We start from the raw sequence: 1153433 nt of genomic DNA, 5'->3' as shown, positions 1-1153433 counted from the left end.
GTTAAATGATTTTTCAAAGAAGTCGTACTAAGAAACTGAGTATTTGAAGTAGGAAGTTTAGCCTCATTAATTTTATTCTCCCGATTTTCTGTCTACTTATTACTTACTCTTTCATTAAAATTTGAAAGCTTTAATCGAAATATTTTTTCTTAACAACATGCTCTCAAAACAGCGTTGCCAAAGTTTTACCCGGTTGCGGGCACACATATATTTTTTACTCAATTGCGGACGTACATTCATCTAATCTATGTGCCTATAACAACTTGAAAACATGTATTGAAAAACGCTTATTTCAAACCAAAAAATTTAATTTTATCAAAGTTAATATTCAAATTGAAGGATAGCATTATTTAGTTTTTATCAAGAGATGCAGTAATTGACACTAAATTAAACAAAAAGTATAAGTAACTAAACTTAAAAACTAATAATTGAATTAATTCTTAGAGCTTTTAAGCTTTACCTAAAATCTGCACTTTACCTATTTTAAAACATGTTATATTTTATTTTATTTTTTAAATTTGAAATCTTCTGAGGCATTTCATACTTGTGTTCAGAAAGAAGTTTTTAATAATCTTAATTTTTTTACGAACTAACTTAAGACTTGTGTTTTTCCAATTTTTAATATTAAACAATAAATTTTTAACTTCAAATTATAAAGAATTACTGAATTGGAGATTGGTCGTTCTCTTGTTCAGGTCAAAATTACTATCTGGGAATGAATAAATGAATGTATGCCTTTTAAAGCGGGCTATGATGTGTGCGCGATGATTAAAGCATTTTATTAGCCATAGATGGTGCCACTGAAAAACAAGAATGTACTTTCTGCAATAAATACGCTTAGTTTCACCAAGCAGGCTTGCTGGTATTTGGCAAGTGACTTAGGAGAAAAAACAAAAACAAGGTTTATAAAAAGTTGAATGTTGACAATAGATTCACAGCCATCTTTTCTATAGCCTTGAAATCCAAACCTGCTACCTCATGTGGACAATAAATACACAGCCATCTTTACTATAGCAAGTTGCTTAGAATTATTTTCACTTTCTTCTCAGTTAAACAAGCAAGGTGCTTGCTTTACAATATCAGTCACCCCAGAAACTCTTTATACAAACTGCTTATATTTTTTAATTTTACTGTAATTTCACGATGAATGGGATATGGGTCTTCTGCGCTGCCCAGGTGCCCAGCTTTTGTTAAATAAAGTAAGTAAGTAACTAACCAAATACATTTTCTTTCTTGGCCAAAATATGTTTTACGACTTAAATAGTTTTTCTGACTAACATTATTCAGTTTAGTGAAATCTAATATAGTGGAATTACGATTTAATGCAATTACAGTTTTATATCTGAAGGAAAGCAAAACGTCTCAGTTTGTTTACGTTTCAAATTATTTTTGGAATGATAAAATAGTTTATTGTTTTGTCACTGTCTTGAATTTTTGATTTACAATTAAAAGAGAAAAAACTAATCTCAAACAGTAAAATTATTATTTTTTGCATCCACGTGCTCTTGCAACTGAAATTAAAAAAAATAAAAAAACACTTCTGACCTTTTTATTTAAAAAAAATCGAATTGGTTTTGGGATTTTGAAATTTTATTTATTCCTTCTTTTTCACATAATCCAGAAAGATAAATAGAAAATTTCTATTTTTTCCCCTTATTTTAGAAGCGGAGATATCCAAACATTATAAACCTTTCTAGGGAACATTTTAAAATGTAAACATTCAGCTTTCATTTTAAAAAAGAAATTTGATTATTTTGACTTGGGGGGACGATATTAATATTTATTTAGACTAATATAAAGAGGTTCTTGTTTACATTTTTTCCGGCTTAGTTTTCCTTCAGTGTTTCCTCTCTTGCATGTTGATGTGTGTGAAATCAGGCTACCCTGGTTCAATTGCATCTTTCGTTTTTTTTATGCTTTCGATTTTTAGTTTTTTTCTTTCGATTTGAATCTTTCAAATTTATATTTTATTACAAAAGATTAAAAATACGAAAGAGAAAAATAAAATAATTATAACAAAAATAACTCATTTTAGTTTTATTTTCTTTATTGTTGAATTGGTAAATCTAAATATATTTAGTAAGGAGTAAAATTTTCTAAAGCAAATTTAGCTTAAAAATGAGCTAATTTTTGAGCTAATGAGGTAATTACGTTGAATATGTAGTTTTAGCAGTAGAATTTTGATCTTTTCAAGTCAGCTGCTCTTATACCTAAAGATAAGCAAAGTTCTTTTTTTTCACAATAGTTTCCTTTTCTTTTTTTTTTTTTTTTTTTACAAACAAATATTTGTTATTTCATTTGAACTCCATTACCATGTTATCTTGCCACTAATCGGTAATCTCTCCCACTGTAGCTGGTCGGATTTTAAAAAAGCGTAGTTATTTAAACAATATAAGCAGTTATGATTAATTGAAATAAAGTATAAAAAGTATTAAAGTAGGAAAACTGAAGTATTAAAAAAGAATATGGCGCAAATAATAAGCTGCGTAATCTGCGTAAGCAATTTTGAGGGTGGATGAGCAATAGAAAGCGGTGGCGGTATCCCTAGGGAATTTTTTTTTAAAAAAACTGATTTATATTTAAAAAAATATGATTTTGTGCCACTTCACTAAAAATTCAGAAATTTAGTAATTCTTAAGAATCGTAGTGAATCAGGGGATAAAGCGTTTGACTCTCGATGACGGTATACAGGTTCAAATTTCAGAGGTGGTTGGTTGATACAAATTCTGCTCCCGGCTAGCATCGACCACATCATGAAATATCCTCAGTAGTAAATGAATCATGCGTTGGAATCCTTTTGCGGTCGGGCTAAAAGAGGGAGTTTTTCGTAGTTTTCCGCAATATATAACTCAAATGCGAGTTAGTTCTATCAAACAGTTTCCCAAAAAAAGCGAATTTCACCCAATGTTTGATCTAGGAGTACCCTTGTCTTCTGGGTTGGGTACAAACACGTAATGTACGAGTTGGGTAAATTATAAGGCTACGGAGCTGAACATTAATGGTCGTAAACTTAAAATTGGGTTGTTCTACGCCAGGTATAAAATTAAATGCAAAATTAAAAATAAAATTCTTGATTAAACAAACAAGATGAATAATCCATAACATTCATCATTAATAATAGTAATCGTTATTTATATATCTATATATATGTTTACATCGATTACTATTAATAGTAATCGTTAATAGTTAATAATTAATAATAATCGTTAGGAAATATACTTCATAATTGCGCAGACACTAACAAACATATTTAATTTTTTCCGCTGTACCGAACTATCAACAATGATGTATCAGCAATGCGATACTTGATATTATATCCATTTAGTTGTGGGAAAACATTACTACAAATTAAAAATATAATATTAACAAATTTTCAATTCATTGAATAAACATTGTTAAACATTCTTTAAACAGAGAGTAAACACATTGGAAGCAAATAATCGATAACTTATTAACGTATCAAACTATCAAAAATGAGAAATTTTTTTCCTGAAGAAAAAAAGATGCATTGTCTATTTTGGGAACAAAACAGCATACACCAATGCATTTTCTTATTTTTTTCTCGAATTCTTCCACCGACTCATACTTTCCCTCACCCTTCACTAACACCTTCAACCGCAGTATTCCGTATGGAAGCACTTGTCGAATAACAAAGATGTAAGTGTAGTTGAGTCGAGTTGAAAAGTTCTGCTGAATCGATACGCGTCGTCTGCTCTTTCTTATCCATGTTTTCACCATTTGCTACGAGGCGTGTTCTGCCGATAACGGGACAATAGAATTTCTAGAAACTTCTCTTCATCGTTGTTTCTCTCTCTGTTTATTTGGAAGTGAATATTTCCGGCACGAAAAATCCGTTTGAGGAAGCAGAAGACGTGTTTTAGAAGAAAACAGGCGCTAATAGGCGGAATAAAATGTTCCCGTATCAAAGTGTTAAATGAACGTATTTTGGTTCATCCAGAAAAATAATGAACCAGTAGTCATTATTTTACAAAAGTCAATATAACTGTGTTAGTTTAATTACTAAAAGATCTTTTATAATATTTACATTAGATATTTTGCTGGAAATACTGTTTATTTTTCCAACTACTTTAGCTCAATGGATACTTTCTTATATTCAGTTGTAATTCAATATCTGTATGTAGTGAGCAATTTTGTAAAACATTTTTACGTAGAATAACAAAGACAAAAATACCATTTATTCTCTTTTATAGTCCCGCAGTAGACTGATCGTAAAGACACGGTTGCGAGTAGAACACTGAAATCAAGCATCACTGACTGCGGTCAGTAAGCGGGTGGGTGACCACTTTGGACAGCCTGCGTAGGGACCGAGGGTGCGTGGTAAAATGTTCCGCCGTAAATTGCTCGACTTTGCACAGGTCATTACGCTACCAAAGTAGGGGAGTCATCCCCTGCAGAGGATCGAAATTGCGATTGATTCATCACAAATTTCATTCCGAGTAAATGTTTTTGCAGTGTTTAGAAAACAATAAGATACTTGCAAATCGAGGAGAAGTGAAGTAATTATACCTAACAATGTGATTTAAAGCAGATTAAATTGGATACCTGTAAGTGAAGCCATGCGTGTGTGTCTAACCTGATTGGCTTCTGAATTGACAAATGCCACGGTTAGCCAAGGATGACGTTATTTGCAGGGATCCATTCGTAACTTGTAGAGTTACCTGGCAATGAGCTCTAGTTGAAAATTGAACACTCCTAGTCAGAGTACTGTTGGAATGGTTATTGACGAGAACTTCTATTTGGCGAAAGATTATATTTTTACAGCGGTCAGGAGCCATTGAAACTTCTAATGTCTAGAGAAATCGCACTCCAATTGAAATGCGACAACATTTTGCATGTCAAATTTCTATTTGGCTTTAAGATGACGATAAATTCTGCTTATAGCTGTCAAGAAATGATTTAAACTGACATGGTTGTCAAACATAGAGGTGGAATTTGATTTTATGCCCTTCAGAAAATCTAGTGGGAAGTTTGATTGACAATAAATTTTATTTCGCCTTAATATGACGATTAATTCTAATTTTCAATGAAATTTAAAAACTTTTGGTAAATTTGAATGAATGATTAGCTTCAATCAAATTTATGAGATCTGCATACTAAAAAGAATAAGCAAAAAGGTCTCAAATTAGCTCCGAAAAAGAGAAAAGTCGAACTTGAAAATCCCATGAATTCAAAATTGAAACAACATTATAAATTTCATAGTCTCAACGTGATGTGGATGGAGAAATGTGTGAAAAAAATGTTCGTTAGTTCACTGGCAGGATTGGAACCAAGAACCATCAGTTTCGTGTGGCTAGGATGCTCTAACCACCATAGTTGTACACCCAACTCCAGAGAGAGTTAAGAAGATTTGAATAGTGAAGGACGCAATGACATATCATGACATACTAATTTCCAATTTCAGTGGTACAAAGGTGTGAAATTTAGAAAGTATGGTGTCAATAGCTCAGTCAGGAGATCGGTAATTTTAATTCCATTTTTTGCTTATTGCGCTATATCTTAAATATATCTTAAGAAAGAATGGAACTCATGATGTGTTACTGCATATCATGATTGATGTATATCATGATGTGTTATTGTGGCACACTATATCAAGCTTCCTAACTAGAGTGTAGTGTGCAAAAAAAAAGAACCACCCTGAATAACTTTTGATCTAATGATCAGATTTTCACGTTTTGGGACTCAATCTTATTGGCTCGAGGGGGTGACCACAAATATGATTGTAAATAAGTGCAGCCGATATTTTAAGTTACGAAATCCGACAAAAAAACGTATTTTCTTTGAATAAACATACTTTTTTTTTCCAAGGATTCACTCTTCTGACCCCTAAAATATAAGGATAGCCGCAATCTGAGAAATATAGTCCCAATGGTTTTGTCAGGAGAGCGCTCCAAAGTTTGGAGGTCTTAAAGTAAATTTTACTTTTTACGTATTTCGCTATATCTCGAGAACATTTTAAGCGAATTGAAAACTTTTTGCTCACAATTATAAACTTTATTTATCCAAAGACCATGCAAAAAAATAACTTTTAGTAAATATTTATTAATTTTATTATTTTATTTAAGAATGGTCTCAAAAATTCTTAAAGAAAGGTATACAACTTTTTGCATCAGTTTAACGAATGTATTTTATATAGCAAAATACGAAATTTGGTCAAAATCCGTCGAATAGTTCCTGAGAAATCGATTTTTTTTTTTAAAAAGTCCGATACTTAAAATTTCTCTGTTTCGTTAATAAAGTGGTTCAATTTCTCAGGAACTATTTGACCGACTTGCCCAAATTTTGTATTTTTCTATACAAAACTAAATTCTTTAAAATGATGTAAGGAATTGATGTAAGGAATTGTAAAATAATAAAAATTTTGAGATAAAATGACGATAAACTTTGTTTGCATTACTTACACATTTCTAACTTATATTGTTATCAGGCACGGAGCAGTCTTGCTAATCGGGAAAGGGTCCAAATTTCGATAAGTATATTTCATTATTACAGACATGAAAGCGAGTTAATAAAAACATTGCAAAAATAGAAAGTGGCATGTATGGTTTGACTCAAAAATGGCCTAAATCGTCGCTATATTTCCTTTTAGGTTACAAATAAAAATTGAATAACACCAAGAAAGATTTTCTTCAAATTGAAGGCGTAATGCTTCAGGTCTTTTCTTAATAGCTTTAATATATCCAATAAAGTGTCGAATATTAGATAATTAAGAAAAATTAATATTAAATTACATTTCGGCTCATTGACCATACTAAATTGAAAGGGTGTAAAAATATAAAGTGCTTATACTGTCTTCTTGATTGATATTGAAACTGGGTATAATGCATCATACTTATGGTTATAACGCATTTCTAACCTCAATCATTTGGGTGGATAGCGTTTGAGTTGAAGGAACATTTTTAAAAACGTATTTAAAGTCTACGTACTTAAAAAGGGGGTTTTGTTGCTTGGAAAGAAAAATAAGAAAGAATATATTCTTAAAGCTTAATAATCAAAGTTTCGAAAAAAATGAAGATTAAAAATAACTTATATTTGGTCAGAGGATTTTTGACTGAAAATATTATTAATCAAAATCTAACTATATGGAAAAGTTGTTCGATGGTATAAAATTGAGAGAAAAATAATGAAAAATTAAAAGTCATTGAATTTCATTAAAGTCAAATAGTAGTTCTGTAAAAAATAAGCTATTTTCAAAATTTCAAATCGAATCAAATTCAAATCGAAGCAGAAAAACTGAACCAAAAAATGGACTTAGTTTTAATAAGAAAAATAAATTTTAATAAACTTAAAGAAAAAAATTCTGCAATATGCATAACTAAGAGTAATAAAAATTTAATGAATCAATTTACATTATAAAAAGAATTCCAATGAAAAAGGAAAAACATTTTTAAATATAGGTTAAAATATTGTAACCTCTCTTAACCAAAAAAAACAATGTTTTTCACTTCATCTATATACTGTTCAGGTGGAATCGCCCCACAATTTCCAGCAACACCCATCATTTTCTCTAAGATTGTTAATTCTTAAGCAAATCGCTTTTCGATAATTTGAATTAGATGGAAGAAAGCCTTATATTTCAAAAATTAAATTTCTTCTTAATAGCTAGAGAGGTAAAATTTTCTAAAGCATGAACAGTTGTAGCAAAAAGTATATATTTTAAGGGGGATTTGCCGCTTTAAATTTTAAAAAAAGGCTAAAATATCATTAAAAATTATAATTTTCAGTTTTTTAGTTTATTTAGCCCATTTTACTGTAATTATCGAAATTATGCTAAGCTTCCAGCTTTACTAAGGCTCTAGCTATACTACGCCTATATCCCCCCAAAACTTTTCTAAATGATATAAGATTTAGCCACAATTTTGATTTTTAAAAAAAACGGATGCTTTCCTATCAGAAGATATGTAGCGGTTAAATGTATGTTTTTTTTTCATTCTTCTAAATTAAATTTACGAATGCAAAATTACTGATAACAAAAGTATAAAGAGTGTCGTTCGCAAAAAATGGCAGGGCTGTTGGAAATAATGATTCATATTCGAAATTTAGGAGACAATTTAATGACATAAATCAGCTAAATTGCTGCCATCTCTTTTAATTTTTTGCAGCACAATGTGATAATGCTATTGTATAAAAACATAATACTTTGTTTGTAAACAAATGCTGTTGACTTTAGCATGGGTCTTCTTACGCGTTAACAAGTAAGAAATGTGCGTAAGCAATCTTTGGATTGACCAGGAAGGTTCTCCATTCATGACAGTGTCCCGCAGTGGACTGATCGTTAAGAAACGGTTCCCAGATGATCACCGAAGTCAAGCATCACTGGCTGCGGTCAGTGTGCGGTTGGGAGACCACTTGGATCAGTCAGCGTAGGGACCGAGGGTGTGCGGTATGGGTCCTCGTTAAACTGTTCTACCGTGAAGTGCTCGACTTCGTGTGCAGGTCGTTGGGATACCGAAGCGGGGGTGCCATCCCCTCTGCAGAGGACCAAAATTGTGATGGCTTGTCTTCAGATCATCCTCAGGGATGTTTCCCAGACCCTCGTCAATAGCCCATTGTGCAGCTCCAGTGCGGCTTAAATTAACTACAACAATCAACTACAACATTCAAGACAGTAAATAATAATTACTGCCGGCCAACTGAGTGAGTGGGAAGCTCGCCAGACAGCGAAACCAATGGTTGCGGGTTCGAATCTCGCTCAGGATATGGATGTTTCTCTCTCTCTGCTTGTCCTCTGTTGTTTGTATATGTGAATGAGGCCCACCCTAGGAACGGATATCGGTGGCAGTGTGACGTGGGAAATGTTGCTCGCCTCCGTGACTTTGATCACAAGATGTTCACCAGATAACGCAAAATGAACAACACTTCCAGCACTTTCCATGGCGAAGAACGATAAGTTAAAATGACTGCTGTTAAAAAAAATTTTAAAAAAACCATAATTACTTCTAAATCACTACTCATAAGTTTTATTTATTGAATTTTTTTTTTTTTTTAATGGCGGGCACTTGGAGCTATTGTCCATTGGCCACAGAAAGTGCCAGAACTGCTAATTCTCTTTTCGTTACCCAGTGGGCACCTGTGGCGAAGCCACGGCGGTGGAACAGCGTCGCCCACGTCACACTACCACAACCCGTTTATAGGGCGGGTCACATTCACACACAAAGGAGAAAGGACATAGAACACAGATAGAGGGAAAGAAACATCCATGCCTTGCCCGGGATTCGAACCCAGAACCTTTCTGATGCAAGGACAGTTCCCTGCCCCCTACACAGACTGGTCGGCTTATTGAAAATATACTTAGTTTAAATCCTTGTGAGTAACAAAATCAGCAGATATTTTAAAAGAAAATTGTACAATTTATCATTTTGCTTCCGAAACTCTTCCTTAATGCTTTCTCCGCCACCACAATTGAAGAAAAAAATTCAATTTTTAGTAATAATTAAACTAAATATTTTTTTTAAATATCTATGAAACTGAACATACTTTTCGCTTCTGAAATTTCATGTTTGCCAGACCAGTTAGTTGAATGTAAAAATTACTAACTCGGAACGAAGTTGAAAACAAAAAGAGAAAATTATCGCTTAAGTATCTTGGATTAGTGAAAATCGTGTTTGCTTTAAAAAATAAAACATCCCTGAGTTGAAACTAGAACTAGATCCTATACTCATATTTTTTTATATTCATATCATAAGAATTTCTCGAAGTTAACATACACTCCAATATTTTAACATTTCTAACTCAAAATGTGTGGCATTATTTCTTGCTAAATTATTATAAACTTAAAATAAAATTTTTTTTATATCAAAAACTAACATTTATAAAATTATCTACTTTCGAGGTTTAAATTAGGAAAAAAAACTGCCAAAATTCCATTTTATTTTATTTTTATTTTTTATACGAAATAAGAATATGATGAACTGAAATTTTGAAATAAGGAAAAAAATACTGATAAAATGAAAGAAAAATGTTCGAACCAGGCAGAATATTTATGGGCTGTCATAGTTTCATTCTTCTTATACATTCGATAAAAGCTTCGTCAAATCTCATAAAATATGTATTGCATGAACTTCAACTTGATTTATGTTTATTAAAATTTAAATCGTCCCGAATATTTCATAGAATATTATTTTTATACTAAAAACTGGCAATATTCTCACCTTTAAGCGAATCCCTAGTACAGATAACTTCCAGTCAGTGGTATTATGAGGAAAACGTGTTAGTTATGAAGTATTCAGCTCTTGTGTGACACACAACTTTATCCGAAAAAGTTCCTTAAAAAAATATCTGAAACAGTATAAATTTAAACTTATCACCGAGTAAAGCCCTATATGAAAGGTTAGAAGAAATATACCTTATTTTTCAAGTTGTTCAGGACCAAGCCTTATTTTTCGAGCAGTTCAGTAAAAAAGAACATGAATTTATAGCGACTCGAACTTACGGTGTTCATCCGCTATGTTGATAGAGTGGAGTAATATCTCATTCGCCCGAAGAAAAAAAGTAATTTTCACTATCAAGCTGATTAACTGCTAACTTCTTAGCACCGCTAACTTCTTTAACCTCCCGCAGCTGACTTAACGTTGAGACACGGCCCCTAGCAGATCACCGAGGTCAAGCATCGAAGCTGCCGTCAGTGTGTAGGTGGGTGACCACTTTGATCAGTCCGCAATGGTACCGAGAGTGTGTGGTATTGGTACTGTTCTATCTTAAAGTGTTTGATTTCATGCGCAAGTCATCCGAAGCAGGAATGTCATCCTCTCTGCAGAGGATCAAAATTGTGATGGCATGTCAGCGGATCATCCGCAGGGATGCTTCCCAGACCGTCGCCAATAGCTCATTGTGCAGTTTTAGTGTAACGTAAATAAATAACAATTACAGCTGCATCATTTGTATGGCAATTAGACCGCATCTGAATTCCTGAGAAATGTGCACGCCTGAGAGATACTAGACAAATAGTATCTAAGTCGGACATGAACTGGTAATTAGTACTCTTCTTGTTTTTCAACCTACGTAATGCTGCAATCTTAATTTCCTGAAATTGAAAACTGTATTGCATACGTTTTTAGAATTTTATTTAGTTATAACCCACTTATTGAATAAACTTAGATTTTTTGTTTTGTTTTGTGCTTCATAAAATCTTCTGAAGATACCTTTTGGAGTCAGTGCAGAAGTAAGTCCTTAAAGTTCTGACTTATATGGCTTGTATCCAGAGGAGTGTGCCAGAGCCTCGCCTCCTGCTATAATTTCAGTGTAAACAATACGATATTTTTTAGTGTTCTGTTGCTCTCTAGTGGAAATTCCGGAAACTTGAAAGTAATTATGAGGAAACAATAATGAAGGACAGTTTGGAGTAAAAATGTCCTTTTTGAAAGAAAAAGTGCGTCGTATCATTATATTAGTTCCAGCCCATCTATATAAATATACTTTTCTTGTTTCATTTCAATTACGAAAATGGGGGAACAACACGCGAGAATCTAAAAAACATTATTAACGATGCCAAACTTAAAGCGTAAAATTTGTTTTAACATCCGGCACAAACTAACATCCGGCATATCTTAAGCACAAGCTTATGACATACATATAGCACAGAAAAACATATTCGACAATAATGGCTGAAGTGATCTCTCTGAAACGATAAATCGTGCATGAGAAGTCTAATTGTTAAGTACATGTGTACAATAAAAGAAAATTTAAATAAGAAACACTATAACTACTTTTGATTTAATTAATTGACTTTTACGTACAATGATGCAATCCTAATGGTTTTAGAAAATAACCATATAAACGCCAAAATATTTGTTCAAATCATATTTTAAGTCACAAAATCAGACTAAAAATCATACCTTCTTTAGTAAACAGATTGTGGCTACACACCATTGAAAAAACAAATTTGAAGATCAAGAATCCATATTTTAAGGATCAAGAATTAGGCACGTTTATTCAAAACAAATGCGTCTTTCCGTGTGATTTCTTTATTTAAAATGCTATTAGCACAAATATTTTAGCGTATTTAAGGTTAAATCCCTCGAATCCTTAAGATTGTTTCTTAAGATCTGAAAAATCTAATCATTAAATCAAAAGTTAATATGATAGTTAAAAGTTAATAATGTTGTGCGTAGTGCCACTCATTATGTGTGAGGCTCTTTTGGATAAAGTTTGAGTAATTCAGCCGCTGTAGTAAATACACTGGTTATCATCAAATTAAGGAAAAATTACAAAAATAGCGAACAATTTCACAAAACTAAGCCAATACCAATGAAATTTGAATATGTTGCCAAATAAGAGTTGCTAAACAAAATTAGAGCCCCTGAATTAGAACAAACTGAAAACTAGAGCCTTAGTATAGTAGCCTTAAGCAAAACTACAATAAGTAATTGACTTCATCTGCAATTAGCATAAAATTGTATGTATGATCACAAGACAGCGTGTTCTGTAATTGAAAATTTGAAACTATGACAATCATTTGCCAGAAGTATTGAGATGAAGATCTATTGGAAGACTAGAGGTAGGACAAATCCAGATAGAAGTGGCCATATGTGTCTAAATGTGAGTCCATCTGTTGTTTATAGACTTAGACAACAATTTCTAACCACAGGCTCGGAATCCAGAAGGTTCAGCCAAGGACGGCAAAATGCTACGGCGAGCGCCGTTGACAGATATTTATCGTTATGTGCACGATGGATTAGAGCCGCAACTCAGATTCTCTCTTAGTGCAACCACCGAATAATTGGTGTCACAGTCTACTGCACGACGAAAGCTTCAAGCACGTGTTTTGTTCGTTTGGCGACCAGCCATTTGCGTGCCACTCTCATTCCGCCATAGAAGAGAGCATTTGAGTTACATGTCCACTGGTCGGTTGACCAATCGAGGGCTGTTCTCTTCAAAAATTAGTCCAAATTTAGCCTTCAAAGCAATAGTGGACGTTGTTTGATTTGAAAATAACCCGAGCCCGGTATCACCCATCAAACATCCAAGATAGAGATGCATACCAAAGCGGCAGTTTATGGGTGTGGAGTGGAAACTCTTTTAGTGGATGCTCAGACCTGCACATCTTTCCGCGTGGAACCGTGACTGATCATGTGTGAAGAGTTGACAGCCTTGATGTTTATGTGTACCCTTATACTGTTGCGATGGATGATGATTTCGTACTACAGCACGATAACGCAACGTCAAATATGGCTCACATCATGGTTGAGTATCTTCAGCGGCAAACAATTCAGCTGGTGAAGTGGCCAGCTCAATCTCCGGACTTGAATCCTATCGAGCATGTTTGGGATGCTTTAGGAAGACGTACAACTACTCTCAATCCTACTTCTCAGACCCTTGACGTGCTTACAACTGCTTTGAAAGAACAATGGCTCGCACTTCCAATGGAACAGGTAGCTCACATAATTGAAAGCATCACACATCGTTGTATCTGCCGTATTGTTGCAGGGGTGATCATATTCCATATTGAAGGTACTTTTTCTATTCCAAACTGATACATTTGATTTTTTCATTTCATAGATATGCTAATTTCTGTAACACCATAACTGTTAACTGTCTGTCTGGCTAATATTTCTATGTCTTTGTACATTATCATGTGCACTAAAATACGTGCCAGTTTCATTAAATTCTATGCGTAACTTTTTGAGTCATCACTTAATTTATGATAACAGTGTAGATTGGTAAAGTACATGATAGAAATAATAGATAATAAAAATAGACTTGTAAATTACGTAATGGATGTAAAAAAATAATACAATTTCGCAACGGGAGATGAATCTGCATCGTTTTTATAATAACCTATTTTAGTGTTTCCTAATTTTCTGATTTGGTCTCTGTGTTCATTAATTTTAAATGTATATGATATCTGTATTTTAGTATCTGTATTACTCTAATGAGAAACAGTTTTAAAATATCTTGAATTCTAATTAAATGATTTTTCAGCAGCTTTTGAAATTTGTTTTACTTTATAAACAATTAATTAAGGGGACTAGGTGGACTCATAAAGGCATGATAATGATTTGGAATAATCTTCCATGGGTAGTCAAATATGTTCTTTTCAAAACTATACTAACTCAAAAAACTGAAAACTATAAAGTATCTTTACATTTAAATACACTTACTTAACTTTTCGGATTTTTAAATAAAAATGTGTTTATTTAACCAAAAAAGATTATTTACTAATATTCAAGTGCAAGTATGTACTCAAATCAAGTTTTACCAATTACTAGTAATTAACACGTTTTAGCTTAATGGGTTTATTAGAAGTCGAGTATTCTTGCACGCCAGGTAAAAAAATGTGAATTTAGAAAAAACAAACTTAAAGAGAAAACTTTGAATAAATAACCCTAAACAAAATACATGAGTTTTCAGAAGATTCCAATTTAGAAAATGGCTGTGTTATTTTTTATTAAAGTGGGTTTCAGTATTTTTGCAGCAACTTTGGAAGGTATTTTGGGTATCATTTTAAACTTGGTGACCAATTCTTCAGAATAAAACAGGTTATAAAATGGATAATTTTTTTTTTCAAGAAAAGAATCACAGTTGATAGGAGAAACCCTTTAAACCTCCTTACAATTAAATTTCAAAATTTAAACTTAAATAAATGCAGTTATCAAATGACTTTTCCCTATTTGCATTTGTTATTCCTTATTTTCCTTAAATTGTAATTATAGAGATAGTTTTTTAATATCGAATAATCTCAAAGTATAAGACTGCTTTAATTAAGATTTTTTGAACTTTATAAAACTGATTCTTTTGCGATTATTGAAACTGTTTTTTTAACTGGTTTATAATGTCATCAACGGAAGCTAATAATTACGATAAACAGGCGTGAAAATATCTAATATTTAAAAATGATTTAAAGTTTAACAAAGAAGCGTCATAAACGCTCTTTGTTAAATTCTAAACGTTAAGGGATGACGATAAAAGCATATTTGACTGAGGATTGCCCAAAAACACCTTAGAAAATTGAAGTGGATTATAAAGAAAAACAGAGAGAGAAAGTAGACGATTGACAACTCTTCAAATTGGGAACTCGAGAAGACGTGAAGTGATTATCCCTGACCTGTGATTTTAATCAGATTAGATTGGATGCCTGTAAGCAACGTCACGCGTGCGTGCTGAACCTCATTGGTTCTGAATGGACAAATGCAAGAATTTACCTACAATGACACCACTTGCAAGTATCCAATTACGAAAGAGTTCAATTTGAATTAAAAAACAAATTGAAGAGAACTGAATTTTTTTTTTATCTTGAAAGTTGACGAATCACCAAATATTGAATGAATTGGAAAATGCTTTAACTCTTATGTAAATATGGTAGAAAAAAGAAGAATTAAATGACTTACTAGAAAAGGAATACGATAGGTTACGTTTTAGGGAAGTTTTTAAAGCAGTAAAATGTATTTAAATATCAAGAAGGTATTCGTTGTTTAAAAGAATCAAATCTTGTTTTCTTTCTAGCTCTTAATTATTCGCTACTCCCTCTAACTACTATTTAATTGATATTGCTCACAAATATCGTATAGAGCTATTTCAAAATTTTTTCTAGCATATTACGCCTTAAATTAATATATACTTTTGTTAAAAAAACTATTCTACAAATCTGCATCTGTGCCCGAGTTTCTTAACAATATCTAAAATGACAATAGAAAGAAATTATTTTATTCACATTCATAGAATAATAATAAAAATATAAAGAGCTATATGACATTTTAAATTCTAACTATCCCTCCGGCCTAAAATTGCCCGAGAATATATGGTCCTCTACAATGTATGGTATAATGTACCACAAATTAGCTTTTATTGGCAATATTTTTTTTTATAATCTGCAATAGAAATTATACAAAAGGCTACAACTAACAAGATTTTATTCAGATATTTGAAATAGTCTCACTAAGTACTCTCACAAAAATGTCTCTGATATAAATATCTTAAAAAACAACTTTTCAAAACTTGCGCTCGAAATTCCCGTTCCCTTCTTATTGATAATGCTTGCTTAGAAACATGACATTCACACCCTTTAAATACTAAGCAAAATAAATTAATGCTCTATACTTTCATCTGAACAAAACAAGTTCTTAAACATAGATTTATCACTGTCTGATATGTTTTTCCTCTTATGGGATTATTTATTTTTCTAAAAAACTGACTAAATAATTTTTCGCAAAAACTCCAACTCTCATTAATAATATTTTACAGATAAATTAGAAAAGCTGTCTTAATTGTGAACATAATATAAAAATATTAAATCTGCCACTAATTAGTTAAAGGATTAAAAAGAAATAAGTTTCACATTTCAAGAGGTTGCATAATACGGTTTGTTGTTGCAAAGTAATTGTTGAACTACAGATAATTTTAATACTGTATTTAACATTTACTAAATCTTTAAAAAAATGTGCGAAAATTCATCAATAGGTGGCGTTGTAATCGACATGAACACTTTGTTTTATTAACCACATGTTTTAAGTTTCCATATCATCTTACGATGGTTTCACTGAAACCTCTTCGTATGTACTTTATCAAAAAGAATAGACAACGCCGTATGCTTCTTGTTTATATTTTGAAAGTAAACATTTGTCTCAATCTTCATAAACAAAACCAAAAAGAATCAATCGCTGCTGGTGCATAACAAGTTCTGCTTTTTATGAGTGAAAAAAAATTCTGTCCCTTAACCAGGTATGGAAAGCGGCTTCTCTTGATATTGCACGAGATTGTGGAAAATAATTGTGTTTTTAATATGAGGGTGATTAGAGTTTATCTTACTTTCGGCACAAAAGTATAAAACACGAGCTGTTTATTTTTTAAAACTACAACTCAGGTTTTGTAATACAATTTTATCAGTAATTTAGATACGATGTTTAAAGGAGTAACTAATACTTAATCAAAATCGGTAAAATATATTAAAATACATAAATATTTCCTCACTATTATAAATAATTTTATAATTAATCTATAAATATTTTCTAATTTGAACAGATAAAGTACAGTATAGAGCTCTGTCTTTTTAAATTGGGAAACTCTTTTCTTGCAAATCCACCATGTTCAAGATTTAAAAAGAGAAAACAATTTTTTTTTCAGTAAATGGAGAAATCAAATTCAAATTTTCATTCCTTTGGGGATATAATTTATTACTTCGTGTGGGGATTTTATTTCGATGTTACATGAAATACAGCCTCGTTTTATATTGCATATGGTAAAGAATTGACGCTTTGAGAAAATGGAAAATATTTATGACTTCAATCTCCGAGTTACGTTAGAAAATGTCTTTTGAAAGTGGCTACTTAAGGAATCACTCTTCAAATCTCAGAATAGATATGATATCTTTCAAACAAATCCTGAAGATTCATGTGTTAAGTCTGATAATCTTTAACTGAAGGGCTGTAGCGGAAATCTATAAATCTACTGTTTTCCATCGAAACGAGAAGTAAATCCATATATCAGAAATATTTAAAATAAATTTTCTAAAATTATATTAAAGACAAACAAAATAATATAAATAATTTGGGCTTCAAAAAATACTAACTGTACTCAAATTATTTTGAAATCATTCATTGAACATGTTTTTAAAATTATGCTGCAATTGTTTAATATATATAAAATATTAGAAGGCTCTTACTCGCTTTACTGCGCTTAATAAATTGACATTTTTTGCAATATGTATTAGATTTTCTTAATACGTTTGTTTCCCTTTCTTTTTTTTATCTAATTGTTATGAAAGGGAAAAACTTTACAGACACTGTTCGAATTTTCATTATGAAATTACTGTAAAATATCCAGCCATATAAATAACCAGTCACCGTTATGTCCATACATAAAATTGTAACCCTTGAGGTAAGGAATTTTTTTTATGAGTTTGAGAACATTTTACAACATATATGATTAAAAAAACGTTAATGCAAAATTTTATGATTCAGTAACCATTTACAACTTGTATGGTTTCAAAACTGTAAAAATAAAATTTAACTTAACCGGGGGAGTTAGGTTATGTTAGGCTTCTCATTAAATAATGCACATTAGAGTTGTTTGAGGTTGAATTTTTTTAAAAATGAATCGTGGAATGTGTATTAAATAGTTCATCTAGTGATGCCATCTGGAATGAGAGATAGGAAATAATAGGCTTTATAGTGTTAAGCAGCTCTGTCTTGCCGTCATCGATGCGTAAATGAGAAGCTTGTAATCAAATTGTTCAGGGTCACCAATTAAATGTTGGAAACTTCTCATATGTACAAGAATCAAAGGACATACTGTGGAGTCAAAATGGGATTCTAACCCCTGCTAAGCCGTCATACGATTGACACATACGCCCTCTAGGCTATATTATGTATATTTCTGCAAGGAACTAAGTGGTTTTATCGGATATATATATATATATATATATATATATATATATATATATATATATATATATATATATATATATATATATATATATATATATATATATATATATATATATATATATATATATATATATATATATATATATATATACACTGGTTATCATAAATTAAGGAAAAATCACAAAAATAGCGATAACTCTTTCAAAAGTAAGCCAAACCGTGCAAAATTTGCATATGTTGTCCACTAAGAGTAGCTGAGTAAAATTGCAATATGCAAATTAGTGGCGCTGCACTCGGCTTACGTCATCTGCCTGGAGCATAAAAGTCCAAGTTTGAGAGAAAGCACACAAATTTTACTGTGATTGCGACATTGAAAATCTGAGATAGCCAATTCGTAATAATGACCTCTAGGCATCATTTGCCTGAAGAACTACGATGGAGAGCCATCGGGAGACTAGAGGCAGGGCAGAGTCAATCAGAAGTGGCCAGATGGCTAAATGTGAGTCCATCTGTGGTTCATAGACTTTGGAGGCAATTTCAAACCACAGATTCGGCATCTAGGAGGTTCAGTCAAGGACGGCCAACTGTTACGACCAGTGCCGATGACCGATATTTGACATTAAGTGCACGCAGGAATAGAACCGCTACTCCGACACATCTTAGATCCTCTCTTGCTGCAGCCACCGGAAGGTTGGTGTCAACGTCAACTGTGCGCAGAAGGCTCCACGAAGGTGGTCTGTATGCGAGACGACCAGCCATTTGCGTGCCGCTCACATCACGCCATAGGAGAGACCGTTTGCAGTGGGCCCGACAACATGTCCACTGGACGTCAGATCAATGGAGGCCTGTTCTCTTTACGGATGAGTCCAGGTTTAGTCTAGAAAGTGACAGTAGACGTTATTTGATATGGAGAGAACCTGGGACCCGTTATCATCCATCAAACATCCGTGAAAGAGATGCATACGGAAGAGGCAGTGTCTGTGTTTGGGGAGGCATATCCTTAGGAGGGCGCACATACCTCCATGTCTTTCCAAGGGGAACCGTGAATGCTCAGGTTTATCGAGACAACATCCTTGATGCTTATGTGCGCCCATATGCCGGGGCAATTGGTGATTGCTTCCTGTTACAGGACGATAATGCAAGACCACACAGAGCTCGCATTGTTGATGACTATCTTCAACAGGAAACAATTACTCGCATGGAGTGGGCAGCTCGATCCCCGGACTTGAATCCTATCGAGCACGTTTGGGATGCTCTAGGGAGGCGTGTATCTGCCATCAATCCGCCCCCTCAGACCCTTGCCACGCTTGCAACTGCTTTACAAGAGCAATGGCTCTCACTTCCTATTGAACTGATAGACCGCATAATTGAAAGCATCACACATCGCTGTTTGTGCTGTATTGCTTCTAGAGGCAATCATATTCCATATTAAAGGTACTTTTTCTATTGCAAACCGATACTTCCAATTTGTTTATTTTATACATGTGCTAATTTCTATACTACTATTAATGTCTGATAATTTCTTTTTATGTTGTTTAATACCTTACTATGTGTTGTATATTGTGGGTAAGTTTCATAAAATTCCATGTGTAATTTCTTGAGTTATCGCGATTTTTGTGAATTTTCCTTAATTTATGATAACCAGTGTATATATATATATATATATATATATATATATATATATATCTATCTTCTAAAACTATTTATGATCAATTTTTAAAATTATCCAGTATAATATTACCTTGCGCACATCCATTTCGGGCCCATCCTTAGTAACTAACAAATCAAAACTCATAATAACAAATCACTTCAGCAGTGCAGTAAGAACGACACTTTAAAACCCTCTTGTTACACTCAATTTGCGCTTTTGTTTTCATCTTTTGTTTTCATATTTTGTAATCTGGCAATCTTTCTGCGAAAACATTTTTAAATCATTCTTGAAAAATATCCGTCCATGTAAGTTGTTATGATTTTGCTACTCGCTTTATAGTCCCCCCTTTTTAATGCTTTTTCTTTTTATTTTATTTTATTATCTGTTTTTACATGTTATTTTTACTTTTTATGATCTATTTTATTTGTAGTTATTTTATAAAAAAATTTTTGAGTGCTCCTCACACTATTGTATTAATATATTTTGCTTTGGCTTTATTGATACAATATCAGAAAGCACTCTGATTTGCGGATATAATCGTGTGGGCTGAAGAAAAGATTATATCTTTTTTTCCGGCTTTTTTTCCGGTTTTTTTAATTAACATTTCATTTTTTTTTAATAAAATGTTGTTTGTTATTTTTTTTACTTATTATTTCCCACCCCCTTTTTTTCATATGTCTATAATTTTTCTTTGTTTTATTCTTCATTTTGAACTTATATATATATATATATATATATACACGCACACATCGCGTTGAGTGAAAACAATTAATAAACGGTTTTTCTCATTTGACTGTTTTGCTTTAGAATGGTAAAATAACAATTAAATAAATAGTTATTTAACCCTTTTTCTGAGAAATTTTAAACAGTTATAATAATTAAAGATCATTGGTTTTTATAATTAAATTAATTCCAAAACAAATGCCAGATAAACTTAACGTTGCCTTTCTCTTATCATATATAATGGAAAGTTTGCTTGAAATGACATTCTTTCATTAAAAACTGTCTAGTTCAACTAATAACGGGATTTCTAAACTAATCCTTTCTTTAAATCTTATGTTCAAATGAGATAACATATCACTGATGTCATCGTATCAGTGCTCTGGAATTAAAACCAGATATCGATAGAGAATGTTTGAGAAACCTTTTTGGAAACCTCTCATTTCAAATTGATTTTCTGCAATTTCAGCAAAACAATCTTTTCGGTCTCTGAGCACGTAAGCAAACAATGAACATTTAATGAATCCTCCAGCTAAACATTTCCGACTTAGTTGAAACCTTACAATGGTCTGATTCAGTCATTGTTAATCTTCTTACTTCAAATAATTCTAGAAAACGCTTTCCTTTAATTGGTTGTTCATCTCGGTTCAATTCCTTATGTTATCGCTTAAAGACAACTATTATGCTGTAGTTTATTTTACTCATAAACTACTGAATAATAGATTTATCTTATTTACGTTAAAATGAGAAAAAAATAAGCGTGGTTGATTTTATTTAAATATTCTTACGAGAAATATTGTACTTTTACAAGCAAATACGAGGTTAAGTCCCCATTTCGCTTCGCTCACCAGTCCCCGTAACTGCCTCACACTCTCAGAAACGAAATTCCTGCCGTTGACGATTTAGCGATCCTTGAGTTTTGTCAATTTTTAGAATTATGTCATCACAAAATCACGTGATTTATGACGAAATGGGAACTCTCAAATATATGACGAATGTATGCTGTATGGTGGTCAAGTAGTTGGCCTCGTGCCATGAATATTCTTGGTTCGAATATGATCTTATGGTATAGATCTAATTTATCTCTCAGTACTATTTGTCATTAGGGTGATATTCTGTTCTATTTGTTAATAAGGTGACATTGACCCACCTGTATATTGCCCACGATAAAGTGATTATTAGAAAAGTTAGATACATTAGGCGCTACGAGTTTTTTATTTTTTATTTTTGGAAGAAAATAGAAGAATGAAATATTTCGTCACTATAAATGAAGTTCGTTTTCTTGAAGAAGTGACGATAGTTATTTCATCACTTTGACGAAATGTTCGCTCGGAGCATTTACCACGAAACAGTTTCGTCAAAATCTAAGAAAATTTCGTGAAATTAAAGTATCCATTTTTTACAGTGCACATTCATTAGTGCTTCAGTCCTAAAACTCGATATTTTTTACTTAAGAAAAAATTAAACTTTCCTTAATAAACTATATAATTATTATAGTTTAGCGTAACAATATTTTATTAAAAATGCGTAACAAAATAAATGATTATCTGGATTTGAAAATTGTTCAAAAAATTAAACTGAGAAAAATAACATAATAAGAAGAAATAAAAGAAAAACAAATTTATTCGCTAACGATTTATAACGATTATCTTATATCATTACATCCATTTTATTTCAACGATTCTGTCATTAAATCTATTTTAAGAACGATTTTTATTTTTCCTAAATTAAGTTTATTTATAGATAAAAGTTTCAATATAAATGTTATGATATTATATCTAGCCACATTTAATATCTCTTAATTCCTTTCTTTCTTTTTTTTTTTTTTTTGATATCAGCCCAATCGAGAGTGAATAAAATACAGATCCAAAAGAGAGATAAAAGTAATTTCTACATCAATATGGTCATTATTTAAAGCAAAATATGAGATAAATCATTTACGTAAAAGGCAATTAAAGTCGCATTAATTTTCGAACAAATTCTAATTTCAAAAGCGACTCGCTTGAATTTCACAAATAAAAATGGTCATTTCAGAAACGTTGAATCTCCACTGTTTAGTTGCTTTTCTCATGGTTAAAAAAACGGCTTGCGTAATATTTTTTCACGACAAGCTTAACTTTTAATAATTTGTGATCTAGTTATCAGACGTTAATTGTTTTCCGTCCTACTCCTTGGAGCATTTTTCTACACATATTCGTAACTTCAAGTTTCTTATAGTTTTCGTGCAATGAAATAAAATGTAACGGATACACCCCTTGTCGACTCTAGCAGTTTCTTTAATATAGAGAGATATTCACTTTCAACAGAAAGAAATAATCATATTTTGGAATATTATTCAGAGAGCATATGGAATAAATGGCACTTATCGATTATAGGCACCATGTGTTGCCTACTGCTTTTTCAAGTTGTCGCCATCACGAACATCGATCCCTATAACCCATAAGTACTTATTTTATTAAAAATGTGGATATTTATCAATATATTGCGATATTTTTACAATTTAACTAATTGTACAGTGGTAATTACTTTCTTTACTTAAAAACATAACAAGGCACACAATTAACATTTTCTTAATTATTAGGTTCTTACGCATTATCCTGTCGGCGATTTTCGATAAATCTGAAAATAAATTTGGAAGTGGAAATAAATTTGAATGTTATCTCATTTTATGCAATAAATTATCTTTGTATTTTGTCAATTTCTATAATCATTTACTATATTTAAATAAATTAGGAAGTGGTTCAAATTTGAATATTACTTCTTTTTTTGCAATAAGTTATCGTTGAATTTTGTCAATTTTTATAATCATTTACTGTATTAAAATATATTTGAAAGATACCAAAATAACTCTAGCTCAATATTGGCTAAAATGGTAAATGGGATAATAAAGTACCAATTAACTGTTATACATAATCTTCGAGATGTTATCTTTTTAATATGTCATCGATAATAACTGTGATATTGCTGTATTTTATCTGATGCGTATTAGCGGTAGCCGGTGATCTGTATAAACCAAAGTTTGACTTTATTACATTGTGTTTGCGAGCTTGGCTTCATGGACCCAATAACAAAACTGATTATTTTTTGTAAGCTATAAGGCCCTACTAACCAGCACATGCATTTTTTAGGTTAAGGATTAAAAAATTAAGTATTGTTTCGTAGTTTGAAATTCTAGATGCTCGAATGAAATGTAGAACATTTTCAAAATATTTATTTTTGCTAGAGAGATATTTATTTTTTAAAAACTGTATAGAAAATATAACCGCTCAAAAAATAACCATTTTTTTGTAATACTATCGCAGAAAATTAAATTACTTCTCTAAAAAATGCAACTTTGAATATATACAGTTTAAATTTTAAGTAAATGGAAGATTTATTTGTATTGTGAGTTCGAACATTTATAGCGAAATAACATCAATTGAAACTCTTATAAAGTTTACTGAACTCACACAATGAGCAAGGGGGAAACGTGCAAAAGTTATTTTAAAAAAATTATTACTCAGATATTATTTCTATTTATAAGCATTAACTACATAATTTTAAGGTACTAACAACATTTTAATTTGTGTTAAAGTGAAAAACATAAGAATAGTTTTTTTTAAAAATTTAAGGGGTAAAGCAGCTTCAGTGGCGTAAAAATTAAGCGTACTTTGGAATTTTTTTCCAACTAAAAAGTGTTTCTTATAACAGAACTAGTGAACTTTAAGTTTAAATTTTGTCAGAACGATATAAAACATTTAGACGAAAACCTCTAAGAGTTTTCTTTCTCGGGTTATACGATTTCCAAGGGTTTTTTCAACAAAATACTTTTTGCTGGAGCGGCATGCATACTTTTTTTTAAAAAAAATTGCCTGTTATTTTTTGCAACAAATAATAAACAAAGTAAAATAAAGTTAAAAAATCGTACCTTTACACATAATATTAAACCTTTTACACACTTTTACCTTTACACATAATATAATTTACACATAAGTCAAATTATGAAGATTTGTCCATAATAATTCTTCACTACACAGTACTATCGGTACTTTGCATAATAAAAGGACCATTCGGAGTAGAAAATAGTAAATTCAAAATAATATGGTAACAAGCTTAAATTATTTTCCGTAAAATAAGAACTGAAAAAAATTGCTAACATTTTCAACTAAAAGTTTATCAATACATTTTAGAAATACTCAGCATTTATTCCCTAAATAAGTAAAACATATTTCTTTCTGAAGTAAACTTTACAAGTTGCAAGCATTTACGCAATGTACCATATCTTTTATTTTAGAAATATATTTAGAAAAAAACAACTGTTTCGAAAAAAATAACATGAAATTTCAATCAAGTTCATTAGAATTTACTTGGATACATAAATTAATTAATGAAGTCTTTTAAATAGCCCTTTCATTTTATGAATAAGAAACTGCAAAATGCAGTATTACTTTTTTTATTAAAAACATGGTTGATAAATTACTTTCCTCTTTTGATAAATATAGGATAGAAGCAAAGCGAGAAATATCATCGTGATACGCTTTTAAGGTTTAATTAGACAATTTAAGTAAATTATTAACTAAAATAAGCTTTTTAAGTTATACTTTCTCAATTTATAAATTGTTACTGTTATTGCTTGCATTTGAATTAAATTTTACTTTGAACAAAAATTATAGCTGTTATTATTAAAACTCAATATAAATACTCTCAGAATATATAAATAGTTATGATTATTAAATTAAAAAGTAAAGTCAAAATTATTAAAGTTAATTTTAGACCCGTTAACGAAATATAATTTACGTCTCTCAAAAATCCGATTAGTTTTGATACTCACTGGAGCATTTACCACAAAGTCAGAAATATATTTAAAAGTTCCTCTTCAATAAAACCATGACTACATCGGACTAACTGGATTCGCATTAAAAGTTAGAGTTAAGGAACATGATAGATATATCGTTATCAAGTATACGAAAAATCATCAACTGCTGCACAGAATCTTGGGCATAAATTCAATTTCGACAATGCCTAGATTATTTCTGCAAACACAGCTGATCACATCAGCTGATCTTGATACCCTGGAATCTTGTTTTATTCATAAGAATGCTGATTCCGTTGTTAACGTTATTAGTTCCTCGTGATCTCTTCATAGAGCGCTGAAATACATTTTACCCTGATTTGCCCCTCTCGGCCACTGTGTTTTATTTGTTATGTTTTTAATCTTTATTTCTCTCTCGGCTACTGCGGTTTTTCTAGTTTTGTTTCCTTTATTTTTCCATTTTTCATTGGTCGCCTTACGTTTTATACTTCGAATCACTTTGTTTCTTCTCATTCACGTCAGACATAGTCATGGAAATGGAGGTATGCGTCTGAGTGTTTGCTAAGAATTATTTCCTAATAATATTTTTTGAAGCGAATTATGTTTTTAATTAGGTGATAGTTATGATTATTTTTTAATACTGAAATAAATAATCCGTGAAATTTTTTAGACTGTTATTATTGAAGTTAACTAGAAATATCAAAATAAATAATCCCTACTTTTATAAAAAAAGTTTTGATTATCGTTCATCACTGTAACTATAGTCGAAATAAAAAAACTCAAAGATCAATGTTACAAATATATACTAATACTTAAATTGTTGAAAGAACTATAACTTTTTTCTGTGTATTTTTGCTTTTCATGTAGCTTTCTATAAAACAAATAAAGATTTATTTCAGATTTTAAACAGAATTTTATCGATATCTTTTTTGTTTTGTTATAAGAATGCTTGTTATCTCAATATTTTCGTATAAAATTCGACTTCTTTCTTCAAAAACTTCCTAACGAGACATTTTAGCAAACTTTCTTTTTTTGTCATAAATTCAACAAACAACAATATATCTTTATAAAACATCTATAATACTTAACTGTTACTATTAGGTTTTTTACTACAAACTAACTTTAAGTTTAAAATTGTCTTTTAATAAAAGTAGTATGAATCAGAGAACAATAAAAATTTTATAAATAAATACATCAGTTAAAAATATATTAATTGCTCTTAAATATTTAGACAATTTTTCAAAAATAAAATCATAACTATGCATTAGAATTCACAAAATACAACATTTGTGAGGCAACAAAATGCTCTTAAATCTAACGAATTATTATCGAGGTTAATTATAAACTTTCTTTTCTGTTCAATAAAAAATCTAAGACACCATTTCCACCTAAAATCAAATATCTTCCAGTTTCCTTCAACGCATAAACTGGTATTTGATATTTTAAATGAGTTTTTATTTTGTTAAACCACGATAAGAATTCTTCGAATTTTGAAAAATAATAGAAAAATACATCATAACTTGAAAATAATTGGTGACTACTGATAGTTTTACAAAGTAAAAAAAAAATTCGGATCAAATTATGGTAAAACATAATGGTAAAACAAAAATGTTAATTATAGTACTAAATATTAATTATAATACTGAATATTAATTATAATAATGTAAATACTAATAAAAATACTATTACTGTAAACATAAATATAATTTTATAAAATTACTGTAAATATTAATGTAAAAATTACGGTATGATATTTTCTGGTAAAAATGGAATTTACGGTAAAAGGGATTTTATGGATGATGCACGGAAAGGTCCGATACTTTATATTATAATTTAATCCGGTATTACAGGCTTTTTTACCTATCATAAATCTCTTCGGTATTAATAAAACAGTCGAGGTATTTTTTGTATCGACATATCAGAAAAAAAACCTGATTTTGAAACATAAATTTGATATTTCTATTTTGTAATAAAGGAAGATTTAAGAACTCTTTAGTTTGTATGATACACAAGGAAAAACTAATACTTAAAACTCTTCGGTATCAATGAAACAGTAGAGTAATTCTTTTAATCTACAGGTTAAAAGTACTCTGATTTCAGAAAGAAAAGATCTAAGAACGCATTAGTTTGTATGCTAAGAAAAGACAAAAACAAAAAGGACAACACTTAAAAAAACTCTTCGGTATTAATGAAACAGTTGATGTATTTTTTGTTTCAACAGATTAGGAAAAATCCTTATTTCGAATTATAACTTTGATATCTCTATTCTATAATAAAGAAAGATCAAAAAAGGCATTAGTTTGTATGACACAAGGACAAAAGCAAAAATAAAAAGATAATAGACAAAGTTCGTCAGAATTAATGAAACAGTTAAGTAATTCTTTTCATCTACAGATTAGAAGTATTCTAATTTGAATACATAAATTTAATATTTCTATTCTATGGTAAAGAAAGATTTAAAAACACATTAGTTTTTATTCTACAAAAATATACAAAAGTTACGGTCTCTTCAAAGGCAAAAAATTTATAATTTTGTTGTCAGTCTGTCTCATGCTTCCGAAAATCCCTTGCAAGATATGCATTTTCTTTTCAAATAGTTTCATGTTTAAATAAGCTTTCAGATAATGCATAAGGCTTAAAGCTTACATTTTCTACCGTTTTCCTTCACCGTGGGGACAAAAAGATTAAAATAAAAATGTATACTATATAAGAAGTGAAAGTTATAGGTAGTTGTCTGTAAAATATGTTGTCTCTTTTCCAGTAGACATGCCTTAGGGACAAAAACATTTCAGTAAATACTGTTCACCACAACAATGTAAAAGATTAAAAAAATAAGTTAGTTTTGTATCAGGGATAAAATCTAAAGTAAAAGTAAATATTATATATATATATATATATATATATATATATATATATATATATATATATATATATATATATATATATATATATATATATATATATATTAGTTCAAAATGAAGAATAAAACAAAGAAAAAGTATAGACATATGGAAAAAAAAGGGGGGTGGGGAAATAATAAGTAAAACAAAATAAACAACATTTTATTAAAAAAAAAAAAAAAAATGAAATGTTAATTAAAAAACCGGAAAAAAAGATATAATCTTTTCTTCAGCCCACACGATTATATCCGCAAAACAGAGTGCTTTCTGATATTGTATCAATAAAGCCAAAGCAAAATATATTAATACAATAGTGTGAGGAGCACTCAAAAAAAAAAAAAAAAAAAAAAATTTATAAAATAACTACATAAAAATAGATCATAAAAAGTAAAAATAACATGTAAAAACAGATAATAAAATAAAATAAAAAGAAAAAACATTAAAAAGGGGGGACTATAAAGCGAGTAGCAAAATTATAACAACTTACATGGACGGATAGTTTTCAAGAATGATTTAAAAATGTTTTCGCAGAAAGATTGCCAGATTACAAAATATGAAAACAAAAGATGAAAACAAAAGCGCAAATTGAGTGTAACAAGAGGGTTTTAAAGTGTCGTTCTTACTGCACTGCTGAAGTGATTTGTTATTCTGAGTTTTGATTTGTTAGTTACCAAGGATGGGCCCGAAATGGATGTGCGCAGGGTAATATTATACTGGATAATTTTAAAAATTGATCATAAATAGTTTTAGAAGATAGATGTTTATTTAAGAAAAAATATAAAATAGAAAAGAGAAACATAAATTGCCAGCTTTGCAAATAATTTTAGCCGCGGATTTGCACGATATGGATTAGCACCTAGAAAAATTATTTAAATTATCAAAGAAAAAATTTTTAATAGATAATTTTAACACGGATTTCCCCGAAATGGATTTGCACATGGAAAAATTAACAAAGAAAAAATTGTAGCAGAAAATTTTAACCACGGATTTGCCCAAAATGGATTTGCACATGGAAAATTGTATAAATTAATAAAGAAATTTTTAGCAAACAATTTTATCCACGGATTTGCCCGAAATGGATTTACACATGGAAAAACTGTATAGATTAACAAGGGAAATTATTTAGCAAAGGAATTTTTAGTAAATAATTCTAACCACGGATTTGCCCGAAATGGATTTGCACATGGAAAGATTAACAAAGAAAAATTTTAGTACATAATTTTAGCCACGGATTTGCCCGAAATGGATTTGCACATGGAAAATTGTATAAATAAAGAAATTTTTAGCAAGCAATTTTATCCACGGATTTGCCCGAAATGGATTTGCACATGGAAAAACTGTATAGATTAACAAAGGAAATTATTTAGTAAAGGAATTTTTGGTAAATAATTCTAACCACGGATTTGCCCGAAATGGATTTGCACATGGAAAAATTATATAAATTAACAAAGAAATTATTTAGTAAATAATTTTGGCAATGAATTTTGGCCTGAAATGAGTGCTGTTTACTTGCAGCTTAAGCGCAATAAATGAAACTTATTGTTTTTCTTAACTTTCTTAGTGTTTTCTTGTATTTATTTATTTATTATATATATATATATATATATATATATATATATATATATATATATATATATATATATATATATATATATATATATATATATATATATATATATATATATATTAGAGTATATTACTGAACAATATTTTATATTTTTTAAAATTTGCATTGTATTATTCATTAAAGATTTCATCTTTAGGTTTTTCTTAGACTGTTCAAAGTATTTATTATAAACAAAAATAATATTAAATAGCTTAAAAAGCTATGATAGCTACAGATTGAATTAATTTTCAAGTTATTAATAGTATCATGATTCAGCAAAGCGTTTACAAACTTGAAAGGGAAGTATGATAATTCATAAAGATTTAAAATTGAATAGCAACAAATCGGCAGTAATGACATAGTACGCCGCTAGGAGCACTTCCATTACACGTTTCAAGTAAATAATAGTACTAGTTCAAAGGCGCTCAAACCGGAAACACAAACAAAAAAAGGAAACACCCTTAATGGAGAGGATAACATTTGCCCAGTCATGGGTCGGTATATAATTTTCAATTTGTAAAGTGTGATTCTATGGGAGGTTTCCGTGGTTTTCCTCTCCATGCATCACAAATCATGAATTAATTTCATCGAAAAGTCCTTGAAGCCTAGTTTGTTTAATTCTTGATGTAGGAGTTTCTTTCTCTTCTTCTTAGGGTTCAAAATTGCAAGGTTATGGTTTTGAGCATAGGTAGCTGTACGTCCAAAAATAGGTTGATTGTTCAGCATCGGTTATAAAATAAAATAAAATAAAATAAAATAAAATAAAATAAAATAAAATAAAATAAAATAAAATAAAATAAAATAAAATAAAAAAATGAAATAAAATAAAATAAAATAAAATAAAATAAAATAAAATAAAATGCGTTTTACGTTCCATTCGTCTTCTCCACATTTGTACAGAAACGCGCTGAGCAAATAATTGTTTATTGCTTCATCAGGCGTTAATTTTCTTGTTAAGAATTTTTAATTTCTAATATAAAATTTTGTAAACAAACTAAAAATAAATTTATATTATGTAATAGAAGAGCTGAGTCTGTTAAGGAATAATTTATGTAACTCTGTTGTAGTTTAGCGTGGCTTTTGGCTGATATTATTTAATATAATTAGCATGATTTAGCCTCAGAATACGAGGGCAATGCGCAGTATTGCTTCAGTATAATTAAATATGGTTCAGCATTATCCTCCTTTGAAAAATTTTGAAGCTTCCTGTCTCAACTTTCTAGCTATGTCAGAAGCAGAAAATTTAGATTTACGCATTTGTACTTTAGTTATCTACCTTCAAATACTTTAAATGCTATAGCTAAGAAATACACTTTTTACAGAAAGTTAAGAGATAACTTTTTACAATATGCATCCCATGTTTCGTACAGTCCTATGTATTATTAATTTATTCATTAGTTGAGTACTCAATCTTTGTTAAGGGGTGAAAAACCTAATCACTAATTCAGTATTGATAAACACTACATAATTATGCACAAAATCAAGATTTATAACATCTATAGACATAATTTATAAAACATAATAGTAATTAAGACATAATAATTTTTCGAATTTGGATGCAATAAAAATGCCCCTGCCTTAATAGGAATTACGTGTTTAGAATCACGTATAACTAATATTTAAACACGCCATTATAAAATTTTTTGATAATCAATCAATTTAATCACACTTTCACATGCGAATGCACACTCGCGAAACAGTATTGTTATTTCAAAGGAAGGGAGCGTATTTTCGATGTACTTCATTTTTTAGAGTATTACACTATTAAAACATTACAAGTATTTAATAATTTCGCCTTTCTTAAATTAAATATTCGCTCTCAAGAAAAGGCATAAAAAATTGAAAGTTAGATGAATTATTTCGAAAAAAAAATGCTTTGGAATAACAGACAGGCGAATGTAAACATGAACAAATATTTATCAATTATTCCCTTACATTTAACGTCAGTTCGTCTCATTAAAGTAGTGAAGTAGTTACTACAATTCCAAAGTAGTTCATAGTCACTACATTTAAAAAAAAAAATAGTTGTAGTTGACTACATTTGTAACAAAGTAGTTGTAGCAAACTACAAAAATAATGTAGTTCTTCCGATCACTGATTGGAAGGTTGATTTTTTGAGGTAGTTTCAGAAGTCAACTTAAAATTTACCCGAAATTAACCTTAAAATCTCAAAAATCAACCTCAAATAAGTTTCAAACAAATAAGCAGAGTTCGTCTCATTAAAGTAGTGAAGTAGTTACTACAATTCCAAAGTAGTTTGTAGTCACTACATTTAAAAAAAAAATTGTAGTTGTAGGTGACTACATTCGTAACAAAGTAGTTGTAGCAAACTACAAAAATAATGTAGTTCTTCCGATCACTGATTGGAAGGTTGATTTTTTGAGGTAGTTTCAGAAGTCAACTTAAAATTAGCCCGAAATTAACCTTAAAATCTCAAAAATCAACCTCAAATAAGTTTCAAACAAATAAGCAGAGTTCGTCTCATTAAAGTAGTGAAGTAGTTACTACAATTCCAAAGTAGTTCGTAGTCACTACATTTTAAAAAAAAAATAGTTGTAGTTGACTACATTCGTAACAAAGTAGTTGTAGCAAACTACAAAAATAATGTAGTTCTTCCGATCACTGATTGGAAGGTTGATTTTTTGAGGTAGTTTCAGAAGTCAACTTAAAATTAGCCCGAAATTAACCTTAAAATCTCAAAAATCAACCTCAAATAAGTTTCAAACAAATAAGCAGAGTTCGTCTCATTAAAGTAGTGAAGTAGTTACTACAATTCCAAAGTAGTTCGTAGTCACTACATTTTAAAAAAAAATTGTAGTTGTAGGTGACTACATTCGTAACAAAGTAGTTGTAGCAAACTACAAAAATAATGTAGTTTTTCCGATCACTGATTGGAAGGTTGATTTTTTGAGGTAGTTTCAGAAGTCAACTTAAAATTAACCCGAAATTAACCTTAAAATCTCAAAAATCAACTTCAAATAAGTTTCAAACAAATAAGCAGGTTAGCACTGAACTGGAGAACGGCGGGAAATGCATTAGGGTTGCCCCTCTTTTTTCTAATCAGAGAATCCAATCTAGTCAAATAACCCCCTTTGCTTCAGTCTTGAAGGTAAATCTTCTATTTTGTCACTTCAAAGTTTAACAGAACTAAAAGAAAGGTGACCTCTGTATAACCTTTGTTTAACTTACTGCTACGTCATTTCCAGGTGTTCCATAGAAGTTCCAGGGACAACTTGCAACTCACAGAATTTTAGAACGGGTAACGAATGATTTCGGAAATACAGTTGCGAGTAAGTACTTAAGGGCTCGAAATAAATCTTTAGAAGTCTACCATGAAATAATATATTTGGTGTAAAATTTTGTGTATTTGGCATGGCGAAATGAAAAGTTGAAAAATGAAAAGCACAAACTAAATTATGCACAACCTTTCCCTTGATACATAGCTTACGAAATCTAACTATTGTAATCATGGAGAACAGGTTGCGTACGATTTATCATTGTAGTAGTCAAAATGAATCCATACCTGGTTTAAACTAATGATAAGGTTTACATGACAGTAGTGTCGCATTTCCAAATATTTAATCTTCTGCAAAGAAAGTTAAATAGGTAGTTTTAATTAACACAATCTCTTAGATACTCCCAAATGGAGTTATGCATATTTATTTACGCAGAAATTAAATATTTGAAAGATATTTATTAATTTAAATTTAACATTTGTTCTAGAATTATTTATATGAAGAAGATAAATAAATAAATAGTTTAATTAGAGTGGTTTCTTATAATTCTTGTAAATGCAATGAAAGTTAAATTTATCACAATGACTCTTGCTTCATCATTAATTGAAGAAGTTAATACTTCAGTTTAAATTGATTAAAAAAGTTTAAAGGGTTGATTTCAAACCACATCTTCAATTTCTGAAAAATACTAAGGAAATCATTGAATTTCGTGGATAGATAACTATACCCGTTTTTTGAGATTCAAAAATGACTTGAAAATTGATAAAATATTAAAATGTTAGAAAAGAAAGTTTTAATACCATTAAATATGCAATCTTTTTACTTATTACCTAACTAAATTTGAAAATTTATTTTAAATATGATTTTGTTTTGAAATAAGCAATGGGGAAACATTAGTATACACAAGATATTGCTAAATCAATTATTTTACTAAGCTGGGCGTTCCATAATGCCCACCCTTCAACCATATTTTTGAATCCTTGCCTAAATGGAAATCTTATAAGTATGCACAAAAGGGATCACAAAAATATATTACAGAAAGGAAAAAGTGCTGAAAGAAAAAAGTTCTGAAAATGACCAAAGTGATGAAGGCCGGCCAGGAAACTTTAAAACCTAATTCTTGCATCATTGTGTTCTTGTATACGATTGAGGGCGTTTACTGAATTCCCAACATATTGTGTTTTCGTAAATTATAATATATAGTATTTGTGGGAATGGTAGCTATCGACCATGTCAACTGTCATCTATGAAAAGATACCCCACCATAGAATCGAGTTAACATGTCTTATATGCTAGTGAATTGGAATTATATTTTTCTTAGTGGTAGGAAAGCTACAGTACTTTCTCACCAGAATTATATATGTGATCGAATTCGATGAACGGATACCACTAGTTGATTCATTGCTGTTTTGTGAGTAGTCGGGAGAGTTGTATTAAGATCACCGTACTTTTGCTGATCGTGAGAACTGTATTAAGATCATGATCGTGGTTGCTCCTGCGTTGCCATTAGCAGTCGAGTGTATGCAGGCTGACGTTGTATGTGATCGAGACGAGACTGAGTAGCAACAGTGCGATGAGGTAGATAATGTCGCAGTCACAAGTACTGTTCAATGTGGACCATCCATCGAAGTAGACGTGTGCAGATCGAAGTGGGAGTTACTGTCAACGTAGGCGTGTTAACATCACTTCCGGGGGTCACCAATGTGGGGATAGTAGTTATCGATGTCAACCCTTATCTATAGGTACCTCAACGTAGAGTCGGAGTTAACATGTCTTATATACTAGTGAATTGGAATTATATTTTTTGAAATGGTGGAAACGCCACTGTATCAATGTGTATATTGCGTTTTAACTATTTTTAAACTTTTAATTTTAGATCATTTTATTAGTCCATTAATTTGCATTACAGGTACATTTTGTTTTGAGTGGGTTACATAGTGATTTTCGGCGTTATAACTATTTTCTTTTTCACTCTCATGTAAGAATTTCAGATTGATTTTGATCAACTTTGATTAAAAGTGATTAAAAAATGCCTTGTATATTGGGGGGGGGTTGTTAAGTATAGATTATAATACTTAGTCTTGTAGAGAATGCTGGGATTTGACCACTTTCTTTTTAACTTTACAGAAAAGTTTTATACCGATGAAAGAAACTGTTACTTTTTAATCATATCTTGCATTACCTTTTTTGAAAATCACAAAGTGCTTAATCTCTTTTTTGAATAACTTTATCATAAATTTCAACTTGCATGCTTACAGTGAGGCTGTGTTCTGCAGATGTCCAAAACGCAATATTAGACTTATTTCTACTTCTGGCTGTGAGAATAAAATAAAACCACAAAAGTATTTTTTCTCCATTTCTCAAGGTTATAGAACAGGAAATTTAAAAAGAAAATGAAAAGGTTTGTCTACAAGAAGAAAATGAGATCTCCTCTTCAGTGTTATGGCATATGAAGAAGAATAAAGCTTTAAATAAATAGAAGCTATGACAATAACGATAAAGTTTATATATAAATATATATTTTTCTCTAAATCTTTTCTAAAACTAAGAACGGTTGAATTCAACTTTTTTTGATGCCATACGTGATGTTTAAAATGACTAAAGCCTTGACTACGTTACATTTAAAAACTTTGTTTCATTCTCATTTTCAAAAGTCCTGGTGTCGTTTTTTAAAATTGCCAAATTAACAATAAAATATGGTTCTATAGTATGCTAAAAAAAATTTTTTAACGTCATAAAATTAAGTAAATTGATTATGATACTTTAGAGTATGGCGCAAAAACCATTTATTTGGCTAAATTTACTTTTGACATTTATATTTTTACAAAATGTGTTGTAATAAGAACAATGATTTCGAAAACCAGAATTTCCGGTAAACCGTTACCATATGAACGGGAAAATTATCAAATGAATGGTTTAAATACTTCATATATTAGTTTCATTAATCAAAATGATGTTGTTTTTATTTCCAGAAATGTCACTACCGCTCAGTATGGTAATTTTACCAGTTTTTTTTATTTCTCCGTGCACAAAACTGCACTCAATATATTTGTGGTTTTTTTGTCAAAATTGAAGTTTAAAAAGATACATATTGTGGGTTACAAACTAATATTTAAGGAAAGAAAAAAATGGAATCTGACGCGGTTTTTTTTTTTTTTTTTGAAAAAGGGGAGTTTTGAAACACATTTTTGCTTCAAGAAGATAATTATTTAAAACTCTTACAATCGGGAATCAAATACATTATGATATTGATAATTATGGTATGATAATCATAATGCACATATTTCTTCCTTAATTACGATTTGTTAGATTGCTATATTGCTTCATTCCTTTTAATTTGCCACTCCCTATATATATATATTTGTCTGCCTTAATTTCTACAATGATTTTATTTACAAGAATTAAGACCAGTCTTCACAGAACACCCTGTATTATCATGAAATATATCTGATATGTGATTTTGTAAATGTTTCACTTTGGTTAAAAATGAAATATTTCGGGGATGTTAATATTTTTAGAATATCTCAGAAATATTTCAAACATATCAAAAATATTCTTGAATTATCTTTTAGCTACTGTAATGTGAACATTTTTACACCTTAAGGATTACATAAAAATATTCTATAAATTTTTAAAGGTGTGTTTTTACGTTCTTTAATGCTAGTTACTCAAATTAAATCTAAATATTTCCTCTTTTTAGTGCGTTGTTTAATGAGTTAAGCACTACAGTGGAACCTACGACAGTAAAATGCATATAAATACTTAAATTCTTCTGCAGAAATTTTAAATATGTTCTATTAATAACATCTAATTTTATTACTTTTAATAGCATATTCATATCTACTCTTAGGGAATATTAAAATGAAGTTCACTTGAATTAAGTAGTGCAAAAACTGAATATTATGAGATTGATAAGAATACTATAAGAATATAAAATCAATATTTAATTATTGTGATTTATTATAATTCAAGAGAACGTGAGAAAAATAAAAAACTTAACTTATAAATTGAAATTAGATAAAACTAGAAAATAATTAAATAAAAAGTTAATGCTGATAAATATAAATCATTCAATTTCTGTAAAATATTCAAAAAACTAATTAAATCATATGAAGCGAAAAATATTCTTTATGGCTTAAATAAATTACTTTTTGTAGAAAAAGAATTAAAAATGTCATTAAATATGCAGTGTTTTTCTTGCCCATGACTGACTTTAAAAATTATTAAAAATCTGACTGTGTTTTGAAATAAGCAATTCTAAAATATTAAGATAAATGACGCTATTTTTCACATTACTGTAGAGTGTATTGTAATACTGCCTTTAATATTTACAAGATGATGAAATATAATGTTATTAAATATGCAACTTTTTTCATGTCTCATGACTGGCTCTGAAATTGATTAAAAATCTGATTCTGTTTTGAAATAAGCACTTCTAAGATAATAAGAAAAATGAGGCTATTTTTCACATTACTGAGGAGTGTATTATTAATACTGTGTTCAATATTTATAGTATGATGCAGTACCGGCTTCCATAGGAGATCAGGCAAGAATTGAGAAATGTATAGCAACCTATAGATAGAAATAATATCTGATACCTCCAACAGGCGTTTTACTTTTATAGATTGGCTGCTCAAGCATAATTGAACATCTGCTTTTATTTATCTAATTGACAATTGCCAATGAACAATTGATTAATGCAAAGTGGCGTTCTTGACAGTCTAGCAATGATAGTAAAATAAAGTGCACTGGGCGTAGTGGTGCAGAACCCGTAATATGTATAAAAGGCAGGGCACACAATCTCTTCATTCATTCTTGGCAAAGCGTTGAACTGTAATGCTGCAAACTTTAAATCAATCTTTGACTATGAAAGTTTTATAGAAGACGCCTCCCTGAGACTAATTGCACACATCTTTACAAGTGATGCAACATTGACTATTTGAGATTAACTCAATGGAGCGTATATAGTGATATTTTATATGGCAATATATATAACGATATTCGATAGGAAAGTACAATGAAACGAGAAAATAAATATATATAAAGCGTTGACACAAATCAACTTGACTTGGTGTGGCATTATTAACTAGACTAAGCTTTGGACTGATGCTTCAATTCAAAAATCAATCTTTGACTATGAAGATCTCATAGAAGACACCTGCCTGAGGCCAATTGCACACTTATTTACAAGTGATGCAACATTGACTATTTAACTCATTAGAGCGTATATAGTGATATTTTATATTTTATATGGCAATATATATGACGATTTCGATAGGAAAGTACAATAAAAAGAGAATATAAATATATTTAAAGCGTTGACACAAATCAACTTGACTTGGTGTGGCACTATTAAATAGACTAAGCTTCGGACTAATGAATAAGCGTTATGGGATGTGATGCATAGTTGAGACATGATTTGATGTTTTGTTATACTCACGAACTTCGCACGGGAAATATAATTTTGATCATCTATATCTATATATTAACGTATTTATACTCAAGTATTTCATATTTATATTTATTATTATTTAAGTATTTATATTTATGTATGTGCAATCTACATCATCTTTGGTGATTATTTCTCGCGTAATGTGCCCACTTATTAATTCTCACTTTTATTTCTAGGCTACAAGGACCAGAAGGCTTACCACCTCAATGATCCTTACCACACGAGGAAAGAATAAAGGGCCACATCTGCCTCAGGCACCCTGGCCAACGGACACGATTGCTACTCTTCATTCATTTGAAAATTTATGTAGTCTGGTATTTTACCAAAAGAGCACCATACGTAGTTAAACTTATTCCTGAGAAATTCAATGTGGTATTGCAATAATTAAGTGTAAAAAGTCAACAAGATATCATTTGAGTTCTTACGATCGTGGACGAGCATTCAGACGACTGGCAGCAATTCAAAATGTCACCATCGTGATAGAAGTAATTGGAGTGGCAAAAAGTGTCATCTCGCTATTAAAAAAGACCGCTGAAGATGGAAATGGGTAAGGGATATCATGTCGGTGGTCGTTGCAGGAAGACCACACCTCAAGAGGAACGATTTTTATTCCCAGTAGCGAAAAAGAACATTTTCTAACTATGTTTACAAAATGGCCTCACAGGATACCTCCGTGCACCCAGTAAACAAAAATGTGAATCTCATGTATACGTTAGCATAGTTTTCGTCAAAAAAGTTAAGGAATCCATGTATTGACTATTGATTGATTGAATTTAATGCCAAGGTTCTTTTTCTTAGACTTACACATTCAAATGTGCTGGAGGTAAAAAAAGAAGGTGAGAAATAATAGAAAATTTTAATGAAATCAAAATATCAGCAACCATGTAACGGTTTTCGAATTGCATGCTAATGCTGATGTAGAGGGAATCTCTAAAAATAGATTTAATTGGGTTTTCTATAGCCTACGTCACAGGTTGTGTTATTCCTACTAAATTTAACCCATGAACGGCATTTTCTGCGAGCCTAACTTCAAGCCACAAATAAACAAACGAAGTGTTTGATCGTTTAAATAGCTGCTCGCCAGATTTTATTGCATTATAAAGAAAAGTAATTGATATTCGATTTTTGATTAATAATTGATTTATGTGGATAGTGGCATAGAATTTAGCATTGCGTCATGGTAAATGTTATTCCTACTAAGTGGAAGTAGTTGTGTTTTTTTTATATTATACCCAATTGGGTATAATATAGCCTACGTCACAGGTTGTGTTGTTCCTACTAAATTTAACCCATGAACGGCATTTTCTGCGAGCCTAACTTCAAGCCACAAATAAACAAACGAAGTGTTCGATCGTTTAAATAGCTGCTCGCCAGATTTTATTGCATTATAAAGAAAAGTTATTGAAACTAAATACAACTAATTAAGCAACAACAACTAAAACAATTAACAACAACTACTAATAACAATAACTAAATAAACAACAACTAAATTCCATTCGTTTAGCATTGCGTCATATGTTGTTCCTACTAAATCGAAGTAGTTGTGTTTTTTTCATATTATACCCAATTATGAACTCAATTCAAGGTTGTGATATAAAAATATTACAGATTATATCAATGATTTTTATTTATTGAAAAAGGTTTAAATAAGATAATAATTTGGTTCTTAAATGTTAGGAAATATGTTATGCACATTTCAGCATGACAATAATATTATGTAATATTGTGTTATTGTGCGTAATATTCTCTAATAATTTTCTTTTAAACTTTGCCAAGAATTTTGATGGTAAAAAAAGGATTAAATTTTAAGAATATAATGTTTTGCATATTTTAAAAACCGCGATGCGTTCACTCTTTCATGGAATGACACTTATCATACATTTTTAATTCGCATTCTTACAGTGTTGACTTTTCCTTCTGATATCCAAAATGTTATATTAAATTTTATTTCTACTCCAGGCTGCTACGAATAAAATAAAGCCTCAAGGCTAAAGTTCTTTTTGTTTCGTTTTTCAATTCCCAGGGGTAAGCTTTACGGTTTTCTAGACAGAACAGGAAATTTAAAAATAAAAAATACATCACAAAATGAAACGGTTGGTCTACTGCAAGAGAAAAATGGAAAATTCTCCCAAGTTATAACGTCTTAAGGAAAAATAAGGCTTTAAATAAATAAAGGCTATCACAATAACAATAAATATAAATATTTATTTGGCTCTAAATCCTTTTTGTAAGTATAGACTGAAATGCTGCTATTAAATTCTACATCTTTATGTCACAGATGATGGTAAAAATGAATAAAGCAATAACAATCCATAGTTTTAAAAACTGTGTCTGAATTGCTTGTCTAATAGTCACTGTTCTGTTTCTTTAAACTGTAAAATAAATAGGGATAAAAGATGATTCTTAAACAACTTAAATATACTTATCTCTTCCTTAATTCTTAAAATAGAGTTTATAGTACAAGTAATTTCTTGCCATGGAGTTGAACATTGCTAGCCGCATTCACCTCCCAGTGAGATGAACTGGGTTCGAATCCCGGAAATGGCTGATCGATACGAATTCCTCACCAGCTAGCACCGACCACAGTGCTGACGTAAAATATCCTCAGTGGTAAAGGGATAATGGGTTAAAGTCTCCTCACCGACAAACTAACGGGTGGAGTTTTTCGTGGTTTTCCTCTCCATGTAACGCAGATTCGTTTTAGTTCTATCAAAAAGTTTTTCGTGAAGGAGAAATGTCTCCTAATACTTGATCCTTGAGACACATTGTCTTCTGGAGTGGGTTCAAAATTAAAAGGCAACTAAGTTAAACATTGCTAGTCCTAATATCTAAATCGAGTCGGCTGTTCAACTAGGGTGTTAAAAAAAGTAAAATCATATCACTCGGGAGAGTCATTTAAAAAGTGAAATTTTCCCAATAGTCAGGCGTTAGCCGATGGTTAAAGTTAAACTATAGAGGATATTTTTTTTCAAACATTTTAAAGACAATATTAAAGAGGCTTTATAGTTAGATTTGAACAGAAAAAGAGAGTTTATTGCAGCAACTTTAAAATTTAATTTTTTTTCGCTACGTCAGAAAAATTCAATGATTAAGATTAACGTGGTAGCATGGGGGAACAATTCAATGGATGGACTAGGTCACCAAATTAGCATTACTAAAGTTATCTAAAACCATGTGTTTATTTTGCTTCTAAAAACGTATTTCTTTAAAACTAAATAATTTAAAATTAAAGGTACATAAGATGAAAAGAAAAATAAATTATAAATGTTACTAATACGTTTAGAAAAACTTAAAAAATCACCATACTATTATTAACACCAACAAAATTTAATTAATTTAGATGTTAGGGACATATTGAAATAATAAAAAATAAGCAATAAGCTAAAAAGCAAAAGAAATTGAGTAAAGGTTCTTATTCATTTAAGAGAACCATAAAAATAACTCTATTATGGCCGCCAATGATGCTTAATTAAAGTTAGTAACATGTAATAATTGAAAAAACAAAATAAACTATGCACTAAACAGCAAGTTAATGGAGAAGAGATGCTTATTCAATTTGGGGGGGGGGTCGTAAAAAATCTCCATACACCATTGACGCCAATGCCTAATCAATTTTTGCAATATGCATAAATTTTTTCATATAACAATCTTTATCTTTGAACAGACAACCTAATTATGGGTTTACGACTACCAATGTCCAACTTCGTAGCCTTGTAATTTTGATCCCAATCCATAAGAAAAGGGAACTCCTTTATCGAATATTTTTAGAATTTTGCTTTCGTGGCAAACTTTACGATGGAAGTAACCCTCGTTTACGTTGCATAGAAGGGAAAACCATTAAATCCTCCCACTGTTAGTCTGGCGCCAATGGAGCTCTAACTCATAATCCGTCTACCTCTGAGGATATTTTAAGCCAGAACTGTGGCTGGTGCGATCCAGTTGCGGAATTCGAATCAACCAGCTACAGCGCTAGGATTTGAATCGCTGATTCCGTAACTTACGAATCTGATTCCGTAACTTAAAATACCTTGTCTTCAATAATTAATTAGCATATTTGAAGTCAGTACCGCGAACCATTAAGATTAAGTCCTAGAACGTGAAAATCCGATCATTAGATCAAAAGTAATTCATGGTGGTCCGTTTTTTTTAGCACCGTGCATTCTAATTATCAGAAATATAAATGTGTTTTATATTGCGCCAAAAATAAACGGAGCACCGTAAATAACTTTTTATCTAATGATCGGATCTTCACATTCTAGAACTGTAAAACTTTTTATTGCAGAGATAGTGCATAATTTCGAGTTATGCTTCAGCGTGGAAGTTGCATGAATCTACCACAATAGCTTGTTTTCCCCTTTTCCTTTTATCAATATTCCGCTACTTTAAGATCCGACCTAAAAGTGAAGATCCGATCATTGAATCGAGAGTTATTCAGGATGGTCCGTTTTTATTTATTTTACGCACTGTACAACCCTATACAATATTATATTTTTTCCTGAGTAGACTTTACTATTTTCTTATGAGTGCCATTGAACATTCAGAGAAAATGATTATAAAATTGCTCAGATTTCTTTTGCCAAGATTGCTCAGAGTTTCACAGAAATGAATGCTCAGATTTCTTTTTTTTCCAGATTTTTTACATATTTCTTTCTATTGCTTTTTTAATTGAGAAAAGCTTACTATTTTCCTTAAAATTCGTTTTTACTGTACAAGAATAAAAGAAAAAATCACGTAGAATCTATTTGTTGCTGCACATAAAAACTGAAAGAACGTTTTTATGTGCACAATAAACAAATTAATTAATTTAATTAATTATTTTTGCATTATTTCTTACTAAAAGGTGACCAATTAAATTTAATGAGATGTTATAGTTAAGGAAATTAATATAATTGTAACGTATATATTTTTTATTAGTGCGGTTTTTACTATGCTTTTATTTTCGAAAGTTCGAAATGATATATATTAACTAAATGTCATAAGAAAATAAATTGTTAAGTTAATGAATCCCACAAATACAAAAATAATTTAATTTCCGTTAAATTAAAATGCATCAAATACAAAAAAAAAAAAAAAGTTTTCATGGTTTTTCATCATTAATCTTTCACAAATTATGTTGTTTCATAACACGCTTAAGTTACATTAAAAAAAACCTTTGACATTTCCATCACAAAGAAATATCTTTGAAAGCATAAAAAAAACACATTCCTAGAATATTTAAATTTTTCTCTCAACATTTCCTAGAATTCATTAGTTTCATTTCTGCAGACGCATTTTTGCTTTTTCTTCTATTTCATTCTTTTGTATATATTTTTTTTTCTTGTTGTTAGGTTTCGTAAGCGTAAAAACCTGTTAAAGACTGTATTTTTTTCGTTTTAAAGGTTTTTTTGATAATTAAAATACACATGTTTGATTAGATATGCGTAAATTAGTTTTAAGATTTTTTTTTAAATTGATTTTTTTTAAACTTTTAATACTAGACTTAAGCAGTTTATTTAAGATGAGCGTTTTATTTTGGTCATATATTTCACAAACTGTGTGTATAAGAAGAAAATGGACCCAGTTCTTCAAAAAAAAGTATAATGAAAATGGACATAGCTTGAAATGCTTGTTTACGAAATTGGACATGGTTCAAAAAGCATATTTAAGAAAATGACGTATCTTAAAATGCGTGTTTAAAAAATATAACGCGGCTTAAAAAGCGTATTTAAGAAAATGTAGGTATCTTGCAATGCGTGCTTAAGAAATTGCACACGGATAAAAAAGCATTATTTAAGAAAATTTACCCAGTTTTTCAAAAAATGTATAAAAGAAAATGAACGTAGCTTGAAATGCGTGCTTAAGAAATCAGACATGGCTCAAAAAGCGTATTTAAGAAAATGGGCATAGCTTGAAATACGTGCTTAAGAAATTGGACGAGGATGAAAAAGCATTATTTAAGAAAATTCATGCTCTTAGCTTGAAATGCGTGTTAAAAAAAATTAAAGCAGCTCAAAAAGCGTATTTAGAAAAAAATACATAGCTTAAAATATGACAGTAAAGAAAAAGAACTCAGCCTAAAAAGCTCGATTAAGAAAATAGTCAAAATTTTAAATACGTGTTTAAGAAAAATAGACGTAAGCATATTTAAGAAAATAGACAAAACTCAAGTGCGTGTTTTGGAAAATGGGTACAGCCCCATATGCATATTTAATAAAATGGACACAGCTCAAAAAGCGTGTTTAAGAAAACGGCGTATTTCGAAATTCTTGTTTAACAAAGTAACCATAGCACGAAAAGCTTAGTTTAAAAAAATTTGCACAGCTCAAAAGGAATTAAGATGAAATTAACGCAACTCAATAAGTGTATTAATTAAGTATTTCCGTGCTTAGTGCTTGTGAGCAATAAAAAACTTCCTTTAAGGTAAGTATGATTTAAACAATAATAAAAATATGATGTGACCTTAATTAAAAAAAACAATTAAAAAAAGCCATTACGACTATAAAATGTGCATTTCATTATGAGGGTTCATTAATTACTTATTGAATTGACACATTTCATTAGCTGTGAAATCTTTGTATTATAAAAAAAATTTCATAAAAAACTTTATTCAAGCTTACATTCGTCAAAAAAAAATGATGATTCAACTGTTTGAAAGCATATTATTCGTTATAAATATATATATATCCGTTATAAAATCCGTGATCCGCTGTTATAATCCATATAGCTTTTGAAAATCTATGTTTTTGTTATGAAATAAATTGTACAGAAAACTTTAATTTATCTCATTTTTTTTTACATTTTTTTTATAATTACAAGTTAATTAGAATTTTTGTATCAAAAACTCAATAAATAGCATTAGAAATAAACTAATTTTCTCAGCGTATAATTTTAACAGTGAAAAAAAAAATAACTCCTCGTATCTTGATGTAAAAGTGTTTTCGCTAAGGAAGTTAAAACAGATAAATATCATTCCAGAAAAGTAAATTGAAATTTTAATACTCTATGGTTTTTAGCATGCATGATTATCGTTTTTAAATGATAGAAATCCTAACAACCAAAATCTACTAACCTTTCACTTATTCACATGAATAAGCTAAAAATTTTCTCACTTGCAATAAATAAACACACACATTACGAATTATTTACCGAATTAAACAAAGAAACAAAGCGAGTGTAAACAACAAAACTGCACAGGCAAAGAAAAAGTATAAAAAGAACGAAGAAAAAATAAAGCTAACATTTAGTTACAAGTCTAACACAAACTCAAGTATAGTAAATAAATGGTGAAAAAAGATGGTAAAGAGTATATATATATAGAATGGAAGCAGGGAAAAGAAACCTTCCGTGCATGGTTATGGCGCACATAATCAATGATTGTGAAATGGATTGGGGCTTATCCATGTTATTGAAGTGTATTATTTACGATGCAATATGAGGCGCCATAAATCGTATTATTGGCTTACCAATGTTCTCATTTATTTTTAATCACAACTGACTAGAATGGTTGTTTTCTGGAATGAGGTTACGGACGATAAAGTCAGGGCAATAAATAATTCTATCATACAGAGGAATACATAATGGCAAGTGGCCTCTATTTTTTCAACTTCATTAAGAGAGCAGAAAATAGAACTTTTGATCTTGTGATCAAATTGCATATATATATATATATATAGCATAATAAATAAGAGCAAAAAAACACGCAGAAAATGAAGAAAAACAATAAGTTTTATTTGTTGTGCATAAGCTGCAAGTAAATAGAACTCATAATATAAGTTCAAAATGTAGCGAAAACAAGGGAAAAATTACAGAACAATGAAAAAAGGGGAAAAAAGAAGAAGAAGAAAAATAAAAGTAACAAAAAACCGGGGGGAAAAAGAAAAAAAAAGGATAAACAAGTTTAAGAAATCTGGAAAATAAAAGATATAATCTTTTCATCAGCTCACACGATCATATCCGCAAAAAAGAGTGCTTTCTAATATTGCATCAATATAGCCAAAGCAATATATATCAGTACAATAGTGTGTGAAGCACTCAAAAAATTTTACAAAAAAATTACAACAAATAAAATAGAACACAATAAGTAAAAATATCACGTAAGAACAGAAAAAAAATATAAAGAAAAAACAGAATAAAACATTAAATTAAATCTATAAAGCGAGTAGCGAATTCAAATGAACTTATATGAACGGGAAATTTTTCAAGAACGATTTTTTTCCGTTTTTTTGTTACTTTTATTTTTATAATTATTTTTCTTTTTTTTCCCTTTTTTCATTCTTCTGTAATTTTTCCCTTGTTTTCCCTCCATTTTGAACTCTCTCTCTCTCTCTATATATATATATATTATATATATATATATATATATATATATATATATATATATATATATATATACATACATACAAAATAAACTTGCAGGGCAAGGAATCCCCGTGTATTAAATGGTGACTGATACACGTTAAGTCTGTAAGGGTCACAAAGTTCTCAAAGTTTCCTTAACAGATCAATAATTCGGGGATACTTAATTGGAGATGGATTGATCGTCCTCTGGTCCAGATCAAAATTATGAGCTGCGGAAGACTGAATGGATGTATGCCTTGTAAAACAGGCTGGGAAGTGTGTGTGACTGAAGTCGTATTCTTGGCCATAGATGGCGCCATTGAAAAACAAGAACCGCACCTTCTGTCTTAAATTCGCGTGTTTTCCAATGCAGGCTTATGGGCATAGCAAGTAGGCAAAAAAAAAAAAAACAACAGCATATAAATAAACGTAGCCCATTTAAAAACTTTTAATCTAATGATTAGACTTTCACGTCCCAGAACTCAATCTTGATTATACGAAAGCCTGACCACAAATATGCTTATTAATTAGTGCTAGCACTATTTTAAGCAAAAAATCGTTCTCATTCCAGCACATAGATGAACTTTCCCTAAATTTACTTACCTTTATTCGACTAATTCAGATTTTTACAACACTATGGAAAATATCATTCCAATAATTTGGTCAAGCGAGTGGTCGAAAGTTTGGGCAAATTTTACTTTTTGCTTATTTCACAATATCTCAAATACTTTTTGAGCAAACAAACGTTTTCACACGCAATTATAAAATTTATTCATGTGAAGAAAATTCTTAGAAAAAAATATCTTTCAATAATTGTTGATTGTATTTTAATATTTTATTTAGTAATGATTGAAAAAATTGTCAATTGCAACGTATACAACTTTTATATATCATTTTAAGGAACATAATTTTAAATAGAAAAAAATTATCGAAATCGCTTGATTATAATAAAGCAGAAAAACGTATTTTTTCTGAATTAAACTTGAATTTTTTGTGGCAAAAAACAACTCCATTTTTTAGCAATTAAACGGATTTGTGGTAACTAGGATGCAATTTTAATGCTTCGTGAGGCTAATATTAAATACTAGGAGGCTTCGCCCCCTGCTCGCAGGCGCTCGCCAACCCCCGGAACTGCTTTCGCAGTTCATTTCGGAATGCTTCGCAATCCAATGCTCGCTTTGCTCGCTCATTGGATACGTTCTGAACGTCTAGCTTTTGTATACTTTTTTGAATATTGAAGTTCCGAAAACTTTTCACTGTAGAAAATTCTAAACCTGTACATTTCAATATTAATTTGAAATTGCAAACAATTCACATATTTTGCTTAATCACACTAATCTAAATTTCAGTTGTTGAGAAAAGTAACTGTTGTAAGTTTTGTTTTAAAGTCTTTCCCACCAGAGGGCTAAAGCCATATGTTGTAAAACAATATGAAATAGTAGTCTGCCTCTGAACGCCGGATGTAAAGCATCGGCTTTGATGAAGATAATTTTGTATTTTTAATTCTCTGAATTTCTTTTAATTTTCTGACTCTTTTTAATTCTTCATCATTTTGTGTTCTCATCAGAGTCAGAAGCAGAACAACTATAAGTTTTTTTATTTTATCACAAAAGTATAAAATGTATAAAAAGCAAAGAAAAGAGTAAGAAAATGAGTACAGTCATAGAAAAAGTTAAAATTATAATATAGTATTTGTCAGTTAAAATAAAACATTTTGTTTAAGTCATTGTTAACAATTCAAATTTCTCCGAAGCAATTCTAAACCTTAATTTTTCTTTTTTTTTATTTAAAACTTTTTATAGAATTTCTTTAAAAACACATTGTTAATCTGGGCATTTGGCGATACAACACTTATAGAATTGAAGGATTTGTTACGTCAAGCGCTCAGGTATCATAATTTTGATCTAGTTGCGCTTCTATGTCATTTTGATTTATGTTGCTAAGTTAACTTTCAAAAAATTCTATGGCTGGCAACAGCATTTATATTTCTTAAGTTATTTATTTTTATTTCTTTTAAAATTCGTTCTTTTTTTAGCGAAATGTTTTTCAACCCAACAGAATTCTTTGCTGACTGTTCTCTGTATATATGAAGAAAATAAAGTAAATATTTAAGTGTTGTGAAAAGAATCTTATTTAGTTGTACAAAGTACTTCTTTAAAACTGAAAACTGCTGCCACCAGGGGAAAAGAAATACTGCCAAAATTTGGGAGCCACGTAAGAGAATTATATATATTAGATGATACTTAGTGCAGATAATATTTGTCGTCGGGCTACCGAAGCGGGGGTGCCATCCCTTCCGCAGAGGATCAAAATTGTGATGGCATGTCTTCGGATCATCCTCCGGGATGTTTCCCAGACCGTCGCCAATAGCCCATTGTGCAGCTCTAGTGCGACGTAAAGTAACAACAACAACAACAACAACAGCAGATAATATTTTCGGTTAAAAAATCAGAGACAAAACCGTGTTTTCGCTCATAGTCGTACTTTAGTAGTGTATAATTGTAATAATCGTACTTCAGTATTTTATAATCGTAAAAAATATCGTGAATTTAAAGGACATCCTGTCGATTGCAGACATCCCGAAAATATATGTGATTAAATATTTCACTCAGAGAAGTGGTCAAAGTTTAGGTGCTTCTAAGCTTATTTGATTTCTCTCTTTTTTTGCCATATCTTTAGCATATGTATTTAGCATATATAAGAGAATCAAAGCATTTTTTTCAAACAAGAATAAAATTCATTTATGAAATGATGATTACATACAAAGTATATTTTTATTTAATTATTTTATTTAATAATGATCGTAATGTTTTAAAATTGCAAGATACAAAATTATTTTTTCAGAATTTTAAACTATGCAAGTTTTGATTATGAAATCCGAAATTTGAATAAAAATAGTCAAATTCTTCTTCATAGATAAAAATGAACTGAAAATATAATTTCTTTTAAAATTCTATTACTCAAAAACAATTTAGAATACTCCACTCGCGGAATTCTTTATTTTACCTCAACGAATTACATCGCTTGAAATAAGACAAAAATTATTCTCTCAACAGTAATAAAATCTTCCTCATTATTTGAGGTAAAAAAAATTTAAAAATACCTCAATTAACGATATATATATATATATATATATATATATATATATATATATATATATATATATATATATATATATATATATATATATATATATATATATATATATATATATATATATATATATATATATATATATATATATATATATATATATGTAGTGCAACCTCGAAAATCCGGACTGCTGGGGGGTTTGGAAGGTCCGGATTTTCGAAATTTCCGGATTTTAGATACCTTACTTAAATTGATAGAATTATCGAACTTTCGAAGTTGCCAGGCCGATTTCGCGATTAATCGCGCGTGTGTAGACCATCTACGTCAATTTTAACATAAATATACTCTTTAAATAATAAATAAAAGACATTAAAAATCAAACTTTCGTCATTTTTTCACGTAATCGATCGTTTAGATAACATAATATTAGCAATTAAAACTAAAAATATAGGCTTAAAACGCGAGCTGAATTTCAACTTATCGCTGAAACAGATGCTTCTAGACTAGACTGTACCAGCTGATACTAATACTTTTTTTGTTGGGGAATGAAAGAACTTGGCCCCGCCTCCTAAACTTCAAGGTTAAGAAAGAACCAGTTTTCTTTCTTCACAAGGAGGAAAAACAAAGTGGTAGAAGAATTCCTCCTCCTGAGAGGATTCCCCTTTATATTCTTTGTTATCTATACAGAGCTGATAAGAATGACTGGAATTTTCTTATCAGCTATGAGCTTTCATTCACTCCCCACCCCTACCTCTTCATCTACTGCTTCATTGTTGGAAAAGAGTTGTGGGATTCCTCTTCAGGAGGAGGGGATTCCCCTTTATTTTCTTTGTTATCTATACAGAGCTGATAAAAATGACTGGAATTTCCTTATCAGCTATGAGCTTTCATTCACTCCCCACCCCTACCTCTTTATCTACTTCGTCATTGTTGGAGAAGAGTTGTGGGATTCCCCTTCAGGAGGAGGGGATTCCCCTTTATTTTCTTTGTTATCTATACAGAGCTGACAAAAATGAATGGAATTTCCCTATCAGCTATGAGCTTTCATTCACTCCCCACCCATGCCTCTTCATCTACTTCTTCATTGTTGGAGAGAGTTGTGGGATTCCCCTTCAGGAGGAGGGGACTGGAATTTCCTTATCAGCTATGAGCTTTCATTCACTCCCCACCCATACCTCTTCATCTACTTCTTCATTGTTGGAGAAGAGTTGTGGGATTCCCCTTCAGGAGGAGGGAATTCCCCTTCAGGAGGAGGGGATTCCCCTTTATTTTCTTTGTTATCTATACAGAGCTGATAAGAATGACTGGAATTTCCTTATCAGCTATGAGCTTTCATTCACTCCCCACCCCTACCTCTTCATCTACTTCTTCATTGTTGGAGAGAGTTGTGGGATTCCCCTTCAGGAGGAGGGGGTTCCCCTTTATATTCTGTGTTATCTATACAGAGCTGATAAGAATGACTGGAATTTCCCTATCAGCTATGAGCTTTCATTCACTCCCCACCCCTACCTCTTCATCTACTTCTTCATTGTCGGAGAAGAGTTATGGGATTCCCCTTCAGGAGGAGGGGATTCCCCTTTGTTTTCTTTGTTATCTATACAGAGCTGATAAGAATGACTGGAATTTCCTTATCAGCTATGAGCTTTCATTCACTCCCCACCCCTACCTCTTCATCTACTTCTTCATTGTTGGAGAGAGTTGTGGGATTCCCTTTCAGGAGGAGGGGGTTCCCCTTTATATTCTGTGTTATCTATACAGAGCTGATAAGAATGACTGGAATTTCCTTATCAGCTATGAGCTTTCATTCACTCCCCACCCCTACCTCTTCATCTACTTCTTCATTGTTGGAGAGAGTTGTGGGATTCCCCTTCAGGAGGAGGAGGTTCCCCTTTATATTCTGTGTTATCTATACAGAGCTGATAAGAATGACTGGAATTTCCCTATCAGCTATGAGCTTTCATTCACTCCCCACCCCTACCTCTTCCTCTACTTCTTCATTGTTGGAGAAGAGTTGTGGGATTCTCCTTCAGGAGGAGGGGATTCCCCTTTATTTTCTTTGTTATCTATACAGAGCTGATAAGAATGACTGGAATTTCCTTATCAGCTATGAGCTTTCATTCACTCCCCACCCATACCTCTTCATCTACTTCTTCATTGTTGGAGAAGAGTTGTGGGATTCCCCTTCAGGAGGAGGGGATTCCCCTTTATTTTCTTTGTTATCTATACAGAGCTGATAAGAATGACTGGAATTTCCTTATCAGCTATGAGCTTTCATTCACTCCCCACCCCTACCTCTTCATCTACTTCTTCATTGTTGGAGAGAGTTGTTGGATTCCCTTTCAGGAGGAGGGGGTTCCCCTTTATATTCTGTGTTATCTATACAGAGCTGATAAGAATGACTGGAATTTCCCTATCAGCTATGAGCTTTCATTCACTCCCCACCCATACCTCTTCATCTACTTCTTCATTGTTGGAGAGAGTTGTGGGATTCCCCTTCAGGAGGAGGGGGTTCCCTTTTATATTCTGTGTTATCTAAACAGAGCTGATAAGAATGACTGGAATTTTCTTATCAGCTATGAGCTTTCATTCACTCCCCACCCCTACCTCTTCATCTACTGCTTCATTGTTAGAGAAGAGTTGTGGTTTTGCACTCTTGCATGAAATTTTTTATTTTAAGCAATTTTTTTAAACTTTTTCTTTTGAAAATTTTTTCTGACGAACTGGACGTATGAGTCCGGATTTTAGAGATTTCCGGATTTCAGAAGTCCGGATTTTCGAGGTCGTACATATATATATATATATATATATATATATATATATATATATATATAATAAAAATAACAAGAAACCGGAAGAAAAATCGAAAAAAAATTTAATAAAAATCCGAAAATAAAAGATATATTCTTTTCATCAGCTCACACGAATACATCCACAAAAAGGAGTGCTTTCTCCATCGTATCAATATAGACAAAGCAAAATATATTGATAAATGTTAGAAAGCACTCCTTTTTGAGGGATATAATCGTGTGAGTTGATAAAAAGATGATATCTTTTATTTTTCAGATTTTTATTTCTTTCTTCCTTTTTTTCACTTTTTTTTTCTTCTTATTTTTCCGGTTTCTCGTTATTTTTATTATTATATTTCTTTTCCCCCTTTTTTTCATCGTTCCGTAATTTTTTCCATGTTTTCTCTACATTTTGAATTTTTGTTATTTGTTATTCCTTATTTGTTATGTCTCTTATTTGTTATTCCTTACGTCCTTAATTTTTATTGAACATTCTAAAAATATAAAGTAATGGTAATCAATATGAAACACTAAAATAAATTTTAAAAGAAATGATTACACTTAAAAGTAACAAAAATTGCTGGCAAATACCATATTAATCTTCATTTTAAAGTTAAACTGAACTTATTAACAGCTAATTTAAATTGTATATTTAACATTTTGTATTATTTTTGTCCAAATAAATGAAACTTGAAAGTGTTTAGAATAAGAGAAAGTAAGCAATATCATTTAACCTCTCCTCTAAACATCAAACTCTGCAATTAAATTTATTCTTAAATTCAATGAAGGAAATTCAAACCGTTTTTAGTTTTGATGTAATTTTATTTTGAAACAGAATAATAGAAGCAACCAGACATAATAAAATTTCCCCAAAAAAACATCTTGAAATTAAAAAAAAAAAAAAAAAAAAAAAAAAAAAAAGAAACGAAGCACAAACATTCTTGATATCTCTACTGATCGCATTCTTGCCAAGTTTATTTTCTGGAAAATAAAATTTAGTAATAAATTCGATAAATTCAAAAATTATTAGCTTTGGTGGAATTTTATCTTGAACCAAATGAATAGACGCAACCAGACATAATGAATTTCCCCATCTTAAAATTTAAAAAAAAAATGCAAATACATTTACAAATGCAAATGAAATGCAAATACATTTAGCATCTCTGATGATCGCGTGCTTGCCAAGTTTATCTGCCGGGAAATAAAATCTAGAAATAAATTCAAGAAATTCAATAACTTTTCAGTTTTGTTGGAATTCTATTTTGAAACAGATGAATAGACGTAACCAGACATAATGAAATTTCCCACCAAAACATCTCAAAATTTATAAAAAAGAATAAATAAAAGTTTATTTGCCAGGACATAAAATCTGGAAATAAATTCAAGAAATTCAATAACTTTTCAGTTTTGATGGAATTCCACTTTGAAACAGATGAATAGACGCAACCAAACATAATGAAATTTCCCCACAAAACATCTTGAAATTTAAAAAAACGAAAAAATACAAATACATTTAGCATCTCTGATGATCGCGTGCTCGCCAAGTTTATCTTTCGGGAAATAAAATCTAGAAATAAATGTCAATTCCTACTCTCTAGGGAAATTCGAACATTTTTATCAGGCGCACTAAAGAAGGTTCGCATCAGGGAGCACTTCTATAACAAGAATGGACAGGAAGTAGGAGGAAACGGAGGAAACTCTGAGAAAGAAATTGGGAAGCGGGAAAGAAACAAAAATGGGAAAAAAGGCCAATATATCGAGTATTTTAGAAGTTACCTGTTTTCTATGCAACCAAGTGCAGTGAAGAAAAGAAGGTTATTCATAAAGTGAGGCAAGTAAAAACAATTAATAAATTGAAGATATATAACAAATAATAATAAGAGTAGACTTTTACAATTAAATAAAGTTAATTGATTTCAAAGTTACAGCCTTATGCAATAATGCAGAGATGCAAACGTTTATTGAAATTTTCGGCAATGGGCCACGAGTGTTCTACCTTAATTCCTTTGCATTCCCGCCGAAGCGATTGCTTTAGAGTAAAGTGGTCAGACGTCCTCAAATATTGAGCACAGTCCTAGAATTTCATTGATGGCCTCCTAGAATTTTCAACTTCTTAAGGGCAGAAAATGACCCGAAATTTTAATATGTGCTCTCAACTGTCCCGAACTATCTCCGAAATCATAGAATTTTCTTCTTATATACAGGAAAATATTAACAAATCTAAAATTCACATGCTCTTCTTTGTTTTTCTTTAACAGGATAGTTTTGTTTAACAAAAATTGCAAACGAAAAGAAAAAAGGCACCATGCTGAAATGTGAAAACATCATAGTTTTCTCAAAATAATTTTAGCGAAAAATAAGCAAAACTAAATAATTATGTGCATACTCACTCGTAATCGGAAAATTATCTATTTCAAAACTGTTAGAAGGAGATGATTCTGCATTTGTTATTAGTCACCAATTAAAAAAATAATTTTTAATTGTAATAAATTAGTTTTTATAAATAATTTTAAATAAATTAATTTTAATTTATTTAAAATTAATTATTTTTTTATTAATTAATTCCATAATAATTTTATGGAATTAATTATATAATTAATTATTAAATTAATAAATTTTTAAATTAATAATTATTAATGAATGAATTTTTTTTCCATAAATATATGGATCTCCTGAAATCGTAAAATTTTTCGACGAAACTCAGCTGCTTTATCTTCAAGCCATGGTTCATAAATCTGGTTATTTTACTTCAGAGAAACCAAACTTTTGTGAAAAACCCTTATGCACAGACGAAACAAATGATTTCACACAGTCAGTTTCTTTGCATCTTAAATTAAAACATTTTGCTTGTATTGTAAAATAGCCAAAACACAATTTGTATTTTTATCTTACTATATATAAAATTCTAATGATGGTGTCGCAGTTTTCTATTGTTGTCGGTGCATTTTTATTGGCCAGAAAATCACGTGGTAGGATCCAGTTTTTCCTCATTCATTTCCATATTGTTTTGGTTGTCATCAGCACAAAATTAATAAGAGTTTTACATGTTTTTTTTTTCTATGAATGTTTTTGTATCCCTAATTTAAACTAATTTTCCTGCTCTGATATTATTACGCTTTTAATTCAAGAGTCTAAAAAAACTAAGAGAATCGTTGTTTTTTCATTATTATTAAAGTGTAATTTTTCGCTACGTTTTAAGATAAAGTTATTTAGAATGGAGGTCTAATCTTATTAACCGTTTTAAAATCATTATTGTCGTGCAAATAACATTAATATAATGTTATAAACTAGAGTTAAAGAGATCTGTTAAATGATTTAGAGCTTAACGATCATCTTCATGCGCATTGAGATGCAAGCAAAAATAGTATTTAATATACTCCCTTAGTTTTAAACTCCTGAATTAAAAGCGTAATAATAGCAATACTGGAAAATAACTTTAAATAAGGGATACAAAAATGTTTATAGAAAAATAGTACCTTTATGACTTTTATTAATTTTATGCTGATGACAACCAGAACAATATGGAAATGAGTGAGGAAAAACTGGATTCAACCAAGTGATTTTCCGGCCAATAAAATGCACCGACAACATTGGGAGACTGCGACATATTCGTTAGATTTTTATATAGAGAAAGATATTATAATGTAATTCTGGAGCTATATTTTATGATAAAGTTATTTAATAGCTGTTATTAACATACTGTTATTAATATACTGTTATAAATTACAGCTGAAGAGATTTGTTAAATGATTTAGAACTTAACGATCATGCACAATGAGATGCAAGCAAAATTTGTATTTAATATATCCGCCCGTTTGGTAAACGAAAACTTTAAATTACGGTTGTGAACTCAACAAATTTGTTTGAGCAATATAATTTTATAACAATATAAATGTTATTTTAAAAAATAATTTGCTCAGAAAAATTACTTCTGTTCACCAATAGATCTAATACAAATAGGTATTATAATACAAATAGATAATAATATTTGGACGTGGGAAGTGGAGGTACAAGCGTATGCAAACAGAATCTATAGATATATTTCTCTTACACGGCGACAAAAAAAACTTACAACTGCCCGAATGGCAACGATAGAAAATCGACCCATGATTGCCGCTAAATATGTCACATGCCAAATCTAGCTGAGATGGCTCAACATATAGTGCTTTTAAAAACGGAAACTGAAATAACCAGAGAGAGCATAAGCTAGGCATAAGTGAGTAATCTTTGTCGATAGATCTCTATTTTAGTATTTTGTCGAAAGCGCTTTTTTTCACGAATTCATATATTACGAATTTATTAATTATAGCCAAAATTTTAACCTTTTTAAAGAGATATCAGTTTTAGAAATTTTATCTTCAGATTTCGTACTATAGCACATTTCTAATAGGTTTAACGAATTACATGTCTTTTATTTGAATTCAAATTTATTTTAATGACTATTTACTAAAAAGATGTAATTTGTTTTTAAAAAAAAGTTGTTATATGGATTAGAATGATTGTTTTGAATTCTTAGAATTTTGTGCATTTGCAATGTACCTAAGTTAGTAGCGAGCTTGGTTTGCGAAGCAAACCATATAGATTGCGTAGCAATTTTCGGGGGTTGGCGAGCGTTAGCGAGCAGGGGGTGCAGCCCACTAGTATATTTTAAAATACTTAATAATGAAAATAATCTTGGTAAAATTTGCCGTGTATACTGAAATCGGAGTGCTTTGGTAATGACTTTTAGTAAAATTAACAATAAAAGAAAATTTCATTACCATTATGTGTACTAGTAAATTTAGTAAAATTTGATAATTTTAAAATAATACCTTAAAACATAGCAAAAACGCTTTTTAATCGATTTAATTTACTTTTCAGTTTTGCCTTATTAATAAATGTCTGGATAACAATTTTAAAAGCCAGAATTTTCTGGAAAACCGTTATTATATGAATGGTTTAAATAGCGGTCATTTTGGTTTTATTAACCAGAATTATGTTGTTTTTTTTCAACAGAAATTTCATTACCATATAAGTACGTTAATTTTTAACTTGAACTTCAGTCGAAAAAATAATGGTATTTTGAAGGTGAATGAATTCTCTGAAGCGAAAATATAAAAGTAGGTGAAAGTGGATACCTTTTACGTGTGAAATAAACGATGCACTGTGTTTTTGGCCAAGAGTCAGAAATTAATTTTTCGACTAAAATATGTGTAGGCAGTTTTGATATATCCCAAATTAAGTATTCATAATCATTCCAAACATTATAATTTGCTTTTGGACCAACGAAAGTACAATTTAATAAAAAATATGTTTAAGAAATTGTTTTAAATGTAACTTTTACATTTTATTTCAGAAATATATATAGGAATTTCACCTTACTGTTACATTTTTATCAGAGTAATTAGTGTTAAATTATAGTACAATTTTTCAATTTGTTGGATTAGTTAATACTCTTGACAAGCTTATCGTTTATATCTTATCATTTTATATTTTACAATGTTTGAATGACATTCGAAAATTAGTTCCAAAAAGTTCTACGAGGTAATTAGTTAAACTTTTTTTTGTTGCTTTCTTTGATGCTTCTTCTTTCGAAAAAACCTGCCCCATTTTGCCCGGATTGCAAAGATGGACTAAAATATACCGAAAAACAAAAATTATGTTTTATTTTTCATGTTTTCGCGTTATTTTGTAATACTACTTCGGAAATATAATTTTCTTTTCATTTTTAATATAAAATTACGAAAATTATTATGTTTTCATTGCTATATTTAATTATTTAAACGTACTATATTATTTTTTTATTTTTGCTTGCCATATTTCAGCCGCCATTTTGTTTTTCGGGGCATTTTTAGTGTATTTCAAAATTTCAACTATGAATTCAATTTATCTGCACATAAAAACCCCTAAATACAAATTTTGAAACAAATTTTATCGAAATTCTAATTTTGGCCACGGAACCTTGGGTGTTGCACCACTGTGCGATGTTATAAATCGAAATGCAATTTTAATCAAAAGAAAGCTACTCATTTGCCTAATGATCTGCACAAATTTTTGAAAAGAGAAATTGAAATTTGCAATTAACATAAGATAAAAAGTTTGTCGTCCTTTCATGGATGCAATAAAAAAATATTCATAAACTTTCATAAATAAAAAATATAATCAAAAATGTCACAAAAAGAATCAGAAAATTTGATAAGACTTATCGAATTTTTACCTGACGATCTATCAAGAGCATCTGTTGGAGTAGTTTTCAAGACAGCGAAAATAGAAGTTCTAAATCAAAAATTATCGTTCTTGATTTTTCATAAATTTAAAAAAAAGTCAATTTGTTAATTAAATAATGTTTAATTAACATTATTTAATTAGCAAATTTAATTATTTATTTATGCTCAACTAACATTATTTAATTTGAATTAACAAACTTAGTTCAAAGTTTATTTTTTAACAAGATTCACCTTTTTCTTTTATAAAAGCTTTATTATCTAAAAAAGTGTTTGAAATCATTTTCTAAAATCTTATAATATTATAAAGAAAATCCTCCCATAATTAATTCTAAAAGAAAATAGTTTTTTTGAATATTCTTAATTAATTCTGATTTTAATATGTTAATTATTAAAGCTTGAATTTACTGTTCATCTTTACGAAATTTAAGGGAGAACAACACTAAAATTTTCAACATAAAATAACATTAAAAAAATCTCTTGCATTCTTAATAGTTTATTTATCGTTTATTTAAAATTATTGTACGTATTGTTTAAAAATATTGTATTGCTACGCTAAGAACATAAAAGGCGTCGCGTAAGAGAAGATTGACAAGAAATAGGGCTAGACCAGCACTTGAGACTAGCACTTTTGTACTTATATGGATTATTGATTACAAAAAGTCTGAAAATCATAAAAACAACTCAGAATATTTTAAAATTAAAATAAAACAGTACATAAAGAATAAAACGGAAAAATAAAAAAAAATGATCATTTCAATATGCTAAAACTGATTAATTTACATAAAATGCTACAGAGCTGTTTTTAAAACTTTTGTAATAGTTAGATATTTTTAAAATTATCTAAACGATATAGTATAGGTAAAGATGAAAAATATTACTTTTCAAAAGGGGATTTTAAAACTGAATAAATATGTATGCGTTAAAACAAAGACCATTTTGAAACTCAGAAAGTATTTAAACTGAAATAGACTTACGACAACACAACAATTCATATTTAAATTTTAATTTATACAGTCCGTTAACAATTTTCTATTTATAAACGAAAGGAAGTTTAAATCAGATTTTAAAGGAAAGTTGTTTGAATCAAATTGAATAATCATTCTTATTCTATTAAATAACAAAAAAAGTTAATATTAAAACAAGTGTATATTTATTTAAAATTGAATTTCAGAAGGAATATGAAGAAAAAAAATTCTAATAAAATTTCCGTACTGAATGAAAATGACTTTTCTCTTTAAAAAAAAGACTATAATTCTGGTTAATAAAACCTAAATTATTTGATGTTTAAACCTTTCATTTGGTAATTTTTCTGTTCATACGGTAACGCTTACCTTAAATTCTGGTTTTCAAAATTGCAGTTCTTATTACTACACATTTAGTACAGAAAACAAAACTGGAAGCTACATTTTACCGAGCAAGTGAAGAGTTCTTATTTAGACCTTATTTAAACATATAACATTTATTTATATTACTAAATTTATTAACAATTTATTAATTTAATACATTTAATTTATTATATATTTAATATATTTAATTTATTATATATTTAATATAGTTAATTTATTACCTTAAAATGAAACAAAACTTTATTTTGACCACAATCAGCGCTATTCAAAAGAATACTTTTTTTAAATTCAGAAATTACCTAATTCATGCCAATTAAAGCGATACCTACCGCTGAAACATCTACTCCGAAGAAGTTGAGCTCATGCCACCTCTGAATCTATTTTGTCAGGTTTTTGAACTAACAGCAGATAAAATTTATAGTTTATTTAGTCGAAATTATAGTTGCCAAAATTTTATTCTATTAATATTAGCCTAAATATATGTTTATTTATTTTATTTCTTCAAACAAAATTATATTCGATGAAAAACATTAAAAATCATCAGTGAAAATAGGTAAATACTACGCACAAAAATCCTTAACATCTTCCTTTATAAAAGAGTTTATTTCAAATAAATAGACCCGCAAAAGAGTTGTGAGTTACTGTAACATACTATAAACATAAGGATTGAACTAAAAAGCAAAAAGGAGGAACGTATAAATCTTAGCCCTCATTTGCTCAAATTCACTAGTGTCACTTAGGCGGTTCTCCCACTAAGCTGTTCAAATGATTTTAACACATATCAAAAAACCATGTTTAATTGTTATATTTACCATGTTATATTTGTTATATTTATCATTACCAAAGCGCTTCGGTAAAAATTGACGTGTTTTTCGGTACTATGCTTGTCAGTTCATAGTCAATTTTACCACATTTTGGTAGTTCTGACCATACTTTTTTATCAGAGTGAAATCTATTGATATTTATGTTACATACCCTAAATATTTTCCAACACTCATGCATTTATCAGGTATTTAATAAACGCATTTCAGTAAGGCATCAAAAGGAAAACGGAAGTAAAAAGAAATAAAAAGAAAATGTATTGATAATCTCAATAAACTGATGATTTTTATAAAATATATTTGATTTTTTTAATTCGTCTAATTTATATAGATATGAAGAACTTGTCAACACTGTTGGAATTTTCATTCTAAAACTTCAGTAAAGTAAAGCCATACTAATAATCGCAAAATTTTATCATACTTATTTATATTGTGCATTCTATTGATTTTAATTTCCTCAATGATAATAATTTGCTATTTAAATAATAATCCCTTTTAAAGTTTCAGTTTTAAAAACAACACATTTTGTGCTTCTATAAATAGATCTATAAATAGAATCTAAAGCAAACTTTACTACTCAGAAATTTCCTTTTGATGGAGTAACTGTAGTGTAAATTAAATTTAATTGAATTTAAATTGAAGCAAATTATGCATACAATTTAAATAAACGCAGACAAATTATTCCCTTTGTCTTAACTTCAAAAGAATAAATGTGGAAACATATTTCATTGATCGTTAAAAGAGCATTTATGACATATTTTAACTTCAAAAGAATACATTTCATTTTTTTCTTTAACTTTTTAACGGTGTATTTTCACTATGCTAATGGTGAACTAAAAACAGATTATAAAAATTTCACTCATTTCATTTAATTCCTCTAAACATTAAAAAAATGTGCGAAACTAGCATGAATACTGTTAAATTTTATAATAATAGATTTCTAAAATACCCTAAAACAAAATTTAAATATATATTATGTTATTTAATCCCTACAAATCTGTTATGTTAATTACATATATTATTTAATTACTTTACTACGCTACTAACTGCGACACTTTAAAGGCAGAAAATACTTCTTTTGCTTCGAAATATAGTATATTGTTTAAAAATCTCACCGAAATGTAAATTTTAATTCATTTTTGTTAATTAAAGTGCATTTTTTAAGATTGATGAATATTTTATGATATTAGATTTGCAAAAACACTTAAAAACAAAGCATAAATTTATATCATGTTATTAAATTAGTACAAATCTGTTATGTAAATAACACATGTTATTTAACACTAGAAGGACTGAAATATTTATATTGCCCAAAAACAGTCAAAATGACTGCTTTGTGAAAGAGTAACTGATGTATAAAGAAATTTGTTTAAATATAATTTTTAATATTTCTGATATTATTTTTAGTTACATAATAAGTAATAAGTAAATATTAACAATAAAAAAATTATATGTTGTACAAAAGGTCACAAAATTCTAAGAAATTGTATTATCATTGTTTTTCTAATTGAAATTAGAAAGCAGTCAAAATGACATCCTTGGGCAATTTAGTGTTAAACACTTACTAAACTTTCAATTACAACAATTTAATGACAAAAAATTCTTCTTTGGCTTTGAAATGTATTATATTGTTTCAAACTCACCAAAAAAAGACTTTTAATTTTCATTAATTTTTGCTAAGTAATAAAATAATTTTTTTAAGATTAGTGAATATTTTAAATTATTTATACATCAATTCGTTATACATTCAGCATAATAATAAAAAAACTTGCATAAAATAATATTTATGAACTATACGTTTTTCTGAAATGGTTATCTATCCTAAATATGATAATTTACTAAATCCAATGCAAGTTTTCTGTTCGATATAAATGTTTAAAAATAAACTATTTATTTTAGTAAGAATAAAAATGTTTTTTTTTTCAGTTTTACGAACATTAAAATCGTTCGAATATTTAATTTGCAAGCTCTAAACAGAATTCAAAAGAATAGTTAAATATTGCATTTGCATATTTTTATCATTGTTTATGATTTTATAAATGCATCTATAACTATTAAACTTTAAAAAAACATAAGTAATTTGTTAGATTATTTTCTACCCCTTAATTTAATAACGCAATAATATTTATTTAAAAATATATTCTACTAGCTTTTATAACTGAAATATTACCATCATTGTTACATATTTTTACAAACAGGGCTATATCTATTTCAAATAAACTCAAGAATAATAAACTTATAAATTTTCTGTTTCCTCCTTGGAGTCTAAGACTTCAAATTAGTTGAAACTAAAGTATTTAACACCATCTGGTATTTCCATTTGTTTTGATTAAAATTATGAATTACAGCTTTTGTTACACATTTCTAATAATAAGTATGTAATAATATAAAAATTTTACCGCTATTGATGGATGTTTTTACTAATACATTCATATTTATTATACATAATAAAGATAAGAATAACCTGTTAAAAGATTTTCTAGCTTATTTTCTAATCCTCTTGGAGTTGAAGAAGCAGTAGTATTTGTTGAAGAAAAAAAGTTTTTAACACTGTCTGGAGTATCCATCGTTACGTAAAAAGTAGAAAGTTATAGTTTTTCCACTTCATGAAAAGTAAATCTTTCTTCAATTTTTTGCTTATGGATTATCTTAATTTTCATTGCAACACTTTGCAGTACTCAAAATTTGTTTTGAAAAGAGAATCCTTATCTCTAATTTGAATTTCTCAAAATAAATTTTGCTGTTTCGTAAATATCCGTAATGGTTTGATAAATAACACTATTTTAAGATAAGATCCGCCTGAGATGCTAATGAAAACATAAAAATCTATTTCAGGCGCGAAATAAGAAGTGCTTTTGGTCTAGATGCCTAAATTAAACTGAGGCAACTGAGTTTGTCTCCATCTAACACATTTATTTGCCGTCTCTTTGTACCGGCAAAATTAAATCGATGGCGCCAAATCTCTCCTTTAGACAGAAAATTGCCGACAAAACTCATAAGAGAGATTTAAAAGTAAAATAGAAATAAAGTTTTTACGTATCAAGACTAGGACAAGACACGTGACAAGGGACTTTCAAAGAAGCAAAAATTTGTCAAAAAATCGATATTTTACATTATATATTTTTGAAATTTAGGCATTTAACTGAAAATTTTTTAAAAAAAATTTCTGGAATAAGAGCAAAATTGATGAAGTTATGGCCATTTCAGTTTTGACCACGCCCCTTTTTTTACCTTTTTTTGTCTGCAGGTAACTGTTAAAATTAGTTTAGTTTAAAATTAATTTAAAATTAGATGAATATTTTGTTAATTTTTTTAAAAAAATTTAAAGTATATAATTATTAAACTAGTTCATTAGACAATATTTATAGGTATTTATATTAAAAACAAGAAATATTAGTTCAGATGTAAAATTTGCAATGAAAAAGTACTAAAGTCATTTTTCTCAAAATGTCTTTTTTGAGAAATTTACAATTTTCAAACTGTTCCAGCGTAATGAATTTTCATTCTATTGATCTGAGAATTTAATGCTATATATTTATGAATATTCTTAACATTTTGTTGGAAACGTTTTTTGAATTAAGTGAATAGTATTTTTTTTATACATGATATTTTATAGAGGTATCATGATTTTTTCCTAAAAATGTAGGTTTTTTACTTTTTTTAAATGTTATTTGTTTCTATAATAAAAAATAAAAAAAGTATTTCCAACAATTTTTTCAATATTACCTAATATGTAATATTTTAAAAGAATTTTGTCATTTTGACAAAATTTCAGACGCGAGGAGTAATATAAAAAAACATAAAAAATTGAAAAATTTAAATTTTTTAATTTCTTAAATTTTGAAAATTTTTTTTGAAATTTTGTATAAAAGTTGTTTTTAGCAATATAAATGTATCCTGAAAATTTCAAGCAAATCCCTTTATAATTTCAAAAAAAAAATTTGAAAGCCCTTTGTCGCCTTAAAAAATTGAAATTGCCCCTTAAAAGATCAAATAACAGAAAAAGTTTGATAAACAATATTTTTCTTTATTATTACTATTATTATCAATAAAGGCCTAATTCGTGATAGAATTAACTGAAATTGTTCTTGAATCTGTTTCATGAAGGTTATAATCTCTCAAAATTGACTATATATATATATATATATATATATATATATATATATATATATATATATATATATATATATATATATACAGGGTGTTTATAAAGTCCCGGACCCATTTTGATGTTTAATAACTCATAAAATAATAAAGATAGATTAAAATTAATAACATAAATGGTTAGATAGACTCAAAAAGTTTCATGACCCATATCAATGAACTTCCACGTGTGCCCCTTTCATCGCTTGGAGAATATCAAGTCGATAGTCAATTTCCCGCCAGGTAGCGGCAAGCATGTTAGCATCCAGAGGCTATTGCGGTTGTAATTCTGGCTTTTAGGTCATCAATGTTTGACACGATCCTCCTGTAAATATTGTCCTTTATAAATCCACACAGAAAAATGTCCAGCGGCGTTATATCAGGTGATCTGGGTGGCCAAGCAATTGGACCTCCTCGCCTACAGAAAGGACGGTCTTATCAGTCGTATACTTAGACATGTTGGAAAACTTCGTATTTCCACAACTAGAAGAGCTTCAGCCACTTGCCTTTTTGCAACAAGATGGTGCACCACCTCATTGGAGTATCATCGTTCGTAGTTCTTTGAATGACCATTTTCCAGGAAGATGGATTGAGCGAGGAGATCAAATTCTTTGGCCACCCAGATCACCTGATATAACGCCGCTGGACTTTTTTATTTGGGGATTTATAAAGGACAATGTTTACAGGACGATCATGTCGAACATTGATGATCTAAAAGCTAGAATTACAACCGCAATAGCCTCTGTGGATGCCAACATGCTTGCCGCTACCTGGCGGGAAATTGACTATCGACTTGATATTCTCCGTGCGACGAAGAGAGCACACGTGGAAGTTCATTGACAAGGGCTTGGTGAACAAAAACCTCAGGTATTCTTCGTCCAAGGACAAGGGTCATGAAACTTTTTGAGTCTATCTAACCATTTATGTTATTAATTTTAATCTATCTTTAATATTTTATGATTTATTGAACATCAAAATGGGTCCGGGACTTTATAAACACCCTGTATATAAATAATGTAATTATATAATGTATATATATAATGCATATATATATATATATATATATATATATATATATATATATATATATATATATATATATATATATATAAACACTTTCAAGTACATACTTATATAAGGTTTTTTAACTAGCTCTAAATATTTTTTTTTAAAAATTAAACAAGCTTTAAGAAAAGTTTGTTTAATAACAATTTGAAGCGAGGAATTTTTACTTTCTTATCTTAAAAGAAATAAATTAGTACACAAAAATTTCATTAAATTTAATCCAGTTTTTTAAGTTACTTAGAGGGATGTATAATTTCGTCAAAAATATTCAGTTTGTTCAAAGTCAAACAATATTTCGGGTGTAAGCAAATGTAGGTAATGTAAACATAGAAAGTAAGTGAGGTTTATAGTTTCATATATTTGAGTAGCACTCACGACAACATTTTACCTTTTTTTCTTTCCTTTTTCGGTAGACTAGGATTTAGTGAAATCGTGTAAGTGTTGTTTTACCAATATATTTGAGACAAAGAAATGGAACGAAGTTTTTCTGTGGGTATTGTTTAGCAGCAAAGTAAGCGCTGAAATTGCTCTGAGCCCTCCCAAGAACGTTTATCAGAATAAAATGTTTTGTGTTTGGCCTGAAAACATTATGTTGGGAGCGAAGTAAAATGTGAGTAAAGAAAAATACTGATGAAATAAATTCCACAGGAAAAAAAAATTTCTCATTTGCACGTGATTTTTTAATAGTTGTTGGATATTTTCTCATTGCTTGATTCAAATCCGCTATCGGTTTTTCTCTGCAAGCTACAGTTGTTGTTTTATTAATACATTTTTCGTCTATTGTTGTCGAATTGTACAAGATTAAAAACGTTATATACATTAGGGAGTCACATAATGGTTGCAACACACTTTTCGGGTATTTAGAATACATCATCAGGATTGAAACTGCATTATAATCCACGGCCAGAAATTTTATCGTATGCCGCTAGGGGATTTTTCCTACTATGAATTGCTTTTTCGTATGCTTCCAAATATGTCTTAATAGGAAAGGACCTCTAACCTTATGCGACGACATTTTCGGACATGTGTTCCTATGAAATTTCAATTCTAATGATATACATTACCTTCCCTAGACATTTTTGACAACATACACACAAATCCGTGTTATATATCAAGTTATTAAACTTGGTCATTTCGGGAAAAAGAGAAGAAAATCATTTTAAAAAATGAAAACCACTTTCAAATTTGATATGCCCATATTCGAACTAGGCAAGATAAAGTATTTGTATAAATGCAACAAAAAAAATTTTTTCCCAGTTTTATTCGTATTTATAACCTTACTAATGCTTATTTTCTAGAAAATTTAATACCTGATCATTTTATGCACAGATAGTTAATAATCTTAGTTTTTGGCAGCATTAAGGCCAAATATTTCTGTATGCCAAAAAACATCACACTTATCTTGCTTTAATAGGTAATAAATATATATATATTAGTGTGTTGAATAGTGTTAAAATGACGAAATTCGATGTCAATATTACAACTCCTTATCTCTTCTGCATTACAACTCCTTATCTCTTCTGCATTACAACTCCTTATCTCTTCTGCATTACAACATGGCCCTATATCTCCCCTTAATATTGATCCATAATATTCAAACTGAACCAGGTATTATAATATCGGGTACTAGTGTATCCTATTAAAGGAAATAATAATAGGTTTAATAGGGAGCCAACAATGTAGTCTTATAGGTTACTATGTATGTATTTATATAATAGCGTTAAAATGAGGAAATTCCAAGTCAGTATTCTGTATTAAAACATAGCCCTATAACTCCCCTTAAGCATAGGATTTCGCAGTTTGACCGTATTGTATTTTTTAATCAATGAATTTTTCTCAATATAATGGATAACCTTTAATTTTGATCCCCAAAAGCTAAAAGATTTTTTACTCTATTTTATTCAGTCATTTCTACAAATATTGAAAAAACCTCTTTTTAATAGAGTAACCAAAAGAACATATCGTTAGCACCGATGATAATCAGCGAAAAATTAAAAATTTTTTAGAAACATCAATCTACATCAACGCTATTTTTTTTTTTTTTTTGTAACCGTTGTTGAACAGTCGACCCAATTTTCAGTTTATGACAACCAATGTTCAATCCGTAGTCCTGTAATTTTGAACCCAATCCAGAAAACAAGGGAATTCCAGGACCAAGTATTGGGAGAAATTTTGCCTTCATGGCGGATTTTTTGTTTGAACTAATCCTCATTTGCGTTACATGGAGAGGAAAACCACGCAAACCTTCCACGGTTATTCTGATGGAGAGGAAACTCTAACCCATGATCCGCCTACTACTGAGGATATTTTACAACAGCACTGTAGTTGGTACGGAATTTGTTATGACCAGCCACTGCTGGAATTCGAAAGTGGTTCACCTCATTGGGAGGCCCTCTCTATCACTTGAGTCACCACGGTCCACATCAAAGCTATTATATTAAATCTCCTTTGTTTTTAAAAAGAATATTCCAGACTAGTGGATTAATCTTTATGGAAACTTTGTAAAAACAATAAAAGTAAACCTATCTATTTAATAGAAAACTCAGTTAAAATTCAAAATAACCTGAATCTAGTGTGTGAAGTCTGCAGTAAACCGTAACATAACTATAGATTTTAATTTTAGAAAAAGAAGTTTCATTAAGAAAGTCTTGAGATGATCATTTTTAAATATTTATACATTTTTAGAAAATCGAACCTTTTCTTAAAATTTTTCTATTAAAACATTAACCACATTTGCAGTTTTCTGTATCACCTTATTTTTTGAAACCCACAGTTGATTTCTAGATCCAGAAGCATAGAATTTTAATTTCGAATAGAGTATATTTTAGTCGACTTAATTAAATTTTACCTTTCTAAAAATTACTAGACTATGTAGATATTTAATAATTCATTCCTAGCATTTACACTAAAACGTAATGAAAATATGCGTTCAAAAAGGGATATTAAAACTAGGATTCCATATTCTTTTTATATATTTAAATAATAAAACTATATAATAACTCTTATTTTCGGATTCATTCATTCTTCAATAAACTGTCTAGACGCTCGAGAAAATAAATTTATGTCTGATAGTCTTATGAAAATGAAATCATTTTTAAATTATTACCTTTAAAATTATCTTACAAAAATATGTTTTATTTGTTTTCTTTGTCTATTCGCAATTGAAGCGAATGCATATACTTAAACTGGAATATTTTAAATCGTGGTACGATTTATGTTAAAGAGACCAATGCAGGTGACATTTGAAGTGCTTGAATACGCTATTCCCTTAAGTCTAACCAGGATTTGAATTATGTATAGGCTAAATTTAAGCATATTAAAACATAATAATTTAAAATAAAACTGTATTTAAATAATATATTAGAACAAAAGACAAAGTTAACAAAAATAATCTGAGATGTATTAAAATATTTTATAATTACATGCTAGTTTCGACAGTACCCTGGGCTTCCATGCAGTATAATAAAGAAAAAAATATGAAGCAAATCATTATAAATCAGATTAAAAAAAGTGATGAAACTGAAATGAAACAGAACCACCCAATGAAAAGAGGAAATGAATTTCCGGGCACAGATTTTTGGAAAGTCTATCACATTCCCATAAATAATTAATCCTTAATTAATGATCTTTCTGTTGGCTTATTTCATCTAGTATAAGGAGGCTTTCATATTTTAGTTGAACCACAATAAGTAGACAAAATCGCTTCTTGATTTTAATTATTAGAAATATTTAAATAAATTGTAATAAAACCTAAGCTGTTATGTAATTTTATAAGGGAAAATAATTTATTTACCTCATTAATGTGTTCCAGTTAAAAATTTATTTTAAATATCGCAAAAGATATGATTAATTAAATATTTTCGCTTTGCTGTTAACTTGCATGTCTTATTACAAAGATTACGGCAAGTCTTAAAAAAATTAATTTGTTAATTAAGATGTTATCGGAAAATTGCAATAATTAAAATAAGAGCTATTTATCAAGATAAATCATTATTTAATAATGTGGCTGGTGCATAATAGTTGTTTTTTATGTGTTTTAAGAAAAGTCCATTTTTTAGTGCTATTTTAATTTTTTCATTCATATTTGACATCAAAGAAACTTTGCTGTTTTGCAAGTTCAAATGCTCTTACATTAGCTAAAAAATGTCCTTGGAAATCAATTTCTCGCATAAATCACAGTTACTATTTTTAAACATTAACTTTCAAATATATTTTTTGTTCCCCATCTTTAAGACCAAAACAAATTCTGAATAAAAAGGTTTAACTATTTTCTTAAGTTTCGAAACTAATTATACATGTTATTGAATAAAAAATATTTTACTATACAATATAATAAAAACGATTGCATACCCTCTTATTATAAAAAGATACAAATAATAAAATTATTATGGTATACTTAAAAAATTAGTACATCCTTTTGTTAAAAAAAACATAGTCATTTTTTAAATTTTTTTTAAATTAAGAAAAAAGTACAACTTTTAATTCGAAAATTTTAAGAAAGTTCATACTAAACAATAAAATGGATTATATTTTTTCACCCGATTTTGTTTTGCTTTTTACTATCTATAAGGTCAATTATTAATTTTGTCTTTACAGCAGTCCACTTGTGAAGGAAAAAGATTATCTTTGCAGATTTTGAAAGTATATCCATTTTCTCAGACCAGCTGCTACAGTTTCTTTCCATGCAACTTTTCGAAAAGTTAATTTATTTTTCTCTCTATATCACAGAATCTAGTTTAGTGTTAGTCTTTTTTTTTCCAAGTTCACTCGGAGTAGAAATTTACATGAAAGTAAAAGAAAAAACCATAAATTGAAAGAATTTTACAATTCTTTGAAAAGAAATTTAAAGCAGAATACCTTCATTTTCAAAAAAAAAGTAAATACCTCATTTATAGTAAAGATTAAACTAGCCCAACAAAATATGCATGATAATTAGGCGGGAGCTTTATAAAAAATCTTATTTCTTTAATTACCAAGTGAAAAAAAATTATCTACGTGACATAATTGACTGACGCACTTGCAAGGAATGGAAAATGAGAAACATTTAAACAACATAATTATGCAAAAATTTGACATAGAAAAGCGCAAATTCCATTAAGTTTTTTTTTTATATTTATGAATCTATCATTAATATAACATAAGACGAAGAAAACAACTGCGGTAAAATTACCGTGCTATATAGGTAAGTTATTTCTTTCAAAAATAACATAGTTCTTATAATAAAGCAAATATACAATATTTAAACCATTCATATGGTAACGGTCCCAGTTAATATGATAACACTTGATCAGGAATTCTAGTTTTCAAATTTATTGTCTTTATTACCACTCACTTAGTTAAAAAAACAAAAATGAGAGGTAAATTTAACCGAATAAATGGTTTGTATGCCACGCTCTAAGGTATCATGATAAAATTACCAAATTTAATTACATTTACTAAATTTAATACATTTCATGAAGCAATATTTTATTGTTAAGTTTACCAAATTCATCATCAAAGCACTTATTGGTGTACCAATAGAGTGCGAAATGCGGTAAATTTCACTATATTCTGGTAGTTTTGATCGTACTTTATTTTCAATGAATGTGTAGAGGAAATTTATTTACAAAATTAGCTTCTCCTTAACTCTAAAAATGGAGCAAGAATTTTTAGAGACGAAACTTATAATATAGCGTTTATAATTTAATTTAAGGTCTTTTTTGATTTATTTATGAATAATATGAGATACGAGAAATCGAATACTTTAAAAAAAATTTAAATTCTATTCGAAGATAATTAAATTAAAAGACACCAGCACTTTGAGGTAAGAAAACGTTCGAAAGTGAGTATCTTTTTTCTGTTGACACATCAGTTCAGTTAGCACAGTTTAAGTATTACGTTATAACTTATTGATTTCAAGTAAATTATACGGCTTTTTTTCCTATCTCTCCGGGCTTTATATATCAAACTTTTTGAAACATTTTAAAAACGCATGCATGTTTAATTCTTATTAAAAATAAAAGGTACATTTTATTTTCAAATCGAAGATGGAACTCCAACTTTTGATTAAACTGAATGATGGCGTTCTTAAATACGATTTCTTCGGTTTGATCATGATCTTTTTATATTTTAGGCACATAATTTTGACAAAATTATGAGCTATTCGGAATTTAAAGCACATAAAAATTACACCAGTCCGTTTAGGCCTTTACATTGTTATATGTTTAACATTTTGGAAAAGAAAGGTTGGCTCCTGAAAAGTTCTTGAATATTAAAATACCTACAGCTGTTAATAAATCTTTCCAAATCTTACTGAAACAGCTGAATCTTCCACCAGGGTCATACAGCTCAACTACGCAATATAAAATTCAAACCATTAAAGCTGTTTTATTTTCACAAGTACTTAAATATATGTGTAACATTGATTTTTTAACTCCCATAAGACTTATTATAACAAAATCTACCTATAATTAGATTATCATATAACTTAAGTAGCATAATAACTAAAGTAACTGAAGGCAACATAATATTTTATCGTAAGTGCCTACAATACCATTTGCGAATCTATCCATTTTATTCGAAATATTCTAGTACATTCATATCACGTTTTAATTCTAAAGTAAAAACCATAAAAATGTATTAAAATGCCTTCAGCTGTTATTAAATTCTTCCAAATCTTAATGAAACAACTGAATCGTCCGTCAGGGTTATACAACTCAACTACACAATATAATATTCCAACTGCCAAAGATCTATTTTTTTCATAACTACTTAAATATATTTGTAACATTAATTTTTTAACTAACTCAAAACTTATTATTAAAAAGCTATCTATTTCTAGATTATCGTGTAACTAAAGTAACTTTAATAGAAGACAACATAATATTTTATCTTAAGTGCCTGAAATACCGTTTGCATATCTATCCATTTTACTTGAAATTTTCTAATGCATTCATATCACGTTTAAGACGAAAACCATAAAAATATATTAAAATGCCTTCAGCTGTGATTAAATTCTTCCAAATCTTAATGAAACAACTGAATCGTCCATCAGGGTCATACAACTCAACAACACAATATAATATTCAAACTGCCAAAGATCTATTTTCTTCACAACTACTTAAATATATTTGTAACACTAATTTTTTAACTAACTCTAAACTTATTGTAACAAAAGCTACCTATAACTGGATTATCGTGTAACTGAAGTAGCTTTAAAAGAAGACAACATAATACTTTATCGTAAGTGCCTGAAATACCATTTGCGAATCCATCTACTTTATTTGAAATTTTCTAATGCATTCATATCACGTTTAAAACGAAAACCATAAAAATATATTAAAATGCCTTCAGCTGTTATTAAATTCTTACAAATCTTAATGAAACATCTGAATCTTCCGTCAGGGTCAAGGAGCTCAACTATACAATTTGTAACCAACTTTCAAAAATAAGCCCTTATCCCGCGCGTGTCTTCGCACATGAATTTAAATTATACCATCATCATCCAGAAATGCTGAGCATTATATGACCCGTAAATCTCACGCTAGAAGCTGCCTCATTTTAAGCTAATAGGATCTGTCTGATGCGTTCGTAAACAAGTTTAAGCAATCTATTTCTCTTGAGTGCATGCATTGTAGATATGGGTGTAGACGGTGCTAAATCCTCTTCTGCAACGGAATGTCGAAAGTTAGTTATTTGTGTGAAAGATCTCTGAATTGAGAATAATGATCGGATGAAGGAGGGATAGACGACACTTTGAATTTTACTTTGTTTATTTATTAGTCTGACGTGTATTTTGACGTAGACATTATTTCTATAGGGTTGACTTTCAGAAACTAAAAGAAGTTCAGCAACAGGAGTTAAATATTTAACAGGGAATAATATCGCATTTTTACAACAAAATCTTTCAATTCTATAACTGCCAAGTCAAGAAGTTTTTTTTCTTGGATATAAAAATATACTTATAAAAAAATTTCGTACATAAAAAAGCATGCTCCAAAAATTATCAATGAATAAACTCATTAAAGTTAAAGTGGTCTTAAACCCAGCTATAAATTTATAATAATATATTATCGTTATTTAATCTTATTACTTAAGTATTATTACGCATTATTATCACCTCTATGATCTATACCAGGGCTGTCCAACTGCAAAGAGCCCACGGACAAGAATTCCGGTCACTGATCACCTGGCGGGCCACAGTTTGAAAAAGTTGAGCAATAACCTCTTACTTCTTATACAATTACGATTAATAGTTGAATTATTAATTATAAAACAATGGAACAGAAGGATTAGAAAACAATTTGCTTACATTTTAATGGGAAACTGAGGCCGATCAGCCTGAATAAGAAGTTGGCGGGCCGCATGCTGCCCGCCGGCTGCCAGTTGGGCAGCCTTGATCTATACTATACATACAGTGCACACAAGAAAAAACAATTTATCTTGAATAACTTTTGGTCTAATGATCTGATTTTCAACTATTCGTACTCAAACATAATGGTTCTTGGATGTAAACTCAAATAAGCAAATTGAGCAGATGATATTTTAAATCACAAAGTCAGATTGAAAAATGTACTCTTTTTTTCGACGTATTTAAATTCTTTACCTTAATAATACAGGAGATAGTCCCAATCTGGGAAATATGTTCCCCAATATTAAGTAAATCGAAACATTTCAGCTCATCGGATATCAAATTCGTTTATCCAAAGGTACAACACCAATGAAAACAACTGAAAGGAGGAACATATTTAAAAAATACGGAAAAATAAAGTATCAGATGATAACTGAACTCTTCACGAACTTAGTGGTTACTTGGCGGCATGTGACGTCGTAAGGCTGTGGTTAAGTTAGTGCGTGGAAATTATTGATAGATAATCATCAAATTAAAAAAACATTTACTTTAAGAATAGGAATAAAATGGAAAGACTTCAATACATCAGAAGTTTGCTGTTCAATTGCAAAACCGGTTATTTTCTCAAATTTTGAAAGCTCAATTTTTTTTAGTCAAGTGTTAAATACACTTTTCAATCAATTGAGTACACGTAGCCACGCGTCAATCACTTACGCTTTTGAAAAGCAAGTATTGCTGCAAAACCAGCTAAATTTTACTTACGGTGATTTTCAAAACCTGATTTCACCATAGCCTTTGATCACGTTTTTACTTAGTACTTGTTGCTAGCGATGTTGTACTTTTTTCCTTGACTGTCTGTCTATACAAAGTTTCTAACTATGTTTCGAAAGAAGAAAAGAGATCTGTCGTCATGAAGAAAAGAAATTCAAAACTCTTACTATGCAAAATTTGATTACCTTGTTTACTTTCGATCTAGGGTTCATTTTTTTGTGTCAGACATTATTCGACACGAGAGTCTGATTTGCTTTTTTCATGTAGGTTTTAAAGTGTATCATGATTTCTGAAATTATTTTTTGACGGTCGAGTTTCTGAAGTGCACTTATATAACATAAAAGTAATTTCAAATGTAGTTCTACAGTCCTTCGCCAAATTATTAGACGCGCTATAAGATCTAGGTAAAATCTTAATTATCTGGTGATACTATACAGCTTTATTGTTTTTACGTGACTGAAACCGGTTTGTACTTGCTTACGTTCGTGCATCAATTGGTTAAATTAGACGGTATTTAATCTGAATTCGACGATTGAATAAGTTAGACGATATATTATATAAATATAGAATATTTATTATATCAGGTATTATATTAGTATATTATAATAATTAGACCAAATTATTCGACCACTGTAGTGTTTTAATAATTTCATGTTTTGTACGAGTTTATATGCAATACTTTTATATTTAACCATACATGTAATGGGTTTTTACTCAAGAGAACTTTTATATACTTATTTTTTACATACTTATTAATTGTATTTATTTTTAAGGCATCGCGTTATAACATTAGCCAATTGATACACGAACGTAAACAAGTGAAAACCGGTTTCGTAGCGTAAAAACAATAAAGTTGTATAGTATCACCTGAGAATTAACATTTTACATAGAATCTTATAGTGCGTATCTCCTAATTTGCCCAGGGACTGAATAGTTTATAATTTTTTCAAACAAAACAATCTTGCCTATTCTCAATCTTAAAAAGCCAGTAATCACATTAAATTTTAAATTAATTTATTTTAAGTGTAATTTAGATTTCGGCTTGTAACTTAAGCCGGATAACTCAAAGTAAATTGCCGAAACCGGTAAAAACCCGAAATAAAATTAAATGACCCCCTCTCTTCTTTCTTAAATCGTGTTTTAAAACACACCGTCTTCAACCAAAGAGTTTTGTCTTCTATCTAATTTTGAATAAATGATATAATAAATCAGATTTGTTCTGAAAATTTTATGTTTTTGAGATGACAGGTTTTGTAACTAAACGACTTAATTATTGTTGCAACACGACGGGTACAGACATTTTCTTTCACCAAATAATTATTGTTACTTACATTTGGCATTTCATTCAAAAACAAATTATTAGAATGGGAATTTTACGATCAAGTGTTAATAGATCCTTGGTCAATCAGGGGATAGATCGCTTGCCTCTCAATGAGGTAACCCAGATTCAAACCCAGCAATGGCTGGTCGATATGAACTCTGCACTTGACTCACCCCGTTCACAGTACTGGCGTCAAATATTCTCAGTGAGAGGCGAAACTGCGTTTGAGTACTCTTGCTGTCTGCCTAACCGTTAGTGGTTTCATGGTTTTGCTCTCCATGAAACGCAAATGCAGGTTAGTTCCATTCAAATACCCCACACTAAGGCTAGTTTCTCGTTGATCCAGGAATTCCCATGTCTTCTGGGTTAGGTTCAAAATTACGAAGCTAAGGAAATGAACATTGATAGTTCTAGCCTCATAACTGGGTCTGCTGCTCAACACCGGAGATAAAATATAATAATATCAAGTGCTATTTTTTATTTTGCTTAGACTATCCTTGCCTAGACTATCTAGACTATCCTTAGAAAAAAGAGTACTCAAATACACTCCTGGACAAAAAAATTAGCACACCAAGAAGGAGTCGTCAAAATGAAACAAAATTTTACATACGTAATGACTACTTTGATATAAGTTAATGATTAGAAAATAAGAGAAAAACGATAATCTTTGAGTTTCTAATCATTTACTTATATCAAAGTAGTCATTACGTAAGTAAAATTTTGATTCATTTCGACAACTCCTTCTTGGTGCGCTAATTTTTTTGTCCATGAGTGTATCACGAAGCTTTCCTTGTTTTTGACGAAACAGTTTCCTGGTGTATACTTCGAGTGAACATTTCGTCAAATTGATGAAATAATTTTTGTCACTTCTTCAACCAAAAGAATTTCGTTCAAAATTTTAAAAAAAAAATATTTCATCGTTCTATATTTACCAACGAAAAAACTCTCAGTTCCAAAAGTATAGAACGTTTCTAATATTCACTCAATGGTGGGCTGCTTATAGGTGGATCAATGTCGACCTAACAATATAAGAAGGACAGATAGAACAAAGAGATAAATTACATTCCTGCCCAAAGCTGTATTTGATCCCGCGATGTTCCTGAAACGGGGTCAGCACCTTGACCACCACACAAGCCTGTCGGCTTATATCTTTCACTTCGTCTAGACTTCATTCCAGTTTTGTCCTTCTAATTAACAATCTCTCACATTGTACGACGATGAGTTTTCGAGTTAAGATAACATTTTCCACATATATTTGAGAGTTCGTATTTTCTTTAGAACCACGTGATTTCGTGGCGAAATGATTCTCAAAATTAGCGAAATACAGCTCAAATATAACTAAATCATCTGAGTCTTATTTCCGAGAATGTTTTTATTCCAAAAGTTCCTCTGAGGAATTTTATTTATTATCCAGTTGTTTAAAATAAATTTGACATTTGAATTTCCAAACTTCCTTTCTCTAGTTACCTTTGTCTAAGTAGCAACTATAGTTGCAGTGCCTCGCAGCTATACCTAATTATTCAATATATTATTATTTCCATACTCTCAATGACAAATGGGCGAACTTAATTGAAATTTGTCGGTGGTTTCTATGCCATTTCGAAACTTCATTGGGTGTAATATTGGTACTACTACAAACACTTTACCATTGTTCAAGTTTATTTATGGGAGCTTATCTACGCCGTAATAACTGTCGTTAAAAGCTTCATTTGTCTGTTTTATTAAATGCAAGCCAGTCCATGAAATGGTATGAATAATAAAAGTTTTATTTGGGAAAAGTATTTGATTTATTGCTTATTGCTTTGTTATGATAAGCACAATGAAATCTTCAAATACAGACTTTTAATAGTAAATCGGTTTCGTAATACACAGAGTTTGTTAACTTCAAAAGATATTTTTGACTTCATTTAAATTTTTTTTTAAGATTATTTGTACGAAACAAAGGTATTGAATTACATATTAAAATAAAAAGTAGGTTTTTAAAAATATTTAATTGCATATTTAAAAAGTCTGGCTGCAATAACTTTAATGTGCGCCCATGTATTAAACAATTAATGTGCAACAGATATCAAATTGTTAAGATATGAAACTTAAAAGTATTTAAAACTCATATAGTTTTTTTTTACGAAAATTATCCGCAAAAAATGACAGCTAATATATTTTAGTTCGCGGGTCACTAAAAAAACTTCGAGGGCCGGATGCGACCCTCGGGCCGCCAGTTGGTAACTACTAATTTAGACCCAAAATATTGTAACATTCATTTTTCACTGTGAAAAAATAATGTTGATATATTCTCGAAAGGATAATTTTAAAAAAACGGATATTAAAAAAAGTTATAATAATTTTAGAAAATGTTATCTTCTATTTGTATAAAAAAAATTGTAACTCAACCCTCAATGCACCTAAAAATTTACTTTTGGATTAAAAATTGTTTGAAATAACTCTCTGGTTTATTTCTTAGATCATTATCAATATCCATTTTGTTATTTGAAAATGTCGTTTCTTAGAATTTCAGTAGACACCATTGCCTAAAATATTTTGATGTACTAAAATACTAATGCAAATATAATGATCAATAATTCGTTAATTTATGTTATCCGATGATTTATTTTGTTTTATCAAACTCTTTTTATTCTGCGTTAATTTCTTTTACCAAGAACTTTCTATTTGAATTATTTTCAGATTGATTTTTATCGTTTTTGCTCTTCGAATTTATTGCTTTTCTTAACCATTAAAATCTAAATTTTTTATTAATAAACAAATTTCATTTTCTATATAAAAAAAATCTATTTTGCAATATACATATATCAAACTACAAGACATACTTTTATTTGCACAAGTTATTTTCTAAACCTCGATTACTTCTGGAAGATTTGCTTGTAACTGATAATTTAACTTTTAATGAAAAATGTAGTTAACTGAAAAGCAGCTCCACTTTAGCAGTCTGAAATAAAATTTCCCCTCAGAGGTTTCTTAAGAGGCTCGCAATAAAATGTTTTCCAACTATCTTGAGTATCTGCCTGGAATTGCCCATTAATATCACTTCTTGGTCAAACTTTGAGACCATGCTTAATCTCCCATTAATGTGTCTTTTTAGTGATTTCAGTCGAAATGGACTATTGTATAGCTTTTTAAATCTTTATCTTTTAGTTAACCTTTTCGTTACCGTTTATTTCCTCATGCGAAGAGATCTGTCATAAAACAATACTTTTATTGCGATTTCTCAGAATGATTAAAATCTGTTTCAGTTTCGAGACAGCCTGCCCCTCTGCGAAAAAAATATTTATAGTAAAAGCCAGAATGGTAACCACAGAGTATACGAGGATGACAGCCTTAGAGAAACAGTTGATTTTAGACCTGAGAATTTCTAGTATTAAAGAAACAGCATAGAATCTTGGCATCGAAATTTGAGATGTTACTTACAAAAGGGTGTAAGTACGCAGAATGAAGATTCAGCTCATAAATAAGGGTTCTAGTATTATCTTATATCGCAGATCTGTCGGCAAACACTCTTGTCCAGTCGGTTTCAGCGTATTATTGGAAAGCGATAGCTTTATTGTGATTTCTCAGAATGCTTTAAGCTGTTTCAGTTTCAAGATGGTATGAGTTTCTGTGCGATGATTTATAGTAACATCCTAAATAACAACTATGCAACTATTTAGTCTTTCAGAATGATAGTCTTAGAGAAACAGTCTGATCTGTGATCTGAGAATTTCTAATATTAAGGAAATGAGAAAGATCCCGGCATCAAAATTTGATATGTAAATATCCACAGATATACAATGCACGAAATAAAAAATGGACCACCCTGAATGACTTTTGATCTAGTGATCAGATCGTCACGCTCTAAGTTTTTTCAAATATAAAAAATAGACAACTCCGAATAACTTTTGATCTAATGATCGAATCGTCACGTTCTAAGTTTTCTCAAATATGCTAATTAATTAGTAAAGACGATATTTTAAGTTGAGAAAAATCAGACACAAAAATGTGCTTTCTATGAATAAATGAATCTTTATAAACATAACGTATTCAGATTTTTTGACCCCCGAAAAAAAGGGTGTTGCCACAATCTCGGAATTGCCCCAATAGTTTAAACAGAAGAGTGGTTTAAAGTTGGGACACCTTAATGTTAGTTTTAGATTTGTATATTTTGCCGTATCTCGAGAAAATGTTAAGCGAATTGAAAAAAATTTTGCACACAATTATAGAATTCGCTTATCCAAAGATAATTCCATGCGAAAAATAAGTATTTATTGCTTTTATAATTTAATTTAAATATAGTCGAACAAATATTAATTCGTAAGGTACATAATTTTAAAGATAGTAATTTTACACATCAAAATACAAAATCTGAACAAAAGCGGTAGAATAGTTCCTAAGAAATGGAATTTCAAAAAGTTTGATTTTTAAAATTCGTCGAAAAAAGGGTATGTTTATTTAGAGAAGGAACGTTTTTATGTCTGATGTCGTAAATTAAAATATCGTCTGCACTAATTAATTAGCCTATTTGATGTCAAACCCTCGAACCATTAAGGTTGAGTCCCAGAACGTGAAGATCCAATAGTTAGATTAAAAGTTATTTACGGTAGTCCGTTAATTTTTTGCACACTATACGTTCAAAGATTAAAGAGTGTCTAAAATATTCCAGTATATTTTGTATTTTAGATAGGTCAGAAAATATTCGCGTCTATTCATGGTGTTGTTCGCATAACATGCACAATGAATTCGCCCTCACTATTGTGTCAGAGACGTCTTTCTTACCAAAATCTTTTTGGTTCGCAATATCCATGTATTCAAGAGGCTAAACAATATCTCTTTACAATCTATTAGTTTCTTACTTTTAAGTTCTTAAAGAAATTTTTACAAACCTCTAAAGAATAATTTGCATTTTAAGGTAACTTGAATTGCATTCCATTTCGCTACTTGAAATGTTTTCATTTTAATGAAAGTACCCACTGCCCCCTCGCAGTTGTGAAAACTGAAGGGATGGAAGCACCATCGGGATTTTTTTGATAAATAACGCACACTTTATTGAACTTTATGAAGCCAGTAAAAAAATACTATGTACTAATACTAAAGTGTGCAAAGAAAAAAAAACATATAATGCAATGGGGGGAAATTTATGTTAAATTACGATACTGTATGGTAATGATATTTCGAGAAAAAAAAATCATTATTCTGATTAATAAAACTAAAATATACGGTATTTGGACCATTCATTTGATAATTATTCGGTAATGTTTATCGGAACTTTCGATTGTGAAATCTGCCAACATTTAGTAAAAAACACAAAACTGAAAAATAAATTTAAACAAATAAATTATTTCTATATCCTGCTATTAGGTATCATGATGAAATTATCACATTTAACCAATTTCACGAAATTTTATCACACATTATAAAATCATATTTTTTATAAGTTTTACCATAATCCTTACCAATACGTTTCGGTAAAAATTACCAAGTTCTATGGTGCTCTCATGGAGCCAGAAATACTGTAATTTTTTACCATATTTTGGCAGTTTTGGCAATACTTTTCTTTTTCAATGTGAAAATAAAGCCAATTGACATTTTCTGAAGTAAAAATATGATTTAGAATCATTTTAGTATTCTTGTTTTTCAAAGTGTCCCTTAATTCATTCAGTAAATTTATGAAGTAATTTAAAGGAAAATACAGATTTTTAACTAAAATTATGATTTTGATACTGATTTAAACTTTTTACAGTACAGGATTATGTTAACATACCGATAAAATGGTGTAAAAAGATTTATTGGTACAAGTACTTTTCTGTTGTAACTTTCAATAACTGTACTGTATAAATGCGCACCATAAAGAGTTCCAGATAAAATTACGGTAAAAAACCACCGCTCAGGGTGCCGGTACTTTTCACAATAAAATCCATTTTTACGGAACATGTAACGGAACAAAAAATCTAATATAATATAATTTTTACGGCAATAATTACCGTCAAACTACTGAGTCACTCTAAGTAAATATAATTTACTGTAAAAATTACGGTGTAATATTTTACGGTATGAATGGATTTTACGACTGAAGCGCCGGTATTTTATTTCGTAATTTGATGCGGAATTTTTTGCAGTGTGACTTAATTTTATTCAATACAACGTTCCATTTTCAAAGCGTAGGGATTGGCATATATTAAAACGCCTATTGGCATATATTAAAACATCTAAAAAAAATAAGAAAAAGGTTCAACGATGCTTGTCGCATGATCGGAAAGTCCAACTCTTGTCACCAACGAAAAAGTGAGGAACTTATGAATAACTAAATATTGCTCAAAATAATGCTAAACGATGAAAACGCGCTGTTTTTCTTTTTTTTTTTTTTTTTTTTTTAACACACCATTTTAAATAACTCTGAACCATCAGTTGCTCAACTTCCATTCACGTTGGATTTTATTGTGCAAATAACGTAAAATTCAAAACTTGTGGAATTTTCGATTTTTTTTAAAAAAAAAATACTTTTTTGATATAATCATACATTATTTTTTTATTATATTTCTCTAATACAATTAATAACTTTAATAACATGACTTTTATCTATACATTTTTTTAGCTTTTTCATAAAAATAAATTTGAGCTTTAGATATAAAAAAGATGAAACAACCACAAATCACTGGTAATGAATAAGTCAGGTTTTTTCATCCAATTAATTAAACTTTTCAGTGGTAATAGAAAAAATATAATAATGAGTAAAAAGAAATATTATAAAATGAAAAGATGTGCAATTTGAAATATCTTAGGACTATGCTTTTTTTATAAGAATAAAATAAAAGTAACCTTATTTGTGCGCAAAGGAATGAATTAAATATGTTGAAAAAGAAAATTGTACCCAGGCGTATTCTAGTAATGCTTCAATTGTGCAAACTATTTTTCTTTTGCCAAAAGATCAAACGGCAATTTACAGTTAAAAAAAATTACATTATTTCGTAAAAAATCGACTATTGAACAAACTTTTGATCAAAATAAGTAAAATATTTCATTTTAATCTGAAAAAAAAATTTCTTGAAATCCTTTTTTAAGTTTCTTTTTTTACAACAAAAATGCTTTTAATAAGAACTTGACTTTTTTTACTAATTTCAATTTATTTTTTAAAAAATATTTTCTGCAGAAATCACAAAAATTGCTCTCAGTAAACTGTCATTATTATTTATTTTAAAAAAATTAAATGAATAATTAAGCAATTATTTTTTTTTCGACATGTAGTTTTTTTTCATCATAAAATGCTTATTATATATGAATTTCTTTTAACAACATTTAAATGCCGAAAGCTAAGATACTGCTTTAAAGTTATTAAAGATGCTATGTTAAATGAAGAAAAAAAAACGAGTTGAGTCATAGCTTTGCGCAAAACTAAATCTGTGTTTAAGGCTTTCAAACTAGTTTTTGTAGTGACACTTAAAAATATACTAATTTATGAATTCAAAATTTCTGCACGTTCCAAACTTTATAACTTGGTGATAATTATAATTTTTTTTTATATTATTAACCTCCAAAGTGTTTACAAAAATACTCTATGCTGACCTATACTGATGAATACCTCTACTGACTTTTTTTTAATTTTTTCCTAACAAAACACTTTTGTTTATACTACACTGCAAAAATTTTGAGCAAAAATGTATCAAAATAATTCCGTAACAAATAATAGTCGAATTTGAAAGAGCCATTCATTCGAAATTGAAACAGCATATCTAAAGTGTTGTGAGGAAAAAAAAACGTGTGAAACATCATTGGCGGCCGGCAGGATTCGAACCTATTGACCGATTTCGCTCAAATTTTGCATTTTGCCATTCAAAATTACATTTTTTAAAATGATGTAAAAATTGTATACTTTTCAATTCAGATTTTTTTTTACTATTATTAAATAAAAACAATAAATATTTATTAAAAGTATTATTTTGTGAGGAATTTTCCTTGAATAAATAAATTTTATGATTGTGTTAAAAAAATTTCAATTCGTTTAAAAAGTTCTAGACATATTGTAAAATACCACAGAAAGTAACATTAACATGAAGAGTCGAAACTTTGAACCACTGCTTCGACCAAACTATTGGGACCAGATTTCCCAGATTGCAACTACCCCCTAGAATTCGAGGGTCAGAAATCTAAATCCTTCAACCACAAAAAACGGTGTGTTTATTTAAAGAGAGTACGATTTGTTTCTGGGTTGGTAACTTAAAATACCGCCTGCAGTAATTAATTAGCATATTTGAGATTACCCCTTCGAGTCATTAAGATTGAGTCCTCAAAATTTGAAGATCCGTTCATTAGATCAAAAGTTATTCAGGTTGGTCCGTTTTTTTATTTTATGCACTGTGCAAAAGCTGAAATGAGACCATAGTTATAATCAATCTGTTAAAGGTATTTGACGAATCTCAATGCAGATCTAGTGAACTATATAAATAAATGCATCTTGGTGAAAAAAATACAGTAAGATACACTGTTAAATGCTATGCCTATTTATCAAATATAAATTCTAGAAACAGAAAGAGTTGAGTTTACTCAACTGCATAATTCACTTACTTGGATCAATGAAGACGCAAGATTATTGCTTTTTATACCGATATAAAACCATTGTCTAGCGTTTCGGTTCAACTATTCGTTAGGAATAGTTACAACTCTCGAAAGCTTGACAAATCCACTAACTATATGTTTAAATATCTAATTATTAGAATTGACTATCAATATTCACCATTAGTTAATTATATTAACGCTCTCTAATTTCTTTCAAAGATAATATTTTATCGTAAATCTTCTGAGGAAAAATTTACATTGATTGTTTTATTTTTTAACTCAATGATTATGCAGGAAAGAAAGTAAACCGACATTTTTAGTAATAATAAGTTTAATAAATAATATAATCCAGTAATAATTTTAAAGTAATTTAACTGAAGCCTTTATTGACATTTAACTTTTGTCATGGATAAAAAATAATATTAAAAAAATATATTTTTCGTTTTATTTTGACTTCTTGAAATATAAATATTTAATCGCAATGAGGAAGAATCTTAATTGAAATCCCTGTTTGAAGCTAAATTGCTAACAATATTTTTTATCATTCAGATTAGTGCTATTTGGGTACTTGCTGATATCGCCGACAGATCATATCGCCACCTCTACTTGGCAGACATGATCACTTCACCGACAGCTCGCATCACCGACACGATCACTTCACAGACACGATCACTTTAACGATCAATGGTCATTTCACCGTTAACTCATTTTGCCGCATGCTCACATCGCCTACCAAACGACCCTCACCGAATTCACCAAATTCTCCGATTTCACCAAAACGACCCTATCGGAGAAACCATACCGATGGTGAAATGAGTAATTCAACTTCCGTGGTTAACAGGTGTCGTTTTGCCCGATGCAATCATGCTGAGGGTGTAAACGTATAATTGCAGCAAGCTGTGTGCGTATTTAGTGCATATAGAATAAAAATGATCTTCACATTTAAGTACATATTTTTATCAATTCTGTATTTAAATACTATGAATTCTCTGTAGTTGTGTAATAACTATACACTACGAAACCAGTAGGTAATCAAAAGATTTTAATCTAGTTCACTTTTATTTATTTTTTATGTTTATATTTCTAAAGGTTCCAAGTCCAAAAGGTTCAGCCAAATGCTACGATGAGTGCCGATGACCGATATTTATCGTTATGCTCACGAAGGAATAGAACCGCCAATCCGAATGAAATCAGATTCTCTCTTAGTGCAGCCATCCGAAGATTGGTGTCAACGTCTACTGGGTGCAAACGGTTTCACGAACGTGGTCTGTTCGCTAGGCGACCAGATATTTGAGTGCCGCCTACCTCACACCATAGAAGGGAACGTTTGAGATGGGTGAAAAACAGGGCTAAAGAGAATAGAAGGGCTGGTTCACTCCTTTGAAGTAGCTCTCGCCGCGCCAATCCTCCGATTTTCTCTAGTGACGTCACTTTGGCGCAAAGCTCGCACTTTTACTTCAAGAACGGTTCGGCCTTACTAGCTTTAACTAATATTGGAACATTTCTTTTTGCGAGATATTCTAAGACATTTGTTATTTTCTATAATGACTTTCCTCAGTTTTTGCAGTGAATTTACAAGAATTTAAAACTATTATCGAAATGCCAGTTTGCGCGATTGCAACTGGAAAAAATTTTGATATAAAAACAAAAGGAAGAAATATAATTTTCCGCGTGTTCCCTAAAGTAAATGAACAACTATGTAAAGAATGGATTCCGAAATGACACAGTTCATATTAAACAGCAATACGTTTATTCTGTCGTTGAGAACTTTTATAAAAATTCATTATCTAAATAGAAACCGCCTCGTTACTTCAAAAAGAAAGGCAGGTGAAAAAAATTAAAAAATGGATAAAGTCAAAGAAAATTAAAATGTAAATAAAAAGTATAAATAAAATATATAGTATATAGTTGAAATTCTCCTAATTTCATAACATATTTTTAATGTAGTCCCTTAGGAAAATTTGCCATAGGTTTGCCATAAAAAATGCCATAGGATATTCCTATGGGGTTTTGCCTATGGCAAAAATTTTGCCATACACTTTTGCCATACATGTATGGCAAAATTTTGCCATACGTATATGGCAAAAGTGTATGGCAAAATTTTACCATAGGCAAAACCCCATAGGAATATCCTATGGCATTTTTTTATATGACAAAATTTTGCCATACGTATATGGAAAAAGTGTATGGCAAAATTTTGCCATAGGCAAAACCCCATAGGAATATCCTATGGCATTTTTTATATGGCAAAATTTTGCCATACGTATATGGCAAAATTTTACCATAGGCAAAACCCCATAGGAATATCCTATGGCATTTTTTTATGTGACAAAATTTTGCCATACGTATATGGCAAAAGTGTATGGCAAAAGTGTATGGCAAAATTTGCCATAGGCAAAACCCCATAGGAATATCCTATGGCATTTTTTATATGGCAAATTTTTGCCATAAAACTAAGTTGTGCTACAGCTTATGACGAAATATTTTTCCATAGGCTATGGTACACTTTTGCCATACAGCTATAGCAACATTTCTCGTTGATATTTTATCATACATCAAAAAATAGTTACTCACAAGAATCATTCGCAATGGATATTAAAAATGCAAAACTTAATAATTGTAGAATAAATATATATTCAGAAAGCTTTTTTTTAAAATTTCTTTGATAAACTTCTAATGTTTCACTTGGACAATCCTTTCTGAATGCTGTTCTTATTCAAATAAATTTTAAATGGTTAGTACTAACCGTTAGAAAATGGGTCCGGCCGTCGGAGCGAGTGGGGAAAGTATTGGTTATGTTGATTAGGAACAAAATATATTGAGTACACGCAACCAATATTTGTTAAAACTGTAAAAAACAAGAAAATAGAAAGTGAGTCTGGAGGTCGGAGCGAGTATAAAAAACGTTAATTTGATTGATTGGTATCATAATTAGTTAGATAAGCTTCAGATATTAGAGGAACCTAAAAGAAAGCAAATTTAAATAATGGTCCGATGGTCGGAGCGAGTATGAAATTCTTTTAAATTTTGATATGTGATACTAAGCTAAAAATTAAACAGACTACTAAAACAATAAAATACTATGAAAACTCAAAAGATAAAAAGTGGGACCGGTGGTCGAAGCGAAATTAGTTTAAAATAGACCAAACGGGGCAAAAGCCGAATATGTAACGGTGCTACCAGTGGTGGCATGTGAACAAAATTTTATCTATAAAAAAGATGGTATTAGACTATGAAAAGCTAAGAATAGAAAACAGGCTAAATTAGTTAATACCCTACCAGTGAGGGATATAAAACTCAGAAAATTTATGTTGAATCGTGTTAAGCACAGTTAGAAAAGAGAACGCAATATAGAGACATTGGTAAATAAATGTTTAAACATGATTAAAATTGGTAAAACATGTTTAACATGATTAAAATTGGTAAAATTAATAATTGCTATTTACACTTGGTCAGGGATAGTAAATAAAAATTAATTGGGTATAGGGCATCGCTATGACGAAAAGTTGTAAGCTTAAGGAACGATTGAATTGTTAAAAGCATTTTTGGCAACAGCAGCAGATGATATGGCCAGGGACTGTCCCGTTGATAATATTGAAGCAAAATAATTGTCAACCAGTAATCCAGCAAATCTAGTTAAGTGATGACCCTAAGCTATGTATAAATATGTAACAGAACATTGTACAAATATATGTGGATAGTTAAGAAATATTAGTTGTAAGATAGTAAAACACAAAGACATGATAAAAACAATTTAATGGCAAGCAAAAATTAAACACAAAATAAAAATATAAAGCCCTAACGTATGTAAGATAATGTAAAAAAGCATTGCAAGAACCTAAGTGGAATTAAAATCAAAAACTAATGAGAATGTAAACATTGACTTTGATATTGATATATGACAGCAATAAAATGAAATTATCAACGAAAAAGTTAATAGAATTAAAAAATTTTAATTATTAAAGAAATGATGATCTGACTTGATCATAATTACTTAACCGCGTTTTTCATCATGAAGATAGTTTACAAATTGCTATGGGGAATAGAACACCATTAATAATGGAAAAGTAATGTGACTTGAAAATTTATATAAAATCAGAGGGAGGGGATAAAATAAAAAGAAAGATGTTGTTTAATCAGAAACAGTTGGGGGAAAGAAATATAAAAATTTAGATAAAAATATAAACAGCAAGATATTAATTAAATGTACAAAGTCAACAAATGGCAAAATTTAACATAGCGAAAACTTATACCAAACCTATACCATATTTTAAAAAGATTCAGATAATAAAAGTACCAGACTGCCGGAAATTAAAAACTTAATAAATTCAGAAAAATAATCGCATAGGCGTTTGTAATAAAATGTTTTTGACCAAGAATGAGATTGAAAAAATATTAAAATAAGTCGCCAAATTTAGCGAAAGATTCCACTTGAAGTGGATGACACGTTAACATGGCGGTCTGATACTCTAAGCCTAAAAGAATAGAACATCGGATTTCAAAAACTCAAAAATAGGAAAATTGGCCACCCGGAAGCCGGAAAAGACTCACCAGGAATGCGTTGCGGGATTACATGTTGAATTTAATTAACTTCGGGGTGAAATAATGGATATTTATTTCTTTTAGAAGATGTTTTTGAGGACTTCATAGAAGTTGTTGTTTCGTTGGTGGAGATCTAGATCAGCTTTTCTCTATGGTATACTACCATACAAATCTTTAAGGTTACCATTGGCCTATGGTATACTGCCATACGAATTTCTGTGGTTGCCATAGGCCAATGGTGACGTGCCATACAAATCCTTATGGTTACCATTGGTCTATGGTATACTGCCATACAAATCTCTATGGTAACCATAGGCGTATGGTATCTTGCCATATAAATTTCTATGGTAGCCATAGGCTTATGGGGTTGTGCCATACAAATCTCTATGGTAACCATAGGCGTATGGCATATTGCCATACAAATTTCTATGGTAGCCATAGGTTGCCATAGATTACCATAGGCTTCTCTATGGCAAATTTTCCTAAGGGGTTATTCTAAATATTTATGATTTTTTTTAAAAAATTATATTCTCTTAAATTTAAATATCTATAAATTATATCATCGTAAATTTAAATATCTATAAACAATTGTAAAATTTCTAATGTTATTATGAACCTAAATTATTAATTTGTTTCAGTAATTAGTGTTTAAGGTTGATGTTTCCTAATGATTAAGTATGAACAAATTGCTATTAACGGCATATTTTAAAATCAAGGATTCTAAATTTAACTCAACTTATTGTTATAAAAGAATATGTAGATAAAAAAATTGTCGATATATGCTTTCATTTTTCTTAATAATTAAAGTTAAAACTGAACTTTTTAAAATAAATTATTTATAGTGTCATTTTCGCCAACTAGTAAAACATTTTTATAAGCTTAAAATGGTTTTTTTTTACATATAATGGCCAAGAAAGTGTTTTTGAACTATGTTTATGAACGGAAATAATGTGTTAATTACTTAAAATTTGAAAGCTAATAACCAGAAAAAGTCTAACTTATTTTTACAAAGAGAAAGATGCAAAGTTATCATAATATCTTTGCTTGCGATCTCCGAGATCTGTGGACGCAGTGACGTCATGAGGAGGGAAATCGTAGCTTCAGCTCTAAGAGCGGAGTGAACTAGCCCTTCTATTCTCTTTAGCCCTGGGTGCAAAATATCCATTGAACAGCTGATAAATGGTAGGCTTTTCTATTCCATTGATTGGTCAACAGATGAATCTACGTTTAGCCTCCAAGGCGATAGTAAGCGTTGTTTGATTTGGAGAGAACCTGAAACCCGATATCATTCATCAAAGATTCGCAAAAAAGATGCATACCAAGGGGGCAGTGTCTGTGTGTGGAATCGTATTACTTTAGGTGGCCGCAGTGACCTGCATGTCATTCCACGTAGGACTGTGGATGCTCAGATGTATAGGGATGACATCCTTGATGCTTAAGTGCGCCCTTATGCTAGTGGGATACGTGCTCTCATGGATCGCAACTTAGATGATTATCTTCAGCAGCAAACATGGAATGTCCAGCTCGATCGCCTGACTTGAATCCCTTCGAGCATGCTTAAGATGCTTTACGAAAACGTGTAGCTGCTCCCTGTCATCCTCAGACTTTTGCCACGTTCACAACTGCTTAGCAAGAACAATGGTTCTCACTTCCAACGGAACTCAGAGACCACATGATTGAAAGCATCACATACTGCTAGAGGGGATCATATGTTATACTGAATGTATTTCTTCTATTCCAAACTGACACATATTATTTATTCATTTCATACATATGCTAATTTCTGCAACACCATAATTGTCAGGTCTATATTATTTATGTTATTTTATACATTATTATGTGCACTAAAATGTGAGTCAGTTTCATTAAATTCTATGCGTAACGTTTTGGAGGTTTTGTGCAATTTTTCCTTAAATTATAAAAAACAGTCAAAGATATTAATTTAAAATATTGAGAAAAAATGGAAAAGTAATGAAAATAATGACAAGAGAAAAAAAAATTATTAAAAGTATTTTTCAAAGGTATTTAAAAAAATATTTTTTAATAATCTAAAAAAAAAATTTAAAATCCGGAAAACAAAATAAAGAAAAGATATTATCTCTTCATCAGCTCACACGATTGTATCCACAAAAAGGAGTGCTTTCTAATATTGCATCATTATAGCCAAAGCAAAATATACCAATACAATAGCGTGAGGAGCACTTAAAAAAATTGAAACGAAAATAGAACACATTAAGTAAAAAATATAAGGAAATAAAACATATTAGGCAAAAAACAGAAAATGAAATTTAAAGATATTACAAAACAGTACACGAAACGAAATCTATAGAGTGAGGAGCGAATTAAAGCGAACTTACGCGCACCAGAATCTTTCAAGAATGATTTAAAATATTTTCGTAATAATAAGATAGTCGAAATATGAAAGCAGAAGCATAAATAAATTGATATCTTATGGCACGTTCTTACTGCAAAACGGAAGTGCATCTAATTTATTAGTTACATTGGATGGGCCCGAAAATGTATGTGCGCAAGGTAATATTATTATGCTGGATAATTTAAAGTTTGTAATTAATAAGTTTGATAATTAATTATACAATTATAATAATTTTGAAAAATTATTATAACAGAAAAAACAGGATTTACTCATTGTGCATTGATTTTTAACAGGCGCCAAATTATTATTACTGCTGAAATCCAAAAAATAAGCTCAAAGAGCAACGCCTTAAACACACGAAATTAGAAAACCGAATTAAAAACGATAAAACAAAATGATAACGAAAGTAAATTAATAGTAGATAATATCAAGCACTAAAGCTGCATTTAATATGATCACTATAACATAGCACAATAAAAACAAAAGGAAAGAGAGAAAAACAAAGAAAATAAATTAGTTTTACTAACTGCTATATATATATATATATATATATATATATATATATATATATATATATATATATATATATATATATATATATATATATATATATATATATATATATATATATATATATATATATATATATATATATATATATATATATATATATATATATATATATATATATATATATATATATATATATATATATATACGCAGTACAGCTGTGTAAAGCAGCAGGTTGTGGATGTTCTGCACATCACCGGTAACAGATATATTTCACAAACCTCCACCAGACTCTAAACATCAAATTGACTTAGAAATCAATAAATCATTAAGAAAATTCCAACAAAAAATTCCAACAAAAATACCAAATAAAAAATTAATCTTTATAGCAAGAATTTGAACTCATCCTAAATTCACTGAAATCTTAAAACACCGTTTGAAAACTATCCATTCAAAGCGTTTAAATTTCGAACCAATAATTAATTAATTGAATCATCAAAAAAAGAATGCATTCTATAGTTTCCTTCCAATTATAGCATTAATGAGATTGAATTATAAAGGATAAAGAGTTTCGCCTCACTTCCTCAGTCATTAAAATCTATACTTCAAATAAACTTTTCTCTTAAAATTCTATTCTCTCGATAGCAACTTCAGTGATGTATATTTAACGGCCTCATCCACTTTTAACTACAAAAATTTTAAGTTGAATTTATGAACGGCACGTGTCAAAAGTTTTCTGATCAATATTCAAATTAAGACATCTCAGACTATTTACAAGTGAGTGCATATTGCAGCCTCATCACCTTTCACCCAACCTTCGACATTTAAGAAGGGACTTATTTTAAATTCCGTTCATACTTTGAAGATTCCTTGAAGGCATCGTTATTTTAAAATGTATATTTGAATATTCATATCAGTTTAGTTATTAAAATATTAATGTTGGTAATTAAAAGAAGCATTTATATTTTTTTTTCAGCAAGCATCAATGAGAATAAAGAACTTTTTGATTCATGTAAATTGGATTTCCTCTACACTTTGCGTCATCAAAAACTTCAAAAAGAATTATGGGTCTCATATCTGCTAGATAACGTTATATATAGAGTTCTATTAATTTATTGTTACACATAACATGTGCAGACTTGTATACTCAATAAAAAAGAACTTTTGAAATTTGAAGAATAGACAGCACAATTTATGGAGAGCACAAATATGCATCTAGGGTTAAGACACGGGTTTTGAACCCGTTGCCTTGACGCTATAAGGGGCTTGGTAAAACGACGATGTCACTCTGTCAAATTGGCCACAAATATAATATATCATCAGAGTAAAATAACTTGATAAAATAATGGATAAGAAAATGGATTTCATGCCCTGATCTAAGGTATCCTGATAAAATTACCAAATTTTATCACATATAATAAAACCATGTTTTAGTGGTAATTTTACCAAAATTATTAAATTTCCTCATAATTAACTTCTGTATAAATTACCGAGTTATTTTGGTGTTCTTACAGTGCCAGAAACGAGATAAATTTTTCCTTATTTTGATGGTTTTGCCTAAATCATTTTTTTGTTGTTGTCGGGTTCCATTAGGATAAGTAGTGTGACTGCTCTCGTTTTCCAGTGGTGCCATCTATAGCCAAGAAATTGACTTCTGCTGCACCCATACGTCACACCCGTTTATAAGGAAGGACCATTCAAAAATCTATTCATTCATCCAATGATCGTACTTTTGACCTGAATCAGAGATCGATCAATCTTTAATTCCGTACCCCCAGAGGTATAATTTGTTATGGGAACATGGAGGGCTTTGTGACCCGACAGATTTAGCGTGCACCTGTCATTATTTACTACACTTGGAGTCATCTGTCGGTTGGATTCAAGCTCCCGTTCTCACGAACCTCAGTTCAGCGCTCTGCCAACCAGGCTACCCGGTTCATTCATTTTATTAATTTTTATTTTTAGTAATAATATTTGGTCTGGTATAGTTATGCAATTACATATAGTTATTGTGATAGATCTGTTGTTGTACTTACAGCGATTTACCTGATGGAGACAAATTACAGAGATTTATGATTTATATCATATGCATTCTTTTAAGGCTAGTCTGAAACGGTGTATCATTTGTATGGTAGAGACCGTTTAAAACAATGACTTCGGTCATCATCGCAAATGTTTTTCCTCGTTATTTCATGCTAAAACATGCAATACTAAAATAAAAAAGGCATAGTATAAAAGTATTTATACTTCGTTTTCTTCCTTTTTGCCTTGGCGTTATATATTAAAGAAATAATGAATATATCCAGCACTGCAGTTCAAAAATATTATTTAAATTATAAAGTGGAAAAATAGTATTCAAACTTGAATGTGAATATTGACATTGTTTTTGCTAATCTAAAGTATCAATATCATGCACGTTTGTACTATTTGCAAATCTGAAAGTATCCCTCAAATGCTAATCAATTTAACGCTTTCTTGTTTTAAATAATGTTTCTTAAGCGAGTAAGAGTCAACCATTTTTTATAAAAAAAAGATAGTCACTAATTTCGCAATCCTTGTAATATGCTTGCAATGCATTATAAGCCCTTTTCATTTACTTATTGAGCTACTATTTCATAAGTATTCAAATTCATTACTATATATATTTCATGGTCCGGGATAGCCTGGTTGGTATGGTACTGGGCTCATGTCCAAGAGCTCATGGGTTCGATCCCCGCCGGTCGGAGACTCCGGAGAGTAGTGACAGATGCCGCCGGTCGGAGACTCCGGAGAGTAGTGACAGATGCCGCCGGTCGGTGAGTAGTGACAGATGCACGTTAAATCTGTGGAGTCGTAAAGTTCTCCATATGCTCATAAAATTTCAATACCTCTTTGGGTACTGATCCAGCAGTTTCCTTGTCTTCTGGATTGTTTCGAAATTACAAGGCTACGGAGTTAAACATTAGTTGTCGTAAACCCAAAATTGGGTCAGCTTCTCAACGACGATTATAAAATAAAATTATATTCATTATATTTCAGTGCTATTTCATAACTATTTCATTTACTATTGATTGAGGTGATTTCCAGTTACACTTAAATATCATCGACGGGTAATTAATGACCCACGGGTCCATGCGTTGAAGACCTATGACTCAAATAGATCTAGATATATAATAAAATAAGAAGCCCAATATTTCTTTCGCCTGGCTCCTTGGTAAACTAATAAGACGATATTTCCAAAATACTTTGAGTATCAAAAACACCAAACCATCTAAAAAAAAGTGCATTTATTTAATTAAAAAATGCATAGTTCAAATATGGTTTCGTTAAATAAATGATCAACTTGCCATGTTTCCATTTTGTTCGGCGTTGTAAAGTTAACTGTTAACCGATCTTAAAGCCGAAAAGTAAATATTTCCCTTAAATTTATTTCAAATATGTTTGCATACCGAATTTAAAATATTTTTAAATACCGAATTTAAAGCGTGCTTGTTCCCCCTTCGAAGCAGGGCTTAATACGTAATAAAACCCGAAACCGGATGAATATTTTTAATAGCTCCGATTAACAATAAAAGTTGAGGCAAATTTTTCACAGTAAGGAAACTGCGCCCATTACTAGTCGTCTATTATCATCTGTTCTAATAGCTTTTCATATTTTCAACGGGGCTCTGAATCCATATAAAATGCATTTCAAAATGTAAATTAAAACGTCCTATCATTAGGTCAAAAGTTGCTCAGGATGCTAATTATTCTGTGTTTCATTTTAAACAAAAAAAAACTGTTTCCAAACTGTTAAAACTAAATATTAAAAAAAAGATAAAATAACTATTTTAAAATTTTTATGCCGTACCCTCATTTGCCTCACTAATTATCACCGTTGGACAAAAGTAAGGAAAACAAATTTTAATAATGAAAGTAACTAGTGGGCTGCGCCCCCTGCTCGCTAACGCTTGCCAACCCGCAAAAATTGCTACGCAATCTCATATGGTTTGCTTCGCAAACCAAAATCCTCTCACTCGCTACTAATTTAGATACTTTGCAAATGCACAACATTTTAAGAATTCAAAACAATCATTTAAATCCTTATAACAACTTTTTTTTAAAAAAAATTACATCTTTTTAGTAAATACTAAGTCATTAAAATAAATTTGAATTCAAATTAGTCATATTTAATACCTTCATTAAACCTTAAAAATTTGCACTCGGCAACGTTTTAGTTTCCATTTTCTTATGAAACTTTTTTAGTTATTTTAAAGGTTTTATTTTAGGTTTTTGGGAAGTATGATCAAAAAATCAGTATTTAGTTTATAATAAAACTGAGTCTTTAACAAACCGTATTTTGCGGATAATTTTCTAATACTTTCTATTGGGAAAACTTAAATATATCTTGTATACAGTATTATCTCTTAAATTTTATACAAATATTTCTGCTTTTTGAAGTGAAATAAGATTGAAAGATATCGTTTTATAAAAACTAATTAAATAATTTAATGTTTAAAAAATTACTTTCCTTTATAAAGTTTCAAATCTTGCGAGATTTTTATTATGATTAACAAATAAATCGATAATTTAAAATTGAAGATTTATAAGTCTATACAGTACACTTAGGCACTTTTCATGTTCTATAAGAATTTAAGTTCCAAGAGCTCTTACCTACTATAAAAACACTTGAATTCAAAATTGTATTTAATGGTATTAAATACAATAGTATTTTAAAAATACTTTATAAAGCAATTACTTCAAATGCAGTTTTTTAAATATACAATCAAACCCATTTTTATTTATAATTGTTCTGATAAATGTTTATTTGAACCATTTTATAGAAAGGGTTTCTTAATTTACATTAAGTATTAAAATATTTAAAAATTGAATTTATCTGCCAAAAGGAAGCCAATTTAAAATTTAATATTTCGAAATGTACCAAATATAAGGAAATGTTCGGTTAAATATCTAATTTGCTTTATTTTTTCAATAAAAAATCTAACAGGCTTGCAAATACTTTTTTCAATTGCGCATTTTTTTTTTAATTATACAATCATGACGGCTTAAATTTAAATCTTTCAAAATACTAAAATTTAACAACATAATACTCGTTTCTTCAAACAAAGGAAATATTTTTTTCTCATAATGCTCAAATTAAGAAAATGATAAGAAGATTTTTAAAAAAATTATTTAAAAACATTATATACATTTTAATGTTTCAAAAACTCATATTATTATTTTTCATTTCTTTCACAAGGCAATCTAATATATCAAATGGAAAGGTAATAGTTTCCCCTCATTGGAGATACGTGGAAAAAAAATGAATTTAATAAAATCAACCAATAATTGAAAACGTTATTGAATTGAACAGAAAAGCAATACAGGGCAATCTAAAGGATTTTCATTTTTAAAATGTATAGAAAACGAAACAGATAAACCATATGTGTATCCCCAATACTCTAAATTTATTTTTTTATGAAACAAAAACTGAAAAATTCATTTATTTATATTCCCAGAGCTCCCTCAATTTCTTTCGATAAGAACAAGATTCATGCTATCACATTGGTTTCTAACAAAATGTTTTATTCTCTCTTGGTAAGGAGAGTATATTTTCTCCGCGGGTTTTGATATTTATTTACCAACTGCTTCCATTTGCGCTGCTTCTATTTGTTCGATACATACGGGCTCGCGCCGTAATAAAAACTCAAATAAAATATTGGAATAATCAGTATCTGAATTGAAAAAAACATATGATCGATATAAAGCATAAGAGAAAAGAAACGAAGCTATCTCTTATTTCATTTGCTGCAAAATTATTTAGAATGTTGTTTTCGACTCCTTTGTTTTCTTTATCATCCTATAAACAAAATAAAAAATTTAAATTATATTTTGAAACTCATAATAATAATGAGTTATGCACTGAGGAAAAAAGAATATTCAAAACCACCAGAATATGTGTAATGCAGCATTGGAGTAAGTTTTCAAACATTAAAAAATTAGACCACAAACGCTTTAATGTTCCACAAACTGTGGCTTTTTTCCATCATGATGTTTGCGCCATTTTGAAAATAAGTGTAGACAGCGCTGACTTTAGATAGGCTAAACTTGAACTAACACTCATGAGTAACAGTTACAAGCTCACAACTGTTATAAAAATAAATAAGTTATAAGTTATAAAAATAGCAGTTATTAAAATAGCATATTATTCACAAAAAAGCATCCTTTCATATTACGATAGATCCTTCGAATAACTTTCCGTTAACACTTTAACCGTGGTTTTAAAAACGATTATCTTCGATGAAATTAGTTTGATGAATAAAGCAACTTTGAATCTTTTCTTCAAGTTCTCTTCCGGCGTATCAAATAAAACATTTTGCTAAAAATTATGCTTTTTTATAACTGCTGTAAATTTGTAACAATAATTTATGACTGTTAGGTTAAATTTTGTTTATTTTAATTTACTCTGATTATAAGAAATGTTCAAACTGAAAAAAAGCAGCTAAGTGAGAAGGAAAAGCTTTTCTAATCGATTTTAATTTAAAAATAAACAATAAAACATAACATTCGAAAAATGAGTCAGAATTTAAAATTAATCTTTGAGTTATCTTTGATCTTTATCTAGTCTTTGATCTTAATCTTTGATCTTTATCTAGTTATGAAAATCTATCCAATTTTACATTCGCCCAATTCGTAGTATTTTGATTTTGTTGTATTTTTTCATTTAAATTTTTTAGTTCTACAAATAAACTTAACTAAGGTTTTTCTTTTGAACTAAAATCATTCAAACTATTGTTTCTGTTTTTTATTTTTGTAGAAAAATATTTCAGATACATTCCCACAACCAAGCAATTATGGAATAAAAATATTTATAGTATCAATTTCCTTCTACAATAACCTAATCTTATATTTTCCTAAATTATTCATTCATCAGCTTTATAATTTTTTTTTATTGAATTATTCAAAATCGTCATTAACCATACTAGAAAATTCAAAGCATTTTAAAATCTTGTTCAGAAACTTTTTATCTGGCACTTTATTTCACTTCGAAACTCACATTCAAATTATTAATAGAACAGACGGAGCATTTCAACTAATTCGAGGACGTTATCAGCACCTGTTCCGCTCAACTCCCACATCTTGTTTCAGGATCCCATATTGATGATTTGAGTCGAAACAGAGAATTCCACGGTGCTGTTAAGGCATTTATGAGATAAGTTTGCAAAGAGAAAACTTAAGTGGAAATATTCAGTTCAGCTTGATTATGAAACAGAATCGCAGTCGCCAATTTAATACTATATATGCATTTCGGAAATCAGCTTTTCCAGATTTTAGTATTTGATATCTACACATTATTTAATTGCTAAACTTTAACGCAGAATGATTCGAAAGTGTCAAACAATAAAAACCTTGATAATGCTTCATAGTACGGATTTTAATCATTGAATAATTTTTATTTATATTGATAAGAAGTGTAGTATAATAATGCAAAGTATAAATTTTAATAACTACATTGTTGGTTAACTTATTATAATAAAAAATTCAAAATAAGAAATAATTTTTTAAAAAACCACGTTTTTGTAGTGGAGAATAATAATTAAAAAAAGTTTTGAAAAACGAAAAACGTGGGGCGCATGAAATACATAACAGTAATGTTACATTAGTGTGTGCATGTGTGCTCTTGAGAATATGTGTATGAATATCTATAATTGTAATTGCATCTGAATGCGGATGTGGAATATGTTTGTGTATATGCATATGTATGTGGATGTATATGTGGCTGCGCATGTGTATAAGCAAGAAAATGTGTATACGTATGCGTATATGTACTGTTATGTATTCTTAATAGATCAAAAATGAATAATTATAAAAGGCATGCTATATATTCTCAGTTAAAAACCTTTTTGATTAAATAGTGCTGTAAGGGAGAAAACATCACTTGTGTTATCTTTGAAATAACTGAATAAACAGAATCAGCTGAAGTTTCATTTGTCCCGCGAAATGGTATAAAATTATAACTCATTTTTTGCATGTCATTCCTGATTTGCTTTCAATTGCACATCACTAACTTTTGGGATCGGGAACTGAAATAACCTTTTGCATCAACATTACAATGACTCTGTACTTATAAGAGAAAATTCCCCATACAAAGTCATCCATTTATTATTACACAAGATGTTTTTTTAATTAACTTGACAACTTTTAATTTGCTTTTAAAAATTTTTATAAAATTTATATTTTAAAAGTATGTAGGCTAAATTGTCATTTAAAAGGTGAGTAATATTTCTCTCTTTCTTTGGCAACCATATATATATATATATATATAAATAAGGATGTCAATGATCATAGGTAGACACCATCAATAACACAGCATGTTATAGGACTAGATGATTGATGAAACAGTCAGTGAGTAATCCAGCGTCTATCGCTCTAACATTACATACTTTTAGCGACTTTTCAGGGACAAAAGAAAGAAACTCATTCCTCAATACTGTTGATAAAAACCAACCTCAATTTCTCTTAACAAAACAATCCTATTTGCTTCAATGTTATAAACTTTCAATGGAAACTTTTATACTTTCAAAAATTATTTTATTACTTTTATGAAAAGTAAATGACTTCGAAATTGATTTGTTGTGTAACAGAGGTAAGCTGAATAAAGTGTTAAGGTATGCAAAACACTTACAGATCAGTCATCCTAGCAATTTTTACAATATGTATGCGTGGCCAGAGGCTGTAATCGAACCTTGATTCGTTATGTCCGTATCAAGATGCTCTAACCCAAGCGAAAGAAGATGTACAGTGCTCAAAAAAGGAAAAAAAAGATTACTCTAAATAATTCTTTATGTATGGTCGGATCAACGCGTTCTAGCACGCAATCTTAATGGTTTGAGGGGGGCGACCTCAAATACGCTAATTAATTAGTGCAGACGTATTTCGCCATATCTCGAGAACTTTTTAAAGAATTTTTGCAATGTAAGATACACAAGTACTTACATCATATTAAAGTATGTAATTTTATATTACAAAAATACAAATTTCGAACGAAATCGATTGAATAGTTCCTGAGAAATCGAATTTTAATGAAATTGTACGTTTAAAATCGAATTTTAAATTAACAACTTCTTTAAAATTCGATTTCTTAGGAACTAATCAACCAATTTTGCTCAAATTTCGCATTTTGCCTTGTAAAATTACATACTTTCAAATGATGTAAGAAATTGTGTACCTTAAATTTTATACTTTTTCCGACTATTGCTTCGTAAAATAATAAATCTATAGTAATTTTTTTGTTGCATGGAATTATCTTAGGATAAACGAATTTTATAATTGTGTGCAATGATTTTTCAATTCGCTTAAAAAGTTTTCGAAATATGGTGAAATATGCAAAAAGTAAAATTAACATTAAATGGTTCAAACTTTGGATCGCTCTCCTGACCAAAGTATTGGGACTATATTTCCCAGATTGCGGCTACATCCGATATTTTGGAGGTCAGAAATTCGAATTCGTTGAAAAAAAGGTATGTTTATTCAAAGAAAGTAAATTCGTAAGTCTGATTTTGTAACTTAAAATATCGCCTGCATTAATTAATTAGCAAATTTGAGGTCACTCCCTTGAACCATTAAGATTAAGTCATACAACTTGAAAATCCGATCATTTGATCAAAAGTAACTCAGGGTGGTTCTTTTTTTTTTTTTTTTTTTTTTTTTTTGCGCATTGTACATTCCTGACCAGGGGAGGTTAGGAAGTTTTGTAATATACACTATCTCCCTTTTCGGTGCTTACTAAAAGTCATTGCAAGTAAAAGTTTATACTAGTGGTCAGTCGTGAGCATTTTTCGAGATTGAGAAGCCTTGGCGTAGCAGTGATTGAAGTTGCCATTTTAGTGACGCCTTGACCTTGTTTGAGACCCAGGTGATTCATTTATCGAATCAAGGCAAACGATAGAATGTGACAAAGTACTATAGTGCTGCCATCTGTCGAGGTATGATATAGTTGCATGATCATTTACCGTAGTCACCATTGTGGAGGAGTGTGTGAGAGATGTTCGTTGGCTACGATCTGGGATCGAACATTGAATGCTTAAGTCAATAGCCGGATATTCTAACCACCATAAAAAAAAATTAAACATTCCTACCGCGGTGAGCTGCGGAGGCATAGTAGACGTCAAATGAATAAAATGTTAAATTTAATGCATTCTTCTTTTGAGTAAACGTAACTATTCTGTTGTAATTATGTGAATAGCTTCCTGTCTGTCATCTCAATTTTTTTTTCTAGCGAACAAAACACTAAGTATCAGTAAAATTGCTTAAAAAGAAAAATTTAGCGTAACTACAATGGAAATCTTTTTAATAATTTCTGTAAGATCGCTTCCTTGTCTATCGCAGGAAACCATGCATCTCTTACACACTTCATTTTCATCCTTAAATTTGAAAAGTTATTTTAGTGAGTTCCATTACAATTAAAATATTAAATTTTATATTAATGTGCATAATAAATTAATCTCAATTGTAATATATCCAACTATAACATACATTATTTCAATAATTAACATAATAAATTAATATCAACTTTTTTAATAGGGACATTTGTTGGAATATGTGACTTAACTTATATTTATACAGTTAGAAGATAGAAACAATACTAAGATAGAAAGTTTTAGAACACAGATTTAAACTTTGCATCATTTTTTTGTATTCGTTTTTACAAGCAATTTTTTTGTATTAGTTTTAACCTTGGCCAAAGAATACCTATCCTTGTTTGTTATGGTTTTTACAAACACAACAGCTTCTTGCAGTTCTTAGCTGCCTCAACTACGCGCTTTTTCTACTATCTTCTATTTGCAGAGCCAATATCAGCCAATGTATGTTGCACTGATTATACATACATACTGCAAGCTAAATGGAAACGGAGGTAAAGAAATTTTCGACTTGCTAACCAATAATACATATGTATATATAAGTCTTATTTCAACGTTGCTAAAATAATTTATTAAAAATAACCATAGCATCGTTATAATAATATTATATATTTATTGTTCTGAAGTAGATAGAATCATTTCAAAGCTTTTTTATGATAACAAAAGCTATGTCCAAAATAATGTTGCATGTCGCAGAAGAAAAAAGATGCTTGGAAAAAGGAAAATGAGTTAACAGCAAAAATAAAATTAAGATTTGAATAAAAAGAAAAAAAGGAAAAGAAAAGAAAGAAGGTAAAACTCCCGTTGAGTAAATATTTTCTCTTTCAATTATAACCCGCACACGCTTTTTCAGATGACGGTTTATTAGTTTTTCTATCTTAAAATTGCCTTATTATTACTTTCTCATCACAGTTCCATTTGTAAAAATAATCTTAAGAAGCTCTGAAGCAGAGTTTTATTTTCACATTTAATGCTAATTCTAAAGAAAAATGTGAATTTTTAGTAAAACCATTGGATTATGAAAAAGTATATTTTCAATGTCGTGAGAAATGCATAACGATTTTTTTTACTTAACGTACACTACCTCACAATAATTAAAGAGACACTTTCAGTTTTTGAAATTTTTTTCTAAATTTCTCAAAATATACATAAAGGATTATTTTGTAACTTAGAGGTGTTTATTCCATGCATTTTTTTGTAATTAGCAATAAGATCTAAAGCTTTCAGAGGCTTGGAAGACCAAAATTAGAGTGCAAAAGAAAACAAGTATATTTTATCTCCCTATGTCGGAAAAAAAGCCAAAAACTTGTAGCTTTTATCGATTACTTTAGATGTTATTTTTAATAACTGCATAAAGTTTCGTAAACCTGGAGTAAATACACTCTATAACAAAAAAAATCGACGCACCAAGAACGCACTAAGACGCTCAAAATCGACGCTCGATCAGGCTGGAATGATGCCGACTGGGGACGTATAGTCTTTAGCGACGAATCTCGCTTTCAACTATGTCCTAACGATCATCGAAGACGTGTTTGGAGACGCACAGGGCAGAGGGGGGATCCTGCCTTCACTATTGCACGTCACAACGGCCCTCAACAAGGCATTATGGTCTGGGGTACCATTTCCTTTGACAGCCGGACCCCTTTGGTCGTCATTAGAGGTACACTTACTGCACAGCGGAACGTCGACGACATCCTAAGACGTGTTTTGCTACCGTTCCTTTTGCAACGCCCTGGGCTGGTTTTTCAGTAGGACAATGCCAGACCACATACGGCACGTGTTGCTATGAACTATCTGCAAGCTTGTCAAACTCTTCTTTGGCCTGCCAGATCACCAGATCTCTCTCCCATCGAGCATGTCTGGGATATGATGGGAAGGCGATTGCATCTGGCACAGAATGTTGATGACCTCGTTCGACAATTGGATCGAATTTGGCAGGAAATACCGCAAGAGACCATCCGGAGCTTTATCGGTCTATGCCACGCCGTGTGGCAGCTTGTATCCAGGCCAGAGGCGGGTCAACACCTTTTTGAGCTTGTTACTGTAACTCTGCAATAAATTATTCAATTGTTCTGAAATTTTCATCATTTACTATTCTGTACATTGTCTTCCTATCTACCAAATTTCGTTTCAATCGGACAACTCCTTCTTGGTGCGTCGATTTTTTTGTTATAGAGTGTATTTATGGAGATATGGACATTTTATGAAAAAAATAAATAATTTTTTCGCTTTACGTCTTTTTTTGCTATAATTTCATAAATATTCAATGGAATTTTTAAAAAAATGGAGAAATTTAAGATTAATTACAAAATTGTTGATTTTATATTTTTAAAAAAACTCGTTAAAAACTGTGCAAGATATGAACATTTAAGCTAATTCTTTCATGCTGCGCATGAGCACAAAAGTGTAAGAAAGCTTCTTCATTAAAATGTAAGTAAGTGTTTTAAATTTGTAGGGAATTGTACTTGGCAACTATTCATAAAAGTCTTATTTGAATATCTAAAAATTTAAGAACTTTCAAGCAATTTTCTAAATAGCTTTTTAACTTCTTAAAAAAAACCTCAAAATGATAAGGGGTTATCCAAAACTTTCATCGAGTAGCTTTTAAGGAAACTTCTTAAAATTTCATATTATAACAATTTTGTAATTAATCTTAAATTGCTCCAAAGCTTTTGTTTAATTCCATTGAACATCTTTAAAGTTATAACGAAAAGCGAAAGGCAAAAAAATACATTTTTTGTAAAAACCGTCCATATCATTATAAATGTTTACTCTACGGTTCCGAAACTTTTTTCAGTTATTAAAAATAACAACTAAAGTAATAGATACAAGTTAAAAGCTTATTGCTTAATTTTCTGGCATAGGATGTTCAAAAAAGCTTGTTTTCTTTCATAATTTATTGTAGGTCTCTCAAACCTCTGAAAGCTTTAAATGTTATTGCAAAGCAGGAAAATAACATTTACTAAACATCTTTAAAATTACAAAAGTATTTGAGTTTTTCTTGAGAAATTGAAAAAAATGTCAAAAACTGAAATTGTCTCTTCCATTATTGTAGGGTAGTGCAGCTGATCAAAATCTTTAAACCAACCATTTCAAATTAAGAGAATGTATCTGAAAAAAAAAATTTCATATTCAATAATAAAACTTTAAATTGTTCCACCTTAATTTTATTATTCAATACAAGATTTTTGTTAAAGTACCATATTATTAGCATACACTTTGATAAAATCATCAAAGGTAAAAACATATTTATATATATATATATATATATATATATATATATATATATATATATATATATATATATATATATATATATATATACAGTCACACCCCGCTATAGTGTACCTTCAAGGGACCAACATTTTAGTTCACTATAACCGGGGGTTCACTATATCCGTTACGCATGCAATTTAACTATTGATTCCTAAACTCCTCCCTTTTATTACACATCATTCAAATAAATGACTTGAAAATATTATGTAGTAGTAAAAGATGTGCTATTTTTCATTACTCTTCGTCTTGTGTGCAAAAAAAAAATTAGTATTTTTCAGTATAGTTTATTTAGCAATTAGTAGTATAGTTTATTTAGCAATCCTCAAAATCAGATATGAAAACACTTCCTGACTCTCAGATAATTTTTCCTGAATTTCTGTTATTCCGCTATTTAAACCTGTCTAATCTGCCATTCGAGCACATAAAAGTTGCCTCATAAAATCGCTTAGCAAATTCATGGACATTTGTCCAGATACTGGAAGATTGCGGCTTCTTCGAATGGTGAACCACTTCAGAAATGCTTCTTCAACATCCTTGTGATCCGCTTTTCTCAACTCTTTTCTGCCATCGAAATTTTTTTTTCCTGAGCAGAAATAATTAATTGCCTATTTTTCCATTTGTTACAAACTACAGATTTGGATAGTTTATATTCCCTGCAAATATCAACTTGATTGCATCCATTTTCAATTTTTCTGATTATGTCCATTTTATCATCAATGGAGAACGTTTTACGTTTACTGCTCGCCATAGTTAAATTTGAGACACTTATTTGCAGTTTTTTTTTAACTGAACTGAGAGCAAAGAGGAGTTGAAATGAGGGCCTTATCAACACATATTAGTGTCCAACCTTTTGACCAATTATGAATAATTACTCATTCCCTCAGACAGAAAATGCATATTGATCCCGCTGACACCTTATAGGTGCATCATCTGCATGGGTTGGAAACATGTGCTTGGTTTGTTTAGGGATTGGAAAATGAAATAAAAGAAGCAAACAAGAAAAAATGCTTATCGCTACATTCCCCTCTATAGATGGTTTTAAACACTGGTATATGTATTTATTTTGAAGTAGAAATTTCAAACTTATTACAAAAAAAAATGAAGAAAAAAATCAGTCGAAGGCAGAAAAAAGTTCATTATATCCAACTTCCTCACATTTTTGGTTCACTATATCCGGGAGTTCACTATAACGGGGTTTGACTGTATATATATATATATATATATATATATATATATATATATATATATATATATATATATATATATATATATATATATATATTGTATATATATTATTGATTAGCAAGTCGAAAATTTCCATACCTCCGTTTCCATTTAGTGCGTATAATTAGTGCAACATGCATTGGTTGATATTGGGCGCAACAAATAGAAGACTAGAAAAAGCGAGTGATTGAGGCAGCTAAGAACTGCAAGTAGCTGTTGTGTTTGTAAAAATTAATAAGAAAAAACGGCTTTCTTAAAAATTTACCTTACATCGAATGCGTTTTGTACATTATGATGCAACGTTTAAATCTGTGTTCTAAAACTTTCTATATTAGACAACGAGCTACACTGATTAAAAAATTATGGTCATAGCTACCAAAATGTGGTAAAATTTACCATGTTACTGGATCCATAGGAGCATCGAAAATCCCGGTACTTTTTACTGAAAGCTTTGGTAATGATTTTGGTTAATCTAACAATAATATGTAGTTTTACACTGTGTCCTAAAATTTGGAAATTTTATCATACCTTAGAGCATGGCGTAAAATTCATTTATTCAGTTAAATTTATAATGTAGTTTTTTTTCACTAAATGTGTGGCAACGATTACTATACTTTTTAAATTCAGTATTTCCGGTAAACCATTTCCATATGAACGGAAAAATTTTCAATACACTGTATATTTTAGACACTGTATGTTAAATACTGTGTATTTTAATTTTATTAACCAAAATTGTGTCTGAGTGTTTATTTTTTTTACCAGAAACTTTATAATCATGCAGAATGGTAATTTTCCCAGATTTTTATTCTATTCTCATTATTCTAAGTATATCCATCAACTGTTAAAGTCTTTGTAAGTAGAATCTGGTTAAATAATTCATCCCAAGTTAGAATCTCATTGTTTTTGTTTCCTGTATATTTTAGTTTCATTACCAGAGTTTTTTTTTATCAGAAATATCATTGCCATGCAGTACGGTAATTTTACCGAATTTTTTCCTTCTCCGCGAATTTTTACCCTTTTTTACAAATAATATTTCATACAAAAGCTAATGAATTGCAATGATGAAAACGAAACACAATGAGTGGAAGTAGTTTTAAAAACAACAGCTATGAATATTGCAAGTATAATATTTTGCATGTTCTTGATAAAAAATCATATAAAATAAAGGTATATAGAATGTATGGAATGTTAGTGGCTATCATACCCACAACGTTACTATATCTCTTAGTTTTGAAACTTTAAATTTGATTAAAAGAAAGTGTATGTTTAGTTCATCTTATTATAAAAAAGCATGCTCAAATATATCATTATTCAAACAGAACTTTAAAACAAAGATTTCTACAATTTTTTATATCTTATTTTCAATATTTCAAAATCATAATTGAAAATATATATTTATATTATTAAACAAATGAATAACTTATTAAATTAAAAGTGAGCAACCATTTTCCAAAGCTGTTAAATATATAACGAACACAAAGAAGACTGTATTTGTAATGTCATTTTCGAAATACAATTGTAAAATAGAATTATTTGAAAACAAATTGTTTTGCAATCGAAAAACAGTACATAGTCAAAACAAAATCACGCTATTCATTTATTTTAGAATTGAACAAACGCTGATTAATTTAAATGAGAAAGTTCGTCCTTTTAAATGTACTTCTTGCAATTACTTTAGAAGTTTACGCTTAATATTTCTCCAAAGTTTAATTAAGATTGGAGTGTTTATGTGAGATCAGTTATTTTTAATTGAAAACTCTTGTCGTCGGAATAAATTGATTTTTCGGAAAACTTTCAAGTGTTGTGAAAATAGAATGTTATATTAGTCTAGCAATATTAGATGAAAAAGAGATAATTAGGAGAATTGCATGCTGGGAATCATATAAACCGAAATGTTTATTTAAAAAGTTTTTATCACTTAAAATTTACAAAGGACCTATAGTTCACGCGGAGAAAAGAACTGTTTTAATATTACTGTGGTATATAGTAATTTCAATTTTGACATTGTGAAGTTTACCATATTTCTGGCTCTATGGGAACACCAAAAAGCTCGGTAATTTTTACCAAAACTTGATGATAACATGGCATTGAATAACGGAATTTTCTTTAAACCATTACCATATGAACAGAAAAATTACCAAATGAATGGTTTCTTCTTTACAAGAAATGTCATTACTATACAGTACGGTAATTTTACCAGATTTTTCTCCCGTGTATTGTAACAGGTATTATGTAAAATCATTTAATTTCGGATAAATCAAAGAATTTCTGAAAATTGAAAAACAAATCAAAAGGCTGAGATAATCTTTGAAACTTCGGTCCTATTATAGTTGTATGTTGTAGTTTCTTAGCAAATGCAAAAAATTGAAGCAGAATAATATCAACATTTTAATAAATCTGTTGTTTCTTCTACTAATTCCGTATCTATATCGTTCGCAGCATTAAGAAAATTATAGTTATTTTTATAATTTATTGAACTTATTACCCCTTTTACATAATCAAAATCTTAACTGACTGGGATAATATTTTATGAATTTATTTTTTATGACCTAAAGCATAATTTGTATTTCATCACTTGTGCACTTTTATGCTTTTCCTGTAACTTTCTTTAGTACTATTAAAACAATGTGTACGTACTTTCTCTAGATTCTTCGTAAAATTTTATTTATCCTTTGTCGTCTAAAAAAATGTACATATTGTTTAAAAATTTCATGAATAAAGCAACAAAAAAAAACTTCTTGCTCCTTCATCAGAGAACTGTGTTCTCTATTTCAAATTTTCATTATCTTGGAGGCGATAGTTAGCAAAATACACTGAGTAGCCAAATTATTATGACCACCCCTTCAGTACCCTATCGGTACCCACTTTTTGCGCGTAATACTGCCTTAATTCGTCTGGGCATGGATTCTATGAGATGTTGGTAGGTGGTAGAAGGTACGCCAGACCATGCTCGCTGAACTGCACTTGCCAATTCCTGCAAATTCGATGGTACTGGATCCATCTGTCTGAGCACCCGTTCAATTTCATCCCACAAATTCTCAATTGGATTAAGATCTGGGGATTGTGCTGACCAACGAAGCAAGTTAAATTCTCCGTCATGCTCTTCGAACCATCTGAGGACAATACCAGCTTTATGACAAGGAGTGTTGTCCTGATGAAAGTATCCATCCCTGCCAGAGTACACCATTGACATAAACGGATGTACTTGATCTGCGATGATACTTAAATACCCTTGGGCATTAAGGCGTTGTGGTACAGGAATTAAAGGACTCATACAATACCAAGAGAACATTCCCCATACCATAACGTTGCCACCACCAACTTGAAGTGTCGTATCAATGCAGTTGGGATCCATGCTTTCGTGCTGTTTTCTCCATATTCTCATCCTGCCATCTGCGCGATGCATTTGAAATCGTGATTCATCTGACCACATGACCCTCTTCCAGTCATCTACTGTCCAATGTTTGTGCTCCTTTTTCAAATTGGAGACGTCTGCGCTTATTTAAAGCAGACAGTAAAGGCCTACGAACAGGTCGTCTGCTTCCATACCCTAAACGGCGCAATGTGCGTCAAACAGTTCGTTCAGAGACGTTCACAGTTGCTCCTTGATTAAGATCACTTGCGATTTGTCGCACTGCTGCTCTCCTGTTGCGCTGCACAACCCTGGCCAGCCTTCTCTCTGATCAAGCATTCAGTACCCTGTGACGACCACAAGTCTGACGTTGAGACCCGGTTTTTCACTTAATTGTCCATTCTTTGTACACATTAACAACTGCTGCTCTAGAACACTTCACAAGTGCAGCCGTTTTACTGATACTCGTTCCGACACATCTCGCACCCACAATCATTCCACGTTGAAATTCAGTTAAATCACTTTTCTTTCCCATATCTGAGCAAGCAACACAGTATAACTGATGACTCACTTGTCCAGCATTCCCGCGTTATAGTTATCTTGCCCTCCAGTGGCAGCGCTGTGACGCAATAACTCATTTGCATAAAACTCTGAGGTGGTCATAATAATTTGGCCACTCAGTGTATATCTCAGTTAATAACTGAATTGATACCAAACAAAACCATTAGCCACAATGTGTTATAAAGCTAAAAAAAAAAGAATGTGTAGGGGAGAGTGGGGTCAATTGTAACATTTTTTACTTAACTATTTTTAACTAACAAAAAATCCAATATATTATTAGTATTAATTGACAGACAAGTAAAGTAGACTTTCCTCTACGAGAAAAAAAAATAAATACCTTATTTTAAAAGTTATTATATTAGTTATTAACAATTTTTGACAGTCGTGCACTTGTTACAATTGTCCCCACTTACGGGGTCAATTGTAACAGTTCATAAATTCAACTGAAACATAGTAAATTATTCATATTATCATAGTTGTGATATATTTTTTAATTGATCAAAATAGTAGTGATATTTTAGGAGTAAAAATAATAATGAGCAGAGGCCTAAAGGGTTAAACTTTTAACTTTAAGGAGTTAAAAATTTTAAGATATTTTGTGAAAGGTGACAAATAAAATAATGCACATGCAACATAATATAAATGATATAAGAAACTATTGGTGGTTCTTAAAGAGTTAAGTAATGATTCGTAAACATAAGATTATTGATTTTCAGCTGTTATAATCGTCCCTTTACTTATTGTTACAATCGTCCCCAAGACGCCATTTCAGTTTCACTTGTTAAAAACAATGCTAGTTAATTAACAAAACTAATTATTTCTTTTAGAAATGTTAATTAAGGTGTCCACTTACACATTCGGTTGATAATTTTTATTTGTTTAAACAAAATTACTTTGTTACAATATAATATTCTAATACCAAAAAAAGTACTTACGTAGCGTGAAAATATCTTTTGTGATGTAACTCTTTTAAAAGTACATAAAAATGGTTGCCAGCAGGGGTGTACATGTAGATTTATTAAATACACCTTGTGCGCCACCTAAGAACCGAATCTAGAACCCGACACTCGAAATTTTTGCTCTGTTACAATCGTACCCTGTTACAATTGACCCCACTCTCCCCTACCGATTTCATTTATATGAATACATTTTTTTTCTGTATCTTAGATATTTGACTTAATTTAATTAAAAAAAGATCGTTATTATTCGATATTATTTATTTCGTTTGTTATGAATAATGGTGGCACCCATAAACAAAATTTCGACACTTTCCGACTGTCTGGAGAACTTTAATCTCTACTGAAGCTCTTTGAATGATAACAGTACTAATTTAAATTGGTTCCTGAGAGCTACTAATAGAATTTTTTTGTAATCAAATAGAATTATAAACAATCAAAATTTTCACAGCTTTTTAAATAACTAAAGGGATTAAATCTCCTCTTGAGCTCTGTGCTTCATAACAATGCAGGTTTTAATAGTTTCCTAACACCTACAAACAGAGTTTATTTTTTGTATTATCACAAATATTAATTTATTGCCAATATGAATTATACCACTTTGTACTTACTGGAATGCTCAAATCTAAATTGGAGCTCAACGTCTGATTCCAGTAACTCCTAATTGCCTTTTAAAGTGTGCAAACAAAATATATCTTATTTAATTGGCAATCGAAATGTTAACTTTATTTTTGCATCCGGTGTTAAACAGCCTACCCATTTTGGAGTTTACAGCTGTCAATATTCAACTCCTTAGCCTTGTAATTTCGAAAAAAAACCGGAAGACAAGGGAGCTCTTGGGCCAAGCATTGGCAAAAATAGTCCCCGTGGAGATTTTTTTAGGGGAACTAACCCGTATTTACGTTACATAGAGAGAAAAACCACGAAAACCACCCATAGTTAGCCAAATGGCTAAAAGGAATCGAACCTGTAATCCATCTACCGCTGAGAACATTTTACGGCAGCTGAGAGCGAAGTTCACCTTAACCGGTCATCACTGGGATTCGAACCTCAGTCACATTTTTTTACACATTTCTAGGTTTACGACAATCAATATTTAACTCCTTACTTCGCCTTCTAATTTCAAATCAACCAAGAAGACAGGCGAACTCTTGGGTTAAGTATTAGAAAAAATAGAGAACGTTTTGGTGAAACTAACTCGCATTTACATTGTACCGAGAGAGAAACCACGAAAACCACCCATGGTTAGGCCAACGGCAATGGGATTGAAACCAGTAATCCGACTACCACTGCACCGGGAACAAAATTTGACTCAACCAGTCATTGATGGGATTCGAACCGCGGTCACCTAATTGAGAGGCGAGAGCTCTATATCTTGAGCCAACACACCGTAGCTCCCGATGAAATGTTGTTTCATGCTAATAGACATGAAGCAAGATAGAAGAAAGAAGCACTGCAGGGTATTCTTTTAAAAATATCCTTAGGCCACATGTGTCAAAGCTTTTCCAATAGGAAAAATTGAAAAGTTGGGTCCCTAATGGATAACATTTATTCTATTTTTACTATTGTACAGAATTATAATGTACAGAAGATGATATTTTTATACAAAATGATAGTAAAAATAATGTAATAAAAATAGTATATATTTGACTCAAAACACTTTTACTGAAACATAGTTTCTCCTTTAAAGTATGTTTAAATTTACTTTATCGATCTTCGGAAAAGTAATATTAAATAAAATTAATCTAATATTCATTAAAAAAAATTCCTTTAAGAATTTTAAAATTCTTATGAGGATTTTAAAAATATGTATTAAGAAATTACAGAACTTTCTGCTTATAATGTACAAAATCATATAAAAATTTCTGAATTTAATATGCTTTTAAATTATGATTATTAATAAAATAGTATTTTAAGAATTTAATATCATATTTGCATTAAATATTCTATCTTCATTTAACAGTGTTGAATACTTGCACTTATTAATTTGTTTTGAAAGAAATTCTAGGATAATTTACTTCATCATCTTAAGACACTTTTCTCAGGTGCGATTGAGATGCATGAATGCAATTTTGAAACATATCCGCAATTCTCTAAAAGCTTCTTTTCTGTGAAAGGAATGATATGCATACCAATAAAGTATTATCGTTGATTGGTTATTTCAAAACAAACCCCTTGTGAAATAATAAAACAAATAAATCCAATTTATTGATGCAGTAGTTAACGAGCTGAATGTATAATGATTACTATGGACATGAAAATCGAAAACATATCTCCACAGAACTATGCTTCGATTTTCGCACCTTCATTCTTTCGTGACGTCATGCGTGACGTCAATGAAAAGACTTATACGAACGAATCACGGGACGAGGATGAAACCTTTCCCTAACCGCAATCAATCAGGAAAAGCTCCCAAAACAATGCTTGGGCTCGAAGAGAATTTTTGGTTTTCATTAGATGAAAAGGTTGGAGGTTTATTGTCGGTGACTAACGCCATCTGTCGCTTACATTTTTAAAATAATTTAAAGGGTTTTTTCTTTCATATTTCTAAAAAGAAATAGATTTGTAGAAAAAAATACAGATGTTACGTAGTTGCTTTCTTAATGCATTATGAGATTTAAGATAAATAAATTGCATTATAAAAATCCCAATAAGTAAACTACAGAATAGCCCTAAATAATTAAGAGCACGGGCAGAAATAAAGCAAACACCAAAAACAAAAACAAATTTATTTAGTACAAAATTTTAGTTTTGGTTTTCATACTTCATAACGATTAATAAAAAATGCAAACATTAAAAAATCATAGCACATTTTTTTTAAATAAAAAATTATGGCACACAAAATAAAGAATAACAATCGGTAGTTATAATTTAATAAATAATGCGTGTTTGTTAAAGCTTTACCTACATCTAGTTTCATGTACAGAATTAGCAAATATGCTATAAATGAAACCAAGTGTAAATAATTAAATACATAATACTGAATTAAGCCATTTGCAAAATGTTGAGATATCATATATTATGTCCTGTTATCTTTTAAGCCGGCATCGGTTAATCCTGTTGTCATTTATCGACATTTACAATTTGTATGCATCAAAATTGGTGGGTCTAAGCAATTGGTTGCTTGATCTTATTCTATAGCTGTTGATTGGAATTTTATTACTAATTGATTTTCACTATTTTATTACTATTGGGTTTTTATTGCATTAATGGTTTTTCCGAACAAAAAGTTATTTAATGTATGTATGTGTAGTTTCATTAGATATTTAAATAAATAAAGATCTCGGTAAAAAAGCAAAATGAATTGCTGAAAGAAGTATAGCCCGTAACAGTACACAATTTATATACAGGTACAATTTATATCGCTTCGCGCTGCGTGCCACAGGTCCCTGGTTCGATCCTCGGGCCGGGCAAGGTTCACTCAGCCTTTCATCCCTTCAGTGGGTCGATAAAATGAGTACCAAGCATGCTTGGGAACTAACACTGGGGGTTTCGCGTTCGGCTGACCACCTGACCGGAACATATGCTCCTGCACCCCAGAGCCCAAAGGTCAAGAAAACTGAGATGGGCACAGTCGGCCTTGGCCCTCTTAATGGGCTGTCGCGCCACTGAGTTAGTTAGTTACAATTTATATACAGGTATATATATATATATATATATATATATATATATATATATATATATATATATATATATATATATATATATATATATATATATATATATATATATATATATATATATATATATATATATATATATATATATATATATATAAATTGATTTTATTCTTCATGTGGGAGCAGCCCTGCTATTTCACTAGGGCGTTTTATTACAGATATAATGGCAAAAGAAGGAGGAAACTAGAAACTGTTTTTTAACGAAGTTTAAAAATTTATACACTTGTTTTCCGTGAAATCCATTTCGTACGACAGTCCTAGTAAAATTCAGTGTCCAGAAATTTAATAACATTTTTCACATAAAAGTCGTTCCTGCAATTTCACAAGGAAATTTTATTGCAAATTGACAATGACACAAAAAGCACAAATTTTTTTCTTCAGCTAATTGTTTTAGGCACCGAAACGATTATCGTTTAGTGCAATTAATTTCAATAAACTTTCTGAGTAAAAATGAATTTCCAGCAATTTAATGACATTTTCACAGACTTTTCACTGCTTCAGAAGTGATGTCCCGATAGTGCTGCTTCAAATGAGGAAACCACTTTAACACTAGAACGAACGATATTTTTACATACCTAGGTCGCTCATTGCGGTCATTTTAACAGCAATAATAAAATTGGCAAAACTATTTGATTTTTAATTCAAATATCATTATAAAGTTAGAAAAGGTCATTTAATATTCAGCTGGATTTTCAAAAGTATTATTTTTAATGCGTAAAAAATGCAGGAAAAATAATAACATTACAAAGCAGTTACATAGCATTTTTCATGATTTGATTACTAACGAGAATTTCTTTGAATTTTCCAGTAGGTTTCAAGCGTGACGAACATTTTTGTTTTGTATCGGCTAAGGGAGCACGGATGGTTTTAATTACTTGTAGTTTCAGAAAAGTCAATGGGGGCGGGGGAAGCAGGTACTTCCTTTGTAGAGAAAAAATAACTATCTGAAATCAAATAAGCTCAAAATAAAGGAATTTCAAGAAACTTGTATAGTATTTCACGCTTTAAAAAAAAATTCCGGGAAATTGGCAAAAATATGTATGCAAATCTAAAATTGGCCATATTATAGAAATTGTTCGTGTCACTTACAATCTGTTTATTTGATGGAACACTTCCTAGCTAAAAACTTTTGCATTGAAACTATATACTTTATCAGGAAGATTATAAACTATGTTAAATTTTTCATAGCTATGCATAGTACTCAAAATGCAGAGTTTTTTTTTTTAGTTTACATTGATATCAATTTACGTTCTATATTTATCCATTTTAACTACCTATTTATTATTTCTACACTCTTTTTTATTTATTTATTGTGTAAGTATCTATTTATTTATATATTTATTGTGTAATATATTTAGTATTTATTTATTTAAATAAATATTATAATAAATAGTATTTATTTTTTTATTGTGTAATATATAATAAAAGTTAGTAAAGGCTTTTGGATCCTGAACTATAATATTTTTTTTAAAAATTTCAAAATGGTTCTAGCTATGCTAAATGGTGGGATTTCTCCATAATTTAGCCGTATTGCAACAATTATTGATATCTTTTGTCCTTAAAGAGTAAACAAGAGTAAGATGCAAAAAGGTATCAGTAGGAACATTCTTACCAACAAAGGAACTACTTCTGTCGTAGTTTTTTTTTTCTAAATATATCAAACTGTTCAAAAAATATTTGGTCTTAAATTTCACTGCCAGACAGAAATTTAATCAAAATCTCATGGTCCTCTTTTTCTCACGAGCTGAATTAATTTTTAACGTACGCAAATTTTAACAGCAATTGCTGTTTAGTGAATTTTGTCTATTTTTCCTGCTTCACAAAAATGTTCCCTTTTCTCGAATCGTTAGGCAAGTTAGACATTTCTAAACCGATTTATCTCGAAGTGATCTGCAGAATGCTATTAAAATCCTGGATTTTTTACTAAAATAGTTTACTGAAATTGATTTCACGGAATGGTAGTTGAACCGTTATCTGTAGTAAAAATTTGAATGAATTAGAGTAATGACCCAGTTCATTTTGTTGAAGAAAGAACGACATTGAATTGGTTAAAGACTCATAATAGGATCATTATACCTCTTGCTTTTGTCGCTAATGATTGCAAATGATCAGATTTTCAGAAATTAAACGTAGGATTTTGAAAACACAGGTACAGAATATTCCTATGCAGTTTGTATCATTCAAATATTTATTTACTAAGAAGTTAATGGTAAATCCATTCATTATTTAAGCATAGCGGAGCAATTTTCCAGCTTCCAGTGACAAAAACGCTCATTAAATATTAAAATTACTCTGAAATTAGTATTTAATGACAATTGCTTTAAAGAATACAAGTCGTAATAGAATCATTATCTCTCGTGTTTCAGTTGCTAATGATTTCAGCCTTTCAACGGGAGTTTTAAAAGATTTCTAGTCAAATTTTTAACTTCAATTGAATATGTAATACGATAAATTGCCCAATCATTTCAAAAAATAAAATATAAAATTACGTAATGATAAAAATGCTGTATCCCCGATTTCTACCTTTCTTCAAATCCATCAATTTACCTGTTTCTTAATCTTATTTTTTATGTCGCGTTTAATAAGTACTTATTTATTTTTATAGTATTCTACATATTTTAGGTGATTTTATTTTTCACCTTAAGTTACAAATCTTTAACATTCCATATTTCTCAGATTTTTCATCTATTGTTTTAAAATTACAGTTTTTACCGACTTACTGTTTTTAACACTGTCTCTTAGTATACTTTCATAAAAATCGGCATTCATTTTTTAACAAGTTAATTAAAAATAAAGTTTAAAATTTTAAACAATTGCTGTAGAACATAATTGCTTATATATTGCTGTAAAATTATGAATAATTTATTTTTCTTATACAAAAAGTATCCGTACACGCGATTAATATAACTATGTCATTTTTTTTTACCATCGTCACTTACAAATTCGCCATGCAGTGGCCATGATCTCCATGTAATTGGAAATATTTTAAATAAGTTAACAAAAATAGTTGTCGCAGTTAAAAAAAAAATACGATGTTTTAGAAAAATCAAGGAAAATTTCCGAATATTAACTAGATTTAGGTTTTGGGATATCAGATTCAGCATTTAGTATCCTCTCAAGTATCCTCTGGTCATCGACTCCATTTTTGAAGCTCCAACTCGTGCGTGATTCGAGTTGCTGTGATGTGGTAGTTGTGAAACGGAGTGTCACATACTTGCAAATGATCCCGCAAATAGGCCTCATGATCCTGCAGTGGTGCATTTAATGATTAATTGTGCCTATATTCGGTGGCTGAGTGGTAGCGAGTTGCGCTCCCGTGCCACAGGTCCTGAGTTTGATCCTCGGGCCGGGCAGCCTTGACTCAGCGTTTCATCCCCTCAGTGGGTCGATAAATGAGTATCAAGCATGTTTGGGAACTAAACACTGGGGGTTCCGCGTTCGGCTGACCACCTAACCGGAACATCTGCTCCTGCACCTCAGAGCCCAAGGTCAAGAAAACTGAGATAGGCGCAGTAGGCCTTGGCCCTCTATGGGCTGTCACGCCACTGAGTTTAGTTTAGTTTAGTACCTATATTCGTATATTTGGTACTTATTTAAACCGTACCAATTATCATAATGACAGTAAGAACGCTTGTCTTCCAATTAGATGTCCCGGGTTCAAATCTCAGCAGTGGCTCGTTGATTCGAACTCTGCTACCGGCTCGCAGTAACCCTATAGCTGACGTAAAATATCCTCAGTGGTAGACGGATGATAGATTAGAATCCCTTAAATGTCGGGCAAATCATCGGAGGTTTTCGTGATTTTCCTATCCTTGTAACGCTAATGCAGGTACGTTCTCCACAAAAGCTAGTCTATCCCAGTGCTTGATACAGAAGCTCAATTGTCTTCTGAGTTAGGTTCAAAGTTACAGGCTATGGAGTTGAACATTTGTAGTCGTAAATTCAGAATTCAGTCGGCTATACAGCACCAGTTATGAACTAAAATAGAACTACCCAAATTAATTAAGCACCATCGACGCCAATAATCGTATGACGACTTTTTATGCTCCTCCTAAATGAATAAGAACCATTTCTTCATTAATTTTGATTTTTAGTACGTATCTAATAGTTTCATTTTAATTAGTACCTATTACCGAAATTAATAAAGCATCAGTGGCGTCAATAATAGCACAATTTTTCACTTTTCTCCTAACCTATTATTACCATTTCTCCATTGATTTTTCGTTTTAGTTCATTTTTTATTTAAGTCATTTTCATTTTTAGAATTAATCAAGCATTATTAGCTTTGAAAATAGTATGTCGAGTTCACACTTTTCTTCTGAACGAAGCAAAAGGTATACTTTCATCCCGAGAAGAAGAAGACCATTGACATAGGTCATATGATAGATCATAGGTCATATGATCACTGAGATATGACACCACCTGAGCTATGATTTCAGCACCAGATGGTATTTTATAAACAAGATGACGTGTTAATATTCTGGATATAGCTGGTTAAAGTCGAGCTAAGTTTCTCCTCATAGACAAGAAAGAATTATATTTTAGCAAATTAGAAGTGCGATACTGCGTTATATTTAATTAACTTCACGTTAATTAACATTGTAACCTATGTCTTTCATTTTCCTAGATTTATTATTTGTTTTTGTATAATAATGTAACCTTTATGATTTTTGTTTTGCGTATTTAGCAACTTAGTTACATAATTAGTTTGTTTATGATCTACAAGGCATCGTACATGTTTTGGTGTTAAGTAAAAAATAAACTGAATTACCAAATTTGTGAACGAATATAGAATGTGTCATTCAAGAGAATTTGCATTTTTCTGGTTATGCTTATTTGAAATAGAATAGAAGAAAAAAACAGTAACTAATATAAACAAATGTCTCGCTTCAACAATCAATTAGTAACCATAACCATAACGGCGACACTTGCAAGTATCCAATTGGTACTTTTTACCAAAATTCATCATTTTCGTCAACAAGAATACGACAATTTTTTATCTTTCTTCGAAATAAATTAGTAATATTCCTCTATTAATTTTGCTTACCAGTACATATCTTATTTTTTCTATTTTAATTAACGTTGATTTGAAATTATTTAATTTTACAGAAACAACTGTTAAAAGCACATTTATAAAAATAAAAAAATAAGCACGTAAACACAGATTTATAAAGGAATACAAATTTGGTGATGTAGCTCGCAACTAACCGAATTCACGTTGATCATTGAGTTGATGCGAAAACTATTAAATATGAATAAAAAATAACTAAATATTAAAAATGAACAATAAACACTGTTTTTGATTAATGAGGGCTATGAGCAAGCAAACATCATTGTTGCTTTTCTTAAAATATTAGAAATCAAAAATTGTCAGCAGTTTAATTTACAATGGCACTAGCTGCAAACTTATGAGAAAGTTCGTTTTTTAAACATCTCCACTGAACGACTCAATTGAAACTTATGAACAATTTTCAAGAGCCGGCCAGGTGGCCGAGCGGTTACAGGGCTAAAGAGAATAGAAGGGCTGGTTCACTCCTTTGAAGTATCTCGCGCCGCGCCGATCCTCGGACGTCACTCTAGTGACGTCACTTTGGCGCAAAGCTCGCACTTTTACCTCAAGAACGGAGCGTTTGGCCTTACTAGCTCTAACTAATATTGGATCATTTCTTTTTGCGAGATATTCTAGGACATTTGTTATTTTCTATAATGACTTTCCTCAGTTTTTGCAGTGAATTTACAAGAATTTAAAACTATTATCGAAATGCCAGTTCGTGCGATTGTAACTTGCAAAAATTCTGATATAAAAACAAAAGGAAAAAGTATAATTTTTCGCGTGTTCCCTAAAGTAAATGAACAACTATGTAAAGAATGGATTCCGAAATGACACAGTTAATATAAAACAGCAATACGTTTATTCTGTCGTAAAGAACTTTTATAAAAATTCATTATCTAAATAGAAACCGCCTCGTTACTTCATAAAGAAAGGCAGGTGAAAAGAATTAAAAAATAGATAAAGTCAAAGAAAATTAAAATGTAAGTAAAAAGTATAAATAAAATATATAGTATATAGTTGAAATTCTCCTAATTTCATAACATATTTTTTAATGTAGTTATTCTAAATATTTATGATTTTTTTTAAAAATTATATTCTCTTCAATTTAAAAATCTATAAATTATATCATCGTAAATTTAAATGTCTATAAACAATTGTAAAATTTCTAATGTCATTATGAACCTAAATTATTATTTTGTTTCAGTAATTAGCGTTTAAGGTTGATGTTTCCTAATGATTAAGTATGAACAAATTGCTATTAACGACATATTTTAAAATCAGGGATTCTAAATTTAACTTAACTTATCGTTATAAAAGAATATGTAGATAAAAAAAGTGTCGATATATGTCTTCATTTTTCTTAATAGTTAAAGTTAAAACTGAACTTTTTAAAATAAAGTATTTATCGTGTCATTTTCACCAACTAGCAAAACATTTTTATAAGTTTAAAATGGTATTTTTTTAATATAATAACCAAGAAAGTTTTTTTTTGAACTATGTTTATGAACGGAAATAATGTGTTAATTACGTAAAGTTTGAAGGCTAATAACCAGAAAAAGTCTAACTTATTTTTACAAAGAGAAAGATGCAAAGTTATCATATCTTTGCTTGCGATCTCCGAGATCTGTGGACACAGTGACGTCATGAGGAGGGAAATCGTAGCTTCAGCTCTAAGAGCGGAGTGAACTAGCCCTTGTATTCTCTTTAGCCCTGGAGCGGTTAGCGCGTCTGACTGCGAAGCCAATGGCTGCGGTTTCGAATTCCGCTTTGGGCATGGATGTTTCTCTCTCTTTTGCTGTCCTCTGTTGTGCGTGATGTGTGAATGTGGCCCATCCTATAAACGGGTTTGTGGCAGTGTGGCGTGGGTAATGTTGCTCGCCTCCGTGACGTTGGTTCACAGGTGCCCCCTGGGTAACGTGAAATGAGTAACAATTCCACCATATTCTTAGGCGAAGAATAATGTTCAATGCCTGCCATTTGAAGAAGAAAACAATTTCAAGATCGAGGACAAACATTGTCCCTTTCATCCAATTTTCGAATTTCAGGATGCTGGCAAAAATGGTATATATATATATATATATATATATATATATATATATATGAGAATTCGCTACTCGCTTTATAAATTTCATTTTGTGTCTTGTTCTGTTTTTTCTTTACACTTTATTTTGCTTCTTACGCGTTGTATATTACTTAATGTCTTCTATTTCGTTTAAATTTTTTTTAGTGCTCCTCACACTATTGTATTGATAAATTTTGCTTTGGCTATATTGATAAAATATTAGAAAGCACTCCTTTTTGCGGATATAATCGTGTGAGCTGGTGAATAGATTGTATCTCTTTTTTTCCAAATTTTTATAATTTTTTTTATATTATTTTATGTTATTTTATTATGTTATTTTATATTATTTTCATTATTTTTAGTTATTTTTTATGCCATCGGTATTTTTTTCTGTTTCTCTCTCTCTCTGTATATATATATATATATATATATATATATATATATATATATATATATATATATATACATAAATCATACCGTTCATTTATATAATTATATACAATTAAATATGTATTATGTTAAGGGTATGTTATCATTTTAAGCGTCATATGATTTGTGAAATTCCTAATGCCTTTAGACAGGGAAAAAAATCAAACATCTATTTTTAATAACTTCTGAACGTCCACAACAAAATAGGAAGCTGAGCAGTTTGGGGTTAAAGTTTTGCAAATAAACAATCTCAGTGACCTTCTTTTACCCTTAATTTATCTCCATAATACTTCAGTGCACTTATTTAAGACGAAGGCTGGCAATTATGCGGGCTTGATTAAATATTCCTGAAATAATTAGGTTAAACGAAATGCAGTAGCTAACAGATGTCAGAACTCACTATCATGGAACTTTTCGAAATTAACTGGGGTACTTTTTTTCCTTCCTAGTAGAAATAAAGAGTCGCTCGTCACAATCGTTTCGTTATTTTTTTATTTCGTTCTGGAACAAAATTAAACGCTGAAAGGATTAAATTAATTTAGTGACGATGGTTCTAAGCTTATCACATTATAGAACTACTGTTTCTGTTAATTCCGGACATTAATAATGCTAATGAGATATTATTTCAAAGAACACAGATCAAAGTAAAATGCTTCATAAAAATATTACGTATTCTTAATATTAGATAACAAAAAAGAGGTTTTACTTTCGGAAGAAATTCGTATAATTTTAATGAATAATTTTAATATCCCAAAATAATGTTTTAACTGGAAAAGGAATTTATAGTACTAATCAATAACATTAGTGACTGGTTTTTTTGTATTTCCAATTTTTTGCAGTATGTTTTAGACTCTAAAAGAGGAATTTAAAGAAAATTTTATTGTTATCACAGTTTAGAAAATGGACCACGCTATGAAGTGTTCCATACATTTTTCATTTACCCATTCAATGAGTGTAAAACGGTTTAGTATAACTGTGATTTTTTTTTCATGGTGTATTGTGGATTTTATTTTTCCTGTTTTATTTTATAACCGGCATTTAACAGCCGACCCAACTCTGAGTTTACGACTGTCAATGTTAAACTCCATAGCCTTGTACAGAAAACAAGGGAACTATTGGATCAAGTATTGAGACAAACTAGCCATCGTTATGGACTTTTTTATGAAACTAACCCATTCGTGCGTTAGATAGAGAGGAAAACCTCAAAACCCTGTCATGATTAACACGATGGCAGCGGGATTCTAGCCCACGATCCGTCAATTTTTGAGGATAATTTAGGTCAGCATTGTAGTCAGTGCGATCCCGTTAAAGAATTCATATCAACCATTGGCATTCGAGCCTGGGTTACCTCATTTGTTCGTGATAGTTCAATCTCCTGATCCCCTGATCCTAAAATGAGGACTTGAAGTTAACCCAAATTTATATTAATCTTGCTTTTAGATCACTGTTTCCCAGCATTAGTGGGTCATGTCCTATAGACTGATAAACATATTTAAAAATTTTAATGTTCAAAAATTGTATTACTTACTAAAGATAGGTTTTATGATGAAGTAATAATAGAACCATTTAGCCAACACAGTAACACAATTTTCAAAATTATTGAAGAACTGAAGTTCAACTACAAAGCCATATTAATGAATGATTTTTCTTAATAATTTTTTAGTAATCCTTTATTATTTAAACTTAGAGACATCCGTGCATGTTCTACCTGTTCCAAAGAGATTTTAAGTTAAATTCAATTTAGTTAACTTCATTCTCAAACTCCCCAGTTTTGTTGCAATCAGAGGATATTTTTGAAAATAAATCATTTACAGCAGTAAATCAACATTTAGCTAAATACGCTGATAGAAGCGATAACTATAGTTTTAATTTTAAATGCACATTTTACATTTTAAATGTACTTTTACTCTATATTTCGAAGAAGGCCCTGTGATTTCAGAATTTGAGCATGAAACATTTGACGACATAAGATGTAAAACAAATTTTGACAAGAAAAGAAATTAGAAACTATTAAAATTTTATAAGCTGTAATGAAATAATATAAAGTTTCTTGGAGAAATAAATTTGCAAATACACTGATTTTCAGATTTCTTAAAAAAGTGTGTCTGATAATCTTTTTTTAGCCTCACACATAATTTCCCACCTTTTAAGTGGAATATCGATTGGAAACTGTAAATTACAGCCTGAAGGATCAGAAACTTAACGTTTGATGCAAAAAAGATTGGAATTTATCACAACATCAAATAGAATTATCGTTGATTGAACAGAACCGCTAATGTTAGCAAGGTATTTTCTTCTTTCGGTGGAGATTTGTCTTCTATTTTCGCTTTTGTTTCTTCTATGGGCGTGCCAATCATTCACGAAGGCTTAAAGGCTCACGAAGAGTAATAAAACTTGCAAATTACATTGTTCGAAGTATGTGCTACGTAATCACCCATTGAGCTACAGTCGCAATTTCTCAGAATACAAAAAGAATTAAAAGGAAGTATCGTTTAAACCAAAATCTGTACACTTGACAATATTAGTTTGCTGAAGACTTTTGCATTTAGGGTATTAAGGTAAGGATTCATGGTATTTGAGCTCTAGTTATTTTTTGGATTATAACTTCAATCATTTGACTTGTGTAGTACTTAGTCAATTAGCCTTGCAAAAAAAGTAAGTTGTTTCTGAGGTTGACAAATGCAAAAAAAATAGACCAGAGGTAGAAAACAAGGTTATGTTTTGCACAAAAAGTAACCTCATTAATGTACCTCAACTTCAAACTCATTTACACCTAATTAAATCATCCTCATATATTACTCAACAATACTTTTAGTCGAGATTGGGTGAAATTATTCACTCCTTAAATGTTCTTATTCACTTGAAGTGTAAAAAAATAGCCTGTACACCTCAATAATAACCTCTCTAAGATGGTTGCTCTAAAATAAATTTCAAACAACCTCAAAACAACCTTAAGTGTGAATAAAACAACTTCATACGCCTTGATTCATACACCTTGAGAGATTGATCTTTCAAGGTTGTTTTTGAAATCAACTTCAAATGAAACTTAAATAAATACTTGACTCCTTAAATAATCTCAAAAACGCCTTAAATTTTCGTAAGGGTGTTTACGAAAACTACAACATAAACAGTTTAACTTTTGTTTTTTGTTCAACCTTTAGGTTGCGTATCACCACACTGATTTGAAAGCTTTTATTAATTAATTAAATCTACGGATCTATTTTTTGAAATACAAATTGCGTGCAAAGACTTTTATTAAAAATAAGAGTATTTTCATCAACACGAAAATGCAATGTTTATAGAACTAAATGAAAATAATTTTAGTTACTACATTGAATTACTCAGAATTTATCTTAAATTTCATATATTTTACTTTAAAAATTTATAATTCTTCTTATAATGAACAGTTCGAGCATTCTTTTTATTTCGTTTAAAATTGAAATTTTTGACAAAACTTATAACTTCTGAAAATATGCATGACGCTTTTTAATAAATTTAATTTAAGAGAATAATTTGGACATTATAGAATTAAATATTAGAAAACGCTATGTGGTTTATTTTCTAGGCTTTAATTTAAAATTGCATTTCTTTAAGCTTTTTATTTCTTATAGCTCAGAAAACATAAAGGAATTTTGACCTTATTTTGAGCACACCACTCATGAAAATGATTAACATTTTAATCAAAAATATTATGCAATTGTGTAACTATGCTTAAAATATATATGTACCAAATGTAAATAAAAAAGAATAATATTTTTTTTAAAAAAATTTATGAAATTCTTTTTTAAGTGCCTCCTCCGTGGAGTTGCCTTCAATTGACTGAAAACAGAAAAATATTTTTTTTAAAAACAACTATAAGATTTTATAAAAACAGCAGTTTTTTTTTTAACTTTTAAACAAGACCTTTTAAAATCAACACGACTTTTTTATTATTATTAATTATTTGATATTGATTTTATGAATTCTATCGGGTTTTCCTTTATTTTACTGCATTCCAGATGTTGGTTTTTTTAGCATATTTAGTAAACTTAAATATAAGAACACGGTTTGATATTGAGATATTATATGAAATCATAAAAATATAACGTTAATACATATAATGCCAAGTCATAAATAACTTCAGTACTGAGAAAAAAAGTATGGTCAGAACACTACCAGAATATGGTAAAATTTAAGATTTTTCTGTCTCTATGAGAACACCAAAAATCTCGGTAATTTTTACCGAAGCATTTTGGCAATCATTTTGGTGAAATTAACAATAAAATATGGTTTTATAATATATGATAAAATTTGGTAATTTTATCATGATACCAGAGCAGGGCTTAGAATTTATTTGGTTTAATTTATTTCTCAGTTTTGTATTTTTTACTAAACATGTGGTGATAAGAACTTTAATTTTAAAAAAGAGGAATTTCCAGAAAACTATTGTTGTACAAACGGAAAACTTACCAAATGAATAGCTTAAATACCATATGTTATTATAACCAGAATTATGGTTTTCTGTTTCGAAAATTTTCTTACCATACAGATTGGTAATTTTACCAGAATTTTTTTCTCCGTATAGGGGACCCTTTTACAACTAATATTATTTTTTGCATACATCTCCCTCTCTCTGGAACTATATGAGCAAAATAGGAAATATTTGCATAGAATTAAAAAACCATTTGCTTGAAAGATATTTTTAATAATTTATTAATTTAATAATAATTATAAGCGCACGAAATCTAAATTCATGTAATTATGTAATTCATTAGGGACAATTGGAATACATCGGAAAAATTATAGCTTATCAATAATAAAATAAATACTTTCAGAACAATCAGTTACAATGTTTATACCTTTAACAACAATATTAAAAATGACTTTAGCCTTAATAAATTGTTAAACTGAAGCATTTCTACATTCAAGTTGAACCCTAGAATCAGATTATAATATGATCCAACTTGACCTTGACTTTCAAATTAAGGTCCCTGTAAAGTTTGACGATAATATGGCCCAATACGTTTTCCTACCATGAAATTGCCAATAAAATTTTCTTACCATATAGCACAAGTAACAACATAATTAAAAATAGAAATTTAATTCAAAAAAATTTAATACAAATAGTTTTCAAAAAAAATAGTTAAAATAATTTTAAAGTAAATCTAAATGAAATTTGCAAGTTGAAAAATTGAGTTAAGAGGATGCCTCCTTTTTAGAAAAAAATATTTATTATGGGATCGGGTACAATTTTATTCATTAAAGTTTAACCATAAAGGATGGAAACAACATATTTAAAATTTGAAAAAGAGGTGGAAGAATATTTTTTAGAAAACTAAATTTTTAACCTCATGATTTGAAAATTCTACTTCCCTTCCAGATTTGAATATTTTTTCATGAGGTTTTTTTTAAATAACTGCTAATTTCTGCTGAATAATTGACAGTGTGTGTCACGGTAAAAAAATATTTGAAAAAGTATGATTCTAATAAAATATTAAAATTATATTTATTCTAAAATAATAATAATAATAATTTTCAGGCTTCATAAAAAATTGCCAAAACAATCACAAAAATCCAAGTTTAAAATTTTTTTTAAAAAAAGCCTACTGCTATATTTTGAAAATTAATATTATCCTTTCTTTTTTATATTGTTATTAAAGTCTTTCCAAAATATCTTATCACTTTAAACTTTTGAAAAAGAAAATCCTTAGTATTTCACAAGCAGCTAAAATTGCAAAAGTTTCGTTTGAATCTCCTTTAAAATTAGGACTTCCAAATAAAAATATCAGTAAGAACTGCAATATTCATCATAGCGCTTTTAACCTTTTCAAACTATAAAAAACAAAGAGGAAAAATTTTAACTGAAAACGATTTGCTTCGATATTTTTGCCAACTTTGCTCAAAATTTAAGCTCCGCACTCCCTTAAAATATACTAAATGTAAAGATGGCTATGTAGAATTCAAATTTATATTAAAATTTATTCCCGGAATTGCCAATATAAATACCGATATTTTCGAAGGACAGTCGAACGAGAGTGTCAATATTCTTTCAATCACCGAAACGTGATCAGAAATTCTGATAACCCTCCCAGGTGAATTTCACGTGAGTGACATGAATTCATCCAACCGGCAAATTTTAGTCACAGGTCACCTACCCTATGATATTTTTGGATCAATATTAGATTTAAAAAATTCGTTATCACATGATACAGAAACGCAGACTTAAATATTGATTACATTTACGCGTAGTCGAAACGCAAAAACACAAATAGTTCCCAACACTGAAATCATTTCGTGTAAACATTAGCCAACACTTTTTTTAGATTTATTTGGTTGGGCGTGTCTATGTTAACAAACGCACAGTTATTATAAACAACTTTTATCGTGTTTTTTTTTTATTTTGTCATTGGAGTTTTGTAACCGTGAATCAAAATGACCAAATTCTTTTTTAAGACAAAACTTTTATAGTTTTAATGGCTCATTTCACTTAAAAACAAAGTCAGACAATTCTTATCTTACCTTCCCTTAAAGGATTAAAAAATAAAACAGATAGAAATTAAGAATCTTTTTATTTCTGTTTTTATTGTAACATGCAAACGTACAAAAAAATTTCGAATTCAACATCAATTATTATTGAACTATAACTTTTTTCGTAAATAAAATATCAAAACAGCTTCTTTAGTTAAAGATTTTTTGCACTGTCTTCAATACTTGTATCAAGTATTGTTCATACTTGTATCAAGTTCTGAGACAATGCAACTATTGAAAATGATCTGGTTGTTTCATTTCACCAGCCACCCAAACAATTAACAAGAATCACTGATTGCCTCTGATCTATCATTTAATTCAAGTAGATATTTAGTCTCGTTCTTCTGGAGTAGATGTAAAAGGATCGACATATCTACAAAAGATCCAGTTTTCAAATTGAGATTAAATTTATCCTTCTGACGACTGCAGATTCTCCTATTTCTTTGCAATTCAAAAATAAATTTAGCCAAAGATTCAGATCCACTGAAGTCATTGTCTAAATGACGTAATATAATTTATCCTTATTTTTTTCAACATTTGAATTCGGTGATAAAAAAACTGTATAGTTTAAAACATAAAAACTATAATCATTTCAGAGGGTTTTATATTTTAAAAAATAAGTAGGGTAGCTTTAATCCCACCACCTCCAAAAGTGTTAAAGAGGAAAAGCGAAAAAAGTAAAGAATTTTCATATTTCTATCACTATTGTTGCATACAAACTCAAAACAAAAAATTAAACAAATAAAAGACCAAAATTCCAAATCCTTTATCGGTTATTTTTGAACTATAACATTTTTCATGAATAAAATAACAAGACAACTTCTTCAGTTAAAGATCTGTTGCAGCGTCAACTCCATATCAAGTTCAGAGACAATGCGATTGCTACAAATGATCCGGTTGGTTCAATTCACCACCCAAGCAATTAACAAGGATCACTGAATGCCTCTGACCTATCATCTAACTCCGGTAGATGTCTAGTCACGCTCTTCAAGGATGAGAGGTAGAAGGCTCTATGTATCTACAAAAGACCCAGTTCTCTTTTCAAATCGAGATCGATTTGGGACTCTTAACGACTGCAGATTCTCTTAAAAAAGAACAAGAACCTAATGAGTGTGATATCTTTCTTTTTGTGTCCAAGAAACTTCCTTTTCCTTGAAGCTACGCTCATTAGTAATTCGATGACTGAAGGATGATAAATTTTTTTTCTTTATTCCTTTATCTCTGTTGTCTCAATTATGTTAGTTATATAAAATTAAAGATCATAATTAAAGTAAATAAATTTAAGTTTCGTTAGTTATGGGATAAATTTCATTTTTAACTTTTCCAGACTTGTGTTTATTGCAATTAAAATGAATAATTAGAATTCAAATGAAATCTAAATCTTCGAAGTCTGAGGTGTTACTGTTATTTGATATAAATGAGACGTACTTAAGAATTTATATAAAAAAAAGATTTTAAGTAATTTATTTTAATTTAAAACCTAATCCTCACTAATAAAATATTCGAATAGTGCTCATAGAATAGTTCCCGAGAAATTGAATATCTGACTTTTTTGAAATTCAATTTCTCAGAAACTATTCGCCCAATTTTGCTCAAATTTTGTAATTTGCCATATTAAATTATATTCTTTAAAATGATACAAAAATTATATACCTTACAATTAATTAAATTTCTTAATTTTTTTCAAATATTATTGAATAAACTGATAGAGAATAATAAATGTTTTAAAAGTTTTGCATTGAATTATTTTTGAAAAAACGAATTTTGTAATAATGTACAAAAATTTTTATATTATTTTAAAAAAGTTCTCGAGATATAGCAAAATACGCAAAAACTAATATTGACATTAAAGGGTACAAACTTTGGAGGGCTCACCTGACCAAATTATTGGGGCCATATATTGCAGATTGCGGTTAACTCTATATTTTGGGGATCAGAAATCCGAATCCATCGAAAATAAATGTATTTTTTATTCAGATAAAGTACGCTTTGGTGTCTGATTTAGTAACTTAAAATATCATCGAAACTTATTAATTAGTATATTTGAAATCATCCACTAGAGGCATTAAGATTGAGTAGTCCTAAAACGTGAAGATTCGATCATTAGATCAAAAGTTATTCAGGGTGGTGGTTCGTTATTTTTGAAACAATGTACATAAATTATTGAAAATATTTTTTTTAATATTTTCTTTAAATCAAAGAAAGTATATAAAAAAAACTACTTTTTTTACTAGGATAATCCAGAAATATTAAAAAGTAAAATTAAATTTAAGGAAAAAATTGAATATTTTAATGAGTGTAATGAATCAAACAAAACGTCTTATTGACTGAATATTGAGTTTTGGCTTTTACAAATTCAAAGCAATGTTTTTACATTTAAAAAAAGAACAAATAAAATCTCTCTTAAAGTTGCATAAAATTAAATATTTTAAATGAGTAAAATAATGAATCAAAAGTAGCATCGTATTGACTGATTATCTTAAGTATTGATTTTTTACAAATTCGACTCTACTGTTGACCTTTAAAAAACGTCTCTTATAAAGTAATTCAGAGTTTTTTTTCTTTTAATACCAACTAAAAATAAACTTACTCTTTATAAAGTGGAAAGGAATTATTTTTAAACAAAGAGTGAAAATGAACTTTGAAATTTAACCCTCAATTCATCACTCTTTTAAGAAAAAAAAATTCATAAAACACACAAAGGAATGAAAAAAGTCAATTACGCTCTTCAAAAACCTACTCGAGATAAGAAACCACGTAATAACTTTTAACGGCAGCTACATCTCATTAAAGTTTTTTTTTTTTTTTTTTTTGGAAGACTGTCACAACTCTAATATGGGGACAATTCACTATACTTTATTTTGTTGTTTACGTAAACTTAGACTCAAAAAAGTTGAAAAATGAGAGTGCTAAAAAAATACTAAAAAGAAAGAATCATAAGAATTTCCCCTTTTTTTCTATCAGTCACTCATTGCTTAAGAAAGCAGAAAAAATTGTCCAGATAAGAATGAATGAATGTTAAAATGCAAAACAAGTCTGAAGTAGTTGAACTTCCAAAACTATCCAATTTTTTTTCTTCAAGTTTTCATTTTTAAGGAGTTCTTTTTTTGTCGTTTGACTTCTAGATTACACTGCTGCTGAAATTTTCTAAATTACCTTTGGCGGTTTCTATGGTTAAATAAAAAGAAATTACTGAAGTTATACGCATTTTCTCGCCTCGGAATAGCTTAGATTAAATCTTTTTATAACAGTTGTTTAATTCAGTAAGAATGTAGTTAAAGGAAACTAATATCACTGCAACTACTTAAGAGATTAATTCTAACTATTATAATTAGAATTGATTTAACATGCATGAAACAAACAAAAGACATAAGCTTTAAATTGGAATTATATTCAGAATAATTTTTAAGTTACTTAGAGTTAACTAGAGTTAGAGTAAAGATTCATTAGATTTAGAAAAAAATTTATTAGAGTTAGACAAAAGATTCAACAAAAAAGCAAATTTATAATAATCTAAATGATTATCCAGCTGTCCAGTTGTACAGTGCGTCAAAAAAAACGGACCAACCTAAATATATTTTGATCTAATAATCAGATCTTCATGTTCCAGGTCTCAATCCTAATACCTCGTGGGGGTGACCTCAAGTCTGCTAATTAGCAATCGATATTTTAAGTTATGAAATCAGACACAAAAACGTACTTTCTCTGAATAAACATGCCTTTTTTTCAACGAATTCGAATTTCTGACCTCCAAAGTATAGGGGATAGCTGCAATCGGGGAAATGTGGTCCCAATAGTTTTGTTAGTAGAGCTATCCAAAGTTTGGACCCCATAATGTTAATTTTATTTTTTACGTATTATTAAGCCAATTGAAAAGTCACGTTTAGTTTTCCAAAGACATTTCCATGCAAAAAATAAAATTTTAGTATATATTTATTATTAATTATTTTATTTAATAATAGTCGAAAAAATTTTGAATTGTAAGGTATAAAACTTTTTAGCTCATTACAAGTTGGCATTTTACATGGCAAAATACAAAATTTGTGTGAAATCGGTTGAATAGTTCAGGAGAAATCGAATTTTTAATTTGCGACTTTTTCATTAATTTCAAATCTATTAACAATTTTTTTAATTTTTTTTCATTAAATTAATAATTTGAACCTGTATTATATGTTGTTTTGCTCAACTTTTAAAAGTGTCTCGAAAAGTATATATTAAAAACAGGAATTTCAAAACCCTTCAGTTATATCTTTACTTTTAAATTAAATCAAAAAAATATCGTAGCAGTGATTTCTAAAAATTCTTTTAAAAAAGCATAATTTAAAATTTATTAAAGGTGGTGTTTTTTTTTATTATATTTGTATAAATTTTGACCCAAAATTTTAGAAAAACATTTTCAAGTATCCTTGTTGAATTTTTAAAACTTCAAAAAGTCAATCCTGTAAAAGATCAGAAAAAAGTATTCGTTGATAATTACACATTTCTTTTCTATTTAGAGTGTTTTGAAAATACCACCCATTATACATGTTTTTACTATCCTTGTCAAAAATTAAACCAAAATGTATATACATTAGAGACCATCGAATTCGGTTAAATTGCTAATGAGGAAAGCGGAAAATATCTAACACGAGCCTTACTAACTCCAACTGCCCATGATCATACACGCTATCTCAATTTGAAACTTTCGTATACAATGTCCTATAATGCTTGCTTTTCTTTCTTATTTGAAGCGTTTCTTTCTTATTTCACCGGTCGTGAACAGGTTAATTTGAGTTACCCAATATACATACTATTATCACGCCGTTTCTGACAAGGATTCTACAAACATTTAATTAATTGGAGAAGAGTCTTCTTTCTTCTTCGGGATACTTCTTTCTTCTGCTGTCAAAGACTCTACAAATATTTGGTTGATTACAGAACGATCTTCTGTCTTCTTTGGAGAACTTCTTACTTATTTCACCGGTCCTGAAAAGGTTGATTTGAGTTACTCGCTGGGCATAGTATTATCACACCGTTTAAGTCTCTACAAACATTTGATTGATTACAGAAGTGTCTTCTTTCTTCTTTGGACCTCTTCTTTCTTATTTCACTGGTCCTGAAAAGGTTGGTTTGAGTTACCCGGTAGGAATACTATTATCACATCGTTTCTGACAAAGTCTCTACAAATATTTGATTGATTACAGAAGTGTCTTCTTTCTTCTTTGGACCTCTTCTTTCTTATTTCACTGGTCCTGAAAAGGTAGGTTTGAGTTACCCGGTAGGAATACTATTATCACATCGTTTCTGACAAAGTCTCTACAAATATTTGATTGATTACAGAAGTGTCTTCTTTCTTCTTTGGACCTCTTCTTTCTTATTTCACTGGTCCTGAAAAGGTTGGTTTGAGTTACCCGGTAGGAATACTATTATCACATCGTTTCTGACAAAGTCTCTACAAATATTTGATTGATTACAGAAGTGTCTTCTTTCTTCTTTGGACCTCTTCTTTCTTATTTCTCTGGTCCTGAAAAGGTTGGTTTGAGTTACCCGGTAGGAATACTATTATCACACCGTTTCTGACAAAGTCTCTACAAACATTTGATTGATTACAGAAGAGTCTTTCTTCTTCTTTGGAGTGTTTCCTTCTTCCAAGAACTCTACAAACATTTGATTGATTACAGAAGAGTCTTCTTTCTTCCTTGCAGGGCTTCTTTCTTATTTCAATGGTCCTGAACAGGTTAATTTGAGTTACCCGATATGCATACTATTATCATGCTGTTTTTTGACAAAGACTCTACAAACATTTGATTGATTACAGAAGAATGATGAGTGGAGAAGCATTGTTGACCATTTTTTATCATTATCGACGGTTGAAAGCGCAGAGGAGAAAATAAAATCATTAGAAAAACAGCTAATTTATCCACTGTGACTGGAAAAGCCATTACTGATCTTTAACTAAAAACTACCTTTAAGCTTCATTTCTTAATAAACTACATTTAGATTTTTTTAATCTTTCCTTTGTTCGAAATAACCTCAATAGTAATTCGTCAGTGTTCGGAAAATTTTATTCTTTCTCATTGATATTTTAATTTGTGACACCTAGTGTGTATATTTTTTACCTTAATTTTGATAATATTTTAAAAAAATATACATTAAGGTAATCATTACAGAGTACCCTTTATTTTAAATTCTAGAGCTCTTTCTTCATTAAATAAAAAATATATATGTTTTATGTTTTAGTTAACTTTTTAATACCTTATAAGACCCTTTGCTTAAGTTTCCAAAATGAGAAACTCCTCATTTAGACTGGTATTTAATAAAATAGTCTTTGGAGAAAATATCTTGCATCCTTTTCTTTAACGAAAACTTTAAAGATAATCAGTTTTACTAGGATTTTGTCATTAGCGCAGGTGGCACTTGAGCAACTAATGCCATCATCGTTTCTTAAACTCTGCTTTAAGACTTAAAAGCTGAGATTGAATGTAAAACAATGCTTAGTTTCTTCTGATATTTCAAAAAGCTATTTTAAAGTTTCATTATTGATCAATGATTATTTCTTACTGAAATAAAAAAAGGGATAAAAAATATCAGATTATTTTCTTGATAGTTTTTCTCTTTTATCATCAAATTCAATAGTAAAAGTAATTTATTTTCTCTCTGACAAACGATATATTTTTGATTTAATTTAAATGTTTCTTAGATTTAATTACTTTAATAACCTAAATTTTGTTTAAAACCAAACGACATATTTCTGATTACGAAAGCCAGTAATAGTTAGCTTCAAACAAATCTATCACAAAAAGTTCTTCAAAGTATTATTAAAAGTATTAAATTAGTAACATTCATTGTAAATGGCTTTTAAATTTTAACTCTGCTAATAAATTATTAAAACAAATTATTGAATCATCATCATCCAGCTTGAAATTTTAAATTTGGAGTGGTAATTACTGGTAACTGTAATGCAAAGTGAAGTGCAAAGGAAATTAAGTATTTCGTATTCCAGATAAGGATGCGTTGTTTCAAAAATAAGCAGCCATTATCTTGTTTGTAAGTTTATGTCTTCCTTCAGGTTTTCAGAAATAAAAAATTCATTAAATCCTGTGGTATCAAATTTTTTGGCTTCATCAAAAAATTTGCAATTTATCAAAACCTATTCTAGAGAATTGGATGTAGGTTTATTTAGTTTCCAAATTTAAACACCCAACTGCCATTGACAAGTATGTCGAAAAAATTTCGTTAAAAACACTTATATATTGAGCATTAATAAACCAGCAGAATTCCTCTATCCTTTCAGAGAAATCGGTCCAAAGTTGGACCATAATATGGCTTAAATTCTCTGCAACCTAAATTCTCCAAATCAAATAGATTTTAAGAATGATTCCAAAATGTATTTGTATTTTGCGCCATTTATCGATCTGGAAAGACGAATTAAAGTGAAAAAAAAGGCAAATTTATTAATTTTCTTAATAAGTAAGTAAATAATTAAACAAATAATTAAGTAAATAAATAATTAAATAAATAAATAGTGAAATAAATAGATATTTACATAAATAAATACTTACGTAACTAAATAATTAAATAAACAAATAATTAAATAACTAAATAATTGAATAAACCAATAAATAAATAAATAAAATAGCTGAATTTACCTTTGCCAGTGAAATGGATGATTATCAAATATTTCAAATCTATGGCAGCACATAAGTAAAAAAAGCTGTTCGCTTTGCTTTTGAACAAAACAGTTTGATTATATAGCATAATTAGGAATAACAGTAAAACTATAAAAATCACAAAAATTCTTGCGAATTGAGATTTAATTGATATTTACAAACAAAAAGACATTAAAAGAATTAGATACTACATTGAATCATATTATAAAGCAATTAAATTTCTATTTTATTTGTTAACACAATATTGTAGTTCATATATTGAAATAAAATAAGATGCGGCAAATTTGAACGGTCATACTATTCAAAGTTTGAACATTATGGTTAGGCTAAGTTAACATATTGTTCCACGCAAGGGGTGAAAAGTTCTGGTAAATTATATTCATAAATGTGTAAAAATGAAATTTTTGATTTCCAAAAAAAAAAAAAAGAAAACATATAATTCTGGCAACAAAAACAAAGACATACCCTATTTAAACCATTCATATGGTAAAAGTTTACCAAAAATTCTGGTTTTCAATATTATAATTCTTATTATTACAAATTTAGTGCCGGGATAGCCTGGTAGGTGGGGCACTGGGCCCATGTCGGAGAGTTCGTTGGTTTGAACTCCACCGGTCGAAGACTCCCTGTGTAGTAAAGTGAGTGATGCACGTTAAATCTGCCAGGGTCCCAAAGTCCTCCATGTTCCCATAACAAATCAATACCTCTGGGAGTACTGGATTGGGGATCGATCGTTCTCTGATTCAGGTCAAAATTACGATCTGTGGATGAATGAATGGATGTATGAATGGGTCCACCCTATAAACGGGTGCGACGTATCGTGTGTCAGAAGTCGAATTCTTGGCCATAGATGGCACCACAGGAAAACAAGAACAATCGCACCCCCTCAGCCTAAACAGGCATACGTCAACAACAGCAACAACAAATTTAGCAAAAAATAAATAACTGAAATTTATATTTAACCAAATAAATGATTTTTACGCCATGCTCTAAAATATCATAATAAAATTACCAAAGTTTACCAGATTTATCAAATACTATCATACATTAGAAAACCATATTTTATTGTTAATTTATTCAAACCATTACAATACCTTTAAAAGTATCGAGCTTTTGATGTTCCCATAGAGCTTCAAACACGGTAAATTTTACCATATTTCGGTAGTTCCGATCATGTTTTTTTCTCAGTGTACGTTGTTTATCTCCCTACATTAAAGTTGACTTTTGCAAATTTAAATCAAATATACAAAAATTTGAATATTTTTCAAATTTTTCATTAAGGATTTGCATATAAAATTTACACAACAAGCTAAAAATAATATCTTTAAAAGCAACCCTTTTTCAAAATATAACTTATTACTTTAATAATTATAGCTTAAATATATATTATTTTAAAAAAACTGTGTTAAATGCATTCGCATGAAATAGTACAATTACATGAAATTAAATTCTTTGATCGTTCCGGGTGCAATTCGGATGGTTTTGATTGCCGTTAAGCTTATAAAATGATTAATTGTTGTTACTCTAATGACGTATTAAATGTAAATATTGAAGCGGCGTAAAGGATTTTCAAACATTTATTTAAGCGATTATGATACATTTATCTTATGCTGTTCCGCGATTAAGATAAAATGTCTCTCAGTGTGGAAGTATTTAACTCTAATCTGTATAATTTCATACGTGCAAATGTGTAATTTTTTTATTTTTCATTTAGTTAGTATATACTTATGCAAATGTATATAATATCTATAGATATGTACAGTGCTAAAAAAACACCCTGAATTAGGCTTGCTCTAATAATCGGATTTTCATTAACTACGACTCACCGGTGTGAAGGGATTCGTTATCATGCATTTGTTGAAATTTCGGCAATTATTCATATTTTTTTCATGAAGCATACTCTTTAAGTATCTCAAAAATCGGAGGAAATAGGCAAAACTTTTTATAAATGTTGTTTTCAGCTTAGCGCTTCGGTGCAGAATTTTTATTAAACATATTTTCATAGTTTCTTTCTATTTTGTAATAATTTAGGTGAAAATAAATGAAAAATATTATATTTATCTATTTTATAATTTAAGGTTAGGATATTCGTCATTTATCCGGGCTGCGGTTCCGCGTGGATTCGCATATTTACGCCGGTTTACCGCCGCCGGCAATAGAAAATATAGCATGGAACACACCGATATCTTTTTCTACAATCTTCAAAACAAGTCTCACTTTCAAACAATAATTTTCCAAACAATAATTTTAAAGCAATAAGTATGTATAATTTGCTGTTATTTAGATCTAAGAAAAACAGTATTCACCATTGAAATTTCTTTAATTTACAAAATCAATTATTGATAAATTTATTAATATAAATATTAAATTTTAAACTACTTTTCTTTCTTGTGTTACTTTTCTTGAACGACTTTTACTCATAAACTTTTTGCAAACTTAAACTTTATTTTCAGACAAAAATAATTCCAATAATCTTACTGATTTTTTAGTAACTGTTTTTTTTTTAGTTAGAAAATGCTTGCAATTAAAGCGTCAGAAAATATATGTATATAAAAGAGACACGGGTGTCCTATCATTGTACTGTAAAAAATTGAAACTCAAATTAAGAAACTCAACTTAAAAAACTTTCTTCGTTTTTGACGAAACCATTTCCTGGTATAAGCTCCGAAAGAAGATTTTGTCAAACTAGCGAAATTACTACCGTCACTTCTTCGAGAAATCTTATTTCGTCAGCAGTAAAGAAATGTCCATAGTAAATTCTATATTTTTTTTCCTAAAAAAACTCTTAGTGCCTAATATATCTAAAAAAAGACAAATAAAACAGATAAATTACACTTCTGCCTGAAGTGGGATTCGATCCCGGGATCTTCCTGGTACGAGGTCAAATCCTTTACCGCCATACAAACCGATTGACTCATTTCGTCTCTTTATTTTCGGTCATTTAGTCTTTATTGGGGCCTCCCTGGCCGAGCGGTATCGCCAGCCAAACGCTCTGTTAAGCGTGGAGGTGACGGGTTCGATTCCCGCCGTAGCCCTGGATGTAGCTTTGTGATGTCCTTCTCTATATTGTGCTATCTGTTCTTCTACTTGACAAAGGCTTATAAGCATTAATTGAGCACACACGCCTGCAAATGTATATTATATATCAATAGACAATATCAATTAATCTTTATTCTAGTTTCGTCATTCTAATTAAAAATCTCCCATAATGCACTGCTATGAAGTTTGGAGTTGAGGAAACAATTTGGTCATACATTTGAGAGCTCTCGTTTTGTCACAAATCAGATGGTTTTATGACAAAATGATTCTTAAAATTAACGAAATGCTGTTCAAGGATTGCTGAATCATCAAAAGTGAGAGTTTTATTTCAGAGACTGTACCCGTTCAATAATTTATATCTTCAAACTCAATGAGAAGTAGATGAAACTTTTTATACATGTTGCTTTCTACCCAAAAACTTTAACTGTATAAAAATAATTCAGCTTGATTTTCTGAGTAACATTTTGTGCACATTCCTCCTTTCTTTAAAAAGACAAACAGTATTTTATAATGTATATGTTTTTAGATATTCCTTAAATGTGTCAAGGAGAATATATAGATATATGATCACACTTTCACTAAATTTCGGACACCAAAAAACAAACTTTTTTTTTTACTTCTTTTTTAATTTTCAATATCACATCGAATTTATGGACATTTTGATACAAAATTTCTTTCCAATAAACAGGCCACGAAAGATATTAAATACTTTAAAAGCTCGGTTAAAGTGACACGAATTTTCTCTTCTAGAAAATTATCTATCGGTTTCTTTTGGGAATAAGGAAGTATCCCATTATTGGTTTTCGTTTAAACATACCTCTCACAATTTACTTGATGCTGAACATTTCACTTTCAAAAATGCAAAATGACAATTTATATTATTGGAAAAAGATAGAATAAATGAACATAACTATGAGGTTTATTGAAAATATCTCTTATTGAAAAACAATACTTAAAAATAATATTTGGAAATATTATAGTTAAAATAAAATTAAAGAAACTTAAAATTACTAAAAATAAAAATTGCTTTTTTTATATTTGTCATGATTGTACGTTTTGTTCCACCTTCGGAGAGCTAAAATTAAAGTAAGAAATTAAATGCTTCTGAGAGCGAAAAGGAGAAACTTTTTACTCTTAAAGCATGTATTTTCTACACTAGAAAATTAGCATTAATATTTGTAAAATATACAAATGTACCATCTATAAAATGTACAATTAGTCAATTAATTTCAAAATTATTTTTCTTGAGTATTTTAAAATATAACGATCAGCATTCGTTCGCATCTTTTGGTTCACAAATACAAAATTCCATTTATTTGAAAATTGAAATCTCGAAATTTTTCCTTCTAGCAATTTTCTTAATGAAGTTTTATTTTAGGAAGAAATAGTAATAAACAGCGATTTTTTTTTCAAAATTGTCAGACATGTTATGCATATTTTGCCTTTATGTAATATATTATTCTTATATTACACAACACATTATTACTTTATTTGATCTTTCTAGAAATAATCGCATAAATTTATTGTGAATTTCCTGCGATTTTTTCTTATGTAGAATTTTGTAACCATATCAAAAGATAATTCATTAAACAAATGCCAATAAACAATACATCCTAAAATATGCATTGAAAAATTGCCTTAAATTTTGAAATTAAATTTTATTTCTAATAGATAGCATTATTTTATTTCCATCGATGTAATACTGAGAATATTTACTAGTGATGAAACTACATTTTCTTATAGAAACTAAGTCAAATTTCTATGATGAGAAAGTTTTATTTCCTTTATCATGTTGGCCTTAAAGGTATCGATAGCGTTACAACTAGAATATTGATCAAAAATAAAATGCTGACAATGAATATTAATCAGGATAGGAAAACACTATTTCTTTAATATATTCTCTTGAGTTTAAAAACTCAAGAGAAACAAATTACGTTGCCAAAAACAACATAAAAGTTGTTTTATTTAGGAATTTTTATTGCCTTCGGTTCTGATGCTTATCAATTAAGCAATCAAGTCACAAAATAAAGTATTATAAGGAATGGCTACAATTTGTAATAATAAACTTTCTTGCATTTTTCATACTTAATACATAAACTATTTCGATCTGAAGCAAGTTTTTCATCCGTAAAGTTGAATTTTATAGACAAATTAAAATGTACATAACTTACTTACTATACAAAACTGTAAAAGAAACTGTTAGAAGAGAATTCATAAAAACTGATTTAGAAAGCTATTTTAAACAGCAAAAAACTGTAAAATTCCTAACTGATATCAAATTGAACCTAATAAGGTAAAGAAAGAGCAAATAGACATTAACTTGAAAAATGAACAACGTACTTAAAAAATATACCCTGTCTAATTTTTACAACCCGATTTTCTAAACTTATAAAGGTTTTTTATCACATTTTGATGTGATAAAAAAACACCCGTATATTTTTCATTCTACACTAAGAAAAACAAGTGTGGTCGAAACTAACAAAATATGGTAAGACACTACCCGAATGTACCAGAATATGGCGCGGTTTGGCTCGATGGGAATACCAAAAAGCTCCGTAATTTTTATCGGTGTAAAGATTTTGATAATGATTTCGAAAAATTAACAATAAATTATGATGTTATAATATGTGACAAAATTTGGGTCAATGTGGTAAAATTTGTAAATTTCGTCATGATACTTTAGAGCACAGCATAACAGCCACTCATTCGGTTGAATTAGCTTCTCAGTTTTGTATTTTATACTAAATATGTGCTAAGAAGAGCTATAATCTTGAAAAAATTTTCTGGTCAACCATTACCATATGAACGAAGCAAATGCTAAATAAATAACTTAAATATCGTACGTTCTGATTTTGTTATCCCAACTTGTGTTGTTTTTTTAATCAAAAATGTCATCACCATACAGTAGAATTATTTTACGAGAAATTTTTTCTCCGCTTAGATGGCAATCTCTCTCCATTTATTTTTGCTTGCATAGTACTTTTTATGCATTATTTATAATTTCTTCATATTACTTAGGATTAAAGCAACAAAAAAGGTGAATTAAGAGATTTAATGTATGAGTTCCATTAAATAAGATTAAATTCTCACCGCATGTTTCCATGGTTTTTTTAAAGTCTTCCCCAGATAGCACGTAAGCATATAAGGAATATTATACCACTTACAAATATATTACTGATATACGGTGAGAATTTTTAATCTCTTTAGGATGCCGCAACTTGAAAAAGTTTTAAAACCCTTTTAATATAATAGTATTCTGGGTATAGAATAAATAGAAACTTATGCTATGTCCATCATTTACAAAAATATAATTTTATTTTTCTTATTCACCTATCGAACATTAGACGATAAAATTGCTAGATGCATTTTTAAATTTCCAACAGGATTAATTATAGCTTTATCTTATAAAAAGAATTTCTTGAGCAATTGGTTTCAAGTACAGCTAAGTCTCATAATCAAATCTTAAAATTTTTAGTAACATAAGCCATGTACGTGTATTTTTAAATAAATTTCGTTGAAAAAGAAACAAATAATTTTACTTCAATTTTGCTACTAGATATATTTAATATTTTTAATAAATTTAGCTTTTTAAACTATTTTTCCTCAACTGAAATTTGTAACATTTCTTAACGAGTTTAATTTTTTCCACAGTTTCTATTGAAAACTCATTAACCACTCAACTTATAAAAAATTATTTAATAATATTGCTATTTCTGCACAAAACTACTTTTTGTGTAATATATATCCCTCACCTTCTATTTACTTGTCGTATGTCATTGAGGCGAAGGGAGCGCTTTTTCTTTTTCTCCAATGGCGCAATCTATGACAAAAAGTTTGATTTCTGTCACACACATACGTCACAGCCCGTTTATAGGATGGACCCATTCATTCATCCACAGATCGTAATTTTGACCTGACCAGGGAATCTCCAATTCAATAATCCCAGAGGTACGATTTGTTATGGGAATATGGAGAACCTTGTGACCCAACAGATTTACCTTCACCAGTCACCATACACTTTGGCTGCCTTGGATCGAACTCACGACTTCTTGGACATGGTCCCAACGTCGTACCAACCGGTCTATCCCCGCCTGGGTGAGTCTAATCTTCGACTTAATTATCACTGAATAACAATTTTTCTGGTATTCTCATTTGTATAAGAGACCTTCAGGTAGCACTTGTCACATTATTTAAAGCCTCAATCTGTTCAACAAAAATCAGCTGAAAAAATAAATAAGTAGAAAATAAATGAATAAAAACAAGGCATTTCCATTTTTCGTTGCAAACAAATATTTTTTTATTTCATATTACTGCTATCAGCACAGAAAAAGAAATATGGTCAAAATTATCAGAACATGGTTAAATTTACGGTGTTTCTGGTTCAATGAGAACACCAAAAAGCGGTGTAGTTTTTGCCGAAGAGATTTGAAGAAGATTTTAGCAAATGTAAGAATAAAATATTGTTTTATAATATGAGGGAAAATTTGATAAATATGGTAAAATTTCGTAATTTGTGCATGATACCATAATTCATGGCAAAAAAAACCATTCATTCATTTAAATAAACTTTTTCGTTCTGCATTTTTACTAAATGTGTGATATAAAAACTAGAATTTTAAAAACCAGAATATCCGGTAAACTGTTACCATATGAACGGGAACCGGTACCATATGCATGGTTTAAATACCGTATATTTTAATTTTATTATAAGAATTATCTTGCTTTTTACCAAAAATGTACTTACAGTACATCTTATCCTAAAAATAAATTTAAGTCATGAAAGTTTAAGTTTGTAACGACTTGAACCCCGAGTTTATTATATATTGGTATGCTTATTACATTCAAATTATTATTTCCAATTACTTTCCAAGTATAAAAAGCACTTTTATTTTTATCTTTTTAATTTCAAATAAAATATTTTGCATAGCACAAAAGATATTCTTCAAAATATTTCTATTAGCGGAAGTAAAAATAACATGACATAAATATTAAATTTTCAAGGAAAGCATGATAAATTACTGTTGTTTTTAAACATTTTTTTTATATAAAGGCTCTGTTGACACATTAAATAACGCAAAAAACAGGTTTTTGTAGCTTTTGGGACCTAGTAGAAAATAATCATGATGTTAGGTCAGGTTTTGCACAGGTTTAATTAGTGCTTTCTAAGCTAAATATGGAGATGACGAAATCGGTCAAAATGAAGAAAACCATAGTTTTATGAAACTAAAATGAGTTTATGATCTTCTTTATTTGAAAAGCTTTTTTATTTTAAACTAGAAGAATATGCAAAAAGCAAAAACATTTTCATCTCTTACCATATTGATAATTTTTTATGAAGTTTAATATACAGTAAAAGATCGTCAAATTTACGGAAAAAATTTTCAGTTGTGTGACAGCATAAAACCCTTTTTTTGCGAAAAAATACAGTTATTTAAAAAGAAACGCCAGTTTTTTAAGCAGATAAGCTCTGGTATTTTAACAAAAAACTCTATTACAAACCTATAGCAACATTTTGATCGGTGTGAGCCGAGATCAACATTTGAACGACAAGCCGAAGCTGGGATTCGAACAGAGGTTATTTCATTGGCAGGCGAGAGCTGTGTCTCCTGAGATGGGCAACTGTATGAAGAAAAATCTAAACTGTTTTTATCTTAAAAGTCTTTTTATTGAAATTATATTTTAGTATATAAGAGTGTTAAACTATAGTGGCCAACCCGTTTAAAAATGTTTGTCTTCTTAAATTACGAAAATTATGCATCTATAGAATAATAATCAGGTAGAGTATTAATTTGACAATAACGTCGAATCGCACTTTTACTTATACGGTATTCAAAATCATAAAATAATTGCGCAAAATTAAGAGCAAGTAAAGAAAAACAATCGTAAAATAATTTGTACGGTAAGCAAAACTGCTTGGCAAAAACTGGAATATGAACTGGTGGTTTTGGTGAAAAATAGAAAAATTCCGTTTTGCTCACAAAACAGCTTTAAACCGTCAAATATACAGAGAAAGTCTGTGAAAACGGTAATTTTTAACAATGCGCGTATAACTTTTAAAAACAGGAAATCTTTAAGCAGTTTTTTTCTGTGAAAAATGTATTTTTCTTCGCTAGAATTTATAGCCATACAGTGTATCGTTTTTTAACTATTTAAACTGCTAGCCACTTTCAAGTCTAGACATATATTTCCAGCGAATTCATTTATATAGATTAAAATATAAAGCTTTTTTTTAAGTTTTACAAGTAAACAAGTATTTTGTTTAGATTGCGTAGAAAATTTGCTAAGTCTTTTGAAGAAAATTTATTACCTTAAACACAGAAATTTATAAATTTATTGCCTTAATTTCGTAAAAATTCAACACAATTCTTTCCATACACAATGAAAATGTTGCAAAAATCAAACTTTTATATCATAGTTTTTGCTTCTAAATATAAAATGTTATTTCTCTGCTTGTCAAATCGTATATTCTATTAACCATAAAAAATTTAAATAGTTTTTTAACTATGCAAATGAAAGCTATTTCGATATTAAGAATGCCAATGAAAATGCTCTTATTATGCGAATTAAAGTTATTGTAACTGTAGTAATAAGACAATTGAATTCAAATGTTATCCCCAAATTCCTAATTACTTAATTAGTTCTAAGCATCAGCTTCCGAAATGGTGATTTTCCGCTTTTATCGGAAATTTGCAATTATGAAGATAATTATATTCGTAAATGATATAAGTTAGATTCCAAGAAAATATTTATGGATAATGAATGCTCATTTTATTATTATATTAAAATTTTACAATAAATGTTTTGTTTTTAAGTTTGGGGTAGCTGTTTTATTTCATCTAAGTACACATAAAATGATTTTTTTTTTAAACGTTTTTTAAATAAGTAGTCAAAAATTGAATAGAATAGCTGTTGTTATTCTCCTACCCATGTGTATTATTCATTACCCGAAAAGGATTAGTTTTCTAATTTATTTTTCTATTCCTATATGATTAAAAATATTTCATAGTCAGAAAAAAAAACTTTTTTTATAAGAAAAGGCAAAAAATATTTCTATAAATCTCTAATTTCAGACTCCTGATAAAAATAAAACTTAAATTATTAGCCATATTATTTCTTTTCGATGAAACATGCCAATAAGCAAACATTCTGAGGTCATAAAAGTTAATTTTGACTTTACAGTTATTTATTGTTTCTTTAATACTATGATAGAAATCCATGAACTGGTGTAATTTTTTAATGTATTTATTTAATCATATTAATTATTGATGAATATTAATTATAAAAACTGATAAACACGTCTTATTCTACTGAAAAGTTATTTTTTAAAAGTTCATATCATTATAAACTAATTTTTATGAATTCTATTTATTCAAAAAAGAAATAGAAGGAAAGCGCGTGAATGGAATATATTTTTGAAAATAATTATCTTACGTTCAAAGTTGTAACATACTTTAAAATTTAGCTGTTTTTTCAAAGTAATTTGAAAGTTCATCTACGTAAGTTTGTTGAATAAAGAGTTAAATTACCATAAGAGCTGTAATCAGCTGCATTACGTAAAAAAAAATAGTACTAAGTATATAAGATAAGTTTATCAAAAGGCGCTATAAACTAAGACGTGCAGTGCAAAAAAATACATAAATAAACGGGCCATCCTGAATAACTTTTGATCTAATGATCATATCTTTACGCCCCAGCACTCAATCTTAATTGCTCGAGAGAGCGACCTCATAAATGCTAATTATTTAGTGCAGACTACATTTTAAGCTTCGAAATCAGACACAAAAACGTATTTTCTCTGAATGAACATTGCTTTTTTTATGTATACCCAGGGGATAGCCACAATCTTGGAAATATGATCCCAATAATTTGATCAGAAGAGCGGTTCAAAGTTAAGACCTCCTAATGTTAATTTTATTTTCTGCATATTTCACCATATATCGAGAATTTTTTGCACACAATTTCAAAATTAAAATCTTGCAAAATTACAAAATTGCAAATATAAATTCTTTGAAATGATATAAAAAATTTTATACCTTGGAATTCAAAATTTTTTGACTGTTGTTAAATAAAATAATGAAAATGATTAATATTTACTAAAAGTTATTTTTTGCATGAATAAATGAATTTTATAATTGCTTACAAAAAATCTACAATTCGCTCAAAAAGTTCTCGAGATATGGCGAAATACGCAAAAAGTAAAATTAATGTGGCAGGGTCCAATCTTTGGACCGCTCTCCTGACAAAACTATTTGGACCATATTTCCTAGATTGAGACTACTCTCTATAATTTGGGGGTCAGTAATCCGAATCTGTTTTTTAAAAAAAGTACGTTTATTCAGAGAAAATACGTTTTTGTGTCTGATTTCGTAACTTTGGTATCGTTACACAATCCTAATGGTCCTCTCGAACCATTAAGATTGAGTTCTAGAACGTGGAAGTTCGATCATTAGATCAAAAGCTATTCAGGGGGGTTCGTTTTTCTTTATTTTTCTCACTACATATATTTATAAAAATGCAAAAGGAATGAAATAATCTTTGAAGCTTCTTAGGATCCAGAGAATTCTGAGATACTTTTATTTGCGTGCGAGCTTTCAATGAACTTATTTCGTAATTGTATTTTGCAAAATACATTTAAAAATATTCTGAAATTATTCCTGGTTATTGAAAATATTCTAAACGTACGTTATAGTAACAATATTCTTACAATGCGAAACTCAAAATTATCTATAAATATATTTACTCGAAATTTGTGTTGATAAAAAAAAATGATTATAAAGTTTAAAAAATTATTTTTTATTTATTCCTAAGAAATCATGTCATTGTCAAAAAAAATGCTTCTGAAACTTAAATTTTTTTTTATATATTCTTAAGAAGTCATGCTACATTTTTTCTTAAGACGGATATTTAAGCAATGCACTTCCAGCAATAAAGCTCTCCCTTTTGGCAATTCTGCGATCCTTGACCTGTATTTCGTTAAACTTGAGAATCATTTCGTCACGAAATCATACGATTTGTGAGGAAATGCGAACTCTCAAATATATGAAGAAATTTTTTCCTTAATTTGGAATCTCATCACAGAGCATTGTGGGAGATAATTAACAAGAATGAAGACTAGAATGGAGAATTTGATCCAGACTACAGCTTAATCGGAGACTAGACGATCGAAACCGGTCTGTATCGTGGTCAAGGAGTTAGACTCATACCAGGAAGATTCCGGGTTCGAATCTTGCTTGGGGTATAAACGTAATTTAACTCTCCGTTTTATCTGTAATGCTGTCTCAGTGACGTTGGTATACCTATGTGACTCTCATGTAAAGGTAATCAACAACGCCGTCTGTACTTTTTTGTTTAAGAAATAAAATTAAATGACGAAAGATTTCTTTACTTTTGACGAAATAATTTTCGCGAAAAATCATCGATATTTATTTCATCACTTTGACAGAATGTTCGCTCGGAGCATATACCAGGAAATGGTTTCGTCAAAAATTAAATGATTTGTGCTTTATTTTGTCTAAAATTCTTTTGTAAAATAACTGCTTGTTACTAACAAATGTATTAAAGGAAATTTCTGAAGCGAAAATCTTCATACTATATTAAAGAATTTTCTTTTGTTTTTAGTCATAACTCTTAAAAAGTATACAGTTAAAGCTTAACCAAAAGTTCTTTAATCAAACGTTGGGAGCATAAAATTATCAAAAACATTTTTCAGTGAAAAAAGAATATACTTTTAAATTTCTTGAGGTTAGATTCAAGACATCTCAAATCAAATATTTAAATTCCTAACGTTTAAATTCAAAAGTTATAAACAAAACTTTATCAGATAATGCTTGTCCCAAAAACTTTATTTATGACAAATTAAATCTTTGCTTTTTCCTTTCTATTTCTCTGCATATAAAATTGGATTCATTTATGAATTAAATACAATTATATCAAGCTTTTTTTATTAAAATAAATATGATTAATATTACTCAAGTTGCACTTAATCAGTTTATTAGTTATTTGAAACCTGGAGAAAACTTTCATGATATTTCAATTACTAAGAGTTAATCCATCATTCAAATATGATCAATTAAGTAGGGTTGATGACATAATTATGACTTTAAAGAATCCAGACTTCGAAAATTCAATTGCGTTTGAAATAATATCCGAAAGAAATAATGATTCACTTGTTTACTTTATTTTATTTTCATGGAAACAAAAGCTAAGTAAAATTTTCTTTTCAAAAAGTTTTCATCGACGTTAAAATAGAATGTAATTTTCAAAAAGTTAAAAACAACAAATTAAAATCTAAAAAAATTACTTTGAAATTTGAGAATTGATCACTTTTTTGACGCTTTATTATAATTTTATTTTGTTTGATAACTGATTCATATTTTTAACTGTTAGAAATATGCTTACACTGAAAAAAAAGTATGGTAAAATTTATCGTGTTTTGTCTCTATGGAAACACCAAAAACCTTGATAACTTTTAACGAAGCGGTTTTATGATGATTTTGGTAAAATTAACAATAAAATATGGTTTCATAATGTGCAATAAAATTTGATATATTTATAATTAATTCTTAGAGCTTAGGATAAAAACTACTTTTTACCATTTTTTACAATTTGTCAATTTTTACCATTTGAATGAGAAATTTTATCGAATGAGTGATTTAAATACCTTATATTTTGATTTTATTAACCAGAATTATGACTTTTTTTCGAGAAATGCCATTACCATGTAGCATAGTAATTTTACCAGAAGTGTGGAGTGCCATGTGGAGTTCCTAACTTTCATAAATGAAAACCTTAGTGTCAAATTCAGTTTGAGAATGTGTTCTTTTAAGTAAGACACTTTTTTTTAGAAAGAAAATAGTTTTCTATATTATTTAAAAATGTATTGATTTTATTTTCATTTAATTTTGTTATTTTTTACGTCTTAAATGTTTCGAACTGTCTATGAAAGATTTCGATCAATATCTACTATAAACAATAAAATATGTGAAAAGAATAATGAATAATGACAAAAATAATAACTGGAAAAGAATAATGAATAATGACAAAAAAAATAATGTGAAAAGAATAATGACAAAAGGAATAATGAATCTAAATAAAGAAAAATTGCAACAAGTGACTTTTTTGAAGTTTTTTATGAAACGGATTTAATAGAGAATCTTTAGATTAAAACACCAATATTACATGCAAAAAATAAAGTCTTTTTTCCGTTATGCTGCAATCTAATGAAATCTATCTGAAAAAGATACTAAGTAAGAGTTTAATGTAAGAATGCTATCTTTGAGAAAAAAATATGAACTTATCATGATATTTTCCATTGTTTTTCATATTAAGTACATGTGTATGCATTTTTTTAATTAATGAAAAAATCTTCAAAACAAATAAAATTGTAAAACATGTTAAAATAAAACATTAAATTTTTAATGTTTATCTAACGTTAAAAGTATGTATAGATTTTTTTACTTAAATACTAAAAATAACAAAATGTATAGGCAATGCAATTAAAAGATTTATTTTTTATGAAGATAAAAAGAAATACAACATACAGGAACTTCAAAATAAAGTCATAAAAACTCAGTAATAGGGTAATTATTAAAAATTTCTTCCTAATGTTATTAAAAAAAATATCAGTGTTCAGTTTATTTATAGACCAAAAAGTATAAAAATAGGTTATCCAGAAGAGCAATTTCCCCCAGTTTGAAATAAAATCAAATCTCGAGCACTCAAACCTCTCTATTTGGCGAAACATTTCAAAATAACTCGAAAACTTTGTAAGCTATTTGAAATATTTATGCAAGTAACCTCTTAAATAAAAACACTTGAAAAAAAAGTCAAAATCATTCAATATTTAAGAATTGATATATTTTGAAGCTTCGACCTTACTTGGAAAAGTTGTATAAAGCGACAGTATAAACATGAGTTTAAAGCGATTTTTTTTTAAGTATTCTAAAAAACTCTTTTCTTCAAAAAAAAAGAAGTTGTGCATCCATGTATCTATACAAAACTTTTTATTTAGAGCCAAAGCATATTTCATGCTTCAAACCACACAAAAAATTACATTTTATTAATGCTGAAAATAAATGTTTGTAGAGTAATAATATAATTTATTGTCAGAAAAACACAAATTAAATGCTGTATATTCATCAAAACTTAGTTGTTTAATAGGTGATATTAAAATAAAGAGTGTTTCAAAATCACCACCCTTAATATATATTTTTCCAATCCTTGTAAGAAATGAAGGAAAAAATATACATTTTGGGATTTACAAATTTACTGACAAGAACAAAAAATAAAAACTTGAAAAATCACACCGAGGAAAGCATTTTTACAAGGTTTATGTGCAGACAGTATTTAGAAAGCTGTTTTATAAGCTAATTAAGAATATTTTTGTTTTAAATTCTGTTACATCTTTTGAAGTGTGCGGATATAAATCCTATCAACTTTTGTTTTGATCAATAAAAATTTAAATGTATTCTACTACAATTCAATTTCTATCTTTTTCAATCGGTTTCGGAAGCATTTTTCTCCTTTTATTTAAGAGAATACTTGTTAACACGCTTTATTGCCAGAATTATAATTCCAGATATCTCACATTTTTACATCTGAGATTTTAGTAACAAAACTTGTTAACTTTAAAATCATTAAAAGATTTACAAATGGCAGCTAAGCCTTTCGCCCTTGGTCAAATGGTATTGCTTTCTAAGTTATATTTCCACATATATGCTTCTCCAAATAGTAGAGCAGTTTCCCTTAGTCATAGCAGTTTCTTATTATTATCATAGAGAAAACGGTTATGCATGTTCATAAATCCTACTTCCATTAACGTCTTGCCCATATAAGGGAAGGCTGCTTCTCATTTTACCAACAAAAACGCAGTCTGATCGTAATGTATATAAAGTCATTTTTCCACCTATAAAGTTAGTTCTCTCATGTTATCAGTAGGAAAACGGTCAGAAAGCCATTTATTTAAAGTTACATATTTCTACTTTCATTCTTCCCCACATAAGGAAAAACAGATTGAACGTCGGCCGTTTACGAATAAAAATTATATTATCAAATAAATCTACGTTTATTTTATCTTTGTTCTTCAAAGATTTTATTAAAAACCTGCAACACATTTAAGATAAGCTTCGCATAAAATGAACATAATATACGGATAATTAAATAGACCTTATGAGCTTAATACCTGTTACCATACCTAATACCAAGTTAAGCCCAGTATTTATTTCCTTGCTTTTCGTAAGCAACCACAGAATTTTTTTCTTTTCAGTTTTTTATTAATTAAAACTATCCCCCTCCACAGAAATGAGTTAATATTCTCATATCAACTTTTCATGTCAATTTATTACTATCAAAAAGTCACGCATGTCATGTTGTATTTTCTGATACATCTTGCCTCTCATAAAAAGACGTCTTCACGTGTTATCAGTAGGAAAACGATATGACATTCACGGGTGCAAAGTCGTATGTCCCCCTATAATCTTCCTCACGTAGAAAAGCAAGATTTCCTATGGCATCAATTGGAATTTGGCAGAAAATTGAAACTTCGAAACAACCAAGGAATTAAAGGCACACAGAGAAAAGGAATCTGGTACAATACTGTATGTTCTATGGGGTACCGTGTATACTGTACAGTAATGACATTTCTGGTAAAAAACAAAAACAGTTACAAAATTAACCAGTGTAGTTTTCTGGGAAAATAGACAGAAGTTTGGTTAATAAAACCAAAATATAAGGTATTCAAACCATTAATTTGTTAACTTTTCCGCTCATATAGTAACGGTTTACCGGAAATCCTGGTTTTCAATCAAATTTGATTTTTACCAAATTTTAACAAGCGTTATAAAACGATATTTTACTAATAATTTTTCCAAAATCATTATGTGCTTCGGTAAGCATTACCAAATTTTTTGGTGTACTCATATACCCAGAAACACGGTAATTTTTACCATATTTTCGTAATTTCGATTATACTTTTTTTAGTGCAGCATTCTCAAGCTTCGTAATAAATGAAAAATATACCGCTCCATTGTTGTTACGGATTTGAAAAAATACATAAAATACAACTCTTGCTTGTTAAAATAATCGTATATATAGTAGCAATAAAAAAATTATTTCCCTTTGTATTAAATTATGAAATTAAAAACGATTTTGTTATAATTATTAACAATGCCAAAGTTTCTTTAATGTATATTTTTCTTTAAAAAAATTTTCTTTTCTTCCGAATATTTTGCCTTCATATTGTTATGTATCTTGTAATGTAGCCAACAGGAACAAATAAGAAAGTGTTAGGGAAGTTCATTTGTGCCAAATGATTGCTTCAGTTAAATGATATAGTTTAATAAATAGTTACATTTCTATCAGACTTATTGTTTCTATACAATGTATGTGGTATTGATTTTCGATATTTTAACAATATAATAATAACGCTAGAGCCATTTTATAAGTATTAAGGTACTAATACCTAATTTTGTTTTATAACGTAGTTATTTTTAGCTCAGTATTATGATATTTTTTCCTAGTATTTGTCAAACAAGATTCAATAAAATTACGTAATATATTTAGTAATTTCTGCAGGCATTTAAAGGTGCTTCTCACAGTTCCTTGAAATTGCCTAATAATTTTTTTAATACCGGGCAACTTGATTAATAATGTTTCTTAAATGTGTTTGCAGTTATTGCTTTTATTTATTAAAAAATTATTTCAAATATTACAAAAAAGTGGAAATAAAATGAGTTATTATTTCTTAAGCAAAGTTGGGAATCAATTTGGAAAAAAATACTGTTAAAATTTATTTAAATTTAAATTTTTAATGACCTTATTTTCACTAACTCTAGTTACTTCCAATACATCCATTTCCTTAAACGTCTCCGATAAATAGGTAAAGCAATAAATTCTTGCATAAATATATGTTTCTATTTAAACAAAGAGATGTTTTTCACTTCATGATATTTATCTTGAAGATCTTTAGGATCTTGAAGATACCTTTAAGAAGATCTATTCCACGGGAGAAAATTTTCATTGCAAGTTCTATTTTACGTCCATCAGTTTCTTGTTCGTTTCATTGCAAGTTCTATTTTACGTGCATCAGTTTCTGGTTCGTTTCTTGTTTTTCATTGTTGCCATCTATGGCAGAGAATACGATTTCAGCCACACACGTCACAGCCCGTTTTACAGGGTGGACCCATTCATACATCCATTCATTCATTCATTTGAACAAGAACAACGATCAATCTTCAATAAAGTACCCCATGAGGTATTGATTTGCAATGGGAGCTTATAGGAATTTGTGATCCTGACAGATTTAAAGTGCACCAGTCACCATTTATACCCGTGGTTCCTTCGGCCGACGGGATTCAAACTCCCGTTCTCACGAGCATGAGCCCAACATCCTACCAATCAGGCTATCCCGGCCCAATTTCATTTCTAAAGCACTTGACCAAATTATTCACTTCACATCAAGTGCAATTTTGCATTGCATGATGAAGGTAAGAAACCTATTCTCTTAATTTTTTTTTCTTCAAAAGCAGCGAGAAACACATGTTTCAGCCTTACTTACAACCAATTTTTGGTACAAAACTAAAAATAAAAGTAGTCACTTTTATAAAAAAAAAACAGCAACGAGAATATTGCATTAAAGTACCGTATTTTGCATGATTTTTATAGACAATTTTAAACATTTGATTTGAAGTCAAATATAATTTAACATTGTAATAACCTTATCTAAGTTTTTAAACAAAGGTGACAGAATACAGATTTTTATCGTACTCGTCCGTGGGGGCTCAATATAAATCAATTGATAGATTAAGTTGTCTCATGCAATTATCTTGAAAAGAGAAAAAAATATTTTCTCAACTATTTTGTCGGAAATTATTTTTTTTCGAAGCACTACAATTCATATAAAACAGCATTTATATTCCCATATGATGTTTAGATTTCTTCCATTCTAATTTCATTTACTTATACAACAGTTACATTTCTGCTATTTCAGTTTTATTTTCTTCAATATTATACCACTCCTTATAGTTGGTTTGTTCATAGCTTGTTTGCTTCCACAAAATTTCCTACTTTTTTCCCTAGACTTAGGAAAAAAGAATGTTCAAATCTACCTGAATATGGTATAATTTACTGCGTGTCTGCCTCTATAGGAACACCAAAAGTTCGGTAATTTTTGCCTAAATGCTTTGGTAATGAGCTTAAATTTATGACATGTGATAAAAGTTTGTAAATGTGATAAAATTTGATAATTTTATGACGATACCTAAGTACATGGCATAAAAAATATTTATTCGGTTAAATTTACTTTTCAGTTTTTTATTTGTTCCCAAATGTGTGGTAATAAGAACTATAGTTTTTAAAAAATGGAATTTTTGGTAAACCGTTACCATGTGAATAGAAAAATTACAAATGGTTTAAAAACCGTATATTTTGCTTTAATTACTATCAATGTTTTGTTACCAGAAGTGTCATTACCATACAGTGTGGTAATTTTACCAGAATTTTATTCTCCGCGTACTTCGTTTATTTCCCCCAAATTATTACAATTATATAATGTTCTTAACTAACATATAAAACACTTATAAATATATTTTTTCGGAATGTTTTTTTTTCATGTTTATTTAGAAATTCTCCTTACATTGATTTATGACTGTACCCCAAATTGAATGTTGGTCCCCAACTACTCCAAGATGTTTCTCAAATTTATTATTTTTTCATAATTTGATGCAAAAATATAAATAAATGGACACATTAACAAATTGCAGAATCATGTGAAACACACTATAGAGGCTAACAAAAATTTAATTACTTAATATTTTTAATGGAATTTCATATGCTTCAGACCTTATAGGTATTTAATGTGAAAAATATCAAACTGAATATTTTCTTTGAGTTGACTTTCACAATTATCCTTAAAAGAACCCCAAATTTTTTCCCAACTATTCGGTCCTATTTTCTTTCAAAGTACTACAAATTATTTTACTGGACATAAATGTTTTCTGTTTTTATTTTCTTCTATAATCTATTACTCATGTACTATTTTTAGTTTCTTCTATAATCTATTTCTTATATTCTATTTTTATTTTCTTCCGTATTACATCCTTCATTGAATAATATAGAACAAAATAGTGTATGATAATAGCTTGTTTTCTTTTACAAATTTTGTTCTTTTCCAGATTGTTTATTAAAACTACATTGAAAAATACTTTTGAACACATTGTACAAATGGGGATTTGAAATAATCTTAACTTATTAATTTGGGAGAATCTCACAGAATTATTAATGGTTCCCAACTACCTGCTCCAGAACTAATTCTAAGATTTATTAAAAATGTTTACTTTATTTATGATGTTTTCAAAAAAATAAATGTCAGAACAATTTGAAACAATTCAGACGAAGTTTATACTACGATAAGTTTATTCATTCTGAATTCCATATACATTTATTACGAAAAAAATTAAACTGAATATTACATTTGAGTTGACTCATGCAATTTTTCTGAATAGACCCAGAGTTTCTGAATAGACGCATAATCCTGAATAGACCCATAACTATTCTATCCTAAAATATTTTCTTTAGAAGCACTACAATTCATATATCTGGACCTCATTTATTTTTCAGTTTTTATTTTTTCCTATAATCTTTTGTATACCATTTTTAAATTATATATTATTTTATGCTATATTATATAATACTATATTATATAATACTATATTATTTTATACTATATTTATACTATATTATATCAATAACTGTAAGAGTTTTGTTAGTAATAGGTTTGATTTCACAAATGTTGTTCTAATTCATATTGTTTACTAAACCAACTCTGAAAAACACTTTTATATATGCTTAGGGATACTTACTAATTGGTATTCAAAAGTTCTTTTTACATATTATTGTGCTTTTTACATATTATTACTAATACTTCTTATAGATTCCATGAGTATCTCACAAATTGGTTGATGGATCCCAAATACTTTAAAATGTTTTTGTAAATTTAATAAAATTGTTGAATTCACAAAAATATAAATAACTATTTTGTTTAAATTTAAGTCATTTATAACAATACTGTTAAATTTCACACTACTATAAGCTTACTTCATTACGTGATAAATATTTTTCAAAACAATTTTCCTGTTTTAGATTTCGCAGTCATTTATTACGAGAAAAATCAAACTGAATATTACCTTTGAGTTGACTCATGCAATTATCCTGAATAGACCCATAATTTTTTCCGCAACTATTCTGTCCCAAAGGATTTTCTTTCGAAGCACTACAATTCATATGACTGGACATCATCTTTCTGTTTTTATTTTCTTCTATAAAAGATATTTCTGCCGAATATTGTAACTATTCCAATCCCCACAATGTTCAAGCGTTAGTTTCGCTTCGACAGTTAATACACGAACTAAAGCCATATGAGTGCCCCTTTTCAATCACGTGGACCGCCTTTCTTTCCTTTTTACCACGCGCGCACACAACTCCGCGGGCCGAATTCTGATTGGCTATTACGTCACACAAGAGTAGAGAAAACTCGGTAAAAATGGAAAAATAGTTAATGAAAAAGAGAGAATATGATTCGAATAGATAGAACAAGAATGAGACAAAGGTAGAGTTCGATTCAGCCGCGTTCTATTTTTCTCCTGTGTTCGTTTGCCTTAAAGAATAAAAATGTTCGGTCGTTAATTTTCCCGAAACATGATGACTATTATTGTAACTGTTGAATGGGATTATGTTTATACTCAATGTTAAAAATGATTGGAATTCGATTAACGTCTTAAAATAGTTCCATTCTCGAAGAATATGTTACTAATTTTTATTTTTCTATTAATATGCAATTTTTTTATTCTAAATAGGGTAATGGTATTATATATTTATAGGTTATTAAATTTAATGTGTGGATTGAATATTTATTGCGTAATAAATTAAAGTTATGGTTATCTATGAAAATATGCTTAGAATTTCTTTAAATTTGAATAAGTTGAATACTTTGATTTAAGCTTAATTAATCGCTTTAATTTGATTGCCAAATGTATCATTAATGTTTTATCTCTGATACTTTAAAATGAATTTTTCATAATAAACAATGGAATTATATAGAAGTAGTTAAATATATAGTAAAATTTCGTTAGAAGTTTCTTTTTTAGCAGTAAGCCACGAACATTGTTTTTGATATGAATATTGTTTATTGTTTGTAATTTATCATTCGCACATCAAGCTAGTTTTTATATGATTTACAAAAATGAAATAAAAATAAAAAAGTTAAAAAAACAGCACTTAAATGAAAGCTTTTGCACAAATTTACAAAAAGGAATACTTGTAAAAAATTTAATTAATAAAGCTACAAGCGTTCACATAAATAATTTTTTAAGAAGAAGATCAGAACGTTTAATTGTAATTAAACTCTATACTATCTAACCCGGATAATAAAGTCAGTTTTGTAATAAAAAAATGTTAGAACATATTGTCTTGAGTATTAAGCGGTCGCTTTTTAATACGCCTGAAGAATCTATTAGAACTAAGTAAACAAGTGTTATTACATTAGAAAAAAATTACTTCATTACGTATCTCTCACTTAGTTTTAAAAATAATATTATTTAATATATAATAATATTTCTTATTAATTACATTGAAACATTTAAGATTAAAAACAGAGAAACATCTTAAACAGGTAAATTACTTTGGTTACGTCGGCACATTACTCTATTATCCAATAAATTTTTAATGCCAATGCGTCATAAGTTCCTTAAGACTGAAGTATTTCGTTAAGAGAAAGCAAAACTATTGTAAACCTTACAAATATGTGTTAGTTAATTAATTCCAAATTAATGCCCTCATTTAAATTCATTTTTTTATTTGTGTTTATTTGATTTATGGATCAAAATTCTTGTTAGTTATTCTACTCTGTGAAAAATTCTGAATCAAATTACGGTACAAAATACCCACTTTTTGGTGGATATCCTTAAACTTCATTTCACCGTAAAGCCCCTTTACACCGTAATTTTTACAGTAGCATTTATTTGATTAGAGTGATTCAGTGATTATACGCTAATTATTACTGTAAAAATTACGGTATGTCAGAGTTTTTGTCTTTGTAAAAATGGATTTTACTGAAAAAAGTACCAGCACTCAGAATGCCGGCACTTTTTACCGTGATTTGATCCGGAATGCTTTACAGTGTAGAATGCATACATGCTAAGTTGAATACATTTCATACAAAAATGATGATACGAAATTTTCTTAACGCTTTCTTTTTATAAGATAGCTGCATATTCTTCCACATTTTTCAGAAGATTTTATTTCCATATATAAAAATATGGCAAAAGTTATGCTTTTGCATTTAATTTTTGAATAAATAAATTTAAAAAATCAGTTTAAACTCCTCAGCATATGTAAATAAAGGCATGCTTATCATACCATGCTTATGATGTAATGTTACCTCTGAAATATATTTCTCACAAAGTTTGGAATTATTCTACGAGAAAAATTATAAAAAGCATTAATAGTGTAAATGCATTACGCAAAAATTATTAATAGTAAAAAATTTTATTATAAAAACCATTATATACTATGATAATTAAAAATTATTGCAGCATTAGTAGCGTAAAAGCAATGTAAATAAAGTATTAGTGTTAAAATAATTAAAATGAAAAATTCTCAATCGTAGTTATATAATATATATTAGAAGAAATTGTTTCGCCATACAAAACGATAATTTAAATGACTGTTAAAATTATGAACAATATTAAAAGTAGGTAAATAATTTATAAACTCTAGAGCAAAAATAAATTATAAATAATCATCTGAATAATTGATCACTTATTTAAATAATTTTAAAACATTATACAGTTTTCATTTATATTCCTTCGATATTAAACATTCTTTATTCAATCTTAAATATCATTTGAAAGAAATATCTAACGAGGAAGGGAGATGCAATACCTTACAAAACGACATTTTATACGCGGAATTATCTGTAAAAGTTGTTTCACAGCACGAGCTTTATATTTGCGGGAAAACAATTCCTAGGTAAAATAAAGAAGAGTGGAGAAGTGGAAACTATTATTCTTTTTAAAAGAGAAATTATATTGGAAGAAATAGTTTTGCCACACAAAACTATAGTTTAAGCGATTGTTAAATTTATGAAAAATATAAAAAGTGAGGTAAACAATTTAAATACTCTAGAGAAAAAATAAATTATAGATAATCACAAATCATCAAATTAAATAATCACTTATCTAAATAATTTAAAAATATTTTGCAGTTTTCATTAATATTCTTTGGATATTAAACGCTCTTTAATCGATCTTAAATAACATTTTGAAGGAAATATCTAACGAGGAAGGAGGATACCTTGCAAAATGATATTTTACACGTGGAATTATCTGTAAAAGCTGTTTTCCAACACGAGCTTTATGTTTGCGAGAAAACAATTTCTAGGTAAATTAAAGTAGAGAGGGGAAGTAAAAACTATTATTCTTTTCAACAGATAAATTACACTAGAAGTAATTGTTTCCGTTAATTTAAAAATATTATTTAAGCCACGGGTTAAAATTAATTATTCAGAAATAGTTAATCAATCTGTTTGCAGGGTTAATTTATTTGAAAGGAAATAAAAGGAAAGAAATTTATTGGATTTCACTTTACATCCTACTCGTTTGGAGGAATGCAATTCTCTTTCATGTCAAGCCACTTTATTAATCATACTTATTAATTATACTGAGATTTATAGTTCTCATTAAGTTGGAGGAATGTAAAAAATTAGAAATAGAATTACCTGATAATGCAATTAACGAATATGAGATAAATTAAAGCGCTTCTCATCTTTTAACTAAAGGGATTTTTTTTCGAAAATTTTTATGCAGCGATAAAATCCCTCATGAATATTTTAAAAAAGATTCTTATAGTATTGCTTTAGTCGGAAATAATGTTACTTTAATGTAATTAGGATTTGCAGTTTTAATGAGGTTAGAAAAATCAATATCGTTCTTTCATTTAAATCTTTAATAAGGAAAAATTCAATTACATTTTTCAACATGAAGAAATGCTCTTTAGATAAAAATTTGTGTTTCTTGCTTATTTTTGGCTGACAATAACGAACCTCTAATTATTTTGTTTACCAGTACCATTTTTCTCCAAATCCAGATTTTTGCTAAGTGAATTTATGTATTTTAACAGCACACAAGAGTGTATTTTACAAGCAAAGAAAATGCACTCTCATTGACAGTGGTACCGATTTGTTTAGGGCAACAAAAGTTCTGCTTACCTTCTCGAAGTTTTGAAGCTCTAGATACATTAAAAATTGAGATATCCGAAAATTCAATGGAAGTTTGGCGACTTTTCTCCTACAAAAACGGTACATGATGGACTATTTTGGTTTTAATCCTGAAACAAGCAATTTTGTTTCTATAGAATTATATGTTTAAATCTAAAGGACAGAAAAAACGCTATAATTTGTAGTAAAACTTTTAGCTATTGCTATTACGTTTACATTTTAAAAATGTAAAACAAAAATACTTTAATTCAATACACTAGTATATTCACAATTGATTTAAAATATTAAACTTATGACACAATCTTAAAAATGTTTCACTTTTCCTAGGTTGAAATGCTTTATATCGATTCTCAAGCATAGTGCAACAACTAGATTAGATCTAACTAAAAAAAACAGTACGTGAATTTTTTTATTGTTTCTGAATCTTTTGAAAACAGCAACCGCTACATATTTTTCTCGCAGTATCAAAATATTTTTCTTCATTGTTTATTCAAACAGAAAACAAAACATCAGCTTATTGTGCTGGGCTGTCGTTATAGTCAAATACAATATTTTAGGATTATCATGTAGTTTCAAAATTGAAAGACACATTGAGTTCAGCACGTGAATTGAACCAATATATTTTAATTATTTGATAAAATCAGAAGAATTTCAAAAGTTAATTTTTAGACATTTTGCATTCATCAAAAACAATTTTTTAATTCAAAAGCTGTATATTTTTGATTAAAACAATTTCCAATTTTAAATTCAATATTAATATATTTTGCATTTCTTATTTATATATAATATAAATAATATGTATTTGTATTTTTTATATTATACACGTATTTAAAAATTCAAGTATATCAAATATTTTTATAATTATTCGACTATAATCTGCAGATGTTAGTCTATAAATCAAAAGGTATAAAATAATTATAATAAAACAATCAGCGGACATTTTTGATTTAATAACAATAAAGATCAGCTTCCACGTCAATGGAAAAAATAACACATGAATAACAATGGAAGAAACTGGAAGTCGCTTTAAAAATTTTGGATTAGCTCGAATATGAATTTTTTGAGTTTGCCCTTTTCTCTGAGAGGAAATTTTGCCTAAGTGAAATTTTGAATTTACTAAAAGTAGCTAAAAAGGTATTATCTCCTATGCATTTCCTCAAATCAAATCAAACCAAACCAATGTGCATAATTGCTTCTATCAAAATTGCTTCATGCAATTGCATAATGCAAAAATAGGTATAATTATCATAATTATTGGACTGTGAGCTATAAATGTCTGTTGAATCCATTGAAAAAATCCATTGAATAATTTATATAAAATAATCAGAGCACATATTTCATCGAATACAATTATTAACCAGTGTTCCTGTTATGAAAAAATCAATACGGAAATAATGAAGAGGGAAGAGGAAGCTGCCAACTGCAATATGAATAGCTGAAGTTCGTCCTCTTTTTCGAGAAAAGCGTTGGCGAGACGAACTTTGGAATGTATTAAAAGGTAAGGGTCGAATTGGAGAGAGAAACTTAAGCCTTTAAATCTATATAAGTAAAATATTGTTTCCCATACATTTCTTACGTTAATTTAAATTAGACCAAGTTATTTAGAGGTTATTAGAGCTTTATATAAAAAGAAGTATATAAGAGTCTGTCAAATTAATGCCGAACGTCCACCATAAATCATATTCCTTGCCAAAGTTGGCAATTCTTTTGCTACACTGCATCGATACTGCCACCTGTTGGGCAGGATAGATTTATAGTGAAAATGCACAAATCCACGCAGTTTTCTCTTAACATGGTTATTCAAAACTCCTTCGCCAAGGAAAATAAAAGCCTCATATAAGTATAAGTGCCTCATACTTGAAGCAAAGCTGTAATTTTAAACTATAAACATCATTTTGCCGAAAAAGAATATCTGGACTTTACATCAGACATATAACTAAAATATTTTAAAAATTATTCAATTTGTTTTTAAAAAATCGGCAATTTGGCAAAATTTTTCCACCTAGGTAAAAATTATCAAAATCAATGCCTTATTCTGATTTCTTGCAATTTTTATGAGCCTAGATACTGTAGCATTGAAGTAAGTTCTTAAATATTTTAAAATTACACCGTAATCGCTTTTCATTTTCGCACAACTGCCGCTTTTCTCCCTATTGACGTTTTGTGCCATTTTCAGAATTAAACATAAAGTGTTCTAAAAGCTGAAGATGGGATAAAGATAGACTAAACTTGACCTAACAGTCATGAGTAACTATTGTAAAGCAGTTATGAAACTAGCATATCATTCGCCAAAAAGCATTTCATGCGATGACAGAGGCTTCGAAGAATAGCCTTAATTGATTTAAAAGTCAACGTGGAGAAAAATGTGTTCCTCCACCATTCTAAAAGAAGACAAACAAGGAAAAGCCAAATGGGATAGTTTGCTTTCCAACGGCTAAGAATACTTGAAATGTGTCCATTGTCAGTAAAATCCATTGTCACATATCTGTTGCATATGTCTAACACTAGATGTCCCTGACATGTGCATGGATAGTGTGCATGGGTGACAACAAAGATTCCTCGAAGAATACGCAGCCGGGTAGGCTATCACCCCCTAAAAGAAAGAAGCTCTCCGAACGAGTCACTTTAGCAGTCCAACATAACGAACATAAACTGAGCTGAACTGCAAAGTGGGAGTAACTAAGAAAGTTGTCACAACTTTCGAACTACTAAATGATCGGATTTTTCTTTTATGGTACTGGCCCTCTCTTTTCCAGGAAATATTAAATATAGGCCCATTGAGTCATAACACCTACTGTTATTTCATTTTAGTTTTTTGGGCTTTGGTGCCAATCCATTTTATTTTAACCAAATCCAGAAAGCCAAGGAATGCTTGATTAAGCCATGATCCAAACTGACCTTCGTGGTGAACCAGTGTTTGCATTATATGAAAAGAAACACGGTTATCTCGACGGCAAAGGGATTCTAAAGTATGATTTGTCTACCACTGAAGATATTTTAAACCTGCATTGTGGTCAATGCGAGCCATTTTCAGAATTCGTGTCTTCCAGCCATCGCTGGTATTTGTACCTAGATCCCTACTGGAAAGCAAGCACTCTATCCTCTTTATGGGAGTGCTTAGATAAGTAATTTGATCCTGCAAATATAAATAAATAATAGAAAAAGAAATTCAGGTGGTCAGCTCTGTAAAATCCAGCGTGTAGCACAGATCTTTCCATTTTGTGACATTCTTAGAGGTCAGTTTCACTTAGTTGTTAAAATGCAAGAGTGAGTGAGATTGTGACTCCATCAGCAACTCATCTCTTTCTACTAGAGTAAAAATAATCATCTCATCTTTAAGTGGGATAAATGTTTTTGTCTATTACTTAATCAATCAAATTTCAGTGTCCCTTTGTCGATGGAGTTTAGTTTCCCTTCTACTACCCCTTTTAAAAAATATGTACTTTCTTATAAATAACAGTTTAGATTCATTTTCGCAACTCTCACCTGGATTATTCGTTATTAAATTTAAAAATAGCAAAATCTACTATCTCTTTTTTTTTAATTAGAAAATGATCTAACTTTTTAGAAGAATATTCCTTTTTCTTCTACCACCCACTGCTGTTTGTTTTTCTACAGTAAAAACTGCAATATAGCTTGACATTGAAACAGGAAATTCAGGAAAATAAATGTTTCAATCATTTAAAGCAACTGTCACCTATAAATTACATTTTAAAATCATAAAAAAATATTTTCCCAAAAAATTCTTCTTCACCTCTTGATGGATGAGAGAATAAAAGCGTCATGATAAATTCATGCAAAAGAGACTCATTAAAACGGATGATGGCATATCTGAATCGTTTTTAAACTACGGAAAATTCAATAACAAAAAGCAATTTAGTATATCCAAAACAGCTTTTGGAAGTTCAGAAAATTGAGTTCTCCATGTAATATCATTTCACGGTTTAAGACAAAATAAAGGTTTGACAACTTTCCCTCCCTAAAAGAGCAATTTCCATTATTTTTCAGGCAAATTCCATTATTTTTCAATGCTTAAGTATGAAAGCATTTTACCGTTTATTTAAAGAAGTAATAATCCAATAAAAAAAAATTCGCTAGCTTTTTTACAAAGCCTTTCTCAAAGATTTTATGAAATAATATCGCATAGAGTTCGGCGTTGTTATAGCATAGTTTGCTACGTTTATCTGAAACAAACTAACATAATTTCAAATGCAAAACATATTTTAAGAACATAATTTCATGAGATAAATTTCAAAATGTCTATAATTGTTGGCATTTAAATTTTCAAATTCAAAATTTTATGCTTAATAAAATTTTAATTCGAAAATTTAATTCAAAAATTTAATTTACTTAAAATTAAAAATTTATGAATAATTTTCAAAATGCAATTTAAAATAATAAAAGTTTCAAAATACAACTAATACATGCTGGGTAATTGCGTAAGCAATGTATAAAGTATAAAAATTTTCAATTAAGTCATTTATTTCTAAGTATTAGTGATACTGATATTTATAGAGTATAAATTATGACATTTTTATTCAAAATTCAAAATATCATAACCACAGCAAAAATCTTTTATTTATTTTAAAATGTTATGACATTTGCAATCTTTTAACATTGTAAGAATTGTGTTAGACTCTTATTTAGAAAACGTTGAATCGAAGCAATAATTTTTCAGGAAAAAAAACTTTTTAGTTTAAAAGAAATGCAGCATAATAAATTTCATATGTTTTCAACTGAAGAAACTAAAATGCAAAAAAAAAATTAAACAATTACATAATATTTAGTTCAATCATCATAAGATTCATTTCGCCTAAAATTACATTTTTAGACTCTCTTAAATGTCATGATAAAACAAATAGTTTTATTACAGGGAAATCTTGTCCCAATATAAATAATCTTTTCAAGTACAAGATGTTTTTAAATTTTTTTAATATGAAACTATTCTCAGTTTTACGACTAACTTCTCATATGTCTCAAAAAGCTTTTATGGTCTTTTTAAAGTATAATTCATGAAATTTTATTTCAAAACTCAAAATATCATTACCACAGCACAAATCATTTACTTATTTCGAAATGCTACGTCGTTTACATTGTTTAAACATTTTAAGAATTATGTTAGACTCTTATTTATAAAACATTAAATAAAAATAATAATGTTTCATAAAAAAAGCTTTTTAATTTAAATTAAATGCAGCATTATATGTTCATATACTTTCAAATGTAGAAACTGCAATCCAAAAATATAATTAATTAATCAGTTATATAACATTTAATTCTACCATCATAAGAATCATTTTTCCTAAAATTACATTTTTAGACTCTCTTAAATGTCATGAAATAAAAATAGTTAAATTGCAGTGAAATATATTCCCAATATAAATAATCTTTTCACGTACAAGACGTTCTTTTTTAGGGGTTTTTTTTATATGAAACTAATCTCAGATTTACGACAAACTTGTCACATGTCTCGAAAAGTTAACACTGGATATTCGACATGAAATAAAGAACAAAATCATAATCGATATCGTTCGATCCAACGAAATGTCATGATGGAGAGGAAATCTCATTTATTTGTTCTCTACAGAATTTCAAATAGAATGAAAAAAAATCTTGAATCAGAACAGCATTCGTATAATTCAAATAGTGTAAGGATAATAAAACAATTCTCAGACAAAGAATTTTTCTGTTACTTCTAGTATGTTATTTACTAAACTCAATGTAGAGAAGTGAAATTAAATTACAAGTTATTTATTGAAGTGCTAATATTTTTATTTTGTATCTCCGTCGATTTGATTTAGCTATTTTGTCTCGAGAAATTGATTTAAATAACAAGCTATGTTTAGAATAAAATATCATACTTTGCTTAGTATCTTTTTGCTTATTATTTTTACTTATATTTTTGTATGTTTATTACCTTTTTACTTATTATTTTTACATATATTTTTGTATGTTTATTACCTTTTTGCTTATTATTTTTACTAATATTTTTGTATGTTTATTATCTTTCTGCTTATTATTTTTACTTATTATTTTTACTTATATCTTTGTTTGCTTGTCATCATAGTTTGCTTATTAGTATTATACTTAGCGAATTAGGTAAATAATAAGGTATATATTTAAAAAAAGTGTTTGAAGTGCAAGTATTTCGTATACTATATTGGATGTTCTGTAAAGGACACTCTTAATATTTACTTTTAAGTTTCTTATCAAAATTTAAAACAAAAAGTACACTCATGGGGCTTCAAAATAAAATTTAATCACTAAAAAGAAATCGAAACATTATCGAATTCTAACTAGTCATAGTACAGGAATCGAATGTCCTAAACAACAAGATGTCTTAAACCACAGAGAGGATTTGAAATACAATTTCATAAATTAAAATCACTCGCTTTTTAGGAAGAAGTTCTATTATATAAATAACATATTGATTTGTGAACCAACATATCTGCACGTTTTCTGGTTTTATATTCGACTAGGTTTCTGAAAAAGCATATTAAGTGAGATCTTTTCATAACACCCTTATTTATAGTAAAATATTTAAGAGTCATCAACAGCACGCGTAAACAATCTGATGCATATGTCAAGAATAAGAGATTTAATATGCTTTGGAAAATTAAGTTACTCTGAAGTGGAGTTTTCATAACACCCTTATTTATAGTAAAATATTTAAGCGTCATCAACAGCACGCGTAAACAATCTGATGCATATGTCAAGAATAAGCGATTTAATATGCTTTGGAAAATTAAGTTACGCTGAAGTGGAGTTTTCATAACAACCTTATTTATAGTAAAATATTTAAGCGTCATCAACAGCACGCGTAAACAATCTGATGCATATGTCAAGAATAAGCGATTTAATATGCTTTGGAAAATTAAGTTACGCTGAAGTGGAGTTTTCATAACAACCTTATTCATAGTAAAATATTTAAGCGTCATCAACAGCACGCGTAAACAATCTGATGCATATGTCAAGAATAAGCGATTTAATATGCTTTGGAAAATTAAGTTACTCTGAAGTGGAGTTTTCATAACACCCTTATTTATAGTAAAATATTTAAGCGTCATCAACAGCACGCGTAAACAATCTGATGCATATGTCAAGAATAAGCGATTTAATATGCTTTGGAAAATTAAGTTACTCTGAAGTGGAGTTTGATAAAATTGGAAAACAAGAAGATAGTTCTTATAGTTAAAAATCCTATATTCGATTAAATTTACTTTTTAATAATTTTTTTTTTACTAAATGTATGGTAGGATTTTAAAAATCTCTAATCTCAGGTAAACCGTTAGCATAATGAACGAAACAATTAGCAGATGAATGGTTTAAACGCCATATATTTTGGTTTTACTAACCAGAATTATAGCTTTTTAACATATATGTCATTACTACGCAGTAAGGTAATTTTACTAGAATTTTTCTTCTCCGTGCAGTTACAGAGAAAAAACGAGTTTTTTTTTTTCTTTCGTATTTCTCTGAAAGAATTTTCTTTTAGATACTTTACCAATGGATTGTTAATTATTTCTCAAATGTGTAGTCAAGCAATTGGCGTGGCGGGTAGAATTCTTTCCCTTAACACGATTTCGGCTAGGGTTCGGTTTTCCGAGATGAGAGCTGCGTATCAGATCAGATTGTTCTTTTCTTCTTCCTTGGAATTTACTTTTATGAAATTTTCAAGAAAATGTCCAACACCAAAAACAGCTTAATATCTAAGACTAATGTAGAGAGCTTTTACTTACTTTATTTCTACAAAATTTCTGAATATCCTGTGAATATTTTTCTGTATTTTTAGACATTATCCGCTTTTAGTTCTCCATAATTTCACATGAGACTCCTGATAAATAATTTCCAGAAAATTCTTTCGCGTTTTTACTGATTTTTTTTTTTTTTTTTTTTTTTTTTTTTGCGTGTAGAGTATAGACTTATTTTACAATTCCTTACGAGGCAGCGTGCTTTCTGGGTGACAATTAGATTTTTTTTTCTCCTCACATAAATCTTTCTTAAATTTCTCTCAAAGGCACAATTAATATTTACTCACGTTTTAATATTCTTTAAGCGATGGAGAGAATATAAGAAGCACATAAATAAACTGTAACTATTTTTGTATTTACTACGAAATACTTTCAACTGATTAAGTAAAAAGAACTAAATAAAAATTCTTTCATTTTTTTCAATGTGATGTTTCTGAAATAATATTTTTGAGATGTTAAGTAAAAAAATATTTAAATAAAACAAAACTAAACTAAGTTGCAATAATTCATAATACTGCTTAAAATCCTAATTGTGTATTTTATTCCATTTTATTAAATACGACTTTTGAATTGACCTATAGTAAAACTATTCAATTGATCCCACATCTGAACAATTTTAATATTTGGAGTGTAGACCTTTATAAAAATCAATATTTATACCTTTTTATTTTTCTCTTTGGAACTCTTTACAAGGTAGCGTGCTTCTGTGCTTCGCTTAGTTTTTTTTTCTCCCCTTATAAATCTTTCTTAATTCCCTCCCTATGGCACAATTAAGATTTAGTCACGTTCTTACATTTCTTAATCTGAGGAAAGAAATATATAATACATATTAATAGACTTAACTATTTTTATGCTTCCTGAAAAGACTTTCGACTTTTAAAAAAAAAAATCTCGGTTAATTTTTTTGCTAACATGTCTTTAAATAATAAATTAAGAGCTGAAAGAAATTTAGATAATGAATTAATTAATTAAATACTTAAATAAATCTGTATAGATAAAGCAGAATGTTTACACACATGCGTATATTTATGTACCGTATACAAATTCGCAGCTTGGAACCGATCCGTACCAAATTTGGTATAAATGCGTTCAAAGACACTGCGAACCTAACTGCCTACTTAAAAACTCTCTCCAACCACAGATTCATGCGCTATATGCCGAAGAATGAGTTTTTCAAAAGATTTCATAAATATTTTATACTAGGGCAATTTACTAGCTTGCAGCTCTAATCGATCAAACATTAGTTTTGTCACCCGTTCTTATGAACTATATATCTTTGGTTTCATATGTTAGGTTATGAGTCAACGCAAATAATTTTAAGATTTATGGTGATTACGTCACTGACTTTGTATTTTAAAATGCTTATGAAACCACGAGTTTGTTTTATTGGTGATTTCGAATTTAAAGTGTATCTCTATAAACTTAAAAAATGTAAACTCAACATGAATCAATAAAATAGAATTAATATAATCTATTAAGCCATGGAAAAAATTTTGTTAATTATGAATATCAGATTTTGATCGATATTGTATGTATAATTAATCGTTAGTTGAACTTTTAATTCAGATTATAGTGAATCTAATAGTATAAAGCCGGATCGTAATATATTAAACAAATAATAAGAAATGAAGGTTGCATGTTTGGTACCATGAATGTGTAAGATAGTGATATTAGGGTACTTATCCGTTTCGGAGGGAGGAAAAAATCTATTACCGCAGTACCTTATTTATGTGTCTAGGCATAATAGGTTTGCATTTTTCCAGTATTTATAATGGAAGAGTATACATACTTATAGCAGAAGTATTTAATTCCATATTTCACTATACATTACTTGCGTCATAATAGTTTGGTGGGAGGCATTCGTGATAAGTACCGATATTATTTCATTCTCAAAAAATGATTAATGACATTAAAAAATTTAAAAATTATATTAGAGTCGTTATTAATTACTTTCGAGAATTATACTGCTATTGACGTAAATGATGCTTGATTAATTTTGATACTAAGTACAAATTGAAATGAAAAATTAAGTTTTGTTAAAAAATGTAAATAATGAAGAAAATTTAGTTTATTCATCTTGGAAAACTATAAAAAAATCATATTATTATTAGTGACTCCAATGTAGCCTATATAGTTAATTTCAATGATGGGAATTACTGCTATTATATTAAATGTTGTTTTCGTTAAGTACTAAACATACTACGATTGGTATCAAGATGCTTCTGAGAAAATAGGTTTTTAAGACCCACCGAAATAGTTATTCAGAAGAACTAGCATTCAGCTAGTAAAAATTAAAACTGAGTACCAAACGTTTGAAATAATAAAGAAATATGGAATGTCTACAAAACATTTATCACGAGTCTTCTGTAACATTACAGGCAAATAAAAACGGTAAGATTAATTTAAAATACAGTGTGAATAATATTCGTAGAAGATTTTCTTTTAATTTTATAACTGGCATTATGCGAATAGCCAACCAGTTTTTGGGGTTTTGGTTACCTATGTTTGACGACGAAACTTTGTATTTTTGAACCCAATCCACGAGACAAGAGCAATCCTCGATCAAGCAGTGAAACAAAATAGTCTTTTTGGAGTACTTTTAGGTGGAACTAACCCGCATTTGTGTTTCATGGTAAGAAAAACCATAAAAATCTTCAATGTTTATCCCGATGACAGGAGGATTCAAATCATAATCCGTCTCCCATTGTGATCCGTCTCCCATGTGTGTGTCCATGAGAGCTGGGTACGGAATTCAAATCAACAAGCCATCGTATGGATTTAAGCATAGGTCACCTATCTCTAAATCATCCTGAATCTAACTGGCGAATCAGTAATTCTAAAAAAAAATTAAAGAAAATTCAAATTGCATCATAGCTTATAGACTTAAAACCATTTCCAATTCTGAAGCCTGCAGGAACAAAGTTTAAAGTGTGAATGCATTTCATTAAAAATCTGCATTTTTACAATACTATGGTAGAAACTCTCTGCTTGGTCGTGCATCGAAACAATTTTAATATCTATTTTAAATACAAACTTCTTCCGTGATCTCATCAGTAGATTGACAAAGCAGCAAATACCGCTCATTGTTTGGACCCTTGACATAAATTTATTTGATATAACGAATTTCTTTCTACTCAATACACAAAAATTCATCCTGATTCCTTTAAGTCGTGTTTCCTTCATAAAAATGCCTATTAACTAATAAATTATCTCAAATATACCTCACTCTTGCATTAGTTTAAAGTTTAGACTTAAATCAAAGTATTTTATCTTTTCGGTAGTCACCTCTGTCATGTTGTTGTTGTTGTTGCACTCTCCCATTGGCCATATCCCTAGACCAGGTCCATGACGATATACACCCTCAAAAAATCGAACACCGTCAATGTATCATCTGCTAAGTCCTGTTTGGTGAGCCCCAGGCAAGCAAGGGTGTCTTGAGGCGAAGCCTGCTCTGAAGAACAGTTGGTGCAAATTTCAAGTTCTTGGATCCTTCCGAAAATTTCAGCCTCTGTCATGGCTGCCACAGGTTTCTTAATTTTTACCCCCATTAATTTTCCTCCCAATTTTTGTTAGCATATTTGTCTTTGCTAATTTTAAAATTGTTTTGCTTTCATCAGTCACATTGTTCGCCCGGACTAGGAGCGTCGTGTTCGATCATGTTGAATGTTCTTTCACTCTAAGTATTTATTCTCAATATCTTTGGTAATTACAGTTTTCTGGATTGCTTGTTTAAATTTTGCTATGATTTTGTTAACTCTATCAATTTCAGTTGCATGGAGTTAATAATAGCGTTCAGATCAAGTAAATAAATGATAATTTATTTAAAAACTAAACATATTTGTCTCTAGCTACTAGTTTTATGAAGCTGTTTATAAATTAGTACATTCCATATAAGGATGATTCCCAAATAAAAGGAAAAATTTAGCAATTCCACGTCAAATCACGATTTACAGTTTAAATTTAGTTAAAAATTGCAACTGAATCAAAAGTTGTAACAAACATTTAGCTTGCACTTTTACGTTTCATACCTTCGAATTACTTTAATAATGTTTCATTTTTTTATCAGTTTTGGAATCGATTTGTTAATTATAACTTTCTAATTTTTAAACTGAAGAAAGTAAAATTATATCCTGATTTTCAAAAGATGTAAATCTTTAAAAATAGTTTGGATATGTATGAACTTTTAAGATTTTAATTTAAATAATAATGACCCCAAAACATATAAATATATTCTTCGAAAAAGTATTCGTCTAAAATTAACCTATAAATTATTTATAACCAGATCTTTTATTGTCGACACAATTGTGTTTCATTATCACTTTTGCGTTAGCAATTTCATGCTTCTTAGTACGAAATGTTGCATATTTTTGATTGTAGAGATTAATTATCTATGAACTAATTAATTTATCACAATTTTGCACAGTCTCGGAGATCAATGGTCTACATGACATGGTAAAAAATGGTTCTATTTGTATTTATACAGGTTAAGCCATACTTTAAAAATGCCTCCGGAAAATCAAGAGATTCATTTTTAAGAAAACTCTGATGGCAATTTGTCCCTGAAATAATGCTTAGGACAGAAAATAAAATGTGTAAACGCAAGAACCTTTATAAAATGTTTTTACTCAAAATAATAGCCAGATATTTAGACATACGTCCTATGTTCTTTGAAAAAGAAGGAATCAATGAAGAAATGACCTAAAATCCGGATACAAATATACTATATCAACACAATGAAGACGATTTATGATGATTCCTCTAATCATCAATTGCTGAACATTGTTCACACATTGAGAATAAACTTATTTTCCACGACATCTAAATTCCTTCGATTTGAGATACATCAACTCATCATGATGTCATCAAGTCCTATTTCATTCTTATAAATGCTGTTTCCTTCGTAAATGACCGCAGTTTTGTAGAAAGCCGCATTGTTAATGGACATGTATTTTGCCATGATTTTCTTACTGTCACCACTAACGTCATCACATCTATCCTGATTTTTTTTAGATCCTTACATTTTTTGCTGCTGCTGCATTTTTTTTCTTGCATCTAACCTTCTCCAATTTCATCATTCACATGGTGCCGTCCAGACAACGAACATCGTGATCAAGAACTGTAATCTGCAGTCCTAGAAAGATCCGTTTACTTTCTATTGTTTCAAAGTACAAGGTTTAAAAGCAGTTAGTAAATTAGTGATTTGTTAATTATAAATTCATTTTTAATGATATGGCGAGTTTTGTCTCATAGGATGATGAGATAATTTGTGTTCTTGAAATCGTGTTTACAAAAGTGTATCCAGTTAAGCATCAATTCGATTTCTTTCAATGTAAATAAAATTAATGAAAAAATATTCAGTGACGGATAAAATCATACTGCGCCAAACCAATATGAAAGAATTACAAATTTACAAAATCAATGGAAGAAAATGTAATTCTAATTTTTATCTATTGTGTATCGTTGGTTGTAAATTCCAATTTTATTTATGTAAGCGATGCTGTATGCTAAGAAGTAGTTGTTAGCAAAAATGAAATTGCAGAATAACGTTTCTGTAACGTGATATTGAAAACGCTCAAAAGACGAGCAGTTTTGAGAGTTATTACCAAAACTGGGATTTCGCAAAACACAAAGAAATGAGGAAAAGTGTACCTAATAGGCCGAAGCTTGATGGTAAAATGGATTGCAACAGGAAATCATAGAAGTAAAAAAATTTACTCTATTTTGTTTCACATTTTGCCAATTTAAAGTTTTAGAAATAAAAGCTCAAATCAAAGATAAATAGCTTTCTATTTTATCCACATTAATGAGCACAATGTACTAAGTTGTGTTAAATTTTTAATTAGAATGAGATTTCTCTCATATATCATATCCTTTCAACATTTACTTTACTTGGTTATCACTGTTACAAAATAAAAAGTTTTAGTAAGGATTCTAAAAGTAAATAAATAAAAACTTGCATGAGTTATTTTACTTCTAAAATATTGGAGTTTTATTTTCATTTTAACACTTATTAGCATAAATTGCAGCATTTTTAGTCATAAGTTATCAGTAATTTTTGTAACATATAACCAATAATATGGGCAATTGTCAGTAATTAATATTTTAATCACTTATAGTAAAAGAGTCATCGATGATAATTCTTTGTTGATTTAAGTAGTCTGTTTTATCAGTTGCTAGTTTTTATATATGTAACGACGTTAAGTTTAAATAAAAAGAAATCCCCAATATTTTAAAAATTGTAATTGATCAATAAATATTAATTATTCAAAAATAATCATATCTGCATAAATTAAATACAGCAATCCTCACATACTCTTCGAGAGCCAAACTCTGTATAAATATTTTCTTGACACATAAAGCTGGCTGATGTGAATTACCTTTGGGAAACTGAAAAATAATAAACGGTAGTAAAACACTTTTAAACTATTTTGCTAGCATTGCACTAATTAGATTACGTTTTATTCTTCTTCTTTTGATATTGCAATTGTGAATCCTTCTCACAAATTTATAGAATGACTGTTTTCTTCTTATTTAAAGGTTACAGACTTTGTTTATTATATATTCTATTAAATTTAAATTCGATATATCAAATACTTAATCAATTAAACAATATATGTGTATGTTGATTTGACAATTAGTTTATTTATTAAACAATCTATTTATGTGTTAAATTATCAGTCTGTCTTTCCATTTGCCTAACAATATATATATTTTTTTTTATTATAATCTAAATTTTTTTCCTCAAAATAAAACTTGTAACGTTTTTTTTTCTCATCATTTGAAAATAATTTTATAATAAGTTTTAAAAAAATGCAAAAAAATACACGATTGAAAAATCTAAACGACTAAAATTTTCCTTGTCGGAAGTAACTAAAAAAATATACTAATAAAAAAAGTCGTTGTATTTTAGTTTTTCCGCAGGGAACATCATCAATCTTAATAAAAGATTAGTTTTATTTGCTAATAGGCCATGGTTAACAAATGAAATCTCAATAATTATTTTTTATTTTTCTAAAAAAAGGAACACTAATCTTTATTACGTCTTTGTCTGAACAAAAACTATTATGTAGAAATTGGGAAAATAATTATTTTCTAAGGACAAAAACATAAAAAAATTCGATTTCGTAAAAAGCGTTTATGAGAAAATGGAAATGTAAGCTGAATTTTATGGATAATTTAAGCGTTAATGTACTCAAATAATTTTCAATTCACTTAATAAATTAATTTTATCTTGGAATGAAGTATCTCTAAATGTTATTAGGTTTCATCGAAACTAATTGTTTAAAATAAAAATTCCAAATTGTAAATTCTGTGTTATCAAATTAAAACAGTAACTTTGTTTTAATAGAGTTACTTTTGAAGATTTAAGTTAAATGATTACTAGCAAAATTTATTTTCATTTCTATAATAAGATTTTTTAAAGACTAAAACCTAATAAAATATTTTTTTAGTTATTTTTTTTTAAAGATTAACATTGTTTCCTTGAAAATTTCCACTTCATTTATTTCTATTAAATTATAATACATCAGCAAAGTAATAAAATAGAATGAAATTTTAGAAGGAAATCTCAGTAAAAAAATTAAATCTTAATTGTAAAAATAAAAGATTTTTATTTCATTCTAGACACGATTATTTAGATATTTACACATTAAAAATGAAGTTACAATGCAAATATATATTATTAAATATCAATAATGAAGTTACAATGCAAATATTAATATTTACATATTAATAATGAAAATATAAAGCGAATATTAATGATTAAATATTAACAATGAAACTGCAATACAAATGTTAATAAGTACATATTAATAATGAAATTACAATGCAAATGATAATAATTACATATTAGTAATAAAGTTATTATGCAAATGTTAATTAGTAGGGGAGAGTCGGGTAGCCCCGCCTAGTGGGTACCCCCGCCCACAGTCAATTTCATATGTATAGAATATTTTTTCAAATCAATGGGCCATCGGACATTAATTGTTATGTTAAAAAAATATTATTTTCAAAGTTTCAAGTATTTATGCAGCTGTTAACATGGCAAACAATAGTTTTGAAAATATGTTGAATACAGTAGTCATGAAATTCAGAAAAATTGGTTGAATATTTCGATTAAACTTCATTTTAATACAAAAAAAATAATTTTTTCTATACGTACTGCATTAAAGTATGTAGTCTTAAGTTTAATTTGAAAGGAAGAAGGAAGTTTATATGTGAAAAATTGTTTGAGTAATTACAAATTTACAAAAAAATTGGATTTCGGGTAGCCCCGCTCGCATGTATGTCGGGTATCACCGCCCAATTTTATTTCGTCGATAAATGTACGGTTGCAAAGATTATTATTTTATTGCTTCAAATTTGAATGTTATATGCATTTTAAACAACAAATATTGTTGTTATTAAATGATTGTTATTAAATGATAGAATTCACTAAAAGTATATAAATATGCAATAAATAAAATAATTTTGTGATAAAAATGATAAATGAAGTTTATCTATTGTCCATACATTGGTCACTTTCATTTACACCTGAAAAAACAGTCAAAAAACATAATTTTTGTAACTGGGCGGGGCTACCCGACACATTTTGAAAAGAGCTGAAAAACATGTTTTTTTAAATTTCTATTTTTTTAAGTTAAACTATTCTTTTTTTGGTTTATTCTTTTTGCATTATTTAAATAGATGATAAAACAATAGAAACATACAAAAATATTGATTATTACTCAATATTATACAGAAATATAAGCAGTACTCCTTAAGTGGGCGGGGCTACCCGACTCTCCCCTACGTATTAATAAAGAAGTAAAGAAAATGTTTTCTCAATGCGTCAAACGGAAAACATGAATACATGAAGTCATTTTGTCTATTTTTCTCTGGTTATCGAAGTATTAGAAAAAAATAAAGATTTTTGTTATTATTTTTAAAAAATCATGAAATTTGCGCCAGTTCAAAGATAAGTGTTTTGTTGCATTGAGTAAAAGTATAAGTACAAAGCACCAAATCAAATTTTAATTAGCTGTCAAGCAAATTTGAATCTATAATTTGCTCTTTTAGGTAGCAATAACTTTATCAGCGTAATTTTTAAAAATACCAACTTTCTGATTAAAAAAAATATTAAATTTATTACTACGGGGAGTTATGAGTTTATGTTATGAAAGTTGTTTATGTAAGGAAAAAAAAAGTGATTGGCGAGTGAATTTTCATGCACTTACTTTCAAAAATAGTTCTATTTAGAACATAATAAAATCCTCTAAACAAGTTTTGTAACATTTCAGATTATCAAAATAACCTTGCTTGCCTTACTATCAAAAAGGCAACAAGAACAAAAGATAATTATTTAATTGACCTATCACAGTGGATACTTGTTTTTAGTAACAAACTCTTGTTTTAGTAACAAACTCTTGTTTAGTTACACTGTTAGAAATTTCTCGGAAAAAATGGTAAAATAACAATTTAGTGAATGGTTATTTTACCATATTTATTCAAAACAGTCAAATAACCATAAGTGAAATGGTAATCAAACTGTTAAGTTTGAGAAAAACTGCTTATTAGCTACTTTCACCTAATACGGTTAAACAACCAGAATCTTATCTCACCAACTAGAACCACCTTGTGAAGCTACTTAGTTCTTTGCAACTGAGTACATATCATAGCCGAGTGGGCTTATCTGTCAATCTCATTACCGGCAGAACTGGAGTTCGAGTCCTGGTGTTGACAACACAATATTTCCTCCATTCCTCTAAACATATGAAGAATTTCCAGTGTCCGGCACTCTCCAATGCCTATTACCTTACGGAATGCTGAGCTCCTATGTCTAGTTAAATAATTAATTACTTTTTACTTTTATGAAAAATGCAAGTTGTAAATGGTTAAAAAACTGTATAGTTTTGTATTTATCGCTTTATAACTATACTTTTTGTAAATGTTTTCAAAGCCATAAAGGAAAAAAATGGTCTTTACCGTAATTTTTACGGTTAATCGGATGGATTAACAGCTGCCGGTTATTTTACCATAATTTTGAAATGAAAATTTTAACAGTGTAGTAGTAAACTCTTGTTTTTAGTAACAAAAAAATTTAAAATACTAAGAACTGGTGCTCAATTCTAAAAATATATCTATAATGTGGCGGAAAATTAAAAACAAATAAGGAAAAATTAATGAAATTAGAAATGTATGTTTTTCCACATTCTATCTGAGAAATTATAAGTTTATTTTCATTAAATTTCGAAATTAGTTGCGAAATTCATTAATAGATGGCAAAAAAATAATAAAAAGGATATTAAGGTTGTTTTTCGAAGGCTCCATCATCACATGAGATGTTGCTTTTTTGCGAATAATATGCTATTTTCTTAACTAGTGTGAGTTTGCAACAGTTAGTTATGACTGTTAGATCAAATTTAGCCCATCTAAGACCAGCGCTGTCAATGCTTATTCTGAAAAGGGCGCAAAACATCATCAATATGGAAAAAATCCAAAGTTTTGAAAAGCGTTAGAGGGCTAATTTTTTAATATTTAAAAACTTACTCCGAAACTACCTTATCTGGGCTCATAAAAATTTGCAAAAACTGAGGGTAAGATAGTAATTTTTTACCATAGGATATTCCTATGGGGTTTTGCCTATGGTTAAATGTTGCTATACACTTTTGCCATATACGTATGGCAAAATTTTGCCACACATGTATGGCAAAAGTGAATGGCAAAATTTTGCCGTATGCAAAACCCCATAGGAATATCCTATGGCATTTTTATATGGCAAATTTTTGCCATACGTATATGGCAAAAGTGCATGGCAAATTTTACCATAGGCGAAGCCCCATAGGAATATTCTATGACATTTTTTCGTATGGCAAATTTTTGCCATACATGTATGGCAAAATTTTGCCATACGTATATGCCAAAAGTGTATAGCAACATTTAACCGTAGGCAAAAACCCATAGGAATATCCTATGGCATTTTTTATATTGCAAATTTTTGCCATAAAACTAAGATGTGCTACAGTTTATGAAGAAATATTTTTCCATAGGCTACGGTACACCTTTACCATACAGCATATGGCAACATTTCTCGTTGATATTTTACCATACATCGAAAAATTATTGCTTACAAGAATCTTTCGCAATGGATATTAAAAATGCAAAACTTAATAATTGTAGAATAAATATATATCCAGAAAACTTTTTTTTAAAATTTCTTTGATAAACTTCTCCTGTTTTACTTGCAGAATCCTTTTTGAATGCTGTTCTTATTCAAATAAATTTTAAACGGTTAGTACTAACCGTTAGAAAATGGGTTCGGTGGTCGGAGCGAGTGGGCAAAATATTGGTTATGTTGATTAGGAACAAAATATATTGAGTACAGGCAACCAACATTTGTTAAAGCTGTAAAAAACAAGAAAATAGGAAGTGGGGCCGGAGGTCGGAGCAAGTAAAAAAAACGTTAATTTGATTGATTGGTATCATAATTAGTTAGAAAAGTGTCAGATATCAGAGGAACCTAAAAGAAAGCGAAGTAAAATAATGGTCCGATGGTCGGAGCGAGTATGAAAATTTTTTAAATTTTGATATGTGATACTAAGCTAAAAATTAAACAGACTACTAAAGCAATAAAATATTATGAAAACTCAAAAGATAAAGAGTGGGACCGGTGGTCGAAGCGAAATTAGTTTAAAATAGACCAAATGGGAGACAAAAGTCGAATATGTAACCGTGCAATCAGTGGTGGCATGTGAACAAAATTTTATCTATAAAAAAGATGGTATTAGACTATGAAAAGCTAAGAGTAGAAAACAGGCTAAATTAGTTGATCCTCTACTAGTGAGGGGGGATATAAAACTCAGAAAATTTATGTTGAGTTGTGTTAAGCACATTTAGAAAAGAGAACGCAATATGGAAACATTGGTAAGTACAAAACATGTTTAAGACATGATTAAAATTGGTAAAATTAATAATTGCTATTGACAATTGGTCAGGGATAGTAAATTAAAATTAATTAGGTACAGGGCATCGCTATGACGAAAAAGTTGTAAACTTAAGGGAAAGATTAAATTGTTAAAAGCATTTTTGGTAACAGCAGCAGATGATTTGGCCAGGGACTGTCCCGTTGATGATATTGAAGCAAAATAATTTAAACCAATAATCCAGCAAATCTAGTTAAGTGATGACCCTAAGCTATGTATAAATATGAGACAGAACATATGTGGATACTTAAGAAATATTTGTAAGATAGAAAAACAGAGAGACATGTTAAAAAACAATTTAATGGCAAGCAAAAAATAAACACAAAACAAAAATATGAAGTTTAACATATGTAAGATAATGTAAAAAAGCATTGCGAGAACCTAAGTGGAATTAAAATCAAGAACTAATGAGAATGTAAACACTGACTTTGATATTGATATATGACAGCAATAAAATGAAATTATCACCAAACAAGTTAATGAATTAAAAAATTTTAATTATTAAAGAAATGATGTCTGGCTTGATCATAAGCACTTAACTGCGTTTTTCATCATGAAGATTGTTTACAAATTGCTATGGGGAATAGAACACCATTAATAATGGAAAAGTGATGTGACTTTAAAAATTTATATAAAATCAGAGGGAGGGGATAAAATAAAAAGAAAGATGTCGTTTAATCAGAAACAGTTGAGAGAAAGAAATATAAAAATTTTAGATAAAATTATAAGCAGCAAGATATTAATTAAAGTGTACAAAGTCAGCGTTAACAAATGGCAAAATTTAACATAGCGAAAACCTATACCCAATTGCAACATATTTTAAAAAGATACAGATAATAAAAGTACTAGACAGCCGGAAATTAAAAACTTAATAAATTCAGATAGCTAAGCGCATAGGTGTTTGCAATAAAATGTTTTTGACCAAGAATGAGATCGAAAAAATATTAAAATAAGTCGCCAAAGTTAGCGAAAGATTCCACTTGTAGTGGATGACTCGTTAATATGGCGGTCTGATACTCTAAGCCTAAAAGAATGGAACATCGGATTTTAAACATTAAAAAATGGAAAAATTGGCCACCCGGAGGCCGGAAAATACTCAACAGGAATGCTTTGTGGGATTACATGTTGAATTTAATTAACTTCAGGGTGAAAAATGGATATTTATTTCTTTTAGAAGATGTTTTTGAGGACTCCATAGAAGTTGTTGTTTCGCTGGTGGGGATCTAGATCAGCTTTTTTCTATGGTATACTGCCATACAAATCCTTATGGTTACCATTGGTCTATGGTATACTGCCATACAAATCTTTATGGTTACCATTGGCCTATGATATCTTTCTATACAAATTTCTGTGGTAGCCATAGGCTTTTGGGGTTTTGCCATACAAATCTCTATGGTAACCATAGGCATATGGTATCTTGCCATACAAATTTCTATGGTAGCCATAGGCTTATGGGGATGTGCCATACAAATCTCTATGGTAACCATAGGCACATGGTATCTTGCCATACAAATTTCTATGGTAGTCATAGGTTGCCATAGATTACCATAGGCTTCTCTATGGCAAATTTTCCTAAGGGTACCCCCAGAGGTATTGGTTTCTGAGGGGAATTTTGGAAGACTTTGTGATTCGACCGATTTAACGTGAATCAGTCACCATTTACTACACGGGGAGTATTCGGCTAGCGGGGATCGAACCCACGAAGTCTTGGACATGGGCCCAGCGCCCTACCAACCAGGCTATCTCGGCCTTAAGACAGTAATTTTGATAATTTCTGTCTACGTGAGAAAATGAATTTTTAAAAAGGCAAATAGCTTTTGAAATATTATAGTTATTTATCCATTCTGAAGGCCTGATAATTCCTCCCGGCAAGATGATATATACGAGTATATGGTTTAAAATCATCGCTTTGTTTCAAGTATGAGGCACTTAAACTGCGACTTTTTTATTATCCTTTCGACAGATCTACGAAAAACCATGCTAAAATAAACTACATTTGCTGCAAGAAAGTGGCAAAGTCTGAAGACAAAACTAACAGACGCCCATGCACACAGTTTCGGTTAAAATTGTTTTAACATGCAGCAGAAAAAACATTGTTTTTTATCAGCAACGCTATCTGATGACAAATTTTGCAAATAATATTACACCTTACCGGCTAGGTGGCCGAGTGGTAAGCGTGCCTGACTGCGAAGCCAATGGCTGCGAATTCGAACCCCGCTCTGGGCATGGATGTTTCTCTCTCTCTCTGTTGTCTTCTGATGTATGAATGTGGCCCACCCTATGAACAGGTATTTGGGGCAGTGCGGCGTGGATAATGTTGCTCACCTCTGTGACTTTGGTTCACAGGTACCCACTGGGTAACGATAAATGAGCAACGCTTCCGGTATCTAAGGTGAAGAAGGAAGGTTCAGTGCCTGCCGTTATTAAAAAAATAATAATAATAATACACCTTGGTGAAAAAATACTCTAGCATTCTATGCAGAAAACAATACGTTTATATAGCATTATGCTTTTCTTTAACAATTTACTCTAATTAATGGTCATTTTGAGACACTTGGTAAAACTTAATCGTTAAAACCAGATAATAAATAGTAATGATATCCTCTAAGTTTGGTATCCGCATGACAAATAAGAGATCATAAATAAAAAATTTTAATTGTATTGACTCAAATGCCGTTAAGTAAAAATGGAATTATTATTGCAAAAACCACATGGTTAGTGCCGACGTGGGCAGTAACCATGTGGTTTTTGCTATAATGATTCCATTTTTTTGCATAATGATTCCATTAAGACAAATCTAGAAACTGACACCTTGAAATTCATTATTGAGAATGATGTTGAATAAATTATTTCTGCAATGGCCAATTATGGGCAGGGGCATGATAACTGAATAACTAATAACGGCATGATGACGAGGTAACTGAGTCAGTATTGTGCTCTCCAGTCCCTTTTAAGCGGATGCAGACTCCCGGAAAAGCTGATGCACATCGGTCTGAAGCAGGGTGGGTTTCAAGCTGTCACCGAGGATCGAACCCTGGTCCTATACTATGATTACTCTATGCAAGCCTTAAACTTTTCGCCATCGCGTTGTCAACAATGTTCTTGAACATTTTGAACTTATTTGAACCCTTTGATACTATGTTTTGAAACATTCTCTTGTAACAAATAAATCCTAAATAAGAATAAACAATTGTATTAAACACAAATAATGAACGAAAAAACATGCCGCTTTTGTGTAAATCAAGTCTTTAATTCAGGACAAAATCCATTTCTGAAAAGATTTCAATAAATAAAAATTCTCAATTAATTTAATTCTCTAAAAATTCAATTTTCTATAAATTGAATAAGTACATCATTAACAAAAATTAATTATTATTAAAATAATGAGGAAGGGCATATAATTTTTTATAGCTAAAATCATCACTATAAAATAAAAAATTATTATAGGCTATGGAATCCGTAAAAATTAAAAAAATTAAGAATTAAACTCTTATACCACATTCCAAAACATTTTCTTTCAGAGATACGCTGATAATATAACAAATATGTCCTAAATAAAAACAACACTTGTATTTAACACATATAAAGAACAGAAAAACAAGCCTCTTTTGTGTAAATCAAGTCTTCAATTCAGGACAAAATCTATTTCTGAAAAGCTTTCAAGTTAATCTGTCTTAACTCTTTATTAAAAGGACTTTTCTTTCTTTACCCCAACTTTGCTCCAAATAGATTTGTCGCTGTACATTTTGTCTAATCGAAGAAACGCTGACAAATCAATTAAGTAATCTTTTTCAAAGAGAAAAAAAATTATAAGTGTATTTCCAACATTTTCACTAGAGATTTACCTTATTTCATCTTCTATTTTTCCTCTTGACATTTAAGGTTTGAAAAGACTTACAGTTTTATTATTTTATTTATGTAATGATAATTAAAGTTAAAGATTCAATGTAAGCGAAGGTAATTAATTATCCAGGTACAAAAACTATTTCTTCAAAATTTTCTCCCTAAAAGTTTTCCCATGTGAAAGATTCCCATTTTTTTATTAAGATTTAAAAATTAAATTTGTTCACGTACATGTAGTTTGTCAGACTTTATGCGTAGAAGGTAAGTTTTTAAATTCTTAAAATTTTCCCTAAGACGTACCATTAAGCGAAGGAGATAAAAACTTTTGCAACTTACTAAAGACTTAAAGAAAGTGTGTAAATCCTAACAATTTCAATAAAACGTTAAGTCTGAAAAAAAGTTTTAATTTCCTCACTTTTAAGAAAAGAAATCATTACCGTAATTTATCTAAAGAAGAAAAATATTTTTGATTGAGATTACGTTTAATTGTATTAAGACTTTTTTTTTATAAAAATTAATAGATTTCTTCTTTTTTTTCTTTTTTTTTTTTGGAAAGGAAAAGAGAAATACTGCAAATTTTATTAATAAGAAAATTTACAATTATTTCGAGACAGTTATTACATAGGTAAATATAATTTGATTTTTAACAATTTAATTTTGAATTTAATAAGGAATAAACTTAAAAAATTTTAATTAATGGGTATAAGTAGGTGTCTCGTGGTTGTGCGATTTTCCCACTTTCCACACTTTTACCTTCTCTGTCACCATGGTTTCGGAAAATCTTGCTTTTTACAGAGAACTGTGAGGGCTCAGGGGATAGTGGGTTTGCCTTCCAATGAGATGAACCGGGATCGAATCCCAGAGATGGCTGGTCGATGCGAATTCCACACCAGGATCGCACCGACGACAGTGCTGACGTAAAATATCCTCAGTTACTAAATGGGTCAAGAGTTATGTGCATTGCGGGTACGCCAATGAGGGTTGGTTCCATTAAAAAGTGCTCTACAAAGGCAAACTTTCTCCCAATTCTTGATCCAGAAGATAGATCCCTTGTCTTCTGGATGACGGTTTTAAAATAATATTAAAATTTTGACAGAAACGTACTGCCTTGGGGAAAAAAGCATGATTTCGTAAAACCATTGTAAGAGGGGAAGTATGGTGAATGGTGAAATTGCATAACCCAGAGATGCCCGTTATATTTACAAAAACTACATTTAATTTTCTTTTATTTTATTCATAGATTTGAATACGTCTCGGGAAGGCTGTTTTTGGACTCAGATATTTTCAAATTACCTAAAGCTGTCATTATCGATGGTATGGCATGTTTTTATCTTGAAAGAAGAATATGCATGCCTGCCAGAGTTGGCCAAAAATGTAATAGATTACATTTTTTGATTACAGTAATCAATTACTTGTAATCGTGATTACAATTTTGATTACAGCTGTAATCATGATTACAATATTAATTACAGTAATCAATTACTTGTAATCGTGATTACAATTTTGATTACAGCTGTAATCATGATTACATAGTCGATTACAGTAATCAATAACTTGTAATCGTGATTACAACTTTCAAAAAATTTTGATTACAGCTGTAATCATGATTACAATTTTGATTACAGTAATCAACTACCAGTAATCATGATTCCAAGTAATTGCGATTACAAGTAATCACATCTAGAAAGACTACGGGTAATTTTGATTACAATTAATCAAAATATATGATTACATGTAATTTGATTACATGTAATTATGATTACATGTAATCTAAATACACGATTACAAGACTATTATATTCTTACAAACGATTATATTTTAGTAGAAAGTATAATGTATTTTATAATGATACATTTTGCACGTATTTACATGTACTGCATTTTGTACGTATTTGTATACGTACAAATGAATGTAACTAAAATGTATGTACATATGATTTTATCTAGTGCATATGTTTAGACATTTTAGTTTCACACACATGTACATACACTTATATTGTAAGTATAAAATATATGTACGCATGTATATAGCTAATAATTACGTATGTACGTATGTGCAAACAATGCAGACATGTGCATTTATACACAATGAATATATGCATTTTATGCAAATATTTGTGTATGTAAAATGTATATCTATGTTCATGTACTCATGTATATACAAGTGCTTGTTGTTTGTACAAGCATGCATACATTGTCTGTACGATACATGTCCCATGCATGCATGTGCAATATATTTATGAACAGTATAATATATGTATACATGTACAATATAGGTATATATGTACATATGTGTGTGCATATACAGTGCATATGTGCGTGAATATATTGGGCCTAATTCTTTCGTACAAGTTTTACATGTGTACATGCATGCTATCCCTGTCTATGCATATGGTGCAATGTATATATGTCCAATGAATGTATCCACACATGTACAATGCACGTATTTTCCATGTATGCATATCCATATGTACTATATATGCATGTACAATGCATGAATGTAAGTATGTACATACATTGTACATGCGTACACACGTTACACGTATCATATGTACATTACATTTACGTCTAAACATGCGTACAATTCAATAAATAAAAGTTAAGTTATGTAAGTTAACTTATAATGACTCAAGCAAGTTAAATGACAAAATCAAACGATATTTAAAGTTAGTTTTCAGCCTTAATTGTTCTATGTCATTTTGAAATTCTTGGAATAAAGAATTATTTTCAGGTATTTTCATGAAATGCTTGACAATACAGATTTATTTTTTTTATAACACAATGCATGGTTCATAGAAATTTTTTAAATGGCAAAAAAAACGGTAAATTTTATGTGTGGAAATAATATTTAGAAATTTAAAATAAAATTATCGTTTGCTTTCTAAAAAATATGAGGTCGAGTTTTATGTGCCTTAGAATAAATTTTAAAACAAACTTTAATAACTTTACTTATATAAATTTTTTAATGTATGCACAATGTATGTGTATATTGTAATTACATATATTTAAATGTACGCATGTATTAATACATTACTTGTAATTATGTACATTTTTACGTTGTATGTACATACGTACATTGTGCATATAACTATTTTTTTGTACATCCATGCATTACGTGCGCGTAAGTATTAACAAAGTTTTTAGTTATACAAGTACATACGTACGTTGTACATCAGTACATACTTTGCATGTACATATATCGATATACATGTACATGTACATGTATGCATTTTATTTACACAACTGTGTGCATATATTGTACCTTTAAATAACATTCTTACATATTGTACTTAAATACGTACAAATTTATATACTTACGTATACGTGCTATTATCGTAAATTTATGCAATGTATGTACTTAAGTACATAAAATCATGCAAACGTATCAACATTATTTACATATACGTTCATACATATATTTTCTATGTATACAAAGATACAAAACATTGCCTTTTCTTACAAACTAACATACATGCGTACATGCATCATAAATGCATAATTATATGTACTAAGCATATACGTATTGCATTAAGTATATTACAATATAATTATGAATATTGTACGTACAAACAACGTTTGTGCATACGTTGTATATATATATAGGAAACACAAATTGTACGTTCATGTGTGCGTACATTTTATGTACATAAAAATATATAAACTCATGCATACTTACATAATGAATTTGCATATAGTATACAAGTGTAATAGCTTGTAATCGCATAGTTTGATTACAAGTAATCACAATTGCATGTAATCAAATTACATGTAATCATGATTACATGTAATCATGTATTTTGATTACTTGTAATCATAATTACCCGTAATCGTTTTCGTTGTGATTACTTGTAATCGCAATTACTTGGAATCATGATTACGAGTAATTGATTACTGTAATCAAAATTGTAATCATGATTACAGCTGTAATCAAAATTTTTTTGAAAGTTGTAATCACGATTACAAATAATTGATTACTGTTATCGACTGTGTAATCATGATTACAGCTGTAATCAAACTTTGTAATCATGATAACAAGTAATTGATTACTGTAACTGAAAAATGTAATCGATTACATTTTCGCTCTACTCTGATGTAATCAAAAATTTTGATTGCTTGTAATCGTGCTTACAAGTAATTGATTGCATAGCTGCAATTATCTGTTATCAATTACAGTTGTATTCGTTTACTGTAATCGACGGCCAACTCTGATGCCTGCTTACTTTTCTCAGATGCTATCGGACCGGTTATTATAAATATTCCTTTACAGTAAAAAAAAATTTTAAAAATATATTCCCTACAGTGTTATGCATAACTTTTTCAAAGTAGAAGTAATTTTTTTTCGAAGAGCGTAAAGCAAAAAATGGGGCAACTTCAGACTGGGCTCAATGACAAGACCACTTCAGAAGGAACTGCAAATATCAAAGCCATGACCCATAAAACCCAGCATTGAATGTCGAAATCTCGACGAATAATTCCACGAATGATACATGATATACATTAGGAATAAGATTAATACTGAATTATTCTGCAAATTGGTAAGTGTGTACTGAGGAAAAGTCCTTTTTAATCTTAAGCGAATATCAGTATGGGAAATACTGGGAGAGTGTTTACCGAAAAATTTCCCTTAATATTAAAAAACAACACTGTAAGGAACACCATGCAAGTTCATACCAGGAAATTGTTCTCAACCTTAAAAAACATTCGTCTAAGGATTACTAAACAGGCGCAAATGGAATAGACCCGAAACTTTAGAAATACTAATCTTGAGATCCCGTGCAAGTGACTAACAAAAAATATCCTTAACTTTTTATAAAACCAACACTATGGAGAATGCTGGTATTCCAGGAAATATCTTTTAACCTTAGAAAATATCAGTGTGTGCTTTACGGGGAAAGTGAATACTTGTAAATATCCATTAATCTTAAGAACATGAGGGCATGGATTATCGAGCATGTCGCATACCGGGAAAGCATTTCCGGGAAATAGCGCGTAACTTTCATGTCAATGTGTGGCTTGCCTAAGGAATACTGGGCAATTTTATCCCGAGAAACAGTCCTTAACTTTAAACATGAGCATAGGGATTAACAGATAAGGGCATGCCGAAAAAAACGTAAATTATGAAAAATATTAATAATTGAGCAAATTTATTCCGGGAAATATCTCTTAACATAAGAAACATCAATGAACAATGAATGAAGAATGAATATTGGGAAATAAAGTTAAGAATAGTAAAGTTAATACTGTTTGGGAAATAGTTTTTGGAAAAAAGTTAAAGAATAAAATAAGGTTAAAATCTTTGCACTATTACCTACGTATCTCAATTGCCAGCTCACTAAGGATTACAAAGTTTAAATAGATTTTACCCATTTCGTAAATGGGTGTTGTTCTAAGTTTTTCTCACCACCAAACATTTCGACTAAATCAACTTTAACACCATAATTACTAATAAAGAATTGTAGCAGTCATGGAAGATCGGGATAATATAAGTACTAATAAAGAAAAAGCGAAACAACTTCAAATAAAAAGAGCAGACGGTAATTTTAGAACTTTTTGGAGTTGATTGCTTTCAAGACTGTTTTGTTTCTATTTCCTCAGAGTGCACTTTCAATGTTTTTACATAATATTAATTTAAAGTATTTTTATGTTCTTTTTTCTGATTAACTTATTCATATTTATTCTTTTGGCGGCGATTTTAATATAAATATGAATACTGAAGGAAGAAAAGAATTTTGTGACGTCTAAAGAAAAGTATATTGGCTGGAATAGGAAACCAATGCAGCCCATTGAACGACAAGACAACCATCAATTGATGCACTTTTTGCAACCCATAACTTGAAGTGTTGTGTTGGTTACGAAAATCTATCCAGAGGAGAAAAAAACTTGACCAGTGGGTAACAGGTGATCGCAATTACGCGATCACAATTTTCTCTCTTTTGTTGTTAATCTTCATTACTATTTTATACTTTTTTTTTGTTTCGATATTTCTGCTATGTTAGCTGGAAGTGGTCATCTGAGCAACTGATCCGAATTCCAACCTCATTAAGCAAAACGTTTATTTCGAATACAGTAAAAATGAAATTCTGTGGGGCTAGGCTACCGACAATGTCTTCCGTCATCTATCTAAGTAAAAAATCATGTTAACATGTCTTATATACTAGTGAAATGAAATTGAACAATTGTAATGGTAACTACACAACAATAACTAGTTGATTCATTGATGTTTTGTGATACGCTTTGTGATTTGTATTAAGATCACTGGTCTTTGAGTGCTGGTGTGAGAGCTATACTTAGATCACCGGACTTAGAGCACTAGTTGTAAGAGCTGTATGAAGATCACGGTTGTGTGCGCGGTCTCTCTTATATTGCTATTAGCAGTCGAGTGTGTACAGGTTCTCGTTGTGAGTGATCGAGACTGAGTAGCAACAGCATGAGGAGGACAATGTCTCAGTCACAAATAGCAAGTCAACTATTCACTGTGTTCCCTACATTAAAGTAGGCGTGTTCAAATAAAAGTGGGCGTTTCTTTTGAGGTAGACACTCTGCCGTGAAATTGAAAAATCAACGTAAGCTACAAAAAATTCGAAATTTTATATATTTGGTATTTTTCCAAGATATGTTACAATTATTGCAAAAAGAAATTTTTGGAAAACAAATTTCGTTTCATCATTTTTCATCCATTTTATTTTATGGTTCATAGCATTTGCTATAGAAAGAAAATAGTTGTCCAATCACTTTTTATGAAATCTATCGTGAAGCACTTACGTTGTTTTTTCAATTGCACGGCAGAATTCAGATTACGTCAGAAAGTCACCAATGTGGGACTAGGTTACGGAAAATGTCAATCGTCATATATCTAAAAGTCCCTCCTGATAGTATCGAGTTAACATGTCTTTTATACTAGTGAATTGAAATCGAATCATTGTAGTGATATCTACGCAACAATCCATTTAAAACATTGAAATATTTATTTTATAGAAATAAAATTAATTAGTTTTCTTATAGTTTTAACCTTGGAGAACTCAGAGTATCCTTTGGACAAGGTTTTAACAATCTGACTCTAGATAATTTTACTATATATTTTGACTTGTTCTGTGTTCATTAATAGCAGCACTTTCTGTAAGCGAAAATGGCATTTGGGAGGCTTGAGACTGAAGGAGAGGTAGTGTGTTTGAAAGAAATTGAGGCGGAACGTGCTTGATTGCTCTCCATTTCTTAATAGAATAAAAGTTACAGTTAATGGCATTGTTGTGAGCATTTTTATCCTCATAACCGTTTATATATCAAGGGAAATTTTGAGTCCCACTAATACTTCTATTATTTCCATATAGCATTAAAACGGAACAAAATTTCCTATTGGAACTTGTCTATACCTCCAATACGATTTTTCGTTCATCATTACTAGTTGACAACACACGATTATTTAAATATAAACGTACTTATGGAACTATTTAGTTGTTGATATTTCGTCTGAAGACGCTATTTTATGATTCCTTAATCCTCAGCTTTCTATCTCGTTCTATTTTGCATTTTATTATTCATTAACATTCATTTAGCATTTTATTATTCATTATATATTTTATTATTCATTATATATTTTATTATTCATTATATATTTTATTATCCATTATATATTTTATTATTCATTATATATTTTATTATTCATTATATATTTTATTATTCATTATATATTTTATTATTCATTATATATTTTATTATTCATTAACATTTTGCTCTAGTTATAAATGCAAATTACTAAATATTTAAAGTTAATTAAAATTTCATAATGTTGTGAAAATCTCAAATTAAAATGTAGTATTAAAAACGGAAAATGATATTGAATATTAAGGAAAATATTTCTCAATAAAAAGTCATAACTTAATAGGGCAAAAAAGTTTTGCACATTTTTAATACTTTATTAATTTGATAAATAAAAGGTTGAAGTTCTTACCCTCTATCGTGAACAAGACTTACATTTAAGGAAGACCTGACTACTTTGCCTGACTAACTTAGACCTAACTAACTTATTAAGACCTAGCTACTCTTTCGATCGTACTTAAAACTACAGGGTGTTCCAAAATTATCTTTACAACTTCTGAAATTCATAACTTCGAACATAAACAAGATACTTATATTCTGTCTTTTGCATGTATTACTGCAACTAATAAAGTTTTTTTTCAATAGGCTGAAAAATTTTAAGTGAGGATGTGGACACCACAACAGAAAGCTCAATGCGTCTCATGGTTCATGGAGACGAAATCAGATACACAGGTTCAACGGAACTTCAGGACAAATTTCCAAGGAGACCCACCATCCAGACCCTCCATCCGTGCATGGCACACAAGCTTCATGAGCACCGGATCAGTATTGCATAAAAGTGGAGCCGGACGACCCAGCACAAGTCCAGAAAATGTGGAGCGAATACGGCCATGAGACGCATTGAGCTTTCTGTTGTGGTGTCCACATCCTCACTTAAAACTTTTCAGCCTATTGAAAAAAAAACTTTATTAGTTGCAGTAATACATGCAAAAGACAGAATATAAATATCTTGTTTATGTTCGAAGTTATGAATTTTTGAAGTTGTAAAGATAATTTTGGAACACCCTGTACTATACGCAAATCTTTTCTAAATAAGGTTGAATCTCATTTATAATAGAAATTTTTGAATATTTTAAAAGAATTTAAATGGAAATTTTTGCTAAATTTTCGACATTTTTTGAAATAATTTTGACTGAAGCTCAATATGATTTTTAAACATTCCCTGTTATAGCGAGAGAAAAAAATTCAGCCCTGATATTCAGCTATGCAGTTCTCTTAAAACATTCTAAGCAAAAGACTTGGCATTTTATTCTTAAAAATATCAGTAGTTCACAATATAATGAGTATAGGCGAAACAAGTGTTTTAATAAAGAAAAAAATAGGAAAGCTCATATAAAACAGTAGGCTCATTATGCGCAACAGTTCAAAAAATATTCTTTTCTTTAAGCCGTATCTATTAGAGAAGAAACAAAAATGAAAAAATAAACTTATTCAAATTTTAGCAATGATTATTTTACTGCAGACATAAAATTTTCAGAAATCCGTTAATCTTCAATGCTCTTTTCAAAGTTTTAAAGTTATTGTTATGCCATTCAAGGAACCATGTAATAAATATTTGAGAAATTAGAAATTTTTATGAGCTCGTGATGCTGCCTGTCATCCTTATCTGCCATTTTGATTAACGTATATACCAATTTCACGAAGCTAAGTTGTCTCATGAGAGTTCATAGAATTTGAAAAAATAACTAAACTGAATTGCCATAATAAGCATGGTTCATTAATATTGCTAAAAAGTATAATATAATATTCAACTAATTAAAATGTATTTTACAAATATCTAAAGATGGCGATTCCCATACAATCACTGATTTCTGGAAGGTATTTTGTGAAGAAACTTGAATATCATAGGAATCTGAAGAAAATTCATGAAAATCCCGAAATGTTGCTGAAAATAATATGTTGGGTAAAATAATTGTTTAACGAGGCATCATTTGTTTCTATAAGAAATTCGAGTTTGTCAGCTACAGTTTCCAAAATCTAGAGTTCTAATATTTACTTTGTTTTCAGTAGATCCCTAAGCTTTGAGGAATCCATGGCAATAAGATTGCTGATTTAATGGTAAAAATGTGTGCCTTTACTCTACAAACATCTCCCTTCAGAGTATTTTTTGAGATTAATCAAAACCATGTCTGAGGAGTTCAAAAAGAACCTTGCTTTTAAAATAATTCAAAAGTCATGAAAAGTCAATTTACCTGTAGTCTCAAAATTACCCAGACATTAAAGACTAGCTAAGTTTAGGCTCGCCACTGACCATTGTTGTCTCTCGAAACACTGGCTCCGTTTTCACATAGTTTCAAGTCCTATTTATTTCATGTCCTATCTCTGTAATCTAAAGTGGATCTTTGATGGTGACTATCTCATCCTTTGTTGAGCTTTAACAAAACATTCTTGTGTCGACTCATATTGGGAAGCCAGAGGCATTTTAAATTCATGGATTATCGCTATAGTTGCTTTTCTTGTTTCCTGTGTGTTTTTTTTTCTTTCCAAGATTTTTCTCTATATAGTTGTCAGTATTTGTTACTGTAGTTATCTTAGTTGTCTTTTAATCTTGTCATTAGAAATAAAAAAAAATATTTAATTTAAAAAAGTATTTAAGCAGTAACTAAATTTACCTAAGCAAATACACTGAGAAAAAAAATTCTTACAAAAAAAACATATTTGGATGATAAATTTATAAAAACATGTTACATGCTCGTTTCGTAAAGCTATCTCTGATTTTAAAAAAAAAGTGAGCAAGAGTTCTGGTAATAAATATAAATTTACTGTATTTAAGATGATTTTTAGGGGGGAAATTTAGGTTTTTGTTATTGTAATGGTTTATCTAAAATTCCGTTTATCTTAATTATAGTTCTTATTTCCCATGCAATTAGTTTAAATACAACACTGTAAAGTAAATTTGACAGCAAAAAAAGTTTCTAAAAGGATACTATAAAAAATCCCAGTGAAACCATCAGACATTTGAAAACTTAACACTTATTCAACAATACATATATGATAGTTTTAATCCGTAGTGGGCAATGCCTTTTGCTGAATTGACATTTTTCGAGCCAGATGATATAGTATGATCCCATACATTGCTTTTCTGTATTAAAACAAGGAAATTGAAAAGATATGATAAAAATATAAATACAAAATTTTTCTTATAGACAAAGAAACTATTCCTTTTTATTTTTGAAACATCATTTTTCCTTTCTGAAACATTATTTTTGAAACATTTGAAGTAGAGTCACAGTTATAAGCTGACAAAATATAATGTTAGTTCAACAGACAAGTCTTTTTAAGGAGACGAAGATAATTTTTGAGCGTTCATTTTTGGAAACATTTTTAACACTTTTTTTAACGCTAGGACTGAAGAGGCATCAGAAGCCCAACAACCCCTAGTCCTTACGTTAACGAATTCAAATTACCAGTGAATACTGACTGGCTAACCTACGCTTAGGAGCTTAGAGAAAGTTGCAAAAATTGGCGAATTACAGAAAAATAATGCAGCCAAAATGAAAGCATTCTCCGAGTTATTAATATTAAATTTTAAATCATTTGACTACAACTTAATTACCAAAAAGACTGTTATAGTTTAATATAAACCTGCTACCAAAATATTTTTGTAGTTAAAAAATAAAGCAGCTTAAAGTGAAATATATCTTGATATTAGTTTTGCCGCGATACAGAATTAATAGTTATACACTTGTATTCGCGATCGCAACGAACTATATGGGGCGTTGTTGTTGGACAGGAATACTTGCGATTTCCATATGAACAGTTATTCAGTTGCTCTGGAGACGTAGGAATGTAGCGTGTAGCATTGTGACGTTCCTTCTTTATTGTGGCTTATTAAATTTAAAAAAGAAAAATGTTTGATATTCTTTCTTATTCAAGCGAAAACAAAATAGTATCTCTTTCTTTAGGGAAGGAACATCTAAAACACATAAGAGAAATATTTGTAAATAAACAGAAAAAAATATGTATCTTCTTATTAGAGTTAAAACCTAATGTCTGCGAAATCGTTTTACTAAATTTAATGATAAAACATGAAAAGCCTATTTCAACTTTACATTCCATAGTTTAATGAATCATATTACATCAAACATTAAAATATGCAAAAATTTTGCATAAGCCCATAATTTAATATCATTTAATTTTGCAAAAGCAGTTTTTTGATAACAATTTCTATCAAAAAAATTTAAGTTTTAATAAAAAATCATTATTTATAAACTAAAAAGAGCAAAATAAAGAATGCTTACGAAAAAAACGATTCTAAAAATTCCTCAAATTAAAATAAAAAACTTTCATATTTTTTTTATTCTTAATCGGACGTAGAGAACAATCATCAGAGAACTACATTTTATAGAGAACTATCATCAAATAAAAAAAAATATTTATAAGTAAATTTTTTACTATAAAAACCTTAACACATACCTGATTTAGAAATCCGGAGAATTCCAAAATGATATGTTCTTCGTTTGAAAACTTTTTTCTCAAATAATATATACATAGATTGCAAGATCTCGATATGAACTTCAATATGTAACTTAAAGACATAATATCTGAATTCTAGTTTAAATTTATCATTCAAAATTAAAAAATACTTACCAAGAAAACGATTTAAAAAATGTATTAATAATCAGCACAAAAGATAGTACTTCAAGTAATTCGGACGATTCTTTACTGCTGCTTTTCGAATTAATATAGATACAGAAATATATACTATTCTATAAAGAAGAATAGTCTATAACTATTACAGTTGTGTACGTTCTGAATTCACATTTATTCATTGGAATGAAGTAAGCAATGCTGATTTCACTTCAATTTGTAATGAATTGAAGACAACAAAAAAAAAATTACCATAATACACACATCTGTAACAGCATGCGATCACGAAATCGGAAGTTATGTTGTTGATAATAGAAAGGTAAAAACTATTGGGAAGTTGTTCTTCAAATGTTGGGTGCGTTTTGTTTCAGAAAGAACTACCAATGTTCTGGATCGGTTTTTCAAGTTTTTCAACCTTTTCCTTAAGGAAACTTTGCTTTTTATTTGCTGCTAAAAAGTGGCGTCCTACTAATGATTCTGATAATTATTCTGATAGAACTAAATGAAAATTTAATAAATAAAAGCCTGAGAATAACCTATCCGCTAGAGGGCGAACTCGAGCGTTGCGATCGCGAATTGAATAAAACCTTAGCCGCTACATTGATTGCTAAAAAAGGAATAAAAATTTTTATGTTGTTTTTTTCATAAAATTGGATAAAAATTAAATAATTGTTTAGTTTAATTAAAACAAGATTAAGAATGATTAAAAAAATAAAATTTATGAAATTAAAGAAATTTAAAATCTAGGAAATATGTATTGCCTCTATTGCATCCCAACACTAATTTGTTTATTATGGTTTTTGGTATGATTTATTTCAGATGATATCAGATAACTGTTAATTTTTTTTCTTAATTTATTTTTCAATTATGTCCAAGAAAAAATGGTCATGGATGATATTTTCAAGGGTTTAATTGAAGTTTCCTGTACGTGCAAGACATGTGTGGTTTTGATAATAGGATAATATTATTTATCCTTTCTGTATAGCCTCACACACAGCCTTCTGTATAGCCTTTCTGTATAGCACATAGCGTGAGGAAAGATAAGCCTAACAGGAAAATTGAGCAAAGTGTAACATGAAACTTTGATATCAAACAAAACTGTTTTTATAAATTTTGACAACCAAAATTGGAATATCTTATGCATTTTATTCAGTAACCTACTGACTTCAATGTTTTTGATGTATTAACGAATCAATTTATTGAACCCAAATTACCTAGTAACTTAATTGTTTCTGGGAGTTCGGTGGGGAGTGGGAGGGGATAGTTAAAACTAAAGTTTTTTATTCTGTCTCGTTTTCATGGTGCTCAGTGCACATCAATCATATTTAGCACAAATACACAAATAAGCATAAATCATTAGTAGTCGTAAACCCAAAAATTGGGTCGGCTGTTCAACGACAGGTTATAAAATAAAATAAAAAATAAGCTTAAGTAGAGACGTGATGGCTCAGGGAATCGAGCATTCTCCTTCCAATCAAGTGAACCGGGTTCAAATCCCAGCAATGGCTGATCCATAAGAATTCCGCATCCGGCTTGCACCGACCACAGAGCTGACGTAAAATATCCTCGGTGGCAGGCGGATCATGGGTTAGAGTCGTCTTGGTGTCAGGCTCACCATGGGAGGTTTTCGTGGTTTTCCTCTTTATGTAACGTAAACGCGGTTTAGTTCCATCAAAAAATTCTCCACGAAGGCAATTTTCTCCCAATACTTGATGCATAAGTTCCCTTGTCTTCTGAATTGGGTTCAAAATTACAAGGCTATGTAGTTGAACATCAGTAGTCGTAAGCCCAAAATATTGGATCGGCTGTTCACCGAGAGTTATAAAATAAAAATAAGCATAAGTATGCATAAATAACATTGTCTACAATTATTCATATTTTAAACATTGCTTCAGAAAAAAAAATTTACGAAATTAATTACTACGACAATTAAACATTTTCATCATTCATATTTAAAACAATGTTTCGAATTCCTTAAGCCATCGGAACAATACTATGACTTTAAAAAAGTCAATACTTTTAATACTATCTTAGTGCATAACCATCATTTATTTAAGATAACTTTAATGTTTCAGACGCATTAACGAAACGATTTATTATACCCAAGCGTATAGCCTTTTATCTGCCGAATTGTTATCATTATTTTTACAAAGAAGTGTTATTTTCATTTCCCAAAGAGGTGTTTCTTAATGATATAATATCCTTTGAGATAAGTAAACCTGATAAGTGCTAGCAACTAAATTTTTATTTTATTCTAAATTCTTAAGACAGTTTCTTTTATTCAAGATTAAACGAAATCTTATTTTAAAACCAAGCTTCTTTTTTATTGGCTTAAAAGTAATTTTACGAATAAACATTGGCTGAAACGATTTAACATTTTAATTTTACTGCTGCTATTAAGGCAACGACATTAAAATTTACTGATACAGTATAAAGTGCTAGAAAATTTATAATATATAAATTTTTAATCGATTAAAAAGTACCACATTTAGTGCGTAAATTCTTGCCTACTTCTTGCAATTTTATTTTTAATTAATTTTGGAATAAATGATAGCCTTTCATTAAACAAGGAGAATAAATAAATTTTCCAATTATAACTTGTAAATTCTTACTTCATATCAGCAATAAATAACAGCATTTCGTTAAGCAGAAAAAAATAAAGTAACACCTTATATTGGTAAGTTCGCATTTAATGCAATTTTATATGTGATTAAATTTGTTAGAATAAATAATATCATTTTGTTAAACGGAAAATCGCTTTCTTAATTTTAAATAATCCTTATGGTGTTCAGTGCATTCTAGAAATATGCTTATGCTTTCTTTGAGAGTTGCAAGTAAGTCTGAAGGAAAATTTCTGAAAACTACGTTAAAGATAATTAGTAAATTAAGAAACAAGCGCTGCTTTTAAATTCTTTCTTCATGCAACTTGATTTATAATGAATTTGAGATTAAATAATAGCATTTCATTAAATGAGTAGAAGAAAATAAAGTATCCCCTTATAACTAGCAAATTCTTTCGTTTAACGGAACGCAGAAAAAATAAAATACCACCTGAAGTTGATAAATTCTCATTTCATGCAATTGTATATGTGATAAAATTTTTTAGAATAAATAATATCATTTTGTTGAACAGAAAACCACCTTTATTTAATATTCACGTTCATGTTTTGATGTTTTATGTTCATGTTTTCTCAGAGAATTACAATTAAGGTTAAATGAAAATTTCTCAAAACAAATAGCAGTTCATTAAAAATAATTAATAAATTAAAAAACTATCACTGCTTAAACTCTTACTCCCTACAATTTAATTTATAATTAATTTTAGAACAAACACAGAATTCAATTAAACAAGTAGATTAAAATAAAGTGTCCTTTTATAACTGGTAAATTCTTACTGCATGCAGTTTTATTTACAATTTATTGGGAGCATAAAGGATAATATTTTGTTAAACAAAAAATATAGTATTCTCTTACAGGGGAAATTATTTATAATTTATGGCTAAAATAAATAATAGCATTGACTTAAACAGTAAAAGAAAAATGCGACGTACTTCCTTAGATTCGTTACTTTTTACTTCATACAAATCAATTTATAATTAATTGTCAGAATAAATAACAGCAATTCACTATACACAAAAACAAAATTCCATCTTAAAATTAGTAAATTCATATTTTACGAAGCATTATATGTAATTAAATCTGTTAGAAAGAATAATATCAGTTCGTTATAAAGAAAACATACAAAAAAAGTAAAGTACCCCTTACATTCGCGTTCCATGAAATTTTAGTTGTCATTAAATTTGTTACAGTGAATAATATCATTTTGTTGAAAAGAAAACCACTTTCTTAATTATAAATGATCCTTAATGATGTACATTGTATTCCGAAATTATATTCATGTTTTTGTAAAAGTTACAAATGCGTTTAAATAAAAATTTCTAAAAACTAATGACACTTCTTTAAAGATAATTAGTGAGTTAAAAAAACTAACACTGGTATCTGAAGGGAATTAGTGTGACATTAAAGTATCGAAAATTTTAATGAGATAAATTACTGATTGCGATAAGATTTCTCATAATTAGGATCTGAAAGAGATTTTCAAATGTAATTAATATGTCAACTTTATCATAAAATATCATTTTATACATCGCTTTTAAAAAATATTATGTTGTTGCATAGAAAGCTTAAAAAATTCCCCAAATCTGCTTCTTTTGTTATCTTTATATAGTTTTATAGTCTATAGTTTTTGTTTTGTTCATTTTTTATCTTTTTAATGATTGTATAGTTGTCTTACATAGCTGCCTCCTAACATTTTTTTCTCTTGAACTTTACAAATATAGAGAATTATATTGCATTATAAATATTTTTTTTTTCAAAACGGAAATCAAACCAGCAAAATTTTGTCAAAATAGCTCCAGAATAAATATTAGTCAAATTTGGAATCCCCATGTATTCATAATTTAACCATCATTTTTGAGTAAAAAGCATAGTTTCAAAATTGGTGAAGTGGGAGAAATATGTGCATTGACAGCCAGCAGGATTCGAACCAAGAACTGTATTTAGATTTGCAACAGATGCTCCATCCGCCATACCTGCTCGCCCCAACCCGAACAAAGTTCGGAAGTCTTATATGTTTGATTCTCACGAAATATGACTATTCACTGTCCTTTGCTCCAAGATCAAATACCATAATACTAAAAGAACTTTTTTTTTTAAAAAAATTGATAAATTGCATTGGTGTTAGCATTTTTAAATGACTTTGCACTAGCATTAACGGTTTTGTATAGTTAAAAAATTAAATTGAACTTCAAAATTTCATGTTTCTGGCATGTCACAAACAATGTTTCCAATAATAACTAGCTTCAAGACTTCCCATAAATTTTCCAATATCTGATTTTCTTATCTCAACCGGTGTAAGCATTTCTAGAATATACGCAGAGGGTATTATTTACAAAAATTTCGTTTAAAATAGTTTTTTCTGTCAGAAATTTGTTTGCCCAAAGAAAATCTGTCATTTTCCTGGCTACTTTTATTTAGTGGTTTATAACTAAAACAGATAGAGCCAGCAATCAATATCTTATGTTAATAGATTGATTAGATACCCTCCTATATGAACATGTCTTGTTGTATGAATAAAGAACCGATTTTTTAGCTCAAAATCTATTTCAAAGACTTTTTCAAGGTGAGTAGGTTCTTGTGTTGTCATTTTCCTGGCTTCTTGAAATCATTAATAACATAAAATAGATAGATTTATTTTAAGAGTTATTTTAAGAAATCCTGTTGTTTTCTGTAGAATATAAACGTCTTAGGCCAAAATATTAAATTAAAGTAAAGTTATATGGTATAAAATGGCGAATTTGTCATTATCCTGTCTGTCATTTTTCTGGCTTATGAATGCCATTACATTGAAGTTTTACCAGAAATTTTTTTAACTGCTAATACTGTAGGGAGAGATAATATTAACCTAATACGAAGTTTATTTATGATTGTAATATGCTTGGATGTAATCGAAGTTATTTACAATTTATTTAATGGTTGATTATTATACACAATTTTATTCTGTACATATCAGGAACAAAAAATGTTTTAATTCTTTCTACAGTGGATAAAAAGAAATAATTTAAGCAATTTATGGTTCAACTAACATAAAGGTTTAAGTTGAGTTGCTTATTATTATTATCAACTTATTTATTATTAACTTATTATTATATAGCAACTATGGTAGTTAGAGAGTCCAATTACAAACCCGAAGGACTTTGACTCTATTGCTACCGGAAGCCAACGAACATCTCTCTCACACATTTTGCTTTCAATATCACTTTTGAGACTATGTATTTTTCTCAAAAATGAGTATATTCAGTTTTGAATGCATGGGGTTTTAAAATTCAACTATATTTGCTTCGAAACTATTTTGCCACATTTTTTATCAATTTTGAGAAAACATTTTTAGCAGTGAACTAATGTCACACCAGCAATTAGAATAGAAAATCTTTCTTTCCAACCAACAAAACCTAAAATTCCAACAGCATTCAAAATAAAACATTCCAACAGTATCTATTTCCTTTACTGCTAAATGCTGTTTTTCCAAGATTAAATAGCTACTAAAAACTACGCTTACCAGCAAGAGGGTGATCAAAGTAGTATTTCTAAATATAAATCTGACTAAGCTAATCTAACTAAGTTAATCTAGGCTCTGCTAAATAGAAAGCATTTGAAAGCAATAACTTATCCAAGGTGCCCTCTAATCAGGAATCTTAATATTCATTTTCACAATTCTTGTCCAAAAGAAGTCATTAAAATCTAAATATTGGTGTTCTTAAATAAATATTTAGGTAAGAAAAGGGGGAAAAAACGTTATTAATATTGATTCATCAATATCGATGTCAATTACAGCAAAGATTGAATTAAAAATATCAAAAACATTTATTGGATGAAACTTAAAGTCAGTGAAAGAGGAGGAAACACCCTTTGGCCTTATCAAACAAATAAGTTGGTTCGGTGATTTTGGTTCACCACTTCGCCTTCCAATGAGATGAGCCAGGTTCGAATCCCAGCGATGGGATTTGAATTCCGAACTCTGCTCGCGCCGACCACAGTGCCGACATAAATTATCCTCAGTGGTAGACAGATCATGGGTCAGAGTCCCATTGCAGTCAGGCTAACCGTAAGAGGCTTTCGTGGTTGCTCTCTCCATGCAACGCAAATGCGGGTTAGTTCAAAGGTAATGTCCTCCACGAAGGCGAATTTCACCTAATACTTGATCCAGGAGTTCCTTTGTCTTCTGAATCGTCTTCAAAATTACAAGGTTACGGAATTGAACATTGGTAGTCATAAACCCAAAATTGGGTCGGCTGTTCAACGACGATCATAAAATAAAATATTTTCGTTTTTTTTCTTTAAATACTAATTTGAAAATGAGACCTCACATGAATTAAACTAATGTCTTCCTTTTGATGCAGGTTCTAATTATATACATACTAGTAGACATATTTATAGAACAACCACGGTAGAAATTTCCTAATATTTCAAGAATTCATAAAAAAAAAAAAAAAAAAAGAGTACATAATGAACGATGTGAAGCATTCTGCTTGAATTCTATTAACTGCAAAACTGTCCTTTCCTGTTTCAAATTTAGTTACAAAGTTCGTCAACAGATAGCGTTACTGAATATTAAAACTATAGAATAATATTTCCTGCTCCATGAGACACCATTCAAACTAAAATATTTGCCGGGTATCTGTTAATGTCCCCCCCGGTCAGACACCATATTTTTGCAGCAATTGATGGCTATTTTGAAGACATTGTTATCGATTTTTTATCAGTTAGCAGTGTCTCCTGCCAGAAATTGCAATTAATTGCGAAACTTGGAGAGAAAAAATTAAAAATCCTAGGTGAAACTTGATAAACTGCACTTTGCTACGTCCTTCCGTTATTTGTTGATTTTCAACTCGTTGTTTATTTCTACAGCAACCGTTATAAAGTATCATTGCAGTAAATATTAGAATATCAGTTTACATTAAAATATTAAGAGAAACTGTTGCATAAAGAAAGTTTTCTATTTAAAATTTCCTCGTTGTAGAATTAGAAGGAAAAATTAATTACCTATACATAAGCCTGACTATAACATTTAAAAAAATTAGTTATGAACTAATAAAGAAATGAGTGTTCTTAAATTGTTTCTTCGCATGTAATCCGATTAAGCTTTTCAGTCTGTTGTCATCAGGATTCCTTCTATAACATACCAAGTTTCAAAAGTAAAAAAAATATTACACGTATTTTTCTTAATTTATTTTATCACCTTAATGTTTCATACACAAATGTTTTTCTTTTTTACATGTGATAAAAATCGTTGATCATGCTATATAAAGACAGTTACATTCCTTCGCCTATATCTAACTCATTATTTAGCTTAGCTAAAACACAATTTATCACATTTTCAGACTAATGTTACACCTTCAAGAAGCATTAATAATTTTAAGTAGTCATTTTTCACAACAATATTTGCATGTAAGCTTTCATTTTTCAATGTTCGGAATTATTTATTAACTCTATTACGTGTAATAAAGCACCTTCCTGCTGAATACACATCCATTTATTTTCAAACTTATTTCGGAACCCTTGTGTTTCAGCTTAAGCTAAAAATAGTTCTGTTTGCGGAATAAATATTTCTTCTTTTATGTCATGTTTCATACATTTTATTTAAATATTTTTCCTTTCAAAGGAAATCCTAAAAAATGTCACAGTATTTCGAAATTATATTAGAACATTTGACTTTTCTTCTTTCTTCATCTTTTGAATGGAATATATCATCATATCTGTTTCAGACATAAAAAGTTTTGCTTTGTTTGTTCAAAATAAATTACATATTTCTAAAGAACACTTGCATCATTTAATAAAAACGTTGAAAAAAGATCAAACTATTGATTGTTTTTTAAACAAATAGATGTTTGTCAGAAAACTTCATATTTTTAAAGCAAAAATTATTAAACATTTTTATACATTAAAATTTGAAACTTTTAAAACAAACGATTTTTGTTTTTCGCCTAAATCTGATTTATAGCATCTATTTAAATTAAATAAAAGAAGATTTTGAAATGCAAAATTTATAGAAATTATTACTGAAATATAGAACTGAGTATAGCCACGTTCAAATACTTGTTTTTTGTATGGCGGTTCGTGTTTTTTAAATAACTCTACTAATAGTTTTAACTTTTTACCTTGTTTAAAACTAAAACAAAGTTTCATGCTAAAGTTACGGTCTGAGATAGATATTTAAAATCGTAAAAATTTCAATTTTTTGCTGCTTTTTAAAGTACAAACATATAACTTGATACTAAACATTAAATGTATAACTTATAGGCATGTTCAAATTCTTGATTTCTGCATAGCTGCTCGCATTTTTTAAACAACTCTACCGATTATTTTAATTACTTTTTACATTTTTAAAAGCTAAATTAAGATTTTATATTAAATTATATTCTGTGTAAGATTTTAAAATTTTGTCTTCATACTCCTTTCGGTACGTATCCATCAATGATTGATTCAATGGTGAGATTGCAGCCATTTACCAAGCCCTGCCACTATCCGATCAAGTCTAGACTCCTTTTCAAAAGTTTTATTACTATCTGATTGAAAGACCACACTTCAAGAAATTTATGCACCCAGCAGCTCTAGAACGTTAACCATTGATAATTGCTTAAACTAGTTTGCCTGTTATAAAAAGACAATAGTTCTCCAATGAATTCCTGCTCACTGTGGAATCCAGGGAAATGAAGCGGCCAATTTCCTGTGAAAAAAGGGGGCCTCAGTCCTCGAGAGATTTAATTCCAGATTTCTTTTTAATAATGCCAAATCTCTAATAAAGAAACTCTTTCCGTGAAGAAATTAAAAATCGCAATTCCATGTCTTAAGCAGATTATCACTGTCCCTCTGTGGCCTAGATTGAACTATATATACAAACGAAATCTATGTACAAACAAAATAATTTTTATATACAAATAGGATTAGCAAAAACGTAGCTTTTTACATTTACTTTGAGATTCATTGATCCATTTGAGATACTATTTAAATGACTATTAACTCAAACAATGCGGCTGGCATTTATTATATAAAAAGTTTTAGTGAAAAATCCACCGAAAGGTGGGGCTGGAATAATATATCTAAAACACATCTGATATTATTTATACAATCAATGTTAAATAATAAGACCAATTGTTCTGAATTTTTGCGTCATCAATTGATGTTTAAATAAGTAATAAATGCTCGTGCATATGCCAAATTCGTCATTTATTTCTATTTTTAAAAAAATATATTGATCCAATTGAGATGCTATTTAAATGACTGTTAACTCAAATGATACAGCTAGCATTTATTATATTAAAAAATTTTGTGAAAAATTTACCGAAAGGTGGCACTGAAATATACCTAAGCACATCTGATATAATTTATACAATCAATGTTAAATAATAAAACCAGTTGTTTCAAAATTTTGTGTCATCAAGCGTAGGTCACACTAAGGAAATAGATCTCTCCGAATCCGCTCTAACTATGAAACTGTTTTACAGCCTATTCTGTTTTGGTAGAACAACTTCACCATTTTTATGGGTGAATATTTGTAGCAATTTCTTTCTATTTAATAATCTCTGAGCCCTTCATTCAGTCATTCGTAGTTCAAATGTAATCTTATCTGTATCAATGAAATGCATTCACTGAAGACTTATTTCTTGGTTCTTGTCAATTACACTGTTAGAATATTCATTCTAAAATTATGGTAAAATGAACGGCAGCAGTCTGCTTATCCGATTGTAAAGTTTACAGTAAAAATCATAATCTTTTCGGTTTTGAAACCGTTTACACCTAGTATTTTTTAAAAACTATGAATGCAAAACTATAAAAATTTTTTAATTAATTACAACAAGCATGGTTTCAAAACCGTAAAAACGAAATTTAACTGGACATTGGAGCTAGGCTTTTATCTAGGTGATGGCCATTGGAGTTAAGTCCTGGTGGAGTTGTGTTTTATCAAATGAACCATGAAATGTGGTTTAATTAGTTTATCTGGTTGTTTCACCTATCATGAGCGATAGGAAATAATAGACTTTTTGTGTTACGCAGCTTCATGATGCTGCATCTATGCGTAAATGAGAGTATAGTATTCTAATAATCCAGAGTCACAAATTGGGAAGCGCAGGACACGGTAAACTCTAGGTGTGCTGAAGGTAATTTAAGAAAATATTGTGGTGTCAAAGCTGGGGCTCGAACTCCAGTTTTGTCGGTCATGGGATTGACAGATTAGCCCTCTCGGCTATAATGTGTACCTATCTGCATGGAATTAGGTGGGTTGTAGTTGTAGTTCATTTACGTCACTCTAGAGCTGCACAATGGGCTATTGGCGACGGTCTGGGAAACATCACTGAGGATGATCCGAAGACATGCCATCACAATTTTGATCCTCCGCGGAGGGGATGGCACCCCCGCTTCGGTAGCCCAATGACCTGCACGCGAAGTCGAGTACTTTACGATAGCACAGTTTAACGAGGACCAATACCGTACACCCTCGGTCCCTACGCAGACTGATCCAAATGGGTCACCCACCCGCACACTGACAGCAACCAGTGATGCTTGACTTCGGTGATCTGCTGGGAACCGTGTCTTAACGATCAGTCCACTGCGGGACAGGAATTAGGTGGGTTCATCAGGTAGATCTAGTTAGTGTGATAAAAGGTTAGCTTAGGTTAGCTTAACTGCTACCTAAGCATTTTTTTTCGCAGTAAGTAATTTGAATACCCATTTGAATATTCTATTTGGCTGTTTTGTTTGAAAATGGTAAAATAACAATTCAAAAAATTGTTATTTAACCCTTTTTTCTGCGAAATTTTTAACAGTGTACCTTAATATTCAAATTTTTATCTTAAACCAGCAGTTCGAAAACAAATTTATGACACAAAAATTTTTAATAAAGGGATATCAATCAAAAATATATCAAGCATAAAAAGAAACTACTTAACGAAAAAAAAATTTCTGAACTGATCAGCAAAACGAATAATAAAGATATATAATAAATAAAAACAGAGAATAGAAAATAATGCTACTGTCCATCAATTTATTTTTCTTTTAATAACTCAAAGAAAAGAACAGCATGATACATTCAAACATTTATTCACTGGGGAAAATTCTGTGTTTCCACCATTCATTCTGTGCGTCACTTCGAAGATGATTTATGTTAAAGTATTTTGAAAACAAAACATTTTCAGTGCAATTTTTTATTCTAAAAATACATTTATTTGCACTTTTTGACACTTTGTGATGTTGAATATTATGTATATACTACATGAGTGATTCTGGTGAGAAAAAAAAGTGCTGTTATTCATACTCCTAAAAAAAATTTCATAAAATCGTTTAAAATTACTTATGAAGAATTTTAATAGTCTTAACCCTATAAAAAAATCTTTTAAAAATCATTTCTTTAAAAAATGGTAGCTGTATTAAAAACGATCCTTAGTAATTTGAAAATTGGAAATTAACCAGTCCTAATGGTTCAAAGAGTTGACTTCAAAAATGCTAATTAATTTGTTCTAGCTATTAATTCGCTGCGATATCAAACTCACAAAAGTAACTATTTTGATAAACATACTTTTTTAGACTAACTAGGATATTTGAGTAGCGGTGGCTCAGGGGATAGAGCGTTCACCTCCCGGAGAAGTCACCCAGCTTCGATTCCCAGCGGTGGTTGATTTAAATGAATTTTCCCGAATTATACCGACCATAGTGCTGATGTAAAGTACTTTAGTCGTAGACAGATCATGTGTAAGAATTCCCTTGTCATCAGGATAATCGTGTAGGGTTTTCCTATCAATGTAGCACAAATGCGGATTAGATCCATCAACAAATCTTCCACAAAGGCTAGTTTGTCGCAATACTTGTTCCATTGTGTCGCGGAGGCTCAGAGGATAGAGCGCTCGTTGTCCAATGTGGTGAACCACATATTTAAATGAGATAAGCACTTAATAGTGTGTGCAGCAATTTATAATCATTGAAAACTAATAACTTTAGTAGCCTAAGCCGTGGTGGCCGAGGGAATAGAGCACTCGCCTCCTATTGGGGTGATTCTGGCTGGAATCGCTGCAATGGCTGGTTGATACGAATTCCGCACCCAACTCGTACTGACTGCAGTGCTGATGAAAAACATCCTCATGGGTTAGAGTCCCCTTGCCGTCAGGCTAACAGTGGGAGGTTTTCGAGATTTTCCTCTAGATGTAACATAAATGAGTGTTAGTTCCATTATAAAGTCTTCCGCGAAGGAAATTTCTCCCAATACTTTATCTATAAGTTCCTGTGTCTTGTGGATTGGGTTTAAAATTACAAGGCTACTGAGTTAAACATTGGTAGTCATATACTCAAAATGGGGTGAGCTGTTGAACGACGATTATAAAATGAAACTTTAGTAGCCTTGGACCCAATTATCATTGTTGTGGATATTTAGAAAATGTTTAAAAAAATGATTACCAATAATATCTTGAGAAAAGAAAATAGAGAATTTTATCGTTTTTTAAGACATTCTGTGCAGAGGAAAATTATCAAAACCGGCATACCGCTTAGTTTTCGACCTTTAAACCTAAATACTGTTTTAAGTGGTTCAAATTTAATATGTTTAAGCAAGTTTATTAATTATAATCTATTTTTTGCCAAACTATGTGCTATATATGTGAAAAGCCGAGTATGCATAGCGCAAAATTTCATTTGCTTAGATTTTTGCAAATCGACAAGTCCCCTGTGATTTGAAATTCTAAAATTGACATGCCAATAGAAATTGTAAAATACTCTGCAAAAATATTTATAGACTCATAATTACATGAAACTGTTCCCCTAAAATCACTTTTTTATTTAGAAAAATTCGAAAGAAAATTAACGAAACCACGAAAAAGAAAATCTACCTCATTAATTAAGCTTGATCCACTTAAAACAGTTACAAATTTAAGTGACTTTTCATCACCGGCACATTCTATGTACCCTGTTCTTATGAGATAGGCACAGAAGATGGTGAGAAGCAAGAATAGTAGATTTACATAAACATGCACTGACTGTTCCCTACTTTTAAAACACCAAAAAATATAGATTTTAAATTTTTTTAAAAATTAATTTTTTTTCGTGTGTTTCAAAAGTTTAGAAAAGTCAGAGCATGCTTATTCGAACCAACTAATCTTGGATCTCAACAAGATCTTGTCGCGTCCTCTGCAGCTCGTCATTCCCTTGGAAAGAAACCAGGATATGGAGGATGTTGAGAACCAAGAATAGTAGGTTCACATAAATATGTACTGACTGTTCTTTACTTTTAGAACAACCGAAAAATACATTCTTTTTCTGTCATACTTTATGTTTAATAAATACTTGTGTTCCGTCATCTTTATTTCAGTTTCTGTAATTGGGTATAATATGAAAAAAACACAACTACTTCGATTTAGTAGGAACAACATAAGACGCAATGCTAAACGAATGGAATTTAGTTGTTGTTTATTTAGTTATTGTTATTAGTAGTTGTTGTTATTTGTTTTAGTTGTTGTTGTTTATTTAGTTGTATTTAGTTTCAATAACTTTTCTTTATAATGCAATAAAATCTGGCGAGCAGCTATTTAAACGATCGAACACTTCGTTTGTTTATTTGTGGCTTGAAGTTGGGCTCGCAGAAAATGCCGTTCATGGGTTAAATTTAGTAGGAACAACACAACCTGTGACGTAGGCTATATTATACCCAATTCAGTCTAATAACCGAGTTCAATCTTAAAATGATCTATTCCTCTTTCAGATGCGTCAGTTTAGAAAACATCCTAATCCTACAATCTCACAATTCTTTCCCCTACAACAATTAGTACTTCGTAAAAAGGCAATAATGATTTGAAATGCTCCATATTTCTGCAACAAAATAGGATATTGCGATAAATATTTTGCATCCGCAATCATGCTTTTGTGGTGAGTACAAAAATTAAATCAAATATATTATAACACATTATCACTAAGTAGTAAGATGTAGTTTTGTGTTAAGGTTAACAGTCAGGTCAAGGTCAATTAAGGTTGTTAAGGTCAAAGTCAAGTTCCATTATGAAAGGTTTTTGTATCGTTTGAGTTGTGGAGTGTGCCACAAAATTTTGCTGCTTTCTATCTAGGACGCCAAATTAAATAATTACCAAGTTTATCATAAGATGGTGCTTCCGGCTATAAAATCTATAAGACAATGTTTTCTGCCATCTGTCACAGGAATCTAAACCAAGGAATGAGAAATAATTTCACAAGCTATTGTTTATTTTCTTTTCAGGCAGCACAACGCTGCTGCAATAAATGGTAATTAGTTTGAAAATACTGTTTTGTAGTTTATCTTACTTCGTAGCACCATCTCTTAATGAACTTTGTAACAATATTAGAACTTGTTGAAATGAAAATCCAAGTTCGAAACTGTACATTTCTGCCTCCTTAAATTTTCGTTTAAGAAATTTTTAAAATAATAAAACGCTTTTGGAACAACCTACAATATGGCTTAATCTTTCTTTAAATAAATGAAATGTATATAAACGGGTTTGTGTTTCAGAGATAAGGCAAATCTTTCGTTTGGGGAGGAAACAGAGGCATTAGTGTTGCTTGCTATAAATTCACTGTGAAAATCGGACATTTAGGATTTTTTTTTATTTTTAATGTTAGCTATCTTAATTAAAATAACACAATCTTTTTCAACATTTACTTGCATTCCCTTCCCTTACATTAAACATGCATAACTCTCATATTTGGGCTATTAATTACACAGTAGAATCTATTCCTTCCGTGTATTTGAAAAGATGAGAGAGGCAGTAATCATTACTAGTCCCACGGAGAATGAAAAATGATAAAAGGCAATCATTCATCTTGTAATTAAGCCTTTATTTAAATGCATTACAAATGCAAATCCTTTTCTCGAAGTAATTAATTTCGTTAATTCTGAGATTATTTGATTTCGAACGAATTGAATTTTCCTTCAATTTTGCATAACTAATTGAATTACATTATTCTTCCATTTCATTCTGTCACATTTTTCGTTGTTAGTAATAGCTGACGTCTCATTAAGTAAAAATTCATTTCCCTTTCTTCTTTTTTTAAAAAAAACACCTTTTTACTAAGAAAAAGGTCTGTTAAAATTTTCGAACTGTATTATAATGACAATTCTGGTAAAACACCATAATTCTGATTAATAAAGCCTAAATATTAGATAGTTAAAATGTTTATTTGATAATTTTTCCTTTCACATGGTTATGGGTCACTTCAAATTCTGGTTTTTTAAAATAATAGTTCTTATTACCACATATTTAGTAAAAATATAAAGCTGTAAAGTAAATTTGATCCTACAAAAGAAGGTTTTAACAACATACTCTAAAAAATCATAGTAAAACCGCAAGACAATTAAGAACTAAGGTTCATTTAAACAGAATTTTCAAAATCTTAATCAAATCATTATGCGAGATTACAAATAATCTGTAAATTTCTTAGATTACATGCTTTGAGATGCAGCAATAAAATAAAATTAATTTGCTTAAAATGGTTAATTAGTTATGACCCTCTAGCAACAATTTTACTTCGGTCCCAGTTGGGCTTAATATGGGTCTTATAAGAACATGCACCGAGAGACCAATATTGGGATGTCTAGATTTTTTAATAATGGTTCTAGCATGGCCTATATAGGGCTTATATTGGCAGAATAATGAATATAAAATATCGGGTGAGCTCTATTGAGTGAGAGTAAAATTCGATATAGGGCCAATATCGGAAAATAACCGCCTTTTGAAGCCTTATTAAGCCAAAATTCATGGAAAGTGATCCAATATGGGCCTAAGTAATTTTGCTAGGGGTGCATAAAAATAGAGTTTAAGCGATGTGGAAAATTACATCCACAATATCACATAAACAGGCATATCGTTTCGGTGCTATAATAAATCATCTTCTTCAGAGTCGAAACACAAAATGAAACAGAGAGATTCGGGAAAAATTACTAAAAGGATACTTACAAATGGGTAATGTATTGGTGTGGGAAAGCAAGAGAAAGAATTACAGTCAGTAACTTTGAAAAAAGGATGTGTGCTAGGGAAGGGAGAAAAGTTATAACACAAAATCTGAAAAGATGAAAAAAATTAAATATATTCCCGAAAGTCTATTTTGTTTATTAAGACCAATATTGTATGGGGAAAATTTCTTGACATCCAGGAATGGATATTTTGTTTGAAATTCTACTTAATTTTAATATCGACATCTTGTGACATCTAGGATTATCATTCCTCCTGTACACATTATTTTTCTCTTACCTTCCAGCAACTGTCTTCTTTGATTATGTTTCTCTACACTTTTGGTCAATCTTTTTATTTTATTTTTTTAACGGTTTCTCCTGCATCTCTCTTTTGTTTCTTCTGCATCGCCTTTTTTATTGTTTCTTCTGCATCGCTTTTTTGTTTCTTCTGCATCTCTTTTTTTTGTTGCTTCTAAATTGCTTCTTTTGTTTCTTCTACATCTCTATGCACTTCTTTCGCTGTGTTTTACACCAAAGAACTGTGTTTTAATACCAAAAAGGATATTCATTTTAGAACTCATGTGATTTACCTTCGTATATATTGCCTTGCCTTACAAAACAATAACGTGTTTCTGATGTTGTTTTGAGGTTAACAGGCGTTAAAATATGCACATGAGATAGAAAATAAGGATATATTTTGCACCAAAAATAACCTCATTGATAAACCGCAATTTTTACCTCATTTGCACCTCACAACATCAACCTCATATATAACTCAGAAATAATTTTTGTTTAGATTGCTTGAAATTATTCATACCTCAAATATACGTATTGGCTTGAAAAGTAGAAAAAATAATCCGTACACCACAAATACAACCTCCCTAAGCTGGTTGCTCTAAAGTAGATTTCCATCAATCTCAAAACAACCTCAAGTGTAAATAAAACAACTTCATACACCTCGATTATACACCTTGAAAGGTTGATCTTTTAAAGTTGTTTTTGAAATTAACTTCGACTAAACCTCAAGTCAACATTGGCATCTCAAAACAACCTCAAGTAAACCTCAAAAATACCTTAAATTTCAGCAATGGTTCTTTGGGTTGCTTTCACACTGTGTTCAACTAGCACATGGTTAACCTTCCTTTACTTGGCGACATATACCATATTTCTAGACGTGAAAAAAATATTATTGCTTATAATAATATTCAATTTACGAGGAGTTTATATTTCATATAAAATTACTTAAGTAATTCAAAATCACCTTGCATTCACACTTCCTTTTAGAGGAAAGAGTAGAAAATGTTACTTGATAAAACTTCCATTATAAACACTTAAGTCCTTTAATGCTTGTTTGCGAAGATAAATTATCCATCCGAAAGATTGCTTTCTCCCTAACATAATTAGCGAAGTAAATATTTTAACTTTTACTCAATTTTCTCTCACATCAATGATGAATACTTCAACCATTATTGCTTATTTTTCTCACACTTTATCACTTCCCTTCCGGGACTCAAGAAATGATAATATTTTATAAGAAAATGATTTTATCATCTGTTTTAAATTGTTTTTAATTAAAATGGAAATCGTCTGTAATGCTTTACTCTGTAAAAGATTCCTTTTCAAATTATGGTAAAGAGTACTGGCTATTTTGAATGCTGAATCCGTAAAATCCATTTTACCGTAATTTTCACAAGGACTTTTATTTATTTACAGTTTTAATTAATATTACTGTAAAAATGAGGATATACCAGAGCATTTGTTCAATACAATTTTACTGGAAAATGGATTTTATGGTAAAAAATACTGGCACTACAACTAAAATATAACTCATAATACCCTGAAGAAATGATAAAAGTGAAGAAAAAACGAAATATTTGCATGTTTTTAAATATTAGTAATTAAAAAATCAAGAATGAATTGTTTAACTACCAATAATTTCATTTCAGAAACTGATTTATTTAATGATTTGAAAACACAACAGTATAGATTTTTAAAAAAATATTGCTTTTTTTTCAATATTATTGTTTAATAATTTGTTAATCCTTATAAAGAAGGAATGTAATATTTAAAAAAGGAAGAATTTACCTTTTGTTTAGTTCACGTAGTTTTTAAACAAATGCAATGTCTGTTTTTCAATGGTGTTTTAAAATAGAAATCTTAATTTTTTTAAGAAAGATGATATTTTTAAAATGATATTATTTAAAAAAATAAAAGACACCATTTTTTTAAATACCGTCTTTTAAGCAACGGCTATTCTTGAAAAAAAAAAAAAAATTTATATTTCAAAAAAGAAAGATTTGTTTGTTTCACTACATTTAAAAAAAATAGGTAGACTGTTTAATTAATAATGTTTAATTAATAATGTTTTAGAATCGAAATAACTTATTAAATAGACGAAATGAAAATGTTTAAAAAAAGTTATCATTGTTGTAAATATTATCGTTTAAAATTGGTAATGTTAAAAGAAATAAGACGAAATGCAATATTTCAAAAGAATGAGTTTCCTTCCTGTTCGTTTTACTTTGATTTTAAATAGAAAACCTATATCCCAGTAGTGGTCTGAAACTTATTTCTTAATTAATTGAAAAAAATGATACGACAAAAAATAATGGTCTTTGTTAGTAAAAAGAAACATTATCATTTTTTAAATATTTTAATTTATTTTTATAAAGGATGACATTTTAAAAATTATAATACTTTTTTAGTAACAAAATCATTCTTTTTTAGTTGCAATAACGAAGGAGAAAAATGTAAAATTAAAAAAAAAAAGTATTATAATTAAAGCGCCTTAAAATTTAGACTAAATAAGCACTTTAAATATATCTGTAATCAAAAATGCCCTAAATAATCTATTGCCACTCATCATTAGAATCCTGAGCAGAAATTCAATTTCAATAACGCCACTATTCTTTCCACCTCTATCACATCACCTCATCTTGATGCTCTGGAATCTAGTTACATTCATATGAATGCTGATTTCCTTGTTAATTCTTGTTCCTCACTATCTCTTCATAGTACATGGAAATGCTTATTGTTCTGATTTGCCTCTCCCCGCCACTGCAGTGTTAGCTTTTTTAATCTTTATTTAGCTATCCCTTTCTGTTTCACTCTTTGTTACTGCAGTTTTCCCGATTTAGTTCTTCCATTCCATTTTCCATTTTTAGTTGAAAACTTTACATTTTCTCATTCTTCCCTCATTCGCATCCAGCTAGTCTTGAAAATCTATCTATTTTCAAGCACTCGAAGCATGCTGATTTTTATTATTTTCTTCATATTTTTTTAAGCAAATGAAGTTTTTATATCATCAAAATCTTAACCAGTCTGGAGTCGTAAAATGGACACAAAAAATCAATTAAATCATTGATAAATGCTCAGCATTCTAAGATATGATTGGAGTTCTCTAAAACGTGTATGACTTGAATGTCTGAATGACAAATTGTAGTTTTCAGGGAAGAAAAAAAGTTCTATTTGAATAGACCGGATGATCTATTAAATAGGCTGAATGGAAATACTATCACAATGGGGAAGAGAATACTTTTTTTGCCATAATTTTATCTTTGGGGCAATTATGGTGTGAGGAATTTTTCTAGCTGCATGTTGAATAACAAATTAAATTGATTACACCAAGTATATTGAATTCCTATATTATGTAGTTAAATTATACGGATAATTCTTATAAAAATTCATAGAACAGTTTTTCTTTTTAGAAACTTCAAAGTTCTGAAATGAATGACAAGAAGATCCAACTTATATCCAATTACAAATATTTAAGAATTTATGGCCCATGATGTTTTTAAAGAGGACCGACTTAAATTGAATTTTCATGTATTTGCAACAACATCAAGTAGTACGCGTTAAAACTTTTCACCTCTAGAGTACGATAGTCATCGGCAAAAATTGTTTTAGTAACTTTAAGTAAAGTTAAACTTATTCGTAAAGCAATCATGATCCTAAAAATACGGTCTGCCCTTTAAATTCTTTTTTGGAAATTACATGATCACTGTCCTTAAAGAAACATTACACTTGCAAAAAATATCATCAGTTTTGGCCTTCACGGTGTTTGAGACACCAGCGATCTAACAACCAAGAAAAACAGTGGAACGAGGTTAAATAATGTATTGTTATCAGTTGACGAGAATTGCTTGTTGTTGTCCATGGTCACCAATAGAGAAGGGTGTGAGAGTAATTATTCTTTGGTACCGGCTGAAAACGAACTTTGACCTCCTTTTTGTTTCTTAATCACCATGGTGACTCTCAACTGAGTTAGGAAGCTTCTTACATTTTATATTTTACATACGTTGTTGACCAACCCGATTTTGAGCTCACGATTACCTCAACTCCGTTACCTTGTAATTTTGAACCCAATCCAGAAGACAAAGGAGCTCCTGGAAAAACTTGCCTTCATGGAAAACTTTTTGATACAACTTACTGCCTTTGTACTACGTGGAGAGGAAAACCACGAGAGCCTCTCACGTTTATCACACCAGCAATGGGACTCCAACCCATAACTCATCTACCACTGACGATATTTTACATCAGCTCTGTGATGCGAACTTCGTTCGACCAGTCATTGCTGGAATTCGAACTCGGTCACCAAATTGGGAGCAAACGCTTTATCCCCTGAGCTGCCGCAGCTCTTTATACAGTTATTTTAAGAAGCTTCTAGGCCGTGGTGGCTCTGAGGATAATGCGCTCGTCTCCCAATGAGGTGCCTCAGGTTCGAATTCCAGCGGTGTTTAGTTCTACGAATTCTGCTCCCGGCTCGCACCGACCACAATGCTAGCGTAAAATATCCTCAGTGGTAGATTGATCGTGAATTAAAGTTCTCTTGTTGTCAAGCTAAACGTGGGAGATGCTCATGATTTTTTTCTCTCCACGTAACGCAAATGCAGGCTAGTTCCATTAAAAAGTCCTCCACGAAGACTAATTTCTCCCAATACTTGATCCAGGAGTTCCCTTGTCTTCTGGGTTAGGTTCATAATTACAAGGCTAAGAAATTGAGCATTGCGAGTATTCAACTCTGAATTGGGTCAACTGTTCAACGCCGACTATAAAATAAAATAGTCATGTAAGTTTTAGGTCAACTGTACTAATTTTCCTAAAGTTTGTTACAATTCCGGACATTTGATTTCTTTTCTTTTTTTCAAAGAGGAAAAACGTCAAGATAAATTACGGGATAGTCTGTTTTGTAGAACATTGGGCCCTTGTCCAAGAGGTCGTGAGTTCGATCACCGTGGGCCGCAGACTCCCCGCGTAGTAAATGATGACTGGTACTGATGCACGTTGAATCTGTCGGGTCACAAAGTTCTACAAGTTCCCATAACAAATCATAAATTTGGGGGTACTGAATTGGAGATTGATCTTTCTCTGGTTGAGGTCAAAATTCCGATCTATGGATGAATGAATGGATGCATGAATGGATCCGCCCTATAAAGGGTCTGTGACGTGCGTGTTGCTAATGTCGTATTCTTAGCCATAGATGGCGCCACTGAAAAAGAAGAAACGAACCCTCTGCCTTAAACTCGATTGGTTTCATCAAGCAGGCTTGCTGGTATTGCAAGTCGCATTAGAAACAACAACTTTAATGTTTATAAAAACATTGAAAGAAATTTTATAAAAACTTTCAATGAAATTAAATTAAAAAAATGCTTCAAGTTTTATAAATTAATGCGAGTTTCTCAAATTCGCTAAAGTGTTACAAAACAAAATATTTATTGATAATTTTCACCTAAATACAATAATTAAAAGTTATTTGGGCAATTGCTGAAATATTTTTTCAAATTTTTTTAAGAACAAAACAATGAGTGTCACGCATTTTTAAGAATTTTATCCTCATTTTAACTAAACTAGTCGCAAGAAAATCATTCGAATTTATTTATTGATTCTAAAAGAAAACTAATACATTTGGAACAACGATCTATAAACTAAATTTATTTTTTGCTTTCCCAATTAAATTTTTTGCTAGCATTTATTAATAAAACTACTTCCTTTCGTTTCAGAATAAAAACACTGAATTGGAAAAAATAATTGCTTTTCAGAAATAGTAAAAATAAACTTTTTATCCAATTATAAGCTTTAACCTCACTCACAAAAAAAAAAAAAAAAATTCATTAATGGAGAGTAATGAAAATCGGAATAAGTTAAAATAATGTTTTTTCAAGTTAATTCTGAAGAGAAATAAAACCCTTTACCATGCAAGTCTCTCAGGTGAGATAAAAATGTTGATTCTTTTTACGGGTGTAAGAATATCTCATCCCACAAACTCTGTCCAATTAGTCTTTATATAGAAAATAATTCCTCTTCAAAAATAGAAAGCGATACAATTAGTCTAGGGAATCAGTTTCTTTCTGGAATATACAAAAATATCTTGAGAATGTAGTTAAGCAGTCTGCAGACAGTTTTTTTTTTTTTTCTTCTTCTTTTATTTAGTTCTTCAAATACATGTCTAGCCAAGTATTTATACTTATCCTACAGATAATTTAGTTTCAGATTTTGTCTGCTCTGGTACTTGTTTTGTGAGTTTATTCTATCAATAGTATCAGTATCAATTATTGTGCAGAGTGTCTCGTATTGAACTTTTTTCATGTATATTTTTAGAGTCCTTTAGAAAAGGAACTTAAAAACCTTTAGTATCAGAGATCGAAAATAAATATTTTAGCGATGGAAAAAAATAAACGCTATAGAAATTAGACAGATCATAGTAGAAAAGGGTGAGTGTACAAAACACCAAAAACCTGTTTGATAGCGGGAGGAAACAGAAAGAATTAAAAGACATTTATTGGAAACACCTTTAAGTTTCAACCTGCAATAAACAAGTTTTCATGTTTTATAAAATCGCCTTACTTAATTATGATTGATCTTATTTCAAAAGGGGTTTTGATTTTTCCTTACTTGAATATTGATATGCGATCCCCCATTTTTTTTAATTTCTTGCCTTAATTTGTAATAAGTTTCGAAAGATATATGATCAGCGTGACCTTTAAGAAACAACCTGCATAGAAACCGAGTCTAAAATGGAGTCAAAAAAGTGTTCCCATTAGGAGCATGAATTCAAATTTTATCGGAGAGAAAACAAAAACACTATTGAAATCAAACGAAAAACTACTATAAAAAGCGGGACTGATAACACCAAAATCAGTTTTATTGCCTGATGAAACAGTAACAATTACTTTTCAACTCTCGTTAATTAAATAACATTAGATATTTTCAATTCCGTCTTTCTTAGTAGTATTTCGTTAGATTTCGATGTTTCTGGATTAACTAAATACTTATTTAAGCCCGAGTTTATTGTATTTTTATATATAAGTAGCAATACAGACCAACCTGCATTCTTATTATTTTAACGGATTCCAAAGAGCATATTTTTTACCTGTTATTATTCATTATTTCGCAATTAATTTTTTACAAAAGCATTTTAGAAAAGCATTAATTAAAGCCGATACCAATGTAACATCTTATATTACCTTAAGAGATAATTTAAGTGGTATTAGAATGTATAGTAGTATTATTGAATAGAAAATTTTCTAAATAAATATGTTAAGTATTTATTTATAATCATTTGTATTTTTTTTCTGGAAATATTAACTTAGTTATGAAGAAATTATTCAGAAATATTTTTGATCTTTTCTGAAATTGCAATCGAAAAAGGCATATTAGAAAGGAACTAAAATGACTGCATAAATTTTAAACCTAAACGGTATTGTACGGTCGCATACTGTCATACCAATTATTGTGGGGATCGAGCGCCCTAATGAGGTGACCCAGGTTTGAATCCCAGCGATGGCTGGTCGATACTAATTCCACACCCGGCACACACTGACCCCAATGCTATCGTAAAATATCATCAGTATGGATTATGGGTCAGATTTCTCTTGCCGTCAGAGTAGTCGTGGTAAGTTTTTGTAGTTTCCCTCTCCATGTAACGCAAATGCGGGTTAGTTCCATCAAATAGTCCTCCACGAAGGCAAAATTTCTCCCAATACTTGATCCTGGAATTCCCTTGTTTTCTGGATTAGGTTATTACAAGTCTACAGAGGTGAATATTGGTAGTCGTAAGCCCTAAATTGTGTCGGCTGTTCAACGACGGTCATAAAATAAAATAGCATATATATTATAAGTTACTAAATTTATGACTTGAGAAGTACGTGAAGAAGTTACGACACCTAATGAAAGCATAGGTATGAATCATTTATCTTATGTCACGAAAGAGAGGAAAATAATTTCAATTTTTCTGCTACTTTTTTGCTGAAGTTTTCTAACTCATTGCGTCATCTGTGTCACTTACGGTGGTTTGTGTCATTTATTAGCAGTGCGAAATATATTAAATATTACTAAAATACATAGAGAACTTTGAGTCAAGGTACTTTCGCCCAGGCAAAGTTGCGGGCAACAGCTAGAATTAAAAAATGATTATTTGTTGTTAAATATATCGTTAGTAAAATATATAGATTTATATTGTTCTGAAAATATTAAAAATTGCTTTGGGCAAAGAATGAAAATTAATCTATTCATATTAATCCATCATAAAAAATAATCTTTAATAAATGGTAAATACCTGTCAACTATGACTGATATGAAGATTATACCGCTTGAGGAAGTCACTATCTATGCAAGCTATAAAAATCTTCTCTATCTGGAGATAAGGACTGTTCAGAAGAGAGATGTTATATTGAAAACTCAGATGCATGCAAAATAGTATTTGGCTTGTATCAATGTTAATAAAAAGCAATCGCAACACTCAAAGGCCGTAATTCTAGATCATTATTAATTCTATAGCATCATAACGCTGTTCGCAATCTATCATATCTTTTAAATTAAAACAAGGATAAGACTCAATGAAATGTGAAAAACGGTACTAAACTTCCATTATATGAATTAAAAAATATCACAAATCCTGTCACAATTTTCGACAAACGACCCCAGTCTGATTTGTGGCTACATCAACATTCATCTCTATAACCTTAAGATATTGAATCCAACAGAGCATGCAAATACATCTTCTAAATCAAGTATTGGGAAAGATCTGCTTTTGAAATCTGCATTTGCGTTGCATGTAGAAAAAAAAACACTAAAACGCCCATGAATCTTTGGCACCTCTAGACAACTTGGCGATCAGACAAATCCAATACTGGGCTGGGATTGGGTGGAATGTAATGTTTAAAAGTTCAAGTACCGGAATCAGCTACATGCAACTTCAGAGCCGCGATGACTCAGGGGATAGAGCGTTCGCCTTCCAATGAGGCGAACCGGGTTCGAATTCCAGTCGATACGAATTCCACATCCGGCTTGCATTGACCACGGTGCTGACGTGAAATATCCTCAGTGGTAGACGAATCATGGGTAAGAGTACCCCTGCCGTCAGGCTAACCATGGGAGGTTCTCGTGGTCTTCCACTCCATGTAACGCAAATGCGGGTTAGCTCCATCAAAAAGTCCTCCACGAAGGCAAAATTTCTCCCAATACTCGATCCAGGAATTCCCCTTGTCTTCTGGATTGGGTTCAAAATGACAAGGCTACTGAGTTGAACATTAGTAGTCGTAAACCCATAAAATTGGGTCGGCTGTTCAACGACGGTTATAAAATAAAACATATGCAACTTCAAATGTGAATACCATTATGTATTCAAGACAAACTGATCAAACGTTGCAATAAGCAGCCTATCGAAAAACGCCCGAAAAAATGCAGGAAATCATCTTGATTACATAAATGTGGTAAACACTCTAAGGGGAGCTTAATATTGGCTTTGAATAATTCCTCTAATCTAATTATGTGTTAAATATTTTTTTAGTCTTTATTTATAACATTGAGCTTATATTTACTGATTTCTCTTTCCCCACTTTCATTATATTACTTGGTTTGGATAATATCTATAATTCATCAAAGCTTTGTAGCAATTAATAATTTGAGACATCTTTTTACTTTTTCAACCAATCCTTAAAATCGAAATTAATTAATTTATATTAGCGCTTTTTTTCCTCGACTATCCGCTAAATGATCTCCAGTCTCACCTCTATGAAAGCAATATCTTCCTTTTTATTCCAATGAAAAAAGGGCGGGATTTGCTGTTCTACCAGCACAGGGCCATATTTCATCTGCTTGTCAACCATTTTAATATGGGCTTGGCTCTCTTTCTCTGTTGATGGATTTACCTGCAGAAAAGATCCAAAAAATTGGAGAAAGCTGTTTACGGAAAAAAAGAATTATAGCTTTTAAAAATGCTCGGAATTTAACGGAGTGGTGGAAGTTTTGGATTTTTTTTTTTCCTGTGTTGAAGTAGAATATTTCTACTTTTTTTATATAAATCGTACGAAATTCTTTTCATAAATTGTACGATATTCGCTTTTATAGTTTTTCTGCTGACTTTTACGAACTTTTGCTTTAAAGATGTAAAAATGAAAAAAAATTAAATAATATTTTTTCCTTTTGTCAGTTTTGAAGATATAAAAGTAACGAATTAAGTAGCAACATCAGATTTTGTGGTTCAACGTCCGTCATAAAATTAAGACAATGTTTTCTTTTCAAAATTTAAAATAAATTTGTACATAAATACAAGAATTGTAAAATCTTTTTGAAGAAACTCTATTCTAACTTTAAATCATCTATTAAATATATCTACCATTTATAAAGTTGTAAAAAATATCAATTTAATTATTAAGTTCAAGAAATATATGGATAAAGGAAGTCATAAATTATTTCATCAAGAATGTCCTGCAAATTTTTACAACATGCTTTAAAATTTTTCAAAACTTCTTATGTAATGATTTTTCAGCATTAAATTAAATAGGAAAAATAATAAATATTCATCAAGAAAGCCATTTTTCTTGGAATTTATGTTTTTTAAGGAGCTTCTGAATTGTAATCAAAATTAAGGGAGATTTTCCATTCCATTGATTAATCCATTACATTTAGTGTAGCTTTTATTTCCAGATTGCTGAGTTGAAATTTGTTTCAAAAATAAATAAATTAATAATAATAATTATAAATAGATAAATAATTATAACTAAATAAATAATCATAAATAAATAAATAATTATAAATAAATAAATAATTATAAATAAATAAATAATCATAAATAAATAAATAATTATAAATAAATAAATAATTATAAATAAATAAATAATTATAAATAAATAAATAATCATAAATAAATAAATAATTATAAATAAATAAATAGTTATAAATAAATAAATAAATATAAATAAGTAAATAACAGGAATGCTCTTTCAAAGAAAATATACACTTTTGTGTTTAGTTACGAACGTTAGATTTCTTTAAGTAATTTTTAATTAAAAGCACAAGCACTCCTGCAGGGAGGTTGTGGCTAAATAATTTTCTAACCAATCCCCTGATTCTGATCCTGCGATCGGCATTTAGTTGAACAGCCGATCCAATTCTGAGTTTCCAACTATCTTTGTTCAAATCCGTAGACTTGTAATTTTGGAACCCAATCCATTAGACAAGGAGACCCCTGGATCAAGCATTCGTACTATCTAGTCTTTCTGGAGGGCTTCTTAATGGAACTAACCCGTATTTTCGCTTACATGGTGAGGAAAACCACGAAAACCTTTAAAGGTTAGTCCGACAGCAAGGAGACCCTAACCCATGATCCGTCAACCACCGGGAATATTTGATGTCAGCACTGTGGTTCCTGTGAGCCGAGAGCAGAATTCATATCAACAAGTCAACGTTGTAAAAATCTGTAAGGTTACAAACAATAGTTTTTACTATTTAAGATTCTTATATTGTGGTGTTTATTCATCAAAAATGAACGGGAATACACATCTTGCTAAGTTTAAGAAAAATATGTATTATATTAAATACATGAGGAAAATAAAAGTAATATTATTACTAAACAAATTTAAATTAACGGAACCATTTTTAATAAACTGTTCCGACCTTTGATTTGGATATTTACAACTTGAGAAAAATTGAAGTGCATATGCTTAACCATGTGATTTAAATCAGACACCTATAAGCGGCATCACGTATGTGTGCCAAATATGATTGGATTCTGAATCAAAAAATCCTATGATTTACCTACGATGACGTCACTTGTAGGTATCCAGTAGCAATCCTAAGTTTCAGTCACGAAAGTTAGATACAAAACATAAAAGGGATTCCAGAGAGTTTTAGCTCTTAGATCTGTCATTGTAGATCTGTAGTTTATATCTGCAGTGAAGTCTAAAAATACTGATATTTTTTTTCGAAAGGTTGCAAAAACTATTGTTCTTTAATTCTTGTATATAATATTAATGCAAACTATACTCTAAATAGTTAGAGATTAAAGATTGCAAATTTTAATTTTTGAAAAACAAACTTAAAAATAAGATACATATAAAATCAAATTTTGTTTTAGCAAATTATGCAAGCATTTTGTAGATTCTTAAATTAATTCGTGAACATCAAGGCTTTATCAGCCTAAAACTATTACAAATGAAAAATTAATAAGATAAAATAAATCGTTTTCATCTTGCTTAAAAAAGTGAGATTTAGGGCCGAAGCAACATAATTTATTGTTAATTATATTAAACTACACTATTAGAATTTCCCTTCTAAAATTACCGTAAAATAACCGGAAGCAGTCTGTCCATCCAATTAACAGTAAAGTTTACGGTTAAAAACATTTTTTATCTTTACAGTTCAAAAACCGTTTCAGACTAGAATAGTTATAAGACCATGAAAACAAAACTACATGGTTCTTAATCATTTACAACTAGCATGGTTACAAAACCGTAAAAAAGAAATTTGAATAGACATAGGAGCTAAACTTTTCGCTTGGTAATGGACATTGGAGAGAGCAGGACACAAATTAAGAATTGCAGGACACTGGTAACTCTTAAAGTGTTCAAGAGAATGGATGAAATATTGGAGTGTCAACGCTAGGACTCGAACCCCAGTTCTGTCGGTGATGAGACTGCCAGGTTAGCACTCTCGTTCATAATATTACCGCAAAGAACTAAGAGGCTTCATTATGTAGGCCTAGTTCGTGCGATGAAACTCTGGTTGTTTAACCGTATCATCGTATTTACGGTAATTTAACTGTTTTGTTTGAATATAGCACAATGGCAATGGAATAAATTGTTATTTAACCAGTTTTCCTGAGAAATTTTGGACAGTGTACAGAAAAAAACTTTAGGCCGTACATTAATTTAAAAACTATCAATTAAACTGTATTACGTTGGCTGGCTTACATATAGTATGCACCACTTATGCTAATAACTTTTCGTTTGATCTTTCACATTACTTTTAAAAAGATTTTTTCGTTTCATGATTCAAAGATATACAGCTAAAAATTCCGGATTAAATTCCTGTAATTTCATGGCAAAAAGTACCGGAACTCTGAGTTCCGGTACTTTTTGCCGGATATTTTTTACTCTGAACTTTTTACTCTGAATCGGACCTCTGAACTTTTTACTCCGGTACTTTTTACTCTGAAAAACGGATTTTGCTACAAAAAGTACCGGAACTCTGAGTTCCGGTACTTTTTGTAGCAAAATCCGTTTTTACTGGAACATGTTACGAAACAAAAATGATATATCATAATTTTCACAGTTAAAATTACCGTGAATTACTCTAATTAAATAAGTATTACTGTAAAAATAGTACACTACGGTAAAAATGAATTTTACGAATGATACACCCAAATTACCGGTATTTTATTCAGTAATCTGATTTTGAATTACTTACAGTGTAAAGATACAAAGGTTCAAAGTCGCCTTCCGATATATAAGATATTCAAATTTGTTGAACTCTGATTAAGTTAATAATTTATTAATTTAAAAATGTAATCACAAAAACGAAAATGACACGCATTTTACAAGGAGAATCTTCAACTACTTTATATGCTAACGTAACCTAGATTATCATGTTGTAAAAACTTTCAAAACTCATTGTGTAAAGACTTTTTTTTTACTGGTATAATAATAAAAATAATAAATATATTCAATAAACAATCTATTTTTGTTGGAATTTATGCTATAGGAATTTATACCTTGTAATTTAATGTTTTTTCTAATTTATACTTTTATCTGGAATTTCTGAATTATGTAGGAATTTATGCTTTAAGAAGCCTTAGAATTGTAAGTCCCATTTGTCTCATTCCATTGATTAAACTTTTTGTAGTCTGTATAACATTTGATGTTGCTTAAGTTTCCAGGGGGAGAATTCAAATTTGTTCAAAAGAATAATAATCTTAAATAAATAGATAAAAAACAGAAGCGCCTTTTCGAAGAAAATGTTTACTTTTGTTTTTAATTACAGATATTATTTTTCATAGTAATTTAAAAAATAAAGCATTCCTTCAAAACCCGTTTGTGTGCATGGGAAACGGGAAGGTTCCCCACTTTTCTAACCAACTCTGGCTATGTGACAGGTATTTTGTTACCGTCGTTGAACAGCCGACCCAGTTTTGAGTTTGGAACTGCTGGATAACAATTGGGACTGACTACCATCCTGGAGGACATTTCGATGCAACTAAAGCTTATTTGCGCTACATGGAGATGAAAACCATGTAAACCTCCCACAGTTAGCCCGACAGCAAGGATACTATAAGCCATGATTAGTCTACCACTGGGGATATTTTATATCAGCACTATGGTCGGTGCGAAGCGAGCGCAGAATCGATATCAACCAGCCAACGGTGGGATTCGAACCTGGGTCACCTCACTGCTCTATCCTCTGCGCCACCATGACTTATGTGACCGGCAATGTGTAAAAGTCTCGTTTGCAGCGGACAAACTGTTACTTATCAATCTGGAGCTGGATCAGCCTAAATTCCAAACTGAAAACCGAGAGCAATGACAGTTTTTTCGGCAGTAATAAGTATCAATTTATAAATTTATTACGAGTTGATGGATTTAATAATAAGACAAAATATCACTTGGAGAGTTTTTAATTGCATAATTCACTGCTATATATCCTCAATTTTCCTGCATCTATGGAACCTTTTAATGTAATTTTAAATTTCGCCATAACTTGGCTAAATTATGACTTCATGAATATTAATTCGAATGCAACTTTAATAATTTAAAACACCAAAGATAGAAAAACATGACCAAGTAAAAATTGAATTTTAAAACTTGCACGTATGCACCATTAATACTTTTATTATTACTTTATTCATAAGAGAAACTTAAGAGTAGATGTATCTTGAATTAAATTATACTCAAGATTAAACATTTAGAATTTCGCAGTTTAATGTATACTTTAATTTTCAATGGAAATATTCTGCTGTATGGATCAATATTCAAGCTTTCTATGCCAGACTGGATTCAATTATCTCGCCATTTCACTATCCAGACGGGTAAAGTAGCCTGCAGCTTTATATATACCTCTAATATAAATATTACCATGAAAAGCGTAGTTCTGATAAAACTGCACTCAAAATATTAATATTTTTACAACAAAAACGTTCTGTTAATTTAGCATCAGATGTTGAGAAGTAAAGTACGATTGGCTGTCGAGATCAGCTAAGCCTTTTAAGTCTTTCTTTCTCTTTCAATTTAACTTAATTTCCGAGTATAGTTAATATTTTATTCAAGTACAATAAATTTTCAGAAATCAAGTAAATTTCGTCCTCTGAAATTACGTCTAGCTGAGAGGGAACATAATAAACAAAAGTAAAGTATTTAAGTCTGCAGGTTAAAATAAATAAAAAGATGCATGCGTGCATTAAATATATTTATTTTTATTTCATTTTCTTAATAATTAAAGGGGAGCTTAATGAGGAGGCTAAAATGTTAGAATCTTAAGGTATCCTTGGAAAATTAGAAAGGCAAAAAAAATTCCTGTTTCCATGGAGCAAAAACTTATAACTTGTAAAGCCTAAATAAATAATTAAACAGTGCTTTAATATAACTAAAGTTGGTTCAACTATTAGAGCGATTGTTTTATTTTTAATCATTATTAAATAGTAGTTTTAGAAGTACTTTATTTACTTTATACTAAAGCTGCTCCTCCTAATGAAGTAACGCAGGTTCAAATCCTAGCGGTGACTGTTCGATACAAATACTGCTGACATAAAATATCGCACAGATTCACTTCGTCACTTTCACAGAGAGAAGTTGTTCCCATATAGTAAAAATTTGTTAAGACAAATATATATTTCTTTTTTCTTTTTTTTTTTTAAAAAAAAGCTTGCTTTTGAATGGTATAAAAACCATTAAGGCTACAGATTTAATTCATAAATTTTAAGGTTATGCCAACCCAACCCAGCTGGTGATTTAAAGCCGTAAATTGTACGAGAATTTTTTACAGTGTAGATAGTTTAAAAATTATAAAGAATCTCACTAAGTAAATTCTTCTGTGACCATGTGTCAGATTCTTTTTTAAAGAATCCTTGATAATAATTTATAAGAATCAAGATTTGATTTCTATGGACTGATTCTTGATAATAACCGAGTACTATAAGTAGCACCTTCAAATACTATATTTTTGAAGTCAGTTTAGATTAAAATGTGATTTCACTTTGGGTAGAAAACAGAAATTAATTAAGAATGAAAAGGATTTTTTTGTAATAAAAAATATGATTTTAATAAATATATTATGAAAAAGAAAAAAATTACTCATTTACGCAATTTAGTTATTTTAATCTTTTTGTAACGTGAACATGATATGAAATTCTACGTGCGATCAGATCATAGGTCAAACATTTTATACCCAAATCAAAATTAATCAATAGAAAAAATCGCCACACATTGTTAATGGAATAATATTCATGATTAAAAATGAATGAATGAATTAGAACTATTTGACCGAATTCGGAATTCGTCATGTCCTGAAAATACGATAGCACACTGAGAAAAGATTTACGATAAAATTACGGTAATGCATGGTAATGACATTTCTGGTTTAAAAAAATAATGATAATAAATGAATACGAATGAAAAAAAAATAATCCTGCTAATAAAAACCAAAATATACAGTATTTAAATCACTCATTCGATAGTTTTTCTAGTAATATGGTAACGGTTTACCCGAAAATCTGGCTTTCAAAGTTATAGCGTTTATTACCACACATTTAATAAAACTGAAAAGGTAATTAAACCGAATAAATGGTATTTATACCATGCTCTAAGGCTGTGTTTCCCAAACATATGACTTTTGTGTACCCTTTCTAAATTTTTCGTAACGCTGTGTAACACTAATAAAAAAAATTAATGTATTTTTTATTATAAAAATATTGCACAAAAGTTAAAAAGTTGGCTGTTAACACCACTAATTATTAACTGTTAACTCTGCAAAAAGTAGCCAATAGAAAAATACATAATCGTAAATTTTCATAGCTAGCTTTGTTTTTAAATAAAAAATTTTGAAATTTTCGTTTGGTGCAAGATATTTTGCATAAAAGCGCGTACCCGCTCTGAACTGTTCTAGTACTGGTAGTACATTCTGGTAGCTTAGATCATGCATTTCTTTTCTCAATTCAGGATGGCTAGCTTTCGATGTTTGTATATCTTATGGTGACAAACAGAGATTCATTTCTGCAGGAGGACAACACTATCTAAAAAGCATATAGTAATGATAAAAACACATTAAAAATAAATTAAGTTTTATACATAAAAATATTGTTAATAAAAAAAACTCTTATCGTTTCTGTTACACATACTGCCTGTATCAACTTGATTTGGCTATGCAATTCATTTTAGGTGCTATTGCGTATCTAAGTTATCAGATAATTCTCACTCAACTTATACAAAGCAGTAGAATCAGCAGAATAATTAGTTTAAAATTTAACCATTATTAATAATTATTGTAAATATCGATGCACATACAATACAGCTGGATAACCACAGATTACTATACTAGTCCTTTTATCAATAGCATCTGAAAAGCAAACTCCATTAGTTGTGTTGGATTCATTGGCTATATTAGAACTGAGACTGAGAATTCGGATTGAATTGTTTACAGTGTCTATCTAAGCTAATAGAGGAAACGAAATCAATTGTTGTGAAGTCCGTAGGGTATATGAATGAAAAGTATTTAATAAGTTAGGTGCATGTCGAAGAAATAAGATGATTAAATAAATGTTTTTATAGTATTTTACTTTAATGCACTTTCCAATTTTATAAACGCACTCTATGAAAACAAGGAACTATGATTTATTTATAAAAACATCTCGATATCTCACTTTTTTTATTTCTTTGTAATTGAATTTCAAAATTACCGAAAGTATTTTGAATTATCGCGTATTACGCCATTTTAAACTGTGAATTTAAACGACTAAATCCAAAATTTGTGCATAATTTATTTAATTTCTGGAGAAAGGAAAATATAAATATCCGACTTTTCCGATGTGTTATCGCTCAGAAAATATTTACACAAATTCTGCATTTTGGTATTTACATTTACATAATTTAAAATGATTTATAAATTTGTACGCCTAAAATTTTGAAAGAAAGTTGAACAATAAAATAATTAGATAATTAAAGGAAAAACATTTTTGTAAGCAATTATGTATTTACAAAAGTCATTTAAAATTAATAAAAAATATTATTCTCTTAAATATTTCCCACGAAATGGAAAATTCATTAAAGTCCTTAAGTCACCCTTTAAAGTCCTTAAAGTTCTTTAATCACCCTTTTGTATAAGGATTGCACCTAGCCTCTATATTTTGAGGGTCAAGGAAGAATGCAAATCCATCGAGAAAAAATGTATGTTAATTTATAAAAAAATAGTTTTACGAACAAGTTTCTTAATTTAAATTTAACTTCGAATTAATTGTGACACTTAATGTCTAGAATACGATATTTTAAGGTATACTGTTAGTACGCAAAAATCTATTAATTAGATCAAAAGTTATTCTGATATTCCATTTTTTCCTATCATTTTGCGCGTTAAACATTCATATTTTGAAACAGACCTTTATAAAAGAAATTACTTTAAAAAATAGTTCTTTTTTTCAATTAAACTGTCGATAATCCTCCAACAAAACTTCGCTTTAACGCCATTTTAAATCAGAAATCATTCAAGATAACTTTCTTATAATCTTTCTTTTCATTCACATCGAACTATTGAAAAAGACGACAAAAGAACTACATTTCCATAAAAAATAGTTGCGGCATTTTCAATACTGAAGCGTAACAAAATCGATTTCATGTCACATCAAGACGTTTTCTAGTTAAATGATGCTACGTGTTTTCGTTATCTGCTTTCATTGTTTAAGCAACAAAAACATTTTATCTTACATTAAATGTTAGACAATGTCTTTTAAAGGAAATCTGTTTGCTTGAAATTGTATGATTCACTGTTAGAATTTTCATCCTAAAATTACAGTAAAATAACTGTCAGCAGTCTGTCCATCTAATAAACGGTAAAGTTTACGGTAAAGAATATTTTTTACCTTTACGGTTTTAAGACCATTTACAACTTATATGGTTAAAAAAAGCATGAATATAAAATTAACCAGTTTTTTAACCATTTACAACTAGTTTCAAAACCAAAGAAAAAAATTATAATAATAATTTAACTTGACATTGGAGATATGCTTTTTGTTGAGTAATGGACATTAGAGTGAGGGTGCATATGGCGGAAATTCGTTTCCTTGAAGAAGTGATAATAATCATTTGACGAAATGTTTGCTCAGAGCACAATACCAGGAAACGGTTTCACCAAAAACGAGGAAAATTTTTTAAAATTTGAGTGATTTTTTTTACAGTGCATGTGTGAAGTGGAAAGTGTTAATGTTTACTCGTCAAGTAGAAAACAAGTAAAGGTATTGAAGAGCAAGAGAACTAATGGCGTCATAGCCAATATTCTGGGCATTTGTAATAAATAAATAAATAAATTTTTTAAACTAATTTAAGAAAAAACTTTACAAAAGCTTAAATATATAAATAACCGACGGGTTTTCCTCACAAAAGAATGAAAGGTAAGATCGATTAAAAATAATAAAAATCGATTTAACTAATTTTTTCTTCGCATATTTTTTCTCCACTTCAATAATTTTGAAGTTATTTCAATGCATAAAATAAAATGTTTCGCCGAAAATATAATCTCTAAAAGTAAAAAATATTTTTTAACAATATTTTTAAAAAAATAGAAAGAAAAATCTATTTTAATTTGCAATTTTCCTTCGGCAAAATGAAATGCACTTTCAGTCAATTATAACTTTCCATTAAACACAAAAACAATTTTTTATCGAAACTCGCGATTATCACAGCGCCTTAAGCTAAAGTATACCTTATTTTGTAAAAATAAAATGATCACAAGTTTAAGGGATTGCCTGCTTTTACTTTACAAGACCCAACAACTTTCTTCCCTTAAAATTACTCTTCGAAAAATAAAATGACTCTTTCTAGCCATCGATTTTTGTTATCTGATTTTTTATTAAAGATGGGAAGACATTTTTCGTCCTTAACTATTATTATCGGCTTCTTTTTATAGGGATATGAAAGAGTAATACTTGCAATAATTTTAAAAGAATCCAATTAAATTCTCTTTCCCGGTGATACATAAAATTTGCTGGGAAACCATTTTTAAGGAGGGAAATAGTTTATTACAATATTTATTACTAAACCAGATACATAAAATTTTAATATAGGTAAGTTAAGTTGAAGTATTCTGTTATTTATGGAATCTCGTTCAGCTGAATATAATATCTAACGTAAGGAACTATAATCTATATGTAGTACATTCAAATTAGATGAAAGAATTGTGAAAAATTTATAAGAATTTATTTAGTTTTAAAACTTTAGATAATATTCATATGTATGCGGCAGTGGAAAGTATGAGAGGAATGGAAATCCTGCTGGAACGTCGTCGTCCCCTTCCTGCAATTCAAAAACTATATATTTTTAAAAAATTTAATAAGTCATAAAATAGCAGTAGTATGTTACTCTGCAACAGGCCAAAGATTGAAGTTCAAGAATAAAGTCACAAGGTGATGATGTCGTCTAGTTTTCCAGATCTAGATTCCTGTCTAGATTCTTGTTGTAGTTCATTTACGTCGCACTAGAGCTGCACAATGAGCTATTGGCGACGGTCTGGGAAACATCCCTGAGGATGATCCGAAGACATGCCATCACAATTTTGATAATCTGTAAAGGGGCTGGGACCCCCGCTTTGGTAGCCCGACGACCTACACGCGAAGTCGAGCACACACAACGGATAGAAGAAACAATGTTTTGTTAGATAAATCTTTCAAATTATAAGGGGAGTTTGCAGGGCATATATCTATAACGCTAAAACTGACCTTTTTCGATGTACCTTTCCTAAGATTCTACTTCTGATATCGCTTTGAAATTTTTTGGAAATATTTGAGATTATATCAGTTGTATGCTGTGACGTTAAAAGGAATATTTTTTGAGGTATGAAAGCATTTTCATAAAACTTTTTAGAAAATTAAAGATTCTGAGTTTTTTTTTTTTTTAAATTTCTGCCAAAGATATGTTTCAACGGTTATCACAGTGTAAACATGTGTATATGTAAATATTCTGTGGAGGAAAGAAACAGAAGCAATTTCTTGTTTAAATGCTGAGAAAAAGTATATAGAAAAAGGTAAAATAATATATATATATGTAACATAAAAAGCTTCTATTAATCTTTTTATGTTAGCTTCTTCGTTATTAGACAATTCCTATTTTATTACTAATTAATTATTCAAATCGAAATGCTTTCTCACACTTTTAAAAGCCACATCCTGTTTCTAAATCTATTTTTGGCCCAACTACGCATAAATTTAAATAAAGACATTTTTCCCTTTTAAGCTTCGTGGGAATCAATCAACCTAGTTCATAAACCAATAGTAATCCCTGGGATTTCCCTTTTCCCCTCAAATATAACAAAATAGAGGGAAATTCTTTTGCTACTTTCTCTAGGATAAAAACTTAAGCACACAGTTTTGGAGTGCGAATTTGAGCTCCGTCTTTGATAGAAAATGTCTTGAATATACTATGTGAATATTTTTTGCTAATAAAATATTTTTTGCCTTCCAACTGCTGTCTGCGTGGCCTAACAACACTCACCATGACTGCTACCCTTTCATATACATATTAAAGGTAAAATAATATGTAACAATCGGCAGCACTGTGGTTAGTGCAAGCCGGAAGCGGAATTCGAATTGACCAGTCATTGCTGGGACTCGAACCCGGTTCACATCATTGGAAGGCAAGCGCTCTATCCCCTGAACCATCACAGCTCATCTTGCTGTAATTATAAAGATTTGTGTTACTGAATACCAAAAATAGTGGCAGCTTTTTTACACCGAGTAATGTAACACATTCATGATGTTTCACTACGTCAGGAACTGCCCTTGGTTCTACACCGCTTGGTATAGTGCCACCATTTCTGGTGATAAGATAGACTAAAAGTTTTTTACATATAGCATGACATCATTATGCAGTTAACAGATATTTAAAAATTAAAATATAATTATCCTTATTACACTACAAAAAACATACATGCAAATTTTAACTGCGAACGTTTGTTGCAGTAGATGTATAGAGTAGAAAACAACAACAAAGTCACACTAACTTGCATTGGATTCTAAGCAATTTTCTGACTATCTCTAAAGTGCTCCAGCATTAAGGTTTTTGGAAGCGAAAACAATTCAAGTATGGTGTGAATGCGCGTGAGATTGGTGAAAACATTTTCCACTTTAGGTTACATCTAAATTACACTTTTTTAATTTTTATATGAAAGTTCAATTTGGTGTTAATTTGAAATAAAGTGCTCCTTCGCACAATTTTTTTGAATTGTTCAACATCATATTTGGAGAAATGTTAGATTGCAGTTTTTGCAGTGTAGTGACACATTTTAAATGAGATGAATAAATATAATTTTTTCCTTCATGTGCTAAGCAGCAAATATAATATTAAAAATAAAAAATAAACATACTTAGATAGTTGTTGCTTTCGTTTCAAAGATTCCCTATTCCTTAAAATAAAACTTCAAATAATAAAGTTTTAAAGTAGGGACAAATTTTAGTAGTGTTTTTTACAAAATTACATTTTTCTAATATTTTCGGCTCATAAAAAAGTGCACAATGTAGAAAGTAAAAAAATAATAAGCATTCATGCTTGACTTGCCTAATTGGCATTTTCTTGTTTCAATGGCATATAACTTTAAAAAATCTTTAATTACTTTCATTATTAATGTTTCAATAGTTAGCATCTGTATTTACTAGTTGAAAATCTATTTTTACTTTTGTAACTAACAAAAATTTATATTCATTTCAAGACGTGTATTTAATTTATCATGCTTTATGAACACTACTTTTCAAAATTTTATTATTTAAACGTGACTAGTAAAATTAATTACTTTTTCAAGCTATCTTCATATTAAATTTAATTCTAACACACCGCAAATGTTTTATTCTTCAATGTCTATTCCCAGCTGAATTTATGAGACTTCAATATTGTAAACAAAGTAATAATCCTTTATCGAGTCATCCTGCCAAGCTGCAGTAAGATTAAATAAAGTAACGCTCCCATCGGAGTGATTTATGCCCTGCCTGGAATGCTACGTAATACAGAAACACTTGTAACTAGCCGGGTTTTTTTCTATTGTTATCCACCAAGTAACTACTTTGTTATCTCCTTCATTACAAGTAATTGTTGTTTGTGTTACAATTGGAGAAAAAGAGAATAAAGTTTCACCACGACAACGAGGCTAGTTATTGATGATTATCACATCCTAAACTAAAGAGCCTAAGGTGAAGGTGCCCGAAGTAACAATCATGTATCGGATAAATTTTTTTACGGGTAGTTCTTTGAGTTGGAAAATAATGCTGCATGCATTTTGTTCGAATTGAATTAATTATCAAGTTATAAATTATTGAAAAAATAGAATTTTTACCTTGAATAAGTCGTTAAGTTCTATTCACCGAGAAAAACAGCTGTTGGCTCTTAAAGATTGTTTTAATTTCAGTCTTTCCTTCTTAAATGGGTCTTTGCAACTCGAAGAGTAATGAAGTGATTGTACCTAACCATGTGATTTAAATCAGATTCATTCGGACATGGGTAAGCGACGTCACGCATGTGTCTCGGACCTGGAACCTGGTGTGTCGAACCTACGATCACTTGGTAACCTGATTGGTTTGATTGATTTGTTCATTTACGTCGCACTAGAGCTGCACAATGGGCTATTGGCGACGGTCTGGGAAACATCCCTGAGGATGATCCAAAGACATGCCATCACAATCTTGATCCTATGCAGAGGGGATGGCACGTCCGCTTCGGTAGCCCGACGACCTACACGCGAAGTTGAGCACTTTACGGTAGCGCAGTTTAACGATGACCAATACCGCTCACCCTCGGTCCCTATGCAGACTGATCTAAGTGGTCACCCATCCGCAGACTGACCGCAGTCAGTGATGTTTGACTTCGGTGATCTGCTGGGAGCCGTGTCTTAACGATCAGTCCACTGCGGGACTAACCTGATTGGAAACTTATTAGCATTATTAACAAAATGATCAAGTGTGCGAGTAAAATTATTATTTCTGTTTGCTAACGCCTTACTAGAGTTATACTAGTATGATATTGGCGAAAGTGTGGAATACATCCTTGACCCATAAGCAGTTTAGCTAATGGGCACAATAGGAAGAATGTTTTTCCCCAATATAATATTTCCCTATATAATAGCAGAGAAAAACTAACACCTTACTAGAGCTACACTAATATGCTATTGGCGATTTTATGGAATACATCCTTGATCCATAGTCAGTATAGTAAATGGGTAAAATTGGAAGAGTTTTTTCTCCAATACACTATTTCCAATCGAATAACAAAGAAAAATCTAACACCTTACTAGAGCTACACTAATATGTTATAAGCGATAGTGTGGGATACGTCCTCAACCCATTTTAATTTTTATTTTATAACTGTTGTTGAACAGCCGACCGAGTTTTCAGTTTATGACTACCAATGTTCAACTCAGTATCCTTGTCATTTTCAACCCAATCCAGAAGACAAGAGAACACCTGGATCAAGTATTGGGAGAAATTTACCTTCGTGGGGGATTTTTTGATGGAACTAACCCTAACTTGTGTAACATCGAGAGGAAAGTCACGAAAACCTCCCCTGGCTAGCCATACGACAAGGGAACTCTAACCCATGATCCGTCTACCACTGAGGATACTTTAAGATAGCACTGTGGTCAGTGCGAGCTGGGTACAGAATTCGAATCAAACAGTCAATGCCGGGATTCGAACCCGGTTCACCTCAATCCTTAACCCATTGGTGGTTTAGCAAATGAGCAAAACTGGAAGAATGTTTTTCCTCAATAAACTATTTTCCTATCGAATAATGTGGAAAGAACCTAACGCCTTGTTAGAGCTATACTAATATGCTATTGGTGATAGTGAGGGACGCATCTCTTAATGATTAATCAAAGACATTATTGGTACATGGACGGACTCCACAGCTACAATTTAGATCTTAAGGCAAATAGTGGTCCTTGTCACCAGGCCACTTTACCGCCACCAACAGCCCTACCCCACATGAACTTCTCTGGTCCTTAAAATACCGGGTATATTGCATTCAAGTGGATTCCGAACTTTAACGAAATGCTCGAAAAAAAATTAAATCTGATCAGACACTCAGCCTTTTGCACAAGGAATCGAATCCATAATAGACGATGACTTAACCCACAACTGGGCAGCTTAAAATGATTGGGTTAGTAAAATGAACTTTCAGCGAAAATAGTCATGTCAGTGAAATGAGTTGCCAAGAATATCTGCTTGCTATGATCAGAATCTGTACTGGTTTAATAATCTTACTACCCCAACTTACCGAAATTCCTCGTTCCCTAACTGAAATTCCTAGCTCCTACCCGGTGAGAGCCTGCAAGCTTTTATGATTCGTAATATTTATAATAGATGATTCATTACCAAATTTAAGAGTGTAATGCTTCATAGCCTGTGTTTACAAAGTATTCTCTAGAATACAAAGCATTACTCTACTATGTTTACAAAGTATTACTCGAGAATATGACCTTTAACCATTTATGCAATAAATAGAAACTATTACCAATATAACTAACTTTAATAATAAATACAACTAAATTAGATTTGTTTGTTTATTTGCAATTATTCTCTCCTCTTTTATCGTTCGATAACAAAAAAAATCTAAATATTTTAACCCTTTGACGCAAAAACTTTATTTAGCACATTTTTCATACTTTTTTATTATTTTGTATTAATTTTGGTCAAAATAAGGGGAATATACTTTATTTAGCATTTTAATAAATTATGGTTGGGAAATATAATATGAGGTATGAGTATGAGTTAAAGGTAAAAACTTCCAAACACGCCTCACTTTCATACAATAATTTTTCGAATATACACTTATTTGCAGTTATATAGCTCTAAGAGAAACAGTTATTCATCATTGAAATTTCTTTAATTTACAAAATTAATTATTGATACATTTTTGAAGATGAATTTAAGAAATATTTTTTTAAACTAGTTTTTTTTTATATTTTAGTAGAAATATAATTCCGAAAACCTAACAGATTTTCTTAGTAGCTATTAGACTGATTTTAATAATTAAATACCATAGTTTATTTTCGCTTGTAATTAGAGCGCCAAAAAAATTTTGTGTATAAGTGACACCAGTGTTCTTTCTGAATCAATAGGTTAATGACCAACACGCAGCGCTGTAAGTGTAAAAAGAACAGAATCGATACCTTACATAATTTATTACCTTAGTTAAATAGAAAGTTTTTTATTAAAACGTTTAATATTAACCAATTCGACAATAGACACCATCACCCGTATCTCTTAAATTTCAACATGAAAATAATTTTTTTAGAAAAAGTGGTTCATTTTAATCAATTTTTAAACATGTCCTTTTTTTTCCTCATCATTCAAATAAACTTTAGTACCTTTCATTACACAAATCATAAAACCTTGACGTTTTTTAAAGGCAAGCAATATAAAAATATGAAAGTCAAACTAACCATTCGCTAGTTGGATAAATCAAAAATATTAACAAGCATTTTGGTTCTGTTCTGCTCAACAGGATTTCAGTCGACTGGGGACTTCCTGTATTCCATTATGGTAATGAGGTTCTCCTGCTTATTATGGATGTCAAAGCTTCTGACGCAAAGCAAGAGAGATGCTGGCTGCTTATCATTACTTTCAAGCAAGTTTTTTCTTTTTTTTTTATGTCGTATATCCTCCGGAAAGTATTCCGATATTTTACATCTTGGACTGAGGAAGCACTGAAAAAAAAAGAGAAAGAAAGAGAGACGTAGACAACTATTAAAGATCATTGAAGTGTTACTAATATTTTGGAGGTGTTTAAGTTATGATGTTAGTATATATAGAATGCAATAAGGTGGTTCTAATATAGTTAACTGATTTCCAAGTCGGAATACTTTTTGTGGTATTGAAACTGTTAACTATAACGTCAACAATTATAACAATTTCATTGTAATTCAACTTAATCAATAATTGCTGGTGAAATAAATAAATTAATTAATCTGCAATAAATTAGTTAATACAGAATAAGTTAATTAATATAGTACCAGCATTATTAGATCAATATTATGTTAGAACCATTTTTATGATATTCACTTACCTTTCTTTATCTTTATTTCTTATCTTTATCTTTACATTATACATTATCTTTATTTCTTTGTCTTACCTTTCTTTTTCTTTACCTTTCTTTATCCTCCTTGAAGGTATTCCTTAATTTTGCATGTCAAAATGGAGAATCACTAAAAAAAAAAGAAGGAAAAAAAAGTGAGAGATGTAGGCAGCTATTAAAGATCACTGAGGTATATTGAAGGTATTTTGTGATAGTATATTGTGAGTACATAGTATATTGTGAGATAGCATATTGAAGGTATATTGTGAGTCATGAAACTTCATCACTGTCATTGAACAGTCGACCAAATTTTGGGTTTACAATTATACTAATGTTCAACTCCGTAACCTTGTAGTTTTGAATCCAATCCAAAGCACAAGGGAACTCCTGGATCAAGTAAGGGAGAAATTTGCTTTCGTGGAGAACTTTTCGATGGAATAAACCCACATTTGCTTTACACGGAGAGGAAAACCACGAAAAACTCCCACGGTTAGCCTGGCGGCAAGGTGACTCTAACCCATGATCCGTCTACCACTGAGAATATTTCACGTCAACACAGTGATCGGTGCAGGCCGGATGCAGATTCGTATCAAGTCATGATATTAATATATCGAAGGTAATAAGCCAGATTAGTAGCATTTGATTTCAATCAGGCTTGCTGGTATAGGCAAGTGGCAAAAGTAACAGGTAATATGGTAGTTTCAACATAGTTATATCATTACCATGTCGGAATACTTTGTGTGGTATTGAAAGTATTAACTATAACATCAATAATTATGAAAATTTCTTTGTAATTCAACTTAATAATTGCTGAAGAAATAACTAAATTAGTTAATATAGAACAAATTAATTAATACAGAATAAATTAATTAATATAGCTCCAGCATAGTTAGATCAATACCGTGTTACCACCATTTTTATGATATTTAGTCTCATTTCTTTATCTTGACCCTAAATTTTACATAGCACTGAAAAATAAACAAATAAAAGAGAGATTGACAGCTGTAAGGATATCTCTTAAAGTTTATAATTCGACTTTTCAGGAACTATTCGATCGATTTTGCCCTAATTTTGTATTTTGTTGCATAAAGTTAACTGATGTAAAGAATTGTTTATCTGAAAATTCAAAATTTTTTGACCATTCTTAAATAAAAGTAAACATTTACTAAAGTTATTTTGTGCATGGAATTATCTCTGGATAAACGAATTTTATAATGTAATGTGTAAAAACTTTACAATTGACTTAAAAAGTTCTCGAGACTTATAGAATATACTGCGAAATATGCAAAAAGGTAAAATTAACATTGAAGGGTTCAAACTTTAGACCACTCTTCTGATAAAACTATTGGGAAGCTTTTTCCCAGATTGCGGGTTCCATCTTTATTTTGAGAGTAAGAAACAAAATCCGTTAGGAAAAAAAGGTAAGTATATTCTGAAAAAGTACGTTTTCATATCTGGTTTCGTAACTTAAAATATCGTCTGCACAAATTCATTTGCTCATTTTAGGTTAACCCCTCAAAACTTTTAAGATGATGATCGGCTATGTGAAAATCCGATTATTAGATCAAAAATTATTCAGGGTGCTTGATCTGTTTACTTGTGCACTGTATATAAAGAAATAAATACAGGATCAGTTAAAACGAGTAATTAACTAACCGTGTTTTTTTTTTTTTTTTTTTTTTTGTTACTTTTGTTTTCCAGATTTTTTTTTTTTTTTTATTATTATTTCATTTTTCTATGATAATATCAATTTTAAAACATGCGCTGGATTTTACAAGTTTTCTTTTTATAAACTTAATTTTTTTTTATAAGTTTAACTTTGCTTAGAACGATTTCTATTGAACAATTTACAACAGTTAATGTTGTTACCAGTTAATAAAATCCTGAAAAAAATGGGAAACTAAAGAATCGGTTGATTAAGTGACGGATAAAATCCACAGGTCACGCTACTTTGTTTTTAAATCTTCCTCTTCATTATATTCAGGAAAATCTTCCTCGAGTTTAAGATCCTGTGAGTCATCAATGATGGCCTTACTATCCAATTCTTCGTAAACTGGTACTAAAGAATTAAATCTTCAAACAAAATTGAAGAGTCTTACCCTTAGTTTAATATTTGAAGAATCTTGTTAATATTGCTCTTAGAAAAAATATGTTGCTCACAAAACTTAGATTTCTTTTAAAAAATCCGCCTTTTTTGAATTCAATAAATATTTAATAAAAATACTCAAAATTTAAACCCCTTCCAAAAAAATGGTTTTAAAAAATTCTCCCCTCCAAGAAAAATTAAAGTTCCACAAATGCACTGTTTATAAATGGGCTCCTCTTGTTATATAAATTTTGAGCTGAAGATATAATGAATATGGATGGAAAGAATAATCTCCACTTAAAACGAAAATAGAAGAAGAAAGAAGATTTTAAAATCTAACCCTTTTTCAAAGTCAATAATAAGTTGTAAATGTGCTTCTCTTATGAGTTATTTTTGGTAATTGTTAAGTAGAACATTGATGGTATAAAATTTTCTAAAAACGTTCTAAAAACCTTCCTTCTAAAAACGACTTAATAATTAACCCCTCCCCCCAAAAAAAGTCATAAAAAATAAAATCATATAAATATATCCCCCAAAAAAATCATACAAATATACAAAAATATTCCTTAAACATCTGATTTACAGTTTTAAAATTACAAAATTTCTATGGACTTGCCCCCTTGTGGACATCCCTGGTGATGAGCCCTATATTTTTTATTTTAAATCATCCAAAAAGTAATAGATATTTTAGTCTACTAGAAAAACTTAGTTTCGTGGTTTTTGCGTTCATGTATTAGTTGTGTGTCAGATGTTGTCGTCGGAAAGTAGTTAAAATTTTGATTATTAAAAAAAAAATATGCGTTTTTCTTTTTTTGTTTTTTTTAAACAACTTAGAAAACAGTTGAAACTTAAAATTGTCATCGGGCGCAGAGCTCAAGTGGAAATTTGAGCATAAAAAAAAATGTCAGAATTTGAATTGGCGATCATTTTGGTGATAATATTGTGGTGATAAATTTTACTTATAGCCAACAGGAAACGATTAAAACTTTCATTGCCATAAAGAGCTCCAACTGAGAATTATATATTCTTGTCCGAAAAGGCAGAAAGTGATTAAAAGTTTGACTACCAGATTCCATCACAGATTAGAAAAATATTTAATAAAAACATTGTAAAAAAAGGAGTTAAATATTCCGAAAATTAACAAGACAAGTTTTTATTTATTTTGTAATGATAAAGGAATCCTGGAGCTTTTTGAATCCTTTCTGGGGGCAATATTTAGAAAATATCTGTTCACATTTTGAAGTAAGAATTTTAAATGTTAAGTTTTCCCCTAAGATATTAACCATTTAGTAGTAAGCAGAGATGGGGTGAAGGGGGCAACGGCCCCAGAGATTTTGTGAAAGGGAGTATCCAAAACCTTGTTATCATTTTCATTAGAATATTAATTTTTTTAGGTATTATATTTGACTGAAGAGAAATAAATTAAGATTTTCAAGCAAATTTTATAATGAAGTTTTTGTTTATAACACTTAAAATATTTTTTTTTTAATAAATCTTGTTTCGTTAGAATATTGGGAATAGAGTAATTTCCAGATAGAATTACATGAAAATTAATTGATTTCAGAAAGGGGTTTAATATTTTATTACTAATTCCAATGTTCTTTTACTTTTAATTTAATTGGATTTTCGTCCCCTTCAACCCCCCGAACTAGACATTGCGTTTAACTCCTCTTCTCTGGGGCATCTAAAGAGGAATTTGCAACGGGCATCCCCACTCCTGCAAGCCACTGCGCATGTAACACATCTAAAAATATAACAGTCATGCAAAAGATGAAACAAAAATGCTTTTATATGTTATCAAAATGAGCTGGTAGTTCTATTAATAACTAACTTAATGTTGCAGCTGGTCTGAAAGGTAATAACAAACTCAAGGTGAACTAGGCATTCGGCAATCACGTGGTGTTCGTCTGCTAACCGCCTCACTAATAAATTTTTTAAAAAAAAGAATAAATCGCAAGTAAGAATTAATCTTACATTCGTAGCATTGAAAATAAAAACAGTAGAAAGTTTGTTCTTGATTTTTTTTATTCTCATCATTTAAAAATTTGTATCTCTGCGTAAGTGGCCGGAGCATTTTTTGTAAAATATGTCTTCGTAACTTTAAAAAAGCGTTTTTCTCACTGTATTTTTGTACATTGGTGAAAACTCTATTATTTCAAACTTAGAAACATGCATACTTATTTGAGTTTTAAACTTTATATAATTAATTTAAAAAATCTAGTATTTTAGGCTTTTTTTCGTTTAAAAAGTCACTATTAGTATAAAATCTATTTAAAAAATATTCTTCCTTCAGCATATCGTTTTTTCTTTTGTGCTAAGTAATATTTTTTTTTGTTTTTGAAAATTTAAAACTTTTTAATACCCACCTGAATGTAAAATGTATAGCAAATATTCAATATTTTTTATTTAAACAAATACCATTTATGAAATTTTTAAAATTTTTAAAGAATTCTACGCAACATAGCCAGAAAACTGAATATTACCCCTACTTCAAAATTATATGCCGACCAGCCTGTGTAGGTGGCAAGAAACTGATCTTACATCAGAAAGGTTCTGGGTTCGAATCCGTGGAAAGGCATGACTGTTTTTTCCTTCTCTGTACTATCTGTCTCCCCTCTGCTGAGGATCAAAATTGGGATGGCAAGTCCTCAGGGATGTTTCCCAGACAGTCGCCAATAGCCCATTGTGCAACTCTAGTGCGACGTAAATGAACAAAACAAAACAACTGTACTATCTGTCCTCAGTGTGGGAGCGATGTTGGTCCACCTAATATGGTGCCCCTGAAAGAGAGGTCAACAAAATCGGCACTAGGAAATCGGCACTAGACGGGCATTAGGAAAAAAAATAATAAATATATATATATATATATATATTCTCACTTCGGTGGTATTCGATATCATCTGTCAGCGAGCAGTGTCGTAGGGGACATCTAAATCATTATATCTAATTCTATTTTTCTTATAACGAAATTAAATTTTTTAACACATAATTTTAAATATAAAGTTTTAGGTCTTTAAGATTAAAATATTTCATAAAAATATAAGAATATTTCGTTGCCTTTCCCTTCTTTTTCTTAATCTTTTAACGTCAAATGTATCATGTATGATACAATAACTTCAAAGGAATTTTTTCTAGATTGTTTATTCGTAATTTCATATTTCTAAGTGAATACTTTTCTTTATTGCTGTTAAAAAATATATATATATAAAAAAAATAAAAAAGGATACTTAAGCGATGCATATCACGAAACCAGTAAATATAAAAATGAAATCTTTATTTCTTTTTGGTCATTTCATCAAAAAATTATTTTTAAAAAAATCTTACAACTTAATTTTTCTTCTCAATGCAAATTTAATACATGCTTGTATTTTAAAAAGTTGAAGAATCATATAACAAATGTAATTATGTAGTTTTATTCTATTGGTGAGATTTATAATAAATGAATTATATTGATAATTGCAAAATTTTATCATCATGCATGATGCAGCTGCTATTCGTGGCATTTTTATTATATATTTACGTTACATTTCCTTCAAAGAAATGTTTTTTTTTTCCTAAATTACCAAAAAAAAGTTAAAACCATGAAAAATAAATTATGTGCTTTCTTAATTAATAACTAATTAAAATTTAGATAAGTAAGTTAGTTAATAGTTTAAAATGAATCGTCTTAAAATAGTAATCCAAGGACTTTTGCATGAAAGCTGCAATAAATTACAACAATGATTTTTCATCTTTTAAAGAGCTTGAAATAATGTTTAATAAATTTTTGCCAATGATTTTAACCAACTGAAATTATTTTTCTCACAATTTGCCAGATTTTGTTTCAAAACTAGAAATGTCCCTGGCGTATTTCTTATTTTTTTCTTTAACAAATAAATGAAAAGCCAATTCAAACATGAAACACAAATTCGAATATTGAACCAAAAATATGTTAAAAATATTGTCACAGCTGTTCCTCTAAAACGGCCACACCAATCGAAAACCTGATAATCGCGCATGCGCAACTTTCTCCGTCTCATCTAGAAACATAAACAAAAACATTTAAACTGTAGTAACTGGATTTCTCTTGATGGTGATCGTTATTGTTTAAATTATTTCCCGTTTTCAATATGTTAAGAAATATTTATTCTCGCCTTTCACCAATTCGATGTCTTACGTCGAACAATTTGCCTGCAAGTTGCAATTATTCTAAAAGTTCTAAAGATTCAGTCGGAAGCGAATCTCAAGGTTCTTATTATACTGCTAAAGACATCGAATTTTGTCCAAATAGAGCTAAAGAAGTTCTTCAGAACTGTGTCTTAGAGGCCAAACAAGATCTGTGCGAAGATGATCCTTTTATCGAAGCAGATAAAGTCAATCCAGCTAAACCTCAAAGTGAAGAAGAACATGCACAAATGTATCAGTCTTTCAGTTCAGTGAGCTTGTATTCAGTCATGCAAAGTAATGTACCTGATCCATTTTCCACGAGCTCCAAAGCTCCTACGCATTTAAATATGCCAGGTAGCTCTTCAAGTCAAGGATATAAGTATCTTTCTGGAAAACTACAAAATACACATCACTCTAAGCAGTAATGTGAGTTTATTCATGAATCAGGCTCTGAATTATTTTTGAATATCATCCATACATGTTTAATTATATATATTTTTTTAAAAAAATCTTTGCACTCTAAATATTATGTAAAATAAAATGTTATGTACAGTTACTTAATGTGGAAAAAAAATTATACCAACTATTAGTTCTCTATTGGCAGGGCTGCTTGTGTAGCAAAAAAGATATAAAACTGGTAGTAAAACAATTCCATATCTAGCATGTTTTCTGGAGAAATAAAGAATCTTGACTACAAAGATATATTAAACATTATGATGTGCAGTGCATTATGATGTGCAATAGCAGATAGAGCAGGGTTCGTTTTCTATTGCTCTTGATATTGCTAATAACTCTTGATCTAATGATCTGCGACTAAATCTTAAAATTTCAAAGAGGTGACCTCAAATCTGATAGTTAATTAATGCTGACAATATTTTAAGTTACGAAATCAGACACAAAAGATACTTTCTCTGAATACACATACCTTTTTCTGGTCAGGTCAGATTTCTGGCTACTAAAATATAAGGAGTAGCTGCAAACTGGGAAATATGGCCCCAATAGTTTGATCAAGAGAGTGGTCCAAAGTTTTGAAACCTTAATGTTAATTTTACTTTTTGCGTATTTCGTCATAACTGGAGAACTTTTTAATCCATATGAAAAAATTTCACTCACAATTGTAAAATTTGTTTATCCACGGATGCAAAATATAACTCTTAATAAAAATTTATTATTTTATTTAATAATATACGCAAAAACTTTTGACTTGTAAAATTTCTTACATCATTTCAAAGAAGACAATGGCGAAATATAAATTTTGACCCTAATCGGCCAAATAGTTCTTGAGAAATCGAATTTGAAATAGTTGGATTTTAAAAATTTGACTGATCCTTGGAGAATAACAGAATTGTCAATAAGTCTTGGTAATCATGGACATATGTTCTTTGCAAAAACAAGCTAGAAAGAAATTGATTTTTCTATCAGTCTTATAGCTTTCCTGGCAACAAACAGTCTTGCTTTTAATTACAAATATTCTCTTTTCTTTTACATTTCACATTCTATAATATTATGCTTCTTGATAAACACATTAAATTCACAGTAACAAGGGTAGAAATTTGCAATATTGAGTCACTGCTCTGAAGGGTCAATAATTAAAAAGTATGTTTTGTCTGTACACATTTTAACTGGTTTGTTTGCATGTTTCTATTAGATATTTCGTCTTATTTAATCAAAATTCATTTTAAATGAAAAACTACAATATAAAAAAGGTGTTATATTCACAATTATAATGAAATATGCTCTTTTGTGATGGTAAAACAGAACAAAACACGAAACTGAAGAATGAAAAACAAAAGCATACCAACCAAATCATATACTATACATCAATTGATGGTCTGAAGGACCATTGATTACGATTTTATGGTGGCCCATGCCTAATTTTAGTTCTTCCAGACCAATATAAATTTTGAGCTAAGAACAGTATAAATTTAGCCATAGTTATGATTAATGAATTTATGAATGAATTTTGAATTTATGAATTTGATTATGAATTTGAATTTATGAATTTGAATTTTGATTAATGAATTTTGAATAATATTTTACTCTACAATTTGATTTTACTATTAATTTAATCTCAGTTTTCTTTAGTTTCAGATTATTTTTTTACCTCCAAGTGTTCTTTTTGAGTTGATTAATTTGAAATTCTGAACAAATTAGCATGAGTTAAAAAATAAAAATTGAACTTTAAAAAATCATCATTTTTATATGATATTGTTTTTAAATCTATCTAGGTAAGGTTAAAAAACTAATTTACTGTGCCATTATTTCAATTAAGTCATCTATCATAAAATAATAATCCTAAGAATAATTTCCAAGAACTTGTCACTCAAGTTTGATTTTAAAATCAATTAGTCTACCTTTTAGGTGGGTGTGTGATCTAAATATAATTGCATTTTCTGCAATTAATATTTAGTGGCTATGTGCGTATATTCTGTCCAGCGCAGTTGCAACAAAACAATCTTAACTATTTACACAATTTGTGTGGAATATATGTGCATGAGCATGTTAGAGGCTACAAGAAAATCCTAAATCTCTCTATTATCATTTTTAGTCAAAAATTAAAAGCAGTTTTTATTCAATTATAATTGTCTTTACATTTTTGAAATACTTTGTACTTAAAAGAATCATTTAATAATGATAAAAAATAAGATTTTTATAGAAAAACTTCAGGTATACTAAAATTAAATTGAGAGATTTAGTAATGTCATGTAACATCCTGCATTTTCATACGTGTATGTTCTGCCCTATGCTGTTAGCACAAAACAGTTTTGATTCTTTAAAGAGTTTGTATACTAGCATACTGGATGTTACATGAAGACAGGGTTGCAAAAAACCCACCTGCCCAATAAAACCCGCCCGGGTTTAACTGGGTAAAAGCCACTCTGAAAAACCCGGTAAAACCCACCCTAAAGTGGGTTTTTCTAAGATTGATTTCTTTTTTCATCCTCTGTTATTTTAAAGAGCCAAAAAAAAATTAGTCTAGCCAAAAAAAAATTAACCTACAGTGAAGAAACTAATTGTGTTGGAAGATGGAGAGTCACCTTGCTGGCTAGATTTGACTGTATGGCCATTGATTATTCAGTGCCATTGATTCGCTTTCTATGAAAAATAAAAAAATTTCCTCAAACATTTTTTAAGATTAAAATATAAATAAAAAGTAAACCTGTGTTAAAATAAGTTTCAAATGTGTGATGTATGCGAGTACATAAAACATTTTGTATTGTGATATCAGAAGAAACTTTTTTCAGACTTTCACATCAATTTATTTGTATTAATTATCTATATGAAGTCAATTTATAAAATTAAACTTAATTATTAATATTAAAATAAGCTTTTTTAAAATAAGGTACAGTACAGAACCTGTTATCGGGAAGTCAGAAAACCGGAATGAAATTCTATAAATTTCCCCGCTATGTTTTTTTAAGAAAAAAATTTTTTCCTCGTAAGATTTTAGGATTTTTCTTTCTTTTTTGAAAGATGTTTACCCTAGCATCATTTTGGAAATAATCATTAGTGTATTACTTCGTTTTTTCAAGATTATTTCCAAATATTTTTTTTTAGTTGGGTTTAACAAAAAAAAAGCAACTTTTTGTAGCGATTCAGAAAACCGGAAAAATCAGTTATCCGGAATAGCGATCGTTCCGGATTATCGGTTTCCTACTGTACTTATCCCTGCCCTCTCTTTTGAACCCCCCCCCCCCATAAAAACATGAAAAACCCAGAAAAAGCCCAATAAAACCCACCCGGGTAATTTGCAGCCCTGCATGAAGATGTTAAATCTCTCTATTTTCATTATTTTGTGAAGAAAGCTGAAAGTAGTTTAAATTATTATTATTTTATTTTAATTTATTTTTGAATTTTAATTTAATTAAAAGAGAAATGTGCTATTAAGATATTTTATTTAGGTATGTAAGGAAATTAAAAAGCCATAAGAATTTTTTTAATGAAAAAAATTATTAACCAACTGATTGTTTTCAAGACCTCAAGATATCCTTTCATCTGTGGATCTTTTATTTAAAGAACCTATTTCATCTCATTTTATTCAATGACAAAAGGGTGTATTAGAAAAAAAATTCTGTATGTTGCCAGAATGAAACTTGGCAAATATCTCACCCTCTCCATGGCTCTGCCTTTATCCAGGAACCAGTTTTTCGAGTGTCATTCAATGGGAAAGTAGTAAATAACAAGATAATTTCAGTAAAAGTTTGCTCAGGAGCTTAATATTTTTAAAGGAAAGATTTCTGTATCTGTACCTGTGCAAAAAAAATATCAGCGACTTCCTGGCAATGTCCCGTTAGAAAATAAGAAACATCACAGAAGAAAATAACTCATAATCTTTCTCGGACAATCTTTACCTATTTTTTGTAAAAATTTTCTCAAGATTAGAATTCCTTTAGCACCTTGGCAGTTGTAGTTTGTACAAAATACAAAAACATCCTCCTTTAAGGGTTAAAGTTATACATAAGGATTTACCTTTATATTATAATTTTTTCTCTAAATCTCATCATATCTCATGATGCATTTAAATATAAAATTTTTGTAGCTTTAAAAATATATATTTTACTTTTATAATGTTTGATAATTATTTTTTCACTAATATTTTTCTTTTATCTTTTAGAATATGGAGAGCAAGAAAGATAGATCCTTTGTAAATAGAGTAGATCTTTCAGCCTGGTTGCTATAAAACCTGTTTGTCACTGTGTTTATTTTGGAGAAAATATGCAGCATTTTGTTCTGTGTAAATAGTTATGTCATTCTAAAGATTTTGCATATTGTTATTTGTGAAATCACATTTATTCTCATTTAATTATTTGAGAATTAATGATATTTTTATTACTGTGCTTAATTTTTGCTATTTTATCCTTTGAAATTAATTTTGGGTAGTTTTATATTAGTTTAAAATTTGAATTAGCATTAAAAGATATATCATTGGTATTACGCATTGTATTCCTCTTGTGTGTGTAATCACATTTATGCACATTCTTGTTAATCTATTTGAGAAATACTTATTGTATCTTATTACTGTATTTTGATAATTATTGATGTGGAAATGTTATATTTTTATAATTGTATTTTATAAAACAATTTTGGGTGTAGAGTATTCAGACAACATTAAATATATCATTAATATTTAAAATTGTATTTGTTTTTGTTTTTTTGTCCTCGTATATAAAATTCATGAGTAATACGCAATTTTTGTGCTATCAATGCAGTCTTTAAATACTTTTCAAATATTTAAAAATTAAAGCCCAACTTATTTTATTTTTACAAAACAGATCTTTCTTTATATTAACATTTTACACATAATATCCATAGAAGGTTCAGGCTAAAGATGACCAAAACCTAACCTAACAGTCATGAATAACTGTTACAAAATCTCAACAGCTGTAAAAAAATATACATATAGTTTGACAAATAGTTATTTCATGTGACAAAGGAGCTTCTAAACTTCTTCCTTGAGATAAAAACTTCATGTAACTTAAAGTAAAATTTTTTTTCTGAAATATGTTACAATTTTAAATATCCTTTAAATTAGGGGTGCTCAAGCATTTATGGAGGAGGAACACAAAAATCATTTACCCTTTAAGGACCTCAATAAATTCAGTTTCCTAATTATCAGATAATAACAAGTTTTGAACTTTTCCCTGTACAAAAGTAATTTCATTACATTTTAATGTTTTTTCTGTTTTAATATCTAAAATTTTCACTTATAAGTAATTTCTGAACAATATATGATTTTAGTATATTATTGATGAGTTTTTACATCTGGACATCACTTGAAATGTATGTTAACATAACAAAAATGGATAAAGCTCAAAATTCCTGTTAATGTAAATGAGCAAAACTGAAAATGTGTTTTTATGAAAATAGACACACCTCAAAATGGCGACAGCTGAAAATACGTATTTACGAAAATGGGCACAGCAAAAAATATCTTTTTGCAGTTTTCAACTCAAAATTTTACAACTAAATAGGAAATTGCATGTTTCTTCTTTCTTACTTATTTAAACACTAAGCATGATCATTATGGCAGAGTCCGGGACGTCAGGGTAACTAGGTATATCATTATAATTCTCCTGGCGATGTCTTTGTTATGATAAAGTTAGTATTAAAACTCGACATTCCTACTGTGTAAATTTACAACTATTATTATAAATTTTTAGCAACCTTATGGAAAATAATTATTAACTTTTAGAGTCTTTAAAAAAAGAAACTAGTTTAATGTACTTATTTTTGACGTTTACTCTTTATATTGGATTAACATAGTAATAAATTGTTTACTTGGAATATAAATAGACCAGTAAAAGGCTTAAAATGAGTTTGAAAAACTACTGAATACAATTACGTTTCAAATGAAATGTATTTTTTCTAAATAAAAATTTTAATTTATTTAGAATTACTGCAGTGCAAATCAATTTTAAATAAATTATTAAGAATTATTAATTTTTAAACCTTTTTTTTTTTAAATATTTTTTGCACAAAATATTTTATATTTAAATAAATTTCTCTAATTCCCACGTTGAGAACAATTTTCTATGTAGAAGATATGACTATTAAGTTCCATGACTGATGTACTAACTCCTAAAAATATTTGAATTACATACTCATTTCTTATAATATGTTTCAAAGTAACCTAGACCTGATGTAATGGTCTTCTATACTCAACTGTAAAAGTTTCAGATACAATTTTTTAATTTTATGAATATTTTCTTCTAGCATTCTTATCCTCTTTGACGTCCTTCTTCCTTTTTGCATTCAAATTTGAAAGCAAAAATCTGTAAGAAGTTTTTGTTAAGAGTATGGTTAATATCTGAAACCAAAAAATAAATAAATAAAATATTTCTAAAGACCAAGGTTTAAGAATTTAGTTATAAGAAAAACGCCCAAAATAGAATTTTGGAGTATCCCAAACAAGGACTTTAAAAGTGTTTCTCAACCTTTTACAGACAAGTACAAAAGTGTATTTAATCAGGCAGAGGTAACTTTGAAACATATCAATAAGGATATGTAATTTTGATTATATTTTTCATATTATATTTTCATCAGTTATTAGATTGGTCTAGGAATCAATAAGCATACTTTGTATATTTGAAATCTCAGAAAAATTTATTTGTCTTCATTACTTTCACAAAATATACTATACTAATAAGTGGTTCATAAAAAATTTATGAAATATGTGGTTGGTTATCATAATTAAATTATAAAACTTTCATTATTTACTCTTAATTTATTCATTGAATGTTTGTTTTCCAATCTTCATCAATGACGTGCCACCCCAAGGTTTGTCATGGCCTTCTTCTAAGTTCCAAGCTGCTCTTTCATTAATTTTTCATTATTTACTCTTATTTTCTTCATTAAAATTTAAGATATTAATTTCCTGAAAGAAGTCATTGATAATATGTGTCTAATAAATTGTTGTAAATATATAAACATTTATTTAATTAGGTTTAAATTAATTTAATTTTAGTAACTAAATATTATTTACACATCAAAATTTCAGAAATAAAATTGAATATAAATCTTGATAATATTTTAATCTTTCCTGGAAATTAATAATTGCAATTTGTATATTTAAAATCTCTTGAAAATTTTATTGTCTTCATTACTTTTACATAAGATACTATACTTGTAAGTAGTTCATAAAAATGTATTAATTCTTTGAAGGGCTGTGGTTTCCAAAGTAAACAAACTAATGCAAAAACTCATTTAAATAAATTGTTCTATTAGGCAGAGATGATTGTGCTCCAGAAAAAGCCCGGATTTTTCGCTATCCGCGATCCGGAAGTTTCCGAAAATCCAAGGTCCAGAAGTTTCAAAGAAATCGCCGATTACATTTATGTATAAAAATTCTTGTATATTTTATTTAAAAATATGAGAACTAGAATTTATACTTGGCATCTCTTTCATTTGTAAATATTTTTTCTGTGAGAATATATGTGATTAGAGATAAAAGTAAACTTATACAAAATTATTAATTTAAATTATGCTGCACATAATTTTAGAATTTCATGTTGTGAAAATATCAATGATTTAAATTTATAAAGCCATTAATGATTTTACTCAGGAAATTTTCAGGATTTTTGAGCCGGAAGACTTAAATATATGGTTGGTTATATTTTATAATTTCATATTGAAACTTTCATTATTTCTTTTTTTATTATTAATTTACTCTTGGTTTATTCATTGAAACTTATATTAATTTTCTAAAAGAAGTCATTACAAATGTGTATATATAATGGATGGTTATAAATATATGCATTTATTGGGATATTTATAACCATATATTTGAATTTCATGAAATTAAATTACTAAATATAATTTCCACATCAAAAGTTCAGTAATAAAATTATGATTTTGGCTGAACTTAAAAATAAGGTAAGAGAACAGATATTTTTTATGCATACTAGAATGTTCCTACCCCTGCTCACTCCACTATCCTACCTCCCATAGTGGCTTCTCATTCTTCTGTTTTGTTTTTTTTCTTACAAATGTCGATACTTTCAAAATATGTATTTATTATAATTATTTGTTCAAACATTTTTTAATACTTTAACCATATCAAAGTTGTAGTTGCATTTTAGTAGAGGGCAATAAAAGTTTTTTTTTCATACTACAAAATTCTCAAACTAAAAATCGAATCTTAAATGTTCTTATTTCATCAAACTCCTAGTACATTTTTTTGCATAGCTTCATAATTTTAATTCTCGTAGTTTTTGCATAACAAAACAAAATGCAACATAAAGCGAAGAAAGTGGTGTAAAATAAATGTGGTGATGTAAAATAAATGAATTGCTATTTATTTTAATTGCTTTTTTAAAAAAAAAAATTTTTTTTAATATCTATTTCGAACCGCACATTTTTTGTTGTAAATCTTTTCTTTCTACATAAATAATAGTTTGTTTTTTAACTTATAAAAGACTATAAAAAATTTTTAATATCTTATTAGTGTCAATTTAAAAAAATAAAAATTTATAAAAGAAATGTCATTCAAACTATGTATATCTAAAGTGTTATAATTTTCTTTCACTATTAATAGTATTATAATTTTCAAGTTAAATTATACTTGATAGTAATTATGAAAACTTTTCCAAAATTTTAAAAGAAACATTTTTGCATAGTGATTGTAATTCTACCGATTGTAATAGTTTCCTTTAGAAGCATTCTAAATAAGTTTCGCAATTTCAAAGATTTGATCAAATTCAGAAAAAACTTTTCCCTAACATTAAAAGAGGATTTAATAGTATTTAGTTTATGTATAGAAGTTATGCAAATTATAAATATAATTAAAAATTCTAGCTTTTTTCTTCAGTGATATTTTTTTTGTTTTATAATATATATATATATACATGTAATTCAAAATTTTCATTCTTTATTTTATGTCTTTTAATGCAATTTTCTAAAAAATGCGTTTTTTCAACCTCTGCTTTGTAATGAAAAAAAAAATTCTTATTCAAAAAAAATTCAAATAACTGATATCTTCACCTTTAGTATCACTTGCTAACAAATTGAAAATTTTTAAATTTATCTTCCAAATAAAAAATTAACTAAGGATATAACAGATTAATGTTTCATCCCTGAATAACTAAACTGCTGTTTGTAGAAAATGCAACACCATGAAGGAATCATCAGAATCAAATGAAATTCGCAGCAAATGTCAATTATAGGATATTATGCAAATTAATAAAGTTTCAGAGCCATCGCGCGTGCGTGGCGCGCGCAGCGCCCTCTGAATTGATGCTGAAAGCGTATAAATAAAGTGCTGTAGCGGGACGTTGAAAATAGTCTATGATTATTTGTTAGTGGCAAACGTTTAGTGAGACCTGAGTATGCCTCCACGACGGAAGAATAAGAAATTCAAGCAACTTACGGAGTTTGAACGAGGGAGGATAATCGGCCTTCGAGAAGGAGGATTTTCTTATCGCGCAATAGCAGCTCGTATGCAGCGGAACAGTTCCACAGTGATGCGAGTTTGGAAGCAGTGGACCGACGAGCACCGAACAACTCGAAAAACAGGCACTGGACGACAGAAGGTGACGTCAGAGCGCGATGATCGACACCTGCTCCGCATGGCGGTGAATGATCGCACAGCTTCCTCCAGGCAGCTGGCAGCACATTGGTCTACTGCTACAGGTGTACAATTGTCGGCTTCGTCAATTCGTCGTCGTCTGCTGCGCCGTGGATTGCGTGCAAGGGTGCCATTATACAGGATTCCCCTCACGGCGGATCATCGACGGCTGCGTCGGCAGTGGGCTCTTGAGCACAGAGACTGGCGAGCTGATTGGCACCAAGTTGTCTTTTCAGATGAATCACGCTTCAATTTGTGGACCCATGATGGCCGTGTTCGTGTTAGACGTTATGCCGGTCAACGCTGCCTTCCTGAGTGTATTATTGAACGACATAGTGGTCGAACACCCGGAGTTATGGTCTGGGGTGCGATTTCGTATCATGGACGATCCAATTTGATACGAATTGAGGGTAATCTCAATAGCAACAGATACGTCCGTGAAGTGCTACAGCCCGAAGTCGTTCCTTTCCTTCAAGGCATCCCTGGAGCTATCTTTCAGCAGGATAATGCACGCCCACATGTTGCGCGGACTGTTAGAGACTTCTGTTCAGCACAACGCATGCAACTTCTTCCTTGGCCTGCTTATTCGCCGGATATGTCGCCTATTGTTTGTTAATTTGTTTCTTTTGTTTTGAAAATTTCATCATTTATTTGTATCAGTACAAGTCGTTTCTGCATTAAATTTCATTTGATTCTGATAATTCTTTCATGGTGTTGCATTTTCTACAAACAGCAGTTTATTTAACCATAATTAAATTTTTTAAATTAAATAAAAAGTAAATTTAACAGGTGCACTAAATACTAGTACTAAAAAATGAATTCTCTAAAAACTGCTACTCTGTAACGTTCAAAAAGAAAAAATCACAATAAATTAAATTTAAATTTTGTCAACTGCTCTTGTAAATTATACTAGTATTTACATAATTTTATAATTCAAAAATGGCAGTTTAAAATTAAAAACAATTTTGAAAACTTATATATACATACTCATATTAATAGTTTTTTTTTTCCTATAAAAAATGGCACTTTATGGTAACTAGTTATTTTACAGCAATTGGCATAACCTCCAAGTTGACAATAACATGAAACTCCAATTGTTTGCATGGTCAAATTTTTACCAGATCATGGTTAAAAAAAAACTAGGTTTTGCTCAGTTTAAACCAAAGAAAAAATTTTAAAAACTTGGCAAATATTATAGCCCATGTTCATTTACTAATAAATAGTGGTTTATTATTTATAACTTGACTTGTAATTGTGGTTTATTATTATTAATCCTAAACAAATGGCACATTCTTAGAAAATAATGAACTAGAGGAGGTAAGCAGTTTTACGTATCATGGAAGTTTAATTAACAACAAAGGAGAAACTGATGAAGATATACTAAATAAATTAAACATAGCTCGAAGCAGTTACACTTTTATCAATAAATTTTAGAGAAACAAAAACATAACAAATTCAACAAAAATTTGAATTTTCAATATTAATGCTAAATCTGTCCTACTATATGGATGGGAGACATGGCACTGCGATAAAAATGACATAAACTAGATAGAGGCAAAATATTTGGCCACAATTAAAGCCTGTTGGAAAACTATGATGGAAGCCCTATGCTCCAATTCAGAGTAAAAAGGAATATGGATGGATGTATTTATAACTGATAAGCATTTACCATTTCTATGTTAAAGCCAATGATAGGCATCCGAGTTCTCCCTAGGAATAAAAAAAGGAAGGTTGCTTGCTTACAGAAAAGGGCACTTTGAGTTTTGAAAGGACACTCACCATTGTTAAAATGTGTAATATTATGTCATAACTGAATTTGATCTTCAATTTTTGAATTACCTTTTTATGTGTATATTTCACAAACAAATTCTCACTCATTATTAAAATAACAGAAAAATATGAACCTTTTGAAAAATAATTAATAGCAGGCAAAAAGACAATCTCTGTGTATAAATTTTCTTTTAAAAAAGTAAAATTAAAAAAAAGGATTAACTGATAAACAATTTTAATACTTCTTTTATATTTTAAAATAAAAACTATTAGAAAATAAACATTTGAAGGTGTGCTTTTAAATAAAAGATATTTATTTAGAAATATAATGGTAAAATTTAAAATCACTAAAAAACTCACCAAATAAGGGTTGGGATTATTCCTGGAGCCGAATATCATGCGAATTTTAACTGTATTATACCTACACAGCATAAGAAAAATCTTACTAAAATGAAAATAAAATTAAAGTTAAATAATTATCAGTAACTAAATAAATCAGAAGTGAACTTTCCATTAAATCAGGTGGTTAAGACTACAACTTTTTCCTGAAAAAATAAAATAAAAAGGCACTAATTTTAAGGGATGGTGGCTTATTTCTACAAGGAGGGCACATTTACAGGGATCAAGGGACAGGCCGCCCTTCTAAAAATGCTTAGGGAGAACACTGGCATGATCAACTAATACATTTAGGTACATGAACAAGTGATCATGGAATTAATAATATGATATAGACTTTTAACTGTACAACTTTAATTTTTAGCAGAATAAGGGGAGAGGTAAGTTTCGCACGATTAAAAACTTATGAAATTGATCTTCTTACAGAATACTATTTACACCAATGAAAGTAAGATCTGTTTTAAGGCAAATATTTTCAACGTTTAAATTAATTTCCTACTATTTACCATAACTTGCGTCAACTTTTTTTAAAACGTAAAATTGCAACCAAATCTCGGACTATATTTATGAAGAATCCTTTGGCAGAATTTTTTCGAGCTATCTGCGACAAAACTCTCTAGCACTAATATCTTTCTGCAAGATACTTTTAATAATAATAAACATGCATGTTACTAATTTAAAATAACAAAAGCGCTGTGTTTACAAAAAAAAACTATGTATAATTTTTTTTTAATTGAACATGTAATTTTTATTCTAATATTATAGGTAACATTTTTGAGTTTGTTGGGAGGGGACGCAGAAATTATTTCCTTTGCCTTTTGTAACTAATCATCACAATAAAGGAAAAAAAATTTAAAATCATTAAATCCGTAGTAGTACTTGGTGAAAAAAAAGATCGACAAAATCACGAGAATCGGGCACCTCAAATGCGTGTTTCGTTTCTTGATTAGGCTGTTGTATAAAAATAATATCGTACAAAAAATATCGGATTTAAAATCTATGGAGAAATCACTGATAAGCAATAGCTGATAATAGCAATAACTGATAAAATTAGACAGAATTATTGCCTTAAAAAGTAAATACACGAATCGAATTTTTCATGTTTATCGGGGTATTTAAAATCGACATGAAAATAAATAACTGGCGAAAATACAATCGAAGCAATACATCAATTTACGATACTATCAGCATATATTGAGTGCGTCAAAATTGATTATTGAAATGCATGATTCAAATATAATAGGTAAATTTCTGTCAAAAAATAAATGAAGGTTTTTTTTTTACTTTTCATAAGAAAAATCTTTCTGCAAGAACTCTGTAACGTTCTGCGACAATGTTGCTGCGATTCTGCCATGGGGATGAAGAAAAAAATCAACTGAACTCCTTCATTTAATGAAATAATAATAATTATATAGGTAATAAATACTACTATAATAAAATAATTAAAGATCTCCAACAAAATATATTGAAAAGAAATTATCAATATATATAATACATCAGCTATTCACAGCACTTAGGCTTACCAAAGAAAATTTCAACTTTTCTAGAACAACTTCTTTTTGCGAATGTTTTATTTTGAGAAAAAGTTTGGTAAATATTTCTATTAATTCATCAGTATGTATGTCAAAAATTTTGTCACGTCATCATAGATGTCAAAAATATTTAGAAGGTTACTTTTTAAAATTCTCATAACCTATATACAATCTATAACAATGAATGTACATGTTCCTGGTTGCAATACTGTCAAAAATATATTCCTTTTTTTTTAGAAAAGAAAAAATTTTTATGGAAATGGCAAAAACAAAAATATTTTTTTTTTCAAGGTGGTAAAAAAACTCACATTGTAAATGCTGTGCTACCCTAATAAATTGCTGGAATTATTTTTATCTACACTGTTCAGCGGGCAATGCTGTAAGAAAATAATCTTAAGGCTAATATTAATATGTGTTCAAATGGTATTAAAAGCAAAACTCTAATTTGTAAGAAAATCTAACAGAAATATTGCCAAATCTTTACTGTGTCTCAACTAATGAAATATTTAAACTTTAGTCATTAATAATTTGGATTTCTTAAGTACTACTCTAAATTTGAATTTATTTTCTAATTCACCTCTAGAGACAAGTAAATAGATCTTATACCATTTGTTTAATTATAAAGTTAAGATTTAAAATCTTCTCAGAGTAGTAAATTACTAAAAAATAAATTAATTATAATTTTGACTTTTTGGCAAAAAAACGGGAGATCTGTAAAATATCAGTTTTAAATTATACTACTAGGTAACAGTAACACATTACTTAGAAAGAAACTAACATCCATAAAAAGATTTTTCTTTCATAGTTTCTTCTCATTTTTTTTTTAAATTATTAACAAAAATAATTTTTAAAAAAATAATTTAAATTATTTTTTTTAAAATTAATTTATAATTATAGATAGAATTAAAAATATAGATAATTAAAACAAACATGAATGTAGCAATTTATAACTCAAATAATCTTGATAAAATTTTTGCAAAAATAACTTCTAATTACTATACATTAAAAATATGAAAAAAGCCTCTATATACATTAAACCCTTGAATACATATATAAACCCCTAAGTATAAATATATGATACAATACTCTATAAAAAAATAATTTTTAATAGAAAACAAGTATTTATTAGGTATCAAAATCAAACAAATTTTCTTTTTAATTGCAACCATTCTACGTTAATATTGTTTCTAAAACTATATTTCCAATAAATTTCAATAAAAAATGTATAAATGTTAACAGTTTTATCGATATATATGCATATGTATATATATATATATTTTACAGAAGAGGTTATTCTCTATTTATAATGTCTTTAAAAACTGTTCAACTGAAAGCTTGGTGTTGTAAATACAATCTGGCACACCAGCACCTTTATAAGAAGCTCCTATTAACGAAAGACACAGATTATTCTTTGTTATCTCTTCATCTATATTCTCTAAAACTTTGTGATGACCAAAAATATATTGCGGTATGCATTTTTTCTGGATTACTACTTTATGCCGTACTGGTTGTTCACTGATTTTTAAGTGCATTTCAGCTCCTTTGATAGCAGCTTGCAAAATTGTGTCCTCAGAAACAGTGTCTACATCTCCAAAAATGTCACTAAACCATTTCCCACCCATCATGCAAGTAGTACGAGTCTTTGCTGTACCATTCATTTGTGGGAAACAACAAGAGTCAAAAACAATACCCATGACTTTAGAATTTTCTGATGAAGGAGATAAGAAACCAAATCCTTGTTGTTTAATTAACTGATTTTCATACTCAAGGTAAACAACAGCAACATCTACTGATGGGATTTTAGCTAATACATTTGCTAAAGATTGATTATTAGGAAGTAACTTGGATAGTTCATATGACGGAATAGCAGAAAATATGTGATCGACTTCGATAATTTCATTTTCCACATTGATTTTTGCTTTGTTTCCAATAAAATCTATCGATGAGCAATTAGTATTGAACAATAAATCGCACCCTCTCTCTTCAATGGAACATGCCAATCCATCAATAAATTCAGACATTCCTGTTTTAAATGTCCACATTTTCCACAATTCAGAGCGAGCTTTCTGAACTAACTGGCTATGCATGAAAGCTGCTGCAGCATTTTCTCTATCCTTTAGCACCCCTTTTACAACGGAACCATATTTATTTTCCATTTCATACAAATACGGGAACATAGATCTAACACTCAATTCTCGGGCATCACCTGCGCTTATACCACGACACAAAGGATCAATAAGATTCTCTGCAATATCACGTCCAAATCTTCGATCCACGAAAGAGAACACTGTCTCATCTTCTAATTTCGAGCTTTTAGTGAGAAGATCTTTAAATAAATAAGAAATGAGAGGTCTATTAAAGGGATGTCTTGTTTTCAAAATTGAGAAAAAATCTCTCGGCAATGGGTGAAGCTCATTTTGTTTCAGAATGTAATTAGTTCTAGCTGTTGTATGAGTTCTATCAATAGCTAAAATTCTAGAAGACAATCCAAGTTCCTCTGCTAATGTTAAAGCATTAAATCCTGCTTTACTACCAGCACGAAGTGTCCGTGGTCCATGGTCAAATACAGCATTGTCCGGAAATCTTGTGGTTTGGATCCAACCACCAAATTTAGGACCTTTTTCTAAAAGGAAAATGTATTTGATTTTTGATCCGCCGAGAAATTTTAAATAATGAGCACAAGATAATCCACTAATGCCTCCCCCAATTATGCCAATTGCTGCCATAATTTAAGATTAGAAATTAAACTTCTGAGAAACTTCAGTGCGATTAGTTTACAATTCTTAATATTTCTCTCTTAATCAGGTACTCAGCATATATATTTAAAAATAATATATACTGCCCCGACATTAGCGACGAAATATGAGCCGGTTATTTATTTACTTTTTTTTAAAACAGTTACGGTTTTGTATCAAAGATTTAGTTTTCCAAACGCTTAGGTGAAATCCTGTTCAAGAAATAGGCGAAACAGTGCTACGCCAAAAACGTTCGTAAACTTTAAAAATTTGGTTATTTAAATTAGAAAAATTAAATTCTAAAAGTTTAAAAATGGGAAACGGTTTTGTCGAAGCTACAACTTTAGCAAACTGAAAAACTAAAGAAGTAAATATATTTCATTTACAAATTTATTTTATTATAAATAAATTTCTAAAATTTTTTTAAAAGTAATAAACTGTGTTTCTGTTACAAATTTATAAAAAATTAATATAGGCCAAGAATATGGCATTCATCAAATTTAATTTGTGCCTTGTGGCTATTTGAAAAGGCGCGAAGGTAGGAGTTATAAATAAACTACATATAGGATGTTATAACGAAAATTATAAATTTGACCAAGAGTATAATCCATAAAGAATGTGAAACATAAAAATCAGGCAAGACTTTCTTTCTCCTTCCTAAATACAATGAATTGCCAAGTATTTCATGAAATTACAAATTGTACAACTTATGATCAAGCCTTAACAGTTTCTCTTGATCTAAAATATAACTTATCTAATGAGTCTGTAAAAACAATAAGTGGTGAAAATGTTATTGAATCTATAAAAAAGTTAAATGACGAAAATGTCATTTTTATGGAATCAGCACAAAATGATAGTTCTCAAAATCATTCTCAGGATGCTGAATACACACATGATGATGTATCTGATAGACATTCTCCAATTGATCCAAAGAGGGAGCATTCTGGCCTTGTTTTTATGATAAAAGAGTCTGGAGATGTCTTAATGAAAGAATTGTCAAATGATGACTCAATGATAGAGCAGTCTGAGGAAGTTTCAGATGAAGACTCCATGAAAGAGCAGTCTGAGGAAGTTTTAATGAGGGAACAGTCAGATGATGATTCAATTATGGAGCAGTCTGAGGATGTCTTATTGACGGAACACTGTCAAGATGCCTTACCCCTGCATTGCTTTGAAAGCTCTCCTTTCTCTAAGCAAAGTAATGATGATTTTCCGGGTGGTTCAGTGCAAGCAGGACTGTCTGAAAATTTGAAAGATGCACATATACCAATGAAGTTAAATGTAACTGCATCGTATGAGGAAATTTATAAACTTCAACCTCTTAAAATAAGCTGTCTACAACCACTTAAGGATCTTAGGAAAAAGTGTGATAAGATGGGTTTAATATTTTGTACTGCTGACTCAAGTATAAATGAAACTGCTTTACGCTTTGACTACATGATTCAAAATTGTTCGGTAGAAGGGCTGTATCCTTATGAAAACTTGAAACAACTATGCGAAAAACTGAATTTGAAATTTCAAAATGGAAACACTCAATTGATAAAGAGAAAAGTAGATCTTATCCTTGGGCATAAGTATAAAAATGGCACTATATTTTATTTGGTTAAATGGAAAAGATTGACTTCAAAGCGTAATAGTTGGGTATCGGAGAGGTTTCTGTTCCCTGAATACAGAAGCTTAGTTAGTTATTACAAAGTTGTTAGCCATTTACATTCAGGCTTAAATCAAGAGATGATTAAGCACTTTTACTATGAGCTAATAAATCGTCGACCTTATGACAGTTTGTCTCTGATTAAAGTGTGTGCTCTACTATTCAACACTTCTGAAGACTTTATGAACGAGTTATCTTTTACCTACTCAGAATTGAAGGACAAAAGTAAATTAATCCTTACCTATCCAGTTAAAAAATTGAATAAAATTCAGAATCAATTATTAGACATTATGCAGTTTTCAGAGCGTAGAAAACGAGTTTTGATTAACCTAAACGAATGGGAGAAAGATATTAACAGTTTTAATCCAGCGACATACATTGAAGTTCAAAATCACGTAGACTTAGAAATCGCTCCCACAAATTTTCAATTTATTCATGATTATGTTAGAAGCCAAGAAATAGTAGAAGAGCCAATATGTTTCTGTGAATGTGAAAATTGCTTCGATAATAGAAAAAATTGTTGCCCTCATGATTCTGATGGTGCATTTCCCTATACTCGTTATCGCAGGTTGAATCTTCTGCCTGGTTATCCCATTTATGAATGTAACAAACGATGTAAATGTAGCAGTGATTGTATTAATAGAGTTGTTCAGCATGGTCAAAAAGTAAAAGTTGCTATCTTTAGAACCTCGAATGGTTGTGGCTGGGGTTTAAAAACATTAGAAACTATTCAGAAAGATCAATTTGTTCTAGAATATCTTGGTGAAATTATAACATCAGAGGAAGCAGAAGCAAGAGGTGAACTTTATGATTTTATAGGGCGAACATACCTTTTTGACTTAGATTATGGAGAAGGTAATTGCCTTTACACAGTTGATGCTGGGCATATGGGAAATGCTGGGCATTTTATTAATCATTCGTGTGATCCAAATCTTCATGTATTTGCAGTGTGGATTAATAATCCAGATCCAAATTTGCCTAGATTAGCGTTGTTTGCTAAAAGAAAAATCAATCGTGGGGAAGAGTTAACATTTGATTATAAAATGGTGAAAAATAGAGATGGATTTGGTGTTGGTAGTTCACCTCCTGTAGGTGTAGAATGCAAATGCAAATCTAAAAATTGTAGAAAATACCTCTTTTGACATTCAACTGTATTTTAGTGGTTTAAAAAATTGGTTTATTTTCTTAATAAATCCAATTACTAATTCAGATTTGAATTAGTTGTGGTGTATATATTTATTTGAATACTCTCAATTATATCTCTTAATTCAATGACTTTTATCCTATATTACTTATGAAAGATCATTGTTTTAAGTATATTTCAATAAAAAGTCTTAACTGCGACTAGATTTGTCTATTATATTTCATGATTTTAATTATATTTTAAATTATAAACTTTGCATTAAATTTGTGTAGTGACATGACGACAATGCGGTTAGAGAAAAAATTATTTGTGGAGGGAATTATAAAGTTTTGAATTATTTTATTCACCAATACTTTTTCAAAACAAAATTTATAATGGAATACTTTAAACCTAAATAAATTTTGATATGAATTGTCGTCACTCTGATAATTATTGTTTTCATGTCCTTACTTCTTGATTTGAAAATTGTCAAAATTAATCTTCAAAGTTTTCTAAATTTCAATCTTTTTTATCTGCATAATGAAGCGTTTTGTCGTAATTTGTTGAATATTGGTGAACTGGTTTGAAACTAGGGATGTAACAAATAGAAAATTTTAAAGAAGAAAACCATAAAAATGGCAAGCAAAGCTGCCGTCGTTAAGAGGTACCAGCTTTGAAAGTCATAAAAACACTAAACCTTTTCTATCGAGAGAGCACGACAAATGTCTAAAAATTGCTCTCTATGTACTCTAAAGAATCCGTCAAAAGTCCAGGAAAAGAAATGTATGATACAAAAACAAAATTTTATGATTTACGGAGATGGTACCCTCTGACGACGTCAACTTCGGTTTTTATTTTTATATTTTAATTGTTTTCTTCTTTAAAATTTTCTATTGATTACAGTTTTCTTTAGTGATGTAACGAATAGTGATAGGGCCGAATACTTTTTAAAAATTTCTCTTTTGATTGTAATTAAAGTAATTTTAAATTAAAAATGAAATTAATATTAACAAAATTGCTTTTTTAATCTTTGTATATTTAACAACTTGATTTATTTTTTGCAATAATTTAAATATCTTGATGCCAATAACAAGGCAATATGGCTTTTATAAATCTAAATAATTAATAATAGCATATTTTAGTTATAGTTATACTTGTAATTTATATGCTATTTTATTTAAAATAAGAACTCATTACTACTGTTAAATGTATTCTTAACTTTCATTTTTGTCAGAAAAATTATTAAAACCCAGATAATTAAGAACTTTTTTAAAAGTTTCACTTTTGAAATGTTCATTTTGTAATTAAATAATTTTCAAATTTTAAACTAAAAATTTAATAAATATTAACAAATTTACTTTTTTAAGCTTTCTATATTTTAAAAAAAATTTAACAACTTGATGTATTTTTTTTAATATTTTAAATATCTTGATGCCAACAATACGGCTTTCACAAATCTAAATAATTAATAATAGCACATTTTAGTTAATTATACTTGTAATTTATATATTTTATTTAAAATAAGAACTCATTACTACTGTTAAATGTATTTTTAATTTCTTTTTTTTTTTTGCCAGATTTTTCTGGCGAAAACCCAGAAAACTAAAATAACTTCATTATTCGGCCGAATAACTTCAGTATTCGGCTAGGCTGAATAGTGGCCAAATATTCGTTACATCCCTAGTTTTCTTATGGAATTTCTGCTGCATTGTGCAGCTTTCTTCTGAATTGTAGTATTTGTCTGCTTTATACTTGTTTTTAGCTTTCTCTTTTTATTGTTATAACGAATAGTGATTTAGCCGAATACCAAATATTCGGCAAAAAAGAAAAATAAGCCAAAAAGTAGCATTTTTTTAAAAAATCATTATTAAATATTGTTTTTTATATATAAATAAGTTGAGACTTTAAAAATTAATCAAAACAACTATATCTTTGGTATGGGAGGAAGGAAAAAAAAACTATAATAGTTATATATTTAGGATAAATATTAAACTGACTAACAGCTATAAAAGGAAAAAAACTAAAGTGGAAAAAAATAATATAAAAAGTATCCATAAAACATTCAAAGTCTATCAGAAATACTACCCTGTCATGAAAATGCCCATAAGAACTAAAGACAAGTACAAAAGTGAAACAGAAAAATAAAATCTATCTTCATTCTTGAAAGAAAATTTTAAGGCTGAACATCTCAGTTTTTCAATTACTGTGTTTTCAAAAGAAAGGAGAAATAGAATCCCTTCATTCACTACGCCATCTGGGAAGAAGACTGCTTCCCTTGACCCTTTCCCTCTGCTCTTTTTAGTTTTAAAGGAATGTACTACAATATTTGACCCTTTCTTAATGTTTTAATTATTAAAGATATTTTTTTAAATTTTCACGGCGTTTTCTTTTAGAGCCATGTTTAATGTAGTTTTCAGTTCCGTATGGTTTCTAACTTAAAAAGTTTTTTATTTATTTGAAAATCAAGACAGACACTAACATACTTGTTTCTCCTATGACTCTCCGCGCACTAATAGTGAATGCATATAAAGTGTTGCCATAGGTTGAGAGTTCTGCTCTACGCAAATCAAAGATCATTCTTAATCTTAAAACGAAAAATTTAATGCTAAAAATCTCAATTTAATTTTTTTAAATTGCCATATTTTTTTAAAAAAGTGATAAAGGAAAAGTTCCTTGGAAGCTTTCTTTAAAAAAATGCTGTGTCATAATAAAAATACTGATAAAGAGGAAGTTAAAAAAAAAAAAGCAAAAGAGAAACAGGAAGGAAAAAAATTTTCTCTTAAAATGTAATTTTAATGTTGAAAATCAGAACTTTCTTTGTTGCTGCTTATATGTCTTACCATACAGGGGAAAAGTGACGATAAAAAACAATATTCTTATCAGAAACGTTGCTTTGTAATTCTGTGCTATAATAAAAATGTTCTGAATTATTAAAACAAAAAGTATTGAAAAAACTACCTATGACGTGCGTGAATATAAATTTAAAAAAAATCGGCAGTGCAAAACGTGGTTCAAATTAAAGTATTGTTTCAATTCTTTAAATTTCTCTTTTCCATATGTCTACCAGAACATAAATTTGCAAGCAGATGAATTTTAGAACTTACCAAATATATGTAAAAATTATTTCTGGGAATATATAGTAAAAAATACAATTTTGATTATTCTATATTCAATCTATTCAAATTTTAAAAATAAAAAAAACTTAGTCAAAAAGCTGAAAAATACTTTGTCGGCGTTGCATCCCTATTTGAAACTTTTTATTTTCAGAAATAGGGATTTAGTAGTCTCTTAACTGTAAAATACTTGTAGGAGGCATAATGAAATAAAGGTTAGGTTAATAAAAAAAATGACAATATGTCTAAAATACTGACAATGTTAACTTTACCCATTCTAAAATGTCTTGTACTATATATTTACTAGTGCTGATTCATTTTATTTTACAAGGAATTACGTTATTATTCAACTAATGCTTGTTTTTTGTTTTAAAACAATGGCTTTCGTTTTTCTGTCTGGGTTGGAAGAAAGTTTATTTTTTGTAAAAAAAGATTTGTGTTTTATTTGTTATTCAAATGTGTTTTTATTTTTTCAAGCATTTGTGTTTAATGCTTATTATATTATTACATACATATTTTTTTTTTAATATTTCGCATCTGAGAGAAAAAATTTTAAATCGCATTTGTTTTGAAAATATAAAAATAAATTATTTACGTAGAACTTGCAACCTTAGGAGCCCCCAAATGGTTTCTTTTTTTTTTGCTGTTTGCAAAAGCAAATGTTGCAAACATTCTTGCCAATCCATTAGTTGAACATGCAGCTTTCTACAACTGTTAAATAATAAAAACCAAATTCTCATCGATGTTTTTTTTATAGACTTAACTACCAGGATAATGGTAAAAAATCAGTATACTTTAGTCTTTCTAATTCTCTTAATGAAAGCTTAACATTTGCCGCTTCAGCAATGAAAATTTTTTTCTCCTTTTTTTTCTGTTCAGTAATTCTATTAATTACATCAAATATATAAGACAGAATTATAATAGCTTTGTTATAATATTATGATAATAGCTTTGTAAAAATATTAGGAACTGAACTGACTTTAGGAAATTACCAAACGCAAATGCATAAAATCAAATATTTTTCTATAAAAAGATCTTTAGTTCATTACACAAATATAGTAAATAATCGTGCACTTTATTTGGAAATTTCCATTAATTGTGAACATTTGGTATTAATTTATAACAGTTGTTTTTAACTATTTTTGAGTTTTGTTTGATAAATGCTTGGGTATGTGAAAAATTATGATACACAGTAGTATCTAAAAAAATTAATTTAAGGCTAAGTTTATTTTGTAAAAATGGAGCTCATCACTGTTATCATCCTTTGTCATCAATAAACTATCACACTCCAGTCCATCTATTATATATTAATGTTATAAGAACCATTTAATAAATATTTTCCTATTAAGTGTGCAAATAATTTTTTTTTTTTTTTTTTGAATTATGTACGTGTATTTAATAAAGTAGAACCTCCATCAATCATTTCTCAAGGGATCATTCATTGTGAACGATAGATATAAAAAAATGATGAATGCAGATCAAAATAAACTATCAAATAATGACTTGATTGGGATAGAAAAATTTAAAAGAAATATTGAACTTTAAAATTGATAAACTTACAATGGGTATAAAGAAAGTTTAATTGAAAAAAAAATATGTTATTAAGACTAAACTATTTAAGATGCAAAAAAAAAAAAAATGAATTATTTCTTCTTAGCTTAAACAATAAATTATCATAACAGATTGTTCATTTTCTTTAAGTTTGAATGAATAGAAAAGGTTTCTCATAGTTTCAAAGGCTTCAAGACCTACTGCAAATATTGGCATGATGCATGTATGAGTGATGGATTGAGATTCAACTGCATTACAAAACAATGACGTTTAAATGAGGCTTCAATTACTTGCAAAACTCATTTATTGATCTTGGATATTAATTCTTTGTAAGAAGAGGCCTTGCCTGTACATGCTATGCTTTAATGACCACTGTGTATATTAATTTAAACCATATCAAACTCTGCTTAGATTAAAAAAACATCCAATTACCTGTTAAATTGCTGTGGAGGAAACTGAGAGGAGGTAAAAGGTAATTATTAGAAACACTTTGAACTTTCTTAAGGTAATCTAACTGGTTATAATATTTTAATACTATTTTTTTTAACAGTAATTAGTTGGATTTTGGTTAAAAAAAAATTTTTTTTTAAGGTAAATATTAATTTATCACTCTAATCTAGGTGCTTTGTTTTTGAAAGAGGGTAATCATGAAAAATAAATTTCAAGGTGTAATAAAAGCGAACATTATGTAACACTTTTTAGATAAGTAAAACATTCTATTTCTTCCTGTGTCTACAGTCTTGTAATCTTAGTCGATGATGCATATTTAATCTGCAATATGCGGTCACTTTTGTTAAAAATGGTCTATTTTGAAGTAGGATGGTAACTTAGCTTACTTTTTATTTAGAAAAAGTGGCTGCATCCGATGTTGTTAAAGCTGAGGGGAAATATTGAGAATTAACAGCAGTACTCAAATGAAAGAGGTTTGATGAATTGGGATTAAATTGTATTTAATCACGTCTAGATTTTTTTTTTCTATAAATTCTGAGAAAATGCTGGTTTTCTATATAAAAGTAGTCTTTATCATCTCCATTTTAGGCGGTTCAGCATAACTAAAATTGTTTAGTAAAATCTTTCATGTTGGGCATTCTAAATCTTCCTAAGTATAGATGACGTAGCAAAACTGTTCTCATAGCTATCACCCTGAATCTAATCAAAATCAGTATAGACGTGAAACAATCCTAATTGTTTCAATTTTTGTTTTTAATAGTTTACATTTAAGAGTGAAAAGCCATTATTTCCAATCTTGATATTTAAGTTTGACAAATTAGTGCAAATGTTATGTATGAATTTTGTTATTAATTTATGAAGTGGACATGTGTTAATTCAGTTCTTTTAAGATTAAAAGAAACACTTAACAAATTTGTGTATTGTGATGTATTTATTCAGCATTAATATTAATTTGAGAAAGACTAATTAAAGTCCAATACTAATACTTCAAAAAAAAAATTTTTTTTTCAACGAGCATATCATACTTGTTTGTATTTTTTCGAAAAATTTTACATTTTATGTCTCTTTTAAAATGCAATTTGCATTTGCAGATTCAAAAATATTTGATAACAGAATACATTATTGTACATATTTTTTTATATATACAGTACAGAACCCGTTATCCGGAAATCAAAAAACCGGAACGAAATTTGATAAATTTTCCCGCTATTTTTTTTTTTTTTTTTTTTTAATTTTTTTTTCCTCATAAGATTTTAGGATTTTTCTTTCTTTTTTGAAAGATGTTTACCCTAGCATCATTTTGAAAATAATCATTAGTGTATTACTTCGTTTTTTCAAGATTATTTCCAAATATTTTTTTTTTTTTTTAGTTGGGTTTAACAATAAAAAAAAACGACTTTTTGTAGCGATTCAGAAAACCGGAAAAATCAGTTATCCGGAATAGCGATGGTCCCGATCGTTCCGGATAATCGGTTTCCTACTGTATATCTAAAATTGTAGTTTTTCTAAAAATATCTACTAGACAGCATTGTAAGATGTGAAAGTATAATGTTTATACTTCAATAATGTAAATCATTCTGTACTCATGTGAAATTCAATTAAATGTTTTAACGAAATAAATTGTTTTTAAAAGTTATTTTTCTTCTGTCTTTTTTAGTTTTATTGGGATTATCTTAGCTATACCTATAGCTACCTCATCTTTAAATTGTATGGTATGATTATATATATTCCTATAATATTAGTTCCCCGGTTTTCGTACATAGTATTATGTCAATTATATCATATTAACATATTTGTTGCACAAAGCTAATAAAATATTTGTAAACACAGAATAACTAGTAAGGAAAGCGGAATGAGAAAAATCAAAATCAGTTTGATTTGCCTGATTAAACTTAGTATCTAATATTGTCTTTTAGTTTCTGTTTCCTTCAGAAATCAAACAGGTTTAGTTGTTTTTACTCCTGCCTTTCTTAGTAGTTTATTCTACAGAGATTTTGTTTTTTACTTACTTAAATATTCATTTTATACCGATTTACAAAAATATCTGTGAAGAAATATCATTTTTTTTGTTGGCTTAATAGTAGGTGTTCCATAATTAACAGATCTGAATATCACAGAGTAAAAGCATTGAAACCTGTTTGATTGCATGAGATAACAGGGAAGTATTGGAAGACAGATTTAATTACATCTGTAAGCTACATCAGACAATCAAACTGGTTTTGATGATTTTTCTGGTTCTTTTAATTCGATGGGATTTTTTTTTCCTCACTAAAAAATAAATTTGCGGTCACTAACGTGTATACTTTTTATTCATTTTTGACAAGACAATGTACAGTCCGCAAAAAAAAAAAAGATATCACCCTGAATAACTTTCGTTCTAATGATTTGATTTTCACGAACTAAGTGTCAATTTTAATGGTTTCGGGGGGTGACCTCAAATATGCTAATTAATTAGTGCTAACTATTAATTAAGTTACGAAATCAGACACAAAAACGTACTTTCTCTGAATAAACATACATTTTTTTTTACATATTTGGATTTTTAACCTTCAAAAAATAGGGGATAGCCGCAATCTGGGAAATATGGTCCCCATAGTTTGGTCAGGAGAGCGATCCAAAGTTCGTACCCCTTAATGTTAATTTCACTTTTTACGTTTTTAGTCATATTTTCAAAACTAATAAAGCAATTTAAAGAATATTGCACCCACTCATAAAACTCATTTACCCAAAGATAATTTCATGAAAAAAATAATTTTTAATAATTATTAATTATTTTTTATTATTTAATTAAATTGAGGATGAAAACATATTGAATTATAAGGTATAAATTTTTTTGTACCATATTAATCTACATATTTTTCAATTGAAAAATCTAAAGTTTCAACTGTTTTTATTTATTAGAAGCTGAGAAAAATTAAAATTAATTATTTTTAAAAAAATAATTTGGCGACAATAAAGAAATGATTAAATGGGCGATTAATATTAAAATGTGATAAACTTACGAGGAACTTGAATTAGCGCGAGTGGCGTAAAATTTCATTCATATTTTTTCCCCTAATAATCGTTTGCTGAACTTTTTATTTTTTGAAAACTACAAAATACGATATTTCTTTTTTAGTCGTCTAAAATTCTATTTGCAATTTAGTAAAGAAACGAGTGTCGAGTTTTATAAAATCATGCTTGTGATTGAATATGATTATACACCAGGTTTTGCTTATTTAATGTGATTACTTTTTATTTTTTAGTTTTTTTTCTCAATAACTGATACAATTTGCATAATATACATACGTATGAATAGATTTGGAATAAAATATTTATCAATTTCTTGAATATATTTTTTATAAATATTAATAAAAATAAGTAGTCAACATTTTTAAGCATCTCTCACACCATTGCAAATTTCTCAACATCTTATATATCGTCTTAGTCTTAAAAGTAATTTTTTAATCACCTGTCTGTGAATGATCGAATGTTACCTGTTTATGATCACCTGTCTGTGAATGTTACTGTGAATGACCGAAATCTGGAGAATGTTGACTTTCACCGGTGAATGTCAACAATCACATAGTCGCTTTGGTGATTGTCTGAAATATTTTTTACAACCGATTTGATATTAATTTATTCGCTGATATAATTACATTTATTCAATATTTTAATACTTACTGACGATAGATTAGAAGAAACATCATTGTAGAGTATACCGGGCAAATGCATACCAGGGAATGGCACTTGACCTTAAAAAAACATCAGTGTAGGATATACCGGGCGAATGTATACCAGGGAGTGGCACTTGACCTTAAAAAAACATCAGTGTAGGATATACCGAGCAAATGTATACTGGGCTGTGGCACTTAACAAGACCTAGTATATATTTCGGACATTAATAATAAATTAATTTATTCGATATTTTAGCCTACACTGATGCTTTTTTTAAGGTGAAGTGCCACTGCCCGGTATACCCTACACCGATGTTTTTTTAAGGTTAATTGCCACTGTCCGGTATACATTTGTCTGGTATACCAAACACTGATGTTTTTTTAAGGTCAAGTGTCACTGCCTGGTATACATTTGCCCGGTATACCAGACACTGATGCTTTTTTAAGGTCAAGTGCCACTGCCCGGTATACATTTGCCCGGTATATCCTACACCGATAATTTTTAAGGTTCAGTGCCATTTCCCGATATATATTAGCCTGATACTCCAAACACTGATGTTTTTTCTAATCTACCCTCAAAAAGTATTAAAATATCGAATAAATATAATTATATCCATGAATAAATTCATATGAAATCGGATGTAATAAATATTTCGGACATTCACCAAAGCGATTATGTGATGGTCAACATTCACCGGTGAAAGTCAACAACCACCGATTTTGGTCATTCACAGTAACATGCACATCATTAATATAACATAATGACCTCATCAGCATGTTTTTTTCATATTTTGCCTAAATAACATTTCTCACTCTATAGAATGTCTAGGGAAAGTATGTAATACCTCTCATATTTCATACTTTGCGTAAAAACATCCGGCATTGTATAGAACGCCGAAACATTCTATTCAATACCAGCGTTTCATACTTTGCCGGTAACATATATAAGAAAACAAAAATAATCATAGTCATAGTAGCAGTATTTGGTGGTAAATGTAGCTGTAATCGTATTTGAAGAATATGCTGTGCGACATTTTATGGTGAATTTGCGAATGTAAGTTTCAGAATGTATCGAAAGATGAGGATGGTATTTGCTAATCATCTTTATCCAAAGAAAGCCTTGTAACCTAAATATCTAGCAAAATGAAGCGATTTTTTAAACAATGGATCTTACAATATGCAACATATTATTTCAATATCTTGTTCTTAAACATAACATATTTCAATGTCTTTAAAATGCCACTAAACATTCAGCAATTCCTTGAGTTATAGAAAAAAGAAATATCGTAAATTATAGAAAACCTTGTGAATGCGCATTAGAATTACTATACAATATACATTTTATTTTTCAAGCTCTTTTTTTTCTTCAAACTTTCTGCCTAGACCACTCGATTAAAGCTTTAAAAATGATTATTCCTAAAATTTTGTATATAGCCATAATAAGCTATGTTAATTTGATTTTAGTATGAAATCCTCGAATTTTTATAACAAAAACAACATAATCTAAATAATATTAGATAAAAAGTTCATGTATTTAAATTCTAAGAACTTAGAGAATCATAAATAATTTATAAATCGATTCAAATTTTCTTTTCAAAGGAGATTAAAATAAAAAACATTTTGCGTTTTGGACAGAAATTAGCTTAAAAATTGTCTATATCCTAGAAACTTTGAGATATTTTCTATAACTTTGAGATATTTCTATTAAACCTCTCCGAGCAATCACAGAGCATTTTTTTTTTTTTTTTTTTTTTTTTTTTTACAGTCAGAAATTGGTTGCTTAGCAACCTAGTGAAATTAATTCTTCTTCTTTCGAATTAGTCAATGGGTTACCTGAAAATATTAATTTGCGCAGGCGACTTTTTTTGGCGGTTTTCTGACTATCGCCAAATATATAAACCTTTATTGTGACCCAATTTACGACCCAATTTTTTCAAAATTTTGTCTACCCCCCCTAATTTAAGTGTCTGGATTCCAAATTTGTAAAAAAAACTGCATGTTTATTCAGAAGAAGTACGTTTTTGTGTCTGATTTCGTAACTAAATTGATAATTAGCACTAATTAATTAGCATATTTGAGGTCACCCCCCGGAACCATTAAGATTGACACTTAGTTCGTGAAAATCCGATCATTAGAACGAAAGTTATTCAGGGTGATATCAGGGTGTGTTTGGCGCAGCATGTTCTTTTTGGACCTTGTGCCATTAAACCATACTTTCAATTCAATTCAATGGGCAATGAACATAAGCACCTTTAAAAAACAACATTTTTCCTTCTTTGTTTCAGGTTTTTTGAAACGTGAGTTAATAATCAGTCATTAGATTCGTCAGAAAGTCTATATTGCTTTAATTTTTATTTTGTTTTACGGAAATTTTAGGTACATATCATCAAAAGTGATAAATATTAAGCAAAATCATATAATTTACTTTGCGAAGTAATTTTTTTTTTTTTTAATTTAAACAAAAAATCGAAATATAGCGTAATGTATTTTCGCACTAAATATATTGTTCGATAATTTTTTCTTTAGAGCATGTATGATATGAAGCACTTTATATTCCATTTCTAAGGAGAGGGTAAAATTAAGAATTGTCAAATTAAATATAGTTTCCGATGACGGGTTTTTTTCTTTTTCTGCTGAATAAAAGGAAAATTTATCCGAAGTTCAACGATAAGACTACTAATTTAAAAGTTATTGAGATTTTATGTACGAAAAGAACAGTTTTATACTCACACCTATTTATGAATCTGATATTGTTGTTAAAACAAGTGAGATATAGTTTTCTATGTTATTTTTCCACCCACATCGGATGAGACCCAAATAAAGTAGGTAAATTTAACTCAAAGTTTTAAAATTTTATGACATAAAAGTACAATTTTTTACGTATGCTTATTTACACCTCTGACATTGCTATATAGCCAAGTGAGACTTTGTTTCTTATTTTTTATTTATGTTAAGCATAAAAAGGAACAAAGCCTCGCTTGTCTCGAAAGCTATGTCAAAAGCATAAGTGGATAGAAATTTAAAATTGTATTTTGTCCACATAAAATCTTTATTACCCCTAAGCAATCAGCTCTATCGACTTAATTTTGTTGTCAATCATTTCAGTGTAGAAAATATACAAATAGGAATACCTCACATTGCTAGATAGTTAAGACAGACTCGTAAATAAGTGTGAACACAAAAATGTGCTTATCAAAATTAAATACAATTTAAGTTTTAATGTTGTAATCCTATTGGTGTTGTTTTAGTTACATTCGATTCAGCACAAGAAAAAAAAATCACTTGCCTAGATATAGTTTGTCAATGTCAAATGTGTAAGTAGGTATAAGGACAAAACAGATTCTATACAGAAAGCCTAAATAACTTCAGAACTGCTTAACGACTCGATTTAATTTAGGGTGAAAAAGTACATCAGAAACAATACCCAACTTGTCTAGATAGTCATAGTAAATCTATCTTCACTTTCACTTCTTCTTCCTCCTAGTATAACCCTTTGAGATGGAATATATAAAGTGCCTTTGTATCTTAAAATTATGAACTAACAATAAAATATGATTTTTTTCGCAAAGTGTACGATATATTATACGTAATCATTGCCGATCCACGACACTAAGTAATCTACTTTTCAGTTTCGTCTGAAAAATTTTATTTAAATACAAATATTCTTAAAAAGATGTGCTTAAAGAGCAGCACTGTTGTTTAAAAAGTATTCAATGAAAACTTTTACTCGTTAGAATGACTCAAAATTTATATTTAATTTTCATAAACTATAATATAGGCACAAAATTATTACTGAAGGATGTTTTACGAAAGCACCGTCGTCAGTGGCGGATCCAGCGATGGGGGGTCATGACAAAAAAGTGAAATAAAAATAATAATTTTTTTAATAGTTTACAAAAGAAATAAAATATTTTAAAAATTGTTTAAGGGGGCATATACACCTAGGTAGGGCGGAAATATCGATTTTTTTCCATCTAATTATGTTCTTCACATTCTTTAAACGTGGCTTTTTTATTTCCCTTGGCGACAGAGGTTCGAAAAATAGTGTTAAAGAAAATATTTACCTTCTGGTTCTAATATATATTTCTAGTTCCCCCTGGATGCCCCTTGGTGGGGGCGGGACAGGGCTCAAATAATAATAAAAATATATTTCTATTTAAAATATGGTAAGAATGGAAACAAATTTTAAATATGTGTGGAAAAGAGAAGAAAAAAATCATTCATTATATTATTAATGTAATGATACTACTCTGATAAAATAAACACTGTTATAAAATTGAGTGTCTGAGTAAGAGGCTTGCAGCAAAAAATATTGTACGTGTGCTAATGATGCAGCAAAAATATTCTAAAATATATACAGGACAACTGCTTATAGAATATTATAAGAACAAATGTTTGAAAGGCTATACGTATTAAAGACAATTAAGTTTAATGCAAAATATTTTTTTTTTATTCCACTTGTTAAACAACTTTAAGTTTGGGGGCAAGGATTACTGCTTTTCACATTCTCATTTTACATCTTCAAAATTTAATTGCGCCAAATCGCTATGAGGCACGATTGATTGCACATTGCACGATGATTTCATAAAACGCTGCTCAATATATTTTTACCCGGTACACTGCTTAAAGTTTTGTGTGTGTGTGTTTTCAGATTAAGTGTTGTTCAAAAGCATAAAAGAATCAAAAATATAGATTCAAAACCTTCTTGCACAAAGTTTTCTCGCAATAAAGGAACAACGCATAAAGTTCGGGCGTCTGCATCCGAAGGAAACAATTAATGTTATCAAGCTGTTTGCGAGAAATTTCTAGCCTAATGAATTGAAAATTATTACATTAATTAAACTTTTTTGGTATATATTAATAATCGGTAAATGCGATAAATTCCAGTAGATAATTTACTTTAACCAACTTATTTGGCTACTCTAAGGGAAAATTGGTGATTTTTAATATTAACTGATTATTTGCGTTAACCGTAACATATAAATTTTATTTCATCTTTTCTCTAAAGCAGTTTAGAGATTTGATTAAATCTCTTACTTTTTTTAGGGAAATTACCCCACCGAGTAATTTTAAGATCTTCCGTGAATTGATTATCTCCATGGATTTCATCAAAATCTACCTATAAACCCGATCAACTATATATATATATATATATATATATATATATATATATATATATATATATATATATATATATATATATATATATATATATATATAGAGAGAGAGAGAGAGAGAGAGAGAGAGAGAGAGAGAGAGAGGGAGAGAGATGTGAGACCAATTTGAAACATGGCTTACAATTCATAATCTAGATTGAATTCATTTTAAATTAATAGCGTATGTAATAAATTTAAAAAAAAAAAGAATTTGGATGTACTTTTTTTGTTAACAATATTTTCGAAGCAAATTTATAACAGCTAACAATATATTTTTTGAATGAAATGCTGTACCATTGACGTACTCATCTTATTATGATGAACTTTCATTTATGCAGAATTCTGTTTTCGTGAACCCATTGACAGACGCAGGGCCGTAACTACGTCGGGGCAGTCGGGGCACCGCCCCGGAACCCCGGACGGTCAAGGGGACCCCACATGAAGAGACCACATCATGTTTTTTCAAAATACAGTACTCTTATTATATATACGTAGGAAAGAAATTGTGTTACGATAGAGTTGCTGAAAATTTTCTTTTTTGTAATTACGTACCTACTATAACATAAAGGAAAGGGTAAAAAACGGTAAAACACCTTTTCGCGAATTATTTCCCTTTCTCAAAAGAACAAACACGCTTTGCTGAGAAGGGGAAAGGTCACATCTGCATGTAGTTGATTGTTAACACTTTCTGTATATTGCACTTCTGGTTTACTTAGTTGTTTCCTCTACTATCTAGCGTCAGACCCAGTGGCGTGCCAACCAGGGGGAGGCAGAGGACCCCTCTAAAATTTAAGTGATGTGGCAAACGATGCGTTTCGCCCCTCCTGAAATTTAGACACTCACAAAAATAAAGTAAAATCGGAAATTTAAAAATTTCTTTTTTCAATTTTGAAGCTATTTTTGAAATAAGAAAACTTTATATTCCACTAACATTTATGTGCTTTGCCTCTTCTGATATTTAGTTATTCGCCAAGACGAAGTCCATTAAAATAGGTAATTTCAGAGAAGAAAAAAAAAGCTATTCTTTCTCAACTTTGAAGTTATACATCAAGTAGGAAACTTTATTTTGTTATGGGCGATTAATGTGTTTTTTGACTTATGGAAAAGTAAAGTGAAAGTGGAAAAAATATTTTATTTCCAATTTTCACTCTTCCGAAATAGTAATGAGGGGGCGAACATAGTGTTTCGCCCCTTTTGAAATTTCAAAGTGCTAAAAAATAATAGAAATTGGTAACTAAAAAAAATTTCATCTTTGAATCTATTTTCCAAGTAGAAAACTTTATTTTCTTCTGAAATAAAAGTGAGGGGGGGGGGAAATTTGCTTCTCATCTTCAGAAATTTAGACATTAATAGAATAAAATCAAGTAAAGTAGGAAATTTTAGAATAAAAAAATTGTTTTGTTTCATAGCTTCGACGATATTTTCCTAATAGAAAACTTCATTTTCCTCTTAAATTATAGTAAAGGGATAGGAAACTTTTTATTCTGATATAAAGTAAGGGGGGATAAAATGTGTTTTGCATCTTCTGAAATTTAGACATTTGAAATAATAAAGTCTAGTAAAAGTTTTTTTTCTTCTTTTTTTGGAAAAAAACTTTGAATCTGTTTTCCAAAAAGAAAATTTTATTTTACTCTTAAATTAAAGTGGGGGAGCGAAGAATATACTTTACTTCTTCTGAAATTCAGACATTCGCAGGAATAAAGTCAAGTAAAATATATTTTTAACTCTTATTTTCGACTTTAAAGCTATTTTCCAAATCGAAAACTTTATTTTCCTCTGAAATTTAATTGAGATGGAAGATAATGTGCACCACCCCTTCTGAAAATTTGACATTCGCTACAATAAAGTAAAATAGAATTGAGAATTTTAGAAAAAGAAACTACTTTTTTTCCAATTTGCTAGCTATTTTCCAAATTGAAGTAGAAACTCTCCCCTCCCCCCCACAAGAAAAATACTTCGGTTTTGTTTCAATTTTTTTCTACATATTACGACTTTTAATTTATTAAAAAAATTTTAATCTAAAACACGAAAGGTGAAGAGGAGCACATCATAAAAAAACAAAACAAGTGTTTAGAAAACTAAAATAAGTACCACTGTTTTGCATCCTGAAAAATGCATCCTACACTGAGACTAATAGATATATTTTAAAGAATCTTTTGACTGTGGGTGGTATGAAGGTGTTAAAACCTTCATACCACCCTCAAAAAATAGCCATCTCCTTTTACACCATGGGAAAATGACCTTTTGCTTCTTTAAATTGCCTTAATCATTTTTATGACCCTGGGCTCTTTTGTGCTTTTATAAAATGTCATATATTTACAGTACCATCTATATGTCCCTTAAGTTGTCTTAAACTAGCAATTATCTAGATGTTCTTAGAAAATAGATGTAAGCTTTTAAGGAATGACTCTTGTTGACATTTACTTAGGTCATTTTGTCAAGAGATTTTTTCTGAGACGAACGTAAAAGGTTCCAGTTAAATTCCAGTTTTTAGCTCATTTAATTGCGTCATTTAAATTAACCATTTTTAATTCAGTTATAAATTTTCTGTTGGCTTTTATTTTATTCAAGTTTTGAAATTAAAATTTAACTTTAATTAAGAATTATTGAAATTACTTGCAATTTCCTTTTTTTTCAAACATAAATCATGATATCAATAATTCCCACTCTTAATAAAAATTTTCTTTGGAAAACAAGAAAACCAAATGTAAATTTATTTATAAGGAGGTAAGTAAATGTTTGCATTAACTCATTTAATACATTTAAATTTTATATTTATATACTGTTCCAATTCTTTTATTAAGAATGGTAACACAAAAATTGCTTTTTTTTATGTTCATATATAAAATTTAATTTGTATAGTAAATACTTAAATTGATAATTTTACTGCTTATTGTGTGCATGGATTTTGTTCCTATTTTATATTTTTCAAATTATTAAGACCTTTAAATTTTTTAAATTGGAACTTCAAATTTTTAGGGTTTTTAACAACGTTGTTTTCATTAAAAAGTGAAATGCAATCTTTATTTTATATAAAAAAAATCATATTTAATTTGATAAAAGAACGCATTTATTTAATAAAAAAGCTATGAATATCAGCTTAGAAATCCGTAGCAATTAAAATTCGTTTCCAAGTCAAACCATTAAAAAGAATTTTTTTTTAATTAGCTTTGACTTTTCTCATTTTTCTTTCATAAAAAAAACTATTACTCTTTGTTATAATTTTGTCGCATATGATTACATGGCGTCATGAATACATAGGCGAAATATTCAAGAACGATTTTCTAGGGACCTGTCCATATTGGAGTAAGGCAACTTTGTTTTTGTTAATTGATGTATATAGAGAAACAATTTCTGAATATTTTTTCAATTAGGACTATAGATCAATTAGGACTATAGATCAATTAAAATGTGGGTACATGTGCCGATAGAAAAAAAAAAGTCTATAATTTCCTTCAGTTTCCATAACGCGATCAAAAACTTTTAGATTTGAAACTAAAAAATAATTTTAATTTTTATAACGGTTTTGTCTTGAAAAGACCTTCCTAACTCCTAACGATATAGTAACCGGATTTAACAGGTTTATAAAATTGGTATTTTATGATTAGCATTATATTTAGAGGAAAAGGAGGCTACTGTGGACATGGGGGACAGGAGTGGACAACATGAATAGCTATTTTCCCCCTAGTCAAGTTCCCTCGGTGAGATGTGGTAAATTGGTAACATTTACGTACAGTGAACCAAAACAGTACCAACCTGAATAACCTTTGATTTAATGATCGGATCTTCACGTTCTAGGACTCCATCTTAATAATTCGATGGTGTGACATCAAATATGCAAATTAATTAGTGCACGATATTTTATTTTAAGTTACGTAATCAGACACAAAAACATACTTTCTCTGAAGAAACATAACTTTTGTTCAACAGATTCGATTTTCTAACCCCCGTAATATAGGAGGTAGCTGTAATCTGGGGAATATAGTCCCAATAGTCGGTGAGCTATCCAAAGTTTGGACCCCCAAATGTTAATTTTATTTTTTTGTATTTCACTACAGATCAAGAGCTTTTTAAGGGAATTGGAAAAATTTTGCACACGATTATAAAATTCTGTTATCTAAAGATAATTCCATGCAAAAAATAACTTTTAGTAAATATTTATTATTTTTCATTTAATAATAGTCTGATTTAATAATAGTCTGTCATTTACGTCACACTAGTGCTGCACAATAGGCTATTGGCGACGGTCTGGGAAACATCCCTTGAGATTTTATCCTTTGTAGAGGGGATAGCACCCCCGCGTCGGTAGCCCGGTGATCTGCACCCGAAGTCGAGCATTTTATCGTGGAACAGTTTAGCGAGGACCAATACCGCACACCCTCGGTCCCTACGCAGACTGACCCAAGTGGTCACCCAACCGCACACTGACCGCAGCCACTGATGCTTGACTTCGGTGATCTGCTAGAACCGTGTCTTAACGATCAGTCCCCTTTGGGACAATAATAGTCTGAAAACTTTTGAATCGAAAGGCATATAGTTTTTTTTTTTTTTTTTTTTTTTTGTTTTTTTTTTTGTATCATTTTAAAGTATCGAATTCCACATGGAAAATACAAATTTGAGCGAAATTGGTTGAATGGTGCATTAGTTCCTGAGAAATCGAGTTTTATAAGTACGACTTTTTTTAAATTTAATTTCTCAGGATTAGTCTATTTCGCTGAAATTTTGTATTTTGTCATGTTTAAAACTTACAATGTTTTGTAATCCAATTTATATGCGTACAAATAACTTGCTTTCATAAATATATTCACGAACATAATACATAAATAGCTAAAATGACGGTTAGAGATGGAGTAGTGAAAGTTTTTGAAAGGGCCCCCGCCAAAAATGCTTGCCCCAGGGCCCCGAGGGGTGAAGTTACGGCACTGCGTGACAGACGCCAAAGTTCTTTCACAATTTTTTTATTTCCTACATATTTTTTGAAACCTTAAAAAACATCCTATATTATCCTACATTACCAAACTTGTCCTATAAATCCTTTAACGGTAATGTCAGTTTGCAAAATTTACAGATTTAATATCATATAACGTGTAAAGAATTTGTAAAATCTTCACTGGCAGTCATAAGACAGCTTGCAAATATGTTGCCTCAAGTGATAATTGAAGATCTGTGATAAAGATGAGTGGAATCTCTATTTTAAAGGAAATTTTCTGACGATGACTCACTAGAACATTGGAGCTACCCTAGAAATTCATGAAATGCCTTTGACTACTTTTGGAACAAAATTTTCAAGTTAAAAGATAATCAGAATCTTCCATGATGCAATCTTCTATCTGTTCCTGTCAAAACATCTTATGCACTTCTTCACGGAGAGTTGAAAGAGGTTTCTCTATTAATAAAATAATTGTCCCATCTGAAAATCGAGAATGAGTTTCGATCCCATAAAAAGCATAAGAATTATCAATGAAACTGTAAAAGATTACAGATGATTGCATCGCACATCGCTCAAGAAATGATTAAATTTTATACGAATGCATATGTTGAATACAAATCCCAAAAGACTTTTGAACAAAAAGAAAAGAATAAGCAACAAGTAAAATAAAATGTACCACAAGCAAGACCTGATAAACTTTTCTTCGAACTGTCTTGAGCCTGATAAACAAGATGATGAAAGAGCATCAAACACCAAATCAATGATTGATAAAAGCAACCAACGTTTTATTACTGATATAAAACAAAAATGCATTATTAAAGTAGAAGTAGGTCAAGCTATGATAGGTACTGACTAGAAAAAGTTGGCTAATAGACTAGCTAATAAAATGTTTCCTAAAAAAAAATTTAGAAAGAGATCTAACTGTGTTATTTTCAAGTAAGTAATTTTGTCCAGTAAATAAAAAAAATTAGCTATGTTATTTTAATATTAATAATCTATTATTAGGATCTTTGTAATTTTTTTGATAAAAGTAATGTTTGGAGTAAGTCACTTATTAAGAAAAATTTTTAATCGTTGTATGATTGTGATTTATATTAAAAAAATATTCATAATACAATATATTTTCTGTTGTCCTACATTTTTTCTAAAGAAATCCTATACTTTTTTAAATTGTTACTTCTATCCTTGCATTGAATATCAAAATAAATATGCAACATTTTATTTTTTCCTCATTTCAAATATTTATTAAAACAAAACAAAATGAAGCGATGAGAAATATTAATGAGAAAATAAACATTAAATTAACAAACGTCATTCTATGGCCCTTTCGTTTAACAGTTATTTGACGTAGTTGGCTTGCAAATTCTTGCTTTTCCAACTGGTTTGTATACAATGTAACATATTGCTTTTACAACTTTACATGGCTCCTTGTTGCTACTTTCATCGGTTAAATCTTCATCTTCAAAATCCTGAGTGAAATCATCTATTGTCGATGAGCAACATGAACCATTCTGTTTCTGTGTAGTTTTACCACAACATCGTCTTTTTAGATTTTTCAAAGCTTCACAGCAGCCCCCTTCCTCACTTGAATCCGGTTCTCGAACACCAGGTCTTTGAATGGGTCGTTGCTGACTTGAAATATCTCTGTCTGTAGTAGGTGCGGTCAATGTATGTTGCTCTGGTGTTAAACTAGGTCTGAGGCTTGGCTCTAATAAGGAAGTTTGTCCTGGTAATCTATGCTCTGGTTCTAGGAATGTTTGTTGTCCTGTTGTTAAACTGGGTCTGAAGCTTGGCACAAGTGAAGAAGTTTGTCCTAATGGTCTTTGCCCTGGTTCTTGGAAACTGATAGGTGCACCACCAGGGCTAGGTATGCCTATGGAGGTAGGTTGGCGGTCTGTAAGTGAGGGTATTTGTTGTCCTGGTGCAAGACCATTTGATTGACTTGGTACTTGGAAAGGTGGTTGGTTTAGTCCAGGTCTGAAATATGGTTGTTGGTAACTGGTTGAATAAGCACCATCTGAACTCCCTGAGCCAGTAGGAGCCGTCTGATCTCTTTTAGAATAAATCTGGTCACCATTTTGAGTTTCAGTGGGGTAAGGGGGAAAATATTGTTGACCAAATTGAGTCAAGGAATCGGGGGCTCGAATACCATGTTGTGTTCTAAAGGTAGAACTTGGTTGAAATGGCTCTTGAATAGTTGAAGGAGGTTGCAACCCATTAATTCTTCCTTGAGATCCCATGGATTGAGTTGGTGGTGATAGTTCAGATAAAGGCTGTTGTATTGGATGATATCCTGATTGTTGTGGTATAGTCGGAGAATGGTATGGGTGTCTAGCACCGTGGGAAGGTTGTAAATTACTTGGTGTTTCATAAAATGAACCAGGTTGGGGTTGCATAATTGGTGTTTGGCTTCCAGAAAAAGGAGAGCGCTGTTGATCAAAAGGAATTGACCCTAAAGTTAAATCGGTTTGTAAGGAACCAGGAGCCGTTGAGGGGCTTTCGTAACTGGTTGCTTGTGGTATATTTGATTGCGGTTGGCTCCTCGTAAGGTGTAAGGGATGATAAAGACCTTGAGATTGGGAAGGATATCTTATTTCGGACGTTCTTTGATCAAAACTGCCTTGACTTTGATCATGAATATCCTGATCTCTACTCCCAGTTGATCCTTGGTTTCTTGATGGAATTTTCGACAAATATTCTGTACCTGGCAATTGTGAAATTCCAGGTATATTTCTAGATCCCTGTGCTTGTTCATGACTTACTTGTCTTGGTGTGGAGATAGGTATAGATACTGGCACACCAGCTCCTCTATTTAATGTAGATGGTGATGCAATTCCATTAATAGATGGTCTATGTACAGCTCCTGAACTCGGTAGTTGGGAAGTGTGCATAAAATTAGCATTTCTGTCTAAATTTCGATGTAAAATGACTGGACTTGTTTCTGCACTAGGCACTGAACCTTGGTAATCCATTGCAGCATCGAATCCGCCTTGAGCGGTTGCTGCATAAGTTCTTCCACTGTTGTATCCTCCTTGTAATTGCGTTTGAGATTGTCCTGTCGAACTACCTCCTAAGACAGAAGCAGATACCGTCCCTTGAAAATCACTGTTTCCCGTGACCTCTTTTCCAGCAATATCAACTTTCACCTGACTACTGCTTAAACCTCTTGATTGAGACTCTGCACCTGCACTTCCTCCGGTCCTCCCACTCTGCGCTCTAACACTAGTCATGCCCTGAGAGAATCGACCTTGCGCCGTACTGCTTGCTGAACCACTAGGTCTACCAATTTGTACTTGACTTTGAGCTGATCCTACATTTTCTACTGCTGAACTAGAACCAGATAAACCCCCTTGCTTCCCACCTTGTACTTGACTTTGAGTAATGCCTCCAGTGAATCCAGATTGAGCTTGTGCTGAAAATGACCCATTTCCTGCATAACCACCTTGAACCTGGGTCTTTGAGCCGATTCCTCTATATTGCCCAGCAGCAGATGCTTCAGCAGCTGTTCCTTCAGCACCTGTTTGAATCTGTGTTTGCGATGAAGCAGAATCACCTCCTCTTTGAACTTGAGCATTTCTGTTTGAAAGAGCTGTCCTAACTGGCTCTGCTACAGGACCAGTTCTAAGGTCACTTTGTCCAATTCTTGACCCATCTGAAGCACCCCTTGACGTGAAATCACGAACATTATAACTAGAAGTATCGGGAATTTGTGGTCTCGAATACTGTCCTGGCTCTCCATTTCCTGAAACAGAGAAAGGATGAGAAGGTAAACTTCCAGGGGCAATCATTCCTCCCTGTAATGTATCTCTTGGTGGGTCACGTGGTTGACCTTGAACAGAATCCAATGCTCTTAAATTTGTTGGTGTGCCTGCACTGATGCCTGGAACATTTCTTGATGATATTTGTTGATCAACTCCAGCACCGAGTACTTGCCGTTGATCAGTTGAAACACGACTGTCAGGGTATCTAGGCTGAGAAACTTGCATTCCTGGAATTCCATATCCTTGAGCTAATAATCCACCTTCCTTAGTACCGGAATGTATTGAATCGGTTTGGAGAGATCCACCGTTTAGCGCTTTTGGCATATATTGTCCAGATATTGCACCTGAGTTTTGTCGATCTTGATATCCTGGTGCAAAATGTGCTGGCTGATATCCCGAATGGGGAGACTGTGGTAAGGAATCAGGCTGATACGCAGTTAAAGTCGAACCGGGTTGGTAACCTGATATGACTGGGCGAGCTGCTGTTATTGATGTTCCCGGAAACGAGCTCGGGTAATATCCAGGAAAAGCCGGTTGACCTATTCCTGTCGGTAATCCTGATACAGAGCTTGGTTGGTATCCTCTAGCAGGTTGATATCCTGTTAATGTAGTATCAGGCAAAACTCCAGGTGGGTGTAGAATCCTAGGGTGACTAGGCGTCCCGGATTGGTACCCTGTGAAAGGAGGTTGATACTGTATTCCAGGCTGAATTTGCGAATCCCCCCCTGGCGTGATAGTTTTAATTTGATTCAGTGGACTTGAACTACCTAAACCAGTATGGGAACGCATCAACTGTCCAGGAATTCCCCCCTGCTGTTGCATATCAGATACACCTGGGACAATGGGATATGTAGATTCAGTTTTAAGGGAAGGACGTCCATTAGTATCAGGTGACAAACTTCTTTGATCCGCTCTAGATATTGGAGGACTTAAATAAGAGCTTCCTGGCATTCCTCCTGGTTGAAAACTCTCTGGAGATTTGGAGATATCATTAAAACCAGGATAAGATCCTTGTAAGGAACCTGGAGAAGATGCACTGGGATATCTTTGCAAACCTGAACCAACTAGACTAGGCTTTTGTTCAGATAAATGATATGGCGTGCCTCTAGTTCCCCCGTATTGTCCACTACTACTAATACCACCACGATAAGCATTTCCTGCCTTGAGTCCAAAAGGCAAGTTTAGTTGATATCCACTTTCTTGTGCTGTTTGTAAGGAAAATTGTCCTGAATTGTCACTGCCGGAGTTTACACTTCTACTCCTACCTGTGTTATCACCCATTGATATAAAGTTTTGATTTTGTGAGGGGTTAGTGAATGTATTTCTTCCATTCATGGCTGATGCATGTGGTAAATTTCCTGTTCCCCTCAACGGATATGTTTGTGAACTTTGAGATCTTTCCTAAAATAAAAGAAATAAAATTATTATTTTGTAAAACAATCAAAAAATAAAACTATAATTGTATCATGTTTCATAATTAAAAATGTATATAGGTATACATTTTTAATCATGAAACATGATACAATTATATGTATCACTTGTTAAATATTTCTGTTGAAATATAAATTCTGTTTCCTTCAAATCCTGTAAATCAGACACGATTATTAGAAATAATTACAAATAATTATTACATAGGAGTCAATTGCAGATAATATGTTAACTATTATATAGTTTGTCTATAGAAAGAACTATCCGCTTTGCACCTTTTAACCTATCGTATCCGCTTTGCACAGTGCAGTAACTACTAAAAAGTCTTTTTTTTTAATGGATATGAACTTTAGACCAACATATGAGGAACAGCCGCATTTGATAAAAATATTTACATGTTTAAACTACAGTAATGTAAATTCTAAAATCAGAAAAATTGAATGTGGTTTAAAAAGTTCTAAAACGTAAAAATTTAAACCAACTTATTTCAATTTTTATTTTTCAGAAATTATTCAAATAGTTTTATTTGTAATTTATTGCTTGATATTTAATGTGATATAGTTTAAGTAAATTTAAAATGCAGGATGATTATAAAATTACATCGCCAGCTTATGACCCTATGGAGAGCATACCGTTTGAGCGAACGGAATAAAATTTTTGTACATTTTAAGACAAATGCTTTAAATTTTTTTCTGATAAAATTACCGTTCCAAATAACGTTTTAATCAAAAAGATAAATGCTGCCATTTGAATATTTCGAACTTTCGTCTTTGTAACGTTAACCGTCAGAGCTATGCAATCACTTTTAAAACCATTCTTGAACGCATAGATCACCTTTGTGAAAATTTTTATTTCGTTCTCTTAAACGGACTTTCATATATAGGACATATGTCCAGAAGGTCATATGTCGACAAAGTTATTTATGATCATTGATCACCCTGTATTTTCTTACCTTATAATTCTAATTTTTTATCATTAAAGTTAAAAAATATTACATAATTAATGAAAGTTAATTTTTGCGAGAGATTATCTTTGAGTTAGGCAACGCGATTAGCTCAATTTGGAAACAACGTGATTAACTTAATAGATAGAAAAGTAAAAATAAATAAATGAAAAATCTATCAAAGTAAATATCATGCAAAAAGTGAAAATAGTCGGAGGCCCGAATCTTCAAACTAAACTATTGGGATCATTTTTAAAATATATTAAGTTAAAAACAGTGATAAAATTTTTAAAATTAAATTCCTGTTCCTCGTTGAAACTTAGAAAGATACCTCAGATGGATAAATTTTTTTTAAACTGACAAAACTGTTATTTTGTATCATTTTTTATTAGTTTTTACCTGATACTGAGTCATTGTTTGATCTTTCTTTAAGTTTCCATCTTTATCAATAGTACCAGTGATACGAGTGTCATGACCATAATGAGCGTAATTATTGCTCTGATGTCCATAATGACCATATGAATGATGAGTAAATTTGCTTTTGTCATCATTGACAGCTGTCTGCCTCTTCTTCCGTCCTGTGAAAAAAATAACTCAATTATCTACTGAGAATGGCGCGCCTCTACCATGTAAATAGAAATTTCCTCTCCCAATTTATATATTACCATACTATAGCTCGTTACTTAGCAACTATGCAAAAAATAGAGTATCGACAGGGAGAAAATAATTTTATCAAGCTCATCTAGTCTTAAAGTAACTGAACCAATGCCAATACTAAAGTCTTAAACCTTGTTATTCATGCAAGTTTCGAAAATTGAAAGAACATAATTGAAAGATTTAAAATGTTTAATCTTTTGCTTACGGGTGGCATTACAAGTAGACTAGAATGACAGGCTTCACCAGCGGTCTAGGCATGGATATTCTTTCATTCTCTGTACTATCTGTCCTTACTATGAGAGCAACGTTGGCCCACTTAATATGATGCCCCTTAAAGAGCAGCCGGCAAATCTTCCCCTTTACGCCTGAATTGACTAAAGTCAACCCAGGTGGGTATTGAAGGAAAAAATATATGTCATAATAATAAGTCTATAATTTAATCTGTATATATCATTGGAGTAGTAACGCGACACTTTAGGACGCCATTAAATTTTTACGCAATTACCTTATCTCTTATCAAAGTTATACTCGCTTATCACTCTATCACTTCAAAGTAAATGAGTAGTTAATATTTGAATTTTTCTCCTTCAAATTATCTACACAAAGTCTTACATTTTACTCTAACTTTATAATTTACGTTATATTTCCATGCCTTATAAGTACCATTCAAATGTTACACGATTTACAAGTCAATGCTGTACAATTTTAATTCCGTAACAATTCCCGTAACATTTTATTCAAAAACAAAAGTTCAATATTCAAAATTTAAAAAAAAAAACTGTATTTATATGAAGTCTGCTAATAAAATTGCCTGTCTTACTTAATGGAATTCCATCACTGGATACCAATGACAATGAACTTCCATTGCAAAACCGAGCTATCCGCTTTCCGAACTTCTCAATAAAAGTTTTATCATCGATCTCTTTCAAAATATAAAATGTGGGGATGTATGATCCTTTCACAATGCCATTCTGAAATAAAAACAAGAAATATGTTTGTTAGAATATCGCTCTTCACCATGAGAGTTACAAGCCAATTTGCAATGACATCGAGTAGAGAAAAAAAAATACTATTCGAGATTATGAATAGGAACATAACCTTTGGCTGTGCTTGTTCATATTGATTATAAGTAAAACTCCAGAACTGTTTCTTTCCTACAGGTTTTACATTTTAACTTTGTATGTCAATAAGCATTTGTCCTCTTTTGAATAGTATTACGTAAAAAAAAAAAGACATATTCTATGTAATATATTGCTTTGACAACGAAATTTGCACAAAATAGGGACATAGAATTTTTCAACTGAGTCAAAAATAAAAAATAATAAAATTTTTATATCGATCATAATATATTACTTTATCACCGTCGTTAAACAGCCGACCCAATTCTTAGGCTTACGACTTCTAACGTTCAACTACGTAGTCTTGTAATTTTGAACCCAATCCAGAAGACAAGGAACTGCTGAATCAAGTATTGAGAGAAATTCGCCTTCATGGAGGACTTTTTGATGGAACTAACTCGCATTTGCGTTAGATGGAAAGGAAGACCACGATGTCGATAACTAGGATAACTAGAAATACCGTAAAATAGGTTGTTGTTGTCGTATGCCTGTTAAAGCAGAGGGTTGCGATTGTTCTTGTTTTCCAGTGGCGCCATCTATGAATTCGACTTTTGCCGCACCTGTACGTCACACCCGTTTATAGGGCGGACCCATTCATACATTCATTCATTCATCCACAGATCGTAATTTTGACCTGAATCAGAGAACGATCAATCTCCAATTCAGTACCCTCAGAGGTATTGATTTGTTATTGGAACATGGAGGACTTTGCGACTCGACAGATTTAACGTGCATCAGTCACCATTTTACTACACGGGGAGTCTTCGGCCGGTGGGGTTCGAACGCACGAACTCTCAGACATGAACCCCGTTAAATAAGTAATTTACAGGTAAACACCATTTTAAATTTTTTGCTGATCATAGCCAAAGACATTTGAATTTCCTTGGTTTATTAATTATAATATCATGTTATTTTTTCTGTTCAATGAGAGTCTACAAAACAATTATCTTCAAGGTAAGGTGACAGTTATCTTCGTTATAATTAAATGTTGATATTGGTAAATTCATATAAATTCTTAAAATGGTTGGGGAGAGAGGGCTAGTGTGGACAAGGAACTAGAGAAGACAAATGGAATATTTCTATTATTTCCCCGTAAATTTTCCCTGTAAATTTTGTGCAGAATGTCAAGACTATAATATATTTACATATGCAATAACAAACAAAAAAATAATAGATTGTTGATTAGTAAATTAAAAAACAAGGTTTTATGGAGGAAAAATATTGTTTTAATTAAAGACAAGGTTTTTATGGTGGAAAAGTAATTTTAATTAAAAAATAAGGTTTTTATGGTGGAAAAGTAACTTCTTAATTAAAAAACGAAGTTTTTATGGTAGAAAATTAATTTCTTAATTTAAAAAGAAAACAAGGTTTTTACGATGAAAGGGTAAATTTTTAATTTTTACTTTAGTTTAATATTTTGTTATGAATTGAATGTGTTTTTTACACATTTAATCAGTTACTTTCGATTTGCCTTTTTTAATGAACTAATAATGAGTTTCAACAAACTAATACTTCACGAAGCTTCTGAGGACACATAGGTCTGGGGCTACTGTGGGCATGTCATAATCTTTTAATGGTAGTGATTACGTTAGTATTGTATTAGTGGCTTCATAAGTACGTTAATACAAGCTGAAATTACGTTTTTTGAAGAAACTATTACTATAATGTTTAAAGGTTTGGTAGAGCGTACAGATATATTCTCACACAGATATATTAAATAATAGACCTCTGCCTCATTTTCGTTACAACTATTAAAGTTTTTTAAGAACATATTTACGGAGGCGATGGCCTAAATTTGCATATTTTACCACGGTGATGTTGTAAATTCCTTCAATATTTAAAGTTCTAATTTAATAACAGTCAATGTATATGAATGTTTATTCAATTTTTCCATCTCTTAAAAACTTCACCACTTTATTATCAGATCTTATGGAATTGTTTCAAATGTTTATTCATCGTGATGGTCAAATCGTTGTAAATTAATTTTATTGATAAAAAATGAAATTGTTGAGAGTAAAATTTACTGCCCCTTGAAACATTGAAGAAAAGCTCTCTCTAAAACGGAAGAGTTTGAAATGTATGCCTTTATTGGTCTTTAACATAACATAATTATAAAGATTTTATGACCATTTTCTCAAAACCACATTTTTAGACTAAATTTAGTTCCATTTAGATTTTACTTGCTTTTTATTATTAGTAACAATAGATTAAATAATAAGCATTACGACGTGCCCTCGCTAAACCTATAACATAGTGCTAGTGGGATCAAAAAGAATTTTTTTTTAAAAAAAATTATCAAAGCAAAAATATATATATACATTTAAATTAGCTTATCTATAACTCAAAATGAAAAAATCGTTCAAATTTTAATTGAAAAAAAATGTGCCCAAAATATTAACCAGTATTCTTTTTTGGAAAATTTGAAGAAAATATCCATACTAAACCGTAAAAAATTTTGTATCAAATTACGATATAAAGTACCGCCGATATAAAGTATCATCTGTGGAATCCACTTCACAGTAAATTCCATTTTTATCGTAAAATATTATACCGTAATTTTTACAAAAATGTTTATTTAAATAGAGTGATTCAGTGATCTTATGGTAGTTATTATTGTAAAAATCATGATACATCAGATTTTTTGTTCCTTAACATATTTCTGTGAAAATTGAGTTTACGATAAAAAGTATCGGCCCTCTGATTGCTGGTACTTTTAACCGTAATTTGATCCGGATTTTTTTTACAGTGTTGCCCCCTCTCCTCCATGTGCTGTAATTTCATAGAACGCAACGTATCGGTTAATGCAATTTTAAAAAGACATAAATGTTAACATAAATGATTTTTTTTATTGTATTAAAGTATTAACAAAACTTGATGCTATACATTATTTTAGGCATGTCACAAAAGTAAAGTTTAAGATTTTATATAATTTTATATTATACTGACATTTAATAGCCGTAACTTTTTCCTGTCATCTTCCATCGTCTCGCCCGTCGCACTGGAAATAAAACATTGGCTTCCATTTGAGTCCTTAAAAGCTTTCTTTTCCTGTAAAGAATTTAGTTCTTAATAAGCGTAAACGTTGGAGTCACAAAAATTAAATGTGTTTCTCATTTTTTTTAAAAAAATATTTAACACATAATAAAAGATAAGAATATGAAACAAAAACATCTTTTAAAAAATGCAGTTTTAATTTAAAAGTATAGCTTTAAAAAATGTTATAAAATCTGTTTATATCCTGATGTTACATTAGTGCAATAAGATTTACTTGCTTAAGACAATACAGTTCAGTAAAATCTTAAAATCAAGTTCCATTATTTGCAGCATGTCCACTTAACACTGAAGATTAAATGTAACTTGACCCTTTGCGGTTGCGTTAATTTTATATGTAGATGTTTTCCAAGACGGAATTAATTTTTGTTGGACGAATTTAATATGCAGAGTAATTTTAAAATACTTTTGCAATGGAATGCAAAACACAACTAGTAAAATATTATTTTGAATTTTATATATCTCCAAATTCTATCGACTTAAAAGATTTTAAGTAACAAAAAAACGCACTTAACATTCATTTGTTTTTTTTTATTTAATTAGGATCGAAAATTTTTTAGATAATAGGGTATGGAAATTTTTACTTCATTTAAAACAGTGTCACTTTAATCGGTAAAAAAAACGAAATTTGAATGAAATTGGTTCTTGACAAATGAAAGTTTAAAAACAGATTTTTCAAAATTTAATAACACGCAAACTATTCGACCAATTTCTCTCAAATTTTGAATTTCGTCATTTAAAAATGTATAGCTTAAAATAGTGAGAAAAATTTTTTTTATTTGTTTCAATCCTTATAAAATTTTTAAAAAAAAGTTATTATTAAATTTCATATTTTTTTTTTTTTTTTTTTTTTTTTTTGCTTGGAATTAACTTTGGACAAACGAACTTTATAATTGAGTGCAAAATTTTTAATTCCCGAGATTAAGCGAAATGCTATAAAAGGGAAATTAACAATCATGTGATTCGACCGCTCTGCCAGCTAAACTAATGGGGACCGACCATAAGGCTGCGTCCTATATTTTGATAGCCAAAAAACGAAATCCGTCGAGAAAAAGATATGTTTATAGGGGTAGGGGAATAGATTTTCGAGTGTCTGTGATTCGGGAAACTAATTAATACCTAGCATTAATAAATTAGCATATTTGCAGTCACTCTATTTTTATTTTATATTTCATTTTATAACCGTCGTTGAACAGCCGACCCAATTTTGGGTTTACGTCTACTAATGTTCAACTTCGTAACCTTATAAAATTTTTGCCTTAGTGGAGGATTTCTTGATAGAACTAACCCTCATTTGCGTTACATGGAGAAGAAAAACTCGAAATCCTCCCATGGTTAGCCTGACGATAAAGGGACTCTAACCCATGATCCGTCTACCACTGAGGATATTTTATGTCAGCACTGTGGTCGGTGCACGCCGGATGCAAAATCCGTATCGACCAGCCATCGCTGGAATTAACCCGAGTGACCTCATTGGAAGGCGAACGCTCTATCCCCTGAGCCACCACGGTTCGTAGTTTCTCTATTTTATTTTGTTTTATATTCCTTGAACAGCCGACCCAATTTTTGGGTTTACGACTACTAATGTTTAACTCCGTAGCTTGTAATTTTGAAGCAATCCAGAAGACAAGGAAACTCCTGGATCAGTACCCCCTGAGGTATTGATTTGTTATGGGAACACGGAGGACTTTGCGACTCGACAGATTTAACGTGCATCAGTCCTCATTTAATACATGGGTAGTCTTCGGCCGGCGGGGATCGAACCCACGAACTCTTGAACATGGGACCAGTGTCCTACCGACCAGGCAATCCCGGCCCTGTAGTTTCTCTATTGAACAATTAAGACTGGTACTTTTTTCGTGAAAAATTGATCATTAAGAAAGTTATTTAGGAAAATATCTTTTTTTTTTTTTCATTTTGCGCACTGTACACACAGGCTTGCCTTAGCTTCTTAGTAAGATAAATTGCACAGAGTTGTGTTTTTCCTGCTGCCTTATTTATCAGTTATTGCTCTAGTAGATATAAATTAATAATTTTTTTACAATTGAAAAAACTAAGGAATTACTTTTTTACATCGCATATGCTTCAAATTAGAAATATATTTGAATGTTAAAAATGATTAACTAATTAATAATTTATATACACGTGGAATGAAGTAATGGCAATGTTTATATATCAGTCACGTTATTACTTCGACTTAAAATGCTTCAAATAGTTTAATATTACGGTTATTTAGCATTCTTAATCTATATTTACTTTATTATCATTCAATTTCATGCATGGAAAATACATATCGTGTATAATATTTTCATTGGAGAAACATTGTACTATACTTTTTCGTAGCATAAAGAAATTTTAAATATGAGTTGTAATGCAAAATTAGTTTACTTACTTCAATGAAATCATGAAGTGATATTGAAATCCATGAATTTTTGGCATCCAAGATTTGAATAAGCTCGGTCTGTAATGCAACGATTTAATTTTTGTCATTAATTTAAAAAAATAATGATAATAAGTTTATAATAATAATAAGTTTAAGACAATGAAAAGACGATGAAATTTAAAAATTTATTGAAACAATTATATTACATAACTAATGCACTTATTACAGAATTACCAAATATTATGATTTAAAAAATGTTTTAAGCAATTATTCAATAATAAGGTTTAAACAATGTTAGAATATAATCCATGAATTTTTGGTTCTCAAAAATAGAATAAACTTGCTCTGCAAATACGCGATAACAAAGCAAGGGATGAATGTTTTTCAAATATTATAATTTAAGCAGCTATCCAATAATATGATTGAGAGAAATCTTTAATTTAATTTAAACAATTGTGTAATATAATTTGCACAATCACTTATTATCCAAAATTCTGATTTTTAACAGTGGTTTTAGCAAATATCCGACAATTTTATTTAAACCAGTGTTTCTCAATCCGATTTATTAGAAAGATCCGTAAAATATTTCAGTGTTTGATCGTGGGCCGGTAAGATAAGTAATTTTGACTATTGGCATAGTTTTACTAATATAAAATTGGGGCTCTTTAACAATTTTTTAACAATAGTTTTTTCCTGGTCATTCATATAATTTCTAAAACAAAAAATATTTTGCTGCGGTCAGGTGGTTGAGAAATAATGATTGAAACAATAATAGAAAAAAACTACAATTGAAACTTTTGATATTAAATTTTAGAAGTGATACTAATATAAATTAAAATTTTACCAGAAAATTTCTGTATGAAACGATTACTTATTGACGTATCATCATTGTTGACAAAACAACGTTTTTCATATTTCGATATTTTTGCAATATCTGCAGTTGAAAGTGCTAAACAAACATAAAACATTTGTTCTATGAGAGTATTCCAAAAATTATGAAAAAATGTAGAGTAAAAAAATATTCGCCCGTTTTATTTATTTATTTAATTATTTATAATTTTAGTTATTCATTAATTTTAGTTATTTATTAATTTTAGTTAAAATCTATAGCAAGCACAATATCTCAAATGATTAAACTGGCTCAAACATAATGTATTGAACAATGGGTTAATTGTAATCAAATATAATTATTAAATATAATGTAAACTGTAATTATTACTCCTTTCCTTGGAGCAAATGTGCAGCATTTTTATTTTTTGTCTCATAATACAGCAATTTTAGATTTTATCTCATAATAGAGCAATTTTGAGATTTTACCTCACCCTAGCCTTAATTTCACAAACAATTTCTTTTTTAATTTTTCGAAAGAATTTAAATAATTTTAATAATCGATAAATTTTGAAGAAAATTATCAAAAGATGGCAGTAGTGCTTCAGTTTTTCTTCAAATCTTGAGAAAAACAAAATCATATCTTAAATCAGTGAAGTACTTGAAGAAATATAAATTAAGATAACGAAGATTATATAAAACGATTATAGCATTTATATTTCAAAATGGAAAAGAAAACAGAAAGGCAATCCTGATTAGATAACATATCTCCCCTGTTCGAGTACATTAATCTTTGAGTAAAAATTATGGTCGAAAGTTAGGATAAACGTCTGAACAATATGTGCGTTTGAAACCTTAGGACTCAACATTTCATCATACGATAACAAATCAAAACAACACAATCTAAGTACTCGTATTAGGCATTAGAAATTTCTTCCTGACGACAATTAATGAACTTCGTTTACGTAAATATCGATTATGCAAACGATTTTGAAACTTTTAAGATAATTTTTTATCAAATTGCGATTTGTCTTAACTGTTATCTTATCCTGTCAATATCTTCCTACTGTTGAATTGAGAGAATTTAAACAAGCTCAAAATTTTTACAATTAAATACATTACTAAACATTTTTTATGCCATAATTTGCTCAAAACAAAATTTTATTTTAATTTAGAAAACGATTTCTAACAATTTACTCTTTAAATATACGTTGCCTCAGAAATTTATTTTAATAGGAATTAGGCCTTAGGGGATGCTTTTTGAGTAAGGAAATATTATGTAGCATTAGTAGTTTTAAGTTATACTAAATTTGAAATTTAGTTTTAACATATTTTCACACAGAAAATATGAATTTTGAATTTATGGGTGGGAGAAAGAATAAACTTAAGGCTAGGACAGCTTTTCAGTTAGATTGTTTGTTAAAAATGGTTTTTTCCCCAAAATATTTTTGGTTAACTACATATATCATTCAAGAACAATATTTTAAAAACTTTGTTTTTGAATGCTTGGTAAGCAGAAAACATACCCCTTTATTTAGTAATACAAGAAAAAGGAAAATTTCAACTTGGTTATTAGATCTCAGTTTTTGAAGGAAAGAGGATTCCATATTTGCTAATTTTTATTCCCTACAAGAATAATTTTATTCAGTGGTAATAAAATGAAATTGAAGAATAAATTGCTGACTGAAATATTGTTAAATTTAACAAGAGCTTAGAAACACTATCTTATTGCTTTATCCTGCATTTATATGTACGCTTGATGTAATTAAATGACGAGATGACTGAAATCATTCTAAATTAAATGCAAAAGTCTAAGAATGAAAAAAAAAGCTAAAGTTTTGTTATCACTTAAAAAATTTTTAAAGAAAATCTACCGGGCAATCCGAAAGAATTGGCAGCTTTGAGAGTTAAAATTTTTTCAAGTAAACCATTTTTTGAAGGCAGAATTTTGATCATTCTAAATTTATTTCATGAATCTATAAATGAAATAGTTTTGACATCATTTTAAAATTTAAAAAGAATCTTCTCGAAAATCCGGACGAATTGGCGATTACGGGATTTAAAATTTTTCGTTTCAATAGGTTTTACGGTTAGAACGAAAAAAAAATGAAGAATTATTATCAAGATAAAAAGTGACGTCGCCGCAAATTTGGTGTACCTGATTGTCGTACATATGCATGATTTTTAGTATGTCTCTAAACTAAATATTTGCAGTTGCCAACTTGTTCAAATAATCAATTGCAAATAGAGAAATCCAAAATATCAGATATAGTAAAACATCTCCTGAATCTGCATTATTTTTTAAAATAAGTATACGAATTAATAGGGGAGAGTTTTTGAGTTTTTAATGCATTTTTAAGGAATATATATATATATATATATATATATATATATATATATATATATATATATATATATATATATATATATATATATATGTTGTAATTGTTCGAGGTTTAAAAAAAAATTCTTCCATTTTTTAGAGAATTACATGAAAATTAAAAAAACATGTCTTGCAATATTCTTACGTGATTACTTTTAATACTTGTTAAAAGAAGAATGAGTCGTTATATTTTTCATTATTATCGATACAAATATTTGATGGTTAAATTTACCAAAATTTTGCTTTTTCTCTTTTTATTTTATAATCGCTATTCTTAAATAGGAAACATTACAGTCAGAAATTTTTTTCTCCTACATCTTCTACTTGAATTATTCCATTCGTATCACAGATTTACCTGATTTTTGGCATCTAACTCTACTTTTACTGGGACAATCTTTCTTCCTTCGAAGTAACGTATGATGAAAGTCTAAAAAAGAATTAAATAAGGAGAAAAATAAGTCAATAAATTTCTGAAATCAAATGCTTAAATAAACTTGAAATTATATGTTAACACTACTTATTGAAAAAAAAAAATTCAATCTAGGTTTCACAACTTTGATTGAATTACGAAAAAGTTTATTCCCTAAGAAAACAACTCGCATTAAAAATTCTTTTATCGTAATTAATTATTCGTAATCTTTAATCGTAATTAATTATTATTTCAATTATGTAGCTATGTTTCACTATTTTATATAATTATTATTTAAAGGTAAATATACAGTGCGAAAAAAAAAAAAACGAACTGCCCTGAATAATTTTTAATCTTATGATCAGATCTTCACGTGCTAACACTCAATATATGGTCTCAATAGTTATGGTCTCAATAGTCAGGAGAGCGGTCCAAAGTTTAGAGCCCTTAATGTTAATTTAGTTTTTTGAGCTCTCCTGATCTAAATATTGGGATCATATTTCAAAAATTACGACTACACCCTAGATTTTAGGGTTCATCAATTCGAATCAATCAAAAAAAGGTATGTTTATTAATAGAAAGTACGTTTTTGTGTATGATTTTGTAACTTAAAGTATCGTCTGCACAAATTAATTAGCATATTTGGGGTCCCCCCTTGAACCATTGAGATTGAGTCCTAGAACGTAACGATCCGATCATTAGATCAAAAGTTATTCAGGGTGGCCCATTTATTATATTTTTCTTCGCGTACTGTACATTTATTTGAAGACATCAATTTCAGGATGATATTTATTATTTATAAGACAAGTCATTAAAATCATGTTTCGAATAGATATGAAGTCACTAAGAATCAGTACTCACAGGTTTTTTGCACTTAATGTGGAGTACACCTTTTTATTTTTAATGATATCCAAAAATGTGTCAAAAATATAAATTATGGTCCACTAGCAACATCTTTCAACTTTACCTGTTATCCCAAAAGTGCCGTGACTTTTGGGATAACCCAAACTTCTTACACTAAGGAAAAGAGTATGATCAAAAAACTATCAGAATATGATAAAGTTTACCGGGTACTTACGTAATATTCCCGTCGACCATTTTCGCCAACACGGCGCTTAAGTCATTTTGGTATTTTTCAATTTTATTTTTGCATGGTTATTGATCATAAAGAAAGAAGCAAAATACAATTATAACTAAATGCATGGAGAAACTAAGAAATTATTTAAATTTAAACCAAATTTATTGTAAAATTTTCCAAAAATACTCAACGAGACAGTACCTAAGCACCGTTTACCATGTTTCTGGCCCTCTTTGGGAACACCAAAAAGATCGATAATTTTTACCAAAATGGCTTTGGTAAAGTAAACAATAGAACACCGTTTTATAATATATGAAAATTTGGTAATTTTATCAGGATACCTTGGAACATAGCATAAAAATCATTTATTCGGTCAAATTTACTTTTCAGTTTAGTATTTTTTTACTAAATGTGTGATAATGAAAATCATAATTTTGAAATCCATAGTTTCCTGTAAAACGTTACCATATGAACGAAAAAAAGGACCGTATGAATGGCTTAAATAATGTAGATTTCGGTTTTATTAATTTGAATTATGGTAATTTTTACCAGAAATGTTATTACCAACCAATATGGTAATTTCACCAGATTTTTTTTTCTCCGTATAGGCTTGGTAAAAATAATTATTTCTAGTTTTTGGAGATAGTTAGCATTTTCTCTAAACTTATCTTGATACATCTACAGAATATATTTTAAAAAATCGAAAGAATAAACAGAATTTTAAAAATTGAACTGTAAAAGTCTATTCAAAAAGTTTTTTTTCCTGTTAGGAAAAAAAAGAAAAGAAAAGCGATAACTCTCTTCAAATCTGTGCAAGGATAAGCTGAGCTGTTGTGAACAAGGGATTAATGTGGAAAATTAGAATAATTTTGTTGTTTACCTGCCAAAATCTCCTTAATAATTTTAAAAAATTCGCAAAATTGGTTTACATTACACTTGATTGTTAAGCAATACGCTTAAAAATTAAAAAAATTTTCAATGTATTAGATGTTATTATGCTATTTTTATTCATTATTTTAAATTGCACGAGATATTTTTTCGTGAATGTGCTTATTCACGATAAAAATATAAACAATGTTTAGTACAATCACGATAATATATTACTGTATTATTCAAACATTTTTGTAATCCCTCATCATCATGGTTGGTCAAACAACCAAATGAGGGCCAATGCCTTCCTCTGAAGATTTCTCCATAACGACTTCCGATTTATCTTTGATCTCCAATTCTTTTCATTAATTACAAGAAAATCAGACTCCACCGAATCAGCCCGTCTCAACCGTGGCTGTCCCTGCTTTCTTATTCCAATGGTTCTAAAAAGCAATATCTATTTTATTGTATTTTCATCTCTCATTCGAATCACTTATACCATCCAATTCATTCTATTTATTTTTTTATGTATTATAATATCAGGTTGTTTATAAATCTTGTACTGTTCAAAGTTAAATCTCCTTCTTCCTTTATTGTTTTCATTTACATCACCAAGCATACTCAGCAAAATCTTTCCCTCAAATATTGCGATACAACTTTCCTCCGGTTTTGTCATTATCCAAGCTTCAGAAGCAAGACCGTCTATGATTTTGTAAATTAAGAACTTTGTTTTTCTAGAAAGAAAGCTAGATTTAATAAATTTTTTCAACCCAAAGACAGTCCTATTTACCAGATAAAGTCGGATTTTTATTTCAGGAGACAATCTGTTATCAAAAAATATAATTGATCCTTAAGTTAATAAATTCTCCTTACTGTTTCAAATCTATAAGAATCTATTTCATTCTGAGACTCTGTTTCTTGAGAATATCATGTATATTGTTTCCTCTGAATTAATGGCTAATCCCTTTTGTCTAGAAGCACCTCAAGATCAAGAAATACCTCTTTCAGGGTAATTTTTGTAATGCATGGTGGAAATATTTTTTCATACATTTTTATCTCGATTCTTTTAATCATGTTAGGTAAGAACTAAATAGAACACTTACGACATTACGTAACCGTATAATTATCGTTGTTAAGTAATAATAAGCTCACGATGAAAAACGTTTATCAGCATGCAGTGTCACATTAGGTGTGGAGAAATATTCCATTTTATTTTTATCTTGTCAGCCTTGAATTAATTTGAAACTTGTACTGATGCTGCTATCACTCTCCAAGGTTATTTTTGTGATCAGTATGCCTTTCAACATACATTCCATTCAACTGATCGTCTAACAAAAATAACTTGTTTTCTTTTAACATTGATCAGCATGTTATGATGTACGTTTAAAGATAGTTCATAAACGATATTTTACAGCATTATGTATTGCCAGCGTGCATTCAATTACATGTAAGGACATGTTGCGAAAACTACACAGTTACGATAGTAATATGCAGGCTGTTAAAATTTTTAGCTATAAAATAAAATTTTAAAAATTTACGTTTTTCAAGTGGAATAAAAAGAAGTCATAACATTGTGTTTTCAAATATCTGCAAGAATGAATGCTGCGTAATTTAACGATGCACATTTATTTTTAATGAAAAAGTGATGAGAATAAAAACTGGGGCATAATCATCTTTGCGTGTACTGAATTTCATTCCTTTGCTTAAAAAATGAATCCGTAAATCTTGGATACGCAATGCAATAAAAATATTCAGTTTTGATTCAATACAAAGTCAAAAACAGTCGAAATGCAGAGGAGGAGGAAAAATTAGTTTAGTTTATTTATTTATTTATTTTTTTATATTAAAAATCTAAGAAAAAATTGACATTTTTGTTAAATAAAAAATATTGTTATTATATTTATCTTTAACATTAAAATTCGATAGATAAATGGAAAATATAATTTTGCGTATTATTTTTAATTAATTTTTTATGTAGACATTAGATTGAAAACTTAGTAAACAATCTTATATCAATTAAATTATATAATTAATCCGAAAACCAGTCAGCTCCACTATTTTTCAAAATTGAGATTCTTGCATTTTTTAAGTTTAGTTTACGTAAATATATAGTTAGTATATAAAAAATTCATGTCCTCCTACTTATTTATATTTTATTTTATAACCGTCGTTGAACAGCCAACCCAATTTTATGGGTTCACGACTACTAATGTTCAACTCCGTAGCCTTGTAATTTTGAACCAATCCAGAAGACAAGGAAAGTCCCTTCTTATTTATAGTATATTTTGTGCTGTGCAAATTAGCTCGAAAACTTGTTATATCCTGGAGATGTCCTTTTCTCGGAATAAACTCGGAAATAAATCGCCAGTTGGCTGCCGTTGTTGATTATGAAATTGTTCGGATATAAACTAACTATTAATTATTTAGTTTAGGCTTGGTATTTTGTTAATGTTTTTTTCGCACAATAAGTGATTATTCAGAGAGTAGTTCTGTGTAGATGGTATATTTAAGAAGAAAATAAAGAGGGATAAAAGTAACTATGAACTGAAAAAAGAAATGACTACAAATAATATGATACTTGATTTCGAAAGGTGGTGGTCAGGAGGCCAGGGTATTATCAGGGGCGGATCTACTTAAGGGCTTTTTGGGCTGCAGCCCAGAGCCCCGTGGATACAAAGGGCCCCAGTCCCCACTGAAAACAATCGGTGATATTTTGAATTTAAAAAAATATCTAATGTTTAAAAAAAAAAACTATTATAAGGTTGGCAACCCTGAGATCAATCAACCCATGCATGTGCGCGTCTATCGAACGGAACGGGGAATTACCAGTCGCTTGTTTTTGGTCAGTGTATTTTTTCGCGTCTATTACGGGGGACTTCCCGCAGCGCCGCTTAACTCCCGACGTAATTTTTTCTTCCGCACTTCTGTTCTCGTCGTCAAAGTGTCAAACTTGTTTAGTTTACTAATAACTGTCTTGACTACCAGCAACCCTCTCATCCCACTGAAATTTATTGATATTTTCTACACTATCATTCTATGATGTTTCTATGCTACACTATCTTAAGGATTTTTTAACTTTGCCAATCACTAGCTGTGAAGCTGAGCTCTCTTTCTCCAGGATGTCATACATAGAAAACAAATATAGGACAACAATGTCGAACCATCGACTAAATCATTTATCAGTTCTTTCCATAAATTGTGATTTAACGAAGGACTTATAATGTGCTGAACAAATAAAGGAATTTGCACCACAAAAATGCAGAAAGGTTGCCTGATAATTTATCTAACATAACTACACTTAACCTGTCAATTTCTTTTGCAATAATGTTGTACAGTTGCTGTTTGTATAGACAAATAAAAATAAATAAGTAAAAAAAATTAATAAAATTATTTTATTGTCCTATTTTTTTCTGTATATACTTATCTACATCACTATAGAAAACAATTTTTTTGACAAAATGGCTATTAGGGCCCCAAAGTAGTTTCAGCCCAGGGCCCCACAAAATCACGATCCGCCCATGGGTATTATAAAAAAAAGAATGCGAAAAAATTATCAAAATGCTCCTCTGGAAAAGCAAAAAAGGAGAAACAACAGCTTCAGGTGTCACATTATCGCAATTTTACTTATAAAAAACTACACCTGGTGAGGTTGAGGTATCTCATTTCAATGGTTAATATTTACTCTGTACAAAAAAAAAGTACTCTAAAAGTAGCACCATAAAAAGTTAAGAAAACACATTTTGAAAAAGTTGCCATAAACCACAAAAAATTGCAGACATCAAAAAAGGTTTTACAATATAAACCAAATGAGTTTTTCTCTTTCTAAGAAGAAATTTGTAAGTGGCTTAGAACAGATAGTCATGATATAAAAGATTTCTTAACCTACACAAATATCCTTGAATATGTAGTATAAGACTAAAATGTAATCTTTATTTCATTTCTTAATGTCAAATTATTAATATTTTCGCTCATTAAAAATATGTATAGTAATTCGTTTTAAAGTTTTGTCCGAAAACCCGCCATCTCCAAGTTCTAATTATGTTTTTAAATTAAAAAATTAAGTGATTTATCGAACATTTGCAATAGAATATTTTGTAACCAGCCGTATTTTAATATCAAAAAATAAAAAAAGCTTTATTTATCAAACTGATACTTAACTATTCAGTTTTTTGTCTCTTCTGTAAATTTAACTTTGTTGGAAATACTCAAAACCAAATTACAATCTAAAACAAACTAATACTCAAAAACAAATTAATGAAGTTTACTCTGAGGAATAAATTTTATACCAACACTAGATCTTGCCTAATTCGGATGTGAGGATTTCAAATCTGAAATTAGTTTTGCTTCTAAAGCTACAGATTACTTTTACGATGACATTTTTAGTCTATATTTTTTTGTTGAAATGTGCGAGCTTAAAAATGAAATTTTATCATTTTAAGTTTATTTTGCAAACTTAGTTTTTAAAATATTTATTTATGTATTTATTTATTATTGATTTTTGTTAATATGATTCCTTCCTTACCTAAATAACACTAGGGAACATTTTTTTTTTTTTTTTGTTCCATGAGATTTTTTAGCGGATTTTAGATACTTTCGTATCGTTGATTTCAACTTCTCAATCGGTTTATCTCTCCACGCTCCAGTTTATTAACTACGTTTCCTACATTTTTATTACATTTTTATTAACTAGACTGAAAATGTTCTTAAAAAAACTGGAGAGAAAAATCGATTGCAGATTTGAAATCAGCGATTGGAAATCCGTTATAAAATCTCATGCAATAAGAAAAATTGTTCATCCGTGTTGTTTAAACAAGGAAGGAATCATTAAAAAATTAAGGTAATAAATAAATAAAAATTTTGAAAACAAAGTTTGCATAATGAACTTAAAATGAGAAAACAATTTCATTTTTGTCAGGAATAGGTTATAAACAATAAACGCGTGAGTGAGCTTTTCGTTTAGAAACATAAATGAAAAGCCTAAAACTATTTTTATTTATTTATTTATTTGTTTATTTTGTCTTTTAGTTTGTTTCCGTTGGAAACATGTGAATTTTTTCTTTTCTGTAATTCCAAAATCAATTGTAACATGCATTGGTGTCAGACATAGAGAACCAGTTCAAATTTGTGCACTCTAGCTAGAGGAAAATGGTTAAGATTTTTGAATGGTGGTAAATAACGATCGTAGTGGGCCAGAAAACAATGAGCACTTCTAATGTCAGCTAACACTGCTTAAGTGAGGATTTAAACTCTCTAGTAAGACGGAAAGTGCTCGGAATGTTAAGGAATGATAAATTCCCGATAACAATTAAATGACTATAAATTCTTTTTGTTTAGTTCAGAAGTAGAAATTTATATAGCCATCAGTTTCAGGGCTCCAGATAAGAGTTAAGCATTTTAATTAATCGAAAAATGGTACAAATTGCTGTTGAAAATAAATTCACTTTTAGAAATAAAATAATGATAAAATCTATTTAACAATAAATGCGACGATAAATTCACTTTTATATGGCCAGGAAATGATAGAAACTTGCACCCTCATCAGACACGGAACTACTAATCGAGATTTGATTGCTCGATTATGAAAGAAGTCGAAACTTCTTTTACAAGAACAATCAACAAATTAATTGCAAGATTCAACTCTCACAAATAGGAAAGCGAATTCATAAAAATGTAGTAAAAAAAGGCTATAAAATCTGTTTATAGCGGTCAGAAACGTGCATTTCATCAGGTGCTCTATCTAGTCAGAAAGTGGTTAAAAGTCTCGATTGTAAGTCTCGTGTCAATAAAGATCGAATGTCCTTTACAGACTCAAAAGCGGGGACTTAAAATTTCAGCAATCAAATCGATGTCACGACTACAAAGAAAAAACGCAATATGGTTGTATAATTAAAATTTTCTAATTTGTTCAAAATTTGATGTTACATTAAACATTCCCTTTGGCCTTAATAACTTATAAGAAGCATTCCTATTAAAGCGCACATACAACGCGAACATATACAACACGTGCACATTCAACATGTACATTATGTACAACATGCAAACATAATTTACTTTCACTGATATAAATAAGTTTACTCACCTCTTTAATATGTGAAGCATCATTAATTGTTGCACAGAAAATGAAGTCAAATAAATAAATTAATAAAACACAAAAACACTTCAGAAATGCCTTTTCTGAAGCTGACATTATTATTTCTAGATTTACCGCACTTATAAATTCAAATCTGCAATACTATATCTTTATTGATATATTTTCTTAAAATAGTTAATTATTTTCCGTGCACTTAAGACAGATAGTGCTAGTGATCACAGATGCGTTGCTTTTGTGCATATCGTAATGATTATGGTGAATGAAAACAAAAATATCCAAATCGCAGACGATATTTTATATTTTTAAAAGCAAACAAAAATAAATAATAGTTTGACTGGAATTCGGTGGGTAATCTGGATATTCCTATGAGTTCACACAAAAAGACTAAAATCCATTTATTATGATGATGAAGTCTATGTACTTCTAACTATAGTCTGTTGCATCTAGCTTTTTTTCATCTTTATGTCAGTAAAGCTGCAACAGTAAAAAGAAACCACAAACTTACAGATAGAACAAAAAAAATTATAAATTTCCAAAAGAAACTAAACCTTATCTACAACATTCACCCACGTTAAAATTAAAACAAGCCTGGTGCTTAATTTAGAGACAGGAAGGAGATCAAAAAAGTGAAAGTATGTAAAGAAAATAATAATAATAACTAAGTCAAAGTTCACCATAACGGCATTTTTGGTAATAGTGATCACTTGAAGCATGTTATCATTTGTTTAGTTACTTTTTTTTCCAAGTTTCTTTAACAATCAGCACTTAGAAGGTCAAGAATCTTTAAAGTACTTAAGCTGCTGTGACCCTGCAAGACGTGGAAGGATACCATTTGATTACATTTGTAAATTTGTGAGCAAAAGTAACGAAAGGTTTGATAAGAATAGAAAGAACGTTATATGCCTCGAAGAACATTAAATATAGACTATGCGGTTTGGATTTTTAAAAAAACCGCAGCATAAGTTCAAACATTTACGAATTTTTAATGAGAAATGAGCCATTACTAACAAAAAATAAATTAATTAATTAAATTGCGATAAAACAGTGTTCGTTATACAGCGTGCAAAATATAAAAAAACGGACCACCCTAAATAAATTTTAATCTTAAAATCAGATTTTTACGTACTAGAACTTAATCTTAATGGTTGGAAGGGTTGACCTCAAATATACTAACTAATTAGTGCAGACGATATTTTATGTTACGAAATCAGATTCAAAAAACGTACTTATTTACTAGTGGGGAAAATGTTCAATTGTAAGGTATACAATTTTTTACATTATTTTAAAGAATGAAATTTTGTATAAAATACAAAATTTGCGTAAAATCGGTGGAATAGTTCCTGAAAATTGAATTTTAAAAATATTCGACCGATTTCGCATTTTGTCGTGTAAAATTACATTCTTCAGAATTATGTTAGAAATTGTATGCATTACAATTTAATTTTTTTTTATTATTATTAAATAAAATAATAATTTATTAAGCGTTAAATACTAGTTACTAGTTCTAACTACTAAAGTTACTAGTTCTGCATGGAATTGTGCGCAAAAAATTTTCAATTCACTAAAAAAGTTCTCGAGATATGGCGAAATACGCAAAAAGTACAAGTGACATGAAAAGTCCAAACTGTGGACTGCCCTAACGAAAATTTAAGATATATTTGAGATTGTTTTGAGGTATATTTGAGGTTGATGAGAAAACAACCATGAAAATTATGCCTCATGAAGGTCGTAATTGAGGTGTACGAGGTTGTTTTACATACACTTCCGCTCATTTTGAGGTTGTTTAAAGTTTAAAGTACACTTTATATTAACTAGCTCCCTTCCCAGATTTCCGTGCGAGCCGGCGAATGGCGTGTGTGTTGACAATCGAATGTCTATGCGAAATTCGGTAAGTGTATTTGACATTTATTAATTTAGTTTTATCATTTTTAATCAATTATGCTTCAATTTTCAAACTTAAGTTTTATTGTTTTTCTTTTAAAGAAGCTTCCTGATCTTAAATAATTAAAGTCAGAGGATATTCTTAGAGGCTATTGTTGTAGACTTAGCAATAAGAGAATAATCAGAATATTTCTCGTCGCTGTTTAGGGTAACGTTATTGGTGAATCGTTACAGCAGGTTACGCACAGTATATTTTATTGTTTGCTATTTACTCAAATATAACTATTTTCTTTATTTTTTTTTTTTAATGTATATGTTTTAACGTAGCAGTATAGTATGCAAGCTGATTAATTGAATGAAATGTTCATTTCTCTTTCAAATAAATCATTGAAAATTGAAATATTTTTAAAATAGCAATTTTGCTTTGAAATTCTGCTACATTTGTATGCTGATCGCTTGCTTGGATACCTGTTTTCACTCCTAAACAACAATATGCAAAGTTTATATTGTTGTTTATGAATGAAAATATGTAAATAGCACTGCATTTTAAAGCTGATTAGCATGTGACTTTTTTTTTTTTTTTTTGTAAAATATAAATATATAATTACAGAACTTATCGACTAGTAGTTCCCTGATATTGCTGAGATGACCTTAAATAGCACATGTGCAGCAACAAGGAAGAAGTGGCTAGCTAGCTACTGCCCAGCCTTCCCCTGTGAAATAGTTCAGAATTTATACAAAAAAGAAAAAGTAATCTCTCATAATTAACTACTGAATTAATGAAATTGTTGATGACAATAGTTTGTCTGACATTTGATAATTGAAAATTAATAACTGTACTAGCTCACTTTTTTATGTTCGACCACATAACTGTTATTTTTCACTACATGTTATTTTTTCGCAATTTATCCATGTTAATTATCTGCTAAGCAGATTGTAATTACTTATTAGAATATTAAGAAGAATTCAATAAAACCCAATTTCAAGTTTATATAACAATTTGTTTCAAGGTTATGAGCTTTTTTATGCTGCTGCTTATGGTTCACTACTTAAAGATTTTCGAATGAGATTAGCGAATTTCGATTTCAGATTAGCGAATTTCGGAAATCTTAAATTTTTTAGAAATAAGTCAGTATTGTTTATGTAATTTAAATGCTGCATTGAATAAAAATCAATAGCAAATAAAAGCATTTATTGTTTGAAAGCTATATGCATTTTTTTAAAATTCCATCCAAAGATTTGTTTTCATATTTAAGCAAATGTTTGTAGCAACTATCAAGCAGTTTTATTCTGCTCGATATTATAAGTTTATAGGAAATATTTTACTCAACTTCTTTTAAAATCATTTAAAATCATTCTCTCTTAAACATTTTCCTCACATAAAATTGCTCGCAACTTTAAAACATATGCTTATATCAACTTATGGTTAATTTTATATGATTGGGTGTAAAAAATACATAAAAATTCGCACCTAACTTAAACATTTTATGTAACTAAACGATTGTTTATTCTTGATTACATTGATTAAAATAGCTGTTTTTAACGAAATTCTGATGTGATTGACAATAACGGAAGTCCTTTTCAAAATCAGCGTCAAAAATTTATTAACATGTTGAATGCAACGCTAATTTTGCATGGCTTGCACGACTGACCAAAAAGATTTTCCCTGTATGCATTGGTTTAATTTCTTCAAACCATTTTGGTAACGATAATAATATAAAAAAAATTAAAAATTTACTAGAATTATGTGTTTCTAATAATCTTGGCTTAGCCGGTCACCGGTGATCCCCATGGCGCTACGAACAAACTCAGGGCCGATCACCGGTGACCCCAATGGCATTCAACGAGTTAAAAAGCTATTGGTTTCATGAAGTCTGAGAAAAAGTTTAAAAATGTAGACTAGTCTTATTGAGTTTAAAGATTTGTAAGAAAAAAAGAAAGAAAATCTAATTATCAAATTTGTAAAAAAATGTAGGTTCAATTATGGGAAAATAAAAAGTATGAAAACTTCCTAATAAGATTGAAATTATCTATTTGAATTTCTGTAAAGGTTGTTAATGGTAGTACTTTCTTCAATCTGTTTTATTTTGTGGTACCTGCAGGGCCGGATTAAGCGTACTCGGGGCCCTAGGCCATTCAAATTTTTGGGGCCCTTAGATTAAATTCTTTTTTTCTCGTATATTTTGTATTTATTCAAATATAAAAGTATTTATATATCTTTTCATTTAAGAAAGCATATTTAAAATTAAAATAAATAATAATAAACTAAATTTGACTTTTTTTTGTTAAATAAGAACTAAAAAATATCATCGTATTTTATTAATATATATTTGAAACTGACTTTTTTTCTAAAAAATTATTGTTTTTCTCAATTTTTTTAAATTTATTTTCAAAAAAATTTTTTTAAGGGGGCTCCTAATCACTGGGTGCCCCAGGCCATGGTCTAGTCTGACCTAATCCAGCCCTGAGTACCTGTCCCACTTTTAAACGCTTTTAGCTACGATGGATTGAATAGAAATGATAGAAGTGGAATGCCATTTATCAGAAAAGGAAGAACACTACTTTCATCCAGATAATTTAAATCAAGAAGAAAAAAAAAATTCTAATATTTTAAAACCTACCACTATTATTGTAAATATGACTTTCTTACTAATTCATATTCTTTCTTCTTCTAGGTTCCAATACTTTCAAGTTTCAACTGGTAGACAGAATGAATATTCAAAATTATTTTGTTGGATTGTAAAAAAAAATTAAATTTTAGTTTTAAATAAAAGTATTTTTAATTTCAGCAGACTAATTATTCAAATTTGCAGTTTTATAGCTTTAAAAATTCAAGCACCTTAGACATCTATCTTATTAAAATGTGAGTTCCCACAAATAATTTTTCTTAACTGTAAAAATCGCCTAAAAGTGTCATTTCAAGATGATTTAATTGAATTTATTAAAACCTTCGTAAGTATTAAACAAAAACAGCTGTATAGCTGTATAAACCTGAAGTGTAAAATGTCGCATCTTAGGTTGATAAATTAATACTTCTAAAAATACAAAAATCTATACTTGAGGTTACGAAATAATAACCTAAGGTAGAACATGGAACACCTCACGCTAATGGATGGTGTTTTCTACACTAGGGAGCGCTGCAAGCTCGGGATTGCCTAAATTCCCGGGTTACTGTTTCAGTTGTATTTTAAAGCCATTTGGCATCATTGTGTTTTGAGATTCTTGCAAACAATGCATTTGATTACTTATTACTTATGTTTACAATGCTAACAATACTGTTTACAATACTAAAAGTGTTAACACTAACGTAAGATGGTGCACAGCTTGCAACACGAACAAACAGTAATAAACAAATGGAAAGAGGCCAAATCAAGACTGCCAAAAAAAGCGAGTTATTCAAAATCTAGCAACCATGTCACCTTTTTTAATAATAAATAACAAAATAACTAAAACAAATTTTCACTCCAAACTCCCCAGAATTACATAATAACATTAATATCTTATGAAATACGGCAGATTTGAGCTCAGAAATTATCTAGTTTATTTCTTTTATTGAAAACAAAATTATCCGTTTGAAAACATCGCCTATCAGAATAACATGTAGTAAGCAGCTGCAAACTTTTTAACCGGAACTGGAGTAGGTCCCGAGCTCGAGATTGTTATTGTTTACATTTCTATTGAAAACACCATCCATAAAAAATAACCTTTCTAAGTGTCAAAAAATACACTTGTGGTTGACTTATAATAACCAGAAGTGTAAAATGGTAGATAAATAAATACCTCAACAACTAAATAAATTTAGACCTGAGGTTGAAAAGTAATAACTTAAAGTAGAACATCGAACACCTCACGTTCATTAAAAACAACCTATCCAACGGTCAAAAAATACACTTGAGGTAGATCCAGAATAACCTGAAGTGTTAAATGAAACACCTGAGACTGTTGAATAAATTCTTCCGCGGGTGTAAAAAAAATATACTTCAGGTTGATAAATAATAACCTTAAGGTTGAAAACGAAACACCTTAAAGTATTAAATATCTTCCTCTCCACACATGAATTATCTCAGGTTGGATACCTCTGGAGGAATATTTAAGGTATTCACTTGCACCCTTTTCAACCCAATGACGTATTTAAATAACAACCTCAATCGTACCTTTGAAAAATACCTAGATTTTTCAGTAAGGGTGCTCACCTGATCAAACTATTCGCACCATATTTCCCAGATTGTAAATTGTAACTATTCTCTATATTCTGAATCTGGCACAAAAAAAGGTGATTATTCAGGGAAAGTACGTTTGTGTCTAATTTTTAACTTAAAATAGCATCTGCATTTATTAATTAGCCTGTTTGAAGTCTCCCCTTCGAACTACTAAGATTGAGTCCGAGAGCGAGCAGATTCGATCATTTAATCAAAGTTATCAGTTTTTTTTTTTATGGCGCACTGTATTTGACCTTAAAGTTAGCATTTTTTACAGTATTTTGGACAAGGTTTCTAAATACTACTTTTGAGGATTAAGATTACAGTATACTCTAATTAAATTCTGAAATGAAGAAAATTACTAAAGTTGTGCCTTAAAATTTTTCATGTGAAAATGTCTAAAATATTTCAAGATAAAATACAAAATTTTAAATATTTTCAGAAAAAATTACATTAAAATGTATTCACAAAAGTTACATTCAAAAACATGCGAGCTATATACCCATGTTCTAAAGCATGCGTTTTGAGCTGTGTCCGTTTTCTTAAGACGCACATTTTGAGCTTTATCCAGAAAAGAATTCTCAGCAACGAATTTTTAGATTTTCTATGAAAAATATGTACAACTCCCTCATGCTTCTTTTAATTTAGTTATCTTTAGAGACATTTATTTTGTTACTTTATCATGTATTCTAGTTGAATACTATTTCTTCGCACGGGGTAGGAGAAAAAAATAATCATTAAATTAGGTCTGATTTTGTATCTTAAAATATCGTCGGCACTAATTTATTAGCATATTAAGATTAGTCCCGTAACCCAAAAGCTTTTGAAAATCCCATCATTGGCTCGAAAGTTATTAAATACTTTTTTTAGCCGTCTAATAATGCAGTTAAATCAACACTACTTACTATATATTGCCAGGAGCTTTGCTAACTTATCCAGAAATAATTCGACTGAAATTCAGTGTAACTATTATTAAAAAATTACTGTCACCCAAGAGGATGGGAATATTTGTTCTTTAGTTATTACTAGAGCCCGGATTTTGATGACCTAAAACATCTTAACTAATGCCCTTAAAAAGTGCAAAAAATGCCCTTAAAAAGAGCCAAAAATGCAAAAATTGCGCAAAAAATGCCTTAAATAAAGCAAAAATATTGAATTAAAAAAATATTTCGGTCTTTAAAATTATTATGAGTCATTTAAAAAATATAAAGCAATGCAATACTTCATTAAAGTTTTAAAAAAATGTTTTATATCCTAAAATAACAAAAAAAAGGAAAATATATTGACACCAAAATATTTTTATTTTGTATAGAAACTTTAATGGATATAACAACTTCCATCTCATAATATTACTAAATATCAGAATTACATTGGATTATTAAATGTTTTTTGATAATTTCAAATGTAAACGAGCGTCTCTTGTCTGAAAGTAAATTTTCATTCCTGCAGAAGCTTCTTTATGCTGATGTTATAGGTGCGTACTTGAAAAAGACGGTCTCACTTACTTACAATTCTTCTTCAATTTGAAAAGATTTTGCTTCACCTGTTAATATTCTATAGATTTTCTTCATTGTTTGGAAGCCAGTGTAATAATGAAAATTGATAAAAAATTGAAAAAAATTAACAAAAAAACTTTTAAAAATGCAAAATACGCCCCAAAATTTAAAGAAAAATGCCCTATAAATCTAAAAAAATGCTCTAAAAGACAAAAAATGTCCAAAAATGCAAATGTCATCAAAATCCGGGCCTTAGTTATTACTAAGGCCTAGAATCCGGGCCTTAGTAATAACTAAGGCCCGGATTTTGATGACATTTGCATTTTTGGACATTTTTCGTCCTTTAGAGCATTTTTTTAGATTTATAGGGCATTTTTTTTAAAAATTTTGGGGTGTATTTTGCATTTTAAAACATTTTTTAAGGTTTTTGTTAATTTTTTCCAATTTTTATTATTTTTTGGGGTATTTTTATTACATGAAATGCAAGATTTGTCTCATAATTTTACATTTCATATTGTAACTCTCAAAGAATGTTTCAAAACATTTGCTCCTAGTCAGCTTTGCCCCCTAAACCAGTAATCACACGATGGGGTACCTGGTTGGATGCATGCGTATACTACAGTGAAAATTTTAAGATAGTGATGTCTATCGTCAGTAAATTTGATTCAGAAGATGCTGCATCAATTAAGATAGCGCTAAACGTGTTTGCTTCTGATAAAATCAAAGGAAATTTAGCATTTATCAAGTCTAACTTTGCTATTGTGTCCTCGACAATTACAAGCTTGGAGAAACAAGAACTCGAACTTAGCAATGCAATAAATTATATTGATGTACTGAGTCGAGTGTTGCAAAAAGCAAGGGGAAAAATAGGACAAAGTGTAGCAGCTAAATTGAACAAAGTTTTGGAGAAGAACACTGGCTTCCAAACAATGAAGAAAATCTCTAGGATACTAACAGGTAAAGCAACAACTTTTCAAATTGAAGAAGAATTGTCAGTAAGTGAGACCGTCTTTGTCAAGTACTCACTATTAACATCAGTACATTGAAAGAAGCTTCTCCAGTTATAAAATTTTACTTTCAGACAAGAGACGCTCGTTTACATTTCAAAATATCGAAAATAATTTAATAATCCAATGTAATTCTGATATTTAGTAATATTAGATGTAAGTTGTTATATTCATTAAAGTTTCTATACAAAATTAAAATGTTTTGATGTCAATATATTTTTCGTTTTTTTTTGTTATTTTAGGATATAAGACATATTTTTCAAACTTTAATGAACGTAGAACAAGTATTGCACAGCTTTATAGTTTTTGAAATGACTCATAATTTTAAAGAGTAAAACATTGTTTTAGAACGATATTTTTACTTTATTTAAGTCATGTCATAAGGCATTTTTAGCGCAATTTTCGCATTTTTTGCACTTTTTAAGGGCATTTTTCGCATTTTTTAAGGGCATTAGTTGAGATTTCTTAGGTCATCAAAATCCGGGCTCTAGTTACTACATACCACAGTTGAATTTTTTTTCCATCTCGTAACTTAGTTTTGAGGAAACTTATTTGTTGGATTCTGGTTTTTTGCAGTCAATACTTCGTCTCAAGGCCAACTGAATATGAATAGAGAATCAAGATTTAACACTCATTTTGCGCTTTTTTGTGAGAACATTTTCTCCAGTATTTATGTAAATTTTGTTTTAAAAAATTATAGCAAAACAAAGACAGACAAGTTGTATAAAAATAAATTTATTGTTCTTTATTCATAGAATAAACTAAATTCACTAATATCTATAATGATCTGGCTTAAAAGGTCCGTCTTGATTTAATGATAAGTAGTTAGCTTGGTTTGGAGTTAATTTGGTTAGCTTTACACCCAAATGTTCAAGATGGAGAGCAGCAACTTCTTCATCAAGCTGAAACGAAAGTATTTGCATTTAATATAAACAATTAAAACAATGTCAGAAATTTCAAAAACATGTAGTTCGAGAATTTTAATTAGCCTAAAAAAGGATCAACTTTGACAATAAAATTTTAGAAATTTTTTAGAAAATTACTAAAAATAAATAGCACTAATACATACCACTAATCATAAATTTGCATGAGTTTCAATTAAAATGATTACTCTTACTTCTTTTCACACCATAAAAATAGGTATACAAACATACCTTGCTTAAAATCACCTATACCATATCTTTTAAGACTAAAATAATTTTTATTTCGGAATTTTAGAACTTATCTAGAACAAAAGTAGCTATGAGCTAATAAAGCAATTTTTTTAAACAAAAATTTATGGCAAATCTGAGAGTTTCAAAACATTTCAATTTTAACACCTAGAATTAAAGTTTTCATCACCTATTCTTAATATTGTTTAATTCCATCACACTTTCCAAAAAGAAATATATAGATTAATGATCTCCATTCTTAGATTAGAAATAAAATTTAATTCGTTGATTTTCTTTTTCAATTTCGAAACATGTACTACTAACAATTACAACATCATACTAATTTTTTCCCTAAAAAAATTATAATTTAGCATAAAACATTTTACTTAGAATTTTAGTATCCGATATTGTCGTGTAAAAAATGTAAAAAGTGAAATATTCTAAATATTACCTTCTTTGGCAAAAAGTAAACTCCAATGGGATAACTTTCTGGTTTAGTCCACAATTCAATCTGAGCCATCACTTGATTAGTGAAAGAGTTACTCATGACAAAACTGGGATGACCAGTTGCACAACCTAAATTGACTAGTCTTCCTTCAGCCAGGAGAATGATGTGATTGCCATTTGAAAGCTTGTACCTATCAACCTAGAAATAATTATATTCTTTTAAAAAGGTTATTTGGATCCAAAATGACAAACATACATCATGTAAAATTACTTTTCAGCAAGTATTTTTATCTACTGCATAATTTTTAGCAACTTATAGTGACAAAAGTTCATCAAGTAACAGTTATCTATTGTATGAGAAGTTGCAGAGTGCAAAGGATTTATTTAAGAGGTTAAACAATTTTTGTAATGGACAAGTGATTTAAGGTTTGTCATTTTTGTCAATTTTTTCATAGAGTATGTAATGTTCTATGAATGATAAAGTAAAACAATCTTATCTCTAACTTGAAGCACATAAGATAATTTATGTTGCAGTAAGAGTTGTTATGCTGCAGATTATTGTTTAAGTCAATAAAGTGTAAAAAATTAAAAGATCTATCCAAAACAATAATTTTTTAAACCTGGATTGGATGAAATGTTTAAATGTTTTTAACCCATTGGACGAAACGTTTCAAGATCTGGCAAAATAAAAATATCTCTGCTTAGAATTGTTAATTCGATGGTCATTTCCCTACCACTTTGAAGATAACTTGTATTAACTTACAAAATACAAACAAAACTTTGTAATACTGTTTAAGATCTGCATTTAATAAAATTCTATAAACTACATTTCTCTATTAACCACACTAGCTTTGTGGGTGACAACAATTTAACTTGCAGTGAAGAAATTTCTATAATAACTATTAATTTTCGCGAGGTTAAATTTAACATTAGGTTTTAACATTAGAGAGCTTAGAATTTCAAAAGCCAAGCAAACGAAAAGTTGCTATCAACTCTAATAAGCAGAAAATTGAATTTTTTTTCTGCAAAAAATAAAAACTTAAGTACACACTGCTTTTAATTATTCGTATCTAGAAATAATTTTAAAGCATTTTAAGATTGATCTGTTTCCGACTAATATTGCCATATTCAGTTTGCATATTTGTGAAGTAAAGTGAAATAACTTATATAACACAAAATTCCATAGAACTCAAAGCCTTAGGTCTCAAAGTTTGCATTGTAAAGATTTGCTGCAAATAAAAATGTGAGGAGAAATGTAATTAACCCATGAAGATATTACATAAATGAATTTCCTATAAGCTCAGGGGTAACAGTGAGTACTAGCAAAATTATTACTAGGTAGATATAAAAAATTTCTGATGCAGTTGAGGCTCAATATAACAACCACTATTGGCCCACTGAAAATGGATATTATAATGTAAGATGCTGTAGCGAACATTTACTCAAAACTCTAAATTAAGACTTATTTTGACAAAAACACTATTCCTTCGGTTCAAAGTATTGACAAAGCATTATGAACAGCCATCCACCTAAAACACTTTGAAACAAAAATAAAGTTAAGAAAATGCAACAAATATCACATGCCTTATTGGCCATATAAAGCACTCACTGCAGCACTTCACGAAGAGTGAATCAAACATGTAAAATATGATAGATGAGTTATTGAACCCTCTGCAAAGAAATTTTTCAATGTTGTGAATGAATAAGGAGACTGATTTCCACACTAAAATGCAATATAAACATCAAATTCTCTATAAAGTAAAGCAATCAATATTCCACTATTTTTTTGACTATAGACTACACCTAGAATAAGAATAGATGGTCCTGTCACTCTTTCTCTTTTTATAGAGAATTCACAAAATTGAATGCTTATTGAACAGTAAGATGAAAAACAATAGTTGATTAAATCATCTCCTGAAGATTTTCACTATTCATTGATTCATTTTAAATAGAAAAATCATTTGATGTTTAAAAATGCTCAACACCTATTTTTGAAGTAATTTTCTTGGAATTAAAAAAAAAATTAAAATCTTCGGTTGCCATATTACAGTGAATGGTTCGGTTCAGAAGCTTTAAAGAATGTTAAAATACCTCGAATTAGAAAATGACACTTCGCACACTGGTCATTATAAATGAAGGGTTGCAGTAATTGGAAAGGGGCACTTGTAGTTACGTGTTTGTACTATTGTATGTGTGACCAACCAAATTTAATTTATATAATTTATAATTTAAAGATGTTTAAAGAACAAAAGAGCAACATTTCCATTAAAAGAAATTAACTATTTTAATAAATAAAAATGTGACAAAAATATTTATATACTCATGAGAATTTAATTTAAATTATTGGGCAGAAAGCAAATTGATACTTCAATCTTTAGAAACTTGACTAATAATTTTTAAAAAAAAAAGATTGAAACTTTATATACAAACAATATATAGCACATTTACCTGGGGTTTGATATTGACTTTCTCCACTGCATTAGCATCAAGCCATTTTTTGTCAATTTCACAATCAAAGTGTCCAATGTTACATACAATGGAATCATTCCTCATCGCCATGAAGTGCTCACCACGAATAATACCGCTGCACCCAGTAGTTGTCACAAAAATTTGTGCATGTCTAGTACAAGCTTCTTCCATTGTAGTAACTTCATAACCTAAAGAATACATACCAAATATTTTACTAACATTACATTTTTATTCCCATATAACATACTACATTATAGTTACCTTAAAAAGTGAAAAATAAAAAAGTCACAAGTCAGTGAAAAGTCAAATATAAAGTGCATCATAATAATTTGGTTTTTTAAGCTTTCAATGCTAAAAAAATACTTAAACAAATTCTAACGTGTTCCTAGCTGCATGACATCACAGTAAAAAATAGTTTCTGTAGCCTTAACAATAAATATCTTTTCAAGACATTTAATTACTTTATTTTTATTCCATAGGTTTTTAATGAAGTATTTTACAACACAATGAAGTATTTTAGCAACATAATGAAGTATTTAAAATAGTTTAAGAATTCTCAAGTTACTTTGACTATAATAGCAAACATGGAAATGTAATTCTTGTTTTTCCTTTAAGAGGCAAGAATTTTATTTGCAATATTTCACGTATATTTCCATTTTGCAATTAGTTACACATTATCTAACTCATATTTGTAACTATTTCGTTTTCTAAAAACACAAAACACGAAATGAATAGATTCTCGAGAGGGGGGGGGGGGATCTTAATTGCAGAAACCATAAGAGTGATAAAATTTTCACATGTTAGCTCACTATTAACTAAATCTTTAAGGCTTCACAAATATTAATGCAAAAATATTGAAAATGTCCTAATCCAGAAAGCAACTGTCAAATAGTGCCTTTAAAGATTTAGCTCTTCTAGTTATACCTTTTCAAACAAGCCACTTATAACAAATAGTTTAGTAGAGGGTTTGACATTTTTATGAGATTTTCAATATTAATAATAACAACTTCACTTGACTCAACTTCAATTATAACAATGGAATCTTAATTTTACAAAATATTGTAAAATGATTTTGAGCTTAATTTAATTAAAAAAAAGTTTCAGGGACACTAACTGGAGTAAAAACTTACTAAAGCATGCATGAAAGCTTAAAAACATGCAAAATTTTAAAACAATTAATGACACTCTCAAATTCTATTTAAATAAACCAAAAAAAAAAAGAAGCTAGATTTAAAAAAATAATAAAATAAAAATAAAGGTCAAATTATAACCATTACATAATGCCAAATCGAACAGGAAAAATATATTTCACTTTAAGCATTAATTTGAACAAAACAGAATAACTAATACTAATATTTAAACATATTTGATACTTTGTAACTGAAATTTATTCAACACTTCTTAAAATTCTATTAGAACTAATCTTTACAAGTCTAGTGTTAAAACCATTTATTAAACCTATCAACTAGGCTTAATATCTAGTAAAAAAAAAACAATACCTAATAAAGTTTTATACATATATATATAAATATACATATATAAGCTATTTTTGTGGTATGTAGAAATTTTTAATTTTAAAATGTGGTGTATTTAAATATTTTTAAAGAACAAATAACTAGCATTTACAAATGACCAATGTTGAAAACCTTGTTTCTCATAATTTCAATAATACAATCTATGGTATAGGAAAATTAAATTTGACTCGTTTATTAATCTTTAATACAAATTGAATATAAAAACAATATTCCATTGTAGCTTGTATAGAAAATTTTTTAAAAGTTCAGTAGAATATAAGAAAATCCATCCTAGTATTAATCCATTCAATAATTTGAAATATTTATAAAACCCTCTATCGTTCCTAGTAAAATTAATAAAATTTTTGTAGCTCTGTAATTATGAATAATAATTAACAATGATAAAACTGAAATACCCGTAAAAAATATTTTTAAATTCAATAAGTCATTGATTTTAAATACAAAGTAAATATAAAAATCAAACCTTCCATTGCAGCTTGCAAAGCATTAATTGGATCAATTTCAGTAATGATAACTCTAGCTCCAAGTGCTCTTAATGAAGCAGCACTACCCTTGCCAACATCACCATAGCCTGCAACAACGCAGACTTTACCGGCAATCATAATATCAGTGGCACGCTTAATACCATCCACCAACGATTCTCGACAACCATACAAATTATCAAATTTACTCTAGAAAAAAATTGAGTAAGGATAAGGTTGTTGAAAGATTTCATGACTTTAAACTGAAATATTGACAAAATAATTTTTACAAGAAAATCACCTTGGTGACAGAATCATTGACATTTATGGCAGGGACCTTAAGTTTTCCTTCCTTGAGTAACTTATACAAAGCATGAACCCCTGTAGTGGTTTCTTCCGAAATACCTCGAATACCTAAATTTTATATAAATTAATCCTTTTGTCAACAAAACATGAGTTCAAATAATATTATGTAATAAAACATTTTCTTCCATCATGTGGAAAAGAAAAACTTTTATCATGATAACTTTTATAATAAACAGTTACATATGTTTAAGTAAATAATTCTAATTTAAAATGCTATGGGAAAAAATTTCATTACAAAAACTACATGCACACTCTTTACTAATTTAAAAAAAAAAAATTTTTGCATCAATATTATAAGTTTAAAAATATTTAATGAAAATTTCCTTGCCTTAATATTATTCTTATCACAGTACTAATAAAATATAAAAAGAACATATATTAATATAAATCAAAATTATGGAAATATAATAAAATTTTAAAATTAAATTTTGCTATAGTTCATATTAGTTATATATTCTGGGTTTAACAGCTAAACCCAAAATATTAAATAGCATTTACAATTCATGCAATAAAGCAGATTCTAATCCTTGAGGAATTAAAATTTTGAAATCAAAGACTAAAATACATTGAATTATAAGTGAAACTATCATAAAACATACAAAATATAATTTTTCCTCAATCAAAAAGTCAAGCGGGAATTAAAATATTTGAAGTAGATTCTTAAAAAAAGTGGAATAAATGCAAATACAAAATAAAAATGCTGGAAACTTCAGATTTTTCTGATGCTGCATGTAAATCCATGCAAATTGTTATTTGAAATAGCAACACATTGGAAATTAAGATTTATAATTTCATTATTTGCAAGCTACAAATAGTTCCAATTCATTCAATTAAATCACAAATCATGATTAATAAAACACACTACTTTTTTTTTTAAAAAAAAAGTTTGTATATTGAGGATTTGCACTATTTTTTTTAATTGATTTAAAGAATCTTTCATCAAGGTCAACTAAAAAATCAAATTGAATACAAAATGCTTTAAAACATTGAGTAGAAGGTGCAATAACAATTAGATACTTACCAGAAAGATATTGAGGATATTTTTCATGAACTAAGGCAGTGAGATCTCCACCATCATCAAGAATCATATTTAAAGGCTGACCATCAGCAAAAACAATGGTCTACAATAAAATACGAGTGATTAAGTCAATATTGTCTTTACTCTTTAATTTATTGCAGCCAAAACAACACTTATCGATCAAAAATATGTCAAATAGCAAAAATTATGCTAAGAAAAGTTTAATTGTATGATGTACACACTAAAATAAAAGTTTTAATAATGCAAATTCAAATTACTTTTAATTTTAATGAATCTTATAAAATATTTTAAATATGTATCACAAAGAGCAATACAACAGATTTAAGTTTGTCGATAGAAAGAACTCTCATCACCACAAAATCTAAAGGAGTTTGCTGCTATAGAAATAAGAAATAGGATAGTTAAAAAGAAAATAGTTTCTCTACTCAGATTCCTTTTCCCTTGCAGACTAGTCAAAACCAGTAAAATATTGACCCCTATTAGAAATGTTAAACCTCGTAGCAATAGTCACCTTTAGATGAATGGAGAAATTCTATAGACTACAGTAATTCAGTAAACTGTATGACAAAAAATTAAAGGTTACATAATTAACCTTCATTACTTAAGAAATATCATTGAAGTTATATAAAGACTATTTTTATAAAATATGTTTTTGGCACAAGGTACATCTTATGATTTACAAGAACTAGCCACAAAATTTTAATAATTATACAACAATAATAGCCCAAATTTTGTCAACAATTATCATTATTTTAAATCATCTTGATTCTTTAGAAGAAGGCTGGCAGTGTTAAAATAATATGCTAAACAAGCTTATTTATATATTAATAATAGAATATAAGTCATACATAATAAAAAACTCCTAAATTTGAATTAAATTCAAAATGTTTAGAAATTTCAAAGTAGTAATCTACATTATTGTTGAATTTTTTTTTTACTTTTTTATATCTTGTTCCTTGATTATTTCCTACTAATCTTCAAAATCCCATCATTTTGAGTTCTAGTTTGTGCCAGCTTAAATTACCCAGCTACTTCACACAAGTTTAAAAATAAAACAAAGTGGCAAAATTGCAGCTTAAGAATGTTTTAATGGAAAAATAATTACAATTACAGCTAACAAAAATAATAATTAACTTGGCATATATGCAACTTATATGTTAACTTAACATATCTTTTCAGAGGAAATTTTAAAATTAACAGTTCAAAATTTGAAATGGAGACCATTAGAAAATTTCTGATAATTTTATAATATACTTGGGAACTAAGTATATAAGGACTCTACAAAGCACGACATTAATTAATATTTTATTTCACGCAGAACACTGCTAAATTTAACAAAGCTAAAAAATAGGGCTAAAAATGTATTATTTAGAAAAAAATTTACCTGTTCAATACACCAAATATATTCTTCTTCAGTTTCACCTTTCCAGGCAAATACTGGCACACCTCGTTTTGCTATGGCAGCAGCAGCATGATCTTGAGTTGAAAAAATATTGCAACTTGACCACTGTACCTAAAGAGTTTTAAAGATATGCAAGTAAGTTAACAAGTATAGATTTGACAATGTAAGTTTTTTATGTACATTATTTATGTATGCAAAAAAAAAAAACACTAACTATTTTAAAAAATTAAAATAAAGTTCAAATTTTTCTTACTTCAGCTCCTAGATCCAAAAGAGTTTCAATCAAAACAGCTGTCTGTATGGTCATATGTAAGCAACCAGCAATTTTGGCCCCCTTTAAAGGTTTTGAAGGTCCATATTTTTTTCGGAGAGCCATTAATCCAGGCATTTCATTTTCAGCCATGATGATTTCTTTTCGTCCAAAATCGGCCTGCGAAATGTCGGCTAAAATATAAAACAAAAGGATTAAATAATTTATAGAACTACAAAAAAATTTATTAAAATAAAGTTATAAATTGTGCAGATACAACATAGCGTTACAAATCATATCTTAAAAATTTTAGTAAGAATTATTATATAGAAAGAGGGATTTTGATTGTTACATAACAGTACACTAATAGCAAATATGAATAAATGCTTGTTACAAATTTTGCTAAACTTACCAACTTTGTAGTTTAACTTTTCCCCCATTTCAAATAGTTTTCTTTAACTCCTTTAAATCTAAAACAAATAGCTACTTGAACCGGCAAGTTGAAGCGCCTGCAACAGTGAAACACGTGTGGTCAGTTTGAAAGTTGATTTTGAAGAGAAAAAAGCATAAAGAGAAAGTGGAAGTAAGTCCGCGCAACGAAATCCTGTCATCTTAGCTGGAGGCCTGGATGATAGCGGCTATTCAATGGCCCTTGGGTAGCGTTTTTACTGTATGCGCTTTTTGCAGTTCTGATTGTCATCATGAACTGTGATTAGCGAGGTTTTAAGGGCCATTGTTGCTGAATGCTATTTACGCGCTACCGATCACATTAGTTGGAGTCGATAATATCAGAAAGAAAACAGCGGTCTACAGAGATAACTTTAAGGTAAAGCAGCTCTTCAATTGAGTTAAAGAATTCTATTTGAACAAACTTTGAAAGAACGGCAAACAAGTGTGCGTAAAGCAAGCTAACTTTTGGCTGGAAGCATGGGATCAACTATTATGAGAGCGGAGTGAAACGGCAAGTGGTTTTTGATAAACATTAGTGAGAAATTTATGGCAATTACAAATAATGAGAGCGTCTAAAGATTAGCAAACGCTTATTATTTTCTGTTTCATACATAAATTGTATGCAAGAATCGATAATGTGGCGTAACTACCACTATAAATATTTAATACCAAGTCACTAGTATATAAGACATGTTAACTTGATTCTATCATGAGGTATCTTTCGATAGATGAAGGTTGGCATAGTCAATAAATAAATCACCTCATTGCTGACCCGGACGTGATAATCCCCTCAATAGAATTCATAATGTTGAGAACATAAACATTGTCCAAACTGAAGCAATCGTTGACATAGATAAATAACGCATATACAGCAAAGGTCACTTAAGGGTCTGATGAGAGGATTACCCATAGCTGAGCCATCAATCATTCGATAAAATTTGCCATCAAAAGTGAAGTTAGGTTCTATACAAATGCGAGAGTAAGATTTATTAATTCGCTTATCTCCCCATTTTTATTTCCTTGTTCAAATTTGTTACAGTGTCCCTATTGGTTAAACCAATTTAAACGTATGAGGTTTTTTGTTGTGTTTGTCGTTTCACTTCTCTACCTTTATTTGACGTTCAGACAAAGAGCAAGTTTATTATTCATAGAATAAAACCAGTATTGTCTTTACGAATGGGCACCACCGGGCAGTGCCGGAGGGCCAGGCACTCAGGGGCTCCCTTGAGGACCTCACTTTTTGTAAATTGTACTTAAAAAAAACTATAAATAAACAAAATTGCCTTATATATATTTTTTAAATAAATATATTCTATTGTATAAAGTGTGTAATTTGTTTTTCTTTCTACAAATAGTGATTGATTATCATGCAAACAACAATAATTTGAATAGTTTATCAGCAGGGAATTGTCTTTTTACTTCTCTACCTTTATTTGACGTTCAGACACCGAGGAAGGTTATTATTTATAGAATGAAACTAGCATCGTCTTTACGCATTGGCACCACCGGGCAGTGCCCGAGGGCCCCAGGCACTCAGGGGGCCCTTGAGAACCTCACTTTTTATAAATTGTACTTAAAAAGAACTAAAAATAAACAAAATTGCCTTAGATATTTTTTTAAATAAATATATTCTATTGTATAAAGCAGTGGTTCTTAACCTTTTTAAGCCGCGACCCAAATTTGAGAAATATGTTCATGTCGCGACCCAAAAAAAAGTCAAAATTAGGCTGAGTAAGCCACAATGACTTATTCTAGGAGGTGTTGGTATTACTTATTATTTGGTGTATTACTAACTTTTTTGGTTCGACTCAGCGCGACCCAAGAAATATGCTTCGCGACCCAATTTTGGGTCGCGACCCATTGGTTAAGAACCGCTGGTATAAAGTGTGTAATTTGTTTTTCTTTCTGCAAATAGTGATTGATTATCATGCAAACAACAATAATTTGAATAGTTTATCACCAGGGAAACTTAAAAAACAACCGAAATCTATTTTTCTACTTCCCAATGAAGTTTTTAGGTGAATTCAGTTTTTTTGTGTCTACTAAAAACAAATTTAAACACATTTAAATCAAAATGTATTTAAATTTGTTCAAATTATTACATACGTTAAAAATGCTTTATTTTGTGTATGTGAAGCTTCTTAGTTCGATTTTAAGCGGTATGTCCTGTTATAAGGCCCAAAACATTTCTGTGCCCGAGGGCCCTACGTGTTATTAAGACGGTCCTGACTGAAACTATAATTTATCATTTTAAGTACTTTAGTGTGCTTTATTAACGTCTTTTTTTTTCTGATTAAGATTTGTATCGACTAAAGTGTTTCCTTATGTATGTATCGAGTTTATTTTATACGAGCACAACTGTTTCTAAGATATTAATTTATTTTTAAACTAAAAAAATTATTATTTCTAAAGTTAAAAATAAAACAAAGTAATTCTTTTTATTTTTGCTTATTTTATTTTTATATCATATTATATCTTATATCATTTTATATCATTATTTTATTATCATATTAAAAATATGATAATAGTATCTTTTTTCTCTCATAAAGGATTTTATGATATGATAATGGTTTCCTCAAACCAAAAAATTTTGATTATAACAAACATAAAAAAAAAATTATTTCAAGCTTATACATTAGCTAAAAATCATAACCCTTCTTTAAATTGTCAATGAAACATTAAAAATTTTCCCAAAAAATGTTATATGTTATTTTAACGCATAAAGTATCCAGGATCCTCAGGATGATAAAAAACGAAAATGTCTATAACATCTAGGTTATTTTCATAATATTTAAAATGGAACTAGATAACTGTTAATCTACTGATTTGACAGTGGTACGTTGAAGGCTAAGTATAATCAAATAGAATCATAATTAAGGGTTTTGGAAATTTTAGGTGTAATCACAAAAATGCGCGATCCAATATTGTTCCCGTTAGTGGAGTTTCGTACTCATGAGGAGCTGATAGAGTAACGACAATCAAAAGTGGCAACGACAGTCAAAAGTTGGCTAAATTCCAAAAGATAGAAAAGATTTATGAGAAGAGAAGATGAAAGCGAAAAAAGAATATCCATAGCTTTTGGTGGTTTTGACATTAAGAAACCTAAGTAGGCTGAAGATAAGACATCGTTTTATCTTTTGCATTTAAATGCAGGTGATGAAATAGCATCGATTCCAAGTGGCTTTTTTTTTCCTGGCAACCAGAAAAAAGAAAATGTATCCCGTTATTTTTTTCCAAAGGGTCCACGAAAGTAAGAACTGTTTGTTTCTTTTTTTTTTTCTTTTTGAAGAAAACATTGGAAAGATTAAACAAGAAAAGGTCTGTTTTTCGCGTCCGAAGGTAATCATCGTTCAAAAGCGTGCAAGACAATTGTGGATTTTCAACATTAGGCGAGAATGTGTCCAGGTTCTTAAAGGCAACCAAAACTTTAAAAAAGTACAAAGAAATTAAAAGGAAAATGAAATTCAAGAAAAAGCTACTTTGTTCTTGCTACTTGTAGAAGAAGCTATCAGCTGTTCTGGAGAAGTTATACTACATTAGAGAAACTCAAATCAAGCTTAAAAGAACAAATTGTACTTGCAATTATGGACAGTGGCTCTCAGCAATCTTATATTCTGAAAGAGACGGCCAATAATACGGGTAATGTCTCAAAAGGCTTAAAAGATTTTATCCATATTTTGTACGGAATATCCACTGAACAGAATAAATCTTATAAATGCTCTAGTATAACTGTTGCTAGTTTAAATAATAATTACAATTGTACTATCCCAGTATTTGATTAAAGCATAATATTTAGAAAGCTGCTAAGACTGCAAAAAGAGGTTGGAGAAAAAGAGTTGAAAAAATTTGGATAACAGATTACGGCGAATTTCAACCAAAAACTGAATTACTCATTGGAGCTGACATGGCCGCAAACTCTTCACTGGAAAGAAGCATTAACGGAGATGTGGTAAACTAAACTAGCGAAAACGAAACTAAATTAGGGTGGATTGTTACGTGAAGCAAGAGTTTAAGAAGAGAAAGGAAATGGATTAACATCACTCACCATAAACTCACTTCTATTTCAAACCTGCAGCGTATCTGAACTGTGGGACATTGACATTTTAGGCATAAGAGATCCCGTTGAGACGAGGCCGAGAAAAAAATTAGAGATTGCCGCTTTCAATTATTTTCAAATAACAGTTTCGACGAATAAAATGGGACGATATGAAGTTCATTTACCATGATTAGGAGCTGAACACTCTCTACGGGAAAACAAGTCAGTTGTTGAGGCAAGATGCCTTTCAACTTAAAACGAGCTCAAAATTGAAGGAAGATGTGAATTAGTTCCACACTCTGAAATTAAAAACGTTTCTCGTCACCTGCCATACAGAGTAGTTTTTAAAGAACATTCTACAACTCGAGTAAGGCCAATATTTGATGCATATTCAAGGGAGAAAGACTCCTCTTCTTTAAACGACTGTCTGGAAAATGGGCCCAATTTATTAGAAGAAATACCACCACTGTTGATGCGATTTCAAATAAATCGTATTGGTGCTGTATATGACTATAAAAAAGTTTTCTTATTTATTATTTACATAGCAAAAGAAAACCGTGATTATCTAAGATTCTTCTGATGGGAAAATTTCGAAAAGAAACAATTTCTGATTCTGAGAAAAGATAAAATAACCTCATTTCTGAAAAAAATTAAGAGTGCATTTTAAAATTAAAGACTTGAAAATTAATAATGATATAAAATTTGTTAGTAAACCCATTGTATGAAGAAAGGAAAAAAATATCAATAAAAGCTGTGATATAGTATTATTTTTTAAATAAATTTGAAATATTCAAAAAAATCTTTTGAACATAGGATATACTTTGGAGTAAGAGGGAGGAAAATGGATGGTAGCAGAGTTCGCTAAAATAATCTTATTTAGTATTGCCGTATTGCTAAGTAAACAATGCATGGAATGACATGATAAAACTATTGTTCTATGTTTAACTGCTTCACAGCAGTACAGAAAATTAAATAAAATTATATCGCCGAATTATTCTTCTACCATCCAAATCTTCCTCTTTCTTACTCCAAAAATAAAAAGCAACGCAGGATAATATCTGAAAATAAAAAATCTAATATTATATAGCATCAAAATTAATGCAAAATAATATTACGGCGAAAGCTACATGATAATAGTTTGCACAGAATCTAATATTATATAACGCAGAGAGCCAGCCAGATGGCCGAGCGGTCAGCGTGCCTGACTGTGAAGCCAGGAACTGCGGGTTCAATTCCCGCTCAGGGCATGGATGTTTCTCTCTCTGTGTGTTGTTCTCTGTTGTGTGATGTGTGAATGTGACCCACCCTATGAATGGGTATCTATGGCAGTGTGGAGTGGGTAATGTTGCTCACCATCGTGACCTTGGTTCACAGGTGCCCACTGGGCATCTTCCAAGGTGAAGAACGAAAGTTCACTGCCTGCCACTGAAATAATAATAATAATAGTAATAATGCAGAGCAAGCAGCGACCTCCTGTATCTTTCTAATACTAGAAGTTGAGCAAGATAACGTTAGATTTTACTAATTTTCTGATGTTATCTATTAGATGATGTTTTCAATATAAATGTAAACAATAACTATCTCGAGCTCAATACCTGCTCCAGTTCCGGTTTGAAAGTTTGCAACTGCTTACTACAGTTCATTCTGCGAGGCGATATTTTCAAATGGACAATTTTGTTTGCAATAAAAGAAGTAAATTAGATAATTTCTGATCTCAAATCTGCCGTATTTTATAAGATATTAATGTTATTAAGTAATTATTGTGAGTTTGAAGTGAAAATTTGTTTTAGCTATTTATAGATATAGTGTTAAAAAAGGTGACATGGTTGATAGATTTTGAATAACTCTCTTTTTTGGCCGTCCTAATTTGGCCTCTTTCCATTTGTTTATTACTGTTTGTTCTTTTTGCAAGCTGTGCGCTATCTTATACATTAGTGTTAGCACCTTTAGCAATGCAAACACAAGTATTGTTAGCATTGTACGCACAAGTAATCAAATACTACGTTTGCAGGAATCTCAAAAAACAATGATCACGTTGTGAGCCAAATGGCTTTAAAATACACCGGAAACAGTAATCCGGAAGTATAGGCGGTATGAAGCTCGCAGTGTTTCCTAGTGTAGAAAACACCATCCATATTAGGTGCTACTTGAGATTTAACAAGCACAATTTATTAATAATTTAGAACATTTAAAATTTAGAATACAGAAGGTGCGTTTCAACGCAACACTTGCAAGAGAGGAATCTAAACTGAAACTAAAAGTTCTATTTCAGATACTGATCATTTTCTCTGTGGCATCTTCGGAATCGCATACGCGATTTTCTACAATTCAGTAGGAATACTCTCTGAAAAAAAAGGATAGGCTGATATGAATAAGTAGCGTCCTCTACTGGTCAAAAAATGTCCCAAGATCCTGGAGATGGAGATCAGATGACTAGAAGTAGGCAACCGATAACGTAAACAAATCTCACCGGGTACATGCTCGCCGCACTTTACTATGCTCACTGGATATATTTGCTTATTTGTGAAAAAATTGAGAGATAAACTATATTAAAACATAATGTCTTACTTAGACCGAAGAATGCATTAATTAACCATATTTGTGTAAAGAAAAGTTTTAAAAAAATTGTTTTTGATTTGCAACTTCTTGAATCAAATTTATAAGCCTGCGTATTCATAATATCACACATGTTATGTGAATTACCCTCGCAAAAATGGAAACAATATAGAAAGCGTTTTAAAAAGGTTATTTCCATGCAGATCTAATTCATAGATTATCTTCTTTATACGGAAAAGAAATCGATGTGAATGATAAAATATCTTTTTGCTGACAGTTAATAAAATTCTTATTGAGCGTGCATAAATATTTTTTTAAAAAAATATTGTATGTTCTGAACGATTTATATAATCAATAAACTATTCAATCATTGTGTGAAAATTCTCCATGGGTAAAGGAAATATTAATAAAGGCAATCTCATTCTATGTAGCAACACTAACAGCAAATAGTCTCTGTGCAATGTGTGACATAGTTGCAATGATGTTTTAACGGAAAATTATTTTCATACATGGAAATTTAATGTTTGTGTTGATAAGTTTCCAATTGTAGTTTATCATTATACTTCATTGTTATAAAAAATTTTACTTCTGTTCTAAAAAATTATACTAAAAGAATTGGTGCATTTCATTGTTTTGTGTTCATAATATGGAAATAATTTATTTAAGCACTCATTGTGATAAATTAATCAAACAAAGTAGAATAATTTGGTTTAAGTAACACTTTAAACGAACTTTTCATGCATTGCATTATTAAACAGTTATAAATAAAATTTCAGATTAATGATTACAGTTGTAGATAATTAAGCTGTGTGTCACTTTCATAAAACATATGTGTAAAACATATATTTACACTCAAGAAATTTAAATTGTGATTTTCCTGTTCATACTGAGAAAATATTTTCTGTATTCAGTTTGCAATTTAATACTCGTAAATAAAATTAAACTTAGTTGACTTTCTCGCATTTATGTTAGTGAATAAGAGTTTGCTTTTCTTGTGCATGATAGAACATTGCTTTAAAAATTGGAAATCAAAGTTTTTTTTTTATGTCTTATAGATAATTTCAAAAAAGTGTCTGTGAAAGTGAAAAAATTTTTTGTTGCCTTGGTTTATAATGAACTATATTTCTGCTGTGCCTTTGTGGATAAAATACTAATGAAATCAAATTTGATAGTTTCAAGCTCGTATTAGTTAATATCATAAAGTAAAATAATTTAATATAGATTTGTATCTTGGTATGTTCCACAAAAGAGAAATATTAAAGTAGTCCACGAAAAATAAAAAAATTTTACATCTGAATATAATTTAAATTAATGCTTTCACAGATGCACCTATTAATAAATCATATTTCTTCATTATTATATTTTACTTAATTAAAATTTTAGTCAAAGTAAATGACGTGATACAGCATGCTCTTTTTTGCACTACATGTTTTAAAGACTTAATTTAATCCAGAATAAGTATCATTCTGTAAGTAAACCTTATTTTTGTTATTTTAACAAGAGGTTTTCAGGAAAAAAGTGCGACTAAACACTGTAAAATTATTACTGGTGAGAAGCCTTTTTCTTGTTGTATAGGTAATAAGATATTCTCAATGAATGATTATGAATAAACACAGTTTTGTTCATACTGGTGATAAGCCTTATTCTTGTAGTATATGTAAAAAGAGTTTTTCACAAAAAGGAAATCTGACACAACACAGTCTTGTTCATTCTGGTGACAAGCTTTATTCTTGTAGTAAATGTAATAAGATTTTTTCACTAAAAAGTAATTTGATCAGACACAGTCGTGTTCATACTGGTGAGAAGCCTTATTCTTGCAGTATATGTTATAAAAGTTTTTCACAAAAAAGTGCTCTCAATACTCATGGTCGTCTTCATACCAGTGAGAAACCTTATTCTTGTAGTATATGTAATAAAAAATTTTCACTGAAAGGTCATCTCACTTCACACAATCGTGTTCATACTGGTGAGAATCTTTTTTCTTGCAGTAAATGTAATAAGGGTTTTTTACTTAAAAGTAATCTGACCAGTCACAGTCGTGTTCATACAGGTGAGAAGCCTTATTCTTGTAGTATGTGTAATAAGAGTTTTTCACAAAAAGGTAATCTGTCACGCCACTGTCTCGTTCATACTGGTGAGAGGCCTTATTCTTGTAGTATATGTAATCAAGATTTTTCAGTAAAAACAAATTTGACCCAACACAGGCGTGTTCATACCCGGGAGAAGCCTTTTTCTTGTAGTATATGTAATAAGAGTTTTTCACAAAAAGGTGATCTCAATGCACACGGTCGTGTTCATACTGGTGAGAAGCCTTATTCTTGTAGTATATGTAATAAGAGTTTTTCACAAAAAAGTAGTCTGACAATTCACAGTCGTGTTCATACTGGTGAGAAACCTTATTCTTGTATTATTTGTAATTTAAGTTTTTCAGCAAGATGGATTCTGAATAAACACAATCTTGTTCATACTGGGGAGAAACCTTATTCTTGTAGTATATGTAATAAGAGTTTTTCACAAAGAAGTGATCTCAATGCACACGGTCGTGTTCATACTGGTGAGAGGCCTTATTCTTGTAGTATGTGTAATAAGAGTTTTTCACAAAAAAGTAATCTGACCAGACACAATCGTGTTCATACAGGTGAGAAGCCTTTTTCTTGTATTATTTGTAATTTAAGTTTTTCAGAAAGAAGGATTCTGAATAAACACAGTCTTGTTCATACTGGGGAGAAACCTTATTCTTGTAGTATATGTAATAAGAGTTTTTCACAAAGAAGTGATCTCGATGCACACGGTCGTGTTCATACTGGTGAGAAGCCTTATTGTAGTATATGTAATAAGAGTTTTTCACAAAAAAGTAATCTGACCAGACACAATCGTGTTCATACAGGTGAGAAGCCTTTTTCTTATAGTATATAAGAGTTTTTCACAAAAATTAATCTGAAAGAACACAGTCATGTTCATACTGGTGAGAAGCTTTTTTCTTATAGTATATGTAATAAGAGTGTTTCACTAAAAGGTAATCTCACTAGACATGATCGTGTTCATACCGGTGAGAAGTATTATTTAGTTGGATTATGAAACATATAAAGTAGTAAAGATTGCTTCATAATATCAGTTTCTTGTTCTTCAAGGCAAGTCATTTAAATATTTACTAATCATAAATTTTTTTAATTGCATTTGAACGTTTTTTGAGCGTATATTCAACCAAAAATTTGAAGAATGCACAAGATTACTCAAACTATTAAAAATTAATCGAAATTAGTAGATCATAATTAGGTTTTTTTTTTAATTCCGAAACTATATTACTAAATAATTAAATTTAATAAGGAAATATACAAATGATTTTAATTTCCTTTTTAAATGCCCAGTTCATTAAAAAAAAATTCATGAGGTCTTTATGTATAACTGTGTGATATTACTTTTTAGTTCTTTTCTTATAATGGTTAAGCACATTTTCAATATGTTGTTATAAATATTTCTATTTTTCTATAAGCGGTTAAAATAAAATACACTTCACTTTTTTATTTTATACTTATACTGTGTATTATAACATAATAGATAAAGAAATTAAGTATAAAAAATATGTCAAAGATATTTTTTAAAGATTATTATTTTTAGTACAGTTTCCATATCTTGTACAAAATATATTTCTATTTTTTTGTTTATAGAAAATTAAAATAAAATGCACTTACTTCAAAATTGCATTTGCAAGTTTTTTAATGAAATTATATAAATTTGTAAAAGACATTCTTTAAAATTTATTTCATTTTATTTTTTATGCTATTATAATGATGTTCATGTGAAGTGATTTATTCGCACATTTTATGTGAAGTAAGGATGCTCAACTTTTTTAGCAATCATGTTCCTAATGTTAAATCTATTTTTTGTTGTGTGTGCAATAAAATATTTTCGTAAAATGGACATCTTTCAGGTTGCTCATAGTATCCAAAAGTTACTATGAGCAACCAGGTTTATTGTAATTTTTGATTTGGATAATGTAATTTTTTTTATGTGTGTGTGTAATAAAATATTCTCACAAAATAGCATTCTAGTTGTTCACAGTCGTGTTTATTATGGTGTGATTTATTATTGTACATGATGCGACGTATGAAAAGTTGAATTCGTAAGGTTGAATAACCTAACTTTTGTACTCGGGTGATCGTTGCATTTAGAATCAGTTTAGACAATGAAGTGCCTGCATGCTTTTTTTTTTCTGTTTTAAAATGAAACATGCCATTTTATGAAAATAGACACCAATTTCAGACCAGTGCGATAACTAGTTATTTTTTTATTAATAATAAAAATCGCTTGATTAGCCCCGCCCCCTAAATCGCTGCTAGGTTTCCCATCTGCTCTGATGACGTCACAGTATAGTACAACCACAACTCCCATCATGTTTCGAAAGCACGTGCGCCGAGTATGAATTCTGAAAAATGGCTCCAAGCTAAAAGCATTGTACCATGTTGCAATAATGCTACGATAAACGCACTAAATAAATTATTTTTTAGTGTACCAAAAGGAGAATTAGACAAACTTGGTGCAAAGCCATCAAACGCGATGGGGGGGGGGGGAAATCACGAGTACTGCATTATACTGCTGTGAAGACCATTTTACAGTTACTAAATTATAATTTAATTCTATAAGATTGTTTTTCTGTTTGATAAGCTTCTCTGAATGAATAATTCATTATACTGAATTAAAATGTTTATGAAATGTTGTTCAGATCTCTTTCTTTCTATCTTTTTTTATTCTTAAAAATGAAAGGATTTTATTCTTAGAGAGCAGTGGTGTACAGGTTTTTTTTAAAGTTGAAAAATAATTAATTTTAGCTGGAAGAAAAAATTATCAGTTAAAAAAAAAATGAAAGGGGTTTAGTATTACAGTAAAACCTCGCTACAACAATATTTTTGGGTCCAAATAAATATATTGTTGTAGAGGGATATATTGTTACATCGAGGGGCAACATACTTTGGGGACAAAATAGGATTTTTTAAAAATTTTAATGTTGTGTATGTATTAGCTATAAATGTATATATTTTATAAAAAATTAATTTTCAGAGTGTTATTTTATGGTTAAATATTAAAAACAATTGAAATAAAATAAGATCGCAAACACACCAGAAAATCGTTTTTATTGAAAATGGAAATTCGATATTTTTATTTGTTTATTCATTATTTATTTATTTTTTTTGACAATCAAGTCAACAAACAAAATATGCATTGAGAAATACGAAAACGATTTTTGTTTGTGAATGGTTACACCCACCCTCCATGGAAAAAATTCTTGTTCAGGTATTAATCTGATGCTTGTGGTCATTTGTGATTCATTATCAGCTTTTAGCATGAAGGAAATTAAATCATAGAGGAATGTTATACATTTGGAAGCTCTATGGGTGGTCAGCAGTGAATCTTCTCTAGTCAGAAAAAAAATGGAAAAATGGCAAAAGATGATAAAATAAGATTTCTTACATTATTTAAAAACCAATTATAAATGGAGAAATTAAGGTTGAAATTTGGAAGAAAAAAATCGTTTTACAGGGGCTTATTGCTTCAAAGAATATCGTAATATTGAGAGGAGGATGGCATTAATTCATATGAAAGTTCTTCGGGACCACGAAACATTATCGTAATAGAGGGAGTTATCGTTGTATCGGATATCGTACTAGCGAGAGTTCACTGTATTTACATTTCTATCAAAAATCAAAAAAATATTTCAGAAGTTATATTTTTTTGATTTTTTTTTAAAAAAAAAAAAGAAAATTTTAATTTTATTTACCTAAAAACTTATAAATTTAAGGTCATATACCATTTACTCCATTCCCTGTAATTGGGATCAACTCATTTAATGAAAACTTTCAAAACAGTTCAGCCTTTTATATATAGACAAATATAAATAAGAAAAATGAATTTACTTCAAAAGTTATTGAAAAAAGAGTAGTTCCAACATTTATTTTTTCATTTCTCAATTTTATTTCATTATGCTGAAGGGATCATAACTACGGCAAGTTGGCGAAGAGTCGCCGAGGAAGGAAGATAACGTTTCTGGCGGAGGGAACCAGTTTTCCTCGGATCATGACGTTTACGCCTCTTCCTTCTCATTGGCTCAAATTCCCTGACTACTCCTTAGAACTTATCGGTTAAGATATATCAGTTATTAAGTAACCGGTTCCGATTTCTTGTTCTTAAATAACGTGTACAAAATATTAGTTCTTGAATAACGTACTCACGGTGTCAGTTCCTAAAGATAAAACACGTTTTGCAAACGTCTAATCTAAAGTTATTAATCCTTTTATTCTTTTTTTTTTAAAAAATCTGTTTGACTCAAAATTAATGAGTTTTCATTTGAATAATAGTTTTAAAAAGTCTTATAATGCACCACAGTTTCTTTTCTTTGTTTCTGAAATATAATTCATATTTGATTTAAACATTTTATTCATTTTTCAATAGGATGAAGATTTAAATGAACTATACATTTTTCAATAGGATGAAGATTTAAATGAACTATACATTTTTCAATACAAAATGCATTTAAGATGGATCTGAGGAAAACGTTTCTAAGAAAGCTTAGACATTTAAATGTTTTACTTTAACCTTATTTTTATTAATTTTTAATTAGGATGAAGATCTTATGGCAATTACCTTAAAAGTTTGCAATTTCAAATGTAACGAAATTTTGTAAGGTATTTTTATTGCAATACATTACTTAGTGCTTTTATCGCTAAATTCAGCATTTCAGATGCGTAATTAGGACGAAAAGAATAAATTAAATTTTCTTATTCCAAATGCATAATAAAAATTCTTCAGAATGAAATACATATTGTTACGCTAATAATGAACTATAATAGATTTGAGAAATGAGTTAAGGAAGCACTTTATACATTCAAAAAAAAATTTGAATCACTTGTTTGCTTTTTCAGATGTATGATATTTTATTAAATCGTTTTTCGTCAAATTAAACATTTAATCAGAATTAATTTTCAATTATATGATAATTTTCAATAGATGATAATTTTCAATTGGAAATATATATAAGACATTATTCACAAAGGAATCGATACTTTTACACAAATAATAAATTAAGAAAGATCTCAAGGAATAGACCTGAGAAAGCAATTAATACATTTAAAGTGCTTTACTTTAACCTTATTATTTTATTCAGTTGTTTGCAGTTTCAAAAGTTATAAAAGTTTTAAAAAAATATTTTTATATATTTCATTATCATACGCAGCACTTTACTTTAACATTATTTTATTCAAATGCAATTTCAAAAGTGATAAAGTACAAAAACTAAGTCTTATTTCATAATTATAAGCATGATTGCTTGCATCTTAAAAAATATCTGTAGTTGATTTATAGAGAAAATTACATTGTCAACAATGTCAACTTTCATCATAATTAACACTTAAACTCGGAAAAAAGTTGTTCGCAAGTATAATACTAGTTTCCATTGCACGTATTTCAATTATAAATTTGGAGTTTAATTTAAAAAAAAAACTATAACTTTAAACGCGATAAAAAGATTTTGTTAAAATTTAAATCAAATCAGTAAAAATAATATTTCATTTATCTATTTAATTATTTATTATTTTTTTTACTAAGAAATTGAAAATAAAAAAAATTTCTGAGAGAACTCCAAACAAGTCAATACAATCAGAATACGTCATCAGGTCAATGCTCTTCACAGTCATAAAATTTTAAAATTAAATTCCTGCTTAGAGTTTCAGATTAAAACTAAAATTGAAAGATTTAATTAAAATTATTACTTAATATTGCAAAGAGAATTTTGTGTTTTAATATTTGTATTACATGATCTTATAAAAGCACAAAACCCATGATCTTAGGAAAATTCTATCACATGATCTTATAAAAATTTGCAAAAAAATTCCCGAATCTTTTAATGAATATTTTTCAAATCTTATGCAATTCTGAAACTGCCGTAATATTTAAAATAAATAAATAAATAAAAATAAAAAAAAGGAATTGAGTCCTATGTTTCGTTTTAAATGTAACCAAGTCGCTAATATGGTAATTATCATTGTTCCTGACATATATAACAGAAATTATTACTATCTCTAATTATTTTTTTCATTTTAATAAGATCATGTGCTAGAGGCGACGAGTATCATGCGTTACACCACGTCCCGTAAAAACGAATGAGCTTTCTTTTCACTAATGTTAAAAGTCATATTTGAAACATCTCGTAACATTAAAGATTTTTTAACAAAATAAAATAAATTAGTATCCACTTTTGTTAGACATATTCCAATAATCAAAAACTTCAAACAATAATATTTAATGACATATTAATCTTTTCTTTAAGAGACGAGTTTCATAAGAAACATTTAATTCACTTGTGTAACTTTTTTAAAATTCCTCTTGACCTTACATTTCTTTAAAGGAAATTTTAAGATGTTTTTTTCGTTAAAATAAATAAATCAATAAAATCTTCATAGTCAGCCGCTATTTTATAATAGATGGGGGGAGGAGCAGTTTTTTCTCAATTTTAGACAATGACGAAGGAGAAAGGAAGGTAAGTTTATTTATTTTTATAAAACATTTTTTATTTACCCATTTCTTAGAGAGATATTTGTTTATTATGATATTAAATATGTATTTAAGATTTTTATTCCCTGATGTATTTTTAACGTAACTTTTCCTTTTTTGCATTTTTAGAAATCTGATATTGGGCAAAATAATGTGTTAAAATGATTTTTCCAAATTCGAAGCTATGAAGTTCAATGAGTTCGAATTTATTATTTTATTACATAGAAGCAAACTGAAAATTGTTTGAACAGTATCTGATGTATCAAAGGCTCTAGGATGGAAATTACGTCTGACGATTCGTATGCATTGCGTATCCCCTGTAGCTTGTATTTTTAAAACAACCCATTTCAAAAATCAATATAATTTATTATTTTACACGTAATAAGCTTTCCAAAAAGAGTGGACAAAAAAATCTGAGAAAATTGTGCAGTACTTTCCCGAAAACCAGGCAAATTTTAATTCAAAAAGAGAAGTCCGAATATATTCATTAACAAAGATATCAATACAAGAATGAGTCTTTTTATTTAGTATTTATGGCTCAACATCTTTATCAATAACACTGTTAGAAATGTTTTGTTATTCGTCTCAAGCTATTAAGTCAAAAATCTGAAGGAATATTTATTAAAAAAAAGAGTATGATTTTGCTTTTTAAATCGTGTATTAAATTATTATTTGCACCCGCAGTGATTAAATTGCATGTCTTAAATGTGCCTCTCAAAACAGGGAAACTGCATCTTAGTACGAGTAATAATTTGTCCTACTAGTTTTTATTAATGAAATATATCTTTGCTGTTATAAACTTTCAATTAAAATGAGCAATGGTGTGTTAATAAACATTGAAAATACACAGTCCAGTCACATTAATGTAACCACCTGTCAAAATCCAGAATTACCACCTTTGGCAGAGCGAACCGCTGCGAGACATGCAGAAAGAGAGTCAATTAGGTTTCTGAAGGTGTTCACTGGGATGTTGAGCCATGCCGACTCCAGTGCCGTGGCCAGCTGCGCTAGATTACGCGGTTGAGGATCCATGGCGCGAACAACCCGATCGAGGTGGTCCCCCAGATTCTCGATTGGATTTAAATCCGGTGAGTTTGCTGGCCAGGGGAGTACGGTAAACTCATCCTGGTGCTCTTCGAGCCACGCACATACACTGCGAGCTGTATGATACCTCGCATTGCCCTACTGGTAGATGCCATCATTCTGAGGAAAAATCATTCGCATGTAGGGGTGGACATGGTCCGCAAGGACAGATGCGTACTTGTGCTGATCCATCGTGCCTTCCACAATGATGAGTGCATCCAGTGAATGCCAGGAAAACATTCCCCAAACCATAATGCTCCCTCCTCCAGCCTGCAGTCTTCCGGCAATTGTTGCAGGATGTTTGCTTTCAGACGTTTCTCGCAGTATACGCCAACGTCCATCTGTGCGATGTAGCATAAAACGTGATTCATCGGAAAAAGCCACCTGTTGCCATTCTGTGGGTGTCCAGTTACTGTACTGGAGTGCAAATTCCAGCCTTCGTCGCCGATTAACAGCAGTCAGCATAGGTGCATTAACCAGGCGTCTGCTGCGGAGGCCCATGCGCAGCAACGTTCGCTGAACAGTGGTTGAGGATACACTCTTGGTAGACCCTTGATTCATCTGGGTGGTCAGTTGCTCAACAGTTGCACGTCTATTCGCCTGAAAGCATCTCCATAGCCTTCGTTCGCCTCTGTCATCTATGGCCCGTGGTGCACCACATGTGTGTACGCCACTTGTTTTGTATAGTGCCATTTTGCCATGCACGGTATACTTTTACCACGGCGGCACGCGAACAGTTCACAAAATCAGCCGTTTCCGAAATACTTCCACCATTGGCCCGAAAGCCTATAATCATGCCCTTTTGGACGTCGCATAAATCGCTACGTTTCTGCATTACGCCAACGATTGAAATGCTTTCAGATGCCTTAGGACATCCTATATTTACAATTCACTGTAATGTGCTGTCACCTGCCTTCTGTGATTGGTTATTTCACGTTGAGGTCGAAAGTAGGTAGTGGTCACATTAATGTGACTGGACTGTGTATATGGATTAGCTATCTTATTAAATCTACAATATAGTAAGTAAAAATCCAATTTAATATGTATAAAAAAATTATTTAATATCTATGTATCGGGAAATTAAGCTTGTTTTTCTCTTGTTTTAATCTAGCCATGCAGTGTTATTGTAAGTTCCAAAAATCACAATCATATGTGATGCCTTCAACTAGCAAGCAACATTATTTAAAAAAGGAGATTTTCGATTGCAATTGCTAAGAATACAAAAGAGGATCAATTTCTTGATTTCAGAGTTGTAAGAAAATGTAGCTGCACCACAACTAATAGCTAATTTTCTACAGAATTTTTTAACTTCTTATTTGAAATATTCTCGAGCAGCATGACAAATAAAAAAATTTGTTTCATTCCGCTTACGAGTAGTGTCTTATTTTCCACCCCTATTCTTATTATCAGGGGTGATTGTGAGCCCAATTAAAAAATCCTGAAAATTTCCTGAGTAAAATCATTAATGACGCATTTCAAAAAATTAATATCTTTATAAATTTAAATCATTGATATTTTCACAATGTGAAAGTCTACATAAATTATATGCAGCATAATTTAAATTAATAATTATGTATTTAGTTTACTTTTATCTCTAATCACATTTATTATTTTACCAGAAAAAATATTTACAAATGAAAGAGATGCCAAGAATAAATTCTAGTTCTAATATTTTTAAATAAAATATACAAGAATTTTTATACATAAATGTGATAGATGATTTCTGTAAACTTCTGGACTGTGGATTTCCTGATCGCGGATAGCGAAACATCTGGAAACCCGGATTTTTTCCGGAGCACATTCATCTCTGTATTATTTTCAATTTAAAAATGGAGAGGGAGGGGGTTTAATTTAAATAGTTTATAAAGAGAGGCTTTAACTAAGCAAAGTATAATAAACAATAAGAGAAATTATGCTATGTTTACAGATAATTCGAATAGTCGAAAATAGTATTTTTTATTATTAAATAAAATGCAACTTGCAATTTATTTAAATCAGTAATTTTGACATGAAACTCAGGTTATATATCTTAATGATTATAATTTAACTCATCTCATTTGTAATCTTATATAATAATTATAAATTTAATTTTTAACAATCTACATTGAACTTTTAGTAATCTATTATCAACCAACAACCATAAATTCCAACGTCAGGGCTTTATTGCTAACATCCGCTGTAGCACTTTCGTCATGGTGCGGAGATTAGGTTCGCAAGTACCATATGATTAATGGATGGGAGGCCTTCTTGTGTGTTCATTGATAAGATTTGGTTTCGAAATAGTCAAATACTGTATAAATATAATACACCATTTCTTACAATATATTTAATAATTCCTTTAAAATGTCCATTATAAATGGCAAAATTTCCTATAATTTACATAGATTTAGCAAAATTTTTTTTTTCCATAAATGCTTATAAAAAGTAATGCTTGCATTAAGCTTTCATTTTTATTTAAAAATTCTATCATAAATTTTTTATTTCAAACTTTCTTCATAACCACTTATCATCACACTAAAAATTAAGCAAGCCTAATAATATTGCGATCCAGTTGCAGACAATAGATTCAGACTTAAGGCATTTGATTTATATGTAAGCTTAAGTAACTTGAAATGTTAATATCAGACAGTTATATGGGTGATTCTTTGGAAACATGACAATTGGAAAAATTTTTTATTTAAAATTTAAAATCTTCAAAATAATCATTTTTTTGTATATTTATTTAGTTACATTCATTAATATCTTACAGACCGCAGTGTAGTTTATTGAAATTTGTTCAAGGAAAAATATTTAATTGGTGTAATCAAATAAATCTTCATATTGAGCAAAATTAGCTGCAAAAATTAAAAAAAAAAAAAAAAGCTTTTCTTAAAGTTTATAAATACAATCAAATAAGAGCTGGGTCATAGAGAGAATTTGTAATCTGACTCAACTAAATAACCTTTTCCTAACTTTTCAATAAATTCTGCATCCAAAATAATCATGTCTATAAATCGGAATTGTAAAAAAATTAGCCCAACTCCGATTATGAAAATGATTTAGACGAATGTTTATAATCATGAGGATAGAAATATTACTTTTATTAATCTTACTACAATCGTTTAAATTATTACTTATTACAAAATTAATTTATAATCTTTAAACGTTTTTGAGCCTATTTTTTTTTACTAAAATCTTAAAAAAGTACACATAAAGCTATTGAGACTGAGGGACAATCTAGCTATTGATTTTCTGGAAACGGCAAAACGTTATGATTAAATTAAAATAAATGATATTAATTGCGAAAATATAAATCACCATTGAGATAAAAAAAAAAGGGGGGGGGGAGGAGGGAACTTAAATAGAAAGAAAATTGGAAAGAGGAACGAAATGTTTCTGTTACTTTTATTATTTTTTGCAATTCATTCTATTTTCACCTTCAAGGCGATCTTTCAAAACTATTTCGTATTTTTACAAACTTTAATTCATGATTTGGACTATTTCAAAATTAATATTGTCTATGGAGCTGTAATTATTTCTAAAATCATAAATACATTACAAATAATAAAGTTAACGAATATCTTTTAGATTGATAGGTTCATATTACTGACGCATAATTAAACATATTTTTTTTTGTAAAATTACTTACTTTTTAAATAATTATATCCTAATACACTTTTATAATTAAAAATGTATTTATAATTATGATTTCATGACAATCCATGTTAACATTGCAACGATTTTCATAGCAAATAATACATACTTATAAATTATTTAATTAAATATTTAACAAATAAGGTATCCTTCAGCTCATAAAATTCCTAAGTCAAATTTATTAAGCTAAGTTCTAAAGGTAAAAATTAAATTTAATGTATCATGGTTAGTTTCCTTCAATATTTATTAAAGAATCAGCTTGGGCTAAGACATTTATTTGTTATGCGTGATTGTGCATTAATATTTTTTACAAATGCATGTCTTGAATCTAAGATTAAATGAAAATTTCAATACATTATAAGTCGGTGGTTGGCTTTCTGAAAAATTTGGAGTCGAAAATTTCAACTACCAACTCTACAACTATGGTTCGAAAAATATGAAAAACTGCAGATAAACTAAATATATAAAACGATTAAATGTAAAAAAATGTATCAAAAATTCCTGCATGGGTTTTTTAAAAAATGGTGAAGTAAATTCGAAGTATCCGCGCATTGTTAAGACTTTGTTAAATCGGAAAAATAAAATTTATTTTTGGAAAAAGCATAAATTATTATAGAATAAACTTTATGTTGAGAAGAAAGAAGAGTTAAAATATCTAAAAAATATAATTGATAAAAAAAAATCGACTTTTTTATACTAAGAAATTTATTTGTAGTATACTCTATTAAGACGGTCAACTGTAATAGCATTTTTTCCCAATTTTTTTATTATTAAAATCTTTCGCACATTTATCTCTCATTTCCTTTATGTTAGTCAATAACTATTTTAAAGTTGCTTAAAGTTAAAAAATTAAAAAGTTGAAAAAAACGCATAAAATTTTATTTTACTTGCTGCAGGGTTCCCACGGTTTGGAAAATTTTTCAAAGTGGTCGCAAATGTGGGATAAAACTAGATATTTTAAGCAGTTAAAAAATATTTAATTTAAAGGAAATATATATTGGTGGAAAAAATAACTCAAGAATCGAATTTACGAATGAAAGATAAATTTAAGCATTTTTCAGTTGTCTTGAAAATTTTTTAGCTATCACTCATTTATTTTTTCCATTTTTTTTTTTAAGGCGCTTTATTTCGTATGTTTTTGGCGCAATTTTTTTTTTCTTATGTCGAGAAAGAGTTCAAGGTGCATAAATCCCCATGGCAGAAGTAGCTTGAAATCTTGTATAATCTAATATCTGACATTGTAGATGTAGGAGATTCATTTAATATAAAATTTAATAATAATCATTTATTAGAAAAATCTTAGTTGTATGGTGGAAATAATAATAATAAAAATAAGGTTGAAAAAATATAAATAATAAAAGAAATAAGAATAAAATATAATAAAACAAAGAGTAAGAAATAATAATAAAAGAATTCAAAATTAGACGTAAATCAGGCACTTATGCACCAGTAATAAAGTCGGACATTCGTTGATCATGAAACATCGATGCATTTCACTCAATGAGATAGATATGAATAACTCTGTATCAATTTGCCCTTTACAACACTATTCTTAATATGCTTGAAATAAATTTTACTTTTAAAGTTTTTTTTTTTTTCAAAATTCGTTTTTTAAATTACTTTCAGATAGAAAAATTTAAATAAGAGAAGTTATTTCAAAAAATATAACACAATGAAAAACTTTTAAAAAAATACCATAAAGCTTCAAATTTAAACTACTGAGTTCCACACAAAATTTTCTCCACCCTCATCCAAAGAATTCGAAATTCCACATTTTTTATTAGATTTTACAATAATTACAAAGCATTTTATGTAACATAAATGCGAGTGAGTACAGTGTGGAATATTTTTAACTAAAGAAAATTTTGCAGATACTAGACTTAATAGTTTTTTTTTCTACACTTAATGGTCTTTATAGACTCAATAATTTTTTTCCCATGTTTTTTCGTTTTAAAAATTTTCATATTTGGTTTTTTCAGCAGTCAACTTATACACCTGACATACCAAAAATTACAAGAGCACAATCAAAAATATAGCGGGTCGACTTATATACCGGTATATACAATATACAGAATTTTATATTTTTACAATTGGGTAAATTATGTTATAAATCTTCATTGTAGTCATTAAACTTATGGTTATAAAAATAACACTTGCTAAGATTAATTTAAATCATAAATGTATAGTTTAATATCATAAGAACAGAAGTTTCGAAATAGGCTATCTTACAGTGCGTGTAGATACGGTGATCAAAAAATGACGTTAATAACGTGTGACAAAATAAAAATAATAAAGATTACAAGTGAAGCAGGATGTAATGAATACTATTTAAATATTTTAATCTAAGAAAATCAACTTCTGGAGTCGACTTGCTAAGAAAAGAATTATTTACTGATTTGATAACAATAAAAAACACGGTATTTTTATCTGTTCCGCAAATAACCAAACAATTTGTCGATTCGGGAAAATATATTCAGCTTCAGTATTTTTCATTTCGGAAAAACAAAAAGTTTTGGAATTATTGGCTACATCTGAAGTTTAAGCACATCATAAATAAATGCTAATAATTAGGCTAATAATATGATAATAATTAAATGCTAATAATACGTAGCGGGTCCTAAAATTTGGCTGGGTCCAGTTATTCAAAACTAAACAGAAAAAAAGAAATCTAGGTGTATATATGTATAAACTACAGGCGCAACTTATGGACGATGGGAGCTATCTAAGGCATTTGCAGCTGTTAATGTTAAACCTTGTAATTTTCAGCTACACCTAGAAGATAAGAGGATTCCTAAGTCAAGCCCAGCAACCTTATCAAGTCGACCAAATTCGATTTCGTGAAGAATTTTGTAGTTAAAACTAACGCGTATTCGTGGGAGAAGAGAAAAACCGTCCATTGTTAGCCTGATGGTAAAGCAACTCAACCGGAGAGAAATTGAACATATTGCATCGTTACCAATAGATAATTTTATTCCGTTATGCTTCAGATTTATGTAAGCACGAATAATAAAATTTCCCGAAATAAGTTCATTATGTCAAAGATTAATTTTTTTTTAATATTATTTTATGGATGTGTCCTTCTTCTCAATCTTAATGTAACTTTCTGTATTATTGATTTTATTATTTGAATTCTTCAAAATAGAAAATTCGAAAGACTTCAATCTTCAAAGAAAGACAACCAGAAAATAAATAATTCAAATGCGAAAAACAAGAAGATTTTCACCGACATCAGAATTTCTCAATTTAAATTGTGGGATTGATGAGAAAAATTTAGAGGAATCGTATTTCACCACTCTTAATGACTTTTTATCATTTATTTCTTTTATATTACATGTATAAAAGTAACAATTTAAAATTTCTTAAACTAAGAAACCTTATTCGAAAGTGAATAATAAAAAAGAAATTTTTTTAATTTTATTTTTCAGTTTCAGTTAATATGTAATAAAAATGGGTTAATGTCCACTGCAGATTGGTAAGCAACTATATCAATCGTCAACGACGATTAAGTGCACTATTTCCATCCTTTTTGATAAAAACCTTTAAGGTCGTAATCAGCTATATGGAATTAATAAATGAGAAGTCATAGAAGGGGAGAGGCGAATTCGTGAATGCAGGACTTTAAAACTAGTTTATTATATGAACCTTATTGACCCTGCCCAATATTTATTTCTGAGATCAATTTTTGAACTCAGAAATAAATATTAGGTTGGGTCAATTTTATTGAAGGCAAACGCATATAATTGATTTATTACATGGCAGTTCCTTCCTGGCACTCCCCCCCCCCGAGGCTGAAGTATTAATAAAATATCAGAATCTAGATTTCTGAAAAACCATGAAAAAAAGATTAAATGATTGAACCCATTAACCCTTTTCTATTGACACTAAATAAAACTTCTTTTTAATAATTAATTGAAGACTATAAGTGTTATTTATAGAATTCGAAACAGAAGCTAATACCGAGAAATTATTTGAGCGAAAAATATGTTGAAATGTTAATTATTAGGAGTTCAATAATTTTTAAGCTATTTAGTGCATCTGAAAATATAAATGCATTAAATGTTTACATAAGGCGTTTTAAATTGTTACATGCGTAAAATTATTACATTTACAAAATCGGAGTTCCGTCGAAAAAAGTTGGATCATTTAGGGTTTCATAATCGAAAAAAATTTGGGAATCGCTGTCGTGATACATACATTTTTACTTGATGGAATGTTCTTATTATTAAAAAATGTAATTTATTTTGAATTTTATTCACCCTAATTATTGATGGAAGTTACTATTACGAAATAATTTAAGTTATAAAAAATTTAGTTTATAAGGAATATTTTTTTAGTCATGAAAGCATAACTTCAGTATTGCAATGGTAATAAATTTCCTCTAAGTCCCATTGAAGGGGGTGTGATAATTTCAGATTGCTCAGTTGAATAGGAAGAGAGCGGTCTTTTCTAGAAGATGAACTTTGACATTGATGAATTTTTCCCCCAGTGCAGCTGTGGGCTTAGGCTCCTCTAAGGCTGTGGGAGGAATGCCTTCTAAGAAAAAGATCACCCGATACTTTGTCAAGTTTCCCGCCGAACACGCCAAACTAACGTTTTGATTGGTTCGATAGAAAAGCGCGCACTTCTTTCTTTCAATATGGCTGTGTGGAAAGTTACACAAACTGTTTTTTTTGTAAGAGTTTTTATTTGAATTAATAATTGTCTAATTCGTAATAAATATAATTTTATTTTTTAATTTCAAACTTCTTTTTTTGTTAATTTAAGATTTGCTATTAAAAAATTACTCTTTATTTCCCCCCCTTCTCTTTCGGCTCGATGTTTATTCGTAAATGAAGTAAGTTTCTTTCCCTGCATTTTAAAAATTTTATAGTGTATAATTTAGACGTAATGCATGTTTATTTTTTACTAATTATTGTTTCTTTAAAAAAGTAAATATAAATTTTAAAAGTAAATATAAAGTTAGTATGATTTTGCTTAAAATTTATGTTTAAAAAAAAACACCATTTACTTTGCTTAATTTGTTTGAATAAGCTCAAAATTGTATAGAGTATTATAATGTGTAAATATTGGAAGAAAAAGTATTATGTATTCAGTTTTAATAATTATAATTTAATATAATTCTTTAAAAAATTAAATATAAATTTAAAGTTAGTATGATTTTGCTTAAAATTTATGTTTTAGAAATCGATAACCATAAATTGAAATTTAATTAGAAATTTCTGAGGGAAAGTTTAATTCAATTAACTATTTTAAAAAAATTAGTTTTGTTTTATTAAGAATGTTACCTGAAAAGCATAGTATTTAATATGCAATAAATATAAAAATTATTACGTTTGCCAAACTTTCCATATAGAATTAACAGTTAAAGCTTAACAATTTTAAAATTGATTAGCCTACTTGAATAGAGTTTCCATAAGTAAGTGTTTATTTATGTTTATCTTTGATTTTCTATTCGTTAGTCTTGTTTCTTTAAAATGCAGATTTTTCACTCTTGAACTATGTTTACATTTTGCATGCGATTTTTTTTTTCTATCTTCTGTACCTGTTATTTCAATTTTCTCCCCGTTCCTGATATCACGACGGTAACACCGTTCTTTTTTGGTCCTCTCCTCTTAGAGAGCGCCTTTTCTTTCCCCCATCTTCCCCCTTTCCGTCGTGATGTCATGATCGGGTTTCTCTTTTTCCTCCTACCCCTTGGCGGCCTATCTAAATAGGTCGCCAAAAAATTGGCGGCACTTGGCCTTGCCGTAGTTATGATAATCATCCCTTGAGTTAAAAAATAAAAAAAAATTTCTAGAAGAAAAAGTTATGAAAGTTAAGTTAAAAAATGGGGGTTTAGCATTATTTACATTTCTTTTAACAAAAAAAAAAAATTCCAAAAAATATTTTAGAAGATGATAATAAAAAAGAATTGTTTAAAAAAATTATAATTCCAGGTCATATACCATTCATTCCATTCCCTCTAATTGCGATCAATTCATTAAATGGAAACTTTCAAAACAGTTCAGACTTTTATATGTAAACAAATATTAGTATTGAGTATAGTTAAGTGCTGCGAGCTCTCTGCTTATCGCTTATAGCTCTGCGTTTCCAAATATTAGTAGAAATGAACCAGTATAAATAAAGAAACGCACTGTCTTGGCTGACCGCCCTCTTATAACCCTAAACTTTGGCGATCAGCTGAAATGGGTGATTGCCAAACGAAATCTATCGCCAACTGCTTGGATGCCCGCTTTTTGAACGTGATTGAAAATGGCGAAAATGTTTGAGCTGGACGTACTCGGAATGATTAAGCAATGAAACGAATTCGCTAGGTAAGTCATATTTTTAATTGTAAATTTACTATATTATCTCCAATGTTCTTTCGAATGCTAAGAGCTGCACCATTTGCTCAATTAATTCAAAATGCCTTGGATATTTTTACTTGCTACCCATATTTTCCAACTACCTCACTACTGAAATCAGTTATTTTGCATCTATAGTTTCCTGTCATATCATAAACAAAATTATTTTTCAAAGCCATTTTCTAGATTTGATTGAGCTGGATTTTATATTTTGTCATCATGAAAATTTTATTTACAGGTAATTCTTATTAATTAAAGATTTATAATATAAGTGTATGTTTTAAAAGCATTATATTTTAAAAAATCATGAGATTTTGTTAATATTAAGAGATCATACTAAATTTCCTGAAAATGCAAAGATTTAGAATTTAAATTACATAGTTTGTTTTCCTTTATGTGTAAAATTTATGTATTTTTGAAAATCATAAACCAAAAGAAAAAATTTTCATTTATCAAAGTTTTTCCATGTTTCCAGAAATCTTTAGTTAGATTGTCTAAAATTAGCAACGCAGTTTAGTAATGAAATTTTTTAAATTTAAATGATGAGTTGATTTACGTTTATTTCAGAGACATAATACAAAGAGATTTTTTTCTAGAAAATATATTAATTAAATTTTATTTTGATAGGAAGCTTTTGTATTGAATTTTCTTCATAACAGGGGAGAGTTCTTAAATCATATTCAAAATAGTTTTGTTTCAATTTTATTATAAACTTATGTTAAAAAGAAATTCTAAATATGAATCTGTAAAGAAACAGAAAAGTTCTTATTTTGAATTTTAGATAATATTTATCATTTTCGTTCACAATTACTGCTCTTATTATTCTTTTAGATTGTCTAAACTATTACATAAATTATGAGCATGCATACTATAATCAAGAAATTTTATTCTATATGTATCACATTTATGTGCAAAACAATTTGTACACATAATTTAATTTTTATTTCAAATGCATATAAAATTATTATATTTCTTTAGAATATAACTCATATTAACAAATTAATAACAATTTAAATTAACTTATTTAGATTTTAATTTGAAATTAAATTTTTCATTTACTACAAACTATTTATATTTTTTTCTATCTATAATTTTTATTTTCTCAAAATTCCAAGATTTTTTACAGTTAATATTTAAGTCAAAAACTACTATGTAAACCAAACCTTGCTTATTTCTTCTGTACTTCTGTCCCCTTTACTCTTTTTACTAAGGGATTCCATGGTGACATATTTAACTGTTTTCTTAAATGTTTAACCTTATTGAGATATTGATGTTGTCGCAGATGAATGTATTAGCAAAGATGGCATTCATTAAAACTGACAGGGCAATATTCAGTCTGTGAAGAATGCATGACTAAGTTGCTAAAAAGAAAGTGTATGTATACACGACTTTATGTTTACTTATATATATGTTAACTAGATTCATGAAAACATTGTACTCTTGTCTTGACATTTAAGCCTGATCACCACAACTCAGCCCATTCAAACAAGAGAGAGTAGTCAAAGAACTGCATCAGACTTAGCACTTTGATGCTGTAAGGAAAAATATTCAGTAGAAAGTGTTTTTTTCCCTGATATTCTTCTTTGTACTACTTTACACAATGGAGAAAAATGTTTAGAGGCAATAGAATGTTATGAGTTAATTTAAGTACTAATTCTCACAACGGTTGTGGTTCTGCCCCTGAGGGACAGAGGGAAGATCGCTAAGAACATTGCCCCTGAATTATAAATACTCTTTCACTTTAAATATATTTGGTATATACAAAGTAACATTATACAAAACTAAGTAGAGAGATTACTGTAATAAAAATTTGTCTATTGCACAGAGATTCATCTAATTTTATTCTTTTTTTAGCTTAAATGACAGACAGATTAAGAGGAGCCAATACGAGTATTTCAGTTAGTATCAGTAGTTAGTACTATTGCTACTAGTATAATGTTTTTTATTTTGATTATTCAACTAATTGTATATTAACTGTGGCATTTTAAGTGTTTTAGTTTTTTTTCTTCAACTATATTGTTGTAGTATTCTGTTTGCAAATTAAAATTTTAATAAAATAATAAAAGTCAAAATAAATATCTTTTAATGTTTATCAGTATTTGTCTTTAATCAAATGTAGGTTAAGAAAAAGTCAATGTTTTGCTGGTTATTATCTTCCTCTATTATTATTAAACAATAAATTTATTAATATATTTTTTATATTAATTATTTTAAAAATTATTTATTCTATTTGCTTTATCAATTTTAGAAATTTATTATTTTAGCATTCAATCTCTAAAAATGGTGAAAGATTTTAAAAGTATTTAAATCTTACCTCTTAATAAATGAATTATCATGCATAAGTATTCAACATGGTTGATTTTTACTTATAAAACTTTCAAAGTAATGTAAGGTCTCTTTTTTTCTCCCTAAATGACATATGGGCTAAAGAAGAAAACAGAAAAAAAAGCAATGAAAAGTTTATAAACTTTTATTATTAAACCATATTTTTGTTAATATTGGTTTGATGCTGTGGTTATTTTTTAAAGATTTGTATTTTCCCCTTTAAGGTTAACATAGTTCTTGTATCAGAAAGTTAGTTGTTTATGTTATTTTTTTAAAAATTTCTTATTTCAGCCATCAGTCTGTTACTGTCTGATCGGAAAAACCAGAATTAAGTTTGCAAGTTGTGTGGTATAAGAGGCAGTCTAAAAGAAATATGAGGTTTGTTTTTTAATATTTGATTCTATTTAAATTTTACTTGCTGATTTAGTAGTATTAGCATAATTCATAACACAAATATTTATCATGTTTTCAAATAAACTACAGTTACATAGTTTGGGCATAGTTATCCAGTAGCACAGTTTATTACTAGCAGTTTAGATGTAGAAACCATTATTTATTTCTCTTGAAACCATTATTTATTTATTTCTTAAGTTATACTTTAACAATACAAAGTTGAAAAGAAGCCCCTTTTTTTCTCTTTTGAATAAAAGGTTAAATTAATAGTATGTTACACCCTAAACTTAAAGTTACCAATAAGAAGTTATCAACTTTCCTTGATTTAGCAAGTTGAAGCAAGCCAGTCATTGGCAATTTTTTTATTTTTTTTATTCTAAAATTAGAACTGAAAAATCAAGTATTTCTTTCCTTATCAATGAGCAAGAAAAGTATTTTTAGAATATAATTTTGCAAAAAAGAAATTAATTGCTTTTGTATTTTTCAGCTATTTTATTGCTTCAACTCTTTATTTATTCTGTTTTTTAAATTAAAAATCAACTGAGGATGCAGATTACAACAGTTTTGGCTATATCAATCATTTCAATTAATGTTATTATAATGCTTTTTTTAAATTTGCTGTTGTGTTTTTGTCAGAGTGTTGTGTTTTGTAAAGTTTTGAAAAATTCTTGGAATTAATCATGGACTTGATAATTTAAAATGTAGATTTTATTATATTGCTAGTTTTTAAAATTTGGATTACATGTGCTAAAGTTTTTATGCTTACATACTTCATTATTTGTTTGATGATGCAAGAATAACATTACTACTATAAATGATATTTTTAAATTAATATTAAAATTTTGAATAATATTAAGGGTTCATGAATCAATAATCGAAAAGAACAAGTTCTGTTTATCACAATTTGTGCTTCATGTTTTGTTTATCCAGTTGCAATGCTTTTAGTTTTCTTCCAGGTTGTTATGATCATCAGTTATTGTGATGCATCCTTAAATGTAGAGAGAAGGCTCCTTCATCGACTGAATTTTCAACCATGCTGGCCTGAGAATTATTACGATTTCCAGGTCAGTGCTTGTTGAAATTCCAGTTTTGATCCGTCGTGTCCAGTTTTCTGTCAAATCAACATTAAGAAGGAAGTTATGATATTGAATAAGTATAAATTTTAATTTGTTTTAAAGATATATTTAATCTTGGTTTGTTTACGGAGTTAATATATTACGTTGTACTATATTTTATATTAACCTTATCTATTATTAATATTTATAGTTTTATATAAAGAAAATTCTATTAAAAATATATGTATATATAATTTATATGTATTTTAATATCTTACATAATTATTAATATGGTATCTCATCAAATTTTGTTTCATTATTGTCGCATCATTATTTTTTACACATTTTTTGTGGTTAAAAGTCCAAATTATTTTTTGTTGTAGTGAGTAAAACAATTAATTGCAAGAAATATGAAGAATTTCAATGTACTTTTACTATGTCTTATTGCCTTTATTAAATTTTACATACATTAAAGTTTTAGATTTTGTGTTTACGTTTTTTATTATTTGTAAGATTCTACTTATTAAACATTTCTGTAAATGACATTTTTAAATCTAATATTATAGTTCAGAATAATATGGAGAGACTAGTATAGAATTTGAATAGTTGAGAAGAAGCACAAGTAAGTAGCAATTGTATCACAAATTGTAATTTGTGCGTCTTCGTGTTTTGCATATCTAGATTTGTTGCAAGTTGAGACTTTCTTTTCATCAACTAATCAGGTGTATCCTTTAAAAGCTCCTTCAGCATGTCTTTGTCTTAAATGGGAGTGATGAAATTGCTTGTTATGACCATAATTTGTCGGAATAGAAATACCTACTGGAATACATGCTGTCAAAGACTTGTGTTGATGCTGAGTAAGTATAAGTGTCACATTTCTTGCCTAAATAATTGTTAGTGTGACAATTTCACTTGCTAGTCATTTATTGTTGCTGCCTCTCTGCATAAATCTAAAATTGGTATGCACCTCCGACATATTTTATATTTGTAGATATTTTAATCTCTTACATTATAATTAATTAGGTATCTTTTTCATTGCATTATATCTATGTGGGGTAAAGCAATTTTTTGTGCTTCTAATTATTATATTGGATATAGTTACTTATAATAGTATGAAAATATGCATATTTGAATTAGTTACTTGTGTATATTGAATATTATTTGAAAGGAAATATGAATGACTAAGTTATACTTTAATAATACACGGTTGGGAAGAAATCAGTTTTTTTTTTTCCTCTTTTGAAGGTTAAATTAGTATATTACACCCTAAATTTAAAGTTACCATTAATAAGTTACCAATTTTCTTTGTATAAATATCTTCAAATGGTATAAAAAATTGTTTTACATTTTATTATATTACTACTTTTTAAAATTTAGATTACATGTGTTAAAGTTTTCTGTTTACATACTTCATTACTTGTTTAATGATGCTATGATTACATTACTACTATAAATAATACTTTTAAATTAATATTAAGAGCTCATTAATTTTAATAATTGAAAAAGCACAAGTTGTGTTTCATGTTTTGTATATGCAGTTGCAATGCTAATAGTTTTGTTCCAGGTTGTTATGATCATCAGTTAATGTGATGCATCCTTAAATGTAGAAAAAAAGGCTCTTTCATCCACTGAATTTTTAACTACTCTGACCTGAGAATTATCAGAATTGCCAGGTCAGTGCTTGTTGAAATTCCAGTTTTGATTCTTCAAAAATTCTGGGTACTCCAAATCAACATTATGAAGGAAGTGGAAATATTGATTTAGTATACATTTAAATTAGTTTTAAAGATATATTTAATAATGCATGGGTTATTTACAGAATTTATATATTATATAGTAGTATATTTTATATTGACTCTATATTAATTTGATTGAGTTAAGAAAATTGATTCAGGGTTATCTTTATAAATATAATGCTTTTAATTTTTTTTTTTTTTTACAGATTATTACAATTTTCAGGAATCTTTTCATGAGTGGAATTTTAGAACTTAAGTGACTTTTTTGTAAGCTGTACTGTGATCGTTTTCTTCTAATTAGAAGAATCTGTTTGCTTCACTATTTATAAAAATTTATGCTAGGCTGTAATTAAAGTGTAGAAAATTTAACAATTACTATGATTTTTCATGAACATTATCAATTAGCTCAATATCAATATTATCAGTATCAATATTTTAATATGAAATGCAAATGCATACTAACAATGTACCACAAATTATTTTATAAATAATATATATGTGTGTGTGTGTGTATCTCTTTCCATAATGATTGAACGAAAGTTCTAAAATATTTATTAAAAAAATTTATCAGGGCCATGAAATTCAGCTAATTATGGAGCAAAAAACCAGGGTTGGGAATTTTTAACTTAATTTTTTCAGTGGTAAAATATTTTAGGCAATTAATTAAAGTTGTTTTATTAGACTATTTAAAAAGTATTTCATAAAAACGTTTTCTACCATTAATATTTTAATAAAGAGTAAGAAATTTCCCTTTTTCCTATACATTATGTTAACAAGTCTACTTACAAATATAAATGTATTGGAAGCATATGTATAGGAGTGAGTTATGCTGGCTCTTTGCTCCTCAGTTCTATACATAAAAATGCTGTTCTTCAGAATTATATAATGTCCTTTTTCCAGGGTAGGTATATAGTTCAATTACTTATAAATTAAAGATATCTTGTTTTATTTTTCTCTTGGCATAATGAAAGTTTTAATATTAAAGAACATGGAAATTCTTATGAAACTTTTAGGCATAACACAATATACTTATAAATAATGCAGTATTGGATAAATGCATTTATTACTTTAAAAAACTTAAAAAAAAAAAATATATATCGAATCCCTGAAAGAACCGATTCAGGTTTTTTCAAGGAATGGGTTTTTCCAATTTCGTCTGATTTTGTCTTCATTTCTTTAAATTTTTGTAGTTTAGTCTTGCTGCATAAATAAATACCATAAATTTTATTCCTAACCAAGCCATTAATAATAATTATTTAAACATTTCATTATCTATGTCATTAGTCACAAGTAACAATACTATTTTAAATGAGAGTAAAAAAGTCCAATTACCTTTGTAGGATTTACCTATTCTGTTTTAAAATAGAATTATAAAAAAAAACTGCTAAATGTTTTAACAAAGAATTAAATTATTTATTTTAATTCAAATAAAGTTTTTTACTTGGTTGTTGTTAATTTACGTCGCACTAGAGCTGCACAATGGGCTATTGGCGACGGTCGGGAAACATCCCGGAGGATGATCCGAAGACATGCCATCACAATTTTGATCCTCTGCGGAAGGGATGGCACCCCGCTTCGGTAGCCCGACGACCTGCGCGCGAAGTCGAGCACTTTACGGTCGCACAGTTTAGCGAGGACCAATACCGCACACCCTCGGTCCCTACGCAGACTGATCCAAGTGGTCACCCACCCGCACACTGACCGTAGCCAGTGATGCTTGACTTCGGTGATCTGCTGGGAACCGTGTCTTAACGTCCACTGCGGGACGGTAAAAATTTTAATAATATTACAAAATAGCATACAATGCCTTTTATGTAGAGTTTCATTAGAATGAATTTATTTGTAAATATTAGTTAGAATATTAGACTTAGAATATTTTCACATCCTACGAAAAATATAAATATTAAGGAATAAAAGTTCAAATTATATTATCAATGTTTGAATTTCCTTATGGGTGTAATATTCTAATTTAAAAAAAATTTTTCATTTAAAATTAAATTTTACATTACAACCGAAATTTATTGTAACAAAAAGTTTAGGACCAGATATCAAATTCGTAGAAGTATGCTCCGAAATGCTATTGAAATATGGGAAATGTTGCAACAAGTTTTTACGGATTCGTTATCGAACTAATGAATGAACAACCGGTATAATAATTAACGTTGTAATGATACACTCAAGAGCCAAAACATTATGACCACCTCTTAATAACGAGTTGGCTCACCTTTAGCCCGTAACACAGTTGCAACCCGCCTTGGCATGGATGCCACAAGTCCTTGGTAGATGGCCGGAGACAGATTGTACCAGATGTTTAAGCAACGGTCACACAAATCCGAGATATTGCGACTCAGTGGTCTTTGAACTCTGAGCTGCCGTTTCATGACATCCCAAATGTGTTCTATCGGATTGAGATCCGGTGAGATAAGTGGCCAGGACATTAACTGGAATTCAGCGTCATGTTCCTGGAACCAGTCCAACACAATTTGAGCCTTGTGACACGGAGCGTTGACCTGTAGGAAAATTCCATTTCTAGCTGGAAAAACAGAGGCCATGTAAGGGTGCAACTGGTCCGCAATGATGTTCAGATACCCTGTAGCATTCATGGTCTGCTCTGCCACAACCACGGGCCCCAGTGACGCCCAAGAGAACGTCCCCCAAAGCATGATACCGTCACCACTGCCTGTGTATGACCTACAGTACATTGAGGGAGCAACTGTTCGCCTGGAAGACAGCGTATCCTGACACTGCCACGGTGGGATGAATGATAAACCGTGATTCATCTGACCAGGCAACTCTCTGCCACTGATTCATGGACCAGTCGCGATGTTCCCGGGCCCAGCGCAGGCGTAGTTGGCGATGACGCTTGGTTAGCAAAGGCACACGAGTGGGACGTTTGCTGCGTAGCCCCATATCCAACAGTGCCCGCTGAACAGTGTGCTCTGATACTACTCTACTTGACCCTGCATTGTATTGGGCTGTCAGCTGAGCCACTGTCTGGCTCCGGTTTTGCTTCACCAAGCGAAACAATCCCCGACGACCTCTTTCTTTGATAGCGTGTGAAAGTCCAACACCATGTCGTCTACTGCTGGCTTCACCGTCATTCATCCACTTTGCATAAGCACTAACAACTGTAGATCGCGAACAACCCACGAGTCATGCAGTTTCGGAAATACTTGTTCCGAGCCTTCGAGCCCTTACAATCTGCTCTCTATCAAAGTCGCTTAGATCCGCAGCCTTTCCTATCACACACAGAAGTAAGTGAAAGAATGATTCTTCAAACTCTCCAGCAACAGTTAATACCACTTCCACCTGATCACGTACCTTCCACGTCATCCAGGAGAGTTCGTTGCAAAATGTAGGGGTGGTCATAATGTTTTGGCTCTTGAGTGTATAAAAAATAAACTTCTCCAGAAATCTTGATAATTTTAAATAATTTTTTTATTATTTTATGTATTTCTTTAATAAATTATATATTAATGTCTTGTCTACAACCAATCATTTCTTGTTTACATAGCCTCTAAGATGATTTAAGGAGAAATTTAAGACAAAACAATAATAAAAGGATGGATACGAACAAAATTGATAAATTGGTTGCATATAAAACTATCCTCATTTGTCCTGATATTTAGTTTTCAGTCATCTCTTCAGAAGATCTTTGTTGATAGAAAATATCAATTCAAAGATTTTGTAAAAATCGATTTGAAGAATCAAAAGATTTAGAATTTTGATCTAACATCTTTTTATTCGCATAATAGTGCTAGTAAAAATAGCAAAATCTAATAAATCAAACTTGAGGACCGCACGCTGTGTATATACAGAGTTAATTTAAGCTCTGTGATTTTAACCAGTTTATAACATCTCAAATTTACAATCCGCTATTAATATTTAATAGGATAAATGTATCCTAAATTTAAACATTATACTATAACTTAATAGTAAAGTAGAAAATTTCTTAATTAAAAAATTTTTTTCTTTCTCCCTTTAAGTAGCACTAAAACTTAATTAACTTTATTTCAGATTCATTGCGCATAAAAAAGTAATATTCATGCCGCGTAAAATGCATATACAAATCTTACTTAACACTAGATTGCCTAAGGAAGTCATTTTGACCGCTTTTTCATTTTCAAAAATTGTACGAATAATAATGCATAAATTTTTTTCCCAAGTGAAGTAATTTTTATTCCCTTAATATTTATTATTAGCTTGTTATATAACTGTAGATAATATAAAAAATTATAAAAATTACATAAATTAATTTTTTTACACATTAGCCATTCTTTCAGAATGCAATCATTTTGACTGCTTTTGGGCAATATAGGTATATAGGTAAAAATACTATAGGTAAAAGGGCAGTATGGGTGAAAATTACATAAATTAATTTTTTTACGCATTAGTTACTCCTTCAGAATGCATAGTAATACTTTTTCAGAGTGCAATATAGGTAATACTAAGTTTCAGTCTTTCTAGTATTAATTAAAAATGTAGTAAAATTTTTGTGATATAACTTTACAAAAAGGTTTTCATGTCTCCTTTTCAGCCGTGTTACTGAAGACCGTAAACTCTTAAATTACCGGTAGAGGAATATTTAGAGTATGTATTTTTTATTGTTCTTTGTACTGCGCTGAAAATTTAAGGAGTTACTCGTTTTTTTTTTTTTTTTTTTTTTTAAATTCCTGAAATGTGCCTCAAGAACGATTGCAAAATTCACTTTTTATTTATAGCATGTGAGCAGAATACCTTTTCTTCGTATGGACTGAAAAAAGCAAACAATGAATTAATCAGTGCTTAACCACATTGTGGAATATGCACAAGACAGAAAGACATAACAATTAAAAAAAAAGCGAAAATTTTTTAAATATTTTTATATAGTATTTAATTTAGCCTTAACGCTTGACTTTACATAATTATAATGAGCGAAACACATTTTCAGTTGTTCGTTATGATTAAACAGGGTCATGTTATGCACGAAAAAGATTTGCTAGATTTTTAAGAAACATATTATTTTACATAAAATGGTTTGATTAAAAAATATAACTAAATGTATTAATTTATATCAATTTATTTTAGAAGTTAAAACCCAATTTTTAAGCTGAAATAGTTTATCTACGCAAATATCTAATTTCAGAAAGAAATTTTCCATCCTTATAAGTTTTTTTTTTTAATATCTAAATTTAATTTGTTAAAATCAATTATATATTGTTTATCTAATCTCTTCTGTCTTGATCTTATTTTCTTAAAAAAAATAGTTTTATTTTTAAAATTCAGTGATTTTTTTACGGAAAAAAAAAGGCAGTTATTGTTTAGAGAATATAACTATGATGAAGTTAAATTTATTCCTGTTCTGTTTTCTGCTCTAAATGAACTCTTAATTATCAAATCGTATACTGTTTATTAACTTTACTAAATGAATATAACAACAGTTATTAATTAGTTATTTGTAGAAAAAAATTATAACGAAATCATGTAAATATTAAAGAAGTTATCAAATACCTGAGTAAAATTTATATAAAATTTTTAAAAGCTTGTTTTATACATCTGAGAATGCATCCAAAGATTTTTTTATCGCTAAATAGTGTCAATTTGAATAAAAAAAATTTCAAAATTTCAGGAAATTGACTTGCATAACGAATAAAAGAAATTGAATAAATTTGCAATACATCGTAGTAAACTTGACATTTAGTGATAATCGATATACTTATATTTATTTCATTTAATGCCCAGACCAATCATATAAAAAATCATTATTATTGATAAAGGTTCAATTCTAAAAAAAGGACACATAAGTCATCTCTGCTAGAGTTAGCTAACTAGAAAAAAAATTCAAGTAAAGAAGAGTTAATCACTATATAGAATATATCATACAGTTATATTCAATATGAGTTTTACAATATTTCATTCATGTCAACAGGGTGCTCTACAAATGGGGATCTGAAATTTGCAAGTAAAACAAACACCATATTCTTAGAAGAATAAATAACTGGTGTTCATTTAGCATATGATACGAACATGCATGAGTAGTGCCTCTTAATGTAGTTTCTAGAGAGTTACGGGTGCGGGTGGAACACTTGAATAAAATGCTAGTTATTGAATTAACTGCTAAACGTCAGTCCTGAGATACAGTTGCAGATACATAAATTATAGTTTTGAAACAAATATTTATCACTCTAAACACAAACCAGCAGGAAAACTTCATGAAAAAAAAACATTCTCACGTGCTTATGTAAAAACTGAGATATGCTTTTATCCTGACATTATATGTAATTAAATTAAATAAGTGGCAATGAATGATTTAAAAAACAAACGCAACACATTATTAAAAAAAGAAGGAAAAAAAACCAAAGCATTTACGCATGATATTGATTACTTTTTTTTTCAAACCTCTTCTTAACGTACTTTATGAATATTCAACTAATCATCTAAATAATAATTTTCTAAGAAAAATTACGATCGCAACAGAATTACATAATTGGGTATAAAATATTATACAGCTAAATTTCCGAAAGCAAATATAGAAGGAAAAAAAAATCTATACACAGAAATCAATACAAGTATATGTACCTTTGTACTATGTTAGCACTTTGTTGTAAAATACCTTGATAAGTATGAATACTATTTAATTCGTTAGAATCCGGAAGAAAGAAAAAGAGAGTACATATAGTATATTTATTTGATTTGAATTAACTCGCATGAGTCTGAAAAAAAAAATACGCTTGCAAAACTTTCTTGCAACGATTTTTAAAAATAATTATTAGACGATTTCACCACTAATTTAAAAAACATATCATCAAAGAAAGCTCTTATTTTATTAAGCATTCAGTTAATTCCTTCTCCTCAGTTAAGTTCATTGACAGTTGGATTTTTATTGGATGTCATTGATACGTGACACCGATATGGTTGACACTGAGATATGATCACACACAAAAGTATCAAATTTAAATTAAATAACTGCCATTTTTGAAGAAGATAATTCAGTTGTTCTCTAATCCGGGCAGTTAATATATATTTTACGAATCCTTATAAGTAATGGAATAAAAAACGTGTGTAGGGATCAAATTAATATTTAGGAGAGAAAGAACGCACACGCTGCTGAACTTTGATCAAAAGCATGATATAACGAGGTTAATAAGAGATGAAGGATTAAAATCATCTGAAATTATTTTTATCGAGAACAAAGTTTTTAGGCGTTTGTGATAGAAAGCATATTTCAAAAAAATCAACAGGTATTTTTTGTCTCTTCCTGACTCAAAGAACATTTGGTTAGAAATTTTTTTTTCTCCAGATATATCAGATATTTCAATATACATATATCAGATATTTCAAAATACATATATCAGATATTTCAATATAACATATATCAGATATTTCAATATGACATACTAGAATAAGTTATTAGTAAAATAATAAAATCACAGGAACCCGAGTACTTAAGTTTTTTAATTTTAACACTGTAAAAAAAGTTCATGTTTATTTTATCATTTGGATATTTTCGCCATTACAAATATAATACTATTTGCTCGAATTTTATTCAGATGTTGACAAAAGACAACCTGATGAACCGTCAAATTTTCTAACAGTAATGTAGAAGAATCATTTTTCACTTAAAAAAAAATAATAATAATGGTAAGAAGGGAAGCAGAAAATAAATCAGTTTATTGAATCAAATTATACAGGCAAGTTCATCATAATTCCAAATTCTGGACGTATCAGTTTTATAATAAAGCATTTACTCTGGTTTTTGGAGTGGTTAATAATGGTATAAATATTTTTCTTCCTTGCTTGAATAAAAATTTGAGAAAACAATCATATTTTGCATTATACGTGAAGGGAAACCACGAAAATATCTTTCAGATGGCTTGATTCCATTTAGAAGTTCAGTAATCGCAATGAATTTTTTTTTATAATGAATCATTTTTCAGCATCTTTGAGAGACTTCTTTGTGACTATAACGAAATGTTATTCAAATTTTTGTAGTTTTTAACCGAAAATCAAAGTAACTCGCTATTTTAGTATCGGAATAAAACCATATTTACGTTATAAAAATAATTATGTTTATAAAAATAATTAAGTTATAAATAAATTAAAGTTAAGTTAAAATAATTAAGTTAATTAATTATTTTAATTAATTAATTATAAATTAAGTTAAAATAATTAAGTTAATAAATAATTAAGTTGTAAAAATAATTAATTATAATCAAGATTAAATTGAAATTAAAATTATCAAATTTCGCGTTACACGCTATGAAAAACAGACAAAAATGTTTTTCAGATCGCTGTTATTGGTATATAAAATAAAATAATTTGCAATTTAAGTATCGGAGTAAAAATTATAGATAAACATTTTTTCATTGTTATTATCCTTAATAGATAGGGTACCATCTTTCTGAACAGAACGAAAAGCTCTTCTTATTAACTCAACCCAGAAATCAAAGTGTGAGCTTTTTTATTTTGTGAATGTAATGAAACACCCTTATTATGCTTAATTCAATTCAGAGATCAAAGTAATTAACAATTTAAGTATCAGAATACAATCATATTCATGAAAGTTATAAGAATAATTTATTTTAATGAAGATTAAATTAAAGTAATCAAATTTGTGTTACATGCGAAGGAAAACCACGAAAAAGTCTTTTAAATTGCTTAATAGTAATAGGTTTCCAGCTTAATGTTGATTATCGCAATAAAATTATTTTTTAATAATCAATAATTTTTTTTAATCATCTTTGATAAATAGTAAATGCTGTGAAATGCTCTAAATTTTTTTTGTACTTTTTTGAATTTTTGTAGGCCACCCAGATATCAAAGTTACTTGTAATTTAAATACAGGATTGAAATTATATTTTGAAAGACTTCTTGAATGAAAATAATTAGAATTTAGATTACGCACAAATGAAAACCATGAAAAAGTTTTAATAACTAACTAACTGAACGCTAACAGGCAATTATGAGACTCTATCTCAGCAATTATTAACATTTTCCAATTTATTGTTCTTCATGAAATTAAATGCTTTGGGCAGCTTAGATTGCTTATAAAACTGTTCTATTTTATTTTAATTATTTTATTTATTTTTTAGTTACTTTTATATTTTTTATATATTTTTAATAAGCACTTAAATTGTTTTTTTAATATTTATTTCAAGTATTTGAATTTCAGAACAATATAAAAATCAATTTTTTAAAATACATTAATTTTTTCATTTAAAATTTACAAATTATAAATCTTTAAAAAAAATTTGTTCAGATTTTTCTGGCACAGAGACAGAATGTTATTATTTATCATAACAATTTATGAAAATCAAATAAAAAAAATAGAGACCGGTGATGTGTCCAATGTTTCGTTCACCCTGACATCTGTTTGGTACAGTGATTGATCTTTCCATCTTTATGTCTTTGTTTGAGTATACGCAAGCAAAGGAGAGGATACAAGCATCTATATTCATTGTCTACGAAGTACTTCGATTGGTTTAAATAAATTATCAAACTGAGCATGCGCGTTATTAAAATTCTGCCAAGCAAAAATGCTAAAAGCGCCATTCTAGTAAACCTGACAAAACGATTAAGCGATAACGATGAAAACGATGATGTAATCGACCAATCAAATGCCTCTATTTATTAAAAAAGCGGTCAGCCAAGCAACAGCCATAAAGAAAAATGAATTCACTTCAAATGTTATTGAAAAAAAAGTAATTTAGACATTTATTTTTTCATTTCTCAATTTTATTTCATTATGCTGAAGGGTTTTGAGTTAAGAAATAATTAATTAACATTACTTCAAAAAAAAAAAAAAATTCAAGAAAATATTTTAGAAGATAATAATAAAATGTTTTTTTTAATTTACCTAAAAACTTATAATTCCAGGTTATTTATTCCATTAATGGGATAAACTCATGAAAGGAAAACTTTCAAAACAGTTCAGTTGTTGTTGTTGTTGTTGTTAATTTACGTCGCACTAGAGCTGCACAATGGGCTATTGGCGACGGTCTGGGAAACATCCCGGAGGATGATCCGAAGACATGCCATCACAATTTTGATCCTCTGCGGAGGGGATGGCACCCCCGCTTCGGTAGCCCGACGACCTGCGCGCGAAATCGAGCACTTTACGGTAGCACAGTTTAACGAGGACCCATACCGCACACCCTCGGTCCCTACGCAGACTGATCCAAGTGGTCACCCACCCGCACACTGACCGCAGCCAGTGATGCTTGACTTCGGTGATCTGCTGGGAACCGTGTCTTATCGATCAGTCCACTGCGGGACTCAAAACAGTTCAGACTTTTATAAATAGACAAATATTGGTAAAAATGAACCAGTATAAATAAAGAAAAACGAATTTACTTCAAAAGTTATTAAAAAAAAAAGTAGTTTCAATATTTATTTTTTCATTCCTCAATTTTATATCATGCTGAAAGGTACCCACAAAAATTTTCTCAAAGGGGAGGATGCATCTGTTATACACTGCATATATATTTAAACTATATATACGATAGAAACATCAAAGAAAAACAATTTTTTAAAAATGTAATTCAAATTAAAACGCCTTTGTAACACTTTTCTCGATAGGAAGCTTTGGTTTAATTCCTCCCGTTCGCTGAGTTACTTTAGACGCATCTTTTTTTAAAAACCATTTACTTTCTTCTAAAGTAAAAAAAGTAACTTATAAAGTAAAGTTAAGTTAACAACGAATAATTCAAATTCTGGCCAAGCATTTCCAGCGCATGCGCACTTGCTCAACCGGTTGCACGTACAGACGTAAGTGAAATCCATAATAAACATGAGATAATGGCGAACATAATTTCTGTAGGATCTCGATTCTCTTCATATGAAGAGTTAGAAAAAGCTATGAATGAATTTGAGAACGAAAACAAAGTGACCTTCTGGAAAAGAGAAGCGAAAACTTTAGGAAGTGCTTCAAAGAAATCTAAAAGTATAGACAAGGCTCGACCAGAATTGAAATATTACTTATTAAAATACGCATGTATTGCTGGTGGAAGAGTTCATAAAAAAAGAAATTCGGATGGCAGTCGCCAATCTAAGTAAATAAATTTCGTATTATCTAATTAATTTCGAAACTTATATTTGTGTTCTTCCCAAAATCTTGGCTGCGTCACTGATATTCAGTGTGTTATCCAATATCGTTCATATTTCCACTATGAGAAAAACAAGTAGGTATATTTACCATTGTTTGATTTTACCAGCCTTGTTTTGGGTGTATACTGCTCTGCTACTTCCTTTGTTTAATATTGTGTTTGCAAGCTTACAGAGTTCAGTTTATGAATTTTTTCTCTATGTAGTTTACTTAATTTTTTATTTTTCAGAACCTTTCGCCAAAATTGTCCAGCATATATTCGTGTGTTGCTGTCTCCAGATAAACAATCTTTAGAGATAAAATCAATGAATGTGAGTCATGCACATTCTGTCCCCAAAGCTTTGTTCCCTTCTCTGCCTAAAAAACGTAAGCTATCTGCAAAATATCAAGAGAAAGTCCAAAAATGTAGGAATGTAGAGGTATGTATTTTTGTTTCATTTCATACAACTGAAGATTATGCTTAGTAATTTTGCCGGATATATTTCCGTATCGTGATCTGTAGATCTGTGCCAAATAGATTTTAAACTTGTAAATTTAAAAAAAAAAAAACTGTAGATGTTTGCCCTGGGGTGGCTGTGAGTTATTCCTTTCAAGTTGGTCCCTTTCTGGGATGTTTTTTTATTAGTTTCTTGCAGGCCACTGCCTGGAAGTTTCCAAGACTTGGCGATTTTTCTGCCACAGATCACGATACGGAAATCTCCCCCTTTCGCATCTATGTCAGTTATCCCCATTTTCCAACATTAATGTTCTTTGTAAAGTTTAAAAATTATATTGCTACTCGCAGTGATGTACAGAGGTCAATCTATTTAAACTTATTGTTGCTGCTCAAGCTATTCTTTTGCTTTGATATAGTGTGATCTGTTTTTAGTTATTTAGTCATGCTTGGATTAGTTTCTATAAAGTGGCTGTAGCTAAAAGTTGGCAAAATAACGGAAATATTTTATCAATCATATTTATAATTGACACATCATATTTATAATCCATATAATTTTTTAGTCTAATTTTTTAGTAATATTTTAAAACTAAAACAATAATTAGCTTTTAATGATAAATATGACACCAATTTTTCCTAAGAACAAATTTTCACAACAGTAGAAGAATTAGAGGATAAAAAAAATACTCCAATTTAGATAATTTGAGAATTAAATCGACGAAAGATATAAAAAATGTGTAAGACGAAATTGTTGGAATTATAAATTTCATTTGCACCAGCAGTTAAGTGGTAAGATGTGAAAACTCTTATCAAAATTCAAAGCGACTGAAATTTAAGTACACAACAATTGCCGTATAGAGTGCACTCCTAATGGCAAGTTTCTAAATGAAATTGTAATTAGAATTATAGCACTATTATTAAGGATAGATGAAATTTTAAGGTGTTTGTTTTGATAGCGTAAGGGAATTTCAAATTAAACCCATGGTATGTACCTTACTTTTATATTAATATAAACAGAATAGCTTTGTCTATCAGTTAACTTTGATATTATCAATATGTAAGTAGTTAATAAAGTTTTCAATTGCTCTGTGATCAAACTAATTAATATAAGCATTTTAAAAACAATTGTTTTGTTATTTTTTTTAATTTTTAAAAAAAAAGTATTTTACATTTCGTTTAAGTAAATGTTGAATGCTTCACAAAATTTGAAATTCTATATTACTGTTTCTATAACAAAATTTCTAACAGGTGCCAAAGTTTTAAGATTCATAATAGATTTAAAGTGTATACTAATGCTTGTTTGCATGAATCCTAAATGTTAGAAATTGCTATTAATTTTGAAACAATTGATGTTTAAAATAAGTGTGTTGGTAATGATTCGAATTATTTGTTTTGACCTAGAATTCATAATAATTGTCATAGTTTTTTCTTTATAGAGAAGAGCAGTGTGTAATAATGGTTCGGATGTGGTTGAAACATCTTACAAAGAAAATGTAGATGTAGCAGACAGCAGAGAGAATGGTAATACATATATATTTTCATATTACCTGCATTTTCTGAGCTCAATTGATTTCAAAACCATGTTCTGTATTCTTCAGACTAAATAGTCATTAGACATAAACATTTTAGTTACTTTTATATCCATTTATTTCTACAACATCAAAACAAGCAGGAAAGTTTTAAACATATTGGTATAATAAGCTATTTTGATTTTGAACTTATTTCTTTCTCAGGCCCATAGGAGTAATGTTTCGTATGTTGTATCTGTAAATCTTGATCAGGTCTCCAAAAACAGTGACCCTACCTTATGAAAATTTTGAGTTATTCAATTTTTTTTAAATTTTTATAACTAATATGTCTGGTGTAATGGTCAATTGGAAAGAACTTATACATTTGTATTAAATTTTGCCTTCCACTGCATTTTACTAAGCTGTTGAGGTGTTGTTAATGAAGATAGGGTGATATTCAATTACTTAGAGCTGTTCTTTCTTTAATAGACGTTTTCCCCATAGTAACCTGCCTATTTCTTTCTTCTAGATAATTTAGATGTCCCTGCCCTGCCTCTTTCAAATAGTTTTGATTTAAATCAGGTATGTTTGAGATTAAATACATTTCTATTGATAATTGAAATGTTATTTTTTACTGCTTTCGCTTTTAATGTTAACACATAATATTATGCATTTAGTTTTCTTATAGGTTTAAACTATTTTCCTAGAAATAGTTAGAAAATAAATATAAATTAATTATACTATCTAATTTCTACCTATGATTTTGAATGTGGACAGCAATCTTTCAAACAACAAATCTGTACATAAGTCATGGGTGCAACCTTAAGACTGAAATCAGTGCTTGAGTAAAGATCAAGTAGATTGAATTCTGTCCTCTAATAATAATAACAGAGCTCAAAAAACTGCCTCTCCGCCCGTTCTCGGCGGTCAAAAACTCCCCGCGGACAACAAATTTCTCGAATCCAGCTTCCGAGCGGACGGCCATTTTCCCGTTAATGTTCATGATACATTTTAAATTTTTGTTATCTTACAAGAGTTTATTTTCTCACTTCTAAAATGACCCTCTAATCTAGAAAGAAATACAGCAACACACTGATCATGGTGGAATTGATGTTTTCTCTGTCAATGATTACCTCTGTTAATCATTGGCTTGATTGTGGAACTGGCAAATGTCATATTTGATTCATTTAGAAAACGCAGTACCCTCGGATAAATTGACATTCCAGATAACTTAACCTTTGTCATTTAAATTATTTAATAAAAGAAATACTACGTTTTACTATTAGTAACCTAGCATTTCTTTTACTGTATAATGTAATCCTAGTAACTACTAATTTATTGAGCAATTTATATAAATGTTAGTAATAAATAAGAGAAAATTACATTTTTATTTATTTAGAAGCTACGAGTTAGTGTCAAAGGAGGACTGGTACATTGTTGGACAAGCCGTCCTCAGGGACGGGTAAAATTTCTGAGTTTTTTCGAGCCCTGAATAATAATATTATTTATTTTTTAAATTAAGTTTTCAAAAAAGTTAAATTTTTTCTTATAAAATGTGAAATTTTTTTTGTGTTAAAAATAAATGAAAAATATTTTTAAAAAAAAGAAAAACTGTTGTTTTTTATATTACAAAATAGTCAGTGATGTCGTGCCACAATAAAAGAGTGACTGAACTTGTTTCAACAAAATTTATATTGTCAAATCTGAAGAGTATGTATTTCTTTTCTTGATATTTTGAGACTAGGTAAAGTTAATTTGAAATTATTTTTTAAAAAATGATCTAGTACAAAACATTAATGAATGGCTCCTTGAAAAAGTCAGAATTAAACTATTGGTGCAAAGAAATAAATGTTATATTTGCTTTATGGAGACATATAACAGTACCTAAGAATGTGTCTCTCATTAATTTGAATTGCGTTGTGAATTTGAATAACTAGTTAGTGGAGAAAAATAATTAATATTCCTTGATAATTACTCATCACTATCGAACCGTTTCATTAATTTAATTATGAAATTAATTAAGAAAAATTAGAATTAACAATTTACTATTCTAGTTCAAGTCTAAATCAACACGTGTGGATCGACACGTGCTTCACTAATACTTAAATCTAATTACATCTAGGCTTAGATTTCTTAATAAAATTATTTATCTTGATTTAATATTTTATTATTTTTATGCAATCAAAGTAATTCAAGCATTTTCCTCCAAATAAATTATTTAAGCTAATCTAAAATCAGGTTCGAGCCTGTCAGGAAAATATCCAAATATATAACTAAAAGCTACTAAAATCACAATAACTGCCTAAAGTGAATCAATTAATAACTGCTAATAAATGAGAGTTAAGTTTATATAAAATTACAATATTTATTGAAAATCATATTAATCATGTTCAGCTCAAACAATTAAGTATAACATTACTCATGTGGTTTAACATTCTAAAACAATTAAGTATAACATTCCTCATGTGGTTTAACATTCTAATTTAAACATGACAATGAAAATCATTACTAATCATTTTAATACAATAAAAAAAAGATTCTCTGGAGCAGGGAAAGAAAAAAAAAATATTAAGTTTTCATTTCATATTAAGTTAAATTAGCGCGAGCACGTGGCACAGCTACCACGAAGTTAAGTTTAATTATTAGAATTACTTATTTGATAGGATCCTACGGATTTAATAAATAAAAAAAAAAAAATAAATTAGTTTATTTAAATTTAGCGTTAAACGAAGCAATATGAAAAGAAATAGGAAAACTTATCGTGATGTCCATCGGGAGATAGGGACGCGTCCGTCCCGCCGCGTTAACTTGATTCTGACCCTGCAGGCGCCAGTCACGACCATCACCTCGGGAAGCTAAGAGAGAGAAAAAAAAAACTCTCCCTTCGTCGATCGCGCGCCACACCGTCCACGCTGCACAGGTTCGATGACGACATTATTTCGTCACAGCTATAGCTACTACCTATTGGTGGTTCGCTCGTACGTCAGAGCGGGAAAAAGAGAACTTGAAAACAGGGAATAAATAATTAATGAAAGGGATTTAGGGAAAACAAACATTACCTGCTCCAGGTTGAAATAATACCTTAACCTGCTTCCAGAGATTTAATACCCTAATATAATACATAGTTTTTCTTCATTTCCAAAATACTTGATTATACATTCACATACTTTATGATGTCTGGCTTTTAAAGCAAAGCCCAGCGATATAACATAAACAAGGTGATTTTTATATTTGTTTGCTATAAAAAAATAAGTTAACAATATGAAGGAAATTGTTTTTTAGTTAAGATTAGTCATCGATGTAATATATGGATGATTCTCATGGAAAGTGAGCTATAATTTTCTGAAAAATTCTATTAAATAACAGGTCATGTTAGTTGGTCAAAAACTAAGCTTAATCTTGAAATCTTTTTGAAGTGACACCCATGATAAGTATGCAATGTTTTCACTTGATTCATAATTGTATTTTAAACATGCAAAGACAGCATTAATTTTTGGAGAAAATAAAAAAATCTAGAATATTGATTTTTTAAATGAATCAAATTTTAAAGGTACATTTATGAGAATTTTGGTGTTATTATTCTTGGTATTTTTGCATGGAATTTGACAGCTTTTACTATTTTAGTCCATTTATTTCATCGATAAAGTGTGGAAACAACTTGCATAGATTGGTACATTTTATTGTGATGTTTCATTAAGTTAACTTTTTAGTTTAGATAAAGTTAGCCAGTCTTATTCAATCTCCAGAACCATATTAACTTGCAATTAGTAAAAATTACACTTCTTGATTACTCATTGTATTGTATTTGTAAAAAAAAATGTCTCATTATTAATATTTTGTATTTTCTTAAGGAAAATTGGGCCCAAGCTAAACAAAAAAGTGACACTCCTAAAGTCACTCAGCACAAGCAACAAAAAAGGAAACTACCGGAAGTGGAGGATTTGGAGACGCTGAAAAATGCTCTCAAGTTCCAGGCAGAGAATACCCAACAATTGGAGAAAATAAACAATTGCTTGGAAAAAATCCAAAATGAACTAAATATTCAAAATTTTCTAAGACTAAAAAAGTTACAGCTGTTATGTAAAATACACAATATAGATGAAAGTTCATTGAATCTAAATATTCAGCAAGAAATAATAGTTTTATGAATGTGCTTACAAGGTTGATTAATAATTTCTAGACAGATTATTGTGAGTAATGAGTTTTGCAGAAAACATTATATAGAAGTTGGAAGAACTCTACATTTATTTTGTAGTTAACTTCATTACAGATGAAGTTAGCTACAACTTTTTTAAAATGTTGTGATTATTTATCATTTTTAATTTTTGTGAGTTCAAATTTAAAAGTTTTGAAACTCTAAGTAAGATACACAACATAGATATACTTTTCTATGTTGTGTATTTTATTTAATTAGTGTCTCAATAAATTAAAAACTTTTAAATTATACTTTTCTATTGCCATTCAATTGGCAACTAAGTATATTTATTACTAAAAATAAGTTATATAAACAATAGAAATTGATCATTTTTATTTACAGGGTGCGTACCTTTTTTAAAAAGTGATTAAAGGTGCTTATTTTTGATTTTCTTTTTTAAAAGCCCTTAGATATTTTTCATTAGGTATTCGTAAAGAGTGCTCAATTTTCTTTTTTCCAAAATATGATTTTTTTTCCCTTAGTCATGTCAATGACCATAACGAATTATAGAAAAAAGCATGGTTTTGACAATGTTCTGTTCAATATTTTCTCTAATCAATCAACCATAATCCATTTCGGCGCACCATCCTCATCCTTTTATACGAAAGAGTATATTATTTTATATGTTGGATGAATTACTCATGTGTTTGCATACGCGTTGTCTAACCCACAATGATTTTTGTGTTCTCACACGTCCAAAATTAAAGTCTGAAAAAGTTTTGGCATTTTGTTAATTTTTTGTACTCACAGATAAACTTTTATTAGAGAAGAAAGGAAATAAGAAAATATTTTTCTTAGTGCCATACCCTAATTGATTTTTTTTTCTCTTTAGTTTTATTTTTTTAAAAAAAGGTGCTTAAAAATATTTTTTGAGTGCTTAAAAAATACTTCTGAGGTGCTTATTTTTTGTTCAAAAATTTGGCTACACACCCTGATATAGAATAATTGCTTCTATTATACAAGTATAATTTTTTCCCCATAACTCCTAATTTCAAAAGCCTTGTAAATAACTAAAGTTCTGTACATTGTATTAAATATAAGTAGGAAATCATAAAAGAAATATAATATGACCTATTAGTAAAATGTCTCAATTTTTTTTTTTTGTATATATGTATATATCTTGAGTTAGTTGTGAAGAATGGAAAAATACTTGAAAATAAACTTATTTATATTTAATATTTTGTGTATGAATAATAGAAACCCAATTCTTTTACAGTTACATACAAAGTACCTCATAAGCTGAGTTTCATGATAACATATTAACGAATTAAGTTTGATTAACCGTTATCATTTGAGGAACTTTTTGAATTGGTTTTTAGGCAACAACAAAACAATTGAAAATCGGTATTAGAACATTTCTTAACCTTTTTATTTTGAGAGAGAGAAATCTTCCTTTACTACCATAACTTTATGTACATGTTTGCAATGTATTTAAAAATGTTTAAATTCTAATGTTTTATAACGGCGATGAAAACTGTTAGTAACTGTCTCTTACACAAATTTTTGGGTTATTAACAAGACTTATCGTATGTCCTGGTATGTAAGTTAACTTTTCAAATCCTCTAAATTTTATAAGAATCAGGTGGTCGACTTATACAGTACTAATAATGATTGTAAATTATTGCAGTAATCAAGATCAATGTGAATAAATCTATATCAATTAACCCTTTTCAAAAACTATTTTAAATATATTATATACAGTTAATTTTCTCACATTCTTTCTTTGGATATAAAAGTTTTTTAGAAACAATAATTAATGTTCAGAAAAAGTTAAGATGATTTATTCAAGAAATATAACACATGAATATATATTTTTAGTCCTAGAAATTTTATTTTTTTTTGACGTCAACTTATACAGCCAACATACCATTTATTTTCTATAATATAATATTAAGAAAAGATAAGCGATCAACTTGTACACCAAGATATATAGTACATGAAATAATTTACCGTACGAACTTAGTTTTCTAAATAACAGCATTTTGTGTGATTTAACTTTTTGTAATAAAATTTTTCTTAAAAAGAACTTGTCAAAATATATAGAAAAACACACTATAAAGTATAAATCCTAAGTATCCTTTGATTTCCAGGTGACTTCTTTCATGCACAGCATAAGATCTGAGAGTAAAACTAAGTTCTGTATACCAGAGCAATGGTACATCTACTTTCCACCAAAAAAAGCTCATTAATGTAGGGGAAGGGACGGATTCCTAATTATTTCTTTATATCAATCAGCATACATGATATTATGCCCACACAAGATTTAGTGCAAGCAAAGTTAATTTTAAGAAATTATTTTTAAAAAAAAATGTGTATTTGTAAATGTGGCATGCCTTATTTTTGCACAACCTTTGATGCATCTTAGCATTCTCATCAGGGGCCCATCGGGGATATAGTGTGACGCCTATAAAAATAGTAATTATTATTATTTTGGTTGCAAATTTGAACCTGCACTATTTAAGTCTTACTTAGGTTAACTTGATCAGCTTTTTGCAATGGAGAAACCATTTGCAACACTAATTTCATAATTTGTTCTGCTAGAAATTAAATTTTTTTTTTTTAACTATGCCTTTATATCTCTGAAATATTTTAGCCCCAAATATGAAAACAAAAATAATTTCATGTATACTAACAAAAAAAAAAAAAAAAACAGTTATAACATTTGATTCTCTGTCAAGTTTGCAGCATACATATATTACTAAATCAGTTAGCAACCCATTATGTCATATTAAAAGTGAGGTTTTGAAACGTCACTGCCAGCTACACCTGTACTTTTATACTTTGTGTGTTTAAGTAAATAAAATATATACATTTTATTGCAAATAAGTTAAAATTTAATTACTAAAAGTATTAAACTGAATATATAAAGTCCACATAAATGACATATTTTGAGTAACAATTGCAACTGAGCATTTATTCAAAATTTCTAAAGGATAATTGAGGCTATAGTTTTACTAATTTTGTAATTGAAAAATTTGGGTATAAGTTAGAAATATATTATAGGCTTGAAAATTTAACACAGAATTAGTAGAGTTTTTCCATACCTGTGATCAATTGCAATTTCGTCCATTTGACATAAGTATAGTTTTGGAACTTAAATGCAACTACAAAAAGAAAATATTGCTTTACAAGTATCTAACCTGTCAGCTAATATTTGATTGCAAACTTTTATTTATTGTTTATACCACTAATCTAATTTTAATAAATTCGTCTATTTTTTTAAATAAAGAAATTAATAAGAATGCCTAAAAAAGAGAAAAGCAAAAACAAGCTGGCATTTGGCATGAACTCTTTTATTGATTACTAAACAAAGAATGCTCATAAAAACAATTAAAATATTTCAATAAAAAATAATAGCTTCTATAAATTACATCTTTATTATAATGACTTTATAATCATATATTTAAACAATATAACTGGATGTCAACAAATTCTAAGACAGAAATTATTACAGTAAAAAATAAACAAAAAAGTTAACTTCTTTTTAATCTGGATAGAAAAAACACATATCAATTATTCAGTTATAAAAAGGAACTGATTTAATATTAAAGCTTTTAATCAATAAAAGCTTCAGAGCTGAAAGTAAAAAATACAAAATTGAAGATTTGTGCCTATTTTTTTAAGAGAAAAAACAATACATGAAATAAAGTGATTAGGAAACACAAAGTGCTAAAAAAGAAATCTTGAATGAATTAATAATCGAGTGGAATACATAGAATCTGAAACAAAAGTATATTTAAAAGCAAAACTTCTATTGAAAATTTAAGTTGAACAGTGACTTTCAATGTTTTAATTCTACACAGAAGAGCCCTTTAAGAAATATCTAAAATTTTTTGAGGTAAATTGATTTCAGATGGAATTTAACACACAAGTAAACATGAAAAATAAATAGTTAAATAAAATTATCAAATTCACAATTAGTTCTAAATTTTAAGTAACACACTCAAGCAGATATTATAACAAATTAATGACATTAGTTGGCAGTTATTAAGAATTTAAAAAGAATCATTTTAAAATATATTATTTATCTTAAACATAATTATATTTTTTAATAATTATTCTAAGCTGTAAGACACTTATATTTTAAACTAGCCATATTCTCTGAATAATAATTCAATTTACTATTTTTTTCCAACATTTAATAACACATTAACAATTTTTATATATATATACTCAATAGAATATTCCTTGTATATATTATGACTAAATCTACAGAGTTTACACCAAACACACCAAGTTTTGAAATATTTACATTATAGAATTTCTCAAATATTCTAATTAAATAAATATAATTTTGTACAACCAAAACAAGAATCAAGCAACAAAATAGTAAAGTCAATAATTGTATTTAGGAATGTAGTTGTACAAATAACATTCTTCTGGGATAAAAAAAAAATATATAAAAAATGATATTAATTTAGAAGACTGGGATGTAATTATCGATTTTTGCTCGATGGCGCTGTGCAACACACTCTGAGATCCAAACAATATTTCTGCACTCCTGTTCCTTCAGCTTAACATAAGCATAAAATACTCCATAGTGGAATTGTTGAAGGAATGCACTGCTATTTAAACGAACCTGATAATAAAGAAAATATATATATAAATACTAACATAACAATATGTTAACAATTCATAATTACTAACATGTTTAAATTCTTTGATACTGTAATTTCAAACATGAAAAGTTTGTCGCAACTTTTTTCTCCCGATTTAATTCATTATTTATTCCTTTTGGTATTTAAATTAATTGAACTTTGTTAAATTGATGGGTAAATTTTATTTAAGTTCACTTATTTTCAGTTTTACGGATTCAAAATGTTTCTTTTTATGCAATTTGGATTCGATGTTTGATAGGAAACTTTATTTTTGTTTTAAATTTATCTTCTAGAGAGGGAATTAATATGTCACCACCTATCACTTTCCCACTTACTCCTGCATTCTGTAAGTGTTCCCTTCTTACAGCATCATTCTTTCCAAACCTGGTTGGAGTCATTTATCTTTCTATTTGACCTTTTTGGTGAGATTTCTCAAGAACTTGCTTTAATCAGTTCATTACATTTCCAGGTGATTTTACATTCGTGTTTCTTGACAAATACTTTAGGGCAGTGTTTCCCAACCTTTTTTGTACCATGCCCCACCTAAGCCTTTCTAAAATTCTTATGCCCCCCCCCTATGTAACATATACATAATTTTTAATATTAAAAAATCGAATTGTTCACTTAAGAAACTTAGGAAATTGTTAGCGAAACACAGTAACTAAATTTTCAGAACATATAATGAAAAATTCAAATTCAAATTCGAAATAATTTTAATAAAGATTTTTCTATGATAATTTAATATTTTAATTTAGTGAGAATCTTGCCCTTCTGCACATAGATTTTATCTTAGGTTCCAATTTGGTTAGCTTCAGTCTCAAGACTCCCCGTTGTGTTATATCCAGAACGATTTGTTTTTTTTACCAATAAAATTATTTACAGCACTAAATCCACATTCAGCTAAATATGAAGATGGAATCGGTAACAATAGTTTTCTTGCACATTTGATTGAATTTGGGTATTTGTTTTCTGTTTCCTCACGAAGCCATGCCATCACTCCTTTCATATTAAATAAAGTTTTAACTGACTCATCATTTTGCATTACTACAAGTTCTTCTTGATATATTTGATATATCAGACAAATCCACTAACATGGACTGCAACATCCATGTTGGAAAATAAATTTGTCTTAAATCAGAATATCTTTCTTTTAAATCAGCCGATAGAATTTTCAGATGATAGACAATAACAAGTAAAGCGGTATCATTTACTTCACATTTTTGGAGCCAATGAAACTGTTCAAAGTTTTTGTTGTTAATATATTTCTGACATAACTCAATAGGGGTAATGAAGCCAAATATCTTCGCTTTTGCATCAACAAGAGTTTTATTTGTTCCTTGAAGTTTCTTATTTAATATATTCAGTTTTTCAAAGATATTGGCTAAACAACTCACAAATGCTTTACCATCGACTGTAAACAGATACTTCATTTCAGATTTGTCGCTTAAAAAATCCATAAGTCACATAATATTTATTGACCGCAATTATTTAAGAATTTGCTTTTTTCTTTCGATTTTGTCACCGAAATCTTGCATTGCATTTAAATGGCCAAGAGCAAAAGGTTTAAACTCATGTCGAGTCCATTTTTGAATTGCCCCCCTTTACCCTCAGATGGCCCCCCCCGTGGGGCGTGGGCCCCACGTTGGGAAACACTGCTTTAGGGGTATCATTAAATTGATTGGTTTGAGCAGAAGTGAAGGGTGCGACTCTCAACAACAGACAAAAGTAGTTATTATAGTTAAAAAGATTACTTCTGAGCAGAGTGAACATTATATAAAATAATAAAACAGGATATATTTTATTTTAAACAAATGAGCATTTGACTTTTCAAATCTTAGTACAGAAAGCACTTTGTGCAAGATAAAATTACTATACATAATTGGCAGGACACAATCCAGGTTATCTAGAATTAATATTCATAACTGACGTAAAATTTAAATTAAATTCTGGTAGCTTTTCACTCTATTAGTAGAATAATAACATACTTTCAAGAAAGCCAGTAATTAAGTATTATACAATCTGCATAATAATTGTAACACACAATAAAAATTCATAATAGCTACTCTCCTCCTATGTTTAATTTACATGTTTATTTATATTCAGCCAGAGATTATTATTTTTTAATTACTAAAACCTGAAAAATAGAGAATTCATCAAGATAGAGGTGTAGAAAATAATTACTTCATGTTCAAAGAATTTGTCCTCTAGTGTCTTTTCTCCAGGATTAGTTCCAGCACCTTCAAAAAGCATTGAGTATTCCTAGCAAAGAAAAATTATGCATCAATTCACAGAAATTTATATGAACTTTAAAACAATAAACAAAAAAACTTTTGAGAATTTCTAATTATAAAGGAAAAGAAAATCTTAAAAATAGCATTACACTAATGACTAAAAATTTAAAAAACAAGTTTCACATTTCTTGATTAGCTGAATAAAATTTACTATTATTTATTTATTATATTTAATAAATTTATAATTATGTAATTTACCAAATTAGAACAATTTTTAAATGCAGAAAGAAATCTATTTAATATAGGCCAATCTAGTTAATATATATAAGATTTAGCTGACTATCATAAGAAGATAACATTTTTATTTATTTAGATATATTTAAAATCTCTTCTATTATAATCATTTAGTTATGTGTTACCTATTTAAATTATCAAACAAATTATAAATTCAGATAAAAATCCATTTTAAAAGTAACTTTTTTCATAAAATCCGAACAAGAGAAACTATCAAAATCTGGTAGACTTTGTAGCTATGCTAAAATATTAATTACTAAGGAAAATTTATAAATTAATAATTATTATAATTTTTTTGTAAATATAAAGCTGAACTTGGAGACATTGTAATAATGGTATATAGATGACGGTATTAGTAGCTAATCCACTATTTTAGCTAGCACATTTTTGCATTTGAAGGTAGATTTCTTTTATTATATTTCAATCTTGCCTGTTTATTAGTAAAATGGAAAGAAGAAAAAAAAAAGAAAGAAATCAAACATACAGCATAGTATTCAGCAACAGCTTTCACATGTTCATATTCATCAGTCTTGGCCAAAGCTTGGAGACCATCAGGATATAGCTTCCCACAATGAGGATAGAGTTTAGCTCTATCTTCTTTAGTTAATTCAGTTCCAAACGAGTTAATGGTTATGATGAAAGCTCGTCGGTCAGCTTCAAACTAAAAGAAAATTGCACATTAAAAATAACTATATTGAAAATAATGAAAAAGAAAACCATATTAGCCTTTCATTAATTGTTATGAAGGTTTCATTGGATTCTATTTTATCTAATCATATTTTTGATATTTTGAATTTACTTTAATGCAGTTTATAGAGCCAGAAAAGTCTATTTAACTGTTTGGAATGTGGAGCTGAAACAGGGAGGTTACTACAATCATCTGTAGCTCGAGATGTGAGCTCAAGCTCATTTATAAATGTCTGAGCCCAACTAAAGCAAAAGACTTTTAAAACACAAGTACGATATTTATATAATTTTTTTCCCCATCCTAAACTTCAGGTTTGGAATGTTAGATAAAGGGTAATTTTTACAGGGATATGAGATCCCTCTTTCAATATGATGACATTTAATAATATTTTATGCTTAAAAATTAAACCACATAATTTTTGTGTATCTGTTTTGTTTGAATCATGTATTAAAATGTAATAACTGGCTGGAAAGCTTCTTTCAATTACAGACCTTGTTGGGCCGAGGTTTCCAGACTGAGCCTGTTTCATTGCAAATAAACAATGAGAATGGAAAAGCAAATGCTTTGTTCACGGAAATAAATATTATAGAACAAAAAAATTTCTAATATGTCTTTTCATTACCTTTTCCAGTTAAGAACAATAACCCATTTTTTGTTCAACACATAGTTTTGTTGTTAGCTAATCTTATTATATGTTACTTTTAAGTAACATTAATTGTTCATGACTATGATAAAAATACATTAAAAATGTGGTAAGGCAAATATCATTTACAGTTCTCCACCAAATCATTTTTAACTATAATTCATTTGCGTATGTCATGCAACAACTGATCTAATTTTATACATTTTCTTACGTGATAATGGAGTAGAAAGAGATTGTAACACATTAATTCCTTCCAAGTAGAAAAATTAGATGGTTTCTTAAAAAAATATTAGATTTTTTTTTATGCTTTAAAATTTTCTGTAAAATATTGAGAACTTCTGTGCAGGTTGTGCATGTACGTGTCAACATACTACCAGTGTGTTGCTTACAACAATAAATAAAGTCCAGTTAAGCATATTTTCCATTAAGTTTGTTTTAAGCATTGAATAAAAATCTATAACAAACCTGCTAAAATTACACAAACATTTTATTGGAGTCAAACTAAGAACATATCAGATAATAAGGAGACACCTAAATTATAATGGATATTTAAAATAAATATTCATTTTAAAACTTACTGCCAAAATCTCACACATAACTTCAGCAGTGATTCCACCCAGTTCTTTGCAAAAATTGTAGAAAGCTTCAAGATAAGCCTGAAAAAAAAGTTAAATGTTAGGAAGATAGTCATCAATCAAGTGTTCATTTAATTTTAACTCACTGCTTTTTTTAATAAAAAGATAATTCACAAATAACACTAGCAATTTAAAGATGCCTACTGAGTAATTATTAACAATTAATCTCATCTACATCAAATATTTTCAGTTTTAACACATTTTATTTTTCAAATTTGGTCTTAATATTTTTATCAATTTAAAGGTCTTATGAACCATTCTTTATAATTAATCTTGTCTTTCTTTTATCAGATATGCAATCAAACAGTATAGAAGAAAAACTATTTTTTCCATGATAATGGAGATAATTATTCGATGCATATATATCTGATAAGAAATATTAAACTATATTTCACAATACTTTCTCAAAAGACTAAAAGAGATTACAATATAAAGGCTGCTACAGCTACAATAATATAATTTTAATAGAAATGCACATGAATCCTTACGAATAATAAAATAAGACGTCTTAAATGAAAAATAATTAATAATAAGACGTAATAAAAAATAATAAGACGTAAATTTTAAATGAAAAATAATTAATTGTCTTTAATAATTGTAATTATACATAACTTACTATCATAAGGGTCATTCACAATATGTATAAAAAAACTAAAAGGACAGCAAAAACTGAAAATTTAATTTTGGAATGAGAAAACAATTATTTATATTGGTTTCTTTGTTTGCTATTTTATAAACTTCAAATACATTTATCATACTAACCCTCATTAAAAAATACACACTTTAAAAAATCATTAATAAAGTTGTTTAGGAGTTGAATACGTTTAAAAGAGGAATCGTAAAGGCACATAAAAAAAATATAGATAGTAGTGCCTTAATATACAAACCTTTATTTTTTTATATTTTTTAATAAAAGTGTGTATGCACTACAAAATAAAGTTTTTGAGATTAAGAAGAAAATTCCTAAACACATTTAGATTTTTTATTTCATCCTCACCTTTTTCGAGGGTTTTTTTCTTCCTTTTTATATGTGTGAAACATAGAGAGTAATTAAAATTTTTTCCCTGTCAAAAACAATACACCTAAGGCTCTTATACTTATATCAACAAACACATTTGAGAGTTGGTACTTGACACTAATAAAACCTTAATGTCAAAATTATAGAGAATAATTCTGTTTTACCCCACAGAAAAAAAGGACTTTGGAGGCACCCACATATATATCGACTCACGCATTTGAAGAGTTGGTACTAAACACCAATCAATTCACTTTCCCAACCCTTTTAATAAGCAAAATTTAGAGCATTATTTGTATTTTGCTCCTTTTAAAACTCGACTGTCACCCATATTTATACCAACTAGCACAGAAGAGCTGATACTACACACAATCAAATTGACTTTTTAAATCTTCTTAATATTTAAAGAAATCTTCAACTCTGAGAAGTCAGAATATAAAAACTTTAAAAAAAAGAGAGAGAGATTTACTATGAAGAGACATTATTATTCGTAAATCAAATAAATGTAAATTAAATGGTAATAAAAGTGGCTGAAATTGATTTACTTGATTTAAAAATGAAAACATATCTACCTTATATAAAGTGTTTCTGATGATTTCAATGTTCATTTCATCAAGATCCTGCTCTGAGATACAATCAACAAAAAATGGAGCTGAAAAGGAAATAATGAATCTTTATACAGATTAATTGAAAACTTATTTTTATTCATCAATTCCACATTGAATGCACATGATTTGTAAAGAACGTGATAGAAAAATGTTATTTTTTCTTAAAATTTTAGAAAAGCACTGATGATTTAAATATGGATAAAATTAGTTAACAAATTTAAATATTGAGTACTGAAAATCAAATTCGTAAAGACAAACTAATGTTAGCAGACGAATTATATATAAAAAAAAAGAAACAGTATTAACTGATTAATGTAACAGGATATCAAGTTATCTGTTGCATCACTCATAAATATACCCATTTAAAAAAAAAGAGTAAATGATATACACACACACAAAAAGAAAAGCTCTAATTATATGTTTACCTAATGGTGTGTCAACTATTACAGCATTATATAGTTCTGCAGGAGTAGATGCAATATGGATAGCTTCCATCTGATCAAAACTTCCCAACGGATGACATTTAGGAATCAATTCAGATATTGGCCGTTGATGCAATGTGCCGGTAATGAGAAGAATTATATTGTCAATCATATAGCTGTACCTAAAATTTATAACATGCAAAAATTTTTTTTAAAGGAGAAATATAAGTACTGTAAAATATGATGAAAAAAATCCCAATCAACAGATATTAGATGACAAGTAAGCATTGTAATTAGAACATTCAATATCTTAATATTAACCCCTTAACTGCCAAGTAAAATTAACGTGATTCACTCCCCAGTGCCATCGTTTTTTGCTCAAGTGCACTTTCTTACACGGTGTTTTGGTGGGGGAAATGATGCACGCTTTGCAATTTAAAAACAGTTTAATTTTACAGGACAAGAAAAAGGAAAGAAAGAAAATACAAAATTTAAATTAAATAATAAAAATACAATATAAAAGATGTTAAAACTTAGTTGTTGTATGATAAATCCTGAAACATGGTTGGACACATAAACCAATGTCACATTCATCGCACTGATAGCAGGATTCACAAAGAATTTTTTTCTTGAACAAACAGCACATTTTCGCGATGCATTTTTCTTTGAAGACGTTGATGGAAAGAATAGAAAGGACCAAATACATACGGGAAACAAAAGCGAAAAAAAAAAATAAACCCGACCTTATTCAAATAAATACACACAAGCGATTAATACGATATCACTTTTTCATAACATCCTTTTCCCATTCCCCACCTCCGAAATTAGTAATACATTCGCAAAGCAAACATTTTCAAGGCAATTTTACTGAATTCTGAACTAGGGGGTGTAGTTCTATTTATAGCAACGCAATGCAAAGCACCGTACTTTGGGAAAGCGTATATATACGCCTGCGGCAGTTAACGCATCGTCTGGCCGAGACGTATATATACGCTCGCGTCAGTTAAGGGGTTAAGTTAAGATACACTGCTCACTAAATTATTTTAAAAATTTAAGACTTAAAATTAATAATTACCAGAAAAATAATATGAAAATTAATAATTACCAGAAAAAAATAAATAACTGCCAAATAAAATTTAGAAAAGCATCTCATTTCAATTTATGCTTTTCATTATAATAAGCATAACACAAATTTACTACTGTATGGCGGTACCTTCACAAATTCAACTTTAGAAAAAACGGCAGTTTTTCAAAATACTTTTTATTAAAATTTTATTTTTGTATTCCGTAAGAAACGATAAATCCATATAATGTCTAAATTTTCACAAAATAGGTATCTAGACAGACCCCTGACACTGTTCAACAAGAATTAAACAAAACAAAAAAATTGATCTTGTCTTATTATTACATTTTTTAAAGAATTATAAAAAAAATTATCAGAACATGTTGAGAATATAGTTGGTGATGATCTGTGTTATTTCAATAATTTTTAGGGACATTGATTTGACTTTAAAATACTTTTTTCTTTAAGAAAATCAAGCTGGTTTTTAAAAAAACTTTCTGGTATAAAACATGGCTTAAGTCAGCTAACCCTGCTTTTCAAACAAGCCTTGTACATTGCTTTATGATTTAAAGAAATTAAATTTATTCTGATTCATTTAACCTCACAATTGGTCATCTTTATAATAATTTCTAATATTCGTATGGTAAATTAAAAAGGACAATACAGTCATGCAGAGAAATTTAGAAACACTTATGTAGTAGGGAAACAATTATTACGTGATATAATCCAAAAATGTTGAAAGAGGTTCAACTGCTTGATTCCTGATGTGAAGAAATTCAATGACCAACTTTTCTCTCAACTTGTCTTCAATGATGCTGACTGTTAACGGGCTGGGCTCATTGGCTAAGAAATTTCCATAGTCAGTACTTTGTAAATGTACTTTTAAATCTGAAATAATAAAAGTATTAATGAAAAAGAAATATTATTGAAATACTATATCATATGATTGTTTAACAGTCAATATCAAAATCTAACACAAATGATAGATAGTCACTATAACATATAAATAATTCAAATAAGATTTAAGAATTAATTATGTAATGTTTAAGTTTGATAAAATAAAAGGTAGGCTAACTTTAATTGTTGTTTTTTTCTTCTTCACTATCTATTAACCAGGGTGGCAGAAACTTTTTTTTTAAAATAATAAAAAGCTTATTCAGCAAAAAACTCCAATTTTAACTTTTAATTTTAAAAATATATTTATAGTAGCTAATTATTGTTAATAATGTTAATATATGTTTTAGATTGTTTTTCATGAAAATGATTTTTTACACTTCACACAATCTTCAAAATACTGAGTTTAATTCCAATTTAAGAAAAAAATTATAGAAATAGTTTATAGTTAATGATAGGGCATTCCTTTTATATTTGGTGATTTTCTAATGCTAAGATAGATACCAAAGAGTATTTATTATGTTTAAGTTATGTTTTTTACAAATATTTTTAAAACATCTAAAACACTGATTTAAATGTTTTACCCTTTAATACTGATAATTTATAATCAAGAAATAAATAATATTAATCAGAAATATTAACATAAACGCTATTTTACTATTGATGTTAATTTATCAACATATATCCATATTAAATAGTTAACAAAACTGTAATTTTGTTATAAAATATCATAACCTTCAACTAAAAAAGAAAAAAAAAAGATTTCTCTTGATATTTTTCTTTGCAGAGATGAGATAAAGATAGGGATACAAAAATAAAGAGATAGCAATATGCAGTAGTAAAATAATAGCAGCAGTTGAAATATGAAAATAAAAAAGACATATATCCGATAATAAGCCAAGAACCAATCGCTTAACGATAAACAAACAGCATCCTGAAGGCAATGTTAATGAAAGCAAAGAATATAACGGTAACGAGTTTCAGCAAAATTGTACAAATGAAATTTGATTTTAAGTGGAGATTTTTGTATCATGATCTGTGGCAGAATAATCACTAATTCTTGGCAGTTTCCAGGCTGCAGCTCACGAGAAACTAGAGAAAAAAAAACATCTCAAAAATGCATCCACTTGAAAATATAACTCATAGCCACCCCCTGACAAATATCTAAATGTTTTTTTTAAAAAAATTTGCAAGTTTAAAATCTATTTGGCGATTGTAGTCAGCTCAACAGATCACAATAAGGAAATATCTCAGTTTTCAAACCAAGGTCAAATCTTCCTCTCTCCAGGGTCAACAACTTCAAAATTATAGTAGAATTTTCAGAATGCTTGTTAATTAGAACAATCTACTTTTTAAATACAAATTAAAGGCAAATTTTAATGCTGGGACAACCTTGAAAACCCTATTGTTATAAAAAGAGATGTTTCATTCAATCTCATTCTTATTATACTTTCGAATTCTAACAATATATGCCTCTAACAATTTTTAGAATTCACATGATATCCTTCCTTCCTTCCTTCCTCAATGGCACGACAGCCCCGGGTGGGCCCTGGCCTTCTCAATCAACTTCCTCCAGGCCTGTCTCTGCCTGGCAGTTGTCTTCCAGTTTGAGACTTTTAAGACTGAAAAGTCTATTCACATGATATAGAAGTTGGAGATATTTCCGAAATGTGATCTGTCGCTCCAACTACAATCGCCAAGGTGCCAAATAGATTTTAATCTTAAAAATTTTTTTTAAACAAAAACACGTAGATGTTTGCCCTGGGGTGGCTACAAGATATACCTTTCGAGTTGGTCCCTTTCTGTGATGTTTTTTTTTTGGCCCGGAAGTTTCCAACCCACTTTTCCGGAAGATTCCAAGACTTTTTACTTTACCACAGAAATCTCCCCTACAAGTCATATTGATGATAAGTAATAAGCCATTCAAAACGTTTTGAAATTCAATATATGGAGAAAATCTTTTTAGTTCAATAGTAAAATTTTTATTAATAAAAACTGCAATGGCACAAACCCAATCAGGCTATTGATAAGCAACTTCGTAAGAAAGGTAAAAGCTGTTATAAATATATCAATTAATCCATTGCGAAATAATTTTAAAAATGTAAAGTAACTACTTTACCTGAGACTATTATAACTATTTGATTTTGCTTAAAAAAAAAAAAAAAAATAGAATAATTTTTCTTAGCATTAAGAAATTACCTGGTCAATATATACTTCCTAAAGATATCTGAAATGGCATTGATCATAATTAGAAAAGTAAAAAAACATTAAGAATCATTTAACATATTACCTTCTAAAGTTTCACATTGTACAAGATTGTGGTAATCAGCCACTTTCAATATGCCACATTTAAAACCTCTAATTAAACCTTCTAAATAACCATTATCTATATTAAAAAGTATTTCCAACATATCTACTAAGTTTACAGATTTAATTCAGAAAGAGGTATTGAAAAGACCTAAAGAACTCTCCCAAATATTTAGATTTTTTTGTTTACTTTACGCATGCTCACGGAGTACAATCATATGACAAGCATATAAAATTTTTAGTGTTGAATTTTTCACACGTAACATTCGCAAACTTTATTTTCGGAGGTGATCACTTGAAAAAGACACACTATTTATATTATTTTTGAACAAAAACTGAGTAAATTTATTTTCCAGTTGGTATTGTAGAATATCTATCAAGTTAGGAGTAGAGCCCTTAATGAAATATAATAAAATAGAAAAAAGGAAATTAAAATAAATATCAGAAAACCATTCAATTTAAATGTATAATTATTAATTACTCCTGATTTAGTTTTATGAGCTGTAATTTAATTAAATTAGAAATCTTGACTATCTTTACTCACTGTAACTGCTGGTAGTTTTGCTCTCTGTTTTTGTTTTTGTATCAAAAAATTTCGTTTCTATGGTGTTTTATTAAAACAGAAAATACTATTTATTACATATAAAAATATTACCGATATTTGATTTCAAGAAAAAATTATGGCTGTAAGATATATTTCTATTAATTTTTTTGAAATTAATTATAGACTGTGAATACATCATTTTACCTTTTAATTAATTTAATATTGTTAATAGGGAGTGATACCATAAATTTTTAGGAAAAGTACTTAACGAAATGTATTTAGGCATCGGTTGTTTCTTGTACGTGTGCTAGTTTTAGCTCTAGCCTAGGATCTCTCAAATATTTTTCACTAATTCTAAACTTCCAAGACTAAATCTTTATGTAAATTTTTTTTAAATTTTATCATCACTTAAGAAGCATAATTTCTTATTTTTGTTTGTCTTATTTTTCACTTAATTCTTCCTAAATTGTTTTAATTCCACTTTTAAAATAATTGTGATAATTGTTAGGAAGGTATACATTTCGCATGATAATAATGCTTTTATAATTTCTTATAACTTTTTGTATTGACTTCATTAACCTTTTTCTAAGTTTTTTTAAAAAAACTTAACCATGAAATGTTTTTGCTAGACTAATTTAGCAAGACACAAGCCAAATGCTTAAAGTCTTGCAATGCCACTTTAATCCATTTATGTACACAACGTCTAGTTTGGCATTTGAATGAAGTAAAAGACAATAATCTCCACCTGGAAAAAAATCCAACTGCTGCTCATTCAATTTACGATTCATGAAAGCAGTGAAAGAAATTCACCCCACATGAGTCTCTGCCAGATTAAGAGTTACGCCAGGAAAATTTTTTCCAATTTTTTTCTCATAATGAGTAGGTAATACTGAAAAATTTTCCATGAGGAGCATTTGTGCCTATGTATTATTTATGTCTGGTAATAAGCTTTCTCTTCATAAATTAGTTATAAATGATTATTGTATAAATAATTTATTAGAGGTGTATATATATTATTTTAGAATGAGTAATATTTAATTTTTTTTCTACGACCAGTATTTATGTATTTGTGCTATTCATGTCTGGTTATAAGTTTTCTCCTAATAAATTGGTTATACCTGTGCCTTAATTTTTATTGTCTAAAAATCCATTTTATTTTGGCGTATGCAAGAGGAATTAAAAATGGTAGGGTGGTTCTTCTCAGAAAAAGGCACTCATATAACACAAAAAATTTATGAAAACTTGTAATATTATGTAATTACTGAATTTTATCCTGAACAATTTTTTAACTACCCTCTTATACTATTGTATGTGTCTATTTATTTATAATTCTTATTCATTCTCAAAATAAGAAAATAATTTGTAGTTAATAAAAATAATTAAAGGCATGCTAAAAGAGAATCTCTGCATATTTTTTTTTTCACAAAAAAAAAGAAAGAAAATAAAGGAAAAAGATTAATGGATGAACAATTTGAAAGCTTTCTATAATTTAAACTTAAAATTATGATAAAATGAGCATCTGAAGATGCATTTTTGAAAGAAGAAAAAAAAAAGTATTTGTTTAAAAAATAATTTTGAAATTTTAAATCACATAAAAAATTTATTAATATCATCTCCTGAGAAAAGAAATTCTTGTAAACATTTAACTTGTTGAGAATAACCCTAACTAGGTAAATATTTGTAATCAGAATTAAACCTATAAACATAGATAATTTTATCTGGGTGTAATTATTATTTAAACAGTGAATAAATTTTTTTTCCTTTCAAAATGGGATATGAATAAAAAGGCCGCGTTTTTAAAGGATGGCGGCTTATTTTTACAAAAAGGGCTCATTTATTGGAAACTATGGACAAGCAAGGCAAGCCGTCCTTCTAAAAACGCTTAAGAAGAACACTTCATATGCTAATCTTTAGGCCAGAAATTATCGTTTGATTTATTTATTTCATCTACAATTATACCACTTATAACTTTTTACTGATAACATTCATAATTTAAAGAGCCATGCTTATTTTTGTAGTGATTTTATATTTGCTTACAAGCTATAGCTGATAATGAACTTAAAACTTAATTGTAAAGTTAATGTTAATTGATGTTTGATTAAAATCTTTCATTCTGGTTTACTAATGTAGTAAAACCTTTGTACAACAGTCTCTTGAGGGACTTTGCTTATGTGACCTGTGTTAGAAGGTGGCTGCTATTCAGACTCATAAACGAACTGGTTAAAAAAAAAATAATAAATGAACTAAAATGAAAAAATTACATTCAACATCAAATAACAAAAAAAGAATGCATAATTACAAACAAGATTACTCAAATGAATAGTTAACTTATTTAGCGTTTCATCTTTTACACAAGAGTGTGCAAGCATTACTCATTTAAAATTTTTTTTAAAGATATCATCATGATGTACATTTTATGTCCAGTACCAAAACTGTTAAGGCAAGTGTAACAAGGCTATAGGAATATTTTTTTTAACATTGTTATAATTCATTATACTGACCACTTTCTTTAAGATGTCAGTGATTTGTGTTTTATAATAGCCATACAGTGAAATTAATTTGTGTGCACTTAGTCCTTTTTTTACTATCCTCAACAACTTATGTTTTATCTTTCAGTGTGAGGAATTTTTGTTTGCCATTATCACACATATTTGAGATTTTTCATTTACTGAAGTTCTTATTCAGACAGTTTTTATTCCAGTGTCTAGAACATGGAGGAAAAACATGAAATTGCTGAATAAATACTGGTCAGACTCATGCATACAGTGGCAACAAAAGTTTAACTGTATTAGTTTACATGTTACAAATAATATTAATATTTTTATTTTGTGAAGAAGAATTACATGATGTTCTTTGAAAAAAGTCACTTATTTGCTTTTAAATGCAGTTTTTTAAACCTATTTTTTGCCCTCTTTACTATCTGATGGAATAAACATTATATAATTATAGTGCTACTAAATATATATAATAGGTACTACACCAAAACCTAGTTTGTAGCAAATGGCAGATTGTTAGTTTTGGTATGATGTCAAAGTATCTAATATTGTTATAATGCTACTCAGAGGAATTTTTTAAAATTCGTATTGAAATATTTTTAATTACTTTATAATATTAAAAAAATTTCTGTTCAATTTGATTTAAGGGGCATATTTTTCTCTTCTAGTCTGAAATTGATGAAACATTTAAAAGAATCCAGTCTCACAAAGGTGTCGTTGGAATAATTGTACTCAATATGGATGGTTTGTATATTAATTATTTTCAATTGCTTGATATATAATTAAAATATCTCTTGAGAGATCATTTTAACTCTCTATTAACAAATTTTGCACAGTCTAACATTTGAGAAAAACAAAAAATGAAATGGTTTTCACTGAGTTAAGTTTCTAATTGTAAACATTTAAATTTTGAGAGTAATTTTCAGTATTTATATGTTAAAGGGCATTAAAAATTTGTCACACAAGAAAATTTCTGATGCCGGTTTCTAATATTAATAAATGTTGTGGTTCATAGGTTCCTAATAGAATAATAAAGGTATTATATTATAAGAAAGCAATAGGTGCTGTGGTGATAGATTTTTTTACAACTCTCTTTAATAGATAAGTACCCTATGTTTTCACACTTAGGTTAAAGTATAAGATTTGAAATTTAATTAAGTAACTGTAATTTTTTTAAATGATTTATGTATAAAAAAATAGAAAAAAGAGCAAATTTTAATAAAGAAAATAAAGTTCAACTATATGTTACTTATTACAAATATTATCTCTATGTGATTTCAACACCAAAATAGTTGCCCATAGCTTTTAATGTCAAGAATACATCCTGATAATTTATTTTTTATTTTTTCAGGAATTCCCATCAAATCATCTATGGATAGCAACACAACCATTGAATATGCTGGCTTAATCACACATCTTCTAGATAAAGCTCGCCAGACAGTGAAAGAACTGGATAATACAAATGAGCTTACTTTTCTCAGAATAAGAACTAAAAAGAATGAATTACTTATTGCTCCAGGTATAATTATTTTCTCTTTCATTCATAATTTTTATAGCAATATTAGTCCTAAGGCAATTATGAATAGACAAAAATAGTTTTATTCACCTTATTAAAAAAATTTTGAACATTATTATTTTTTTTTTAAATTTTGTTCTACACTGCCCCATGAAATGGAACTGCCACATTCATATGTGTCATTGAAATCTTTTTTTTTTTCTTCTTTCAATTATATAACTGAATAAACTGATTCAGTTATATTTTTGGTATTATCAACTGCAACAACAATCTTATTTTTTCAAGTTTTGACTTTTGATTTTATGTTTATAACTATTTTTCAATATTTTGTTGGTTAGCTGGGTACCAGATAAAGATGACAAAAATAGATACATTTTGTCTAAAGATTTTACCGGAGAGGACATTTATTTTTATTACTTTTAATTTACTGAACATAGTCCATAAAGGTTAAACGTAATAATGAAAAAAAAAATCAGTTTACACTGCAGGTATATAGTTGAAAATTTCTTTAGAATATTTGTAACTATGCTTTTTAATACTTTAACAACTTAGCAAGCAATTTTACACAAGTATTTTCATTTGGTACCAAGCTAACTTTTTTTGTTGTAGTATTGTACTTTTTTTTTTTTTTTTTTTTGTCTTGAGCATTTTCTTGTTAAAAAATTTTTCATAAAGAAATTTATGTTTTATTCAAAGTTCCTTAAAGTCCTTCCTTAAAAAATTAAATCTGCTTCATTGCGTTTCATAGGTAAATTGCAAAATATTGCTAAATGAAAGGAAAAAGTATTAAGAAAAATTAGTATAGATAATTGCAAGATATAGTTTAGATTAAAAATGAATATTAGATTTGTATATTATCACTTTCAATCAATAAGCCATGCTCATGTTAATAATTAATTTCTCTTTTACAATAATTAATTTTGGTAAATTCCTTTCCTATAGTTTTTTGTACTTCTCAAAATATTTCAATGTTTTGTCTATCAAAACATGTCAATGTCTCAAATTATCTCAAGCTGTAGCAGCTGTATCTACTCTTTATGTATCTCTTTCAATTTAAACTAAAAATGAAGTTAATTAAATTAAATTAAATTAATTATATTAATTTATGAAATTAAATTAATTATATTAATAAATTAAATTAATTAATAAATTTAAATTATTTAATTAATAATTAAATAATTTAATTAATTTAAATTATGTTTCTTTAATTTTTTTATGTTTCTTGTATGTCTCTGCATTAGAGTCTCAAATTTCATACAAACATGCAAAAGAAAGGGGGTGAAGCAAGATAATAATTTAAGAGACAATTTTTAAAATAATTTTCAATGGAAAAATTCCTTATACTTAAGATCTCAGATAATAACGTATTCTAATGTAGCTATTTTAAAAAATACCTGATACTGAAGGGTTTGCTTTTTTACATTTTAGTCTTAAGTTGTTTAAATCTTAGTTATATTCTTAGACCTGACTAATAAATTTATAATAGATAATTCATCAAATGGAGTTATAAGATTGTATTGTCTATGATTGGGCATATGTAATTGTGCACTGATTTCTAATAATCATTTCATGAGTTAATTATTTTTGTTTTCTGTGTTATTTTAGTTATATATTTTTAATGGATAAAATTTTATTTAAAAATACTAATATGCTGAGAATATATAGTAGAACTTAAATAATCTAGATTTATTAATGCAAGATCCACTCCATGTGACTCGATAATCAGCTAAATTGAGACAAAATAGTTATTTTTTTGGAGAGAGAAACTCAAAAATTTGTTTATAAATGCTGACTAAAATCTTTTTATTTTGTATTTAGTTTTTTTTCCACATAAATCTTTTCATCTTATAAAGCTTACTTGCAGATAATAAGTCTTGCACTGAAATTCTTTTGATACACAAACACCCATCTTGTTGTTTCTGAAGACAGTTCGAATTTAATAATTAGAGCCTGTCATAGTCTTGTAATTAAAATTTAATTATTAGAGCCTATCATAGTCTTGTAATTAAAATTTAATTATTAGAGCCTATCATAGTCTTGTTATTAAACACTGCCACACACACTTTTGTGGAAAAAATTTGGTGGAAGCGGCATTTGCAATTCAAATATTTCAGCAGTGCATATTGAGGTAATTTTAATATTCAATAAAATACTTTTTTCTTTTTTTAAGTATTTTATAAAATGCATGTTAGTTACAAACGGATAGTAAAGGTTTTCTTTCATATAAGGTTGAGAGTTTTGATTTTATCTTAATTGGCATTATTTAGCATAAATGTGTTAAACTACATTTTAAGTTTTCTTTTTTTTTTTTTTCAGATAAAGAATATATGATGATAGTTATTCAGAATCCAAATGAGTAAATATTTCATGCAGAAACCTGACTAATAGACAAGTTCTTGTGGTTGTAATATATGTTTTAAAAGAATGTTTTACTATTTTGAATTTTGACTTAATTTTATATAAAATCTTTTATTTTGTCTTAACTTACAGGTTTGAAAAATGTTCACATGCATATTTATTTAATTAAACATGTGTTTAACTTTCCTATTTCTGTAAATTTGAACTATTGGTATATATTTATAAACTTCATTTTATGAATATTGTACTCTAATAAAAAATAATAATAAAAAGGATGGAATATTTTTCTTAGTTAAAAGGTTTTGTACTCTTCTTCTTAAGGTCTATTTAAAAAAAAAAAGATTAGAAACTTATTAATTTATAATTTCTATTATAAACATTTTCAATATTGGTGTGTTTTACATTAACCACAGAAATTTACTGCAGTTTTCCCTCTTTTGCTGATGTTACTACTATAAAAAAAACAACAATTTAATCCCTTGTTTTTTGTACTCATGACGTTGATTTAAATTTATTAATTTTTATTTATCTGTCTTGTCAGATTTTTTCAACATGTATTATTTTATGTGAAATGGATTTAAATGGGATAGTTAAGTAATTGATATAAACACAAAATTATATATAACAGTGCCAGGCTGATGAAGAGAAGTGATTGCAAGCCTGAAGTGTATTACAGTTAAAATTAGTAATTTATTCCTGCGTGAATCTTCCTTTTTTTTTTTTTTGATTAACATTTACAATATAACCCTGATCATCGGACACCCGTCGAGGACACCGTAAGTCGGGAAATTAAAATCTTTTCAATCAGGGGGCCCTCTTGCAAATATTTTAAGTGAATTTATATTGAACTACAAGTAAAAGTATTAAAAATATGTAGTGACTATAATACAGTTTAAAAATCATGATACAATATCATGAAGGAAGGAAATCCATGATGCATTTTTGCTTTCTGTCTTATTCCCATTTTCCTGCATCCAGATGTCATATTGTTGTAACAATAGTAATTGGATAACACCAGTTTCCTGTTTTTTTTTAACAACTCAATGTATAATATTAACATATCTTTCATATCCACGTAAATCATATTACAATATACTATCTATCACATTCCGATTCCTTGATCATGCCTATTACTTTTTACTGATATTTAGAAAATAAATTAAAAAGGAGAAAAAACAGAAATATTTATAGATAAAGAGTTATATTCTATTTATAATGATACTAATATATCTGAGAAATCATTTTACAAAACTATACAGGTTTGTTTTATTTAATAAATCATTTCTCTTTTATATGCATCATTTGTGTAACACGTGGGGGAGACTAACTTATGAACTAATGTTTCGGTTTTAGCCAACTGAGATGCAATTTTTTTGATTTGAGAGGCCCACCAATGCTAGGGCCTTAGACAATATTACTGGGCCTCTTTTGTTCATTTTGCTGTTTCAGTTAACCATTTGTTTTTATGATATTTAAATTTAAATGAAGACAGCTGAAGTTGATTATGAAGGATAGAAAGAATTTGCTAGTTGCAAAAAAGGAATATCTAAAAGATTTCTAACAACTTCCGTTTTTTTTAAAGAGAAAATTCATAAAAAATTGTTAAAAGTTTGATATTTAATATTTTTTATTAGAAATGAAGTTATGATTTGTTTTATTAAGAGTGTGAGTTTTCTGAGTCACAGACCCTTATTCAATTGTCTCATTTCCTGCCATATTTATGGTCTTGTAATTAATAAGTGCAGATAATAATTAATGTTTTTTTAGTCAGCGTACAAAATGCACTTTCTCTGAATAGACATACTTTTTTTCCTATGGAATTCGGACCCTGAAACTATGTTCCTATAATTTTAGTTTTGGTAGAACAATCAACAGTTAAATCTTTGAAAACGTTGGTATCCAAAAGAAATTTTTAATTAATCCATGTGTCAGGACTTTTACGAATTAACTTTAGAAAGGTTGACGAAAGCAAGAAAAATAATGAAACATGCAACACCAATATCAGAAATGCGAATTTTATTTTTAGAGCTAAACGAGTCAGGCTTTTGTTTGAAGAGGTTGAAATTGGTTGTATTCACTGTCTATTCTAAAAAAAACAAGCAAACAAACCTACTTGAGGTCCTGAGGTTACTGTTTCTTTTTTCTGTTCCGGATTTGTTTGTATGTACATTGAATACTCAGTTCTAAATTTAATTTTTGTGTTGTGGTTTTGCAAAAAGATTTTATTTTTCATATTTTGAAATATTAAATGAAGATATGACAAAAAGTACTTTAGTAAATTTTCCTATATTAATATGCAAATACCCGATCGTTGAGATGTGGATTTACGTAATTTAGTTTACACCAGCAAAAATTCTTCTACCTGAATATTCTACTTGAAGTTGAAACAACCTGTACAAATACTGCCCCCTAACTTTGAACATGAAGGAGATTACTGTGAAGTTTTAAATGTCAAAGCCTAAAAGTTATAAAATTGGCTGAATAATTTCTGATTTATAGGAATTTGAAAAAATCTGTTCTTGAACTTTTATTTATCAAAAAATTTTATTACAGCAAATTATTTGTTTTGAAAATTTAAATATTTCAAGAGGATATAAAATGTATCGTACTTCCCTTTCACTTCAAAATTGTTTAAATCAATTTTTTAAAAAATAAAGTATATTTTTACATGGGATATTTTTGGAGAGGGAAGAGAAAAACTGTTTATTAATGGATGCAAAGAATCACTGACCTACAAAAAGTAAGGTACAGTACGAATTGTATCTCATTTAAAATGAATGAACATCCATCTGCCTGAAACTATATAGGCCAGAGCCGTCCGAGTAAGTGGTCTCCATTTAACGCGATCAGATGCTCCATCTGTTGATGCCTATGATTTTTTTCACTGCAAAATCAATCCTTCATGTGATTGGAATTCCTCTTTAACAGTTGTCAACAAACTTTCCAAAAGTTGGCTTCTTGACTAGGTCACCATCATATTAATGAATAAATATAGAAGAAAGAAATTTATACAAAACTGTTCTTTATTGAGCATGACTTTGAAATTAATATAAATGTGAACAACAACAAAAAAAAAATCAGAATTTTTGTGAAGAGAAATTCTTCTGACAAATGTCTCTACGTGAAAATATATATTTAAATATAACGATTCAATTATAGCTACTTTATTTTACTCAGGTACATTCTGCTGTTTTACATTCTTTATGAAAATACTCTTGGATAATCTTTTTTCCTACTGCATTCACTTTATATGTTAGGAATATTTTATGTCAGAAAAAGGTAAATTTTTAATAGTTTATCGAGATTTTTTTTACTCACCCAGTGTTTCACAAAATGACATCAGAGATCAATTATCTTTACATTCGAGAAAGCTCATTGAGATCAGCCATGGCGTCAAGTAGGCGGTAGAGCGTTTAAGAAGTGTTTCACAAAATGTTAAGAGCATTTGAAATTTGTAAAAAATACAGCTTTGAATTTAACCACTGGGACATTTTTAAATATCGTAACAATGCTTTTATTTTTGTAAACTGAATCTCATATTTTTTTTCCATCTGATTTCAAATTTTACAAAAATTTCAGCTGAGTAAAAAATACCTTTCCAATTTTTAACACCAATTGTTTTCGCTAATTTTTTTATGTAATGCAATTATGCAAATGAAAAGTCAAAGATAATTCTCACATTTTTTTCTTTTCGTAAGTCAATGATAAGTTCTTTTTTTTAATGTAATATATGGTTTAAGAAACAAAGAATCTTTCAAAGGCATTATTAATGACATTTATTTGAAAGAAATCTAATTTACAAAGCAGCAATAAGAAATTATAACTCTAGCCATCAGGTTAAATACAAGTTCTTTCACCAGATACACCCCTCTATAAATGGAACAACCTCTTTTGTAGTTTTACCAAATTTCCACAAGGTAGCGCATTAGTCGTTTAATTAAAATATGAAGTCCTATGATGAAATGAAATGAGCAAACTTAATCGTAACCGGTAGATTCAGTGTAGTGTTCTGCTCTCTGTTTATTTTGGTTTTCCACCGATTTCAAAAGTTGTTGTTCCGCTACATTTCTTGCGCAGATTTTTGTATTTCTGTTTTAATAAATCGTCAATTTTTGTTGCTGATTTGAATTTTTTAATTTATAATTTTACAGTTCAATCTTATAACAAAATTTAAATAATTAATTACATAATGGAGCATCATATTCTTAAAGCAAGATATGGGATATGTGATGATAACTTATCTTCACTTTCCCAGGATGCTAAAGATTATGCATTAATGAAAGGTAATTCTGTACTTTATAATTTATTTGATCCTCCATAACAAGTCAATTTTCTTCAATGAAATGTTTAAATACTAGGCAATTTGAATTTTACTTTTGCGATTGGTTTATTACTAAAAACTTTTGTAGGAACAAGCTTTTTTTAGATTGCATTTAAATTGTATTATAAACCATGACACCTTGTTTGCATAGCATTAAAATTAATTAATTTGCATAGCATTTGAATTTTACTTTTGCGATTGGTTTATGACTAAAAACTTTTGTAGGAACAAGCTTTTTTTAGATTGCATTTAAATTGTATTATAAACCATGACACCTTGTTTGCATAGCATTAAAAGCTTTGATGTAGGAAATTAATAAGGTCTAGAATGGGTACACTCATGCTCCATTTATTTTGAAAGTTGAATTATTTGAAGTAAAGTATTTGACGCTGAACTCTGACAAAAATTGAGAGAAAATTTACAAATTTTTTTTTCTGTTTATCTTAAAGTAAGATCTGTTAAATTTCTTCTTTTGCAATTTATTTAAGATTTATCTATTGTACGCAGGAAAGACAAACTGGCTAGTGATAGTTAAGTTTTATGAATTCATTAAAGTTGGTTAAAGCTGAAGATTGGATGAATTTGTAATTTTTTTATTAATTATTATTACAGTTATTTTTATAATTATTAGTTTAGAAGAAATTTGGGGAACCCTTCGCAAAATATCTTTTCATAAAAACGGACCCTTCACAAAATAATTTATCTTTTAATTGGACCCTTCACAAATTTGTTTATCTTCATTATTGTTTTGTTAATCTAATAAACCCTTCCCGGTGGGGGGGGGGGGGGGAGGAGAAAGACGGTTCCAGACAAACTAAGTTTTCCTAAGCTTAAATTCCAAATGTAGTATTCTAAGAAAATATATCTACTTTAACAAACATCGTGTTCACATTCTTATTAGTATTACATCATATTTTTTTTTGTAAATAAATAATTGATCAATTTGTATTTATTCATAAAATTAATTTATAGAATATTATGTTAATCAAAATTAGTTTCCGGCAATTTTTTTAAATTAAATATTATAAATTTAAGAATTGTTTAAGTTTACTTAATGCGTAACACATTAAAAGTGATACATTACTAAGCTGTGTAATTTAAAATATGTAAATTGATATTATTAAAAATCTGAGTGATTTTGTTTCCATTATTCATCCAAAATGAATATTCTGTGTTGAGAAATATAGGCTAAATACCAAATATTTGTATGTTGCATCTCTGATTTAGTAGCAGCAATTGTTGAGCTGAATCTCATATCTATTTACAATTTAAAAACATCTTGAAAGGGTTTTTAGTAATTTTGCAATAACAGGACCCTATTTGCTCAAATTCATAAAAGCAGGACCCTGGTTGAAAGAATGTGACTTATAATTGCTTATTTTATATTCAGAAATTATGAATAGTTTTTTTAAAATTTTACAAAAACAGGACCTTTCACAAAATGTCTGGGCAGACCCCTAGTTTATTATATAATATAATTAGCATTTAACAAATTATATTTTTTATGCAACAAATTTATTATTTGTATCACTTTCTGTAAAAAAAAATTATCATATAGAGCAATAAAGCAAACAGTCTCTTATAATTTGTTTAGCTCAAGATTTGTTAAAATCTAAGGCCTGCTTTTGTTAATTAGAGTTACAGTTGGTTTAAAAACAATCTTTTGGATATTTCTGAGTGGAATTAGACTATCTTCTTTTATGAGCAACTATTTATTATACTGTTATTTATTATTATACTATTATATATTTAGATAGTATGAAATGATACATTTTTTATTATATTTTCTTTTAGGAGTATCACAGCGGACGTTAGATTTGCCCAAAGATTGTAGAGTTCCTCTTTCATTTTGCTTACTTCCATCCTTCTTTTCAGAAGTATATTTTAACAAAGTATATAGGCTTCAGACTTATATTAATTCCATATTGCTTAAAGTATCATTTTCAAAGGAAATCTTAATGGAATGCTTATCAAAGTAATGTTCAACATTTATGTATTTTGCTTTCATTAAATTGCTTAGATTCAATACTTTATTTAAACAGTTTAGAAATCTAATATTTAGCTATGATTGTCAATTCCCAAAATGAGACTTACAGTGTAAAAACTGTAAGTTGTATATGTTATGATGCAAATCTGCAAAAAGAGATTCATAGGGGCACCGATTTAAATTTGCTTTTAATTAAATTGCAATTAAAATTGTGATTTAAATCATGATATTTATGTATATATAAATTTTTTTTAAGTCATTGATTTAGCTAAAAAAATTTTTTGTTTTCAAACCTGTAACTAGTGTTTATTCTTGTGTAAAATTTCATAACACTTTTAACTTCGTAATAAAATCCTGTGTCTGTGTAGTCTACATATTTTTAAAGGAAAGGTAAACTGTTTTCAAATTTATTATGTTCTGTTGCAATAAAATACCTTTTGAACCATGTATTCTCTATCAGAAAATCTTTTAAAAAGGTTTTTAATTAAGCTAAGAAGAAATATTCTTGTAGTAAAGAAATATTCTCTAAGCATTAATTATAAAATTCATAGCTAAGGCAAATCCTTTTTATGAATATCTTTTTGCAAAATGTTCTTGTATCTCAGCCATCCCATATGGAATGGTCAGTGATAAAAGCGACATTTGGTAAGAGCATAAAAGAAATTATGCAAACAGGTTATCAAAGCATGGTAATGCTTAAAAGTTAGATTTGTTATGATTGTAGTCACATTTTTAGAATAGTATTCTTACAAAAATTTTTATGATTTATGTGGCTTTGTTAGTTTAAATATATATATGCAGTTTTCATCTATTTTTTTAATTGAATTATTCTAGATTATAAGAAGGTAACCTACTGATAATAATGTTCACCAATTGCAAAATTCTCTTAACTGAAGTATGAGATAAAGTTTATAGTATTTTGTTGTAGGTTTGCTATTATAATACATTCTTAAATCAATATTTAATTTAATTGTATCAGTGAATTTGATAATTTTTTTCCCTTAAGCCTATAAACTTGGAAGAGCAGTCTTCTGTTTTTGTGTAAGCTGCAAAATAGTTCTATCCATCAAAAGCTTTATTATTCCTATACCTAATCCCTACAACATTTTTATGTTTGATTTTTTAAATGTCATGCTAATATAAATTACATTTTGCCCTTATAAGTTTTAACTTGATGTTTCAATAATATTTTAATGAATTATGATTAAAAATGAAAATTGTTAAAATGAGTCAAAGGCTTTATCTTGCTAAACATTACTTCAAGGCTAATTTTTTCAATAATTATAAAAATAATTAGATTAAAATTTTTCTATGTTTTATCTCTTAACTTCTAACTTTGTTTGTAAATATACTTGCAATTTAAATATTTTTGTTTATTTTATCTTATGTCTTAGCAATTTGAACAATATTTCAAGAAAAAAGAAGTTGTAGGTGAAAAATTGTCACATATTGTTAAACTAGTATTAGAATTTATACAATTTTGATCAATAAATTCTTCAAGAAACAACATACTTTAAAAGTTGCACTTGCTCAATTTCTAGTAATTCCTGAAAAACCAGATTTGAAAATTGTTTCTTTTTAAAACTAATTATATTTTGCTTCGTCAAATTTTTCAAAACATCATTAATTAGTATTTGGAGTAAAATAATTTTCTGTTTTTACTATATTTGAGTTTTATTTTTAGCTATAAATGATTTTGTTTTATTTTCGGAATTAGCACAATTGAAGCTGATGAGTTTACTCACAACATCTTTAAAATCTATGAGGCCGTTGAAAATAAAGAAGTTAGTTTTGTTTTACTAAATTTGTATATTTTAAAACTAATTGATGCTAATTTTGTGATCTTGATCTGTGAATTTAATCTTTTATATTAAGTCTTTTCAATTGTTCTAAATATTTTATATAAATTTAATAGTAGTTTTGTGTTATTTAATGTAATTATTATTGCATTAAATAATACAATGCAATTATTATTATTGACTTCACCATCATCTTTTTAATTAACTAATTTTAGACCATTTTGTAACATTGTGTAGCAAACAGTTATGGGAATAATTCGATCTGACTATCTCTTGCATGCTGACTCTGACGAAAAAGTTACTGGTATCAAGCAGGTGGAAAACAATACAATTTCAGCTTCTTTTGGTGGTTTAGCACCAACAATCAAAGAATTACATGAGTGAGTTTTTTATGTTTCTAGATTGGATTTTACATAATACTATTTGTAAAATTATTTTCTCTTTTTTTTGTCATGTGTTTTTAAAATTCTATTGTTTAGAACTTTTTCCTTTCTCTCATTTTTTAGGTTCATTTTAGAAAGGTTAGGTCAAAAGGGATTTGATCATAAAGTATGAATTTATATTCTTGTTTTTACATCTTTTTAATTTTTTTGGTTATCATCCATACTAGCTTTTTTTTTTCTCACAATTTTTTTTTTTCAATGCATTTTTATTTTAAAAATTCTTTTTCATTTGTTTCCAAATTTTGATGCATGTGTTTTATTTGAAATAAATATCATAATTTAGTTAGTAATATCATAATTTAGTTAATATTGATCAAATAATTTATTTCATTTTTATTAAATTAACATATTTATGTTCAGTATTTGAAAAGAAAAGAAAAAATAACCTGAAATCTCTCTCACTTTTAGCTCTATTATACCATATCACATTTGCCATTCTTAATCTAGCAAAATCCAGTATTTTTACTTTTTTTTCTCACTTTCAAGTTTTGACCAGATTCATGGTTTATTATTATTATTTGTGAGAAAGTTATGTATCAAAATATGAATAGCATTTTAAATGTTTTTAATATTTTTTTGCATTAAAAAATAATTTTTTTAAAACTTTACATAATCATTACATTTGTTATATGATGACATTAATTTACATATTGTGTAAATTGTTTCAGCTACCTTTGAATGAGTCTTGCAAGGATATAGCGAAAGGCATAGTTTCCGCTTGGGATCATTATGAATGCCAGAAGTGAGTCACGTTTTCGATAATTTATTTACAAAAAAAATTTCTTTTTTCATTCACGACATTTTATTAAAACTCAGATCCACAGCCAATATAATACCTTAATTAATCTTAAACTTAGAAATAGAATTTTAGCTCCATTTTTAGTTTAATTATTTATTTGCAATAAATTTTTTGTCTTTTCATACTTTGTTAATTTGATTTTATGATGTCAAATGTATCAAAAATTATCATGCTCAAATTATCTATATTTAATGGAAAATTTGTAATCTCTACAGTTTTCACAATCACTTCATGTAAACATAACGATATGAAAAGACACCTTTTGGTCCAAATAATTGTTCAGAATATTGTGATGGGAAATAGCTTTAAGTCAAAGTGTTAATACTCAAGGGCAAAACTAGGAAGTTTTGCTACTGAGCAGTTGGCAGTCCTAGTATTTATAACAGTGACCACTTTTTCGAAAATTTGAAACAATTACGAATTCTTTTGATATTAATTCACAGCAGTTTTTTTAAGCATTTCACCAAATGTGGTAAAAACTTAAAAACTCATTTCTTAAAAAATAAAAAACAATTTGAGAAACAAGTGTAATTTTTAGAATATCATAAAATATTCACAATAATTCCATATTTAGAAAAAATAAAAACAAACATCATTAGTATAATAAAAAAATATTTGTTTTTTATTGATGCTACAAAAGTATTATATTTGTATACCTTTTCTCATAAAATTATATATATAATTGAATTAAAAAATTTTAAAATAAAATTGAACAGAAATTTTTGAATAATAACTTATAGTCTATGTAATCTAATAATGCAACAGTAATTACACTAAAAGTACAGATATAGTCATAGTTTAAAGTACATGCTAAATCAAAGTATTGCTAACTAAACTGAGAGTATTCATTATATATATTTATATTATATAATCTATATAAATGTTTTTTTACAAAAATATCTTTTTGTCTATTAGTAGGATTACATATTTTTAATTTATGCAAAACTTGGTATTTTAAAAATAAATCTATAAATATATTTTATCATTATATCTTGTTTCTTCCCTAAAAAGTTTTGTAAACTTTTGACCATTCTTAAATAGTTTGTATCCCATAACTGTCCTCTTAACAGATGTCCTTAAAGAAATCTGCTATACTTTATCTTCTGTTTTATACTTTCTACAGTTTTTAAAATCTTTTATTTTGGTGTGCTAATATTTTGTTGATTTTCAGTGCTATTGTCTTGTTTGTAGTTGAGGACGAAACTTTAAATATAAGTGATCAAAGAGGTCTTGAATATGCCATCTTGGATATTGAAAATAAAATCGAAGTCATGCGCTGTACATTTAAAGAACTGAGGAAAGCGGCTTGTTTGAAGGAAAACAAACTATACGTGTAAGCCAGTAATTAATATGTGGTTATTGAATATCAAGTGATTTTTTTTTCTTGTATAAGTATGTAATTGCATAAGATTTTGAATGATTCTTATTGATAAGGGTAATTAAAGTGCTAAACTCTTAATAACAGCTTGAATTTCTTTTAAGTCATAATTCCTTAAATATGTTTTTGAGCAAATAAGACTAATTGAAAAATAAAAGGAATTTATAAATTTGATTTTTAAAATAAAAATTAAGTAATAAAATAAGGTAGCTAATAAATTTGTTAATAGTTTCTCAGGTGTATTTAAAACAAACTTGAAATTGATATTTTCATGCACTTAATGATGTAACTCACTTTTTTTTAAAACACTCATTATCTTGTAAATGAGTTCAGGAAATTTTCCTCTTTTATTCGAATGATTTTTTTTAATGTATGAAAATTAAAAGATCCCTGAAGTTCCCATACTAATACACATAAGTCTATGTAATGCAAGCTTGAGTTTTTTTTTATAGGTAAATTAAGGCATTTTCTATGAATAAGTTTTCTATTAAACCTGTTTTCTTCAAGTTTTTTTCTTAGTACTCAATATCTGGTAAATAATAAGTAGAAATTTTATCTTTCTTTATTCGAATGATTCTTTTGTTGCATGAAAATTAAAAAATCTCTAAAGTTACATACTGATACACACATGTTTACATATTTATATTTCTTATAGTTAAATGAATGAATTTTCTATGGATAAGTTTTTTATGAAATCTGTTTTGTTTAGGTTTTTTTTTCTAGCTAATTTTAGGTAAAAACTACCAAAAATAAAGATGGTTATTGTACAAATTGAAATTTATTGAAAAAGCATAATATATTACTATATTGAAATAAAGGGTTTGGAATATTATATGGTTAAGCTACACTTTTTTGAAAGTGACATTTCTTTACGCCAAACTGTTGATAAAAATGTTGGTTTTGTTTCCAGACAGGTAGGTATCTTAGAAGTTTTTGAAATATCCTCTGTAACAGCATAATACACAGAATCATATTTTTACATACATAGAAATCGTGGTGTTTTGCACCAAAATGCTCTCCTGAATGAATTTAAAGTTTGGCTTATCATTTTAGTGCTCTAAACTCTTAAAGAGAAGTAAGTGCAGTTTTTTATTTTTAAAATTGGTTTCTTTTATTTGTTGATTGATTGCAACTTTTCCTTCAAAAACAAAGAAATCTTGAGTTTCATATAATGTTTTAAAAGTCTTATTTTAATTCTACAAAGATATTTGTGTAATATTTCTAAAATAATGAGAAATATTTTATTATTTTTAGAAAAGATAAAGAGGTTGCTGTGGTATACTACAGAACTGGATATGTTCCTGATCAATATGAAGCTGAGGTTTCTGTTAATTTGCTATCATCACTTGATTTAATCCTTAAAAAGTAGTTGTTACATTTAAGGATTTATAAGTTGTTTTTTAAAGTATAGAAGTAGTTTTTAACTTCTTCCAGGAAAATTACTTTTATAACTCGTCATTGGTTCTTTATAACATACAGCACTATGAAGAGCTATACTCATTAAGCAACTAAAATTACTTTTAAGTATGATAATAAATTTGGTTTAAAACTTCTAGTGTGCTGAATATGTCAGCACTTTTAAGTTAACTTTTTTTAAAAAAATTAAATGATTATTCATGCACACCTTTTCATTATTAAATCTTTTTAGAGGCTAAAAATAACAACTAAGCTAATATAACTGTTATTTTTTTTATTTCTTAAGCTAACATAACAGTTATTTTTTAATATTTATGATTTTTACTTTAAGTATGGCTGTATTTTTACATTTTTGAAATTTTTTTATTGTTATATTTTTTTAGCACTGACATACGCTTTGGTTACCCTTCTCAACTAATATTTAAACATCGTTTTTAAAACAATTTTTTTACTAATTAAAAAATTAAAATAAATAAAATGCTGTACTAATAAATGAAATATGTCACGCTAAAATATCATACCAATAAATGAACTATAATATCAATTTAATTTTCTGTTTGAAAACGGAATATATTTAACATATTTCAGGTTATAAAATAAATTTCAAACTTTTTGTACTTTAGTCTTTTATTCTTGACCAGGCATTATTGTACAATCTTTTTCTTAGTCATGCCTCATCATTAACCAGTTCTGACTCAGAGAATCTGTTTAGTTACTTATTATTTCAAAAAAAAGTTTTTTTTTTTGAATTCATTTCCTTTTTCGAATTGCTGGTTCAATTGTTATAACCATTCTTTTTTTTTTTTTTTTTTTTTATAGAAACGAAAACACTTTCTGTCATATGTATTTTCTACTGAAAATGCTCAAATGTTAAATGCTGAGTTGATCAAGTAGTGAATCTTTGTTTTATTTGATTAAGAATATTTTCAATCAATTCACTAATGCATTATTTTATTTTTCAAATTAAGTAACTGCTTTTTTGAGCTTTCGCTTATGTAAATTTTTTTATATTTAGTACATATTTTTCTCCGTAAATTATTAAAATTTTAAGTTCTTTTTGATTTTATAGGATTGGGAAATTCGGCTTTTAATGGAGCAATCTCACGCTATAAAATGCCCTTCAGCTGGATTACATTTAGCTGGTACAAAGAAGGTTCAGGCATATTTAACTCGACCTGGAGTTTTAGAAAAGTATGTCGAACCAAATATAGCTGATGAAATTAGAGAAGTTTTTGCTAATCAATATTCACTAGAGATGGTAAGCACGTACTAGAATTATAATCCACATAATAATGATTTTGAGCAAAGTTTTGAAATACATTACTCTCGACTAAGTTATTAATTTTTGCTGTCAATAAATTTAAGTATTATAAATTACTTATGCTACATGTTATAAGCTTATTTATGATATAGCAAACAATTATAAATGAGCAATAAAATTTCAAATTTATTTTTATTGAACTAAGAAATACTAAACTGCCAAATGCATCTCAAAATGCATATGAAAGTGGTGTCTCCACTACTATTTAATTGGAGGTACTGTTTTCTTTCTTATGATGCAGTACGCTGGTTAATGTAAGTAATATGGTACAAAATTTAGCAATATAGTTAAATTTTCTGGGAGCCACTACCTTTCATTCTGCTTTGAAATGATTGTTAAAAGAGGTGGTTGCTCAAATAAATATCAATACTGGAATATTAACACACCCTCAAGCAGTGATTCTGCTAGAATTTGGAAACTACAGGCCCTTGGAATCTAGGAACTAATTTCAAACAAATTTCTGGGTCAGTTTTTACTAGAAGCCAATCCCTATCCGAAATTATATAAATTATTTAAAACATTCTATCTGTTCAAAAATTACTAACTTTTACATGAAATGAAATAATATTGCACTTCAAGTAAAGTTTAACAATAAAAAAAAATTATTTGTGATATTGAGTGGATAATGCATTCTCCATCTCTTTACCCATATATTATTATGCATATTTACAAAGATTCCTCCCATTTATACACAAAACAATGAATTTGAAAACAATAAAGTTTTTTTTTTTAACATTTGAAATCATGGTTTTTAATTAGAACTGATCAAATGCTTGCCTCAAGGAACAGCAGGTATGTAATTAGCTACTCAGAATAATTTTCATTTTCATCTACAATTCATGCAGAAAAAAGTGTATTTTTATTTATTTAATTAGTTTTTTTTTGTCCTACATAAATCTGTTGGTGTGCTATTTTTTGTATCAATTATACTTTAAAAAAAATTTTTTTTTTTCATGTTCCTTTTGCTATTTTTGATGTATTTAACCTACTACAGCACATAAGCAGAATCACTGAAAACACACACTGAATCACATTTTGTATTAAATAAAGAATCATTAAAAACAATTTTTCATTATTCAGTGTAACATACTTAAAAAATAGTGGTAGTTCTTCTATTCGTGTTATAAAATTTAACTCTACATTTAGTCTTTGAAAATAGTATCGATTTTTGTTTTCCTGTAACCACAAATATCCGCAAACATCTCCAAAATTCATTTATTGTGTAATTTGTTTCTTTCAATGAGCCTTTTAACCAGAGTTGTTGGCAAGGTTTAAGATACAATTATTCAAACCGTCAATTTACACAAATTTGTTATATTTATTTATTTATTTTCTATCAAAATGTACTATGTTTTGTTGATATCATATTACTCTTAAGTATATCCAACTGTCTGATTTTCATTTGTGTTCATAGATGTATAAAAGAAATATTAAAATAAAATGCTGCAATTTAAAATTATAAGTTAATTAAATGATAAAAAGTATGCAGTTTTATAACTATTTTTAATCTTTGCTTAATGAATTATGGAACTTCAATTGATGTAAAAAATTTCTGTTATATTTTATTATTTGTTTTTAGTTAATAAATTTAAGTAAGTTGTGAATAAAAATATCAATCCTCAATTTAACATAAAAAAAAATCGCTCTTTTCTGACTCATTAAAAGTTTTAGCTTACAAGAATTTTAACAGAATGTGTATTGTGTAGTATTTAAGCATCTTATTCCTTTTTTTTTCATCTCCATAAAACTCACGAAATTCTGTAAGCATTTAGAAGTCATGAGTAGGACTGGGCTATAAATCGATATATCGCGACATATCGATTTAACGCCTATATCGGCAAACCGATACAGCGACTTTCATTCCAAGCGATGCATCAGAAATCTGATTTAAGCCGTCGAGTGAAGAAGACGATATAGCGATACACGCAAGGACTTTCTCTTACGTTCCGATGCCAACTCGCGCTGTGGAAGACGATATTGTTTCGTTATGTTGAGACGGCCTTGACTGATGAGCGGTAGAATCAGAATCACTTTTGAGACCTTATATTGTTATATCACATGTTCGTTTTCGCAACTTCGCGATTTGAAATCGTTTCTTGTAGATTATTTTCAATGGGATTAACTTCCTGATCGCCGTCGTAACCTTGTTCTGAACGCAATCTATTATTGAAAAGAATTTATAAAGAAAAGTTTCTTCATTAATTAGGTAAGTTTTTTATTTATTTTCTGACAAAACTTTTTTTATATTTTTAAATGTGAAAATTATCGGAAATCTAATTTAAGGCACCCATAAGGAATTAAATTACAAAGTAAATAAATTTGTTAGGTTATTTTTTTACTTTCTTTTAATTTATTAAAAACCTTTCGGATAAAACTTCTAATAATTTAATGGGCTTCTATTACTGATTTTAAATTTATAAATCTTGAGTTGTTTTTATTTTTAGAAATAAAGTTAAAACAAAACTTATTTTTTGGACATAAGTCAATAAACTTTATTTGTTCAAAAGAATTTGAAAAGTTTGCGAATTTTATTTATTTATTTATTATTTTTTTTATCAATTACTACTTCGTTTTATTAGAGAGTAAAATCATTATTTTTTTTTAATTTTCGTTTTATATTATTAGTTAATTAGCTAAATATATTACCGAATATCACAATTCTTTTGTTTTTATTTTTAAGAATTTAATTAAGAAACTTTGCCTTACTTTGTTTTTCGTTCATAATTCGGTCATTATTTAATTTAATTTAATTATTTATATGAAATAATAATAAAAATAGTGATTAAGAAGCATTTTTTTTTCTAAAATTTATTTAGCTCTTTGTTTTAAGCATACAAATAATTTTTTAACGAACTTATTTTTTAAATTTTGTTCCTATGCTGTTAGGTAAATATATTGATAAATTTCACTTTTATTTATTTTTTTATTTTTAAACTAAGAAATCTTTTGTTATTTGTGTGATCATTTTTAGAAAATATAACAAAACTTGTGTTTACTTCTTCATTAAGAATTTGAACATTACGATCGAACTTAATAATTCTGTAATTATTTACGCATAATAGTACAAGCAAATATTGATTTGTTAAAAAAAGTTTCTTTTTAAAAAAAAAAAAAAAATATTTTTAACACTTTGTTTTAAGTGTATAATGAATTTCTTAACAAGCTTTTTTTTTAATTTTTTAAATTTTCTTTCAATAATTTCAGCTAGATATCTTTATAAAATTCCCTTTTTATTTTTAAACTGAGAAATCTTTCAGAGAACGAAAATTTTAAGAAATTATTACAAATCTTATGTTTACTTTTTAGTTTAAAATTCGAACATTTTTAATTTTAAACTTCGGCTTTTAGTCAATCTAACTTTTATTTTAATTAAAATATATTTTGAAATTTTAAAATCAGCTTTTGTTTAATAACAATATTTTTTTTCATTAAGGGTGTTTTAGGGGTTAACTTAAATTAAGACTGCTTATACCTTATAAACGATAAAGAAGTGCAAATATTTCATTCTGTATCTACACACATTTTTTCAATAAATATTTTTAGTAAGATTTGTACATCTTAGTCAATTTATTTAATATCTTTCTTTAGCAAAACATATATATTTTCAAATTTATAAATTGATTTAAATCAATATGCGTATGAAGTCTTGATAGAAATCTGACTTTCTGTGCCTTAAAGTAAATGAAATTCAAAAATACTATATCGCGATACATCGCTATATCGCGATGCAAAACTGACGATATATCACGATATATAATTTCTAATATCGCCCAGTCCTAGTCATGAGTAATTTCACTTAGGGTTGAATGGTTTCTCGTAGTGCACAGATAAGGTAAAAAATCAATCATAAACTCACAGAACAATCATAAGATTATGTCTCTTTGAAAACTGATCAGGGAAAAAGAGGTTTTCTCTATGGACGTCTACTATGTTTTAAGTTCCTTAAAATTACAAACTTTATGTTTGTTTAAAGAATAGATGTTTTAGATATGGCAGTGAACATTTCGCTATTAATGATAAAGCATTTTAGAGATATCAATCAATATTTTCAATTCTTCCATCAACAATTTCAAACCCAAATAAAAAAAAGAGTTTTTAGATTTTAATCTCAGGAAGGGATTTTTAAATTGTGTGGTGGGATACCACAAAATATTAAAAATTCAAAAATGTTCTATTTTTAGTTCCTGTTTCGCAAAACATTTTTGTTTAAAAGTTTATTTGTAAGGCATCTTGATTGAGTTGAAAGGTGGAAAGGACATAGCTAGTTGAAGAAGCTCATGAACTGTTTTGTTAGTTAATTATAGTTTGTATAATGTTTTCTATTCATCGCTTTTTTAAAGAGGAGCTACTACTGAAGGATTTGAATACTATCAAACATTTTGTGAAAATGCAATAAAATTAAAACAAAAAATAACGTTTATAACTATCTATATTATATAAAACGCTAATACGTACGTATGTATCAATAAAACTGATGATATTTCTTTTCTCGCGCTGGCAACAGTTTTCATTTTTAATTGATTGGATTCGGCGCGCAAAAGCACGTAGTGAGCATCATATAGCTAATCTATATTATATAAAACGCTAATACGCTTTAATAGATAGGCTTCTGCTCGCAAGAGCACGTATTGAGCATCATATGTCTAATCGGGTGAATTCTCGCCAAATTATCTAAAAAATTCTCACAAAATTATCTTCATCGAAGCCGATGCTTTACATCCGGCGTTCAGTACTATACATTTATACATTTTATATTTTTGTGATAAAATAAAAAACTTATAGTTGTTCTGCTTATGAACACTGATGAAAACACAAAATGATGGGCTTCATCAACAATCAAAAATATATACATTTATTTTACAAACTCCATATTATTAGGGTGGCGCCCTTCAGAGAATTAAAAATACAAAATTATCTTCATCGAAGCCGATGCTTTACATCCGGCATTCAGTACTATTTCATGTTGTTTTACAACACATGGTTTTAGCCCTCTGGTGGGAAAGACTTTAAAACAAAACCTACAACAGTTACTTTTCTCAACAACTGAAATTTAGAATAGAGTGATTAAGAAAAATATGCGAACTGTTTTAAATTTTAAATTAATATTGAAATGCACAGGCTTAGAATTTTCTACAGTGAAAAGTTTTCGGAACTTCAGTGTTCAAAAAAGTATACAAAAGCTAGAACGTATCCAATGAGCGAGCAAAGCGAGCATCGGAGTGCGAAGCAATCCGAAATGAACTGCGAAAGCAGTTTCGGGGTTGGCGAGCGCCAGCGAGCAGGGGGCGAAGCCTCCTAGTTATTATTTATTTATCTATAAAATAATCCCTTTTGTTCAAGTATTTGTGTGGCATTACTTCATAGCAATGTTAAAGACAGTTTCAGAAATTTTGCCAGCTGTTATTTTTTTCCTGCAATAATTCAAATACTGAAAGCAATTAACATTGCTTTCAGTATTTTAAGTTTAGAAAGTTTTTTTTCTAATGTTAGAGACTAATCAAGAAATTATCATCATGTAAACTGTTTGGAAAGATGTGTACTAAAATTTAATGTATAATAATTTGATTTTATTTCTTACTCATTGCTTTTTTTTTATTTGTATCATTTTATGGCACATTTTTTTTATATTCTCAGTTTAATGTTTTGCAATATGCTAATCATTTTTAGTTCTTGATTTCTCAACTATCTACTACTATTATTTCTATATGTACATAATTATACGTAACTTTACTATTTATTTTTAATAATGTATACAATGATTTCCTTTTGCTTTTCAGTTTTAAAATATGAGAACATTTATTATTATCTGCATGCATTTGAACAGTAACTTAAAATAAAATTCCACAGTGGTTCATTTTCATTCTCTTTATTTTTATTTATTCTCTATGTTATGTTATTTGTTCTTTATTTTTATTTATTAAACTGCTTTTTCGAAGTCAACCCCTAATAGTTTTATTTTTATGTAATTTAATATGTTTATAAAAATCTCTTTATTATTTGAAATTATTTTTTCGTCTATTTTGCACTACAAACATTTCCATTTAATTTTTGTGTTTTATTGTATTTACAGATTCTGTTAATATTAAATTTAGTCACAGAAATTTTATTATAGGGTTCAGATGGAGATGAAGCAATTAAAATGGCAATTGAAAATCCTGAAAAATTTGTATTGAAACCAGAAAGAGAGGGTGGAGGTTGTTATCTTTTACTAATATTAATTTTTTCCCACTAGAAAATCAGAATTCATTTAATTAAATTGTAGTTTGCTTAAAACTTAAAAACCACAATACGATTTTCTTTATTACAGATTTAAATTTTTTTTAGGTAATAATCTATATGGAACTGAGATAAAAGAATTTCTAGAAAATATAAAATCATCTGAGGAAAGAAATGCTTACATTTTAATGGAGCGAATAAATCCACCATCTATTCCTAATTGTATTATTCAGAGAAACCAACCTCCAGAAATCACAAATGTGATTGCAGAGTTAGGAATTTTTGGAGTAGTATTAGGGTATGTATGGTTTAATATTCGTTTTTCCTAATAATAATTAAAACTTTAACCTTGTTTTTTAAAAGTTTTTATTTTAACTTTCATAAACTTTTCTATATAGTTGATTTAAAAGTTTGATTTGTATTCTATAAATGAATTTGCATTTACATGGTGCATAACGTTTTTAAAAGGTGCTTATTTTCGATTTTCGTTTTTTAAAAAGCCATGAAAGGTGTTTTTTCATTGGGTTTTAAAACGTGATTAATTTTCTCTTTTCGAAAATGAGATTTTTTTCTTTAACCGTGAGGATTTTTGCCATGTATTATGCAAAAGCATGCTTTTCACATTGTTCTATTAAACATTAACACAATTCATTCAATCACAATCCATTTCGGTGTACCGTTGGTCCATACCGTATGAAAGTGCCAATCATTTTACATGTTTGATTAAATACTCGTGAGTCCACATGTGCGGTTACTGACCTGGATTTGGTGAGATTATTGCACTCTCATGTGCAACTCTGCTGCGTTTTGCAAGATATTCTGAATTTCAAGCTTCATTTTCCAACCTCTGCTATCAAACCGATAAATTTCGCGATGGTGGATAGTATAATCAAGAAAAAGATTTCTTTGTCAGAAACTAGTTATTTTATAATGATCATGTAAAGTCTTACAAAATTATTTTGCAAAAAATTATTGTGCTTAAAAAGTACTTATTTTTTGTTGAAAGGTTTGGCTACGCACCATGATTTACCATTTCATTATTTTACAATAGGTTAATTTATAAAGATAGGTTATTTAAGTTAGAAGATTATTATGATATCATAAATTTGCATACCCTAATTAAAAACTTATATTAAGCAAATTGATTACTGGTATAAATTTTAAACTGAAAATATTTCTATTGATTATTCACATTTTTAATTGTGAAAAAAGTACTTTTTGTTAATATTAAAACAAAAATTAAAAATTAGATTGGCCTAAACTTACTAAGTGAAACATTTTATACAAAAATTCTTCCAACATTTGTTTTTGGGAAACACTTAAATTCCACAAGTTTATCTAATTATAGTATTTATTAGAAATAATTAGTACATAATTCTTCCTATATTTGTGTACTAATGTAATATAGTGTCTAGGATTGATTTTAATTTAGTTCCTGCTTTGATAATAACTGAAAAATATATAGTAGGAAGCACTGCTCCCAATATGTGTTAGAACTCATAATTTTGCAATATTCAATAATTTTCAGCCAATGAATTTTAAATTTCTCATCTTAGTATTTTCTTTAGGACTAGTTTTTTTTTAAAAAAAGATTTAATAAATATATTTTTTTAACAATTTTAAAATCATTTTATTTTGTATAAAGATTTGGGCATTAAAAGAGAAGAAAATATCTGTTTTGTTGATTTATATGATAAAAGAAATGTTTTTAATGTTAATAAACTAATTGCTTGGAATTCTAATGTTTCTAAAAACATCTATTTAAATACCATTTGTAATCAAATAAATAGAATTAAAAGAATAAGTCGTAATGTTTATTTATCCAAAAAACAAATAGACTAACTCTTTTAAAATTTGATGAAAAAAAAACAATGGATACTCAACTAAAGTAATTAAATTCTATATAAAATCATTGAGTTAATTGTATGTTATCATTAATAAATTTATCAAAAACTACTTTGTTTATTTATATTTTTACCATGTGCAAATCCAATTCGGGCAAATCCGCGGCTAAAAATCTGTTCAAAAGGGCAAACATGTCTCTCTCTCCCTTTTTTTTAAAAAATAGCTGTTAATTTTCTAAAACCATTAAAATTGTATAATTAAATATCAACCTTATTAATTATAAACTTCTTTAAATTATCCAGTATAATATTATTACCTTGTGCACATCCATTTTTGGGCCAATCCTTGGTACCCAAAAATTCAGTTCTGCAGTAAGAACGCACCATAAAGAAAGCGTTTCTGTTTTCATATTTTGTAATTTGACAATCTTATTACGAAAATACTTTAAATCATTCTTGGAGGTTTCCCTTACATGTAAGTTCATTTGAATACGCTACTCGCTTTATAGATTTCGTTTTGTGTTTTATTCTGTTTTTTCTTTACATTTTTTTTATTTTCTGTTATATATATTTTTGGCTTAATATGTTCTATTTTGTTTAAATTTTTTCCCCCCCACTATTGTATTGATATATTTTGCTTTGACTATATTTATATAATATTAGAAAGCACTCCTTATTGCAGATATAATTGTGTGAGCTGAAGACGGGATTATATCTTTTCATTTTTTTGTTTTCCAGCTTTTTAATTTATTTTCTTTTTTTAAATATTTTATTTTAATTATTTTTCTTCTTCTCTTTTCATTAATCTTTATTTTCTATGTCTATTTTTAACTTATATATATATGATAATACCTAGCTTTACACTAATCTGAGCAAATTTAATAGCTGTTTATTACTTAAATCATATCATTGGTTTCCAACTGATGTTCTGTTTTTTTTTTGTCTTGTAGTAATAAGAAGAATACCTATGTCAATGAATTTGCGGGACATCTTTTACGCAGCAAGAAAGCAGATTCAGATGAATGTGGTATAGCTGCTGGTTTTGGTGCATTAGATTCACCCTATTTAGATTAACTGTTAATGCTATTAACAAGCAATGTTGCTACGGTCCATGTATTTATGACATATTAATATTGATGTACTATTTTGTTAATGTTTTTATATCAATTATATCTGATTTCAATTAAATGAACAATGAAATATTTAAACTAATAATTATTTTAAGAAACACAATTTATGCGATATTGGTGGTTGTAATTAATCGAATATTTATTACACAGTTGTTTAGAAAAGGTTGTAGTTAAATGGCCCTTTTTTATTTTATTTATATCATTATTGTATCGGTGAATGTCCAAAATTAAATTATCGACATAAGTGAAAAATAGTTATATTTAACAACCATTTTATTCAACGTTCACTATCAGGTCATATTGAATCTTATATGTAGATTTCAGTTATAAAATGTCATAGTAATTTGTTTTATCAGTGAATGTTGCTGCAAATTATTATGCTATTTTGTGACTTGTCTTCAGTCAGTGAACGTTGAACTTCACACCATCGCTTTTTTGAATGACTACAACTTAGTCATCGATGTTTACAGGTGTAAGTGCAAGATAATTATGTTTTACAAAACATTTTATTCATTATCCACTATCTGGTCATGCTAAATAATAACATGTGCTGGTGTAAAAGAGTAGTATTTAGAAATTTTATCAACATTTTATAGTAGTAGAAATTTTATAAACATTTTCAAGCTTTCACGTAAGCGACTGTGGGAAGAATGACATTCATTAATTTTGATCTGTCACATAGATTGGACTAGAACTGGTAGTTTTATTAAGGTATGGACGTTGACATCTTTCATAGTAACATACACCGGGAGATTCAAAATAATGTGTCCAAAATGAAAAAACAAAGCAGGTATAAAAAATCATATTTAAGCGTGGGGTTGAAAATGCTATCTGGAGCTGCTAGATGGGGTTTCAAACTTTATGTAATAAACAAGAACTATTTAGAATAAATTTTACTTCAGGGGATGCTACAAGATTTTACTATACAGTTTCTGCAACAGCATGTGTTTTAATTTTATCCTTTATTTGCGAGAAAGTCTGATATTCCATGTAATGCATTTTTCCAGGCCTCCGGCTAAATCTTTAAAAATCTCCAGTAGTTGAATAGGTAGTAAATGTGTAACTTGTTTGGAAATACAGTAAGAATAAAATACTATATAAAATTTTTCTACTGTAGGCATTTTATTATGCATTATCACCTTTCTAGCAGTTCCAGATTGTATTGACTGTTAATGTGTAACAGCATTGACTGTAAATGAGTAATAGAAATATTGTAAAAATGAAATAATGCAGAATGAATTTTTTTTATTGTCTTTGTATGTTACGCATTATATTCAAATCTTTCCAGCTGCAATGTTCTTGACCTCTTGTTCCTACCCGATTTTTTATTCTTTTTGCATATTCTTAATACATAAAAATTTTCCACAATTGAAAGTGAAAGGTGCATTTTTTATTTTAGTACATTCCAGATATTTATTATGTGGGATGTTAATTATTTTTTAAACATTAAACTTGATCATATTTCTACAGACATGACTCATAAGAGCTTTAAATTTAGCAAGAAAATAATCTCAAGCATAAGATAGTCATTGAAGAAAGAATTTTTTTTTCTATTTAACTTTAGACATGAGCTACTTGCAATCAAGATTTATATCATCATAAATGCCGTTCTTTTTTATTAACGCAACATGAAAATACTTGTCCACTTTAAAATTTTGTCAAATATGCTAACATTGTAATGAAATTTTTTTTTATATTGATACTAAATAGGAGTACATGACAAACATTACGTTAAAAGTAATTTTGTTAAAATCTACTTTTAAATTTATTTTAATTTCACAAGAACATATTCATATACATGAATGCTTTAATGAAAGCAGATTATATACCAATACGTGATATGCAAGCGAAATCATTTTTAAGGTTAAATAGATAGATGTAGAGGTTGGGCAGCTCTAAAGACCATGGCACATCGACCAGAGGTCTAATGTACCCAAACCCTAAATCACGATTAACAATAAAGTCTTATGGCTGTAATGAAAATCAGCAAACACCTTACAGGAACATCTTGCAGTGTTGCCCTAATTACTAAAATCTTTTGAGCAGAATAGACCTCACAATCACAAAGTACATGTCGTGAAGTCTCCTCTTCAAGATGACAACCTCTACAAAGAGGATTAGATTCAATACCCATTACGAAGTTAGTTTAATGACCTAAAAAACCAGTTTCTTACGGCCACAGTATAAGGCAAACTTAACGGTTGCAATCGGACACAGGGCAACAAAATATAACAAATGGCATTTGAAAAATTTTCTGCAAATCACTGTTTGGCAAAAATGCACCATGTGATTTTATTATTTTCTTTTCAAAAATATAGAGTTATTATAATGTTCAGAAAATAACTTTATTTCAGGCTTAGTAATGCTAACAGTTTTTTTAATAGTTTTATTTTCAATTTTTGAAAAATTTCCTCTTTTGCTCTATAGGTAGGCTGAATAGCATCCTCAAAACACTGGTTGTATATTTTTTAAACAGGTATTTGTAAACTCACTGCTTCACCATTCCAATTTAATATTCTGAGAACAGAAATCTCCTGTGGGCTCTAACAGATATAATTTTGGTTTAAATAATTGGAAAAGTAAAGAGGTGACTTTTCAAAAGTTTTAGGACACTGGTCAGCTTACCTATAGGGCATAGTATAAGCAATTATAAATTTAGGCCTGAAATTCGTATGGGTTTCAATTTAATTTGGAAGCAGTTTTAGTATTTTAATTATTTATGAGGTGTTTAAAATTCTTTTATTGTGTTGATCTACTTAAGTAATCAGAAGATAAAGTTAGCAAACATTTATTTAATAAGATGCTAATTAGAGAGTTAACAATTGTTTTATTAAAGAAAGTATTCCTTAAATCATTTTTTTAAAGTCACTGCTTAATTGCACCGATGCTTGAAATTCTATTTTATGATTTTTCCAGTCTCTGTTTTAATAAAAAAATGGCATAAACAAACAATTTTACAAAAAACTTTTTTTTTAAAAAAAAAGGTAAATTCACTAATGTATTATTAAGTATGTTAAATTTATGTGCGACAATGGTGAAAAATGATATTATATTCTGTAGGAATTAAAAATTCAATAGTTAGACAATTAAAAGTATTAAATTATTGAAGTTTATTTTAAAATTACAAGCATGAGGCTTTTTTATTTTAAGGATTGGTCTGGATACTAGGATTAGAGTAAAATAATAAGCATAACATAGTTCTTAAATTTTTCTCTGAATTTTAAGGGAATTTTTTTCAAATTTCTGCTGATGTTTTTTTTCTCTTCATAATACTAGTATATAATGTTTTTACTAATAAAAATGAGCACAATTAGAAAAAGTAACAACATTTATTTGAAGGTAAAAAGAAATAAAAAGCTGCACAGCATATATTCACACAGAAGTTGAACACCTGTATATCTTAAAACAAGCTCTGAAATTATAACACAACATATTTCAGATGTATAAAAATTTGACACAAATAGTTTTCAAGACTTTTTTTTTTTTACTTACAGATAAAACAAAGGTATAGTGAATCTCATAAAAAAAAACTATGAAAGTATATCACAGATAACTGAAGTTGATATCTTCAATCGTGTAATTATAACTTTCATCAGCAAACATCAAACTTTTTATTCATTTAGATTTAAGATAGCTAAAGGTTAAATTTATGATCTTAAAACTCTTTTAGACAAAATAGATTTTGTTGATAAACACCTTTTAGAAAAATAATTTTCTATATATACACTATTGATCTACATATAAGCTCATTAAAATCCTATGAAGGATTCAAAACTTTGAGCATGGCTGAAAACATTATAGCAAATTTCATATATTTACTCTGAAGTAAAATTAAGTACACTAAATGTTTAGTTTATTTCAAATCTCCATTGAAAAATATATTTGTTTCAAACAAAATAAAAACCAGATTATTTTGAGAAGTAAAAAAATATGAAGATTTTATTTGGTAAAACTTTGGCTAGCATTAATAAGTAGAAAAATATCAAACTGGGCCATCAATTGTTATTCCATTTTGATCTTTAGTTTTTCAGAGACTTTTTCAACTACAGATTTACTAATAATAACGTCATTGATTGGTTTATCTTCAGCAGTAGTTTTAACATTTTCAATGGCATTCACAACATCCATCCCTTGCATGACTTTGCCAAAAACAACATGGTGTCCATCTAACCATGGAGTGGCTACTGTTGTGATGAAAAATTGACATCCATTTGTGTTTTTACCTGAATAGAGAAAGAACGATGTGTTAAGGTTTTCAAACCAAAAATATGTTTGATTGTAAAAATTTCAGTTAGTTGAGAAAATCCTCTTTAAATAACCTGAAAAATTCTCCAAGTTTAAAAAGTGGGTGCAAAAAATTTTAAATTGTGGATATGAAGGATAAAATTGAAGTGACAAGTTTTGAATACTAACTGCTTCTTCATATTATGAATAAAAAGATTTTTAGGACAAAAGTAGTTTTTACCAATTTACTGAGAGATAATTCTAATCCCACTTAATAAAAATAAACTGTAGGTAATTTATTGTCTATAATAGAGTAAGTTTCACAAAAAAATTGTACACATGTTTTATTATATATATTTTCAACATATATGTTTTATATATATTACAGCTTTAACAGTTAAAGGTATAGTACATTATGGTAAATGCTTTGAAATAGCTCAATGAGGAAAATATCTATTATGGAGTTTAGGACATACATAATCTAACGAGAAAAGTAATCTGTAGTTGTTTAGAATTAATACTAGCTGATCCACTTAACGATTCTATAAACTTTAATTGCTTTTCTGAAAAGTTAAGTCAAATTTTTTTAAAATTCTGATGCTAAAATTAACCAAGAATATTATTAGGTTGTTACATATGAAATGTCTGATTTTTCATTGTAATACTAAATAAGCATAATTTTTTTTAAGAACTATTTTATTAATCAAAGTAAAAATTATCACAATAGACTCATTCTTACCAACGTGTTAATAGTTTTTGGATACCACTTTCATAAAAATTTGGCTCACTGGTATCAATAAAAGATTGAAAGTCATTTTTGATCTGCTCTAAAGATTGGTGAGCTTTTTATCACGGAGAAAGTTACCCAAATGTTTAAAAAAGTAATAAGTAGTTGAAGATATGTCCGGTGGACATGGCGAACCTCTAATTTTAATTCAGCTAACTTATTTGGGAGGATCAATGAAATATGTGGTCGTCTGTTACGAAGTAAAATGGGCCCTTTTCAGTTAACTAGTGCTGGCTGCATTTGACGTAATTTTTGATGCATAGCTTCAATTTCTTCACAGTATTTCTCTGCAGTTATTTTTCCAGCATTTAAAAATTTATAATGAATTATTTGGGCCATAGACCACCAAAAACTTTAAATTACCAGACTTTAAAATTATATATAGATAAAAATAAAAATATTTCATTTAAAAGAGTTAATTTTTTTATAGATATATATATTACAAATTACTGTTAAAAAGCAAGAACTAAAGTTTTTCTTTCATTTAATTTATTACAAAAATTTTATAATCTTCAATACAGATTAAACAAGTTTTGGAATTCAATCAACTTTTTACTCAAACCCAAATGACAATAGACCATATAAAAAATAAATTATGATTTTAAGCCACAAGTCAATAATATCAAAAGAAGAACAATTCTTTTTGCATTTCAATTTAAATAATTTACCTGCATTAGCCATGCTTAATATTCCAGGTCCAGTGTGTTTCAAATCAAAGTTTTCATCGTCAAAGTATTTATTACCGAATATAGAAAGTGATCCACTTCCATCCATAGCCACTACGTCACCTCCTAATAGACAGAAATATTTTTATTTCATTGAAAACTCTTTCTAAACTGAAAACTATGTATAAATTAATCAAAAACTAATAAAATGTTACAGTATAATAAAAGTTGCAAATTTTATTTTTATTAAACTCATAGTTTATAACGTATCTTACTATACAATCATATAAGTCAATTTCAACTTTTCTGTAAATCAGATTATGGAAATAATTAAATCCAAAATAAAATTTTCAATTAATAAATATTTTAATCACCACATTAATAATTCATTTTAGTGAGTTGACATTTTACAAAATAATCATGTTAATTAACATTTTGATCAAGGAGTGCAGAAGATTCGAATGTTTTTCGCACAAGTATCTCTTTAAAGTGGTGAAAAGTTCTATTTAATAATCTTAAAACCTTTTTTTAAAAAATATTTTAACAAAATGATTTAACTGAACCTTATGCTTCTTTGTTAGTATATATAAATATGCAGTGAAACCTCTCAAGAGCGACCACTCTCTGTTTTACATTAAAATTGGTGTTAAAGGTTGGTTCTTAGAGGTTACCTTCATGGACTTCAAAAAGATATCAAAGGAACAAGATTTTTCGTAAGCAATTTTAATTTTACTCAGTGTCATTTGCTTGGAGTGGAAATGCCACCTGTGTTGAGGTCATGAAAACCAGATTGATGAATAAAATTCAGTGTCAATAAAAATGATCCCTACTGATATAATTATGTCTAAAAACAAATTTAATGTTTATGAATGATAGAACTATTTCAAATAAATAAACAATTAAATTTAAGATTGCATTTAACTTCATATCATAAAAATTAGCTAGCTTTAAAACAGGGTTGGCAGGTTTTTGACGGTTTAAACCGTCGCGTCAAAAACCTCACTGTCAAAAATGTCGAAAACCTATATTCATATGTGAAATTTAATTAATACATAAAATTTTTATATTTTTTATAAAGGATAGTGTTTCTAAATATGTTCTAGAAAAAATAAATTTAAAATTTTGAGGTCGCGTCAAAAACCTCACTGTCAAAAATGTCGAAAACCTATATTCATATGTGAAATTTAATTAATACATAAAATTTATATATTTTTTATAAAGGATAGTGTTTCTAAATATGTTCTAGAAAAAATAAATTTAAAATTTTGAAGAAACACTTATATTTTGAATAGTAACCAAAATCTTGTACTTTTGAAAGCTCACATCTTTTGTAATATTATGTATTCATTTTCATGTGTTATCGAAAATCTGCAGTGATATTATTAAGAAATTTATTTATAACCAAATTTAGTGTATAGTATAGATTATACTAAAAATTAGACATTTTTAAAGATAAACATTAGCAGTTTTGTACATTAGACATCTTTTAAAGAAAAATCTTTTTAATATTCTTTTAAATCTTCTTAATAATCTTTTTAACATAAGACAATACAAATTTAAGTGCTTTCTGTTAATACACAGAGTAGTTAGTGTCGATTTACAGTATACTCAGCCTATTCATTTACTATGCTGAAAATTTAGTATATCCAAATACTTGTGAATTTCATTTTGCTGAATACTATATAGTTTTGTTGAATATCTAAATATTCAGCTGTTGAATAATTACTTCTTGCTTTCAAGATATGCATTATTTGTATTCTTAATACAAGTGGTGAAAAAAAATTAAGAGGTAAAAATTGTTTTAAAATGATAAGTGTAATTATTATAAATAAATATAATAAACAATATGAATTATATTCATCATTATTCACAAATATAACTACTTTTGAATTCAAATTAACATACTGGATAATAAAGATATTCGGTATAAAATTTTTTTTTTTCATACACTTGTATCAAGTTTGTATTTATACAACATAACTTGTAAGTTCCTTATAAAAATTAGTTATATGTTCCTTATATGTCAATAATGCATAGTAATAAACTTTTAATTTTCTTAAGTATCAAAAAAAAAATTTTTTTTTTCAAAATATAAATATTTCAAAAAATTTTTTGCACATGTATTTGAATATAAATTTTTGAGATTTTAAATCTGTTATTTTACCTTAATTTTAATTAAAAAATATTTTAAAACCTGCTGATTACCTATAGTATAATTATTTTTCAATATAATGCATGGCAACTGTTGGTAGTTTTGAAGTTTATATATTTTCTTGGCAAACTTCAGTTTTTGACATTTTTGACGGTTTAAACCAGTATTATACCCTTGTCATGTCAAAAACCACTTTTTGACGTCAAAAACCCAACCCTGCTTTAAAAGATGTGAAGTAGTTTGTTGTTTGAAATGCTTAGTTTTTTCGAATTAGACTTTCAACTCTAAATAAATCATTGTCTTTAGTGCACTCTGACTTCAACATGAGGTTATAGATCTTCCAGAGATCGTCAAAAAGAGCTCTCTAAATTAGAGCCTCATGCACATATTTGGAATACTTTTCAATTAATTAATCAATTTATTTTTTTAAATATTTTTTGTTATCATCTTTTTTGTGTTTTCTTATTTGATCTTTTCCGCATTTAGGGCAGAGGTTTGGCCGATTGCTGGGAGAGGTTTTAATGGTCTCTTCTAAAGGTTTCACTGTCAGTGTGTATATATATATATATATACACACAGGTATATAAAATTATTCTTTTCCTGATCGAATGGAAAGGCTGAAGTATCAATGATTCAACTATATATAATTTGTTAATTAATTTTAAATTATTTACCTTGAATCATAAAATCTCTTATTACTCTGTGGAACTTGCTTCCTTCAAACTTTTTGCCTTGATATCCATTACCAGAAAAGGCTACAAAGTTTTCAACAGTTTTGGGAACTACACTTCCGAATAATCCGATAACAATTGTGCCAAGTTTTTTGCCTTCTGAAGTAACATCAAAGTAGACTTTATGCGTAACTTCTACAGATTTATCCTAAAAATATTGCAAGCATGTTAATGATACAGAAAGTAAGCCATCACAGCTAAAGTTAATAACAAGTAAAAGAGAAAAAAAAGAATTATTAAAAATGAAGGATTACTATTAGATTAGAAATATTACATTGACAAATTTAAAAATGAAAAATTACTTTAAATCAAATATCTAATGGTATGCATTTTTACAACTGACACATATTTTATATTCAATAACTACTTTTCAAGGTTCTTTACTCTTTTTTCTGCATTAGTAGCTCTCCATCTAAACTTGATGAGCTTATTAAGTAATTTAATTAGAAATGCACCATTTCAAGTTATCACAAAACTAAAAATTTTGTTAATATAACCAAATTAGCAGTAATAATATATAATATCTTCATAATTGTTTTTATTGGAATTTCATTTTCACAAATTTAAAGTTTAGCAAAACAGGTTTATGTATTAAAAATTTTAACAAACAAATGTTTGGGGATCTATTTTAATTTATTAATTTAGTTAATATGAATATTAACCTTAATAATCTGGCAGATAACTCAAGCATCAGACACAAGAATTTTCTTTGTTTGAATTAACATACCATTTTTTTTTTTTGTTGATGGGGTTACATTGTTTACTCTTAAAATATTGAGTAGCCTAACCACAATATTGAACAATAGGTCAAGAGAGTAGTAAAAAATTTTGGTTCCCTTAATGTGATTTTCACTTTTGATTATTTTTCAATGTCTTTAGTGCAGTGTAAGCAAATTAAACTCTTTTTGCACACATCAATAAAACTTGTCTTGCATTCTCATTGGATCAATATTCACTAATCTTGGCTCAATAAGGGTTCAAAGGGCCGATATTTTTCCGATATGGGTCCTATATAGAGCTGTCTAATTCACCCGATATTTTACAACCAATATTGGCTCTATATAGAATTGTCAGATTCACCTGATACTTTATAATCATTATTCAGTCAACATAAGCCCAATTATAGGCTGATATTGACACAGCATAGGACCAATATTAAAAAAATCTAGAGATTCTAATATTGGTCCCTCAGAGCATGTTCATATAGGGCCAATGTCAAGCCCAACTGGGGCCAAGGTATAATTGTTGTTATGGTAGTCAAAAATATTATCTAAATAGCATAAGCTAATTTCATAATCTTAACTAATCACTTCTGTTTATTCGCGCTTGTGTTGCCACACTTGAAAAAAAATCTAAGTAAATTGTGTGATTGGTTCAATTTTATCCACGTCTTTAGAACCAGTCATCGTGGCATGTCCAGGGGTCTATCTAAGTTTTTTTGAGAGGTACCCATTTTGTGAAAATTTAGACATAATTTGTGAAATTTAAAAAATATTAAAAAATCAACACAAAAATAGGGTAAAATAAGAAAATATTTTCAAAAATATTTAAATATTTTTTGAAAATATGCTAAAAGTATTTTGTGAAACTACCATTTTTCCTAAAATTGAATTTGTGAAAGTACCACTAAAAGGCAGTAAATTTGCCCTGGACAGACCCACGATGTCTGATTTCAAGCAAGTGTTCAAGGTACGGTTCTGATAGTTAATGGAACCAAACTTTCTAGCCGGGTATCTCCATTTCATTCCCGGTCTCTCATAGTAGGGCCCCAGATAAAAACTAATGCTCAGTTGGTTAAATCCAAAAAAATCTTAAATGCTTCGCTTTATATGAAGTCCTCTTTAGATAAACTAGTTACATAATTATTTTTCAAAATCTCGTGATTTACTTTAATAATTCTGGAGTATAGCAAAATTCATAAATATGTTTTTCAACACTAATTATTTAAAAAAAATTACATTAATTAAAATAATCCTAAGATTAATCCTATACAAATGAAGTATTATTCAGGATTAACAAATAATTAAAAACATACTTGAAAGTCACTTAAACTGAAGAAGATTACATTACTTTGATATAAATTTTTTTTTTCTTTAATAACTAAAATTTCATTTATTTTGGTTAAATGATTACACTAGGGAATCACAAACCAAACTTTTACATTTTTAGAATTGTACATTAAACAGAAGATAGAAATTGAATTAGTTCCAATAAATTAAGATTTTGATTCCATTAAGATTTTGTTAGTAGTCATTTGAATTAATTAATACTTACCACTACTTGATTAAAATCAATATCATTACCAAGTCTATTTTTAAAATTAGTTTTTAAAACTTGTAGATATCGTTTACGGATTTGCGGTGGCCATTTCTTCCATTCAGTAATTTGCTGCAGACAGAACATTTAAAGTAAAGATGTAATGACTGCATAAGCAATGGAAAAGTATATACTTAAAATAAAATTAATTATATGTATATAAATACACTAATAAAAAAAGATTTGCATTTTTGTCCCAGAATTTCTTAGAAAATCAAATCACTTAAAAAATAAATTTGTTTTGAGAGTTGATACTTTTTCTACTGAAAAAACATTTCAATATGGTCAAATATAAACATTATCTATATTAAGAACAACACACGAACAAGAATATTCAGAATATTACTCATTTATAGACCAAAACGAGACAATTATGTAACATCTAACTTAACCCACCAAAACTCAACTAATCAGAACATCCAAATTTAGAGGTTTTTATTTGTTTTAGCTATAAAACCTATGAACTTAGTCATATATAAAATTATTTGAAAGATTTATTTAACCAATTTAATATTGATAATGGATATAACCATTAACGACAGATCTGACTTCCTGAAATACACCAATCAGTGGGGTTCCTTTCAAGATCCTGATCTGTCGAGCAAACTACAATCGGTAAGGTGCTAAATAGATTTCAAACTTGCAAATTTAAAGAAAAACAAAACAAGTAGTTGTTTGCCTAGGGGATGGTAAGAGTAATTTATTTCGAGTTGGTCCCTAAACGCTTATAGAAATCACAAAAAATAAGACTACCAGTGTAAAATGTATATACAGTACGGAACCAATTATCCGGAACGATCGGGACCATCGCTATTCCGGATAACTGATTTTTCCGGTTTTCTGAATCGCTACAAAAAGCCGTTTTTTTACTGTGAAACCCAACTAAAAAAAAATTTTTTAAAATAATCTTAAAAAGAAGAAAAAACGATGAAGTAAAATAGAAAGAAAAATCCTAAAATCCTAATAGGAAAAAAATTTTTTTTTTTTGAAAATGGCGGGAAAATGTATCAAATTTCGTTCTGGTATTTTGGTTTTCCGATTTCCGGATAACAGGTTCTGTACTGTATTTTGCATGGATTCTATGTTTGGGATGTTTCTGTATCAGTACTTGTTTACACCAACTTCATTTGCCAAAGGAATTTTAAATTTGCAAAAATTTGTAAATTTTTTTTTTTGAGGTTTACCTGGAGGTGGCTTTGAATTAATCACTTTCTAGGATGTCATTTTCCTTCTTAGTTTCTCAAGCGCCACTGCCTGAAAACAGCAAAACTTGGCCTGGAGACTGATACAGAAATCTTCCCATTATTTTCAACATTTTAGTTTAAAAATCTCAACTCAAACTCAACGAGTAAAAAGATTTTCATTTTGAAAACTTGTTTACTGAAATATGTTAAGGATAGTTTAATTTGTTAAACTTGCAACATTCAACTGGATAACCATTAAAATGCATACAACTTTCCACTCGTTGGTTTGGCATTGATTAAAAATAACATGGCAACATTTGATTAAAAATTATACAATTAGAAAAAGAGGAATTTTTCTGTTTTGTGATCATCGGCAAAATTATTGCCAAGTCTTAGTTTCCAGGTAGAAAGAAACTAGAAAAAAAAATGCAAGAAACTAGAAAAAAAAAAACCCATCTCAGAAGGGGACCAACTGAAAGGGTATAACTCATAGCCATCACTTCGCAAATATTTACATGCTTTTTACAAATATTTAAAAACTAAAAATACATTTGGTCCCTTGACGATTTGAGTTCAGTTTACTTTTACTATTAAATTATGTCAGTACAATATTTAAAGTTTATTATAGGAATGGAAAAGGAAATGAGAGCATGAAATTCATAACTTTTTAATTAAGTTAAATATAAATATTCTTTCTAGAAAATATAAGAGAATAACACTAATTTTTATATAAGTAAAACTATTTGCATATCATAATGTAACTTTTAACTATGGGGGAAACATTTTTGTTTTAGAAAAAATTCTCTTTTTTTTTACAAAAAAAAAAAAAAAAAATTAAAAGTAGAGGGAGCCACTTCAGGGGCGTTGGCTACTCGTTTCTTTTCTTTTAAAAGTTATTTAAGAAACAACAAATATTCGAGCAAATACAAATTAAGTTATTAACATTTGTATAGAAAGATACAATTCTATAAAATATGGAAAACAAGCAAATAATACAGAAAGTTTCATTTTTTAAGAAAAAAAGTTTTCATTGTATTAAAAATAATATAAATTATAACCTTTGCAGACACTGTAGCAATAAATATCAAGCTGAATAATATTAAATATTGCATCTTTAATTTAAGTAATTCAAAGGAAGAAGAAAACTATTGTTTCAAACACATAGGTTTTATGCTTTCAAACTAGCAGACAGAGACAGAATGTAGACCGGAAATAAACTTTTTTTCGCTAATCATTGCCAGAAATTTGATGATAGTTTCCAGATGTAACAGATGTAATTCATTTGTGTGTAGTGCTGCTACCTAGTGGTGAAATATAAAAAAAGCAAACATTAATATAGTAATAATAATGATGAAAGAAAAACAAAATTGCTAGTAAAAGTTTCTTTATTAAAACAAACAAAAAAGGCACAGTAATCCAATTGATTGTTCTAATTTAATTGTAAAATAAATTAATAATTTTTTAAAAGTCATTTCCTATGAACGGCAACACCGGCACATCTTGTTCTTGCGATTTCATAATTTGTTTATTTATGATATCAGTTTAGTTATATTACACTCGTTGATTACTAATCACTTGAACATTTTCGAGTAGTTATTTCACTCAAAATGGCTGCTTTAGTCAAGCATTTGTCAAAAAATTCTCGTTTATGTTATGAAGTAGCTAAATTATCTATTTTAAAGTATCCATCTACGAGATATTTTTCTCGGACTGCTTTTATATTGTCGAGTATGTAGAAGTCAAGAGTTTGTTCGCATTTAATTTTGATAATAATTTTATCTTATTTGCAGACTTTATTTAGCCAAAGAAATTTTGCTGGTTAATGCTTACTCATCTCTTTTAAATTACGAAATTTTGTTGGAAATAGCAAAACTTTTTCCTGAACGTTTTCATTGAGAATTGGCTATTTTATATTATGAAATATTTATAATATTTGAATCTATATTAAATGTAATAAATATTTCAATATATGTGTTTGGTTTATAGGTATATTAGACATTTTATGGGTTAGAGTGTAGAATAGGGTGACCCTTTTGTAGGGCACTGTAACTTCGAGCTTTTATTGTTGACGAAATCTTCCATTTTCCCTCTATTTCTATTACGATTTCTTGCTATTAGAATATCTTTATTTAAAGTCATTCCGTAAGAACATAAATTACTAAACGAGGAAGAACATCCTATTGTAAAATTTTACCTATATTTTCTCATTTGTTTGTAGATATAGATTTCATATTTGCTATTTTCAAATTTTTCAGAATTCACATTTTTTTTAACTAATTACTTATTAAGGCAAAAAGTTATTTTTATCCTTCCATAGTATTCAGGCCATGAAATTTAATATTAATGTATTTCAAATTCCTTAATAGTAGTAACAATTGTGAAACCTTAGTTTTAATGAAAATAAATAAATGAATTGCCTTTTTAAAATAGTTGTTTTGTAATTATTTGCCATCTTATCTTAACTGTTGTGTTGAATTTAAAATGACTTTTAAAAGTTATACAGATTATATAAATATTTACACACATAGTGAAATTTCCTTTGCAATTGAAATGGGAAAGATTGGTTATTGTTAATAATCTGATAATTATGGTTTAATTAATAAATAAGTTTGACTCAAGATGTATGTTCATATTTCCTGACATTTCATGGTTTCATTTTTAGATAGAAAATATTCAGATAAACATGAATGGATTGTAGCAAATGGAAATATTGGTACAGTTGGCGTGTCTCATTATGCACAGGTAATTATTTTATTATTTTCTATGAATTTATTTTTAATTGTAAAAATAATGTTGCTTTTTTGTTTTATGTTTTTCAATGTATTTAAATTGTAACTTTTATAAGCCAATAATATTGTTTTATATTAAGAAGTATATTATTTTAGGATGCATTAGGTGATGTTGTTTACGTGCAAGTTCCAGAAGTTGGTCAAAAAATTGAAAAAGATGGTATGTGTTCAATGTTTTTGTAATGTCTGGAAGCATTATTTTTCTCAATAAAAATAATTGCTATAGTTTTCTCAGTTGTCACTTTTCGGGAGAAATCAAATTCTATTAAGAGTATTTCCTTAACATAAACATTTAAGACATTAAAGGTTTACTCTAATTGTTTGTTGTTTAACATTATATGTTAAGTACTATCTTCTTTCAGAACATATAAATTGTAACCATCCTTTCTTATTGCACTAGGCTCCTTTTTTAATTAATGGCCAATAATAATTTATTTCTCTTTGTGATCAGTGGCAATGATCATAGTATGCTCAAATCATAAATAAATTATTCATTTTATACATTAAGACCCAAACAATTTCAAAAATATTTGTCCTATTCAAGTCAGCATAAAAAATATGTACGAAAAAAATTATCAATTGTCTAGATAGTGTTAAATGTATAAAATAGTATAAAATTCTAGTACTTACTACCAATAGTTTAAACCCTTTTAAATTTATTTATCTAATTGAATTATGTTTGGTCTCATTCAATTCAGCATAAAAAAAGCAAATAATACTTAATTTATCTAGATAAGATTATGAGACCCGCAAAACTTGTTTTCAATAGGTATCAAATTGTAATTTTTGTACTTAGAAAAACCTTTTAACTTCTGAACTATTAGCCCTTTTGACTTGACTGTGGTTTCATTTTGATTAAAGGATGAAAAGCACACATTTTTACAATAGTACAATACTTTATTTGTCTAGATAGCAAAAATATTTGCGTTTCTTCGCCCAAATTTCCTGTGTTGCAATCCTTTACATCAACTACTGCTTTTCTTATGCTATCAATCATAATGGAACAAATTACAAAAATCTATTAATAGATAATTATCAAATATCTTTTTGCATACCTTGTGATTGTAATGAATACTAAATAAAGTAGATGATAAGTTATACCTGCATTTATACGAAGTATTGTTAATTACGTACAAAATTTTAAAACAACTTAAATTTGCCTCATTGCTCTAGAAAATTTACCTACTCTTATTTTTGTTGATGACTCTAAAACAGATAGTCTGCTTTCCTGCAGAAAAATTTAATAATTTAAAATTTTACTTACTGTTTATAGAATTATTTTTTCATTGCTAGATTATAACGCATTAAGTTAATATCTAACTAATGATTTTTTTTTCGCAAGTTTAGTTTGTGAAATAAAATAATTCCCCCTCTTAAAAGTGGCAATAAATTACTATTGATATTCTTTTTATTTATTTTAGAGAATAATTGCAGAATATTTTTAGTTATCAAAAGATTTATTACCAAACATATAATTCTGCTCCTGAGGATGGTTATGAATTACTTTAACATACGGTGTGCTGCTATGCTTTATTCTAAGTTTCTTTAGCATTATATTTTATAATACAGTACAGAACCCGTTATCCGGAAATCAGAAAACCGGAAAACCAAAAAACCGGAACGAAATTCGATAAATTTTCCCGCCATTTTTAAAAAAAAATTTTTTTTTTCCTCATAAGATTTTAGGATTTTTCTTTCTTTTTTGAAAGATGTTCACCTTACCATCATTTTGGAAATAATCATTAGTGTATTACTTCATCGTTTTTTCTTCTTTTTAAGATTATTTCTAAATATTTTTGTTCTTTTAGTTGGGTTTAACAATAAAAAAACGGCTTTTTGTAGCGATTCAGAAAACCGGAAAAATCAGTTATCCGGAATAGCGACGGTCCCGATCGTTCCGGATAATCGGTTCCCTACTGTATAGTATGATTTGAATAAATATGCTTGGTATTTTTAATGATAAGTTAATATTTGTGATATTTTTATGTACTCTTAGTACAATAAGTCTTAACTGGATTTTGAAATTTTTAGAAAAGGAATTACTTAAGTCATACAAAATCAAACTTTTGTGCATTAGAGATAATGACGTAAATAGACTTAGGTGTGTCCTCTTTCTCCCTCTAGATTTATAAGCGAGTATCTTATCAAAAAAAAGAAAAAAACTAAAGTTATAATATAAAATAAAAACACTTTGATGAAGAGACATCTGGGTATTTATAATTATTGATTTAATTTAAATTTAAAATAATGAAAATATTGTTGTAATGGAAATTTTGAATCAAGTAATTGTCATAAAAAGGCTTAATTTCCAAAAGGTATTAATTGAAACTTTGTATTCACTTACCACATAGAATGAAATACATCTATAATACAAAGAAATAACTTACTATCTTAAAATATTTAGATTTAAACTTTAGTTAAGGCTTATTTATAAAGTGAACTAAAATATACCTTATAAATAAAAGAAAAATATGGTTTGCTGGGTTGTGAAAGTGACAAAAATTTTCTTTCAAAACTATAAAATACTAAATTTTGTTACATGGCATGAATTCAATATGAAATGTTATTAAGAACCTTTTTTGATCTCTGTTTTTTTGTAAGATATGTATTTTTTACTGTAATTATGAAGAATGAAATGAAGTTCTCAGCATAATGTTATTACCTTAATATATTATTTTTTTGTTTTTTTTGTTATCAATACAGAATAAGTTTTGAACGTTTTCTTGTTTTTGAACATTACTTTTGCAAATTAGAGTATAACAATTCTTTCTAAATACGTAAAGGCTTATATTACTGATTTGCTTTTTAGTATAACTGTGTTCCATTTGCAAGAATACATTCCATTTGCAATAAAAGTACATACATCATGCTTTTATTATAAAATCAAATAAATCTAAATTATTTAATGTATTTAAATGCTTACTTTCTTGGGAAATAAAGGACATAACGGTTTTCTAATTCTAGATTGTTCTTATTTGTTTTTTAGAGGAAGCAGGGGTTATTGAAAGTGTTAAAGCAGTAAATGAAGTATATACTCCTGTTGGTGGAACAGTTACAGAAGTAAATGATAAACTAACTGATGAGCCAAGTTTAATAAATACATCTTGCTATGAAAATGGTACTATTTTTTGCAAAACTTTTATAATATTTTAAAATGTTACTTATTAACACATTTGCTCATTTCTTTATATTTCCTTAAAACTCTTATTTTTTTTTTAAAATATCTTTATTACCTATGATTTTTATGTTATTGATGTGAAAATATGAATATTTTTGTTATTTAGGGATTTTTCAAATTATGTGCATGCCTTAATTGAAAGGTATAGCTTTTAATGTAGATATACACCTATTTAATAGGAAATAGTTTTTTACATCAAATATTTTTTAAGTCATAATACATTCTAGTACAGTGCACCACATAATTTTTCTATAATTTCCATAATAATGCATATTTTTTTCCAAAAATATTCTACTGTAGGTATCATGAGTTGATAGCAAAAGATACCATAGATAAAGAATGCCATAACTAAAAAAAGTGCAGTAGCAAAAAAAAATATTTCCATTTTTGCCAATTTTAACTGCCACAAATGTTTATGCACAAATGGTAATATATTTATGCAGAAAAAATAAAATACAAAATTTTAAAAATTAATGTTATAGTCCTTTTTTAATAAAGTAAAACACAGAATTTACTTGAAAGGACAAGATTATGCATACTTCCTTTATCAATATTGAACCATTTATTTATTAATGACTTCTTTGAATTCCAGTACTGATGAGTACTGTTTTCCATTCCCATTTATGAGTTGTAAAATAATAATTTTCTATGGCTTTAGGTCGGAACTAAGTTGAGGCAGAATAAAACTTCTATATTTTTTGATCTAAACCATTGTGTAGACATAGATTTATAAATGCTGACATTGTCTTGTTTGGAAACCCACTTTAGCCCATCTAATATAACTCTAAAAGGTAGGATATGACTTATTGTGGAATGTTGACAGTTTGAAGAACAGCTCAAAAATGCTTAACTGTTTTGTTCATAGAATGCAAGGGAACCTCATACCACCATGGAATTTAGAAACAGACATGGAAAGATGGCCACCATGTCTATTTCTAACTACATCAATTTGGCAATTTCTTAAGTCATGCCTCTAATAAAATTTTTAACCTAGAACGCATGAATTTCACGTAACTTTCTTAGCTGAACATTACAATAATCCATTCATATCCATATAACATTATAACATGTACTTATAGGCCCAATTTAGTCTTTTTTGTTTATGATGTAGTTTGGGACAAAAGAATTCTTCTTTCGCACCTTTTGATGAATATGTCTCATATAGCATTCACCTTCCAGTAGGGTGAACCAGGTTCGAATCCCAGCAATAGCTGGGCGATACGAATTCCGCTCCCGGCTCGCACTGACGTTAAATATCCTCAGTGGTATCAGATCATGGGTTAGTCTCCTTGCCGTTAGGCTAACCTCTGGGAGATTTTTCTCTCATGTAACACAAATACAGTTTAGTTCCATCAAAAAGTCCTCCATGGATGCAAATTTCTCCCAAAATTGATCCAGGAATTCCCTTGTCTTTTAGAATGGGTTAAAAATTACAAGGCTATAGAGTTGAACATTAATAGTCGCAAACTCAAAAATTGGTTGACTGTTCAGCGCTGGTTATCAAAGCCGTTGTGGCTCAGGGGATAGAGCACTCGTCTTCCCATGAGGTGATTTAGATTCCAATCCCAGCAGTGGCTGGTTGATAGGAATTGTCTTGCAACGACCACAGTGTTGTTGTAAAATATACTCAGTGGTCGATAGAGCATGGGTTAGAACCCCATTGCTATCAGACTAATTGTGAAGGTTTTTCTCTTTATGTATCGCAAATGCAGGTTAGTTCCATTAAAAAATCCTTCATCATAGTTAGATTGTCCCAATGCTTGATGTAGGAGTTCCCTTGTCTTCTGGGTTGGGTTCAAAATTACAAAGCTATAGCTTTGAGATTCGATAGACATTAACTCAGAATTGGATCAGTTGTTCAAGGCCGGTTATAAAATAAAATAAGTCTGTGAGTAAGGTATCTCAAAACTACGATATGACCCATTTGACTTTTTATGTTGTCACTTGTTTAACAATTTTGTTTGTAAGCCGTTTCTTTAAAAAAAATTTTGATCTTTTCTCATAGTCAGCTTTTACGGTTTTTACATCATAATTGTGGTGTGTAATTCCTACCATAGTTAAAACTCTACATATACCTCACTCTGAGCAATTTATTTAAATTTAAGCATCTTAAATTAAAAAAAAATTCAGATATTATCTTCTGAATTCCCAAAACTTTTACATGTGCAAATTGCTTTGACTTTTTCTTTATAACTGAAATTTAAAAGTAACACCAAGGAATCGTGATAGCTTAATTTTTTATGAATTGCTTTTCTTTTAATTTGAATTTTCTCCTGGCTATTTATTATATTTGCAGTAAAATAATTGGAAAAATAATCTGGATTATTTTGAGATTTATTGAAGATCATTAATTTGTTTTTCCAGAAAAATTTAAATGGCTTTCTTAAATTCCGTTTGTTAAAACTTTCTTGAATAATTTTATAAATCTTTTCTTGTAACTCCAACAAGAAAGAAATTTCCAAGTTTGAGAAAGAGGTGCCTGATGCACCGATTCTTAAAAGTGTAAGCATGCAAGATATGTGTGTAGAATATCCATCAATAAAATTGGAAAGAACTCGCAAGCTTAATAAATACAAAAGAAGCTGATAATTATCGATGAGTAGATACGGACGACGATAATATAGTTTTATGTGATCATTGGAAAGAAATATGAGAAGATGAAAAATAAATTTTTTTTTTAGCAAGGCTTTATATGAAAGGAAGAATCAATGATATTGATATTCTTTGAAGTAAATGTTTCTTATAGTAACTAAGAAGTAAATAACTTTTAAAATGTCAGTTATTACTTTTATTACTGTACAGTTACTACTTTTACTAAATTGTAAAAATATCTTTTCGATTCCTTTTATTTCCGATGGACTTGTATTTTGACCTGTAAAATATAAGGTTTAGTCGCAAACTTGAAAATATAAATTTGTTAAAATACGATTGCTCAGGAACTATTCGACTGATTATATTAATCATTGTTATTTAATCATTTGTAATCTACAATTTTAGAAATGTGTTTACCTTTTTTTATGATATCTGTTGATTTATTTTGTAGTACATATTTAATGTTTTTCAATATTATAACCTTTGTCCTTAAAATATGTTCATTTTAAATTTAGTTGAAATTTAACAAATGAAATTTATTTTTCAGGTTGGATGTTTAAAATAGAAATTTCTGATCCAAAAGAAGTCGATTCTTTAATGGATGAAGAAGCTTATGAAAAGTATCTAAAATCAATACATTAGAGTAAATGAGTTTATTTTATAAAGAATACTTAACTTAGTGCAATTGTTGACTTTAGTTTGATATCAGTATTAGATGACTTTCAAAATCATTAAAAATTGTTTTATAATTTATGGAAAGTTGTGCATTTTTTTCTACATCATGAAACTTTAGTATTGTCCAAGCATTTTTTATTTCTTTTGATAAGTTTCATTATGTTAATCCTTACAAAGCTCTCTCAATATATGTGTGTTATATTATTGTTATATTTTCAATAAATTTTTTTATGATTTGTATAATTGGGTAGTATTTTTTGTTTTGTTTTATGTATTGTTGTTATTGAGTGTAAAATACCAGTATTAGCTCCATTATCTCATATTTTTTTTAAAAATAATTGTTTGTGTCTTAAGTAGTAGTGAAAAGATAATCCATTTCTTTTTGTTAAAAAAAATGTAAGGGGAAAGGAAAATATTTCAGAAAGTAACAATGCAGATTTTTTTTTAAAGGAAATATAAAACAGAATCTTCATAACTATTATTGTTTAAAATTTTATAGAATTAGTTACTCTTAATATTTTAACAAAAAAAAAAGAATTTAAAATTTTTTTAAAAATTATTATTAGCAATACCTTTCTCTCAAAAAAGATTCGGCAATATTAAATAATTCTTTTAGATTTTTTTAAAAAGACGAAAAAAATAATTACATTTTTTTTAAAAAAATATTCATAAATTTAAAGTAAAAATTAAAAAGCTCAAAAACAAAATAAGAAAAGATATAATCTTGTCATCAGCTCACAGGATTATATCTATAAAAAAATGTTTTCTAACTTGTATTAATATTGTCAGAGCAAAATATATCAATACAATAATGTGAGGAGCACGAAAAAAGAACAAATTAATCAAAAAATACGAAACATATTGAGCGAAAAATAAAAATCAAGAAAACACAGAATAAAACATAAAATGAAATATATAAAGCGAGAAGCAAATTTATGTTTACTTCCACTTACCTGCATCTTTCAAAAATGATTTTAAATATTTTCGCGCCAAGTTTGCCAGATTACAAAATAAGAAGATATAAGCTTATATAGAGGACCATATGATCATTTACAGTTATGAATCATATATGCATCGCTGTGAAGTTTCAGATTGTAACAAATAATTTCAGTATTGGATATATGTTTTCAATTCTAAATATTATTTTTTCTTTCGTTTTTATTTTAATTTAATGTAAAATTAAAAACGAAGTTTGTGAATACAGAAATTAAATTTCACAAGTTTGACTTTTTAGAAAAAATGGGATAATATCTCGTAATTTCTGAAAGGAGCAAGTTAAAATCATACTTTTTGTGTGAATTAATACTTGTCTTGTGTATCTTACTTTTTAAGCTATGTAAACAGTTTTATTTTAAAGTTTGTCAGACCCATACATATGTTTTGCTACAACTCAGTGTGTTTCAAAATTTCAGACACATTTTTTACTCTCTTAAAATTACATAGTAATATTTAGAACTATAACAGTTAAAATTATATATTTTTAATAAAAATTTATCTCTTCAAATTATATCACGGAACTATTCAAATAATTTCTTTTAAAATAGCAAATTAAGCTGAATTTTGTTGTGTGAAATAACTTTCATTAATTTTCTAGTCTATGTACATATGTATTTCTTGTGTAGTAATTGATATGTCTACAATTGAAAGGGACAAGCAAAAATTAAATTTCAAAAATTATTTTTTATTTACAGATCTTTTTATACAACAAATAAAACATAACACAGTCAAACTAATATTTTTCTTTTCATTTTGACAATGAACAATTACATAGAAAGTCTATGAAGAGATCTAAGTTGAGTCGAGATAAAACAATTATAAAAATGCAAATATAATATTACATTATGAAAACACTCTTTGGTCTTAATATGAACAAAAACATCAGTCTGTCTATCTATAATTACAAAATAAATACAGTTCTTGTGTAAGAAATATAATTCATGAGCATAAATAACTGTAATTTCAGTCTTATAAAAAAAATCAGCAAAAACTTTCATTAAAAATTGTAATATAATTCAAATAATTACAATTATTATGAAATAAATAATATAATTTCAATAAATTTTCTAGTTAATTTAGACAGTAACCAGCACTGTCTCTTACAAAGATTTAAAATTATATTAAGAAAATTTATACTCCATAAAACAATTACAATTTGTTTAAAGATTTAAAAAAAAAAAAATTTAAATTATTTCCAAATAAATAAGGCAACTCACTGCAGGCTTCATAATCAGGTATTACTTAGCTAGGTTACATCACATTTTATTTTATAGTTTACAATCTTTTTTTTGACACAAATTTGCATTAAAAAAACTGGATACTTATAAAATACAGTGTGCTCTTTTATAAAAAGTATAAATTAAGTATCAAAAAAGTTTTATAAAATGCAAAAGATCACAAGCTTTTCTCCTTTAAGTATTAAAACTCAAAATGCTTAATGTCAAAAAGATAAAACTAATTATCTTGCACAAGCATTGGTTTTGAAAAAAAAAGCACAGTGAGTTTTCACATAGAAAAATTTACATATCAAATATGAAATGAATTCTTTTAACTAAAATTATAGCACCAGAATATAAAGGTGGGTTTCTCGTGACATTCAGCCTTCTTATTTGCACGTGAAAAGCATCTTTCAGATGTTTCGAAACTGTCATATTTTTTTGTATTCAAAATTCAGTCTTATCAAGGTTAAAATGTTTAGTAGGATGTTTTTTTTTACATTTTGAAAGGTTTTATTACTTTTTAAAAGTAGTATTTTATTACAAATCTAAGCTGGTACAATGTATATGCAATCTCATAGATGTTTAAAATCCATTACCATGGAAGTATTTTAAAAGTATATTTAATTCTGTTAGTCATTATAGCAAATATTAGTAAGTAACATTAATTGTCAATAAGAAAGGGAATTGTTATTATTAAATATTTTTGTTCAACAAAAACTTTTTAGAACACAAAATTAATAAAAATAATTAATTTAAACAATGGATTGCTTTAATACAACAATTAAGGCAACCATTCAAATGTAAATGGAAAAAAAAAGTAACATTAGAAAATTTTTTACCTGATTTTTTTAAAGTAAAATTTTTTATCGTGTTTAGAAAATTGATGATTTTTTTGTTAAATGAAAATATATTTTGCCTTATTAATAGTATTTTCAGCGAGATAAAAACGCCCATCAATATGATAGAAAACAAAGTTATTAAGTCAAATCATATGACTTAATGTCTTGATTTTTTACAATTGTATTTCAAACACATTACAGTGTAGATTCCAGTCCTGAGGTTAAAAGTTCATCTGAATGTAAACTACTTCCATGACTATCCATACTTGTTGAGTCACTGTCATTACTGTGAGGACTTGAATAACTAGCAGCTTCTTGAAGTCGCATCAGCATATTTAACTGCAAAAAATAATATTCAAATTTCATTAGTTGGAATAATTAATTAATTTTATGAGTAAAAATTAAGGTATTGTTCAAATATTGCATTATTTTCTATGGGGGCATCTTAGCAATGGTAACATTGCTTTAATAGAAAAATTCGTTTTTCAAATAGCAAGAATGATCGATTTTTTTTTCTTTTAAAAAAAAAAGGTTACAGAATTAACTGATAAGGGAAGAGTGTATTTGAAATTTTAATATTTGAATAACCCTTGTGTTTTGTGAAGGCTAATTTATTTATTCTAACATAAATCTTAATGAATGATTGTCAAAACTACTTTCATGCACTTTTTTTTGTAAAATTGCATTAGTTTTTGTAGCAAAAAGGGAAAATTGGTAATTTTAAAGTTGCTATCAGTTCTCAATTATGTCTCCATTAGAAAAAATTCAATAAAATTACACATAGAGAAAATTATGCATCTGATTTACCAATCATATCGAATTTGAAAAATCATTAAATTTGATCATATTGAACTTGAATATATGTATTGAAATTGATTAATCTGTACCAGCGTAGTAGTGCAGCCCAAGGATGGATTCAAGTTTTAAAAATAGCTTTCTGTCATCTCAGAAAATTATCTTGGTTGCCTATTATTTCTTAAATATTATATTTCATTGTATTTAAGTATTTTAAAGATTAAAATTAAGAATACATATATTTTTACTTTTTGTTTAATAACATTTTATGTTTTATATTGTTATGTTTAACAACTATATAATTTATCATATTTTTTTTGATCTAGATATTAAATTTATAGTAAAAACGAAATACTTCATGAATCTAACTAGTATGTTAACATATACTATTCTACATTATCATGGTGTAAGAAAACTATTGAAATATATTACCAATGGATCAGCTTCATTGTTTGGATTGTTAGTATGATGACCTTTGGATCCAACGCTTGGACCTGGATGACCTTCATAACCAACATCTTCAGGTCTTAATCTAAGGAGTTGGGGCTCACTTGTGGTGCCATGCATTGGCCAAGGATATGTTTCGTACACCCATTCAGCTGGATCTTCCCAAGGTGCCCTTCTTCCGTACAACTAAAATAGAATAAATTATATATTTTTTAAAATTTAAGTGATTTGATGTTTTTTTCATTAAAATATCTTCTTATTTCTCTTTTTTTTTCTTTATTAAATTAAAATTTTAAATATAGTAATACACAATCAATACACACAAAGTATTTTCAATATATATGACAGTCATATTCTGATGTGATATTAAATAAACACAAAAAATGTATAAAATAAAAGCAATCATTAGACTCTTAACTTCAGTTTTAATCAAACACATCTTAAAAGGGTTTGCTTTAAAGCTAAATTTTGATCTACAAATAGTCGATTATATTATCTCGTGTTTAAACTATGTGGAGAATCGAGGGAGAAAAAATCGTTGGCCGTCATCACGGATCAAACCCGGGACCTTTGTGTTCATAATTAAATGCTTCAATCACAATGAAAAAGGGTGTGCACCCCAGGACTAGGGTGAGTTAGGAAGCTTTATTGAGTTGCCACACAATAGTTTTACAAAAAATAAAACGTATTTTTCTATTAAAATTTGGATTATTTTTATTTTTTTTAAAATTATAAATGTAATAAAGTTTAGCATAGCACAGTAATCAAGTCACTGAGTCATCATTGTGATGGATTAGGGTTCTATCCCTGAAGTAAATTCATCTTCAGATTCATCATGTCAACTAGCTGAGAAGTAAAGAAGGTCAGTGCAGAATGATGTCCATATTGTGAACTTCATGCCATACTAAGGGGTGAAAAACCAGTTCCGGTAGTACCACTTTTATGTGAGCCAGAATCAATGAGGTCTGGGGTTCATGGAGGTTAAGGCTTTGCAATTTCAAGACCAACAGCATGATTGTGGTAATGTGGTCTGCATTTCGCACAGGCTGCTTTTCCTTCACAAACACAGCTTAGTACCTTTAACAACTGAGCCATTCCTGTTTTTTTATGTAATAGTCTAATAAAATTTTGTTTGATAATTTAAAAGTTATTTATATACAAAGTATATCTATTAAGCTGAGTGTTCTGCTAAATTAGCATATATCCTGTTTTAAAAATTAGAAAAAGAAACAGTCAAAATTAAACCAATATTAAAAATTGATTATTTGCATATTGTACTAATTCTACTGTAATTTATTAAGCTATGTGTTCAGTTAAATTAATATATTTCCTGTTTTAAAAATTAAAAAAAGAAACAGTCAAAATGGAATCAATATTAAAAATTAATTATTTGCGTTTTATATTGATTCTACTGTAATCTGTTGAGCTGTGTGTTAAATTAATATATATCCTGCTTTAAAAATTGAAAAAAAAATTTAAAATTGAATCAATATTAAAAACTAATTATTTGCATGTTATATTAATCCTACTATAATCTGTTAAGCTGCATGTTCAGTTAAGTTAGATATCCCGCATTAAAAATTGTAAAAAGAGACAGTCAAATTTAATCAATATTAAAAATGAATTTAATTTACCTGTAAGCCTTCTCTTACAGCTTCTAGTACATATGGAATTACACTGTAATTCCATAAATCAGTAAACCACACTTGAGATCCTGAGAGATCAACGGGACATGACAAGAATAACCTAGGACCTGAAATTTACAATTAAAATTTATCATTAATTAAAAAATAAAATTAAAAAAAAATAGCTTTTAGCATCAAGTTATTATACTTAAAGTGACCAGAGATCACACACTGTTTCATTGATTCACTAGCAGAATGTTCCACATTTTCGTTTAAGTTCTACTGTTTAAGTAAAATATCAATTAACTGGATTTTTTTAACCTTTTAGAAAATTTTCATCGCGTGCACATACATGCATAATTATTATGTAAATGCTCTACACACATAATTACTATGCAAATGTGCATTATGTAACCTTGCATTTTCGAATATGTAAAGGGAAGTAGTTGAATAGACAGTTTCTTATTCTGAAAAAACTTAGACATCAGGTTGTATGTGTAAAACTACAAACGAAAATTTCAAAATCTTTTCTTATAATCAAGATATTCTTTTCAAATTTATGCAGGCAATTATAAGATTTTCTGAGAGTCGTTAAAAATTTGCTGATGAAAATGACTGATACCTATGCAGATATACTAAAATATTTGTTATGAAATTCTGTCATTAACACCATTGAGTTATTTTTCAGCTTAAATTCGTTTTTGGTGCATGTGGATGAATGTGATAAGTTACGAAATGAGATTAATGCGAGATTCGATTTTGCATAAATAATAATGACACTATAATTTATTATTTATGTCGTTAGTTCAAAAATGAAAAGAATTACAATGATTTCACAAAACATGTATATTGCAGGAGAAGACATGTCAAATTTATTTCTTGAGAGACCTCTGAAAAAAAAATTATTTTGTCTCTCTTTCCTGTCATAACCATGCCTAGATATTTTAGTTGAAAAAAATCTTGTCACATAATCATTAATTTAAAGACAATTTAAAAAGTATATTTATTTTTACATAAATCTTTTCATATTAGAAAACTGTTTTAAAAATCTTACCTATTGTGACATCAGAAGAACTGTGAGTTTCAAGATATTTGTTCAAATGATGCCATACTTTTGGCATCCAGTCAATTACTTTGGCGATTTCTGCATTTCGTATGCCAGTTTTAACCTCTTCTTCAATCAACTTTCTTTTTAAGTATCTGCCTAAAAACCCTTTCACAGGCTCCATATGGTTAGCACATAACACCCATCTAAAAATTAGTTTGACTTAGTATTTTTAAAAATATATTTATAAATTTATTTTCAAAATATATATATATATGAATATTTAATATTATAAAATTATGTATCCAAAATTGAATGTGATAATCATAAATTTTTAAAAAATTCAAATATTTATTTACACATTATTAAACAAACTCAAACAATAAAATTGCAATAAAAATAGTTTAAGACAAATAATTTTTTATCATGATATTTAAAGTGCTGGAAATTTTATAGCATTTTGTTTGATATTTATGTTATTACCTTGCAGCATGCGAAAATGATAATTTTAATTTTATATTAATTAAATACTACACTAGAAAACAAAATCAACAGCAAAGTTTACGCATTTTAAGTTTATCTGTGTTACAACAAATGACTAGAATAAATGAAAGAATGTTAACTCAATATAATATAATATACCAAATATTGTTTGTGTCTGTTTCATTTTTCAACTTCAGTAATAGAAGTTTATACATATATCTCAGGACAAATAAATGTTGGTAGTTGTACAAAATATTTGGAGAAAAAAAATCTGATTAATTCTTGCTAAAAAATTATTCACATAACATTGTAGAATTGTTTTGATGTATTACTGTTAGCAATCATTAAACACTTGGATTAGAAAAAAAAAACTTTTATAATTACAAATCAATATCTTACAATGCCACAGACTTTACTTTTGAATGTATTTACCTGAAGTTATGATGAAGTTGAAGGTTAGTAGTTGAGCAGGTAGCTTGGTTCATTGTGCCAATGATATATGGGCTGTAATAAGGAGAAATTGAAATTATAAGAAGGGCTTCTATTTTTTAATGAAAATAATCTCACTCTAGGTATTTTTTTCTATTTGGCAAAATAGGAAGAGAACTGTAAATAATATTTAGTGTTACAATTATATTTTATACATAGAAATAGTATAGTCTTTTTATTTTATATATATATGTAGTAGTAAAGTAGATTCTTAATGTGAAGAGTTTTTTAAAAATGAATATAAAATTACAAGAGATGTTAGTGCACACCTTTTTTTTATCAGAGCTTTTAAAGATTTTTTTTTCATTGTATAAGAATTAAATGTAAACTAGGAGGCTTCGCCCCCTGCTCGCTGGCGCTCGCCAACCCTCGGAACTGCTTTGGCAGTTCATTTCGGATTGCTTCGCAATCCGATGCTCGCTTTGCTCGCTCATTGGATACGTTCTTAACGTCTAGCTTTTGTGTACTTTTTTGAACACTGAAGTTTCGAAAGCCTTTCACTGTAGAAAATTCCAAACCTGTGCATTTCAATATTAATTTGAAATTGCAAACAGTTCACATATTTTTCTTAATCACACTATTCTAAATTTCAGTTGTTGAGAAAAGTAACTGTTGTAAGTTTTGTTTTAAAGTCGTTCCCACCAGAGGGCTAAAACCATGTGTTGTAAAACAATATGAAATAGTACTGAACGCCGGATGTAAAGCATCGGCTTCAATGAAGATAATTTTGTGAGAATTGTTTTGATAATTCGGTAAGAATTCACCTGATTAGACATATGCTCACTACGTGCTCTTGCGCGCCGAAGCCTATCAATCAAAACGTATTAGCGATTTACATAATATAGATTAGCCATATGATGCTCACTACGTGCTCTTGCGCGCGGAAGCCTATCAATTAAAAATGAAAACTGTTGCCAGTGCGAGAAAAGAAATATCATCGGTTTTATTGATACATACGTACATATTAGCGTTTTATATAATATAGATAGTTCAAAAAACTGATTAAATTTAACTAAATTTTTTTTACTGGGTCTGGGTCTTTACTTTTAAATAATAATGATCAAGTAATCTTACCACTTTTGGTATTTGGCACTGAGGAAACCATTGAAAACTTCACCTAGAGAACCTACATGATGTAAGTTGTCTAATATTATCACAGTTGGTAAATCTGACACATTACTGAAAAAGGAAAAAAAAAATTAATAACAATTCTGAAAGTTCTACAGCTTATATAACAACCAAGGAAGCATTTATTATTATAATTATTATTTAAAAAAAAACGACTGCTAAACATAATAATATGTACTGATTCAAAATTTTTAAAACTATCACTGTAGAGAACTCTTACAGCAAAACAATTCTGTTACAAACAGAGAAATTGTCTTCAAAATTAAAAACTGAAATGAGTTTGCTTCAAAAAAAAATTTAAGATAACTTTTTATTTTATTTAAGATAGACTTGATTTATTTTAAAAAGGAACAAGAAATTAAAATGAATTTTCTAAAATACACTTTTAAGAGCAAACATTCAGCAAATGATACTACTAAACTTAATTTGCTATTGCAAGTTATTATTTGTTTAAAGTTTTTCTAATAATTATGTTTTTTCTTCATCAAAAATAAATATGCAAAGAAACTAACTTACAGACATTAAATTTTAGGGGGAGGAAAAAAAATCAATTCATAAGAAGCTTCTGTAAATATGTCTTACTGGCAAGAAACATATGTATGCAGAGAAACTGAATTACAGGGATTTTTGGCAACCAAGAAGGAAAATAGCCAGGATAAAAATGGCTATTGGGAAAGTTTGCAGATTTCTTATTTTAAGATTTAATACAAATATTTTAACTCAATAAAGTGTTATTTCTTATTTTTTAAATCCTATTTATTTTAAAGCAAATTTATTACCAAGAAACATATGTATGAAGAAAAACTGAATTACAGGGATTTTTGACATTCAAGAGAAAATTAGGCAGGAAAAATAGACATTGGGAAAGTTTGCAGATTTTTTGTATTAAAATTTAATACAAAAATTTTAACTCAATAAAGAGTTATTTCTTATTCTTTAAATCTTATTTATTTTAAAATTCTATCTGTGACAACAGTTCTGGATGTTAGAAATGAGTTTTTCTTTACTTAGAATATAATTTGGCCTGAGAAACTTTTATAGTTTGTATCTTATAAATGGTAAGAAATAATAAAATATATAAAAGATTTTAAACTGAATTACGAATATAGGTTTCATTAATAGTCATGGTAAAAATATGTTATAAATTTATTTAAATTGTAGTTTGTTTATGGAGATGGGATATAAAATTTATAGTTTATCTTATAAATGGTAACAAATAATAAAAGAAATAATAAATTTAAACCCATTTTATGAATTACGAATATAGGTTTCATTAAAAGTCATGGAAAAATATGCTCTTAAGTTATTTAAATAGTAGTTTGTTTATATGAAGATGAGAAATAAAATTTATAGTTTATCTTATAAATGGTAAGAAGTAATAAAAGAAATAACAGATTTTAAACCCATTTTATGACTTATGGATTTAGGTTTCATTAATAATCATGGACAAAATATGCTCTAAATTTATTTAAATTCTAGTTTGTTGATGGATATGAGATTTAAACAAAATAAACTATAATTTTACATCTAACTTAAAAAAATACAGTTGAATGCAGCAATAATGATGCAATAAACTAGCCTTTCTTGATAAATTGTAGAAGCATATTAATGATATAAGTAAAAGGTATGCGTTTTTCTTTGAATTTTAGAATTTGGTTCGAAGAAAATAGAATAGAATGAAAATAAGAAAAATTAAAAATCTTAACATATTTGTACCTTGTTTCACATTGCTCAGCAACATTTGACAAATACTGTCTCAGTTCTTTCGCTGATTTGTGGTCAACACTGAACGTTGCAATGGAGCCTGGACTTAGTTCCTTTCCATTCCTGGAATTAGAAAGTTACTTAATGTAATACGCATGTAATATAAATACAAAAAATATAATGTAGTATAAATCTAAAAATAATTTAAAAATTTATATTTTACAGATTTAATGGAAGGAAACATTCCTTTAAAGGTTTATCATTCATTATCTACATCAATTTAAGAAGTTTATAGAATAAATAATGTTGCAGGATTTGAGAATATTCCATGTAGAAATTGGATGGAATATTTACAAAGCGTGTATTTCTTAGAGCATTTTTAAGATATTTCATCAAAAAATAAAAAAAATCATTAGAAAATAATAAATGTTACAAAATATATTATAAATATTTATATTTTATTAGTTACAAATTGTCTAGATCAGTTAAAATAGCATATGAATATAGAGGCCCATTAAAAAAATGCTTAATTCACTGGTTTAAACTAATTTTCATGTTTAGTGTAAAGATTAGTTAGATGAAAGTTGACATTTTTCAAAAATTATAAGTTATAAAATTTATTTTCCAGATTTATTTATTATTTTCAATTGATGTCATTTTGATTGTGTACTTGCATCAAAAACTACAGTCATAACTTTTTCTTTGTAAATATTAAATACACATTCAGTTAAAAAAATAATTCAATTAACAACATGCTTAAATCAGTAGTTTGAACTAGAAATAATGCTCGTCAAGGATTTTAAAATTTACATAGTGTTCCGCAAAGGTCACTTTTACTGTATGTTTTTTTTATTCCTTTTTAAAATGAAGACAAAAGGAGGAAACACATTTGGGGTTAAAATTTAGTAATTGATAAAAAAAAACACTGTTACAATCTGACAAACAATTAATGAAGAACATCAAAACCAGTTTGATGGATAGACGAAGCTTAGAGGTGTTTTTAATAATCATCTTTTGACTCTTATCTGCTTCTTTATGCAATCATAAAACAGGTTTTGTACATTCACTTTCTGTTGTATTTTGTCTTCATTTTTGATAAAAAAAATGCATAAATACACATTGGCAATCTTTACAGAATACAATGTATATAAAAGGGTGGTAATTACAGAACACTTTGTATCAAATAAATAAGGAACTTACTTGAGAACAAGGTATTCAGCTAACTTTTGAGCCACATATGTTTTTCCTGTTCCACTAGGTCCACATAGGATGATTCTCCGATGCTCAGTTAACAGTGAGATATATCTTTGTACTATAGATTTTGGTATTAAGGTCTCAAATGCAAAGGCATCAACAGAATGTTGTCGTGTACCTGTAGGAGAAAATTAATTATATGAATGTTACTGAAAGTGAGAAAATACAAATTCACAGGCATATATGCTAAGAGTGTTCTTCAAAGCTCTTTCAGCTAAGAGGTAGTCAAAAATGATAGCTTAATTCCCCCCAATAGTTTTGATCTTTCTTCTCTTTGCCAAATGTCACGCTATATTATATAAATATACATTTATAAAAACATGCATAATGAAATAGTACATTATACACCATAATTGAAAATTTATTTTTAAATCTCAACTCTGTGTTTTAATGGTATTTGTAAGCAGAAAAATAAATAATTTTAGGCATATAGATTTTCTATGAAATAAGATTAAGGTTTTTAGGAGAAAAAAATTAAATTAATATACAACAGTAGTAACATTTATTAAATTATATACAGATGAAAAAACAATAGAGCAAGTAATATTTTGTAATTTTAATAAGATTTTGCCTTAAAAATAATCTTAAAATTTGATTTTAAAACATGACTTCTCTATAAAAATCCCAATTTTGAAGCATTTAAAAAAAAGAAACTCTTGCCAAAAATTATTATTTTGTATTTCATTTTATTTGTTGTATCAAATTAAATAAACCTTTATTTTATAAATTAAGACCAAATAATAATATTTCTAAGGAGCTCAAACAATGCAGTATCAGAGAAACTTTTCAAACGATACGAAACTAGATCACATATGCTTTTTAGTTTCACAAAACTGTGTTTTTTTTTATTAATTGCATTATTTTTACAATTAGTATAGAGGTCACTTTGGGCACTAGGCAAATATGTATGAATAAAGGATAATCAAAGTGTAATTGTATAATCGTTAAAAATTGTATATTATTCTGGAAATAAAAGATATTTCAGATGGTGACAGAGCATTTAAAGAACAGTCTTAATGTATCCTTTGTTCAATTTTATTTGAAATTACAGTCGAAAATTAATAAATTATACAATGTTTTGAATTACAGTAAAAAATAATTAAAGACATACCTTTCAGAACTAGTTTTACGTGCATGCTATCACCTACTATGTAGCCACAAGGCAAAAGCTCAGGTGCATCAGCTTCTGAAATTACAAAATCAAAATATTAATAGGTATTTATGATGAGGTAATATGATACTTTAGAAATAAGTACTTTTTGGAATTAATACTTATAAATTAAAAACATATAGAGAAAAACATGTAAGTAATAATTAGTAGAATTGATACTTATAAATGAAAAACATAAGCGAAAAATATGTAAGCATTTTGTGGAATACATACTTAAAATTTAAAGACATAAGAGAAAACAATAAAAGTATTTTGCGGAATTAACACTTCTAATTTAAAGACATAAGAGAAAAATATGTATGTAATTTGTGGAATTATTTCTCATAAATTAAAAATATGAGAGAAAAATATTTAAGTACCTTTGGATCGTATAATTTCTCCTACTTGGTAGTTAACAAGACTTTCTGCACTAAGACCTAAATTGGAGACTGGATCTACTCTAAGAACATATTCCTGAAAAAATAAATTATACATTAGTAAATGAACAAGAAAGCTACTGACATTTAGTAATGATACTTTTGTAAATATAATTTAAACTAACAACAATCATACAAACCTTAAATGATCTCTTTACTAGGTTGTCTAACAAATCCCATTTAGTTTTGGAGCTTACAGAGATGCTTCCAATTAATATTTCAGAAAACGTCTGTAAAAACACAAACATAAATATTAAATGAATAAAAACTTTAGAGAAAAAGGAAGTAATTTTTCATGTAATGTCGTCAATTTTTTATATAATTACCATAGATTGTTTTTGGAATATAGAATTATCCCCATGGCAACCAAGGTAAACGGAAACATTTATGAGTTTTCCATCTTGATCATTTCTAGGCTCATTCAAATACATATCAGCTACAATTATGAAAAAGAAAAAAATTTTAAACTACAAATATACCAATTTTAGAAATTAAATAATTATTTTTAAATAGTAATATTTTAAATTAATTGAATTATTAAATTGTTCAATTTTATCCGCTCACTTATATATATGATTTAGCAGAAAATGTAAAAATATTTGCATTTGTGAATTTTATGTATTTACACTATAACTTTAAATAATTATGGTAAAATAACTAGTTTCCAAGGAACTGACAAAGAACTGGCCACGTATTAGCCACCATAAAAAAACATGTTATGCATTATTTAACATATATTCCATATTTAACATAGATTCTATTTTCTAAATTAACAATTACTTTTTTCAATTACGTAAAATAATTAATCTTAATTCAAAATTACAATTAGTTAAATTTTTACTTTAAAAAAGTTATCTAGTGTATTTTTTCGATTTAAACAAGAGTTATTTATAAATGTACATTTATTAAAATCATTTATAAGATTAATATTATTGATCATGATTATAATTTATATAAATTACAACTTACCAATACTAGGTGGTCCTGAATTTTCAGAGGCGCTTAGCCGTTTTTCTAAGCTTTCTAAGCTGTTTCTAAGTGGTAAGGAACTATGTGAAGAGGTAAGAGATTTTGTAGAAACAAGCCTTTGAAGTCTATCATTATCTTGTTTCAAACTAGACATTTCACTCTGAAATTGACAAATTCATAAATACAATTCTGACATCTCTTATAATTTTTAAAATCAGTTACAGAAAAATAATAAATACAATACTTAGTTTTTTAAAAAAAACAACTTATTGTAAGAGCACTAAATAAAGAGAGAATAACTTAATTTTTGTCTCACCTAAATCAGAAAAAGTGTCGTGCACTACTTTTGAAAACATGGGGAAAAATTTAAGCTCTGAGCAAAGTTTATGGTGAAACTAATACACCTCCTCATTTCTTACTGTAGATGCGTATAAAAATATCATCCCCTTTTTTTGAGTTCATTTGAAAAACTTAATTTTTAAAATCTTCTTATTTTGTTACTTGAGTTTTGTAACTATTAGTTTATGTAGGAATGTGATTGACAATTAATTCTATATCTGATAAATTCTGATATTAGTGGTCAAGAAACGATTGAGACTTGTATTGTCATATGAGGCAGAGCTCCAGAAATTTGAGTACTTCAGCTGGTTGGAAAGTAATCAAACATTTTAATGTCAATAAATTATGTTTGGCAATCTAATTAATTCTATAAGTAGCAGTTAAGCAACTCGTGATAAAAACAAGCATTAACTTTGCAATCATAAAAATTGTTTTATTTTAAAACCCTTTGATGCAGATGGGACACTGGTGTCTCTTTTACACTTTTTTCCTGGCTCTCTAATTACAAGCAAAAATATATTTTGCTAACAAAAAACTTTTAATTATTAAAAAAAACAAAACAATCTAATATTTACTTAGGAAATTTTTACAACTATTGAAACTATATTTGAACTAAAATATAAAATCCAAAAAAAAAAAAAAAAAAAAAAAGTAGAAATTTTTTTGCCATTTATATTCAAACATTTATCAATAATAGATTACGTAAATTAATGCATTTCAATGATGAATAACTGTTTATCTTAGATCTAAATAACTGCAACTTTGAAAAATTATTGCTTGAAAGTGATCTTGTGTTTGGAAGATTTTACCTTTAACACAGAAAAAGACATGCTGTACTTCATAACAATAAATTATTAAAATGCTGACGTATTTTGACCTAAATTAGTACAAATAATGAAAAAAGTGTGAAGAAAAGTTTAATAAAAATTCTGTGTCAAAGGGTAAATTGCAAGCTTAAATGCACTTTCTACATTTTATTTAAAGAAAAATAAGAAATGGAAAAGGCTAATAAAAGTAAAATTCCATTGAGAAACATATGAACTGAAACAGAAATAAAAACTCTTATTTATTTATGAATTATTTTAATTTGAACAGATAATGTTTCTAAAAAAATTAAGAAATATTTCTTACAAGTAAAGTTTCTTTTACATGATAAGTATTTTATTCCAATGGGAAATACTTACTCTCATTTTATTTACAGTTTCTTTTAAGTTCTCTAACTGATGGGCTGAACTCAGAGCATCTAAGCGTATGTCTGTCAGCATCATATCTTTCTCTCGCAACTGTTTCTTCAAGTCTTTCACATCCTCTGGTGAATCTTTATCCTCATCCTCTTTCTCATAAAGGCTGTAACAGTAATAACTCTATGTTTATCAACATCTTCATTTCATATACATTATATGTGTCTATTAAGTGTTTACTTGGAAAAGTTTTAAAAAACTCTTTATTACCAGAATTTTTACTTCGTGAATGGATGAGGATTAGTTAAGGATGCAAACTATAATAAGTCTACGCATTTAATATGTTATAATTCTTGTATTTAGGATGTTTTTAATGTATAATTTTAGAGTCTTTGTCATAAATAAATAAAAAACACATTCCGTTTGCAAATTTATAATTAAGCAAGGAATATACAAAATAAATTAATGAATTAAAAAAAAACGCTATTCAATCTAACAAATCACTACAGAGGACGGGAATAAAGGCATTCAATCTCAACTGAATGCTGTAAAGAAGTTGAAAGGAAATCATTGGAAAAACCTTCAAGATTCCTCAGGCAATTAAAACTGTTTTGTCGTTTTTCTCCCCACCTTAGTTGCTAGTGATTTGATATTGCTTTGTTTCTTATGCGCTTGAATAACGATTTACAATCCTGATTGTGTATACATTTTCTTTTTTCGTAACAATTATAAAAATAAATATTGAGGGCAGTCATTAGAAACACCCCCTAGACTAAAATATCCTCAGTGGTGGACGGATCATGCGTTAGAGTTCCCTTGCTATCAGGGTAACCGAGGGAGGATTTCGTGGTTTTCTTCTCCATGTAACGCAAATGCGGGCTAGTCCCATCGAAAAGTTCTCTATAGGGTAGTTTGACCCAATGTTTGATTCAGATTCAGGACTCTTTTTGTCTTTTGAATTAGGTTCAAAATTACAAGGATACAGAGTTGAACCTTGATTGTCGTAAACTCAGAATTGGGTCAGTTGTTCAATGCCGGTTATAAATTATAGATATAAATATTTTGCGTACTAAGATAGTGTATAATCAGAACTAACTATTAAAGGTTTATTCTTTGTTCTCATTATTGAAATAGTTACAGTATTTCGATTTTTTTCCTCCTTAAATAATATTTCATTTAGTTTTGGCATGAGGTATTTAATTTATAAAAGTAACAATGAAAATATTTACCAAGAAGATGAGTGAGATTGCTTGAGAGTGGGTGAACCTCCATTAGTAGTATGACCAGCACCTAATAAAGGAGAGTTTGGAGTCGATGAATCTGATTGCAAATGTCGTATATCTTCCACATCCGACACGGATCCGTTTTTGTTCTTTTTGCTTCTAGAAAAGGCTTTACTGAACGAGCTCCTCAGCTGCTTGGAATGAAAAAAAAAATATTGTCATGATCAGAACATATCTAAGAAAAAACATTTTAATACACCTTAGTAACTGATGTTTGACTTCAATTAATATCCAAGTCGAGAATATTTAATAATATTTTCTAAGTTAATGTTAAATGTCGCAAAAACACAACTAGAAATTCACTAAAGAAGTCATGATTGTAATTTCATTGTTCTATTCTAAAAAACGTAAAAAAAAATTAGAGACGTTGATATATAGGGAAAAAAATAAATAATAAAATTTTTTAAAAAAAATTACGCTTTTAACAGGGTTTAAAATAATAAAATAATTTAATTTTTGTCACACTTAAAAAGAAACACATACGCTGTAAAAAATTCTGGTTCAATTTATGGTAATAAGTATCGGCACTCAGGGCGTCGGTGTTTTTTACCGTAATAATCCATTTTTACCAGATTATGCTACGGAACAAATAATCTGATATACGGTATTTTTTAAGGTAATAATTACCGTAAAATCACCGCATCACTCTCATTAAATAAATATTACTGTAAAAATTACGGCAAAATCCATTTTACGGATATTGCAACCAAAGTGTCGGTACTTTATACCATAATTTGATTCTGAAATTTTTATAGCGTAGGGGGAAATACTTTAGAATGATGTGAGGGAAAATTTCGGTGGAGATAGAAGTTATGAAAGCGATTCGATTTAGGATTTTTGCTTTATGTAAAACTTTTATGACTTGTAAATAAGAATATACTTTTTTCTCATAAGCCCTCTTGAAAAATGTATTTTTTTAAAATTTCATTTTACTATCTTAGTTTAGTATCTGCTATAGTTTATGTCGAAAAGAGGTCAAAATTTTATTAGCGCTATAAGTTGTTTGATGAGATAAGTTTTTCTTAAAATATTAAGGAAGCAATCGTAAATTGGCATACAGAATTCGATCACTTTAGCTAGTCAGAAAGAGGTCGGAATTTCGACAACCAATAAATTTTGCTTGTAGAGGTCAGTCAATCGATGGAACTTATACTGTACCCGGAACAAAGCACTAGTTGAAATTTAATCCCTCTAGCGAGTCGGAAAATGGTCCGAATTGACACTGCAAGATTCCACTGATACTAAAGCGAGTAAATAAAAACGCAGAGATGACAAAGAAAAAAAAAAGCATTTTCACAAATTTGCTAAAATACAATGGGAAAGCTAACAAATTAATATTTTTTGACATATTGAAAAACTACTGTAGAGTCTGACTTATATGGCAAACCGTACGCTTAACTGACTGATATTAATAAGTTGAAAAAGTATAAATATTTAAATTATTTATTCAAATAAAGTAACTCATTGAAGTTTACAGTTTTTTCATATAATTACTTACCCAGCCCTTCTTCTTTTTCTTTTTGTCATGATCACCAGATTTACCACTGTTACCACTACAGGCACTAGAACATGAATTAACACTTGACATAGAATCTGTAGAAAACTGTCGAGATATCCTTTGCTCTTGAAGCGACACTAAAATCAATTTTTAAAGATTATTTCTCAGTCATTTTAAGAGGTAAATCATCAATTAAAATTGCGTATTAAATCAAGTAATGTTTAGTTGAACTTGTAACATTGCATGTTCAAATCATATTAACTTTCATCATGATTAAATTGCAAGTTAATTTGTATTCATTCAAAGAAAAAATTAAGAACATGCAGAGCTTAATGTAAATTTAACTTTCATTAATGTTTAGGTTCGCAAAAACAATGTATTTTCGGATAATTATCTTTATATTTACGTTTTTTTTGGTATGAAATAGTGATTACTTATTCAGTTATTTAAATCATTATTTTCGGTTGTAAAAATTTTATATATTGTAAAACTTTTAATAATAAAGCTATTAAGGATCAGAACGCGCTGAAAGCGAGTCATCTGAGAAAAATAATAGAAGTTAAAATATTAAAATAAAACAATTATTCACTGACTGAATTTATGAAAGATTCCAAAGGTTCCTTTTAATATTTCAGACAAAAACGCCAAAAAAAATCGAATAATTACCGATTAAAATTTAGCTAAGTTAAAAACAAGTAAAGAAATTTAAAAACAATAATCTAGCAGATGGAATTTTTTTATTCCTCTTTTTCTAATATAAAATTTTAATAACTATAACTATAGATTTTTATTTCATCCTTCGCAGTAATTGAACATAAGAGATGTCTCAGAGAAATTCTAAACGTAACTAAGTATTTTTTAAAATCTTGAATAATGATTTTCAGACGACATTAAAATTCATCCTTAAATTTGGCTCAAATACAAACGATAACTAATTAAAATCGATAAAACAAAACAAAAACACGTCTTTTTATTGTTATACTTATAGCGTGGGAGATTGATTTAGATAAATAATTTGACCAGAGTTTTGAAAAAATCAAATATTTCCTCACGTTTTCAGATTCATTTTCTGATTAAATTCTAAAACATATACTTAAGCGAGTTGCTTCTTCTTCCAGAGAAAGCTCATTCACAACAAAGACAGGAAAAGAGTTCCACTGCGTGCAAACGTATGCAAAATGTTAGTGTGGTAATGAATGAATAAAAGACATGCAAAGATGGAGAGTCATGCAACACAGCACATTCCATGGTTAGTTTTGCATGTCTCACCCGTATCCTTAGTAGTGTTAAAAGTATGCCTTCGAACTAAGTTAGTAGCACCCGTACTTTTCTGCACAGCCTGCATCGACTGTAGGGCCATCTTCGTTAATCCAGCTTCTGCGCTCTGCTGCTTCAGTGCTTCGATCGTCTTCCTCAGCTCAGTCAATTCGGAATCCTAAAAAAAGAGATGATTCATGATATGATTCATCAGTCAATTGTTAATTGTATGAAATAGAATTTAATATCGATGGTCATCAATATTGTGTGAACCGATTGCTTCCAGAAATTAAACTCTTATTTTAGACTATTTAAAGTAAATAGAATCAATGCAATAGCGAGTTTGCCACTATAAGCAACTACACATATTTAATGTTAAAATGGCAATAAAAAAGACTGGAGTGTAACACTGTACTGTGCTTTATGACGTCATTGAATCTGATAACTTGGTTGGTGGTTGCCCACATATGTTTGCATTACAAACATAAAGGATTATGATTGAAAGAAGAAAAAAAAAGGTCAAATGATTTTCACTTTTCTGTATTTATACCAGACATAAATAAAAAAAATCTTTGCTGTATAATTTTGCTCATTTAAGCAGCAGGAAAATCTATTTTCCCAATTTTTTTATTATAACGGAAGGCTAATATTTTTCAACTTATACAAACATACAATATATATAAACTTGTCGGAATAGCGGGCTACTCTCAATTTTTCGTACTCGTTGTATCGAACTTGTACTTATTTTGATAAAAAAAAAAAACTTTTAAATACCTTCTGTTCTGCACTTGCTGTTAGATGTTGTAGCCTGTTCGTCATATTAGATAGAGACTGTTCAAAGGCAGCTACCATATGTGCCTGGAAAAAATAATAAAAATATCATTTCCATTCAAATGATCTTACAATTGAGAAAGAAGATAAGAGCTCATATAGTAAAGTAATATTTCAAAATTATGGTTTCTTAATGTCATGGTGCAACAGTTTTATATTGCAGATGCTAACTGCTTATGATTTATTTATTCGAATAATTATATATGCATATTATTATTGTAACTCTCGAGATTTTGTACACTCAAATTTTGTTGATCTAAATTTTTATTCGAGATTTTGTTTGTCCTAGCGTCCTTTACACTACAAATTTCGTCGGGGTACTACACTGTAAATAATTCTGGATCAAATTACGATATTAAGTACCGGAACTTAGCGTCCGTGAAATCCATTTTTACCGTAAAATATTTTACCGTAATTTTTACAGTAACATTTATTTAATTAGAATGATTCAGTCATTTTACAGTGATTGTTACAGTAAAAATTACGGTACATTATTTTTTTGTTCCGTAACATGTTCCGGTAAAATTGAATTTCACCAATTCTGTGACAAAGAATATGAAATTTAAAAAAATTCGAAAATAAACCATTAAGCATCCAAATTCACAAATATCATTAGCCACGCTTTTCAACAAAATTCAAGTAACTATGAACAAAAACTATTGATTCATATTTTGAAGGAAATACTGAATAAATACTTTTTTTTTTTTTTTTTTTTTTTTTTTTGATGAATGAAACTTTGAATGTGTATTTGATTATAATCTCACAATGTAAGAAATTTCCCGGAAAAAAGGGTAAAATAACAAATTTATTTAATTGTCATTTTACCATATTCAAACAAAACAGCAAAATAACCATAAGTACATATTATAGCCGAATACATATTATAGATGGGTAGCCGAGAGAGTTAGTCTGTGAATCTGATGACCGTCAGAACAGGGGTTCGAGATCCCAGAGTTGACACCACAATACTTTACCCATTCCCTTCAACACAAGAAGAGTTTTCAGTGTCTGCATTCCGGAATTTGTGACCCTGGACTATTAGAAAACGATACTCTCATTCCCGCATAAGCGACGGCACCATAAGGCTGCTTGATACAAAAAAGTCTAGTATTTCCCATGTCTTACGATAAGTGAAACAACTTTAATTAAAACACATTCCAAGTTCGTTTGATAAAACACAAGTCAACCACAACTTAATTCCAATGCCCAATACTTAACGAAAAGCCTAGCTCCAATATGCAGTTAAATTTCTTTTTTGTGGTTTTGAAACCATGCTAGTTGTATAAAGTCAAGCAACGGTATAGTTTTACATTAATGTTTTTTTTTTTTTTTTTTTTTTTTTTTTTTTTGATGAATGAAACTTTGAATGTGTATTTGATTATAATCTCACAATGTAAGAAATTTCCCGGAAAAAAGGGTAAAATAACAAATTTATTTAATTGTCATTTTACCATATTCAAACAAAACAGCAAAATAACCATAAGTACATATTATAGCCGAATACATATTATAGATGGGTAGCCGAGAGAGTTAGTCTGTGAATCTGATGACCGTCAGAACAGGGGTTCGAGATCCCAGAGTTGACACCACAATACTTTACCCATTCCCTTCAACACAAGAAGAGTTTTCAGTGTCTGCATTCCGGAATTTGTGACCCTGGACTATTAGAAAACGATACTCTCATTCCCGCATAAGCGACGGCACCATAAGGCTGCTTGATACAAAAAAGTCTAGTATTTCCCATGTCTTACGATAAGTGAAACAACTTTAATTAAAACACATTCCAAGTTCGTTTGATAAAACACAAGTCAACCACAACTTAATTCCAATGCCCAATACTTAACGAAAAGCCTAGCTCCAATATGCAGTTAAATTTCTTTTTTGTGGTTTTGAAACCATGCTAGTTGTATAAAGTCAAGCAACGGTATAGTTTTACATTAATGTTTTTTTTTTTTTTTTTTTTTTTTTTGACATGCTTGTTGCAAACAGTTTAAAAAGCATAAATTTCATAGTTAATTGTATGGAGAGACTGTTACCTGTCATTTAACTGTACTTTTCGAATGAAAATTCTGACAGTGCATAGGAAAGTGTACGTGATATTAAACTAAAGATGAGAAGTAATAATATATAAGTACTTGGCGTAGTTCTTTTTATTTAGTTCCTCAGTGATTTATTAAAATAGAAGGAACACATTCTCCCTAAAATATGTGAGCAAAAACACGAAGTTTCGTAATCACGAATAAGGGAAGATTGATATAAGAGGGTTTTTAGGACTCGTATACATATAAATGTTTCCATTGTTTTTGAAAAAAATAAAAAAAATTGTTTTGCTTCTACCAGAATATTCATTGTTTCGAATCACACTTCTTTAAGAGTAATGCATAATATTGAACGAAACAACGTGTTTCAAAATATACTACATAAATAGGAATACGAAGATACTAAACAATAAAATGTGAAAATATTTAAATTTCGAAAACGAATAAGTCAAACAAATTAAAGAAAAAGGTATAGTACTTTGAAAATATTATTTTTAAACCTAAACGCTACTAGAAATTTCTAAAGGAACAGTAGCGAATACTTTATAGTGGGTTATAAGTAATTAAAAAAAATTAAATAAAATTGTTAGTGGATCTGAGAAAGATTAAAGGGCTCATATAGTTTACAATTACAGCATTTCCGTGACAGTTCGTTGTGGGCTAATAGAGTCATGGGTATTAAGTCTCCGCGATTTAAAAACAACCAGCCTCATATTAGGTATTGTTTTCAGCATTGCGCACCGGCTGCCTTTATTATCCGGAAAATTAGCACCCATTGATCTGTAACTTAATGGGCATCAAGCTGCCACCAATGATAGGAACACTTCATAATGACAAATGGCTGCTTTCAACCATTTTGTCATCGCGGATCAATATATTGTTAAAGAAATTGAATATTTATTTTTCGAAGATTAGGCTGCATACTAAAGCAAAAAACAACGTAAATAAAGCACGAATGATAGTACATACTACAGTTTCAGTTCTATAAACAAGATTTTTCCTCATTATTTTAACATCGTGGAAGGTTCTTGTTTATAGAACTGAAACTACAGTTTGTTTATTTATGTACTTCCATTTGCACTTTATTCACGTTGTTTTTTGCTTTAGTCTACATAGCACAAAACATACCCTATCATTTATTGGATTTGTCTATATCTTTGATTTTATAAGTAAGTTTACCTGAGTTTCTTTTATTTAGATTTAGCTTAATTATAACATCAAATCATCCTCATAACTACGTTACAGGTAGTTGTGTTCAAGACGTTTACTACTACTTCGCTTTCGTACGAAAAGAAAATACCAAAAAGAAACGAACATTATAGTTCAAATAATATCGCAACTGCAATATTTATTTCCCAATAAATTCAATAATAAACAACAATTTGAAGCAAAGGCAAATTTTTTCCTGTCCCGTAACCAGACAATGCCAACCTTGACTCCAGACAATCCGCAACTTAACTTCCCCCTCGAAACCAGGTCATCTGGATACTCGACACTGGCACTCAACTCCAAATTCGTTAAATAAGCCACAATATCTTCAATTTGTCCTCAAAGCAATAATCCCAAAAAAACAAAAGACAAGAGAAAGAAATGATTTCATTTCCAATTCTATATTATGAGCACGTCTCTCCAACGCCTTAAGGCCAATTGAGAACATTAGGAAGAACAACTCCGAAAAATGATCGTTGGAACACTTCAAATAAAGTGGCTTCAATTCAAACTGGAATTTTATATTTCTTTGGTTATTTTTCAAGGACAAGACTTTAATGACATGAAATGGCTCAACGGTCACTTCTTGTAGTGTTTGAGGAAATACATTATTAGTTTTCGTAAGTTTCTGATCTTGTTTTTTTTTCCCGAGCCCATTGTATCAATAAATGATAGGCCCTAACCTCGTCATTTTGGAAGCATGCACCTGCAACATTAGGGGTTTTATAGATGATTATGCCTTTTAAGGATTCGAATACTCGTGCATTATTTATGGTCTTCTGTAAGACTTTCGCGGGATAATAACTGCTTAAAATAAGTATTTTAAAGAAGTTTATTTTAAACAGTTCGGAAAGGTAGACACTCTCTTTAAATTATGGTATTTCAAGATGTATTTAAGATGGTCTAGTTAGTAAGAAGAAATATTTTCTCTAACATTGCATGTAAATGTTTGTTGCTGTAAAAACTTTTAGTGTATTGTTGTGTCTGTATATTTGTATTCCATAAAATGAGCGCAATTAATTTGGTTTGTCTATCGATATACTCCAAATAAATGCTATTTAATGATATTTCATGGTCATTTTATATCATTTAACCACATGAAATGGCTCACCAGTCTGTAGTGTTTGAGGAAAAACATTGCTACCTGTCGTCAGTTTCTGATCTTGCACTTTTCGGTGCATGTGGTTTAATAAATAATTATGTCTTTTAAGGATTCATACACTTGTGCATTACTTATGACCTCTTGTAGGACTTTCTCAGGATAATAACTGCTCAAAAAAGGTCTTTTAAAGATGTTTATTTTAAAAAGTTTGGAAAAGTAGATATTCTCTTTAAATTATGGTACTTCAAGAGGTATGAAAGATAAGTCTAGTTAGTAAGAAGAATCATTTTCTCAATTATTTCATGTGAATATTTATTGCTGTAAAAACTTTAAGTATGTTGTTGTTTGTATATGTTTATTCAATAAAAATAGCGCAATTAAATTGGCTAGTTCATCGATATAATCCAAATACATATTGAGTGAAGAACAGAATTAAGGGCACCAGTGAGTCCTTATATCGGCCTAAGTCCTAAGAAGATAAACAAGATGATTCTCCAGTCTTCAAACAGCACGTCAAACGAACAAATTACTCTTTTAAAAATCAACTGTTCAAGAAGAAATCAATTATCAGGACAAGTTAAGCATAAATGCATAGATTAATGTGTCGTGCAATTATAAGGAAGCATGAAAGCAAAAATTCGAAACTGGATAAATGCCTTTGTTAACTAACCAGAATTTGTGTTATATGGGGAAAAATAAATTTGTACTATGGTTAGCCAGGTAGAAATATAGCTTTTAATCACCATTCATAAACTTCTGGTGAGGTGGGGGGCATTTAATGTCATGTCTGTTATCAGAACAAATTAAAAGAACAATAACCGAAATTCAAATCTAGATGATCATTGCCAGAAGCGAGTCCTTTGAGATAATCGGATAAATTTGGGTATATTTGAGATAATCGGATTGATAAATGATAAATTTGAGATAATCGGATAAATTTTGAATTATACAAAGGACAGTTATTGTCATTAGTAATTAGCAATCAAAATGAACAATTCAATAATGCAATTTTATTATATATTTCCAAAAATAAAATTACACACTGGAATGTATTGATAACGCTATAACATTAGAATGTATCGGCAACGCTATTATATTTGAATATATCGATATATCTACTACATCTGAATATTTATACACGGCGCTGTTACGCTTAAATATATCTAAAACACTATTAAATTTTAATAAATCGATAACTTTATATTTGAATATATCGATAACTTTATATTTGAATATATCGATAACGCTATTACATTTGAATATATCGGTAACTCTATTACATTTAAACACTTATCGACAACGCTATTATATTTACATCAGTATCTCCATTACATTCGACTGTATATCGTCAACGCTACTATATTTGAATATATCAATAACTCTATTACATTTTAATACATATCGACAACGCTATTATGTTTGAATATATCGATAATTAATACATTTGAATATACATCGACTACGCTATTATACATGAATATATATCAACGACGCTGTTATATTTGAATAAATCGGTAACTCTTTTACTTTTCAATATGTAGCGACAACGCTATTATATTTGAAAATATTGACAACATTACTGTAATTGAAAATATTAATAACACTATTATATTTGAAAATATCGACAAGGCAAGGAGGCAGGATTTGTAAAAGGACGAACACCTTTTGTCCCAAAATAAGAAGTTTCTTGCGGAGTACAGGATCTTAGTGTCATCTGGGTTGTTGCCCTTGGCAAGATATCCTGATGAGCACAGCATCACGACTTCTCACTTTTACAATAGGATATTGTAAAGCAGAAAAACAACTACAGGTTCCTCATTATAAAAACATGAGTGTTATTTTTTACTGCGGTTCTTTGAAAAAAAATCGTGCCAGCAAGTGCGAGCTGATAATCATGAAAAATTGACTTATTATAATAATTTCTGAATTTCTCCAAATGAAGGTTGAATATATGAAAAGATGAAAAGAAACATTACGTCCTTTAACTTTTCTTTTTGCAAATATTTTCTTTATATCATTATACACATGTTAATTGTATTCAAAGGCACTGCGTATATTATTTTATTTTTAACCCCTGTTACTTGTGAGGCATTAAAATTTCGTTTTATTTTTTTATTGCTGGAAAATTAAGGAAAAATGGCCCACTTATTTTATCTGATATTGAACCACTCAATAGGCACCAAGATGGAAGTTTAAATTTATTCAACATAATAAATACGTAAGAGTATACATAATACGTAAGAGTTCAAAGATTACGTGAATTATAGACGACGGTCTAAGAAAAAAGTATTTTCGATATCCATCAATTTCAAAACTAGATGACCTTATTTTGAATCCAATGTTGCGCTTTTCTGAATCAAATATGATTAAAAAAAAACTTTCTGCAATTTTAAAGTAGTAACTATTCCGCACAACTGTAAACAATGATTAATAATAGAAATAAACCTACTCGATTAAGAGTTACAAAAACATTGTTTTATCAATAAGTTTAATTAACCATTGCCCAATGTAGTAATTTTAGTATTTCAGAGTTGGCTGATTCAGCGCGGCATTGTTTCAATATATATTGACCTATTGATAATTTCGAGTCTTTGATTTGTATTTATACATAAAACTGGTGCAAAGAAAACCAATTTTTCATTATTCATATTTATTTCCTAGAACAACATATCACCCACAAAACTTATTCAGTACATTACTGCTCCATTCGACAATTTCGCTTAAAAAATATATTCTTCAAACGATTATTCTAAATTTCTGGCACAAACATGTACATGAATCTTTAAACATAATTCTCTAACATAACTTCTAAAACTTTTGTTTTTAAGATCAAACTTAAAAGTTAAAGAAAAAAAATTAATAATAATTTTGCTAGCCCAGTAGATGCTTCATATAAAATGTTTTAAAGCATTCTAAATATGTCAACAAAAAAAAAAAGTTCAGCATCCGTTTCAAAAACGAGTCTTATTTATTTATAATAAGGAACTAAATAGAGAGGGAACGGTCCAGATATAAATATAAGCCACCTTTTCAATGCGTCGCTACCATAAATCTAAAAAATAAATAGTTTATGGTACAGAACGCGTAAAAGACTCTCTCCACACAAGATAAATATGAGCTCGGTAATTATAACGCAGTTTTTCAAAACAAATACAAGCGGGGGAAGTTTTCTCTTAACAAAGCCGACTTTCAAAATTGCAGCTGCGACTTTTACCAAAACTAAAATATGCGTGTAAAGGACTTGGAAAGGTAAGCGTATAAATACGACCAGTTTTATGACTGCTCTTGAAAGCATTTAGAATTCTTACGCGTTAGAAACGACATTAAGTTCAGGACTGCCTTAAAATTTACAAGTGCAATTTCTGAGCAGCTGTTGAAAAAGATAGCTGGTTTAAATAGCTCTGATAAGAATGGGTTATTATAACAGCGTGGGCTACGTGAGTTGAGATGTAAGATAACCCACGCTAAAATATGACATGATCTTTTAATAAATTAAAATGTAATTGATATTTTTTCTTTTTAAATTTCTGTTCCGTACTTGGTATTTTAATCAAATAATATAATGTTTTTTTAAAAAATATTTTTAGTTATTATATTTCCAAAAATGTACTCGTTTGTATCAGAAATTTACTAAACGCTATATTTTATGAAAATGGCAAGAATGGGAACTTGTTTAAAGATATGTCTCGTGCAACTTTAAATTAAATTTATTGTAAAAAGAAATAGCTATTTTTAATTAAATGTGTTCACAAAGTAAAACAACTTCTTCATTTGCAACAGTAAAGTAACAAAACTTGTCCTTTTGTACCTCGCATTGTTCAGGTAGAAAAATTTAAAATAAAAATGAAATTTACGAAGTTCGTTTTTAATTGCAATAGAACAGAATGTTGAGAATATAATTTGATTGTGCCCCACGTTCACCACCCCCCACCCCCAAGAGTTCGCTTGGTTTATTATCTTTACATGGATTTCAATTCAGAATGATTATTAGACGCCCTATTTATAGTTAATTGTTTTTTAGGAAATTTGTGGGCATTATGATGATCGCATTGATGGTTAGAATGGTTTATACTTTTTTTTAAAAACTATTCTTGTGAAACAAAAAAGAGACGCTGTTAAAAGCAATGGTAATATCCATTAGAATTTTTTTTAAAAATGATCCTTTTATTCTTAATAAGATAAAAACATTTCATTTTTTTCTGAGAAAGTAAAAACGTGGAAAAAATATTTGATTTCCGCAAAAAAAAAATTAAAAAAAAAGTTTTTTAATGGACATTTGAGATAAGAGCAATTTACGATCTTTTTATCAATTTCTCTCTGTTTATAGAGGAAATAGTTTACTCTTGACCTCAACCTACGCATGAAACAGAAAATAAAATAACAGCTGAAACAATCAATACATTTTTATCTTAGAATAAATAAAAGTTAAGATTAATGACGAGAAAAAAAAAAGAAATTCCAATTTGTACAAGAAATTTGCATCGTTAAGACATATATTAAAGATACAAATTGCATGATTTTTGTTATAATACACAAAAGATGCGTAAAAGTTTTACATTACGAGATTCAAACGACTATTCAAACAATACTTATACTATCATTCTAATAAAAATGTGTGTAAAAGCTCTTTTTATCACGAGTGATGATTCCATGGAGCTTAAGCTTCTCAATTAAGTTATCAGAAGGAACTTGATCGTTTCAGTCTTGGCGAAGGTTTCAATAATCCCAAGGCTGTCAAAAGCGTGATATAATATTCCCCGCTACAACTCCATCTCGTACGGAGAAAGAAAAATTCCGGTAAATTTACCATATCGTATGGTAATAATATTTCTGGTAAAAATTAAACCTTAATTCAGTTAATGAAACCAAAATATGTGGTATTTAAACTATTCATCGGTAATTTTCCTTTCACGTGGTAATGGTTTATTTCTGGTTTTCAAAAATTATAGTTCTTAATACCACATATTTAGAAAAAATACAAAACTAAAACGTAAATTTATCCTAATAAATGGTTTTTATACCATGCTCTAAGGTATCATGATAAAATTACCAAATTTGATCACACAATAAAAATTCACACTTTATTGTTAATTTCGCTCTTCCAAAGCGTTTCGGTAACTGAGTTTTGGTGTTTCCATACAACCAGAAACACTATATTTTGGAAGTTTTGACCATAACTTTTTTTCTAAGTGCACAGAAATTTTTTAAATTAATCAGCACAAGTGGTTTATAAAACTTCCATCAAAAATTTTTGCACAATTTACAGTGTAAAAGCTAAAAATTAGTAGACTACAACATTTATTTTTAAATAATATAATATCGCTACATAGTAACATAGTACAGTAAACAGAAATTAAAATTAGATTTTTAATTGGAAGTATAAATAAAAATGAAGTTTCAAAGATGAAGCCGATGATAATTGTAAAAATTGTTTTTCTAATGGAAATGTTCACTGTAGTTTAGTGTTTCTGATGGAAATGTTCATTATAATTCAATTCGGGCTTTGAATTACAAACCCATTGTTACAATGTGCGTGTTTTTTCAATTATGCCATTCAAAAAATAATGAGAGCTAGGTTGAAAAATTTTCTTCCGCGTTCATTACTGTAATTTAAAGAATTGCCGTACCAGTGTTGGTAGTCTTTTCAAAACCAAGGCTAGATGAGGTTTTTGCACTTGAAAAGAATTATTTTAAAGCGCATACTTGCATTTGGTCATTTTATAGGTTTGAATGCTTGATGCTTCTACAGGTGATTATCGCAATTTCTTGAATGTAAAAAATATGAGTGAAAATAAATTTACATTAACGCCCATTTTCAAAGCTCTGTCTCCAAGAAAATAAAAAAAGCCACAGTTTAAATTCAATGCAATGTCCGCTTGAAGCAATGCAATGATTTTAAACTATACACATAATCCAGCAGTGAAGAACTATCAGGGCTTTTAGAACAGACAAATAACTTAAATATTTTAAAAGTTACTAAACTTTTTTAAAAATCACCAATTTGGCGATATTTTTCAACCAAGATAAGAATGCGCCTAAGTAATGCAGCACTGGAATAAGTTTTTAAATATTAAAAAATTAGACCACAAGCGCTTTTTATTTTCACAAAACTGTGGACTTTCTCCTTAGTGACGTTTTGTACGATTTTCAAAATAAGAGTAAACAGCGCTGCCTTTAGACAGCTTAAACTTGACTTAACACTCAGCAACAGTTAAAAACTCACAGCAGCTATAAAATAGCATATTATTCGCAAAAAAGCATAAATTCTTATTACGACGGAGCCTTCGAAACTACGACCTTAATTTTCTACCACAGCCTTAACTTTTGTGTTTAAACTCTTAATGTTAAATTTTACATATTATATTTTTTGTATTAGTTAAATTTTAATGAACGAGTATTTCATAATCAAGTATTAACAAATCAACATCTATATAAATATACTAAAATTAAAAACTTCATAAAGAATAAAAGAATTGGAATTATATCGGAATTTTTGGGAAATGAAAACTTTATGTAGAATAACTTTAGATCATATAGAATAACTTCGCTAAAAATTCTTAATTAAATAAATTACACAAATTATAAAAAATATATAAAACGTTACGTTTGTTTTGCCGCGTAAAAATGTACTTAAGTATCATTTGTATCGAAAATAGCGATTTAAACGTTACGTTTGTTTTGTCGTATAAAATGCACTTAAGTATCATTTATATTGAAAATAGTAATCTCCTTTAATCATTTTCTTGTAAAAAATTAGTTTTACAAAAAGTAATGCAAAATAATAAATAACATTCATATTGTTAGCGAACGCAAATGAAAAAATGTCAATAAAAATAATTCCGTCGAACAAATAATATAATCCAAGAGTCTCGATTCCCAAAAATGTAATTCGTAAAGATAAATATACCGCTTTTCTTAAATAAACAAATAAATTTTTAGATAGAAATAACAAATGTTAAAATCTCGCCTAGAGAAACTTCATTTCTCACAAACGACAATATTTACATTATTAAATAAATAATTTTGCAGAAAGAAATAATAGTTTAAGCCACAATTTAAAAACAAATCCATTCAAATTTATGACAAAGATTTTCCTTATTGAAATAAATAATTTAATAGAACAAGGATCAATCTATGAACTAATTTCATCTCTTTTACTGAAAGAAAAGACCCCAGCCAATAAAGTGATCAGGAAACTTGATAAGGTCGGTCTTTTTTTGTAATTCAAGCAAATTGCGATGTAAGTTAAAATAAGCAATAAACGCACAGAAGGCGTCTTTATTACACAAGATTTGTATAGAAATGAGTAGATTGGCGGAACTTTCAAGAGAAATCTTTATTTTTCTTTCCATCTTTTCACAGCTTCCTCTAAAGCTCTTTGGCGAAGAGCCAGAAGAAGATGTAGTTTAAGAAATCCCACATTCTAAAAGAACATTCTATGCCACACCAGAAGCAGAAGAAAGCAAGTCCAATACTTTCACCGCCCCCACTGTTTCTTCTTCTGTTCCATCATCATTCCTACATTTGGATAGAATCTTTCATTCTTTTTTTTTTCGTTCTCCCTCTTCCCTCGCACAGTTTTTGATGTTCTTTTCACATTCGTTCTATTCTTCATCCTACGGAAATGTCAGGGAAATGTGTTAAGCTTGCTCGTTAGGGGTATTTTTCGAGAGAGGATATAGATACTTGGTTCAAGATTGGGAGATATCGATTCATGTATCGATTCGATCTTCATGATAAAGAGAATCATTATTTAAAAAAACATAATAAAACTGTAGTCAAATAGTAGAAACGGATATGGGCTGGTAAAAACTCGAAGAAAAAATAAATATTCAACAGTAATGTAAATAATATCTAGCATCTTTAACCTATTTTAACGTAGTTTCGAAAAGTAAGAAGAAAAAAAAAACTTAGTATTTCCTTTAAAATGGGAACTGCGATAACAGTTCGGCATTAATATTCTGCAGTAATTTATTGAAAATAAATTACTTATTTAGAATAAATTAATTGAGTTTGTAATGTAATAATGATAAGGTAAATACATATGAAGATAAGATCAGAATTAATTTATTGTGCAATATAGAATGTAAAATAAAACTAAAATCTGCTATATTAAAATAGATTTATAGCTTTTAAATGATTTTTTAATTTCACTTTTAAGAAGACTGCGTTGAAAATAAAAAAAAAGGTTCAAAATTTGGTGGACAGAGTTTCCGATTTCATAGATTAAATTAAACAAAAAAATTACAGGTAACTAAATATAAAATAATAAAATTTTAGGTACATCTTAAATTTTAGAAAATGGATTAAAAATTAAAGCTAGACTTTGTATCGTTATTAGAAAAACAGTAATGCAGTTTAAATAAATCAACTTTAATTGAATAATGAAAACATGAAAGCAAGTTTGCAGCTTTATATAATCATTATTTATTATTTTGAAATTCACGATACTAGAAAATTTAATTAACAAGTAAAAAACATAGTTTAAATTAAAATTTGGACACTTAATCAACAGACAATAAGGAAATTTTTTAAAAATTCAAAAATGAATGGAATTTATTAAACATTTCTGATTCTGAGATGATTCTGGTTTTGAGAATGATTGCGAATTGCTTCAGTAGTAAGTTAATACAAATTAATGCTTTATACACCAGTATAATATTAGATGGAAACCTTTCCATAGCGCATGGAAATACATTTTACCCTGATTTGACCCTCTCGGTAACTGTGGTTAGTCTAGTCCTCTTTTTCATCTTTTTTTCTCTCCCGGCTACTGCGGTTTTCCAAATTTTGTTTTCCATCCTTATTTTTCCGTTTTTCGTTGGCAACTTTACGTTTTATATTTTTAATCACTTTTTTTTCTTCTTTTTCACGTCTGGTAAGTCTTGAAAATGGTCTCCCATTTTCGAGCACTTGAAACATGTCTTATTTCCAATTTGTATATTATTGAATCGAATGCAGTTTTTAATCAAGTAATGTGTCTATATATAGCTAAAAACGCATTTATAAAATAGGTAATTAGATATTTAATTCCTTGAGCTAAAAAAATATTCTCCAAGAAAAATATATAATCTAAATATTCAACTAATCAAAATAAGCAAATAATCAACAATAAAAAGCTGTTTGAATTAATATTTCTAAAAATCAATATCATAGAAACTTGAAATAAATAAACGAAAAAGAACGATGAGAGGTAAATGAAAATCAAGGATCAAGTCTAAGAACATGACACAAACATAACTATAGAAATTTAGACCAGTAAGCTATGTCATGGTTTTCAAAACGGGTAGGAATTTTCTATGGTTTCTCATACTTCAGGGATTAAATTAAAGCCCTAGCTACACAAGAACAAAAATGATATAAACATGATGTTAGTAACTGGAGCTCATCTCCTATAATCTTTTTTCTTTTTTTCTCAATTTATAAATGCCACGCACACAGACCACGCCTATTCAGATCTTTATCTTAAGAGCTTGCATCCGGGCATTTCAAACAAAGATAAGTTTTTTTTCCTGCTTTTGCATCAGAGAGTGTGACATATTAAAACACACATTTTTTTCTCTACAGACATTTCCAGAGTATTGACTGTAGTTTTCGCAGAAAGTAATTTGTCAAAATAAATTGAACAATAAGAGCTGCTTTTGGACATAGCTCTAAGGTTGATAACAAATGCATTAAAAATACCGGTTGAATAAGTTATTGCAATCAATTCTTCAAACGATTTCCTTGAAAAAATAGAACGCCTGTAAATGTCATAATTATTTGTTATTTACAACTATACTTATTGTCAATGATAAATATGATAAAGGTTTATTTTTAGCGCAAATTGAAAACATTAAAGGTGAACACGTATTTAAGGAATGTTTATTGACTTAATTTGGAGCAATTTTTTTAATTATTAATTCTATTTAATTAGAGTTTTATTACTTACTAAATCTTAATAGGAAAGTTTTATTTATCTCTTTCTATTCTCGAATTATAAAATTTTTTCAATTTTCAGAATTTAATAAAGCTTAACATAAACTTATAGTTGTTATAAAAGTTATACCGATAAGATATTTGTATAGTATATTTAAAACAAGTTGTATTTTATCACTACATAAAAGAACTATATGTTATTAAAAAAAATAGCATTTTTAATAAAGTTATTGTATAAATTATTATTCTATTAAATAATTTGATTTATAATAAAATTTGTTGTTGTAAGTTACTGCTTGAATGTTTTTTATTATAATGAAAAAAATAACCACATTTTCATAATCAATCTCAAAATACATTTTAAAAATCCCATTTTATTAAAATACAATAAATAACTTATGCAAAAATTTTATTGTATAAACTATTTATATTCAAACTATGATAAACAATTTGTATTATAAGCAAATTATTACAAACATAAACAATTTGTTTATTTTATTGTAAACAAATAGTATATTTGTTTCAGGGTTGGCAGGTTTTTGACATGTGACAGTTTTTGACAGTTTAAACCATGGTTTAAACCGTCACGTCAAAAACATCACTGTCAAAAATGTCGAAAATGTCAAAAACCTATATTCATATGTGAAATTTAATTAATACATAAAATTTATATATTTTTTATAAAGGATAGTGTTTCTAAATATGTTCTAGAAAAAATAAATTTAAAATTTTGAAGAAACACTTATATTTTGAATAGTAACCAAAATCTTGTACTTTTGAAAGCTCACATCTTTTGTAATATTATGTATTCATTTTCATGTGTTATTGAAAATCTGCAGTGATATTATTAAGAAATTTATTTATAACCAAATTTAGTGTATAGTATAGATTATACTAAAAATTAGACATTTTTAAAGATAAACATTAGCAGTTTTGTACATTAGACATCTTTTAAAGAAAAATCTTTTTAATATTCTTTTAAATCTTCTTAATAATCTTTTTAACATAAGACAATACAAATTTAAGTGCTTTCTGTTAAATACACAGAGTAGTTAGTGTCGATTTACAGTATATTCAGCCTCCCTGTGGCAGAATTTGTTTTGGCTTTCTGCAACAAACCTCTCTAGCACTAATATCTTTCTGCAAGATACTTTTAACAATAACTAATATATAAGTTATTAATTAAATTTAAAGTAACAGAAACGTTGTATTCACAAAGAAAAGCCTATTTGGGTATAATAAAATTGTATGTATTTTTTTTAAAAATGAATATGCAATATTTTTTTTATTCTAATCATCTCGGGCGATATTGTCACATTTTGTAAGAAGAAAACACACTAATTATCTCGTTTTTTGCATTTTGTAAATCATCATCACATAAAATTAAAAATAACAATTAAAATAAAAATCGTAATTAAAAATCGTAAAATCCGTGAAGGAAAAGAAAACCGAAATAAAAAATATCACGTTGAAATTAATCATTCATGCTAAAATTAATCATTTCTTCCCCTCTGGAAGGGAAAAATAATTTCTGCCGAAAAGAAATTTTTTGCTTCAATATTCTTTATTTTTCACAAATAAGAATCGAAAAATTACGAACATTTCTTTCCGTTACGATGCTCAAAAAAGTACTCTTTAAAATATAATTTTAAAGAAAAAAAATTCGAAAATTTTTGCAGAGAGAAAACCAAAATTTTTTACTTTCTAAAGAAAAATTCTTTCTGCGAGAACTCTGTAACGTTCTGCGACATTGTCGCCGTGTCGCCGCGATTCTGCCACAGGGTTCAGCCTATTCATTTACTATGCTGAAAATTTAGTTTATCCAAATACTTGTGAATTTAATTTTGCTGAATACTATATACATAGTTTTGTTGAATATCTAAATATTCAGCTGTTGAATAATTACTTCTTGCTTTCAAGATATGCGTTATTTATATTCTTAATACAAGTGGGAGAAAAAAATTAAGAGGTAAAAATTGTTTTAAAATGATAAGTGTAATAATTATAAATAAATATAATAAACAATATGAATTATATTTATCATTATTCCCAAATATAACTACTTTTAAATTCAAATTAACATACTGGATAATAAAGATATTCAGTATAACATTAAAAATTTTTTTCATACACTTGTATCAAGTTTGTATTTATACAACATAACTTGTAAGTTCCTTATAAATATTAGTTATATGCTCCTTATATGTCAAAAATGCATAGTAATAAACTTTTAATTTTCTTAAGTATCAAAAAAAAATTTTTTTTTTCAAAATATAAATATTTAAAAAAATTTTGTGCAACATTTTTCTGCACATGCATTTGAATATAAATTTCTGAGATTTTAAATCTGTTATTTTACCTTAATTTTAATTAAAAAATATTTTAAAACCTGCTGATTACCTATAGTATAATTAAATTTCAATATAATGCATGGCAACTATTGGTAGTTTTGAAGTTTATATATTTTTTTGGCAAACTTTAGTTTTTGACATTTTTGACGGGTTTTTGACGGTTTAAACCAGTATTATACCCTTGTCATGTCAAAAACCACTTTTTGACGTCAAAAACCCAACCCTGATTTGTTTATAATAAAATTTTGCTGTAGTAAGTTACTACTTGAATTTTGTTTATTATATCGAAAAAAAGAAACAAAATAACATTCTCGTAATTAATCTGGAAATCGTATTTCATTTATTTGATAAAAAATTTATTTTATCAACTATAATGAGATTTCTAAAATTAATTGATATTTACATGTATTCATCTAGTTTTAATATTTTCTTTAATAAAATAATAATTTGTTAATATATTTTAAAATAGACTGCAGTGCTAAAAAATGTCAATAAATATAAAAACTACAAAAATAATACGGCAAAATAAAACAAACTATAGTTTGTTTATTAAGTGGTTAAGAAAAGAAAATATCTAAGCTTATTGACGTTTAAGTTTACTGAACTCTTATCAACGTATAGATTTCTTTTGATATACAATCAAAGAAATGTCAATAAAGGAAAAGTAAATTTATTTAGATATCCTGTTTATCTGAGAAATATTGCTTAGCTCTATAATCAAATCAAAATTGTTTTTCAAAACTTTCAACAAACTTGTCCTCTAATAACCATTTTGTTGCTGAAAGAATTGGAAGAGGAAAATGTTTATATCAGTCAACACTAGCGATAAAAAAAATCACGCCGATGATATATAAGATATGAAATATGGTATAATTTAGATAAAATAAAAATATAATTATATTTTTCAGAATATCGATACATGAATTTATATATTTTTTTTTAAGAATATGAAAACATTTTAAACAGACCCCTATTTTCTTTACAGGTAGCCTTAAATTAAAAAAAAATTTTAGTAGAATTTTAACTTTCAAGCAAAATGTAAAAAATGTAATTTTAATTTTTAAGCAAAATAAAAAGTATACAAGAAAAATAATGAAAGAATAAAAAATATATCGAACTAAAAAGCTTAAATGTATATTTTATAGTTTTCACATAAAAAAAATATTTTATTTATTTGTAATTCAACGTAACCACTAAAAATTAGGTAATGTATCAAACAAAATTTGAATAATCTAATTATAAATCATGTAATAAACCGGATTCAGCTCACATTTATTAAAATTAAAATGCTTTATTTTTATGTTTTATTATATATTATAGCTTTTCCTAATTCTTTAGGATATGAAAATAACATTTTATGATAAAAAAATATATATTTATGAAAATTATTATTCATCAATAAAATAACTTGCACGAAGTTATAAACGCAGTTCTCTCTCTTGCTTTTATCATTAGAAATAAATCGAAAAACTTTATATGTGACTTGTTTTACGCATTTTTGACGGAGATCAATTTTCAGAAAATGCAAGTTTTTAAAAAAAGTTAAAGTCAATAAAATGCAAGACAAATCTAGACTACTGAAACTAAGTCTTACGTTTTAACAAGTTATTGACGAGAAATGCACAGAATGTATTTATAAATACAAGTAATTGAAATCTTACTTTAAACTTAGTTTTTTAATAATTAGAATGTAAGTAAGGATCTTAGTTTTTCTTAATTTTAAATTTATAAACAATTATTAAAGTACCACAATATTAAAGGTAAAAAAAGCGTTGCCCATCTTAGTTTTAATATGTTGCAAAAAAAAAGAAAATATTCAATTCTTTGCAATTCAGGATCAATCAGAATTATCTTATGCTTAGTAATAAGACTTTTGATTTTAAATATTCCAACAGTATCTGTCAAAAATTAATAATCAAATCTCGCAAGTTGACATATTACTTATTTTTTTCTTAATTTAGTATACCTACGAACTTGTACGGCCGTTGAAAAAATCTTTTCATAGTTGTAATAATATCAATATATTTTATTGTAATATACATAAAAATATTAATATCTTAATCTTTAAACATTTAAAAATAATTGTTTACCCACCATGGCAAATCAATAATAAAACTATAGATGTAAGATCTATTAGCTAGGCAGTTATGGTTGTAGGCGTTGGCGAATTATCTTGATTTCCTTAGAAAATTCATCTTGCTTTAAACGTTATTTTGTTACTACTTAATAACCTCTGAATAATTTTGCATAGAACAGAAATTGCAAAATAAGGAACCTGAACCAATAATATTAAATTATGCATGTATGATGGAACAAAAATTATCAACGACACATAAAATTTTCATCACGAATCGGAAATAAATTGTCTTACAGAGACGTAGGCGTTAAAAAGTTTTGCTCAATAAGCGTTAATTGTTCTGTTGAGCAACGATGAGCAGAGCAGTTTCGTGTTTTTATTTAGGGATTAAAAGTATATACGTAATAACTTATTATGACTTTTTTTTGATTTGGACCTCGGTGTTACCTACAAGGCTAAATTTGTTCCTATAAACTGCAAACATCAATCAATTGGAGATATTTTACAAACAGCTTAACATAATTTTTGTTTACATTTTAATTACCTGTTTTGAACAAGAAAAATAAATAAATAGTTAGATGAAAAAAGCGAATGAATTCCTAAAGGTAAATAAATATTCACACACCCTATTAAAACTCGAAAATCTCCCGACTGCCATTGAATGCTTCTCAAGGCTAACATTTAAGAACGATAAATAATAACGCAAATAAGTTTTTATTTGAACAAAACCTTTTTCGTTTAAAAATAACAAAAAAACGATACTAACCAGCCCGTAAAATCCCAAACAATACGAACGCAAAAATGATTTCTAGTCAGCACATTATAAAAAAAGTGTAATTACAAGATTTATTTCAGGCTTCAGTTAAACAAAGCTTCAGGCGAGAATGAAAACTAAATGGAACTTCTTTTGAATTGACCAAGATGGGATGACAGGGTAATGAAAGAAACTGAGGAACAAAAAAACTTTTCGTTAATGAGAGGTTACGCTACATGTAGTTTCTTTCCCTTTTAAGAACCCCTTAATTGCATAAAGAACACTCCCCATGGGAACAATCTTTATAAATATTATCTTTAATCTATAGATACACAGTTCAACACACCGAATCCTAAGACCGAATATAAGGAAAAAAAGGTTAAGAAATTTTGCCTCTTTTTCTTTTCGAGAATTTAACACAAAACGCAATTCAACAATTTATATATTTACACGCCTTTAACTGGTTGTGTAGATTCATGGTTTTACAATTAACTATTTTACATTTAGCAGGGGTAGGTATGATAATATTTATGGCGAAAAACTTAATTGACTTGATCTGAACTGCATTTTATTTCAGGATTGTAAGCGTAAAACGCAAGCCAATAAAAAAATGAATAAAAAATTTCAATTAATTAAGCGAATAAAAAATAAATATAAAATTGCAATTAATTAAGCTGATATTTATACTTATTAATTTGAATGTATTAAGAGATAATAACGAATTGGTTAAGTCTTATTTAATTTATTTATTTAAATTATTTTAAAGAAACTCGTATTTGTATTTGTAATTCTTTTTAAAATAAGATTACATAGATTAAAAAAGAGTTACAAATTTAATTTTATTGAAATTATGTAACCATTTTGTGCACTTGTATAGATAATTTTTTTCGGTTTATATACATCAATTCCGTATGGAATTAAAATTAAGATAGCACTTATGTAATCTTTCTGAAACTGCTGTACGTAGGTCCGCTCATTCGAATGGATGTCATGCATACAAAGTGCTTGTTGATATTGTAAATTACTTGACCTTTTAACATAAATTTTTTTATCTCAGAGTTTCGAATACTGCATGACTTAATATAGAATTGTAAATTGAATCTTAAAGGCTATTTTAAGCTAGTAAGACTTCCATTTTAGCTTCGCATTTAACGCTTGAATAAAGAGACAATGCTTTTAGGAATAGGAATAAACGCAATGGATGAAGAAACACTAAAAGGTTTATGAGTGTTATAGTTTTTTCTCTCTCTTTAAAATGAAGGTAGGAAAATAGTGAAGCTAAAAGATAAGAAGTTCATATTGAAATTAGATTTAAATATTTTTAGTATGTTGATGCATACATTAAAAATTTGTAACGCAATATTTAAATTAAGAGGCTAACATTTTACGCTTGAATAAGAAACATTGCTTTCTAAAGAAATATGCATAAAGAATTAAATGGGAATAAAATTCAACATTATTTATACATTATTACATCATTATTTTTAAGTGGGAATAAAATTCAACATTATATACAGCATTATTATATCAAAAAGTTTATTAACGAATCGATATTATATGGAGTTACGTAATAAACTTAATTATGGATTTGTAACTAACTTCTGTAAATTTGTGGACGAAATTAAATATAGTCTAAAAGTTTAATAATCTTAGTCATCTTCAACCCATTGTTACAAAATTTTGGACCACGTTGTACTTTTATATCGAGCAAATTTGCTGCAATCTTAATATGGTGCTCCGGTGTTTTTTTTCTGCGTTAAAAAACAAAATCTTCCAAGCTTGGTTCACTTTTAAACAATAATTTTTCAAATTGCACTTATTTGCAGTTATATATATGTAAGAGAAATTTCTTTAATTTACAAAATCAACTATTGATAAGTTTTTGAATATGAATGTAAAAGAAAAAAAAAATGTTTTTTTGAACTATTTTTTGGGATTTTATATTAATTTTTTGCATTTTTCCGATAATGTAGCAGATTGTTTTAGTAACTATTATATTTTTTTATAATTAAAAAGTACCAAGATATATTTTTGATTGTAATTCGAGAGTCAAAAAAAATATATAAAAGAGACGGCAGTGTCCCATTTGCGTCGAATTGCTAACATCAAAATCACAACAGATTTGCACGATATTATGGTTCAAGGTACCTAATATTATGGACAAATGTAGAACTGTATTTATGGTAAATATAGATTTTAAATTTTAAAATTGAAATAAATTTATGTTATGAATTTCATTCCTATTAATAACTTTACCTTCGAGACAAATAAATGAAATATTTAGCATTAAAAAATACTAGGCTTACTTGCAAATGTGGGCAAGACTTATGCTTGAGCTTACGATCGTACCAATTAATAGTTCTTTTTCGAGATCTATATGCCGGTGTATCCTCGACGGTTCCAGTTTCCCAAAGAGGTTCCATCGTTTGGTAACAAGGCAATTTCATTCGGTACATGGGGGGTGCAGCACAAGTGCATATCCCAACACAATAGCACTGATAGGATGATACTAGGTCATTCAGAAGTTGCCACTCACTGGTCGGCGAACTATTCTCAGACGGTGCAAAAACTTCAGAATGTCCCATGGATTCATTTTTCATATCCAATTCGCTACTAGTATCACATGTTGAGCTACTCGAGCTAATAGTGACAGTAGCAGACGTGGAGTCAGTAATAATACTTTCCACTTCGGATTGTGCCATGCTGTCACTTCCATAATCCGAATGGTCATCTTGAGGGGAATATTCAGGAATCGGATGACCACCGTAGAAATCTGGTACAGCACTACGTCTTCTGGCTAATGTTTCTTCTATGTTATCCATGGGTATAAACGATGTGCAACGGCCATTGGGTTCTGTCTTGACATACAAGGTCGCTTCAGACCTAGACAAGTTGGGACTTCCAGGTAAAGAAGACAAAGGCGCAAACTCATGTTTGACTTCTTTGTTGCGCTTGGACTTGCGCAAAGAGCTTGGCAAAGTAAAACTATGCCGTAAATATGCCATGATAGTTATACTGTTCTCTCCATACACGTCATGACAAAGCAGTCAATGTCAAAAACAAACATATATCAGAACATACAGAATACATGTTCCATAGAACAAAAACGTTCTAAAAGTGCATCCAAAAATTCATTAGTAATCTTTATATTCTCAAAATTATTTACAAAAGTTCTTTGAAAGTGAGTTTCTAAAATATTGAATTCTAACCTATAAGATCAAATCCATATTTTCAAATTCTAAAATAATCCACTACTGCTCATTAACCAAAATGTTGAAAATGCATTCCTAAAGAAGAACTTCAAATCGATACTCTCAACATTTTAGGGATTACATGCAATAAAAATTCACTGCATAAATCTTCATAATTTTGATATGCTTCGAATGTCAAAATATTGACAATCTGGTAGTAAATGCCAAAAACACATGTAGACGTCGACAAGTGCGCGGTAACCCAGGGAAACAGGGTAAAAAGTTTTGTCAACACAAGTGAACTTCTACAAGGCCATCAGAGCAGGGTTCCCTAGGAAGAGCAGCTTCCACTTAAGCTACATCCATTCTAGTTGGATGCACAACACTGAGTGAAAGCAGCCACAAGAGTTCCGGAGACTCGCCTCAGACGGATAGGGGGACATATAAATATTGAGGCTGGTGTTCCTTTCTCTAGCTGATTGTTTATTTTGTTATAGTTCATTTAAATGCCTTTAAGTACACCACAATTTTTTTTTAAATGACACATATTTATTTTAAATGAAAGGGATTAAAGTAATTAACATTAAAATTGAATATTTTTCTCTTTACAAATGTTATATTAATATCAATTCCAATAGATTCTATTATATTATAGATATAATTCTGTAAGAAGTTTTGAAATAATGTAAATTAAGTAAAAAATAGAATTGTAATAGTTAATATATTATGAGCATTTTTTCTCCTTTTCCTTCTCGTTCGCAGTTTTGAAAAAAATTGGATTTAGGATTTTTTTTTCGGTAATAATTAATTTAAATATATTTTAAGAAAAAATTAAATTAAAGCAAATTTCTTGTAAATATTCGGATTGCATTTAATTTGTAATAATCATATTAAATGTATTTTAAACATACAATATGCTCTCTAAATTATTTGAACAATATTTTTCAAAAAACATTAATTCCAAATAATATATTAACAAAATTTTTTCCGAAAATAATACCTAATTAAAATAAATAATTAATCTTTTCCAAATACATTAAAATAATTGATACAGAGATCAAAAATAATCGGAGAAAATAATAGATTTATATTAATCAATGTTCTAAAAAAAGATAAATACTAAGAAATTTTTCAGAATGTGCTAAAAAATTTAGTTATTTACATAAAAAAAAAGCGTTAAAGCATAATTTTCTAACGAAATTTTAAATACGTTACGACTTAACAAAACTGTTAACACAATATTGCGAAAGTAATGATAAATAATATTCACAAAAGGAAAAGTTAAGTTTTAATTGTATTTATAAAACAAAATTAAACTTTTTACAAATATCTCGCCCCTAGGACATGAACTGCTTCAATCCAATATAACATTAGATATCAAATTTGAAATACGTTTTATATCACTTTTCATTTTAATTCAGTTTAAACCTTATCCAATTTCAACTAGTTCTTCCAAACAAAAAATAATATAATACATTTTTTTATTATATTTTTGCCCCTTTCGCATCATTTACGCTTGGCTGCTTTCAGACGATTGTCAACGGAAAATTCAAATTTTGAAACATTTTCTCATTCTTCCTCCCCAAGGAAATCACGAGCACAGGTTACAGTGTTCAAGCTTTACCGGAAAAACTACAGGTGCAGACACTCTCCCCACACTGAAGGAAAATAGAGGGGCTGCCACCCTATTCAGTACGAAAAACAGCTGCAGATATCCCCATGTATATTGAAAACATATGGGCTTATTTATCAAGGCAAGCAGAGCGAGGACCAGCATCACTATATCCGATTTCAGTATTTCACGTGCGGTTATTGATTAACCTTCCATTTTTAAGATTTAAATAAGGCTTGGTTTTGATTTATATAGTGATATTTAATTCAGTGATATTTTATTTAGTTTAATATTCATAAACAATATGTATAAATAATGTAATATGTACAAACTAATTATGTAATCTGTACAAACTAGTACAAACTAATAATGTAATATGTACAGAGTATGTATATGTACAGAGTATGTATATGTACAGAGTATGTAATATGTACAAACTAATAATGTGATATGAATAAACTATTATTTAATGTAATATGTACTAACTATTATTTAATGTAATATGTAACAAACAATATGTACAAATAACAATATGTATAAATAATGTAATACACAGGGCTTAATTATTGCGAACTAACATCGCTGCATCAGGTTTCTGAATAATTTATGTATTTATTGAATTGATAGTGAAATAATCTTTGATTAAATGTTTAATTTCTTGACGGAATATTAGATATCAAAATATTTTTTATCATATATTGATAAAATGTACCATAATGATTAAGAGAAGATTTTTGATTTTATGTCTTGACGGAATATTAGATTTTGGAAAATTTTACGCAATTATTGATTATAAAGCACCGGCTTTGATAATTGGTTTGATTATGAGAAGATTTTTTATTTTGATGTTTGATATTTTGACGGAACATCATAAATATTTTAACATCTATGCACCAGATTTAGTTAATGGTTTTATTATGAGAAGATTTAAATTCGATGTTTTGACAGAATATTACATAGAGGAATATTTGATGCAGTTATTGTTTATAAGTTTAAGATTTAATTATTGGTTTGATAATGAGAAGAGTTTGATTTGATGTTTAGGCGGAATATTAGATTTCGGAATATATGACGCAGTTATTAGTTATAAGCATCAAATTTAATTTTAGATTTGGTTATCAGAAGAATAGATATATGATATTTACTATTTTAAATGAATCTCAGATTTCAGAACATTTTATGAAGTTATTGATGATAGATACCAGATTTACTTATTGATTTAATTATGAGATATTTTGATTTGATATTTGATATTTTGACGATTTTATTTAATAATTTGATACAATATTGAAATTTATTTAATAACGACGCAATATTAGTATTAATTAAAAATAATGATAAAATTATTCAGTATTAAAAGCTTATACTTAATAGTATTATTGGGAATTAAAATTTTGAAGCGTTATTTAATGCTGGAGATTTTACATAGTACTCCATGTTAACCACACAATTTATTTAATTTTTTGTTCAGCAAGTTTAGTTAAAATAATATTTAACAATACAATTTATATTACTGATAAGTTTTAAATAGTGCTCGATGTTATTCAAACAATTTATTTACAATTTTGCTCAGCAAGTTTGATTAAAAATATTCCATTAATAATACAATTTTATTTACTTTAAGAAACGAGCTTAAGTGATTCGTCTGAGATAAACTATCTACACTTTTGTAATAGTTTTAGAAATAAATAAATATATAAATTTGCAAGTTTTCCAGCATTAAAAAATCGTAAATATTCCAGTGCTTAACGAAAAATATAAGTATTTCATGAAAATAATTTTTAAAGCAACATATTCGGTTGCTATTTCTCTACAAGGTAAAGAAATGATTAGAACAGACATAAATACTTGAATTAATCATCTAACATGTTATCAAACATTGATACAAATGATACGATATCATAAGCCAAATAGAACAAAAAAAATTCTCTTTCAAAGTCATTGAATATCTTTGAGTTTTATGCTATAAAACTTACAATCAAACCACTCCCTAAAACAGATTTTATCATTTCAAGTATTGAATGAGTAACAAATCTTCTGATAACAGCTTTTTTAAAGCACGGTGATAACAGCATTTTGTTGATGCAAACGAATTGAGCAAGTTACCCCAAAAAAGAGGGTTCAATTAAATATAATACTTTGTCCACTTGTGCCATCAGGGTCATGCTTCAAGCTAAGTGGCGAGAAATGTATTCTTTAAACAAATTTTTTTTCTTATTACTCATAGGGCACTGGGAGCAAAGTCTGTAAAAAAATGGGGGGAAAGCGTGAAGAAAGAAAGGGGGTCGTGGGTTTCCATTTCGGCCTCACTTAATTCGTCTTAAGATGACATGATGTCTAGGGGAAGATATAAAAATGCTGTTTTAGCAATAATAAAAATCATGGGGTAAAATGTTTATGCTGGAGTAATAAAACGTTTCTGAAGATATGAAAAAATATACTTAACTTACTGTTCTTGCTTTCGTATGTTGTATAAGCAAACTTAAGATTCAGTTTTTATATAAAAAGTTTCTTACTTATTTTATTAAGAATGCTTTCGAATATAATAAAGACAAACTTCATTTTTTTTATATCTTTTAAACTACTTATCAATGTAAAATTAATTATATTTAATTAGGAAAGGTATTCAGCAGTGAGAAAAAGAATGCGGATCTTTAAAGAAATGACTTTATTAATATATTTTTGAGATTGTTGAAATCTCGAAAATTAAATGTTTAATGCAGTTTAAACTTCGGTTGTTGAATAAAATTTAATACATAAAAATTTTATGTTGAATTAATAGCGTTGTTACGTTAGTTAAAAAGTGAAACATATGGGAATTTATTTAAGATATATAAATGAAATGCGAATAATTTACCTCTTCCTGTTTTGAAATTAGAATGTTTAAAAAATATCTATTGCACCTTGTTATTTAAAGCATCTAAAGGAAGAGCTTAGAAAACAAAAATTAAATGGAAATTTCAATTAAATTAAGGTTTAATATAAATCAGTTTTATTTCTCCAATTTGAGTTAATATAAAAAGAAACAATTAAAAACGTTAAAATTAATCAAAACAAATTTCTCAGCTAATTTTAATTGTTTAATAATTTGTTATGAAAATGTAGAATCATTTCACAAACATTTTAAAATTATACAATACATAAAAGCAACATCTTCTTAACTTTAAGCAACAATGATCACTTAAAGGTATAAATGATCCTAACATTTCAGAATAAACAAAACTAAAAATATTTCATATGTATTTAGATTTTTCGATCTATATTTCCCCTCATTAAATGTAATAAAAAAAGAATTATTGTTTAAGAATATTTTTCTTTGAATTTCAAATAAATAAAATAAGAAAAACTCCATTTTTCTTATCATAGTTATTTTTCTTATTAAGTTTAAAAAAATAGAATGAAAAAATCGCTACTGTTTTTCACAGCATTTTTTCTTTATATTTTAAAATCCAAAATAGAGAAAATTTTTTTACTGTTTAATGTTGTATTTTTTCTTATTGAATTTTAACATATAAAACGGAAAACCCATTATTGTTTTATACTATATTTCTTATTGAGTATAAAAAATGTATATAATAAAAATAAAATATGTATAATTAAACTGTTCCTTGTAAATATTTCTTTTTAAAACACCATCATTACATTTCAAATTCAAAACAGCCAACAAAGTAATAAAGTAATTTCAAACTATAATTTCTTTCTGTTGGAAAAAAAAAATATTTATTCAGTCCCTGTTCGTAAATCCAATCGTTTAATAGCTCACCTGAACTCCTCCGAGAGGACAGTTGTGTTGCATCTTTTAAAACTAGGAGTATAATAAAAGTAATAAAAGATGAAGGGAAAAAAAAAAGATGCAGGTAAAAGACCCCTCAGGGTATGTTTTCAACCCCCCCCTTCTCCTATCTCGGGTATGAGTCATAGTAGGATGAGGATACAAGATGAGGAAAAGTGGGTTGATGCAGATTAAAGGAAAAAAAAAATTGCCTCTGTTATTTAATATCTGAACTATTGTCTCGAAGCGAAGGAAAACGTAAGTTTCAAATTTTCTTTCGATAAGATCACGTGACTATTTCAATAACGGCCAGTGCTTTAAAAAACATAGGAACGTTTCTTAAAAATCTACTATGTTATGCGTATTATTATAAACAATTGAATTAGCTTTTGTTTAAAGAGTTATTTAATGGATACATATCGCACGCATTTTAAAGCTTTTCGTAGAATAATCCCACTAAGCATAGTGATCTATAGTAATATAAGTATGAACATTGTTTTGATTTTCAGTCAAGATTATCATCAAGTGCAAAAAGGAAAAACTTGCGAAAGAAAATTTAAAAATGCATATATGTAATTTGCAAGCGGAAAATAAAATTTTTATTTTCGCAAAATTTGAAATAAATGATTTATTTTTATGTAGCTTAAAGTAATAAATTAATTTAGTTTACATTACTTTGTAAAAACAGTCAATTCATATAGCAAGTGTAAAGTGAGCATTTATTATTATCTAATAATAGTTATTTATTATTATAATTTATTTGTTATTGTCATTTAGTTATTATTGTCATGTATTTATTATTATCCAAAAATAAATGGTAGTTAACTATAATTTAATTTCAGAAATACAAAGATTTACGTATGCACGTAAAAACCTATTCAAGATAAGAATTAACAATGGATAACGATATCATGCATAAAAATAACAGAAAAATCAAAATGGATTTGAGTTATTTTGGCAAAATTCACATCATGCTACACTGTTAAAATTTTCATTCTTAAGTTGCGGTAAAATAACTGGCAGCTGTCTGTCCATCCCATTAACCGTAAAGTTTACGGTAAAGAAAATTTCTTTCTTTTATGGTTTGGAAACCATTTACAAAAAATATGGTTATAAAACCATGAAAACTAAACTATACGGTTTTTTAGCCATTTACAACTAGCATTTTTCAAAAACGTAAAAAAAAAAAAAAAAAATATTGTTTAACTAGACATTGGAGCTCGGTTTTTCGTAAGGTATTGGGCATTGGAGAGTGCCGGACACTGGAAATTCTTCATGTGTTGAAGGGAATGGAGGAAATAGTGTGGTGTCAACACTAGGACTCGAACTCCAGGTCTGCTGGTCATGAGACTGACAGATAAGCCCGCTCGGCTATGGTATGCACAAAGATGCAAAGAACTAAGAAGCTTCATGAGGAGGTTCTAGTGGGTGCGATTAAATTCCGGTCGTTAAACCGTATTAGGTGAAAGCAGTTAATAAACAGTTTTTCTCAAACTTTAAAAGTTTGATTACCGTTTTATTTATGGTTATTTGACTGTTTTGATTCAATATGGTAAAATAACCATTCAATAAATTGCCATTTAACCATTTTTTTCCGAGAAGTTTCTAACAGTGTAATGAGTCATTATTTTTAATGAAATATATTACACGTTACATGTTTTTTTTTCTTTTTTAATTTACAACTAAAATAAGAGGAACAAAATGTTCGAAAATCAAACCTACCAAAACTAATTTTGTTTGACACGACTGTATTTAATATAAAATCTAACATATAAAAGTTCAAAATTTCACCAACATCATCGAAAAAATAAAATATAAATCGGATTATAAAAGAACGGAGCATTTCATATTGTTTCAATTTGTGTACAAAAATTTTTTTAGCACTCATAAAAATAAACATTAAATAGAAGCTGCAGGAATATTTACGTAACAATTCCATACATTTTATCACTCGCATATATAGAAACAAAGTTAAAATATGTCTCTTCCAGAGAATGAACAATGCATTTCTCTAGGCATCACTAAGATATAACAGTGAACATCACTAAGATATTCAGTGACGTAAATACGAATAAGAACAGCTGACTTCAAAATGACATAAATTATGAATAAAAAAACATATGCATTCATTCATCTTCAAAATAGTTCCGAAATAGAATCTTTGAACTCAGAAAAACAGTCGTAAAATAAAATTTAAACCAAAGAATTGGCACATTTTCACCAAATATTTGACAGACATGATATGAAATATTACAATAAAGGAGCTGCGAAGCATAACTAAAAAAAGAATTATTTTAAAGAAAATACAGACCGTAATCATTCGAATAATTTTTGTTTGGTCTAGTTGAGATGAATACACTTTTGTTGTGTATATAATTTCGAAAAAAAAAAGTACATAATAAATAAATAACTACACATATTTTGTTTAAAAAATATTTAAAAAAATTAATTGTTAAGCATGGAATTTGATTAAGGAACCCTTTTTCTTTAAAAACTCTAGAATTAGATATAACAACGAATTATAAATTAACTAAGATTGAAATTTAGATTAAAAAAAATTTTTTTTGGAAGGGTAGTATTAAAAATACAAAAAAAAATAGGATTATCAGATGAGCATTTCTGCATTTAGAAACAATACAATTTTTTTTTAAATTGCTTAAGTAAGAGAAATAATAGATAATAAATTTAGATATGAGTATTTAACGCTCTATATAGCTGGGCAAAATACCAAGATACAGAGAAATATCAATATTTTTTAAACTTCACGTTAATGATAATTGCAAAAGTTTTTCGTCATAAATACAATGTCCTACGATAAATATGGAATATACGGAAATAATCGACAAGGATAATATTGCAATCATTATACACAACGATGAATATTGAATACGATAATTCTGAGAGTATATTCGATACATTCCGAGAGTATATAATTGTAGAATACCATAAAATTACGAAAATTATCGATTAAGATAATTATAAAATTTGTCAATATCACGACTATTAGCGATAACGATAATTTCGATACATTTCATTTGAGTAACGAAAATGCTGATAAGAATAAAAATAATGTAGACTATTTATTTTAACTGTACATATGAACTTTCAGACCGTACAAGTTACGATTTCGCCCAGGAATATTATTTAGAGAACAATATGAATTTAGAGTAACAGTAATTGCAAAACAGTAATTGCAAAAGAAATAAACTAACAAAACAAACTTAACAACTCAGTTAAAATTTAAAAGAAAGTCAAAGCACGTCATATTTAAATTTCCAAAATTAATATTTAAATACACGAAAAAGCTGAGCATTAATATAACGGGCGTGGTGTATTTTTTAAAAAAAATCTATAAAAATGACTTGCGTCACTTTTCACAATACACCTCAGCTGTTTGATAATGCGGTGCAGGCCATCAGAATCCCAGGCATCATCTCTGCTTAGAACATTAGAATGACCTACCCGCAGGCAAAATAATCGTTCTAATTTTCTTTTGAGCTAGTAATAAAACTGCAGTTTCCCCATTTCTATTACGGCATCGTTCAAAGTTATAGGCGGGTAATGATTAAGCATACATTTACATCAACATACATTTGCAAGTTTTATGTTGCTACTTGCAAAAAAAAAAATATTAACAAGTGCATACAAAATATTAATAATACATAAAAAATTTTTTGAGCGAATAAAAAAGTAGTAAAATGATTTCCTCTAATTTTACAACTTAATCTGTTAAATCCAATTTATGAATACAAGCTCTGATGTACCCTGATTCAGATCCTTTCATACACTATGAAAAATAGAAAGGTGTTGTACAATAATATCGTTTAAATGTATAGCAACTTTAGTAGAATAATATCGCGTTATATTTGTTAAACAAACTCCTTACGTGACACTATATTTCATCTTGAATGGAAATATGTTTCAGTTTAGCACTTTATTATGGTTGTAGAAAATTAGCACCATATCAAGTTTCAAAGTACTGACCAAGGTACAAAACACCGATGAAACAATATTGAATTAATTCTTCTGAGAGTACATTTAAAGAAAACTAAATGTTGAAGTAAAAGCATTCCTGGCAATAGAAATATTACCCAGATATTTAGGTATTTGAAGATATTTTTCTTACTCAAATTTAGTTTTAAATATTGTGTGCACAAATTAGTTTTTTACATTGTGCTTCGAGTGGTGATTGCTTTTTAAGGAGGTCTTTTTCTTTTTTTTAAAAAAAAAGCAGATTTAAGACACAATTATGTTGGGTACTTAAAGTCATGTAATGAATTGTGTCTATTTGCTTGACTGGAAGATTTTCTTCGAGCGAAAGTTTACTACGTCGTATATTTCCTGTGAAAACTGAGAAACAATAAATCTATTGATGTTAATAAGCGGTAGTGTAGTTCTAAAACTGTTGTCAAAAAATTTCGCGAAACGTTAAAAACATAAAAGCATAATAGTACACTGTTAATTTTAAAATTACTGTAAAATAGCCGGCAGCAGTCTATCCATCCAATTAACCTTAAAGATTACGGTAAAGAGCATTTTTTATCTTTACGGTTTTGAAAACTAGTATGGTAAAAGAGACATGAATACAAAACTAAACGATTTTTTAACCATTTACAACTAGCCGTAAACCGTAAAAAAATTAATTTAACTGGACATTGAATCATTAAATAATGACCATTGGAGTTAAGATGTGGTTCATTTAAGGTTGTTTTATCAAATGAACCGTGGAATATGGTTCATATTTATAGGGAAAATTATGGTATTGAACCTGGAATTTGAACCTCCCTTTTGTTTTTTCCCCTCCCTCTCGGCTATAATGTATGCTCAGCTGCAACTGCTGGTTGTTTACCGTATTAGGAGAAAGCAGTTAATAAACGGTTTTTCTCACAGTTTACAGTCTGAACACCATCTTAATTACAGTTATTTGATTGTTTAGTTTGAATATCGTAAAATAACAATTAATAAATTGTTATTCAACCATTATTTTCCGAGAAATTTCTAACAATGCGCGACTAAGTTGACAATTAAAATTATAAGTAAACCATTATAAAATGCATTGCTCCGCAATAATACATAACTCAACCAAATAATTCAAGACAAAAATGTGCAATTCAATTTAAATGCTTTAGAAAATAGTTCTTTCTTAATATATAAAAAGATATAAAAAAATATTATTTTATGCACAAATAAAACATACGATAAAAAGGAGATTAAATATTCCAGCAAAGGGCATACGTTTTGGCAAGAAAAGAACACAAATAAAGGAAGAAAAAAAAATTCCTCCTCAGGTGCAAAAGGAAAACTGATGTTACCTGCGTGTGAAAGGCAAGTTTTATGACTCCCCCCTTCCCTTATTTGTCTCATCCTTCCCCTGCTCCTCCCAGAAAAAGTTATCTAATGGACGCCAAAGCATTTTGTTCACGCGCCAAGCAACAAAAAGAAAATCATTTCTGGAGGGCGGGGATCGACTCTTTGAATTGAAGTAATGCATTTATTGATTTTCTCCTGCATCCACAATGAGATGTCAACAGCTTGAATTTCAGAGACATTTGAATTTTAGCTTCAAAATATTTTAAAATGTTTAAAGATGCTTTTGTTACCTTACTTTTTCTTAAAAACAAGATAAAAAAAAAGCTACAATTTTAAATGCTTTTAGCATGGGGCAATTTTAGAAATCGGACGCATTTTAAAAATAAAAGATGTAGATATAATATTAATGACTATTGACGAAATAATATTTTTCTTCGTTTGATGCTATTTCTTCAGAGCAGTGTTTCCCAAAGTGTGGTACGCGAACCCCCATTGGTACGGGAACAGTTTAGAGGGGGGTTCGCGTTCTTATGCGAAATATCTAGAAACAAACGAAAATTTCAAAATTTTTTATTTAAAAACAAAGCTAGCCATGAAAATTTACGATTACGTATTTTTCTATTGGTTATTTTTTTCAGAATTAACAGTTAATAACTAAAATATGTTAATAAAAATAAAAATATTTAAAAAAATACATTCATTTTTTTATTAGTGGTACACAGCGTTACGAAAAATTTAGAAAGGGTACACTATGGTCATAAGTTTGGGAACCACTGTTTTAGAGAAGTCGGTTGGTTAAACGCTGCATCATAACGAGGTACAAGTTTGCGGTAACTTTAATACACTGCAAAACAATCCGAATCAAATTAAGGTAAAAAGTACCGGTACCCTGAGTGCCAGTACTTTTCACCTTTGTACTGTATAAGAATTGCATTGCAAAAAATTCCGGATCAAACTACGCTAAAAAACATCGGTGCTGAAGGTGCCGGTACTTTTTCCGTAAAATCCATTTTTACCGGAACATGTTACGAAGCAAAATATCTGAAATACCGTCATTTTTACAGAAATAATTACCATGAAATCATTCTGATAAAATTAATATTACTGTAAAAATTACAGTATACGGTAAAAATGGGTTTTACGGATCCATTTTTACCGGAACATGTTACGAAGCAAAATATCTGAAATACCGTCATTTTTACAGAAATAATTACCATGAAATCATTCTGATAAAATTAACATTACTGTAAAAATTACAGTATACGGTAAAAATGGGTTTTACGGATGATGCAGCCAAAATGTCGGTACTTTATACTAGAATTTTTTTTACAGTGTAAGGTGTTAGATTAAAACCTGCTTTAGCTGAAGTTGAACCACAGTGCCGTGTAATTACGTTTAAGAACTATAATATGGTGCAACATCGCACTATAACTTTAAATTTAAACGATATTATGGTTAAGCACGCCCCAACAATTCTAACAGTTCGCAAGCTGTACTGCTGGTGATTCGGAAAGTAAAAATAAAATAAAACATTAAAATTCTTAAAATTATAAGACAGCGAAAAATTTTGTTGCATTTAACCAAAACATTGTAAATCTATTAAATAAAATATTCAATTTAGATGTAAATTAAGTATTTTAGTAAGCACTTATATCCAAATTGAGTCATATTACCAAGAAATGACCGGTTTTCACTAGGTAATGTTTGATAAATTAATATTTATATCGCAACGCATACCATCAAGAATAAAATCCTTTCTTGCCCTAAAGTGTCTGAAGTGACCTATGATAAGATAAACAGTGTTAAAAAATTCCTCTTGACAACCATAAACCTTTGTTAAGAAATGTTCTCCACAAGTTCTACAATTTAAGACCTCATCTATTCTCAAAGACATTCTCGAACGCGTACGTGCATTAATTACAAATAACCCAACAAATTGCCCACTGATTAGGCATCATAAAACGATCTTCTCCTAAGTTATAAGAATGTTCCCAGGGTTTTAGAACTTGGCCTGATTGTTACACGCACATTTGATGACAATGTCATCGCTTAATTTTCCGTTGATGCACAAAATCTGTGAATAGACCCCGGAGTCCTCTATCATTAAAGAAGTCTTTCAGAAGAACAATAGGACTACTAGATATGTAGGCTCTTTTTCCGGTCGCCTGACTATTAAGACGCTCATGATACAATCTTTAAAAAAAAGACACGTTTTTTGTCATTACCTACTATTTATTTTCAAGCCTTGCTTTTAATAGGTAAGTTTATTCTTTGATTACCCATTTTAAGGTATCTGAAATTGAAATAATGAAATTTTATGTCGGCTACTTGTTGAGGTTAAATTAGAAACTGTTTAAATACAATTTTGGATGTTAAAATAAAATTTCGATTGGTTTATTTTGGGAGATCTGGGAAACGTTAACTGTTAAGGATAACTAACTTAATGAAATGTTTTACAAACCAATTTTTTTAAAAATGCATTTCTCTCGAAGTTGATTTTTTTTCCTCCAAGTTGAAAATGAATTTGAAGTTATCATCAGATTCTGAAGAAATAGAATATTAAATATATTCAAAAAAATAGAATATTATTAACTTTTTAAATTATCTCAGTTTTAGCTATTAAAAAATTAACTATTTCGACTAAGATTACGTAAGGCATAAAATATCCTCATGATAAGCAATATTAGAATATATATTGTTTATAATGAAGTACCGCATGTCCGAAAAGTATTATTTTATAACTTATTAAAGATGAACATAATGTAAAAAAAATATTCTTATAATTATATATGCTGGAAATTTGAAAATAAAAAAATAAACCGTTAAATCCATATTACATTAAAAACAGTAATAACTTACCAAGAAAAACCTGTTTTAAAGAAACTACAAATGTATATGCATTGTAAAATATTGGCCTCCGTATTAAGGAAATGAATTCTTATTAAAAACTAGTGTACTTTCTTAAAGTAATTGTACACTTTGTTTTGTAAATCAGGAAACGAATGATCCAACAAAATAATGAATGATAGAAAAATTTATTCGACGATAAAGATAGTTTTAGATATTTTCAAAATAAACATTTTGAAGCAATATGTTGACTGAAAATTGAATTAGTAAAAAAAGGATAAGTTACACTTTTTAATTATTTCACAGTAATATATGTCCTATAGCTAATATAGCGTACAGTGCGATAAAAAATAAACGGAGAACCCTGAATAACTTTTGATCTGATGATCAATTCTTCTCGTTCTAGGACTCAATCTTAATGGTTCAAGAGGCTGATTTTAAATATGCTATTAAATTAGTGCAAACAATATTACAATATAAAAAAGACCAGACACAAAACTGTACCTTCTCTGCATAAACATACTTTTTTTCGAAGGATTTTATTACTGATCCCCGAAATATAAGGGTAGTCGTCAACTGGGAAATATATTCCGAATAGTTTGGTCAAGAGAGTGGTCCAAAATTTGGACTTCTTTATGTTAATTTCAGTTTTTTACGTATCGAAAATTTTGCATATATATATATATTTTTTTTTTTAACCAATTCAAAAAACTTTTGTACGCAATTATATTATAAAATTTATTTATCCAAAGAGAATTCGATGCAAAAAATAACTTTTAGTAAATAAAATTTTTTTTATTATTCTATTTCATAATAGTCGAAACATTTTCTTAACTGTAAGGTAAGAAATTTTTTACATCACTCGAATGAATGTAATCTTACATGGCAAAATACGAAATCGGTCAAACAGTTTTTGGATAAATCGAATTTTAAAAACATGACTTATTTAAAATTCGATTTCTTTGCAATTTGATTTTAAACCGATCATTCGATTAAAAGTCGTTCAGTTTTTTCTTTTTCGCACTGCACTTAGTATAGAAAAAGCAAAAATAATTTCAATATAAGGTTTGAGGTCTTAACACGAGAATTCAAAGAAGAAGAAAAAATTAATTTTTAATTGGTATCACCAAAAAAATAAATAAATTAATGCACCATAAAGATAAAGGCAATGACTCATAACATAATTAATAAAGAAATAACTTTCAAAAGTTGTTAGAAAAAAAACAAACTTCATCCTTAGACAAATAAGGATATAATAAAATAGCCTCCCACCACTAGAATATATAAACGCTTTCCACCCATCTTCCCCCATCAATTAAAAAGGATTTGTCAACCTATCTCAGATAGCGGGCTCGGTAACATAAGAAGTTTCGGCAACAATATTAATATTGAAGAGAATTTAATAAAAAAAAAGGCCGCGTGTGATTCTAAATCCCCTGAAGAGCCTCCGAAACTGATAGCTCGGATTTCGCTTTCAAAAAAATAAAGCGAGAATCTTTTATGCAGTTTTTTTTAAAAACCTCATTCGTAGATGGTATCCTGAACACGTCATGCTAAAGAAGTATTTGAACTTCGAAGTGATGGTAAGTGCTAATTGATTTGAATAAATGAGGAGGAAAGTCCTGGTGAGATTTGAGTAGCTGTAGAAAAAAAAAATTATTTTAACATATTGAAGCGTGAAACACTACTTTTAATTAAACTACAGGTCTGACTTTAATGGGTTTATTTTTTATAACGAGTAGAAAGATTTAAGGAATCATTTTGTGATTATTTCCCTTCTTTTTTTTAATTGAAATATTTTTCTCCTTTCTGGGGTAGTAAGATAAATGCTTACAAAGTTTTCTACAACACATTAAGATCTCTGTTCGGTACCGTCTAGTTTTTGTTTTAATTTAGATCAAAAGCAGTACTACGTTTGTGCAAAACTAGTTTTTTCGCCACATTGCGCAAAAGCGCCAAGTGCTTTGTTTATTTTATATTTTGCATTTATTTTTGCAGCTAATGATAACTGTTCGGAAATGCGAATTTTAGTAACCTATATATCAGTAACAGCAAATTCGAAAGCGATTTTGTTTGTTTGATTTATTTGACCAAAAACTGGTCGTTTTTTTTAAAGGATATTATTAAATTATGTAAAAGCAAAACACTATTTTAAGTTTTGACAGGAAAAAAGGCAAATTGTACCATCAAAAATTTTTAAATTACGAGATTTTGATTAGCTATTTCAAATTAAAAAAAAATGTACACTAACCGATTAACAACTTTCTCAGATACTTGAGCTAAACATTTGGTTTACCCTCTAGATATAGCATTAACAATGGAAAATCGTTAAAGTCAATGTTTTTTTTAAAATTAAATTTTTTACAATAAAATGTATATACATATAACTGAGTAATGCATAATAGATATTTTAGAAACAAATAGAATCAAATTTTTAGAATTTTTCCAATAAATTATTAGTTCCGAAAAGAAACAGATAATCTCAGTTCCATTATTTTTTATTTTATTTTCAAAAAATTGCAGCAATTATTTCACTTTCACTAGAAGGCATCGACAAATGTACCCACAACAAAGTAGACCGCCAAGCCTGTAAAGTAACTAATGAATTTCTTCGGCGATGTAGGATGAAGTTGGGAAAAGCATAGATACATTTCATTGCAAAACCACCTCAAACAACACCTCCCTCATATTATTTCTTTTTCTAAAGAAACTTTTCAAACCAACCTTCACTATTAGAAGACGCCAAACCCATCATTATACAAAAACAAGACCTATATTTTTACTATGTGGCAATTTCCGGCTCAACTTTGAAATCGAATACCATGGCATACTGTTAAAAAGGTTGTTTTTCTTCAAGAAGAATTGATCAAAATAAGAATTTTGTTCTGATACAACGAAGTATAAAAAGCGTGGGATGTGCAGTTTATAAATTGGAAGGCTGTTGGGTGATTGAGGTCGGGTAGATACATTTTTCAAAAATGAAGTTTTATAACCAGGGGGTGTTTTTCACAAGAATTCGTATTGAAAGGGTTGACTAATTTATTCAATTACGTGCTGGACGTTGCTGAAAAATTTTAAGTTATTCAGCAACCAGTTTAAATCAATGACGGTATATGAAGTAATTGATGATACTAATTTGAGTAATAAAAGGTTTAAAGGAAAACTGAAACGCGATTATAAATTACTACTTTTAAAATTGATAATTTATAAAATTAAAAAAAAATGTGTTGTAATTGTAGAAAAAGAAATGTAAAACAAGAAAAAAAGAATTCATAGCGTGGGTAATTTCGACAGCTGATAATTACTTTTATTGAATAATGAAGCATTATTTATAATGAAAACTTTAAATTATCATTTAATTGAGACGATTATACTAATTGTAATTAATGAGAGGGGATAAGTTTAAAATAATTAGAATTAATTTACTGTTGACAGGATTTTAATTACGGCTGTTCATAAATTAACATTTTAAATCATGGTTACATAATTATTTAATGATCGTAGAAAACTTATCATCATGATCGCAAAAAATTTACAGGAAATTCATTCTGTCATTGTAAAAAGTTCACAGAAAAGTTATATAATAATGTTTTAAACTTATATAAACTTACATAACTTATAAAATTATATATAAAAAGTTTAAAAAAAGACACTTTTAACAAGATTGAAAATTGGTTATTCTCTTAAAGAAAACTTTTAACATGATCGAAAATTTCGTAAACAAAACTTATATCATGATCGACAAAATATTTAAGAAAACTTATACCATGATCGAAAAAAAAAGAAAAAGAAAAGAAAGCTCTGCATGAATAATGAATTAAAGAATTCAATGATCAGAAAAATCTCGAAGGAGGCAGTTAACGTAATGGTAAAGAAACAAGCAGAAAACACTAACCATGATCGCATAGGACTTGATTTTGAAAGGGACGGAATTTAATTACTGAGTCACAATAGTTTTCTTAATTTCACACAGGCAAAAAAAAATTTCTTAAATGTGCTGTGCTAAATACCAGCAAAAAGATTAGTTTTTTAAATCTATTATTCGTTTTGAAATTTAAGGGATTTAAATCGATAATAATTCACGAAAAGTTTTTTTGTTTGTGTGAAATAGTTAGGAGGCTATTAGAGATCTCTAATCATTGAGGGGGACATATACCCCCCCCCCAACGATGCCCATGCATGTTCGCAAAAAATTTGAAAAAAGGCCGATGATAAAATGAAATAAAAATAACCTCCTATTACGAACATCATTGAAGCGTTAAAGATGCGGTGTGCGATGACAAACGATGTGCGTTTAAGCATTAATCAAAAAAATAACAACAGTATTTCATCTCAAGGTAATGAAATAACGGACGTTTTCGAATCAAAGGTATCAATTGTTCATCACCAGGGAAAAGAATTAAAATACATTAAGTATAAGAATCCACTCTTCCACGCAATTTCCCTTTTAACCAGGCAAGGTCAAATTGGAAGAATTATTATTATGAACGAAAAGTCAAAACGACAAAAAAAAGTTGCACCTAATCCTGGTGACATCATCTCTGAATGTTGCAGCTGTTTATTCGGCTGTCAGCACACAGATAATGGTTGCTGAAAAACATGCTCGTTAATGAATGAAGATAAAGTTGGTAACTAATTGCATTTACGTTTCAATATTACACATTACACTGATAAAGTAATATGATTAAAATCGCTATTTACTTCGTATATCGAAAGAAATAAGACTTTTAATGTGATGGATTTACAGATTTGTTCAAGGTTTTCTTCGATAAGTTTAGGAGAAAATATGCGGAAGGAAAATGTATGGTGTTAATTATGGTAATTAGAATAAAATGTGTCCTTTCATTTTAAAGACCGGTTGGATTATACAATTGTGAAGTTGTAGAATTAATTTAACTTAGCTAAAGTTATAGCAGAAGATTAATAATTAACCGGTTCTTTAACCAATTATTTTGAGAGAAAAAAAGCAAAAAATCAACAAAACTTGTCAAAAATGAAGCAGAAAAATATACACATTGGGGGCCGCGAATTGATATTTAAGAGTAGGGAAAAATCTTAAGAATCACAATTGAGGAAGACGGGACTAAAATCATAAAAACTGTTTTGATTGCTGATGGAACTTGGAAATGTTTTATCTATTTACTTGGGAAATCAAACAGTTTTTTGGTGTTTTTAATTACGGCTTTCTCTACACTGATTCACTAGATTCGATAGCGTTTCTATCTTTTTTTCGCTTAAATATTCTTTCACTATCTCAAATGTGCTTATTTTTTTACATTCTGAAAAACATATATATAAAAGGCGGTGACTACGGAACACCCCACAGAACATCTAACGATTTTTCATTAGTTGGAAGAAGGCGACTGCTTAAGTGCTGACTATCCATTTGATAAATATTAAAACTAAACTGCGCGAAGAGGCATTTAGTAAGCCCTGATTAAAAAATTTATCTAAACATTTTATCAAAACTTGTTTAATATATTAAGACTATTTGTATAACATAATCGTACTTTAATAAAGCCGTGGGGTCTCAGAGGATAGGCCATTCGCCTTCCAATGAGGTGAACCGGGATGGCTGGTCTATACGAATTCCGCACCCGACTCGCACTGACCACAGTTCTGAAGCAAAATATCCTCAGTGGTAGACGGATCATGGGTTAGAGTCTCCTTGCCATTAGACTAGCCATGGGAGATTGGTGGTTTTTCTCTCCATGCAACGCAAATGCGGGTAGGTTCCATCAAAAAGTCCTCCACGAAAGCAAATTTCTCTTGATACTTAATCCAGGTGTTACCTTGTCTTCTGTATTGGGTTTAAAACTACAAGGCTACGGAGTTGAACTTTAGTAGTTGTAAACCCAAAATTGGATCTGCTGTTCAATGACAGTTATAAAATAAACGTACAGACAGTACTTGTACCAAAAATGTAAATTTTGTGATTTTTCAATGATTTTAGTTTTATAAAATAATCAAAATGCTAAATAAATGGTGAAAAACATGGTTTGTATTAACATGCTTTGCATAACATGGTTTGCATAACTAAATATGAATTTTGTCCTCAAGATTTATGATTAATTTTTAAATTAGTTTCATTTTTACCAATTTGAAGATTCAACGTAACAATATTTAGTATTACTAAAATTCGCACTATCTATCATTTTTGTTTAAATTTAATTTTACCTGAATCGAAATTTACTCTCTGGAGACCGAAACTTGAACAAGATGTGTCCTTATCGATCCCCTTAGTAATTCCGTGTATGTACAATTAATCTTTTATAACGATTCAGTTTGGAAAGTTCCATTAAAAAGATAAATTTAGAATCTAAGTTGAACGCGTTCAGCTTACAAAATTGATAGATGTCTGCCTTTTAGAGGTATTTTGAAAGTTAATACATGGAAGAAAGACAGAAAAAGTATTACTCAAAGCAAATGATTTCTTTAATGGGACTTAATGAAGTATAATAATTTATACGTTGTAGAAAATAGCTCCAAATTAAAAACCAAAATAGATCCTTTAATAACTTAATAATTATGTAATGATTCGTAATTGCTTTAATAGTATGAGTGAAGTAAACGTAATACAAAATCTACCAATCATTTATGTAATATCTATCGATTTCGGATAATATTTGATTTAAATATGTGACTATAATTCAGATTTATGTATTTATTAGTAAAATTAGAAATTGAGAACAAATAAATCGCTGGCTTTTGCAAGTAATAATTGTAAGTAGTTTTGTAAGTAAGCAGGTTTCCATGATAGTCTCTAATATTTTTATCACACAATAGGAAAATCAAAATTTTATATAAGTCACTCTAAAAATACAACCTAGCGAACACATTTTCTGCTTTTCTTAAAAGAGTAAAATTAGTGTAAGAAAAATGTAATTAATGAATCATGCAAAACTTTCTTTTTAAGATAAGTGCACTTTAAAAAATTCCGGATCAAATTCCGGTATGAAATAACAACACTTTGGGTACATCATTCGTAAAATCTATTTTACCGTAAAATATTGTACAGTAATTTTTACAGTAATATTTATTTAATCACAGTGATTCAATGATTTTACAGTACTAATTACTGTAAAAACTACAATACATCAGATTTTTTGTTCTGAAACATATTCCAGTACTTTTTACCGTAATTTTTAAGTGTAAAGACGGTAGAAATGATAACAACATTAATTTGTAACCGATTTGCTTCAAAATTTAACAAATATATATATATATATATATATATATATATATATATATATATATATATATATATATATATATATATATATATATATATATATATAAAAAATTATTTTCATACCCCCTAAATTATATCTTTCATTTTAATTATATCCCTTTTTTCAACATTTTACAGTTACTCTTAACTATAACTATACGTAGTAATATTATAGTAATTTTAGATTTAATGTTTTTAAGTTCTAATATAATAAATATTCAAAATATGAAGATGATTTATTAAAAAAAAAGATATGTTACAAATATCGCGGTAAATACCGCGTTTTTGTAAACAAATTTGAACAAAATAATTTATATACATAAGAACTCGTTTAAATCTTAGAATGTTTTTTCAGTAAAACTAATCAAGATCACAGTATGAGAATACGGGATCAAGAAAAATTTAGGGTACACGTAGGAAAAAAATGACTTAAAAATGCTCTTAAGGTCATTTTACGACATTTACTTCCTTTAAGATCGTAGGTGGGCAAGCTTACTGTAACTGGGAGACATTCATTCTAATAAATAGAACTCTCTTGGAGGAAATTCTGAGTCATCTTTTTATGTTTTTGCTAATTACCACCAGAATGTTTCAGAAAATTATGAACATCCTAAAATAAATTGTCTGAATATATTTTATTTTAAATGAAATAAGAATATTTTTTAACATTTCCTAACACTTGAAAATAAAGTAATATTTTTAAAGCTAAAAAGATAGCTAAAAGTTACCAACGAAATGCATTTTTTGGAACTTCTATATATTTGATTTTACTAAATTACTAATTGCTAATACATAGCAAATTCTGAGATAGACGATTAAAAGGTATAAAACATACGAATTAATTTTCTATCTCAGGAATAAGTTTTTATGCAATTAGTTACCACAATTATATAAATTTATATTTAATTATAAATGAAAATAATTGCAAAAAATTTAAGCGCTTGCTTTTAATAGCTAAATTTTAAAATATAATTACAAATTTTAAATTAGAAATTAAAACTAATTTAAAACTAAAAATTAAAAAAATAACTAATTTAAAAGAGAAAATCATGATTTTTCCAGCTATTTTTTTAAATTTATAATAATTACTGACGTCTTTCATTGATTAAACCTAAATTTATTTGAAAAGATTGACCAGAACTACTTAAGGTATTTCAATGTAGAAACCTAACAATTTCAATGGGAATTTATATATTACTAGCTATAATGTAACAGAATTGCAAAAACCTTTTTATGCTAAGTTAAATAACTGATTCAATGGAGCTTTTATTAAAAACTTATCTAATTAACGATCTGTTTTCGTTTCTTTTTCTTTGCCTCCCAGAAAAGGACTTAGGAGACAAAGTGCTCCATTAATATATAAGATTTGAAGAAAAAAGAAGTAGAAGAAAAAAGAAGCAGAAGAAAAAAGATGATAAAAATGAATTTAGTATCTTTTTTTTTATTTAGTTACAAGACAATAGAAAGCACTAAAAGCTTCAGCAATGGATAGGCCATGACAGCATAAAAGCCTTAAATAGAGCTTCTTTTCCCTTTTTTTCCTTTATTTTAGTTTTTAAGAGCTTAATAAGTCATTCCTGTTATGAGTCAGCATTTGACATTGTGACTAACTGAGAAAAAGGAGTATAATTTTTCTTATGCTTTCGAATATTCCAGTTATTGTACAACGTATGAATAAAATTAAGATTTTATATCAGTTAGAATATAATGCAAAGTAAACTCAGCATATATTTTATTCAGTAACAATTAAGAATGATTCTCATACAGCAAAAAACCATTTTATATAATGTACACTTTTTAAAAAAAAAAGATTTTGAGAACTAGTATTGTAGTTTTTATTTCACTGAATGACATCTAGTACATAAAATTTGAACTATATAATGTAATTTATGTCTTATTTAAAAAAATAAAGCAGTAAAATAAATTTATATGTATATTCTAATAAAAACTGAACTTTAAAATGCAATATAAACTTATGGGAAATGTTTTTTAGAAATAAATTGTTTTAGGAAATTATTAAAATTGATTATGTAGACCAATTTATTACAGTTCTGCGCTTCTGGTGACACAAGAAGAAATATTAAATTGTTTAACTATTTGTTGATTAATTTTTTTATTTCATTCTCAAATGTTTTAGTAAATATATTATTTCAAAAATATTTTAGAATCTGACATAATTCTAAATTTTAATAAATTTTATTTGGATGAAAGCATTATTTAAGCAGCAATATGTGAATGGATAATTTTTATTTTTTACAAAAAGTATCACAAAAATTGACTGTTCAAAAAATTTTCAATTTTAGGCTATCGATAATCTACTACTGAAATAATGCATTAATAATTATTATTCTGATACAAAATATTCACAAATTAAATATTTTGATAATTAATTATTACTTGAAAATTGATTATTAAATTTGATAGATAAATATTTATAATTAGTTGGCAAATAATTTGAGAATTAATTAGTTTTCTGATTCTAAATTTGAAAACAGGATGAACATAATCTCTCATAGACTCTAATCTCTTATTTAAAAAGTTTAAGAGCAAATGTAACAGAAAATCATGCTAATAGATAAGCTAATTTTGATCATTGTTGTATACATGTTATAGTTTTATCCTTATTGTATTCAAATTTTGAATTATAAATTTTTTTATTGACATTACCTGCTTCAAGTTTTTTTAAAATTTCATTTGAGTTTTAAACTTATATTTTTTTATTAATAAAAATAGCTGACAAATTCTTTTTTATTTATAAAAATAAATAAATCTATAAATAAATAGTTTCTTTGCCAATAACAATACCATAAAAATAATTTCAAGGTTTGTTTTGAATTTGTAACATCTTTAAAGATTTATCTTTCTCGAAATCAACTGGATAATTATTTTGCATTTTATATTTTTGAATAATTTCCAAATAATGGACCTTTCCCTGGTAAGTTGATACTGAAAATTTCAATCTAGTTGGAATCTTTCCGGCCAGTTAGATTTAAGGTGAAGCCTATTTTCAAAAATTTTCCAAATAATGAATCTCTCTTTGATGAGTTGAGGCTGAAAATTTCAATCTAACCGGTCACTTTACGGCCAGTTAGATTTAAGATGAAGCCTATTTTCAAAATATTTCCAAATAATGAATCTCTCTCTGATGAGTCGAGGCTGAATATTTTAATCTCTCTGGTCACTTTACGGCCAGCTAGATTTAAGATAAAGTCCCTTTTCGAAAAATTTCCAAATAATAGATCTTTCTCTACTGAGTCACTGCTGAAAATTTTTTCCCCAACAGGTCACGTGACACGCCAGGTCACGTCAGTGACAAGATCTTTATCTTCCATGCTTATATCTAATCATTTATGAGTAACAACAATCATATGTTGAGTTAATCAACTTATAATACTGAATTTAACATTATGACATAATAAAAGATGTAAATTCTAAACTCAGGATTTTTCTGTCTTAAAATAAACAGTAAATTCTAAACTCAGGATTTTTCTGTCTTAAAATAAACACTATTTGTCTTGAAACAGTAAACGTTTTATTCCTAGTTTTTTATTTTATAGACGTCGTTGAATAGTTGACCCAATTTTGAGTTTATGATTACCAATGTTCAACTCCGTATTTTTGAACTCAATCCAGAAGACAAGGGAGCTATTGGACCAATTATTGGGAGAAATTCTTCTTTGTGAGGAACTTCTTGATGGAACTAACCCACGTTTGAGTTACATGGTTAGGAACACCATGAAATCCTTCCATGGTTAGCCTGACGGCAAGAGAACTTTACTCCATGATCCGTCAACCACTGATGATATCTAACGTCAGCACTGCGGTCAGCATCTGGGTCTCCTCATTGGAAGGCGAACGCTGTAGCTCTTGAGCCACCACTGCTCAAACTTATGCCTTTCTTTCTCAATTGAATTATTCATCATATCACAATAAAAAGTATATCCTTTAAGTCAAACATTTTTCCATCGGCAACAATTATCGTCCTAATTTGTTAAACATACAAATTTTTTTAAAAATATAATAAACCTTATGTAACATAAGCTTCATAAGTCTGGAAACAGTACATAATCTGCAATAACCTCTTAAGGGTAAACAATTTTTCATTGGCAACAATAATCGCCCTACTTCATAATCATTTGAATTTTTAAAATTTCAATAAATCTTTGTAACAAAAACGTTATTGGATATGTTGTAATCTAGAGTCAGCATTTTGATTGCATGAAAACATAGGTATAGGAAGACAAATTAAGAAAAAAATGTTGGAGGAAAAAACTTACGTTTGTCGTCAGTTGGGAGGTGAGAGTTGTAACTTTCTCATGGGCTTGGTCCAATTCCCTCTTCAGTTTCCTAATTTCGTGCGCTTGTTTTTCTTCAGCCTTTAAAGTAAAAAAAAAATATTTTCAGCCATTTTACAATAGTATGCATAAAAACTATTATAAGAATAGCGTATTTTTAAAATTACGGATTCTACAGATCTAATAGTTTTAAGACTATACATTAAAACAGTAATGCAAAGAGTGAGAAATTTACAATTCAAGTTTCAGCCAGCAAAGGTGATTTAAAGATTCATTTTATGAAATAAACCATGAACAAATTCGTTAACAATTAAATAATGCATAAAAGTTTAAACATAATAACGTTACATAAGCTAAATTAAACTCCTTTTTTGTTACTTCATTAAGCTTGAGTAATTTATGCATAAAATTGTTATAAAGTACAATTAAATAGGAACTAATTTGAAAAGTAAGTTTTTTAAAACTTAAATACGTAAATTTTAGGTATATTCGAATTTTGAAATTATTATCTATTGAAGTTTTATATACTAAGAAATAGAAAACATTGAACCATATAAAACTCATTCACGTTTTAAAAAAATTTCCGAACATTTAAATTACATAAAAATTTAGCTCAAACATTGTAAAAAAAAATTAAGTGAAAAATTGATTTAGTAAAATCGGAAAATTGGTTTATTTTGTAAGCAAGCATATTTTTATAACAATAAAAAGGAAAACATTGATTTAAACCATTGAAAAAACTACATATGAATGGAATTTACGTGAATCATAATAATAATATTAATATAGAGAATTAACTAATTTATATTGTAAATAAGTTATCAAAAATCACAACAGACAAAGTTCTACGCGTACATTTGAAAAAGACTGGCAAGATATTTTATAAGACAAATTAAAAACTTTTAAATTTAATACTTATTCCAAAAATTAATTTAGTATCAAACAATACATACATAATATATATATATATATATATATATATATATATATATATATATATATATATATATATATATATATATATATATATATATATATATATATATATATATATATATATATAACAACTATATATATATACATAAATAACAAACAACTGATTTAAAAAAAAAAAAAGATGAAATTTTTTTAAAAAAAAGGAAAATAAAAGATATAATCTTTTCATCAGCCCACACGATTATATCCGCAAAAAAGAGTGTTTCTTCGTGTTTTCCTGTGTTTATTTATTTTGTTGTCTATATATATATATATATATATATATATATATATATATATAATTTTTTTTACAAATTAAATACAATTGCTACTTACTGTGGAATAGATGGAGGAACTGGTTGACACCAAAGACAATGCTGAACCATGAACTAAAAAAAAGAAGAAAAAGTAAAGAAATTAAAAAGCATACCAACAACATAAATGATTTAAAAAAAGATACACAAACAAACTGTTAAAAATTGTTACTTTTAATTAAAAAAATTTACTTTTTAAGATTTTATAAATTTTAAGTCATTTTTAATGATCTAGTGTTGCAGCGAACACAAAAATTTATAATTTAAGAAGCATTGTTTCCTAACTATTATTACATGACTAAAGAAAAAAAAAACATTTCAAAGAATCAATCAAAATGCACTCTTATTTTCTAATAGACATTTTGTACTTTTTTGGAGAATGGTTTTGTTAACAGTGACTTTCATTTTATATTGTAAGCATCTTTTGAAAAATCTTTTCAACGTTGAACTACAATATTGGTATATCGAACCATAATGATGTGCAAATTTGTGACAATTTTAATACCATGATAAATTGATCCATGTTTTTGTTAAAACAGAATCATTTTATTGTGTATTTAAGTTCAAGAATAAGGTTAAGAATATAATAAGGTTCAACCTAACAAAGTATTAAGATTTGCAAAGAGTTTGAAATATCATGGTTTAGCACACTAAATGACGAAACATGGGTTAGCAAGCTTTATATTTCTGACAATGCATGCATTACAATAACATTGTGAATGTTTTTAGAAACTCTTTTGCAAAGAAAAAAGCCACATTTTCAGAGCCTTAAAACGAAGAACTATAATTTCAAACAATGTATACTATTTTGCTGTTGCTACTCACTTTAAGTTTATAACTTCCTTTCTATTTGCGTCCATTTTTTTTCATTCAGGTTACAAATTTACAACTACAGCAATTAAAAATAGGCGAAATATTTTTACCCAGATAAAAATCATTAAAAAATAAAGGCATAATTATTAATTATTTGCATATCTTTATGAGCCCAAGCACTGCAACATTGGAGAAACTTTTGAAATATTATTAAATGAATAACAAACGCAATTCATTTTGTTATAAAGTGGTTTTTTCCCGTATTGACATTTTGCACCATTATCAAAACCAGAGAGAGAAACCAGATGTACAATACTTAAGATAAAAGTCAAGAATAACTGCTACAAGTTCACATCAGTTATCAAAAAAGATATTATTTATTAAAAGTGTTATTGCATATAATAACACAGATTTTCAAAAGTAGCCTTAAAAAAGAATGATATCGTAAACATATAAAAGAACTATATCAATATTTATATCTGGATTAGATATCAAATGAACAAAACTTAAGATAAAAACTAAGAATAACTAACTATCAAAAATTCATATCAGTTATCAAAAAAGATATTATTTATTACAAGCGTTATTTCTCATAATATTAGAGATTTAAAAAAACAGCCTTAAAAAGAATGATATCGTCAGCATTTAAAAGAACGATATCAATATTAAAAATAACTTACTGTCATCATCTTTGCTATTCATTTTAAGAAGTAGTCCTGACATGTAAGGAGACATGGAACTACGACTATTGCCTGTGTGGTTTGAAAAACTACCAGAATTCGGTACTGAGGATGTAGTACCAGGAGATAGAGGATACATGTTGTACCGACTTCCTCCCTGAAAACAAAATAGTACATTAAATATAACTTTTTAAGAAAGATGAATCAATAATATATATATTTTTTAAGCAAATTCAAGAGAAGAATATTTGAAATTTTAACACACAAACACAAAATGTTCATAAAACTTTGTTTTGTTGAACTTAAAATTCTTAAAATTTAGTTTTGTTTTGTTATTTTTGGTAATTTAATTTAATTTAAAACTGATATTAGATAGATATTAATGTCTAAATAATCTATTTTTTCTTAGAGGATTCTAAAACCACATTTTGAAGAAAAATTAAATTGAAGAAGAATACACACTTTTAGGGTACAAAATATGTTAATACAATAATCTTAATATCTTTTTTGTTTATTGTTTAAACATGGGGGCATTTTAAGTAAAAATGTATTTATTTAAATTTAAATTTTCATTAAACCAGCTGAAAATATAAAATTTTTTTTAATGCCTACTCGGAAACTGACATTCATTATTCGGAAGTCAGAAGGGCAGATTTATTGACCACTCTTTTAAGGGCACCCTATTAGGTGGGCCAACATTGCTCCCACAGTGCAATAAGGACAGATAGTATAGAGAAGAGAATAAAACAACATTCATGCCTTGTCTGGGATTCGAACCCAGGAACTTTCTAAAGTGAGGTCAGCTCCCTGACCACAATACATGCCTGTCGGTAATTAAAACAATAAAATATGAAAAATAATGCTAATTAATTTAGAATTGAACATTTAATAAGTGTCAAAAATCGTATAAATGTTTCAGGATATAAATATATAGTGAAATTAAATCTTTTATTGAAGTATAAATAAATAAAAAAAGAATTAATATAAATTTCAAAGCCAACTTTTGAACTTTTAAAAATAACTATTATTAGATAAAAATTAGATAAACAAAAATATCTCAACTCTAGGTAGAAAAGAATAATAATTTGTGTACATAAACTGCCTTGTAATTTTTTTTCTGTTTATTACAACAAAAAAGGTAATTAACAAGGCAGGGAAGCATTTTAACTTATTAAAAATTAGCTTACCATTACAATAAAATCCCTTTAGTATCAAAAACTAAACAGGTAGAATAAAAAAAATAGAACCCTTGAAAACAAACAAATGAATATTTTTTACTAAAATATTTTTAAATGCAATCCAACAAATAAATACTGAAAGGGATATTAAATTATAAATAAGATTTACTTTATTTTCTTAACCAATCACATGCGATTTTTTTTCTATTTTCACTTTATAACAAGATGAGTAAAATAGTATAGAAATTTAAAATTAAAAGAAAATTCCATGTGAATTTTTAAAAAAAATCTCTTTACATTCAGGAATCAATATTAATAAATAGTTATGCGAATTACATTTATAAATAGTTTTGTGAAAATCATGTGAAATTAGTTCAGATGTTTATAAACTCATTTCATTGTTTCCGCATAAAATATTCTTGATAGTTACTCCAGTCTTGAAAATTTAAATATAGATGAAAAATTTTTTTTTTGAAATTTACCGAACAATGCTTTCTTTTCTAATCATATTTGGTTCACATTAATAAGAGGTATTATGACATCTTATATGAATATATTTTAGTAAACACAAACTTAATAATTATGAAATAATATTTCTTTTGTTAATGACCAATGATAAAAAATAGAATGATCTTAATTTTAAGTATCAAATCTATTAAAAACTATGATATTAAAGATGCAGGAAGAACTAGTAAATTGTGTTGGAGCTAAGTATATGCATATTTTTTCAAAAATTATTAATCATCACTTAGCTCTTTTCAATACTTTAAATTTTAAATTCAATACATATTGATTTAAAATTCAATATATTTTAATTTAAAATTCAATATAGATTAATTTAATATTCATGAATAAAAATTTATTTAATATTTGCGAATCAATATTAATTATGTTACTTAAAACTTACTTATGTTACTTTTACTGTTAAAAAAAAGTATTTTAATCACTTTAATTTATATCCAAGACAAATAACCTTGAAAAATACAGATTGTTAAACAGAACAATTTAAGAGCACCATGACTGACTAACTTCAATCTATGCAAATGTAACAAGCAGTCATACAAATAAAGTTTCATAAATTATTCATGAGGGGACAGAAAGTGACAGAGAGGAGTTTTCATTACTTGAGAATACTTTCTTCCCTAATTTGACTCTTAATGATGTCACTTGAGCGTTTTCTATTGTTTCACGGATATGCGCCATTTTTTTTTCGTTTTGGAAGACAAAAGTTGTCTTTAAAAAGTATTAGATTGCAATAAGCCGAAAAAAGATATAAATTATATAGGTTGAGGTTTATAATCGGTAAGACAATACATATATAGAATTTTAATGACATGAATAAAAAGAAGAAGGATAATAAAGGAAAAATTTGCATTAGTATGAGCGATTTGTTGGAAGTTTAGAACATTTAATTTGAGTTTGCAATTAATACTGAGATTAGCTAAGAGTAAGTCCTAAAAATTAATTTAAATTTTAGAAATGATAAGAAGCAATTAAGTGATTAGAATAGATAATTGTGCACTGCATAAATTGAAATTAGTCATGTTGGTTTTACTGTTATTTTTGTCAATCTATATTTTTCAAGTTTAATTTTTTGGATATAAGTTAATAAGATTGAAAATAAAAAATAAATATATTTTTTCTCAAATTTATTTCGTGATTAAATTAATATTTATAGCTTTGAAAAATTGAAGAAATTTAACTCTCAGTATAAATTTAAATAAACTTTTAGAGTCTTGTAAAATAAGCCTTTGAGCTTTCTTCAAATAAACCCTTAGAATTTTCCCAGGAAAAAAAATCTTTGAATAACTTTAAAATTTCAATGAATAGTTTGAATTAGCTAAAAAAATATTAATTATTTAATTAATTCAAATAAATTCGTTGCTATAAATGCACGGGTTTAAAAAAAATTATATGAATAACTCGTTCAAAAATTATTAAAATTGAACATTTTATGTTACTCAATTGTTAACAAAACATAGAAGGGAACATTTAGTTTAAAATAATTCCGATATTAAGAGAAAAAAAAATTCGAAACTAAATTAAGGTTACTGGAATAAAAGTTGGATAAAAAAATATATGTATTAAAATTGTAAATAGTTAAAACGCAATAATAAACAAAATTTTAAAATCCCAAATAAACATTCGATGTTACTAGTTCATTAATATTCACGGTTTCATTGTAGTATATTCTTAAATGGAGGAACTTAAAATTACAATATAGTGTACACTTGAAATTACCATCCACACCACAAATGCCTAAGAAAAAGTAATGGGCATACCTGTGGCGCAGAACTTGGCGAGGTCGGCTGAGAGCCAGTATTGCCAGCAGCAGCGGAGGCTATAGCAGCTGCCATAAATGCATTTCCACTTGGAGTTGCATAGATGTTTTGACCCTCAGGATCATCGGATGATCTTTGTAACATATAGGAGGCTAACTTTTCGGACTTCGTAGACCGGATAGAGTTTGACCTGGACAACCTTGGCGAAGCGGCCAGTTCTCTTTGATGGAGCATGAGCCGGGCGTGCGTTAGGCTATTGGCTCGGGCATGCTGAATCTGTCAGAAAGAAGGATTAAATAAATAAAAATATAAAAAAACTAAGATGTTTTCTTAAAACGTGATAAGTTATTAAGCTATTTGGAGAAGAAAACGAATAAATAAGTTGGTTTGTAACGTTGACAAAAGTTTTTTAGAACAACATAATTACTAAATTACACTAATAAATAAACAAAATTTATTTATGATGTAAAAAAAATTATAATTCTTTCCCAAAATGATTTAGTTTGTTAATTGTGCCCAGAAATAAACAACTTCTCAACTAATTTGATAGATACCGTTAATATTAATAATAGTCTGCGATTAAATGATGACTAATTCGATAGAAAAAATTGCAGGATTAACAAATGAATAATTTAAGTTTTTAAAGATAATTTGAGAAGCAGAGGCTTTTTTTAATGAATGACATTATTAGTTTCAAAATTGAGGGGAAACAGACCGTACAAATTTAACATTGGATAAATGTACAATATTTTTTAATTTATTAAGCTATGAGAGCTTTAAGCATAACTTTTAAATTAAAGTAACAAGATAACCAGCACTACAGCTGATTACTTTCAATGAACTCATTCTTTTCTCAGTACTACTCCAAGACATGCACAACGCAATTTAATCCTTTATCTAAGCAAAGATTTTTTTTATTTTTTATCTTCTCCTTAATTAAAGTAACTGAATAACTTCCCACTTATTATTTCAGCTTGCAATATTTATATCTACGATGTGCCTTTTTAAAACGATTTACCTAATATGCGGTAATTAAAATTTAGCACTAAAATTTTAATTTTTATACAAATTACTAAAACTACATTTTAGTCTTTTTTTTACAACCAATGCTTGATGCAGAAATGTATAAAAGAGAAATATTTTACGATTATTAGAATAAATTAGTCTCAGCATGATTTAAGATACCTAAGTACAAAAAATAAGTAAATGAAAAATAAATAACTTAAAAATTTATTCTTTTAAATAAATCAAAAATAAAATTTACTATTTACTTAGTGATTCAAACAATTTATTTATTACAATTTAAATAACATTACAAGTAATTAAAGACCAATCACGGGAGGAAAAAATCTGGTAATAATTACCGCACTGAATAGTAAAGACTTTTCTGGTAAATAAAAAGTCATAATTTTGGTAAGGAAATCAAAACATACCGTATTTAAACCATTCATATGGAAACGGTTTCCGTTTATATGGTAACGGTCTACGGAAATTTTGGTTTTAAAAATTATAATTCATATAACCACACATTTAGTAAAAATACAAAACTGAATAGTAAGAATGATTTTTATGCCATGCTTCAAAGTATGATTATAAAACGACTAAATTTTGACAAACATTTCTTAATGTTAATTTTACAGATTATTATTTTTAATGTTTAACAAAGTAATTATCAAAGTGCACAGCTTTACTTTAAGTCCTACCTCAACACTTATTTAAATAAAAAATATGGTTAAGCTGAACTTGAAGTTATAACAAATATAATAAATGATTAATAAATGTTTCTCAACTAAAAAGTTGGTATTTTGAAATCAGAAACATAAGAAGAACATACATACAATGTTAAGTTCTCCTTACAAATAATAGAACAAAAAAATTATTCACACTGAAAATTAAAGAAACAATAACGTTACGGTCTTGCTATATTATACTCTAATAAATATTAACACTTTAATTCAATTTCATGAATTCTAAATTAGTGTGCCCCAACCTTTTGCAGGCTGTTGAGCGTTTTTTTGACACTGGATATTTGAAATAACAGACTAACTCAATAATATTGACTGTATCTAAGTAGAGAAATCAATTACAATTATTATTTTTTTCATATCAGAAAATTGAGCTTTTATAGTAGTAGATAATACATTCAGATGATAGAATAGACGAAATGTATAAATACTAACATTAATTTTCAGTGTAACTAAAACTCTGAATTAGTTTCTTTTATTGTCTCTCTAAACAATAAAATTGATTGCTCTAAATATCTCAGTGAGTTTTCAAAATCTTACTCCCCCTTCTTTTTCATAGCATCGTATGTTAAGTAAAAATTTTTTTTTTGATTCAATGAAAATGCAGCGTATTTCGTTCAAATAAGAAATAGAACTGTATGCCTCTTTAATTTGTAGTTAGGTTTTTTTTAATCTTTTTTTTTAAAGTTTAATGATTAAACGAAATTCGGAACTATTTCTTCTTTTTTAACTTCATCGACTACTGTTTTTGTAAAAAATTTAAATATCTAACATTACATAATTCTACTGAGAAAAGAAATGCAAACCGAAATATAAAACACATTCAAAAAACTTAAACAATCTAGATTTTACAAGGGAAAGTGAAAAATTAAATATGAAGCGAAATAAACGTGGCATTCCCTAATCAAGCAAAATGAACAAGTTCGATTAAAAAATTGTAAATATTTTGATTAGATTATTGCAACACAATCCTGAAATAAATGGTAATTCCATAATTGTAACAAAACAAAGGGTGAAATAAGAAAATCTCAAATACTTGATGAAGACATACTTGATTTAATTCTTGTTTTCATTCTTACCTGTGCGTGAATGCTGGAAGACGTTGATGACAAGGATTCCATGCTGTCTGCTTCAGTCAAAGTTCCTCCACCCCTGCCTCCTGTAACAGAAGTACCACAGCTGGGGCTGTGCCTCATCCATGAGTATGGGCCATGGTCCAAGGATGCATAGTTATCCATATCCCTAAGGGGGGCAGAGAGCCGGGGCGTTCTGCCCCCCAACATCATATAGTCAGATAAGGGAGTAGGGGACCCATTAAGAATGGATCTACTTCCATATACTCTTTCCTTGAGTCCTGTACCAGGACCAGGAGTGGTCATGAAGTATTGTTTGGGGGGAGGGGGCGGATACTTCCGCCCCAGCGAGCTATACTCGCTGTCGGAATGTACGGCACTATACAGGTCGCTGGTGTTAGTCTGCGTGCTGCCGCAGACTTTGACTTTGCTGCCGCCCTTGCTGCGTGATGTTGGGAGATGGTGATGGTCGCCCGCGCCGGCCGCGGGGCGGCGCTCCAACCCTCCGTAGCACTGCGACATTTCATCGGTAGGGGCGCGCTCTAAATCGCCCGTCTTCTCATCAGCCGCGCCCCTCTTGCCGACCGCTGCCTTACTACTGCCGCTTTGCTTACTGCCTCCGTTTACATTGTATCCATTGCTGCTGGTGGCGCCCTGTGTTTTCTTGCTGTAAGATCCTCCAACCGATGAGGTTGCCGGGGCAACACTATTCGTTGATGAAGACGTCCGAGAACTCTTTCGTCCGGTCATTTCGAGAGATTCGGAACTTCCTGCCTTCGGTAAAGACTGTTTGGAAGATTGGTTCTTTGGACATTCCGGCTCGGGGTGTCGATCTGGGACGACGGCTAACTTGTGTTTGGAACGGTGGGAATCCGTTCCAGAACTCTTTTTGGAATCAGATGAAGACTTGACGGATTTCTTGCTGCCACTTTTGTCTGACTTGACGGACTGTGCATCTTGTTGTTGCTGTTGGAGAAGATATTTCTTCCAGGAAGAAGAGGAGACGTGATGGAATGCACTGGTCTCTGTTTGCATAGAGCTGTCCGTTTTCTTCACATGGGCTTGTTTTGACTTGGAGCCTCCAGTGCTGACCACGACTTCCTCTACCGCCTACGATTGAGAATAAGATAGTTTGAATAGTTAAGATTGTTAATACACTTAAAAATCGATTGCTAAATATTAAGAATGAATTCTATTTAAAATGAATACATAAAATTAAAAAAGACTATATAATTTTATTTTCAAATAAATATTAATATTCACTAAGAGTTTTTAAACAATTGTAAAAATAATATTCCTAAACCAAACTGATCTGAAAAGAATTTTAATGTTTTAATTAATACTTTTCTTTTTTTGTTTTGTTTGTAACTTAATTGAAATAAAATTTTCTCAATTTCATTTCTAAAAATGACTTTTTAGCACTTACATATGAAACAAAACGATAATAACACAAAGCACTAGCTGTAAATTAATTTATTTAAAACCTACATAATAATAAAGCTAATCACAAAATATTATAAAATTATTTTCGTTCAATATTTTGTGCGCTTCGACGCAAATGAGACACCAGAGTCCTTTATATGAATTTTTTTTCTGATGCTCTAATTAAAAGCAAAAATATATTTAAATTATAAAAAATTATCTAATGATCTAAAAAAATCTGTTAGATTATTGGAATTATATTTGTACTAAAATAGAAATCCAAAAAAAGTAGTTTGAATTTTTTTTTCATTCACATTCAAAGCTTTATCAATGATAAATAAATGTTTCTCTTAGACCTAAATAACTGCAAATAAGTGCAATATTGAAAAATTATTGTTTGGGAGGGGTAATTTTTAACGCAGAAAGAGTCACCGACGTTTCATGCTGTATTTCATACCCATAAATTTAAAATGCAAAATATAATATTTTTCACTTATTCCGACCTAAATTAATACAAAACAGTATGAAAAATATGTTTAATAAAAATTCTGCTTCAAATGGTTAAAGCGTAATTTACAAATTGTTCAGCAAGCGAATTTGCTACTGAAATATGCATGAATTTTATACAAAGTACAAGATTTAATCCTTTATCAATTATTAAATGTTATAAGCTCGATCATGTATCCATTCAGACTTTTTGCAGTAGCTCTTGTTACAAGACAACGTAAATACTACATTTAATTATCATTTACGAAAAATAATTAAAATTTTCTTTTTAAATTTTATAATAAAAAAGTGAAGAGATTTTAGAAACTATTTAAAAATGATGTTTTTGGAAATAAAAATTCTTTACGAGCTAATTCGTATTCATTTAAACTGCCTGCTATAACAGTAAAAAGAAAACTCTTTAATAACACAATTATAATATTATAGAGCATAGTTATCGATTCTTAATTTCTTAAAAATTTTATTGTATGAATTGCATTCTGAAAATAGACCAGCTTAGGCATTGATCTTAGTATAATCTGGCAATGACGATGGGAGATCTCAATCAGGTAGTTTTCAATGAGGTCGGGGGCTCATCTTGTACACTGTAAAAAATTCCAGTCCCATTTTACAATAAAACAAAAAACCGTAAATTTTATAATAATATTTATTAGTTAGATAGTTTTCATTCTATTTATATTTTTGAATGAAGACAACTATTTAATTCAAATTATTCTTGAAATTTGAATTAAATCAAGCAAATCAAATCACAAAATTTCAGAAATTAATTTTTTTTCTATTAAGTTTTAATACCAGAAAAGAATGTGGGGAGTCGAACAAAATGTAAGAGATTTAATTAAAATGCATTGTATTAAGGGTAGAGGGTTAGTACAATATATTATGTCAAAATTAGCCCTTTAAGTCTCCATAATAATGATTAGATATAATAAAACATTTATAACATATTCCAGTACAATGTAAAAAGTTCCGGACCAAATTACGGTGTTAAGTATCGGTACATTAGGTACATCATCCATAAAATTCATTTTTACTGTAATTTTTATGCTGATATTACTGATATGATAATTTGTACAGTATTATTTATTCAATTCAAGTGATTCAATGATTTTACGGTAATTATTATTGCAAAAAATACGGTGAGTTAGATTTTTTTGTTCCGTAATATGTTCCGGTAAAATTGAATTTTACTGCAAAAAGTATCGATATTTTGAGCGCCGGTGCTTTTTAGCGTAGTTAGTTCCGGAATTTTTTACAATTCAATTCTAATACAGTGCCAAGGTAAATATAAACAAAAAATACTTGAAAAACTATTGCATACAAAGTAAAGTATTTATGAATGAAAGAAAAGGTACCTTGCGGCTTTTTTCGCTGTTGGCCGCCGTACTTGGACCGTTGGAGAGGGACTTTGAGTGAGAAGAAGTCAATTTTTGATTTCTTTTCAGACTACCGTACACGTTGTTGTCAGAACTCACAGAAGATCCCGTCAAGTTGTCATCTGTACTCAGTTCAGGAAATTCACTCGCGCCACTGCTTACTGAGCTGCTGTCATCAAAGCTGTTAAAGAAACAAAAAATGACACTTTAGATCGAAAACCAAGGTAAAAAACAAGGAAAAATTTAAAATGATTTGTTAGTATTTAGAAAATAAAATTAATTAAGTGATGGTTTCACCCAGTGGTCGGAAGAACTACATTTTCTTTGAAGTTAACTACGACTACTTTATTGCAATTATAGTCAACTACAATTACTTTTTTTTCTTTAATGTAGCGACTGTACTTTTGAAACATAGTTACTACTTCACTATTTTGAGAAGATATATATACTTTACCGGAGAGCATAATTCACACCAATGTTCAAAATGGTTTTGAATAAAATAAAAAATGCTTAGTTAAGCATGATTATTAAGAAATGTTAATTCATCTTTACATGAGATAGTTAGTTATTCTAAAGGCCATTTTACGAATTTATTCTTTTAACCTTCAAACTCTATGCTTTTCTTGGCAGTGAATACTTAATTTAAGAAATGATAATAAATTATCAAATATTTGAGCTTCAAATGATTAATGCTTTCTTCTATTTTCCGAGAAATAAAATACAGTGAGCAGAATAAAAAAAAAACGTAACACACTGAATAACTTCATATCCTAATGATCGGATCTTCACGTTCTAGGACTCAATCTTAATGGTCCGATTTCCAATGATTCCTTTGTTTACAAGATTTTCAATCATATTGAATGAAATAACTTAACAGGAAAGAAAGGACTGCCGCAACCAGAAGGGGAAGAAAGTATCAGACAAAAAAATTTGTGCGTTTTTTTTTTTTTTTTTTTGTATCGCACTACACGCTACGTTACTTTTTTTTTTTAAGAAGTAGAGCAGTACACTACAAACTACGAAAAAAGTAGCGACTACAGTAGTTTCTCTACTTGTTTCACCATTCTTTTTACGAAAAAAAATATAAAGTCGAATACAACAACCGAGACAAAATATGAGCCAATTTTTATAGGATTTCTTTAAACGCAATCTCTTATGAGGTTAGTAAAATATTCTTAAAGAATATTTATTTCCAAAATCTTCTTAGTAGTATTAAACAATAGATATAAACAGAAAAATTATCATTAATATTAAAACTGTTACCCATAATTTAAAATAAACTTAAATTGTAAAGTTTTATAATTTTTAGGATAAACTTCTATTTTTCAAAATGTATCCATAGAAATTATTTCAAAACGAAATATATAGTTCACACATTTTATTTTTCACAAATGGATTAGGGAAAAGCTATTAATAAAATTTGAAAAAAAAAAATTATTCAACAATTAGATAAATATTACTTCCGCCAAAAAAATAAATAAATCTGTCATGTCTATTTATATACACTGTAAAAAATTCCGGATCAATATATGGTTAAAAAGTACCGGCATTCAGGCTGCCGGTATTTTGCACCATAAAATCCATTTTTTCTTGAACATGTTATAGAACAAATAAAATCTGATATACCGATTTTTTACAGCAAAAACACTGAATTACCCAAATTAAATAAATATTCATGTACAAATTATGGTAAAAAATAGATATTACGATAAAATGGTACATTATACCGTAATTCGATCCGGAATTTTTTACAGTGTACCATGGAAAATAAAACTCAGTCAAACTGTTTTTTTTTCGATAGGCATACTATTACAATTACTTCTAGCTAGCATACTTCGGAATCCATTCACAGGATTTAACTAATATAAAAACGTAATGTTATTATGATTATCAGTGTATGAATTAATTTATAAAGTTTATACAGTTATAAACTCTTCTAACTACCATACTTTCGAATTAATTAAAATAACTACTAAACTAAGATAATAATAACATTTGATAGATTAATATCATCATTATCGTATAAATTAATTTGTACTTAAGCTTATAGAATTATAATCTCTCTTTATTAACATACATCCGAAATTATTAAAAGACAATATTCTCAAACACGTGCAAAATTCTCATAATTACTGTTTTTAAATTACGTACTCATAGCAAAATAACTTTGAAACGAACAAAACTAAAACCATGAGGACTATTCTTTAATTTCACCCCCAAAAATATTTCAGTTATTAAGTCTGGAAATTTTCCAGTATAATAGGATTTCGGGGAAATAGCGTCCGTGAAAATTCCCCGGAGTTTTCCCAGAGAAAAGCTGCGTTTTCCCACCCTTCATTCTAATTGCCGTAGATTTTAACACTTAATGAGCGAATAATCATGCACAGAGATGTGTGTGAGCTGCCTCCCCTTATAAACTTAATGCATCATAATCCGAATTTCCTCTGACATGTCACACACTCCTTCTGCTGTGAGGGAAATAAAATTAGATTGTCTAGGAAACTGGTGATTGGAAGCATTTATCTATGTCACTCAGGATTCTAATACGTTAAAAGTATGTTCGAAACTAAAAATTTTCAAGTAAAGAGGAAAATATTACAATATTTTTAATTTTTGAGCCAAACTTATGTGTATTAAATGAGCTTGGACGCGAAAGTTTTTAAAAATTTTGGGATTTGTTTTATCATTTAAGAAAATGACTCTATTAACCCTTTGACGAAGAATTTTATATTAAACCTATTTTAAACACTATTTTTTTTTAATTATTCTGTATTAATTTAGGTCAAAATAAGCGAAAAGTATTATGTTTAGCATTTTAATAATTTATGGTTATGAAATATAGCTTAAAACACCGTTGCCTGTTTCTGCGTTTAAGGGGACATTGAACGTTCAAAATGAGAAACATCCTTTAAAAATCCATAATTTGGTTTCAGAGATATTAAAATAAAATGTAGAATTTACTAAGTAAAGGTCAACAAAGTAAAAATTTAGAATCGAGTTACGCTTTATTCTTAAGCGGTTACCATAACCACTTAAATTTATTTAAAGGACTATAAAAAACGTATTTGGGTAAAAATTTAATTAAAAAAAAATCAAAATTTGTTCTCAAGGAACTTTTTAATTACCAACGATTGATCCATACTTGTACTTATATTCTGTACCTTTAGCTATAACTTTAAAACTAATTATTATTTTTTTCTAAAACTTCGTACAAAGACTAATGCTACCAATATTCTGTTAAAATGTGAAAATGATTGAATAAAACTTGCACTTTTTTGTTATGAACGTCTAGTGCCCCCTTAAAGGTAAAATCTTCCAAATACGGCTCACTTCCGAACAATAATTTTTTGAATTTGCACTGTTTGCAGCTATTTAACATTAAAATTTCTTTAATTTACGAAATTAATTATGAATTTAAAAAAAATTACGCTATTTTTTTTAAATTTTATATTTTGTCACAAATATAATTCCGATAATCAAACAGATATTTTAAATTACCAATAAACTTTTTTTTTATAAAATATAAAAAAACATATAAAATTGACACCAGTGACCCATATGCTTCAATAGCTTAATGTTCTATAAAGTAAAGAAAAAAATCATGTCTGTATCGAAATTGTTTTATTACGTAAAAAATTATGTTTATGTTAAAATTTTTTATTTCTTTTCTATTTAAAAAAATAACCCTATAATTACTCTCTAAAGTAGTAGAAATATCACGTTTGAAACTAAATTTGAGGATTTGTTTTAATTTGAAAAATAATCTTATTAACTTAATGCTCTCTAAAATAGGGAGAAAAAAAATTTTGTATCTAAATTTGGGGACTTCCTTGATTATTAAAAAAATAATTTTTTTTTAAATAGAGAAAAAAATAATGAGTGTATTTGAACTAGAAAGAGAGGAGAAAGCTTAGTTTTATTTTGTTGAGCTTAGTTTTGTTGAATGATTTTTTCTTCATGACCAATTTTTTTCAACTTAAAACAATATATCTTAAAGACCAAAAAAAGATAACTGTATAAAATTTGAAACAAGATCGAAGTCTTACTTTAATTTGTTTTCAAAAAATTAAAAAATTTTAATAACGCAATTTTTAAATAAAATCCAAATGCCAAAACAAAAATATACTATTATTCATATAATATACAAAAATAAATATGTGAAATAATATTATATAAAAATAAATAAACAGATTTTCATTCATATCCAAAATTAAAAACATTATTAATAAAACATTAAATTTGAATTTCTTTCTGTATTCTTTACAGACGTTTTAATAACAAAATTTTCATGATTATTAAATTAATTCGATACATTCTTGAATATTCCAGAAAAAGTTATTTTTAAAGAGTAAGCAATATTTAATTTTATGATTAATATTATTTGCTGCAATTTCCTCTAATTTTGTTTTATATCGTGTATTTGTATTAAAAAGAAAAAAGGACTTAAAATAATCAGACAATTTTATTACATCGCAATTAAAAAGAGAGAAAAATAAAGCAAATAATTACTAACAAAAATAACCTCCACGCATTTTCCCCGACAATACAGTTGTTTCCTAATTAAACAATAATATTTCTTTCTAATCTAATTTCATCTGACAACAAATTAAACGAACATACATCATTCACAAACCACCAACCAATTAGTCAGGATTAGGTTAAGCAAATGGCACTAAAAACAGTAGGGGGAGAAATAGAAGAAGAACACGGCAGAATTTGTCTGTCTGATTTATTTCCATTAACACAATAGCCCAGTTATGGCAATAGATTTGGCAAGAGGAAAAAAAAATTCAGTTATAAGAACTGAAAGAGCCATAACAACGGCACCACTATGTCATTGATCCAATTTTTATCATTTGTCATGTCAGTTCTCTCCGAAATCGCTGTCATTAATACAGTCACTAAAAGAAGATACAAAAAAGAAAGCCCCCTCGAACAAAGCAGAATCAATTAATAAAAAGAAATTGAGGGTAATCTTGAAAAGACATCGCTTTTTTTTTTTTTACGTAAACGTAAAACGATATACGCCGCAGAGCAGAGCTCAATTTACAATGTCAGATTTTTTCTTTATGTTTAACCCCTCTAGACTTTCTTTTTGTCATAAATTAATTGTACGAATATAATGTTGGAAGATTTTTTTTTCATTGTGCACTGTAGTGCTCTGCCGATTGAAATATATATGTTAGATAATTTGTTCTGCTTATTTTAATGTTTTCCAATTAAGGCTTCGAAAGGTCTCTTATCGTATGAAAAAACGTTTTTTTTTTTTCATAACTGTTAAAAGAATACAGTATGATGAAGTTTATAATAGTTAGTCATTACTGTAAGGCTAAGTTTTGTCCATACATAGCTAACGTTCTCGAAGCTAATTATGAAAATGTCAGAAAATGTCACAATGAAAAAAACTTCAATTTTGGGAAAATTAAAAGCGTTTATAGTCAAATTTTTTAATATTTGAAAAGATACTGAAGTTTTGTACTGCTTAAATACATATAAACATGCTAAGCGTGGGAAATATGTTTTCAATTAGTAGTTTTTATTAAGGTGGTAAAATTTCGCCAACTAGACGATTATTAACTATTATATATTTTTAGCCCTTATTAATTTGCCGGGAGCAATAAAATTCACCTATTTTTTTATTTTATTTAATTTAATTATTTTTACTTTATTTAATTTTGTGGGTTTACAAATAAATAAAATAAGAGAAGGGGGTCTACATTTTTTGTAACTTTTCACTTGCACCCACCCGGCTGACCATAAAACACCATTTTTATTTTTAAAAAATTTTAAACTCTATCTGTTTTAAATTTCAGTTGAGCAAGAGCCTTTGAAACCTTTAATTAACAATAAAACTTAAACTTGTATTTTTGTTTCATTTCTCGGAAATACATCAAAAAATAAATTGATGCACGTATAAATTCCATATAATCAGCCAATAAATAACATTTTTCATTTTTACTTAATTTTTAATGTGATGGAAAAATTGGAAGTGGCACTAGTAAATTTTTCTTCTTTTGAAAGTAGCACTCTTACTCTAAAAGTCAGTCATCCCTCAGCTGCATAAATGTTTAAATATGAAAAAGATAGGGTAGGCTAAAGCACTCCTATGTTTCAACCTAAGTTTTCCCTACAAATTTTGTATTAAATCAAATAAAAGAATTTCTGAAAGCTTCGATCACGGTTTTTTAAAAAATATTCAACAAAAAAAAATTTAAGTCAAAAAACAATACTGTACCTAAATGGTTCTTATATGTTATAAATTAAGTTAGGATAGTAAAAAAAAAGAGTATTAATCATATTTTGATTCATAAAAATTCGTAGAAGAAATATCGAAAACTAAAAATCCTTATAAGATTTATCTTATGTTCAACCACAGAGGCGTTCAAATCTTCAATACCCTTTCACGTCCAGAAACTGCGTAAATCTATTTCAGGATAAAGAAGAAGAGCAAAGAAAAATAAATGACGGTCATTCGCCATCATTTATCATGGATATTCCCTTGAATGATGGCTATGAAGGAGCATTCTTAATCACCAGGCAAAACTTTCCAATCTCATTCATAACCGCCTAAGACGCCAGAAGATAAGCAGCGAGAAATATTTAATAGAGAAAAGAACCATGACGGACAGAAAAAGAGCTATTTTTATCCGGAAGCCATTAATAAAATAGTTTTATGGTGTTATGCATGGCTTTAGGTCGTGATTATTAAGCTAAATTTTAAGGTTAAGTAGTTCTCAGTGAAGCTTTATTATTTAAAGCTTATCGTTTAGTAGTGATGTGGTTAAGCTAGCTGACTATTTGAACATTGGTTAGAAGTAAGTCGTGAATGAAAATAAAGGATTCTATAATAATGGTGCTTTATTTTGCCTAAGGATATAGAAGATGAAAAAAGTAGTCTACTTTTTCCTTGGAAAAATTTACAACCAAATTTTTTTTTCTTCATAGAAAGCTTGATATGTGGTCATAAATAATACCTGAAAACTCACCTACTGTCCTAACTAAGCTTCTCTCTTTTTGAGGGAAATGTAGTTGATTGTTGATTTGAGGGGGAGTATTGGATTTGTTCTAGACAGGTAGGGAAGGCATTATATCTCATGTACTTTTTTTATGCTGAATTGAATGAGACTAATCACAAGGCGAACAGACTAATAGTTTAGAAGTTATAAGGGTTTTAAGCACAAAAAGCCTAAATTTATAACTGTATACTCATCTAATATATCCTTGTTTCCTATTTATTTTTCTACGCTGACTCGAATGAAACTATACACGAGTCAATAGAACGAACAGTTCAATGGTTGCGATGGCTTTCATCTATAAAAAGTATTATTTTTTATTTGACTTTTGCACACTTTTTACTTTGCTATCTAGGGGCTATCTGAACATGTGAGGTACATTTTTTGATGAGAATTTTTATATTAAATCGAATAAAATAAAATTCAATTTGATAGGATAAATAGTTCTGAACTTATAAGAGTTATATTCATAGTAAGTGCAATCCAAATATAGTACATCTGATCACAAAATAAAAGGTCGAAAAAGAAAGATTTGAGCATGAATCGTCACAAAAACTGAATTTAATTTGTGATCATCAGGTTCCGTATTTGAAAAGATATTTTTTTCAAATGGTGGATAAGAAGGGTTTTATGCTCATATAAATAATATTAATATAATACTAATATAATATTACATAAATAATATAATATATATATATAATATTAATAATATATTTATATACCCTTATATTAATATATTAATAATAAGGGTTTTATGTTCATATAAATAGGTTGAATAGGAATAGGTTCATATGAATATAGGTTGTAGAAAGAGTTTAGAGCAACATAGCTACACTTTTTTCAAAGGTGAGGTTTTTGAATCAAACTGATCCTTCTTCAGTACTGTTTTCCGATAGGCATTTTAGAATCCAGACAGGTACTTTTTTTCCATCTAGAATTTCGACAATATAATTGAATATAGAAAAACATCGTATTGACGACATGAAAATCGTGTTTTTTTTTTCTCGACGATAAAAACACACTTTTAAAAAGTTTCAAAATTGGACTCATTATTATATTACCTCAAACCTTTCACATGAAAAAAGCTAAAAGCAGAATGTAATACTCACAATTTGTATCAATATAGTTCATGTAATATATTAAAATATTATACACAGTCGTTGCTTAAAATGGTAATGTGAGACATATAATGGTAATGTAAGACCTCACTAACTATAAATATTCTGTTTCAAATGTTTAGAAAAAATTATCTGAATTATAAAACAATAACTAAGAAAAAAAACTTAAAAATTTAAAAATTACTTATTGATTAATATCGATTGCTAATAAGCGTAAAAACACCGAAAAGAATGAAGTAAAAAGGGAAATAATGATACGATCCTAATTAAACTGTAAGGATATTAATCGCCGCTCATTAATTTCAGTACACTCATCTCAAAAAAAAAAAAAATCATCCAAAGTAGTTGGTACAAAATTCAGTATTTCAATGCGATATTTGGGTATTTGTTGCTTGTAAAATTGCTATCATGATTTAAAATAACACTGGAGCAAAAACTTTAGGCAAAGAATATACATATCTATACTATATTCCTAAGAGATAGCTTTTATAAATGGTTACTTTTGTTAAAAAACGAAAAAAAAAAGATTAAAACACAATTCTGTTGTGTACGTCACATTACGCAATGAAATATGCTTCATTGCTTGAATAAAAGATTGCATACATATGGAATTTCTGAATATTTCAGAAAAACTAAAAAAATCAATAGATGTATTGAAATTAATGTTCTTTACCTTACAGTTGATCAAATGTTTAATTAATTAATCTAAAATTTTTTAACATAAGTAATATTTAAAATTGGAATTCTCAAACAACTTAGAAAATTGCACTTCTTCTCAATCTTATTGAACGATTTTTATAACAATCTTAAATCAAGTGAAAACATTAATCTTAGGAAGATAAAAAAAAAAAAAAAACTCTACTTTACATTTCAAACAAAAGACTTTCCAACACAAAAATTGTATCAGGCTTTAATGAATTATTAAACGATTAATTTGGTTTCACAAGTATGCAGAAAAACGGACCTTTAAATTAAGAATATATCAACTAGTGCATATCATCCTTTATTCATTTATAATTCATTTTATAAGAGAATAGTCACACACTAGGGCAGTTCACGTACTAAGAAAATAGCAGGGGAGATCAATCAAAATGGGGGACCACGCCTAGCAAGTACCTTGGAGGTTTGTTTTTCTTCCTTTTTTCTCTCTTTTTCGAAAAGTGCATAGGGATATTTCAAAGCCTCTAGGGGGAAAATTATACTTGCATGGGGTCGATTAAATATTAATTTTATGACAAGTATTTACTGAGCGTGAAAAGAGGACTATTTAGCTTTAATATCTCAGTGAAGTTTTTTTCTCTTTGGTATAAAATGATTTCGAAATATGAAATAACGTATTTTCATTAAGAGATTGAAGCAAAATATAGGATAAATTTATACCTGCATATTTAAAAAAAAACAAAAACAAAAAACAATAAAAATTAGATTATTATTTTATTAGTTATAGCTATTCGATGTTTTATAGGTACTTTAATATTAATTAATGATGTTCAAAAGGCGAAAAAGATAAACAATTAAGAAAATATAAACATATCTCTTATTTAAAAATTAACAATAAGAATATCTCTCTCAATTACTCTTGATTTCATCGTATAAATATATATACCTCTTATTAAAGTATTCACTTTCTTATCGAGAGAAAAAAATTAGCTTGAATAAAACAGTAAACATTTAAATACGTTAAATAACATGGCTGTTACTTCCTATTTATGGCTGTTACTTCCTATTTAAAACGAAAGAAGTTTTTAAACAGGTAACATTTATAAGAGTGTTATTTATTTTATATTGACTTACTACTTACCTAGAATCATAGTTAGAGTTTAATAAAATACTACATATTTACGCCTGCGAATGATTTTATTTCCAGTAATATGATTTTGACAATATGTATGTCGACATAATATATTACATATGCATTAAGTTTATATGTATATTATACATATTTTTATATTTATCTGTATAACTTATTACATACAAACATGTCGATATAATCACAATATACCCCGACAATACTTAACTATGCTTAACGACACTACAATGGTGTTTGTATATTGTTGTCGATATTTGAGAATAACCTTTACAATATCTATCTATTTTAAGATTTGTTTGCAATAAACACAGATCAATTTTAATAGGGGAAGAAGTCTTAAAACGCAAAGATAAAAGATTTCAAACTTAATTTAAATTCATACTAGTGGTTAATTAATTAAGAGAATTTATGTGAATAGATAACATATAGTGGTTCATTTAGAGCAACACAGTGTTCACACAATTAGTCAGACACTTCAAAAAGTTCAAATTATGCTATTGATTGGAATGTTCATTTTTCAAATAAATATTATGAGTGTAACTATGGTAACATTAAGAATCAAAATTATATATATATATATATATATATAAATAAATACAAGAAAACACTAAGAAAGTTAAGAAAAACAATAAGTATCATTTATTGCGCTTAAGCTGCAAGTAAACAGCACTCATTAGATAAGTTCAAAATGAAGAATAAAACAAAGAAAAATTATAGACATATGAAAAAAAGGGGGTGGGAAATAATAAGTAAAAAAAATAACGAACAACATTTTATTAAAAAAAAAAAAAATTAAATGTTAATTAAAAAACCGGAAAAAAAGCCGGAAAAAAAAGATATAATCTTTTCTTCAGTCCACACGATTATATCCGCAAAACAGAGTGCTTTCTGATATTGTATCAATAAAGCCAAAGCAAAATATATTAATACAATAGTGTGAGGAGTACTCAAAATTTTTTATAAAATAACTACATAAAAATAGATCATAAAAAGTAAAAATAACATGTAGAAACAGATCGTAAAATAAAATAAAAAGTAAAAACATTAAAAAGGGGGGACTATAAAGCGAGTAGCAAAATCATAACAACTTAATATATATATATATATATATATATATATACACATAGCACCACTCACCTCAAGTTCTGACCGAATTCTAATGCAACGACAGATCTGCAATTTTTCTCAATAATATTAGGACACAGTCCCTTATTTTTATGGGTTGAGGGGAGAATATATATTTACACCCCACAAAACTCCCTGATATAATAAGAATCTATCTGTTTATCTTTGAAACCCCGAATGATGATATAAGGAGATTGAAATAGGATGTGATATAATGAAATTGCTTCGCACTTTCTGAAGATGAGTAGATAAAAAGTTTTTTCTTGAAATTCTTAAAAAGATAGGTTTTTCTTCCTTCTTCTTTTAGTATTTTAATAAATGATGAAAAGTGCTCGATCACTTTTTGTTTTCAATCAGTTTGCTTCTTTTTATTCGGGATTTTTTCCCCCCCGAATATTTTCTACCACCGAAAAGTTTAAGTGTATCAAATATTTTTTAAATATAAAAGAGTTTTCTTTCATAAAATAATTCGGAGCAATTGAAAACACATGCATAATTTGTATTTACTAATAACGTTTATTCAGAGCTTCGAGCTGGTGAATTCGGGCTGATTTTATCTTTTATGAAAATTAGATATTGTAGAAAATTTAATTTCTGTCACAAGTTACTTTAAATAACTATTTTTAAAAAATATGCTATATATTGCTGATAATTCATTATTATTTAAAAATATATCAAATATATATAAATTTTTAAAAAAAATATAGTGTTTATATTTGCTGTTAATATTTTAATTTCCAACGAAAAAGTAATTTTAAAATAACAGTAATGCAGCATTGATGATACCAACCTATGAAATATAATTTTACAATCTAATACGGTCGAAATAAACTCAATCCACAAACAAATATGTATTTTCAATATTTAAATATTTCATAAATTGTGATCTATTCTAGATATAAAAACAAACAGCATTTAAAATTAATAAAGAAAAATATAAATAAGAGTTTGCATAAAGTTAGTAATTAAATTATCAGAATAAAACATCTGTATTTTATAGTAAAAATTGTATTTATTTACTTGTTTGCAAAGAAACATTATAATTCTTAATTAATTTCCTGTTTTGTTGATCACTTAATCAGTAAAAACACATAAAATGAAAGGAAACGTAAGTGCAATAGAGAAGATATAGAGTAAGAGGAAGTAATTTTCTTGGTAGTTAAAAAAAAGGCTCTGCTTGAAAACATTTACAGAAAGATTTAGTGCTGCCATCTGTTGATCAACTTTAGAAGTATATTAATTCACGAGTTAAGAGTATTTTTTCAATTGATGAGTCATTATTACTTTCTTCTTCTTTTTTTATTTACCTTCACAAATTATATGAGCTTTCAGTTTTTAAGTTAGACGAACCATTAGAGTTAACCACTTTTGCGAACGTTTAATTATTATTTAATTATTAACTTAAATTTAATTTAATTAGTTCTATTAATATGTTACGGACAATAGCTTTAAAAAAGTTAAACTGAAGGATAATAAATTTTGCAACAAAAATAATAAATTTTAATATTATATCAGTTTAAATTTTATTGATTTTGAATTTTTGGAAGAGTTAAAATTATATTTTATGCTTAACTAAGCTAATCATTAACCAATATTTTTTCCCGGCAAATTTTTTAAGGCATTTTAAACCAAAATCATCTTGTGAAATACATATGTTTAAACAAAAATAAAATTGTAAAAATTTTCTAAAATTTATAAAAAAAAGTAATTTTTATGCATTGATTATCTTTTTTATCACTGATTTTCCTTACAAAAAAATAAGGTCTAAAAAAATACAGAATGAAAAAGAAAATATGTTATAATTTGATATTAATTCATCAGTTAAATAAAAACATTTGGTTAACTGCCAAGAGTTGTAAATCCACCCAAGTTATGACACCAACAGGTTACTATATTATACAATATTCTGTGTTAGTAGGGTATGTTAATTGTTTTCTTACTGATTTAAACTAAGCATTTCTTTACTCCATAGTCATTTTACTTAATAATTGTACTTAATAATTACTTAATAATTATAATTTAAAAAATAATAAATAAATAACAGATTGTTTTTAGTGAATAATTTGCAGGGAAAAACAATCAGTATTTCTCTTGAAATGATAAGTAACAATAAGTAACAGATAAATAAATAGTAAACCGATCAATATTAGTAATATGCCATACATTAATGGTATGCATTAAAAAAGATTTCAAAAATATCAACTTGATGAACTAATATAGATATGTTTACCAGAAATAATCAATTCTCGTATTCAGCTGTTAGTTTTTCTCTAAATAAACAAATATTAACAACTTTCTCTAGAGAAAAGCTTTTAAATATTTATTTTAATTTCTGCTCTTGATTCCCCCACAAAGACGCACGCAAATAAATAAATAAAAATAAAATATAATAAAACAATGATGCAGAACCTAACAACATGCCATTAAAATTTTTCATTGAAAGAAAAAATAAGGTGAAAATCTAAACGTGCATACGATTTATGAAAACTAAATGTAAAGTTCGAGGGACAAAATATGAAAAATAAATTAATGAATAGGAATTATGAAAAATCACTTTTCAAAACTGACTGGCATCATGCTTAATGTTCTTTTCATTCAAGGTAATATTGATTAATCGCTTATCTATTTTCAAGTTTCTTTCTCTATGCAGGCAACGCCTGGAAAGCAATTTCAGAAGGGATAAAAAGGCACATTATTTAAATGTTGTGGTAGAGTTTTTTTTTAAACAGACGTTTTCGATCGATTCTCCAATAGTTTACTTTCGGATGAGCATTTTTGTAAATATTATAAGACTGTCTACGAATTTAATCATAAATTATTAATGGAAAACAGTCTTGAATTGCGCTGAATTTTGTAGGAACTAATTATATTTCTAATTTATTTTTAAGCTTCTAATTTAAAACTCAGATCGATTAGAAGTAGCGCAACAGCACAATGAATCGTTTTTTAAAATTTGACTCTTGGTACATAAAAATTAGTATTAAAGTTTAAAAATACTTAAAAAAAAAAGAAAAGCATGTAAGCATATGTCTAAGAACAAAATTTAAAAAAATAAACAATAGTATAATAACTCCTAAATATTTGAAAAAACTAATAGTATATATAACTATATATAGTAATAATATAATAATAGTACATATAAATAATAGTATAGATAACTCCTGAAATGTTTTAAAATAAAAAACTTCACTTATTTCTTGATTGGCAATTACTTGCAACTAATCACATGGTTATGTTTAATCGCGTGGTTGTGCATGGCGTGTTAACTTTACAGCTTGATTTTATTATCAGGCGGAATCGGATCAGATTTACTAAGACTGGCACGTGACATCACGCGTGTGTGTCGAACTCGATTGGCTGACCCACACGTGACGTCGACAATATACGACAAATTTCAAACACTCGAAAACAATGATCTTTCTTAAGATGATAAAACGTGATTTGACGTATTATTAACTCGAAGTGTAATCCCAATACGATATATGATAATATCGCAATTATTGTCGACAAGGATGAGAATCAAATACGAAAATAATGCAAGTATAATCTGTAAAGAGAGTTATCGAATTCGATATTATTGTGAATAGTGATAAATTTTATTTGCAGGATCAAAAATAGTAAAAATAGGATAAATGACTCAATCCAAAAAATATCGTAATATATCGATATTATTTTCTGCAATAGAAACTAAATTGCAAACTTGAATGTAATTATACTGCAATGTAAACTTGATTTCAAGTGATGCTGTAAACAAATCCAATACAAAGTTAATATATTTTTAAAGTTATTTTATTTTAACATTAACATTTTTAAAGGAGTTTTTAAAATTTCACAACTGAGATCATAAAAAGTTTAAACTAAAATAGATAATAACAATAATAATAATTTTTATTGTTATGTGCAATTCCAATTATAAATGAAGAAATACGTTCTAAAATCAAATTATTAATGATCAAGTTTAAATAATGAGCGTTATAATATAATGCAATGAATTTAATTTTTACTTATTAGTGGAATAATGAAAATTTGATTGATATTTAATACAGATAATTTTTCTTAAGTACAAAAATCATTGATTTTTAAAACAACTAGTTGCTTACCAATAAGAAACTATTAATTAGGATCAAAGAAAAATTATAATTTTAAGTTACGATTTCCTGCCATTAATTATAGTTTGATCAAGAGTTATCGAATGTTAAACCATTAGAGAAAGTTTCTAGTATATATCGAATAAAATATACCAAATATTTACTGTCGGCAAAGCTAAATATTTGACAACAGTACCTACATGTCAAAAAGTAATGAAATATTTGGCGAAATATATTAATGGTTACGCTTGTGTAAATTCTTACGTAAATTATGCATTGTTTGGGAAATCGAGGGTCATAAAGAATCGCAATTACGTGTTGCACACTTCCCTGCGCATATAGTTACCCAAAGGAGAAAGCTGTTTTACAGAAATCCATCAGTTTCACCCGTAAATTACCAACCATCTCATCGCGTAAAGCTTTCGTAACTGAATAATCTAAAAATGTTTATAACTATTCATAGAAACTATGAAAATCAAGAATTAGTGTATTTTTTTGTTAGCTTCTGTTTTTAAAATATTTGCTAGATGTACGGAGAAAATAATTCTGGTAAAATTACCGCTGTATGGTGATGACATTTCTGATAATAATAATAAAACATAATTCTGGTAATAAAAACCAAAATATTCGGTATTTAAACCATTCATTTGCTGTTAATTTCTTATATGATAAAGGTTTAACAGAAATTGTGATTTTTAAAACTACAGTTCTCATTTAGTCAAAAATACAAAACAGAAAAGTAAACTCAACCGAATAAATAGTTTTTATGCAATGTTCTAAGGTATCATAATTAAATTACAAATTTTGTTACCTATTATGAAATCATATTTTATTGTTAATTTTACCAAAATTTACCAAAGCGAGTGGTAAATAGTACCGAATTTTTTGGTGTTCTCATAGACGAAGAAAACAGAATAAATTTTAACTTATTCTGGTAGTTTTGATAAATTTTTTTTTCTCTGTGAGTGTTTAATTAATTATTTATAAGCTTGTTGTCCGTCAAGTTTAGAACTCGAATAAATCATTATATTATTTCTTATTATTTTGTTACCTGCTGAGTGAAAATGGCAAATATATATTTTTTTGATGATTAATAATTTTTTTATTTATATTTTTTTTTCTGAGTTAAAAATCTTAACATATTAGATTGATGAGAAGTCATTTTATTATTGAATATTATTTTATTATGTAATATTTTTTTATTTGAGTAAAATGCGAAAATACTAGTTTGATGTGAATGTTTTTTTTATTTATTATTATCCTGTTATAAGCTTAAATAAAAACAAAATAAAAAATTATTGTTTCAGGAGAAATAAAGTTTTGAATAAATTATCATTATGTTCACTGTCAAATTTAAAATGCAGATATATTTACTTGATGAGAAATGATTTTATTATTTATTATTATGCTTTATTATATGCTAGATAGAAATGCGAAAACATTTATTGATGAGAAATCAGTTTTTATTTAATATACCGTAAACCGGGGCGAGTCTACCCATCTAGGGGCGAGTCTACCCATTTTAGTTTTATTTAATTTTCACTATTTTAAATTGCAAATAAAAAAATTTTTACCGACGGAGGACTTAGTTCAGACTCTAAGGAAGATGGCGCTGTAATAGTTTGATCCGTTTTTATTTATTTGGTGTCTTTTTAACCGACCTGTTCAAACGTCTTTTGAGAGATTTGTATTGAAAATCAGCAAACTTTTAGTTGGTGCTCCGTAAGTATATTATTATTATTACTATTTTCACTTTGGTTAAGTGACAAACTCATCTAAGACTAAGATTACATTAATTTTATATGAAAAAAAACAAAAAGAATGTAAGTTTTGCTGTTGTAAACAAAAAGCTAGAATTCGCGGGGCGAGTCTACCCATTCGTATTTAGTTTTAATAAAGCATAATAATATAATTTAGAACTTTGTTTATATTAAAATTAAGTCATTTTAAATGAATTTGAGTATATTATTTTAATTTTGCATTGATAAATTTATCATTAATAAGAAAATTTATAGGTTAAATATAAATGTAAATATAAAATATGCTTATTTTACCTATTTTTTCAATTTTTATATTACAAAATTAACTTTTTTTGTTTAATGCAAGTTAAATAAATTATTATTTATAAATTATTATTACCTCCCAAAAGAATGGGAAAAGGATTTTTCATGATTCCCAATGTTTGAATTTCGATTTTGTTAATAATCTTTAATTATTATTTATTAATTATTTAATTATAAATTTACATTAATTTTAATTCATTTTTATCAACAATAATCAGAAAAAAATGTTATTTTATAATGTTAATGATTACTAAAACAAAACTGTGATCAAAATGTGATAATCGATCTAATACTCAATTTGTGTTATTTTATGAATAAAAAAATGGAATATATAATAAAGTTATGAATTTTACTTCATAAATATCCTATATAGTAACTAAAATAACAATTTAATAGTAAAATTTGATTATTTACAATGTTAACATTCATTTTAGTCGAATGGGTAGACTCGCCCCATACGAGAGATTTGTCAGCAGTTCTATAAAAATATACAGTAACAGCGTAACTGTTAATATTTTCTAAAATCGATTTCACAGCTTTAAAGAGGGATAAATAGCGATTCCGAAACACCTATTAAAAGCTTTTTTTCTTTAATATTTACAAAAGTTTGACCACTTGAAAGTTGACAAACTGAAAAAATGGGTAGACTCGCCCCGGTTTACGGTAGTACTGTTATCAGCTTTCTATTAAAGTTAAAAAATTATTATTCTATGAGAATTTAGTTAATTCCAAGTTTAAAATGCAATAATTTTTGCTTGATGAAAAATCAATTAGTAATTATTTTTTTGTTATTTGTTCAATTAAAAATAAAATAAAAAATAATGTATCGTAAGAAATCAGTTAAGAATTTATTACTTTTTCACATTATAAAAACCTTAAAAATGTTTGTGTAATTATAAATAAGTTAATTAATATTATTATTAGCTGCTAAATTTAAAGTATAAAGTTATTTGTTAGACAAAAAACTAGTTTCTTTAAAAATAATTTGATTTAAAAAATTGTACGTCAATCGTTTAAGTATTGCAATTATCCGAATTAGTATTATTTGAAAAATATAACGGTAGAAATTAAGTGTGTGAAAAAAACGGGATTAATATCTTTTAATAAATTAAAACCTAATAATTCAACCTGAAATTTCTTGATATTTCTGTAACTTGAAACTTGTCGTAACTTAATGAAGAATTTTATATAGGTAAAGAATTATATTATGTTGCATTTGTTCTTACATGAATTATAAAATAACACATTGAAAAACGATGTAACAACATTTGATGCTCGATATCGATATTTTAATGTAGTGCCTATTCTTCCTAGGGTAGAATATCATATGATATAACTCCTTTTCTGGTAAATAATAGGACATCTTTACTACTGTTGTGTACTTGTAACAGTTATTCATGACTGCTTAGGTCAAGTTTAGTCCATTTTTAGCCAGAGCCGTCTATTCTAAGTGTAGAAACAAAATGCCAATATGAAAAAAATCATCAATTATATAAAAATAAAAAGTGAAGAGCGTTTGCGATCTAATTTCATAATATATCTACTCCTGGATCATATAAACTCATAAAAATGTGCAAATTAAGATTATTTATTGGCATTGATAATTTTTAATCTCGAAGGAATAAATCACACCGAAAGTCTAATAATTATTTAAATATTTAAGTCGTTTGTCCGTTTTAAATTTCAGACAATTACTTTCAAGAAATAGTGTGTATAATTAAAAAAATTATATATTTGCTAGGAGCCTTAAGACTAAAAAGCTTGTTTTCTTAATTTTTACTAAGAATTAAACTAACGAACTTTGAGCAACACCCTTAAATGAGTCATAACTACTATCTATGTATGTGAATTTTAAAACAACTGATAATATCATTTAAATATATATAAAGTTTATATTAGTAGAGAAATGTAATTATGAAAAATTATTATTTCATTATGTTTCGAAATATTTTCGAAGGTCTTCACCAAATGTAAATCATAACAATTTTATGTTTAATTTTTCTCACATACAAAACTATTTTACAGTAGTCCGTTTCAGGCTTATATTATTTGGGCCCAATTCTAATTGGTTATGCGGCATCTACCGAAAATAACTCTCTCTCTATATATATATTAAAATTAGTGTTTCTTTAATGTATAATAATCGTTTTAAAGTCAAAATTTAATCGAAAATTGATCACCTTAAATATTAATTTAGGCAAACTATTAATGAATAAAATTATATTTTAATTTAATCTACAATATTTCACACTTTAAATTCCTGTCTAATTTTAAAGTAATATAATTCATTTTCATTCGATTATGTACAAGAATACTACGACATTAAAATATAAATTGAATTATGTATGAGGTAGTTGAAGTAGTATTCCTTAACGTTAAAAAATAGAATTAGCTGAAGTTCACTGTCCTTTGAAAAAGTGAAAAGGATTTAAAAGAAAAGCCAAAATTCAGGAAATCGCATTTGGTTGCCATGGTGACTATGCAAATACTTTTTCTACTTAAAGTCTTCTTTTGACAGCAAGAAAAATTTAATATTTCTCAAGCGATGAAAACTGAAAACTGAGTTTCAACAACTAGAGTCAAGTAAAGAAAATAAATAAAAGATGAGTGAATTGCCAAGTAACTTATTCAATATTCAATTATTCTTTGACGTAATTAACATTTTAGCAAGGAATTAAAAAAGTAGTTTACACTTTTAGATCATCTGCAAAACTTGATTAGAAGAAATATTCATAATTTTAAAAAATGTTTATTTTTTGAAATTATATATTTTAAAATTGGAAAAAAATAAAATAATTTTAGTTTGACTAAAATATAATAATTTGAAATTAAATTTAACAATGTAAGTTTCATGAATTTTGTTACGCTGATATTGATGATTTTAGAAGAAAGAGCGCTGAAGATTATAGTTGATATTTTTTTCAATAATGTTATTGGGCATTGCAATATACCTGAATACGAAATTTGAAATAACTACGAATCACGAAGATAACTTGGTTTTATGAGCAATTTCTTCCAGATAAATAACACTGGGGAACGAATTTTCAGTTGTTATACAATGCTTGATCTTATACAAATAATACAAATATTGATCGATATCAATTTTAAATATTGAACGATATCAAATCTGAAATTAGTTTTGTTAAAAAGCTACAGATTTTTGTAAATGACATCTATTTTTGGTCGAAATGTACAAGTTTACAAACGTCATAGATAACAGGTAACTTCTAGGAGAGTTACGTCATAAAATCAGAGATAAAATTGCATAAGAACCTATGCCTGGAAACGTTGTCACACGCCACTAGGAGGACTTTCCTATTATGATTTATTTAGAAGCACAAGAACAGTTCATAATATAGAAGTTCCCTTAGCGGCGCATGTCGTCATTTCCGAGCAAAGGTTTCTATTCAGTCTTAATCCTGATGATGTGCCCTAACTCCCCTACAGGTTTGTTGCAACATTTATGCGACCCTCTGATCTGTGTAACGTTTTTAAACTAGTGCATTTTGACAAAAATAGACTAAAAATGTCATTAAAAAAACTGCAGCTTGGAGAAAGTAAACGATTGCAGATTTGAAATCAGGGATACGAAATATTAAGGTTCTGTTTAAAAATCCCAAGCAACAGGGCAAAATTTTTTTTTTCATTCAGTCATTTTTAATAATGAATAAAAATTTTTTAATAACTATGTGATATCAATATCACTATCAAATATCAATAACTATTTAGTGACACAGGTTAAAAACAGGACTATAACTAATCGGATGGCATACGCTTGCTAACAACCGAAGATTGTATTGTTTTCTCATTATTGATCGCACATCATAACCACAGATTAGTTGGCCTGTTTTACTCATAAAAGTCTTCTTTAAAGGAAAGTTTACAGAAACTTTTTTTATAACAGATTTTATATAGTTATAACAGTTAACAGTTTTATATTGTTATATAGTTATTTTATAGAGTTATAACGAAGAGATTACAGAGATCTTAGAGAGTTTTCAAAAAACCATAAGGACAACCACATTTATGGTTTTTCTCTATAGGTAACACATATTTGTTGCGCCTGGTCTGTTTTCTTCATTAAAGAGTGTTTTTTTACAATGTTTGAATTAAGAGTTCTTTAGTTTTCCGAGTTTTATTAAAAACTAAAACTCTACGAATTTAGACTTTAAAAACCTTACATTCGCTTTAAGGACTTTTTTAAGGACAAAATATATAAATACTTCGTTACAATTGAATAATTTACACTATTAATAGTGGCACTTCAATATTTAATGTAACAGTAATGCCAGAATTTTAAAAAAAAAGTATAATTGCCACTATCAATAGTGGCATTTCTAACTAAAAAGGAACGCTTTTATGTTTTTTCTTTTTTTTTAGAGTTTATTCAAATTTTTCTAAAAATCTTTGTTCATTCTGAAAATTCCACCCCCTCCCATGATTTTCGTCATATACTAAGGTTGTAAGATTTGTTTTATTTACATTATTATTATTTCTATTATTATTATGATATCTGTTTTATTTACATTATATATTTATTTTTATTTTGCAGCACAATGACGTTTATACGGATGCATTGTTCACGAGATTTCTGCAGCAGCGGTAAATAATCTACCCCATAGTGTATTAAAAAATAAACATTTTGCCCATCACTTGATACAAAATCAGCAAGACCACTGTTATATATATAATTGTTCAATAGTATGCAAATGTGAACAGATAGACCAGAACACTTTCTCTTCGAGACTAACAGCAGACAATTGCTCCTAAAAAAACCAAAAACGAAATCGAATGTCCTATTTGTTCAACCACCTCACGTTTCTTGTCCGTATCGTCACATCTCCGTCACAAGACTTACAATGAACGGAAGTTTTGGGAGGACATCAAGGGATGAAGTCTCAACAATCAAATGAACTAACTCACAAGAATCAGATAAACTTTAAATAGAGGGGGTGGGAATATAAAAAGGGGGGGGGGTCGAAAGAGGATATATTTGAAAGTAACGGAAATGTAGCGGTACATGTATTTAGAGAGACTTGCTTTCTAACCAGCTGGTTTTCGATTATTAGGGCCTAAAGCGGCCACTGTTAAAGGGAGGGAGGAATAAAAGACACACCTGGTCGGCACGCGACAGCAGCACGCTTTTTCAATTTTTCTAATGAATTTATTTTGTACAAAGGAGGTGATGATGCGTATTTATAAGGAATACGGATTATGTTTCGCCTCATATTCAGAATATTTAAGCAAAAAGGCAATTTTGTATTAAAGTGGAGATGGTTCATTTTTGACCAGCTTTGTCAACAGCATTTTAGAAAGAAAAAGTAACATTTAGTTAAAAATTATTTTTAATATTATGAAACTATTAAATACGTGCTTTACGAGATACTTGCTGAGATAATTAATTTGGAATAACTATATTTTCCATCTACTAAACGTTATTATCCTAATCATATAAAGGATTCAATATCGTTAAACTAGTTTTTAAATGTCTTCCAAACAAAACCCAAGTATAAAATAAATAATTTAAATATTCTGGATAAATTTTAATAATAATGTTAATTTTATAATTTCAGTTATAGTGATCGATTAATTTTTAATTTTGATTAATTATTTTTTTAGATCAATTTCATTTTTGATCCATTAATTTCTGATTTATTGTTTAACATCATTTTATTTCAATACTTCAACATAATTGCACACATCCATAACAGTTTGTATATTACTCGAAACTGGAAAAGAACAAAGCTTTTACATTATTTAAAATAAAATGTACCAAATAAAGTACAAAGTGCAGCTTTCACTTGTTTTTCTTCCTTTTTAATATTTTTTTCCTAGAGAGCTGCAAGTTATTAAACATAAACCGTGAATAATTCAGAAAACTACCTTGAAAACAATGCACATTTAGCATGTATTTAATATTAATTTTTTCGATACTTAGAGATATGTTTGTTAGCACGTTACATTCAAATTATTAGGGATTATTTAAATAATTAATTTTGAAGTAATAAAATAGATGATAAAAAACTGCATCATCCATCAATTGAAAAGCATGAAACTAGTCTAAGTAACCCTTTTTTTATTGCAAAACTTCAATTTTATTTATCACATCTTTTCCCTTTTGGCTACTTTATTAAAGTTGAAATGTTACAGCTTTTTCTAAAAGTTGAAGCAGAATTTTGAATTTTTCTGCGAATGTTCCCAATTAGTTGTATTTTTAAATTTCTGTCGCCTCAGGATAGGAAATTCTATACATTACTGTATAACATTCATATGTGTTTACGAAACTTAATAAGACTACTTGAGTGATAAACCGTTATCAATTTTGTCGTTGATTTTTTATGAATATTAAATTACAGTATCTTGGATGAGATATTTATTTTCAAACCTCTCAATGATATTCACAATGTTTTTAAAAAAATGATATGTAGTGTAAAATAGATAATAATTTAAAGTTTAAAATCAGAAATCATAGCTCTTTTTATTTTTTCGTCAACGGATTGTATTTCATACTTACTGTAAATACATTCATCATATGATTGCAAAGATATATAAATGATTGACATTGCAGAGTGATGAAAAAAAAAACATTTTCATTTACAAAGATTTTGTAATAAGGATTAAAACTATTTAGTATATTTTACCAATTACTTTGAAATGTCTATAGAAGATTTAGAGAACTTTAAAAACTAAATTAAAATTAGCATAGACATAATTAATATTTTTTATAAAATATATATATAAAAAAAAAGTTAGTTACAAAATAAATTTCAAGTATGCATTAGTCAACGTGTGGTAGAAACTAATGCATATGAAGCTGTTACCGATTTGATAAATTTATGAAACAACAAAGTTTAAATATAGAGATTATTTACTAAATTAGAAAATAAATTTCGGAAGCAAGTATTAAACTATCGAATATTTCTTTATAATATTTCCCAGTGACAATTTTAGTAACAATTTTAAATAGCAATTAAGCTTAGTAGAATTATCAGAACTTGAACAATTATAATTGGAAAATAGCTAAATACTTCCAACATACTATAATTTTCCCATAATTAAATAACTTTTAATTTATTTTAATTAGTTTTAGTTACTTTAACACAATTTAAATACCTAAGAACTAAGAAAAAACTTTAAGAATTTATTAACTAGAATAACAATACAAATAACTATTTTTTTTCTAACCGTGAATGCACTTTAAAAAATAGATTGAAACTTTAAATAATTGAAATTCTGGGAGTACAACTTAAATTTCAGTTAATTGCTAATTAAATTTTCCTCCATAACATTTACAAGATAATAATTTAAAACTTAACTGAAAAATTTTATAATTACAAACAATATCGACATTTATTACAGAATTACTCCTTCTTTAACTATTATTTATTAAATATAATGTTCATCATAGCCCCTTTAAAAAAATAACTCGAATTAGCTTAAACGTTTTACGACAAAAAAATTGAAAAATTTTATAGTTTAAAACATAAATAAATAATGTCTTAATTTATAATAGTTATTTTTCTTTATCTATTAGATGAAATTTTCAACATTAGCATCTTTAAGAAAAAATAACTTAAATTATCTAATAGTATTAAATGTTTTCCATAAATATTATTTTAGGATGAAAAATAGCTAAATGATTTCAAGAAATAAAAATAAGCTCCCTTTTTTGGTATTTTTATTCTCTTATAAGGATTCAAAAAACTTATCAAAATTTAAAATAAAAAAACATAAATAATGATTCTTTTTTGAAACTCGCATCAAAATGGATAAACTAGTTTCCGTATTTTGTAGCCTAAAGAAAAAAAAGCCTATAATCGTTCAGAACAACAATCACGCCCTATAAATAAAACAAACATCTGATGAACTTACTTGTACCATTTATACTGTTTTCCTTTATTTCCAGAGTACATCTTTTAAAAAAAAGAACTAAAAGTGAGTTGGCCGAAAAGGGGATTACGATTTACGACCACCATCATGAGCATCATCTTCAGGTAATGATGACAACAAGCGTCGGCAAAAATATCACAATAACACATGGCTGTCAAATATAACGGTGTGCTGCTGCTGTTGTTGTTGCCGGTCCGTGGCCGTTAGGTTGAGATTAGAGTGAGCTTTAAGCCGATCCGCCGGGTAAGGGTTATCACAGTTGTAATGGAACTCCAGATTTGATCGCCAAGCACGCGACAAGGTAATTTCGCCAAGAATAATCAGAGCTGTGATTTGGCTATAAATATGAAATAAGAATTTTGCGGTAACTTTTGAAAATGCTGCGAATGTTTCCGTATTGAGATTGGTAAATATAAGTTATATTGCTAACACTCAAATAAAATGAGAATAATTCAAAATTAATAAAAAATGAACAAAATGTTTTAAAATTAAATTTTTTAATAAATTTCTCCATTGATTGAAAACTAATCAGTTTTATATTCATAGATCTATAATATTAAAAATGACTGAAGGAAAAAAATGAAATTGATAGAAATAGATATTTATTTATAGCAAAAATTACGAAAGTTATGAAGGGTTTCCCTTACCATTTTTTTTTAAAGTTTATTACTCAATACGTTTAAGAATAAAAACTCCGAGATAATAAGTGTTCATATCATTTCCTTACATGCGTTCAAAATGATAAAATTATCAGCATCATATCATTTCGTTTATCATTGTTTTTACATGTTATATGTTTTGTTTTAACATTAGAAAAAAATATGGGTGTTATCCCAATATGTGATCTACCTTTGCAAGATATATTTTTCTTCTTCTAATCTTTAAGTTAAGCTTTTTTTCTCTCACAAAAGATTAGGGAAAATATAAATGTGCAGAATACAGCTATTATTAATAATCACTCCTTATTATTTTTAGTAATTGAATTAATCAAGGGATGGGGATTGAATTATTGCTGGTTTACCTACGCCGATGCTTTTTTTAAGGTTAAGAACCAAACCCGGTATACATTACACTGATATTTTTTAAGGCTGCCATTACCTGGCAACTAATTTACAATACAGGGGTCTTTAACGACTAGCTCTCCTTCTTGAAGATTTTCCTATCGGCAGTAGTTGGTCACAATAATAATGCAAGCTCTTGTTTTTTTACTTTTATATTTGTATATTTGTTACCTGTTTTCTTAAAAAAAAGTCAAGAAACACTTTTTTTTGTTTCTTTAGAAAAATTTAAGAAAATGTTGAACATGAGATCAGGTCGCTTAAGGCCGAAGGATTGGAAAATCACTGCCCGACAAACCCTGCACTTATGTCTTTTTAGGTTAAGTGCCACTTCCTAGTATGCTTTACACTGTTTTTGTTTTTTTTCTTCTTCTTTTTTAATGTTAAGTACCTTTGCTCCCTATACTCCTTATTGCCTATACCGATATTTATATCATTCCTTATACTGATATTTATATTATTTCTTATACTGACTGCTCCCTATGTTCCTTATACTGATGTTGTGCTTAATGTACCAAAGCAACTTCACACGTAGATCACATATTGGGACAATTCCGAAACATGTTTATCAGGTAAACTTCTTAAAAATGTGTCCAAGTTCCTCTTGTAAATGTATTCAATATACGGGTTTTTATTTGTACAGTTGTATTTTTTCTGATAAGTAATTTGCTGCTTTATATGCGTTAGTACTACACAGAACTTAAAGTGTACGCATGGTACTATCGATGTAAAATATAACAACATTGAAATGTCTATCTACGTGATAGGTTGCATCAAAATATATTTAGTTCATAAAATCAATGTTAAACGTTTTACAAAATTAAGATTTTTGTTAAAAACATTAAAAGCATAAAAAAAGCCTACAAGACATATAACATGTAGTGTAATATCGAAAACAAACCTGTCAAGTATAAACATATGATATTATTTAATATAGGTTTTTATTAAGTAAAATTCAACTAGAATAGGTTTCAAAATCAATTTCCTAAACGCAAAAAATTAAAAAAAATCTAATAAAAAGAGTTAATTTTTGATTTTAATAAAAATTTTATTCATTGCTATAAAGGAAGAAAATATCTGGAATATATATATATATATATATATATATATATATATATATATATATATATATATATATATATATATATATAGTTTAAAACTTTTTCATAAATAAAAAATTTAATTTCCTAAACGTAATATGATAAAATCAATAAATAAATGAAAAAATATTCGAACGCGTAAAAAACTACACATAAACCTCAGAATGTAATAAAAATTTTACTCATTACGATAAAGGAAGAAAACAGTTGAAATATTTATATTTATTTTTTGCGATATTTTAAAACTTTTTTATTGTAAAAAATTAAAAAAAGCAATTTTTATGCAAAAATTTGTATAAATAATAAGAAAAGGCTAAATAATACGTTCTCTGAAATAAATTACTAAAATAATTTTAAAATATCTTAATATTTAAAATTTTTTCTAAAATTGTAATTCTATATTTTTTTTCACTATTAATAAAGTTACATAAGACATGGGCCTTAAAATTGTATTACCATAGCATTTGTAAAATAAAAAATTTAAATTTTATGGTACTTAGAAAATTATTTTACACTATAATATTCATAAAAATATATACGGCATAATACGTATAAAAATTGATCATATAAAAATGGCATCATACGTGTAAAGCGGATCATAAAAAAATGGTATCATGCGCGTAAAGCGGATCATACAAAAATGGCATCATACGCGTAAAATCAGTTCATAAATGCATTAAATATTCAAGAAATGTAACAAAAAATAGAACAATTAGTAGAGGATTCATTAAGTGCCAATAGAGAATGAAAGAGGATTTCGAATAAAAACAAAGAATTGGAAAACAAAGGAAAGAGAATCATCTGTATTCAGGGTAAAGCATCTCTCTTTAAAAGACAGTGGAAAGGACCAATTTGAAGGATGAAAATCGCCAATAAAGGAAAATCCTTGTTTCCTGAAAGAAGTAATTTAGCAGATGCTCCAGACTGGATAAAGGTTTAATGCCCCACAACCTTCCCTAATCAACTCAAGAGAAAAGAAATGGTGGTAGAAGGACTTGCAAGACAATAGGAAGAAATGATACTGGTCAGAGGTCATTAAAGAGAGAACAAAATAACAAGAACATAAAAGACGCCACTAAAGTAAATGCTATTCACGCATTACAAAAAAAAAAAAAAGAGTACAGTATGCGTTTTAATTTAAATGTGTATAAATAATTAATTTTATAAGAATTTTAATAATTTAAGGGAAGAAAATGACATTAATAATAATAACGCAGAAATGCATGGTTTGATAGTAATATGCATATTTTATAATCATATAGAAATTGTACATCAAAATATAGATTTAAAAAAAAAATTAATTCAGATAACATTTGGTTTTGAAAAAATAAATGTAATGTTGTTTTGAGTTATCAAGAATCAATCATCTTTTAAGTATCATAATTATTAATTGAGATATGAGAGTCATCACGATGTAAAACTTTGTAAAAGTAATCCAGATATTTTTTTTTTTTTAATGAAAATAATTCTGATACAGATTGACGGCGAATTATGCTCTGTTACGTTCTCTTTTGTTACAAGAAGTGGAAATAATTCCTGCTTTTTACAGGAATTATTTTTTTACAGTTATTTATTTTTTTAAACAGGAAGTGAAAATATTTTCTGTAACGTAATTTCTCTTTTCTTTTACGAGAAATGTTAAGTTCTCTGTTTTTCACGAGAAGTACAAATATTTATATCGTAAAAGATTTCTTCACTAGGTCATAAAAATAGGAAAACAAATAAAAAGAAAAAAAAAATATTCTCGTCACCTAAGACGATATAATGTATAATTGTTTTGTATTGAAACTTGGTTTCTTGAAGATTTCTTATACTTAATTTTTTCAAGTGTAAAATTTTACATTTTTACAAAACTTTTTCAACTTACTGTTAATAAATATAATGAATAACTTAAATAAATATTCAAAATTAGATTTAAAAATGTTCAAAGTAATAAGAGAAGCATTATGAAATTATTTTATAAACTACCCAAAAAATCGATGCTCTGATTCGCAAAAAAAAAAGAAAAAAAATGGTGATCAGTTGAATTGTGATCAGCTAAAAAAATTAGATAGCATTCACTAACATCAATAACACAAGACATTAATTTCCACAATAAAACAAGAATATGAAAAAGTTTTGGAACATTCGGTTTCGCGTGACCCAAGAGAAATCGATCGATCTATCTTTATTTAAATGCAGCCCCATTGATTATCAAGAAACAAGGAACGTTTCTAAGTAATCAGATTTCACTGCCCGAGTAATTGGGTCGTTTTCAAATATTTAACGACCTCTGATTAAGTGAAAGCAAGAAACGGGCGCCAAATCGGCGAAATTCAAAACATTTCTCGTTTTCTAAAGTAAAAAACGAAACAAAATTTGAAAAGCGACATTTTAATGAGATTTGATTATGCTGTACGCTAAGATAATTTACATCAATGTAAAAAAACTTACAGTGGATTTCTAACTCCGTATCTCCATTTAATTGGAATGCAGATTAAAAAGAGAAATAAGGAAAATAAATAATGCTTTTAATTAATTTATTTTTTACTAAAAATTTATTTTAATTTATATCTACATATATTACTTATCGATCCAGCTTGCTAAAATGCGTAATGCGTTTTTATATGTTTTATATTCTTATTGATTTAAACTTATTGATAGTAATTAAAAAGTTTTTGAAAATGTAATTAAGGAGGTAGTAATGCAAAACTGATGGCAGTAAAAAGGATAAGAAAAATTTCATAGATAATACTTAACTACTAGGATAGTAATGATTTATTTATTACAAAGTAAATATCGTTCAATTATATGAAAGCTTTGCATATATTTTTAACTTGTAAATTTCTTTGAAAGTTTAACTCTTGAAGTTAATTAGATAAAATTATAAATTATTGTTTAAGAGCACTATACATAGGGATCGATATTAAACTTTCAATTTCATAAAATACTTCTAATGAAATAGAATTTAACGATTATATTCCTGAGTACACAAAAATAACAAACTAATTTTGAAATAGAAAATAGATAGCATGTATTATATGAAATATATTTCCAAATTTTCTAAACACATTATTATGAAAGTTTTTTTTTCAATGAGAACTCAATATGTTAAAATAAATAAATATTTACATAAAGTAATAAATCTATTTCTAAGGTGAAATGAAAAAAAAAATTAAGCTTTCAGAAAGGGATAAACAACTTTGAAAAAAATTACGACTTCGTACAAATCTTCGAAAATCTTCTAGAATTTTCTTGAAATTTTCATTTTACTGTAAGAAAAGAAAAAAATACAGTAAAATTTATTTATATTATTTATTTATATTACCTATCAAAAGTTCAAGAAACGTTTATAGATTATTCCTATAAAAGAAATTTGGATTTTATGAAGGTTAAAATTTTTTATGATAACACACAAAAAAAAATATATTTGTTAAAAATAATCCTTAATTTTTGGAAGTTAATGCTTATCTCAGGCAAAATAAAAAAATGCATGTGCAGAATACTAATTACCAGAATTACAAACAATTATGGAAATTAAGAAAAAAGTGGAAAAGAAAAAGACCAAAAAGAGATTAAGAAAACATATAAGAACAAAAGAAACAAAATAAGAATTAACCGAAATAAAAATTCAGTAACTTTTGGCGATGGAACTCGTCTATCGAATTCACACCAAAATTCGCCAAATAGGCGATAAAATACTGAACTCCCACCTTTTCGCGATTGCATGTCTTGTGTCTATTGATTTTCACTGGGGGTTCGGTCGAAACCATCTGTTTGCTCCCTTAAGGGGGTGAGAGGGTAGCAAAATCTTAAGGGGGGTCATTTGTGTACAATTGGGGGGAGGCTGAAAGTATGGACAGACACCTCCACGCGTGCGCACTTCCCTTTTAGCCATGTAATATCCCTTTTACTATTGATCATTTCATTAAAACAAGGGCGAAGAACACTCGGAAATTAACTACTGGAAGAAAACGTTTCTTCTATTTGTCCAGCTTCCCGTAAAGATTGAATAACGAACAGCTGCATTTTAACCTCAGGATGTTGGATTTGGGGTAAAATTAACAATGAGAGGGTTAAAACGAGAGGAATTTATGCATTCCGAACACGAACTCCAGTGGGCATGATAAGACAAGATTAATAGTCCAGTAAGAGATAAATGCTATTTAAGACTTTCTAACTATTAATCAAAGCTTGGTAAAAGTTAGTAATCACAAGAGAGATGTAAATTAAAGGTGTCTATTTTAAATATAGTTTTCCAGATGATACTTTTCTTTAGATTATAAACGGATAAATGTCAGTTTTAAATTATGAGAATGATTATAGAAGAATTATTTTATTAATTTTCCAGTTTTGCAAGAATTCTTTCAAAATTCTTCACAGCAAAATTTAAAAAGTTTGGTTGAAAAAAAAATATGTTAAAATCAGTACATTAACGCATATTAGTTTATGTCTGAAGTAGAAGTGTTTATCTATTATTATTATTATTAGCAAGAGCTTTTGACTTGCTGGAAAAGTGTATTTGCATAACAAAGAGAGAAAAAATAAAGTACGATAAAAATTTCAAATGAGTCTAAATACATACTAAACTAATGACCAAACATTTTTTAACAGAAATTATTTGAAGGAGCAACATTCAGAAAATTCACGAAATTTTAAAAAAAAAGAACATTCTGTCAATTAAAAAAAAAAAAATTAGGAAAAATAAAACAATTTATTTATTTAGCTAACAGCAAAAATATTTACTGAACAAAAATACGACTTCGACATGATCATCTTGCATAGTATTTTTAAGAATAGTGTGCTAAGATTAAAACACTTTCTTTATGATTAAAGCAATTTATTAGTTATTAGTTTCGTTAAGCTAAAAACATTTTATGAAAAAAATTGATAATTAATAAATAAAAAAAGGCCAAATGGTTTTTTGCATGAGATAGGCTTACCGCAAAAGAACATTACGGAGATGATAAGGAACAAGAATAACGGAAGGCAATTATCTCAAAATGTAATTGTCAACTAGAACAATATGTCAATTTAATACATTCTATTTGCCAGAAATAATGCAATATGGCGGAAGGAACGTGGCGAGAACGCATGATTGTAACGTTTCTCTGCAAGCAACGTAGGTTTGCGGAGAAAACACATTTACAGAAACCAATGAGGAGAACTTCACATGTAATTAAAATCGTTTTATGTTGTCATAATTCGCTGTCTACTTAATGTTTATTCATTTAATATATTTAATATGATAAATCTAGTTTGAGTAGAAAAATATTCTTTATTTCTCAAGAGAGGAAATGTTTTTACTTTGAACTTAATAGGTGTAGGAATAATACTAAAAAGTTGTAGAAAATTATTGTCTGCTGAATTTTTCAATAATTAATGTCTCTTGTTATAACATTTAGAATAGTTAATCTATTTTGAATCGAAAGCTGTTCATTTTTTCTTAAGGATGGATCTTTTTGTTACTCACTTAATCGGTCTAAGAATAACATTACAATGTCGCAAAAATTATTGGTTTCTGAACTTTTAGAAAAGTAAAGTGTTTTGCTGTTAAAGATGTATTTAGAGCTTTTCCTATTTAAAAATATTCATTCATAAGGAAAAAATAAAATATTTGCGATACTTTTCTTTATGCAGTGTAATTAATATTTTGAATTTATATCTTATTTTGAATTTATTACTTTTGAATTATTGGATTAAGCAGAATACGATTTTATTTTAGAAGTTCAACTCATCGAACGAAAGATTAATTATATTCAAACTAACTCAAAAGAAAAACACGAAAGAATTTTTTTTGTTTATAAAACTATCGCTAGTAGGACTGGGCTATAAATCGATATATCGCGACATATCGATTTAACGCCTATATCGGCAAACCGATACAGCGACTTTCATTCCAAGCGATGCATCAGAAATCTGATTTAAGCCGTCGAGTGAAGAAGACGATATAACGATATAGCGATACACACAAGGACTTTCTCTTACGTTCCGATGCCAACTCGCGCTGTGGAAGACGATATTGTTTCGTTATGTTGAGACGGCCTTGACTGATGAGCGGTAGAATCAGAATCACTTTTGAGACCTTATATCGTTATATCACATGTTCGTTTTCGCAACTTCGCGATTTGAAATCGTTTCTTGTAGATTATTTTCAATGGGATTAACTTCGTGATCGCCGTCGTAACCTTGTTCTGAACGCAATCTATTATTGAAAAGAATTTATAAAGAAAAGTTTCTTCATTAATTAGGTAAGTTTTTTATTTATTTTCTGACAAAACTTTTTTTATATTTTTAAATGTGAAAATTATCGGAAATCTAATTTAAGGCACCCATAAGGAATTAAATTACAAAGTGAATAAATTTGTTAGGTTATTTTTTTACTTTCTTTTAATTTATTAAAAACCTTTCGGATAAAACTTCTAATAATTTAATGGGCTTCTATTACTGATTTTAAATTTATAAATCTTGAGTTGTTTTTATTTTTAGAAATAAACTTAAAACAAAACTTATTTTTTGGACACAAGTCAATAAACTTTATTTTTTCAAAAGAATTTGAAAAGTTTGCGAATTTTTTTCATCTCTTTTTTCTTTTTTTTTATCAATTACTACTTCGTTTTATTAGAGAGTAAAATCATTATTTTTTTTTAATTTTCGTTTTATATTATTAGTTAATTAGCTAAATATATTACCGAATATCACAATTCTTTTGTTTTTATTTTTAAGAATTTAATTAAGAAACTTTGCCTTACTTTGTTTTTCGTTCATAATTCGGTCATTATTTAATTTAATTTAATTATTTATATGAAATAATAATAAAAATAGTGTTTAAGAAGCATTTTTTTTCTAGAATTTATTTAGCTCTTTGTTTTAAGCATACAAATAATTTTTTAACGAACTTATTTTTTAAATTTTGTTCCTATGCTGTTAGGTAAATATATTGATAAATTTCACTTTTATTTATTTTTTTATTTTTAAACTTAGAAATCTTTTGTTATTTGCGTGATCATTTTTAGAAAATATAACAAAACTTGTGTTTACTTCTTCATTAAGAATTTGAACATTACGATCGAACTTAATAATTCTGTAACTATTTACGCATAATAGTACAAGCAAATATTGATTTGTTAAAAAAAGTTTCTTTTTTTAAAAAAAAAAATATATTTTTAACACTTTGTTTTAAGTGTATAATGAATTTCTTAACAAGCTTTTTTTTTAATTTTTTAAATTTTCTTTCAATAATTTCAGCTAGATATCTTTATAAAATTCCCATTTTATTTTTAAACTGAGAAATCTTTCAGAAAACGAAAATTTTAAGAAATTATTACAAATCTTATGTTTACTTTTTAGTTTAAAATTCGAACATTTTTAATTTTAAACTTCGGCTTTTAGTGAATCTAACTTTTATTTTAATTAAAATATATTTTGAAATTTTAAAATCAGCTTTTGTTTAATAACAATATTTTTTTTCATTAAGGGTGTTTTAGGGGTTAACTTAAATTAAGACTGCTTATACCTTATAAACAATAAAGAAGTGCAAATATTTTATTCTGTATCTACACACATTTTTTCAATAAATATTTTAAGTAAGATTTGTACATCTTAGTCAATTTATTTAATATCTTTCTTTAGCAAAACATATATATTTTCAAATTTATAAATTGATTTAAATCAATATGCGTATGAAGTCTTGATAGAAATCTGACTTTCTGTGCCTTAAAGTAAATGAAATTCAAAAATACTATATCGCGATACATCGCTATATCGCGATGCAAAACTGACGATATATCACGATATATAATTTCTAATATCGCCCAGTCCTAATCGCTAGCTTGCATCACGTATCTTGATCTTATATCAAACAATGGGAAGATAAAAATAATAAACATTTTAATGCAGTACAATAAAACAGAACATGAAGCTACTCATTAATTCTTAGAACAGTCCATAGAATATCTTCATCAGAATAATAATTAAACCTTTAAAAATAGATTCGGAAAATAAGTTTTAATAAAACAATCTGGTTCATTATCAAAAAATGTCCACAAACACGGAAAAAATATAAATAGAATATAATAAATTTGCTTTCGTTAACAAGAAATAAATCAAATAAACATGCTAAATATGCAAAAACTAATAAAACATGCTGTATAAAGTGCAATAAAATTAAAAACTCACCCCATTTTCAGATGATGTCTTGGTGGATGGGATTTGTTTCTGAAGAGCATAAAGGAAGGAAAAAAAGAAACATTCAGGAAAAGTGCAGTGGTGGATAAGGATAAGCAGTGCAATAGTGCATAAATAATAAGCAGTGATAAATAAATACAAGCTAAATACAAACATAAGTGTCACTTCATAATAGCACTAGCCGCTTTTGGCGACCAGCTGGCCCGATTTTAGGAATTTCAAGTACTTAGATATTTAAAATCGTACATTCAAAAATCAAAACAAAATGCAACTATAAACTCATATTACCCAGTCTTTATATTTAAATGACACGTTTAATTGGCAATTTAAATGAATTTCTAATAGCTAATCAGTTTTATTTAACTTTTTCAAGCCAAGACGAAATATGTTTTGCTGTTAAAAATTCTTCCTCTTTTTAATATTAAGACCCAAGATTTAAAACTTAATTGATCTAGAGCGCTAACATATAGTTTTACATTTAATGCATCGAGCCGAGCTTTGTGCCGAACCTCAAACCAATAAAACCTTTTTCATAAAATAAATAGCATAGAAAGGACTATGATAATTAGGTTTGCAAGCAATAGTTGGGACAAAAACAGAGAAATCAGATATGAATTTCGGTTTAGAGGTAAACTATTATTAAGAGACTGAGGAATATTAGGATAATTGAATGAGGAATATTAGGATGATTGTTGACAAAATGATGATAAAGTAATAATGGTGAATCAGAAAATAATAGCTCTTTCTAAAATGTAATTATCATTCAGAAATAGAATTAGATCGAATTTTGTCTCAACCTTATTTGTTCGTTGAGCCAAGTGCTTCGAATTCTTGAACTTTTTGAGAAATTGTGACAATGAAGTTTTAAAAAATCATGTGTCTCTGCGCTAACCTAAAGAAAAAATACTGACATTAAATGTAAAAGATTCACTGAATTTAATTTACATTAATATTTTAAAAATAGGACTTTGATTGCAATTTAAAATATATGCTTTCGGCAGCACTTTAGATTGGCAAAAATAAATTTTATAACTAATAGTAATTTAAATAATTAATAGAAAATTGTAATTGCATGTTTATCTTCATCACATCCTTCAACGTTTAGCAATAAGAATGATAAGTTAAAAAAAATCCACCAATGTAAATTTTGTTTACGTGAATTTATCAGCCAACTTAAGAAGAGAAGAATAATACTAACTGTAACAAATATTTAGAACACGTTATTTCTAAAATGATAATTCAAAATTAATAGCTCAAAGTTGTAATTGGATTTTAATTACACTGAGAAAAGTTTTTCTTTTTCTTTTCTTAAAAAAAGCGTCTTAACACATTTTTGAAAAATATTATTATGTTTTTAATATGAAAAAAAAAACTGCTAAAGAAAATTCAGTTCATTAAATTACAGAAGCAATTAATTTATCTTTTGAACTTTCACATACCAGCCAAAGCTAAGCATGTAGATAGAGATAACTGTTAATTTAGAACCTTTAATTACAAAACGCATATTCTTATAGTAACAGATAGGACCTATCTCTTGCAATTTACAAGCTAAAAGCATTATAATTTATATGAATCAGCTAGTGATTCATATTTAATCCACAGAAATTAAGCGCTACAAGTTAAAATGAATCATAAATCATTCGCCAACAGTAATTACTCAAAACTGAGCCCAGAGTTCTAATTTTTAAAGCAGTTAATCCTAATAATTAGCAAATAAATAACTAAACAGGTAGGTATAATTATAATTTAACGCTTTTAAAAATGTAATGGCGCTTAACGAAGAGAAACCGCGCATCTGTCTTAAGGAAAAGTTTTCCACAAGAGTAACTTTCTCTCAAAAGTAATTATTCTTGGCGCTTATTCTCTATTAATTATACTATTTGCGCCTAATTGATTTTGTTCAAAGATGCGTGTTGAGAATGAATTTGCTTATTCATGGATCTCGCAGTACGAGACAAAACTCGTGAGCGAATTATCATGTTATTGGAAATTCCCGAACAAATAGATAAGTTTTAGTTATTCTGTTCATATCTGTTGGAGTTAGATAATTAGATCGAAGTTTTAAGAAGCACGCCGTTAAGTCAACAACTTGGTTTTAAATTGGAATAACTTTCGTAACGATAAGGTGTCCTTTGGAATTTCGAAAGAATAGTTCAGTTGATTACGCATGGTAACCGAATGTTTAATTCATTAGGATGGAAATTCTAACTTCATTATGATAGTTTGAGTTTAAATAAATAAACACAACAGGCTAAGATTCATTTGTCCTGAAAAGATAATTAAGACGATAATATTTTTACTTCAGAGCTTATTGTTTAGTTCACTGCTCTTATTTTAAGTCTTTCCGGAAAAATATTATTTGCAAAAATACTTAAAAAGGCGATACGAGAGAGATACGAAACTAAATTAATATTTTCAGTTTTTTTCGTGAAAATCATTATTTTACAAAAGAATGATTTTTCTTCCATAATTTAATTTAGAACACGGCTCAGAAGAAAAGATTGAATCGGAACGAACTCAATGAAGGAAAAAACCACGTGTAAATTACATTGAGAAGAAAACTATGAAAACCACATTTAGCCCTACCTATCATTGATTAAGAATTTGGTATCCAAATTGTCAATTTTTTTATTATTAATTTAAAAATATTACTATTCATTATAGTTCAAATTTTGTAAAAGAAAATATTTTTCAGTCTCAATTACCCTGCTAAAAACTCAAGATCAAATTGGGGTAAAAATATCAGCGTACTTTTTACAGTCATATTACCGGAGCATATTACGGAAAGAGAAATCCAATATACCGTAATTTTTACAGTAATAATTACCGCAAAGCCACTGAATCAATCTAATTAATGAAAGATTACTGTAAAAATTACGGTATAATACTTAATGGTAAAAATGAATTTTACGGATGATGCACCCAAAAACCAGTTTTTTATACAATAGTTCGTTCACAGTGTAGATTTTGTTACAAGACTAAATAAGTATAGATGAGGCTGAAAACTTAAATGCATTTTCTATCGTGTTTATTTATTTATTTATTTTCATTTTTGTTACTTTTAAAATTTTATAACTCAAAAATTACGAAGTCTGAAATACAAATAATTTAAAATTTGTCTCGATAAAATTTGCAAAAAAGTCTCAGAATTTGATATCTAAATAAAAAAATTTATTAAAATGAAAAAGAAACATAATGCTTAGATCAAAAACTAATGTAAATATATTTAAAAAAATTAATTTTTTTCTTTCACAATTACTTAAAAATTATAAACATTAATATACAAAATCGCATTTATCTGCATTAAAATTTTTTTAAACTTTAAAATCTCGTAAAATATTTCTTATTATATTTTAGTAGTCTTTAAATGTTTGGTAAAATATTTTGAACAATTTTAGTGTCTTTCTCAAATGTGGAAACGGAATAATCAATACATGCATTCGCAGAAAAGGGAGAAAAAAAATGTCCAACACTTCATTTTCTGTTCTCTATTACCAAGAATAATTGGTTAGGGACTTAGGAATAGGGTTCTTTGCTGCTTATCTTTCAGCATAGCGTGACAAAGAATGACTGGGAATTACAATTGTGATTCATTGGTATTAAGAGATTAGTGACATACTCAGGGCCCGCATCGGAAACAACAATTTGTTTGTTGTGCTGGACTTATAACTATACCGATATTATTAATGGAGGTAATTGCATGAAAAATTTCTGATATTTCATTTGTCCTTGCCTTGTTGTGGAAGCTGTTTTTTTAATGATTCATGAAAAATTTATAACCGTTATAACAGCAACAATATTTTTATGACTGATTTCGTAATTTAATTTATAGTTCCTGCAACCTAAATAGTATAGATGAGGTATATAAATTTTTCAATAACTAACCAGCATTTATGGGGCATATAACTATTTAGAATATAACTGGGCTTATAAAACCGAAAAAATAGTTTTTTTAATATGTAAAGATTTGATAATTAGATTTATAGTTAATTAGAGGGATAGATTTAATTGCTTCGTCAGTGGTTGACGATTGTGGTTCGAGGATCTCTTAGAGTTCTTTTAGGCAGTACAGGTTGTTTTGAAATTGATTATAAATAAAGCACTCTAATATTTTAACCCATTTTTCACTGCATATCTAATAAACAAGTATTATATTATATGAAATCAAAGTATTGAAACAAACGTAAATTAGAAGAGGCCATCCAAATAAAATATTCTTATACAGAGAAATGAATTGTGTTATATGTTTCATGAAGTAATTAATTTATAAAATTATTTGGGGAAAACAGGGTTTAATAAGGTTTATAATAATAAGGTACATAATAAGGTATATTTTTCAAATTTTTCATTATTTTAATTTATACTATGTTTTTTTAAAATCATAAATGTTCATCCCTATAAAAGTGCAAGACCATTTATTGAAAGAAGCATGAATTCAGTCTTACTAACATTAATTATAACGTAGCTTCTTAAGAGACAGAAATCAAGTCTCAAGATCGTGTGAAAGTAAAATACCAAGGGCTACAAATGATTTTAAAGGCAATTCTGAAATAATTTCTAATTTCATAAATGAATATCATCGATGCCAATTAGCTAACAGAATTAATTCGCCAATACAATATTATTATTAAAGGAACTTTAAAAACCATCTGCTAAGTCTTTCATTTTTACAAACTGCTGCTCGGAGATTGACGCTGATAACAATGTTCCTACAAGTCCTCAGAACGTTATATAAAAATTATAGTAAAGTATCTATATGCTTTACTATAATTTTTGTAGTAATATATATGTACATACATATATGTTTTCAATTTACAACAGCTAAAAAGAGAACTTATTGCTCATTTAAAGCATCTTTCAAACTTTGTAAATTAGTTCTATATTACATCGGCCTCAAAACATTTGAAAATATTTCCACTATTTTGTTATAAGCCTATATACAGCTATGAAACAAAACGCTTATAAAGTTTAAAGTTTTATTTTATTAAAAATTGCCTGCAAAAATGTTTGATATTTATAACTGTACAGCGGTAAAATCTGCCTTTTTGCAACGCTACTGGCGTTGACTAAATAACTACACTATAAGAAATAACGATACCGAATTAAAGTACAGACAATTGCACATTAAATAACTAATGTGCACATGGGTGCACATTAATAAAAATTAATTTCACCGTAAAAAATTATGCTGCATTATTACTGTAAAAATTAAGGTATATCATATATTTTTTTGTTCCGTAACATGTTCTGGTAAAAAAGGATTTCGCGGTAAAAAAGTACAGGTACCATGAGTGCCGGTATTTTTTACCATAATTTTTTACAGTGTGCAACCCTAGGCATAGGCAGTTTGTTCTTATTTTTCAGTTTTCTCTTTACATATTTTTCAAGAATAAAAAAAAAAAAATCAAACAAAATCCCATTATGGAACTTTATAAGCTTAAAATGTAATTGAAACAAGCAGCCAAAGAGAGATATTATGATAAAAGTTAATTTTTTTGCTGCCCATCACAAATCAGTAGTTCATGTGAAAGAAAATATCTTGTTATAAATTCCATTTTCACAAGAAATTCTTGGATTAAAAAGATTTCCTCTCCAAGATAAGATGATTTTTATAAAGAAGAGGTATAGAGAAAGAAAAATGCAGTTGCCCCTAGCAACTGTTTCGATTGAAACACTGCTCTCAGCTACTTACGGCCTATAGGCACCGGGAGGGATACTCTCTAATTTGCGCCTGACAATAAATAGGCAGGATAATACCAGTTACGAAGCCCACTTGGACCATTTATGGGTGGGGGAGAGATTTTCGAGAAATTGAGTTAGAAAATGTATTAAAGAAACGTGCAAATGCCTTTAGTAGTTGCTACTGAAAGAATACATCAAAAATGAAAAGTTTTTGCTATTTACGCCCAGAATTGAAAGAATGAAAAATGTACTTATCATTTTCAACTGAATAAAAATGTTTTTGGCTACTCATATATGTTATTTATTTGTGCAAATTGGTAATAAATAAATCGAATATAAAGGAGAGTTTCGGAGGAGTTCTCATTTAATGCACATAAATAGAGTTCAATTTCAATTTTGTTTCCTAAGTCTATAAGCACTGAACTAGGAACAATATGACATTTGAAATAAAAATGCATTCAACAACGTGTAAGGAAATAAAAAGTATAATAAAGTAAAAGCAACACAATAAGAATAAATAAACAAGATTTTGAAGCAAAATAGTCTTCGAAATTACCAATCTCAAAAGCGAAGTATAGTCTTGTTTGTTTGAAGTATAGTTTTAATATTAGACTATAATCAATAGGATTACAATTCTAAATAGAATGAAAGACGGATGGTCATTTCAATTCTGTTTGTCCACAATACGATGCAGATTAGATAAAATATTATGGTATGAATTAAAGATTATTTGGTACATTAGAGATTAAGTAAAAAGTGGAACTAAAAAAGGATAAAAGAAACGATGATAGCGAGAAAAAAAGTTTTACACCGCTGAATATATTCATCACAATCGCATTTTCGAGTCTATCTCCGAAGGACAATTGTCTTCTTACGATGAGTGGGTTTACTATTATCTGTACCACGATACGAAATTTAGCAGTAATGACGGTACGTACCTTCTCATAGTACTGAAACGTCACCGTCCTTGATACTTTTCCATTTTTGCTTATGTTTTTTAATGTTATTATTACAAGAGCAAAAAACACTGCTCTATTAAAATTAATGGACAGCATAGGTTAACAAGATAAAAATATCTACAATGAGAATAAAATTATAGTTAAAACTACCAAAATCTGGAAAAATGTATCGTGCTTCTGACTGCATGAGAACTCTAAAAAGTTTGGTAATTTTTACCAAAGTGCTTTGGTAATGATTTTGGTAAAATGAACAATAAAATATGGTTTTATATTATGTTATAAAACTTGGTAAATGTGGTAAAATTTGGGAATTTTATCATGATACCTTAGAGTATGGCATAAAAACCACCCATTCCGTAAAATTTACTTTTCAGTTTCATATTTTGTACCAAATGTTTGGTAAGAACTATAATTTTGAAAACCAGAGTTTCCAGAAAACCGTATAGTAATATGAATGGAAATGCATATTTTGGTTTTATTAACCAGAATTATGTCATCTTCGTTTCATAATTGTCCTTACCACAGAGTTCGGTAATTTTTCCTGAAAGTTTTTCTACGTGTAATAAGCCATCATGTAATTCCCATAGCAACTAAATGATGAATACTTAAGATGACAACTCTATTTATAACGTACTACGACGCTTTCGTATCTATTCCAATCCGCTTTAAAGCATAAAGGATTTAAACTATAATTTACAAAAACTTCAATAAACAACAATTTCGCTCGAGCCACGTCTTCGAAATGACGTTTCTCTAACGCAAGACATGGTTCATTTTTGAAATACGGGTCAAGATCAGTAGGATACTAATTCTAAGAAAAAAATGTTTGAATCGGACAATCACGCAATAAGCGGAATTCCTGATTTGTAATGATATTTTAAAAAATTAAAGTTTTACGAAACTTTTGAAAAAAAGAATTTTAATTTGCAAAATAAACAAATCTTGTATTTCGATGAAATGAATGCATGGTGTCGTACAAGTTTCGTTGTTTTTGATGTTGGAAAAATTTAAATTCTGTCACGGTTGCTTCTGAAAAAAAAATAGTTCCTATTTTTGATGGTCTTTTTTCTTTTTTATGGCAGCAATATTCTTTTCTTAACTAGCAACAGTGTATAGTTAATACCACAAAACGCATTTTTGTAGAAAATAAGAAGAAAGAAATTTATCACAAAAATTTAAACATTCAATCAAACAATCAAAATATTTTCTGATGAGCTGAAGCTTTTAAATATTGCTCCACAAGAATCACTTAGGCACGTAAACTATTTCTATAAGATTTCACCACTCTCATTTATCCACTCACAAAAGACTTGAGTCGGGAAAAGGGGACCATTATTTTACATTAATCACTATCTTGCATTTATCCGACAGAGCACTGTTCTGGAGTTGACGAAGCTAATAAATGCCAAGTTTGGCAACAGCAACCGCCAATCAGTTGCCACACAGGACAAAGGTTGACAGTTTGAGATAGAAAACACAATGGATCCAATTAAAAGGGCTTCCGGCGATCCGCGTGTTGTAGCCATGGTTACGAAGAGTGGGGGGATGCAACGGGAATTTCGCATATTTAGCAAAGATGCTATAGAAAATTAAAACTGCTATGTCAGAAAACATGATGGCATTGGCTGAGAAAGTAACTTAAGGCTTTGATAACTTACGACTTCTGGCCGAAGTTCAAAGGACAAAATTTGATATTGTATGAGCGATTCGTTTAAAAAAATTGGCTTTTAGCACCAATATGAAAATGAAAAATGTATAAAATAATACAACTAGTATACTCTATGAGAGTAATGTCGCCGTAACACATTGATGCAGAATTTTTGCTAAACATATTTTTTGTAATTTTTTCATTATTTTGTATTAACTTGGGTTAAAATAAGTGAAAAAATATTATATTTAGCATTTTAATAATTTATGGCTATGAAATACAGCATGAAACACTGCCGTATAATGAAGAACTTTTATTTCTGTATTGCAGTTCATATGTTTCCCAATCGAACTTCTCTTTTATTAATCTTTTTCATTTCTTTTTTTTTTCTCTAAATAAAATGGAGCTTACAATTAACCCTTTGATGCTTAATCTTATAAATGTATTTTTCTTACTTTTTTCTTTATTTTGTATTAATTTAGGTCAAAATATTATATTTAGCATTTTACATTTTAATAATTTATGGTTATGTAATACAGCATGAAGCCCAGGTGTTTTTTTTGGCGTTAATGGTAAAAATTTTCAAACACAACTCATTTCCAAACAATATTTTTTTCAAATTTGTACTTATTTGCAGTTATTTAGATCTAAGTGAAACAGTAATTCATCTTTGAAATTTCTTTATCTAACAAAATCAATTATTGATAAATTTTTGAATATGAATGAAAAAAATATTATCTAACTACTTTTTGAATTTTTTATTTTAGTATAAATATAATTCCGATAACCTAACAGATTTTTCTAAATAATTACTAGACTGTTTTTTATAATTTTTCTACTGGAATCGAACTAAAATAATCTTAACAATTATGGGGTTTTATTTTTAAAAAAGTTTCCTGCCTTTCAGAGAGTTGACTATCTTATTTTAATTCCTTTAAACCAATTTTTGCAAGTGTTCTATCTCATACAGAAATAAACCAGTTAACAGTAATTTTTTAAAACAATTTTATCTTTAAATTACTTTTTTCTATCATATATTTTGTTAATGATTGTAGTTTCTTACTACTTAGCTTTTAAAAGGACAGCTTTTGATTCAAAAGTTGAATTATTATTTTAATATGTTTAAGTCTTTTGCAATTTAATATTTTTAAAATTAATACTTTTTTAATTGTTTTAGTTCATGTTTCAAATTTTAGGATTCTTTTTTTAAGTAAGAGATTAAAAAAAACGCACCTTGAATTCTGAACTAACAATTATCGAGAGTTGCTTCAACCAAGGGAATTAATTCTCAATAAATTAATTGAACTAAATATTATATTCTAAAAACTTATTTAAATAAACAACGTATTCTACATGGATAAAAAAATATTGTAAAATTACCGTACGGTACGGTGATGACATTACCGGTTTATCGAAAATTCTGGTTTTCAAAATTATAGCTCTTCGTATTTAGTAAAAAAAATACGAAACTGAAAATTATATTTAACCGAATAAATGGATTTTATGTCATGCTCTAAGGCATCATGATAAAATTACGAAATTTTACCACATTTAAGAAATTTTACCACACATTTTAAAACATATACCAAAATCATTACCAAAGCGCTTCATAAATATTATCGAATAATTTGATGCTCCCATAGAACCAAAAACATGATAAATTTCACCATACTCTTTTTTCAATCTAGATTTCAAACATATTTATATTAATTATTGTATTAAAAATCCGTGTTCCACCATTTTATAAAAATTACAAAAACTCGCAATATTACTTTTAAAAGAGTTCAATAAGAAATAAAAAAAGGTTTTTATGCAAATTATTTTTGTAGAAGGACCTTTTGCATACAAACTATATTTATATACTATATTATATATAAACTATATTTACCTTTATTATATATAGCCCTTATTATACTATATAATTCATATATAATATTATATATAAACCATATTTGCACATTCTATTATAAAGTGGCCTCATCCCATAATATACAATATATAATAAAATAATTTAAGTATAAAATATGGTAGAATAAGTTATAACTTCAAAATTTTGATTTCAATTTTTAAATCAATCAAAAGACAAGTCCCATGCAACAAAACATAGAACCGTTTAAATTTAATAGAACGGAAAAAACTCAAAACAACAATAAATAGTTTTTGAGTTAACTTCTTTAAAATAATAAATAAAGCTGTCTTCCATTACAACAATGAAAACAAGGATTGCAGAGAGGAGTTGCAACTGCAACAAGAGCAAGGACAAGAAAGGAAAAAATGAAAAAAAGTAAAAAATCGAGCCTAAGGCAAAGGGGAAAGTAAATTTATCTCATTTATTTTCGGATTTATTCGAGAAACGCCGTTAGAATTCAGTTGAGTAATTTGATTTCGAGAAAATAAATTGTCGTTTGGAAAAATGAATAATGGGAGGGAATAAATAAAAACAATTTATTGTGATGATGGAAACTTGGAAATGATTGAAAAGTTGAATGGTAGATAAAGCAAAGCGGAGATAGACTGTGTGTATAGAGGGAGTAATTTTAGAGAATAAAATAAAAGGGCTTTTGTAAAAATGTAATTTCTTTTATTCTATAGTACATTGGTGAACTTTCTATTTCGGACATAACTCAAAAAATCGTTTTATAAAATGAACATATGCTTGAAATGCACGTTTGTAAAAAAGGGATCTAGTTCAAAATGCACGTTTAAAAAATTAACACATTGCTTAAAATGAATATTCCTAGAAAAGGATATAGTTAAACGTGTAACAAAATATAGAGAGATAGAAATGCTTGTTTGAGAAAACATAGTTTAACATGTAATTTTAAGAAAATAGCAGAACTTGAATTGCACTTCTGAAAAAATGGATATAGTTTAACATGTACATTTAAAAAATGAACTCATTTGAGAAAATGAATTAAGTTCAAAATGCAAGCTTGAAGGATATTAACATGGCTTAAAATGCATATTTGAAAAAAAAATGGACATTGTTAAACATGCACATTTAAGAAAATATATATAAATGAAAAAGCATGTTAGAAAAATAGGATATAGTTTAACAAGTACGTTTAAGAAAATGTATAGAGATTGAAATGCAGATTTGAGAAAAACAATATAGTTCATAATGTACACGAAAAAAATTCTGCTAAAATTACCGCACTGCATGGTAATGACATTTCTGGTTTAACAATTTTCTGATTAGTAAAACCAAAAGATACGGTATTTAAACCATTCATTTGGTAATTTTTACGTTGTCATAAGGCAACGGTTTACCGGAAATTCTGGTTTTCAAAATTAAAGTTCTTATTACAGCAAATTTAGTAAAATATAAAAAAGGATGTTTAAGAAACTGGAGAGAGCTTGAAAAGCACGTTTGAAAAAATAAATATAGTCAAAAATATATGTAAAAAAATGTACAGAGCTTGCAATACGTGCTTCTAAAAATAGACATACCCCAAAGTGCGTGTTTAAGAAAATAAACGCATTTATTTAAATTTTTTTTAACTATATTAAAAAAAAAAGCCCAGGAAAATTCAAATGAAACATTAAAAATACAATATTCAACTCCGTAACCTTATAAATTTGAACCCAATCTAGAAAACAAGAGAACTGCTGGATCAAGTCTTGGGAAAAATTTGCCATCGTGGAGGACTTTTTGATAAAACTAACCATCAATTGCGTTACATGGGGAAGAAAACCACGAAAACGTCTCATGGTTAGCCTGAAGGTCAGGGGATTTCAATCCATGATCTATCTACCACTGAGGTTTTTTATACGCTAGCACTGAGGTCGGTGCGCTCCGGGAGCGAAATTCCTATCGATCCGCCATGGCTTGGATTCGAACCTGGGTCAATTCAATAAGAGATGAGCGCTCTATCCTCTGAGCCACCGTGTCTCTAATTTTTAATTTGAAGAGAATTTTGTAAAGGGAATTTAAGCTACGTTACGAGCATTCATAAAACTGATATTTTTTATGCTCTAATGTTTATAATACGCTAAAATATTTATCAACAGTAACGTTAACCTTCACTCAAAATAGGGGATATACATAAACATATTTGAAATTTTAAATATTTTTGAAAGTAACGGTGTTTACAACCCGAGACAATTATATTGATTGTTTTTTTCCCCTTCTTTTTAAGTCTCTATTTTTCAAAAACTTTTACTTTTAGATATTGCAATTAACGTTTACCGAATTGACAAAAAAAAAAAAAAAAAAAATCTTAATCAATAATGCCTCATATAAAGATGCGATGTTTAAAAATAATTAACAGAATGATATAAAAAAGAAGTTTTAAAAGAATAGAAGAAAAAAAATCAATTCTTTTCAACAAATTACCAAACTGATTAGCCCTTTGCAATATTTAATTTACGAAGGATCATAAACGCTGATAAAATCATTTCCTTATTAATACAATCTCACAAAAATTAAATGAAGGTACTAAGAAAAGTTTATTTTTATATCACTTTCATATTAAAATGAGGTGGAAAGAAAAATGCCAAAAGATTTTGGTTATTGTCCTTGCGAACAGTGATTGGATTAGGAAAATGTTGAAAAGAGGGGGGAACAAAGAAAAGAAAAATGCGGTCCCCTACACATTTAATTAACACATGGGAACACTTTTTTTTACTGACACGAATAATCTCTTCGAAAAAAAAAGAGAAATGGAATTTCGGGGAAAGGATTTCTAAATAAGAATGTGGTTTCTCCCCTTTTAAGCGAATTGGCTGAAATATTTTTCAAAATGAGATTCAAATCCGTTGTAATCTTTCAAATTATACGCGCAATGTATAATGTTTTGGTGAAAAACAGATGAAAAATTTCTAAAATAGGAACAAGAAACTTTTTATTTTGACAGTTAGTCTTAATATGTTTGTTATTTTATTCTTATCTCTTTAAATATGAAGGGATCAGTATTTGAAATAACCTAAAAGAACATGGTAAAAGCGACAGCTGCGCCTAAAGGAATATTCATATAAATTTGGGGATTTAAAATAAATATTACTGTTTAGATACTTTAAATAATTGCTCTATCATAATGATTTTACAAAAGTTTATGATTTCATTTCGAAGGTTTTGTCATGATATAAATAACGCTTTTTACCAGAAAAAAAAAGAAAAAAGATTTTTCGTAATTATTGTGAATTTGTAACATTTATTCATGACTGTAAAGTTAAGGTTTGTTCACCTTTAACCACCTTCCTCTATAAAACTTATGAAAGTAGAGCAAAATGTCACGAAAAAAAGCCACAGTTTCGTGAAAATGATCTAACTAAACTTATCTAACTAAATGATCTAACTAAACTTAATGATCGAACTAAACTTATAATATTTAAAAAGTTATTTCAACGCTATATTTTGTTTATAAGATTTTTCAATTATTTAAATTGTTAGTCGTTTTGAAGTTCAGACAATTATTTTTATCAAACTAGTTCAAAATTGCAGATACATGGCTTATTTTTTGTATTTTTCTTGCTGAGACAGGTTTGAAAATATTTTAATCTAGAATCACAAATGCAAGGAAATAAGCTAGAAAAAAAAAAAAAAAAAACACAGAAAGAGAGGAAAAATACAGTTTTCTTGTAATTCATTAATTTTACAAAATTTATTTTTATTATAAAATGATAATGTTTTAATTCATAATTTTGAAACTACACTGAGAAAAAAAGTATGGTTAAAATTACCAGAATATGGTAGATTTTACCGTATTTCTGGCTGTATGGGAACACCAAAAAGCTCCGTAATTATTACCAAAGCGCTTTGGTAATGATATTAGTTAAAATTAACAATAAAGTATGGTTTTATAATCTGTGATAAAATTTGGAATGACATGGTTAAGTTTACCTTTCAGTTTTGCATCTTTTACTAAATGTGGGGTAATAAGAGCTATGATTTTGAAAAGCAGTATTACCAGTAAACCATTACCATATGAACGGAAAAAGCTGTCGAATGAATGGTTTAAATGCCGCATATTTTGGTTTTTATTACCAGAATTAGGTTTTTAAAATTTTTTTTTAACCAAAAATGTCATTATTATACAGTACGGCAATTTTACCAGAATTTTTTACTCCGTGTAAAATTCATTGAAAGATATGGTTTTTGTACTGCTATTTCATCAGAAAAAATAGACTTTAATTTCACATATTCACAATATTATGAGATTTTTCATAATTTAACAAAAACAGGAAGTTATTTTCACAAATTTTCGGAGCAGAATTTTTTTCTAATTTTAGAAAAACGAAAATATTTTAAATGAATTCTAGAATAAACTCTGCTATGGAAAGTTTCAATAAATTTGAGCGTTCAACACGTTCCGGTTTATTACCGAATAGCTAATTCCAGTTTATTTAAAGCATACATAATAAAAAAAAATGTTATATATATATATATTTCAAAATAAAATATTTTAGTTCGTTATCATCGTAAAAGAAAAAAAAATTTAACGGGTTAACATTAAACAGAAATCTTAGACGAATATCTGATGATAGACGTTAATGAAAGGCAAGAAAGATAACAAAAGACAGCTGTAACGTTTCTAGACATTTCATGAAAAGCTCTGGTTTTTCTTTTCTTGAGAGTTCAATCATTATAACTGGGCTCATGTGAGCTGACAGAATGAAGGTATTCATTTCGTCTTTCGCCAGCTAGCAAGGACATTTGAAACAAAATACTGTATTTGTCTTAAGATAAAAAAGAATATCTGTTTAATAAAATTCTCTGATATTTCATCTCATTCATTACTATAACTATAAACTGTTGATGTCATTAATAATAGTACCCTCAAGCCGCTTTTTATCTTAAAATATTTTTAAATTCGTTCGAAAAAATTGACCATTCTTATTAAGATAAAATGGTCAAATTTATAGAAATTCTACTATATTTAGAAGTCTGGAAGAGAAATTCTTATGAATCTGTTGTACACAGAAGTATATAGACTACTAAATTTTCGAAAAAAAGATGTAATATGAAACTTGGAATAAATTTTTTTTATAAATTCTGCTAAATCCAGAAGTCTAGAAAAGAAATACTTATGAAACTGTAGAACTCAGAAGTATCGTCTCGTAAATGTTCGAAAAAAATGCCAAATGTAGCATGAATTAATTTATAGAAATTCTACTAAAGCCATAAGTCCGGAAAAGAAATTCTTATGAATCTGTAGAACTCTCAGAAGTATATAGGTATGTAAATTTTCGAAAAATGTCACATGAATTAATTTGTAGAAATTCTACTAAAGCCAAAAGTCCGGAAAAGAAATTCTTATGAATCTGTAGAACTCTCAGAAGTATATAGGTTTGTTGTTGTTGTTGTTGTTAATTTACGTCGCACTAGAGCTGCACAATGGGCTATTGGCGACGGTCTGGGAAACATCCCGGAGGATGATCCGAAGACATGCCACCCCAATTTTGATCCTCTGCGGAGGGGATGGCACCCCCGCTTCGGTAGCCCGACGACCAATATAGGTTTGTAAATTTTCGAAATTTTCGAAATAAATTTTCGAAAATTCGAATTTTGTAAATTTTCGAAAAATGTCACATGAATTAATTGGTAGAAATTCTACTAAATCCAGAAGTGCAGAAAATAAATTTTTATGAATCTGTAGTAAACAGAAGTATATAGACTAGTAAATTTTCGAAATTTTTTTTTTTTTTTTTTTTTTTTTTTTTTTTTTTTAGAATATGATTTAATTATAATTCTAAATTCATTCGTATTATTTTCATTTTAAATTATTTTTTCTGTATTTTTGCAAATTACTCTTTTTTAAAAAAGAAGTAAATAGAACTACATCATTTTTCTCTCGATATAACGACCCTCGTGTTTAGAGTGAATTCAGTCGTTAAAACCATATCTTAATATATCGTGAGCGCACAGAAATACCGTAGCTATAAACTCAAGTATTAACTCATTACTAAAAATATACTTAATCAATTTTAACAAAGCAATGCTTTACTTTAATAAGTACTTCGTAACAAACAGAAAAATTGATATTAACGCATCTTTCGAAAAAGTGCCCTTTTAAATAATATTTCACAAATGAAAAATGCATAAGAAATGATGGTACGAGTCTGTAATGTTACATAAATAACATGTGCTACGATAACAATCAAGACCATATGCGTTAACACGAATGTAAATCACATGTTTCACATAAAGAGTGAATACAATCTTCTAATAAGAAAAGTATGAGTGATATTATTGAAAAAAAAAGTTACACAGATTATAAATGATTCTTTCTTCCTGCAAAGTGGATTCAAAGTGTTTTACATTAATTGTGTGTTATCAAATGAAATAATAGCTTAAACAATTTCTTTTAAACATTTTCTAAATCAAATTACTAAATTTTGGTAGCTTATTGATGAACAGTTCAGTGTGGACGTTCTAATGAACATCAAAATAACATTGAGTTTATGGAGTATCAAACGAATTTTAAAAGAATTGGTAACGATAATGGAAAGGTCGCTGTGTAAGGGAGGCAACACTAAAGGGCATAGACTGTATTATAGTTCAGTGAAAATATGACAGAAATTAGTGTGTTAAATATAATTTGTAATAAAATGTATTTAAAAAAATAATAATAAATAAACAAATAAACGTAATTATTATAAAATTTCGTTAAATTTTCAATTATTTCTTAACGTTTTCAATTCTATAATTTCTCCCCTTTTTTTTTGGAAAATTATGTTTGTTAAAAAAAGGGATAAATAGAGCTACTATTAAATTTCAGTGAATATGTTATAAAAATATTTGACCTATATAAATAATTCTTTTAATAAACTAACAAATAAATAAAAAAACAATCAAACCATTTTTAGAAATATCTAATAATAATTTTTAATATTTCCTTATAGTGTAAGAACACAATTAACAGAAAAACATTCTGAATTTATTTTATAAAATTTAATGCGAGTTAAGTAGATGTCAAAAATTAAATCAAAAATAATAAATTGTTTTTTAAGTTACAGAGAGAAGTTCGACTTTATTAAAGAGAGGAAAAAAATGTTAGCACATTAAATTAAAAAGTAACAAGACATTTAGATTCTAATAATTTGAGTTATTTTAAAACTGGTTTTTAAACATTATATGTTCTAAAAATTTGAAAAATAATTTTATTTACATCATAAACGCATTATTAAACTCTTTTAGTTATATTTATTGCTTTAAAAAATAAATAGTAAAAGTTTATTTAAATTAAAATAATAAACAAAGTTCAGAATTTCAAAAAAACAAAATTCAAATTTGAAAATAATGTAATAAATGAAACTGCCATCATTTTAATCAGAGTAAGATTAAACTGGAAAAGTGACCTAAAAGACCTAATTTTACTGAAAAAAAATTTAAACAGTTTGTGTTAAAAGTTTAAGACTGAGGTTTCCTTGTTTCGTAAACAATATTTATATTAAAATAAGAAAAAAAAAAAGAATTATTAAACATTAAACACAAAAGAGTGTAAGCGTCTTTAGCTTTTAGTGCTGCCATCTACTGACGAGGACAAAAACTAGAATGAAACTTAAACAGAAGAAATTTGATTGAAATAACGGCAGAATGTCATTAGAATTACCGGAAAAAAAGAGGTAGTGCAATTTTGGTAGTTTAATTTTGAATTCACGAAAATAATGAAAAACTCAACGAAGTATGAAATAAATCTTACTTTTCTGAAACTACACAAAATTATGTAAGTAGAGTTATATTTAGAATCTTGTTGAGTTTGTATTTATTTTTAATACAGCTATATATATATATATATATTTATTTATTTAAGTTTTTTTCGTAGTTTTTGATAATATATTCGATAATAATTAAAATTATTGGTTAGATATGATAGTTAAAAAATGATATAATAGTTTTCAAAACATAATACTTTTGATATTTTTCTTATTGAATCATGCATTTTTATTGACTGAAACTTTCGAAAGAAAAATGCAATATTCTTACCTGTCATCTTGCAGGACATTTATAATTCTTTGCTCTCTGTTAGCATCTCTTGCACGTCCGATATGTTTTCTGGAATAAACAGGAGTTCCCCCTTCGCTTAAATAGCCACTTGCAATATCATCTGTTCGACAAGGATATCCTGGTCTAAGTATCTCTCCATCACTAAGATAACCAGAAGCTATATCGTAAGAGTCTACATCAGTGGCGTAATCTGCATCCAGACTAGCACAACCAGACAGGACCCTTTTCATTCCCGCACCATACATTCGAGCCGAATCCAAAGATGCCAAAAATTGCCTGCTGGAATTAAGTCTGCCAGTTTCCCCATATTCTGAATGAATCCTCAAACCTGGTTGCATTCTGCCGTTCATAGATCGAGGTGAAGATAGCGGTCCAAGACCTCGGACATAACCATAAGGTGAAGCTCGAACAAGTGGCTGCATGGGTTTGATATTCACCAAAACATCTTCACCCTCTTCCCAGATTGTAGAATTATCACCAGTCAACACACCACCATTCTCCCTAGCAGCCATTTTGTTGCAAGTGTCGTAAATAGGATCAACCATTTTGAAATTAGATGTAGATTTAGATTTCGGTGGCTTACCATCATCGACGCAAACAGGGCTGCTGCTATTGAGTGCTTTTTCTGAGTTGCTTTTTGGACTGCCTTTGATATGATTTGAACTCATGATAGGCGACACCATGGCTATGCTCACACCTGTCTGAGTAGTGGCCCTACCTTCTGATCTGGCACGTTCTGATTTCGAAAAGTTCATGTTCCTTTTGTCAGATTGTGGCTTTTGACCAGTATCTATAACTTGAGTATTAGCGCCAGCTATGTGAACAGCCACGTAAATATCTTCCCTGGAAAGCTTTGTACCAACAGGGGGCTCGTGAATTTTTTTAGTTTTTGGAGGAGAATTTGTAGATAGGTTTATTTCTGATCCAGCGTTTTGCAAAGACTTTTCTTCCTTTGTGGTCTTAGTGGTTCCTTTAACAGCTAATGTTGGCTTTGGTATGCTACTATTTGGAGATGATACGAGTTGACCATTACAGTTACTGTCCATAGCTGATGAAACTGAACCAGAGTTATCAACTGATTGCATATTACTACCAGCAGTATCGATGACTGTTACATCACTGATAACACTAACACTTGAGGCACTGGGTGAAACACTGGAGGATTTTTCGATTAAATTAGCTACTATTTTTGACTGTTTGATTTGGTTTTCAGGCTTTATTTGGATGCAGATTGCCTCAGATTTTTTAGAGGCATCAGTTTTTGATTCGGCTGATAGCAGTGATGAATTTTTTGTACTGTTAATTGATGGATTAGATCCAGTCTTTTTATCATTATTTGAACTATCTAATGATTTGCTCAGTTTCTCATTGTTCTTTTCCTTTGCTATTTTTGATGTGGCTTTCAGTTGTTCGAGTTTACTGGAAATAGGGTCTTTTTGACCTAAAAAAATAATATTGAATTGTTCTACAATTAGAAATTATTTATTTATTTATTCCATAAAAAAAATTATATTTTAATAATGTTATCTGTAACAATGTGTATTGAAAATAAATAAGGTAGTTTAAAATTAAGAATTCTTTTTAATTATGCTTATTGAAGTAGATTCGTGACTAATAAATTAAATACCTTATTACATTCTGATTAAATTCTATCAGAAGTATTACAATTGAAATAAAAACATTTTTAAGTGGATAAAATTTAGCTTTCCAAGCAGCTATTTACGAACAAAACTAAGTTTATGGGATACATTCAGTTAAAAAAAAGGTAAGCCAAATCTGGCTTCTTCAATACGGGTTGATACAGAACATTTTTTTTTAAAGTGTGGTAGTAACTTATAGAATTTTGTTAATAAACGTTACCTTCACTTTGTCTGGTTTTTGGAACACCTTGTTTAATGCCTCCTATTACACCAATTTTCTTCACTTGTGATTTAGGGACAGAGCTGCCGATTTGAGGAGGTTTTGAAGAAGGTGGAGATGTTGGTGAAGGTGAAGAAAGCTCTTTTGATGAATCCTGAGCGTTTTTCGTTTCACTGCAAATGCTATTTGAAGAATCACTCCGTTCACTTCTTGCCGAACTGAATCCACTGCTGCTGCTCGTCCTCTTGTTGCTGTTGCCAACAACTGTGGAAAACATAAAACTAATGTAAATATTATGGCTCCAGAACCCTAAATGTTCGAGCATCTTTTAGCGGAACTTCAAATTTATTAGTAGTCGTGGACATATTGACCAAAGAAAGACTACCAATTATTTTGATAATATTTAATATTAAAAATGAACGACTTTTGAAATAATAGGATTTGCGTCAAACAGTTGAATTCGCAGGCTTGGAGTGGTAACTAGTCTAACTCTGAATTTGTTTTTGGTGCATACATTCGCTGAAAATGCATAAAATAAGCTAAATTATGGTTTTTGTAAAAGAGCTCGTTGATAAGGATTATATATATACATATATATTTCTTACTTAATACAAATACAGGTATAAAGCCACGTAGAACATAAACAAACTAAATATGCATTGAAGTTGCCAGGTACACAAAACAAAAATTTATCACGGTTACAATAAAATATATAAACAAATAGTAAATATAAGTTAAGTAAAAGATTTCGATGAGCGATACGGCGATGTATTTAATTAATTTCACGCTAATTATTATTCTAACTTATGTGGAGAAACTTAGCTCAACTTTAACTCGCCATTTTGCTTATAATTTGGAGCTGACGTCATAGGTCACATGTGTGGGTATTTGTGATCTTCTTATTCTTAATGTGCAAGTACCCAGTTGTAAATTTCTACGAGAAATACCAATGAAATTTTTTATAAATTTTGGGATTTCTTTTTTACTGGCATTCTGGCTAAATAATTTCATAAAAATAAGCAAACGATCAAAGAAATTATGGTTTCTTGTTTTGATATAAATATAATTACAAGTTTAAAAAATTATTACTAATTTAAAAAATTTAAACTATCGGAACCCCTGCAGTACTCCCACGGAATCCCAAGGTTCCGCGAAACACCAATTGGGAACTGCTGTATTAGATGATCCTACTTCAAAGCCTTTCTTTCAAATCAGTAAATTAAGATACATTAGCTATATTCGCTTTATCATATAAAAACATCTATTTCTTTTTATAGCAAAAAAAAGCTATATCTCTTTTTTACGTAGTATCGTTTTGAAATATTAATTTAAGATTGAACTTTCAATAAAATATTTAAACGTATAAATGAGGACAATGAGGAAACGAATAAAATGGGATTAACAAATTAAGATTAGGATAAATAAAAGTGCAAAAAATTGAAAGGATAACTCTAATTTTATTAAAATATGAAATATAATTAATGCAAATAAGTTCCTGACTTTTGACTGAAAATATTTTTGAAACACAGGCTAAATAAAATAGAACATTTTTAATAATAGAGCATTCAATGCAGAAAATGAGATTTTTATGACTTCCTGTTATCATAACTAAAGCCAGATGGGATAAAAATACATTCAATGTTTGCATTATTGCTTAAGTTGTTATTGCAATTGCAAAATAAACACTATTTTATTGATTCATTTTGAGAACCTATAATGTTTTCACGATTTACAACATAAATAATTGTTTACTTTACGAAAACTAATGAATAGTTTTAATGATGATGATAATGAAGATATTTTCTACGATACGTTAACAAATTATTAACTTAGGAACAAGATCAAATGCATAAAAATAATTTTTAAACTTAAATAATTATTTAGAATAAAATATTTTTTTTTATCACGACTAATTAGTTTGACAAAAAAAGATTTTTTTAAGCAATCAAATGTTCCAGTTTGAAGGAAAAAATTGCTAAATTTAAACACTTAATTGTAAAATGACAATTAATATGAGATGTAATATGAATGTTTAATCTTTAAGTATGCTTCTTAAGTAATCTTCAAGTTAAAGGAAAGCATTTAGCAATGATTAAAAATTAATGTTTTAAAATTCAACATTACATTTCTTACAAACTTAACATTTTTTATTTGTTAATTAATTGCTTTTATTACACTATATCTTAACTTGAACAACAGAAAAAACCGTATTCGAATAGAAAAAATGCTTCAATTAAAATGCTTCGATATCGTTAATTGGAAAATACATCAACGAATAATCTGGTTTTGATGATTTCATTTCAAACCTTCTTATGATAAATCTTGATAGTAATACGTCATATATTGGTGACAATTTTTTGATTTTTAATAATAGTTTCCATACGTGGGTGCTATTGCTCTGTAAGGGGTGGGGCATTGGGGACTTCTAAGGGGTCGTTGGGAATTTTTAGAGGATGTGGAAAAACTTATATACAGATGAACATTTTTTTTGATATCAAGTACATTACATTTGATACCAAGTACATTTGATATCAAGTACAAGTAGAATTAATATTTTATTTTCTATTAAAAAACTAATTTATATTTAATTCAACATAAATAACATGTTATTAAAGCAATTATTAATTCAGTTATATATTGAAAAAAATAACCAACTAATTTTATCATAAAAATTATACTTTGCTTGCTGTACTACGCATAAGTTTGAAGTGACGAAGTGAAAAGTAGGAAGCGACTTCTTTTTTCTTTTTAAAATTCAAACTAGTCCTTTTAAATTTTAAACCAATTATTTTGATCATTCTTTTTCATTAATAATGCACATAATGTAACAATAATTGAAGATTTTTTTAAAATTATTTGTTTAAAAGTTATTTTACACATTTCTTAGAAGTTCACAGAGAATATTTCTTTTAAGGCTAATTCCATAAAAAATTCTAAAAAAAGTTCAAATCTAAAATCAGTGGTCAGGAAGAATTTTCAAAACATTAACAGTAGGGTTAACAATGTAACAAATCATAAACAAAAAAAAAGTAATTTTTTCTAAAAATGATTTAATAATTGTTTGTTAAACATTTTTCAAGGGGGCGTTGAAAAAAATTTGCCTTGCAGAGCAGGTAGGTGGTGAGTCAAAAAAAAGTTGGGACCCTATAACTTAAATAATAATTTGCAACACTTTTTGTCTAGGTTCTGTAGACTTCTTTTTCGGCAATGTATTCTAAAAACAAGCATTAAAGGTTAAAAACTGAATATATATTTCAACTCAGCGGTTACCTAATGGTGTTCCGAAAAATTAAACTTATTAAATCAATAATGTATTTTGAAACTTGTAATTATATTTAAATCTAAACAATGAATCATAATTTATGTGATACTTTGGCAATTTCCTTACAATTATTTAAATAAAATGTCTGTAATAAAGATATAGAAAATTTTGTAAAAATAAACGTTCTTGAACTTTTCAATTCAAAATAAAATGACCCAATTCAATGAGTTATGATTCTCTGATAGCTAATCTCAAGATTTATACTTATTTTTCAAAAACTATAATACAGCTTATTTTATTTAGTTTTAGTAAATGTATGCAACAAAAACAAATTCACAGCTATACAACATACCACTCCAGACCTGCGAATTCAATATAAATACATATTATTTTAAGAATTTTATTGATAAAATGATAATTAAAAAAAATTATTCACATTAAATATTATAAAAATAATTAGAAGTCTTTCTTTCGTTAGTATGTTCACAGCTTCTAATAAATTTAATAACGAAGTGTTCAGCCCAAAAATGCTCGATCATTTAGGGTTCCATTGTCGTAAAAAATTGGCCCCTGTAATCTTAACTCAAAATAGACATGCATAATTGATAGCTTACCTTTTGTTTTTTCAGAACTCTTGTCTTTCGGATTAAATAGTTTAAACTTATCTAACATGGAATTGGATCCATTGGTCGATCCTGAACCGGAAATAGGAATATTTTTGGCGTTGGCAACATTTCTTCCTGATGTCGTCGATGAATTGGATGATGCAAGTGAAGATTTTACCGGCAAATGGGGGATGGAGGATGTAGAACTAGCGGACGAGGGCCTGGAATGAAACATGGGGTATTATTTATTATGAGAACGATGTCAAGGAATAAAATGACAGAAACTAAGAGGATGCAGAAAAACTAGACTGTATGCACAGCTGAATATACATTTCGTTAATGTATGACTGTGTGCAAAGAACACGTTTTTAAAGTCTAAGCGTGGAGCTTTTGACTGAAATTGAATCAATGAACTTAACATAGTTTTACGAATACACACAAATCAATTAGTTTTGGTAGATAAATTATATATTAAACTTATTACTAATTAATTACGTAGCTAATGAATCTTAACTATATATATATATATAAATATATAAATAATATATATATATATATATATATATATATATATATATAAAAATATATATATATATAAATATATCCTATATATATATATAAATATATATATATATATAAATATATATATAAATATATATATATATACATACATAAAAAATACAAGAAAACACGAAGAAAGTTAAGAAAAACAATGAATTTCATCACACTCAATTTGCGCTTTTGTTTTCATCTTTTGTAATCTGGCAATCTTTCTGCGAAAACATTTTTAAATCATTCTTGAAAAATATTTCGACCATGTAAGTTGATCTGATTTTGCTACTCGCTTTATAGCCCCCTTTTTAATGTTTTTCCTTTTATTTCATTTTATTTTCTGTTTTTACATGTTATTTTTACTTTTTGTGATCTATTTTACTTATTGTTATTTTCATAAAAAATTTTTTGAGTGCTCCTCACACTATTGTATTAATATATTTTGCTTTGGCTTTATTGATACAATATCAGAAAGCACTCTGTTTTGCGGATATAATCGTGTGAGCTGAAGAAAAGATTATATCTTTTTTTTTTCTTCCCCGGTTTTTTGAATAAAATTTCATTTTTTTTTTTTTTAAATTTATATATATTTATTTAAACTATTGTTTGTTATTTTTTTTTACTTATTATTCCCCCCCCCCTTTCTTTTTATTTGTCTATAATTTTTCTTTGTTTTATTCTTCATTTTGAATATATATATAGTTCAAAATGTAGAAAAAACATGGAAAACAAAATTTTTTTGTCCTTTTTATATTTATTTATTATATTGAAAAAATATATATTAAAAAGTCGGAAAACAAAATAATGAAAAGATATAATCTCTTCATCAGCTCACACGATTATATCGGTAAAAAAGAGTGCTATGTAATATTGTATGAATATAGCCAAAGCAAAATTTATTAACACAATAGTGTGAGGAGCACTTAAGAAATTGAAATGAAAATGAACACATTAGTTAAAAAATATATTTAACCAAAGAACAGAAAATAAAATGCGAAGAAAATACAGTACAAAATAAGAAGCAAAATCCATAAAGCGAGTAGCGAATTCAAATAAACTTACACAATTTATGAGAATGTTACAAAAAATACAAAAATATTATGACGTGAATGTAAAATGAATATAAATCTTTTTATTTAGAGAATGCTGAGTATAAGAAATTATAATTTTAATTATTTCATTTAAAATTGTAGATAGAAAAACAAAATAATATATTGAATAAAATCGTAGGAACAAACCAAAATAAAACCGTAATGGCATTTAGAGTATCTTTTTCTATTTACTTTATTTTATTTTATTACCATCGTTGAACAGGCGACCTAATATTTCAGTGTACGACTTCGGTGTGTTCAACTCCGTATCCTAGTGATTTTGAGCCCAATCCAGAAGACAAGAGAACTTCTTGATCAAGTATTGGGAGAAATTTGACTTCGTGGAGGAATTTTCAATGAAACTAACCTGAATTTGTGTTACATGGAGAGGAAAACCACGAAAACCTCCCACGGTTAGCCTGTCATCAAGAGGACTCTAACCCATAATCCGTCTACCACTGAAGATATTTTACGTTAGCACATATTCAGTGCAGATGGGGATTTCGAATCAACCAGTCATCGCCGGGATTCGAACCTGGCTCATAGTGAGCGCTCTATCTTCTGCGCCACCACGACTCCTATTTACTTTATTAACGCGTTGCTTACTGCGCTTAGTTTGATGAAGCCAGTTATTCTGGTCCACCCTCTATACTAGCCGTAAGCAAATGGTTAATGGAGAATGAATAGCGCTTTTTCATAGAAAAAATTGGTTGAAAATAAGTACACGCATTGGCATTTCAGATCAACAGGTCTCAGCTTGTCGCAGAACGGGGAATAAATGTGGCCAGCGCGCTATGCTGACTACTTTGTACCGTCTTGCAGCTGGTTACGCAATTGTGGAATCTTAACTTCCATGACCCCCTGCCCTAGACAAACAACTGGCTGCTGCGAAAATATGTAACTTTTTTTTTTATTACAGGAAAGTGCAATGTAGTTTAATAACAATATTTAATTTGGATTAACAACTATGTTGATTTCTAAGGTATGTTGATTTCTAGATAATAGTTTTCATGTTTGAAAAATCGTCCCATTAAACGGAATCTAATTAGATTTTCTACTATAATCTTATTTCAACACCTTTTGTTTCAAAAGTTAAAATTCATTAATGTCAGTAGCTAAATTTAACTCAAAATAGTAATGATAATTTAATAAAATTTAATTAAATTATTTAGTATTCATATGACAAGGTATTTTTGGTTTGAGAACTGTTCAGAAATGAAATATGCATATCAAAGATTCATTAAAATGATAATTTATTAGATGCGAAGCTCTTTTTAACTCATTGTTAGTTTGAAGTTCACTAACTCAATCTTAATGTTTCAATAGTGCGATAATATTTAAGACGGCATAATTGATTATTGCAAAGTTTTTAATACATAAATTTTCAGATTTTTTCCCCGCTGCAATTAAACTAATAGAAACTGCAATATCAGGTTAAAATAGCGTAAACAAACAAACGAAAAGTGCTACACGCTCAAAAGGCTTCTATTTAGCATACCTTAAGAATTTAACAGGATTTTGAATTTATTTAGAAATAAAATTAGTTCAAAGAACTTTTTAATTAAATTTAGCTTGAAAGCTACACGGTATCTTAATAAGTAAGATCTATAGTAATTAAAAGAATTCTCAATACCCATTAAATTTTCATTTTATTACCGTTACACGAGAGATTGCTTAACAATGTAATAACCTATTAAATTTTCATTTTAATAAGATTACACGAAAGATTGCTTAACAATGTAATGAGGGAATTTGAGGTAAAAACTGATAATTAGTAGTACACGTGATATTCCAGAAAAAAAAATGACTAGGAAAAATTGAATAATATTGAATTTTTACTTCCGAACAAAAAATATTGAACAACAATTCATTTTTAATAGGATTAATCTCTCGAAAACAAATTAAAAAAGTTAATTCCAATTTATTAAGAATAATTTTCTCTAAAAATAAGCATGATGAAAAAATTTAACTACCAATAATCTTTTCTCTCTATGCAATACCGACGGTTTTAAATCCATTCAATCAATGGCTTAAAATCATGAAGCAAATAGTTTCCATTTAAACTGTCATGTAAAATGACGGTACCAAAATCGGTCCAAGAAGTGTAAGACAATTAGTTTATAGACAATTGTACAAACATTGTATAGACATTTGGTTCACATTGTTAACAATTGCTAAGCTGTCAATTCATTTCTCCGAAAACTTTTCGTCAATTCATTTCTCCGAAAACTTCGCCGACAACTGATTTATAAAATTAAGGATTTCTTCAACTATTACTTGAACATGAAAAATGATTACTTTGTTTGCATTACCATTAAATATGTTCCTCTATTAAGAGTAAATCACCACAATTTAAAAATGCTTAAATTTAAAATAATGAAGAGCTAAACGAGAGTGAAAAGAATTACAAAAAATGTATGAGCTTATAAAAAATCTGTAATCACAAAATTTGTTTAATATTTCGTGAAATTCTAAATTTATAATTCTGTAGTTTATCATCTAGCAGAAATGAAAATGATTCTTCTGGGTAATGAAAATGATTGCTCAAAATGAAAATGATTCCTCAAAAAGAAAATTATTCTTCTAGGTAACAAAAAGGATTCTACAAAATGAAAATACTTTTAGGCAATAAAAATGATTCCTCAAAATGAAAATGATATTTCTAGGTAGTAAAGATGATTCCGCAAAATAAAAATGATTCCTCTAGGTAATGAAAATGATTCCTCAAAAAGAAAATTATTCTTCTAGGTAATGAAAATGATTCCTCAAAATGAAAATGATTCTTCCAAGTAAACGAAGAGAAAAATCGATACTATCGAAATCTAACGAATTACTTCTAATGAAAGATTTAAGTTATAGGGATCATCTAATAATACTCTTTCAACTCCTTCCTATTCCTTCCGGTAATCAAACAGGTTTTGTAGTTTACAAACTCGTCTTTTTCAGCAGTGATTCGTTGGATTTCGATAGCGTTTTCTATTATTTTAATGATGTATACATTATTTTATTGAAATTTAAATACACTACCCCTAACGAGCATACTTTTTTAAATCAATTTTTATTAAGAATTTTGAAAAAAAATAAACATTAAGGGCAGTCAATACGAAAACCCTGAATAATCAATGTTATAGACTCATGCATTGTAACTCACATTCTTAAGTAACTTTTAAAATTTAGTACAGTCAGAATATCTGTAGCGTAAAATCGAAGCAATACGCAATCTCGCTTTCACCTTTGACACAAATGAGCGCACATTGACAGTACTATCAGTTTTTCTGGTTTTAACGAACTCCCTCCCTGGCGGTTTTCGATTGGTAGTTATGATAGGGTTTAAACGTTTAATACCTATGATAAAGATATGAACTCGTAAAGGATAATAATCAGTTATGAAAAAAAAGGCACACGAACAAAAACAATACATTAAATAAAATTACCGTTTCTTTGAGAATATTATCGTATTACGGTACCCAAAAAAACTAAATCTTAAGCATCGCGTGAACAGATCAAACAAACTTTTTTGCTGACGGCGGAAAAAATGAAACAAACCGTGATCAAACGTGAGAAATTTTCCCTTTAAGCAAGTACAGCGTATCGTTTCGGCTATGTTTAGTTCTAGAAGAATAACGATGCTTCTGACGAAGCAGGGTCAGAAAGTTCTCAAAGCGATGACATGTGTAAGAAAAGAAGCCGGACATCGGAAAGGGACTCAAACGTGCGTGAAGTTTCTTTTGGGCGATGGAGTAGAAAATACTTAACGCATCGTTTATAGAAAAAGGAATCTATCTATACTCGATATCAAAGAAAACATTTTGTCTTCTATTGGGTTTTATGTCGATGAGGTTTATTTTCTTTCATCTGAAACGAAGGGAAAGTATGAGGTCGCTGATCTCCCGTGTACATCTTAAGAATAATAAAATAAAAATTTTTAAAATTTTATTTTAAGTACACTTATAAAATTTTTTTTAGAAGTAATATTTTTAGGCCTAAAACAAAAAAAGTAGACAAACTAACAGGCACAAAACTAAAAAGAAAAAAGCAAAAAAATAAATAAAGTAGGAATTTCAAAAACAGTTTTTTTTCTTCAAATATACGAAAAGAGCGAAAATATTTTCGTTTTTGTTTAATTTAAAACGAAAAACAGAAACAATAATTCTATTTCTGTTAGGTCTAAAACAAAAAATGTAGATAAACTAACAGGCGCGAAATTAAAAGGGAGAAATTAATGAAACAATCGGAATTTTAAAAACTGTTTTTTTTTTCCCTCCAAGTATACTAAAAAGAAGAAAATAGTATGGAAGTAATGAAAGGAAAGGAAAGTATGAGGTCACTGATCTCTGTGTACAATTTAATAAAAATAAAATAAATATTTTTAAAAACTACGTTTTTCAAGTATACTTAAAAGGAGAAAATAATTTAACTTCAGTAAGGTGCAAAACGAAAAAAGTAGATAAACTAACAAACACAAAACGAAAAAGAAGAAAACAATAGACAAAGAATTTCAAAATTTTAAGTATACTGAAAAAGATCAAATAATTTTATTTTTGTAAAATACAAATAAACTAAAAACAAAGATAAACTAATTTTATTTATGTTAGATCTAAAATGATAAAAGTAGATAAATTTACAAACACACAACTAAAAAGAAGAAATTAATAAAAATAAATAAGAATTTGAAAGACTTTTCAGAAGAATACTAAAAAGGAGGAAATAATTTTGCCACTGTAAAACCTAAAACGAACATGATAAATATGATACATGATAAAATAATTCTATTTCTGTTAGATCTAAATCGAAAAACGTGGATAAACTAACTAACAGGCACAAAACTAAAAGGAAGAAAATAATAAAAGAAAATCAGAATTTTAAAAACTGTTTTTTCAGGTATACAAAAAAGAAAATAATACTTATATTTTTGTTGAGCTTCATAGGAAAAACATATTTAAACTAATTTTATTTCTGTTAGGCCCCCCAAAAAAATAGACTAACTAACCGACAAAAAAAAAAAAAAAAAAAAAAAACTAAAGAAGAAATAAATAAAATAAGAATTTTAAAAACAAGTACACTAAAATGAAATTTAATTTTAATTTTTGTTAGTGCTTAAACGAAAGACATAGGCTAACAGCTAGCTAAGCTAAAAAGAAAGAAAGTAATAAAATAAAAAATTTAGAAGCTACGTTTTTAAACGTACGATACTAAACGTTTTAACGTTACGATACTAAAAAGGAGAAAACAAATTTCTTTTTGTTAGACCTAAAATAAAAACGTAATACGCATTAGTTTCTGTGGCTATAGAAATCAACACGCTTAACTTTTGTAACAAACGTCGATTACCACAAACAGTAATACGCACTACGTTTTTCGTATAAGGTCTGACAAAAATATAACTGTTTTTTCCTTTTTAGTATACACGAAATGTAATTCCCTCGAAACTTCAACTTGAAGCATTTTAGAAAAGTGTTCATTATTGTAATATTATTTAAATTTAGAATAGTAATAATATGTAGTTTCAATCTAAACAACCAATGGAATTTAGAGATATATTTAGTATTTTCAGATTCAGTATTTAAAATGTTTTTCTTTTATACCAATGTTACAGACATTTTTACAGTAAATTCTCCACTATAGAAAATTTATTGTAACCATCACAAAATGATACTTTGATAATAATACTTTATGGAAATTTAAGGGAAAATTGAATCCAGGAAAAATTTTATACCTTTTAACTAATAAAAGTAAATTTACTCTCGAAAAACGAGATATTTTTACTAAAAAATAAGCTTCATGAACTCGGAAGTATGTAAATGGTTTCAAAAGACTAGTGGGTACTTTTATTTAATTTTATTACTTTAATTACATAGAAAACATTGCAAATTGACAATTATTATAAAATATAATTAAACCGAATTCATTTATATAAATTGCAATTTGGTGATGAAGTACAATATTCAAACTTCAAACCTTAGTATGGTTTAAATAATAATATACAGAAAACTAACCTTTAATATTTCTGTTTTTAGTATCATTTTTACACTTCTTCATTTTTCTAAACATTGAATTACTTGCAAATAAAAAGAAAAGTGCAATAAATAATAACATTCTTGAAAAAAGTAAGACAACAAATCATCCTACGATAATTTTATTTTAAAAAATTAATCCGTTACAAATCTTTGTAAATTAGTTGTGATGATTTTATAGTAAAAACAAAATAATTAAATTAATGCAAACTGAAATAACCAAATTTATGTCAAAAATAATTAAAATCTTTTAATTATCATTAATATTTTAACAATTTTACTATATTTAGTTTTTTATTATTTACTCAACACTCAGTTTTCTATTATTCTAGACATTCTAATAAATATTACATTTTAAATTATTAAAAGTTTTCTGAACATTATTAATTCAATTATAAACGTAATTGTTGAAATTTTAATATTTCTCAACATTTTAATTCTTAACACATTTTTTTCATAATTGTTAACGTTATTAGTCATTATTCTCAACATGACCAGTAAGACAAAAAAGTACCATTTTATGACAACAACCGATGAACTTGCGTTAGACGTTGTCGACCTCAATAAATAAATGATATCATAAATGCCGCTTTCTAACCAACTATTAACAAATCTAGAAAAATAATTGCTCAAAAAATATGGCGTTAATTCAATTAAAAGCAATAAGAAAAATGTGAGCAGGAAATTGGGTGTGGGATACTAAAGAGACTCATAATTTCTAATTATTCCAGAATGCAACACAAGGAAGTTTTTCTAATTGCTTTTCATTGTAAAAAAAATACGCTCGAAATGAGCAAATTGTTTTCAGACATTGCAACTGTTTATATATCGTGCTAGCGTGAGATTTTTAGGTTCTTAATAAAGACAAGAACTGAATATAATTATAACAGATGCATGTATTTGAGATGTTGCTTTAGGCATATTTTAATTATTAGTGATAAGTACAAAAAATTATCACCTAAATTTTCAGAAATGCAATCAATTCTGTTATATTGGTTTGAGGATCAAATTAAATGTCATGTCAGTTTTTTTTTAATTGTTTCGGTGAAAAAATACTATTTTATGTGTATATTTCACAAAATAATTCTTACTCATTAATAAAATAACAGAAATATTTGTAACTTTTGAAAAATAATTGAAGGCAAGATAAAAGACGATTTCTGCGTATAGATTTTCTTCAAAACAAAATTTATTGATAAACAAATTTAAAGCTTTCGTTATATTTTAATCTAAAGATTATGAGAAGATAATAATTTAAGGGTGTATATTTAAATAAAAGTACTTATTTATTTTTTTAAAAAAATATGGTAAAATTTAAAATCATTAAAAGATTCCTTAATATACTTCCCGTCAAAAAAAGGAAAGAAAAAGATATGAATCTCTTTGGGGCCAAATATCAGGCGAATTTAACTATATAACTAGACAACATAAGAAAAATCTAATTAAAATGAAGTAATAAAATTTAAAATTAACGTTAAATAATTTTAAATAACTAAATAAATCAGAAGTGGACTTTTCATTGAAACATACGGTGAAGAAAACAATTTCCCCAAATAAAAAAGCAGTGTTTTTAAAGGATGGCAGCTTAGTTTTCAAAAAGGGCAAGGAGAGCGCATTTATAGGGATGAAAGGGCATGCGGGACGGGTCGCCCTTCTGAAATTGTTTAGAGAGAACATTGCAATTGTTCGAGGGAACGAATATGCCAATTAATTAGTGCAGACGATATTTTAAATTACGAAATCAAATTCAAAAACGGACATTCTTTTAAATAAACATAGCTTTTTTTAAGATGGATCATGATTTCTGACCCCCAAAATACAAGGGGGGGAGGGGAGACGTAATCTAGGAAATATGATCTCAATAGCTTGGTCAGGAGAGCGGTCCAAAGTTTACCTTTAAAGTTAATTTTACTTTTTGCGTATTTACGCTATTTCTAAACCTTTTTAAGCGAATTGTAAAATTTTTGCATACAATTATAAAATTCAAAGATACTTCCATGCAAAAAATTATTTTTAATAATTATTTATAATTTTCGATTTTTTTTAAAACTAATAACAGTCGAAAATATTTTGAATTGTTAAGTATAAGATATTTAATATCAAAATACAAAATTCGAGAGTAATCGGTCGAATAATTCTGAATTTCAAAATTGAATTTCAAAACATTCGTATTTATTTCAGAAAATTTAATCTATATTACGCACAATTAGGTTTTACAGGTCATCGGTGACACTTTTGGAGTTGCTCTCTCGAAAAATTCTGTTCAAAGCCTAATTATAATATCGTAGAAGTTGCCGTTTTAAATGAACCATAAAATTTTAAATTGAACAATGTTTTCGCTTTTCTTTTCCCTTTAAGATAGTATTGTGTTATAAGCTCCAGAAGGATTAATTTACATTATAATATGGTCCAAATCGGCAGAGTAATTGTGAAACAAGAATTTCAAAAAATTTGAAATTAAGTGTAAACGCGTCCCAAAATTTACAAAAGTGTACAGAGGAATTTAGTATTTGCTCTATATAGTAATCTATAAAATACAATTAACATTCACAAAAATACAAATTGTAACTATCATAGTGCATTAAGTTCTGTATAACGTGACTGCTGCCAATTAGAGAATATATACGAATAAAGTAATCTAAAAAACACTTTTAAGTAATCATGGTATGCATTGAACCACAATATCGTACAAAATTGCCACGTCAATGTCAAGTAGAACAATATTATCATGAAAATTAAATTAACTAAAGACTTGAATGCATGGTATTATAGTTAAAGATATTATGATTTAAAGTTGGAATAGATTTTGAGAGTTTAATAAAATAAAATAAATGAGATAGGATTTAATAAAATATAGAAAAACGAAACGAAAAACAATATATTAATGTTTTTTTTTTACTAAAAAAATGATGCACAAAGAAAAATTTAACAGTCAAATCTACCAAAATATGGTAGAATTTACATTGGTAAAATTAACAATAAAATATTATTTTACAATGATGAGATTTGGTTAATGTGGTAAAATTTGGTTATTTTAACATGGTACCTTAGAGTATGGCATAAAAACCGTTTATTAGATTAAATTTATTTTTCAGTTTTGTATTAAATATGTAGTAATCAGAACTATAGTTTAGAAAACCAGAATTTCCTGTAAACCTTTACTACAAGAACACAAAAACGAAATGAATGGTTTTAAATACCGCGTATTTTGATTTTTATTAACCAGAAATAAGTTTTTTTTTTTTTTTAACCAGAAATATTCTTAACATAGAGGACGGTAAATTTACGAGATTTTTTTCTCCGTGTGAGCACATGCAGTAAATAATGCTGCTTAAAAACAACAAATAGATCCAAGAAAAGTAGTTAAAATTGATATTTATTCACTGCTGCAAGGTTTGGTGGGCGCGCGTACAACTGTTCAAATTCGTAGCTATCTTAATACTAAGTTGAACTGATTAACACCATACTGGTTCAACTTGAACCAAAATATGGTTGAATTCAACATCTTATTAAGGTTCTCAGCAAATGTCTGCAATTATATTGCGGTTCAAGACACCAATATTGTGGTACAATAAATCCCTTTTTCTGAACGAGTATGTTCTTAATGTGTTTTTTTTTCCAAATATTATTTTTTCCGAAATGATCACGAATAGTAGGCCAATTCATTTCTGATGTGCTTTTTGCTTTTGCGTCTGTATAATCGCTTGCAAATATTTCAACTATTACATTATCGACAGTATTTAATAACCCTGTTTTTTGAAGCCCTGTCGCCAAAGAAAATAAGAAAGCCATAGTTTAAGAGCCTTACACTTAAAGCAATGCGATGATTTTAAACTTATATATAATCTTGGCGTGAAGAATTATCTGGGCTTTAGAACAGACAAATAACTTAAATATTTAAAAGTTATTTAACTTTTTTTAAAAATTGCCAATTTGGCGACATTTTGCCACCAAGATGAAAATTATCAAAGTAGCTGCCTTATTCTCAGTTTTTGTAAATTTTTATGAGTCAAGGTAATGTGTATCGGAGAAAGTTTTTAAATGTTAAAAAATTAGGGCATAAACACTTTTCATTTTCACAAAACTACGGCTTTCCTCCATAGTGACGTTTTGTACCATTTTCAAAATAAGCGCAAACAGCGCTGGCTTTAGATAGACTAAACTTGACCTAACAATCATGAGTAACAGTTGCTAACTCAGTTGCAGTTTTAAAAATACCATATTATTTGCAAAAAAGTACTATTTCACGTTACGACGACAGTTGCTAACTCAGTTGCAGTTTTAAAAATACCATATTATTTGCAAAAAAGTACTATTTCACGTTACGACGAAGCCTTCGAAGAAGAGGCTTAAGAGCATCCTTATGTTTCTAAAATTAGTTAGAGCTCTGGTCATTTTTGTAAATAAAAAATGAACCACTTTCAGGTATTTTATACACTTAATTCAGAAACATGTGAATGATGACATCTTATGAAAATGAGAAAGGATGATTACCTGGATCTGTTTTTATCAAGACCAATACGTTCCCTAGCGGCACTTTTTGGCTGAGGGATGAATGATGCTGGGGAGGGTGAGGAGGTATGGGGAGATCCGGACCTCGAACTGTTGACAGAGGGTGGACCCTTGTTCCCGACCCCCACGTAACCTGCAGGAAGAGAAAAAAGATAATGTGTAAGTTACTGCAAGTAAAAAAGTTACAACATCTATGGTAAACAAAATAAAGAAGATACCATAAAAAGATATGTGAATAATATTTGTTGAAACCACACTAAGAGTAATAACATGCATAGAAGAATATACTAAGAAATGTAACATAGTTAATGCTTGCTATAATAATTATTATTACGATTAAGATAACTTATAAATTTAGAAGATTATTTTTTTTAAATGATTTATTTTGCGAAATAAAAGTGACGCTATTGAAAAAGTGAAGGATTATTTTTGGTATACTTTATAAAAGTGGTATATTTGTGTACAACTTCCTAAGTTTAATTAAAATATAAACTTGCACATTTCCTATTTAAAAAAACGTATATAATAAACTAATTTAATTTTGTAATTATAACTTTCGGAAATATAATTTATATAGAATTAAGCAAACCAGCATATTCATTAACTCCGATTTAAAAAAAAAAGAGAAACATTAGTGAATTAAAAACATTTTCTTACATAAAATTTATTATAATACAATAATACAGACTTAATGTAAAGATGTAGTTTAAGTATCACTAGTACTATGAATTTCCTTGTACGATTTTTACATACATTCACCTTAAGAAAAAACATAAAATAAATAGAAAAAGAAACTCTATATATAGGGTATAAATTTAAATTAATTTTAGCGACTGCTGTAATTTTAACAAGATGAACAAAAAGATTGACGAATATTAAAATTTTTAAAGAAATTATAACACAAATTTTAATTATGGATAAGATAGAAATTTAAAACCAACAAATTTAAACTTTAGCAAGAAAAATAGTTTAAATGTATGCAAGAACTTAATAATATTTTTAGAAAAACTAAAAATTGGATTAACTGACGAAAATTTCAAAACAAATCTCGATAGATGATTAACATGTACAGTATTATAAGACAACGGATTTGGGTACAAATGCAAACCAACAAAACCTAGAAAGTACTAATTTTTAAACAACAAAAAATTTAAAAGAATTTTTTTTTTTTTACCAGTAACAGCAAAAATCCCTAAAACTTGCGGCATCGTTGAAATTTCCCGCAAAAATCCAATAATATTTTTAGAAAAACTAAAAATTAAATTTGCGGAAGAGAGTTTCAAAACATAGATCTGAACCGTTTCATGTCCTGTCATACAAGACAACGGACGTAAAGAAGAGGGCGATTCCCAAAACTTAAAACTTTCGTTTTTTTATTTGTTTATTATTATTTTATTTTCGTGTTTTTGGGAGGGACGTCACAGGGCTCGTCTTTTAACGTGGAATAGCGGTTTGCGCGTCAGTGTGGGGGGCCTCCCACACATTACAGTAATTCATGTCGAGGTTCAAGACAGAAGAATACCAATGATTCACCTTTATACTTTCCATTTTCATCCAAAAGTAGTTTGTTTTGAGCAACATAGCTATATTCCCTTTCTTTCTTTCTTTTCTTTTTTTCCCTACAGTATTAAAGAAGGAAATATTGGGCGGGGGAGCTATAGCTTCGCGGGCGGCAAATGAAAGTCATAAAACAGTGGAGCACCCTGAATGAAAATAGGAATTTGATGATATAAAACGTGTTCTCCATATTTCATGGTTGATTTGAAATAAATGAACGGTGGTTTTGCAATGTAAGAGAAGGAAAAGGTCTTTTCTTTTTCAACACTTAGAAATTTCTCGGAAAAAATGGTTAAATACAATTTATTTAATTGTTATTTTACCATATTCAAACACAACAGTTAAATAACCATAAATAAGAATACATTCAAACGGTTAACCTTGAGAAAAATCGTTCCTTAACTGATTTCACCTAATACGGTTAAACAAACAGAATATTATAGCACTAACTAGGCCTACCCGAAGAGGCCGCTTAGTTCCTTGCAGATGGATACATATTATGCCCGAGAAGGCTAATCTGCCAATCTCATGACCGACAGAATGGGAGTTCGTGTCCCAGCGGTGTCACCACAATATTTCCTCCATTCCCTTCAACACATTAAGAGTTTTTAGTGTCATGCAATCCTTAATTTGCAACCCTGGAGTATTAAAATACGATATTCTCATTCACGCGTAGATGGCAGCACCATAAATCTGCTAAACTATTCCCATTGTACAGTTAAATTTATTTTTTCGGTTTCGAAACCATGCTAGTAGTAAATGGTTAAAAAACCGTATAGTTTTTTATTCTTGGTCCTTTTAATATACTAGTTGTAAACGGTTTTAAAACAGTAAAGGTAAAAAATATACTTTACCGCAAACTTTAAGGTTAATCGGATGGACATACTACTACCGATTATTTACCATAATTTTAGAATGGAAATTCTAACAATGAAACAGAGAAAAGAGAGAGTTATTTTGTTTGTTAATTAAATTGTTATTAATGATCTCACAAACAATTATTATAATTAATATTATTGAAATTGAAATTTTTATATACTATTGCAAATCAACAATATAAAATTAATCAAAAAATATCTCAGATTTATTTATTAGTTTTGTGGGTACAATAAATTTTTGGATATAAAATGAAATTAAGTAATCTAAATTTATTGTAAGTTATTAAGAGATTTTCTAAATGTAAAGCAAGAAACAGTTTTCAGAAGATAAGTAGATTTTTTTTTAATTACATGAGTCCAAAATCAATAATAATGCATCCACTATTTCAAATTACATTTTTGTGAAGATTTCTAAGATTTTTGAATTATAATAAATCTTAAATTAATGACATATCAGCTATATTAAATTCCGAATTAGACGAATTCTAAAGTTTTTTAATTATCACACATCCTAAATGAATAAAAACATATCCACTATTTTGAATCACATTTTCCAGACTATTTCCAAATTTTAGGATTTTGGAATTTTAGTATATTCCCATGAAATTGGTGCAGAAAATAAAGTTTTACGAATTATTCCTCAAAATTCTTGAAAGATCGTATATTAATATTTTCAAATATTTAACTATTTATAAGAAAGTATTGTAGTAAAATTTTCTCTTACCATTTTGTTAATTACAATACAAATAAGCACTATGTATGTATTAAATCATGAATTTTTAATAATTTTACTAAACAAAAAAAAAAAACGTATTTTTTTAGAAACCGCATGACTGAGCATCTAGAAACTCGCTGAATTGCAATCGAACACTATTTCCTAAAATAAAAGTTTAAAAAAAAAGAATTTAGAAATAAACAAAAAAGTTTTAAGCACTTCACAGCTCACGCAAATCAATGATCCTATCTAAAACGTGATATTTCATTCATTATGATAAAAATTATTCAGTTTTTTTTAAACAAAACAACATTAAATTAAAAAGCATTACTCAACATTTATGAATACCAGATATTAATCTACTGCTTCAATAACACATTTCATAAATTCTTATTTGTTTTTCCTTCGATCACGAAACTGAATTGTGATTGCGGATTTTTGAAAGGTCTAAGTTAGGACATGCGTGCAAAAATGAAACATGTCCTAATTAACAGAAAGATGGCTGTCGATAAAAAATTTAATGATTTATTTGACTAGTGCCGAGTGTTTTTTTTTTTTTTCATTCAACTTTCTTTTCAGAACTGAGTAAAAAAAAGTCGGGAATCAGCGGTGAAGGTCAAAATTGAATCTGGGCTATTTTTCCGTTTTGATATAATTCAGAGGATGTATCCGTTTTGTTTATATCCGTTTGATGTATTATGCAGAATTGCTCTTAGTTTTTATTCTTTATAATCGACCGACATGGCTCTTTTTTTGGCGGGAATTGAAAATTGAATGGCAATTTAATGTTTATTCTCTACTACACTACTTCGAATTCAAAGATTGAAAAAACAAAACTTTTTTAGGTCATGTAAGCTTAATTATTTCAAACAAAATTAAATATAGCATACTTTGAACTAGTTATTTAAAATAGTTAGCAAGAAAAGTGATCGAATTGGAATCGCTATTTAAATTTTATTGAAGTTTGAAATGGTCTGGAAAAAAAAATAAATTGCAATTTGGAATTATAATTTAGAAATAGAAACTATGTTATAACATTTCCCAAGACAAAATTCTTGATAGAACCATCAAGATATTTTGATGGTTTATGTTGGTTTCTTGTTGGACTGACTCCAGTTAATGGTAACCAACATCCAACAATTCCCATCATGTCGTAATGGATTTCGATGGGCCAACAAACGTCCATCATTTCATGTTGAAAAATGATATTTTACGGTATGATGGCCAACCATCATGTTATGTCGGAAATTTTTGAGCCAAACATTTCCACAATTTAATGTCTGAAAATGTTGTTTTACGATCGTTCAAATACGTTCGTTACACCAAACAGTCAATCTTACAACAATCTTATAAATGTTATTTTTCAATCTATAAATGTTGTCAATGTTTTACAATCATGCATAAAATTTTAAAGTTTAATATAAAATTTAAATGGTTTAGTAAAAAAATGAATGATCTCCTCTTAAATCATAACGTGATAATCCTGTTTTTCTTTTAAATCACAATGTGACAAACCCTCGTTGATTTGTTTGAATCGTCACGTGTTATTCAACATGTTGGGGTATTGCGCAATCATGATGGTCAACAAAAAGCATGATGGTTTGTGATAGAACATTATTATGGGAACAATATTTATGACCATCTTCGAAGATCTTTGAGGGCATGATAAACAGTGCACTCATTTTGTTTTGTATTCCAGTTCATATTACATGAAAGTGTATTAATATAAAGTTTTTATTTAACAAAATAATTTTCTAAATTTAAAATGTAAAGCAAATCGCTTTTATTAAGCGTTAAATTTCTTAGAGGTTAAGAATTACTGGTATTTATTACGATCATTTTGTATTATATTCTAGATTAAACGAAATTAAATTAAATGAAATATAAATTTATTACAAGTTAAACAGTAGATTTTCTTAGTATAAAGCAAACCACCGTTTTCAGAAGATGTTTAGATATTTTGAATTACATGAATCCAAAACCAATAATAACGTATTAACGATTTCTAATTACGTTTTTCAGATATTTTTTAAATTTTTTGTATTATTAATCAATCCTAAATGAATAAAAACATATCTACTGTTTTAAATTACATTTTCCAGACGAGATCTAAATTTTTTGAATAATCACAAATCCTAAATCAATAAAAAACATAATCTCTATTAAGTCCTAATGAATTCCATTAAAACTAAATAAAATTTAATGAATACAAAGTTATTTACTGATTCAGAAAAAAATTCCGAATACAAGGCAGCATTTTCAGATAATTGGTAGATTTTTTTAATCACTGTGTATAACAAACAAATTGGATTATTATTTTTAAAAAAGTACCAATCGGGGTAAATATTTTACTAAAATTGTGGCAGCGGTTAAGTTTTATGAAAGTGATACTGCTGAACTCCTATCAAATAGAAAACATTATTTTAAATATGTATTATTTTGTAGGTAATATGCTAAAAAGTTTAAAGTATCTACCAAAAATTTCTGTTTGTTTCTTACAACAGTATATTCTTAATCATAACCGTATAAAGAATTTATTTTAGTAATTTTAAACACATATATATGGATTTTAAGGTTACAAACAAAATTTAGTACAGCGTGAATTAACTTTTTCTTGTTTTTTTTTTCTTTTAAGAAAATACTAACAATTTTTGAAATGGGATTGCCCAATAACAAAATATCCGACATTTAGACTTATACTTTATTTAAAATTAAATGAAGTAAACTTTAAACAAATCTTGGGGTTAAATAGATTTTCTAAATATGTAGCAATCATAGTTTTTTTTCTTTTGAACAATTGATAATAACAACAATATCAATTATAACATAACAAAAATTATATAAAGTTTTACAACAATTATATCAATTATAATATATCCACTACTTTATATTATATTCTAGTTAAAGTTAAATTAAATTTTTTCTGAATGTCACATTTTTTAGGAGATTTTTTGATTCTTTTAAGATCCATGAATCAGAAATGAATAACAATCTGGCTAAAATGTTATAAAGATTTAATTGTTTTCAAGAAATTACTCATAGGAAAAACAATTCATTTCTTGCAGAAGATCCCTATCAGTTTTTCGAAAAGGATATGCTTTGAATGCAAGATAAGGACTTCTGTCCTAAGCCGCTGAGCTGCATCACTCAACAAAAGGATTCATTTAAGAGTTAGTGTTCTGGCTCAACTTTTAAATACAAACTCCAGTGATCTAACTCTGAAAATATGCTTTTAGTTTTTAAACAGATTTATGAACTTTCTTATTCACATAACACCATAGAAGATAGAATAGAAGACTACACCAAGAATAAAATATGGAAAAACTACTAGAATATGGTAAAATTTACCATGTTTCTAGCTCTATGAGAACACTAAAAATCTCGGTAATTTTTATCGAAGCACTTTGGTAATGATATTGGTAAAATTAACGGTAAAATATCGTTTTATAATGTGTGTTAAAATTTGGTAAATGAGGTAAAATTTGTTAATTTTATCAGAATACCTTAGAGCATGGCATAAATTTCGGTTAAATTTACTTTCCATGCTGTGTGATAATAAGAACTGTAATTTTGAAAACCTGGATTTTCGGTAAACCGTTACCATATGAACGAAATACCAAAGGAATGGTTTAAAAATTGCATATTTTGGTTTTATTAACCAAAATTTCGTTTTTTTTTTTACTATAAATGTCATTACTATATAATTTGGTAATTTTGCCAGAATTTTTTCTCCGTGTAAAATTAACCATTAAAAAGAGTCACGGCCAATTAATTGTTTTAAAATAGTTAGAAATTATTGTTGGAATAAATCTTTTTACTGTGATTGTATTCTATCAATTTATTAGCATAAGAGATTTTTCAATCGATAGTTAAAGATATTTTACAGCATATACCCCATGTTAATACTGGTTATATTAGCATTGTAAAAAACTTAAGAAAAAAATTAAGAACATTCTCCAATCAGTAGAAATTTTACTCACTTTTAATTTGAAGTTACAAGTGCGGTGTTAAAAAATAACGTGTACAAAAATATTTCATAAAAAAACATTAAACTATACTTCGATAAATATTTTAAATGGATTTAAAAAATTTCAACTTGTACAGTACCCACACTTGGGAGCATTATCCATAAAATCCATTTCACGGTTAAATAAATTTTTGCCGTAAAATGGCTTTTGCCTCTGGGGGTACTGATCCAGGAGTTTCCTTGTCTTCTGGATTGGTTCAAAATTACAAGGCTACGGAGTTGAACGTTAGTAGTCGTAAACCCATGAAATTGGGTCGTCTGTTCAACGACGGTTATAAAATAAAATAAAATATCAAGGATATAAAAACTTTTCTTCAATTTAAAAGCTTGTAAAAATATCATAGAATAAATTATTGCATTGTCATCAGAAAAGTAAATTTGTAAGACCGAAAAAGGGAGTAAAATCGCATTCATTTTACATTGAAAAAAATCACGACTGATTATATTTCTAAAAATTTAATAATTAATTTGAAAAAAACTGAATATTACTAAAACTGAAAACAATTGAAAATTAAGAAAAGGGGAAGCATTTCTAATTTGAATAAATTGTTGAATTCCATAAAACGTAGGGAATTTTAAAATCATTATTAAGAGGCAGAAATTTAAGTCAATTTTAAGTTAACAAAAAAAAAATACGACTAATACTCATACATTTTCAAAATTAAAAATACGAAAAAATAACATTAAAAGCGCTTTCAATAAAATCAATCATATTAAAATTTAGAGTGGCTACAGTGATTTTTGTAGAGCATTTCGTTAGTAAAAATAATTTTTGGATAAAAAAAAAGATTTTTTTTTATTTAAAAAAGTAGTATTTTAGTTTAAAACGTCATTTAAAACATAATTTTTTTAGAGAAAAATGCTCACTGAAAATTATTTTTATGCCTTGATATTCTAAATCTACACTGTTAACTGAAAAAAAGCATCGTCAAAATTTAATAATAAGGTAAAATTTATCGTGTTTCTGGCTCCATGGAAACACCAAAAAGCTCGGTAATTTTTACTAAAGTGCTTTGGTACAATTAACAATACAACTTTTTACAGCTATAATTAACAATAAAATGCTGTTTTATAATCTGTGACAAAATTTAGTAACTGTGGTGAAATTTGGAAATTTTATCATAATACCTCAGAGTACGAGCATAAATACCCATTATTCGATTAAATTTACTTTTCAGTTTTGTATTTTTTAATAAATGTGTGGTAATAAGAAATATAATTTTGAGAACTAGAATTTCTGGTAAACTGTTACAATATGAACACAAAAATAACTAGATGAATGGTTTAAATACCGTATTTTCTTATTTATTAATCTGATTTATTTTTTAAAACAGAAATTTCTTTACCATGCAGTACGGTAATTTTACCTGAATTTCGTTCTCCGAGTGTTTATTATTTTCGTTGAGTGTAGACTATAAACAATACTAACGCGAAATTCAAGATACCTAACAAAAATATTTAAATTTTAAGTACCATTCAATATTTCCTTTAAAATTTAGCACCATTTGCAATTTTTAAAAAATTTTGATTCTAATGAGAAATTTTTTTAGTCTGATTTATTTTCAATGCGAAATAAATAAAAGAACTTTTTTAGTATTAAAAAACTAGTTATTGCTTTAACGATAATCATTATATTAAATTCGAAAGACATGTCATCAGAAATTCAAGTGGCTGCAAGTTCAAGTTCAAGAAGAAGAATTAAACTGCTCTAAGTACAAGAAAAAAGCTATAATTTTAAATATGAAAATAAAATACAATAAATTCTTGGAAACATCATAAAACAGTTAACTTTTAAGAGGAAGTAAATTTAGCTCATTAGTGAGTCTAAAAGAGTACTTTAATTTCAAATAAGAGATTTAATTAAAAAAGACAAAAAAATATGTAAAATAATCTAAACAAGATTGGAACAATCGACTGTTTTCTAGCAACAATCAGATTCAACATCATTTATACATCAACATTATAAATCAGATAAAACACCATACTATTTAGTTCATTCATAATCTCGATTCTTGTTGCCATTAGCGTATTCAAATTGATAAAATTACAAGAACCTAGTTAAAATTCGTTATTTAAAAAATAACAAACGGCCTTTTTAGAAAAAAATAATTTAACATACAATTTTAAAAAGAAAACTAAATTTAAAGATCGTTCCTGAATCAATTCGAAAAATATAAAAATTTTAAAAACTATCAATAAAAGACATTATCTGGTATAGGAATCTATATTTATCTACGTAATCTATATTTGTATCTATATGAATTTTTCTGCAGAAAATAGACAATACTAATGAGAAGGCCAACTAAAACTAAAAATTATCATATCTTAAATTACACCATTAAAAATATGCATTAAAAATCCATTAAATATCTGCATTCCCAATAGCTAATCCCTCTAGTTTATTTTCTAATGCAAAATAAATTAAAGAACAAATCATTTTCAACATTCAACATTTGTTTAAAAAGAAAAAATGCTGCCTCCTTAAAGGCAATCATTCTTGTTGCCATAAGCTTGTTAAGAAGCTGTTTAAAATCTCTGGAAAATAGTTAAATTTCCATATTTAAAAAGAAATAATAAGACACAGCAGGTTCTCAGAAAAATAATAGGACATGTAATTTTAAAGAAATAAATTAAAATTGATAGCTCGTTAGTGGTGTCAAACAAGCTCTTCAAAGACTCCAAGATCAAAGCAAACGAAAAAAATTTCCGAACAATCACATCGTTGTTAAAACTATCAAAACTTTCAGGGAAAACATGAAAATTGAGAAGCGAAAGTACAATGATTATCTTCATCCTCATTACCCGTACCCAATTTCCCACGTACTGAAAGAAAAGTGAAAAGTTCAAACTTTCCGAGCGGAAAAAAATAAAGAAAAAAAAAATTTAAGGAGAAAAACCTTTTAAAAATAAGTTAACTTCACTCAACACGGCGACGGTTCATAGCTGAATTAAGAATTATTGCCAAAACACAGCTGGCAAAAAGCAGTTCTTGAACGATGGTTCAAACATTTTCTTCTAAAGATATAACCATCTTTTAAGAGGCAATGTTTACGGTTCTGGTTAATTGCAGACTCGGCGATGTGTTGAAAAAGCTCTTTTGTCAATTGCTGACTTTTTTTTTGTAAACCGTAAGCAACTAAGCAATTAAGGATTTACGAATTTTAAAGCGTAAGCTATTAATTTGGATGTTTGAAAGTCGAGCAATTTAATCTGCCAATAGCTGGCGCGTGTCGGCTTCTTCAGGATGTGGACTAACCTCCCACTCAATTTGCGAACAATAATAAGAGCTGAATAATTAAAATAGGTGTTGTCATAATACCAAGTACTTTTTGACTGGAGAGCCTTGAATAAAATATTCATATTTAGTGACATTTATTGCATAGTAAATGGTTTTAGCTTTCTTAATGACCGGAAATCTTGTTATTCAGGAATGTCAAAAATTTTCTAAAAAAATTAATAGTTGTTGCTACTATTAGTATTAATCGCCGATACAAGAAATGAAAGTTGAGGTAAAGAGTAAATGATGCGGTTAAAAACTGTATTTTTAATTAACATACATTAATGCACAGCGTTGGAGAGTTTTTTGACGAGTGCCAGTTTTTTGGTAGTTTTAACGCTGATTAAAACTGCCACGTCAAAAACCTAAAAATGTGTATTTATGTATTGACTGTTGGTATAATATCCTAAAATTGTCGATTTAGCTGGGGGAATAGCAGTAGACAGGATACGGAGGTTATAAAATCTCTTGTAGAGTTACAAAACTTTAAGAAATTTTAGCAAGTAAAGCTTAGTAAAACAAAATTGCACAAACAAATTGCAAATCAAAGAATGTATAATCGGTCAAAACGTGTCGGAATGTGTTATCTGTAAAAATAAGTAATTGGTTTTCACAGTTTGGTAGAGAAAATTATGTTAAGCGTACCCAAAAAAGAAAAACTAACCCTGATTTCCAGCGCGATTTTTGAAGATTAAAAATCGCTAAAGAATATGCAAAATTTTCAAATTGAAAATTGGTGCGGATTATATCATCATTTAAGTTCATAAAGTTACAATATTTCAATGGATCACATCACACGTAGGTATAGATGGTAACGAAAAAGCCGACTCTTTAGCAAAGATGTGTACACAGAATAGATAACTTAGCCACTCTCTACAAGTTCTTTAAGAACGCACATTTACAATAAAATTAATACAGCACACAAGACTATAGCCATACATCCCGCATGGAATGCGTTGCCAATTTCAAACTTAAAATGGGTCGTGATTGTTTAGCAGAACATCTAAACAGCATTGGCATCCTTCCAACAAGTGGATGTAAAATCTGCAGAGCAGGTAAAATGAATGCTTGAACTATCATGCACAGAATACAATAAAGAATCTCAAAGAAGTGGTGATATTCTCAAGTTATATTGGGGAGCGAGAACCATAACGGATTATCTGTAACACTTCCGTGCTTCCATTTGTCTGACACTTTTTACTGAAAGTCACTTTAATTTTGTTATCCTTAATTTTCAATGCTTTCGTTTATTATTCACGTTGCTTAATTGCAATACATTCTTTTTGTTCATGTATTCTCATTACTCATATTCTCGCTCTTTGTATATCTTGTCTGTATTATATGGATAGACTTCCAACAAAGCCATACGCTAAAAAAAAACATTCAACCAATATGTGGTTCAAATATGAAGACCAATATGTGGTTCTGAGTTCGATTCACATCTTCGACATATCTTTTCAAGAATGTCACTTTTCCGACACGATAATATCACGGATGATAATGCTTGATACTATTGTTATTTTCGTGATAAAAAAGGAAAGTTTAAGGAAAAAGTTTTAAATGTATGTTAAATATAAGTATTCTATTTGGAAAAAAAAAAGCTATGAGGATTTTTTTTCCTTTGGCTGATTATGAGAATGTTTGCGTAAAGCTTTGCTGTCGCAGTAGATTCTCCAAAAGATCCAAAGATTTCCAAAAGAAATACTTAAGATGTGTCGCATATCTACACTTCACAGTCTACTAATACATAAATTTTAATTGATATTGTGAAAAATGTTTAATAAGATAATATCACGCCCACTAAGAATGTCTTTTTTCCGGGAAAAATAATATATCGTTTTTTTTTATGTGTTGACTTTATATACAGTTAGTTCTAGGTCGTTCAAGTTCGGGGTCGTCAGAATAAAAAAAAAAACTCAGTAAGGAACAAAAACACCCCGAGTCACGTTGCCATCCATGGCTCAAGTTTGAAAGTCAAGTTGAATTCTGGTGAGCAAAGGGACGAAAGAAGAGAAGAAAAAAAATCCATATTTTTTTGGTTTTTATTTTTTATTTCTCCTTAACCTTTTTCTTCTTTCCCTCCCTTCAAAGGTTATTCTTAGGTAATATTCGTGTATTCGTTTTTCTATTGTGGCATCGTGTAATAGCAAAAGGCGATAGATGACTTCTGTAAATGTTCAAGGGATGTTTAACTTCCTATGCGTGGGCTTCTTACTTCCCGTACTTCCGAGATAAAAGAAAGGAAAGTTTCGACATGCGGGTAATTGAAATTCTGCACAAAACGAGCAGAATAATTATAAACATTTGATGATACTCTTGTCAGATTTGTCTTTTAGTTTTCATAATTATATGCATATTCATTCAAACTAGAGAGCAACGTCTCATATAATGATTTCCTTACTATTTTTAAAGGCATTTACACTAAAGCAGCGCAATATATATATATATATATATATATATATATATATATATATATATATATATATATATATATATATATATATATATATATATATATATATATATATATATATATATATATATATATATATATATATGAAAATCCATAATTCGATAGTAATTGAAATATCGATACATTTTTTTAAAAAAAACATTCGAGATATTTCGGAATATATTCTCACCACATATAATAAATTCCAATCCCAAATTAATTATCACTAACGATAATATTGTTACTGACAACAATAATTTAAGAATATTTCAATATCATGCTTTTTATCAACAATGATGCTTAACGATAACTATAATATGACAATTATTGATGGCGATAATTATATAGATTATGACAATATTGCAATAATTATCAGCAACGATACAGTCGCGAATCTATTTCATTCGACAAATTTATTTTCATATTTACACAGCAACTTATCGATTTATTTAAAATTATGATGATTAACAAAACTGCTTAAGAAAATATCTAGAGAAAGCGTTTTTCTTCAGTTGAGCAACAAAAACATTGATAAATGTCAAAATACTGTAATTTAATGAAATTCAAAAAAAAAAAAAAAATATCACGATATTGTGAAAGGTCGATATTTTCTGGTGAAAAATCGTATTTAAAATTTCAGTACAAATTTTTACATACGTAATAATTGAAAAGGCTAACAGCTTTTTAATTTTTTTTAAACATTGCTCTTATAAATGATAAATTTGCAAAATAGTTCAAATGTTTATTTGACTTTGTTTTTTTAAACTTTCTTGTGGTTGCGGTTTAACATTTACGGATTTATTCCAACTATAGAGAAAGGGTTAAAATGCATAGGTAAAGCATACCCTATAGTCGAATTATGCAAATTTAATAACAGACAACGTAATGATTTTGAAAATCATCATAAAATTACACGAAATGTTTTCTTGACTAACAAAGATTCATCGAACATGAAAAGACAACTAAATTTACTATATGTATCATTACTTTTCAAATTTCGTTTTAGTGAGCTTTAATTAGATAATTTGGGAATTATTGGTGGATATATAAATGAAAAATTATTCTTAATAAATCTTAACATGAACATAGTAAAAAGGAAAAAGAAATAGTAAGAGAATATGAGAAAAAACTAAATGACGTCGAAAATCAACAATAGTTTGATTTAACAATGCAAGGTATTATATATAATGTTTAGGTTTACACCAGTTTTTCAGAGATGTTATTTACAGAGATGTTAGTTGGTATTTTGGTGGAATGCTATGACGCAATGAGAACGCTTTTTGAGAGTTAATCATTGAAATTATCTTGAGCAATCAGTAAAGTCCATTTGAAATTATGACAAAATATATAAAATTTTTGATACCTAATGAATAAATTTTAAATAATTCAAATATTTAATAACCAATTTTCCATTTTTTTTTTCAAAAAAGTAATTTTTTTAAACAAGTCTAGTATGATTTTGTAAAAAAAAAAAAAAAAAAAAAAAAAAATCCAGAATTAGGACAAATTTTAGAGCATTTCACATTGGAGCAAAGGAAGCTTGGCAATGACTAATTGGAGCACGATTGGAGCAATTAATAGGCAAAAATGAAGCTGTTGAAGTTGCTTAGATATACTGAAACTATTTTTAAGAATTTGTTGATTTACACTTAGATGCTTTTTAAATTCTAAATAAGAGTTTAAAACAAACATTTATATGTATAAAAAAATAATACAATATCGTTCATTTATTTCCTCCTTTTTATTTTTTTCATCAAAAAAATACAAAACACAAATTTTAAATGCCACAGTTATCAACTTTTTGCTCGTAAAATTGCTTCCATTCGTTCATATAAATATTGAGCACACAAATTGCAAAAATATCTTTTTAGAACGTCGTCCAAGAACGGAAATTTAAGGGCTAAGTTTTGGTCACTGCATCATATTATGTAACATATGTATGGTGTTGGGACAGCATCCGACAGAATTGCGAAACTTTTGAACTATCATATCGTTTCTAATCTTCAACGCAAAAAAAAAAAAAAAAATTAATAAATACATAAATAAAATAATGAAAAAATAAATAGCCAATTTTTTTTTGCATCAAAATGTTACATTTCGAGTACCAAAAGAATCAAAATTTTTCTCAGCGTGAATATGAAGTACCGAAAATGTCACTGCGAGATACTAGTAGCTCGCGATCGACGGTTTGGCGATTACTATGTTAGGGGAATTACTAGATAAGTGTATCAGAGATATAAATTTTGCAAGTCAAATTAAATGTAGGATGCTATAACAATGAATATCCGATTTTGGACAAAGTAACACACCAAATGACCTGCTTTAGTAGGGTGACGATCCATCGCTTCTTAAGGGATTTACTTTAACACTTTCAGGACCGCAATTGCACGATTTTCTTTCCAGCCCACAGCATCATATGTAGTAAGAGTCTTTCTGATAAAAGCGGGTCAAGATTACACAGATGTGATCGCAATCTCCTCAGTGCGCATTAACTCGGAGTCGCGGTGGCTCATGAGATGGAGCGTTCGTCTCCCAATGAGGTAACGCTTCGAATGTCAGCGGTGGCACGGTGATACGAATTCTGTACCCAGCACGCACCGACTAGAATACTGAAGTAAAATATCCTCAGTATGGATCATGGGTTAGAATCCCATCGCCTCGTCCCTTTCTCGTGGTTTCGCTCTCAATGCAATGCAAAAGAGGGTTAGTTCCATCAAAAAACTCCTAGTTTGTCCCAATTCTTGATCCAGGAGCTCTCTTTTTTCTGGGTTTGGTTTAAAATTATAAGGCTATGGAGTTGAACATTGGTAGTCTTAAACTCAGAGTTAAGGTGGCTGTTCCAACGCAATAAAATAAAATAAAACTCGGAACGTGCGTGCCTGGGGATTCTTACTTCTTTTGCTGGTCTTGAGAGCGTTAAAGAGAGATTTAAGAAACAATTCTAGTTATGCACATTAATCTCTTTTCTTGAATAAAAGAATGTATTCATGTTGCAGTTTATTCTAAAGAATTTATTGAAGTATTAGAATTAGCAAGTTGCAGTGAAAATTACGAAAAAAAAACAAAAAAAAAAAAATGATTTCTTTAAAAAAATAACTTTATAGGTAAAGTTTCCAATGAATGATTAGCAAACGGTTGCATTTTATGAATAACGTACCATTTGAGAGGCAATTAAAGCGGGTAAAAGCATAGCCGTAAACCTCATTGTTTTGCTTTTCACAAAGAATAAATAAAGATAGAGTAAACAATGAAGGAAAAATAGTGAACATTTAAAAAAAGAGAAAAGCTGCATGAAAAACTGAAACGCCCGGTACGGTCTCCGTTACAGGAAGATGTGACAACACCTACGTCTTGAATTTCATGCTCCACAGAATATCTTTTCATAAGAACAACACAAAACGTTTTTTTGATTCAAATGAATAGCAAACAGTTTTGAATAAAAAGTAAAAATAGAAAAAATTAAACAAAACGATTTGAAAAGTGAACTTGGCTATGATTATACTTTGTTGGAAAGAATGGAAACTGAGTTTCTGTATTAAGATACTTAATATTCATAATATTTTAAATTATAAAGACTTGAATATAATTATAAGACATTTTTCAATTATTATATTTTTTTTACATTGAGTGGTTTTTCTCGTTTTGGTTTTAGCTCGCTTTTTCTCTCTAATATGTCTTTTTAAAATTTTAATTCAATAATTCTTCTACAAACCCATTCTCACTCCGAAAAATATGAAAATAAAATTAATAAAAAACTTTTATTTAATTTTTTTGTTTATTTTTTTAATAAAAAATACTAAAAAAGTAAAAGTTAAAAATTAATAGAAATTAAAATTTAATTAATTAATTTTAACCATTACAATAATTATTATTTAAACAATAAAATAAACAATAAATTTTATTTATCTGAATCAATGCCACAGTGACCGCAACGTTTCAAATAGAAGTCAAAACTAAAACTAAGTTTGCCCCTACTAATTTTGATGACTATGCAATTGAAGGGGGGGGGGAAACTAGTAAATGAAAAATTCTATCCTCTATATAAGAAGCAACTAAAAAAAGAAAATTATTGCTATTTAATGCTCAGTTGTAATAAAATTCTCAAGAAAATTTCATCATGAGTCAGAACTCAAAAATCAAGTCTCAGTCTGCATGCTCTAAATTATCGAGTGCTGTATTATCTGAATGCTCTGAGATGGGAGCACTATAATCCACGCAGTTTATAACAACAAAAATTTCATAGCAGCTATTTTCCATTTAAAAATTAATGATCTTTATTACTAGCATAGCTGTATTAGCAAGCAATTTCAGATGTGTAAATAAGTGCAAATACGAAAATGTACTTTACATAAAATTCTCAAAACACCTTAACTATTTCACTTATCATCCTAGAATTACTTTCATTCAATTCGGTGCTAAAAATCACGTGTTTTTCTCGTTTCCCTTCCCCCCCCCCTCCATCTAACGCGCAAGTTTGTGCAACGTTTTATTATTTATTATGAGGAGGTTACATAAAAGTTTGTCACAGTTTAGAACTTTTTATTACTTACTACGATGAGGTAACAAAAAAGTTTGTCGCAGTTTAGAACTTCTTATTATTTACTATGAGGAGGTTACATCAAAGTTTGTCGTCGTTTAGAACTTTTTATTATTTACTCTAAGGAGGTCATACAAAAGTTTGTCGCAGTTTAGAACTTTTTATTATTTACTATGAGGAGGTTACATAAAAGTTTGCCGCACTAAAGAACTTTCAATTATTTACTATGAGGAGGTTACATAAAGTTTGCCGCACTAAAGAGCTTTTTATTATTTACTATCAGGAGGTTACATAAAAGTTTGTCGCAGACTAGAACTTTTTTTTATGTTTGGTTTTAGACAGTTTTTGGTGCTATTTTTTCTGCACTATAAATATTATAAATAAAAATCATCTGAGGAAGGTGATTCTATACGAATGGAATAACATTGGATTCGAATTCTTGGACCAACTAACCAATAAAATACTCTAAGTACGATTAGAACTTCTTCGTTTCTAAAGGGGGAGGGTTACCTTAATTAAAGTAAAATTACAGGGACAATTCTATTGTGTGGGCAATAGTTACGCAATGAAATGTGTATCTTGGCTCTAATAAAGATAGTACTTATGCAAAAGTTCATATTTTCGGAAAAACAGAAAAAAATGAAAAATAGTGTTTTTCTAACAAATTAAACTAATGTAACGATTGAATTCATTTCATTCAACATTAGCAAGAAACCGCTTTAAGAAAAGCAATTTTAGTCATTCAAAATACAAAAAGATTATAAGAAAAATTGAGAGAGTAATGAGATGATAATTAGCATACACAATTCAATGGATGATAAGTGTTATGTATCATAATTATGTAATAACCTCCAATGCATACGAGAATTTTTTAAAATCAACACGTTGGATCCTTTTTGCTAAGAAATTCCCAATTACGAGTGAACAAAAAGGGAAAGAAGTTGCAGAAAAATGTCGTTATAGTCGTCTACGCCTTAAACTTTTAATGTCGGTTGGAAGAAGAAAACAAGAATAGAACATGAAAAGGTGAGAAGAAAAAAAAGGCAACGTTGCAACAGAAAAAAAAAGTTAATTTTTTTCCAGTTGCAACCTTGGATTGTTGGTGGAGGTATCATTAGAGACACACAAAAAAAAAAAAGAATGGTCAATTTTCAACGGCACAAAGCAAACATTAAAAAAGCGTAAGAATTCAAGGAAAGGGGGAGTAATTTAGTCATGCTTTGAGGATTTTACTAAATGATTTGAGATTTACAATTGTTTAACATGCAATTGTTACTAAGTCTTGAGTCACTTCTTAATTTTGACAATACCAAAATGGTTGATTTAATGCCGAAAGCATACGATGTATAAATGGTTTCCAACTGCTGAATTTATCCAGAGTTCATCTTAAGAATTAAACAAATATATAATTTTATTCACTGTTAGAAATTCCTCGGGAAAAATGGTTAAATAACAATTTGTTTCATTGTTATTTTACCAGATTCAAACATTACAGTTAATTAACTGTTTTCACCTAATATGGTTAAGCAGCCGGATTTTTATAGCACAAACTAGGCTTACCAAATGAAGCCAACTTTGTTCCCTGCAGCTGAGTCGAGAAAGCTAATTTTCAATCTCATAACCGACAGACTCACAGTGTTGAAGCCACAATATTTCCACCACTCCCTTCAACGCATGTAGAGTTTCCAGTGTCCCGCAATTCTCAATTTGTGACCCTGTACTGTACGAAAATGATACTCTCATTCAGGCATAGATGGCAGCACCATAAAACTGCCTAATACAAAAAAAGTCTAACATTTCCCATATATTACGGTAGGTGAAACAACCAGATGAATATTCCACACGGTTCATTTGATAAAACACCACAACCTAACTCTAATTTTCATTACTTAACGAAAAGCTTAGCTAAAATGGCAGTTAAATTTATTTTTTACGGTTTCTAAACCATGTTTGTTGTAAACGGTTAAAAATGTTCTTTACCGTAAACTTCACGATTAATTGGATGGACAGACTGCTGCCGGTTATTTTGCCGTAATTTTAGAATGAAAATTTTAACTGTGTCTAATATGTAATTCGTTTTGATGAATGATTTCAGAATATGAGAATAATTGTGACTTTTTTGTTTGAAATCCATGTCATTGAAAATTTACTCATAATCTCATATTTCCGAAGGTCTTGATAATCTTAAACGCTTAAATAGATAGAAAAGTTCTTTATTTTATATGCCACAATCTTAAATAAAAGAAAGTTAGAACATAGAAATTCATGAAAAAATGTGCAAAATTTTTTAAAAAAAATGGTGATATTAATGATCAGCTGAAACATTTTGCTGTCAGCGATTGCCGCACACTAAATTGTAAGTTGCAAACTTATTTCTTATTCTTTCATAATTTGTTTCGACTTTACAATATTTCGTATATTTACTGATTCATATAGTCACTTTCTTTTCTGTTTTTTTTTTTTTCTTTTCTCGTTCTTTTAATCTATAGAAAGAATCATTCATTCATAATAGTGATATATATATACGCTCTTAAAATTAAAAGTCAACACTGTAAAGTATATGGCATGGGGAAAAAAACTAATTAAGCGAATAGGTAAAAAAAATATTATACTTTGCGTAAAATGCACTGATTACTGCACTTTAAATATCTGAAACAAAATCAAAAATAGAATATCAGGACAAAAAGGGAAGGGGAAGTGAGTTTCTTTTTACAATATTTGATGTCGCTTTTTTTTATTTTTTTATCTAATGGTGACTGCTGAGGAGTACAGATATTTAATGAAAAGCTAAAAACAATGAAATTTTAATTTTCCACCCATTCTTTACTATTTATAACAACTGTTTTAGTCTAAAAACCCTTAGATAAGGATATCAGCAAAAAACAGTAGTAAGTTAATTAGTATTCCGATAAATAATCTAATTAAGAAGTGCGGTAATATGCTTAAAAATACAGTGATGAGTAATTTTGTATACAAACATATTTATGAATAAATATTAAAAATTCAAACAATTATTACAATAAAAATTGAAATAAAGAAGGCAAAATATTATTTATAATTCTTCAAATAAATACTATTATTAGAATGAAAACATCTTCATAAATGATCGTTGCACTTTAAATTGGAACAAAATATCATTTCCTTAAAAATGAAAACTATGAATTTAGTATAAATAGAACTGATTATAAAAATGTTACTTTAAGAAACTATAAAAATCAATATATTTTTAAATTAGAAGTTTCAGGAAGTGATCATAAAAAGCAAATAATCTTTTTATTTGCCCTACATCATAGGCAAAAGGGCATACAAATAGAAAAAGCAATAATCCAAAAAGTCAAAGAATAGAAGAAAAAAAAAAGGATTATACTTTACGAATACTCTAAAACCTACCACAAGCCATTACAAGCGAAGCGATAAACTAAGAGGGTTAAAAGCATTCTAAAACTAATCACCATTTAAAAGATTTAAAAAAAAAACTATTTATGTAATCCTGCTAAGTTAAAGGTCACTAATATCACAAAAGCTGGTATAATTGGGATTACACTCCTCAGGGCTTTTAGAGCATTCTTTTTATCCGGCTTGTTATATGGTGGATAAAAGGAGCTAGAAGCTAGAAAGAATAATTAAGAAAAACTGTTATCGTCTGAAAGAGATTTTCATGATGTGTATGTCAAGAAAGAATACAGTTCAAAGCGTTGTTCCAACAACAAGAGAATGAAAGATAAATTAAAACTTATTGTTGTTACTTGATAGCTTGATTTGCATTCACTGCTTTAGAAAGTGTCACATGGATCTGTTCCTAATCCGGTAAAACAATAGTTGATGTTTTTGCTGATCTAATTTGCAAAAATAGCAATTATAAAGCTGGTTAAGACAAATTGTCGTTTCCTTTGAAGTGTCTGGTAAGGTAACGGACATTTATAAATGTAAAATCTCATTGTTGTTGTAACAGTTTATCTTAAACGGATATAGAAACAAAATTATTTTTAATTACTAATTATTTATATCATAAATAAATTTTGATTTTTTTTTACTGATATCAGTATACAATGTTAGAAATTTTACCAAATAATAATTTTATAACAATTTAGTTAATTGCTATTTTACTATATTTAAACAAATTAGTCAAATAACTATAAATAAGAATTTATTCAAACTGATAATAGTGAGATTTTCACGTAAATACGGTTAAAAAAAAAAACAGATTTTTATCACATCATCAAGGCAAACCCAATGAATCCACTTAGTTCCGTGCAGCTGGGTACATATTTCAACCGAAAGAGATAATATATATATATCTTATGACCGATAGAACGGGGGTTCGAGTCAGCGTTGACGAAGCAATTCCTCAATTTCCTTCAACACATGAAAATTTTGCAGTATTCTGCATTCACCAATTTGTGACCCTGGGCTATTAGAATACGATACTCTCATTCATGAATAAATGGCAGCACCATTAAGCTGCTTAACACAAAAAAGGCTAGCATTTGCTCTCTCTCGAGATAGATCGCACGATCAGGTAAACTAGTTAAGTGACATTCCGCGGTTCATTTGAGAAAATACAACCCAAAGACAACCTAACTCCAATGCTCCTTACCTAACGAAAAGCCTAACTCCGATGCCCAGATAATTTTCTTTTTTACGGTTTTGAAACCATGCTAGATATAAATGGATAAAAAACCTTATAGTTTTGTGTTTATGGTTTTATAACCATACTAGTTTTAAATGGTTTCAAAACCATAAAGGTAAAAAAAAATTCCTCACTGTAAACTTTACGGTTAATTGGATGGACAGACTACTGTCGGTTATTTTGCCGTAATTTCAGAATGAAAATTCTACAAAAAATAAGCAATAACAATTACGCAAATTAAAAAAAAACACAATTTTAAAGCGAAAGTTGTTGAAAGGTGTTGAAAGTTAATGACTAAATGCATGTCGTTCTGTTTACTAGAATTTAATTTTAAAAAAAAATTAAAAAAAACAACGATTCACTGGTTAATTCTTCTGAGCTTTGTCACAGATATTGGTTTATCCTTATTAGATTTTAAATATATTTTGAACAGTTTACGCTAAAATATTTTAAAAGTTTAGATACTCAAAATTTTAGGCTTTTACAAGAATGAGAATGGTATTAGAAAAAACTGCATAAATATCATATAGAGATGAAGCATCCATTTCATGAATGTTTTTATATCTATTTTTATCACATGAGAATTTGAAGAGTCACCAGAGTATTTGGAAAATTGCGAAAAAATTTGTTATGAAGTGAAGAAATAAAATTTAGGCGAAATTCAATTCTATTCTATAGCACACACGAATAATTTAGTGATAGAAAACAAACTCTAGAATTCTTTTATATTCTCGTAGGATTTTCTAGGATTTATTAGCCAGAATTTTCCTTTAAAAAATAAAAATATTGCAATTTGTATCAAGAATACATGTACAAATAAAAGCAGAGAAAAAGTTTGCCTCAAAATTATCGATATTTAATGATATATTGCGATATTTTCTTTTTCAATTTAGCTAACTCACATTATCCTTAAATATGACAATTTTTCTTTCCCCAATTTTTAAAAAAAATTATTTTTTAATAATTTTTCTTATCATTTTATTAACCATGATTTTTTAAAAAAAAAACAATGGGTAAAAAATAACAAGAAATTCGATACGATAATATCCATATTTATCATTATTTCTAATAATATTATCCTGCTAGGCGATGAGATTACCGTATTCGATATTTCTCATTCTTGATAATTATCTCGATATCATCTAATTTGGTATTTGCATAACCAATAGATATTAAGATATTATCATGTTTGAAAAATATCGTAGAGGATAATGTTTACAATATTACAACATTCGATTTTTAATGCTATTTATAATTATCGCGATATTATTAGTGTTGTAAATTACCTAATGCATTTTATTAATTTAAGGTATAAAATTTACGATTTATTGTGAGAATATGTTTTGAAATGTATTTAATCGAAATATTTAATAATATCGTTATGTTACGATATATTACAAAGCTCTAGATTCTGGACCATTCATGTACGAATACAGTTAATCATGAACGAAAAATAAAACAGAGCACTTGCAATATCTCCGCTCACCCAGCAAGTTGTAACTTCTGTAAATAGGAAGTCATTTGAAATTCTTGGCTGATAACCTTGCGTAAAGAAAAATAAAGCATTTCTTATGAGATAAGAATAAAAATATCAGCTCTTTCATTTCTATTTATGTAATTTTCAAGTTGTGATAAGAATGAACAAGAGTGGATATGGAAATATTTTTTACAAATTCTTCTGTTTCGCCAAGCTCATGAAAATTAACTTCTTTCAGTGAATTAAAGATAACGTTTTGGAAAAGTATGTGGCCCGTCTGTCGTTAAAAACGATTTGACCAGAAGAGATAGCAATCAGTTGACTTTGATATTTCTTTCACACATATTCCCGTGCGTTAGATGCTTTTAAATTAAGATTTATATCTTCGATAAGAATGAATTTTAACGGTGATTTACGCTAGAATCGTGCTTTAGTTTGATTATTCTTTATAGTATCCGCACGTAAAGTGGCATAAAAAAGAAATATAATGGGGTGAATAATGTATAGTTTTTCATTTTTGCTTGTGCAAGGAAAAATGCTTTTAAAAATTTGCAGGTGAAATTTAATAATAAAAGAATTTAATAATATTTGAAATGGGTTAAAAAATTCATAAATAATTCTTTTTTGAGTGAGTTTTTAAATTTTATTGATTTTTTTCCCGAAATAACAATAAGGAAAGAACTTAAAATAATCCTGTACTATAAAATGAAATTGTAAATTTGTTATATTTAATGCAGCAGTAAACATTGATATTTATATTGATGGTATAAAAAGTGTTTACAACAGAAAGTGCTCTCACATACAATAAATTTGGAAAAAAAAGGTCATCTTCATCTTAAAACTGAAAAAAAAAAATAGAACAGGCTTATGTCAAATATGCAACAATGAAATTCGAGAAGCTATAGTATCGTAGATTTTTATGACAACAGTTTTACTACTTTTTTACTTTTATTTTATCGAAGCATTAAATGAGTAAATCCATCTATTTGAACAAGAATAGTAAAAATCTTATTCCATGTCAATACAATATTTCAGAAAATTTTTCTTAAATACAGCGTATTGATTACTATTTTTTTAAATAAATAATTTATTTTTTAAAAATAATGAATAAATGATTCATTTTAAAAAAAATGTAAAGTATGAAATAGTTATGCTTATTAAATATATAAATATTTTACAATTATTAATTTAGGCAACTGTTAAATAGTGCTGTTATCAATCACATAAATTATTTTTATTCTTCTTAACAGTTACATAATCAAATTGGAACTTTCTAAGAATCTCAGGGAAAATACAGGGCAACAAATGAAATTTTAATATTTTTAATATTAACATCTAATATTAATCTAATATTAATTTAATATTTACATTAAATATTTTGGAAGACATTAAATATTTTGGAAGGCATTAAATGACAAAAAAATACACCGTTAAGGAATATGCAGAAATTTTATTTTTCAAATTCACTAATTAATAATATTTATGGATAAAAAATTTTAGAATATTCAGTTTTTTTTATGAGAAAGCTACAATTTCATAATTAATTTTTATTTTGAATTTTTTTCACAAATATTTAGTTTATTTTATGATTCAATCAATAAATAATATTATCCTATCAAAAAATGATTAGGAGGATTTAATAAATGCAAACTAACTCAAAATATTAATAAAAAAACATATGTCTAATAATTAAGTTAATAGTAGGAATTTGGCAAGCTAATAAGCAAACAAGAGAAAGCAGACAAAAGGATCCAAGAAAGTTGGCGACAAAATAAGAGAAATGCATCATTACTACGTTGCGTGGGAGTATAATAAAAATATTGATCGCCCAGAGATGGGAATTCCCAGGAAGTTGCAGAAGATGCGGAAAATGATCTCATCGATGCGCTGTTCTAGTAAGGCTATGAAAAACTATTATAACTATCAGTAATAACTAACACTGATGCTCCACGTGGATATTTTTTGTGCAAAATACCTTGATATTTGATTTCGATTTTTTTAAAAATAATTTGTGAGTTAATTGCTTTAAAGTGCCCTATATTTTTTTTTTATTAAAAACTATAAATAATAGTTTAAGGTAAGCAAAAAGAAACAAGATATTTCTAACACTAAATCAATAAAGATATACTTTTTGTAAATATTAAACTTTGCAATTAATTTTTCTTCAACTTTTATGCACTAAGCAAGTGTAAACGTTGTTAAATAGTTATTGAAATAATTTATGTAATCAGTTAATGTAAATAGAACAACAGTTATGAAAAAACTTTACTGTATTTAAAGCGAATGCTAAAATTACTATTCATTTATGCATTTTAGTACTCATCTACACATTTCATATAATTTTATAACCAGCGTTGAACAGCTGGCCCGATTCTGAGTTAATGACTTTCAATGTTCAATTCCGTGGACTTGTAATTTTTAACTCGACCCGGAAGACAAGGGGAGTTCTTTCTGAATTAAGCACAAAAGTACCCAAAATTCTTAGAGTTAAAATAAAAAATTGAAACATCAAAATTGTACAAACAGATGACTACTTATTGAGTATCTGAATCTTATATCTTAAATCTTATATCTTATTATTATCTAAATCCATAAAAGAAATAAAAATAAAATCCGATTGTTTAAACAAATAAAACGAAAGTCAATATTATCTGAACTCAAAGAAATAAAATGCGCTCCATATTCTACAATAATATAAAATTTTAATTACTTCAAGGAAGTTATAATATAATATCTAAATAAATAAGTTTCACACAGTCAATTATATGAAATAAGAAAAAAAAATCATATATAACTATGTCAAAAAAATTAAAAGATTTGTACTCATGAAAGAAAAAAAAAGATTGCAAAGAAATACACTCAAGAAAGATTTAATTTTCTACTGTAAAACGAGAGATACATTTCGTTAACAATTAAGCGAGAGAAATTTGCCTATAAAAATATGATTAAAGACCACCTCAAGGTCAGAACTGTACTTTCACAGATGGGAAAAAGTAATAATAACCAAAGAAGGAAATTCATTAAACTATGTTGGAGTGACCATCGAGTACGAGTAGTTTATGATAGTGACGTCTCTCTGCTGGACAATTATAGCCTTAAGGTTACTTTTTCTTACTCCTAATCTAATCAAAATTAATTAGAAAAATGTAAATTATTTCTTAACGGATAGTTATGCGTGATACTTTTATATATATATATATATATATATATATATATATATATATATATATATATATATATATATATATATATATACTATAGTGTTCGAATTAATTGGGACAAGCAAGATTTTCTCATTCGAGTTGGTATGGGATTGCCAGTGATGTCCCGAACCGCTTCAAACCAGTTATATCTGCCTTGAGTTGCGGTGATGGATAGACCTTCACTATAATTTACTCGTCTGACTGGATTTAGTGTATTTGTAGTTCAGTTGTGAGCATTTCAGTGTGGAAACTGGTGGTTATAATTTTGAGTTTAGTCTAACACAAGTTATGTGCTTATAAAAGATTGATATTAGTCCGAGGAAACGCTCTAAAATTATCGCTCTTAATGAACACACTTTTAGGACTGTAAGAGACATCGCTACAGCAGTTGGTGTAGGGAAATTTAGTGTTTCCAGAATTCTTAGAACATTTTAAGATTCCGGCTCATCCTTTCCAAAAAGAAAAGGAAAATGTGGACGCAAACGGAAAACTACTCCAAGAACTGATAAAAGTCTAATAAGAAATAGTAAAATTAATCCAAGAAAGACGAGCACAGACCCCCAAAGGGATTTATTGGATTGTGGTGTTGATGTGAGTACTTCAACTGTACGAAAAAGACTTCTAGAAGTTGGACGTAAGGCAAGAAGACCAAGGAAAAAACAATTTCTAACTCAGAAAATGATGAAAAAACATTTAGCATGGGCCAGAAAATACCAAAAATGAACTGTAAATGACTGGAAGAAGGTGGTTTTCAGTGATGAAACACATTTATTTGTGCAGGGACACAAATCAAGTGTAGTTAGACGAAGTGAATACGAAAGTCTGAGACCAGATCGTATCCAACAGACTGTAAAACACCCTTCTAAACAAATGTTTTGGGGTTTCTTCACAACAAATAGCACTGGAAGCTTAGTGCCTCTAAAAGGCATGATGAATTCAGCCAAATACATTGATATATTACATAGTAGGATTGTTCCATTCATGGAAACATTCGACGGAACATTTCAACATGATTTGGCCCCTTGTCACAATTCCAAACTGGTCCAGAATTTTATGCGAGAAAACAAAATAAAAGTGCTTGATTGGCCTGGTAATTCACCAGACCTAAATCCCATTCAGAACCTGTGGCATATTCTAAAAAATCGTTTAGCCAAGATGAATTGCACGACAGCAGAACAAATGATAAAAAGTGCTATTCAAGTATGGTTCCACGACGATGAAGTCAAGAACATGTGCGCTACACTAGTGGAATCAATGCCAAAACGTGTTCTTGAAGTCATATCTGCTAAAGGAGGACATACTTCATATTAATACAGACATGTATCAATGTAACTAAAGGTATGTAATGATTAAAAGCTAAAGTTTCAATAAACCACTTTTTTTTCATTTGTCCCAATTAATTCGAACAGTATAGTATATATTGAGTTGAACGTTTGCTAGATTCAAAAATTCTTTCATTTTTATTCAATGATTATTAAACAATTTCATAAATGGTAATTTAATGTTTAGTAGATGCAATATTTTTTTTTATATGGCTTTAAAAACATTTTGGATAACCTAACCAAAATTAATTTGAAAATCTTTAACTATTTTATTATTAAGAGATAAGGTATTTATGCATTTATGCATGAATTTTTAATATTCTTCATTCAACGTTTACTTGAATGAAAATATGTTTTTTCTCTTCTATTTCTAATATGGCACTTAAAAAGTTTTATCATACTGTGTTGAATGCAATCGCAATTAATTTGAAAAATGTAAATTTCCTAAACGATATTCATTAATGATTATTTATATATACTTTATTGAATATTTACGAGATTTAAAATATGTTTTTGCACTGAAAACATAGAGCATAACCTAACCAAAATTAATTTTAAAAAAGTAGATTATTATATCATAAGATATTTATGCATTACTTTTTTTATGTACTTCATTCAACGTTTACTAGAATAAAAATATGTTTGTTTTTTCACCTTTTCTTTCTAATGTGGCACTTAAAATTTGATCTTAATCAATTTAAAATATATAAATTAATATCTTTTGATTTTTTTATATACTTTATTCAAAATTTACAAAACTAAATTTTCTTTTATTGTTATTTTATCCATAGCGCATAACTACAAAATTAATTTGAAAAACTTTAACTATTATGTCATAAGATATTTATGCATGATTCACTTATTTACTTCATTAAACGTTTACTAGAATCAAAATATGTTCTTTTTTCTCTTTTTTCTGCCTGATGCGGCACTTGAAAAAAATTATCGTAATCTAATCAAAATTAATTTGAAAAATGTAAATTATTTCTTTATCGATATTTATAAATGATTCTTTTATATGCTTTATGAAATGTTTACTAGAATCACAATATTTTTTTTTGTGGCACTTGAAAGAAAACCGTTGTGTAAAGGAAGGCAAACAACACTTTAACCTATATCAAATAAGTGGCACTTACGAAAGATAAAATGTAGAGGATTTTTAAAAGCCGGCAATAAGAAACGATTTACTTTTAGATAATAAGATCTATTATTTATACAAAGATTATTTACTATATGACAGTAGTTTTTTGAACAATTAATTTTGTTTGGTATTCGAAAAATTAATATGTAAAAAGTATTTGAGTTAAATTAAAATGACTTTGAAGTATACGAATTCTACAAATAAAACTTTTTTTGCACTTATGTAATATACTTACAGCAAATAGTAATCAGAGAAAGTACCTATCAATTGTCCTAAATAAAAACTATATACTTATAGCATATAATAGTTGTAACAAAAATATTAAATTTCTGTATTAAATATTATTGTTTATAATTTTTCTTAAATATTAGTCGAAATTAGAAATGAGTCTTGACAAATTTTTCTTTATTCAGTTCTAAAAATTCGTAAATAATGTATACCAGTTAATAATATTTACGAAAAATAATTAAGAAATAATAATTACGTAATAATAATTACGAAATAATAATTACGTAAATAAGAATTGCTATTTTTAATACAAATTAAATAATTATGAAAACTAGGTTCTTTAATTACTATTAAATACTCATTTTGAAAGAAATACGAAATACCATTTGAATTAAGGCTATAAATTAGCCTTCAATACTGAAGATATTGCAATTTTCTAATACTGTAAAAAATCCAATACTAAAACAATGATGAACCAAATAAATCTAAGTACTCAAATACTATAAAAAATTTAATACTGTAGTAGATAAAATATTGAAACCATAACAATGAAAATAAGTTTTTCAATACCAGAACTATCATAGTGCAAATAAATCTAAGAAAAATATAGCATTTGCATTAATAGAATATAAGTATGTATGAAAAAGTTTCGGTGCTGAAATACCTACTCTATTATTCCTTTCATTATACAATATTAAGTGTGGTTTTCTTTGCAAAACTTATTTTGAATTTCTGATGTATGAAAGTAAGTTTTAAGAAACAATCTATACAAATTTTAATTTTTTTTCTCAAAACCAAGTTAAATAAAAATACATTATATATTAAACTCTTATATGAATTGTATAAAATGCTTTAATGAAGTATTAATAAAATAATAAATTTTTAACAACAAATATTAAACTTATCAATAAATGGTTTTCTTACAATTTGTCTGTCTTTCTTTTTGAATTAACGGTAAATACCCAAATAAACCATTCACTAAAATTATCCAATTTTCCCAATTATAAAATAACCTGATCCGTGTGACAAAACATAATACGCGCGAATTGAAATCGTTTCTTTTGTTAAAAATAAAAATGATGACAGAATAATATTTGAAAAAAATGACAGAATGTTAGAATATAATTAAGAAAATCTTAATCTCATTAAATTTATAAGAAAACCAAATTCACCGTTTTTACTTTAATATTTTTATTAGTGTCCCTAATGTTAATTCGATAAAAGTTAATTAGTAGAGCTATAAAAGATAGCAGCATCACTCAAACTGTCATTTTGTTAGATATTAGCAAAAATGAACCTTTTAATAGTCAAAATGTATCTATGGCAAATATTTCCGCCGATAAGGTGTTACTATCCATTAAGGAATGGTGTTTACAGATTAAAAAGAAAACTATTAAAATTAAGATATGCTGAATGTCAATCCTAGAAAGTAAATAATTTATATTAAACATTAATATTTCCCAATATAATTTATTTTTATTTTTAAAATAGTCAAATGGTATTAATTAGAAGCATCTGAAGATTTTGAAGATATAAATTTTAAGTTTATTTTAAAAAATAAGTTTTCAATATAAATAACTCTATGAAAATATTGATTGTAATTTTAAAATTAAGCAATGTAAAATGCACTTTACAATTAAACTATTATATGTTAGAAATTTTGAAAAATATTGTAAATAAAAAATATAATATAATAAATAAAAAAAAATAATCAGAAAAGTAGTTATTTAAAATTAAAGAATAAAAACGGCAACCAATTTTAATCTATTAAATTTAAATACAATTTCAAGATTTATATTAATCGAGATTGTTAATATTTTACAGTTACCACTACATTTTACGGTTATACTAAAAAGTTAATAATCATCATTACACGAAAAAATAAGTAACATACCTGTACGAGGTTTTAACAGTTTTTTCTCCAACATTTTACAACAAAACTAAACAAACAAATTCTGATGTAAAATTCACCAACAAAAGAAAGAAATGAAGGTGATATGGTCAGATAAATATTATTCCAAAGGTTAGTTTACAACCACCTGACCACACTCGCATCGGATGATAACCTGGCCACAACAAAACTTTCAACTCTTTTAAATGAACTACTCAGCTGTCAGTTGAGCGACGGTAGCTTTGTTACGTCACTATATGACTACGATTGCGTCATGGCCAATGAGAAATCGCAGAAAAAACAAGTAGATTTACTGCCATTTTTGTCCACTAATACAAACGAACCGCTATATGCTAACGGTGCATTTTCAGAGGAGAAAATATTTTAAAAATATGAATAAATTTATAAAAGTTTTATTTCATTTTTTTGCGAAAAATAATAATGTTTTAAGTTTTCTAGATTAACAATTAAAGAATATCTAGGTAAAACAAATTAAAATAAAATAAATAAATAAAAAGAATAATTTTCACTTTTGAATGCATTAATAAATAAATAAAAAGAATAATTTTTGCTTTTGAAAGCACTAATTATTGATTTTCTGCCTTTTTAGAAATAGGGGAGGTTTGGGTAAGTGTGGAGTGAGGGTCGGGTACCTCCATCGTGTCGAAATCAGTTATGTTTTTCAGCAGACAAACTCTGAATTACACTATTCAAGAAGTCAAGACGGATTTACCATATTGTGGAGTTATTGTAGATTATTTGACGGTTCCTGTACGTAAGTTTGTTTTACTATGTCAACTCTGTAATTTTCGTTTGTTTTATAAATTAGACTTATTAATTGGTCATTACAGATACAAAGCTTACAGATCAAAGATAAGTTTCAAGCTAAGAAAGTATAATTTTTTCATTTTCATCAAATTGTGATTAAAGACATCTATTGCAGAGGATTATTATAAATAAAAATTTTAGCTCTTTTTAACATTTATAAAAATTTTAGAAAATGAATTCAGAGATTTTTTCGATTTTATTCTTATAACAGAAAACTCATTTCGATCAAAGGTAAGTTTCACAGGGTTTATCACTCAATTTCAGAAACAAAAAAAAAATTCCCTGACTTTTCCAGGTATATCAGGAAATTTTCAAAGAAAATCCTGACCATATTTTATCCATATCATGCAATTTTTCACCAGAAATGTTTTTATTTGTAATGTCAAGTATTAGATACTGTGAGCAAAAAATATCATTGAATGATGATGGAAGCATGGAAGTTTCACTAAATTGTGGATCTTTACAACAAATAATTGCAATAATTATTTAAATCAAACATCAATAACTGATGATAATTCTAAGACTGATCATTTTCCATGTATGACTATTCCCTTCTTTTTAGAGTTAAAATAAAATTTCCTGACATCTCCAGGTTTTCTCTGTTTTTCCTGACAAACTGGAGCCCTTGTTTCAGAAGCTGTTTTAGGGCGAAATCGTAAAGCATACTATTTTATAACATTTTAGCAATAAGTTTGCATAAGTTGTAAGAAGTGAAAACAACAAAAATATTAAGTTTCGTTTTTTTTCTTCTTCAAATTATTTTATAATCGTCGTTGAACAGACGACCCAATTTTTGGGTTTACGACTACTAATGTTCAATTCCGTAGCCTTGTCATTTTGAACCCAATCTAGAAGACAAGGGAACTTCTGGATCAAGTATGAGAAGAAATTTGCCTTCGTGGAGGACTTTTCGATGGAACTAACCCGCAATTGCGTTACATGGAGAGGAAGAACACGAGAACTTCCCACGGTTAGCCTGACGGCAAGGGGACTCTATCCCATGATCCATCTACCACTAAGGATATTTCACGTCAGCACTGTGGTCGGTGCAAGCCGGATGCAGAATTCGTATCGACCAGCCATCGCCGGGATCGAATCCCGGTTCACCTCAGTGGAAGGCCAACGCTCTATCCCCTGAGCCATTGCGGCTCTTTTTCAATTATTATTATTATTTTTAAATAGAAATGTATTTCGAAATATTTAGAGCAAAAATATGTGGAAGAATATAAAACAGAGTGGATTATTTTCTGCTTTCAATCATAAACTATATTTATCTATTTATATTCGAACCATAGTCCCAAGTAATTCTAAATGAAATAATCAGAAACATTAAATTGAAGCAAACGTCAAATAGTGGACGAATTTTAAGTGTCCATTAATGCTAAGTGTGTCGAAGATGAAAAAGTTTCATTTTGATGGCTTCGAATTCGTTAATTTTTTTAAATGAATTTAAATTCAGGGTGTGTTATTCTTACGTTTAACTTACATAAAGAAGCTTTTAACATTTACGTGTCGTTACATACAGTGAAATTCATTTCTGCTTACGAATAGTTTCATCGACTCCGATAAGAAGAGTGTGACAAAAATACTTATCGAGGCGTATGCATTTATTGATCTCATTTCCTGTCGCTCGTAGTCGGTGTCACGTACAAGGGTTAAAAACAAAAAAGGAGTCAAGTAAAAGGTTAAAACGAGAACTAGAGATTTCTACGATGATTTAATGTGTAGGATTTTAAGTTTTGCACCCCGTCACAAAGAGGATTCGAAAAACGATTCGATTTTGTCTGCCCACTCATGCGTTTCGAGTATCAACCAGATGGCTACTGAAACAATGAGTATGAATAAATAATGAGTCCAACGCATGATAAGAGAAGAAGGGATTACTCCAATTCTAAGCATTTTGCGATTTTTATATACAAAATTATTAATAAGATAAAACGATTTTAGTAACGCTTTTATCCGTAGCTTGAATACTTTTAATAAAATACTTTTGATCAACTCGTGGAATTCAATAGTTACTGAAAATGTGAACAACTTTCGTCATATTTTATTTATTCATTCATTTATTCATTTTTCACATTTAATGCAATCTCAATAAATTTTTCAATCAATGCCTTATATTGAAGCCCAGTAAGGTCTTCAAAGAATCCACATTGTCTCTCTCTCTAACCTAAGCTCTAAGTCCAATTTAATTATTTTTCCATGGAATTAAATGAAGCTTGTAAAAGCTTAAAAAAAAGTAAAGCTTGGCAACTTATACAATTAATTCAGAAATTATACATTACGCAAATAGTCTTTATAACTTCTGGTCAGATGCTCGATTTTTTCAAACTTTTTAGTCTTATAATGTTCCCAAATATACCATATCGAAAATCTTTGTCTCTTTTCATATACCACCTTCAGGTAAGAAGGTTCGTGCGTGTACGCTCTTAAAATACATTAAACAAATTAATTATTCAAAATATAATAATGTAATAGTCAAAAATAGTAATGTAAACAAGGGGAAATTCAACCTTCTATATTTCCCTCAAATATAACACACACATAGTAATGTACACTACTTACAATTTAAGTAACTTTAAAATGATATTTTTAAAATGAAGAAATATTTTATATGATATAATATTTTATGTAGTATAATATTTTACATAATATAATATTTTACATATTATAATACTTTACATATTATAATATTTTATATAGTATAATATTTTTAGATTATATTCAAGAATTAGTATTTATAAACAACAGTTTGAAATAATTAAATTTATTTGCATTGCACTTCTCAATAAACTCTTATTCTAATATTAAGCTCCTTATTATTCCCAATTAACTCTTATTTTAATATTAAGCTCCTTATTATTCTCAATTACTTCTTATTTTAATATTAAGCTCCTTATTATTCTCAATTAACTCTTATTTTAATATTAAGCTCCTTATTATTCTCAATTAACTCTTATTTTAATATATCCTCCTTAGCTAAAAGAAAATAAGATTTAAAAATGCACGAAAAACTGTCACCGAATTATTTATCATTTTATCGTTGCTATGTGAAATATTCTCTTCATATTAATATTACCAAATTATTGTACTAATAAATATTTTATTTGCAATAAATAAGTATCATGATATGATTTTTTTAAACGCCTCAGCAACTTTAAAATTAAATTTCGTTTTAAGCATGTCACCAATTTAGCTCTATTTATTTAAAAAAATAATTATACGCTTCATTAAAATTTAAAAATACATATAAATCGTATATTCACGCAAAGTAAAAAAGATATAAACTCATTTTTTCAAACTTTTTGTCGTAAGCATTTTTTAAGAAATACAAACTTTTTTAACTCAAAGGAATTAACTTTTCCTTATACTGAGTTCGAATGAGCAATTATTTCGATTTCGAGCTCCCGTTGTAATTGTATACGATAATCATCGATACATTTAAAAGACAAACTATATTACTAAGAATACATCTTAAGCATCAAAATTCGAAAAATAATAAATTAATTATTTAATGAAAAATAAATGACTAAATAAATAAATGTAGAAATAAATAAATGAATAAATAAAATACAACAAATAGGTGTCTCTCCTATATTTATACAAGCACGCATTAGTGCAAGATTTAAATCAATTGGTATTATGACTAATTCTCGTTCTGAGAAAAAATATTCATCAGTATGGCATTACATTTAAAAGCTTTGCACGATGTTTTCATGATTCAAACAACTCTAAAAAGACAACAAAACCATAATTTGTATAGCATAATCTCATAGCACACGCTGAATCGAACCTACATATAAAAATTTCGAGGTTGGGAGATCAGAAACTTTCTTTGAAAAAGATTTTTCTTTTGGTTCAAATAATACAGCACTTTGTGATATCCGCCTTTTTCTAATGTCAGAAAGAAAATATAATCATCTTCTGCAACGTTTTGAAGGTTTATGGAAGAACTAAAAGCATTAAGGTGAAATATATGATTATTGGAACATTTTGTAGGAACTTAGATAAACAATAGCTTATGATGAAGTTACGAATGATCATTGTTTTTCATCTTCGAGTTATTGTTAATAATAAATTATGACGTAGGAGAAGATGCTCTGCGATAATATGACATTGAAAAAAATGGAAAAGAAATTTTTTAATGCAAAAATTTTTTTTAAATGCAAATAAAGTTGAAACTAAATTTAACTTAATTACTTTTTTGATATTGTAAGAATTTACGAAAGAAAGCTGATTGCGTTTAAAAAAAAAATTTAATAGCCAAAACAAAAGCTAGATTTATGATTGAAAATAGTTTTAAAATGAATAACTCAGCAAAATTCGATTTTTTTTTAAATCGCATTTTTCCTTAACATTTGAAAATGAAAAACTTGAAAGACTGAATAAATAACTAAGAGAATAACAAAAATTCAGTCCAGATTAGCATTTAAAAACACTGGGATATAAAAGTTATATAATTATAAAATGATGTGTTATATAATTGTATATATAATTATAAAATGATATTATATAATTATAAAATGATTAAGAACTTCCGAAAAATTAGTTTAACAGTTAATAGTTGGTTAAAAGAGAAATAAAAAAAAATCCAAATTTATTACACTTTTAAAATAAAATATACTGATTTTAAAATAAGTGAACTCATCAACTTTTTAAACTGTCATATTATAAAATATCTGATTTGATGGTATTATGAGTGAAACAAAACATTTTAAAATCATAGGCAAATAAAATTAAATCGCATCAACACAGTTATAAATTTTTTAAGTCTCGAAAAGGCTGAAACTATTACCCGATACTTTTAATGTATAAAGATACTTTCAATTATGAATTATGAAACAAGTGAAAATAGAGCACACATTTTCACAACTGCAAAACATATGTTTAAATAAGACTTCTGATGTTATACTACTCATAACATTTGATTCAGAATTACTTATGTTACATTGTTAAATTATTTATTATAGTTTTTACGGAATGTATTTCATTCTAGGTTTTACAGTTAATTCGGAAAAAATATCGATAGTTTTATATGTTACTGAGAAACATTGATATTGATATTGAAAAAAATGATTTTATAAATGCACTTTTTATTTATTTACTTATTTTCTTTTGTCATAACATAGATATTATAAAAACTAAAGTTCAACACGTTAAGGTTAATAAACTAAAAAGTAAAGTTCAAAAAACTGAAAAGTGCCAAATATTTTACACTATTTTTTTCGAAAGTTATGTGTTATTTCTAAGCTAACATATTCATACATACATAAGCTAATATTCTCATACTAATTGACAATGTATAAGTATGTATTTTATATAATAAGCATGCATTATAAGCATATCATTGCAATGCATATTAAATATTTTTAAAACCTGTCGCAAGCTGATACATAGTCGTGAAACTAAGAAAAAATCAGTTTCAATAAATTTAACTCATACACACTTCAGACAACTCAATAAAATCAACTAGCAATTCCCAAAGAAAATAACAGTTATTCTTTTTTAATAATGAACCAAGTTCACAGATAAACAAAGTAACAGTTTATAAAAATATTTGTTATCATGAACTTCAATGTTTAGATATCGAATCATCAATTTCTAAAGAACTGGTTTATTTATCCCGCCCAACCTTTGATCCATAAGACAAGATTCGATACAAGACACTGCAGGTCACGGATTACAAAGAAGTCACTGTGTATCAACTAACGCGGTAGCTTAAAAAAACGTTCGAAAACAAAGGATGCCGAAGAGATTACTGAAGATAGAATAATTTCTCAGGATTTACCAATCGAATATATTTTTAATAAATAAGTAAAAATCCCCCAGCAACAGCAGTGTGATTTCTTTCATGTTCTAAATGTGAAGATATATATATTCAGAAATAAGGGTAATAATGATTTATAGTCATTTTGCTGATCAGGAAGAAAAGCATTGTAGAAGAAATGGATCGTCACAATAGAATAAACGTTCTTAAAAGAGGGAAATGGCTGGTTACCATGACCTTTCTCCGGACAAGATCAATTGTATGCTATTTTTCAATTTGAATATTCTGGAATACTTGCAAAGTTGACAATTTAAATCAAAGCCCCAGATAACTGAATCATTAAAATTGCGAATCATATCATATTATATTTTGTAGGTATTGTATTATATTTTTACATTTTCTACCAGTTTATTAACATATTATTTAAAACTACTTTTGTTTTTTGAAATGAATTATAATTTCAATACTTGTAAAAGCATTTATTTAAATATGATTCAAAAACATAAAAACTTTCATGCCTAAAAATTGGAATCATATTTTTTCATCAAACGCGTTTTTCCTATTATGCTTTGTTCTATACGTAAGTGCAAGTTAACTTATTCATATGAACATTTTATTTGCTTACTTTATATATTTTAGTGAATCAAATCGAGAAACGTTAAAAGCTTTTGATGCTTCATTTAAAATATTACAAATTTTGCTGTCAAAATTTCAAAAAGAAAGACGTTAAAATTTTCTTTTTAAAAATGCATAATAATATTATATCAAAATTGAACTTTGTTTTATTAATTTTAATTTAATTAAACGAACGAGAAAACGATTTCATAAAGAGCTTTTTATAGTTTATAAAATCGTCTGATAAAATGATAGTATAATTTTTAATTATTTTAAAATCGTCTGTTGATACAGAATTTCGTTTAAAAAAGTTTAATATTGAAAATTATAAAATGAGTCCGAAACTTTGCCATTAATAAAATCGACAGTTTATCGTTTGTTTAGAAGTTTCATAAAAGATGAATATTATTTAAATGCAGCTTTGATTATATCAATTTAAAATAGAACTTCGATGCATTCAATTTGACTTAGAAATATTATCAATATTAAAAATGACAAAATAATTCCAAACATTGCTACATTAATTAAATTACATAAATTTTTTAAAGGTTAAAGAAAATAGTTACTAGTAATATTTTACAGTTCTTTCAATAAATAAAAATAACAAAAATACCTCAAAATAAAAAATATATAACTGTTAGCTTCGAAAATGCTCAAATTCTATCTAGTAAGCTATAATTTTAACGAGGCATCTATGTTTATATCAAGCAGTTTTATTGAACTATTTTAATCGAAAAAAGATCAGAAATATATAGCAGGTGCGAGTTGTTAGATAGTTAGAATACTTGGATTGATGCGAATATTTAAATAAATTACAATGAACGCGTGCCAATATCACATTAACTAACTCATTTAGAGAACAAGCAAACGAATGGAATATCGATATAATTACATTAATGTTCCATTGGGTTCGTAGTATATAATTTCTAAGTTGAAAATTACATTTTGAAAATACGTTACGCAGATGTTCAACCAGTGAGACACGAGTTGAATTTAAACATATTTATTCTTTCACATCAACCCATATGGACTAGTATGGAAATGAATTGTCATATAAGGTGATCATAATATACATAGAAGGATTTGTTATTCCATACACATGCATACCCATAAGAAAAATATCCCTATGTAATTTAAACTACATGTTTATTATAACCTCATACATTGGTCAAAAGAATGGTCAAAACTATCAGAATATTATAGTAATATTAACCGTGTTTTTGACTCTATAAGAACACCAATTTTTAGCGATGCTCTTTCGTAATGATTTTGTTAAATTGAAAAAAAATATGGTTTTAAAATACTGAAAATTTGGTAAATGTCTTAAAATTTGATAATTTTATCATGATATCATAGAGCATGGCATAAAAATCAATTATTCGGTAAAATGTACTTTTCAGAGATAAAAAGCACAATTTTGAAAACTAGAACTTCTGTTATATCGTTACCATATGAATAGAAAAATTACCAAATAAATGGTTTGAATACCGTATATTATTACCATATTTATGTTTCTTTTTATCAGAAATGCTATTACCATTACAATACGGTAATTATACCATACTATTATTTTCTCCGTGCAAAAATACATTTTTTTTACAATTTGTAAACAAATTCCTGAAACTAGTAGCAAATTAACACGCATACAACAGTAATATGCATAAATTAGAGATATTTATATTAAATTCTATCGACTATTTCTTACCTATAAAAATCACGATCGCCGCTTACGGTGGGATAAATCACTGTTTGCTTCAAATAATTCAAAACCTTGCATTAACAAACAAGCAAATTCTTATTTACTATTCTATATTGAGAGAAAGATAAGTAACGATATTACTACTAGTAATGCAAGTTTATTGCAGGAATGAAAGGATATTTAGATTATAGATTGGTTATAATTGTAGAAATGATTTAGATAGTTTAAACACTAGGAGTATTTAATTTAAATCGTGTAATTGATTTTAAATTATTGTTTTTAACTACCAGTGTACGTAGAGAAAAAGCAATTAAGAGACAGTATCTGAGAATTGCATCATTTTTAAATTTAAAACAATAAAATCCTTTTAAAAAATACCATGACGCTTAAATGAAAAAAATACCTGTCATTTAAAAATTAATTTCGCAAAAATAAACTACACTGTAAAAAATTCCTGATAAAATCACGGCAAAAAGTATTGGTACTCACAGTGCCTGTATATTTTACCGTAAAACCCATTTTTACTGTAAAAATTTCTGTCGTAATTTTTACAGCAATATTTATTTAATTAACAGTGTTTCATTGAATGTTACTGTAAAAATTACGGTACATCAGCTTTTTTTATTCCGTAAAATTTCGTGATAAAAATTAATTTTATGGTAAATAGCACTGGCACAATGAGTGCCGGCACTTTTTACTGAAATTTTAGCAGGAAATTTTACAGTGTCATTACTTTTCAAAATTACTGTTTTTTTTTCGAGATACATCCTACCTAATTAATATTTGTTTCAGGATCTCATCTTGAGAAAATCGATCTACCAAGTTTTCAACCATTTATAATAATTCAATTTACTGTAGCCTACCCATCTGAAATAATTTTAAATGGATACATGATGGTGCATAATTTTTATGATAACTAAATACAATGCGTTCATTATATACAATAATCATGTCAACTCATAGTAAAATCAAATCAAAACAGAGAAGCAAAAAACAATAATCACGTGTCCAACAGGAATTGCATGTTAACGTGGCTTCTCTAACAAAAGAAATAGATTTGACAAGAATCGTAACAACGGAAACACAAGTCAATTGACAACAAAAAAAGGGGGTTTAAAATGCTATACACTTTCATTTTCAAATTGAAGAACAGAAATCCGGGCAATATGAATGAGACATGACCTTAGTGTCGACGGAACTACAGGCCAGTAGTAAACTTAGCCATGATTTTTTTCGGGTCATGTGTGTGACTATTGACCATCTAGAGCGAAACTAAATTAAAAGAACTAGACATTATGCATAAACAAATGAGACTAAATTGACAGTAAAAACAGAAAGAAAAAAAACATATTAGAAAACTGATGTCTTTCAAATCAATCTATAAAATCAAGTTTATATTTAATATATAACTTACAATTAATGGAAGAATTATTTCTCAAAATATACTAGATTTCAAAATTAGCTTAACAGAACAATTTAATATAATTCGTACAGATTTTCTAAAAAAAAATAATGCAATAAAAATACTAGTAATAGAATCATTGATTTATTGAAAATTTTATTTCTTATACTGTTTTGTATTTAAAATGTTTAATTTGTTTAATTTAAACATAAATAAATAGAATTATTGCTTACAACAATAACAACACTTTATTATGAGTTCAAAACAATATTTTATGATGAATTTAAACAATAGTTTACTGCATTCTTATTCACAAACAATTAATGAAATAAAATAATGAATGAATAAAATATATAAATAGAGTAAAAAAGGAAATAATTAACTTTGTTTAAAATGATGTATTGCAAATATAAATGTTATTCTAAAATAATTTAATAGTGTGTTACAAAAAACATCTATAGTAATAATTGTTTTAAACATAGTTAAATATAAACTTTTAAATGTATGACATCTGGCTTTAAAATATTGCAAGCTCCGTTTTTTAAAACTTTTCATAGTTAATTTTTAAATAGTTTGTGATTTATTTATAAAGATTTAATATTTAAATGCCTTATAAATAGTTGTATTTTAATATCTTAGGTAATTAAATAATATAAAGTGTTAGAAACATTGTTTTTAGCTGTAAGGTATGAAAATTCCAGAAAAATTGTAAATATAAGCGAAAAAGTTTATCGACTTTAAAAGACAAAAGTATGTCTAAACATTAAAAATCGTAACAGATCTTATAACAGAATATATAATCTTTTACTCACATAAGAATTAAAACTTATTTTATAAAAAAAATCATCAATATACTATAAATTAAAAAAAAACATAAACCAGGAAAGCAGTTTGCGTTTTTCTCAAATCAAAGAAAGTGAAGGTGAGAAATTAGGTATTCAGTTACTAATGTTCTAAGTACTAATGTACTAAAAAATTTTCTGTTTTAAGAGTACTAATAAAATGAGAGTTAATAATTATTTTTAAAGTTTTTTCTTTATTTAATAACGGTTGAGAATCATTTAATTTTTATCATTAATTGACGAAAAAAATGGGTTAAACTATAAATCAAACGCTAATGCAGCGATCTATAAAGACCTTTGAAAACATTATCACTTTATAATTTACCATTTAAAAACATTTTACATGAAAATAGGATTAAAACCACTGCACTCCCCCCCCCCCGAAAAAAACAACAATAGTGCTGGGCAATATTGTATTTTAATGATACGATATATCGCTGGGAAGCAACGATTGCGATATTTTCCCAGTTTAAATACTTTACATTATATTTTTATTGATCATATTTCCTTATCTCTCATGAAATTCATTAACACTCACGATAATAATGCCATCGATAGTAACCGTGATCTAAGACTTTGATAAAAACCGGAATACCACCCATTCGATATGTATTATGTTCGATGATACTCGCGCCTCTATATGCGATTGTAAAAGATGGCATTCAAGATATTTCTTGAGAATACTTTTTATGATTTCGTTATCGCAATGTTAAAAATAATTGTTATTTTACAATATATTGCCCAATTCAGAGAAGAACATACTAATTCCATGAGAAAAATTAGAAAATTTTCAAAATAACCCTGACATAGACGTAAACAAATCCGAAGATTTCATTCATCCCCGATTTTTATTCCACCTATCCCTTTCAAAAACGTGATTCTGATCGACCATTTTCAAGCCATAGAACACCCGCATAAAGAAACATCAACTTCACGCTCTGATCGCAATTGACAATGCTGTGCGCGTTCAGGCACTTCGCGATAGACCAAGAAAAACAATAATTAGGAGGTCAAGCCCCCTTCTTTCTGTCATGAACTGATGAATGAACAGAATGTAATTGTATAAGTCACCAAGCTATACTTTTTTAAGCCTATACAGGCTTCGTTTAATTCCATGGAAAAGCAATTTAATTGGACGCCGAGTTAAGGTTTGAGAAAGACAATGTGAATTCATTAAAAACTTTACTAGGCTTTAATTTAAGTCGTCGATTGTAAAATTTATTGAAAATGATAACGGTATGACTATTTTTAAAACTTCAATTAATAGATGTATTTCTTTTAATAAGTTTTTTTCTTTTAATGTTTAGGTATTATACAGACAATGCGGATTTTTTTTTCGTTTAAAGTTTAGATTTGAAAGAGACAATGTGGATTCATTAAAAACTTTACGAAGCTTTAATTTAAGAAATCGCTTGAAACATTTATTGAAAATAATAACAGTTTAACTAGTTTTAAAACTTCAAGTAATAGAGACATAACTTAGAATAAGTTTTTTTCACTTTAAAGATGTGCTGTTTTTATATGCTGATGTTTTTTTTTGTCTTTTATTATGTTATTATATGAAACAATGCTATGTAAATATATTGAACTCATTTCTCAAACGCAATTAAAATTAAATAGAATTAATAGAATAATATGCAAGAAGTTATAATAAGCGAAATTCAGTTCAAAATTTTGAATAAAATGAGTGCCATTTCTAGAAAATTTTTCTTTTCTTTAAGTAATCTATCAAATGTTAGTTATTTTAAAGTTTCAATTCCGTAAGTATTGATTAAAATAAGTGTACAGTACCACTTTCGTCCCCCTACACGGAGAAAATAAATCTGCTAAAACAACCATACTCTATGGTAACGACATAAAACAATATAATAATGGTTAATAAAAAAAACAATATAATTATGGTTAATAAGACCCAAAATATACGTCTTTTAAATCATTCACTGGGTAGTTTTTCCATTCATAGTTCAATGGTTAACCAGAAATTCTGTTTATTACAATATATTTAGTAAAAAATACAAAATTGCAAAGTAAATTTAGCCAAATAATTTTTTTATGCCATGCTCTAAGATTGGATAAAATTACCAAATTTTATCACATTTACCAAATATTATCACACATTATAAAACCATAGCTTATTTTGCCAAAATCATTAAAAAAGATCTTCGTTCAAAACAAACGAGCTTTTTGGTGTTCCTCTAGAGCCAGAAACACGGTAAATTTTACTATATACTGGTAGTTTTGACCATATTTTTTTCTTAGTGTACAGATATTTTTTATTTACAAGACGCATTGCTCTTTGTGCAAAGAATGTGTGTGTGACATTGAATTGCGTTGCGTTTGATCTAATACATTCTTTATAAAAAAAAATCTAAACAATTCTACTATAATCATGAATACTTAATACTTTTATCAACGTAGTGCTATTATATCTAATTACAGCGCGTCATCTCACAAAAAAAAAAACTTCTAGTGACTAATTTTATTTTTTCTAGTGACTAATTATGCTTTTAATAACACTGATGCTGATTAAAACATTGCCCGTGATATTAATTTGCCATCTGAACACTCAATCATCTAGGTCAAGCGCAACTAGCAGCAGCGCAACATATTTCACGCAACAAGCGAGAAGCACATTCGTGACAATTATCATTGCCTTTGTCGCTCAATAACAGATTGTGCTGATCCAGTTCAGCCGATAGCAACATCCTTAAAACAAAAGAGGCCATAATAAACAGCCGTGTAGCTTATCTAACTACAAAAACATTATGGGAGAGAAAACTTATAAATTACACGCAATCCTTGAGCAAAAGCAAACATATCTGCAGACAATGGAAAATTACGACCCTATTTTACTGCTTCAGACAAGCACGCTAGTAAGAGTCATAAGGACGAATAATACTCGAGACAACACCGATATAACTCAAGTAACACCTATCGCGAGAAGAAAATAATTCAAAAAGTCAAATATCAGGCTTTTATTATGAAATGTGTACAAAAAAGTGAACAACTTAAATAACTTTCAAACTAATGATTGGATTTTCACTCAATATTACTTGTTGGATATCCTAAGCATATATGTGCAACTTAATTAGAGCTGATGATATCTTAAATTGCGATATCGAACACAATAATTTTGTTTTTCTCTGAACGATTGTAACTTTATTGATATGAGAAAGTTGAATTGTAAGTGCTTTAAATAATCAGAAGGCGGTCAAAATTTCGATTCCAAAATTCCGACCTCGGAAACATAAAAGTGAGCTAATAAAAACGTAATAATAGTAGTAACAAGATTTTATGTAGAGTAATTTTTTAAAAGTAGTGAGCACAAAAACTTCTTTTCAATATGAAGCTTATTTAAACTTTCCTAAAGTTTGAACCTACATAGTTCCTCACGATGGCATTACTTTATCTATTGATGAATTAGCCAATTAAATCCAATTAAACATTTTCTGTATACTTCTGTGTGTTAGGTTATGAATTTTAAGCACACACGGAGAAAAAAAATTCTGATAGAATTACAGTACTGTATGGTAATAGAATTTATGATAATAAAAAAAAATCTGATAAATAAAACCAAAATATACACAATTTAAAATACTCATTTGGTATTTTTCCGTTCAAATGGTAACGGTTTATTGGAAGTTCTGGTTTTCAAAATTATAGTCCTTATTTTCACATATTTAGTAAAAAAATGCAAAACTGAAAATTAAACCAAATAAAGTATTTTATGCTTTTCTCTAAAAGGTCATGAAAAAATTAGTAAAATTTCCCACATTTACCAAATTTTAAGACATGTAATAAAACTATATATTATTGTTAATTTTAGCTAAATCTTAACCAAAGCGCTTCGGGAAAAAATTACTGAGCTTTTTGGTGTTCTCATAGAGCCAGAAACATGATAAGTTCTAGTTAGGTAAATAGTTTTCGTAGTTTTGACCATACTTTTTCTTTCTCTGTGTAAGAACTGAATCAAACGCTCCTTAGGTTCAACATGAAGTTAATTTAAACTTTCTTAAACTCTGAACTATCAAAATTTCATTTTTACAAAAATCGACTGTTGAATGAGCTTACTTTTTGTAACTATATAAGGTGTTCTATTAAAAGATTTTATGCATACTTCTTTGAGTTAAGCGTGGGATTTTAAGCATAAAAATTGCAACAATTGTCTCTTCTTAAGTTTAATATGAAACTACTTTAAACTTTCCTAAAATCTACAAGGAAGAAAAAATTTCTGGAAAAATTACAGCATTGCATAGCAATTACATTTCTGAAAAAAAAAACGTAATTCTGGGAATAAAGTCAAAATATATATTGTATTTAAACCATCCACTTAGTATTCATTCTGTTCATATGATAACGGTTTACCAGGAATTTCGATTTTCAAAATTATAGTTCTTACACATATTTAGTAAAAAATATAAAACTGAAAAGTAAATTTAACCAAATAACTGGTTTTTATGCCTTGCTCTGAGAAATCATGATAAAAAAAAAAAAAAAAAAAAAAATTTTGCCATATTTACTTAATGTTATCACATATTACACCACTATATTTTATGGTTAATTTAGCAAAAATCATTATCAAAGTGGTTCGAAAAAAATTACTAAGCTTTTCGGCGCTCCCATAGAGACAGAAACACGGTAAATTTTACCATATTCTGGTAGATTTGACCATACTTTTTTTCTTAGTGTAGAGAACAACAAAGATAATTCTTGCGGAAATGCTTCTTAGGTTCAATATGAAGCTAATTCAAACTTTCCTAAAAGTTTGAATCAACAGAATTCGTTATTACGGTGATGTATCATCGGTTGATGAATGAGATGACTTTTTCTCACACTTTCACTCCATACAGGTCCTTCCCTTATGGCAATAATTTAATCCGAACAGATTGAAAAAGGTCAACCACTCGTCCAATATTTCCTGAAGGCTAACAACCAAGACAATAATTAATCGCGAATTCCGCTATCTTCCTTTGATAAATAAAGAGGAATAATTCTGGATAGAGGGAATTATAAAAGCCGGTGAGATGACAACTGAAGTAAATTAAGTTTCTTAAGTAATAAGCATTTGGAGAATCCCTGGGCAGCGACAGATAAATCAAATCCTACAGCCTGAATTTAATATTTCCGCTGCTAACTGCAAATTTAATCGACCCCCCTCCTAGTACAAATTAGAATTGCTATTTTGTATAGGAAATAGAAGACACGGGATATTTCGCTAAAAAGATATTTAGAAATAGCTACTTAAAAAGTAAAATGATCTAAAATGGGATGAGGATTAATATGCAAAACGTAATTATAATTTTTACAGATAATAATTAAAAAGAAATTTAATAGGCTCCAAATGCATTGAAGGTAATACATTTCTAAAATATTTATTCCTTTGCCTAAAATAACATACATGTCAAAATAGATTCAAAATAAAAAGGGCGACAAATATTTATTTATTAATGCTAAGACAAATACGGATCTATAAGTATTTATTCTGATACCTCAAATGATGTGAATATATTAATAATTCTAAAATAAACAATTTTAAAAAAATGTTTTTTTGGGATTAAACAAATAATAAATCAAAATTGTGTAATTTTTATTAGCTGAAGCTCTTTATCGAATAGCCATATGTATTTAATCTTATATATTAGGTACGAAATGTATTAACCGTGTATAAAACAAAACACAATTCTTTAAAACAACTGATTCGAAAATGTAAAATGGAAAACTTAAATATCTTCAGTGCTATATTGATAAAATTGCAAGCATACAGCATACAGCAAAATTTACTATTATAGAATTCATTATTAAATCAAGTTTTTTAAAAAAAATATATATAGCAAAAAAAGAACCTAATGGAAAAAATGAGCCTAAGTAGTTGAGCTATAATTAACAAATCACAAAATAAATAAGCAATTATTAATTTAAAAAAATCATAACATACATAGTTATCGTTTACAAGAACATAAAATCAATATCGTTTTAAAAAATAAAATATCAGCATCGTTTTCAAAAGTATGATATTATCGTTTTAAAAAGTATAATTGCATTATCTTTTTCAAAAGTGTATCATTACTGCTTTCAAAAGGGTCCCATGAATGATTTTATAAGCATAAAACTATTATAACTTTTAAAAGAGCATTTTTAAAAGTGAAATTATTTTAAAAGAATCACATACAATTAATACTAGTTTTATTTACAATTAATAATTAATCACTAGTTTACAATACAATTCATTTACAATCATTTATACTGCTAGATCATTTAAATTGCTCCAGTAGGGTTCTCTCATCATAAGAGATTGCTATTTATTATCTACATTATTTCGAAACAATTTCAATCAACCATTTTATTAATAATAATTCCCATTTAATTAATGTTAATGCATCGCGATTTCGAGATCCAAGCGGAGAAAAAGTTGTGATAAAATTACCGTACTATATGGCATTTTTGGCAACAAAAAAAAAATTATAACTCTGATTAATAAAACAAAAATATACGGTATTTAAATTATACATTTGATTAATTTTTTCCTTAATGTGGTGACGGTTTACCGGTCATTCTGATTTTCGAAATTATAGTTCCGCATATTTAGTCAAAAATACAAAACTGAGAAGTGAATTTAACCAAATAAATGACTTTTATGCCATGCTCTAAGGTGTCATGATAAAATTATCGGATTTTACCCCATTTACCAAATTTTATCACATATAAGATGATATCTTACTGTTAATTTTAACAAAATCATTACTAAATACGCTTCAGGAAAAATTGCTGAGCTTTTTGGTTATCCTTTAGAGCCAGAAACGCAGTAAATTTTACCATATTCTGGTAGTTTTGACCATACTTTTTTCTCATTGCACGTATTAACGAAATACATCAAAGCAAATTTAGAAAAAAATTTAAAAAATTGAAGTCAGAGGAAGAAAGATTCTTACTCTTTCGATATTTGATTAATTTTAAACAATTTTAAAATCAAGCAGCAATTTTTTTTACACTCTACTTGAAATGCTGGGTAATCAACAAATTATAATAAATAATCCAAAATTTAACTTCTTCCTAATCAGCTAGCGACAAAAACAAATAAAAGCATCAAGCCGCAGTCATCAGTGCAAAATTATTTTGAAATATTCAACATTGCTTAAAAATGAAAGTTCATTAGTGCTTAGAATTAACGAGATAAGATCTAATCATCTAAATCTAAATAGAAATCCTTATTACATAATTACTCGAGTTGAACGAAATTGTTATCATTTACCATTTTTGAAGTCCCAAAAGGCACAGATCGCTATATGCGAAGAGAACTTGGCAGTCGAAACAAAAAAATTCTTAGCTGGAGGAAAACTGGAAAATGATTAATTAGAAAAATCAGAAAATAGGATTTACCCCAAATTAAAATTTCTTGAAAATTATGGAAATGTTCCTAATCTTCTCTGTTTCGTGTTCGTTAAAAATGGAATGTTAAGGAATTATTGACTTTCTGTAGCTTTGCTTAATTTTGTATTAAAATGACTCTTTTCTTTAAAAGCGTGCTTTGATTAAATGTAAATATATCAAACTTCCAATTATCAACATAAACTAAACAGAATAAAAATTATATTTTCATTGAGATTTTATGTTGTCAATGTTATGTGCCATACATTAGATTAAAAGGAAGATTTCAGAATGTGAGTTTAAATGGATTTTCCTTTTTTTAAAATAGAAAATTAGTTATTTTAAAGCAAATGTACACTTAACTAAATAATAGGTAAATAATCCTAAAAGAAACTGAAACGGTAAGATATTACATAATTGAAAACTTCATTCCCTTCAAAAATATACATATATGAAATAATAGCAAAAAAAAAAATTTTTTTCTCAAGTAATAAGCTGAGGAAAAACACTTCACGTCTGGCAAGTCTTGAAAGTGAGCTCCTATTTTTGAAGCGCTTGAAACATGTCGTCTTCTATTTCATATTTGTATAGTTTTGAAGCGAATCAAGTTCTCAACCAGGAAATGCCTTTAGTACGTATACTTATAATGCATATACTTATACGTATACTTATTTCTTTTTAATTAGTTGACCTTTTTTTTACATTTTCTTTTATTTAAGAATATATTTATAGTTCACAAACGCCTTCGGAGCTTTATATAATAAACATGCATGTTTTCAAAATTTTCGCTTGCAATCACTTCGATGAATAAATTCTACACAATTTTGGAAAAAATAATAACAATAATCTTGTAAATCTGTCTTGATTTATTGTAAATAAATGCATTGTGCTGAAAGAAATACTGTGTCCCGTAATATCTAGATCAAGGTGAACTGTAATAAAAACTTACACACAATTAATATGAAAAAAAGTGGAAAAACATGAAATTAGTAAGAACTTAAAATGCAGATGCTGTTCACCAAAAATGAAAGCAAATCATAAAATTAGGTGTTTTTCCTCACTCTTATTTATGTCTTTATAAGGAAATAATAATTTCCTACTAAGAGGTTGCATAATCATCTTGACATTTTTTTTTCTCGTACTTAATTTTAGAATGAATTTTTCTTTTAATAATTATATATCTGACCTGAATATATTAAAAAAATTTAAGAACAATTTAAGTATTACAAACATCATTAATATAAATTTATTTAGGGAATTAGAAAGTATTCTTTTAACAAAATGATATTTTTCACCGCAAGAATTTTTTTACAAAAAAATTCTGCGGCGAGAAGAAGCAAATTATTATCGCAATCGGACATTCCATTTCTTAACACTCAAAATTATAACTATCCTCACCTTGAAGCTAAGCGAAAGACAATAATTAGATTATGCAAGAATTCGTAATGCTTGCATAATATAACAATACATACCGATATTGTCGTGGAAAAAAAAAACTTATTGTACAATGAAATATTTCTGACAAGTTGCAACTCACAGTGGAGAATATTTGAAACGTAGAAAACAAAAAGAAGATAAAGTAGTAGTGGCTATAAATAAATGGAATTCATATTTCTCCCAAAATTCAACAAATTTATAAATTTATTTATCGATATTTAAAAATGTAGCCCCCACTTAGACTTAGTAAATATTATTATTTTATTGTAAGATGTTCCATAATTCTTGCAAAGAGTATTTTAAAAAAATTGTTTTAAGATTTGTGAATTTTCAATGGATTTTTAAGTACACATTATTATTGAAACAGCATATAATCAGGGGAAATTCGTGAAATTAGTAACGTCAGTATAAGTCGATTGATTTTTTATAAAATATTAAATTAAATTGTCAAAGCATTTAGTTTAAGCACAGCTTTTTACATTTATAATAAATCTTCCATATAATAAAGAGTAACGACTCTAAATTAGAATTTTGTTTCTTTAAAAGCTTTTATGAAGGAAATTTTACAAATGATGTACATTATTTCATTATCGCATTCAGACCATCTGTATAATAAACGGTTCTAATATGACTGAATTTCATTGATGCTGTGTGGTCATTGTAGATTTGTTGGAATAATGGTCCGTAGATTTAGTAAGATTAAATCTCAATAACCTCAAATCACATGATCTGGGCGACCAAATCTGAAAACAAAAAATGTAGCCTACACGTCCCATGAAATGATGCTACAATGTTTAAAATATCTCTTAACTATGAAAACGGGTTATTTCGCGTAACGCCCCACTTTTTAATTAAAAATAGTCATTTAGCTTTTTATTTCTGTTGGCAAAATTTATAGAACAATAACATGAAATTAAAATCTTTCATAATTTTTTTAAAATATACCTAATTTATTTTATTTATTCATTTATTTGATTATTTATTTTACTTATTTATTTATTTATTTTTTGCTTAAGTAGTAATGGTACAACTTATGCATTCCTAGTATAGTGATTACTCATAATTAAGGCTCTATTAAATGTGAAAATATAATTTAATAAAAAATTATAAGGAATTGATACAGTAGTTAATAAATATTAGCTATTAGTTAACACGGTGAAAAACAACTTAAGTATTCCTAGTATAGTGATTACTCATAATTAAGACTCTATTAAATGTGAAACTGCAATTCGATAAAAATCATAAGAAAATGATAAAGTAATTAATGAAAATTAACAATAAGAAAATAAACAGTGGTTTGTTAATATAAGAAATTATATTTAAATCCTTCTATCGTTAAATATAAGTTATTATTAAAAAAAATGGAAAAACCGGTATCGAAAAGTAATTGAACGAGTGATAAAAAAAAGAATAATAATGACATGATTTAATAGTAATAAAAGTTATTATTACTGTGTTGATAACAGTTTGAAAATTTTACATAGATCTTTTTTATTTTTTTATATTTATTTTCGGATTTGAGAAAAAATTCCTTTTTTTTGTGTAAAAAAACTGTTTGCAAATCCTCAACGAGACAGTTAAAAAAAAAATTGTTTTTTTAAATTTAAATTATTTTCAGTAAATATCAATAATTTTCATATATTTTTTGACACGACACTAAGAAAATCTGATTTTTCACAGCTTGGTGAAAATAGTTTTCGATTCAATAACAAAAAATATTTTCCTGATTTCATGTCATTTTATTGGAAAGCAGAAATTATGCTAGAATCAGACAAGTATCTTTTTCTTATTTTGCATTTCATTCCAATTTATTATTGGCTGGATTAACCTGCCACCTTACCCTTATTTAACATTCTGGCGCCGAAAAAGGAATAAAAAAACTTAGACAGCACTCCAAACGGAAATAGTTGGTGGCGATAAATGGACATTAACCCCCACGCATTTGGACATGGGAGAAAAAAATGCAAATTTAATTTGTATAATTTATGTTGTTTTTGCATAAAGCTATCTCTTATATCTGCGATATTATAATGGATGAGTTATGTCATTTACTTCATGCAAAAAAAAAAGGTGTAATTCGAAGCTGCTAAGACCGATTGAAAATGCAGTTTTAAATGACAGCACTATACCTTAAAATTATTTTTCTGGTGTAAGACTTTATTTTTAATTGCATTTTATAATTAACTCAAATAAAAAGATAAAACGGAGAGAAACTTGAAATTTTATTTATTTTTATACTACCCGAGATGGGGCAGTAGTAATGAACATTTGTTGTATTGCTGTTAATATTGTTGATAAAATATAAGTACTGATATATCTCTTATTTCAAACAATTTCGTGTTTCATTAAGCGATGATGCTTAATGAAACATTTGGACAATCGTCCAACATGAGCCGCAATGGCTCAGGGGATAGAGCGTTCGCCTTTCAATGAGGTGAACCGTGGTTCGATACCGGCAATGGCTGGTCGATACGAATTCCGCATCCAGCTTGCACCGACCACAGTGTTGACGAGAAATATCCTCAGTGGTAGACGGATCATGAGTTAGAGTCCCCCTGCCGTCATGCTAACCGTGGGAGGTTCTCGTGGTCTTCCTCTCCATGTGGCGCAAATGCGGGTTAGTTCCATCAAAAAGTCCTCCACGAAGGCAAATTTCTCCCAATACTTGATCCAAGAGTTCCCTTGTCTTCTGGATTGGGTTCAAATTTACAAGGCTACGAAGTTGAACATTAGTAGTCGTAAACCCATAAAATTGGGTCGGCTGCTCAACGACGGTTATAAAATAAAATAGAAATTAATTCCATTAACAAAATAAAAGTATAATTGTATTTTACAAACCTATTTTAAGTAAAAAAAAAATTTAAAACAAAAAACAATTTTAATTGATCTTAACTATACTAAATTTACGCAACAGATAAACATATCGTAAATATCGCAAGCATCGCAATAATGATATTTTAAATTAATTCCATCATAAACACCATTTGTTATGATAAAAAAAATGTCGAAAATACAATAATTATCGACATTATTGTGAGATACAAATAGCACAACTCACGAACATCATAGACAGTAATTATTATCAAATACAATAATATTGCGATTATTTTCGAGGACTATAATAATTAAATGCGATATAACAACCTGAGTGTTAATAAACTCCACTTTACAAATTATTAGACACACTATAAGATTCTATGTAAAATCTTAATGATCATGTGATATTATACAGCCTTATTGTTTTTACATTATTGAAACCGGTTTGTTCTTGTTTACGTTCGTGCATCAATTGGTTAAATTACACGATAAGTAATATAAATTTGACGATTGGATAAACTAGACTGCTCGCTTGCGCTCGCCAACCCCCGGAACAGCTTTCGCAGTTCATTTTGGATTGCTTCGAAATCCGATGCTCGCTTTGCTCGCTTATTGGATACGTTCTTAACGTCTAGCTTTTGTATACTTTTTTGAACACTGAAGTTCCGAAAACTTTTCACTGTAGAAAATTCTAAACCTGTGCACTTCAATATTAATTTGAAATTGCAAACAGTTCACATATTTTTCTTAATCACACTATTCTAAATTTCAGTTGTTGAGAAAAGTAACTGTTGTAAGTTTTGTTTTAAAGTCTTTCCCACCAGAGGGCTAAAACCATGTGTTGTAAAACAATATGAAATAGCACTGAACGCCGGATGTAAAGCATCGGCTTCGATGAAGATAATTTTGTGAGAATTTTTTTGATAATTCGGTGAGAATTCACCCGATTAGACATATGATACTCACTACGTGCTCTTGCGCGCCGAAGCCTATCAATTAAAACGTATTAGCGTTTTATATGATATAGATTAGCCATATGATGCTCACTACGTGCTCTTGCGCGCCGAAGCCCATCAATTAAAAATGAAAACTGTTGCCAACGCGAGAAACGAAATACATTGTATTGATACATACGTATTAGCGTTTTATATAATATAGATAATGACCAAATTATTAGACGCGCTGTAGTTTTTAAATAATGACATGTTTTGCACGTGCTTACATGCAATACTTTTATAATTAAACATACATGTAACGGGTTTTTATTCAGGAGATTTTTTATATACTTCCAAATTGTATTTATTTTTAACGTATTGCATTACGATGTTAACCAATTAATACACGAACGTACAAAAATGCAAACCGGTTTCAGCCGCGTAAAAACAATAAGGCTGTAAAGTATCACCAGATAATTAAGATTTTACACAGAATCTTATAGTGCGTCGAATAATGTGGCCCGCGACAGTAGAATAAAAAAAAATTTGACCACAGTAAAAAAAAAAGTAAGGTAAATTAATTAAATCAGAAAAAAATATCGTGACACCTAAATTTTCCAGCGATGTATTAAAAATACGAAATCGTGCAACATTTCAATTCTGAAGACTAATTTAAAAAGTAGAAATTAAGACATAAATTTAATGCTCCAATTAATTTGAAGAGATCTCAGAAAATGCTCTTGAGAAAAAGAGATAGTTTTTACAGCTGAATGTTTCAAGACCTCATTTCTAATTCAACGACATGACTGATAAAAAGATCGCCAGCTGTGTTTTAACAGTTATGGCTTTCTTTCTCGTTGCACCCACATCTTGGTTTGAAAGTTATGAATCTTAACGCGAAGGTCAGCCCTTAGCCGTGAATCACAAAAACCGCAAAACGAGCCAATGCGGTTTTTCGGTTCTACGACGTAGGCTGAAGTACTACCAGGAAATTCAGCTAACAAAAATAATGTGATATCATAAACACTTGATTTATATTTATATTTCCGTTCTTTTCGAGTTATGATATTTTAAAAAAAAACTACATAAAATCGATACATTGGTTAATATAGAAGATGAACAAAAAATAGAAAAACGAAACATTTGATTAACTTATCTTCTAGTGATCGGATTTACACGCACTAAGTGTCAATCTTAATGTTTCATAGAGGGGACTTTAAATATGCTAATTAATTAGTGCTAACCATAAATTAAGTTACGAAATCAGACACATAAGCGTACTTTTTTTTTGCATATTTAGATTCCTAACAATCAAAATAGGGGGTGAACAAAATTTCGTAATGATCGGATCACAAATTGGAGGGCTAATAAGCTATATGTGTTTGGCGATAGTTCTGAAAAACAGCCAAGCAAAGTCGCCACTGCAAATGGGTAATTTAAAATAACCATAGAGAAATAGAAAAGAGCAATACCTAATTTTACTACGTCGCTAAGCAACCAAGTTCACACAGTAAAAAAATAAAAATAATAATAATGTTCTGTGATTGCTCGGAAAAGTTTATTTATTAATAGTTAATCGAAAATATAAGTTTTTAGGCAATAGACATTTTTTTAGCTGATTTCTGACCAAAAAGCAAAGATATTTTTCTTTTTAATCTCCTTTGAAAAGAAAATTTGAATCGCTTCATGAACTATATATGATTTTTGGAATGCTTATGGTTCGAGGGTCACTTTAAATATATTAATTGAGTACTTCGGCAAATGATATTTCAAATTAAAAAATTAAACACTTTCTCTGGAAAAAGACAGCTATTTTTCTTTTCCAAAGGATTTGGATTTTAGATCCGCTCTTGGATTTTTACTCATTTGGATTTTAGCTACAGTCTGGGAAATATGGTTCCAATAGTTTCAGGAAAGTGGTTGGGCATCTGGTTGCTCACTTTTGTAAAATGTTCATTTCACTTATTGTGGATTTGACCATACTTCTAGAGTAAATTCATAAAATGTTCAATTAATCTCTGTTTTTTTTTTTGGAATTATGGTTAATATTACTCAAAATGTTTTTTTAAAATATTTTTTTTAAAAATCATTTGGTTATCATCTTCATCTTCATTTGGTTATCATTATATATCATAATATGAAATAACTCTCAATATATATTGATGAAATTAGAAGCACAAATATTGTGATGTATCTTGGAATTTAGACATTTCCTGGTTCAAAAAAGTACAGTAGTGCGCAGTATTATCGTCAAACTCCGAAAACGTCTGATTAATATTAGAATTACAGTTAAACGGATACTCCTGGAATTGAAAAATTGGTTGTTTAGGAGAGTTGTTCGGTGTGTAAAAACAAAGAATAAAAATTTATAATAATTGCATCGATGTAGAAATAATTAAATAATCCATAACTACATACTTTGATATTGATTTAAACTTAACAAAATAATAATATTTATAGTACAAAAAAAATCGATAAGGAAATCTGATATATATATAGCTGAAAATGAAGATAAGATAGAAGCGGCTGCGATTTACCATATCTTCATTTAGCATTTTTACACCAATTTCATCATTTAATAAAACACCAATTACATCATAGATAAAAATTTCTCAATACAAGTTTAGGCAACGGAACGTGGCAATACCTCCTTGAAGGTAAACATTCCGTAATGCATAGAAAAAAAAGTGACAATACCTACATGTAAGGCACCAAGCTATATGGAATTGTCGTGTTTACTATCGATCATTTGTCAAGAAGGCTGAATAAATGTTTAATTAGATTCTTTGCAAATGATCGATTTTGTCTTTTGACATTGACAATCTACCGAAATGTCTGAACACCTCAATGACTTAATTTTTGTTTTCTTTTTTTTTTAAACCCAGTTGTGCTAGGCACAATGGTTAAATTGATTGGAAGGAATTTTCAGTGAGGAAGAGAAGTGAGAACATTTAACGTTGTTTTTCGAAACCGTCGCCAAGGAAAATAAAAAAAAGTCATTGTTGAAGTGCCTTACTCTTGAAGCAATGCGATTATTTTAAACTATATAAGTATAATCTTGCCGTGAATCTGTGCTTTAGAACAGACAAATAGCTTAAATATTTTAAACGATATTAAACTTTTTTTAAAAATCACCAGTTTGGTGACATTTTTCCATCTAGATGAAAATTATCAAAACCACTTTCTTATTTGTCAGTTTTTGAAAACTCTTATAAGTCGAAATAATGCAGCATTGGAGTAAGTTTTTAAATATTAAAAAATTAGATCACAAACGCTTTTCATTTCTTCAAAAAAAATGTGGCTTTTCTCCATATTGACATATTGTGCCATTTTCAAGATAAGCGAAAACGATAGAGCTTTCTAAAAACAGCCTTAATACGCCATTTAAATTTGTGGTGTCTCATAACCTGTGTCGTCACATAAAATAACAATTTTCAGCGAAATAATACACTATTTTTATATTTGTTGTCAGTTTGAATGGTTATTTACGAATATTAGGGTAAATTTTGCATATCTTAAGCCAGACACTCGCAAACACGAAATTGGTGCAAAATGTCTAGATGAAGAGAAAAGCCCCAGTTCGTAAAAATTGAAAGTATTTGAGATCTACAATTTTAATATTCCAAAAATTGATAAAAGGTTTTATTGTTTAAGCTCACAATTTTATTTTTAAAAAACTAAAATTTTTTTAAAAAAAATATTTAAGCTATTATTCTGCTCTAAAGTATAATACGCTATAATTCTTTACGGAAACGATGGTACATCAGTTTTGTAATTTTATCTCTTCTGGGAGATAAGTGTACTTAAATTATGGCATTTTTCTGTTCTTTGGCAAAATACAATCTCGATATGAATATTTTTTTTTTTTTTTTTTTGCTATTCGCTAATTTTATAATTAGTAAAATTTTTAAGAAAATACACAAAAAGGATGAACTGTAAGCGCAAAAAAGCAAATAAGGTAAGTAAACGTACATTTAATAAAACTTTTTTACGCATATTATTTAATACTTATTCAAATTTAGCATTTGATGACAAAAATGAAAGGAAAAAAAAGCAATGAAGTGACAATTCTCTGTCTTTTACAAAATTAAGAAGAAAAAATAATAATAACCCAATAATAATAATAATAATAATAATCCAAAAAAAAACTTTTTTTGAGAAATTTATTTAAATTTATTTTTGTTGTATTTAAAAAAATTTTTTTTTAGCTTTCTTAAAAAAAGATGATCTAAAATAAAAAGAACATTAATTAAATTAAAAAAAATTATAATAATTATACATCGCAAAAACATTTCAACGCAATGTTATAAGTTTTCTTTTTCCCATTTTTACTAACAAAATTATTTCTAACGGTTTCGATCTCTTTAAATTTTTTAATATGTGGAAATTAAATATATATTTTCAAGGGTGACGCAGGGCCAAAATATTGCTAATAATGAAAAGAAATTAAAGTGTTAAGAAATCAGTACTGCTGCCATCTAGGTTGAGAGATATTAAATACTAAGCAATCACTCTAGTTGATATACTGGTGCTGCCATCTAAAATTAATATAAAAAACTAGCGGTCTTCAGTCCTATATTAAAGTATCGAGAAAATAAAAAAAATTTCCACTAAGAAAACAATTGAAATATTTTCAAAATATATTTCAGATATAAGAACGATAGCACCTTTAATGATAAATTCTCCTTTAACATAATTTTTTTCTCTTCAAAAAATTTTCTTAGCTCATGTTACTGAAAATTAACACGGAAAATAAAAAAAAGAATGAAAATGTTGTTAAAGAATAATTAAGTTAAGAAAGAAAAGAAAATAGTTTAAAATAAATACGGCATACATTTTTCTGACATATCTAGCAAATAAATATTTAAATAGCTAATATATACACTTATTGCACATAATTATACCCTGAACATAAAATAAGAACATTTTTTAAATAATAATAATCATGAAAATAATAATTGATAACCATGTCATTTTTTGAATCAGTATATGCAATTTTTTCAGAATGTGCAAAATCAATATAAAATGAAAAAAGTATCTAGTAGAAAAGTGATACTGTTTCAGTTATAAATTAATTGTTTTCTTTCAGTATATCTAATTAAATAAGTTTCAAACTCCACTACTGTTCATTAAAGAAAGTTTGTAACATTTAAAAATTATAATGATTGTGACAAGATAGTTAAATATAATTGTGAAATTTACAATGATTAATTTATAATGAATGACATTTAAAATTCATAAAGACAAATTAAATTAAAATTGTGTCAGAAACAGAATTTTTATCAAACAACTGAATTTTGTTTGAAATCATCAGATAGGCAAAATTTAATTTTCAGCACATAGAATTGACAAACTAATTGTTAAAGAAGAATTGCTGACATAAATTTGCTGCCGTGAAATGGAAAATAAATTCCGCGCTCATTTTTATCTTATAAAGAAAAAACTTGACGCAGTCGTTTGTTTTCAGTCATATTTAGTTAGTAAGATTGTAGTGTCGCCATCTATTGAACAAAAAAGATTTAACGCGTCTGTAACGTGAATTCAAATTTGTTAGCTGTTTTCTTCAAAAAAGATCAAATCCAAGTCTATAAATTCTCTAATAAATAATAAAACTACTTTTTAACTAAGTTCTATTTATTATGTAAAAGACCGAACTATATAATTATGTAAAACTTTAAAAGATTTTAGATTTTAATTCACCTAGACAAAGTGTGAATGAGGTATAAAAAAAAAAGTATTTTAGTTAATATTCCTTAACAAATAATAATTACAACTAGCAGTTATTAAAATAGGGCTAATAGTAATTATTAATGTTTTGTTAAGAAGCATTCATAATCATATAATAGGTAAAAATCATACAATTTTTTTTTAAAAAAACTTGTTGATGTATATGATTGCTCGAATACAATCATAACTATAAATATAAATAAAAGTATACAGTCATAATTGCAAAAGTATACCGTCATAACTACCATTTAATTGGATATGTTAGATAAAAATTAATAACTTTTAATACTTCAAAACTAATGAATAATAATAATTTTGTACACAAAAGAAATAATAGGTCATGTGATGTTACAAAGGAGAGTCCGTGGAGCTTTAGCTCCTCTCCCTTTTTATAAAGTGTTTTTACTAAAGTGTCATAAGTGTCAAAAGATTATAGGTAATCATTATAGAAGATTATTTTTTCAGAAATTGTTATGATTTAAACGCCGAGAAAAACTTATTAGCTAATCTCTTAAGAGAACCAGAAGCTCTTATGTCACTAAGAAATAAAAGTATTATTCAGCAAAATTTTAAAGAATTTACTTTTAAGTAATGAAAGTAACGATCTCCCTTGATAATAAAATAACGATACTTAATAAAATTCATTCAAAAAGCAGACATGTTTTTCAATAATAAGGAAAAAATATTTTTCCTGGAAATTTTTCTTCTCCATATTTAATGTTTTAGAGGGAATTTTTTTTTTTTTTTTTGTAGTACTCTCCGTAATGATATTAAAATACAAAGTGAAATGTTTTATTGATATTCTGTATTTTCTCTCCAACATGAAATAATAATAACTTTGGTTGGTCACAAAATTGAAAAATATTAATAAATAAATAAAAATAACAAATAATATACATTAATTAAAAAAAAATGCGAGATAAGTATTAACTTCTCAGCTGATCACAGCAGTTAGAGCCCAGATACATATTTTTCATCTTGTTATTTCTATCGAATAATAGTTCAAAATTGCGTTAAAAAATGAAATGAATTATTTTGGACGAAAAAAATATTCCCTCTTGTATTAATTACTAGCTGAATTCCCGCTCTTCGAACGGGTTGAAAAAAGTAATCAATCAATTAATCAATACTAAATAACACTTAAATCAATGCACAAAAGTGAAAGACATATACCAACCCAATAAATAAAGCTAAAATAATGCTACTTATATATTTATTTATTATTTATTGCCCTTTCCAGAGGTTTATTAGATTAAGTAAAACACATATTTGTTAGTTCATTCTATCAAAATAAAGATTAACTCTATTCAGAATCATTTGGCGTGATACTGTTGCTTGAGGCCAACTCATGATAGTCCAACAATCAAGCAATTTTCTAATCACTTTCGAAGGTCCGTAAAAAATCCTTTTCCAAAGTATCTATTACAAAACTGCACAATATGAAGTTTTAATAGGTACCAGATTTACTAATATAACATATTATACTTATATTAGTATATTTGCTAGCTATGAAATCTATATCAATTATTATATTACCAGCAATGCCTTTTACCAAATTTAATTAATCATCTTTGCCGTCAATAATATTATGGAGATTTTTTTCGTTTCTCAAAACGGACTACTACCATTTCTCCATTAATTTTGCTTTTTAGTATATAACTTAATTTTTTTAATTGGTTTAGTATCTATTAAATAAAACTTTAACGACGAATGAGCAAACAATAACAAACCCCAATTGTCATAGTGACGAATTATGTCCACGAAGAATTGTCGCTGAGAGGAATTGTGCCCACGATGAATTGTGCTCGTGACGAATTGTACCTACGATTAATTGTCTTAGCGGTGAGTTGTGCTCGCGATTAATAGTCGTGAAGACGAATTGTGCTTACGACGGATTGTGCTACGACGAATTGTGAGCGACGAATGATGCAAAACCGTCTGTAGTATTAGGTTGTTAGAAATTTTGGAGCATGTTAAATCAGAATATCGTCTAAAATTGCTGCAACCTTAATATGGTGTTAAGTTCAACCAAATCATCGTATTTAAACTTTAGTACACAAAAATAAAAGACTGGATGGAAAAATGTTTCAATTTGACATCTTATTAAGGTTGCTACAGAAGTACGATTCAATATTGAAAACATTTTTCTAAGAGCGTATTTAAAGAAAATTTGACAAAAGTTCTGAAGTAAATGCATTGCTTGACAAAAGCAACTGTATCTGTCAAATTAGCATTAAATTAATGGGGTTTTTCTTTTAACATTTTAAGATATTTTTCTCCTTTAATGTGAGACATTTTCATCGTTGAACAGAGTGTAAACGGACAATAGTGATGAAACAACCCAATCATTATTTTGGCTTAACTTTAAGCAAATAAAAATCACGTTGCAAAGATTATTGATTTTGTTATCATTACTCCTCAGATTTTGATGTGTTTTTTTTTTACTGTTTTATGAATTATTTTTTTGCTCTTTTACGTCTTTTTTTTAAAAATATTTTTAACGGAATAATGTGAGGTTTTTTGATGATTTTCATTATTTTAAAGCATATTTTGCGTTTTTTTTTTTTTTTTAAATTTAAGGGCAATTTTAAGATCTTTAGTAATACTAGATTATTTTTAGAACAGCATTTTAATTGAGTTATACTGTTGAATGCATTATAATCTTTTCCACAGATGGTGTAGTATACATTTCTCTTAATACTTATGTTTTAATACATTTATATGTTAGATAAAATTTTAGTTAACATATTCATTATAACAATATAACATATTCAGCATTAACATAACCAGACTGAAAATCCTATTTAATGACAAAGTATTTTTTTAAATATTTTAAGGGCACTTTTAAGGGGATTAAAAAGCCTTTTTAGCTATTAAGGACATTTGAAGGGGTCATCAACATTTAGGCTCTAGTTATCATTATAAAACAATGACTTTTTCGCCAGAATAATTCACGATATTACTATTTTTTCCCTCATTTATTTATATTATAAGGTTTATAAAGACAATAATTCCTAGCTTCTAAAGATGGCTCTGACTCCGTCATGCCTTAACAAGAATGCCAACGTCCGAAAAGAGAAAACTATTTCCAGTACATTCAACAACACAGCGGAAACAGAAGCCTTCTTTATTTTGGAATAACGATGTTACACAAAGATGGCTTGTAGTGGGCATTGCTTGGACAGAAAGCGCAAGTTCTGGCAAACAAGGCGTTTGTTTTTATAAATAGCTTAAAAAAAAAAGACTAAAAGACTATCGCAACATTCTTCAGGCACTCGACAATGCTTTTTATATTTTTTTTTCCATATCTCTGTTTTCTTTTTCTTCTTCCCAATATGGAAAGATGCGATCCGGAAATACTGCATTCGATAAAAATCTAAATAGCAGTTACGGGCGCAGTTAAGAATTGCGAATGTGGTTAACCGCATAATTGGGTGTGGAATGATGTGGATGTAATCAAGCTGGGGACCATTTGGAATTTTATCGGTTTATTTTATCGTTCATATGCAAACGATAACAGCTGTAATGTTGATATGTCGTTGATTATAAAGCGATAAAATGAAAAAATATCGTTTGGAGACAGAAAACGACCGCGTGCCATAAAAACCGTTCAGAAATTTTAAATTTTAATGTGTAGCGGGAAACATTACACGGTTATCGTTTTTATTGTAGTTCTTTACTTGAGACTACAAGATATATAACAGTAAGATATCAGTCAATTATAAATATTTGTTTACTTGTCATTTCACGTCGGATAATTTTATCAAACATATGAGAGTAACGGATCATGTCAGCTTAAGATAAAGCTCTTTCGGCCCAAAAAAAAGATAAGGAACTAAATATTTAAGAATATTATATAGCAAAATTCAAGTTTTCGAAAAGTACTTATATTATGCATAAATGTATGTTAGGATCCACATACGATACGTTAACATACGATAATTATAAACGAATGGCATATAGTTCCTAAGAAATTTAAATGTACGACTTTTTTTTGATTTTGATAATTCAGAAACTATTCGATCGATTGCGCATAAATGTTATGCTTTAATTCTATGTAATATATAATTTTATTCTTTAAAATGATGTAGACCCTACCATTTAAATATCTTTCGACTATTATAGATAAATAATAAATAATTATTAAAAATTATTTTTTGCATGGAATTATCTTTCGATAAACAAATTTTATAATTCATGGAAAAAATATTCAATTTTCTGAAAAAGTTTTCGAAGTGTGGTGAAATACGGAAAAAGGAAAATTAACATTAAAGGATCCAAACTTTTGACCGCTTTTTTGACCAAACTATTGAGACCATTTTTTTCTAGATTACGGCTACCCCCCCCCCTTTTTTTTTTGTAAGGGTAAGGAATTAAAATTCCTCAATAACAAAACATCCTCATTCATTTTTAACTTAATTTAATTTAATTTTATTTTATTTATTTATTCATTTTGCTTACTGCACAACATAGATTCTCGGAGATGTTTAAGAAACACATAATTGCCAATGAAGAGAATTTTGACACCTCTATTTTCTATTGTATATGCTACTAATAAAAATATGCAAAAAACCTTAATATGGTGTTTTAGATGGTTTAAAAACTTTAACCCATCTCTTTTCTAAATTCCCCTTTATCATTTAAAACAAACAAGCAATTCCGTTGAAGAACAGATTTGAACTTAAAATCAGGTTAAAAAAAACAAACATAATAGTTAAAATATTTACTTTGTTAATATCAAAAGCATTCATACCTGTTAATAAATTTAAATTTATTAACACATAAGAGAAATCTGAACACAGGTTTCAGAATTCTACAATATGAAACAAAGAAATCCTGCTGACAGGAGAAAATCCAACTCAATAACTTACCTAAAAGAGAAGAAAAAAGAGAAATAATTAATATACAATGTTTATAAGACAATAAAGGTTATTTATGCAAAAATAAATAAACTGTGAAGCAAACTTAGATAAAGTGAAATACGAACACAAAATCACAATTAAAAAACTTTCTGCTAACATTGATTTAACTTTTATAACTAGTTTCAACCCTTTCGTCGCCACCTTGCTTGGCGAAATTCGCTCGGATTTTTTTAAAAATTATTTATTTTACTACAATTATTTTTACAAAGCCCTTTAATAATTCATACCACAAGGATGAGTTTGATAAGAAACCAAAAACACCGAAAATTGAAATCCAAAAAATGTTAAAAAAACACTTTTTAAAATTGAAAATAAAGAAAGAAATTTGAGAAAGAAAAAATTGTACGTAGGAGACCTTTAGCACGTTTAATTATCACGTTATCAAAGTTTTAATAAAATATTGAAGCAAGATTTTATTTATTTATTATTACAAATTACAAATTATACAGACACCATCATAGTAATTATATCAATTATACAGACACCATTATTTGTAATATATCACAAATATATTACAAATTATACAGACACCATCATAGTAATAACTTTTTCTACTTACAGTTTAAATTACACTGGGGAATAAATTTTTTGTAGCATTTATGCAAATACTTGATCTTGCCTAATATGGATGTGGGGGCTTTTAAATCTGAAATTAGTTTTGCGCCTTAAGTTACAGATTTTTTTAAATGACATTTTTAGCCTATATTTTCCCTGAAATGTACGAAATTAAGAATGTTATATATAACAGGAGTAATGTAAAGGTATAACAAAAATAATGTAACGATACGGCAAACTTCTAGGGGAGTTTGAACTGGTTACCATTAAAATTTCACAGGAACCCATAACCAAAAAGGTCACAGTTCGCGCTTCCCTACTTATGACTTGTTCAAAAGCACACGAAGAAACAGCTCATAATTGCGAAGTCCCCGTAGCGGCGTATAACGACATTTCCAGGCATGGATTCCTACGCAATTTTAGTCTTGATAATGTGCTTTAACTCCGCTAACAGTTTGTGTCAACGTTTATGCGATTTCGTATTACATATAAAGTTTTTAAAACTGCACACTTCGACAAAATATTGACTAAAAGTGACATTCTTGAAAGAAGAAAAAAAAAACTGTAGCTCTGAGAGAGAAATCGATTGCAAATTTAAATCAGCGATACAAAAGTATCGAATATTTGTTAAAAAATCTCAGGCAACAGAAAAATTTTTTTCCCTGGTGTTATTCACAAAAGTCCTCATCTTTTTTTTTCTTTTTTTTTTTTGCTTATTAAAATAAGAATGTTTTTAATTTTGTACCAGAAAGAAAAAAACGATTATAAACGATTCTCGAAAAACAACAACATATTTTTAACGTGTAAACAATGAAAAACCACATTATTTAGTTTTCAAAAACGTCTTTAGATTTATTTAAACATCCCAAAACTGTCATATTGTTCGACACGCACGGCGATTATCTCGTGCGAGAGAACAATTCAACCGCGGTCAGCAGTTAAATTTCTTCGAAATGCAGCTGCTAAAACACAGCCATCAACAATCATGGTCCGACGGCGGCTGCATTTGCACACAAATTCAATATTATCTGAAGCTTTTATGGACTATCTTGGAAAATCTTCCAAGCGGACACTTAACAACTCGACCCACATTCGCACGAATGTCACGGACATGTGACTAGAGGACCATACAGTCACTGAAAAAAAAGGGGGTTAGGGAATAAATTTCCCTAACTTCCCCAGCAGTAAAAAAAATAAAGTTTTCTCTTCTACTAAAATATTCCACATTTGCATCAAAATAGCCTCTCTGTCCCTGCTTGAACTGAGAGATTTGCAAGCCATAAAGGCCTGCCCGGGAGTCTTAAAATAGTGGCTATTATTGTGTATGGCTGATGCATTTTACCAACCGGGTTTATAATGGAGGAAGAAGGTGGAATTTATATTGGGGTACGTAATCACCAGATTTGTTCGCAGTTGGGGGTGAAGTGGTGGGTTTAACGGGTTCAAGAAACGATACCATACATCTTCTAATTTACAGAGTGCCTTGGGGTTGAACGAGGCATTATTGCAAGCAGTGAATTTTCTATAAATCGAACACCTCCGGAGAATCAAACCATTGAGTTGTGAGGAATTTCACGCTTGATAAAAATCTTTATTCGAAATTTAAATTAAGGTTCTTTGGAATCTTTTTATCCGGTAAAATGTTTAAGTTTCGGAAATGTAAAATAAGCTCACTCGGTAATCGTTCTCGGTGGATATTCCATTCATTACTCAGAAAGATATTCGATAAAAATGACCACAAAGATTAATATTTCATTCACCCATCGTTCGTTGCGGTGCACAGGGAAGGTTCTTATGTTTATAAAAGTAACGTTCGAAAATCTTAAAAATATAGTTTGCTGAACCAGCAACAGAAGTGAATAGAGTAACTCCTAATCCGTCATATCGTTAGAATTTACTGCAAACTTAAAGGGTATCAAGTTGAGCCGTATTATCGTGTAAATGAACTCTTTTTAACCTTGATTATATGACCTTATGATTCAATATGAGAAAAAAAAATCGGTTGAATTTAACACTTCATTAAGTTTGTAGCAAATTTGAACGATATTACGGTTCAAGATAGTAACATAGTTAGTTCAATTTTGAACGGAGTTTTCCATAAAGGAAGGTTCTTATAGAGACATTTGAAACATACATTTTCATACAATTTGAAAAAAAAAAAAGAAGAAAAAAAAAGAAAAACTGCTGAAACCGATATTAAAAATTATTTTATTTTACAACCGGCGATGAACAGTCGAGCGAATTCCGAGTTTATGATAATGAATGTTCAACTCCGTGTCCCTGAAATTTTGAACCCAACACAGAAAACAAGGAAACTCTTGGATCAAGCTTTAGGAGTGGACAAACTAGCCTTTGTGGATGAATTTTTGATGGAACTAACCTGCATTTGCGTCACATGGAAAGGAAAACCACGTAAGACTCCCATAGTGTTCGGATGGCAAGGGGATTCTGAGCCATGATCCGTCTACCACTAAGGATAGCTTAAGTCAGCACTGTCGTCGGTGTGTGCTGACCAGCCACCGTTGGGATTCGAACCTGGGCCACCTTATTGGGAGGCGAACGCTCTACCATTGCGGTTCGATCTTAAATATTAGAAATTAAAATAATAACAAAATTATAGATTATAGAAAATTTTGGTTTGGCACATAAAGCTACATAACTCTTAAAAGACTGCCGGATATCAAAAAGCTTCGTACTCGATATTAGAATCTGAATAATCTGAACATAAGTCGGAATCTGAATATTAGAATCTGAATGTAACAAATCTGAAAATGACTATGTTTAAAAGTGACAACAATGGATTAGTTCCTAAACTATTTCATGATTGTATTCGATTTACTTCTTTCATTAAATATCAAACACAAGAATTTTAAAATTGACATTATTATTATTATTACGTATGAAGTGTAACATAATTCCATTACCTAATATTATAAAGTTATATACATACATTAAATACAATTATAACTAAAAAATTTAGTGAAATTCTTAATTAATATTTAAATTAAAATTAACAACTATATTTTTCAAACATAACTTTCATTTTAAAAGCCGTAATAATCTCATACCAAGCGGCATAATTCCAAACCTCGCACGATTTTTAGATGAAAAGGTCTTAAATAAGCAAAACAAAAATCAGATATTGAAATATGAGATATCAGATTTTCAAATATTGAAATGTGAATAAGAAAACCTTGAACTGATTGATTTCATCTCGTACAATTTTGTCGGGTGTAGTACACAGAAAGGATATCCACATTAAAAAGTCCGCTATAAAATTTCCGTTCGAAAAGAAAACGCGTATGGCGCATATTTCGCACAGTAACCGTATTTCACTTCAATTAGAACTCCGTAGTGTCACATCTTTCCATAAAATCGTCGCATTTTGGGGTCAGCGGGACGATAAGTGTTCACTGAGACAGTGATGAAGAAAGAAAAAAAATAATAATAATAAAAAGAGCGTGATTAACGAACTAGGAAACGGAACAAGTGGAAAGAGGGGGGGGGGGATTAAAAGGAAGATCGTAACTGAGAGCTGTTGTTCATCTCATCCTCCAAACTGAGTGTCAGAATGAAGTTCACACAAGAGAAAATGCTGGAGGAAGTTTTTTTTCTTTTTGTTCTTTTAAATAAAGTTCTTATATTGAATTTTTTCTTCTTCTTCTAATAGTTGTATTTGGCGAAGGTGAAGGACGGTCACGAGGCGGCAGGTGCAAGTTGTCAAAGAGAAGGATTGCACTTTGACACGGATAAATAAGGTGTAATGGGGTAAATAAGACAAAAGATGTATCAGGATTGAACAGTTTCTTTCAGATAAATTTATTTTAGTTTTTAACAATGCTGTTACATTGTTCGTTTTCAAAATCTGGAAAGTTAGGAAGTTTAGTTGAAAGCTTTCCCTAAACAATATAGTTAAAACAATATAGTTACTAAAAGAATACAGTTAAACAATATAGTTAAAACGACAAATAAACAACTTCGAATCCTCAACAGCTAATTTAATACTAAGAACAACAAATTCGATACATAACGTTAATACTAATAAAAAAAGTTCTGGAACATTAATTTAAGTGAAAAAAAAGTTGCAGTATAAAGTCTAAAAATATTAAATAAATAATTGGTTAGCAAAAGCATGAATAAAAGTTAAAATATTAAAAAATAACGGGCTAGCAAAAGAATGAATAAAATAAATTAAACACATAAAGAGATAAACAAAAAAAGAAGAAGAAAAAAGCAGACGATAAAATTAGAAGACTTTTCGTAGAACAACAGAAAGTTGTTGTTTTTTTTAGATATTAGTATTGTTTTGGAACTAGAGTTTTCATATAACCCGTTATGGGTTTTTCTAGTTTGTTTTATAATATTTTAACTATCCCGTTACGGGTACTTCATATCTATTACTGTTTGTGTTGTTTGTGAATAAAAGTTTTTTTTATAAGAAACAGAACTGTTACTTATATAGTTTGATACGTTACAGCAGGATTAAAAAATAAATGATTTAAGTTTTTAAAGATGATTTGAGAAAGCTGGATTTTTTTTTTAATGGATTACATAATTAGTTTAACCATTTGAAGTAGATGGGACACTGGTGTCTCATTTATATATTTTTTCTGACGCTCTATTTGAAAACAAAAATTTATCAAGGTATTTTTTAGTTATTAAAAAACAGTCTAATAGTTCCTAAAAAATTGTTAGATTATCGGAATTATATTTGTACTAAAATATAAAATCCCAAAAATGCATTTTGTTCAAAAATGAATAAATGCTGTTTCAATTTTGAATGCAAGGATTTTAAAATTCGACTATTATTTGCTTCGAAACTATTTTGACAGTGCAGAGGACACATTTTTTTAACAGTGCTTTTACTTCATTGTTGAACTTCAATTATTACACCAAAATTAAATTTTTGTTTTATTCGCAAGCAAAATTATATACCCCAAGCAAACTAAACGAAGCATCTACGCCATATTTTCGCCTCCGTTTCTAAAAAATATTTAAAAAAAAAAAAAAAAAAAACTTTACAAAATTTTATACATTTTTGAACTTTCACAGGTATCCCTACAGTGAAATAACGGAAGGGATTTTATTCATTAACAGTAACTATTCAATATGTGTGAGTTTTTTTTGTTTCATTTTATTTATTGAAAGGTGATTTATCGAAATGGCTACCAAATTTTGAACATTAAGGTTATAAATATTTTTAAAACTTTTTCGATGTTTAAATTTTAAAAATACACACAACCTTAAAACCAAAAATTCTGTAACTAGGCTTGATAGAAAACGTTTAAATGAATAAAATGAAACAAAAATTCTCAAAAACTATCGTTAAATTAGTTGCTCAATGAGTTCTTCGCGTAATTCTTCGTAAGTTAAGCATGGAGGAAGTTAAGTCTTACTTCGGTCTGAAGAAAAACCTTAAAGTTAAAGAAAACATTAACTTAACATAGCGCTTCTTGCATATTATATTTCTTATACATACAATAAATAAATTTATTCGCAGCATTATATTTAATGCTACAAATAAGTTTATTAATTACATTTTAATATTACAAAAAAAATTATTAATTGCATTTTAATGCTATAAATAAATAAATTAATTAAATTTTAATTGCATTTAATGCAACAAACAAATTTGTTCGAAGCATTAAATTCTTTTTTCAAAAATACAGAATGATTAAAAATCACACGAAAAATGCTGCACGAAAACGTGAAACCTTTAAGACTTTATTATGCAAGTACTATAATTTTAATTAACTAAACGGAAATTTAGACGTCTTTAAAATTAATTGTTTCGAGTCATTCACTCGCACAAAGCATTTTTACTTGAACAATCAACGAAGCGTTTACAACGCATACCGTTGCTACAGGCAACCTATTGACTATATGTCAAGCAAAAGTTCACTTTTACTCAATGGCCCAATTTATAAAAGAGAAAAGCAAGCGTGAAAGTTTGTCTGAATTTTGAACACGACCGCAACGAATAAAAGCCATAATCAATCATTTAATCACAGGTTCGATTATTTTTTATAGAAGAAGATAAAACACAGCTCAACTCTACTAATCCTGGTTCCCGTTGACGATGACCGCTTAGAACATTTTTATATTATTCTTGCGTTTCTTTCCACTTGATCAACCATATGGATTCGAGCAGGGAATTACCTTTTAAGAGGTAAATACTCTATGCATGAATTACGGAGGATGTTCACCAATGGAAGAAAAAAAAAACGAAGAAAATAATATAAAAATGTATGCTTACAGACACAGACCATTTACCGGCCAAGGTCATGGGTAATCACAGACAGTATATGTCTTCATAGCTACTCTTAGAATAATTGTGACTTCGCTTAATTTGTATTATTTTTTATTTTTATTTGCTTTGTGAAAAGAAACTAATTATGCTTAAAATTGTAAAAGAAGTTAATTCTATGTATCTTATATTTTTATTATATCCTTATATCTGTATAACCCTCATAAATATAAAACATAGAATAAACCCCATTTGCTCGTCAAAATTTTTCCAAAATTTAGATAAGTTTTTTTTTTTTTTTTTGAAAAGTTCAGAATCAAACACAAACAGTTTTTTTTTTATTTTTTTTTTAAATATCGAACAAAATGTTGGGAAGCATCTCTAACATAAAAACATAATGATCTAACACAGTTTTCCATTGATGTCGGCTCATTTTTATTGGCCGGAAAATCACAGGATCCAGTTTTCCCTCATTGAATTCCATATTTTTTGTTGTTGCCATTAGCATGAATTCAATACATTTACAATTGCTTCATTTTAAGCTAAACATGTACTGATATTATCATGTTTTTCAATTTGCTTGTTTCCTAAATTTAAGAACATAAAAGGAAGATAATTATCTTTCTTAATTGTAACGTAATTTTACGCTAAATTTTAAGATAAAGTTATTTTAATCAGTATCTAATCTTAGAAGCCATTTACAATTATTTTTTTTTGTGAAAATTACATTAATATACTTTTAGAAATTACAGTTAAAGTGATTCGTTAAATGATTTAGAACTAAATGATCATCTTCATGCACTATGTACAAAAATTGTATTTAATATATCCGTCTGTTTGCTAAGGGAAAATATTAAATCACGATTGTAAACTCATCAAACTTGTTATAACAATGGCAATTTTAAATGTTATTTAAAGAAAGGGATTACTTAGAAAAATTGCATACGTTCAGTTACATATCTTAATAGATTCATAAGGGAAATATTTGGACGCGAGAAGCTTAGACACAAATGTAGGCAAATAGAATTCTGTTTAGAATATATATATTTTAGGTGAATAATTTAGGTTTCGCTAAAAAAAAAAACTGTTTCATTTCAAGAAACAACAATTACTGAGAAACAATCATCGGTTTTGGTGAGAGGCAGCGAACAGGGGACATATACAGAGAACATGGGGGAACAGGGGACCTCTAGTTATACATATTTGCTGAGTATTATACACTTTTTTCTGTTAACGCTGCATTTATTATATATTATATCTTATATATTATGTACCAATTATGTATCATGTCAGTGTGAGTTTAAATAAACGGATAAAAGTATACGTAACTTTAGCAATATCAACTCGGGTAGTGTTTTAGTAGAGACGGGTTAAAGTAGCCCTTTAGAACTTATTCACCCCCATCATAAAATTACAGAAGGAAAGTAAAATAAATTAAAATTAATATATTTTTTTTTACATGTACTTTTTTTCAAACAAATCTTATTCTTTTTTCACAGATCATATCTTCGTAAATGGCGAATAATTTTGTTTTAAAGGAATTAGTATTTGTATTGATTGATAGTGGCTTGATTATGATGAATAGCGCAAAATATTGAGGAGAACATAGATATTTCAAGCACATTCAATTCAGCTGGGGAAAAAAATCTGATACAATAACAAAAAAATTTTACTAATAACGTAAGAAATGCTGACAAAAGATGTGAGACAGGGATGCTTCGGGAAAAATTCGTTCGGGGTATCAAAGGTAATGTCAAAACAAGACAACGTCGGAAAAACATGGCAGAGACATCTGGAAGGGCCATTACACGAACTTTTGTGTCACTAAAGCAAAAAAAAATGTCAAAGAAATAAAAAAAAAAAAAAGAACACGAAAAGAATGAAGGACAAAATGGAACGACACAAGATTCGGATCAACACCGATAACATTATCGTAGCGTGCTTACTAGGTACAAATCAAAGAGCGTAAAAAAAGAAAGAAAAAAAAGAGTTGTTTTTTGACACAAAAACTATCATCACATTAATAAAAAAATTTTAATATTATTTCAAATGATTTCAATAAAATAATTTTCAGTCACTTTATTTACTTATTTTTAAAAACTGTGAATAAATATTAAAGTGAAGCAAATTTTCCGCTAATTTATGCATCCATCAAAGATTCCTAGAGAAGTTTTACTTCTCTTTTAAAATATTGGTAATCTTGTAGAAGACCCTAGAGATAAAAAGTGATAACCCATTTTTAATAAGGGAATAAAAAGAGAAAACCAATTTTCTTATCAGGGTGCGTAGCCAAATTATTCTACAAAAAATAAGCACCTTTCAAGCACTCAAAAAATGTTTTTAAGCACTTTAAAAAAATATAATTAGGCAGGGTTGGAAAGTTTTTGACAATTGACGGTTTTTATCTTGTTTAAACTGTCGTGTCAAAGAACCTTTTGTATTGTTTTTGACCATTGTTATATATTATATATGAAATTTTATATCATGTAAAACCAATGGCGTTTTCATACGCTACGAACTGACAATACGCCGAAATAGACAGGGGTTTTATTAATTGTGAAAACGATGAATAGAATAATGCGAACTGTGCCTTTTTGCAGAATTCGAAGTGAAAATCAACATAGTAAAGAAAAAATCTTTTTTGGAAGAGGGAAAATTAAGCACTTTTTAAAAACACCCAATGAAAAAAGCTCCTTTAAGGGCTTTTAAAAAACGAAAATCGAAAATATGCACCTTTAAGCACTTTTTAAAAGAGGTAGGCACCCTATCTTATAATTTTAAGATATCTCTGTTACACTATCTCCGCTCAATAGTCCATTCATTGAGAGAAGACGATTTAAATTGAGATCGATTTGGGGATGCTATTTTGCTATGAAATCATCATAGGCTAAAAAATTGAGTAATTATAAAGAATAAATATTTTTGCATTATTTAAAACAATGTAATTTAAATGACAAAAATTAAAACATGGATAGAATATGACGAATAGTGAAACTTTAATTGTGTCACTTTATTAAAACTTCAGCATTTAAATACTTATTCAGCCTAATTCACTGAAACATTGTACTCAAAGTTAGAGTGAATTCGGATGAACATTGTACATTCAAAAGTACATAATTTAAAAGCAGAAACATTTTGGGTACTTTTCAAGTTCAAACATTTTACAGCCATAAAATTACGAAGTAATAAATAAATTTAAAAACTATATTTTGTATGAAATTGTCTTTGGATAAACGGTTTTTGAAATTGTATGTAAAACTACTTCGCTAAAATAGTTTTATAGACTTAATACGAAATATGCAAAAAATATGCTCCACGTTAAAAGATATGATATTAACTTTCAATCGTTCTATTGTCTAAACTATTAGGGCGAGATTTTCCAGATTGCGATTACCCCCTTCCCATATTTTGATAGTCACGAATCCGAATTAGTCGAAAAAAAATTTATGTTTATTCAGACTAAGAACATTTTTGTTATCTTTATATTTGTATTATACGCTCATACATTTAATTATATATCGGATTACATTACTGAATCGAAAAGAAAAAAAGGGTTCATGACTATATTAATAGGGCTGCAGACATACAGCTGGGTATACATATGGCTGCATACTTTATACATCCTTTTACTAGATTCATTAAGAACACCGGAGAAACTTTTCGTCGCAAATTCTCCTTCCTCTCCACAATCAATTTAAAATTTAAAGTATAGAAAAAGTGAGTTCAAACGAACCTAGAATAAGAAATGAAATTTCAAATACTGAAAAGAAATTTTTAAAATATCAAAATGAAAATAAAAGAGAAGATAGTAGTTGTTGTCGTAGGCCATTAAGGCAAAAGGTACTGTTGTTCTAGTTCTCGAGTGGCGCCATCTATGGCCAAGAATCGGACTTCAGACACTCTCATACGTCACACTCGTTTATAGGGTGGATCTAGAGCCCCTGAATTAGACAGGCCGACTCATCATCTATTTTTGCTCCAAAGAGCACAATACTAACATAACATTAACTTGTGAACTTTTTTGCTCCAATATTGCTTGATAGGTCAGCTCTGATAGTATAGGAGCCTTAGATGGATCCACTCCTACATCCATTCATTCATCCACAGATCGCAATTATTTCGACCTGAACTGGAAAACGATCACTATCCAATTCAGCACCCTTAGCGGTATAATTTGCTATGGGAACATGGAGGACTTTGTGAAACCACAGATTTAACGTGCACCCGTCACACCATTTACTACACGGGGAGTCTTCGGCCGGCTGTATTCAAACTTCTGTTCTCACGAACGTGAGTCCAGTACCCTGCCAACCAGGCTACCCCATTATGCGAAAATAGCTTAGGATTACGCAATGGAGAAGTTCTCTTCTAATCATTTGTTTGCATTATGATATTTCGAACTTTTTTTAGCAATCGAAACTTCATGGCTTACTCTAGATCTAGGTTTGCCTGAAGTCACTTTTTCCGTCTTTTAAATTTGAAATTAGAATTTGCGACGAATAGTTTCTCCCGTGGTATAGCGTCTTCTTAAAGGCTTATATCAAAGGGGAGTCTGGACGTGTATTCGTTATGTGGTGAGTCTTCATCTGAGAAATGAGAATCTTAGGATTACACTACACTTAATACTTCAAAGAGGTATATTGCGGAACACGACTCAACTCTTAATAGGATTACATTGAAAACTTAAATAGGTTTCAAATTGATATACCAGCAGACATCATGGAGCTACAGACGCATATTAAAGCTCGATATCGATCGAAAATATGCTGTTCTAAAGCTTTGTTCTAAATGAAAGTAGTTTTCTTTGTTAACAAAGGCAAGAATTCATCCTAATTTCAATTTATTGTAGGAAGGTATTTACAATTTACATGTCGGGTATGTTTAGATAAAACTTATAATTAAAGAAAGATAATAATAAAAAAACTGTTTGATATATACTGTTCAGATAAAGCTTAGTGTCATAAATGAATAAAACTGCATGTTAATTTAGAAAAAGTTTGGCGTATTAAGAAATGCGCATAAAAAAATTTATGATTAAAAATCATTCAAAACATATTATCATTACGTATACAGATTACTTTAAACGAATAATATTACAGTAATAACGGACTCTTTACAAAATATTTCACATGGGAAGCGAACCATTCACAATATTTTTCATTTTAAAAATTAACATTTCACAAAATGTTTCTTCGGAAAAACAGAGAGGATGATTTGTTTATTTCATAATTTTAAAACTAACATTTTTTTGTGTGTTTTCCCCCCAGAAAAGCCTGACTTTATTGTCCTAAACTCATTAAACTGACAGAAAGAACACGAATCTGTGGTATGGTAGTTTTAGACTCAGAAAAGTATGAATTGTTTTTTCACTAATTCACAAAAACATGGCACTTCATGAATATCATGAACAGGCTATTTTTCTTTTATAACTTTTTACAAAATCCTTTTTTTTTTTTTTTTTTTTTTTACAAAAACGATAAAAAAAACGGATCTTTCACAAAAATGTTGGACTAACCTCAACGTGAAAAGCACAAATAATAGCACATATACAAACATACTTAAGCAGTTTTCAATCAACAGTTTCGATTCTTACATGGAATGATCCTCATAAAAATGATTAAAAAAATATAGTTAAGTTCAATTCATGTTTCATTCCGTATTTTTGCTTTAATTAAATTTGTCTTTAATTTTTTTAATCTCATTTCACCAAAATATTTAAAAATCTAAAAAAAACCTTTTTAAAGCAGCATTTTTATTTAATTCAGTAATTAAATGCGATTTTATTACTTCTGTTTTTCCCGGATCAAAATACAGTAATAAAGTACCGGGATTTTGAGTTCATCACCCGTAAATTCCATTTTTGTTGTAAAATATACGTAATTTTTACGGTAATATGTATTTAATTAGAGTGTTTCAGTGATTTTACGGTAATTATTACTGTAAAAATAACAGTATATCAGATGTTTTGTTCCGTAACATGTTCATCTGAAAATAAGTTTTATGATAAAAAGTACCGGCATCCAGAATGCCGTTACTTTTTACCGTAATTTGATCCATAATTTTTTACATTGTGTGATAAAGACTTGAAGCTAATGAAATTTTCCATTAGCAAATTCAGTTTTTTTTTTATTTAGTATAATTAGTACTTATTGTGCTTCATTCATGTGAACTACAGTAAACCTCATTCATAGAGCATCAAACACTATTCGCGAAAGTTCAACCGTCTTTAAGACAATTAAAAAAAATATTAGGATGCATTGCAAAGCGCACTTCAGGTAATATTTACATAATTTTAACTACATAGTGTACCCAAACCATTGAAGCTTATGATGGACCAGCCCTATCTTAAAGAATATCAACATTAAAGAAAGACTGAGATGAAATCAGCTGTAGACATTGAAGCATTAATCTATTCTGAACAGGGCAATTTGCTCTTAGAAAAATGTAAGGCTTAGTGAGGCGTTAAGGGATGATAGATCTTTGTCGAATCTCCTATGGTTTACACTGGCCTCGCACCCATCAAAGCAATTGGGGCTGATGACGAGGTGCTACTATTTTGCTGGAATGGGCGTGGACCAGTAAGTTTGTCAACTCCTGCTTTGATGCGGTTTAGGGCTGTAATGATTTATAACTTTTCTGGGTAAGTGTAGGAGGATACAGGAATGTTGATCGGAACCTATAATTGGTGTGCTTCCCTCCCTGCAGTAAATTATAGAATAAAATTTAGAACGTGGATACGTTTTCAATCGATTTGTCATTACGCCAGCGAAATTATAGTTGCTGAGAGTAACGGTATCCTATTCTCTCACTAATTTACCCTTTTCTTTTGAAAAAAATTGGATGCTTGGTATCTGTGAGATTTAAATACATCAATAATCAGTACGCCCTAACGTTTCTGAAATCTATAAATCGGAATATTAAATAACAGTAATATATACATATTTAGCAATAATTAACAATAATTAACTAAAAGTTAATGTAATTTTAGATTAATTGATATAAATAATAAGTTATATATAAAAAAAATTCAATTTTATTGTTTTTTGCTTAAATTTTATTTAAGATAATGGAATGATTAGCAATAGTGAAAAAAAAGTTATAATTAATGAAAATTATAATTCAAAGCATTTCTATGTAATTCATATAAAAACAATAAGATACACGAAGGCACTTCGTGAAATTGCATTAAAAATAACTAAAAATGAAGTTTTTTGTTACTTGCAGAAATTAACAAACTGCATTTTTAAACTAGCCTAAGATATAGAATAAATAAATCTATACATTTTGCATATGTGTGCTTTATTTACGATTTCTTGCTTTATGTCGTAGGCTAGCTGTAATAAAAAAAAATTAAAAAAAGATGTTGGCAAACATTGTTGGCATTATGCGATACGTAGGCTAATGGAAAAATATTCAAATTTTTTTTTTAATCTGCGTGTATGCTTTCAGTTTAAATAGAAAATGTGCAGAGAACTCAATCAGACTGAATTTGCATAGGTTAAATGTAATATTAATTTAATAAGGCTATTTTTATAATAAGTAGCAATGAGAGATACATTTTTTAAATTAGCCTAAAGATATGTGGGCCGAATACAGAAAGCCTAAAAAGAATTAGGCTCATTAGAAAATACAACGAAAGTTGGCGCTTTGCATTACAATGGCGGCTATTTGCAAAGAGCAGAATTGTTCAAGTTGGTCCTTATATATAAACGAAGAAAAAAAAACAAAGTTGTTCATCAAATTTTCTTAAATTAACAAAATGAAATTGTTTTGAAAAAGGGCAAACATTTCAATAAAATAGGCGTAATTTTATTTTTAGTTAAACTCGGGTTTGAAATGTTTTGCTTGCTCAAATCGTTTGTGGACTTGATTTATCGCACAATTCGCAACGACTTCAATAATATTTAGCGCTTTTGTGTGAAATCTCACACTTTGATGCACACACGTAATAAAAATGTCATTTTGATCCCGTGAGCCTTCCCGTGACTACAAAAAAAATAGAGAAGAAAATATTGCCGATGACCTTCGAAACCAATTATTTTAAAAATAACAGCAAAGAAAGAAAAAGACTCTGAAAAAGAAAATGTAGGCCAAAAGTTTCCGAATGTTTATTGATAAAAAATAGATTTCTTGCAAATGTTTAAATTAGTAAATATTATGATAACAAAAACCAATGACTCTAAACCGTTTATAATTCCTATTAAGGAAAGAAGTATTTTTTATATTCAATGTTTTTTTAGCTATAAATTATTTAAATATAATTTAAATTAAGGGTTACATTTTTAAAATTTGCGTCGTTTTGCATTTTGCCATTTTTAGACAAATTTTATAGCAATTAATTTTGAGCCTAAGTAATCCATTATTATTCACTACCTTAAATGTTATATATCTTAATTACGTTTTAGGTTAATAGGAAAATTAACAAAACTTTAATTACACCTAAATTGAAACATTATCTATATTACGCGTAACATGTATTTATAATAACTGAATGCTTTTAATTAATATTAATAACATTTAAAGATTATTGGGATTATTTTGAGCATTGATTTCATAATTTTGAATGCATTTAAATTAATGATTTAAGTCGTCATGGATTTTTAATTAAAAATTAGGGTTTTTTTAAAAAAAATATTTTATGTTGAGTAAATCGTTCATCAATGATGCAAACCTTAACTTAAATTATCAAAAGCGAACTTTTGTTTCAAAAATTGGTTTTTTGAAACGGATTTCGCAATTTGAGAAAAAAAATGACGACTCGTTTGAATTTTAGTAAAATGTAACAAGTTTAAATTTTTCATCTTTTGAATAGATTTGAAAACGCTTAGATAAATAATAGTAAGATTGCTGCAGATTTCGTTCGATTTTTTGCAAAAACTCCAATTAATAAGTAGCTTTGAGTAACTAATTGCAAAAAGTGATTAAAAGTAGATTGAACAGCTACCTCTCTTGTAAGGAGATCAATCTGAAATAATACGTAATTTCAAAAATTTAAAAATTGCATAACATTAACTAATTCTACAAAATTAATTTTAACAAGTTTTTTAAAAAATTGTATGTCATCATGAAAAAAAATGACATAAATAAAAAAAAAATTACGTCAATTTTTATGTCTTTAAAAAGTCGAGAAAATTTTTTAAAAATGAATATATTAGTTGAAAATTTTTGTAATGGTTTGAAAAATACAAAAATGCTTCCGAATTTCGTTAAAAAAAAAAATTTAAAATTTAACATGTTTTTTCAAAAAAATTGGTGACGCTTAAAATATTGACTAATTTGTTTGTTTTTTAAATTTGAATGAAGAATGTACAAAATTTAAATTGATTTGCTGTCAGAAGTTTTTGCTTTAATGTAAGAAGAATTTTAAAAATTGAAATTTATTGTATTTTTTCTACATTCGATTTTTAAAAAAAAATATATAAAATAAAACTTAGAAATATTTTCTAAAGCTCTAATGAAAGTTAAACAGCAAAAATATATCCAAAGGTTTTGAGCTAGATCTTTTATTTCATAGTTCTTTAAAAAAAAAAAAAAAAAAAAAAAAAGACATTAAACAAACGTTATGGAGAAAAGAGCTTACAATTTTTCAGTATGTGGCAGGTTGAGCCATGTGAATACATTTTAATCTCTTAATCTCAACTAAAGTCTAAGAATGCATTTTCACTAATCAATAAAAAATAAAAAAGCGAAGAAGAATTTTTTTTTATGAACTTGAAAGATAATTAATTGCATTATTAAGTAATAAAAATCGAGCTCTTAATTTCAAAAAATTTATCCCCATATCACTTTATTTATTATTATTATTTACGGTTTAATCATTTTTAGCTCTTGCTCCAAAATTCAACAAATGTTTTTTTCTTTCCACGTAACGATTCATAAATATTTTATCAATCATCATAGTTTTTGAAACCATTATTAATCAGATTTATCAACAAAAAAGAAGATTAATTCTTTGTTTATTAGAAGATTGGATTTTTATTTATTCATTGAATGAATAAAAAAATAAAGGAAAACTACAATGCTTTAAAATTTATGAAAACAGTTATCTATGTTAGAATACAGCAAGCAATATATATTATTCCATAAATATTTAAACTTCCGATAAGACGCAAAACAAAAATTTTAAATGGCCAAAATGTATTAATAACAAATTACATAAATTACAGCTGAGGCGAAAATGTTATGATAAACTTTAACAAACTTTTTTTTTTTTTAGAGAATAGTTTATTCCTTGAAACGGAAGATACTAGGCTTTCGTGATGGAAAAGAATTACTCAAACACCTGCAAAGATTGCAGGGATAGTAAAAGTTAACTTAAAATATGACATTTCAAGCTTTTTTACTTTAATATTTTATGAACATGCTATTTTTTTCAGTTAGATGATAAGGCCTTTGTCTGAATAATGATAAAGATTCTGTAAATTGGAAATTAATTTTGCATAATGGATAAAGTAATAAATTTGCAGTAAAAAAAAATACGGCATTAATAATTCTTAAAAGATTAATGAAAGCTTAATTTATTAAAAGAATTCTAGTTTGAAGTTTTACTATATATTTTAAAGTGAAATCAGAACTTTAATTTATAACTTGGTAAAACATTAGGTATATTGGCGTATAAATATTAGATATATAACCTAAAGGCTTATATATAACTTGAAAACATTACGTATATTATATTAGGTATATTGAAACACTTAGGTACACAACTTGAAATTATCCAGTTTTGTACAGTGCATAAAATAAAAAACGGAACATCCTAAATAACTTTTGATTTAATGAATGTATCTTCACATTCTAGGACTCAATCTTAATGGTTCGAGGGGGTGACCTCAAATAAGATAATTAATTAGACGATATTTTTATGTTACGAAATCAGAAACAAAAACGTACTTTCTCTAAAAAAACATATCTCTTTTTCTGCTGGATTCGGATTTTTGAAAAGCAAAATATAAGTAGACGCAATCTGGGAATATGGTTCCAATAGTTTTGTCAGGAGGACAGTCTGCTGTTTTCAACAACAGCTTAGCAGTTGAAATACTTTTAATTCAAATAAATCTCCAGAATTTAGCACACTGAATTGCAAAATAGAGGAAAATTACTTCACAATATAAGATTAATTTCATTTCATTTATGATTCATCAATATAATCCAACAAGCCAGAGCCGCGGTGGCTCAGGGGATAGAGCGTTCACCTCACAATGAGATGTCCCGGGTTCGAATTCCAGCAGTGGTATGCTGATACGAAGTCTGCTCCAAGCTCGCGTCGACCACAGTGCTGACGTAATATATCCTCAGGAGTAGACGAATCATGGGTTAAAATGCCCTAGTTGTCGGGCTAATTTTTGGAGGTTCTTATTGTTTTTCTCTATATATAACGCAAATGAAGGTTTGGCTCAATCAAAAAGTCCTCCAAGAAGGCAAACATGTCCAGGAATTCCCTTGTCTTTCGGGTTGGGTTAAAAATGGCAAGGTTACGGAGTTGGACATTGATAGTCGTAAACTCAGAAGTAGGTCGGCTGTTCAAAGCTGGTTATAAAATAAAATGAAAATTTTTAAAGTAATATTTCTAATATTTACTGAATCCTAGTAGTCAAAAAGGTATTGATGTCAAAACTCTTGTACCAAGCTGTAAGGTATAAAGTAACAAGACTGCTAAACGCCGGCCTTGAAACAAAATATAAAATAAAATCCAAAATGTCAGTATAGTGACAAAATTCAGATTATCCACACCTTTTTATATACAATATAAAAAGTTTAAATTTTTTTGCACAGCACTTTTAGAAATATGCATGATCTCATAAAAACATGTTATTTGTAACATTATATTATTTGCATACTAAATATTGCATTTGACGCAGAATGAATATTTTTATTTTATAACAATGCAACTACATATGCATACCTTCAAACTTAGGTAACGATTCGCAAAACAATCTTAGCAAGAAAGCAATCTGCCTAAAAGTCGGTTTCCATTTCGAAGAAAATCTAAAAGGTAAGAATTGCCTGGGAAAGCGACAGATTAAAACAACCATTAAGGGCAGAATCTCGCCTAATTTCCCTGGTGGTGCTTTAGTGAAGTAAACGACCTTCCCCAAACCTACGCTTTCCTTTTATTCTCAATGCAAATCTTGTAATCTCTAGTCGGCGGGCACTAATTACACACTACCGATTACGATTAAGATGTGTCATTTGGAATTTCAGATTGTTAGATGTCTCTTAAGGTGTGGTCAGGGGCACGAATTTGAAACCTACGCTTTAACTACCTCCCGCGTTTATTTGAAGTTGTATAGTTATTAAACTGGTGCACATGCAGCTGTCACCAACAAGGTTGCGTCGGAATTGAAATCGATTTCAGTCGGTTATAACGATATCAATAAAAGAGTTATTCATTTCAGGGAGGAAAAATAAATATTTATTTATTTAAATGAATGAAGTATTGGAATAAATTTGCCATTTGAGGTACCATAAAACAAGAAGCTTGTAATTAATAATTAATTCAGCTGCGAGGGGTTACAACGTTTGGTAGAATTGAAAACGTGATATAATATTTGTAAAAATTACATATGAATAAATATGCATTTATAGGTAACGCATATTTTATTAATATGTATGATTAAAGTATGCGATGTATTATATGAATGAAGCATTGGAATAATCGGAAACTCAAAATTGGGGATAGCTAAAATAAAATATAAAATATATTTTGGGGGGTCCGAAATCCGAATCCGTCGAAAAAACTGTATGCTGATTCAGAAAAGAATTTTGCGACTGATTTCGAAACATAAAATATCGTTTGCACCAATTAATTAGCATTTTTGAGGACATCCACTAGAACCATTAAGTTTGAGTCCTAGAACGTGAAGATATTAGATCATTAAATCAAAAGAGTAATTCATATTTTTTTCGCACAATACATTAAGCGAAAAGATAAGTCATAAAGGGATCATCAAAAAAGAATGCAGGAACTTAACCATCTTAAATTGAAATGTAGCGGAAGAATCTAAGTAATTTCTCGGCTAGTTAGAATTACATTTGAACAATTAATGATTCGTATCAGTCAACTAAAACGTCGAATCACAACCATAACTGTAACACAAAGAAGAACTGTATAAGACATGAAAATGGTATAGTAGAAGATTGAGTATTGTTTTGATAGCCTTAGAACAACTAATGATGCACATAATAAAAATGCACATAATAGGTCAATCTGCAGTTTAATTGTATTGAATATTTATAAAGTTATTGAAAGAAAACGTAAAGCAAAAAAATTACTTTTTTTTATAAAAATGTTCATATTTCCACGAATATTAAAGTTAGGTTTACGAAATGTTTAGTTATTGCATGCAATAAACAAAGTAATTTATAAAAGATACAAGGTTATTGCTAAATTTTATGCATAGGGTGTTGTTCGTAATTTATTACGGTTCCACTAACCTGCGAATGGTTTAAACTTTAATAATAAGCATGATACCTAATATCTAAACACCGCTAAAGTTATAAAATAATACGCCAAGTAATTTTAGAGAAATTCGGAAAAAAATGCCAAAAACTGAAAGCGTCTTTTTTATTATTGTAAGGTAGTAATATCACAGAAATTTTATTAGAATATTTTTTAAAATCATCAATTTTCTTTAGCCTGTGTATCTGAAGATTTGAAATAAAAAAAAAGAATGATAAAGAAACTGAAACAAATAGTATTTTAGTAAGTTTAAGCATTAAAAATGATTTAATGCTTCTCCTCTCAACATTTTTAGTTATTATTTATTCATTATGGGATGAAAAATAATTTCTCATAAAGAAAATTTTTAAAAAATAAAGAAAGCAATTTCATATATCTTTTGTGAAACTTGTAATTGAGCTTAATCAAAAACATACAGTCAGACATACTATAAAAGAATTAGTCTCATACAACTTATGATCGATTTTTTTTCTTCTTTGAAGTAGCATACAACTAGTACACGAGCACCAACAATTTTACCAAGTTTCCTTGCAACTGATGCATGTAATTGAAGTCTTACAAAACATACAAATAGAAATCGAACAGCAATAATTCCATTAGGCTTTCATTTAACTTGTAGTCGACTCCATTTCTTTAAATCCCAATTAGGATTAGTGGGTTTTAAGACACAGTTTAAATAATATCGGTGTCTTTTTACTGTTATGTTTGTTCCTCAAGAGAAGACAAGAGCGTGTCCTCAAAGGGAGTGCGAAGAGGGAATGTGTCTGCTATTTAACTTTAGATTCCCACGTTTCATGGTAGGTTTAAGAGTAAGCTTATCTTGACAACCAGATGCTGTCTTCTGTTACCGCGGATGACTTCGACTGGCTGGTTTTCATTACAAACAAATACTGAAGCGTTTACCTCTGTTTTAGTACATACATAGATACAGAGAGGGAGTCAGTAAAGAGCAGTGAGGGCAAAGGCCCAAGAGGCCCTGGTATTTCAAGATATTTTTGCTCTGTTTCATAAATTCAAAAATGAATTGCAGATAGAATTGCAAAACAACACCACTGAGTTGCATAGGAATGTTTAAAACGTTACTTTTCAAAAGGGACAAAAAAATAAAGGTTGACAGAAATTTTTAATCAGTTATTTGCAAATTTCAAATTGGTTCTTTTAGCAATCTATGAAAGGGGCAGTTGCATTCCATATCAAATCCCTCCAGTTTTGTGATAGCAAAATTATTATTCTTTCCTATTTTGATTACAATGTTTCGATTTATTTCAAATTAAGGAAATTTTTTTGCAAGGGTAAAAAAAAACTGACCAAGTTATATGTCTAAAATATACAGCTAGGCACATTTTTATGTATTAAAGCTTGATTTATTTTTTTTGCATACAAAAAGAAAAAAAGTAAATAAATAAAACAAGTGAAGATAAGGAAGCAAGAAAAATCTAAGTATCATTTTTCTTATGAAAACAGCCGAAATAAATGTAAGGATTTTTTTTTCTTAAAGCTTTTTTTCATATCAAAAGTGTAATCAGCTTAAAAGGCAACACATTATAAATTTTTTATTCAGAAAAATATATCTTTCTACCATAACTAAACACTTAATAAAAAATGACTTGTTTTTAAATTAAATTTTTTTAATGAAACTATTAAATGGTTAAAATTAAAATAACGTATTGTTTTTAATTACTTAATTCCTTTTGCGATGTTAGTTTTAAAAAAAAAATTCAAAATTAAAACTTCACCTGTTCGTTCAAAACCGACGCTTATGATAATACATATTAAAACTCCAAGAAATAAAGATGATAGATTTGAAAATTCCATAAAAGAAAATAAATTTTTTCCGCTTTTATAGGACATAAGATTATTGATGTACACATATAATTCAAATTTCCTCAACATACGACCTATCAAATATCTTTAACAATCAACATATCACTTTAATGACCTCTTTAGAAAAATATTAGTATTGACATAAGAATCATCGTATTAGAACAATAACGTGTAGTTTTTCATTACTTAATTCCTTTTGAGAAGTCTGTTTAAAAAAAATTCAAAACTAATCCTCCACCTGTTAATTCAAATCTAACGCTTATGAAAAATGCTTATTAAATCTACAAGCATTAACTGTAATAGATTTCAAAATTTCAAATAAGAAAACAAATTTGTGCAGCTTTCACGTCACATAAGATTATAGGTGCAAACATATAATTAAAATTTCATAAGCATACGACCTTTATATATCTCTGACAATCAACACCACGTCTCTGTATCGTTTTAATGTCTTCTTTAAAAAAAATATTGTCATTGATATAAGAATTATCGTATTGGAACAATAACAGGCACGAGTCATTGTTTGATAAACTCAGTGACCTTATGAGTTTTCCTTCTTCTGAGTTCGTTCAGAATAAATACGAATATTAATTTATAAACGGTATTCTTAAACACGTACGAGATTTCGTGGATAGCAACTTTCAAACTTGCTGCCTAAGTTTTAATAAAAATATATGTAAAAACTATTGAACATATGCGAGATTTCGAGGATAATAACTTTTAAAATTGCTGATTAAGAGAGACCCGTCGGACATTATTTGCCCAGTCACTGACCAAAGGCCGGCATTTTGTGATAACCAATTATTTACTGCAATATACCAGTGTTCTCCCTAAGCCTTTTTTAAAGGTAGCCCGCCATGCCTACCCTTTGATCCCAATAAATGATGCCCCTCTTTTTTTTGAAAAATAATCAGCCATCCCTTAAAAACACTGCTTTTTTATTCATATTCCATTTTGAAGAAAAAATAATTCAATGTTTAACTAATAATTACACTGGCAAATTATCTGTAATAGGTTTAATTTGAGATTGTATATCTGTTTATAGGTTTAAATCTGACTACTATTACTAATATTTACTTTGTCAGGATTATTCTCAACTGGTTACATTTTCATAAGTATCTTTTGGGGGGGGGGATATTAAGATTTTTTTTAAGTGATTTTAAGTTTTAAAACTATTTTCTTAACAAATGCCTTTTTTTTTTAAAAAAAAAAAAATTTATTTCAAATGTTCATTTTCTCATAATTTTCAGTTTAAATTATGGAAAAAAGTTTTCAAGTTATTTAATAATTTAGTGATTGTTTGTTAGTTCGCTTTTTCCAAAAAAATTATGCACAAAGATTGCCTTTTAGCATGCCTTTAACTATTTTTATGGACTACAAATTTTGATAATGAGAGAGAATTACTTTTTGAAAAACACATAAAATAATGAAAGAGGGAAATTTAAAAATTCCTGTAGATAAAATTCAGTGATTACATAATGTTACTGATTTTGATAAATTTTTACGGTGGCCTATATTTACACCTTCAAAACTCAAAGTGCCCTTTTAGAGAGGAAGCATCCTGTCCTTTATTATTCCTAGGCAGAACTCGGATTACAATCAAATGATCAAAATGCCCTTTTCAGAGAGGAAGCATCCTGCCCTTTATTATTCCTAGGCAGAACCCTGATTACACTAATCAAGAATTTTTGTCATTTGGCTACTGGTAATTGACGGAGAAATGGCCAAGTTTTGTCTCATGGTAAATATGTGTAAAAATATGCGAAATTTTATAAATCAAAATTACCCTTAAAATAAGTCTTCTCGAGCAACGAGATGCTTTCCTAACAACACATTATAAAACAAATCAACACGAGAGGTTTACAATGAAATTTTTATCCAGAAATAAAGATAACAAACAATTTTGATTACATTGCCTTAAGTTTGATAACCAAATGCCCGCTTCAATCACAACTTGTTTTGTATTTTAAGAGAATGGTATTCATTTAAAGATTAAGTATGTATAAACAAACAATTTAGATTAACAATGGGCGAATACTGAACCTATTATCTATTCACAATTAATATCTAAAAATAACATTTCAAAACGTATTTATTAAATAAAGAACTTTAATCATACATTTGTTATGAATAGAAATACTCCTGTGGTTTCTGAAAATGGAATTAAAGATATATTTAAAGTTAAAGGGTAAGTAAATATCAATTTATGGATTGAAGAACTTAAATTACTTTAGAAAGGTTTAAATAAAAGGAAATTTAAAAGAGGACAGGTAAAGAACTGTCCAAGAGTTATAGTTAAATTAATGAACTTCAACTCTGTAATATCAACATTCTCAGAAGTTGTCGAAACGTAATAAGTATGTAAAGGTGGAAAACTAAAAGCAACAGATGAATAGTGGATATAATGATCAAAAATTGGCTTTGTTTTCTAAATTGTTCAAAAAACTTTTGAAATCAACTAAATTAAGAATGTGTCTTTGAATGAAATTATGAAAAAGAATAACTATTTAGGTGTAAAAAAAGTTTAAAGAATCCCAAGTTTTATTTGAAGTTTAATTTTTATTTTATATCTTTTTTATTTTACTTAAAAAAGCTAAATGTATTTTTTTTTTGTCATTAAATAACGTGTCTCGTTATAAATTATTTGATTCTTCTATTTCTCTATTTTAAATTAAAATAAAACCAAAATTGAAAATCAACATCAAAGATTTTTATTTATTAATAATTATAATTTTAACTATAATATGAATGGAACATATTTTATCGATGCATATTTTATTATAAAAGATATCAATCTAATTATTACTGCATAAATTTATTCTTATCATAATAAGTTCTGACTATGAAAGAATGACTTAGTTTAGTTCCATAGTTTCTAAGATAAATTTTTAATTTATTCAAAAAATTTGACGAAATAAAAATCTCGCCCGGGTTTATTGAATATCCGAGTACATGGCAAGACCCGATTTATAATGAATCCGTCAATTAGCACAGTCACTTTTTAAACTTTCAAACAAAGATTTCCAAAATACATAAAATGCTTTTTTCTTTCTTTTTATAAAATTATGAGTTATAAATAATGAAATTGGAAAAAGGATTAAAAAAAAAAAATTATTATCTTTAATGAAGCGGACAATTAGCACAGTTAAAGGTAAAACCTGTGAAAAACAAAAGGTTTAAAAAAAGATTATAAGGAATTATTAAAATTTGGGAATTATTCTAAAAAGGGGAGTTAGAAATAGAAACGAGTTAAGGAACATTGCTTTCGGAAATCAGACATGCAGATTAAGGAAAAGAAGGCTACGAGTCTATCTAGACTTAATACTCATATATATACATATAATTAATTAGGCTAAATGAGTAACAACAGTTAATCATTTTGAGTCTTTTTCTCGTCTTCAGGAAAACATGTTCAAGTTTTGTCAAAATGAAACAGTTTAGTCCCGATAAATAAGAAAAGAACAAAATTGAAAATTGTAATAATCAGCAGTTAATTCTGTCCTGGTGCATTGCATTGCATGTATATTATTAAACAAATAACGCAAAATCAGGTGATATATATTTCAATAATCTCCCTTTTAAATATTTGATTCTGTCTCTGGTTTAAATTATTATATAAAATTAATTATAACTAAAGAAAGAAATATATTAATTTAGTTAAAAAGGTTTTATAATTATGAATTTATATAACTATTTTAACGATATTTGTTTCATTATCGGTCAACATTTAAAAACCAAATATCGATACATTTTTGTACTCAATATTTTCTTTGAAGATATATTAAAACTTTTCATTTATTTATATTAAACAATATTATATATTTGTTATTATAATCCACTGAAATTATTTTAACAACTTTTTGAGAAGATGAACTATTTTTGTCTATTAAGAACTGGAATCGACATAAAAAGAAAAACAAAGACTTTCAGACTGTGATGCTGCTTAAAAATAGATCATTTAATAGTTTTATTTTATCGAAGCATTTATGTTTTTCGATAAATGAAAAAAAAAAAAAATATAGCGATGTTTATCACTAAACGGTTGCAATGTATTTTTAATACTACAAATTATATACTGTGAAAAAACATAGAACTATTACACTTATCAAAAAAAACGGCAGAAACACATAATAGAAAATACAAAATAAAATTAATCGTTTTCAAACTATATTCCAAAACATAAATAAATTTGAAAATAGAAAAAACTTTTTTTACTTTAAAAAAATTAACAAAACTGTCTTACAAAAGGTAATTCACAACTGAAAACCCCTTTACTATTTTAGCATTTATTAAAAATAAAGTTTTACAGGCATAATAATAAATTTATTACAAGGTACGAATGTGTATACCATAAGTATTGTTTGTGTGTAATTTCTGATTTCTTCTATCCTTCCTAAAATTTTCCTGAAATGTAACTTAATTAGCTTAGAATTAGCTAAAATATAGCCACCTATTAATTTCAACCGCAACTTATAACCAATATCTTGCATAATATAATGAAATTAGTGGGCTCAACCAACCCCGTATTCGCTGCCGCTCCTCAACCCAGCTATGTAATCTCACGCGGTTTGCTTTGCAAAACATGCTCGCTTTGTTTGCTACTAAGTTGAGCCCATTCGAAAAGTGCTCTAGCACAAAATCTTATGAATTTCGTAAAATTTTAAGAATTTTAAATTATTAAAATCTTTACGACTAGTTTCCCCTTAAAAAATTAAAATTTTTAACCAATGATAAGTTAGGCACTTTGGGATTATCCCGAAGACCAATATAGCCAAAAGATAGCTACTGGGCCAATAACCGCAAATTTTATAATGCTTTTTTTTTTTCATTTAATTTAAATTTAATTTTATTATATATTTTTTAAAAACTAAAAATTTATATGGTTAAATTCAAGAACAACTTAATGTGTAATTATAAAAAAAAATAGAGGTTTTCAATTTGTTTTTATTCTTTTTATTACGCTTTTTATTACGTATTTTTACACTTAACTTTTTTAGTTATAATTTTTTATTATTGGATAAATTTAATGCGTTTAGAATGTTTATTTTGGAAATTTCTTTTCATTATGATGGCATCAAAGGATTTGCGCATTTTCGAGAGCATCGGCAAGTCGACAAGATAATCCCAACGTGCCATAAATTATTGAAATAAAAGAATCTAAATTAAAATAAATGAAATGCAGTTGAAAAACTTGAAGAAACAAAACAATAGTTATGCTTTTGCAAAAACAATTGTCAAAGATTTACAACTTTGTTAAAAGCACAATTATAAATTTCAGAATTTTGAGATATCACTGTAAAGCTGTGGCAAATGACCTGACTGTTATGAAATTAAATTGAAAAAAAATTACGCGTAATAGAAAAACTTGCAAAAACTAAACATTAATTATGTTTTTAAATAACAAAACAGCACGATCAATACTCAACAATAATAATGAATAAAATTATTATTATTGAACCTGCATAAGTATAATTGGAACATATAGTTGTTGTTTGTTGATATTAACTATTCGCTTTTAACCTTTTAATTCTTCCTAACGTATAGCTCAGTTTGCTTGAGCTTAGCGATGTCCATGTGAGAAAGAAATTTTCTGTTAGAATTTAGTAGAATTGCAGGTTTATGCTTTCATGCTTATGAAAGCTCCTACAATTGATATTTTAATTATTTGTTGCCACCGAGAAAAAGAAATTAGGTCTTTCTTTGTTGCAGTGCAAGAGAAATACAGATATCGATGTTAAACTCAAAAACCAGGAATCCGAACTAAATATAAAATTGTTCATGAAAAAATATATTCAAGCTTTAACACCAATTTAGGTAATCTACTGAAAAAATCATACCAAACAAGGGCAAAAATTAATCAAAATATTTTTAAATAGGAGTCCCCACCCCCTTCACTCATTGATCCTAATGACTGCTAGCAATATCTTTATTTCTCCTTATAAAACAGAAATTTAATTATAAAATTATTCCTTTTTTTGTAACATAATGGAAAAACGTTTTCCTCCTTAAATTCAATTTTAAAGACATCTGTTGACAGAAGAAATAAGATGCGTTTTTCCGGATTATAGTTGATTGTTATAAATAATGAATAATTTTAAGAATATCATAAGAAAAGATTTAAGTTGAAATAGGCCTCTATAACCTTGAAAAATATGAACTTTGGCTGTAAAAATAATAGTGTTTTATACAATACATTTTATAACAAAAAAATCTAAATTTTTGAATAAAAGTTTTTTTCTTTTTATATTTCTCTTTTATTTCCCTTCCTTAAAATAAAAAATATTTCGAAGCGATAACTATTCAGCTAAAAATGTATATTAAGAATATAATGCAGAAATAAATTAAATAATAATTTCCATAAATTTCGAACTTAATTGTATTTAAAATTAATTGTGATAAATTTAGTAATGCAAAGAAATATTAAAATAACAATGTTTCATGCTTCATATTTTCAAACTTCTATTAACTTTATGTAAATTTGTGCTGATAAAATAACATAAAACTGTTAACATAAAATTAGATCTAACTCATACAAATTATTATGATTATTAAAAAAAAAATTGTACTGAAAATTTGCTAAAACAACTTTTGCTATAAATAAATATGTTTAACAAACACATCTTGGAGTTAGTAAATAGATTTTTTTCTACTTGGAATTTCGTATGAAAGTGAACAACTCACCTCAAATTAACTTGACGAATCAAATCCTATTTAGAAATCACAACACTTATTTCATAAATGATGATAACAACATGTTTTGTGTTGGTATCCTCACACTGTCACACAGTTCATTAGTCCGTTCAACAATCGCCAAAGTGTCAACAAACAGAATCCGCACAACATCAAAGAAACAAAACACAAACCAAGCCAACTGTTTGCTTGCCTGGCCCGCCACAACCGGGCATGCACTCTACTCTGATTGGTTCAACGTGCTGTTCTCAGCAGACGATTTCTTTCTCAGGTCTCAGCTGGCCAACAACACTCCCGAAATGCATTGCGAGAGGGTGCCTTTCTCTTTGCATGTGACTCATAGAAGCTTCCCAGACTGGACTTGAAATTCGGTGAAGGGTTGATATAATGGTTGCTTTATCGCTCTAATTTGGCTGAGTGGAATTATATGGAAGAAGAAAGAATGAAAAGAACTTTATTTCTTGATTAATTGAGTATTAATTTTAGAGGATTTGTCAATTAATTTATAAAATGATTAATTTATCTTATCTTTTGAAGTGGTATAATTAAGACAAGCGCAGACTGAACATTTTTTATTTGTTCCAAAATAAAATTTTAAAAAATCATCAGAAAATGATTTAAGAAAATTAATTTATAAATATGCATATTTATAAATTACAGGGGTGGCTATTAATGATGAAACTGGTATTTAAACCTTAGTTAAATAGGTTTTGTAGATTAATTTAGGAATATGTTATCATGAGCGGTGGCATAATTAACGCAACTCCAGAATGAACATTTTTTATTGATACAAAAATAAAAATAGCAATAAATATATAAAAATATAAAATATGAAATTATTTAAAAAGAATGATTTTTAAATAACTTGGAGGGGAGATGATTAACTATCCCTTTGGTATTTATTAAAAAAAAATTGTATTTGTTTCATTAACTAAATCTAGATTACATATGATTTGCCAATTAAATTATTAAAGAATTAATTTATGTTATCTTTTGAATCGGCTTAGTTAGGGTAACTTCATATTGAACAATTTTATTTACTCAAATAAAATTTTATTTATTCAAATAAAAAAATGGTTATTACAAAAATTATGCGGGGCCATTTTAAAGCACAACTTAGGTATTGATTTATTTAAACTTCGTTTTCATTAACGAATAGGGTAAGGGCAATTTCCTTCCAACCAAATCTAAACATTCTTGTTTAAAATAATTTCATAATGTATTTTAAACACAATCATTTGTTTTCTGAAAATTAAGGAATATTTTTGTTTAAAATTCTCAATAAGAATAACTAAGTTTAAAATGGTGAAGTATATATTTTTTTAAATGTTTTGTTCAAGTTCATGGCTCGTTGAGAACTAAAATGGACTAAATTGTATACTGAGTATTTATTCTGTGTGCTAAGTTAAAACAAAATTTGAAATGGTAAGGAGAAAGAACATATGCATTTATTGATCCTTATAAAAAGGGATTGGGAAAAAAAGCGTAATGTATAAGGGGGAAAAATGTTTTTGATCTAGTATTCATTACATATTTTTGCATTAATCTAATTTATTTTTAATTTATCCATCTCATTTTACCAAAATGTTCAAAAATCTACAAAAAAAAAACTTATTAATGCTGCATTTTTATTTACTTAATGAATTCAACTGCAATTCTATATTTCACAATAAAAAAATTCCGGATCAAATTATAATTGAATCTATCATTGAATCACATTACTTTTATTTATATTCATTTAAATTTCCAAAATTACATCTAGTAATCCTAAGTATTTTTTTCCTGAAAGGGAACGTTGTATACATTTATGTAACGCGAATGATACTTTTTGCGAGATGTAAAAAAAACCTAGCTCTTCTTCTTTTTTTTCCCAGTTACAATATGTTAGTTGTTTTCATTCAAAAAATATGCAGTACCCAGGATTTATTTTCTCCAAATAAAATGTTTAGTTATCGAATTTCCCAAGTCCGTTCCGAATTCCGTTTCATCTAGAAACAGATAAATCTTTTATTATATTTGAAGTTTAAAAAAAAAAGAAAAGCATTTTCTCTGTTAAAGATGAAGATACAGTATTGCCTAAATCAATTACTGAACTGCGTGGTAATAAATATTAAAAAAGATTACTTAAAAAACGATTGAAATCATTACTTAGTTTTTCCTCTAAAAGAAAAAAAAACTATTTATTTTTTTTATTTGTTGCTGGAACTTGGAATAGACCGTTATTTAAACAAAGCGGCAATAAAGCACAAATAACGGACAAAAAGGACCAGTTTTAAGAATTGACATACTATATATAGTTTCACTTCTACAAACGAGAACCTTCTTCAGTGTGTGAAGAGAAGACAGAAATTTAGAACATTAATCTATATCGAAGTCTGTACAAATTTGTCTTGCCATCAAATTCCAAATGAACATCAGGATAAGTTTTCAAATAAATAAGTAAATAAAATAAATAAATAAATAAATAAAAAATAAATGAAATAAATAAAATAAATAAAGAGAGATAGAAAAAGTAATTTACCTGTCGTTTTTTTTTTTCCCTAAAAAAAACATTTATAAAGTTTTTTTTTTTTTTTCCTCCATGTTTTCCGCCTGCATACCCTATCAATTCTTGTCTCGAATTGCGAAAGTTACGTATTTTACCTTGTATATCCATTTTTTTTCCCTTAAAAAATATCAATTTGTTCAATAATAATTTTTTTTTCGTTATTTCTTTTTAAAAAAAAATATTACGTAATTATTGAGAGAGATATAAAGACGAAAAGAAATCCTCGATAGTAGTTTTTACATAAAAATGTGATCCAGCACACTTAAAAATTATTGTTTTTCGATGTTCCAGATAAAACTGTCATTTTCCACTTTCACGGGCTTTGTTTCTCTCCAATGAGCATTCTTGGCGATAAACTGGTTTATTGTGACAGAATCAAAGGATTGTAACCCGTCTTGGAGTCATTTTTTTTCTCTCTTCTGACATCGGAATTACAAACGGAATATGATTTCTTAAGTATATTTTTACAAAGGGTGCTCTGTCTGTAACTTGCTTCCATTTCAATGAAATTTAATCTTTGAGGTTTTTTGAAATTGAGTTTCCTCTGAAGTACCCTAATAAAAGTTTGCGTATTTTATTAATCGCATGAGAAATTATTTAAAAACGTATTGCTGACTGAATTAAAATGATGGAGATTATGGAAATACTATTTATTTATCCACACTGTAAAAATAAACGTGTTTTTAAAATTCAAAATAAAATAATTAGTAAAAAAAAAAAAAAAAAAAAAAAAGAAACCCCAGACAACGAAGATTAAGTCATTCTCATTCATGTTTAAGTGATTAAAAAACTTGAAGAAAGTAAATTAGCATCATATTTTTGTATGCATAATTAAGGTTAAATGGCAAGCAATTACTTCATATGTACGGTGCAATACATATTGCAGGTATTCTTTGGCCAAGGTAGGATAGGAACAAGGATATTAATTTGCATTTTGAGAGGACAGCAGATAAAAGAGTTTTTTTATTTTATTATTTACACCATAACTTTGTTTTATCATGCTTTAAAAAAACTGTAAAATGTTTTGCGCACTGTGTTTTAAAACAAATTATAGTTTAAAGGAACAAATTGATGCACACAAATACATCATATATTTAACTCATATCACACTGTTGCACTGTAGCGTGCAAAGAGTGCGAACGTTGTGAAATGTGCAACGATCCCAGACCTCTAGTCGAAGGGTGGGAGACTTCAAATTCATGACTAAGACCATTAAAACTAAAACTACTTTTTATTAAGAAATTACATTTTTTAGCAGATGATATTTGATGTAAGCAAATAGAATGGGATTTCAAACAAGTTTATCAATGAAGTTTCAAGTCATTAATATTTTATTTTATTTTATAACCGGCGTTAAACAGCCGACCCAATTCTTAGTTTATGTTCAACACTGCAGACTTGTAATTTTGAACCCAACGCAGAAGATATCATGGATCAAGCATTGGAATAAACTGGCCTTCGTGGAGGACTTTTTGGTGGAACTAACCCACATTTGCGTCAGATGGAGAGGATCGAAATCTCCCACGGTTAACCCGATGGAAAAGGGATTTCAACCTAGGATCCGTCTACCATTGATGATATTTTACTTCAGCACTGTGATCGGTGCAAACTGGGAGTAAAATTTGAATGAACCAGTCACCGCTGGGATGCGAACTTGGTTCACCTCATTGGGAAAAAAACGCACCTCAGCTCAAGTCATTAAAATTCAAATATTCTTCCTATTTATATGTATAAAAATGAACTATAATAAAATTTAAAACTGAAATAAAGTTTGAAACTAAAATAAAAATAAAATGTAATGAAGCAGCAGAATTAGAAGTAGTAACTGTTTTATCATAAAATAATTTCCACCTTTATATGCATGGAAACATATTTAAAAAACAAATTTAGATTTTTTAAACGTTTCAATTTTTTTTCTAATTAGTCTTTTTGACCCTACAAACTATTACAATCCTTTTTTTTCAGGGACATTTAATCAAAAAGAATGCTTCAGGCACTTACGCAACTAACTGTGCACTGCTACATTAAAGGAGAAAACTATTGTGTGAGAACTGGTTGAGGAAAAGTTTAAAAGCCTTAAGACTACTTTTTTCTGCTATTTAAATTACCATTTAAATAACGTGTGTAATAACGATAACGCTTCATATTATGTAAATTATTTAACTGTAATAAGATTCATTGTTATAAACAAGATCGTTTTGTCAAAAGTTCGCGTAAATTTGAATTTGTCTATCAACAGTCTGGTTGAGCGTTCAACAAATTACTCAATCAGAAACAAAGTTAATGGGAAAATTCCAATGCCCCAAAGTTACAAAATAAGTAACATTCCGCGAGGATGGTCAATTATTACAACCTAGATGATTGACCGCCCCTTAAGGGATTTCATTCCAGCACGCGCCATACTTGGCGGCTTCTTTCCATGGCTTTGTTAGGCTAGTGTTACATCAAGGGGAAGAAACGGGATGTTAAACCAGAAAGGGTCTACCACAAGACCTGTAGGCCAAGTTTTATTTTATTTAGATTTTGTTCAGGTAATTATTACAGAAATTCTCTTCAAATGTTCGGAGGGGAAGATTTTGATTGATTGCGAATTTAGATAATAATGAAGCACTTGGTAGCACATACGGAGAATTTGATATAGTGATAAACCACAAATATATGCCACACTTAAAAGAAGAAAAAAAGTGTTTGAAAAAATTTATAAAAATCAATTTATATTTTAATGATGTTTTTAAAAAGACAAATGATAGGCTACACTTTTTCCTAATGTGACATTTTTACATTTCTTATTATTGTTTCTTAGATTGTACCTTACAAGTTTACGCAATTTTCATTAGATAACAGCTCAATATACAGAGATGTCTAATTTTCCAAATAAGAAATTGCGATGTTTTTCACAGAAATACTCTACTGAACGATTTGCAAGGATTGTTTCCGTAAGCCTATAAATGGCTTGTTTGTTACATTATTGTTAAATTCAGTTAAATGTAAAGTACCGTGTTTCTGGCTCAGTGGGAGCACCAAAAAGTTCAATAACTTTTACCTGAGCGCTTTGGTAATGATTTTGGTAAAATTAACAATGAAATAAGGTTTTATTAAAAGTAATAAAATTTGGTAAATGTGATAAAATTTGTTAGTTTTATAATGATACCTTGAAGCAGTGGTCTCAAAAAGTGTTCCGCAGAACTCCACAGCTCCGTGGCAGGAGTTCAGGGGTTACAAGAAGTAAAGGGTCCCTAAAATTAAGATTTTACTCAACCAGTAATAATTATATTTTTATCCAATCAATAATCCATAATCTATTTAATATTCAGCTGCTTAAATGAACTAATTTATGTAAAATGCGATGCAAAAGTAGTAACAAAATTAAAAATAAATAAATCAGTAAAACATTTTTTTTACAATTATAATATATCGAATAGATCATGAAAAGGATATGCATTTATAAAAAGTTAAATTATAATTTTTAAACAAGCTATATAATTCAAAATAGAATAACTAAATTCAAGAATAAAGAATTACGCTTCTCTGGTAACTATTTCACAACGTTTATAACCCTTCTTTTTGGAAGAACATAATTCAGCTTATTTTATTCATTTTCAGCACATGCATACAATAAAAACAAATCCATAATATTAAATATTTCACTCTTGACTTTAAATATTTTCAAAATAATCAGTGTTTTTTTTTCCTTTCTTTTTTTGTTAGTATTCCCAACTGCAACTTATTTTTATAATGCCAGGTTCACGCCAAAAGAAGCTTGACCATTTAGGGTTCCATAACTGAAAAAAATTGGGGACTGTAGCTGTAGAGCATGACATAAAAACCATTTACTCGATTAAATGTACTTTTCAGTTTTGCATCTTTTACTAAATGTGTAATAATAAGAACTACAATTTTGAAAGCCAGAATTTCCTGTAAAAATTACCAAATTAATGATTGAAATAAATAAACCCAGGAAACTAAAGCGGTAAGCTATTATTTTGACCAAATGGATTGTTTAAATACCGTATATTTTTGTTTTTAGTGCAAGAATTATTATTATTTTTTTTAACCAGAAAAGCCATTTCCGAACTGTTTCATAATTATACAGTACTTTTTTTTTCTCTGTGTACCAATAAGGAATAAAAACAATCGCACCTCTTTAATATGCGTAAAACAAAGCGGACATTAAACAAAAAATTAATAGCAAACTTTATAGGTAAAATTAGTAAGAAAGATTGCAAATTTAATGTCATTATTATTTTCTTTTTAAATTCTATTTAGTAATACTATAAATATTATATTCAGTAAATTCTATACTTAAATAAAAATCAGTCCGAGAAATCAGTCAAGCATTCTTTCAATAAAAGACATCGAATCAATGTTTGTACTGATTAAAAAACACTGTATATAGAATAACTTAATTGATTAATTTTCGGAAACGAAAAAAAAAAAAAAGATAAAATTGTTTTCTGGCAAAGCCTGAGCTTTTCTAGATTCAGGAAACCCAGCATTGTTAATTTAATTATTTACGGATTAGTATTTTTTTAAATCATCATTGGATGATTATTCGCTGTTAATTAGAAAATTCTAGCAGAAAGGTTGATTGCTTTAATGAGAAAGACAAATAATAAAACTACTCCATTTTCTTTTTATGGAATTAGTCGAAATTAATTAATGGAATATACAAAAAAAAAATGTAGCGTAAAGAGAGCCAGTATTTAAGCGTACAATGGTATTTTATTAAAATTAACGCATAGATAAAAATTCTGAATTAAATTAATATGCAAATTGGTTACTTAAAATAGGAAATGACTGATTTAATTTCATCTTCCAAAACTGCGGATCTTTTATCTTTGTTAAATTAAAATGTTTTTAAAAATTTTAAATGGATAGTAAAAAGATTATCGAGAATGCACTGAAGATTGTGTAAATTTTTTCAAATGCTCCAGTTTTTTAAAAAAACCCATAGATAAAATAAAATTTTCAACTAATTTTTTATTCTTGAATTTTTTAAGTAGGTTTACAAAATTCTGCAATAACATAGGTGCTTTAAGCTACGTTTGAAATGAATTAATCTTTTAATCCAGAAACCAGTTTGCAGGAGCCCGAGTTAGAAAAATTGCTCAACTTCGGCTCTGGTTAGTTAAAATTTTAGTTTTATAGGTGAAAAGAAGAAAAAAAAGTCTTAAGGATCAAAAATCATAAGCAAATATTTATAATTATCCAAACTATTACTTGAATAATTATCACAAGATTATAATTTTTACATTCGGTTAAATAAATTTTGTTAAAATTACCGTACAGTATAATAATAACATTTTTAGTAAAAAAATTATATAATTCTGTTTAATAAAATCGAAATATACGGTAGTTTATCTGTTCACATAGTAACGGTTTACGGGAAATTCTAGTTTTCAAAATTACTACGTAAAAAACACAAAACTTAAAAGTAAATTTAACCGAATAAATGGTGCCATGATAAAATTACCAAATTTTACTACATTTACCAAATGTTACCGCATTTTATAAATACAACATTTTATTATTAATTTTAGCAAATCGTTTCTTTATAAATTACCGAACTTTTTGGTATTCCCATAGGGTCAGAGAGATGGTAAATTTTAACATATTCTGGAAGCTTTGATCAAACTTTTTTTTTCTCAGTGTAGAGAGCATTAATATTATCGTAAAAATATTTATATTAACGTACTTATAATATTATCACATTCCTTGGAATTGGTGGAAAATTTAAATGAGTACATTTTAATAGAGTAAATTACATTTTAGTCAAAATCGGAATCAAGTTCTTAGTAAGGTTCGGAGCTGGAAAAATCAACAATCCCCCATCTCCACAATTCTGACTCATTTACAAAGAAATTTAGTAACGGATCCAAAAGGGTCAAAATAAAGAAGATCTTTTAAAATTTATTATAAATTGTAAGGAAAAATTCAAATTAAAATACATTTATGAGAAGGAAAAAAAAACGTATTACCAAATCAAGTTCAGTTTGCTGGATTTCTCACGGACAAAAAAAAAAATCTGGTATAATTAACGTAACGTATAGTAATGGCATTTTTGGTAAAAAGCCCCATAATTCTCGTATTAAAAACCAAAATTGTATTTAAGCCATTCATTTGGGAATTTTTCCGTTCCTATGGTAACGATTTACCAAAAATTCATGTTTTCAAAAGTATAGTTCTTATTGTCCTACATTTAGTAAAAAAATCAGAAATACGAAGTAAATTTATCCGATTAAGTAGTTTTTATGCCACGCTTTAAGGTTTCATGATAAAATTATCAAAATTTGAGACATATACCAAATCTTATCACGTGTTATAAAACCATATTTTGCAGCTAATTTTGCCAAAATCATTATCAAAGAGCTTAGGTAAAAGTTTCCTAGCTTTTTGGTGCTCCCTTAGAGCCATAAATACAGTTAATTTTACTATATTCTAGTAGTTTTAAAAATGCTTTTTTTTTCCTCAGTGCTGATAAGATTCAAATTCTGATATAGTTCATAAAATATCTCTTAAATTGTTTATGAATTAGAATAAGGTTCATGAATTAGTTACAAAACTTGAAACTTCTGGCCCGAAAAACATTTGTTCTAGTTAGCAAACGTGGTCAAATGGAAGAAGACTTTATAAACACCGCTGAACATTTAGGTAGAAAACGAATGTAATTTAAAAGAAATTAAAACGCCGCAGAAATTTTAACAAGAATACATATTTCTGTAAAATTAGCCATGTCTTGTTGATTTCGGAAAAAATTTTTTGAAAATCAGTTGAAAATATTTTAATGTAATATTCAATTTTGCTTCAATTTTCCATGTAAAGAAATTTCCGTTTTATAATAATGTACTAACTTAAATAAACTTAACAAATGAAAAAAAAAATCTTCAATTGAATAACTCGTTGATTAGAAAAAGGAAATAGATATCAATTCCAGCTTCAAAATAATCATTAATTGTACTTTCTTTGCTGGTTAGGATGAAAGATTTTGAAAGGAATTGGAACAAATAAAATTAACTTAATTAACACTCATGTCATTTTCTAGTTCATTACAGCTCATATTTATTTTGAGTCATAAAATTCAATTAAAAGCACAAAAGAACTGAATTTAATAAAGTTCCTTTCATACTAAAACTAGGTTAAAATAAATTTCCATTCATAAACTATAGTTAACATGTGAAATAATAATATTTTATGTCCTTATCACAATTCGCTCATCAAGGAATACAAACCAAGTAATTATAAACTTCATAAATTTGAATCAAATTTCGTTTTATTCAATTCAATGAAAGCCACAAAGAAATAAATTGGCGGAAAATAACGAGGCTTTGTTCTTTGATAATTCCCGACGAAATGGATAATAAAGAATAGAATGAAATTAACCCCACACTTGCCTCCAGCAATTGTTAAAATGATATTTTAATTTGATTAAAGCAACGTGAGAAGTATTCATAGTTTGAATAAAAGTCGATGCGCGATGACAAAGAGCGAAATTAAAGAGAAATAATTTTTCAAAGATTCATATTGTGGGGAAAATGCAAGACACTAAGAAAAGAAATTAGAATTATTATTATTTTTTTACCATTTTTTTTAAGAGTGTCATTCTTATTTCTTATACGTTGTCTTAATTCAATCGTGTTTTTATGTTAATTATGTTCATTTTTATGTTAATTTGATTTAAGCAGCGTGAGAAGCATATGTAATTTGAGTATATGTCTATGAGAAATGACAGTGGGTGATATTGAGCAGAACTAATTTTGCTAAAGATCCATTTTGCGGGGAAAATGTAGACTTTAAGAAAAGAAACAAGAATTATTATTGTTTTTCTTTACTGTGATGCTTTTTTAAAAGAGTATCATTGTCATTTCTGATATGTCGTCTAATCTAATTTTCATGATTGATGAAGAATTTCAATTAACATTTTATAGGAAAGCAATTACGTCTGCTCAAACTAACATTTGAATTTATTTAAAATATACACTTAGTTACAAAAATTTCCCTCATACTTAATTTATTTTATGTATCTCATTTGGTTTTAAAATAATATTTAAAAAAGAAAAAACTACAATTTTTCAGGGCATATGATTTCACAAACTCCTTTCTTCAGAATTGTTTGTGATATTCAACTTACAGATTTTTATTTATTTATTTATTTTGAAGAAAAATAAGATAATACGTAACAGAGCCTTTTTGGAGTGCCCAGGATTGTTTAAAAACTAAATTTAATTTTAAATTTTAATTAATGTGCATTTACTTTATAGTAGAAAAATTTAAGAATACATTTTAACTAGTACTTCATTAATAAATATATTTCTGATTTTATCATCATTAATTTTGTAGACAAATATTTGGAGTAAAAAATAATTGTAAAAATAAGAAAATAACAAGAGAAGTATTTTATCAGTATATGTATATTTATTTGCTGTAGGTTTTGATGTAGTAATTGTACAGTATAAAAACTGTGGTGTAATACCCATCCGAATTTGATGTTGAAAAACTAAAAAAAATGTGTTTAGGATTATTAGGATCATTTTATTTCAAGTTAATTTCACAGTGTAGTAAATGAAAAAGTGTAAAAAGAAATTGTGTGAAATTACTGTTAACAATGAGGATAAAAAAAATGAAAGTATATTTTGTAATACTTATATATAATTTTTCAACATAAAAATTTTTTTGGCAAAGTTTATTATATTTTTATCTAATTCGTAGCTTACTTTTTTATGTTTACTAAAGCTCCATTTTTTTCTAAAAACGAACTGAAACATTTTAAGTTGATAATTTAAATGCGTGTATTTAGAAAGAAAAAAAGAAGGATTAAGTGAGTTAAATATTACACTGGTTAAAATTGATATTGAGTTAGATCAAATAAAGTTTAAAATTGTTTTAATAGTTATCTAAATGGTGAAACACCAATTTAATACAAGTTTTAAAAATGCTAATTCCAACTACTTGATTTGGAACTGAAAAAAAAATTACAAAATAAAAAGTAAAAAAATCAATTCTAATAAACATTTAATGCATCGTAATATTTATCTTATACCGGATTCGTATAACCTTCTTTTGGATAATTTTCTAATTTTTTATATCAAATAAGAATATAATTTTTTATATCAATTTATGTAAATAATTTTTTATAGCAAATTTTTTCGATTCGGTATCACAATTCAAAAAATGAATTCTCAAAATAACATGGCATAAATTTCAGAATATGAATCAAGTTAATTACGATTTCTGAAAAATCATTTAAATGAAGAAAACATAGAACTATTTATTTGGTATCATAAATCATGAAAATCGGTATCCAATATACCGCTTTAAAATGTTAAAAGCAAAATCACATAATATTGTAAGAAAAATAACTTTTATTCTATTAAAATTTTCTACATTGCAACTTAAACAATTAAAGAAATATACAATTCTAAAAATAACTAAACAAATGAATTCAAAAGGAATTAACATTTCCCAATTTCAAACTTTCAAAACTTATTACAAACAAATGGATTGAATAAAAAAAATTCGCAATCCCCATTACATTGAATAAATGGGTGTTAAAATGAGGTGAAATTATAATAACTAAAAGTTACTCAATGTCCATAAATGATTTAACGCATCATTAAAATTGCTTTGATGCGGTTCATTTAATTTAACTTAACATAAACATTTTGGAGCTTAGCGTTCTTTTTATAAAAATTCTTCTTCCCTTTGTCCCCCCTTTGAGTGTAAACTGGTCTTCATCAAGCTTCAGTCATTCGTGTCAAATTCATTCCGTCGGGTGCTCTGATCGTTCTAAGTTTCTGGAAAACAACGGGTTTATGATTACGATAAAGTAAACATTTTAATGTTTACTCTGGAGGATGGTTAGATCGTCTTTTATAGTCGGTTTGAATTGCCACGAAATGCCATTTCGGGAAAACAACCGAAGTTAGAGCAAAAGGATACGTTGAGTGAATTGGGGAGAAAATGCTACTGTTTTGCATATAAACTTTACGAAGTTTTTTCAAAGTTTGTCATGGGAAAATATCATAATTCAGCTTTTTAGGCAAACCTTAAACATTGATGACATTTTTATTTTTGGTTAAAAAGACGCTTACTTTGTAACCGAGTTTCATAAAAAAAGGAGAGAAAAAAACTAATCAGTAGGGAACCGATTATCCGGGACGATCGGGACCATCGCTATTCCGGATAACTGATTTTTCCGGTTTTCTGAATCGCTACAAATAGCCGTTTTTTTATTGTTAAACCCAACTAAAAAAATTTTTTTTCGCAAATAATCTTAAAAAGAAGAAAAAACGATGGAGTAATACACTAATGATTATTTCCAAAATGATGGTAAGGTAAACATCTTTAAAAAAAAGAACGAAAAATCCTAAAATCTTATGAGGAAAAAAAATTTTTTTTTTTAAAAAATGACGGGAAAATTTATCGAATTTCGCTCCGGTTTTTTGGTTTTCCGGTTTTCTGATTTCCGTATAACGGGTTCTGTACTGTATTATAAAAAAAAATATTGATATGCTTGTTAAAAACTTTTTTACATGTATGCCCTTTAAAATCCCTTAAGTCAAGTAAAGGTCCCTTAAATTAGATTATTTTTTTATCATTTAAATTTTTTTTGAAAAGTTTTCTGTTATAAACAACATATAGAATTTATGGTTTTAGAATGAATTATTTGAAATGTAAATTTTATGCGATAGGAATATTTGATTAAAAATAGTATTTTATGAGAATTTAAAATAATTAATTTTTTTGAGTGAACTAACAAAGGTTTTTAAAAGAAATTCATTTAACATTTGGTTTCAAGCTTATTTTTGACAAAACATTTTCAAAAAAAATTGCTTGTGTTTAAAAAGTGTTTTAATTAATGCCTCAAGTCAGCAACTTCACTCGTTATGATGGGTCAATAAACAGGTATAATAAAAAGGTGGTAAAATTGCATGGTAATGACATTTCTGGTAAAATAAACCCATAATTCTAGTTAATAAAATCAAAATATACTGTATTGAAACCATTCATTTGATAATTTTTTACTTCAAATGGTAATGGTTTATCAGAAATTCTGGTTTTAAAAAATTATAGTTCTTATAACCACGCATTTAGTAAAAAATGCAAAACCGAAAATAAAATTTATCTGAATGAATGGTTTTAATACCATGCTCTAAGGCAGGGGTTGCCAAACTTTTTTGATCATCGACCCCTACATAATTTTTCGAAATCTCCATCGACCCCCATAAAAGTAGTTTTCTGTTAATTAAAATAAAACTCTATTAGATACTGTGTTTGTACATTTATTTTATGATTTTGAACATTTATTAAAGTAATAGTACATAGTGTAACAATAGTTTTATGAAAAATATATTAATGTTGAAATATAAATACCTTAATATTTATGAAATAATAAGTAATTATAAGTAAGTAGAAATAATAAGTAAAGTAAGCACGGATTTATTGCTTCTTAATCAATGACATGGGTGTGCCTGGTGCTTTTTTTTCTGCAAGGTTCGTTATATTGGGATCAAAATTGGTCAATTTTAATCTTAAATCCCCTCGAAACTCCACATTTAATTTATTTCTGTTCTTAGATAAGATTGAATTTACGTGACTGAAACCGGCTTCAACCATACAGGAAATTGGAAATGCTATCATAAATGGCTGAGCTATTTCGTAAAGTCTCACATATTTTTGCATTATATTTATATTTGTCCAAAATTTGCTTATTGTTACATTTTTAAAAAGCGTCTTTGCTTCAAATCCCCATAATAATTCAGCAAGCTCATCTTTCAGGTTGATATCCACGTTTTCAATTTGAGAAGAAAATGGCACAATAATCCAATCAGGGATGTCAATGTTTTCCAAATCAACAAAACGCAGTTTAAAATCGTCGCTCAATTTTTGAAGATTACCTGTATATATTTCCAAGCCTTCTTTTATTTCTAATTGTCACATATCGGAAAAATACTGATAATCCTTCGACCAATCGATCCTTCCGGTGCGGTTCGACCCCCTGGCTCAGATCGACCCCCGCTTATGTTAAATGGACCCCTGGGGGTCTATATAGACCACTTTGGCCACCTCTGCTCTAAGGTATCATAATAGAATTACCAATTTTCACCACACATACCAAGTTTTATCAAATATTTCAAAACTGTATTTTGTAGATAATTTTGTCGAAATCATTACCAAAGTATTCGGGTAAAAATTACCGAGCTTTTTGGCGTACCCATAAAGCAAAAGCTCAATATATTCTTGTAGTTTTGAACAAATTTTTTTTCTCCGTGTACCGATAAAGGGTTCAAACTATCAATATCATTGTTCAGGGTTGTATCGATTTTTCAAAAAATGCAATGGCTATTAGTTTTCAGTTAAATCACTAATTATGATTTCAATTATGTTAAATCAAATAATATTTACAAAATCATTTTTTTGTCATAAGATTATTATTTCAATCAGAGATGAAATTTCAGTTAAAAAATTTGTAATTACTTTTCATTTACAAATTTATAATATTTTATAATGTTTAAAATAGTTCTTCAATACCTTATCATAGTTTTATAAAATTCGAAAAATTACTATTCAAATAAAATAATAGTAATTTTTTCCTGCAGACATTCTATTTTTAAGGAAAGTATAATCTTACATTTTAAAAGAAACCATATATAAAACTTTCTAAACAGCTCTTTTAACGGAAATTACTAGGATACTTCGAGGAAAACTTATAAAACTTCTTTCAGGTCGGGAAAGCGTTTCGAAATTAAACTCAACTCAGTCAAAATCTATAAACATCTTTAAAAGGCCGAAAGCTCTACAGCTACAGCGTTCGAAATAATATTTTCGATGAAGAGTAAGGCTTCTCAATAGCTTTTAATTAAAACTTCAAGTTTCAATTAAGTCTTATTTTCGTTACGAAGCCGTAGTTTAAATATAGCCATAGCCGTAATTTTATTTTGCTCTTTATTGCTAAGCATTCGCCATCTCGCCAAATGCAATAAAATCGTAAATTTAGCAATTAAAATTTTATTTTGACGAAAGTATTGGCAAATGATTTTTTCCACTGGAAAGAAATATACATATATTTAACTCAATTCTCAAATTTATGCTAAAAGCAAACCAGTATTTTTTTCATCCGATTACAGTAATTTTCGGTGGATGCTCCGCATATCCAATTAGAATTGGGTTCAATTAATATAAGACGGATACAAACTACCGTAAAATAGTTTTCTATGGGAAAAAATTAATAATGACAAAATAGTTAAGATTTGTATTTGGCGAAGACTATCGAAACTTGGCAAAGACTGTCGATATTTGACTAATTTAATGGCTAACAATTTGAAATCCTTAGCGTGTGTCTCGAATAGGAAATAATTTTATTTAATTAAATAACATGGTTTCTTGTATTAATAATCGCAGATATCTCCGATGGAGTAAATCAGGTTCGAATCCCAACGGTGGCTAATTGATAAGAATTTCTCAACTGACTCGCACAGACTACAGTGCTGACATAAAATATCCTCAGTAGTACACGCATCATGGATGTAAGTCCTCTTGCTGCCAGGTTAACCGTGGGATATTTTCGTGGTCTTCTTCTCCATGTAACGAAAATGCGGGTTAGTCCCATTAAAAAGTCCTCCATGCAGGCAAATTTCTCTCCATATTGATCCAGGAGTTCTCTTGTCTTCCGAATCAGTTCAAAGACTGTGAAGTTGAACATTGGTAGTCGTAAACTCAAAATAATAGAATAAAAATGTAACTATTATTAATTATCATTGAAATTTGGTAACTGTAAATATTGTCATTATAATAAATAGCCCCTTTTATTTTAGACAGTAACTAGCAATTATTAATAAAAATCGGTTTTAATTAATAATAACTTTATTCCTTTGAAAACTATTACACTGATTACTTAATTGATAATTATTAATAATCAATACTCAAAAAATATTTACTTCATCTAAATAATTTTCAATAATCTCCGGAAATTGAATAACATTAACAGTAAGAAATACACTATCATATCAGTTCAAGCTTACATGATAACGTCAGATCTTTTAATCGTTAAATTATTTGAGTTAGTCACAATGAATGATGTAAATACTTTAAGCAATTTTCAAATTTTAGTTGAATTAATTTTTTTTTGTGCTTAGTAAAATGTACTAATAAACGATCAAATTAACGCAACGCCTCCCAATGAGTTAATAGGTTCGAATCTTGGCTAAGGAGGATCGATTCTTGCACTCCACCCAGCTCCTACCATCCACAGTTTTGACAAAAATAACCTTCGGTAAATGGGGGCCCATAGTCGTCGGGCTAACCATGGGTAGTTTCTATTCATCCAACACAAATTCAGGTTAGTTACACTCAAGCTTTCTACACAGGCAAGATTGACCACCTAATGCTTGGTCCAATAGTTCCCTTGTCCTCAGGGTTGGTATAATAATTCAAAAATTAAGGAACTTAATATCGATATAGGTCGATCAAACTGAATATCGATATAGGTAGCTTCAAATTCGATATAGGTCGGCTGTTTAATGTTAGTTATGAAAATACTCTGGTTTTTGATTCATCGAAAATTATGGTTCAAAAAATGATTAATAGTAACGTTTCTTCATCATTTTTTTTATAATTTGATTACTCTTATTGTTATTAAAATTTGTCATATTTGAAAATATTCCTTCAAATAATTTATATTTCAATAGCCTGAAAATGCTTTAAAAATTAAATTGTTGGAACAATTGAAATACAATCAAGTTTGACTAAAACAAAGTATAATAAACACTTTACTTCAAGAAATAATAATAAATTAAGTAAGTAATCTGTTGTGATCAAAGTGAAAAATAAATGTTGCATTAAGTTTGTTTTTCAATTTTTATGCAATGAGGGATAGAAAAATCAATAAACATGTTTTGCCAAAAAGCATTGTCACAGACAATTTAAATTGCAAAATACTTGCCTCCCTCTAAAAAGATGAATTGCTTTCTCCTTCTAATAAAAATATTTCGAGCACTCTCAAACTTTTTTACACTTTCTAATTTTATTTTCATGTATTTTTTTTAAAATTAAACTTCTTGATGGAAGTAAAATGAATTTGGCAAGATGTCACATGGGAGTAATTTTTTATTTTTTCTCTTTCTTACTCTCTGCACTTAATGTTTTCTGAATTATTTTCTTTTACGTTTTTCATAGTCTGCATTGAACAAAAATCCCAGACAACGTTGACTGAGTACAGAAAGAAGTATTAAGAGCTTGAGTACTTTGCGAAGCATTTTCTTTTTCAAATTTTACAAGCTGGATTAAAGGTTTGAAACTTACAGAGAAATTGTTGTAAAAACAATATTTAAATTGGCAAATAAGTAAGTTTATTTTTAATTTTAATTATTTCCCCAGCAGAAATTTTGAAGTAGATTTACTTATAATTTTACGCAATTTACATTGGATCAAATATGAAATAATATTAAGCAGACCTTCTAATTCAATATCTAATACCAAAAGAAAAATCTAATAATGAAATATATCAATATTTACAACACAAATTTGGCGAAGTTTGATGAATAATCTTCAATAAATTATGGTATAACATTAATGATTAATATTAATTTCAATTTTACGAATTAAAAATAAAGGAAATGGTCATGAAGAAAAAATGATGTTTGGTAAAGCATTACCGTGTATTCAATTGTTTAATGGATTCATATATTTAAACTTCTGAAGTTACTAGACAAAGTATGCAATAATATTAGCAACACAAAGTCGGAAAAGTCTCATAAGCGATTTTCAATAAGCAATTAGAAAATTTATTAAGATAAATTTCTGTTTTAAGAATTTTAAATAGAACTGAAAGATGCACAAATGTTGGTAAAACACCTTACCTTAGTTTGTATTAAATCGCTAAAAAAGAGGGTTATATATTGTTATTAATAGTATTGATAGAGCTTCTAAAGTATTAATATTTGTATTTCGATTTGAAGTATTAATAGAGATGGATTCTACAAGCAATGAATAATTGCATCTTCACATGGCGCAAAACTAAATTTTGATATTAGGAGCCAGAGCTTTTGAGACCAAGGGTTACTTAGGTTACTTCCCAATAACGTTAAAAATGAAAGAAATTTGTGTAGTTTTCTCACTTTGAAAATTACTTAAAGCTAATTAAGACACACCCTTCCAATGATAAATCTTTTGAAGAATTTTCTTCCATTTAGTTACTTGCTTGTTCATTAAACCAACTTTTGTTTCAGAACTATTTGTTTTTCTAGCGGTGGAGATATCTTTGGCTAAGGACGTCGGAGCTCTATCGCCAAGGAAAATGAAAAAAAGCCACTATTTAAGTGCTTTACACTTGAAATAAAACGATGTCTTTAAAATATATATATCAAGATGATATTGATGCCGTGAAGAGTTATCAGGGTTTTAAAACAGAAGAATGCCTTAAATATTTTAAAAGTTATTGAACTTTTTTAAAAATCGCCAATTTGACGATATTTTTCCGCCTGGATGAAAATTATTAAAATCACTGCCTTATTCTAAGTTTTTGCAACTTCTTATGAGCACATATAATGCAGCATTGGAGTAAGTTTTTAAATATTGAAAAGTTAATATATATATATATATATATATATATATATATATATATATATATATATATATATATATATATATATATATATATATATATATATATATATATATATATATATATATATATATATATATATATAGAACATAGGAAACTTTAATTAATCTTTTTATGTAAAGGTAATTTGCAACTTAACCAAACTTTCACTTCAGATTTAAAATTTTAAAAAATAGCTAGATCAGTTAAATTTTTAAAATTAAAGACTGATTTACCTTGCGCCATATAAAGTTTGAAAATTTGCATTATATTTCAAGTACTGATTAATTGTGTTGAATAGGTTGCAATGCAAAATTGGAGAAGACTGATCACTTTTTAAGCAATAAAAGCAATTTGATGTCCTTACACAATTTTCCAGAAATCCTGGCTAATTATTGCAATAAAAATGACAAGAAAGAAAAAAAGAAAGGAAAGAAAAAAAAAAAACAAATTTAAATCAAAGAACAACAAAATAATGAAAATTTTAAAGATGAGCAAATTTTGGGACTATATATATATATATATATATATATATATATATATATATATATATATATATATATATATATATATATATATATATATATATATATATATATATTAATATAAATATATATATATTAAAATATATATATTAATAAATATATATATATTAAAAAGATTAAAATAGTAAATAGCACAAAATTTTGCAAGCAGTAAAAAAAAACAATAAAAATGAATTAATATATAAAATGTTCTTTTGAAATAACTACGTAATGACGTGTAAACAAAAATAAAAATACTTTATTTACTTTAAACATACGCACTTGGAAAAAATTCAGTGGAGGTGCCGGGTATCGATCCCGGTACCTCTCGCATGCTAAGCGAGCGCTCTACCATCTGAGCTACACCCCCTTCGATTAACGTAGATGAAACATAAAATAATAACGTTATTGTAACAAACATGACCTATTCTGTAAAATACCTGCAAGGGTGGGTGTGGCTTTTAATCTTGAATTCGCCTCTTAATCTGCATTATCTATGCATTAAGTAGAAATAATAGTTTCATTTATTTGTTTACAACACGTCTGCTGATAAAAATAGACTATAATCATATATTTTACAGGGATAAAATGAAAGTAAAAGGCTATAAAGCAAGCCTAAATACGCTTTAGCTTTTTAATATAAATAACAGTCAATAATAACAGTCTTAACATTCATGAGTAACTCATCAAATTCACAACAGTTATGAAAAAACCAGTTCACCAAATTCGCAAAATAACATCATTTCATATGATCACGGAGCCTTTGGAAAACAGCCTTTCGAATCATTAATTGTAATTAAATTGTTTAAGTTCATTAAATAAGTTAGTTATGATAGGGTTTTTTTTATCATTATATTTTAGAATTTTTTTGTGGTGACAATATTAAAATGTAATCAAAATAAACTGCTGTAGGTAGAATTAACCATGCTTGCGTTTTTTTTTTTTTTTTTTTTTTTTTTTTTTTTTTTTTTTTTAATTCTAGGGATATAGTTTAAAAAGAACAACAACAAAAAATATAAACTTTGACAGCAAATGTCTCCAAAACTGAGATGATGTAAAATACTTAACACGCAATATATGATTGCAAATTTTGTATGATTTTACCTGCAAAAAAATTACAATTTGGGTGCTTTGCAATTTGGTAACAAAACAAAATTACAAACAAAAATTACAATTTGGGTCTTCTGTTTGTGCAAACCATTTTACCTGAGAATAAAGAGTAGTGAGTACATCAAAATTGATACGTCAGTTGTAGTACTATATCGAATCAGAAAATCACATTTCCGCTAAAATATTTGGATGTCGCCCCCGTTTGAAACAACAAAATAGTAGCAGAAGCATTCAAATCAAAATTAATAATTATCATGCTCAATAGAATATTCTATTTTGAACATGATCTGATTATGAAAGATTTGTTTTTTCGAATTTTAACTACGCCATAACGAAAAAAATTTTGTGTTTTTAAAAAAAAAATGTATATAAATAAATAGCTATTTAAATAATTTAGTAAATTTTTTTGTTTCATTAATAGTATTGGATAAATTGAGCGAAAATTATACTGCTTTGTGCTGAATAAATAAAGAAAATAGTACAATCGCATTTTACAAATGATAAGAAACATTTTGAATCGTTTGCTCAGAAATATTGTAAGCCATTTAATTTAAAAAATATGCCTTAAAATGTATTTCGTACATCAATTATAAATGCCTGCAATCTTCATCATGTACGCCATAATAAAAATTTCTATGTTCTATAACCAATACACAAAGATGATATTTTTTTTTTTATATATTCACTACTTTAAAAAAATACCTGGTATGAAAAATAGTATGAATACGTTCAACGTCACTTTCTCGAAGTTTAATCGCGGCAAGTCACGAAGGCAATGAAATTTCGATACATTTATATTGAGATGGCAAATGCGATATTATTTATTGTAAGTACATTTATGTTTCTTCTAATATAATACTCGAATGAGAAGTTCAAGAAACACATTATTTAGCAATAATATAGGCTATTTTTTACTTATTTAGGAATTGCCTTCTCTTCTGTTCTCATTTTTACATTTTTTTTAATTCATTAATTTCAAAAGTGAAAAATTCTTGCTTGGTTTTGCTAAACACCTATAAATTATAAGCAAATAAAAAGCAGTAATTTCATCATAATATCTTAGAGCAGCAGTTCCTAAATGGTGTTCCGAGGAACCTTAGGGTTCCGTGACCGGTAACACAACCTAACTCTAATGTCCAGTTAAATTTATTTTTACGGTTCCGAAACCATGTTAGTAGTAAATGGTTACATAATCGCATAGTTTTGTACACATTTTTTTAACCACACCAATTGTTAACGGTATCAAAACCGTAAAGGTAAAAAAATTATCCTAATCGTAAACTTTACCGTTAATTGGATGGACAGACTGCTGCCGGTGATTTTACCGTAAGTTTAGAATGAAAATTCTAACAGTGCAAAATACTATTGAAAGTTCTTTTTTACACGTTATTTAGCTTTATTCATTTATAGAGTAAAAGTTCACCCATTCTTGATTTGAAGTTGTTTACATTTCTTTAAGTCGATCAAGTATTTATTCAGATTTACAGTTTGATGCAGCATGTAGAGCGAGAATCGAAATAATATCTTCTCGGGAAGACCTAAGGTCACTCTTTGAGGGCGCGAAAAGAAGTACAATTCGAATTCTTCAATAAAACAATGGCCTTTCTATGTTGATAGAAATTAGAAATTTGTAAGCAGTAGAGGTGTGTTCATTTGCCTGATTTATCATAAGGCCATAGAGGCCCTGGCCTGGTGCCCTTTAAATGTTATAAATGATTTCTTTTTGTTTTTTTCCTCAAGAATAATGATTTAACAAAAATTGCAATATTTATAAGCTCAAATTTACAAATATATCGTAATTTACCCAAGTTGGAAATAATTTAAAGGTTCTTCATGAATAAACAACAAGCAAATTTTGTTAGAAGTTATGACCGGGCCTCTGACATTTCTGAGGCTATCGTATATTGGACCCTGCATTTCTAGTTCCTTGGCCTAGGGCAGGGGTCGCCAAACTTTTTTGATCATCGACCCCTACATAATTTTTCAAATTCTCCATCGACCCCCATAAAAGTAATTTTTGTTAATTAAAGTAAAACTCTATTTGATACTGTGTTTGTACATTTATTTTATGATTTCAAACATTTATTAAAGTAATAGTACATTGTGTAACGATAGTTTAATGAAAAATATATTAATGTTGAAATTTAAATGCCTTAATATTTATTAAATAATAAGTAATTATGTATAAGTAGAAATAATAAGTAAATAACTGCATATTTACTGCTTCTTAATCAATGAGATGGGTGTGCCTGGTGTTTCACATGCATTGATAATTTAAATTGATATCTAAACTAAACGAATGGTCTAATCGAAACAATAACTAATTATCCAAAACTATAAAAGTTTTAATAATGACACTGCAAATATTCAACACTGTTCCAAGTTTGCAAAGATAGCTGTGAAACTGCGTATGATATTTGCGCTTGTAACGTCAATGCTCGTCACACTCGACATTTGGACAAGCGCACATATGCATATGACTTATAAACTGTGCTCAGTTTGTGCCACTGCTCGCTGGTACGTAAATACTTGTTTCACCCGAATAAATATAAGTTTATTAATTTATGTTTTATAAAGAAACTGATATTAAGTCAATTGTAAAAAAATTCACAAATTTTATATACTCAATTAGGTATGTGCAATTTGCGTATTAAGAACTGTTTTCTCTTCGACCCCAAATCGACCCAGTATTTCCGACCCAGTAATCGAACAGTATTTCTTAAAATAACTCAGATAAATCCATGTAGTTTTTGTTATTAATGATTTCAAGAAGCCAGGAAAATGACAGCATAAAAACCTAATAATAGATTTTAAGCCAGAAAATTGGTTCTTTATTCATGCAACAAGACATGTTCAGATAGGAGGTTATCTAATCAATCTATTAACTTAAGATATTGATTCCCGGCGCTATCTATTTTGGTTATAAATCACTATATAAAAGTAGCCAGGAAAATGACAGATTTTCATGGGACAAACAAATTATTGACAGAAAAAATTATTTTAAACGAAGTTTTAGTAAACAATACCCTTTGTGTATATTCTAGAAATGCTTACATGGGATAAGATAAAAAAAATTGGATTTTGAAAAATGTATGGGAAGTTTTGAAGCTAGTTATTAATGGAAATATTGTTTGGGACATGCCAGGAAAATGACATTTTGATATTCAGTTAAATTTTTTAAGTATACAAAACAGTCAATGCTAGTGCAAAGTCATTTTAAAATGCTAACAACAATGATATTTATTAATTTTTTTTGAAAAAAAAGTTCTTTTAGTGTTATAGTATTAGATCTTGGAGCAAGGGACAGTAAATTGTCATGTTTCGTGAGAATCACCCATATACCTATATTGCTAAACCAGACCGTTTTCGATGTACCTTTTCTAAGAAATTGCTTATGATATTGCTTTGAAATTTTTTAGAGAAATTTGAGACTATATTAGTTGTACTCTGTGATAATGTTTCAGTGTTAACAGGAATACTTTTTGAGTTATGAAGGATTTTTGATTAAACTTTTAAAAAAGTTCACAGCTCATAATTTTTAAAAAATTTCCGTTAGAGACACATATTAACAGTTATCACAGTGTAAACATGTATATGAAAATATTCTGTGGCAAAAAAAAATTGAAGCAATATCTTGTTTTAATGCTAAGAAAAGGTACATCGAAAAAGACAAGTTTTATCATTATCTTTACATGCCCTACCGATTCCCCTTAAAAATTTAATAATTATCATTTTATAGTTTTTGAGAAGGACATAAATAAATGAATAATTAAAATATTGATAACTTTGGAAGTCATAAAACTATTTTCATTTTAATTATTTTAAAAAATATTCTTTGCATTTATTTTCGAACTTATTTAAATGCATATTAAGATACATGCCTAATACATATCTTGATCGAAATTTAAATTTCATATTCGTAAACTTTATATTAAAAACCTAAAGCGTATTTTTGCATTGGTTTATAGCCTTTTACTTTCATTTTATTCCTGTAAAATATTTTATTATAGTCTATTTTTATCAGCAAACGTGTTGTAAACAAATAAATGAAACTATTATTTCTACTTAATGCATAGATAATGCAGATAAAGAGGCGAATTGAAGATTAAGAACCGCACCCACCCTTGCAGGTATTTCACAGAGTAGGTCATGTTTGTTACAGTAACATTATTATTTTGTGTTTTATCAATGTTAACTGAAGGGGGTGTAGCTCAGATGGTAGAGCGCTCGCTTAGCATGCGAGAGGTACCGGGATCGATACCCGGCACCTCCACTTCTTTTTTCCCCCCCTCTGAAGTGCTTGAGTTAAAAGTAAATAAAGCATTTTTATTCTCGTTTACATGTCATTACGTATTTTTTTTAAAGAACATCGTTTGATGACATTTTATATATTTATTCATTTTTGTTATCTTTTATTTTTTTTTACTGCTTGCAAGATATTATTTAAACAAGAATAATTTTTTTAAACTATTGATTGATTTTTCGTAATTTTACTTTTTTAAATGTATTTTTATTTATAGGTTATGTATATTTTGAAGAGTAATAAAATGATAAATGATGTTAAAACTGATATATTACATAGATATAGAATGCATGCGAAATGAATTATTCTTTTCTGTTTCTTGCCTTGATTTTTCTACGAATGGTGTCGTTTAATTTTTCAATTTTTGTTTTTTACTCTATTTCGTTAGCATTAAATTTTTTATAATCACGTAATTAAAATGAGTATTGCAATACTAAACCTGAAATTAATTATATAAATTTATTTTATATTTAATTCAAAATTTGTAGACTGTTATTTTTTATTGTATAACGTTTTAAACTTTTTATTTATGCAATTTTAAATGACATTCGAAGCGAAATAAACTGTTTGTAAACAAGCTTTCTTGTATATTATTTCCTTTAATTCCTTTTAAATTACAATTAAAGGAAGCAATCTGGAGTTAAGATCCATTACCAGAAAAAGCCACGTGAGAAACCAGGCTATTGGATTAAAAATTATTGATTAAAGTATGTATTTTAAACTTATCCACGTATTCTTAAAATAATTTTTCAATTTTTTAAGTAGTATTTCCTTATTGTTTTATGAAATATATCATTTGCAACAAAATATAATTTTATTAAATAAGACTTGTTCAAAAAAGTGTAAAATACGTATAGTTATTTTCGATTGATTTATTGTGATAATTTGATGTCTAATCATTGGACGAAAACAGGGTTGGGTTAAGGTATGACGACGCCTGGTGACTAACCTGGGTACTGATGTCTAAATTGGGCCCTACCTATACTACATTATGCAAAACATACCTGTATTGAGAAATCTTTCTTATAAAATTCAGTTCTAATTAAACGTTCTGCATGAAATTGTAAGTGTTAAGTGTAAGTGTAATTGTAAGTGTTATGAGCTACCAAACGTACAAAATTTAAAAATTGAAGGAAACAAACTTGAATTGTTTATTTTTTTCTAAATTTGTTTTATTTGCGTTAGCGGAGACCCCAGAAAATTGTGCGGGTTTCATAAATGGTTACAAGAAATTAGTTAGAAAAAATAAGGGAAATAAAAGCAATTGTGCATTTAAAATTACGCAAAACTATTAATGATTCTAAAAAGGCCGGGATAGCACTTAGTAGGTAGGGCACTTAGCCTATGTCCAAGAGTTCATGGGTTCGATCCTCACCGGCCGAAGCCCCCCGTGTAGTAAATGGTGACTGATGCACGTTATATCTGTGGAGTCCCAAAGTCCTCCATATTCCCAAAACACATCAATACCTCTGGGGATACTGATCTAGGAGTTTCCTTGTCTTCTGAATTGGCTCAAAATTATGAGGCTACAGAGTTGAACATTAGTTGTCGTAAACCCAAAATTGGGTCGGCTGTTCAACGACGGATAAAATAAAAATAAAATAATGATTCTAAAAGAAAATTGTAAGACATTAAAACATATATAATACTTTTTTTTAGGAAATCACAAATATCAATTCTATCTTCGTAAACTATAGAGTTCACCAAAAAATATACGGGTCTCGGACTTCAGCCTCAGTAGCCCCCCGTTTATTCAGGCTCTGGATGAAAAAGTTGTTTTTATTTAAATTGAATGGTTCATTGTATAAGTAGTGAATATTTAGTACATAAAACATAAATGCCAACAGAATTCATAGTTAGTAGCTGTTGACGTTATTGTTCCCAACTTCATTGAAGTGCCCTATTGCGAGTGATCACTTCCATAAATCCATAATCTGCACTTTAGTAACACGCCTTTTGATCCCAAGTACTGTTAAAACAATGCTCTTCCTTTTGCTAGCTGGAAAATAAACAATGCTCAAACAACTAATAAATAAAGGAGTACTCCCTATGAATGCATCCAACCATTTTATGAATATTCGATCGGGAACGAGTAGTTATCTAACTTCACACACCCCTCGTAACGGAGTTCCAGCAATTAATTAAAAATTCAAGCAATTCCTTTGTTTTCCTATTTCGGCTTTGCTATCCAGGGATTAAAGTATTTGTCATGGTATTGCTGAGAAAAATGTCACACGTCCTCGCCTTTTCGCGTGTAAAAAAAGAAATAGCAAAGCCGCTTTGCTTTTATTTATTTGTCTTTAAGTTCGGAAGTAATTGATATTTCGAGGTGTTGAAGTATTATGTTTGTTGAAGGATTGATGACCCCGACTTCCGAAAAAGTTTCTTGAACCTGTAATTGTGATGGATTAGGAGGGTTTTTTTTCTCTCGCATTGTTTCCAACGCTTTGGAATTGATAATTTGTAATCCACCTTAATAATGTTGCTTTGTTGTTTCAAAATATGTACAGTTGAGCTGTGCATAAAAAAATTGACAACACACAATGTAATTACTGTAAACATTAAGTACACGCGTATCAATAAACGTGGTTTAACATTTGTTTACTATAAACTAAATTCTGATGAATTAAAAATATGGGATAATTTTATATTAATAAATCACACAAACAACAGCAATTACAGCACAATGAAATAAATATTTGAAAAAAATATTGGTAAAAAAGTAAACTAAAAAGATAAACTTATTTTAAAAATATTGTTACTAATATTCAAAAATTGATAATTGTTTATAAGTGGATTATGTATGGAAGTATAAAGAAGAAAATGTATAATAAGTGTTAGTAAAAAAGTATACAAAAGAAAAAAAAAAGAAATAATCAACTTTCGATGATAAGAAAGTTAAAATTGAAAATATTAAAAAAAAATTTTATTTGACAAATTAGTTCGTTTTTTTTTTCAATCAATACTACAAGAGAATATATGGCTTATTTTCACTTTTTTTTATTTTGATTGTTTCATTATTTATTTATTTTCACACAAATTTTACACTTGGAGAGAGCATATTTATCATCAATGCCTTAGTGTAATTTCTGAAGAAAAACAATTTCTTTTTTTTTTGGGGGTGGGGGGTGGGGGGGGGGAGATAACTGTGGAGAACCTATTAAAAAATTATACAGTGTACCAAAATAAAACTTTTATATTTATTTTATTTAAAATTTTAAACCTATAAAATGCGTATTATCAATGAAACGCCACTTATCGTCGCACGTAAGCGATGCGGATGTATAACCATAACTAACCAATACAATAATGTCAGTCAACATACTGTCCAATTTTTTTTTTTTTTCACCTCTGAATTATGCGTAATTTATTGTTTAGTTCGAAATATTTTTTGCAAAAAATTTTCACTATCCGTTTTATGATTGTGTGCCCTTGAGAGTTAGTTATGATTTCAAGAAATATAGTCATGGTTTGATTAAATTTTGTTATAAATTTATTAAATTATAATATTATACAGAATAAGTTTCGAGCTTTTTCTTCCCTGAGCCTCCTTAGAGACATAGTCTAACGTAAAGTCATTATAATGTGACATTGTAATGCATGTTTTAATTTTTTTTCAATACTTACTGTCATGTAATTAATTGGTTAAAAATATTTTTAAGCGGTTTAAAATTAACAGAATTTTGAAATTAAGTATATTAAAATTTAATAGTGCTGTGACCGGAAATAAATATACTCATATTATAGAGAATTGACTTGGATTTATTAGTACTTAAATCGTAGTTCCAACATTTTTACTAGAATTTAAATTCGAATAATAATTTAAAAGAAAAAAAAACAATTTATAGATGACGCTGGTTTTTTTTTATCAGTGATCTTAAACTTGACATGATAATGAATGACACCAATTTGATGAATATTATACTTAGTAAATATGAACAGTCACAATTATTATGACTAAGGGTCGCTGAAATTTAAAATTCCTGGGATTTTAGTAACGCATTATTAGAAACCAAAAAAACCCTAAAAGGCCCTAATTTTCCGAATTTCTTAAAAAAAAAACAAAAAAACAAAAAAAAAAAAAAAAAACAGGTTAAATTTTACTAAAATATGGATTCTTCACAAAGATTTTTTTAACGCCATGGTGACCTGACAGTTGGAGTTTATATACACCTTTCTATAATTAAAGTTGTTGCCTTCAATAAATATATTTTTTATTTAAAGAAATACTTGTCAGGGTTTCATAATTTAAATTTTCTAAAGTAAAAATACATAAAAAGCACAATGCTTTAGAAAGCTTTTAAGTAATTTAATTTCATTCTACAGCGAGACGAAAATCACAAGAAATCAACTCAAAATCAACGGCAACCCACTCGTGGCACCATCGTCCTACGGAATTTTCATGCATGTCCGCCATCTTTGAAGAAGAAGAAAAAAACGAGGTTAATTAAATTTAGCGCTTGCTTTTTTATCCGAAGAGCACTCGAGTCCACGTAATCTATCATGATAGGAAGTGGGTTCATAAAGGCTGCTTCTTTCTGCGATGATTGAGTGGATTGGATATGTATGCTCGATAATCTCACTGATCTTCAAAGCGAGGACAGACGCTGTCTCCAGCAAAAAATGTGCTTGTCGGCGTCCATTTTAATAAAGAATGAAATTTTTCCTCTTTTTCTTGCTTTAATTCCGGATTTGTAGAGAAAATGCCAAATAGGGTAAAGATAAATTAGTAAGGAAGTAAGGTTTAAAAGATCAAAAGTAGCAGTGAGGTAGGAGTTCTTTTGGAATTTAAATATCGCGATATACTGTCAGACAATATTCCACATTTACAATTTCCATTCATTGGACAATAGTTTTATTTCAGCCGTAGTGGCTCTGGGGATGGAGCTCTCGAATCTGAATGAGGTGACTCGGGTTCAAATCCCAACGACGGCTGGTCGATAAGAATTCCGCAACCAGTTCACGCAGACCACACTGCTGACATAAAATATCATCAGTGATAGACGGATCATGGGTTAGAGTCGCCTTGCCGTCAGGCAAACCGTGGAAGGTTTTCCTCTCCATAAAAAGGCAAACGCGGTTTAGTTACATGAAAAAAGTCCTCCATTTACCAATCAAAAATTTTCTCCCAATACTTGATCCACGAATTCCTTGTCTTTTGCATTGGGTTCAAAATTACATTACGTACACCCAAAAATTGGGTCAGAAAAACTATAAAACAACTATTTTGTCTATAAATAGTTGTATGAAACGACTATTTGTAGAAAACTGCAAAATTGGGTTGTTCAAAGGCAGTTAGGAAAAAAATATATAAAATAGTAGTTTTATTTTTAAAATGAAGAGAAAACACTCGTTCTTTTAATATCAGTTTCAGAAATCAATGAGTAAGTTAAGACTGGATTTGTATAATGGATTTGCCGAGTGAGTTAAGAGTCAATACTTATAATAGTATCCGGGGCCCCCACTAAGCATTTGCCACCTCGCCAAATGTGATAAAATAGTAAATTCTGCGAAAAAAAAATTTTTTTTGGTGATTGATTCTTTCTTTCGAAGAGAGGAATATATATTCCTCTCAATCCTTAAAAAAATTAATTAATAAATAAAGAGGTCCAAATGATATTTCCTGAACAAATCCTGTATTTTTATTCGATTACCGAAATTTTCGTTAGATACGTCGCATAGCCAACTAGAATTATATTAAGTGTAGATAATGTAAGCATTAAGCAACAAGAAATATGTAATCATGAGACAAACTACTATAAAATAAAGATTAACACGCTCGTTGCCGTATCACTCAATATCACTTTTTCCGTACAGTTTGTGCCAATAAAACAAATTAAGCATTCGCAATATGCATATTATCATCCAGTTATTTTTGCAAAAAATACGTCTCCTCTTGACAATGCATACAATAACGTGACAAAAACATAATATTGCTTCAAGGTTTATCCTTATTACAAGTATGAGAAGTTATCAAAAATTAACCCCAACCTATTCCAATTTCTTTTCCTCAAAGACGATAAAAGATAGAAATTTTTCATCCTCCCTTCCATTCATTGCTCATTTACTATTCCCAACAGCAAAATGACTCTTGATTGGAGTTTGCATTTTATAAAATAATTTATTTTATGGTAAATTTGTATAGTGATTTGAAGTTTTCTATCAGAAAAAATCAATCATAAAAAATTTGTTAAAATTTGTCTTCGGCTAAGAATTTTAAAATTTGGCTAATACTTTTGATATTTGGCTAATTTACTGGCTAATAATTTGAAGTCCCTAGCATGGGCTCTGGTATTGTTGTTGATATTATTAAAATCAACAAATACTTTTCATGATAATGATCACGATATTACTCTATTTGGTGAGTATCGTCGTCTAAAATAATCACGGTATTATAGTTGTTTGTAGTAACCTTATAGTCTGCATTTATCGAACACATAATATTTATAATATACAGTTAAAATATATCGTTATTGCCATACTTAAAATGTATTGCTGTTTCACGATTTTTTGTCCAGCTGTACTATATAACATATTAATACATATTTAATAAAGATAATGAATTATTTAAATAGCTTTGTAGAAGGAAAGATGAAAAATATTATTGTTCAGTTTCATTATTTATAATTAGGCGAAAACACTTTGTTATTTTGTCAAAAACTCAGAGAAGAAGCATTTTTGACTGGTGTTAAAAAAATAAGTTTAAAATAGAGAAAGTATTTACTTTGTGAAAAAGAAATTTCTGTGATATTTTAAATCAATTCTAACTGTAATAATAATTACAGAATTTAAACGTACTCATTATAAGAGAGAGTAGTAATAACGTACAATAATCCAACAATACGAAGATGTACAAATTCGGATTATTTATTAACGATAATCCTAGATTAATTTAAATAACATAATCATTTGTCTGCATATTAGTCATATAATAATAACGGTGTTTTATTAGTAAGTTTTATTTATATATTTCAAATTTTTAAGACATACTTTATCAGCTTTTCACTGTCGTAGCTTATTAATTTTACATTTTTATTTATCATTCTCTAATAACAATTTCTTCACGAGCCTTATGATTAAGAATAAGTTAAACCAAAGGATAACAGTGCAGACTAATTTCTCTGTTTCAAATATCTTTGCCATATTAAAGCAGCGATGCATTTGTATAACATACTTAATGTGATCTATAGCGTTCACAAAGCATGCGATATATTTTCAAGAATAAATACGAAAGCATTTAAACCAATCAGAAAAGAAAGAGGCAAATGACACGAGAAATTAATAACTAAGAAAACTGAGGTTGGTTAAATCCTGTTTACGAAACTAAATCACTAAAGTTTCCTCCTTGTTCTGAACGGCTTGTAGGAGGAAAACAACAGCTGTTGAATCTCAGTCATTAGTGCCCGCCTCCAAATCGAATTAAGATAAACGATTTAATCCCTATTTTTCTTAGATTCTAAGCCCCCCAGTCCCATAAGCCATTACAGGATGCTCCAAACATCTTATTTGGAATGGATGTAAAAACTTTACAATCGATGGCACTAATGGATGAAGATGCAAAATTATTCTAATTTAGGATGCACCTTAGAGATGTTTCTGGAATTTAAAGAATCTTATCTTGAAAAAGAAGAGGGTGATTCTTTTTTATTTGCTTATTTACATTCGACTTTTATGATAACGGCTGCAAAAAAATTTAAAATATTCATGACTGTTTTTTAATGCCTTTTCAGGCCAATTATTTTTTCTAAGATTTTACAAAGATACAATTTAAATTTTCATATGCGAAGGGGAATTACTTTCTAAACGTCTGCATTTTTATTTTGTTTAATTATTTAAAACGTTTATATTTTATGAATCATTCGATTGACTTAAATCTAATGGCAATTAGAGAAAATTTGATTTTTATGAGGGAAGTCTATAACTTTAAAGTCGTTCTTACTACTATAGTTCACTCACGGACAACATTGGAACTATTTGAGAGAACTTCTTTGTCATAATGCATGCCTGAGTCAAAGTAGTTGTGTCCGGCAAAATAACATAACATTAATGCTATTTTTAGTATAAATTAAAATTGTCTTTAAAACTAAACAAACACGGTAAAAAAACCCAACTTATTATGATTGCTAAGGACTGCTAATTTTTCGGAAAGTCTCTTTAAAGGAGATAAAGGCAGTTTTTTTTTTTTATATAATTTTAAGGTTGTTCTTGAATCTGAATGAGCCATATTTTTTTAAACACATATTTAGTTATATTTTTTTCAGGTTCACTTTTTACTTTTCCGTACGGTTAAAATTTAAGATTCACAACGCATGCGCGCAATGCATTTCTCCAAATCACAGTATCATTAAGGAGTTCATGCTTTCTACGCAAACTCTGAAGAGAATCGTGTTTGTTTCATACACTGAGTAAAAGCGTATGGTTATAACTACCAGAATATGGTATAATTTACCGTGTTTCTGGCTCTATGGGAACACTAAGTAATCTCGGTAATTTTTACTGAAGCACTTTGGTAATGAGTTTGGTAAAATTAACAATGCAAATTGCTAAATGTGTTAAAATTTGATAATTTTAACGTGATACCTTAGAGCATGTCAGAAGAACTATAATTTTGAAAACCGCAATTTCCTTTAAACCTTTAGCACATGAACGAAAAAATTAGCAAACAAATAGTATAACACCAGATTGCCCAAGGAAGTCATTTTGACTGCTTTTTAATTTCAATTAGAAAAACAATGATGACGCAATTTCTTAGAATTTCATGACATATAATTGTTTTATTGTTAAAATTTACTAATAATTTGTTATATAACTGAAAATACTATCAAAAATATTGAAAATTAATTTTAAACAAACTCTTTATACATTAGTTATTCTTTCACAATGCAATCATTTTGACTGCTTTTGGGCCATATAGGTATTTCAGTCTTTCAAGTGTTAAATACCGTATAGTTTGGTATTATTACGAGAATTAAGTGTTTTATTTTTATTTTTTCATATTTACCGGCAATTCATTACCATATAGTACGGTAATCTTATGAGAATTTTTTTCTACATGTTGTTATACCGTTGTGCAAATCCTACTTATGTGACCTGGCAAGTTGTTACGTAAGAGTGCGAAATCATTCTAGTTCGCGTTAAGGTTAACGAAAGACAAACGCTATGCAAAATTTCTCAATATTTTCTCAGTTATTACAGCTCATAAATTTCAAAGACATAAAATATTTTCTTATTAACATTTGTTCATATTTTTTATAATCGAAAATTCTCCTACAGTATTCAAATTATTCATAGTAGTCATATTATTAGATTTGGTTTCTCTGTAAGGAAAAAAAAAACATTTCTATTTCGGAATGTCTGGTAAAAAAAACAAGAATCTGCAGTAGTATTAAAGCAAATAACTTCTTTGGGATTAAACTTAACAATGCACGCTTGTATGTCCTTAACTACACAAATCCATCATGGACTTCTCCAAAGGTCAGCGGTAAGTGGGGATCCAAATACGTGTCCGGACTTAACCGAAAACAAATTGTCCGGCAATATTCCACATTCCATGAAAGAGGCTAACTCGAATGGATTACGGCCTCTATCTCTAAGGAACAGGAACACTTACTTTATCACATTAATTACCCTTAAAAACATGGAGGGACATTGTTCCATGGAGCGTTAAGGGCAACAAGGTATTTACTGGGGCTTTGTATCTCGTCTGTAGGCCTTGATTTTTTTTTCTTTCTTAAAGTAGAATGACCAACATAACAACTTTAAGCATTTCTATACCATTTGGTAATGATTCCGGAATTAGAGGAGTCGTTTGTGCGAAACTGGAATGTAGATAATAAAAAAAAAGGAACGGGGGATTATTGACCATGTTATAAGCGAAAATCAATTGACGCTTGGATGACCAAATCTGGAAATTATGACGAAATGAAGTAGGGCGGAAAAAGAAAAAAAAACCTCATAAATAATTAGAAACATTAATTTATTAGAACATCCGCGTAGGCAGTGTTAATAGCCGAAGCTATCCTTTAATGATAGCTATTTTTCATTATCAGGGTTTCTAGGTAATTCTGATTTAGGGGTTTAAGGTGGAAAAAAAGAGTTTAAAATAACTTTTAGCTTCCAGAAGAGTAATTGAAATATTAATAAATTGAAATAAATAAATTGAATAAGTATTTTAATGATACTTTTTTTGAAATATAACAGTTATACAGTTTATAGAAAAAATAAATAAAGGCAAATTACTATAATTGGAAATTATTAGAAAAGCGTTATTGTTACATTTACTGTTTATTTCCAACAGAAACGCATTTGTTTGATATTAAGGTACTATAAATAAAGAGTTTTAATGGCACAATAGCCGAAACTGCAATATTGCGCCAAATACAAAACATCGTAGTTCAATCAATATAATAAAATAAAGATGGGTTATAGACTAAGCATGGGAAAAAAATAAAAAATAGCTTAGACTGACTAATAAGGCAAAGAGTGTAAGCGCAATTTGATGTCGTGCGGCATGTATTTAACTTAAATCAATATCAAGTTTAATTAATAGTATGAGAGAATAGGAAGAGTTATGCCCGGTGAAAAAAACTCTGGTATTTTTACCGTGCTGTATGGTAATGACATTTCTGGCATAAAAACCATAATTCTGGTATTAAAAAAACTAAATATACGATATTTTAACCATTCATTTATTAATTTTAGTTCATATGGTAACGCTGGAAATTCTAGTTTTCAATATTATTGTTCTAATTCTTACACATTTAATAAAAAATACAAAATTGAAAAGTACCGAATAAATGGTTTTTAAGTATGGTAAATAAATCAAAATGGTGAATAAATAATGAAATAAATAAATAATAAAATAAATAAATAATGAAATAAATAAATAATAAAATAAATAAATAATGAAATAAATAAATAATAAAATAAATAAATAATGAAATAAATAAATAATAAAATAAGTAAGTAATAAATAAATAAGTGTTAATATATGTTTTTAAAACTTATTAAATTAAAAAATGGATTTAATGCCCTTTAATTTCATTTTCCAATAAAAAATAACATGTATCACCTACAAAACAGTAAGCATGCTAAACATTCAAGGTAGAACTATTTTTTAATTCCGGAATAGGGTTATGGAATAACAAAAAATAAGATTTCTACAGTTTAGACTGTTGGATTGCATCACAAAACAGTAATGATAAGAAATAATTACTTCCTAATAATTACTATCGATTACCAGCTACAATGGTTATTTAAAAAGCAGAAAATAAGCTAAAAAGAGTTTTTTCATCTGACCAGAAGAGACTTTGAAGAACATGAGTAGCGCGCGACAATAAGATATTAAAATGGTGCAACTTGCTATAGCGATATGATAAAATGGTACAGCTTGTGTTAACATTGTGTTAAAATGCAACAAATTGTGATAACGAAATACTAAAACAGGTCACTTGCCGAAAAGATTTAAACAGGAAACTTGCGATAACCATTTGTTTAAATGGTACAACTTATGATAACTAAATATCAAAATTGGTATTTATGTTAGAAATGTTAAAATACTACAAGTTGCAATAACAGATATGTTAAAATGGTACAAGTTCCGATAACTATATGTTAAAATCATGCAATTTGGGATAACGATATGTCAAAAAGGTACAATTAGTGACAACATGATGTTAAAAATAGTACAACTTTCGAATAAATAAGCGTTAAACAAATTACAAATAATGCAAACAACCAGCTTTAGTAGCGAAATTTTGTTGGTGTCTGAAAAAAGGATAATAGATCGAAATAATTAATTACTGAAATCTATTTCCATAAAGGACTTATTTTGTTAAAAAAAATAGTAAACCTTTCATTCTAAATAAAAATTGATAAACTAACAAATAATAAAAACAGTTTCAGCAGTAACAAATACGATAAATAATTATTCAATCCACAGTTATTTAATAATTGAAACAAATAATAATAGGCTGAAATAATGAATAATTGAAGCCTGTTTCTGAGAAAGACTTATTTAGGTTGCCATAAACCCATTAGCGTTATCTCAAACTGTGTATTTATAAAGCATGTTTTAAGTTAAACCCCCAAAAATAAACGTGTTATTTAAATTTAAAAATGAGTCAGAAGTAATTTTGAGCTTAAGATAAATAAAAGAGAAAGAAAAAAGTGGACTTTGAATGTTTACTTGTAAGAGAATGTAAGATATATGTTTAAAACAAGGGTTTTGTGTGTTTTAAGCGTTTGATAACAAATGATTTGAAAGAGTTATTTAGGGTTATGAAAACATGGGCCACCCACAGAATAAGATATTGGTGAAAGAAAAACTAACACACGTTGAAAAAACATGGGAAATGAAAGATTTATTTCGATAAACAACCTACGTAAGATATCGAGTTTTTTCTTATGCATTTATTAAATACATATATTCTTACACGTAAATGCTCATACACAAAACATATATTCCTACACGTAAGCCTTTCTCAGTTTCTTCAGAGTTTAATGAACAATATTTTATATCCATTTAAGACAACTTTCTCTTTTGTAAAAATGTTGTTTTTTTAATGTTCATATGTTAAGAATATATACATATATTAAGAAAATAATCTCTAAAAATAACGAAAATGTTTGAATAAGCCTTTTTTAAGAAATTAAATACAATTTTAAGATATTATTATAAGTGTTAATATTTTTAAAACCCACAGCATGCAAAATGACCTAAAAAAAAGAGGCATATCATTAGCTTTCTCCTGCTAGAGTAATAATAATAATAGTTAAAAGTAAATTATGGATCAAAATAAACTCAATTCAAGATAGTATTATTGCAAAGCATTATTTCGAAACATACGTGCTAAAATATTTTTAGTGATGACAACTATTTTAAAATAAGCACTAACTCGGTTCTTTCCAAAAATATTTTACAACGTTTTTTCTTAAGTTGATAATAAAAATATTTTTTTCTATGATTTAAAAAAAATTAAACTGAACAAAGCTAGCCGTGAACCTTAAAGCCCAATATGAAGCACTGGTATGGTTAAAAAACTAAATGGATTTGTAAATCTTGAAAACTACATGGTTTTAAAACTGCAAAAATGAAATTTAACTGGACATTAGAGTTAGGTTGTGGTTGAGTTGTGTTTTGTGCAGTAAAACGTGGAATACGGTTTAAGTACTTTATCTAGTGGTGTCATTTCTCGTGAGTGATGGAAAATACTAGACTTTTTTGATTAAAGGAGCTGTGTGATGCGTTAACGATAGTTTCGTATTCCAATGATTCAGGATCACTAAATGAGGAGACTGGAAGCACCGCATGTGCTGAAGGAATGAGTAAATATTGAGGTGTAAATGCTGGGATCTGAACCCTGTTCAGCGGTCATGAGATTGATAGTTCAGCAGTCTCAGCTGCAGCGAGCTAAGCGTCTTTATAAGATGTTCACCATGCACTTATTATTATAAATTATGAGGCATACACTGTTGTGTTAGACATCCGATGATGAAAAACAAAAATATGAGTTTGTAATTTTGATCGTATGGCTTAGCTTCCAAATTTTGAAGAATATCTGCTAAATTCCCTTTGTCTACGGATCTAGTTGGAATGGATAAAATTCTAATTATTTAACCGTATTAAGTGAAAACAATCAATAAACTATTTTTCTCACAGCTAACAGCTTTATACTATCATTTTTTATGGGTATTTGACATTTGGTTGAATACAGTAAGATAACAGTTAAGTTAATTGTCATTTAACCATTTTGTTTTTTGATAAATTTCTAGAGAATCTCTGATAATAATAATATCAAGAATGTTTTACTTGAAAAATGGCAAAAATTTAAGAAATTTATTTTTTGTTGTCCTTTTTTATTGCTTACTCTTAATAAATTAAAATCGAACAGTTAACATGTTTTCTAAAATAAGGAGGATTTAATAAATTGCATATCACCTGTTTGAAAGTGCCATAACGTAAGAGACTTAGCGTTATGTTGCAATGCAATAATGAACTATGACATTATTGCGACTGCAAATTGAATACGCTCTACGCGCTATGTTTAGTCATGTATGTTTAATGCAACCAAAAGCATTTTTCAGAAATTCAGTGGAACAAACTGAACCTTTTTCCATTTAATTTGATAGCATTTTATTTCATTTTATTTTATTATTAATTTTTTAAAAATTTCAAATGGCATCGCTTAGAGTAGCAGTCATTTGAAATAACAGTTTCAATAATTTAAAACAAGTTGTTCGTAAGTAACTCTTGTAAAGCAATCTGAAATCTTTCAGGACACTGAAATTATATCAAGACTCCAAATAATTGGGCATTCATTATTTTGAAGCAAATGTCTCAAAAGAGGACAAATATTTTTGGTTTTAAACAAATAGGTTAATTAATTAATAAAAATTAATCAATTATTAATTAATTTATTAAATACATTATATTGAATTAAGTTATAATTGTTAATTAATTATCAAGCAAGTTATTATAAATTAATTAGTAATTAAATAAAAAATAAAAAATTAATTGAGCAATTAAATAGTTATAGTAATAATTAATTAATTTTTTTGTTTACTACTGTTTCAGTATTGGATACTGTTTCGTGATGCTCTACATTTTCAGCTACTGTGGTACATACATTAATAAAAAAATCAAGCAAAGCAATGTGTTCAATGTGTAACTGTGTGAAATTTAATTGATTTAACGATCTATAATAATAAAATAATTGAAATTGAAAATTTTTATAAGGAATCAAAATATTTCGAGTTATGTGACAGAAACGTTGAAAAATAGACAAAATTACTTTTCTTTAATCTGCAGAAATTACATCATTTCCAAAATGAGAAAAAAATATAACAAATTAATTGACGAAGTTCATAATTAATTAATTTACTTTAACGATGCTTTGGAATTAAGAAATCACTATAAAAATAAGTTAAACTTTTCCAATTCGAAGCCAAAGTATAAAAACGCAGTTTTCTTATTTTTCCACATTTTCAAACTTCGGCAGTTAACAATTTATCGCTAAATTTTTGAACGTTAATTTTCAAGCACCAACGAAACTTTAGCTTATCAGAATAGCTTTGCAGTCATTATTTTTATTACATAATTGCCTTACAGAGTAGAACTAGGTTACCTCCCAAACCATAATTAATTTAATCTCAACACCTGACCCATTAAAATGGACTTCTAATTTTAACAGCTTTTGTTTTTTTTATTTTGCAGCAGATAGAAAAAATTAAAATGCATATTCTCTATAAACTTTTCCCCACCTCACATCGATCTTATACGTGAATAATGCAGAAAATAGTGAAAAATACGTGAAAATAGTGAAAAAAATAAAGGTTAATATAAGAAACACAAACATTTTGTAATAGTAAACATTTCAAAAATGTTATGAATTCTTTCTCTATATTAAAAAATTTTTTTGATGGTGCCAAAGCTATTCTATAGTTTCAATTATATGATCTAAAACCCTCTTAAGCCTCGAACAACGTGAATAAAGCGTAAATAAAGCCACAAAAACAGCAATACTATAGTTTCGGTTATATAATAACGAAACTTACGCTGAGGATTTTCTTTTAACCCAACTACAGCATGTCTACCTTGTGGCTTTATTTGTGATTACAACTGTTTAGCTGCACTTTCAAATTGAAATACGTATAACAAGCAACCTTTATACAAGGAAAAAAAAAGTTGGTAAAATTATAGTATTGTAATGGCATTTCTGGTAATAAAATACATAATTTTGGTTAATAAAACCAAAACAAACGGTATTCAAACCATTTATTTAGAGATTTTTCCGTTTATATGGTAACGGTAACTGTTTACCGGAAATTCAGGTTTTCAAAATTATAGTTTTCATTACCACAAATTTAGTAAAAAATATAGAATTGAATAAATAAATGGTCCTTATGCCATGCCCTAATAATATGGCATAAATTTTATGTTATGAAAAAATTACAAAATTCCACCACATTTAGCAAATTCTATTACGCATTTGATATATATTTTATTGTTAATCTTACCAAAAACATTACCAAAGTGCTTCGGTAAAAATTACCGAGCTTTTCGGCTTCCCCATAGAACCAGATACACTGTATTTACCGTATTCTGTTAGTTTAGACTCAGTGTAATAAATCAATAAATATACGAAACAAGCATGGTAAGGAAGTGCGAATAATTTTTATGAAACGGTTAAATTCCTTAAAATGTGTAACAAAACTCTCATATTCGCACTAATTTAAACTTTAATTCAGTGATGCGACTGCCCAAAGAAGGCCAAGGCCCACTGTATACAGTAGGCCTTGGCCTTCTTTGGGCAGTCGCTGTGCGCAGTTGACCTAACAAGGCCTACTGTGCGCAGTAGGCCTAGTTAGTTTTTTTGACCTTGGGATTTGGCGTGGAGGAGCAGAAGTTTCGGTTGGGAGGTCAGCCGAACGCGGAACCCCCACTCTTTAATCCCCGAGCATGCTTGGTAAGCATTTTATTAACCCACTGAAGGTATAAACGGCTGAGTCAATCTTGTCCTGCCTGAGTATCAAACCCAGGACCTGTGATATGAGAGTGCGAAGCGCTACCACTCAGCCACCGGGCGTCTTCCCACTAATTTGTGTTTTAGAAAACTATTATCACGTAGAATAATATTGTTTTTGTTCATTTATTTTTAAATGATAATAAAGTTGCATTCACCCTTTGACGCAGATGGGACACCGGTATCCCTTGTATATATCCATATATTTCATGACGCTCTAATTACAAGAAAAAGTGCATTTCGGTATTAAAGTAAAAAAAAAAACAGTCTAATAATTACTGAAGAAAAAAATCTGTTAGATTAACGGAATTATATTTGTACTAAAATATAAAATAAAAAAATTAAAAAAAAATTCTTTCGAAATCTTTTTTTTATTCTTGTTTAAAAATTTATCGACATTTGATTTGGTTAATAGAGAGATTTCAATGATGATTGATGAATAACTGTTTCTCTTAGATCTAAATAACTGCAAATGTGAAAAATGATTGTTTGGAAGAGAGCCGTGTATGAAAGGTTTTACCTTTAACTCAAAAAAAAAAAGAAGGAAAAAAAAAAAGAAAAAAGAAAAAAAAAGGCGGCGTTGTTTCATGCTGTTTTTTATAACCATAAATCATTTAAAGTGAAATATAATACTTTTCATCTACTTTAACCTAACTTATACAAAATAATGAAAAAGTATGAAAATATGTTTAATAATAATTATACATCAAGAAGTTAGATAAATAATATATTTTTTTACTTTAAACCTTCAAATAAAAACGCATATTTCGATCACAAAACTTCATCGTCACGTTTAAAATTTTGAGTTAAGCTTGTTTATTCGTTACGCCAGGGTAGCTTTCATCATTTATGTATTTGGTTAGCAAAGATTTTTGTGGGTTTAAATGTTTTATTCATTTGGCATTTCTTCTCAGAAACATAAATGTATGCCCCTTTCAATCTTTTGTATTTACACGAGATTCTAATAATAACTTACATCACATCGTCAGCTTTCACCATTTGTACAGCCGCTGTTACAAAAGCGGATTTTTCAAAGGATTTCTATACAGGATAGATAAGTCTGGAAATACCAGAAAGGGGTGTCCAGTTTGCTCCACGAAGAATCAGGATTTGCTTGTTTGTTTATGCAATCTTCCCTTCCACTATTTACCGCTAAATTAGTTCTATGGGATTTGTTTAAAGAGTTGACTGTTATCATTAAACACAGCATGTTTGATCTTAAACTCATGTTCTTTATGTAAATAGATTTTGATCACGTGATAGGAGTCACGAGCGACTGAGTAATGATGATATGCTTACACTAAGTACATCATTTTAAAGAAGAAGAAAAATTTAAAAAGGGAAAAAAAAAGTTTTGAATCGGTGTTTAATTATGAAAAGTTTTGGAACCTGAATTTATCTGAATAAAAACGGCTTATTTAAAAAGTTTAAATTTATACGATTTCCTCAGGTTTTCTCCTAAAGAAAAATCGCTCTGATATTTAAATTATTCTAAAGATAGTTTATTCTTTGACAAAGAAAGACAGTATATCTCTCTCTTTCTCTCTCTTTATATATATATATATATGATGTAACATAATAAAGACAAAAAGGTTAAAGAAAAGAGAGATTAACGAAGAAAATTAGGAAAAACAATAAGCTTTATTTTCTGCGCATAAGCTGCAAATAAGTAGAACTCATAAAATAAGTTAAAAATATAGAGAAGACAAGGAAAAAGATATAAAGAGTTTTTAAAAGAGAAGAAAAAAATTGCTAAAAAATGTTTTTAAGAAATATTCACACATTTAAAAAATTTTAAACTTCTCAGAAAAATTGGAGAAAAAAAAGAAAATAAGTAAAATATATAATAAAAAACATATCAATTCAATAGTGTGAGGAGCACCCAAAAAAATTTGAGACTAAACAAAACGAATTTCGTAAAAAAACAAAACAAACTATTTTTAAATAAATTTTTTTTTTAAAGTTTAGATCAATAATAAGTTATAAACTATATCATCATTGTTGTTATTTATTTTGCTTTCTCGGCAGACTAATGCCTTTCTAAAAAGATGCTTTATATTGAGTCTAGCATGGTGAAAGAGTTGGAAAAGTTACTTAGAATTGAATCTTGTGATCACAGAAATATGGAAGAATGCACAGTTAGACATTCATAATACGTTTAATGCTTAAAATTAGTAGAACTACTTGTTCTTTCCATGATCTACAAACAGTAGAGGAATGAACTGTTTGGTAGAGCATTGTTGATGCTGGATAATAATTTTTTCTGTGACTGCATTTCTCATTTATATTAATTTCTGTCCTCTAATACTTATATTTTGTACTTAGTATTTTGTATGGAATCCAAAAATATATGTAAATGATGGTTGCTACAGAACACCCCAAACTCTTTTCCACTTCAAATAATAGTTTAGCTATTTTAACATTCGAAATATGGCTTAAAAAAAAATCTCAAAAAATTGCTCAGAATCGCACCGTAATATAATAAATCAAAATCAAACAACTCATAAAATTTCATTATTTTAATTAAATTCTAGTTAAAATTTTAGATTTACAGTACATTATTAAAGATTTAATTATTAAAGTTATACTATTTATTAAAAATGCAGAAATTTTCCACATAACTTGCTTTTTGAAAATAAGATCATAAGGAGATGGAATTCAACATGATTCGATTCGATTAGAGAGAACGACTGCTTTCTTTGTAGGGATGATGCTGTAGCAGTAAAAGTAGATACGCCACACTTTTGGAAATTTCTCGGAAAAAATGGCTAAATGACAATCCATTTAATTGTTATTTTACCATATTTAAACAAAACAGTCAAATAACCATAAATAAGATGGTAATTAAACTATTAACAGTGAGAAAAATCGTTTCTTAACTATTTTTACCTAAAACGGTTAAATAACAATAATTTTACTCCGCCAACTGAGCCCACCTAATGAAGCAAGTTAGTTCCTTGTAACTGCGCACATATTATAGCCGAGGGAGCTAATCTGTCAATCTCACGACCGACAGAACGGGGATCGAGACCCAGCGTGACACCACCATTCCCTTTAACACACGTGAAGAATTTCCCGTGTCATGCACTCTCAAATACCCATTATCTAACGAGAACCTTAGCTCCTAGTTAAATTTCCTTTTCTATGGTTTGAAACCATGATAGCTGTAAATGGTTAAAAAACCGTACAGTTTTGTATTCAAGATCTTATAACCATACTAGTTGTAAAAGGTTTCAAAATCGTAAAGGTGAAAAATCTACTTTACAGTAATCTTTACGGTTAATCGGATGGACAGACTGTTGCCGGTTATTTAACCATAATTTCAGAATGAAAATTCTAACAGTGCAGAAAAGGAATATAATTGGGAGGAACACAGTTGATTATGAATTAATCTCGATAAAGCTGCGTCAAATATTGATTTATAGATTTTATTTCTAACTATAATATAATTTGTGTCTCCTAATGAATATACACATTTGTATTTAGGATTTGATAAGGATTCTAAGAGACATATAAGAAAAATACGTATTACGAAACATTCTTAATTCATTTCGCTTTGCAATACGACTTATGCAATTAGTGCAAGATGTACATAATTGGATTCGGCGTTATTCAACAGCTAGAAAAGTGACTTGAAATTGAATCTTAATTTAATAAGGTAGAATTGATAAATGCTTAAACACCCATTATTAATTAAATTCGAAATAAATTCATTAAAATTTGAAACTAATAGAGCAATTTGTTCTCTTTATGATCTAAAAGCAATGCAGGAATTTGCCGCTTAATTTGCTCTTTGAAAACTGTATAATAGGAAGTTGGAATTCGACAGACAAAATGAATACATTCTTTGTAGGGATGATGTCGGTAAGTCGGAAAATGAACGTAATTGGGCGTAAATCTGTCATTCTTTCCTTCTTGCCCTAGTAAAGAATTCTTCCTACTCCCCCAATTCCAAGAGAGAAAGCCATAAACGAAAATCTGGCGTCGAAACGGCGCCGAAAGCCATAGGGCGGCATAATAATCTTAGGCAGTAAACTGTCAATTTGCGCTTCCCAGATCAAGTATAATAAACAGAACAGTTATTGGCTGTTATCTTAATTACTGATAGCCAATTATCGCACCGATAAAGACGTGTTTTGTGCAAATGCAGTTTTCGTGTTGTTTGGAACGATGCTAAGATAAGATAATAAATAATTGGCGTGAATTGGATATTTTCTTTTTACTATAGTTTGTATTCTTTTTATGTAGAAGAATAACTACAATGAGTTATTAGGCATACGAAACTACTACATTGTTATCTCGTGTATTATTTATTTCAAAATATGACATTTTCCACGTAAAATTGCAAAAACTGGAATAAAAACTTACGTGTTATGAAGCATTCATATAGGAAGAATCGTTCTTACCTGCGAAAAGAAATTAAATTTATTAATAAAACAAATTAGAATAAAAAAATTAAACAACGCTTTCTAATTTTTCAAAACAACATTAATATCATAATTTTATACAAATTTAAAATTTAAACATTTGAAGATTGCAACTTAAAGAGTAATATTATTAAAAGCGTTATTAAATGCATATTAACGATGATTTAAGCACTATACAGGCTTTTAAAAGCTTTCGGAGAAAAACTTTTTTAATTAAAAAAATTAATAGAATAAAACTTAGATTCCATTGAAAAGAACAATAAAATATAATTAAAATGATAGATTTGACTATAGCATTAGAATTCAAGTAGCTGCAATATTCTTTTAATTTAAATAATGGATTAAAGTCTAAAAATTTTATTTTAGTCATTTTTACTTAGAATTTTTCAAAAACATCAGATTGAAATTGTTATCATTTGCAAATAGAGAACAATATCCCTAAACATTGAATTGTCGATACGCAAACGCTTGTGTAATCAGAAAATAATTCCAAAAAACTGAAGAGAAAAACTTTTGACTGAAAAACTGAAAAAAACTTTTATTAACTGATTAAAAGCTTCAAAAATATACAAATCGTAGAAAACAGTTGACATGTTTCAAACACTCAGAAACATGCCCCCATTTTGAAGACTTTTCAGACGTGAAGGAGAAGAAAAAAAAAGATTCATCAATTGCTGCACATTGTTAGAATCTTAGATATAAATTCAATTTCGACAATGGTAAAATTATTTCAACTCATCTTGATGCCTTAGAATCTTACTTTATTCATATGAATAATTGATTCCCTTGTCAACGGCATTTGTTCCTCACAACCTCTCCATAGCACGTGGAAATGCATTTTGCATGATTTGTACCTCTCGGCTACAGTGGTTTTTCTAGTTTTGTTTCTCATCTTTATTTTTCCAGTGGTTTGTTGGAAACTTTACGATTCCAATTCTTGTCTACCAAGTCTAGAAAATGGGCGTTTGTTTTTGAGCGCTTGAAACATCTCGACTGTCATTTCCAACTTGAATTTTTGAAGTGATTGAAGTTTTTAATCAAGTAGTTTGACTAATCTTTAGATAAACGTAAACACAATAACTTATTAAACGCCACTCTAACAACACATTCCTTAAATCTTTTTTGAAAACTGATTATTATTTATAGATTTAGTATGGATGGCAAAAGAATATTCAATTGCTAACTGAAAATAAAAAATAGAAGTACGAATTAAGTTTAAGTTAGAGTCAATGTATTTGTAACTACAAGGAGAACTAATTCTGTTACAAACTATCGCACTCCATGGTAAAGACATTTCTGATGAACGAAAGAAAAATAGGGTAAATAAAACCAAAATCGATATTTAAAACATTTACTTCATAATTTTTCCGTTCATATGGTAACAATTTTTCCAAAAATTCTAGTTTTCAAAATTATATTTCTCACTACCGGAAATTTAGTAAAAAAAATATACATTTAATAAAAAATACGGAAGTGACAAGTAAATTTAACTGAATAAATGGTTTGGTTTTGTAAAGAATCACGATAAAATTACCATATTTACCAAATTTTACTTCATATTATTATTGCTAATTTTGTCAAAATAATTTACAATGTGCTTCAGTAAAAATAAACGAGCTTTTTTGGTGTTACCATTGAGACAGAAACACGGTACATTTCCCCACAGTCTGGTAGTTTTGACCTTACTTTTTTTCCTCAGCGTAGTATTAAATTATTACGCCTCTTATCGACAGTCTCAAATTTCAAAAATTGAGATTCGAGTACCCCTTTCAATTTGATCATAATGACTTTAAAGAAACGAAAAATTTCTTTAAATACTTTAATTTCACCTTTACAAAAAGTGAATTGATTATTTCGAATCTATTTTAGCTGTATACCTTATTTTTGTTTTAAAAGAAGCATTCGCCAAAGTAGATTCTGAGTAATTTATTTCGGAGGAGGGTTAGAACAGAATATACTAAGTGATCAGAGAAAAATCGGTGATTTCGACGAAGATTTCGACTTTTTTTCTGCATATTTGAACTTTAGTTCATTAGCTTTCCAAAAACCTTTAAATGTTTGAACTCCGATTTCAGATGAGAAGTTATAGTTGTTTTTTCGTATGCTGACAGACGAAGGCGGAAGTAAACTCCCGAAAACGAAACTAAAATTATTTTGTTATGCTTTGATTATTTTAACCTTTTTTTATTTGAATAAAATATACTAAGACAAATAAAATTCATTTTCGGATAATTAATTTCCGAATTATTATTTTTTGTTGTCAGAATTTTCTTACATTTCAGAATTTTTCTGCAATTTAAATGCATTTCCTGAAGAACGACACTATTTTGAGAAAATTTCTTTCATACATTAAAAAAAAAAAAAAAAAAAAAATTAGATTTTGTATAATATTAATGACGTTTTGAACTAAAAGCTGGGGCTTGAGTGAAAAGTTTTTATTTTTATAAAGCTTAAAGTAAGCATACTTAGAATTTTTCTTGAAAAATTAAATGTTAAACAACACATTTAGTTCTATTTCATTGTCTTTTTGAATTTTTTTGAAGGTTTAATATAAAAACACGGGTAATCATATAATTAATCTGGAAAAAAAATTATTTTGAAATTTATGCATTCAAATTTGTTGTAGAACTGTTAGCTTGACATAAAAAATATGTAGTTTTTTAAGCCCAAATTTGCCTTTTCTTTGAAAAATATTTCTTGAATTTTTAAACTTTACTCTGAATTTATAATTGTAGGAGTCTTGCTTGCCAAACATAGAATTAAAATTTTAATCACACCTTTTTTCTTAAAAAATTTTTTTTGCCTTAACCAGTTGGATACCTTAAAAGATAACGACCGAGAAAAGAAAACAGCTGCTTTAATCTTTTATCGAAAGATTTCAAACCGAGAAAAATAATGGAAAATAGAAGCCAACTTCTGGTGAAGTAAAACATTTCTCCGTACACGGCCATCCAAATACCCCTATAATGTAATATTCATCAAAAGGGCGTGGGGGGTTCAATCATAGTGACTGACATGCCGCCACACGTTTCTTAGAGATATTTTCACTTCGAACTGACATACAATATTCAGAAGATGACCTCAGCTATCATATGAGTCAACAGATACGGTAAAGTGTTATATGGAATCATACAGATGGAGTAAATGAAGGATCACATGATGCCTACGCTATTTGACTCCGGTATTGAACCTGAATCCCCCTAGGAATCATTTTCTTCTCTTACTCTAATGGAGTGAGTGATTTTTGACGGCATTCCCCTTCTGATGGTATTTTTATGAGTCTGAATGCTGCGGTATGAGGTAGCAGCTGGTTAGATTTGTCGATATCGATATGTGAGCAACATTTGTGCCTACAAGTTTGCGTTCACTTTGAATGGGTAGGCTCTAATATAGAACAGAGTAGCTTATTTTATTCTTATCATTTGACGTAAATATATACTTGTCTTCGGTTGTTATTTGATATGAAAGAAAAACACAATGCTTTATCGATTTTGTGTTCAGTTGATAAATGCGTATTGAAACAAATGTAAAATGTTCGATCAATATGTAGTTTAAAAAAAATCTAATGATGTTTTTAACATACAAATGACTAAATAAGCAAAGTTAAAATACTCTATACATTTAAATACTTTCATTCTCATGGAAAGCAGGGCGTAATCTGCTATAAATTTTTGTCACCTGATAAAAGCACAATCGGTTGCTTAGAACAAATCACTTGGTTCGGTCTAATCACGTGGTTGTGTATGGCATGTTAAAATTATAGTTTTGGGGTTATTATCATGATGAATCAATCAGATTTCAAATGGATACCATCAAGCGACGTTAATTGCAAGCGCGCGTAACGTCGCTTGCAAGTATCCAATTAAACATATCCATAATCTTCCAACAACCCGACATGTATAAGTCTTTATAGGATATGTATCTTAAAACAAGTCCGATGTTCCATCCATTTTATTTCTAATTAATTCTTTTTGATATATATAAAAAGGAATATTAATTGATATATACTTTTAATTGAAAATTATTTCATTATAGATTAAGTTTCCTAAAAATTGAATTCAAAAATTTTGTATATATAATTGTTTAACGATGAGTCGCGTTGGCTCCACGGTTAAGGCATTGTGCCTCTATGCACTGAGTTTTTACTTAAACGTTATTAATATGCTCAGTGGTTATAGCCCTAAGAATATTAATAGTGCTTATTTTCACATAAATGCGATTATAAAAATTCATTTAAACTTTCAAGCCTATATTTTTTTTAAATAAGAGTTTAAACTATCAATGTTTATCATCATGTGTTTAAGCTGGTCTCAAAAAAATGTAAATTATCTTTAAATTAGTGGAAATATCTCTTTTTAGCTAAAACAAAACATTCCTTTATATTGAATACTTAATTTCTAAATAAGTATTATTGCGGTGAATAAGTTATATTTCAAATGCTTTTCCTAAAGTCTCTTTTATCAGATGAACGATTTTAAGCAATTGATATGTTATATTTATAACTATTGGAATTCTATAACAGTTTTTCATGACAGTTAGGTTAGGTTTCGTGCTTCCATTTTTAATCAATGCCCTCTTTTCTAATTAGGTAAAATAAAAGAGACAGCCAATATGAAAAAAAATCTGTCAATTTCCTTTTTGATAATTGAAAAGTTTTTTTTTTTAAATCTCCATAGTTTGTATTTATGAAAATATGCTAAACATGAGAATTATTCACCGAAGATTATAGATCAGATGAGAGATGAGAGGAGGCATTTATGTATGTTTAGTAAACATAACAAAAATAAGATTGATAGAAGAACCAGGGCGACTTTTACATATAACAGTTAACGAACATGCATCCATAAATATCAGGAACTATATTAGTATATATAATTATTAATAATGAGTCGCAAGGTGAATTGATGCAAGCGGGCTTGTATTGAAGTGGGTGCTAACATATGTTATTTATTAAATTTAGTAATTTTAATCTCAGTAGAAAATTTCACCAAATTGGTATCTTGCTTCTTCATTTTTTAATTTAAATATTTTTTCTTAAATATTCAAGTTATTTTTCCCGTTCAGGTTCGCCGTTGCTGTCGTAGGCCATTAAGACACTGTGGGTGCGATTATTCTAGTTTTCCAGTGGTGCCATTTATGGCTAAAAATTCGACTTCCACACCCATACGTCACACCCGTTTATAGATCAGATTCACTCATACATCCATTCATTCATCCACAGGTCGTAATTTTGACCTAAACCAGAGAACGATCCATCTGCAATCCAGTATCCCCAGAGGTATAGTTTGTTATATGATAATGGATCACTTTGTGACTCGCAGGATTTAACGTGTACCAGTCACCATTTACTACGCGGGGTGTCTTCGGCCAGATGGATTCGAACTTCCGTTCTCACGAACGTGAGTTCAGCGCCCTACCAAGCAGTCTCTTCCGGCCCTTTAAATTCTTTATTTTAAATAAATTCCTTGCTTCGAGTTTAAGGCTAGGGCTCAACTCAAGTTTATGGCTTTTTTAAAAAATATTTTCTTTGGAGCAAAAGCTTCGAAGAACTTCCTTAAAAACTTAAAACATATTCGAAAAAAAAAAAGTTCGTTTTTATTTTTTGACCTTAGAAACTCCTACCATCAAACTATGAAAAGGACAGGTTATATTTATTTCAAAAACCTATACAAACACGACTCCCTAGGCAATTTTGAAAAAAAAATTACAAGCACACGAGCATAAGTTTTAAATTACTCAATTCCAAACAAAACAAGCCCCACGGGTAAAGGAAAAACCTATCTCAAACATCCCATAACTTCAATATTCGAAAAAGGGAAACTGAAATTGAAATATTTCTGAAAGCAAAAAAGTGACATTACAAGACACTCTAACTGGAATCTGGTAAAAGCATTTTCTTTAATCCGTAGGCAGCATTTTGATCCGTATGGAACACGACAAAGCTTTATCGTAAATACGATTTATGTCCAACCTGGGACTCAGTAAAAACAGTTTTCACGCGCTTCCCGTCGAGAACTTCTTCGTTCGACTCGACCGGGTGAGCACGCTTTTTAAGCGTTCCCGACTGAAAAAGGAAAACGATATAGAACAAAGGATTTTAACGTCAAAATAGATGTTTATGCCGCTTTAAGAAACATTTGTTACTGCGTTTTTCTTTTTTTTTCTTTTGGTGAGGGAAATAGGGATGATAGTTTTGTTCTTCACACTCTAATGAAAACGATATGTTAACTATCTTCTATTATTGAATTCTATTCTATTATTCTATTATTGAAAGCGTTGAATCAGCGATTAAATTTCGCTTTGTAGATAATAGGGTTTAGAAGACAGAGTTTTTTTTTTCTGTCACAGTATGATCCCAGCAATTAAAAAAAATATAATGATAAAATATATGAAAATCAAAAAAAAAAAGAGTTTTGAAATTTACCGGAAGAGTTTTTTCAATCACAGGGGTTCATCCACATTAGAATGTTACTTGATAAGCTTGCCAGAATGTTACTTGAAGAAACTGAAGAAGTAAGATATTAAAAACTTCATTCACTTCAAAAATATACAGTTTGGAAATAACAGTCGACATATTTTAAGTGTTCAAAAATATTTCCCCATTTTCAAGACTTGGCAAAAGTGAATGCGAAGAAATTGTGATTTGAAATTTAAAACGTTAAGTTTCCAACGAAAAATATTGAAAAAAGGTGAGAAAGAAAACTAGAAAAACCGTAGTAGCCGTAAGAGAAAAATACAAAATAGGAAAAAAAGAACAAGAAAAGTCATAGTGGCCGAGAGGAGCAAATCAGGGTAAAATGCATTTCCACTCGTCACTGGTGTACTGGAGGTAGTGAGGAGCTAATGTCGTTAACAAATGAATCAGTACTTACAGGAATAGAACAAAATTCCCGACCATCAAGATGACCTGATGTGACTGGGGTGGAAATAATTTTGTCATTGTCATAATTGAATTTATACCCACGGTTCCAACAATGTGCATTTCAACCATGTGCTCACCTCTATTTTTCTATTTTTCGTTGGCAACTTCCCGTTTAATTTCAAATCACTTTTGTTTCCCGTCATTCACGTCTGGCAAGTCTTAAAATAAGTGCCCATTTATGAGTTCTTGAAACATGTCGAATTTCCAATTTGAATACTTTTGAAGCGAAGGAAGTTTTTAATATCTTACATCTTCAGTTTCTTGGGATTTTTCTTTATTGAAGATAAGAATAACGTTCTTTTCGAACACAGAAACAAAACATTGAGTTTAGAGACTCTTGTACCGTAATACTCAGATAACACCTATGATACCAGAAATTTTTAAAATGCAATTGAAATGTACTAAAAAAAATTTAAAATATGCCATAAGAGTATTTTTATTCAGTTAAAGTAACGCCAGAAAGTCTTTTTCTCGAACATAGAAAAAAAAGTAGAGTTTAAAAGAGAAAACTATTTTTTCACAAAGTACTCTGACAGTAGCAGAGTTAAATACACATTTGACCTGTAATAGTGGTAGTAAATAACGAAAAGAAAAAAAATACGTTTTATAGTAAATCAAAATTGTTTTTATTATTTCGATTAACGTAAGAATTTCTTTTTTTCGTGCATTCAATCTAAAAACTTTTCACTTTTTGAAACGCCAAAAATTTTTCGAGTGATACCAAACTGGTTTAAGTGCTTTTGTAAAAAGATGTAGTATCGGCAACTCTTTTTCTAGTAAACAGCTAATAATCTATCTTATTGAGAAGTAAAACTTCTCGATAATCGATGACAATTTAAGGTGGATATCATATCTAAAAATGACTAAAATACAATGATTTTTATTTTTCGGTACTAAATGAAGTACCATTGACTACGGTACCTGTTATAGTACCGATACGACCAACAGTCTTTTTCTAACTTTTTGATTTCTGCTTAATTGTATTATATTCTACCTTACCATATTACAATAATATTATGGAATATAAATGTTGAATAAATATTAAAAATAAATAAATAAATGAATAAGTAAATAAATAAAAATTAAAAATTAAATTAAACATTTGAATCTTGGATCATTTTACCATTATTTGCACACATTATTTAAATCTTTTATTTGTCCTTTTATTTATGATGTTCCTTCGATAGACGAAGCAAAGGTTCCTCGTTTTGATTTAACTGCAGAATTCAGTGATGAAAATTTCACTCATAATTTTATTCTGTTTCATTTGTGAAATACTAATTTTTCTTTTTCCAATTGATAGAAGTGTTAAGGTGTATTTTTAATGCAATTAAAATTATTGTGAATATTTCAATAGTTTCTTATTAATCTTTACGCAATTGCTATTAGAAATTTATAATAATTATTCCATAATTTGCTGAAATGAATAACCTATACATTGAATCAATACTTGATAAATTTTAACCTTGTTAATTATAATGGTTTCCCTTGTTAAAGACATATATTTCTCATCCTCCCTCAATCATGCTTAAGTATGCAACCTGCCCTGCTTTGTCTCTTGGTTACCGGAGTTTTCCAGTTTTGTTTTCCACCTTTATTTTTCATTTTCTATTTTTATTTCTTATTTTTATCCGTCGCTGAACAGCCGACCTAATTTTGGGTTTACGACTACTAATGTACCTTGTAATTTTGAACCAATCCAGAAGACAAGGAAACTCCTAGATCAGTACCCCAAGAGGTATTGATTTGTTATGGGAACATGGAGGACTTTGCGACTCGACAGATTAACGTGCATCAGTCACCATTTACTACACGCGGAGTCGGCGGGGATCGAACCCACGAACTCTTGGACATGGGCTCAGTTCCCTACCAACCAGGCTATCCCGGCCTCTCATTTTTCTATTCACAATTTTGCTTTTTCCTTTTCAAATCTATTTTTGTTTCCTTGATTTACGTCTTGTGATTCTTGAAAATAAGCTCATATTAAGTGCTCGAGGCCGCCTGATTTCATTTCATTTTTTAATTTAGGAAATAAAAGAAGTGTTTATATGATCAACTGTAATTTGTTGATTATTATTTAATTACACAATTGTTATCAAAATTCGCTTAAAATTTCTAAAAAATACTAAGTGTGACGTTTATGATATTACCCTATCTGTAGCTGTACAAGTAATTTTAGTCTGAATTCGAGCTATGCTAGGGGAATTTTACTTGTTCACAAGCCATCCACGTGCTTTCAAGATCAGCGTGGAAGATGCGTTATTCAGACTTTAAGACTCCTGTCCTGGAATCAACCATATGCATCTTTAAAGAGGAAATTCCTAAAACAATCAAAAGCGACTATCTCAACGGAGCAGTAAATATGGAGGCGAATCTAATATCGTAAATTTATAGTCATTTTATTCTTTTCGGCTTCCCGGGACAAAGCAGGATGGGTCTTTTTAAGAATATAAGTTGATATCCAATTTTTCTAGACGATAGGGCTTAATCGGAAATTTTGAAATTTTTCTTTTAAATCTTGTCTTTTAAATCTTGTTTTAAATCTTGTCGTATTTAAAATGCACAACAATGAATTTTTTTCTCTGCAGTTTGACTTTTTTCCTTTTTCCTCACTTGTAAAATCCATACTTTATTGTCGTATTTTTAGAGACTCAATTGAAAACAAATATTTTATTGATTTTAAATATATATTTTGATTGATACCGATTCAGTTTCTAAGGATTATTTATTTAAATGTAACCACTCTTGAATTAATTCCTGAATAAAAATTCTGTACTCCCCCCCTCCACTTAAAACTGCTATAATGAATTTGACCAACCAGACGCTGAAACAAGAGGTCCTTAACACTAAATTTTTCGTTACTAATAAATACAATTATTACTCTGCTTAATTGAAAATTATTTCTTTGTCATAGTAATCGAACGCTAATTCAACTATGAAAATCACTAAACCAAACTTTAAAAGGAAACCGCATCGATTTCAACGTATATTTTTAATACTTTTCTCGGGAAAGGATTTTTTTTCTTCTCATTTATACGGGACATTAAACAGCTAAGTGTGGCATCACGTCCGTGTGTGATGTCTTTTTAAAATATTTCAGATCTTTTTATTCTTTTTCCGTGAGGAAATAAGTACGCCGTTTACAGAAGATTTACTTCTTCCTTTGATCACTCCATTTGGGATCAAAGGAAAAAAAAATGAAACAGCCTCTTTTTGACGAAAAATTTGAAGCAAAATAATTTGATGGGTTCGAAAACGTAGATTGAAATCGTGGATGGTATGTTTGAAATATAAGATGGCTTCAAAGGATAGTAAGAAGGAAGACGAAGTTAGGATAAAAGTCATTTATAACTCATAAACATGCTAATTTTCTAAAATATTTACACTGATACAGTTTTTATGACATAACTTTTATATTAAATCGATCATTTAAAGAAAAGTAAATTCAATTTACCGTATTACAAGATTACGCTCGTGTAATGGGCATTAATCTACTTTACGTCAAACATAGAGAATTAATGCGGTATTATTTTCATTGAAATATGCTTAAATTACATTCACTAACACAGAGCAAAAGTTTGAGGAGAAAATATAATATTTCATTTTTCAAATGGTGCCTATATGCAACATTGGCGAAATAATTTAGTTGAGCACTTGTTTTTTATAACATTTGCTTTACTTTCACTTTATTTACAGAGCTTGCAAAGTTAATCCAACATAAAAACATATAATTAAGCTCAAATAGGATAATTATAAATTTTCAAAAAGTTGAATTTGACAGTAACTGTTTCAATTTAAACATCTGGCGTAGTTTAAAAATTTTTACCCCAATTGAATTTCTACCCCAATGGAATTATTCATATTTTATAGATGTTTTCGGAACTCTTGACGATAGCAGAAAAAAATTATGCGTCACAGTTTTAACAAAAATATTTATTCCAATAGTGTACTTATGCACCTTAGGAATAAAATAAATTAAGGGATAAATCATCTTATAAATGATTGATCACATAGAAACTCAAATCAGTCTAAACCCGCATTATTTGTGTAATGAATTACAATAACTGTTCAAATTTTCAGATAATTCGAATAAAAACTGATTAAACCGAAGTGTATAACTGATCTGATACAACCAATGCAATATAAATAAATCTGATAACCAGAATTATGCTAATATTTTTCTTAAAAATGAAAGGTCCATTTCTTTTCCCCGCGTTAGTATTTGACGTTTGCCTAGAACAGGGGTGGCGAACCTTAATACACCAACGTGCCATTTTCTCTAAAAAATTGCTTAATGAGGTCATAAACGTGCCGTCAAATAATTTTGACTTCGTGATTATTGGGAAAATAATAATACTAAATACTCAAAACTCTTTATGTACATTGAAAAAAATATATATATATTTTGCAATGTCTCAGTTATACACGTAATTCAACTTAAAGTAATATCAGTGTGACTTCTGTTGTTGCAGATTAGATGACCAATAACTTATATTAGGTTGTAAAATGTTAGTTTAAGCAGGACTGTTGATTTTTTTGCTAGTTATTTACTGTTAGCTTGTTTTTTGCGGTTATTAATTGTTTTTTTAGTATTAATTTTTAATTTTTTTATTAATAATTGTTTATTATTTTGTTTGTTTCTTGTGAATTTTAATTTAATTGTTACATATGCTTCATAGTGTAATAACACTTGTGTAATAACAATTCATAGTGTAACAACAATTGTGATCGGTGGAGTGCCCAAAATATTGTGTCGCGTGCCATAAATGGCACGCGTGCCATTAGTTCGCCATCCCTGGCCTAGAATATGGCACGGTACAGTAGTTTTTTTCAGCCACGATATGCTGTTTTGGAAAAAAACCAAATTAAAAAAAAATAAATAAATAAATAAATAAAAAAAATTCAAATTGTAAGTTTCTTCAAAATTTGAATGGCAATATCTAATAAAAAAAAAAAATATATCTAATAAAAGTGATAATAATCCTGAAAAGTAATAAAAGTGATAATAATCCCGAAAAGAGGTAAAACGCAAATTTTGTCCTAATAGTGAGCTTTAATACTGAGTAAAAATTTTTTGGGGTGCTGTTGTTTAACCAAGATTTTCTGAATAGAAAAACGTCAAAAACTGACTTTTTCACTTACTTATTGTCGTAGCATAATTCTAAAAAGTAGCAATACGCCAATAAAATGAGTGCATGTCCAAAACTAGGCAGCGGTATATCAATAATATAGCAAAACAAAGCTTGGAGTGCTGTTGCTTTCTTTAGATAAACTCCATAAAACATACTTATATTTCACTTTCAAAATATTGACTTTGAACTTCGAAATTTGTATAGGGGAGGGAAAAGTCTAGGAACTCTCACGTTCGTGATAACAGGTGTTCAAATCCAGCGGGCTGCTGGTGCACGCTAAATCTGCAGGGTCACAAAATCCTCCATGTTCCTATAACAAATTATACTTCTGGGTTTTACTGAATTTGAGATTGATCAATCTCTGGTTCATTTCAAAATTACGATCGGTGGACAAATGAATGGATGCATAAATGGGTCCGCCCTATAAACGGGTCTGACGCATGGGTCGGGCGAAAGTCAAATTCTTGGGCAGAGATGATGCCATTGGAAAACGAGAACAATCGCACCCCCAATACCTTAACGGCCTACGACAACAGAAACAACAGCTCTCATTTTTTATTCCTTACTTCAATAAAAAATATTCGAGTTAATCAAAAATAACAGCTATCACACATTATCTGAATTTCAAAATAATGGCTCTTAAAATATTAAATTAAAAACAATTTGAGATGCAAGCATTAAAAAAAAGAGCAAAAAACAAACTAGGATCGAAATGTAAATCAGAAAAATATCTTTTGTACAATTCAGTGAAATTTGCATTAAAAAAAAAGAGTTCTAAATGACTAACGGAACTAAATTGGTACTTAGAATCTGATGGCTGAGTCATCACATAAACTTACTTTTTGAAGTAAATGAGCAGCCCCCCACGGTTATCATTTAGAATCAGGATTCAGAAGAACATTCCAGAGAAGCATGATTAAGTTGGCAGGGGTGCTATCATATTGCACAGTTCCCAATGATTGAGGGAGTTCTCTCAAATGGGATAAGTTTTCATACTTTTTACCAAATGGGCAAGGAAAATTGCCACTAATTGTTGGAGAAAAAAACTTATGTTTTGAGGGAATAGCTGGAATACCAAACATCAAGCACCCCGGATCATTATGGTTTCAAGCTGTGCAAGAATCTCTTCTGTAATGAGTATCATAATTACTGTCTCGAGATATTGAATGATAAAGCTGATGATAGTTGCTTTAAAAAAAATTAGTCTGCTAACTTTAGATAGTAATCCAAGAAGCATATGTGTTCCTTTAATTTTTTTTAACTTATCTGGTGCCGAAACCTGTAAGGTGTGTTGCTGTTGAAGGAATTCTAGTTATTAATGATTAAAAAAAAGACTATTTTAGGAGCCTCACCTGCAGGAAAATTTAAATACATTTAATAATATTTATTATATTTTACATGCATCATTGTTTTCTTTGTATCATTATTTTTAAAGTATATTTTGTTCCTTTCTTGTTGTAACTCTCACACAGTAAAACGCTATAATTCAGTGTTGTAATTAATTAGAATAATAATTTTTTTTTCAAGTTTCTCATGGGAAACGAGCAAAAAAAGTTTTGATTACAGGTAAATTGCAACCTGATACACGTAGAAAAAATTCTGGTAAATTTACCGTATTGTTGTATGGCAAGGACATTTCTAGTAATAAAAACAATGAATCTGGTTAATAAAACTGTAAACGGTATTTAAACCGTTAGTTTGGTAATTTTTCTTTTCATATAGTAATGGTTTACTGGAAATTCTGGTTTTCATAGTTCTTATTATCACACTTTAGTAAAAATTACAAAACAGAAAATTGAATTTAACCGAACAAATGGTTTTTATGCCATACTTTAATGTATCGTGATAAAATTACCAAATTTTACCCCATTTCCTAAATTTCATCACATGGTATAAAACCATATTTTATTGCTAATTTTATCAAGATCATTACCAAAACCCTTCGGTGAAAATTACCGAGCTTTTCAGAAACTCGGTAAATTTTGCCACATTCTGGTAATTTTGATCATACTTTTTTCCTTAGTGTAACTTAAACGCTTGTGAAAAAAAAAATTTATTAAGTCAACATGAGAATTTTTTTTCAAATATACAGGTAACAATTTGTTAGGAGTTCTAATTTCAAAGACGCATTTTACTAGAATTAGAATTTTTAGGACAATCGAATTTATAATAAAAATAATAAATTGCAAGGAGCGTATTAAATTAACTAATAACACATTAAAATAAAACTCTGAATTTAAGAAGCTAAATTAATAACAACTAATTCATAAGAATAAAACAATCTTCATGCGAAAACTTCTTTCTTAAACATTAAAAATGATGTGAAATAATTAGCATCATGCAATTGGACTAAATGTTTATTATTGTAACTATTTAAATTATTAAAGAATGCAAAAAATGACAAGCAGCAAATGTGATTAGAACAATAATGACAAATACTTCCTAACTCCCTATACACTAAAAGCATTTATCAATTTCAAAAAAAAGAAATTACAGCAGTTTATTTTATTTACATTTGTAAGAATAAAAATTATCTTCCATTCCAAAAAGAAGTTTAGCTCCTTCCAAATTGTTCGAGAATCGAATAAAAGAGCTTAGTCTCAGCTGTCTTCCGAAGAAAAAGTTATTTTTTTCTTTCTTCGATCGAAATAATGCGTAAAACATTCCAAAAGAAAAGAATCTTTGTGAATAGGAGGAGGGGTGTTGGCAGTTTATATCCAAAAGAGTATTAAAGAACGCCTCACCCAATGGTTCTTAGTTCGGGAGGGTCGAGAGATAAGACAAAATCGATAATCCTTTGGATAACCGGGAGAACTTAGGAATGAAATGCAATTCGACTGAGAGAACATAAGGGCTGCTGCTGAGAAGCGTGAAAAAGTCCCCATGGGTTTGACGTAGCAAATCCCCACCAGTTGCGTGGATTTCGATGGACAGTTCTCTCTCAATGGTCAAATTTATAAGATACAAATAGAAAAGGGAAGTTCTGAATTCTTTCCGAGCCAATAAATAAAAATAATAGTCTCCAGTTTTTTGTCTCCATAATTGGAATAATCAATTAAATGCTGAATCATGCGTCCGTTCAGCTATTGCGATGTAAAAAAATTCTGGATCAAATTATGGTATAAATTACTTTAGGTGCATCATCCATAAAATTCATTTTACCGTAAAATCTATTCTTACCGTAGAATAGTAGACCGTAATTATTACAGTTATATTTATTAAGTTAGAGTGATATAGTGATTTTACGGCAATTATGATTGTAAAAATTGAGGTATATCAGATATTTTGTTCCGTAATATGCTCCGGTATGAATGGGTTTTACGATAAAAAGTACCGGAGTGTGATCAGTAATTTGAATCGGAATTTTTTACAGTGTATATGAACTTACTTTTTTTTCAATATTCATTTCTTTAGCGTTTTTCCTTTTAAAAGGAGATCCTAATTAACATGCTTTTTGAATTTTTTGTCACATTTTTTCCATGATACATCTAAATAGCTGTTACCACAGGGTTTGAAACCCTAAAAATATCTTTACTGTAGTTGAAAAAATTGAGGAAACTCATCTTTTTATGGCGTAAATGTTATTGGTTAGATTGAAAAAAGAGTAGCAGATATCGATTAATAAATAAATAAATATATTTGCAGTTGATTCCCATGAAACTTGCATTCTTTTTATGTTCATGTATTCGTAAATGTTTCTGCTAAAGTAATTATGCAATGTAATAAAAAATATAAATTTCTGTTAAACATTATTGAATATACAAGTTTTGGTCAACCCTAAAAAAGTGTTATGAACTTTATAATTTTTAGACATGTTGCTTGTAAAAAAATAGACTAAATATTTCGGAGAGCGATTTCTATCCACCAACTACAACATTAAACATTTATTACAACTAAATAGTTTGCTTTAATTTATTACCTATAACTACTTTCTATAAGTTTGATCATACTTTTTTTTCTTCTTAAATCTAAAGTTAAGAATTTACCAGTATAAAAACTTGGCAAGATATTTAGAGAGAATTAAAAGTTTTTGCTGAATAATTTACTGTTGCGACATTTTTACTGAATAGCAATTTTAGTGTAGTAAATAGAATAAGAACTATTCTGAGAAACATTAATTAAAACATAAATCTAATTGTCTTTGAAATTGTGTCTGTCAGCATTTTGTCTAAGAAAGTGGTCTGATTTTCCTACTCCTATTTTTATTTGCACAAAATACTTCTAACAAAATGTACTTTTTTTTAAAATTAAACTAAAACATAAATTATAATACAAGTATTTAGTAGTAATAATTTCAAGTCAACTACTGACTTATGTATGAAAGACTTATTTGAATAGTGGGCCGATAATGCATATAAATTGATATTATACATTTCCTTTTGTTACAACGAGAGCCGTAAATTCTAAATAGTGTTTTGCGTTTATTATATTGTGTGATTTATGGTGGCCTCTGCTTGGCGACAGAATTAGGCTAAAGGTATATTTCTTTCAAAGAAAAATAAATATAACTTCAATGAACAAGAAGGAATGGCTAATTCCATCTTTCTTAATAAAAGAAATGGCATCACTTATCAAATAAGGCATCATGTAAACACTGTAAAAATTCCAGATCAAATTACGGTATAAAATACCGACACTTTGGGTACATTATCCGTAAAATCCATTTTACCGTTACATCCATTTTCCCCTTAAATTATTATACCGTAATTTTTACAGTTACATTCATTTAATTAGAATATTTCAGTGTTTTCACGGTAATTATTATTAAATAAATTACGGTTTATCAAATTTTGTGTTTTGTAACATGTTCCGATAAAAATGGATTTTACAATAAAAAATGCCAGTAATCTGAGCACGGTTAATTTTTATTTTAATTTGATCTGGAATTTTTTTACAGTGTACACTCCCTTTTAATTTTTTAATTTTTTTAAAATTTACATTTAAAAGTAAAGAATTTATAATATGACCTCAAGTCATATGGATTACTTTCCTCATCTGCTCGTAGAAAAGTTAAAGACTAACCGAATTCATTGTATGAATTATAAGAAAAATGAGCTGTAAATGAGTATAAATATTGCAAATTATATTGTGAAGATTTATCACAGAAACAAACTCTTAGAAATATTATTCAATAGACACAGATTATCTTGAAAAATGCAGATCACTATAGTGATCGTTGTGATATCACGTGATTCAGGGTAGACTCTCAGAAAAATAGGTTCAACGTTGAATCATAACATTGTTACCTTGAACTATACTGTTAGTACCTTGAAACATAATACAGTGTAAACTTTATAGAACTTTAATAAGGCGTTAATCTTGTTTCCGTTCCAATTGAACCACAGTAGCTTAATATAAAATTTAGAAGTACAACAATTTTTCTCAACTTAGCGCTGTGTAAAGCTGCAGCAAATTCAAACTAGTTATGGTTCAAAAAGCACCAAAATTTCTAGCTATATAGCGTGGAAAGTTTAATATTTTGCAAAGCAATAAACAAGGAAGTCGAAACATTTCTAAAATTTAAGTCTTGCTAAGACAATAAATATTTCTCCACCTTCCCCAACATTCGAAAGATCCTTCAAAACATATCATCATAAAAATTTATGAACATTTTACACTTCAACTTAAGAATTCCAAATGCCTCATATAAGCGATCACTTCATCTCGCACGACCTCACTTTCCCGAAATATAGTGACTTTCAAAGTGAAGGAACGATTTTCCGGATAATAAAAGCGGCAGAAAATCACTTGAAAACGAAACCCCTCTTCTATTGCAAGCTAAACCGTCTCGGCCTTATAGCCTTGGAAACGGAATTCTTTTCCATTCGGAAACGTTATTACCAGACCCTAGAGGTAGGCATTGGCGCCCAACCCTATTCAATCACAGCGGTAAGCGAAAGGAAATTCAATGAAATCTTAAAAGATCTTGGCGGGGGAGAATACTTTTCTTATTGTAAGGATTTCTGAGAGATCAAGTTCTCATCTTTCCTCTGTAAGATATCGGATGGATATTGAAAAGTTTTGCTTCTTTCCTATAAGTGCAGGCATTGTTATCAACGAGCTGGTTCGCGAGTCTCGCATACAGGCAATGGAAAATCTTTAGTCTAGAAAAGTTGCTTTTTCAAGAAGATTGCAATAGCATCAGTAAAAAAATAATTTAGCATCTCAAAGAAAAACTTTTTAACTTTTTTTTATTATTAGCGGCTATTGTATTAGTGGACCTAGAATTGACTTAAATCAGATGATTGGAATATTTTTCTGTAATTTGTGATTCAAAACTAATTATTTGAGTGTGAGTTTAAAAAGATATTGGTGGGGAGAGGGCTCTTTTATTTAGGGTAATACTGGTGGGGCTCTTTCATTTATCGACGGTAAGGATTTCAGATCAAGTTCTTATTTTTCTGAAGGCTGTTTTCGGAAGACTCTACGGCGGTAGAAAATAATGAATATTTTGCGAATAATATGCTATATTCATAACTATCTTGAGTTTGTAACAGTTACTCATGACTTTCAGGGGAAGTCTAGTCTTTAATGGGCGGGATAGCCTGGTTGGTAGGGCACTGGGCCCATGTCCAAGAGGCCGTGGGTTCGGTCTTCATCAGCTGAAAACTCCCAGTGTAGTAAATAGTGACTGATGCACGTTAAATCTGTCGAGTCACAAAGTTCTCCATGTTTCTATAAAAAATCATACCTCTGGGGGTACTGATCCATGAGTTTACTTGTCTTCTGGATAGGTTCAAAATTACAAGTCTACGGAGGTGAACATTAGTAGTCGTAAACCCAAAATTGAGTCAGCTGCTCAACGACGGTAATAAAAATAAACAAAGTCTTGTCTTTAGCCAAGGCTCTCTATGATTATTATGAAAATGGTGCAAACGTCAATAGGAAAAAAGCCGCAGTTTTGTGAAAATGTAAAGCGTTTGTGATCTAATTATGTAATAATTAAAAATTTAGTCAAATGCTGGGTTCTTAAAAAAAATTTAAAAACTGAAAATAAGACATTGATTTTGATGTTTTTCGTCTAATTCAAAAAATGTCGCCAAACTAGCGATTTTGAAATTATTCATATGAAGATATTTCCAATAACTGTTATAAGATGATTCAAGATAATTATTCAAATTTATTGATTCGTATACTCAAAACTATAATTCTTATTACCCCATATTTGGCAAAAAATGCAAAACTGAAAAGTAAATTAAACCGAATAAATGGTGGTTATGTCATGATAAAATTACCAGATCTTACCATATTTACCGAATTTTAACGCGTATTATTAAACGTTATTTTACTGTTTATCAAAATCATTACCGAAGAGCTGTGGTACAAATTACCGAGCTGTTTCGTGCTCCCGTATAGCCAGAAACACAGTAAATGTTACCGTATTCTGTTAGTTTTCAGAACAATTCATTATTCGAATTATTTATCCGAGAGAGCGGATTTAAATGGTTAATTAATTCCTTTAATTCGAATCGTTGAATGAGTTAGTACTGATGATCAGACTATTTTTCAACTGATGATTTGAATCACTGATACAATTCTGGTAATTTTAAACAGCGGATTCAAGTTTTTTGACTCGGAACGTTGACTTGTATAATATGTTATCATTATTAAGTTGATTTGAATTTAATAATTCGGAAGCTTTTTGAGTTGAATTCGACTCTTTGATCCAATTCATTTATTTTAATTTGGTTGATGAATCATATCCTTTTTTAAAAAAAATACATTGTTTCATTTTGATTTTATCATTTCATTTTAGCCAGTTGATTATTTTCAATCAGTAATATGGTTGCTTGAAGATATAAATTGAGTTTATTTATATTACTGATTCAAACCATTTATTTCTTTGATTTAAAAAACTTTCATTATACGTTTTGTTAGATTTTTGTGGCCCTTAACAATTTATCTTTAAACTAGTTTCCCTTGATCCCATGCAAGTATTATATTTCATGAAATTAATAATATTAGATGCACAAATGATGAATTAAATAAACTACTAATTCATTAAACATACTCTAAGACAAGCATTTACTTTTAGATATAATTTGCAATTTCCTGCGCAACAATAACTTTTTTAAATAAAATTTCTACTATCTACTTCATATACAATTTTAAAGAATTAGAATATTTCGATAATAAGAAAAAATGTCCAAACTTAAGGTAAATTAAGACTTTTCTACGCTACCTTATAAAGTTATTTCATGGATTAATTCTTATGCTCATATTTGGAATGGTAACAAAATGTATAATAAGTTAAAAGAATGAAGTTATTTTGACGGCCTCAGAAGCTAAATTATGTCTTTATTAAATTAGGGTGTTTACACGTGCTCATCCCTAGGGAAAGACTAATATTTTCAAAAGGATTTGGATCGTTATGATTAAATTATTTCCTGCGTGGGTAGAAGTGAAAGTGAAAGTAAATAGATTTATTTTAATTATAGTTCTGTGTAGAAGAGGATAAGAAAACTCATAAATAATTAATGCTATTATATTTACAGAATATATATTTTGCGTAGAAAATGAAACAAAGTGAGTAAATAATTAATACGCTACTGATGAAATATTTATCAACAGAATATATAGCTATTAATTTAGTTAGATAATTAAATTAATTAATAGTATTTGTTGTTGTTGTTGCTTTTGTAGGCCATTAAGGTAAGGGTTGCGATTGTTTTTATTTTTCAAAGGCGCCATCTATGGCCAAGAATTCAACTTCTGCCCCACCCATACGTCACACTCGTTTATAGGACGGATCCAGTCATACATTCATTCATCCACAGATCGTAATGCTGACTTGAACCAAAGAACGATCAATTTCCAATTCAGTACCCCCAGAGGAATAATTTAGCTTGGGTTCATGGAGTACTTCGTGACCCGACAGATTTAACGTACACCAATCACCATTTACTACATGGGGAGTGACATCGGCCGGCTGAATTCGAACTCCCGTTTTCACGAACATGAGTCCAGCGCCCTACCAACCAGGCTATCCCTACCATTAACAGTATTTAGTAACCGAATATGTAAACATTTTGATGCCTAATTTAACATAATTGTTTTAATAGACATTATTCCTCAGCATTTTATGAAATATGTCGGAACTACTTGCTTTTTATGTGCAGAGCTGTGTTCTTTTAAGAGGTTGTAATGTAAGAGGAAGCTATACCACGAGAGACATTTTCCAAAGCAAATTTTGTATCCCCTCCATAACAAATTTGAAATTTTGAGTATAGAAAAAGTTAGTTCAGGCAAACTTAGAGTAGGCCATGAAGTTCCAATTACGGAAAAAAATTTAAATTATCAAAAGGCAAACAAATTATTGGAAGAGAACTTCCCCTTTGCGAAATCCTAAACTATCCTTTCATAAATTGCTTTCATTTTGATATTTTTTGTAAAGTTTCTTCTCATTATTTGAAACTTCGGGGATTACTCAAGATTTGCCTGACACTTTTTCCATACTTTAAATTTTAAATTACTTATGGAGGTGAAAGATAATTTGCAATAAAAAGTTTCTTTCTTACTATAATGCCCTCTTAATTAATTTAATATATATCCATTATAAAAGTATTGATGAAAAATAAATATTCAATTGGAATGCTATCTAAATAAGGTTTTAAAAAAGAGAAACAAAGACAAAGCAAATTACAACTACAGCACACATTTCTATTTTGCTTACAATAACAGATATTAACAGGTCCAAATTAAATAAATCTAACTGGATTATTTATGAGTACTTATACCTACACGTAGATTAGGATTACATAAGTTGTTTTAAACCGCAATTAGTCACGAGTTTTATAAAACATGCGCTATTTGTAAAAAAATTTGTTTCTTAATCCAAAATAAGGTTTTAAAAAAGAGAAAAAGCAAATTATAACTACAGCACGCATTTCTATTTTGCTTGTAATAACAAATATTAACAGGTCCAAATTAAATAAATCTAGTCAGAATATTTGTGAATAATCAGACATTCAGATAAGGACGACACAAGTTGTTTGTAAACCACGAAAACATTAGTCACAAATTTAATAAAATAAGTGCTATTTCTGAAAATTGTTTCGGGTACAAAATAATATTGAATTTTAAAACAAAGTAATTTTAGCTCGTAAAAGTTTTTTTTACACATGATATTATTTAAAATTTCAGGAAAAAAAAAAGAGAACCAATTACAAGTGAAATTTTGCAGAAAAGGAATAAACTTACTGCTTTCAATGTGGGGCTATACGTAAGCTTAATTCTAAAATTCATCAGACGATTCTCGAAGAGAAGCTGGAGAATTTTCTAATTAAATGTTCGGGAATAGGAGATTTCGTTCTCGATAATAGAGAACTGGGAGTTCGATCCAATAATGGAGCGCAGACGACTCCCTTTTGCAGCAGTTGTAGTGAGTATTAAAACGCAATTATGTCCTCCGCAGCCTGCACAGCAATAGAGCTAGTTTAGAATGAAAATCCTCTTAAAGAATGTTTTCTAGAAGAGAAAATATTTAATCCTCGAAAAATCCATTCAAGTTTTTTGATTTTGTTTAATTTGATTTAAAACTTTGATAAGGTTGGTGACCTTTTATTTTTTTATTCTTAAATTTGAGTTGTAGCTCTTTTTTTTTGTTGTTGATAAGAAAGAACAAATTATGAACATTGCTTTACGAGTTTCTTAATTATTTATCATGAATAAATTTGATTTAAAACATAAACTATTAAATAAGTTCCACAATTTTTCGGGAAGTTACCCTAAAATACTCTTGCTAGGCTACTATCCGTGTATTTATTAAAATAAAAAAAAAGTTTTCCATGCACAATATGGCACCGGCCTTTCATGGCAGACTTATAGTGTACCCAATAAATTACAATTTAATTTCTTTACAATGTAAATTGTTCACAATTTAATTTACTTACAATTTAATCTGTTAACAATATAATTCAAAGGCAATAGTCTTAAAATTCAGACTTTATAGCTTGCCTCAAAAATAACACAGTAATCTCATATCTAAAAAATAACACTGTGGTGAAAGAATAATATTAGCAGATAACAATTATCAATGCTTATTTAAGAATTTAGTGGCTATCAAACAAAATGGTGCAACCAGTTTATAATCATTCTGCTAAATTTTATCTAATAAACTCAATTTGTCATGTAAAGTCCATTATAACGACACTTAAGTATAGATGAGGGAATTGTCGTCATGGCGTTATATTATCTAATACACATATTTAGTGCTAAAATAGTGATAAAATTGCAATAGCTTTCTGACATTACTGAAAAAATTGAGTGTTGTTTTCAATAATAAGCAGTTTAGATGAAAAAGATGAAAGGGGGGAGGGCATGTTAGATATATGAATTGTGAAGAAAAGCCGGCATATTCTTTTGAAATGTGCTACTGAATTTCTAAAAATTACAGAAGAATTGTTCTTCTGTAAAGAAAAAAATAACTTGGCCGGTGGTTGCCCACATAGGGTATCATAAGGCCATATTATACCATATGTGTATGTTTATTTTTAGCCATCTAGTGTGGCGGAAACTAGACGTCCAAATTAACATGACCAACGGTTTCTCACCCATTGTGGTGGTCCTGAAAGAGTAGATACCACCTCTGGAGAACGCACTAGGTCTGCTCATCGGCAAGATCGATTGTGCAGCTCATTGGAAATAAAAATAAAAAATTTTTTAGTCCTTATTAGGATAAACTTTGTAAGAAGGATATAAAGTGAATTAATGTATGCTTTTCTCCTTTCTTAATTGCTATTAGAAATAAATAAAATGTTTCCAATTTTCTCTTTTTTCCACTGTATTGTTCACTAAAACAGCAGAAAACGTATTTTCGCATAACAGCGTTAAGCTAGTAAAATTGTACTCCTGAAGACATGCAACTGTTGTATCTTAATTATTAGTTTTTTGGCTGTGACTTGTAAACTTGTCGTTATAACGGTTTTCTCGCAATATTCCGCACCTGTTATACTGAGTCTTTACTGTACTTAAAAAATCTTAAAAATAGTCTCTATGAGATGTGGTGGCTTTTAGGTGATACAGCTTTCGCCTACCAATAAGGTGAACCGTGTTTGAATCCCAGCGATGACTGGTCCATACGAATTCCGCACCCGGCTCGTGACGACCACAGAACTAACGTTAATTATACACAGTGGTAGACGGATCATGGGTTAGAGTTCCTTTGCCGTCAGGCTAACCGTGAGAGGTTTACGTGATCTTCCTCTCCGTGTAACGCAAATGAGAGTTAGTTCCATCAAAAAGTCCTCCTCGAAGACAAAATTTCTCCCAATACTTGGTCCAGGAGTTTCTTTGTCTTCTGGATCGGGTTCAGAATTACGAGGCTACGGAGTTGAACATTAGTAGTCGTAAACCCAAAATTGGGCCAGCTGTTCAACGGCTGTAATAAAATAAAATAAAATAGTCTTCATTATTATATTAAATTAATACCAAGCTGATATCTTGCTTATCCAACATCTGTGATGAAAAATAGCAAAACAATTGAAATAAAAGTTTTTTCTTAATTAAAAAAAGCATGAATAATAAATTTTCCCGGATGCATACAAGAAAAAAAAATGCAATCAGAAAATTTAATTTTAAAGTGAATAAACGAGAAAAAGTCACTAATAAAATAATCCTGATAAAAAAAAAAATAGAGAAATGAAATCGGAAAAATCTAATTTCATAACGAATACGCTGAAGTTAAGGCTCGTAAATAAATTTTTATGAAAAAGATGAAAAATAATAATCTGATTCTAGAAAGCTAGTATTTTGCACATGTATGTTTTATTTATCTTCGAAAATATTTTTAGTTAATGAGAATCAAGAAAACAAAAGTTATATTAAAAAGATGAATTAAATTTGGAACAAAACAAAAATTTAATAAATTTTAAAATAGTGCAGCACTTTCCTAAAATTTCTCAATCTAAAGAAGTCGCTACAAAGCAATAATGTGCTCGTCGTTTTCTAAATCCATTTTTTATGTTTGATCCTTTGACATAAATATTTATGAGTAATTCCCCGATGTAATTCATTTTGTTTCTTGTTTATTGCTAATATATAGAAATAATTCAAAACTTTTTTTAATAAATACTTCATAACTTGAAGTTGACTTAAAATATTAAGTAAAAAGAAACGAAAATGAAAAGTGTTTGATTTTTTTCTTCACAAAGCGTCTGTTTTATCAATATAATATTTCTTTTCTTCTCAGAATAGAAGGCGTAGAAATGTTCATGCGATACAAATTTTAAGCATATATTGAAAGATCATGTTTAAATCTTTTATTATTAATAAGCAATTTTAATATAATTAGAGATCTTTTTATAGATGTAAAGTATGTACTAACTATAACTAGAGGAAGAAGTTTAAAGATTATGTTTATCCTTTCAAAAATAATTTAATTTTTTAAATTGATATGAGCTAGTAACTAGTAAATTAATCTAAAAATTACTATAAGAATTATAATCAGTTATTAATAGATTTATACAATCAAAAACGGAGTTATTTATAATATCTAAATAGCAAAAGTATTATCTTCTTATTTAATTTAAATTTATGAATTAATAAATTATTATGAAAATAATAATTAATTAAATAATATCTCTGTAAATAACAATAGGATGATTTGATGATTAACTCATGATAATTTGTAAGAACAAGATTTATTTAAGAACAAAACTTAGGTCTTTCTATTATTTTTAATTATATTAATCAATAAATTACCAATAAACAATAATAAGTAAAAAAATAATAGAATTTAATTTTGCTAAGATTTATTAGTTATTCCAAATAAATAATTCAAATTATTCTTTTTTATTTCATAGGGTTTATTTATCCATACATTACAATAAAACTATATTCATTCTAAGTTTGAAAAATAACTTATTTATTAATCGAAAATAAATTTAGGTGATATCATTGCTCCTCGCAGTCATGATTCAAACTTTTATATGATCGAAACAAAATTAACTATACATTTGCAATAAGCATTAAATATTAACGAACTATGCTATTTTCCGTACTTACTACACATTTATATGATTAGTAAAATGTATTTAAAAACCTCTTCCCAAGAAAAACAAATATATTTATAGTTCAAAATAAACTTTTTTTAATCATCTTCAAAACATTATACGAAAGTAACCAAAAACTAATGTTATATAATGGATTATAAAACGCACAATTTCAGAGCTTTCAAATGGGTTATCTTATCATTAAAACTACGTATTCACCAGGCTGTTTTATGGAAATAGCCTCAGAAAAAGCGAGATGAAATAAAAGACCGCGAGGGGTAACAATAGCCAGTGAGAAATAGCCATGGTAATTACGAGAATGGAAAACCAGGTGGCAGAGAATGGAAAAGAGTAATGAAGCCATAAACTACAATTAGATTTAATTAGGCAGATAGAATGGGAAAAAATGTCTGCAAATGCGAAGATATGGTTGCAAAGAGCTAGCCGAAAAAATTAAGGTAATTTTTCTCTCTAATGAAAAAATAATGAAGATTGAATTCTGTTTATGGTATAACGAAGGCAGAAAGCAAAGGGTTAATTTAGTTTTTAGAAACATTATAAAAAGTCTCTTTAACATATTATGTTTAAGGTAAACGATTTTTAATGATTGTTATGCTATGCACCAGTCTCTACTCATTTGTTTTAGTAGAGTAAAAAAATAAAAAAATTTGTTTACACGTTTTACGTCACGTTACGTTTTTGGTTTTGACAGAAATAAAATTACTTTCTCTTTTTTAGTCAACTTGAAAAATGTAGATTTATAAATTTTATTTCATTATATTCTTTTGTTGTTTTAATATCGATTAATACTTTCTCTAAATATAAAGTTTAACGATAGTTTTTAAATTTTGCCTAAGTTCTAAACTATTAACGAAGTGTGACCGGAAAAAAACTAACCTAAAATTTCTTAATATGCTTAATATTTTTACTTTATTGTTATGTAAGTTAAAAAAAAATAATTGAGGCGAAAAAGTACGCAATCTTCTGAAAACAAGTACAAAAAAAAAATTAATGCAAAAGGTACAAAAAAAATATTGACAAGTAAATTTTCGTATTCATTTTATACTTCTCCATAAAAAATATTTCTGTTGAATAAAATTTGCGATACTTTCCTTCTAATATTTAATATACTAATTTCTGAAATTACTAGGATTCAGTAGAAATATTCTAAATAAAATAAACTTCAAAAACTTAGTATAATACTTCACTAATATGGAACTAGTATTTAAAATAAAATGTATTATCGAAAACGCAGTACCATTTATGAAGTTGAAATGAAAACATATTTAAAGAATTCAATTTTTTTTTAAAAATTGAACATGATTTGTGCAACTATATATTATAAAGAGTAAATTGCTTATGCATTTTACATTGATAAGATTCTTTACTGAAAAGCTTGCATTAAAGACTGTGCTAGCACTGTGATAAAAAAATCAACCAAATACTGTAAATAATCAAATAAACTTCATATTTGCATCAAATCACAATATCCGAATCAGTCAATAAAATACAGGAAAATATATTTCAATAAAAAATTTAAATCTTCTGGAGAAATTTGATACAGATTTAAGAAACTTGCTTGTTCGGAAATAATTATATCATATTTAAATTTACTGTTATACAAATTTTTAAAATGCTAATTTCTTACCCTTTACTTAACATTTGATTGTTAGTAGTTACGCTCCAAACAAAATTCCATGCGCAGTACTACTCTTAATTTCAAAACACTTACTTTTTTTTATTATTAGTTCTTGCTAAAAGTATGGAATTTAATAATTGTGTACATGAATAATCTTTTATTCAAGCAAACAATTATATTTCATATAAAATTTAGCAGACACAACAGAAATTTGTCGTATTAAAAAAAATTCGAATCCACTGATACATTCCAATTTTTTTTAATAAACTCCCACAGGTGATTTCCGTTTTCATTATTAAGCACCTCTGCCACCGATAACACACTCTTAAAAATTCTCATATAATTCGAAGAGTTGTTATTTAAAAAAATTCCGGATCAAATTACGGTAGGAAGAACCGGCCCTCAGAGTGATGGTACTTTTTACCGTAAAATCCCTTTTTACCAGAATATGTAGAAAACAAAACATATGATATGCGCAATTTTGCAGTAATAATTAACTTAAAACTACGGAACCACTCTAATTAAATAAATATTACCGTAAGAATTACGGTATAATATCTTACGGCACAAATGGCTTTTACGGGAAAAGAAATTTTACGGATAATGCACCCAAGGTGCTAGTGCTTCATCCCGCAATTTTGTACTGCGTACTTCGTCGTATTCAACCGTTTGTTTTTATTCGACAAACAAATTTTCCGAGTCTTAAACAACGTGAAGACTCGATGGGTTGATACCTTTTACGAACATAATAAATATACAGTCAGTGACCCAATATTTTACGCCAGACCTATATTTTTATGGTCATTATCCCTTTTTGAGCAAATTTATTTTTACAGTCAGAGAACACATTTTGCCATTATCTAGCAGTGAAATTTTTCGCAGTACAGTTGTAAAAATGATTCTTCTCTCACATCCATATCATTTATAAGTTGCTTAATATAAAACAGTAATCAAAACCTTGCTATAAGATTTTTGTTTTTGGACAACATGCTGAAATGAATTCTGAATTGAATTACCGCATTTCCAGAGCTTTTAATAAAATATTAAAGAGTAAGTTATATTGAAATTAATAAAAAGATATCTACATAATTAAAAACTACAGTAAAATCATGTAAAGATTAAGTTATTTTTATGATTAAGAAATGTCTGTAAATTAATATTCTTTCTTTTTCTATCTCAACAGAAGTGAATAAAACAATGCAATTCCATATTTATTTTAATAATGTCTACGTATTTCACAAAGTGAAATATTTCATCGGAGAAAGCCATTCAATTGAAACCTAATTCCGAGTTCCCCTGAAAACTCGCACTGTAAGCAATTTTATTCAATATTCGTCGACGTTGGAGTTGACATAAAAGGTCCGTAAATTTTCCTCAAAGTCGCCGCATCGAAGCCATTAGGATCTGATCAAGACATCTTTATGGGTGACATATGTCACATACAGCTAGCTAAGTGGCAAGGGAAAACGATATCGTTAAGGTTCTAGTACGTTGCTAACAGCTTTAGAAAATTAGGTAACGAATTAATGCGGAATTACAGACGAACACAGTGTAACGAATTACAGTGCGCAATTCTTGTGACAATAGATACAGAAAGTAACAGAAAGTAGGATACAATAAAAAATTCCAGTTTGCATATAACTGCTGAAGAAATATCAGATTTCGCTGAAGTCATTGAACTTAGAGAATACAAAGATGTATAAAAAACAATATTAGTTTTCCCTTTTTATTGAATAAATATTCTCAAAAAAAGGAAATAATATGTATACAATTTATAAATCTTACTAAAACAAACGGATATTTCATACTTCACTGTTAGAAATTTCGCGTAAAAAATGGTTAAAATAACAATTTATTTAATTGTTATTTTACCGTATTCAAACAAAAAAAAATCAAATGACCGTAAATAAGATGGTATTCAAACTGTTAACTGTGAGAAAAACAGTTTACTAACTAATTTCTCATAATACGCTTAAACAACCAGAATTTTATTGCATCAACTAGGCCGAGAGGGCTAATCTGTCTATCTCATGACTGATGGAACGGGAGGTTTAAGTCCCAGCGTTCACACCACAATATTTCCTCCATTTCATTCAACACATGAAGAGAATCCAGGGTTTTGCACTCTCCTCTAATTTGTGACCCTGGACTACCAAAATACGATACTCTCATTCACACTCAGATCGCAGCAACAAAAAACTACATAACACAAAAGGTCTAGCATTTCCATGCTAGTTGTAAAGGGTTAAAAAACCATATAGTTTTGTATTCATGGTTTTTTAACCATACTAGTTGTAAACGGTTTGAAACCCGTAAAGATAAAAAATGTTCGTTACCGTTAACTTTACAATTAATTGGAGGTGCAGACTTTTGTCGGTTATTTTAACGCAATTTTGTGATGAAAATTTTAACAGTGATGTGCAAATTAAGACAAATCTTGTAAAATCAAAATATACAACTTAAAAAATGTTATTATATCCGTTACTTTAAAGTTGGTTTAATTGTTAGAGTCTATGACAAAGTTTTTACTTTAACGATGTTAAATAAGGAAAAAGCGTAATTATTTTCAAAGCGTGTGTAGAGGGCAACACTTTGTGTTCTGGGGTATATAGCGCCTCCCGGCGGTAGCAAGCTTAACTACTGCTTAGATGACCTGCTTATCATTTTTAATTTAAATAATTTTTAATTTAATTTACGAGATAAACTGTAATTGATCTAATTTTTGTCTAAAAAATAATAAATTTATGATTCAATTTAATTATTTTAAACTCTTTTTATTTTTCGTGTTCTTAAATTATTTTTATGTTGAGTATTTTATGCTAGATACGAACCATTGTTCTTTTTAAACTAACAGAAGTATACAACATAATCTACTTCAGTATTCCTGTGCAATAAAACTAATTATTTGTTTCGCTAAATATAAGACGAATCAGTGGTGTCACGAATAAGTATAGTGTAATATATAAGATATTACGTGTTTATTTATTTTTTAATTGTATCTTTAGACGTTTTAAGGAATAATTGTTTTTAAAATAATTTTCTATTTATCCATTATCGTCTGCTTGGATTAAACAACGTATTGTTGAACGTTATTGTTCAACTTGGCAAAATTTCTTTTCTAAATCATTTTCCTAATGGAATGATTCAAAAAACATAATCTATCGCTTGGCAACACGCATTAAATTATTCAAATTAGAGGCACACAATTACCTTTCTTTAAAAAACAGTCATTTTCCCTCCATTATTCAGGCCCGAAAACATCTTCTGGGGAAAATGGACGAATTTAACCCCAAAACAACTAAACTCATCCAACATTTTAAGGTCTCAAAGGTACGCATGTTCTAATAAGTGCTTCAGTCGAGATAAAACTAAACTGTGGATCTACAGAGCGGGAAGCTCGATGAATATTCACCGCACAAATTTCTGCTCTTCAAAACCTCTTCTCATCCTGATTTGAAAATTTGCCGAGCAGTGTCAAAAACCCTTCGTTCACATAACTCAATAAATGTTTGCAAAAGGGAACCCCTAATAGATTCTCCATTATTCGTGAAAGGAGCCATTTGGAGAAAGTTTTGAAATATTAATGACTGAATTTTATCATCAAGGACCCATTTTTGAATATCTCTCTCTGCCTACGAAAACTCCATTTTTCAAAGTGGGTTACGGTAATGTAGCGTTTAAAATCGTTTGAGAGGAAGTTTTTTTTAATCAACTTTTCCATTTTTTTTTTAAGCATGCCATATGGGAGACTTTTGTGATAAGGTATGGCACAAAATGGATTTTTTTGAAGGGTGTAGTTTTAGAAGAAAATGGATGATCCACTTTAAATTAAGTTTTTTTTTTCGTTAAGTATACTTAAAATCGTTTAGTCTTAAATTCTAACTAAAGTGTATAATGCAATATATTACATGGAAATTTTCCAGGTAATAAAAAACTATGAGTATGATGGATAGCCAAAAACTTTATCTAACTAGTCTAATTATTATTGTTACTTCGTAATTTATTTAATTTGTAAAAGGCAAAATTGGAAGATGTGCCTTAAAAATAAGTACTTGACGCCTTTTTGCTGTTTTACAGGTGTTATGAAACCAATTTTTATCAGTTTAACTCAAAAATTTTAAATTATAAGAATGCTTTTCATTTAATTTCCTTCATGCAGTCAAATTTCATTTCATTTAATTTTTGCATTTTATTTCATATAATTTGTTTCATATCCTCTCAGTCATGTATCGTATTTTGGAAACTAGTATAATCTAAATTCTTATTTATTGTCACTATACTAGCAATTGCGAATACTAGCACTGGCTCCCAGATGCATAAAAGTGGTAACTACTTTTGAATTTTTGGTAGCAGCTTATATATAAGTGGTAAGCGGACACCACCAGGGTTGATGATTAAAAATACTCTTTGGGGAAAAAATCGATTTATTTAATGCAAATCAGTTTTTTTTTTATAATAATTTAATCATAATTTTTTTATTTTATAAAGATTTTAAATTTTTTTTAGAACATGCTTGTAGCAACTTTCTTTTATCGCGAATCGAATCAATCAAAAATTCATTGCTGAAAGGCACTATTTGATATTCACATGTCATATTATCACGGTTTCATATATACGAGATTTTTATAAACATGTGCGATGCGAATTGGTAGAAAATATTTCCGAAAAAATTATAAAAATAAGACGTGAATTAATAATGGAATCGACGCAAATTGCTTGTATTTTATTTATTCATATTAGGTCTGCAATAAGGTCGTCACTCTTGACGATAGTAGTTGATAATTTGTTAGCTATTCTATGTGTAAGCTACGGAGCTCTAAATCAGCGATCACCAGTTACCAACTGGCGACCGATGATTTAGAGCTCGGTTTGAACCTAGAAAAATGATATAAAGATTTTTTTTTAATTTGGAACTACTTATTTTGATTAATTATTCACGATTCTGTTGAAGAAAAGACACGTTCATTTTTATTTGTAGGGAAAAAAATAAATCCATGTTAGGGTTGATGAGGGTAATGAGATCAAAATTTGTATTTAAAAATTTCTGTACACTGTTTTATTCACAAAAAAATAAAGAAAAACGTTTGGGAAATTTAAAAAAGTTTGATTGAAAATCAGTATTTTGATTGCGACAAAATAGATTAAAGTGTTAAATTCGCTCCAAATATACACGTATATATATATTAGTAAATGATTCGTTCCAAAGTATTTTATTTTCGATGATTAATTTTCCAGAAAATAATCCGTTGTTGTTAAGTTTAGGTACACGAAAAGACTCGTCTTAAGAACTGTATAATTCAACAAATGCATTACAATAAAAATCATCTTTATTTATGGCAAAAATGCACAGAATAAATAAATAAAGATATTTAACAAACACTAAACAAATAAAAGAATTTCAATAAATGAATTTCTATAGAAAAATCTGGCATGCTTTTATTTCATAGAATCGGATTTACTTATAATCCCATTTGAAATAATGGTTTGAGAGTTAGAATGCTTTCAGCAGTTTAAAGTCAGAGCAATAAAATATTTTACGATTCGAGCCATTAATGTCACATTTATGTTTTGCCCCTTTTCACACCTTGTCCCATTAATTTCCGTCGCATTTCTGGATAGAGTGCTTTTTTTAACAACTTCAACAATAAAGACGTTATTACACCTTATTGCGTTTTATTGTACTGAGGATCATAAAATAGGAAATTCAAAAAGAATTCTTTGTATATGCTTTACTAAATTTTCTACTTTACTATATTGTCATCTACTAAACAATCGAAATAGCCAGAATCATTACTACAGTTTAAAAAAAATACTTTCAATGTTTAAAGTATTTTTTTAAACCTAATAAGAGAAATCAGTTTAATAATTATGTCCTTTTTTTAAAAAAAAATTAGCATAGAACAGTACTAATATCACGAAAAAGCTTTATTGACAATTTTATCAGGACCATTATCAAATACTAAGGCTGTTCTTCGAAAGCTTTATCATCACATTAAAAGACGGTTTTTGTGTGAATGAAACTCCTGTAAGTTTGCGACATATACTCATGACTGTAAGACCTATCTTCAGCCAGCACTCTCTATGTTTGTTCTGAAAATAGTACAAAACATTAATATGGAGATAACCAGTTCTGAGAAAATAAAAAGCGTTTGTTGTCTAACTTTTTCATATTTAAAAACTTATACTCTGATGATATAAGTCTAATGGTAGTTATGAACTCAAAATTGAGTCAGCTGTTGAACTCCAGTTATAAAAAAAAATATTATAACGTACTTGACTTAGAAGTTTGAAGATTTAAAAATAACGTTGTAATGCTATTGTTGCACCTTTCCCAGATACATCACATAAATACTGAAATAAATTAAAATTCCTTTGTTGAATATTGAAAGTAATTTGATCCAGATATTAACAAAGATAATGACGATATCCATATATATATATAAGAATTCTATCAGTTTCTGAACTTAAATCTTGCAGGTATGTGTTGATAAACAGGCGGGATTTGTCCCGCAGACATGGGTGTGGATCCCGATCCCGTAATTCATAAGTACAATTCCATTTTTTTTTCTTTTTTCGTTTTCTTCAAATTGATTTTTCAAGTCTTCACTCATTTTTGAGACATACGTTAACCATTCAAAAATAACCATAGCTGAAGCAATCATTTTTTTAAGAAAAGGCAAATATTTTATCTTTTCCTCTTAAATTGTCTGAGTATTTTTAAGAACTTGTTGATATTTTGATGGATTGGAGCTGCAATCTTAAAAAAAAGTAAACGTTTCAAGAGCAATATCGAGAGAGATGAAAAATATAACATTTCATCATTTCTATTTTTTATTTTATTAAGAATTCACCTTTCTCATCTTTTTCTTCTTCTTTTTTTTTACTTATGACACATACACACATTTGAAATGAAAAGAAAAAAACTCGTTTTTTTTTCTCTCACAGCTATAAGTAGTATAACATTTGACTTCCGTGACCAGCATCAACTTTAAGAATTTTTTTCTTCTTTACCCTAGAAGTCATGATCCGAGGAGAGACAGATTGACGGCGATGGAGGGAGACAGATTGATCTCTTCTGCCTCTTACGATCCCTTGATGCGGAAGATGAGTGATGTCGGAGGAATCTAGATCGACTGTTTTTCTCATGCATTAAAGAAGTGGTCTTCAATTCGAAACTGATAAAAGACGCTTCTGAAAAATTCTCAACATGTCTTGTTCGTAACTTGGGGGAAAAAAATCAAAGTATTAGAAAAATAAATTGTCCAGAAAAGATATTCTACGTGTCTTCGAAATAAATATGACCCATGTTTTTTCTTATGTATAAGATAATATTTTTTACATTATTGTAATTGCAAAAAGAAAATTGCGCATGCGCCAATTATTGTAATGATTTGGTTTTCCCCCCGAGAAATTCAAGGAATAACAAAACAAAAATTCATTACTTTTAATGCATTTTTATTTATACAACTTTAATTTTGCATTTGAAAAATTAGTACAAAGTAAAATCTTCTATGTATTTATTACTTAGTTTTAATTTCAGAAACAGAACTATGCTTAACAGAACAGTGCGTCAAGTAGAGCGAACCACCCTGGATAACTTTTGATTTAATGATCTATGCTAATTAATAAGTGTAGACGATATTTTAAGTGAAATCAGACACAAAAACGTACTTCTTTGAAGAAATATACCTGTTTTTTGATAGATTCGGGTTTCTGATCCCCACAATACCGCAATATAATACCAATAGCTTGGTCTGGAGAACGCTCCAAATATGCTTACAAGGCAAAATACAACATTTGTGAAAAATCAGTTGAATATCTCCCGAGAAATCAAATTTTTAGTTTTTATCTTTTTTAAATTTTAGAATCAAATTTTAATTAAATTTCTGAAATTTTTGAATATCAACTTCACAAGAATTATTCCACTGTTTTTGCTCAAATTTTGTATTTTACGATGTAAAATTATAGTCTTTAAAATGATGTAATGAATTGTGTACTTAGCAATTCAAATTTTTTTCGACCAGTACTAAATAAAATAATAAAAATTTATAAATATTTACCAAAAGTTATATTTTGCATGGAATTATCTTTAGATAAACGAATTTTTTTGATGCGTTTACAAAGTTCTGAAGATAAAGTGAAATACGCAAAAAGTAAAATTATTATTAAGAGGTCCAAACTTTGGACGATCTCATAACTGAACTATTGGGACCTTGGGGGTCAAAAATCCAAAACCACCGAAAAAGAAAAAGTCTGTTTATCAAGAGAAAGTACGTTTTTGTGTTTGATTTCGTAACTTAAAATATCATCTGCGCAAATTGATTTGCTGATTTAAGATCTCCTTAAGCCACTAAAATTGAGTCCTAGAAGGTGAAGATCCGATCATTAGATCAAAAGTTATTCAGGGTGGTACGTTTTTTCTTTGGCTCACTGTACATTACCGACTTAACTGAAATTTTTTTTCCAATTCTTATGTTTCATAGACACTGCGAGTGAATTCTTCTATAAACATTTTGGTTCGAAAAGATTCCTCGAATGTATTTATATTTTAATGAAGAATTAATAATTTCTTAAACCAGTGCTTCCCAAACTTAGGACTTTGGTGTACCCTTTCTAAATTTTTCATATCGCTGCGTGCTACTGCTAAAAAAATTAATGAAATTTTTTTAAGTATGTTTATTTTTATTTTTTGGTACAAGTTTTGTTTTAATAAGTTTATTTGCATCAGTGAGAAGGATGATATTGTTTTTACTGTGATAAAAAAATTGCACATAAGTTAAAAATCACAACTGGCTGTTGACACCACTAATTATTAACTGTTAACTCTGCTAAAAATAGCCAATAGAAAAATACATAATCGTAAGTAATTTTCATAGCTAGCTTTGCTTTTAAATAAATTTTTGAAATTTTAATTTGTTGCAAGATATTTCGCATAAGAACGCGTACCCCAGCAAAACTGTTCCCGTACCCCAGGGGTTAAGCGTACCACACTTTGGGGAACGCTGCCTTAAAGTATTTTTCCTAGCTTATACAAATACCAATTTGAAATTTGAGCGGAGAAAATAAAATTATTAAAATAATTTGATCAGCATTCTAAACGAATTTATAAATTTAGTCGATGAAACTTTTCAAATATTTGACGAAATCATTTCTTCACTCATGTGGTCATTTCAGATGAATACAAGTGCCCATATTCTGCCTTTTAAGTTACTATTGGCATAAAATTCTGTCTCTACATTAATATTGAATTTTTATGGTAAATTATGCAATGAAAGTAGTTTAAATGTCATTATTAAAGACATTGTTTGCTTTTATTTTCCTTCATTATGACGTCACGACCATTTCTCCAATTTATTTTTAAACTATGTGCTCTGTATGACGGAACGGTACAGCTGTTAGTACACTCTGTTGTGTTGGTGATGACTAAATACTTGTTCGCTCAGAATATCGAAGGTTACGTAGTATTTCCTAATCAGTTATGTGAATCAATATGCAAAGAGTCCCACGTTTTGATGAAATCCGTATCCTCAAATAAGTGACGATAATGATTTCAAAAAAAAAAAAAAAAATAGTGTCGGAGACGGGAATTTTTTACAACTTGATTAGACCAGGTGATTCATTACTAAATAACAAAAGCATTTTAAATTGCATCTAATTTTTTACTCTTATAAGACTTATACACAAAATTTAAGGTTTCCGACTGGACTCAACACATTCTATTTTTAAAACAGCCTCAATCAAAAATTTTAATTTTACTTTTGGTAACCAAGGGTTATAAATGTAAAGTAAACTTTAAAAATTTATTGAAGAATTTTTTCAAAAATAAGGGCAAATTTGTGCATACATAAGTTACAACTTTTTAATGTCACGCTAACAGCTCTGAAATAAATTATAATGCTTTATAATAAATTGTTTATAATAATAAATTATAATTTTTTTATTAGATCAATAACACGTGTTGAGAACCAAGAATAGTAGGTTTGCATAAACATGCACTGACTGTTCTTTACTTCTAAAACAAACGAAAATACGTTGCTCGTTCCTTTTCTGTCATACTTTATGTTTAATAAATACATTGTGTTCCATCGTCTATATTTCAGTGTAATAACGAGTTCAACCTTAATAACATGATTACTTGTGTTTTGAACTGAAACCATAAAATTTTTAAATATATAATGGGATAGAACTAAAAATATAAATTTTTCATCTTGATTTTTTAAAGAAATATTCTTAACATTGTTAATTAAAAGTATGATAAAAATAACAAATTCGCACTTACATCTTATCTTTTAGTTCAAAACATAGCTAACCTTATGTAAAATCTACATTCAAAGTTTAAAAGAATTCAACACGAAATATTTTTTGTAATGCGTGTTAGCGTAAAGATGTTTTCTCAAAATCAACGTTATTCTGAAAAGGAATTTGAAATTGTGCAATTTCTATTTAGTTTCGTCTGTCAACATGCAAAAAAACTATAATTTCGATTCCGAAAATCGTAAAACCAATATTTAAGGAAATTAAAAAAAACTAATGAACAAAATAATCAATGGAAATTCCTCGAAATTGCTCATTTTTGCCGAGTCGAATATCCTGAATAACTGAGTTAAAATCAAAATAATTTTTTCTGCAAAATATATTTATAAAATAAAATTAGTTATAATCTTGGCATTGAAATTAAATGGTTAAAGCAAATTAATAAAGAAAATTGCATTCTGGCAGATGTTAATTAAATAACACTTGCATATAACAAAATACCCTTTTTTTTAAATTCAAGAACAAAATTATTCCTTGTGCACCACTGAAAAAGTACAACACGAGGCTTACAGACGTAAGTATGGTAGCAAACAATGTAGGATATACCTGTACATGTAAAATTAGGCATCAATTTGAAATAAAACTTTTTTTTCGAATTCAAATGTTTAGTTGACATTTTGTTTTAAAGAAGACTGAAGTAAACTGAACATAATAAAAATAGTTCCAAATAATATAATCCAATATTTCCCCTATTTCGTGAAGGCGATTACAACTTGTTTTTTGTTTCATTTAGCAGTTAAAACTGATTGAGACATTATTCCCTTTCCACAGCACTAAGAATATGTTAAGATACAGAAAGAAACGATCATACAAAAGACAATTCAACAAACACTAAGCACCCATTCCTATAATCCGATTTCATAAAGACATAAGCCTCTTTTTATTTGTCATTAGATATAATGCACATCAAGATCCACCTACTACTACTAATCCGTTTTTTCATCTAGTCTAGTCATCTATGTGCTTGTTTACAATAAGTACATAAAAGGAAGAAACTATAATAAGAACCCATACTTTGCTCTGATCTATTGCTTCTTTACATTACTATCTACCACAAGGGCTTTTTCCTCTAACAAACGAACCGTGGGAAAAGGATCTCGGCACGTGGATACAGGTTGCCATAGCAACGGGATACTGGAGATCTACGGTTTTCCCCGACATGATTCATTTGTAGAGAGGGGCTGTGTCATGGTGTGGGGTCGTATTGAAGCAAATAATGCCCAATGAGATGCGGCGCCTGCATCTTTGGTCATGCTGGAGTTGTTTGGATTTAATTTCGGCCGATTGTATTTGCACTAGTGTGTCCTTAGTTTCCAGTATTTGGTTACGGTTGTTAGATTGGAAAGTTCAGAGTAGATTGAAATTGTTGGAAATTTGATTAATTCGTGTTGATAGAGGTTTACACTGCAACACTTGTTTCATCCGGTTTAACGGAGTTAGAATGGAAAGCTTTTGGCTCTTTTGTGTTTTGATAGAAATATATTTTAAATCTACCCGAGGAGCCTTTCTAGTAAACCTTTTCAAATTTCTTCTCAATACAAATCATTTTCGGGATTATTAAACACATCATTAATAATGTATCAATTTTATCACCTTTTTCATATTTTTAAAATTGTTTTTTTTTAATATAATTAATAAATAAAATTATTGATTTAATAATAAAAATTATTTTGAAATTATTATCACAACAGTGGCATATCAAAGATTTTCAAGAAATCAATGTAATTTTTGTAAATTAATAGACACAATTGAACACTGTTTTAATTTCAAACGAATGAGTTTCACTACACTGATCTATTTTAAATTGCTTTAGCACATTTAAATAAATTTAAAAAAAATTCAAAGAAATCAATCTATCACAAACAGAACTTTCGCTTCGGAGTTAGCACCTATGTAGCTTTTGGAATGATGAAAAAAAAAAAAGGAAATTTCTATTTGGCAATCAAAGAAATTTATATGATTTTTCTCACCTTTTTCAATAGTGATAGCTTCTATTTCGATTGTATTTTTATTTTTTCATCTCTCACTAACTAATTAGGGCTCGCTAACATTGGAACTTCCTTAACTTTATTTTTAAGAAGCAAGACAGGCAATTTCGGAAAACCCTGTCGCAATTGATGATTACCAAATATAATCATTGAAATCACTAGTGAGGAAGGCATATAGAAAAACAGCAATTGTATTTGAATTTAATTGACGCTGCACTAGAGTTGCATAATGAGCTATTGGCGACGGTTAGGGAAACATCGCTGAGGACGATCCGAAGGCATGCCATCACAGTTTTGATCCTTTGCAGAAGGAATGGCTCCCCCGCATTGGTAGTCCGACGTCCTGCGTGAAGTTGATCACTTTACAAAACGGTTTACAGTTTAACAAATATCGATACCGCGCACCCTCGGGTCCTTAGGAGAGTCATCAAAAAGGTCACACACCAGCTCACTGACCGCTGAAAGTGATGATGCTTGCCTTAGGTGGTATACTGGGAACCATGTCTTACGGTCAGTCCCTGAGAAGCATATGGAAAAACTATTAAAAACAGTGTGGTCGCCTAATCGGTTTTTAACCCCTATCTGTTTCTACCGCAAATTAGACTCTCTTTGACTATTTTGATCACCCCTCTTCATCACTAATCGTTGGAATTTTCTTGTTTTTCTTTTCGCTTAAACAATATTTTTCGACAATATATTTTTACTTCATTTACTTACAATTATTTATTAATTATTAATGGAGGAAGTCTTTTACGAATAAAAGTTATAATATTGAACACGTTTACTTAATTATAATAATTTGTTATAAATTATTATTTTTGGCATTTGTCTTATTATTAAAGAAGAATCGACGAAGTGGAACAATCCATTTACTCAAATTAAAGGGGAGATTTCCGTATCGTGATCTGTGGCAGAATAATCGCCAAGTCTTGGAAACTTCCGGGCTGGAGCCCACGAGAAACTAAAAAAATCATCACAGAAAGGGACCAACTCGAAAGGCTTAACTCGTAGCCACCCCGGGCAAACATCTACATGTTTTTTTAAAAAGAAAAAATTGCAAATTTAAAATCTATTTGGCACCTTGGTGATTGTAGTTGGCGAGACAGATCACGATACGGAAATATCTCTCAAATTCATTTTTTGTTGCTGTTAAAAGTAGATATTTTCCTCTGTTCGATAATTTAATATTATTGCCCTATGAAAATTTTTAAATTTTGTGCGAGTAATAGTATCAAAATTTAGAACTTTAAAGGTTCCATTTTACTGTGTTAGAACCAAAATATATAACAGCTAAAAAAAGAGACTTCATGATTGAAGTTTTTTAAGATTATTTGAATAAAAATTCAAAAGTAAGTCGCGTGTATATCCAGAAAAAATAAGCATCATTGTGTTGCGAATATGATACAAGATCGCACAAATTTGAAGAATGATTTATGTTTGGAGGGAGCTGGTCATAAATTATACAACAGGATAGTAAACTGAGAATCTTTATACATTATGCATTCCGATTTACCCGTTATCCAGTATCTGTTATTCTATGATAACAATATAAATATATTTATGAGGAAAGATAGTTTCAAAAAAAGTCGTTGTATTGTTAGGGGAAAGAAATATTTTCTAAACATTTAAATTCAATTTTTCTCTGAATATTAAGATTACATAATTTAAATATACTAAGAATGATTATAATACGAACAGCAAAATATAACTCTAGTTGAAATATAACAATTACGAATAGGTATGTTTTAACAATTGTTTTTAATGTTTTGTGTTATGATCAGTATTATTAATAAGTTTAGAATGACAATCTTTTTTTAAAAAGTAAATCAGGCGCATCTTTGTTTTTTAAAAATATCTTCAACTAAAAACAATTTCTAAAATTTTCTTTGCATTTTTTAAAAATTTTATTCAGGAAAATCTGGATATTTACATCGTAAAATGTTATTAAGAAAAACAGATATTTTATGGTCACAAATAGTTGAAATTACAGCCACAGATTTTCTTTCTTTCTTTTTGATGATAAATTGCATTAGAAGAGATTTATCTTGAATGATTACAAAATTTCTGTTCCATTAGACGAGTTCTTCAATTTAAATTCTCTTTCCTAAAGTAAAGAAAATAGCCCCGGTTTGAAAGCAAACTCAATGCTTAAATTTAGAACTATCTATACTATTTTGCTGAAAATAATCAACTGGAGCTTAAAAGAGACATATGCTTTAGACATTTATTTTTTTTAAACAATTTTTACATATAACTGATTTGAGATTTTTTCCTTTACATGAAAGTTATTCACTACGTTTTTCGAAGCTCTAATGCTAAAGGTGCAAAAGTCACAGTTTAAATGTCTTACACTAGAAGCAACGAAAACTTTTAAACTGTATACCATCTTGCCAAGAAAATTATTTGAACAAAGGTATAACTTAACCAATTTATAGGTTAATAAGCATTTTTTTTTTAAAGAAATCACCAATTTGGCAGGATATTTCCTGCAAAATGAAAATTGTCAAAATCAATTCATAATTCTAATATTTCGCAACCTTTTATGAACCCTGATACTTTGTTAGAATGCATTTTTAAATATTAAAAAAAATTAAATAAAAAGCTTTTGATGTTCATGAAGTTATGGTTTTACTTAGTATTGAATCTTCGCGCCATTTTCAGAACTTGAAAAGAGGGCTCTAGCTAAAGATAGGCTTAACTTGACCTAACAGTCTTAAAATAAGTATTGAAAACTCCCAACAGTGATAAAAATAGCAGAACCACTAAAAAGCATTGTTTCCTAAGACAACAGAGCTTTTGTGAAACAAACTTTAAAAGTCAATGAACGATTTTCAATTTTCGCATATTTTTAAGAACATAAAAAATTAGCTTTCTAATGATTGAAAAGTCAAATGATACACACTTTTTATTGTCTTAAATTGTGGAGTTCCTTCATTTATGCATTTTGCCTGCTATTTTCATAATTAGCTGAAAAGACGCTGAATAGGGATGAAAAAATTTTAACAGTCACGGACAACTGTTAAGAACTCACGACAGTTATGATAAAAATTATATATTATCCACTATAAAGCATTATTCCTTGGAGCAACAAAGCCTCTTGCATCCTTTAATACCATTTCCTTCGACACACTGTTAAAAATTCCGAAACAAATTACGGTATAAAGTACCGGCAATTTGGATGCCTCATCCGTAATATCCATTTTAGCGTAAAATCCATTTTTACCGCAAAATGTTTTGCCACAATTTATGCAGCAATATTCATTTAATTAGAGTGATTTTAAGGTAATCGAAAAAAATTTGAATTGTAAGGCATACAATTTTTCACATCATTTCAAGAAATGCAATTTTACATAGAAAAAATACAAAATTTGAGTGAAATCGGTAGAATAGTTCCTAGGAAAACTAATTTTAAATATTCGACTTATTTTTAAAATTCGCTTTCTCAGGGACAATTTGATCGATTTCACTCAAATTTGTATTTTTCCATGCAAAATTGCATTCTTTAAAATGATGTAAAAATTATATACCTTACAATTCAAAATCTTTTCTACTATTATTAAATAAAATAATAAAGTTAATAAATAATAACTAAAAGTTATTTTCTGCATTTCACTATCTTTGGATGAACGAATTTTACGATTGTGAGCAAAAATTCTCTTAAAATGTTCTTGAGAACTAATTATCATCAGCACTAATTAATTAGCATATTTTAGATCACCTTTTCAAGATTGAGTCCCGGAACGGGAAAATCCGATCATTAAATCAAAAGTTATTCAAGGTGGTCGGTTTATTTTTTTTTAGTGCACTTTACATTGAAAATCTCAAATAATTATTTAAGCACTGAACAAATACATAAATAAAAGCGCTATCAAAATCTATTGCATGAGAAAACTTAAATACAAATTGAATGCATAAGCACTATTGCGTCAAACAAATCACTATTGCATGAGAATCAAAACCTGTTTAATTACTTAGACACAGAAAGGATTTGAAAGGAGTTTATAAGAAACACCACCAAGTTTTATCACATAATAAAACTATTTTTCAGCCCGCCTTCCCCGATAGTAACTAATTTCAATATCATTTTAGCACTTAAATATTAATTTGCGACCACTAATGTCTAAGGTTTTTTGACAAGGATTCTAAAAACAGTGTATATTAAAAGCGATCATCGCGGAACAATCTGTTAATAATTTTTCAACATAACTGATGTTGTTTTCTGCTTTATCTAACAATTTTTAACAAGAAAGGGAAACACTTGTTCCAAATATCATGAAATAGCTGATTAAATAAGGAGAACAGAACACAAGGGGAAAGCGTAGAAAATAAATTACCTATCGTTCTTATAAATTTCATCTCAACACGTAATCGTGAGATACGTTGCCAGGTTTCAAAAGAAGTTACTGAGGTAGAGAAAATAGCTGAGCATGAAATATTAGAGACTATCCATGATGTCAAAGAAAGATAAAAGCTGAGGGACTTCAGTTTTTATTTGTTTCCGGGGGTAAGCTTCTTTCTAAAGTGAAAAGAACTTTCATCACTTTCAGACATTCTTTACTTTTATTACTTTTTTTCTCAGTATATTATCCTTACCAAATCCTTCAAAGCATTTTCTATATTTTATTTTGTAAGCTATACAAACATCTAAACTAACTTTAGATTCTGTGTTAGAAATTTGAAAGAGAAGTATACCTTTCGTAAATAAGATGCTTCAATAAAAATAAATATAATATAAATTATTATTGATTACTAAAAACATGGCTAGAGGAGAAAATCATACTGAATGTTGAGCATGTTGTTTGCTACAGAATTTAATACTTTTTATATATTTATGGTCAGTTAACACAACTTCTTGTTACTTAGTGGAACAATGATTACTTGACGGGTCGGTAGGGCGCTGGGCCCATGTCCGAGAGTTCGTGGGTTCGAACCCCGCCAGCCGAAGACTCCCCGTGCAGTAAAGTGACTGATGCGCGTAAAATCTGTCGAGTCGCAAAAGTCCTCCATGTTCCCATAACAAATCAATAGCACTAGGAGTACTGGATTGGAGATCGATCGTTCTCTGATTCAGTTCAAAATTACGATTTGTGGATGAATGAGTGGATGTATGAATGGGTCCGCCCTATAAACGGGTGCGACGTATGGTGTGCCAGTAGTCGAATTCTTGGCCATAGATGGCGCCACTCAAAAACTAGAAACGCCGCACACTCTGCCTTAAATCTCTCGGTTTCACCAAGCAGGCTTGCCCGTGTTGTAAGTGCCATTAGAAACAACAACAACAATGATTACTTGATTAAAAAGTTCATTCCCATCACAAATATACAAAATAGAAATAACAGTCGACAAGTTTCAAGTACTCAAAAACAGGCACTCATTTCAATATTTGCCAGACGTGGATGAGGAGAAAAAAAAGTGATTTGAAATAAAAAAAATGGAAAGTTGTCAATGAAAAACAGAAGAATAAAAGTGAAAACAAAATTAGAAAAGCCTCAGTAATCAAGAGAGAAAAAAATAGAAAAGAAAAACAACCTCAGTGCCAAGAGGGGCGATTCAGGCTAAGCTGCATTTCCACGTGGTGTAGAGACACGGCGAGGAACTAATGTTAACAAGAAAATCAGCGTATGATAAAACAAGATTCCATTGCATCAAGATGAGTTGATGTGACTGCTGTGGAAATAATTTTGGCATTTTCAAAATTACATTTATGCCAAAGATTCCAACAATGTGCAGCAATTGATGATTTCTTGTATTCTTGATAACGGACTTATCTATCAGTTTGAAGCAACATATCAATGTGTACTACTCTATATTGTTGACCTCATCATGCCATTTGTCAAGATATTGTGGTACTTTTACCTCTTTGATCCCAGATGTTCCTCTGTATTTTAGAGGTGCTCATTATGGTACAGTTCAATGTAAAGTTTTTGTTTGATCACATATATTAACTTTTACACTTATTTTTAATCTTCTTTCAATTAGTAACATTTATTTATTAATTTATAATAGCTACACTGTGAAAAAAGCATGGTCAAAACTACCAGAATATGATTAAATTTACCGTTTTTCTGGCTCCATGGAAACACCAAAAGCTTGGTAATTTTTAACAAAGCGTTATGATAATGATTTTGGTTAAACTACCCTTAAAATATAGTGTCATAATATGTAATGAAATTCGGTAAATGCCGCAAAATTTAGCAATTTTATCATGATTCCTTAGAGCGTGGCATAAAAACCATTTATTAGGTAAAATTTAATTTTCAGTTTCATATTTTTTATTAAAAGTGTGGTAATACAAACTAAAGTTTCAAAAACCGAAATTTCCAGTAAGCCGTTACCATATGAACGGAAAAATTACCAAATGCATAGTTTAAATACTGCTATATTTTGGTTTTTTCCTCCCCCCGAAATGTCATTACTATACAGTATGTTAAATTAACACGAATTTTTCTCTCAGTGTACAGAAACTATTTTAATATTAACTTTAATGTTTGTTTTTCAAGGAATACTTTTATGAAGTTAATAAAATATAATTAGCTGAAGTTAATTCCAAAGTTTACAGATTATATTTATGGCTACCTTGATTTATGTTTTAAAGCAATCTAATCTCAAACTCTCTTATAAGGAGTCCGATGAAATGAAGTGTTAGCCAAAGAAAAACGTTTAAGATTTTTTCCAACCCCCCACCCCCTCCAAAAGCAATCAAGTAATGTTCAACTAAACAAAGTTCACCATCAAAAGGAAACCCTTAAAAATAGGAAAATAAAGCTCAAAAAAGGTAAAAGAAACTCCTAATGGTAGTTTGATGTTCTCAAAAAAAATCCTCCGCCTCTCTTTTGTGTAAACCATTGTTGTTAGATCGCAAAAGCGTTGGGCGTGATTTTTCTCTGGAAATAACTTATCCAGCAATGAGAGAAAATAAATCAGATTTCTTATTACGTTTTTTTTTTTTTGGAGGGTGAGGCTCAAGGGAGAACTGATGATCATAAAAATGTTTGTTCTGCAGTTTAGCTCATTAATGAATAAAAAAACACTTTCTGTTTTTCTTGGCTGCCGGAAGTGGTCTTGCTGGGTAAATAATGGTATCGTATGAAATAACTTTATTGAAAAATCCTGACGCGTGAGAAATTATTTTTTTTTTAGGGAACATGGCATTATTAACAAACTGAAATGCTTATTAGAAAGAAAAAATAAATTTCGCGCATAAAAACGCTCATTCAAGTGGAAAAATAGCTATTTTATAACAATTCTAATTTAATTAAAATAGATATCTTAAATCTATTTACTCTTTAACGTTAGTTTTTTGTTACCTCGTTTATGTGTGCGAGGGTGGAATCTTGCAATCGAAATTCGGACTACTTACCGGCTAGTTAGAGCTCTCAAATCGTTTGTTAAGTTCACGTTTTAATTACTTTCTAATGGCTACAAGCAATCGTCCTTTTATCGTCATAGGGAATCTATCGTCCAGCAAAATTGTTTTCTACTTTCCATCTTTTAAGAATGTTCAAATTTTAATCGTAGTTTTGTGCTTGAAATGACAATAGAAATTTTCAATCATTTCCTAGCCGTTACAAGCAGATTGTATCGTCGTATTATCGCCAAACCACGACTACCTTCCGACTATTTGAATGTTTAAAATTGAACTATCTATTGAGTGATAATAAAAACTTAAATTGTTTTCTGTTCCCCACAAACAGAATTTATCTCATGCCATTTTATTGTGATTGTTTCAATGTTCAATTAGTCATTTAATGCCAATCGAAATTTTGAAATAGTCTGACTAGTTGAGTGCTTAAATTTTAAAAAGATATTTGTCACTGAAGATCAATTTAAATTATAAATGTTTCCGAACTGATGCAAGGAAAATTTGACTCCAATGAAAATTCCATACACTTTGAACCACATACAAATTGACAGACACAGAACTGAAAGCAATAAAATAAAATAATGAAATTTAAAAACATCGTGTTTCAAGAAGTTTACGAAAATAATTTAATTTTTGTTAAGCCTAAAACGCGCTGATAATCAATTTCTATCATCACTGAAAATTCCCTCTCCCCATAGGTTGATGCACCATGCATTTTTTAAAAATTTACTTATGTCTGATAAAAATAAAATTATTTTCTTCGAAAACGTGTTATTTTATTAAATAAAGCTTCTAAATTATTATTTATTTTTTATTATTTTTCTATTAAAATGAAATAATTCACGTTGCACAGAAAAATACTTAGCTTAAGTTTCAGCAATTCTTTACCATTTTGTGAGCTTTGACTGTTTTACGTTTTAAACTGCAATGTTAACGCTTCAATCAACAGTGCCCACATGTTTAACCAGTGTTTTACCCAATGAATTCACTTCCTGATTCTGGGTTTACTAACAACAGCGCTTATTTTAATTGTTACATATAAAATTGAATTCATGATTTGAATAATAAGATTCTAAGTTTTTTTATAGTTTTTAATTTTTTCAGCAATTAATAGTTTTATAAATAATTCATTACATTCTAAAAAACACGAGATAAATTTTTTTTCACTTAAATCTTATAGTTTTCACATGCATCATCGAATTTAAATACTTGGCACAATTAATGATTCGAAATAATTCTAAAGGAGTGTAGCGTTTAAATACTTTCCACTGTTTATGATGTACAATAATTCTAAAGCACCATAATGCTTAAATACTATACACAATTTATAATTCAAAATAATTTTGTAGCTCTATAAATTTTAAATTCTTAGCACAATTCATAATTAAAAATCATCTCAGGTACATGGAACTGCAATAAGTTCTTAACTTTACGAACTCTTACTTTCTCATATTTTATCTTGAATTTAAGGAGCTAGTTCTGAGTCAAACTAGTTGCACCATAAATTCACGCCGGGTAACATATTACATTATAGTACAAATCGTGTCTATACACAGAGCTATAAAACATTTTCCAAGCGTTCCCTGGGGAAAGGGGGGGAGTGTGTAGTTCAGCGGAAGAGGCTAAAATGTATATGGCAGCCAGGGAGACGGGAAAAGATGAGCAGTTTTTCATTTGTAGGTTGCATCGCAAAATATTTCTTTCTTTTTTTTTCATTATCTTTGGTACAATCGATGTATTCTGTATTTCATGGAATATTGTGAAAGCTTCTTAGACCAAGCAAATATTGATTTTTAAATTTTCCCAGCAGCCTTTGTAATTTCAGTTTCCATAGGATTGTAGGAGAACAAAATGAAAACAAAGAAACAAAAATGGTGCAAAAAATGTTTATCAAATTTAGGAAGTTTGACCAGAGTTATTTTAAATGTACGTTTCAGGATATTAAAATCTTACTTATTATTACACTTTTGGAGGTTCATAACATTTCCAAAGTAATCAAATTAATAAGCAAATTCTTAAAAAAAAAAAAAAGAACTTGAAAAATCTATCCACACGTCGATAAAATTTTTTTTTATCAAAAAGTGTTAAATATTTGAAGAAAAAAAATTTAAAGTTGCAAAATTGAGCTGAAAATTCTAAATTAAGTACATAATATATATATATATATATATATATATATATATATATATATATATATATATATATATATATATATATATATATATATATATATATATATATATATATATATATATATATATATATATATATATATATATATATATATATATATATATATATATATATATATATATATATATATATATATATATATATATCTTTTTAATGACTAAGATCGCATTTCTTTTTCTAAACTTCAGGAAGTAAATAAAATTATTTAATTCTCGGCTAATTGTTTCTGCCTATCTTATTTATTTATTTATCAATGTACTTGGTTAATTTATTTTAATTTTTTTATTACCTTAATTACATGAGAAAAGGAAACCTTTTAGTCTTATTTTTAGAAAAAAGCATTATATTTACAGAACAAAATCGCTTTGTATTGCATTCAAAAATTCATATTATATGGGCTTGCTGGCTCCAACAATATGAAAATCGAAATCGGGTAATTAATCCGGATATAAAGATAGAACAATTTTACATAATTGATCACAATATTCGATCACAATAATTAGGCTGATCACAATATTTCGTCATTATCAATCTGTATATCTAAGTCTAATTAATGTTAAAGATATTTCATACATTGTCATAATACAAAACTAAATTTGTTAATTTTTAATCATAAAAAAGTAATAATTGTTAAGTGCAATCCATCACCGTAACACTTTTTTAAAAAAATAATCAACATTTCTTTTTAACCAATCAGATGCAAAAATATTTAGCTGCCCTAAATAGAAACGGATAATTCTTGCTAAAAGAGATGACATACTACAATTTATAATTTGGTATTCCTGTCATATTTTTTTTCCTTTTATATTAATGTAATAATTGCATTTATAATTATACAGTTAAGGCGTTTTAATCTTAATTTTGTTAAAAATTATTTTAATTAAGATGGAATCATGTTAGCGTTTTTAAATGTATCACTTAAATTTTAGCTACAAATAACCGAACGATTGAAAAGAAAATAGTGAATTAAACCAAAAAATAAAAGAAAAAAATTGTTGAAAAAATTGGCCTTTTTTGAAAATAATTTACAGAAGGCTTATTGCCGACATTAAAGTGAAATCTCTTAAAATATTTCTATCTCATTTTAATACTAAAAGTTAACCATTTATTTCCATTGAAAGTATACATTTTACTTGTATGTTAAAAATAAAACTACTTCTTATCAATAAATAAATTTTAAGTAACATCTCAAATAATAATTTTTACGAATAAAATCGACAAAATACAAGAATAAATTTGAATAATACAGAAAATAATATTTGATACAGAAGTTAAATTTAAAAAAATGCCTTACTTAAAACACGGAACATTAATTATTTCCTACAATTAAAATTACACATACGTTGATAAAGCACGCATGCATTTATTAGCGAATTTGAAGGAAGAAAAAATATCTTTTCACGCCTTTGTTGTTTCAGTAGTTCTTCTATTTCAGATGGAAATCCCATCTGACATAGATGTATGTATTTGCAAATTGACATTCCTGCTAAATCGCAATTCTCACGAAGAAAAGAGCCAAATAGCATGGAAATTGGTGAAATTTTTGTGACAACAGTCCTTCTCCCTCCTTTCTAATATGCAGGAGAGAAGCAGCTCATCCCCCGCATGTATCCTCAATGCAGGATTTGAAATGGATGCGTTGCTATGGAAACGGAATGCTGTAATGGATCCGTTTAGATGGCAGACACGTTCACATTGTAATGTGTAAGACAAGGACAACGCATAAAAAACACGAAGGAAAATTTTCGGAGATCACGTTCGATTCGTCGTTGTTAGTTTTTCCTAAATTGCCTGTTCCACACTTATTTTAAATTCGCGAAAATTCTCTAGAATTTTCGTTTTAGGATTAGGCAAATGCTTCCTTTTGTAGCAAATAAATAAAATGCTCGTTTTTTTTTGTAAGTGAAGCAGATTTAAATTTGAAACTTACAAGTACAATAGCGGGAAATTTTAAGGAGGTTTCTTTCTAGGATATTCTGAAGTTCGATTTCACACTGTTACAGACGGGTAATAGAAGCTTTGTAAGAGAATCAAAATATATTTGATATGTAAGAGGCTGCATAAATTTCTTTTTTAATAAATTTGCTACTGATTTTGAAACAGTCATTTTTTGTTATTTTGGTCACTATTGAAAAATAATTGAATAAACTTTCTTCGCAAAGGGCTAAAAATATTATATCTGATTGGCGAATCTAAATGTTAACCGAAAATTCTAAATTGAGGGCATACGAAAAACTAAAAAAAAAACATATAACAAAAAAATTAAAAAATTTGAAATAATGAAATTTTTTTGATTCATTTTTCATTATTTTTTTTATTTTATTGCCGTAATTGAATAGTCGAGTTGACCGCATTTCGAGTTTACGACTACCAATTTTCAACACTGTAGCCTAATAATTTTGAACCCGATCCAGAACACAAGGGAACTCCTGTAATAAGCATTGGAAGAAACTTGCCTTCGAAGAGGACTTTTTGGATGAAATTAACTAATTCGGAACAGCGTTACATAGAGAGGAAAACCATGAAAGCTTCCCAATGTTAACCAGGCAGCAAGGGGACTCTTACCCGTGATTCGTCTACCACTGTGAATATTTTTCGTAGGCAATTTTGTCGGTGCGAGCTAAGGGTGGAATTCATACCGACGCAATTTTGTCGGTGCGAGCTAAGGGTGGAATTCATTCCGACCACCCATCGCTGTGATACGAACCCGGTTCACCTCGTTGGGAAGCAAATGCTCTATCCCCTGAAACCACCATGGCTTTTATTATATCTTATTGTCATATCCGATGGCTTTACATTATTACATTAAAAAAAGAAGTTCAACTCATAAAAGGAAAAATTAACCGTACTTAGCATCACTTGGCATTTAAAATAATGTCATTGAAAGTGTCCAACTTATAATGGTTAATATTTAACATAATCAAGCAATTTTTCCTAATGAATCGGCCTCTAATTGTAAAGATTTTTGTTTTTATTTCAATTACTGACAGAATATTTACTTCCAACAGCATGCTAAAATTTACTTAAAATTAAAAATTAAAACGTCAAAATATAGCAAAAACTAGTAATAAAAAAAAACGGGAAATTTACGTAAATACATACATAAAAAGGTAAAACTGTATCTTACACTCTCAGAAATAAAATTCTCATTTTTGACGATTCAGCAAATCTTTGAGCTATATTTCATAAGTTATTTTTTATTTAAATTACTGACGGAATATTTACGTCCAACAGCATGCTAAAATTTACTTAAAATTAAAAACTAGAAATATAGCAAAACCTAGTAATAATAAGAAAAAACGAGAAATTTACGTAAATATACACAGAAAAAGGTAAAACTGTATCTTACACTCTCAGAAATAAAATTCTCATTTTTGACGATTCAACAAATCTTTGAGCTATATTTCGTTAATTATGAGAATTATTTCGTCACGAAATCACGTGATTTGTGACAAAACGGGAACTCTCAAATATATGACGAAAAAGTATCCTCTACTCGAAACCTCATCGTAGTGCAATTGTGGGAGATTATTAATTAGTATAAAACTAGGAGAAGACTATACGATCGAAAAATTACTAAATAAAATAAGCTAACGGGGATGTACAGTTTGTCTCGTACCAGGAAGAACCCGGGTTCAAATTCCGCTTCGGGTAGAGGGGAAATTTATCTTACTGTACTATTTTGTCTTTCTTATGTTATTAAGGTGCCATTGACTCAGATGTATGTTGTCTACGATAAAATGATTATTAGAAAAGTTGGACATCACGAGGTATTTTCTTCTTTTCCGAAATAATAATTTCTAAATAATAATAATAATAAAAAAAAAGAATGACGAAATTCGCTTCCTTGAAGAAGTGACAAGTTATTTCGTCACTTTAGTTATTTCGTCACTTTGACGAAATATTCACTCGGAGCATACATCAGAAAGTAATTTCGTCACAAACGAAGAAAGCTTCGTGAAGTTTGAGTAGCCATTTTTTACAGTGTACCAAAAACATTTTATTCGGTAAAAATGTGCACGTTATTTTGGATGATTATTTACGTCAACAGGTCGTTAAAATGTATGTGTATCCCTCGTGCTTAAGAGAATAATTAGCCATTTGGTAGATGCTGAAATCAATATAAAAGTATATATCTATGATATTTATCAAGTTTAAGCAATTTACTAAATAAATATAAATGTGTATAACTAAACAAAGTATATTAATTAAAATAAAATTTTATATTCAAAATCAGATAAACAAAACTTATTATTGCTTATGATATTATTAATGTTATTTTCTTTAAATCACTCCCAAAAGCTTTACGTATATTCCTTAAATAAAACCATAAAAGAAAAATATGATAAAAATCTCTAATACATCTAATATAACTCTAATACATCAAAAATATATAAAACTTGAAAAACGTTTTTTATTTTATTTTATTTATTTATTTCATTTTTAACATAAATGATTACGAAAGTAATAAATTGCGACACTCATTAGCGCCATCTCTTGTGCAAAATTAATAACTCCGATGATAAATTCTCAGAAAGGTTTTTTGAAAAAAAAAAATGTCTCTTACCTTTGATGATAGAGTTTGTTTTTATATTTTATCTAGTTCAAAGTAGATCTTAAGATTCAAGGAGATGGGATTATTTTTTTTAACGCCATCTTTAATTAAAAAAGACACCATTTTGTGAAGGCAAGCATATATTTTCCCGCCTCTTTTCCCCTACTCTTACCTTGTTATTCTTTTTTTCTCTTCATGCTAAATAGAATCTCTTAAGAAAACTTAGTTTTTTTTTCTTCTTCTTCCCTTTCCTTTGGTGAAAGTGGAAAGAACTTTATGGACATTAATCGAGTTAATATCTCTCTTTTATATCCGGCGTCTTTAGAGACTAAGTTTAATTAAGTTTCCGCATATTTCTCGTTCATTATAAGGGCAATTACTTTAATCATGATATCGTTGAGGGGATTTAGTCTTTTACTTAAAAGGAGGGATATCGAAGTTAAAGAAAGAAATAAGTAATGCCAATTGAGATCATGAAAAGGATACATCTAATTCGAATAAAAGAAGTTAAATCATCACAAATAATGTTAAAATTTCGTTAAAAATAAATGATAATGATCAGGTATGTACAAAACTATTTTTTTTTAACTTCTCAGGAGTCAAAGTATTATAAAAAAAGGAAGTTACCCATCAAGAGATAGAGGGCCGGGATATCCCGGTCGGTCGGACGCTGGGACCACGTCCGAGAGTTCGTGGGTTCGAACCCCGCCGGTCGAAATATGTAGTAAAGTGACTGATGCACGTTAAATCTATCGAGTCGCAAAAGTCCTCTATGTTCCTATAACAAATCAATACCTCTGGGGTTACTGGATTGGAGATTGATCGTTCTCTCATTCAGGTCAAAATTACGATCTGTGGATGAATGAATGGATGTATGAATGGGTCCGCCCTATAAAACGGATGCGAAGCATGGTGTGACAGAAGTCAAATTCTTGGTCATAGATGGCGCCACTGAAAAACAAGAAACGCACACTCTGCCTTAAATTTACTCGGTTTCCCCAAGCAGGCTTGCCCGTGTGGCAAGTTGCATTAGAAACAACAACAAGATATAGAGTATGTAATGAGTGAGTCATGTAGCAATGACGGAGTTTGTTACATCTATTTCAGAAAAGAAAGCTGAACTAAAAAAGAAATAAATGAAACATAATTTAATTTACCCTCGTTGGCCAGAGTTTTTAATTTGAAATGTTAGAGATTCTATTCAAATTCTTTTTTGGGTAGCTTTTTGGTACATAAATATTTCCAGTTGATTTTGTTTCATGACCAAAATATGAAAATATGCAATATAAAAATAAAATCGATTCACTACAAAATGAAGAAAACAGGTTCACAGGTTTGGCAAAATGGTTGTTGTCTAATTTTTTGGAAAAGAAACTTTCTTGTGTTTTCATCTTGGACATCTTTAAATGTTAATCCTGAACTGCTTGGTACACAATTTCACAGACATATTTAAATATGCAGCTCAGACACATTCTGTGTAAATTCTTTTGATGACTGAATTGACATTGAACAGCCAATCGAGATCAATATTAACATTTTCGGATTGCTACAATGGTGCTTGATGGAGATTGTAAGCTGCATCATACACCCGTTTCGGATTCAGAAGTTCATTCATGAAATATAATTTGAAAGCTAGGTTTTATTTTCAATTTTATATGAATATTGAATGAATCATTCATATTGCGTGTAAGACAGTCTACGGTCTTGTGCAAGTTATTGGGTACGTTGACAATAGATCCTTTTATCCCTAACTGGTGATCAACACTCAATTCTCGTATTTGCATGAAAGGGGTTCGGAGAGTCACCATTCGGTCTTCGGTAGGGTTCAATATTCTCAACCATTTTGGTACTTTTGTGAGGGACGGGCTTTATGCTTGCGTTTGCGAACGGAATCCTTTCGTTTTTTCCGTTTGTGTGTAACGCTTAAGTTATCCCAGTCTACACTCTTTGGTTTTGGCTTTTTCAACCTCGGAAATTTTAGGCCTTGGCATCGTTTTCTTCTTGCTTCAACTCTGACTTTTGAGACCGTGTCAGGTTAGTCAGTTTGCACTCTCCTTATTTGTGATATTCACCTGAATTAGTATTGAAAACGATCCAGTTTGAACTGTGGGTTAGAGCTTCAGATTCTTAATTAAAACAATAAAAACAAAAATATCGTTAATATGAAGATATTCTCTTTTATTCACAACTCAAGAAGTATTTATGGGATCTATCTGGTCCCATATCTCAAAAATAAACTCACCAACTTAATGCATAACAAAATTAAAAGTAGAAAAAAGAATTCTAAAAAAATTATCAAACAGCAGCGGTCGCAAACGAACCACTTACGATTTTTTAGGCGTGTACTAACCTAATGACTGAGATTCGTTGACCGCTGATCATCGTTATTTTCTGGAATGCAGAAAATGTCAATAATCAATAGAGTAAAAAAGTAAAGACTAAAAAGCTACCGGTATCTATCAAAAAGCGAGAGTAGTTGCGCATAAAGTTTGGTAAAATGAAACCACATGAAATCGAGAGAGAGAGAGAGAGATCGACGCATTGTAATACTCATAAATAATAATAATAATAAATGATAATAACAATGATAATAATAACAATAATAATAAAGTAAACGTGTATTGTGGTTTGCAATAGGGTTCGGTCTAGTGATCAAGTTGACTTAAATATTTCTATTTTAACGTATTCAACCAAAACAGTGACATAATCATAAAGAAGCTTATATTCAAACTGTTAAGTGTAAGGAAAAACGTTTGTTGATTGTTTTTACTTCCAATACGGTTAAATAATCAGAGTCGTATCCGAGCCAATTATGCAGACCTTATAAAGCTATTTTGTTTCGTGCAGTTAAGTACACACCACACTGCAGTTTAGAGGGCTAATCAGTTAATATCATGACCGTCGGAACAGGGGTTCGAATCCCAAAATTGACACTACAATTTCATTTCTTCAGTACATGAAGAGTTTCCAGTATTCTGCCCTCTTCAATCGATGATCCCGGACAATTCAAATACATAACTATCATTCAAGGAATGGCTCACACCCACAGAGCTCCAACGTTCGTTTAAGTTACACTTTTATGGTTTAGAAACTATTCTAGTTGTAAATGGTTACAAAACCGTATAGTTTTGTATTCACGCTTTTTTAAAGCAACGTCCGTTTAAGTTTCACTTTTATGGTTTAGAAACTATTCTAGTTGTAAATGGTTACAAAACCGTATAGTTTTGTATTTACGCTTTTAAAACCAACGTCCGTTTAAGTTTCACTTTTATGGTTTAGAAACTATTCTAGTTGTAAATGGTTACAAAACCGTATAGTTTTGTATTCACGCTTTTTAAACCAACGTCCGTTTAAGTTTCACTTTTACGGTTTAGAAACTATTCTAGTTGTAAATGGTTACAAAACCGTATAGTTGTAAACAGACTCAAAACTGTAAAAATAAAAATAAATAAATAAAAGTAAAAATAAATGTTTCTAACTTAAACTTTATGGTTAATCGGATGGTCAGACTGTTTGCCGATTATTTTACCTTAATTTCAAAATGAAAATTCTGACCGTGTTGTTCACAAACAATTCCAAAACTGGAAACTTTTTTTAAATGAAGGTAAAAAGTAAAGACAAAATAGTAAAACCTCATGTTGTTATGTTATGTAAATTTTTCACCAACACGCTCTCGCTTTCGCAGACGATAATATTTTAAATTATAAATTTGAGAAATACAAAATAAATTTCGTTACGTTTCTATCGTTTCTCTGTCCTTTCTCGTGGTTCTTATTTTTCTAAATAGCTTCTCTATCTTCAATGCTATTTTATTCTAAATTTACCTTTTATGCAACTGTTCTTTTTTAACTATCTTCTTACGTTTCGTGTTTCAGGTAAAGTTTCAACACAATTCAGAGCTTTTTAATCTTAACTCATTTCAATAAAAAACTCATAGTTGTTGTTATTTGGAAATATCATGACATTGCCATTGTAACCGTAATTGCGAAACTAGGCAGTTGTTTTGAATAATATTCTTGGGAACGCACTTTTGAGTCATACATTCTTATTCCGTTTCTGTAAACAACATCATCAATCCACAATGGTTCTCACGTGTTTTGAAAGGGGAAAATAATCATTTCGTAACAAAAAATTTATGGGAAATCTTCATCTCATATATAATATGTTAAGTTTTTGAAGTTCATCTATTCTGAACTGTTCTCTATAGATATCTAAAACTATTCATCCGAAAATTATAACATTTGAAACGTTACTAATTAAGGGAATGAAGATACGTAATGTAAACAATTTACTGGAGATATTTAATATTAATAATAAGTAATGAGTAAAGATGATATTAATTAATTAAATGCCAATTTTTTTAATTGCAATAATTATCCAGTAAATGATTTTTTGTAGGTCAACAACAGGATAAGAATTTTTAACATTCTCCATCCGGATTCGTGATTGTAACGGTATAATTATATATTATTTGGAAAAAATAATGGGTAATAATTGGATTGGATAAAAATTAATAACCGGAACTCTAACAAAATATTTAGCAAACACTAAATAAAACACACTACTCAAAATAAAAAAACTACTCTAAATCAAAAAACTACACTAAATAAACACTAAATAATAAAAACTAAATAAAAAAAACACTAAATAAATTAAAGTAAATACACTAAATACACTAAATAAAAAAAAGGTACATTAAATTAAAAAAAAGGAATCAAGTTTCGATTAACGGGATTAGTTTATTATTGTTGATCACTATCTTTACATAATTTGTTACGAATCCCTTATTTTTTTCAGCAATCTCATTAATGAACATATACTGAATGTCAAATATATAAACTCTTCATGCATTAAGGAAGCAGAATTCAGAAAGTTTTGTTTGGCGTACATTGAAAATAATTTTCCAGTTAATTGCGTACAAATTTTAATGTTTTTGAGAACCAAATTTAAAATTAAGAAATTTAAAGAACCGGTACTTTCTGACTAAATCCACTTACTGTCAGATCGCTAAATAAATAACATGTTTTTCAAGTTTAAAAAAAAAAAAAAAAAAAAAAAAAAACGGAATTTATGAACGGATTTCTATTTTTTTTCATTAGATAATGACAAGAAAATTGCAGGAAAGCCCGTTGCTTGAAAGTTACCTCAACACAAGAATCTTTAAAATCATAATCTTTCTCTAAATCTTTAATAATGCAATTAATTATTTTTCGAATATTGAAAAAGTATTCATTTCATTCTTCCATTTTTCTCTGTATGAAATTTAAAATGTTTGAGAAGCTTTTAAATCTCTTTTTTTCCATAATCACAATCGTTTATTTATCTTTTATTTTTTAACCTTGAAATGATTAACCTTAACCTCAAAATCTATAACTGAAGGAAATTTGTTATATATATATATATATATATATATATATATATATATATATATATATATATATATATATATATACAGGCTTATTTCATACGCATTTAAAATTATGCATTAATTTGATTTCAATTAGTTTATTTTTGTTAAAGAATATTTTTAAACAGAAAATAATCCATCTTTTTATTCAGTTATAGAGATAGTTGTCCTGAAACTCATTATTTTAACTTAGCAGTTTATTTACTTGTTGAAGTTTTCATTTTAAAATTTTGATCAATGCTGCCATCTCTTGTAATTATTCCGCAACAGAATTTTCAAAAACTAAAAAGTTTCCACTCTCTAAATATTATTCGTTTAGATAAATGAAGTAAAATATAACTCTAATGCAACAAATTCTATTTTATATAATTTATTTTGAAGCCGAAAACAGTTTGTATTTACTACTCTAAATATTAAAAACTGTAAAATTAATTTTAAATTACCTACCTTGTTGAATGATAGATGGCGCCATGACTTTATTCTTCTTTGATGCGGACGGATTGGATGAGGATGAATTAGTGCTCGCAACATCTTTATTACTAGGACATGGAATTCCACGACCACTAGACGGACGAAAAGGCGATGGAAGTCTATAAAGATACTCGAACAATTATTTATGGTGCATAATTATACAAAAATTTTATAATGTATCAATGTATGGACAAAAACAAATTATTGCCAAAAAAATTAAATTTTTACTTTTCGGTCTTTTATTTATTTTCAATGCTCATCAAAAAAATTTAAAAAATGATACATTGAACAAAAAGAATTTTCCATATTTATAAATTAAAAAATATTAAAATCAATATTTTATTGAATTTAACTAAGTTAAAACAAAATAAAATGTGGAACTTGTTCTTTTTTTATGTTATTGGAATTTTAATTTTTATATTATTATTTTTCATATTATTCTATATTCCTATTTAGTTTTAACATTATTCCCTAGTTCATATGTTATTATTTTAATTCCTTCTTTTAGGTAAGATCTGAGATTCACTGATTATGAGGTTTTTTTATTTCTTTAATTAAAAATTGTCACGAAGTGAAACAATATGACGTTGAACTGATTAGAAAAATAAAAATTATGATCATGATGAGATAATGTGCTTAGAGAATAGTGTGATAGTGTTCAGAAAAAAGCGTAATAGTGTTCAGAAAATCTTTTACTGAAATTAATATTTTTAGATATAATCGTTTTTCTTTCGCATAATTGGATATGATGTTCAAAATATACAAACGTAAAATTAGTTTTTCTTCCAAACTTTTGCCCATTTATAGAAAATGTCTCTTTGGTTTAACATTTTATTGGTAGATACATCTGTTTTAGAATAAATAATGAAGGCTTTGCAATGACTTACTTGGAGAGCATTTCACTTCCTAAAGATGGCGCCACCATACTTGATTTTACTACAGCATTTGTGTTGCTTACTGTCACAGGGGCATTGGTTGAATTTTTTGAAGCGACATTAGAGGAATTTTTTTGAGCTTGTTTAAATCTTGATAAATTGAAAAATAAGCTCAAAATTACTTTGAGATTCCCCTCTCTGACATCTGAAAGCATAAAATTTTAATTAGTTGTCTTTTTGGAAAAATGTAAATTTAATCAAAACACATTCAAAGAATTATTTTATAATATTCTTTTAAGTAGCTCAAAGAATACATTAAAGTGCTATAAACTAATACTAGCTAATTAGGCAATATGTCTATAATTCCTATGGATTCTATATAATACCAATAAAAATAAATCAGACAAGTATAAACTGAGATAACTAAAATGCATTACACACACGCACACAAGACAAATTAATAAATAAATATGTAGATAAAAAAGAGCGTTTGGAAGAGTGAAACATTCTAATTCGACCTGCTAGAGCAAAATAACTTGGGTGGTAAATGTGCTTCCAGCTGTGTAAAAAATGCAGGATGGAATCTACAAATCACCGAATTTGTGTTTAGAATGCTTAGAATTTATATCTAATCATGTATTTTTTTTTCTTTCTAATGATTAGGTAAAATGTGAAACTTTAGTCATGCCTTCCTTTTTTTCGCGAAATTTTGAAATTTCGTATTGATTAGGCGCTCTAGGATGCTTCGATTTCAATTATGAACTTAGCATGCAACACACATATACATCAGAATGCTATATTTTTCATTTTTAATATGTTCTTCATAATTATTCTTATATCATCTTAACTACTCTTACAACGTATTTTCGTAATTATTTAAGAAAAATTATTTTACCGTAATTAGAAAACAATTAATATTTGGAATAAAAATTAATTAACTGTTCTCTTTTCTCCCTCCCCAAACAATATATTAGAAAATTAAAATGTTATAATTTTCTGAATATCATCTTGCTCTGTAACATTAAATATCGTGAAATCATAAATGAAGTGACGGATTACAAAATATCTTCGCATAAAAATCTTTGTTACAATTAAAATAAGTTATAACACAGCGTGAAATGAAAAATAAATTACAGACTTTTCAGACTCATTGGACTTTTGTTAATTTTGTATTCGTTTAATTATTGTTTAGAGCATGGCACGAAAACCATACTCTATTTATTCTATTAAATTTATTATTCAGTTATGTATTTTTCACAAAATGTGTAGTAATGAGAATAATAAAACAAAGATTTTCAGTAGAACGTTAAAATATGAACCGAAAAATTACCAATGAATGGTTTAAATACCGTAGATTTCGGTTTTTATTACCAAGATTTCTTTCATTACTAATTATTACCAAAAAAGTCACTACCATACTGCATGGTAATATTCAAGCGGAGTTTTTCGCTCCGCTTATATGTTGCTGAATAAACGTAGATAAAACTTAGTCTAAACAGTTTTAAATAACCGTTAGAAACTTATAGCACTTACGGAAAAGCCTATTATTCGATAACGCTAAAAAGCGTTATTCAATAACCTGGTTGGTAGGGCGTTGAACCCATGTCAAAATGGTAGTTCGGTTCCCGCTGACCGAAAACTAGTGCAGTAAATAGTAACTGGTGTACGTTCAATCTGTCGGGTCACAAAGTCCTCCATGTTCCTATAACAAATCATACCTCTGGGGAAACTGAGTTAAAGATTGATCGTTCTCTGTTTCATATAAAATTAATGTAATTTTTTTAGTCAAAATTACAGTCTGTGGATGAATGAATGGATGTATTAATGTGTTCACTCTATAGATTGGATGTGACGTATGCGTTTTACAGAAGTTAAATTCTTCTCCATAGATGGCGCCACTGGAAACAAGAAGAGACGCATCTCCTTTGCCTTAAAGGCATACGACAACAACAACAACAACAACTAAGTATCAACTGATATTATTTAGTAAATTTCATTTGCCAATATAATCAAAATGTGATGCATGTGTTATATGTTTCATGCCATATCAGATAAATATAACTACGTAAATAATCAAGAAACTTGTTTCCCCCCAAAAAAGAAAGTTATTAGAAAATTCAAAACATTGTTCGAAAAATTTTGGACAATTTGCTAGTCTTTTAACTTATTCAGCAAACGAAGAAAGAAAAAAAAAAGAAATTAACTGAATTGCCGGATAATTTTTATTTCCTAAATATGTAAAGAATGAAGATAAACACCAAAACTCAATTAATTTAACACTTTTAAAAAAGTGTTTGTCAAAGTTTATGACATAACTCTAATCAAGACATTTTTATTCCTAAGGAAATAATTATGTAATAACAAGAAAAACAGTAGCAGTTCTAATAAAATCTCGGTTGCGTTGAAATAATTACATCAAATATTATGGCAACCTAACAGTCATTTTCCTTTAAGAACTAAATAAAATTAAACAAAATGGGACAAAAATGCTCTCCGAATTTTTAGCTTTTTACCGAAAACTCTATTCATTAGTGAATAAATCTTCAACCGAAAATCGATTTAGCAAAAAGTACTTTCGTTTAAAAAGTTTATGAAATCATTAAACTTTTTTTCATGAATCCAATATGTAATTATGATGAATTAAAGCGATATTCCATTTTAGAAATACCGGAAACCCTTTTCAGAAAAGTGTATTTTTTTAAAAATTTTAATTCAAATGAAATGACGAATCTTACGTATTAAATTGAATAAATAAATTATGTTAGTTTTAGAAGATTAAACAAAGAAAGATTGAGGACTTTTAGATTTAAAAACGATTTGAGTAAAAATATTGATGGGCAATAAAAGTTAAACGTTAAGGATTTCTTGAAATAATTTTTAGAATAATTATACAGATGACGAAACAACAAGATTCTGTGACAAAAAATAAGCTTAAAAGAGGATAAATAAATAAATCAAAATGAATAAATACTGAAGCTTAAAGAAATAAAGCATGACATTTATAAATTTTAAAATGATTTTTATAAACATTAATTATACAAATGACTGCGAAAGAAATAAAGATAAAAACAAGCGAAAATGAACAAATGTAGTTAGTTTCGTTTAAATAACGTTAGCAATAATGAGATATATAATTAGTTTAATAAAACCCCACCCAAAATAATTCAGTTTTAAATAATTTATTTTTTACCTTTTGAGGTGACACCATCAAGTTGCACACCCAATTCTCCGATGTAACCAAGACAAGAGGTGATGTTATCAACCTAAAGAAGAAAGAAAAATTCTACGTCATTACATAAAAAATCTATCTAAAAAAGAATTAAAAATGATAACTATACATATTCAAACAGGAGTTACGAAGCAAAAAATATGACACTCTGCCTTAAATTTTTTAATAGTTTTCAGAAAGAAATACACTGATTTAAGACATAAATGACACACTGCAATGTTTTGGAATTCTTAAATATATCCTAACTATCTTTCTATCTTTCAAGAATGATTTAAAAATTGTTTTTAAATCATTCTTTATGGATTCCGGTACGTGTAAGTTCATTTTAATTCGCTACTCGCTTTATAGATTTCGTTTTTTGTTTTGTTTTGTTTTTTTCTTTACATTTTATTTTCTGTTTTCTGCGTTATATATTTTTTAATTAATGCGTTCTATTTTGTTTCGATTTTATTTAGTGCTCCTCAAACTATTGTATTGATTTATTTTGCTTTGGCTACAATATTAGAAAGCACTTCTTTTTGTGGATATAATAGTGTGAGTTGAGGAAGAGATTATATTTTTTCATTTTTTTTTGTTTTTGTTTTCCGGCTTTTTAATACATATAAATTTTCAATTTTTGTTTCGAAATATTTTTTAAAAACTATTGTATTTTAATAATTTTTCTTCTTCACTTTTCATTAATCTTTATTATTTTCCATGTTTTCTCTATATTTTTATTTTATTTTTTGAGTTCTATACCTTTTCATTAACATTGCTTAACATTGATTAGAAATGGTATAAAATTAAATTAATAAATATTTACTAATACACCTTAAATTTATTAAAAATGTTAATTTTGACATATAAATATTCGTCCATAAAGTTGAAGGTTGAAAAAAAAAATTGAAATATGGTAACGATGTTTTTGTTCAGCACGTTGAAGTGTTATGCAGCGTGATTTACAATACATCATTAAAGGTAAGAAATGATCAATATTTACAACGGCGTCGCAGAAACGTCGTAACATTTGTTTTTCATGAAATATATATTGTTCGCCGTTAAAATATGATTCACGCTAAGGTGTTGGGTTGAAACAATAAAGCGTGCCTGTAAAAGTTAGAAGAAAGTGTGGCATTGATCGCATGCTCCGTTTATTTATTTCCGTTTTATGGTTAGATCTAGCAAATACGTGCTCTTAGATTCTAACAAGTTCTCAGAATCCTGTCATACATAATTTGAAAAACATCTACACAATTTTGTATAAGAAATCAGTTTGAAAAAGATAAAACAAGATAGATGATATTTGGTTCTGCTGTATAATATCCTGACATCTAAATTTTTTTCATTACAAAAAGTTAAAAATTCTTGAAATTTTGAACTGAAGTTTGTCACAAAGCTTTCGATCTCTAAAGAGTATTATCTTGCAATTATGTTCAGTTTATTGTTAAATACAGATGAATTATTAAGCTTTCACTTTTTTTTTTATCAACTATCATTGTTTAAGATTTAAAATTAAAAAAAAAAACTTAGTCATTACCGAACAAACCATTGATGACATTTAAAAGAAATTCATGCTGCTAAATTATTTCTATTGCCCATGCTAAAAATATTTTTCGTTTGATCTTATTTATGATAGGCATTTAAATATTCAGTGAATAGTCGGAAAAGAATCAATTCAAATCAAATGTGATTTAAATGACATTCAAGTAAGGAGTATAAATAATGATAGTATGATTAAAATATATTCACTTAAATGATGCTAATTATGAATGAAAAATGATTGGATTTCACGCAAATTCAAGTGAAAACCCTCCACTCAAGTAATACTGAAAATCACTCAAACACGATTGAAAATCCCTCAAGTTTGAGTGAAATTTTTTCACTCGAACTTGAGTGATTTCAATATCACTCTTTCACTTGAGTGATTTTCACTCAAGATGAGAAGGCTCCTTTTTTCTAGATGAAAGAGTGAAATAGCACTTAAGTTTTAAGTGAACATTTTAAGTGAGTACGAAATTACAAACAGTTAAATAAAGCCAAATCACAAAAAATTTGAAATTTTTTTAAAATTAATATTTAAAGTTGTTTTTAATGATTGAAAAAAATAACGTTACAAATTATCTTTAAAATGATGAAAAATAATGGTGTTTTTGTCTCAATTATTAAGCGAGGTGCATACGACGTAGTGAATTCGCGTGGTAGTGAATCGGTAAATCCTTGAATCAGTTTATGAACCTGTAATTTCTGATACTACAGTCAATAAGCACAACTTTGTTTTGTAATTTATACATACTATGACAAAATTGAAAATACTATGATAAATACTGCGTTCTATTGCTAAAATTAGTATAAGTAGCACATTAGTGATTAGCCTGGTCTACCTTGCAATTATGTCGCTGTTCTTTGCTGCCTGGCATGTGATTTTTGTAAAATGACATGTAAATAACTAATAAAAAAAACTTCATGTGTGGTAATACTGAATTTTTAACTGTAAATCATAATATTGAGTGAACCTCCAATTATAGAATTGTAAGAGATAAACAGGAAAATAAGATTATTTTAAATTTTAGCGCCCTTAATAAGAGCAAAAGTTAAAAACAATTTTTTAGGAAAGTTCCAAAATCAGATTTAAATCAATAAAAATATGTATCTAATTGATTCCGTAAAAATCTCGACCATAAAGTATAGATTTTACAAGATCCTTTAAGTAAGGGAAAAATCAAATTGCAGAGAAAAGGTACATTGTTTTATAGTTTAAAATCATAATAGATCACAAAATATCTATGAAGTCTGTTTACCCATGACTGAAATCCATTTTTCATTAATTCACTAATCTATTTAAATCTATAGTCGCAAATTAAAAAGTATTTTGGTGTTCATAAAGTTTACATAGTGTTACCACCGCATTTTTACCCTATTAACTTGACTGCAAAAATAAATGCCCTATGACAAAAAAAAAAAAAAAAAAAAAAGGATAACAATTGAGGTTAAATAAATAATCCAAAAAAAATTGAAGAGGTAAGATTTTGATTTAAAACTTTTGGCCGTTTCAAAAATATACAAATTGGAAAAAACGCTCAATATGTTTTAAGCGCTCAAAAACAGACGCCCATTTTCACGACTTATCAGATGTGAATGAGAAGATTAAAAAGTGGATAAACAGGCTCTACGCACTATGGAGAGGTAGCTCCTCCCCAACTGTCCATACACCCTGATTTGCCCCTCTCGGACACGGGGGTTTTCTTGTTCTGTTTTTCATCTTTTTTCTTTCTCGGCCTCTGTGTTTCTTTTTTTTTTTTAGTCTCGTTTCTTACCATTATTTATCCATTTTTCATTGGCAACATCCTGTTTTTTTTTTTTTAATTTCAAATCGCTTTTGTTTCTTCTCATTCCCATATGGCAAGGCTCGAAAACGGCCTTCTGTTTTCGAGCGCTTGAAACATGGCGGCTGGCATTTCCAATTCGTGCATTTTTGAAGTGTATTAAGTTTAAAATCCATTACTAATAGAACATGTTGAGAGTAAAAACTGATTTTGTAAGAAAAAATGCATTCCAAATTACAATCGATTTTTTCAATTAATTTATCGGATTTTTTTTATATTCGATTGTTTCTACTTATTTTTTTTAAAAAAAGCAATCATGAACCCACCATATTTACAAATGATTCAATTTATGTCAACTTTGATTGAGAAATATCTGTGATTTTGCTATCACGTAAGACAAATATATGCATTTCTTATTTTTCATACAAAATGGCAGTAAACATTTAAAGTTAAATCAAACTTTAAAGAAAAAGTCATGATTTCTTTGGAAAAAAAAGGAGGGTTAATGACTTTTTCTTTTGTTCCTATCGTTTGTATCACTAATATATACAAAGTTTCTGTGACCTGCAGTTCAAGCCCTCTATTGCCATCAACCAAATAATATTTACTCAAGACTAACACCAAAGTTAAACGATCTGAGAGTCAGTCGATACTTCATTTACTACCTTATTTGCTTCAAACACACCTTTGTATGCAAATTCAACAATTTTAACAAAAGAGACGAGAGTGATTGAAACGGAATGCATAGCTAAAATAGAGTAAATATTGGTTTTTCACAAACGCGCACACTTACCGCCAAAAAGAAGAAGAATTCAGTACCCCAAAATAAGAAATCATCTTGATATGTAAACATTCCTAGTCGAAATATTGGCTGCACTAAATTTTTCCCGTACTTCTGAAAATCGGAAGAATTTCATACTTTGGGAAAATATTATTCTTTTTCATAGTTGGCGAATAGAAATGGCACACACTAGTAAAATGGATAAAATATTTGGTAGTTTTTTTTTCCTCACAAAGGAAGATGGTAAAAGGAATGGAATACCGAGGCGGGAGAAGATCTTCGATGCAGTTGGAGAGATCGCCAATCATATTTTTTAAAGCTGCCAAATTTGTTCCGATTTCCTGCAAATTGTATTTTTACTCTCTTAGTTTCTATTTTGTTTATTTCAAAACGAACTGCTGGAAATGCCACATATTTCATGTTATTCTGTGGGAGTTTTTGAATTATTAAATATATTTTCCAGCGCATTTTTTTAAAATCTTATTTATTCAACTAGATTTCTGAAAAAAGTGCTATGGTATTAGCTCGAGTTTTTCTCTAAAAATGTTTCTTTATTGATTAGATTGTTGTTTTAATAAAAATAAATGTGAAAATCGGGTAAAACTAAAAATTATGAAGTAAATACCAAATAAATAACGCCTCGGTAATAAACTTTTGAACTTGGTATTTCATATTTAAGTTTCTGCTGAAATTTAATGGTACTGTATGAAACTTAAAAAATTAAAAATGCTTTTTTTATTACTCATAAATTTCGTATTTTATTACTCATAAATTTCGTATTGCTCATAAATTTCGTATGAAACTTAAAATAATATAATTTTTATAAACTTAAAATATTAAATTATTTTGAAATATACAATATTATAATTTTTCATCATGATTGTTTGCAAACATTGTATTAAACTTAAAAATATTATAGATATTATTTTAGATATGACTTCTCTTAAATATTGTGTGAAACTTAAATTATTATAAATGTTTTTTTTTAATTATGACTGCTCTTAAACAGTGTAAGAAACTTTAAGTATTGTAAATGTTTTTTTTTCTTTATGACTACTTGTAAACACTGTATGGAACTTAAGATATTATAATTTTTTTTATTACGACTGCTCGTAAATACTGTATGAAACTTAAGATATTATGAATATTTTTCAGATATGACTGCTCTTAAATATTGTATTAAACTTAAAATATTATAAATGTTTTTTTATTACTGTATTAAACTTAAAATACTGTCAATGTTTTTTTTATTATGACTGCTCATAAATGCTAATACTTTCTTCAAAAGTATTTATAAATAAAGATTCGGATAGATATTTGAAAATAAATATTTGTTTATTTTGATTTAATTTTGTTTCAAAATTTATATACAATAGTGAACCATCTGCACAAAAATCCATTATGTTTTCAAAGTAAATTTTACTCTTATTTATAACGGGTAATAACAAAAATTTTTAAAAAAAAATTATGATATTCAAACTATGCAATTAAAAAATAGTATTATGTTAATACATCAGCATTATTTAATTTACTATTCATTGATACCATGGTAGTTTTTTTAATAACGCCTGGAAAAAATTACACAACGATATTTTAAAATTAATTTCACTTATTTACTTTTATTTATATGATGCAAGGAGTGTAATGATTGTACGAATATATTTGGTATCATTATTGCCGGCGAAAATGAATTTATTAAATACTTATTGCTTCTTAAGTCAAAAATAAGTAAAGAATAATCGGTTAAAAATAAAATAATTTTGGAACTTCAAAAGTTTTAGAAAAGATAAAATTAAAAAGACAAATATTGCAAAATATATACTATAAAATTATTCAAATATATTTAAAAAAAAGTCTAAACAATAATGAATTCAAATAAATTCGTTATCTGATATCGGCCATTTGAATAAATAACTTGGCACATTTTATTAAGTCAGTCTTTTTTTGCAAAGACTTTAAAAACCAATTGTTTTTATAAGGTTGCCATAGGTGCTATAAATTTATTATAGGGAAATTAAAAGTTAGAATTTGGAATGAATTGTAGGGTTTCAAAAGTAACTTTATCCTCCTAAACTCTGAAAAGAGGGCATCATTTGAAAAGGTAAATCCATAATATACTCGAAGAACGGGGTTTTGCCCATACTGATTATGCTTAGTGTTTAAGGAAAAGTAAGCAAGTAAATCATCGTTTTTAAGTTGTTAAATTTGGGTTTAAAACTGAAAAAAAAACGCAGTTTTGTTATTCCTGTTTGCTTAAACACGCTTTTCTGGTTGTGTCCATTTTCAGAAACACAGATTTCGAGCTGCGTCCATTTTCGTAAACACATATTTTGAGCTATGTTCATTTTCATAAACACGCATTTCAAACTGTGTCCAGATTTAAAATTCGACGAAATATTGTACTCGCCGGTGAGACGTGATTTTTTTTTTGTAATTAAATGCTTTTCAATTTTTTTTAAAAATATTTCATAACCGAACTTAATGGAATATTGTATGACAGGCTAATTAGTAAGTAGTGAAAAATATATGAAAACTTTATCGAGATTCTAAGCCCACACTGTTAAAAATTTCTCGGAAAAAAATTTTTAAATATCAACTTATTTCATTTTTACTTTAACATATTCAAACAAAATAGCCAAATAACCATAAATAAGCAGGTAATCAAACTGTTAACTGAGAGAAAAATCATTCATTAATTGATTTCGCCTAATACTGTTGAATAACCAGAATTTCATCTCACCAACTAAGCACACCTAATGAAGCCACTAAGTTCCCTGAAACTGCGTGCATATTACGGCTGGAGTACTAATCTGTCAGTTTCATGATCGACAGAACTGAGAGTTTAAGTTTCAGCGTTGACACTAAAATGTTTTCTCCATTCCCTTCAACACAAGAAGAGTTTCCAGTGTCCTGCACTCCCCAATTTGTGTCCTGCACTCTTCAATGTCCATTACCTAACAAAAAGCCTAGCTCCTGTGTGTAGCTAAATTTTTTTCATGGTTTTGAAACAATGCAGGTTGTAAATGGTTGGAAAAGCTGCATATTTTGTATTCATGGTCTTAAAACCATAATAATTTTAAACGGTTTCAAAACCGTAAAGGTTAAAAATGTATTTTTCCTGTAAATCTTACAGTTAATCGGATGGACAGACAGTGGCCGACTATTTTACCCTAATTTTAGAATGAAAATTTTAACATTGCACCCGTTTCCGAATACTTTTTTCTTCTACAAGGAATTTCAGCTTTACAAGTTGTATTAATTTGGTAAATATAGTCACTTCTTAATTAATCATTTTTTGTTTTATGCTATTACTTTTTACATTAAACCAGATCAGAAATTTATATAAGTTTTATTAAAAAGCTGCTCCATTTGTGTGTCTGTAAAAATCAATTCCCTTAACGTAGCTTAGTAGAATGCCGTTAAAAATTTGTGAAGAATTTTAATATTTGAGCATTAAATATCCTCAAGAAATATATATTTTTATATATTTTGATCTGTTATATGAATACCATTTATTAGCCTTAAACTAAAAAAAAAATACACACACGCAAAATAATGTTATGCGCAAAGTAAGTTCGTAATTAAGAAAAATCTTTGCAAATTCAGAAAACTTCCACGCTTTCTAAAGCCTTTATTTACTATTCGAAAAATCTAAAAAAAGACTTTTAATCTCATTCGAATAAAAGAGTCGCTAGAAATAAAGAAGTTTTGACAGGTGTAGAACCAGATAAACGAGCTTTTAATAAAACAGGAAATAATAAAAGAATTATTCAAATCTTTACTCACAAAACATCAGAAAATAATCCTCTTTCTATGATCTCTATTTTCACTCCAAATCATTGCACGAAAACACCTTTAATTAGAATTCTCTTTCAACACAAGACACACCGCTATTTACGATTAATTGAAATTTTCTCTCTTCAGTATTTTTGCAAGCGCTCCTTATTCCTAGTGATTTTAATTAAATCGTCTTATAATTATTCCTGAATACCGGACTTATTAATTATGCGTTCCTTTATCTCTATTCAGTTATGTACTCCTCCGCGTCTAATGCTTTTATTAATTATACTATCGATCAGTTGAAGATTCTATACAGTTAAGTTCTCGTTAAGCTAGTTTAACAACAGCTCTTAAAGATTTATTTTCGAAGAATTTTTTTTTTTTGTAATGTTTTTCGTAAGAAATAAATTTTCTTTCTTTGTAAGTCGTAAAACAAAAAAAGTTACCTGATCATTAAGGGATAGTTTTTTTTTTGTTTAATGAGATAATGGCGTTGTTTTTTTGTGTTAGATGATTGTGGTTACTTTGTTGAAACTTGCATTTAATGATTGTGTTAGCGATTAGGGCCTATCAAAAAGCCATTTATTTTTGGATTATAAAGTAATTTATTTTCGGATTAAGTGTTATTTATAGAAAACTATTTTTTAGGACATGCGTCATTTGAAAGTGGGCAAAAAAAAAAAAAAAAAAAAGGAAATTTTACTTAATATGGCCGCAGGCTTTCGGCTAAAAATGATTAATGAAATAAATTAAATCGATATTTTCGATTAATAACCGTTGACAGCATTATTTAGTTCTTATATAATAAAAAAATATTAAATGCATATTTTTTAAAAATTGGTATGGTTACATTTTTTAAAAACGATTTTAAGCAGTATAACAGATCAATATCATTTTTTTAAGATGATCAATGAAAAGATTTTTTAGTAAAATTTGTTTTCTTATCAGTTTTTAAACGTAATTTTGTTGATAAATAATAAACAAAATATAAAAATTTAATTCCATAATTTGAAACTTTCCCCCCAAAACTTCGAAAACAACTATTTGCATTCTCTTAAGCTCAAATTATAAGATTGAACAGACTTGATCCATTAACCACTCTGTAAAAAATTCCGGATAAAATTCCGGATAAAATTCCGGTAAAAAAACTTCGTGTGCATCCGAAGGGGTGGAAGAAAATTTATTTTACCGTAAAACATTATACCGTAATTTTTGCAGAGATATTTATTTACTTGAGTGATTCAGTGATATTACGGTAAATATTACTGAAAAAATGACGCTATCAGACTTTTTGTTTCCTAACATATTCTGGCAAAAGTAAATTTCATAGTAAAAAGTACCGCTACCATGAGTACCAGTACTTTTTACCATAATTTGAGCCTGAATTCTTTACAGTGCAGGGTTGTAAAGTCGAAAAAAGTTTGTCCTACTCTAGTTGGTTATAAGTCCTACGGGTTAAAAAAAAGAAATGAAGTTTTGATGCTTTGAAAATTATTTGCCCTCATATTTATAATTACTATGCGAATAAAAATATTACTCAAATAAATATAGCGACAACTAAATAAATTATAACTTGTCACAAATTTAATTTATTGCATTTGAAGGCTATAAGTCTCAAGTTTGATTGAACTATTGAAAAAGTTCTTTAATTTAAAAACCTAAATTATTTAATTATTTGAAAAATTAAAAAAATATTTAAATGAACACAATGCATCATTTGTAATAGTTCCTTAGCTACAGAGAGAGCATCTTATCTTAATCGAATCTTCTTATACTTAAGATGTTTATAAATTTGAGAGGGTATCTTGCTCTTTTCTTATGATGGTTGGTTACAATTTCAACATTTTGTGAAGTTTATTTCCTTAGCTTTCATGATAGAGAAAAAATGTCATTAAAATTACATAAAATAACATAAGCTATAGCCATATAGATATAAATTGGAATCAGTATTTTCTCAGTGATAATATTAATTTCAGTTATATATTAATATTTTCTGAGGATTCAGGGAAAATTTTAATAGAGTTATGGATAACAATCGGAGTCAAGTTCTTAAAAAAATCGGAGTCGAGAATTTCAACTACTGACTCCACAGCTCTGGCATCAACACATTAATTCCCGACATTAATTAATAATTGATAACCGAAAATTATTGGTTGAATTTTTAATTGTTTGGTAAAATATAGAAATGCATTAACTTTTGAGAGGCAAGAAAAGATAAAATCGAAAACAATTCGCATAAATATCGTTTATATCACAAAAATATAGTTATATCAAAGATAGATATCATACCAAACATTGATGCTTTAGCAAACATAGATATCATAGAAAATATATGCTTGCAAAAAATTCCGGATCGAATTATTGGAAAATGTATTGGCATCCAGAATTTTGTAGATTGAATAGGCTAGATTAGAATGCAAATCTCGCATAATTTTATTAACTTTGAAATGACAGGAATACAAGAGGAATTTTAGAGTATATTCTTGAATGCTGAAATCTTAATACGAAAAAGGTGCACCGTATTTTCTGGATCTATGTGAACACCAAAGAGGGAGGTAATTTTTACTGTAGTTTTAAAACCATTACCATAATGAACAGAAAAACTATCGAATAACGGGTTTAAATATCTTACATTAGTGTTTATTACTAGAATTCTCGTTGTTTTAGCAGAAATGGAGCATTTGTTTTTTAAAAGAAACTTAAATATGTCTTTTTTTCTACCAGAATTTATCTATGTAGTAATTAAAAACAAATAATATGAAGATCTGCTCTGCTTTTCTTTTTCTATTAACAATTTGATCATTATTTAACATGTCTAGATTAATATGGTTTTGAAAGTTATGAATTTTAAGAGCTTTATTAGATTTTTTTAAAGTCTCTGTTCTTCATTTATTCATATAAAAATGTACATTTAAAAAGACGATGTTTAAATTTTTTTAAACAAACTTCAGAAAATATACATATTTTTATGAATTTTTAAACTTACAATTTAACTTTCAATAACTCTGATTTGGAGTCCAGTAATTTTTTTTAAACTTAGATTCGTGAAACGTTTTCCATATTACAGTTTTGTTTTATTTAGATTTTAAACCTAAGCCATGTTGGTGGTCCATTTAAACTTATATTCCGATTGTACCATAAAAAAGAAACCTTATTTTAAATATTTAAATAATCTGGCAAGTTTAAAAGATAAGTAAATCATAGTGGTACATTTTATACAACAATTATTTCTCGTTTAAAAAAAATCCTATAATTTTTAAGCAGAGACACAAAATGAAAAGCAACAAAATTTTTAAATTTTAGCTTTCATTCGAGACTAATTAGTTAATAATTTAATCACAGTTCATTTCGTGCTAAAATGGTATAAGCTAGAGGCTTTTCTAAATTATTTCCGGCAATTACGTAATTCTACCATCATCATTGCAAAAAAAATAATAAATTTTTTAACTTCATGGTAATCGACATCATTACAGCTCTGAGGATTTTCTAATTTCCGTCTAAGCTAAGTGATTTTTTTTTCTATATGCTTTCAATTTTTAACTTTAATTTCTGATTGCAGAGTGCCGTTAAATCTGGTTATCCATTATGAAGGAGAAAAAAAGAAGAGATTCGGGAGAGAGATTTTATTTTCATCGATTTGCAGGTTCTGCTGGAATGTTTCGTAAATTAAGACAAATGTGGTGAAGGAAAATGTTTCTAAAGTAAATAATCTTAAATCTTAAAATTTTAATATTCTCTAAGACAAAATATTTTATTTTCAAACTTCATTTAATATTTAGAGTCATTGAATAAAAAATGCATATGGTCTTATCCACGGTTGGTATTTTGACTGGAAGAAACCTATCTCTTTCAAAATCTCGTCAGATGAAACTGAACAAAATGGAAGAAATTTAAATTGACCAATACACATGTTTAGCAATAAGTATTAAGTGAACAGGTTAAATTTAAATGAATTACATTTAATGTAGCTCCAGAGAGTTTAAGGTTTTTTGTATCTTGTTAAGAAAATAATAATTATTATATTTATATTATTTATTCGGGGAGAAAAAATTCTCTACTAATTCTGTAGAATTACTGCACTTTATGGTAATGACATTTATGCGGAAATCTATCTATCTATCTACATTTATCTAGTAATAAAATCCAAAATATATGATATTTAAATTATTCATTCGGTAAAGGTAACGGATTAACAAAAATTTAGGTTTTCTAAATTATAGTTCTTATTAACACACATTTATAAGAAAATACAAAACCTGAGAAATAAATTTAACTGAAAAATGTTTTTATGACATGCTTTAAAGTATCATGATAAATTTACCTCATACACAAAATTTTACCACAAATACAGAGTTATAGCACAAATACCAAATTTTGTCACACATTATAAATTCATATTTCATCGATAATTTTACCAAAATAATTACTTATGTGTCTCGGTTACAAAACCGAGTTTTTTGGTGTCCCCATGGAGTCAAAAACACGGTAAATATTACTGTATTCCTGTAGTTTTGACCATACTTTTTCTCAAAGTTTCAGTATTATACAGTTTAAAATGTTCAAACCGTATTATTCAAGATTGAGCATTCATATTTAACTGCATTTGGTTGAAAGAAACCGATAGTTGTTTGTAATTGAGAATTCAATATGCGGTTTGTAGTACAGCATATTTTTAATGTGTTTTTTTTTTGTTCGTTTAGTGGTATTATAAAAATGGGATTCTGACATTTTAGCAGTACATTTCGAAATATAAAATGACGCTAAGCTATAGTTCCTCACATGAAAAGTAGAAAAAACTACCATTGATTCAATTCCTAAGAAATTAATTAAATTTATTTTTTCTAATTGTTGCATCTTAGTTTTCATTAGTTAAAAATGAAGAGTTTTGAACTTAAACTATATAGTAATTATAAACTGTTTAAAATTTGATTTTTCAAAAGAATTTTATCTATTTCTTTCCCTTGAGCTGGAAAAAGCCTTATAGGCCTAAAAGCCTATAATTCTTTTGAAACTCTGTTTTTTTTCCTTAGTTTTTTGCAGAGTGGGTCTATTGTAGTAACTAAAATTCGGATTGGCACGCCAAATAAGCATACTTTTCAAAAGAAAGAGAGAGAGAGAAAGTAAGAAATTAAAAAAATAATTAAAATAAATAAATTAAAATTGAAGTTTTTGGTTGAAATGAATGCTTAAAACAAATGAGCATTTTTTCACTTTTTATAAATAATTGTAACAAAAATAGTATTTTTTTCCTCTGAAAAGTGTTATTTCGTAAAACATTAGATCTTTTAATATCTAATTGGCCAATTTGTCAATTAGATCTTTTTTAATCTTTTTCAAATATAAACTGCAGATTTGACTTGAGATAAAAGTCTTCATCTCTAGTAAATGGAAAAAATACGCTTAAATTTTCAATTGTTTCGAATTTATTTGAAATATTGGACATTTTTGGATTTCTTCTGGAAGTTAAAAAGGAGTATAAAAATTTTTTTAAATTTTCTTTCTTCAAAAAACTTTGGAATTTTCTTATCGATACAAACTGTTTAAGTTAAACCTTCCTTATATGTATATAATTGTACAATTAATGAACTGGCAGTAGTCTTTAACAATAAAAATGGAAGATTATTCATTCTTTTATCATCCAATGGTGTTTCTCATCACAGAATAACATTCCTAATTATTATAAAAATCCCGTATGATAATTTAACCAAAGGGACCGTCCAAATATTGCCTCAAAAGAATGGGGTCTGCAATTTGCTTATTTTATATTTAGAAGAGAGGAGAGAGAAAATGATCAATGCTTGAGTGAGAAACAAAAATCTCCTTATTTTCAATTTCTAAAATTAATGTTTTTTTTTAATGTAAAATAAATTTTTAATTTAAAAATGTAACGAAAATTTGGAAAAACAATTAAAAAGTTTCGAATTTGAAATGCTGGGAATAGAAAAATTTGAAAAAAAAAATTCTTTAAAAAGTTTCAGAATTTTAATCACTGAAAAAAAACACAGAAGATCCAAATACCAAACGCAAAAGTTCCAGGTACCAAACAGAAAAACCACAAAGAATAAAAAAATATTCTACTTAAAATTTTATGAAATGAATTAAAAACTAAATTTTGCTTTGTGTTAAGTTACACCTTTTATTTGAATTTCTGCTTCAAATTCGATTACCTTTAGTTTAATATAAAGCAAAGGAAAAGACGAAGTGATTTTCTTACGCAAGCACAGATCCCCTTGCTCAGAAGGGGCCTAAAATTGCTAAAAGCATGCCCCTCGCCCCTAACTAACCTTTTGCGACCACAAAAATTTATACTTTTAAAATGTGATAGCGTACTTTTATTTTCTTCATTTTATTAAAACCACTTCTCAGAATTATAGCTGATAGATCCTGCAAGATGTGTGCTAAATTTAGTGAAAACTCATAAACCCAGGGCAATTTAACAAAAGGCATTTTTCTCTTCCATCAAGTTTAAGTGAAGTAAAAATAGCTTAAACGAGTTTAATAAAGAATGAAGACACGTGACATTACAATAAATACTCTGGGATAAATGTAGGTTATATATGTGTCTTTTCATTATTTTTAATCTTTCACCAACCACCGTAAAGTACTGAATAAATGCCATCCCAATTACAGAGTTAAGTTAGTGGAATTGCATTTTAAGTAATGACAATGTCTTCGGACATCATAAAATATACCGTTCCACACCGCTTTGTTTGTGAGTGGGAAGATGACAGTTTTTATTCAGAGGCCCCGTAATTTGTTTATGTTTAATTCGACAGACAGCACTTTCAAAGAATAGTATATATTTCAGGTTTTATTAATTTAATGTCGGCTTTTTATGTTGATAGTTAATTCAATTTATTATTCGCAGCGGGATAAAAAACATAACCAATCATTTAATTATTAAAGAATTTTTTTAAAAATATATTACACAGAGGAAAAAATTCTGGTAAAATTACAGTAGTGAATGGTAATGGCATTTCTGGTAAATGAAAAATCATAATTCTGATTTAAAAAATATATATACATGGTATTTAAACCATTAATTTGGTAATTTTTCCTCTGATTTGGTAGCGGTTTAGTGGAAATTCTGTTTATCAAAATTATAGTCCTCTTTACCCCACATTTAGTAAAAAAAGATAACTGAGAAGAAAATTTAACAAAATAAACTGTTTTTATGTCATGCTTTCCCATAATAAGACTACCAAACTTTAGCACATTATATACTTATTACATATTATAAAATTATGTATTATTGTTCATTTTGTCAAAATTATTGCCAAAGCACTTCGATGAACATTCCCGAGTTTTTCTGGTGTTCCCATATAACCAGAAACACGATAATTTTTACCATATTCTTTCAATTTTGTCCATATTTTTTTCTAAGTGTAGTCATAATTGATTTTTAAACTAAATGACTAGATATTTAGAAATAGATATAGCTTAAAATTTATTTGCAATATTTCTTTGTATTCTAATAAAGAGAATTATATGTTTAGATTATAACTTTAATTATCAATAATATTCAAAAGTAAGTATAAGCTGTTTTTGCATCAAAATTGTCAATAATTTTACAGCAGTTATTCAGTTTAGAAGCATAAACTTATCAGTTCTGAAATTAGATATATTTTAGATGCATTAATGATCAGAATAGGTATAAACTATAAATATCAAGGATTGATATAATAAGTTTAAAAAACATTTATGTGAATTAATATGATATTAATATGGTATAAAAAATTTTAAATTTTTTCGTTCAATATTAAATTGAATAATAAATAATTATTGAGAATCTCTATGATTTTTCTTATCTCTATCATTTTCCCCCTTTATGATTTTTCATCACACGTTCTTGCGAGGTTATTTTTTAAGTATTTTTATAGAACTAAGGAATAAACTATTATTCAATGTTAAAATTAGTAATCCATTAGTATGAATGTGAGTCGCAAGATTGGTATGAATTTGGTTTTAAATAATTAAAATATATGTTAATTAATGTAAAAATTGAGCACATGTTATATTTTATCAGATTTCAACGAGCGCATAGTTTGCTGCTGGGAACCATAAGGAGTTACGATTCAGTCGTGTGTCGTGATCCTCAGTTTGTAAAACGATAATTTAGACATATCGTTTGGTATTTTTCCTACTCTATATGACTACATGTCTTTGCTAATAATAACAAAAATAATGTTGCCTTTTTTAAATTAAGGAATAAAATCCTCTGAAAATCTTGGTTAGATTTCAATACATATATCATATTAACAAAATAAATTTTCCTTTTATTTTCAAAAACAGCAGTAAAATAAACCTTTCGAATGCGGGGGGTGAATATTTAATGCTTTTTTAAAATATATTTGGTTAATACTTTGAAGTTTGTATTTCTAAGTTTTATAATATCGAAAAAAAACTTAGTTATAATTTCAAAAATGAAATGTAAGTTAAAAATATAAGTATAAGCAACTGAGGAAATTTAATAAAAGTAAGCAACTTATGCTTATCATTTAAACAAGCTGCGACACTGCAAAAAAAAATTTCGAATTTGCGGAATTTTATCTGCCAGCTGAGGTGCCAGTAACCATTTATCCCGTTTATTTGGCAGAAAAATACTGTCATTTAAATACAGACACCTATTTTTAGCAGATAAGACAAAACAGCTTTAAACTGTCAAATGTACAGAACAAGTCTGTTAAAAAAAACCGGCAATTTTTGACTGTAAAGTTGAACAATATTACAATAAAAATGATCCTTAATGAACTTGATTATATAACAAATTGGTTCAGTTTGAAGGAAAACATCATTTTATTTTATACGTCATTGAATTTTGAACAATTTTTGACGATCGGTACTGACATTGTGGTTAAAAGCGGAACTTATTTTTTGAGAGAGCATAATTCTCAATCGGTGGAACGCGCACCACCTGTGAGGTCATAGATGATAGAGAAGTGCTTACATTTTGGTTGTTTTTTAAAAATAAATTAAGCAGAAATCGTATTCTTCAAATTAATACTGCGGAAACATGCTTAATATTGCATTAAAAATCAATTTAACCAATGATTCTTTAAAGTTATTTTGAAAAAACATGGATGTGAAGGTAACACATAGGGGTCATATAGGGGCTAATAAACAGTTCTTTGAATGGTACGCACAAGTTATCCAATAGAAAAAAATCGCGTAAATTGAAACTGAATATGCAAAAGTGTTTTCTCGACTCTAAAATTTTTATTTTATTTTAATTTCTCATTTCGCTTTTGCTTCTTGACTATTTTTGACTGTTCATTTAACCATTTATCCTAAGGTTAATGTTTATTTTGTGTTTGTGTAATTCATTAGACTCTAAGAAAATACAATTTATTGTATTTCGAATGAATTTTAATTCAATTTGCACGCTAAAAGTTTCAAAATTTTCAATTAGTAAGATATGAAAAAAATATTCGAAACTACTAAGACTGGGCCATTTTTTTTTAAAACGATAGATAATTTTACTTACCTATTTTTTCCAGAATTATTCCGTCTAACAGTAAAATTTATTTTAAAATTAAAGAATTTCAACTTCTTTTGTCAAATTAAGAAAAACAATAAACCAACAACACTTCAAAATAAGTTTAAATAAAATGCCATAACTCTATTAGTTCTGAAAATATTTTCTCTTGACCTTTTTCTGGCTATATTTTATTTTATTTCATTTTCTTAGCTTTTGATTCTTGACTATTCATTTAACTATTTATCTTAAGGTTAATTTTTTATTTATGTTTCCAATTTATTATATTTTAAGAAAGCACCCTTTGTTATAATTCGAATGAGTTATAATTGAATTCGCACACAAAAGCTTCAGAATTTTTAATTAGTAAGTCGAGGGAAAAATATTCCAAACCACTAAAACTAAGCCTTTCTAAAACAAATATATAATTATGCTTACCTATGTTTTTCCAGAATTATTCCGTATAACAATAAAATTTACTTTAAATTTAAATAATTATAACTTTCTTATCATGAAGAAAATAAGCCAACTACACTTCAAAATAAGTTCAAACAAAATGCCATAATTTCATTAGTTCTCAAAACAAATACTTCTCGGTGAAATAAACTCGCTTCGGAATAAACTGACTTTCAAATACAACCGCAGTCTTAGGAACACAACTACGTAACAATTACGTCATTACGTTTTGGCGAATAGCCAACAAAAGACCACACGTTCGTATACAATAAAAGAGAAAAACTCAAGATAAATTAAAGATGTGAAAAGAAATAAAAGAGTTGGAAAAATTCATATTAAGTACGGAGTTGACGATTTATGGTTAGTTTTCAGAACAAATAAACGGGGTGAATTTTCTTTTTTAAGCCCTGAAAACTTATTAGTATTATTTTTTGTTTCTCAGGACAATAAAATTCCGCTGCCTTAGCAAAATTATAATTTTTTCATGAGTTGTATCCTTTTTTTCCTTTCAGCTTATGGTACTATTTTTAGAATTCTAATGAGCTTATCTTTCAGTTTTAGAGTTATTGAAGATTGTCATTAATCAGGAAGAAACACTATTATTCTATGATTAGAATTTTTTTTTCTTCAAAATTTAGTTCTTTAATTTTTTAAGCCCAAATAGCATTTAATACTTTATTACAAATTGTTAATGGTTCAAAAAAATTCAATAAATCTTGATAACTATCGGGGGCTGTTTTCTGAATTTAGAGAGAAAAAGTGTTTTTTTTTTCTAATAAGAGTTGTTTATTTTCGAAGCAAAGTTGTGACAGCATATAATACCTCCTTATCAAAAAATAGTTCAAATGAACATGAAGAAAAAATTTCTGGTAAAATTACCGTACTGGATGGTAATGAGATATTTGAAAAAAGGAAACTATATTTCTGGTTAATAAAACTAATATGTATGGTAATTAAACTATTTATTTAGTAATTTTTCTTTTCATATGATAATGGTTTACAGAAAATCCTAGTTTTCAAAATTATAGTCTTATAAACACACGATTAATATAAAACTCAAAATGAAATCTAACCGTACAAATTGTTTTCATGCCATTCTCTAAGATGCCATGAGGAAATTACCAAATTTTATTAATTTATTATGAAACTGCATGTATAATAGTGAGTTTTACCAAAATTATTAAAATCAATCAAGCAACAATCTGTAAAAATTACCGAGCTATTAGGAGTTTCCATCGAGTCAGGAACACAGTAAATTTAACCATATTCTAGTAGTTTTGACCATATATTTTTTTCATCGCAGCAATTAGTAAAAATTTCCTGTTGCTATCGTAATTTGAAAGTTCGAATCCTGCCAGCCGAAGAATTCCCGTGTATTAAATGGTAACGGGTACACGTTAAATCTGTCGGGGTCACAAAGTCATGCAAGTTCCAACAACAAATAAATTATTTCGTTGCTTTATTGTTTCTTATTTGTTTGATCTGTGAAAAGTAAATACATATTAGTGCAACTCATAAAGCCGTGATTGTATGCTTTGTTTTTTAAATTAACAAAATCGGACCTGCGGCGAATTTTGTCGTTTAAGCTTATGTATTAAACAGTTAACTTTAAGAAAGCCGAGTTTTAAAAAAAAGAAGTATAAAAAATTTACTTTTGTTTAAAAAATTTTTAAAGTTTAGAGGCAATTCATAAGATATATAGTATAATTTTTTTATCAGAAAAATGTCCTGTTTTCTTAAACAGCAAATTCCAAAAATTGAAATTTGTAAAGAGATTCCAAAATCATGCTATTTCTAGAGTCATCATCTGATTTGAAATATTTATATAAAATACGCAATTTCTGAGCCCATTTTGACAACAACAAAAAATAATACGCTGCAAGAGAGTTAACATACTTTTTACAAAAACTAAGAATACAAGCTTTTCCCATATTTCGTCATAAGAAGATAAGAATGATTATTGCTTTAAGAAATCTTCTAAATAATTTCGTTATTTCCAAAATTGAAATCTGTTTGAACGAAACATATTATTGCTTGAAAGCTAAAGCGAGAAACGCAATTTAACTATTATTATCTATTTAAACTTATTCCATTGATTTGGTGATAATGGTATCAAGGATAAGGATGTGTGCCGGAAGCAACGTTTACTATGATACTATAAATGCATTAAATCATATAGCTTGAATAATTTATTCCAACTAAATCTTATTATTATATTAAGCAAATAAGGATGTAAAAATAAACTCTATCGAAGTACGCCTAAAGTATACCCTAAAATATATCCCCACTAAATTTTTTAATCGATAAATAAAAATACATTTTCAAACAATTTCGAGTAGGACGGAAACGTTAGCTTGTTTGAAATAACTGTCTTTGTAACTATTGAATTTTTATTTCTGGTGCTAGGGGACATTCCATTTTCTAATTAGACTTTTGAAATTTCAATTGTAAACTGAATTTTTTTTACGGTCTTAAGTGTTTTTAAAGCTAGTACTAAAAACATAGTGCTGCATTGATTTTTTTAGAAAGTGGTGACTAATTTTTTTTCAATCTATGAGCCTATGCTATTATCTTACGTAAAACTAATTTCAATATTGCGTGCAAGTAATTTAATTCACAGTGTTACTAAATGAGTTGTCCCAAGAAACTGAAGCAAAAAGATAAAAACTTCATTGATTAAAAAATATATAAAGATGATAATAAAAATAGGCGTTTTTTGATTGTCCAAAAGTAAACGTCACAAGTCATTCACTCCTGGCGAGTCTTCAGAATGGGCGCCTATTTTTCAACGCTCAGAATATGCCAACTTTTATTTCCATCTCGATATTGTTTGAATCCTGTGAAGTTTAATTATACTGTTTTACATTTTGGTACTTGATCATTATTTTGATAAGAATTTTATGCTTGTAAAAGTAAACATCTGCATTTTAATATTTTAGCAGGGTTCTCGTGGTCTTTAAAAACTAAGAGAACCGACGCATCAATATTGTAACTATGACACTATCTTTAACTTTAAAATTATAATTTTGAAACCAGATATTTGGAGTTAATGAAAATAAACATTTTATCTTTAAAGCTTGTTTGCCTTCATTTTGATATTTAAGGACCTTGCGAGCTCTGTTTAAAAGGAGAGTATCGTATCAGATATGCATAGTGTTGGTGAGAATCGTAAAATAAGTTTGTAAATTATGGTAGAAAAAAAAAAGAAATGATAGCGATATTTGGTGATAAATGAAGCTGATCGTAATGGAAAAATAAGTTAAGCGACATTTTATGGTGAATTTGTGAAAATGTACTTCAGAATGTACCGAAACATCAGGATGCCATTTGCAAATCATCTTTATCCAAAGAAAACCATGTAACCTGAATATTTGGCCGAATGAAATGATTTTTTTAAAGAAAGAATCCTACAATATAAAACATATTATTACAACGTGTTATTCTTAAACATAATATATTTATTCCAACGTTTTTAAAATGCTACTTAACATTCACCAATTTTTTCAGATAAAGAAAAGAGAACTATCGTAAATTATATGAAACCTTGTTAATGTGCATTAAAATTACTGTACAATCCACATTTTTTTCAGGCACATTTTTTTTTGTTTCATTAGAGTTTTTTGCCTAGAAGGATTGACCAATGCTGTAAAACTAATTATCTCTAAAATTTTGCTTATGCTTTTTGATTTTAGTACGAAACCCTCGTATAAATGAAGTAAATACATCGTAAAAACAAAAATAATGTCAGATAAAAGTTCATGTATTCAAATTCTAAAAGCTCAGAAAATCATATATAGTTCATGAATCGATTCAAATTTTCTTTTTTCAAAGAATAAAAAGGAAAAAAAAAATTTGCTTTTTGGTCAGAAATCAGCTGAAAAATGTCTATTGCCTAGAAACTTATATTTTCTATTAACTATTAATAAATAAACCTTTCCGAGCAATCACAGAACATTTTTTTATTGTGTAAACTTGGTTGCTTAGCAACGGAATAAAATTAGGTATTGCTCTCTTCTATTTCTCTATGGTTATTTTTAATTACCCATGTGAGGTGGCGACTTTGCTTGGCTGTTTTTCAGAACTATCGCCAAACACATATAGCTTATTAGCCCTCCAATTTGCGACCCAATCTTTACGAAATTTTGTCTATCCCCTATTTTGAGGATTAGGAATCTAAATATGTAAAAAAGTACGTTTATGAGTCTGATTTCGTAACTTAATTTATAGTTAGCACTAATTAATTAGCTCATTTAAAATCACCTCTGGGAACCATTAAGATTGACACTTAATGCGTGAAAATCCGATCATTAGAACATTAGTTAAAAGTTATTCAGGGTGATATCTTTTTTATTTTGCGCACTGTACTGTCGATAAAAATGAAAAAAAAAAAGGTGAAAAAATTCTATACTTTTTGATTCGAATTGATTAACTTTGCTTCGATCAATTAATAAAATGTCCTCAAGTTTTTAGTTTGATAGTGTTTTTCGAAGATTTTACACCAGGGAAAATATATAAATAAATAAATAAATAAAAAATCCGCAGTTCAAGAGCCGTCCACTAAAATTTTAAATTACGTGTACATTTTAAACTGACAAAAGTACTAATATATTTAAAAAGTTTTTCATATATCTTAGCTTATAATATAATAATTATGTAATAATTTTTAAAATATTTATTATCATCAAATTTATGATTATTTATCTGTTTTGTTTAAATATGGTAAAATAACAATTAAATAGTTATTTAATCATTTTTCCGAGAAATTTCTAACCATTAACGGGGAAAGTGTATGTTTTTAATTCCTATGCAAATGTCGTTAGATAAACAAAGTCTCTATAACAAAAAAACAAAAAAAAATTCGCACCCTTTTCGAAAGTATACTTTTCTATTACAAGTGTGAAAGATTCTTATTCTATGCAATCCCCATATCAAAAGAAGAAGACACGCGATTCTATTAACACAATGCAAGGTTAAATGGCGGGATCGTTCCAGGCACTTAACTCACTTATCATCAAATTCATTAGCAGAGAGTGCACTGGACTGCCAACAGAGCATTCAAGAACTCTGCCAAGATAAAAAACATAGACAGATATTTTATGAGAGGAAGTTAACTTTTTTTTACATAGATTAGTACTTTATTTAATTAACTGCATTAATATTTTCCTTTTAAAAAGGCTATGTTGAGTGGAAATTAAAAATAAAAAGTGATATTTAATTTATTCTTCATAACTTGTTTTTTATAACATGTAGATAGAAAAAAAGCGAGTTTTAAAAATGCTTGATAAAATCCAGGAGCAACTAGTGTTACTTTTTATAAAACACTATTACCCAAGTCAAACTTTTTGATGAATTTTCATTGATGGACCAATATAATCCTGATGGTGACCATCAATACTGCCATCATGAACCATTATGTTTCTTGATTGTAACCAACATAAGTAACCATCACCCCAATGTAGGAATTCGGACTGATATATCATTGTTCAACATAAAAATAGTCACTGATTTTGATGGTTTATTCATGTTAAACCATCAGAAATTTCCATCATAGTTTCTTAGAAATAGAATGTTAGAGCGATCATGAACAACCATCAACCCAATGTAGGAATTTCGACAGATTTATGATGGTCCAACATTAAAAAAACCTAAATTGTTTTGATGAGAGCCAACAAGAATTCCCATTAAACCATCATGGAAATGTATAGTTGGAACCATCATGGACCATCACGGATCATCATGGATTGTTGGTCCATGAGAATGAAACTTCTCTTGATGGTTAACCATCATAGTATTAATGTAGCTATTTCTATCATGGCATGATGGAAGTTAGTTGGCATATCAAAAACCATAAACGCATAATGGAAAATGTTGGATAAAGGTGACCATCAAATGATGTTGGACCATCATGAATCACACTGAAACCAATATAAACCATCAAAATGTTTTTATGGAACCATCAAAAATTTTAACTTGGGTTCGAAAACCTCTACAATAAATTATTTTAAGTCACATTAAAAAAAAGTTTGGAAAACTGTTTTAAGTAAAAAAAAAAGCATGGGCAGATATATTACCTGATCATTCCCTTCAAAAATATGGTAATAGAAAGTAACAGTCGAATTGTTTTAGGAGCTAGAAAATAGGCGCCCATTTTCAAGACTTGCCAGACGTGAAAATGGGAGCTCCTTTTTGAGCGCTTGAAATGAAGAGACTGATTTTTCCTATTTACATATTTTAGAAGCTAATGAAGTCTTCAATCAGGTCATATCATTTCAGTTTCTTGGAATTATTCATTTAATAGACAGATATATTTGAAGTTTTTCCTTTCCATAGGGTGTTTTAAAAATTACATAAAAAAATAAAAAGAATTAAAAAATATCTATACAATTATGCTGAGTTTACTAGCTAAACAATACAACAATTTTTAAAAATCTTCTTAACATAATAAGTTATTTTTGAGGTTGCACAAATAAAAATGATCGAAATTTAAGTGAAAAATAAAGTAAAAACAACTACGCTTAAAGAAAGCATGTAAATGTTTATGAGTATAATTTTTTTTATTAGCATAAATTAATCAATGCAATTAGGAATAAGGTTAAACACTTTAAAAACTGTATTGGTTTGATATCAAGAAAACAGATAAAACGACTGAAATAAAACAATTTCGGTAGATCTTTATGTAGAAACTAATATTTTATGAAATCTTGTAATTGTATAAATTATTAGTTCTCCTTATGTTTGGAATAGACTGAAATACGATAATAAAGTGTAAAAATTATTTAAATCTTATCACTTAATCTGTTTTACTTTCATAACTCTGAGCTTATAAACATGTTTTTTTAATATTTTTATCTAACAAAATAATGCTAATATTTTTTTTACGAGAAATTAAAAGAATAATAGGAAAATGTGAGATAAATTTATATATTTTAAGCAAAATAATTCCAGATAAATATTTGATATCAGATCGTATTGTATCGTAATCGAAACTTTTAATAATAAACATAGAGTGTCAGTATCAGTCCTTACGTTTATTTTAAAACTTGCTGAAGCTTTTATCATGTACGTACGTAAGCGTTCGGTATGCCAAAGAGAGCGTACAAACTTTTGTTTAGATAACTTTGACGATCCGAATTTGATATTGAATGACGAAATTGTTGATAGTATTATGCCACACACATAGTATTTCCCTATCATTATAACTGCAGCCCATTTGCAAGCGTAAACTAATTTTTCGGTATCTTTTATACAGGCAACATCAAACAAGTTATCAATCATTAATACAATATGTGTCTGGAAAAATTCTAATAAGATTACAGTAATGTAAACCTCAGATAAATATAGAACGACTTATCAGACTTGTAAATAAAAAACTTTTATAAAACAGCAGTTTATTTACGACAGCTAACATAAAATATAATTCAAAATCAGTTTCACGGTGAAACGTCACGAATTATGGCTAATTTTAAGATGGCTTAATTGACTTAAACTTCTCAGTACAAAAATACATTATTATTGGAGCAAGTTACATTATTATTGGCGAATTAATTAGAACAAGTGATTTTTTTTATTTGAGCATGTCGAACCGATTGCAAAACACTGAAACAATGTTTTCGTTTTATCTAATGACATTGCAAGCTTAATAACCATTATGAGGTATCAGAAATTCAACCAAGTACAGCACTCGCAAAAAAAAAAGAAAAAAAAAGAAAGAAAAACTTACAGTACGATAATATCTGCACCGTATTAAACCAGAATTTCTTTCTCTTATAAAACCCAGTTATCTTTCTAAAAAGAACGAATTTTTTTCATTCCATTCCAAGTAATTCTCTGTCCAGTATTAGAGTAAAGTAGTGATAAATTTAAAAAGTTCAAAATTTTCTTCTCTTTCTAATTTATAGAAATGTTTTCTGTGCTTAAAGTCACGTCTATATGGACAAAGCAGGCAAATGTGATTTTTAAAAGATAAGTATTAAGAATGCGAGCCTCGCCTTAAATGTGAATAAAAATATCTTAGATTCCATTATTATTGTTTTTGAAAGTACTTATCAGAAATAATTAGCGATATCGAAAAATGACACTCGAAATATTCTTGTTAATTTTGTCACTTAAAAAATATTTAAAAAAATACCAATACTTCTAAAATAATAAACCGTTTTAAAGGAAAATATGCGTTATCACACTTAAAAAAAGATTAAATCTTAGTTAGCATTATTCTGAAAATTAAAAAAATGCAATTAGTTTAGTGAAAACAATCTAACTTCCGCTATTTTAAACCTTTTGGAAAAACAAGTTTCAGCATGCCATCTTATCAACTGGATTGTTCCTATCGGCCTTCCATTCTTTCAAGAGATATAAAAGGGCATTAAACGTCCAATGAAAAATAATTGCAGATGTTTTGTGTATCACCATTTATCAATTTGCAACTTATCCTAACTGCAATCTAGTCAAACCGATCTACCAAGCTGTGACAAAAGATGCCTCGAAGCGTGGTGAATTAATCGTTTTCCAACTTAGCTTGTAAGATGAGCCCAATAGAAAATCAAAAGAAACAAGGCTTTCCTATTTTGTTAACAAACAGAGGTAAATAAAAGATGAAACAAAGGAAAGTCATTAAAAGTATCTTGTATAAAGTCTTTTTTTTATTATTATTATTTTCATACGCTCATCTTACACGCTGCTTGCTTAATAGTTCAAGTACATCACGATGGGTAAACTTCGTTTATTAAATTATTTAATTTCATTTGATTAGATGTATTAGATTGAGGCTCTTTTTACCATGGAACTGGTTTTATACGTTTTTAGTTATGCAGCATGCGATTAAAATGAAGTAATTAAACATTTTCATTCATATTGAAAATCAATGAATCAATTATTACTTTTCAATAGTACAAATCGCATTGATTTGGAGTTTGAAAAACTAGTCCAAATGATTGTACTTTACATCCCTTAATATAGAAGTTTATGAGCAATGTTTATCGCATCAAGATATTTGAACTATTAAGCAATAAATTATAAAATTTTTAATGCTCTGATCATTTGAAATTGTCTTATGGAATGTAATTTTAAAATTTAGCACATGCTATTGTGTATTTTTAGAACAAATCTTATACAGTTTTTTTGAATAAATTTATTTGAACTTTAATTAAGGTATATTATTTATGAATAAATAAAAATCAATCAACAAGTTAGACTTTTAAATAAATTAGTTAAATGTATCTTCCAACTGCATAAATAATAAATGTTTTTAAATGTTTTTTTATTTATTCGAAGCGTACATCAAGAATATTTATTATCGTTCTTCCAGCGCAATCTTTAAATAAATAATGTATTTAACATTTTTTTTTTTTAAAAACTAAATTCGGGCAAAAAGTTTTGAGGGATAAAAACCAACTTTAAAAAAAGAATGTCATTAAACTCTAATTAAGTGACAAAATCTTATTCAATAGAGTCTATTTTTTTAAAAAAATGAGCCTTTTTCTATGACAAATCATTTTTTATTCTCACTGACTAAATCATCTAAAAATAATTTAAGTAATTGACAAAGAAAATATCTTGTAATCTTTTGGGCATTTTGCTATTTCAAATCTGTTTTTATTTTATTCCCATTTATTTGAAAACGAACTCAATCTGACGTTTAAGATCATGTTTCCAAAGTTCTCTCTCATTTAACGCAAATTATTTATGTTATTCTCTTTAAATCTCTTAAAAGGAACGTTAAAATAGGAAAGTAAATGCTTACAAAAATAACCCATAGGGATTGAAGAAAAACTACTCAGCTCAAGTTTACTTTATGAATGAACTTTTTCTTCGTACATTTTTTCAAATCAGTTTTTATGCCATGAATTATAACGTATAAAATGTCCAAACAACCCTCTCTATATTGAAGGCGATGACAGTATACTTTTAAGAGCTCGCGTGCATGCTTTTATTTTTGTTTCATTTTTTTTCTGAGAGTCGATTGAATGCTATTCGTTCCATAGATATAAAAAGGGTGCCTAAAAGCCCTGAGCCGCTCTACGTGTCTTTTTTACGACACAATAAATTAAGCCGATTTGGTATGAGGCTGGATTTTGGAGATGGTTGTTTTGTATTGAGTACAGCATTCATTTTATGAGAGTTCTTACCGCTATGGGAACAATGCGTTGTTTTATTTATGCTGTACAGTGATTTCTCAATTATTTAGTTAGTGGAAATAGATGTTATTTGTTTCAGATAAGTAATTGATTTAAAGTGTGGGTGGAGCTCTTAACTAACGGAATTCCTTTGTGCAACGATTTTGGTCTTTTTATGCAAATAAGACATTGTTTCTGTAGAATTTGCCAAGTTAAACAAATATTTTTTTTTATATTATTGCATAATATTTAATGAAAGTTAATATTTATTTAAATTGTGCTTAAAATACAAAGAAGTATATCTTTCATGAAATAGTAAATGATTGTCTCAAAAAATTAAGCTTTCTGGGATCATAAACAAAAATTATAGTGGAAATAAATTTTATTTTTTTTCAAAATAAGTAATTGATTTTATGTGTGGTGGATTAAATTCTCAACTTAGACAGGCCGTTAATAAAATTTTGTGAAATCATTTTGGTCTTTTTTTTTAAAATACGGCATAGTTTCTTTCAAATTTCAGAAGTCTAACTAAGAATTTTCATTCAAACGTGTTTTCCGTACACTTAGGAAAACAAATTGTCAAAACTGCCAAAATATGGTAAAATTTACCGAGTTTCTGGCTCTATAGGAACACCAAAAAGTTTTTTAATTTTTCTGAAGAGTTTTTGTTATGAGTTAGGTAAAATGTGACTATAAAATATGGTTTTATAATATGAGACAGAATTTGATAAATGTGGTAAAATTTAGTGATTTTATCATGATATGTTAAAGTAAATAGATATCTTTCACATAAATACCATTTATTCGGTAAAATTTATTTTTAATTTTTTACTGAACATGTGGTTGTAAGAACTATAATTCTGAAAGCCAGAATTTTGGTTAATAAACATATGAACGATCAAATTACCAAATGAATCATTTAAATTACCAGAATTAAATTTTTCTTTCTTAACATTAATGTTTTTATCATACACACGGTAATTTTACCAGATTTCTTTCCTCCGGTGCATTAAACAGGCATTCTTATTTATTTAAAATAAGCTTATTATTTAAAGAATAATATCTTTACTTAAAGAGCAAACACTTTAAACAAACCATATAAACAAAGTAACCTTTATTCAATCATAAAAAAAGAGAGATAATAAACTTTATTAGAATCTAGAAGTTTATGGCAAAAACAATTTTAAAGAATTCCCTCAAAAATGCAAATTAAAAATGCCATTAAATTGTGAAAAGTACTACATTTTTTTACTTAGAAATTCCCATGAATCAATGAGATATTTTCAAAAACATTCTATCTCACAACATGCTTTTTCTAAAATACAACATGCTATTGCAGACAAAACTGTTGTTCTCCCATTAAATTTTATCCAAAGCAATAATCCTTTAGTCTCCATGTAGAATAAATATTGATATTAATAAGTAATTTAAAAAAATATATTTATAAAAATATCTAATGTGATTTTACTTTATGATGAAACATATTTAGGAGTTAAATATCTAAACCAATAAACATTGAAACTAATAAGCATTTACTCCAGTGAACATTTAGACTATTATACATTTAAATCATTTTAAGACAAAAATATTAAACATATTAACTACTTAATATATATTTTATAATAAAAATCTTCACGTTTCATCGTTGATGTACAGTACAGTGCGCAAAAAATAAACGGAACACCCTAAATAACTTTTTACCTAATGATCGGAACTTCGAGTTCTGGAAGTTCTCAAATATGCTAATTAATTAGCACAGAAAATGTTTTGAGTTATGGAACAGTCGTATATTGAAAATTCGATTTCTCAGGAACTATTCAACTGATTTTGTTCAAATTTTGTATTTTACCATGTAAAATTATATCCTTTTAGACGATGTCAAAAATTGTATACCGTACAATTCAAAGTTTCGACTATTATTAAATAAAATAATAAAGAATAATAAATATTTACTAATAGTTATTTTTTGCCTGGAATTTTTTTGGTTAAACTAATTTTTTAAGAGTGTGCAAAAATTTTTCAAATAGCTTCAAAAGTTCTCGATACAGGGCGAAACACGCAAAAGTAAAATTACATTAAGGAGTCCAGACTTTGGAGCACTCTCCTGATCAAAATATTTTGGCAAATATGGGAACCATATTTTCCAAATTGCGGCTACCCCCTATAGTTTGAGGGTCAGGAATCCAAATCCATCAAAAATAAACGTGGCAGAGAGAGTATGCTTTTGTGTCCAGTTTCGTAACATAAAATATCGTTTGCACTAATTAATTAGCATTGAGATCACCTTCAACAATCATTAATATTAATTCCGATAACATGATCCAATCACTAGATCAAAAGTTATTCAGGGTGGTCTGATTTTCCTTTTGAGCACTACACATTATTTTTTTATAGAATATCGTTTTACATATGTGCATTTTATTGAAACATTAAGAATATTCCTGCATCTTTAAGAATTCTTTCTAAGATTTTCAATGAAGTTAGGTAAATTCGGTATTGAAAAAGTCGCTCATAGAGACATCATTTTCAGTTTCAAGAAATTCGTTTTCTGAACCACCATTAAAAGTGAGTATAATATAGATTACTAAGATAATACAGGTTACTAAGATTTAGAGATCTAAAATTTTAATAAAAAGGATTCTAAACGGCAAAAAAAAGTCTTTAAGAATAAAACGTCAAAACTGAAATGAAAAAAAACAAAAAACAATCTCATTAAACTTAGTACTCTGTTAATAAGAAAGCAAAAAAATTTGAAACTGTGTAATAATCGGATTTAAACTCATGAACCAGAATATGGTAAAATTTACCTTGTTTCTGGTTTTTTGAGAATACCAAAAATCTCAGTAATTTTTACCGAATTGTTTTGGTAATAATTTTGATATAATTAACAGTAAAACATAGTTTCATAATTAAAGTTTTATCATTATACTTTTGAGCATGTTATAAAAACAATATATTCGGTTAAATTCATTTATCAGTTTTGTATATTTTAGTAATGTGTGGTACTAAGAACTGCGATTTTGAAAACCAGAATTTCTGGTAAACTGGCGACGTATGAACAGAAAAATTACCAAATGAATACCATATATTTTGATTTTATTAACCAGAATTACGGTGTTTTTACCAAAAATGTCATTACCATACAATACGGTAATGTTACAAGATTTTTTCCCCATCTACTATAAAATATTACATGCATATATTTTTCACTAAAAACAACAAATTAAAAGTAGTAATATAAAGTAGAAATAATTAAAATTATTTTCAATTTATTTTTTTCTTTTATATAGAGTATATCTAAATAGCGCAAAGTTTTTGCCTTCGAAACTAAATCACGTAAAGTAAATTTTGAAGTCAGATATTTTTAAAATTGTGTTATTCACGTTTGAAAAGAAAAACGTTTTAAATAATTAGTCTAGAATATTAAAGAATTCGAAAATCGCTCTCCAGACATTAAGATTTTTCACGTTTAAAAGAATTTAACATTCTTTAATCCTGCTTTCTGAATCTGATTAATTCATCATGAAGATAATATATGTATATATATATATATATATATTTTGCAAATGTACATTTTTACAGCTAACTTTTATTTAAGTAACCAAACCACCCGTAGTCCTTAAGAAAACAAGAAAATTAAATTCATTTCCTTTGGTTGTCCGATTAAATTGCATTTTGCATTTCCTGCGGCTCATCCCGATGTAGGAAATTCAAGACTACCTTAAATCGATTTAAAGAAAATGTGAGAAATGGCAGCTGCAACAGATGAAACTTGTTCTTCGAAAAGAGAAATTGCAAGTTTAAATCTTCACATCTGATTTGCAATTTTCGAATTCCTTAATCTTCTAGTTTAATTACTCTAAAAATGTGTAAATTTTTTCTTCTTTATAAGTCAAATAAAAGCATACATGATTTTTAAATTTGTTTAATAATTTCTGGATGCAGAAGCTAAAAGCTGCGATTTTTAAATACTGTTTTGTTATTTAAAATTTTTAAATTGAATTTACTTTCACATTGAAGACTATTTTGGTAAAATTACCACACAGTATGGCAATGGTACTTCTTAAATATGGTAGTGGCTTCTTATGGTAATGGCATTCTGGTAATAAAACTAAAGTATTCCTTTAAACCATTCATTTGGGACTTTTAACGTTTATAAGGTAAAGGTTAAATGGAAATTCTGATTTTCTAAACGAAAGTTCTCATTAAAACGCATTTAGTAGAAAATACAAAATTGAAATGTGAATTTTAATGGCATGCTATCATGATAAAAGTACTAAATTTACCTACAATTATCAAATTTTTTTCACACATTATAAAACCTTATTTTAATATGAAGTTTACAAAATTGATTACCAAAACACTTCTGTAGAAATTACGGAGCTTTTTGGCGTTCCAATAGAGCCAAAAACACGGTAAATTTTACCATATTCAGATAGTTTGAACCATGCTTTTTTTTTCTCAGTCTTTTTACTGATTTCTAGCTGAAAACCCATTTTTCAACTGGTTAGAAAAGTTGTTTAAAATAAAATTTGAAAATTTAATGATTGGAAAAATTACATAGGAGCAGATAAAAGTTATAGCTAGTTTACCATCATGTTGAATATTTTTACCAATTTAATGGTAATGGCAGTATAAAAAATTTTAATTTTTTTCGTTTATGCAAGAAATTATTATAGTATATTTTATATTTCTTACCCTCTAGCTCAAGTGAAATGAAAACTCTTGAAGATTTTTTAACATTAAGGTGAGTGTAAATATTTTTGTTATAATTAAAACCTTAAATTGAAATTTTAATCCATTTTTTTATCTGAGTTTTCTTAATTATTATCATAAACTAAGAACTTTAGAATACAAATGACACTGCAAAAGCATTACAAAAAACAATGGAGCCTTAGAATTTCCCAAAAATTATTTCATTTTTGCTTCATTTGGAACGAAAAGAAAATTACGTTTTTTCTATAATTGTATTTTTTCCAAAATGTGTGGTAGAGCCGCGATGGCTCAGGGGATAGAGCGTTCGCCTTCCAATGAGGTGAAGCGGGGTTCGATCCCGGTGATGGATGGCCGATCTCAATTCCGCATACGGCTTGCGCCGACCACAGTGCTGACGGGAAGTATCCTCAGTGATAGACGGATCATGGGTTAGAGTCCTCTTGCCGTCAGGCTAATCGTGGGAGGTTCTCGTGATCTTCCTCTCCATGTAACGCAAATGCGGGTTAGTTCCATCAAAAATTCCTCCACGAAGGCAAATTTCTTTCAATACTTGATCCAGGAGTTCCCTTGTCTTCTGGATTGGGTTCAAAATTGCAAGGCTACGTAGTTGAACATTTGTAGTCGTAAACCCAAAAATAAGGTCGGCTGTTCAACGACATAAAATAAAATAAAATGTGTGGTTAAAAAGAATTATAATTTGTAAAACTAGAATTTCCTGTAAACTGTTACCATGTGAACGAAAAAATTACGAAAGGAAATGGTTTAAATACCGTATATTTTGGTTATACTACCAGAATTATGTTTTTTTTTTATATGAAACCAGAAATATCTTTACCATACAAAATGGTAATTTTACCAGAATTTTTTTCTCTCCTTGTATTAGAAACGTAAATTTTTAATTTCTGAAACAAAATCTTCAATGGAAAAAAAAATCCGAAATCAATAGGAAACAGATGACAAATCTGAGCTGGCGTCAGTTTTAATTGGGGTTGCAAACGACAGGATTTCGTTCGCGATTCTAGGGATCGTGCTTACATCAGGGTAACGAACGGAATGAATCGGCTCGTGATTGGCGTGACGATAGCAGTTTTAAGAAAGAGAAAAGGAATCGGGACTTCATTAAACGTCCACGTGTGTTACACGTCCCATTCAGATTGCTTTTTCTTTCTCTACTTTCTTTCTAACTTCTTTTGGTTTTGTATAGAAATGCTCCAATGAAAGAGATGTAACGGTTCACCGAAGAAAGAAAAAAAAAATTCTCATTTCGTTCTTGTGTCTTTTCGAATGTCTTAAAAATTGTCATGTTCGTTAAAAGCAAATGAATGCGGGAATGATATGGTGGCGAATTATTGATTGTTTCAATTTGTTACTTGGAACTTGCTTTATTCCAAGGTTTCACGCTCTGAAATTCAATTCTAAGATTCCCTTGAGATTTTATTGCTTCATTCTAAAAAAAATCAGTTCATTCTAAGATTTCAGATTAAGTTAAAGATAAATTAATTCCAGAGACAAATTATTTAATTCCATTTAAAAATTGGTAAAATTGAAAAAAGTTGCTTCTTTTTGTAAAAATAATTTATAAATTAGCTTTTCCAGTTTATAAAATAAACTATATTTTTGTTTATGTCTCATTTTGTGCTCTATTAATTTTTTTTTCATTTCCATGCAATAGGTACAAATTAAAAATGATATTGTTAGAGACATTAACTTTTCATAATCTAGTTTATCTGAAATATGTGTTTTTATACTGAGAAAAATTGTATGGTCTAAACCAGTGGTGCGCAAACTAGGGGTCGCGACCCCTGTGGGGGTCGCCAAATTTTTATGAAATGCATTATCCCTGCATGCTGCATACTATACAGTGTACATATAAAGAGTGAAGCTCCGCCACTAACTGTTTAATTGCAATTTCATGCTGTCCACTCTTTCTTTGACCGTAATGCGTAATGTATTCTCTATCTGGCTATCCGTGGAAAAACAATATCCCGTTTTATGCAAGAATGCCATCAGAGTGTTAATACAATTTGCATCAATGTATTTATGTGAAACTGGATTTAGCAAACTAGTTTCAATAAAAACTAAATACCGCTCGCGTTTAAACCCTGAAGATGGTATGCGAATTGCAATTAGTAACATACATCCAAACATCGATGAGATAATTAGAAACTCGCAGCCACATACATCTCATTAAAGGGCAATTACTGATTTTTGAGTTATACAAAAAGTATTTTCTTAAAATCTATATATATAAAAGAAAGTCGTGTTAGTTACTTCACTTATAACTCAAGAACGGCTGAACCGATTTAGCTGAAAATTGGCAGGGAGGTAGTTTAGAGCCAGGAGAAGGACATAGGATACTTTTTATCCCGTGCGATAAACCGTTCCAGCGATATCAGTGAAAGTCGAAATGGAATTTTCTGATTGGTTAAAAGCTAGCCATTGTTTTAAATTTTGCTATAAACGATTCAATATTCAAATATCTTGAAGATAACAACAGTGATATTTTCTATCTTATAACTCTATTCATTTAGAAAAGTAAATTAAAGTAAATTGCATATACTTTAATTTTTAATTCGCGCTTTTCTTTATGTCAGGTGAGCACAAGCAAGTAAAATCAACGAGAATAGATTTCTTAATTGTTGGTCGTATCACGGATTCAGTACTGTGAAAACTGTTTAATAAATATAAAGACAAAAGCAAATTTCATTCAAATTGCACGTTTTCAGAAATATTTATATTTAGTACGTAATTTTAGGTTAGCAAAATTAAATATACTTTTCGAAGATTTCAGTGCTGTGACAGTTGTCATTTGAAAACTATTGGTTTGTTTGTTTATTTATGCAAAGTTTTCGAATTCATCCATTTTATTTCTTTCATTTATAAAATTGATTTTTGTTTTAAATCTTATAATTTTCATATTTCTTATTCATCTCATTTTTATTGCTCTTTTTATTATTTAAAATATGTATGTGATATTTCGATTTAGCAAATTTGCGACCACTGCCAACTTTTACATTTCTTTTTCGTTGTCAGAAAGAATATTTGCAAAAATATGCCGCCTAAGCAAATCGCTCTTAGTCGGTCGACATCTCAAGCGCGCAAAAAGAGAACTACCCGTGTTTCAGAAACATCGGAGCAACGGGAAAAAGACTTGAAACTAATCGAGAACAGAATGCTTTTGCCCGTTCCTTAGAAACGTCTGAGCAACAGGAAAGAAGACTGTCAACAAATCAACTACGAACTACACAAGCCCGTTCGTCGGAAACATCAGAGCAACGGGAAGCAAGAATGAAAACCGACCGAGAACGCATTTCGCTATTCAGACGCTGCCAATACTCTGATTTGAATTTCAGTGCATTTCACTATGATCCGACAACAAACTATAGTCTTCCCCCAAGTGTCATCATCGGAGAAATATATCAATTATGTATGTTTTGTAATGCTCTCAAATTTAAAAATGAAACAGCTGAAATTTGCTGTTCTAGAAGCATACAGAAACTACAAGATTTTACGTCGCCTGCCGAGACATTATCAACCTTCGTATCAGGTCAAACAAACCAATCGAAACATTTTTTGGCGCATATACGCCGGTACAATTCGTGTTTCTAAATGACTTTATTCGGTGCTACACGTATCCTGAACGAGAATTACATCCCAACATTCAAAGTGCAAGGCCAAATTTATCATCGTGCAAGGATCACTTCTTTCAATGCCTAACGCAGATCATAAATTTCTACAAATTTATTTCATGGATAACACAAATGATCAAGTCAATCAACGTTGTCAGGTAAACAATGGCACTAAACGAAAAATTGTTACCGTATTACAAAAATTTTTCGATCAACATAATCAGTTAATTAGGCTGTTCACAATTGCCCTAGACTAAATGTCATCCGATATTTACAAAGTTGTTATTAGAGCTGAAAAAACACCTGTAGGCCACCACAAAGAAAAATACAATGCGCCAACATTGGATGAAGTGGCTATTGTTATAGTTGGCGAAGAATTTACCTCCCGCGATACAGTTCTTCATCGCAGAAATCGTGACGTTCAAAGAGTTCTCAGAAACGTATCGATCATATGATGCATTGCAATAACCTATTTTATTTTGGTGAGGAGAGGAGGGATATTATTTTAACATAAAATTAAGAAGTCCGCAAACAGGCGAGAAAACCAATAAGAAAGCAAGTGCAATAAGTTTTTATGCATATAGATTAATGATTGCCAAAACGCTGATAATCATACTTTAAAATGTCGACAATTAGTTCATCAATACATTGTCGATATGTATGCGAAAATTGAAACTGAACGCCTACTGTATATTAAATTAAATCAAACCAAATTACGTTCAGAAGAATGCATTCATTTACGGGATGCAATAATTAATGATGGTAACGTTAATCCTAATGATGTGGGGAAAATGATTATATTGCCGACTACATTTGCAGGGAGAAAAACTTGGACTCCCTGCAAATGTAGTATTCATACATGTCTGAGTATTCATACATGTGCCTTGGACTCCAAGGCACATGTATGAATACTCACAGGATGCAATGACATATGTTCTCGCATATGGGCTCCTAGATTTATTTATTACATTTACGTGCAATTCTGCTTGGGTTGAAATTAGAGATATTTTGTTACCAGGACAATCATCATCGGATCGTCATGATATTGCAGCACGTGTGTTCAAACAAAAATGATAATCTTTACTTGATTTCATTGTGAAGCGTCATGTTTTTATAGAGACACGGTGTTGGGTGTACTCTATTGAATGGCAAAAACGAGGATTGCCTCAGGCACACATTCTAATTTGGCTTATTGAAAAAAAACCACCTTCTAAAACTGATCAGATATCAGCAGAAATTCTTGATGTCACCATAGATCCAGTCTTATTTCAGATCATTGTCCAAAATATGTTTCATGCTCCGTGTGCATCACCATACATGTCTGTTTGAAAATGCACTAATGATATCCTAGAGAATTAACTGCTTTTTTTCACCATTAAATAAAATTTGCATTTCAAATCATAATCGCAAATGTCATTTACACACTTAAATACAAAATTCAAATTCAAATTGAAAGCGTTGCAACGCACGCAGGGTACAGCTAGTTATAAATAAAAATTAATATGAGTTAAATATGATGATGTTTTTATTAGATGAAACGAAGGAAATGCGCGAAATATACATCGTATTTGTGAACATTTATCTCTAGGGGTCGCCGAAAATTTTCTCTCTACAAAAGGGGTCGCAGTCGAAAAAAGTTTGCGCACCACTGGTCTAAACTACCAGAATATCCTAAAATTTACTGTGCTTCCGTCTCTGAGAAGACTAAATAGCTAGGTAATTTTTACTGAAGCGTTTTGGTGATGATTTGGTAAAAATAATAATAAGATACAGTTTTATACTATGCGGTGTTAAAATATGGTAATTTTACCATGCAACCTTAGAGCATGGCATAAAAACCATTTGTTCTGTTAAATTATTTTTTTAAATAAGATTATTGCATTTTTTATGTGTGGGAATAAGAACTATAATTTTAAAAACCTGAATTTTCTGTAAACAGTAACCACATAAACTTTAATATTAATAAATGAATGGTTTAAATACCGTATATTTTTGTTTTTATTTCCAGAATTATGCTTTTATTTATTTATTATTTTAAACCAAGAACCAAGAATGTCATTACTAGATAGTACGGTAATTTTACCTGAATGTTTTCTCATCGCATGATTACCGACTGTTATCAGTACAAAAGGAGAACCAAAAAATCAATCTAAGGTTTCTAGTACACTGGCCAGTGTGTGAACATAGAACGCGAAAAGAACATTATGCAAGAACATTGCGTTCATGTGTTAATCGTAACGAAAAAGATAGATCACTCCTTTCCCTATCCCCGTAATTGATACTCATTTATTATTGTTTGTTTCTTCGTAACAGTAAATATTTTCACTAATATTACTAAACATTTTGTTTTCGAAATATACAATTATTGTAGCTCTATGCAAGAAAATTATATTAATGTGTTAATCGTTGCAAATTAAAGGACTACCTAGATTACTCCACTTCCTGACCCCCGTAACTGTTACTCATTCACTAAAAAAGTTATAAATATTTCTTTAAAAGATATATAGATTTGACTTGTTTATTATTAGTGTTAATAGCGTACTAATGACTTCGGTTAACAAGTTATTAAAATGCAACATCTGAAAAACTGCAGTATTTGAAATTGACTGAATTTTGAAATTTTGAATATGTCAAAGATCTTAAAATTAAATTTATAAATACTATAGAGTTTTGAAAGCAGAAAGTGCATAAACTCAGCTGTTGTTTTAATGTTATATGCAATATTTCAAGTGATTGTTTCATGTGAGTTTATAGAAAATATTAAATCAAATTAGATATAAATTATTCAAAGTTTTTAAATATGAATTATTAATGAAGGATCAATTAATAATAAATTATTTTTCATAATTATTAATTCGAAGATATAGCAATATGTAAGAGTTGAATGATTAAGCATTTCTAAAAAATTAAAACCATAGAAAAAACTAAACCATTTTAAATTTATTTTTGAAATTTCTATGCTCCATCCTATATTCATATACAATATTCGTAAAATAAAAAATATCAATAGTTCTTCGCATGAAAAAAATTTAATTACAGGGTTAGATATAAAGACGATTTGAGTGAATGTTTCATGGTATAAGTGTTTTAATAATAAAAAAATTAATTTTCAAGGTCCTAAGACTAGTTAAGTTTTTATAAACTTTTAAAAGAGATTTTTGAAAGAGACTTTAAATTGATTAAACTGTATACTATAAAAAATAAGAGATAATAAACTAAAAAAATCAAAATCAATGAAATTATAGACATCGTTAAAATTCGTTAAATCGTTCAAGAATTGAAATTATAGGCATCGTTAAATAAATCGTTAAATCGTTCGAGTCAAATTATAGGCATCGTTAAAATTCATTTAAAAATAAAGTAAAATTAACTGCAATGGAAAGTTTAACTTAGATAACTAAAATGCAATTGCTTAAATACTAAAGAAAGTTATTTATTTTAATCCAATCTGCCTTCTTGCTCAACTGGTTTTTTGCTAAGCTCAGATTTTGCTTATTTTATGAGTAAAGAATTCAAATAAATTAATAGCTTTTAAACAACTCAAAAATTGAAACATAAATACCTCAAAACATTCTACTGTTAAACAACTCCGTCAATTATTTAAAAATATATAAATTATGCTGTACTTTAAAAAAATAGAGATGCAATACTAAAGCTGGAGGAATAACTTTAAAGTTTTCTGAAACGAACCATATGTTTTGAATTTATGCACTGCATGTCAGGCGGCGCCTTTTTAAGTCCAGTTAAAGTAGTACAGAGAGCAGCATTTCATTTTTCTGATTTTTGATGAACGAGCTTAGACTGCATCTTGCGGCATCCTTTCATCTTGGGAAATTACAAAGTTATAAAGAAGTTCAGTAATAGCTTAAATAACATTGTTTGAAATGTTGATTATAAATGTAACAAGATTTACAGACTGTTAAGAATAGCAGGGAAGTATTTTTTTTAATGTACTGAGAGACAAAAGTGAAATGTTTTTAAAATTTTCACTTGATTTTCAGAAAGTATATTTTGCTTTGCATGTAATTAATTAACGTAAACAAAAAACAAAGCAGACAAAATGAAACGGACTCCAAGAAGTTTCTCATTTATATTACAATAGAAAAAAATTAGATCTTATGATTGAATGGTCAGATTTATGATTTATACTTACTATGATACGATCTACATTACTTGGGGGGGGGGGGTGTAACATAAATGTATAGTGCAGTATACTTAACATATGAATATGCGTTTACATCGAGGCACTTAACTATAATTCAAATTTTATTTTACTAAAATTAGTAAATTAATTTCTGAGGATTATGTGCAACCGTTAAAACTATATAACTCAGTAATTATTAATGAAAGTATTGAAAATGCCAAGCAAAATCGAATTTATAATCTAGTATAATTTAGGCGAGCACCTAGATTCATTACGAATGTATGTTCTTAAACATCTGATTATTAGATCTAGTGGTACCTTTTTAATTCATGAAATGTAATTAATTAATAAATAAATAAGAAAAATAAATAAAAAAAATTGTTTGTAGATGCCAAGTACCGTTGTCGTTTATTAAACTTTTCTAATTCGTCCACTTGAATGAGACAATTTTTTTAAACATATACTATAAGATTAATATAAAACTAAACTCAGTGGCGCGACAGCCAATTGAGGGCCAAAGCCTACTGTGCTCATCTCAGTTTTCCTGACTTTAGGCTCTGGGGTGCTAGAGCAGATATTCTGTCAGGTGGTCAGACGAACACGGAACCCCCAGTGTTTAGTTCCCAAGCATGCTTGGTACTCATTTATCGACCCACTGAAGGGATGAAAGGTTGAGTCAACCTTGCCCGGCCCGAGGATCGTACCCAGGACCTGTGACACGGGAGCGTGAAGCCGCCGGGCGTCTGAAGTTAATGTAAGGTAATTAAATTACAAATTAAATAATTTATAGATTCTGTTTATTTATCTTATTTCTAAAAAAGAAATAGATATTGTAATAGATTATTTCCGCAATCAAATAGCTTATAATGTTCTAAAAATTCAAAGCTCTTTAAGAATATTGATTAGCTATTTGATCTGTTGAAAAAATTCGATTTCTCTATCCTTTATGGTAAATTTTAGAAAGAACAAGTAACACATAAAAATTTTCTCATACCATATAATCAAATTTAGACGTTATGCATTTGGCGTAGAACTTCACAACGTAAAAAAACAGTTTTAAGGACAGATATAAAAGCGATATTTTTTTTTTTTATCTCGACCTTCAGAGGTTGGCGACTTTGATGCTCTCAAATATCATAAATTATGGGTTGAAATTCGTCATTTTTATGCTACTCTTTCCAAGAGAAACTTAATACGGAAAAAAAATTAGATAGCAATAATAGATACGTTCGCACTTTTTGTCAATTTTTTTGAATGTCTGACAGATTTATCAGTATCCATTTGAAAAAAGTTGTTAACCTGCAAAACATTAAACTGAGACGAAGCACGTGGATTATAAGTCCTTCAATACGAACATTCGCACACTTCACTATTATTTACTTTCAGAAATATTGATTATATGTTGAATCATAATATTAATGCGTTAAATCATAATAAGTTGCAAATTCTTTACAACTCTAATAGAGAGATTTGAGCAACTTCAAGTAGCTTCCCGAGCGATCGAGTACCTACACTGCGAAAAAAAGTATGGTTAAAACTATCTGCATGTGGTAAAATTTACCGTTTTCTGGATCATATTTTAGATAGGTATAAAATATTAAAAAAAGAAACATTGTTTAGTAGCTGTTTGACGAGATATTTTTGTCGATTTTTTTATTGTTCCCAATTACTAATATTTATCCATTCAGCACAAAAAAAATCAGCCTTCCTTTTATGATGTGAATCTATGAATATGGTTTTCGGATGGTTAAAAAGGATGTCATAAACAATAATAAAATCAGCTCCTTTCAAATTTTGGTTTCCCTGTTTTGCACTTTGACCTCCAATAGACGAGATATCTGGTATTGCACTTAAATCTCATTGTTCCAAAATTCTTTGTCCTCACGCCCCTAAATGAAACCAATCACTTTTCGCTATTAACATCCCTTCCCTCCCTTGGACAACGGCTAGACCAGAATTTTATCTCGAGAGTGAATCGAACAGAAGGAGGATCGTTTGATATTCGCGCTCAATTGCGGGGGAGAAGTCATAGACAGGGTGATTCAGCTTCTGTGACTGTTTTATGGCTTGGAAAACTATTCTCTCTGATAGGGAAGTTTTCAAGAGGGTAGTGTAATAGGTCTTTTTAGATTGCTAAACAAGTCCTGACTAAGTTAAAATGTTTTGAAAGAGGTTGGGATTTTTATTGCTCATTTTGTGGAGGATCGAAAACAAACAATCGCAAAGGTTTTGTAAAAGCCCATCGAAATATTCCTTAAATTATTCATTAACCTAGCTAATATGTAATATTTCATGACTATTGATGTATACAGAATGTTGCGCGTTAAAGCAGACTATGTTTAAAATGAACATTGAATAATATATTGCATGTAATTGTATCACATACTATAACAATTGAAGAAGTATACAATTTTAACAATATACAATTTGAAGAAGCAGAAGCTTTCAGTAATAGCAACCGAACCCTATTTTGGACTTTGTTTATTACTAAAAAAATGATCTAAGCGTGTGGAAGTTTATATAATAAGTAATCATACTATGTATAAAATACTTATTTTTTCATTTTTATTTAAATCTCTAAAAACTTCCTGTTGAAAAAAGTTATACTTTAACTTATTAAATTCCATTCATGTGGATTTTTAATTACTCAGCTCCTTAAAATAAAAATTAAGCGAGAAATCAAAGGAAAATAGTATTAAATTATATGCTGTTTCACAAATCTTCTTCAAAAAAATTTTCCGGTAATATTTACAGTGCGCAAGAAAATAAACGGACCACTGTAAATACCTTTTGATCTAATGATCGGATCTTAGACTCAATTTTAATGGTTCGATGTGGTTATTTCAAATGGACCAATTAATTGGTGTAGACCAATTAATACATTCTAATTAATACAAGCTTTACATTACTTCAAGCTGCGAGAAAGAAAGTTTTTAAAGCGAATTAAAAATTGTTTGCACATAATAACGAAATTCGTTTATCCGAAGATATTTCCATGCAACTTTTTGCAGGTATTCATAATTTTTTTTGACTTAGTAATATTCGAAAAATTTTTACTTGTGAGAAAATTTTTTTTCACCCCACAAGTAAAATTTTATAGAATTTCACCCCACATTTGCATAATTTTGTAGAACGCAAAAAAAAAATATTACTTTAAAAAATACGACATTTTTCCATCATTAAATCAATTTTTTTACGCACTGTGCACTATAAGGCAGAGAGAGAATTCAAAAGCTTTACATTATGGCCACCAAGATATACCAATTTTCAATTTAATTATATAGAGAGCTGAAATTGTTAAAATATGATCCAATGGCTTAGACAGGAGGTCTGAAAATTTAACTCCAATCTTTGCTTATTTCCTTACATCTTAACAACTAAGTGAATTGATGTGACATGATGTATTATTGCGGTCCATGGTTCGAATCCTGCCGGTAGCCAACGAACATCTCTCTCACACATTCCTCCCTCTCCATCATTTCTGAGACAAAACATTTCGCTCAAAAATGAGTTTTTCTATTTTGAGAATGCCACAATAATGAGGATTTTCAAATTTTGCAATATTTGTTTCGGAACATTTTTGCTCAATTTTGAGAAATCCTTTCTTACAATGTTCATTCGAAACTTAAACAAAGAACAGTCATTCTAATTTTTATCATTTCATTTCTTATTTACGATATCTATCCAAATAAACATTAAAGGCATTTTTAATTCTAATGCAAAAATTCTTTTCACGCATTCATATCAAATAATACATAAAACTAATGTTAATTTTCCACAGGCAAAAGTAGCCATTATGTTTAACTCAATCATTAGATCCTGCGACAGTGGGTTAATAGTCTATTTAATGGTCAAATTGTAAGAGAAAAATTATCCTTCTCGCGGAATCAATAATCGCTTAATTTTCACTTTTTATGGTTCTCGTTTATAAGTGGACTAGACTTCTGTATTAGCATATGCAGATATTACATAAAACTCATTTTGCATTGGAATGAATTATTCAAACTCACTCTAGGAAATTAAAAGTAACATCTTTCTTCGTGATTTATACCTCGTTATTTTAAGACTTGAATAAGATATCTTATTTCATTATTTATGGCTCTATTTAAAATCGATTTCCGGAAGGTTTCCCTTTATTTTTAGGCTTGCTTGAAATATCTTCGTAATTAGGAAGCTATACAATTTTAACTATGCATTATTGTATTATCTCAACTTTTCTTTTGCAAAAAGAATAATAAATTTATTGTGAATAAGAAATAAATCTGAAATAAATTGCGAGATTTATTTCAGAATTTTTTAAATATCATTATGTACTATACTTAACTTGCTAATTAACCCCTCCCAAACCATTAAGATTGAGTATTAGAGCGTGAAGATCCGATCATTAGATCAAAATTATTCAGAGTGGTCTGTTCTTTTTTTTTTTTTTTTTTTTTTGTTTTTCGTTGGAGCACAGTACAAGTTTAAAAATTTTATATGTGAAAAGACGGTCACGTAAATGTTGCGATAAACTTTAAGAGAAATTAGGGCATATAACCAGAATTAAAATTGTATGGAACCTTCACCTGAAAATGTCAAATGTCATCATATACCACTTGGGGCGCTTTCTTATTATGAACAATTTTTTTTCATGCAATTTTTTTTCTGAATAGGTCAAAAAAGGGAAGCGCCCCTAGCCACGCAAGACGACATTTCCAGGCATGGGTTCTTATGCACTTTTAACCCTGTTAATGTGTCAAAAGTTAGTCCCAACGTTTGCGCAAGTCCCTGTTATGTATAACGTTTTTAAGCTTGCACATTAGGGCAAAAATAGAGTAAAAATGTGTAGATTTAGGAGCAAAATTAATTTCAGATTTAAGATTTACACACCCGAAAGAAAATGTCATATTTTTTTATAAATGTAACAAGAAATTTATTGCTCAGTGTAACTTAAAAATATTTAAAAAAAATCACTTACTTTGTTATTTTTTCCCTAGCCGCGAGACCACAAGCAAAAAGGTCAACTTCATAAAAAGGGGGAATGCTTACATACAGAAATGCTTAAACACGTTTTTTTTTAAAAATGTGCACACATTTGTTTAAATATTTGTTTCGAAAATGTTAAAAATTTTGATATATAAATTATTTTATTATCGTTATTTCAATGCACAAGAATAGAGAGTGAAAGTCCGACAAACTTATGAATATCAAAAATGAATTTAAAAAAAACTTTTAATAAAATTTCGTGAAATTGCTATCAGTGAACAATAAATAAACTTACATCAATTTTTGTCAATCAATACTTTTCTTTGTTTTTACTACCAATTGTTATGAATTTCATTGGCTACAAGTGCACAAACCACAGTGACATAAGTTTAAATGACTCTATTGCAACAAAAGGTTTTGTTATTTCTTCCAAATAACAAAACAATCTCATTGTTTTAGCTTTCACTATTCTCTAAAATAACACATTCACATGACACTTTAGACAATACTGAAAGAGTAACTCAAACTTCAGGTGCCACAAAGCAACCATAAAGGAAACTTAAAATTTCAACGGTATAAATTACTTTAATGTAACTTTAAATCTAAACGAATTAAAGCGCGGAAAGATATCCTTGTTAAGAATAATTTAAAAACACTGGCTGTTGTCAAAAATGTAAATTGAAACTATTTTAAATCTTTATAAAATTTGGAATATAAGTACTTAAAAATAATTGAAATGACTATAAAATAAATTTCTTACTGTTATTTTATAAATTAATATTTAAAAGAATTCGTTTTAAATTTTATAAAATAATGCGAAATTAATTTGTAACTTTCTGAGAAAAGTTTGTACAATAATATAAAGATACTGTAAATATGTAAGTACGTAAAATAATTACAATGAATAATTTATTTAACCCGTCTCGTAATGACCACAGTACTGATGTAAAATATCTCCAACAGTAGATTAATCTTGAGTTCGAAGCCATTTGCTGTAGGGTTTAAAAAAGGGAAGTTCTCGTGGTTTTCCTCACCTTGTAAAGCAAAGGAGGGTTAGTTCCATCAAAATTTCTCCCAATACTTGATCCGATCCAGGAATTTCCTTTTCTTCGGGATTAGGTTCAAAATTACACGACTCCAGAGTTGAACATTGATAGTTGTAAACCCAAAATTGGACCAGCTGCTCTACGACGGTTATAAAATAGAATAAAATGACTTATTTAGGAGCCATGGTAGCTCAAAGGATGGAATATTCGCCTTCCATTAATCAAAAAGTCCACAACGAAAGCAAATTTCGCCCAATACATGATCCAAGAGTTCCCCTGTCTTCTGGATTGAGTTTAAATTGAGGTTAAAAAGAAGTTGAACATAAGCAGACGTTAACCCTAAAATTGGGTCGGGTGTTCAACAACAGTTACTAAAAAAAAACGGGAAAAAAACACTATATAACAATACAAATGTGTGCCAACTTTAAGGTGTTAGATGGGTGATTAGTGCTAATTGGTTAAATTGATAATTAACTGTTTCAGTGAAGTTGAACCATAATATTATTTAATCAAGATAAAAAAAATACTAAAAATGGTTAAAATTAGCACCTTTAAAATGAACAGAAACTTTGTATTATTTTAAGGTTTAACACGCTTTAAAATTTCAAACTGAATTGCTTATAACTTTGTTAAATTTAGGTATGTTTAAGTTAAATAAACTGCTAAAAATTATGTACATGCAGCATACGTGTACACACTTTTTAACACGCATACTTAAGCACGTAAGTACGTTAACATAACATACTCAAGTATACAAAATATTATATATCATCGGTCCCCTAGTGGTGTTCCGTGGAACCCTTGGGTTCCATGGAAAAGTTACAGGGGTTTCGAGAGTTATGACCTTCTTTTTTTAAACTCGCAATTTAGAACTTTTATATTAAAATTTAATGCATAAGCCTTATTTATTTTATATTTCGGTTGCCTTTGAGAAATTATTCAAACAGAAATGCTATTAAAAAAAAAGGCGACTTCTTAAAAAAAGGAAATATATACTTTTTTTTAATAATATCATATTGAATAAGTTATAAAAATCGCATGCATTTAAAAAAATTGCATTCCCTTGTCTCTTTGGGCATTTAAAATCAAATGAAATGAACTAAATTCGCTAATTCAGAAATATATTTCCCTAACCATTTTCAACTGTTATAGCAGTTCTTTTTAGTTTTCATTTCAATGAAAACCATAATTGGGCTCATTTCATCCGTTTACAGTTTATGTATATTCAATTCAATTACAGATTATTAATAATAAAACGCTGAAAAAATAGTCATTAGCCCCTTTTAAATAACTGTCTTTGAACAGCCAATTGAACTATCCATGTTCAACTCTTTAGCCTCGTAATTTTGAATCCTACCCAGAGTACAAGGGAACTCCTGGATCAAGTATGGGGAGAAATTTGCCTTCGTGGAGGACTTTTTTGGCTGACTAACCCGCATTTGCGCTCCATGGATAGGGAAAACACGAAAACCTCCCACGGTTAGCCTGACGGTAGGGAACTCTAACCCATCATTCGTCTACCACTGAAGATATTTTCGTCAGCGTTGAGGTCGGTGCGAGCTGGGTGCGGAATTCGTTTAGATCAGCTAACGCTGGGATTCGAACCTGGGGCAGTTCAAGGGTAGGCGAGCGTTCTATCTTCCGAGCCACCACGGCTTCATTAGTCTCATTAAATAATCTTATATAAGATGATGTATATATCTTTGATGCAATTTCATTTTTTTCACTAAGGTGAGATTCCCCTGAAGGAAGTTTGATTATTTAGGATTCCATTGCAGAAAATAATTTGGAACAGCTGCCATAACTACTTATACTTATGCATGTTAAAAATTTTAAACCATGATCTCTAAAACGCTATATTCACCAATGGTACAAGTTTTGAAATATACCACACACGTTCCCATTGCTGAAATGACGATACACACACGCCGCATGCATAGCGATAGTGATACTTAGGGAATTGGTAAGACACGAGTCATAAAAACTCAAATCCTCCTTCCCCATTCTCATTTGCGTTAAAGGCAAATAAATGATTTAGGTTCTGAGCTTCGGAAGAGCAAGAGCAAAATAACTTTTTGCAACGTGGTGGCAGTGAAGAAATTGGATTTGGGGGTAAATGATGGAGGATGGAGAGGAGGATGTTGACGTCATCGGGTGCACACACGAGGGCAGATTAGCCAATAAGTCTAACAGGCGATAGAAATGGGCCGGTAATCACCTGGGGTAGATGTGTGCCGGTGGGTGATGTCATAGGGTCGACCCACCGAGCCATGGAAATGAGTTTAGTCACTCTGCGACGCATTTTTCCCGAAATTTGGTTCGGGAAATTCCCTCGCTCTAAAAAGTTCCGATGCATAAGTAACAGAATTCAAATCTCCTGATTGCACCAAGGCGATGTGTGTTTTAGTTATTCATAAAATAAATTCGATTTTTTTTTTTTTTAAATTCGTCGTCGGTAAGTAAAGACAGTGCTTGAAAAAAATTTAGGCACAAAGAATAATTTCTGAAAAACGCGTATTTATTTAATTATTGGATTAATTTTATTTTTATAAAAATTGTTTAGTTAAAATAGAAAAAAAAAGACTCAATGACAATATGTCCAATAGTTTTTCAAATTTGATTATGAATAGCTAAAATTACTTTCATGATGTTTGACCGTTTAAATGCACACTGTAAAAAAGTTTGGTGTAAAATTGCCACCATTTTCGGTGTTGAGTTAAATTAAAACATCTTTAAGCATAAAATCAAAGTTATTGTGCATAAAATTGACAAAATAACAATCGACGGGATTATAAGCTTTTGATTACTTTAGTTTCCTTTTTAGTTTCAGGCCTTACTGTGAGTAAACTTTGTACACTGAGGAAAAAAAAGTATGATCAAGACTATCAGTATATTATATAATTTACCGTATTTCTGTCCATATAATTTACCGTATTCTGTAAACGCCCCACCGAAAAATTCGGTAAATTTTAGCGAAGAGCTTGTTAGGGGTTTTAGTAAAATTAATAATAGATCGCGGTTTTATAGTATGTGATGAACTTTGGTAAATGTGGTAAAATTGACTAATTTTATTACAATACTTTAAACTATGGCATAAAAACCACTTATTAAGTTTAATTTTTTTTAAATTTTGTTTTCAAGTGTTATTAAAAAAAAGCTATGAGAATCAGAATTTCTAGTAAACAGTTACCATATAAACATGAAAATTATCAAATTATCATAGTTTAAATACCGCATATTTTTGATTTTGCTATCAAAATTATGTTTCTTTCCTTTTACCAGAAGGGTTATTACTATACAACACGGTAATTTTACCAAAATGCTTTCCTCCTTGCATTAGTGGTTATAATTTTAAACACTATCATACCCATGACATGAAAATTTATGGAAATTTCTTTAAAAAAATTCTAATAATTATGTAATATAATTAAAATAGTATTCTAATGCTTTAAAAATTTTATTCTATAAATAAGACAAGCTTTTTAGGGAATATCGTTGTATAGAAGCAACTCTATACTTAAACAATAAGAGAAATTAATTCAGAGAATTTAAACAACTTTTAAAAATGTTTCTATAAAATTCTAATATTTACTTTAAAATTAGATTTATATGATTCAATTTTACAATATAGAATATAAATGTATTTAAATTTGTTTGTTTAATTTTTAACTAAAATAAATAAGATAAACTTTTTTTCCTACTGATAATAGTATCATATATTTCCTATTGTTAGAAGATTCACTGAAAAATAGAAATTTTAAAAACTGCATGACATATTTATGATTTACCTAAGAATTTTCGAAAACTTTCATGATGAAGTTTAATTTCGTTACATTTTAAATCAAGGAGCATATATTAATAGTCATTAACTGTATTCTTATAAAAGCAAAACAATATGCCGTAAAAATGCTTTATAGAAATTTAGGAATAACACTTTTTAAAAGTTTAAGAAGTGAGAAATAAAAATTTAAAAACTTTTTTTAAGAAACCTATTCTGATTTCAACATTGATATTTTTATGAGCAAGTTTATTCTTTATTCGCAATATGTACGGGATAACATTTTAAAAAGATCAAATATCCGAGAACCTACGATTTTTATAATGATGCCAAAATATGGTTACGACCCTTATAAACTGAAAAACTGAAAAAAATAATAATAATAAGATGGCAGAATCAATGTTAATAAAGTTAATAATATTACTAAAATCAATAATCTCGCAAATATCTGTTTCAGATCGGATAAATTTCAAAATTTAAAATGCTTAATAATTTTAGCATAAGATAAGAGTATAAATTTAAAAGTAACACCTACTGATTTGTTCAAATGCTGCCTGATATTTTTTTAAAATTACATATATTATCCTTCAAAACTAGCAGAGCTGTATAAAACCAACAATACCAAACCACATCATCATGGTAATATCAGAAAAGCAATAAAAACCAGTAACACTTTAGGGAAAAACGATGGGGATAAATCCGTCATGTTGCAGAGAGTTGGGGAATACTTCCTTGGGGAAAAGATGCGGAAGATCGACGGAATGTGGAGTGTGATATCCATCAGAATGCGGATTAGGGATGCGGCGCGTCGGAGCATAAAAGTGACCAGTATGGATATGCGAGCATCCATCACAAAGGTGCGTCATCCTCAGCAATTGGTCACATCCGGGTAATTACAGGCTATGAGAAGTTTCACCCACCCTCCCTCCCCTTTTTACACTAAGTTTGATTTTAAAGATCATCATTATATACTTCTATTAGACTAACATCATGCGTTTAAATTACTTTATAATATTGGCTTCTGTTTTTAGTTCAAGGCGCATCAATTGCGGGAACTTTTTTATTTATTATAAATAAAATAGCTTATAACTTAAAGATAATTTAAATTTATAGGACGCTACAGAAATATGGGAAGTTTGACCATCTATAAAAAAAATTTCTCTATTTATTTTGACATATTAAAAATTATATTAATTGACATTATTTAATAGATTATAATGTATGTCCTTCGTTGTTTACATTTTCTTAAACTTTCATGAATTTCCCTTTTTATTTGTGTTCGACCCCCTATAATATATGTTGCTTTTGCTCGCTCTTGCTATTGGATTCTTATCATGTGCCTGACTTGAAATAAGCATAGCAATCATTTTAATTTATAAAAGTGGGAATAACAATTGGTGGATTTTGTAAAATCAATACTGTAAAATAAATTGCATAGTAAGATGTTGCATCCGAGCCTGGCTCTCACCGACCACAGTGATGACATAAAATATCCTCAGTGATAGATGGATCTTGGCTTTAAACTCCCTTGCCACCAGGCTAATCGTGAAAGGTTTTCGTGGTTTTTCTCTCCATGTAACGCAAATACGGATTAGTTCCAGCAAAAAGTCTATGAAGGAAAATTTCTCACAATGCTTGGTCCAGGAGTTACCTTCTGTTCTGAATTAGGTTCTAAATTACAAGGCTACAGAGTTGAGCTCTGTTTGCTTTACAATTTATGCGTGAATAATAGTTTCCTATTCTAATAGCCTAGGGCAGGGATGGCGAACCAATGGCACGCGTGCCATTTATGGCACGCTGCACAATATTTTAGGCACGTCACCGATCACAATTGTTATTGCACTATGAAACGTTATTACACAAATGTTATTACATTATGAAGCATATGTAACAATTAAGTTAAAATTCACAAAAACAATCAAAATAATAAGCAATAATTAATAAAAAAAGCAATTAATGCTAAAAAAACAATTAATAACCATAAAAAAACAAGCTAACAATAAATAACTAGCAAAACGAAAATCAACAGTCCTGCTTAAACTAACATCTTACAACCTAATATAAGTTATTTGTCATCTAATCTGCAACAACAGAAGTCCCACTGATGTTACTTTAGCACGTTCACGCTGGGGTGACCCACCGGTGGGTCACGCTAGAATTTCTCATCTTGGCAGCGCACCGGAGTAAAAACTGGTAACAATAAATTTCATTTTTTAGTTTTTTCCGGGAATAATAAAAATTACCAATTGTTTTTAACGGATGCAATTTTTATATTGAGTTGCTTCTTCGCCGTGAAAAATTTCCTTACAGCGAATTGTTATTGTTGAAAATGGATTAATTCCTCCCGAATATTATCTAATATTGAAATAGTTCTTCTACCAGTATTTTGTCTTTTCCCGTAACAGTATTTTCACTTTTACCGGCGTGAACGTGTTAAGTTGAATTGCGCCTATAACTGAGACATTCCAAAATATATATTTTTTTCAGTGTAAATAAGGAGTTTTAAGATGATAGTATTTAGTATTATTATTTTCCCAATAATTATGAAGTCAAAATTATTTGACGGCACGTCTGTGACTTCATTAAACAATTTTTTAGAAAGAATGGCACGTTGGTGCATAAAGGTTCGCCACCCCTGGCCTAGGGTCAAAAACTGAGAAGTGAAAGAGACTAGAAATTTTCATGTATTGAAAATATGGAAGACATATTGTGGGTTCAACGCTAATATTCAAACCCCTGTTCCGACTGTCATGAGATTGACCGATTAACTCTCTCAGCTACAATATGTTACCAGCTGCATGCAATCAAAGGGCTTCGTAAGGTGGGCCAAGCATGGATGGAATTCTGGTTGTTAAATAACATTAGGTAAAAACAATCAATAAGCGTACTTCCTCACACTTAAGAGTTTGAATATTAGCTTTTTTACGGTTATTTGACTGTTTCGGTTGAATACGGTAAAATAACAATTAAATAAATTGCTTTTAAACCACTTTTACCGAGTCATTTTTAACAGCGCATCATAACACGTTTTGCTCTCATAAGTAGATCAACAAAGATTTTAAGTATAAATCAAATTTAAATATAAATCTCAAAATTACAAACGATAATTTTTTATTTTTACAATATCATCCAACAAAATTTGTTTTAAAAAATGCTCTTTTTAAATGTTGAAGTTTAAGTCAGAAAAGTACATATTGATGTTCGGGAGATAAAATTCCAACTGAAAAATTTATCAACTGAATAACGTGGAAAGCTTCACTTAAGTACGGTAGGTGAAATATACGAATGGGTACTTTAAGGAAGTTGTATGAATGCTTTCTCTGAGACTTGAATAAAGAGTATGGCTTCTACCTCTTTATTCTTGTGAGAATCCACCGTTTTCAGTGGAATATTCATGAATGGAATTAGAGAGATTAAAGTAGCATATGGTATTCAGGGTGAATACTTTCTGAATTACCACATTTAATCGTAGTTTGTGGTCATTAATAAGATTAATATCTTCAGTGATGTTACGCGGTAGTAATTATTTATCGAGTTTAAACATCATTTAAGATAATGCTAATATTTAATAAAAGTACTTAACTAATTTTGAAATGTATTTATATTATTTATTAAAAATGTATACTTATTTTAACTTAAAGCCATTTATTAACTACAAAACTTAGCTCAACAACAAAGAATTGAGGAAACTCAAAATTAGAAAATCACACCAAAGGTTCAACCAGCAATTAATTTAATTTTTCAAACAGAATTGTGTTTTCAGTTTTCATTTTAAAGTAATATTTTCTAATAAAGGAAATTAAAATGATTACTATCATATTTTGAATATGAAACAAAAATTTTAATTAATTACGAATTTATAATATAAAAAGTACAAGTTCAAAACAAAAACTGTCACTGCTTCATCAGGTTTTAAATTTCTGGATTCGAAAAGTGTTCATTTTGTTTTGGTAAATTTTAATCATAAGTGATTTAAAAAATAGTGCTTATTAAACGACTAATGGAAATTATATAATATTTTGTTTAAAAATTAAATAAAATTCCATCAAATTGAGCAATACTAAAATAATTTTATTTTGAGTGTGATGTTTGAGAAATTCGTTAAAATAACATTTTAATAAACTGTGAAGATAGAAGTTTTTGAAGAAAATTAGTAGAAAGTGATAGTAGATAAAAAAAAATTTTTTTTTACTAGACATTAAAACTACGTGTAAATTCTTTTAGGTGAGATTATTTTTTATTGTTTTACAACTAAAACTGCTTTGAAAAATTTTCGGTTAAAATTACGGTTAAAAGTACTGCCTTTACCCTTTATGCAAAATACCCGGTACGTCAAATCCAGTTTTACCAAAATATGTTACGGAAAAAAAAAATCTGATATGCCATAATTTTTGCAGTAATAATTACCTTAAAATCACTGAATCACTCTAATTAGCTAAATATTACTATTAAAATTACGGTCTAACATTTTTTGCTAAAAATGGATATTACGAATGATGCACCTAAATTGCTCTATACCATAATTCGATCCGAAGTTTTTTAAAGTGTGTTAGTCGAATAACTTTTACAATATTAAAATTTGCTAAATTTTATGGAAAATTTTCGAAGTAAAGCAATTAAACATACATAGAAAGAAAGTAAGTAATTAAAATATTCCATGATTGAATTACGCGTCAATTTAAAATGCTATTAATTTCTTAACACGCTATGCAAGGCAGATGTATAGCTTGGAATGTCTAATTTGTGATTAAATAGCGTAACGAATACGATATAACTAGTGACATCTGTCACTAACGACTTATCATAATTTGTACTTGTCTAGCATAATTAAGCATCTGGAAAATATCAGTTTGACTAATAAGATATGTAATTATTCTCATACTCAAATGTCATTATTTTATATTCATTCTACAAAAAAAAACTATGTTTTAAAAAATTAAGGCCTCGCATTTTTATTGGAGAAATTGGTTTTGAACAGATAAGGAAAACTTGCTTTATTTCTGATCATTTCATTAATAAGATGCTGGATGAAAATTATTGAGATAAAAGAAATAAAAATAAAATTTTTTGAAACCATTCTTGTTGATACATTTTATGCAAATTTTAAAAATGACTACAGATATTAGGATTTAGTGTACGGCATGTTCGATATATGGTAATGATACCATCAAACTGTAACAAATTCCGAATCAAATTGCTGTATGAAATACCGGAATTCAGCCCATTTTTACCGTAAAGTATTTTACTGTAATTTTCATTGCAAAAATTATGGTATATCACATTTTCCGTAAACTTTTCCAGTGAAACTGGATTTCACGGTAAAAAGCACCGGTAAAATATGGATAAAAATTAAAATATTGTAAAATTTACCGTGTTTCTGACTTTATGCGAAAAACAAAAAGCATGGTAGTTTTTACCGAAGCGCTTTATTAAGATTTTGTTGAAATTAACAATAAAATATTGCTTCATAAAATGAGTTAAAATTAGGTTAATGTGGTAAAATTTCGTAATTCTATCTTGATAACTTAAATCATGGCATAAAAAACATTTATGCGGTTAAGCTCTTTTTTCAGTTTAGTATTTTCCCTAAATATTTGGCAATAGGAACTAAAATTTTTAAAACCAGAACTTCTGGTAAGCCATTACCATATTAATGGTTTATATACGGCATATTTTGGTTTAATACCAGAATTATGGATTTTTTTACAAAAATATCTGTACTAGTACGGTAATTTGACCAGAACTTTTTTTCCTGTGTTATAATACAGAAACAGCTCTTTTAGTTCTAAACTGTTAATTTAGAAAGTAATCAAGATGTATACATGTATGATGTATACATGTATGATGCATACATGTATGTATACATCAAAAAATTTATACATGTATGATAATTACACAAATTTAATTTCGTTAGATTCCCTTTATAAAATTCCAAGACGTTGCATGTCTGTAGAGATTTACGAACTAGCTGCCTTTGATTTTGCTCTAGTCTCTAGTTGCTCAATTAAATTAATTAAAAAGCTGTATCCAGAATATTGAGAGATTAACTAAAAACAATTTAAATCGTTGATTATCATAAAAAAATAGTAAAATTTTTAATAAAAGATTGCTTTGGGGCTTTCTGTAAAGAAAATCTAATTCATCCTGCATCCGTTTTTAAAATCTAATTCATCATGCTTTCGACCTTCGCTTTGCATGACCAAATAAGGGATGGAAAATTACTAAAAAAAAATCCACCCATGCTTCTTCTAAAAAGACATTACAATTATACCAGAAACATTAACATTCAACAAACATAAACAATGAACGAATAAACAAAGAGTGTTAGACAAAAAAAGTTACTCAACTTTCTAAATTTTTCGAGTTGGAAACTCTTTTTTATTCTCCAGAAAGCGCAGGAATAAAAAATCAGGCAGAATAACTTACTGCAAGAACATGTGTGACGGCAGTTCAAACGAAATTGTTCTATTGTGGATTTTGGCTGTCTCCCAACTGTTACAGCATGTGACGGCACGCGCATTTAGGGGTCGGGCACGTGATTCACCCGATCCCCATCCTCCTATCGTCACGTAACCACACTTCTTTTCCAAATCCCTTTTTGTGGTCTTCCTTCCTGGGTGGGTTGACATATACATTTTGCACTTTATGAGGGTTCAAACATTTATTTGATTGCCATTTATTGCATTTTGTTAGAATAATAGAAAGTCTTTCTTTCTTTGCATTTTTGGAATGGTGATGGAGCGAAGCTAAATAGGGCTACACGGAATAGTGATGCTTAAAAAAATTAGGAAAAATATTTTCTGAAGAATGTAAGATCTAAAATAAAACGTCAAAAATTGTTACAAATAACTGTAAGGGGCTCGGTGGCTGAGGGGATAGAGCTCTTGTCTCCCAATGAGGTGAACCCAGGTTCGAATCCTAACAGTTGCTGATTGACACAAATTCTGCTCTCGGACCGTACTTATCTCAGTGTTCCCATTAAATTTCCTCTGTGGTAAACAAATCGTTGGTTAGAATCCTCTTGCCGTCGGGCTAACCGTGGGGAGCTTTCGTGGTTTTCCTCTCCATGTAACTCAAAAGTCGGTTAGTTTTATCAAAAAGTTCTCCACGAAGGCTAGTTTTTCAATATTTCCTTATCTTCTGGATTTGGTTTCAAAATTACTAGGCTATGTTGTTATAAATTTTAATAATTGTAAGGTATTGTGTTTTAGCCCAATACTCTTTTTAGTTCCTTTTCTGACATTTCTCTCTTGAATTTATCCACCTAAATGAATGCCTGGTGCTCGTTAAATAAATAAAATTTATGTAGCGGTTTTCCTTTCTAATTGTATTTAAGTTATTCTTTGATGTGGTGTTGTTCATAACCTTTATACCAGTCACCCAGGGTCCTTGCAATTTAGTAGAGTAATCAATACAAGATCCTTGAAAAGTAAAAAAAAAAAAGAATCAAGTACAAAATGTAGTACAATGCGATGTTTGTTATGAGGCCTAATCGTCATTCGAAGATTATTTAAAATCACTGTAAACAATACTAATTATTATTTATTTCTTCAACCCTCCAAGCGTTGATCTACAAGCGGGAAAAAGCGTACAGAAATTTTCCTTCTACGCTCTACTCTCTCATTGTTGATTATGAGAAAGTAGAAAAGGAAAACTTGTTCTTTCAAGCAGAAAAGCCAACAGCTCGAACTTCTAAAACACCGACGTTCTAAGAGTTTAATATTGGCATTGGGAAATTTTTCTTTGTCTCAACTATATCTTAATTTACGTAACATTTTCGGCAAAAAAATGCGTGCATCTGTAGATAGAAATCACGAAGCTAAAGCTATGAAATAAAATTTTCTTATGGCCACTTGATTAACGACTGTAATTCACTTATGTTTATAGGGAGTACCACATTCACATTAGAGAGTACAAGGGAAAAAAATAAACATTGATCTAAGAGTGATTTGAACCCGTGCGTAGTACAGTGAGCTCCCCCCCCCCCCGGAAAAAATCGGATTGATTTATCACAATTTCACCTACTAAGTGCCCATATTGATGCTTTCAACGGATTGGATCTCAAATATTCTAAATTAGTGCAGCCATTTAACGCTCCCAGAAATAAAACTCTCACAAATTTGATGACTCAGCATTCCTTGAGTTGTATTTTGTTAATTTTGAGAATAATTTCGTCACTAAATCGCGTAATTTGTGACGAAGGGAAAACGTGTATATGACGAAAATATTTCCTTAATTAGGAAACCTCATCGTAGTGCATTGCGGAAGATAGTTAACTATAATGAAGACTAGACGATCGATAACAAAATGACGACAAAGCCGTACGGTATTTATTGTGGGCAATAAGTTGATCCCGTACCAGAAAGATCCCGGATTTGAATCCCGCTTCGGGCATAGGTGTAATTTACTTCCCTGTTCTAAAGCTTTTTTTTTTTTTTTTTTTTTTTTTTTTGATTGGGGGACATTGATCTACCTATATGGAGACCACGATAAAGTGGTTATATGAAAGATATATTATGTGCTACGATTTTTATTATTTTTTTTTTTGGAAAAAAATAGAATGACGAAATATTTTTTCAATTTTGACGAAATTCATTTCCATGAAGAAGTGATGATAGTTATTTCGTCATTTTTACAAAATTTTGGCTCGGAGCATATACCAGGAAACGGTTGCGTCAAAAACGAACAAAATTTCCTGAAATTTTTTTACAGTAAAATTACTAAATCTGACACAAAAACGTTATAAAGTGATTTCTCGGAATAAATATGCTTTTTTTTTCAACGGATATTTATTCTAGGTCAGAGTTTTTACAACTTTGTGTGGGGCTATGATTTTGTGCAACCCCATAAGCAAGCATGAGTGAAACTGTTAGTTTCTTCACTTGTTCTGAAACATAAATAGCAGTTTTAAGTCACTAACTCGAATTCTTAATTTTAAGCCGTAGGGCAATGGGAAAAATTTAAATGCGCAAATGAACTTAGCAACTTAATTCAACATTATCTATTATCTGTCCATTAAGTGTAATCACTTGGAAGGCCGTTACTGAGAAATCCATTTTCAGCATATATGCGAGGATCACGTACCAAAGGGAAGGGTGTGCCTCTCTGTTTACTTTAAATAATATAATCAAATATTGGCACAATATTTGGCACAGATATACGAAGCAGTTCTTCTATAAATTTCTCGACACTTTTATTTTATAGTGTTTAAAGACGAAAATGTCATTTCACACATATATGTTGCAAAAAAAGTAAAATAAAAATTATGACAGTTTAGTTTCAGAAGCAATTGCAAATTATTTTGCTTCTCCTAGAAAAAAAATATTTGGCAACTGTAAAATTATAATAATAAGATATGAAAATGTCAAAATTGCTTTGGCAGCCCTTGCTGCAGTATACGCTACGTTAATTGGGATCGCGACCAGCAGTTTAAGAAACTATACAAGACCATCAAAATTTGGGTAGAAACCGTATTCTGGAAAATATGATCCCAATAGTTTAGCTAAGAGAGTGATCGGAAGTTTGGGCCTTCTACTGTTAACTTCTCTTTTTGTGCATTGGATTAATCTTCGCACTTTATAGTAGGTAAAAATCTGACTAAAAAAATTATTCAGGGTGGTATTTTTTTATTTTGTTACTCACTGTGTATTACTCACTATTTAGAAAATAATTGGCCAACAATAATCACTCAAATAAAATTTTAATTTCTAGTGAAATGAATATTTTTTAATTCATTCAATTAACTTATTTGTAATACCGTAATTCATTTGAATCATCAGTAAACTAATTCATTCTATTTTAGTTAATTAACGCATTAAGCCATTTAATTTGAAATCAGTAAGTGAGCTGACTGATTGATTTGGAGAAAATAAACCCCTTGACCCTTTCCGGAACAGCAAATTTCGAATGAAAACTTTAGTCACGCTGGACATGAGCAAGTGCAAGCTACAACGAAGAACATTCTAAGTTAATTTAGGTTAAGTTCAGCTCTTTGTTGTTCAAAAATAGTGATTTTTAAATGTTTAAAAGCAATTACTTTCACATTTCTAGTGGTTTGTAACATTTATTGAATTATTGTTGCATTGATTCATTTTTCCTAGCACCAATACAAACATCAAGCTTTATAAACGAAAATAAAAGCCACATGACATAAAAAATATGTATGTTTCCTTTATTGTCGTATGCAAAAGATAATACGCTGTTACTTTTTCTCTTTATGCATTATTTCACTTTAGTTTTATTGTCCAAGTGTAATGCAATTTGTATGCATTATTTTTTAAACATGAAATACGAGCTGTATCTCAAAGAAAATGCTTTTAATGATGAACGCGGAAGGGAAAGTATTACAAGAAACTTCAGCATAGATCTTATTTCTTTCTTTCTTTCCAGTCCAGCATATAACGAGTTGTCTTATTCCCATAAATATTGGACAGAGAAAAATAAGAAAGAAGTTTGAATAAGAAATGCATTCGTATCTAAACGTTGTCGGGAGTGAGGGTGGGTGCTTGAAAGAAATGCCATGACCACATGGCACGTGCCGGTAGACGCGAGTTTTTTCATTTGATATATTCCGTCACGGGTTTATTCCCCTGTCTACTCAGAATAGAGCTATGCATCTGACATTTGATATGTCTTCCATAAGCAGTTAAAAAAATAAAATAACGTATCTGAATATTAAGAATTTAAAAAAGAAATGCTATCTTAATGTATCTTATTAAAGTTGCGGCTGTATTTATTGCTATATTTTTTACGTGCTTAGATATTTTTACAACTGTGAGAGTATGAATGTTTTTCGGTTACTAAGTTACATAAGTCTTGCAAAGTAGTTATATAAATTTTTATAATAACATGAATAGTTAAATCCCGAGTTTAAACGGTTAAAGTCTGCAATTTTATAAACGATGCCGTTGGTGTTCTACATAACAAAAAGTCTTAAAATAATGCTAAATGAAGTTAATAAATTAATAAGCTTCTTCACAAAATTATAACCTCGCTATGTTTTTTGGAATTAATAGGGCAATTACATAAATTTAAAGGAAACTTTTAATCATTAATAGTTAGAAAAGATGATGAAAATTTCCTCTTACTTATTATTTCATTTCTTAATTACTATTATTCATATAAGATTCTATGATATCATTTATAATAAAAATAATGAATAAATGAAAAACTTTCATGAAATGAAAAAAAAAAAAAAAAAAACACTCTGGAAGCAGCATTATTTTTCAATGGATTTTAAAAACTATAATTCAATAATAGTTTTTAAGCAATGCATACACATACATGTTCCCAATAACTCCTTAGGGTTATGACTTTTTTTCTCTCATGTTATTTCACTCTGTATTGGTTTCTATCATAGCTTTCCATCTCCCTTCTATTTGAGGTCATTTTCCCTCTCTCCATGTCTTTCCAATGGTTTACAATTCACTCACAATCGTTCTGTGGTAAGTATGTCTTAGGTCTTCCTCTTTTTCTATTTCCCTGAGGATTCCAAACAAAAACTTGTTTTACGTTAAATTTGTGAGGTTTACGTAGAACATCCATTTACGTTGTTAAATTTCCTGTTCCATTGGTTTCTAAAGATTTCGGAGTTATAAATTTTTTAAAACCACTTGATACGAAAGCTCTTCTTAAATTGTTGCTAATAAATGCTTATTATGCTTAATAAATACTTAATAAATCCCTATTTCATGTTATTTACAGTAATTTTAGAATGAAAATTCTAACAGTGTGTGAAAGAAAATTGTAATTTTATTGGAACTTTTTCTGTTTGATTTCGTAGCAAATCTGATATTTATTTCTTTATTTGTATTTTGCTACATGGATGACAGTGTATCATTTGACAAGGATTTTACTTCAGCTAATAAAAATTAATAACACTTTATCCCATAACCCTTTAGGATTTACAAGATGGTGCCATAACCCTTTACGATATATACTTTTGAATTATATAAATGATTTTGGAAGCTTTAATTTGTCGAATATATTTGATAAATTCGCACAACAAATCCACTCAATAAGCTTTAGATATTTTTTAAAAAGAATTGAAAATTAATTTTGTTAATTTTATGTCACGTTGAGTTTCTATATTTAATTAGAAAAAGGGTGACCTGATAATAAGCATTATTTAAATGTTTTAGTTCTTTTAAATTAAGATAAAATAAAACTATATTAACTGAGATTATACATAGTTACATGGCTAGAAAATTTTAATGGGTTTACATTTCCATCATCTTTGTCATGAAATACGTTAATTTGTCACGTAAATTAGTAGACAATTTTTTTCGATGCTATGTTTAATAACATAGTTCAAGGTTTTGTAGGAGAAAATATGGACAAAAGTATATTTTTTATTTAAAATTTACTCGGTACTATATTTTTATTTTAATATTTAATCATGTAAAAATAAAATGTTTGTTTTTACGCCAAGTGATAAAGTAATGTTTAAAAAACCGTCCAGATTCAAACGAAAATAAATGTATGTCTTAATGTAAAGTGACAGTCGTGAGCAACTATAATTTTCTTTTAAATAATTTCATGTGAGGTATTATTATTTAACAATAAAAAAAACGCAATTAAAAACTAGTAATGTATGATTAAAAATCACTTTATGGTTTTTATAATGTGGATTAGAATTTTTTTTAAAACCTTAAATTTAACTCTTATTTCAGAAAATTTAAGCTTTAGATTTTTCTTCGTTGAATCTATCAAACGGGAAATAATATAAAAAAGGGCTCGAAAGGATTTTTAAATCGGTTTTCATTTTCTAGGAATCGATATTGATATTTAATGTGAATTAAGCTAAACAGGTATTTTATAAAGTGCAGTGAGCAAAAAAAAATAATTAATAAAATTACAACCCTGAATAACTTTTGATCTACTGATCGAATCTTCACATTCTAGGATTCATTCGTAATGACTGGAGAGGATGATCACAAATATGTTAACTAATTAGAGCGTACGATATTTTAAGTTACAAAATGAGACACAAAGACTTTCTCTGAATAAGAATACTTTTTGTTTCTACATGCTTTAAATTGACGTAGAAAAATTTACCTTACAATTAGAATTTTTGCGACTTAATAAATATTTACTGAAATTTATTTTTTGATGGAATATCTTTTTAAAACGAATTTTATAAACACGTTCAAAAATATTTCAATTCGCTTCAAAAATTCTTGAAATATAGCGAAATACACAAAAAGTAAAATTCACATTAAATTAAAATTAACTTTGAACCGCTTTCCTGAACAAACTAATTGGAGCATATTTCTCAGATTGCCGAATACTTTGGGGTTTAGAAATCCGAATCCGTCGAAGAAAGGGTATGTTTATTCAGAAGTACGTTTTTGTGCCTAATTCCTTAATTTAAAATAACGTCTGCACAAATTAATTGGTATATTCGAGGTCATACCCTCGAATCCTTAAGATTGAATCCTAGAACGTGAAGATCCGATCATTAGATAAAAAGTTATTCAGGGCGGTGTTTTTTGTGCATTGTACATATGCTAAAAGAACTACAGATTCTATTGAAGAAATAAGTACAATTAATTAATTCTTTCACCATCGTTTCTTAAAAACTTTTCCTTATTCATCATGAAATAGAAGTATTTTTCAGCACTTAAAAAGCATCGTACGGAAAACAGATGAGAAATGTATATACACTGTAAGATTGTTTTTTCTTTTGCTTAGGAATATACTTTTACTTCCAAATTAAAACTTTTTTCGAAGTTTCTTCGTTTGTGCATGCTTATATTCCTCAAATTTAACTTGAAAATCTTTTATTTAATCAAAATGTAAGTAAAACAATGAAATATAAAAATAAATAATAGCACAACCATGCAGTGTTAAGCCCATTTAAGCAATTAATAAAAATATTTTAACCCAAATAATTATAAATATTTTTATATCTCGATTACTTTGAACATTATTGATGTTTGCAGTTTTTTCAGTTTTCATTTACAAAAACCAATTTACTTTTTAAGTTTTGAAAACACTTTGTTGTTTTTTGCTAGATAACGCAAAATAGCAAGTGTTTTTCTTTTACTTAAAACACATTTTATACATTTGTAAGCATTTTATACCTTAAGAATTAAAGTCACCTTTTTTTTAAAATGGGAAAGTTATTTCTTTAAAACAACTAAACATGGTTTCAAATTTTAATTAATTCAATAACATTACTGAAATAAAGCCATAAAAACAAACTAACAAAAAATTTTAATTTTAAAAGCTCTCAAAACATTACATTGCTGCAGTAAAAAAAAAAAAAACTCAAAAACTTCTTATATTTTGCAACGAACTCGGAAATGTTTCTTTCGAAAAGGAATAAAAAAAAAGTATATCTGTCCCCAGAGATTCTGATCAGTGAGTAGAATTTCAAGTATAGAATTGGCTTCTCTTTTTCCGCCAAAAATACGATAAAAATACAGTTATATTGACAGGAATGGGAATAAAAAAATCATTTTATCTGTTTCAGGGTGCATAAAAACTTACAAAAAATGGTCTGAACTATGCACACGTATTGAGAAATCGTTAAGTAGTGTGGTGTTGCTAAAGATATTTAGAAAGAAATATGTTCTACTTGTGCCATATTTGGCGGGATTAGAGACACATTCCTCTAGGGAGGGCTTTGTAGGAACTATTTGCTGTCCCTAATCTCCCATGGGTATGCAGGGGTGATAAGTTTTGGTTTTATTATGCAGTTTTAAAACCAAAATCTACCCGCGGCAGTAGCAATTCCACCCATTTCGAATGGAATTATGGGAGGGAACGTCTTTAAATAACACGAATCCGAAATATTATTGTTACGATGATTAACTTATTTTTACACCGATTGTAAAGAAGTAGTTCGAAAAAGAAATTTATGGCGAAAGAATTGTTCTGAGCGTGTCAAATCGTAAATTTAAAAGCAAGATTTATCATTTTAATAAATAAAAAAGTTAATATATATCTTAATTTTACGGTGTGACATTAAGACACATTGAAAATATTTTTTCTAAAAAATGCCAAATGTTGTTTAATAATGTTCTATTTTCAAGGCGTCTCAACTATATTCTCAAGGCGTCTCAACGTAGTGTAAGACATTTAATTTTGAAACCGATAGAATTATTACAAAGTATTTATTGAAATCAAATTATTTTAAAAAATATTGCATATTATTTCATCCAAAATAAGTGGAGATAGTTTTGCCCTAAGATAATGTAGAAGCAACAATAAGAAAATATGCAGGGAAGACGGCCGTTTCGGTACTATAAACACTATCATCAATGATAAGACACAAAACTCTGTGTCTCATTTTATGTATTTTTTTAAAATTTAAGCAGAGATGAGGCTACTTTATCGTATCAAAATAACCGTATGTTTCTCATAGATGATTTTTGTGATCTTTTGTTGTCTTTACTTTGTTTTTAGAAAATTTTAACATTCTTATATTGGATAAATTATTCTATATATTATATATCAAAAATATTATATATTGAAAATATTATATATCAAAAATATTATATATTAGATACATTATATAAGTTCAAAAAAAATTTAATTTAGGAAAATGCCTCATAATAATTGTGTTATAATATAATTGTGACACTCTTAACATGTAATTTGATAATCTCATATCTCATTTACTAAATGCAACATAATTACTTCCTAAAGCTAAAAACAACGTGAATTAAAACTCTCTGTGACGTTTAGAAGGTTCTTATTCATAGAGCTGAAACTATAGTATGTTCATTTATGTACTTTCATTTGTGCTTTATTCCTCTTTATTTATTTTTTTCAACTTTAGTCTACGTAGCACAGAATGTACCCTACCTTTTTGTTGAATAATAACTTTCATTTTGAAATCTTTTTCTTAAAAGCAGTAGTAAAACAGTATTAAAAACTTATAATATTTTATGCCTAATAATACTTGCGTAACTATTTAATTGCAACACTTTGAAAATGTAATTCTATAATTTTATCTAATCCTCTTATTATAATGTAAAAATTATATTTTCAAATTATTCTTTCAAAATTTGCAAAACATTTTAGAAAATTCTGGATTAGTTTTAGGAAAAAAATATTGGCATCGAGGGTGCATCACCCGTAAAAACCATTTTACTGTAAAATTTCAGATTAAATGACAGTTATTTAATTACAGCGATTCAGTGATTTTATTGTAAAAACTACTATAAAAATTACTGTATATCAGATTTTTTGTCCCGTAACATGTTCTGGTACAATTCTGATCATGAATTTTACTTTCTGGTAATGGATTTTAGTAATGATAAAATTATAGCTTTGGATTTCACTGCACAAAGTGCCGGCACCCAATGTGCCTGTACTTTTTATTACCGTCAAATCCATTTTACCGGAACATGCTATGAAAGAAAAAACTCTGATATATCGTAATTTCATTCATAATTACAGTAATATCGATGAATCAGCCTAATTAAATAAATATAGCTGTTAAAATTACGGTAAATTATCTTACGGTAAAAATGGATTTTGTGATTGATCACCCAAAGTGCTGATACTTTGTACCGTAATTTGATCCGAGAATTTTTACAGTGTAGTAAGACAAACTAAATTCTGAAATGGAAATAATGTTTTTGAGTCTTACCATTTGAGCTTGATTTTTCGGTTTTCTTACGACTCCGGGAACTTTCGTGCCAACTGCAAATAAAGAAAAAAAAAAAACATTCATTCGTTTGAGTAGTAGAACGTGATGAAAATAAAAATTACATAAATATTTAATGAATCGTGCCATTTTTATGGACTATTAATACAGCCATGACTGATGATTATAGATAACTGGCGATTGAAAATAATCACCATGATTGTTAAAGATGGTAAGTTACAGACAATTCATTAAAGACACTTTTACGTAAAAATGATCATGCTCTCGACATATTAATAGAGTTTATTTTTTTTTGAGGAAAAAAACGTACAACCGAGAATAATTTAAATCAAAACAGTTTTCGGATTAAAATTTTAATTTAATAATATTTAAAATTTTTGTTTAATGACAATAAAGAACAATAAAAGTTAAAATTGGATAAAAATGGAAAAATGAACAACTGTATGAAAGTTTTTAAAAGCCACAATTATTTGTGGAAAACTGTTATTGTTTATTTTTTGACATGAAGCTTTTACATTATGCAATGTTATGTCATGAAACTGTTCTGAATACCTGAAATTTGCTTTAAAAAAGCAATATATTATTATATTTTTCATATGTATAACTATATAACTACGTTTATTATTAAATTCATTAATGGTTAAATTTAAACCTGTCAGCAGAAATTAGACACGTGTATCCTATTAACATGCATAACTAATTCTTTTAATAATTTTATATGGAATTTTAAAACTTCTAACGTAGGGAAAGTATAATGTAGAAAGTCAGAAATACTATTCAATCAGAAAACCAAAAATAAAAAAAAAATTAAATAAATAAAATATAAGATATGTGTACTAGCAAGACATCACTTCTTGAGGGGACATACTGCTTGCCAACACACAGAAGCCTTTCTGCTGTCAGTGGTAATAGCAAAACCTGACAGTGCCCCGAGGCCCCATAATGGATATACAAATAAGAAAAAGCGATTCGAAAAATTGAAATGTAAATGTAAAGAAAAATTAATGTCAAACACAATTTAAAAGTATATAGAGTATTTTTTGTTCCTGAAGCATATAGATGGCAGTACTTTTTAAAAAATTTTCTCATTGAATGTTTTTTTGTTTTATTTTTCAAGATTTTCAAAATTGCTCAGCTCTTGATTTATTTCTAAAGTTTCTTAATGATTTGGCAATTTATATTTTATTTTGATTTGGTTATTCTAACTGTAACTTTATCTTTAATTATTCTTCTTATATGTGGGCGTATCATTTAAGTCTTACTCTAAGTCTGATTGTTTTGCGGACTGTCTATGTACAGTCCGCAAAAAAAAAAAGATATCACCCTGAATAACTTTCGTTCTAATGATCGGATTTTCACGAACTAAAAGTCAATCTTAATGGTTCCTGGGGGTGACCTCAACTATGCTAATTAATTAGTGCTAACTATTAATTAAGTTACGAAATCAGACACAAAAACGTAATTTCTCTGAATAAACATATAATTTTTTTTACATATTTGGATTTTTAACCTTCAAATTATAGGGGGTAGCCGCAATCTGGGAAATATGATCCCCATAGTTTAGTCAGGAGAGCGATCCAAAGTTCGTACCCCTTAATCTTAATTTAACTTTTTTCGTTTTTAGTCATATTTTTAAAACTAATAAAGCAATTCAAAGAAAATTTCACCCAGTCATAAAACTCATTTACCCAAAGATAATTTCATGAAAAAAATAATTTTTAATAATTGTTAATTATTTTTTATTATTTAATTAAATTGAGGATTAAAAAATTTTGAATTATAAGGTATGAATTTTTTTTATACCATATTAATCTACATATTTTTCAACTGAAAAACCTAAAGTTTCAGCTGTTTTTATTTATTAGAAGCTGAGAAAAATTAAAATTAATTATTTTTAAAAAAATAATTTGGCGACAGTAAAAAAATAATTAAATGGGGCGATTTATATTAAAATGTGATAAACTTGCGAGGAACTTGACTTCGCGCTCGTAGCGCAAAATTTCATTCATAATTTTTTCGCTAATAATCGTTTGAAAATCTTTTTATTTTTATTTTTTTAAAACTATAAAATACGATGTTTCTTTTATAATTGTCTAAAATTCTATTTGCAATTTAGTAAAGAAATTTGAATAAAACATCTTATTGAATAAAAAACGTTTTATTCAACGAATGTCGAGTTTTATAAAAGCATGCTTCTGGTAGAATATGATTATACACCAGATTGTGCTTATTTAATGTGATTATTTTTTAGATTTTAGTTTTTTCGTCTCAATAACTGATACAATTTCAATAGTATACATACATTTTGGAATAAAATATTTATCAATTTCTTGAATACATTTTTTATAAATATTAGTAAAAATACGTAGTAAACATATTTAAGCATACCTCACATCATCGCAAATTTCTCAACATCTTATATATCGTCTTAATGTTAGAAGTAATTTTTTAATCACCTGTCCGGAAGTGTTTTACTAACTAGTTTACTAACTATTTAATTACATTTTAACATTTTTAAAAATCTTATTCTTTACCCTACTACGTTTATTATTTCTTCATTAATACGCTCATACTTCAATAATTCAATGTCTGCTAGCTAAGAATAAAACCTTGTTAAGAAATTAAAAACATTCCACTGTTTACAATTATTTAATGCAAAACAACTGATTATTTACTAAGCATACTATTTTTTTCTTCATATTTTTTGAGGCCAGGTGAGTTTTTATCATCAATTATACCGTTTTACATTTGAGTCTTGATCATTATTTTGATAAGGATTTTACACTCGTTAAAGTAAACATAAGCATTTCTATATTTTAACAGGATTTATGTTTTCTTTAAAAACGTAATAGCATCAATATTGTAAAAGTTATATTTAACTTACAAATTAAAATTTTGAGACCAGATATTTTGAGTTAATGAAATTAAATATTTTATCTTTTAAGTTTTTGTGCCCCCATTTCAATATCTTAAGGATCTTACGAGCTCTGCTTAAAAAGAGAGTATCAGATATATATAAGAAAACAAAAATAATCATAGTAGCAATATTTGGGGGTAAATGTAGCTTATCGTAATGAAGAATATGCTGTGCGACATTTTATGGTGAATTTGCGAACGTAAGTTTCAGAATGTATCGAAACATGAGGATGCTATTTGCTAGTCATCTTTATCCAAAGAAAACCATGTAACCTAAATATCTAGCAGAATGAAGCGATTTTTTAAACAATGAATCATACTATATGCAACATATTATTTCAATATCTTATTCTGAAATATAACATGTTTCAATGTTTTTAAAATGCCACTGAACATTCAGAAATTCCTTGAGTTATAGAAAAAAGAAATATCGTAAATTATAGAAAACCTTGTGAATGTGTATTAGAATTACTATACAATCTACATTTTATTTTTCAAGCACTTTTTGTTTCTTCAAACTTTCTTGCCTAGAAGACTCGATTAAATCTGTAAAAATGATTATCCCTAAAATTTTGTATATAGCTATAATAAGTTATGTCAATTTGATTTTAGTAAAAAATCCTCAAATAAATATAGCAAAAACAACATATCTAAATAATATCAGATAAAAAGTTCATGTATTTAAGTTCTAAAAACTTAAAAAATCGCAAATAATTCTTAAATCAATTCAAATTTCCTTTTCAAAGGAGATATAAAATTTTTTTTTGCTCTTTGGACAGAAATCAGCTTAAAAATTGTCTATTGCCTTGAAACTTCAAGATATTTTCTATTAACAATTAATTAAACCTCTCCCAGCAATCACAGAACATTATTTCATTTTTTTTTACATTCAGAGTTCTTTTAATAGGTTGCCTAGCAACCTAGTAAAATTAAGCATTACGCTTTTGAATTAGTCAATGGGTTATCTTAAAATATTCATTTGCGCTGGCGACTTTTTTTGGCTGTTTTCTGGACTATCGCCAAATATATAAACCCTTATTGCTACCCAATTTACAACCCAATTTTTTCAAAATTTTGTCTACCCCCCCTAATTTAAGTGTCTAGATTCCAAATATGTAAAAAAAAAATATATGTTTTATCAGAGAAAGTACGTTTTTGTGTCTGATTTTGTAACTTAATTAATAGTTAGCACTAATTAATTAGCATATTTGAGGTCACCCCCGGGAACCATTAAGATTGACTTTTAGTTCGTGAAAATCCGATCATTAGAACGAAAGTTATTCAGGGTGATATCTTTTTTTTTTTGCGGACTGTACATCTTGTCTGATTTTGTAAATCAGTTTCATACTTTGATTAGTAGGGTAAGTAATAGTTAGACTGGCATACACTGTTATAAATTTCTGGAAAAAAGTGGTTAAATAACAATTTCTTTCATTGTCCTTTTACTATATTCAAATTAAACAATCAAATAACCATTAATAAGATTGTAACCACACTGTTAATTATGAGAAAATCATTTATTAATTGCTTTCACCTCATACGGTTAAACAATCAGAATTTTATCGCACCAACTAAAGGCAACTACTGATGCAGCTTAGTTCTTTTGTAACTGAGTACTTATTGCAACCCAGAGGGCTCTAATCCGTCAGTCTCATGACCGAAAGATCTGGGGTTCGAGTCCCAACGTTGACACCTCCAGCATTCCCTTCAGTTTACAGGGCCTCGCACTCTCCAATGACCATTACCTAATGAAAAACCTAGCTTTAATGTCCAATTGAATTTCTTTTTTTTAGACTTTGAAACCATGCTAGTTGTAAATGATTTTAAAAAAAACATATAATTTTGTATTCATGATCTTATAACCGTACTAGTTATAAATGATTTCAAAACCGTAAAGGTAAAAAATGTTCTTCACCGTAAACTTCACGATTAATCGGATGGACAAAGCTGCCTATTTTACCATCATTTTCGAATTAAAATTCGAACAGTGTAGAGCAGAAATAATAATAAAATATAGTTACTAATAAAAGCTGTTTTTAATCATGTATTGTATTGAAATAATGAAGCGAATTATACCAAATTAAAACTTATTTATAAATTCAATTAAACACATAAACATCCTTTCCACGCAAAATTTTTTTATATTTTAAATTATTCTAACTTTTTTATTAACGTAAAACTATTATAATGCAAGAAACTTAACAAACTCGCAATTTTTATTTTCAACTTCTCTTTTTGAGTTAGACACATATCGGTCAAAGGGAAAATAGAAACCTAAAGTTGCTTATATATACTTTTAATATTGATACATTATCTATAAAAGCGGTATGTGGGTCACGGTGGTCATTAAGGATAGCAAAGCTATAACTTTTGAGTAAATATTTTCATTCGATAAATACTGAAAGCTCTCGTATTTTTAATTTACAAAGAGAGAAAGTCTGTTTTCAGAATCCATCTGAGTCAACTGACATTTCCTAAGTAGACACAGAAAGTGCCTTAATATATTTACTCAGTCAGCTCTTTAATTTAATTTCCTCTAAGTTGCATTTCCTAGGAAAAGTTATTGATACAGGAACCTACAGAATAATCAGTATTCAACTTCTGAACGGTGATAAACGTATTTATTGAAAAATAAAAAGCTATATTAGCGAAAATAAATGCTATTGATAAAATTTGTTTTCCTTTAATTTAAGAGTTTTAAGATAATTATGCTAATTGTCTGTTACATTTTTTTATAAAAAAAAATGTTCTTATTCGTTTAAAGGGAAATCATAAATTGCTGACCCGTTTGTTAAGGTATTTCTAAAGAACATGTATGTTCTATAAATTTTTTTCAGGAATTTTTAACAGAATATATTAATTGAAATAGTTCAGAAACAAATTTATGTATCATGAGACTTTTCGACGACTAAACACCGAATAAAAAATTTAAAAAAAAATGAATAATAATTTTTCTACTTTTTAAACATTTTAGAATACTTTAAATTATATCAAAAGTAAAATTTCTGAACCATAACGTTTTTAAGTCTTGCGAGACATTACTTAACTATTGTTTTTAGTAAACTATTGCAATTATTAGCTTCATTTTTTCAGATTTTAAATTTTAAAGGTAATATTATTATTGAGCATGTTATTATAGTGTTATAGCATGTTATTATATTATTAACTCTAAATACTTCACAATTCGAAATTTTTCGACTATTACTTAATAAAATAACAGAAAATAATAAATATTTACTAAAATTTATTTTGTGCATGGAATGATATTTGGATAAACGAATTTTATAATTGCGTAATATTTTTTTTTAATTCTCTTAAAAATTTGAGATTTGACGAAATATGCAAAAACTAAAATTAACATTAAGGGGTTAAAAGTTAGGACCACTCTCCTATTCAAACTATGGGGACCATATCACACAGTTTGCGGCTGCTTACTACATTTTGGGAGCCAGAAGTCCAAATCCGTTAAAAAAAAGGTATGTTTATGCAGAGGAAGTACGTTTTTGTGCCTGATTTCGTAACCGGTGTTACTAATTAATATAAGTATATTTGAGGTTACCCCCTCGAATCATGTCCGTTATTTTTTGGCGCACCGTACATTACTGGTTAAATTTTAATAATGTTTTATTTCTTCCTATTAATTATAAATTTGCATTGGAATTTTTAAGAAACAGTATTTGTAAAATGCATCAATTATTTCTAAAGGGTAAATTTACATGTCAAGAGAACATACGTAATATTTTAATCGAACCAGAATCTTAGTACCAGATCCTTATAAAAGTGGATGTAACATAAAATATTTAGACAAATTGTTCAGTTGTACAGGTAATGCACTGATTTATGCCTGTTGCACATAATTACGTTCAGGAAAATAAATGTAAATAATAAAAAAAAGGGAATTTCCTTTGCAGCAACTGCACCAATGTAAAATAAAGACTGTTAAAATAAAAAGAAATGGCATTAAAATCAAATATATAAAGGGCTTAATCTAGGTATCTGGAGCTCTTACCGTCTCTCAAAATTAGATTTACGAAAGCCGGCCCAAAATTAGATACACTTATCAAAAAAGTATGTCAAAATTATTGGAATATAGTAAACTGTACCATGGTTCCGGCTCTATGAGAGCACCAGAAAGGTCTATAATTTTTTCCTAAGCGCTTTGATAATGATTTCGGTAAAAGTAACAAATGAAATATAGTTTTATAATCTGTGGTAAAATTTAGTAATTTTATAATTATGAGTTAGAGCATGGCATAAAATAGTCGGTTAATTTTACTTTTCGGTTCTGTATTTTCCTAAGTGTGCGGTAATAAGAACTGTAATTTTGAAAATCAGAAGTTCCGGTAAACCGTTACCATATGAGCGGAAAAATTACCGAATAAATGATTTAAATAATGTATATTTTGATTTTATTAATCAGAGTTATGTTTTTTTTTACCAGAAATGTCATTACCTTACCATACGGTAATTTTACCAGAATTCTTTTCTCTGTGTAGAATATAATAAGGTCTTTTGGGCAATTGTAATTAACGTGTGATGCTTATATCCATTAATAATAAGCTATAAACGGATGGAGAAAATCAAATAAGAGATAAGATAGGATTAAATTCTTATACATAGATAGTCTTAGAATTAAACTAATTCTAAACAGCATTTGTTTTGTGATCCACTGATCGATCTTAGCTCAGTTTTGGGAGGAAGCACTCCAGAAAACTGAAATGAAACTCCGTAATTGAAGTTTCTCTTTCGCTCAATACAAAGTTCAATACTGTTCAACAATATTTTCGAATAACATTTCACTTATGTTCTAGAATAGTTTCCTTTCATGATGAAAGTAAATAATCTTTAATTTACCACTGAACACGCACTGTCACATAAGAGCGGATCCTACCAAATACTAAAAGGTTCAAATTATTAATGAAATTTACATTTTTACTTTTGTTGTTGCCAAATATCGTAAAATTATTGGAAAATTCCGCATCCGGTTTGCACCGACCACAGTGCAGACGTGAAATATCCTCAGTGGTAGACGGATCATGGGTTAGAGTCCCCTTACCGTTAGGTTAACCGTGGGAGGTTCTCGTGGTCTTCCTCTCCATGTAACGCAAATGCGGGTTAGTTCCATCAAAAAGTCCTCCACGAAGACAAATTTCTCCTAATACTTGATTCAGGAGTTTCCTTGTCTTCTGGATTGTGTTTAAAATTACAAGGCCACGGAGTTGAACATTAGCAGTCGCAAACCCAAAAATTGGGTCGAATGTTCAACGACGGTTATTAAAAAAAAAAAAAAAAAAAAAAAAAAAATTTATTGGAAAAAACAAATTATTACCAAACCAATTATTATTATATAATAACGATCAAGCAGCATGGATTTCTTTCTTTAGGGTGTACTGAAAAGTGTTGTGTTCGCGACGCATGTGGATTCCGAGCTGGATGTGGTTGCAAGAATCGTCCGAGCTGCTGCGGATATCCAACAAGATTCGAGCTAGTCCGCAAATCCGTAGCCGACAGTGTAGCGCGTGTAATGGTGGCATTCTTTTGTTACATTTTCACATATCATCTGCTTCAGCACGTGTAATATCTTTGACTATTAAATATTCCAGATGATCTCAGTCTCATATATCTTTGTTTCTTGTACCTGTCATATTACTTTCCCACAACGTTTCCGATCATGAGCTGCAGTGTAATTCTGTAATCCCAGTGATCCCAGTGAGTGTAATTCTGTAATCCCCCCATTCAAGATTGTCCCAATAATTCTGAGACACCCTGAGCATGCTGAACTTTATTTGAATTAATTTGCGAAATTAGTTAATTAAAGACAATATTTAAAAACTAAATTTATTTCCATATAAATTTACAACAACATCATCTTTTTTCCTCAAAAAAAAAAAAAAAAATTCCTGTCGATCACTTTAATTTTTTCTTTTCCAAAATATATTAATATTTAGAGTTTTCAATAAAAAAAAGGCCCCTTGCTGTGGCAAAATTAATTCCTTCACTTCTTCTTTTTAAAACGGTGTCAAAATTCAATTCAAACTTAAAAGAAATTGATTAAAGCGTCTGTTCACTCTTCTATCAATCTTCCACCCCATATATTTATTCAAACAAAATAAAACACGTTGACACGAACCGTCACGAAAATTCATGGAGGGCAAAAATGAGCCCCCCCCCCTGCTGAGAAATCACAAAATTCCCGTTCAAATACAACTCTGGGGTCGCGGGGACCCTCTTTTGTTTGTACTGAGTCACTATTTCAACGTTTTCTCTAGAATGGAGAACAGTCAGGGAATTACGGGCCATTAACATCTGCTCCCAAGAATATTGGGAATTTTGATGCCGTTTAAGTAAAGTGAAGGTAGGGGGGTGAGTTTAGGACTTTCAGTAGGGGTGTGGTCGTCTTCAGCAGGGAATCCGGAGATAGGGGGGATACTGTTTAGGTTTATTGGGGAAGATTAAGGCAGCTTAAGTGTTATGGGTGATGGTGCTTAATAGTATTTATTGATGTCGGATAATGACTTGATATTATGTAAAAGCATCGATTATACGTCACTGCATTTATTGTAACACAACATGAAATTTCAATTAGGTGGTATCGTCTGGCATGGGGTATTTAAATTTGGTATTGTGTTTAGCCTTTTATTGAATTAGTTATAAGCCTATCGGAGATTCGCAAGGAAAGGAGAGATGAATATTATTTTAAAATAATTAAAGAATAAAATCATGTTTTTGCTGTGCTTATAGAAAAGAATAAAACATTTCTAAACTATTACATACTTGCATAAATGTAAAATAAAAGATTCTAAATAATATTCATGGTAAAATAAAAGATTCTGGTAATATTACCGTACTTGTTAATGGTATTTCTGGTAAAAAAAAATCAGAATTCTGGTAATAAAACCAAACTATGCGGTATTTAAATCATTAATTTGGTAATTATTTACTTCCATATGGTAACGGTTTCGTAGAAATTATTGGTTTTGCGAATTATAGTTTTTATTACCCCACATTTAGTAGAAAATACAAAATTACAAATTAATTTAAGCGAATAAATGGTTTTATGCCGTTCGTTATGGGCTAATTGGTCAATTTCATGACGGGTGGAACGGGGGTTCGAATCCCAACGTGGACAGCACAATAGTTCTTGATTTTCTACTATACACTTAGAGTTTCCAGGGTCCTGCACCCTTCAATCGGCGACCCTGGACACTATTATAATGCAAAACTATCATTCACACATGAATGGCGCAGCACTCACACTATTCCAAAGATCATTCAAGTTTTATTTTCATGATTTAGAAACTATGGTTACAAAACCGCATAGTTTTGCATTCATGTTTTTTTTTACCGTCCCAGTTGTAAACGAAAAAAGGTAATAAAAAAAACAGTTCCGAACCGTAACTTTAGTGGTTAATCTGATGATGAAAATATTGAAATCTAATGATGAAAATATTGCTACTGGTCATTTCACCATTATTTAGAAATGAAAATTCTGTAGATAAAGAAGTTTCAGAGCTAGATATTTTTAAAGCTTCGATTCTTTTAACATGGTTTTTCGAAGATCTGTCGCCAAGAAGTATTAAATGTTCTTTAGAATGGACAAATATTTAAATATTATTTAATTTTTTTTAAAAAATTGTCGATTTGGCGACATTTTTCCGCCCAGATGAGAATTATTAAAATCACTCTCTTATTCTCCTTTTTTGAAAATTTTAATGAGCCCAGATGAAGCATTAGAGTAAGTTTATAAATATTAAAAAATTTGACCACAAATGCCTTTTTCTGTGTCTTTCCTCCATATTGACGTTTTGCGTCATTTTCAGAATCAACATAGAGAGCGCTGGCTTTAGATTGGCTAATTAACAGTTATGAGCAACTGCTACAAACTCATGGCAGTTATGAAAATAGCATACTATTCTTAAGAAAAAACTCATTTCATGTGACTACAGAGCCTTCGAAAAACAGCCTTAAGCTGTTCAAGCTTGAAACATAGCCTTATAATATTGAAAGCATTGTGCGAAGGAAAAGACCAGCTACTGTTTCCCTGAAAAAGTAAAATAAAAAAAAACAATGAAAGGTAATAAAAGACATTCTCTAGGGCGGTAATAACATTCAAATCGAATGAAACTAGAGAATCTCAAAATGCATGCCATGCTTATTATGCAAGGGGAACATGCCATGCGACTTTCAAAAAGGAATCGGGAGTAGAACTTCTTCGTGCGTGACGACGCGATGCGCGGAAAAGACTCTCGTTTCTTTTAATATTTGCTTTTCAAGAGGGGCCATAGTTTCATAAAAATTTTACATTTATGTTTAACAGTACGATTAAATAATTGTTAAAAGAAGAACTGATATAATTATTCATTTATTGTGAAACACTTTGCATTCTAATATTTGCATTCATATAGTTGATATTTGTATTAATAACACGAATATTTTCGTGTCCGAATTTAGTTAAAAAAATGCTCTTAAATAATAAAAACAAATCTGTTCTATAAATAATATTGCATATAATAATACGAAAAATTTTTCATTCGATTAAATTTTGCTTAATATTATGTTACTTTTTGCAGTTTCGCAATTAAGTAACTCATAGTACTTTAAATTATTCATTTAATTTCCTGAATTATTATAAGTGTTATTTTTCTTAAATTATATAAACTCTATGTACTAAAATAAAGTAAAAAATTATAAAAACTGCGTTTTGTAAATAGATTATTAAGAAAAAAATCTTTTGCTACAAAACAAAGAACCGTATGAATTTTCAGCAGCGATAGAAGTTTCTGAAGAAAAAATAGAATTATTTTCTACTTCTCCACTTAGGCATCACAGTTTTAAAAATTAATACTTTTAATTTTTAATTTTGCGTCTGTTAACTTGTTTGTGTCGGAAAGTCATTAAAGTTTCGATTGGTGATAAACAGGTGATCGCGTTTAAATGCAACATGTAGAAAAGTATTGCACCTTGAAAAACAATCAGTAACAAAGCTCTAATTAAGATCTGAATGCTCCAACTCGTCTGATAGTGGTCGGAAATTCGATTGACTATGAATTCTATTTGCCAATAAAATGACAATAAATATCACAATAAATCTTGTTGTAGTCAAGATGTGATTGAAATTTGAATTGCCATCAAACACAATGCTTCAGTAGCGATTGCACTGCCTCAGATAATCGGAAATTAATTGAAGATTTGATTGCATAATTGTATATGGACTTAAGTGGTTATAATAGTTGGTCTTGAAATCGAATAAATTTTCATACTTAGGCTTTAAAAAGTGTGTATGTGGCAACAAGTTGAGATTCGTAACTATTAAAACATGATATGTATGCTAATAACTCAACTTATTAAAAAATAAATTATAATGATGATAATAATAATTCATTGTCAAAAATAATGAGATTTAACAATCAGCTCACTATCATGCTCCATTAGGTGCACCTTGTTAAATGGTGATAAAATTCTGATTGCTTAACCAGAGTAAGTGAAAGCAGTAAATAAACGGTTTTTCTTACAGTTAACAGTTTGAATACCATCTTATTTATAATTATTTAACTGGTTTGTTAAAATAGGGTAAAATATCAATTTAATATTAAATATATTGTTATTTGACCATTTTTTCAAGAAATTTCTAACAAAGTTTATCAGTAAGCTATACTGATAAATTTTCGCAATTTATTAAAATAAATGATGTTAGTTAATATCATTTTGAGAGGAAAATTTGTGGAGTTTCTCTAAGCTGTTAAAAGAAACAAACATAAATACATAAATCTATTTTGATAAAAAAAAATGATTAAATGATACACTACCATTGTTTAAATAAATACTTAAGTTTTAAGTATATTCTTTTGATATTTGGCAAAACTCCGGAAGCATTGTTCTCGAATTTATGCCTAATATGTTTCTTGATCTCTATTTAACTAAAAGACAGTGTTTTATTCATTCAATGACTTTGGTAGTAACAAATGATTTCTTTTGTGAATAGATTTAATAAATGATATTGGGGAAAAAAGTTCTTTTAGAAAAGATTTCTTCATTTTGAGAAATAAATAATTTTTCAAAATTATTGAATAAAAATTTGTACAGTTTTGCAGTCATATATTGCTAAATATTTTCTGCGATAATAGGATGTGTTGTTTGCGAAGTAATTTTATTTCTTCCTAGAAAATTATTTATTTTATTTTCATTTAATTATTTTTTTTTTTTTACAGTCGCATTATCTTATTATTGTTTTTTGCCAACTAACATAATAATAAAGACTTATTTGTGAAAAACTTTTAAAAATGAGAAGTATTTAAAAACGAAGTTTTGCGGCACAATATCACTATTATTTCTAAAGATTAAATATTGCTATCAGCTTAACAAATTAAATGATTTTCTCAAGCAGAAAATGCCGGAATTGATCAATGGAAAAAATCTGATGTTCTATCATAGTTACAAGAGATATCATGTAAGTTCAGATACCTTCCAAAAAATTTTACCCTTTCAATGTATTGATGTATTATTATTTTGATGTATTTCGGTATGTATTATCACATCCACCATACTCTTCAATGGTGGAACTTTTGTATAAGTACTTGTTTCGACTTAAAAATAATTAAAAAAAATAATTAAACGCAGAAAAATAATTAAAGGCAAAAAAATTAAAAAAAATTAAATTAAAAAAATTAATTAAATTAAAATATTTTTTTTAAAAAATTAAATTAAAAAAATATTTAAACGCAAAAACTTTTACTGCAAATAAAGACTTCAAAAAGGACTTCAGAAAGTTTTTCCCTGTAAAGATCAGAAGTCTTAGGATTGTTGAATCATGCAACTACCAGAAAGATGGTAACCGTTATTGAACAAAAATGGAATATACAGGGGTTCGTTACTATCCTATTAAGTAATAAATATATGTAGATGCATTTAAAGGAGTGGTATCCATGTTCTATAAAGTGGCTATACAATGCGAGAATAAATCGTTTACAGTGGTACCTTTTAGGAAATTGAGTATTAAGTATTTCAATCATGAAATTAATACGAGGTATGCAAAGAAGTAAATTATAAAATTGCATAACTCTTGGAGTGTCGATGGCTCAGTGTTTGCCTTCCAATGAGGAGAACCGGATTCGAATCCCAGTCGATACGAATTCCGCATCCGGTTTGCACCGACCACAGTGCTGACGTGAAATAATATCCTCAGTGCTAGACGGATCATGAGTTGCCATTGCCATCATTGTAACCGTGGGAGGTTTTTGTAGTTTTCCTCTCCATGTAACTCAAATGCGGTTTAGTTCCATCAAAAAGTCCTTCACGAAGGCAAATTTATCCCAATATTCGATCCAGGAGTTCCCTTGTCTTCTGGATTAGGTTCAAAATTATAGGGTTACGGAGTTGAACATTAGTAATCGTAAACCCACAAAATTGGGTCGGCCGTTCACACAACGACGGCTATGAAATATTAAATAAAACATCATTTCTTGAGTACGTTTAGACATCCAGTGGAAGACGGTGTTAAGAAATAGAAGCCTGAAACTCTCATTTCTTTGGCTAGAATTTCCATCTTTCTGACTAGAATTTCCTTCTACCACGACAAAATAATCTCAAGAAACTTAGTTACCTTAATTTATATTTTTCTAACTTTTCTTAATCTTTTTAAATCAAAACCTTGTGATAACTAGTTCTTTCTCTCTTCTTAGGATCATTTCGAAACGATACGGTGTAGAAAATTCTGAACAAACAAATGCGCGTTTTAGGGCTTAATGCGTCATTTTCTTAGTTTTAACATTCACAAGGTGTCAATTCTTACTAAATCAATGATGCTCTGCAAACTTAGAAATTCAAATTTTTTCTCAGATCTCATACCATTTCTGAGATTTTAACGCTACTTTACTGCACCTAGTCACTCAGTCACTCCTTTTATAATTAACTTTAGTGAAGGCGTACAAAAGCTAAAAATATGCGTAAGAACTTTAGTGGCCCCCTTAAAAATTTAACAAAATATTTTGAATCTTTAAGAAAATTGCGCTATCATTTCTTTCAAAATAAAAAAAATAATATTTCTCTTCTAGAAACCCAATATTTTAATGCCTAGAACTTAAGATTTTTTATTTTTAAAGTTATAGACACGGTTCATAAAAGTTTCACAAAAATATTCCTAATTTATATACATACTAGGAATATTATAATATAAAAGTACATATTATATTTTAATGGCACGGTTTTCCATAAACTAAATTGAATACAAGGGACGGTTAAATATTCTTGTGCACTGGAAACCCTGTACAGAAAAAAAACGGTAAAATTATAAAACTGTATGGTAATATTATTTCTGGCTAAAAAAATAAAAGAAAACGTAATTTTAGTTGATAAAACCAAAATGAACGGTATTTAAACTATTCAGTAATTTCTCTGCTCATAAAGGAATGGTTTACCGGAAATTCTGGTTTTAAGAACTATAGTTCTTATTTTAACACGTATACAGTAGAGAATAGAAAACTGGAAAGCAAATTTAACCGAATAAATGGTTTTTATGGTTTCTAAAGTGCACGATGAAACTACTAAATTTTTATCCAAATTTATCACTAAATATAAAATCATGTTTTATCGCTAATTTTACCAAAATTATTACCAAAGAACTTTGGTAAAAATTGCCGATTTTTTTAGGTTTCCATAGAGACGAAAACACGGTAAATTTCACCAAACTCTGATAGTTTTGACCATTTTTTTTTCAGTGTGCATAATTTAATACAAATATTTAAACTTTAGGAAAATTGCCTATAATTTTTCAAAAAATGATGATGCTCTTTTAGAACATAAGAATTTTTATTTTAATACTTACGAACACTTACAGTTAGTTTAAAAAAATGAAAATATAATTAAAAACCAAAAATTGTGTTAATCTATTATATAAATAATATTTCAAACATTATAAAAAATATTGCGGACGTAATGTAATTTTGAAGAACAAGAAATGCTTTTTTAAAAAGAATAAATATTTAAACAGTCCATCTCCGTTATTTGAATAAATCATTCATTTTTATGTAATCGCCCTTTCGACAATTGGCAGATTGCCGGAAACTTTGTTCTTTATTCTGACATAATAGATACAATTTCTACTTTGAATACTTCAAATGTATTCTAATAAAAGATAGTATTTCAACTGATGGATGAAGGAAGACTGAAAAACGTCTCGGGTTTTAAAAAAAAGAAAAGATAAGTGATATTTAATAAAAGAAAAACAAACATTCTCAGTTTGGTTTCTTTAGTTATTTTTAAGGACAGTTTGTCTTAATATAAACGGCATTGTTGAGAAAAATGGAATGATTTCTTGCTTTTCGTGTATTTGAATAAATCTAAATTATTTTGTTTGATTTGGAAGATTTTTAAACTATGTTTGCTTAAAGTGTTTAGATTTCATTATCGTTCAAATAGAAGGTTTTGCTTCAGTGTGTAATATCAGGACTTTTTCATCACCATATTTGTTTTGTTTCCTTTTTCAACTTTGTGATTTTTTTTAATCTAAGTCTGTTTTAAAAGTTATACTAATTATTTGAATTCGTGCTTTAAGTAAGATCTATTTCATTTTTGGAAATAATTTAAAAACCAAAAAAAGAAAAAGAAAAGATTTTGTAGTGAATGTTTAAATGAAATAAGTAAACAAACATTCACAATATTATAAAAATTTAAATATTGTAAAAACTAATCAATAAAATTTATTGTAAATGTGAGAATATTGGTAGTGTATACGCATTATCTTATAGTACAAACAATGAACATCTATTGCAGCGGCTCATAAGTGGTGTTCCCAAAAAGAGTTCAAAGGGGTTCCAAGAGTTAGGACTTTTTTATAACCCAGAACGATTTTGGAACTTTTAATTAAGTTTAAATTTACGAAACAAGCTATTATATATTTAAGATTTCGGTTGCTTTAATATAATTATATAATTGATTTATCAATCAAAAAGAAACATAAAATTTTCTTATCAACAATATGTTGAATAAATAATAATAAAAAAAAAGATTTCGTATTTCCCACCAGGCTTGTCTAATCAAACAAAATAAAGTAAATTTTCTAATAATTTCTTTCTCTAAAAACCATTTTCAACTCTTGTAGCAGTTCTTTTTAGCTTTCATTCCAAAGAAAACCATAATTTGGCACATTTTATCCATTTTTAATTTATGTATATACACCAAAAACGAATTAAGTACTAGACTAGACAAAGCTCTAGGATTGCGAATTTAGCTGTAGGACTTGAAATTTAATTTAAGATTGTAAGTAATTTAAGTAATAAATTGTTAAGTAAGTTATTGTTAAGTAATTTAAATAATAAAATTATGAAAAAATCCATCTTATTTTCTCTTATATAACCGGGGTCAAACAGCCGACACAATTCTGTGTTTTAAACTATCAATTTTCAACTCAGTAACCTTGTAATTTTGATCCCAATCCACAAAACAAAGGAACTCTTTGACCAAGCATTGGAACAAACTAGCTTTCGTTGAGATGAAACTGACTCACATTTGCGTTACTTGGAGAGGAAAACCACGAAACCTCCCAAGGTAAGACCGACACGCAAGGAGATTCTAGCCCATAACTAAGGATATTTTTATGTCCGCACAGTGGTCGGTGCAAGCCGGGAGTGGAGCTCGTATCTACCGGTCACCGCTGGGATTTGAACCTGGTGACCTTATTTGGAAGCGAATTAAATAATCTCAAAATAAAATACTATATTATTGTTGAATACGTTCACAAATATATTTATATACTTTTTTCTTGTAAAATTGGGACTCTACCAAAAGAAGTTTGATCGTTTAGGGTTCCATTACCTAAGCAAAATGAAAACCGCTGATCTATTGTAACATTATATACTGTACAATTTTCAGGTAATCACCCACTTGTGCCCTTTTAAATTTTCTGCCTTTGCTACTATTTTTCCGCGACGTTTGTGATCATGAATTGCTATACAGTTTTCAGTCCTTTTGCTGCTCCCTACGTCTTCTACATCCTCCAAAAGTTTGTCGTTACATTTTTGTAACAGCGTGTATTCACATTTATAATGATAGTAAATAACTATGGTCAAAACAGCCGGAATATGTGTAAAAGTGTGCATGTGAACATTAATTATATTCTTATTACATATTTAGTATTCCGTGTTTCTTGTGTACGATATAGATTTTGAGTTTTTAGAATAACGGTGTGTGTAAATTTTAATAAAAGTATTATTTTGTTTTTCTTTTAAAAGTTGTTTCTTACATATGGTAAAATTTACCGCATTTCTGGCTATATAGAAGCGTTAAAAAGTCAGGAAATTTCGACCGATTTGCTTTGGTAATAGCTTTTGTAAAATTAGCAATGACATTTGATTTTATAATGTGTGAAAATTTGAAAAATCTGGCAAAATATGGTAGTTTTTATCATGATACCTTAGAGCATGGCATAAAAACCATTTATTCGATTAAATTTACTTTTCAGTTTTGTATTTCTTACCAAATTATTTGAAAATAAGAACTATAATTTTTGAAAACGAGAAATCCCGATTAACCGTTACCATATGAGAGGAAAAATTACCAAATGAATGATTTAAATACCGTATATTTTGGTTTTATTCAGCAGAATTAGAATTTTTTTTTAAACTAGAAAGGTCATAACTATAAAATACCATAATTTTTCAGATTTTTTTTTCTCCACATACACCCTTAGAAAAATTGGTTCATTATTGGATCATAATACCTGTACTTTGGAACTTAATACGAGGAAAATTTGCTGCAATTTTAATAAAGAGTTAAATTAAACCACGTTTCCTTCAAATTAAACAGTAAAATAAAATAGCTAAATTTATCTATTAGAACACTTCCTCTCTTATGCTATAATTTGCTATTTTTGATAGTACCAACCATAGGTTAAAAAATATAGTAATATGGTTCAGCATAACACTCTACTAAAATTGCTACAAGTTAAAGTGAATTTATGGTTCAACGCCCGTTAAAATTACAAAAATTGTTTTTAGTTCCCCAATTTTTATTCACTGATCTGATTACTAAATATTTTATACTTAGCTACAGAATTATCACTCAAAAATTATTTCAAATATATCAACAACGAAATAATTATTTTCCTCATATGCATTTTATTCTTAAATTATTGAATTCTTTCCGAAATATATCTTCAATTCAGTAACAGTAATGACTCATTTATTTAATTTTTATTGACGTAAACTGTATAAAATTCTTTTCAAAATATAAATTTAGTTTTTGTATAGATTAACTTATCTAATTTATTTCATTTTTATAATATATATTCAATTTGTTTTGCATTAAAATATTTTAAGTTCAAAAGAGTCCAGCAAAACTTTTAAAAATATTTATTATTTAAAAATAAATTATATTTTTTTGATCTGTATTCAAGTATTTTTTTTTTTTATATATATAATGGCATTTAAGTTTAAAAAGTTCAAATATTATTTTGAATATAGTTTTCAAATAGTCGTTTAAGGAACTGATTTCAAGGAAATTAAATTATGTGTAGCTAAATAGATAGTAAAACAAAATTATTTTAATTATTTACAAAAGTAATTTCAACATGAAATAGATTAAATCAATTGAGATTATTGAAATATATGACATGCATATTTTTACAAAACTTTGCTTCGAAATATTATACTTTATTGATATCTTTCTGGTTTGTTCTAAAGCAGTTCAATAAAATGAATGTATTTTACAAGAGGAAGGAGGCAGCTGTTTAAAATGTATTCATTTATTTAAATATATTCTTCGGTATTAATGGTACTGAGAGTGTATTTGAACAAAATAGGAAATTTACATCTTTCTGTTAGAAATTAATTTTAATCTGATCAAATATGTGACCTCTTACTACACATTTATTAAATTTATGAATTCTTTATATTGGCGTTAAAATTGTACAAAATCTATTTACTTAAATTATTATTATTATAATTACGCACTATTATTATTATTATTCTTTCATTTTAATTCGACATTATATTTTTATAGTTAAACATTATATTTTTTAAAATCGAAAATCAATTAATTTTATTATCTATGTGTTTACTATTTTTTTCGAAATTTAGGTTTCATTCATTTTTAAGCAAACTGAGAGCAAATTGATAATTTGCATAACTTTATTTAATGTAGACTTATAAGTTTGACCAAAATATTAAACTTTATTACTAAAAATTTTACAATTGCAATTTTAATATTGTTTTTTTTATTCATTGTATTGATAAAACAAACAAATAAAACTATCAAAAATCAGAAACAATACTTGTAATATGAAAGTTTAAATGATAATTGTAAACACTATTAAACTTTCAAAATAAAAGTGATATTTGTGTTTATTCATATTTGTAATTAATGTATTATTTTTCTGGAATATGAGCGCTCTCGGAAATAAAACTTTCACTTTTGACGAGTTAGCAATCTTTGAGCAGTATTTCGTTAATTTTGAGAATAATTTCGTCACGAAATCGTGTGACGAAATGCGAACTCTTAAATGTATGACAAATATGTTACCTCAACTTGAAATCCGTTTCCTTGAAGATGTGACGAAATCGGCACTTTCACGAAATCTTTGTTCGGAGCATATACCAAGAAACAGTTCCGTCAAAAATGAAGAAAGTTTCCTGGTAATCGAGTTTTCATTTTTTACAGAGAAGTTTCTTACTTAAAATAATCAATACAGTCGGGAAGAGCTCTTATACCACCCGAGAGCCAAATTGGGGTCGCATGTCGTAGCCTAATTTTATATAAACTATACGTTTGACAAACTATACATTTTTTATTCATGAGATAGCATATAATTTCTGGCATGAAAAGGACTGTGTTACCTTGTGAAAACTGCTTAATTTAAAGGTTTAAAGGAACGTTTTAATTTAAAAATATAATTTTAAGTTACAAAATGAAGCAGGATTTATTAAAAAAATGTAAATACCGTATAATACAAATGTTAATACAAATGTATTACAAATGTAATACAAATGCTTGAATACAAATTTATTACTTATACCAGTCGCATTCCAATTATTTCAGGTAGCAAAATTTTACATCAGGCAGAATTTGGAAATAATACCACATAGCTTCAATACATTTTATAACGATTTTAAATTTTCATTTCAATTAATTACATAAAAAGCTTAGATAGAAAAAGAAAATTAGTAGCAGGAAACTTTATCAAACCTAATAAAATATTCTACTTTTACAGAGCCTTTCGGTAATTAATTATGATTAATCATCATAATTAAGGTCATTAATCTTAATTAATTTGCCAGTAAATTTAAAAGAAGTAGCTAGTTTATGTATTAAAAACCTTTTAAATGGGAAAAAAATAACTCTCACCATTTCTCATAAAGTAGAATTTAAATTATTTCCAGGAGGGGGGGGGACAATATAAATAATTTTATAAAATTTACAGCAAAATGAATAAATGCAATATTTTTGGAAACTAGATTTTATGCATTTATTTAACTTTTCAACAAATTAATGCAAGTTGAAATTTATTAATACTTTGATAAATTTCAGAAATATATAAATTTACTGGTTTACATCTTGTATTGCGCTGTTACATGTAGGGCTAACTGGTATTAAAAAGTACTAATTAAATATACCCTGTACCGATCCAATTTGCAATACTGGTACTGGTTAAAAATGGAACTAACAAAAAAAGTTTTTTTTTAAAAAAAATTCTGTTCCGCATAATAAAAAAAAATATTTTTCATAAATATTGTTATTTCATTGCGATTGAAATTTTCATTGAGAATTAATTTTCAACTGCTACATTTTGAATTGAAATTTCGGTATTTATATGTATTTAAATGTAATGTAAGTATTTACTTAAGAAATTGTTAAAAAATTTCCTCAGCAATTAGAAGAAATTAAAAACAAAAAATTCTTTAACGCATGCCTTAAAATTAAAACCAACACAACAGACGGAATTATAATTCTAAGCATCAACTACATATACAGGATACTGAATTTATTGGGTAGGGGAACGAAAATATTTACACTGGTACCAAGGTTTATGAGGTAAAAGGTGCAGCATTGTCCGCGATTGTTGGTTGAAAAAAATTAGCTAATTTTTCTCTAGGGGTTATTATATCCAAAGCAAATCTTTAAAAATTTCCTCACGAATCTGAAATGCTAAAGAAATGTGTAAAATAAACCATAATATTGCATTATCGATCAATTGAAATGAAATTGTTTACTTACTGACTGCTTCAATTACGTCAGCTAAAAGAACGCCATCAGATATATCCACCTGTAGATCTTGGATATTACGCTTATAGCGCCCACGATCCAAATAATGATTGGCCCAATCAGTATAAATCTGGAAGAAAAAAAAAAGAATCTATCAGTATTAAATTCACTTTTTATATTTAATTTACAAAACGAAACTGTGCATCCCTTTAAAAGTTTGATGAAGTACTTTTAATTTTAAATTTGTTTAGGCAAAATAAAAATTAGTGCAAGATTCAGGTAAAATCACCAAAGAAGTTCAATCCGGTATTTGATATTTACAGTTAAATCTTAAATTTTAGATGAAAAAAATTTAAATAATGCACATTTGTTTCATAAAATTTACGTTATATTCTCGCATGGACAACAAAAAGCTGTAATAAACTGAAATGACGATGTGAGAGACATGAAAAGTTAAAAGCGAACAGTTCATGTAAACAAACAAATTATTCTATACTTTTGCATTGTGTATGCTTATTAATTTACAAAGTTAGCATGATAACTGGGAGCTATATTTTAGTTTTAATGCTGTTTAATAATTAACGTGAGGGTAAAATATGTTTTGTAAACAGAGATCGGCTAGAAAATATGGTGCTTATTGATTCAAAAAATTGTTTTTAACTCTGGCAATAAAATTCTTTTAATTAAACAATTTTCGTTTTGAAACATTTTTTTTATCGCTTTCAATAAATTTTGTTTAAATAAAGTACTTAAAATTATTGTGGTTATATTTACTGAAATTTATAAATGTATGCATAAGAAAAATTCTGTAAATTATTCATTGAAAGATAATTTCCAACTAACTTTGAAATGTATGGAACATGGAATGTCTCATACGAGTCTTTTTATACTAATTCATATCTTAAAATAGATTCTATTATTAATTCGAAGACGAAATAAACCTTTCTTTCCAGTGAGTCATAAAAATTCAATATTACTGTTAAAAGATTATTTTCTGATGTTAAGGGGTGACTGTAATAATTCTTGGAAATATACGCATTAAGAAATTCCCAAAAATTCCCTATCGTCTATACGGCGCTTTCTGTTAAAACAAATCAAGATGTTTAAATTTTCCCCTTTGAATGATGCTCGATTACGTAATAGAAATATTGCAACCAATTCTTTTTCAGAATACTTATTTGAAATGCGAGGCAACCTGAAAATATGTGGCATTTTCAAGATGTAAGTGCTTATAGAACTGTGATCTTAATAGCCATACCCCAAACCCCAGATTTAGGGATGTTGAATAAAAGTTGTTGACTAAGATGTTGAATAGAAATTAGAAGAAACTAAGAAGTATGCGTCGCCTCTAGAAAACGCTTGTTTTTCTATGAAAAATGCCTTAATAGTATATGTACATAAATCAAATTGAATGAAATGTTTGCAAATCAAAGATTTCAGAGTATAAATGTTTTAGAGGATAATTATAATTATATCAGGGTATAATTATATCAGAGTATACTTTTAGAATTTTATTTTAAGAATGAGTGCACATATTAAGTATACATACAGCGTACATACAAAGTATACATAAAGCATACATATAAAGTATACATACAGCATTTATGCAAATCAGCATACATGCAAAGCTACACTTATATCGATATGTATCCAATAGGTGAGGTCCCGCAGTGGATTGATCGTTAAGACACGGTTCCCAGCAGATCACCGAAGTCAAGCATTACTAGCAGCGGTCAGTGTGTGGGTGGATGACCACTTGGATCAGTCTATGAAGGGGCCGAGGGTGTGCGGTATTGGTATTCGTTAAACAGTTCTACCGTAAAGTGCTCGACTTTGTGTGCAGGTCATTGGGCTACCAAAGCGGGGTGCCATTCCCACTGCAGAGGATCAAAATTGTGATGGCATGTCTTCGCATCATCCTCAGGGATGCTTCCCAGACCGTCGCCAATAGCCCATTGTGCAGCTCTAGTGCGACGTAAATGAACGACAACAACAAGCAATGGATGGGCGAAATGAATTTGAATTAAGCAGCAATTCAAAAGCATTTTAAGGGAACGTAAGCACAGCGAGCAGAGAGATAAAGATTCCAAGTACATATATAATAGATTTCATGCTTAATTTAGTAATTCATCTGTGAAAAGTGCATTAAATTATAATAACCATTCAGCTTCTAAGAATTGTTAACACTCATTAGATTTATAAATTGTAACGTAAAGATGACGAATTTATTAAGTTACCATTTTTAACCACTTTCATAATCACTTAATTAGTATGAAGTCAAGCAAATATTTATTTATATATTAACAAACTTATCGGTGATTTAATTCCAATAAATTCTTAAAAATTAATTTAAATAATAATTTACTTCAAATAACTTCCGGGATTAGTAAAATATTCAAGATGCTTGTAAGAAACGTCAAAATATGAATAATGAAAGATTGAGGGAAAGCATGTTTCATATCACAGAGATGAAATATGAGGAGGATGAGTAGAGGAAGAAGAAGAAGAAAAAAAAGAAAAGAATATGCATGATGCAGAATTAATGAGGCCCAACGGAAGAAACCTTCCCTGCCCTGTTTGTATACCTTAAACACACCGATGCAGGCAAAACGTAAGACAGAAACGCAAGATTAATGTGAGCTAACGTTTTGAGAAGCACGCAATCTAGCCTTTAAAAGAAATGTTTTTAAGTTCTTCAGCTTAACTGATTATGCTTGTATTACATTGAGAAGAATACTAAGATAGGAAAAGAAAAACTAGCACTTTTCTGTTGAAGATATTAAAATTGTTGGAGTGGGGTTGGGTTTGAGAGTATTGTGGATGGAAGAATGAGCTGTAAATGTTTAATTTCTTTGTAATGAGGGGGTATTTTTTACCTCGGGAGAACATGAAACCCTTAAAAAAAGGACGAACATGAACGCTGTAGAAGGAAGAAAGTATTGATTTGAAAGTGATTATAGAGGAATATTTTCCTACTTTTTTAAAAAAAATGATATTTGGGCTTTTTTTTAAATCGTAACGATTTTAATGAATATTCAGTTGATTGTTGAGAAAAAAATGCTTCAAATAAAGAAAAATAAAACTGCGATGATCGCATTATTAAAAATGTGATAATTAATACTAACTACGTATATTGCTGATGAGTTAAATAATAACTATATGCATAATAAAGAAATAACTTAAGAAATTTTGCAATCGATCCGTTGAAAATATCTATTAACGGTGATAATAACGATACATTTTTTAATTTAATCTTTTGTAGACGGCTGGTACAACAGTTGGACTTAAATTCTTTTTTTCTGTTATGGAAACTTTGATAGGGTAAGAAACATGTTATGTTGAGAAAGATATGTTAAAGGCATAACAAATATGTTATCACAAAAATAATTTTTGCCTTTCATATAATAAATAATTTTATAAAGCAAAAAGTTGGCCATAACTGTTGTACTAGCAGTTTCCAAAGAGTTAAATTTTATTTCGGTATTAAATATGGTTTTTGTATACCCTTTTTATGTAGTTAGTGAACTCTTGTTAAAGGTATTATTTTGTATTTGATATTTGCAAGTATTTTATTTCTAAAAGCAAACATTTAAATCTTATAGAAATTTCAAAATGGTGATATTTAAAATATGTATACTTGGTGGTAATTTAATAACCTATATTCTTATAAAAATGGAAATCAGATAAAAAAATTTGAGAACGAAGTAAAAATTTATGAATTCTTAGAAAAATGGATCGAAGCCGCCTTAAGATTGGACTGATAATTCCCTTATGAATATCTACATTACGTTGAAAGTAATTTAATTATCTACAACTTATTTAAAAAAAAAGCAGAATGGATATGAATAGCTTGGAGCGAATTTTGAAAATATGGTTTAATGGAAATAGGGATTTAAATAATCCTGCAGAAGTACGAAATTTAAAAACTAGTTGAACACATAAAATATTTAGAAAATATAAAAAGCAATTGATTTTCTGAAATGTTAAGAGTTAAAAAGGATGATCTCCCTAAAGGAATTTATGTTTGTATAAAATTTATTTATAAATGCTTCATAGTTTGGCTTCTTAAAAACATATTGGAAGCTTATAGTTTCTAAAAACTCTTTTTAATAATAATACTACTTCAACATTTCTAAATTAGAGAGTTTTGAGTAACGCTTATCTTATATTACAACAATTAATTAAGAAAACTAAATACCGAAAAATAAAATATGTATCGCTTTTTTATTTCACCGTTATTTAAAAATTACTCGAGGTTTATTTTCAAAACTACATTAATAAAATAATTTTTTAAAACTTTTTCAGTTTAAAACATTTTACTTTCTTCAGATTAGAAAATTGATGACATAAAAGAAAAATAAACTAATCGTAAAATATTTTATCTAAAAAAGCTTTTCACTAGTTTATATTTAAAAAATCGAAATGTTTTAAATAAAATATTTCAATCCCGTTCCCTGGAGACTGAAAGGAACTGGTGAACGCAAATATTTATTTTAAATTATAACACTTTTGAAGTTAAGCTTAATTAGAAACGAAGCAATTTTAAAGCTTAAAGCGAATTTTTAATTTATTTAAAAATACAATTCCTTTACTCTTTTTTATCTTTCACCTGCATATTTTTCGGTGGAATATCCTACCACTCTGTCTAATTTTTAGAATAATTAGTCATTTTCTAAATGTCATACCGACTCGCTACACTTCAAATCATTTTTGGACGAAAAATCTCGAAATTCTCACGCACTAGATTATGAAATAGTCCAAAGTCTGTCAAAAGCGATGATTTATGGGTACCCAAACTTGGATGTTTTCCTGATTAATGGCTTGAATGATGGAAACCCCAGGTGTATTAGAAATTCAGTCATATATTTGCACTTTTATCATTCCGTGTAGAAACACAAAGGAAAATGAAAAATAAAAAAAGGATGCATATACTTAAAGTAGTTTTTGATAAGACTTTTGGATCTTTTCTAATTGAAGTGAAAGATTGCGTGAAAAGTTTAGGTATGTCGGATGCATTGATATTTTTTTGATTCATTCAACTTTGGGTAATTTGTCAATTTTCGAAACAACTGAGATATTAATTTTTCCGGAATGACGTTAAAAAATGTTTTTGTACTCATAAAGAAGGTATCTTAAGTGTCACATGCAAATTGAGCTGTTTTTTGTTTATTATTTAGTGATACATTTTTGGTATTTTGAAGTCATTATTAGGTTAGTGTCTAAAGCTACAATTTTTACTATGAATACGTCGCAAAGTTTTGACACGCTTTTTAAATGAGTAAATATTGACTGTAAAAAGTTGCTTTAATTTTAAAAAATTTGTATTTTAATAGGAAACTATAATATTTGTGCTCAAAAAGGTCAAAACTAAAATATTAAAATTAACACTTTTAAAAAATAATCTATTGTATTGAAATATATATTCCAAAGTTTCTAATTATTTTACAATCCTTTTTTAAGAGATTAATCTATTTGTATCATAAACACTCTAATTAGATATTGTTATTGTTTTAAGTATCTTAAAAATAATTTTCAACTGAATTCCTCATTACAAAGTGAGCAAAGTGTTTTGCAAGTCTTTAAGAATTTTTCACTCAAATTTGCATTTTCAACTATTTATATTTCCGAAATAAAGCAAAAGAGAAACAAATAAAGTTTAATTTACATTAATTCTTCAGCAAGATAATTTTATAAATTTATTTGCTTGATTTGTAAGTAAAATTTTTCTGATTCAAATTTATATTATAGATCGATTTGCGTCTGAACTATAATTTTTTAAATGTTCTTATGTTTATGATTAGCACCACAGTGATTGTAAGACAAGATTTTATGTAAATCACCTAAATCATACATAACAGGCAGCGATCAGTAAGCTGGTGAGTGACCAGTTTTGATCAGAGTGTGAAGAGACCGAGGGTGGGAGTTATCAGTCCTCTTTGAACTATTTTATCGTTAAGTACTCAACTTTAGCGTTGGTCTTTGAACTACCAAAGCGAGGAAAAGATCCTTTCTGCAGAGGATCAAAATTTTGATTTCATGTCTTTGGTTCCAAATCATCGTCAATAGCCTATTGTGCAGTGCTAGTGCTAAATTAATAAAATATTACTACTGCTAAAATTGTTTATATCGTATTACCCTTGCACTCTCAGAAACATAGGTATATCCACGAACCATAATATCGATAAATTCTTTCGCAACCTTAATAAGTTGTTAAATTGGTCTTCACTGGGAAAAAATTTTGGTATAATTACTGTACTGTATGGTGATAACATTTCTGGTAAAAAAAAAGTTTAGTTAATAAAAACAAAATATATTTGGTTTTATAAACTAGAACGGTATTTAAACCATTCCTCTCTTGAAATTTTTCCATTCGTATGATAATGGTTACTCGAATATTCTGCGTTTTAAAATTACAGTTCTTCTTACAACACGTTTCGTAAAAATACAAAACTGAAAAGTAATTTGAATAAAGTCAATGGTTTTTATACTTTGCTCAAAGGTATCATGATAAAATTACCAAATTTTATCTCATTCACCAAATTTTTTCGAATATTATAAAACCATATTTCATTGTTAATTTTGCAAAAAATCATCATCAAAGCTCTTGGATAAAAATTACCGATCTTTTTGGTGTTCCGATAGAGATAGAAACAAGGCACATTTCGCTATATTCTGGTAGTTTCGACCTACCTTTTTTTTTTCTCAGTGTATATTTCCTTTCAAATTGAATCGTTGTATCATTTACTTCCATTAAAGAATAGTTTGCTCGAGAATATGTTTCAGCTAAGCACCGTAACAAGTTTAAGCAAATTAATTTATATTTCAACACGCAGTGTTATTTTTTATGGTTGCAGGTTTAATATTTTAAAAGAAAATAGAAATTATTGAAATTATTTTATTGAAAACGCTAAGAATCTTCAGATTTACTCATTTTTAGAATTTTTCATTGCTTATAAGCAAAACATTTTTTTCCTTCTTTCTCTTCTTTTTGCATATTATTAATGCGTTCTGGTATATTACAAAATATATTATTAGCTAAACTCTGAAAAAATTTCAAATCAAATTACAATATATAGTGCCGGCACTTTGGGTGCATCATCTGTAAATTCCATTTTATCGTAAAATATTCCATCGTAATTTTTACAGTGATATTTATTTGAAGTGATTCATTGTTTTTACTGTAATTATTACAGTAAAAATTTCGGTATATCAGATTTTTGTTCCTTAACAAGTTCCGGTAAAATGAATTTTAGGGTAAAAAGTACCGACATCCTGAGTTCTGCTGCTTTTTACCATAATTTGATCTGGAATAATTGTTTACAATGTAGAGACTAAATTTAGCATAAAATCGAAGCTCATTTTTATGCTCAAGGATAATCTGAAACGGTTTTTCTTTTTCAATTTTATCTTTTTTCATTTCTTTTTTTTTTTTGACAATTTTTGATTGAGTGGATTCATTTTTCTAAACTTTTGCTTTTAGCATAAAAACTACATAATTAATCAGCTTAATATAATGAATAAATACAATTTTAGGAGTATTGCCAAAAACAATGCTAGCATTTGTAACTAAAAATAACCATTTTTTTAAACGAATTTCATACACCAACCAATTACAAACAGCTAAATAACATATTTCAAAATGCCGAATTACAGGAGAAAATATATTAATTAGCATTTTATAATATAGAAATTATTTACGGGAAAATATTTAAAATTAAATATATTATACCTGAAAATTAAACATTTATTACTCAAGATTCTGTGACAGCAATAGCTTTCTAACTATTTTTCCATAAATTTCGCTTTCCAAAATATTTAGTGATCATGAACTAGTGCTGATCCAAGAATTTTTAAACCGAGTGACTAGCCTCTGCAATCATGTGATGTTTATTGAAATAGATCGTGTTATGCATTCCTTTTTTAACAAAAAAATCTTATAAATAAAAAACTTGTAAACAACTCCTTCCGTAAATGACGCATTTCATTTCCATAAATAAAAGATTTGAGCATATTTTATTAGAAGTGTAGGAAACAATGCATCAGACGAAATTAGAGATTTAAAAAAAATCATAATCATTCCAGATATTATAAAATTTTATTTTATTTTAAATTTTTTCCTTTAAGTCCCATATTAATGATTTTTCTTTTAACTAACGTAATTCTAAATGAGTTTACACAACAGTTCATTCATATTTATCGTGAATATTTCTTTCTTAAGGTGGATTTTCAAAAGAAAAGGATTTCCTATAAAGCCAATCGTATTCTTAAGTTTCTTTAGCATAGAAAACTATCTGAGAGTATCTCGGTACTTTAACCCTCCTTCAGGATTACCCATAATCCCTTCCTCCCACCTAATTGAATTCTATATTAAGTTATCCATTGTTTCTCTCCGGGTTGGCAATCTCCAGCCCGATTGTTTGCACACTGGATTGAAAACTGTTTGGGCTTTTTTTTTTCTTCCACGTTGAGTGCAAAGCGTCATTCATACTTTTTTACGGGGACTGTCTTGAATAAAACTGTGGTAACTAACGGTGAAAAAAAAATTCAGATATTGAAATTTTAATTAAATTTTTGGAGACATTCTTTTCGCTGTGAAAAAACATTCTCTTTGTTCCTTATGTAAGATATGTTGATATAAGGAAGGTAAGTATTGTTAAAAATAGGGAGAATAATTTAGCTTTCATAAATGCTTAATTTCTTGGAAAGTAATGATTTTTTTTTCTAAGTTTAAGCTTTGTTTACATTAATGTTAAGAAAGTATTAATTTCGAAAAATCATTAGTTTTTTATTTAAAGGGCATGGAGTGTTTAAGCGTTTTTTACTCATGTATTTGGAATAAGAAAGGATCAATAGGATGAACAGATAGTGGTTGTAAATGCTGTTTAAATATTAGTAAATATAGCGCTTACACTTACAGAATAAAAATACACTTTCTGAAATATATTGCTTACATTTTCGACATCTAATGCTATTTAATAATAAATTTTTTATTAGGTGATATAATGGATTTTTCAGGATGTAATTTCGTTTTTTCTCAACAGAGGAATTAATTGTATTTTTTCGTAGCCACTTCACACTCCAGTGGTATAATTATTATAAACTTTAAAAGCTGATATAGGAAGTTGGAAAAAAGCTCGTTGATTCTATATAGTAGTTTCTGTTTTTCTTTATTTCAGAAATTTAGACATCACAGAAGTTATTTTACTGAACGCACTTAATTCTGTATTATCGGCAATATTGATTCAGCATTGAACCAGTATCAGTACTTATGAATTATAACACTTTGTTCTTTTCTGCAAACTTAATAAGATTATAAATTGAACTGTGTTCAGGATCAAGTTGAATCATATTACAGTATATTCATATTACTAAGTTTTTTTACTGCCTTAATTAGATGCTATTTTGAACCGTGTTCATAGCCAAGTTGAACCATATTACAGTATATATATAAGACTAATTTTTTTTGTATCTTAATTAGATGTTAATTTAAACCATGTTCATGTCCAAATTTAACCATATTACAGTATATTCGCAAAAGATGAAATTTTCCTGATAGTACGGTTGAGGCAATGGTTCAGTTGTCCAGGAACTGAATTGTTATTCTAACGAACTGGGGTTTAATTCCCAGTAGTGGTTTAAAGCCCATTTCGGCAGTTGAGCTTTTCTGGGAAGTGATGGTGGTCTGTAAGCCGTGCTAACCACATTTCCACATACTGTTGTTCACGAAATTCTTAAGCCTTAAACTCGTGTCGTGGTGGCTCAGGGGAAAGAGCATTCGCCTCACAATGAAGTGACCCAGATTCAAACCCAAGTGGTGACTGGTTGGCACAAATTCTGCTCCTGTCACTAACCACGGTGCTGACGGTGCCTCTGCGGTAGACGGATCATGGGTTGGAATCCCCTTGTCGTGGTTTTCCTCTCCATGTAACGCAAATGAGGGTTAGTTCCATCAAAACGTCCTCCACGAAGGCTAGTTTGTCCATATGCTTGATCCAAGAGTTCCATTGTTTACTGTGTGGGTCAGAATTGAGTCAGTTGTTCAACGTCGGTTATGAAAGCCTTAAATTCGATACCCCCCTGACCTATTTTTATGTTCAAGTACCCTAGGATATTATTATTTTACTTTAATTTTTCTTATGCATACATTTGGAAAACTTAAATTTATTTTTTAACTCTTAAATAAATTTTCGGCATTTTACACTAATGTAAACGTAATTATAAGATGAATTAAAAACTTTTATACACATTTCCTTATATTTCTCGAACTAGAATATTAGCATAAAAGGAAATTTTATCTCTTCTAACTACCTACAAAAATTTTAATAAACTGGGAAGAATTGTGAGATAAATTAAAACTTTGTACATTGTTTGGTGGAAAACTTTCTTAATGAGACTGCTTTTCCATTATGTTTATGACCTTCCACTTTTCTATCAGTAACTGACGAGCATTAACTTTATATTATACTTTTCTCTTTTCAAATTTTTATCGTAAACAAAAGTTTGTTACCATTTCGTAATTAGCGGTTTAGAAATTATCGTTACTTAAGGTAAAGAGTTTAGAGATTAGTGGTTATTCTAGAGTTGTTGTTTAGTTTCTTTTTCAATGCAGAGAAATGGAATTGCTAGCTCGAGGAGATTACCTAGAATTTCTGTAAAGGAAAGAATAAAGTTCGTGAATGTGTAAATGGGCATACTACAATATTCTATTAACATTCGTTTTTACTACAGCCTTAAACCGCTATATTGGACTCCTGATATAGTGAACAATAAGTTGTATTGAATTTTAGCAGTGGTCTGGTTCGAAGTGTTATTTATTACAAGGTAATAGCGGACCTCAGAAGTGGGTTGCATGTGTATAGTAGACTTAAATTTCTTTTTTTGAAGTAACTTAAATGTTACAAACTTTTCAGATCTTATCCAAATACATTACCTAACATCACGTGTATTTTGTTTTACTGAATGAAAAGATCAAATCTTTACTCTAACATTTCAATTTTGGGCAACCCTCTAAAAATTTATTTTTAGCTGTTTTTTTGCAAGTTTTTGATACAGAAATGCACAGAAGCAAAACCAAAATCTACTTAAATAATGCACTAAACTTTTGCATAATTATTAAGAGAAATTATATTACTATCTACTTACGCAAATTTAATAAATTATATTAAATACAAAAGTTTCATTATTTTAAAAATGCTTTGAAGCTTTTATAAGGAGATCTAATTACAACTTACTGCAGTGTATCTACCACTACAAAAATATAATTTCAATTCATTAGAATATATAAGACATGTTAACTCAATTCTATGGTGGGGAACCCTTTTATAGATGAAGGTTGACTTAGACGATATGTACTTTCCTCGCATTGGTGACCCGGACGTGATGTGAACACGCCTACTTTGGGAGAAACGCCCACTACGATTTGAACTGAATCATATTGTCATACGATCATATAATCATACGATCAATGGATGGTCTACATTGAACAGTTGACTAGCTACTTGTGACTGCGACATTGTCCTTCTCAAGCTGTTGTTTCTCTGTCACGATCACGTACAACGTATACACTCGACTGCTAAAGGAAACACAGGAGCGACCACGACAGTGAACTTAATACAGCTCTTACGATCAGCACTCAAGAAGTACGGTGGTCTTAATACAGCTCCCCCGGATTCTCACAAAACAGCAATGAATCTACTAGTGGCATCCTGTTCATCGAATTCTATCACAGATATAATTTCATTGGGGGAGTACTGTAGTGTATCTACCACTACAAAAAATAATTCCAATTGGTATATAACACATGTTAACTCGATTCTATGGTGGGGTATCTTTTCGTAGATGAAGGGTGACATACTCGATATCATGTCCGGGTCACCAATGTTGGGTGAATATATATCGACTATGTCAACCTGCATCTATGAAAAGGTACCCCACCATAGAATCGAGTTAACTTGTCTTATATACTAGTGAATTGGAATTATATTTTTGTGGTGATAGATATACTTCACTCACTGAATAGAATCATGATGAATTTGAACTTAATTCTATAAATTTAAATCACAACACCTAGCGAAGAATACTAGACACGAAAGCAATTCGGAAAATTCAAATATTAAAGCCAACTTTTTAAAATGAGTATTGTTAAACTATTCCTATAATCTTAAATAGTCAAATCTATTCTTTAAATATTCAGTCAACGGAAAAATTAAACAATAAGCTTGTAATGTGAAAAATTTCAGTCAATAGTGCAAACGAATTCTAGTTATTTATCTTTCAAACCCCGAAAGGCACCAAAATCCGGAATTATTTGTCAAAGGAATTCGAAATTATCTTTCATACAGGAAAAGCACGGATTTACAAACTTTGAACAATATGGGCCATTTAATGTGAAGTTGATTTAATTAACGAATATATTTCATGCTCCTTAATTTTAAGAGGAAATGTGAAATCTAATAAGCAAATATAAGGTTCATGTAATGACTGTTTCTAAATTTAACTTATTGATTTTATGACAGCTTATTCTCCCGGAAAATATAATTTTAGGCTTTATATTTCAGAAAATTAATATTTGATTGTAACAAAACTTACTAGAAAATATTTATGGAATTCATTGTTTATTTATTCAATATGTTTAATTATTTATTTGAAAAAATATTATTTTAGATCTTATATCAAAGAAAATAATTATTTGATTGCAGTAAAAAATATCGGAAAATGTTAACATAATTGAGTGTTTACGTTTTCAATGTGCTTAATAATATTCCAACTTATTGACCACTTATTCATACTTATTCACCACTTGACAACTTATTCACCCAGAAAATATAATTTTACGCTTTATATTTGAGAAAATTAATATTTGATTGTAACAAAACTTACTAGAAAATATTTATAGAATTCAGTGCTTATTTATTCAATATGTTTAATTATTCATTCGAAAAAATATTTTTTTAGATCTTACATCGAAGAAAAATTATTTGATTGCAGTAAAAAAAAACGGGAAATGTTAACACAACTGAGTGTTTACGTTTTTAATGTGTTTAATAATATTCCTCATAAAATACTGTTTCATATTTTGCAGTTTTTAACAGAAATGTCTATTCGCTGATAACAATTTATTTGAAAAGATTATGTACTTTTAATATGTTTAATAATATTCATTATAAAAATATTATTTCAGATCGCACTTTTCAGAAAAATGAATATTTGTTCATAATAATAATTTTGATTATGTTATGTATTTTTAATGTGTTTCAAATTTCCAGGTCTATAATGGTATCTATTCTGATTCAGAATTCATGATTTGAGTGTGCATAGATTTAAAAATAAATAAAAATAAGCTGAACTAAGATTTCGGTTAAGGTGAAAACAAAAAAGAGAGATGTTATAAATGTTGAGAATGGTTATCAGGGAGGCTTATTTTCTTATTGTTGAGTTAATTTATTTTGAATCGAAAAATTTGATGGGTTATACTATTGTAATTTTCATAATTTCATGTCCTTTCATTGTTTATTTAGCTTATTATAGATATATTTTCATTGATATTTAACTTTTTATGAAAATAATCGAAATATTAAATTAAAAATAGATTATTAATGGTATAAATATAATATAATAAATGTATAAATATAATTACGTTTAAATATAATAACGTATATATATAATTACGTTTTTCCAGGATTTAATACTGGTTTTAAAAAAAAGAGTCTTTAATATCAGAATCTCAGTATGAAAGGTCTTTTGGGTACTGCTGGTGCGAGATATACGTATTTCAAGGACATATAATTAACGCGAGATAATATTTCCAGCTTGCAGTAGTAAGAGATTAAAGTTTAACATTCAAAGCAAATTTTTGCTAATTAATATTTAAAAATTAAGATACATAATGTATCAATTATAGGCAAAATATTAAAAATGTCGACAGTTAAAGTGGAGGACAAACTCTCTTGCTATTTTATAAAAATTTAAAAAAAATGGTAATGTGTTAGTTTGCTATCTCTATCACGCATATAAATTAAATTTTAACTATATCTGGTGGTAATTTCCCCGTTTAAGTCTTAAATTCTGTTTTAAAAAGTAATACACAAGTGAATGTTGTATGGAAATCTGCTTGTAAATCAATATCTAAGCACAAACCTTTATTCAATTATAAATATTAGGACATTATTTACCCATGAAGCAATTTAGAGCGAAATAAGTTTGCTACCACTTTTAACTCTTCTCCACTGCCACTTTCATGTTTATTTATTAAAAATTAACAAAACAATAAAACTAAATAACAATTTCAAAAGAATATATTGAAGCGTTAGGAAGTGAAGTATGAATACTCATTGCAAATCTGAAACTCTCCCCCTATTTCATAGAATAAAGATGATTTATTTACTCGGTATTCATTTAATGAAGCCTTTATCTCCTTTGTACCACAATCAATCATTAACCTCTCATTTCTCTAGAAAGCTTACCAAGGGAAGAACACATCTCTCCAAACATTTGTTTTTGGTCAAAATTTCCTCCAAAGAAAGCAACACTCCCAATCGAGAACTTACCACCCTCTTTCAATCTATCCCCTTAAATAATCCCTTAGCGGGGGAGGGATCCACTAAGCCGAGTTTTCCCACCTAGCATTCATAACTGTGTGGCGACGAAATATATTTCATAAATCAAGTCAACCGCGTGAACAACATTGACAAGTCAGTGAAGCATACGGACTGTAGAGGCCCCCATGTTTCATTCCTGGTGTGATAGCCAGAAATTCACACCAACATTTGTCACGCTATAAGCAGTGGCATGTAACCTTCATCAATCCTTACTTTTGTGGCGTGAGGATGCTTAAATATCTAAGGGACTAAACGCTTTCTCGCTACAAAAGGACACAAGAACATTTCTGGTCATTATTGATGATGGAGTTACTAGATACATTAAATCAAATATTTAATGAATGGCATTTAATTTTTGAGAATACACTTGTCCGACTTGAATTCTGTCGCTGTACTACCATGTTTACTATATGCAACTACAATGCAATATATATTTGTCTCGATTTATTCTTTAATACAATATTTTTTTCATCAAGCATTAGTAAACTTTTTTTTTAGAATTTGCATGGAACAACTTTATGTTTCAATTCACTCAATTGATTTCGACAAATACAACTACCATATTAATGTGCTTTCTTTTGATGAAGTTTTGTTTTAAAAAAAAAGATAGCAAGGTTTATTAACGCAGATAAATATGGATGCTTACTTAAAAATGATGAGAAAAGCAGATCATGTACTGATCCAACGTAAAGTCCTCTTATTCATGTACACATCTAATCTCATGTACATGTCACTCATCTAACATCATCAAAATACATCTGCGTGTTCACGATTTTATTTAAAATGATATTTGTAGAGAAAAGCATTTTATTCACTTCCATGACTTCCACCAGAGTAGAAATTCGCAAGCATAGATATCGTAACTCCTTCAGGGTAACTTTTATTTCATTCGATGCGATTCATGCAAATACTTAAACCATATACTTGCGTTGGCATATAAACCCTCTAAACATTAGATTAAATAATTTATTAAATTTATACTTTTATCCAGAAACTCTAAATAAAATAACGAATAATTAATATAATAACTAATAATTATAACTCTGACATAAAAAATAACCCGTGTCATTCACGTGTTATTTTGTAAAATTCTTTAATTGGAACTCTGGAAGTGAACGGGCTGTTTTAGTTCTAAGAAAATCATAATTCTAAATTCTATCTCTGGAATAAACTTAATTATAGTTAGTAAATCCGACATATGCGGTATTTAAACCATTCATTTGGTAATTTTGTCTTTCATATGGTAACGGTTAATCGGAAATTCTTGTTTTCAAAATTATAGTTCCTATTACTATACATTTAGCAAAAAATACAAAACTGAAAAGTAAATTTAACCAAAAGAAATGGTTTCTATGGCATGCTCAAAGAAATCATGACACATTTACTAAATTTTACCACATTAACCAAATTTTATCACATGTTATAAAACCATATTTCATGGCTAATTTTTCTAAAATCATTACTAATGCGACTCAGTAAAAATTACCGAGATTTTTTATTTTATTTAAGAGCTGGAATGCGATGAATTTTACTATATTCTGTTAGTTTCGACCATAATTTTGTCCTCTGTGTGCTATTAAGTAAAACTAAAATTTAGCATGATTGCACGTATGTTATTTTTATAAGAAAATAACATTCTATTATATTCTATAAAAATAATATTATTTTATAATAAATATTTATCATAAGAATAATAAATAGTATAATAAAAATATCATTCTATAATGTTATGAAAATAGTATTACAGAAATTAAATTTCATGAAATTTCTGAAATACTTTCTATCTGTTTATTAAGCATATAATTCATAGAGTAAATAAATCGATTTTAAAAGAACATTTTTTTATTCCATTCAAATACTAAGCAATATTTACTCTGAGGATTTTCTATTAGATGAAAGATCAAATGACCTCTTTCTAGTATTTTCAAGATGCACAATATGCATAAAATGTATCGTAAAGAGGAAAGTTTCTTTGTAGTATGAAGAAGATGAGTTTCTATAACATAAAAGAAAAATGTATAGCCTAGCAGAAAATAACTTTCTTCTTTTTTTTTCAAAAAAAAAAAAAAAAGAGAAAAGACGTCCAGGAAATAATCTTTGAAATTTCCATAAGGAAATCAAGATATCCATTCCTATTTCACTTGAATTTCAGCTATCTTTTACCTCAACTGCGACCAGTGTATTTTATATTTAGATTCTTAGAGAGTTTTCTATATTTTGGATGTAAAGGGATAGATAGCCTTATAAATAGGGATTTCAATGCATATTTAGATACATTGATGTCAATTTTATTATTACTAAATTTTAATCAGCAATTGGAATGTAAAAATAATTATTTGAAAAAATGAATCTCATTTAGTATAAGTTTATATTTGTTTAAGAGTTTAATTTATGTTACTTCCAGCTGTATAAGTATTTGTTGTAACCCCATTATTGTTATACTCAGTTACACAATTTAATAACAATATTGGGTGAACAAATGTTCTGTTGCGTCGATGGGAATATTTGATTTTGCTTAGTTCGAATGTAAAGATTCCAAATCTGAAATCAGCTTTGCTCACAAAGCTACAGATTTTTTAGTCTATTTTTTGTCGAAATGTGCAAGTTTAAAAACGATATATATAACAGAGTGTTGTGTAAATGTTGCGACAAACTTCTAAGGCATATCATCAGGATTAAAATGGCATAAGAACTCATGACCTGAAATGTCAACGTACGCTGTTAGGGGTGTTTCCCCTTTTATGGCCAGTTCAGAAGCATGCGAGGAAACAGTTTAAGATAGGGAAGCGGCCCTAGCGGCATATGGGTACATTTCCGGATATGGGATCCAATGCATTTTTAATCCTGATGATGATCCGTAACTCCCCTAAGTTGTGACATTTATGCAAACCATTGTTGCGACATTTATGCAAACCCTTGCTGTGACATTTATGCATACCTTTGTTATATATTACCTTTTTCAAACTTGTACATTTCGACAAAAAATATATTAAAAATGTCATTTAAAAAAAAACTTGCTTGCTATCATTTAAAATAAAATATATGAGCAATAAAGTAATAAATCTGTGAATAAATTCTCAACAAAAATGACTGTTATGATTTCCAATTGTTTTATTATTATAAAACTGTTCTAGTATTTTTTTGACTATTACTTACTTTAAATGCATTTTCTAAGAAACGTTGATTTTGAAAAAAATCTATTTGCGCTAACACACATTACAAAGAAAGTTCAATATAGAAATCTTCGAAACGTTGTATGTAGGTATTGTACAGCGTTAGCTATGCTTTGAATAAAAAACTAATATTTAAATGCGAATTTATTATTTTCAAGTAAGAATGTTTTAAATTTCTTTGTTAAGAAAATCAATTTTCAGTAATATATTTAGTTCTATTTCTATTATATATTTAATAACTCTAAAAACTCAGGCAACCCTATTATTGATCCAGAAAAGAAAATATTTTGATGTTTACTCATCATAATATTCTGTAGAGCTGGTTAGCGAGAGTAACAGGAAAAATTATCAGTTTTTTGCTCAATTTTGTCATAATTTTTAACTTTAGAGTTAAACTTTTAATTTTCAACTTTTGTTTGAATTTATTTTTTAATATTTAACTACTGATTTATAATTTAAGTACCTCTGCTAACCAAAAATAAAATCAAAATTTAATTAAAGTTGTTTTTCGAAAAAATTAACTAAGCAAAAATTAAAAAAACTAATTTAAAAAAATCAGCTAACCATCAAAATCTAATCTTTTAATCTTTCTTTCTCCAACCATACTTTAACGAAGTGTTTGACTTTAATTCTTCAGCTAAATTATTTTAAATTTTAAATTGAGATATCGTGAGGTTGGCTAAATTGGCTTAACTTTTGGCTGTATCATTTATTGATAGCCGGTAACGGATCTCTTCTGTGTTATACAAAATGTTGACTCAATTTAAATACTCCCTTTTGATTAAACAGATCGTAGGGAATTTATTTTACGGTGCCTGTCATTCATATTCATATAATGGAAAATGTATTGGTATTAATATTGGGCAAAAATTATAATTTTATTTGAAATGCCTCTTGGAAATTCTTTCTATTCTATTCTTCTTACTTTCGCCTCTTGGTCTGCAATAAAATAAAAGTTTTATTATGATTGTGATCCAATTTTCATTATCTGCTTCAATTAATTTCTTCATTCTTCTAATTATTAACTAAATTTTTCTTTTATTAATTCTTTCATAATTTTTTTTTATTTCAGCAATTATTAACAATAATCGATCTTCTTCAATCTAAACAAAGTCCCGCAGTGGACTGATCGTTAAGACACGGTTCCCAACAGATCACCAAAGTCAAGGTGCGGGTGGGTGACCACTTGGATTAGTCTGTGTAGGGGCCGAGGGTGTGCGATATTGGTCCTCGTTAAACTGTTCTACCGTAAAGTGCTCGACTTCGCTTGCAGGTCGTCGGGCTACCGAAGCGGAGGTGCCATCCCCTCTGCAGAGGACCAAAATTGTGATGGCATGTCTTCGGATCATCCTCAGGGATGTTTCCCAGACAGTCGCCAATAGCCCATTGTGCAGCTCTAGTGCGACGTAAATTAACTACAACAACAACATCAATCTAAACCAAACTGCCACGTATCTTCAGTTACAGTGACCATGTATATTTGCCCTATTAAATTAAAAACAATGTTTTACAAATAATCATTTTGCTATCATTTTAAATTGCCTTCTTTTTCATGCTCTTTTTTAAATTTTTAACACTTCCGACAGTAAAATCCTATTATCAAAAGCAAAACAAATAAAACTAAAATAATAGAAGCGAACGAAAATAGTACATATTTTAAATTTTGATGCTTTTTACAAAACATTCCTTTCTTTTGTTCTAACTCGAGATGTGTGACAGAAATGGAATGGAAAAGAAAGTGAAAAAGAAATAGTGAAAGTTAAATGACCGGAAGTGGAAAAGGGAAGATACGGATGAGATGTAAGGAGACGGGGAGAAGCTTAAGAAAAGGGAAGAATAAGCCCTGAAGATGGGAGATGAGGAAAGAAAAGAAAACAAAAATAAACGCGTTTTGGGACCCACAACAGATGTTTCCATTTTAATATTCCGTTTCTTTTCGATGAGTTGCTCTCCCTATTTATTGAGGGGTGGAATTCTTATTGCAGACCTTTGTGTACCTCTTGTAACCTCTTTCCTTAAAAAATGTGAAAGGCGTGAACAATTTTTGATTACAGTAATTTGTTGCAGTTACAGAAGTAATTTTTTTTTTCGAGGGTTAAAGTAAAAATATTTCGGAAATGAGATTTCATGAAATAAATCCACATTTTTTTTTTAACTTAAAAACGTTTAACTCACATATAACATAAAATGTATAAAAATATATTTTTACTATGATAGTTAAAAAGAACTCATTTTCTTTATATTTAAATTTAAGATAGTTACAAAATGTGGCTCATTTTAATATATTAAGTTAACGATGAGTACTGATGGTATTAATTTAAGTAATATTTGATAAAAAGATTTACAAATCATCTCCAATAAACTTCATTTGGGCCTTGGTGGATCAGGATATAGATCACTTGCCTCCTAATGAGGTGAAGGGAACCCGGGCTCCAATCCCTGCGATGACTGCTCGATTCGTATTCCGCATCCCACTCGTTCGGACTACAGTGCTGATGGAAATATCCTCCGTGGTAAACGGATCATGGGGTATAGTCCCCTTGCAGTCAGGCTAACCATGGGATGTTTTCGTAGTTTTCCACTTCATGTAATGCAAATGCGGGTTAGTTCCATCAAAAAAACCTTCACGAAGGCAAATTTCTTCCAATACTTGGTCCAGAAGTTCCCTTGTCTTCTGGATTGGGTCAAAATTACAAGGCTGCGGAGTTGAATATTGGTAATCGTAAAACCAAAATTGAACCAGCTGTTTAACGGTTATAAAATATAATAAACTTTATTCAAAATATCTGTAAGCAAAATAGACTTTACCTCCTTGGTTAAATATTAAATCATGCTTTTATATTGATACAAATAACGCAGTGCAACAACGTTGGTTTCCTTATCAATCCACTAACATTTGCATTGAGGAAATCTTTTTATGCAAAATCTGAATCTGTGCACAGAAATACTATATTGAAAATAATTAAAGAAAATGATCCTGTTTCAGTGAAATTTTGGGTTTATAAATGCAATGCTGTGCAATGCAATGCATGTTTTTAAAACAATTTTTGAAATACTTGTTAAAAATTCAATATTTCTTCGAATGTTAATGCATAGTATGCTTCTATATTTGTTAAAAAAGAGATTTTTATGCTTACTTATTTATTTATTTTCGTGCTGTTTTACAAGAAGTATTTAAAATTTTAATACTTAAAGTGTTTTAGATTTAATAAGTCATTTTAATAAAAAGATATTTTGAAAACGCTGTTTAAAATTCCATCCGTGATGATAACAAGAATTAAATTTCCGAAACGAAATATTTTACCTACTTAAAAATGCTTTAATTCGTAAACATTTCGATAAAAGCTGTGATCTTAAATTAAAATTTATTACAAAAAATCTGAACTGCTTCGATAATTTAAAAGATTATTTGGAAGTGTATTTAGCTAAATAATTTTTTCTTTTTTAAAATAATATGTTCAATGATGTTTTATTTTGTCAACTATGCCTTCAAGACTCTTATATTCGAAATATTAGCTAAGAAATTATTTTTAAATATTCATATTTAAGGAAATCCCTTTCCCTAGACAAAAATATTTTATTCAAACTGTTCAATTTTCAATAAATTTATAAATGTCTTTCAATTTTAAATATATGAATATTTAAAAGAATTTCTATCTGCAAATTTGACAAAAATAAAAAAATGCAAAGTGCACTTAAAAAGTATTTTCAGATACTTAATAAAAGAATAAATGGGATTTAAAATGGGATTAAGGAATGGGAAGATGGAAAAGTTTTTAGGAGAGAATGTAAAAATATCACTCTCATTGCATTTTTTGCATGATTATCCTTTCCAATTTTTTTAAATCGAAACAAAACATTTTGTATTAATTATTAAGATAAAACAATATTTATACTTTTTTCATTATTTTATAAGCAACTTAAAATCTTAACTAATTAAATTATCAAACGAGGCTTAAAGAAAAAAATAAAAGGGAACAGACGAAACATTTAACTGGAGTAAATCCTACTTAGATGAAAATTATTGCAAACTTGCTTATTGCCTTTAAAAAACACTGTATTAATAAAAAATCTACTGCTAATTATTAAAAAAATCGAATTTACGTTTTAGACTCAAAATATTTGATTAAAATATGAATCTTGTTTGCTTCTTAAAATCTTGAAATCTTGTTTGCTTTTAATTAATTCAAATAAATTTGATTAATTTTTTAAACAGTTTTTACTAAACAGAACGAATTTGAATAGACTTTGTGATAAGTTACCATTCTTCATATTATAAAAAAATAGATCTATGATACATACTAAAATGCAATTAATTAATATAATATTTTAGTTACATTTTACTGTGAACTTATAAGTAAAATTAAATAATATCAAGGAAATAGGTAATTTTCGTACTATGCTTAAATATTTCTCAATCGGGAATCATTCCTTAAGGGTTGCTTTTGTAATATGATCTAGAATACCATGAAAGGAATCTATTCTATTCACAGAATAATGGGAGAAATGCTTAAAGAGCTTTTAATTCATTAAGAGACATAGTTATTAGAATTTGGATTTGAATTCATTTTGAATTCTACCAAATGAGATTGATTACTGATTTATTATTAACTCACAATTCTCTTAAAGATTAACCAAGTTTATTAATATTTCATATAAATTTATGATTTTATGTTGTCTAACACTGATTATTAATTTACCTAAATATTACCTTTGGTTTTAAACTGGATTTGTTATGTTATTAAGAAATATTTGACAAGTATTATGAATGTTCTAATGATAACATAAAAATATGATATATATATATATATATATATATATATATATATATATATATATATATATATATATATATATATATATATATATATATATATATATATATATATATATATTAGTATTTCAGCTCACACCAAACGAAAATTCCTGATATGAAAGACAATGAAGTCAAATTAATCATCATTCCAATCTGATTCTTTTAGTTTAATGCTTGAATTACATTGATTTTACAACTACTTAAATAATAATAATAAACAAAAATTTAGTAATGCTAGTTTAATACTTGAAATTCGTATCATATATATATCTATAATTTCAAAAGATTAAAAAGAAAAAAAATCTGAATGAAACTAAATGTCTGGCTAAAGCACAAATAATGCCACAAAAACATACATATCTTCTGTAGTTTGGTTTCTATAATCAATGAGGAGAAAAAAGTATGGGCAAAACTACCAGATTATAGTAAATTTATCGGGCTTCTGGCTCGATTGGACCAACAAAAATCTCGGTAATTTTTAGTAATGAATTTGGTGAAATTAACAATAAAATATGATTTTATAATATGTGATAAAAATTATTATATGGTAAACTTTAATTATTATTTTTATTATTTATGTGATAAAATTTATTATATGGTAAACTTTAATTATTATTTTTATTATTTATGTGATAAAATTTATTATATGGTAAAATTTAATTTAAATATTTATAAGGTAAAATTAGATAATTTTAATATATATATACCAATAGATAATTTTCAGTTACATTTAATTTTTAGATTTGAATTTTTTACTAAATGAGTGTTAATAAAAACTATAATTTTGAGAACCAAAATTTCTGGTAAACTGCTACAATATGAATGGAAAAATTACTAAATGAATAGTTTAAATACCGTATATTTTTGTTTTATTATCCAGAATAATGGTTTTTTTCTTACCAGAAATGTCATTACTATAGAGTACGGTAACATTAACAGAATTATTTTCTTCGAGAAGAAACTCTCTCATTGTCAAAACACAGAATGAGAAACAAGCACAGTTATTTTATGTTCAACACAGAGAAAGGCTCTTGATTATAGAACCGACATTAGGGTCTATCTGTTTCTGTGGCATTCTTCACGCTTTACAGCTGTTGTTTAGCTTTATTTAAATATAACACAAAGGATATTCTTAATATATTTGAAAATTTTATATACTTTATATTTCTTATTTATAGTATTTTTACCTTGTTTATATTACTATTCTACTAACATTACCCTAAAGAAAGTTTCAATTGCTACAATTTTTTCACAGTTAGGAAATAATATTATTCCTTTGGACATTTTAAACTTTACTTCTTGCGTTTTCAATCACCAATTAATGAGTAGTGAATACTTTATAAATGTTTTCAGAAACACACAGGTGTTCATAAAAACTGTTTTGAGGTATCAAATGGATATTTCAAACTTTATGTCCTCTGTTTTAACTATTCAGTCACCTATTAATGAATAGTGAATATTTTAATAATGCTTTCAGAAACACTCAATTATTAGTAAAAACTGTTTTGAGGCATAAAATGGATATTTCAAACATTATTTCTTGTCCTTCAAGTATTCAGTCTCCAATTAATGAATAGTGAATACTTTAATGTTTTCAGAAACACTCAAGTATTAGTAAATCTATTTTGAGGCATAAAATTGATGTTTTAAACTTTATTTCCTGCGCTTTAAGTATTCAATAACCAATTAATGAATTGTGAATACTTTAATAGTGTTTTCAGAAACACTCAAGTGTTAGCAAAAACAGTTTTTAGGCCTGAAATGAATATTTCAAACTTTACTTCCTGTATTTTAAGTATTTAGTCACCAATTGATGAATAGTGAATACTTTAATAATGTTTTTAGAAGCACGCAATTATTAGTAAAAACTGTTTTGGGGCATAAAATCTCGTCTGTGCTTTGAATTACTTTATGTTTCAGCGTGTTTTACGAATTCACTTTATTTATTCCACTGTAAGTTCTTCCAATTAAAACACATACAATAACCCAATATGAGTATTAAAAGATTTTTTTAAAAATATTTTGTGAGTGAGGTTGTAAAAAAAATATCAAAATATAATTTTATCAATTTGAGAATGTTCCCTTTTTACAGGTGTAACAAGTTCAGGAAAAGACATTGATGAGATGGGATTCTGCCAAATATATCTTCATTCGGTCTGCCAAGAGTGCAACGGCATTTTTTTTTTTTGTTCCAACAGCTAATTTCTTCTACTTTTGTCTCCCTGTATTTATTCATTGCTTGGCAAAGCATTTCACAAGCATGCATACTGACTCACATTGTCTTATTTCGATGGAAAAGAAAACAGAGTAACCACCTTTTAAGTAGTGCGAATGTTATATTTAGTTTGTTTACAAAGAGTGTGTGTTTTGTTTACGATGTAAAATGTAGTCAAAACATAGTTAGGGTGTAAACATGTCTAACACTTACTAAACTTTAGTTTAGATAAAAATTAGTTTCAAAATGCTTAAAAATTGTGAAAATATGTGATTCGCAGTGTTCCCAAAACTTTAAATTTGATTCTTTTAGTAATGATTCACTAATTATGGCAGCGGTTCTCAATTTTTTACGGTTATGGAACCTTAAATGATCGAGCATCTATCGGTGGAACCCTAAGTTTATGAATAAAATTAGCAGCTGTGAATATACTAAAAAAAACGACCAATTATTATTTACACAATATTTACTGTGAAAAGTGGCTTTATTAATCAAGGCCATAGGTTTTATTTTATATACAGTTGAATTTGTAGATCTGGAGTGGCGTCTCTATTAATTTTAGTGCATACTGAAGCTTGAGAAGTACTTTGAATTATAGTTTTAGAAAAAGAACTGTTATAATGGTTATAAAAGGAGTACAATTCTTTACTATAGGTTACTTTATTTTGAATTTGATGAGAAACAATTATGCAAGTTTTTATAAAAGCTCATCTTTGTCATAGTCTATTAAATATATTGTTATTGGAGGAAATATTTTTTTTATTAAAAAATTGCTATTTTTTTTAATTTTATCAAAATAACCAAAATATCATAGAAATGATAATTCTTTTTGCTTGAGAAAAAATTACAGGTTTTAAAAATCCTTACTGGTTTAAAAAAATTAAATTCCAGAAACCCCCGTGAACCTTCCACGGAACCCTAGAGTTCCTCGGAGAAACTCTGAATTACGAATAATGAGATATTAATAAAAAATTTTAAGTGAGGAATCCAGAATCTCTCTTGAAAAATTTGCATTTTTTTAGAACAATATTTGTTTAAAAACTCTCACATTTACTGATAAAAAATTTCTTGAAAAAAAAAAATAAATAAAACGAAGAAAGTATCACAATATTTGACTGGAGGCGATACTAAAAGAATGCAATGTAGAATTTACATAAACATTCGATGACTATTTTTTGTGTGCTGAAATTATTTTATTTACGGCTCGTACATTTAAAGTGCAATAATTAAATTTGTGCAAATAATAAACTGATCGACTATTACATATAAATATAAAGATATTAATATCTCGAGTCTTATTCATGCATCCACTTAAAGATTATTGGTTCAGATGTTCCTCCAAATTTCGTAATGTCCCATAAGCTGTAAACGTGATCGTAAAGCACAAATTATAAGAAGTTGCAGTTAATTGAAATGAGTATTCATTGCTGGAAAACTAAACTCTATCTAATCATGCGGCCATCTTAATTCCAGAGTTTATATTTGCTAATCACTGTGGAACTTAACAGCCAGGAAAAACACACAAATTAATGTGTTCGATTATTAAGATAATCTCTTTTCCCGGCTACTTCCGTCATTCTGCTCGTTGAACCAATTTGCTTCTCTAATAATTTTTCCCGCTCCTCCCGTGCGGCTTTAATTATCAACATTTTCTCAGGAAAAGCTTTTCCCGTTTTCCCAAATTTATTACAAATGCGTGCAGCTCTTGGCAATTGAGGCCCTTAGGGTGCTTAGTTTATTAACTGTTATTAATTAAGTTCTTACTGTCACGTTTAAAATAGGATTTTCAATTTCGTGGAAGTAACGAGTTTTACCATTCCAATTGCAAATTTACTGTCTTTTTCAATTACTTCTATGAAAATGGGTAAACTTTAGCTCTGAAAGTTAAAGTCATGCTTGTTTGATTAGTTGCCAAACTTGTTTTGAAAGCTCTTTATGTGAAAAGAAAAATGAAAGAACTAAGTAGAAAAAGAAAGAAAAATTAGTTCTTATTTTTAATAAATAAAACTTTTACAGTTAGATTTGAGCATGCGAGTATTAAAATGAATTAATAAATAATGGAATTCTTTGGAATCAAATTTCTAATTAACATAAAGTAAAGCATTCCCACTACATGGGCCAGAAGGTCATGGATATTAAAGCTTCACAATATCGTAACAAACCGTATGATAGTAATAGTGTGATCAGTATTGCGCATAAACCGTCTTTACTTTCCAGGAAAGCTAGGGCCTATCCATTTAAGGAAATCACGATCACTGAGGATCGAACCGCAGTTCGTGACATCAATAATAAATCGGTGGTTAACACCGATTTATTATTAACTAAAATTTTTTATCAAATTGAATTTATAATATGAAAAAGCATTGCTATGAAAAATCAAATATGTGTGTACAGAAACTACAGAAATATTTTTGATTTCTATCCTCAAGGATTTTAACTTTTCTGTGAGGTAAAAAAATTTCTTTAATTTCAGATTACTAGATATTATTAGATATTCAGATTATCAGATATTATTAGATATTCATATATTATTAAATATTCAGTTTATTAGATATTATTAGATATTCAGATTATTAGATATTCAGATTATTAGATATTCAGATTATTAGATATTCAGATTATTAGATATTTAAATTATTAGATATTATTAGATATTCAGATTATTAGATATTCAGATTATTAGATATTTAAATTATTAGATATTATTAGATATTCAGATTATTAGATATTATTAGATATTCAGAATATTAGATATCATTAGTTCCGATATTATTTGCGACTTTACTCGAACAAAGATCACTGAATAGTTAAAAGATACCTTATAAAACGCTTTCACTAGAGTGCTTTTCCGTATGCGTGTATGCGTATGCCGTATGGATGTAAACCTCCCACTGTTAGCCTGACAGCAAGGGGTCTCTAACTCATGATCCGTCTTCCACTGAGAATATTTCACGTCAACACTGTGGTCGGTGCAAGCCGGATTCGGAGTTCGTATCAACTAGTCATCTCTGGGATTCGAACCCGGTTAACTTCAGTGGAAGACGATTTAATTCTAATTTAGATAATCTGATAAAATACGAATTTATGTCAACCATTTAAAAAAAATGAGAGTTTTTTCAACTGAATTTGTTCCACTGATATAAATTAAAAGAAAAACGCTATACAGTAGCTAAGATTTAAGAACACGACTAGTTTAAGAACAGGACACATTTCTCAACTGTAAATGTATTATGTTTACGATGTGAAAATAAATACGACAGATCCTTGAAGTTACCCCTCTTTAAGTAAGTAAGTAAGGTATTGTAGGATATTCAACCTGACTTCTGAATCGTCACCAAAAACATTGACTCAGTTACGACTGGGTTAAAAATAAACTCTCTTCTTTTTCATAAACTCTGAAGGTTCAGAACCCATCTCTATCTCCATATAAAGATCCTCCACTAGTGTCTCCCTTTGAATCTTTCAAGGACCCGCTTCGTTAAATAGAAAATGGTACTAAAATGATGAAATTATTAAAATCAATTCATTAAATAGTAAAATCAATTTATTTACTAATGAAATGATTTAGAAAACATAAATTCGGAAAAAAACTCAAGTCAATGATTCATATTTTAGAGTAAAAAAAATGAAATTAATTTCTATAAGTTAAAGATTTTCTTCATTTAAGATTGAGATTGAAGATGACTTATATAACCATTTTAGGATTTTTAAAAACGATAAATGTATTTGGTTATTGCTTATTTTACGAAAAAGGTATAATAATATAGCAAACTATATTTCATAATATACAACAACATATCACTAATTTACAACAAGCTGAATAATTTTAGAGGAAGCCTACTCTGTAAAATATTCTGGAACAAATTACGGTAGAAAGTACCGGTACTTTTGGAGTATTAGCCTTAAAATTTAATTTCACATTAAAATATTATAGCCTAATTTTTGCAGTAATGTTTATATACTTACAGTTATTTAATGATTTTACGGTAATTATTCCTTTAAAAATTACGGTACATCAGACTTTTGCTTATAATTATAAATTGTGTTAGTAATTAGTAGTAAGCCGGATAAAACAAAGATAAAGATAAAGTTCAGGCGAAAAAAAGTAATTCTCATTTAACTTTTATGTATTATTTCTTGAAGTTAGTTAAGATATCACAAACTGAGACCAAGCAAATTTGTAACTAAGTCCAAAATTAGATAAAATCTAGATAAAAAACTCTGAATTATTTTTTTTCAACGAGCATCCCTGGAAATAAAGTATCTTAATGTATTATTTCTTGAAGTTAGTTAAGGAATCAGAAACTAAAATCAAGCTTACAAAATTTGTAACTAAGTCCAAAATTATATAAAATCTAAATGAAAAACCCTGAATTATTTGTTTTCAACGAGCATCCATGGAAATAAAGTATCTCAATGTATTATTTTTTGAAGTTAGTTAAGAAATCACAAACTAAAACCAAGCTTGCAAAATTTGTAACTAAGTCCAAAATTATATGAAATCTAAATGAAAAACTCTGAATAATTTGTTTTCAAAGAGTATCCCTGGAAATAAAGTATCTTAATGTATTATTTCTTGGAGTTAGTAAAGAAATCACAAACTAAAACCAAGCTTACAAATTTGTAACTAAGTCCAAAATTATATAAAATCTAAATGAAAAACCTTGAATTATTTGTTTTCAACGAGCATCCATGGAAATAAAGTATCTCAATGTATTATTTCTTGGAGTTAGTAAAGAAATCACAAACTAAAACCAAGCTTACAAAATTTGTAACTAAGCCCAAAATTATATGAAATCTAAATGAAAAACTCTGAATAATTTGTTTTCAACGAGTATCCCTGGAAATAAAGTATCTTAATGTATTATTTCTTGGAGTTAGTAAAGAAATCACAAACTAAAACAAGCTTACAAGATTTGTAACTAAGTCCAAAATTATATGAAATCTAAATGAAAAACTCTGAATTATTTGTTTTCAACTAGTATCCCTGGAAATAAAGTATCTTTAAAAAAAGATAGTATCTTATTCAATAGACGAAACAGCATAGCTCGTTTGTCTGAGAGCTCTTTGAAATCTCAGTGGGAATTCCTCCATGTAAAAGGAGTTAACCACTATTTCCTGCACTATTAATTGCTTCGCTTTGCATAATGTTCAGCAAATTCATAGCTCCGTAAAACACTAACTTCGCCAAATGAATATTAAATAAGAGGATCTAATTCATGAGATCGTTGTTACTACTGCTTAAAACACTGGGGGAAGTCTCTCTCGGCTTGTTTCGGTTCTTATTGCCACACACGAGTGGAATTATTATCGTTGTCATAAAAGAAGCAGTTTCCGATCATAAATTGAAATACTTCCTCTTGGTGGCCTTCTTTAAACAGGGTGAAAGAATCATAATATGCAGCATTTAACGAACGGTTTAAGGTACTTAAATTATCATACAGCACTGGGGCGTTTAGTATTATTTGATTGCTCATTGTGTGGTCATTCAAAATATATTTTGTTAACTTGTTTCATTCATTTTTATACATTAGTGAGAACGACTTGTAACTATGTAGCAAAATGTTGTATATAAATTTTACAGCGATCATTTAATAGAGATTTTAGTATTAAATTTAGAAACTAAGTTTTTTCTAACTTTAAAGTATAAGTTAAAACTTCAGACTAATCACATGAAAGCGAATGTACATTTTATTTATTTATTTCCTTTTTTAGCTTTTTAAATTTTTTACACAATGTTTCTTGCCATAAAACAAAGTTTACCAAATTGCAACATTCTTGCACTTCGTACGACATCAAAAAATTGCATTTCCTTTTCAAACATAGACAATCTAAGTAGTTGAATTTTGTTTATAAAATAAATACATTGTTACAGATTTCATATCAAACTAAGAGACTAAAGTTGTTGAAAATTCTCTAACTTAGTATAATTTCACAATTAAAAATTGCTTGCAACTCGATGATAGTTATATAAGTTTATGCCATTTAAAAACTAACATAGAAAGTTGTATCAGAATTTGCAATGAAAAATAAGTCTAACGTTATAATTTTGATTTTAAAATATTAATGTGAAATGCTTCGTAGTAGATTTATTTCCTTACATTAAAAAATATAAATCAAATATAATTTTTCCTGTTACATTTTAGTTAGTAAGAATATCAAAAACTTAAAATTGTTACAACCAGGTATTCCAAAATTACATAATTGCAAGATTTTAATATAATATAATGAGATCACCATACTTTGCTACATTTACCAAATTTAAGCAGACATTAAAAAAATATTTTATTGATACATTTACTAAAATCATTACAGAAGAGGTTCGGTGAAAATCATCATGCTTTTAATGTTCCCAGAGAGCGAACAATATACGAAATTTTTTCACATTTTGATAGTTCTGACCATACTTTTTTCTCAATCTAATTTTGTCCATTATCAACTATAAGAAAAAACCTAATAAGCTTTAAAATGAATGCATATAATACTTAAATTTTGATTTAAAAAATATAGTTTTTAAGTAGTTTTTATAGTTTATGAATAGTTTTAAAAATTTTAATGAATGGTGTTTGAAATGTTAAATTTTTTATTTCAGAAACTTCAGTCAAATTTCTTTCAATAATATTGATAGTTAATGCAAACAGTAGAACATAAAAAAGTTAAATCTGAAAATTTATGTTTCTTTTTTTTTTTTCATTGTCAACTAACCTTGTAAATTCCACAGTAAGATAACTTAAATATAAAAACTGAAGAAAATAATCATAGATAAATATGCACTTTCTATAATAAATATGAATTCTCTACCTTCTCATGAAAATTTTTGACCAAAAAAGAAAAGAAAAAAAAGCTTATATATTTATTAAAGCAAATTATATGCTTCCTCCCTCAAAAAAATACTTATCTTTGTCGCATGACACCTCAATTTTATTTATTAAACTAATTTCCTAACACTTAGGCCGCTATCAGCAAAGTAATTCATACAGTTTACCCAGCGGTTAAATCCTGATGGAATAATAATTACCTGATAGCGGCGGAAATTGTTTCCAGATTTCAAATAGCTGATAAGGTAGTGCTATGGTATTTCCCGAACGCTTAATTTCTAACAGTTAATGTAGCAAAGCGATTTGGCAACCGTGAATAATTAAAACTTCGAGCCTGACAGGCTGGAGTCCCGATGGCACCAAAATAGCGATAACAGGTGTTGACTGTCCGTCCATTACTCAGCGGATAAACAGAGTTTAAAGCAAGGGATTGTTCATCACAAATTTAGTCCAGTAGTGACACAAGAAAATAAATAAATGCATTGAATGTTAACGGATAGGAATTCGGATTTTAGTGGGAAAAGCTTTTCAGAATTCTATAATATGCCTGACTCGTGAAGCAATTATACGATAATTAGTTATCCAATATGTTCTTTACGCAGAAAGACATATGCAAAATGTGTGTTTTTTTATACGTAAGGAACATCAATTAAACAGTGAAACGTCATGCACTTTTTAGTAAATACTTCGCTTATATCGATCGATTAATTTTCTTTGGAGAAAAAGTTTAAATTCGAGAAAAGAATATGAAGATATTACTATATTTAAATTTATAATTTGATTGTGCCAAATTTATGATTTATTATTTTACACACGGAGAAAAGATTCGGCAAAAATTACCGTACAATATGCAATGACATTTTTGGAAAAGAAACATAATTCTGATAATAAAACCAAAATGTACTGTATTTAAAACATTCATTTGGTTTTATCTCAATTAAAAAGAACTTCATTCGTTTCAAAAATATATTAAAATATATATGTTGACTAATATTTCCTATTTGCATATTTTTAAAGTTACTAACATCAAGATAAGATCTTATCGCTTAAGTTTCTTAGGATTATTTATTTAACATTTACTTGGTATTTTTTCCACTCAAATGGTAACGGTTTACTGGAAATTCTGGTTTTCAAAATTGTAGCTCTTATTACCACGCATTTAGTTAGAAATACAAGACTGAAAAGCTAATTTAACCGAGTAAATGGTTTCCCTGACATTAACTAAGGTAACGTGATAAAATTGCTAAATGTATCAAATTTTATCACAGATTGCAAAAGCATACTTTGTTGTTAATTTTAACAACATTGCCACAGCTTTTCAGTAAAAATCAGCGGCTTTTTGGTGGCCTAATAGCGCCCGAAGCATGGTAAATTTTACCATATTCTTGTAGTTTTGACCTTACTTTCTTTTCTCAATCAATAGTTTATTAAAATACTACACGTATTGCTGAGGCAGTGGCATCCAGGAGTGTGTGGATGCTTCAGAAAAGAGGTATTTATGTATTTCTTCATAACAGGGGGGAGGGGGGGGGCAAAAAAAGAGAAAGCCAATATAATTTAAAAATACGTTGAAAAAACTACATTTTTAAAATTCTAGATCCATTTTAAGCTCATTTTTACCTAAGCACAAAAAGCAGAAGAAAATTAAATAAACGAATTACGCAGAAAGATTTTCGATAGATTTAACTAGACCAATATATAGATTGTTCTCCTGACCAAATTATGGGGACTATATTTTCCAGGTTGCGGCTACCGCCAATATTTGGGGTGTCAGAAATCCGAATCCGTCAAAAAAATAGATTTTTTTTTTATTCAGGGAAAGTACGTTTTTGTGCCTGATTTCGTAGCTTAAAATAATGTCTACACTAATTAATTAGATTATTTGAGGTCACCCCGTCAAACCATTAAGATTGATAAAAAGTCATTAAAAGTAGTCCATTTTTTTAGCACAATACACTGAAATTCTTCTGAGGCAAAATTTCATTATTTCCAGCAAAATTTTCTTTAACAATTGTAAAATGTCAAGAAAATGCAAATTTTAATGTTTTAATTTGATACATAATTTTTTCGAAAATCATAATTTATTCTTTATAAATTGTTTTGTAAGAGCCTGATGCACTTATCTTTTGAAAAATTCGATTTCTTAGGAAATCAAAACAATTGCTATAGATTTAAAGTTGTTAAATTGATTCAAACTTTAGCAGAATGTCTGTTATCGCTCCCTGAAACTAAGAATTCACGCAGTGGAAGGAATTCAGCAGTATTTCTTTGCATGCCACTATGTGGAAAAAAATAGAAATTCTCTAAAGAACTGGAATGTTTTAAAATAGGAATATGTGCAATCCCACAAGAATTTCAGTTTATTTTCAAATTCACATCACGAGCTGCTTGAAATTTTGAATTTAACTGTAATGTATGACAAATATAATATGAAATTTTATCCAGGTAATATAATAAGAGTTTATACGCACAATTAGCACGCATTTTTTCAAATAAATATATTTTATACTTCATTTTGACCCTTATTAACTATCTTAAATAATTTTCATTACCACATCAAAACACTTTTTAAGTTTGAAATGTGGGCCAACTGCAATTTGCACAATAATTTAATGGCAACATTACCCGCAATGATAAAATTATGTTTAAGATATACCTTCCTCAGTCGTACATAATATGTTAACAGTATGAAAGTAATTGTACAAAAAATAGTTAATTAAATAATTGAATTGTACTATTATTTTATGTAAATATTTTATAAGATTTAAGACAAAATTTTTTTTTAAATAAGTTTCCTGGATTAGCAATTCTAGATGATGGATTCTTACTATGTACTTTTACCATAAATCTCTCTTTACAGACAATAAATTCTTAGATAATTTCCTTCAGCAGTTTGTTTCGAATCGCTGAACACTATCATCATTCTGTAAATTGATACTTTATTGTCAATGGTAATTTGTCTCTGTTTAAGTTGTCAGAAATCCGAAATCAATGAACAGTTTCTTCCTTTTGATGTTTTTTACACTTGACAGTAAAATTAGCTTTTCTCTAATGTATAATATATATATATTTATCATCAACGAGAGTTTATTTTTTTAGATTATCTTAAGGATATAAAAATACGCTCAAAGAGTTAAACTTAGATATTAAATTCATTGACTAAAAGTTAATTTTTGCCTTAAAAGCTTTCATTAAATTGGATATATGAATTTTTATGTTGAGCTGGTTTGTTTTTGATGAATAAATGAATTCAAAATGCCAAAACCAATATAATGTGTAGTTATTTTGTAAATTGTTAGGAATAATCTGTAAAATATTTTGCACTCTAAAAAATATCTTATATACAATGACTACAAACGCGATTACTAGAACCTATTCTTATAAATATAATATTTGTAAATAAATATATTTATAAATAAAAGATTTCCCAATCCTTGATGCTCACCAGAAATGTATTCTACCAAATAATACCAAAAGTAATATTCGGCATTTTTTCTGCTATGAAATTATTTAGATAAAAGTAATAATAGTTTATAAACGTAACGTTTTGTTGATGTTAAAGCAAATGTCTAAATATTTTAAGGAATAAAAAAGAGATTAACCCTTTTTCATGCTATTCTGTGGAAAACACAATTTCTTAATTTATTCAGTCACAAATTAATATTTTAAAATACTATTCGTTTCATGTTATTTATTGAAATGTGCACTCATGAACCTAGTTTTAAAACTTCTAAATTTTAAGGTTGCAAATATTTTTAAAACTTGAAATGAATTAGTTTCTTAATAAATGATAAAATAACAGCGTTGGTATAATTGTTTCAGGAATAAACAGTAAAGATGAACAATAAGAGTTGGATATATTTTTAAAAATGATTTATGGATTCACAAATTACTTATAATAGCGCAATTCTCGTTCATAGGCGTTTCTTTCCGTTTTTGTAGATTTGTTAATAATTGATTTCAGAAATAAATGAAGATTGAGCAGAATGTATATAAAGTAAACTATTTTTAAAAATTTCCCCTCATTTCTTTCATAAATTGATTTTTACATAAATTGAAATGCTCGTGATTCTTAAAAAGAACAAAATGTGGCAAAAGACATATTTTAAGGTCAGAACGGTCACTTAATTCTATGGGGACCGGGCAAAATTGGGCTTCAATTGTTTTGTTTTTTACAGTGCTAATAGAAAAATGAACTTAGAAACGCACTATAGATTCGCTTAAGTTGTTGAAATAGATTAAATGATTATTGTTTCGAATTTAGTTTCTGATAAAAAAAACGTTTTAATTTTTGTATAACTTTTTCAAAATTATATGATCAATAATAAGATTAATGATCAATAATGATCAATATGATCAATAATAAGTTTTAAATGATCAATAATAAGCTTTAAAAACAATAATTATATAGGAGGTTAACTCATCAGTGAAGAGTTAAGTGCGAAAGCGTACCACTTCAATTTTCATCGATAGATATATATCTGGCTTTAAAACTTTTATTTCCTAGAATAGTTTCCTAGTGTGAGTTCTTTAAACTATTTTCAAAAGCTGCGCTTATGCCTACGTTGCCATCTAAATGAAAAATAAACCAAAATTTTCAAACCTAAGAAGTAATTATTGTTGAAAAAAACTTCTTCAATCCGACTACGAAAAATCATGCCAGTACGACTGAAAATATCAGAAAATAAACTATTAAGTTCTTTAGCTCATTGGATTAGCGCAAGACTCAAAAATAAAATAGATTATATTAAGAAACAGTTAAGTATCTTCCTTTGTAACGATTGTTTTGTTAAAAATGAAAACGACATTTAATTTTACTCAGAGAAGAAGAAAAACATGGCCAAAACTGCCAAAATATGGTAAAATTTAGCATGTTTCTGGCTCTTCGGGAATACTAAAAAACTCAGTTGCCTAAAAGCTTTGGTAAAGATTTTGGTAAAATTAACAATAAAATATGGTTTTTAATGTGTGATAAAATTTAGAAAAAGTGTCAATTTTATCTTGATAAAACATGAGTTAAAAACCATTTATTCGGTCAAATTAACTTTTCAGTTTTGCATTGCTTACTGAATGCGTGGTAATAAGAACTGTAATTTTGAAAACCAAAGTTCCTGTAAACCGGCACTATATGAACAGAAAAACTACTAAATGAGTGGTTTAATTACCGTATATTTTGGTCTTATTGACCAAAATTATGCTTTATTATTTCCAAAAATTTTATTAATATACAGTACGGTAATTTTACCATAATTCTGTTCTAGATGTATTATTCTGTTTCTGGGGAAAAAATCCGATTCTTGTTAAATTTCCTTTTTATTTCATTTCATTTTTACTGATATGTATTTACTTTATGTAGTTGCAGAAAACCTAATGAGCAAATGAACAACTAAAAAATAAGTAATTTAACAACTAAGAAATAATTAGATATGGGGCATCTTTTACGGTCAATATTTAGTAGATATCTAAGAAATGTTCAATATAAAATCAACTTTGTCGTTGAGAGCAAATCAAAAAGTTGGATGGAAAAAGAGCGTTTTTATTTATTTCTACTTTCAATTTTCATTTGTGTTGAAACGTGCTCCAATTTAGAATGTGCAAAATTTATATGTAAATGATCATATTTTTTTTAAAACCCATTTTTTTAAAAAAAATTTAATCACATGCTTTTAGGAAAGAAAACAAAATTCTACCAAAATAATACTTCAAACGAGCTTGAAATTCTCAAAAATTGTATTTAAAATTGTTAAAACTAAACTATCAATAAATGTTTCGTGTATTACATATTTCTTTGCTTTTAAATAATGTTTTTTTTTCTCATCGTTTTTGTTATACATCAATGTTAATTAATTAAACTCGTCATTTTAATGGTTTCAAAATAAAATTATTTTTATTGCTGACGTGCATCTTTAACTTACTATAATTTACGTCAAAAAAAAATTAAAGTTTCAGATACAAACATGACTACGCAGGAATAATAAATCCAAATTGTCAATTCATGTGGATAACAATTGTCTGTATTCTTCTTATATTATCTTTCGTAGAGTGCGAAACCAGTGCATATTTGCTTTGTTTTCCCTTATATTCTACTCATAGTAATATCAGAATCTTTCCTAAAAGCGGCAACAATTATTATTCGTCAAAGAGAGGAAATTTATTGATCAAAGCTGTTGCAGAGAAGAAAGAATTTAGGCGACGCAGATGTTTCCTCTAATGACGAAAGTATTTTGTTCGTCATTAAATGTTAATGACTTGGTAAAAACTAAACAAAAATTATGCCTTTCTTTTAAATGAGCAATTCGTTTCTAGTTTAGTATCACGAAAAAGCGATTTGAAATATGAGTTGTTTGTTTATTTTTAGTCACTAAGTGAGAAAGATATACCATTTTTTTGCCATTTTAAGCTGTAAATTTTTAATTTTATCATCTAACTAGTACAAAAACATTATTTTGGGCAAAATTTTCGAAATTGAGTTTATTATAAATTTAAAATTCCCGTAGTGTTGGCTTTCTAAAAATACTTTACTTTTGTTCGTAGCTAAATTATTTATTAAGCTATAGCATTTTTTGTGTAAAGTTATAACAGTAGATAGAGTAATAATTTTATGTCTTTGAATGCGTTTATCTCAAAATCTGATTTTCACGATCTAAATCAATATCGCGGGTTGTTCTAAAAATAATTGTCTGCAATTTTTCACGAGTGTTTATGATTCTAGCATCAATGTTTTGAACTACAAACAAAGAGGACAATGCAGAATTTTATTTTTTATGCATGCTTTTTTAGCAAAAAGAAGAGCGGAAATTTTCTAAAAAATTGCTTTTTTAACTACATTGATCCCTAACTCAGTTGTCTATGCACTTGCTTTTAAGATAATAGCTCAAAACATAGTTGAAAGCCTTCTAAATAAAATTCTCACTGAATTTTTTGTTTCAGGTGAGACGATCGAAATTTTTTTGCTGTATATAGCGTATATGCAAAAAGGGTTTTATTTTTTCCTTAAAATTGTCATTTATAAAAAACAATTATTATAATAATTATTTTTTGCCAGTTTTATAAGTTTCCACACATAAAAAAACAAATAAACTAGTTTTTAAAAATTTCATGTTAATATTTAAAAGAAAAGTTGTTGAAACTAGACGGATACTTTAAGAGTCATATTAACTAACTATTGATGGTTAAAAAAATAAAATGGCAACAAAACATCCAGAAAATCTTCTATATACTGACGAATCTGGGATAGACAATACAGAAGACTACCCATACGGATATTGCAGAAAAGGAGAGAGGTTTAATTCACTAAAATCAGGTAAAAAAGCTCAGCGCGTCAGTATGATTGCAGCTCTAAATAAAAAGAAAATCATTGCTCCATTGACCCTTGAAGGATGAACCCAAGTATCGGTACTTAATACCGTGAATTACCTGATCAATAATGACCCTTTTATTTTAGTGAACCAACGCCGAATTCGTTTATTAATATATATTTTATTTAATCTTTAAAAACTAATAATAAAATTGAAAATTTGCATAAATAACAGAATAGTGGAAACTTTGCGCACGCATCTGGTAAAGCCTTTTCTCATTTAAGTATGCATTTTCTAGATGCATTTTTATAAACCGACGTTTAGTCTAATAAAATATTTTTCAAGCAACTTCATGTTTATTATGCAAACCAATGTACAATTTCTATTCACGTAGTTCAAGATAGGAACTCAGTGAAGCGAAATCTCATTTGCGCTTGAAGCCTCTAACCTCAGAGACGCCTTCAAAATAGTTTATTCTTGAAAGTGAAACGAAGTTGCAACAAGCGTTACGACTTGCTTGATTAACACAAACTACCTTCACTGATGATGCGACGGAATTGCATTTTAATGAGAACAACTCAGTCAGAAGATGGATAATGGTGATGAACATTTGTGTGGTTCTGCTTTTACGAACGACTAAGATAATTTCGTTGCTCCGCTTTCTAAATTGAAAGAAAGTGAATTGGTGGGTGGAAACCACTAGTGGTTTATTAGTTTTTAGAAGTTTTTTTCTTTTACTGTGAAACACTGAAAGACATTTTCGTTGCTCTGTTATTTATCATGTGAATTTTTACAGTGCCAAGAATATTTTTAATTCTAAGTTAAGATTTTTAAAGGAACAAGCTATGGCTATCACAAATTTTAGTTTACAGTATTTACCAAAAAGCGACAAAAAAGAAAATTATAGGTAAATATTTCAAAATTCAAATTTTAAGATTTATTTAATGTATTAATACCAGCACGTGCCATCAAAAATTGAATGTTAGAGGAGAATAAAATTGTCAGTTTTACAGTTACGTCAAAAGTAAACCAAAAATAAATTTTTGGCTACTTTTAACTGGGTCATCATCGGCCACTTTCAGCATAAATTTGTGACTAACTTATATCTTAGACAGTAAAAAAGTTTTCGAGAATGAAATAACTATTTATTAATATTACTGATATACATTAAAAAAGACTAATAATTAATAATTAACGACAAGTATTAATTCCTTCATTCTCAAGGAAGTATATGAAACAAGAAAAGTTTTAAAAAATCATAACTGTGCATTAAAAAAACATCTATCTAGTATATTTCCATAAATTGGCTAATAAACATGATTTTTTAATGACAGTACACTAAGAAAAAAAGTATTTTAAAAACTGCTGGAATATGGTAAAATCTACGATGTTTTTAGCTCTACGAGAACACTAAAACACTTAGTAATTTTTATCGTTGAGCCTTGGTATTAATTTTGGAAAAAATTCAAATTCAAATATCGTTTCATAATATGTGATAAAGTTTAGTAAATGTGGTAAATTTTTGTAGTTTAATCATGATACTTTATAACATGACTAAAAACCATTTATTCGGTTAAATTTATTTTTCGGTTTCAAATTTTTTACTAAATGTGTGGTAGTATGAGCTATAATTTTGAAAACCAGAATTTCCGGTAAACCATTGCCATATAAAAGGAAAAATTGTCAAATGAATACCTGATATTTTTTTAACCAGATTTTTTCCTTACAATACAGCATGGTAATTTTGCCTGAATTTATTTCTCTGTTCTTATGCATGCTAGATAATTCAGTTCTGCTTTTACAAACTTTAATAGGAGCTGGAGCATATCATAAGAATTGAGAATTGAACAAGTAACGCGTAATCCTATTATGAGCAAACTGCTCATTTTATACACTTGGATCCGGTATTTTTATTTATGTAAATTATCGTTATTTTACGTAACTTTTATATTTTACAAAACATTTTCTAAAATTTAATCAAATTTACAGTATTACCTAAGTTTACGGATTTAGTGACTAATTTGTAGAACTTGCCAATCCATAAAAGGGATATTTTTGTGACTATTGCATGGAGAAAATAATTAATTACGAAACTGAAAAATAAACCGAATCATTGAGTTTTATACCATGATCTAACTAAGGTATCCTGATGAAAAACCATGTTTATTCTCAAGTAGATTGGTTGGTAGTAAAACTATATTTCAATATTAATTTTACCTGAAGTCACTACAATAAAGCTTCGGTAAAAATTACCATACTTCTTGGTGCTTCCATAGAATCAGAAATATGTTAAGTTTTACCATATTCTGGTAATTATGGCCATACTTTCTTCGTTGTGTGAAATGCAATATTTGACTATAATTATTATAAAACAGCAAATTATACAAGTAACATGAATAGCAGAACATTTATTAAATATTACACGAAGAAAAAGTCTGGTGAAATTACCGTACTGTATGGTAATGACACTTCTGGTAATAAAAACATAGTTCTAGTTAATAAAACTAAAATATACGGTATTTAAGCCATTAATTTGCAAGTTTTCTACTCATATGATATCGATTTCGAATTCTGGTTAGAAAATAACCTTTCTTAAATACCACGCATTTACTAAAAATTACAAAACTGAAAAGTAAACTTAACCGAATAAATGGTTTTGTACAATACTCTAAGTTATTATTTTAAAATTATTAACTTTTAGAACATTTACCAAATTTTTTCATAGATTATAAACCCGTATTTTATAGTTAATTTTGTGAAATTCATTACAAAAGCACTGCGGTAAAAGTACCTAGATTTTTGGTGTTCCCATAGAGCCAAACATGCAAAAAATATTACCATTTTCTGATTGTTCTGACCATACTCTTTTCCTCAGTGTATTATCTTGTTCAGTTACTAGGGTAAACTAACCAGTGAAGGAACACTTAAGCTTCGCTTGCCTTTTAAAAAATCATATTAATTTCAAAATTCGTAATTTCAGTTAAATGACAGTGTCAACATATTTGTTACTAATTGCAAATTATGCAAAAAAATTGTAGAGAACTTACATAATATTGTTTTAAAGTTTTGGAGGTTCAAATAACAAGTAGTAAGAAGACCCAGTGAAGGAACAGCTCTTACCAGTGAAGGAACACAAAATTGCCCAGTGAAGGAACACTTAATTTTGGTTATTTTTTAATGCTCTTTATGAATTTTTTAGCCATACAAATACAGTCGGACATATATTTAACGAACTTCCATTCTACGAATTTCCCTATTTTACGAATTTTTTCGAGGAACCAAGAGCATTTTGGAAATTTTTTTGTAAAATAACTTCCATATAGCGAAGTGAATTTTCTATTTAACGAACTTTTCATTGAGATCCAATTTCCCTATTTTCCAAAATATTTCTTAACATTTTAAACTTGTTAAAGCAATTTATGGGGGAAATGACATTAAATTAATTTTCGAAGCCACTGCTTTATGAAATGTATTACTGTTTTGTCTAAAAATTATCTTAGAGAAAGCAGTAAATTCCCTTTCCCTTTTTGTTTGCACTTCAAACGAAAAACTCACTTCAAATTAACGGATTTCATCCGTAGCAATTTAACTTAACGCAAGTGGTAATGTATGTTTAAAATTACTTTTATAATAAATGCAACTATATTTTTATACATAAATTTAGACTTTTTTTAGTTGAAAATGTATATAGCATGATAGTGTAACACTGGATAATGTTTTGCTCTATTCTTGCTTTCCATGCAGATTTCTTTTATGGTTAAGATTTATATGATAAATAGTAGATACTAGTTTACAAGATAAAAGTGTATCAATTGCTATTTTAATTATGTCTAGTGTTTAAAACCTGTTTTGTGTTGTTTAAGTATTTTAAGAGGTGATTTTCTATTTAACGAATTTTCCATATAACGAGCTTATTATTGGTATTAAGTGATTTTGTTAAATAGAGGTCCGACTAAAAACAAGACTATTTGTGAAATTATGAGATACAAGTACTTGTAAAATGCTAACTTTTTTCTGTAATCATGAACTAGAAATTAAAGTGATGTTAAATACAAAATAAATTTAAAAAAATCATTCTTTCTTATAATTTGACAGTCAAATCTAAATCATTGTGTCATCCGATGCTGTTTATTATCATTATTATTTTTATCACCTCTTTGTTTACTCTTTTTCCTCTTATTTCTTGAAGCTTTTTTTCTTTTTTAAGTATTTTTTCTTTCTTTTTCTTTTCCATGTTCTCTTGTTTTAATGTTTTTTAGATCTTTCAGCCTCTTGAAATTTTTGCCATTTCTCTGAAGTTAGTGCAAAAGGTAATTTATTCGCTTTTCTTCTTATTTGACCTTTCTTTTTATCATCAATATTTGGCCAATGTAAATGGCTCTTCCAAACTTCTTCTGATTTTTCAGCAACATTTCTAGAATGCCTTTCTCGAAAATAGACGGGGGAAAGGTGTCTTGAAGTTTGAGGCAAATCCATCTCTTGTTGACTTATATCTAGAGGATCTTCAGAAGTACTGATTTTACTTACAGAATCATTTCTTTTTTCAACTAAGAGAATCAGCATGAGGACTCATTTCAAATTCGATATCTAATATGCATTCATTATCAATACTAGCTTCAGTTCCTAAGTTTGACTTAACCAAGTGGTCTTCTTTTAATACGTGCTTCTTCCATATTGGAAAAAGTACAGACTCTTGGACATTTTCGATATTAGACTCTTCCGTCAATGCTGTGTTAAAAATTTACAACATATCTTGAGGGATTTCCCTCTCAAGCTTCTGAAGAAATTGAGTATCGTTTCTGTTTAACTTTGTTTTTTGTTGAGGAACTTACTTCTAAATTCTAACATTGTAAAGTAGTTTCTATAAATTATATAATCACGTTGCTATCCTATAATGATAGCTTATTAGGAGTTCTTGGTGCAAAAGCCAGCGAAAAAATGTTCTATTTTTATGATTATATTTAATTAGTTTTCGATTTCTAAACATAGTTTATTAAGTTGCCTAACATTTGATGTAACTACACACCCCGTTAATAAATATAAATTATAATTTTTTCATAAATTAAGCTATTAAATTAACATTTTGAACTGAAATTATTTCAGGAATTATTCATACAATTTTTAACAAAATTTCGGTTGTCCTCTATATAGCAGAATTACTTATCCTAGAGTCATGTAAAATCATATATCACACATTACTGTTCATTCACTGGAAGTATTCCCAGTGTAGGAATATGCCTGTTTCTTCACTGGTTAGAAGCTGGTTTTTGTCTTTTAAACAGAATTTTGATGTATAATATGACTAAAAGTACAAGAAAATTACGAAATTTCTTTTATTTTCATTAACTGAGAAATGAACCCAGTAAAGAAACACTTGTTCCTTCACTGGTTTTTCATCGTTTGGTGATCCAGTGAAGGAACATGCCTGTTCCTTCACTGGTTGGAAGTTGTTTTTTGTCTTTTAAACAGAATTTTGATGTATAATATGACTAAAAGTACAAGAAAATTAAAAAATTTCTTTTATTTTCATTAACTGGGAGAAAAACCCAGTAAAGGAACACTTGTTCCTTCACTGATTTTTCATCGTTTGGTGATCCAGTGAATAAACACCCCCCTTATCTCAGTACTTGATTATGCTATGGTGCTTTAAAAAAAATAAAACGTAACTTCAATAACTATATTTTGAATTCTCTTTTTTACAGTGAGAAAAATAAGACTACTACATGCAATTAATTCCACTTCAAACATATAAGTACAAACACTCACCTTATAATTTTTTCAACGAAACAAGGTGTTGCAGAGATAATAACAAATTCAAAAAATTTTTCAGAGAAATCTATTTGACCAGGTAATCCAAAATATTGCTAGATGACTTCCTATTGTTTGGCAGTAAGCTATTGTTACCAATCAATCTAAAGAAAAACTTTCAAATTCTTATTTTTAATGAATATATATGAAATGTTCCTTCACTGGGTAGTGTTCCTTCACTGGTTGGTTTACCCTACTTTCAACAGTGATGATTTAAAAAAGTCGTTATTATTTCTCTCTTACCTACCATCTGTTTGTTCTAAAAAGCAGTATTTAAGGAAGCAATAATAATACTAAACAAATATTTTCTTTAAAACTCACATTCAGTGCATACTGAATGTTGATATTTAGAGCTATAAAAGAAATCTATTGAAATTTCACAAACACTTTAAAGCATTCATCAAAATGACTAATAACAGAGAATATTTCACAATAGCATGTTCATTAACGAAATAAACACATTTTGATAACATATGAACAACAGAAAAACAATTATATTTCAAAAATAAAACAAAAATGTTTTGGAAAATTTGACATTGATTCCTTTTTTACGAAAAAAAAAACAAAAATAAAAAAATTAAGAAAAAATAAGGAAATTTAAAAAAAAAATTCATTTAGCCAGTTTAACGTGCAAAAAAATTAGTAATTTAAAACATTTTATTTATTTTGTAGTAAGATTTATTATTCTGATGATATTTTTTTTAAACTTAGAAGCATTAATTGCAGTTCACAACTAATTTGTAACGACCATGTCTTTCAGTGATACAAGATTTTTATTTCATATCTTTCAAGTTGTTACTAATCTGTCATGCCAATTAATGTTTTTTTTCTAAAAAAAACTATACTAAGTGGGCAAAAAAACCTCTTCCTTAAAGAATTTTTCTTGAACTTTAATCTCTGATCCGAATAAATTTCCCATCCCATACGAAATGTTCCATAACTGTCCATGGAAACAACCCAAGGCAATTTAAAGCTTTCTTTTTTTCCAAATGATACTTTCTTTCTAAATCGGCTGTTAAAATGTATTTTTAGCTTTATTCGTGAATTAATGCTAGCCATAAATGTTCTTTTTATTCTCTAAAAAAAAATTAGGATTTGAAGTTTGTTTAACGGTTTTTTTTACTCAGACTACAAACCATCAAAATTTTTCTTTTTTTTTTTACTCCGTTAACACATTGTTCGCTTGCATTAAGAAAATAACATATTTCCCTCTCTCGTCAAATGGAAGAATCTTAACTTTGAGATTTCCTAAATGAAAAATATCACGCGAAATGCTAGTTAAAGAAGTTGAAAGATTGTAAATTTAGTGCGAAACGTGTTCTTCTTACAATGTTAGATAGTATTTTAATGCTTCTTTTTTTATAAATTTGTAATAAAATATAGAGATTGAAAAAATTCCATTGATCTTTAAGAGTGTTAAGAAAAAAATCGATTTTTTTGCTAGGAGCTTTTGTATCGATTATAAAAAAAGTAATTTAATTAAATTTAATCGTATTAGAATTTCAAGAAAGTTGTTGGAAAGAAATACAGCGACGAAATTTCTCCCTAGAAACTGAAAAAAATATGATAAGCTCATTTTTAGTAAGCTGATTAATTCAAAAATAAAAATTCCTCTTCTTAGAACCAATAACAAATTCTGATAAATCACAAAAGGCAGAAAGAGATTTTAACGAAATTGTCGGAAAAAGAGAGTGAATGTTCAGTAATTTTAATAAAATTAGAAATATTTAATTATAAATTATTATAAATGTTAAAATTGTTAAATTTAATATGAGTTGAGGTTTTTCAATAAAATTTAAAAGCATTCTTTATATGATAACTTTTAGATTAAATTTTGGGACCAAAAAAATTTGAGATTTGATGATTGTGAAATCTAACTACCTTTTAAGAGTTAAGATATAAATCAATCGAAGTTTTTTTTTTTCTTTACAAAATGCAAGTCTTAAGAGTGCGCAATGTGTAAAATATTTTAAATTTTTTTAGATCAAAATATGTATTATCCTTACACATATATACCTTATCATCTGACGGCACCTTACATCACCTTATTCTGTTGGAAAAGTTTACATGAGTCTTGCAACAATAGTTACAAAGCCATTTAAATTTTGTGAGTATTAATGCATAATTTTTTGAGTATTAATGCCTTATTATTTTTGAAAACATTATTCAACTAAAGAAACCCATCTAATTAGAATTGCAAATAACAATCTCTTCAGAACTAAAATACTTCTCAAATAACAAGAAAATCATATTAATAAAAAGTGTTACAGTTTTAAAAAAAAACTGAAGTAGTTTAAAAATAGAATGCTACACAACTCAGTAAAATCAATTCAGTGTTCAACCATACTATCGGTATCTTATACCATAATACGGTGCAAATTTGTCACAACCATAATACGGTTTGAATTCGCTACAACCATAATAAGGTCATGTGAAATCATACTTAGGGTAACATAGTTCAGATTAGCACTAAATGAATGTTGAAGCATAATTAAATAATATTGTCCAGTCTCCAAAATTTCTAACTGGCCAAACTCATGCTATGCAATGAATTAATAGTTCAAATCCGGTGATACACGTACTCTTGAGAAAATGGGAAAATATTATTAATGAAATAAACCATAGCAATAAAATTTCTTTAAATAAAATGCGAATCAAGAGAGTATTTGGTTTCATTTGAATCCGTTTTTAAGAAGCTAAGCAATCCTAAAACAAGCTCAAGGATACATTTGAAGTACACTTGAACTTATTAATTATTTTTTATTATTATTCTTTAATAATTCAAAAATTATTATTATTCAGATCTAGATATGTACATTTTTTTTTAAATGCAAAATTTAACTTAGTTTGTCAATGAGTTCAGTCGTTTGATTAATATATTAGATAACACTGGGAGGGGGGGATTTTTGTTGCATTTATACAAATACTTGATCTTGCCTAATTCAGGTGGGGGATTTCAAATCTGATACTAGTTTTGATCCTAAGACTACATTCTTGTTTTTTTTTTCTTGAAAAAAAGATATTAATAGTAAATTTTTTTATAAAAATGAGCAAGTTTGAAAGCATTATATATGACAGAGAGTTGCGTAAATATTATCAGAAACTTCTAGCAAAGTTTGAGCACATCCCCAGGGTTAAAATGGTATAGGAACCCATGCTCTGGCATGTAGTCGTATACGGCTAGGGGCGTTTGATTATTGTGATCGACTCAGAAGCTCACGAAGAAAACCCATTAATAAGAAAGCGCCTCTAGCAGTGTCCGTTGATATTTTCGAGAATAGGCTCCTATGTAGTTTATTTCAACTTTCCTAGAAGTTCGTCGCAATATTTATACAACTTCTTGTTACATATAACGCTTTGAATCGCGTACATTTCAACATACAATTAACTAAAAGAAGTCATTTTTAAAAAAAAATGTAGCTTGGAGAGTAATTGATTTCAGATTTGAAATTAGCGATACGAAAGTAGCTAAGATCAGTTAAAAAATCTCATGAAACGAAGAAATAAAAAAATATAAACTTTGTTTCCCACTGTAATCAAGTAATAATTGATTTGCGAATAAAAACTTTTCGCTTGGATATACAGTTTAAGAGACCATAAATAAAAACTACTAGCTCTCTCACAATGTGTTTGAAGATTTCGACATTGTATTTTTATTATAAGATTTTCTATTATAAGATTTCTATTTTCTATTTTTATTATAAGATTTATTATAAGATAAGGTATTTTTAAAATATGATTTCGTCAGATTCTTGCAGTTTTTTCTCCTTTTTTTAGATAAATTTTTTTCAAAATGTGTTGTCATAGCCACAGTGCTATAACAGTTTTTTTTAAATAAAAAAAACGTTAGCAAACGGAAGTAAACAGCGGATTCGTTAATGGCCACATAAAGATCCAATGACAAAAAACATAGATTCGGGCGTTTCATGTTTGACTTCCAATTTCCACTCAACCATAATCTTTTTAAAGGTGTTCCACAAATGACTTTTTAATTCCTCTAACTCGAATGGCAAGACGGAAATGGTGATAAAATTGGTGGATGAAGAGCGTGTCTAGAAGTGGCAGATGACAGATTTGCAGGTTCAAGCGAGGGTGGAGAGAGGAGTCAGATGGTCTACGAGATGAAGAGAAGGATGAAAAGAGATGGACTGTGAAGACGACAGAAGCACGTGTTGTGGGAGGCCTCATAAAATGACAAGTGTGGTTCGCCGATGTGGCTGTTTGGATGTGTGAGGTTGGAGACATTTAATTAGGCGAGAGGTTTGCTTGTTCTAGAGGTTCCCAAACTCTTCCAAGTTGCAGAACTCTTACGGGACATAAAATTGCCTTACAGCAGCCCAGTCCTATAATATTTGTCTGCGGCATTTAATATATATACAGTGGTGCAAGACTAGGTACACGCGTTAACTCTGAGAGAAATTTAGAAAAACTAGAATTTCAGAAAAATGTATCATACATTTCTATTTCATATGATAATTTACGAAAATTGCGCATCAAATTAACATGCGATGTAGTCAAGGTCATACTCAAGGGGGGGGGGAGAAAGACAATTGTCCCACAGTAAATTTTGTGCTCGGACTCGTAAGACTTTTGTTCAACCATGGATGTAGTTATCTTCTTCCTCCGTAACACTACAGAACTCGTGGGCGCAGCAATGACTTACATCAAGGAAGGGGTGGGGGTATTATGATACCCGATAGTGCCCATTCTTACCCCAAGAGCGTAAGTTATCTAAGCATAACAGAACAATGCTATTACTGGGCTAAATCATTACTGATTTCTAATGTCTGAATCTTTAGTAAGCGTATAATAAGCCGGACGAAAAATAAGTTATGTTACTGTAATGGTCAATAAATAGGGATAGTTTTAGAACTGTAAAACATTAAAGAGTTAACACAGTAAAAGAAACTCACTAACACAATGAATTAATCAACAAAAACACCCCAATAAGCTATAGTTTGACTACGACAAGCACTTCCCCAGCCACAATGTCTGAGGCCGCCTGCTGCTATATAAAAATGAATAGCTCATTTCAAAGAAGGCAGCTTATCTTCACTCTAGGGCTAACGCAATGGACCACAGAAAAATGTTACCTTTCTCTTGCCTACCCAAGTCAAACCCTGTCCTAAACAGTGACCATACACATCCCTACTTGAAATAGGTAAACCTCGTTACCATAGTTACCGCCACGGGTTCAGACGAATGGCTAGGGGAGTTCTTACTTTAGACAAACTATAGGCCCTACATGTTGATCAGTGAAGTGTAATTCAGAGTTTGTCCTCTAATAAACAGGTCTGAATTCAATATAATTAAGGTACCCGGTCTCACCCCCGTTGCTATATCAAAATTTAATGTGAAAATATTTATAATTTTCAGTAAAAAGTGCCTCAAAAATTTAACATCGTAATATATATTTTTCCATGTCTCCTTAAAAATAATTTTTTTCGAAGTAAAGCAGCTTCATTTATAGCTTGAGATCTCTAATAAAACGAAGGTAACCAAATTTTTACGATTCTGCATAGTTTCAATTACAGCCCGTAAAAAATTCCGGATCTAATTCTCGTAAAAAATACCAGCACTGACGATTCCGGTAGTGTTAAATCAATTTTTGACGGAAAATGCTACGGAACAAAAAATCTAACTTATCGTAAATTTTATAGTAATGAGTACCGAAAAACCACTGAATCATCTAATTAAATACACATTACTGTAAAATTTGCAGCATATTATTTTACAGTAAAATTATTTTACATACTTTATACCGCAATTTGAACCGAAATTTTTTACGCTATAGGTCATTAAAGAAAAGGAAAGTTACAAGACTTCCATGATTTTCTGCTGCAACAAATGCTATTTAATTTTCTTTATAAAACAAAAAGTATTAATATTTTCTTGGCACTTCACAGAAAATATAATAAAATGCAGTTTAGAATTACATGCTCTACAGTTAAAAGCTTTCTATTAACTTTTTTTCATATTACGGATATCTACTGTAATTTTAAAGTCTTTAAACTGGCAGTCTGTAACTAATCGTATGGTTAAACTTTCAAAAATGTCAGCTTATCTCTATAAGTTATCAAAAGTTACAAAAAAGTTACAAACTTTCACCACATTGTTTTATTTGTTCTTCAAAAAGAATTTTCTCTTTTAGAGACTTCTACTTTTGTTACTCAAAACTATTCCTCTCACATGCAGTAAATATGTTATTTGTAAATAAATTTAGCATGACTAAAGCTAAGTGATGAATTTGTGGACATTTATGACATTATAACACACATAAGAAACAAAATAAATATAAATAGAACTTTGGGTGATGGTATTGATAAATAAAGTTTACTAAAGTGAACTTATCCTTCATTGAGAGAAGAAAAATGAAAAAATTGAAGAATTGTGTATTTTAATTCGATATCGGAGACGAAACATTTCATTTTGCCAAGCGTGATAAATTGGATTTTACTCCATTTGAATCCAAAAACGAAACAAAGTTAAGTAAAAATGGAAATTTTCTTTTTGATCGATTCCTTGATACGTTAAAGGAAATTAAATTCAAACGAAAATCTCATACGAGCCTATTTCTCAACCACAAACTCTCTTCTTTTTTTTTTGGAATTAATTGAGGAATGATAAGATATGACGTTTTGATTGCATTTTTCCAAATCAGAAAACAATTTGAAGAAGCAGAGGCAGATGAACAGAAACTCAACAGCTGGAAAGTTTGAATTTTAATCTTCTTCTTACTTCTTTTTGAGTTGATACATTGATTTCAATCTTCCACCCCACTAAAACTTACTTAACAATGGAAAACTTAGGGTTTCCCAACAAAGCATTCGGTTTTCGAATACGTTTGATAATAAATTTGTAAGAAATGTAATTCGATTGGAACAGGTACACGCAAGAAAATTAGTTGTAGTCCTAATTCTTCTTCACTGTTGTTTATCAGGTGTATTTGCATTGTATTCTTTTGAATAATGAGGTTTGTTCAAGTTTACTCAAATCGTAATTTGTTATAAGCAGAGTTGAAAGTAAGCTTTTTTCGAATACTGCGTTAATGTTTATTTGCACAAACGATTTCAAAATATTTACTAAGCCCAGTTTACCAGTCTTGTTTAAGAACGTTGCTAGGACAAGGAAAGTAAATTTACATAAACTTATATTTGTAGCTTGAAATCTTAAATGCCTTTATTCAATGCACATGGGAAAACGAATAAACGATGTAAATCAGATAAATCATGGCGTTAATTTTAGCAGAATTTAATTTAAAAAAAATTAGCAAGTATAGTTACTTTAAATAGAGTATGTTAAATGTGATTAAGTCTCTAAAATTTATGTCTCTTAAAAGATCCAGAAAAATTGAATTGAAAAATTAATATTAATTTTTGCTTTTGCACTTTTTCTAATTTAGGAGTAATTCTAACTCCATATTTACTGTCTACCGTTCATTACATTGCACTGAGAAAAAAATATGCTCAAAACTACCGGGATATGGTAAAATTTACAGTATTATAAATAATAATTACAGGTCATTTTTTGGTCATGATTTTGATAAAAATAACAGTAAAATATAGTTTTATAGCGTGTGATAACATTTTGTAAATCTATTAAAATTTGCTAATTGCATTTTAATACCTTAGAGCATAACATACAAACCATTTATTCTGTTAAAATTACTTTTTAGTTATGTATTTCTTGATAAAAATGAAGTAATAAGAACTATTATATCGGAAACTAGAATTTCTGGTAAACAGTTATCACATGAACTGAAAAAAGATACCAAATGAATGGTTTAAATAAAGTATATATTTGTTTTTGTTACAAAAACTATGTTTTTTAATTTTCCATAAATGTTATTACAATGCAGTACGGTAATTTTTTTTCTTCCCATGTCTATTATTCAAAATGTTTTGCAAGAAGCTTTCATAGAAAATTTCTAGATGATGTCAAAATCCTATGTGAATAATATAACATCAGTAAATAACTAATATTTACTCCATATGTGTATGAGACTTTCTATTTAATGCAAAACTGTCTTTTTTAAATATAAAAAGTTAATTTTAAAAATTAATTTAAATGTCTTTTTGCTTGTAAAATTATTTTTAATGTATATTGCTTACATTATATTTATAACTAGTTTTGAAAATTTCAATCACAATCCGCACATCGTCATTATATCGAGTAAGACTCGAATAAGTATCTATTTCGTTCTCAAAGCTAATAATTATCGGAAATTCAATTCCATTTCCATTTATATTCAAGAAAAAGAGTCCACATATTTAATAAATACAGCTGAATTAAACTTTTATTAAATCATCAAGTTTGTGGTTCAAAATTAAGCTTTAAACTTTAATTCAATAATTGTCAGAATATTTGATGAGCTTAGAAGTTTCAATCTTACTTTAATATTGTATAGCACAATAAGCTGTAAACAATTATAGTAAAAAGTGTCGGCACGCAGGGTTCCAGTACTTTTTACCGCAAAATACATTTTTCCTGGAACTGGTTACGGAACAAAAATCTCATATCTTCTTATAACAACAATAATTAAAGTAAAATCACGGAATCACTCTAATTAAATAAATATTACAGTAAGAATTACGGAAAAATACTTTACGGTAAAAAGGAATTAATTTGTAAAATAGATTTTACGGATGATGCACTCAAAGCGCTTAGTAGTGCTTTTCTACTTCAGATCAAATACTTTATATCGTAATTTGATTCGAAATTTTTTACAGTTCAAAATGATAATGAAATGTAAAATTAATAAAGCAATACTATTAACAAGGAATATGTCATGAACTAATATTAATAAAATATAGTATCACAAAGTAAACCAATTTTCATGAATTTTTTTATTTTATTCCTCGCTTTATATCAATTTTGACCGCGGATTCTTCTATTTTAAATTTAAAAATATCGAGCATTTTTCCCTCTTTTTAATATCTCCAATAAAATACAAAACCTTAGATACCGAGAAACTTTCTACTTTCAAAAAGGAAACCGTGCATAACAAATTCTTTCAAAAATGCAATTACTTCTCCTATTACATTAGCCGAAAAACTCTCGGACCTTTTATAAGTTTTCTTAAAATGTTTTACGTGCTGCCTTCCTTCCCATTATCGGCCCGATTTCGATATCGGCCTCTCGAAATAGAAAACCCTTTTTTCTAGGATAGCGGCATACTGTGAAAAATGATGATCTACGTAAAGAGGTATCGAAGAAGGAAAAAAAAAGGTTTATCGCTACATTCCCCTCTTTCTTCTCTTGAAGAAAGCGAATTCTAGTAACAGCAGTGAAAATGGAGAATGAGGAAAAGAGATTATTACCCAAATCTCGAGAATGATGACATTATATAGACGTTGCGGCGCCTGTCAAGCTGTCAAAAAAGGAATTTGTGAATTCTTTTATGAAGGATATCTCTTTATTGAATTAAAAGTTTGTTTTGGACATTTATCTTTGGATAATACATAGATATTTAGTAAACAATGATTTTTGTACAAAATTGAAAATGCAGTACAAAAAATTAATTACCACTTTGTATAATTTTTGATTATATGACATTAATGTAATTGAATATTAAATACAATACATAAATCGTTTAAATAATGGAAACAAAAACACGATAATATTATTTACAAATATCTTATAAATAACTCGATTCGGAATAAAAATTTGCGTAATCACAAATTTCCTATGCTCAAATTAAAAATACAATCAACGCAGTTAAAATATTTCTTTTAAAACGATATTAAAATATTTCTTTAAGTGAGAGCTAAAAGTATAAATAAATACTAAGTAAAAATTCATTCTAAAGCACATTCAGTCAAAAGAAATTGTAGGTGTAATTTTCCAATAAAACTCAAATCATAATAATTTTGAACTTAAAATACCACTCTGATAAAAAAAAAGTATGGTCAAAACAACAGGAATGTAATGAAATTTACCATGTTTGAAGCTGTATGGGAACACCAATAAGCTCAGTAATTTTTACCGAAATATTGAAAAAATTGGTAAAATTAACGAAAAGCTGTAATTAAAAAATTGGTAAAATTAACAAATATGACAATAATAACTTATAATGAGTGAAAATTTCCTTTAATTTATAAGTAACTTTTAAGTATTGCATAAAACCCTTTATTATATTAAATTTACTTTTCACTTTATATTTTTTACTAATACTTTTTACTAATACTTTTTACTAATACTTATATTTTTTACTTTTATATTTTTTACTAAATGTGTGGTAATGAGAACTATTTGGATTACTGGAATTTTCTATAAGTCGTTGTTATATGAACAGGAAAACTGTTAAATGAATGGTTTAAATACTATTATTTTGCTTTTTCAATACCAGAATTATGTTTTAATTTACCAGAAATATCATTAGCATACAGTACAGTAGTTTTATCGGAATTTTTTTCTCTGAGAAGTAATGTTACAATTTAACTGAAAAGTACATTAAAAATATTTAATTTTATAATTAAAAAATGTACAGAAATAAAAAAATATTGTTAATAAATGTTACCGTTACAGTGAATGAGCATGCTATTTTGATTTTATATTTGCTAGTAAAAATTCCTGAAGAATAATTAGCTCACTTAGGCGTAAAATCACTTTATTTTTCGTCAGTTTTCAAAAGAATTATAGCGAAAAAATAATATTCATTTATACTGACCTATTTTGCACAGAATTAAAATTAATATGCATACTTATATCTCAGCATGTGTGCAACTATTCAATGATAAGCCGCATTCTCAGCCATTAAGAATGTTCAGAATGTTCATTCAGGAGCCATTAAGAATGTTTTTAGTGAAACACACCCCTATCTCTCTCTAGGCAATTCTATGTGCTTGTGTATTGTGCTGTTATTAAGAAGAAATTCCCGAAACTTATAAAGTACTAATCTGGAAACAATAATAAGAAACAATTTGTTGTGAAAACGAAAATGTTAGAAAAATTGTGGCTTACAACTGAAATAACGCAAACCCTTCATATTCACATTGTAAGTTTTATTAAGTTAGATTTCTCGAAAAAAGATTTAAATTTTGATTGATTTAAATTATTGTTGTGATGAAACAACATAAATACTCAGTTTGACTAGATATATAGATTTTATATTAAACGAAATGTATTTTTAATCAGTTTAAATATGTCATTTTATGTCTACGCAATTTCATTATTTTTTATATATTTTTTTCTAAAATTTCAGGGCATTATTTTTTTAAACTGTTCAAACCCAACAAAACCTTTTGTTTCGTAAAACTTTTATTTTTATACAAAAGAATATTTTCGGTTATAAATTCTGTCTATTTTTCTGCAACATTCGGTAAAAAATGAATCGGAAAAGTGGAAGAAAATTCTGACTGAAAGAGATGGCGTGACAAACCGAATGTAAGAGTGCCAGGAAAAGATTGATTTAAAGCAAGAGGGAAAGGTATTGACTCCTTCTAGATGGCTACTTTCGAGAGATGAGGGTGGTCAATGGAAAGAAAAACATTTTCACCCACCTTTTCATCTCTGTGTTCCTGTTTTCTTAAGGAATCATAACTTTTCCTACCATCCCTGGACTTTGATTGGGAAAATGAGAAAATATAATGATAACTGGTAAGAAATAATAGGATTGACAAGGCTGATTGATTGATTAAACTTTTATGTTCTAAACATTGATCAGTCTCACTGTTTGATATTAAAAATGACATGACATCTTCCTTTACTTTCAAAGGAAGAAATCTGATTCGTTGAAATGATATATGAGAGTGATAAAGTATATTCAGTAAATGCTTAAATTGCAACCCCGAAGCTTGTTTGAGAAGCAAGCGCACTGACCGCCATACAAACCCATCATACAGTGCTAAGGGAATCAGATTCATGTAGAAGTGTTGAAAGACTGGTGATAAGATCATAGTAAATAAAAAAAATGCTTTCGTAACTCTTTCTATTCACTTTAATAAAGACTATTTTCCAAATGCAGTTTGATAAAAAAAATTGAATATTGCTGTAAAGTTACATTCTTACAATGATATATAACTAATAGGTGAGATAAAACATAAACTTCCACAATGCACCACTGCTTTCCAATTTAATATTCTAAGAACACATAACCATGGCAGAGATTCTCTTAAGGGAATATTTTTTTTACATAATTGGAAAACTAAAAGGGTTAGTTTTAGGATGTTTTTGTCTACATTTGTCTGCCAGTTTCTTACTTTTTACGGAACGCTGATGTACTTAGAAAAAAGATTTATGCATCGTCAAAAGTTAGAGTTTTATTTTTATAAATATACACTTGATATTTTGCATTGCTTATAAATTAGTCAGATATCGGTGCTTCAGTTGAATCGCATTGTGAATTCTAAATACCGTCTGATAAACTGAATGCTAGACTTATAGATTAATACGAGATGCCTCACAGCGGCTAGAATAAAGTCCAATAAAGCATTTCACACCTTAGCCAGAAATATGGAATCTCGGAAAGCGTAGACTTAGTGAACGTGGATAAGTAATTCGAATTGTTCTAATGTTAATCAAATGCGATAGACGCAATCAATATATGGAAACGAAAATCAAATGGGGTTTAAATATTGTATTCTGATCAAGGTATATTTTATACCTTTTTGTTAGATTATCAGAAATCAAATGCTGATTGTATTGGTTTAATAATATTCCATTAAGAAAAGATGCATAATCACGATGAATAAACAAATAATTTGAATTGGTTTTATGTATAACATTTATGAAAATATTAAGGTACGATATTTGCAATTAAGGTATTATATAGTCATTATATAGTTTGTATGAGCTTTGACGTATGATAAAGAAAATATGGAACAGTTTGTATGACTACATTTGACATATTGTCTTTTAAAACATATTTAACCTCAAAATGCGCAAAGCCTTTCGATATTGTCAGTATATTCCATAGCGTTGTTAAACATGTCATTAAGTGGTCGAAGATACAATGAAGGGTTATTTTCATTAAAATTTATATTGTACATTTTTTATCCTTAGGGAAGGAAGTTAAAGTCTTTTGACATAAAATCTATTCCTTTCTTCTTTATACGCAAACATTTATCGTGATTAACAGTTGTTATTTGAGAGAAAATTGGAAGTAGTTCTCCTAACAACTAATCTTAACTCTTTGAGAACTAAAGAAGTTAAAATTTATGAAATCCTTAACGCTAGAGCGATGAAAATTTCATCTTTGTACGTGAAAATTCGAGAATAAGATATAAAGCAATTTTGAGAGTGATATTTTATTTTTTTCAAATAGTACATTAATGCTCATTAAAAATTGAAAATTCTTTTAATTATACGAACTCTTAAAAAACATATGACACAGTTAGACTTTTCCAAAAATCCGAAAAGAATAATTTTTTCAGAACTAATTGATTATCATCATATTATCTTTCAAAATACAAATAATTTTTCTTGAATTTTAATGCATTTGAGAAATTATTAAATTCTGTATTGAAATAAATGCATCTTAAACAAAAAAAATTTATTTATAAAAGAAACTATGCTTGATTGCATACATTTTAAACTAAACTTTCCCTTCAAAGTATAAGAACCAAAAACAAACGTTAAACATACGTTTCTTAAAAAGAGGTATTTGTTCTCTCAATTTTGTGCTTTATTTTGAGAATAAGATCCTGGGGAATTTTGTAATAGAGATAAAACTACAGATGTTTGCCGAACATTTTGTTCTTATTTTTATTCCTTCTCGGGAACTGAAATATCAAGCTACAGGAAAAAGATACAATTTATTTTTACTGGGAGTTTATGATGGAGTTCTTTTACGTCCCCCTGTCTAAAATATCAGGGACGAATGACAACTGTTAGGGTCGAAAATATGATGATGTCTTTAATCTTTATATATTTTTCAAAAGGGAATACCTATAATGCCTGCATATTTATAGAGGGATATGCATGTTGTGATATTCTTACTTTAAAGTTTCCGATGTTTTATGTCATCGATTTGCGCATCAACAATACAGTATATTTAAGCATGCAGACATTTTTTAAGAAAAAGTATTAAAGTTATATTTCTTCTGTTTTAAATCTGGAAACATGTTCTTTCATCATATTCTAATTCTTTACGTAATAATTCTTTACGCAATTTTGCTTTCATCTAATTCTTTAAGCAATAAGAAATCCTAATTGCAATTTTAAAGGTGCATGATTTTAACTATATAGATGAAGTTTTTGAATTAACACTTCATTCCGTGAAATGTAAAGGTTTTTGTCTATTTACGTAAAAACAAGCAGAGAGTAAAATTTTGATATGAGTAATTTTTAGCTTGCGTGTTAACAATAGTAAACTTTTCTTTGAAAATAGCTTCTCTCTCCATTGATCACTGCGCTTTTTATTTCTTTTTCTTATTTTAGTCAATCTAAAGGGTAATAAAGCGTTTTGCTTCCCATTGAGGATTATCAATGTTACAATTTTCCTTCAAAATAGCCATCATTGGTCCATTGATCACTTTGCTATGTGCTTCTTCTAAATTGAATGGCATGAAGGAACAATAAAATATTTTGTTTCTGATTGTAGAATAGCAGAACGAAAATTTATATTAAGAGAACAAGTATCATTGACCATTGCTCAAAATCCAGCGTATCTCTTTTTCGTTATTATACTTCATTTTTATTATACTTCTAGTATATTCCAGTCTTTTAAAATTCCCATTTTTACAAACATTACACACCAGGCAGATATTCGGAACGTTTTTGGTATATTCCAAGAACGTTCAATTCTGGATCAGTTAAGTCCAAGAACAATTCTGGTATATTCCAAGCTTTAAGTACTCCTTTTCTTTAAAACAGATCGTTTTTTATTATACTTATTCTACTTCTAGTATATTCCAAGCTTTTAAAATTCCCTTTTTAAAAATCATAAATATGATCAGAACGTTTTTGTAATAGTTCTGTTTATTCCAAGCAGTAAATATTCCCTTTTCTCAAACCAGACAGATGATCAGAACGTTTTATAGCAATTCTGGTATATTCGAGGCTTTAAAAAAATTCCCTTTTTTTTTCAGAAAGCAGACAGAGATGTGCAATCCTTGAAATGTAGGAAGAAGAAGAAGAGAAAAAAGATGCCCGAGAGCTGTAGAGTGACGGGAATAGATACTGAAGGAAACATTCATGTCTCTCTTTTGTTTGCTTTCTTATTTCCCGCCCTGAATCTACTCTCTAGAGAGCAAAAAGAAATAAACAAAAAATGGCGGTCCCTTTCATTCCATGTCGAGAGGCCCTGACCTACCAATCGACAAACTCAGTTGGGTCGCCCTGGATAAGAAAAAAAAATCCTGTTTATTTTTGTATTTGAGTTTTTAAAAAAAAGAGTGGTACAGTTTCAGTTTAAAGTATAAGACCTGCTGAGGTTGCGGCCTTTTTTTCTTTTTTTTTTTTTTACTTAAAAAAATCTATGAAAAACGCATATATTGAATTTTGTCACTCGCTTAGCTTTATTTCCATTCGTATAGAATGGATTGACGTTCTTTTTCCGTTGTAAAAGATTCAACTTTTTTAAAATGATCTATCTATTTAAATATGGAATAAGGAAACAAATGCTTGAGTAAAAAAATACGAATTTAAATGTTGAAACTTGTAAGAAAAAAGATTAGAATGCTGGCATTTTTGGAAATTCTCTATTTCGTCAGGGTGAAATTTTTGTGTGTTATTTTGAGATCTATTTTTTTTTCCAACTTCCTATTCTTTTTGGATTGTTCAAATATGTTGTTTAGTAACAGCATTTTAAAATAAGGAGATTTATCATTTGCTCGTAGTACTTTCAATTTTCAAATCTAGCACGATTTTAATTTAAAAAAACTAATCAGTATAATAAATTAATATTTTTTTTATTATTTCCTTTTGTATTAGAAAAAGCAAACATCAAAAATTTCTTTTAATTAGTTTTAGTGGTTAAACCACATAAAGTTTTAGAAAATTTGATTTTATTTTTTACTTTTTTGTTTTAATCAAGCTTTTTCACTTTCAAATGCTGTATTCAAAGGTTAATATGCAGAATTTATTTTTAAATGCATGAGTTTAAAATCTTTTTCTGCACGCTTCTATTTTCAAGTCGGCTAAATATATTGCCTGAACAAATAAGAATCCCTCAAATTTGAATATAAACTGCATATTTAAATGACATTCTTTACTGCGTACAATAGCATTTTTAATTTATTCAATACTATTTTTCTATTATGAACTATTTTTTGACAATTTTCATTTAGACTTTTGAATCTTAAAAAAAAAAAAATTTATTTCTGCAAAAATCGGGTCTTTTAAAAATTCTAAGACAAAAAGGCTATTTATTTTACATAGCTTTAGAAAAATTAATTTTTACAGTCCACTAGCTGTATGAGAAAAATTGTTTTTAGAATATTGATAAATTTCTTTTCTCTATCTTAACACATTTTCAATGTATGTTATTTTTTCGTCTATATAGTCACTTTATCAGTTAAGATTAAACGGAATTTTAGAAATTTTTCATTGTTCGAAACATTTATTAGAAGAGATAGTTATTTTTAAAAACTATGAAATATTCATCAAAAAACTTATTTTTGACTTGTTAAGAAACTTGCAAAAAAGGATAATAATCCTTTCTGTAACTTGTTGGAACAAAGCACAGTCGTCGACCTTAATCACTGTCTTCCATAATAAAAAAATCAATCTTCTGTGTTTAAACTTTCATGTATATGTCAACGTCAATTAATAATTAATGAAACAGTTTTTTTAAGCGTTAACTGGATTAAAACTTAATTCGCTGATATATTATCTGTAAATCAATATAAATACATTATATTATAAAATATATTATTTGTAAATCAAATAAAAGCATTTAAGATATTAAATTTATTACAATTACCTTATTGCAATGGTGATTCTATTAAATATTAAATTATAATCCTGTTACATTAAAGAAAATACTTATTTTTTTATTAACTATCATTATCAATCTTGAAACACATTAACTCATAAATATTCGCAAAAAAGTGTGATACTGTTACTCCGTAAAAAATTTCAGATCAAATTACGATATAAAGTATCAGCTCTTTGTGAGCATTATTCGTAAAAACCATTTTACCGTAAAATCCATTTCATCGTGAAATATTATATCATATTTTTTTACAGAAGTCGAAGCTTAATAGAATGAGATAGCAATAGCTTAAATAGAATGATTCGGCGATTTTCCTTGTAATTATTGCTGTAAAAATTACGGTATATCAGATTTTTTTATTCCCTAACATGTTACGGTAAAAATGGATTTTACGGTAAAAAGTAAAAGTACCCTGAGTGAAGGTTTTTTTCTGGAATGTGACCCAGAATTTTTTACAGTGCATACGTTAAATACTGTTTGAAGTTTCAGAGCGTATTGAGCCATAATAACATTCAAATTTGCAGCAACTGTATTGTAGTGCTGAGTTGTACCATATTATCGTACTTCTTTAACTTGAATACATGATGCTGTGGTTCATTTCAAAAAGATACAATTTACACCTGTATTAGGGTTTCATCAATATTGCATCGTATTACGGTACAAAATTGCAATGTTATGGTTCAACGCTGAACCGATTCTCCTGTAAATTTCCAGTGCAGGTAAAAATACATTATTTACAATATATAATACACAAACCAGTTGTGACACAGATAATATACAACAAAATCCAAAGAAACTTTACCCTTAGAACCATTCATCAGGAGTCAAGGTCTTGGATAATGGAAAGCATCCATTGAAGAAAAGGGAATCGCATTTTTATGGATAGTGACTACTTCGTCTTTGAGTTTACTTGCTTTCAAAGAAATAACTTTTAGGATCTCTGGATAAAGCTAATTTCTTAAAAACCATTGTACAGACTTTACAGATTGCTACCGTTTCGTTTTTAATGTTATTGAAAGAAAAATAACGAAGTATACCAAAATGGAGAGTTACAAAATAGATTTTAGTTAACTTTAGTACTATTTTTAGAAACGTTTACAGCATTCGGTATCCTTAACTGGCTTTGATTTACAGGTTCCGGAGGGATAATCAAATACATGTGTAAATTTGACTACCTAAATATTTGTAAGGAAGCTTTATATTTTGTTATAAATCAAATTCTGACAATCGGAAGTATGATTGTAGCTTTATGCAATTAATGTATTGTCCAAGTTAGCGTATGATTTGCTAATAAAGTCTCCTAATTCCTTTATCAATGTACTTCATTAAAATTTTACTTCTTTCTTTAATATTAGAATGCATTTAAAAGCAGGCTAATCAACTGAGAGATCCGTATGAATTTTAATTTATTTTATCAGCTGATTGGTGTTAAGTTAAATAAAGAAAAATTTAAGTTAAATTAAAACAAATTAGAATTTGTAGATGGAGTATTTTTGCTTTGAATACAAATATCTAAATTTTAAGGTTTAGAAATTAATTAGTGCTCTTTAAGTCGAAAATTGCTTCATGTAATAAACATTCTAAAAAATAATGCAGCACTTGGAAAGCATTTTCAGCATCATAGAAAGCATAAAGTTATTTCAATGACCAAAAATTACATTAGTTCGTTTAAGCACTAAACATATAATTTTAGTCAGCATCAAATGCAAATTCAGTAATAAAATTAATGTTATTAATTAGTAACTAGAAGCAGTAATCATTGGAAGTTTTATTATTATTTATCACTAATTAGTATTACATTTCTATTAGTACGAAATCATAAATAATAACTATAAATAATATTTGTTAATTAACAAATTCTATAACGTTGAAAAAATTAGGTGATTCTTTATATGTTATCAGTAGGAAAAATAAATCAAAAAAGGCAGAAGACTAATACCAATGTGGCATTTGAATGTGTACTGAATATATTCACATTTAATACAATTTTGTAAAAGATGAACTTAAAAGTTTTAAAAATTGATTAGCTTCTCTTATCGTTTTTATGTAAAACTTATTGATTCGTATATTCCTAATAATAATAAAATTTATCATCTCTAAGTTAAAACTTTTTTTCTTCATAAAAAGTGTTGTGAGAAATGCCTTTGTAGCATCTGAGAGACATAATTATAAACAAATATATTTTGTAAATTATCATTTTTTACCATTTTACTTGAAGCTATATTAACACTTTTCACACCATCTCTAATATTTTACTAACTTTGGAACGCTCAAGCAGATTTTGAATTAATAATTATCTACAGAATTCTGAAACAATTGATTTACCTCATTTTTGAATCTGTTAAAGTTAAATTAAACTAACTCTAAGAAAATTTAAACTAAATATGAATTTGAAAAGTTTTGTACTCTTTAAGTAGCACATGGTAATCTTGAGTCATTTTAAATGCATGCCACAATTATCCCGCAAATAAAACTTTTAACGGTTAAAAAAAAATTCGGTATTCAAAACATATATTTCAATTTTAATTGCATCAAGAATGGGTTACAGGTGTTATTCATTAATATATGAGTAACATGACGTGTTCAAGTTGTTTTAAATACGTGTCATAATTGTTCATCAAACGATGCTTTTAATGGTTACAAAAATAAATTTCAGTATTTTTTAAAACACATATTTTAGCTTTAAAATTGAGTTGCATCAAGATAGCGTGACAGATGTTATTAATTAATACATATGTTATATTACATGTGTTATATTACTCATTAATGCAGATGTTAATATATATGTTTTATTACTATTAATACAGAAGTTATTAATTAGCATGTGTTAATTAATACATTTACATAAAATGACTTGTTTTAAATGAGTGTCCTAATTACCCATCAAACAAAACTTTTAACTGTAACAAAAATAAATTTTAATACGATTTTAAACACATATTTTAGTATTTAAATTTAATTGCATCTTGACTGGATGACAGATGTTATTAATTAATAAATACGTAACATAACGAAATTCAAGTTTGATCCAACATCGCTTAATAAGCAAATCAGGAACCTTAAACACAAATTGCTTTCGACATTATTTGAAGTAAAATGCATTTTCTCAATGCAATTAAGAGAAAATGCAATTATTTTCAATGGCTGATTAACAGATTGACGGGAAGAGACATGTCTAGAATGAAAGTGGATGAAGTGGCTAGACGAGGATGCCGTTAACTTTTTCACATCCAAAGTGATTCATATTTAACGATGTTTTTTTAATTATCGTAATTGGGTAGTATAATTATCGTTACTTGAAATATAAAAAAGTTTATCATAATTCAGTTTGTTATAACATTTTAATGTTTAAAACAAAAATAGTCATGCGTATGATTTAAATTACCGTAAACCAGCTCGGAGAAAACAATTCTTTCCCTAGTGGCTCGGAAATTTGTCGAAGCATTGAAAAATAAATAACTGGAAAAGTTATCCCAGTAAAAGTTCTTAAAAATGCAGACTCTGTAAAGGGCTTTATAAATCCTACTTTAGCTCATAATGCATGAAGTTAAAGAGTTATTGATTTCGGCTCCCCCGTTATATTTGTCACACTTTGTTCTCTATTTTTTTCTCTTGTTATGTAACAATTTTCTATAGCTTATTTATTAAGAAAAGTCATGTTTGAAAATCTAATTCTCGCATAAACACTGTTAGAATAAATAGTTCTCTTTGAGGGTGTTAGTAGTAAGGGAAATAATAAAAGGAAAATAATAAAAAAGTAAGGAAAATAATAAAAAGTGACTTTTTGAGTGTTTTAAACTCGAATTAATCATTTTATTTTGTACTCTCTTGCCTGGAAAAAAAACCAGTCTGAACTTTAAAATGGATAAATAGCTTAAAAATTACTCAATTTTATATGGTAAAATTTTTTAGTGTATAATAACATCGAAAATGGTGGTAACTAATCTACACCAAAGCGGAGTGGAACCAAGGACAGTTCCTGGCATAGTGAAACACCGAGAATGTTCTTTTGCACTTTGTACACAGTTGGTATTAAATAATTGTCAATATTTTCAGTATTAAGTACCACTAATATTTATTTATATATTTAGATAAGGTACATTACCTTACCGCACTAAATACACTAATACGTACAATTAAATTACTTTGTGAATTAAACATACACGTAGAACAGAGAAAATATTGAAAAGAATTCTGAGCTTAGCTGAGCAGAGCAGAAGTAGAGAGAAATTATACACTATAAACTTATTTAATACAGTTTGAAGAGACTTCACTTGTTCACCAATTAAGATATAAATATCCTTAGTGCACAATTAAAAACACACATGTATATTTTTCCTTTTATTTCTGTTTTTATTTGAACTTTTATTTTTGTACATGTGGTGTAGCACTGAAGACAACAACTAACTCCATCAAACTCGAAAACGTTTGTAAGCATTCGACAGATGATACAAAAGTACGCTAATGTTGGAGTTTATGGTGGAAATATTTAACGGTTAGTGTGAATGCTTTTGTGTAAACTTTTTCCATCACAAGAGTTTTAGATTTAACTACACCTTTGATATTGAATACGAAAGCTCCAATTGATGTTAATTTACAAAAAAGAAATGTTCATGACTTCATGAAATGTTTTTGTTTGTTCAACTTCAAATTCGAGGGGATAATACAAAATGGTTTTCACAATGTACACAGATGATAACCATCAAACTAAATGATTCTCATTTCTTTCTTTTTTTGTGAGTGCAAACAATGCAGGCTAGGAGTAACTTTTCAAATATTCAAAAAAATATGTCTTTTACGCTTTTCATTTTACAAAACTATGGCTTTTCTTTTACATTTGCTTGATTTACTTAAATATTATAAAAACGTTGAATTAAAATTAACCAAACTTATCCCAATTATCACGAATAAATGTCACAAACTCAAACCACAAGCACAGCATGTTATTCTCTTAAAAGCCTTACTTCATGTGACGACAAAGCCTTAGTATTTAAACGAATTTTTTTTAAAAAAAGACTCCTAACTATAAGATTTTTCCCTTTTCTTTTATTATCCTTCTGTCTTTGTGCAGATTCCTTCTTGGACTTAGGATAAATTGAATAATTTTCAATTACTTAAATTTAAAAAATAAGCTGTCCATTTTAACAGATAAATAAACTAAAAATGCAATGAATGAAAATGATATTTCTATAATTAATTAGTGCGAGATTTACATAGCTTACATAATTATTATTTGAATGATGTTCATTTACCCTAAACTTCCATTTAAATTTCTGGAGGCATCCTTAGCATCAAAACATTTTCACTGAATCTAATTATGAATGAAATTTAATTGGGGATCAATGATTAACGAATTGATTAGGATGTCTGGGATGAAGTGGTGAGAGGAATCAGACGTCTGTTTCTATCATTTGACACAGTCTAGAAGTTTTCATTTTAAGAGGGTTTTTAATTAACGAAATTGGAGATCTCTTTCGCAAATCATTATGATTTCAATTACAGAAGCTAAACATTAAAGACGTTTTATGGCATGCATACTGAAGATTTCACAAACATTATTTCATGCATATGATATAGAAGGATATGGGGTCATTATTGATAATTATGTGAAAAAGACAATTTTTATTTTTTTAAGGTAGACATGAAGAAGTCTCTAAAATTTAAAACAATCAATTGACAGGCTTGCGGTTACAATCAATTGACAGGCTTTATGACGCATGGCTTATGAATGGAATTTAAATTATTGGAGACGTTCTCGAAAATCTCCAAAAAAGACTCCCTTTGTAGTCTCTAGTGGTGGCTTTCAGTTTTTTAAGAAACGTATGAACACAGTGAAAAAAAATTGTACATTTAAGGATTTATAATTCCTTAAGTAACTCGAGATCTCTATAGGAAGAAAAGCATTTCCGTATATTTACAAATATATTATTGCAATGAAACAGATGCCATGGAAAAAGTGATAATTTTTGTTAGCATGCATATTTTTTCAAAAATATGTAATATTGACAATTTCCATACACCAATTGTAAATATCAATGTGAAATTCAAAATTATTATGGAATTTCATTAAACAAACCGAAAATGCAAACTAAATATAACAAACTTGACTAATCAATTAATCTGCATATTTTAGGAAGAAAAGTTACAAAAAATATTTATATGTGTCTTTTGTATTAGGTAAAACGCAACATCACGTAATAATACAGAATAGAATTTTGTAATATTTAAATTATATATTATTTTTATTATTATGTAAAACCCTTTATTAAAAACAAGAAGCCTTTTCTCTCGTTATATATTTCTAGTCATTTAAAAAGCAAATGTTTATTTATTCAATTTAAGTAAAATTAATAATAGCAAATAAAACTTATAAAAATGAAATACTTATTATTGTAAATAAAATCTTATAAATAATGACATTTAACATATTTATTTTTAATTTCCTTAGATATTATAAAAATATGTGAGCTAACCTATTCGATATATATGATATATAGCGATATATTATAATATATAGTTCGAAAATCTAATATCTGCTAGACAAAAGAAGAGTTTACTGAAGTAAAAAGAATAGTTTTTACTCAAATGAACTGATTTAGTTTATTTAGAATTATTGGAAAATAATTTATTAGAATGCATACGACGCCTGTTTAATCGAAAAATTTTTCTTTTAAAATTGTGCTATAAGAAGCGTGCCGGAAGAATCTGTTCAGCATCACTGCACTGCAGATCTGGAGCCGGAAAGATGCAGTTGACTAAGATCTCGTGACATCTCTCACGAACTGCTAATCTCACGCGACGCACATTTAATTAACATTTAACAACAGTTATCTTAACAAACGTTTTAGTGTTCAATAGTTTTAGTATTTTAGTCGTCTGTTTATTAAATAACGAGGATAATTTAAATGATGAGTGCTCTTATGGTGTACGAAAACTTAAATATAGAAAATAAATTAATTTTTACCTTTTCAAAAACAATTAAAATTATCTTTATCATTTTTGTACATTATAAATAAAATTACTTTCATTTTTATTGCAGTACATTCTGAATTTATATGATGTAAATGTTTTTATTATATGTTGAAATCCAAAATATTTAAACAGTTTATAGAGCAAAGCTTCTTCATCCAGAACCGGGATGGAGAGATAGAATTTGGAACTATTAAAAATTATCAATAGCTTATATAAAATAAATAAATAAACAAATATTGCTGTCAGATAGGTACAAGGATATTTTTCATTGAACTCATCATCAAAATTTTTAATTTTGCAGTTTTACAATTTTTCACTTTCCTTCTTTTTTTTCTTGCATTTAAAAAAAAATTTATAAGAACCAATCGAAGTAGAAGTGTTTTCAGACCAAGCAGTTAATAAAATTTTTCATTTGTAATTAGAATTCAAATTCGTTAACTTATTAAATCAATTGTTTCAATGTTTGAGAAATTTGACGAAAGAAAGACCGAAGTTTTTGAAAGACTTTTTAAGAAAACAAGAATTTTATGCATTTTTCAAAAGTAGCTGAAGATATTTGAATTTAGATCTGATTGCAGTCTATAGCAAGTTGCTCGGATTTCATATTTCCCCACAAGAATGAGTAACAAAGGTTGGGATTAGGAGAATAAAGTGGCCTTGTGTTCACTGAAAAGTTAATTATAAAAAGATTACGTCTACTAAAAAAATCCCGACATGCCCTAGGCAACATCACCAAGTTTAACTAAATCTTACTAACAGTTCAAAATTACTTGTACTTTAGGCACACTAGTTTGTCAATAATAATAAAAGCTGTAACAGTGGGCTAATAAAAACAAAGTGTGTTTTTGAACACATTCAAAATTTCAAATTTAAACAGTATGAAGAAGTACTTAAAAAAAAACAAATCTGATAATTTTTATTATCTCAAGTTTTTCGACTGATGTGCGTACTACTTGATTAAAAACTTCATTCACTTCAAAAATATATGAATAGGAAATAACAGTAACATATGCTTCAAGCGCGAAAAAGAAGGCGCCCATTTTCAAAACTTTCCAGACGTGAGTGAGAAGAAACAAAAGTGATTTGAAATATAAGACGCAAATTTGACTGCGAAAAATTTAAAAAAAAGGTGAGAAATAAAACAAGAAAAACCATTGTGTGCGAGAGTAGCAAATGAGGGTAAAACGCATTTCCGCAGGCTATAGAGAGGTGGTGAGAAATGTGCATATATTTATAAACATGCATATTCTATAAATTTTGGAAAATTGCATTTGTGTGATATCAAGGGTGCATGTCAATCATCTGAATAGTATTTTTAAGAAAATTACTTAATCTTCAAAATAAGATTTTCTGAAAAAAAAGATACTTAATTTTTAGGGAAATAAAACTTTTAGGTTAAAAATTAAAAAACAATTAAAGAATTTTCGAAGAAGATGACAAGTTCAGACATTCTCAGCCTCTATAAGTAATAAATTACAATAAATTTTATTTTTTTAACTTATAATACTTACTATTTTAAAAGCGCTCATTGCAGTTTTGCTCCGTTAAGTAATATATCTAATAATGCCTTCCACTCAAAAATTTCCATTTAAAATAATTAGCTTGCATTGATTTTCGAATGCTTTTCAAATATCTGAGATATTGAAAATAAAAGGCAAGTTACCCAAGCATTTTAATCAGAGTATAAACAAGGGAAAACGCTGAAATCATTTAAGGTATCTTTGAGATTCATAATTAACTCTCGTGAAAAGAGTCACGTAATTCTTAATTTAATTATTTCAAATAGAGCTGGAACGAGTAACCGTGCAATCAATTCCTGAGTAAGAAACCGAATTAAATGCCAAGAAGTTCTTGAAACTCTTAAATTGAAGGAAAAATTAAATCAAAGACAAACAAAAGCAATTAATACTTCTTTTGTTTTTAAATTATATGATACAAGAAAATCTTTTTAATTATTTCTTGAATTCTATATTATGCAATTTCAAGTGCTTATTAGTCATGAATGAAAGATTCTGATCATTAGAGTATAGAAAAACAGAATACATTTTATCACGTTTTTCTTCGTTATATTGAAGTGGATTATCTTTAATTCGAACGCGAATTATTCAAAATACTGAACAATCAGAAGTTGTAATAATTTCTGTAAAATATCATATTCAGTTCAGTGTTAAAACCAGATCTTTGTTACCAAGTTTTCATCAAAATTTTGCTTTTAAATTTTTTTAAATAAAATATACCGAATTGCATTTTGATGCCGCTATTTTATTAGTTATTAATAGGCCAACGTTAAGAGTTTTTAAAAAATTCTTAACTAAGTCCAAATAGCGTGTGTTCAGTACAAAAAGTACGTATGAAAGACTGAAGAACAATACTAATAAACTGTAATTGTTTTTTTAGGAAAATGTTACTTTTAATCAAACTTATGCTTAATATTGTTTTCAGATATTTACTTTACAAATTTCCAGAATTTCCCCTTGATTATAGTACAATACACAAAAATACTTTAATGCCTAAATGAAAAACGTAGTATTTTTACCGAAATTTTCGGATTTTTTATCGGTGCTTTTGAAAATGTTTCTTAATTATATATAATTTTAAGCTTTTCGTATACCCACTGCATTTGAGAATTTCTAAATGCCCAAATTGTAGATGTTTACGAAAATTAAGTATTGTCAATGAATAGCTTTATTCAAAAATTTTATTTATTATTAAATAGTTTTATTCAGAATAGTTTTACTTAGAATCAAACAGTAGAAGTTCATTGTATGTTAAAAAAATAAAAGAACTGTTATATCATTTACAAAACATGTTATTAATAAATTCATTCGTGTTTAACTAAAATAACGAAATGTACATGCTTCACTTTACTCACATAAAAATACATATTATAATGATATTGTCGTAGCATGTTTAATTTTTTCCTTTTATCTTGAAACATATTAGTCAAAATTGTATTATTATTATTTTGATATTTAATTGCACTCCATATTTATTTTAATCTTATACAATAATATCAAGGTATTAAAACGATGTATACAATATTAAAAAAATTAAAATATTAGTATCATAAAATTCATTTTATAAGATATTATTTATGTAGTCCATACTTGAGTCTGAAAATATTACACACATCGGGATTTAATAAAAGCAAGTACGTGTTACTTTGTTTTCAATGTTACTTAAAAAATATATTTAATATTATGCAAACTGCTTCTTGAAATTTATTTCTTTATGAAATTATTAATTTGCTATGTAAATTTCTTTTAAAAAGTTTTAACAGATAAATTTTTACATCTATAAAAAAAATTCAAAATAAAAATAATGATAAAATATACGGTTTTTATAAATTATTTTATAGACGTTTTAAATTGAGTTAATTTTATAAACATTATTTAAGCTTTATTTTATTAATTTTCAAAGAAGCATGACCTGACAAGTTTGAAAATATGAGTGAGTTTTTTCCTTATGAAGTTGCTTAAATACAGTTCATATTATTATATTTAAAATGGATAAGCAACTTTCTTTAATCTTTTGCACAATTTTTCTTTTTTTTTCATAAATTATGTGTTTTATTTTAAATCAAATAAACATTTACTTTAAATGAATGCCTTTAAAAATAATTTGAATTCTCAAGAGAACTCAAAATTGTTGACAATTCTAGATATTTCCCACGATTTTCCATCTTTTTTATCATATTGATCGTTCCCTTGAGGAAAAGTTCAGGACAATAAATCCTATGACTTTCGACTAAAAATATGACAGAAAGCACCATTTAAGGGGTCCAAATATGGGAGAAAAGATTAAAGGGGAAAACTTTATAACTATTACTTATCTTAATAGCTGAAGCAACGATATGAGTTTGATATAAACTTTCGTGGCATGTAAGAAATACTTTTAACTGCTAATTAAATATAGCATATTAAAATGAACGAGATATACTTCACATGAATTTTCGTGCTATTTTGCTTTCTATATGTATTTAAATTATTTTTTATACTGCAACAGCCTTGCATGGTACAAAATTATATTGCAAAATTTCGAAATTTTTGTTTAAGTTTTGTTAAAGATTCTTCCCCATTGAAGTAAAATCAATTCGATGGAATAAAGATTTCAAGATAAAGAAAAAAGCTCAATGAATAGCAATATTTATCAATTAAATTACTTTAAATTTGTAAAAAAACTTCATTTTAAAATAATTACATATTGGTAATTTATTTATTTTAATCTATATTTATAAAAGTTTGCTTTATAATTTAATAAGGTAAGATCTTATTAGCGGTAAGACACTATTTTTCTGTATTTACAAGGAAAAAACTTAAACTTGGTATTCAAAATATTACTACGCACAACTAGATAAATGCGCATGCTTTAAAAAGCTTTTTAAAAAGCCTAAAATATTAATTTTATAATAATTGTAAAGTAACTTTATAATTAACTATAATTATCATAATTAAGAAGTAACGACAGTGTTAAAATGCGTGACTATTTCCATTCAGATTAAAATAAAAATGTTTTACCTTTGATTACGATATAAAAATGTGTTTATTAGTCATCGATAAAAATATTGTATTGAATGGTTATAATAAGATATAACAATAGGTGAGCAGTTACGGTGATATCGTTTTGTATATAGGATATGGGAAAAGTAGATTCCAATATTTATCATAAAGCGATAAGTATATAATCGCCATTTCGCTTTTCATAAAGTGATAATATCATTTGTAAAGAGCCCATTTGATAAAAGCATGGCAAAATTCCATATTTTTAAACGACAAAATGTATCTTTTGGCATAATTTCTGTATGACAGTGCATGTAGCTTAAATACATGAGTATATACGCAAAGTCTTACAGATACATTCTTTATCACTAAGAAGCCAACACTAAGGGATAAGTATATAATCGCCATTTCGCTTTTCATAAAGTGATAATATCATTTGTAAAGAGCCCATTTGATAAAAGCATGGCAAAATTCCATATTTCCAAATGACAAAATGCATCTTTTGGCATAATTTCTGTATGACATGTGTTTGCAGCTTAAATACATGAATATATACGCAAAGTCTTACACATACATTCTAAATCACAAAGTAGCTAACTCTTAATCAAGTCAATGGATTCACGGTATTCTACGCCAGGAGCTGAAAATCATTACACAAATCAAGTAAGTAATATGTTAACAGCGATTTAACAGATTTATGAAAAGCCCAATTTATAAAAGCGTGACAAAATGTCATATTTCCTAAAGACAAAATGCATGCTTTTGGCATACTTTCTGTCTAACATGAGTATGTAAATGGATGAATATATAACTCAAATGGATGAATATATAACCCCAAGTCTTACATATACATTCTAAATCAAAAAGTAGCCAAGGCTTAATCAAGTCGTTAGATTAACAGTACTCAACATCAAGAGTTTAAAATCATTACACAAATCAAATAGGTAATAAATTAACAGCGATGTAAAATGTGAGTCCAGCACTCATAGAATTAACAGGCTTTCGCTTAGGGCCAAAAGGTGCTGATTATGATGTATATGAAGGCAGTGGCCCGACTTGATTACCAGAGACAAGCCACTTGGCGAAAGATTTATGCACTGAATCTTCAATTTTACAGCTCCCACGATTCCCTATCTTGTGGCATTTCCGTATAACCTTCATAATAGATGCTCTTCTCTCCTCTACCGATGGCTTCCTTGTAATGCAGTTTTAATGAGTTACAGTTTGATGGGGGGAAGGGTTTGTGATTGGGATCATTTCGAGGAAGACAAAGATGAAGATGCTCTTCGGGAGGATGCTAGAGATGATTTCACATTCATATTTCGCTGAGCTCAATTTGCTCTTCGTGCGAGAAGATCTGGCCCAAGGGAGTGATTTTTTATTCATAATTAACCGGAGATACGTTTAATCAAAAGAGAGAGATACGAGTGATTTTCAGAGTGGGAAACTTTGTGAGCAACTATTTTATGCGTTGCGATAATAGGTTTAAAACAAATTAATATTGAGTTTCACTTTCAGAAATATTTTTTTGAAGACTTTTATTACTTTTAACAGGAAAAAACGAAGATTCGTAGTTATTTTTTAAGCTCGTCATAAATGCATGCAGTAATTTACTGGAATAATTTGCGATGGAAATTCTTGTATTTTTGGCTCCAATTTCAAGTTTTATTGTGTAAATTATAAAATGAGTAAGTGATTTTTAATTTTGTACAGTAATTATTACTGTAATTCAATAATTCAATAGTAATTACTAAAGGCAAATAATCATATATAGGAAAATGCATCTTCAAATGAAATTATTTTAAACGTGTTTATCTCATTGCTCACAACTACAGAAACCTGCTTCTGCATTTTTATATCAAAAACTATATTTATATTACATACTCATGCGATATAGTGTAGTTATTTTTACATAAGTTTATATTCTTCAAAAAAATATATTACCATTCAAATAGTAAACGGAAAATGTATAAGTATATAAAGCATTTGCCTGGATCATGAATTACAGAAAAGTTACAGATTTTATAATCAAAACAATTTTCTATTAAAACGTTCAAATTTTTTAAAATAATTTTTTCATGTTTAAATTAAAAATGCAAATAATCACAAACTAGTAATAACTTATACTAATACACATTAGTAATCGTATAAATAATCTTAATTTTCTATAACTATATAACTGATAATATTAAAAATAATTAAAATATATTATATAAACTGTTTGGTTTATTACTTAAAAGGGATGAACCAAAACTTTTTTTCTTTTTACAGTAATAAATTACATTTTAAACCTTTGCTTTTAAAAAAAACACTAAATGTTTTTCACTAAACATTTGAATTGGTTGCTATTTCAATATTTTGTAACACCAGAACGTTTATTCATAAAATATTTTTTGTGAAGTAAAATATGTTGAAAAATATTTATAAAATAAATACATTCATAAATTCGTGAATTTAAAATAGTCATAGATTAAATTTCAAATTAAGTATCTGCTTATAATATTTTTAAAATAACCTAATTTATTTAATTTTAATGATCACAAAAAATATTTTTATTATTGTTTCTAAATAGATATATTTAAAAAGTTTAATAAAGGGTTATTTAGAATAAAAGGGAATCTACTTTCTATAATTACAATATTTTAAGCAAATTAAATTGGACCGAAAATTCATTTTCATTTTTTTAATATAAAAATAACTTTATGTTTTTATTACAAAATACAAGAAGCACATTTTACTGAGACCAAATATAAAATGCATATATATTTAATTTTAAAATTTATAGGATTTATTCTTTAAGATTTAAGTTCTTAACAATCGATATATTCCTTTTTATAAATTATATTTGCTTTAATTAAAAACCTTAATATAAAAGAGAAATTATATTATAAAAAAAACATTCAATGAATTTTCATGCTCTTTTTTGTTCACTTATCAACATAAACTAATCAGCATGGAAAAGTGCAAATTTGGCAACTCAGATGCAAATTTTGAAATTAAAGCTAATTTTAAATGAAGACTATTAATCTGCATAAACTATCCTATTCATTAAAAATAAGAGCTGTAAAATAAAGAGGAAAAAAGTTCTTCTGTATGTAGGCAGAAAATTAAATATTTTTCTCATTCTAAAAAGCATGAGCATGCACTTTATATACTTTTCTCACCTGTATGATCGATTTTCTTTTAGATGTGTTAAAAGCCAAACTCTCAGTCGATCCATCATTCTTTCCGCCTCTTCTCAGGCATGCCATTTTCTTTTATAAAATTTCCAAATCACTCACATTACACATACACAGGCTATGTGCAAGTACACAAACACAGACACATCACATCATATTCATAGTTCAAACCATGTTTAACAACATCACTAGTGCATTATTCCTTTAGAAAAAAATCGTCTTACTTAATAATCCACATTAGGTTTTTTTAGTTGCTCAATTTAATCCACAATAATATCGTTTGCGTTATTATATTTTCTGTTCCAGTTTCATGGATTTTGATAAAAGATAGAAAACGATAAACAAGATAAACTATTTATTCCAAGAATATGGCTTTCATTGCGAAACGTGAAGCAATCCAATGCAAATAAAATCGTTCCGTTTTTACTGTGTATAATTCAAAATGAGAATATTAATAAATGGTATATTTTATGGTTTTTTCAATACAAAAACTTCTACTTTGATTGCCACAAATTAGTTCAAACAATATCGGCAATCTATTCTTAAGCCTAATTTCACATGTAAAATTCTATCCATAAATGTTCCAACGAAATATTAATTTAATATAAAAATTTTAAAAAAAAATTTTAAATTCTAATCCAAAAGTTAGCGAAGAAGCAATTAAAATAATTTCTCCTTAACACACCTGAGCGTCTGGTTCACCTGTCAACACACACTCTGAAATTATCAATTTATCCGGGACCAGTAGAACTCATGCTTTGTTGAATCCCGGACATTGCATTCCACAAAAAAAGAAAATCTTTTGTATCTGTAAAGCGCTTGAATAATCCTGGGTAAGGAAAATTTTAAGTGAAGTTCTTTTTCCCGCCGCACACCTTCCGGCCGGGATGAGTCTCCGACTAGCGGATGGGGGGACTCGTAACTTCACTGTCTCGCACGCGACTGAGGAACCTTTGGCACACGTGCAACAGATAGGGTTGCCAAATATAGGGACACGCTGCCCATGCTGCTTGGCGCTGCACATCTGGAAGAAAGATTTTGTTGTTGTTCAGGTAAAGAAAACAGAGCGATCGTTAGTCCAAAATCTAACGAATGTAATGTTGAAAATATATTCTATCATTGTCTTTTGCACGAGATAATGTTAAATAGAGATAGCAGAAAATGTCGATATTTTGAGCATCTCATTAACCAAACTTTAAAATTTATTCGCAGGATATGTCGAGAACATCATATATTAGGATAGATATCAAAATAATGCAATGATTATGAATAAGATTGCGAATTTTGATGATATATTGAATAAGATAACTTATCGAAATAATTTTATCAATCTTATCGAATATTTTATCAAAATATCGGTCAGATAAATCAGATATCAAATTATGGAAATTTATTTTTGAAAACGTATTATTAGGACACGCTCTCATGGCTGCTTTTTCGCTACACTTTCATGGCAGGAAGATTTTGCTGTTGGTTCGAATAAAGAATCGATAATCTACAATCGTATCCACAATCGATGCATAACGATTGTTAATCCAAAGTCTATTGAATGCAATGTGGGAAATATATTATTACACAGGATAATACCAAATAGAGCAGGTCAAAAATGTCGTGAAATGCTATTATTTTAAGCATCTCGGTGACCAAACTTTAAAATTTATTCTAATATTAATTATAATTATTTATCTGATATAAATTACTTAAATATTGAATATAATAATATCATGAATATTATCGATAACGATAATCGTTGAACACGATATTATTGTCAAAATGCACATTAACCTCTTATTTTGCAACGAAAATATTGAAACATAGTATAAACAAGTTAAAGTAAAAAAATATCACGATACACAGTCAAAATGTCATTATGATATATCGCGATATTAAAATGTCGATACCGTACAGAATCAATCTTGAACTATATCTTTTAAATTATTTCAAAGCAGTAATTCATATTCAAATGATTTGCAAAGAATTATATTTAGATATTTAAGGTTCCTATTAGGTTTAAAATAATTTTCATTCAACTGAAATAAATAAAAAAAATCATGTTTTGCGAGTTATCATTTTTTTACTGGATAGATCGAGTTATAATTTGGTTTCTGGATGAATTTTATATTTAATTTTGTTATTAATTTAAACATATTCTAATGCCATAAAATGCATTAGGAGTGGATTCGATACATATCTCTCAAATTAAAAATTCTTTAACACGTTTTACGTGGTGAAATTTACCGAGGAGAGCACATTTAGGAAAAACTGCATTAAGTTTTTGAAATGCATGAATGTTATGAAATGCATCAATCTTTCATTCACTCCCTGAAATTTTTTTTTAATTTTTTGGATAAAGCATTTCATTATCTTATTTGAGCTTTGACTACCTGTACGAATTTATAGTCTTATATTATCAAACTTTTGTGAATCTGTTTTATGTTTACTGTTTTGTTACTAAATTATGTTTTACTAAGACATTTTAAATCTCACAGTTAAGAAAAATAGCCTGAAGTAAAATTACGAAAAACCAAGTGTTAGAAATATTATAATATGAAGCTTAAAATGTTTTCGTTCTTAATTTTCTCTAATATCGTAACAATTTTTATTTCATTTTCTACAAATTAACAATTTAATAATTTTTGGCTGGTTGCTTCGCGCAAACAAATATCTAAACAATAATTAAAATTAAAAATATTGATTATTAGATTCAGTTGTTCAACTTTTCAATTAAAAAATTTATGACTTTCTAAGTAAACATTGGTAATGAAACTTTTGTAAGTAAAATAATGCATTTAGAGAGATAAAATATTGACCAGAAACATTTATATATTTCCTTTTCCTGAGTCAATTTAATAAGTTCATTGATATATTCAAGAGTTAAAATAATTATTAGTTTTTTCTCAAATCATCATCAAAAAATTAATTTAAATTAAATTTAACTAATTAAATAAATAAGTATTTTAAATTAACTTTAAGTAATCAAACCAATACCACTTTATGGTTTAATAATAAAAAAAAATTGGTAGTTTTAACTTTTATACGAATCTTCTTAACTGATTAAATTCATTCCTTGATATATTTTTAATTTTTCAGCAGTTTGTTTTTAAGCATTTTGATTCATTTTTTTTAAAACTCATTTCGTTCAACGTTAGAATATAAGAATAAAACTCCATTCGGTTTCATTTTTATGCTTTAAAATCCAGAGAAAAATTAGAAGTTACTATGAGTAACTTTTCAAATCATTATCTTACAAACGATGTTATTAAATATTATATTTCCTATAAATAATGAAAGATTATAGATTTATATCAATGTTAATTTTTTCTATCATCATTTTTTTCTATCATTGTTTTTTCTTTTTTGCAAATTATTCTAAACAGTAACTGTTGGTAGTCTATTATAAATGTAATAAGTTAAATAGTTTAAATTCCAAATAATAACTTAAATACCCTTGTAGTATAAATTTGCGTTGAAAATTTTAAGGCTTGTTTAAAATGTAAAAAAAGCGAAATTCTTTATTTAAAACTTATTGAAACATCATGAATTTCAATCTACTATTTAATGAAGTTAATTTAATAAAAAACTCCAAGTACTGAACGACTATAAATTGCGCTTTTGCCTCTAAGATCAATATTTAATTGCTTTAAAAATCATAAAACTATATTTTAGGTCAAAGCTATACAAATTACGTATTTATGCATTCATACTTTTTCAAGCAAACAAAATTTATCAGACAGATGTCAAAAGTATTTCTTTCTTTTATTACCATATTATATTTAAGTTGTTATTTTTTTTACTATTGGTCAAAATCATCAATAATCTTTTTACACTTTATAAAAGTCCACATTACTATTCTGGCATTTAATTTATGTCGCCAAAATAGCGATTCTATGCCAACATACTCCAGACACAACGATGTCGGTTGCTTCCGTAACAATCTGCTCCGCATCTTCTCAATATCGCGTAAAGATGCTGCGGCTGAAATAATCCGCCAAAATCTACGCCGCGCGTGGCGCAGGTGAAGCAAATTCTCCCCCCTCCCATTCTTCCATCCGGCAACATATTCCCCCCCTCACCAAATTGCTTCGCACCGCAGAAATTCAGGCATCTCTTCACCCTACGTTTTTTCTTTGAACTCCAACGTTGTCATCCTCTCATTTTTCCTCCATGCACCCACCCAAAAAAATAGACTCTCAAAACATTCCCGTTATTCTTCGGTTTCTTTTTTTGGATGTTGGAGGGGGGGGGGGAGGAGGAGAAAGATTTTACCTATCTAACAACGAGAAGGTGCGAAGATGCATCTTGACAAAGTGGAGGAGGTAACAACACATTTCACAAAAAAGTCAGGTGATTTATTGTCCAGAATACAAGAAAAGAAATGATTGAGAATGCTTAAAATAACTTTTATAGGAAATAACGAAAACAGTTTTACGTAGTTTTTTCTTCTTTACAGGAGATAAAGATTGACAAGACAAAACACCCATTTTTATATTTTAATCTGAGTAATTTTTTAAACAAAAAAATTTTTATGCGCATACTTTTTTCTTATCAAGTTCAATCTTTTTTTTTTCTCATTTAATGTTTTTTTTTATTCAAGTTTAATTCACAAGTTAGTTTAATACTTTTAGCCGTATTTATGCTTTGATTGATTTAAGAGTTGGAATACTATCACAATTCAAATGAAAATGCATTTGATTTCTTACAGCTTATATTCAAAGTATATTATCCCCTTAATGTAAAACTTATAAAATAAGAATCTTAAGCAAATCATTTAGTTACCTAGTTCTAGAATATGTCTGCAGTTGCAGCTTTAAAATTTTATTATTATGATAGTTTCTATTACAGCGCAATATATTTTACAGAATCACTCAATATATACTCGATACATTGGAGTGTAAATTGCATCAGTTAAATTTTGTAAGTTTGAACTACATATAATGGTGAACAAAAAATATTAAGTCATGGATATAATTTGTCCAGTTAAAATAAAAATTTCTATTTTATCTAAAAATGATTAATTTTACAATTATTATGATAATTTAACAATTATTATGATTAGTATTTAACAATTATTATGATAAAACAAAGATGAAGATTAGTAAAAACGTAACTAATGTAAAAATGTTAAATTTTTGAACAAAAATATTGAAAAATCACTTATGAATTGACGAATTCGCTTAAAAAACCTTGTAAACTCCTAAGTAGTTAAATTTAATGAATTTATGTACTTCTTTAATGAATTTAATGACAATCGACATATTTATTATTAACATTACATTGATTCCTTGATCAGCGGAAAAGTTAAATAAAATATTAAATGTATTAAAATATTCCGACTTAATTACTCATTTGTTTATTTAATTTCAATTTTTGAAAGCATTCTCTGTTTTGCATAATGTCTGATGATTATTATTAAAGTGTTAAATGAATTTTATGAGTTAGCGAAATAATCACGAATAATCCAGATTTAATCACTAATTATATCAGGAATGAAATCACCTGAAATCAAGATTTAACACCTTTTGATGAATTTTAACATATTTCCAGTAAAAAGCAAATATGAATTAAAAAATAGAGTGTGTAATAAAGAAAGAATTAATTTTAATGATTTTAATTTCATCATTTGATGATTTAATGAACTTAATGATTTAATGATTAATGATTTGATGAATTTTAATATATTGATATATATTATATGTATCTTGATAAAGAGTAATTATGAATTAAAAAGTAGAGTGTATAATAAAAAAAATATCTCTGATTTAAATTGCAATCATTTTCAAGAAAAGTTTATTCTCATTTAAAATCTAGAACTATAGCACCTTCTATTTGCTATATAATAATTTAGTTTTCTTAAATTCCAGTTAACTAGAAATCTAATGAATCAAATTAAATAAGACTAAAACACTTTATGAAATGTATCAGCGTTTTAATTCTTCTCATATCATGAATAAAATAATTAATTCCAACTTTGAATTGAAAACTGAAAATGAACAAACAACAAGCATGCATATTGACAAACTGAAAACTGTCTTTAACGTTATCTATAATTCTTTCCAAATAAGGAGCAAAATAGTTATTTTCAACTTTTAATCCAGAAGTGAAAATTCAATAGAAGAAGTTTTAATTCAGAAGTGAACCAGAAACAAACACGCTTGTTTACAAATTGAAAGTATCTTTTAACTCAACTCCAATTACTATTTGGGGTCTTCTCTGATATATTGATATGAGCACATTTATTGCATATGTGCGGCATATATACTCTTAGAGATGATAAATGTGTGCCCCGTTCAAAGCTTAATTTGACCCCTTGATGGTTATTACTAATGTCATTTCAAAGCTATGGTTCCAAATTACGTCAACAAGCCTTGCGGGATGAGCGGAGATCCGTGATGCATACACACAATGCTGTATTCTGTCCCCATTATAGTTCTACCTGGGATATTTGCATTTCCTATATGTTGTTAAAGCTTTCTCCGTCTGCTTTGCACGCGTGCTGTATGACATTGCTTAGCATTAATTGATTTATTCATACAAATTTCAAATTCTATATCATTTTAAACCATCTTAGCAAAATCAAATACTAAAATGATTGACTGAATTTGTTAAATATAGTTTTAAATGTTAGTTTATTGGAATTTTAACATTTTCAAGACTGGTTTAAAATTTTCATATCGGAAGTTTTCTAATGACAGCGCATTGTTTGTTTTTTTTCGTTAAAAACACTTGGGAACAAAGTTTTATTCTTTAATTTCTGAGATAATTTCAAGCCGCTTACTTCAAATCCAGCAATCGGTTTTTCCTTCCAAGTTACAATTTTTCTTTAAAACGAAATGTTTGATCTTGTGATGCCACATTTGGCATTACATATGTATTTCCTATCTTTTCAAAATATCCTTCATTACTTAAGCTTATTTTTATTAATAGAAGGATTATATTTAAAAATAAATCAAAATACTTAATCTTTTTAAACGAACATAAAATATTTATTTCTTCTCTTCCAGATCAATGTAACGGATACTTTTTTTTATTTCATTACTAATGCAGACTTATATATTCACTGTCGCCTTTAATCGAAAACAAAAATCTATTTATAACTTTTCATTCTAATTTTCCAACGGCTAAATGTTTCGGTTGCATGGTTGTAATAATTCACATAAATTTGTTGGCGACTCGTGATCGCCAATGTGTTCTTTTACAACCCATGTTGATATGCTAGTTGGCTTTGTTTTTGGCTATGATATATTATGATAATTCGCCAAATTATGGATCTCCTACCCATACTTTCTCTGTCCGTGGAGAATAAATATATTCACTTTTTAATTTCAAATTTGTGGAGGCTGGGAGCCCTTTGGGGGCCTCCCAGTCTCAATTTTCTAACCGTCAGAAATGTTGTTCTGGCTTTATGATCTCTCAATAGAGAGTATTATTATTTCATCCCTTTAAGGGATTTCTTATTTAGGATGAAGATGTGGCCCCTGTCGAAATCTTAAATTATGATTAATAAAACCTAAATTAACATTCAACGATTTGTACATTATTTCCTGGAAACTTAATTGTTTTATTCATTCAATATTGACCCAAATGAACATTCATGTATTACACTATACGATGGGCGGCTTCTGACGGAGACACAAAACCCTCCCTCACAGATCTATTTTTTGTCAAAATATACAAGATTAAGAACGTTATTTATAATACTTTGTTGCATGAGTGTTGTGACGAACTTCAAGGGAAATTAGGGTGCATCATCAGGTTTAAAATTGCACAGAAACCCGTGCCCAAAAATGTCAGTCATATGCCGATAGGGGTGCTTCCCTATTATGATTTGTTTCTTCATGTGCTTCTGAACAAGTTATGGTAGGGGAGTACCCCTAGCTACCTACAATGGCATTTTCGGGCACGGGTTCCTGATGATGTTCCCTAACTCCCCTTAAAGTTAGTCGCATCGATTATAGGATCCCTTGCTGTATATAACTTTTAAACTTGATGTTTACAAAGCAACAGAGAAAAAATTTCATTTTAATAAAAATCTATTGTTTTAAGATCACAACTAATTTCAGATTACAAATTCCCTCACCCGAATCAGGCAAGATCAAGTATTTTTATAATTGTAGGAAAAAAGTTTGCTCCAAGTGTGCTTTGACAACTAAAATTTTTTTTTAATCCGGACTTGCTTATATATATATATATATATATATATATATATATATATATATATATATATATATATATATATATATATATATATATATATATATATATATATATATATATATATATATATATATATATATATATATATATATATATATATATATATATGCTTGCTTTCCCACATTGCAGGTAAAGCTCGACATTATTTATCAAATTGTGATTGTTGTTAAGAAATGAAAATTGGATTCGTTATTTGAATTTCAAATATGAAGGAATGAATTTTAAATTGAGATACTTGTACGATTTTTTTCAGGTTACTGAAATTAATCTATTATATTGTGAAATATATTAATATTACTAATCAATATTACGAGTTCAAAACTAATACATAATCAGCAATGAGAAATAAAATCTTACTCCACTGAGTTAATCCCCCCCTTAAGGTTATTTAAATTTAAAAAACAGAACAAGAATTAATAATTATGTTAACTTTTATGATTCAGTTCCTAAAAAGGAGCCATGTGAACTTTTTAAACAACTTAATGTAACGTAAAGAAATCCCTTTACAAATTATGTTTGTTTATTATATCTTTGTTTTTGCTTATGTACACATGGTTGCAAGGTTCTAAAGAGCAAAGTTGTTTTTCTCTCTGGAAAAGGCTTCTTAGAGTTTCTAAAATGAAAGACAATATACTTAAAGTGTAGTTAAAACCCTTGTTTAAAGAATCAATTATGCAAACTTGGAATGTGTTCAAAATGTAAGTTTCTCTTCCTACGAACTTTTCACTAGGCTTCGGGGAACTCGAGTTTTCTTTCGCAGTTTAAATTGTCCCTTGCCAACAAAAAAAATTACGTTAAATTGAAGAAAAGAATTATTCTTTAGATTGTGTTGAAAACACCTGAAGTTAAGGATGAAGTTATTCAAAACGCTACACCAAGAAAAAAAAGTATGGTCAAAACTACCAGAATATAGTAAAATTTATCGCGTTTCCGGCTCTATGGGAGCATCAAAACTTTTATCGAAGCCCTTTGGTAATAATTTAGCAATATTAACAATAAAACATGGTGTTTTTATAATATGTGTTAAAATTTGATAAAGGTGATAGTTTTACTATCGCGCCTTAAAGCATTGCATAAAAACCATTTATTTGGTTATATTTATTTTTCAGTTTTGTATTTTTTACTAAAAGTGTGGTAATAAGAATTTTTATTTTAGAAAAAAAAGAATTTCTGGTATCTCAGTGAACGTAAAAAATACCAAATGAATAGTTTAAACACAGTATGCTTTTGTTTTATAAATAGAATTATGATTTTATTTTCAACAAAAATTTCATTACCATACATTTCAGTTTGACAATATTGTTTTCAGTTTACTTTGATTCTTCATAAATGGCATGCAACTATGTACTCTCTTAAAAGAATCTAATTCAACTTTAGCTATACTATCATTTAATAACTTATGATAATTTAAATCATAATAACTTAAAAATTTGCAGCAATTTTAAAAGATGTCCAATTACGCCACTGTTCCGTTCAAGCTGATTCGTAGTATAGTATATTATAATTTAAAAAAGATTAACTTACAAGGTAATATTACTCAACTTAGCACCGTATTAAACTTGCCGCAAATTTGAACAATATCACCACTCCATGGAATTCCAGGTCTTAACTATTTCAATGCAAAATATAACAATGCAACTAAAAAGAAAGAATAAATTGTAAAATCTATGTTTATTTATTTATTAATTATCTGTGATTATACGCATTGACTCTAATGATCGTAAATTGAGGTCAACGTCCTAAACAACTTTCATTAAACTCAACTAAACGAAATCACAGTGAGGAGTTAGCGTATTATTCCTAGCACTTCGAAGATAAGCTCTGACAATTTGTAAAATGAAGATAAACAAAAGACTTAAGTATTGTCAGAGGGGAATTGGTAATAATGAAGTTAAGAGTTCAAGCAAAAGTTCATTAGTGGTATGCAATATCGTAATCTCTATGAAACTTTCATACGTTCAAATTTTATAGAGATTACGTTCTCTATCAATAGATACGAAAGAGCTTAAACTACGTAAAGTAATTACCATCTGAAATATCTATAATAATTTGATCTATTAGTTTTATAAACTCTTTCTCGGTATTCATTCAAAAAATTTTTCGAATTTCGTCTTTTTCCTCTTAATATCTATAGTGTTTTGGTATATTAATTTTAAACCCTTACATAGAATACACTTTTCTCGATTTTCTCCCTGAAATTTTGCTAATTGTGTCAACTTCATCTGAATATCTATGGTATTTTAATCTATTGATTTTAAGTATTCGCGATGAATAAGTTTTCAATCGATCTTCGTTCTAAAATGTTGCATATTTTGTCTATTCTGACTAAACATCTATAGTGTTTTGATCTATTAATTTTAAATATTCACAATGAATACACTTTTTCTCAATCTTCGATCTAAAATTTCGCAAATTGTATCTACTTTATCTCAATATAGTATTTTGATTCCTTAATTTTAAATATTCACGATGAATAAATTTTTCCTTGGTCATCCCTCTAAAATTTTGAAACTTTTGTCTTACTTTTTCTTTTTTAAATCTTTTAACTTTTGTAAAGTTAAAGCATAAATACAAAAATGCTGATTTACAATAGTATTTCTATTTTACTAACAATATTTTATCTTTGCTTCAAACGGAAAATACGAAATTCTAATAATTAAAAAGGCGTTTGCGCATGTAAGCTTTTAGAAACAAATGACAGCAAACTAGAAAACAGTTCTTTCTATAAAAAGGAGAACAGATTTTCTTTTTATATGTTCCATTTGCTCGTACTTGAAAATGTTTTTGAAATCTAATTTCTTTTCTCTTTCTTATTGTCTTCTGCATTTATCTGTTACGCTTTAGAAATCTTTCATCACGTGTCACTTCCGGAAATTGGTTTATCATTCCATTCCAAAGCCGTTTTTCTATCATTTTTTCTAATACATTTGCAGTTAAAAATAAAAACATAAAAAATAAGAATAAAGAACTGTTAATCTCTGAAAAAATATTTTTATTTTAAAAAGCATTAAACTCTAAATTATCGTTTTTTTAACTAATACATGCTTAATTTCAATGAACGAAGTTCTCTGCGTAAATTTAATGTTAACTCTCATTGTTAGCTGGACGACAGCGGAATTGAATGCATAAATGTAAATTAATCAATCATTCTGCGTTTAGTTATTAAGAAAATACCTTTTGCAAAAATTTTTGTATTTGTGAATATTTCGATACGCTTTATTACTGTTAATGAGCTCTAGCATAGTTCTAATACGTTTAATTGAAATATAACAGCACGTACTCGAAATATAACAGCACGTACTCAAAATATAACAGCACGTTGAAATATATATTGATCAAAAGCAGATGCTAGTTCATCCATCAATAAATTACTACAGAATTAAATTGTATGAACTAATTATCACAATTTATTAGGATCAATTTCGTCACAATACACAATGAATTAATTCAGAGTGCCTAAACATCTTAAATATACTCCTTAAGAAGAACATTTCCTTTACATTTTGAAATGAAACTTCCATTTTTGCATCCTTTGAAATTAATTAATTAATTTTAAAAAATAATTTTTACATCTTTATTATAGTAATCCTTTAAAATAACAGATTTATTTAAAAAAAGTATTTTTCCATTTTTATCAAAAAATATAAATAAAAAAAAGAATCTTTAAAAAGATGATAGTAGAGGAAAATATTAAAAAACGGTTGTTATCCAAAAGGCTATCGACCTTCTATGTTTGTTTAGTTATTTTAAAGGAAAAAAAATATTTTAAAATAAATAAAACTATTTCTGAAAGTTTTAAGACAACACTATGGTTTTCAGATATAAATTTCACTTTCAAGCTTTAAAAAAATAATTGAAATAAAATGCTAGTACATTAGATTGCGAAATTTGTAAATTAATAACAAAATCCACAAAGGCATTGTAATTTAAATAATTTAAAACTCACCAAAGATCAGTATAGAAGGCTATATGTATTAGCCCAGATAGAATGAAAAATACGATTACATACCCAAGTTGAGCCAATGAGGTTCTGAGCATAAAATGCTCGTATCCCTATAAGGTGCCCCAGGTTCAAATCCCAACGCTGTCTGAACAATGTGATTTCTGTTCCCGGCACGCACCGACCACAGTGCTGACAAAAAATATTCTCAGTGATAAACGGATCACAGGATAGAATACCCTTAAAGTCAGACTAACCCTGGGAAGTTTTAGTGGTTTTACTCTCCGTGTAGCGCAAATGCGGGTTAGTTCCATCAAAAAACCCTCCACGAAGCTTGATCCAGGAGCTCCCTTGACTTCTGATTTGGGTTTAGAATTACAAGGCTACAGAGTTGAACTTTGATAAACTTCGTAACTGATAAACTTTCGTAACTGAGAATTGAGTTAATTGTTCAACGTCGGTTATGAAACATAACATTCTCGATCTTGCCCTTCTTAGAAATTTACTATGTTTCTGGTTCTATGGGAACACCATAAAGCTCGGTAACTTTTGCCGGACTTTCTTTTCGGCCAAATTAACAATTAAATATGGTTTTATAATGTATGAAATTTGGCAAGTGTGATAAAAATTGTAAATTTCATCATGATTCCTTAGATCATGGCATAAAATCCATTTAGTTGGTTAAGGAGAGTCGGAAGGGCATATACCTATAGTACTAAAACTGACCTTTTTTGACGTAACTTTTCTCAGCATCTATAGCAGCAGCAACATATTGCTTAATTTTTAATATTTTCTTCTCAGAACATATACATGTTTATACTGTGATAACTTTTAATATATAAGAAATTAGAACTTTTAATTTTTAAAAATGTTTAATCATTTTTTGGCAAATATATTTCATATCACAGCATGTAACTGATATAATATCAAATTTCTGGAAACAATTTCAAAGCGATAAGTTTCTTAGAAAAGGTATAGTGAGCAAAAAAATCTGACCACCCTGAATAACTTTTGATCCTAATCATCGGATTTTCTCGCTTTAGGACTCAATCTTAATAGCTCATATAAGGTATAAAATTTTTTGAAATCATTTTAAATAATGTAATTTTATAGAGTGAAATACAAAATTTGAGGGAAATCGGACGGTACCTGAGAAACCTGACTTTTTTAAAATATGATTTCTCAGGAGCTGTTCTACTGATTTCGCTCAAATTTTGTATTTTGCTGTGTAAAATTATATAATTTAAAATGATGCAAAAAATTTTATGCGTTACGCTTAAAAAAGTTTTCAACCATTTTTAAATAAAAAAACAAAACAAATATTCACTAAAAGTTATTTTTTCCAAGGAATCATCTTTAGATAAACGAATTTTACAATTGTGTGCAAAAAAATTTAAATTTGCTTAAAAAGTTTTCGAGATATAGTGAAATACACAAAAAGTAAAATTAAGGGGTCCAAACCTTGGAGCACTCTCCTGGCCAAACTATTCTTACCATATATCTTCGATTGCGGCTAGCCCTTATATTTTGGGGGTAAGAAATCCATATCCGTTTTTAAAAAAATATGTTTATTCAGAGAAAGCACGCCATTGTGTCTGATTTCGTTAATTAAAATATCGTCTGCACTTATTTTTGAGCATATTTGAGGTCTCTCCCTCGAATCATTAAGATTGTGTCCCAAAGCGTGAAGATCCGATCATCTGATAAAAAGTTATTCAGAGTGGTCTGTTTTTGTCTTTTTTTTTTTAATTTCTCAGCGCACTGTACACCAAAAAAAGGTCAGTTTTAACATTATTAGTATATGTCCTACTGGCTTGCCTTAAATTTACTTTTCTGTTTTGTAATGTATGGTGATAAGTTCTATAATTTTGAAAACCAGTATTTCCGATAAACCGGTACCATAGGAACAAAAAACTGAATCAAATAAATGGTTTAAATATCGTATATTTTGATTTTATAAACAAGAGTTATGATTGTTCTTTTTTACCAGAAATTTCATTATTACTATACATTATAGTAATTTAATCCAAGATATTTTCTCCGTGAATATCATTGAATAACTTAACGATACAATGTGATTAAAAAACAATACAAAATAAAATTTTATGTATGCTTTTACATTTGAAACTCGTTTATAGTTCTTGGAAAGATAACGAACCCTATTTTTTCTATTTTATAGGGAAAAATAGCCTTATCTATTGCAGAATTAGCTTCTATGGATGAAGTAACTAGAAATATTTTTCGGAATATATTTTCTACAGATTTACTTTTTTTTTTTAAATTTATTTTAAATATATTGTTCTAAGAGCTGTAAAACTTTTAAAATATTAAACTTTAAGAACGCGCACTATAGTGTTTATAATATTTACACAAATTTGAAATAAGACTTTGCATTTAATTTGTCTTTTGCAACTTATGCTGAAATTATTGGCTTCTTTCAACTGAGTTTTGAAACTAAAATTTTAAGAATTAATCAAAGATTGAAAATCGGGTAATGCAGCTTAATTTAATCTATGTATGTTTTACTAAGCATATTAGGTTTTAGTTCTCTGGAAAGAGATAATTAAAATTAAGATACATGTTGTTGTTTTTTTATATAAGGTGTTTTTTAAGCTCTTCTTACAGTGAAATAAAAAAATCAATTTCAGACGCAACTAAAAACTCCATGTCAGCAGTTTCTTTTCAATTCCTAAAACGTTTAAAATATTACAAAAAAAGGGATTTCATTGTTGCACTTTAAAAAAATTCGAATCAAATTACGGTAAAAAGTTCAGATACCCTGGATGCATCATCTGTAAAACTAGTTTTACCGTAAAATTTTATAATGTATATGTTTGCAGTAATAATTAAACTATTACAGTCATTCAGAGATTTTACAATAAATATTACTGTAAAAGTTAAGGTATATCAGATTTTTTCTTCTGTGACATTTTAAGATAAAATTGGATATTGCGGTAAAAAGTGCTAGCACACCGTGGAACCTAACACATTACAGCAATTTGATCAGATTTCTTACAATGTCCACTTCTTTTTATGCTCATAAAAGTAAATAACTTTTCTATAAAATAAATTACTTTTTAAATAAAAATTAAAAAAATTTATTTTATTTTATCTAAAATAAAATCTAATATACATAATTTTGCTACATAAAATATAACCGATTTTATTTTGCACTTAATTTCAATAAATAATAATAATTCTTAAATAATAATAATAGCAAATAACAATGATAATAATTTTGAGACAACTAACCATACAAAGTTTCCTCTCCTATAAAATTGTATTTTATATATATATATATATATATATATAAATATATATATATATATATATATATATATATATATATATATATATATATATATATATATATATATATATATATATATATATATATATATATATATATATATATATATATATATATATATATATATATATATATATATATATATATATATATATATATATATATATATATATATATATATATATATATATATATATATATATCTTCTTACAAAAGTACAGAAAAAAATCAGTTTCAGATACAACAGTGAAATCGGAGCTTCGCTTTTTCTATTCACAAAAAGTTTTCCTGCAATTCCTAAAACGCTCGTTTTTTATATAAAAGAGAGATTTCGTGGACTGAATAGACTAAGTATCCCGATTAAAAAAGGAAAAGGGGATTTCCTTCTGGAAAGACTTAAGTGGCAAACATTCCAGAAGTGGCAGATAGGGTACACTAATTGGTACTTTTCAGATTTATGAAAAAAGAAGAGCGCGAATTGAAGGCATCTTTAGGCCAATTTTCTTAACGGGAAACTACTTATCTTCTTTCCTCCTTCTCTTCGGCATTAAAGGTGTTCTCCCCCTTCCAAGAGCACCTCCTGGCAACCACTTTAAATTTAAGGAAATTCCACTTTCAAGATTCTTTTATAAATAGCAAGATATTCATAGTACTTTCTTAGAAAAATCTGAATCCCTTAAGGTATGCTGGGTAATACACAAGGGGTTCGTAAAAAAGATTTAAATCAAAATATTTTGAGGAATTCAGCCTCTCAAATGATTATCGTCTGAAGAAAAGCTTTGTAATTGAATTGGTCTGGGTATTCGAAAAATTTTATTTGGATGTATTTTTTGGGGGGTGAATGGAATATTTACTATTACAAAAGTATTCCTCAGAAATGCCAATTTTTTTATTAAAAAAAAGTATTTAATTATAACAAAGGGGAAAATTATATTTGAATTACTTAAAAGATTACTAACATTTAAATATATATATATATATATATATATATATATATAAGCAAGTCCGGATTATGTATATATATATAAAAGGTTTGGGAGAGAAGAAATTCTGAAATATTTTATAATTTAAAAAATAATTCTATCACTTTTTATGTCTCAAACTTATGTTTTCATCATAACTCAAACTCAAGATAATACTTTGCGTTACTTTAGGCGGCTACTAAAATTCAAAAGATGCTGAAAATTTAAATATTTTTTCCATGGTCATTTCATAAATTTTTGACAACTGTAAAACAATATATTTTGAGACGTATTAAATATAACTGCATAATATTTAGAATATATATCTTTCATTAATGCACTTTAATTTGTTTTCAGAAAATTTGTAAACTATTTTTAGCTTTCGTTTTTCGAATTTTGTTTTACAAAAAATAATAAATCGGAAAATCATGCATGTTTTATTTCAGAACATTTTTAAATTTTTTTAATCATTTAATAGCTAAAAACTGAAAATAAATTTAAGTACTAAACAATATCATTGAAAATTCGCTAAAAAGGTTTCAATTTTCAGTCATATAAAACTAATGAAGCATCAATATTAAGCTTTATGAGAAATTTTACGAAGGTTTATAGAAGGTCTGTTAACTTTTTTTATGTATTCTTAATGCATCAGACAAAAATTAAAAATAGGCATGTATTTTTTGTTTAAATTTGAAAATGTGCCTTTTAAAGTCTTTTTATACAAATGATTAGATTTAAGTTGAAGTTTTCAAATAGCTTACAGTAATTAACGATGATTAATTATCAACATTTAAGATAATTTCAGCAATAAGTCCAGCAACATTCAAAAGTCAAATTGAACTGAGCCGATAATAATATTGAAAAAATTTAATAGATAATTTGTGTGCTAAGGATAATTATCTTTATTATATTTATCAAGCTTCGAAATTTATATTTTCAGCACTGAAATCAGCTAATTTTTTGAATAAAATTTTTTCTTATATTTAATAATCATATGAATCATATATTTTATAATATCATATGAATTTAATATTTAGTTTCATAACACAATCTCAATTTATCAGATCTCAATTTACAAACAGAACAATATTGATGGATATTAAACACGCCTTAAATATGCAGTATAATTACGACATTTGATAATGGTGAGATAGTTTAAGTTACTGAATAGAACAAAATATAGTACTTTCTCTAAATAACGCCCTTTCCTCTACGCATTTAAATCCATGACACTAAAAATTTGAAGGTGGTGTAATTGCCGCAAAAAAAGAATTATAATTTCCATAATTAGGTCAGGAGAGCGTTAGGAGTTGATCAATGTTACTTTTACTTTTTGCACTTTATCTCTGAACCTGATAAAAAGATTTTTGATTCAGTTGTAGTTATAGCATAGCTTTCTGCTAACAAAATATTATTTCAATAGTTATTCATTATTTTTGTTCTTAATTTATGCATTATGAAGCATTTTTAATCTTAAAACGTAACCAAATCCAACATTTTTTTAATAGATTGATTAAATAGTTCCAAAACAACAAAAATTTTAGAAAAAGTACTATTTACAAAAATTAATAAGTTTAAAAAAAAAACTATAAATAAAAAAAAAACTATAATTTCTGAAAACTATTTTCTGAATTTAAATCAAATTTCAGATTCTGCCATGTAAAAATTCTATTTCAACATAATGCAAAAAAAATTAAAATTTATGATTGAATTTTTCTCAACCACCATTAAGTTTATAATAAAAAAACAATATCTAATTATTAAAAAAATACTGGCATAAAATTTTCTTTGGCTAAATGAGTTTTATAATAATATTCAAAGAACTTTTGACTTACACAAATTAAATAATAAACGTAAAAAGTTTCTAAATTTTCCACATCTCTTTTGATTGAATTATTTAGACAATATTTTTTACAGTGAGTATGCCCCATCAACAATTTGAGAATTAAATTACGAATCAGTTGAAAAAAAAGTAAGTTTATTCAGAGAAAATACTCGCTTGTATCTTATTTTGTAACTAAATTATCATAAAGAATCAAGTAGATAACATCCGTGTGCGTAAAGTTTCGATCATTCAGAAAATTTTTTGTTATGCACTATTTACATTTTACGCTATATTAACGGTAAACAATTACAACGAAATTTTTTAAAATTTTTTTTTTATGCAATCAACGTTTGAAATTTTATTTTTCCAAAATATAAAGCCAGTTCCATAAAAAGTACTGATCAACTTTCCCAATTAATGTCTCATGTTTTTCACTCTTTCAATTTTCAGCCGTTTCACTATTAATTTTTAGCTTACATTGACTTTTAGTGATACTAATGTTTTATTATTATTTAAACCAGACATTTGCACCAGTCATTTTATGTATTTATTTATTGCTTTGGGCATTTTCTTTGATTTTAATATCCTTAGACTTGAACCTTTTACCTATTTTGAATGACAGAACTGTTACAGCTGACTTGTTCTGCTACTACTAGGCTACTTAAGCGAACCTGTTCTCATTGATTAATTTGTATAACAGAAAATGATCTCTACTGATACATTGGAGCAGATACCATGAAACTATTACTCATAATGCATTCCTTGGACTCGAACCCGGCATTTTACAAACTTTTTAAGTATTTGATGTATATTGCTTTATTCAACCGTCTTCTTTTGCTGATAATCATCACTGTCATTTGGCAAAATTGTGCTGTATTTTTAGTTTCTTATGTTCCTACTATTTATGCTGTTATCAACAAATATTTAATGTAATATTTTAACTCTTAAACTCCATATACCCCTTCTGGAGTGGGTCGTGGTTCTACTTCTTTCCAATTGATGCAAATATCTTGCAATATAAAATGACGACTGAAACGTAAAATTTTAACCTCAATTTTCCGTAAAAAGATCTCGGTATCAAATGAAAATAATTATGGATAAATGCAAACAATTATTAGTTACTATGCCGAAAAATTTTCTGAGCTATACTGAATTCAACCACTTATTAACAAAATACAACATATGTGTAGTGATACTACGAATTAAATGTTTCATAAACAATTTACATAATAAAATAATCCATTTGCAGCATTACTCTCCCTTGGGTTATGCTTGAGAGCACTATAATTTATCTAATACACTCGAATTCGCAATTACCAACTATACAAAAACACAACTACTCATTTTTTTTCCGGATAAACAGGCTAAGTTTTTATCCGGAAATTTCTTTCTTTTCAAAACACGTGAAGATTGAGAGGCTTAAAGAAAAAGAATAGAAAGAGAAAAAGATGAACTAACAATCCATTCATTATCCTCTTCGTCTGAAGTATTTTCCCAAAAGCAGAGTGCACCTGTCTTGCAAAATGCTTTACCTGATGGATATTACAAAGATAAAAAAAAAAAGTAGGAGAAAAACGTACTTAAATGCAATGACCCAGAAAATCGATAAAGTAGGATCCATGCACAAGCAATATACCTCCCACAACCACCCCCGTCTGATGATTTTGTATTGGGGGAAAGACCCAAGCTTCTTATATTCTTTGGGAGTTGGTTCCTTTTCACCAAGGAGTTCTTCAATGGAGAAGAAAATTGAAGTTCCTTGTGCTTTAGAACCATGGTAAAAGGCTGTATCAGTTTTAGATAACGGGATTTTGAAAAGGAGGTATTTGATTTCGTTTCGTGAGAATCGAGGAATTTTTGTTCGAAAAATGAATGATGAATGGGAATGCTGCATTGTGGGATTTGCTGAAATCTGTGGAAGCGGTGCTGCCGTTTGCGAAAATCTTGTTATTTAAAACCGAGGAATGGGTTGAATGTAAATGAATTTAAAATGAGGAAATCTGAGGAACTCTTTTGCATGAAATTGAAACAAATAACAACAAGGAATGCATTTCCCACAAGGGTTGAGACTATTTACCTTGTGTATTGTATTGCATTCAAATTTGTATGCTGTTACGAAGTAAATAGACAGTCGTGCTATGCTAATTTTTAGTATTTAAACCTCCAATTTAAAAGTGTTTCAGTAAACAGAAAATCAAACAGAAACATCGAAAATGCATTAATTCATTAAAAATAGATTTTCAGACATTAATTGCAATATTTTTAATTTCTTTAGATGTAATATTTATTTAACTTATTACGAGGCATATTTTCAAACGAAAAAAAGCTTTTTAATTGAAACGATAAAACATTCATCTTTTGTTAGAATACATTTGAGCAACAAAGGTTTTTTGATGAAAAGGAGCTTCAGATGAAAGGAAATTCATTATTGTCGATGAAATATAAAAGATGCTTATAAACATATAAAAGATACCTGATGCACATAAAAATTTATTTTCAATAACTGACAGTTGTATTGAAATCTCAACATTTTAATGAAACTTTTTTCAATGGTTTTAATTTATAAAAAATAATCAAATATCCGATCTTTGAATGATTAATTTAGTATGTGCATCCACACATTGGAAAATAATATTCTCTGGTTTCGGTCTTTTTCACTATAATATATACACCATTATTTCATCCATTTTCTATTTATTTGAAACTTCGTTATACCCAACTTGAAAAGATTATTTTTTATCACTTTTCAATTTGGATATAAATATTGATCTTAAATGCATTCTTAAAGCTTTCATAAGGAATCATTAATATTTAAAATTGATATATAAAGTCAAACTATTGTGTAAAGCAACCCTACAGTGAATAATTTTGAACTTTTGTGCATAATATCAGTGTGAAAAAAATAACCAAATATCCTTACTTTCAATGACAAATTTGGCATGTGCACACGCACAACTGAAATTAATGTCATTTTCTGATTTCGGTCTTTTACTATGATAAATACATACTTCATCCTCTTTATTTTTTTATACTTTATTCGTGATACTCAAATTGCAAATGTAATTTTTTTGTAATCAGTTTTCAATTTGGACAAAAAAATTTTACTTAAACACATATTTAACGCTTTTATAAGAAATTACCAATAATTAAAACTGATATATGTGATCAAACTTTTGCCCCTGTACTTAAGAGCCATACAGAAAATAACTTTGAACTTTTGTGTCTAACATCAACTGTGTGAGTGTAAAAAATGACCAATTATCCGACCTTTCAAGGACACAACGGAAAATAATGTCATTCTCTAATTCTCCCTTTTACTATAATAAATGGACAATTACTTCATCCTTTCTTCTTATACTCCATTCAAGATTCTCACTTTGCAAATTTTAATTCTTTGTAATCAGTTTCAAACTAGGATTCAAATATTGATATCTTAATGGTATATTTTAAATGCATACTTAACGCCTTTATGAGGAATCCCCAGTAATTTAGAATGACATTTGGAATCAAACGCTTGAGCCTATTCTTAAAAAACAACCATACAGTGAATAATTTAATAAATATAAAATATTAAACACAAAATGAAATGCTAATAAAAGGGAAACATGAATTACTAATAAAGCATTTAAGGAATTGCATTCAAGCACTAAATGCTGCATCAAAATTTTTTAATATTAATCTAAAACAAACGTATATATTCAAGCGCTTTGCTTTATTAAGTATTTTTCTGTAATCATGAATTTTCCTTTAATAATAAAAGCTTGATTTTATTAACTAGCTTTTCCAAATTTGTAATTTCAGTATAAAAATATTTCTACTGAAAAAATAATCTCAGATAACTGCAAATTGCTAACATTTTCTCTAATCTCTATTAGCTTAAATAATAAAACAATATTTCTGTTTAAAATAAATAAATGCATTATATTTAACCTAAACAAAAATATAAGATACGACAAAATAGTTGTAATCCAAAACATTTTACTACATCGAGCAATCCTTATTAAAAGTAAGTCTTTTTCATTGCAGTATTACGTAACATTTGTAAAATTTTAAAATATAAATAAATGAAAAGTGTTTTTAAAAAACATTGAAATAATGCATTACTGCGTAAAATAAAAGCATATAAAACAATTTAGAAAATATACAGTTTTGCAAATATCGAACATATTGTCTTTTTTTCTTTTTTCAGAAAAAGAGGAATATGTAATAATATGGAATAAGTAATGTTTATGTTTCATGTGTTGCTTTGCCTTATTTTCCAACTAAGTGGTTTCGTTGATAAATTTTTTTTAAAAATTATTTAGTTTGTACGTTTGTTTCATGAAATTACCGATCTTGCATTAGTTCTCACCTATTATAATATCCTGCTTCCAATTCATATCAATAACAGCATATCTTGATAAGTAATCGAATTTAATACTTATATATTGAAAATGAATTTCAGAGCCATAATATCATTCATATCGTTTAAATATTTAAATTTTACAAAACCAAAAAATTAATTCAATTTTCCGAAAACATAAAAAATTTATAATATTTTTCTTAACTTTTCTCTCCATAAATATAAAGAGTGGTATTTAGCTGAATAGCGAAGATAGATAGCTGTTTTTAAAGTTCTATAATATCAGATATCGGTAGTATTTGTAAATTTGCTCTTCTAACATTCTTTTTATAGATTGAAAAATACTGTATGCAATTTAAAAATATTTGAATTTTTATGTTGCTTCAATGCCACTGTTCATTCATGTTTACTTTAGAGCAATTTCTTTCTGGAAAAAAACTGTTCTATATATCAAGTAAAGATTCCACTTTGTCCAACGGTCTTAAGGCTCGTAGGCATTTGTCTTCAAAATGTCTTATGGATGCAAGGAATGAACGGTGACTCCAAAGAAATTTGAAGACCTTATGTTTCTGAATAAATATTGGAAAATAAAACATAATATTTTTGTAATGCCTGCAAGGTTTAAGTAATGTTGCTTCATCTTGAAATAAAGTCTTGGTTTCTGAGGGAAAAATTTTTTATGAGTTCTAAAAAATATATTTTTAGTTCCGTTTTCAATAAATTGTTCTAAAAATAACTCTAAAAATATTAATACAAAGCTAAAAATCCAATTTCAACTTTACTTTAAAATTTTTATTAGCTGCGAATGAAGCTCTTTCGATGAACAATTTTTTATTTATTAAGTTGAATTTCAGAAGGATGAATTAACCTATTAATATTTAATAAGTTGTGATCTTCAGTACCCAATTTATAAACCCTTTTTAGTTTATTTTAAAGTTATTCTTGTTATCAAATTTTATAAGGATTAGTTCAAAAAAGCATTTTCAAAAATTCCTAAAAATTCAAAAGAAAAGCAATTAGTTTACAACTAGACTAAAAATAATATATAACCAATATTTTTGAATGATTTTTGAAAATACAATACATTTACACATTATACATTGTATTTAAGAGTTACTATTTTGATTTACAAAAGATTGCAGTATTATTCGAAGATTGCACAAAAAAACATAAAATTTAGAGAAACTGGATAAAGAAATGGCAAATCAAACGAAACAATCAAGCAAAACAATAATAAAGGATGAAACGTGTTTTTTTTTAAAATCACTTTAAAAATCATTATAAATTTTAGAGTTTATTGCCTCAAATTATTATTCTACTATAAAGTATTAATTTCTCTAGAATCATTTTTATGTTTTCCATTTGCAAACCAATCCCATTTATAAGGAGTGCATCAATAAACGAGAATCACATTTGTTCTCTGATTTATAAAGCATCAGTAATGCTGCAAAATTAAAGTACGAATAGATACTGCATATTTATAAATTTTTACATTATAATATAATTCGTATATCGTTTTACTTCTAATAGGTATTTTCAATATTTTAAAATTTATATTATTTTCGTTAATTTTTTTAATTAATTTTTTATTAAAATGCAGCGTTCAACAAATTGGAAAATATCATTATTATATTTCATTTCGTTCATGACTATTATATGTAGCATTAAAGTAATAGGTGGTATACTTCTGCAGTTGAACACCCAGCTGTAAGTTGTCCTCTATAATCAAGCACCGAATTGGAGAAACAATTGGATCATATCTTCATAGGTTGACATCTCTATTTAGTAGATCAAATTGGTGTTACATTGCAATCTTTACGGATGTTTGACTGTATTATTAAAACTACATCTCTTTCACTTATTAATATTTTTCTCAAATAATAAAATTTCCAAATTACATTAAATATAAATTTATTAAATCATCTCTTTCCAGTTGAGATATTTCTTGAATATTTTAAATTTTATCAAGACCTTGAAGGTCTCAACGTTTAATTTTAAGGGTAAAAGAAAGAAAGAACTAATTCAATGAATTTACAACTGTAAAACACAAAAATAATAGTAGAGATACTTTATACGTGCATTAGATTATTGTACAGTTATTGTACAGGTACAAACTCATTCATGTCTCTTACTTACATCGGAAGTAAGTTAAAAACTCTCATTACCACATGCTACATTCTAGTTAATATAATTTTTTTGAAAATTTTAAATTTTAGAAAGAACTTGAAGGTTTTAACGTTTAATTTTAAGGATAAAAGAAAGAAACAACTAATTCAATGAATTTACAACTGTAAAACACACCAAAAAAAACAATAGTGGGAAAACTTTAAGCGTTCATTAGATTATTGTACAGTTATTGTTCAGGTACAAACTCATTCATGTCTCTGACTTACATCGGAAGTAAGTTAAAAACTCTCAATACCACATGCTACATTCCAGTTGAGATTTTTTTTTTTTTGAACATTTAAAATTTTAGAACGAACTTGAAGGTCTTAACATATTCTTTTAATGAAGAAAATGAGAGAAAAAAACAACTAATTCAATGCATTTATTACTAAAAAGCATACAAACATAACCAACATTGGAACAACTTTCAGCCTTCATTCGATATTGTAGAGGCACAAACTCATCCATATCTCTTACTCGCATCGGAAGTAAATTCAAAACTCTCATTATCGCATGCTAATTTCGACTTCAACTCTTTCACAGTCCTCGTGAAGTATATGAGGAAATGATGAGGGAACTTCATTCACAATCCCGTCATTACCAGAAAGATAATCGTGGTACTCTCGGCATCAAATGCACCTATCCATTCAGTGTGAATCCCTCTTTCTCTTATCCCTTAACACTAAAGGAAACGGTCCGTTACCCCACAGGCCAAAGCTCGTCTATCGAACAGGCACTGAATGAACCTGTCTTCTGACAACAGTTGCTCCAATTCTTCAATCATAGCACCCCCAGCTTTCTCAAGGGGATTTGGATTCAGTACACAAGTGGCATGTGTTCCGGCATGGATTTTTTTCTTGTCAGAATAAGTTGCTATTTGGGAATAAAAGGTTCTAATTTAAACCTTTTGTTGAAAATTAAATTATAATTCCTTTTAAAAACCTTTCAATGATCATAGTTTATGAATATAGAATATTAAAAATAATTCAATTCCAAACTATTTAAACACATTAATTAACTCACATGTCAGCATTTAATCAATAATTTTATTTTTATTGCCTTCCATGTGACAAATTCCAAGAGATTCCAATATTTAGAAACATTTGTGTATGTAACTATTGGATGCTGCTTTACGTAAACTAAGTTCATTAAAAAAAATTTTAAAAAAAATTTCGTTCTTACCTTTTATAAATGTTATAACTTATTATTTTTCCTGAAAAAGATTGCTCATGATTTCTTAGTATGGAATTTAGAACAAGAGAAGAATATAATGCAGGGTAGACTTGATAATACATAAAATTCCTTTACTTCCAAGTTGCACATAAGACGTAAGTGCACAGAAAAACAGAAAGCGCCACATCCATTTTTATGTTTTCTGAAACGATTTATATCTGCGATAGAGTAAATAATAAAAAATACAATAGGGTAAAAAAGTACAAACGGGTTAATTTAAATACAGACAAAATGTTGAATAATAAAGTACTTTTATGAAGCTATTATATTTAAGTTATTATAACAGAAAAAACTGAAGCAGTGTAAAATAAAATGAAAATAGGTACAGAAAAATTTTTAACTTTACTCAATAACTTTATATAATGTTGACTAAGAATAATTTACTATTTTTTTCATTTATATTCTTCTAAAATATAGCGAAATACGGGTAATTTTTACAGTTAGAAATAAACAGTAATCTTTTAAAGATACTTTTTAGAACAATTCTCATAATGTTCTAATTTATATAGAATATATAAGTGGTGGCTAATAGTACAAATTTACATGGTTCAACTTCAAAGAAAGAATGACTCAATTTAAGCCTTTCTTATTCCCAAAATATATTTGAACACATCTGCATAATGATACTGGTTGTTAAATTAGTTAAGTGAATATTCAATGTATCAAAATGTTGCACCATATCCGAATTATTATTCTGGTGAAACTTATTCCCAAGCAATTCTTACGGCAGTTTTACGCCTTCTCACTCTATTTTTATGCGTATCCTATCTGAATAAATCTTTGGTAAAGTATGCTTATATTCTGATATTTACATTATGCGCATCAATTTGTTCATAAATATTTTGTCAAGAAATTCGTATGTGTATAAGCATCAAGGTATATTACTGAGTTGAAGTTTCTGTTTACCCTTTTTAATGCGTATGCTATCTAAAGTCTCATACCTTTTTAAAGTGTACTGATATTCTGACACATACATTATGTGCATCAATGTTTCATTTATATCATTATTGTCAAAGTATTCTTATATATATGAGCATCAAAATGAATTACGGTAGTGGATATTTTGTAGAGTCTTGACCATAAAACCAGTCAAATTTGCTACAATCATATGGTGCATTCTGTTAAATCATATTTATATATTTTTTAAACTTGATTATATGATTCTAAAATTCAACTTGTATGAAAACATGCCTCGATTTGGCACGTTGTTAAGTTTTCTAAAAATTTTCACCGCATTATGGCTCAAGGTACCAATAGTAAAGTTCAACATTCCGAGGGCGCATAGAGCAAAAAATTCCTTGCAATTTCGTTGGAAAATCCAAGCTTCAAGACATTCGAGAACTTTCAAACTGAAAAGGTTATTAACAGACGCGTCTACAAACCATCACCTTGTATGTTCGTTTTTATTTCTCAATATAGATAATCGTTACAGAAGCACTTCGTGACAGAAGTTATCTAGACCACTTAATAACTTCCATTTCTTGATCAACAGGGAAACAAAAAGTGAGCCATTATCTCGTATGGTGCACTTTTATGAGCTCCATCACCACCCACATTGCTAAGAGCCCCCTTATCCTTACACTACTCTGCCTCTCAGCCAGACCAATAACCACAAAACCCTACAATGCTCTTCTCCCCTCTTTCCAAGACCCTTTTGTTATGGGGTATCGACCAAAAGGGATCTTCTTCTCTATGGTTCCCTTCCATAAGGCGATTTTTTTTCTCTCCTGCTTTTCTCTTCTTGTCCATGGACGGTGGGCAGTGAACAATGCTCATTAGCACATTTATTGCCGAAGAAAAAATTGAAAGCATATCCTCCCATCTCATCAACCTTGTTACCCATAGTGATAGTTCGTGTCTTCGGGCATTATTCCTTACATTTTCTTTTGATAGAAATTCCGGGGAAGTGCCAGGAGTATTATGTAATTTGAAATTTGGCTGATACTGAGGGAGATGCGAAAAAAGAGCATTCTCACTTTCAAAGAAAAAGTTTATAATGATGAATCTGGGTTTTGGAAAAGAAGATAAATGCGCCAAACTTTGTCTTTCATGAATCATTGTTTTCATCACTTTACCTCACGAGCACAAAATAATAAAAACCAACATTTGATCTTAAATTTCGTCTATTTTTGTCCGAATAATAGATTTATTCCCGAAGAAAAAATTGAAAGAATATTCTCCCATCTCATCAACCTTGTTACCCATAATGACAGTTCGTATCTTCGGGCATTATTCTTTACATTGTCTTTTGATAGAAATTCCGGGGAAGTGCCAGGAGTATTATGTAATTTGAAATTTGGCTGATACTGAGGGAGATGTGAAAAAAGAGCATCCTCACTTTCATAAAAAAATTTTATAATGATGAATCTGGGTTTTGGAAAAGAAGATAAATGTGCCAAACTTTGTCTTTCATGAATCATTGTTTTCATCACTTTACCTCACGAGCACAAAATAATAAAAACCAACATTTGATCTTAAATTTCGTCTATTTATGTCCGAATACTACGCTATTCTACCAGTCTAGCTCAGTGGTCGGCAAAGTGCGGCTCCGGAGCCGCATGTGGCTCTTTGGCTCCTTAAGTGCGGCTCTGGCACAAATATCCACGGAAGGCGCAATAATATTTTCATTTAAAAAAAACTTGGTAAGAAAAATAATTACATCTTATTTTGATAAATTAAAATTCTTCTATAAATCGAGAACATGTATAATTGTTTGTTTAAGTTAAAAGATAGATAGGTAATTAAAATTTTATATTGTAGTAAAAATACGTAACGAACATCGAGTAAAGTTTATTAGTTTTCGTAAACGTAAACACAAACCATGTACAAGCTACAGACTGAGATTGTTCGTATGTTTTCGGCGTACACCGGTGTGATGCAAAGGTACCACAAGCATGCGCACATACTTTTTCTAAAGGAGTGGGGGTACAAATTGGCATCACAACACAAGTGGTCTGCTTTGAATGACCTGGAGAAGGAAGACATGATCATATTCAACGCTTGGAATAGTATTCCTGACTCTTACGATCAGCTGAAAAAGCTCGAGTTTGCTGTTCTTTCCCTTTTCGGTTCTACATATATATGCGAACAATCTTTTTCAAGCATGAACATTATCAAGAGTAAACTGAGAAGTCCTCTTATTGATGAGAACTTGGAATCATGAACTCAAACTAAACTCAGTGGCGCGACAGCCCATAGAGGACCAATGCCTACTGTGCCCATCTCAGTTTTCTTGACCTTGGGCTCTGGGGTGCAGGAGCAGATGTTCCGGTCAGGTGGTCAGTCGACGCGGAACCCCCAGTGTTTAGTTCCCAAGCATGCTTGGTACTCATTTATCGACCCACTGAAGAGATGAAAGGCTGAGTCAACCTTGCCCGGCCCCAGGATCGAACCAGGGACCTGTGGCACGACAGCGCGAAGCGCTACCGCTCATCCACCGGGCATCGACTTGGAATCATGCCTAAAATTAAAAACAACTGCATACAGATCTGACTTACTCAAACTTTCCAAGGAAATGCAAGCACATTGTTCGCATTAATAAATATTTATTAAGTATGAAATTTAGTTTTATTTAGTGTACTACTTATTTAGTGTAATAAAAGTTTACTAAACAAGCAGATTTGGCTCCCAATTTGTTTTAAAAATTGTTGTAATGTTCATATTTGGCTCTTTGGCTAAAAAGTTTGCCGACCACTGGTCTAGCTGAATACTCTACAATAAGTACTTATTTGACGTGATACTTAATGTTCGTTAATAACAGAAATACTTCTACAAGATTGAATTCTCATTATATGCATTAAGAAGTTTGTCTTCATTGCACAAGTGAGCATTAAATTTTATCTCTGTTCATCTTTTCTTTTTTAAATTTAGGTACAATTTAATTGAATAAATCGGAAGAGAAAACAGTTATTAGAAACGTTAAAAAAATGTCAGGTTAACATTTTAAAGTCATACTCGTGTAATTGTAACTATGCTCGTGTAATCATATTCATTGTAAGCAGCAGAGTCAAGTTATTTTTTGAGGTCTATCTATCTGAATTCTTTCTAAATAATGTCAAAAAAATCACAAATGGATCCATGTTTCAAACTGCTTATGTTCCAAAAATACCCATAAACTAATTAAACTGTAACCCTCGTATGTAGCCAACACTCAAGCACATACGTGAAGTTTCACAACCTGATATTGACTCCCTAATTTTAGTGACGTAAGATTATAAGGTTAAACAATCACTGGCATTTCAAAAGATTAATCATGATTTCTGCTGTTTTATTTTTGGGTAACATTCACTGGTATTTCAAACGATCAGTCTGGGCCTTATTTCTACTGCTTTCATTGTGTGTTTTTTGTTATGTGTAAGAACATTTATGTTAACAACAATACATTCTTTTACACAAAATGAAAAAATTGTGTGTGTGTTTTTTCAGGACAAATTTCAGCTTCGAAAAAGTAAGAAATTTTCTTCAGCAATAACATAGCATATTGTATTTAGTTATGAAACTCTGCGTCTAATAAAAAGCATAATCAAATGTGACTTGACAAAAGAACCAAAATAAAATAAACTGATTCGATTGATTTCTGTTTTATCAATAATTTTTTTAATGATTTAACAAATTTATATCAACAAAAAAATCACATATTTTTTTTATACACTGAGAGTGTACAAATGTTTGGTTCATTTTTCTCAATTGTATAGCAGTTTTTAAAGCGGATGTATAAATTATTTAACTGTTTAACCAAATGCTTCATCTTAGAAAAAATGTAAGCCTTGTGCGTCATTTCTATTAATAAATCGTCAAACTTCACATAAAATCTAATCCAGGAGTGTTTTTAAGACAATATTCTGTTCTATTTTATTTTTATTTATTTTCTAGTCGTTATTGAACAGCCTACCCAATTTAGGATATTCTGTTCGATTTTATTTTATTTTATAAATGTAGTTGAATAGCCGACCCGAAATTGGGTTTGGGATTACCAAAGTTTAACTCAATAGCCTTTTAATTTTGCGCCCAATCCAGAAGATAAGGGAACTCCTGGATCAAGTATGGGGAGAAAATTGCCTGCGTGAAGGACTTTTTGATAGAGCTAACCCAAATTTGCGGAAAAATTTCCCACTTTTAGCCTGACTGCAAGGGGACTCTAACCCATGATCCGTGTGCCACTGAAGATAGTTTAAGTTAGCACTGCTGTCGATGCAAGCCGAATCGACCAGCCATCGCTGAGGTTCGATCCCGGTTCACATCATTGGAAGATGAGCACTTTATCCCCTGAGCCATCACGGCTCGACCATTCCAAACCCATTTGACGGCTCGACCATTTTGGCTATTGCCAAAATCACAAAGTGTGTGAGGTCTACCATCAAATAATAGCTTATACTGGCTGGAGAAAAACTCAGTCATACACAAAAGCGTTGCCCTCATTCGAATATTAAGCTATGTTCTATATATTCTATTAATTTTCGCTCTAAGAATTGTAATCAGAAATTTTTTAAACAGAACACTTACACAGATTAGTGCATATGTATATATGAACCGATAAACATGCCATGGAGATAAATGAATAAGTTTTATACTTTTAAAGTTATTTCAATTGCATTGAATCGTCTTCCACGGATGATTTCGATTAATGGTGTTTACATTGCTATTGCACTTGTCTGAATTATCTACCTAATATCATCTGTGTAACATGATGCAGTAGTCAAAACTTTATTCTGAAATTTTCGTTTTTGGGCAACGCGTTAAAAAGATAAATTTTAGCGTAATACTGCTGTGTAAATATTGCATTGAAGTTTTCTATTTAGCATGCCTTTGATGAAGAATAAAATAAAAGAGGTGCATTGAAATCAATGAGTGGTTGTGTCTCCCTCTGACTTTCATTAAAAAAATGGCTTAGTAAATATAGATAAGAAAGCATTTGTGAAAGCAAAATCCATGTGTTATTGTCTAAATGAAATAATTGCACATAAAAAGTAGAATGAGTCCCCAGAAAAACAAAGATAACTCTAAAGATAAATCTTTTCAAAAATTCCAAACCTTTTCAATTAAACGCCCGCTGTGCAACTACTACAAAATTCTCCCCATAATTTACAGTTACAATTCATTAGTCCAACCCTACCCATCTTATCACCCACATTCATCTCCCCCGCCTTCCTATTTCGGTACCTATTTCCCCATTTTCTTATCTAAAAGGGCAAATACTTGACACATCAAAAATCTTTCGTCCAGATCAATGCTTAACAATTAACACCCAAAAAGTTCATAAAAATTTCAAAAGAAGCGTTAAAATTTTCACACCCGCAATCGACGGTAACAACGCTTTTATATTTCCCGGGGGTGTCCCATGGGGATTTCATTTATCCGCTTTTTTTCGCAATGTCGGGAATCAATCTTAATTATTTTGAACTCACTTGGAATAATTTAAACCACACCTTTTCGAGATGTAGTCACAGTACCCTAAGGCGCTTTTTTATCATCTTAAGTACGGCGCGAATGAAGCGGGGAGAGACATTAAAGCGCCAGTGCTTGCAAAAGCAATTTCAACTAAGAGATACAGCAGTTTTTTTGAAATTAATGAGACACTTGTATCATTGGGGAGTGTTTTTAATAAGTTTTCATGTTAAATAAGTAAGAGAATTCGGTAGATACTGATTTGAGTCATCGGGGAGCTTGAACCACTTTTATTCTTGAAGTTCGCCACTTTTAGTAAAGTGCACTTAATTCAACTCAACGTAAAATTTGCTTCTGTGAAGCACGCGAAGTTGAAATCAAAAGTATTTTTAAGTATAGTAATGCACTTTATCGATTTAAATACAACGATTAAGATGCAGATAAAAAAAATTAAATATACGTTTACTTAAAAGAAGAGAAGAAAAATCTTTTAAGTTAATGAACAAAGTGTATAATTTTGTTAAGAAGCGTTCCATTTGCAAAAGCCTCTTTGAACGACAATTACAATATAAAATAAAATTATTATTTTTGCATTGCTTTTACTTTCACTAATTTTTTTTATTAATAAGACTTTAAAAAAGATCAATAGTTGCTAAAATTATTTAGTATTCACTTTAATTTAAATGATATACGATAACATATGAATTGTCATAATTTATTTGGAAAGGTTATGATTTTGGATTTAGTAAAAAATTTTGAAACACTTCTAAGATGAACTTTTCATAAGGTTTGCTTTTGTATTTCTGCAAAATTTCAACAACTCACAAAAATGAACTTAAAATACTCACTTTCAATATTAACATTTCGATTTTTAATTACTTGTTTTCAATATTAAAATTTCGCAAAAGGTCAAAACTAATTAAAGAAATGGTAATTGACAAAAATAAACACTCAGATGAATATTAATTAGAGAACACCTTATACATTATGTTCTTCATAATTAAAATTACACATTATTTAACTATAAGATCAAAAATTAAATTTTTCTTGTGTTCTTTTTTTTAAATATAATGCATTGGCTCATTTTACTTTTCAATTTCTAATGACTGCTTCATTTCAAACAGAACATCACTTCCTCATGACTGGCACTCTTTTTTTTTATTGCTGAGTAATTAATTTGTACTTTAAAACGACACCAATATGCTGAAAGTTATATTTCAAAAGTAGCAAACTTGGCTAATATTACTTTAGCTAGAAATTCAAATAAAGTCAATGTGCATAAATGCAATGCAACGCTTCCATAATTCAACAGTGTTTAATTTCCTTAAATCCTAGTTCAAGAATCATCCGTAAACGAGATAAAATAAACATTTCGCATCTCCGAAGCATATTTCGATTAATTTCACCGCGATTAAAACCATTTTAAAAAGACAATTTCTCGTTTCAATTTCATCGTTTATTCTCGTGCTTCTTCACTGAATGTGACAATGATATATCTTGGCCTAGTTTACAGATAATAATTCAATTACATCAAGTGCAATTTGTTTAGAGTTGAGATGGTTATAATTCCGCCATTTTCTATGAATAGATTTCATAAAAGGCCAATTTAATTGTGAAAAACTTCGCGTCCCCTTAGGCACAATTGACAATGTGAATTTCATGCGAATCTATTTGAATTTAGAGAAAAAACATTATAGCCAGAACCAGTGAAGGAAGGTTTCCTATAAGGAAATACGTGAGTTCCCATAGTATAAAAATGACTAACTTTTTTCACAGGTAACGAAAAAAAATCCATTAGAAACAGATGCAAAATGTATACAAGTGTTTCGGAAAGATTACCTTTAGGGAAAATCTGTTGTCACCGAAAAGGTTTTGAGAACTTAAATTCAATGAAATATAAAGAATTTTAAAATTTAAAGTTGCAAAGTAGAATAAAAATTTATATGAAAAAAAATAAAGCAAGTTTTTGAATTCTTACAAACTCCTGTTTTTAGTAACTTGTTTGAAATATTCTGGTTGCTTCGTCGAAGACTCCTTTGTTTAATGGAATGACACTTTTTAGACAATAATTTACAAGCACACAGCAGTTTTTTAACAGCTGAAAACTCTATTAGGTTACCTACAACTATTAGGTTAAATTTTATCCATTTCTAGACAGAGACGTTTTATGCCGAGTATTAAAATGGTGCAATGTTTAAACGTAAAGAAGACATATACATCACTTTTTAAAAATGGCATATTGTATACAAGTAAACAATGAATATCTTGGTAAAATCAGACAGTGTCTAGATGGAACAGTTTAACTCCAACACTCCTTCCAATCTCAGCTTACGCGTATAATCAGACCATACCGCGGATCGGAAACAGTTGGCGAAATTTTCTATTGGCGTTAAAGGAGCGTTCTCGACAATCGCCAAACAACTGTGCGCTAATGTTTTTTTTTTCTGTACCACGTATCTATCATTCACCAAGTTAGATTTCATAGTTTTAATTAAGCGGATCTTCATTAAATTCTTCTGCATTAAATGAAATATAAAGCGTATTTTTTTGCAGAAGCGTTTATTAATTTATTTATAAATTTAATTCATCATAGCTAGTCGAAGAGGAGAAAAAAAATATCGAATTTCGGTTTAGGTTACGTAACTTCGTTCTCCCACCACATTTACGCGTTATCATCGCCAATTCCAACTGCAATCGCCAAGTTTCCAATCCGCGGTATGGTTTGCTTTTACGCACCCGGTATTACCCCATATCCCTCCAATATTTATTATTAAACATTCTATTACATATATTTAATAATATTTCTCATAATTACTGTTTCCTTGCGTTTGAAATTGCTACAATTAACTGTAATTTAAAAATATTTTTATAACTAACTGTATTTTAAAATAATTGTTATTTAAAAGTAACTAAGTCAGGCAAAATATAGAGTAAAATACATAATCATTTAAAACCGAAACGTTTATAAATAACTAAAATATGCATGCAAATTCTATAAAAAATATGGTTCTTTTTTTCGTAAGACAAAAACTATCCCTAGAAACAAATGCAATTCTTTATTTCCTTCTTTTTTTCCGTTTCCAAAATATCTTAACAGAAAAAAAATATAACAAAAAGGGAGAACCACATTCTCAACTCCCAACAATCTCTGAAAACTCTAGCTAAACCAAGAATTTTAATCAAGAGTTTTTTATTCATTTTCTGGAAACATTTTTCTTTTTCAGAATAATAGAATGACAAATTCGCAAAAATGAATTTGACTTACACCATTTCGCAAATCACTTAGTTTCTTCCACGAGGGAAATTAAAATATCGTATTCGCATATTTGCCTTCTTCCGAAGAAACTCATTGGTTCGTTAACATAACTGATAATGAAAAATCAATTCAAACAAAGAACTGTGAAAAACATTTTGTCAAGAAAAATTTATGGAGTTTCTAAAAATCCAAGGTTGAGCATATTTCTTTATTAATATTGTAATGATATTCTTACTTATACCAAAAATAGTATTAAAAATAATCCAGTTTTCCTGAATTAATAATTTTTTTCAGTTTATAATTTTAAAATATTTTACCAAAGAACTAATACGTTGAAGAATCAATTCAGTAAGCTTTAATTGTTTTATTTTTTTTTAGTTTCGTTTATATTTCTAAAGAAAAATGGAAGGAATTGTTATTGAGAACTGAAATATATGATAAATTATATAATTATATAATTTATCAATATTACATATAATTATTATGTACAACTATATAATTTGTTTATATTATTCTTATAACTATATAATTAATAATTATATGATTATTGCTTATATAATTATAATATTCTACATATTATAATTTCCTCACATTTAAAAAAAAATACATTTGTATCAAAAGTTTACTACTTAAATTTATATAAAATGTATATATAAATATTTCTACTAAGCATATAATCATGAAAAAATAGTTTTAGCTTACTAATTAACAAATAAGATTTTCAAAAGAAATATTGCCTTTTAAAATTCTAGGATAAGAACATGAAGTAAGCATTTATTTTCTATCGTTTCCAAGTCACCACTTATGATCTTAATGTAGTGAAATAAATATTTCTGCTATGTTCCGCAATTTAGCATACTAAACATTTTATCTAATTCCCTGTACAAAAGCATTTCTAGGAACTCCGATATCTTATGAAGTTTTGCGAAGACCATCGTTTTCGAATCTGGTGATTAAGGTGGCCATTTTTGTGCTATAAGATAATTATGAAAATATGCTCTCTTATGTGCCTTAATTTCTTTACCTTGACGCAGAAATCTGTTGGATAATCCATTTTTGGTCTACAACGAATTTTTTCTTGTCAAAAGAAGCGCAAAATCTTCCAAAATTAATTTGAGGCGAGTAACAATTAAAAGATTTTGCTTCAAATGTTGTCTAAGTTATTTCGGGTTACCCTGCAACTGTTGCAAGTTTTTACACATTAATCATTTACGTGTTTCTAATTTACTCGCATTAGAAGTGAATAAACGCGTCATTAACGCAGCTGAAAGATAAAGCTAGATAGATTTGAGTACAGCCATTGTTATATTGCAGATCCATTTTAAATAATAACGAAAGAGGTTCTGTTATAGTTTTCAAAGCCATATCTGGTATCAAAACTGTTCAATCCTTGTAATAAAGTCAGAAACCAAATCAAATTTTCACTGATAAAAATTTTAACTGAATTTTCTTTTTTTAGCCTTAAACACCCCAAACATTGAAACGATTTCTTCTTCTTTTATATTTTAAATGTAGGGTAATAACCATATATGGCAACGTTACTTTTAAAAAGTAACGAGTAAAAGTACAAGTATTTTTAAAATAAGTAAGGAGTAAAAAGTAAAAAGTTCTTATTTTAAAAAGTAACGAGTAAAAAGTACAAGTAAAAGTACAAGTACTAAACAAAAAAAGTAAAGATTTAAAATACATTTCTAGGAAATCGAAAATTCAAAGTAACCTAGAATTTTATTGAATAATATTCTTATGTTCTTTAGTGTTTTTGCAAAATTTTTGTAATTTATTTATTTATTTTTAATTTTGAAAGTTATGGACATAAATTTATTTTTAAATTCGGAAGAATATTATAATATAATTTTATAATATAATCGTGTAATATAATCTTAAAATCAAATATAATTTTAATATCAAACTTTTTATGGAATTGCACGAAAGAGAAATTTTATCTATTGATTTTAATTTTTAGTTTATTGTTTTCATTTATTTAAATTGCCAAAAGTACCTGAAGTCATGCGAGAAAATCATTTTAAGAACATTTCTGCCGAACGGAATAATTAAAATTTGTAAACGAATTTTAGTATCAGTGGGAAAATTAATACCTTCGAGTTTTCAGGAGTTAAAATAGTAATTATAATAGTTTTCAATGGGACAAATAGTTCTGAAGTTCTTAGAGATTTGACTGTGCGTTGCTTGACAAGGTCGGGCATAAACAAAATTTTAGTGAAAAATGTACTAGGTAAAAATGTATTTAGTGAAAAATGTATTAAGACAAAAATGTATTATTAGTGAGTTCAAAATGAAAATTGAAAAACGCAACAACAAAATCCAACATTTTCTATTTAAAATGTATTAAATAAATGCATAAAACTCGAAAATGAATGAAAATAACTTGCTAATTAATATTTTTAGTCATTTTGCAAAATAATTGTGCATTTCGAAAGTGGTGTCACTGAGTCTGCTGCGAGAATTTCTCAGAACGTACTTAGCCACGCTGAATAAGCGCTCCACGGGAGCACTAGAAGGTGCTGCAGTATTATATTTCACATATTTTTTAAATTTTTTTCTTAATTTTTAGAAAGCTTACCGAGTTTTAGGAAAAAGTAACGATTTCATTCTACATTTCCGTTACAAATACTTGTATTTTTTCCCTAAAAAAGTAACGGAAGTACAAGTAAAAGTACTAAATTTAAAAAGTAACGAAGTACAAGTAAAAGTACGTACTTTTTACTTGTACCGGTGGTACAAGTAACGAAAGTAAAAGTACTGCCATATATGGTAATAACACTTGCGTAAAAATTAAATATCGCCATTAAAATTCTAATTTAGAACTTCCCTATAAAATCTGATCCCTGTGGTGCGCTTGAACCGTTTATTTAATGAATATTCTCATTTAATATAATTTGAAATATTTGGATTATAATGAAGTCCCAATCATTATCTCAAAAAAGAAGTGCATTTCTGTTCCCTGATCTTAGCTAAAGCCAGCATCGATTCATTGGTTTATCATAATGAAGGCGCTGATCAGCGTTCTGGAATCTAAGAGGGGATGAGCACTAAGGGCAATTACTCATTACCATCTGTTAGAAGCTCACTCTTTTCTCATAGTAATGAGTTCACTTTCTGGCCCTAATCCTTCCTCCCTCCTTCCTTAATAGGGTGAGATCTCCCCCTTCATCTTGTTATCACACTCCTTGGCCACCCCTGTAAATGTTCCAAAGAAGCAGTTTTCGAGACATATTCTCATTCCAGATAGATCCCTCGCAGTTCAAAAGCTGTCGACGCCTGTCGCTGATGGTTTGTGCTAATGGACACCATCCGAGTCGACAGAGGAAGAGATGCCTTTTGTCAGAGGGATTTCTTACCTGATAACAGGTGAGTTAGAATCTGATAGGGATGTCCATGATGAAAAGAAGAAGTTACGTCGTTCACACTAAGCGATAGGAGACTATTCAAAAATATATGCAGATGCGAATATTAAATGTATCTTAAAAATTGTGTGTTGTAGACAAAAGCAAAGTCTTAAGAACAGATCTTAAAGAAAAAACCTCATTCTTTATTCATGCCTTAGATTGCAGTGATGACATTATCTTAGATACAATATAACTCAGGCCAAAAAATTTTCAATATTATCAAAATTTTTCCGAATAAGAGCTATAATCAACAGATATTTTGCCTATTTGGGCCATTTATCGAACCGTCTGATTCATTCGATATTCTGCAGCCATTACTTCGATAGTTTACAGATATTTTTCAGACAAGGAATACTCGGCCCCAACGTATAGTTTTTGGATCATTCTCAAAAATGAAGACCAAAATAATTTAGCGAATTTGAAATTACAAATTAATATGTAGGCTTGGTAAAGATAAGAACTCTATTGATAGTGACGATCACCATTGATAGGTTCGAGCATACAAAACATCAAATCCTGTTCAATGGTCAGTTGAGACTTGAAGGTTAATAAAGAAAGAAAACTTAAAGGAAGGTACTAATAGTCTTGCTCTCAGTTTTCTCAGGAAATCAAACAAATTTCGATGTTTTATAACACTCACCTGACACAATAGAGATTTGGCAGTTTTCGAAAGCGGTTTTTTCATATTGCTTGATAGAATATTTTAATTGTGATTCTAAATGTATATTCTTCCTTGTCTTAATTTTTGACAAGGATTTTAAAACTATATATTAAGGGTTGTGATTACGGAACATTCGGCATAAAGTGTAATTACCTGAGACGAAACTGAAAAAAAAAACGAATGCTTATAATGACTTCCGCTTAATTTTAAACATAATTTGCGCTTTCAGTAAAACTATACGGAAATGCTCCTAATTATGAACCGATTTTGTAATTAAAATATTAAAGTTACTCGTGGCTTTATCACCTGATTCTATAAACTAAAACTAAATTATATAAAAATATGGGAATGGGTACAAACTATTTAAACATATCTCATTGTACAGTCGGCAAAAAAAAAAAGATATCACCCTGAATAACTTTCGTTCTAATGATCGGATTTTCACGAACTAAGTATTAATCTTAATGGTTCCTGGGGGTGACCTCAAATATGCTAATTAATTAGTGCTAACTATTAATTAAGTTACGAAATCAGACACAAAAACGTACTTTCTCTGAATAAATATATATTTTTTCTTACATATTTGGATTCTTAACCTTCAAAATATAGGGGGTAGCCGCAATCTGGGAAATATGGTCCTCATAGTTTGGTCAGGAGAGCGATCCAAAGTTCGTACCCCTTAATGTTAATTTCACTTTTTACGTTTTTAGTCATATTTTAAAAACTAATAAAGCAATTCGAAGAAAATTTCACCCAGTCATAAAACTCATTTACCCAAAGATAATTTCACGAAAAAAATAATTTTTAATAATTGTTAATTATTTTTTATTATTTAATAAAATTAGGGATGAAAAATTTTTGAATTATAAGGTATGAATTTTTTTATACCATATTAATCTACATATCTTTCAATTGAAAAATCTAAAGTTTCAACTGTTTTTATTTATTAGAAGCTGAGAAAAATTAAAATTAATTATTTTTAAAAAAATAATTTGGCGACAATGAAGAAATGATTAAATGGAGCGATTAATATTAAAATGTGATAAACTTGCGAGGAACTTGACTTCGCGCGCTTAGCATAAAATTTCATTCATATTTTTTTCGCTACTGATCGTTTGCTTATCTTTTCATTTTTATTTTTTTAAGCAATAAAATACGATGTTTCTTCTTTAGTCGTCTAAAATTCTATTTGCAATTTAGTAAAGAAATTTGAATAAAACATTTTATTGAATAAAATACATTTTATTCAGAGAATGTGGAGTTTTATAGAAGCATGCTTCTGATAGAATATGATTATACAACAGATTGTGCTTCTTTAATGTGATTTTTTTTTCTTTTTTTTTTCTCAATAACTGATAAAATTTCAATAATATACATACGAATGAATAAATTTGGAATAAAATATTCATCAATTTCTTGAATATATATTTTATAAATATTAATAAAAATACGCAGTCAACATTTTTAAGCATCTCTCACAACATCGCAAATTTCTCAAAATCTTATAGGGTAAAGTAACCAGTGAAGGAATACTTAAGCTTAGCTTGTCTTTAAAAAAAAATCATAAAAATTTCAAAATTTGTAATTTTAGCTAAATGACGTATTTGTTATTAAATGCATGTCGACATATTTGTTATTAAATGCAAATTATGTAAAAAAAATTTAGATAACTTACATAATATTGTTTTAAGCTTTTGGTGGTTTAAATAATAAGTAGTAAGATAACCAAGTGAAGGAACAGTTCTTAAATTGAATAAACACTAAATTTTCCAATGAATGAACACTTAATTTTGAGAATGTTTGATGCTCGTTAGGAATCCTTAGGCCATACAGATATCTGTCGCCCTGTAGATGCCTGAATTGACTGATGTTAACACAGGCGGGCATTAGGAAAAAAAAATCTTTTAAGTTTTCGTGCCCCCATTTCAGTATCTTAAGGGCCTTACGAGCTCTGTTTAAAAAGAGAGTATCATATCAGATATATATCTATATATATCTGATATATATATATATATATATATATATATATATATATATCTGATATATATATATATATATATATATATATATATATATATATATATATATATATATATATATATATATATATATATATATATATATATATATATATATATATATATCTGATATATATATATATATATATATATATATATATATATATATATATATATATATATATATATATATATATATATATATATATATATATATATATATATATATATATATATATATCTGATATATATATAACAAAAATAATCATAGTAGCAGTATTTGGTGGTAAATGTAGCTTATCGTAATTGAAGAATATGCTGTGCGACATTTTATGGTGAATTTGCGAACGTAAGTTTCAGAATGTATCGAAACATGTGGATGCTATTTGCTAATCATTTTTATCCAAAGAAAACCATGTAACGTAAATATCTAGCAAAATGAAGCAATTTTTTAAACAATGAATCATACAATATGCAACATATTATTTCAATATCTTATTCTTAAACATAACATATTTCAATGTTTTTAAAATGCCACTAAACATTCAGCAATTCATTGAGTTATAGAAAAAAGAAATCGTAAATTACAGAAAACCTTGTGAATGCGCATTAGAATTACTATACAATCTACATTTTATTTTTCATGCACTTTTTTTTTCTTCAAACTTTCATGCCTAGAAGACTCGATTAAAGCTGTAAAAATCATTATCCCTAAAATTTTGTATATAGCTATTATAAGTTTTGTTAATTTGATTTTAGTATGAAATCCTCGAATAAACATAGCAAAAATAGCATAATCTAAATAATATCAGATAAAAAGTTCATGTATTTAAATTCTGAAAACTTATAAATCGATTCAAATTTTCTTTTCAAAAGAGATTAAAATAATTTTTTATTTTATTTATTTATTTATTTTTTTTGCTTTTTGGACATAAATGAACTTAAAAATTGTCTATTGCCTAGAAACTTCGAGGTGTTTTCTATTAACTATTAATTAAACCTCTCAGAGCAATCACAAAACATTATTTCAATTTTTTTACAGTCAGAAATTGGTTGCCTAGCAACCTAGTAAAATTAAGCGTTTCTCTTTTGAATCAGTCAAGGGTTATCTTAAAATATTTATTTGCGCAGGCGACTTTTTTTGGCGGTTTTCTGGACTATCGCCAAATATATAAACCTTTATTGCAACCCAATTTACGACCCAATTGTTTTAAAATTTTGTCTACCCCCCCTAATTCAAGTGTCTAGATTCCAAATATGTAAAAAAAAATATATGTTTATTCAGAGAAAGTACGTTTTTGTGTCTGATTTCGTAACTTAATTAATAGTTAGCACTAATTAATTAGCATATTTGAGGTCACCCCCAGGAACCATTAAAATTGACACTTAGTTCGTGAAAATCGGATCATTAGAACGAAAGTTATTCAGGGTGATATCTTTTTTTTTTGCGGACTGTACATAACATTTATTACAACAAATAATACATTACGCTATTACTTATAAGTCTTTGATATTGCGGAGTATATCAAAAGAGACTTTTTCAATATAACATTTCAATTACATTTTCAGTGCTGATATTCGAAAAGAATTTCTGAAATAGTTGTATTTAAAATCGATGAGACATATTAGAATTCATATTCCATAAAGAGATTTCGCACTCCAGCAACTCGAGTATCGAGTATCATCTTGCACTCTACCATACACAGATTCAAAGTAAGTTGAGAAGAAATCTAAAGCAGTTTTGTCGTAACTTAGCGAAACGAAACTTGTTTACGTGAATGTCTAACATGAGAGCGTGAAATCTCTGTATATCCAGGAATGAACGTTTATAAAAATCTAACTAGGAAAATCAGAAATAAAACCTTACCACATATTAAATACTGTTCATAATTCACTGCAACTCTCAAACTTTCACTTTTGTTGATTCTGTGATACTTAAGCTGTGTTTGGTCATTATTCACACTCATTTCATCATGAAATAAGGGATTATCGATGAAACGCTGAGTCACAAATTCCGGTAAACCTTCAACAATTTCTTACTCGATTTTGAGACCAATTTATAACTAAATGGTGCTTAGATCTGAATTTTCACTCGTTAAACATGCTTTCTTTTATGTTAAAATTTAACAGAAGTCAAAATACCTAATTAATTGTGTTATCAAAAACATTTTACAGTACGCCTAATGATTTTAACGAAATTTGAATCCTCAAACAAGTGAACCAGTTAACGGTTTATTTAATATCGAAAAAAATATCTTATTTGAATCCACATTTTTAACAGTGAAAAAAAAAGAGAAATTATTTGTCTAAATTTCTAGACAGATTTCGAAATAAATAAAGAATCAATAAATCAGTATTGAGAAACACTAAGAAATCATGTCAAAAACTGAAAAGCATATACCGACGAAATTGAAGAGCTCAGTGGAAGAACCAGGTAAGTGAAATTTTTAGGGGATTAATGAGAAAATAACAAAAAGTGGTTGTATCAATGTGGGTATGTTTAATGTAACAGAACTGTTTTTGCCTTTCCTTTAATCTAAACATAGCTACCCATATCAGTTTTTAGTACGATTGCATGATTTTTATTTCAAATAAGGCAAGGTAATTAAAATAATCTGATAAATTGGTAATAAAATAGTTCAATACAACTTTTTTTTCGTTCTGAAAAAGTCGCATCCTTGGTTCTTCCACGAAGTTTTTCACTTAATGCAGCTAAAATAATTTAATTTTTTTATTTAATAATATTTGTTGCTCTCTTCGATGGCTTACGTTATTGAAGTAAGCAAAACTCATTTTTTTTGTAGTTCATCCCAATAAAATGAACACGAAATGTATTTAGCACCACTTGGCATGATGCTGTTGCTCGCGCCTAACTCGTTATTGTCAAAATTTACCACTATCACGTAACTTTATCCAGTACATATCCCTTTTGAGGGGCCGTAAAGCACTTATTACCAAAGTATCGGTAAATAAAACTGTTTAGTATTGGTACTGCTTTAATAACCACCAATTGTATCAATATAATATTTTGTACCTATATTAGTATATTTGATACTTATTACATAACCCTTCAACATTTAAGTTTTGTGAAAAATACATTTGTCAGTGAAAGCCAACTGAAGCCTTAATACAACAACTTTTTAATGGAATTCTTATTGCAGCTTGATGAGGATTTTGGAACACGATTATTTCTCGATCTGACATTTAATTTACTGTTGAAATATTTATAAGTAGTCGTGGAGCAAAGTTCTTTTAATTTTAATTGATTGAAATATAAATACACTACCTTTGCTACCGCTGAAAAAAATATTTTTTGAAATGGGATTTTTGCTTTCTGGTACATAGCTTATTTCTTTTATTTCAGTCTGCATATATTACCTAAATTAATTAAGCATCATTGGCGTTAATAATAATATGGTGATTATTTACGTTTCTCCTAAAAAAATTAGTACCATGTTCCCATTAATTTTGTCTTTAAATACAATTTTTTTTTCGATTCAATTATCGTTGATTTTAAATAAATAAATTTTTAGAAAAACGTTTTAAAGAAAATATTATAAATGAAAATTAAAAAAACACGTGGTATCACACAACTCTAAAAGCATAATATATATATATATATATATATATATATATATATATATATATATATATATATATATATATATATATATATATATATATATATATATATATATATATATAACGTCAAAAGATAAAATTTTAAAATGTACAATAACAAAAATGCTTTTAACGATTAATATTTAACACAGTTTACAATTCATAATTTTTAAAAAAGACGTATCTGTCGACTAAAAAGTTCGAATGTCATCTAGTACCAACTCAAGCATTCGCTCACAATCTGATTTTAAGGCAATCGAATATAAAATCAAATAAATCATTTTTCTTATTTCTTTGTCCAGGGCTATCGATTTTTTTTTAAATTTAATTCCCCTCCCCATTTTAAGTAAAAATATTTTATAAGAAAAAATAAAACAATTAAAAAACCACAATAGTTCTATCTTCTTTTTAACAATATTTTAGCTTTCATTTCTAGCTAAATATAAAGAAAAAAAGAAAAAAATAAGAAAATATTTTTCCCCGTCCTCTGATCTTGTTACCACAACCCCGACTTTTCACCTAAAGTAATACTCCCCCAACCTCTCAGAAAATGTCAACTCTGTTGCGGTGCCCCCAAGGGCCGCGGGGGCGATCACCCTTGCCAAGTGACAATCAATTTCAGGGATGGGATGTGTCTGCATGACTATGTCGTTCTTAGTTCCTCAAGGGATTTTGCTCAATGAACTGAAAGAGATGTGTTTATATGTGGTGGGTTTTGAATTAGGTGGGGGTAAATACTGTCGTTTTTAAAGATTTCTAAATCAAACATAAGAAAACGTAGCATATGAGCGAATACTCTTAAGATAAAAATGTGGTTAAGCAATTCTTATAAACTAAGGTGAGATTTATCAAACTCTCGGGCAAAACAATGCCAAGAAATTTGAATGTATGATATGCTTTAGAAACTTGATTTACAAAAATAGAGGTCTAAAATTAAAGTTTCTAATTTAATAACCAGTAATATGTCCTTATTTATGGTATTATTTGTATTAGATCACATATATATATATATTATCGGCGAAGTTTGAAATCCGACAATCTATAGAATGCCAAGATATTGCCTAATATGTCTTTCAGTATTCAAAACCAGATAGAAATGTAAGAAAAAAAATTAAGATGATTGCAAAGATAACCGATTCAAATTATAAGGTTTATATTTTATCCCAATAGTTTCGAGAATCAAATCAGCATAGCAAAATCTGCGTTAATTAAATAAAATAAAATAAATGGTTTTTTTAATTAAATTATTCGTAACTTTTGGTGGAATAATCTGTTTAACATTGAGAAATAAAAATGATTGCGTAGCAAATACGAGAACTCGTAATTGAAGCAAGCAAAGCGTAGGGCCTCATAAAAAATTTCATTGAAAATCTCACAACTGAAGAAATTAAACATTTGTAAATAAAAACATTTGTAAATAAAAGCATTTGTAAATAAAAACATTTGTAAATAGAAACATTTGTAAATAGAAACATTTGTAAATAGAAACATTTGTAAATAAAACCATTTGTAAATAAAAACATTTGTAAATAAAAGATGACTTCATCACAATTTCATTGAAAATATTGATATTATGGAGCAAGATAAGTTTTTCAATCAAGATAAAAGTGAACGCAAGATAAAAGTGAACGCACCCACTTCAAGTTTTATGAAAGGATAAATATCATTCCTATGCAAAAATAAAACAATAATATCATTCCCATAGAAGAGGGAATATATATCATTCCCATAGGAGAATATATATCATTCCCATACAAACTCCGTTTCTCTATATTTAAAAATTGCCATCAAAAATTTCAGGCTTAACTTGGAATCGTATAGTTATTTTAAATGAAAAAATTAAAATCGATTCTGAACTTAATGGCCATTACATAATAACTGGTAAGTAAAAACCTTTCGCCAAATTTACGACAAAAAACTTTTGTTTTAATTCTAATTTATATCGCATTTCTGTATAAAATGTGTGCACATATTTTCTTTAAAAAAAATATGTCGAAAATAATTCTAAAAGATTCGTTTTTGACTTGCCGCTAATTTCCAATATTTGTCATAAGAGACATCTCTTTTGACATCATTTGTTGTTTAATATTTATCATTTATGAAATTAATTATTTTTAATCTGAAGTTTAAAGAACAAAAATATTATTGTTCGTATTGTAGCAAACACTATGCAAGTTTTCCATTTGAGTACACAGACTCAACTTGCAAAAGCACATCAACAAGATGCAAATTAATCGAAACTCAAAACATGAAGCGTGCAACAGATCCTCATTAATTTCCGAATTTATTATAAGAACTTGTTGCAAGAGATAAAAACTACAGCAAAAGAAAGTAATACTAATAATATGGAAAACAAAATCTTATACAACATTTCAAAAGTTGTTTTGTGTGCTAAAATACTTTTTGCATACTAAAAGGGAAAACGTGTTTAAACTAACAACAAAAAAATCGCAAAATTAAATATTAAAAAGAAAACATTAATTAAGAAACCAAACTCAAAATAAAAACACGGAGTGTCATGTTCAATTTACACATTTTTTTTCACTACACATTAAACTCTCCGAACCCACAAAAAAAAAATCCTTACATTCTCATTAAAAACGTAAGTATTTTTGACAACAAGCATCTTAATATGTCATTAATTATTCATCACGTCGTGTTAGACGATACGTAAAAAGGGAAGCCATCGTTATGTTGGAGAAATTGGGAAATTTTGAGTCGGATGAGAACATTATATCATGGTCTCTACGGTAACGAATAAGTAGATCAATAAATATGCGCTAACATTGATGCTAATCGTTTCTAAAATGAGACCTGGTTTGCATGATAGGTTGTTGTTATTTGATGCATATCATTACAAATATTTCATTCATATTAATTTAATATAATCTTAGTTCCATACTATTTTCTGGTGTTTATAGCATAAAATTTAAGTATTAAAGAAATCTGGATAGCTTTTATGGTTCGTTTATAGCGTATTTTTTCCCTTTATATCGTATGCTCATATTTATCCTTTTTTTTCCTTCATAAATATCAATTAGATTATATTATTTTTATACTCGAGTAATGAAATTTCTTTGAACATACAAATGACACGCAAAAATCATTTATTTACCAGGTGAATTCATTGCTTACATAAACAAGATAGATTTTTTTTAACTGGAAAAAGAAATAACCTCATTCCGTAAAAATGACCTTCAATCTATAGTTTTTGAATCACTAATGAGGAAGGTGGGGGGGGGGAATCTAAATTAGATTAAGACCATTTTATATTTTATTTTATAACCGGGGCAGTGAATAGGAACCCAATATTGAGTTCGATGCTCAACTCCATAACCTTGTAACTTTAAGTCCTGCCCAGAAGATGAGGGAACTCCAGGATCAAGTATTGGGAGAAATTTGCCTTCGTGGAGGCCGTTTTTGATTAAACGAACCCGCATTTGCTTCACATGGTGATGAAAACCACGAAAATCTCCCACGGCTAGTCTTACAGCAAGGGGACCCATGATCTATCTACCACTGAGAATATTCTAAGTGTGCAGTGTAGTTGGTGCGAGTCGGATGCGGAATTCGTATAGCTCAGCCATCGCTGGGATTGGAACTTGGTTCACCTCACTGAAAAACGCTTTATCCCCTGAGGCACCACGGCTCTAGGATTAAACATTTTATTTTATTTTATAAGAGTCGTTGAACAGCCGACCCAAAATTGGGTTTGCGATTACTAATGTTCAACTCCGTGGCTTTGTAATTTTGAACCCAATCCAGAAGACAAGGGAGCTGCTGAATCAAGGATAGAGAGAAATTTGCCTTCGTGAAGGACTTTTTGAAAGAACTGACCCGCATTTGCGTCATATGGAGAAGAAGATCACGAGAATCTCCCACGGTAACTTGACGGCTAGGGGATTCTATTATATGATCTGTCTACCACTGAGGATGTTTCACGTCAGTACTATGGTCGGTGCAAGCTGGATGCGGAATTCGTATTGACCAGATATCGCTGGAAATAGAACACGGTTCATCTCATTGGTGGATTAAGCATTTGGACAAACTATAACCTTCGTTGAGGACTTTTTTTATGGAACTGACCCACATTTGCGTTACATAGACGTAAAAACCACGTAAACAGCCCATAGTTAGCCCAACGTCAAGGCGGCTCTAACCCATGATACGTTTACCATGGAGGACACTTTACATCAATATTGTGGTCGGTGTGAGTCGGTAGTAAATTTCGTACCAACCGGCCACCGATGGGATTCGAACCTGGGATACTTCACTGGGAGGGAGACGCTCTATACCCTGAACCACTAAATAACAAAAGTTTCAAAAAACAAAACAATTCAATGATTTAAAAAAAGGTTACTGAAAGACATTCTTTCTTTCCTTGTAAACGCACATCAGTCGTCAAACGCTAAAAAGTTCTACTTAAAAAGTCAGAAGAATTATTTACATTCGACGATAATACAAGTTACTATGCCCTGCCTTAATATATACTTGCTTTTAAAACTGAAATTAGGTACATGTAAATTATTTATAAAACATCAAGCATGTAAACTTCTAATATTTTTTGGGAATATTATTTAATAAATTTTAGAACTTGTTATTTAATTAGACTCCCATCATTTAGTTCATCGTAACCTCCGACAGCGATTTTTGTAACGAAAATTAAAATGCATCTACTTTACCGGCACTGTCAATTTAATCTACTAAATTGAAAGAAAAAATACAGTCTTTTAATACTATACTCAGTAGGAGCGATTCAGTTCAGGAAACTTCTTAATTGAGATCGAAGTGCCGCAAGGGATTTTCTGCACTCTTGCATTTAAAAGAGAGACTATTTCCTGCCTAAGTTGTTAGTCTCATTAAACTTTTTCGTTCTTTTACTTTTTATGCGGAATTTCACGTAAAACAATTATGTTGGCGTCCACGTTTTAGGAACTTTTACAGTAAAAGCTACTACGCAGAGCAGATTGAATTTGTGTAATATTCAATCTGAATGAAAAAACTTTTTTAAATCCAAATTGTTAATTTGTTTTTAAATCAGAACAACGAAAATGTTACAAAAAAAATGTATGCATATGCAGTAAAATTTTGCATTTTATTATTTTTGAATGATTACAATTCACTTCTTTTTTTACCGCTTTAAAATTTATCATGAACTAATTTTTTGTTTTATCTTTTACTGTAGCTATCTTTATTTATCTAGAATGTATTATTATTATATATCCTTTACGTATATTACAGATCAAGGTTGTTCGGAACTCCGGGTGTTACCTGAACCCAAGGAACTAATTCAGGTACTCTACATGAATCCAAAACGATAAAAATGACTTTAGGTGCTGCTAGCAAAGATTTAGTGAAGTGATGAACACACTTCGTGGTTTGCGAGCAAGGTAGCCGCACATTAGCTGTGATTAAATCCACGTGGCCTAACTGCCATCAGAACTACTAGAGTTTAGTAGAGTTAAGTAGAGTATGTTTATGTTCCGCAATGCCCAAAGCATTTAGTGTCTACGAATTTTCGCATGCAAAGATTTCCCTTTTCAATTTAAATATGTGCTTACTTTAATCCGTCAAACGATATTTTCAATGAGGTTTTAAAGCATATTTTAAGTTATAAATTATGTTTTTTAATGATTTCCTACAAACTGTTTGCTGGCAGTTTAAAACAAGTGTTACTTATAATATGAAAACAACTATTTCACAATTTTTAACTATTTTCACGTGCATAAGAAAACATTCCTTTACCAAACTTCGATATGTTTCTCAAATTTTATTATCAACACAAAATGCATCCAATTCTAAGGAGTCGTATCTTTCATTGGTTTAAGACTTAATATGACGTCTATGCAAAAGATTGCTAGATGCCGTAAGTATTTCGATTTTTAAGCTGAACATTTAGATGCTTAACTTCCTTCCAACATGATAAAATGTTCCAAATGGTGGCATTAGTTAGGTCAATCCCTCATATAAAATGAATTCATTATATCCAAATTTTAATTCATTAGTGTGAGGGAATTAAAGTATTGGAACAATGCGTAAATTCTATCAGATCTGGTGAAATTTCATAAAAGGTAACCACAATTCTTTTAAAACAATCATTCACGGAAAATTTACTCATTGTTCTCAAATTACAGAGCATTAGGGTAAGGAATATAGCAATTGAAACAATGCATAAACTCCATGAGATCTGGTTAAATGCCCAAATGACAGCCTATTCCATTTAGAAAAGTCATTCATTAATCATTTAGGATCATTTAGAATAGATTTAAACGTAAGACATGAGTGTAAATAATCCAACATAAGGGTAACTTGAACATAATAATTATTTTTTAAATACTAATACAAAAATAAATACATTATAAATAAATAAAAATATTGTAGAAACTATCATAAACGGAAATAATAATTGTTGTAGATAAAAGAAAAATCGAGCATTAGGCTTAACATTCTTTCATATTTATTTTAAAAGAAAATGTATCCAAAATCTGGAACAAGTGAGCCCAAGTTATCCTGATTTCTTGAACTTAATTACAACTGAAGGAAAAAGTAAAAAAAGGAAGAAAAATAAGTTAAAAAAGAAGACTGGCAAAAATATAGATAATAAAATCAATGAACTTCCTCCAAAACATTAAGTATTATATTTATTAATTTCATATTATTTTTTTAACCATTTTTTTATTACATTCAAGTATATTCTTCCTTTTTATGCCTGGATATACAACAAGAATAAACTAAAAAAGAAACACTTACAAATATTAGTTTATAAGATGGCAGCTGAATCAACAGCACATTCGTTAAATATTTATGAACGGAATACGTTTCTTCGGAATAACTTTAATAATGTTAATAACAAGAACATTAAGAACAACGCTGGAAATTCCCATTATTCGCAATTCCCTGCTGTGTTCCAAAGCTATAATATTCACTGAGTAAAGAGAACAGAGACGAGAAAAAACTGAAATGAATAAATATGTCTGTTTCTTGGAATAAGTGCTTAACATTACTTTTTTCTTTGGAAAAGAAGACATTACACATAACGAAATTCAATGAAGATAATAAAATATCACAAAAAATTAAATTAATAAAGTGTAAAGATTAAATGAGAGATCGCGTAATCTTCTATCTCCCAAATAAACTTTTTAAAAGTAGAAAAAGCAGCCAACGTTAATAACTATTATGCAGAAAAGAAAAGTCACAAAAGAAGCTTCGTCATGGAAAAAGAAATCTGGTAAGAAAAAAAATGTTTTAGAAGTTAAATTTTCCAAAAAGGAAGTTAAGTCTACAACAAAACAAAAGTTAACAACATTCAACCCATGTTTGTAAAGGTAAAGAAAATGCATTATTGTATTTTTATAGTATTAGCATAGATTCAGCATCACAAATTTAGATCCAGATTCTTTTGTTATGAAATTTAAACCTCATCATTTTGCTCGTATACCATTGCAACTTCATAAATCATTTTGTTTTTTAAACTCCTATTTCATTTCAGTTTTCATATTAAAAAGACTTGCAAAGTGTATTTTACCGTAAGAGATGAGTCTAATGATGTCTTAAAATGGGAGAAAGTAAATTATTGTTTAATAGATGTAAGAGGGATAATAAGTTTAGGTACCGATCTAAAAATGTTTTTCATAAAATTCTGTTCAATAAGGCATTTTCGTGGGATTACTTTTAAATGACGAAATATTACTTTCAGTCTCAAGCCATTAATTGAAATAATAATCAAAATTAAAAGAAGAATGAAAACAGTGTCAGAAAAGAAAAGTAAAAACTTCGGGTTAATATCTTTAAGTAATCTGTCGATCCATTTTTAAGCTCTTTAATTAATGGAAATGCAGTTATAGCTCTCATAGAATTAAATAGTATTTCTTGACTTCACTCAGCATTCAATGCTCTCCAAAGTTCCGGTGACAAATGTAGGAGGTGATTGACCGACTACAACTCGTCGCACACGTGCAACAAGTTCCACACATGCTCAATCAGATTCAAGTCAGGTGAGAATGCAGGCCATTCCATATAAGTTATATCTTCTGAATAAAAGCATTCATTTGCGAGTTTCAAACGAGTTTGTCACTGCAAAAAAATATAAAAAATTCGCAAATCGTCCTCCTTTTTGCCAATTATACATACGCTCTTAAAAAATCATTATTTGGAGAAATCTAATCCTTCTTAAGAATTTAGATTACTTATTTTTTAACACATAGCAGACCAAAAACAAACAAATGAAAGGATGAATATATTCAAAAGCAACATTGATCAAATAGCAGCTAATAGTCGAGTGAGTGTTATTTATATCTTATTTCTTTAAAAATTATTGTTTCTACTGACTTAAATATATGTATCTAAATTAGATGATGAAAGAAGTCGTATTCATGAATTTCAGGTATTATTTATTGTTCGCTAAAGAATATTATAAAATAAAATTAGCAAAACATTCGTACTTTCTTAAAACTTTAGAAATAAAACATATTTAAACATCATGTGCCTTGTGTTGATTTTTATGCTAAAATTTGCAGTATTTTGAAAACAAGTAAGATGAACAACATAGTTTTATTTCTGAAAAAAATAAAATTTTAATGACTCATATTTTTATGTAAAGTGTAGTCCAGAAATTACACCCATATTTTAAAAATTTCAAACCTTATTGAAGGTAGAGATTAAAAAATATGTATAATAGGGGACGCAAATTTATATTTTTGAAAACAAAAACCAAAAACTATCGAAATCTTACAAATCGCAGTGAAGGGCATATATGGCAACGTTACTTTTAAAAAGTAACGAGTAAAAGTACAAGTATTTTTAAAATAAGTAACGAGTAAAAAGTAAAAAGTTCTTATTTTAAAAAGTAACGAATAAAAAGTACAAGTAAAAGTACAAGTACTAAACAAAAAAAGTAACGATTTAAAATACATTTCTGGGAAATCGAAAATTCAAAGTAACCTAGAATTTTATTGAATAATATTCTTATGTTCTTTAATGTTTTTGCAAAATTTTTGTAATTTATTTATTTATTTTTAATTTTGAAAGTTATGGACATAAATTTATTTTTAAATTCGGAAGAATATTATAATATAATTTTATAATATAATCGTGTAATATAATCTTAAAATCAAATATAATTTTAATATCAAACTTTTTATGGAATTGCACGAAAAAGAAATTTTATCTATTGATTTTAATTTTTAGTTTATTGTTTTCATTTATTTAAATTACCAAAAGTACCTGAAGTCATGCGAGAAAATCATTTTAAGAACATTTCTGCCGAACGGAATAATTAAAATTTGTAAACGAATTTTAGTATCAGCGGGAAAATTAATACCTTCGAGTTTTCAGGAGTTAAAATAGTAATTATAATAGTTTTCAATAGCACAAATAGTTCTGAAGTTCTTAGAGATTTGATTGTGCGTTGCTTGACAAGGTCGGGCATAAACAAAATTTTAGTAAAAAATGTACTAGGTAAAAATGTATTTAGTGAAAAATGTATTAAGACAAAAATGTATTATTAGTGAGTTCAAAATGAAAATTGAAAAACGCAACAACAAAATCCAACATTTTCTATTTAAAATGTATTAAGACAAAAATGTATTATTAGTGAGTTCAAAATGAAAATTGAAAAACGCAACAACAAAATCCAACATTTTCTATTTAAAATGTATTAAATAAATGCATAAAACTCGAAAATGAATGAAAATAACTTGCTAATTAATATTTTTAGTCATTTTGCAAAATAATTGTGCATTTCGAAAGTGGTGTCACTGAGTCTGCTGCGAGAATTTCTCAGAACGTGCTTAGCCACGCTGAATAAGCGCTCCACGGGAGCACTAGAAGGTACTGCAGTATTATATTTCACATATTTTTTTTATTTTTTTTTTTAATTTTCAGAAAGCTTACCGAGTTTTAGAAAAAAGTAACGATTTCATTCTACATTTCCGTTACAAATACTTGTACTTTTTCCCTAAAAAAGTAACGGAAGTACAAGTAAAAGTACTAAATTTAAAAAGTAACGAAGTGCAAGTAAAAGTACGTACTTTTTACTTGTACCGGTGGTACAAGTAACGAAAGTAAAAGTACTGCCATATATGGTGAAGGGTGACAGTTGAATGAAACATCAACATTGCGGTAGGAGATAGAGAGTAAAAATGTTTATTAAAAAACACCTTCATATTTTAACCTGCAATCAAACAGGTTCTGATGTTATGCACGTACGCTTCTTTTCGTTTAATGTAAGGGAGTAGAAAAGGCAAAATCTGGAAAAATCAAAAATTTTTTTTAAGAAATCTGAAAAGAAAGATAATCACCAAAAATTTATATGTTAGAACATACTAAATATTTGAAAACATTTTACTTTTTTTAACAATAAACTCAAAATATAAAAAAAGCTCAATATACTTTTGAAAATAATAAATACCATTTTATAAAATTTTACAATACTAGGGGAAAAATACTTCGTAAATTCGTTTTTCCTCGTTTTTATTTTATGTGCATTGTTTATTATACAAATGTAGTGTTTGTGTTTTTATTATTTCCAATTGGAAATTAAATGTTTATCGTACAGTTCAGAAAGAACTCTTTAGAACCTATTTTAAAATATCAATTTTATGAATGTGGCAAAAAAATTATATTTTTTTTTTATGTCTCTCTTTTGTAACATAATATAACATATTTTTATTAGTCTCGTTATTGTTTCCGTATTCAAATCTATAATTTCTTATGAACAAAATCAAAATTTCATAATATATATTAGAAAATTATAAATGATACACTTGAACGAGGTTCATTTTTTGATATTAAAAATAGTTATGATGAAACCTAATTTAAATTTGAAAAAAAAATTTCTTGTTAAATCATCTGTTAATCTTTTGTGAAATGCAAATAATGTTGCTTCATAAAAGCATCCAATAGTCCTACATATTCATTTTTATTGAGTTATATGAATGATAAATAACACAGATTTATTTTAATAAAAGACAAAAAAAAATCTGCACTTAAAAATATTTCAGTGCTAGTATATTAACTAAAGCAAAAGTAATTTTACTTCGCTCAAAATATATTTGAACTATATGATAGAATTTTTCTTAATACAAATCTGATCACCGCGTACCCCAGCACTTCCGAGGATGACGTCACAAATTTATTGAGAGGCATTGACTCTATGGTTAGATCTGATGATCTGTTCAAAATGTATAATAGAGAACGGAATTTTAAATCATTTCGGCCAACCATTTCGTTTTTGGAAATTTCAGTAATTTTATCCCCTTTGTATTTAATCCTAGAAAAACAATTTTTTTTTTTTCGTTTAAAGATAAAGCCGATATTTTCCTTTGGTAATTTTTTTTTAAGATTGTATATAATACCACGAAATTTATATATAATTTATGAAGTTTAGTACCCCAGATAGAAAATAAAATAAATTTTGACTTTAACATGGGAAGTTGTGCGGAGTATATTATACATCCGGCAGTTACCGACTTTTGTGGTTAACGGTGAAACACTACAGTCTCGTCTTATAATTTTTTTTCTCGTTGTTTTTAATCATATACAAACGATTTTTTTTTTCGTTTAAAGATGTTGCAGATATTTTCCTATGGTGTTTTATTTTGCAACTATTCGAGGAAGTTCAGCTCTTCAGATATAAAATAAAATCAATTTCGACTTTAACAGGGGAAGTTGGGCAGAATATATATGCTATCGACAAAGTGTGAAACCTAGGCATTCTACAGAATGGCAAGTGCAATACTTTTTTTTTTTTTTTTTTTTTTAATGGCGGGCACTTGGAGCTATTGTCCATTGGCCACAGAAAGTGCCAGAACTGCTAATTCTCTTTTCGTTACCCAGTGGGCACCTGTGGCGAAGCCACGGCGGTGGAACAGCGTCGCCCACGTCACACTACCACAACCCGTTTATAGGGCGGGTCACATTCACACATTCACACACAAAGGAGAAAGGACATAGAACACAGGAGGGAAAGAAACATCCACGCCTTGCCCGGGATTCGAACCCAGAACCTTTCTGATGCAAGGACAGTTCCCTGCCCCCTACACAGACTGGTCGGCGCAAGTGCAATACTGCAATCATGGGAAAGAGGTCCTGATAAGACTTTATATATATATGATGCGCATTCTTCAAAAATACAAATGTTATACTGAAAACGTAATGAGAGTATCATAAAAAATTATTCAATATACTTTGAGAAGAATGAAAGTTACACAAAACAAAATTTATGTTTTTCTTATTAAGATGATCTAAATTTTCATAGAAAAAATAGGAAACTAAAATTAACTAACTTGTTGCAACATGGTAGGCTTCAATGGTATTTTAAATTACTTTTCGTTACATTCGAGATGTATTGGAGATGCATTTCATACTCTGCCAATTTCTCATTTGGTATTCTATAGAATGCCCAGGAAATTAGTGAACTATAAATCGTTTCCTACGTTGCTGGTTTTAGGAATTATATACCTTGCCTAGGCATTCAATAGAATGCCAGATTTCAGACTGGGCCGGTAACATACATACATTTTGCCATTTCTAACTTGCTGCGAAACTATCATCTCGTCTGACTCCTGTATAAGATGCTATTGGCAAATATTATTGAACGGAGCAGACAAATTAATCTGCAAACTTTTGGAATAAAATGAATAAAGCTTAATTACTTTACGCAATCAATTTCTATATTTTCAACAAACATTGTGATGAAATCATTTGGTATTTACAAATTGTTTTATTTACAAATGTTTTATTCTTTCAGAAATAACATTTTCAATGACATTTTCTATGCGACTCCATCCTCTAATTGCTTTGCGCACATGCCCTCATATATGCTACGCAATCATTTTTATTTGTAAATGTTAAATGGATTGTTACGTCAATAGCTAAAAATAATTTAATTTTAAAAAAAATTATTTTGTTAACACGGATTTGGTCTATTGAGATAAAATGTAAATTTAATCATTTGGTTCGGTTACTTATTGCAACATCACCTTGAGTTTTTTTTTTAATTACTATTTCGGTTTTTTTTTTATTGTAAGACTTGTTAAATGATTTTCACTGAAGAAGTTACTTAGTAATGGTGATTGATAAAGTTTAATTCATAATGATGTTTTATAATTTTGCATTCTTTATTTAAAGGCTGGAGTTGTTAATTGAGTAGACACAGTTTTACACAGCCTTTGACAAAAATAAATATGAATTATTTACTGTTTAATAATTGTAAATTGGTTACGAGTTTAGAAACTGTTTTAATTGTGTTTATCATAAAATGCTGAGTAATGGGGCTGTATAACAGAATTACTTCAAAAGAATACACCTTTTAGCTGTAGGTCTTTAGTTTGTAAAAATTATCAAAATCAAAAACACAATATTAGCAGAGAATAATACTAAGAAAGATTACAAATAGATATAACAGTAAAATACAGTTAAATGAGGGAGAAATAACTAATTTACAGATAAAAGATACCTTTAGAACTTTTTTTTAACTTTCTGCTTATGACAAACAAAGTAATCTCGATCTTATTTGTAATTAAGGAACCATATTATGTGATTTTCAGGCCAATAAGAATGCATCATCAAAAATGATAAATGGTTATGGGCCATTATCTTATATGGAGAAATAATTTATAAAAAAATTTTTAAAATTAAGTTTAAATATAAGTTTCACTAGTACAATTCACTAGATCCACTATTCCAAACGATGCAATTATATCTTGTAAAATGTTCTTTAATGTCAATACTATCCTTTTTTTTTCTTCATAAAATGTAAGATTTAAATAAATATAAAAAGTTATATTTAGATATAGAATACTGGCAGCATGTTTTAGTCATGCTTTATTTCGCTTACAATGCATACTAAAGTGTATGGCTACTGAAATTTTTTGGCGACACTATCTAACATTTTTCTTACTCATTTTTTAAGTAATATAATGCTTACATTGCTGTGAAAAACGATCTTTTTCAAAAAAAAGAGGGGTTCCGAACAGGCCGACAACTGACGATGTTTTAAATCTTCTTTTTCCTCTCTGAAGAATAAAAAAGAAGAAGAAAAAACGCGCGTGTGATGTCGAAAAATGCGATACGGATGCTAAACTGTCAAACATTACCCCCAATTTCTACCCCCTTCCTATGATGTGTTTACCCCTCAATCATAAGTTACTGTAGCCTCCTACTACCCAGTATGGATAAAATGCCAAATTTTAGTTCTACCGGAAGAGAGTAAAAAAAATATTCTTCGAAAAGAATGATGTTGTTTCGAAGAAATTTCAGTTTCGGCAAGTATTTTGTCTCTAATTTGACACATGGTTTTGCTTTTGAGAGATTTTTGCTGTTGATAAAAGACAATAAACAGATAAATATCTCTGCTTTAAGTTTCATATTTCTTTGGAGATTTTGTCAGCAAAAGGATTTCCATATCAAATATTTCTCAGTTTTTTAAATACTCACAGGAATTATCCCCCGCATATCAGTAAGCAGCAAAAATACTCATAAAACATATTTTTTTGAATTAAAATGTTTGCTTTATGTTAAAATGTTGCTAATTTATTTTTAAACGCAATGCAAATCCCTGAAATATTTAATTGCTAGTTTTATTTTGTAAGTCATTTTTGTGGAAAAACAGTCTGGTGTGGTATAACACTTTTTTCATGAATTAGAGTGGTGTATGGTGCTTTTTAGAAAATATCCTCTGTTTTTTTTTTTTTTTTTTTTTTTTGTAATTTCTCTGTATAATTTCACGTTTGGTTGACAAAACGGTTTTCTCTGTTTTTTGCCTTAATCACAAACAAATAAAAATCGCCAGTTGAAATTCCAGTTTTTGACTGATAAGTACTGATTTTTTAACAAACTCAGTTACTTTAATAAAAAAAAAACTCTGTTGTTCAATTAAAAAAGAAACTAAATATGGCATTTTTTTAGTCAGCGCGAGTTGAATGCAGAGTTCGCATGACCAGTTAACTCTGGAGTTCGAGCTCGGGTCATCACTTTCCGAGTGCTCTGTCCCCTGAAGCACGGCAGCTTTAGCTGTTTTTTATGAAGAAAAATCTTTAACTGCGTTTATCTTAAACGTCTTACTTACTAAAATCATATTTAAGTATAAAAACGCTTACAGCTATATTACCCCAACCTTATAAAAATGTATGAAAATTTAACTTACCGAGAAATTATATCTAAAGAAAAATAATAATTAGGTAGAATATAAATTCAACAGTGAAGTGGAATCGCAATTTCACTTTTACGATATTCAAAACCATAAAAAAATTTCTGAAAAATAAGAGCAAATGACGAAAATAATCGGCAAAATGATTGGAAAGGAGATAAAGTTATCTTACGGTAAGCAAAACTGCATGGCAGGAACTAAAATTTAAAATGACAGCTTAAATGCGTGTATGATTAAAGGGAAAATCTTTTTTTGAAAAAAAAAAAGTTTTAAATCATCACATATACCGAGAAAGTCTGTAAAAAAAAACGGGAACGTAACGATTAAAAACAGAAAAAAAATCTGCATTTATCTTTAAACAGTTTTTTACTTGCAAAAAATATGGTTTTTTCCTTAGAATTTACAGTTATTTTTCACAGCGCATGTAATCAAGTTCAAGAAGTACTATAAAATGGTTCAACAAGGGGTTGTCGAGCGCAGCAAGCAAAGTTAAAGTCCCCCAAACCATTGCACGAAAATTGCTTGAAAACAAATGGAACCTTTTCTTCGAGTTGAAACTCACTTAAATCCTTAAATTGTTCTTCACAAGATCTTGCTTTCAACGCCAGTCACTCAAAAGGTGACGATGACACTCAGATATGATGAGTATGGTGGAAAACCTTGTCTGAATTTAAAAAGCTCTTCTTCTTTCCATCTATTTTAAGCATTCTGTCTTTTTCCTATACCTCGGAGATAGGCCTAAGAATACAAACGACAGAGCTGGGACCAGGGGATTTTCTTTTCGCTTGATATCAAGAGGCCCATCACCCGCTACAAGGATTAAATGTAAGCTTGGTTTTTCACAGAAAATTCCGGTGAAGTTTTCTTTAAGTTTGTTTGGTGTGGTATTGCCTGTACGATTCGTAGAATTATTTTTTTTCTTCCTCCAAACTATGACATTGATAAGAAGCACGTATGTACCAAGTATATCCTCAAAAAATAGATTGACTTCCAAAGCATTCGAAATATCATATTTGGTTCACATTATGAAAAAAGTTTTTGTTGCAAATTTTGGAAAACAAATCTTAATTTTAGTGGTTATGCTAGTTTTAAAGAATTATTTTGATGTAAATAAAACAGATTTTAATCGAAATGTGGCATTCATATTTTAGAATTTTCAAAACTGTTTTTTAATTTTCCACACTTATTAATTGAAATATATATTTTAATACATAAAACACTACATTACAAACCGATTTTGTAAATTATAAATATAATCTTTCTACTTTTATTTAAGGTGTCCGACTATATTTTTAATCAAATTTTCACTAAAGATATAATTTTTCTGTTTTTTTTCATATAAATTCAAATTATGAACTTTTATCTTTAAAAGACTAATTGAGTTTTGTTTATTCGTCGAATCAAACAGATATTATAATGATTTAAGAAATTAATTATTTTGGTTTTTACATTGATAATTATACCTTTTCTGTCTTCTTCCTCAAAACTAATTTTCCTTCATTTTGAATGCCATATCTCAAAATGTTTTAGTTTGATTTACTTGAAATTTTGCATTAATATTTTCACGTATGTTTAAGGAACAGACCGCGAATTAGTTGATAAAAATATTATTTTATGTTTTGCAACTGAAATAAAAATAACTAATGGCAATTTTTTAGCAAAATAAATTTCAATATTCGCTTTAAAATATTTGTAAATACTAATATTATGACCAATGCGTGTTTTGAAAAGAGATAAATGTTTTGCTTTTTGAGAAGTTTTCTAACCATATTTTCTGAAAAAAATTTCAATTTTTTTCTTTTTATTCGTACCGTTCGTTAGTGTATAATGCGCACATAAATCCAAATAGAAAAATTCTAAGTTAAAAGTTTTAAAATTTGGACTATCGGATGTTTTTTTTATACAAAGACTGCGCTTCTTTTAACTCTCTCGATAAATTTTTTCGAAGAATACTAATTGAAAAGCTTAATTTAAAATAACATATTTTCAATACTAGAGTGCATTTTCTGAATGCTTGCGCTTGTAGTTTAATAAATTTTATTGTATTTACTTGACTGGTTTAAATCATAATAATAATAACCCATGCATTTATATATTTCATCTAATCCATTAAAAAGAATATTTAAATCATTAAATGTTATTGAATATATAGTACTAATTTAGACATTCGTATCGGATATTGTGTTAAAAAATACTTAGGATATTTTCAAAGGATATTAATTACAAAAACAAAATTTCAAACATTTTATCACAGAAAATAATTATCTTGTAAAGATAAACAACGTGATAAATAACACAAATATTAGCGCAAAAATACATAAATAGTTTCGTTTCTATACTGCGTTCTTTCATTTCTATAAGAACCTATACTGCTTCTTCATACTGAGTGCCATTCTTTCTGTTTTTTCGGGTTGCTTAGCTTTATTCATCTGTACACAAAGCATTTCCTTTCTTTATTTGAACAATCCGTTAGCTTTTATGTATATTATACCATTACTTACCATACATACTTAAATAAATTACCATTAACAGTAACAAATGTACTTAGTTCATTAGATGATTTAATAGATACTAGATACACATATTTATTGTGAGCAACGTATGCAAATATTCATGGTAAAAGAAAAAGATTGCTGATTGATTGGCCAAAAAGGCAGCAGTTGGCTAGCAATATCCAGAGAATTGGTCATCTATTTCCGATTCATCTCTACTGGGATTACTCAATCAATTGACAGAATGATGAATAGCAAGAGCAATGGAAATGAAAATAAAACAAAAAAGGGAGAAATACCTTCATTTTCTTCCCTTCAAATTCCGCAACAAATGATGCTAGACTGTTTACAATTTTTTTTATAACAAGACATTTTTCCAATGATTAGAGAAAAGTATTTACTTTTATTAGACTACTTTTAAAAATCTGTACCGGAAGAACACATTATTCGTTATCAGTAAACAAAGCATAGACTACGAAGCTTTATAAATGAAGCTGGCATAAATACAGCATTATAAGCAGGAAACATTAGTGAAGAAAATGTCCCATTCTCATAAATACGGTCATATTACTTTATTATCCCATATCAGTGCTCCTAGATTTCAAAACCTATGTATATGTTTGTTATCTATTCTAGTTTCTAATCTATGCTATGTTTGTAATCGATTTCAAGCAAACATCTCTGAACTAGGTATTTGTGATCTCATAAATACTTTCTGATATTTCATCAAAGAACTAAGGTTTAATGTGCCCGGTAAAAAATTATAGATCAAATTAAGGTAAAAAGTACCGACTCTCAGGGTGTCCGTACTTTTTCGTTAAAATCCCTTTTTACCAGAACATGTTACGGAACAAAAAATCTGACATGCAGTAATTTTTATAGTAATGATTACCGTAAAATTAATGAGTTACTGTAGTTAAGTAAATATTACTGTCAAAATTGCGGTATAATAATTTACGGCAAAAATAGATTTTATGGATGATGTACCCAAAGTGTCAGTACTTTTCTCCGTAATTTGATCTGGAATTTTTTACAGTGCAGTTTTCATTCGGAAAACTGTTTCAATTTTAATGTAAATGAAACGTGTTTTGGTAAATTTAGATCGATAAATTGTTAATTTCATTTTATTCATTTAATATAATTTATTTGCATAATATATTTATTTTTATATCATATTTACTTATTTATTTATTTTGGAAAATTATTTTGAATTATTATTTATTTTATTACATGAAAAGATTATTAAATTTATAATATTTCTGGACTATTATCATTGCCTAGAAATATTAATCTTGAAGCTCAAAACTTGTGAATGACTGCAGGAAAATTTCCCGATTGCATCATCCAACAATAATGTGTAAAATGTTGTTCTATTTCTTTTTAAAAAATAATGAAAAAAGCCACCGAAAAAATTCTCATGAGTGCGAGAACAACAAATGATGACTTTACAGCAATCATAAACATAAAATATTTACGCCTGAACATTCTCATGCTGTGCCTACCTCCGAGCAGGTTATAAAGGTCATTCCGAATATGCCTCACCATGCCATAAACATTCACCTGATAACGCAAAGTGCATTTCCAATGTCTTTGTTAAGAGCTTAGAATGGCTATGCTACAAAGAAAAAAAAAATCCTTCTCTAAGGCTTTCTTCTCTTAGCGAAAAGATTTTTTTTTCCTTTCACTACTAAAAAATAACTTAGATAAAAACTAGAAAACAGTCAAGTGATGTTAGCAATATGGGAACAGCATTCATCTCAGAAGGAAAAAGAATTCGAAGAGTTTTTATTCAAGAAAATGGAAAAGTTATGTTTTGTTTTCAAATTCGTTTTTGTTTTTCGAATAGCTTTTAATTTTTTTTTTTTGCTTTAGATTTTTGTAGTTGGAATTTGTTTAAAAGTAACGTTAATCCTTTAAAATGTTTTATTCTGTAATGGTGTTTCTGTGTAACTCTTAGCAAAATCCTTATATACCGAAACCTTAATATTTATTTTTGATAAAGTTGTTAGTGCATGTCTTGTTTCATTATTGTAAACTGGATTTTATTAATAATTAAATTATTAAAATATAATTACTTATTAATAATTAATTTATTCAAAGTTTCTTAGAAATTTTTACTTTTACACTGATGTAATTTCAGTAAATCTAATAATAATTAAGAATAATCTTAAAAAATTCAAATTAAGATTAACTTGCTTCTTCGGATGCAGGATAGTTTTCACTTTGTTTATATTTTTGAATAAAGGCAACTATTTAATACGAATCACTCTTAATTAAAGCTTTTCTGTAAAATCAAGGGAATCAAATCACGAAATCTTAGAAATAAATTTTTCCTACTATGTTTACATTTTAATACTGGAAAAAATTTGGGGTGCTGAACGAAATGTAAAAGATATAATTAACGTGCATTGCATTAAGAGTAAAGAGTTAATACGTTATATTATGCCAAAATCAGCCCCTTGAGTCACCATAATAATGATTATACGTAATAGAACATTTATAACATATTGCAGTACACTGTATAAAGTTCCGGACTAAATTTCGGTGTTAAGTTTCGGCACTTTAGGAGCATCACCCATAAAATTCATTTTTACTGCAAAATATTGTTCCGTAATTTTTACAGTATTATTTACTTAATTAGTGTGATTTAATAAATTTACGGTAATTATTACTATAAAGACTACCGTGTATCAATTTTTTTGTTCCGTAACAGATCCGTTTCAGTAGATTCAGATATTTTGTTCCATAACAGATACATCTCGGTAATTTCAGGTTTTTTGTTCCGGTATATATGGATTTCACGGTAAAAAAGTACCCTGAGTGCTAGTATTTTTTATCGTAATTTTATCCGAAATTTTTTACAGTGTAGCAGAATTTTCTGAATCACTATTCTACTATTTTCAAATATTCAGATTTGTCTGCGTCTTCAATACACTCAGGCAGAGATTCTTATTGCAAAAATTAAGCTTACTCTGACATATCTGTAGCACAATTTTAACCTTATTAAGTTATACTCAAGTGTTGTTATGTTGTTTAAATTTAATTTAAATTTTATGTGCTAGCTTTTCTCAAAAGAAAAAATAACAGATGCTTATACAAAGCCATTTAATGAAATCAGAGAGGTTAAACTTGCAGACATTTATATTAAAATAAAATCTTTTCACTTTAAAAGAATTACAGAATTGTAATTTATGTCGTTCTATTTAAGGGTTCTTCAAATGAAATTTATTACCACACCGTAGATTCTTTGAAGGCGAATTAAACAATAAACAGAATATTGAACATTCTCTTTTTCGGTATCCTTAAGAAAGAAAAACTATTCCTTAATAAATATCTTTTTTATGTTCAATTTTTACTCGCTCGTGGTTTCTTCTGATAGCAATTTTTTCTCCATTTATTATTTTTTTTAAAAATCTGAAGTAAAAAATAATCTGCTGATGCTGTGAAACTAATTCAATTACTCACTTTTAACTTTCGCATACTATGCAAGATTACTTATCTTACGCACTTATTGTTATTACGAGAAAATGTTTAACGTAAACTGAAAGGATTTGAATCAAATTGTGTACATTCTTGTTTAAAAAATAAGATTGAAATATATTTTCTTCAAAAACAGAATATTTATTACAGCGTTTAAAACTGCTGCTATAAATAAGATAATGAATTCAACATGGATAAAATTATTATTTACAAAAAACATTTACTTCGTATTCAGTAAATAAATAATCCATCTAGCATCATACATAATCATCATTTTTTCAACCTTAAATAGTTTTTTGATCAAATTATTTAAGATTACTTTTTTTAATTTCTTGCATCGATAATTCTGCTTTTTTTTTTAAATATTTTTTTTTAATTTTTTTAATAACTATATTAAGTCGTTTAATACCCCTTAAACTGCTAGTTTCTGAAACACGTATTCATTGAATTAACTAGTGTTTTTCTATAGCGGAATGTATTTTTTTAAATTTTATTGTTACTTTAAATTTTCCTTTGATGTGTTGCAATATTTCATCTCACTAAGAAGAACATCTAAATTCACTAATTATGAGCATTCTATATTTTATTTTTGCACTAATATTTTTTAACGTAACTTACCTTTGATATCTTAAACAAAGTAAGAAATTTTAGAATAAGTATATACTTTTCCTGGGCACAGTATATAATACGAATTTTTAGGGGTGCTTATGCACATCATCAGGATTAAAATTACATAAGAACACAAGCCCGGAAATGTTATCCTATGCCACTGGGGTTTTCCCTAGTATGAAATGTTTCTTCGTGTGATTCTGAATAGGTCATAATGGGTAATCCCCCCTAACCACGTCCAACGACATTTCCATACATTGGTCCCTATGCAGTTTTAATCCTGATGATGTGTCCTAATCCTCCTAGAAGTTCGTCTCAGCATTTATACGATCTCCTATTATTTGTAATGTTTCAAATTTGTACATTTTTACAAAAATAGAATAAAAATGACATTTTAAAAAAATGTATAGCTCAAAGAGCAAAACTTATTTCAGATTTAAAATCCCTATACCCGAAATAGGCAATAACAAGTATTTATATAAATGCAGCGAAAATTTTCCGCTAGTATAAAGATCTTAAATAGGCAATAAAAGAAGAATTTATAAGTTCAAAATTGCATTTTACGTACCTTTACCAAATTTGCGCACGAGCAAATCATATTTTAATTATTTGAAAATTTCGTTTCATTTAATATCTCAAAATTCTCATTCTCTTGAGTTAATTGAGATCAAAGCATTAAAAAATACACACAAATTGTATTATATAAAAAATAATCCCGAGAAACTGAAGCGGTAAGATATTAACTATTTGATTAAAAACTTCATTCGCTTCAAAAATACACAAAGGGAAACAACATTCTACATGTTTCAAGTGCTCAAAAGTAGACGCCCGTTTTCAAGACTTGACAGGCATGAATAAGAAAGAATGGAAGTGATTTAAAATATGAAACATAAAGTTGCCAACGAAAAATGTAAAAGTAAAGGTGAGAAACAATAGTAGAGAAACCACAGTAGCCGAGAGAGAGAAAAAAGATGAAAAACAAAACAAGAAAAACCACAGCTGCTGAGAGGGGCAAAGCAGGGCAAAATGCATTTCCATGTGATATGGAGCAGTGGTGAAAAACTTCATCAACAAGGATTCAGCATTCATATGAATAAAAAAAGATTACCCTTGTCACATCAGCATCAAGATGTGCTCATGTGACAAGGGTGAATAAAATTTTGGCATCGTCGAAATTAAATTTATGTCCAAGATTCCACCAATTTGTAGCAACTGGTGATTTCTCTTACTGTTATTTCCAATCTGCATATTTTTGACGCAAATGAAGTTTTGAATCAAGTAACATATTGTGCCAATTTAAAAACTAAAAAAGAGCAGTTTATGACAAAGTTTTACGAATAAAACTATTTTTTAACAAAATATGCAGCAGTAAAATAACAAAAATGATATGTAAACGATATTTAGCTTACCTTTTTTGCAATCGGCAAAGAATTCTGGTATAAATGGGAATTTTTCGAAGAAGCTAGAAGCTTTCTGTCTCTATCATAATCACAGGAGCCAGTTGCCGCACCACTTACATTCATTAATTTTTTATCCATGATAAACAAATAATCCTGAGTGTTCTGAATAGTTAATGAAAGCAAATATTCTCGGATAGAACAGTAAGACGTTTTTCGGGAAAGATTGTTATGATTCAGTTTATTTTGCCACAGATCTCTAACTAGTGCCAAGAAATTAGGATTTCCAAAAAACTGAATGCAAATAACAACAAAATAACCTTCGCTAACTAAGTTTTTGATGTATCCAACTTGATCATGATTCAAACTATTATCTTCATGCGATTCTGTTCGTCCGATTACTTCAATCATTTCTACCAAAGTAAATTCATGAAATGAAATCGATTGTTTCTTATTTGAAAGAAAATAAATAAATAGATAGATTACCAACTTATTTTTTCTATCGTAACTAAAGTTTACTCGGATTTAAAAATAACATGACATCTATTAATTATCTTGCTAGGAAAAAAAAGTAACAAACAAAAGAATATATCATCAAAAATCTCTTTTGAAGCAATATTACTTGAGTAAAATTAAATTAGTTTATGAAAAAATTGAGGAATTCCATTATTTTATTTTGAAAATGTAATTGAAAAATTGATTTTTAATGCGCAAACGATTATTTTTATAAAACAATTTGTGCTTTATTTACTTGAATATTTTTGTTGCTTTTCGTGAGTGGAGTTAACATTACTTGAATAAAACGAATTAAATTTCTCAAAAGATTGGAATATTCCATTATTTCATTTAAAAAATGAAATTAAAAAAATAATTTTTAATGCGAAAACTATTATTTTTAGAAAACAATTTGTGCTTTTCCAAACGATTTTTTAAATCATTTGATATAGAAAATCGTCTGAATATACATTTTAAAAAAAAACGCTTCAATCAGCTCACAAACTTGAATTTATCTTCTGCAGTTGCCAATATTAGTTGATTTTATCAACTAAAACCTTTCTATCTTACAAGAATCCTAACCAAGATAAGTTTTCCTCAGAATCAGAAAAAAGCAACACACAAATAATCTCATAATGGACAAGACAAGAAACGGTAAGACGAAAAAGGTGCTTCTTAAGCAATGGATGCGGTGAGTGGAATTCTCTGGTTTTGTTCTCTTATCCAATTTTTATCAAGGACCATCAATCAAATATCCTTACGGTGGTCACATAGTATGTTTCCAGAATATTCCATCAATGAATGTAGGTAGAACAAGATTCTCAATGCATTATTGAGGAAGAGTTTTATTAAATAAACAGAAAAGAAATTTCTTAAGAAATTGTTCTCTTTGTAAAGAATTGTAAAACAATTTATCACGATACAATCGGTACATTGAATAAAGTTTGAAAAATCGTGTCGTGTGGAACACTAATAATGCTTCAGTTCCAATTTTAAATATATGTGAAAAAAGAATCACTTATCTATTCTACAACTTTCTAAATTGGTTCTTTGTTATTAGTTTTAAATATCCTAAAAATACGTGTTCTCAATATTTATTTTTAAAAACTAGAAACAAAATATCTTTTTTTTTAAAAGTTCTAAAATGTCTCTTCTATAGTAATCTTCTTAAGAAATATAGAATGAATTCCTAAGTTCTTAAGAAATCAAATGATGTCAAATTTTGGAAACTTCGACTATTTAAAATATAAAAAAGACTTGTATTTTCATATAAAGATTATGTTCATCTGATAAGGCAATTAAAGTTTATAAATATGTACACATATATCTCTCCAAATAATTTTTTAAAAATTTCTCGTTATTTTTCAACATCAAGTTTTAAATAATGTAACAGTTTATAAACGCCATAAAATTCTCTGATATTGCAACTCTAGAAAACTTGAATCAAATTAGGATAAATCCAATTATTTCTCAAATTTATATTTCAACGTCAACATTAATCCAGAAGCATATTTTTGTTTTCAATAAATCACACACAATCCACGCACATAAATGTTACACATTTTAAAAACACAGCACACTGTAATATTTTCAGGTATTCTCCATTAATGTCTTTATCAATGCTTCCGAATCAAAAAAAAATTTTTACTTTCTCACTTTATCAAAAGATTCAATCAGAATGATATAAATAAAAAGTAATAACTGGAAAAATACACTGGAAGAGGTATCCAACAGAGCCATCTCTCCATTTCCGTGCTGCTGCTTTAATAGAGGGCTGTCCACCTGGTCCAGTCGTTAGGTCCACTTAGCAATAGAAAGCGGTTTAGCTGGCGCCTGCCTGGGTTTTTACCGTGCACGTTATCTCCACCCTCAATGCATTTGCTTGCTTATTAAGCGTACTACGACCGTTAAGAGTTCGAGGGATATATCGATCTAACTTCTAACGTCAGTGATGTTGATTCAGAAAGGGCTGAAAACCTTTTTTTCATAGTTTATTTTCATTCCACGGTCTGCGTCACACGTGCAAAGACACAAATTGCCCACACTGTATATTCCGGATCTGCTTTAGAAAAGGTTCCAATGCAGATGCTTACCAGACAGAGGTTAAAAGTCACGAATAAGTAAATTCCACTTTTCGGCGATTGCTTGGTTTACTTAATTAAATTAATTGTCTAATATTTAAAAACAGAAATGTAAGGTCTAAGTAGTTTTTGATTGAACCAAAGTCTTATAGTCAGTACACTGTAAAAAGTTTCGAATTAAATCACAGTACAAAGTACCGAACCTTTGGGTGAATCATCCATAAAATCCTGTTTACCGTAAAATCCATTTTTACCGTAAAATATTAAACCATAATCTTTACATCAATATTTATTTAATTGGAGTGATTTTACGGTAATTATTATTTATTTATTTTTTTTTACAATGCTTGTAAAATTTTATCAAAATTTTGTATTTATTGATCATATGAAGATGCGTAATTATGTAGTTTTTATGATTAAAGCACAAGCTAAACAAAAGCTTTTTATCCATCATGTTCGTATTCAATCAGAAGTTCTTTTTTTAAAAAAAAGGAGAAAAAAAAGAAAAGGAATATTCTTGATTATTCTTGAGCTCAAAACGTGCTTCAGTGCACACTGAAAATATTCCGGATCAAATTACGGTATAAATTACCGGCAGTATGGGTACGTTCTCCGCTAAAATTTGATTTAATGTAATATCTAATTTTTCCGCAAAATATAAAACCGTAATTTTTACGGTAATATTTATTTAATTGAGTTATTTAGTGATTTTATGGTAATTATTAATTACCGTAAATAAGGAAAAATTGCGGTATATCAGATATTTTGTTCCGGTAAAAGGGAATTTTACGGCAATAAGTACCGGTACCGGGAGTGTCTGTACTTAATTTGATCCAGAATTTTTTACAGTGTAGTTGAGATATCCGACTTCAGGCATTCTTTAGAGCTCTACTTCTACTTATCCAAGAAAACATTAATATTATAAAGTCATTCATAATTTACTTCAAATTATATATTTCGAATTTTTATGTACGATTAAACTAAAAGGCACTTTATTTAAAATTACATTTTGCACTATAACAAAACAGTTGAATAAATGAGTTTCAAAAAATATATTTATACAAAACATTGAAACTGTTCGAAACCGTTAAAAGAAAATAACTACATATAACTTACACGCATCTTTACGCTTAAGCATGTTAAGAAAAAAAAATTTTTAATGAATATTCATGAATTTAGGAATCTGTTGCAAATGATGCATTAAATTCATTCTCATATTTTATTAACTTTAACTTAGCTAAATAAATTTCATTTTAGAGTTTACAAATTAAAAGACAATTTTTTTAACATCTCTTTTATTGGTCTTGACTTCTTAAAAACTACAATGGTTTTTTATGATTTTTTTTTTCAGAATCCTGTTAAGCATACGCTCAAAAACGTCCAAATGTGATTAGTTTTTTTATAAGTAACAATTTCAATATTTTTCATGATAGTCTTTTGAAAAATAATTTTGTTTAGATTATTATATATATTTTTATCTCTCTGTACTAAAAAAATCGTAACGGCCGTCGACACCACAGCTGTTTTAGGTGTTCTCCTTAACTTTACTTGTTTGCATTTTGTTTCACTTCGCAAAATCAATTATAATTAAAAACGTGAAATTAATAACGTGTATAGAAAAGTGTACAAGGATTAAGATGGAATAAAAAAAATTACCATTTGATAGGTAGTTCGAGTCTTATTACCTGTTAAACTAATGTTGAAAAAAATACCATACGGGCCCCTCTACAGGCCGCAGGCAGGTAACTACAGAGTGAAAATTTGGAATGCTGAAAGGAGCATATTGTTTATGAACTTAAGACGGATTTTTTTTTCTTCTAAATTTTGATATATTCAAACGTTATTGCAATTTTAAGTGCTTTTTGGGGAGTTTTCTCTAAATTATTTTTTTAACGTCATATTTTTCTTCGTTGCTGCTGAAAACCCATAAAACTTAGAACCTTAGAAATTAAAAATGTGTGTAAAAATGTAAACTGAGGATTTCGATGGAATAATAAATTACGATTTAACTAATAGTTTGAGAATTATAAATTGTTAAACTTGTTGTAAAAAACTATGTTAATAGATATAATATCCGCTGAAATATAACGACAGATTTCAAATATAACGTGCTGATAGGACCATTTTAAATTATAACTTAAACAAGAGTTGTTGCTTGCTTTGTTTTTTTCTTTTAGAAATTCCTATTTGTTTGAAAGTTATTGCAATTATAAAGTAGTTTTTTTTTCCATAAAGGATAATTATTTATCCATTGTTGAAGAAAAATTTAATTCTCATTTAAAATTTTCATCTTATAAACTGCTTGACTCGATGTCAAAAGTAACAAAAAATAGGATAAATGAAATGGAAGAGAAAAGTTAGATGCCGCCAGATCTAAGTTTTAACATTTATATCGAAATTTTCAAATATATAAAATCGGAAGAAGAGAGGGAAAAAACTGTTTTCAATGAGAACTGTTATATAATATAATTTTATCATTATGTGTATATTGTTAACAAAAAAAAAAAAAAAAAAAATTACTTATCATTTATTACAACTTTTTACGTCGCATATTCTGAATTCCCAAGTATAACTTTTTTTTTCAGGTACATTTAATTATTTTTTCAAATCTAGCTCTCCTTTCACTTCGTTACGATTAAAATATTTATAAAAATGTGTTTAAATGAAATTATGATAATTACGTATTTTCTAAACAAAATAATTTTTTTATCGATTTTTAAGAAAAAATCTTTCGAGAAGATTAATATGGCAAAACGGTTAATATCCATTAAAGCTTATTCTGAGAAAAATGAATTTTCGCATGGGCAAGAACTGATTTTCTTAAGCACAGCCTACTTTCACTGAGTAATAACTCTCGGTAAGAGCGGAGGTACCGATTTTCCATATTGCTGTTTTTGCCAAAAATTTAGTCATCCTAAAAATAATGCAGCAGAGGACAATCCAATCCTAATTTTTGTAAGAAAGGAATATAAACTGCTCTTTTCCCCTTCAATGATGAATGAGAAGCAATCACTGATGGTGAGCAAAGCGATCCTAGTTCATATACATAGAAGTCGCAGTTTTCCATTATAGTCTGTAAATTTTTATTAGCTGGAAAACCAAGTGATAGAATCCAGTTTTTCCACATTATTTTCCATATTTTATTTTATTTTCATCGGTAGAAAATTAATAAAAGTAGTAAAATATTCATCAATTAGAGTCATAATATTGTCATTTCCTAGTAAAATATTTCTTGTATTCCAGCTTTAAAGGTATTTACCAGTTATCCTTATTTTTCGTATTTGACTATTACGTTTTTGATTTTGATTGTTTTCTAAATTTAGAGTTAAACCTACTATGTTACTTAATGTTTCTATATTATGTTATGTTACTTTTTAATTATAATGTAATTTTATGATATTTCCTTATTACGCTACATTTAAGAAAAAAAACTTTTCTGATTCAGTGTCTAAACTTATACATCATTTTGCAATTATTATATTTTTGGTGTAAGTTACGTTAATATGGCATTATAAATTATCTTATAAAGAGGCTCGTTAAATGGTTTAGAACTTAATGATCAGCAGCTTCATGCACAATATGATGCGTGCACCAATTCTATTTAATATATCGGCCTGGTTGGTGAGCCAACCGAACTGATTAAATAACGATTATAAACTCATTAAATTAAGCTATTATATTGCATATTGGTTACTGTTATAAACTCATTAAATTAAGTTATTATATTGCATATTAGTTATTTTTATAAACTCACCAAATTTTTTATAATATTATAAATTTTATTTTAAAAGTTAAAATGATTACTAAGCAAAATTATTTATGTTCACTCATAGTTGTTAATAAAATCATAAAGGAAATATAATCATACGAGATCTTTCATATTTTTTAACAATTAAATTAGATTCAAAATAAACATTTAATTTAAGGAAATGAATATTGGATGTGGGAAGTGCGAGGGCAAGCGTAAGCAAACAGAATTCTTTATCGTACTCAGAATTTTTAAAAATAATTTCAACATTAGCAGAAAAAACTGCTTTACGTTAAGAAACAACATTATGTTGAAGCAATCATCGGGGTTGAGAGCAGCAGCGAATAGGGGGCTGAGCCCCTTAGTGTCTAAATAATTTTCCTGAGACTCAATTGTTTCCCTATTTTAGTCTACAAGACTGAGTTTCATCTAACTGGAGTCGGAGTCGGGCAAATCTTTTCGAATCCGACACCTTAGCTCTAGTTCGAACTAAAGGTAAGAGATGAATTATTTTTCAATTTGAAAGGAAATTCAAGCACGTCTCAATAATTAGTACACAATAATTTTTTAATTGCTTATTCTTAACTGATTTAGGTCTAATTTTTTTTTAATTTTCTTAGTTGCTTTAAGGTTAACTTAAATTAAAAATTAAAATTAGTTTAAATTCAATGATAAAAGCATGATAAAAGCATTATTTATATGGATATCTTACGTATTTAAAATGCCAATTCTTGAAATATGTCTGACTAATTCAGACCTCAAGCGGCTTACTCATGGCGTCTCCTTTACATACTATCTAAAAATTTGGATATTTCTTTATGTATCTAAATGTTTAAAAAAAATTGCATTAAAACATTTTTTGTCTCAATTATACTGTTTTATGTTTTATTTCTGTAAACGGATTTCTAAGTATCATACAGTACTGCGTTTATAAGTATACTGTGTTTTAAGTATACTGTGTTTTAATAAAGAATTAAATCATAATAAATACTATTTTTATAAGCTAATTTAATTTTGAAAGCTTTTAAAAAAGTTCCTACAGCCAAAACTTGTAAGCCTTTAATATTTTTAGTAAGTTTTTAAATACAATTGTTTATGCCACAATAAAAGTGTTTTAACATAAGATTCTCAAACCAAAACAGAAATGGACATGAATTTGTTTCTGTCATTTAGTTCAAGGATTTCTTATTTATTATTATACCCTGAACATAATTTAAAAATATGTAGACGAGACATCTTTAAAACGCCCCATGAGAATTTTCCAAATATTCCGGGAAAGAATGATTCACATTCACCAGGAAAAACCCTGAGGCTAAAGTTTTCAAATAGGAAAATAAATGCTCAAGTAAGTAAAATCGTACTTGAATTTTTTTTTCTTCCACCCCTTTTCAAAAATTAGATATTAGGGGAATGTCTCCAAATAAAAGATTTTATTTTTAACTTCAATATTCTGAAAAGTGCGAGAAGTATTATTAGGATTTTTGATAGCTTGAGATAGATTGCTTTAGATTGCTTGAATGTATAAAATATATTCAAGAAATCTAAAAGACTTATCACTGAAACTGTGACGTAAAAAACATTTTCTCCTTTATTTAAGCATATACCGATTACTATAAGTGAGAAAAATTATTATCTAAAGTATTAAAAGGAAAATATTGAAAAGTCAATTCAAGTAAAAGGAGAAATGCAAATAAAATTGTTTGATCAAGATAATTATTTGATTACTTCAAGGAAAAATGAAAATGCAGATAAAATTGTTCGATCTGGATAATCATTTAAACAATTCGACAAAAAGTAAAAATGCGAACTACTTTGGATTGGATAATCATTTTATCAATTTGAGAAGAAAAAAAATTAAATGGAAATAAAGTTCCTTGATCAAGATAATCGTTTAAGATATTCAAAAAAAAATAGAACTATGAATAAAGAAAAATTTAATGCTTTGCGCATAATTATAACTTTATAAATTAACTTTCAATAGTTCCCTATTGTTTTCTATTTGAGAGAAGCAGAATTAAAATATTACAATTAAATGCAATATATATAGAAATATGAATGACTGTCAGTCATTTATGGACTCCCAAACCATCCGATCGAGTGTGATGAAATTCGGTATGCAGATAGTTTGAAGTGCGGGGAAGGTCACTATCGACATTAAATCATTCTACTAGGATCCGTTTGAGGGAACGAGTGAAAAACAAAACGAAATTTTCTGATTGGTTAAGCGTTAGCCATACTTTTAAACTCTAAACGAGTCTATTTGTTCAAAAAATTTCAACGATAACGTCAATTATAATTGCTAGCTTATAGCTTTATTTGATCAAAAAATGAGTTTTTTACACGTACTGCAATATTTAGTTGTTATTTTTTTTGCTATGTCAGATAAATTCAGCGAACAACGTTAACATGGCAGCATGGGAGGACTACGTTACCAAATTGGTATTCCTAAAATTAACTGAAACCACATGTTTATTTTGCTTACAGTAATTCTTTCAAAGCATTTTTCTATAAAAATAAGTAATTCAGAATCAATGGTAATTGAAATGAAAAAAAAATAGTTATGTATTGAAGGGTAAAATTAAGGAAAAGGTGGTGGAGAAACGTAAAAACTTGTTGGAAAGTAAAAAAAACTCGGTAAATGTCATTGGCAAAATGGAAATGGCCATGCAGTACGGTAATTTTAACAATTTTTTTTCCTCCGTGTTTGTGGTTTGTGTTGATCCGTAAAATTTTCGCAAATGCAGGATTGGCTAATTTTTTCCACCTATAAATACATCCTTCTAAGAAAAATGAACTACAGCTTCAGAAAAAACAAATGGCAGCTTCCGTATTTTTACTTTTATCTAATAGTTTTCTTAACATTATCTTCCAATTTGAATTTGTAAGTTAGAATTTGAGCAAATTCAATTAAAAATAATGAATACTGAGATTTTCAAATGCAATGAGCGAGCGAAATTGTCTGAAAAGAATTGCTCAAATGACCCACGGATTTGGCGAGCGAGTGAAGCCAAATCCGTGACAAACAAATCAAGTTTTTACGTTTCTTCAAAAACGTTGCGCCTATAATTTTTTTAAGAAGAATATCAATATTTCTATTTTTTATATTTTCTTCATATTTCATTGCTGGATACTGAGTGCGTGTAAGTACGGTTAAAAACAAAAGAAAACCAAGAAAAAAACGGCTTATCTTCTTATTACCTTTCCGTATGTCACGTGGGGTTCCATTTTCCATTCTTTCAATCAAAACTGAAAAGATGGTAAAGGGGTTGAAAATGGAATGAGTAGAAAAGAAAATGAAGTCGACTTTTCTATGGGAATGAGTTTTAAATCGGATAATCGATGTGGAATAATAAGAACTAAACTTTCTCCCCTTCAAAACCCATCTTCAAAAAATCGTTGATATCTAAATTGTATTTTCCAGCCCCCTCTCATCTTTTTTTTTTCTAAAATATTTTTTTTCTTAAATCTTTGCATAAATTAAATGAGAGATTTATTTTTCTCTTTTAATCGCTACAAAAATCTTATGATTTTATGTGAAACGATTAACTAGTTTCGTTTCTTAATATTAAAAACTGAAGAAGCGTGTTATATTTTTAAACTAGTAACATTTACCCTAAAATTACCAGGCAAAATGCGAAATCGAAGAGCTGATGTGCTTCTTGGCTATAAAAAATCATGAAATGAAGGCATAAAGTCATCAAATTTCTTAGAGTGCTTTGGGTAAGAAAGATCTTTAACTTTTATTGAATTAAAATTTAGAAAAAACTCGAGTGTTTAAATAATGTATTCAAAAAATTCACGTAGGTTAGTTAAATAACACTTATTGTTTACTCTAGGATTTCATTTCCGAACGTGGCCATATCAAGACATGCTTTAGTGACTTATTTTGTAATTAAAAATGAAGTTTTAGAATAAAAAGTTAACATTAAAAATTGCATAAGGTGTGTAAATCAAAAGGTGAGGGGATTTAGATTGTTAAATATTTATTTGTTTCTTATTTATGTGCAACATTTGAGTATAACATATTTGCAAAATATGATTTTAAATTTAGAATTATCAATATTTAATAAATGTTTTAGTAACCTGAGTAAACTTTTTGAGAAGTTTACTCGGGAATAAATTATATTTTGAAAAGACTCACTCTGGTTTTCAATTTTGCCCTTTTCTAAAATTGTGCTGACATTACAAAAATGATCATTTTAGTATAATTTGTTATGATATTATGTTTCGTATCGTAATTTCAAAGCAGATTGACGTTAAATATTTATGAACATATTTAACAATAAAGGTCATATAAATTTATTTTAAGTTAAATATGCAATTTGAGTGCTCAACTCACTAGAAGGGCATGTAACTAATTCAGTATAATGAAATAAACGTTGACTTTTATGCAGTGTTTAAATGACAATTTTTGAGGATCAACAATTTAAAAAGTTTTTATATGCTTTTGTAAGGACATAAGAGAAAGTATTTCTTATGATATGATTAAGATTCTCATGTAATACTTAAATTTTTCTAACATAACTCACTGTTTAATGGCTCATGTTACCCACTTAAAAAGTATGAATTAAGAAATGATAATATATTTATATAAGTCTCCAACATTACCTAGCAAAAAAGGCTGAGTTTGTTTCTTATAATAATAATAATAGTAAAACAAATAAAGTTTTAATATTTTTTTATCGTATAAGATCAGCATTTATAATAGAGGAATAATAAATATAATAATTACAATATTTATAATATATCATAATATATCCCGATAAGAGTATTTATTTATATTTATTATATTACTTTATAATTTGATTCAAGAGAAATTTTTATTCTATTATTTTTTATTTGTTAACTATTTATCCTATCCTTTTTATTAAAAATTTAAAGGGTTAAAAAAATAATGGTACTTTCTCAACGTGTTACATACGCCAAGCGCGTCGCTACCTTATTTTAATTGTTTCTTAAAAGACCCCTACTTTCTTGGCCTATTTGACAAATTGCAATAATACCACAAACTTTTTTTATACATTCTAAGGAAAACCAAGCACACTTGAATTGGTAGTAATTTTATTCTAAGAGCCCTTTCATGCGATAATATTTATTTTCATATATTTATAGCAATAATTATGATAATATTTCATTTCCAAATTGTAAATTTGGTGATATCTTCTTTTCTGATTTATATTGAATTAGATTCAATTTATATAAATGTATGAAATTCAAACAATTGGATACTTGCAACTCGAGAAGAAGACAATCACTGTTACACAGACACCTGATCAAAGACCACTGCGCCAGCTGATCGCTTATAAGCAAATGGCGTGTTAAAGTAGAGTTCAGTTTCTCCACATAAGTTAGAACGTTAATTAACGTGAAGTTTAATTAAATACAATACCGGATCGTGCATTGAATTTGTTAAAATATAATTCTTTCACTTTCTGCATTTCTTTTTTTTTTATAATCCTACAATTTCGTCTACATCTCTTATTTAACTTATATTTATTATTTGTTTATGTATTTTATAGTAACCATGCTATATTTTTGTTTCGCGTAACTGGCAACTTCAATGCATAATTAGTTAGTTTATGCTCCACATGGATTCCTGCCTGTCTTTGTGTTAAATAAGAAATATATAATGAACGAATTGAAATCTTTGTGAAAGAATATAGAATGTGTCATTTAAAAGAATTGATATTTGACGGGCTTGGCTTACCTAAAATAGAATGGAAAGAACAGCTTCTAACGTAAACAAATGCCACATTTCAATAACCTATCAGGATCAAGATACCCACACTACATCACTTACAGGTACCCCATTCAAATAGTTTTTTTTTAATACTGTAAAATTAATTCCAAATTATGAGCAACTATTCAATGTAAAATATTAAAAACAGTAATTAATAAGAAATTTACGCAATTTCACCTTAAATCACGCTAATTTTTAAAATTCTACGCTGTTTTTAGAAAGTTTAAATATCGGATTTTTTTAAATATTTTTACTTCCACTAGCAGCTTTTCTAATTTAAAATAGCTTGCGTTTGTTCAAACTAAATATCTTACTTGTGAAAATCTAATTCATAAAATAATTTGCAAATTGAGTTTTGAAAAGATTAAATTATTATTTAAATTAGATTTTGAAAAACATTACAAAAAATTCCTGAAGAAAAATATGTTTTAAAATTTGTAAAGAATTAACCCATTTAAAACTAATTTTTGGAAACTTTTTTCTTGAATTAAAATATTTGTTTAGCAATCTTTAAATTGTTCATAAAAGAAGAAAAAAATTCTCTTTTTAAAGTAATCTTCAAGCCCGTTTTCTCATTAAATTTTCAGTAAACTTTTTCCACAACGAAAAAATTTCCACTCCTTGAAAAAAAAAACTTGTTGCTATAGTAACCAAGACACCCTCAGACGATCTCAAGAGCGCGTGTCTCAATATAAAGATTGATAGAATACTGTGACAAAAGCTTTTCTACGATTTAAAATGTTTTTCTTCCATTTATTTATTTTTTTTTTCTGTTTGTATACTTCTCTAGCAAAAAAAAATTTTTTTTAACTTTCTGGAGTAGATTTACTGTAGAAAATTGAAAAATAACGGGAAATGGGATTTAAAAGAAAGATTAAATCTTACGGTTATAAATCTTATCCGTGCAGATTAAGAAACACTTCTTTTTTTAAAATAAATTTAATATTTCTGCTTCAGTACTGCCCAATAATATCAGCACTTGCATTTGTTAACTATTTCTTCACAATGACTAAGTTAAATTTTTAAAAATATCTGAGTTTTTATTTTGTCAAATTTGCGAAGAAGGAGCTCGAGGGTAATGCATGGAAACAACATATTTTATCTTTTAAAGGGTATTATTACTAAATAAGCTGCCGCGTGTTTGCGGCTTGAAAAGAAATCTCAAGAATGCATGAAAAGATTAGTGTCTGAAATTATTTGCATGAATTACATTGGATAAAAATTTTATTGGATAATTGGGTTACGCTTTAAGAAGAAGATCACGGATACCCACACATGTAGACCTATGAAGTCAGCTCCAGCTGATCGCTTATAAGCAAAATGGCATGTTAATGTTGGGCTAAGTTTCTGCACATAAGTTAAAATGTTAATTACCGTTAGGTTAATTAAATACAGCACCGTATCACCGGGATAGCTTGGTTGGTAGGGCACTGGGCCCATGTCCGAGAGTTCGTGGGTTCGAACAATCCCACCAGCCGGTGATTCCCCGTGTAGTAAAGTGACTGATGCACGTCAAATCTGTGGAGTCGCAAAAGTCCTCCATAACAAATCAATACCTTTGGGGGTACTGGATTGGAGATCGATCGTTGTCTGATTCAGGTCAAAATTACGATCTGTGGATGTATGAATGGGTCCGCCTATAAACGGGTGCGACGTATTTTGTGGCAGAAGTAGAATCATTGGTCATAGATGGCGCCACTGGAAAACAAGAACAGTCGCACCCCCTCTGCCTAAACAGGTATACGTCAACAACAACAACAACCGTCGAATTTGTTGAAATATAATTCTTTCTCGTCTACGTCTTTTACTTAACTTAGATTTATTATTTATGTATTATATTATTGTAATTGTGATATATTTTTGATTTGTGTAACTGGCAACTTCGATGCATAATTAGTTAGTTTATGCTTCACATGGCTTCTTGCCTATCTTTGTGTTAAAAAATATATTGTGTAAGAATTGAAATCTTTGCGTAAGAATATAGAATGTGTCACTTAAGAGAATTGGCACTAGACGGACTTGGTTAACTCAAAATAGAATGGAAAGAAAAATTGCTAACGTAAACAAATGCCACGTTTTGACAACGAATCAGGATCGATATACCCGCACTACGTCCCATTACATGTAGGGGAGAGGGGGGCACATGTGAACAAATTTTTTTATTTCTTCACTTTTCGAAAAATATCATCAATTTTTCATAGTAAAAAAGTCCATATGTTTAAATAGTATTTTCTTTGTCTTGTGGAATTTTTTGAGATTTTTCAATAAAATATTTCTTTACTTTATAATATTTTAGAAAAATGACTTCAATTGTTCACATGTGCCCCTATTGGGGGCACATGTGAACAGGCCTGGGGCACATATGAACAAGATTAAAAACACAAAGCAATCATCATATTTCAAAGAAAAAAAATCTTTAATATAACACATATAGATACGCATTATACTGAGAGGGCTGTAGCTTACTATGTGAATTTAAATTGTACAACAGTACTGTCAATAAGAAAATAATTTTTCAGCTGTACAATAATTTATCCGTAATTGGGTTTTTCGCAACTTCATGTTCCACGGGTGTTGTAATGGGCCTTTTTCTTTCTTCTCTAATACTCTTTCATGCTTTTTTTTTTTCATTTTTTCTATCTTTTCATTTGTAGCTTTAACAACTCTATTTTCTCAGGTGTATCAGTTAATATGCGTGATGCGCGATCAACCATTTAATAAAAAAAAATTTTTAAAGGAAAAATTAATAAATTAATTATGGAAAATTAAATAATGATAATTTTAAATGCATACATATTTTTTAAACTTATAATATCATGAGGATAATAATCTTAATACTATGTAGGGGCACTTGTGAACTGTTCACATCTACCCCAGATGTTTTGTTCACAAGTGCCCCCATCATCCTTCTTAAACCTAACTTGAAAAATAAAGAACTTTTAATTGAGTAAAAAAAAAGAATAATTGTCATAAACTTACCTGAATGTTCATATAATGATCTGCAATAGTTAATTTTAGTTTATTAGTTGATTTATATTATGCTTTCACTTGGAGAAGCGAGCGATTATAATATATGCAACACCAGCTGATACAAAGAAATTGTCAGAATAGACCAACAAAATGTCTCATTGTTCTGAAAGTTTTTCAGAGAGGTAGGACTAGTACTGCCATCAATTGAAAATTTTTCGAGATTTTTTATTTCAAATCATGTTGGTAAAACATACCATGTTCACATGTGCCCCCTGTTCACATGTGCCCCCCTCTCCCCTATTACACCAGATAGGAAAAACACATGATTATTTATAATTAAAGAAGAACCAGGTATCTTTGGTTGTCATCAGCATCAAATTAATAAAGGTTATAACTAATTGCTAATAAATTATTTGCTTAACCTTATTTAACGGTATGCACACGTAATATTTGAGCCTCCGGGACTCAATGTTTAAGAGACCCTTCCTTACTCGACCAAATTCAACTGTCAAAGGGGTGGAAACGGGTAGGGGAAATTCTAAGTATGCTTTTAATCCTTTTCATTTGATTTTCTTAAATAAACTTATAGTGGAAATTTACCATATTTGGCTCTATCTTTCAATGCATGTAAAATATGAGGCAACCACCCAAACAGAATGACATATAAAACTTGCAGTATTTAAATATTCTTTATTAATTTTTTCTCGCAAAATTATGACAATACAATTCCGTAATCAACAGTTTTTGAAAGATATTTAAATAGTAAACAGTTGTTAGTTTTTTTTTTTTTTTTTTTTTTTTTTTTTTTTTTTTTTTTTATTTATGATGAGTATTTTTATTTTCATGCAATAAACGTTAAATGAGACGATAACAATGGCATGATTCGGATCATCCTCAGGGATGTTTCCCAGACCGTTGCCAATAGCCCCCATTGTGAGAGCAATAGGGGGGAAGGAGATAGAGCATTAGCCTTCCTATGAAGTGAACCGGGTTCGAATCCCAGCCATGTCTGGTCGATACGAATTCCGCACCTGCCTCACGTCGAACACGTAAAAATATTCTCAGTGGTAGATGGCTCATAGGCTGGAGTACCCATGCAGCCAAGCAAATCTAAGAAAGTTTTCGTGGTTATTCCTCCCATGTAAGGCGAATGCGGGTTACTTTCTTCAAAGAGTCATCCTCTTAATTTTCTTGTCTTCTGGATCAAGTTTAAAATTACAAGGCTACGGAGTCAAACATAACTCTAACGTAAACTCAAAATTGTGTCGACCGTTCAACAGCTGTTATAAAATAAAAAATCATTCACTAAAAAATGTTGTGAATATTCGTTTTTAAATGTTTCACTTACCAAAAACTGTGGTCAAGAAATTATTTTCTACTAACATAGTTTAGATTATCTCATTTCATTGAAAAATATTTATTTTATTTTTTATTAATTTTATTTATTATAAAACACTATTTGAGTTACAAATTAGTAATCTGCTGTAAGTATGAGTAAAGAAAAATTTAAAAAAAGCTGATACAGGGAGAAAATAAGCAACACCGTCTTCAATATTATTTTGTACACAAGTTACTATAAATGAAAAAAAAAAGTTTAGACATCAAATAAGAAGAATCTGGGCTGGGGAAAATGCCACAGACTACATTTCAAACAATTCAAGAACAAAAATAGCTGTTTGCATGCATCGTATTTTACAGTGTAAGAACTAATACAAAATGATGCTACATTTATAAACTATTTATAGAATTAAAATAAATATGACAAAAATACTTTTCTATATTATCTCATTTTTCATGCATTTTTTTCTCAAATCAAAAAACTTGTTTTAAAAAAACCTGCGGCGTCTCAAAATATAAAGAAGATAAGAGAGAAAATGATTCACTCAATTAAAATATTATGAAAGAGCAGTGAATACATCTGAATTTCTGTGGTGCTGCCATCTATCTATATTTTATGTAAGCAAATACTAGTTTACGTGAGGTTCAGGGGTTATAACTATGCACCCAGGTGTCTTCAAAAAGGTACACCAAGGAGTTCTACGGAAATTAAAATCAAAGCTTCTCTTCCTTTTTTTTTAAAAAAAATGAAAGAAAAAGAAAGGAAGAGAAATCAAATTTAATGTTAATTATGAATTAATTAAATAAAAATAAACAATCGTATAAGTTTAATAGGGAAGGCAAATACCTGATTGTTATGTAAGTTATCAAGCCTACATGATTATAAATGATTTCTATTATAATTTACACGCATTTATTTATTTATTTAATTTTGTAAACTCAAACTTTTATTACAGTTTATGCAACAGTGAATATTTTAAATAAAGATGGGTCGGTTGCGAACCCTCTGAACAATTGATCTAACAACAGCTTTTCAAACTGTACTGATCTTGCTCCCTAATAGGGAGTTCTGTTGGCAGTCGGTTAAGGCATTGAAAAGTCGTAAGTTTAATCCTGGCAGCCGATTAAACAATCTGCATGTATGCGTAGCAAGGAGCAAGTTAAATCCGTCGTGAATTGAAAGTTTTTTTATAGTTTGTGGTGTGATAGTTAGGAAAATGAGTATAAGCTCAGGCACTATCTACGTCGTCGAATTGGGAACAGAATTGTATGGCATTCCTAACATGGCTGTTAAAAGATACAAGCAATGGAAAACAGTTTTAGTAGGTGCTTTGCCATGATTGGATGATGTGTAACCCCTAATAGTAATGAGTGGTGAAATAAGCAATCTCCAAAAAAGTGAAATAAACTCGTTTTCTATTTTAATAAAAAAAGTGACAAGTCAGCTAACTAAATATCAATTTTCTTGTGCAATTTTATTTACTCAAAAAGTGAGAAAAGTTAAAAGTTATTAAAAAGTTAGAAAGCTACATACATTTCTTACGAACTAGTTTTTACACTAGTAAGGGTAGAAAGTAGATCAATAAGAAGGTCGTGAGTATCTCTAGCATAATTTCTTGAGGGGGGAGGGAGAGGTCAGAATAAATAGGCAATTAAAATTGCTCCCATGATTTCAAATTTTAGAAAAAAATCATTTCATTGCCAGTGGGATGATAATTATTTTGTTAAGGAAAAAAAACCTTAGCTTATTTTTAACTTAGCTAAATTTGAATCGGTGGTAATTTGTAATTTTTTTTTTTAATTTATCTGAATTTTGCAGGGAACTTTTATAAGGCTTAAAAAAAATCGGCCATCCCGAATTACCTTTGATCTAATGACTGACGACAACCTATCCTTAAAGATGCTAATTAATTAGAGCAGACGATACTTTAACCATGAAGAAATAGAATAGAAATAGTTCATACGTTCTTTCCTACCTGGATCTTATCTATTTACCAGACTTCGCTACTGCAAATCTTCTTCGCTTGTGTTTAAAAGAAAACGAATTCTAACAATATAACAAATTTAATGACAGGACGGACATTACACAAAACGATCTTCTTTAACGAAGCTATGGAAATCAAACTAAAACAAAATAAAAACATTAATATTCATTATATGTGTTCAGTCTGAGCGCCATCTGTTGGCCTTAAAAGTTAATCTGTTTCAAACCATACTTTTTGCTTTAAGAAAATCTAAATTGTATTTTAAAATTGCTATAAACATTGTTTTAAACATTGTTTAAAACAATGTTTAAAACAATGCAACTATAAACATTGTTTATGATTTTGCCGATAGTTCATGATTCCTTTCATTTTTGAAGGATTTCCCTGGGAACTCTTACAGTTTCTTTCTTTTTTTTTTTTTTTTTGAAAACTTTAAACATTATTAACTTGGAAAAGTTTAAATTTGCCCAATTTTTAATTTTTTTTTTCTTTTTTTTGAAAACTTCAAACATTATTAACTTGGAAAAGTTTAAATTTGCCCAATTTTTAAAATTTATAAGAAAATACAGATCATATTAAGAGCAAGTGTAACTAATTTACTTCAATTAAATAAAAATTAATTAAGAAACACATATGCGGGAAATCGTATACGCGAACTTCTCTCCCTACTATCGGATGCCTTTCACCTATCAATTTGCTAGTGAAAGTGTTTAGAACCTTCGAAAAGGATGCTTTTAACGTTGGGATTGAATTAAATTTCTGATTTTACAGATAATTTATGAGCATTTTTCCATTTATTTTAGGAATAGATTTAACAAACATAATTTTTCGCATACATATTTATTGTTTCCTATAAACGCACCATTAATTAGCTTCTTGCACAACGAATTTTAAAATGAAACGGAAAATTTTAGTGATCCAAATTATTGTGGACTCTTATGCAGACATCTATATAATTTTTGTATAATTTTTATTAAATTTTACTTTAGCTACTTTTAAATATTTTCAGAATATTTAATAAAAAAATGCTTCGCAGTTATTCCTGTTTTTACACTAAATTCGTGCTTTTCTGAGAATAAAATATAGGTGAGTTTTAAATTAGTACTAGTGGGCTGCGCCCCCTGCTCGCTAACTCTCGCCATCCCCCGAAAATTGCCACGCAATCTTATATGGTTTGCTTCGCAAACCAAGCTCGCTTCGCTCGCTACTAACTTAGGTGCTACATTGCAAATGCAGAAAATTCTAAGAATTCAAAACAATCATTCAAATCCATATAATAACTTTTTTTTTAAAGAAAAAATTGCATCTTTTTAGTAAATACTAAGTCATTAAAATAAATTTGAATTCAAATAAATGACATGTAATTCGTTAAACCTATTAGAAATGTGCTATAGTATAAAATCTTAAGATAAAATTTCTAAAACTGATATATCTTTAAGAAGGTTAAAATTTTGGCAATAATTAATCGTCAAATAAATTTTTAATATATAAATTCGTGAAAAAAAGCGCTTTTGACAAAATACTAAAATAGAGATCTATCCACAAAGACTACTCACTTCTGCCTAGCTTAATAGTATGAGATTGCCGCAGCTGAAAGTGTGATAGCTGACATTTGGTGAGAATGCTCTCTCTGGTTATTTCAGTTTCTGTTTTTAAAAGCGCTATATGTTGAGCCACCTCAGCTAGATTTGGCATGTGACATTTTTTGCGGCAATCATTGGTTGATTTTCTAGCGTTGCCATTCGGGGAGTTTTAATGAGGCTTGTTTTTGTCGCCGTGAAAGAGAAATATATATATAGATGATAAATAAGAATGATAAATAAATAAAATTAGTTTAATAACTATATCGCAAATAATGTGAATAAGAATTACTATAATTTTCATAAATATTTTTCCTCTGCAACACATTTTCTATTAGAAAAAAATTACAAAAAGTGTTTTGAAAAAATCATAAAACTGAAAAGTTTTCAAAACAGTCACGCCTAGGATTGTTTTAAAGTTGATCTCAACTTCTGATGCGAAATTAAGAAGGGTTATTTTCTTTTTTAACTTTTCTTTATTTTTTTCACGCATTTCTTTTTTTTCACACTTTATTTCGTACACAAATGTGGCTTTATATTCAAAACGCTACAGTCTGAGCACCCCTTATTTTAATTTAGGAATGAAGAAAATATCTTGAAATTTCTTTGGCAATACCAGTCCTGCTGAAGACCAAATTAAAATACAGACCGGAGAGGAATACAGAAAGAGGCTCCACCTTCGGTTTGAAAACGTATCTTAGTTTGAAATGATAACGACTACATCTAATGATTCTGCCATCTAGTGAGATGTATGAGACATAAAAAGAATTCTCATTTTTTTTCCTTTAGTGTCGTAAATTTGCTTTTCATGTGACTCACGCGCTATTAAAAAATTTTTAATTTTTAATGTATGAAAAACAAAGCAAAATATTAATCTTTTTTTTTTTTTTTTTTTTTTTTTTTTTTTCAAATTAGAAGTAGTAAAATAAATCCTTTATGATGAAGGGAAAAAAATTTACTCTCTGTTATTAAATCTTCAAACAGAAAAAAATTTGTACTTGAATAATTTGCTGTAACATTTGATATTACTATTTATATTACATTAATATTACTATTTATTACATAAATATTTATTATGAATAATAATTATTATAAATAAATAATTGTTATAAATAAATAATTAATTATTATTAACAATTGAAGCTTCATCTGACATTCAAATAGGCTATGATATTTTTTTTTAATCTAACCGCCTTCAGCAATTATACTTTTTTTTCTTTATTCCTCTCTTAACATGCGAATAAAAGCATATTAGCAGTATATATGCTGACCGAAATCTTCAATTAGAATCAATAATAAGTATACAAAATTACCGATTTTGTTACTGGCGCTGTCTTCTAGTAATGATTATTATAATAAACTAAGAGAAAGTATTGTATAAAAAAACTAGTTTTTATTGCAAATAGCATGTAAATTTTCCTAATTTTTTTCAAGAAGACTCTGTGTTTATAGATAGAAAAGAATTTTTTTCTTATTAAGTTATTTTTTCGCTAGTTTAAAATTGTACATTAATCCTCTGTGATGACAAATCAGAAGTTACTGTTAAAATTTAAAGAGAATAATTTGCTAATTTAAATCATTGTAAAAGTGTTACAAATTTCTCTTTTCCAAAGTATTATTCGTAAAGGGTGAGGTAAAAATTTTTTTTTCATTAGAATAAAATTTTCTTTTTATTTGAAATAATAGTAAATTCTAAAATTTTTCAGAGTTTACATATCAACTTTATGCTAAACAAATCAATACTAAACAAAGTAAAGATGTAAAAAAAAAAAAAAGATTTACTTCATATATATGTGTTTATGAGTAAAAATTATTTTTAGTTTAATATTAACGTAATTTGCTCCTAAAATTAAAATAATTTTAAAAATTAAGAACTTAATACAATTTGAATAATTCCATTTTTAACTTAAAAAAAAGAAATAGATATAGATAGTCAAAACTTCTAGTTTTTACATGTTTAGAAATTGATATTTTTCTTCAATTGCTTAGGACAGTTCTTTACCGAAATTAAAATATTTTAAATCAAGCATTTTTGTTAAGCTTTATTCATAATTTTTTTGTAAAAGAAATAAAATAAAAAAACTAGAATAAATTCTTTTTGTCATTTTATTAAATTAAAAATAAAACACTAGAGTTGTTTATGCGAAGATAAAATTCCTCGTAATCGTCATTAAATTATAAACGTTATCACTAAATTGAAATGTTGAATTTAAAAAATATATATAATTTTGTTACTAAAATTTAAATTAAAAGTATATATTAAAGCATAACTTGATAAATTTGAAATAAAAAAAATTATATAAATGCAAAATAAGTGTTTCATAGTTAATTTATAACTTTATAATGCTTTAAAAGATAAAATACAAAATCTATGTTCCCGTGTCATCTCTGGGCATCGAACAGACATACTGCTAGTAGAATATATCTTAGCATAATCAGCTCGAATATTATTTACTTTCTATTCAAATTAAGAAATTACGGAGTACGAGTCTTTGATTACCGTGTTAAGAATTGGAAAACTCCGCGAAAATTAGGACCAACAAACACTAGCGTTACCGTGTGATTAAACGACTAAAAAATCGATTAAGCAATAAGCAAAAGTCATTGGTCAATTTTTTCTTATTATCGATATACAGTGTCAAGGTGCATATCGATATGGAGAATCGTTGAAACTTGCTTCCCAGGGCACGTTCGAATATTCTCACCGGTGACACCGGTTATACTGAATGTTATGAATGAACCATTCCATCAGATGCTTTATTGCAAATGAGGCTTTAAATTTACAACGCTTCAGTTCGAATATCTCCTATTTTTATTGAGGAATTAAACAAATATCACAAAATTTCTTTGGCAACGGCAGTCCTGATGACCGATTTAAAAATCGCACTAAACGTAAACAAATTTGGCATCTGATTATACAACTTTTACTTTATTTAATTAATACTGCTGATTAATATTTTTCCGTAAGGTATTGTATCCGAAAGTTGCATCTTTCTTCTCTGATATTTTTTTCTACTTTCTCCGATTTGTTCTAAAATTTATATCTCAATTAGCATTTTTAGTTCTATATTAGGAAGTGTTAAATGTTTTCGATATATGTTTTTTTTTATCTTTATGTGTTAAAAAAATGAATCATAATTGTTGTAGTATATAGTGCTAGTATTGTTCATGATTTAGTATCTAAAAAATTGAACTTGCCCAGGTTTATCACAGTTTTTGACATCAAAAATCCAACTTTGGTTATTTATATTAAATTTCTGGCTATAATTTAATCACCCAAACGATGATAGCGTAAACTCTGTAGCCAAAATATATTTGTGGTTAAGGAAATAAGACAGCTTAAAAAAATTAAGTTAAAACTAGATTTGGGGGCATTTGCGCGCCAGCCAACTACAATCGCCAAGGTGCGAAATAGATTTGGAACTTGCAATTTAAAAAACAAAACAAAAAAACATGTACATGTTTGCCCGGGGGTGGCTACGAGTTATACCTTTCGAGTTGGTCCCTTTCTGTGATTTTTTTATTTAGTTTCTCCCTTGTCCACTGCCCAGAAGTTTCCAAAACTTGGCAACTATTCTGGCACAGATCAGGATACTCACCCTAGATTTTGATATTTGGTTTGTTGAACCACTAAATTAATGAGTTATTTGAACATTTGTATTGAATTAAAAAGTTAGCCGTTACATTATTTTTTAAGAAAAGAATAAAAGTATTTATATTCACTTTTTATAAAATGTTTTAAAAATTTAATTACTAATTTAATTATAATAGAAATAGAAATGATCAAAATATATCCAAGTACAAAATTAAAGAAAAATATATAATTCTTTTAATGGCATCTTAGTAAGTATAAAAAAAAATTTTTGAAAAAAAATATGTACTTACTGCAAAAGTATTTATAATGCTAAAGAAAGATGAGCAAACATATTTATTAATGAAAATATGGTGAAATTTTGAGTTGAACACTTTTTTTTCAATGCAAACAATAAATTTTCAATATTCTTCAAAAATTCCTATCTTTTTCCCCTGTAAATTAATGTGAATATGAAAGTTTCTCATTATTTCTAGGCCTTCTGCAAATATTTGCACTAGTTGTGATTACATTTCATCTGTATCATTTTTCACTTCCGTTTCTGCAATACTTTTTTCAACCGACACTACACCACAAGTTTTAACATTTTCATCAACTGATGCATAAACATCAAAATGGGATGCTTGTGGTGTTTACTCTGAAGTATCTCACTTTCTTTTTCATTATTAATATATATTATGTTTTTCTTCTCAAAACAAAATGACATAAAAGCTTTTTTTTTTCCTAATGCCAGATAAAATTTATGAACAGTACCCACAAAAGTATTTAAGTTTCGAGAATGATCTTAACAGGTTTTATTAACATAATACGAATAGCATTTGTGATGGAACCAGTTAAACAAGGCGATATATACAAGAAAACAAACTGTGCAGGAATTGTGGATTGAGGTTTAACTGTATTACAATTTTGACTGCCTGAACCTCTTTTACCTATAACTCACTCATCCTGATTAGATTTCAATTTAAATAAATAATCCCAAGAAACTAAAGCTGTAAGACCTAAAAAAAACTGAATCTTCTACCTGATTAAAAACTTCATTTGCTTCAATGATAGGCGCCAGTTTTTAAGACTTGCTAGACATGAATGTAGCCAAACAAAAATTATCTGAAATTAAAAAAAACATAAAGTTGCCAACGGAAAATGGAAAATTTTCATTGGCAACTTAAGCAATGCAATGAGAGATATGCCTTATCAGCTTCTTTTTTTTTATCTCATATTTATTGGTCATTAAGGTTTAATGCTTATCAAATATCTAAAAAAGAATTATACATGGTAATGTAACTTTGAATGTGATATTTTTTGGCAAAATTTGATTCATGTGCTTCAGATTAAACTAATTCTGGGTGCCTTTTGAGAAATCGTCGGTTAATTTTAGAACTTTTTTGGTAAATGTGAATATCTAAATTAACAGCTAAAAAGGAAATTGCCTTACAAAAATTTTTGTAGCATAGCATTTAATTTTCCAGGTGAAAAATATGAGTAACTTCAACATTTTTGTAACTTATGGAGATCACACAAAGCTGTTCTCCTGCTCATCTAGAAGAGAATTTGGATCAAAAGTGGCACGGTTTTTTGGCTTAGATCGCTCTGAGATGCAGCTGCTTGAAGTCAGTAGAGGTTCTCGAAATCCCATAACAATAAACGATTTAAAAGACAAAATGAAGTTGGAATTAAGAAAAAATGGTATTAAATCAACTTCTGAAACTAATGGAGAAAGGTAAGGAACAAACAGCACTTAACAAGTGCATGCAGTCAAACTCCCTTATAATGAGTCCTTATTTAACAAGAACCCGGATATAACTAAGAAATATACTAGGTTGGTAGAATGTTAATTCTATTGAAGCTAAGCTTTTTTTTAACGAGTAACCCCGATTTTAACGTGCAGTACTTTAGTATTTCATAAAATTTTTAACTTAAAGTCACCTTTCCAGCTTAGATAATATCTTCTACAAAATCTATATATTTTTATGTTTTTCAAGTTGAAGAATATGCTTTTTCATGCAATTATGTTTTTCGAGCAATGAGTTTTATTCAAAGAGCAATTGCACAACTAAGCGACAATAAAACAATTCAAAGCAAATAAACTCGTTTCTTTTGCACTGTTAAAGAATTTAAAGAAAAAAAAGTACAGTGTAAGTAGGACGTAGCAAATTAAGTATGTATGAACTTTTATGCTTTTTCATGAACTCGTTTTTTACGAGCTTTCTGTAATGAGCACATATAGCAGTCCCTACGTTCACGTTCGTTATGAGCTAGTTTGACTGTATTTATTTATTTTAAAATCTATTTATTTATTTTAAAATCTATTTATTTATTTTAAAATCTATTTATTTATTTTAAAATCTATTTAATTGTTAATTGACTTATATTAGCTGTCAAAATCTTTAATTTTCATTAAACTTTTATTTGCTTCCTCAGACTAAATTTCTTAATTATTACCCTTGGTAAATCCTTTTATGGTAGTAATGAGATTGTAGTAAATGAATGTGTAGCTGAGTATTCTTTTGGCCTTCCAAATGTTTTGCATCGTTTTGAGGAAATAGAATTGAGTTCCTTTTTTTTTATCTACAGTTAAATTAAGCTTTTTTTTATGATTTTTCATATATTGAGTATTAAAAACATATAAAAGTACTGATGTTTCCTGAAACATGGTAAACCAAACAGTTTTTTTTTTCTTCCACTAATTATTGCTCTACAATTTGACTTGGATAACCATAAAGGAAATTATCAGTGCTCTGTTTGACCAGCGATTGAAAGGTATGCTGTTTTTATCTTGGGTTTTTTGTTTTTATCACAAAATATACTATTTCATCATAATTTAATTCTTTTTTTTTTTCAAAAGAGATTTTATCGTGAAAATTTAGTTAAACTTGTTATCTGTAAAAATGAGTACAGAACCAGTTCTTTTTTTTCCCCCTCTGGTTTTCTTGGTTTGAACCTTTTTTTTGGAGGGGAGGGGTTAAAACAATATGTTGAATAATGTTTAAAAGCCCTTAATTAAAATGAACTACACCATTACAAAATATCTCATAGTATTTAACTATATTCCATTTACGTATTTAATTAATGTTTTCAATAATCAATTCCTTAATCAATAATGTCTTTTCAATAATCTCTTTTGTTCCTTAACTATGCTAAGATAATAATAGAAAAAAAATCTAATTACTTTAAGTACGTTTTTATATTACTTTACAACTCCACTTAACATGCAAATTTTATTATTTAAGCACTTAACATTGAAATTTTATTTTAATAATATATGCTTAAGAGTGATTTCTCCACTTGCTTATCTATAATATAAAAATGTTGTACTTCGACAAAAGTCCAAGCAAGTAATAAAGCTCTACTGCGACATAAATAAACGATTACTGCTTTCGTATTATTTATTTAATTTCACTATTGAGCGGTATACAATTTATAATAGTAGAAATCAAATTTTATGAAATGCGCATTTCTTATTTTATATAAATTGAATGAACACTAATTTTATTATGTTTAAGGGAATATATTGTTATACATTTTATATTACAATGAAACCTGTCGGGAGCGACCACTCTCCTTTCCACCGTAAAATTGTCGTTCTTAGAGGATCGTTCTTCAAAATCGTTATCGAAGGTACATGATTTTTTGCAAACAATTTTAATTTTAGTCAGTGTTATTTTCTTGGTGTGGAAAGACGGATAGATGAATTAAATTTAGCATCAGTAAAAATTATCCCAACTGATATAATTACGTGTAAAAACAAATTTACCAATTATGAACAATAAAGCAATTTTAAATAAATAAATATGTTCTTTGTTTAAATTTGCATTTAATTTTATATCCGAAAAATTAGTTAGCTTTAAAAGATGGGAAGAGGTATTGTTTGTTTGAGATGCTTGTTTTTTCTAAACTAACTTTTTTTTCTATTTTGTTTTTCTAATATGTTTTTTCTAATAAGGGTCAAATAAAGTAAATCATTGATAGCATCGTCATTAATGCATTCTGACTGCAACATGAGGTTGTATCATCAAAAAGAGCTTCACAGAAATATTTTGAATGCATTTTTATCTACCTATTTGTTTTAATATTTTTCCTGTTTCCTTATTTGACTTTTTCCGCATGTAGGGCAGATGTTTGGCCAGTCGATGGGAGAGGTTTTAATGGTCTCTTCTTATAGTTTTCTTCAACACAGATTGTATGAGAAAAAATTATGTGCCTCCCAAAAACCGTCGTAAATAGATTTCCTGGAGGTTTCACTGTATTAATAATTAAAAATACTTGAAAATAATGGAATGAAAAAGTACAAACGAGACATGGGTTGCATAAAAAATAGTAATAGTTTTAGAACTAAAGGTTTCATAATAAAATAAATAAAATATAACTACTTTTGTTCATTTATTTTAACATAATGGAACTGTAATTATAATTATATCGGATTTTGTAGTTGTCCTGAAATTTCTAATTTTCCTAATAAAAAAATATTTCGTCCTTATTTTTTTAGCTTTTTGTCCTAATGTTGATTTTTGTGTGGTTTCACGACATCTCATTTTCTACAAATACTAATGCAATACTTAAAATAATTGATTTGAGCTGAGTGGTGAGAGATTTGGATTTTTGATCAAATATCTCTTTGTTTTAATTAATAGTTCACTTAGAAAGTTACTTTGAAAACAAACGCTAAGATGTATATTCACTGTGTTTTCGTTTTGAAATTATGGAACTCCCACTTGAAAATATGCAATTAAAGAAGTCGTAAACTTTATTGCGAATTTTAAATAAATATTGGTAGGAAGGAATCTTAACTTATTAATACTGATAATTTGTCTAATTCAATGATTTAACAGTATCATTGAAATTTCCTAAATATCGATCTTAAACTATTATAAGTTGCTTAGTACTCCATTAATAGAATTCTACTGGAAAAATTGTTACAATTTTTTTTAATTCAGAATAAATCTCAAAGGAATTAACAATCATATATTTTATCCTTTTTTTTTATTTCACAATAAAATTTGCTTTTATTGTACTAAAGTAGGGCAAATTATACTTATTTTGGTTTGTTATTTGTCCTTTTTGAGTGTTATCTGATACATGTATACTGTACCAAAGGAAATAAACGATGATAATATTATAAATGAATTCTAAATATTTTTCAGAATTATTCTTTTAGTACAAAAGTATTTTGAAAATGCTACAAAAATGAATAAAACCATGATTCAATACAAATTCGTTTACAATGATTGTAGAAAATCTTCTAAACATAAAATGAAAAGTAAAGTATAAAAAAGCTTAGATAAGCACTTCATTTCCATTTATGCTTTTGACTGTAACAAGCACAATGTGTCTTAAAGAAGATTAAAAAAAAGTTTCTCCTACTTCTTATTTTAACTTGTTCAATATTTACTTCATTTAACTAATTTTAAAAATAATCTGGAAAAAAAATGGATTTGGTGATGCTATTTATTTTAAGCATTTTTAAAACTATTTTATCGCATCAATTTTTTTTTTTATAAATATCTTTACAGGAAAGCTGTATTTAAACATTTGAAAATTATATGTGTATGCTTATTTAAGGAATGTAGATTTCCATTAGTAGTTAAACTTAAAAGTTGAAAATTTTTATAAGAAAGCTTCATATTTTTTTCATTTGGCTCTATTTAAACTAAAACTATTTATATAAAACTTTTAAAAAGATCACTTTATAAAAAAAATAGGCTTGATTTTTTTTTAATAAAAAAAACTGTTATGTTTAAACAAGCCAACTGTGTAGGGCAGTAACATATTTTATTAATTCTCTTTAAACACTTATTATATTTTCTTAATTTCTATCTATTTTGAAAATATCTTAATATAATTTTTAAAAAAATATTAACATTGAATCTTCAAATTTAAAAATAATTAAAATGAAAAGCCTAATAGTTGCCACGTTTATTTCAAAAAGCAGAAAACTTCTAAATTTTTTGTTTATTTTTTAGCAGGGTTCGTTGATTTAAATCAGCTTGATTTAAATCACGATTTAAATCATGATTTAAATCAAATGATTTTTTTAAAAAAATCATTGATTTAAATCAACTAATTTTTTTTATTTATATATATTGATTTTAAAAGTTAAAAAACAGTGTTTTAAATTTTTGATACTTTTATTATTTTCTTTTCTTAGTATTAAAATTTAATTTAAATAAATTGCTGCATTAATTAATTTTAGTTAACGAAATTACTTTCTTTCTTGGTGTGTATTAAATTCCAACACAATTGAAATTACATTTTTAAAAATCTTTTGATTCTTGAGATTGAAAGTACAGATTAAAGTAAACATTTAATGCTGTCTTAATATAGACTTGCATAGCTGTAGAAAGTAATTAATAAACATGAATTTTTTTCAAAAATAATCCAAATAATGTTAATAAAATTCTGCCTTTTGAATGAAAAAGTGTGAATTAAAATCTACATCATATTTTATTGGTGGAAAATGTATATTTCTGAAGCTTGAGGTTATATTAAAAAGAAATTACCCTAATATGCCAAAAACAGAAAAAGAAAAAAAAAAAAGGGGGGGCTGATGAATTCAGATGTTTTTTTCCTAGTATAGTGTCATTCTTCCCTTTCAAACTCTTTCAAAGTCTATTTGATGCAGTAGGGTTATTAACTGGTATTTTTTTCTCATAATATGTTTACAGTATCTTTGACATTATCTGATTTTCTATAAAGAAATTTTGTGAAAAAAAATTCCAATGAGTACATAGATTTTCTAATTTTTTTTTTAAGCTTAACTTATCTATTTTGATATAGAATTAAAAATGAATATTTTAATGTAAAAATATATAGATTAAATATTTATTTATTTTTTGATAAATGACTACATTTATGAACACAATCTTCATTTATTTTGCCATTTTAAAAATCAAGAGAAAAAAAAAAAGAAATCTCAATTTTAAATTAAAGTTATGGTTTGCTAACTGAAACTTTGTTTTGTACAGGGGTCTGTCCAAGCCAAATTTACTACCGTTTAATGGTACCTTTACGAATTCAACTTTAGGAAAAATGATAGAATAATCACACAAAATACTTTTTCTTAAAATGTTATTTTTTTGTCTTGTAAGAAACGATAAATCCATATTTTTACTATATTTGTGTTGATTGTATAATATAATATAATTTTTAATTTTCACAAAATAGGTACCTCTCAGAAAAACCCAGACAGACCCCTGAAGTATTCTTTAAATTCTCTATTTCATCTAGTCTTTAAATTTTAATCATGCATTTGTTTCAAAATGGTTGCTATGCATTCAAAGCCATGTATTATAATGAAAAATTATTTTAGTTAGAGCTTCTAAAATATTGTTACAATATAGTTTTAATATTAAGTTAATTTGATTAAACATTTATAATTTTTTTAATCATAAATTAAAGTTCTTACAGTGAATTTAAATAAAAATCAAAAAAATCTGATTTAAATCAAAAAAATCTGATTCTTTTGATTTTTTTTAAAAAAATCAAAAAAAAATCACGAACCCTGTTTTTTAGTTGTCCTGAAATTTCTAATTTTCCTAATTAAAAAATATTTTGTCCTTATTTTTTTAGATTTTAGTCCTAATGTTTCTGATTTTTGTGTGCTTTCACAGCATCTCATTTTCTACAAATACTAATGCAATACAGTAGACGCCGCTTAATGTTATCAAACGTTTAATGTTATCAAAATCGCTTAGTCCCGTCCGCTTATATCAAAATACATTGAAAAATCATCGTTTATTGTAATCAAATGTTCGTTTATTGTTATCAGTTTATAGGTAAATTTATTTTCCTGAAATCAATAAAGACAAGAAAGGAAAACTTTTTTTTGTGTTTTGTGAAGTGTTTCCTGAAACTTACCAAAAGTCCAAACAGGGCTCATATATTATCTTTTAAACACGTGTTATTATGAGGGGGGGGTATTTTGCCATTTTCGATCAAGCATTGTAAATTTCCGTAGCACTGTGCGATTTGAAATTCCCGGAAATCCTAAATAAGGAGAAAAGAAGACCTGCCAGTAACGAGTCAATGTTTGTCACGAGCCCCTTTTTAGAAGAACTAAACAATGTGACAGATGATATGTCCCAGCCACTATGGGAGCCAGTCACTATTGGTCAAACAATAAAATTGGGGGGGGGGTAGTGGAACTGCCTCATCTAAGTGCTTAAAAGACGCATTTAGAAGAAGATCAGCATAAATTTTCACTTTACCATAGTTCCTACAGTTTGTAACCTGATTTGTTTTTTATAATGGAAAGGAAACGGAGAGATCTTACTGTGAAAGAAAAGGTTGACATTTTAAATCGCTACGATAAATTGCCGAAAATGAGCCAAAGGAATGCTGCTGTTCAATTGAAAGTTTCGCAGCCGCTTTTGTGCAAAATTTTAAAAAATCGTGAAGATATCGAAAAAAAGTGCACTTTAAACAAAAATCTGAATTGTAAAAGAAATCGAGATGGAAAAGACAAAGAGGTTGAATCTGCATTAAAACTTTGGTTCACAAACGTTCGTGAGAGGGACGCTCGTGTTAATGGTCCAATTTTGCGCCAAAAAGCTGAAGATTTGGCTGCAAAATTGGGTAAAGGAAACTTCGTAGCCACAGAAGGATGGTTCCACCGCTGGAAAAAGAGGCAGAACATACTCTTCCGAAGGACACATGGTGAGCAAAAAGATGCCGATAATGTAGCCGCAGACCAGTGGATTAAAGAAGAATGGCCTAAACTTATTGCCACATATTCACTTGAGGATGTATATAACGCTAATGAAACTGGCCTATATTTTCGTGCGCTGCCTGAACACACCTACATGTTTCAGAAGGAAAATACGCAAGGGTGTAAAACCTCCAAGGAACGCGTAACTGTGCTCTGTTGCGCTAGTATGGCCGACGCTAAAGAAAAACTTTTAGTGATTGGAAAAAGTAAGAAGCCCCGCTGTTTTAAAGGTGTGAAAAATCTGCCCGTCGATTATTTTGCCAACAAAACGACATGGATGACTACCACCATCTTTAACGAATGGCTGTTGAAATGGGACAAGCGTCTAAAACGGAACATACTCCTGCTCATAGACAACTGCACTGCGCATGATGTAACTGTTTCATTAAAAAAGATAAATATCGTGTTCCTACCACCAAACACCACTTCTTTAATTCAACCGTGTGACCAGGGAATTATCCGCACCTTGAAGGCATATTACAGAAAGGAAATGCGTTCAAGGATCTTAGAAAATATGGAAGACCAAGACGCTGAAGATCTTAATGCGAACGCTCTAGCCAAAAAAAAAAAAACAAATGTTTTGGATGCCATACATTTGTTAACAATGTCATGGAATAATGTCTCGGAAAAAACAATTCGAAATTGTTTTAGTCATGGAGGATTTTGTCAACCAGAGGACAACAATGCTGCTGTAATGAAAGAAATGGAAGACGTTTTCAATCCCCCGCCCGATATGAATGCTGAGGATTTTGAAGCATGGATGGAGATCGACGAGAAGGTTGAGACTTCTACTTCGTTAACTGATGAGGACATTTGCGAAGCCGTATGTGTCAAAGATCCAGCTTCGTCACAAGATTCTGATGCCGATGATGAACCCGAAAGTGCTATCGAGGACAAAATTCCGACGCCTGCTCAGATGAGGGAGGCACTTCGAGTCTTACGGCTAGGTGTGCAAAACAAAGCCGACGCGGAACACTTTCATAAGCATTATGAGCGATTCGTAAATGACTTGCTTCGAAAGAATGCTAAACAATCGACAATTGATAATTTCTTTTTCAGTTAATAATTAACCTTTTGTATTTTGTGTCGTTTTCTGCAGTTCATCATTAAATATGTAACTATACTAACTAATTCTTTTTCTTTAGTGAAAATTAATTTCTATTAAATACTTTAGAGTTTCACAGCAACAACTCCGAATGTAAAATAATTTTTATTTTAATACGTATGTAAAAAAATCATTTTTATACCTTAAATTTTTTTTGTTTATTGTAATCAATCGGTTATTGTTATCAAATCATGTTCGTCCCGATGTGATCACATTAAGCGGCATCCACTGTATTTAAAATAATTGGTTTGAGTTATTGTGAGACTTGGATTTTTGATCAAATATCTCTTTGTTTTAATTAATAGTTCACTTAGAAAGTTACTTTGAAAACAAACGCTAAGATGTATATTCACTGTGTTTTCGTTTTGAAATTATGGAACTCCCACTTGAAAATATGCAATTAAAGAAGTCGTAAACTTTATTGCGAATTTTAAATAAATATTGGTAGGAAGGAATTTTAACTTATTAGTACTGATAATTTGTCTAATTCAATGATTTAATAGTATCATTGAAATTTCCTAAATATCGATCTTAAACTATTATAAGTTGCTTAGTACTCCATTAATAGAATTCTACTGGAAAAATTGTTAAAAAAATTTTTTTTATTCGGAATAAATCTCAAGGGAATTAATAATCGTATATTTTATCCTTTTTTTTTATTATTTCGCAATAAAATTTGCTTTTATTGTACTAAAGTAGAGCAAATTATACTTTTTTTGGTTTGTTTTTTTGTCCTTTTTTAGTGTTATCTGATACATGTATACTGTACCAAAGGAAATAAACGATGATAATATTATAAATGAATTCTAAATATTTTTCAGAATTATTCTTTTAATACAAAAGTATTTTGAAAATGCTACAAAAATGAATAAAACCATGATTCAACACAAATTTGCTTTTATTGTACTAAAGTAGAGCAAATTATACTTTTTTTAGTTTGTTTTTTTGTCCTTTTTTAGTGTTATCTGATACATGTATACTGTACCAAAGGAAATAAACGATGATAATATTATAAATGAATTCTAAATATTTTTCAGAATTATTCTGTTAATACAAAAGTATTTTGAAAATGCTACAAAAATGAATAAAACCATGATTCAATACAAATTTGTTTACAATGATTGTAGAAAATTTTCTAAATATAAAATGAAAAGTAAAGTATAAAAAAGCTTAGATAAGCACTTCATTTCCATTTATGCTTTTGACTGTAACAAGCGCATTGTGTCTTAAGGAAGATTAAAAAAAAGTTTCTCCTTCTTATTTTAACTTGTTCAATATTTACTTCATTTAACTAATTTTAAAAATAATCTGGAAAAAAAAATTGATTTGGTGATGCTATTTATTTTAAGCATTTTTAAAACTATTTTATTGCATCAATTTTTTTTTTTATAAATATCTTTGCAGGAAAGCTGTATTTAAACATTTGAAAATTATATGTGTATGCTTATTTAAAGAATGTAGATTTCCATTAGTAGTTAAACTTAAAAGTTGAAAATTTTTATAAGAAAGCTTAATATTTTTTCCATTTGGCTCTATTTAACCTAAAACTATTCATATAAAACTTTTAAAAAGATCACTTTATAAAAAAAATTGGCTTGATTTTTTTTAATTAAAAAAAACTATTAGGTTTAAACAAGCCAACTGTGTAGGGCAGTGATATATTTTTGTAGTTCTCTTTAAACACTTATTATATTTTCTTAATTTCTATCTCAGTTGAAAATATCTTAATATAATTTTTAAAAAAATATTAACATTGAGTGTAACTTTTTTCAATATAGCGAGACATATTTTGATCATAATCTACTGATTTGCTATTTACTTAATTATAAACCACAAATTTACACATGACCTTGATGCACACTATGAAATAAAGCTGTTGCAAGCTATAGCCATTTGAAAATCTTAATGTATATGGTTGCTGTTGAAAAATAATAAATAATCTAAACAAAATATTCTTGTAAAAATATTACTTGTCAGCTATTCTGATTATTTTGTTCAGTTTTGAGTAGTTTCATTAGTTTTATAATGGAAATAGGACTAATCTTGCCTGTGATTTTGCGAATAATTTTGACTGTCATGTAAATTTTATTGTCTTTTTAAAGGCCAGAAAGAACAAGATTTGAGTCAGTCAATATCCCTGATGTAGCTGAACAGTTAACAGATCAAGATCCAGTCAAAGTCCCTGATATAGTAGAATTAAAACGAAAGCTAACAGAAAATAGGGTGTTGTCTGGTCCAGAAAGGAAATTTCTGCTTCATGTGGTTGATGAATTTTCAGACAGGTAAGAAGGTTGCTGACTTACAATTAAAACACATTAAGTCAAGATGTTTTTTGGTTTTTCTGATCTAAAATGTTATAAAACCTTCATTATCAAGTCATTTATTCAAATTTAATTGAATGCAAATTTGTTTTTGTATTTCATAAAATTAAAAAATATTTTCTTTTTTTTTACTTCTTACAGATATCTCAAAATAAAATTGCTCAATTGTGTATTTTATTTGTAAGCCAAAAATATGCAACAATTTAGAAAGTCAATTTTATTTCCACATGGTTATGGACTCTTTTTAATATATATTTTTTTCAATTGTTACTAAGATTGTCAAATTGGTTCTTACATTAATCTAAAGCTGTGAAAAATTTTTTTAAATATTTCCATGAATTAAATATATGACACTGAGTACATCACGCAATATATTAGCGACATTACATAAACAACAATATATTAGCACTGAGTACACACAACATTATATTAGTATATTTTATACACTGCATATATATATGTAATACAAAAATTGTAAATACTTTTGCATTAATAACAACATTAAAACTCTTTCGCTTTCATTAAATGTCTTTGGTAAAGAATAGGTGTTGAAATTCTATTTTGGGACTTCAAGGCTGAAAACATACCATTGAATCATAATTAGATTTACATTTCAAAGGAGAAGTTATTTTTAGAATCTTGTCCCTCTTTCACTTCCATATTTGGAAGCAATAAATGATTTTCTATAATGCGTAGAGTTACAATGGTATGTAGGACTGGAACCTAATTACATCATTCTCTGTTAGTATTAAATTCGAGACCGAAGGTTTTCGCATGTCTCTTGCTGAATAATGTGTTCCAATAAACAACTGCTGGAACCATCCGGAGTTTTTTCCACACAACCTCCCTTGTGGAGTGGGGATGTGAACTGTTATAACCACCAGCCTAACTTTAAACAAACCTTTTTAGAACTTTTTATGGCTTTTACCTGCATTATTAAAGATGAATACAACAATGATAACAGGGATGTAGCCCTGTTATTATATATATATATATATATATATATATATATATATATATATATATATATATATATATATATATATATATATATATATATATATATATATATATATATATATATATGATTATTTACTAAATAATCTTAGTATAAAAACAAGTTTGACAACTATACTCTTGCAACAAAATCTTACAATAATAATCTTGGAAGAAAAGAAAAAAATAGATTTTTTTCAGCCCTGTTCTGCAGGGATTCTGATATTCTTTTGTGTTTTATTATTGACTTTTATTATTTATTAAAGACTATAGACTTTCTTATTGTGGTGCAGCATTTTTTTCAAGTACATATTGTAATTCATAATGCTGAATGCATTTAGTAATAAATATAGATGGCATGATTTTTTAACGCTCCTCTCTTGTACTTTGTTCCCATTTTGCAATTTTAGTATTTATTTCTTTAAAGATAACTATTTAATTTTTTTCATCAATTTTTATATTTCTCCACCCTTTATCATTTTTTTATCAGTGTTGATTGTGATGTATAAATATATGTATACATTTTTGGCACAGCATTTTTGTATGTGTGTGTGCAGAAAACAAGGTTATGTAAAAAATTTAAATTTTCTTCTTTCAAGTATCTGAAATTTTCACACATTCAAAATTAGATAATTTCCTGCACATCCCAGATAGTAGAGCCTGTACTGTAAGTAAGTTTAAATGAAACTAAATGCTTACTACATTTTCGATAAAACCAAAGCTACAAAGCTATTAACCAGGTGAAGTAAAAAGAATGCTACTAAACAAACTATTTCTTATTGTACAAAATATCAGAAAATATTCAGACTTCCATCATTATCTTCATAAATATTGATCAAATTCTTATGACTTATATAAAAGCTTTGTGATCTATTAAATGCTAAGAATTCTTAAACTATTTAAATATATTAAAATCACCGAGATTAATGTTAAAAAAACACAAATTAAAATTTCAGCATAGCTTCGACAAGTCGTAAGCGAAAAAGAGGGCCCGAAGAAGCTGTAGAAAAGGTAAACAAAAAACTCCAAGCTACACCTCAGATAACTTCTACATACACCCAAACAGGTATTTCTTTTGCTTGTTATAAACTTATTTATATTTAATTTATAGTTTAAAATATATCATTTCTATTTAAGGCATACACATTTTTTATGTATATTGTGCAGAGAATAATATTTAATAGTACTAAGGTTTTATCTGGGTTATTTTTAAAAAAAAATTATGGAAATAATCAAGATATAAATTTTTCTTAGATTGTAAAAATTGTTTTTTTTTTTTTTTTTTTTTTTTTTTTTTTTTTTTTTTTTAAATATAATGGATTTTTTTTACTTTTACTAATGAAAGCTCTGGTTCAATATGTTTATATGTTTTACTTAATATTATTTGACATGAAAATAATTCATCATTTAGCACGATTATTTAACTTTTTTTTTCAAGAATGTTTTAGTATTAGTTTTTTTTCTATCTTTGTCTTTCGACAGTCTCTATTTTTAGATATTTACATATCATTAAATTATTTGCCTCTCGTGGCAGTCAAAATAGTTTTAAAATCCATTTAAAACATAATCAGTTGCTTAAACATAAAAATCTGCTTTATATATTTCGGAAAAATCTATGTTTTCTCTTAGGTTGCTAGCAAACCACGCAGATTTGAATGTGTAGTTTTTATATCATTATTTTTCTGTTATTTACTGCAAAAATAAATATGTATTAGGATGTAACTAAAGTTTTCTGCCAAAAAAAGTTCTTATTAAAATTAGAAAAAACATGAGAGCAGTACCTTTAGTGCAAGTTGTAATCCGCTCCCAAGTTTATAATTTTCTGCCAACATTTTGGTAGTTTTCCCAGGCTTTAAGCCCATGAACTTGGTGGCTGCAAATCAAAGAATAGATCAACCTCATTTTTCAAATCCTGTTTTGAGTCGAAGATAGCAGAAGCAAGATACTGTGAAAAAAAGTAGAAGTACAAAGGAGCGCTGATGCTGGCATCTTGTTGTACCTTACTGTCAATGACTTTACCTTTTCACAAATGCTATTAGTGAGTAATATCTTAGCAATACCACTATATACAAAGATCTTTGATTTTATCGTTGGTCAAATTGTGCTTTACGACTTTGCCACTGTGCTAACCAAGCAAAGACCAACCATTTTCCAGCTTGTGTTGAAGTTAATCCAGTTTTCGTCACTAGTTGCATCTGATCCAGAATGTTGTCGTTGTGTTGATATTCCAGCAGATTAATGCAGTCTGAACCCAACTGTTCTTATTTGCTTGTGTCAGCTCATGTCTCGCACAATGAGTGAACTTGTGTGTCGAGTTTGGGTGATGTGGAGCGCAATTAATGGATACAGCACTAACATCTTACTCCTTAGCTTACTCTCGAGTTGTTAAATGTGGATTTTCTTCCCCAAGTTCTCGCAGGAGGGTCTCAACAACATCATTAGTCCAACCAGAGTGTTCTACTTCTTGAATGCCATATTCCTCGTTTTTGACCTTTTGGTACTAACTTTCGGTTTCAGTTTTGAACTTCAAGCTGCGCACATGATTTGGTGACATTCTGTAGCTCCCTTTTTGCAACAGAATTAGAAGTAAATGATGGTTCTAATCTGGTAATGTGAGGATTTATGTCATCTTTTATTTAATTAATGATAGTTTTTTATAAATTTCACAACATAGTATTCGACAGCAAGTCTCTTTCTTTCTAATGCTAAAAATCGCCTGACAAAATCTGAGCAAACAATTCCCGTTGGTGTGTTTGCAGTGGCCGGAAACTTAAGTTACAACCTGATATATTTTGTAGCAATATTAAATTTGGATATTTTACCTCTAGAAAGGGCATTTTTTATTAGTTTATTTGCTGTTTTTTTAAGGGTATATTTTTAAAAATAATATTACTTAGACCAGCAGTTTCTAAATGGTGTTCCGCAGATCCCTGGAGTTTCGTGGAAGGACCACAGGGGTTCCTAGAGCTAGGAATTTTTTTGAACTATTTATGATTTTCAAAACCTGTATTTAAATTTATATCTAATTAATAATCTATTATTTATTTAATATTTCCTTTATTTTTATATTTTCCATTATTTACGATATTATTTAATCGAAATGCTAGCAAAGAAATAAATATCAGAACAATGTTCTTCTAATAACAATATAGTGAATGAATTATGGAAAGGATATGCATTTAGGAAAAATTCTGTTAGTGTTTTGCATTGAATATAAATAACCACATTCAACAATGAAGAAGTATATATATATTTTTTATAAACATTCTCAGCAGTTATTTCCTTCCTTTTTCCATTTTTATTATAATTCAAGCCTTATTTCAGTTTATACATGCATTAAAATAAAATTAAGAGCTGTGTATTTAATCAATGGGTTCTTCCCAACTTCGTCTGTTTGGTCACGTGGTGTTGTAATGCCCGACCGACTACGTCCATTGCTTACATTGCAGATGCATAATTTAAACTGAATTTTACTTTATTGTTCCTTTAAAAAAAATTTCTTTTTGCATAAACTTTTCACTTTATTTTGTAAATAGATATTCTCAAAGCAATTTTTTTCCCATTTCATAATAGCTAAGCTTTTATTTCTTACTATTCTATAACCGTCTTGTATCTTTCACGTTTGTGCTTACTTTTATCCTTTCTTAAAAACACTTTATCTATTATTGTTGCTATGTTTTAATGTAAATCTTGTAAGTAATTAATCTTCTGTATAAATTTAGTTTAACGAAGCTTTTTCTGCATGTTTTACTTTTCTGTTTTCTTATCCTTAATTGTCGGGATTTGCTAGCAACTATAACACGTTTTTCTTTACCAATAACTAGAGGTAGGCAAATTTTTAATTATATTGTTTAATATTAATGATTATATATAGTGATATTGTGCTGTATCAATGATTATAAGAATAGATGCATCGTATAAAATTTTAAGTCTGTTAAACTTGTCTGTAATGCTTGTTGAAAACAACAGTAAACTAACCTTAGTTTTGAATGTTTTCTTAATTCCAAATGCTTAAATTGAATTTTTTAATGCATATTATCCCCCACAAAATCAACAAATTCTATGTTACTCACAAAATATTCTAAAAACATCTTAAAACCTTTAGTATTTTCATTCATAAACATAGTATCACTGTTGCAATTCTGTCTACTTTCGTTTATTTTAGCTCTATAATTCAAAATCGTCAATGAATTAAAATTTGTAACATATTACGGTGTTTCACTAAGTTTATACATAGTGTTATTTGTACAATTAAAGAAATTAAAAATAGAGAGAACAGAAGATTATGTTTATCACACTGTAGAAACACGTATAGGTATTGGAATGTTTATTCCTACACCCCGGGAGTGTGACGTCACGTGGGAAGAGCCCATTTGAAGACAAATATCGATGAAACGATATGATGAAAAAAATGTCATTCATTCACTAAATATTTTCAAAATAACATAAAAAAATTTAGATCAGTTCTATATGCATTCTAAAATTTTAAAAGCTCTACTGCTTCTTGATCTTAATATTTTTTTTATTTTTAGATCAGGGGATATTCAATAACCCACCTGAACCATCAACTAGTAAAGACTTGATTACCGAAAGTAAGCGTTTAGCACGTTCAGAAAAAAAAGATGCCGTAAAAGTTCGTTCATTGATGGATAAAACATTTGAGGAAAGGAGGCATTTCATTCTACTTAAAAATCCTATTCTACACCTGGTCAAAGAAAAATATCCCTTATTGTTTTCAACAGACGAGGTAAAGTTTGATATTTTTTCCCACATTAATTTTATGCTGAAATGCTTTGTTTTTTTTATGAAAATTTTCTACTTAATTTTTTTTTTTCATTTTTGTGAACAGTGTTCCTCTGAGATTCTAGTTGTGAAAAATATTATTAAATTATTAAGTTAATTTAAACTTAGCCTTGACTTTTTCAACTATTGACCAAATTTTATAATTTTACATGCAAGCCACCTCTTTTGTATTCAATATTTTGCCCTTTCATCTTTTAAATACTGAAAGAAAAAGGAAAATTTTTAAATAATCATATTAGTATTTTTTAATTAATTCTGAAATACTAATAATACAGAATACAAATTCTAAATTTTCTTTTGCCCCTCATGATATAACATAAGTTAGTAATTTGAGTTGTGTGCATTTTGTGAACATGTTTTCCTTTTCTCTAAAATCTAATTTAGTAGAGCTGTAATCTAGTAAACGTCACTGGCATTCTCTTTTAAGTGCAAATTTAAAAAATAAAATCGTTTTTTAAAATGCATCAGGTTAAACCTACAATGAATTTTTTTTTTTTTTAACGTGTCTCTTCCAAATGTACTAATTGAAATTTTGCCCCTTGAACCTGCTGTCTAAATTTCAGGACACTAGCTCAAGCATTTCCGGGGCTTATAAGAGAGACACTCAGATTGAAATACAAACTCTTTATATTATTATTGATGAAATGGGTTGAAAATATATTAAGATATATTTTTGTTGCAAAATACAGTAGATTGTGTATAAAGCTCAATCGTTGAACATTTTAACTCAGATTAAAATTTAATACTTATCCTGCTCATTTCCATTCTTTTTGTTTTTATACACAATGTATTAATAAAAAAATGAATGAATTTAATAAAAAATTAAATTATAGAAATATTTATAAATCTTCATCTTAATTTTAGGTTATCAATGAACTCAATCGTATCTTTTACGATAAGAAAGCTGAAGAATTTTTGTCTAACATTAAAAAGTACAGCACAACGATAATAAATCTTGTCGAGGAAAATCATCCTTTAGCAAAAACTATTAAGGAGGCAAATGATAAAGCAAGTACAGTTAGTCAAAAGAGTTGTAAGTATTTCCCATTTTATTTTGACAACACAGAAGCATGATTTAAATCACTCGATGAAAGTGAATCACTCAAGCAGCAACCAGTTGTTATCCATGGGGTAGAGATTAATGCTCCCCAATTATAATTTAATTCATTTTTTAATCTTTATGTGTTTAAAAGATCTCCTCATAAATGTGATTCTTTCTTTTGTTAATTGGCAGCGACCCGCTAATATGATTCTTTTAGTTTGGCGATTTTTGTCATTTTGAATATTCAAGACTGCACGGAATCTGCCAAATTTATCCTATAAATTCAAAATCTAATTTTTTTCTTCCAAATTAGTAATATTTCGTAAATTTTTGAGGCGATGAATGTATTTCTCGTCTGTTGGTAGCAGATGTAGTGGAAGCGGATTGTTTTTCCACTTCGCCACTTTAACTTCGATAAGAGCATTAAGAATCACCCCTATCCCTCTCTCTTCCTACTACACTGTAAAAGTTCACCCTCTTGACTGCAGGTGTGACATAAATAATATAACTGGACTGGGTTCCTATAAAGTACCCAAATTTCACTATTTTTAAGAAAAATGATAATTCTTTAAAAAATTATATTGTTCTTTTTCCATAAAAAAAACACAAATTCCTTAATACCCTCGATGGGTAAAAACATAAGGCAACTTATAAAAAACAGGATTTGTGTTTTATGAATCACAATGTTGGTAGTTTCCACGCAATATAAGAAATCAAATCCCGATTCATATTTCCTCAGTTTGAAAATTACTCATCATTTCAATCATCATCAATTCAACTGATTTCAAAATCAATCTTCATGATTCATATTTATGCGGTTTAAAAATCACACATTAAAATTTTTATTTACGCTATTTAAAAATCTAAATTCCAAATTTGTATTGACATTTTCTTAAAATTCAATTTAATGATTCAGCTTCACACGATTTTAATGCCAAACATTAATTATCATATTTAGGAGATTTAAAAAATAATATTCATATTTGATAGATGAGTATGACCCTTCTTTCCCTGACAGCAATCAATAAATAAATAGGCTGATTCATGCAGCGACTGAACTCAGAAAACTGAATTAAATTACAAATGATTAGATGAAAAAGTTAACATAGTTAGAACTACACATAACCGAGTCCTGATCTTCCAGAAGAATCTTATACGATAGTAGTTTTTCAATCAAAGGGAGTGAGCATTCAGTTTAAGTCATGGCGTTTTAAACCTCAAAATTCAGCATCATTGATTAGTTGCTAGCTACTGAGCATTTTGCATCATATATTTTAAAAGTAGGTGAAGAGTTGAGTAGTAACTGGCTTCTCCGGCGAGGAAAACATTGTCTCACTGGTGTGGTTTGTGACCACTCATGATGAGCCCTGGCATCAAACTTTTAGATTGTCATTTTATGGCTTAACTAGAGGTAAACAACAAGCATAGATTCCTCTGATTTGACACGATTATCAATCATATTTCCAACAGTATTCACATAACTTAACAACTAAATATGATGGTTCAAATTCATGTTATTTAAAATTCACACATCAATTCATATTCACCCAATTTTAAAATCATTCATTGCAATTCGTAGTTACGCAATTTAATTTGTAGAGTGTGCAAAACTAATTCTTTCCACAGAAGGCAAAGGTAGAATAAGTTTTGCATTCTGCTTATAATTCATAGCATTCTTGTTACATTTAAACTCTATGTTTTCCAAAAATATATAAAAAGTAATAATTTTCAAATCTTTTATAACTTTCCAATAAATATTTTTATTTTTTTACAATTTTTTTAATTTTCAAGAATTGTCCAAATCTGTGGGAGCAAAGTAAATATATATTGCTGATACTTTATAATTGTGTACACCATAGTTTATTTTTTTTATCTCACTATGCGTTGTATGGTTATAGGATGTAACATATAACCTAATAAATGGGTATAAATAAATTTAAAGAAAATTTTCAGCCACTTTTGTATTTGACCAATTATATGTGTTAAATAAATATCAGTCTACATCAGTAGTTCCTAACTGCTTGTTGCCCACCTCCCCCCTCTAAATGTTGACTGACATTTAACACCCCCTTTTTTTTATTGAATAAAAAACCTTACATTGTTGCTATTGTATGCTAAGTTATACCTGATTTTAATCTAAAGTAAATGTAAATAATGAAGCATTTTTATCCAGTCTCTTCAGAAAGTTCAAAAAAAAATATTGTATTTCTTTCCCTTTTTTATAAGAAAAAAAGATGCAATGTTAGGAAGCGAAATAATTGAAACAGGAGTAAATTTTTTAAATTTATTTTTTAATGTAATCTAGAAAAATTGAAAACATCAACAACTAAAAAGTGAGAAAAAAAAACTTAAAATTTGAAATCTCAATTGTTTATTTTTACCTATGCAGTGACTGACTTGTGCTTGGTGGATTTCATTCAAAACAAGAATATCAGGCTTTTTGTTAGTCAGATTTGAACATGGGTCTCCTTTGAAGCAAATGTACATTCAACTTCTTTGTTTTGTGAGAAGCTGGATGACCGAACTAAATCTTCTTCTACTAAATATGTTGATGGAACCCAGATGAGGAGCCATTCCTTGGCTTTTTTTCATTATCATTAATTACAAATATTTTTCTTTTGAATACTCATTGCCCATCTGAGTATTCTCACTTCTCTGAGGAGCATTATCGCACCCTGGTTGGGAAACACCGATCTACATGCTTCAATCACATCTAGAAATAGGCTCTTTAATTTAACCCTTCTTTAGTTGATTCAGCTCTTGCTGCAACTTACTTGAGCCAAACGCCCCTTTTCTAATCTTTACCGAGAATTTGTTACTTAATTGTTTTTTTTTCTCACCCATATGTTTGTTGTTTGTTGCCTTAATTCAAATAAACCAGTCCATGGTAGTTTAAACCAGTAACCCATTTCACCTCTAGGTCAAACTTTTAATTTCATATCTTGGCTGTGTTACAGAACAGCATGTAGAGTACAGTGAGTCAAATAAAGAAAAATTATCTCTAAATGACTTTTGTTCTGATAATCCGATTTTTATGTATTCATTACCATTTTTAGTAGTTGTAAAAATTAGATTAAGTTATAGAATCTGATAGAAAAACTATTTTCTCTGAATAGACATACCCTTTATTTATTTTATTTTTTTATATCACAGATTTGGATTTTTAACTCTGCAAAATATGGAATGCAGAAACTATCTGTGAAAAAAGTAATCTCAATAGGTTCATTCAGACAATGGGCCAAATGCTTGGGATTCCTTAAAGTTAATTTACTTTGTTTGCATTTTTGTCATATCTCTAAAATCAATTAACCCATTTTAGGTCATGCATAAAAATGTATTATTTTCATTGAAATATGCTTAAATTTTCATGAAAACTTAAAAAAGGTTTTGTGCATGAAAAATAATACTTTATTTAAGAAATAAAATGGTGCATATGTGCACTATTGACATAATAAATGAACAATTTATTTAGTTAATCTCTCCTTTTTTTTGTGACATTCATTTTATTTTATTTACAGAACTTAAACTATAATCCCTCATAAAAAATATAAAGAAATTTTTTAAAAAAAAACGCATGATTAATCTAAGTAAAATAAGTATAGTTTTTTTTTTTTTTTTTTTTTTTTTTTTGAAAAAGTTGAATTTGTCAATAACTGTTTCAAATTAAAAAACTAGCATTGTTTAAAAAAATTTCAAACAAAAGTATTTACTCTAATTGAATTACTAATATTTTATTGATATCTTCAGAACTCTTAAAATAGTAGAAAAGTAAAATTAATGAAAAATAAGCATCATAGTGTTAAAAAATATGTTTATTGAAAAGTATGTTTACGCACATTTGGCTGAAAACGGGTAAAGCATTACAAAATTTCTTTTATGCAAAGATAGTTTCTTTTAAAATGTAATTTTTAATAATTATTTATTATTTTATTTAAAAATACTTGAGAAATTTTGGATTGTGAGACAACATTTTAAACTAAATAATTTTTACTGACAATATACAAAATTTTAACAAATTGGTCAATAATTTTCAAAAAAGGAAATTTTTTTCAATTCTTATGGTTTAAAAACTTAGTCTGGTTTTATCAGAATATGTTAATCTAATTGAGTATTTCATACTTTTCAAAAAAATGGTAGACTAAATTAATGTTTTACACATGTTGTTGCCCATTTTTTACACAATTGATATTATATAAATATTCTGAAATGTCATGAGGAAAAAAACAAGTATTTATGATGGTACTTTCTGATTGCAGATGCACGACAAGTAGGATCTTTACTTGCAATTTCTAATGTTGTGAGAGAGCGACGAACTTTTCTGCATACTGAGGACGAAGTAAAATATTTCATTGACTTATAATTTATTTTATTTTATTGCTATTGTTTATTTATTTATTTTTTTCGGCAAAGAACTTGTATTCATAAATTTGAACTATTTCTCAAAAATTAGGAATTAAGCTTTTATGTTTTAACAATTGTTTTTTTTGTTGACAAAAGTGGTATTAATACCCATGCAAAAGCTTTGCTAGCAATACTTAGATGAGAAAGTTAAAAATTACTCTTTTTTTTTCTAATTTCAACAATTTCAAAATTTTTTACTTCACAAATCTGAGAAACATCTTTTTAAAACAATATGCATAGTGTGCAAATATTTTTTCATATTTATCAAGAAATTTTTGCCAATAAGTTTTTAATTTACGAATAAATCCAATATTTTTACAATTACCGTTAATATTTTTAATAAAGTTTTGAAAATCTTCTAATTGCTATAGTTAGTATGAATTTTCTGTAGATACAGATGGTACTAATCATAATGTTCATAATCTTTTAAAGTATCTAAAAGTTTCAACATAAATAAGAATTTCCATAAAATGCTGCGTATTGATTCAAAACATTTTTTTTTCCTTACTTTCCATAAAAGTGTTTTTCTGAATATGAATACATAGGCCAAGCTTTAAATGTAGATAAGGTGCATCATTAGGATTGAGAATTGCAAAACATTTAATATGTATATTACTGATTGTAACTAACGATAAGTGTCAAAATTGCTTTGATATCACAAAAATGCACGTTTCAACTATATTTAAGGACTTGGTGATATATTTGGTTGCCAAATCATTAAATTACATTGAAACAGGTTTTTTTTGTTCTTTTTATTTTAAATACAGTTTTTGAGATTAATCATTAGCAAATATAAAATCAAAATGAATAAAAATACCAGTTCTAATGCAGACAAATATCCATTTTATTTTATATTCAGCAATAAAGAACCCATTCATAGGTATGCAACTATCAATGTTCATCTCTGTAATCTTGTAATTTTGAACTAAATTCAGAATAACAGAATACCTGGATTAAGCATTGAGACGAAATAGCCTTTGCCGAAGACATTATACTGGAACTAACCCACATTTGTGTTACTTGGAGAGGAAAATCATGAAAACCTCCCATGGTTGGATTTCCAATCGTGGGTCGCTTAGAAATTCTCAGCTCTCATGATGTCCCTACCTGCCCTTAAATTTAGACTCATGAATTCAGGGACACCCTGTGTTTATTATGTACACCCTGTCTATTCAAGGACACCCTGTGTACACACGCATAATAATGTATATATATTTTTTTTACATTTCGATTATGTTTCCTAATTTTATGCTTACATATTTGTATTTTACAGCCTTGTGAAAAAAATAACTACCCTCGCATTGAAGCTCCCTGTGAAGTGTCTGAAATATTTGAAGACGTAATTACTTACAGAATCATTGTTGAAGGACTCATACTTTGTGAGGCTTCTAACTTTCCTGAGGCAATTCTCTGTTTACTCTCTTCCTATTTTATCTTTAACATTTCATACCCCCAACAATCATTTAACACATTTGTGCTCATGGAAAAAATATTTTTGGATGCAAATGATACTGACGTGAACGATGTTGATGAAGATACAAATCAATTCATCAGGTATATTAAACTGAAAACAAATCAAAAGAGTTAGGTGTTTTTTGTGAGGATGTTGAATCACTTTTTTTATTCGTCTCTTCCATTATGTCATTGTTATGTCATTATCTCAGGCACCATAAACATATCTTATTTTTAATCAGATTATTTGAATAGTTTTACATTGTCCAAATATTTAATTGAGTGTTGTATTGTGTTTCCCCTCTTAAATTTTTAAAATTAAACTTTTGATTGTAATACAAATATAAAAGAGAAACTGTTTTTTTTTTTTTTTTTTTTTTTTTTTTTTTTTTTTTTTATTTAGCTGATTCTTTTCTATTGTACCAAAAACAAATCACTATAGTTATTTATGGGGAAAATGTATAACTTTTTTATTTGGATACTACCAAATAAAAAAGTGATACATTCAAGTAGTATTATTTGTAAAGTATCCTTCATACAAAAATGGATTTTCTATATTATCTCATACACCATAAACATTACTTATTTTTAATGAGATTATTTGAATAATTCTTAAAGTAGAATTTTCTTCTAACTCCAATTAATTCCTTCTTTGAGAAAGTTAACTGCATATTGATAATTGTAACCTTCATTTATTGTTTAAAAAAATGAAACTTGCTCATTATCAAGTGTATTATTTTCAATTTTATTATGGAAAATATCTGTTTTGATTGAAGGATATTTCTACAGACTACCGCTTCATAAAATCCATAGTTGAGGCTGAATATTTGATAACATATTTTAGTACAGCTGTCTTATTCCCTAATTTTTGCTCTGTTGTCTTGCTTGATTTTTGTTAACTTGCTTCTCATTTTCCATAATCAGCTATTTCTATGCATTTATTGAGTGAATGGAAATTTCAATTTGAAATCAGTCTGTTGTGTTTTTTCATTCATTTTTTCATTCAGAAATATTTTTCCTAAGTACAAAACTATGTAATTAATGTAATAAATATTTGTGCGTGTGAGATGCATTATGAACTGTAAGCTATGTTTGCACAAACTTTTTCTGATAGCAGACCACAGAAACTATAAAAAAAGTGCAATGTTGATTGCCAACATGAGTAACGTATAACTGTACTTGTAAAATAGCCATAAATAAAACTTGTAAAAAGAAATTGTTTTCATAAAAGTTCAAAGTTGCATTGAGTGAATAAATAAATAAAAACCCAGGATGACAAGTTAAAAAAAAAATTAATTAAAACAAATTAATTTTCTTTTTTCCAAGGTGGAAAAAAAATTGCTTATTTTTTTCTTTTCAGTCATGTGATTCTTTCTCTAATTCATGAAATTATTCATATCTCGAGACAGTTGATTTGTGGACTTCTGTAAATCAATAATTCTTATTCTGACTATGTCGGCATTCCGATGATCTAAAATTTAAGTTTTGTTACTCAGACAGAATCTCGTTAGCGAGACATCTATTCCTCTTTTCATTCTCCTGAGATCTTATTCACAAGCTATGACTTTTTTTTACGCAAATTTGTTATAGGAAAACGCAATTGCTGAGCAAACTACTGAGGCAAACTCAAAAGTATAAAATTGATTATCTAAGAAGTAATTGTGAATATCCAAATATCTTTCACTAGAAAAAAAGGGTGTTTTTTCTCTTTTTTTTTCTAAACTTTTATTTTAGTAAGTAGCAATTTTATTGAAAATTCCGTCTCTCAACTACATAATTATTTAATAAATTTGTGTCAAGGAAATTGTGAACCTCTATTTTCTGTAATCACCCAATATGATGGTAAATCCGTGTTCGATTTTTTTTTCCTTGTGCGGTTAATGCAATTAATTTTCTCACATTTTGTTAAAAAATTCTAATATTGTTACGGCATACAAAATTTAAATCTCGCAGTTGAGTAATCACTTTTTGATGTGTACAATTCGTGTCGAGACGCTAAGTGCTAAGTTTCCATCGTTATTGCTACAAATTTTCTCAATATATTTTTAAAACTCCTCAATTTTTTATGCATTATTATTGCACTCAAAATTTCATTTGTGTATTTATTAGTCACTTTTTCGTCAACATTTTATTAGTTATTGCTCATATCCACATGGTTATTCCGATATTTTCATACTAAAATATAAAGAAACTGGAAATTGTAATTGCAAAATTCAATGAATGCTTTTTTTCGCAGTTATCATTCTTGTTATAATCCTGATATTATGATAGGTGAAATTCAATTCACTATTTGATTTGGTAATTATATTGTTCAGTCAATTTTTTGGTAATTAACCCCTGGTTTTTTAAATACTCTGTATTTCTAATATGATATTATTTATTGCATCACAGGAATCTTGAAAGGTACGGTTAATTAACATCTTTCTTCTTTTATCATTTATTGATGTGAATTTCAGGACCTTTAATTTTCTTTTTAAATGCCATGACTACTCCCAAACCTCGAAATTTGTAAAATATGTTATTTTTTTCAATATATTTTTTTAATTCTTTGCTGTGTTGATGAGGAAAAAAAATTTATTCGATAAAAAATTAATTATTTTTTAAATTTTATAAATGTTACTTTTGTGCATAAAAATTACATCTCTCTTTTTTTTATCTTTCGTACAAAAAGAAAAAAAATACACATTTTAAAAAAAGAATTCAGATAATTTCTCCCAACAATCACATGACAGATTTTTAAGTAGCTTATATATTTTTAACATCTAAACTTGTTCCGGGACTAAGGTACACACTTAAGGGGCCAGTTTCAGCCTGTGAACCATAGATTGTGCAACCGTCTTATAAACAATAATCCTTTTGATAGCATAAAGGCATATTTGTACTTTACTGAACTTATTTCATGTTCTGTTCATAATTTTTTCATAATGTTATGTTTATCATGTTCATAATGTTTATTCATAGTTTTTTCTTGTTAAAGACTATTATAATTATGTATTTTAAGCTAATACAATTTTGTTAAATTGTAATTGTTGCTTATTTGCTCAAATAAAACTTATATTAAGTTGTAGTTTTTAAATTGTGTGCATCACAACACATTAATAATTATATAAGTTTCAAATATTTTCTCTTTGACAAAATTGAAATGTTTTTTAGTTTTGAATTTCATATGTTGCAACCAATGTGGAATTTCATCCTTGTATAAATTTCTATACAAGAATAAAATATCCATTTTTTCTTCCAATTTTGGAATTATATTTGTTATTAATTCTGTCATAGTTGTTTTATACTGTGCAATTTTTATCTCTTATTATTGTTCCAATATTATATAAGTATTGTATTTTTATCATTCTAAAAAATTGCATGTGTTGTGTTAATGAGTAAGTCTCATTTTACTTTTTGTTTACATTTGTATCATCTTATTTGTATGTACAGTACAGTAAAAAATAAACAGCTACCAAAATAAAATTTGATCTAATGATCGGATCCTCATGTTCTAGGACTCAATCTTAATGGTTTGAAGGGGTGACTTCAAATATGTTAATCGATTAATGCAGACGATATTTTAAGTTATGAAATACAATACAAGAACGTGCTCTCACTGAACAAGCATCCCCTTCTTTGACGGTCTCTGATTTCAGAGGCCCAAAACATCGAGGGTATCTGCAATCTGGAAAATATGGTCCCAATAGTTTTGTCAGGAAAACGGACCAAACTTTGGACCCTTGAATGTTAATTTTACTTTTTGCTTATTTTGAAATATCTCCTGAAAATTTGAAACGAATTGAAATATTTTTACACACAATAATAAGATTCGTTTAGCCAAAGAGAATTCCAAATCAGTGTTCCCACCGTCCCTAAAAGTCCTTAAAAACTGCTTAATTTTTATTTTGGAAAATTTTATTTTGGCCCTTAAAAGTACTTAATTTTGGTACAAGGTTTTTAAAAGTGCTTAATTTTTCAGCATCACTGTAATTGACAGGAACAATTTTTCGGTCTTACAAAAATATTTAAAACAAAAAGTTGTTCTTTTATCACCGAGAATTTAACCAGCATCGAGAGTAGAGCATTTTAGAGAGGCTAGAAGGAATGTGTGTGAGGGAGTTACAGGCAAGAAAACATATCCTTTCATTAATATATTATTCCTTTTGACTAGAATGATACTCTATGAGGAGAGTGAAGCATTCCAAAATAAAATAATAGTGTGTGGACAAGGGGGATACTGCACATGGAATCATGCCTTTTTTTTGTGGGGGAGGGCAGTTAGTTCTAAGTAGAAGACCCACATCAACCTTTAAAATCAACAGAATTCAAGAAATTCGGTTTTGCTGGTAGCGCAGGTGCTTATAAGAACAACATAGAGCCCTAAGATAAGAAGTATCAGAAACAATGTTTAAACTGGAATCCAAAACAAAAACTAAGCAGATAGTTACATAAAAATGTAAATCTAATCAATTAAAAGATCCCAAACTTCTTGCTATTAATGTCTATTAGAATTAAATTTAGATTTTTTTAATCATTTTGCTCATTTAACATTGCAACTTAATATACTGTTTTTTAAATTCTTGCAATTTTGGGTTCCTTTAAAATTAGACCATGTTTCTTGTTAGATTGTTTAGTAATATGTAAAGTTAACTCTTAATTTCAAAATAACAGTCTGGGCTGGAATAAATTTTATGTAAAGCTCATAATGAAAGTAAATATAAAGCATTTGCTGTTTAGTAATAATTTTAAAATGTTTAAGTTACATACTGTTTTCAAAATGTTTTTCCTAACTTTTCATTATTGTTTTTACTAACATTACCTGATAAGGTGATATTTCCGGATTACTTTATAATAAAAGAATACAACTTTCAGTTTTAAACTGTTAATTTAGGGTATAAATAAAATATCAAATCCTAATAGTCGAGAATAATATTAAGAATGATAGAGGATGATAAAGAAATATTACAAATAAATATCTGTAAATGATGAAAAAATAAATAATTTATCAGTATTTGTTAATTAGAAACCTTAGCAATTTTCTGGCCATAAGAATGTGTTGATAACTTTGAAGAATCGTTTCGACCCTTTTATTTATATATTCCACCGAAAACTAATATAAAAAGCATATTGGTTTAAAAATTATAAATCTTTTCAAGCATAATTGTGCTTTTATTCTATAAAAATTTTTATAAAATATTGATTACAATGAATATAAAAGCCTAATGGAAAAATAGTGGAAGGTGCTTAGATATTGGTGAGGCCTGTATTTATTTGAAATGGGACTTAATTATACATGACATAGTTAAGAAAACTACTTTCATTCGTAACTCTAATTGAACTTTTTAGTATTAAATCTTTTCATATATACCCATGTAACATTCTATTAATAGAAAAGAAAGAATTTTTTTGGCATAACTGAATATTAAGCAAAATTGCTCACAACTGAAATTGTGACACAGTAAAATATAAAAACTTGTAATAATTTTTTTCAGTGTTTTTTTCCAAATTTCTTTATTTCTTTTTTTTTTTTTTTTTCATATACGAAAAAAAAAAATTTGAATCTTAATTTCTGCACTTTAATTTTACAATTTAATTTGAATGAAATCATTAGAAATGGAATGCGGATTAGTTTTTTCATACAAATCGTTAACTCTTAGCAATCTGAAAATATTTTTACGTATGCAAAAGTTACCTGTTCCTACTTTGACGAACACTGTTAATTAATACAATTATATCGGTACTTGCATTATAATGAAATTGTTTTTTTATTGAATGTAAAAATAATTTTTTATAACTTTTTAAATATCTTTTTTAAGAAAGGTAAATAATTGACATTGTCACTGATTGCATATGTATATTCGATGATAAACAATCATATTATTTTTAAGGTCCTTAATTTTCAAAAAAGTCCTTCATATTTTCAAAAAAAAAAATCCTTGATTTTTGCTTTGTTAAAAGAGTGTGAACCCTGCATGCAGAAAATAAAATTTAGTGAGTATTTACTATTTTTTAATTTATTAACAGTCGAAGAAAATTTCAATTGTAAGGTACACAATTTTTTACATCATGTTAAAGAATGCAATTTCAAATGGCAAAATGAAATTGAAATCTGTCAAATAGTTCCTGAGAAATGGAATTTTAAAAAGTAAGAAGATTAAGAAAAGAATTTTTCCAAAATTCGATTTCTTAGAAATATGCGACTGATTTCTTCCAAATTTTGTCATTTAAAATTGCATTCTTTAAAATGATGTAAAAAACTGTGTACCTTACAATTCAATAGTTTTTCAACTATTAAATAAATTATAACAGGGCTGATTGTGCTCCGGATTTCCGGAATTTTTGCTAACAGTGATCCGGAAATTGAAGGTCCAGACGTTTCAAAAATTCATTGATCACAGAAGTTTCGGGAAATCAAATTTTCAAAGGGGGAACTTAAAAACACAGTTTATTTTATTTGTTTGTAAGGGAGAGCCAGAGAGATACTTTATAAACTTATATTCATGATTAATATTAATTTTTTATCAGTAAATAGTTGTTATAATCATAAACTCAAGAAAGAAAGACATATTTGTAAATTTTAATTACTTCTCCAGGTCATCATAGGTATGTATAAATGGTATAGGTATGTGTAAAAGTTTAAATATATATTTTAAGTAAACTGAGAAAAAAAAACTTGTTTAAATGTTTTTCTAATTTTTCAATTTAAACTTCTTTTTTTTTTTTTTTTTAAACTCAAAAAATTTTCCGGAATTTTGACTTGGGTTCACAATCACCCCTGTTATAATAAATATATACTTAAAGTTATATTTTGATTTCTGAATTTTATAGTTACGCGGAGAAAGTTTTCAATTCGCTCAATAGTTCTTGCGATATAGTGAAATAAACAAAAAAGTAAAATTAACATTCAAGGGTCCTAACTTTCCGCTTTCCTAACCAAACTACTGAGACCACATTTCCGAAATTGCAGCTACTCCCTATGTTTTGCGGGTCCCAATGCGTCGAAAAAAAGGTATGTTTATTCAGCTAAAGTACATTTTTGTATCTTGAATTTATAACTTAAAATATCGTCTGCACTTAATACTCAAAAAATTTTCTGAGAATTATAAACTATTTTTATAAATAACACACAATATTTTATTTATTATTTTTTCATATAAAAAATTTTATAAAAAAATATATAAAAAAAAATTAAGAATTTTTAAATTCTTTTGTTTATTACGTCTTAGCCTTATTATTTTCCCAGAAACAACGCAGAACTATTAACAAAATAAACCGCATGGTTTCAGATAACTTTAGAAAGGCTAATTTGATAACATAGCACTGATGCCGTTGACGTCATTTACTGAACTTGTAAAAAAATTAACTCTAAAGAAAGTTCGATAGAGTATTAAACAGATTCATTTACAATTTTAATTATAATAATTGTTAATATTAAATTGATGCAAAAAAATCATTTTTCAAACATTTCTCCCAGACTACTTTTTTATAAATGTGATGCGTTTTTTAGAAACTTCGGCAAATCTGTCAATGATTTTTTCAACATCCAAATCATTTTCTCGGTGAATGTTTAATAATGCGAGTCCATTTAATCGTTCTTGATTTTGAGTTGCTCTAAGACAAGCTTTGAGACGTCGAAGAGTTGAAAAGAAACGTTCTGCTGTTGCTGCACTAACTGGCAGAGTTATTAAATTAATTAATCGTTTTAATCTTTTGGATTATGATTCTTGAAACAGTGAAGAGCATGATTAGATGAGAAAAAAAAAATCGATTTTTCCGACCAGGTGTATATGCCCCCATAAATATTTTTTGTAAATATTTTATTTCTTTTGTAAGCTATTAAAATAATTATTATTTTTATTTTATTTTTTCAATTTGGGGGGGGGGGCATGACACCCCCGCTGGATCCGCCACTGAAGATTTGTACCCATCGAATGATAAAAACTAGTCATATTAGAACCAGGGTTGGCAGGTTTTTGACATGTGACAGTTTAAACCGTCACGTCAAAAACCTCACTGTCAAAAATGTCAAAAACCTATATTCATATGTGAAATTTAATTAATACATAAAATTTATATATTTTTTATAAAGGATAGTGTTTCTAAATATGTTATAGAAAAAATAAATTTAAAATTTAAAAAAACACTTATATTTTGAATAGTTACCAAAATCTTGTACTTTTGAAAGCTCACATCTTTTGTAATATTATGTATTCATTTTCATGTGTTATTGAAAATCTGCAGTGATATTATTAAGAAATTTATTTATAACCAAATTTAGTGTATAGTATAGATTATACTAAAAATTAGACATTTTTAAAGATAAACATTAGTAGTTTTGTACATTAGACATCTTTTAAAGAAAAATCTTTTTAATATTCTTTTAAATCTTCTTAATAATCTTTTTAACATAAGACAATACAAATTTAAGTGCTTTCTGTTAAATACACAGAGTAGTTAGTGTCGATTTACAGTATATTCAGCCTATTCATTTACTACTATGCTGAAAATTTAGTTTATCCAAATACTTGTGAATTTCATTTTGCTGAATACTATATAGTTTTGTTGAATATCTAAATATTCAGCTGTTGAATAATTGCTTCTTGCTTTAAAGATATGCATTATTTGTATTCTTAATACAAGTGGGGGAAAAAATTAAGAGGTAAAAATTGTTTTAAAATGATAAGTGTAATAATTATAAATAAATGTAATAAACAATAGGAATTATATTTATCATTATTCCCAAATATAACTACTTTTAAATTGAAATTAACATACTGGATAATAAAGATATTCGGTATAACATTAAAAAAAAATCTATACACTTGTATCAAGTTTGTATTTATACAACATAACTTGTAAGTTCCTTATAAATATTAGTTATATGTTCCTTATATGTCAAAAATGCATAGTAATAAACTTTTAATTTTCTTAAGTATCAAAAAAAAAAAAAATTTTTTTTTTAAATATAAATATTTAAACAATTTTTGTGCAAAATTTTTCTGCACATGCATTTGAATATAAATTTCTGAGATTTTAAATCTGTTATTTTACCTTAATTTTAATTAAAAAATATTTTAAAACCTGCTGATTACCTATAGTATAATTAAATTTCAATCTAATGCATGGCAACTGTTGGTAGTTTTGAAGTTTATATATTTTCTTGGCAAACTTCAGTTTTTGACATTTTTGACGGTTTAAACCAGTATTATACCCTTGTCATGTCAAAAACCCAACCCTGATTAGAACCCTTTTTTACTGTACTGTTATGTAAAAAGTAGTTGCCAGGAATTACTACAAACCTTTTTTTTAACCTTTTGCACTACACTACAAACTACGAAAAAAAGTGACTACCGTAGTTTCACTACTTTTAGTGCACTACTTCCGACCATTGAAAATGGATTTCTGTTTTTGAAATGCTTGAAACTTGTCGACTGAAATTTCCTTTTTATGTAGTTTTGAAGAGAATGAAGTTTTTAATCGGGTAATATCATACCGTTTCAGTTTCTTGGGATAACTTTTTCAAATAAAATGAAGAATGTCTTTTTTTATAACTCCAGAACCATTTTGCGCTTTTCATCCTGAAATTTGGATAATTGCTGAGAGGAGCATATTTAGACCCCGATCCTAAAATTCGTTCGAAATTTTCAAGTTCGCTTCAGTCGTTTGAGAAATTGAATTTTCTCGTTGGTTAAGTGTTACCCTATAGACTATTCTATTTTTTTTTTAAAAAAATCATTTAATATTAAGAATTATATAACATTATAGCCATCTGAAGGGCAACAAATAATAATAACTAAGCTTTATTAATTGTATCAGTATATAACTTTCGGATTTGTGCGTGATTTCGTTCTGTACTAATTTATTTTTTTCCACCCCGTACGAAAACCGGGTATTCAGCTGGTATGATGTAAAATGTTTATTTATGTGCTTAAATATACTGAAAAATGTAATTTTATAAACACTAATTTTCTCCAATCTGCACCAAAAAGCAAATTTATTGTTCAAAACACATTTTTTTTTCTTCAAAATTATTATGCTGCTGTTCCATACCTGAGTATGGTTGGTCTTACTAATTTAGTCTTCAAATAGTTTTGAAAATCTCGGCAGTATAAGTTCGATAGTTCTTGAGAGAAAAAAAAAACCTTTAAAAATTGCTATGTTTTGAAATTTTTATTTCTCAAAAACTGCTAGAAAAATTCCTCGTTTAAAATCATATAATTTAAAGTGATGCAGAAAAAAAAATTATTAAAGGAGAAAATTGTAATGTATGCGGTTATATGTAATAAAATGCGGAAAAAGGAAAATTAACATAAAAAGAAAACTTTCGACCATTTTCTTGACTAAATTAACGAGAAGTTAAGTCTGGAGATCATATAGTTTCCCCATTAATCCGTTTTTTGTTTCCATTTTTGCTTTGAGTTACGCGCAGCTTAGTCTCATCCGGCACATTCACTCTACACATTCAATCTAATCTCGTGTCTGACTTGATGCCGTCAAACTAACAGGTAATAGAGAGTGCATTAAAGTTCCGTTGTAATTTTGCGTCACCGTCTTGAGTTTTTGAATCAATTTTAAATTCAGGTTGGTAAGATTGGTGTAAATAGATTATTCCTGATGTTCTGCCCTGAGACGCATATTCAGAATCTAAACCAAAACTTTAATTAATTCAATCCAAAATTACTTATTCCGAAAAGAGAGAAATGAATAGGTGAAGGAATAAAAACAATAACAAGCTTCCTAATACAGGAAGGAATATTGAACACTTCCGGTGTATCCCTCCACCACTTATGCTACGTTTACGAAGCGATGTGGGAAGAGGCTTAATATTTTAGGAATTTTTATTACATTGACTTGTGTTTACGCGTAAAGAGTTTACTTTAATTTCAAAAATTCTAAAATATTATTAGCCATAAATGAATTTGACAAAATTATTATTACAACATAAATAATCCCCTATTTTTGTAAAATATCGCCATCTGTTAGTTTTTGGGTAGCATGCTGGTGGAGTTGTCCATATTCGTTTACCTCTGAACTTACCGAATACTAAAGTTAAAATAAAAGAACGTATTATATTGTAAACACTACAAGCAAACTAATATTGGCTGGCTTACAAACTTAGGTATAAAAATAAATCGGAAATAGTAACTTGGAAGTTTTACGACGAATATTAATCCCTAGTGCCACCTGTCCTTAAGTTTACTCGGTCAACCAGCCATAGTGAACCTCATTGGCTGAGGGGATATCGACAACGTGTTAATGTTAAGTAACATATTATGACAACGTGTTAATGTTAAGTTGTCCATCCCCTGAGACTAACCTCATTGAGACAGGGTTCATCTCACTGAGGTGATCCAAGTTCGAATCCCTGCTGTGGCTGGTTGATGCAAATTCTGCTCCCGTCTATCACCGACCACAGTGCTGACGTGGAATATCCTCAGTGGTCGATAGAGTCCCCTTGCCGTTGGGTTAATCGGGGGAGGCTTTAATGGTTTTCCTCTCCATTTAGCGCAAATGTGATTCAGTTCCTAATAAAGTCCTTTATAAAAGCTAGTTCGTCCCAAGGCTAGATCCGGGAGTTTCCTTGGGTTCAAAAATACAGGGCTACAGAGATAAACATTGATAGTTTTAAACTCAGAATAGGTTCGGCTATTCAACGCAGGCAATAAAATAAAATAAAACTATCCATAATATTCACAAAATTTAATAAAAATGTGGTTTGCCGGTAGGGGTAAAAAAAATTTGATAACTCTGTTAAGTTGATAAAAGTTTAAAATAAATTATTTTTGCTAAAATGTAATACCCTTCAGTTAGTTAACGAATCCAAGTCCGGATTCGTGACAACTTGGATGTAAAAAATAATAAATACTTTAAAGTACTGATTACACTCAAAACTGAAACATCTATTCAAAATGAATTGGTGACTAGCAGAGCTACAATGCTTGGAAAAATCCAACCTCTTGGCTTTCGGAACCAAATGTCAAGTTTTTATGTAACTGATCTGAAAATTGATTGGTTTATAGATGAAACGATACGAAACGTCCAATCTGTAGCCAATCAGAAACATAGTTTTATGTATCTACATATACCCGTCCTCTGGGGGAATCTAGAGATCCTTGAAGAATTAGATTTAGCCTCCTGTACCCCGTCTCGTAAGAAAAACTGTGCAAACCCCTGTGAACTGTCCCTTTCAAACTCAGGGGAATTCGTTCTTGTTTATTGGATTCCCTGGAGAAAGTTAATCTAAATCTGCAGCTGGTAAACGAATATGTCTCTGTGAAAAGGACGGAGATCAGTTCCTTTCACCCTGCTACTGTATTTAATGGACGTGCTAGTTTTTCTAATGCAGGTTATTGAATACTATGTAAAAAGTAAATTCAAATCTATCATGTAAATCAACCAGTTTTTTAAAGAGACAGAATAGTATAATGCATATGATAAATTATGTAATTGTTTTATCTTAGTTTAAAGTATTTAGTTATACCTATATTTGAATTTTGTTTAAATTGTTAACTGCTTTTCTACATATGAAAATGGCACAAAATGTTAACCTGTAGAATTTTTTTTTTTGCTCTAAATTACCAATGGGCCTCCCTGGCAGAGCGGTATCGCCCGCCAAACGCTGTGCAAAGGTAGCGGGTTCGAATCCCGCTGTCACGCTGGATGTATCTTCGTGTTGTCTTTCTCTGTATTGTGCTACCTGTCCTTCTAGTTGACAAAGGATTATAAGCCTAAATTGAGCACACAAGCCTGTAAATGTATGTAATTCCAATAAAGTCAATTGCCAATATTTGAAACAATGCTCTAACACCGCATTGTTTGGTTTCTTAACAATTTGCAAAAATTAAGAATTGTTCAGTCATTTTTATCTGGACAAATTTCGTAAAATTAGAGTTTTTTTTTTTTTAAAGTTTAGTAATTTTTTAGATATTTATAATAATTTTTAGTTTAAAAAGTCCAGCTTATGCATTTTAGCAAGTCAACATGTCTAGTTATAACAAAGTTAAAGAATTAATCCAAGTTTGAAACATTCAAGCTAATCAAACCGGCCTTTTGTGGTATATTTGAGTAAATGTGATGCAAAATAAAAATTATGGTAAACTTTGACTCTTTTTACTTTATTTTTCAATATCTCACGGAAGAAGACCAAGCTTAATAAAATAAAGGCTCAAAGGGAAGATATTTTTTTTTATTTCTCGTACAACCACAAAGGATACATGGTTATTTATAAAAACGGAAGAAAAAACAAAGAGTTTCTCGTCAGGATGATCTAAACTCGACAGGGTATAAAAGAGGGAGATTTTTAAAACGAGACTAATCACTGTAAAAGTAGAATTAAAATTCTTAAAGGAAAAAAAAGAAGCCTAATTTTTTAAGAAAATTTTAAGTCGAGCAATAGCGATTAACGCTTTTTACTTTCTTCCGACTAGTAAACTGGTTTTGAAAATTTTATGTCTAGCTTTATTATAATTAAATCTGTTAACGATATTTCAGATCATACTAACTTGTCACCATTTCTCTCACTTATGAATTTATTAAAGTCTCTTAGGTGTGCTTATATGAGCTCCCTTTTAAAAAGAATTCGAAAAAGGCATATGAAGGATCATCCCTTTCCTTTTTAGAATAGAAAGATCTAGCCCCAGGAACCACCTCTGATTACAACGTAGGTTTTTATAAATTTCAACAAATTTTTATATCCCACCAATCTCAAAGACATTTTTCGCTATAAATTAAAAGTATTATAACTAATGTACGTTTTGAAAAATTAAGGACAATTCTAAGAATATAAACTTTCGACTGCTATAAAACGTTCCTGGATATCTTCCACCTCCCCCAACTTTTATTCTGGATAGATTTTTTGAGGGTGAAAAAAAGCTTCGGTTGATATCCACTAAGGTGCAATCGTTTGATTTCCCAACAGCTGAGCTTTAGTGTTAGAAGCAGCTGTACCCTTCCATGGTCTATTACACACGATAAAGTCTGCAAAAGAAAGATTTTCACGAAAAAGACTTGACTCGCAATTAAAACCAGGGGTAAAAATTAAAAAAATTCACTCACTCTTCCACTGGATCAATCACTGAAAGACGCAACTACGTTTTCACTAATCCGTTTATATGTATCTATTAGACTTCTTTTTAAAAGAAATGTTAATGAAATGAATTTAAATGTGAAATTTTAACACAAAGAATTTGAAATGTTCACAATAGAAAACTAGTCAAATTTTCCTCTCGTGACGTAAAGTTGACTGTTAATTCAGCTTAACCCACTGACGGTTCTGTACGTAAAAATTATTTTAACCTGCTGTTTTCTCGGCATAGCAAAATCGGTTTTTCTGCATAGCAAAACCTGGTTCATAAACATGCAAAGAGATTTTCCTTCATCTTACTTATGGGGCAAACATAAACATCAAACCGAAACAGTTAAGAGAATATAAATGAATATGATGACTTTTTTCAGACAATAACACTCATCAAAACACACAAATAATAATAATAAAAAAAGACAAGTCAGCATACCATTCCTTTATATCGGTTATTGGTCCGGGGGAACCAGTAATAACTATTTTATAGTGGTCCGAGTCAAATTTGATTCATCTCAACCAACGAACCACCGTTAATTTCGAGCCCTGATTGAGGTTCAATTGAAGTTCAATTACATAGCACTAGAGGTGCACAATGGGCTATTGGTGACAGTCTGGGAAACATCCCTGAGGATGATCCGAAGACATGCCATCACAATTTTGATCCTCTGCAGAGGGGATGGCACCCCGCTTCGGTAGCCCGAGTACCTGCACGCGAAGTCGAGCACTTTACGGTAGAACAGTTTAACGAGGACCTATACCGCACACCCTCGGTCCCTTTGCAGACTGATCCAAGTGGTTACCCACCCGCACACTGACCGCAGCCAGTGATGCTTGACTTCGGTGATCTGCTGGGAACCGTGTCTTAACGATCAGTCCACTGCCGGACGAACCTTGAAGCTCGTATTATAAGGATAAAAGCATCCAAAAACTAACTTATGAACACGATGAATGTCTCTCTCTGTATTAACCTTCACCAGTGCAATTATTATTATCTCTCACAGAAATTTGGAAGTTGCAGCATCTTTTATATGAACCATGATTTTCACCCGATTATTTTCCATACGATTTCACCCCGAATCACTCGTTTTTAACAAAAGAAAATGTAACGGAATGTGATTTAAAATAATGTATATTTCGTTTATGAGTATGGAAATTTTGTGTGTGATATAGATAAATGCATCTATACGTTTTGTCACACATAGTTTATAACACCATTTGCTGGTCTTGTTTGGATGTAACAGTGTTTAGGTCTGTCGCGTCTTAGCAGATTCAGGCTTTTGAGCTTCGAAAATTTGCTTTCAATAAGCAGGCTTTTTACTATTCTATATTATGTTATTCTCAACCTGGTTTTGGTTTTGATACTAAATGCAGATAGTGTCATCGTATTGGCATATACGAAACTTCAAAACGTTAAAAATAATGCAAGAGTTATAAATAATTAATTATAAATTTAGTGAGAATTATAATTTAGATAAAAGTTAATCACTTCAAAATATTTAAATTATCACAAAAAAAAAATTCTACATATTCTAAAAAAAATTTTCAATTACTGTATATATCGGTGAGTCAATTTTTCAAACCCCCCTACTTTTACGAAAATCAAGGGGTTGACTTATTCACTCGTAATAAAGTCAGATCGTTGATCGTGAAATTTCGATTTCTTTTAAATAACTAGATGTGAATAACTCTGTATCAATTTACTCATTTCAAAAAGCTATTTTTAATACACATTATTTTTGTATTTTCTTTCATCATGTTTTCTTTACATACGCAAACCTGCCAACTTTTTACGCTTTTTGAAAACATTTCTTCTAGTTGTAGCTAAGTTTATACTTTAATATATTATTCTTTCTTTTATAAATTTGATTTAAAGTTATTTTTCACACCACTACTTGTAAATGATTCGAAAGCTTAAATTAAATGCCACTTTGTACCAACCCTGTTGTTGGCAAAATTACCAAAACTTCTGTGAGCTTAAGCTCTACCACTCAATAAAATATTTAGCAAAATGCGTTGTAATAGTTGGCAACCTTGCATATGGATTTTTTTAAATTTTTTTTTTATTTTTAGTAACAATCTTAAATTACATTCAGAAAAAATATTTAGAATGAGAAAGAGATAACTTATTCAATAGTATTTTGAAATATAAAACATAATGAAAACTTTTCAAACATACCATAAAGCTACAAATTTAAAGATTCCAGAACATTATCTGTCTTGGATTCAATAACGTTATGCTTTTTTATTTGAGTACGTAGATTATACAGAGAGAACGATGTGAATTTTTTTTCAACTTGAAAATTTTTTTGTAGAGTTAATAATTTTTTATGTCATTTTAATTTCAAAAATTTTCATATTTGTTTTTTTTGCGGTCAACCTTTATACCCAATATACCAGAAATTTACTATCTCGTAATCAAAAATACCGGGTTAATATATACAACGGAGCAACTTATTCACCAGGATATGTGGTATCCAGCATCGCCAAACATTCTATTCTTAATATTTTGCGCAAACTTAGGCAATAAATTATCGTTCGATTATGTTAACCAGTTTCACTTAACTGATAATAAACTTAGTCTGAAAGATTTATACTTACTACAATGAAAAAGAAGACAGCCCTTAATAGATTACATGAAATTCTTAAGCTTCTTAGATTTAGCAGCGCCTTCACAAGCTCTTGTGTTTATGAAACTTTTTTCTTCGTAGTTATCCAGAATTCTAAGATTTTATTGAAATATTTGTTTCGTAAAATCCATAAATGTTTTTCAACTACATCGTCGTGTGACATCTATGCCGTTACGCAAGCAATTTCAAATTGATGTTAAAATGATCAGTAAAAAAAAAAAAGAAGAAGAGGAAGAAGAATCATAAGTGAAGAAAAATGAGGTGTATTTTCTTAACACGGTATAGAAATTGTTTCTTAAAAGAACTTTTTAAAAGGAATCATATTCTTGCCCCCTCTCAATAAAGCCATATTACGCTTGACCGATTCACTGAAATGGATTCGATTTCTATTGATATTATTGATCAGAAAATTCTGTTTCCTATTCCCATCTGTTTCCTAAGTCTTTTTCAATTCCCTGCCCTTTGAAAGCTATTTTGTTCTTATTTAGTGAACTTACTTTTATTTCTTTGTTCAGGATAGTTTAAAGGGAAAAAAAATGCGATTGTTTGCTAGTGATCATATATTTTTCTAATGCTTAATTAACACCGCATTGTCTGTATTAAGGCTACTAACCAGGAAATAGTGTTTATTTGGAACATCTATTAATTTAGAAAGATAAAACTTCCTTTGGGAAGAATTGAAAAAGTAAGCGGAATTCGTGCTATTGTATGTCTCAAAAGGGTGATTTATAATTTCAAAAATCAATTAAGAGACAAACAAAAGGGTATAGAAATGCTCGGTTCTCTATGTTCTGTTAAATGAAGAAGTTCTTATTTTCACCAGATTTCAGAGCTATTAATTACGTTCAGCAACAAATGGCACTTTCAACTGAAATAGTAAACTAAACTCAGTGACGCGACAGCCCAAAGAGGGCCAAAGCCTACTGTGCCCCATCTCTTTTTTTTTTTACCCTGGGCTCTGGGGAGCAGGAGCAGATGTTCCGGTTGGGTAGTTAGTCGAACTCGAAACCCCCAATGTTTAGTCCCCAAGCATGCTTGGTACTCATTTTATCGACTCACTGAAGGAATGAAGGCTAAATCAACCTTGCCCCAGCCCGGGGAGCGAACCCAGGGCCTGTCGCCCGAGAGTGCGAAGCGCTACCACTCAGTCACTGGGCGTTAACTGAAATAAAACTATAAAATAATGTTTGTAAGATAACCGCTATTTGCTTCAACAACGTGGACAAAAGTTACACGTCCATGCAAATGTTTCATTCGGAGTGATATGCAGCTGAAAACATTAGTCTATAGTTTTTCTCATCAGCTCCATTTCTTGTTGAAATTTTTAACAAATCTTGAAGCTTTTGAAAATAAATCAACTATTTTCCTTAACAGAAGGCAGAAAACTGCACGTTTCTTTTTCCTTCCATTTTCTTTTAATTATCGATCCTTTTTGGGACACCCGATAAATTGAAAAGCGAATTTGAGAAATTATTACCTTTAGTAAGCATAATAGAAAATAGTCATAATGCAGTTTACAAAATAATATTTAAAAAGAAACTTTATAAAAGCGGAAAATTTTATGAACAATTAGGCTGATGTATAACTACATCCTATCATAATACATTCTTACACATAAAATTAATGCTTTCAAAAGTCATTCAATGACTTTTTCCATTAACCACTTTTATCCCATTATTTTGAATCCATCCCTTGTTAACCAGCATTTGGTGCATTACAGCCGCATCCAGCCATTGTGTGACCAACTCTAAACCAACCAATTAAACCTTTTCAAATGAAATCGCTAAAAGCCTTCTCTGGTTTCACTACTATTCGCACGATTCGATTACCATACATCAAAAATATTTTAAATTTTGCACAATTTAAAAAATAATATTTTTAAAAAAAGCTTCAAATTTTTATCATATTTGCATAAAAAATATAAGTTAAAATTGATAATGATAAAACTATTATGACACATAGTATCGTTTGTTCATCAAAACAGTATTTTGTTCCTTTTTAAATAGTTATTTTTTAGTGAATAAAAAGTAAACACTCGTTTTGAGGTATTAAGATCAACTAACTTTTTATGAAAACTTCACAATAATGTTTCATTAAGTTTCCTCAATTTCACTAATTTTTAATTAACTAGTTTTTTTACAGAAAGTTCATATTTTTAATTTGTCTGTTCAATGTTGGTCCTTGAAGCGCATTTATATTTCGAAAATTTTCTTCTGATTCCGATTCTATTTTTATAAAATTAACAACACTTTTTTTTTTTTTTTTGAGCGTTCATGCTTTAAAACATAGGTTCCCAAAGTGGTCCAGGTGCACCCCCTGGGGTCCGTAGGAGACCACACGGGGGTCCACGCAGACGTGAAAAGAAAACAGGGGTTCACAAGTTGCAAATGGGGGTCCACGAAAAATTTTCTGGTTTTCATAATAAAGAACAAAACTTTTGGCTTGGATTTACCTTAAAAACTTTGCAAAAATTTTGAAGTCGGACACTAAAGGCGAATCGATAGTCCTGAGTGATTTTTTTTTACAGAAAAATCTATTCCATTTACAAATATAATTTCGGTGGCAGACGATGGAGTTCCTGCCATGTTCGGGTGATATCGTGGGTTTATAAGCTATCTTAAAAGAATAATACCAGGACTAATTGCAATTCACTGTGTCATCCACCGACAACACCTTGTAGCGAAAAATTTGAGTGATAGATTGCCCCAATCGCCTCAATTCATGATTAACGCAGTTAATAAAAAAAGAAGCAATGTTTTGAATACCCGTTTATTTGCACTATTGTGCGATGAAAGTGATGAAGATTTCCAACGACTACTCTTGCATACTGAAGTACGCTGGTTGTCGAAAGGTGCATGCTTATCGAGATTTTATTCACTTTTCGAATCAGTGATAGAGTGTCTGGAAACTAAAACACCAGATTTAAAAGAAAATCTGATCAAATATAAAGCGGATATTGCGTACTTAACAGATTTATTCAGAAAATTCAATGACGTTAACTTGCAGTTACAAGTGGACATCCTTAATTTAATAAAAAACAAAGGGGGTAATTTTGGCTTTTCTTGGTAAATTGAAATTAGCACCAACGAGGAACTAACTGAAGGTGGAATTTAAAAAAGGCTATCAAACATTTTGGCTGCAGGCAGAAATCCCCGAAAAATATCCTGAGCTATGGGAAATTGCGAGAAAATTTTTGATAGCGTTTCCCTCGTCATATCTTGTCGAAAGAAGTTTCAGTGCCGTTACCAACCTGCTGTTAACAAAAAAAATAGCAGATTGAACATCACAGAATGGGGAGATTTGAGATTACTTCTTACAAAACTGAAGCCAAATATTGATAATTTGCTGTCAATTCATCAAGTGCATCAGTCTCATTAAAAGTATGACTATTTTTTATTGTTGATTTACATTTCTGAGTTCATTGTTGATTTTTTGTAATAATAAATGTTTATAATTTTGTATAACCACAAGTATTATTTTAATAAATAGGACACAAGAAAATGTGCTACTTTTTCTCCCTTCTTAGCACCCCCAATTTAGGGCGATATTTCTTAGGAGTTTTGGGAATACAGTAGAAATGTAGCAGCAGGGGGTCTACCGAAAATAGTAAAACTTTGAAAGTGGTCCACGAGAAAAAAAAGTTTGGGAACCTCTGCTTTAAAAGATATTACGTTGATTAATTTTCTAAAATTCAAAAATTTGAAAGAATTATAAGGATTTATACTGATTTGTCTGCACTGATTATTCTCGAACACTAATTCTATTACCAATACTAATTATTTTACAGATAAACTCAATAGAATTTAATACTAACTAGGAGGCTTCGCCCCCTGCTCGCTTGCGCTCGCCAACCCCCGGAAGTGCTTTCGCAGCTCATTTCGGATTGCTTCGCAATCCAATGCTCCCTTTGCTCGCTCATTGGATACGTTCTTAACGTCTAGCTTTTGAATACTTTTTTGAATACTGAAGTTCCGAAAATTTTTCACTGTAGAAAATTCTAAACCTGTACATTTCAACATAAATTTAGAATTGCAAACAGTTCACATATTTTGCTTAATCACACTATTCTAAATTTCAGTTGTTGAGAAAAGTAACTGTTGTAAGTTTTGTTTTAAAGTCTTTCCCACCAGAGGGCTAAAGCCATGTGTTGTAAAACAATATGAAATAGTAGTCTGCCACTGAACGCCGGATGTAAAGCATTGGCTTCGATGAAGATAATTTTGTATTTTTAATTCTGTGAAGGGCGCCACCCTAATAATATGGAATTTGTAAAATAAATGTATATATTTTTGATTGTTGATGAAGTCCATCATTTTGCGTTTTCATCAGTGTTCAGAAGTAGAACAACTATAAGTTTTTTATTTTATCACAAAAATATGAAATGTGTAAAAAACAAAGAAAAGAGTAAGAAAATGAGTATAGTCATAGAAAAAGTTAAAATTATAATATAGTATTTGTCAGTTAAAATAAAACTTTTTGTTTAAGTCATTGTTAACAATTCAAATTTCTCCGAGGCAATTCTAAATCTTAATTTTCTAAATGTCAGTATTCAGACACACAACAGAAGTTTAATAAGGAAGTTAAACGACTGTTTCCATTATTAAATTCAGTGTCAACAATTCAAATTTTTCTTAGGCAACTCTTAACCTCTAAATACTATTTTTTTTCTGTTCACATTTCTAAATGTCAGTATTCAACCACAAAACAACTTAAAGTCCTCAAATTTAGCATGAAATTGTAAAATGTAATGAAAGAGGGTCATAGCAATTATGTAAGTAGAAGTAAAGTTAGTACTGTAAAATTAAAACAATATTTTTAATCACTGAGCCAAGTTCTTCAAGAAGCAGTTGCAGAAGTAGCTGGATAGAAGTTTTTTTATTTAAAACTTTTATAGAATTTCTTTAAAAACACAATTGTTAATCTGGGCACTTGGCGATACAACACTTATAGAATTGAAGGATTTGTTACGTCAAGCGCTCAGGTATCATAATTTTGATCTAGTTGCGCTTCTATGTCGTTTTGATTTATGTTACTAAGTTAAGTTTCAAAAAATTCTATGGCTGGCAACAGCATTTATATTTTTTTAAGTTGTTTATTTTTATTTCTTTTAGAATTCGCTCTTTTTTTAGCGAAATGTTTTTTAACCTAACAGAATTCTTTGCCGATTGTTCTCTGTAAATGTGAAGAAAATAAAGTAAATATTTAAGTGTTGTGAAAGGAATCCTATTTAGTTGTACAAAGTACTTCCTTAAAAATGAAAACTGTTGCCACCAGCGGAAAAGAAATACAGCCAAAATTTGGGAGCCACGTAAGAGAATTATATATATTAGATTTTTTTGAGTTTACCTGTAAAATTTATTTTCTAGCTTTGCCCTATCTATATATTTGAAAGTAACCTCCTAATTTCGGTTTTACTTCAATGATATGATGGGTAATAAAATTCTCACCAGTGCATTTTTTTTAAACACCATTTGTATATTTTCTTTATCTTTATTTATTTATTTATTTGCTTTAAAAGTTTAATTTTTATATAGGGTGCTTCACCCCTCACTGAGAAAAAAGTATGGTCAAAACTACTAGAATATGGTAAAATTTACAGCGTTTCTGGCTCTTTGGGAACACAAAAAAGCTTTGTAATTTGAAGTGTTTTGGTAATCATTTTGGTAAAATTAACAATAATGGATTTATATTATATGTTAAGTAAACGAGGCAAAATTTAGTAATTTTATCATGATACCTTAGAACATAGCTTAAAAACCATTTATTCTTTTAAGTTTACTTCTCTGTTACGAGTGTGTGGTAATAAGAACTCTAATTTAGAAAACCGTAAGATCTGGTAAACCGTTAGTATATGAACTGAAAAATTGCCAAAGTTTAAACACCATATACTTTTGGTTTTTATTGATAGAATTGGTATTTTGTTACCAGAAATGTCATTACCGTAGGGTAGTTTTAGCAGAACTTTTTTCTATGAGTACCAATTTTTAAAAAAATCAGCAAATGACAAGAACAACATTGGCAGAAATTTTTAGAAACATAATACACAATATTTTTAAGTGATTCTCTTCTTTACTGTAACAAAACCTCAACGTTTCAGGAATTTTTAAGCAATTTACAGCAACTTTTTGGCGTTAATTCGTTTCAATCCATTTCTTAGAAAATAATTCATTTTTTAAATACTAGAAATGATTGAAGACTTTAGCACCAGGCATTTTTGTACAGTTATCTATCTTATTTCTGTTCGTTTGAATTTTTTTTTATTTTCTTAACATTATGCATTTTTAAAAATTCGTGAAATCATAAATCATATTTAATAATCAGTTTTCTCTTTGAGAAAAAAAATCATGACTTTGAACATGTCACATTTCTAACGAAATCTAACAAATCAATCTTTTTAACGGATTTCTCACTTTAAAGTTGCCCTCAGCCTTAAATATTGAAGAGCCTTGCAACTTCAGAGAAAAGGAGACAGTAATGAAGCGTAATAATTCCCACTCATCAAATTAATCCGGTTTATAAACTTAGTCAGCCACCCATGCATTTTCTAATGGGGTCGAATCCGCCCCTTATAATCTAACTCTCGTTGAAGAAAAGTGCTTATAGACAATGCCTCATCTGGTATGGTAGGTTTATCCCCACATTTCTTCAAGTGCAAAAGGCTGAAAGAATTTTAAGAGGGGTCTTTCTCCCACAAATTCGATCGATTTCTTGTGGGGAGTGGGGTGTTAAGAGCATACAAGGGGTTCCGAAACGTTTCGAACATATTGATGAGACAACGAATGAAGACGACTGTATTAAAAATGAATATTAAATGCATTTTTGATCAATATGTTTTTGGGGTGATGAAGATGAAACAGGGTGGTTTCCCAGCAAAAAACGAAAGGATGGTGTGTGATTTAGAACATCTGTTACAAAGTTTACTTTGATCTCATTCTTTCAGAATTATTGTAGAAACTCTTTAAGAACTTGTTAGAACAAACTAAAGGAGGCAATTATTTTCGCAGCGTATGCTTTTAACGAGAGATTTATTCATTAAAAAGGGAAACATCTTTTTTGTTTTAAATTTTTTTTTGAGTAAAATCTTAATTTGAACCTATAGCAAAAAATAGATGAAGATTTTGAAAGGGAACAGCATGCCCTCGAATTTGCATTTAAGGTCCTGAAATGATGAAAGTATGATAAGATTTTTTCTAAAAAGAAATCCCATTAAGCCTTATTTCATTCTTAATAATGTTATCTGAGGTGTTTTTGAATACTACCTGATTCAAATCATGACATTTTAAATGATGTAAGAACAATGAAACTTCACGAGAATGAGCAGATAGACTGATCAATAGTATAAGATAGGCTCTAAAGAACACCAAATGATTTTTTTTACAACTTAAAAATCCAAAAGGCAGTTTTGCTACAATTTTATATTTTCATTTGCAGTATAGTTCGTTAAATTTATTCATAACGATTAACTTGACCGATATGAATTCTTTTCATTTTAAGCTTATCTAAATCCAGTTTTTGAAATTAATAAAATATTTGAAATTATAAGTATTTGAAATTATAAATATTTGAAATTATAAATATTTGAAATTATAAATATTTGAAATTATAAATATTTCATAAGATATCTTTTCATTTTTTTTAAGAATTATTCAAATGAGGATAGATAAATTTTTAAAAAAAATAATATATGGGTTTGGCAGTATTCAAATGTTTATGTGTGTTACATTACATAATCACATTTTCTTTCTTTTTCCCTTTTTTTTTAGTTCGTGCATATTTTTATATTTTAAATTTAAAATCTTCTCCGAATCGGTGAGCTCCTTAATATATTTAAGATTAAGTTTGAATGTTGGGTTATTAAAAATAATTTAGGCGAAATGAACAACAGAGAGAAGTGAACAGAGTCCTCTATAAGTATTTAAAATTGTAATTAAGTTTATAAGAATGTTTTAAACGTCATTTGCGATTTTTACGTAAAATTCACCTTTTTGGGAATTGTAATATTTTCACTTTTGTTACAATCAGGAATAATTTTTACTGAGTTATGTTCAATTAGTTATAGCAATTGCAGAAATGTAGCTTGTTTTGGTACCATACATACTTTTCAATTTGCATGTACATATTTATAGTAATTTAATTAAAATAAAATTTTGAATTAGTGTTAACATTTAATTAATAATCAATTAATTCATATTAAATTCTAAATAAGGAAAGAGGGTAAGAAAAAAATACATAAAGAGCCTCAAGAAAATTTGCTATTTCACATACACTTGGTTAAGTGGCCTCTTGAATGTCCACTTTTTAATGGCGATTAGCAAAATATCATTTTCTTGGATTCTCTTAAAATATTTTATTATATTTGCAATTTTTGAAACTAGAAACTTATCAAAACTGTAGTGGATCAGGGGTTAGATTGCTCACCTTAAAATGAGGTGAGCTGGGTTCGATTCCCGGCGATGACTGGTCGATTCAAATTCCGCACCCGACTTGCACCGACCACAGCGCAGACGTAAAATATTCTCAGTAACGGATATTTTACGTTGTAAATGGATTATGGGTTAGAGTCCCTTTGCCATCATGCCAACCATGGGTGTTTTTTATGGTTTTCCTCTCCATGTAACGCAAATGGGGGTCAGTTTCATCGAAAAGTCCTCCACGAAAGCAAATTTCTCCTTATACTTGACCCAGGAGTTCCCTTGTTTATTGGATTAGGTTCAAATTTGTAAAGCTACGGAGTTAAACATTGGTAGACGTAAATCCAAAATTGGGTCGACGGTTCACCTACTGTTATAAAATAAATTAAAAAAACTTGATAATGCATGTAAAATCATTACTTGAAATGATTGAAAACACTGCTTGCTTAGCAACTTATCAATTTTAAATGTCGAAATTTGGTTTTCAATTATTTTCGTATTCGAAATTATTATGCTAGCAAATTTATTTAAATTTTTAATCATCTGTTTTTGATTAAGAAACAGTAACGTTGAAAAAATAAATTTTAAAGGTTAATTTGCTGAGAGTGTTTTGCACATCCAAATTTCAATATTCTGTTTACCTAAAGATAAAGGAATGAACTTAGTAATTAATATTTTCGAATAAGTTTTCACTTGACTTTGTTTCTTGAAATACATTCCTGGAAAAAGCTTTTTCAATTAAACTAATTCTTTCAAAGTCTTATCAAGGAATAACAGCGAATATTAATGATAATTAACAGAGAATCGGTAACGATAACACTGAGAAGCAATTTTTTTTCTGATGCATGATATTTTCAACTTCTTATAGATACTTTCATATCGCTGATTTCAAATGTGTGATGGGTATTGTCTCTCTAAGCTATAGTTCTTTTTTAATAACATTTTCAGTCTATTTTTTGTCGAAATTAATAAGTTCTAAAATGTTATATATCGCATTGGGTCGCATAAATGTTGTGACAAACGTCTAGGGAAGTTAAGGCACTACATTAGGATTAAAACTGCATATGTAGTCATACGCCTCTAGAGGCTCCTTACCTATTTTGAGCTATTTCTTCATGCACTTTTGAACAACTCATAATATGGAGGAACACCTAACCACGTACGATTACGTTTCCGGGCATAGATTCTTATGCAATTTTAATCTTGATGATGTGCCCTAACTCGCTTAGAAGTTTGTCGCAGCATTAGCGCCACTCCCTGTAAATATTTAACATTTTAAAGCTGCAGAATTTAACAAAAATAAACTAAAAATAGAATTTCTTTTTTAAAAAATTTTAGATTTGAAATCTCCACACCCGAGTTAGGCATGGTCTAGTATTTGTAAAAATGCAAAAATAGAGACGACAAATAAACAAACGGTTTATGATATGGTTCAATTTTCATCCCCCAACCAATACGCTGCAAAAATAAATAAATATCCCGTTATTAAATATACATCACAGTAATCAGGTATTTCACAGGACACGTTTACACCGTAATAAATTTCTACACAGTTCATACCTAATATATATCGCCATTGACAGCTACAACTTCATACTTTCTTCTAAGACAAATAGAGTGGAAGATCTCCTTCCTCCTTAAGTCATTTTCCACCCCCATGGATGCAGCTGAGATCCCGGAAAGAAGAAGGAGAAGATTGGGAGTGGGTTTAAGATTCTTCTTCTTCACCCCCAACAATCCCCCCTCATCGATCTGATCAAAAGGAATATGAGAGTTAAGAAGGATATAAGAAAGAGGAGTGTCCCCCCCCCCTTTTTTTTGTCTTAAGCAGTTGTAGTAGTTTCGTTGAGAAGTTGCTTTGTGTCAGTACGTGATGAATTTTTCCCACGCGTGGACTAAAAAGCAAAAATCACTTCTTTGGGATTTAATATACGTTTGAAAGGGAATTTCTTTACGATTGTTTTTCTGTAGTTTTAAAACAAATGCCATTTACTTGTCACAGAAAAGAAATACAGCACTCATACGTTCACTAAAGAAAAAAAATATTCTGGAAGTTTACGGGGAAAATATATCTAACAATCAAGGTAACCAATACTTTTTACTATATCTACCGTAGAAAGAAACAGAAGATTGGACATAAAATGAGTGATCAAATGTGCTCTCAGATCGGAATTCGAACCTGTGACGTCAGTTTCAGAAGCAGGCACTCTATCCTCTAGAACAGTGGTTCCAAAATGGTGTATCTCGGAACCCTTGAGTAAAAGAGGTTCCGCGATACACCTCTGATTAGATTTAGATCCAACCTATAGTTCATAATTTAATTAATCTTACGGTCGGTTTTATGAAATTGTTTCAAGTAAAATGCCTATGAAATATAAATGTTATCTTTCAAAAGAAAATATAGAAATTCTTTCTACAATATCTTCAACAACAATTTTACTTCATTTTCTATAAAAATAAATTATACCAATGCAATTCTGGTTCCGCAACGACTTTGAATGAATTCAACTATGGTTTAACAGATAACTTTTACACTAAGGAAAACAATTTTCTTTCAATTACAATTTTACGAGTTAAATCCGGGTAAACTTTCTAGTTACTATAAAAAAAAAAGCGCATAAAGCTTACACCGAACAGATTTTAACAATGCTACAAGAAATTAGCTTTTGCGAATCATTGCTTAGGAGAAGCTAATAGATTCGCTATGCACTGATAAAATTTTTTTTTGAATGTTTTGAATACCGTTCAAATTCGCTAAAATGCAGATTGGTTAAAACGAACTAAATGGTAAAAAAATTACGCTAATTATCCTTTAGTTTTGTGATTACAATATATATATGTATATATATATATAGATGTATGCATTAAAAAGTAAAGATACAGATTAGAAAAAGATATCTGGGACACAAAATGAAAATTACAAATAGAAAGCTTACAAATATGTTTCAACTAACAGAATTACTTTGTAAATGTAATATAAAATTAGTTTCCCTGCACAATTCCTATTTCTCATCCACTAAAGCATAAAAAACAATTTATAAAGCGTTCCTTTCAAAAACGCAATCGAAATGGCATTAATTTTTTTTCTATTCTATCTTGTCGATGTCAAACGTTCCATCCGTCCCATAATTTGATTGTCCAACCCCCTGCCCTATTCTTCCGTCTTTTACGCGATGCCCCCTTTTACCATAGCATTCGAAAAGAGGGTATGATCATGAATCACATGGCACTTTCCAAGAATTTAAGGAAAAAAAAGGAACGTTACAGAAGGAAACACACGCTTTTAGATGATTTCCTATATCAAAAGAGCTTTAAGGGCTTTATAAACTTATTTTTACTTTCGGGCACTTTTTTTTTCTTCTTACTCTTTTGCTTTTAAAATTTTCCCGGGTATATGATGATTATGAATTTGTCATTTCTAGTTCCTATATTTCGCAAAATCCCTTTATAAATTTATTTTTCGAGAATACGACCACTATAAAGCCATTAAATAGACAAATAATAACTTTTTTTCCTTAAAATATGTGAGTTGAAAATTGGAAATAGTGCGTTGTTTGACAAAAGTGGCATTTTGGAGTTACAAATAATGCGAAACAATACATGAAAAAACATAAACAAAAAATAGTTCGTAGCAGTACCCATTTTCTTAAATCCTTTGATGCAAAATTTTTATTAAACATATTTTTCATACTGTTTTGTATTAATTTAGGTCGAAATAAGTGGAAAATATCATATTTAGTATTTTAATAATTTAGGGTAATGAAATACATGGTGTCTTTTTTTGCATTAAAAATAAAATCTTTCAAACACAGCTTACTTTCAGACAATAATTTATCAAATTTGCACTTAATCGCTGTTAATTAGATCTAAGTTATTATCATTGAAATTTCTTTATTTTACAAATCAATTATTGATAAATTGTTTGAATATGAATGAAAAAAAATTTAAAACTACTTTCTTGGACTTCCAAACAATAATTTTTCAAATTTGTACCTATTTGCTGTTAATTAGAACTAAGTTATTCATCATTGACATTTCTTTATTTTACAGATCAATTATTGATAAATTGTTTGAATATGAATAAAAAAAAATTCAAACTATTTTTTTAGGACTTCCAAACAATAATTTTTTAAATTTGCACATACTTGCAGTTATTTAAATCTATGCAAGGAGGAAAAAATTCTGTCAAAATCACCATGCTTATACGGTAAAGGCATTTCTGGTGAAAAAAACCCCACAATTCTAAGAATTAAACCAAAATATACGTTATTTAAACTATTCACATGGTAATTTTAACGTTCGCTGTTGTTACTGTTTACCGAAAATTCTGCTTTTCAAAATTATAATTCTTATTACAATACATTTAGTAACAAATACAAATCTCAAAAGTAAGTGTAACCAAATAAATAGTTTTTATGCCATACTCTAAAGTATCACGCCAAAATTACCAAAATGACTTTCAGAACAATCAATTATTTTAGCATTTATTCGTATTATTTTATCATTATTCATTTATTTATAAATTTCCTTAATTCACAAAATCAGTTCATGATATATGTTTAAAAGAAATTTTTTTTCAAACTACTTTTTTGGATTTTATATTTCAGTACAAATATAATTACGATAATCCAACTTATTTTTTTAATACCTCTAAGACTGTTTTCCATAATTAAAAAATACCAAAATATATTTTTGCTTGTAATTAGAGAGTCAGGTAAAAAGATATATAAAAGGAAGAGTGGTGTCCCATCTGCGTCAAAGGGTTAAGAAGATAGAAAATTAATCGATCCTAATCATATCTTCCGTTCTGAGTACTAAAAAGTGTGTAGCTAATAATGAAATGCGAAGAAAAGCAAACTTTTCCTGCTTTGTTCTTCATATAGCACATATCTAAGCGTTTAATCAAATTATGATACAATTAAGCTAAAGGCAAATTTAATTTGCTCAATAACAAACAATGGCTTTCAAAACGTTATCCTAAAATATTCATTTACGATGATTTTACCTTAACAATGCACAGTGGGTCAGCATCCAAGGTTTCGTGGCCAGAATTAGTATTTCGATAAAATTTGTTTCAAAACTTGCGGGTTTTTATTTAGGGGTTTTTATATGCAGGTAAATTGAATTCATAGTTGAAATACTCTAAAAAATACCCAAAAAAACAAAATGACGGCTGAAATATGGCTACCAAAATTTAAAAAGAATAATATAGTACGTTTAAATAATTAAGTATAGCAATGAAAATGTAATAATTTTCGGAATTTTATATTAAAAATGAAAAGCAAATTATATTTCCGAAGTAATATTACAAAATAACGCGAATTAATTACAAAATAACACGAAAACATGAAGAAAAAAAAACATAATTTTTGTTTTTCGGTATATTTAGTCCACCATTGCAATACGGGCAAAATGGGGCAGGTTTTTTCGAAAGAAGAAACATCAAAGAAGACAACAAAAAAAGTTTAGCTAATTACCTCGCGGAACTTTTTGGAACTAAGTTTCGAAAGTCATTCAAACATTGCAAAATGTCAAATGATAAGATATAAACTATAAGTTTGTCAAGAGCATTAACTAATCCAACAAATTGAAAAATTGTACTATAACTTCAGACTAATTACTCTGATAAAAATGTAACAGTAAGGTGAAATTTCCGTATATATTTCTGAAGTAAAAATTTAAAAGTTACATTTAAAAAAAAAATTTTTAAACGTATTTTTCATTACACTGTACTCTCGTCAGTCCAAAAAGTAAATTATAACGTTTGGAATGATTATGAATATTTAATTTGGGCTATATTAAAACTGCCTACACATATTTTAGTTGAAAATTTAATTTTTGACTTTTGGCCAAAGATCATGGTCTTCTGGAACACAGTGCAGCGGTGAAATAAAATAACTAGTGTCTGTAGTATTTGACTGTAAGTGAATAGTGAATAGTTACATTAAAGTGTCAGTTTAGGTAATTTTCGATAGGGTGACAAAAAAGGCAAAAATAACTTCTAAAAAGAAGAAATACCTTTTCCAGATAATAATAAAAAATAGTAAATTTATTATACACGGAGAAAAAATTTTGGTAAAATTACCGTTACTGAATGGTAATGACATATCTGATAGAAAAAAAAAACATAATCCTGGTATTAAAAACCAAAATATACCGTATTTTATTCATTTGGGGATTTTTCCATTTATATAGTAGCGGTTTACCAGAAATTTTGGTTTTCAAAATTATAGCCGTTATTACCACTCCTTTTGCATAAAATACAAAACTGAAAAGCAAATTGAACTGAATAAATGATATGAAGCCATTCTCTAAGGTATCATGATTTTACCGAAATTTACCAAATTTTGTCACATATTACAAAATCACATTTCATGGTTAATTTTACCAAAATCATTTCCAAAGCACGTCGGTAAAAATAAGCAAGCTTTTTCTTATTCACATTGAGCCGGAAATACGGTAAATTTTATCATATTCTGGTTGTTTTGAAAATACTTCTTTCTCAATGTAGTTCGCATGAGCCAGAATTCCAATGTTTAATAATAAGAATTTACGTACCAAATATAAAACATGTTCGTAACTATAACAAACACTATGCATTTTTAGAAGCCTTGTAGAAAAAGTCGAAAACTGCTTTATTGCTCGATGAAACCTATATCGCCTTTTATTTCCTCTCAGTTTCATTGAGAAATCTAGTTGTTTTTAACGTTTTTTTCTCATTCTCTTCGTAAGAGATCGACAAGCTTAGAAAGCATTTTTATCTTTCTTGCTTAAATATTAATTTCATCCATGATGGAAAATTTTCTCCAAGTGGTTAAGGTACTTAGCTGTCGTTGTGATTAACTGGGGTTCTTTCCCTGTCGGCAGCTGGAAGTCTACCCACATTCAGATCGATGTGATCAGCTTTTCTAAGATGCTAAGGCGGCCGGAGCGCAATCTTTACCACTTTACAACGATCATGCCGTTAGTCGCGTAATTATGGAGACTTAACGTAATTATGGCACTTGTCGAACACGCAGTTATACCAGCATAAAAAAAAGACATTTTGTAATAATTATTAAAAATTAAAATTTTAGTTTAAAAAATTTCTTCAAAATCAATCAAATGTATTCAAACAAATATAAAGTATTATTCTGAATCTATCAATCAGGTTTTTCAATATTTAGACATTCCAGAAAAACAGCCGCAATAAAACACTTCTTAAAACAGCTTAAAAATCAAATTAATTTTAATAATGATGCATTTGAGAGTTATACATATTCGACTCATTAACATTGTAATAGCTGTTTTTAACGTTTCGCCAAAGAAATCTTAATAAATCAATATAATAATAGTGCATATTTTTAACTGACAAAACAGCAACGGGATGTGGGGGGGAGGGGGAGAGATTAGAAGGGGACTTTTCCATCTACACAAAGCGGTATTTTCCAGAAGCGTGATTCTTAAGAATTAATTCGCCTTCCCCCCACTTGAAATTGAAATTATGATTTTCTGTTGGGTCCTCATCTTAAAGCTGGACTGCACTGAGGAAATATAGCTGAGTCCCACCGCATTTGCACAAGCTAAAAAGAACCAGTGGTTTTAGGTCGATTATAGAAATGCCTTTTAACTTTTCAGATTGTGATTCCTACTTAGGGGGAAAAAATATCGTTTTTATGTTGTTTTAAATTGAGTTTTAATGTAACCTAACCACAAGAAAAAAAAATTCAAAAATTTAATTAATCAAAAAATTAAGAAGTATTAGTTTTTAAAAATGTAAGAAATTGACTTGAAAAGCAATTTTAAAGTTGATCGATGATTTTAATCACACGTTGATTGCGATGAAACTTGATACCTCAATTTTGATTTTTTTTTATTCCTGATTAAAATAATAGCATTAAAAAAAGTCTACATCATAATACATAATAATAAAGAACCTACATCATAATACCGAAAATACATTATTGAACCGCGAAGTCATAATCAAAAACAAGATCATAACGTATATAAAATATATATATATATTTCTCAATCAGACATAATTTATAGCATCGCGTGTTCTGCTTGCGTTTGATTTTATTCTAATTCATACATAGTTCACAACTGTATTATAAATTTATAAACATAATTTCATAGTGGTTTTAAAAAAATAAGTGCAACTTTTTACACCGCAAACTTCAAGTAGATTTAATTATATTTTAGCATTAAGAAAATAAATAAAATTAAATTTTTGTATTCAGCTATTTATATAAGTTTAACTACCTTCACTAAGACAGCTCATCTATTAATAATAAAAGAAAAGAGTTAAAGAGGTTCCGAGAGTTAGGATGTTTTTTTTAACCAGTAACCTTGATACAGTTAGATCTAATCAATAATCCATAATTTATTTCATGTTTCAGTTGCCCTTATGAACTTATTTAAAGTAAGATGCCGATAAAAAAAAGAAATGGATCATTTTTTTAATAAATATAATATTTCTAATAACAAAGTATTGAATAAATTATGAAAAGCATGCACTTATAAAAACTTTCATTATTATTTCTCATCGCGTTATTCATATAAAAATAAAATAATCAGATTTGTTAATCAAGAAATATGTTTTCCTAATAACGGTTTACAACGTTTATTACAGTTCTTTTTAATTTTGATTGAAAAAAAAACCGAATTCTGCTTATTTTGTTCATTTTCAGTTGCAAGCATATATTATACCAAAAGCAAATTTAGTATAACTATATAACTTTGAATTTTAAAGTCGGACATCAAAAAATAACTCATGTTTATTCCTCATTCAACATGTTTGTAATTGTCTTTGTTTACTTTATCTATATCGTTGAGAGTTGCGTGGAAGAAGTTAATTTAGGGTTCCATTGTCGAAAAAAATTTAAAACAGCAGCATTCCGCTTTTCAGCTATTTATGGAAGTTCGTAATATATCAAGCAAATAAATAGTAATAAACGAATGCTATGTTAAGCAAATAAATAATTTAAACGAATGCTTCGTAATCAGCTCTCAGTGAAACTAATAGCTTCTCATCTTATAACCCCATAACAGCAGCAGTTACAGTTTCGTGTAAGGTTTTCCAGCATTTTGAGACTTTTTGAAGTGGATCGTTTCTGCTTGATCTTTTGCAGCGCGAGGCAGTGTCTTGTGAACAGACTTATTAAGGCTTTCGGGAGATGCCCCTCGCATTTTCCGGCGGCACGCTTCAAAGGACAAACACTGTAGTTGCCCAACAAATTTGAGAAGCATTAGAAACAGTTGAAGGAATCATTTCTGCATATGTAACATCGCTCATTAGCAAAGCTTGACGCAGAGCCCTCCCGTTGAGAGTTGACAAAGCAAAGAATTTGAAAAATCGTTTCCACTTTTGGATAAATATTTAAAAAAGGACGGCATAATACAGAAATTTTTTTTCACTTCTTAATACTTTTACATTTATTTTCTTCCTTTGAGTTCGTAATTTTGTAAAAAATATTTTTCTGTAAAATTATTTTAAGTCTGCATATTATGCATGTTAAATTCTGTTTACATTACTTTTTTTTCATTTCTGAAGTAGAAAGCAGCAAATTAAGGTATTTTTAAAATTTTTATTAATTTTTTCTTATATCATTTTGTTTAACTGCAGTTGAATGGTTTAAACTTTTTAGAAACTTCATCGCATAGTGAAACACATATAATAGTTTTTTTCGCTTCATTTTTTTAATAAAAATATGAATATTTTATTTTGAATTTTGAATATTTCCATTTGTATAAAAATCATTATTTTTTGGCATAGTAAGAAAAAACTTTCAATTAAATAAGCAAAATAAATTCAATTAATGTTTGACATATAAACATAAAAAATGGATAAACTTTTTATGGTAAATTATATTCACAAAGGTATTTAGTACAAAGTTAAAAACTAATTTTTTTGCGTTTCTTCGGAATACCCAGTCCTTAAATTGTGGTTTGAAGCAAATTAATATGTATTATAATTCAGATTATTTAGTATATTAATAAGGAAATTAAAACAATAAATGCAGTAGCTAAGCTTCTGAAATGAAGTTTTGCTTTATTTATGAAATATACTAAAAGTAATTTACTCCTTGATAATATTTTTGTTTCATCTTTTTATCAAAACAAATAAATATAATTTACCATTTATCAAACATATATAATTTCTTTCTTAATGTTCGTGAAAGTTTAAAAATTATGAGAATAAGTACAATTTCATTCTGGGATATTGCGTTGAATGATAGATTCTGCCTTTTGAAAAAGCAATTAACAGATTTCATTTTTTAAAAGTAGTTTTTAATTAATAAACTCTAATGGATTTACAGTAATTTTCTTTAAAACTTAATTATTTTTTAAAGGGTGTATTTTGATTTTAAAAATGTAGAAATCATATGATCAAGAAGTTTATATTTTCTATTTATGAGAATTTACACACCATCAAAATATGACTTTTAGGAACTTGGGAAACAATAAGTAAAGTGAAAAATCAATCTTACGATAAACCTTAATCTTAAGTCCTAAATATTGATCAAAGTAATTCGAAAACAGCAATTGGTTAATTGAAGTATTTATGGGGATATTACATTTTAACTAATCGTTTTAGGAAAAGTTCGTGCAGCTTATAATGAGGATAAAAAATATTAAATGATGATTCAAACATATTTTTTAATGATTTGACACTTAAGGGAAGAAAGATTCTTAAAAGAATTCAAAAATATTTATTACAAAAATATTACAATATTTTATTTTTGAAAAGAAATAAAAATAAATTTTAAAAAATGAAGCTTTTTTAAATTATAAATAAATTAAATATTCAACAAGAATTATATTTTAGATTTATTTTACGGATCATAAGTACTTTGCGAAAATCTATACGTTTCATTATATAGTCGTGTACAGTAAAAGAACTTAATAAATTAATATGCTATTTTCGAGACTTATTTTACGGAATCTAAGCAATTCGTGAAAATCTATAAGTGCAATTAGTCGTGCACAAAAAAAAACATAAATAAATGAATATTTTTCAAGTATTATATTTTCGTGATTTATTTTATGAAATCATAAGCACTTCATAAAAATTTAAGAGTATAAGTAGTCATGCACAATAACAAAAATTAAATAATTTAATATTCTACAAGAACTATATTTTCGAGATTTATTTTGCGGATTAAGCACTTCATAAAAATCTAAGTGCAAGTAGTCTGCAATAAAAGATTTTTTGTTTTACAAGCGCAGCTTGAAAATCTATGGCAAGTAATGTGATAAAATTCTATACGATGCATAACTCTTACAATTTAAAAGTAAGAACCATTCATCAAGATTCTTACTGTTATTATATTGTGGTAACTAAGTTCCCAATTTTTTTTTATTTTAAATTTTAATATCCTTATGTCATTAAATTTTATGGCATAAGGTTTCAGAGCATTCTAAAGATGAACAACAATTCACAGGATGTTCAACAGGATGTTCAACAATTTTTTTTCCGTTTGAATTCATTTTTGTTAATTTTCAGATCATTCTGATCATAGCTGAAGGAATCGCTAGTGATTTAATATGTTAAATTTAAATATGGAAATTTTGTCCTCAAAGACGATTCATTCTGGCTGTCCGATTGAGTTCGATGAAAGGCGATTAAGCCAACTTTTACTCAAAAATTCTCACCAAACGACATGGGAACTAGCAGAGAAAATGTTATACTCTCACTCTTTAAACTTCTAAAAAAATTTCAACAAAACGAACGGTGGGAACTTAGTTGCGTACCCAATATATTTCTGATATTTATATAAATATCTATACACCCTTATTTCTGCATGAAGAATTTATTCTAATATACACAATATATTTTTTAATATTCAAGCCTTTATCACATTAATCGCTTTACTATTTTGAATTAAGTCTTAACTGTGTATCGTTCGATTTTTACTCATTCAACGAGCTTTAATTAGCGATCAAATAAGCTATTCCATTTAAGTAGGTAAATTTCCTTTTCTGTTTTCTCGTTTTAATCAGTATTTCCTTTTGAAAGAGTTTTCTGTGAATCAAATATAAAATCAGAAAAATGTAATCTTGCTATTATTGGCATTCTTTTTTTTTCGTTACTTTAATAATAACGGATTTTTGAAAACGGAAATAGTACTCGCGAGGGAAAAATAATTACCACAAATCACAAATATCAAACCATTCACTCAACTCAACCCTGGAGGTTTACCAATCCTATTTTGTAATTATGTTTTCGGCCACAACTTTCTACTACATTGCCGTGGCATCATCAAGGGAGCCATAAAAGTTGTTGCCACCAACCATGGAAGAAAAACACCAACTAAGAATCAAAAGATGGAAAGGGAAATACATTCACTCATTGTAAGAGAGTATTGGAACATTAAATATCCGTTAGTATCAAACGTGAGTATAAAGGAGAAAAAAAAGTATCCATGATTTTTATTAAAAATGGGACTTCATGGGTTATGGGGTGAATTCTGATTAGAATATATTTGTGGAGAATTTTTATGAGAGGATATGTTTTTATTCATGTCGAAGAAATAGCTTATGGGTTCGTATGTGTGAGACTTGAATATCATAGAAATACGGAGTAACTAAAAATTAAAAAAAATTCCTTATAAAACACGAAAACGGATTAGTTTTGTGTGGTATCAATATTTTAATATTTCGATATATCGATAGAAAATATTTATATTTCACGATGTATTAGCAATTTAACTTAAATAACTTTATTTTTCATTCCATTCTTCAATTAGTCCCACAGTGGACTATAATCGTAAGGACACGGTTCCCAATAGAACACCGAAATCAAGTATCACTGGCTGCGGTAAGCAAAATTCTGAAGACTCCTTTAATGTTACAATTAGTTTTTAATTCCTTAGGAATTGTGTATTAGAATTATGAATTTAAAAAATTTTTAAATATATATAAGCTCAAACTTACTAATATGTCGTAATTTATTTACATTTTAAGAAATTTAAAAGCATTCCGTATGTAAATAACATGTAAATTAAATTTAAAGTTATGACCAGTAAGATACTGTGTCTATTTAATACGCTCATATCGGTGATATACCATATCCACGAAGATCATCATCGCGATACTATCGTTGTTCGGATTTAAACTCTACATTTATCGATCATATTATATTTACAATAAATCGTGAAAATATATTTCAAAATATCGTTATTAATGCATGCAGGATCCAATAACTATTGAATGAGATTTTATCATTAAGTATTTTTTATTTGATTTATAACGAATAAAGTATTTTGTTTAGCACAAAGTGATTTGAATAGTTTGAATCCAAAATACAGATTAAGTTGAATCAAAACTAGATTCGAAAAAACAATCTTAGTTACCATGAATTAATTTCGAGTCACTCCTTCTAAATGAGGTGACCCAGGTTTAATTCCCAGTAATAGCTGATCGTTGACACATAGCACACATCGACGTTCGGACGTAAAATATCACAGTGGTATATGAGTCGATGGTTCGAATCCTCTAGCCATCGGACTAACCAAGAGAGTTTTTCGTTAATGAATTTTTCTCCATAAACAGGGGTTATAAATTAATAAAAAAAATCTGCACGAAGACAAGTTAGTCCAAATGCTTCATCCAAGAATTCCTGTGTCTTTTGGAATGGGCTCAAAATTACAACACGACGAATTTGAATAATAACAGCTACGAACCCCATATAGATCTACTACTATTCAAAGCAGATGATAAAATAAAAGTAATTAATTTGGGGTATCTAGGTGGTTAAAAACAATTACTGGAATTAAGTCAAAAAGAATAGGTGAATCCAAGTTTAAGAACTCAGTGTCAAATGCTCTTTCATTTCCCTAAATAACATAAAAAGATAATAGCGTGACCCAGTTTTCCATTGTTGTTGGTGCATTTTTATTGGCCGGAAAATCACAAGTTAGGATCCAGTTTTTCCACACTGATTTCCAAATTTTTTTGTTGTCATCAGCATGAAATTAATAAAATTCATGAAGGTATTGTTTTAATTACATTTTATAAATAGCTTATTATAACTATTTTTATTATAAATATTTTTGATAATATATTACATTTTTGATTAAAAAAAATTTTTAAAAATTTTTTTTTGTATCCTTAATTTAAAGATATTTACCAGTACTACTATTTGTTGCGCTTTCGTTTTTGATTGTTTTCTGAATTAAGACTTTAAAACTAAGATAATTTTTTTTCTATTATAACATAATTCTATGCTGCATTTTACGATAAAGTTACTTAAATCGGTATTTAATCTTATTAACCATTTTACAATTGTTATTTTTTGTACAAATTATATTAGTACACTATTATAAATCACAGTTAAAGAGATCCGTTACCTGATTCAAAACTTAAGGATCAGCTTCATGCACAACAGGATGCATACAAAAATTGTATTTCATATATCTGTTCATTTTTAGAGCAGAAGTATTAAATCTCGGCTGTGAACTCACCAAATTTGTTACAACAATAAGCTTTTAATTTTAAATGTTTTTTAAAAAATGGTTACTTAAAAACATTTCTTGTGTTCACTAACAGAACTTAATAGAATCATAAGGGAAATATTTGAATGTGGGAAGTGGGAGTATAAGTGTGAGCTAACAGAATTTTTTTTTTAAGGTATCCGACTACCTTCGGGACAAAATTTTTGAAAAATAAATATTTTTCACAACATTATTGCAATTTATATTGTATATTAATTTAAATAAGCATATTTAATAGAGAAAATTTTAATATACAGGAAATTTTTTGTTTTAAGAGTATTTTTTAATTAATTTTAATGAAAATAACTCATTAACGGAAAACACTCTACACAAAAAACTATTGTACATGCAGCTATCAAACTTTTTGAGCCGTTTCGTATAACCCTCTGAAGTGTTATGAACCTCAACTTAAATGATAGCATGAAATTAAAAAAATTTATGGAGTGTTAAGCATATTTTTCCATTTTTTTTTCACATTTTCTTCACATTATCTACTGCAAAATATCTCATAAAACAAAAAATAATACAGTTATCTGAATTCTGGAGGTCTGTTACATAACCACCAATATAAGAAACAATCTCTGAAAGTTTGAAGACAAATTTATTATAATTAGTTGAGTTATCTTGTTTTCCGTAGACAAAAAACAGCAAAATTGTCATTTTGAGAAAAACACAATTAAAGTTTATAATTACATTTTTTCTAAAAACTATGAATGTTTGTCAGTAGGAAGTTGTTATATTTTATAGGGGGCACATTCCTTCACACATTTTATTAGTTTTATTTAACGTAGCGATATTTTAACGTATTATTTAGCGATATTTTAAAGTATTTAGTGAATAACATCAAAAGTCTACTACTTATAAAGCATTTAACACAGGAACAATTTTTTATTTAACAAAAATCTTACTGTATTTTCACACTTTAATATATATGTCTAAATATAGTTTTTATTAATAATTAGAAGTAAAAAATATTTTTTATAATATTTATAATAGCTCAAATCTAGAATTTTCTTCTAAATGCAATTTGTTATCATAGCAAACCGGACAACATAATGAAGCTAATATCACCATTAGGATCTCAATATCAATTATTCGATTGCCACACAGATTGTTTTTATCCAAAGGCATCAGTTCTTTATTGACATCCATAGAAATCGATAATTTTGAAGAGCTTGAAGTAATAGATTCATCTGCTTTACACAATTTTGAATAAATGGTATAATCAACTTTACTCAAATCATCGCTTTTGGTGGCATGTTGATTACCGTAATATTTACGTTTCTTAGATCGAGAAGTACGTCCCTTACCCATTTCAATAAATTCATCAAAATAAATAACAAATTTTTTTGAAAGAAATCAATAAATTTCTTCAAAACAAATCAAAATCAAGATATAGAAAGTACGCTTCAAATGTAAGCAAACTATCAGAAAATATGCTAACTTTTCATGTTACCCACAAACAGTAACCACGAAACGTAAAATCTAATTAAAATATAATTCAGATTATTAGCCGTGAGTTTAAGAGCTTTTAAAAATTAAATATCTAAGAAAAATAAACACACAAATAGAAATGGAACCGAAACTATTACCTACTACCGGCTTCATTTTTGTAATTTCCGGTAAGTTGGACAGCTGTCATCTGTTACTAAAATAGCTATAACTAAAGTTCTGCTAGACGTGCATTCAAAAACAAAACAGTTTTTAAAACTAGAAAAATTGGGCATTATTATAAAGCAATAAAATAAAAAAAGGGATTTTTTGTGAAAATCCTATTTTTTAAGGTAGTCGGATACCTTAATACATATATTTTAAGTGAATAATTTCACCTTTCGTAGAACAAACTGTTTTATGCCAAGAAAGAGCAATTTTAATGAAGCAAAATCATTAGGTATGGTGAACCGGTAGCGAACAGGACACTTAGCCCCTTAGTTAAAAATTCAAATACATCCTCAAACCTTTCTACATTTCTGTCCAATTTGTATTCAAGAAGCTTTTCTGCTTACATTCTTTTGCAATTCAAAAAAAAAATCCCCACAAGTAGCTCCCGGTTCAACAATTCTACACCCCTGGATTCTTCCCAACAGCTAAGAACCTGAATACTGTATGAAAATTGAGTTTGTTTGAGAGTGGCATTCCAATATGCAATATCAGTCTTGGAAGAAAATCAATCCACAAATGAAATGAGTAAAAGTTTCTTCAAAACCATCTTTCTCTTACCTCTGCCTGTCAGTAGTACCAATCAAGATCTCTGGTTCCCGCCAATTTCAGGGAATGATACGAAAGGATAGAAAAAAAAAATCATTACTGAATTCTCTCCCACCCCCTCATAAAAAAGAGGGGTTTTGTCCCCTCTAAAGTATATATACTTCTTTCTCCCTTTCTTCAGGGAGAATCTTTCTTTGGTCTAGCTCTTAAGTAAATGGGAAGTCAATGCTGTGACATCAGTCGGTGAAAGCAATAGAGTCTGGTGGAATATGGTGACATACAGAAGTGACTTTTTGGCTGTTAATTTGGCATCAAGAGTGACGTTTGAAGTGTGCAGAGAATAGAAGTGTATCGGAAAAAGCGACCCATCAGAATGGAAGACGCAGAGTTGAAGAGTAAGAGTTGAGTGGCTTTTTGAATTGTTTTAGGCCATTGAGTTTTGTCACACTTTAAGACTAGAGTTTGTTAGGATTACAAGGAATATTTCGGTTATTGCTAATGAGTCATTCCTCATACAGTTTAGTCCAGTCAACGCGGAACTTTTAAGTATTTCTGTGTTATCTTAAAAGCAAAGTCATCAAAATGTTAATAATTAAGTTCACATTTTGACGTATTTGTTGCACGAAGTGATTCATTGTATTTCACTTAATATTTTATGTATATTTAATTAAGTGATTCTCTAATAGAATTTTTATTCTGAAATTATTGTAAAATAGCCGGTAGCAGTCTGTTCATCTCAATAACCATAAAGTTTAAGGTTAGGAACGTTTCTTTATCTTTACGGTTTTTAAACCGTTTACAGTCGCAGCTGTTTAACCCACTGGCGGTTAAGGAAATGGGCAAAATTGGGAGAATGTTTCTCCCCTACACACAGTTCCCCTATCCATTAACATGGGAAAACCGGTTTTGCTATGCAGAGAAGACTGCAGGTTTAAATGGAGCTCAATTTTTTTATAATAAATTACAACAAATAAAATAGAACACAATAATTAAAAATATCACGTAAAAACGGAAAATAAAATATAAAGAAAAAGCAGAATTAAGCATGAAATGAAATCAAAAAAGCAAGTAGCGAATTCAAATGAACTTACATGTACGGGAAATTTCTCTGAAATTACTTAAAATATTTTAGTAACCAGACTGCCAGATTGCAAAAAATGAAAACAAAAGCGCAAATTGAGATAAAAGCGTAACTAGAGGATTTTTGTATTAAAGTGCGTTCTTACTGCATTACTGAAGTGCGTTTGATTTGTTAGTTACCAACGATGGGCCCGAAATGGATGTGCGCAAGGTAATATTATACTGGATAATTTAAAGAAGTTGACAAGTGATAATTATAGAAAATAAATATTTATTTAAGAAAAAAATATATATAAAATAGAAAAGAGAAAGAAACATGAATTGTTTGTTTTGCACATAATTTTTGCCACGGATTTGACCGAAATGGAATTTTGTTTTACTTTACTTTTACTTACTTCAGTTTCTTGTATTTATTTATTATGATATATATATATATATATATATATATACATAAACTCAATTAAAAATCTTACATTATTAATCTCTTATGATTATAAATTCTTGCGCTTATTTATTGTTTTCAGCAAAAGCAGCAACAAATCTTGTAAGTAAGTTTCGTAGTTTCGCGAACATTGATTCACCTCTTTCATCTGACTTTAAAAACGATCGACTCAATCAACAATAAAGTAATCACATCTTGAAATTTTTACTTAGTGAAAAGAGGGTTCATCCCCTAAATTACTTTTGTACAAAAGTGTTAAGCGGCATATTCATGGCGCTTTCGCTTCAAAATTATAGAAACCCTACTTTAAAATTATTTTGCTTAAGAAATCTTGAACTCGATTACAAATTTTAATTAAATATTGTTATACTCGTTGTTTCTGGTTATTCTTTTTAATGCAACAGTACTATAAGAGTCTCCTTTATTTTGATCTCTAATTATTTTGAGTTATTCAGTGCTCCAATAACAATATTTTACTTAAAACTGTTAAAACCTTCTATTTTAAAGAAAAAGATTTTAAAGTTAATGGTATAGCTTAACAATTTTCTACGATGAAATTTACCTTTATTGTGCTGAAGTAAAACAAATTATACTTTTTTTTTTGGTTTGTAGACCTGCATGTTTACTGTTACAAATAATGTGCAGATTTCTTTTTTATTTTGGAAAATGTTGTCCTAATATTTTCTTTGACCCACTACGAGGCCTACAACTAAAAAGTTATATTAAACTTTAATTTCTTAATTATCTATAATAATATTTAATAATGTTTTATTACGCCTTTTTTATGTATAAACATTTGTACTAGATATAATTTACAATTAATTCTAAAGCGCATTTCTAAAATATATCTTTGCTAAAGCATGTGTAATGCTCTACAGCTCTGGTTAAATGGTTTTAGTGCCCGAATTTCAGCATTAAATAGTTGATTTTTTTTAAATCGAAAAGATAATGAGGGTTTATTTTTCTACTCTTATGTTGTGTATAGACGTAATATAACTTTTAAAACGCACATAAAAACTTTACAAATTTATCGTAAATGGGGATAGTTACAATTTTTCTAATCGAATATCCACTAAGAAAAAAAGTATGGTCAAAACTACCAGCATAGGGTAAAATTTACCGTGTTTCTGTATCTATGGGAACACCAAAAATCAGGGTAATTTTTATCGAATCAAATTAACATTAAATTATGGTTTGATTTCCATTTTGTTTGATAGTAACTGTTGCAAAATTTGGTAATTTTACCATGATACTTCAGAACATGACAAAAAACAATTTATGAGGCTAAATTTACTTTTCAGTTTTGTATTTTTATTATGTTAATAAGAACTATGATATTGAAACCATTAATTTTTGGTAAACCGTACTTTATCATACGAACAGAAAATTTACAATATGAATAGTTTAAATACCGTATATTTTTACTTTATTGCCACAATTATTATTTTTTATCCGAAATGTCATTGTCATACAATTATCGTAACTTCACAAGAATTTTTTTCCTCAGTGTTCTATTGCATTGATGTTGTTTAGATTTTATTTTAAAAAAATAATAGTATGACCCAGCATGAGTTTTAAAATAATTGTCTTGATCATATCTTTTGGCTACGCATCGGGGCCCAATGAATTTGTGACAAGAATTAATATATTTTTTGATATATTTCCTTGACTAAAATAAATCTCTGAACAGCAGTCTATTCAGGTCCGAGCATATTTTCATTTCAATTTCATATTTTTAAATATTTTAAAATAGATTCTTCTTAAAAAAGTATGTTATCTATTGAATAATTTAATTTGAATGATTTGAATAATTTAAGCTAAGCACATGCTTAAAAATGCTGGCACACATTGAACCCAGCATGAGCCAATGTGCTGCAAACATATTAAATTGTACACTTGAGACATATGACTGTACAAGTTTATTCTTTGTACAGTTTATTGTGTATAGAGAAATATTGTTCACACGGTATCTGAAAAAGGCTCCTTTTACTTCCTATTATGGTTGAAGAAAATTAGAATTACACTATGCAGTGTTGATATTGTAGTACAACCTTGTACAAACTTTTCTGAAAATGTATCCTATTAAACTATTTTTTAACATTTTTAGTTTAATTTTTAATATTTTTTACTTATTTATGTAGTACTACAGCCTGTTGTGAGCTTTGGACTACCGAACAATATCGTTCTAGGCTTTCCTATTTTTTGGCTTTCGACTTTCACCTTCAGGGTGGTTAAAGCTCTGGTGGTAATTGTCCAACCAACTATTATTTGGTCATCCTCTTGTTCTCACTTCCAAAGGTCACCAATTTAAAAGTTTTCTTGGATTTCTATTATTAGTTAATCTTCCAATATGTCTTGGCCATGTAAAACTTCTGGATTCAATAATGGAATTACGTTTTTTCGTCTGATTAAATAGTCAAGTTCACTTCCTCAGAAATTATTCGACTGATTTCGTCCAATTTTTTTATTTTGCCATTATAAACTTACAAATTATGTAAAAAATCGTATATCTTGCAATTTAAATTCTTTTTACTATTACAAAATTAAAAAAATAATTACTAAAAATTTTATTTTGCATCGAATTATCTTTGGATAAACGAATTTCCTAATTGCTTGCAAAAATCTCTCAATTTGCTTAACATGTTCTCAAATTATGGCGAAATACGCATACAATAAAATTAACATTAACGAATCCGCTCTCCTGACAAACTGTTAGAACCATATTCCCCACATTGAGACTATCCATTACATTTGGGGGGGGGGGGGGTCACAAATTTGAATCCACCGAAAAATGGTTTATTCAGAAAAAGTACGTTTTTGTTTCTTATTTCGTAACTTAAAATATCGTCTGCACTAATTCATTAGCGTATCACCCTTTCGAACCATTAAGATTGAGTCCTAGAACGTGAAGATCCGATCATTAGATCAAAAGTTATTCAAAGTGGCCCCCTTTTATTTTTCTACGCACTGTACAAGCTTATTCTTCTTCTTATTGGGTATCGAGAAGTATTGTTCATACGAAATTTAAAAAGGATTCATTTTAAATTAACATTATGGTTGAAGAAAATTATCATTATGTTATTTAGAGCTTTTATTAAACTTTTCCACAAATGCATCTTATAAATTTTTTATTAATTATTTTTTAATTTGAATAATTCTCAATAAATTTTAGAAATTTTACATTTCAGAAACCATTATGCATCACTTACAACAGTTATATGGAAAATTTTTAAATGCTATAAACTAAACTAACTTTTCAAAATTTTAAAATTATTACTGTATGCGCTTTGCCAAACAATTATCGACGAGTCGATCGTTTCTTCCCGAAATCTTGCCAATGAACTTAACATCATATTTTATAGCTGGCAAAGTTTCCCTGGATAATTACTTTCAGGGGATCTTTAAATAAAATTCATGTAATCAAATATTATATTAATTACCAAAAGCTTAATTTAATTATAATTCAATCGCAAAAAAATTCTTTTATTAAAATCACAATGCAATAAATGTCTATAGAAAGATTCTCTACTGTTTCGTAATTATTTAACACCAAAATAAAATCGTAGCAGACCACAAAGAATTAAATAAGAAATTTCCTTTGCAGCCTAAAAAAATCTTTTTAAAAAAAGCTAAGGAACAATCTTATGAATTCAAAAATATTCAAGCCTTCTTTTGTTAGCACTTGCGAGTTCATTTAATGCATGTTTAAGTGTTTTTCTGAGAAACTACTCAGGCATAAAAAAATTATATTCATGTTTTTAAATGCATTTTCTAAGTTTCTTTTCTTACATAAAATGAATAACCAAGCGTAAAAGGCTTAGTTTGGGAAAGCTAACAGACACGCGATAGAGTCATTTTCTTAAACCTTCTAAAATTAAACTTTTTTTAAATTTTTTATTCGCATTTAGAAAAGCACGCAAGATTTCTGTGCAAAAATATCTTATTTGAGTTCTATTGGTTTCAGAACTATGTTTATTTTGTGCTATTGTTTTTAACAAAACGCGCACAGTAAGCATTAAATTGTGTTTCAGCATTTTAAAGAAACATTATGCAAAGTTTTTTCCCCCAATAGTTTTTAGAATATTCGTGTACATATATTTATAAAGATGCAAACGTCAAGCTTAAAACTAATTATATAATTAAATAATTTTATACACCAGTTTTGTTTTAGTTAAACAAAAGAAAATTTGAACATACTTTTACATTGAGCCGTGATGTCTCAGGGAATAGAGCATTCGCCTTCCAATGAGGTAAACCGGGTTCGAATCCCAGCGATGGCTGGTCGATACGAGTTCCACATCTGGCTTGCACAGACCACAATGCTGACATAAAATATCCTCAGTGGTAGATGGATCATGGGTTAGAGTCACCTGGCCGTCAATGGGCTAAACCTGGGAGGTTTTCGTGATTTTCCTCTCCATGTAACTCAAATGCGGGTTAGTTCTATCAAAAACTCCTCCATGAAGGCAACTTTTTCAAACTACTTGACCCCCTTATTTTCTAGATCGGGTTCAAAATTACAAAGATACGAAGTTGAACATTAGTAGAGGTAAACCAAAACAATTGCGCCGGCTGCTCAACAACGGTTATAAAATATAAAAAAATAAAATACTATAACCTTATTATTAATTAGATTGAAACAAGGGGAACCAGGTGGTAGGTCAAGGGAGGTCACTGTGATCACCCAAAATTTTACACCATTCGGAAAATCTCTATATATTCGGCAAAAATTACATGATTCTCTTGTTTGTCGATTGCGTACACAGCAAATACAACTAGATATTTTTAGAGCTTATGTTTCAAAGAAAAAAAAATCTGAAAATCAAAATAAGTTGCACTTAGATCATGAATTGCCGTATTTCAAATTCAAACGTTCATTTTTAAAAAAAAAAAAAATTAGAACAGTAAGATAATGAGACATAAAATACATGATCTTGGGAAGTTGAAAATTTAAGTAGTTTAAAGCTATTTTTATGCAAACTATCATAATTCAGAAAATTTAGAATTTCTCTCTGTAAACTATGACCACCCTCCCCCCTCTCCTAAAAAATACAAACTCTTGGCTCTCCTGATTGAAACATTACATTTAAAAACAGATGTATTTTTTCTTAATTTTGTTAAAAAGCACTTGAAAACAAGCAAAAAAATTGTTCAAAATAATTTCATTGTTAAAATTTTGTATGAGGTTTTGTATAGCTAAAGAACATAGAGAAAGTAACTATTAAGTTGCATTTTCAAGCAGAAAAATTCGATTTCTTGGGACTAGATCTAATTTTAGTTTTAATTGTAAGGTTAAAAATAGGACATTATCCTGAATGACTTTTTATCACCGGATTTTCACGAATTAAGTGCTAAATTTAATGCTTCAATTTAGTGCTAACAATTAATTAAGTTATGAAATGTTTCTCTAAATAAACATACCTATTTTTCGACGGATTTATATTCTTGACTAACTGTCCTGACTCCGGTAACCGGTTGCAGTGCCTAAGAATTAAAAGAATTTGGCGGTATCTTGAAGATGTGCAAATCGAACACTTTTTGCACACGATTGTGAAACTGATTTATCCAAAGATTATCACATGCAAAAATAGCTTTTAATAATTATTTATTATTTTACAATAGTCAAAAAAATTTTGATTTGCAAAATAGGCAAAGTCTAATTTTTTGTATATTTTTATAGGGAAATTGAATTTTTTCATCTTTTAGTTCAAGTTTCTGCATATAATGATAGTTTAAAGTCTTACTGCTGCTTATTGTCTCTTCTTATGGTTGGTTCAAAAAAATAAATCATATGCCCGCAGATTGTTTATTTCTCACCATTCTTCCATAATAACCATACTTTCAACAAAAAAAGTTCATAAATGTGTAAATAATTAATACATTGGTATTAATTAACACTTCGAGATCATACGCAGAACTGGAAATCATACAGTGGTAGTTATTAAATAAGTTAAAACAATTACAATTTATTTTTATTATTATTTGCTGCTCTCCTTAATGACTTTACCTTTTTAGATTAAGGAACGTATTATTATAAAGGCATTTTTAAAAGTTCACGTCGTCAGCTTATATATATTCATTTTTATTAACCCCCCCCCCCCCCCTATTGGTCAATGATAACGTTTACACATAATAATTATGTAATTATTCTGATAAAAAGAGTAAGAATTTATATCGATATATATATATATATATATATATATATATATATATATATATATATATATATATATATATATATATATATATATATATATATATATATATATATATATATATATATATATATATATATATATATATAAAAATTCTTAATCTATGTAAATAGATAACTATTCAAAAACAAAGTCTCATAATTTAGGAAAGATGATATGAATGAAATATGCATGAGTATAAGCAATAATGTATGAATAAAAAGTATTTAATAATATATACATATTTTACCAGCATATAAAATGAAAATTTCGAGACAAACAAAACAGTCAATAGAATTTAGGAGTTAAATTAATTCTATTGTAAAAAGAGAAATTTCTTTAAATTATCTATTTTTTTCCGAAATTAGTTAAAAAGCATTAAGTAAATGGATAAATTGTAAACAAAGACGTTTCATAATCTAACAATTGAACACATGATACACGAACAATAATGTATGAATGAAAACATTGCCTTAACTATTGATTTAGCTAGTATGACGTCACGAAATTGTTAAGGTAGGAATGAAATCGCGCAGGTTACGTAGTCTTGCGTCTTATACATATTCAGATATGCTTAAAAATAAATAAGTTAGTCGCCTGAGTTCAGGAAAATAAGACGTTCTAAAACTCACCACAGGAAGAAAAAATTTAATTTATCGTTACTAAGTTTTAATATATTTTGTAACGAAATTAAGCATAAATTAAATCTAACCAGCGAATTAAACGGACGAGTGAATAAAATTAAGATTGGTAGCTTTTCACTTTTTGAAATTAAAGCTGGTTCTTTGAAATTGAAGTAAAATCAAAATTTATGTTCGAAATCCGATCAGAATTCGCGACAGAATATTAAAAGATGGCACAACCTTCCCATGGAAATAGTAAGGACTTTTAAACTGTTCAGAAACTATTCATCACTATAGAACCTTTACATATTCTATTATTGTTTATTGTCTTATCTTTCGAATATTTTAAATATGCTCTATAAGAACTTATGTGCATCAAGCATATTTATTATGATTTTTTATCCTTTCATATGCTCTTATCATATCTCTTTTCTTAGGGCAAATATTTAGATCTTTTACTTAAGAGGGAAATAATTACGCTTTCATGTAACAATGACTCAATTTGATTTATTTTCAATATTTATTTTTATGTAATATTTTTTTTTTAAAAAGGCGAAAGTTTAAGTAACATATTATTAGGCGTAAAATTTTAAACAAAATATATATAAATTTCTGACTACGGTAAGTGGTATGTACTTTCTATACATCGCACTAAAGCTGCACAATGTGCCATATCCGTAGACATGCCATCACGATTTTAAGAGGACACTTTTGCAATTTAGGCATGGATCTAAAGGGGAAGGAAATTTTCTTCAGATCCCGTACCCTTGGTACCGTTCAGCATGTTTTCAGCGGGTCTTGGCGGAGTCCAGGATGAAACCCCGACCCCTCCGGACCGGAGTTCAATTGTTTAACCACAGGGCTACCACGACTAAATTTTTCAACGCGAAATATGGGTAACTATTATAATTGCAAACGAATATAAAGGGCATAAACAAAGACAAGGAAGACATTCTGAAAGAATTGAGATTTTTTTTCTGATTCTCAAGGACTAATATGCAAAAAAAATTTACTCTATTTAAGTTTATTTTGTGAACAAATTAATAAAAAAAAAAGAAATATAAAACATGCTTTTTAAGTACTCACCTTAATCGGATCCTTTCCTTTCTTTTCAGGTGTTCTCTTTGGAATACGTGATTCACATTCTTTATTGTTCACATCATCAGTGGTATCCATTTTCTTATTTGTATCCCATTGCACAACTCAAACCCTCGTTTTGAACATTGTTTGCATGCAATAAACACCATCAATAATTGTTTTTGAGCAAAAGTATTTATATGCAGATATTTTTCATTACTAAGATCTTATATTTTGTATACTTTTCAATCATCTTCCTTCACGTTAAATTTATTTTATGACCACTGCGATTCATAGCATAAGAGAACTATAAACATACAGCCTTTTTCAAATGAATTAATATTAGTTCAATAGCTGGTGCATTCATAAATATTTAAGAATTTGTACTTTGTTTACTACTACGAAATGTGCAATTATTCATAATTTTGCACATAATATTTTGGAAATTAACTGGTTAATTAATATTTTAATATATCCAATATATCTAACTGAATTGAATTTTAATGCATTGTCGGTTTCTCGATGTCATGACATATGCATTAAAAAATAACGTGTCTATAATAAATTGTCAGTTTATATCAGCTGCATTCAGTTTGTTCTTCATATTTAAAATGCACTAATTTATAAAACAGATTTAAATATAAAAAAAATATGTTTAAGTTAAGGATGATACGTATGCATAGCAATATATTTTGTTATGATGATGCAAATAATGAGCTCTCAAATCTCCTGAGCATCACTATCACGTTCTAAGAGAAACCGCTATCTGAAGTTGAAGAGCAAGAGGATGACTGAATGAAGAAGATTCCATCCTCTCTCTCTCCTCAGAAAACACGTGCCCGCCAATGATGCGGCCTGGTCACGTGCCTGCGCGACATCCACGTGCGCCGGTTCGTTCATCATTGAACATGTTGTCTCTCTTTGTATCCAATTGGACATTTATGAATGGAATTTGTCCCATTCTTAACAAAAGAATAATAAACGAAGATTGTATAATTCTTATATATTATGCGTTGTGGTTTCCGGTGGGTTATGTTTTGAGCAGAAAAACATGATTAACCGAAAAAAATGATACATAGGACCTTTGAAAAGGAATTGTGCAGCTTTATATAACCCGTAATTTGATATAAAATGTATAAGAAGTAACAGAAAATAATTAAGTATATTTTTCTCCGCTGCTTGAACTGATTTTTTTAACAAACAAGCAAACTTAATTGAACAAAACAGAAAATGAATAAGTTCAGAAATAAACATAAACATATATTTATCACTATGAGGATATATCCTGTCCAGATACTTAAGAATGGAAATAAACAATAAATTTGTAAAAATAAACATTAAAAAAATAATTTTTTTTTGTAACCAAAAAAAAAATTTAAAAAAAACTTTTGAGTTGAGGTTTTTATTCAAAGTGCGTTTTTTAATTTACCAAATCAGTAACCTACGCAAGTACGTTGCTTATTTGGTAACTTAGAATATCGTCTCCACTAATAAATTAGCATATTTGAGGTCACGCCATTGAGCAATTTAGATTGACTTAAAGAACGTGAAGAATCATTTTTATGGTTCGTTTATTTTTTTTTCTTTTTGCCTGCTGTACATTTATGCCGAAACAATGTCGAACGATAAATGTTATGCATTTCAGCAATTGTATTATTTTTTTTAGTATTTTAAATAAAAAATGCAATTTTAGAAAATAATAGATTAAAAAGTAAGTCATGTGATCATTATCATAAGATAATATGATTACTACAGTGCGCAGTTATTTATGGAATATAATGATTAATAAATGCATTTTAATCTATTTATTATTAATGAGTTTTCAAAATAAACTATGCTCAATAGTACACGGAGAAGCAATTCTGGTAAAATTACCGTACTGTATGGTAAGGATATTTTAGGCTAAAGAAAAACAAATTCGGTTAATAAAACCAAAATATACGATATTTAAACCATTCATTTGGTAATTTTTCCGTTCATATGGTACTGGTTGAAATTCTGATTTTCAAAAATATAGTTCTTATTACCACACATTTACAAAAATATACAAAACTGAAAAGAAATTTTAACCGATTGAATGGGGTTTCTATACCACGCTCTAAGGTAAGTTGTTTGCAAAATTATTATAAAATTAAAAAGAATTTCAAAAATTTTCTTCGTTTACCAAATTTTACACGTAATTTTAAACCGTATTTTATTGTTAATTTTAGCGAAATTATTACCAACGTGCCTCGGTAAAATTAATTGCTCTTTTAGTGTTTCCCTCATAGAGCCAGAAACTCGATAATTTTAACCATATTTTGATAGTTTATACCATACTTTTTTTCCCAGAGTGTATTTATTTACTAAAATCACCTTTGTCGTTCACTGTTGGCACAAATGCTGTATATGTAGTTTGATTTTAATATTAAATGTAAAATAGCAGTAATGCTCTATAGTAAAATTATTTTCACTGAAATGAGCTTACTTTACATTAAGACACAAAAAAAATTCAGTGTATAAAAAACTATCTTTTATTTAAGAAATGAAATGGTGCGTATAGGCACCATTCTCCAAATCAATGAACAAACCATTTAGTTGAACGCATGTTTCTTTTATAAAATTTGTGTTATTTTTTTTATTTACTGACTTGCAACTTTAATCCATCATAAAAACATAATGATAAATCTCAAAAGGAATAATTATATACATTCAAAAAATGTCCTTTGTCACTAACCCTTTTATTAAAAAACTTTAATAGTTAAAAAATTTCTCAACAGAAAGAATTTAGTCCAATTGAATTACTATTACTTTTTGGGTGTCTTAGGAACCCTTGACAGTAGCAGAAATATAAAATTCGTTAAATAAAAGTAATAAAAAATACCAGGTTTAACAACAACAAAAAAATATCTTTCCTCGCTTAGTAAACTCTCAATGATTTGAATTTTTATAAAAAATAGCATTATGAAAAAGTTATTTGGATTAAAATTTAATCATTTGGAGGGATAATGCTGATCCCTTAATTATCTAAAAGACGTTTTATTTTTTAAAAAAAACTAAGTTCTTCAAAAATAACTATGTATGGACAATCAATCAATTTTTATTATCACAATAAAATATCAATTTCTATTTTATTATTTAGTTACAAAAGAGAACAATTGCAATAAATTTATTAAAATACCATAAATTCTCAGAGAAATAGATAAAAGCACGAATTAACAATGAATTATAGAACTTGTAACAAAAACTATAATCCTTACTCGTGTTTACTGTAAGAAACAGCATAAATATTTTTATAGGACTTTTGTTTTTCTTAAAAGAATATAAAGGCCAGAAAAATCTTGAAAGTAATAAAAAAAAGGTAACAAGATTTAAGAGCGTACTTTCTTTACTTTTTCTCCATCTAAGAAACGGTTCTGGTTCAAAAACTTTGAATCACATATATCAAGTTTCGAAAGTAGTTTCGATTCGCCGGCATAGCGAGCAATGTGACAAAAAGATAGGACCTATTTTTTTTCTTTTAAGGAAATTGAGAAGTGGTCAAGTATTTGAATTTACTCAACTGTTTCAATATAACTCCAGTAAGTTCAAATTTACTATAACAGCGCTTTAAACCCATATTTAAAAAAGTAAAATAGTAGAGGAAATTACGAGTAGAGGAAAGAAAATTGCTTCTTTCAATTTTTCTTATCGTAAAGAAAAATTAAGCTGGAGCAGATCCAGATTATAATGACAATCAGGTTTATTTTTAACACAATTTTTTGTTTTAGGTTTTTTTTCTGTTTTAGGTTGTTGTTTTATTGTTTGTTTTAGGTTTTTTTTTTGTATTAGGCCATTTACATTTTCATATGTTTTTTTTCTGTTATTAAAGGGCCCCGTTTTCCAGCAATTATGATTGCCTTTAACCTTGTTTTTCCCAAAGGATCGTTATTTTCCACAAAAACAGTGATCATATTGTTTTTAAAGTATGTTATTAATTTGATTATATTCTGTTAATGTGTTAACCATGATGAAATGAAAGTTAACCTGAACTAAATTGTACTTAAAAAATAATAAATAAAAAATTCAGTATATGAAACCGAATATGAAGAAACAAGTTTTTTTTAAATCGGTTTTTTATATTTTAAAAAAGTTAGATACAAACACTAAGATTTATCTACCGTAACAAGCTCTCTCTCTCTCTCTCTCTCTCTCTCTCTTTACTCTCTCTCACTCTCCTTTTGTTACTTTCAACGTGAACTTAAACACGAGCCAATCAAAAAGAAATCTCGAGAGATAAATAAATTTTTTTGTAACACTTGATAAACGGCTTTAACTCAAAGCAAAATAAAAAAAATAGAGAGAGAGAGAAAGATAAGCAAAAATTACTGAAAAGTAAAGCAATTTTCAAACAAAAAGGAATTATGGAAGAAAAATATATATATATAATTAAATTTACTTACAAAGATTGCTCCTTCAGCACGCATTTATATATTTTTCATATTGCTTTTAGATTTATATATTTTTTTGGAGTGCAGAACGGTCTATGTGGTATTTTTTACTACAATTTGCTCGGATTAATCTTCAAATGTTAAATCCTTTTATCCCCTGTATATTTCTCAGTATCATGTTCGTAATTTTAGTTTCTAAGTGTTACAATTTCAAAACAGCAAAACAAAATGCAACACAAAATTAAGGACCCAAAACAGCTATGCTTACTATATTTTAATATAGAGAGATGTTCCTTTTAATATTACAGCTCTCCATATCTTTTATTTATATATCTATATATAATTAGAAAGCACTCCTTTTTGAGGATATAATTGTGCGAGCTGATGAAGGGATTATATTTTTTTCACGGATTTTTATTAATTTCTTTTTTAATTTAATGTTATTTTATTTTCATAATTTTCTTACTCTCTTTTTATTATTTTGCAATTTTTTTCCAAGGCTTCTATACATTTTGAACTTAATTGAAAGCACGATACAGATTAAAATTTACGTATACATATTTTGAAAAAATAAATATTGTAGGCATCAGTAAATTTTTTCCTGCCTTTTTTTGTCCTTTTTATTTATTTAAAATATCTTCCAAACTTTAAATAAAATTACTGTTTTCTAAATATCAGTTTTATGCTTCCAACAATTCATAAATGAGTGCAATTTTTTGGGGAAATGCTCTTTAAAATTTCCTATCACTCTAGTTTCTACCACGAATCCGTTTTATTTTTGTCGCATGTTTGGTTCCCCTGAAAATTCAAAATGTTTACATTATCTTAAAGTTTAAGAGGTACAACAAAATGTTAGTGAACTGCATTTAGAAGATATTTTTAAGTAAAAACTCAAGCTATGAGATAAAACACTTTCAAAGGTACTTAAGAATTCTCTATTGTTTGCCGGTGATCCTGAATTCGCAACATTTTCTCCCTTAGATGTTACAAACTTAGTAAGAGATTTAAGACCCTGAACTTGATAGATTAGTCTATAATAAAAGCATTCACCTTTTTACATCATATTTAAAAAAAAAATTGGGGAAGGGAAGAAACAGGAATCCCCAAACAATATTTTATTTTACTATATTTCTCATTAATTCGCTGTTTGTTGAATCTTGAATTTATTTCAACGACTTTTCCGTTGGATAGAGGAAACGTCCAGAAAAACCGCATCAGTGATGATGCGATTTTTCTGGTCGTTTGAGAGACAAATCACAGATATCAAAGCAACGACACTATTTTTTTCCGTAAGAACATAAAGAATTCGAATGTTGATCGTTGAAATTAAACCTTGGGCTTTTTAAACAATCATGAACGGTCGAATTCGATGATTAAAATGTTTCAGGGATCTCACAAGTTGGTCATTCGCCGGTTTGCATCAATTAGTACCTTTCTAATGTCTTCACGAGCTTAAACTGGTGTGGTGCATCTTGTTGTTGTTGTCGTATACCATTAAGATAAATCGGGTGCTCTTCTTCTTGTTTTCCAGTGGCGCCATCTATGGCCGAGAGTTCGACTTCTACCACACGTTTACATTTGTAGTAGGAACCCATTATTACATCCATTCGTTCATCCACAGATCGTAATTTTGACCTGAAACAGAAAACGATCTATCTCCGTTTCAATACCCCCAAAGGTATTTATTTGTTCTGGGAACATGGAAGGCTTTTGTGACCGATTTAACGTGCACCAGTCACCATTTACTACACACGGGGTCTTTGGCTGGTGGGGATCGAACTCACTACCTGTTAGAGATTGTAATATGTTTTTATAGTTGGTGTCACGTGACTCTGACTGCTGCTACTGCTTTCATTTAATTTTTATTGTTTCACTTTGGTTTTTATGTTGGCAACCTACTTGAAATGTTTTGTGTTGATTATTTAGTGTTTGAATTAGTTAGGTTTTGTAAATATCACTAAATTTAGATTGCTTTAGAATTAATAAATGTCTGTTAAGTTTTAATTCGTATCTGTTTATTCATCTGTAGAACTTGTAGTTCATTTGAATAACACAAAAAGGCGTCCGCAATATTTATTTAAACTTATTTAGCGACATTTGTGGCGTCTGCGACAGGACACGTTGATACGCTACTTCTGATTGAAAAATGTTTTTAGCACCAAAAGGACTTAAAAAGGAAGATCTTATTATTGTTGCCCAAGAAATTGGCGAAGTATTACCTCAAAAAGCTACTGTATCGGATCTGAAAACAATCATTTTGAAAAGTAAAGAATATTTAGATGATCCAGATTTTGTAACAAGTGTACTATTCCCTATGGTAGAATCTTGTTTCCAAGAAGAGTTTCTGAAGGCATGGAACCGAAATTCTTCGCGCGTTGCTTCTGTTGACGCCAAAGAGCGATTAACAAACATCATGGCTTTTCTGAAGGCAGAAACGGAAGGTGAAGAAAGAATTAATTTGGCCATGTCAGGTTTTGGCTTGGGATCTGATGAAAAACGCCAGCCCTTTAAAAAGAAAGCAAGAGATTTGCCAACAAAAAGATTTCCAACAGCGGCAAATCTATTGACTACAGATGTAAAGGATTTGAAGAAAGGGTGTGTGATTTGTTCTGGGAAGCATAAAGGTTCAGATTGCTTTTCCGCTCGAAATATGACTTTAGCTGAAAGAGAGAACATAGTAAGAGAAAATCAATGTTGTTTTGCCTGTTTAATGCAAGGACATCCAGTTCGTAAGTGCAAAGCTTTTATAAAATGCGTCATATGCGGTAAAAGACATGTGGTACTAATTTGTGAATCTTTAGCTGCAAGAAATTGTGAGCCCGAAAAATCTGGGCAGAAAAGTGAAAGCTCTGAAATAAACATGTCCAACATTACGTACGGTCCGAAAGTATTCCTCCAAACTATGAAACTAAAACTGATATCTGAAAGAAAAGAGATTGTTGTGAGAGCAGTTTTAGATTCTGGATCACAAAGAACATATATTTTAAAAAATTTGACTGAAAAGATGGAATATGTTCCCTTGAGAAAAGAAACTCTCATACATTCTCTGTTTGGTGGTCAAAAATCAGATAAATTTGAACACACTTGTTATAGAATTAGATTAAGCAATCCAGAGAATAACTTGACTTGTAACATGGAAGCTTTAGATCAAGCATCTATTTGCGATACTATAACACCGGTTAGCTTTGGACCCTGGTTAAAGGAGCTTGAAGAAATTAATATAAAGTTATCAGACGTTGGAAATGAGTCACAACCAGTTCAAATTCTGCTCGGAGCTGACGTAATAGGAAAACTAAGGACAGGAAAACGAAGAGTTTTGGCAAGTGGATTAGTAGCAATAGAGACACTATTGGGATGGACTTTAACAGGGAAAGCACCTGAATATGATTTACCGTCCAGCAACGCAATGTTGGTTACTTCACTTTTAGTAAAAGAAATGGATATTTCTGAGCTGTGGAGATAAGATTCTTTAGGAATAAAAGATCCTTCAGAACAAAAATCTAGAGAGGAACTGCAAGAAGCCTCAATAGAACATTTCTTAAATACAGTGAAATTTGAAGGAGATGGCCGTTTTATAGTTAGTCTGCCATGGCTTGATGGGCATTTGCCTTTGCCAGATAATTATGATTTGGTGTTAAAGAGATTGCAAATGACGACACGCAAGTTGAAAACCGACAAATTGTATGATGCCTATGGAGAAGTGTTCAAGGACTGGGAGAAAGAGGAAATAATTTAAGAGGTTCCAAAAGAAGGCATGGGGATACCTTGTCACTACTTACCTCATCGACCTGTGATAAAGGAGAGCAGCACAACTAAAATCAGGCCCGTATTCAATGCTTCTTCTAGGAGAAAAGGAGTTCCTAGTTTAAATGATTGTGTAGAGAAAGGGTTAAATTTGATAGAAGTAATTCCCTCAATGATAAATAAATTTCGAAGAAATAAATTTGGTGTAGCAGCTGATATACGTAAGGTTTTTTTGCAAATAAGTCTTTATAAAAATGATAGAAATTTCTTACGATTCTTATGGTATGGAGAAGATGGACAGCTGAAACTATTTCGTCATCGAAGAGTTGTGTTTGGCGTTTCCTATAGTCCGTTTTTGCTTGGAGCCACTATTCAATACCATTTGAATAATAAACAAGAGGAAGCAATGGAAGGGAATGAAAAATACCCTAAAGAGATTATACAGGAACTAATATGCAGTTTTATGTAGATAATTGCCTCACAAGCGTGAAAGCCGAATCAGAGTTGAAACAATTTATAGAAGTTGCTACTAATATTATGGCTGAAAGACAATTTGATTTACGAGGGTGGGAGTCTACTAACCCATCAGAATCTAATTCTAGTGAGACCAACATTCTGGGAATGAAGTGGAATAGACAAAGTGATACTCTTTCCATAAATATTCCTGATGTTAATGAAACAAAGAATGAAGTGGTCACAAAGCGAAATATTTTATCAGCTTCATACAGAGTTTTTTATCCCATAGGGATTACCAGTCCAGTGATGATGCGTCCAAAACTCTTGCTACAAAATTTGTGGAAGTCTAAAATTGGTTGGGACGCTGAAGTTGATCTAAAAACGAGCGAAGAATTTCCAAAATTGTTAAATGAGCTTGAATATCTGAAGAAAGTAAAGGTGTCAAGATGGTTGCATTGCGAAAAAGGAGTGGGAAATATTTCCCTTTATTTTTTTTGTGATGCGAGCAAATATGCCTATTCGGCAGTAGTCTTTCTGCGAGTTTGTTATGGGACTAATGTTTATGTACAACTGGTACAAAGTAAAACAAGAATTGTCCCTTGTGGGAAGAAAGAGACAACAATTGCAAGATTGGAACTTCTTGGTGCCACCATATCTGCCCGTCTTTCCATTGAGGTCCGAAAGGAGTTTAAAACCGACGATGTATATTTTTGGACAGACTCCACCACAGTGTTAGCTCGGTTGAAAAGAAAAGAAACGTGGGGTGTATTCGTACAGAACCGTGTTCAAGAAATTAGGAAACTGACACCAGTTCAAGCATGGAGACATATACCTGGATCCTTGAATCCAGCGGATCGGCCAAGTAGAGGTTGTTCAGCTAAACAATTGTGCCAGTCAAAATGGTGGGATGGTCCCAGTTGGATGTATCTTCCATCCCGTGAATGGCCAACTAACGACTCAGAGGAAGATGTCAATGAAGAAGAAGTGAATAGAGAAAAAAGAAGAACGATCGTATCTTCAATTGTAAATATTGAAGTTACAGAAATATGGAGCGATTATTTTTCCTCTTACAGTAGAAACATCAAAGTGGTGTCATGGATTCTTCGTTTCATAAATAACACATCACATGAAAATAAATTAAAAGGTAACTTGAGCTATGAAGAATTCAAAGAAGCAGAAACTCACGTTCTCAAATCCATACAATTAAAAGCGTTTCAAGATGAGAAGTTTCTTAACAAAATGCAAGCATTTAGAGATGAAAAGGGATTACTGCGAATAAGAACCAAACTTGTAAATAGTGATGAAACAGAAGATTTTAGATTTCCCATTCTTTTACCTGGTAATAGTTTCGTCATGAAGTTAATACGAGAAGAGCATGAAAAGTCAATGCATGCTGGATCTTCTATCGTACTTGTCAGACTTAGGGAGACGTTTTGGATTCTTAAGGCTAAAATGTTAATAAAAGAAGTCATTTCTAAATGTGTGACATGCAAGCGTTTTAAATCTAAACCAGTTGAAGTTCCCTTCGCCCGCTGCCTAGAGAAAGAGTTACCTTGACAAAAGTCTTCGAGGTAAATGGTGTAGATTATGCTGGTCCTCTCTACTTGAAGTCAAAAGGAAAAGCTTGGATCGTTTTATTTACGTGAGCCGCTTACCGAGTGGTCCATTTTGAACTGGTACAATCACTCACCACAGATGCTTATATCCAAGCCCTCAGACGATTCATTGCCAGACGAGGCCGCGGATTTCAATCCTTTATTCCGACAACGACACAAACTTTGTGGGAGCCAACAGAGCATTGAAAGCATTAGATTGGGACAAGATAGCCACATACTCAACAGCTCAGAGAATCACTTGGAAATTTATTCCACCTACCGCAGCATGGTGGGGTGGGTGGTGGTAGCGAATGGTCAGAATGCTCAAAGAACTGCTACGTCGAGTTCTAGGGAAATCTACCATCGATTACGAAGAACTCTACACAATATTGTGTGACTGTCATATATGGCAATACTTTTACTTTCGTTACTTGTACCACAGGAACAAGTAAAAAGTACGTACTTTTACTTGTACTTCGTTACTTTTTAAATTTAGTACTTTTACTTGTACTTTCGTTACTTTTTTAGGGAAAAAGTACAAGTATATGTAACGGAAATGTCCAATGAAATCGTTACTTTTTTCTAAAACTCGGTAAGCTTTCTAAAAAAAAAAGATTAAATTAAAAATAAATGCTTATGTTTTTTTTAATTTATAAAAATAATGTGCAATATATATGTATTCACTGCTAACTTCGTGTTTAAATACCTTGACCTTTGAAAATTGTCACTCCTGAAAGGGAAAAGATGGCTCTTTTGAACTGCGAAAGGTTTCGCGATGCGAAATCGCAGTACGATTTATTGTTTGCTGCAGGTCTGGTACCTTGCATCAAATTTAATTTGTCGGAAGAATAAGCTAGGGAGGAGGCTACAAAGAAAATTGGAAAGAATTGTCCAAGCTGAACACCCTGCTATAACTAATAACGTAACAGAAAAAAAAACCAGGGAATTAAAATTTTCTAAAGCTGAAAACATCATGCCAATCACCAGCGACAGAAGAATTTATGGCATACATGAGCTCAAATGTCGAAACGGAAAGCATATCAATTTTGAATCGATATCCGATCGCAAAAAATTATATGTGAAATATAATACTACAGTACCTTCTAGTGCTCCCGTGGAGCGCTTATTCAGCATGGCTAAGCACGTTCTGAGAAATTCTCGCAGCAGACTCAGTGACACCACTTTCGAAATGCAATTATTTTGCAAAATGAATAAAAATATTAATTAGCAAGTCATTTTCATTCATTTTCGAGTTTTATGCATTTATTTAATACATTTTAAATAAAAAATGTTGGATTTTGTTGTTACGTTTTTCAATTTTCGTTTGAACTCACTAATAATACATTTTTGTCTTAATGCATTTTTTACTAAATACGTTTTTACCTAGTACATTTTTTACTAAAATTATGTTTATGCCCGACCTTGTGAAACAAAGCCCAGTCAAATCTCTAAGAACTTCAGAACTATCTGTGCTATTGAAAACTATTATAATTACTATTTTAACTCTTGAAAACTCGAAGGTATTAATTTAGCCGCTGATACTAAAATTCGTTTAAAAATTTTAATTATTCCGTTAGGCAGAAATATTTGGAAAATGATTTTCTCGCATGACTTCAGCATTAGCCATTGTTACAAATAAAATTGTAGACTGTTCTGTTTCAACTTATACTGCACATGCAATTATTTTTTACTAGCTCAAAGATCACAAAGCTATATGAAACCCCGTGTTTGCTTTGTTTATGTTTGTGCTTTTAAAACGCGTTTCTATAGAGTAAAACAATTTTAAATCAATGGTAATTTGAATAAATAAAAATAATAAACTAAAAATTAAAATCAATAGTTAAAATTTCTTTTTCGTGCAAATCCAAAAAAAATTTGATATTAAAATTATACTATACGATTATATTATAAAATCTATTATATATAATTCTCTTACGTGGCTCCCAAATTTTGGCTGTATTTCTTTTCCGCCGGTGGCAACGTTTGCTTTGTTTTGAAAACTCCAAAGCATTCTGCCTTTTAATGATGTGTTTCTGATCTAATATATATAATTCTCTTACGTGGCTCCCAAATTTCGGCGGAAGTACTTTGTACAACTAAATAAGATTCTTTTCACAACAGTTAAATATTTACTTTAGTTTCTTCATTCATAGAGAAAACAGTCGGCACAAAGAATTCTGTTAGGTTAAAAAACATTTCGCTTAAAAAATAACGAATTCTAAAAGAAATAAAAATAAACGACTTAAAAAATAAAAATGCTCTTGCCAGCTATAGAATTTTTTGAAAGTTAACTTAGCAACATAAATCAAAATGACATAGAAGCGCAACTAGATCAAAATTATGATACCTGAGTGCTTGTTGTAACAAATCCTTCAATTCTAAAAGTGTTGTATCGCCAAAAGCCCAAATTAACAATTGTGTTCTCAAAGAAATTCTATAAAAAGTTTTAAATAAACAACCTACTTCTACAACTGCTTCTTGAAGAACTAGGCTCATTGATTAAAAATATTGTTTTAATTTTACAGTACTAACTTTACTTCTACTTTCATTATTGCTATGACCCTCTTTCATTACATTTTACAACTTCATGCTAAATTTGAGGACTTTAAGTTGTTTTGTGGTTGAATACTGACAGAAATGTGTACATCAAAAATCATATTTAGAGGTTAAGAGTTGCCTCAGAAAAATTTGAATTGTTGACATTGAACTTAGCAATGGAAACAATCGTTTTTGTGAAAAATTGAATTGTATTGTTGACATCAAAATTAAAAATATTGTGTTTCAACTTAACAATACTACCTTAATTTATACTTTAGAATTGCCTCGGAGAAATTTGAATTGTTAGCAATGACTTAAACAAAAAGTTTTATTTTAACTGACAAATACTATATTATAATTTTAGCTTTTTCTATGACTATACTAATTTTCTTACTCTTTTCTTTGTTTTTTATACATTTTATATTTTTTGTGATGAAATAAAAAACTTATAGTTGTTCTTCTTCTGAACACTGATGAAAACACAAAATGATGGGCTTCGTCAACAATCAAAAATATATACATTTAATTTACAAATTCCATATTATTAAGGTGGCGCCCTTCAGAGAATTAAAAATACAAAATTATCTTCATCAAAGCCGATGTTTTACATCCGGCATTCAGTGGCAGACTACTATTTCATATTGTTTTACAACACATGGCCTTAGCCCTCTGGTGGGAAAGACTTTAAAACAAAACTTACAACAGTTACTTTTCTCAACAACTGAAATTTAAAATAGTGTGATTAAGAAAAATATGTGAACTGTTTGCAATTTCAAATTAATATTGAAATGTACAGGTTTAGAATTTTCTACAGTGAAAAGTTTTCGGAACTTCAGTATTCAAAAAAGTATACAAAAACTAGACGTTAAGAACGTATCCAATGAGCGAGCAAAGCGAGCATTGGATTGCGAAGCAATCCGAAATGAACCGCGAAAGCAGTTCCGGGGGTTGGTGAGCGCCAGCGAGCAGGGGGCGAAGCCTCCTAGTTATATTATAATATTCGTCCGAATTTCAAAATAAATTAATGTCCACAACTTTCAAAATTAAAAATAATTAAATAAATAACAACAATTTTGCAAAAACATTAAAGAGCATAAGAATAATATTCAATAAAATTACAGGTTACTTTGAATCTTCGATTTCCTAGAAATGCACTTTTAAATCGTTACTTTTTTTGTTTAGTACTTGTACTTTTGCTTGTACTCTTTACTCGTTACTTTTTAAAATAAGAACTTTTTACTCATTACTTTTTTTAAAAATACTTGTACTTTTACTCGTTACTTTTTAAAAGTAACGTTGCCATGTATGATCATAAACCAATAAAATTGGGTCTGCTGTTCAACGACGGTTATAAAATAAACCTTATGTTTCACACAGCTATCGCTATTGTATTTCTGCGATCTTGAAGGGGAAAAAAATCTCAGTAGATTTTAATTTGAAAGTTTTACAGCGGCCTAGGCCAATAGGCCCATACGCCAAATACAATGGAATACATTAAAAAAAGGTCAACATACCCCTATATATAAAATACAAAAAATATACCTAGAAGAATCCGGATGGCAACAGGCCATTTACATAAATTAACATAGTAATAAAATGTTTAAAAATATCAGGTCAACAGACCCTTATATGGCAGGTCAACAGACCCTTATAGCCTTAAAAAATTGTCCTATTTTACATAGCATTTTGCCTTTGGCAAGGATAGTGACAGTTAGAGGAAGGTATAAAATAATACATACCCTGAGCACCAGTATAGCTGGGGTAAAAAGAGACATTGCTCGACAGGGTTCTACAAATGCGACAACTATCAAGCAAAGGTGACACCAGAGTGATTAAACATTGAAAAAGTTGACGAGCTGGAGACAAAAGTACAACAAAAAAAACTTACAGTAGTACAATGTAAAAAAAACACCACCAATGTTTAAAATTTGGAATTAAAATCAATAAACTTATCATTAGCCAAAAGGGCAAGGGTAAAACCATTAGTCAGACCAGCTGACATAATATGTAAAACCAATTTTAAAAAATGGTAAAGCATTTAAAATCTGCAACAGGATAAAAGTAAACACGCTCCGAAGGCAAAAACGCCCAGGGGTGCCAAAGAACAGTACAAAATCTGAGGTACATGACTAAAAAGACATTACAATAAAACAGGAGTAAAAAAAAAGTAAAAATACAGTTTAAAACAAACAAAACCTATAAACATGACAAAGCAGATTAAAAACAAGACAGTTATAATAAGATGGTAAAGTAGTAAAATGGTAAAGTTGGTAAAAATGGGCAACTGGTCCAGATAAAAGGGAGTTTGGCAAGGCGACAATCAATAACAAGATTAAAGGACATTAAAAGTTGTTATTATTATTTTGGACCAACACCTCCTCGAGCGTAGTTTTAATAATTTGTTTAATGATATTACGGCAAATGATACTGGCAAAAATTTGATGCTCGTTCTTCTCGAGGAAGTGTTGTTGTCGGAGTGCTCGGAACCGAGAACAGTGATATAGAAGATGTTCTACTGTTTGGGGTTGATCGCAATTGTTACATTTATCATCCTTATTGAAAAACTTCCTTTGGTATGTCCCGAACACTCCGTGCCCCGTCAGGTATTGATTCAGTAGATTTTAATAAAAAACTCATCCTGGAGAATATGAAATGGATTGGCTCTGAATCCCCTTTTGTACGCGAAAAAGGAGGAAGTGTTAAGGCGAGCGGCATTCTGATTGTCCACAAAGTGTTATGACATTCTGTTTGGCCATGTCACAAGAAATGAAATCTTAAAGAATAACAAACAGTTGTGAAAAAAATATACCCCAGAGGGTTTTATTTACTTATATTATAATACAATACATTCAAATTTACAATACAATATAATACCATCAATACTATACAATATTTACATTACATATGCGTTTCCTTTGTTTGTCTGTTTGTTTTTTGCTGATAAATCCAATGGTGTTTCTGGATTAAATGGATACTGTCTCTTCCTACAGTGTTTCACAACTACTCGTAAATCCAATGCCTTCAAAGATTCCGAAAAATTGCTTAAAAAGTATCAGATGTATCCCATTCTTGATCCTCCTTTGGTGCAATGAGAGAAAAATCCACGTTAAAACACACGCCTTGGAGCTCTTGAGATTCAACCAACACTTGAGGCATATCAAAGACTATTGATTCAAACAACACTTGAGGCATATTCAACACTTCTGATTCAACCAACCCTTGAGGCATATCCAACACTTCTGTTTCATCACAAGGCGCTTGGACTTCATTCAACACTTGAAGTTCCTCATCCCCTTGAGGTTCGTCACATGAAGGTTCGTCATTCCCTTGAGTTATATCCAACACTTGGGTTTCATAATTCACTTGGATACTGGGCACTTGTAAAACTTTAAACTCTTCAGGAAACATTTGCTCAACAGACTTCGCTGTGGATACCAGCGTGATCGGCTTGTACGTTACAATTCTGTAACACCTGTGGTAGAGGTGGTGGATGCTCGACTCAAGCGTTACGTAGCCTCGCAAAGACTTCAACAGGCTGAGCAAACAGCAAGCAATCAATGCGAGGCTACGCAACGTTTGAGCTTAGCATTCACCCCCTCCCCCACAGACGCAACAGAGTTGCAACGTACAAGCCGAGCTTCTTCTCCGGGCGCTACAGTCACCGTAACTTACAGTTACAGACCAGGCTTCAACCGCAATCGAAGCGAGACTACGTAACGTTTAGCTTAGCATACACCCCACCCCCACGGATGCTACAGCATTGCAACGTAAAAGCCAAGCTTCAGCTATGGAAGCAACAGCCAGCATAGCCTCGTATCGACTACAGTTGAAGCTCGGCCTGTAACTGTAAGTGAAGGGGGCTGTGGAGCCCGGAGTTGATGATCGGCTTGTACGTTACAATTCTGTAACACCCGTGGTAGAGGTGGTGGATACTCGACTCAAGCATTACGTAGCCTCGCAAAGACTTCAACAGGCTGAGCAAACAGCAAGCAATCAATGCGAGGCTACGCAACGTTTGAGCTTAGCATTCACCCCCTCCCCCACAGACGCAACAGCGTTGCAACGTACAAGCCGAGCTTCATCTCCGGGCGCTACAGTCACCGTAACTTATAGTTACAGACCAGGCTTCAACCGCAATCGATGCGAGACTACGTAACGTTTAGCTTAGCATACACCCCACCCCCACGGATGCTACAGCATTGCAACGTAAAAGCCAAGCTTCAGCTATGGAAGCAACAGCCAGCATAGCCTCGTATCGACTACAGTTGAAGCTCGGCCTGTAACTGTAAGTGAAGGGGGCTGTGGAGCCCGGAGTTGATGATCGGCTTGTACGTTACAATTCTGTAACACCCGTGGTAGAGGTGGTGGATACTCGACTCAAGCATTACGTAGCCTCGCAAAGACTTCAACAGGCTGAGCAAACAGCAAGCAATCAATGCGAGGCTACGCAACGTTTGAGCTTAGCATTCACCCCCTCCCCCACAGACGCAACAGCGTTGCAACGTACAAGCCGAGCTTCATCTCCGGGCGCTACAGTCACCGTAACTTACAGTTACAGACCAGGC

General features: G+C 28.6%; 16 protein-coding genes, 3 long non-coding RNA genes and 2 other non-coding genes across 40 annotated transcripts; 14 read left to right on the top strand and 7 right to left on the bottom strand.

Annotated features, from left to right (window-relative positions):
* The first annotated feature begins 249134 nt into the window (after positions 1–249134).
* Positions 249135–254441, top strand: LOC107457148 (uncharacterized). The gene is made up of 2 exons (XR_011636656.2): positions 249135–249733; positions 253923–254441. It is a non-coding gene; the product is annotated as an uncharacterized LOC107457148 (long non-coding RNA).
* Positions 254442–264169: 9728 nt separating this feature from the next.
* On the bottom strand, positions 264170–265964 carry Ppox (protoporphyrinogen oxidase). Its single transcript, XM_016075230.5, has one exon. The coding sequence runs from the start codon at positions 265792–265794 to the stop codon at positions 264370–264372; it is 1425 nt and encodes a 474-aa protein (XP_015930716.3). The 5' UTR covers positions 265795–265964; the 3' UTR covers positions 264170–264369.
* A 182-nt stretch (positions 265965–266146) lies between these two features.
* Su(var)3-9 (Suppressor of variegation 3-9) lies at positions 266147–268801 on the top strand. The gene has a single exon (XM_016075228.5). It carries the CDS (start codon positions 266470–266472, stop codon positions 268594–268596), a length of 2127 nt encoding a protein of 708 aa, XP_015930714.3. The 5' UTR covers positions 266147–266469; the 3' UTR covers positions 268597–268801.
* Positions 268802–288649: 19848 nt separating this feature from the next.
* On the bottom strand, positions 288650–313071 carry LOC107457146 (uncharacterized). Its single transcript, XM_043039743.3, has 7 exons — positions 312422–313071; positions 304341–304412; positions 300784–300852; positions 298287–298388; positions 295043–295193; positions 293965–294143; positions 288650–292595 (listed from the first exon to the last, which is right to left on the bottom strand). Exons 1-7 carry the CDS (start codon positions 312527–312529, stop codon positions 288765–288767), a joined length of 4512 nt encoding a protein of 1503 aa, XP_042895677.2. The 5' UTR covers positions 312530–313071; the 3' UTR covers positions 288650–288764.
* Positions 313072–314222: 1151 nt separating this feature from the next.
* LOC122268895 (uncharacterized) lies at positions 314223–317102 on the top strand. The gene is made up of 3 exons (XR_006224746.1): positions 314223–314321; positions 314925–315064; positions 316990–317102. It is a non-coding gene; the product is annotated as an uncharacterized LOC122268895 (long non-coding RNA).
* A 4633-nt stretch (positions 317103–321735) lies between these two features.
* Positions 321736–330679, bottom strand: Ahcy (adenosylhomocysteinase). The gene is made up of 9 exons (XM_016075222.4): positions 330549–330679; positions 330140–330330; positions 329869–329997; positions 328467–328566; positions 327381–327493; positions 327082–327289; positions 325063–325271; positions 322619–322813; positions 321736–321918 (listed from the first exon to the last, which is right to left on the bottom strand). The coding sequence occupies exons 1-9, from the start codon at positions 330574–330576 to the stop codon at positions 321787–321789; spliced, it is 1305 nt and encodes a 434-aa protein (XP_015930708.1). The 5' UTR covers positions 330577–330679; the 3' UTR covers positions 321736–321786.
* Positions 330680–337038: 6359 nt separating this feature from the next.
* Positions 337039–341224, top strand: LOC107457144 (uncharacterized). The gene is made up of 2 exons (XM_087159498.1): positions 337039–339144; positions 339229–341224. Exons 1-2 carry the CDS (start codon positions 338775–338777, stop codon positions 340092–340094), a joined length of 1236 nt encoding a protein of 411 aa, XP_087015624.1. The 5' UTR covers positions 337039–338774; the 3' UTR covers positions 340095–341224.
* Positions 341225–373007: 31783 nt separating this feature from the next.
* On the top strand, positions 373008–380686 carry LOC107442130 (uncharacterized). The gene is made up of 5 exons (XM_016055604.4): positions 373008–373321; positions 373604–373793; positions 375244–375328; positions 375845–375897; positions 379167–380686. Exons 1-5 carry the CDS (start codon positions 373068–373070, stop codon positions 379461–379463), a joined length of 879 nt encoding a protein of 292 aa, XP_015911090.1. The 5' UTR covers positions 373008–373067; the 3' UTR covers positions 379464–380686.
* A 2101-nt stretch (positions 380687–382787) lies between these two features.
* VhaAC39-1 (V-type proton ATPase subunit VhaAC39-1) lies at positions 382788–395262 on the bottom strand. Its single transcript, XM_043039746.3, has 8 exons — positions 394892–395262; positions 392424–392595; positions 390648–390826; positions 390187–390266; positions 388543–388620; positions 387118–387294; positions 386290–386367; positions 382788–384089 (listed from the first exon to the last, which is right to left on the bottom strand). Exons 1-8 carry the CDS (start codon positions 395010–395012, stop codon positions 383928–383930), a joined length of 1047 nt encoding a protein of 348 aa, XP_042895680.1. The 5' UTR covers positions 395013–395262; the 3' UTR covers positions 382788–383927.
* A 191-nt stretch (positions 395263–395453) lies between these two features.
* On the top strand, positions 395454–402093 carry robl (dynein light chain roadblock). Its single transcript, XM_016055598.5, has 4 exons — positions 395454–395594; positions 398616–398691; positions 399299–399466; positions 401780–402093. The coding sequence occupies exons 1-4, from the start codon at positions 395589–395591 to the stop codon at positions 401821–401823; spliced, it is 294 nt and encodes a 97-aa protein (XP_015911084.1). The 5' UTR covers positions 395454–395588; the 3' UTR covers positions 401824–402093.
* A 3711-nt stretch (positions 402094–405804) lies between these two features.
* On the top strand, positions 405805–424560 carry LOC107442131 (glutathione synthetase). The gene is made up of 12 exons (XM_071180185.2): positions 405805–406104; positions 407937–408117; positions 409847–409913; positions 410166–410308; positions 410435–410477; positions 411040–411113; positions 412342–412503; positions 413803–413869; positions 415034–415222; positions 421398–421479; positions 421610–421799; positions 424296–424560. Exons 1-12 carry the CDS (start codon positions 406011–406013, stop codon positions 424417–424419), a joined length of 1416 nt encoding a protein of 471 aa, XP_071036286.2. The 5' UTR covers positions 405805–406010; the 3' UTR covers positions 424420–424560.
* A 3225-nt stretch (positions 424561–427785) lies between these two features.
* On the bottom strand, positions 427786–437909 carry LOC107442128 (uncharacterized). 2 transcript variants are annotated; one of them, XM_016055601.4, is made up of 5 exons: positions 437593–437909; positions 435309–435422; positions 432978–433182; positions 430155–430277; positions 427786–428698 (listed from the first exon to the last, which is right to left on the bottom strand). In XM_016055601.4, the coding sequence occupies exons 1-5, from the start codon at positions 437644–437646 to the stop codon at positions 428478–428480; spliced, it is 717 nt and encodes a 238-aa protein (XP_015911087.1). In that variant the 5' UTR covers positions 437647–437909; the 3' UTR covers positions 427786–428477. The 2 variants fall into 2 exon arrangements, with proteins under 2 accessions (XP_015911087.1, XP_015911088.1); XM_016055602.5 differs by lacking the exon at positions 435309–435422 and having other exon boundaries at positions 437593–437822.
* A 12-nt stretch (positions 437910–437921) lies between these two features.
* On the top strand, positions 437922–446011 carry ppl (glycine cleavage system H protein, mitochondrial). The gene is made up of 5 exons (XM_016055606.4): positions 437922–438262; positions 439197–439276; positions 439420–439483; positions 442310–442441; positions 445641–446011. Exons 1-5 carry the CDS (start codon positions 438142–438144, stop codon positions 445733–445735), a joined length of 492 nt encoding a protein of 163 aa, XP_015911092.1. The 5' UTR covers positions 437922–438141; the 3' UTR covers positions 445736–446011.
* A 1417-nt stretch (positions 446012–447428) lies between these two features.
* LOC107442127 (neuron navigator 3) lies at positions 447429–969082 on the bottom strand. 18 transcript variants are annotated; one of them, XM_043039754.3, is made up of 35 exons: positions 968099–969082; positions 891875–891992; positions 869738–869790; positions 802912–802984; positions 799734–799926; positions 798823–798965; positions 598356–598506; positions 586214–586425; positions 582338–582601; positions 580457–581918; positions 562231–562269; positions 526788–526989; positions 523513–524616; positions 520689–520964; positions 517229–517385; positions 515758–515810; positions 514429–514527; positions 466682–466765; positions 465920–466085; positions 464651–464787; positions 463099–463286; positions 461873–462035; positions 460350–460509; positions 459707–459816; positions 459521–459610; positions 459324–459417; positions 458905–458979; positions 457740–457911; positions 456552–456662; positions 454782–454886; positions 453651–453722; positions 452745–452941; positions 451700–451818; positions 450051–450251; positions 447429–449162 (listed from the first exon to the last, which is right to left on the bottom strand). In XM_043039754.3, exons 1-35 carry the CDS (start codon positions 968183–968185, stop codon positions 449019–449021), a joined length of 7074 nt encoding a protein of 2357 aa, XP_042895688.3. In that variant the 5' UTR covers positions 968186–969082; the 3' UTR covers positions 447429–449018. The 18 variants fall into 18 exon arrangements, with proteins under 18 accessions (XP_042895688.3, XP_087015551.1, XP_087015564.1 ...); XM_087159425.1 differs by having other exon boundaries at positions 463099–463283; XM_087159438.1 differs by having other exon boundaries at positions 465977–466085.
* On the bottom strand, positions 712806–712878 carry TRNAA-AGC (transfer RNA alanine (anticodon AGC)). Its single transcript has one exon. It is a non-coding gene; the product is annotated as a tRNA-Ala (tRNA).
* TRNAA-AGC (transfer RNA alanine (anticodon AGC)) lies at positions 717819–717891 on the top strand. Its single transcript has one exon. It is a non-coding gene; the product is annotated as a tRNA-Ala (tRNA).
* LOC139425404 (uncharacterized) lies at positions 717837–775852 on the top strand. The gene is made up of 3 exons (XR_011636657.2): positions 717837–717929; positions 718548–718628; positions 773572–775852. It is a non-coding gene; the product is annotated as an uncharacterized LOC139425404 (long non-coding RNA).
* A 90195-nt stretch (positions 969083–1059277) lies between the features above and the next one.
* Positions 1059278–1088411, top strand: LOC107443655 (uncharacterized). 2 transcript variants are annotated; one of them, XM_021147467.4, is made up of 9 exons: positions 1059364–1059483; positions 1061435–1061492; positions 1061574–1061824; positions 1072016–1072195; positions 1074187–1074296; positions 1077763–1077977; positions 1078898–1079066; positions 1083332–1083411; positions 1084750–1088411. In XM_021147467.4, the coding sequence occupies exons 3-9, from the start codon at positions 1061583–1061585 to the stop codon at positions 1085062–1085064; spliced, it is 1311 nt and encodes a 436-aa protein (XP_021003126.3). In that variant the 5' UTR covers positions 1059364–1059483; positions 1061435–1061492; positions 1061574–1061582; the 3' UTR covers positions 1085065–1088411. The 2 variants fall into 2 exon arrangements, with proteins under 2 accessions (XP_021003125.3, XP_021003126.3); XM_021147466.4 differs by lacking the exon at positions 1061435–1061492 and having other exon boundaries at positions 1059278–1059483; positions 1084750–1085329.
* Positions 1088412–1142681: 54270 nt separating this feature from the next.
* LOC147816279 (uncharacterized) lies at positions 1142682–1143998 on the top strand. The gene has a single exon (XM_087167038.1). The coding sequence runs from the start codon at positions 1142682–1142684 to the stop codon at positions 1143996–1143998; it is 1317 nt and encodes a 438-aa protein (XP_087023164.1).
* Positions 1143999–1144289: 291 nt separating this feature from the next.
* On the top strand, positions 1144290–1144748 carry LOC107443653 (uncharacterized). The gene has a single exon (XM_016057597.3). The coding sequence runs from the start codon at positions 1144290–1144292 to the stop codon at positions 1144746–1144748; it is 459 nt and encodes a 152-aa protein (XP_015913083.3).
* Positions 1144749–1144816: 68 nt separating this feature from the next.
* LOC147816278 (uncharacterized) lies at positions 1144817–1146292 on the top strand. The gene has a single exon (XM_087166085.1). The coding sequence runs from the start codon at positions 1144817–1144819 to the stop codon at positions 1146290–1146292; it is 1476 nt and encodes a 491-aa protein (XP_087022211.1).
* The last annotated feature ends 7141 nt before the right edge of the window (positions 1146293–1153433 follow it).

Source organism: Parasteatoda tepidariorum, chromosome 1 (assembly GCF_982258835.1).
Source record: "Parasteatoda tepidariorum strain Cologne lab strain chromosome 1, Ptep-v5.0, whole genome shotgun sequence".
Taxonomy (NCBI): Eukaryota; Metazoa; Arthropoda; class Arachnida; order Araneae; family Theridiidae; genus Parasteatoda; species Parasteatoda tepidariorum.
Note: the sequence above shows the minus strand (reverse complement) of the source record. Positions and strands in the feature narration are given on the sequence as shown.

Bases quoted from the DNA above. Each gene is read 5' to 3' on its own strand.
- Ppox (XM_016075230.5), bottom strand. From the start codon at position 265,794: ATGGCAGCAATTGGCATAATTGGGGGAGGCATTAGTGGATTATCTTGT.
- LOC107457146 (XM_043039743.3), bottom strand. From the start codon at position 312,529: ATGTCAGCTTCAGAAAAGGCATTTCTGAAGTGTTTTTGTGTTTTATTA. The intron at 304,413-312,421 runs GTGAGTAAACTT...ATTCTTTTTTAG, and splicing joins ATGCTTCACATATTAAAGAG to ACTTTCATCATACGTTACTT. The intron at 298,389-300,783 runs GTAAGTAAACTA...AATTCTTTACAG, and splicing joins CACTTCATGATTTCATTGAA to GAAAAGAAAGCTTTTAAGGA.
- Ahcy (XM_016075222.4), bottom strand. From the start codon at position 330,576: ATGGGGGAAAAGTTAAACTACAAAGTTG. The intron at 327,494-328,466 runs GTAAGTATCTAA...TATAAAATTTAG, and splicing joins ATATCCTCAATATCTTTCTG to GTATTCGAGGTATTTCGGAA. The intron at 327,290-327,380 runs GTGATTTTCTTG...ATTTTTTTCTAG, and splicing joins TCAATGATTCTGTCACCAAG to AGTAAATTTGATAATTTGTA.
- LOC107457144 (XM_087159498.1), top strand. From the start codon at position 338,775: ATGATTATGAATAAACACAGTTTTGTTCATACTGGTGATAAGCCTTAT. The intron at 339,145-339,228 runs GTGAGAATCTTT...GTGTTCATACAG, and splicing joins ACACAATCGTGTTCATACTG to GTGAGAAGCCTTATTCTTGT.
- LOC107442130 (XM_016055604.4), top strand. From the start codon at position 373,068: ATGGCGAACATAATTTCTGTAGGATCTCGATTCTCTTCATATGAAGAG. The intron at 373,322-373,603 runs GTAAATAAATTT...TTTATTTTTCAG, and splicing joins GATGGCAGTCGCCAATCTAA to AACCTTTCGCCAAAATTGTC. The intron at 375,898-379,166 runs GTATGTTTGAGA...TATTTTCTTAAG, and splicing joins ATAGTTTTGATTTAAATCAG to GAAAATTGGGCCCAAGCTAA.
- VhaAC39-1 (XM_043039746.3), bottom strand. From the start codon at position 395,012: ATGTTGGAAATACTTTTTAATATAGATAATGGTTATTTAGAAGGTTTA. The intron at 387,295-388,542 runs GTAAGTTTTAAA...ATTTTCTTTTAG, and splicing joins TTATGTGTGAGATTTTGGCA to TTTGAAGCTGACCGACGAGC. The intron at 384,090-386,289 runs GTAATTATTTTC...CTTTATTATCAG, and splicing joins ACAAATTCTTTGAACATGAA to GTTCGTTTAAATAGCAGTGC.
- robl (XM_016055598.5), top strand. The intron at 398,692-399,298 runs GTTTGTATATTA...TTATTTTTTCAG, and splicing joins AATTGTACTCAATATGGATG to GAATTCCCATCAAATCATCT. The intron at 399,467-401,779 runs GTATAATTATTT...TTTTTTTTTCAG, and splicing joins TGAATTACTTATTGCTCCAG to ATAAAGAATATATGATGATA.
- LOC107442131 (XM_071180185.2), top strand. From the start codon at position 406,011: ATGGAGCATCATATTCTTAAAGCAAGATATGGGATATGTGATGATAAC. The intron at 406,105-407,936 runs GTAATTCTGTAC...ATTTTCTTTTAG, and splicing joins AGATTATGCATTAATGAAAG to GAGTATCACAGCGGACGTTA. The intron at 410,478-411,039 runs GTATGAATTTAT...AAATTGTTTCAG, and splicing joins AAAAGGGATTTGATCATAAA to CTACCTTTGAATGAGTCTTG.
- LOC107442128 (XM_016055601.4), bottom strand. From the start codon at position 437,646: ATGCAATATTTAATATTATTCAGCTTGATATTTATTGCTACAGTGTCT. The intron at 435,423-437,592 runs GTTATAATTTAT...TTCTGTCTGCAG, and splicing joins TTGCTACAGTGTCTGCAAAG to CAAATTACTGAATGGAAGAA. The intron at 433,183-435,308 runs GTAAGTATTAAT...CAATATTTTTAG, and splicing joins TTGATTTTAATCAAGTAGTG to GATAAATCTGTAGAAGTTAC.
- ppl (XM_016055606.4), top strand. From the start codon at position 438,142: ATGGCTGCTTTAGTCAAGCATTTGTCAAAAAATTCTCGTTTATGTTAT. The intron at 438,263-439,196 runs GTATGTAGAAGT...TTTCATTTTTAG, and splicing joins GACTGCTTTTATATTGTCGA to ATAGAAAATATTCAGATAAA. The intron at 442,442-445,640 runs GTACTATTTTTT...TTTATTTTTCAG, and splicing joins TACATCTTGCTATGAAAATG to GTTGGATGTTTAAAATAGAA.
- LOC107442127 (XM_043039754.3), bottom strand. From the start codon at position 968,185: ATGGCATGCCTGAGAAGAGGCGGAAAGAATGATGGATCGACTGAGAGT. The intron at 581,919-582,337 runs GTAACGTTTATT...TTATTTTTTTAG, and splicing joins AAAAACCAGACAAAGTGAAG to GTCAAAAAGACCCTATTTCC. The intron at 459,611-459,706 runs GTAATTATATAA...GTGTTTTTACAG, and splicing joins TATTCCAAAAACAATCTATG to ACGTTTTCTGAAATATTAAT.
- LOC107443655 (XM_021147467.4), top strand. From the start codon at position 1,061,583: ATGAGTAACTTCAACATTTTTGTAACTTATGGAGATCACACAAAGCTG. The intron at 1,074,297-1,077,762 runs GTATTTCTTTTG...TTTTATTTTTAG, and splicing joins TTCTACATACACCCAAACAG to ATCAGGGGATATTCAATAAC. The intron at 1,083,412-1,084,749 runs GTAAAATATTTC...TGTATTTTACAG, and splicing joins TTCTGCATACTGAGGACGAA to CCTTGTGAAAAAAATAACTA.
- LOC147816279 (XM_087167038.1), top strand. From the start codon at position 1,142,682: ATGTTTTTAGCACCAAAAGGACTTAAAAAGGAAGATCTTATTATTGTT.
- LOC107443653 (XM_016057597.3), top strand. From the start codon at position 1,144,290: ATGGGGATACCTTGTCACTACTTACCTCATCGACCTGTGATAAAGGAG.
- LOC147816278 (XM_087166085.1), top strand. From the start codon at position 1,144,817: ATGGCTGAAAGACAATTTGATTTACGAGGGTGGGAGTCTACTAACCCA.